Raw genomic sequence first — 1,105,930 nt, forward strand, 5'->3', positions numbered from 1 at the left:
GATATCCTCATCATTAAAAGACTAATATTGATTTAACTCAAGATATCCCATAGAATTTAATTTTTATCCAAAAAATATAATCTAGAATTCTTTAACATAACGCATAATTCATAAAATTTGTGAGACCATGATTTGATTATTATAAAGTTTATCCCACATTACATTATCTTTGATTTTATGAAAATTTAGACCATGCTATAAAGTTATTGTGCCCATTATTTCAGATAAAAAGAGATAGCGATATTTTTTTTATATAGTTTTATTTATCAAAAATCGTAATTGTCATTTTCTTCTTTTAAAATGTTGAATCCTCAACTCCAAAGGCCCTCTACATTCCAGTCCGACAGAGTATTTGAGAGGATGTAAATTACTTTGAGCATAATGTTAGTGTCCATTATCGTGCGGACATAACTATCATTTTTTATATATATTAGTAAAGTTACTGTATCGAGATGGAAAAAATGACCATTTTATTGTTGAATTTAACTAAAAGAAATTTCAATACTTGTTCAATTTATAATGAACGGGATAATTGTTACTATTATTTGTTTTTTCTCATTCACGTATTTTAATTATTTTTTTCATATCTGTGGGTAATTTAAAAAACATTTTTAGAAAAATAAAATATAAGGAAAAAAAAAAATTGTATTTTCTTGATTTGGGAAGCTTCAATGCTTCATTCATCACTACCCTTGCCTGATATACTAGCCCACCCCAGTGTCTGTTTCTTTTGACCGTACTTCGTATAGCGGTTAGACTTGTATCCAATTCGCCATCGCGATCTAGACTCGTTTCATTTCTGCTTCTTCTCCGCTAACCTCCGCCACGGATCCCTTACGCCGCCGCTCTCAGTCGCCGTCGCCGCCGCTGCAATTTCCTTCTTCGCTACCACTACATTGCGCGCGACGAGACGCCTTGCGGTGGTTTCGTTCGGAGCTCAGATCTGGCTTAGTGGTGCAAGGTAAGATACGGTAGAGTAGTCGGAATAGGAATAGGGAATGGCTTCTCCGGAAGCCGATTCCCGGCTCGGCCAAGTCGTAATCCCTGCGCTTGAGAAGATCATTAAGAATGGCTCGTGGCGCAAGCACTCGAAGCTCGCTCACGAGTGCAAATCAGTTATCGAATTCCTTACTGCCTCCACCCCTATCCCTGCCTCTCCTACTTCCCCGTCCAATCAATCCGATCCTGACGCGCCCCCCGGCGTCCTGCTCGAGCTCTCCTTCGCGGATTCCGAGCTCATCCTCAGTCCGCTCATCAACGCGACTGCCTCCGGTCACCTCAAGATCGTTGAGCCGGCTCTCGACGCCGTCCAGAAACTCATCGCACATGGCTACCTCCGCGGAGAGGCGGACCTTACCGCCGGCCCGGATGCCAAGCTTCTAGCGAAACTCGTGGAGTCTGTTTGCAAATGCCATGATCTTGGCGACGAATCGGTGGAATTACTCGTTATAAAATCGCTTTTATCGGCTGTCACGTCTGTCTCGCTCCGAATCCACGGGGATTCTCTATTGCAGGTTGTGCGAACTTGCTATGATATATACTTAGGAAGCAAAAATGTGGTGAATCAGACTACTGCCAAGGCCTCACTGGTCCAAATGCTGGTAATTGTGTTCAGGAGAATGGAGGCAGATTCGTCTACTGTACCACTGCAGCCTATTGTGGTGGCAGAGTTGATGGAACCTCTGGAGAAGAATGATGGGGATGCGTCAATGACAATGTTTGTTCAGGGATTTATTACTAAAATTATGTATGATATTGATGGAGTTTTGAATCCGGTTACGGGTTCAACCAGTACTAGTGGAGCTCATGATGGTGCATTTGAAACTACTACCTCCACTGTGGAGTCGACTAACCCTGCTGATTTGTTGGACTCAACAGACAAGGATATGCTGGATGCCAAGTACTGGGAGATCAGTATGTATAAGACAGCCTTGGAGGGGCGGAAAGAGGAGCTGGTGGATGGTGAGGGAGAGAGGGATGAAGATTTTGAAGTTCAAATTGGGAATAAGTTGAGACGAGATGCGTTCCTGGTGTTTAGAGCATTGTGTAAACTCTCCATGAAGACGCCACCAAAGGAGGCAATGGCAGATCCACAGTTGATGAAGGGGAAGATTGTGGCATTGGAATTGCTCAAAATATTATTGGAGAATGCAGGTGCAGTTTTCAGGACAAGTGAAAGGTATGATCTGACAGTTAACTTATGATTTGTGATATAACCTTGTTACTGATCATTACTGTCATAACTTATAATTATTGCCTTGATTCTTTTTGAGTTTTCAACTTTGTGAAAGATGTATTCTTAGGTTATGTTTGTTTAACTCATGTATCCTTGCTGATCTGGTGTATGTTGTGCATGTAAGTTGGGGGGGGGGGGGGGGTGGCAAAACTCAGATGATCAGATCTAAGTAAAATTGTTTTGAATCTTACACACAACTGTCTATGTGCTGTGTGCATAATACCATTCTGCATCTTACACATTAAGAGTGCTGACTCTTGCATGCCAAGTGCTGTAAAGGAATGAGTCAATTCCGATACTTTTGAAAGAAGCAATAAAGGCTACCTAATGGAGCACAACTTGGAATATCATAACAAAGAATATGTTAAACAGTGGAAGAAGCACATAAATATTGGAGTGAGTTTGTGAAGCCCTTCGATTTGTTTCTTTGTGCTCTTTTTTCTTTTTAAATATGTTTCGATTGTTATATAATAATAATAATAAGAAGAAATAAAGTGCATTGTAGGAGGAGACGTAGGAGTACCACTTCAACTAATACAAGGTTGTTCCTTGGTTTATTTATCTAGCTATTTGTTTTTGTTTGTTTGTGTGTGTGTGTGTATATATATATATATATATATATATATATATATATATTTTAAATGTGGTGATGAGTAGTAGTAGCATGGTCTAAAGTGAAAGCTTCTTATTTCCTCCTCACCATTGTTCATAAATAAGCATCTATATCAAACATCATTGATCCCCCTTCCCAACACCACCTAAAGAAAATAAACAAAATAAAGGAAAACGGATGAAAAATAAGAGTGCATATAACAAATAGCCCTTAAATAAGCACTTCCTATTTTAGTTTAATTAGCTTTGGTGGTGTATCTAAATAAATTTAGTTGGATGCTTGATTTGCAAGTATTTCAGCTGGTACACTTGGAATAACAGCTAGTGTAGAATAAAGTGATTTTAGAATTAACACCTTACTGATTCTTATAGGCATGCTTTGGATCAACCTGTTGACTGTTGAGCATTTATTGTATAATTAGCTTGAAACGGAGTCGCCTGCAAATTTTGTAACTGAGGACTTCTTATTAAGCCATCAGTTTTTGATAAGACAGAAATACTCATGAGAAAGGAGATAAACACTATCAATAGGATACTAATTGCGACAATGAAGTTTTTGTTGATAGTTGACAATAATAAATTACTAAAACTCCTTGTTAGCAGTCATTTCTGACTACTTTTTATTGGACCCATGGTTGTCTTTGAAGTCGGGTGGGAACGTCCTTAAAAGTTGTGTAGTTCATCTGCTTCTCATCGAATGATTTTTTAAGATAGTATATCATAAACTCACCTCTCCTGCATTTTTGCTACATGGCCTGTTAAGTGCAACTGTACAGAGAGGCCCTTCTTTTGCCAGGCTTATATTGTGTTTTCCCTTATGTTTGGATTCTTCATCTGCTGCTTCACTATAGCTATGAGCATCAGATCACAATATACTCTTGACTTTGCTTCCTCTTTGTGTTACAGATTCTTAGGTGCTATTAAGCAGTATTTGTGTTTGTCACTACTGAAGAACAGTGCTTCAAGCCTTATGATTGTTTTCCAGCTTTCTTGCTCAATTTTTATGAGTCTGGTTTCAAGATTTAGAGCTGGACTGAAGGCAGAAATTGGAGTGTTTTTCCCCATGATTGTCCTTAGAGTGTTGGAAAATGTTTCTCAACCAAATTTTCATCAGAAAATGATAGTACTTCGGTTTCTTGAGAAGCTTTGCGTAGACTCACAAATTTTGGTAGATATATTCCTTAACTATGACTGTGATGTCAATTCTTCAAACATATTTGAGAGGTATGCTCATCTCTCCTCTGCATAATGTAATTACTAATATTAATTCCAAATCCTGGTCATAGTTATATGTTTGCACCATCCTAATTATTCTACTTATCCTTTCAGAATGGTCAATGGACTTCTTAAAACTGCTCAGGGTGTCCCACCTGGCTCTGCATCAACATTGTTGCCCCCACAAGAAGCAATGATGAAGATGGAAGCTATGAAATGTTTAGTGGCCATCTTGAAGTCTATGGGAGATTGGATGAACAAGCAATTGCGAATACCAGATCCTCATTCAGCTAAGAAATATGAGACAGCTGAAAATGATTCTGAACCTGGTAGCCCTCCTATGGTGAATGGAAGCGTGGACGAGGCTGCTGAAGGGTCAGATTCTTTTTCTGAAGCCTCCAGTGATGTTTCTGATGCTGCAGTAATTGAGCAGCGTCGTGCTTACAAGCTTGAGCTTCAGGTTGGGAACAAATTTCATTAACCTTTGAATAGATGATAGCAATATTATTTGCCAACTCTATAGCCAGAGATGGTCTTATGGAATCTAATTTAAATTCATGACAGGAAGGCATATCTCTTTTTAATCGTAAACCAAAGAAAGGAATTGAATTCCTGATAAAAGCCAATAAAGTGGGGGACTCAGCTGAAGAGATAGCTACTTTCCTTAAAAATGCATCTGGGTTGAATAAGACCTTGATTGGTGATTATCTGGGGGAGAGGGAGGACTTACCTCTGAAAGTAATGCATGCCTATGTGGAGTCCTTTGACTTCCAAAGTATGGAGTTTGATGAGGCAATCAGGGCTTTCCTACAGGGGTTCAGGCTGCCGGGTGAGGCACAGAAGATAGACCGCATTATGGAAAAGTTTGCTGAGCGTTATTGCAAATGTAATCCAAAGGTTTTTACGAGTGCAGACACGGCTTATGTTCTAGCTTACTCTGTTATACTGCTTAATACTGATGCTCATAATCCTATGGTCAAGAGCAAGGTATATTCATTCATTTTGTTATGTGGAAAAGAATATTCAATTTATTTGAATTATGCCTAGGTAGAACTCTAAATATGTAAATGATGCAGATGTCAGCTGATGATTTCATAAGGAACAATCGTGGGATTGATGATGGAAAAGATTTGTCAGAGGAGTATTTGAGATCTTTGTATGAGCGAATATCAAGAAATGAGATTAAAATGAAGGAAGATGATTTGGCTGCCCAACAGAGACAATCGGTGAATTCCAACAGAATCTTAGGCTTAGATAACATCCTGAACATTGTGATTCGCAAGCGAGATGGAAATGTGGAAACCAGTGATGACCTTGTTAGACAAATGCAGGAGCAATTTAAAGAAAAAGCTCGAAAATCAGAGTAAGATTATCTGTGGCTTATTCTTCATTGACTGCTATGAGGGGAGTTGGTCTACTCTGGATTGCCATTCACTGCTTTGTGCACTAAACTGATTACATGAGAATTGTAATCCCCCTTTTTGTCAAGTTTTATAGCTTAGCTTGGTGTTTCTCCCTAATCTCCCTCAAAATATGAATTAAGTCCATTTTATGGGATTATGGTCATAAATGATGTGAAATACACTTCGGAGGGGTGGGAATTTCTTTATTTAAGGATAGAGGATATAGTTTTGAACTGGTGCATTTTTTTTTTTTCTTTTTGTAAGTTCCTTATTTCTAATTTGCACATTTGCAATTTGTAGGTCGGCTTATTATGCTGCAACAGATGTAGTGATCCTCAGATTCATGATTGAAGTGTGCTGGGCTCCAATGTTGGCTGCTTTCAGTGTTCCTCTTGATCAGAGTGATGATGAAATTGTAATATCTCAGTGTTTGGAAGGCTTTCGTTGTGCAATCCATGTCACTGCAGCTATGTCCATGAAAACTCATCGAGATGCTTTTGTGACTTCCCTCGCAAAATTCACTTCTCTTCACTCACCTGCAGATATAAAACAGAAAAACATTGATGCCATCAAGGTCTGCATTTGCTTCTTTTATATATATATATATATGCTGGCCATGCTTTATCAAGTCTAATAATTACATATAGTTTATTGTTTTAATTAATGAAGTAGGATTTCATTCATATTAACAAATGTTGTAAAACTTAATAGCTAATGGGTTTGCTTATGTGTGTCTAATAGGCTATACTAGCAATTGCGGATGAGGATGGAAATCACTTACAGGAGGCCTGGGAACACATCTTGACCTGTGTTTCTCGGTTTGAGCATTTGCATCTCTTAGGGGAGGGTGCACCTCCAGATGCGACTTTCTTTGCAGTTCCTCAGAATGAATTTGACAAGTCAAAACAAGCCAAATCAAATATTCTTCCTGTTTTGAAAAAGAAGGGACCTGGGAGGATTCAAAATGCAGCTTCTGCTTTGAGAAGGGGATCTTATGATAGTGCTGGTGTCAGTGGCAGTGCTGCTTCTGGGCTTACAACAGAACAGATGAACAATCTTGTCACCAACTTAAACATGTTGGAACAAGTTGGGGAAATGAGCCACATATTCATAAGGAGTCAAAAATTGAACAGTGAGGCGATAGTTGATTTTGTTAAGGCTTTGTGTAAGGTTTCTATGGAAGAATTGCGGTCCACATCAGATCCTAGGGTTTTCAGCCTCACAAAAATAGTTGAGATAGCGTATGTCACTATAATTTGCCATCTATATTGCTGATGTTCTTTCATAGGTTAATTTGATTGATTTCTGAGTTGGTAAACATTTTTTAATTTTCCTCTTTAACAGGCACTACAACATGAATCGCATCAGGCTTGTTTGGTCAAAAATCTGGCTTGTACTCTCTGATTTCTTTGTGACCATTGGCTGTTCTGAAAATCTTTCGATTGCCATATTTGCAATGGATTCCTTACGCCAGTTGTCAATGAAATTCTTGGAACGAGAGGAGCTGGCTAATTATAATTTTCAGAATGAATTTATGAAGCCATTTGTGATTGTTATGCGTAAGAGCAATGCCGTTGAAATCAGAGAATTAATAATCAGATGTGTTTCGCAGATGATTCTGTCTCGTGTTAACAATGTGAAGTCGGGATGGAAGAGCATGTTCATGGTATTGAAGTCTTCCTAATCATTTCATATTTCTGCCACCTTCCTGAAATAAATCATGCAGATTTTAGTATTCATATGATTCATTTTCGGCAGCATCTTGGTAAATATACTGTTCTTGGCATATTTTTATTTTTGCTCTTTTGTTCCTAATTATTTGTAATTATCTAATTGTTCTCAGGTCTTTACTACAGCTACTTATGATGAGCATAAAAACATTGTGCTGCTGGCTTTTGAAATAACAGAAAAGATTGTGCGAGATTATTTCCCATACATTACTGAGACTGAGACCACAACTTTCACAGATTGTGTTAATTGTCTTATTGCATTCACTAACAGTAGGTTCAGCAAGGACATTAGTCTTAATGCCATTGCATTCCTACGATTCTGTGCGGCTAAACTTGCCGAAGGAGAACTTGGCTCCTCAAGGAACAAGGACAAAGAAATTTCTGGAAAAATCTCACCAACACCACTGAAGGGAAAAGATAAAAAGAATGAAAATGGGGATTTGACAGACAAGGATGATCATCTTTATTTCTGGTTTCCTTTGTTGGCTGGTAAAGACAGTACAGTATTTATTTTATTTTATTTTTTAAATCCTGGTGTGAAATGTAGAAGTTTTGAACTGGCCAGTACTTGATAGTTGATACTTCATTATAAATTTTTGATCACCTACTCATTATTCATTGAAGTTCATACATTTTGTTCTCTCTCACAGGATTGTCTGAACTTAGCTTTGACCCAAGGCCTGAAATTAGAAAGAGTGCTCTTCAAGTGCTCTTTGACACCTTGCGCAATTATGGTCATCTTTTCTCTCTACCATTGTGGGAAAGAGTTTTTGAATCTGTCCTATTTCCAATCTTTGATTACGTACGACATGCTATTGATCCTTCTGGTGACAACCCACCGGGGCATGAACTTAATGGTGAGGAGGGTGAGCTTGATCAAGATGCATGGCTTTATGAGACATGCACTCTGGCTCTGCAACTGGTTGTGGACCTTTTTGTTAAATTTTACAGCACAGTCAATCCACTTCTGCGGAAAGTACTGATGTTATTGGTGAATTTCATCAAACGCCCACACCAGAGCCTGGCCGGGATAGGCATTGCTGCTTTTGTCCGTCTGATGAGCAATGCTGGGAATCTTTTTTCTGAAGACAAGTGGCTTGAAGTAGTCTCATCTCTTAAAGAAGCAGCTCATGCAACACTTCCTGATTTCTCATTTGTTCTTGATGAAAGTAACAATATGTTGACTGAGGAAGATATGAATAGAAGGGACACTGGAGAATCTGCTGGGACAGATGCACCTGATGTTGATATGGAAAACCTGAGGCAGCATCGACTATACAATGCTATTTCTGATGTCAAGTGTAGAGCAGCTGTTCAGCTTTTATTAATTCAGGTAACTTTCTTATTCCTCTAGAAGTAGCATATGGATCAAGTTTGCTGCTTTTGCTTTGAAGCAAGTAGAGATTATATGTGCTGAATGATAATATCATTACACGAAATCATTTTGATGACCCTGGTCAGGGAAGACAAAGAACAACCAGATGAACTAAACAACCTAACAAAACATAAATTTAAAAAATTAGATGAAATAAGCAGTGATATACTACTGATATAATTCCAATTGCCTGCTAGACATATGTGGCTGGGACTGAAACTCCTCTCTTTCACCCCGTCAATTTTATTTTTTTTTTGCTATGTTTTTGTTGAAACTTCAATAAGGATAGTTTCTTACTGTATTGGATTTACTTTGTAAAATGTCAGGCATATATGGAGATCTACAACATGTATAGATTGCAGCTTTCTGCCAAAAATGTTATCATTCTCTTTGATGCTGTGCATGCTGTGGCTTTTCATGTGCATAAGATAAACACTGATGTCACTCTGCGGTCAAGGCTACAAGAACTCAGTTCCATTATCCAAATGCAAGACCCCCCATTGCTACGCCTTGAGAACGAGTCTTATCAAATTTGCCTAACATTTTTACAGAATCTTACAGTTGATAGACCTCCTAGTTTTGAAGAGTCTGGAGTGGAGTCTCACCTTGTCAACCTGTGCAGGGAGGTCCTACTGTTCTACATTGAAATTGCCCAATCTGGACAAACGTCCCAGTCTTCTGTTGGTGGACAAGCTCATTGGTTGATTCCTTTAGGTTCTGGAAAACGTAGAGAGTTGGCTGCACGGGCACCTCTCGTTGTCGGCAGTCTACATGCTATATGTAGTTTGGGTGACACATCATTCGAGAAGAGCCTACCTTGCTTCTTCCCATTACTTTCAAGTTTGATCAGTTGTGAACACGGGTCAAATGAGGTGCAGGCAGCCCTGAGTGACATGTTGAGCTCGTCGGTTGGTCCAGTCTTGCTTAGGGCATGCTGAGCTGACCTACACGGGCTTTTGAGATACATGAAAATTTTTGATTGTTTCTGAGCAATTTTCAATCATCATCAATTTCTAATAATCGTTACTCCGTATTGTTGGAAATATATATAGTTTTTTCAGTGTCTCATGATTTGCAGCTGGTATTGTGTAGTTAAATTTGTGAGCTTTGTCTTAGCTGCTTTGTAGAATCAGTAGATGTGACTATAGCTTTCAATACATGGTGAAATGTAGCACTTCTTGTTAATGGAGACAGACTGTTTCTCGGCATCATTTGGTTTTATTTCCCTCTGTTTTGATAATCTCATGCTTTATTATTATGATTGCAGTTGGTGACGCCATCCAATGATCTAAATATTTTCAGTTTTTAATACATTAAAACATATAGTTAAATACCATCAGGCTAATCCCCTTCCACTGGACCGATCCAATTAAGAGGTAAAGTGCTAGTTATATTGGTTTTCTTCGCATCGGACCGATCCAATTAAGAGGCAAAGTTCTAGCTATATTGTTTTTTTCATACAAGGGGAGTTTAAATTCTCGACCTCTCTTAATGATTGAAAGTGCATAGCTACTCACGTCAACCAAGTTGGTTTATGGATGTCCGTAAATTGGTAATACCAGTGTACAAAAGAGCAACCTTTTGTGATCCACCAGATTCCTCTCTAGCTAGAACAAACCAAGAGATCATGGCTCGTGAGATAATTTAGTGGGCAAAATTTTTTATAAGGATAGCATGGATTGGGGCTTAAAGTGCCACCATGCTAGCTATCTTTAATACAAATTAAGATTTTGATTTCATCCTAAATATGCTGCATCACAATCCACAAAATGATTCGTGCTAGATTGACTACTCTTTTGAAAGATTTCATGTTTGTTTTCTTGTGGTTTTTTCTTAATCCCAACAGGGATTTTCTTCTTTTAATATAGTGCTTAATATCTTCAAAGATTGAGCTTTGTTTTGCAAATAAAATACTCATTAATTAATTTCTCCAGAGACACTTACACTACCACTTACTAAAAATGTAAACACCCACCCCCATTGAAGTGATGCAATCTTTAAAAAGGCATGCATTGCAAAACAAATCTTATTCTTATCTTTGATTTACGAAAAAACCCTACATAAATGTGTGTTCTGGGTAAAATCTGTTTTGTGACTCTAATCGACAAAGAACTATATGGAGATAAATCAGTCGTTCGATCCATAGTCAACCGACCCAAACAAGAAAAATTAATAAATAACTCTCACAAGAAGTCGAACTTAAAATTTTATAATTACTAAATTAATTGTTCGACCAACTTGGAATCTTATTCTTATCATGTATGTTCTTCTACCATATGAAATCTTGGATTGCAGCAAAAGATTATGGTGATATAATACTTATGAGGTTAATTTATTATTAATTCCTAATATCCCTAGCTAGCTAGCTAGATTACATGCAAGATTTTGTTCCCTATTCTTTTCCAATTATTTTGAGGAGTTTGATTAGTTACAACTTATCATATTTACCTATTTACCTATGCAACCTATGCAACTTATCATATTTACCGAAAAAGTTGGAGTTTTTACTAAGCTACCAAAAACTCAAAAGGCAATTTATATTTTATAATATAGAGTCTGCAATTAGAAATCAAGTTTTTTTACCATTCTGATAATCTAAAAATATTTCCATCGGTTATCTTCGAGCACCAATAGAAAGTTGTTGATAATACCGACCGGACGATCGTCAATAAAGATCTTAAAAATTTTGAATGGTTAAATTTTTTAAAATGTTCTTAGATTTTTAATCACCAATGATTAATTTTTTTAAAATCATGACTGTCAAAATCTCCAGCAATCATGGTCTCGTCGCTGACGAAAATCCAGAATTGTATTAAGCACTAATTGTCTTTATATATAATGTATAAAGAGCCCCTAAAAAAAATATAATGTAAAGAATAGTGTATATATGCATGAGAATCTTAGAGTTGTATGTAGTAATTAATTAAGATATTATAATCATAGTTAGTGTTAATCTTATAAAATTTTTAGGTAGGTTATTATTAAGCACGGCATGTCAAAACATGTTCTCATTCTTGTCTCTCTTTACCTTTTATAGGTTTCTTTCAAACTATATTTATCCCTTCTATTTTATCTTCGAACTCGTACGGACTAAAAAAATATAGATGTATGCATGTATTTTATCATTTATGTACAATCTTAAGTAGATTAAGCTACTTGTTATCAACTATGTACTTTAATTATTATTGCTAATTAATTTACTTATAGTGAAGGAGTTGTTTATTCATTAGCCTTTTTTGTTTGATTTCTTTCTTTTTATTGAAAACGATAATTACACTAAAAATTACTTACAAAACAATAAATACATAATAATGAGTATCTTGCCCTTAATTGGTCAACCAATTCAAAATAAGTTAATAATATTTACTTTGTTTTGTTAGCGGTTGTAAGGCGTATGTAATAATCTGTAGGCCAGTTTAGACATATCCAGCAATTTATCTCCTCACTAATCTCTATGGTAAAAGCAGTGAGGGAATCTTAAGTTTGAGTCATTATACAACAAGTTTACTTGCGTGATAACCCAAATTGAATGCTAAACATTTTACACCCGCAAATTATTCTTTGGACCCAAGGTGAACCCGAGTCCAGATGTTCACAATTTACATATATACTAAATGTTTACAATTTACCTTTTAAAAATTCACAATTTATTACTACGAACACACAATATTAACATGTATGTAATTCATTACCTTGTTTTGTATTCACAAGCTCCTTTTAAATACTGTACTCAGAGAATATTAACATATTAAGATTTGATGCCCATGTATTGTATTCACAAATTCACTTCTATAGTTGTTATATGTTTTGATTTATAAACACAATTTATATTCTATAAATTTACAATTCTAATACTAAAAAAAATAAAAATACACAATTTATACGTTGTTTAGGACTATAGTCTACCTTGAACCCTATTGTGTTCGAAAACCTAGTTAACTAGGACTTCAAACGTAACACCACCCGATGGATTGGCCAAATCTTTTGCCATGACTAGCTAACTATCACATTACCCGCCAATATATGTTACAATTGACCTGAGTACCTAATTGTATCTGTTTTCTTTGATTTCTATATATATATATATATATATATATATATATATATATATATATATTCCAACTGAAATTATTTTTTTTTTTATTGTAATAGAGTAAGTAGCATTAAAAAAAAAATTATAGTATTTCTATTCAACAAATTATGCCGACCCTTGATTGGTTATGTCAATATGCCGACCTTTTTTATGGAGAGTAACCATGATGCGAATTAAAATTAATTAATAATATAGCAATGTCATGTTCTTTGCAATCATGTTGTTCGTCCTTCAACTTGCCTTATTATTAATGAAATGTACATTTATTACTTTAATTCAATGACTTTATGGTTGCTAAAATTGTATTTAATTAAAGAACTCAACTATCAAGCTTTGACATCCATGCTTACTTACAAAAGCTCTACTCTTATCAACATAATTATTATATATTAGTTTGTAAATTAGTCTTTGATAAGCATATTTATGAGATAATATTCCTCTAGTCATTCGTAGTATGTGTTCGGGCAGAGACTTGGAAGGTTAAGTCTAACATCAAAAAAGCTGGGTATAAGTTTAAAGTAATAACTGATAAGTCTAACATCTATTCATCAAAATGTGATATTGACGACTCCGTGTATAATACAATAAAATTATGTATTCGCTATTAACTATAGATGTTGGGAATACAAAAATAACATGCCCGAAGCATATTTTTCAGCTCTTATATTATAAAAAAATTTATAAGTACATACTCCTTTTTATCAGTGCAAAGTGAGCAATTATTGCTTCGGAATTTTTAATTAAATTTATTGTTTGTCCAAAGTGTTTGTGTGAACTAATTAGTTGTGTCACGACGCAAAGCTCTTATAATGATTGCTGTACATTGGATATATACACATATATCAATAATCATTTTTTAATTAATTTTATTAATCAAAAAATTAATATAATCTTGAGATTTGATGACATTGAAACAGGGTTTCAAAGTTCAAACCGGGCATTTTTGCATAAAAATAAGAAGCTCCGATGGAGAGATGATAGAGACTTATAATCATAAATAAAATAAACACACAAATAAATAAATTTAAAAATAATTACAAAATACTAAAGAAAATAAATAAAGAAGAAATGGTTGATTCGATTAATAAATAGTAGACAAGTAAAATGGAACAGAGGAAGTAATTCTAACCGGGAGTATTAATAATTTTTTATATATACAAATTTTAAAAATAATTAATTAAAAATTATAATATTTTATTAATGTTTATAACATCGTTGTGGACATAGAGGGTCAAATTCAGTATTTTTTTTTTTTTTTTATCAAAATATAGCACTAACTATTATATAAGTGTAAGAAAATTAAGTTGTCAATTCACTACTGTACTAGCTATAACTTTTGACATTTAAATATAATTGAAGGCATATTGAGCCCTTGTGTCAGGGTTATATTAGATACCACTACGCCTAAAAGTATAGACAGTAGTGTATGTGCAATTTTATTTTCTTACTTTTATATAGCGTAACAATTAGCGTTACGTGTAGATACTAAGATATTGATCCAACCCTCTAACCCTCCACTCAACATCATAGCAAAATTAAAGTCATGATGATAGGAGGAATTAAAATAGGGTATCTAGGTAGGGTTTATGCATAAAACCAAGAACAATGTTAATCAGTTTGATGTGATGGGAAAAAAAACCGTTGACATAACGTTATAACAAAATTATTACTAAAACAATGTACATATGGACTTAGAACTTAATCATCAACCCTTGAAGAAGCATGAGGATGGGCATATATACGACTTATTAGGGCAAATCCAAAACCATCAACATCATCAATCACGTGGTAACCTTAACTTGGTCGGCTATTTAGCCTCTAAAATATTCCATTAATTTTGCAATTTGCATTACTTAATTCACTCTTCATCAACTTCAAATCTATACATACATGTATATGTACATATATGTGTATGTATACACGAATAGTCCAAACTTATGACACCAACCCAAACAAACTTAATTGTGCGTAATTAATGACTTTTTACTTAGATAAGGGATCTAAATGGGAACTTCATCACATAAATATTATCGGTATTATAGTATTTGTAAAGTTATGACATAATTTTATTTTCTTATACTTGCATAGTAGTTAGCATCACGTTTTGATGGCAGGATGCTCCATCTCTGAACTAGTGACATACTATGATACCAATTGTCAAGATCAAACGCTTATCATTACATAGTGAATGTGTAACTTTATTTTTTTATACTTGCATAACAGTCAGTGACACATTTTGATAGTAGAATATATTGGACTTAACTCTCCAAGCCTTTGCAAACATGATTATATCTATTTTTAATGGGAAGAAAGAGAGAACATGCAAACACTATGTGAAAGATTTGAAAGGGAGAGTGAAGAATAAGGTGGTGATCACATGAAAGTTAGATGTTCTTTCGATGTTTGTGAGTGGTCCATGTTGAAATCTTGCACAAGATTAGCTTGCTAAATCAATTGTTTATTGGGAGAAGGTAATGGGTTTATTAGTTTAATAACAAAGTGGGGGTTGATTAAGATAAGCATTAACCTAACAACTACTATTATAAGATTATATTCTTGTGTTGTGCTGGCCCAAAGATGCAACATTTTTCCCAAGGTTCTTTTTCTTCTTTTCTTACTCATTTTAAAAAACAATTATCAATAAACAAATACATTTTTCTAATTTAAAATCATTGAACTCTAATTGTGAGAGCTTAGCTTTCACTTGTTTTTGTATCTTGAAATTTTATTTAATAGATGAGTTCAATCGTAAGATGTGTTTGTGACGGTTAAGAAAACAAAATTATTAACAATTTATGTAAATTAATTAACTAGTTGAGTTATATTTTGAGAGTAATAAATATTTTTCTTGCTTCTAAAGGAACAAGACTATGCCAGCCTTGAAGACCCCACTTTTGTTTTTGATCAATGTTCATCACAAGATTCAACACATGACATGGTGCATGCTTCTTGACTTGATTTGCTAGTTGCTACTTCTACATATATATATATATATATATATATATATATATATATATATATATATATACACACACAATTTTAATTAGATTTAAAATCTAATAGGTTAGGAAATTATTAGGGTTAAAAATTTTGAATGAATAAGTTTTACTCAAATATTATATTTTGGTTAAAATTCTCATTTTAAGGTGTATTGAATTGGAATATTTTATTGTATAAGATTGAACTCAAACATGAGGATCCCTAATTAATTGTTCCTATCCTAAATATATATCTCCATTTTTATTAATCATTGGTAAGAATTAAGTTATGCATCTTCTAACGGTTAGCAAAACAAAGCTTCTCAACTTATTTTCGGAATATTTATTGTATGGAATATATTTTTTTGGAGGCAAAAAAAATTAAATATATTAAGAAAGCGAAAAGCTCAAAAAGGACGGAAGAACATCAAACCACACCCACAGGCCACACCCCTTCTCAGAGTTGAAGGAAATTAAAAATATGGGAAAAGGCATTAATTTCCTGGGAAATATTTAGTGTTATTCAGAGTGGATTTGATCAATATACACGCATATTTATATATGTGTACGGGTGTGGATATATATTGCATTAATTTCAGTTCCCAGGCAAGAAAGATGGTGGGAGAGAACCGTTGACCAATTCAAAAATAAAATACAAATTAATAAATTAATTAATTATTTGTTGTATATTTCTCACAAATTTCTTTCCTATTTCTTCTTCAATTCTGATAAAGAAGTTGACACTTTAACTTTCCTCTACGTACGGCTTAGGATAGATTGAGTCTTTGATTTCCATTTATTTTCATGCATGCGTCATATAAATATAAGTGTCATTTTGGAGTCAATCTTAGGGTTCATCTCTAAACCTATATTTTTGTAATTAAGACTTTAATAATGTTATGTGATATGATGATTATTTTTCGACGCTGTCAATACTTTTTCTATTTGTTGCAACCTAAAGAGTCAATACCCATCAGGATTCAATCATGTGACCTTCCCTCAGAGAATATAATATGATTGGCTGTTTCTATTGTACTTGATACAATGTAATTAGACATACATTTTTAATCATATGTGATATAAATTTACAGAGTGTACTAATTCGTATTTTAGAATTTGCAAAAAATTCTTACAACATAACAACGTTAAAAATTATAGCTAGTAGTAAAAACATATATATAATTTTTTAAAATATTTGTATAAGAATCAACATCATATTTTGAGAGTAAAATATTAAACTGGGGCTTTCAAGTGTGGGTTGATTAGAAGTTTTTAGAGGTTGGAGATAATAATGGAGTGGGGGAATTTGGTGAAAGCTGAGATGAGGTTGTGTTAAGGTGGGTGTTGGAAGGTGTCAGGTGTCAGCGCAACTTCCCAATGCAGTGTACATATACATATATATCATATCATATGCATTTGCCCATTCTCTCTGGTTTCATACCACACTGCTGCACCCTCTTCTGCCTTCCTCACATCATCTTTCACTCTCAATCCTCTTTTATTTTCATTTACTTTAATTTTGGTTACATTATTTTCACTAGGAAAATACAATGTAGATTCCCATTTTTTACTCACTTCTAAATTTTTTATACCAAGGCTTCTATAATTCTTGACGGGAACACTTTTATAGGAACTCACATGGTAAAAGTAATTTATATCTTTGTTTGCAACATTATGGAGTAAAAGTAGTGTGTTAAGAGTTCCTCTGAGCACCTGTCTGCCTTAACTCTAACCTGTGACAAATCACTTGTTAGGATTACACGCTTACCACTATGTCAAAAGTTATAGCTCAAGATCATATATAGTGGAGGTGTAATTTTATTTTCTTATACTATCACATTTTCAAGAGGCAATGTGTTGGACTTGACCTTCAAGCCTCCACCTAACAATCTTATAACCACATGATGCTAGACTGGTCCTTCACTGACCTCCGTCTAACAAAGTGAGAGAGTGGAATTTAGGAATATACATACTATAATGCTTTTGAGTAATACTACACGTAACTGATTTCTACTTTATTTTTTAGTTTTTACTTATGTGACAGGTGTTGATTCGTCCAAAAAAGAGTTAGCTACAAATCTTTTTACTTCTATCAGTTGAATCATGACACATGATGAGAGGATTCAACCTTTTGGAAAGAATGACACATGATGAGAGTTTTAATCACTATGAGTATATATATCATTTTTTTTCATTATTTCCCTACCTAAAGTAAGCCTAATTTAATCCGGTCAATATTGATCAGATCTCATTCAAAGACAATTATTTCAAGAGTATTGTTACATACACATGAGTTTGAACTAAGTATATAAATAGTTTTTTGTCTAAATACAAGTGATTATACATATATGGTAAGAATAAATATTAAAAGATAAATATACCATTTTATGAATAATTTAACGTTTTAGTTGAGTTGATGATATGTTAATCTTGAAAAATGCACCAATTATCCAAAGAAGAGTAAATGGATTATATTATGAAAATTAGTATAATATAGGATGGGATTGCATGTGGGGTGGTGGAAAGGATCAGATCGACAGTCCAAACAATAGGTTAACGTTAATTCAGAGCGTGTCTCGTGGGAAATTACCATTATATTCTATCAAGAAATTCTTCACTCATCTTAATTAATCCACAAAAAAATTTAAAAAATTAAGTCTCAAAAGAGGTCAGGTAACTAAACGAGTGAAACATAATTCTTGTACTAAAAAGTCATATTGAATTTTTACCAACATTCTTTTAATGAGTAAATTTTTTAGTGCGATTTTTTTATGTGATATAAGTTATTACACAAGAGCAGATGTACTCAATGTATACAATTTTTTAAATGATGAATTAATGATTATGTGCAATGCATTGAAACATTAATCTATACCAATCCTTGAATAAATTATAAAGGAACAAGAATGTTATTTAGGTCCATAGTCTTATCAACTTCTAAGAAAATGTAGCATATGTGATAAGAAGAACGATATATATACCTTTGTTACTCCATATCTCTTTAGAATAATGTTACACCCTTTAATTAATTTTATAAAGCCGCTAACAGTACATATCATTATATTAAATACCTTTTCATATATTTAATTTTTATGCAAATTTCTTATTAACTTGTAATGGGATCGGAGTCAATTAATTGAGTAATTGACAGATAGTCAAGGTATGTAGTAATTTTGGTAGGAAAATAAATTCATCACTTTAATTACTTAATGATGTTGGACGAAGGTTTGAAAGGTCTAAGACCAGTATCATGTTACTAGTGTGAATTCAAAACGTGACGCTAATTACAATATTTTTTTTTTTTAAAGCAAAAGCACCAAATTTCATTAGTTCAAATCCAGCTTCAAGCAATTTGGGGTGGTAGCTTAAGTGTCAAATGAGTTCTCTTTGTGGAGGAGAATTTCGAGATATAATCTAGGTTCGACTCCTCCTAGACTAGCTTTTATGATTTTCCGGAGCAAACGGGAATTAGTCGGACTGGTAAAAATTCTTGATATAAAAAATATAGGATTAAAAAAAGAGCATATTATAGTGGTGGAATGGAGTGATTCTCCGTGGTGGTTATGGCACTCCTTTATGAGGATGCTACGCGAAATGCGGGAGCTCAACTTTCTAGCTAAGCTATCTGCATGCGGCCGCAGCCAACTCTATCTCTTTTGTCTTCTTCCTTTAATTGCTTTCGATAATCATAAAAATTCGTTATCATTATCTAAAGTGTGTATTAAATATCACTTATATCTAATAATCAGCAGATTATGTAAAGAAAATAAATCATCGTTCTAAAAAGATTTTATACAACGAAAACTCGACCAAAAATATATTATCAAGAATCAAACTTGTGACATTCTTTAATTCTTCCAAAGGTTGAACCCCACCCCTAAGGGCCTCCCACACCCCGGCCCAACAGAGCATTTGGGAGGATGTAAATCATGGTGACTCAACTGAACATGAACCACAGAGGCTAGACCGGTGCTCACTGCGCACAAGGAGCCCCCTCACTTTGAGAGATTGCTCCCACACTGCCGCTGGTGAGACTCAAACTTGTGACATTTTTTAATTGTTTTTACTATAAGGTAACAAACACTTATTAGTTCTTGAGAATTTATGAGATAGTGAAAAAAAATGTATAAGATAATAAATACTTATTTCGTTTCACTTGATGTGTTCAGTTTAATTAATAGTCATTAATTATTTCTATTTGCATAAAATCAGGTTGATTAATTTCTAGCTATGGTGCCTATCAAATCCAAAACGAGTAAGTTTCATTTCTTATTATAGTTCAATAAAAAAAAATGCATGTGTATACAATAACCTTTGGAACTTTCCTAAAATAGGGCTCAATTATATTAATCTCATCTCACAATAAAGATAGCATTATAGTATGAAAAATAAAAACCTATCCTTTTTTAGTGTGGGAATTATATTTACATGGTACCATATACAAAATTCATATATATTAAAATTTTTACTAAACACAAAAGGCTGTAATACTCATTATCTTGTGTGCATTAAAATCACTTTATTATATAATAGTTTGCAAATTATAGAAAAGAAATAAACAATATTAAGAAGACTAGGTCTTATGAGTTCAACTGAGAAGATGTTGATAAGAATCAAACTCGTGCAGTGACGTAGCTATATGTTAATTAGTGGAGTCAATTGACCCACTCAAATTTGGTTGTTTATCGCTTATATACATATTTTTTGATATAAATAATAGAGTCAATTTTATCCTTTTTGAATTTTCACCCGGGCGTCGATATTTTGACACTCGATAGTCAACTTGAGACTTATATCCTTGATGTGCACCTACTCTAACTATGCATTTTCTAATATTCAAGAGGTTGGGTTCTCATGCTGAAAAATTAGTGGAGACAGAAATTAGTGTATATATATCCATTAGTTTATTTACTTGTAAATTAGCTTTGATATTATCAGTGACGACGACAAATGTTGAAAGTGTTTTTTAGCAATGAAGATAGTGAAGAATAGACTACACAATCATATGAGAGATAAATTTATGAACGATTGTTGGTAAAGAAAAAATTATACAACGTTTTTAAAGTATGAAAACACATAGTGGACAATTATAAAATGAAGACATTTATATATAAACATAACTTATATTATATTAAATTTAGTATATTGACACCACTGAATTTTTATCCTGACTTCATCGCTATAATAAACTCGTGACATTTGGTACAAGAATGATGCATTGATTTCATATAAGTTGAGTGTAAAACACAGAAATTATGGCTGGGTTGCAGGGTTTTTGGGAGGGAGAGACAAAGGAGAGAGAAAGAAGGGTGTGGGGACCATGTTTCGACCGCCCATGCGCACGCTGTCTTACCAAACCAAAAAGACTCAAATCCTTAACACCATCCCATCATCCATACATCTCTCTCTCTCTCTCTCTCTCTCTCTCTCTCTCTCTCTCTCTCATCTGCACCTGCTTCAAGAACCTGCAGAATGAATGAATGAATGTATGCATGTGTGTATGTATCTCTCTCTCTCTATCTATGAGTGAAGGAATGAATTCATGAGCGAAAGATGATAGGATCTGTGTTTGACTTAGCCTAACCCTAACCCTCACCAACAATAATTCACCCCTTTCGGCTGATCATCCTTTCTGGTTAAGGTTAGAAGCGTTTCATTCCCAAGAAAAACAACCCACCCACAAGCTAAAAACCCCAATTCTTGATTTTCCGGCGACCTGGTTGGGAGCTCAGTGTAATTTAATTTAATTTCCAGCCGGAGATATATGGATCCGCTCACTGCCCATCATGGCCGCCCTTTGCCGCCGCCGTTTTACAGTAGCAGAGATGTTCAGTTGAATCAGTTCCTCCACCACCACCACCACCAACAACCGCCGCCGCCGCCGCCGCAGCAGCAGCAGCTGCCTAAATCTGACGGCGAGGAGCAGATAAAAGGTGCAGATCGTGATGATGTTACGGTGACGTCAACGACTAATAATAATAATAATAATAATACTTCGCCGGTGGATGGTAAACAAGGTTTGGGGTTGTCCTCCGGTACCGGAGATTCCGGGGGAGATCATTCGGGGAGGAAGCCGAGAGGAAGGCCAGCCGGCTCGAAGAACAAGCCGAAGCCGCCGATCATCATTACACGTGACAGCGCCAACGCCCTCCGATCCCACGTCATGGAAATATCCAACGGCTGCGATATTCAGGAGAGCATTTCCAGCTTCGCCACCCGCCGCCAGCGCGGCGTCTGCATTCTCAGCGGCAGCGGCACCGTCGCCAACGTCACTCTCCGTCAACCGGCCTCTCCCGGCGCCGTCGTCACTCTCCACGGAAGATTCGAAATTCTTTCCCTCTCCGGCTCCTATTTGCCCCCGCCGGCTCCCCCCGCCGCCTCCGGCCTCACCATATACCTCGCCGGAGGGCAAGGCCAAGTGGTTGGCGGCAGCGTCGTGGGTCCCTTAATGGCCTCCGGTCCCGTCATGATCATGGCCGCATCTTTCGGAAATGCAGCGTACGAGAGGCTCCCCATAGAAGACGACGAATCCCCAGTCCAACCCCCGGGAACCGAACCGTTAGGCGGCGCCGGAATTGTGAGCAGCCAACAACAATCGCCGCCGCAGATCATGGTCTCCTCCGACGCCACGGGTCTCCAAGGTTTGCCTCCGAACCTCATAAATTCATGTCAGTTGCCGGCAGAAGCTTTCTGGGGTACTCCTCGACCACCTTATTGAAAACAAAAACAGACAGTTTGAATCAGTCAGTTATGTGCAATCTAGACTGGTCTATATCGTCCCGTTATGACATAATTTACCCAGATACTGGTTGCAGATTTCTCTAGTCACCCAAAAAACGGACAGTTTACAGATATGTGCAATCCAGACTGGTCTATCTTCTTGTGACGCTGGTTAGAGTCACAAGACGGGATTTATCTCGATTGCAGATTTCTCTGGTCACCCAAAAAAATGGACAGTTTTTATATGGAGTAATTTATGTCATTTATTTCCTTTTCCCCCCATTTTCTTGAGTTTGTTAATTAGCTTATTAATCCTGGGTTTGATCTGAGCTCAACTTTTCTTTTCATTAATCAATCTTGGTACATTCCTAGAGTTTGTGCTGGTGTCAAACTGTCAATCTATGTTTGTTAATTAGTAATTTATCACTGCTAGCTCTACATCTCCGGTTAGTTATCAAGAATTACTCGAATTTCCGGCCACTTAAAATGGTCAAAAAACTAGGGTTTTCAATATGAATGTATAAACTTTCATGTTTTTAAACTTCATGACAGTATATAGATGGAGTTTGCACTTTAATTTAGAGGGTTTCATGAAATATGTTTCCTTTTCTATTAATTAACTATTGTGGGGTGTGAATATTTGTGCAGTCTTTTGTTCTACAACCAAATGATTACATAAACCTTAGAACACATCCTTTTTAAGAAAGAGCACACAATAATATAATGATGCACTCCATGTATGTATGTGTAGCTACCTATCTAGTACTCTAGGTTTATATATATCCAAACTTTGATTTTCAAAAAAGTCCACAATCATAAGTTAACCGTAAACAATTTTCATGAAGAGTCAAATTTGAAACGTTGTGCTTGCTAACTCAATTGTCTGGATTTGCCCCCAATAATATATAAACTAAACTTAGTATATGTAATATATAGTAACATTTGTAGATAAGGATGTGGCTTTCTTGGATATCATAATGATGTATGTATAGGTACCATAAAATGAAAGAAAATTTGAAGATAAGTTGCTAAAAATAGTATTGTATGAATGTTGGACTATATATATATAGTATATATATATGATGACATAAAATTTGCTAGTAAAAATATGAGAGTGATGGAAGCTAAGGGTTAGATGGAGGGTGCAGGGAGACATGTAATGCGAGATAAGGGGTGGGTTGGGGTGATGGAGAGATGAATGCAGAGAGGTATGGGGTTTAGTAAATGCTGGCTTTGGGTTGAATTCAAATGCATCTGGTTCTTGGAAGGAAAGTCATGGTGTCATGTCATTTAATTTTTTGCTATTTTTAGGATTTTTAATGATGCAAGGTTGGCATAATAAAGATAAACTAAAATAAAGTTTTTAAAAAATTCCGCTTTAATTTTAAGGTTGTCACTGCACTTAGTTAATTGATAGAAGTTAAGAAATGAGCATTAGATATCCAAAAGTTTCTATCAGACGTGCTAGCTAACAAACCTTTGAATACATTTTAGGGGGTTTGATCAAAGAGATAAATCATGAAATATAATCATGGGTTACATGTTTTCGATTCTTTTGTGAAATAGGAAAATTTGTAATCACTAGTCATACACGAGTAAACTACGGTCCATTGTAATAGTTAACAAAACGTAACCCACACATAAGAGGTAAGAATCATACTATGCAGTATCTCGATCTCACAACCTCCCTTATAAGGAAGGGACTTGGTACGATTGGACTACAAGGTTCTTGATTAGTCGATAATTGTTTTAAAATTAATTAATTGATCAGTTGAGTTGTGATTAGGATAGGAGTGGGCAAGGAATTGAAAGAGGGGAGGGAGAGAGATGAAGCTATGGTATTATGGTTGGGTGTGGAGTACACGTGGTGTAGTGTGAAGTAGTTCCTTTTCGAGGCAACTTTACACACACTTCACTTGCATACAAATTAAACCCAACAAGGCCACAACTCCTGTCGCTCGTGCGTGTCGGACTGTGACTGACTCATGAGGTAATTAACTGACCATTTGTCGGTCAATACTCCACTTCATCCCGGAAATTCATGAATATTAATCCACCCTCAAAACTCACCAAGAAAGTGATCAATAATTCTTGTATTTAAATGTAATAAGTTCAATTTTTCTTAATATTTTTTTTGGATTGGGTCCGTTACACAGAATCTTTCTAATATAATTTGGTTGTGAGCTATTATACATGAGCTGAGTTTACACTTTTTGTGTGCTTTATGAGCATTCAAGCTTGTGGTATAACGGTGGTGTTTGGTAAATAGCTGTTAACTGATTGAGTTAGTGAGTTTGACTAGTTGATACCATTAGCTGATTGTAAAAAAAGTGTTTGATAAATTAGCTGTTAGCTGATTACATAAAAAATGATTTTCTCAAAAAATTGATAAAAAAAAACTACTTTGAACAGTTTTTTGAATTTTAGTATTTTAGAGCAATAAACTATTACAAAAAGCTAATTAATCAAACATTTAAAATATTGATTGTTTAACTAAGTCAAACAACTAATAAATTCAAATAAATCAAAATTGACTGATAAGCTAACTATGTTACCAAATAGCGCCGGTGAGCTATTATACATTTAGTTTAAACTTTTATTGTGGTTTATAAGCACTACATACTCAAGCTTGTGGCTTAATTTGTTAGTGTGCAAGTTATAATATGAGAGTATGATTTATTTAATGCACACCCTCTACTCAAATAAGTACTAGATAGATTTTGCATGTTTACCTCGGTTAAATATATCAAGTAAAGAAATATATTATATGAAGAGTTGTATTCCATATTAAGTTCATAAGGGTTAATGCTTTATTATTTTAATCTCGTAAAATATTTTTCTTAATATTGTTATAAAAGATTAATATAGTTTTACATCACCTAAACTTTCACCAAGTTCATAAGAGCTCTCAGTTGGTCAAGTGGAACAACCCAACGACGTAGGCTAGGAGCAATTGGTTGGGATGTGAACAGTTGTGAGCTGACCGGTTGGGACGTGAACAGTTGGACAAACAACTAGCCAGATCAAATTCAATCACATTTACGTCACAAAATGCCACCACATTGCCATAAAACAAATAAGGACAAAGACAAAGACTCTAGTATAATGTAATATCCGTTCATGACCTTCTGATTCTACTACAATGTAATATCTGTTCATGACTTTCTATTTAGGAGAACGATTAGGAAAACGAATAAAGACAGACAGATATTCTGTTACAATATAATATAGAGTAAATACATAAAATGGTCTCTCGACTATAGCTAAATTCACAAATTGGTCATCGACTTTCAATTTCAACAAATTAAGTCCTTAACTTTGTAATTTTGACACGATTTGGTCCTCCATCTATTTGACCGTTTGTTGACCGTGATCGACAATCTCCAGAAGAACCTTCAGCTCTCGTCGGAGCACGTGGAGACCTCCAGGATGACGTTGCACTGGTTCAGAAACACGTCGTCTTCTTCGCTCTGGTACGAACTCAACTACATTGAGGATGAAGAAAGACTACCGGATATGGTAGATTGCTTTCGACAGTGGATTCAAATGTAACAGTGCGGTCTGAAAATGCAACCAGAAGCTTAAAAAACAGACGATGGACCATGAAATTACATATATATCCTCAAAAATCACAGTCAACAAACGGTCAAATAGACAGAGGACCAAATTGTGTTAAAATTACAAAGTTAAGGACTTAATTGGTTGAAATTGAAAATTGATGACCAATTTGTGAATTTAGCTATAGTTGAGGACCATTTTGGGTATTTACTCTATAATATATATTCATAACTACTTTTTCAATCTACTAAAGCATAAAGAGTCGAACCCATGACCTCCCATTTGGGAGAGCCACTTCGTGCTACTAGATCGATACGTGAACATTAGTAATGACCTACAAAATCTGAAATTGACGAGAAAAAGAGAATGCTTGGAATGATTGTTGTAGCTTTCATTTCATTGCATCTATTCATAGATTCCAATACGCTGTCAAAATATGATAACTGGCAGCAACAAAGATTGAATGAATATAAAGAAACAAGCAAATATGCCGAGTTATAAAGCCAACACACACACACACCTATCTAATCAAATCTCACCAGCGCCAATCATAAACTCGTTGTGCCTCCTTGTACGTTCTTCAACCAAACTCCGGGCTTGGATGGCTTCAAAAAGGCTTATGTAGTGTTGGCTTGAGATGAATGGTAACACCTGCGTAACCACCATCACTCTATATCTATATTATATCTATCTATAGACTAGACATCTATATGCAAGCGCCGCATTTCAGATAGGAAGGTTGGACTTGAGGCCAAAGTCTGCCGTGCAAGAGCCTTTATGTCCTCGCGAGTGCAGTCACGTGAGATACGATATAGCTCCCAAAGGGCTCCCCCGCTAATCATGTCTTTTGCGTTTACTTCTGGGGAAATGGAAAGACCGCGGATTAAAATCAGGGAAAACATACAAATTTCTGCAAAGGAATGGTCTGATATGTTTGGGATATATTTCAGTGTTCCCAATTTTATGAAGCCCTTACCATGTTGTGCGAGGTGGCAAAGTGCAAGCTCCACATGTCGCCTAATAAGTGAGGCTTCGTTGTTGGCATTTTGTACGATCCATGGTAGTGCTCCATCTTCTATTAGAAGGGATCGTCCAAGTTTTATGCCTACCAGGGCATTTGCACAGTCAGCATTAAGAAATTACACTGCTTAATATCCATCTTAGCAGTTTTTATGCTGTATCTGAAGAAAAATGACCAGAGAATATTCACAGGCTCTCAATTCAGAAATTGACGCCTTTTACTCACCTTGGGCAGAAGCTCTGGACTCACACTTGGCGAAATTGGCAATTCCACGTGCGACTTGAGAAAGAACATCTGGATGTCTACACCTCACCATTCCTAACAAAGCCCTGATACCACCTTCAGACCTTAGCCTTGTCTGCAGTTTATCTGAGGAGCCAATAGATACAAGGATTACGGCTTACATTAAAAGGGATTTAAGAACAAGAACTGCAGATAACAAAAGAACTTTTAAGATTGGACAGATATTCATCAATAGACCTGGCTTTACAGTGTTCCGAACAAATTAACTACAACGGCAGGGAGCAGCAAAGAGGCCTCAGCTTAGCATCATTGGCAATTATATTTACATGGGGTCAAGAGGCATATCATTCAAATGAACCAGTGGAATACGAATGGAAAACCATCTGATTTGATGTCATTATATCCAACTCAAAGCGAAGGTAAATACCCCATTTTATATTCACCTAAAAACTATTTCCCACAATTTTCTTGAATACTGTGTATAAATGTTGATCATTTTACATCCTCCCTATGCTCATGCTTCTAGATTAATTAATCACACAACATTGATAGACACTAACCAACACCATTTAGAGAAAATGATGAAGACAACACTGAAAAAGCAAATTAGAATACCATTGCCACATAGATTTGCAATTGCTCCAGCAACCATACGAAGAGTCTGAGGATCCTCAGCTTCAGCTGCTGTCATTGCCAATAGACTAATACCACTATGAGCCATAATAAGCTCCTGGTTTGATTCTGCACATAAGAGAACAAAATATCTATCAGAAGATGGACACAAAGCTAAACAAACAAGTTCGAAAACCAACCGAAGACCAGCCAAAAAATATCTCACCATTCATTGCAAGATTTGCAATTGCACCAGCAGCTATTCTGCGTATAGTTTCATCTTCAGAGTTTCTAAGGAGCATCAATAACGAAGTAAGACCGCCAGCTTCAACAATTTTCTCCTGATTTGCTTCTAAGCATGCAAAAACAAAACCAGGGCAGGGTATTGCAATCAGAAATGAGCAGTTGGTTATGGGGTTTGCTTAGTGGTTAGGCTAGGTCAGAGGAGGAGGGGGGGGGGGGGGGGGGGGGGAGAGTGCAAAGAGAGATCACCTTCAGCTGCTAAGTTAGCAACCACTTTCACTGCATGAATCTGCACACTAGCATCTTCAGACTCCAGCAATGACATAATCTTATGTAGCCCAACTGTTGTTCGATTTAATAAGAATAAGTACAACAGATTTATAGGCAGTACATTTAAAATATAAGTCTAAGTCATATACAATGAAATAGTAGAACCTTGTTCGTGGAGATTGGTGATTGCCGCTCTATCCTCATTATTGCCATTCTTATAATGCAGATGTCTAAGTGAAGACAGAGATTCCAGACCAGAAAGCGAATTGCCATTTCTACCTCTATCCGCATAGCTTCTAGTCTATGAACACGATTACAATGTTAGCCAATAAGTGAAATCAACAAAAATAAGAACACAGCACCTCCCAAATTTCTGAAGTGACAGTACAGCCTATTTGTCCTTTAGGATTTAAGTCAGACTGTAATGGTATCAAATTAAGAACCAGAGAACCAACTAGTAAAAGCTTATACCTGACCATCTTCCAAAGTCAATTGACTTCTTAAGATGATGACTTCTTCTTCCAGCCTCTTCTTTTCACGAGTCTCTTCTTCCAGCAGCTTTTGGAGATATATAGTATCAGAGCTTCCACCTGGTAACTACATAATTAATCATTCATCAGATAATCCCACATGCAAGTGAACAGCATTAATATGCAGTCCTTTGTAAAATTAAATCCCTCACTCAGAACATACTTCTTGCTTTGATAGTTTTATAACCTGATCTTTGAGATTACTGATTTCCTCTTCAGCTGCCTTTCTTATTTGAATTTCATTCTGCAGCAACTTCTTCAGCTCAGATACTTCCTCAGTAGCAAAGCCCCCGTGGCTCTGCACAAAAAAGCAATTCAAAACATCGAAAAATAATTCAAGAAGAATATGGCTGAAACAAGATAGGTCAATGCATAGACACAAAATCTGTACTATCAAATTTTGAATCCTCTTGTACTTTTTCTTGCTTTATAAGAGATTTTTGAAAACTGAGTCAAAAAAACTTATGACAGCTTGCCATTTGACTGTCTCACTCTCCATTTGCATTCTACATTTCTTTTTTTCTTTTTCTTTTTTCAGGAAACAGGACAGTGAAGCGGAGAAGAATATTTTAGGGATGAACAAAAACCAACTATATTTTAAGGATGAACAAAAACCAACTACCTCTCCAATGTCAGTGACACCATTGGTGGGATGCTTCTGCTGATAAAGCATCTTTTCTTCCAGTTTCTTAATCGAATCCATATATTCCATCTGGCACTTAATTTTCTCGTCCTGCAAGTTGAAAAGTTGAATGAAATGTGATTAAAACTAAGCAAATAATCCGTAATATAGGAATTCCAAAAGTTGACAAAAAAGTGCAACATTTGCAAGAGCCACCAGCTCAAATCTAAATAAACAACAATATAGATTTTTTTAAATTGAAATGAACAGATTCACAATACAAAATGATGTTTACCTATATCTATATAATAACAAAAGTATTATCGATGTCTCTTTCTATATATTTATAGTATTTTGTACAGTATGAAAATATGTACATTTTTTTTTATAGAATTGTGATTACTGCTATAGTTATGCACATTGATTGCTACAATGGTTACTCATTAAGAAAATTTTATTGCAAATTCATAAACATTTCGTTGATAAACATTATAATATATATGAAATACAATTAGAAATAATCAATTTAATTATGTAAATTTCATTGATAAATTTATCTAAATATGTACGAAATTATGAACTATATTTACCACACAAAATTTTAATTTTAATTTTGTATGCTATGAAAATGCATACCTAACCAAATATATGAAAAGTCCAACTATATTATTATATTGTAAATTTTAATATGTTTTGATTTTTTCATTTTTTCTAATTTTTTATTTAAATTCATGATAACATAATTTCTTTCGTTGATTGCACGGGTAAAACACTAGTCTAAATAAACAACAATATACATTTTTTTATTGAAATGGACAGATTCACAGTACAAAATGATTCTTAGAATTCATGGTTTATATGGAATTTGTTATTTTGCATTGCATGTTTAAGTGAATTGAATTCTTAAATAATTTTTTATTCCTAAAGACAATGTGATTTATTATCATGTTTTGCAAAGGTGTCAAAGGTTTCAAATTTCCCCAAAGAAAAGTTACTCTTAAATGAGCAATGGCAGTGGAGAGGCAAATATTGAAGCAACCTTCAATTCTTCGGCAAAGTTCTGTTCAGCCTCAGAGACACGCTGTTGTGCTTCTAACTTGATTTTTTTAACCTCATCCTCAAAAGCCTTTTGCTGTCTTTCATTTTCAGCAATAAGTTTGTCAACTTGTACCTCAAGCCTTTTGCACATACTTCTATAATCAAATTCCTCCTTAATTTTCAACATGTTCTCCACCTTCATAGCCTGTAAGAAATTGAAAGCAAAATTTTCATCAATTATCACCCCTGAATTGAAAGTGGAAATATTTATATGCCGCAACAAAAGTTGACCGACATAACTGGCTAAAAGACATGCACAAAGTTGACTAGAAATATTTTGTTTCTAATGAACACTCCCATTACAGTTCCAGAACTGATAACCCACCCTTTGTCCAAACAAAATGGTGCTTGCCGTCTCTGCTCGATGGCGTGGTGATGGTCCAACTGTCACAACTAATGAAGTTCTTGATGTGCCTGGCACAATGCAATGAATACAAGATTAAAGAAATTTCTAAGGCAAGCTGGTGCCACTGCCAAAATACACAGCAGAAAGTCTTCATATCCCTGTAACACAAATGCAAGAATACCTCCAAAGGAATCTTTAAGTAACCGTGTAAGTTTTGAATCACGAACTGGTACATGAGCACTATTTTCTGCCAAAGCATTTATGCACTTCCCCAATGCACTTAATGAAAGATTGATAGACTTGGCTTCTTCTAGCATATGCCCTTCACTTCCTGCAGTACATAAAAAGAAAACTTTACCTTGGCATAAAAAACTACAATTTTTTACCATGTATACAAAACATCAGTACATTAGTAATTTAGTATAAGATAATAGCCATACAAAGGTCTTCTAGTTATGGGGTGTCTGAAATATGAATATAATTAAAATTCAGAAATCTGATTAAAACGATAGTTAAGTAATCATCCATCAAGTGTAAATCTATGAAAAGAAACTATGAGGTCAAAACCAGGTACCAGACTTAGAATACTCATTTTCATAATTAAATCTAGAAAGTTAAGTGTACCTGATTTAAGTACACGTTCCGAACCCGCAAGATCCACAAGAAGGAGTTTTCCTTTTCTAAGAATGGGTGGCTTAAAATTAGTAGCCAAGGGAGAAGAATCATCAAATTCAGCAGATGCATCAGCTTCTCTTCCAGAAACAGACCTTTTAATATTGACCTACACCAATTCATGTAGGGTACATCACTAGTCAGTCATTGGCAGTCATTGTGAGTAAATTCACAGAAATATTAAAAAACACTTAATGCAATAGATTAAAAACTCCTTTACCATGAGAATAGCATGACTTCTAGAAGATTCAGTATTCAGCTTTGTGTTAGCAGCATATCTATGAGCTTCCCCTAACTTTAGCAGCTCCAGAAAACTTTGCTGATCTCGGACCTCAACAACAGTTGCGCCTGGTAGGGAAACATCACCAGTTTTTTGGTCTTCAACTATAGAAATGTTATCGTTTGCTGGATTAAGGAGGTCCTGGATTGTTTCCATATAAAGCTGCAAATATCAAGTATCATTCAGTATACTTCAGAATAACCTGTATGGTTCCTAATGAAAGTGTTAAAACTACAACAGGCTTATTAAGGATTGAAAAAGTAAATGCCTACACCTGCAGGTATGAGACCGACACAGAGTCAGTCCCCAGAGATATATTTGCAAGTATGTCTTCCATTGAGCGAACCATAATACCACGAGTTGATGTATCATCATCTCCCAATTGTCCAAGAGTATAGGTTTTCCCAGTACCAGTCTGTCCATAAGCCATGACTGTCCCGTTGTAACCGTCCAAGACACTCTATGAAAAGGGTGGATGATAACAGGGAAAAAAGAACATTTAGGACTGCCACATAAAAACAAATTTCAACCTATAACAACAAAGCATTCACTGACTTCGTGAAACTTTCAGCACAAAGTACAAAAATTTATCCCCATAGGAATAGAAAATAATCATAGCTTCAAAGACAGCCGCAAAGCAATATAAACATCTATCACAAGAATCAACAACTGTGAACCTTTTGTACTCAGGGAAAATTCAGCATAAATAAACATTAATCCCAACAAAAGATATATTAAAAAAATACAGAACTCAAAAATAATACGGGATATAGAATATTAAGATCAATAGCAAAAAATTCTCAGCCATGGATTCTTCTTTGAGTTCTTTCTTCCTCTTGTTTGGGTCAGTTGGGAGATTTTCTAAATATGATTTTCATATTCAAACCTGCATGTTGGATGGGTTTAAGGCAGCTAATTGACTGGACAAAGAACACAACGCACCTCCACAACAGGTTTTGCAACAACCTCGTACACGCGCTTTTGTGATGCAAATTCAGTGAATATCTCATCAAACTCATATGTATCTGTATCCCAGTTATTTTTTCGAAGTTTCAACCTTTTAAGCTGCTCAAACAAAACAATGAATGCACATCATGATCAAAGTCCTACTGCAAAAGTGAATACTTTTAAAAATTTCAGTTCAGCTAACATCAAACAAATAAGTTAAAGACCTCCGGCTGCAGCTCTACACAATCAGCAAAATCTGCATCTGCTGCCAATTCCTCAGCATTTCGAGGTCGCAATCGTACAGCAACTCGAACTCTTCCAGAAACTACCAAGAATATTCAAAAAGACATCTTTTTTATGAATATCATTATAAAGGGAAAGCATAAAAGAAAGAAAGAAAACATCTCATATCCCTTCACTATAAGAACAACCAAATCACTAATCTAAACATAACCATCATTGCTTTAAGACATTTCACATTATGTTTCCAACTAGTCAAAACATAAAAAATTCAGAGTTGATAAAATGAAAATAAATAAATAAATAATAACCAAGAAAACCAAAACAAAACTAACTACTTGACAGGCTTTAAAAATGTAAAAATTAAATACATAAGTTACACTGATATCTGAAAATTCAGGAGTCAAAGCACAAGTACATTTCATTCCTTAATCATAGTGATTAAAATAAAGTGTTAAGTTATTTGTTACAAACAGAAAGGCAAAATGACTATTACATATTCACATTATGCATGAAAATTGTACGAGTACGAAAATAAGAAAGGCAGAGGATCATTTACTACTATTTAACATTTCCAGGTGAATATTATCAGGGATTAATGCCAAGCACAAGTATGGACCTCAGACTGAAGTTATTCAACTTCCCTATATTACAATGCTTTTATGCCCTATATTTGGACCTCAGAGTAAAGTTATTCAACTTCCCTATATTGCAATGCTTGTATGCCCTATATTATGGTTGGTAAACAGGATTAGTGCATAAAGTTTAATCCAAAAAAGGAATAGCTCTGGTCCTTGCAAATAAAATGCTACACACATAAACAAAGCCTAGAATGGAAAATTTTCACCAAACTAGAAATTCCAGAAATTTAGAATATCAGAGACGTGGAAAACATTCATGCCTTCATTTGGCATAGAGTCTATTACACGTACAAATCTAATGGGGCAAATTTCTCCAACTAAAAGGAGATCCACAGAGCCACATTTTAAACTAGTTTAGCAACTAAAAAATCACTCCATTCGCCACATTGCTGAACTTACTTAAATACGAAAAGCAAATAGAAAGTAACAAGATCATTCACCCAAAAAAAATAATAATAATAACCAAATAACTTACTAGGTAACTTTTAATTTTCTAATTCGCAGTTAAAAAATCAACCTCAACAGTCAATCCAGTACTCAAATTTCAACCACATTGATGAAGCAGTCAACTCTACTACCGAAATGGGGAAGGAGTGAAGACATACCGGCGTCAGCGGCGCTGCTGCTACGGCGGACGTTAGATGTCGACGGTGGAAGCTTAGATTTGAAGGAAGACGAAACCCTTAGATTCTGCGCTTTGTGGTTCCCGTTCCTGTAACCACCACCACCACCACCTGAAGCCATCACTCTCACACCTCTCTCTCTCTCTAAACACAATCGAAACAGACGATTATGTGCATCCACGCACGCAACAACACAGTATATGCGCGTATCGATTTAGAGATGGAGAGAGAGAGATGATTCAATTCAAGTTCAAAAAAACTGGGGGCAAGACGGGATGGCGATGAAACTCGAGACTTGAGAGAGAGAGTGTGGGTGTCCAGAGTGCAGACAGAGGCGGTCGGGGGTGCAAAGGTGAAAGTACCAAAATGCCCACTTGGGGCGAATTCATTTCATTGGTGATTAGTTGTGCCGCCGTGACCGCGACCGGCCTCGTGGTGGAGTTCAATTGTCGGGCCGACCGGTTGTTGATAGTGAAATGACTAAATTACCCTTGAAGTGGGAATGCTTCACAGTTAACGTCCTTAAAAGTAGCGAGAAATGGCTTAGGCGTGCAGTCGTGATCAGAATCTCCAGATTGTGGGCCCAGTAGGGCCCACTAAGGCCCAATGCACTTTTCGTGATAGGTAGGGTAATCCAAGTAGGCTAAAATAATTCATTGGGCCGTGCTCAATGCAAGTAATAGCTATTTGGTTATGGGCTTCAAGGCCCAAGGTTCCCCAAGCCTGACTATTGGCCCAAACTCTTCAATAAACAATGAGTAAAAGTCCGATTATCTTTAAATTAAATCTGAATAAACACCGCCGGACATGGGTCCCGAGCTTGAGTCGAGTTAGTCTACGACGTTTAATGGATACCCAACACTCCTCCATTATCTCCAAATAATTATCCTTTATTACCCTATTATTACTCATTCATTACCCATAATAAATCTCATAAACACTCATTATCACCCATAAATTCCATTAAAAATCTATTAATTACCCATAACCCCTATTAACTACCCATAAAATCCTAATTATTACCCATTAATACCCCTTACTCATTCTACTCCTATAAAACAAGGAGAAACGAGAAGAGAGGGGGCTCCATGATCTCTAGAAAAACAACAAATTAAACGTAGAAAAATACTTACAAAGTAATGAAGTTTTGGCTTAACACTACCCAAAAAGGTCCGTGATTTTTACTTTTCAGTTTTCACGTTAAAATTAATGTGTCTATTCTTGTCTCTCTTTCTTTTTCCTTTCTATTATTTCTATTTTATTTACTCAAATCGGTTATGTTAACCTGCCGAATGACTACCCCGGGTCACGAAACTAACAATGTTATCAACAAGCAAGCAGACTTAGGATAACGGAGGGAGATGTGAGCTTGGCTCAAGAGTCAATAACAAGTCGTAACTAGAAGAGTTTTTAATTCGCAAGGAGAAGGAGATCTAATTATGAATTCATATGTCAAGTTAGATTATTTGAGGCCTTTTCTTCATAACTTGCATCTTATTCGTATTACATTCTGTTGTATTGATTTAAAGCCTATAATATCGTGTCATTTGTAACCTACTTTGGGTGTATTACTTTTTAGTTTTTTATCTCAAAATTAATTCATAATTGTTTAAAGCTTGAAAATCTCAGTTTATCTATTTTAACTAACATCTAATTAGAGATAGTAAGTAACCATCCGAACTCACACGTAAAAACATAACATGTACAAATTTAACTCATTGCATCATGTTGAAATATCTTTTTCACCTCAATTACTTCAATATTTATTATTGCACAAGATTGAAAACAATTGTGTACTAGTGAACCAACAAATTGAATGCTAATAATATCAATAATATAAATGTTCTATTGTAGTTAACAAGAAGCTAAGAAAAGCATTTTTGGAGTTGTGATAGCAAAGCCTTGTTCTCTTGATGAAGAAGAAAAGCTTTGTGCTGCAACCTTTGGTTCTCTTCAATGATGCTTTTGTTCTCCATGTACAGCTTCCAATTCTTCATTTCCATCTCTAGTTTCTTCAGCTTCCCCACCTTAGCTGCCTTGGACAATAACACTCTCCCACTCCTCCTATCATACAATTCAATCAGTTAAGACACATCTCGCAATTTACTTCCTCCACCAGTTCTCACGATAAAAGCGGTTAGCTGAGAGCCCTCAAGTTTGGGTTCAAACTTGAAAATATCATTAGTTCGATCAATAGCATACATTAAGATGTATAACACTCATAAATACCAACTAAATAAACTAGCTCCCAAAATATAACAATAAATTCTCACTATACATGTAATAGAGTTCGTGCTAAGAGCCCAAGATTTTAACTAATAGAAAGAACTCACACGCCAAAATCAACATATATGTAAGAATGACAACATGACATGCAATCCCGTTTATCAATGTTCCTACTGCAGGAACATAAAGAGTCAATATTGTTCCTACTGGGGATGAGAGGGTCACTTCATGCCACTAGACCACAAGGTCATTGGCAGAACAAAATACTATTAAAAGCACGAGATAATGAATAACTAACCTGCGGAACCTGCGAAGAGAAGTTTTATTGGATGTTTTTGAGGAATGAAATGGCTTCAACTTGAATGTATCAGCAGACATTGCGCAGCTTCAATTCCTTCTGTGGAAATTTTGGGTGATGAGAAAGAAGCTCAAAATCAAATGAATTATATAGACAGAAGAATTGAAGTTTGGCTAGATGGGTGCCTAATGTGAAGAAGTGGAATTGCCTTTGGCTTTTCATTGTAACTTGTAATGATGGCACGAGGGGCTCATCATTACAAGCTCCCATTCATAGAATTTTCTCATCAATCATCTGACAATACCAAATATATTGCAAACTCTTAGTTTGAATTTACTTATGTTTTTAAATTTAATATTACATCAAACGAGGTATATATAGTAATTAACTATATTTGAACACAAAAGCCAAACATGATTCTCGTACCTAAAAAAATTACGTGTTCGATTATTATCAATATCCTCTCGTGTCACGTCTTTCTACAATAATTTACCTTTCATGTGGCTATTAATAAGAGAGAGTTTACCTTCTTCCCAAAAGGTTGAATCCCCAACCCCAGCCCGACAGAACATCTGGGAGGATTTAAATCATGGTAACTCAGTTGAACAGGCTAGACCTTTGCTTACTGCTCCTGGCTATACCTTTGCTTACTGTGCAGTTGAACACAGAGGCTAGACATTTGCTTACTGTGCAGAAGGAGCCCCCCTCACTTTGAGAGGTTACTCCCACACTGTCGCTGGTGAAACTCAATCCCTAGTCATTCTTCCCAAATTTCACATATATGACCAACTGAACTGCCCATGCAGGTAACAGAGAGTTTACCTTGTGCATACACTTGAGACTACGAGACGTCCTAAAAGGACCACAAATAATTATTTTTAATACATGAAGGACCATTGGAGGTCATTTAAAACTCAAATGACCACCGCTGATAAACTGCTAATATTTAGAAGACCATTGGAGGTATTAACTATTTCCTCATCATTCAAAAAGGTATAGGAATAGAAAACTTTACATGTGAATTCTAACCTTTCCAACGAGAGTTTCGTGTGTAATTTTATATTTACCAGCAATTGTCTTAATCCAAGGCCAAAAAAGTATGATAGCTTGGCACACAGAAGATGACTAAATGCACATTCAGCCCAAAAAAGTTGAAGTACATCCTAACTTTGTTGAATAAGAGACCATTGGCTTTTGATCCAATGATGACAGATTGTTAATGGTGTCTTTGTTTTACATAGGTTTTAGTCCTAAAACAACAGAAAGTTGTATTAATCTGAGGTTTAATGTCTAAAGGATGAAATGATTAGTGGTACAAGTAACAGAGATTAAGTAAAACCTTCAACTTAAGGCAAGGTATATACTATATTCTATAATATATACTATATGGTCCAGGCTTTTTAGAGGTTCAAAAAGGAAGTATGAATGTGGATTTCTTTGTCATGGTTCATTCTTCTTGGTCGCATAATCACATGGCATGTCACAGGGGTACATTGACCACCAATTATATTCTCTTTTTAATTTTATTTTCCTTTTATGGTGGTCTCGCATAATTTTAAATAAAGATAATGGTATAAAAAGAGATCAATAGATTTGAAAAGAATACTAGAGCGGATAATATGACATTATATATGTGTGCATGTCCTAGCCTTTAGCTAATATGGTAGATTTCGACATTGTAACCTTGTAGGGAGATTGAGAGAGATAGAATAAGTAGTGTAAAGTCCAAAAAGTCCATACTTATTATTATTATTAGGTTAAAAAAGATATGGGTAATTTTGTCTAAAAGTTATTCTTTTTTTTTTTTCTTCGTAAACACCACGGAGTTGAAATATCATGGGGACATGAGATTCTAATTCCATGAAAATGAGAGAATTGCAATTCCGTATAAATGCAATTCCATCCAACCAAACGAAAGAATTTATTTGTCTCCGGAATTAAGTGAGAATTAGGTGAGAATGGAATTATTCTAATTCCCTCCAACCAAATGTCGCGTTAATGTAAAAAAAAAAAAAAAAAAAAATCATGCATCATAACATATTCTCAGAAATAGTATACTTTACGCATACAAATAATGAACCTTATGTATACAAATAATAAACCTTAATTTATTGAATATTAGATTTCTAAGTAAAAGTGGTGGGAAATGTTGAATAAGTCGAGCTATGTTCTACAAATAATGAACCTCATGTATAATATAAATGAGCTTAGAATATACATGTCTAAATAATCAATATGTACCATATTCAAATAATAAACTTTATGCACATAAATAATGAATCTTATACATATAAATACTAAATACTTAAGATGTTTTCATACTATTTTGTATACAATCAAATAATGAACATTACGTATACAAATAATGTATCATATGTGATAGGGATATGGGACCTTAGGGGGTCTATTTTATTGAGAAAGTATTGGCCCAAGTGGGGGTGGAGAAAGAAGGAGGTTGGCCCAAGTCTTGTTGGGCTGGGAAGACAAGCATGCATGGTGGGCCGGGGTGAAGAGCATGGACCGGAAGGGGGGCTAGTGAACGAGAAGTGGTTTGGGGTGTCGTCCCGAAGCGTCGCCAACGACGGGCGAAATCGGCTCGAGCAGTGCGCCCTTGCCCCGCGCGGCTAGCGCGCCCGGTGGCGCGACCAGCGCACCATGCGCGGCTGGGCGCGGGCATAGCGCCCCCGTGCGAGGCCACGGGGGAAGTCGCCGGCTGGGGCACTGGCCCCAGCCGGCGGTAGCGCGCCCGATGCGCGGGCCTAGTGCCCCCATCGCGGGGGGGCGCGACGGCGTGCTGTCGCCGGCACCGGGCGGGTGGGGCCGCCCGGCGTGCGGGGGGTGCACGGGAGAAGAAGGTGGGGGCGTCGGTTCGTGGCGAACGTGCGGACTACTGTGCGACAAACGAGAGAGTGACGTCCGAGTAGTGGGACACGTGGACAGCCAAAGGGGGAAGGGGCCCTGGATCTTTGGCTAAGGGGAACTTAGACATGACAGACATCCTGGTCTAGTGGTCTTTGGTTTATACTTTCAACCCAACCACCTGAGTTCGATTCTTCTTAGTAGCATGTCTAGTTATAGTGCGCGCCCATTCCTTTGGGCCTATACCTCAGGCTTCGTACATAGTACGTACTATTTTGGGCCTATCGCCCTGGGTAATAAAGTCATTACTTCCCTACCCCCGTCATATATTCTTATACCCGGTCTCAATGAAACCATCAATATGTATAAAAATAATGTATGTTATGCATAGAAAGTAATATACTTTATTATGCATAAAAATAATATATAATATGCATGGTCCATACAGATCCACCTAATAAGCATTGTGAAAAATGCACTCCTTACTTTCCAAAATCATTTGGATCATTAGAAAGGCTTACATGCTGAGATGTTGTTGGATTTGACATACATTAGTATGGGCTACGGCCCAATAAGTCAAAAACTCATTTAATTTTAAAAAGTAAATGTCTATGGTTTGTTATTGAGTATGGGCTAAAATTGTTTGTTAAAGCCTACAAGTATAATTTTCAATCGTTATATCGTGCACCGGGGCGCACAATGCATTGTGCGTCTCGCTCTGCCCAAAATGACGTCATTTTGTTAAATTGTGTAGACAGTTGACGCGGCGAACACCATTTTATGTGTATTATATTAAGAGTTTATGTGTATTATGTTAAGAGTTAAGAGTTTATGTGTATTATCCTTTCAAAAAAGACTATGTTTATTATGTTAGGAGTTTGTGTATTTTATTATACAATTATGTACATTCGAAACATGAGATTTTTCTTAAAAAAGTTAACGATAGAAACGAAAAACGAAATTAAAAAAAAAAAAAAACCAGATACAAAACGATGTCGTTTTGGACCAGGGCGCACAATGCATTGTGAGCGCCCTAGTGCACGATATAATTTGTCTATAATTTTTGTATCATAATTCAAAAGGTCATAAATTTAATTTTGTTAATATTTTTTAGTGAAACCTATCATATAGAGTTTTTTTAGTATGATTTATTTCTTTCTTGTACTTTATTGTTTGTGTACTCTACACAATTTTAATTTGTGAGCTTTTTAACTTTCACTAAACGATCAACGAACTCACGAAATAGCTAGGTTGTTTTATAAACCCCCACCTAGACTGGTTTAAATATGTTTGTTTTCTTTAAAAAAAAAAAAAAAAAAAAAGCACTTTTTTTCCTTGGGCTTATGTGTTTCAAAAACTATTCGTACAAAACCAAACACAATGAAAGGACATCATTTTTTTTCTTATGGTAAACTACTTTGTACAAAACCAAACACAAGTTTAAAAGGAGAGGGCTAAAAACGTACATCCATAATTTAATAATCATTAAAATGAACATAAATAAAATAAAATAAAATTAGATTTCAAATTAAAAATATAATTACCTCTACTAAACTACAAAAGGTTTCTAACTTTCTATAAAGAAAAAAGAAAAAAAATCCAATCCGGAAAAAAAAAAAAAGGCACAAAATAAAATAGGCAGGCGCGAATGAAAAGACAACTTAGGACACGTAAACCGACGCAAATGCCAAGACTGACACTGTGAGTATCGTTTTTAGCAATGCCGGAGCGTTCACGTCGCCGGAGTTCTTGTCCGCCGTGCTGCGCTCGGAATCCGCGACTGGACCTTCCACCGGAGCACCTGCGGGAGACGAGGTCGGAGGAGCAGGAGGAGAGAACATCGGAGTTGGAGAAGCGGCGGCGGCAGCTTTCGGAGCAGGAGTTGGCGATCGGGAGACCTCCGGTGAGGAAGCCGGCGACGCCTCCGGAGCAGCAGGCACAGGCGCCGGGGACGGAGCCTTGCCAAAGAGCTCCGTCGGGAGAAGTACATTGTCAACGGTGAAAATGCAGAGAGGCGTGGAGTCCAAAACGGTGGAAGCAACCCGGGACGAATCAACTCCGGTATCCAACGTCACGGCGTCACCCGCAGTCGTGGCGCTGAAGTCATACTTTCCGGCGCCGCTAGTCGCCAGCGTCGAAATCGGATGCTTCGTGGCCTTCAACGTCCCCATCGGAGTGTACTCCGCGACGGCGTGGAACTGCAAGAGCGCCACCAGCTCCGCATTGGAGAGCTTCGTCAGATCCGGCAACTTCGCGTCCTTGAATGCCGCATCATTCGGCGCAAAAACCGTCAAACCGTTATCCGCCGCCGTCTGATACGTCTTCATCACACCACTCGAAACCAGCAACCCCGCAAACGTCTTGCACCCAGCTTTCTCAAGCGCCGCCGTGAGATTAACCCCAGACGCCCCCGGCGCCGGAGCATCCAAAATCCCCGGCGCAATAATCGCCTTATCAATCTCAATCACCGAGATATTATACGGTATCTGTTTAACCGACTTAGTATACTGAGAGTCCAAATGTGAGCCCGCAACAGCAGACCCGAACCCGACCTTCCCGCCTTTAAGATCGGTAATGTTAACGAACCCGATATTCCCGGCGGCATTTCCGGTAGTCTGGTACAGCGTGGTGGACACCGTGGTACCTTTGGAAATATCGTGGAGCTTGCTCCCATCCCAGTAGTCGAGCAGAACGTGAAGCGAGAGCGCGGCTTTAATCACAGAAAGCGGGTGGTTGGCGGTGAGTGAAGACAACGCGCCGTCGTTCAACACCAGGACGGTGATGGTGGTCCGGCTGTTGATATCGTCGGCGAGCTTGGTTTGCGTAAGGTAGTTGTTAAACTGAGTGTACTCCGGGAAATGGGAGAGGATTTCGGTGATGTTATGGGCGTCTGTGAATGTGAAAACAGTGAGGAGAAAGAGGAAGAAGGAAGGGAATGTAGCCATGGCGGCAAAACGGAGCTCACTGAAACTGCGGAACTGAAGAGATGGAGAAGAAGGTGGGATGTTGGGAAACAAGAAAAGGTGGTATTAATCGTGGTGGGAAGGCGGTTAAGGGTTAACTCGGGTTAGTTAACCATGGTTAAGTGGGTGATGATATACTGTTTGGTTTGGTATCGGGAGAGGTAACGAAATTCGAATTTTGAGTTGGTAACGGTTATTTTTTGGCATGTTGTGTTTTAACTTGGTGCGGTTTTTTGGCTTAGTGACTATATTTGGTAATTCAACTTGCAAAAAACTATACTATACATTGAATAATAATCAAGTTTGATAGCAATGGCTTTGGACAAATTAACTTGTTTTTACCTTTGAAGTATCACTTAATCACATGGTTGTGGAATTGGGTCTCAAGTGTTAGTACTAAGTCATTGTATTTAGATCATGTAAATCTTGTATAATAAATGTTGGTTTTAGGGTTTTTGGGCCTAAGGAGGTCCAACACAACCATAGTCGGTGGATTCACCGATGGAAATAAAACTATGAACTTAAAAGAAATTAGACACAATGATTTTGACGTGAAAATCGAAAGGTGAAAACTACGGGCTTTTTTGGACGGTGTCAAGCCTAAATTCACTATTCTATAGGATCGTTTGTACAAGTTGTATGACTATTTTGTATATAGAAATATTATGTAGGGAAAGAGCTATACTTGGTATATAGAGAGGGAGTCTTCCTCTTGATCTTCTTGCTGGGAGAATGGTAGAGTCTTCTCTTGTGGTGAAAGTCGAGTCTTCTTGTGTGAAGAAGAGTGATAGAGTCTAGATGATGAAACATTCTTGTGAGGATGGAGATGAAGCAGTATGGAATCTTCTTCATGTGTGGGTGGAAGAGTGGTAGAGGAAGAGTGCTATGTCTTTCCCAGCAGTAAAGAATAGTGTCCTATCCTGTAATCAGTGACGGACCCAGAAAATAATGCGAGTGGGGGCATACTTAACTTTAGATCTCACTTCTAAGAAAAAATTGCATCTTCCACAATTTTGTCTGAAGAATTCGCTACGACTATGGTTCAAATACATTATAAATTATAACACAATAATATTTATGATAGACGACAAGATAGTTAAGGGCGGAGCCAAAACTATATTTGGGTAGGGGTTAAATTTTAAGACACTTTGAAATGCTATAAAATGTATGAAACATAATCGATTAGATAAAATAGTTTGAATACAAAAGATAATATATTCATAAATACTTTAATTTTAATTTTCTTTTAGTTATATCAATTCCAACTTTTAATTTTTCTAAATTAATTCGAATACAATGAAGTATAATATAAACTTGCGGACTACATTAACTAAATGATTCAATAAAAAGTAGACTTAAAAAATATTTAATTTATTGAAGGATTCGAAGGGTTAAAATAGAGAAAAGAAACTAAAAATACTATAGGATTGGAATGACTAAAATAAAATATACAAGAAAACAGTACTGATAAGAATTGATCCCATAACCTACCATAAACAACCTAAGGTTTTGTTTCTACCAATTATGCTACTAAAATCATTAGTAAATCTTATATTTATATCCTACACTGCCTCCATTGTAGGTCCGCCATTACCTGTAATGATGAATGAGATGCCCCTTTCCCTTTGCTTTCCTAGTTTTATAGTATAAGTATCAAGATTATAGCCGTTGGTAATAATGAGTGGTTTAATAGGGTAATGAATATGTGTGTATGTGGGAGTTATGGATCCTTAGGTGTGGGTAGACGTTGGGTAATTTATAGTGGTCAATGGGATTTAATAGGGAAATTAGGAATAATAATTTGGATAATAAATGGGAGGTTATGGGAAAAAGGGAGACTTATGAGTATTTAAGAAATAGTTTAATATAGTATTTATTTCGGGGGTTACATGGAGGGATTTAGGTATTTGACTGGGTTTAGGTAGTCTAACTGGGCTCAAATATTGGTTATTTATCAATAAGTAAAGAATAGTAAAGCATTTTACTATTTTTGTTGTGATGTCACATGGGTTATTGATGGAGGCCTCTCTTCCTAGAGAAGATATGTTACAAGAATAATTGAGAGAGTGGTTATCTTATGCAAAGAGTTTTACTTTCTCTTTGGCAACTTCCTCCTTTTTTTATAGATAGAGTCGGATCTTCAGAGAGAATTAATTTAATTTAATTTCTAATAGGTTTTAAGTTGCTATACGAACTTTATTAGGTAGATAGATCGATTTGTTGGGGCATCTTGAATAATTGGGCTAGGTACCATTATTCCATCATTCCCATCAATGGTTATATATCTCATGCTAAATATGTACATAAATTGTAAAAGGGATCGATCAAAAATATACCAGGCAGTCACATATTTCTTGCCCTCGGCTTCAATTCCTCTCCACATTTTTCACTATCTTCCTCACTCTCGTTTTTGGAATCGCATTCAATTATGATAGACAATCCAATTTTTAGCTAGAATCGACTACAATTGACATCCTTCCCCATGTAAAATAATAAAACATAATCAAGAATTATTACACAACACTAAGATAATAGAGCTCTTGTGGCACCTGAACCTCTTACCTAAGAGGCCGTTGAGTCACCCTATCAAAGCGAAATGTTGAGACCTTTGGGACAAAAAATTTCATCTTTTGTTGGAAGAATGATTACACACTAGCTACACAAAATGAATAGCATTATTAATTAGCTTGAACATACTACACACCAAACATAGACCTTATCAAACAATTACATGAGTTTCATACTCATTCATTTCAACAAAGCTCAACCCATACAATACTCTCCATGACCCAATTCTTAAAATTCCTCCAAAAATAGCAAGGGGGAAACCATGAAAATGTACCAAATAAGAACTAGTCACCCAAATGTTTTGACCTCTCATTGCTCTGAAATTTACACACAATTTCTTATTGCCACCTTATAAGACACGCAGTATTGAACAGTAAGGTGGCATTCTTAGAAGTTGCATTTTATATTGCCAAATTAAAGAAAACCAACCCAAAGAGCAAGCTAATTCTTGCCCAACACAACCACTTGTACGTAATTTGTAAATCACACGACGTTCAACAGGATCGGCATACACGTGGTTTACGACTTGGACTGATCGATTTGATTTGATTGTTCAAACACAGAAAGCTTGTGACGGTTTATGCATGGCCAGGGGAAAGTCACACGTCCAGAAACCCAAATTTATTCAGCTGATTGCAGGACACCAATTTGCATGTTATATAGTGAGTGACGTTCATTATTATTACTTTTATTATATGTATAAAGTTATATAGGTTTTTATACTCAGTTATTTATTAGAGTAACATTATTAGGGAATATTTTGGGGAGAATGTCAAATTAAATCACTCATGCTCAAGATCATAGCTAATGTGGGGAAGAATTAATTAAGAAAGAATTTGCCTGCAAAGGCCAAAAGTAATGTCAGAAATATTAAATGAGGATGCGCGTTTCGCGCACATCAGTATCCACACGGGCGCACCTGACCCTTCTGTTTTTTTTTAAAAAAATTAATTTTAGTTTTTTTTTTCTTTTTTCTTTCTCCACTCATCATCTCTTTCCTAATCACACTTACAAAAATTCCTCAGAAATTACAAAATAACTCCACTATTGTGGATGCTCTTAGAGAGGTGATTTTGTCTCATTACTAATTTTTTATCATCACTAGCTTTTTTCTTCCTAAAATCCCAGGGGTACATGAGATTTTAATTCCATAAAAGTGGAGGAATTGCAATTTCTTCCAACCAAACTAAGGAATTTTATGGCCTTTGAATTTTAGGTGAAAATTAAGTGAAAAGAGAATTTAAATTCCCTCCAACCAAACGCCAAAGATGCTCTTACAATTTCAAATTTAATCAAAAATAGAATACTTTTGATAAAAGGATGCTCTTGCAATTCCATGGATCCGTTTGATTCTATTTTAATTCTATTCCTCTAAAATAATTTTCGCGAATCAAACGGATCCTAAATGTTAAATTAGGTGCTTCATGAGTTCGCCTTGCATTTGATTTATTTACAAAATAGTAAGCCATCCAACCCTCTTATCATATTTGATTTGATATTTCATCTAAAAGAAAAGAAGGATAAGAAGAAGTAATGATGCATAAACCAAACGCCACTGGACCACAAATCCATGACAAGTTATTACCTACCACCATATATTCTTGGAAGTGATTTCCATTTAATCTTGCACTTGGCCGGCAAGCATTATGGTAACTATGATTCAATTCAAAATGTCTTGCAATTTTTTTTTTTTTTTTTAAATTTTGGATGGACATTAGTGTCATTTTAAAAATAAAAAGTTTTATACTTGTCAGATGTGGATGAGATGACGTGAGTCTTTTCTTTTTGTCTTATTTTGTTGTTGTTTTGGTTACTGGTTTCATCTTGGTTCGTCTTAATTCTTGATTCTACCTGGTTCTTGATTCCACCTAGTCATCTCAGGACACAGTTCAACAAATTAAACCGACCATTGCTTGGGAGTTGGGATGAAATTTGAACACGAGACCTTCCATATGAAAAGTAATACTGATGTCATCATACTACAAAGGTACTTGGTTGTTTCTCCCAATTTAAGTTTTAGGTTCGAACCATAAAAGTGCTTTTTTGAACCCTTTGAAGCTCCACCTGACACGAACAGAATTAGTCTCAGCGCATGAGCTCCTAGTGTACCCTGACTGGAAAAACTTATGATTAGACCAAAATTATTTTTCGTTGTGCGGGCCGAGGTCCTAGATAGTGTACCTTGGTTGGAGAAATCTATGGTTAGACACTTAGACCAAAACAATTTCTGGGTGTATGAGGGATCTAAACGTACTCTAAGTAGGAAAATTACGTGATTAGAATAATATCAATTTCAATTTATTTCGTGAACAAAATGCACTATAAGGTAATCAATTTGATTTATATATTAAGATTTAAAGGGAAAACGACATTTGCTTTTCTTTTGAGCGTGGTACCACTTGGTCATCATCTTGTTTCCTCCAAAATCATGTTTCCGGCCCCAAAAAGAACCACTATTTGAAATCATCATTCTTAATTACTACCTATATATAGTATCAAACTATCAAACAAATTTATTGATTTAATTTATGTATATATATTTAAATAATTATGAGTGGTCTTTTTAAATCTTTTTTTTCTCAATAAATTAAGGCCTGGAAATTCTTTGGAGAACAATTAATAAAGAATCATTCATGATTAGGCATGCACATGGTGGAAACTGGAAAGTTCTTGGAATAATATTTTTCTGAGATTTATTTCTTTAAACTTTCCAACAGAGCAGCTTGAATTGCAGGAGTTGTCATATTTATATTCATGTGAAGTAATTGCATGCATAAGCATGCTTACACAACAATGCTTATGTATGTAATCATAATTTCTTCATATTAAATTATTATATTGCCATAACTAATTTCTATGATTCATGATTTTCTAAGTGTTGGAAAAATTAGCTTAAAATGGCATAAAATGACATATTAAGTGGCTATTTTGTGGTATAATTATCAGTGGGGTCCACTTCCGATTTGGGTCCGGTCAAAGTGGATTCGTGTTCTTCGTAGTGAGACGAAAAGATTGATATATTGTACGCTCAAAACGGATAATGGGTGAATGAGATATTGATTCTCAAAGTAGACCCATTTGAATTGGGAAATGAAGGGAAAATGGGGGACTTTGTCCCACATTGGTTTGGAAACAAGATTTGCCCCCCTTATATACATGAGCTCTTTTCAAGCTTGTAGAATTGTATAGCATAGAGGCTCTCTCACGCAAGGGGGGAGGGGGGGGGGGGGTGCAAATCAAAATCCAACTAGAGGAGATCGAAAAGGCTTGATTCAGGCTCGAGCTCGCGTGCGCCGGCACCTACGGGTACGAATGTCGTCCGAAAGTGCAGAAGAACTGTTTTAATTCTGAGTTTAATCCTACTTAGTGGCATTTTACATAGTGAGAAACAAAGGAACTACTCTCTTCTTTTAGCTAACCAGTGTTCTAAGCTTTGCTTTGTTCGACGGGTTCCTTGTTTAGGTGCTTAAACAAGGAATCGTAGCACGTTTTATCCTGGGAAACCTAGGCTACAACGCTCCTAGCACTTGTGGGAGGTAGCAAATAAGGTTTTAAGGAAAAGAAACTTGTGTTCGAACTCGTGTTAAATCCTTTACCCAAACACTCAACCTTTTCCTTCCAAGCTTTTCTGTTTTCCCATATAATATTAATCTTTTCGTAGGATTATTATTTTGGAATTTTACAACCATATTACCCAACACTAACTTCATGATCCTATGGTAAATTCCCAAGATCAAGTTCACTTGTCAAGCCAAATGCAACACCTAATTAATTTTAAAAGACAAATCCAGCCACCGGCTCCATCTATAAGAATAACATTCGAAATGCCCCCACGGGATTAGCTCATTAGTTTAGTAGGCAGTATTTGAGAGAAAAAACCAAGGTTCAAGCTTCGGCGGTGACAGTGTAGAAATTATGTCAAAAGTAGACAAATCCCTTATGTGCATCGGTATTGACCTTGTCTACTGAGCTCAATTGAGTCATCGTAATTTACATCCTACATGTTCTGTCGAGCCGGAGTATGGGAGACCTGACCTTTATCACTTCCGGCGCACCATTAATCCTAACTACACGTGCTCTATCGAGACATTTATCACTTTCGACACCATTAATCCTAACCCTACATGTTCTGTCTAGACATTTATCACTTCCGACACTATTAATCCTAACCCTACATGCTCTGTCAAGTCAGGATATGGGACCTGATCTTTATCACTTCCAGCACCATTAATCCTAACCCTAGCTTGCAGTGACCATTCCCATCTAATGAACACCTCATATCTAACTATAAGTCAAACTTAACCACCAAAATTCCAAATCTCCATAGCTTTCCCCCAAAATCTTGTTGACCCCATCAAAACCAAATCACCACCAATTCCAACCTCAACACAGCAATGTGAAAATTGAATTCCGTAGGAACATACAACTACAAAGTTAACAACCATTTTTTCTTTAACTAAGTATACTTCTTGCGACCATGGGAAATTAATTAGCTAGCTTGCTACCAGGCCATTTCCACCACCTTTCTCAACAATATCTTATTAATTTTATTTTAATTATTTAATCAAATGAGGTTATAAAGAACATGAAACTACGGAGTATATCTTAAAATTCATAGTATATGTATGTGTGTATGTAAATGTTGTATATCAACTATTCCTATGTTGAAATATAGGCTTGTGTGAAAATAAAATGTAAACTTTTATGGCTTGACAATTCCAGTCAAACATGGCAAGTGATTACTAAATTACAAACTTTAAAATATCTAATTAAAATCACCACAAAAGGCAAAAAAAAAAAAAAAAAAAAAAAAAAAAAAAAAAAAAAAAAAAAAAAACTTTTACCAATCAGCCGAATACATATACATATATACATATAAAAATATTATAAGGTGATGATCAACATTACAATAATTTGCAATGAGTATATCTCAAAATATATTTTTGGAGTTGTATACTTTGGATACCGTGGGAGCAAATAGGGTCTATACACACACGGTGATGATCGACTTTGGTGTCTCTTGTAGTGTTGCACCGAGTACAATTTAAAAAGTTTTAATTTGCAGTTTGTATAACGCCTGATTGAAACATTTTCTACAATGTCTCTATTGCACCCAATACAAACTCCAAAATTTTTTACATTCACTTTTAGTTGTATTCGGTACTATATATATATATATATATATATATATATATATATATATATATATATATATATATATATAGCCTACATTGACTATCAATCTCTATTTTCCTACTTTTTCTCTATAATATGACAAGGGATGATAAGTTATTTTTATCTTGTGAGCCTCTAAAGAAATGTCAATATCACAATTTTAAATAAAAAATAAAAATATAGAATAAAACTTTAGAGTTTAAATAATATTTTCCACATATACACGCAATAAACGGATAGAAATTTCATATTGGAACGTTGAGAAATGAGAGCGTTTTTTCGTAATATTATTTTTTGAGTGTGTGGGGTCCAAACTCACGTTTGATGTAAACGTAAGCATAATTGATCCATTTTGACATTTTCAAGTCCTCCTCTAATACGAGTAGGGGTGAAATTAGGGATCGAATCTCATTGGCGGTAGTGTAGAAGAGCAACCTCTTAAAGTGAGAGGGGCTCTTCGTGAGCATTCAGTGAAGATTTAACCTCTATGATTCAGTTGAGTTATTATGATTTACATCTTTCTAGATGCTCGGTCGGATTGAAGAGGACCCTTGGAGTTAGAGATTCAACGTTTTAGGAAAAACATATATTAAAATACTTAAAAATTAAAAACAAAAAAGTATATAAAAAATACATTTAAAGAAAGAAAATTGATGGAATTATGAATCCCCATTCCCCACTCAGGGGGAATGATTCCGATCCTTACGATCTTCCTCTAAGTCCATCTCATCAATGACTTATTTACCCTTTAAAACAAAATTCTGTAAACCTTAGATGACGCCAACAACAATTACCAAGTACCCTACCACTTAGTGTGCTGATCGTTGGGACGAAGGATTAGTCTTCTGAATTCTGACTATCGGCGGGAGGGATACTTTTGAGCAACCAAAAAAACAACAATTACCGAGTATATATATTTCAACATCCCAATATTTGTTTTTACCTGTTCTAATTGTTTTTAGATAATGAAAAAAACATAGCCACAATCACTACTCATGTGTGTTAGTGTGTATTAGTAAACTCTATTTATATGTGCTAATTTACAAATCACATAAAAACGTAAATCGCACTAAGAATATTATGTGTAACGTGCTCGATCCAAAAAGTATTGATAAAAATCAAATTTATGATCTCCAAATATAATAATTGTGCTACATCCATTCGACCATATGTTTCATGACTAATTTAGTAAATTATTGAGGTTACTGCGAATACGCATAAAGATTGAGACCGGGCCGGGCAACGGCACTTGTGTGATCGGCTTGCTGGTTTAATGTGCTGAGCTCAGAAGGGGTGTGAGGTCGGGGGGTTCCCGATGAGTTTAATAAACCTATAGAGAAGTTATCAAAAGGTCCCTTCTACCGTCACGTCACGGGGTACTTACAGAGAATTCAAGGAACACATGTTGCACGCCACTTGAGAATCGGGTCGGTGAATGAGGCCAAAACGTAACCGGCATGTGTAATAATATATCTGTGATGCCATGTACTTACTGGGCTTAGTTCAAGTGTCAAGTATTTGTGCTCGGGTTCTTGGTCGAGCAAGTAGGTCGAGTCTGACCGTCGAGAGGTGAAAAGCAGCTCATTAAGCCAAAGAATCAGTAATTCTTTACATCAGGATCGATCAAGTATGGGTCTCCGATAGAACCAGGTCGAAAAATAACCCGAACCTTGGGATGACTTGTACCCGATTGAGCCTTAGGTAATTAGGTATGAGAAGTATCCCAGGGTATACTCCCTATCAAGGACAAATTTTTCTATTGTTTTATTCACACGGCTTAATTTGGAGTATTGAAGAATTCCAGAAAGGAAAAAAAACAAAAAATAACAATACGAGGAAAAACTGAACTATTAGGTTGACCACAGGTTTAAATTGAAGACGACCAGCCTGTTGGGTTTTACTCTGTCAACGCTAAAGTTATAACAAGAAAATTCGGCGTAATAATATTAATACTATGAAACAACCTTCTTCTTTCTCTCTCCTTTCTCTCCACCTTCCTCCTCTCCCCCTATATATATGGCCGCCTCCTTCATCTCCGCCACTAAATCTTCCCAATTTTCACCGCCACCATAACCCAGAACGCGAAGCTTAGTTTGACGGATTACTAAATTCTTGTTAGGTTTTGATATGGAGACGTCGTCGAGGGATTTAGAGATTACAGTGATCTCCGGGGAAGGGCTCCGGGTGGGGAAAAAGAACGTTTTCGTGACGGTGAAATCGGAGTTTTCATGTAACGTTAAAGCGACGGGGGTGGATAAGGGAGGAGGGAGTTTTCCGGCGTGGAACGAGAAGCTGGTGGTGGATTTGCCCATGCATGCACGCTACCTAACGCTGCAGGTCCAATGCAAGACGTTTTCCGGCGTAAAAGTGGTCGGAGAAGCCAAGGTTCCGGCCAAGGATTTCGTCGGTGGATTCGTTCCCGAGAGCTACGTGCGGTTCTTGAGCTATAGGTTGAAGGATAGGAAGGGGGAGAAGAATGGGATTATTAATATCTCTGTTCGGGTGAAGAATTCGGCGGCGGAAAACGCCGCCGTCGCCAGTTGCTCCTCGCAGTACTCGCGGCGGCCGTGGACTGGGTTGCCGCCGCCCACCGGTAATCCTACCAATGCCGCCGTTGTGACTGGTATTCCGGTTTGGTGTAGCTATCAAGTTTGAGTTCTAGTTGGATTGAAATTCCAAAATTGTAAATAGATGAATATTTGTCTCATTTTTTTAAAAAAAAATTATGGAGTAATAAATACAAATATTTTTTTTAAAGAATGAATTTGGTTTCGTAACTTTTAACCGGTAGTCCTTCGACTTTCAAATTGTTACCATCTGTAGTCCAAATTAACCCTCCATGGTCCTTCAACTATCAAATTTTAACTATCCGCGGTCTTCTAGGATGATTTGAACCACCATGTTTAACTTGGATCACGGATGATAACAATTTGAAAGTTGAATAACTATGGGCCGAGTGATCAATTTGAAGCTTTAAGACTAAACGTGACAAAATCACTATATATACGGAGGACTCCAAATGATATTATTAACTCATAAATCTAAATGCAATCTCAAAAAAGTGGTTATTCTAACGTTAGGTGCTAAATGTTGGCATCCTTATCTGTCCTAGATCATGTGTCAGGTGTAAATTCTCAATTATAACATGTTTACATTATTGTCAGGTGTGAATCCTCAATTATAACATGTTTTACATTATTTGTATTTTTTAATTAGATGTTGATATTCTATTCTATCCTTGATCAAGTGCCAAGTGTCCTTTGATTCTGTCCTTGATCAAGTGTCAATCTTCTGCATCTTAGTTTGGGTGCAATTTTCATAACATGTCGGTAGAAACTCGAATTCTTGATTAACGAATAAGATACTAGAAATCCGAATTCTCGATTAACAACCTATGTTCGAGTTTGGAGTAAAAGAACACCAAACATCAAGGAAAATGGACAAACTCCTGTGCACCTTAGGAAGCTAACAACAATCCAATCAACAATCTGAAGCATTGTGTGATGAGGTTTTTGCACAAAGAATAAGCAAAGAATAACGTAACATTATGAACTTCATTCAACACACTTTCTGACTCTATATATGTATAGTTTATATGTATACACGAGAACGAGACGTTCACAGTAACTAAACGAAACAATGAGCCATATGCATCAATAATAAGCCCATGAAAGAACTAGGTATCAGTGCGGCAAAGCCTAAAATACACACACAAGTAGCAGCCAAGTTGGTGCACGGATCCAGTAGAAAACCCGACGCACCTATTGCTGTTTGGCAGAGCTTTGCTGGATCCACCGAGGCTTTTCGTTCGAGTCCTCAGACATCTTCCCTGCCGCTATGGTTGCCATTTTTGAGGATATTGTACTTGCAGAGAGGACAGGTGGCATTTATGAACAACCACTTGTCTATACAGGCACAATGAAAATGGTGACGGCACGGGAGTTCACGAAGTTCAATGCCATCGTCATAGGAACAGAGGCAGATACAGCATTCCTGCATCAAGAGCTAACAAGTTAGAAAGGTAATTAAATGTAATAAAACCTTATTGGCTTGGTTGCCCGGGTCATGTTTATTTCTTGTAATGGAAAATATTAGGTATTAACCAATGTCACACCAGGACCCAGCATCTTCCAAAATCTTGAAATAGCGACATACTAAAGTCTAAAACAACAAATTTAGTCCAGTATTGACCATTTTTAGTCTTATGTAGTGTACACATATTCATATGTTAATCAACAGTCAATATGTCTGAAATACATTTTGTCATCCATATTGCTTGAAGTTCCAATATCTGTGCAACTATTTACTTTTACATACGATTGATGGAATAAAAGTTGAAAGGGGTTTTTAATGCAGTATAAAAATCTGTCAAATAAAAGAGATGATAGTTGTTTAATGAAGCTTACAGCATCCTCCGCAGAAAGAACATGTTCAGTGGGTGAATCAGTATCGCATTCAATCATTACCCCTCCAAATGACTCTTGAATCTCACCATTTTGTTTCTCAAAATCACCAAGTTTCCTGAATTTGTACTTGGTCAACTGTTCAATGTCTTCCTTAGTTGCTCCCTCCTATTGCAACAGAAAGGCAATATTCAGAAAGAGAACTATACATAGGCAGTTCAAAAGGAGACGTGACAGCTCAAATAAAAGAGCACTGGTCTCAAGATTGGCAAGCCACATGCCATAGAACATAACTATTTCTCACTTTTCTTGATTGCTAGTGGAGATGCCTTAGTGGGAGACAATTGGAGAGAGTGAGCCAGTGGGGTATAGAGACAGTAACAAAGATGAGGAAGGTTGGCCATTATAGAACCACAGCACGTTGCAAAACTCAAATTCACATAGTTATGTCATAGAGGAATGAACATGGATAATGCATTACTTCCAAACAACCAAGTACACAGAAAGGAAAGTCACATTATACAAATTGTCTACCTGATCCGCCACTGCATATAAGATTGCAATTATACATGGTAGACAACAGCAAACAGCAATTCCAATGACACAAGCCACAGCAACGCAGATAACAACAAAGAACACATCAAATGCCAAGAATGTAATGCAAAGCCTGCAAAAAGCATCAAATAATAACACGTCATTTAAAACAAAATGTTATACTAATTTAAAGCAATAAAAGAGAGGGTGTTAAGCATACCAGTAAAGTTGAGGGGAATCATGGGGCAACCTCTCACCACCAGCAGATACCCAGTAAAATCCAACAATCCACCAAATAAATGAGAACATTGTATTGGCAGACTCCAGGTGCTTTGCAACACTGGAACACACATTACAACAAGAGTTAAATTCCTCTAATGTGAGAGCTGAGCAACAGTAAAGCTACCACTATATATATTTCATTCTTTACAAGAACAAAGATCTCTCCTACAGATTCCACAATAAGAATCTTCACAAGATATCACATCCAGTACCTAAATATGACATTCTTAAAAATATAGAAACATAGTGTTTTTATTTAGGTTCAACCGAGCAATTACGCGACGCCCATTGCTATACTCACACATGTTTTCAGCATCTCTGAAATCTGATTCATCATTCATAGTTTGCACTTAAATCTGAAAGTTGGACTTATATTAATTGATGAAGCATGAATCTGGGATCATACTGCGTAGACAAAAAATAAACTCTCATATAATATAATACAAACCACATACATGTTAGTGTCATGAGGAGGTCACCGACAGTAGCAATGAACCATACTGAGATTAGCAAATAAGATAGTATAATGGCCTTTAATCATTGAACCATTCCTAATTGCTCCAGTTCATACATCAAGAAATGGAAATTAACAGAGATTAATAAAGCTGCAGAATTTTTGCTAACAATATTCATTCTCCACTGACTTCACCTCAGTAATTTATAAGTAACTACAATAGACACAGTATCATACCTAAGAGTCCTCCTATTCCTTAAATTTCAATATTTCATAAGCCTACTTCATATCAATTATGTATGTGGGATAACAAACGCTTAATAAAAAATATAATTCACAATAGACAGCAAAAAATCAATAATTGAACAAACATGCACCTAAAGTAATGCTCAAATACTACATATTATTTTCATATGCTATTGTGTGATTACAGAAGTAAACACCTAGAGGAAAAGTGGATACCTGGGTTCGTCTTCATTCTGGCGCCTTTCTGGGGCATAATCACCAGTCTCTTCATCGCTTTCGGAGCTCGAATTCGCACTGCTCCAACCTCTGCTTCCGCTTATCCGTCTAGAACTCAAGCTCTCGGGTGAACTTCGCCGCCGTCTATACTCCACAAAGACACAAACCATATGAAGCACACACTGGCAAGCGTAGCCAATAATCCAGAGCCTGAGAGGCATCAAGGGCGACTCCTTGCGGCTCATAACTAACACAGCGATCGAGACTACGATGAAAGCTAAGTTCCAGATGAGATCCAGGATGACGATAGGCTTGGAGTAGGCCCAATCGCTCTGTCTCTCCTCGATTTGCTCCGCCGCCGCCTCGCGCACCCGCATCGACGGCTCCCGCATCATCCTCCGACTGCTGGCTCGCCGCAGGAACCGAGCCGCCCCTCTTAGGCTCGGAGAATTGCGCATGAATCGCCGGCTACGGAAGATCTGGTCGTTAAGCAAAGGCGTCGTGTCCACTCCTCCTCCGCCGCTGCCGCCGCCATCGACGGAACCGGAGTTAGCGTCTGCGCCGGAAGTTTCCTCGTTCGGATCCCTAGCCGTCGACATCTCTGCCGGAAAATTACAACAATTTCTCCTTAGGTACACAGAAGGAAGATAGGAAGAAGCTCACCGAAGATGAATTGAGATTGATCGAGACAAATACAATTCCACTTGTTTGACAGCTGACAACTGATTAACGGTTACGATTGCCTTCAACGCTGTGTCTGAAAACAGACAATTATCCCTTTATCCATCCCAGCTTTCACTGACCCACCAATTGAATTAAATTATTTATAATCTATTTTTAATATTCATTTAATTACTTTTAAACCAGTTAAAAAATTGATCCAATCATTCCTATAAATACTTTTCAATAATAATAACAAATTAATTTATGTTATAAATATTATTATTATTATGGACATTATCTCAAGACCTTTCATTTGCCTTATATTTATTCCATTATTTATGTAATAGAAAATGAAGGGGTTATATGGATATATACATGTTCAAGGCATAATGAAATGGAGAACTTGTGTTCTTGAATTCTTGAGTTTATCTTGTGTTCTACCTTTTTCTCTAATCTTCCATTCCATTTTGTAATCTTCTTCATACATACAATCGATGTGTTACCGTACAATAATAATAACAAATTAATTTAGTGAATATTTTGACTTAATAATATTAAGGAGGAATTTTAAGGATGAAAAAGTTCCATCATGATTAATTTGTTAATATGTATGAAGTAAATTTCATACTAAAAATATATATATATGCAACCGTCTCAAGAGAAGTAATCACTTTAGAATCTCATGTCTTATGGTATTTAATTTTGCATTGATAATAACAAAACAAAAACAAAATTTGAAAATGAGTCATAATATTTTCATTTCTAGTGTTTGGTTGCATTAAAAAAAAAAAAAATTGATGTGCTTGGTTTATTTTTCAAAAAACGAACAATAAAGATAAAGTCAAATACTCTAAACTTTATCCAGTCAACTCCGAAGATAAAATCGGTGACCTCACCTTCTACTAGAGATGGAAGACCAATTGGTCGCCTTCCCACCTCAGAGAAGGCAACCATTGGTCGTCTCCAATGGAAAGCGACCAGTTGGTCACCGAGAAGATAGGTCGGGGAAGATGGCTAAGGAAGAATGTCCGAAAGGCGAATAGAAGAGGCTTGGAAAATAACTTTCCCTGAAAAAATGAGAAATTGTTTTTCATAAAAAATAAGGTGATTTTCCTCTTTGACCGAAATTGATTATCCATGATTTAATTTTCTAAGCCTTGCCAAACACTGAAAATCCAAAAAATGATTTTCATTAATCATTTTTCAGATTTTAAACACACATTTACAACACGTTTGGTTCACATAATGAATTTGGAGGGAATGAGAATGTTATTCCATAGGGAATGAAATAAGTAAGAAATATAACATGAATTGTATTCTCAAGAGCATGGGAATAGCTAATACCAAGGTCCCCTAATGACTATTTCATTACAAAGGGAATGACTCAGGAATAGTATTCCCATGACAAAGTGACCGAACCAAACAATGGAATAGGTCTATTCTAAAGAATGTCATTCCACCATGAACCAAACATGTCATTATAGTTTAGTCTTTAGGCTATCCACAAAAATAAAATTTAAAATTGAAAGTTCAGTGGTTCTTAAGTAATAATTTGTAGCCAAAGACACTTTCAAAACGTGCCAACTTTACTTTTTTATTATCCTATCGGATTTGAGATAAATCAAAGCAAAATTTACATTTTTCGTCCATAAATTATAAGATAATTGTAGAATTCGTTCATGAGAATTGATCATCCTCACTTTTCGTCTCTAAATTATTATCGATGTTATATTTTTCGCCATTTCATATTCACTTTTTGTTCACGAGTTATATTAAAATTGCAAATTATGTACCTAATATTTTATTAATAAAGAGCCGAAAAGTACATCGTTAATAATAACTTAAAGATGAAAAATGAGTATTACCAACCTAACAATTCTATAACTATCAAGTTAAAGACGAAATGTACAATTTGTGCTAAATCAAATTATTGACCTTTTTTTGTACAAGGGATTCTTTTTCATTTTGAATGAATTTTGATTCTTCCTCTGCTCTCCACTCTCCTTTCGGAGAACGCCATAGCCAGCTCCCTTTCCATCATTCTTCAATCTTCAACGACGCCCTTCAATCCTCTCTCAAACGCAGTATATACAATCAAACTTGCCAAAAAGCCGAGTTCTTTTTGTTTTTTTGTGCCCATTAAATTAGAATTAATAATGTTCTTTAAGATCGTTATTTATTGAGGCCATGAGCAAAATTAAGCTGCATCGTTTCAACCCTCTGCATAACTGTATACAGCTAAGTCGTAAACTTCAAACTCTTGCAAGTTCAACTTCAAGAGGCTCCCATGAATCTGGTTTGATTGATAAAAATCGAACCTTGGGTGGTTTGTCGAAATCGGGCTCTATAGATGAGGCTCGTGTGTTGTTTGACAAAATGCCTGAGAAAGATGAGTTTACATGGAATGCAATGATTTCAGCATATGCAGAAACAGGGAGGCTTGCTGAAGCAAGACAATTATTTGACAAGGCCCCAAACAAGAGTTCCATTACATGGTCAACAATCATTTCTGGATACTGTAAAAATGGGGATGAAAGTGAAAGCTTTGCGCTGTTTTGGGCAATGCAGAATGAGGGGCATAGGCCGAGCCAATCAACGCTTGGAAGCATTCTTAGGATTTGCTCTATCAAGTGTTTGCTTTTGAGAGGTGAACAGATTCATGCATTGGCAATCAAGACTGGCTTTGATCATAATTTGTTTGTTGCTACCGGTCTTGTAGACATGTATGCGAAATGTATGCGTGTTGTGGAAGCCGAGTTTGTCTTTAAGACGATGCCAAGTGGGAAAAATCATGTCACTTGGACTGCAATGATCATTGGGTATTCCCAGAATGGAAATTCTTTAAAAGCTATTGAGTGCTTTTGTGGCATGAGAGCAGATAATGTTTATGCCAATCAGTATACTTTCCCTGGCGTTTTATCCGCTTGTGCTGCAGTTTGTGATTTAGCGTTTGGAGTTCAGGTGCATGGCTGTGTTCTCCGGGGCGGTTTTGGTGCTAATTTGTTTGTACAGAGCGCATTGGTAGATATGTATGCCAAATGTGGGGATTTAGCGAGTGCCAGAAAGGAGTTGGAATCAATGGCGGTTGATCATGTCGTTTCTTGGAATGCCATGATTCTCGGGTGTGTGAGACAAGGATTTGGTGACGCTGCACTGTCATTGTTCAAGGAAATGCTCGCTAGAGATATAGAAACGGACAATTTCACCTACCCGTCTGTTCTTAATTCTCTTGCCATCACAAAGGATGTGAAAAACGGGAAATCAGTCCACTGTTTAGTCATCAAGAGTGGCTATGATACTCACAAGCTTGTGAGTAATGCTCTTGTGGATATGTATGCTAAACAAGAAGAGCTAACGTATGCAAAAGAAGCGTTCGATGGCATAGCAGACAAGGATGTGGTTTCGTGGACATCTCTTGTCACGGGATGTGCTCACAATGGCAGGCACGATGAATCTCTTAAGTTGCTTCGCGAGATGATATCTGCTGGGATTGGTCCCGATCAGATTATCTTTTCCAGCGTTTTAATTTCCTGTGCGGATCTTGCAGTACTCGAGTTTGGACAACAAGTCCACGCGAACTATATTAAATCCGGCCATGGGAACTCAGTATCTGTCGATAATTCTCTTATAACCATGTATGCAAAGTGCGGGTGCCTAGAAGATGCAGACAGAGTTTTTAACTCGATGCATACTCGAAACGTGATGACTTGGACTGCTCGTATAATAGGCTATGCGCAAAATGGAAAGGGGCGAGAATCTGTGAAATTCTACGACAGTATGATAGAAAACGGGATAAAACCCGACTTCATTGCATTCATAGGTTTGCTGTTTGCTTGTAGCCACGCAGGTCTTGTCGAGCTAGGAAGGTCATATTTCAAATCCATGACAGAAGTTTACGGGATAAAACCGGGCCCCTACCACTACACCTGCATGATAGACCTCCTCGGGCGCTCTGGCAAAATGCAAGAAGCGATGGAGCTGCTGAGCAAGATGGAAGTCGAGCCCGATGCAACAGTGTGGAAAGCTTTGCTTTCCGCCTGTGGGGTCCATGGAAATCTCGACCTAGCGGAGAGAGCCGCAGCCATGCTGTTCGAACTGGAACCCCACGACCCCGCCCCTTACGTTATGCTGTCAAACGTCTACTCTGCAGCTGGGAAATGGGAAGCCTCTTCGAGAACCCGAAGGCTAATGAAGGCGAAGGGCGTTCACAAACAGCCTAGCTATAGCTGGATGGAGACGAATGGCGTGGTGCATAAATTCTCGTCCGAGGACAGGAACCACCCGAGAGCTAACGAGGTTTACTCGAAGGTCGACGAGGTTTTGATGTCGATTAAGGAGGCTGGATATGTGCCTGACATGAACTGTTCTCTTCATGACATCAATGAAGAAGGGAGGCAGCAAAGTCTTGCTTATCATAGTGAGAAGTTGGCTGTTGCTTTTGGGCTTCTTTACTTGCCAAAGGGAGCTCCCATTAGGATATACAAGAACCTTAGAGTTTGTGGGGATTGCCATACTGCCATGAAGTTCATTTCAAAGGTTTTCCAACGGCATATTATACTCCGAGACTCCAATTACTTCCATCATTTTAAACTAGGAATGTGTTCCTGTGGAGATTATTGGTAGGATTCTACAAGATTTTGGAGGTGTTTGATAAATGGCTACTAGCTGTTAGCAGTAAGCTGATTGGGTTTGTGGGTTTGTGGGTTTGATTAATTGAGTGTTTGATAAATTAACTGTTAGCTGATTACATACAAAATGACTTTTTCAAAAAATTACTTTGAACAGCTTTTTGAATTTTAACATTTTAGAACAATAAGTTACAAATTTTTGTTTAGGACATCCATAATAGTAGATTTTAAGTGATTTTTGTTGCCTAAAAACTTTAAAACGGCTTCTCAACAAATGGGAAACGATTTTTTGGAAGTTTTTCATTACAGTAGGACCTGGTTTTTGCATGTCGCGTAAGAGTGTAGGACCCACCAAGACTCAACATAGCAAATATTTTGTCGCAACAAAACTAGCGCTGGCCGTGTTAATCCTTAAAATCTCAACTATTGATAATGCTCTTACCCCTTGTATCGAAATAAAACAAAATAAGAAGTAACAATACAAGATATTGATGTTTTCCCAAGATTGAATTTGAGATTTAAATAAATGGCAATAAATATAGTGTTTCGTGCAAGAATGGTTTTTGGTACAGAAATCACTTCCCTTGAAAGACAACACGTGGAAGAAAGACAAGAAAAGGGTGCAGAATTAAGGTAATCCCTAAGTCAATCTATTGACCTCTCACACAAGTGTATAAACAACCCAAAGTAGCTAAAGCCATTTGTGCCCAGCATCAAGAACACAAGAAATCAGTCTCTCTTTCTCTCTCCCATCATCATCATCATCTAAGAACAGCCAAGGCATTCATGAGAGTTAACTATTTACACACCATATAGTAATATGCATGCCATCCATCATCCATAGAAGATCACCTTGACATTTGACAACCTGTTCTATATCCTTCATCCTTAGCGCGAAGACGAAATAGCAGTGATTGCGTATTGATAACCCAACCTTGCAGAAACAAATTTACACCCGCCTAAATTGATAGCCGCGGCTCTCAACATATAGATTTGCTCATGTGCTCGGGGATGAGACGGTTTCGCAGCTCGGCTGGCGCACTGGCTAGCTCTGCGTGGGTGATTAGCGGGGTCAGATATGTGTATCGGAACCAAAGGAGAGAAGGATGAACTGAGATCGAGCGCTTACCTTGAGGAGTAAAATTGAATAGAGCAGGCAGAGGTTTGCCATTCGGTAGGCACGCGTTTGGCTCTCGCAAAGAATCAAAGAACGGGTGTGCGCAAGCCTCCAACTGTAAAGCAAAAACACAAACTCGGGTTCAGATCAGAACTGTGTTCCTAACACAAAGAGCTTTCGGAGAGAGATTCAGAGAGAGAAACCGGTAGGAAATTGTTTTGCTTACAGCAGTACAACGCAGAGTCGGTGAGTACTGGAGCAGTCTCGATATTAGATCCACTGCCTCAGCAGGCATTCTTTTATGAAATACCTAAAACACAAAAAAAAAAAATTAATAATAATAATAAAATAAAAATCAAAATCAGTGTTTTTACGAATCGAAGGATTAAAAAAGGAGACGAAAGAAAACAGATCAAACCATAAATTTCTTAACAAACCTTGTGCAAGGGATGAGCTTTAATTTGAGGAAACTTGAATTCTGTATAGTTCGGATTCATTAACTTAATCTCCTCTCTAGTTGGTGTCCCCAAAATCTGACGTAAAAAAATAAAAGACATCAACAAGAGTTCACAAGTCATAAACCAAGACAAATCCCGAAGAGAGAGTAAAGTAATCGATAGCACACCTTAATGACTTCAACTAGTTGATCGATACTGCTTTCCCCGGGAAATAGAGGCTGCATGAGATGTGCAACGGGAAGTATATCAGACTATCACGACAAATGAAACACTGACGATCATGAATTCACAACAAAATAAATTAATTACCCGTCCAAGAAGTAGCTCAGCCATAACACAACCAACGGACCACATATCAATAGCAGTTGTATACTCCGTAGCCCCAAAGATCAATTCTGGAGCCCTATAGTAGCGAGAACATATGTATGATATATTTGGCTCACCGCGCATCTAAAGTGGAACAAATAGATATTAATATTTTAGCCAAAATAAAACTAAAAAAATGAGCTCTTTTCCCAGTAAATCACATACCAATTTCTTTGCACTCCCAAAATCACAAAGCTTTAGCTGATGAGTATGGGAATTAACCTGCAGCAAGCATCAAAATCACAAACAACTCAGCAATATTGCAAGAAAATACACCTTAGAGATTTACAGTGCGGAAATATTAGCCACTATGTAGAAAGAAGTAAACCCGTAGCTCAAAAAGGGGAAAAGACAAAATTCTCACCAATATATTTTGTGGTTTAATATCACGGTGACACACACCAATTATACAGTGTAAATAATTTAGAGCTCGACAAATCTGCAAAAATAGAAAGAAACACAAAAATTAAAGCACACCAAAAAGATAATAGTCACTGAACAGGGATAGATTATTCAAGCTTTAAGTGAATCAGCACCGAACTTCACCTGGTATGTATACAGTTGAACATATATAATGGGCATAGGCTGGTTCATTCTGCAATAGTTCCTAGAAACTCGGTAGATAGTTTCGGGCACATACTCCAGCACGAGGTTGAGGTACATTTCTTTCTTCTCGGTAGTTGAATAGAAAGAATGCCTCAGTTGAACAACATTAGGGTGATCGACTAAACGCATAATCTGGAGTTCACGGTTCTTGTATCTCCTGTCCTGTAGCACCTTCTTTATAGCCACAGTATCACCGGTTTCAAGGCAATTTGCCTATGATGTAACAAAAGCAGAAGAAAATATTCAGATGCCTGTACAACATTAATCTTCAACAATAACCCAGTTTCTCTTGCATATAACGGGATCATAGTACTTTACCTGAAAAACAACTCCAAATGAACCACTCCCTATCACCCGCTCTGCCATGTAAGACAAATTCTGAATCAAAAGGACACAGTGGATCAGTTTTAATCAAAATCAAGATAATTTATCCAACAACAACAATAATAAAACCAAACTACACAACTTGTTGGTCTAAGGAGAAGAAAGTAAGTAAAGCTCGACAACGTCCAACCATGGGAGGTTAGTTCACCTGCTTCTGTTGTCCATTTTGACCACCCACAGTAGTTACAATTATCTGACCTACTTCAGTCCCGTTACCGCTAACAACAGCGGGCTCAATTTCCTGCATGGAATACACAAACCATCAATTTCTTCTTTCCAAGTTTCCAACTAACATAAGTGGCATTATCATTCTAACTAGTCCGAGAAACGGAAGCACTAACCTTTAAGTTGGCCTCATGGTTATCAATATTTTCATCTCTAATTTTCATTTCTTTCATTTCTTTGGGAAGCTCATCATAGCCAGATTTTTCGGTTCCAGCCACATTTGGCACATCCGTGGTAGTTCCCTGAGATATCGAAGCTGCATCCTGTCTTAATGCAGTGGTGGATTCTTCCTTCGGTTCGGGTTCATCCCTAGCCCTCTGATCAACCTCTTGCTCAACCTTCGCCCTCTTAATGTTGGAATCCCCTCCCTAAGATAATCCAATCGAGTCAAAAAAGAATCACATTATCAACTCCTACCCTATTATATATCTACTCTATTTCAGTCAAGTTCCATACTAGGCCATATGAATAGGCTACAAGCAAAAACAAGAAAGCCAACTAGTAAACATATAGCAAAATGATGGGAAAATCCAAAGCACATAATCAAATAACTGATCAAAGAAATCACTAACACAAGATCTCACAGAGAACCTATCCAAATCCATTTCCTCTATCCAAGCCACAATGGCAGCCATGACTTTATCTTTACCCCTAATCAATGCATTTATAGAGCTCAAAAGCTTTAAAAATCAAGATGCCAGTCAAAACTCGCACTATAAAGCTGATAAACAAACAATACAACATTCAAATCGTCGCCCAAAAGCAACAATTTGGTAAAAAGAAGACGGTGTATGAAAAGGAAAGGATCCAATACAAACATGTTCAAACAAAAATCTCAAAAACCAATCCATGTAGAAAAAAAAAAAAAAACAAAAACAAAATCAAGATCTTTTTTTGTCAATCAAAGTACGGAATGAATCCCGAATCAAAAAGCAAAAACAGAGAAATTGCAGAAACAATAAAGACAATATTACAGAGATAAACAACAGATTGAAACAACCGGGATAATATACAAACAGAAACATGATTGAAAGAGAGATTACAGGATCAGAAACGGAAGAACGGCCGGAAGTAATGCTCTTGAGGCGACGCATCATATTCATATTTTATTTTTTCCGATTTCAAACGGCGGATGCCCAAATCCTTTCCCCCCTCTCTTTCCCTAACCCTCAACTGTTAGAGGATTGAAGATTGAAGATCAGAAAAATTGGAGAAAGAGAAAGAGAAAGGAAAGAATGAATGGAATGGGGAGGCCTTCTCTCCCTCTCGCTTCTAGCTGCGTTCAACAATATACAGCGAAGAGAGAGAGAATTTTCCCAGTAAAAAAATAAAAATTAAAATAAATAAATAAATAAAATAATAAAATTAAAATTAAAAATAAAAACAGTTCCTTCTCTCTCTATTGTCTTCGCTTTTTCCCTTTATCTTTTACTCTTTTGTTCTGTTGTGTCTTCTTGTTCTTCTTCCCCTTCTCTCTCTCTCTGTTCAAAAATGAAGAAATAAATATAAAATTTAAAAAATAAATGAAAAAGAATTCTTCGTCAAAGTTGTGCCTGACGACCAATCTTCCCTGCTACCCACTTTCTGTACTTGTAGTCAAAAGTGGTTGTTGACCATAATTACTCATCGGACGGTGGGATTAAGATTTGGATCCAAGTAAAGGGGTAGGGTACCCATTCTTTACTCATTATAGAATTCCAATCCGAAATACATTTATAATTACTCAAATCTAAATATACTCCGTATTTAATAAGACAAATGAGATAAATATGTCATGAATATAATTTTAGTATCTAAAAATTATGAGTTTCACTTAAAGCGAACACGTTATTAATTGAGTCCATAATATTTTATTAGTAACAATTATCTCTGATATGTTATAGTTTGCGAGTTACATAGGAATAAATTTTCCTCTCTCTTATTATATGGTTTGCTAACCTACATCATTAAAGTTTGAAACGATAAGGTATTAGTATTATTTGACTGGTGTATTCATAGATGAAATTGTAATGGTGTTTATTTTATAAATAATCAGACATTGTCTCTTTTTTCTTCTTCTTTTTCTTTACTTTTTACTTTGTATTTTGTTTATTATATAAATATTATTGATGGAGAATATCTCTATAATGTATCTACAAGTGTGGTACAACCTGAATGGCATGGGGAACATTTCCCGACCTTGTGTTAGACCGAAGACCGATTAAATAACTAAGTAATGTCTACCTTTTTACCTTACATCGAGATTAAAATCGACCATGTGAGGTCGGGACGATTAACCCGGCCACATAAAGAACGAAAACTTTAAGAACATTTGCATACGTGGGGTAGTAGCGATGCCTCCGATCCTTCTTGTGCATGTGTCACACGTGGCATACATGCCAACCCCGGATATGTGTTTCCTCCTCACTCTTATAAATAGCGCATTTAATGCCTTGAAGAAGGAATTGTTGACATTTCTACCTAACTACCATCTGCTCAGGACTCTTTACCTCACTGTCATATGTTCGGTGTTCCCGAGCCCAAACACTTAAGCCAACAAACAGACTTGCACAATCTTACGAATCAAATTCATATATCTCAAATTCTCAGTGTACTTACCCCATCAAATAAAACAAATAATAGAAAGACTCATATATTAGCCTAGCTACTACATTTACCATATCACTCAAACGTAAATACATTAGGAAATAATTTATTGTCGTTATATGTCTTATATTATTGTAATTTGTAAATGCATTCAAACGAAAAGTTCAAAATTTCAAAAGAGATGAAATTGACCATTTTAAACCAAATCTCAAGTTGATATAATAAAGACAATAACAAAATGCGACGTGTTAATAATAAAAATAAGGATTATGAAATAATCAACGCAGTATTAAATGTACAATGGGGAAATGAGTGTTGTGATCAAATTAGCAAAGTATAAAAGGAATTATGAGAATTGAGAAGGGAATATTCTGAAGCTTTGGCGCGCGGCCGTAAACCTATGACCGGCGGTCTGCTGACCCGGTTAACTTTGATTGCCAACAAAAAATTAATGACAAATGAAAAACACAAAGATTGTTGGGATAAAAATATTGCAATTAAGGTAAGAGTAGTTAAGTGTGGACCAAGCATTCTAACCAACCCAAATACTTTTTTCTGTGTGGCTTCCTCCTCTTTTTCATTTTTTTTTAAAATTTTATTTTTGTATATTGACAAAGAAATATGTAGTCACTATTTGATAGTATGTTCTAATTATGTGCAATAGACTTAATTGAGAAAATGTTATTCATGGCATTTATGTATAAGAATCATCATTATCTACTTATGTTTTATTTTTTAACGAGAAAAACCTACAACCACTACATGAGAATGTGCATTGAGTAAATTATACTTTGGTGTACTAGATCATAAACCATGTAGGATATAAAAATCATGTGCAATGAGCTTGATCAAATGAGTATTAACAGAAATTTAACTTTTGATTATTTTATACCATTTTCATTCTTCACAATTTTATATGATAATCATTATTTCAAAAGGTTAAACCCCAACCCCAATTTTATATGATAATCATATTCTACCTATTCGTGTGATTTTTCCGTGAATAAAACCAAATTATGGTCAGTGAAGTAACAGGAATTGTCAAAAGTGTAAGTATTTAAAGATGATATAAATTAGGTAAATAGTAGTTTGTCATTGGGGCAGGGATAATCCATAAAAATAACATCAACTATGGAGTATATAGTACAACCAAATGTTGACAGGCCCAATGGGCATCCTACTACAATGGATTACGCTTGGAATTTGTTACGGATTTCATTACCTATATGGCCCAAAGCTCTTATCAGAGATTTTTTTTTTTTTTTTTTTTTTTTTTTTTTGTCTGATAAAAGCTTTGGGGGGCAATTTATATCGTGCACCAGGGTGCGCATTGTATTGTGTACCCTGATGTAAAATAACGTTGTTTCAGATAACTGTATAAACAAATACACATAATCACGTCAATAGTTATAAGGTGGGCCAGGGTCAAAAATACACAATTTACATACTGAATGTACACAAGTTACACATACACAATTTACATACTAAATGTTCACAATTTACCTTTTACTATCAAATTGTGAGTTTTTTGCACTTTTAGTCCCACGACTATAGTGGCACTGACAGAATTGATCCACGACTTTTGAACCTTGCAATTTTAGTCCACGACTATTGATTTTTTTGCAAAAATGGTCCTTCCGGCCACTTTTCCGTCAAAATTTCACCGGAAAAAAAAATTCTCCATTTTTAGCCGGGTTAAAATTGACATTTTACTTATCTCAAAAAATTAAAAGAAAAAAATTGATATTTGACTACATACAATATTACTGGGCTACATACTACTGCCCCAGGCGGCGGAGTTCTTGGAGCAGGCAGGGCTGTCAGTAAGCGGCGGAGCGCCCGTGGCGTTCCCCGGGCTAGTTGAGTTATCCGGCAGCAGCATTGGAGTGGTACATGTACTCCGCTGCCTGGGGAAGTAGTATGTAGCCCAGTAATATTGTATGTAGTCAAATATCAATTTTTTTCTTTTAATTTTTTGAGATAAGTAAAATGTCAATTTTAACCCGACTAAAAATAGAGAATTTTTTTTCCAGTGAAATTTTGACGGAAAAGTGGCCGGAAAGCCCATTTTTACAAAAAAATCAATAGTCGTGGACTAAAATTGCAAGGTCCAAAAGTCGTGGATCAATTCTGCCAGTGCCACTATAGTCGTGGGACTAAAAGTGCAAAAAACTCATCAAATTGTGAACATTCAGTATGTATTTTGTAAAAATTCAGTATGTAAATTATGTGTTTTGGATCAGGATCCAGAGAATAATTTGCCCTTTAATCTGTTAGATTTAAACCAGTTGACTATAAATAACTTAAATTAGACGTGATTTACCTAGTGTATACTCTCAATGACGGTGACCTATAGTCCACATTATAATTTGCTTGCCGACAACATCAATGTATGCTCGGACCAACAGGTAATTCAGATGAGAAAGTCATGATTTCATGGTTGTAAACTACTGAGTAGCTAATATTTCAATGCGTCGGCGTCGGCGTCGGCGTCGGCTCCGTCTTAATTCCGGCACATGAGACGGCCCCGTCACGGCGACGGTGACTGATAGAGACTAATCAGTACAGCTGCTTTGAAGTCTGAAGTCTGAATGTAATGAACACTTCATAATTTCATCATATTCATATTCTGTATACTTCAGAGTTTGGTAGCTCTCTGGACAGGCCAAAACACTATGGGAATGTAATCTGATTGGACCATTATCTGACTTCACTGACCCAAATAATTGACTGATTAGGTCACCCTTTTTCATATAATTTATTTTTTAATAAGTGGATTAAACTTTACCCTACATATTTTGTGGGAAAAAAAACTCACAATCACTATCCTTTATGTATACAGGGTAACTTCACTTTTGCTTAATGTTCACAAACTGCACTAAAGAAGTATATTACATTTGAAAGATCATGCGTGACGAACTTGACATAAATGATATTAGTACAAATCAAACTCGTAATCTTAATGCACGAGAATCAAGGTATCTAGAGCTTTACCTTTTACTTGTACTTTAAAGAATATAACAGTTTGATTGATAAACGAACTATTAGAAAAAATATGCTTATATTATGTAATATTTTTGAGAGATTCTGTAATATTTTTGAGATACAACCAAGATTACAAAAGAAAATAAATTAACAAAAATTGAATCATATAAAATCTTCACACGTGTAAATCACTTTCCTATAAATCTTTAATCTCCCTTTTGTAAGCATTACGGAACACCGATTAAGACTTATGAGATTGAGAAATTATATATGTATAGTTGAGTTATTTTCTGCTATTTTTAAACCTCTGCTATTAGTAGTATAGTATGTTATTGACATCTGTTGTAAATAATATATATGCTGCAGAATTTTAAATAACAAGCAGTAAATTTTGTTAAAACTCTTAAATCTTTTTTTTTTTTTTTTTTGAAAGCGTTAAAACTCTTAATCTAATTTAACAGAATACCTGCTAATAAATCTCCAACACAAACTGCTAATGCACCTATAAATATAGGCATTTCTTAAATAAAATTCAAACTTTGCGAAATATAATTCAAATTAAAACCGAATTAATCTTAAAATTTAAAGGAAAAAATGACACAGTAAATTTCAGGGGTAGATTGTAGGTGTAAGTAAGTGGGTAACCAACTGCGTTGACGTCAAATCCAGTTGCATGTGAAGTTGAGGCAGTTTTTACTTTCTGACCTGACAAACCAATGACTATCATTGCATTCAATTAATTATGGTCCCAATTTATAAACCAAAAACACTATTTACCCTATCAAAATCACGCATATAATATTTACATATTAACGTTAAAATATAGAAAATTTCTCTCTCTCTCTCTCTCTCTCTCTATATATATATATATATATATATATATATATATATATATATATATATATATATATATATATATTAGAGAAAATTACAATTTTCGTCTCTAAGTTATAAAGTAATTTTAAGATTTGTCTCTATTTGTTAGTCATGCTCAATTACCGTCCCTAAATTATAACTGACATTGCAAAATTCATTATTTTTCTAACAAAAAATTAGAGAAAAAATTTACAACGTCAGTTATAGCTTAAGAATAAGAAGTGAGCACGACCTACTAGAAAAAGGACGAAATTTGCAACGTCAGTTATAACTTAGAAACTAGAAGTGAGCATGACAAATAACTCAATAAATATGGACTAATTCTACAATTACCCAATAACTATGAAAAGTGCAATTTTCTTTACTTTTATCAGTTATTTAAAATTTGTCGATTCTATAACGAGTTATGAGTTCATATGACTCCTTAAGACTTGGACTAGAGGTTTATGAGTTCATTTGCATAGCCAAAACTTGTGAACATGAACCTAAAGAATGTTAGAAATAATCAAACTATTAAACTCGTGACCTTCTTAGATGTAACAAGTAATGTTACATCAAAAAATAATTTTAGGAGATAATTTAAGATTACTCTTTGCTTTTTAAGTTTTAACCTACTTATAGTGTGTGAGTACATATATTTTTGTAAACATAATAAATTTTTACATTAATAATCTACTTATTAACTACATTTTTAGTACTACTGACTCTATTACAATGTACTAGAATTACCATCATGTCGCTCAACCACAAGACCTTTGGCTACTTATTATCCACTTGAAACTACTTATTATGTTCAGTTTTTAATCCTAAAATGATAATGGTAAGGGTAAAAAATATTTTTCTATGTTTACTTTATATACTGCATAATAATTAAAAACAATAATAAACAGTTATTCTTGTTGAGTAAATTAAAGTAATTAACATAATCTCCATCAAAAAAAAAAAAAAGTAATTTAAATAATTTTATCAAGATGTAAAATAAATAAATAAAATAGGATGTTGATAGGGACAATAAAGTCCCTATCCAAAAATTCTAATTCTCCATATATTCCCCACCACATGACATGTTTATTTGTTGTAATATTTAACTTATTTATTTTTTGTAATTTAGCTAGTAGTAACATATATATATATATATATATATATATATATATATATATATATATATATATATATATATATATATATATATATATATATATATATTATCGAGAGGTTATATACATATTGTATTTGCATTATATTACCTTTCAAAATATATGACATTACAATAACAAAAATATATATAATGTTGTTTAAACATTTTAAAATTTAAAAATTAAATATTTTTTATGTATTTGATTGGAACAAATTAAACAATCATTATAACTCTTTCTACAATAATATAATTACTATTTTGGATGTTATAATATTACTTGACATTATATATTTGAAGCTAAGATATTATATTTGTTGAGTATAGGGAAAAAATTGACATTACTATTTGAGAATGTGCACATGATAAACTTCTTTATATTACCTGGCAAGCTACAATATAGAAGCAAATTACATTAGAAAATCTTGTGCAATGAGCTTAATCAAAAGATTGTTGACAAAAGAAGAAAAAATTAATACAAACACATCATAAAAATGATATGCATAAATAAAATACTTAGTGTGCATTATTATTATTATTATTATTATTCAAAAATGAAAAAATTAGTCACTATCTTAGATTATGTACGAGGTAAACGTGACTCTCTTTTTTCAAGAACAAATAAACATTACTCTTTATAACACACAAATTGCACATTAGAACTAAAGTTTGTACACAAAAACTACCTATGTAACCATCTAAACATTGTTTGACATTACACACACTACAAGTCTACATGGCATTATTGAGTGCTGAATTTTCATTACTACCCAAATCTATCTTGAAGGGTCTTATTTGAGGAATCTATTTTCACTTCTACCTAAATATCCTTCTCAAACTCGTCCTATTAAAATTTTAAATATTCCATATTATCTACACGACAATCTTAAAAATCTTCTAATATCGCTGGTGCCCATCTCAAATTGACATTACACACTATTCACTATTGAGTATTGAATTTTTTAATCCACACAGGATAAGGCTGGATTTTCGGCTGTGTAAGCTGCCCAACAATGCAGGGCTTCAAATTTTAGAGGATGTAATATTTATTTTTACATAGCTAGTTAAGATATTAAATAAAAAAAATTACAATTAATCTTAAAAGACTTCATAGAGGAATAGTAGAAAAGCGTAGGAAGAAGAGACCAATGGTCCAACCGTAGCCGCACTAGAAGAATTATGCTCAAAGTGGACATATCAGCTGTTAACATTTGGCCATTTACATTATCTCTCCTCTCAAATGTTATGTCAAATTATGCTCAAAGTGGACAGATCACTGTTGACATTTGGCCATTTATATCATCTCTCCTCTCAAATGTTATGTTGGGTTCTAGAGTTAGGAATTCGACCCTTTTGGGAGAAGAATACTGAATTTTTTTCCAAGAATTTAGCCCAATGGTTCAGTACACAATATTTTGAAGAAAAAATCAAAGTTCGAACTTCGGTAGTGATAGTGTTATTATGTCTAAAATGGATAGGTTTCTTATCCTCACAACATTTACCTCTATCTGCTGAGTCACTGTACATCTTATGCTCCGTCGAGCCGAGGAGTGTGTGGGTCCCTGAACCTAAAGGGCATCATGAAAATCTTAAAAATCTTAGTGGCAACCAATACAACTAGAGACGAGACAGTAGAGCGTGTTTTGTGATCACAAGTTTTGGGTATGGGTGGGGGGATTTGGGCATAAATATGTTTGTCGCGGACACCGGCGTTAAGGTTTCCTCATGGCATCGCCGTCACGTACAAAAGCGAAGGCTAGGCGATGATGATAATGAAGAAGAAGAGAAGAATGGCAATATGGCATCATCACATACAGAAAGTAACGCTGTTGGGACGTTAACACCCTGCTTTTGCATTAAATGCATGGCGACGTTTTATGCCAACAGCTTCTGCTCCCCTCATTTAATGCCCCCTCTTAGGCCTTAGCTTTCTTCCATTCTCAACTGCCCCACCCTCCCATACCCTCACCCACCTACTTTTCACTTCACATTTCTCATCTTTCTTTTGCCCCTCCCTCCCTCCCTCCCTCCCTCACATTATCATTATCCCCCACCCACATCTGCACGGACTCTACTCATATCGAGTAACACAATAATATTTTTCAATTTTACCCTAATCTTTATCTCACCCTCCTCCACAAACCTAAATCCCTCGCTCCAAAGCCCCACACCTCTGCTTAATAGAAAAATTATAGTCACTTAACAGCTCATTAAGATTACAGTTATTAGGACAATCTATCACTCAAGAGTTGTCCACACGGACAATTTTACCCTAATCTCACCTTCCTCCACAAATCTAAATCCCTCGTCCAAAAGACCCACACCCCTGTCTAACCGGTAAATTCTGGTCACTTAATGGCTTATTAAGATTGCAGTTATTGGGACAATCTATCAATCAAGAGTTGTCTATGCTGATAATTTTATCCTAATCTCATTAATGAAATAACAAATGAACGAGAGATATGAAAAATAGAAAATTCTTTTAATTTGTTTGTATATTTTTTCTGATTTGAAAGTTACATAGCAATAACAATATGGATAAAAATCATTGTACCCTCCAAAGGTCTAAACTTGTAAACCAAATATAGAAAATCATTGTACCCTTCAAAGGTGTAAACTTATAAACCAAGTATAGTAAAGTTGTGGGTAGTTATAAGATTAGGGCACACATAGACCACTCAATTAGTCATAGAGGTAAAATTTAAAAATAATGACCCGTGATCTAATCTCACCCGTCGCAGTGTGAAAACAACCTCTCAAAGTGAGTGGACTCCTTATGCACAATAAGCAAATGTCTAATCTTTGTATTCAGTTAAATTACCATGATTTATATCCTTACATATGCTTTGTCAGGCCGAGACCTAAATTACTACTAAGAAAATACTATAATGTTTTAATTATAGATTATAGATTAAAAATTACTCACATACTAATATATTATTTCCTTAAATGCTAAGAACAAAATATGAAATTATTAAATGACTACTCCATAATATATATGATAACAAAAATCATTACATAACTTCAAATACATCACAAGCAAGTTAATAAGGAAAATGAAAATGAAAGAAAACCATTCATTCACACCTAATTAATAATATAATTATGAACTCAAATTCAGCCACACCAATATGTCCGAGTCAATACCCGAACCACCACCCCTCGGATTGCGTTTATCCCCCGAACCACCGCCTTGCAGGGTGGCCGGCGACACCCCATGCGACGGCGCAAAGGGTTTGTTTTCGCGGTTCGTTCTTGACTCGCGTTTCTCTACAACAGAATTATACATAGTACCACACGACATCAACCTAGTCAGATAATAAAACTGATGAGAAAAAAGAAAAAGGAAAAAGAAAAAAAAAACATTGGTTCCACGTGAAGATCACGTGGTCCGGTCAACTCTCGCAGTGAAGGGCGGCCTTGATCTTTTGAACGGTGCAGGATATAAGGTTGTTGACCGTCTCCACCGATTCCACCGTCAGCTTGGCCGTGGGGAGGCTGTTCACCAAGATCTGAAACGCCACCGTCAAAAGCGACCCTCCGCCGCCGCCTCTGTGCTCCGGGACCCCGCCGTTCTCCGCGTTGGGCCCACCACGACAGCCTGGACCGTCAGGTACGATCGCGAACCCAGAAGGCAGCAGCGCAACGTACGCGGAATCTCCACCGTTCATCACCACGTGCATTGCCGGAATATCCACCGGGGCGTAAACCACCAGCGACCCCGCCGCGTCTATGCATGTCTCCTGGAGGATCAGCATGCTGCTCTGGTTCGCGTTTATTGCCTGCCAAACACACCATAAAATATCACTATCCCAGGATAGGTTTTTCTGGGATAATAACAGAAACCGTTATTATCCCGACTCAAATCAAGAAGGCTAATAGATAGTTCCAAGAGTAAAACTTGAAACTTTTGATTACCATATTAACAGTTTGACCAGTTTAGTTGGAATGGTCCCTTTTTCTGGGATAACAACGAAACTCGCTGTTATTATCCCCGTCACAAATTAAGAAGACTAATAGATCGCTCCTATTGAGAGTAAAACTTGAAACTTTTTATTACCAATCAACAGTTTGACCAGTTTAGTTGGAATGGTCCCTAAAACTCCCCCGAGGAATTTGGAACTTGTGGTTAAATAACAGTTTGACCAACTTAACTGGAGTTGTCCAGGATTAGTTTTTAATCCAGGTTTAACTAAACAAACAAAAGGAGAGTGGATTAGAGGGATTACACTGGCCCGGAGGAGGGAGACGCAGTTGCCATGGTCTTGGCCTTTGGCAATATGTGCCATTTCCTGCATTGGTCCGCCATTGGAGAGAATGTCCCACTCACTCCTCAACCGTTCATCCCGGAGGAAATCGAACAGCCTTCCCGGGGATATCGGCAGCCAGACGGAGGTGGCGGCGCTCAGCACAATACCGGGCGGCTCACCGGGGTCATCCACGCTCTTCCTAGTCATAACACGAACATCATCATCCACGTTCCCAGCGCACAGCTTGTTCCATTTGTGCACCGTCGAGGCGCACACGCCCGCACAGAAGTTGTTAGTCATCCGCTGCGCCAGCTTCAACATGCTCCTCCTCCCACCGGGTGTTATAGCTGCAACATTATCATCGGGTTCATAAGCCCGAAAAAAGAACTCGAGAAGCAAAAATCAAGAATTGAAGTAAAAACTCAATCTTTTTGTGTATATACCCGTGTGGTCTCTTGTTGGTAAGGTGGAGGACATGAGGATGGCGAGACACTCGCATTGTCTTTGGAGAGTCGCAACCCACCGCTGTGCGCCAAACCCCATCCCCGCACTTATCATCTGTCGGTAGAGCTGGTGAACTACACTCTCCTCGTATTCTGCGTGTTCTACCCATGTAACCTGCAATACATTAATGTTCGTAATTAGTTATGTGGTCGGTCCATTGAGTGTCAAGAATGTTTTCAAGAATCAAGTCCAAATCGAGGTTAACAATCCAGTCATAATCACATAAAACTCCACACAAAACCCAAAAGAAGGCAAGAAATTCCATTGCCATTCATAATTCAAAGCAACCGAACTAAACTAAGATTATTCTTAGGAGTTGTATGGCCAAAAAAGCGAGGATCCTGGAAATAGGTGTTGCTTAGGGAGGGGGTAGGTCCAAGCAAAGCATATAAAAATAATGAAAATCTACACGAAATTTTGCAAGATTTGAAGGCACGAGGAGGACTGTTTGGCAACAACAAATATTAGTCAGTCATTGGGGGTTGACTCCAAGGTATTGATTTGAGTATAAAATAAGCACATCAAGGTGACTAAACCAGATAATACAAAGTTAAGGTGAATATAATATATAGCCTAAGGGGTGGGTAATCGAGACGGCATCAGAGATTGGAATAGAAACAGCAAAGGCATTGTTTATTCTACTACCAAGATTTAGGGTTCCAAAGCACAATTTTCTTTCTAAATCATATGAAATTAATGTGTCTCAGGGCACAATAACGAGGAGAAATAGACCCTTCCATTCATTTGTTAATGCAAAAACCTTGGTTTCCCCATGTACGGTTGATCATATTTAATTAGTGGTTACAGCCAAGGTGATTCCTAGCAGGTTCACTAGCTGAATTAGAAGGTTATTATATTTCTTTTGCCCCAGAACTAGCCATTAAAAAATGTTCAAGAAGATTCAAACCATGCCCGCAAACAATGCAGTGATTTTGTGTGCGATTGCTAGCCAAACAATTCTCAGTTGCATGCATAACCCCCCCCCCCCCCCACCCACCCACCCTCCCCATCCACTTGTAATCTTGTTTTTTTGGTCAGACCAGACCACGAGGTGTCCTGAACAGGCCCTAACTATACTTGTAATCTTGATTTTTTGGTCAGACCAAACCATGAGGTGTCCTAAGGAGGCCCTGACTATACTTGTAATCTTGTTTTTTTGGTCAGACCAGACCACGAGGTGTCCTGAGCAGACCCTAACTATACTTGTAATCTTGTTTTTTTGGTCAGACCAGACCATGAGGTGTCCTAAGCAGGCCCCGACTATACTTGTAATATTGTTTTTTTTGTCAGACCAGACCATAAGGTGTCCTAAACAGGCCCTAACTATACTTGTAATCTTGTTTGATTCTAAAAGATCAGACGTTTTCGGCTACTACTTGTTACCTTAAATGCACCATATCAAAAATTTTGTGAAGTTTAAGGAAATTTACTTTGGAGTACCCATTGGGCATATCTTGTACTACGCAGCCGGAAGGGAGCCTACGGCTGTTGGGAAACACGGGCGCACCGGATGTCTCACGGATGGTGTCGATCGACACATCAACGACAGCCCAAACTCCTTCTGCGTGCTGCTTACAGAAGCGGAGGAAATTCACCTCGCGAACTGGAACTAACGGGGATAAAACTTGGAGTTCTGCGTACATCTGCAACAATAACTATTACGTTAAAGTCTTGATTTTTTTTTTGGGAAATGAAGAATGCTCAAATCCTATCGAGTGAGGGCACATTTTTTTTTTTTTTTTTTTTTTGCATTACCAGCTGAAGTGCACCATTCCTGGTTCCTCCCATGCCACTTGCTATCACATCTGTAGTCGATGTTCGAGCGATAAGACAAGGAAACATTTCAGCCCACTTGTTCTGCAAAAACAAGATTTTGGCAACCACAGTAAATCACCAGAGAATGGAAAAGCCAATGCAGTAAAACTGTAAAAAAAAGCAGTGTAGCAGCAAGTAATCACAGGAAAGATCATTGAACAGTGTGAAAAGTCTGATTTCAAGATCAGAGGCACAGAAACAGTATAAACAGGCCCAAAAATCACATCTTTAAAGTGGCAGTACTTATAGAAAAGGCTAAAAATTGGTTCTTTTTTACTCACAGAATCCATTAGTGTCTCCACAAGAGCCATACTGTTGATAATCACCATGCCTGTTTCCCTAGAAGCCTCAGAGACAAAACCATTGGGCCTCAAACCAATGCAAGGGGTAAAAGTCTTGACATACTGTTCTTGATTGAGAACTTCCCTACCCTCTTCCATGCTTCTCACCCAGAGAGGCTCATCAGCCTGAGCCATCTTAACCAATTCATCCATGGCAGCCAAAGCGAGCTCCAAGTACATCGATCTCTCCAACGATTTCTCGATCCCATTCACATGCCTAGTCGGTTGCACCACAGGCAGTGAGCTCGAAATCCCAACACTGAAATCGGGTGGAGCTAAGGGCATCGTGGTGGTTGTAGGAACCACGCTCAGCTCCCCAAAACCGTTGCTCCCGACTCCAAGCTCCAAGCTCGAATTGGGCAATGGAGGAGCCATGGAAGTGGTTAAAGATGACACGGGCCGGCCTAGGAACTTCCCAGCCAAAGCACAAACCCGGTCTAGCTCGTCCTTGAGCCTCACATTCTCGATTCGGAGATGCTGCTCTTCCAGAGAGATCTCCCCAATCATTGCAGGAGCTCCACAGTTGTTGCAAATTGGGTTCCTTAAAGCCTCCCTAATCGCCATGTTCTCGGCTCTAAGCTTGTCGTTTTCTTGCCTCAATATCGAATTCTCATGGCGTTCCAGTTGTGTCTAGTTTAATCACCCAACCAAACCAAATTACACTTCAAGAAAACAACTAAAAAAAAAAAAAAAAACCAAAAAAGCTTCCACCTTTATTTAGTATTATTATTATTATTACCTTCATCTGTGTTCTGCGATTCTGGAACCAAAACTTAACCTGCCTAATGTCCAAGCAAAGCCTTTTGCTTAGCTCCAACCTTTGTTTCTCATCCGGATGGGGACACTCCTTAAACAAACTATATAATCGCAAACAAACAGCTCTTATCAGACTATATATAAAATCTTGGGTGAAATGCAAAGATTAAAATGAAGGAAAAAAAAAGTTTCTTTTTTTGGTTGGTTTTAATTTTGTTTGAAGAGAAAAGAAGTAATGATTACGCCTCGAGTTCTTGGATTTGCTGAGGGGTGTGTCGGTGGTATCTTTTCTTCCTGGGAGGCTTATCGTCGGCAGCATCTTGATCATCCCCAGAAACGCCCTCCAAGTTGTCACTTCCAGATCTGCTCTCAGGCTCTTCTTCCCGGCTTCTTCTCCCACTGCCGTTATGGCCGCCATTGTTATTAGCTTCATAGCTCTCACCTATCCTCGCCACCTCTCCTTGGCCCTCCATACCCGTTTGCTGCCCAAACCCAAAACACCATGAATCAATAATCAGTATAAACAAGAAGAAAAAAAAACATCAAAAAGTTGTTCTTTTTCATTGCTCTTTTTCTTAGAGAGAGGAAGAGAGAGAGAGAAGGTGTACGAGAGCTAGAGAGAGTCCTGGAGAGTTGAACATGGACTTAGCAAGAGACTGAGGAACAAGGCAAGGATGAGCTACCGGACCACTGGGCATTGCACCGCCGCCGCCGCCGCCGCCAAAACCACCAGCAAAGCTATTATCCAGAAACCCTCCAAAATTCATCAAAAATAACCTGTTTTCCTTCCACTTTCGAGTGTGTAAACAAACAATTTCCGCTCAAAGACTCAATCTTTCCTCAACAAACATTTACTCCCAAACAAAACCCAAAAACAACCCAATCTAAAACAGAAATGATGCCCAGAAAAATATAGAGAGGTAGAGGAGACACAAGGACTAATCCAAATGTCTCAGCTTCCTCTCAAATTTTTCTTCTCTCCCCTCTCTCTCTCTCTAAACCCCTCCCTCTGCAAGCAGAAGCAAAGAACTGGTGAACAATACCCTAGTTTCGTTATGCATCTATCACTGCATGCTTGACTTTAAAAAGCGGATTTTGTTTTGGAGAAACCCACAAAGACAAAGGAGAGAGAGAGAGAGAGAGAAAGAGAGGGGAAAATGGGTGTGAAGATAATACGCAATGTGTGGACTCATCGAAGCCTTACATATACATGCCACCAAAATAGCTCAGAGAAAAGGTTTGGTTGACTCTCTTCACACTGTTCTCTTTCTAAAATCTTTATACAACAAAAATATAAAATATATATATATATATCTGTATAAAAAAAAAGTCTTCCGTGAAGACTCTGAAAATTTTGTGATGTGTGTGGCCTTTTTGCGTTTTAACCTTTTCAGAAAATGGGAGAAAGATGAGACGCCAGACTGTGTCCAGATCTCTGGATGCCTTTTTCTTCTTTTCCTTTCTGCCTTTTGGGATGGGTAATGGCCCGTCTAAAGTTCATTTTTGGTTCGCCTTCCCCAAATTATTACTCTCTTCCACAATCAAATCATTTCGAATTAGGATATCATTTTGATTTTTATATCTCTCACTCATATGTAACAAAATAAAGTTGTTATGCCCCGAAAAATGAGCGTTTGAATGGATGAAGCATTATTCTTGTAGTGTAATTTACGGGTTATTATATAAGAGTAAAGTTTACTAAACTGTTTACCTAGTGTACACTATTAAATAGTGGTGGCAGATTTTCCTTTTCATTTAAAAGTGAGTGGTCGAGTGAATAGAACATGATTCTCAACAATTCCTCTAAAATCTCGATCTAGCTCTTTACACATGGTCTTTATAGTGCGGTTTAGTCCTATAATAATTGATTGAATGGATGAAACATGACTCGTCATTCTTCACAATACCCTCTCGATCGAACGCTTCGCCATGGGTTTTCCTTGTGAAGTTTACGTGCCGATTTGAATTGAATATAATCATGTACATATTTAAGATTATGTTACATTGGGTATTGTGGGATAAATGTCTTCGTCAACATATATGGTTGTATCGGTGTAAGTTGACGCGATGCCAATCAACACCTTATAATTTTTATTTTTATTTTATTTTTTAAATATATTAACAGCTTAGCTTATTGATTTGTATCGGTATAATTATGTTTGCTTTTATGATTATGTTGCAATATGTACTGTAGAGAAAAGTATACCCAATATCATATATGATGATATATATCTATTTTAAATTGACACGGTGTTAAATAGTGCTTTTAAAATTTTAGCGATTTTAATATTGAGTAGTTATTAATACAAAAGTTGTTTCTAATATATTTGTTTATAGTAGTTGAATTTGAGTGGATTTCACACAATTTGAACACAAAAATAAACTCTTTAAAATGTTGATTTGAATAATCTAATAAATGAACTATTATTTCAAAGAGAGTCACTCTCAATATTTGGCATGAACCTTACATGGTCCTAACATCAAGAGCACCAACTAAGACTTTGTCCTTGTTCATTTATTCATTTTTGGCCATGATAAAAACAATGAATTTAGAGAATATTACATTTACCGACAGATTCATGTTATTTCATTCTTCCTAAAAAGTTGAATCCCCAATTCTAATGGTCCCCACACTCTGACTCGATAGAGCATATGGAACGATGTAAATTAGGGTAACTCAGTGATTCATGTTATTTCATATTTATTATGCATTCTTATCATAATTTAGTGTGTAATCGATATTTTAATGTTTAACTTTTGTCTTGCTAGGTAGTGTGAACTTTTAGAAAATTCACATATGTCTTATTAGATGTGGGTTCCCATCGCATAATTTTGTACATACAAGACAAAATATGTGACCTATAATTCTTTGGTGTAAAATAATAATTGGACCTCCATTAAAAAAAGGTTAACTATGTTAATGTCTTTAAGTAGTTGATTTGACTTCATATTGAATTGTATGTCGATGTTTTGACCCAAATAAATATTATTAACAAGTAATCAAACATTAAAGATAAAAAGTGATAGATGATGTTAGAATAAATAATTTGACATAAAGTTTAGTTGAGCTGGTAAATATCATTGATAAAAAAGAAAGCCAAAATACCATTGAAAAAAAAAAATCAAACCACTCAATTCATAGATAATCCGAAATAAAAATGAAAAAATAATAAAAGAATTATTTTCATTTTTTATTTTATTATTATTAAAGCACTTTCTCATTCAACTCATAAGTATTAGATTTGTTACACTTAATAGTGTAATAATCATAGGTAACCCTTACTCAAATTGATCATATAATTAGTTTGATAATTATAAAATTTTAAGTTTGATTTCAATCAACCAATCTGATTTATTTCTAACTAGATAGCATGATTATAGATGATAAATATTTGAAGATTTTTTTTTTTTTTTTTTTTTTTTTTTGGGTTGGGTGAAAAAGGCCCCGCCAAGGACAGACATTATCTAACTCTTCTAATTTTGCCACTGCAGGCATTAGCGATAAGGAGAATCAAGAACCGTCGTACCTCAATCCCTTGCTTAGCCAAAATTTGCAAGAAAGTGTGCACACTCTATTACTTTCCATCAGGACGTGCGTGAAGATAACCTCTTCAAAGACTGAGACAAGATACTTACAATCCGAGAAGAGAGTAATGATAAAGTCACTGCAGTTATAACTTTCGTTCATAACCTTACCCACCGCTTCAAAATCCCTTTTCTTTACCAATCCGTAAACCATTCCTTATACCTCACAACTCGACAGAGAAACTATCAGTCACACTAATATTAATCACGAACCCCATATTCCAGTTACCTTTATAATCCCGGAACAACCCCTACACTAGCTAATCTCGTTGTTTGTTATTTGAAGATTAAATATGAAAATGATGCAATAATTGTGGGATAAAAAATGAAAATAATTGTAAAAGAAAAATGAAGATTGGGTAGTAGAAGGAGGGCCCTCACACATGATTTGTTGATGGTAGGCCCAATTATTGAAGGACAGCTCTTATTGCTGCTTTCAGTTCGACCCATTTCTATACATCACTTATTCAGATCCATCCCCAACTCTGTCCTACTCTTTCAACTTCTACTCTACACTATACTTCATATATAGACAATTTTGATCTGTCAAATTATGGTTTAAATTTTTTTTTAAATATATATTTTGCAATGAATGGACAACCCAGAACTTTATCATAAAAAAATAATACAATTATAACATCAAAAGATATTATTATATGTGTGACCTAAATCTTAGACTAGATATTATATTAAAAGTGAAATCAAGCTTTAAAAATCCGACTTGAGCGGAGCTAAATCTTAATTGATCTTATAATGAATGAGTCCAAAATATGTTAAAAGTGTAAGCTATTCTGGACATTTCAATAATTAGCTTAATTTTTACTACCGTACAAATTATGAGCAAATAAAAAGTCAGTCAATCAAAACTGACTTACAATATATTTTTTTTTTTTTTTGAATGCTACTAGCTCTATTACATTGTAGTATCTGTTCATATACTTTCTCAACCTACTGAAACACAAAGAGCTAATAACGCCTCCACTGAGACTTGAACTCACAACCTTCCTAATGGAAGTCCAACCCGGGTACCATTGGACCACATAGTCCTGGCAACTGACTTACAATATAATCACAACCTATTTAACAAGTAAAAAAGGTAAACATTTTGAACATATTAAAACATAAACGGTCTAGATTATCGCTTATGAAAATAAAAACAACAAAATTCTTTGATTTACGATAAAGTTCGCAGTCGCTATCTAACGGCTCATTGTGAGTGAATCTTACATTGTGATTCTAACCAACAAATAATTATAATAAAGTAAACCAGTTTAACTTAGTTATAGCTGACCAACTCAAATTGAAAATGCCAAAAACGATTTAAACAAACCTGACTAAGGTGATGGATCTCAGCGTTGCGTCGCTGCATTATGCTTACTTCTCAAAGGGTCACCGATCTTGTGACTGTTGTAAGTCAAACACGCTAAACCACATAGTTCTTTGGTTATTGGTTATCATATCCTACTTAAAATCGGTGATAAGTAAGTGGTCATTAACCGTTTAACTACATTCATCTATGATAAGCCATAATCTCACGTCTCGAATCGAACAAGGACTGAACTCGGTCAACCCGGCTGATGCCGAATATAAGGTTGCCCTAAATAACCAAAATCTTGAATATATAGAGAAGCACTTTGACTCATTTCACATGTCATGTGTTGCCCAAAACACAAAGCGCATCTATAATTATTTGTACCATTTTAGTAATGAAACAAAAGCAGTGCTTTGCGTGTGCTTCTCATAAACCACAATTAATAAACCACAATTAATATTTTCCTCAAACATGTCAATTTAACAAGAAAATTAAGGTTGCCTGCATACACTGCTATGTTGTAGATTGATCGAAACAGATAGAGACCAATACCACTATAGCAAGACTATTTCATGTATAAAATTAATTAATACAAAATGGAAAGCTCCCCGATAGTATTATTATTTTAATGTGTGACACACAATATGAGTCAATTCAATCGAATTAGATAGATGGATTATTTATGATTGACTTTGTGGTGTAGCTCGAGTGTTGTACCAAGAAAAATTTATTGAGAAAATTGTTTGTTATGTGTGCCTAATCAACCATGATGATATATATGAGACAATAGGAGCATATATAATCTTTCTTCAAAAAAAAGGAGCATATATATCTCTATTACAACTTTTTTTTTTTCTTATATACAAAAAAAAAAAAAAAAAAAAACTAAATTTTATGTATTTATTTTAGAGATGTTTTACAGGACCAATAGTATCTAAGTGGATCGAATCCATGATTTCCCATTTAGAAGAGTCATTTCGTGTCTTTAGACCACAAAGTAATTAACATTGTACCACTTATCATTAACACTAATTTTAATAATACCAAATACAACAAAAGAATAACATAAATCATTGTACTCAATATTATAAACATTGATTTTCTCTCAACACCACTCTTTTTTTTTCTTTCTTTCTTAAATTCTCTTATTGTAATTATTAAAGAATTTCCACATAATTCAAAGTGATAGAGGTCAAAGTCTTCCATCTACTCTTTCCCACCGTACAAGGCTTTGGTAGAACAGATTCAAGCAGTCCCCCCCATTAATTTTTTATTTTATTTTATTTCCATAATCTAGATTTTTCCGCTTCACCAAAATATATCTCGACTCTTATGGATTTATGAACCCGTCCTCCAAGTCTATGATGAGATAAATCAAACCAATTTAACCTGTGTACAATGAGCCCAATTCAAACACACTCCTAATGTTCGTGACAAAAATCGAATCCCACCTTTCAGCTCAGAAAAAAAAATCTTAAATAAGACGTCTCATTCCCGATTAATGCACGTGGCTGTTCTCTTTTCTTCTTTCAAAAGGTTGATTCCCCAACCCTAAGGGCCCCCTTCCCACACTGTGGCCGCTGAGGTTTGAATCTTTGTCTCTTCTTTCAAATACTGTCCAACTGAACCATTGAGCTAAGCCCGTGCGGGCCTCTTCTCTTTTCTCAACTAGAAGGAATATGTAAAAGGTTTGACATGTTCGATGATGAGAGAGTCAAGAGTTGAATGAATGAATCAAACCAAAGGCTACAATGTCAAAGTAGTTAGATAAGAACATGAGTGATGTGTCACATTTAAGAAGCATTTACTGGTGAAAAGGCCAATTCTTGAATATGTGAACGCAATGTTTGACTCTTTTGGTTAGGTTTCATGTTGTACACATTTTTTTGGTCAAAAATTCCATTTTTCAGTGTCGACCACCCTCCTTGTATGAAATAGTTAAAAACAAACCATGGCATCACAATTTCCCATAACCAATTAATTTTAGGAATTTTGGGTATTACGGAATATTATATTTGATAGACGGATCAAATTACGTGGATCAGAGGTGACAAAATGTGAATAAAAATAATTTTATTGTTATGTTAGATTGTGAAAAAATTCAATCCATGTAATTTTATTTTTTATTGACAATTGATTGTTAAATAATAATATATTTTTACATTACTGGTAAAATCAGTCACTTTAATATGGAGTAATATATTGTTTTTAGTATATCAAAGGATTAAAAAATCATAAGTAGAGCAGATAAATTAAGAAACTTATTGTAACAAGTATTTTTGTAAAAAAGTGTGGATATACACCGCACAAAACTATACGACTATCATTATTTCATGCAATACTCTCCCACTTTTAAGAGTGGATTCTACTTCCACTTCAACATCATCAAATTTGTAAATTATTCACTATTTTCTTTACATTCTTGCAATACTCTCTCATTTTTAAAAGTGATCCCACTTGCATTTTATATTATAAATGTAATAATAAAATAACAAATAAAAAAGAAAATAAAAGTTAATTGCGAGTTTGCTATTATAGTAAGCTTGCGAGTCACATAAGCTAAAAACAAAAAATAAAATAAAAATCCACATTACCTTCTATTATAGAAAGAGGATAGCCTAACGTGCACTTGTTAATATGTAAAAGTGCACCCATCATCCTATTTTGCCGGTTTTTCTTTTATAATTTTCAGCATATGTTATATTTACTATTACAAGACTAAAATAAATTCAATGAAATCTCTGACTTTACAGTTAAATTAATAACTAATTTATCAATTGTCTCTATTAGGTGTTTTTATTTCTACTATTAATATTAATATTATGACATTCTAGAATTTCTTTTTAATATATATACTCCGTAATCAAAGTGGCGATTGGTACAGTATACTGGGGACCAAATTAGGTGTACCTTCCAATTTCCATGACTGCGATGAACAATTGCTATTACACTAATGAATGCTGGATCACGATGGACAACAAGAGTCGAGCCAATAGACTTGGAAAAATTCTCAGCTGCATCTAACACGCTGCTATAAATGTCGATCCCACGCTTAAGGCAAAGTTTACCATGTCAGTCGACACCGATACATACCTGTTATACAAGGTATACTTCAAAAAGTATAATCAAAATATTGTGAATAATAAGTTCTCATTACTCCCGATATAAACCCTAAAATTTCTTGCATTTTTTCTAATTATCGTACCTGCAGGTGTGATTGATACCTTAAAAAATGTTATGGATTTTGTCTCAAGTCTTTAAATTTTTGTTTAGTACACCTGCAAAGGTCAAATGTCGGTGCGCACAAGTGATCTGTTCATTTTCAGCATAGTCCATTAGTCCCTACACTGCCACCGTTAAGATTCAAATATTATTTTTTTCTTCCAAATATTACCTAATGAACCATGCATTGAGCTAAGTCCGTGCCGACTTATTTAGGACACTATCTGTTCAATAATATATGAGGTCTTTTAAGTTATAGTTATAGTAAATGCAAAAGCAGAAACACAATTTTCTCTGCCTTGTCCCCACTCCAGACAGTATTGAATTTTAGGTTTTAATACAAATGAGTTTTGCCGCAGCAAACAGGACTCCATGAGCTGGATATATTCAACTTGACAGATCTTGGCATTCATTACTGCTCCATTGCTACCATGCATGTCCCTTCCGGGAAATCCGATAAAAGTAGAACGATATAAAGAAAAATAAACGCGTTGCTAGTATACATGTCCCTTTCAAGATATCTGACAAATTAAAACGATATAAAGAAGATTAACACGATATATCGATATATAATAGACAAATTCAAATATGCAGGTTCCTTCTAAACTATCCGATAAAAGTAGAATGATATACGATATAAAGAAAATTAACACGATATAATAGACAAATCCAAGAATAACGCATTGCTAGTATACAGGTCCCTACTAAAGTATTAAATGATAAAAGTAGAACGATATATAGAAAATTAACACGTTGATAGTATGCATGTCCCTTTCTGAATAAAAACGATATAGAGAATATTAACACGATTTAATAGACAAATCAAGAAACGGTGCATTATTGTTGGTATGCATGTCCCTTCTAAGGTATGTAATAAAATTGGAAGATACAGAAAAGATTAACATTAACATGAGCTTAATGGAGGAATAGAGAAATGGTGCATTTGCTATTGTCTACTGTGACAATGCTTTTATAAGGATATACTAATATGAATTACAAAGGTATTTCTGTATTTGTACACTTCACCTTCATTCTATATCATTTAGGTTTGAGTAAGTTAAAATGGAACAACAAAAAAGAATTGGGTTGAACATGTTTTCGAGACTTCCATGGGTAGGGAACAATCCGAAGCAGAAAGGAAGAAACGGTACATGTCAGCTGGATATGGAAGATGGCGTCCAGAGCTTCTTTGTCGCTACCAGGATTTTCTCAGTTCCATGTGACCCGGGCTCGTCCTCATGAACGCTTGCTCCCCATCTTACAACTCGGGCAATTCGTTCTACTCTTTCTATCACTTGGGGTGAATCCCGAATCACAACAGTTCCTTGTGGCCGTAACATTCTATCGATCTCCACCATCAAATCAACAAGGTTACACCTGCAAAAGTGAGAGAGATATGAACACCTCCGACACCATAAGATTTTTTTTACATGGCTCGTGTCCTCTTGGTGTTTCTATTATTCAAGGAACTCATAATATTCAATATTGTATCGACTACTTTCACAGCACCTCACTGCTTCACCCCACCCTTGAATAATAGAAACACCAAGAGTTGGCCAGAAGAATAGCGCTGATAACAAATGGACTAAAGAGAAAGAGGCGGGCAACTTGCTAGAATCGGATGCCTAGTTCTTGCTATTTGATCAGTCATTTCTCTTACCAGATAGTATCCCGAGAATTGGAAGCAAGAATGTCAAGGATTCAACCACTCAAAGTAATACTAAGAATACTGAAAAAAGTTTATCACACCAAGTATGGTTTCTGCAAACCCGGTTTGAAGTTCAAGATCTTCTATAACCAACATATAACTTCAAAAGGCAATTACTACTGCATATTGCAAGAAAATGGTTTTCCAGATGAACATGTCACCATTCTGTTGAGTTGATGCATACAAAGGATAACTTGTCACACTAGATTATTAAACTTTTGGATTCCTAAGATGACACTGGACTAAACTTGAAATTTTCAGAGATAGTCTGTGGAAATATTATATTCTGAGAAGTTGACTAGAAATCATGAACACAGGTAAAATGATTGTACATACCTGATCTTGCCAGAACTAGGATCCTTTGTAAGAGATTGAATAGCAGATACATGAATTAGATCATAACTCCGAGGGTAAGTAGAGAAAGGTTCACACCTAACATGAAATAAACATAAATCAAATCAAATTCTCAAACATCTTCTGGGGGGTGCAGGGTGTTTTTTTGTGGCGTCATGGATACCATGATTTCAAAAGAATGCTTTATATTAAGGGGACTTCAAAAGTTCAATAGTGAATTACCAATTATGGTAAACCCCGATAAGGCCTCTATCATAGATGACATCAAGTGTCAAAGTCTTACGAGCAGGAATTACATTCATCACCCAAACAGGATCTGAAGATAATGCTGCAGCAAAGCCTCCCAAAAACGCATTCATGTCCATGACATTTCGTATGGCTGGAGTTCCTAGTTTCAAGTTCAATGTGTTCTTATAGTATGCCACTCTCCTTGCCCATCTTCTATTGTCAGCTTCAAAAACATCCAATCCATATTTTAATGCAGTGGCCCTTGAAGAAGCTTTTGTCAGCCTCTTCGGCCATATTGGAATTTTCCCAATAGCATAATTTCCTTTCACAGAAGATGTCTTGCTGACACATTTTTTCAGCTTGATGTACCTGCCAATTTATTTCAGATGTACAAACACAACCAGTAAATTCAAGAAGCTTCCATCAGCTATGTAATTATCAAGGTGAAGGATTCATGAGTGTATCCTAAAGAATAGTAAATAAACAAGAACGTGTATAAGGAGAATCACCATGCGACACTTGGTTCATCAGAGTCATCACACAATTCAAGCCCAAATTCATTTTGGTTTGGAAGACATGAATCCCCATTAGGCTTCTTCCAGATGGCAGTGTTACCATCCACGGCAATAAGCTCATAACACAACGATCTGGCCACAGCTTGGAGATCCGCCCACTCCTTATCTTGTTTAGCCCACTGTACAGGAGGACCAGAAATGACAAGGTAGGCTCCTGGTCGAAGTAACCGATCAACTTCAACAAAGTATGTTGCATCTGCAATGTGATATTCTTGTGTTACAACCACCACCACCAGCAGCAGTAGCAGTAGTAAGATGATTGCATATCGAGAATGATCAGAGAAACAAAAAACTTACTATGTGCTGTAAAAGGAATCGAGCATTGATAACAATGCACCAAATCAAATGAAAAAGCAGAAAATGGAAGTCTGTAATTCCCTAGTGTAGCAGCAAACGCCGGTACTCCTCGTTCTAAAGCAAATTGTATTTGTTGTTTGCTCGAATCTTTTGGAGCAAAAGAAAGGGTCAGCATGTCTTCAGCAAGTAGGAAACCGCCAAAGCTCCCAACCTACGGTCAGAAAGAGCAATACAGTTTCAGATATAGTCAAACCGATGGATCTCAAAGAATCAAGTGAATTCATACCCCAGATCCCATATCAAGAACTGTCCTCAGAACTCCACCAGCCATGGGAATATATTGCTTGAGTTTCTCAATATACTTCTTTGCTCCATCCGGGAACATAGCGCCACCATCAGTAAAGGTAATGTATGAACCTTCTTTTTTCATCAATCCTCGGTGGACTTTCCTGCTGGCTAGTTTATTATAAGGCACATTATCATGCCATATCTGCAAAGTAAAGACTACAACTTCAATCCCTAAATTCAACAAACAAAAAGGATCATTTCGAAGTTCATTAAAACTTAAGGAACAAATCACTAAAGATACTTGCTTTACTTTATATATTTAAGGATCACATGCCAAGATTAAATCTGGAATCTAATATTAATTGCAGATCAGGGAAACAAATTGAGACAGCTCAGCTAACTAGTACTACTCAGTTTAACTAGAATTCTCAACTGAACATCTTCACCGACAAAATATAGAACTCTGAATTGAGGAACTCCACCGACAAAAATGGCATCTAACTCATTTCAGATACAGTATGCAACTATGCAATGTGTCTTTCACAGTTCAGTAAAACGCTTTCAAGCCAAAATTAAAGATCGCATAAGTAGTAAGCTTGGCATAAGAACAAACACCTTGTGCAAACTCTCCGGCCACTGAACGGGAGGTCGGTATCCCTCCGGCAGGGGAATCAAGCAGAGCGGGGAGTCTTCATGTACGGGGCAATGGCTGCCCTTGATGGTCCTAGGGTCCTCGCAGGGCAGGAAGTCGGAAAAATCGGGCGAGCAGACTTCGATCGGGGCGGGCTCGTGGCCCGCCTCGATGAGCGCCGCGAGGCGCCTGCGCTGCTGCGCGCCCTCCGATGAGCCGAGCAGCGTCTGCCGCCCCGACGCCGCGAGGGAGTCCCCCAGCGGCGTGAAGAGGAGGAGGAAGAAAACAAAGACGGCGGCGAATATCGCCGCCGACACCAAGTCCAGCAGCTGCCACCGCCGCTGCTTCCGCTTCGACGAATGTATACTCAGATGACCCATTCCACATTCACATGCGCTCTGCTCAAGATCCGATCATGTACAAACGCAAATTCTGTGTATATAATATACCCCAATTGGAAGATCTGAGCTTATAGAGTAGAAGTTAAGCAAAGAAACACATACACTTTAGAAGTTTGTGTGTGTTCGAACTGTAGATGTATACAAGAGTTTAATAAATGAGTGGAAATGGCAAGTTGAAGGATTACTATTGATAAATATTTGTCCAAACTTTTGACCTTTTTCATTCCTTTCTTATTCAACTCTTTGTACACATTTTTCTCCTTTTAGTCTATCTAAAATCTAAGATTTTTTCATAATTAGGTCAAGTCTAAGACTTTTCATAAATAGGTCAGGAGTTAACATTTTTACTTTCAGTCGTTCACCGAAAGTGTAACAGATAGTTATTAGCGGATTGAGTTAGTATATTTGACTAGTTGATAACATTAACTGATTGTAAAAAAGTATTTTTAAATTAGTTAATGATTACATTCAATACGTTATTTTGAATAACTTTTTGAATTTTAACATTTTAAAACAATAAACTGTTACAAAAATATTAATTAAACAAATACTCATATTGATATTAACTGGTATTAATGGTTTAACCAGTCAAACAACTAATAATAATAATAAAAAAATCAAAATCAACTAATAAACAAATTGTCTATACCAAACCGGGCCTATAAATAAGTTAAGGCTCAAGAATAAACTTTTTATTTTTTATTTTTTATTTTTTACATTTAAGTTATTATTAAAGATCATGAAATTCTAAAACTTTGATTTTAGTTCATTTTTTGTGTTACATTAACTCGAAATGTGCCTTGAACCAAACACTCACTCCCTTAGAGCTCAATAACGTAAGCACTGTGTTGTATAGCAGAAAGGAAGCAAGGAACAGCACAAAAGAGATAAGTCAGATATCCAAATAGAACACAAGATGGTGTATAAACAGAACATGACTACATAGGATTACACACAAGCCCCGGCACAGCGATTTGTTATATGAACAGGAACAGTGATACTATGTGCCCACCCAGAAAGCAAATCCTTCAAGATTAAAGACCACCATTATGCTAAGCTAAGCAAATATGTCAATTACAGTATTACACTACTCTGGCATTCTCAAGCTTGGATTTTTTAATTTTTTTTTTGACAAATTGTAGTGATTGATTATATGTTTCCATGTTTCCTTGATGATCTGGCATTGTACTCGTGCTTGAGAAGGTTGGCTCTCAAAAGCATGGCTCTCACATCTCGATCAAATTCACCACCGGTCTGCAGAACCCTTTGGAAGGTTGCGTTTCTCTGATCTGCATGCCGTGCATAAAGGATCTTGTTGTGGGAATCAATTCGAGCCTGCATGAACATGCTGTGATTCTTGAGTAGATAGAAAATAAGAAAAACAATAGAATAATTAAGGTTGAATGGTCAACAAATCTATTGGCTCTACGGGGGAACATGCATATTAGTATATTACAAGTCTGTTATTACCTGTATCTGGTTGTCTGTAATTAAGGATTCAAGTTCCTTCTCTAACCCCGTAACAGTGGTCTTAAACGCATTGGCCATCATGTTCAGATCAACAGAGACAAAGGGATGCGTGTACTGTATGAGAGCTTTGTTACGGATTTGACTATACAGTGTCTCAACATGGTCATGTAAATGGATGTCGAGCAATAAGTTTGCTTTCAAGTTTCCTAAGTACTCAAGACACGAAGCATAATGACTGCATTTACGAATAAAAAAGGAACCCACATTAGAAAACCAAGTATAACAGCAATTCATCCTAGGTGAGACAGATATGAGGATTCAACTTAACAAGTCAGCTTACCTTGTGTAGAAATCTTGGATAAGTTCCCGCACCTCAGGTACCAACTCTAAAAAATTCCTGAAGTTTATGTTGTCTATAACTTTGCTCTGCCAGACAAATCACATGGTTACCGAGTTGAATCAAAATCCAAGAAGGATAAGCTAAATCAGCATAGTTGTCCATAAAGTAAAGAGAAAATAAAAGAGTATATTTGCCTTCAGTTCCACTCGGTCAAAACTTGCAAGTGCACAAAGGCCACCATATGTCGCAACATCTTGGGGTGCAATTACTTCTGTGTAATTATTCCCCAAGTCTTGGCCAACCTCCAAAAACTGCGAACGACAGGAAACAATGTGTCAATGTTAAATAAATATATAAAAACAGTCTAAAATAATGAAAAATAATTGTCCACCATTCATTTTCTACTTGATAGCTATTAGCCTATTACAAGGCTGATTGGCCTGGCTTACTTTGGAGCTTATCTATTCAGAAAAGCCAAAGTTGGGCAAAACATTAATTGTCAAGAAAAGACATTTTATGGAAGATGTGATGAAAGCCCTCTTACAACAGAAAAGCCTCAAACTGAGGCTCTTGAAATAAGCTTGAATGATTTAATTACACTTCTGACATTCCAAATATCTCCCAACAACTAAACAATTTTACCTTCCAACTTAGCCTTTTTAATGAAGATAAGACAAAAGCCCTCCTGTAAGAGAAAGGGCTCAAACTGAGGCTTTTAAATAAACTATTTCCTAATAAGATTGAATGATTTAATGAGACTTCAGAAATTCCAAATGTTCTCGTTGAAGCCTAACACTTTTTAATTTCTAACTTAAATTTTATGTATTTTGTTGTTACACAATCACTAATATAAAAGTTAAGTATCCAAACAACCTATCTATTCTAAAAGTAACTTTCTACATTAACTCAATCAAGCTATTGAAATTTTTTTCAAAAAGTTCTTTTTAAAAAACTGCTATCAACATCTATCCCTTCAGAGAATTTCTTGTTGGGCTAAACATGCTCTACATCCATTCATACTTCTATATCACAGAGAGAAGAAGACATATGGGCTTAGCTCTGCCCATTCAACATTACACGTTTAGCTATGCCACAAGAGAGTTAATTCCAGGGGTAATTCCCTTTACACCATGCTCTATCTGTTCAAATTGGGTGCAAGAGGTGAAGGAGGTGAAACCAACAAGTTAAACAAGTCCTCTATAATTCATTATGTTGCTAAATTGATAATCACTATCATCTTTACATTGGAACTTGGTGAGTGTTTCCAAATGCAAGTAAGAAAGTAAAGTCACCAAACTTATGGAAATAGTATATGCTTGGAAAAAAGATCAGTCAACAAGGGGAAATATAAAGCATACCTTCCGAGCAGCAAGCTTATACTTTTTGGCCTCTAAGTGCGCCAATCCTGCAGCACAACGAAGTTTAGCAGTTGTAATAGGGTCTAAGGCATCTTGGCTTTGCTCTGCTTTGCTAACATAGCTTGTAACATGTGTGAATTGACCCATCTCAATGCTAACTAAAATTGCATTCAAGCACATATGGATTATATGCTTTGCTGTTGTGCAATAATCCCGTGTACGAACATAATTCTTGAAAGCTTCACCAAGCTGACCGTGGGCATAATAAAAATCTCCAAAATCATTGTATCCCATCCTGATGCTCTCTTTAATCAAATTTGTCTGTAAGGACAATATGAGAGAACTGTACTTTACATGTCAATTGACAACCACAATACATCAAATAGCACTTATTGGAAGTTGATATGAAACAGACAACATAACATGCAGTCATGCACTAACCCTAGCATACAACCAAAGAAGCTCTTCTTAGTTCCTAGCTTTCATGGAAATTTTTTTCACAAAATCAAAGAAAAAGACACTCGAGTGCAAAGTCTGGAACAATATAAACACAAGCAATCAACCAAAGTGATCAAGGGACAATGATTTTGATGTTGATTCCACACCAGTTAACCATGACATTGCTTTATTTGTCCAACAAAAATCACAGTATTCTGAGCTCATTACAGCTTGCACGAGTTCTCAGTAGCACAAGTAGCAAATTCAATCACATTTATCATGATTATAAGGGGGAGAGGGCACCATACCCTATAAGCATTGAGCTCATTTTCGAGCTTCTCCTTCCTTTGCTCTGCTCGGCGATCTACTGAATCAGTCCAACCAGCGTCCGGCCCGTAATTAGGTCCCAACCGTCCGTTAATCTTCTGAACAACCTCTCGGAATAATTGCGTGTTCTCGCCCTTCTTAATCTCGTCATACGCCATCCTTAAAGCCTCCAACTGCATCGAAGTGTTGTTGCATCTATCAGCGATGAAGAGCAGCCGCATGATTTTGGTCCGGCCACTGTATAGGGCATCGTACGCCTCGATGTCGAGCTGTTCGCCGCTTATAATCGGCCGGTGGCGACTAGAGTCGTCGACGCCGCCGTTCGAGTGGATCTCGTCCATCATCGATCCGAACTGATCGTCTTCAGCTTCCATGAAGTTTAATGAAACAGATTTCGACTAGGGCTCAACTCGCGGTTTAGAACCGACCAATCATTCACTCCATCTCTCTGCTTTTATATTTTAAGTGAAATCATAGTTCTTTTTCTTGTTGTCTCAAATATTGTCTTTACTGAATCTCTAAGTTAAATCCGACAAAAATATACTCCGTAATTCATTGAGTAAATGTCAATTTTGATGCTAAAGTATTAATAAAATGACAATTTTGGTTCACATATTTAATTCATATCAATTTTCATTTACGATTATTGTTTTAGTATCAATTTTTATCCACAATTATTATTTTAGTGTCAAAATTTATCAAACCGGTCACCATATGTATAATATATGCCGAAATATAAAATTATTAAGGGTACCGATCACCCATCTTTTAATATATGCCGAAATATGAAATTGTTGAGGGTATCTTAATCTTTTTCAAATTAAGATCCCAATTTGAGCATGAATAAATGGATTTAAGCCCTAAGATCGATCTCAATTCACAGTTTTCATATTCAAATTAAGGTAGGATGAAGAAAATTGTGAAATGTGATCGATCTTAGGGCTTAAATATTATTATTCATGCTTAAATTGGGATCTTAAATTGAAAATGACAAAAATACCATTAAAAGTTTTAGATTTCAGCATGTCTTAAACGAATGATTGACCGGCGTGATGAAGTTTGACACTAAAACAATAGTCGTGGATGAAAATTGGTACTAAAACAATAGTTGTGGATGAAAATTGATACTAAAACAATAATCGTGAATGAAAATTGGTAGAAATTAAACATGTGGACCAAAACTGTTAATTTGTTAATATTCGTGGGATCACAATTGATATTTGCTCATAATTCATTACAAGAAAAGTAATACGGAGTATATGTTTTATGGCAAATTATTGTATGGACCATGGTCCACACAATGTTATGTGAACCATAATAAAAAGTACATTTTTAATATATTAAATGTACATTATTTTTGCACGGAATGTATATTATACAATATAATGTACACTCAGAACAAAAATAATGCATATCCCCTGTATACAATATACATTATTTTTATATTGAATGTACATTATTTTTTTACTGAATGTACATTATTTTATAGTAGACAAAATATGGTCCACCCAACTTGTGTAGACCATGGTCCACACAATAATGATTGGTGTTTTATACTTTCTTTCATTTTTTTTTCTCAATTCAAAGAATCAATTCCTCATATTAGAATCTAATTGGAATAAATGTCAAATAGGCCATCAAACTGTACATGATAATTTAATTAGGCCACTGAACCTAAAAAACCAACAATTAGGTTCCTAAACTAACCAATTTCAAACAATTCTCTCAATTTGAAGGTTTCCAACAAGTCAACAAGTCATCATTCTAAATTAATTATTTTTTTAAAAATACATTTTAAAAATTAATTATTTAAATTAAAAAAAAAAAAGTCTCAGGCCGGAGATAGTTTTTTTTTTATTATTTTTTTTATAATTAGTTTATTTTAAATTAATTAAAGTTTAAAATTTATTTTTTAAAAAATAAGTAATTTAGGAAATGATTAAGTGTCAAAGGGGTGGAGTGATTTTCATGCCCCACTCGGACAAATGAGGCACCAGCCAGCTAGTAGCCAACGCCCGCCTCTAGGTATGACCACGGTTGGTGGGACGTTATTGTATAAAAAAAAAAAGTTATTCTTAATTGAAAAATAGAGTTAATTTTTAAAAGATAAAATTACCGATTTGATCATTCGACTATGAGGATTTCACTAATTTGGTCATCGACTACCAAAATTACTCAATTTGGTCCTCGACTATAATATTTTTACCTGATTTGGTCCTAAGTGTTATTTGCAAGTCAAACTTAAAGGGCAATTCTGAGATTTTAAAAAACTATCTTCCTTCTTCTTCCATAAATCTAAGTCGCTTGTTTTATATAGATAGGTTATTTGTTTTCGATAGCAGTCGCAGCTTCAAGATACAACCAAAGTGCCGTGAATCATCTTCATCCAGCTATAATAATCGAATGATGTTCAAAAATTTGCTGCCTTGTGCCAACATCATTTTCATCCAGCTATAAGCATCTCCATTTTCGAACATCATTCGATTCTTATAGCTGGATGAAGATGATTCACTACACTTTGGTTGCATATTGAAGCTGCGACTGCTATTGAAAACAAATAACCTATCTATATAAAACAAATGACTTAGATTTAGGGAATAAGAATGAAGATACTTTTTTTAAATCTCAAAATTGCCTTTTAGGTTTGACCTGCAAATAACACTTAGGACCAAATCAGGTAAAAATGTCATAGTTGAGGTCCAAGTTGAGTAATTTTAGTAGTCAAGGACCAAATTGGTGAAATCCTCATAGTCGAGGGACCAAATTGATAATTTTCTCATTTTTAAAATGGTCTTCAACTATGGTTTTTTTTTTTCAAATTAGTCCCTTGACTTTTAATTTTTTCAATGTCGTCTTTCGACTTTTGAATATTAAGCTAAAATAGTCCTCCGTTAGCTTTAGTGTTAAGTTGGTGTTAAAATGAAGGGCAAAATTAGAAATTTAGATTTTGCACTCAAATTTAAAACAATATGCGATTCCTTTCAGCAGTATGCACACATATTTCTTCAAATTAAGTTTTTGTTCTCCTAAATCTAAAAAAAAAAATGTGGGATAATCATCTTGAAGGCGAAAAAAAAAATCATCTTCAACTTCATCTACAAACTTTCCAATGCAAGGCAATGATTTCTGCCATTCTAGTTGACTATCCCACATTTTGATTGCATATTTAGGAGAGCAAAAATTCAATTTGAAGAAATATGTGCACTGACTGTTGAAAGGAATCACACATTGCTTTAAATTGGAATGCAAATCCTAAATTTTCAAGTTTACCCTTCATTTTAACACCAACTTAACGCCAAAGTTAACAGAGGACCATTTTGGCTTAAAATTCAAAAGTCGAAGGACCACTTTGAAAAAATTAAAAGTTAATGGACCAATTTGTTAAAAAGCCATAGTCGGCGGACCATTTGAGAATTAACTCTTGAAAATTATTACTTCAACTCTTAAATTCTACTCCCTATTTTTTATTCTCTCACTCAAAATTTTAATATTGACATTTTTCTTGAACTTCGCATGATGAAGATAACTTATCTTCATTTGTCATATCATGAAATTCAACTAATGAAGTAGAGATTGAGAGTCCATGTAGAAGAACTTTAATTTCATCCACTCCTAATCACACCATGATGGACTCATTGGCAATCCTATTATCTAGTGACAAGGTGGAATTCGCCTATTCCAGACGTTCTCACATTTTGACATAACATAATTATTGATAAGTAAATAATGAATGACTTATTTTGAAAGGTTGCTCCTAAATTGTGATTGATGATGTTATACTTTACTATCTGATAGTCCATATGTGTGTGTGTGGGGGGCGAGTTAAGGACGAGTTTGAAGAAAGCCAAAAACCATATATAGGTGTTTGATAAGGGCACAATTCAAAATTGTGTCCATCATGTTTTGTCGTTGTTGTCTCAATTCATGTCATGAGCCCAGTCCAGTCACACGTACATACAGCAGATCAGAAGCGGCAAATTATCCTGTGGAACCAGGTGGATACGATTCTAGAACTGTTCATAATTATGAATATATAATTCAAAAATTATAAATATATAGTTCTATAATTATGAATATAGAGTTGTAAACATAATTATGAACATATAGTTCTGTAATTATGAATATAGAGATTCAATAATTGTGAATATGAAGTTCAAAAATTATGAATATATAACTTTATAATCACAATTATTGAATCTCTAGCTTTATAATTATGAACATAGAGTTTTGTAATTATGAATATAAAGTTCAATAATTATGAATATGAAGTTCAAAAATTATGAATATATAACTTTATTATAATTATGAACATATATATAATTCAGTAATTATAAATATAGAATTGTGTTCACCTTACATGGTTCCACGTTGATCAGAAGCTAGCACCTACCTGGGCATTGCATGCCAGGCTGGTTGGCTGGCATGCCACCATTAGACTATAGACTATATACGTATGTATGTATGTATGTCATCAATTGGTTAGCTGGCTAGCTACCTCAAGAAATTAAATGCCAACATTATTATAGCTTATTATTATTATCCTATGTTTGGCAAATTTGTCTCAAAAGCAAGCTGAAAGTTTAAAAAAAAATGAAAAGTAAAAAATATTTGGTAAAATTAGTTTTTTGAGAAGTTAATAAATGTAATTCATAAATTTGAAATAGTTTTAAATTTAAATATGTTTGTTCATACATTGAAATTTAACATTTTGAAGTATTCTTCAAACAAAAAAAAAACATTTTGAAGTATAGAAATATATAGAATCTTATAAAACATTATAGAACTCATGTGATTGTATAGAATTTTAGAGATATAATCATAGTCATACAATTAAGTAGATCTCCGCCGTCCGCTGAGAATGTGAAATAAGTATAAAAAACTTCATAAGGCTCATTTTGTAACAAAGTTGTCCAGTAAAACTTATAATCGAAAAATAAAATGTTTTTTCTCAAAATTAAATAGGAAAAGAGAATTTTCAAAAAAAAAAAATAGGAAAAGAGAAAATATTAAAAATGTTTTAATTAGAAGGGTTAAATGATGTCATTTATTTAAAATAATAAGAATAAAGATGAAAAAAAAAAATAGAATTGTTCAAGTGTACGGGGGGTAATGATGTCATTTATTTAAAATAATAAGAATAAAGATGAAAAAAAATAGAAGATTTTTCAAGTGTGCGGTTGCTAGCTAACCATATATAACAGGTGTGAGGCTGTGAGCCCATCGTTATATCGTGCACCAGGGCGCACATAGCAATGTGCGTCATGCGCCTCCCAAAATGACGTTGTTTTGTATTCTGTTATAAAATTATGTGTTTTCAGGTATAAAATTTTGTACATTCGAAACATGAATTTTTTGTCTTTTTAAAAAAGATTATGTATTTTCAGGTATAAAATTATGTGTTTTCTATTATATAACTCTGTACATTCGGTCATGAGGATTTTCAGTTATAAAAATTATGTATTTTCAGTTATAAAAATTATGTGTTTTCAGGTATAAGATTATGTGTTTTTAGGTATAAAATTCTGTGTTTTCTATTATACAATTCTGTACATTCGAAACATTATTATTATTTTTTAACAGCAAACACGTGAAAATGTCAAAACGACGTCGTTTTGGGACAGTGCGCACAATGTACTGTGCGCCTTGGTGTACGGTATAATTTGCCGCTATGAGCAGCCTTATAATCTTTATTTATCTAGATTGCATTTGGGGTACAGGATTTTACTTCGAATTAATTGAATAACACGGTGCTTAGTTTTGTTGTATATTTGTATTGGATGTCCCAGTAGTCCACAGATTGACATCGAAACTGTTGTTTGGATTAATTTCATCATTAATTTATAATAAAACCAGTCACTTTAATATGTCCAGTAATAGAGTCTAAGGCATCTTGGCTTTGTTCTGCTTTGCTAACATAGCTTGTAACATGTGTGAATTGACCCATCTCAATGCTCACTAAAATTGCATTTACGCACATATTGATTATATGCTTTGCTGTTGGGCAATAATCTTAATGTGTTTTTTTTTTTTTTTGAAAGGTAAAGATGCAAGTATATTAATGATTAAAAACTAAGTGTTGAATATATGTAGGATAGACTGAAAACTAAAAACGAGTACCAAATTGTGAAGAAACTTCTCTTGTCAGAGCATGAGCAAGCTTATTTGCTGATCTATTAATAAACTCGATGCTCTCTTTAATCAAATTTGTCTGTAAAAAAAGTATGAGGGAATTTCAATATGTGAACTGTACGACAACCACAATACATCAAATAGCAGACAACATAACATGCAGTCATGCACTAATCCTAGCATAAAACCCCAAAGAACTCTTCTTAGTTCATAGCTTTCAAGGAAATTTTCACAAAATTAAAGAAAAAGACACTCAAATACAATTATAAATATATACTTTTATAATTATGAATATATAGTTCAGTAATTATGAAAATAGGACCCAGGGCCTTTGCACTGGCCTCCAATTTTTGGAGGCCCCATATTTTAAAAAAAAAATTATATGTATTATATATATACTATACAAGATTGTTAATTACGGTACTAAAAAATAGTGGTAATTACCATTTATAATTTAAGATTATTTAAGATTGTTAATTACTATTTTTAGCTTTAATCTCCATAAAAAAAAAAAAAAAAAAAAAAAAGAGAGATTTTGAAAGAAGTTGATATCAAAAGTTTAATGGATGATTTTTGTGTCTAAATGTGCATAATGCATGTCACTTTTTAAATTAACTTTTAGATGTATTTTTATACGATATTTATATTTTGACATAACTTTTAAACAATTATTATTACTTTTTGTTTTTTAAAAGAGCCAAATTGACTCCAATTTTTATTGGAATGGCCCTGATAAAACCGTGTCCACCTTGCAAGATGGATACGGTTTCACAGCATAACGATTGTCCAAACGCAGCACCGGGCAACATGGTGGATCGACACCAAGTAATGGGAACAAGTCCTTACTCCTTAGCTTGCCATGCAAAGCTCCAAACGACCTTTAGTCCTTTTATCTGCCGAAATACACACACTAACATATATACATTTCATATATACAAATACAGAATAATGTTAGTGATAACCAATTAAATGGATCGAGTAAGTAATTGAAGACATTTATTTTTCAAGTTGAGGAATGAATTGAAACTAACCACACCTTAACTACAAAGATATGCATTTGCTACATGGATCTATATCGAGTCATTTAATTTTGCTACAAAGAGTTTTATATTAAGTTGCATGGTAAAATATCATATCGGATTATATTATGGACTCAATAAACCTGCTCACAAATCTATAAGGAGGTAAAATTAATCTAGCTTCAAACTTCAACACCAAATTATATATTTTTGTGCTCAAAGAGTCGAACCCAAAACCTCCAATGTTTGTAGGAATTGTAGCAAAAATCAAACTCATAATCTATTGTTGAAAGCAAGTAGTAAGTTAGTATTTTCATTCACTTAGATCAAGGTAGATGAAAGTTGTAAACTCTTTGTCAACCTTCATCATGATTTTGTAGCATTGTATAGTACTTCTCATTTGTTTTTATCAATAGAGATGATATTAAAAATATAACTTTCATAAATATAGTTGTTGTGTGGTTGTAAGAGGATTTTGTGTAGGTAAGACTATTGACCAGCAATGTGACACTCATATAAATTGTAAAAATAAAATTATAGTACATATACTTTAATTTTATCTTATAGGCACTGCATTTACAAAATTTTAAAGGGATAATGGCACTTTTTCCCCCTAAGTTATATATTTATAGTACTTTTTCTCCCTCAATTATTTAGGTAAGCACATTAGCCCCTTCAATTATTATAAAAATGGTAATTTTTTTTCTTGATATATTAAATTGATATTTCTACCCTGATACATTTCTACAAAATCATGATGAAGGTTGACAAAGAGTTTGCAACTTTCATCTACCTTGATCTTAGTGAATGAAAATACTAACTTACTATTTGTTTTCAACAATAGATTATGAGTATGATTTTTACTATAAACATTGGAGGTTTTAAGTTTGACTCTTTGAGCGCATAAATATATAATTTGCTGTTGAAGTTCGAAACTAAGTTAATTTTACCTTATAGATTTGTGAACATTGCATTTATTATGTAAATTGTGAACATTTAAAATATAAATATTGTATTTTGAACTTGAATACACGGAATAATTTAATTTGCCCCTGATCCTTAGAAAGAGCAAAAATATTTTTGGCCACAAGAGGCTCAAGTAGACTGATGGTCTATAGCATGTATTGCGAATAAAGATGTTGATCTTTATCTGAGACCATATCTTTTGTCATTAAATATATTTGATCGCATGTATCTCTTATCTGCCGCCATCCTCTTCATAAGACTGCATTCCCCTAATCCCTCTTTTGTAGCCTTCCCTTTACTTATATAATGATTCTTTTAGACCTGGGGGTATGAGGTAGTAAAAGATGTGTATTAATGTTTTCATCTTTTGTTCCTTTCCTTGGACCATTAGACTCAAGGTAAGCTTACATGCTATAGACCATTAGTCTACTTGAGCCTCCCTCAATCAGAATTTTCACCGGAGCCACTTGTGCCCAAAAATATTTTTGCACTTTATAAGAAACATGGGCAAATTATTTTGTGGATTCAAGTTAAAAAATACAAAATTTATATTTTTTTTTGTTCACAATTTACCTATTGAATATTCACAAATTTTTATATACTAAATATTCACAATTTTATATATTAAATGGTGTATTTTGACCCGAATTTATCTTGGGTCCAGATTCATGGCATAACTGTTGCCTATTATATGGGTCATGTTGTGTTATATGTTGACCCACATTAGAATATGTGTCTAACCTATGTGTGTAAACGAGTCGAGCCGAGCTCGAGCTTGGGTTGGCTTGAGCTTGTGCTCGTTAAGGAAGGCTCAGTTCGAGTTCGAGCTCGAGCTCGATCGAGCTCAACAATTGATGCTCGAGCTCGAGCTCGGCAATTTTCGAGCAGCTCGAGCTCGGTTCGAGCAGCTCGATTCTTCGAGCTCGATCTTGAGTTCGATTTTGAGTTCAAGTTCGGGCACTACTCGACTGTCTTCGTTTCTCGTCTTCTGTCGGCAGAGATCGGAGACTACTCGACTGTCTTCGTGTCTCGTCTTCTGTCGGCTGAGTGCCTGAGCTAGGGCGTGGGGAATGGGGAGTTGGGGAAGCGATAGAAGATTATAAGGGTAGAAATTTAATTATTATTATTATTATTATTATATAAGACTCGCGAGTGACTCGACGAGCCACGAGCCTAGAATAATTAAGCTCGACTCGAGCTCGATTATTAAACGAGTCGCTCGAGTTTGGTTCGAGCTCGAGCCGAGCTTTGACCGAGCCGCTCGCGAGCGGCTCACGAGTAACTCGGCTCATTTACACCGCTAGTCTAACCCACTTAGATCATTTTTGATCATTTTTCCTTCAATAATAGAGTATGAGGGTTTGATTTAAGGTGTTATTATTTAATTAATTTAAACAACAAAATAGACCATTGTTTTTATTCATTTAATAAAATTTATACATCTAGCAAAATTATATTTCAAGGAAGTACATAAAGTATATCACTCTCATTTCAATATAAGGTTGGCAGAATGAGGCAGGGGAGCAGGGCCCAAAACTATCTCGGGATGTCGGAACGGGAGTGGCTCGAGGTTAGGTTGCCGCCATTACCTCACGTCCTCACCTACTATCTTGACTCCCTTCCCAGCTGTATTTTCCATTAATTCCCATATCTCTGCTCTCACATCTCCCCAAGCACTGCAATTCATCCTCCCTCTCATTTTCTCTTGATTAAACTTGAAGCATTCTGGGTTTGCTTTGTTAAAAGAAGCACCATATTTTTCTCATTTGGATAAGATTTTAAATTTATGTTTTACTCTTAGAGCAAAGATTTCTACTGGTGTCAAAAAATGTCTGCTCATATACTACAATCGCAATCTCATTCACTGTCATCCCAAGCAATTGGTGTAAAGACCATTGGGTATGAAGTCTTTCTCCTATTTCATTCCTTAAACTGTGTAAATGATTATCATTGATGTTCTGCCACATTAAAGGGAGTAATTTTATTTTCCTTTTCTGAGTGAAGGGGTCAAAATGTCTTATAAAATCAGCTTCCTATTCTTCACAATCCTACTCCACTGCTTCTTCAACTTTTCTATTCTACACCATTCCACTCCACTCCACTGCTTCTCCAATATGGACACTCAAAACCAAAGTTCCGTGAAAGACCTCCGGTGGTTATAGGTATGATAAACGTTATTGCATTTCTCTTCCTTTTATGTAAGTCATACAAGTTTTATCTTGGTGTTGGGGGAATGATGATATTGGAGATGCAATAACGTTTATCATACCTATAACCACCGGAGGTCTTTCAGGGAACTTTGGTTTTGAGTCTCCATATCGGAGAAGCAGTGGAGTGGAGTGGAATGGTGTAGAATAGAAAAGTTGAAGAAGCAGTGGAGTAGGATTGTGAAGAATATGAAGCTGATTTTATAAGACATTTTGACCAAAACTTTGAGGTGGGACTTTGCGGTTGTTAGCGGTCTCTACTGATTGTCGTTTATTTTCTTTTAGGTTGTATTTCTTGTTTTGGATGGCTCATTAATGTTTAGTCTTGTTTATTTCGGAAAAAAAAAAGTATGCCAGGTTATGTTTTATTTTTTTTAAATTCTGCAATCCAGTTTGTAATTTGTGTGTTCAATGAGAATTTAACTTTTATATATTGACTACTGTTAAATATGCATTTGTTTATATATTAAGTGAAGAAAAGACCAAGGAATTGATAATCCTGCTGCAAAATTAAAACACTATATTGAATGTACATGAGTAAATTTGTGTTAATGTTTAGCCTAAAAATCTAAAATAGTATAACTAACCAACCTTATAACCAGACACTAATAATAGTAAGCTATAAGATTGGCATTTAATTTCTTAAGATAGGTAGCTAGCTAACTGGCCTGGGTTCATGACTATGAACCGTTTTTTTTTTTTTTTTTTTGGCAAAGTTAAGTGAAGAATCATATATATATATATATATATATATATATATATATATATATATATATATATATATATATATATATATGTGTGTGTGTGTGTGTGTGTATATATATTATGATTAAGATGGCAATTATTGTGTGGATCATAACAAAAAATACATTTTTAATATACTAAATGTACATTATTTTTGTACTGAATATACATTATACAATCAAAAAAAAAAATAATATACAATCCTTAAATATAATGTATATTATTTTTGTACCGAATGAATATTATTTTTGTATTAAATTTATATTATTTTACGGTACACAAAATATGATACTTGTGTGTACCATAACACAATAATGACAGACGTTATGCCATGGAACCGTGTTCACCATTCATGGTGAACACGGTTCCAACGGTGTTAGTGCACCGTTATCTCTTTTTTTTTTTTTTTTTTTTTTAATTATGTGACTGCCTACACATTCACTTTGGAACCATGCCTACACATTCACTTTGGAACCATGCCTACACATTCACTTTGGAACCATGAGATTATGAATTTTCTGTTATGAGATTATGAATTTTCTGTTATGCGATTATGAATTTTTTGTTATGAGATTATGAATTTTCATTACATTCATAATTTCGGAGTTTCGGACATTCATAAATTATGAATTCATGCATGCACATTCACTTTGGAACCATGACTACATATTCTCGTCCGAAATCACGGACATTCATAAATTATGAATCCATGCATGCACATTCACTTTGGAACCATGCCTACACATTCACTTTGGAACCATGAGATTATGAATTTTCTGTTATGAGATTATGAATTTTCAGTTGTGAGATTATGAATTTTCTGTTATGCGATTATGAATTTTCTGTTATGAGATTATGAATTTTCATAAAATTCATAATCTCATAACAGAAAATTCATAATTTGATCAGTAACGCGCCGTTAACTCCACATCCGCGATTTTTTTTTTTTTTTGTCTAAAAATGACGTCGTTTTGACTTGTGTTCACCATTCTCGGTGAACACGATTCCACGGCATAATTTGCGCAATAATGATTGCCTGAAGAAATGACTCAACTCTGTGGCCCCTTTTGATTTATTTCCCCGCGTGTGGCTGGCTTTTGGGCTGAGGCCCATTCCAAATTAATCTCCCAGCAGAGCTGAACAGCTCCAAGTAAATTAAATCGTTAATTCCACTTAAAATTGAGCAATATAATATAATATAATATAATATAATATAGTGTGCTCAAATCATTAAGTCTAGCCATGAAGGCTGAAGCAAGCAAGAGGTCCAATCCATTTAATTTAATTTAGTGGCAACCAACTGTAGAGTTGTTAATTATACCATGGAAGGTGAAACGTCACTTAAACGATGTATAAACTGTGTATTTTTAATATTAAAATCGTGAAATTTTAAAATATAAATTGTGTTTCTAAGTCAAAACACATAAACACGTTTTAATTTTGATTTTGAATTGTCAATTCACAGTTTCAAATCTAATTTGAATTGCTGGTCCAAACTTTCTTTTAATTTTTAAAATGTTCTAAATTGTTATCATAGCCTTTATGTGTGGTTGCTATAGTGTATGTTCGGTTTGAATCAAATCGTGGTTATATTTTGTTGGAGAAGAAAAATATGTCCAATTAACATATTAGGGGGGAAAACTGTCACTTAAATAATTCAGGAGAAAAAGGTGATATAAGTATATAACACAGGGAAACAAGTGCTATTTTCCCTTTATTAAATTTATGCATGACAGGGAGCTTCTTCGAACTAGTGTTATCATTTTATTTATCTCAGTCAGATTTTATAAAATGTGATGGATTTTTTATTATTTATTATGTAATGCTTTTTTCTCTTCAAAATCTCATCTCTAAGTTAATTGATGTTTATGCTGAAACAAACAAACCTGAGTATGTTCGAAAAATGGAAAGAGAATTCGATGAATTGGTACGTAAATTTATGTCGTCTCCTGGAATAGAAGACCACGTGGGGAACGAACAACTGAGAGCTAAGTTTTATACTGCATTCTTACAACTTTGTCACAAGAATCACTGAAGCAGTAGCAGTCAGGATGACGAAACACCATTTACTTCATGTTTTCTTAATTTGTTTTGATTTTCCATATATAAGAATTTAAAGCATTTGATTTTCATAAAATTTTAATTAGAGTTAATTACTGAAATGGTCCCTTGACTATAGTGAAATTACCAATTTGGTCCTTGACTATTTTTTTAACCAATTAAGTCCCTCAATTTTAAAAATCTTAACCAATTTGGTTCTCCATTTGTTTGACCGTTAGTCAACCGTTAACTTGGGACCAAATTGGTAATTTCGCTATAGTCAAGGGACCATTTTGGTAATTATCTTTAGGGGTGGGCAATTCAGTTTAGTTTTCTCGAACTGAACCGTATCAAACCGAACCGCTCGAACTGAACTGTATCAAACCGAACCGAACTAATTTGATTCGGTAATATACCGAACAACCGAACGTTATTGGATTCTTGTATACCGAACGGATCAATAAAAAACCGATCCGAATTGTTCGGTAAAAATTTGAACTGAATATCGTTTGATTTTTTTTTTTTAATAATAATAATAATAATAATAATAATAAATAAATAAATAAATAAATAAAAAGTAAATTCAAGTCCCACTTGCTCTGCCGTTCAGCTCATATTTTCACGGGTATCTCTCGTAAATGTTTTATTTGACTTCTTTATGGTTTGTTATCAAAAATTATATATTATGTGTTATGGTGTTTACATAGTCCATATTCAGAGTCTAATATATAATAAAATAGTAATCCAAAGTTCAAACAATATTCGGTTCGGTTTTTACGGAACAAATTCAGTTCGGTTCGAGTTTTTATCGAACCGTTCGGTATACAAGAATCTATTACCGTTCGGTTGTTCGTTATATTACCGAATCTAACTAGTTTGGTACGGTTCAATTTTCAGTTCGAGAAAACTGAACCGAATTGTCCACCCTTAAAGTTAATTACCAAAATGGTCTCTTGACTATAGCAAATTACCAATTTGGTCCCAAGTTAACGGTTGACTAATGGTCAAACAAACGGAGGATCAAATTAGTTAAGATTTTTAAAGTTGAGGGATTTAATTGGTCAAAAAAAATAGTCAAAGACTAAATTGGTAATTTTGCTATAGTCAAGAGACCATTTCGATAATTAACTCTTTTAATTATTAACTTTGTGTGTTAATTTTAATTTTGTTAAATCACTCAAACATAATTGTAGTATATTACTATATAAATAAAAGAATTGATTGTGTAATAAGATAAATAAATTAAAAAGAAATCTAATAGTCTAGGGGTGTAAACGAGCTGAGCCGAGCTCGTTAATGGAAGCTCGGCTCGAGCTCGTTCGAGCTCAAGAACTTATGCTCGAGCTTGAGCTCGGTAATTTCCGAGCTGCTCGAACTCGAGCTCGTTCGAGCTCAAGAACTTATGCTCGAGCTTGAGCTCGGTAATTTCCGAGCTGCTCGAACTCGAATTTAATCTTGAACTCGAGTTCGAGCTTGATCTTGAACTTTTTAATTGTTATTTTTATATATTATAATTATATTATGTTATATTATATATTATAAATTATATATATATTATATATTATACAACTCGCGAGCGGCTCGACGAGCCACGAGCCTAGAATATCTAGGCTCGGCTCAAGCTCGATTATCAAACGAGCTGCTCGAGCTCGATTTTGACCAAGCTCGAGCTGAGCTTTGACCGAGCCGCTCGTGACTGGCTCATCTCATTTACACGCCTACCTAATACTAACATTCTGTTGACAATGGCAAATTATGGGTCAAAGTACCTATGAAGTTTTTGTACTATAGTGTTTTGTTCAATTTAGTCCTTATACCTTTATTATATTTAATTTAGTTCCTCTACTTTAAAAAGTGATGAAACTAAGGACAATTGTTCAAATCTCATTAGGATATTGGTTGTAATTATTTATTTTGAATATACTAATTTAATATATTGGTGGCAAAAATAATTAAGTTTAAATATTAATAAAGTAATATATGAGTAGGATTATAAATATCGTTAGCGTCAGGTAACCTAAGTTAACGGTAATATTAACACCATTAACTATTGTTCTTAATTGCACCACTTTTTAAAGGATAGTTATGTTGTGCATCCGTATGCATACGGATGCAAAAACGACGTCGTTTTATTAAAAACGCGAATCCCACTTAAAAAAAATCAGTTTCGATTCCCCTCAACAGCATTATGTTGTTCATTCATTATGAAATTTTAGTTCATTGATTCTGGAATTTTAGTTCATCAATTCTGAAATTTTAGTTCATCGATTTTGGAATTTTAGTTCATCGATTCTAGAATTTTAGTTAATAGATTCTGGAATTTTAGTTCATTCATTCTGGAATTTTAGTTCATATATTAGATTCTGAAATTTTAGTTCATTCATTCTGGATTTTTAGTTCATAGATTATGAAATTTTAGTTAATCGATTCTGGAATTTTAGTTCATATGTTGTTGCTGGGAATCAAAATTGATTTTTTTTTTTTTTTTTAAATGAGACGCGCATTTTTAATAAAACGACGTCGATTTTGCATCCGTATGCACCATGCATGGTGCATACGGATGCACAGCATAATTTGCCATTTTTAAAGTACATGGACTAAATTGAACAAAATAAAGGTATAAGGACTAAATTGAACGAAACGTTATAGTACATGGACTTCATAAGTACTTTGACCCAAATTATGCTATGGAACCATGTCTACCTTGCAAAGTGGACATTGTTTCAAAGCTATTCATAATTGTGAATATAGAGCACAAAAATTATGAACATAGAGTTCTATAATTATGAATATAAAGTTTTGTAATTATGAACATAGAGTTCAATAATTGTGAATATGAAGTTCAAAAATTATGAACATAAAGTTTTATAATTATGGACATAGAATTCAGTAATTATGAACATAGAATTTTGTAAATCGGTCTAGGAAGATGGGGTACAAATGTACAATCCATCATTACCTTCTTATGAACCTTAGAAATAACTAGCAACGAATCATTCTCAACTTCAATTGTTAATAATGTCTTTTGTTAGGTTGCCATAATCCTGTCAACCATTATATTACTTAAATAATGTTATTTTGTGTCATTAAATTGACTTTAATTTAGTCAAATTATTGTGTGAATCATGATATACATAACTGTGTAGACCATGAAAGCAATATATATTTTTAATATACTAAAAAAGTATATTATTTGTGTACTGAATGTACATTACTTGATAATATCCACTCTTTTTGTAATCAAATGCATTGTGTTTTTCTGTGCTTATTATTATTATCTTTTTTTTTTCTTTTTTCCTCCTTTTATTATTATTATTATTATTATTATTATTATTATTATTATTATTATTATTATCTTTTTTCTTCTTCTTTTTCCTTTTTTTTTTCATTTTTCCTCCTTTGTTGTTGTTGTTGTTGTTGTTGTTGCTATTATTATTATTATTATTATTATTATTATACATTGTGTATACATAACTGTGTAGACCATGAAGGTAATATATATTTTTAATATACTAAAAAAGTATATTATTTGTGTACTGAATGTACATTACTTGATAATATATATATATATAAAATTATGCCTTTCAAATATGTACTTTATGTATACAAATAATGTATTTTTAATATACACTACTGGAAATTATGGAATTTCCGACCACCTGAAAGTGATCTTAAATCAAGTTGATACCAAAAAGTGGTCAGAAATAGCAACAAAGGTTTTTCCGGATACCAAAAGTGGTCGGAACAAGACTTTTGACTTGATTTAAGATCACTTTCAGGTGGTCGGAAATTCCATAATTTTCAGTAGTGATATTAAAAATATACATTTATTTACGATTCATACAAATGTGTGAACCATGGTCAATGGAATAATGAACTTAAATCAAACGTACCTATTTAGAATATCATTAACAATAGTAGATGGAATATATCATAAGAAATCACTAACACAAATATTATTTCTTTAAAAAAATACAATATCAATAATTAAAAAATCAAACAAATACAAGTATTTATATGAATATTATAAAATGTATAGTATTTAGAGAAGTCTATAAGTAAAGGAGAAAAGTTTGTCGAGAAAGTTTGAAAGTTAAGGATAAAAAAAAATTAGTATAAAAAAATAAAGATCAAAGTATATGAGTAATAATGAAAAAATAATAGAAAAATCGGTAGAATTGTTAGAGGGATATTGTAAAGTTTAGGAGGGAGAACAAATCAAATGAGTTTAGGTACAAAGAAAATATAAGATAATATAGAAAAAATTTATTGAATTTAAGTATCTAATAATAGAAGTGCCTGGAAAGGTTTTTCGTCCAAAACTTAGAGACATTTTTGTAATATCAATCATTTGGACAAAAAAAAGTCATTTAAAATTAAAATTAATTACACATTTATTTCATATGGTAATTTTATGTTAATTTCAAATTGAGTTTATTTTTCTCTTTTTCTTTTTGTAAAAATAAAACTAATGTATACATATTTTTTTTTAAAAAAAAAGTATACATATTTTTAAAAAGTTCTAATTAAGATCTTTTGAATGATATTCATATTCATATATATTTTTTTATTTTTAAATAAATCTATTGGTACATAATGTCGTTACTTTAGTGTAATATTTATATACATTAAGTTTTGTTTTTATTAACATATAGAAATAACATTATGAACCTACTATAAATGAATGGAAGTACATATGATGTGCATTTAGTTTAGAATTTTTGGACATCATAAATTATGTTTATAGACATATAGAATAAATAATAGAATAACTTTCGCTTTTATTTCACTTACTATTATATATGAATCACATTTTGTCGTTGATTATTGAAAATTTTCAATTAGGTGCATAAATATGTAATTTGTATCACATTTCATCATGCCATCCAATTTTTCGGCCAGTTATTGTCGGAAGTGCCATAATAGGTAAATGCATGCAATGTTCCTTCTAGAAGTGGTCATTTCGGAAGAAGCAAATGCAGCGCGCGCTTCCAGCAATAGTTAGCTGAGAATTTGGATGACAAGACAAATGTGATACAAATTACATAGTCATGCATCTAATTAGAAAATTTTAATAGTCAAGAACCAAATGTGATTCATGTATAATAATCAAGGGACCAAAAATGAATTTTTTTTTTAAAATATTATGAACATAGTACGAGACGAATGTTATTAAACATGACGCATCTATAGTAATATTTATATACATTAAATTTTGTTTTAATAAACATTATGAACCTAATATTGAGTGAATGTAAGTACATATGATGTATACTTAGTTTAGTGTTTATGAACATTAATGTTTATGTTTATAGACATATAGAACAAATATTATGAGTATAACACACAATGAATATTACTAAATATGATGTGTTCATAGTATACTATTTATGAACATTAAGCTTTATTTTTATGAACATATAAAATGAAGGAATAAGGTTCAAATTGGCCACTGAACGTAACCTGAAAATGCAATTAGGCCACTGAACGAAAAAAAAAGTGCAATTAGGCCACTGAACACTCCAAAAATGTGCAATTTCACCTGATAGCAGGTTACCCTCAATTTTAGCAGGTTATCTGCTTACGTGGCAGCTGAGTTGACATTTTTAATAAATTTTAAATCATTTTTAATAAATTTTAATAATAATTTTTTTTAAAAAAAAATTTTAAAAAATAAAAACGACTTTATTTTATTTTTTATTTAATTTTTTTTTCAATTTTTTATAAAATTTATTATTAAAATTAATTATTAAAAATTATTAAAAATTATTTAAAAATTATTAAAAATGCCAACTCAGCTGCCACGTAAGCAGGTAACCTGCTAAAATTGATGGTAATCTGCTATCCGGTGAAATTGCATACGTTTGGAGAGTTCAGTGACCTAATTGCACGTTTTTGGAGTGTTTAGTGGCCTAATTGCACTTTTTGTTCGTTCAGTGGCCTAATTGCATTTTCAGGTTACGTTCAGTGGCCAATTTGAACCTTATTCTTAAAATGAATATTATGAACCAACTATAGATGAATGAAAATGCAGATAATGTATATTTAGGTTTGTGTTTATGGACATATAAAACAAATAGTATGAACATAATCTATGATAATGTTTTTAAATATGATGTACTAATTGACATTTGATATAAAACGATATCGTTTTGGACCAGGATCCACAATGGAAGGTGGCCCTGGTCCACCATGGAAGCAACATGTATGCCATGCATTTACCAATCGTTATACCCTACACCACGGCGCGCGTAGCACTTTGCGCCGCGCGCCTCCCAAAACGACGTCGTTTTGGGAGGCGCGGTAGAAAGTTGCTGTGATTATGTGTATTTGTTCGCACAATTATGTGTATTTGTTCATACAATTATGTATATTTGTTCATACAGTTATGTACATTTTTTATACAATTATGTACATCCGAATCAGAAAATTTGTGTGTATTATGTTAAGAGTTGATGTGTATTATGTTAAAAGTTTATGTTTATTATGTATTATGTTAGATTATGTGTATTATCTTTTAAAAAGAGTATGTATATTTTGTTATATAATTATGTACATTCATGTATACAATTATGTGTATTCTAGTATAACATTATGCACATTTTTGAACAGCGGGTTTTTTTTTTTAAAGAAAAAATTACTGCCATTCACTGGGGCGGGAAATTTCAAAAAAATAAATTAATTAAAACGACGCCGTTTTGCATCTGGGCGCACAGTGCAACGCGCGCTGTGGTGTAGGATATAAATTGCTTGCATTTACTAAGGAAATGTATTATTTTGAAAACCTTAAACAATACACATAGCTTGCACTTACTAATATAACATTATATTTAGTGTACGTAAAAGTTTAGTTTATGCAAATTCTAATACTTTTGAGAGCCAAATACATTAATTGTTGTGATGAGTACATGTAATTAAAATTTTCAAATTCAAAATTTGTGTCTAGCAAAGTCCCTTTGCACTCTATCTTTTAGATGTTCCTTAGTTTGCTTATAAATACCCACTAATTAAGCCAAGTATTTGTGGACTTCTTTTTTATTATTTATTTATTTATTTATTTATTTTTTGTATAGTTCTCTTTGTATACCCATGATATTTTTGTGTATATGCTTTTTTTTTTTTTTTTTAAATATAATCCAACATTAAGTCATTATAAAGTAACATTTGATATTAGGTACTATACATACTTTATTATAATAAGATATTGTTAGAATATTATATAATATTTTCAGTATTTATTTATTTACATTATTTAAATTTGATAAATAATATAATTATTGAATATATGTTACTATCCATACATTGTACGGGTGTTATACTAGTAAGATTAATTTATAGAGTTTAAATAGAGAAAAAATTTTTTTTATAAGGACAGAAAATATTCATACTTAATCTTTCGAGCCCATATTTTGGTAAGACGTATCCATAACAACTCAAAAAATCATGACTCATAATCGATTCTTAGAAGAGTTAATTCCAGCAATGGACCTTCGACTATATTGATTTTCTAACATTAATTCTTGATTTTTAATTTGAACACTTTACTTCCCTTGACTTTTAATTTCTTTTCAATTGAGGTTCTTTTGCCAGATTACGGTAACATGGATTTTAAATGAAAGGGTAAAGTAGTCATTTCATCTGTCTAATGTATAATTATTCGTATTTCTTTCTTGTATACGCGACTTCGGACATCAGATTCACTTAATTGCTTAATCCCTAATGGAATTTTGTTATTCGAGTGGATTTATGGATTAAGCAATTAAGTGAATCTGATGTCTAAAGTCACACATACAATGGAGAAATACAAAGAACTATACATTACGCAGATCAAATGACTACTTTATAATTTTATTTAATGTCAAATTTACTGTAATCTGACGAAAAGATCTCAATTGGAAAGAAATCAAAAATTAAGGGACATAAAGTGACTAAATTAGAAGTCGATGACTAATTTTAAAAAATCAATATAGTCCGAAGACCATTGTTGGTATTCACTCACAAATATTCCTTGGGGAAACAATAATAAAAGATAAAAAAAAATCCAATCAATGCATTCATATACTTCAAATTACAGGTTTACATTCAACATTCAATTAATTTACTTTGAAATATTATTTAAAAATAAACATTGGACATTCCCATTCGCGCTTGAAAAACTAGTTTGATAATTCACTCAGTAAAATTTCAAATAATGCAGTCGTTATGTTGTGGAATCGTGTTTGTTGGAAAAAAATTAGCTTAAAATGACATATTAAATAGCTATTTTGTGGTACAATTATCAGTAGGGTCCACTACCGATTTGGGTCGGGTCAAAGTGGATTCAGATTCTTCGTAGTAAGACGAATAGATTGATATATTGTACGCTCAAAACGGATAATGGGTGAATGAGATATTGATTTCAAAGTAGACCCATTTGAGTTGGGAAATAAAGGGAAAATAGTGGACTTTGTCCCACATTGGTTTGGAAACAAGATTTGCCCCCCTTATATACATGAGCTCTTTTCAAGCTTGTAGAATTGTATAGCATAGAGGATCTCTCGCGCGCGCACGGGGGGGTGCAAATCAAAATCCAACTAGAGGAGATCGAAAAGGCTTGATTCAAGCCCGAGCTCGCCGGCACCTGTGGGCACGAATGTCGTTCGGAAATTGGCTGGCCTTACGGGCTAAATTATGCCAAACTTCGGTATCATTTTCCATCTGATATAGTCACTTGGTTCGGCCGAAACCGAACCAAACCGAGAGGACCTACTCTCGTGCTTTGGAGAGGTTGTGGTGCACCGAGAGCACAACTCTCGTGCATCTGTGACCGAGAGGTGCACTCTCGGGTTGCACCACAGCACGCACGAGAGATGTACTCTCGTGTTGCTAGTCCTTATGCTCTCGTGTGCACCTGCACCCCAACGGTCTGAAACCCGAAAGTTCAGCCTGTTGTACAGATTAAACTCATCTGTTACGAAGTTAATATTGTTTTAATTCTAATTTTAAATCTGAGTTTAATCCTACTTAGTGGGTGACCGTTACAGGTGTTATACAATTGGTTTAATACCAATTAAAGGCCATGTTGAATGCTATCCCTTCCAACAACCCTATATAAAGAGAGGTAGAGTAGTAGCTATTTTACACAGTGAAGAAACAAAGGAATTCCAGTAGCTTTCAGCTTCTCAAAACTCTGCTTCTACTCTCTTCTTTACCAACCAGTGTTCACTGTCTTGCTTTGTTTGCCGGGTTCCTTGTTTAGGTGCTTAAACAAGGAATCGTAGCACGTTTTATCCTGGGAAACCTAGGCTACAACGCTCATAGCACTTGTGGGAGGTAGCAAATAAGGTTTTAAGGAAAAGAACATTGTGTTCGAACTCGTGTTAAACCCTTACCCAGATTTCTCCACCTTTTCCTTCCTAGTTTTTCTGTTTTCCCATATAATATTAATCTTTTCGTAGGATTATTATTTTTGAGAATTTTCAACCATATTACCCAACAGTGTTCACCTTGTAATGTGGACACGATTCTATGTTCATAATTATTGAACTATATGTTCATAATTATAAAATTATATATTCATAATTTTTAGACTTCATATTCATAATTATTGAACTTTATATTCATAATTACTGAACTATATGTTCATAATTACAAAGCTATATATTCATAAATTTTGAACTTTATAACAACAATTATTGAATCTTTATATTTATAATTACAGAACTATGTGTCCATAATTATGTTCACAACTCTATGTTCATAATTAGAGTAAATACCACCTATGGTCCCTCGAGTTTGGTGGCATCGCAATCAATGGTCCCTAACTTCCGTAATTACCATCCGTCATCCTCCGAGTTGTCAAAAGTTACCTTCTAGCATCATTCCGTTACTTCCTCCCGTCTCAGCCGTCAAAATGGAGGGTAATATTGTCATTTGACTTATACTAAAAGAGTTAATACCAGCCAAGGTCCCTCGAGTTTGGTGGTTTGGCCATCTTTAGTCCCAAATTTCCACATTCCATTATTTTCCTTCTTTCATGTTCTCTTCTTCAAATGTATTATTATTATTACTATTATTTATAGTTATTATTAAATTCTTATTATTATTATTATTATTATTATTATTTAAAGTTATTATTGTTATTAAATTATTATTATTGTTGTTATTGTTATTATTATATTATTAGCATTAAATTATTATTATTATTATTATTATTATTTATTATTATTATTATTATTATTGTTGTTGTTGTTGTTGTTATTATTATTATTATTATTATTATTCATATTCATATTATTATTATTATTGTTATTGTTATTATTAAATTATTATTATTTATTGTTATTATTATTTGTTTAAATTATTATTACTATTATTATTATTATTATTATTATTATTATTATTATTATTATTGTTATTGTTGTTGTTGTTGTTGTTGTTTTTGTTATTGTAGAAATGTACAAATGCTATTATTATTATTATTATTATTATATTCATATTATTATTGTTATTGTTATTATTACTAAATTATTATTATTATTACTATTATTTTATTGTTATTATTATTATTATTAAATTATTAAATTATTATTAATATTGTTGTTGTTGTTGTAGAAATGTGCAAATGCTATATAAGATGCGTGTATTTAATAAAATCAGAAAAATAGAGAAATAAAAATCAGAAAATTAGAGAAATAAAAATCTGGAGGAATGGAAAAATGGAAAATTGAAAAAATGGAGAAGGAAAATTGGAAAAATGGAGAAATGGAGAAAGAAAACTGGAGAAATGGAGAAATGAAAAACTGGAAATGGAAAAACAGATAAATGAAGTAAACGACCCCTATACATTTGTAAATTTTCTTTAATATTGTAGAGGAGAAGAGGGAGTTCGAGTTGGAAGTTGAGAAACCACCAACTTTCTTTAATATTGTTTAGCCAAGTTTGGGACTAAAGATGGTCAAACCACCAATAATAATAATAATAATAATAATAATAATAATAATAATAATAATAATAATAATAATAATAATAATAATAATAATATGAATATGAATATTATAATAATAATAATAATAATAATAACAATAACAATAACAATAATAATAATAATAACAATAATTATTATTATAATAATTTAATAATAACAATAATAACTTTAAATAATAGTAATAATAATAATAAGAATTTAATAATAACTATAAATAATAGTAATAATAATACATTTGAAGAAGAGAATATGACAGAAGGAAAATAATGGAATATGAAAATTTGGGACTAAAGATGGCCAAACCACCAAACTCGAGGGACCTTGGCTGGTATTAACTCTTTTCGTATAAGTCAAATGACAATATTACCCTCCATTTTGACGGCTGAGACGGGAGGAAGTAACGGAAGGATGCTAGAAGGTAACTTTTGACAACTCGGAGGATGACGGATGGTAATTACGGAAGTTAGGGACCATTGATGGCGATGCCACCAAACTCGAGGGGTCATAGGTGGTATTTACTCTTCATAATTATATAATTATATGTTCATAATTATATAATCATATGTTCATAATTTTTGAACTTTTATATTTATAACTAGTAATTCATCCGCGCGATGCACGGAAAAAAATTATGTTATTATAAATATAAATAAAAAATAGAAAATCTAAAATATTTTAAATTGTTTAATATAATAATATTTTTGAGCTTTCATTGGTCAAGTATTAATTATTTTTATAGAATACAAAATTACAATTAAAATTAAAATTAAAATTAAAATTAAAATTTTGTATGGTTAATATAATCTCTAATTATGTGCATATTCAAATAAACTTAGAGAATTTACATAATTACATTGATTTATTCTTAATTGTATTTCATCTATATTATAATTTTCACAATACGAATAATAACTAAGATACTTAAATTTGGAAAGCAAATTTCAAATTTTGTATGAGTAAATTTAAACTCTAATTGAACAAATTTTTTATATAATTATATAATATATAGCTATTTTATTTTTCAAAAGTACATTTTTATATGATTATATAATATATAGATATTTTATTTTTCAAATGTTGTGCTTTTTTTTTTTATTTTTTTATAATAAAGGATGTTGTGGCATTAATTGTAACATTAATTATTTTTCAAACCGTGTTTTTTTTTTTTTTTTTTTTTTTTATAATAAAGGATGTTGTGGCATTAATTGTAACATTAATTATTTCCCAAACCATATAGCTTTATTATAGTTAAGATTATATATATATATATATATATATATATATATATATATATATATATATATATATATATATATATATATATATATATATATATATATATATATATATATATAGCGTTGTTTTTGTGTTACATAACATATTCACGGTAAATTATTGTGTGGACCATGGTCCATAAAAGAAAGTACATTTTTAATGTATTACAAGTATATTTCCTCCGTCTCATTTTGTTTGGCTGGTTCGATTAATGAGGCTCGATTGAAGTTATTTTTACTTCAATTTTTTATATTATTAAAATTATTTTTAGTATATAAAAAATTAATATATTTAGAAACTACATTAAAAGTACTATTAAATATAAAAAATTAAATTTGAAAATAATTAAAAATTACAAAGAAAATAAACAATGAAGAAAGAGTTGGATTGATCAATGAATAATAAACTGGACAAGCAAAATGGGACAGAGAGAATTTTATTTTTGTATTGAATGTACATTATATAAAATAATGTATTTTTCCTGAAAACAAAATACATTTTTAATATATTAAAAATACATTATTTAAATACTAAATGTATATTATTTTATAATGTATAAAATATAATTCACACAATAATGATTATCATATCCACGTTTAGGGTTACACAGAATACAAATACCAAACATAGATTAAATTAAATTATTTAATTTTCTAAACATTTTAGGATCTATAAGCCATTAAAATTCTAAAAGCTATTAACGATTACACTCCCAATGCATACACTCCCAAGGAAGGAACTATTATTATTTTCATTGACTGATGATTGATTGATTGATGTCATATTTATTATTTTTTATTATCTCTAAATCTCTAAATAAAATATAGGCCAGCGAAATTGAAAATCCTTCCTTCTTCTCTCATACGACAACGGCCTCCTGTTCGTTTGTTTTTTTTTTTTTCTTCTCCTCTTTGGGTGTAAAAGCATGGAGCCCTTCATTCAACAGAGTAGCTGAGTCTAGTTCTTTTCTCTTCTGGTGTAAAAGACTAAACTAAAAGCGTTTTTTCTCCTCTTCCAGTGTAAAAGCATGAAGCCTTTCGTTCAGCAGAGTAGGAGACTCTTGTTTTTTTCTCCTCTGGTGTAAAAGACTTTTTTTTTCTCCTCAGGATAGAGAGCAGAGCACTACCTTTTTTCTCCTCCTCTCCAACTATAAAATCATCGAATTTGCACCATCGTCTTCTTCCCTTACTTACCCCCAAATTCCCAACAATGTTTTCTTTTGGTTTTTCTTTTGCTTCTTTTGTTTCTTTTCTATCCTGGAAGTCAGGCCCTTACGGCTTTATGTTGGCTCTTCTGCTCATGAATGGTTTTTTAGCGTATATGTTAGCGGTGGCCCGAAGAGGGTACAGAAACACTATTGTGCTTGGTATCATTCTGTTGACGGCAATAGACATTCTAAAGTCGGTTTTAGATGTGCTTATCCATACACCATTTTTGTGGTGGTCAACCATCTTATCATTAACATTTGCACTGCAGTGTGTTGGTTTCGTAAGTTATTTCAATCTGTAACATTTGATGTCGCTGTGCAGCTTTTCACTTGGACTACCTGCACCGTTCTAAGTGTTTGCGAACTTGTGATAAAGCTATATGTTTTGTCTAAATCTCAGTCCAAACCATTTGATAAATGGTTTGGTCTGTCTTTTGTAACTATGTTTTGTCTACTGAACTTTTTATCTCAACTGAATGATGCTCGCATAGAAGCAAAGAAACCGCTCTATGTCATCCAGGCGGAAGAAAAACTCCGTGACTTGGTGAAAGCAACTTTGGTGGAAGTGTTTTCAAAATGCTGATAAAGTTACCATATGAAACCTGGTCTGTTAGTAGTTTGTATTGGCCTAGTCTTTTAATTTTGTGCTCTGATACCATATAAGACCTGCTCTATTAGTAGTTTGTATTAACCAAGTCTTGTGATTTTGTTGTAACTGGTTTGCTTCTTAATATGCTCTGATACCATATGAGACCTAGTTAGTTAGTAATTTTACTGTGATAACATATGCTCTGATACCTAAGACCTAATTAGTTAGTATTTTGTACTTTGTATTGGCCTAGTCTTGTGGTTTTGTGCTCTGATACCATATGAAACCTACTATGTTAGTAGTTTAGTAGAAATTGCAATATCAAAACGTTTCGATATCCAAAAACTTAGGGAAGAGACAGATAAGCTTTGTTATGTGTTGTAGATGTAGGAACACTTCAAAAAGAGTTCATAATAGGGTATATGAAAAAAAATTATTCTGTAAAATTAATAAATTAAAAAGAAACTCAAACTAACAAATAAAATTTACAATGAACAAGCCCGTCCATTTGTTGAGACTTAATCTGTTAGTAATTTATATTGGCCTAGTTTTGTGATTTTTGTTGTAAATGGTTTCCTATTAATATGCTCTGATACTATATGATAGCTATTCAGATTACGCTCATATCGCATTAATGATTACACTCCCAATGACGTAGTTATTATTATTTTCATTGATTGATTGATTGATGCCATATTTATCATTATCTCTAAAATATCAGGCCAATATATTAATGTAAAATTATGGCAAAATTGAAAATCCTTTCTTTAATACTCTTCGCCTCCGTACGACAACTACCTCTCGTTTGTTTGCTTTTTTTCTCTCTTCTTTCGATGTAAAAGCGCGGAGACCTTCGTTCAGCAGAGTAGCAGACTCTTATTTTTTTCTCCTCCAACGTAAAATTCTAAAGGCGTGGAGCTCCTTGCAGAGTAGCAAACCATTATTTTTTTTTTCTCCGGAGTGTAAAAACGTAGAGATCATAGAACTACCTCCCTTTTGTTTTTTCTACTCATCTCCAACTATAAAAACATGGAGTTTGCAACTTCATTTTCTTTCCTTACCTAATCCCAAATTCCAAACAAGGGCTTCTTTTTTATCATTAGAGTCATGATACCATATGAGACCTAGTTAGTTAGTAATTTTACTATGATACAATATGCTCTGATACCATATGCTCTGATACCATATGAGACCTAGTTAGTTAGTAATTTGTACTTTGTATTGGTCTAGTCTTGTGATTTTGTGCTCTGATACCATATGCGACCTACTCTGTTAGTAGTTTAGTAGAAATTGCTATATCAAAATGTTTCGATATCCAAAAACAAATGTTTCGATATCCAAAAACTTATGGAAGAGACAGATAAGCTTCCTTATGAGTTGGAGATGGAGGAACTCTTCAAAGAGTTCATAATAGGGTATATGGAAAAATATCGTAAGGAGGGTTACTATCCAAGTTCAAGCGACCATCACAGATATGTAAGCCATAGTAGTTACAGTTTGAGTTCGAGCTCGGCAAGTAGTCGTATGAGTATTAGCGGTGGTAATCCAAGTTTAAGCACTCATTACCCAGCAATATTCAAGCAACAATATAGGTTGTTTAAGGTAAAAGCATATGAGATAGTAGGTGAGGTTTGTGAGGGGTTAAATCCCCAAATAGTCTAGGAGTTGTTGTGTTGCCCAGCTTTTGTTTTTTTTCATCCTGTCTTTTGTTTTTGTATCCCGGGGCTCTGCCCTTCCTTTTGTATAAACAAAAAATGAAGTAGTCTATATGTTGTTATCCAACTTCTGTTTTGACTTTTGAGTTTGTATCAGCTTTTGTTTTGAGTTTTTTAATTCACAACTACTAGTGTTTTGAGATTGTGATTCACATTAATACAAATCAGTTTTCGCAATGCATTTTTTTGTTTATCAAATGTAGTCTATATATGTATTCCGATCGAATGTTCCTTGCCTGGTAATTCTTTTTTTGATGATTTCGATTTATGATTACAAAGTTTTTGACCAAAATTCGGCATTCTCCATTTTTTTGAGGTTTTAGTTAGTCATTGCATCGCGTTGATATTCGGATAGAGAATTTCTTAAATAAAGTTTCATTGTTTTAATTCGTATGTTACAGTAAATTCGTTTCAATGATACATTTGGCATTGGTATATGTTGATTAAGTGTGTATAAAAAACAGTGATGTGATTAATTTAAGCATGCAATGGAATCCATGGAATTAATGGAAGTACATTTCGATTTCGTAGTGAGAAATTAGCCAGTTTTCATTTTAGTAATGCAATCTTTCGTTTTATGATTGAATTTCAATGGGTTTCATCTTATGCTCTGAATTTTTATACAAAATCATGAGCTACAACATTTGAGTTGGGGTTGCTGGTTTGCATTTGGAGTGTCTGCACCTTTGAAAATGTTTTTAAAATAGTGATGAAGTTATCTCTTTTGTCAAAGTTTCAGTTCATCTCATTTGACAAATGGTTTGATATTTATTTTGTAGTTGGGTTTTGTCTTGAGAATTTTTTATCTTAATTGATGGATTCTTACATCAAAGGAAATAAACTACATTATGTCTGCTAGACGGAAAAGAAATTTCATGGCTTGGTGAAAAAAATTCTGGCGGAAGTACAAAACCCTGTGGACAACTAAGAAGGAAATTTTTTGATAAGCTTAGGCGAATTTGTAATGAATTGTTGGGGTGAAGTGTGATGAAAGATATGAAATATTTGGGGGTGAAGCGTGATGAAAGGTCGAAGATATGAAATATTATTAGTTTCTGTTTAAATTGCTATATCAAGAAGTATCGATATCCAAAAACTTAGGAAAGATGCAGATAAGCCTCCTTATGTGTTGGATGTGGAAGAACTCTTCAAAGAGTTCATAATGGGGTATATAGAAAAATATCGTAAGAAGGGTGAGTATCCAAGTCCAAGCGACCATCACAGTTATGTAAGTCATAGTAGTAGCAGTTTGAGTTCGAGCTCAGCAAGTAGCCGTCTGAGTGTTAGCGGTGGCAATCCAAGTACAAGCACTCTCGCAAGTTTAAGCACTCCACCAAGTTCAAGCACTCCCCCAAGTTCAAGCACTCCTTACCCAGCAATCTTCAAGCAGCAATATAGTCTGTTTAGGGTAAAAGCATCTGAGCTAACAAGTGAGGGCTGTGAGGGGTTAAACCCCCAAGTAGTCTAGGAGCTGTTGTTGTATTGCCGAGCTTCTGTTTTCTTGTATCTTGTCTTTTTTTTTTGCTTCCCGGGGCTCTGCCCTTCCTTTTTTTATAAACAAAAAATAAAGTAGTCTATATGTTGTTGCCCAGCTTCTGTTTTGACTTTTGAGTTTGTACCAGTTTCTGTTTTGAGTTTTTTAATTCACATCTACTAGTGTTTTGAGACTGTGATTCACATAATGCAAATCAATTCCTGCAAAGCATTTTTTTTGTTTATCAAATGAAGTAGTCTATATATGTATTCCGATCAAATGCTCCTTGCCTGGTAAATTCTCTTCTCGATGATTCTGATTTATGATTGCAAAGTTTTTTACCAAAATTCTGCATTCTTCCTTTTCTGTTTTTATTTGAGGTCTTAGTTTGCCATTGCATCGCGTTGATATTCGAATGGAGAATTTCTTACATAAAGTTTCGTTGTTTTAATTCGTATGGTACAGTAAATTGGTTTCAATGATACAATCGGCATTGGTATATGTTGATTAGAAGTATATAAAAAACAATGATGTGATAAATTTAAGCATGCAATGGAATCCATGGAATTAATGGAAGTATATTTCGATTTCGTAGTGAGAAATTAGCCGGTTTTCATTCTAGTAATGTAGTCTTTCGTTTTATGATTGAATTTCGATGGGTTTCATCTTATGCTTAGAATTTTTATACAAAATCATAAGCTACAACATTTGAGTTGGTGTTGCATGTTTGCACTTGGAGTGCATGCACCTTTGGAAGTGTTTCGAAATAGTGATGAAATTATTTCTTTTGTCCAAGTCTCAATTCATCTCATTTGACAAATGGTTTGATATTTATTTTGTAGTTGTGTTTTGTCTTGAGATTTTTTTATCTTAACTGATGGATTCTTACATACATGTAAAGAAACTCATTATGTCCACTAGACGGAAAAGAAATTTCGTGACTTGGTGAAAAAAATTATGACAGAAGTACAAAATCTTGCGGACAACTGCGAAGGAAGTTCTTTGATAAACTTAGACAATTTGTAATGAATTGTCTGGGGTGAAGCGTGATGAAAGCTGTAAAGAATTTGGGATGCACCAACATTTTCATCAGGACAAGGAATTATCTAACATGAGGTTTTGGGCTGAAGTCAGGTCCAAAAGATTTGGCTCAATTCTTGTGCCTTAGGGTTGCAAATTATTGTGTAGAATATGATCCACATAGTTATGTGAGGCAAATTATGTCCTGGAAACGTGTTCACCGTGAATGGTGAACACAAGTCCAAACGACGTCGTTTTTACGCAAAAAAAAATATATATATATAATAATAATAATAATAATAATAATAATAAATTCACGGATGTGGAGTTAACGGCGCGCGTTTGATCAAATTATGAATTTTCTGTTATGAGATTATGAATGTAATGTAAATTCATAATCTCATAACAGAAAATTCATAATCGCATAAAAATAAAATATTTATTAAATTATGAATTTTCTGTTATGAGATTACGAATGTAATGTAAATTCATAATTTCATAACAGAAAATTCATAATTTCATAACAGAAAATTCATAATTTTATAACAGAAAATTCATAATTTCATAACAGAAAATTCATAATCTCATAACAGAAAATTCATAATCTCATGGTTCCAAAGTGAATGTGTAGGCATGGTTCCAAAGTGAATGTGCAGGCATGGATTCATAATTTATGAATGTCCGTGATTTCGAACGGAAATGTGTAGGCATGGTTCCAAAGTGAATGTGCAGGCATGAATTTATAATTTATGAATATCCGAAATCATTGCTCAACTCAAATTAAAGTGAAACCGCAAAATGTGAAAATGAAGAAGAAAAGTCACGCAATTAATTAAAAAAAAAAAAAAAAAAAAAAAAAAAAAAGATAACGGTGTACTAACACCGTTGGAACCATGATGAACACGATTCCATGGCATAACGATTGGTTATGTGAACCATAAATATAAAATATATTTTTAATATTCTTAAAATATATTATTTTTGTATTGAAAGTACATTATTTAATAGTATATATTCAAATTGCTATTATATGCGTAACTGTTAAGAAGCAAAGCAAAAACAAAACAAAACAAAACAAAAAAAACAAAACAAAACAAAACAAAAAAAACAAAAACAAGAAACAAATAGAAAAGGCAATGAATATAAGTATATAACTTACATGGAGCTGAAGCCATAATATTGGTCAAGGAAAAATCACCAAAATTATAAAAATTTTATCAACAAAAAATAAGAAAAGAATGTTAGAACACCAACTCCATTTTATGAACTGGCATTTGACCCTTCTTGATTCTGGTCAGCAGTCCAGTATTGCTTATTTGCTATTAGAATCTTTTCCCTCACATGAGGACTGTCTTCATGATCAGCCATTCTGTTGTCCCATTGCAGCCCATCTGCTATGCTCTTAACACTTACCATGATATCTACGTCGTCTCGAATCACCACGCTTCCTTGCGGCCGCAATATCCTATCCATCTCCAAGAGTATATCCTCGATCTCGCATCTGTCAAAACGAATGACAGCTCAGAAGAACCGAAAAATGTGTTTCATCTTAACTAAAAGTGTAAGCTGGTAGTGAACCAAACTGAAGGCTTGCTAAAAGCGTTAGTGAACCGGGACAATCCAGCCAAGGTTCCAAGTTCAAATCCCAGTGAAAGTGACCTATTAGCTTTATTGGTTTGAGCCAATGGGTTTATATTACCTCCTTGTGGTCATTAACCGGTTAGTACCACAAGGCAGGGTTTCCCTCGTCATCCAAAAGCCATAGTGAACCAAGATTTGTTCGGTTTCAACTAAAAGCTGATAGTGAGACTCTAGGTCAACAAGAGTAAGGAAAAACATTATGGTATTGTTACATATTTAGTATAGTTGTATACCTATCCTTGTATAAGGTGAAGATGCCATCAGCATGAATGAAGTCATAGGTTCTTGGATATGTTGACATTGCTTCACACCTGGAGAATATATATATTTAGTTATTACTTTCCATTAAATTCTTAAGCAAAACCACGAGAAGTTATAAGCCACCATTACCAGTTATGGTAAGTCCCGATCAAACCCCGTTCATAGACAACCCCGAGAGTGTTTACTTTCGCCTCGACGGGGACTACATTCATCACCCACACGGGATCATCGACGAGGGCAGCAGCAAATCCTCCGAGCTTAGCATTCATGTCGAGGATGTTACGATACCTGCCTTTCTCTGCCAGCTGGAAATCCACGCGCTTGTAATGTGCAACTCTCTTCTTCCATAGTTCGGTGTCTCTGCTGAAGTCTTCCGCTGTGATTCCATCAACACTGCCGCTGCTAATCCTGGGGGGAACGGCGGTCAATCTCTCGGGCCAGTTAGCTAATTCCCCACCTGCGATTTCTTTTATGTTGGACACTTCGGGCAGGGGACTCAAACAAGGCTCCATCTTTGTGTACCTGGGATATTAAACGTGTCGGTCCATCATATATGAAATTATAGACGAATATGTGGAATGTGCTGTTAAGACAATGTTACCAGGCACTATCGGGATCTTGATTTTGGCAGAACAATGGTTTCTTGAAGACTTTCCGGTTAACCTTGCAGTGTAAATGATTAGTAGGCTTTTGCCAAATTGAAAGATCCCCTTTTTGCTTTAGCTTTTTCCAGCACATGCTTCTCGCAACGCTCTCGATTTGGTCTTGCTCGGCCTTTAGATCCTCCTCGGTTCTGTTCCATCCTTTCCAGTGAGTTTCCCAGTTAATAGGCGGTCCCGAGAGAACCCAGTATCCACCGGGGCGCAAAACCCGATCAACTTCAATCAAGTACAGACCATCTGCTCAAACAATTCGGGATCAATCAACAGTATAAACATAAAGGGAAGGTAACAGCAAATGGCGAGCGAGTGAATTAGGCTACCGTATTGGCCCCAGGGAATGAGACAGCGGGAACAATGAGCCACGTCAAAAGCTCTCGAGGGATAGGGGAGACGCTTGGAAGCCAAAATGCCAATGGTTGCAGGAATTCCCCGCTCTAGAGCAAACTGCACCTGAGCTTCGTGTGTGTCTTTTGGTGCAAACGATAACGGGAGGATGTCTCGGGACAACAAGTAGGCACCCCAACTCGCAACCTGAATATGCATCGTTGGAATTGATCCCAAAAATACGATAGCAAAAGTAATTAATTAGGTCGAGCAATCATTCAAGAAAGAACAGCAAATTCTGAAACTCGAATTAAAACTTATTGATCTTTCATAAAGGCCTAAAGAAGCAGTATTGCAAAAATCGCGCCTAGGCACCGATTAGGCGCTAGGCGGTCAGCCTCCTAGGCACCCGCCTAGGCGCCCAAGACAGGTCCCAGGTGCCTAGGGATTTTTTCAACATTGTATAGAAGCAAATGATTCATCAAACTTGTTGTATCATCAAAAACGTTTCTATCCCCAGAATTTAAACAATAACGAGGTCAAGTCGGGAAATTTTGAATGCTCAATACCCTACAGTCCCAATTACTCGAGCATTCCAAATTTCTAAATAAGCATGCAGGGCAATAAATTACGGAGTATATGTTAGGGAAGCATTAACTAATCCGAGTTAAGATTCAAATTTGTTGACTTATCCTTGTGTAGTACATCAACAACTACTAGCAATTAACAATATTCTTGAAGTGAAACCGAAGGAAAGATGAGCTTGTGGAATAAACCCAAAGTCTCAGTCAAGTAATCAATTATGAGTCCACCAAAAAGCTACCAAACTGGAGACTTTATTCACCAGCCAATAACCATTTATCCTAACTCAAGAAAACGCAAAAATGTCGTGATACTGATCATGTTGTTCAACTAACCCGACCCTACCGTATAACAAACACACAATCTGTTTCAACAGAAAAAGTGTTCATACGATCACAAAATCAATTAAATAGCAACGAGAAAACTGTTGACTGCAAACCCGTTTTGTTATAGAAATACCAATTGCTGCAAACAAGGCACACAAGAAGATAACCAGACGGCACTGATTTAGCAATCACATCGTAAGAAGATTCTTAACAAAACAACCAGACAACTATGTCCATATCAAGACCATAATACTATGAGTCAGCTTAAAACCTTTTACCAGAAAATAAGCAAATTATAAGCTCCTCTTTTGGCATTTTTTGAAGTCCATTTTAGATCTTATCTCCAACCAACAACAGTACGCATAACAATTGAAGAAAAAGATCAAAACTTCATCCACAAATTAAATAATTATATATATTGCCAGATATATAGATAACTACACAACAATAGGCATTATAATTCAAGAAAAGATCGAAACTTTATTGACATCATCAACAAATGAAGTAATTATATATTTGCTGGATATAGCTACATATCAATAGGCGCTATAAATCAAGAAAAGATCAAAACCTTATTGACATCATCAACAAATTAAATAACTATATATATTGTGTGATATACTGTACAAGAATATCCACTATAATAATGAGATAATACCCAAAATAGTACATCGACTATGTCATAATTTTCAATTTGGTCTTTCACTACCAATTCATTCAAAATAGTCCATCGACTATGAAAATTTACTCCAATTTAATACTCAAATTAGTACACGGGATGCATAAATTTTATATAGTTCAGGAACCATTTCAATTTGGTCTTTCACTACCAATTCATTCAAAATAGTCCATCGACTATGAAAATTTACTCCAATTTAATACTCAAATTAGTACACGGGATGCATAAATTTTATATAGTTCAGGAACCATTTTCGAAAAATTGATAGTCAAGGGTATTAACCGTTTTGGGGAATTATGGCGTAGTCAAATAACTGTTTTGGGTATTAACTCCAGTATAATAATTCAAGAAGACCAAAACTTTATTGACATTATCAACATTTCAACCAATTAAACAAATATATATATTGCTTGATGTAACTACACCAAAATATGCACTATAATTCAAGAAAAGATCAAAACTTTATCCACATCAGCATCAGATTAAAGGATTAAATAATTAATTTTTTTTTTTTTTGTCTACATAATTGCACAATGCAATAATATGCAAAATAAGTTGTAAATTAGATTGTTTTCAAAAAAAAAATATGTAAATTAGATGAAATTATGTAAAGATATAAATACACACCTAGAGTGTACGATGGTAAAAATATAATTTATTATACGATGTACGATGATGAAGACAAATTCAGACATGGCAGGTCGGCAGTCTTCTGAACTGGACTGTCTAATTATCCATATTTTAGAACCAGAAAAATCTTTTAACATTTTCTAATTATTCCCCACCTTAAAAATGGTGATGTAAATCACAATGCTGCCATTTATTTTATTTTTAAATTTTTTTTATTTTCGTTGAAGAGGAGCAAAAGTTGACTAGTATTCATTTTTTAATTAATTAATAAAAATTAAACAAATTATAAGATTTGTGAAAAACTTACCCCGCAGCCGGTATCAATGGCCGTCCGGATTGAACCGTCTTTAAGGTTGATAAGGCGGCCAATATCGTCGATGTAAGCATCAGCGCCGCGAGGGAACATGGTGCCGCCGCCGGGGAAGGTGAACCGTTCACCTTTGAACCGGACCCAGTTCTGACCGGCCTTCTCGACGGTCAAGTGCTTGTGCGGCACGTTGGCGTACCAGACAGAGTCGCGACTCTCCGGCCACCGGACGGGAATCCTGTACCCGAAGGGCGCCGGAATTCTGCACTTCAACAACTCCTCCTTCGCCGGACAGTGCCGTTCTCTGTATTTCAGCATGCGCCGGTCGAATTTCAACGACCGCTCCGTGTCCTGGCACGGCGTGTACTCGGAAAGCTCCGCCTTGCATGGCGGAAACTCCTTCGCCGGCGGCGCCTGCGCCACCGCCACAAGGTCCTCCGCCGCGTGGTGCGCGGCGAAGTCAAGGGACACGGCGGAGGACGATGACGTCAAATTAGTCGTATCCGTCGAATCCTTATTCAACGGCTCGCACGGGACTGAGGGGAGTAGGGCGGCCGTCGATATCTGCTGGCCGGAAAAGCCGCCGTGCTGCAAAATTCCGATGAGATAAAACACAGAACAGAGTACCGTCGTCGCCGCCACGTAGTAAAGATTAGTCCTTTTTGTCCTCGCGCTAAGAAATTGCGGCAACCTAGCCGAAATCGCCATTGCCGCCAAACCAGAGAGAAGAAGAAAGAAATTGAAATCGTTGGCGTTTTTTTGTTTCTTTTGCCAATCTTATAAGATCATTGTTTCCAAATTCATATGCTCATACAGAGAGTACATACATGTTATATATATATACACATAAAAGTATACGCGGTGGGGCCGCGGCTGACGAGTGAACTTTTGGCAAGTATTGATGAGGGTGGAGGACACGCGCCTCCGTGAAAATATTTATTAGGCAAGACGGAGACGCTCCGAAACGGAGCGTATTAATGGGACGATTGAACTTTGGAAGGAAAGAATATGGATCCCCGGATTTTCTATTTAATGGTCATAAACTCCGACCCAATTGGTCAACTTACAATATTTATTTCTATTTTAAATAAAGGAAATATTTTTATTTTTATTATTTCAATATAGAAGTACTAGGTACAATTAAAATATTTCGAGAGACCCAAGGGGAGGGGGTAATGGAGGTAGAATTGTAGAATCAATATTGGTGTATATCCACAATATAGACAAATTTTAATATATGTATATGTATGTATATATACACAAACCATGTGCGCACACACGTTAATTATACAAGATTGAGTTACGATTTAAAATACCGAGTGTTCCACCAAAGTAATTTTGTTAGTTTCTAATGACAATTGGTCATAAATTAGAAAGATAAGCCGTGTGATTGATGTGATACATTTTACATTATTATCATCTAAAAAAATTTGACTGAATGTCAGAAAATTAAGAATGAATCACAATAAATATGATTATGAATAACAATAGGGCAAAGAGTGTGTTAAAGTATATATTGACCATGAACCCAAAAGGGATTAAAAGCTTCCACCCCCTCTCTTTCTCTTCACCCAAGCTTAAGCGCGGTATTCAGATTGCTCACGGAGTTTGAAGTTAATTGTTATTCCTATATATGTAATGTAATGAGTATTAATGTGTATATAATGTATCAAGGTTGCATTCCAATCCAATTTAACTAGATAAATGTTACAACACAAATTTAGTATGTGGTTCTTCCTATGAAATTACTATTGAACATATAATAACATATAAATATAAGTATGCAGTCCAACTATTAACTTATATTTTTAGTTGAAATGAAACACATTCCTTAATTATTACGACCTCTTCTCTTTTACAAATTTTGTCTTCATCTAATATTTTTATAATTTGTTCATTTTCCTTCATATGAAAAAAAAGCATCATCGCACACATGACTACATCAAATGTCACAAGTTATCATGTACATTTTAACATGTACTTATTAATTGAGGGTTGCTATAGGTTAATTTAATAAATGATATTAGACGATACATAATTCGAATATAAAAACTTGGTATAAATAATATTATCCACATTATTTGTTTTACTCAAATTATATATATGTTGTTTAGTCAAGCAAATTAATGAAAGTTTTCATAAAGTGCTCCACTTAATTATATGCTGAAAAATATTATTGCACTCAACATACATTCTGTTTGATTGGATCATTCATTTGTGACTTAACCTCTACTTTTTCGCATGCATATTGGATGCTGCAAGAAAAAGAGATTATTCATTTTTTTTCTTTGAGATAATGAATAAATTCTACAACCAACATTACCTCTAGGAGTAAAATTACTATAATAGGAAATATAAAAATATAAAAAAACCATCATGTCAATATTTTTTAATTGAGCATTCATAGCGTAAAAGCTTTTGGCTCAACAATAACTACAACTTCATCAAACATAATTAAAAAGTACATAAAAGACAAAAAATAAAACTCAGTATCTACCAAACATGACCCTAACTGTTCTTTATTACTAAATTAATAATCAACGGCTAACATTATCTCTACCTTGATAGCAATATTATTAGCAATGTCGATAATATCATGTAAATCAATTATAATGTGTCTAATTGTACCAAGTACTGATTCAAAGTGTCGTTTAAGAGATCGGCAATACTTGAGAACGCAACCTGCATAAGAATGATCTGGTAAGTCATTATTCAGAAACTTGCATACCAACTGACAGTCTGATTTTAGAAGAATGTTATCAATATATCAATCGATCAGTGAATAAGCTTGCTCACGTGTTGGCTAGAGCTGCTAGTTCTCATACTGGTCATCTTAATTGGTTTTCTAATATCCCTTTTTGTATTGAACATTTAATTGCTTGATTTTATTGAAATATTTTCCTTTCAAAAAAAAAAAAAATTGTACCAAGTACTCTTAACACCAGTTTGACTGACTCAACTAGAACTCTAGCCCATTGAGCATGGTGAAATGTACAAAAAAAAAAAAAAAAAAAAAAAAGCTCAAAATACTTACAAGATACCAACACTAAGGTCGTAATAATTTTGGTATACACTTAGGATTATACTATATATTATTAACACCAATTTGATAATTTTGGTACAACAAAAGATAATTAATATATTATTTCCAAAAAGTTAAACCTTGACTGTAAGAACTCCACGCCCCGACTGACAAAAATATATATGTATATTCGATACCTTTCGTATAATTGCTATAAATAATTAAATTAAATAGCTAGGAATAAAACGCGTGTGCAATAAATGGCTCGTAATTATTTTTACTACTTTTTTTTTAGGAAGTTATTTTTATTACACAAGGAGCAGTAAAACAGTAAATATATGTATTTATGATTTCTACGTACGATGAAGTGGTTGCCAGCAGGTTGGTGTTTACACGTTATGAAATTTGCCGTATTTTATAATTAATAATAATATTATTATTAGAATTATGGCAATCGTACGGTTGTGCAATTGACGCACCTTAAGTACTAAAATGTCGCACCTTAAATACACAAATCACACACATCTTAAGCACACAAAACAAAGCACCTTAAGAATATAAATACGCGCACCTAAAACTTTAGCCTAACACACCTTAAGTACTAAAACCATGCACTTTAAGAACACAAACACGCACCTAAGATTTTAAAATGGCGCACCTTGGCCCTGTTTGGTAAATATTGGCCTATCTGTCAATTTTGACTTATTTGACCACTATTAATTGTTTGGCTTGGTTAAAAGATCAACTCCAAAATACTAAAATTCAAAAAGCTGCTCAAAGCAGCTTTTTCAATTAGCTTTTTTAGAAAAAAAAAATTATACCAAACAACTATAAGCTAATTTACCAAACAACCTCCCTACAATCTGCTAATGTTTTCAACTAGTTATACCCTCCAATTAACCCAATCAGCTAACAGCCATTTACCAAACAAGGCCCTTAATTTTCAACAACTCACGCACCTTAAGCATACAAATCATGCACACACCTTAAGAAGGAAAACAATGCACTTAATAAGGAAAACCATGCACCTTAAGTTTCAGGTTGACGCACCTTAAGTTTCAACAATTACTCACCTTAAGCACAAAAACCACGCACCTTAAATTTGATTGTTAATCATGTACGTTGATTTAAGCACGATTAGTGGCTCATATTTAACCACACAACCGCGCTTCATTTAACCTAATTCTATATTTTCTCAACCTGTTGAAGCACAAAGAGTCAACACTGCCTCCACTGAGGCTCGTTCTCATGACCTCGCATATGGTTGAGTCACTACATGTTATCTGAGCACGAGGTGTTTGGCACACTTATGTAATTATATATGTGCAACGCATCACCAATGTCGAGCAATAATGGCTAAATATATGTAATGCTACTATACCTAATATCAAAGTAGATTATTTGGGCAAAACGTACCATAATGGTGAAATAATGTTTGTCAAAAGTATAGGAGATGCTACTTCAAAGTGAAAGGTAGAGGGGTCATGGTAGGGCCACACCTTACCTGCAACCTTTGTATAATGCCCAATACCATGTGGGGTAGTTGATGAACCAAGAACAATATCTCACATGCATTGATATATGTATATAAGCATGTATGTCAACGTAACCCCCCCCCCCCCCCCACCCCTCCTCCTCGGACTTTTGGCTATATATCTTATGTATACATGCATGCCACTACATACGTACAAGTGTCTACGACCCATTTTTCTTGTTTTCTTTTTATACGGAGTATATATTATTATATCATGACGGAATAATTAATTAATTATTAGAAAGAATTAAATATTCATAGTACAGTCAACCATTCAAAAACAACTTGCATTGCACACATATCGATCAGACAATGTTATCTGAGTGGAGTGTACGTGGTGGTCACGAAGGTTCGTACATCAAGAGAAGCTTGTAATTAATGTGAAAAGTCGGTACTTGAATTTGGATCTGGCCGAGGGTATGTCTTTTAGTTATGTTATTTTTATTGATATTTTGATCGATAAAAAACAGAAAAATAAATTAAGTATTTCTTAAAACGAGTTGGGCTATAGTGAACATGGACCAAATCATATTAAATGATTGAATCTAACCAATTAGTTAGTCTAACTTATATATAGTCTTATAAATTCATATGTTTTCTCTTATTTTATAGATGTGAGATTCTTAACACAATAATATTTTCGAGGTGAGTGCATTTTACTATTCATGCATGAGGATACTATTCGATTCAAGAATGAGTTCTCCAACTTATATAGTGAATAGTTATTCATAAGGATTGTATGTAGACAGTCGTAAACATTATGTATTATATTCTCTTTTTTTTTGTTTATTTTTTTTATCTAATCACAAGTTTTCATAACCCATTAGTTAAGATCATACATTAATTGACACTAATCCAATTCTCCGATTCGAAGTTAGAAGGCACTCATATCATCTGCTAATACATGCCCCACAATTATTTATTTATTTTTTGTTATTTAAGTGTGAGTGTTGCGTAATATATACTATTGAAAAGCTTGCGTAAAATAATACAGTTCCTTTATGGAATGAATTTTGCTCAGAATAGAAGAAAGGCATAAAAACACACTAAAAATGAGAAGAGTAAAGGATATATAAAGTGACAGGTGCATGCCTGTTGCAGTAATATAATACGGAGTATATTTGTAGTTTTGGACTCATTCCAGGCCCGACTTGAGTCAAAGTAACGCTTGCCAACTATACATCAAATGTATGAAATGTGTATGTATATATTAGGCTATCCTCCAAGTTAACCCCTTTTAAGATAATATCAAAGGTAATGTGGACTTTTATTTTATTTTATTATTTTTTATAATCACTATCGATCTGAAGGTGTTTATTAGGTAATTAATCTGTACAATGTGATCCCGACAAAAAAATCAAAAGGACATAAACCAGTCTGGGTTATTTATAACTAACCGATTCGAACTAAGAAGCTAAGGGTTAATAAGCCGATTCCATTAGCGTTAGTCTTATATATTAGTGAATTTGACACTATGACATACTTTTGTAAGCTAGCTATAGAGTATTTCGATAACACAAATAGTCGTCTAAAATGATTTTTTTTCTTTTTCTAAGAAAAGTTTTCAACTTTGAGATCTGAAAAACCTAAATAAATTAAATAAAATCCGGATACAACTCGCCGGCAAGAACCAGTTAATTCAGGAGTACAGTGAAGGGTATTTATGGTGAAGGCTTCAACTCACAACTACAATACTTTATTTGTATATATATATATTTATTTATTGGATATTAATCTGCTGACATAATATTTTATACTATATTTATTCATTTTAGTGGTTTAATTTTGCATAATATAGATATTCAATTGTATACGTCTCACTGTACGTTTATCTTTTGTTTGTTTGTTTTTTTTTTTTTTTTTTTTTTTTTAAATAATTGAAAGCAACAGGAAACGATCGATGGGGAAAGAAAATAACAGAAAGCTAGGAAAATGGACCCGGCCTCTAACCGAGTTCGTCAATAACTAGTTTGGTAGCCCAGTAGCTCGCACGAGTTTAATTGAATGGTTCAGTAGATGCTATTTGAGAGAAGAGATCAAAGTTCGAACATCAACGATGACAGTGTGAAAATTATGCTTAAAGTGGGTAGATTTCTTGTGTGCATCAACATTTGACCTTGTATGCTGAGACATTGAGTCACGCACATCAGCATTTGACCATGTCTGCTGAGCTATTGAGTCACCGTAATTTACATCATGTTCAAACACTTTCTTTAGGCTTATCGGTTTGAGTCAATCACAATGCGAGTTTCACTCAAAACACACATTTAAATAACGGGTGTAGACCAATAAATTTGTACTATAGGAGAAAACAGTAATGCAATTCACTCTTTTTTTTTTTTTTTTTTTTTGGGTTAAAATATAAACTTTGCAATCACTATTTGAGAGCATAATCAGAATAATTAAGAATAAAACAAACTCTGACAATAATTAAATTTGTAACCTTATAAACAATAATTATATGACAATAATCAAACTTGTAATTTCATAAATAAGAATTATGTTTCTTTGACTCTACTACCTCTAAAAAAGCAATATAAAAAAGAGAATATGCTTGAAAGTAACAAACGATGGATGGGGAAAGGAATAACCGACAGGATAATGGACCAAACAAATTTGTACCTTAGGAGAAAACATTAATGTAGTTCACTCATTTTAACCCAAGATATGGGAGAGAGTCAAGATCAGAGAGTTATGCCTTGCCACGTGTAACAATGATTTCTGGTATTTTTAATATGATTGTACTAATTCCTGTATCTCGCAGAGCGAACTGGGTGGACTTGAACGGTTAAACGGACGGAGAAAGATTCAGACCACATTGTAGTTTATACACACACAAAAAAAATGATTGTACTAAAAATATATATTATTATACCACATTATATTACAAAAATCGTACATTATACATGTGATAGTTACGTTTTGAATATGTTCTTGAAGTACCCAAAATCAAACTTCTGGAATACTCAAGCATGGTATTCTATATTGAGTATATAATATATATATAAATATAAGTGTGTAATTTAACTATCAGTTTAGTCTTCTAGTTAAAATGGAACACATACTTCAATTTGATATCAAGTCAACTCTATACCAAAGATCATGAGTTTCATACACGTGAGGAGGCGTGGTTGAGTATATAATATGCCAATCTAACTATTAAATGACAGACACATGTTTTTCAATTTTGTCGCGTATAATTAAACATATTATGTGATTTATTTATTTTCTTCATCTAAACTTTAGAGCATGAGCTGTGAAAACTCTCGTAATTAAAGTGTGATCTTTAAATTTTTAGTAAAATTGAAGACCAATTTTAATTTATATTTTGAGGTGAGAAATGCTGTATGTCAAGTCTCATTTACACTGGCCCGAAATAGTTTTCGGGCTGGGCCATCCTCACTTGTGTAAAATGGGTTTGTGTTTTGAAACCCAACAGTCCAAATAAATATTGGCGGCTTCAATGGAATAGTTATGCTGTGCATCTGTATGCACCATGCATGGTGCATACAGATGCAAAAACGACGTCGTTTTATTAAAAACGCGCGTCTCCCCTTTAAAAAAAAAATTCAAGTTCGATTCCTAGTAACAACATTTTTTTGTTCATTCATTATGGAATTTTAGTTCATGGATTATGGAATTATAGTTCATCGATTATGGAATTATAGTTCATCGATTATGGAATTATAGTTCATCGATTATGGAATTATAGTTCATCGATTCTGAAATTTTAGTTCATAGATTCTGGAATTTTAGTTCATTCATTCTGAAAATTTTAGTTCATAGATTAGATTATGGAATTATAGTTCATCAATTATGGAATTATAGTTCATCGATTATGGAATTAGAGTTTCGAACCTATTTTTTTTTTTTAAGGGGAGGCGCGCGTTTTATAAAAACGACGTCGTTTTTGCATCCGTATGCACCATACGGATGCACAGCATAATTTGCCGCTTCAATGAGACCACTTGGCCCAATTCAATCTTTGTTTAAAGTCAATGGTAGTTTTGACAATTGTGTACGTAAATTTTGACATTTGTGATTTTTTTTAAAAATCAAATTTTAAAGGTTCACACAGTACAAATGTTTGAGTTTTTATAGTTACTATGACTAAATACAAATATTTAATATTATTTTTCTGAGAGTAGCGTCAAACTACATAAGTTAGAGAGTTGGTATAGAAACGAGTTAATACCTAAAATTGTCATTCACTATAGTGATTTTTCTCAATTTTGTTCTAAATAATTTTGGTGACCTAATATAGTCCTAGATTTTTGTGTTTCGCTCAATTTAGTCCTTCGATCGTTATTCCGTCAAATTGATGTTAAATAAAGTGATAATTCTATAATATCAATATTGGCATCTCTTTACTTTCAACCTGCGAAGTGAGAAATCTCTCTTTCTTGTACGAATTACATCCACAATTACTCTCAGGCCTACAAATCAAATTTTATATTCGCAGGTTTAAGAGTGATTCTGGGAATTTGCACTTCACATGTTTATGAGTAAAGAGATGTCAATATTAAAATTACTGAATTGCCTATTTATTTAACAACAAATTGATGAAATAACAAATGAGGGACTAAATTGAGAAAAAACACAAAAGTTTGAGACTAAATTAAGTAAAAACACAAAACTCTGAGACTACATTAAGTCACCAATATCGTTTAGGACAAAATTAAGAAAACTCACTATAGTCTTAGACCATTTTGAGTATTAACTCGTATAAAAACCATATTAATATACATTAGATGTTAATATTTTGTTTTTACATACGATATATGATATGTTCACTAATGTGAAAGGGTAATTCGAATTCAATTCAAATCGCTCTCCCGTAATCCTCTAACATGATACTTTCTTTATTTTACGAGAGTCAAACTTTTGACCTAATTGTGTAGATTGTTATTAACATTAAATCAATTAATGCCTAAAATAAAATTGAAAATGTAAATAATTTCAATGATTTTTTGTAAATTAGATACAAAAAATGAAGTGTGGTCTGTGTGGATATGGATTCTTAAAAAAAAAAAAAAAAAAAAAAAAAAAAAAAAATCTGTCGTTATTAATTAAAAGTGTGTTCTACTAATACTATAATATAAATATGCAATCAAATTATCATGTTACTGACCCTATTACATATACTTTCTCAACCTATTGAAACATAAAGAATTTGAGGCTCGAAGTCGTAACCTTCCAAATGGAAGTCTAACCCGGGTACCAAAAAATCAGCTTAGGCCTTCTCCACTAGTACTCAAATTAATAACCTCTCATATGGAAGAGTAACTTAGGTGCCACTAAACTACCAGATAAACTTAAAAAAAAAATTAAAAAAAATTTACAAGATAAACTTTAAAATCTCACATAAAGTTAAATGTAAAATGTTGTAATCCAATTATTTCAAGAAATTTAATTGTGGGACCAATTCAATTGAGTTGTCGAAATATGGATAAGGAATAAGGTTCAAATTGGCCACTGAACAACAAATAAAGTGTAATTAGACAATTAGACATTCCAAATGTATAAAATTTCACCGGTTACTATCAATTTTAGCAGGTTACCTGCTTACGTGGTAACTGAGTTGACATTTTAAATAATTTTAATAATAATTTTTAAAAAATAAGATGATGGGGTGGTTGCTGTTTTTAATTTTTTTTTTTTAAATTTTTTTTCAACTTTTTTAAGGTAATTATTATAATTTATTAAAAACGTCAACTCAGTTGTCACGTAAGTAACCTGCTAAAATTGATGGTAACTGCTATATGATGAATTTGCATACATTTAGAATATTCAGTGGTCTAATTGAGTATTTAGTGATTTAATTATATTTTTTTATTCGTTCATGATCTAATTGCATTTTTAAGTTAGGTTTAGTGTCCAATTAAAATCACAAACAACCAATAGAGGCAGAGCCCGAGAGGCCAATCGGCCATTGATAAGGAGAACCCAGACAGACCCACTTCGCGTTCTCTAGAACAGATACAATCACTCTCTCTCTCTGACTACTGTGCTCATTTCTGTTTCTCTTGAGAGTTTTGATTATCTTTCTGCTTCCAATTTAACGGAAGAAACACAAAAAGGTGGGAATTCCTTTCCTTTTTTTTTTTTTTTTTCATTTTCTAATTCTCCTCCTCCTCTTGCTGCGCATTTTTTCAATTCCTTTTCACCCATCCCACTCCGTCTTTGTATCCGTGCACTATGGAGTTTTCTTGCTTCATTCTTTGAATTTATGGTTGTTAATTTGTATATTGCTCTCTGATTTTCTTATAATTTTACGTTTTTTATTATGCTGGACTTCTAACTAGGTTTGATGGGTTGTTCGTCAGCGGTAATGGAGCCTAGAATTGACTTTCTGCAATGCGTTGAAAAGGATGTGATCGTGGAGATCATGCTGAGTTTATGTGATCCAGCTGATGTGGTGCATGCTGGAGCCGTGTCACGCATCTGGCGTACTTGTAGTAAGTAGCCCTTGTTGCATTTGCCTTTCTTTTTGTTCTAAGTAGTATGGTGATCTTGTTTTTAATGATCCATAGTGTTGGTCTAATTCATTGCACGATTGTGTTCTTCCCTTGTTCATTTTGTTAGTCCATATTTGATATTCATGTGTGATAAGACAACCGTGTTTGCTTGGACTTGCCTAGTTTCTGTTTCTAATTTTGCATTCAAAAACCATTTGCTGTCCTCATTGGAGAGGGTAAGCATATCCATTGCTATTCCTATTTGATAGGAGGCCATTTTAGTCGATTAAACATTGGCCTTATTTGCAGTGATCGAAAATGGAATTTCCAAGCAATTGTGCTTAAGAAAGTTTCCCCAGCTTTCCAGTGTTGCACGCGTAGTCGAACAAGGTTGCAGAACGAATGAATCATCTGTCGTTGGATCTAGCAATTCTGACTTCGAGACTCTAAGGAGAGACCATAGGGTTTATGCTTCTCTACTTCAAGCTCTTGAGACACTAGCATTATCTCCAACTGATTGTATTGAGTATGCAATCGGGGCTTCGAGTACAGACAATTATCCTCTTGAAAGTATTGCCAATACTCTATATCCAAGGGAAAGATATCTGAATAGAGCTTCATACTGGTCCAGTAAAGGACAGCGTAAGCCTGATGTGCCTGAGACTCTTATATACAGATTAAAAGCTGATTTTGCCGTTGTGACTGAAATTAAAATACAACCCTTTCAAGGTATTTATTTTTTATTTTGGGCCATCACTGTTTTATCTTGCAACTGTTTATTCCATAATTTCTTGACTGTAAATTCAAATTTCTGTTCAGCCTTTTTTGAACCGGGCAAATCCATATACTCAGCAAAATCTGTACGATTTCGAATGGGCCACCCCAAATCTTCAAAAGAAATAGACTGTCTGGACGTGGCCACAGACCAACCAGCTGATGAGAAGTTTGTATGGACGTATACATCAGAAGAGTTCCCAATGTCCCAGGTCTTCTCTCTATACTATCTACATTTTGATTGTCCTGTAAACTTCAGCTTGAATTGTCTTGTTGCATATGCTGAACATAAGCACTGTATTGTTCTGATATGCTTAACGGCTAATTATTAATGAGAGGTACTATCATCTGCCCTCGATTTCAGCCTCATAATCTTTCTCTAATTCTTATGAGATCTGGTGCATTTTCTTTGTAATTAACATAAATCTCCATTGTTGCGCTTAAATCTTTGTGTTCCAGTTTCTATTGATTCTCGATGTTTAATTATCATCTTGTTGAAAATCAACTTCTGGTTAAAAGATGTATGACAATTCTACAATAAAACGAAAATGCAAAATCATATGACTTTTCCATGGACAGGAGAACTGCATGCAGGCATTCAAGCTGCCGGAACCAGTTCTTTGCATTGGTGGGTATCTGCAGATTGAGCTCCTCGGCAGAGTTCAGAGGAATGAATTTGATGGCTTATTTTATATATGGTTAGTATTTCAACTTGCATTTCTTAGGTTAGACATCGGCCATGTATTCTTGTCGGGAACCACATTTCAAACAACTAAAGCGGGTAGCTTACTTGTTTTTGGACTCGTGATGTGAAATGCCTGTTTTTCATTAATATGTGCAGTGTGTGCCATGTTAAAGTTCTGGGCCGACCCCTCAGCCCCGCATTTGAAATAAAGATCCTCAAACAATCTGGAAAATTCTCGATGGTTTACAACCCTGAAGTGTTGAAGCCCATGTTGCAATCCTTGGGCGAGGGTGAAGATCACGAGGCCTCCTCGATGCTGTCTGAGCAAGAGGTGAGACATATCGGTTTCTTGGGGTATTTGTTGGGCGGCAACCAACCAGTCGGTGAACTCTTGGAGTGGGACGACGAGGATGTGATGGATGCAGCTTTGGCATTGTGATTTACAATAAGCCATTTATATTTTTCATACCTTCTGCATTTGTGTTCTTTGTGCTAGCAACCACATGGAAGGCTCGAAGCCTATGTGCACTCAAATCTGTTTGGTAAATGGCTAAATGGCTGTTAGCTGATAGTTGTTAGCTGATTGTGTTAATTAGAGAGGATAACTAGTTAATAACATTAGTTGATTGTAGAAAAATGTTTGGTAAATTAGCTGTTGTTTGTATAATTTCTTTTTTGAAAAAGCTAATTGAAAAAGTTGTTTTGGAGTAATTTTTTGAATTTTAGCATTTTGAAGTTGCAAAAAGGTAATTAATCAAACACTTATATTGATTTTTTAATCAAATTAAATAATTAATAGTGGTCAAATAAGTCAAAATTAGCTGATGTGTTAAAAATTAGGAATTTTGTGATGCTTCAAGGGAGTTAGTGTCAGAGCTGAATGAAAACTTGTTAGTTAGGATTCTTCTGCCCTTTTTATACAGTATTATTATGAGTAATGCACTAAATAACTTACCAATATGGGCACAAGAGCTCTATGTACGATGTGTACGAATTTTTTGCACTTTTAGTCCCACGACTATAGTGGCACTGGCAAAATTGATCCACGACTTTTGAACCTTGCAATTTTAGTCTACGACTATTGATTTTTTTGCAAAAATGGTCCTTCTGGCCACTTTTTCGTCAAAATTTCATCGGAAAAAAAATTCTCTATTTTTATCCGGGTTAAAATTGACATTTTACTTATCTCAAAAAATTAAAAGAAAAAAATTGATATTTGACTACATACAATATTACTGGGCTACATACTACTGCCCCAGGCGGCGGAGTACATGTACCACTCCAATGCTGCTGCCGGATAACCCAACTAGCCCGGGGAACGCCATGATCGCTCCGCCGCTTACTGACAGTCCTGCCTGCTCCAGGAACTCCGCCGCCTAGGACAGTAATATGTAGCCCAGTAATATTGTATGTAGTCAAATATCAATTTTTTTCTTTTAATTTTTTGAGATAAGTAAAATGTCAATTTTAACCCGGCTAAAAATGGAGATTTTTTTTTTCCGGTGAAATTTTAACGGAAAAGTGGCCGGAAGGACCATTTTTGCAAAAAAATTAATAGTTGTGGACTAAAATTGCAAGGTTCAAAAGTCGTGAATCAATTCTGCCAGTGCCACTATAGTCGTGGGACTAAAAGTGCAAAAAACTCCGATGTGTACTGTGCTATGTAGCACGAAAACGTGAAACGGAAGATACGAGATGCGAAAGAAATAAATGTGTATTTATATTTTTGTTTAAGAGTTAATTCCAGCAATGGTCCTCCGACTATAGTGATTTTCCAAAATTAGTCCCCGACGTTTAATTTGGACACTTTAGGTCCCTTGACTTTCAATTTCTTTCCAATTAAGGTCCTTTCGTTAGAATATGGTTCATTAAACTTTAAATGAAGGGGTAAACTCATCCTTTCATCTGCCTATGTATTATTCGTCGTATTTCTCCCTTCGTATTTCACTGTTATACCTTGTAAACATCTCAATAATAGAGGAATGCACACACGAGGGTAGTCAGCAAATGGGGAACGATGAGGAACATTTTAGGGTTTCGACTAAGATTATCTTCATATATATCGCGTATACAATGGAGAAATACTAAGAATAATACATAGGCAGGTGAAATGATGAGTTTACCCCTTCATTTAAAATTCAATTAATCGTATTCTGACGAAAGGACCTCAATTGGAAAGAAATTGAAAGTCAAGGGACCTAAAGTGTCCAAATTAAAAGTCAATGACTAATTTTGAAAAATCAATATAGTCGGAGGACCATTGCTGGAATTAACTCTTTTGTTTAATTATTTAATGGAATAAAGGAAATTAGGCTAAACCTCAACCTGAAGACGAGGGAAATTTATATTCTGGATCAAGGTTCATATAATATTATAGGCCTTAGAGCAACCTCAATAGCGAAATTTTTAGGTTATTTTTGTCATAGTCATGTAAGAGAGAGAAAAGAAAAAATAGGGAAAAAAAGCACATAAAAAATAAAAATAAAATAAAAAAATCACCGTGGTGCATGTTCTGCACGCACCAGTTGGGTGCTACTGTTTTTCAATTTTTTAGCTCTGCAAGTGGGTCTCAATAAGAATTCCTATTTGCAGTAAGAGCATCCACATCAGTGGATTATACTTGATTTTTGGAACAATAGGAAAAAATGGGTAGTGATTTTTACTGATGTGGGGTGCGTTTTTTTGACAAAATAAACTCCTGTAAATTAAGTGATTGTAAGGTCCAAAGTTTGACTATTGAATAATAACTCTACTTCTGTATCTGCATGATGGAGACGCAGTACGCCCAACTGGGTGTGTGCGCCCGCTGGCGTGTAACTACCTACCTAACTTTTTTATTTTTTATTTTTTAAATTCGTGGCATGCTCATTTTTTGTTTTGTTTTATTTTGTTTTATTTTTTTATTATTTTTTTTCCTTTTTTTTTTTTTACCTCCTCATTCTCACTTAAATGCTATTGGATTTTATAAAGGCCATATTTGGTAAAAAATTAGCCTATAGGTCAATTTTATCTTATTTGACCACTATTAATTGTTTGATTTACTTAAAATATCAATATAAATGTTTGGTTAATTAGCTTTTTGCAACTTCAAAAGGCTAAAATTCAAAAAAGCTACTCCAAACAATTTTTTCAATTAACTTTTTTAGAAAAGAAATTATAATAAACATTTATCAGCTAACAGCTAATTTACCAAACACTTTTCTATAATCAACTAATGGTATCAACTATCTATATCCTCTAATTAACACAATCAGCTAACAACCATTTTACCAAACAGGGCCAAAATTTAAACAGTCTTGTTAATAAAGGACAAAAAATGATCATGTCACAATAATATTATGATCAAATGAGGATATTTTGAAAAAAAAAATGACAAAGTATATTATCACATATAGAACCAAAAATGAAATTAACTCTTAAAAATTACAATGGTTACAAAAACCGACATTTTATATTATTTTGTTAAATTTTAAAGGCTTTAATATAATTGCTATGGATAATTGTGTGTATTGTGGAAAAATACAAATGTTTGAGATTTTTTTTTTAAAGCGAGTTTTAAAAGTTTGAATATAATAGTCACAAAATACAAACGTTTGAGATTTTAGCGTAACTACTTACTATGACTAAAAAAAATGTTTAATATTATTCTTTTAAAAGTAACGCCAAACTATGTAAGTCGGATAGTTGGTTTAGAAACTCTATTCAATGAAATTTTGTAAATCGGATACACAAAATGAAGTGTGGATATAATTTTTTAAAAAAAATAAAAATTACAAAAAAATATATCACTACTAGTTAAAAGCGTGTTCGAAATGAAATTCACTTTGTGATTATAGTCACTAAAAGGCTATAATAATGTAAATTTATCTAAATTCTTATAAAAAGTTAAATTTAAAATTTTGCAATTTAATTGTTTTTTAAAAAAAATTAATTATTTGATCAATTCAATTGAGCTGTCCTAATATGGATAATTATCCCCGTGACCATGAGAGATTGAGATGAATCTAGAAACTTAAATAAATAATTCTAAAAACATTACTTTCATATAAAGAAACACTGCGAAACTAAATTAAATTCCAAAAAAGAAAAAGAAAAAAATCCTAGAGAACCAGACAGAGGCAGAGCCCGAGAGGCCAATCGGGCATTGATAAGTAGAACCCAGACACACCCACTTCGCGTTCTCTAGAACACTCATCTCTGTTTCTCTTCAGAGTTTTGATTATCTTTCTGCTTCCAATTTAACGGAAGAAACACAAAAAAGGTGGGAATTCCCTTCCTTTTTATTTCATTTTCTTATTCTCCTCCTCCTCTTGCTGCGCATTTTTTCAATTCCTTTTCACCCATCCCACTCCGTCTTTGTATCCGAGCACTATGGAGTTTTCTTTCTCCATTCTTTGAATTTATGGTTGTTAATTTGTATATTGCTCTCTGATCTTCTTATAATTTTACGTTTTTTATTATGTGGGTTATTGAATACTTTGATGTTTCAATTGGGATTCTGGTGTAATTTGTGGTCGGATTTTTGAACAAGGAATGGAATTGATTGGATTTGGGAATGATTATTATGATAACGATGGGGTTTTTATTTGGAACGTGGACTAGACAGTTTGATCTACGCTGTTAAAGTATCTAGACAATTAGTTTGTTTTGTGGACTATTCACAGCAGCACAAATTCTGTCAATATCCAGGTTGGAATTTTGTGTTTATACCTATGAGCTTGACTTGTATGGGTTTGAGGGGTGGGTAGATTCCATATTTTGTGATTTTGGATTGTGGTTTGTGTAATTGTTAGGAATGATTGGTTATGTGCAGAACATGAGAGGCATCATTTGGTGATTGTTCTGAATTCTGATATCAGTATAGTGGCCTTGATTCTACATTTCTTTGTTAATTTTGACTTTTTGATGTTTCTGTGTTGTTCTATGATGACCTTCTTTGGTTGTGGTTTGGACTTTTAACTAGGTTGATGGGCTGTTTGTCAGAGGTAATGGAGCCTAGAATTGACTTTCTGCAATGGGTTGAAAAGGATGTGATCGTGGAGATCATGCTGAGTTTATGTGATCCAGCTGATGTGGTGCATGCTGGAGCTGTGTCACGCGTCTGGCGTCATTGTAGTAAGTAGCGAATTTTGCATTTGCTTTTCTTTTTGTTATAAGTAGTCTGGTGATCTTGTTTTTAATGATCGATAGTGTTGGTCAAATTCATTGCACGATTGTGTTCTTCACTTGTTCATGTCGTTAATCCATATTTGATATTCATGATTTTATTGTCAGCCAGTCTTCTTGTTCTTGCTCCTTGTACTCTGTGAGGCAACTCCGTATGGAAAATAGTGTGTGGACTCTCATTCTCTAATCCCAATTTTTACTCCCGCTTTCAAATTCTTGATGTAGAGACAATTTTGGGACCCTCATGATGAAGATAGCTTATCATTGTTTGCCACATCAGGAGTAAAGGTGGGGGAGTAAAAATTGGGAGAACATGTAGTAGAACTCATTCCTTATACGTGCAAGCTACTAGTAGTATTTGTATCGCACTAAAGTCCGTATGCTTTAGCAGGGCACAACTTTTTTCACCACCTGCATTTTCTACTTTATTTATGTGCTTTAATTTTCTATTTACTTGCTTCATGTGTGATAAGACAACCATGTTTGCTTGGACTTGCCTAGTTTCTGTTTCTAATTTTGTATTCAAAACCATTTGCTGTCCTCATGGGAGAGGGTAAGCATATCCAGTGGTATTGCTATTTGATAGGAGGCCATTTAAGTCGTTGAGAAATGGAGAAAGTGGTACTGCAAGATATATGAAGACACTAGATTAAACATTGACTTATTTGCAGTGATCGAAAATGGAATTTCCAAGCAATTGTGCTTAAGAAAGTTTCCCCAGCTTTCCGGTGTTGCATGCATAGTCGAAGAAGGTTGCAGAACAAATGAATCATCTGTTGTTGGATCTAGCAATTCTGACTTTGAGACTCTAAGGAGAGACCATAGGGTTTATGCTTCTCTACTTCAAGCTCTTGAGACACTAGCATTATCTCCAACTGATTGTATTGAGTATGCAATCGGGGCTTCGAGTACAGACAATTATCCTCTTGAAAGTATTGCCAATACTCTATATCCAAGGGAAAGATATCTGAATAGAGCTTCATACTGGTCCAGTAAAGGACAGCGTAAGCCTGATGTGCCTGAGACTCTTATATACAGATTAAAAGCTGATTTTGCCGTTGTGACTGAAATTAAAATACAACCCTTTGAAGGTATTTGTTTTTATTTTGGGCCATCACTGTTTTATCTTGCAACTGTTTATACCATAATTTCTTCACTGTAAACTCAAATTTTTGTTCAGCCTATTTTCAACCGGGCAAACCCATATACTCGGCAAAATCTGTACGATTTCGAATGGGCCATCCCAAATCTTCAAAAGAAATAGACTGTCTGGACGTACCCACGGACCAACCAGCTGATGATAAGTTTGTATGGACCTATACATCAGAAGAATTCCCAATGTCCCAGGTCTTCTCTCTACATTATCTACATTTTGATTGTCCTGTAAACTTCAGTTTGAATTGTCTTGTTGCATATGCTGAACATAAGCACTGTATTGTTCTGATATACTTAACTGCTAATTATTAATGAGAGGTACTATCATCTGCCCTCGATTTCAGCCTCATAATCTCTCTCTAATTCTTATAAGATCTGGTGCATCTTCTTTGTAATTAACATAAAACCTCCATTGTTGCACTTAAATCTCTGTGTTTAACCAGCTTAGTTGGCGTAAGTGGCCGTGCACTCTCGTCCCTTAAGAGAGGTCAGGAGTTCGAACCCCCTCTCATATGGAAAAAACAAATCTGGCCAGCACTTTGCCCCTTAATTGGGCCGGCCCGGTGCGAACGGGGATTAGTCTGAGTATGGTACGGGCTTAACGGTGCCTCCTACAGTTAGGGTTTGCTCAGGACACCTCGTGGTCTGACAAAAAAAAAATCTCTTTGTTCCAGTTTATAGTGATTCTCGATGTCTAATAATCATCTTGTTGAAAATCAACTTCTGGTTAAAAGATGTATGACAATTCTACAATAACACGAAAATGAAAAATCATGACTTTTCCATGGACAGGAGAACCGCATGCAGGCATTCCAGCTGCCGGAACCAGTTCTTTGCATTGGTGGGTATCTGCAGATTGAGCTCCTAGGCAGAGTTCAGAGGCAAGAAATTGATGACTTATTTTATATATGGTTAGTATTTCAACTTGCATTTCTTAGGTTAGACATTAGCCATGTATTCTTGTTGGGAACCGCATTTCAAACAACTAGCTTACTTGTTTTTCATTAATATGTGCAGTGTGTGCCATGTTAAAGTTCTGGGCCGACCCCTCAGCCCCGCATTTGAAATAGAGATGCTCGAACAATCTGGAAAATTCTCTATGGTCTACAGCCCGGAAGTGTTGAAGCCCATGTTGCAATCCTTGGGCGAGGGTGAAGATCACGAGGCCTCCTCGAGGCTGTCTGAGCAAGAGGTGAGACATATCGGTTTCTTGGGGTATTTGTTGGGTGGCAACCAACCAGTCGGTGAACTCCTGGAGTGGGAGGACGACGAGGAGATGGATGCAGCTTTGGCGTTGTGATTTATAATATGTGATTTTATATTTTTCGTGCCTTCTGCATTTGTTTTCTTTGTGCTAGCAACCACATGGAAGGCTGTGGAATCCTATGTGCACTCAAAAACCAACACTAACAATGTGTAAAATTAGGAATTTTGTGATGCTTCAAGGGGGTTAGTGTCTTAGATGAATGAAAACTTGTTAGTTAGGATTCTTCTGCCCTTTTTATACAGTATTATGAGTAATGCACCAAGTAACTTACCAAATGAGCACTAGAGTTCCATGAATTTATATTTTTGTTTAAAAAAATGTATAATTATTTAATGGAATAAAGGAAGGGCAATTTATATCATGGATCAAGGTTCACATAACACTATGGATCTTAGATCAAAATGATGAGGTACAAAATTTGTATTCGTAAAGTTATATAAGACACAATGACTAATTTGTTTCAGGTACATAATTTACATAAAACAAAAACTTATAACATAAGATAGATACACATGCACTAGGGTACATAGTGCGTTGTGAACCTTGATTCATTGTACAAGTATTGGAAGACGAGGATTGCGGCTAAGGGGAAACCCTAACCAAGCCCTTACGCATTGGAAATTCTAACCAATCTCTTATCCATAGTCCATACTCGGACAAAAGTGTGGTGGAGGTGACTACGCTATGCGATAGGAGGTAATCAGGTAAATAGTAAAGATGGATATAGTTTGAACTGATCAAAACTGGAATTATAAATATGGTTCTAGTTCAGCTTTATTAAATAAAAATCGAAACCGTTGATTCTACTTCAAAATTAGTCCATGCTAATTCCGAATAAGAAAAAATATTTTAAAAAATAATTGTTAAATTTTAACTATTTTTCAAATAAAAAATAATTTATTTTAAAAAATGTTCGAACCAACCGTTCAAACTAGAACCGCCAGTTCCTAAACCCAAAACCGTAAATTGACAATTTAGAACCAAAATCGAACTGCAGTCATAAGTACTAAATGAGTTGTGCATTATAGTGAATAGTGAAGTCCTAATTTCCTCTTGATTTTGAGAAAAATGGAAATTGCTTGTTAGCAAAGAGTAGATAACTCTAATATTCTCCAAAATCTCTACAACTTTCATTATCATCTAATCTCTTCACTTTCCAACATGCAAAAACCATGAATGACAGGAGCAGAACACTTCAATAGAACTTTCAACTTCTAACTGATTTATTTTCTAATGTAGCAGAGTTACAGATCATAGATCAGACATACCCTATACCCCCCAATTATACATATGAAAAAACACATGAAAAAAAAAAAAAAAAAAAAAAAAACACATGAGAATATAATGTCTAAGAGTAGTGAGTTTTGCACAAATGGCTCTAAACCACATACGCGCAACGATGACAGTCTTCGCAAGAAGTTTAGCACGAAGAATTATTCTAGCAGTTCTGATAAGCATTCAGCAACATCGGCTCTAATCAGGTTGCCTTCGCCTTTGCTGGTGGTGGCGGGAGCAGCTGTAAATGGAAGGGAGACATTTGTTATAGAATTAACGGTAACGCTACAAACGATGCAGCTTTGGGACCAAGATCTTCCGCTTTTGAGATAATATCTAATCTAATTAATAATTACGCCTTAAACAAACTATTTTAACTTTGTCGATGTGTAAGAAGAACACAATGGCTGAGTATCGGGCAGAAAAAAAGGCAAAAACGGAAGTAAACTGGTGAATAGAACTGACAGGTTACCTGATAGCAGGAGATTAGAGAGGTAACGAATCCAATGGCTCCAGTCACACGTGGAGTTACTTTCTTAGGTGCCAATTGAAGCAACCCAACGGCAACCACAATATCCAAGGCAGCTTTAATCAGGGCAAGAGATCTATCATTTGACTTCTGAAGTTTACTGCGGTATTGCTCATTCTGCAACCCAAACCAACAAAATGTTAAAAGCTACGGAATAGTATCATCCCCACCCAGTGTTGCAAAAATCCCGCCTAGGCGCTGGCCAGCTAACTAGCATATCACCATAATCGGTGGTCTAGACGGTTGGCCGGCTAGGCCGCCCTAGGCGCTGACCGCCTAGGCCTCCTAGGCGACCTAGTACCTAGTCGGCCGATTAGCTATTGTTCCCTTCTTTTTTAAATGGTTATTTCACTCAAAATGACATCCATCGTTTTGAGCGAAATAACCCTAAATTGTTCAAACTCTAGATGTTTTTTAGGTTAATAATTTAATATTTTAGTATTAACTATTAAAGTATTAAATAATTTATACTTATCATTAAAAAAAATAAACTAAAAAATACACGAGCGCCTAGCCGCTGATTAATCGCCACCTAGGCGCCCCCTAGCGCCCGAGGCACCCAAGGAGCGCCTAGCGATTTTTTCAACCATGTCCCCACCAAAATATTCCAATGCACGGTGAAGAGTAGGAAAACCTTGTATTTGTCAGTATTCTTAAGCTCCTTCTCCAACTTCTTCATCGACACTGAAAGCCTTCCAAGCTCCCCAATCTGGAGAGAGAAGTGGCACCAGAAACAATAAAATGCAATTAAAGAAAATATGGAGCATAGAAACCTAGATTTGTATTGGTTATTAGTATCAACACCATTATGCTAAAAGAAAAGACCGGCATCAGACCTCAACCAAGGTGGTACAAATCGACGAACCCATCCAGCAAAAGAGGGAGATCCTACCAAGTAACTCAGAGCGCTCTTTATTCTATGTAAATCACATTACAAATCAGCTTCAATTAAGTACGTAAAAAGAAACCATTCCAAAAGCATTGAAAGATCAAGGTTTAAAGCTTAAAACCTTATATATGCCTGTCCTGCCAAGCCATACAATTTGATCCAGGAACAAGAAAGTTGACAGCAACGCATTCTTTGACTGAAGCCATTTATAACTTTAATGTTAAAAGAAAACTATACGTTTTCACAAAAATCACATACTAATAGTCCACTTGTCTACCTTTCCCAACAAGATGAGTGGAAGCGGGGTTCCTGGAGCATTGGGACTGATAAGACCATGCAGATCATTGACAAACTGCACACATAAAAATTGTGTCAAACTTTCTAAACCACATAGAAAAATTCAATAAAACAAAAAAAAGACAAATCATGGAATCCTCATTGTAACTTCCCCCCCAAAATTAGTCACCACACAGCTTATACTTATGATGCATAAGTAAATTAAAAAAAAAAATCAGATACAAAATGCTCCAGAAAGGCAATAAGAGTGAATCAAGAAAACGTCATTTCAGACCTTAAAAAGACGGAACACTTTGCGTGCTAAACTAGTTGATTTATCAACATTTTGGGCAGTTCCAGGCTCCCCATTACTCAAGAACTTGGAACCATACTGAATTGCCCTGCATATCTTGTCCCTTGCCTCTGCTTTGTTCAAATACAGCACTGCAAGAGCAAGTTCGGTCCTGGCTACATCTAAGGTACTCATTATGTCTTACACACACTGCAAAATTTAGAAACAAAGGATTAATATTAATAAAGAAACACAAACACAAAAAGCTAGGGTATGATTGGGCAGTCTTGAAAAACAAAATCCCTTAAACCAAGAACCTTTTGTAACAAAAATGGAACTATGTATGGAAAATCTACACTTCCATGGGTATTTATTCAGCATCCACTCGAAACCGAGAATTCGAGAAAAATCCATTTAGCTACAACAGGCAATAATCCATGATTCCAGTGGGAAATATTAATCTGTTTATATTTGCTTCATCACTCTCTTGCTTCCTAATCCCTATGCACATGCCTCATCAATTAACATCACCCATCAGACATAAATATTGCATAACAGAACATACTTTCATTAAAATCACAGTCCACAATTAGCAAACAAAACTAATCATTAAAATTTCAATCCAGGCAGAAAAGCAAATACTTTACCCTCCAAAACAGTGTGGGTTGATTTACATCCAATCAAAACGATCTCTCACAATTAACCACAACCAATACCATAACATAAATCAAACAAAATAGTTAACTGAAACCATAAAAGACCTTACTTCCACACCTCAATCAAACAAAAGAGAAATTTAGGGTTCTTGGACTGTACAAATAAATATAGACCGAGGGAGAGAGAGAACGAGAGATTTATATTACCTGCGAAGTGCTACTATGCACGACCCTCGGTATCGAAGATCACAAAGTCCGAATTGTCTGAAGCCTTGAAGGAAATAAATCCTCTTGGAAGATCAGACTTTAGATGGCGTGGGCGCGTGGCTAAGTGAGAGTTGTGATAAGGCTTGTTTGGTCCTCCTCAATTCCTAAAACCGAGAAAACTGCTAAGGCAAATAAATAAATTAAATAAAAATTCTGGCTTCTATTTGCGATATAGGAAAATTTTTATAATTTTCTAAAAAATTATTTTCAATTCATTCTAATAAAATCTTCAAAATAATTTGTATAGATAACCATTCTTAAAATAGATTTTCATAAGCCATAAGTATTTTGCATAAGTGTACGCAAATATCATAAGTGAATATATAATATATGGAGTATTTGTATGTATACTATAAGTGTACCATAAATACCATAAATGAATACATATTGTACCTTCCTATTATGTCCATATTTTTGTGCTTTCGAGATTTGGATTAAAAATGTTATAATTTTATAGAGGTGTAATCAAGAAGAGTCAAGTTTGAACACTACAAACTCGATACGTGAGCCTGTCGAGCTTCAATTCGTTCAACTAAAATTATGAGTTATTTGAACTTTGTGTGAATATATAGATCTGAATAAGTATATTGTTGTGGGTATTTCGCAAATATAGATATATCAAAATGTAATATGTATTCAAGTGAATTATTAAGATATTCAATTTCAATTGCATGGAATGTCGCTGAAGTTAAAGTACTACAGAATTATATTTAATTTTGTTAGATTCTATGGATCAGTTTTAAGTTCCAAAACTGTATCCACCAATTCAGTTTCAATATTCTTCTCACACGATGGACAAGTCGCAGTAGTCTTAGCCTTAGGAGGCTGATCGGAAAATGGCGGCCGCGTATCGAATTTAAACGAGGATCGTAGCTCATGCAACTCTCTCTTCAGTCGGCGGTTTTCGTAATTCAGACTCTCGCAGTACTTCTTCAAGTGGTTGCAATCCGCCTCAGTTTGCTTCAGTTTAGTCCTGTAAATGAAGATGTTTTTTATTGAAAGTGTAAATGAAGATGTAAACTCTCAAGAAAGATGAATTAGATCAGAAGGGTAACTCAGTTAAGTTGGTTAAGTTCGATAGCAATCGATGGACAACCTAAGTGGATTTAACTTTTGTGTCCTCTGTCAGCTAGAGTTACATTGTTGGGTTTAACCCAATGCATACCTTCGGAGTAGTAAACCGCGGGCTTTCCATGTCCAAAACCCTAATTGTTACTTGCTATAGCAAGTCAATCAGCGGAGCTTCGGCGACATTCTGGCAAAAGATTGCCCAGTAGGTCGCCAAATAAGGCAACCAAATTGGTCGCCTTCTCCGGTCGACCGAGACGATGACTAGTTTGATCGTCTTTTTCAGCGACCAACTGGTCAATCTTTTGCCAGAATGTCGTCGGAGCTCCACTGACCTGTTATATAGCAGGTCACAATTGGGATTTTGAGCCTTGATGCACTAAATTAATATGTTAATGTGTGTAATAACAACTTTTAAAAATTCAAGAGTCTAATTGACTTCTTACATAAAGCTAGAGGGTATATATATTTGACTATTTCCCTAAAAAAATGTTATGAAGCAAAGAGAATGAATGAATCACCTTGCTCTCCGGTTCTGAAACCAAACTTCCACTTGTCTTGGCCTGAGATTCAACTTTGTTGCAATATCATGTTTTCGACCCTACAATTATGTATGTTTTTACCTTAGGATTTTTCTTCAATTTGAAATAACTTTCTGACCATGAGGGTATGTGATTAACCAATGAAGAAGAAAGAAAACAAGAAACAATGGAAGGAAATTAAAGGTAATGAAGCCATTATATTATTATACCATGGTAAGGGTGGTATGGTGTTTGAAACATTCTTCAAGTAATGCTGACTGTTCTTCATTTAACCTCAACTTCTTCCTCGTAAGCCCATTATTGTTGTTGGTCCTGTAAGAATTCTGGGATTCCATTAAGGTTTTGGAGCTCTCAATAATGTCATTTGAGTGTGATGGAAGGGAGAGATCCAAAGAAACACCAAAACCACTTGTTTTCTTTGGTGAGTTATCCTCTTTTGGCAGGCTGCAGTGACCTAATCCCAGTCTGAGATCAAGCTTCTGGTCATCATCTTCTGCCATGGCTAATGGCTTGAAGGATGAAGATGCAGAATTATATGGATGCAAGTTTTAGCAATGGTACTTATTAGTGGAGTCTGGGAAAAGTTACAAAGTGAGATAATATGCAATTATGGCATCAGTTATGAGTAAGACTTGGGTGCTATCAAGAATTCAATTAAGGCTTTTGACTGTCTTTCTTTCGATCTGCTTTTTTTTGTGTTGCACTCTTAAAACTGTCAGCCTAAGAAGATTATCATAATTCATCATTAATGGATATAAGTTATTAAAACACTAATATGGAATCCTGCTGAAACATTTTTACAATTTTAATCCCCATTTTTTTTCCAATTACTTTAATATTATTACATCATAACTTGTGCCAACAAATTAATTAATTAAGATATATATATAGTCCGACCATTTTTTTTTTTTGTTACTATTCTTTTTTTTTTTTTTTTAAATCATCCGAGTGGGATACTGATTTATTAAAAAAAGCTTTGACTATTGAACATTCATTATTTAATGGACTCTGATCTATAATTAAGTAATATTAAGTAGGGGTATAATCGAGCCGAGCTCGAGTTCGATCGAACTCAAAAATTGAAGCTCAAGCTCGGCTCGATTATGAAACGAGTTGGCTCGAGTTTGAAGTTGGCCGAGCTCAAGTCAAGTTTTGACCGAGCGGTTCACAAGTCGCTTGACTTTAATTGTGTGTTATAAATGATTCGTGGACGACTTAATGAGCAATAAGACTAAAACATTTAAATTTGAATTCGACTCGATTACGAAATGAGTAAACTCGAGCTCGAAATTGATCAAACTTGAGCCCAACTTTGATTGAACAACTCTGATCATTTATACCCCTAATTCTGAGTGGTAAACACATACAGGAAATAAGCATTTTCCATTAGAAGTAATATGAAATATTATTCAAACACATACAGTTGGGGATTACATTACACTAGCTTTGTGGTAAACAAGCTTCTGAGTCTCCCTCTCTCCAAACGCTGGAGCAACTTTTTGGCACCTGGAACATCCATTTCAGAGAGCTTCTTCAGGTACCCAATCGCCCCATACGAAACCATCAGCTTCTTGCATTTGTGGCTCGAGGAGAGCAACGCAAGGCACGAAACTGCATACTTTTTGGCTGTGTTTTGCGGGCTCGGCTCCAATAATTGAACCAAATTCGGCACACTCTTATCCATCTTCTTAATCTCCCTGCAATTATGCGCAACACTCATCAGGCTAGCAATGGCTTGCGCTGCAACTTCTCTTGCGCTATTCGCTTTCGCCTCGAGCAATTTCACCAGAAGAGGGATGCATCCTGCTTCGCCTACGATGGATTTCGCTTCGGTGGAAGTGCAGATTTTGCATATAGCTGAAGCTGCGGCCTGCAGTTCAAACAATAAGCCTACTCAATTTGCACCACTCGATTAAAATTCTATTATATAATGACTATGTTTGACAAATTTAGCTGAAAAGCTAACAAGCAAGTAGGTGAAAGTTAAAAAGTTATAAATTAGAAGCTGAAAATTGAAGAGCCGTCAAATTATGCAGTGTTGGATAAAATTAACTTTTTGATAAGCTAATAAAAAAAAAAAAAAAAAAAAGGTCAAAAGAGTTTTAGAAGTAAAAAGATGAAAAAAAAAAAAAAAAATTGGAAACTATTAGTCAAAATAAGCTCTTATTTTAATTTACTAAATTATTTCATAAACATTACTAAACATAAGTTTATCAGTGACTTAAAATAAGTTAGCTCTTAAAGTTCTTGAAAAATAAGTTATAAATTTCTAAATAAACTCTGCCCAGCTATAAGCTATTATTAGAAAAATCTTACCTGTTGGGCTCCAATGGAGCCGGATTTCAGGACGTGAACTAGTCTCGGAATGATTCCCAGAGAAACCAGGGAATCCATGGCGACATGGCTGATTAGGTTTCTCAACGCGCCGACGGCGGATTCCTGCGGCAGCGGGCCGTCTAAATACGCCAGGAGGCTGCGGATTCCGCCCTCGGAGATGACGGATCGTTTGAGGCTATCGTTGCTGGAGGTGAGATTCTGCAGGCACTCGGCGGCGTACTCTTTTGCGCCGAGAAGAATGCCGCCGTCGAGGAGATCGATCGTGACTTTGATTATGCCTTCTTCAACCATCACTTGCCGCGCCTCCGGCACGGCGGAGATGTTCTTCAAGGCGCAAGCGGCGGCGGCCTGAGAGACAGAATCGCCGGTTCTGCAAATATCAATCAGCGGCCTAACGCCGCCGTGGCCGACGATCGAGCGAGCCGTTTCCGGCGACATCGAGAGTCTCTGGAGAGAAATCGCGGCCTTCTCTTTCCCCAAACCGGTGCCGGATTCCACCAGGCGGATCAGCGGCGGGAGAACGCCTTCCGAAACCAGCCAATCCTCGCAGTTCCCCGATTCCGCTAACGAGCATATCACAGTTACCGTTTTCTCTCTCATTTTGGGAGAAGTAGCGGTTAGGAGCTGAACTAGGGCTGCAATATTGCTGCGCCCTAGAACAGCAAGAACACTCTTCTCGTCGTCTTTCATGGCGTCCAAAAGGCAATCGATCGCTCTGTGTTTCGCCTCCAAGTGCCCGATTTGAAGCCGGGCAAGCAATTCTCTCAAATTCAAATCCCCTGAATCAGCCTCTGCTGGGAAAGTGACTTCCCCAAGAACTCCTGTTTTGATCAACAGCCCACAATCGCGCAAATTCAAATCCAGTTTCCCAGATAAAGCATCCAAATCGCTTTGCATTCGAAGCTTTCCCTCATACTTTTCTCCCACACATATCTCAGCCATCTCCATAGCTTCATTCAGTGTCTGCAACACTGCCTGCAGCTGTTCTTTGCAGAGAGCATTCTTGGAGAAGCATGGATGGCTTGACAAATCTGATAACTTTGAAGGGATTTGCTCCAATTTCGAAACAATCATCTTCCACCTCCCTGGAAATCCTTTCACCTCTCTAGCCCTCTTTAGAGCCTCAGGAACAAGCTGCTGTGCTTTCACTAGCCACTCTTCTGCAGACAAGTTTTCGCCCCCGTTTTTCCCACAATCTTCACCCATTTTCTCAGACTTTTGCTGGAATCACAGGAAAAATCTGCACCATAGAAAACAATCAAACTTTCAGAAATCAGTGTTGGGCCGAGGGCAAAAGGGCCAAGTCAGAACCCTACCTCTCGTGGCAGTATTAAGAAATAAAGTTACGCATTCGCTACCAGTTATAGCTTAATAATTCGAATCAGCCATATCAAGAAATGAAGTTCTTGACAGAATGGAAGGAACAGCTTTCATGGAGCCAAACAAAAAGGGGTGGTTGAGATAGGGAAAGCATTTAAGAAATCATCTATGTGATCTGTCATATAAAGATGAAAGCTTTTGGTGGTGTATCAATGATGAACATTAAACTATAGAAGCTATAAATAATAAATGGGGAAGGGGCCAAATTACAGAGTTTTCGAGAATCTTGATATGATCACACAAAGCTCATTCCTTTAAAACGAAAAGGGACACGGCAGCTACCATGGCCGACCCACAAACGTTTTCTCAAACAACTTTTATGGAATCATATGATTCAAACAGTCATTAAATACAAGAAAAAGAAACCATTTAAAAAACTGGTGATGAAAGTGAAAGACAGAAACTTCCAACGCCTATCCTACAACCATAATAAAAGCAGTCGGTAGATACTTTCACCATATGTCTCAACAGCCCTGCACACGTGTGATGTCTATTCTATGGATTTCGCAGACAACCTTAGTAATCATAAGGTTCTAAGTTCTATTTTTAGTGAAAGGAGTCTATTGACCTTCTTGCTTGAGTCAACTATGGACAACCTAGACTGTTTACCTAGGATCACAAGTCGAGGTTTACCCGTTCTGGGTAGTTCAGTGATCAAGCAATAAAGTTATATAGGATTTGATACTTACTCTAGATTGAAGTATTGAATTCTACTTCAAGAATATGATAGCTTTAAGCATATAGATCTTATCCAATGGCCAAGAGAAAAGCCAAACCTTCAAGGGAAGTAGAGACCCACAGTTTTATGTATTTTTTTTAAATTGTTAAAACTTTAAATTCATATATCAACTGTTAGTGCATACATGAGTGGTATTTATGTATGGTATGGAAAAAGAAAGAGTCTTTGCTTTGAAGAGAAGTCTTTATCTCTACTTATATTCTTGAAAAAATGGCAAAATATCTCAAACAGTACTCACAAAACAAAATAGGCTGCAGTGGAAGAGAATAAACAGAAATAATTGATCTTTATACCTCAAGTTGACTGGGATTCAAGTCATCCAAAGCTTTAAGGAGTTACTGGGACTGTTCCAACACTGTTTCAACAACCAAAAATCACAAATGCTGTTAGCCAAAACAATAATCTAAGCTTTCAAGAATGGCATAATTTGGAATTTGAAAATTTAGCAGCTTTTTAACATTAAAAAAATGTTGGGAAAGTGGAAAAACCCAACCTTAAAAGACACAGAAACAGGGATCAAACAGTAGATTTAGCTCACTTGTGACCAAAACTGAGAAATTCTTCCAGAAAATGGAAACTCTAAGGTGAAAGAGGTGTTTGGTTTAGTTCAAAGACTGAAACTTTGAATCAAATATTCAAAATTTTTGAAGGGAAACTAAGAAGAAGAAGCAGAATGGATACAGACCCAGAGTTTTTTCTTCTTTTTTCTTCTAGTTTATGCACTCCAGCTTGCTCTAGCAGAACAAGACAACCATCTCAATCTCCATTCAAAAATCAAAAATCTCTCTCTCTCTCTCTATCTCTCTCTATCTGCAAAGACCAAGTGAGAGTTGTCTTCTTCTCACCTCCAGTTTCCAAATTTCCAAGTGGCTCTCTTTGTATATGGTGTACAGATAGATAGTGAGGGCGTGTAGGTATTTGACGGTGGAGATTGCGGGGGAGGAACAGTAGATCAGACCGTTGAGCTGAAATTTGAAAGTGCAACTTCCGTATTTTGGGAATTTATGAGCAAGTAGTTTAACGTTATCGAGGATGAGGGACTGACATGGCAGGATTGCTGTGCCACGTATGAGAGAGACTGAACGAAGCAGTGTTTAAAATTGCATGCGTGCCTTTGGGGAAATTCATGGTTGGATATTTTAAAAAGAATAATCTTACCACCTCTTGCTAATCGGATTACTAATAAACTTCAAAATTTTCAAGGATCTTGTGGTCTAATAACGTTAAATTACTTTCCTAGATGAATTTTATGGTATAATGACACAAAATTACTCCCTTAAGTAGAAAATTGTGGGATCGAGCCTCCGTGATATTGACTCTTTATGTTTTAATTGGTTGAGATATCAAATTCCTTTATGATATATTAAGGCATCCATAATGGTTCTCTTCTTATCTCTCTATTAATTCATTTATGATATGTTAGTGCATCCATAATGGTTCTCTTCTTATCTCTCTATTAATTCCTTTATGATATGTTAGGGCATCCATAATGGTTCTCTTATGATCTCTCTATTTTGTGTGCACAACTTTTCTTTCTTACATTTTAATCTTCCTTCTTAATTTTCTCTCTAATCCTTTTCCCATTTTTTTCCATTTTTGTGGGCTATACTTTTTCTCACTCTTATATATTATATATTACTTTATTAATTTTTGTATAATTAATACTTTCAACTTTATAACAATAATTTTAAATAAAAATAAATTTCAATAACGAAATAAAATATATTTTAATTTAATTCAAATCACATAAAAATTTAAATTAAAATCTATCATTTTGTACGATATTTAAATTGAAATAAGAACTTTTTAAATAATTTCCAACATCCTAATTAAAATAATAATAATAATAATAATAATAATAATAATAATAATAATAATAATAATAATAATAATAATAATACACATTCAACGGCTAAATAGCTGTTGAGGTGTATTTAGCTTGATAATTAACATTTCAGCTAAATGCGCTGCTAAACTAGGGAACTAGTTGTCGCCCACTAAGCGCCATTAAATGCACAGACCTCATATTCTCCGGAGAGAACTTTCTCTCCGGAAAATATGATTTGCTCCCCTTCAATTGTTTTATCTCTCTTTCTTCCTTTTTATCCCAATTTAATCTCATCCATTGAAGATGCTCTTAGGTGAGAAATATAGCTACTACATCAAAACTCATTTTCTATCAAAAAAAATATGAGTATGTTTGACGAAATATTTCATTTTTACGTGTCAAAAGTCAATAAAAGTAATCTTACCGATCAATTTAAATTTAATAAAAGATATTAATAGTAATATAGAAAACTAGATAAACTTTGAGTGAATTTCAATATGATTCTACAATTATTACATTTTTCACTTTTGGTCATTAAGTTCAAATAGATCATATTTAACCTCCAACTACTGAAAATATTTCACTTGTATGAAGATTAAAACTAGTATATTTTTAATATTTATGCAACTAAATCTAGTCAATTTTAACCTCCAAAAATGCAATAGCTCAGAGACTATTTAAACGATAAAAATTTACAATGTCAATCAACACCAGTATCTTTTACGTCAGTAAAACTATGTATGCTTTCAGTGTGTACAAAGCGCTATCAATTCTTAACCTCACAAAGTACCTAATACAACTCTAATAACACATATAATTATATTTAATACCAAAAAAAAATCAATATTAATCTACACTTGGTATCCAAAATTTATTTGAATATACTTTAAAAAGTAGTATGATAGCATTAGAGTCATGTAAGCTGTGGCAAGTGGGGAAGTACGTGTGGAAAAGTTAAGTAAAGTCCAAGTGCGATTTGAATGTGCACCCTAATTATTCTAGTTTTTGAATTTTGTCGACTTGGACTATTATGTGGCCTGGCTTACAAACACATAATTAAATAATTAATTACTCAACAATCAAAACACAAATGATTAAAATAGTTTTGAAACCCTAAAAGGAATGATCGAGTATGTGAAACATGACTATCATACCTCAAAATTATAACTTCAATTATTGCTAACACTCTCTCGGTCAAACACGTCGCACAGAATCTTTTAATGTCGTTTATACCTTCGGGCGTGCTCGACGCACTCCACAATTCCTATCACTCTTGGTTAGAACTTTCATGGCCATTCATGTAAAAAAGTAAAAAATAAAAATAAAAATAAAAATGATAAGGAAAATAATTTCCGACAGCAGTAAAGGGAGTTCAAAATTTGAAAAAGATGTAGTGTATAGTACAGTAGTGTAGCAATGATGGTGTGGAAATTCTCAATCATTCAGGTTTAACACAAAATCACGTGCCACGAAATTGTAGTGCAGCAATACGTACAATTGTGAAATCCTAATGTTATGGTATTGAGAATCATAAAATGAATGATTTTATTATTATAAATTAATTAAATAGGATTCATTGTGTAATCTACTAGTAGATAGAACAAAATGAGAGTGGAAAGGATCCACACAAACACATTTTTTTTCCTTGACAACCTTGTTTTCTTTTTTCTTTTCCCTTTTTATCTCCCTTTTCTCCATTTTTTTTTTAAATCTCTCTTTTAAAACTAAAACATAAACAAAAATAAGTATTGAAAATATAAACTTAAAAAAACATGTATTGAACAAAAAAAGATGTATTGAAAAAAAGAAACTTAAAAAAAATATGTATTGAAAATAAAAACTTAAAAAAATATTGCACAAAATAATTAGGCATTAAAACATAATAATAATAATAATAATAATAATAATAATAATAATAATAATAATAATAATAATAATAATAATAATAATAATAATAATAAAGAGATTGATTATTAAATAAAAAAAAAATAAAGATTAATGTTTGACTACATTTAATGAGGTGGTGCAAATAACACTTTTTTATTTGCACCACCTATAAAGCTATTACACCTATTAAATAGGGAGTGTAAATAGCAAAATGGGTGGTGCAAATAGAATTTCTCTTAATTAAATAGGATTTATGGTGTAATCTACTAGTAGAAGTGTAGAACAAAATGAGAGTGGAAAGGATCCACACAACCTTGTTTTCTTTTTTCTTTTCTCCTTTTTTTTTTTTTTTTAAATCTCCCTTTTCTCTCTCATCATGGATACTGATCTGAAAATGATAATACCCTGCAAATTTCAACAAACGGCAGGAGGAGCTCGGCCATCCAATCATGACTTGGCTCAACCAGAATACACACATGCCAATATCTACTTAAACATTTAATAAGTTTAAACAAAAGGACCATTCAAACTGATAAATATTTGTATTATTATTATTATTATATATATATATATATATATATATATATATATATATATATATATATATATATATATATGAACTTAAATTCCAACTCAGCATCGGAAGTATAAATATTGAACCGAGTTAAAAGATTTCAAAATTTAAAATACTAGTAGTATTATTATTATTAATTAAAAAAAGGAGATTTCAAAAGATTTTGAGAAAGGGAGGGGCGAGGCATCCAAGAAGCATGGGGTCATGGGGCTTTGGCACAGCGTAGCCGTGCCGAAACGCTGTCTATTCTCGTGTCGGGCGTTCGCGTTACACGATGCGCCCCCGAATGTCAACGTTAACGCTATATATAGTTTTAAACAGAGACTTTAAAAAATAAAAAAATAAAAAAATAAACAGAGATTAGAAGCGGAACCGACACAAACACCAAATCTATAATCGGATCTTCCCCTAATTTGCAAGTACGTGTATATGAATGTAACGGGACACCTAAGCGAGCTGTAATCAATCATTTCAACAGTCGGGGCACCGTCGGCAATTGAAAAACTTGCACCGACACAAAATCTGTTTAACTGTAAAAAAACAGACTCAGATTTTGAAGGTGAAGAATAGTAAGGTGCGCCGACAAGGACTAGAAAGCGAGAAAATCTTAGGAGCATGAAAGCATTTTTAGAATTCCGCAATCTAAATAAAATAGCAACTACATCACGCAGGGGAGATCAGAAATGTTCAAAGTTGACTGTATAGGTTAATGCAAAGTAAAGTTACAACAATTTGAAGATTGAAGAGTTGCGCTACGTAACAGAGCAAAACTTCCTTCCTACCAAATGCTGACTCCATAGTTCTTGTTTCTCAGGATCGGGATCTCTCACGTGGTGGGGGTGAACGGCTGCTGCATAAACGAATATGGTTGGTTGGATATCCGATCAAAATGTAGTTAGGATCAAAGTAAGAAAGTGGAAACAAAAGGACTAGTGTTAGATTTAACCACCTTTGGTATCTGTCATTCGTAGGGCTTTGCACCTCACCGTACTCGGGACTTCCCCGGGATGGTGGAGGCCTGGAATTAGGAACAGATCCATGTCCATAATCAGGGCTACCCCGATCCCTACGATATGGACTAGGGGAACGTCTACGATCATAGCCTCCTCTTCTGTCAGGGGAATAGTCACGGCCTCTTCTTTCAGGGCTGTAACCATTTCTTCTGTCATCATCATCTTTAATTGCAAATTCCACTGAAATTACTCGGTCCATTAACTTGCTGCATATTGGTCAAATGTCCAAAATAGATAAAAACTGTTATTAACCAATAAGGACCAACCTATTTCAAAATTTTGAAACTACACCTAATTTTATCTACAGAATATTTCATGGCTCAACATTATAACTTTCATTCAATTAGTATCTCGCTTCTGGAACATAAACAATTACGGAGTAGTCTATGGTTTTGTGTTTAATGGGAAATACTAGGTAGATATATATCAAAATACCCTAAGGGACAAACCTCATATTTGTTGCCTCTAGTGCTCTGCTGGCTTCGTCTTCAGAGTCATATTGAATAAATGCAAAGTTCCTCCTAATCCTGACATTCAATATTTTTCCATATGGTTCAAAATGCCTCTCCAGGTCCCTTGTCCGCGTATGAACTGGATCGAAGTTGATCACAAACAAGGTTTTTGAAGGTTTTGAGTTAGCTGAAGACCTCCTTGTGGAGGTGTCAGGCTTCCTAGCACCACGTTCTTGCTGCAGCATAAAAATAAAGAAATTGAGCATGTACAAGTTTTGATCAAATACCATTTGATTATTTGAACTTCAAATTGAATTACATCTGCCACATTCTATCTCCTGTTTTGAGACAAAATTGCAGATATAAATGACCTGCACACCTTGGTCCACTCCACACGTAGTCTTCGCCCCTTTCTGCCAAACTCAATCCTGTCAAGTTTTCTTATTGCATCCTCAGCATCACGCTCATCTTCCATATAGATGAAAGCAAAACCTGCAATTTTAGAATTCTTAAGGATCCATATCATATACTGTTCCGCTTCTAGATACATAAAAACTAGGTTAAAATGCCTCCTGTCAAGACACTTGAGGACACTACACAAACTTACCACCCAAAACTCTCATTAGTCAGGGGGTAAAGAGGGAAAGAGAAAAAAAGAAAAATCTGAATGAACTCAACAGCTGCCACGGGATCCAAGGTGCTCAAGCTATCTATGCCGAAACAAGTCAGAAATTGAGAGGACGGAGCAAGGTCATGAGGAATGCTAAGGGCAATGGTCTGAGAAAAGTGTGGGGTGGTAGGACCATGGCAGATCATAATGATTCCCTGAGAAACACATAATAACATGTATTCTTGGGCACAAGCCAAAAAAGAAACGCAGAGAATCCTCCATCCGGGGGAAGATCATGGTAGTTCCAAGTAATCCTGCGCCAAAGAAACTGTTGAGTCCGTGGCTTTAATTACAAAATAAAAAGTGCTTTTCTCAAGGAAGAACAATATATACAGAAATTGAGAATAACTTGACCAGATCCTTCCATGGGCGCAAAGACATTACTCGATTCTTATAATCCCCAGTTTATCATTTATTTAATGATTGGGGTGGAACAACTGCCTTTGAAAATAGAATCCACTACCTCCACAGTGCCAGTGCCTTAATTGGTTAGAAGATTTAAATTTTTGATAGATTTTAATCCCAGAAAAGGAAGAAAAACTTCCAACTTTCCTGTCCTCTGTATTCTGCTGACCAAAATCAACAACTCCTTCCAAGGACCCCACACATGGACAATACCATAAAAACAGGTTAAAAAAAAAAAACTGTTTGAAGTGGTAAGATTCTTGTGCTTAAATGTAGGATTGAATGGACTGAATGTCTCCAAAACCTTTAACATGGGATGTGTTGATATAATGAGAGATAGAGAGTTACAACTCTGATTTTTTTTTTTTGGTTATTTATTCCTGGTGTCTGGGAAGTTATCTACAAGAGCAAAGCTTTTCAAAATAAATGGCAAAAAGGTGCCAATATTCAACTAAGTTACCCTGATTTCAACCATGACACAACCAGCAAGGAAATGATAGCAGTATGTGTAAATCAAGGAACCAATTAACCAAGCAAGTGGAAAGTTAATTTCTAAAGCATTATCCCAATGGCATTTTCCAGATATGAGCTGATGTCAAGCAAGCAATTTGTTTTAATCCCAATTCTGCTCATAAGAAGCTAAGCTGGATGATGCTACTGGAAAAATTAAGACTGCTTCCACTCCATTCTGGCAATGTAACTGAGACTGTCAGCTGTCCAGTCAATAGCACGAAGGCTTTGTAACTTCTTATACTTTCTTGTCAAGTATAACTTGTGGAAGACTGGATACAGATTGTATGTCGAAATATATACTAAATGTAAGGACAATATAGATAAACAAAATGCCAAGAATAATGATACTCTGTAACTTTTACATAGTAGCAGAATAAATATATGGCAAAACAAATTCTAATGATCAGATAGTCAAGAAAAGTAGACAAGAAGCATTTCTAATATAATGAAGTAGAACTAAGAACAAAATTTAGAACATACCGGCCTTCATATCAACCCTTTCAACCCTTCCATATTTTTTGAAAAGTCGCTCCACATCAGACATCCTTGCATCAAAGTCCAGGTTCCCACAGAAGATAGGCTTCATTTTGCAATGAGTCTCCACTTAACACTTGCTTGTCCCTTCACAGAATCAATCTTGTGACCACACAGTCACATGATGAGGAGATATAAAGGAAGGCAGCAATAACTCTATCGAATAAAACTTAACAACACATCATGATATAAAACTTTTGATAGTTTTCTCTCACCATTCATTCCATTCCATATATATTGATTTAGCTGGTGATTCCAAACTTATGTTCAAAAGAGCAAATTAACAGCAACACCAGCACGAAGTTTAGTGGGAGCTATTCCTTCTTAAACATATCCAATACCATTCATCAAATGAGCAACTATGATACAAACACTTTTTACTATACCATGTATTTCCCCAATAACATCCCATTTTAGCTCGTTTTCAAAACCACTCTCATCAATAGTTTACTTAACCAACCCTCTTCACAGTGAGCAAGCATGTAGATGGTTTAACTTGTCACATATTAGCAACAACAAAAAAACACACAGTTAAGCTGAAAAAATCAAATCGAAAATGAGCTCAAAAGATAAAGCTGTTTTAATTTAAACGCGTAGCATACAAAATCTGAATAGGAACTAAATTCCAGCTGATCTAGTAAACATATCGACCAAAGGATAAACACTTCAACTAGAATTGAACCTTTTGTGTAACGAATTATTGAAACACTCGTATCTGAAACAATTCAATTCAGAAACCGAAAATGAAAACAACAACAACATCTATATAAGTTGACATATACAGAAAGATAGAGAGAGAGAGAGAGAGAGCGCCGTGAAGAAATTTGCAGCGGTGTACCTTTGCAGCTGAAGCAGCGGAGCGAGTGATCATCAATCGAAACCCTACCGTGCAGCTTGTGACGGGAACGCCGAAGGGGGAGAATTTGGTTTCGCTGATATGGGCTGAACTAACGACGCCGTATCAATGAATAACATTTAATTGAGATTTCGGCGGGTTTATTTTTGGGCTTTTCGTTGGCTACCTCACAGCAGTCCATTAATGAATAGGCCCAATTCTGCAACAAGGGCAATTTATAGGATAGTTATGCTGTGGGCTCGTGCCCAGCGTGCATCATGGGCACGGTAACGGTGCCGTCAGGCACCGTTATCTTCCCCCTTCGTTATAGGAGCATATATTCACAGCTTTGTGTTCATAATTTCATAACTGTACATTCATAATTCCATAACTGTACATTCATAATTCTATAACTGTACATTCATAATTCCGTAACTGTACATTCATAATTCAATAACTGTAAATTCATAATTTTCGAAGCTCTATGTTCATAATTGTAAGTTCATAATGTCAGAGTTCTATGTTCATAATTTCATAACTGTACATTCATAATTCCATAACTGTACATTCATAATTCCATAACTGTACATTCATAATTCCATACTGTATATTCATAATTCCATACCGAACATTCATAATTTTCGAAGCTCTATGTTCATGATTGTAAGTTCATAATTCCATAACTATACATTCACAATTCTATAACTGTACATTCATAATGTCATAACTGTATATTCATAATTTCATAACGAATATGCCGTTAACGGCGTTTTGAACAATTTTTTTTTTTATAGTTAAAACATCGTCGTTTTCCGCAATTTTTTTTTATAGTTAAAACATCGTCGTTTTCACGGAAAACGACGCCGTTTTAGCGCCGTGCGCACCTTGCAAGGTGCGCACGTGCGCATAGCATAATTTGCCCAATTTATATCCTACACCACGGCGCGCGTTGCACTATGCGCCCAGATGCAAAACGACGTCGTTTTAATTATTTTATTTTTTTTTTTGAAATTTCCCGCCCCAGTGAATGGCAGTAGTTTTTTCTTTAAAAAAAACCCGCTGTTCAAGAATGTACATAATGTTATACTAGTGATAGGGAATATCCCGACCGACACAGCTTCACCACGACCGAGATGCCTTTGTCCTTTTCTCTTTGTCTTTGCAGGTAAACAGGTCGGGCTCCTTGTGAAGAACCCGGTCGGGATCCGACCGGGAGTTGCCCGAACGATGATGTCAACCGCCGAGCGGTAGCCCTTTGGCAAGAGAGCTGACGAAGGACACGTGGCGGCTCTCTACATCGACAGGCAGGGTACCCGGGAGGATGACACGTGGTGGCTACGTGGAGGACATGCCGAACGGCTGGAATCCTGTCCCCGGCATAGCGGCTATAAATACCCACAGTAGCTACAGTGTAAGGGACTTTTGGACGATCGATAGGTTGTTACTAGGGACTCCCGACCGCAGTCAGTCGGTACTCAGAGCAACCAAGTAGATTGTACTTAGGGCCTTTACCGTGATCAATAAAATTTTTTACTTGCTTTAATTGGTCTCGGGTTTATTTTATATTGCTTGCGTAGAATTAGCAGTATCATTTTGGCGCCGTCCGTGGGGACCTGTGCAACAAAGCTACGTCTTGACGAGCACTCGGTCTCTTGGCAACAATGTATCCGTGGGCATATAACAACTTCGCCGACGACCAAGCCGATGCGGCGAGCTCATCTGACCATCACGCTACCCAACAGCAAGGTCAGACAGTCAATCTAAACCTCAACCTCTCGCCACCGCATCCATCAAACACATACCCGGCCGCCCAACAGCCGGTGAACTACATACAACCGGGATTTCAGACGCCCGGTCAGCAATACCCGCAACCAATGATGTATCCCGGTCGGTATCCGTACCCGGTCCCACCTCAACCGTATGGGTATTGGCCAGGCCAACCGATGTACTACACTCCTCCGGTTGGTTACCCACCGTTCACGCCTGCGTACACGGCTCCAGCCGCCGCCCCTCCAGTATACCCGGCCGCTCAGGTAGAGCCGCAGCATCAGCCCACTTCCCGGGCTCGACGCTCGGCTCGTTCGCGGTTGGGGTCGGGGGGTGCTGTTGCGATGGAGGCACCACGGCAGGCCCAGCAAGCAGAAGAGGTTCCCGCCCGAGCGGAGGACCCTGATGAAGTTGCCCGAGCGGTAGCTTTTGACCGTCTTCGACCGGAAATGCGGCAAAGATTGGGACCCCAAGATCCGAATCGCCAATCGGAAGACGTGCACATGCAGGATGCTAGTCAGGAGGCTTCATCCGGGCATAGCGGGTCGAGACCACACCGACGGCGACGTGCTCGGGAAACAGCCCAAGCCGTCCAAACCGCCGAGCTCAGCAAAACCCGAGGATTGCTCTACAACCTCCAGGCTGAAGTTGCGCAACTCAGGAATGCGTACCCTGCAACGCCCCCGGTCAACCAATCGACCCTGCACCAGACGCCTTTCACAGCAGCAGTAATGGCCCAACCTTACCCGCTTGACTTAAAGGTCTCTGGAGAGAAGAGTTATGACGGACGGGCATATCCTGAGGTCCACGTGAATGATTTTTTCAGCAACATGATGCTGAAGGGCGTTTCGGACGCCGTAATGTGCAGGGCCTTCTACTCGACCCTCACCGGACGGGCAGTAGAGTGGTTCCGAACCCTGCAACCGGGGTCGATCGATAGATTTGAGACCCTGGCAATCAAATTTGTAAGGAAGTTCATCACTTCCAAAGTGGTGAGAAAGTCCTACATGTATCTTGAGAAGGCCAAGCAGCTAGAAGGGGAAAGCTTGACCGATTTCCTCATCAAATGGAAAGCAGCGGTCGGGGAGGTCGAGCCCATGGACGATGCGACCGCTATCCACATGCTTCACATCTCCCTCCGGGCGGGACATTTGTATCAAGACTTCATCCTACACCCCCCGACCAGTTATGAGGAGGCCCTTCGAAGGGTCACAGACTATGCCAACGCCGGCGAGGCGAACGCTGTAAAGCGCTTGCAGGAGGTCGGCTCTTCGTCCCGTAAACCGGCCGGCCGGGCGGAACATCGGTCGGGAGATGACAATCCCCGATCCCGCACCAGGCCTGGCGAGTTTACGGCCTTGAATCGATCCGCAGCGGAGGCTATGCAATACGCCCAGTCCTGCAATCTCATCAAACTCCCCCATCCCGATCGAGGCTTGGATCCCGACTGATCGAGAGAGAACCTACAATGCGGAGGAGAATGAGCATGCGATGGCCGTAGACCTCGATGCGATCGATGAAAAAAGAGAGCTAGCCGCTCGGCGTATGGCCGAATACCAGAAGCGTGTTAAGAGTTCTAAAGACGTTCGGGTCAACCCTCGTTATTTTCAAGTTGGAGATTATGTTATACGACGAAGGGAGGCCAGTCAACCTTTAGAGGGCGGAAAGCTAGCTCAAAACTGGGAAGGGCCGTACATCATCAGCGCGATCATACGGCCGGGTACATACCGACTGGAGACGACAACCGGTCGGCTAATCGAGGGGACTTGGAATTCCGAGCACCTCGTTATGTTTAGGCATTAAGCCTATTTTTTGTAACTTTTGACGAAGTGGGGGCTTGACCTGCGAGTAGGTCCCGGTCGTCGGTTGTAATTAAGCTTTATGATTGTAAATATTTGTTTAACCGCCTGCGAGCGGGAAGGTTTTAATGTATATACGATCGGTGATTGCTCGACCGCTTGCATGCGGCGGCCCGGTCGGTTATTTCCTCTACCTTCGGTGCACGCAGATCAATTCATCTCCAAGTTACATCGACCGGGCGAATCTATCGACCGGTCAAATGCGCTCCACATCGGCGGACATGCGAGTCACGCCACTGATCGGGGAAGCCAGGAGCACACAGCATAATTCCCCGATCTGATCACCTCTTGTCCACTATTGCACTCACTCGTGCCATGAGAGCACAATAGTGTGGGGGCTGGGATAAGGGAGTGTCCATAGGCCCATCGCTCGGGAAAACTCGGCTATCGGGGGCTTACCTGTTTTTTTTTTTTTTTTTTTTAAAAAAAAAAATTCGTCAAGGCCTCAAGATCGGGTAAACCTGATCGGGTTGGCCAATTTGACGTTGACTTAAGTCCGTTGTTCGGAGATATCCCGGACGTAGAGGCTTGGGTAATCTCAAGATTTCTGACAAGGCCTGGAGATCGGGTAAACCCGATCAGGTTGGCCAGTTGGACGTCGAAATCTCGAGCGTCGAGCGGGTCGAGTAATGCAGGACCGGGCCAAAAGGCCATGAGGTCGAGCATTAAGGGTCGGCCTGTGCATGAACAAAAATAAAGATACAGAAAGAGGGACGAGCGACGCAAGTTTAACAAAAGATGAATTTCATTGATTTAAAGGGGTGCCCGGTACAAATTCGGGACCGGGCTCCCGATTGGTGTCACTTACAAAAGAAGCAGAATTAAAAACTACTCTACTTCTTCGCCTCGGCATCGCCCTTCCTCGGCGTTTCCTCCCCGTTCGGGCCGGCTTCAGCCCCACTCGCCACGGCCCGATCCTTTGGATCAAAAGGTGCTGGCCCCGGGTCGGCTACTTCGTCGGGGAGGGTGGTCAAGACCAACTGCAGATCATCCCCTTCAAGGGCTTACTCCATGATCTTCTTGGTCTGATCACGCATTTTTCGCTGACCGGTTTTGTAAGCCCACCGGCCAAACGTCCATATCAGCTTCTCCCCGACCTCTGTGCCTCGAACGGACTGGAGAAAGCGAGCGCCCGATTTGGTGTCTTGGAAAAGATGCTGGGCGAGCTTATCCGGGTCGTTCTGGCGAGCCTTGAGCTCGGCTGCCTCCCCGATCGCTTGTTGGGCGACCTGCTCGGAGAGGTCCCGCTCAGCTTTGACCTTCTTTAGCTGAGCCTCCAGATCCCGGATCTCCTGTAGCCGCCGGTTGGCGACCTTCTTCAAGGCCTCAGCTTCGTTGGCCTGAAGGGCCCGTTGTTGAAGAAACTGGGCCGCTCGGGAGATCTGCATATATGAACGACCGTGTTAGTCGGATAGCGGTACTTCGAGAAAATTCAGAAGAAGGAAAATACGCTTACCTCAGCCAAGTCGTAGCCGATCTTCTCGGCTACCTGGCTCGGGGTCAGCTTGGAGAAGTCCTCCTTGGCCGACCCGGCGTTCCCGATCCGAGCAAGGATCGAAGATCCGCCTTTGTTGCCCCCGCTCGAGGGTGTCGGGCTGTGCTGTTCCCGGCGCCGTTTCAGGGCCCCGGTCTCTGCGGCGGTCTTCTCCGCCGCCTTCTCTTTCCCTTTCCCGACCGCCACTCGGGCGACCAGGACCTCCGAGGCGTCCACCACGAAGCCTTCGGTCGTAGTGACGGTCGACGCCCCGATGGGTCGGGCAACTGGGATCTCTTCCTCCCCGGCCGGCTTAGCTTGGCCCTTCTTCTTGCCAAGAGAGATCTTGGCCACTGGGCGCAGAGGGACGTCTTCGTCTCCGAAACCGGCCATTTCTGCAAAACAAAACAAAATAGGTTAGGTCGAGCTAAAGGCCCAGTCGGGCTTCTGAGTTCGGAAAAAAGGGCTAATGTCACACCTTTGCCCTTTCGTTTGCCCCGAGCGGGCATCTTTGCGATCGTAACGCCCCGGGGCTCGGGCTTGTACTTATAACGTATATTATATACGGGCTCGGGCATGTCAGCCGCTTCGAGGGACTCGGGCGTCTTGAAAATGTGGTACTCGTAAATCTCGCCCGAGATTTTGGTGACGGCGTCGATAAGGGCCTGGGTCTCGATTGGGATGACTTGTCTTCGGAAACGCTGACTCCAGACCCTCTCGACCGGGAGGATCCACGGATCGTACTTCACTGAGAAGATCCGGTTTTTCAATCCCCGGTTGTTCCCGGGCAGCCCCTCGATCGAGCATTTGTCCGCTCGGGATTGTATCATCAGAAATCCTCCCCCATGCGCAGCCGCCAGCACCTTCACTTGGTAGACGAAGTTGAAGAGCTCCATCGTGCAGGCTACGTCGTGCCGACTGCAGATCTGGGGAAAGCAGGCGATGATCCGATGCGCGTTCGGGCAAATCTGCCCGGGCATAACCTGGTAGTAGCCCAGGAATGCAGTGAGGAGGTTGGAAAAGGGGAACGTGATCGGGGCCATTAGCGAATCATAATGCATCCCGATCCATTTCCCCTGGTGCCGCTCGAGGATGTTTCCGAGCTGCCTGCTGGTGTCGAACTCGACCCGACCAGCGAGAGTTGCCGCAATTTTGCTTGCCTCTCCCTTTGTCAGCAAGCACTTTTGGCCTTCGACGTTTTCGCTATTGAGGAATTCAAACCCGTCCCTGCCCGGCGGCGCCGGCCCGGTCGGGTCCTCTTCATCTGCTTCGGCATCGTTGACCCGGTTTCCGCCCTCAGGCTCGACTCGAGGGTAATCCCCGATTACCCTCGTAGGCGTTTCCCTAACGCCTTCGTCCGGGAGGTTTCGTCCGCTCGTGGACGTTTCTTCGCTCCCCGACCCGTTGGAGCTCGACCCCGAGGTCCCTGATGAGCTTGATGACCCTGCTGGCTCGGGGGCTTGGTCGGGAGTGGGCTGTGGTCGTTGTTCGACCTCTGGGGAGTAGGACATGATGTCCACTTCCTCGCTGCTGTGCTCGATTGTGTCGTCATAGTCGGCGATCGAGACGTTCTGGCTATCCGAATCCGACATATTATCTACCTAAAGGTCGGTCGGGGTTAGTACAGGGGTCGCGAAGTTAGTTCAACGTTAGCTTTATCCTACTCCTACGCAGAGCTAAGAACAAAGTAGAAGCTAAGGGATCAAGAGCTTACCGATTGCTGGTACTTGAAGAGAATTTGAAGCTTGGCTTTTGCTCGACTGGATCGCTGAATTGCTGCTCGGAACTCTCTGAGTGTACCGACTGCTTCAGTGGATTGAGGAAAGTTCAAATGGAGGCCTCAAGGGCCTATTTATAGGAGAACATTTAGGCGGGAAACCAATCCACTTGCGTGACACGACCCGCACTGATTCCGAGGCCGGCAGTGGCCGACACGTGGTGAGGGAAGGAATGACAGCTGGCCGGTCGATTTGGTGGCTGACGCTTGGGCTTTTTCATCCCGTCCCGTTTTTCCCGGACGATCAAAAAGGCCCGGGCTGGGGGGCTCTTGATAGGGAATATCCCGACCGACACAGCTTCACCACGACCGAGATGCCTTTGTCCTTTTCTCTTTGTCTTTGCAGGTAAAAAGGTCGGGCTCCTTGTGAAGAACCCGGTCGGGATCCGACCGGGAGTTGCCCGAACGATGATGTCAACCGCCGAGCGGTAGCCCTTTGGCAAGAGAGCTGACGAAGGACACGTGGCGGCTCTCTACATCGACAGGCAGGGTACCCGGGAGGATGACACGTGGTGGCTACGTGGAGGACATGCCGAACGGCTGGAATCCTGTCCCCGGCATAGCGGCTATAAATACCCACAGTAGCTACAGTGTAAGGGACTTTTGGACGATCGATAGGTTGTTACTAGGGACTCCCGACCGCAGTCAGTCGGTACTCAGAGCAACCAAGTAGATTGTACTTAGGGCCTTTACCGTGATCAATAAAATTTTTTACTTGCTTTAATTGGTATCGGGTTTATTTTATATTGCTTGCGTAGAATTAACAGTATCAACTAGAATACACATAATGTTATACATGAATGTACATAATTATATAACAAAATATACATACTCTTTTTAAAAAATAATACACATAATCTAACATAATACATAATAAACATAAACTTTTAACATAATACACATCAACTCTTAACATAATACACACAAATTTTCTGATTCGGATGTACATAATTGTATAAAAAGAATGTACATAATTGTATAAAAAATACACATAACTGTATGAACCAATACACATAACTGTATGAACCAATACACATAACGTTGTGAACAAATACACATAACGTTGTGAACAAATACACATAATCTCAGTAACTTCCTACCGCGCCTCCCAACACTACCCCAAAACGACGTCGTTTTGGGAGGCGCGCGGCGCACAGTGCTATGTGCGCCATGGTGTAGGATATAACGATTGTGCAACAAGTTTTATATCTTAATGGACTTGTTATGTATTCCATAGTGGATTCGGCAAGCACCCGGGTCCACCAACACTACCCCAAAACGACGTCGTTTTGGGAGGCGCGCGGCGCACAGTGCTATGTGCGCCATGGTGTAGGATATAACGATTGTGCAACAAGTTTTATATCTTAATGGACTTGTTATGTATTCCATAGTGGATTCGGCAAGCACCCGGGTCCACCTTGCAATATAGATTCAGTTTAAATTATACAATTTACATATTAAATGCTCACAATTTTGTAAAATGTAAATTATGAACATTTAATATGTAAATTGTGAATATTCAGTATATATATTTTGTATTTTGGACTCGGGACCACCTTACCATGTGGACCCTGGTCCATGGTATAACAATTGAGTAGATTTGTGCAAATTATATTTTGGATTATGTTTAACTATGCACATTGTAGATCCTAGTCCAGATTATGTATCTATAGTTAATATATTATGTATTTTTAATTAATAAATTGTGTACATATTTTAACAATTCCTGATATAATGATTGGTAGATTTGACATTGTAACCATAGGAAATAGCTTATACGGAGTATTACATATCGTTTAACTTATTTTATCGGCTTTCATGTCACTTTTGTGTATTGTTTTCAGTATTCTAAGTTGACTAAACTTATCAAGTACAACTTATTAAATTTTATAATCTACAAGGATGGGTATGCCATAGATATATCTTGACTGTAGTTCGAACCAGTAGTCATTGAACTTAGATCAATCCCGAACTATCCCAATCCATTTTTAGGCTAAGAGAAAGCTAGAATGATTTAAATGAGTCAAATCTTAAATCTGTCTAGTTGTCGCTTATTATAAGAAATACTCTGTATATTTTATTTCAAAAATTATAATAGGTCAAGATGTCCAATAGTCTTGAATATGTTTAGGCTCTTGGTTAGGCTATGTAAGAATTGGGGAAAAATAAAACTCATAGCTTATAATACAAGAAATATATCAACAAGGAAAACATTGGATACCCCCTATGCAAATCTCCATTATTGTTATGTGTTGAAGGGGACAAGCTTTGTTTTCTTATATTTATTATTTATATATTTTTTCAATATTTGCCCATGCATGAACAAACATAGTATCGGGTAGCTTTGATTGGTATGAAGATTTTATATGTATATATAATAAATATATATGAATGACCATACATGAATTTCACATTTTTCACCAACACCCACATAAGGCCTTCCATACCGCACCTTCTCCAATTCCATCTTTAATTTTGATTATCCATTGCTCTATCTCTCATCCTATCACCCAACTGCACCTTCCTATCCTTATTGCCTAATAGCCAATCAAATAAAACTTAAAAAATTCAATTTGTACAATAATGGATACTCTCTTAGATACATGCATCACAACTTCATATAATTAAGGATAGATAATTTAGTAATTTAAAAAGTTGATTGGCAATTATTGGATTTATGTGAGTTTCTACCTTTCAACTATCACAACTTCATATAGTTAAGGGTAGTGTTGGGCAACTCCATATGAGTTAGTTGGTCGATTAATTTGATACTCAAGATTCTAAATTTAACTGGTGTGAGAGTTACTTATATGCCTTTAGCACTTTCTTGTGGTCTTTTGATGGCTAAGAGTAATGGGGCGGACTTCACATTGTCAGATTTGGGTAGCGATTGTGGATTTTCAAATAAATCAAAGGACAATATACATACTATTGACAACGAATTTTTGTATGTACTAAATCATTAATGAATAAAAACATTAAGTTTTACCTTAAAAGTAATAAAGAAAAAGTTGGTCGGAAATTGAATTTCTATGTGTTGATGCCTTTCGATAGTCACCATGATTATTTATTTTAATTCTTTTAAACTTTCGATTATTGGTGGTTGAAAATTAAGGAAACACATTTGGTGGGTATTAAGTAGTGCTACTGATCACTTTCAACGGGCGATAAAAAAAAATAACATTGAACAATTCTTTGGGTACGTACACAATGGTCCTAATCAAAGTGATGAAAAATTTGTCAAAATATCAATTTTTGAACCACAGTCTTATTCTAACTACTTTTTTATGGTCGATTATATATCTCAATTTAGTGAATTTTGTTTTATTTCACTTACACCACTTATAATTGTGCAAATACTTAATCAATAAAATAGAAAGTTGTAACACGTATACCAAGTTAGCTCGATGACCGAAATTTGTTTTTTTAAATAACATGTTTAAAAAAATAATAATAATAAAAGCTAAGCCGCAATCATATCTTTGCCGTAATCAACCTACCGACAAACATATCCAAAGTGGATTAATTAACATCAAAGTGATTATGTTAAACTAATGACCTCAAACTTAATTTGTTTGTTTTTCCCCAATCCCCAGTTTCATCGTATCCCAAATGCAAGCACTTAGCAGCTTCCCCTCTCTGCAATTGCATGTGACTTAGTACTGCATATATATACACTTAGCTAACCAGACCACTTTCTGCGGCTAACTACACCGTGTCTACACATGAAACATAATTAGCACACTAATTAATTCCCATAATCTTAGTCCAGCCTGTTAATTACAGTCACTAAGTCCAAATTAGTCGTCAAAAACATACCCACCCACCCACCCCACACACCCTCCATCTCCGACATCTTTAAACAACTCATGGTGTTCTAATGCTAAACAAATCCTAACCTTAGAAACAAACAATACAACGTACCGTCCATGCACCTACGTGTTGTTTGTCCTTTTCCTCTTTGATTCCTTTAGTTTTTACTCTTTATTTATTATTTTTGGTTGCTTATGTGTAATGACACCCCATATCCTGAAACTTTTAACTTGAGTAATTTTATTTTTTTAAGGTGACGAGGGAAACTCTTAATACCATTTGAGGGTGTGCGGGAAAATCCCGTTTTGTATGTAACTCTAGCTGGCCTGCAAAGAATCACAAAAGGTAAACTAATTTATATTGTGCATAACTAGTTGGTTCAAACTAAAAAAAAAATCAATAGACTATTCGATTGACTTCTGTACACATACAAAAATCCATCATCAAACTTTGTAGTTCATTAATAACCTGCTTAACACCGATCTGTTTGGGATTGTAAATTCAACCCAAGTTGTGAATGACACTTGTAATTTCTCTTACCATAAGATTAATTCAGTCGTGTTGATAGAGTTTGACTATTACACATAAATAAATTGTGTTTGTAAAGTCTAACTATTACTTAGGAGTAAGTTTCACTCTCATAGAGTTTGCCTATTACTCAAAAGTAAGACATAAGTACAAAAATCAGAGTTTTTTTTTTTTTTTTCCATTAAATCAATATTACCCTCACTGAGACTCAATCTCATGTCCTCTCATATAAAAAAGTCACTATATATCATTCCACAAATTTAATGATTTTAAAATAGCACACTTACCAATATAATTGTGTCAATTATTAGGTTTTACTCCTTATTTTTTTAATCTTTTGGAACCTAGCTTAGCTACCACCTTCTTTCACCATCCATGCCATTCCATTATTATAAAGCTAGTACTTATATATACACCTCACACCTCCCAAAGCTAGAGAGAAGAAGAAGAAGAGAGGAAAGAAACACATACATATTACTTACTTCTTCACTTAGAGATTCAACGTTTTCATATAATTTCTATCTAAAAGATTATTAGGCCACGCTTTCAAGGTTCATATTTATATTGAAAATCATAATCAAAACATATATAGTTGTTGTAATTGTAATGGCTTCTTCGCCGCAAAGGAAATTTCACGCTTCATTATCATTGGAACGCCGGCCGCGGTTGCTCAAGGATTTCCTCAACGACGACTATCACCATTCGTGTTCATCGGCAACAAAGCCATGCAAACTTCCGCCGGCGGCGGCGGCGCAGTTGCTGATGAGGAGCCGGTCGAAGGCGGCTTCCGCCACCATCTCCGGCGCCCTACACAAGGTGATCAACATCGTCAAGTTCTTCCCCTTCGCCTCCGCCGTCAAGTCTCCCTCCGTATTCATATCGAGAAAACTGTCCAGAAAGACGACGGCGGCGGCGAGCGGTAATAAGAACCTCGGCCACGACGACATCGAAGAGCGGCCGACGGCCATGGTCAAAGTCAAGGATATTCTCCGGTGGAGGTCGTCCCGGGACCTGGTGGCGGAGAAATCTACGCCGCTGGACGACGACTTCTTGATCTGCTACTCGCCGAACAGGTGCACCACCGCCACCGCCACCACCACTACCGGTAGCAAGAGATCTAGCTGGTGCGACAGCGATTTCACCGCCGAGGATTTACCGTCGTGGTGCGGTGAAATCGACGAACAAGCCGCCGTCGGGACGATGAAAGCAGCTGGTAACAATAACGATGAAACTGTCGGTGGGTATTTCATGGACAAACAAATGGACCCGCAGGTATTATTTTATTTTATTTTCACGTCACATAATTTTTGTCTTTATTCTCCTACTTTAATTTTAATTATTCAAACAATAATTGGTGTTAATAATTTGCAGTTTGATGAGAACGATCAACACAGCCCAGTTTCAGTTCTGCAATCACCTTTCAGAGAAGATGAAGATTTCACTTTCCATCGCAGCCTTGCTACCATAGAAAGTATATATATTCACCTCTAATATTTAATTAATTATTATAAATTAGTTATGGTAATTATAAATTTTTAAATTTGACTTACAATCTTCTTTGAACCGGTCATATAAGTTAATTTACCTTTTGTGGTCTGGACTTTCTTGATTTGAACAATAAACTGAACAACCTGAGTTTACCCAAAACACACCATCTTGACTATTTTTTTCTCGTCATTCAAAAAAACTTTACTTTTTTTTATATATATAATATTTATGATCAAAATTAAGTGTGAGTACTAATGGGAATTCTTGAAATGGTGACTTGCAGGCAGAAAATGCATGTTGATGCAAAGAATTCAGCAGCTGGAAAGCCTTGCCGGCGGGGTGGGAGGAACCACCACCTGGCCGGAAAACGGCGCAGATGAAGAAGGCAACGACGAGGAGGCAAAACTACATATGATGATGATTCATTTGACGAGAGAAGACATTATAAGGTGTTCCGAGGAGTCATATGAATGGGAAGTGGAGGAGAAGAGGGAGGCTTATATTAGAGATATGGAGAAGGCTGCCGGAATGCGGTGGTACAATTTTGAGGAGGAGAAGGAAGAACTGTGCCGGGAGGTGGAGGTTGAGGTGTTTAGGGACTTGGTTAATGAAGTTTTAGCAGAGATCCATGTTTATGCATAAATTACACTCTACCAATTAGTTTATGAATAAACTACACTCTACTAATTAGATTATTAGGTTGTATACTAGCCCGCACACATGTAATGGTTGCAAGTTATTCTCAGCATCCAAAAATATTAAGGTCATTACTCACTAGTATTTGCTCAAGCTTTGGGCATTACTCACTAGTATTTGCCCAAGCTTTAGTCTAGCTATATATGTACATTTCGTATAATACTTTAATTTTTTTTTTTACCACCAAGACTCTAACTCATCAATCGGTCATATATAGCATCTCTCTCTCTCTCTCACGGGATAATTAGACGGAGTATTAGATCCGACCTGATATGTCTAACCCATCAAAGTAGTCAAATAACGGCCAGGAGCAGAAAACATATGGAACGGTTACAAGAACACACATTAAAAGCACGCCTCATAAAAAATAAAAATTCTGGCAGTGTCACTTATTAGGAAGCCGTTGCTATCATGATAGTAACCTCTTTATAGTATAATAAAGGTTGACCTCATGTTGAAAGAGGGGGACACACTCTAAAACTTTGTATTAAAACTCCCAACAATACAAAACTATTTTCTATAATTATTCCGGTAACTTTTCTATTATCAGTCTCTTTTTCTCTATATATACAGTATCAATATATAAGTAACAAGGTGAAAAACTGCACTTTCAAATCCTGTCATTGTTCTATAATTTTGGTAAAGGTTTGAACTTTGCAAAAAAACAAAAAAAAAAAAAAAAAAAAAAAAACAGCAAAAATCAGATGGTGAGATTTTCCTGAATGGCAAGAAATGATCCTACTATGCTTCCTCCAACATCTGGGAAGTTTTGACATCCAGGAAGAGAATTCACTTTGCCTTTGCGATCGACTTCCACGGGGTACTTCAGTAGATGCGCTCTCATTTCTGTTACTTCATCGGCTGCAAATTGTCTCCAGTTCGCCTCTCCCATTGATCTAACTCGTCGTACACAATCTATAGACTCTGGCTGCGTAAAACAGTCCTCTAGCACTCCAAGATGCTCGGCCCAGAGCGACATTCTGTATCCATAAATCTGTAGAAGATACATTTTCACACATACCAACAGTTTAATCTGTCAAGTCTTGGAAAATGGAAACAGAGAAGCCATTTCTAAAGACATAAGCCAAATATGATGGTTCTGTGCTAATCAACTAATCAAGATTGTTAAATAGCGCTTGATGTTTGTATTACCTGTCCACGGGGATTTGATTGTTTTCTTGCCCATGTATGATGGGGTTGATAAGCTCCCATCGCAATCTCTGTATCTCGGGTACCCTCTAAGGAGCGCTGGTTGATGTTTGCTGAACCCAATATCACATACTCGTCATCCACAATCATGCCTTTAGAATGCACATAAATCATGAACCTACGGTATTTTTGACAGAGTGCCTGAAATGACAGTATTCAAAGCAATCAAGTAAACTGGAGACCATGTCAACAACTAATGGCAAGACTTAAAATTTTTAATATAACAAATCTACTTGTATTCTAGATAACTTGCTAAATTACAGTCTGGGAACCGCATTGCTAGAGAGTGTGTGTGCGGGGGGTGGGGGGACAGTAGGAGATTATTAGGATATACCTGAGGACTATTTGCTGCGACAGGATTCTCATTGGTTGGTGCATCATTGGCACAGGGAGTCTCACGGTTTCCGAGACAAAAGAAGTTTAAATAATCTTCTGGAGAAAATGAATCCTCGAGTCCAACTTCCACTAAAGCCTTGTAAATAGTATCATACATCATTTGCATTGTCTTGTTCTGCAAATTAAATTCTTAGTCACAGTCTGCACCGAAGCAACTAATAATAGGCAGCCTGACGGAGCAATAAATATTTTTTTATTTTTGTCACATGTTAGCGTATCCATGACATGCATAAGTCTGAAATTCTTGACATAGGGAGTTAACGATGCAACTCTTACCTGCCAGAAAAGAATCCTTTGTGTAGCAGCACCTGTTGGATTACCCTCTGGCCACATTGGGATGACAATATATACTGCAAATCTTTGATTTGCTCTTATTTTGTCTGCAATTTTGAGTGCAATTTCCATTGGAATCAAATTATCGGCACCTAGAAGAGAGCATGATCTGGCGTTAGAAATATTTTTTTTAAAAGCTAAAAATAGAACTGTCTGTGTCAATGCTATACAGAGAGAAAAGTAGTTTCCTACCGACGTCTTTATATTGACTCCAGTTGTATGAGGAGCCAATAAAGTATTGGTTTTCAATATAGATATAATGTTGTGCAGAACGAATAGCCTTCACATATGCTGAGTGTATGCTCATATCAATAAGTACGTTCTTCCCACACATCAGGTTCTGTCAAAAAGCATTATGAGATATAAGGTGGTAGAAAATTAGAAATTAAATCATATTCTTTAAAAAGAAAGAATTCTCTCTCTAGCACCTTCATTGTAGCTTCTTTAGGATCCTTAGGAAAGCCTTTAACAGAATTGGAGTCTATTGAACGGAAGATCTGCATAAGAATGGCAAGAAAAGGGTGCAAAATTGGTCCAAACAACGTTAAAGCTTTTGTCCAATCTCTCAAAATTTTGAACTTACCTGCACATGCCAACCTTCAGGATCATCACCGCTCACATATGGGATATCAGATATACCTAGAATTTCAGGCATTCTTCCTATTCGTAGCAAGGCATCATCATATGACATCTTCAATTTTTTAATGCCATGGGGCTTTGCAGCCTTTAACCACCGCTCTTCAAAATTGGTCAGAACGTCATATGCCGCTGGACCATCAATTTTACAGTGCAAGTCATGCCATGGTTCTCTAGCACAACCGGCAACACTCCCCTATTAAGTTAATAAAATAGATCAATCGATTAACAACAAAAACAAGGATTGTTGTGTTAATAACAGTTCTTAGTAAATCAAAGAGAAGATATAAAACAGTTTTCTGATTTTCGCAGATAGTCTTTTAGAATGAGAAACAGGCCTATAAGATATATTTAGAATGTAAAACTTACAGCGAATGTGGGATTATGGTAGTCGTCTGAGTGCAGAGTCTGCAGAGTTCTAAATATAGGATGCTCTGGAGTATCATATCGACCATCACACAAGTCAAGTCCTCCAACAAACGCTATAATTGTTCTTCTATTGTTGCCAGCCTCAGCATCAACTATCACAGTTTTCTGATGATGTGTATAAATAACTCCAACTTCCTGACAATTAAGTACAAAAGGTGTTAGGCTTTTTTATCGTAACAATTTAGACCAGGAGGTGATTAGTTGGCAAAAAACTATGGTCTCTACATTAACATTTCTACCATCAAATTGACCATACAGGCATGTGGAACATGATTTTGCATAAGCAAAAAGAGCTTTGAATTTAAGCAGCAGGATAGCTTAAGCACATTCTCAGCATTTAAATAACTGATAAAGAAACATAGCAACATTGTTAAGCTACGACTCTACAAGAGAGCAACTATATTCATAATTTAGAAAAGAGGGTCTGCAGTGGTGTCGAGGAACCTTCAGGACACGAGGTTGTATTTGCAATATCATTTACTTCTATTTAAATCGCTAGCAGTAATAATCTTTAAGAGTGAAAATGCAGGTAAGAAAAAAGAAATTATCTTGAAAATAGTCATAGATTTATAGAAAAAAAAATATTAAAAAAATTAAAAAAAAAAAAAAGAGGGTTACTTTGAAGAGAACAGGTAGACAAATAGGATGAAATCGGTGTCTTTTCTCAGACATGCTAGAAATTGCAAAAGATGATAATAAACAACTACGTAAGATCTGTATTCTGGTCAAAATTATTCTCCTCAACAAAAGTCTCGAAAGAATCTAGAATCTCCAAATAGTGCAACCAAAGCTAAAAGAAACCTTAACCATAAGAATTTGGAATGTGCATTTCGTAACAGCCAAAAAGAGAAAGAAGAAAAAAAATTGTTACCCTCTGCTTCAGCCAACTATGCCGTTTCCCAGCTACACGAGGACAAAGAAGAACTTGTACTGAAGAGTGTTTAAAAAAGCGACGAGTTTCTTCATCATGGGTTGCCATGACTCCATCCTGCATTCGCCAAATTTATGGTTATTAAGAATATGTTAAGTTTCCAAAAAAAACAGCATACTTTCAGAGAGATTAAATGTCAATAAAGCCCTATCAAGAGTACAAGAAATACTATTGGTATGTAAATCTTGTGCAATTGCATTCCTTCAAGCTCTTTAGTAATCTGACAAGTCATCTCACACAATTTTTTATGAGATTATATAAGATGATGAAATGGATTGAATATGATTAGTATACTTTCAATTATCTTTGATACAAGGGCACAGGAAGTTTAATGTAAACTTATGAGTATAAAAGTCTAGAATGTGACAAATTCGGTGACAAAATGAGAGGAGATATAACTGAGTTATGATATCCCAGGAAAAATATAATCAGTCTTTTTTAGTCAGTTTGCAGACTATTTAACAAAAATAAGTCTACCTCTCAATCATTAACAGGTGTTGGCAAAGCATGCCTAGAGATACAATGAAACTAAAGTTCCTTGGAGATGTTCAAATATCCACTCGGCACAAATTTTTTTAAATGCAGATAACTATTTACCGTTTTATATCCAAGAATGCTCCTTGAGGTCGGATCATCCCATACAAGCAACAGAACCCTCACTCCTTCCTGTGACTTTGACTTCAGCAGTTCCCCCAAAGTGTAGCCTTCCACAGAATTATCATCTCTAATCAATCTGACATTGTGCCACACTGACCATCCAGTGATATAGATCAACCTCCTGGCACTTCGTATTGCACAGAAGATATCATGCCAGCATTTCCCATGTACGTACTGCATCCCATGATCAAGTGGCAAATTTGGAAGGAATCCATCAGGAACATGTGCATCTTGGTAAAGAGTAACATTTCCACCCTTCCTTAGTGGAAAATACGTCCCAGGAACCCCATCATACTCAGGACCAGCTCCAACTCCAGAATGGTAAATGCTCAATTGCTCCATTGGTGTATATTGGATGGAGAGACTCAAGACAGCTCCCACCTTGCAAGGCCTCCCATTACTTGTAAGGATTGGAAAGAACCCCTCAACTTTTCCCCCTCCATATATGTGTTCCACTGGAATTGCCACAGTTCCTATAAGCTGGGATCCTACCACATCACTGTCCTTCACAACAAAATGCACTTCAGCAGCAGAATGTGCAACAGGGACATAAAAATGTTGCTTCCAAACAGGATTTTCACTGTTGCTCATCACATAAGTCCGCCCAATGGTTGCACCTGCTACTGAAATTGAGACATAGGGATCGCTTGTGATCTTATGACTCGTGTGTCCTTCAATCTTATTGTTGCCATTACCTGGCAGTTTGAACACATCCCCTATTGTTTTATGAAACATATCCATGTTTGGAAGATTTTTTGCTTCATAGACCCAAATATCCAGATTCCCATGTAATAACAAAACCCTCAGAGAGCCTTTAGAAGACAAGACTGGCACAAGTTGGAGACTCTGATCAGAGCCTGTTTCCATAAATGAGCTTGAATGTGTAGGACGATGATGAGGAATGAACTCAGCTTGTGAAGAACATGTATCCCAACTTGAGAAGGAGGAATTAGGATACCCATATATTGTCCCCTGCGCATTATAGTTTGTGGGCATAGATCCTGGATTTGAGTGGTACATTGGAGGGGAATCAGGTACTGAACCTGGTGCAGGGACAGGAGGGTGATTCTCTGACAATTGCATGTTTGCTAAAAGATCTTCCACAGGCGGATAAGCTGGAGGGCATGTGGGGGCGTTATCTATGCCATGATCATAATTTGTCACATTACTACTACTAGACAATGTACTAGCTTGGTGATCAAGCATAGGGTAGACATTGACTCTTGACGGGTGGCTCTCTAGAGACTGAGGAGGCACAGGTTGTGGATAGTGCTGAGATGAACCATAATCGAAACTACCATAATGTTGAAGAATAGGTTGAGCGGGCGAAGCTGGAGGAGGCATATATCCATGGTAGGGATAAGGAACAAGACCAGGATGAGGATGTGGTGATGGTGGTGGGGGATATCCATAATCTACTGGACCTGGCTGGTATCCACCAGTAGAAGGAGCTGGGGGAGCATAGCTCAAATGGCCAGAATGTGAAGTGGTGAAAGGGGGTGGATACTGAGGATATTGAGGGTGAGAGTGAGGGGGGTGAGGGTATGGGTATGGGGGATATGCACCAGAGCTAGGAGGAGGAGGGTAAGGTTGATTTGAAGATGGTGGAACCTGAGGATACCCATAGGCATTGCCATATGGATAGGGAGACTGAGAATTGTAGTTCTCCATTATACTACACACAAACAAATCCAACTCTTCTTATTGATCTGATACACATAAATCCATCAAATAACCCAATCAAATCCCCCAAAATATACAACAATCAATAGGGTTCGGGGTTCCCCTCTTTCTCCTCAATAATTACACAAAACATTGCTCCTTTACACCAAACAACCAAATTTGAACATCCAAAGATCAAATGTCAAATGCGACTCTTCAAATAAAACTTAAAATCCGATATAATATGAAGCATTTCACAGCGATGAAGAAAGAATTGCAGAAATATTGAAGATTGTACCTTTAGAAGGTTGACTGTTTTAACAATATCACAGTAATTTAAAGAACAGTTCTCCGAAAACTCCCCACCAGATTAAGATTTAAGGAACAGACAGCCATGGAGGAGCTTGAAAATAACAAGAAAATTGGTCCACCCAGCATACACACACACGCGCACAGGTAAATGTATTATTTATTTTATGTATATAGACGTGTATATTAAACGTTTATGTAACGCGTTCGTTATTGTATGTATGGGTACGTCTGTCGTTGAAAACGGTGGAGAAATAATTGGCGGGGTTAGGTTAACGTCCGTTTGAGAAATTTGATTGGCTGTGACGGGCTTAAGGTAAACAGCATGTGACTTGACCTCAATATGATGACTTTGGGTACGGAATAGCTGGAATCGGTGGATCTACGTTGGCACAAAGGATCACGCAAATACTTCAATTGTTACGCCGTGAAACGGTTCTATATTCATAATTATTAAATTCTATATTTGTAATTATAAAATTTTATGTTTATAATTTTTGAACTATATATTCACAATTATTGAACTTTATATTCACAATTTTTGAACTTTATATTTACAATTACAGAACTCTATGCTCATAATTATAAAACTCTATATTTAAAATTATGACAGTTTTGAAACCGTGTCCAAACTTGCAAGGGTTTATTGTGTGAATTGAAGCTTATTTTCAACTTTCACAAATTATTGTATTATTACTCTGTTGCAGTCTTGATAGATGATTATATACAAATTTAGACACCAAAGACAACAATATAAATAATATATTGCATAACTTTAATGAACATTGGTACGGTTAACATAATTATAAACACATAGGGAGTGTTTGGTTTGTCATGCTTAACAAAGGAATGTATTTATGTTTTTACTTGTTAGGGTAAAAAATTAAAATTGGAACAAAAAACGTTTGAATCACTTTTCTGGGGAGTAAAATATATAGAAAAAATAAAAAAGAAATATATATAGAGTACGCAACCCACCACAATCACTATTACCCTTTTTCAACTTTGCCAACGGTTTTAATCCTTATACCTTGAACTTGATCCACTAATATATTTTAGTCAGATTCATTTATACTACAAGCTCACTTTTAGTATGACTCATTATATTTCAATTCAAATTCATTGTTAGAGTATTACATAATTTCTTTTGCATTAAAAATGATTATGTATAGTAATATATTAGTATACTAAAAATAAATTTATATCAATAGTCCATGGTATAATAAGCGCCCCCCTTCCCCCTTCACCAATCATGCCACAATGCATTATTGATTGCTCAACATTATTTTGTACATAAGCACATGTGACTTGTCTGGACCACTTCACATAAATCGGACTCTAACAAGCTCATGTGAATTATCTAACATTCTAACTTATATTGTTATCTCTAATCATCATTTTTTTTATGACAAAGTGAACGAATATATACCAAAACCTCAACACATGCAAGGTAAATTAAGCCACGATGGAGACATTTAAAAAAAAAAAAAAACAAAAAACATATAGATATATACAACATCAGTTTCATCTTGAATCAAATATAGGAAAATTCAATCTCATTAGTTAGTTCTTGTTATCTTTATTCTGATTCTTACATATTTGAATCAAATGCCCAGTAAAACGATAGATTATTTATGACGAAAATACTTTAAATTTTTTCTGGTGGGGAATGGTGCTTTTTTAGTACTGTAATGTAACTATATAAAAAGATTATCTGCAGAATGGCATTATATATATTGTGCGTCACTGCGTCCTCGGTCCATCAAATCCTATCAGAATGGTATTATGCGTTTCGGTTTTTGATTGGCTAACCGTACTATGATGTCGACTTCCTTGTTTTACGTACGGGGGCTGTCTCTTCGTTCTCTACATTAATGGCCATTGTAGAACCTTTTCTTCTTCCTTTTAGAGCTACTTTGATTACCAAATCAAGAATAGTATGTTGTTTGTTTACTGAATTGAACCAGTGAGATACCATAAAGACTTTTCCCCTTTTTCATCATTATCGTCGTATCGTATACGAAGAGACAGGAAAAAAAGACAGTCTAGAGAAACTAGGAACTGATCTGATCTGAGGTTGTTTAATTTGAGGATTATATATAGATCAATCTGCAGAATCTGGGGTTTCTGTTTCTGGGTTTCTGAGGTTGTTTCTGATCCTCTTTACTCATCGGCTATCTTCTAGATTTGCGTAAGATTCCTCCCTATTTTTGGCTATCTTTTGTCCTGTCTTTATTCCGTTGTTATTCCGTTTTCCCACACCAACCAAAAGCGGTTGGTATATGATTTTATGAATGATATATATATATATATAAAGTGAGAAAAAAATTTGCAGATCGAGATGGTGAGAGGGAAGACGCAGATGCGGCGTATAGAAAACGCGACAAGCAGACAGGTGACTTTCTCGAAGAGGAGAAATGGGCTGTTGAAGAAGGCGTTTGAGCTTTCTGTGCTTTGTGATGTTGAGATTGCTCTCATCATCTTCTCCCCCAGAGGAAAACTCCATGAATTTGCAAGCTCCAGGTATATCATATCATATATATGAATTCTTTATTATATAAAATATATCCATTATGTGATTATATCTACAGAAGTTGATAAACTAATGAACTAATGATTTGTAGTTTGTACTGTTGAATTCCACTATTCATAATATACGAAGTTGAACTTTGAATTGAACTAAGATACTGATGGATTAGAATTGTTTAGATCAAGTTGATTATTGAGGCTCGTGTTATTATACCTAATGCGAAAGAGGAAAATTAAAGTAATTACTCTTATACGTATTCTTATCTCATCATGTCAAAAAAGTATATATGTGAGAGAGTGCATTTTACATCTATCACTCAACTAGTGACACGTGACAATAATAACTTTGATAGTGTCAACAACTACTAAATTATTGTATACGAAATGGTGGTATATAGTAATATATGTACCATTCCCTTGCTCATAATACGAAGTTGAACTTTGAAGCTAGAATTGCATACATCATAATATTGATTGAGACTTGTGTTATATCTTATTATTTAGAAAAATGATGTTTTAATCACTTAATATGACAAATCAAAACTCATATATTTTTTATATGTATACTTATCTTAGTCATGTCAAAAAAGTAAATATATGAAAGAAATTGCATTTAATATCACTCAATCACTTGTAGACCGCTATAACTTTGATAATAATTGTTCTTATATGTATTTTTATCTCGTTATGTTAAAAAAGTAGTGAATATATAGAGAATATATTTAACATCACTCAATCACCACTGACATATTTTGATAACTATTTATTATTGTAAAATTGAAAAAAAAAAAAATAATGCATTTATATATGAACTAAGGCTATCTTTATCCCTCCAATACTCTCTCATTTTTTAAAATGAGTCTTACTTTCACATCACCCAATTTGTAATTCGTTTACTATTCACACTACATTCCTGTAAAATCAATCAACTTTCAAAAGTGAACCCCAATATCACATTAATTTAAAACATTAACTCAAAACCAAAGAAAAAAAAAAATACTACATGGCAGCTTTTGCTGCCATTTGACAGCAAAGGCGGTCATTAGCAAGTTTGTTAAAACATCAAACTTGCTATCTTATGTGGCAAACTAAACAATAAAAAAATAATTTTTTTGGTCATTTCACTTAGCAAGTGAACCACTTGTTGGGTTGAGGTCAACCTAAGGTTTAACTTTGAACTAAGCCAATATGGACTAGGATTACCTTAATAGTAAAAATGATAGGTTAAATCTATGTTTCGTTACATACAGTTTTTACTATAGCTTCTATAAAACTCCAGCTTACACCCATAGAGGGTTTTAATATGTACGTGGAAAAACTCTCAGCTCGCAGGAGATTATAGAGAAATACCGCAAACACGTGATGAACAATCGAGCCGAAAACCCTTCATCAGTGGAAGGGCAACCTATAGAGGTTATGCATAGTTCAATATAATTGTCTCTGCTACCAAGTTCATCGTTACATTCATCGTTGTAACTTAATCAGATCATCTTAATGTTTGCAGCAATTGCAGCACGAAATCGAAGTAATGAAGCACAAAATAGACTGTCTTGAAGCATCCAAACGGTACGCATAATGTTCCTAAGTTTAATTAAGGTATGAAAAGGAACAACCTAGCTAGCTGCCATTGGTGATATATATGATTGAAGTTTAATGTACAATGGTGTAGGAGACTCTTAGGGCTACGCTTGGGCTCATCCACCTTTGAAGAGGTAGAAATGATAGAGCAGCATGTGCAGAGGAGTGTGAACATCATCCGAGCAAGAAAGGTCGGTCCATCAACCCTAATTCGAGCATATTTAACCCTTTTTGTAGTCCTACTGACTCTCTTACAATCTAGTATTGTTTATAACTATTTTCTCAGCCTGCTGAAAGCACAAATATCTTAATCTACTGAGCATATTTAATATAATTAAAGTCAAAAGTTAATATTACTTTACCATATATAAGATCTTAAGTATTTTAATGATTAAACTTATACAAATTAAAATATTAATACCATCTTTTAATATTACTTATTCATATGCTATTTCGTTATTTTCTATATGCATGGGTAATGTTGTGCTGAATATATTATATTTGATTATCTTTATTTCTTGTGGTATTATTGTTTTCAGATGAAGATCTTCAAAGACAGCATTGAGCAATTAGAAGAAAAGGTGGAGTGGCTATATATATTAATTAATAACAAAATTTTGGATTTTATATGACATGCCTTTGATCACAATTCTATTTATCAATTCAGGGAAAAGTTCTAACTGCTGAAAATGCAATGCTTTGGGAGAAGGTAATGTGCATTCCACTTTATATATATATATATATATATATATATATATATATGTGTGTGTGTGTGTGTGTGTGTGTAACATGTAGGGGTGTTCAGTAAATAGTTGTTACCTGATTGAGTTAGTGAGTTTGACTAGTAGATAACATTAGCTGATTGTATAAAAATATTTGATAAATTAGCTATTAGCTGATAGCTTATTACATACAAAATGATTTTTTAAAAAAGCTGCTTTGATCGAGCAGTTTTTTGAATTTTAGTGTTTTGGAGCAATTGTTACAAAAAAACTAATTAATCAAACACTCATATTGACTGTTTAACCAATTCAAACAGCTAATAGTGGTCAAACAAGTCAAAATTAACTGATAGGCTAACTACAATAAAACTTGATCTATATTTTTGAAGTGTAGAGTTAGGTTGATGCGAAGCAATGTTTTCCGTGTTTATAGGGACTATTGTAAATTCTATTCGATTTATTGTGATCTATGGTATACATATGACTGACATTGACAGTTTATATAATGAACCGAATAATTGTAATACTCTATATTTCTTGTTTATTCTTTATTGTTATGTATGTCTACGAGTAATTTACGATTTCATCACATTATAAAGTGTTTTATTTCTTAATTAGCTTTACATTATGCTTTGTGTTTTGAGTCTTTTTGACTAATCTTCAACCTTTTTTTGTTTTCAATGTTGGTTTAGTATAAGGGACTTGAACCACATAAAGTATCAAAGGAGGAAGATGACAGTCATGATTCCACCCTCTATGTCAATGGTGGTGATGAAAAATCAGATGTTGAGACTGAATTATTTATTGGATTACCAGAAGGTAAAGTACGTAATTAATGGTTTCGATTCTAAATCTAAATGGAAAAATGAATCGGGCAATACTACTCATTGTATTTTAATTTAAACGATTTATATTATTCAAACTGTAATATTATATTGACCCGTGGACTGGGACCGAATTGTATGAACCCGACCTAAACAGAAGCACAGAGCATATGGAGAGCCTGAATCCGGAGTATATTTCTCATCAATTATATATTAAATCTTTTAGGGAAAATAGTCAAATAGGCCGGCATTCGAACTTTAGCTGAAAAGTCAATTAGCCTCTTAAATTTTTTAAATGTGCAATTACACTCATCAACAATTTATTTTGATGCAATGAAGTCCAAATACCGGTTAATGACCTGTTATCACAGGTCATTAGGGTTTCGACAACTTACCAGTGAAATTCCGACATTCAGACAACAAAGTAACCGGCGAACGGTCGCCAATCACGGAGAAGGAGACCAAGGTGGAGATGTAAAATTATTATCTCTTAATTTGTTGGGTAGTATCTACAAATTAAAGTCATATTGTTTTAGACTTGTATTTGGCAACGAAAGGTGTGCATTGTCTTTGAATTTGAGAGGATTTGATCTTTTATTAATTGTTTATTGTGTTAAAACTTAGTATAAAATCATTGATGAGTTTTTTTCAGACATTTTACAGCTTTTTAAGGGGGCAGAATTGAAGAAAGGAGGGGGGAGTTATGCTATTGAAAGATTTTTGTCAAAAAATAACATAACGCGCCCAAAGGACCTGTTATAGTGATCGCCAACTAGCGATCTCCCTATACGATCTATTTTATTTTACTTTTTTTTTTTCTGTAAAAAAATTGAAAAAAAAAAAAAACCATTATCAATGAATTTACTACTCTTGAGACATAATATATTGTGCTAAGATAATGCGGCCAAACTTCTTCTAACTTTCCTTATGATATACCAAAAAATATTACATATTGAAGTATACATTTATAATTTCATTAAGGAATAAAGGTTAAATAGACCACCAAACTACACACCAAAATGTAATTAGACCATCAAACTCAACAAAAATGTAATTGGTTCCTCAATAACATAAAATCATGCAATCCTTAAAAAAAAAATCCAATCCTTAAAAAAAAAAAAAAAAAAAAAAAAAAAAAATCTTCTCGTTTTCAACTCAAATTTGCCGATCCACCATAACAACATTGGGCAAATTATATCATCATGCAATTATATAGTAAAAACATAAGCAAAAGTTACTCATAATCAAAATAATATAGTAAGGTAGTGCTTATAAATAAACAACGGTAAATTAGTGCAATCGAATATATATATATATATATATATATATATATATATATATATATTTCACGCCTGGGCGAAGCATTCGCACCTGAGTGCGATTCTATATATATATATATATATATATATATATATATATATATATATATATATATAGAATCGCACTCAGGTGCGAATGCTTCGCCCAGGCGTGAAATAGGAATGAATTCTGTTCGTCCACGTGTCCAGATCTAATGGATGAGAAACACTTATTTTTTTAAAAAACTCGGTGGCATTTTCGTAAATAATTAAACATCGAAGTGCAAGTAAAATGTATTACAAGTGCATGTAAAATGTATTATAGGTGCAAGTAAAAATTTACACTGAGCATCAATACTTAGTTGCACCTATAGTTCTAAGTAGTTGCACCTATAGTTCTAAGTAGTTGCACACATAGTTATAAGTAGTTGCACCTAGGTGTATGAATGTTTGCGAGTGGTTTTCAGGGGTATTACTACCCACTGAACTCAGATCAATGAATGTTAACAAGGCAAAATTACATGCACTTATAGGTGAAAGTAGGTGCACCTATAGTTATAAGTAGTTGCACCTATAGTTATAAATAGTTGCACATATAGTTATAAGCACACCTAGGTGCATGAATGTTTGCGGAAAGTGAATGCTAACAAGACAAAATTACATGCACTTATAGGTGGAAGTAGGTGCACTTGTAAGTGATTTTACTTGCACTTCAATGTTCAATTATTTACGAAAATGCCACCGCGTTTTTTTTAAAGTTATTATCTGGACACGTGTCGCGCGCTGATTTGTTCGCATTTTTCTCATGAGCACTTATTCGCACCTGAGTGCATCCCTATATATATATATATATATATATATATATATATATATATATAAATTACAACTGTATTTCATGACATAATCCTTTATGTCATGAAATACTATAAGTAATGTTTAATCCTTTATATAATAAAGCTATATGGTTTGGGAAAAAATTAATGTTACAATTAATGCCACAACATCCTTTATTATTAAAAAAAAAAAGCACAACATTTAAAAAATAAAATAGCTATATATTATATAATCATATAAAAAATATACTTTTGAAAAATAAAATAGCTATATATTATATAATCATATAAAAAATATGTTCAATTAGAGTTTAAATTTACACATAAAAAATTTGAAATTTGCTTTCCAAATGTAATTATCTTAGTTATTATTTGTATTGTAAAAATTATAGTATAGATGAAATATAATTAAGAATAAATCAATGTAATTATGTAAATTATCTCTATAAGTTTATTATTATTTTTTTTTGAATGCTACTAGCTCTATTACATTGTAGTATCTGTTCATATACTTTCTCAACCTACTGAAACACAAAGAGCCAATAACGCCTCCACTGAGGCTCAAACTTACAACCTTCCAAATGGAAGTCCAACCCGGATACCATTAGACCACATAGTCCTGGTCTATAAGTTTATTTGAATATGCACATAATTAGAGATTATATTAACCATATAAAATTTTAATTTTAATTTTAATTGTAATTTTGTATTCTATAAAAATAATAAATACTTGACCAATGGAAGCTAAAAAATATTATTATATTAAATAATTTAAAATATTTTAGTTTTTTTATTTTTTATTTATATTTATAATAACATAATTATTTTCCGTGCATCGCGCGGGTGAATTACTAGTTAACATATATAAAGAGTAACTTACAAGTTGCAACAATCTAAAAAAGTAAATAAAAGGTCATCAGGAATTGTAGTTATGAACATATACTACATTGTAATAGAGTCAGTAGCATTCAAAAAAGGTCATCATGAATTAAATTATTGTCAATATTCTTTTGGTCGAATATATTGATTAATTTTTTTAGTGCGATTTATCTTTTATATGTGACTTGCTGGCTATTACACACAGGGACGGAGCCAGAAAATATGTTGAGGGGGGCAAAGAAGTAAGGATGGATTCAATGGCGGATTCAGAAAATTTTTTTAGTGAGGGAAAAAATTAAAATAAAAGAGAAAGTTTTTAAAAAATGAAATACTTAAAAAGTATAACAATAAATATTGTTGGATATAGCGAAAAATAAAACATATTAAAACTTTATAAAATTATTTATAACAAAATATGAAACATAATTAATTTGATAAAACAATTCGAATATAAAACACATTATAAATTACACATTCCATTATTAATATAAAGAAAGTTATAATGGAAGTTATATATATCATGCCAAAATTTAATTGTGCTAATAAAAAATGTGAAGAAGACTATAACATTATCAATGCAAAGACTTGACCCAAGCCATTCCCAAACTCATACACGTTAGCTACCACTTTGTCTATCACAACTTTTGTTTACATAATTTGTTTTATAATATTTATATGAATAATGTACTATATATACATATTATATACAATATAGGGTAGGGGAGGGGTGGGGTGGGGTGGGGGGGAGCTGACCCCCCTGCCCCTCTCTGGCTCCGTCTATGATTACACATGACTACATGAATATGATTTTTCTCATAAACACCATTCGATAGTAACTATAAATTTCCCTTTTCACCCAAAGAAAAAGTATATACTTTATAATATTATCTTGATTAATTGGATCAAAGAAAAAATAATAGTAATTACCAAAAAAATCAAGAAATATAAGTGGCATATATATATATATATATATATATATATATATATATATATATATATATATATATATATATATATATATATGTGTGTGTGTGGATCATGCTATAGGGTTTACCATGGGAGTGTATTTTTTTTTTTAAATTACAAAAATTTGTATTTAATTAATAAATAGATTTATTTTAAATAAGTGTAAGGTTAGCCAATTTATGATAACTAATAAATATATATTTTCTAATTGTGTAAATGACCAAGCGAATATGATGTGATTCATATATACTAAAAAAAGTCATAGATTTCGCAATATTTTTCTGGTGAGGTAGTAATATCTTGGTTATGACAAATAATATCTCATTGTAATTTTTTACCTTTTGTATATATCATCAATTCATCATGTATCTTTACTATACATGCAGAGTTTTAATTCTTATCCAAATCGCACATGAGTATCTTAATTTTTGACTTGAAATTTTTAAAGTGGAGGCATACAAATTTAGAAATATATCACTGTTATTATCAAAATATTTCCTAAAATTTATGAATACCAATTTATTAAGATAGGGAAAAATATGAATATTCTTTTTTAAAAACAAAGAAAAAAAGAAGACCTTGTTTTTTCATCATAAAAAAAGAAAAAAAAAAAAAGAAAAATATCCTTTTCTGTTGCCCCAATTATCCCCTCATCGGATCGCTTCTTTCATACTTTCTCTCTTACTCGGATTTAGGGCAAAATTAACTGGAAAACACATATATACAGATATAATTGTATCTATATATTCTAGTTTCTTGATATTCTCTCAATTTCCCGATGTACTCGCCCCTTCGTTCTCTTTCTGTTTCTGGAAGATTTTATCTTCTACTCGAGCTACTTGGTCAAATCGTCCACTGAAGTTGTTGACACTTTTTCTACTTGTTAAAATTTTCTGTGGTTGCTGGATAGGTAATGGCGTCGAAGAAGGGATTATCAGGTGTGAGCGGCACCCATAGGAACAGGGGCGGTGGATCTCGATTCCCCGTTGTGGTTCTCATCTTCTGTTCCTGCATTGCTCCGTTGATTTTCTTTATCGGCCGCGGCCTCTATATTTCTAGTTCAATTGGTCAGTATCTACTGCTAATTCATATACACTAATGCATTCAATTGTGTATTGTATTAGTGATAGCAATCACACTGTGGATTTCATTTCTGTATCAAATTGAGGTAGTTATTCAAGTTTTAACAGTTCAATTAACTATATTTGTGTGCTTTTGCGGGAGGGGGTTTAGATTAGAGAGGTTTTAGGTTAGTGCTAAGTACAAATTTTAGTCAGTAGCATTGATGCTATGGATGGGCTTGATTTAGCAGATCTTTATTAGTGAAAAATGTTATGTAGATGGAAAATTTTCTTTCACTAGTTTCTTGACAACCCATTGAACTGCTTATAGGGTGATCAAGGATGCAAAGATGATATATGCAGTATGATTTGTTTTGTTGACTGTTATTGTAGACAGTATATAAATTTTTAACTCATTTCATTGTTCTGCAGATATAAATCATGTTTCAACTACTTCTCGTCAAATGGTATCCTTCTTGGGTCTATATTTGATAGGAGCCTATCCAAAGATGTTTACTATGGGTAATAATAAAAGTTGTTGCAATACAGGATCTTGATTGGAGAGAGAGGCTTGCGTTGCAACATATTAAACCAATATTAACAAGAGAGGCATGTTCTGATTTGTTTATGTTTGTTCTTTGAGTTAATCCTTGTTTTCTGATCCTTATTTGTGATAATTTCTTACATTTCATCTGTTCAGGTGTTTGCTATAATCAAGGCCAGTACAGATGATTTAGGGCCACTAAGTCTTGATTCTTTCAGAAAGAGCAATTTATCAGCTTCTTGGAGATTTGTTGGGCAAGTAAGCTTGGCCAAGAATAGGAGCATTTCTTTGGAGGTCAGGATGATAGTCTGGCTTAAGATTGAATACTTCTATCTACTACTTGGGTGATTGAAATGTCATTTAACTTGAAGCATACTGATTGCTTTTGTTTTTGGATGTGTAATTGGATAGTCAAATGTAAAGATCGATATTAAGAGAAAGGAGACCTCAAAAGGGAAGACGGATGAATATTTACATGGTAGTTGTTTCTTTTCTACTCTTATTTTCTTAGAAATGTTTCATGTATAAATGAATACAAAATCATTGGATAACACACTCCACTTTTTCTCATGCAGAAGATGATTCCCAATTTGTGGATGACCGTGTGAAAGTGGCCCGGAGGGTAAGTATGCTTGTCAACCTACTTTGTAATTTTTGCTGTGTGTTTTTTCTGTACCTTGATTTATTTAGCTCTTGATCTGAATACTAAAATAGGGAGAACGGAAAGGGACAGAAACCTGTTGACTGTTGAGTTTATTCTTTTGACACATACATTTTTTTTTTTTGGCTATGCACATGTTTATGTGTGCTTATGTTTGTATCTTTCATTCTCTGATTGCTTTAACCACAAGGGCCATGATATTTATATCTATTCAATCACTCTGCAGCAATTGAGACAGAGAAGGCGTGAAAAGCGTGCAGCAGATTTAGCAAAACAGGATGATGAAGTAACTGTTAAGCTTGAAAATGCCGCCATCGAACGTTCTAAGTCAGTTGACTCTGCTGTGTTGGGGAAGTACAGCGTATGGAGGAGAGAGAATGAAAATGAGAATCCCGATTCAACAGTACGCTTGATGAGAGATCAAGTGATTATGGCGAGGGTGTATTTAAGCATTGCTGGAATGAAGAAGAAGGCTGATTTGGCACAAGAGTTACAGCAACGGCTTAAAGAAAGTCAGCGTGTTTTGGGTGAAGCAAGTTCTGATTCTGATCTTCCCCGCAGGTAATAGATGTTTGTTTATGTTGTGTTCATATAATTTACATATTGTCTGGTGCATATGATGATGGTGCAGTTTATTTTGTGCTGGACAGTGCACACGAGAAAATTAAAACTATGGGCCAAGTACTATCGAAAGCAAGAGAACAACTCTATGACTGCAAGCTGGTTACAGGGAAGCTGAGAGCAATGCTGCAAACTGCAGATGAGGAAGTCAGGAGTTTGAAGAGACAGAGCACATTTTTGAGTCAATTAGCTGCCAAGACAATTCCAAATGGGATCCACTGCTTATCGATGCGCTTAACTATAGATTATTACCTCCTTCCTCCTGAAAAAAGAGAATTTCCCCGATCTGAGAATCTTGAAAACCCAAATCTTTACCATTATGCCCTGTTTTCTGACAATGTGTTGGCTGCTTCTGTTGTTGTTAATTCCACTATCATGAATGCTAAGGTATGGGGTTTTCTTTTGCCTTTCAAACCTTTGCATGCATTGCATATGCATCTTCATTTCTATTTATAAACCATTTAGGTGTTATTACTATGGTAAATTGTTTTGTGAATAAATCAAATTATTTTGTTCAGTTTGTGCAAGTTATCATTCAACTTTAGATATTTATGTGTAAAGGGACTTGCAGTTCAAGAGGGTACTGCTTCTGCTTTTGTTGGAAAGTAATGATCTGGAAACTTTATTGTTTTCATTGCATGATAAGTTTGTTATATCTTTCTTGATGGATATTTGGTGAGAACAGTTGAGATGCAACGACTGATGTTTATTTTAATTTTTAAGCCATAGGAATGAATGCCAGTGCCATTTTTACTCTTTTTTTTTTTTTTTTTTTTTTTTTTTTAAATGAGATTTTTAATCTTTGGAAATTCCACTTGGGTGACTTGCAGGAACCAGAGAAACATGTGTTTCATCTCGTTACTGATAAGCTGAACTTTGGAGCTATGAACATGTGGTTCTTGCTGAACCCTCCTGGGAAAGCTACCATAAATGTGGAAAATGTTGATGAGTTCAAATGGCTTAACTCTTCTTATTGTGTTGTACTCCGGCAGCTAGAGTCTGCAGCAATGAAGGAGTATTATTTCAAGGCTGCTCATCCAACCACCCTATCTGCTGGTTCCTCTAATTTGAAGTACAGGAACCCAAAGTATCTTTCCATGCTTAATCACCTTCGGTTTTATCTACCTGAGGTTTATCCGAAGTTGGATAAAATCCTCTTTCTTGATGACGACATTGTTGTTCAGAAGGACTTGACACGATTGTGGTCAGTTGATCTTCATGGAAAGGTGAATGGTGCAGTTGAAACCTGTGGCCAAAGCTTCCACCGTTTCGATAAGTACTTAAATTTCACAAATCCTAATATTTCCAGACACTTTGACCCCAACGCTTGTGGGTGGGCATATGGGATGAACATGTTTGATCTTAAGGAGTGGAAGAAGAAGGATATAACTGGCATTTACCACAAATGGCAAAATATGGTAAGAACTTCTTTTGCGTTTCTATGGCCATGTCAGATGCTCTCAGTTTCTCATGATGCTTTATGGAATTATTTTTTTTTTGTGAAATAAAAATATTTTAGTCATGACATTATTTTTGGTCATGAAACAGCCTTATGTATTTTCTTGAGTGTTGTACTTGAATTAAAAAAATATATGTGCTGGTATTCTAACCTGTTCTCTTGTTCAGAACGAAGACAGAGCTCTGTGGAAGCTTGGGACGTTGCCTCCTGGTCTGTTAACATTTTATGGGCTCACACATCCACTCGAGAAATCATGGCACGTCCTCGGACTGGGCTATAATCCCAGCATTGATCGGTCAGAAATTGATAATGCCGCAGTCATACACTATAATGGGAACATGAAACCCTGGCTAGATTTGGCAATGGCAAAGTACAAGCCATACTGGACCAAGTATATAAAGTTCGATCATCCCTATATTCGTGGCTGCAAAGTAAGTGAATGAAGCACACGGTGAAGCCAAACTCCAATCAAGGCGTTTCTTTCTGACCGTGCTCGTGTTGATCTGATCCCCTTTCAACTAATCAGCGTGGCTTCTCGACTTGTTTTGTGATCGCTGTTGAAAATTTCTTTCATCGTGTATTGTTTTGCCAAAAATGTGAAATCCGCAAGGTGTTATTTGTAGTGTCTGTCTTCCTTGGGTATATGTTCTTAACCAGAGTGAAAAGTAGTAGTCCTCTCATAGTGTTCTGAATGTCTAGACGTCAGTTGATGTATTCTTTGAACAATATATATAGCTTAACCTGTATCTCCGTGGGCATTTCATTTCCACTATTTGTAATAGAAACTTGATATTTTTTATGATTCCTGGTCAGTATCAATCTATCCTTTCCCATTTCTTATCCTCTTAACTATTCTATGAATAAGACAAGATATCCTAATTCGTTCTCTCATGTGACCTTATTCCGAATGGTAGACGTCAATTTCAACCCTAAGAAACATATTTACCTCGCATCCAGTCGCCGACGATGGATCTCCGGCGATCCGATCAAGGAAAAGAAGAACGTCCACAGCTGCTGGTTATAGTTCCATCATCTGTTTTCATTGTCCACGAACAACAATTCTGCGAAAGGTTTAACGTCCTCAAAGCTTACGAATCACCTCTGCCGACCGACGAGTTTCTGGAGACGAAAGCTCAATCCGCTCAGGCCGTTATCTGCTTTGGAAAGAGCCCTATCACGGAGGCTGTGCTCCGTCTCCTCCCCTCCCTGCGCCTCGTCGTCACCAGCGGCACCGGCGTCAACCACATCGATCTCCCCGAGTGCCGCCGCCGCGGAATCGCCGTCTGCAACACTTCTGATGTGTTCTCGGAAGACACAGCTGACTACGCCGTCGGCCTCCTCATCGACGTCCTCCGGAAAGTAAGCTACGGCGATCGATTTGTTCGTCGCGGTGTCTGGCCCACCGTCGATAACTTCCCACCAGGTTTTCAGGTTTATCCCGGCACCATACATTCTTTCTCATCCCATATTTCTTGCTGTTACGTTCCAAACCACTCTTTTCTACCTATCGCTAAAGTAGAACTTACTTTGCTACATATGTGTTGTCTAGTATATACGTGTTAGTTTTACCGTTTTCCTAATTGATGATAAGCTAACACAACACATGCAATTAATATGTGCTTAAAAGAATTTAATGAATCACAAGAATATGTTATTACTTTGAGTAAAGATAAGCTCAAAAAAATAAAATAAATAAATAAAAAGCATCCACCTTTCAAACATACAGTATATAGCTATGTATTTTAAAATTATCTCTCTCATCACATGCATATTTCTTGCTGTTACATGCTAAACTACTCGTTTTTGTTGATCATAAAAGTAGAACTTAATTTGAAAACATGTGTTATCTAATATATATGTGTTAAATTTACCGCTTGTCTAGTCTATGATAGGCTAACACAATTAATCCGTGCTTAAGATCAGAAGAATTTAAGAAATCACGAGAATGTGTTATTGCTTTGAGTAAGGATAAGCTCAAAAAAAAAAAAAAAAAAAAACTGTCCACCTTTCAAATATAGGTAACCACATCCCGAAATCATAAAGCATATCTAATTAAAACACATATTTCTTGCTATTACATTTCAAACCACTTGTTTTTGCCTATTGTAAAAGCAGAACTTAATTTGTTAGGTATGTGTTATATGTGTATAGTAAAAAGATAAGCTCAAAAAAAAAAAAAAAAAAAATCACCTACCTTTCAAACATAGATAAGCACATCCCGAAATCATCATAGACCTCAGTAAGCACATACTAAAATCACATACTAGAGCATTCCACGCCAAACCACATTGGCTCAAAAGTTGCAAGAAGACTTGAGATAGTACATTAATAATTGATATACCCGATACAACTTTACAACCATGTATAGTTGTATACTGTCCAAAAGACACTAATGCCGATTGACGTGGTAGATTGGATTATGTATAAAGCATATATTATGCAATAACAAGTTGCACTCTGTGGTAACAAAATTTTCACTTTAATTTAAGATATAAACATTGAACACAAGTATATATATACACGTACCATGCATAATATAGTGTTGGTTTTGTTTGTACAATGTAGTTGGGAGGAAAGCATGTGGGGATTGTAGGGCTTGGCAACATAGGCTCCAAAGTTGCGAAAAGGCTCGAGGCCTTTGGGTGCATTATATCCTACAATTCAAGGCAGAAAAAGCCAGTGCCCTACACCTTCTTCCCTGATGTCTGTGACCTTGCGGCCAACTGCAACATCCTCGTCCTCTGCTGTTCCTTAACACCTAAAACACGACACATGGTTAACAAACATGTCTTGGAAGCCCTGGGAAAGGACGGGATTCTCATCAACGTTGCCCGGGGCGCTGTCGTGGAGGAGGAGGAGCTGGTGAGGCGTCTGGTGCGCGGGGAAATAGGCGGTGCCGGTTTGGATGTGTTTGAGAATGAGCCTCAGGTTCCGCCGGAGTTGTTCGAGTTAGACAACGTTGTTCTCAATCCTCATAGAGGCGCTTTTACTGGTGAAGCGTTTCGTGAAGCTTTTGAGCTCGTATTGGGTAATTTAGAAGCTTTCTTCTCCGATAAACCTTTGGTTTCTCCTGTTGATTTGGATGCATGAACATGCATATATATATATATGCAACTGGTCCTGCAATTCATCTGTCTGTTTTGGGGTTTTGACTGAAGTAGGCATAAAAACAAAAAAGAATCCTGCTAGACTCCACTCCATTTTTCATTGTATTTTTGTCTGACTTGGGAATGCTTTTTATCAATAAAAAAAAATACTTTGACTATTGCTTAGCTTCATAGAGCTAATTCAATTGGTTCAGATCCTCCTAAATCCTAAAATTTTCACTAGCTAGTACAGAATATGCCAGCTGCATTTGTTATAAAGGAAAATTTGCATCTGTAGTACATACAACAGATGCAGATACCGCAAATGTAGATTGTCATTTTTATAAAAAAAAATAAAAAATTTCTATATAGACAATTTGCATCCAATCTCCAAGGACAGTGTGGGAACTTAAAGGGATGAGTCATCCCAGGATTGATGGGGTGACTATTTAACATTTTTAAGAGTTAATACCTCTAATGGTCTTCCGAGTATTAGCGATTTACAACTGTGATGATTCGAATTTTAAACTTGGGTTTTTTTAAAGAATTACCGTTGGAGGTATTAACTCCATTTTTAATTTAGAAACAAGAAAACTTGCAGCTATGCTTTCATAGGCATGTATGTATTTTGTAAACTTAGCTCCTATGTAATAGGGCTTATTTTGAATTATTGAAACTAATAATGTTTATAAAATTTTTATGTAACAATAACCTTCTAAAAATCACAGCTTGCTATTGAGTAATTTATGTAAAAAAGAAAAGGAAATGATGCATGAGGGAATTGAAAGGACTACATGCAACACGTAGTACAACAACAAAACAAATTAAAATTAAACAAACAAAATCAAACGAAATCTTTGACGAAACTAACAATGGCGGCAGACCTGCGAGGATCGATCATTTCGATGCCATGGAATCCGACGTCGTCGAATCGAGCTTCCACCTTCGCTCCACTCATTACCAGCATCTGCACAAAATCTTGCTGTCTATCGATCAGAGTGTCGCCTCCGAATCCGATCACCAGAAATTTCCCCAATTTCGCCAGTTTCGCCTTGCTCGCTCCATCCTTAATAGGGTTACAGTATCGGTGGTCGCGATCTGCCCCCGGCGGCAGCGCTAACTCCCAGAGAACGTCGATTACCGGCAGCGGGAAGTACTGGTCCGTCGCCATCTTCAGCTCAGATCTGGTGCGCTTTTTCCCGCCGAATAACGGTTGGTTCAGAATCACGCCGGCGATCGTCATGCCGTCCGGATTCTCATCCAGGGCTCGCAGCGCCGCGTGGTACGCGATGTTGGCGCCGCAGCTGGTGCCGTAGAGGTAACACCTGGAGAAATCTCCGTGGTTTTTGAGCCACGTGTCGCCGCCGCGGTTTTGATTTTTCACCCAATTCACGGCGTCCATGGCGTCCTCGTACTGCGCCGGCAGGCGATTCTCCGGCGCGTTGCGGTAGTCCACGGAGACGACGATCGCCGGAACCTGGGCCGCGAGCTTGTTGCAATTCTCGTGGAGGATGGAAACCGCCACGTTGAAGCCGATCCAGCTGCCGTTCCGAAAGTATATTATGATCGGCAGCTTCTCGCTGGCCGCGATCTGAGCCGGCTTGTAGATTCTCATCCATGTCTTCTTCTGGCCGTTTAGGGTTACGTCTTTGCTGAGCACTTCATGGCCGGTAGCAGATTCTCCGGTCGCCGGAGTTGTGGGGAGGGCCACGAGGCGGGTTAGGGTTCCGTCATCGTTGAGCACCACTTTTAGGTGCTCATAGGGATCAAATTTCGACGAGGAGGCCTGCATTAATGCTAAATGTTTTATAAAAATAAACAATTTTTTTTTTCTTTTTGTATTCTAACTACAATAACTGTATTTTTCAATTGGCTTTATATAATGATCAAGATTTTGATGTTTATTTATGTACGGCTAAGCAATGTCGGAGAAAGTAAATGGCCATGCTTAATACTAGGATTCATGCTCAAAATGCTTAATTAATATACACAATATAAACGAGGCTACAATTATGGACTGCCAATCTGCCAATATATGATCATTGTGTATATCAGACATGCAGTCAGAAAATTTAAACACCAATCAAGACAGTTGCATTGGTAGTTAGTGGTTGTCAATAATTCTTGACCACCTAATGATTTCTAAAATAATTTTTTATCGTTGTCTCATCAAGTAGATCTCAATTGTCATCTCTATTTGGACCATATATTAAGTGATGGGAAATATGTTTGGACCGACTCATAGTGTGTACTGGTTGGGGCCAGGTCGGGTCCCGACCATACGCCAAAATGCTGACCGAAGCTTAGAGAGTAATCTTGTTGCTAGGGTCTCGATTTTTCTCTCGATCCTTTTAGGCCGGGAGCTGAAAAATCGATCTCCGGTACGTGAGAAGTTAAGCGACAACTCCATAGGGTAGTCAAACGAAGGCTGAACGCTAGTGATAGGAATCTTTAAACGCGTGGGGGAGCAGCTAGCAAGGCTTTCATTCCGCCCCATTGTATGGTCCAGACGTGCCCTACATGTCGAACTTGCAGTCATGTGTTCCCTTCAACCCTACCATAAATACAACATTGAATGCTATATGAGGGAACTTTTGACTTCCTATAAAAGTTAACCTTTTGCTCGAGAGCCTCTGGCTCATTGTAACGTGACCCGAACCTAAGAACTTAAATCAACAAGCAGATTAAAAAAGGACCGAACTCGAGTCCGACCAATTCAATAAGGTTTCTATAGTTGTACGTTTAGTATAAGTATTGAAAATTAATATTTATTTATTCATTTATTGGATACAATAATTATTGGTAATTCAGTGAAGGCAATAGATTGCTGATTGCTCCAAACAAATTCAAATTGCTGATTTAGTCCCCCCATTGCCTTCAATCTCATCAGAGCAGTGAATGAAATTCTTGACCGCAACATACAAAGCTTCAGCACTCTGAGGATCAAATATCTCGATAGCATGATGCCCCGTGTCCAGAAATTGCTTCACCACCTTAACACCATGCTCCTCCAAACACCGGGCAAATTCCTTCTGCCTGTCGACCAGTGGGTCCCCCGCGTATCCTCTAACTAAACTCCTTGGCAGCCGTCCGATCTTCTCGCCCAGCAGGGACCCGGCGATCAACGGATTAGAATACTCGTGGTCACGGTCGGCACCCTTAGGCAATGCCAACGACCACATGAGATCATTAGCATTTAACGGCACGACCTTGTCGTTGACCAGTCGTAGCTCAGATTCTGTCCGCTGGACCCCACCGAAGTAGGGCTGATTATGAATCAGCCCTTCGATCTTCAGAGGGGAGAGATCGTGGTCCGACGCGCGCAGGGCCGCGTGGAAGACAATGTTCCCGCCGGCGCTACTGCCCATCAGGAATGTTCTAGAGAAGTCGACTTGATCCTTCAGCCATGGATCGCAGTTGTTCCCATTCGCCTGGTCCCTGGCCCACATGACGGCGTCCATGGCGTCGTCATAGGCGGCGGGGAGGCGGTGCTCCGGCGCCAGGCGGTACTCCACCGACGCGATGACGGCGGGGACCTGAGCCGCCAAGCGGATTCTGGAGTCGTGAAAAATGACGGAACTCACACTGAACACTATGAACCCACCGCCGTGAAAGTATATGATGAGAGGAAGCTTGGCGGTGGTCGGCGACGGCGGCGGGCGGAAGAGGCGGATGAAGGTGCCGGCGGAGGTGTTGAGAGGCACGTCTTTGAAAAGGACAACCCGATCATCGTCTTCTGATGATGGGGTGTAAGGTACAGTGGGAATAGGGTTTTCTCTGGTGAGTGATCCATCAGGGTTAGGAATAATCTTCAGAAACTTGTAAGCTTCTTCTTCTGCTAATTCCTTTTGTTTATCCATGGAGTTTGAAAGATGAAAGCTTGTGGAGATCAGAGATGGCTAACAAGCAAATAAGTAAGGTTGGGTTTTTGCTGCAGAAATATGGAGTTTTTGTGGCTATGAAAACGGTTGGTGGGGTAGGTTATAATATTTATTGGTATTTATAAATGATGAAGGTTGACAGCATGAGAATGAATACTAGCAACTACTGGGCAACAACTTTGACGGTTTATAATGCCATTTTTTGTCGTTATCTCTTTTTTGTTTAAATTCTTAGATTTTATTTTACTTTATGGTGATAAACAACATGACCAGAAAAGGGAGCTAGCTAGAACATTTTACGGGTAGCTAACTACTTAAGTTAACATATATCACACCTAAAGAGTAACTAAATCTAGGCAATGTGCAATTAAACAGCTTTTTTGAAAACATGGCAATGAAGGTGTTTGTCACCAAACAATTCAACCTGGTAGTTGGAACATGCCAACATGTTATATGTATGGATGGTCAGACCCGAAGGTCCAAAGACACTTGGGAATGTTATATGTAGTTTAACATCGATGGGCTAACCCCAAGAACCTGAGAATGTCAATGGGTTGATAAGAAAATCAAGCTGATAGTCTGAGGCAAATTATACCCGTGTCTACCTTGCATTGTAGACCATAGTTCATACCCTTGCGTTGTAGATCTTAGTCCAAAAATAACCTTCAAATTCTGTACCTACAGTTGATAATTTCTGTATATGTAACACTCGTACAAAATTTTTGTATTCGGATTCACAATGCAATATGAACCTGGTTCATGGTATAACAATCGATGATCAGATTTCTCTATCCGTAGTCTTTTTTGTTTTTTTTTTTTTTTTTTTTTTTTTAATAAAAAAATTAGATCGCGAGATGTCCTGAATATGCCATAATTATAGGAGGCACCTTTAAGCTTACCATACTCAAACTAATCCACATTCAAACCGAGTCGGCCCAATTAAGGAACAAAGTGCTGGTCATATTAGCTTTTTTCATACGACAGGGGGATTTTAAATTCTCAACCTCTCTCAATATAACATGCTGATGGTGGTGTCATCTCAATCCACACAACCTTGGTGAGAGACATACATTCATTGCTTCAATCAAGAAATATCAAGATTCTGGAGCCATGCACCAGGCTGTATACAGGGTGGAATTTCCTGTTCTTTCAAAAATTTCTTGAACAGTTCCAAGGGATTTTCAGCAAGTTCACATTAGTAGGCAACAAACAATATGGAGCTCCACAGTTACAGTTTCAAAATTTGTAACATATATGACTTCACCTAAAACCAGTGCCAACTATTAAAGACCATAGCATATCCAGAGCATAATACACTTGCCACTTTGGCTCCTTGTGCACAACTTGTGGTTGTGGTGACAAGAGATAAATGACTTAAAGTTTTACACTTAAGGGATTGTATATTTGTCAGGTTTATATCCCGTTGGTTGGCCGACCTAATTTTTGAGTGCAATCAAGCACAGCATAGAGCTAAAGTTTACCCACTCAAAGCTCAAAAGTCCACTAAGAGTTATGGACATTTATGAATGACTGACAATTTATATATGCAGTGATACACATCAAGGCCATCTGTGATCACTTTCCAAAAAGAATTGGGCCCAGTGGTGGTAAGAGATCAATTGGTCATTCTACAGGAAGCTCTGTATAACTTTATACAAAGCAAGCAGCCAAAGACTACCTAACTTATAGGGCCCAATAAAAGCTTGAAAGGAAAGGTCATTGATATCCAAGGCACTGAATTTGTTGATTTCTGGTGAACTCACCTTTTAAAAAGTGAGAGCAAAGGCTATGAAATTATGAATATCTTTGCCTTTATGCTTGGGATTCCCAACATGTAGGTATTTGTGGGAAAATTAAAGTCAGGGATACCTAGTGCTATCATAATCCCTCTCCATAAGGAGGTCAAAATGCACCATGATCATAATGGGAACAATAAAAAGCTGATAAAAAAGGCAATTTATATATATTTTTTGCTTTTCTTCTAAGTTTTCTACAAGATGATACAGTACATTCTACTGCTAAGGAAATCGAATTATCGATACTGACATTGCAAAGGTGATGGACTCACCGGGGCTTTCTCCGGGACTTGAAAGGGAAATTTGATGGTGGTGATGGGGAAAATTCAAATGGCAAGGGTGGTGGCTCGGACTTGCCACAAAGCATCCCTACTATGTCTTTCATGGTAGGGCGTTTATTGGGGGATCTCTGCAAACAGAGGAGTGCAATCGTGATGCAAAGCAATGCCTGTTCTTGATCCAAAGACTGTATGTTGGGATCGACGAGATCCAAGAGCTTGCCACTGTGAGCGAGATGGCGAGCCCATGACACGAGATTTGCCCTCTCGAATTCTGACATGGGAGAGGCGGTTACTTGAAGTGGCCTTCGCCCTGAAACTAAAACTAGTAATAGGACGCCAAAACTGTATACATCACACTTCTGGGAAAGCTGCCCTCCACCTCCATATTCAGGTGCAATGTAACAAACAGTTCCTCTCATACTTGGTGTACTAGTCACACCGCCACTCTTCGGGACATCTCCACTGGCAAAATCTTGGCTACTTCTTCGCCCGATTCGGAACTCTCCACTAAAACTATCTAGCCACCAATCGATGCTGCTCCTACTTCCCCTGCTCCTCCGCCTCTTCCTCTCAGGCACCACCTCCTCATCCCTTTGCCACCACATTTCTCCCCCGTTATCACCATTAACTGCCCTCTTCTTTTTCTTTGTTAGTTCCTCACAGAACTCCTCCTTCCACCATTCCCTTGGCTTCCGGTTCTTTCTTTGCTTCCTAATTTTCTCCTCATCCAGAGATGCCCACCATTCCAGCTTCTTCTTGTGCTTCTTTTGCTCCACTTTAGTACCATCCTCCACTGCGCTAGTGCTCGCAATCCAATCCTTCTTGGGTCTCTCTTTCTTGATTTCACTACCAATCCACTCCATTACATAGTCCTTAATCCTCCCAGACTCGGAACCACCATTCACGTTTTCTTGTTTCCACCACCAATCCCTTCCTGATTCACTTGCTCTCCTCTCAATTCCTTTCGAAATCCCGCTATCCATGCTAACCCCATCGAAAACCCCTTCTGAAAGGCTAGCCTTTTCAAACCCCTCAGATGGAGGAGTAGTAGTTTCACCTACTGCCACTTCTGGTGACACCACTCCCACCTCCCCATCAAGAACCTTGATACAACAGCTCTCTGGGGATTGATCCACATTCACCACTACTTCCTCTCTCATCACAGTCTCATTTCCCTCAACAATTGACCCATTTTCCTCCACATTCCTAAAGCCTTGTTTTTTCTCTCCCCCTTCAGCAATTTCATCATCTTTAGTCAAGGCTTGTGCTAACCCAAAATCTGCAATTTTAGCATCAAAGTTGCAATCCAACAATACATTTGAGGGCTTAATATCCCCGTGCACTATCGGGGGATCGCACGAGTAGTGAAGATACTCGATGCCCTTTGCTACAGAAACTAAAATCGAAAACCTTTTCCCCCATAGCATTAGCTCGGGGCACTTGCGATCCATCAAAGCGTCCTGTAAGCTCCCATTATGCATATACTCATAAACAAGAATCAACCTTCTCCTCCGGCTGGAGTATGGGTTCTTACAGCCCTGCTCGTCGGAGGAGAAACCTAGTATAGGCACTACGTGAGGGCAGCACGTCGCATCTATCCTGGAACCAAGAGTGAGCTCGTTCTGGAACTCCCTCTCGCCCTGGAGAGACCCAGAAGCTTCCATGAGCTTCACGGCGATTTCCTGGCCGGAGGGGAGCACCCCTTTGTAGACAGACCCGAACCCTCCCTGACCCAGACGCTTGGAAGCGGAAAACGCATTAGTGGCGCGGCGGAGGGCGGAATAGGAGAACTGATGCGGAGGCAGGGGAGACTTCAGATCTGCAGGCACCGTTCTCTTCCGCGATATTTTGCGGTAAACGAACGCGAAGAGCAAGAACAACGCCAAGGCTAAAGCTGCGGCGACGATGGAGGGTAGGAAGGGGGAGTGAGAACGGTGGGTAGTGGAAGGCGGCGGAGTGGCGGCGGGGAAGAAGGGAACAGGAGGCGGATATGGGAAATCCGGTGGCATTGTGGCGTTGTAAGGAAGAGTAGAATGAAGAAGAAGAAAGAGTTAAAGATTGAGCATTTTTGCAGAGAGATTTGTTTGGATGGAAGAGAAGAAAGGGACTAATAAGCAAAGGAGGAACAAGTGAACCAGTGTGTTTGGAGCTTACCGGAGACTGATAACAAATCTACAGAAAAAAATGGGTATTATACAAATACACACATTTTTTTTCTTTTTACGAGGGAGACACACAAATATTACCCAGAATGTAATAACAACCACAATAGTAATTTTTACTCACTTTTTGAGATAAAATTAGCTAAAGTGATCTTTTATACCCCACCAAAATTGAAAAATAGTCGTTCTATCCTGGTGTGAGGCGCAACATAGTATCCAGTTGGGTGCATTATTGTAATTTTTTATTTATTTATTATGACAGACACATTATAAAAATTATGTGCCATGGACTTGATCGAGATGACTTTAGGTATAAAAATAATGTTTCACCTATTTGAACTATTTTTTCAGAGAAATGTACGAGAATAATACTTTATCTATTGGGGCTAATGGTGTGTATTATGTATATTTTATTCTCGTGTTATATCTCACAAATCACACATAAAAATTAAATTGTAGTAGAAAAACTTTGTACAACAAATTTGACTTAAGAAGATGTTGGCTAGCATACACGGTATAAATATAAAGAATTTTGTTTAGCAAGGTATGTACTATGTACAGTGTCCAAATGTACAATCAGTGATGGTCCCATGAAGATAAGTGCAGTCTCAATCGGTAAAGGGTTTGAAGAGGTCTTTGAAGAATTTTATACACTCAAATTATAATATATAATTTTTTTTTGTCGACTTACTGGACTCTATAGTCTTGTTATGTTGACTGTGAGTGTAAGCTGTTAACACTGAAAGCAAGTCAAGTAAAAAGGAAGTGTAACATCAAGCTGTTATGGTTTAATCTCTAATAATTTAGCCAACTACTATAATTAACTTGTCACACTCTCTTCTCTTACATTTTATTTTTTTATATTTATTTATTAGAGTATGTCTTTCCTTATGGTTAATCCCTTCCCGAGATTGACCAAAACTAATATTATTTCCGGATGATTTTATGGTATGAAAATTAAAGGATATATCAAATAAAATTTTAAATTAATTAAAGTATGTGTTTAATAATTTATACGGAGTATATTTTATTTTCAATACATAACTTTATGTGTACCTATTAAAATATTTTATTCTTAATATTTTTAAAAATAAGTGACTAAGTGAATAAAGCATGATACTCGTACCTAAATGTTTATGGATTTTTTCATAATGAAAAAAAATATTTTTTCTTTTTGTTGATATTCAATTGAAGTACATATTCTGTCTAATTAAAATTTTAAGTTGATAGTGAGAACTGAGAATACTAATTTAATATTTTATTGTCAATATGTCTTTACATGTGTATATGCAAAAATATTTGTTAGTTGATATTAAATTGAAATGCGTGTTATATCACAATAAAAGTTCAAGTTGAAGGTGAAGGACATGGATGTGCTACTATAGAAAGGGGATAAGAATTATCACCTTAAATTGAGATCATGTGAGCCCCATGTTGTGTTCCTATTCTCCTCATGAAATGAACCTCGTTCATACCTGCACTCATCAAAGGTACACTCTTTTATTTATAGCACAAACAAATAAAAGCAAAGAACAAAACACATGTAGGGGCCATTTGCTAATGTCTTGTTTTTTTTTTTTTGAAAAACTTTGAAGAAGATATGTTTCTATTTTCAAAAAAGAAAAAAAAAAAAAAACTAAAGCATTTTTAAAAATAATACGCGTTATCATATAATCATAATATCAACGCTTTTGAATGAAATAGGAACTAATCAAAACTATGTTAAATTAATATAGTAAAAACTTAATATGATCAAAACTAAACTGGATTAGGATGATACAAATACCAATTTAATACTCCTAGACAGTGTTATAAAAATCAGCCCTAGGCGGCCGCCTAGGCACTAAGCGCTCCTAAGCCCAGGTGATTTCAGCCCTATGTGGCTTTTAGTTGGTTGACTGACTAATCAGTCGTCTAGGCACCTTAGGCACCGATTCGACTAAATTGAGCTCCTAACTCGACCCAGTCAGTGCCTAACTCGACCGAGTTGGCGCTCAACTCGATCGAGTGTTTTTTTGCCTCTCAGCTACTTTTCTTATATATATTTCTCTAGCCATGTACTCAAATAACCATCTAACATATAAAGTTGACTAATTTGAAAATTATAACACTATAAAAAAAATTAAAAAAAAAAAACACACACACACACACAAAATAAAAACATAATCCAATGGCTGGGACTGTTTAACCATATGTGTTTGTTTGTATGCAAAATTCAACTCATGGTTGTCGTGTAACAGAAGTGCAACGTCTCATGACTTGGCAATTCCAGGACTACTGAAAGTGAAGACTTTTTTTAGCTCAACTGTGAGCTCAGATATCAGCTTTCAGATTTGGGATCGGATCTCCATGAGCGATGATCGCATCTTCACTTACTTACCAGGTCACGAGAAAGCTGGACGGATTTTTTTCCATATTCCTATACTTTATGACCATCCGTGATCCTACAAATGGACACATTTTCCACTCACAAAATCCAATTAACATGTCAAATCATGTCTAAGTAGTTCAAGCAAATTATACTAGCTCACAGATAACATCAAACATTTTAAACGCGAAACCGACTCAAATATAAATTAATTTTATACTAATCAGAGAATATAGAATGTCATATGTAATTCTCGAGTCACAAAATTGAATACCCATATCTAGTAATTAAAGAAAGTTCTATAATTTTATAAATAACACATCAAATATATCAAACTAAGCGGGTGTAAATAGGACCAAATATAAATCAATCTTATAATAGTAAGAGTACAGAATGTCATGCATATCTCAACTCACAAAATTAATAATCATGTCAAGTTATCTCAATCGTAAGAGGTGTAAGATATTTAAAGCAAATTTTATAATTTCACAAATAACATTAGACGTATCAAATTTTATAGATGTAATTCAAACTGAATCGAGATTAATTACATTTGGATGGGAATACCCGGTACGGAAAAAATAATTGTACAATTATATCAAACATATGATAAAAGAGATTCTCTAAGATTTGATGTCATAGAGAAAAGATAACTAGTACAGTAGTACACAGCACTACAATATATGACAAATTTAAACTAGTCAAGAATGTCACCAAACAGTAAAACAACAAAGTTGACTTTTTATCTTAGGTGAATTTTTACAAGGAGTTCAGAAAACAAATCTGTGCCATCTTAGGGTGACTAAATTTTACTGCAGTAGGGCATTTTACTAAATATGAACAGTGAATGTTTCAACTCACAAACCAGTACACAGTAAAACTTTAAACGAAATCCAATCTAAAAGTAGGCTATAATCAACAAACTCTAAATACACAGGCAATTAATGGCGGGATACAGATAAGAGTGAGTGAGTTTATGCGCAAACCTAGAGTGGCTTAGCACCACTGTCTTCTTCAGGGCTTGGGGCGGGGGCGGGGGCCGGGGCCGGAGCAGGGGCGGAGGAGTCACCCTGTTGGCTCTTGGGGTTGCTAGAACTAGTAAAGGTCCTACCAACAAACTTTCCAGCTTTGCTTAGCCCGCTTCCAACTGCACCTATGCCACTTCCCACGAGTCCCACCCCTGCACCAACACCGGTTCCCACGAGCCCCACTCCTGCACCAACACCGGTTCCCACGAGCCCCACTCCTGCACCAATGCCAGTTCCCACCATACCAACACCGGAACCGACAAGAGATGCTGCCCCATCGAGAGCATCCATCGTGCTCCCGATGATACCAGCCTCCTTCAGCTTCTTTCTTTCTTCTAGGATCCTCTTCTCTTCCTCCAGAGCAGCTTGCTGCTCTTCCTTGTTAAATTCATGGTACAACACCTAACAATTGAGAATGCATGATCAGCGTATTGGAACCTACTGGCACATGCACGTATTATTGGAGAACCAAATGAAAAGGTGGCGCAAAGGAAACCATGAACATTGACAGTTAAAAGCCAGAGAGGCCCACAATTTTTTTACCTTAATTGTAACAGTTCCTCTATCCTTCTTGTCTATCACCCTAAGCATATCCAGTTTTGGCAGCAATCTCAATTCAATTTCTTTTTCTGTCTCTGCTTCCAGCTCAATCAGAGGTAACTTAGCAATGCCCAAACGTTCATCTTTCCCAACATTATCTTTATCAAAGACCTGTTCAAATGGATGAATATGAAAATATTCAAGGATGTATCCAACATTCCAACATATGGTATCACATCTAGGACCCATGACAACCTGTGCTGTAAAAACAGGAACCATTCAACAGTTTCTGCTGAGGGAGAAGATATTCCTATATATTCCTTGTACCTCTTTATTATTATTATTATTATTATTATTATTATTTTTTGTTGGTTTTGGAGTGGGCTGTATTGCAGTTGACATCTTTATCTCTGTTAGCAATTATAGTGAACAAACAGAAAAATATCTTGTCTAAGTTCATTCATAATCAGAAGCAAGCCAAAATTAGGGAGCCCACAATTGCAGAGTAACAACTGTTACACACTGGAAAGAAATGTAAAAAACAAAGAATTTTAAGCCAACATATGAAAATTGATTTTAAAAATAATATGACCTTTTGCTCAAGCAATAATGACCACACTGACAAGAAATTTCAGAAAAGCATAATAAAAATAAAATAGGATATAATTAATATTGGCAAGCAATTCTTAATCTAACAAGGCCCTTACCACAACTTTCTTTCAAATAAACCAGGAGGAAACTTATCCATAGAAGCAACAAAAATAACATCAAAATAAGTTCATGACCTTCAATTCCTTGACACATGTGGGATTATTATGAGTTACAACAACTATCAGTATTGTGTTTAAAATATATATATATATATATATATATATATATATATATATATATATATATATATATATATATATATATATATATATATATATATATATATATATAGATGTTTGTTAATTAGTGTTATAATCTAAGATTGGGTCAATGTCACTCAATTGGACTATAATGCACATGGGCCAAACCACACTAAAATTAAATCCAATCAATTAGCTAGCCTAACCCATGGTCTTAAAAACCAATATATTTTCAATGTGGGACTCTTAACAATTAAAACTTTTGAATGAGTATTGCAAAGCCAAGCATTATTTCCAAAAGGGATAGTACTAAAAGAACCAAATACTGAATATTAATTTAGAAAAAGAAAAGAAAAGAAATACTCCGCAATACAGATAATGTCAGTGTCCAAACAAGCAAAGGAGATAGGTGAAGGATTAAAACCTCAATGATAAGCGATTGTGTCTCCTTGTCTTCCGCAATCAATTCGAATATCTCATTCCAAACAGGATTTAGGTTGTTATCAATTGTCTTTGTTTTAACTTTGAACAGTGGACGGATGAATACAACCACATATGGATCAGATTTTCCTATCATTTCCTGGTTCTTTAAGTCACTAGCCTTGATTATTGTTACTGTGAGCTTCCCCTGAGGCTTAAGCTCCAAATCACTACATTGGATACAGAAATAGTTAACAGATTATTCCTGGTTATATGAAAGATTTGATATGAAAATTAGAAGGAAACCCATTAAAAAGGCAGCCTAAAAACATGAAATTTGAAAATTAGTAGAAGCTACCTTGTATCTACAGGAATGCCACCAATTGGAACAACAATCCTGTGAGGCCATTGTAGCATATCCGTGACAATTGATTCCACAGTATCCTTTAAACAAGGAACAAAATCATCAGTCAGTCTAAAGCATTGAATAACAAATAAGAGATATCCAACTAGACCGCATTGAAACTTACATCAATCATATCAGATAGTCCAGGAATAGCTGTTAGACTTCCACCAACAGCCTTCAACACATAATCGATTCTCGGCTTTGGCTGGTTTAACATAATATCTATCAGTCATTCTTCTTTTGTTATAGGGAAAGAATACATTGAGGCCCAATCATACTAATAGCATAGCACATATATACTGAACTTGTTTGATATGCATATTATTTTACAATAAGCATCAAAGTACAGCTAAGCAATTTTTAGATCAAGGATGCAGTAAAATGTAATGGTGGTTCAGAACTAATATTTCCGCCAAGTACACATTAGCCTGAAAGCATGAAGCATTGAGAATTCAACAGTCATATAAAAAAACTAAGGGGTCGTTTACTTCATTTTTCTGTTTTTCATTTATCAGTTTTCTGATTTTCATTCTCCATTTCTACATTTTTCTCATTTTCTGATTTCATTTTATAAATTCAATTTTTAAATAAAAAAATTAATACACTAGTACTAAATGTGTAAAAAGTAACAAAAGTCAATAAAACATAGTACTAAATAAATTACAACTATTTCAATTATTTTAGTATATAGTTTGATTACAAAATAAAATAATAGAAAATGTAATATTATAATAATAATAATAATAATAATAATAATAATAATAATAATAATAATAATAAACATATTATAGAAGAATTTTACAAGAATGGGATATGGCTTTGAGGCAACAAAGCCAGGTGTGGAAATTTTGAGAGTTCTTCAGAAAATGAAAGATGGTCGGTGGAATTCTTCATTCCATTTCAAGTACACACACAATTTTTATATTGAAAAGTAATTCCAATTTTGTCACATAGCAAATGGCCAAAAGCATATCAAGAAAGAGAAGAAATCATGCTAAGCCAAAAAGATAATTTTATTATTATTATAATTATTATTATTATTATTATTATTATTATTATTATTTTAAGGTAACGAGAATGGAAAAGTGGAGCAAGCAAAAAATTAGGTGAATAAACATCTCAAAATGGATAAATCTAGAATTGTGCTCATGTACGTAAAACTATACCTCAGCAAGTAAAGCAACAACAACAGCAGATATGCATGGAATTTCCTCTGTAAGTTGAAAGATAACACGGATAACAGTGAAGACCTGAAGATTCTTCAACTGCAGCAAATTTAAATTTAAAATTCTCAATATTTAGTGCATGTTGTCCAGAATATAATAATTAGAAGTACAAAATGGAAGCTGGAGTACTTGAGCCAACCACCTGAATGGGTATAGAAGCAACTAGTGCAGCTTCCACAGCTAGAATGATACTGGGATCTCCACCCCATCGGAGGTCAATATCCATTGTAATTTGACCCTCTTTCAGGCTTTGAACACGAATACCTGTAGAAATTAAGCGAAAATAAACAAGCAAAAATTATAGCTTCACACATATTTCAAACAAAAGGAACAAGTAGTACAACACATAACAAGACAATTGAAAGAATATAAATTCAGGAATTTTTGCTGATTGGTACCTTCAATCTTTGGTGCCACAGTTCCCAGTGACAGCTTGCTGAACTTCAAAGAAGTAATTCCTGTAGGTCGATAATCTTCTAATAAAGGTTCAACAGACTCTCTTATAACACCCTCAGCAGCCTGAAAAAAATTCAACCCCAAGTAAAATATTGATTGATTAGATGAATCACAAGACAAAAAGCATTGACCAAGCATATGTTGCCAATCCAATAAAAAGTAATAGAGAATGACAGGACCAGGTAATGGGAATAAACTTTGTCATTCAGATAGAGCATGCAAAGCGAGATCCTACCAGATGGGAAGAATATGAACTTGGTTCTTCAAAATAAATGTGCAATTGAGTCATCCTACTGAGACAATAATTTTATACATAATACAGTACATTGTCTAGAGCAGCAAAACAATGTACAATCATCTTCTTAAATTAGAAGAGCATTTTATGTACCTATTAAAAAGATTAAACAAAAACAGAAACTTCAGACTCTTTAAAGGAAACATCCATGCAATTTCACCTTTCCTCAGACTGCATAATAAAAATTCACCACCATAGACTTTATTCTCAGTAGCATGCAAGTGTTGTCAATTGTCATGTCTTTAAAGGTCTGCCACGTGGTCAACTAGTCATATATATATATATATATATATATATATATATATATATAAATTTTGAAGCCATCACCACCATGCCAAATGGCATAAAATCCCCATCAATAACATAGCAAATAAAATTATATCCGCCCTAGGTTAGAACAAAGATGCCTGCCAGGGATCAACGTTCCTCTGAAAGAAGAGAATAGGGAATGGTAACTCTACAAGTAGTCAAAACTCCTCCACCTCAACCAAATATTAGTTCTGTAGAACCCATCATGACAATAACACACTGACAATAGAACTGGACGAGAAAGACAGAAAAAAAGACTTACATCTGCAACAAATGGCCACAATTTGCTTAAATGTTTGTTCAACCATTTCACCTGTCAAAGTGAGACAGCAAATGTATTAAACAAGCAACAAATTACTTTTGTTGAACTTGTGGATACAACTATAGTATAGCCAAGAGACAATTATTAGCTGTACATTATTTACTGCAACCAAGCTTTACTATTTTCAACCACCTCAGGTTTAGATGAATGGAAGTCAACCTTCACATGATAGAGCAATTAAAAGACTCCATCCAAGGCAACAATAATCATATAAAATACAAAAAGGAAAACCTGCTCATAAACGGGGAATGATATCCATTCGGGTAAATTGTCTCCACAGATTTTCTTCAGATCATCCCTGTTGAGGCATCCCATTAGTTTTATGTCAACAGCCTGTAAGGAAATAAAAGGAATATAAGCAAATACACAATGATTTCAGCAGTACATGGCATGGAAAAGCAAAGTACAAGCAAATTGGAAATTAGAAGTTACCAAAAGAATGAAAAGGAGCAGACATACTATACTGCAAAGCTACAGACAACAGACATACAGTACTATGATATAGCATATTCCCCACCAAATGGATGTCATTTCCAAATTCAGGAGAGTATATACAGAAACAACGACTACTCAGTGATTCAATTACAATTAAATCTGAACCACTAGAGCCCTAAGCTAGTTTGTACTTCATTCCAAAGATCGAATTACACGCTAATCACTTCAACTTACTCGAACACTTAGAATTTCCGCATCAAACACCGATTCACCGAATTCAAAATACGAACACGTTCGCTAATTATAAAGTACTCAGTAAAGACCTCAGCTGAAACATCAAGTTAACACGGAAATCCCGAACAATTATCGATAAGATTAAGGCAATTATTAACCAAGCAACGAAGAAATGTACAGACAAAAAATAAAAAACAAGCAAACATGAATGACCTTGGCGCTACGCTTGCTGCTGCGATGTCTCATCATACGTCGCATACCTGCCATCAAGCCTACCCCGACCATAATCCCCATCACCATTCCTGAAAGCAATCCCATCTTCTTCGATGATGCCAGGCAAAATTTCCTTCTAAGTTCAAAACCATAAAACTTCAGACAATTCTGGAATGACTGTGAATATAATCACAATAGGGAGAGGAAGAGAGAGCCACTCTACTGACAGTGAAATTCAGTAATCCAGAACCTTGAGTGTGAAAAAAGAAGAAAACCGACATATAGCGTAATATCTAAACTAATCAACTTCCTTTCTCTCTCTATACGTATATAGTATGTATAAGGTACCGACAGCGAAAATGTAATACAGTTACACAGATGGAGACGTGCAAAGCAGGCATTCCCGCCAGGAGGGTATATAGGGGATTATTATAGTACAAAAAGATGGAACCCCACCCTTATCCGCTTAAAATAAACTCAACTAGTTTTTCTAGTCTCTAAAAAAAATTTCTTTTTACCGAATATAGTTTTTAAATATAAATTTACTTATTCAATATATATATACTTTTTCCAATATTAGAGAAAGAGAAAATAAAAATTAACGAAAAAAACTGAATGATGTTAAGTCACTCCTTACACCAACAATATTCACAATTAACAACGAAAAAGTATTCAGATTTTTGAAAAATTTGTAATTTAAGTATGTTGGTAGAGACAAATGATGTTGTCAAATTTGCACATTTGATAGTTTTTCTACTAATATACTTAATTGTGCATCCTCACCCCCGTTGCGACTAATATGCTTAATTGTACATACTCCCATTGCAAAACAAGTTAGAAGTAGGCGTTTCATTACCATCATGACCTTTAAGTATAAAAGTACAGCCATACATTCATCCCTTTCAAATATTACTTTCTTTTTCTAGTGACAAAAAGGTGGGATCGTCCACTTAGGCGCCTCCACACCTGGGCCCTACAATTTGTTGCTTCTACACGGCCGCTGGTGAGATTCAATCCTAATCTTTTGTCACAAATTTTACCTCTTTTTTTTTATTATTGTCAATTTGGATCTAGGATATTTATTTAAGAAAATAATATATGTATTCCCATAGAAAAACTCATGGCTCAACTAAGATGATGTTAACAAAAATCAAATTTAAAGTCACGCTCCACTCATTTAAAAAATGGTCCCTTTTCTCTTGTTATTGCCAATATTTGCTTAGTAAAGCATAATAACAATTGACATCTTTTGTCATCTTTTTAATCACAACTTCGTAAATCATGTTGATTTAATATATTTTAGACCTCTAATATTTTCATTATCAACCTGCATAATTTGACTCTTATTTGAAAAAACTTAACTCTTAATAAAAAAGATTCAATCTAAAACTCTTTAACATGACATATACATTCATTAAATTAGCAACCTCTTTTTTTTTTTTTTTAGGTTGGTACAATTGGAACCTTCACCCAAGTTACAACCATCTTAAATTTTATCATTTTGTCATTCATAAAGTTAAAACCTATATCACGTTTCGTGTTAAGAGGGTACAACAAAGACAGAAGTCCACATAACCTTTTATACAAGCAGCACATCCTACACCCAAGAGATTAGAATGATGAGCACCATTATCATTTTCCTTGCTAAGAATGTGCAACATATTCATTGGAACAATATTATATGTCCACTATCATTCAAGTGAATAAAAGCAACGTGTTCATTTAAGTGAACAGATAAGTGCATCTGCAGAGCTGTTCCTAAAAATCTACACAATGCATTCAGAATGTATTGCAGTCTATGTCACAATACAACAGCTTACATGATATGATAACCTACTCTGGCACCAACAAAATTTGAACAAATATACACAACTAGACGGCGATCTTCTGGGTAAACTTTCAACTCAGCGGGAGTCAAAAACTGCTAATCAGAGCCAAAACTCGTGACCAGCATCAGCACCGTGATATCTAATACATCACAATCACAATCACAATCACAATTATGTTACATGTCAGAGTTATACCTCATCTTGATTCCTGATTACAACACATCTTCCACTTGGTATAGTTTCTTTATGTAAGGTGTAGTGATTGAATCCTTGAATACAAAGTATACACCGCCAAACTCTTCTCTCTCAGATACAAACTGTGCAGGCTCTAAATTTAAACCAAGGGTTCAATTTCTTGAGACACTCATTTTACAAGCGGACTAAGCCCATCGCCTTCCCAACCTAGCTTAAGCATGTGATCCACCACCTTTAAGCTCAGCTACGTTCAACGACAATGTAAAGCTACAATCAGTTATAACTTATAATTCATGCAAAATCAAGCAATAGTTTGTTAAATAAGTCAAAGGCAGTCTACACAAAACTCATGCATAAGAAAGCAAGAAAAACAATACCAACTCTGAAATTAAGAAAAGAAAATCTACTTTACAGATAGTTTTGCAACTTCAAATTTTAGGACTTGAATTTTTTTTTTTTTTTTAAACGAAAACTTAGTAGCTGGCTGGACAAAGTCCAATAGTTCATTCATTTCCAATTGGAAGTCAGAGCATAACTTCCACTCCATGATTGAGCAAAATATTGCGTTTTCAGCAACTGTTATGTTCACCTTGACATAATTCTGCCTTGGTATTATGATATAAATGTGAGATCTAAGAGAGGGATTCTCTATTAGCATGCTACTTATTCATTATTCCTTAACTACATGAAAATTTTTATTCCGAATAAATTAATGGCATGGTTATAAATTTTATCAACCAAAATGAAAAGAACTTGATGTTCTTTCACTACATACCAATGTAAATTTTCTCCACATTATTTAATATGGAGTACATCTTTTGAATTTGATTTCTAACTTAAGGTTTTCACTTTCCTTGAGATAGACATGCGAAGAAAATGGTGAGATATACGTGAGGAAAATGGTTCAACTTACAGCAGGATCTGTGAAGATCATCAACTGTTTATCAGCAGTAGATACTACAAGATTTGTGTTGTCCTTGTTCAGTGCCAAAGCTGTAATATCTTGCCCCTCACCAAGTTCCATAGTGTGAAAGACCTGCATGCAAGGAATTTATTGTCTATTTAATTTAAGCACAATGCAAAGCATGGTAAACAAAAAGCATATGCCTTCAAATTATTAACACTACTGGATGTGGAACATAAAGTGGGTTGTGTCAACTATATGATAATCAATTCAGGTTTTGCAAGTGCCTAGTACAAACGGAAAAATAGTGTGCCAATAGAATTCCAAATTTAGCGATAACAGGATTCTGTATTTCAGACAAATAGACAATAAAAGGGAGGAAGAAGGGTGGGGCAAAGAGACATTTTATCCAAACCTTTAGACTATAAATATCAACAAAGCAAATGGAAGGTAAGGGGATGTCAAGTCTATGCCCATCGTTAGCGTCACCAAGATCTTCACTCTCTGCTCCTGAAAGCTTCAAGTTCTTGTCATTGTCAGAGAATCGTCCATCATAATCCAAAGATGGGTTCAGCCCGACTAAAGCATTCTGTCCATCGGCAGAAACCTCCATGCAACCAACATTAGAGGAGGTGGGGAAATATGTCCTGGCAATAAGAATTCCATTAAGAGTAAAGGTGCTAAGCGTTTTAAGATCTCTGTTCCAAGCCATTACAACTCCATCAGATGATAGGCAGACCATATGAGCCTCCACACCAACTAGCCTTCTTATTAACCTGCCCCTTCTGATTGAATGCAACAAGACATCTGATGAGTTGGAACATGAAACAACAATTCCAAGATCTGAATTGATGCAGCAGCATGATATTTCTCCAAGATGGCCCCTTAGCACATGTATGGGACCTTCAATCCGATGCCTCCTCTCCATAGAGGTGTTTGCTGCCATATTACCAGCAGAAGGTGTTCTAGAGCCAGTGGAGTCTGATACATTAGGTGCATGGGATGTTGAGACCTTATGTAATCTCCAAAGTAGAACTACCGCATCACAAGAACCCGTCACAAGATAGTTGCTGTCAGGAGAAGTAGCCAGGCATGTCACAGAGGCACAGTGTGCTCTAGCTATTTCCAAGGTTTTTGCTGTATCTGCTGATATCAGTCTGACACTGTTATCAACATGCCCACCTGGATACAAGCTCATATACTATAAGTTAGATATAGTACAAGAAGCAGTAGTGAAGCATGATAATATGAGAACAGATCAAACTTTATGGCCACACATTGGTCAGGAATTTAGAAGGCCCATAGTGTATGCTGTTGTGAAAAAGAGCACTTTATATGGTGCAGAAATAGGTCAACAATGATATGGGGCAATATATACACTGTTCCCAGATGATTATGCAGTCAAATAAGTGACCCCCACACACCCACAAAAATGGTTCAATTAGATAAGCCTCATGCTCTAACTAATAGAGAGAGACTGTAGCATCTAACATAGTCAAGTGCAGGAGAAATTCTATAACCAGATATAATCACATTTAGATATCAAAACCAGTTTGTTATCCATTAGGGCTCTAGGTTGGTGAACCAGACTAATTTCAATGAACTCAATGACCTCCAAGATGCCATAGATAAAATACGAACTGCTTACCCGTGATAATTTCCTTGTCACTAGTGATGGAAACTATTGCAGAGCTTCTGATTCCAGAAGTTGGAAATGCCATGGAGAGTGGAAAATTCCACTCATCTGACCCAGAAACTGTTGGCCCCTTGAACATACGCATGAATGCTCCACCAGCAGAACTGACACTAGGTCTTCCATGTTGAAAAAGAAAAGGACTGCCTTGGCCATCAGGTGTGTTTGACTGCCATTTATGCTGTGCTATGTGTGCAGCTGGAGCACCTATATCAACAATTACAAGAGAATCTGCAGATGCATGGATTGCAGCAGCAGGTAGGTTGCAGCGCTCAGGGTAAGGAACAGTATACTGCTTAACAACAGTGGGGTTCCTGAAGATAGTCTGCTACAAATAAACCCAGCGACATTTGTCAAATATAAAAGTTGCAGACAGGAAAATCCCCAAGATGGAGGGAGCTTCTTAAAAAGAGTGAACTTCATTCTTCTCCCATCTCATCAGCCAACAGCCCAAGATATCCAAAAGCTACATGTCTACATATATAACTTGAGGCATATTTTAAACATCAAAATAACTTGAACCTTGAAGGTTTTTTTTTTTTTTAAATAAAATAATTCATCTAAAATAACTTTCACCTATCCAATGAAGTTGACAGAAAGCGCTCTTGCTCCCTTAAAGCTTTCTAGGCTAAAAAATCTATATATCAATCTATACGAAAGTAGTTCAGTACTATATCCATCAAAACTGTGGGGCAATATTGTAATTACACTTCTTAGTCTTAAGTAGGGTGTTATAGAATATTCAAATATGGAATCCTACATATTAGGAAGCCTGGAGATTACGGTTTTGAGTGGGGAGGTATATGGAAACTTGTTTCCATACCATATGTCCTCTAGCTTGTATTTATAGGGTGGTGTATTCTCCCTAAGATGTGTGAGACAGAGAGTTGCCAGAACTCAAGGTATTTCTCCTAAACCTTTGAACATAGGGTAAACCTAAATTCCATGTTAATTAATATTTAATTTTGCAAATTTTTTAGTTGATATTCAGAGTCAAAGTTAGTTAAAAACATAAAAACTCTAATGCAACTTATTTAATTAAATAAGACATTCATAACTCCCACGATAATTATTTAGACAAGTGGTAAAAACAAAATTGATGCTAAAATATGTTTGAGCCTCATTATTATTATAATTTTGAATTTGAATTATTTCTCAAACAAAATGGATATCATGCAATTGATTATTTACATCATTAATATTAGGGAAAAGGTACAAATAGGCCATTGAACTATTTGGGGGATAGCAATTAAGCCACCGAACTCGAATAAGCTCCAAATTCATCCATGAACTCGAGAAAAAAGTGCAATTAGCATTTTTAGCAAGTTAACAACATATTTGTGCTGATTGGGTTGCCATGTGTATATTTTATTTTATATTGCTAATTAGCAGGTTAACAACATATTTGTGCTAATTGGGTTGCCATGTGTATATTTTATTTTATATTTTATATTGCTAATCATGGGTGAATTTGGAGCTTATTCGAGTTCGGTGGCTTAATTGCTATTCCCAAAATAGTTCGATGGCCTATTTGTACCTTTTCCCTTATTATTAATATGATCTAAAAGGTAGGGATGCTCTGTTGTTAATATGTTTTTCAAACTAAAAAATGAACAGTGAAACTATAAACATTTAATTATCATTTTTTATTAAATTCAAAACAAAAATATATTCAATTTATTAAATATATAATCCACTTCTAGATGTATAACAAGAGTATTATATAGAACAGAACTATAAAAATTTCGATCGTATACTAGGTCAATATAAAATATGCAGTTAAATGATATCAAGAGGACGTATAATGCAAGCTTCACACCTCTCTTTTGCTAAAACTAACATCATAATTATGAAACATATTTCAGATAAAATATACCATAATGGCATTTTAAAATAGGGACTAAGAAAATATTCCATATTCATTTAAAACATCCAAAGGAAAAAAGAAAATTATAGTTGTGAAATAAAATGAATTTACCTGTAGGTGAAGAACATCTTTTAGTGGCATCCTTTTAATGTGAGGAACCGTTAGCAGTTGTGATGGTGTCTGTCCAAAATAAGCAATCTGATCTTGTGTAGCACGCTGTTGGACCTTTTGATAAGATTTAACATGTACAAGTTAGTAGAATAATGAATATGAATTTAAGGGATAAAAATAAACTGAGATGTTTGATATACAAACAAGAATTGGAGCATACTGGGTCTGAGATTTTGTCAATGTCCACGGTCCCTTCATATGTAATATAAAAGAAAACATTATTTGCCAATATAGCTTCTTTTCCTCGTTGCTTATACCTGAATATTTCCAACAATTCATATTCAAAAGTATGGATTTAGGAGACATCCTGCTTTAAAGCCTTAGTCATATTGGGTCAATACACTAAACAATAGTAGGAAGATCACACTAAAGGGCCCTATGGGATGAGGACATTACCCGAAAATTAGATCAATCCATTCATGCAAATTTTCTGAGACATGCTCACTCTCAAGTGCCATCCGATGCTTATGAATGAAATCAACTGGGCTTTCAGCCCAAGGTGGAAGGCGAACAAAATCTGAAACAGTGGGGATCAGGGACAAAACTAATTAGTTATTAGTCCATAACTATAATGTAGCTTTGCTTGCCTCCAGTTTAAAAACCTGTACTACATACCAAGCTTTTCTCCTACTTGTGTTGTGCCAAAGTCAATTGAATTCTCATTGGTGAGTGCTTCCGGAAGATAAAACAGTTCTGGAACCTAAGACGCAAAGACAGGAAGAATAGGTGTTATGTTGTACAACTGACTCAGGTAAAGAGCCCAATGTCAAGAATGACATGTCAAAAAGGAAGTCAAAACTACCATTATATGTCTATAGTTGTAAGAAAGCAAAACCGGTAATTATCTTTCAACAGGAATAGAAATTATATACCAACTCCTTCACATCACTCATGTCCTCGAGAACTCCTTTCCATGTGGCAGCAATATCCGAAAACATTCTGTCTGCATGGTCAAATTTTCCCCCTTGTAGTTGAATTGATAAAGTAGTAAAGGGTTCCACTCTAAAAAGATAATACATAACCTGTTACATCATCATCCACCATATCATAGTATCAGTAATGAAATCTCAAATTGTAGTTGTCTACCATCCAACACTAAGTGGTGCCAATTTAACATACCAAAAAAAAAAGCATGAAAAATGCAGTGCACATAATAAAAATGTTAAGCACAGTAAAACATATAAAAATGGATTGATGGGTCAATATGTAAATCAAAAACATAATGTTCGTACCACTAGAGATGCACCCTTTGGCATCTAGTAGTAAAGGGTCCACTCTCATTTGCTTCTTCAACAAATGTGCCAATGGATCTCTGATCTTTGGTTAAATTATTCTAGGTTGGACCATATCATCTCCATGAGCCTATGTGCGTTGCTTAGGTTTGTTTTTAGGTGATTTTACATAGTTTCTATGGAGTATTATTTTAGTAGGGAAACACCAAATTTTAGTTGTCACATGCTTAGTAACATGATTATCATCTTTGGAAGCATATTAGCTTAGAATCTAGATTTTAAGTTTATGGCAAACTTGCAAGCTTTTCTTGATCTTTAAAAATTGAAAAAAAAAATATAAAAAAATGGTCGGTTTATTTACACTATTGAAACTCAGATTTATTTATTTGATCAAATAATTCTAGAATTAGTTCTTATTGGCCTTAGTGACTAGTGAGATTAACACGAAACTCACACGCTATATTACTTGATTTGACTAGTACACTTGCTGTAATACTAATTATACATATTAAATGCTAATAAGAAAGTTGGAATGGGGCTGAATGAAACTACAATACTTGCCTCCATGACATTTGTGTTTGGGTGCAACAATTTACATTGTCTTTTGTTACACTAACATACCTTCTACGTTTGGTCTTTATTTTTAGAGTACAGGATTCATGTTCTTGCAACTATTTGACATCATTGTGAGTTCATCATGCACCAAGTGCAAAATGATGGAGAGTTTAAAAAAATCATTCCAAGATAACTCCAAGATTGTTTAACATAGCCTGATAGCCATGCACGGGGCCTTTAGTAGGTGGTGATATGGCATGTCCTGGGATCATATCACTAAAAGCCTCAGTGCCTGTTTTAGGTTTCAATTTTCCACTGGACCCCAACTTGGCAGCTAGCAATAGAAAGTTGATTGCAGATTATTAAAAAAAAAAAAAAAAAAAAAAAAAAAAAAAGAAGACATAATAAGTAGTTGAGTTTTATAATCTCTGAACAGTATCTTTTCCAGGAAAAGGTCACTGGTGCCTACTTTGAGATACTTTATCAAATATTCAGTAATCAGTCTCATGGTTACTAATTTGGAAATAAAGAAGCTGGTGCTGTTTTGAGGGGGAGAAAATTCTCGTCACGTTTAAGGACCTATTTGTGCATTTTTTATTTTTTATTTTTTCCATTTACAAGAGGAGTTTCCTGGCAACATTCTTTATTCTGTTGATTTTTATTTTTTTTTGGACAAACTCGCTTTGCTTTTGTTGCCTTTGATGAAACACTTAACGCAAGTTATAAGTGGTACCCCCTTGGGGCCCTTAAGTACAAACTTGAACCCCTAATTTCCATGTTTTGAAGATGCAATTTCTCATTTTACTCAAAGCTTCAAGACTTTTGAAACTTTGTAGCTTGTAACTCATATAAATAAAGTTCATAGAACAGAGCTTCCAAGTTTATTGCCAGTACCAGGCCATACCACCATATAAAATGCATCCACAAAAACGTATAGCCAAACCACACTTCACATGAATATATCAAGAAAACTATAGCAGAATGCCACAGGAACCATCAAAGCAAAAATGAAACAGAAATATTGCATGAACGCAACTTGCTACTAGTATATTGTGTAACCAACTCCTATAGTGAAGGATATGCATAAAACTTACTGATCCAGCAGTGGAATAGTGGGAACCATAGTGGAATTTTGGGATGACAGGGTCATCAAAACTAGAGTATCTTTCCTGAAACTTCTCTAGTCTGTCAGCATTTAGTGCACCAACAGGCTGCAAAGCACATACTATACATGTCATCTAAAAGACAGGAGTTTGCAACAAATTGAGAAACAAAGAACTCAGAGTGTCACGGAACCTTAGAGAAATCACGGTAACAAGAAGGATTGGCAAGATCCAAGGTGGTAGAACTGTAATCTGATAGAATCCATGGGAAAACAGGATACTGCAGAACATATATGAATTAGAAAATGAAATAATGACTGATTTATGAGCTAGAATGAAAAAGAAAATCTTTAGAGAACTATACCTGTGTAATGTCATTATAACTACGCCCAGCCAGTGTGTTTAGTTGCATTAGATATTCAAAGTTGCTAATCTGCATGGAACAACAAAATACTTTTAGCAATTTCTCAATTCAATCAATGGTTAAAGAAAATTAGGAAAGACTACAGATAAAATCATAACTATTTAACAAGATAAAACATTTATTGAAAGCATACCTCCCATCGAGCCCAACGTTCCATAAGTTGAGTTCTTTTCAAGAGTTGTTCAGGTCTCTGCACCAGAGCAATTAGCAAAAGAAGAGAGAAACATTAGGTAATTGGTGAATTCTGACAGAAGTGTATATACATTGATTGTCTCAACTAGGGCAGACTGGCAGAACAATATTCAGTGCCTTAACTATCATGTATCTGATAAGCATATCAGACTAGACTCAACCAAATGCCAACCGTAGTCTGAAAAATAATTCATGCATATATGTGCAAGCATCCTTCTTTGTCAATTGTTGTAAAATGAAAAAGAAGAGTTTTCAGAATGACTGATGCCAAAAACCAGTCCAAGTAGGGGAAAGAACCTGTGTTGCCAGGTAAATGTTATTCAAATGAGGAGGGCGAGTTTGTACAATTGCTCGATAGGCATTTCTTCTTGCCTCAGCGCTCTGGATCACAATACACAAGATTGATTAGCATGCACAAATCAATAAAGGGGAAATAATGGAACACAAATGCATACAACAGAAAGTAATACCCCGAAATCAAAGAAGAAGTTTGATCGGTCAACCATAAATAATTCCAATGCACTTCTTCTCAATAGATACCTGTAGGAAAAACACATTATTACTTACATAGTTGCATCAAAAAGTTAACACAAATAGAAACCCAGAGAAGCCGAGACATGATTCAGAAAATTCTACATGAAAGAACTAAATAGAGTCTAATCATAAGAAAATATAAATTGGAAAATAATTTTATTGCCACTAATGATGTATGGATATAAGGTGTTCCAGAAAGAGAACAAGGCATTTGATTATCATCAATTTTATTTGGAAAATACTTTAAATTGTTTTTTCCAACAATACATGGGTAGAATTTTAATTCCAATTGAATGGTGGAATCAGTTTATTCTACAAAGTTCAGTCAACTGCAGATATGGCCATGCACGTAACTGATGACCAGCATTCTTAGTGCTTACTCAAACTGAAATGACAGTCATTCAACAACTAAAAATACTGAATAGAATGTAAAATACTTGCTCTAACCAAATAAATTAGCAATTTAGCCGAGAGAGAGAGAGAGAGAGAGAGAAACGTACTTTAAACTCACCTTCTGCTATATATATGATGAAGGGAAGAGATTAGCCAGCTTCGATCCTTTTCCTGGACCCTCTCTTCAGTTTTGCAGTCAAGCCCATTGACAGCAGCACTGCTCTCAGCATTATCAATAATAAAATTCATCCTTCTTGTAGTTATCTTTAGAAAGAAAAAAAAAAAAATTACTTAAATTATCACTAGTCTCCACATTTATAGCCCTAACTATGAACACTACTGAGATGGTAACTTTTCAAAAAAATAAATAAATAAATAAATAAAATAAAAAATCTCTTCTGTATAAATAGTATATTGCATTTTTAATGCATAAACAATTTAAAGGCACGAACTGAACATTCAATTACTTCATTTTGAAATACAAATAGTTCAAATGGCAATAATAATTTTCAAAATGGATTGGAATACCTCTGCAACTATATAAGCATATATTTACATGAATGTGAAATGATCAACAAAATAATAACAGGTTTAACAGGATAATGACCAACATTAGATGCATCTTCACATTTGATATAAAATTGCTATCTAACATATCTGCCTTTCTTTTAAGTTCTCCCCTAGTCCCCTTGTCCACCAAGAGAAAGGAGAACAAGAAATATACCCCCATATCAATTGTCTAAACATTAAAGTGCAAATAATAATTCCCTGCTTGAGTGCTACTAAAAAAAAGGACAATCAACATCAACAGGAAATTTCACTAGCCTTTTCTCCTTCATGGGCATTATTTGTTATGCTAGTAATCCTAGTATACTGTATACCATCAACAGCACTGGAGTTTGGGCATTTTAATTATTTCAACATTTGAAACTTTCTCCTGACCATCAAACCATCCAGGAAATTTCAGAAATAATTAGGCCCAGTTTGGATGAGATTATTTTCTTCTTCTTTTTTCTACTGATAAAGGCACTTTTATGATCTTTTAGTGTGTGGATGGGCAAATGAAAATAGCATACCGACTTTGAAAATCTATTTTATCTAGTTAGAGCTTATGCATATTACCTATTTTGAGAAGCTTATCAGAATAAGCTGGAAAATAGCTTTTGAAAGCTAGTCGGGCAAACAAAGAGAAGCTGTTTTGAACTTATTTTAAAGTGAAATTGAAAAGCACTTATCTTAGAATAGGTTTTATTATTGGCTTATTGCTAAAATCCTTTTAAAAGTGAACATAGTAAACTAAATAATCAGAACTTACTTGAAGCATTCCTCTTAAAACCTTCAAAGGCCTAACCATTGATGATGGAAGCTCAAGGACAATCCTTTCATCATGTTCGTTAGGAATATAACCTGGGGCCACTACTGAGGGACTATGCACTGTCGAGGGGTCTGGTTCAGCAGCAAGCAGTGGATTCCCAGATTCTTTAGATGTCTGCAGAGGCTGCTCAGCAGTTGCAGATTGTTGGTTCTGAATCTCTCCATGCTGTTGAGTGCCATCTACTCTCCCCTCCGAATTTGAGGTCTCCTGCTCATAATCCTCATTCACATCCTCCATAGATATAGCTTCTGCCACTAAAAGTGAAGCTTTAGATGGACTGATTGCACTAACTTCTTCTAGCCTTGGCTTCTGATCATCATAATTTGCAGCAGCTCCAAAATGATCTGAACCTCTGTAATTTCTTCTCAAACATCTTCTCATTCTTGAAGATGTTTCCATATTATCCAGCTTCCAGTAAACCTACGTAGTGCAATGATTAAGATTTATATTAAAGGGATCTATTAGGCAATTAGAAGAAAAAAAAAAATGCTAGTAACATACATGCTGGTTATTGTACAGATGAAGACTAGATGGACCAAAAAGGCATTTGGTCTCTATCAAGCTGTGAATAAGTTTCCGCCATTCACGTATTCCACAGTACAAACGATGCTGTGCTATTACATCAACTTGTTTGCGCCTTTCAACCTGAAAAGCATAGAAATTTCAAGTGATTATGTATTTATGTGTGAAAAGTTACTGCAATGAATTAATGATATAGCACAAAGAAAAAGGAGAAAAAGAATGCCTCCAATCGTTGCATGTTTCTTGCTAAAGCTAAACTTCCAACCAGAACAGCAATGAATTTGTAAGATAGCGCAGTAAGATCTTTCCCATAAACTGATTTGGTATCAACTTCCCGCAGGCATTCCAGCCAGGCAACCCCCATGGCTTCAGAAACATTCCATCTCTTCACACGTTCAGTATCACTCCTACTTCGTCTCTGTGCAGAGGTAGCCATTGCCACTGCCGTGAGACCTCTTCCTGAACCAATCTTTGCACTGCGCTCATGATCTCGTGCAACAGCCAGTGCAGCTGCCTTTGCACCAGCATTGTCCCTTGGAACAGTTAGAGATTTACTGGGAGCCTCCAAAGGTTTTTGAAAGCTTGAGAAAGTACGGAGTTTGGGCCTTTTTTGCTCAAAAAACGAGGAATCACGTCTGAGATGTGGAGTTGCTCCAGGAGCAGCAGTTTCACCTCCACCAGCACCAGCAGCCATCATTGACAACGCCAAAGCAGCAGGCGGTGATGCAAAAGCAGCAGCCCAGCTTGGGGTCACCATAGCAAGGGCAGTCTGGATAGAACCAGGCATTGCCATTAAAAGAAAAAGAAAATAAAAGTTAGTTAATTGAGAGAGAGATTGACAAAGAACTGAAGGCCTTATACATGATCATGAATAATTAAAACACAGTTTCATCACAGAAAGTGCATACATAAGCACTAGGAGCAGTAGCAGCCAATAACTCTGATTGCAAAAGCATTAGAAGAAAGAAATGGAACTTCAGTCACCGAACAATCATGAAAATTAAAGATATCCATAACAAGCAAATGATGCCAAAGTCACTCCTTTGCATAATATCTTATCTTTTCGCAGAAGAAGATTATCATGCTTTAATAATAGATTTCCATGTAACAAACCACAAACACCAGCAAAGTATGTGAAAACTGACAAAATTATAGAGTTAGTTTATCAACCTCAATTGGCAAGGCATCAGCAGCCAGTGCAGGGTCATCAACTGCAAGAGGATTCACACCATCAGCAGTAGCAAGATCATGAATTCTTGCCAAAAGGGGTCTCCACCTCCTTAAAACAGCAACAAATGGAGGTAAAATATCCTCCAGATATTGTTTCCGCAGAGGAGTTCTGTCTCTAGCAACAGCATGCCACACCTGCAGTTTACATGTAACACAGTTTGCACCCAAAAATCTGTTGCAGGGAAGTTCTAGTAGCTGTTAATAGAAATTAGTGTAAACCAAGTAATACAAAAATTCACCTCGGAATACAGAATACAAGACGCAACCAGCACCCGTGGTCTCTTGGACTCGGAAACTGCCATGTTGAGAATAGGTGAAAGAACACTGTCCATCATTAACATGGAATTAGTTGACTCAGAATGTCCAACAGAAAACATGACATTTAAAGAAATTGGACAAATTAAAACAATGGATAGTAGCACAGATATCAGGTGTTAGCATGTGCCAAGTAAACCCGAAAATGTCTGAGTAAAACTTTTTTCTCTTGTATGACTACTATTGAACATTGTGAATGTACAATAAAAGGCGGAACACAATCTACTAGTTATTAGATCATAATGATATAAGAGACTTTCACATATAAGCTAAAACAGCATAAATTCAGGCAGCCTCATCCTCCTCAAGCCAATACCAAGAAAAATAAAAGACAATAAATATAATAGTATATTTGTTGCTATCAGGCCTGTCAGATTATTGGAGATCAGTAACTAGCACATATACAATTCTACTAACAAGTTTGCTTTATGCACTGTCAAACAGGAGGTTGGTGTGCCAGTAATATTCAGAAAATTATCAAAGCAAAATTGTAGATACAATATTTTAAAGGGCTCTCTAATGGAAAATAAAACAGCTTATTATTTTGCAGAAAAATGACCACAATGATTTTATGGTACTTTGCATTATTAGAGAGGATGTATGGCCAGCATCCAAATAAAACACATGAAAAAATGAATGTAATAAATTCAGAATACTATGAGTCCATGGCTATATCATGTACCTCCACAACAACGAAGTTCGTAGTTTTCTTGATGAAATAGAAGCACTGTTGTCTAACAATTCCATATCACTAGTTTCTCCACCTAAAGCCTCTGATGAACCATCTGCATCTATGCAACTCTTTGGCATGTGATCTTTACCGTCATCTTCTTCCCTTAATGAACTGAGTACCATTCGCAGCATACATAAAAATGGCTGGTCACTATCTAACATATTGTACAATGCCGCCATGCCTCCCATTCCAGTACCAGATCCTCCTCCAATACCAAGACCACCACCAATTCCAGACTCATCTAATAACAAAGTTTCAAGCATCACAACAGACTTTTTAATTAAGGGGAGTTCAACCCAGTTTCCATTAGAGTCTTTTTCCAATGCAGAATTCCAAGCTTCCCAACCACTGCCACCACCACCAAAGACTGGAGCATTTGAGGGTAAACCAACTCCATACCATAAACGACTCCTGTACTTCCATCCCTCAGCCAAATCTACAACACAACTTCCATATGATATGAATGCAGAAGAAACTGATTGATATGGTTCAGAAGCAGCTGCTGCAGTAAGCCTTTCCATCACAGATGCAGAAATTCGACCATTTGCATCAGCCATTGAAGCAAGAACCTGTTGAGACCATGAATAAGCTATCACATTTAGAATCCGACTAGTTGGAAGAGAAAATTAAAAATAAGTACCAAACAGATTCCGTTGGCAAGTGATGATTCTATATAATAAACATTATTATAATAGTTTATATCTGATTGAGAAAACCACAAACATAATTAGAGGGGTACAACAAAGTGTGCAGGCAAAAGAAATGCATTGCATCAAGTCCATTGATAAAGTTTACGGGCACGCTCAAGAATTTTAACAAGATTACAAGACTAATGGAAAACAAAACATAGACTTGTAACAAGAAATCCGTAGGATCTGGGGGCACAATTAGGAAACTCAGAAATCATGCACATCAAAAGAAGGTGGTGAAACCCAAATGATAATCACAATACGAAAAAGTAATACTAGGATTACACAAAGCTTTGTGTACATACATCAACAGGGAGCCCACCAGTGTCACTAGCTGATGATCTTGTCGACTGATTCCCAACAGGCATAACAATTGAAAGTGGAGAAACAGAACCAGGGGGAAAACGTGAAGCACTGTAAAGTTTGCTTTGCAGCCTTAAATGATCTTCAACAAGCATCAAAATCACAATTGCATTCTCAACCAAGATAACTGAAAGTTGGGCAGCATTCTCAGCTCCAATTTTAGCACCCCTAGGGGACAACCCTTCGGCTGCTACACCAGCAGCTGCTTTAGCAATAGCTTCACTCTGGCAAAAAACAAATTGTGGATATAGATATTGGTGTAACCTCTGAAAGTATAAAAGCTTATAAATCAAGATGAGGCCCACAGGAGTTTTGATATAAAAGAACTAACATGTTTGGATAAAGGAATAAGCCCGGAATAGCATTCCTGGGAATAGGCCTACTATGCCGGTTGTTAACGCTTTTTTTTCCTGAGAATACTATTCCCCTTGCAAGGGAAATAGCTAGTCCTTGGGGGCCAGGGGAATTGGTATTTTTAATGACTGATGTTTTTTTTAATACCTAAATTACCCAAATATAATTAAAATCTACACACATTGATTTTTTTAATACCTAAATTACCCACTTATAATTAAAATCTACACACATACATTTATAAAATATTTAGGGTAGGGGTATTCCTATCTTTTGAATGATTATTTTCCTTATACCAATCAAACATTAGAATAGGATTCATGAAATCTATTAACAAACCAAAGAATAGGATTCCTATTCTACCAAATTTCACTCCACGAACCAAACACAATGTTAATGCAAATAGCATGGAGCAGAGTGGGGAAGCAGGAGCACAGAACAGCACTTTTGGGAATGTTGAATATTACTTAGTGTGAACTTAGACAAACACCAAAATTCCATTTCTGTTAAATATTTCTATTTTGAGGGGGGTGGTTTGCTGAATGGCACTGAAAAGCCAATAAGGCAATTGAACAGAAAACAGTGTTGAGTACAAACAGCAAAAGAATGATCAGATACTAAAAATATCGCTATCAACAGAGCATCACATATGGAATTTATTGCGATGTTGTGTTTTTCTGCTCCACTCTCACTGGGATGCTAGTGTTGGAAACATTTTACTATTTTACTCAAATTAAAGATTATTATTGTTGTTGTTACTTTATTATTAATTGGTTCCAGATCTATCTCAGATGAAGAGAAAATCAAGTAGAACAATAATTAAGCATGCCCAAATGTTCTGGCATTACCTGAACCTGCAATTCCCTTGCCGCAAACTCCAGCAAGCCTCCCAACAGCCTTCTTTTGAAAATTGGCAATGATTCTTCCCGTCTTTAGAATATGCAAAAGTCCAATGTCAACAAACAAGCATGAAGGCAACAAACAATGCTCACAAAAGCTCCCATATTGATATGCAACATGATGTCAGATTCACTACATAAATACTGATCTAGAAGTTATTTGAAGATGCAATGTTCCTCAAAACTTAAAAAAGAACAATTAGATCAGTTGATATACAATAATAGAATGACATTTTTCTAGTGCACTAGTAAGTGATTGACTGTAAAACTTAAAAGTCCAAATTTATTGAAAAAGGGAAATAGCATGTGAAAGCAATCCATCTCAACTTCCTGTGGGCCCTCTAACTTCCTCCTATTGCTAACATGGTTATAATCACAGCTGAAAAGAAAATTATTTGGAATTTCTATTGAGATTGTACTTTAAGTGATAAACAAAGTTAAGTACCTAGTGTTCAATAAAAACATCTAATTAAAAATTAAAAATAAAATTTAATTGAATAGTAGTACTTTGAGTCTATTATGATGACAAAAGAAAAGTCAAGTAGTGTTGTGTGCTCACATCACAAGCAAGAAAACACAAAGGAAAAAGAACAAAGGATAGTAGTTCAAAACAAACAAACAAACAAACAAAAAAGGAAAAGAAAACGTTGGGTTTGCTTGAGAGCCAAAACTCCCTTATCCCTTAGTTTAGGGTTAAATTTCTGCTTGCTGTCCAGTCCCTTTTATAGGGCAGATTACAAGGATTTGTAAACTAAGAATTATTAATTATTTGGTAGTTTCCAAATAACCAAATTGTCTACATTAATTTGAATAGTAAGAGTAATAAGCTAAATAATTATTTAGTAGTTTCCAAATAACTAAACTAAGGGATACTAAGTCAAAAGGATAAAAACTTTAAAACCCAGAAATAAAATAGAGCCCTCCAACTCAGCTTAAGATATACCATGTACCTGATTCTTTGATCTCTAGTGCTAGAACCACCCACCATAGAAAGCCATTCTGCACAATGAACTGTAGCTTCAATATCCTGTCAAATGAAAGTAATATGCAATTACAACATGAAACTGCTGGAAGTTAAAATTTGAAGAGGAATAGAAGATGTTGATTAGCATAATAAGCAGAGTTTATATATATATATATATATATATATATATATATATATATATATATATACACACACACACACACACACATATATATATACACACACACACACATATATATACACACATACACACACACACACACACATATATATATAAGCAAATGAACACCAACAAAGACCACTAACAAAGACCACCAACTGCTTTCGCTTATTTGTCAGATCCAAATTTATTAAAATATAAGCAAATGAACACCAACAAACACCAATAGTTGTGGCCAACTACCAGCCCCATGAAGCAGATATGAATGAAAACCTAAAAATGATGTCTCCAATAGTCTCTTCAAAAGCATCACATAGAATTCAATGAAAAGTGTCTTTAACTAAGTTCTGGGTATTATAAACAAATAAAATTTAATTAAAGCCTTTGAGAAATAATATAGGTCACAGTTCCCGAAATTGGTCTTTTCCAACAATATAATTGATGGATATATTAGAAATGGAGCAAACCAACCTGGGAAGACGGAGCAAGGAGGACTCGAGCGGACCCGGCCCCCAAGGTTGAGCCCCGTGCTTGACCCGGACCACCCTAGAGCAAGGCCTCGGCCAAGAGGGCTCGTCTACGAGGACTCGGCCAAGAGGGCTCGGCCATGAGGCCTCGGCCGGTCAATCCATAGGTCCGGTCTCGGGACCGGACACGGTCAAAGGGGGGTTGTAACCGTTCCCATCGCTTTAGGGGGCCGGTTAGGAGGTTTCTTGTGTACAAATGGCTTGGTAATTGTCTCATTAAGACGGGTTCACTATCATTGTCCTAACCTACCCTTTGTAATAGCATTACATGCTCTTTGTTATAGCTTGGAACCTACAAATGAATACAACATTTGGTCTCCGAGACCTATAACACTTGTTTTCCTATCACTTTGCCTATTTTATTATCCATTTTACACTTATCCTTTATTTATTGGGCTTAATAATTCGGACCACCCAGGTTAATTAAATCCATCAATAATAAATTAAAAATGTTGTATTATAACTGTTAAGAGTCCCACATTGATAAAATAAGAGAGAACATATGGGTTTATAAGGTCATGAGTTAGACTAGCTAATTGGTTGGAGGCAATCTTTTAGTGTGGTTTGGTCCATGTGCATTATAGCCCAATTGAGTGACCCTAGCTCAATCTTAGTTTATAACAATAATAACAAATTTATCAAAAAGATTTGGGGGATGTTTGGTTCATGGAAAAGAACTTCCAAGGAAAATGATTTCTTAAAATTTGATGAAAACAAAGTTTTCTAATGTTTGGTTCATGGAAATTGTTTTCCAATGGAAAACTAATTCCTCAAATATGAGGAAAACAAAATCTTAGCATAGGGTTGGTATTTTGTTTTCCAAGGTGGGAGGGAAGAAAGATTGAGTTGATTGGACTATTTTACCCTTATGCTTTCCTTTTAATTATTATTGAGTATTATTATTGTATAGGGACATTTAGGTCTTTATACACATTATTCCTTACAATCACAAATCCAACCAAACAATGGAATCCATATTCCCAGTAACTCATTTTCCACCAACCAAACAATGGAATTCATATTCCCAATAACTACTTTTCCATGGAATTTCAATTCTATTTCCTTTCAAATATTTTCCGCGAACCAAACGAGCCCTTGAACTATTTCTACTACAAGACAAGTTTATTGCATTTTATGAGCAATTAAATATATACATACATACATACATATATATATATATATATATATATATATATATATATATATATTCAAACAAAATTACCTGCCATCCATCCTTCTGACGCATTGAATGTTCCAAGATGATAATCAGAAAATTGTGTATGGCATCTTCAACATCCTGCAAGCTGGACGAATTGGAATTTTTACTTGCCCGTGTCTGTCAGGGAGGAAAAATGAAAATTAAATCAAATGATGTCAGAAGTTGGTACAAAAATCCAAAAGAGGTGCAAAGGGGGACTAGCTGTCACTAATAAACACTAAAAGCTTATATGAACAGTTTTCACAGCCTGATCACAAGAAAGCAAGATACAAGAATAATGAAACTCATTTTCAAATAGGTAATACATTGTCATGAAAAGGAATTGCATTATCTGACCTCATGGTTTGATATAAGAATCTCCAAAATCCATTCAGGCCATTCCGCCATCTTAGTCAGAGTGTTTCTATTTTCAGGATGACTGCAAGCCAAAATCAAGAGATCCTGAAATCAAATAGAATGAAACAGATAAGGAAGAAAACTATTTTCATCTGGAAGCACAAAAGCAATATAAAGACCAATGGTAGGAAACATAATGGCAAACAGCAACGAGAAAGTAAACATTTTTCATAAGCTATGCCTATTAAATGGGTATTCATCACAAGTTGCAAGATCTTTGTGTGGGTTTATGGGTTTGAGGCAACATAGAGCAAGAAACAGTTGCTACTTGTGCCAGTGGAATTGTAGTAAAGCATAAGGAGTAGACAGAGTAGTGGTACTAATAGGGGGAATCATAGCCAGAACTTAGTACCTGTAATGCTCGGCCTTGCAATGCCATTGATGCATATGGAAGCGAACGTAAGAGAACCAACAAAAGTTGTATATGCTCAAAGCGATGGCCAGAGTCATAAAAGTTTAATCCCTCATCAGTTAATGAAACATTCATCTGTAACAGGAAGAAACAATTAAAATATAATTGCTTAAACGGAAACTCTCTACTTAGTAAACAGCCTCATGAACAGATCTTACTCCTAGATAATGCAAGATCCTCTCAATAATAACCACCCCCCCCCCCCCCCCCCCCCCCAAAGTAGTACAAAACAAGTCAGTGATGAGTAGGAAACCACGCTTCCAACAAATAATGGTGCAAGAACAGAAAAGGTTTACAGGCACCATTCTAACATCATTACTATTTTTATAGTTACCATCTTAAACACATTATTGCACAACCTATTAAGGATTAGAATACAAGATCCACCTACTTAGCATGTTATTGGGAGATTCACCAACATTCACAAATCAGCTCAGATCAGTGGATCGAATCACAAGGGAAAGCAATTGTTTAACAAAGAAACTGTTGGAAATTTCTCTAAAGTAAGCTTATATAGAGAATGCAACCCCTCCCTCCACCAACCTCACACTGAGTCACACACCAAAAAAGTGACATACAAACACACAGATATATATTCAGCAGGAAGTCAGATGTCTCATTGATATGAACACCCTGGTTTTCAGACTCTGCCCAATAAACATTACATAAGTTTGTGGACCTACTAATAGAGAGGAAAGAGTCCAGTGTCTACCACAGTATTCACAGATACAGTACCCAAGGAAAACAATAAACTTGGATTATATTTGCACAAAGCAAGGGCATAAGTGAAAAAGAAGTATAATCTGGAGAGAGACAGTGCATACCGAGGCACCCAATAAAGCTCTGTACACACTGCTAGTCATAAGCCTATTTGGTGCTGCTTGGAAAGCCTTTTGTAAAGCAAAAAGTAGAAGGGAAACCTTATCATCAAACTTAGTGCCACCTCCCTCAAACAAAGCCAATGTGTTGTTTGTCACATCTGGATGTGACTGCATACCAAACTTCAGATATCCTGATGAAACTAAAGTGCCTAAGAGGTTGATAATCTCAAAAACAATACCATCTCTTCTATCAATGTTATATACATTATTCCGAGCATTTTCTGCACTTATTGAAAAACTTATGCCACCCAAGTTCTTCATAAAAGCATTCTCAGTCAGTGACTGTGTCTTTCCAATATTAGACCTAGCAGAAGCATTCAGATCTGTACTACTAAAAGACTGAGGTTTAGATGCCATTTCATGTAAAATCATTTCTCCTTCCTTTGCGCCAACTGTTTCATCAGCTTGCGTACTTTCCAAAACCTGACCTTCACTATCTAGTTCTGTTTCCTGGGCTGATACAGTGTTATCATCCGGATCTGAAGGATAGTCTAGATCATCATGATCTCCTGCCTTTGCCTCCCGCTGCAATAGGGAAAGAAGTGACTCTATACCACCACATGACAGGAATGCTTCAGCAAAGCTCTGTGCACGAAATGTATTTGGTTGCACCACCAACCTGTAAATGAGATGCAAAACACGTGCAACCTGGAACCAAAAATAAGGTGTCAAGAACATCAAGTATTTAGGAAACTAAAGATGACCAGCACAGAGTGCATACTATGAATAGTACATGATGCTTGGAGCATACACAAAAAATAAATTCAATATAAAATTACACACTTCATTACTTCAACAGCATTGAGGATTTGAGCTTTTCCAGATATTTTAATGTCCTTAGTTATAATTGAATATAATATTTCAGCCTAGAATAGTGACATCTTTGGTACGAGTGTATCACTAAGAAAGGTTTTGGTTTTTTTTTTTTATGCATAAATTTTTATTAAAAAGAACAAGGGAAGTGCAGCCACATAGAAAGCAAGAAGAGGAAACTTCAGACCCACAAGATGAAACTGGCCATTAAAACATCCCGAAGGATTTCCATATGCAGTCCATCCAATGCTAACTGCTAAGAGACCTAAAGGATCTAATGTACAAGAGCAATTCCTTCCCATTCCTGTATCAATGTTCACTAATTCACCTACTCTTGTTCTTCATGAGTTCATGTAATTGAATAGTTGATGTTGTAGTGCAATCAATTAGGCATCTTATTGCAGGGTAACAACTAAAAATATCTCAGCAATCTATCCAAAGATTCCCATTAAATTTTTAAAAAACAATTTATGTGTATGCCAAGAGGAAAAAAAAAAAAAAAAAAAAAAAAAAAAAAGGGTACCTGATTTGGCTGAGGACAGTCAACCATGAAACCAAGCAAACACTTGATATCATCCATGGCAAATGATGGTGAAGCAGCCACAACTAGAAGTTCAATAACAACCAACAGTTCATCAACCAATGCATTGATTTCACCAATAGGACGTGATCCCCCAGCTATGGAGAATGAATTAACAGAGTCACTTTCACGAATTGTCCAATAGCATTTCCTACAGCCATCTAGAAGCATCTGAATAGCATTAGAGTCACGCATCACAGATGACTCTGTGAAGACCATATCTGCAAGGGAAGATAGAAGCTTCTTCTGTAATCCATAGCTGCATAAGCTCCAAATCTTCAGATCCAGTAGCAATGTACTGAAAAGCTGCACCTTGAGTGTATGATTATGCTTCTGTGATTGACATAAAGAGACAACTGCTGCAACAAGCTCCTCATCTGCGACTCCATCACGCTTCCCAACATCAAGTGAAGATAAAGTTTGTAAAAGGTAATTTAATATTCTCGACAGAACTTCAGGCCCTCTTCTACGACTCAACTCATCATTATTTCCAGAATGCTGAATGGCCAAAGTGATAATTCTAAAAATAGGAGCAGCAAGAGCTGTGGTGGCCAATGACAAAGAAATGTCACCTTGTTGAGGTTCCAAGCTATTCTCATCCATATTGCTTATTGCCAAGGGAAGCAATGACATTGGACCTCCATAAGCCAAAGCCCAGAGAGATTCAGCAGGACGCATTCTGGTAGCAACATGAACTTGTCCAAGAACCTCCGCAGGCCTTCGATGTAGGCCTAAAAAAAGAGCAATATTACCCTGGCAGCCACATGACTTTCTTCTGGGAAATTACCAAGTGAAGAAATAATGACATAAAAGATTTAAAGGCAAAGTTTTTATGTTTGCTTGCTACCATGTTTTAGAAACATAAATGAATAGTCAAATGATTCTTTAAAAATAAAAAAAAAGAAAGAAATTAAAATCCATGATTGTGCAACAGAGCCAACAATGGAATGATGGATAGTGAAAACACTTGTATGAAAGAAAAGTGAGCCAATAAAAGCATTTTTCAGGAGGAAAAAAAAAATAGAATATAACTTCTGAAGATTCACACCTACTTCTATATGTTACCAGGGTACTAATCCTCTACCATATATTAACACATGGAGACATGGTTTTCAAGTTTAGTGAAAAAAATATTAAAAACTGTATGCATCAGCCTTTCAGATGGAAATCAAGAGTAAGCAGATATCAAATATTCTAATATGGAATTGGTTAGTGCATGTAGGGGAATAGTCAAACCTGCAACGCCAGATGGAGACGCATCGGGACAATACCGCCCACTAAGCAAGTTAGGATGATAAAGGAGATGAAGGCTTCCTGCAATTTCTGCATCTAAAAGAGCACTTTCTTCTGCAACTCTTTGGACATAATCATTTGTCGCTAGCCAAGGTGATGCAGATGCATGACCGAAAGAAGGGAGCACATCCCCACCTCTTGAAGATAAGCGTGCCATTCTATCTGGTCCAATTGGTTCTTTGAAAATATATATAGGACCCATCTCTGCAAATAAAGGGCACTGACGACGGCGCCGTTGTAACCCAGCCATGGTTGGAGGAGGGTTAGTACCAATGCAGCAAAACGCAAGTGGTTTAGAGATTCGTGGAAAATCAAATGGACGGCTTTCATATAAGGAACCATCTATATATAACCTTAACTCACTTTCGGCTTTTCCAAGAAGCCCTTGCCTATAAGAGTGTTCAAGACCAATAAAATACCAACACTGTGGCTTAAATGCATGAGTAAAGTGCAAAGAAGCTTTCCTTCCTTTCCCACTACCACATTCAACAACCAAAAACTGCGCATGGAAGTATGCTTCCATCCCTTGATTATCAGCAGATAAGAAGCTGAATAACCTTGGCATGTGGACTGTGCCTTCACCAGCTAGTGCACTAGCTGCAGCAGCAGCTGACATAGCAGATGATTTCCCTGATGTGGCAGCAGCAGCAGCAGCAATTGCAGCTGCAACAGTAGCTGTATTCAAAGTATCAGCAAATGACTCGATATAGATCCATGTAGCAAATGCATATCCATTGATGAAAGGCCATCGGCTATCCCCTGGGCCAAGTAAACCAGAACTTTCCCCATCAAACTCAAAGGTACATGATGGACCCTTTGACTCTTTTCCAGCCATGGCCTTCTCCAAAGAGAGCATCAAGCAAGAGGCCCATTTAGTGGCAACTATTCTTGTGATTACTTCATACCAGCTACGCAGGTCCCTTGCTGTAAGTGAATGTCCAGCTAAGTGCTGAATGCAATAGCATAAAGGAGTTCCATCCCATTTCATTTGCTCTGTTGTAGCACCATCCTGAACAAAAATCTTCTCTGCTGACCGCAGCAAGACACTTAATAAACCAGCTGAGGAGCACATTGCTCGGTTTCTAGTGCAAGCACACAAAATAGCAAGCAACCCTCTTACCATCCGAGTTCTAGGGGACATAAGACCTGCAATATCCCCTGTAGAAGAAAGCCAGGGAATGATCTCACCTGCCACAATGGCAGCTCTAGAATTCAGCATCACACTGGGTGGATTATTATCCCCATCCTCCTCGAAAGACTCAACACCACCCATTGTGCCAAGAAGTGAATCAATTACCAAGAATGCAATAGTGTCAGCATCCTCTCCATCTCCAAAACTCTGGGCACCGCTTACAATATTTTTCAGCTCATCCAAGCTTTCAGGCTTTCCCATAATAGCAGAGTCTATTAAATGCAAGAGCTCTGGAGGCACATTTCGAGTAACCTGTTTTGGCTTGGACTTCTGTGGTGAGTCCACAGCGACATATTCAGTATCCCCATATGAATACACTGCAGAATCAATGCTGACTGAAGTGCAGGACTGTCTAATGTCATCACCAGAAGCAGATTGCATATCAAGCCCAGGGCTTGAAACATGGTGGTCATGACGTATCTCAGAAACTGCAGGAGAACTAAGCCTAGACGGAACATTCAAAGAGGAAAGTTCAAAGTTATCCCCGCTCCCACCCAATGAGAGTCTCACATTATTAGAGCCTGAAAATTGAGAATCATTTGAATCAGGCCCACCTTTATGCTGATTTTGCAGTGAAGCATGCTCGAGCAGATCATCATTTACTACTACAACTTCTGCCTTAACTCCTCCTGAAACTACACTATTATGCTCAACATCATTTTCTGTCTGTGGTATTCCTACACTTTCATTTCTGTCATGGCCTTCTTCATCTGATCCTGCCCCTTCACCATCATTTTTTTCATGCTCTTTGGGGTCCTCTTCTTCCATTTACAGAATGCTATATTTGATAAGAGGAGAAGTACACTATCACATGCTGAACTAACTTGTATGTCATCAAAATCCAGCTAAATGAACAAGTAACACTCAAATTGGAGTCCCTGCCACTGTACCCCCTTTTTCCTGATATAAAAAGATAAACAAGTTTTGACATCAAAATCAATCTAAGGGAAAACGCAACTCATCAACAATGATTTCTTTCTACATACTAGACAGAAGTAACAGAACTAACTTCCACTAAGCTTTCAGCCTATCCACAACACTAAAATCCTTCAACTCAGCCAAAAAAAAAAAAAAAAAAAGCAATGGTGAACAAACTGTAAGTGATCAATAGATAAATGCAGGAAATATCATGTTCGTTGTCCCATTAACTAGTCAGTTACTTCGGAAATGATGTAACTATCACTAACCAAATACCAGCAAACAATACTAGCTTTATCCTAAATCCACAAAGTAAGGCCAGGCCACGCAGTTGAGCTACAGATCCACTGTTATGCAATGTACACGGATGTGCTCTCCCGCGTCAAAGCCCAATGAATCATACACATGTTGCATCTTAGATGCAAGCAGAAATAGACATTCACGCATTTGAGAATCGGAATGCCGGCGGATCAGAATGCAATTTACAGCTATATCGATCATGTATGTATATGTCTATTTTACGTATACAAGAAGAAAGGAGCATCGGAAGATGACTGTGTGACGTTACCTTCCCGGAACTTGGATCCGGAATCCAAATGCAGTGACGGGATACTTCACGGATTTGAACTTGTCTTTAATTGCAATAAACTGACGAAATATATACGAAGATCAAAGGAAGAAATGAAGAAGACAGAAGGAGGACGAGCTTGCAAAGGAGGGGGAAATCGAAATCCGCTGACCGCGAGGCCGCGAGAGAGAAGGCCGAGCCTGCTAACTATGTCTTGCGGGCCTTCATTGAGGTTAACGGACTTGTCATATCTAAGCCCGTTTGGCCCTTTGGTCGTTTGATTGTCCAGTGTCTACCAATGTCGGTGTTGGTTTTTTTTTTTTTTTTTTAGAAAAAGTGTCAAATTGGCCCCTTAAGTCGAGTGGATAATGTAATTGGGTTCCCTAAGTGAAAAAAGCTTCATTCAGGTCCCTTAAACCTGTAAAATTGTTCAATTAAGTTCAGGTTGACTTGTTTATCAAGTTAAATGCATACGGTGTTGACACGTGTCCTTATTTTATTTTTTTTATTGAAAGTATTATTTATTATAAATTAATTAAAATAATAATAACAATTAAAAAAATTATTTTGTATTAAAATATTATTTATTATAAATTAATTAAAATAATAATAATAATAATAATAATAATAATTTAAAAAAAAAAAAAAAACAACAGTGGCCGGACGGCTACGGCCGTCTAAGAAAGACGGCCATGGCCGACGAATTATTATTATTTATTTAATTTATAATAAGTATTTTTAATAAAGAATAAATTTTTTTAATTATTATATTTTAATTAATTTATAATAAATAATATTTTTATAAAAAATAAAATAAGGACACGTGTCAACATTGTATGCATTTAACCTGATAAACAAGTCAACATAGACTTAATTGAACAATTTTATAGGTTTAGGGGACCTGAATGGAGCTTTTTTCACTTAGGGGACCCAATTGCACTGTCCACTCGACTTAGGGGGCCAATTTGACACTTTTTCCTTTTTTTTTTTAAACCACAAAATGGTCAAGTCTTTCTCTGTTGTTTAATAGTTCAGGTCTACTTGACTAATCTCCGTTAGTTTCGAGAGGCACGAGAGCTGAGCTAAGAAGAATCGTCACTTGTGAGAATCAAACTCTGGTTATTCAGAAATTCTCCTCCACAAAGAAAGTGTCGGTGTTGGTTTTTATTTGGCAAAGAAAAATAATTATTTGACTCTCGAAATTTATTCTTACATGTTACTCTTTCACACAAATTTTTAATCTAGATATTTTTTTGGAGTCAATAACTTATTATTATTTTGTCACGTCATGAAGTAAAAGCGATCGATTAGATACTTTCTCAATTTTTTCTGTGATCTATCATTCATTTTGAATGGTAATAGAGGGCAAGTGTAGCTTAGTATTGGTTAATAAAGTCAATTTATAGTACCTAAACAATACATGTGACAGAGCAATGGTGCTAGCACCCGGCCCGAGTTGTCAACATGCACCTGACCCGGCACCACGTGGAAACCCAACGGGCAGAACTCGAACAGACATAACTCCAACAGACAGAATACCAACGGGTGGAACATTACTATGGGTCATTTAGTATGCCCATTGAAGAAAGAAAAATAAAGGCTTGGCTCCTCATTATGTCTCATTATGTCCGTTAGGGGCATATAAATAGAACCTCTCATCAGCTAGAGGCGACACGCTGATTATTCTGTACTGAAACACTTAGCAATACAACAATTCGTTATTCTTACATTATATTTCCGGTAACATACTTACCGTCAAGTCGTCAACATGTTTATATCTTACCAATATCCCATTGGTCGAGTCGTCGTACAAGCACCTTTTAGGCAATTTAATTTTATTGTGTGGTGTTCATCTACTAGTATCCTCAAAACGGGCCGCACATAAAAGATTTATTGAAACCAACCATTTGGTGGAGCAAACTTTAAAGCGCGCATTTTGATCCATCTCACTCTCGCATGCTATGACCCCACTATCAAAGTTTGATTTTGTGACATTTTCTCAAGAGGAGTAACAAATGTGTCATCTTAGCACAATGTGCTTAATAGTTTAAACAAATATTAATATAATTTGTTAAAGTGTTTTATAACACTAAATAGTAAACACACAATATATAGATAATTCATGCAACATTATTCCAAAGTTGAATGTGTATTATTCGAATTGTATGTAATAATTAAGTTGAAACATGTTAACCTATTGATTAGGTATATGCTCTAAATCATTATGAATAACCCATCAACCTAGCATTGATTAGCCAACAACCCAAGAGCATGAGTCCGCGAGATCTACTGCTATGGCCTAGGAAGGCTAAGATCTATCATTCAAGATTTACTAGTCATCATCACTCGAAGTTTGTTGGTTGGGATCTACCAACTAGTTGTGCTCATTACTCTCAATTTGTACCCAAACCAATTATACTAGTTGTACGTGTACAGTTACATCAATAATAGTTGAGTTTAGTTTCAGATGTGCATATGCATAGACATAGGGTAACATGCATGGGCAACAAATAGGTCTTGTACTCATATATGCATAGTTTTAAGCATAATCAACTAGCTTAACAACTCTTCAGTTTCACCTTTTATTTTATAACTTTTCAGATACTTTTCAACTAAGTTTACTAAACATAGCCAATGTAACTAATTACACGAAACGGGTGATGTTTCTTTTAATCGTTTTGAACCATGGTTCACAGTAAAATTTGCCGTTTTGCCATTAGTCGCTCAATCTGTGAAAAACACGAACTTGTAATCCCCCGTCAATGTGAAGATTGATCATAGTCCTGTAGTTAACAGCTTTCCTTTCATCAGCCAGCTTGAAACCAAAGAACCGTAAAAGAACTGCAGAGAAGATCTTCATTTGCCTGTACGCAAACTCCTTTCCCAGACATATCCGCGGCCCAGCCTATCACCACAACAGTATTTTCATTCCTTGATGATATGAAAGCTAAACTTAAGTTCTATTTAGCTTCAAGCTTAATTAGATTTGGCTAACCTGAAAAGCTGTCAATTTGAAGGGGCTCTCAGGCCTGAAACAGCCATTCTCGTCTAGCCATCTCTCGGGCTTAAATTCTTCTGCATCATCGCCCCATATAAACCGCATTCTCCCCATTGCATATGGTTGGTAAGCCACCATATCACCTTTCTTCACACTAAACCCATCCGGTAACGTGTCGTCTGAAAAACTTATTTTTGCATCCTAGTTTCAGACAATTCCAAGATATTATAGTCAGTCTAAACATGACTAAGGGTCTGTTTGGAAAGCAGGAAAATGACTTATGGAACAAAGGAAATCTTAGTTTACCACAGGAACTGCAGGATAAAGCCTGAGAGTCTCAGTCAATGCAGCATGAAGGTATGGCATATTCTCCAGGGCTTCTTCTCTCAAATTGGCAGCAAAATGAGCAAAGTTTCTTGCATCTGCCGTCTTTGTTGCTTCTTGTATCTCTTGCACGATTTTTTCCTGTACGAGTGGATGCTTGCAAAGCATATATATAAACCAGGCTAGAGTTACTGCTGTTGTGTCTTTGCCAGCAATTACAAAGTTCAGTATTATATCTCGCAAGTACTTTGGTTCTGTCTCAGTCAACTGTAGAAACCTCGATAAAATGTCTTCTTTCTTCCAGCTCAACTGCAAAAACCAAAAAGGTTATGGTTTTTAAGCATTACTTAGGACAATCTATTAAACATGAATGATACCTACTGAGGAATCATCCCGGGCATTATGCATTTGCTCGATCTTGCTTTGAATTAGCTTGAACACGAAGTCATTAACGATTTGGATACTTTTCTTTAACTTGGCTTCTGACCCAATATTGAGAGCCTTTTTGAGCTTCCAAAAGATATCAACATATCTCCAAAGTGTCATTGCACTTGCATCATCAAACGCGGCGTTGAACTTGGCGCCTTCTTCACTCGAACCACACATGCTATCCAGTTCAACTCCAAACGCAACTCTAAATATCGAGTCTAAAGTCGATTTCATGAACAAATCCTGCATCAAAAGCCAGATTATTATCAAGTTAAACTAAAAGAATTTCACTCAGTTTTTAGGTAAGTTGAGACAGTGGAAGCTAACATGGATATCAACTGTGTTCTTGAAATCTGCAACTTTAGACAAAATGTTAGCAAGCTTCACAACGTTTCTTCTAAAGATCACACTGCTAAAATCTCTTAACACTCTTGTAGAAAACTCGTGGCTCGATAACTTCCTCTGCTCTTTCCACTTAATACCATCAACTGCAAAAATCCCATCTCCTAACAAGTCCTTCAGAATGGTATAGTTGTGACCCCCCTGCAAATACCTCAAATATCTCAAATTGAAAGACACAAAGCCCAAACTGCTTTTGCTATCTAACTATAAAGCCAATAAAATGAAAGAGAATTTCAGAATTTCAATTTTTACAACACCATAAGTGCACAGTACTACTGTCAAAAAGAGATTACTAGTTTAGTTCACAATATATTAACTGGATTAACTATTATCATGCCAATCTGAATGCACAGTCTACTTTAATGATGAGGTAAACAAGTATAAAGTAGAGACGATATATATTTGTTGAGATTAACACGAACAATAAATAATAATAATGGCAGAAAGGGTAAAGAAGACAAGATTTACGTGGTTCGGCAAAGTGCCTACATTCACGGGAGTGAAACAATACTCTTATTCACAGTGATGATGAGTGATGATGATAGTGGTGACATAACCCCTTAGGGATACAACCAATAATTTATAGACATCTAATCTCTGTACAATGGGTCTACCTGTTTCTCCTACTCACGAACTCATATTCTTAATCCATATATGAGACAAACTCAACAATATCTAAGAAATTGGATTAAAAAAAAAAATTAAAAGGGAGATTTCAAGAAACTTGCAGACCTTGCCATAGTTGTCAAAGTTGGTTTTGAGAATATACTCAACGTTAACCGGGTCGGAGGTATAAATCTCATTCCGGAAAGGGCTGATTAGCCGGTAAGTTCTGTACTTTCCGGCGAGATCCGTCATGTAATGGTGCAGCCTATGGAAGTTGATCAGCTGGTGGAAAACAGTGCCGCCAACCGGGTGGTATTTCTTCGCCGCCGTCTTCTTCCTCCCATCCTCGCCGCCCTGCAACTTTCCGACCAGGAAGCGCAGCAAGGCTGCAGAAATAACGGCAACAGAAAGCAAGGCCACTGCAATGGAGATTTGAAGAGGTTCCAAGCCTGCAATCATGTTTAGGGGCATCTTGTTTATCAGTGAGTGCGAGAATTGCATTATATATTTGCCTTACGCGACACAAGATTACGACGTGATTGGCTATCTTCTTGCCAGCGTCTTGTCGAGTTGTAGTTATTTAATGATGATGCTGACTGATCTAAGGAGACTTTAAACAATGAGGAAAAAGATGGGAAGACGAAAGCAGGCGTGGATATGATTATATGATGTTTACACATTCAATTAGGAAAGAAACCATTTTGACCGACAAAAATAGAGAAATACATTTCATGAAGTTTGGAAAGTTTTCATTAGTTAACTATAGGCAGAGATGCTATACATGCACCATGCCGTCATTGGGGCATTGACTGAAATGGTTTAGTTTAAAAAAGGAGTGGATAAAAATAAACAGATTTTAAATATTGTTTATAGTAAAAAACACAAGTTTTAAATGGAGTTTCTTAAATTTTTGTAATGATTTTTTTTTTCTTTCGCTTTAAATATGAGGATACGCCAAAAACAAATTCTACTTGCATTTATCGTATTTGACAAACTCTATTGAAATTTGCATTTTTTTGCTAAAAACGTAAATTTCAATGGAGTTTTTTTTTTTTTTTTTTTTTTTTTTTAAATAAAAAAATTGTCCATGTTTCAAAATTATCCCATTTTATTCTTCTTGGTTAAAAAGTTTACCTTTCACTCAATTTTCCCTAGTCTTTCGGTTGATTTGAGAAATAATGAGACGTTTGGTTGGAGGGAGGGAATGATGTGAGAAAGGAATTGCAATTCCATTGGAGATGAATTACTATGAATAAATTGAGAATTTAAATTCGTTTACAAGAATATAATTATTGAGAATTTCAATTTCAATATGTGGTATACAATAAAATTGAAATTGAATAAGTAGTATAAAGTCCAAAATATCTATTGTTGTCGTGGGCATCAATTTTAAGATTTATAAAAGTGAGGAGTAATTTTGTTTCGTGATTTTTTTTTTCTTCCTAAAATCCGTGAAATTAAAATCTCATGGGGACATGAGATTTTAATTCCAACCAAATTAAGGAATTTAGTGGCCTTTGAAATTATGTGAGAATTAAGTGATAATAAAATTTAAATTCTCTTCGACCAAACACCTATAAGCATTCATTATTCAATGGTTTATACTAAATAAATTTAATTTGTGACTTTGGCTAGCTAAGTACCATAAAAAAAAATAAATTAGTTTAAGTTGTTTAATAATTGATTAAATCAAATTATGAAGATTAATAAACAATTTTTATGAGAGTCTAACTTTAAAAAAAAAAAATTATTAGTTTCCTATTACATGTACTCTCTCAAATTTACTCTTTGGAGGGTGTTGATAAGTTATTTTCTTCATGTAAGCTCTGATAAAAATATATACACCAAAATTTCAAGTGTACATGGGGATGTGATTGAGTGGAACAAACTTATCTATCCTAAACTAAAAGTTAATTGTTTAATCATTGACTTTAGGTATAGAACAACTTTAAATCTCCAGACTAATTGTTCCATCCAAAAGAAATATACAATTGAAAACCTGGACTTAAAAATAAATAATTCTACATAAACTCTCAAATTGTATTCTCATTTTCTACTTCCTAGCGTGCGTTAATTGAGTAAGAGGTCATATGATATTTTTTATTTTTTACAAAGGAAGGGGAACACCCACATATACTATCTACACCTTCACCAAGGCTCGAACCTAAGACATCCCACATAAGGGGCCAACCGGATACCAGTGGACTACAAGCCACTTGGTAGGTCATATGATATTTATCCCTTCCTTTTTCTCTTCCTCTAATCGAATTAACGAATAAAAGTCACGTGTTGACATGTTGGGGAAATCACGTCAACAGAGGAAAGATTATAGGAGAAACTATAAAAGGTTTTCCTTTATTTTTAGTTAATCGTAGTTTAAGGGAAGTCAAACACGCCTTCTCAGCAATTGGGCGATTATTGTGGTTTTGTATTCTGAGGAGTCTGGAAATATAAAATAATCTTTAAGGCTGCGTTTGGCCTGGTGAAGTGTTGGTGATTGCACTAAACTTCTGCAAGTGGAAGCTCTGAACTTGAAATCGAAGCAACCTAGAAGACAAAGAAATTGAACGAAAAAGAAGTTCACTTTGGAATCTATCTGAAAATGGTCATTATTCTCTTTCTCTATGCATTTGTTGTATAATTGTATGTGTATTTGGCGGGATTGCACTGACTGAGAAATACTCCGCAATCATTTATCTGATCAGATATGAGCTTTCTCAAAGAATTGGCGGAAACCCTAAGCTCGATTTTCTACGATCACCAATCAGCATCTTCTTCTTCTTCGTACCAGTCTCAGCAAAATCCTGACGGTCGACCGATGGACGGCGTGAGCACCGGGAATGAGCGCACGGCATACAAGCTCAAAAGCTACTTTGATTTGGCCAAAGAAGAGATCGCCAAAGCGGTCCGGGCCGAGGAGTGGGGTTTAGCTGAAGATGCCGTTTCACATTACCAAAAGGCGCAGAGAGTTCTGTCGGAAGGCATTTCTACTCCCGTTCCTTCGTATATCACCTCTAGGTATTCCATTTTTTTCGCGCAAATTAAATTGTATGAATCACATGCCAGTAAAAACTGAATCTTTATATCCTACTTTGACAAGATTCACTATTTTTTTTTTTTTAATGATTAGTGATTATGATGAAAGATTATAAGAGAGGTTGAATGTTCTTTGAAACTTAATCTGTGATACAACTTACTAGAGTTAGGCAGCCAGCTATTGGATTTTTTGTTGAAACAATTGTCTGTTTATGGCATACATTTTAATTGAGTTTGTTGTAGATCATTACCATAAGCTGTGCAGAATTTAAGGTAGTTCCAGCTCATTTGCTTTAGTTGTGCTAAATGTGTAAGTGAGAATGCGTAGCTAAGGTTAAAATTACTGAAAAGCTGCTAAAACAAGTTAAAGAGAGGCATTTCGCCTTTTCCTTTTTATAAGTTGCTGCATGTGATCTTGAAAGTAATTGTACAATTATCAGGTAAAACGCATAATGTATTGGTGTATCCTAGTTGAATTCAATTGAGAATAATGTTTTGGTGTACATTTTGTCAAATGAAATACTTAACACAAAAAGTACTGTAAAAGATTAGTATGAACATTCTCCTGCAACCGCATCTAGCACACTGCTGAGTGAATTGGTTACCCCTTTTATGGTTTCTTGACAGTGAATTAGAGAAAGCAAAATCTTATCGGCAAAAGATGTCACAGTGGCAGGGTCAGGTTGCAGAGAGAATTCAAACTTTAAGCCAAAGAGCAGGTTCTTGCTTTAATATGAATCAATTTGTTTTCAAGTTGTGTTACCAAATTTGGAGCATTGCAATGTATTTATATATTATTTATTCCTCATTTCCTCATCATGCTGGCAGGAATTTCCAGTAGTACATCTGTAATCAAGGTATGGGCTGCTTTGCATGAAGTGTAAGTTTTGTATTGTTCTTCAATGTTGTCATATGGTTTTAAAGCAATCTGATTTGATGCCACTTAATGATATTACTTGTGCCTGTGAACTGATATGCATTAGTTTCAGTTTTTCAGAACCCCTCCCTAGTGCCACTGTTGGTGTTGGGGTGCAATTTTCTCCACTCTTTTTCAAGAGATTTCTTTAAAATATTTTATTGAGTTAATTCCATTTTTGGTCCTAGATTTATAGGTGGCAATCCACTTTTAGTCTTTTTTTTTTTTTTTTTTTTTTCAAAAGACCCCCATTTGGTCCTAGTATTATTGTGGCATGACCATTTTTGTTTCTCCATCAACAAAACTGTTTAAATTTCGTAAAATACAAGGAAATTTAGGTCTTCAATTATGATTTTTTTTTTTAAAAAAAAAGTAAAAATAAGATCGAAATGTCCTTGTATTTAATGACATTTCAACGATTTTGTTGGTGGAGGACAAAAAATGGTCATGCCACAATAATACTAGGACCAAATGGGGATGTTCTGAAAAAGGACTAAAAAGTGGAATTAACTCTATTTTATTTAACTTTTGGTTTTTCATTTTCATTCTTTTCCTCATTTTTTCTAAGGCCTAAGGTTTCTGTGTAGTGGTTATGCCACTTAAATGAGTAAATCTTCTTGAATTATTGCAACCAGGTCGGTGGGAGGGCCCTCCAACACCAGGCATTGGGATTAAGTGCTATGTTCTTCTGAATATTATTATTTTCTTTTCAGAGTGGTGCTCCTCGGGTGCAAAGTACATCTGCTCCACCAACAAGCTCTTATCTTAGAAGATCTGCAGTTGAAAAACCTTCTGTCTCCAGTAATGCCAGCGCAGTTAGGATTCAGTCTAACAAAGCAGGAAGCTCAAAACCTGTGCAAAATTCTGGAGGTGGATATGATGCAAAATTGGTTGAAATGATAAATTCTGTGATAGTGGATAGAAGTCCTTCTGTAAAATGGGAAGACATTGGTGAGAATCTTCCTGTTGTCTTCCATTTGTTCCTGTAATTATGTCTGATAATTTACAAAGCAAAACATCTACAGCTGGCCTAGAAAAGGCAAAACAAGCTCTGTTGGAAATGGTAATATTGCCGACCAAAAGACGGGATCTCTTTACTGGCCTTAGAAAGCCTTCAAGAGGTATTATTTTACAGAGGTAAATGGCATTCTAGAACCCAAGAAACAGGATCTATTATGTTTAAAGTTTTCATGTTACAGGCCTGCTTCTTTTTGGTCCACCCGGTACTGGTAAGACCATGCTTGCGAAAGCAGTTGCTTCAGAGTCACAGGCAACCTTTTTCAATGTTTCTGCTTCCTCCCTAACCTCAAAGTGGGTGAGTTTCTCGTTTCTTTGTTCATAAAAATTGTTGCCATAAATTTTATGTTCCAACTTCTGAGTTTTTTACATATGATGACAGGTGGGAGAGGGTGAAAAGCTTGTCCGGACCCTTTTCATGGTTGCCATTTCCAAGCAGCCATCTGTTATTTTCATGGATGAGGTACTATTGCACTAACTATCTTATCAACTGCTTACTTGAGTGGTTGTTCTTGTTGCTTTGTTGTCTCTTCTACAGTATTATGTATGCAACTGTTAATCTGTTAAAGCCTTCTCTTAAAACAAAATAAACATATGGTGATTACCTAAGAAAGTGAAACCTTTATATTTAGATGAGAAATTTATGTTGGTAGTTCTGCACATGTGATCTCTTGAATCAGGATTAAGTTTATCCCTTTGGTGGTGGCAATATGTTAAGTTGATGGTAAGGTGTTGAACAACTTTTTTGGGTAGAAAATAGATGGTTAGAAGTGTAATGGTTAATATATATTTGGACGCCAGGTTGGATGAAGTTTGACCAAAACTGGGAACTGGCTAAAATTGCATTAAAAAAAATCAAAAGTTGATATAAATTGTAAAAATTTAAAGCTTTAGGCTTTTAGCTAAAGACTGCAAATGTTTGGTTTTTTTTTTTTTTTTTTCCAGTTTAAAGAAGAAGCAGCATCCACACATTCTCTTTTCCTTCATTCACATCTCTAAGGAATGGATATAAGGGAACTATAGTGGCAATTTTGCCAGACATTTATATTCATAATTCATCCTTTGTTTGATCCTTACTTTGAGAATATCTCTGTGGTTAACAGATTGATAGTATTATGTCAACTAGGACGGCCAATGAGAATGAAGCCAGCAGGAGGTTGAAATCAGAATTTCTAATCCAGTTCGATGGGGTTACATCTAGTTCAGATGATTTGGTAATTGTCATTGGTAAGATGCATTTATTGTTTGAAATATTCTCCTTGCTGTTTCTGAGGCCATTAATCCATTCTCTTCTGCACAATTTAAACTTGTATGGCTTGTGTTAGTGCAATAACCAGATTGATGGCACTAATAGTGATATTACTCCACATCCATATGTATTTTTTATCACTGCTTTTCTATTTTCCAGTCTTTTGCCATGTCTTACTTTGTCAGCTTGAAACAGTAATCCTCACTGGTTCTATTCTACTCTCAAAGTATATACTTCACTGTACTTTTTTCCTGCCATTTCTAACTTGTCATCTTGTTATTTCAGGTGCGACAAATAAGCCACAGGAATTGGATGATGCAGTTCTCAGGAGATTGGTTAGTATGCTAGTTTTAATTTATCGCTGATTTGAATTCACCCTGCTCCAAGAATTACATGGTTGTGGGTTATGGTGCTGCACAGATCATGGGAATGTATCTTCTTCCATTAATTCTTATATTAAAAAACAAAAGGATATGAAAATGTGCTGTTGCTTGTTTCTTTTAAACTTCCCCAAAAGACTCCTTGGGTGAAATTAAAGGGCAGGTTTGGGGAAGTTGTTGAAGTTGTATGTGTGTAGTTTAAATAATGTCATTCTTTCCACTGTGATATGTTGTGTTACAGTTAATCTACATAATCATATATCAGTTTGCTTCCTGATCCACTTTACTCTACACCCCATGACAGGTGAAGAGAATATATATTCCTTTACCAGATGCTGGTGTTAGAAGACAGCTCCTAAAGCACAGACTAAAGGGGCAACAATTCTCTTTGCCTGGTGAGTAGATATTTGGCAACTGGGATGCATATTACAATAGTTTCGAGTTGAGCTACATTTTTGCTAGACTGCTAGTTAAACACTGTCTTGTCACTTATCTTTGCCAGATGGAGATCTAGCAAGACTTGTGAAAGAGACAGAAGGTAGGAATGTTTACGCCGTATAAGTTGGTTAATGTTCTAGGGAACCTTCATCTCTTGTTCTTGTATAGTTGTATCTTATCTGAAACTGATTCTGAATTTAATTTGACAGGGTATTCTGGAAGTGATCTTCAAGCGTTGTGTGAGGAAGCCGCAATGATGCCAATCAGAGAGCTTGGTTCTAACATTCTCACAGTGAAGGCAAATCAGGTAGCCCTACTCTCTGGTGGTCAACGTTACAGCATGGTTTCTCTAATAAAATTTTGCTTTGCCATAACGCCATTTTCTTCTTAGACACCCCACTGTGCGGTGGCAAATAATACTTGTTTTTTTCCCCTCATTTTGTGATTGTGTGCCTGTGGCGATCTATTTATCCTCAATTTTTCTCTACTCTGCATTCTGGCAAAAGACAGAGATGTGGAAAAAAGAGGGAGAGAATAAAAGAAACCAGAGATAACGAAAGATGAAAACAAAATCAAAATAAAAAGAGACTAAACTCTATGCTTCTCTTATATCATAGATTCATAATTTCTGGTTTAGTTCCTCAAGCTCCTAATTGTAACAACATGGACATGTTTCTTTATTACAACTTCTTAGAGTTTGAACTAATTATGAGTATATAAGAGACGCTTCTGAAGACAACTATACTCGTTTGTAATTCTCGTTACATTGATGCCTAAATTTCTTGTATCTTATGCTGTCGGTGAAACTTACACTCTGGTTTCCAGGTACGAAGTCTGAGATATGCAGACTTTCAGAAGGCCATGACTGTGATCAGGCCTAGTCTGCAAAAAAGCAAGTGGGAAGAGCTTGAGCAGTGGAATAGAGAGTTTGGCGCGAACTAAGAGTTACATATGCATTAGATGACTGCAATTGAGATTTGAGAGATGCACAAGAGGAAAGACTAGCAATGAAAAAAACATGATATAGACATATAGTATAAGTTGTAACCTCCTCATTCCATTCAACTGAAGGCCATCGATATGCAAGATTTAAATATGAATATAATTTGCTCAAAGCCTCAAAATGATATGTACATATGCATTTACAATGATTCAATATCTCAAATGTTTCCAACTTAATTCTAAAATACCTGGGAAGCATTGATTCTACCCTTGAAAATTCACTTGTTACCCGTGAATTTCTCGTTCAGGCTCCCATAGATGGCGCCAATATAGATGTGATTGGGAACTTCTTGTTCAGGTCCCGATGGATGGCGTCAATATGGATGTGATACTGCTATTAACACAGCTTCATACGACTAGCTTTTCTTCGTCTAGACTAGGAAGAGCAACGTCGGCTCTCATTATGCCATCATAGTTACTTCCAACCTTGGCTCCAACTTGAGCAAACAATTCTACAACTGCAGGCAATTTTCCATAGTACCTCTTTAAAGCATCTATTTGAGGCACACCAGAATGTGGATCTTGAACATGCCAAACATACACTGGTGGGACAAGGTCATCTATGGTTGCCTCTTGCCAAGCATGCTGTCCATCCCTCATCTGATGCTTAAAGGCTTGGCATTGCCTCACCCTGTGACCCTTTGGTCCAACTTGGACCTCGGGGCAATATCCACACGTTTGAACAGCGTACTTTTGCATTAGCTGTATGGCTCCTGAACGCATTTTATCCCACGCTTCCATTCCTATTTCTGCAAATCCTGCATACACGCTTTCAAATTAGCACACACATTGTAGATTGGTGAGATTCACATTCTACACTTCTTTTTCACGGAATACGTGAGAGATTCATAGGTTATATATTAGTATGTGGCGAATCACTAGGTGCAAAATATCCTAGAGGTTCGTATCATATCCCCATGAATCACTCCATTATTTGTATAGCAAAAAGATAATTGACAAGTATAATATAAGCCGGTTCAACTTATGTAAAGTATTATCATAAACCCATCAACACACTCCATTCTTTGTATACCAAAAGATAATTAATGAATATAATATAAGCCAATTCAACTTTTGTAACTGACCTTTCACATCATCATGTGGCAAACTCAAAGTTTTCTCATTTTCAGTTGTGATATAGCCAATTCATAGGTGGTATATATCAGTCTCTGGTGAATCACTAGGTGCATAATATCCTAGAGTTTCTTACATATCCCCATGAAGACACTCCATTCTTTCTATAGCAAAAGATAATTGACGAATATAATACAAACTGGTTCTAACTTATGTAAAGGATATCACAAAGACTGACCTTTCACATCATGATGTGGCAAACTCAAAGTTTTATCATTTTCAGTTGATCTCTTAGTGGTTCCCCAAAAACCAGAGGTCTGTATATGATTTCCGGATGAATCATCCTTGGGAAACTTCTTCTCAAAATCTATCATCTTCCCTGCAACGCGGTAAACAGGGAACTTTCTTCTTCTAGATGGGTAGTCAGGTATGTCTACACCAGCCTGAATACACAACTCCATAAGAGCTGGAATTCGATCCACCTCGAGGCGCTCGTTATGTGAAACAGCTCTCCCCAACCTATCATACATATGAAAAGACTCCACAACAGGCAGTAAATGTTTGACACCCCCTCTCTCCCAAATATGCTCTTTGCTTCTCTGACTACCACTCACAGAACATGTTCTAATCTTATGTGGTGGATCACCAACATGAACTTCCCCACACAATCTGCAGAAAAATAGTTCCAGCAATCATCAAATATGCATTTCCTAATGATTAGTAGAATGTGGCAAATTATTGTGTGGACCATGATCCACACAATGTTACATGGACCATAACAAAAAGTACATTTTTAATATACTAAATGTACATTATTTTTGTACTGAATGTACATTATACAATATAATGTACACTCAGTACAAAAATAATGTACATCCCCTGTATATAATGTACATTATTTTTGTACTGGATGTACATTATTTTTGTATTGAATGTACATTATTTTACAGTATACAAAATATGGTCCACACAACTTGTGTAGTCCACACAATAATGATTGGTAGAATGTGGATTCTGCTAGTATTTCAATAATGGAAGACAATTCCAAACACAATCTGCAGAAAATAGTTCCAGCAATCATCAAATATGCATTTCCTAGTGATCAATCATGTGTATTCTGCTAGTATTTAAGTTTCATTCTAAGTTTATGTTAGTATATATTTATATCTAACAAATTTCACAAATTTGCAACTTCAAAAAGCAAATTACCTGCATGAATAAATAGGAATCTCTTCTGCAACCTTAGAAACACACACAAATAACTCAGCTTTGGCAGCTAAAACCTCATGAGCTACTGGTATTAATCCTTTCACCAACACCCCATTCTCAGGAGGTTTCAGAGGAACCTCACGGGCCTCTCGTCTCTCTTTCTTCTCCGCCCTTGCTCTGCGCTTGAGCTCGTTAACGCCCGTCACCAATGGCTTCCGCTCAGACCTCTTTAGCTTTCTTGGCAACTCTACACTATCCGAAATGGTCGAATACGATGCATCAACACCGTGTATCTCATTCTTGATTATAAAACTCGCGCTGCAGTTTCCCGCTATTAACCCTTTGATGTTAAAGGCCGCTTGGATTCGTCTACGAAACATCGTAGCAAATAAGAGGCGTGAAACTCGAAAGAAAAAAGTTGGTCTTTTTCAGTCGAGCGTTTTGACGAACACTTTCAGTGCTCCTGTCGACTTTGCTCTCACATGCTGGGACTAATGATTAGTTATGTAGATTGATTTATTTCATTGTAAATTTTGATCCTAGGTTGCATACCAATTTTTTTTTTTTTTTTTTTTTTTGGGAGAAGGGTCAAATATGCGTTGAACTTTAGCTTAAAAGTTAATTAGGCCCCTAAACTTTTTAAAGGTGTAATTACACTCATCAATAATTCATTTAGGTGCAATGAAGCACAAAAACAAGTTAATTATCTGCTATCACAGGTCATTAGGGTTCAGGCCACTTTCCGGCAAATTTTCCGACAAAAAAAATGTAACCAACAACCGATTCAGATTTACCGAAAATTTCGCCGGTCATTTCTTTTGTCAAAAATTTCGCCGGTCACTTTTTATTTTTGCCGAAAAATTCGCCGGAAGGTGACCTCCTAATAACCTGTGATAGCAGGTCCTTAATTTGTTTTTGGACTTCATTGCACTTAAATGAATTGTTGGTGGGTGTAATTACACCTTTAAAAAGTTTAGGGACCTAATTGACTTTTAAGCTAAAATTCGAGACCTATTTGACCCTTTTCTCTTTTTTTTTTTTTTTTTTGGTTTTATAAACACACATAGAAAAATAGCCTTAATAGTGTGTATATATATATACTGTATACACACGCGAAAATCGCATAATATACAATACATGTATGTAACATTGACTGCACAACATTAACACTTCACCATTCTTGCCTGGTCCCCCCAATTTGAGATTTATTCATGAGATGAACAACAAAAGTAATCCCTGGTTATCAGTTACCATAGAAATGAAAAGATGGCAATAAACATTAACACTGCATGCCCCCTCCCCGCCTTGACGTTAGGTCCAATTCATTTGAAGATTGTGTTAGTGTGACTTGACCATGATTCTCATATCCGTTTACTAGAAGAAGATCCCTTTTTCTTGGAAGGTAAAGCGAGGCCGAGCTCTTTACATTGCTCTTCGTTTGGTGGCGAATTCAGAAACCCAGTTCCCACATTGTGTATGAATGCAGATGCATCTTCAAGATTAATGTCTTTTAGGCTAATGGATGTGGAGAGAGTAGGCTTTGAGCTCTTCTTCATTGACAGTTTCCGCTTTGGAATGTTCTCCAGCTCGGCTGCTTTCAAAAACCTCTCGGTTGCTGCCTCCCACGAAAGCTCGTGCCTTTGCTCATCGCTCAGGGGAGCAGGTTGCTCGGACAGTGCCTCCCGGGTAGCTTTAACAAAACCGTTGCCATCATCGTATGTGCGGCAGTTTGGGAACTGCATAAAGAATTCGTTCGAGGGATGATTGGCACATACTACGATTTTGCCCATCGCTAATGCTTCTGCTGTGGTTGTACATACGACGTCTGTTGTGCTTGGATTCAGGAGCACTTTATAGCTAAAACAAGCAGAAGAGAGAAAGAAAACAGTCATGGAAATGATTACAGAAGCAACAAAATCCACAAGCAACATAGTAGCAAACTTAAATCTGATCAATTATAAGTTCTCGGTTCAAGTATATGTATTCCAATAGCACTGTTTCTCGAGAAAAGAGACCGACTTCACCATGATAATACGATGGCAGATCCAATACAACACGAGTTCTACTACATGTACTCCCAAATCTTACTCCCTCAATTTTATTTCCTGATGTGGCGGGCTCTGATAAGCTATTTTTCCATGTGGGTCCCAATACAAGTGTCTACATCAAAGTTTTGTGTGTAAGAGTAAAAAATGGGAGTACACATAGCATTTTCCATACAACACTTCCAGTTTACATCTAATGTGTGATACTTTTTCCAACTCTCACCAATGAGGTTTGCTAAGTCGGATGTGAATTAACAGAAGAAAGAAGTTAATACGATCTGGCAAGGGAGTATTAAGTGATTGTATAGAGAGACTAAAACTATGTGTGGCTTAAATGAAGTTGACTACATGAAAGGGAGAAATAATTTAATATAAAATGAAGGATTTTCCCGAAAATAAAGGGACTTTGATTGTAGAAGCCAAAAGGTGAGATATAGAGTACTTACTCGTGGAATATAGGATCAGCATGATCCCGTCCAGGATGAACCTTAATTGTTAATTCCAACTTCTTGGCAGCTTCCTGAATTTGAGCAGAATCCTCACCGCTGCCATATAAATCGATTTCAAGTCCAGCAAGTTCCTTTTGATGGTTGCGTAGAAGTTTTAGTAGTTCCTTGTAGCCTTTGCTCCACAACATCTTTCCAATGTAGTAGGCGCCTTTGGTGAAGGCTTGATTACCATTCTGCTGCTCCTCCTTCTTTTTCACGCCAATGTCAAGAAACTTCGGGTTCACTCCATGGACATTGCAGATAACTGATCTCGGAAGCTCCTGTGTAGCCGCAGACAACCTGATAACCTGCCACCCGCAAAGTAATAGCTTAATTTAGAATTGCGCTTAATCTTTGTGAAGTGTTAAGAGTCCCACATTGATAAAATAAGAGAGAACACATGGGTTTATAAGGCCATGGGTTAGACTAGTTAATTGGTTGGATTCATAGCCCAACCTTAATTTATAACATGAAGCATTTCCATTTCCTCTCTATTCTTTTTGATTATAGTATCATCGTTCATGTTTGTGCAGAAAAATGAATTATTAGCAAATGACTTATGAAAAGTGGGAAAAAGGCAAAAGTGGATGTGAAAAAACATGGCTTCGCCCGGACTCGAACCGGAGACCTTCAGTGTGTTAGACTGACGTGATAACCAACTACACCACGAAACCTTGATGCCTATAGGTCCATGTGTATTCTATTATAACTGTAGAATAAACATGCAAGAAGCATCACCATAGGACGAGAAATGTGCGAGGATATATTACTCAAGGAAAGATGAATGCTGCAGCAGCATCATACTGTTAAACACTTAACGCAACTAAAGTATGATAGTTGATGTTCAATTCAAGATATTAACTTTTACGGCCGCTAAAGACAGAATGGAGCTCATTATTTGGGAAAACAAGTAATCATAGAACATACCCTGTGGCAATATATGTCGACAACCCAAGTATTTACGTATTTCAGGAGCAAAGCTTCCAATACATTCCGTTCTCTCTTAACATATTCTGGGTAATTGGTGTGAACGATTCCTACTACCAGGCGAAATTTTGATTTCCATCTCTTTCCATGATGATACCATGTAAGATGCTCGGGCTCCTCAAGGACAGCAATATCTGCCTCTTCGTCTGGAATTACAATTGTAATGTCCCCCGAACCAAGAATGCTCCTTTTCTCTATAGAGAACTGCAAAGACAGGTAAAAATTCCAGTTAAACATCAAACATTGAACATATATATATGCTAAAAGACATTGAATACAAACTATCAACAATAATGAAAGATCTTGTTGCACTAAGTGACTCCTATATATAAAAGTTCTATCAGTAAATACCACAGGTCAGTAGAAATTAAATCTTGATTTACCTTTCCTGGATAAAAACGCACACTAAAATTTGATGTGAACCCAGTCCTCTCTTCAACCCATCGAAGGACATATTGTTCTTGCTCAGAAGGTGTATTAAACGTGATATTGTTGGGGAACAAGTGTTCTTGATCATTCAAAGACAGCCAAGGGACCACCAAAGTGACCTTCCTCGTCCCATCTTTGGCAAGATAGACAGCGCGAAACAGAGGGTTGACAGCAGTTCCAGTCAACCACGGAATGCTTGCAGTAGTAAATATTGCAATATGTTGTTTCCTTTCCATTTACCATCAAACCAAATAGGTACACGCTTTCTACCCTACCACTCAGATCCAAAAAAACACACTTCCTGCAGCCACAAAATCCAAAGCTATTGCCTGCAATTGTAAATACCATATATTCAGCATGGTTTACAATTATCAAAACTATACACCTTTCAAAAAAAAAAAAAAAAAAAACTATACACACTAAGAGATTGTTTGTAGTAAGGGTTCTCTGAAGCATTTCAAACAATACCGCAATTTTGATAACTAAGCACAGACAGAGAAAACGAGAAATACTCCTAAACAATCATCTTCAGCATGCTCTACAAAGTACAAACACACGCATAGAGCCAAGGGTACTGTCAATTTTTCAAAGAACTCGAAGACTAGCAATAAAACGATCAGGTATAGGTGATTAACCAATTCTCCTTACTCCAAATTGTTTCAGATTACTATTTCTCCATCTTTACGCAGAAACTAAGCCTACTTTACTCTTATATTCATGTATCCCTCTATTGTTTTTCAATGAATCAAACAGACATCACAACCCACATAAATCAATTCCATCAAAACAAAACCAACCAACAAGTTGAATGCTGTTCCCTAACTTTAATCCTTTCATATATTTTAAGCAAAAAAAAAAAAAACAACAAAAAAAAAAAAAAAAAAAAACAAAAACTAGGCCCTGTTTGGTAAAATAGTTAGTCTATCAATCAATTTTGGCTAATTCGACAACTATTAACTGTTTGACTTAGTTAAACAATCAATATGAGTATTTGATTAATTAGCATTTTGTAGCCTTTTCAATCAGTTTTTGAGAAAGTCATTTTGCATGTAATCAACTATAAGCTAACAACTAATTTACCAAACACTTTTCTACAATCAGTTTAATGCTATCAATTAGTCAAACTCACTAACCCAATCAACTAACAACTATCAGCTATTTACCAAACACCCCCTCAATATTACCAGGAAAACAAGAAGAATTCAAAACAACAGCAACATCACAAACATAAACCAAACAAATTAAACTGTGAACAAATTCAACACATAACCATCATAAAAACCACATATTTTTCCAACCCCAACATTAGTTTATAAACTCTACAGGTAGTGCGAATGGATTTAAAATGAAAATGAAAAAAAAATACAAAGATTACACTACATCATGAATGATTAGGCAAGATAACAAGGAAAATACATGGAAAACATCGAACAATACCCACAATTTTTCTCGTAGCGCTGGAAACTTACATGAATTTTGTGGGCAAACAAACGAAGACTGGTCGAAACTTTTTCAGGCGGGGAGTTTCTGGAAGGAAGAAATCCAGGCAAAATTATGTAAGCTAACAATAATTAACAGGTAATACCATAATAATATATATTAAACCCAAGAATATATTAAGAATCCAACCGAGCGCGAGAAACGAGGGTGTCGGAGAGGCAAATATGCGAATCTTGAAAGTGGAATTTGGCAATCTGTCTGTGGTATTGTACAGGAAAGAAGGCACGCGCGGAGCGCGTATGAGTTCGTTTGTAACTAACAGGAAGACGGAAGACCGGGAACTCGGGAAGTTACTAGAATTGTAGAAAATAGGAATACGGTGTCGTATAATATAACGCAAAATATAAGCCGAACTTTTTCAAAAAGAGATTATGCCAGCTACCCTTCGTTGTCTATTGCAATTTCTCTGTAAAAGTCTCTTAATTAATTTTTTATTTGATTTAGTTCCTTAACTACAGGAAAAGTTACCTAAAATAATTCCGTTAGATTTTAGATTAAAACTTCGTTTGAGACAGGATATTCTGAGAATTCTGAATCAGTCTTGAGAACGCTGAATTGCCGAGTAAATCACCCAGGCCTTCAAATAAACTTCATGTTTCAACGGAAAACTCAGTCTCGACAACAACGCCATCGTCAAGCCATAGGAGCTTCATTCCCTGAAGAAATCACCCGCCGAGAGCATGAATCTGCAAAATTTTGAGAATCAAACACTCTACACTACTCACCAGATCCTCGATACGTGGAATTGCTCGTCAATATCAATCCTAACCCGAATTGCGGAGAGAACTGAATCCAAATCCTTCGGAAACGCGGCAAGCGCTTGCTGGATACTGGAGAAAACCTGGAATCTGTTAACCGAAATTGAAAACCTCCACCTGTTAATGAATCCCGAGGACTTCCTCCGGCTAAAGCACCAGCTATCGATCAAAGTAACCGCTTAATCGCCACCGTTCTGCTTCCGATCGAGATGACTGGTGGAAATCACGAAGCTCTCCAAGGATCTGAGGCAGAACGTCCCCGGTGTTCTTAGCGTCCAAGTTGATCCCAACGGCGAGCCGAGGGTTCAGGAGGCCGCGATGAAGATGTACGCGTAGAAGGACAGTTTCGAGAGGATCCATTTGGTTCAAGGCTTGCAGGCAATTAAAATGGGCACGAAGAGATTTTACTATTCGTATAAGCAACGTTTGACGGTGGTTATGGGGATTTGGGGAGCTTGGAAGCGGCAATTGAAATGGACGAATTTACTTTTACTTCCAGAAAACATTTTACTAAGTCATTTTCCTCCTTTCTCAAACGGATCGTTGACGTAAAATCTAACCAATGATTACTTTAAGTAACATTTTTGTAATTAAGAGACTAAATCAAATAAAAAGTTAAGTATAAATAGAAATTGCAACAGTTGAGGGGCTAAAATTGGTACAATCTCTTTTCAAAATTATACTCCTAAATATAACGCAATAGGACGTCGTATAATTTAAACCAATAGATGCTTTAAATAGTGTGGTCGAGTGAGCGGAGCATGACTTTTGTATCTAAAGATTACAAATTCAATTTTTGTCAACACTCCCTCGATTTATCAGGTCGTCACACATAACTTTTATAACGTGGTGTTTTATGATTTGTAATAAGTAACTTTTACCTTGTGTTATAGACTTATAGTGTATATCCTTAATTAGTGATGATCAATTTTTTTATGAGACATACAACTCATAATATTAGTCAAATTTGGTAAGCTATTTTTGGTTTATGTTGCATTGCATTGCAATATATATACCATGATAGAGCCATAAATTTTATTATCATCTCCCTACTTTGTCAAGTTTGAAAGAAATTGTCAATTCATATTAAAAATAAATTTTTAGGTTAGTAATACACCACTAATTACCTTGTGACCATGAAATAATTTTTCTAAATGGGCATGAGTTTGACTCCTAGTGAAGACCATATTGACTCTTTATATTTTAATAGGTTGATAAAGTAGATATAAACAGATATTATATTTACCTTATAATGTTGACCATTGTCCACCAATCGTTATGTTGTGCAACCGTGTGCACCACGCATGGTACCACGCATGGTGCACACAGTTGCAAAACGACATTGTTCCATTAAAAAAATATATATATCTCGTTCGGATCGTCGTTAACGGCGTTAGGCGGTTTCCTCGTATTCAAACACTAGGATATATCCATAATTTCATACCTATATATCCACAATTTCATAACTATATATATATCCACAATTTCATAATTATATATCCAGAATTACATAACTATATGTCGAGAATTACATAACTATATATTCATAATTTGACAACAGTACATTCAGAAATAATAACTACACATTCTTAATTTCATATCCATATATTCATAATTTCACAGCTAGACATTCATAATTACATAACTGCATATTCATAATTCTTAAAGTGCTTGTTCACAGAGAACTATATCCATAATTGCATAACTACACATCCATAATTTCAAAACTATATATTCATAACTTCATAATTATATATTCATAACTTCATTACGAATGGAATTTTTTGTAAAAAAAAAAAAAGAAAAAAAGAAAAAAAGGGAAAAGTGTCAAATAAGTCAATCTACTACTGTCAAGTGTTCAATTCCCACCACGAACTAAATTAAAGTCTAACCTGTAAAAAAAGTCAATTAAACAAATTTAACAGGTAAGTGTGGTTAATTATATTTTAATTTTGTTCGTGGTGGAAATTGAGCACTTGACAGTAGTAGATGAGCCTATTTGACACTTCTCTTAAAAAAAAAAGTAATTGATGGAGTTAAACAATGTCACTAATGACACTATTACTCCATCATAGTAAAACAGTGTCGTTTTGCAACGGTTGCACGGCATAATTTGCGGTTGTCCACCGTAAAATGATTGACGTGCACGTATGCTCTAGCATATCATTGGGCCATGTATGTTGGAGCCACAAATATCTGACCCAATACTAAATTAGTGCTCCATTAATTTAACAAGGTGTATAATCATACCAATGATGAGCTGCCAAGCTGGCAACATGTGATTCTGGATTTAATATTACTACTTTTTGTTAATTTATTTCATTTAAATTAGCCACGCGCTCTACCACTGAGCTAAGAAGGCCTACTCAATAATATGCATGTATAGTTGAGGAGAGGATATTGGATATAAACCAATATATATCTTGTTTGGAAGAATTTTTTTTTTTTTTTTTTTTTTTTTGAAAGTTACTGGCTCTATTACATTGTAGTATCTGTTCATATACTTTCTCAACCTACTGAAACACAAAGAACCAATAACGCCTCCACTGAGGCTCGAACTTATAATCTTCCCTCAGTGGAGGCGTTATTGGTTCTTTGTGTTTCAGTAGGTTGAGAAAGTATATGAACAGATACTACAATGTAATAGAGCCAGTAACTTTCAAAAAAAAAAAAATTTGCTATTATGGTTAATGGATAGCGATGGAATATTAGTTATTGGATTAACCCGATAAGTCCAAATGTCCAATTTAATGGATAAATATGCAGTCTATTATGGTGGATTAATAGTATAGATAATTCATTTGTAGTGTTTATATATTATTTTTTGAAATTTCAATTTCAGTGTATTGTAGATTTATTTTAGTATATTATATAAAAAAACAAATGAATATTTAATATTGTAGGGATATTAGGATTGGGCTTCAGCCCCTAGTGCGTCTTGGGTGGTTTGTGGAGAAGGTCCAGAGGGGGTTGTTAGAGGGCAGCTGTTGTGGAGGAGGTGCCAGGTGGTATGCCGGCTTCCGGCGGCTAAGGCGCCCCAACGCCGTCGGGTGTGCTCTGGGTGCCCCGCTTGCATGGCGGGGCGCTCGCGTCTGTAACACGGTAGAAATGTCACATGTCGTCAGCGGAAGGCAGTTGCAGACGCAGTGCTGCGCGACAGGTATAGGCGACGGGGGCATGCTAGGTGCGTCCTGTGCACCCTGGTGTGTCCTGATTGCGTAGCTTGGCGCCCGGGTAGTTGTGACATGAGGTCATGGGTATGATAGGTGGTGGGGGTATTGGACGACGTGGGACACGTGGTTATGGAGGATGACTTGCATGGATGGTGTACACGTGGAGGGTGCCTGTGACAGTATAAAATGAATGGGGATGGTCTACTTAAAACAACGAAGATCCTCTTGGTTGGTTGGTTAGAGCTCTTGTTATAAGACCCTAGGCCAATGTTCAATTCTTAGTGGTGTCATCTCAAGCATACAAAATTGTGCTATGCGCTTGCATTGTTTGTTTGGGCCAGTAGCTTGTCGTCACATTGTATACTCAATTTATAGTGGATCCGGCCCAATAAAATCATCAAATATATTAAAAATAAATATTTATCAATCATCATTTTACAATGTGAATCATGATTTATAGTGTAATTTGTTCAATTAACCAGTCCAATTTATTTTGACGGTTCCTCCAATAAAATTGGGCTACATGATTTTTAGCCAACTTTTCTATAAAGACCAGCCCGTTTAAGGTAGTAAAATGTAAAATCCAGATCGCACGAATACCGACTTTGGGTCGACCAATGTGGCCCGATTACATTTTTCAATCAAGGCGGTTGGCCCGAATAGGGTCGGTGCAACATTTGGGCGCTTTATCATTTCTGACAAGGCAACAAACCAAGAAACTTTGCAGTGATAGTTGCAGATCGTTAGAATCGGTTGCTTCGTCGCACCCAGTCGAAGAGCAAAACTTTTCCAGGTTTACTTTCTCTCTGCTGTTCTTCTTCCTGCATTTCTGTATGTTAAATATTTAGCAGTTTAGGATCTCTTTTTTCGGATTTATTGTATGGGTAATGGCTATTTGCAAAGCGTCTTGAACAAATCTTCAAGCCCAGAGCGAAAAGAACGCATTTTTATTGTTGAATCGATGTGTTAATGTGGTTTTTTTTTTGCTGGGAACTTCAGTTTGGAGCTTGAAATATCCCAAATATGTTGATGGGTCATGCTGAAGGGCTGCCAAGGCTCGGATCATCCCGGGAGTTTCTGCTTTCTGATCCTGTTTCAGAGATTGATGGCGATGAGGAAGCTGATACTCCTACTGAGATACTATACATGGCTTCCTTTGAGGAACTTGCTGCAAAGAATGTTATGTATGACACCATAATGTGGGTTTTTATATCCCTAATGCTGGTCTTAGCTTGGGGAATTGGAATCTTCATGTTACTCTATCTGCCCATCAGGAGATATGTTCTTCAGAGGGAAATTTCTTCGCGCAAGCTGTTTGTTACTCCGGATAAGATAGTCTATAAGGTGCGTGTATAGCTTGAATGAATTGATGTTTTTGGCTTCTCTTTAGACTATAATGCAGTGATGAACAAGAAATAGCAACTGTTTGTGTTTCACGGCTTGTAGGTGTCAAGACCTTCATTCATCCCGTGTTGTGGTGGAGTGAAATTTGAAAGGCAGGTGCCCCTTTCAAGGGTGATCGATATTATTATTGAACAAGGTATTGAGTAAACTAATTAGGGCGATAGGGTCTGTGGAACTTATATTTTGTATGCATTTTCTTTTCTGTGGTGTGATTGGCAGCATAATTTCTGGCTCTCTGCATCTCAATTTTTAGTATGCTCCTCGTTATTTTTGTGTCTCAAATTTTGTTTACCAGAATAAAAAGGGACATGGAGGAGGGATAGAGGGGGGTGGGGGGGTGGGGGTGGAAAGATTAAGTCAAGGCTCTCTTGTTAATTAGAAAAATCAACCTCAATCTCATGAAAGAACTTCAAACTTGCAATTTTACTGCTCGAACTTTGCTGCAAGAAAGAAAAAATGTTCTCACGGTTTGTATTCACTAGCTACTATGATAATTTGGGTTTCATGCACACAAGCTACTATGATAAGTTTGGGTTTCATGCACACATTCACGCTTATAAAATAATTGGTTAATTTTTGGCACTATTTAGCAACTTCAAATGTATAACCTTTTTGTGTATTCATTGTACTGTTGTCTGCTATTAATAACAATTTTTTTAGGGTAGGTTGCTTGCAGTCAATGTTTGGACTACATACCTTTAGGATTGAAAGCGTAGTGCGTGGAAAACATGCGCCAGTTGATGAACTACTGGTGCAAGGTTTATACAAGCCGGGAATTTTGAGGAAGGTAAATCTGAACTGTTTTTATTCTCTTTGGCTAGGCCACCCGGGTGCCAAGGGGGTATGGGTTTGGTTTTAGAGTAATAAATTAGTTTCTCATGAAGTTGCGCATTTCTCTTGATTCGTCTAATTGCTTGGTCTACGAAATTGTAGTAACTATTTCAAGAATCAAAATAGCAGGTAATTATCACCGAGGCTTCCAAGGCCAGGCAAGAAGTTGGAGGGAGTTGGAAACCGGCAAGTGAAGGAACTGAGGTTGAAAATATGGCCATGACATCACCATCTAAAGCACGGAAGGTAAATAGAAATATGTCTAATCTGTAACATGGAATATTCTTTCACACAAATGGAGTTCCAAATCTTTTTAGGCTCGTGTAGTCATCAAGATATGTGAAATTCTCCATGTTTGTTTGTTTGACTTTATTACAATGTAGTATCTGTTCATACATACTTTTTCAACCTATTGAAGCACAAAGAGACAATGTAGTATCTGTTCATACATACTTTCTCAACCTTTTGAAGCACAAAGAGTCAATGTCCCCACTGGATTTCGAACCTGTGACCTCTCATTTAGAAGAGTCATAGTCATGCTGCTCGACCACAAGGTCTTTGGCAGGAGAATGTGCCTTAATGTTTCATAATTGGAAAATATTGACAATGCAATTGCAGATGATGGGTTCACCACGCCGTCTAACAGCTGAGCAGAGAGGTGTTGCTCCGTCTGAGTTGCTGCTTCATAAGCTCGATGAAGTTAGTGAATCAGTAAAGGTAATCCCCTTCTCTTCAGCACGGTTCTTATCTTCAATATGTGAGGTTGATGTGTCATAAACTTCTGAAGATTACAAGAGAGTAATTCTACTTAGTTCCCAGTGCAATATAGCATTTCTCGCTTTCTGAATTCAAAGAAATGCATCTGACTTTCTCACTTGCATGGCCAGAAACTCGAGTTTCTCTTAGAGAAGCCGCATGCCTCTCCAGAAAACAGCTAATGGGAAGATCACAACAATTCTGATGCTAAGATTTCTGTGGTGTCAAGGAATGGGGAGTTCACAACAACTTTGCTGGGATTCTCTGCAATAGTTTTGGTGCTCTAGTGTTTAGCCTAATGGAGTGACCCAAAAGCGTTGTTTTGCCTAGATCTTTTTTTTTTTTTTTTTGTAAATAAATTTTGCCATTTTATTTGTTTCTCCAATGTTAGTGACTGCCAGCATATGTTAGATTGTCATCCTCATAATCTGTACATCTGAAAGGGATGTAAAAGTAATTCAATTTTTTTTTCCAACCAATGGCCCAATAATCTCTTGGTCTGAACTCATCGCCCAAAGTGCAATTTATCTTGTGTAGTTTGCTGGCTATAACATAAGAACAAGATTCAGAGGTCGTAGTTGTGGGTTTTCTCACCATTCAAAAAATAAAATTCAACATTTTTCTAAGTTACTTATGTTGTTGAGCAATGAGATTAAAATGACAACAATACGATTCAAATTAAATTAAATTTATAGTAATTCTTTATTTTTCAAATCAAAGTATAATAAGTAAATTTAGAGCTGAAGATCTTGTGGTCAAGTGACATAATTTCTCTAAAACATATTGTACAGAATCAATAGTACTCCGTACTAAAAAAAATTATTATACACTGAGGCTCGACACCTAGGTCTCCCACATACGGGAGCAATCCGATACCAGTGAATTACAAGTCACTTGGTACTGTGAAAATGATATATGTACTTTCATAAGTATAATTTTCGTACTTGTATAAATTAATTAAAAGTAAAGTTGACATGGAATAAAAAATAGAGTAAAATATTACTCTTTTAACTGTTTGCCCTCATACGAACAAGGCAACAACATCGGTGAAGCTTCAGAAATCAGAATTGGCAATGGACAATACCAAAAATCTGGCGCAAAGGGTATCTGAAAGACATTGAAACAAACTGAGAGAGAGGGGAAGAGAGAGAGAGAGAGAGAGAGAGAGAGAGAGAGAGATGAGTGAGAAGAAGGTGTTGATAGTAGGAGGCACAGGCTATTTGGGGCAGCACTTGCTACAAGGATTCACTGAGGTCCTGCACTCTCTTCCATATTCTCTCTCACTAGCATTCACCTACCACAGCAATCCTCCTTCTAAGCAATTGCTGGATGGCATTCCCCAGGCTCTCCCTTTTTATGTAGATTTGCGTACTGGAAATGGCTTTGATGACATCTCAAAGAACTTAGGGCAGGTTCAACTCTTTTCTCACTTTTTTAGACCCAAAGATTTGATTTTTCCTCTAAATGAACCTTTTATCTTGTAGTACAGTAATCTTTAAGTCATCCTTGTTTGTGGGCATTTTCCTATTTTTGTTTTGGCATTTAGAGATGTGTACTTTATGGATGCATTCTGATTTATTCTCTTGATGATAGCAGAACTTTACTTTTTTTGCATTGTGTAGATAGAGTGTTATGTAGAGAGAACCAGTTGAGTTGATTTTTTGTATGGAGTCATGTCTGATCTATAAAAATTGGGTCTTGAAGTTTTGCTAATTGTTGATAATAAAGCTAATTTGAAGTGACAGCCTGATATTGTGATTAATTGTGCTGCGCTTTCCATTCCGCGTGCCTGTGAAGCTGATCCTGAGGCTGCCCTGGCTATCAATGTGCCCTATGCTCTAGTTCGATGGTTGTCAAGTTTTGACGAGAACAAAACTTTTCTGATCCATTTATCTACTGATCAGGGTAAGGCATACTGCAAGCGCTATAATGGCAGTGATTTCTATTTATACATTAACTCTCAAGTTTTGCATCCCTTCCATGTTAGTCCAAACAAATTTATGGCTTTTTTTGCATCACGAAAGGTGCTTGCCTTCTATTTGGAATTGCTGATAAAGTGATAAGTTACGTGTTTGAGTGTTTCAGTCCTTGGAGCCAATCAATTTGGTTTTTCCAGTATTGTTCTAAGAGATACTTCATCAACTTATGAATCTTTCCATACAAGTAACTTTCAGCTAAAAGTGGATCAGACTGACAGATTATTCATCTGTATGATATAAAGGAATGTCTCTAGAACTGGAAGGCCTCAAGTTATTAACTCTTTTTAGAATATTACACTTGTGTCTTGAATTTTTGTGGTTGCATAAGGCTCTGACTCCTTTGTTGGTTATCGAGGATAAACTTTTCATCATGCAATGGAAGTACTAGTTTTGTGTCTATCGTTAACTCATCAACGTGAATGTAGAAATTTTTTTTATCTGGAAAATGAAAACGTCATTTATTGTGTAATTTTAGGACAGCACACAAGTTATCACAATGCTTATTACTGGACACCACTTTGGTTGCTGTATCACCTTTAATGGCTTATGCCTTATGCCTCGTAGATTTTGATTATATTGCTCTTACTATCCATGTCCTTACTAATTATAGCTTACTTACACATGATCCCGTCACTCAAAACCTTTTATCTATGTGGAAGGAACGAAACTAATTTAAGGTTACTTTCAGTTTATGAAGGGACAAAATCCTTTTACAAGGAAGAGGATGAGACAATTCCTGTGAATGCTTATGGGAAATCAAAGGTGGTGGCAGAACAGCTTATATTGACAAATTGCCCAAACTTTGCGATTCTAAGAAGCAGTATCATTTTTGGACCTCAGACCATTTCCCCTGTTCCAAAGTCGCTGCCAATTCAGGTATAGTAACTTTGCTTTGCCATTTGCACCTTTATTTTGTTTCGTTTCACTATCTTCTTGTTTCCATTTGGCTACTTTGTCCATTGAAATGTTAATCTCCTATATTATCGATCAAATTGCTCGAGCATTGGGCTTTTTAGCTGATGAACATATATTCCATAAAATTATGCAGTGGATCGATAGTGTCCTTGCCAAGGGGGAAAAGATGGATTTTTTTCATGATGAGTTTCGTTGTCCCGTGTATGTCAGGGATCTAGTAACCATCATACAGACGTTGACTAACAGATGGATCTCAGGTTTGATATACTCTTGAACATCATAAACCATTCCACTTTATCTAAGCTTGATTTTCTGAATGGCTTTTATATTCTCTCTTATGCTTCATTTTGGCCTTGTTTGGTAAAATAGTTAGCCTATAGGCCAATTTTGGCTTATTTGACCACTATTACCTTTTTGATTTGGTTAAAAAATCAATAGTAGTGTTTGGTTAATTAGCTTTTTGTAACTCCAAAATGCTAAAATTCAAAAAGCTGCTCAAAGCAACTTTTTTAATTAGCTTTTTGAGAAAGGAAATTATACCAAACAGCTATTAGTTAACAGCTAATTTACCAAGCACCTTTCTACAATCAGCTAATGTTATCAATTAGTTATACCCTCTAATTAACTCAGCTATCAGCTAACAACCATTTATATCCTATAATCTTTATTGCTCCTTAACTTTACCACATGACTTCTTTGCAATGCTAGAGGTTCGTATATTTTGAATCGTGTTATTGAAATAAGTTTTCTTTTTTCAGTTGTTCCCCATAGCCTAAAGAAATTCAGTAAATACCTCTGCAATTCAAGAAAGTAAAGCAGGAAACGCTGAAACTTGTTTTCAAAGTGATCGAATCATAATGGAGATATATTTGAGAATTTGACATCGAACCTTTGAAATTCTTGTTGAATTTTTCATGGCTAGGACAGTGGTTTAGATAATCGATGGAGAATTGTAAGCTCAAGCTTGAAAACGAGACAACAGGGTGTTAAAGCTATTATTTAACTGAAAATTGTGCATCACTGCTTTACTTAACAGCTTTCTCGTGTAGTAACACTGTTTGAGGTCATGGCTGTTTCCAGAGAGCAAGCCAATGCAATTGCTTGTAAATGTTGGCGGACCAGATAGGGTTTCCAGGGTTCAGATGGCTGAAGCTGTTGCGGAAATTAGAGGCTATAATGCATCATCGATCAACCCAGTTTCTTCATCATCGGTCAGTAATTTGTTTATGAAGAGTAATTTATAGCATCTTTTTTCTCGTTTCGTTGTTACGGGCCGGGATATCTGGAAAATTTATAATTTGGCTTTCTATTAAATGAAAGATTTGGAGAAGAAGCACTCCAGAAAAGCTTCTATTGGGAGAAGAAGCACTCCAGAAAAGCTTCTGCATTTTCATTCTTAAGTTTTAGGCCTGTGACGCGATCCCGGATATCCCGGCCCGTAACATTCGTCTTTCAGTTTTTCCGTGTAATCTTTTCTAACCGTGATTTTTGCAGGTCGACCGTGGTGTGAAGTCCCCTGCAGACATATCCATGGATATCACTAAGCTAATTCAGACCCTCGGTGTTTCACCAACTGGATTCAAAGAAGGTGTCAAGTTGACGCTAGAAGCTGAAGATGCTTCCAAACGCCAGTAAATCATTCTTCCATTCTTTAATCAATGCTTCCCCTTCGGGGCATACTATTCCAGCAAAGTTTATGCAATCTCGTAACTCTTTGATGTGAATAATTTCGACTTGTCACTGCTTCTTGCATACTGCTTACGATTGTTGTAAATGACTACGGAGTATTTTCACGAACCATGAATCAGAGCACAGTGTCACATTCTTTATATCTGCTAGAAAACGGAATAATACTGGAGATACCGGGAACTCGTTAGCCACACGGCTAGTACGCGAAGAACATCGAATTCTCCTTAGTTCTGGAGTTGATTCCATTGTTTATTTTTACTGATTGGTGATTCATAGCCCATTTGCATCTGCACCATTCATTTCCAAAATATGGTCTTATCCTTGTGTTCAGCTGGTAATACTTGTAGTAGTCTGGAATAGAATAATTCCCAGAAATAATGTTGCATCTATGCTCTAAATCTTCTCCCATGAAAAAGAGGTAAAATGATTGATTGGATATCAAGTTTAATGCAATGAATTGATTGCATCTATGCTCTGAATCTTCTCCCATGACCAAAAAGTTTAAATGCTATAAATGGATGGTTCATCTTTGCTCATTACTATTTGTCATGTATTCTCTTCATGAAAAAAAATTAGTTTTTCTACGTATAGTATTCGATATCTCCACAACTATAAACTAATTCAGACTCAGTCTGAGTTGTATTTGTAGAGTTTCACTCCTACTTGGAAGAAAAGACTGGCTTATAACTCTTTATCTTGACACACCTTTAGAAGAGTTGACAAAACTTTTATCACGTCATATGTTATATGATATTTTGTCAAGTTTAGTTCGGACATGGACATATATTACATTGTAACAGAGTCAGTAATACTAAAAAGAAAAAAAAAAAAAGATTGTGGGGGTGGGGGGAGGCATTATCTAGTCTAGGTATGAATTGAGAGGTGAAAATTCCTTTTAAGTATGGCATATGAGGTGGTATGAAATCTCTGATGAAGATGAGAATAATTCTTGTTAGTCAATAACTAACCTCTTATAAATCAACTGGCAATTCGAATCTGGTACTTCATAGATTTGGGATGATATTATTTTTATTTAATGATGATTTTTTTTTTTTTTACTACAAAGGAATGGGGACACTGACATATACACAATATTCGCATAAACACTAGACCTCCTACATAAGGGAGCAAACCGAATACCAGTGGACCACAAGTCACTTGGTTATGTTGATTTTTCTTTGATAAAATGTTCTCGTTTTGTTTTGTTTTGTTTTGTTTTTTTTTTTGTTTTTTTTTATTTATTTACATTTTTTATATTATAATTTATTCGGTTAATTTAAACTTTAAATATTGTTGAACATGAGGTAATGCTTAAGAGCTGTCTCTGAAAGATAATGGAGTCCAATTAAAACTTGATTAGATTACTTTATTAAAAGATGAATAGAAAATGTTGAATTCTTTAATACAAGTCAATACTGAAGTGAAATGTGTTTAAGTAAATCTATTTGGTAATAAATAAGAATTGAATAAAAATAAACAAATAAATAAAAATTAAAATTAAAATATATAATACAAATACACACACACACACTATATATATATATATATATATATATATATATATATATATATATATATATATTAAAATTTCATATTTAATGCATAGAAATTATCTTTTTATTTTTCTTTTTTCAATTTTTCTCCTTTATTTTTAATTTCATTGTTCAAAATGGTAGATGAAGAAAAGATATTGAGTTTTATAATTACTATTAAAGAATTTGATTCAAATGCCAAAGATCTTGTGGTCCAACGGCTCTAAATTTTTCAAAAGAAAAGTTACAAGTTCGAACCTTAATGGAGGCATTGACTTTTTATGCTGTCACAAGTTCGAACCCCGTGAGGACATTAGTTCTTTTTACTTTATTAGGAAAAATGTAATTTCTTTTTTTAAATGAATGAATACTATTAAAACTTGTAACAAAATAAAAAAACTCCAACCAAACACACCCCAATACCAATGGAGTTGTGAACTCCCCTAGTTAATGGCAGAAGAAACTTTAATTAGTCTCTCTTAACCTGGACCCCACCTACAATAACAAAACTTTTCACCTAAAGTGATACTAAATTATTCGAATAAAAGACTATTTTTTTTCTTGGTTTTTTTATTATCTAGCCAAATTGATACATTCAATATAATAACCTTCTTAATTATGAGAATTTTGAGCAGTAAATTGGTTTATTTTTTGTTAACTAAAGTTACAAAACAGATCAAAAATCAAATCAATAATTAGGTTTTGTCCGAAATGAATATAAGACCTAAAAAAATTTAATGCTTTTCCAATAAAAAGTATGACTTTCAGAAATCTAAATTCTTAAAACGTAAAATTTTCATCACCTTTTCAGCATATATAGTTCTGTCAATCTGTGATGCCCCTCTTGCCCGAAATTCTCTCTCTCTTGCCCGCAAGTCTCTCTCTCTTGCCCGCAAGTCGTCGTCGTCTCAACTGCAGCAACCCAGCAAGACTGCAACAGTCAGAGATACACGCAGTAATAATAGTAAACTGGAAAAAGTTAAAAAAAAAAAATCAGGGAGAATTTATACCTACTGCTACTGGCTACTGGCTACTGGCTACAGAAGTATAAAAATGAGGTGCTGAGAAGGGATCTGAAACCACCACAAGAGCAGAGGTGAGCGAGAGAGTGTTTGGACCACAATTAACTCACACAATGTGGAGAGCGGCTCGATCTGCGGTGTCAAGTCTCCGCCGCCGCTCGCGGTGGTACTCCACGGCGATTCCGGGACCGTGTATTGTCCACAAGCGCGGTGCTGATATTCTCCATGATCCTTGGTTCAATAAGGTCTGGCCTTTTGCTATCATTTCAGCTTTGCAGTGATAAAAAAGTTCATTTTTAAAAAATAAATTTACTCCTTTTTGTCTGTTTTTTTTTTTTGTTTTTTTTTTGGTCTTTGCAATTCGTTACAACTTTTGGATTGTCTACATCTTGTCTGAATCTTGATTTCATTGGGAATTCCTGTCAGTTAGGTTGTTAGTTTATTTTTCTCTTTCAAGTCTATTAGTGGAGTCAACGTTCTTGTCAAAGTTCCTGTTTTTCTGTAATTGGTACTCCATATCACATATGGGTTGAGTCTGTATATTTATTTTTAAATTCTTTGTTTGTATGTGTGTGTTTTGTGGTGGTTGTGGGGGGGGGGGGGGGGGGGGGGGGTTGTGAATATTAGGATGAAAGTTCAATATACTTTACCATACGTGCTGGCATAAACTACATGTGCTTAAAAGAAAGGCTTGCAATTTGCTGGCTATAAGAGATGGATGCATCTTAATGTTTTGTTAGGATCAATGCCATTGGTCTTCATGCTTGGGATTCCTTGACAGTTTGTGTGTGTTGTGTGGTGGTGCTTATAACTATGTTAGTTATAAGGTATGTTTGAGTTGTAGATTGACTATGCATGGTAGAATTCAAGAATTGATTTTTGAAATTGAGGACATCTCTAAGTTACTTTCGGAGTAGTGGTTCCTCAACCGAACATTTTAATATAATGTTTGTGTCTGCAAATTTGAGCCTGTCCTAATGTGCTTCCCAAAAAAACCAGGATACAGGCTTCCCTTTGACTGAAAGAGATCGACTAGGACTTCGTGGTCTACTTCCACCACGTGTTATATCTTTTCAACAGCAATATTCTCGTTTCAGTAAGTTAAATATTTTCTGTGGTCTCTCTGAAGTTTTGTTCATCAAAACCTCAGTAGGATTTTCCTTGATTCTTTGATCATGTGTACGGCAATTGGACATTGCCCAGTAAATCTTGAGACCTCTGGTCAACAATTAACGTCTTTGTTTTTCATTTTCTGATTGAGAAAGAAATGCTTAAAAATAATTGAATGCACATAACTATTAGTTATAGAATAGTTGTTAATGGTCAATTTAGGCGGCGGGAAGTGACTTGAGCATCTTTCTTATGGAGTATATTTCTACTTTCTTCCTTTTTCCTTTTTTTTTTTTCCCATGCTTTTTATATATATTCTATTGTATCAGCCGAGATATAATTTCTGTTTACATCCACCCTTTTTGTACTACCTGTTGATTAATTTTGCTCACTAGGAAATGACTATAGATCAAAATCATCAAATGTCTATCACTCTGATTCTATTCTTTGCATTACTAGTGGAATCATTTCGATCTCTTGAAAAAAATACTCAAGGACAACCAGAGAGTAGTGTATCATTAGCAAAATGGAGGATCTTGAATAGATTACATGACAGGAATGAGACACTGTACTACCGAGTAAGTCTGCTGATATATAGGTTTTATGATATTATATAAGTAGCTTTTGAATTGATATTGCCTTAGGATGACTTTGTTGCCTTCTTTTCAGGTTCTTATTGATAATATTAAAGATTTTGCTCCTATAGTATACACTCCAACGGTGGGATTGGTATGCCAAAACTACTCAGGGTTGTTCAGGCGCCCACGTGGGATGTATTTTAGCGCCAAAGATAAGGGAGAGATGATGTCAATGATCTATAACTGGCCTTCTCAACAAGTATTAAGTGAACCCTGCTTTATTGCCTATTTAAAATTTACTACTTGCTTGTTCTTAAATGAAATTGAATTATCACTTAATTTACTGATTCTACAAAAATTTACAACAAAAACTTCTTAGGTTCGCCTTTTACTTTTTGCATTCCCTTAAACTTGACCATATCTACCATTGTTTACGAAAATCATTATTGTATATAAATTTGGTTTGCCAAAGAAAGGTCTATTTTCAATTATATATTCTGAAATGAATTCTAAATTTCATTTTCCAATACGATAGAACTTTTGGTTACTGCATGCTTAAAGTTTCTGGGGTTTCACATTATAAAGCTAGAGCATTTAATGTAATCATTTGTTTCAGACTTTCAGCAGTAAAACCCTTTTCATTCTTTTTTCCTTGTAGGTAGATATGATTGTCATTACAGATGGAAGTAGAATTCTTGGTCTAGGTGATCTTGGAGTTCAGGGAATCGGCATACCGATTGGCAAACTTGACATGTATGTTGCGGCAGCTGGTATCAATCCACAAAGAGTATGTGCTCTCCATGTGCATGACTTTAGAAGCCATCTGCTTATTTTTCATATGAGGTTTGACGTGATATATGCATATAAGATGCATGCTACAGCCTACATGGACACAGTAATTATGCGGATGATATCAACCACATTAGAAAATGACACATTGTTGTGTGTTCAAGCAAATAACATTTGATGCTTATTTTATTCTAACTGCCATTTTGGTCATATTATGTTCATGGATCTAGCATGAATGAGTAAAAAACATTGAATTACATATGAATATCAACATATTCTTCCGAACTTTGTAATTATTTGATTTACCTTTCACAAGTCAAAGAATATCTGCTTGATTACGTTTACTTCTGCATATGTGGGCAGGTTCTTCCTGTTATGCTTGATGTTGGAACAAACAATCAGAGGCTTCTTGAAGACCGTCTTTGTGAGTCACAAATCATGCAAATCTTGTTCTGGATTTTTGTGTAACCCTTCTCAAAACCCCTTTTTATTTGTTTCTTCCCATTTTCACCATTGTACATCAAGGTTTATTTCACTTGGATCTGATCTTCATGCTAATTAATTGCAAAAAGAATGAAAGCTTTCATATAGGCACGGATACTAAGTACTGATTTTTCATGTTTTATCCTTACAGATCTGGGATTGCGACAACCTAGGTTAGAAGGAGAAGAATATTTGTCAATAGTTGATGAATTTATGGAAGCTGTTCATGCTCGTTGGCCGAAGGCTGTTGTGCAGGTTTACTTTCTTTTTGAAGTAAGAATTATTATGCTCATTTGTAATGCTAATTGTTTTGAAAAAAAATGTCTGTAGTTTGAGGATTTTCAAGCGAAGTGGGCTTTTGAGACTCTACATCGCTATCGAAAAAGGTTTTGCATGTTCAATGATGACATACAGGTAGTTTTCTTGATTCTGGAATTTTTTCTTTCAGATCAGTATACATATACAGTTCGTTGGCCTCTTTGAAGCATCTCCCTTGGTAATATTTATTTTGATATTCTCTTTTGCAGGGAACTGCTGGCGTTGCTCTAGCAGGTCTATTAGGAACTGTCAGAGCACAGGGGCGGCCATTGACTGATTTTGCCGACCAAAAGATAGTCGTGGTAGGAGCAGGAAGGTAATTGGAAAATACAACTAATAGAACAGCCCTGTTGGTAAAATAGTTAGCCTATAGGCCAATTTTGGCTTATTTGACCACTATTAGTTGTTTGACTTGGTTTAAAAATCAATATAAGTGTTTGGTTAATTAGCTTTTTGTACTCCAAAATGCTAAAATTCAAAAAGCTACTAAAAGCAACCTTTTCAATTAGCTTTTTGAGAAAAGAAATTATACCAAACAGCTATCAGCTAACAGCTAATTTACCAAACACCTTTCTACAATCAGCTAATGTTATCAACTAGTTATACCCTCTAATTAACCCAATCAGCTAATAGCTAACAACCATTTACCAAACAAGGCCACATGTTTCCATTTTCATGTTCTAGTTTAATCGAGTTGGCGATGAAAGCCTAAATTGCCATCCCTCTTTGTTATTTTTCAGTGCAGGGCTTGGTGTTCTTAACATGGCAATGCAGGCTGTTTCGAGAATGTCTGGACCATCTGCACATCCTCAATTTTTCCTTCTGGATAAAAATGTGAGCTCAAGTGTTACCTATATATTTTCTTTGTGTTATCAGCCTAAAAGAGTGTAAATATATTCTCTCGTATATTTTGTTTTAATGTTACTCTACTTAAGCAGAATAAGTAATGGAAGATTATTAAAAGGCAAAACTGCAAAAGAAACAAAAGTAAATAAGTAAACCAGTCTGCAAAGTACTTTTATTGTGCTCATTCATTTTCAGTTGATATTTATTTCCTGATTGTTTGAGGCATTGTCGGTGCTGTGGTGCAGGGTCTCATCACAAAAGATAGGAAGAATATTGATCCAGCTGCCTCGCCTTTTGCCAAAGACCAACATGAGATTGAGGGACTAGGACTTCGTGAGGGTGCAGGACTCCTTGAAGTGGTAACTATAGTGGAATCTTTGCGTTGCATGTACTTGTCAGGACTAAACTAGGGTGCTATTTTAGAATCTTTTATTTTCTAGTTATGTGTTCTGGATGAATATGGTCGAAGAATGTAAACCTAGGAAACCAATTTCTATCCTTATAATTTTCAGTACTATTTATGCTTTTTGGAAACGCTAATGTGGAATGTAAATGCTGTTCAGGTTAAAAAGGTCAAGCCTCACGTGCTTCTTGGTTTGTCTGCAGTGGGTGGTCTCTTCAATGAAGAGGTACGTCTCCCATATTATCATGCCTTCTTGGACCATCCCGTTTTTTGGATCTGTGCATTTTTTCATTCCAAAAGAGTTCCATTGAAATCAACTGCTCCACCCTTAATCGAATTCTCATTATTTGTTGGCATACAAATCAGGTGCTTAAGGCCATGCGGGATTCAGATTCCTCTAAACCTGCTATATTTGCAATGTCAAACCCCACAAACAATGGTTGTTCACTTGGCCTTAAACCCTTTCATCCTCATATGTTCACTGTTGCCATACTTTTAACGCTTGCATTTTACATTTCTGTGGCCCGGAACAGCTGAATGCACTGCTGCCGATGCTTTTAAGCATGCTGGTCCAAATATTGTCTTTGGTAGCGGGAGCCCCTTTGCCAATGTTGACCTTGGTAGGTTCTTGTGGCTTCGGTGGGAGATCTTTTGATATCTTCACTCTCGAGTTTTCTGACCTTAGCAATTATATATCTTTTGTGTTCAGGGAATGGAAAAATAGGATATGTAAATCAAGCAAACAATATGTACCTCTTCCCAGGGTGTGCTGATTTTAATGTCTATTACACATTTACACCAAACTATTTCCTTCCGTGCCAAACAATTTATAGGAATTATCTAAAATCAATCTCGTGGGTTTCAGGATTGGTTTGGGAGCTCTTCTTTCTGGTGCTCGAATAATTTCTGACACAATGTTGGAAGCTGCTGCAGAGCGGTATGATCTTGACCTTATGTTTGTTAGTTGTCCCTCGAGGCATAACCCTTTACAGATACTCATTACTATTTACTCAAATTTGCAGCCTTGCTTCTTATATGTCAGACGAAGAAGTCCATAAGGGACTCTTATATCCATCCATCGATAAGTAATTCTCTCAGCTTCCCGAAGCCTTTGCATTCATCAAATACTACATTTTCGCCTAAAATTTTTCAGGACAACTTTATTTTACACCTATGTTGTCTATCTAGGCCGAAACTGACCTATGTTTTCTTGTATATTATACTGTAGCATCCGGGATATTACAGCAGAGGTTGGCGCTGCTGTTCTTCGAGCAGCTGTTGCTGAAGAACTGGCGGAAGGACATGGCGAAGTGGGACCCAAAGATCTAGAACATATGTCAAAGGTATATAGCAATAGATCCCAGATAACTCGTGCTTCTTGTCTTTCTGATGGAACCTAAGATAGTGTTTCATTTACATAATGCAGGAGGAGACTGTTGAATATATCCGACTCAATATGTGGGACCCTATTTACAGTCCTCTTGTTCACGAGACCTGAAGCACAAAGCCGTTCTTGGCTAAACTTATGCTGACCCCGGTATCTGGTTAGCCTGCAGGCTGCTATAATGTCGAAGTTTATCTTCGTGCACTATGTAATTGTTAGCAGAAGGTTTAATGGATGAAATTATGCACAACTAGAACACACGAGCTTATCCCGGATTCTGATATGGCCTCTTTTAAAGCCATTTCTTGGTCTATATATGATTGGATACTCATTCTTGAACGTAAGACCTCGGATGTCTTGTATCAAGCAGTCATCTTTGAGTGTCATAAACTGTTATGTAGTTCACTTATGAGTGTTAGCTGAGTTGATGGCAATTCCTAAGCCGATATTGAACTATTTGGAAGAGTTGAATTGCACTGTTGAACTGGTAAAAGTTTCAATTAAACACTCAAACAATGTCCATCTAATAAAGGGTTATATTTAACTTTTCTTTACTGATAGATTACTTGTTACTATGAGATATTGTTGACAATTTTTGGTGTATGATTCCTTAAATAGAATGCATCTTAATGGTGTGTGGCTGTTCAAGGACAATTATGATTGTCCATATAACAATTATACAAATAAGTAGCCCGCATGGGCAGTTCAGTTGATCATAAGAGTGAAATTGAAAAAAACTAGAGATTGAGTCTCACCAATGGTAAAGGTCTAGCCTCTGTGTTCACTGAGTTATCATGATTTACATAAAAAATATTCGGCTAGGATGTGGAGGACCCTTAGAGCATCTCCAACCCAATTCACACCAAAACATCAAATTTCTCCTTCAAATGTCACATCAGAAGGAATATTCTCACACCAATTTTTATTCAATCATCCATTTACACCAAAACACCAAATTTCTACACTAAAATAATTTGATTTCTCAATTATTAGTTCGAATTTAATTAGTTTAATATAATTTAATTCGAACTTAATTAGTTTAATATAAAATATAACTTGTGATGTAAATAATAATTTTTATTAACATTAATTTTTTTATAACATTAATTATTTTAAAAAATCAAATTTAACAATATTTTTGAAAAGTTAATTTATTCCACAATAATAATATAGCATAAAATTTAATTTTTATTAGTATGTTTTAGTTATGTTTAATGTATTTGAAATTTTAATTAATATATATTCAATATTAGTCTTGTTTCGATCGTCTCAATGAGATCTTTCAAATGGCAATTTATATTTAATAATGCAAACTTTAAATATAAGTATTTAACAAAATAAAAAATTACATATAAAACAAATAAATGATACGTTTGGAATTATTAAAAAAAAAAAAAAAAAAAAAAAGCAAGGGCAAAATGGAACTTTCCCTTTACGACACTGTTCATTATTGTAAAAAAAAAAATGGCGAGATGGCGTTTTAAGGCTGCACATTGGATATGAAAAATTTGGCAAAATGGTAGGATGACGCTAGAATTTGCAGCTGTTGGAGTTGCTCTTAAGATTGGAGATTCAACTTTTTGGGAAGAATTATATAAATAAGTATATATATGAAAGGCCCTTGTAAAGAATAATATTTCAATATATATATATATATATATATATATATATATATATATATATATATATATATATATATATATATATATATATATATGTGTGTGTGTGTGTGTGTGTGTGTGTGTGTGTGTGTGTGTGTGTGTGTGTGTGTGTGTGTGTAAGGGCATATACGAGCATCCTCAATAGTGGGGGTTTTGGTGTGATTAGGAAAAAAAAAATGAAAAAAGAGGTTAAAAAACAACCAAATGTCAACAAAATTCCAAATAAAAAAATTACAGGCTCTAAACGCGCCCAGTGAGTGCGTGACCGACTGATCGCTAATGTGCAGCCCATACCTCTAAACGCGCCCAGCGAGTGCGTGACCGACTGATCGCTAATGTGCAGCCCATACCTCTAAACGCGCCCAGCGAGTGCGTGACCGACTGATCGCTAATGTGCAGCCCACGCATAGCTTGCTGCTTTCTTCTTTTCTTTGTGGGACTCACACAAGGGGACAAAGCTAACAAATTTTTTTTTCTTGTAGGAAAAAGAAATCCCCAAAATCCACCACTCCCATTTGTCAAAAGCTTAGCAAAGGAGATCTTATTATTCCGAAAGTTATGAATGAACCCCTATTTGGGTTGCTCTAAGCACAATAATGTGTTAAAAAGTATCAATTAAACTTCTTTTTAAATATTTATATAGAACATTTTCTAATTTGGAGGTGAAATTAAATATTTTTTTTTTGGGAATAATTCAAAATCCTATTTGATGTTCTTCATAATGAAAAAATTGCAATTTTAATATACCCCACTCACCCGAAACGGAAACAGATGTTCTGCGAGTACTTGGTACTTCCATTCTTCCAAGTCAAGCAAAAACAGTTCAGTACCGCTCGACTTCCATCTCAGATCTGTTCTTCGAAAGTTTGGCCCCCAAATTCCGCCAAATTCACTGAGGTACTCCGTTCCTTTCCTCCATTAATCCTCGATCCATTGTATACTGTACAACTATGCCAGTTAATAATTAGTAGTTGTGGTTGTTAACTTGTTATGGCATTTTGTGGAACACTTTTGCCTTGATTCGGTGCAGAATTCACTTCCGTTACGTTCTTCTCTCCAATGTCTGAATTCAGCCTGTTTCTCTCTGTTTCTGTGGGCAAAATGCACTATATATATGTAATAATATGTACGTATGACTGTATGAGGAGTACAAATTGATGCAGTCTACCTGTGGACTTGCAGGCTAAAGCTTCCGATTCAATACTGAGAACTAGAGCTAATAGCCTCGTCAATGGCGGCAAGGAAGCCTGGTTTGATTGCTCTCTTTGATGTCGATGGTACACTCACTGCACCCCGGAAGGTATGAATGATCTCCCTACAGCTTCACTTTGATAGTTATTGATTCTCATATCCATGAATGTGTTACAATACTGAATTTATAGATGATATGGAGCACATGTTCATTTGAACTCGTGGATTTTTTACTCTGTTGTTTATAATTTTTGTTTTAAAAAAAATGTCCTGCAAGTTTAGTGGAGAGTGAGAATTTGTTGGAGATACAGTGGCAATTACATGTATGTAATAGTTTTTTTTTTAATTTTTTTTTTTTATTATTTGGATCTGACATTTGGTAATTTCAGGTGGTTACTCCAAAAATGTTAGAGTTCATGCGGGAGCTGAGAAAGGCACTTATTTTTCTCTGGATAGGCCTTTGATTTGTTTATTTGCTTATGTAAAATGATGCTGGCTTAAAGGCATTATCTGTTTGTAGGTGGTCACAGTTGGTGTTGTTGGAGGGTCTGACCTCATTAAGATATCAGAACAGCTTGGGAGTTCTGGTTAGCATCAATTTAAATCTTTTTGATATACGGGAATTTTGCCTTTCATCTCTTTGATGGGGTTTGTCAAATTGATGTTGTGGTTAATAGGCCTAGAATTCTCCACTAAAGACTTCTAAATCAATTTGTGTGATGCAGTTACAAATGATTATGATTATGTTTTCTCTGAGAATGGACTTGTAGCACATCATGATGGGAAGCTAATTGGTACTCAGGTATTGTTAGATCTCTCTCTCTCTCTCTTTCTCAGAGTTGTTTTGAATAATAATTTTTAGTTTAATATTTTATAAGGCAACAAAATCTTGGTCTATTGTTGCTTCTTCTGTTGAATGCACCAAACTTTTTACCAAAAGGCTGTCTCATGTATTTTTCTTTGTTTTAAATTGCTGGTGATCTGATGTCACTAGCTGTTAGCTCATAGTTTGTAGTGTGTGTCCTAAACTATATTCTGCAACTCAATCATGTAAAATGACTGGTTGAAAGTATAAACATTGACAAGCTAGTGACAAGGTATCATTCAAGATGAAAGATCAGTAAAGGATATTTCACAAAGCGCTATCATATGTTCATAACCACCTTAATCAGCTACAAGCTTGCAGCCACAATAATGTAAATCAGACGCGTGAGCTTAGTTTTGAAACTTTATTTTGCCTAGTTTTGCTTGGTGTTTCAAGGCATGAAACTCAATGTGCTACAATATACTCTGTATCTCATAAATAGTTTCTTTGATTTTGATATTGGTTGATTTGAAATTTTTCTCGTTTCTCACTTTCCATCCTAACTGATTTGATTCCACATGCACAGAGCTTGAAGTCCTTTCTTGGAGATGAAAAACTCAAGGTCAGTACTTGTCCAGTTGTCCGAATAACTTCAATGGCTTAAAAACTTAACATGTGTTTTCTCTTTTCATGAATGCACTAGTAAAACACGGATTTAGGAATCCCTTCATTATGCTGTGGGCTTATACTCCCAATCATGATGCAGGAATTCATTAATTTTACTCTCCACTACATTGCGGACCTGGATATCCCAATAAAAAGGTGATAGAAGAAAGATTTGAATAACAATTTTACTCCTCTGGCAAGCTTCTGAAACCTTTATCCTTTTTCCTTTAGGGGAACATTCATTGAGTTCCGCAGTGGCATGCTTAATGTGTCACCAATTGGAAGGAATTGTAGTCAGGAAGAACGAGATGAGTTTGAAAGATATGACAAGGTACATGATGACTTTATAAATTTGCTACAATAATTTTGGTATATTGTGATCATTCTAATTTGACTAATGGGTGACATACATTTAGGTTCACAAGATACGTGAAAAAATGGTTACAGTGCTTCGTGAAAAATTCGCACACCTTGATCTCACCTTTTCCATTGGTGGCCAGATCAGCTTTGATGTAAGTGCTTGTGATTGTTTTGCTTTTATGCTCAGTGGAAATTTATCAGTAAAATATTAAGTCAGGTGATTTCCAAAAATCTTTGTTGCAGGTTTTCCCTCGTGGCTGGGATAAGACGTATTGCTTGCAATACCTTAATGGTTTTAGTGAAATTCACTTTTTTGGTGACAAAACATACAAGGTAGCATTTTGCTTTCATTATTGTGCACCTAGAACCCTACCACTATCCTTGGTGTTTGTTCTATTATAAGCTAGATCCATTTAGTAAACTGTTGATTTGTTGCATTTATTTATTCTTTTCTCGGAAATTTGTTTCTCCCCCATTTTATCACCACACTTACGAGAAGTTTCAATTTGGTGTTGAAATAGGGAGGAAATGACTTTGAGATTTTCGTGTCTGAGAAAACTGTTGGTCACACAGGTGAGCTTTATGCCTAATCCATTTTTATGTTCAAGCAAGTAGAATTTAGCTTTTAGATGCTTTCGCTTCCAATTAAGCAATTACACCTAGAATACATTATTTAATCGGCTCAAAGGACACCCATACAGAATCTCTTACCTAGAGGCTAGAACAAGTCAATTATATGATTATAGCCTTTTAGGTCTGCTTACAAGTGGAGAAACTGGACATCTTTTTGTTGTGAAGTTTGCTTGCATTAAGTCTGCAGAAACTGGTATTAAGCGACTGTTTCTTTGTTACCAGTGACTAGCCCAGAAGACACGGCAAAGCAGTGTACAGAGCTGTTCCTATGCTAGGAAAATGGAGGCCTCATGAAATTCTTCAGCAATGCAAGTGATTTGTAATAGGGAGAGAATGCTTGTAGCTGCGTTGTATCCTTAAGCAAACTTAATTTACTCTTCATTTTGTCATATTTTCAGTAAGTAAAAAAACATTTCATTTTGTAATCGTAAAAAATATTTCGTCTTGTAATCTTCTCAATAAATTAAAAGCATTTTGTTTTGTAAAAACATTTCATTTTGTCATCTTTTCAGTAAAATACTAGATATAGTACAATTTATCAGGGAAATTATTCTGTGGATTCAGATCTAAAGATACACAATTTACATTGGAAGCTTACAATTCTAACGTTAAAAATACATAATTTAGGACCAAGATCTACCTTTTCATGGTCTTTGGTAAAACAACTGCAATTTATCTCTAATTAAACTCATTCATAGGGGTATGTGTCAATGTGAGTAGACTATAAATTTTGTGGGCCTTCGTGGGTCACCCACTTGAATTTGGAGGGTGTTATAATTGTTTAAATACACAAGTGAAAGAGACTAACATCAATTTAAACTCTTTAATTTCAACTATAATGAAAAATAGTTTACATTCTTGTAATTCTTTGCTGGCAAGAATCAAAATATACGAATATCACTTGTTCCTTCTATAATAGAAATCAAGAATACTCTCCTAGGCCAATACAAAAGAAGTGCAAATTAATTAAAGAAAACTAGAAAACAAAAAATTCTTTGAAAAAATTAAACCTCGGTCTTTATAACTGTCCATACATGCAAGCTAAGCTAGGTATCGCCCTCACCATGCCCATGCATATTGGTGTAACTGATCGAGATTGATCAATACAATGAATAACACGGCAAATATTGTGGATAATAGGAACTGTAATACGGCGGCGAAAACCACTCCGACTGCGCACTGCCGCTGTTATTATCATCCGTCGTACTCGCCTCCTCACTGACTACTTCACCCACACTGATCACATCAACCGAACCCAACTTCTTCCTCAGCCGACATGTCATCTCAACCGCATCAACTTCTCCGATCACCATGATCTCCTCCCTGCTTTCACCTTGCACCGTCATTGATCCCACGCCTAAATCACAGGTAGTCAGATCATATATATTAACACAATTCAGAGATCAATACTAAGCTACCTAGCTAGCTCGTCAATATAATATAATGGAACTTTTAGGGTTTAAACTGCAGATCGAAGAAATTAAATATCGATCTTAATTACATACCTTCTAGTTTCGCCACTATTTTCATAGCTGTGGCGCGGATCTTCTCTGTATTTAGGTTGGGGATTCTGACCACTATTTTCTGTTGCAAAACCAAATACACATTAAGTTTTGCACATATATATACACAATTTTGTAATTTGAAAACGTAAACTAAAGTACGTACCTTCATATTAGGAATGGAACAGTGTTTGTTCCCTACTATTTGATGACTCTGTTGTTTGGTTTAGTTTGTTATGTAAAGTTGTGATGTATATATGATGAAGAAGATGAATGGGGTTTAGATGTGAGTGATACGCCAACTCTATATATAGTATATACCCGCATACAGACACGCGGCGGGATTTGAAAGGACACAGCCGCGTTAATGTTCGTTAGGACGGTTGACGTGGTCTGTGTGACTGCGTCATCAATCTACCAACATTTACACGTCAAGTAATTGTAATTTAAGACTATTTCTTTCTTCTTCTTTTTTTTTTTTAATGCTATTGTCTCGATTACAATGTACTATATGTTCATAACTACTTTCTCAACCTATTGAAGTACAAAGAGGTGTAGGCTCAAATTCACAATCTCCCATATGAAAATCCAACTCGGGTGTCATTAGACCACAAATTAAAGTCTTGACAATTTAAGACTATTCCTTATCCATACTGTTTTTCTATTAAGTGGGAGGATCAATACTTGATGCCTACAAAGAGTCACCCATAATTGGAGTTACAAATTAAAGAGTTACCCTAAGACCATCTCCAACCCAACGCTATATCTCACCAAATCGCAAAAAAGGGCAAAAAATGAGATTCAATGGGACGGCAAAACACCAAATAATTTGGTGTTGAATGGCGCGGCACTGTTCATCCACACCATTTTATGGGGAACCATTTTTTCGCTATCTTGCCCTTTTGTCTTCTTTTATAATTCCTTTTGTATCCTTTTTGGTTTCTATATATTTACATCTTTTGTTAAATATTTAAACATAAATTATATATTATTTTAAAAAAATTAGATCATTTGAAGATCTCATCAAGATGATTAAAACAAGACTAATATTGAATATAATTTAATTAAAAATAAATTACATAAAACATAATTAAAGTTTAATTTATTAAATTACAACTATATGTTATATTAAAATAATAAAAGTATAAATATAAACTTTTAATTCATGAGAATATAAATTATTTTAGTGCACGGAATAAAATTTGGTGTAAATAGGTCGGAGATGAAAAAAATTTAGTGTAAGAATATGCTGAGAATATTCTTTTTAATATAAAATTTGGTATAGAATTTAATGTTTTAGGTTGAAGATGGTCTAATAGAAAGGTGAAACTCCTAAATTTATATATTCGAATTCAAAAACCGTCCACAATTTCTAAATTAAAGAAGCAATGTGGCCTAGGATTATAATCACTATATCACACTCTCATTTGTGGAGCCATGTGTGTGTTCCTATTGCTCAATTTTTAAAGTTAAAAATTGGGAGGGGATCAAATTTCTTTCACTTGGGCAACAAGGGTATGAAAAAATGATACTTAATATGATATTATATATATTGATTAGGTAGTTAAGTATGTAAAGTTCTCACGCAGTCAGACTTGCCATTATAAACAATAATTAAGCTTTAATCATCAGAAACTTCCTTGTTAAGTTGCATATATATAATACATTATTTATTCCAATTAAATTCCACAAAACAACTAACTACTACCATTATTTCATGTCATAAAGTCAATGCTGTCGTATAGTATGTGAAGCTCTGATCTACCTTTCAAACTTTGTGTATTACTTGGTTGTAAAGTTTTGGAAAGAAGTCAACTATAATTACTGTTTCTCTCAAGTCTTAAACACTTCAATTTAGTGCATTTACTATCAATTTCCGTCATTCTGATTGCTCCGTATTTTCCAGGCCAATAATTCTATACAATTTTCAAAATAAACTAATTGCTACTAACTTTTAAGTTTTCACTTTTAAGCTAGCATATAAGTTGGCAAAAATTTATGTGAAACGGTTTCATGAGTCTTTGTCTGTGAGATGGGTCAAGTCAAAATGAAATGTAATACTTATACTAACAAACGTAATACTAAATTAGGAATAAAATATTTATTACTTATATATAGAAAAATGTAATACTTTTATATCGATGCATGTAAAGACAAAAAATTGTGCCGTCTCGTGGGTCTCAATCCGTGAGACGGGTCGAATATTTGATTAATGATATCAAAGATCTGACTCATTAATCAACGATTCGACCCGTCTCACGGATTAAGAGTTTGAGACTCGTGAGACGGTTTCACACAAGTGTTACCCCGATGTAAAAGTATTACATCTTTCATCAAAAGTATTATATTTGCCTTTATAAGTGTAACATTACTTATAAGGAAAAATATAATATTTGTTATGAGAAAAGTAATATTTTTACATAAAAATGTATAAGTATTACATTTGCATATTGACTTGATTTGACCCGTTTCACAAATAAAACTCGTGAGACGGCCTCACACAAGTGTGACCCTATAAGTTAGGTTTGCCGGAGCTTAAGAAACTTGATATTTTATTCTTGATTTAGTATTATAATTGCAGTATAAGGGTTGGATTTGTATATTGATCCAACTTGACCCGCCTTACAAATAAAAATCTGTGAGACAGTATCCCACAAATGTAACTCTATATATAAGTTAGGTTTGCCAGAGCTTAAGAAACTTGATAATCATGCCGTAAATTTTTTATTTTTTATTTTAAGTCAAAGGCCAATTGGGCCTAACGTGAAATATGTACCATAGTTGATGGATCAAAAGTGAAAAAAAAAAAAAAAAAAAAAAAAAAAAGAGAAGGAACTTCAAGTCAAGTAAACTTCTACTTTGCCACTGTTTTCTTTCTCTTGCAATTTTCACCCCTCCGATCTTTGGTTTTTTTCATTTATATCCCCTTAGTATTTTCTTCTCTCGACAATAATCATACTCCGTACGAACTTTACTAGGAAAGTGTCACCGGAGCTGCAAAACGCGACTATGGCGGCCGAAGTAGCTGAAAAGAAGCCTACATTCTTCGTCGCCGTCCACGTCGGCGCTGGATACCACGCGCCATCTAATGAGAAAGCACTCCGATTCGCCATGAAACGCGCATGCCTCGCCGCCGCTTCCGTTCTCCAAAAGGTCAGCCTTCGCCTTTTTGCTAAATTAAAAATTGAATTTCGTTGCGCATTCTCTTTGGATTTATTCTTCAGTTTCTTGTCTGTTTCCTTTTTCTGACTCTTGATTTTGATTTCAGGGTCCTGGTGGATGTATAGATGCTGTTACGGCAGCAGTGCAAGTGTTGGAGGTAACTATGGTTTAAGAGTTTGATAACGATTCTCAATAAAATAAAACATCAAATTATGTTTGAACTATTGGTTTATACAAGCTAAAGGGCTGTTTTACCAAAGATGTACTGTAAAGATTGTGCTTATGTATAGAATTTGAGCTGACTTAAAGTTTGATTACTAATGTAATGTCATATAGCATTCTGCATTTCTAGAGCCAGATTCTGTTAATGGTTATGAGATAGCAAATTAGTAGTAGATTGCATATGTAGTGTTTGGTAGAAAGGACAGCATTTCAGAAGCTCCTCAAAATTCAAAAAGATAAAACTTTGCATTATTTGAGTTGGTAAAATAATTTGAATTCTAGTGGGGTTATTCGAATCTACAAATATGTAGACAGTAGACACATACAAAATTTGACTTAGTGGAAAGTTTAACAATAAAAACTTTTGTTGCTTGATGGTATTGTATGATGGGTTATTTATTGCAAAAGATATTAACCTATATAGCATGCATATCTAATCTTGATATATCCAAAAACTATTTCTAAAGATTTGATGAATAGTTGCGATATCCACTTTCAGGATGATCCACATACTAATGCTGGACGAGGTTCAAATTTGACTGAGGATGGTCATGTGGAGTGTGATGCAAGTATCATGGATGGTGATTCTGGAGTATTTGGTGCTGTGGGTGCAGTGCCAGGTATGCTCATACCAATATTGTACTAATAAAAAAAAAAATTGCAATTCATGTATTGGGCTTTAAAATGTTTGCTTTCACTTGTAATCACTATATATCTTTTGTGAAGTTATTATTATCAGGTGTTAGAAATGCCATCCAAATTGCTGCATTATTAGCTAAGGAGCAGATCTGCGGTTCAACACTGCTAGGACGTATACCCCCCATGTATCACTACTCTTTCAATGAACCACGAAGAACTCTTGTTGCATTTCATAAAACAAATCTAGTTCTCATTTGTTGTCTAAATGTGTTCTGAAGGAGCTTCCCTACCTTCTGTAGGTTTTTGGTTGGTGAAGGGGCTCGAGCATGGGCAAAATCCAAAGGTGTTGCTTTACCAGAAACAATAGCAGAAGCTGATGAGGTATTATTCCCCTTTCCAGTAATGTCTATATGAACACTGTCAAGTTTTCCTCCGTACATGCTAACTTGGTTGTTACATAACATGGAGCAAGTTAAAATCATATTCCTTCTGTTGGTGAGACAGTGGCTTGTGACAGAGAGGACCAGAAACCTCTGGAAAAAATATAAAGGAATGCTTGATGGAGCCAAAGCTGTTAATGATGTTTCTTCCACAACAGCCAATTCTGTGAAAACGTGTGCAGTATCAGGTATGAAGCTGGCATTAACTTTTGAGGTTGTTTTGACTTGAGTGGAATATAATTCTGTGGAAACTTGTGCTGTATAAGGCTATAAGCCTATAATGCTATATTATAATTCCATTTTTATGAATGGATTTGCTGTCTAACAAACGAGTCTGCATGTTTTGCTCTATAAATAGAAGCTCAACTGTGTGACAAATCAAATGGAAGCAGAGATGGTGACCAGTCTTCCTCGCAAAATGCCCTAGATGAGAACTGCATTAGTGACACTATCGGAGTTATTTGTGTTGACTCAGAAGGGCACATGGCATGTGGGGCTTCAAGTGGCGGTATTGCCCTGAAGGTGATGATTCCAAACTCACTACTTGCTAGATCATATACAATTACACAGGATTCTGGTTTTAACTGGTCTATGCCAGAAGTCTCATTTTTTTAATTTGTTATATCGAATAATCTATGCTCTTTTGGAATATCTATTTGCATTTCTAATGTAGAAGTTTTCCTTTATACTTTGAACATCTATTCACATTTTTCTTTTAAATACCATCATCGTGCTTTTTTGGTGTCTCCATATTTCATTCTGCTTGAATTAAAACATGAGTCATGTGCACTTCTAGGTCAGATTTAGTTCTCCCTACATTATTTCTAACCCCAGTCCACTAAAGAGTTTTTTAGTATGTGCTTCTGAAAATTTGACTCTGCTGTCTTCAATAGCTTTGTTATTTTTGGAAAGTGTAAGGAACTACTGCACTTCTTTAGATTTTGTATATGGATATAAGGCTATTTGTTTTCAGAAAGTTAATTCCAAAGTTTGGCCCTATTGAATTTTTCTCTAAATCCACAACAGGTCAGTGGACGTGTAGGTTTAGCAGCAATGTATGGTTCTGGTTGTTGGGCATCCTCAAAGGGACCGTTTGGAGCTCCTTTTATAGTTGGTTGCTGTGTTAGCGGTGCTGGAGAGTACTTAATGAGAGGATTTGCTGCTCGGGAATGTTGTGTATCATTATCAATGTACGTTTTGCCTCTGATCACTTTTAGACTACTTTTAGGAAAATGGATTAATTTGAACCAGCAGAAATCAATCTTACTTCTCTTTGACAGATCTCAAGCTGCACCAGCATCCGCCTGCTCAAAAGTTCTACGTTCTGTCAATCAAGAAAGCAGTAAATATGGCACTGAAAAAAGTGCTGGAATTTTAGTAGTTCAAGCTGAGGCTCCTCGAATGGTGAGTTACCATTGCCAAATTTTATTATCCTTTTCTCCCCTCCCCACTCTTTCTTTGTTAATATCTACTCAAAGCCTTTTGTGCTCACACCTACTGATTGCACTTAAGGATGCTACTGGAAACTCACCATTTCTGCAAGCCGTTGAGATCGCAGCTGCTTTTTCTTCCTTGTCTTTTGGAATTGGGTATTTTGGAAGCTCAATGGAGAAACCTAAGGTATCATCACTTCTCTACTTACATAATGCACTTAATGGACTTTTACGGTGGACAAAATCATTGCACAACTACCAAAAGTTGTATTCTGCATTATAAGCTTATATACTCATGTAGGTCAACAAAAACATAATTACTTGAGAGCCAAAATGCACTTAAACATTGATCAAAGCAATAATCATGTTATTTCTTCTTGTTTTCTTGTTCTTTCTCTGGGAAAAAGAATTCAGCTTTTACAGATAATGGTTGCGCTTAAGTTCTGATTATTCAAACTCATAAATGTGATTCCTCTTCCTCCTCTACAGGTTTCTATCCTTAGAAGTACAAGCAAGCAGAGCAAAACTGGGGTAGATGAGTTTGCAGCTCGAATTAAACTTGTAGCGTAGAAATGTGCAGGTGAATTGCTGTTTAGGCTTGCTTATTACAGAACTAGCCCAGTTCTCCAAGCTGTACTCGAACAATATTTTATATTTTTTGAAAGACATTATAATTAATTTATTACGTTTAAAATTAATAATTCAAGAATTTCATGAATGCATCAACAATAAAATCTGAGAATGGCACACTTAAGGGGTGTTTGGTAAATGGTTGTTAGTTGATTGGGTTATAATGGGTTTGATTAGTTGATAGAAGCTGATTGTAAAAAAGTATTTGGTAAATTAAATGTTAGTTGATTACATATAAAATGATTTTCTCAAAAAATTTATCAAAAAAATTGTTGAGTAACTTTTTAAATTTTAACATTTTAGAGTAATAAGTTGTTACAAAAAGACAGCTAATAGTGATCAAATAAGTTAAAATTGACTAATAGAATAACTATTTTACCACACACGACCTTAAGTCACAAACGCCCATTGTTATAGAAGTCAATAATATTATGTAACACACCAGAAGTGACCTGTATATTTACTCAACTGTGAAAAGAATAATAATTCCACAAATTGTACATATATATTTTATTACAGTCTGAAATTCTATGGAGCTGTTTAAATCGCACAAACATTTTTTTCTCATATATATCATTCAAAATTTCAACACGACCATTCACATGAGTGTGACAGTTGATGAATTTGATGGCTGTGATGCAAGTTGGTTCTTGGGTCTCCAGTTTACCACCCATCCAGATTATTTGCACTTGATGTTAGACCTAGCCAGTGAAGCAATGTCAAAATCTCATTTCAAGTTGTGAATTCGCTTGGCTGATATAAGTGTGTTGGAAAGAAGCATAGCTATAGTCATTGGCCCGACGCCTCCAGGAACCGGAGTTATAGCTGAAGCAACCTTGCTGGCCTCCTCATAGCAAACATCTCCTACAAGTCGATAGCCACGGGGATTTGTAGTGTCCTGTCAGGCACACAAGGGGTTTGGTTATAATGAAAATGAGGTGGTGACTGGTAAGTCACCACTATCCTTCATCAAATAGCTACAATGAACCAACTGATCAATTCTCATGGGATGGCAAATGCTAGTGTTGTGTGCATGTGTGAGAGATTCGAAAATTAAGAGCTTTTCCACACCTCAACTGGATTAATTCCAACGTCAATGATAACGGCACCAGGCTTGATCCAGCTACCTCGGACCATGTTTGGCTGCCCCACGGCTGCAATTATGATATCTGCTTGTTTTGTAATTTCCTCGGGGTCCTTTGTTCTGGAATGCACGATACTGACAGTAGCATCTTCCCTCTACAAGCAAAAACGCTCAAGGTGATAACATTGGAAAGGTGCAATATTGAACCAGAGGAATAGAGCGGAATGGTTGAGAAGGAAAGCTAAGTTTACAAAATGAAAAGATTCTTTGTTGGCAGAATATTTACTTGCAGAAGCAGAGCAGCAGGCATTCCAACAATATTACTCCGGCCAATGACAACAGCTCTTTTTCCCTTGATTCCAATACCATACCTATGCAGCAACTCGATGCATCCCTTTGGAGTGCACGGAACAAACAATGGTTCTCTACCCCGCATGGCCAGACGACCAATGTTCAATGGGTGGAATCCATCAACATCCTTCTCAATGCAAACAGCATTCAAAATGTTCTGCTCATTCATATGCTGATGATGAAGACCCAAGATTCATTTTAGATGACCATTCAAATATTCAATAAATCAATACATAAATTAACCAAACTGAAGGAATATATGAAAAGTTTATTTAGCCATGTCTATAACTATAACAAAAAATATATATCATACACAGGGCATACAAGGAGTTTAAGAATAGAAAACTATGCAACACTCCTTGAATATTATCCGGTAAAGATATCACAGGTTTAACAGCTTACCGAAGGTAGAGGCAACTGAACAAGAATACCATGAACTGAGGGATCATCATTGAAGCTGGAAATATGCTTAAGCACTTCCTCTTCCGTTGAATTTTCAGGTAAGCACACTTCGTATGACTTGATCCCCACAGCTTCACACGCCTTTTTCTTGTTGCGCACATAAGTTGCAGAATCCTTCCTTTCCCCAACCAGGATAACTGCCAGACCAGGGACAACACCTATAGCATCCTTCATCTTCGCTATTTCAGCACATATTTCTTCTTTGATTTCTTTTGAGACCTTTTTCCCATCAATAACATTGGAAGAGGGCTCAGCCGTCACTGAAGCTATCAATTCAGACAGCAAAATGTAAGAGGCCAAAATAAGGTCTCAATTCGCGAGATAACAAGTAGGGAAATGCTAGACATACCAACTTAAAAGCTTTTGAAATTCGATGCCTATCATCCATTACTTGGTAATAGAAAGATGCAAATTCAGTAAAGGTTTAGAATCTATTATCCGAAATGCTCTTCCAAACAATTTAATCAGATAAGTCCAATGAATTTTCATTCATCAGCTGAACTCAGCCGATTGAGATTACACTCAACCAATCATAACAAATAAATCGAGAACAAATTCTAGCTAATAACAATTAGCTTATTCTAATGGTTCATGCACAAGTACTGCTCTAAGCATTCAAAGAATTAGCAGAGTTTTAATTCAGGCGCCAAAACAAAGATACAACTCATACAACAAAACTACTGCACATTAAAAAGCGGGAAAAAAAGGTGTATAGTTTCATGTATTTACCGGTGACGGCGGATGAGCAGCAAAAAGCGGTGGCGGAGTTCGAAGAAGAAATGGAATCTCTGTGAGTGGTGATCGTCCTGCGGAAAGTGGAGCCAAGCTGGAAATGAAGGTGGCCGGGCTTGCTGAACGGAAGGACTCTAGCTGACACGGCAGCGGTCGACGACGGAGAGGAGTCAGTGAACCTCATCTTCATAAGAGCCATGGAGGACGTCGTCGTTGCGGCCATTGTCCTGTGACCAACGAGAAGACGAGAAAGATGCTTGAGTGTCAGACCTATGCTTGCAAGCTTTTGTTAAATGGTGTCACCATTTCACCATGGCTTCTAGTTAGGGTTTTAGAGCAGATATGGCAACGTAGCCCAGGCCAAACTGCCCGGCCCATGTACAATAATTCTTGGGTTGATAGTACGGTATGGTCCTATATCACCTTGTATGTAAATTGATAATTTGATATGGCATGATTCTATATATAGAAATCATGTATTGATTGAAGAGCTGTTATTCCATGGACCAGCCGAGCAAGATTCACCTTGCAAGGTGGACACTGATTCTAAACAACGTATAAATTGTGTAATTTTAATAACACATTCGTAGTAAAAATATTGTGTGAATGCAGTATTTGAAAGGAACTTGTGAATACAAAACAAGACAATCAATTACATATATTTGTTAACAGTGTGTGTTTGTAATATACAAATTGTGAACTTTTAAAAGAAAAATTGTGAACATTTGGACTGAGATCTACCTTGTAAGGTGGATCCAGGTCCACGGAATAATTTGGGTTGTTATTTACCTCTCTTATGTAATTTGTAAGCTAAAACACAAAATCCAAATTTATCCGATACACGGTCATATAATAACTGTAAGTTTCCCTCTTCTCCTGAGAGAAAACAAAAAAACAAAAAAAAACAAAAAAAAAAAACAAAAAAACCAATATATGCAAGCAATTGAGTGATCAAAGGTTCAAAATTAAAGGTGGAGACATGGCCTGACCAAGCATAGCTCAAACCATTTTAATCTCTTTATGTGCTTACGATGAAAAGCTGTGAGCCAGAGTAGTTCAGGTAAAATCTGCAAAGCCGCAATACTTTGCGCATAAATGTCCCTTTTTAAAAAACACAGGACCAAAAATGTGAAATCTAGCAATCACCTACATACTAAGCCGAACAAGAGTGAGTTCTCATGTCAAAGTTTGCCTCTTCTTTACTGTACAATTGTAGCAATGGGACAAAACTCAAGAAGGCTGGCTATACAGTACTTCAAAAGCAGCATCTTCTTCTCCCATTTCTTTCTTTATTCTGTTTCACACAGAGCGCGATCGGTGTTATATTGCCAGCGCTCCTTCGCCCTCGTCTGAAGAGTCTGACTGCTGGGCTTTGGGTTTATTAACGACTCGAGAAAATCCATATCCAAGAGAGCTTCCAGAAGTTTGACACAGCTACAAAAAGTTCAATTGGGTGTCTTAGTCCTAAAACCTTTCTGGTTTCTAGCTCATAGAGATATCTTATTCGAAACACAATTGAATGTAGAGGGGCGCGATGAAACTATATTGTACCTCGGTTAGCTCAGCTAGGTGGCGGGACCTGAACTCATTGATCGTTGCCGTTATCTCTGACATTGGCAGTTTAGCCTGAAAACAATAAAAGAAATTTATTATTATATATAAAGAACTTGATAGCTGAAGATGCTTGTTTTGGGGCATTGGGCATTAACAATGGACCAAAATGATATGCCTCTAGCAATTTTACTTACTTCTACAAGGACAGCAGCCGCTAACTGCAAACTTGGTTCCAAGGTCTCCGGTACAACCTAGATATCAAAATTTTATGATCAACATCAATTGTGAAATTTGGAAATCACTTAGAGTGTGAAAAATAATGAAATTTTCTTATTTTCTATGAGTGATTTATTATTTGAAAATGTGGTCTGAAAAGCAATAGAAACATATAAATAATGAAAACAGAAGTATTTAAGTCCAAATTTATGAAGTCATCCCAAGTAACACTAAAATGTGGGAGTGAGTCTCATTATGGAAAAGATCATTGTCAAAGAAAGATACCGCTGTTGCTCCGGCCTTTTCCAAGTTTAGGCCATGGTCAACATCATGGGCGCGCACAAATGTTTTTATATTAGGAAAATACTTGTTCAAGGCCCACACAGTTCTGTAATTTGCACCGGGAGTATCCAACGTTATTGCAGCAGCACAAGCCCTATGAGCACCTACTTTATGGAGTACCTAGAAAACAGAAACACAGAGAACTCTGACAACTGTATCTCCATGTCCAGGAAACAACATTAAGTTGTCTTATTAGCCTTACCTCTCGACTACCAGCATCACCAAAGTATACAGGAAGATCAAGTGCACGTCCAACAGCAACCCGATCACTGAAATAATAGAAGTTTGAAAAACAATTTTTAAAAACTAAATAACTGCCAACAAGAAAAGATTTTTTTTTCAATATATATATATATATATATATATATATATTGAACTATTGATCATCACCCATGTGGCCATATCTCATAAAATAAGTTTCATTCATTATCTTGATTTTCATTTAAATTTTGACACCCATATACCATAGTTTCAAAAAAAACAAAAGAGGAATATAGGAGAATGCTACCCTTCATCAACTTCTGCATACTCATAAGCATGTACAATGAACAGATCAATAACAGTAAAAGAATTCTCTCTGGTGAGATACTAAATTTATCATTTAAAGAAAAAAAAAAACAAAAAAAAACAAAAAAAGAGAAGCAAAAAAGCTACCTTCTCACATCAAGTGCAACAAATGGAATCAGTCTTTCAGAAAGAAGCTGGGCAATGATCTGTGATGATTAAAAATAATAAAATAAATAAATAAGGCAAAGAAAAGGATTTACAACTGGCACAAAGAACTAGGAAGCCGCATTCTTGAAAAATCTGACATTTAGCTCTTTACAAGTTCATGAATTAAGATAGTGCAACACCTGGCCAACACGTCCAAATCCACAAATAATAATATGATCTTGCAAATCGTCAGTCTGAAAAAATGCAAAAATAATTTAAAACAAATTAATAGTGATCATGTATGGTATTTTAGCATACTACTTCAAAATGACAAAATTGTCAGCTATAAACTAGAACAAGTTATCAGCAACAAGCAAAGGATTAGATGATTTACCTCACTTTCCACAGGTAACAAACTTCGAACATCCTGAAGCTCGAAACGAGAAGCTATTACTTGGCCTGCAGCAGCCAACCATGGAGTGATGGCCATAGAAATTCCCACCACAAGAAATAGCAGAGATGACAGTTGAGAAGACATTATACCCTGAAGAAAATTCAAATAAGCAGAAAGAAGAAACTTTTAAAACAAAAAACAAAAACTTGATTCCTGCTCATAATTGTAGTTTTCAATGGTTCTGCCACTGTTTATACATGTCAAGAACATCAGTTACAATCATTTTGATGGAACCAACAGCTACTTGCCTATAAACACAAATTTGCATTTAAGCAAGTAATCTTACATATTTTGACTACCATTGCCTTGAGCTGCAAATTTTGTTTATCCGTGTATGAGAGTTATTTTATATTATTTAAGTAGATTCAAATGTCTAAGCGAAGACCTATTAGATTCAAAGTAGTCCTTCAAGATTGAATAACAGAGAAAAGTAATGTAAACGGGTTTCTACTATATATAACAAAAAAAATATACTATGGAAACTAAAATGCAGCATGCTGCCAGATGATATTACAATCAGCTGAAAAATGTAGTTTAAAGGAAAAGATGATAGAACAATTGGCAGATCAATTGTATGCACACTGTTGAGACAAATAGCAACTGACGGAGTGAACCTGATTAACAGCTTCACCAAAGGCAACGAATGCAAATTCTCCACCTGGGGCCAGTAGCAGACCAACTCTTATGGCAGATATGATTGAAATGCCAAAAAGTTTGCCAACTAAAGCAACCAAAATTGTTTTTCCACCAATTAGAAGTCCTAATACCCCCATAATAACTGGAAAGTTTGAGAGAAGAAGCTTGGGATCAATAGACATTCCAACCTGGAAGTAAGATAAAAAAAATGGCTGTGAGTTGCAGTTACAAACTTACAACAGTCAACAAAGCCCTATTTACAATCTTAAATACATGAATAAAATATTCAGCAGGAAATCAGATGCTTTAAGTATACAAAGGTGACTGAAGTTGCAGCAGCAGGAAAAGTATCATCACAAGGCAGAACTGCAGAAAGCAACAATATCTATACCACTAAAACTTTAAAGATTGATGAAATGTAAGCTTTTGCCCTGGAATTCCTTATCAATACACATACATGGATTTAAGAGACAAACAACTAAAGCACCCACCGTCATGAAAAAGAGACCCAAAAGGAGGCCGCGGTATGGAGCAATATCTGACTCAACCTGCAGTGAAAATTCAGTCTCTGCAAGAAGCAAACCAGCCAAAAATGCTCCTAGAGCCATTGAAAGACCAGCCTGTTTATCAACAACAAAAAACAGCCATTAGTGCTTCAACAAGTTGGTTACTAATAAAATAAGAACCAGTGATGCCCTACCCTGGCAGTTAGAAGACTTGTACCAAGAATTACAAGAAGCGTATTAGCTGAGAATATTTCGGCATTCTGATTCTCTGCAATTTGCTTATAAATTGGCCTAAGAAGCTGTAGATCATAGTCAAAAACCAAAATGTAAATGTTCAAATATGCACTATACTTCACAACACAGCCCAAAAAAATCCAAAGGAAAATCTAAATAAATTTGCTTAAGATGGAGAAATTTTCATATTGCTTTTAGAATAAGTTTCTCAAAGATTTATAGTGGCAAGGATTAAGACAACCTATCCTATGATTGAGTTCCAGAACTTGCTATCTCATATAGCTTACCAGACGTCCTCCAGCAATAATGGCAGCAATAGCAACAATTGCTTTTACAGCAGCCAATCCAAGGGCTTCAGCTATGGCCCGAAAACCAACCTGAGGACCATAAGCAGCTTGTAGAAACAATTTAATAACAAAAGTTACAACAATCATAAGCAAGCATATAAGGTGTCAAGTTTTTCTAATATACTAATTGAACCCAATGTGGCCACAAGTCTGTAACTGTGGAAACCAGAAGAAACTATTCATATGGATAGTTGTTCGAACATAGAAGGCTGAAAGAAGCCAGTAAAAGTGTATATGAAAATATTGACCAGAGAAAACCACAAATGTCAGTGAAAAGGACTTTACCCCTCCTTTAGATGAATTAGGTGAAATAAGAGGTATGAGTATGAGCAAAACAACCACTGCCAAATCCTGAAGAGAAGAAAAAAGGGGTCAATTAAAATAGGTAGAAGTAAGGACCTATAAGACAACACATATATGTACAAAAAGAATGTAGGAATGATGAGGTAACAAACATAAATCTGTAAAACATTGGGAATGACCATGATAAGGCTTCAATACATTTCAAAAACTTGCATCCTTCAAGCATGAGGATACCTGGAAGAGTAATACAGAAAATGTGGCCCGTCCATGCCGTGATGTGCTCTCACCACGCTCCTGCAATACCTGCATATATTCCCTTTACATTCAATCAAACAACCCAAATATGGTATTCACCACTAAATGCACAAATTTATCAAAATTCAGATAAACTAAATGAAAGCTTCTCCATTTATCTTTGTGTTTTTGTTTATCTCTTTAGTGGAAAGTGGTGGTGGTGGGGGGGGGGGGGGGGGGGGGGGGGGGGGGGGGGGGGTCTCTAATGGTGGAGCAAAAGCAAACAAAATGCAGCAGCCAATTTCAAAGGTTTTTAGTACATTGAACTGAAATCAGGCAATCAATAAATGCATGGAAAATTAGGTTGCTCATATTAAACTCAAGGAACAAACTTATCACATAAGAACACCATAAAGTTCAACTTTACCACATAAAATTTACACTTTATTAGACTAGATAAGAGTAAGCATATTCCAAGTTTTCAAGGGACTCATCCAAGGCAGACTCAAACTAGTAGTCAATAGTCATCAACCATAACTTAGCTTTGGCATCAGCACATTGAGTTAGGGATAGGCAACATAGGGATTTGTATACCAATCACCTCAGGAAAAACCTATAAATGTGCGTGGAACTTACCTGGAGAACAACAGCAGTGGAGGATAATGCAAGACCATTTCCAATGACAATTGCAGCAGGGCCTGGCTGTGCAGCAACAAGATGAGCAACCATGCCAACCACTGCAGCTGTCACTAATACCTACATTTGTTTTTGCACATAATATAGGACATCCAAAAGTTTAACATATTGACTTCATTTAAAAAGGAAGTGTATATTAACAACACATTGACAAAATATTTTAATTTGCCATCACCTGAGCAGTACCCAAACCAAAAACATATTTCTTCATGGAACTTAGCCTCTCAACAGAAAGCTGTCAAATATAGATGAAAGCAAAGGTGAAACTCCATACCCAGGGGTTAAGACATAAAGTCCTTGACTCCTTGCAAAATAGGCTGCTTACTAATTTGTTTTTCATAGACATTACCTCAAGGCCAATGTTAAATAGCAAGAAGACAACACCAAATTCAGCTATTGCCTTGGTTCCATGTACATTACGAATAATAGAAAGACCGTAAGGTCCAATCAAGATGCCAGCAGTCAAGTATCCGAGAACAGGGCTACCTGAATATTAAACAACCCAGAGAAAACCATAAATAGGCAATTATAATGCCAAAAAACATATATCCAGGTTGGGAAAACATGCAGCAAGAAAATTTTCCTCAGAAAGGAGTACTCTTAGACAAGGACAAAAGTGTACCAAGCTACATAATGCTGTAGGATATCAAGAAAGTAAAAACAGTAAGCCAATAGGGCATGAAAAATATGGCAATAGAGTTGCTAATCTGGTAAGAAGGCATAGAACTTCAATTACCTCCAGGGAGTTTTTGGAACACAGGAACAAAAATAACACTAGCAAGCAGTAGCCACAGCATGTCAAGAAGGGAAGCTTCTTCCTCATTTATCTATGAAGAGCAGAGAGCAACATTATGAAATAATAGAATGCATATGCATACACCAAGACTTATTCACAAATACAAGACATTCAAAGAAAATAAACATTCAATGATGAGATTAAGATAGCTTAAATAAAAAGAATATTCAAGGTCATGCCTCTTGATGAGGAAGCTTTTCAAGTAGTTTCTTAATTTTCTTAGGCAGCTTCCTTAGTTGCCGGACTAGAGGCTTTGTGTTTGTTGAAACCTCATGAATACTAGTAGTACCGATGTCTGGCTGTTGGAATAATCTAGAAATCCGCTCAGACCGATTGAAATAGAAGGCAAACCTGTAATAGATTTCAACCTCATATCAAATTCCAGTAACCACAGAAAATTATAGCAACGTTCTGATGCAGAAAATTTAACTCAAGCAGGCAAAAGTTAAGTACTAGTATATTTACTGTTAGTACAAGAACAAACACAACAAGAAGCTTGAGTTATCAGTAATTCTAACCCTGCTCCAAGTAGCAATGAGCTGACCACCAATTTAGGTAAGTGCTTCCTAGCTGACTCCATTACACCATGAAAAACAGAAGCTCGTGTGAATTCATCACCATCTGCAGAAGAGGAGAAGAAGGACGCAGAAAAGAAACGGGATGACTTTTTCAATAAAGCTTTTGGAGCATTTAATGGTGAGCTATCCCTGGCTAATTCCTTAGGCACTTCCTGTTTTTTACTCTGAATGTTAGTTGATTTTTCTGAATCCAGTTCACCATCTTTTGAAGAGTCTGGAATGAAGCTATCATCTTGGTCACTTGCATCAGATAAGTGAGATTCATCAAATCTATGGCCACCTATATCCAACAGGGTGTCTGCTAAAGGCTCAGCAGTTACCTGGGCATCCTCAACTGATACCTCTCCATGCTTTTCACCATTGGCTGGATTTCTTTGGTTCACCTCACCCTCAAGAACTATCTCATCAGCCAATGCCTGTCCTCGTGAAAATCCATTTGTAGCCTCTGTGGGATCGATAAATGAAATTGTTAGATTCTTCTCAGCTTTCTGTATGGCGATCTCCACATCATTAACATGCTGTGTAGCTTCGAGTTCAAATGCAACAGCTTGCTCTGCTAATAGCATTATATTTGCCACATCTTCCTCAGCTTTGAGAGCATTCATTTGTGCTTGCTCTGCAACCTCATTCAACCTGTCAATTTCCTTTTGCAGCTCTTCCTTCCTGTTCTCTAACTGCCTCAGGTCAGCTTCACAATTGGCTAAATGATCTCGGCATTTTTCCACATCTTCAAGAGCAGCTAAAAGTGTTTCCTCCTCTTTTGATGATGCTGGCACTTCCTCTTTGCTTTCTCCGGAAGTTTCTAGGGACCCATTCCTTTTTGCAACTTCCAATGAATCCATTGCCACCTGGAGCCTTGCCTCAGCCAAAGAAACTGCCATGGTTGCTTTTTGTACGGCTTCTTTAGCCACAGCTTCTTCATTTAGTGTCTCTTGGATACTATTGAGAGCCTTGTTAACATCATTCCAGGCACTTGCTGCTTCATCCTTCAAAGCTATTGCCGCTTCTGATATCCTCTGAGCTTTCTCCTCAAACTTGGTGCTATTAAGCTGTGCAACCTCCAAGTCTGTGAGTGCCTTCTGCAACAATTCCCTTAAATCCTCCAAACTAGGTTCTTCTGTTTCTTCATTAATTTCCACAGATTCATCGTTCAAACTACTAATTTCCGCAATGGCATTAGTCTCAGTTCTTGAACTCCCATCACTACCATTTTCAATGGATTGAACATCTCTACCATTACCATCAATATATGCTAGTGAATCATTTCCTTGACACTGAGACAAAATTTTTCCCCTGTATGTCTTAAGACAGATACAGTCTCCACATGTACTAGAATTCCACAAACAATAATTGAATAATAACCTAGAACTGTTAGCACTTACGTTCCTACTGGCACTGCCTCGCTTCAAATTCTTAGTTGATGGACTTCTTAACATAAATCTCAGGTTTCCAATAGGTTCGCAATTAAAACCCACATGATTTAACCTCAGCCTCGTGTTTGGTCGTTCAAGTATTACCACAGCTTCATTACAATGTGCTACATTTGGCTGGTAAAGACAATAAGAAAATCCCATTCTTCTACTCTAATTTAATATGTGAAATGGACAAAGTTTAACAAAACAATACAGCAACACCTGAACTCCCTGAAATCAAACATGAAACACCTGGTGAAAGAAATGCACTATTTCAAAACAAATACTTCCAAAAGTTAGGCATTCGAAACAATGAAGAAATACATTTCCCTCCAAAACTTGAATGACAGATTCCTAATATAAACACCAATTACATAAATTTTTTAGTACATCTAATTGGGAATGGTGACAATGGGATTCAAATCCATATCTACTACTTGAAAAGTGTAGTTTACTCATTACTGTCAAGCTATACCCTAAACCCCCACCCTGTTACAATAAATCCCAATTGCCAACCACCACAATCTACCATCTTAAAGCATGTGCTTATGCCCAACCAGATTTAAAACACTTTGTGTGTGTGTATTTATCTGTATCCAATGTATACTTAAATTGCATGATTGTGAGCATACTTCTTCACGTATCTATATATAATCAGTATGTCGGCATAACAAGTTCCTACTTGCAAATGCACTCAACCAAGCTAGCAATTAGCAAACAAATTTGTGTCTACCGCGGTATGATCTCAATGTGAGTCACAACGGAAATAGAAACACTAGTATATCTTCTATTCAACTATATTGAACAGAACCAGTTCACGCACACAAAAGTGTAAAACAAACACACTACATATCTGTTTCTACAACTGCATACGCCTATATGAGTAAGCAAATAGTCAAATATAATAAACTCAGACGCAGGAGCTAATCAACGCCGGTGCACGATAGACAAACAAGTGTTGACAGTGAACGAGAAATCAAACTATCAAAGTAGTGAACTGACCGAGGATGGACGAACCGCCGCGACGAGAGAACCGAAGGTGAACGGAGGGAAAATCAATGGCGGAATTACAGAGGGAAATTTGATGTTTAGGTCAGAAAATGATTGGACTATTGCGGGGATTGACGTGGCTGACGGCTCCTCGCATTGCCGAGCGCTCCGTTTTAAAATATTTCATTCAGCAAATCAGCAGAAATGATTCACTCGAGTGATCGCTAGTAACGTTCTTATTTTGATCGTTTAAAAAAGCTCGTTTATGAAAAATACAAATCACAAGTTTTTTTTTTTTTTTTACAATACAATTTTATTAAGAAACATCCCTCTGAGTTGAAAAAATCTCTAAAATTACAAGAGTTTATTTAGCAAATATAATATTTTTATTTTCATGATTTTTAACATTACTAAAAAAAAAATTCTAACAAAAAAATAGAGATGAACCTAATAGAAAATAATATGATGAGTCACTAAGTTATTGTGTACATTATTATTTCAAACGAAAGGTTATGATGGTGTGTGATATAATACTTTGGATAGAATGTAAATACTTGATGGATTCATTCTCATTGTAAAATGCATTTAGCTTGCATTATATGTACTTTGTAAAACTCATATAGCTATGTTATGTGTCGAGATGAATTTATATTGGGATTTGTATGATTTCTCGTTGTTAGGTCTTCACCAATTTGACGTATTGACTGGGTGATATAACAAATTAAATCAATGGTAAGAGTAGAGTTATATAATGTTATGAGATGGAGATCGAATATAATATGAGTGTTTGATGGAGTGAACTCAAGATAATCAATGTGAAAGCTCAACTTATCTAACTCTAGATGGTAAACTAGTCCTGATCAGTTTACGCTACTATGCTAGTACAAATTGTAGTATGAAATAAAAGATAATTTTGAGTATGCAATATGAGCCATATTTATACGTAAGCTAACAATCATTGATATAATATGAATAACGTGTTTGTTAGTCTTCTCAACCACACATGATCAATCAAGTACTTAAAAATACTAGTCTTTTTATGCATATTTTATTAAATTTATTGTTTAAGTTGTTAGGCAAATTGAATTATCCCATACTCTCATCATAATCTCTCTCTTTTGTTGTTGTTCCTCTGTCTTACTGTAACTAAAAAAAGTTTAGGTGTATGTCATGTGATGGATAAGTTGATAATATAATTACGGAGTAACTTAAATGAAATATTGGTATGAAAGTATCTTGTGCTGATCATATGATACTTTTGTGGTTCTCTTTGAGTGAAAATAACAGGATTAAACACAGTGATGATATTGACTCTTTTGAGCTACAACATATATAAAAAGTACAGAATATATAATATCTTGTAATAGTTAATAGTACTCGAAAAAAGAAAAAATTAAGATGATGTAAGCCGAGGATGGATGAAAGTCAATGGTTTTACATAAATATTAAATGGACGTGAAATTGAAAAAAAAAAAAAAAAAAAAAAAAAAAGAATAAGGTTCAAATTGGCCACTGAACGTAACCTGAAAATGCAATTAGGTCACTGAACGAAAAAAAAAGTGCAATTAGGCCACTGAACACTCCAAAAATGTGCAATTTCACCTGATAGCAGGTTACCCTCAATTTTAGCAGGTTATCTGCTTACGTGGCAGCTGAGTTGGCATTTTTAATAAATTTTAATAATAATTTTTTATTAAAAAAATTTTTTTTAAATAAAAACGACTTTATTTTATTTTTTATTTAATTTTTTCCAAATTTTTATAAAATTTATTATTAAAATTAATTATTAAAAATTATTTAAAAATTATTAAAAATGCCAACTAAGCTGCCACGCAAGCAGGTCACCTGCTAAAATTGATGGTAACCTGCTATCCGGTAAAATTGCATATGTTTGGAGAGTTCAGTGGCCTAATTGCACATTTTTTGAGTGTTCAATGGCTTAATTGCATTTTTTTTTTTCGTTCAGTGGTCTAATTGCATTTTCAGGTTACGTTCAATGGCCAATTTGAACCTTATTCCAAAAAAAAAAAGGACTGGTAAGTGGAGTGAGAGTGGGTGTACGTAAGAGGTGGAGTGAAATATACATATTTTGGATCCTTTTAGTAATAAATAATTTATTTTGATGGTTTTAGAGCTTGAACGAAACTACACTAGTCTCATTTTACAATATGAAAATATTAATATAATATGAAAAAGGATAAAATTAGTTCATAGTTAGCGGAGACAATGTTATTGTGAATAGGAATATATTACACCCATGATTTATTTTGATGTATTTCACTAATTATTTTTTTAAATACTATTGACTCTATCATAGTGTAATATTTACTTCTTTTTTTTTTTTTTTTTTTTGGGTTTTAATAGTGTAATATTTACTTATACATACATTCTCAATATGAAGAACAAAGAGTCAATATACAACAACAATCAGTTACTCTAAAAAAAACACAACTTGAATTGAGCAATTTGAAACAGTTAGTAAAAGAATTACTAATACAATTACAATGTCGGATTGCTTTGTACCAACTTTTTTCGAGGAAGAGTTTAATTGTATTTTTTTTAGGAAGAGTATAATTGTAATCGGTGGATATATAATTGATATTAGCAAAGTGCCAATCGTTATACCCTACACCACGGTGCGCGTAGCACTGTGCGTCGCGCGCCACCCAAAACGACGTCGTTTTGGGGTTGTTTTGGGAGGCGCAGTAGGAAGTTGCTATGATTATGTATATTTGTTCACACAATTATGTATATTTGTTCATACAATTATGTATATTTGTTCATACAGTTATGTACATTTTTTATACAATTTTGTACATTCTTTTTATACAATTATGTACATCCGAATCAGAAATTTTGTATGTATTATGTTAAGAGTTGATGTGTATTATGTTAAAAGTTTATGTTTATTATGTATTATGTTATATTATGTATATTATCTTTTAAAAAGAGTATGTATATTTTGTTATATAATTATGTACATTCATGTATACAATTATGTGTATTCTAATATAATATTACGTACATTTTTTAACATGTGTTTTTTTTTAAAGAAAAATTAATTACCATACACTGATGCGGGAAATTTCAAAATAAATAAATAAATAAATAAAACGACGTCGTGGTTGGACTAAATGGAAGGTTATGAGTTCAAGCCTCAGTGGAGGCGTTATTGGCTCTTTGTGTTTCAGTGGGTTGAGAAAGTATATGAACAGATACTACAATGTAATGAGCTAGTAGCATTCAAAAAATAAAAATAAAACGACGTCGTTTTGCATTTGGGCGCACAGTGCAACGCGCGCGTGGTGTAGAATATAAATTGCCGCAAAGTGCAATATGGCCCAAAATTTGTTAAAGATCTCCATTACAACATCACGTACGTGACTTTGAGAACTAGGAGTAGGTTATAAGCTACCACGAGCACACCTTGCCACCTACCCCAAAGGTCAAAACCAAACACAAAATCTATATATATCCAACAAACCTTGGGGAGAAAAAAAGATGTTATATTCTGTTTTATTTAATGAAAAGTTTAATCATAATCGGTAAAAGACCACAATAAAGTAAGGGTGTGTTTGATTTGCATATAGGAATCGAAATCGGAATGGGTATCAAATACTTTGTAATGGTAATGGATTTTGGTGAAAGTATTTAAGATGTTTGATAGTAGCTAGGGTGGAATATGAATGATTATTAATAGTAGTGTTTGAGAATGAAACCCTTATTTAATTTGGGTATGGATTTTTCAATTGATAGGGTATTTAAAACCATAGTAATGTTCTAAAAACCTATCAACCAAACAACGACAATCACTTTCATACACATTTTTATGGGTAAAACCCACCAACCAAACACACTCTAAATCAAATTATGTTTTTCATTGTTAATCGATTCAAACCTTGAAGGTCATCAATGACAAATTCTATAGGAATTGATTTGTAATATTGTGGTTACAAAGTCAATTATTTAAATTTTTAATAAATTGTGAGTTTTATTTTGACATGTATTTAACTAGTTAAGTCATATGCGGTATTCCCATATTAAAGAAATATAGATCTTTTGTGTACACCGGCATTTGGATGTATCTACTGAGTCATTAGTCACCATAGTAACATCTTTCCAAATACTATGTCGGGTTACAGTGTGGGAACCCTTGAGGTTGGAGATTCAACATTTTTGAGAGAAGAATAAATACAGAGTAATATTATATTTATTTTTGTTATTGTCAAATTATATAAGTCAAATATGAAATAGTGCAGTTTTAAAATGGTTGGGATACTCAATGCTATTTTGTTTTTAAAAAATAAAAAGAAATTAAGTGATCGTTATTCAACTTTAAGCTAAGGGCCAATTGTGTCAAGTAACAATAGTTATGCCGTGCAACCGAATGTACCATGCGCATGGTGCATACGATGCAAAATGACGCCGTTTTGACTAAAAACGCGCGTCCTACTTAAAAAAAAAAAAAATCAGGTTTGATTCTCGGCAATAGCATTATTGTGGATATATAGTTATGAATTTCTGGATATATAGTTATAAATTTGTGGATATATAGTTATGAATTTATGGATATTTAGTTCATTCATTGTGGATATTTAGTTCATTCATTGTAGATACTTATTTCATTCATTCATTGTGGATATATAGTTATGAATTTATGGATATATAGTTATGAATTTCTGGATATATAATTATGAATTTATGGATATTTAGTTCATTTATTGTGGATATTTAGTTCATTCATTGTGGATTTTTACTTCATTCATTCATTCATTGTGGATATTTACTTCATTCATTCATTCATTGTGGATATTTACTTCATTCATTCATTCATTGTGGATTTTTACTTCATTCATTCACTGTGGATATATAGTTATGAATTTCTGGATATATAAAAATGATATTGCCAGGAATCGAACTTGATTTCTTCTTTAAGTGGGACGCGCATTTTTTTTTTATAACCAAAACGGCGCCGTTTTGCAACCGTATGCACCTTGCAAGGTGCATTCGGTTGCACAGCATAATTTGCGGTCAAGTAAGGCCATTGAAAGACAAAACCAAAGAGAACTAAAACAATCATTATTGCATGGACCATAATATATTAATGGTACATTATTTATGTACGTAAAATATATTTTTTAAAAGTACATTTTTAATATACAAATAATGTACCTTCAGTACAAAAATAATGTACTTTTAATATATTAAAAATGTATCTAGTATTCATGGTCCATACAATAATTTGCCGAACTCCAAGGCATTGGATTGGGCTAAACTACATTTCCACTTAGAAATTTAAGGTGAATATATTAACTGGAAAAATAAAAAATTGATTTTTTTTTTTGGTACATCTTAAGCCCACACAGGAGAGCCTTATCTATAATTTTTAAAGAAGGCGTGCGTCAGCATGGAGCAATCCATGCATCTCGGGTGGAGCATCGATAAGTGTGAGCGTCCCCCCATCAATGATTTGGCCAAGGTTAACAAGTCAATTAGCGCATTTATTTCATTCTCTATCAATGTGAGAAATCCGAAACTTGTTAAGCCTTTTCGCAAGGTCCAAGCAATCTTTAACGAAACTGTAAACCATCCCTTGGGCCCCACGCTATTAAATACATAACATATAATGGTGTTGAAAGTAACTAATAATTTATAAAAGGGAACCATGAAATTAAGTATAGTCAATAAGTTATGTAATGGTTGAAGAAATTAAAATAGAATGCATGAAGTTATGCATGCTAATTACCCAATTAACCGACATATTACTACCTCAAAGAGCAACGTTGAAGGAGTCATACATTTCATCCTATTTTCACTCTTTTCCAAAAAAACTGTTCCCATCAATTTTTTCCTAATACTTATAGACTATACATAATTTCATGGTTGCATTCTATTTTAATTATGCACGCTAATTACCCAATTAACCAACATATTACTACCTCAAAGAGCAACGTTGAAGGAGTCATACATTTCATCCTATTTTCACTCTTTTCCAAGAAAACTGTTCCCTTTTCTCTGATGAACACATTTTGAGATCTCTATTACTTCCCAAAGCCCAGACGATTTTTATTCTTAGTCTCAACCAATCAAAGAGGAAAAACATCTTTGTTATTTTGAGAGTTTATATATAATTTAGGTATCAAAAAAAATAAATAAAAAAGTAAAAAATGTCGTTCACTGGAACCTTGGATAAATGCAAGGCATGTGACAAGACTGTTTACTTTGTCGATTTATTGACAGCTGATGGAACTATCTATCATAAGTCTTGCTTCAAATGCAGCCATTGCAAAGGGACTCTCGTGGTATGTTTTGTTTTGTATTATTTTGTTATTGTTTGCGAATCTTATTACTGTTTTTTTATGAGTTTTTCTATTGTAAGACGGAATGTCATATTACCAAAAATGAGGAAATTAAAAAGCCCTAAAATGAACTTTTGTCATAGGATGATGCAAAAAATTTTGTGACGTTTATGGTGATTTTAATTTGTGTGTTCATGCAGATGAGTAACTACTCATCCATGGATGGAGTTCTGTACTGCAAGACTCATTTCGAGCAACTCTTCAAGGAGTCTGGAAATTTTAGCAAGAACTTCCAGTCCTGTAAGAGATTCATATATAATCCTTTAATTTATACGGAAAAGCTTGTCACAATTCTAATACATTGTTATTAGGATTTTGTTTGGATATGTGGTCTTTTACTAATTGTTTGGTTTGCCATTTACCAGCAAAGTCGTCTTCAGAGAGGGAGAATTCAATGGTATATACATACATATATGATAACGAAGTTTGAGTTTTACATTTATTAACGTTAAAATTAACACAATTTTGAGTATATTAATGTTGTTGTGTGCAGACAAAGGCCTCAAGCAAATACTCTGCCATGTTTTCTGGAACCCAAGACAAATGTGCTGCTTGCACCAAAACTGTCTACCCACTTGAAAAGGTTGGTTCCGTTTTCAGGTGTTTTTACATCCTGCACTGATATCAGTATCTCAAAACGAGACTTTACTAAGATCAGTATTTCGAGACGAGATTGTAATGATATTTGACAATGAAACTCTATACTAATATCAGTATTTCGAGACGAGACTAATCGAGTCAAGTTAAGATTCTGTACCCATATCAGTATCAGACTAATCGACAGACTAATCGGGTCGAGTCGAGATTCTGTACCCATATCAGTATCTCGAGACCGAGACTAATCAGGTCAAGTTGAGATTCTGTACTCATATTAGTATCTCGAGACGAAATTAATCTGGTCAAGTTGAGATTCTGTATCTATATCAGTATCTCGAGACAAAATTAATCTGGTCGAGTCGAGATTCTGTACCCATATCAGTATCTCGAGTCGAGATTAATCGGGTCGAGTCGAGATTCTTATTTGTATTTTGAGACGAGATTAATCGGGTCGAGTCTGGTTTTCAGGTGACTATGGAGGGGGAGTCGTACCATAGGTCATGCTTCAAGTGCGCACACGGAGGGTGTCCACTGACGCATGCAACGTATGCGGCGCTGGACGGAGTGCTCTACTGTAAGCACCATTTCGCGCAGCTCTTCATGGAGAAGGGAAATTACCAGCACGTCCTCAAGGCGACCCACAAGAAGAATGCGTCGGCGTCTGCCGATTCGGAGGGGGCGGAGGAGGAGGAGAGCGCCGCCCCCGACAACGACAAAGAAGGCGGGGCCGAGGAAGAAAAGGACGAATCCTAGACGCGCCGCCGCCAACGCGTGTAAGCATTCGGCCGCTTTTTTCAGAATTCATCGTTTCCTCCTAATATCGATCCATTATCCATCCTCGCCGCCCAACTTGTTACATTTATTCTGTTCTGTTTTCCAGAGTTGAGACGACGTATACTTGTTATTTTTGCCATTGATTTGTTTTGTTTTTATTTTTATTTTGTCTTGCCATAAATCTTCATTTCTGTCATGGAATCCACCATACATATATTGTCTGTTTTGTACTTTTATAAACGTTGATGTTGATAAATTGTATCTCATCTGTATACTTGTTTTATATAAACACTTGCCAATAATCCTACAATAATATTTTCATAACTTTTCTCCCCTTGTATTAATATTACAATGAAAATGTTATATGACAGCCATTATAGTTATCTTTTTTTTTTTTTTTCAGTCACAAATCCGTACAGTAATTGGAATATTAATGAATTTCTCTTTAATTTATGAGATAGTTCACAATGGTTACTAAAAGCGAAAAGAAATTAGTGTAGGTTGTGATAATAAAATCAAAGTTATTGCTCATATAAGAGCATTCTTAATAGTGTAGGTTTTTAATTTATTGATTTTTAGGAAGCCAAGTAGGAGATAGTGAAAATAAGGGAAGAGAAAAAAAAACGACATAATAATTTTTTTTTTTAAAGGGTGGGGTTAGAGTGGCTGTCAGTTGACGACCACTTTAAAAAACTCCAAGTTTGCCTTTAATGTTTTTCTTTTTAGACAAAAACCAAGACCTTTGCAGGACGAAAAATTAGTGATTCTCATTTGTGAAAAACCATTTCATTCTTCCAAAAGGTTGAACCCTAATCTTAAGGATCCCCACACTCCGCCCCGACAAAACATTTGGGGGATGTAAATCATGGTAACTCAACTGAATATAAACCACATAGGTTAGACCTTTGCTTACTGCGCACAAGGATCCCCTCAGTGAAAAAACCATTTCATGCTTTATTAAGACGTGTGATTGTGATTAATGTCCGTCAATCACTCAACTATAATGGATTAGATCGTTTTAGGTTAACCAAACAAGATAATTGTCCGATCATCTAATAATAATTATATGGCACTAATCGTCTAATCGTCACTTTCAAAATGCCTTACCGTCCCCTCTGACAGTTGAAACATGCAACATCCTCAATGGCAAGGCAAACAACAAGATCCAAATAAATATTAATATACTAGCTAGTAACAAATAATACTTTATAGTATAATTACATAAAACAATTTGAAATACGTTAATAAATCGATGATATACTTAAATTGTTAGACCATCCATTAGTATGATTTTTTTTTGTTTTTGTTTTTTGTTTTTTTTTTTTTTTCCATTCATGTAGGAGGGAGAAGGAAAGTGAGAAGAGAAAAAAAAGGAGAAAAAACATAAACTGACAAAAAAAAAAAAAAAAAAGAGCTACCATAAGGACTCTTACACTCGAGTCCATTTGTTTCCTTCTCCCATTCAATGGACCCCACAAAGATTTTGATTTTACAGGAGAAAATTCACCAAAAAATTCATCTCCCATTTGTGCAAAAATAACATAGTCGATTTTTTCTTCTTAAAAAACTGAGCAAAAACTCTATATGGAATGCTCTTAGTTCCTAGTAAATTTGGGGAGACGGATAACTGTACTACACTATTACAAAATCTAATTTCACGACCTGTCTTTCCTGGTTTGACATTTTGAGTTTTTTTTTTTTGGGTGCTACTACCCTTGGTAATTACCTCATCACCATTACTTGATATATATAGTTTGATAATATATCACCCATTAAGGTATACCCCATCACCCGCGTTTCTCATAATTTGTTGCAAACCTACGGAGAAGATAAATTGTAAATTATGTCAATCTAAACTTAAAAACGAATTATCTATCATCATCTATTGACGGGTTATTTTCCATTACACCATATATATGTCCAGAGTAATAATATATCATGCATTAACGTATAGTTTGATAATATATCACCCATTAAGGTATACCCCATCACCCGCGTTTCTCATAATTTGTTGCAAACCTACGGAGAAGATAAATTGTAAATTATGTGAATCTAAACTTAAAAACGAATTATCTACCATCATCTATTGACGGGTTATTTTCCATTACACCATATATATGTCCAGAGTAATAATATATCATGCATTAACGTAACTTAATGGGAAGATCAGAAGATGGAAGAAAGCAAGAAGAATATGCTAATTAATAAAGTGCATGTGATTGGGCTCTTAGATTATGCAGTTTAGTTTGTGACTTTGTGGTTATCTCTCACTTTGCAAACGACAAAACATGAGCTACTTTGGAGCTTTTAAGGTAAAGCTAGAACGAAGAAGCTGGCCTGGCAAGTCAAAAACATTGGCCAAGATATTCGATAAACCTTGGGCACATTAAATAATTATGAACTACTCCTAAAAAGACAAGAACCAAAGATCACATCAACATTCCTTTCATTATTTATCGCCTGCAGGTCCATTTTCCGATGTTACATTGTCTCGATCTCTTGTTAACTATGTTCATCATGCATGTTTAATTATTAATTAAAAATCATTAACAATATAATATCCCATCATTATCACAAAATATAAAAAAATCATTTTGAAATACGCTTAGTGTAATTAAAATGAATATAAATAAGTCTGGTTGAGTGATACAACACTTAAAATGCCTCCATCAAAATATCTCGTGGTCTAACAAAAAAAATACATATTAAAAAAATTAAATTTATGATCTTCAAATACGAAAATTATAAGGGGCTCACACTTAACCGAACCACCAATTTATAAGGGGCAAATTAAAATGCTACCCATATTAATTTTTCGACAGAAAAAAAAAAAAAAATAATTGAACTTTCTTCATCTCTTTAAAAGATAAGAGTACAAGCCCAAATAAATTGTCTTTTTTTTTTTAAAGAACCAAATTGTATGTCTTTTTTTAAATACCTAATTTTCAACCATTTATACACATGTATAAACTATATCTGCCCTTTCTCTCGCGTGTATATATACTACTTTTTCATCATGTCCATCAACTACTACATATAAGAAGAAGAACCTGCACGAATTGAAGTTCATCCTCTGATCTCTCTCTCTCTCTCTCCATATATATACATGTATATATGTGTAAAGCTTGGACTTGAATGATGGATGTGAACGGCGGAGGGGGGGATGATGAGACGACGGCAATGCGATCGAGGAGCTTCAGGAACGAAGACTACAACACCAGGAGAGTTTTTCTGCGAAGCTATCCGCTTCAGTGGGGAGACGATGAAGGAGAGAAAGAAGCTGCCGCCGCCGCCGCCGCCGGCGGTGGCGGCGAGAAGAAAGGGAAAGAAGAGACGACGGCGACGGCGAGAGAGAGTGCAGAGACGAGCGAGGGGATGAAGAGCTGCATGAAGAAGATAGTTGTGGCTGCTTTTCAATGGAGGGGAGAAAGGGGTTTGGTGTTGAGAAAGTTTAAGCATAAGTTCACTCTTTACTTCGTTACTTGTATTCCTGTTGCCTTCAAAGCCCCTACTCATGTCTTCATTTCTGCTACTTAGTTCTTTTTTCTTTTGTTTTTTTTTTTTTTTTTTTTTTTTTTTGTTGGAAATTTACCACATGACTGTTCCTACTAAGCAAACACTTCATCATGGAGGTTAGTGTGACTTACTTTTCTTGAAGCTATTACATAAACTTAGTGTTTTTTTTTTGAATGCTACTAGCTCTATTACAATGTAGTATCTGTTCATATACTTTCTCAACCTATTGAAACACAAAGAGCTAATAACGCCTCCACTGAGGCTCAAACTCACAATCTTCTTCCAAATGGAAATCCAACCCGGGTACCATTAGACCACATAGTCCTGGTACATAAACTTAGTGTATTCAGTGCATATCTCATATAGTGACTGTCACTTTAAATAGTTGTTAGAGTGGGTAAATAACAAGTTATATGTATATATGAAATTTAGCTAATTTGTCATTAAAATTTGTATACACAACTTTATGGTGGATCAAAATAGATTGATTTGTTATTGTACTGGGTGATTTACTTATTTTGTGTAGTTTGCAATCTATTACATAAGAGTTGGGCTTACCCCATGTATGTCTTTGCGTAGTGACTAAGGATTTTCCTTGTAAAAAAATAAAAATAAAAATTGATTAGTGTAAATGACTTTTATGTCAACTTTCGTTTTGACCAAACTAATATAATTTTGGCTAGGTTTGGTAGAGTCTAGTTTAGAGCTTATAGCTTATTTTAAAGTACAAATAAGTTATAAAATGTATTTAGTTAAATATTAAGAATTTAAAATAATAATTTATTTTAAAACGCTACTGTTTTATATATGGTTGATTTGTTAATGATCTTGTGATTTAGTGACATGGAATGACTCTTCTAAATAAGAAATTATGAATCGAGCTCGGTCTTTGTACTTAAGTAAGTTGAGAAAATAGTTACGTAAATTTTAGTTGGGCTGGCCCATATCTCGAAGCAATAAGTGGTCCATACTAAAACCCAAGATACATCTTTTTTTAATTGGACATGCCTACGTGTTCACAAGGTGGGCGGGCCCAAGGCCCATAATAAACACGCGTCTAAGTTTAAAATTAGACCCTACTACTTGTGTGACATATTTAACCGAAAAAGTATTAGCAATAATTGAACTTGTAACTTTTTATTATAAGAATTATGGTATACTTATTTGGTTACTGGTTTTATATGATTTTTTTGAGCGATAAGAAAAATTGGTCATCACTATTCAAATGTTTACGTTGTGTAAACTCGTTCTTGTAACCCTTGTCGACAAATGACCATAAAAAGGTCAATCAACTTAAGTAGGACCATAAAGAGGTAAATTAAAATTGTAATATTGTGATTATTCAATTGGCTGATCTAACTTCATTTGAGTTTCAAATTTTTGATGTAAATATGTGATGTTTATCACAATTAATTAATCAACATTTGACTAAATCAATGCATTGAATGCACTGCGAGAGAGGCAGCAGATTAGCCTAGATCATCATTTCTGCTCTTACCCATTACCAGTACACCTGCCTATTGGGCCCACCACGACGACCACAAAGCCCATTGGGACCATTTAATAAAAGAAGCCCATTAAATGTTCCCCTGCAGTCTGAACTTGAATTTACAAAAATCACAGGAAAGACATTTCCCCCCATTCCCTCTCTCCGATTTCGCGCCGGCTGTTATCTGAATCTCTGATCGTCATCATTCATGTCTATCTCCTCGCCGGAGGCGCCTCCGCCGCACATATACATACACACGTCCGAAATGTATGTATCTATATCACATATATATATGTATGTATATATGTATACTCCACCGGCTAGGTTTTTGTCTGCGTGCATTTATTGATGTCTGAGGTTGGAAGATTTTCATTGCTCTTTCATTAACTGCTCTCTCGCTTTATCTACTGTACCTTTTACCTGTGTGTGTGTTTGTGCATTTTTTTTTTTAATTTTTTATTTTTTATTTGTGTTTGTTCATTGCAGGTATACAATCAATGTGTATTTGATGTTTCGTGAGCATTAAATTGAAATCCTCACGCATAAACAGTGATTCGCTCCTAGAGATGGTAGAAGTACGAGGCGGCCGGGATTGCTCGGTCGCTGTCGCCATTTAGACACACACAAAAAAAAATGCAAAAATCTGGATGATCTTAATTGCGTTGAGGAATTAAATGCTGCGTTGCATTATAATGGCTTGCAATTTCTCTGAACTATGCATTTAACGCAGAAAGCTTTTTCCTGCTAATACTACTCTTGCTCTGCTGCTATCTTTAATGGGATATTCTTGTGTATATTGAACATAAATGTTTAAGGATTAACATTGAACATGTACAGTTATACATGTGTTGTGTGAGATCTTAAAAGCAAGGGTCCTATAATGGCCTGGATCTTTATCTTGGGAATTGTACACATTAGATTGATCAATGCTAAATTTCAACCTTCAATTGAGCGGATCCTTTCCCAATGTGTGTTTGTAAGGCCAGGCACATGGGAAAAAGAACATAAGATAAGTTGGCATATGAAGGCATGAAGCTATTAGGTAGGTTAGGCTTTTACTGCAGTGAATGGTGGGCAGGATCACAATAATAACAAGATGAGAATGCTGTAAGGTGAATGTGTGAGAATACAAGGGTCATATTAAAGATGAATGCATTTGAAGAAAGGTGCAAGTGGCACCAATCTGAAAGATATAAACTCAGAGCTAAGAGATTAAGATGCTTGGACGTGCTTAGTCTAGGTATATAGATGCTCTGGTTATAAGGAGTGATAGCATGGCAATCATAGGGGTTAGGCAAGAGGAGGTAGACCAAAACATAATTGGATCGAGATAGATGTTAATTTTAAGGAAGGCATGCTGATTTCCGGGGTAAAGACTGCATTAGCATTAAATAGAGCCGAGAGGAAAATAGAATATATATAAATTACCATAACTAGATTGGGATTAAGGCTAGTCCGGTACAAATATCAAAGTGCAAGAGTCATCAGTATTTCATGTATTCTATACATTCACTTATTCTGAGACATGTGTATTGACCCATCATATCGTGGCAATAAATGCTTATCCTGCATATGAATTGCCGGTCATATTTCTGTTGCTATGTTATCTACTAGAAAGTAGGAGTGGTACTACTTCCATATGACTTGTCAATTAAACTGTTTCACTGTCTCTCTTGCTCTCTCTCTCACTGTTCCTTCAAAGACTACTTTTAAAGCTTAGAGCTTGGTCCTTAGTTGATCACTAATTCACTATAGAAAAGTAAATTTAAAGATCTAGAGAGAGAAAGAGAAAGAGGGGGAAGGGAGACTAGAAATGGGGAGAGCACCCTGCTGTGACAAGAAGGGGCTAAAGAAAGGGCCATGGACTCCTGAAGAAGATGAAAAGCTTACTGAATACATCAAGAAAAATGGGCATGGTAGCTGGCGTTCCCTTCCCAAGTTTGCAGGTTTGCACTTCACTCTTTCTTTACCCATTCTTCCTCTTTCTTGGCATTCTCTAATAAAAAAAAATCTTGTTTTTTTCAAGCATTTTATATATATATATAATTTACAGTTGGAAGGAAGAAATAAGGAGTGGATGACTCAATTTCTAAATTGTCTGTCACTAAGAAAAGTCTGAATCATTGTGGCATATGCCATATAGAAAGCTTTCCATAAAAAAGATGTAGAACCTTCTTGTTTGGGGTGTAGTTTTTTCATAGGTGGTGAAACTCATGTTGCAGTTATTAGAAGCTTATTCATGTGTCTAGATCTAATATTTCATGTTTCAGGATCTAAACTAACCATTTGTTTGCACTCTGGATTGAAAATCAAGGTAACTAGTGTTATTGAACACTGAACATATTGAATCCTTTGGATAATAATTGAATTAGCATACGGAGTATTACCTAAGGATCCAGGTAAATAGTGTTGCTGAACAATGAACATCTAGAATCCTATGTTCGGTCACTTTTGTGTTTAACTAGTAATCCTTTAATTAATTTATTACTGAGATTTATTCTTTTTACCAATATTGGCACAATTAAATGATTAAATCTAGGTGGTTTACTGGTATGTAAGAATGTCTCTGACTTGTTTGTCTCTCTCATTCATTGAGATGTCTTTAAGAGGGCTGATTTAATTTTTTATAGAGACAATGAGCTTAACCCCATCAATGAAGCCTTCGAAAGGCATTTCCTAAAGAGATTGGGTTGGGAGGCAAATTTAATGCCTTGACTAAACTCCTTTCTCATCCCCAGGGGTATTCATTCCATTTCTATCTACTATTATATTAATAGATGGAATACACCCTTCTTCTTTGTCCAAGCCTATCATGTGCAGCTTCTATTCACCTATTCTCTGTGGGTACCTTATTGGCTTATTGTACTAGTGATCTTATTGTAAGGGACATTGGCTGGGTTCATTCATAGCATCCCTGCATGGTTTACTATTGCTATTGATTAAATTGTGCAACCCATTCCCCACTTCACTAGTTGCTGCGGAAAGTTCCTAATTACCTCAATAGTCTTTTTCCAACAGAGGCATAGTTACGATATTCCCAACAAATGCCCATTTTCCCTATTAAATTAGATCTGGTAATTGTCGTTTCAATATAGTCTGTATTTGATTGTAAGAAGAGATGGGGGACCGTTATTTCAATGCAGGGCATGTCTTTTTTCATGATATAATATACTCTTAATAACAGATGGGTTGGAAGATGCTAAAAAAATCTTGGGCCTCTCACATAGAAATAACATCTTTTCAGAATGCATCTAAGAGTTGTATGGAGTTACAATTTGCTGTTGATGTCTTCTTAAACTAAGTGCTTAATTCTTAACATTACAGCACGCCAAATTCAAATAAATTCACTTTGTACAAATAAGAAACAAAATGGGTTCTAATGTTCAGTTTCTCAAGAGGAGAAATTGGCTTATGCAATTGTGTGGGAGGAGCTGGCAGTTGATATGTCAAGTATGGGTATCTTTCTTGTTACTGTTAATTCCAGTGACAAAACATTTGCCAAATGCTTTTGTGATTATTGGGTTAAGGTATAACGGGCAGCACCCTCACTGAGTTGGTTCTATGTGATTACGTGTTTGTATTCTATGGTGGTTTACTTCTATTGTAGTTTTAACCTTGTTCTGATCTTTATATTAGTGGTATGTTCTAAGATGGTTGAGGTAATTCTTCTTTTCACAAGAAACAACTTTTCCACATATTTTCTACTTGCAGGTCTTCTTCGCTGTGGGAAAAGCTGCCGTCTCCGATGGACAAACTATCTCAGGCCTGACATAAAAAGAGGTCCATTTAGCCCTGAGGAAGAGGAGCTTGTTGTACAGTTACATGGCCTTCTGGGAAACAGGTCTTGCTTGTTTGCTTTAAAATTACCATGGATTTTCTCATAACAGCATATTCAGTGACACAAACCTCTTCTTCTCAGGTGGGCTGCAATCGCCTCCCAGTTACCTGGAAGGACTGACAACGAGATCAAGAACTTATGGAATACCCACCTGAAGAAGCGCATGATTTCCATGTGCATTGATCCTCAGACTCACAAGCCCTCCTCTGATGCTAATGGACTGATGTGGACAATGCCCACGACCCCCTCTGCCCGCCACATGGCACAATGGGAAAGTGCTAGGCTCGAAGCTGAGGCTCGTCTTTCAAGGGAATCACTACATTTGGTTCCATCACCAACAACGGTGGGATCTGAAACCGACTTCTTCCTACGCATGTGGAATTCTGAGATAGGAGAATCATTCCGGAAGCTCAAGAAAGGGGAGAAAGCCGATTGTCAAAGTCCAATCTCCGAAACATCTTCATCTATGAAATGCGGGTCAGCTTCAGGAACAACCGAAGTGGATCCTACCCTGACTGTTCACTCAGCTGCTGACTGCAACCTGAATAAAGATGCAGAACAGAAGAGCTGCAAATCTTATATCGAATACCCCCTTTCAGAAATGTCTTGCACCGACGAGTTGGATGATTCATCCGAATCAGCTCTACAGCTTCTCTTGGATTTCCCTACCCACACTGACATGAGCTTCTTAGAACACACTGATGCCTACACCATACACCCCACACCCTTCTCACCAAAAATTCTCTGAACTTCTCTTCTGCAGAAAAACAGTTTCCTCCCTATAATGAAAGAGACTGCCTAAACTCCAGCTGGTTGTGTTTTAGCAGATCCAGCTTGCACCAACTTTCTTGTGCATCTATTCTATTAGTATTGGTAGAGCAAGATGGCTTTTGTCTAAATTCACCTAAACTTGTATTCCATTCATTTCTTATGTTGTCCTGATTATACACTTCTAGTTTGTTTCCATATTGACCGCATTTCTGTTTCTTGTTAACTTATATAATTTATAAATGTGTGTGTATATAGTAAGCTTCCATTAGTCGTTTGTTTACTAACTGTCCCAATTTATTTATTGTAAAATTTTAGTTCCAATTTAACGTTACCATTTTAAGCACCAAACTGAACTATAATATTTATTAACACAGGAGCAAACAGGAGTGTCTGTCTATACAAAGAACAGAGCTTGGGGAACACATCACAGCAAAGAACACAAAGAACAGAAAGTGGACAACATACGACACACGAAGAACAATAAAGTGAAGAAACACAACAATTCAATTTACAGCCATTGTTCAGACTTCAGATAGCCTTCATCACCCGAAGCATCCAAACGCCTTCTTGGGGACTTGTCCGGTTGCGCGGAACTTTGCAGCCATCTCCTCAGTCTTGAGAACTTGTTCATTTCTTTGGGAAACAATCACACTTCTCTTCTCTTCTGCTTCCTTATGAACCAAAGCTGTTTTGTTGCTCATCTTCTCTGCATATTCCGCTTTCTTCTTCTCTAGTTGTTCCTGCAAATAGTTCGCATTTGCTCCATCACTTGGCCATTATATTCAAACTTCTGACAGGTTACCTAAGTTCAGAAGTAACTAATTACCTCAATCTTCTTCAGTTTTGCTTCAATATTTGCTTTTTTGGTGTTCTCCCAAGACAGTACATCAGCAAGCTTCTTCTGTGCCCTGCCAAATCGTTTCAATTAGCTTATTCAAAGAGGCGACGGTTATAGCAAAACTAGCACTCCATGGTCAGAAGAAAGAAATGCGTGATAGCTCGAGTCTTGTATTTACTCTTACATGAAGACTTGAAGAGAACCATAGTATAACATCTAGCAAATTCATGTTAGATGCCAAAATGAAGAAGAAATTAAAGACAATGGCCTACCTGTTCTCTACTTTGCTCTTTTCACTCTCTTCCCATGCCTTTATAAAGGATACTCTTTTGTCATCCTCAATCTTTGCAAGAGCAATGTCTGGAGATACAGCATATGGACAAAACAGCAGTTAACTTCATATGTATATATAGTTCCAACCACAAGACTACAACCGCCTAGTCATAGTTGCAACTTGCAAGAGGTAGTGCTGACAACGGAACCCAGATTGGCTCCACTTTTCACTTTGGGGGGAAATAATGACAGTAACGTGAGACACCACCAATCAAGTTAGTCAGACAGTTAACTTGATAACTGTATTGTTACAAGTTCAAAAGTTCAACCCCAGCAGAACGACCGACCTATTAGCTTTCTTGGTTTGAGCTGGTCATTATAAACAACCTAGGCTGATTGATCCTTGGTTGTATCTGGTATTGCGGCGGGGACAAGTTGTCTTAGCTTTTTTGAGTACTACTGACTATATTATAATGCAGTATCTGTTCATAACTATTTTCTCAAGCACAGAATCATCACTTTCATTGTGACACGAACCCATGACCTCCCATATGGGAGCCACTTCGTGCCACTCGACCAAGGTCATTGGCAAAGTGAATGTTTCTTTGTAATCATGAAAACTCATTAAAGTTTAGGTTACCTCTGTCAAGGGATCCCTTAGAACCAGCTGTCTTCAATGGAGGATCAGGATTCTCTGACAACAAAATGTTTAAGATTAATTAAGCTGCAAGATCTAAGCTTGATGCAGCTACCTGCTAACATGTAACAATTACTCTAATACTATGAAGGATGACAGATGCATATAAACATAGACACACAACAGAGATATCTTAATCTGATCAAAGATAAAGCCAAAACATCAATCCTTAAATTTATCCAAGAAATTAATAAAGCTAGAAAGAACCCTTGAAACCATGAACAAAACCCCCAAAACATTGGATTTTGATAACACAGAGAGAGAAAGAGAGAGAGAGGAATTTACTGTGAGGGACAACAGCTTTCTCTGGGGAAACATCTTTGGTGGGGCCCATGTTTTGAGGGGCGGCGACGGCGACGGAAGTGAGAGGTGGTTCTTCTGGTGCAAGAACGGCGGCGGGCGGAGGAGGAGCAACCACTTTCTCCGCCACAACTGGCGCAGCTGCTGCCATTTTTATACACAAGAAAGGAAGGAAACACGACAAAGAAGCTAGCTAGCTTTGAATTAAAGCTACAAAGAATGATTCTTAGCTTCTTCGATCAATTTATTCAGGACGAATCATGCATTAATACCAGCATGCGTTGTATATATCATTCAGATTTCTTTTTTGGTATCAATCTTCCATATATTTCCCCTATCAGTTTATCTGCTTTTAAAGCTTCATTCATGCGCTTGTCGGACAAGTTGATGAATCGCGGACACGTGGCGGATTGGCAAACGGCTATCAAATTGCAACGTTTGTATGCGGCAGTTGTACAGTGACGACGAATCCTATGATCATCCTGTCCTGTCCTACTACGCTTTCGCAACGCGTGTTTTCCCCCTACTGCTTGCCGACAGATTCATAGATACTCACTTCTTTCACTATACTTATCTTATTTTAGTATTTTACATATAAAATTTCTAGTATATATATATATTAAGGAAAAAAATACTACTTGAATTCTCCAGACTATATACACCTATTTTTGGGTTCAAATATTGTATGTAATTATAATAAACTATTATATAATGCGATGGTATTATACCTCTATTATATTCGATTCGATCATGTGGGTAAGTGCATACATGTTTTAAAATTCTGGGTAGATCATGAATTTTTTCAAGAATCAAATATGAGTATGCGACTTAGACTAAATCTCAGTTAATCTTACAATAATATAGATAAAGATTTACACACTAATATATAAGTATGTTCAATCGAAGAATTGTTAGCAAGAATAGAACTCTTGACCTTATGGTGATGTTAACAATTAATCAATAATTTTTTGAATAATAATATAATGATGATGATTGGTAAAATAGAATCATGGTGTATAAAAGTAAAAAATCAACTAACAAAATTGAGAGTTCAAATTCCCTTGCATGAAAAAATTAATCTAGTCAACACTTTATTTATTAATTAGGCCGACGCGATGTGAATGAAGATTAATATAAATATGATACGGGTTTAAAGGTGTCTCCTACAATTAAGGTCTGCTTAGGACACCTTGTGATATGATTAAAAAAAAACTCGTTTTTGAGAGGGATTTGCTGGAGATGGTACATTTTTAAAATAAAAAATAAAAATCTGTATGTCAAGTAGTGGTTAAAGCAACATTAAATGAGCTGTACTTTGGTGTCATGTACTCAAAGCAATGAAGCATCTATCATTATTGCCACTAATACAATTTAAAGTTAGATGGCCAATAAGGATCGTAGCAAGCAATCACATTATATTGTCAACTTTTTGTTTTAAGCAATTTTGTTCTTTCCTCCCAATAGCCCAATTTTTTTTTTTTTCTTGATATGATTATATTGTATTGATAAAGATAACATAAAGGAAAAGTGTAAATTGCAATATATGAAACGAATTTACTATTTGGTAGAATATGAGTATGAGTATGAAATATTAGGGATAGTAAATTACCCCGTCTTTAATAGGAATTTCTGATCTTCAATTCCCTGTCTTCCTGATGAAGACGGGGATGATTTTTTTTTTTTTTTTTTTTTTTTTTTGGAGAATGGAGACGAGAATGGGAAATGTGTATGTAATTTCCCGTCGTCGGGGATGTGGACAAGGACGGAGATACCCTTTCTTGCACAGCCTCGTCCCCGAATATATATATATATATATATATATATATATATATATATATATATATATGTATGTATGTATGTATGTATGTATGTATGTATGTATGTATGTATAGAAATTATCTTTTCAAAATTTTAATTATTAAAATTATATTAATTTAACATTTTGACTAGGATTGATCGGGAATGGAAATGGAGAAATTTTTCAACTCTACGTTGGGAATGGGGATGGGGCCGGTTGGGGAGTGCCATCCCTATGGAAGATTGTATTGTTGTTTAAGTGACAAAACTTTATATTACATGTGAAATATTTGTCATGTAACTACAACTAATTAATGAGGGGAAGATGTGTGTTAGGTATGGCCAATACATATGATTTAAGTTGATGCTAGATAATTGTTTAGCTTTGCTTGTTATTTTATTTTTTCTTTTAATGACTGAAGTTATCAAATTTTTTACTATCTAATTAGTCAATCAATTTCATCTTTACTTTAATTTAATCATTTAGCGGTTCATTTAGTTCGCGAAAAATATTTGAGGAGAATGAAATGAAATTAAAATTTTATGAAAAAATTATTGAGAAAATTAATTAATTACAAAGAAAAAAAAAACAAAGGAAAAACTAGTTTTCTTCAAATTCAAGACAAACATTTTTCTTAAAAAACAATTTTTCATCTAACCAAACATCCCTATGTGTTAGTTATTATATAGAAATTTTGATATATCAACAAGTGTGAGATGAATATATATTGATGTTGAAATGGATATACGTGGAAATTAAAGATAGAGATGGGAGATGGGGATAATTTGGTACTGGAAAATGGAAATTGATTGATGATTAATTAATTGACGACAATCTGTCACATGCATGGCCACAACGTTTACCCACATCTTCCCAACAATACGTATAGCTTGTACTAGTATTTTATATGCTCCATTCACAAAAAATATATGCCTAATATAAAATTTAAATATTAAAATCTTAGTTATATTAGTTTGTGGTTAGAATTATAGAAATGATAAATTATTAAATATAGCTATAGTAATATTTTAATTAAAATCTAAATAAATTCAAATTTACCATTGAAGGATGTAAGAAAAAATATTGTGTTGCATGTACATGGTAATAATAATGTGAAAATATAACAAAAGTTATAACGACAGTGATATTTTTGTCTAAAAAATTATGTAGTACAATTTTTATAATATAAAGTATAAAAAAAATTAACAGAGAAAATAGACATAAACTAGGGGTATAACCTGGATTGAAACTTGTTATGTTTTTAGATTAGATTTATATTAAGGTTTCCAAATGTTTTTGTTTGTTTTGTTTTGTTTCTAAAGTATATGGGAGTTTTAAGTGAAAAGGTTGGGGTGAATCTGAAAATACCTATAATTCTGAGGAAGAAATTCGAAATATTGAACATATGTGGTAAAATTCACATGTTTCCAGATCCCATTGAAGGATGTAAGAAAAAATATTGTGTATGCATGTACATGGTAATAATAATGTGAGAATATAACAGAAGTTATAACGACAGTGATGTTTTTGTCTAAAAAATTATGTAGTACAATTTTTATAATATAAGATATAAAAAAAAATTAACAGAAAAATAGACATAAACTAGGGGTATAACCTAGATTGAAACTTGTTATGTTTTTAGATTAGATTTAGATTAAGGTTTCCAAATGTTTTTGTTTGTTTTGTTTTGTTTCTAAAGTATAAGGGAGTTTTAAGTGAAAAGGTTGGGGTGAATCTGAAAATACCTATAATTATGAGGAAGAAATTCGAAATATTGAACATATGTGGTAAAATTCACATGTTTTCAGATCTCTTGGGGGGCAAATTGCAATTATTTTATGTATTCTGAGAACGATCCGGCGCCGGTTTCGGTTTTCAGTTTTCCACTTCGCAGTCGTCATCTTCACCGACACTGGCGGACATGGACTCCAGCGCTATATCGCCGCCGCCGTTGATTCCTTCGCCGGAAAACACGTGGGGAGATAAAATATCCAAAGCTGTATTATCAGTATACAGTTCTCTACCAAAGAAAGGAAAGCCTCAGGGCCGCGAAGTCACCGTTTTGGCTGCTTTTCTCACCTCTTCTCCTCATCATGGTACAATAAAATTAAATATTGATTTTTTAAAATTTTTAATTTAATTTGATTCCTCTGTCTACGAATGCAATTCAATTTATTAAGTATTCATTTCAGAACTGGAGGTAGTTTCAATGGGAACCGGGACGAAATGCATTGGGCGTTCTCGCCGGAGTTCAAAAGGAGATGTTGTAAATGATTCTCATGCTGAAATTATAGCCAGAAGAGCTCTTATGAGGTTTAAGTTTTCTTAATTTCCATAATTTTCTGCAATATTGAATAAAAAATCAGCTTTATAAACCTTTCTGCTGAAACTGTTTGTTTTTTTTTTTTAATATCAATTCCCGGATTCTTATTTTAGTAATGAAGATTAATAATGGGCAGTGAATTTCGTCCAAGAAAAATCAGCTTTGATTAGTTTGGAGCATTTAATTCTTTTCAAGCAGAACCATGAATGAGACATGTGAATTTTGGAAGTAGTAATCATGGGAGGGAAATTTTGAATAAAAGGATCTTATGGATTTTCTCTGAATCATATCAGGTATTTCTATGCAGAGATCAAACATCTTAGCGAGAGTAGTACGAATGGGAGGACAATGTTGGATGATGATGAAAGCAAAGGCTTTCTTTTTAATTTAAATGGAGATGGTTTTGGACGAAAACGACTAAGGATGAAGCCGGGTTGGCAATTACATTTATACATATCACAGTTACCGTGTAGGTATTGGTTCCTTTATATTTTATATAAATCTTGGTTACAAAAGATTAAAGTCCCCTTTTTTGCCCATTAAATACTTTGTTTCTTTGTAGGCGGAGATGCCTCACCTAGTTCTGAACTTGCTCCTCTGAAAGAGAGTCATTCAAGATCAGTGGAACTTAATAATTTACCAGAGGTTTCCGAATCTACTGCAAGGATTGATGGTATTAGTTCCATTGCACTTGGATTGTTTCATCAAGTAGCTTTCTGTTCTAACATTTGAATTTTCCAATTGGATCTTTACAACTATCTGGTGTTGATTTCAATAAAATAATGATAAAAAAGACTTCCATAATTGGATGGACTTTATATTCACATTTTTATTTCCAGGTGAGCATTCGACTTCTATTGGCACAGTTTTGAGGAAGCCTGGTCGTGGAGATACAACTTTGTCAGTGAGCTGCTCAGATAAGATTGCCCGCTGGAATGTTGTTGGAGTTCAAGGTTCCTCAGATGTTCTTTGTAGATATTCTTTCATCGAAACTCAAACTACTTGATTTGAAACCTTGCCAGTTGTTTACTGGCTGAGATCCAAGTATCCAACCGTTCTTTAGTAGTCATTCTTCTTATGCAGGAGCTCTACTTTCTTGCTTCATGGAGCCGGTTTACATTTCTTCAATAACGGTTGGACAATCACTTGTCAGTTCTGAGAATTCTAACAGTGAAGATCGAATGAGGAGAGCTGTCTATGACCGGCTCCTACCATTATCAACCGAGTTAATGGCTCCCTATGAAGTGAATAAGGTTTTAATGACTTTCCATCGTCCTTGGTGATTTCATATTTTCATGTATCTGCAATGAACTGTTAATTCTTTGTGTTGTTACAGCCTCTTCTCATGGTAGCTCCGACACCACCAATGGAGTTTCAGCACTCAGAAACTGCCTCGGCAACCTTAACCTGTGGGTAGGAGTGTTTTACTAATTCTTTCTTATGACATTGTTAGTTTGGCATTGCTTCCTTAGAAGTTGTGAATCGCAAACTGAAGGTACTCCATATGCTGGAACAAATTGGGCTTGCATGAAGTAATACTTGGGACCACCGGAAGGAAGCAGGGCACCTCTGCAAAAGGAGCATTGTCCCCGTCCACCGAGTCATCTTTATGCAAGTAAGCCGTTTGTATGTTAATTTTAGTAGGTATAGAAAAGTTTATAAAATTTTAAAGCTATATGCTCATAACTCATTCCTTCTCAATGGATTTCTAAGAATGTTATGTTTATGAGTATTACAATTGTTGGGCGTCAGCCGGGTTGGCCAAGTTCAGCCCCAGTTCAGCCCCTGCTCGATTCGAGACGTGGCGTTGTGGTTTACCATGGAGGGATGTGGTTAAATGGTTAATGTTCACCTACTTATTACCAATTGGTTTTAAGTAGGATATGTCAACCAGATAGCCAAAGAACTCTATGGTTAAGGGTACTTGACTTACAATAGTCAAAGGATGGGTGACCCCACTGCGGAAGTAAGCATAGTGCAGTGCTAAGATCCATCAACAATTTCTCTTTGCCTCCCTCTTTCCCTCACTTTTTAGTAGATATAAACCGGCATGTCATGTTGAAGCATGCCTTATAGCCATGCCAGCTTGTTAGACCTTTAACATAATACTGGTGCCTAGCCTTTAATGACAAGCATAGTGTTCGGTTTTGTTGTAAAACACTCTGCAACAACAAAGAAAAACATTACCATCTTCAATTATTTCTTATAGCATCTGTTGCAATCACTGTTCAGGAAGCGCCTTTTGGAGCTATTCTCCTCACTATATCGTAATTGGCTGGATCAACATACTTCTTGTGAGACATCTTATCGAGAACTAAAGGTAATGTTTACTTCTTTGGCTCCAGATCTACACTGTTCAGGCCCATGGAAATTATTGGACTAAACAATACTCTTTTTTTCCTATTTTCTATTGCAGGACAGGGCCCAAGAATACACTTCAGCTTCAAAATCCTTTAAGCAGAGCCCACACTTCAAGAATTGGTTTCTGAAACCCCAAAACTTTGAGGCCTTCTCGTATCCTGGACAGTGAGTCAAATTACAGCAGTTATTGTTCCAAAAGAAGATTCAGTTCCGTGAATAAAGCTATTTAATTAACCATTCCTTTCATCGACACTTTTGCACGAACTAAATCACTAGAAAACCACATAATGTTTATCCATCTCGTTCTGCAGGATTCATTTATCCATTGCATACATTTTTGACATTTTTCGTGCTCTCTAGAAGGTTTGAGTATATGCGTTTTGCTGAATGAACTGGTATTTATAGTGGGGAATTTTTCTCCATTGAAATCATTCAACCAAATATCTTTTTTTATTATGATGCTTTTGTGTACTAAACTAATTACAATATAGTCACTGATATTTCTTTTCTTCCCATTTCATACATACCACTTGACTTTGATGTGATATTGCTATATTAGTCTTGAATCATTTATTACTTTTGCACAACTGGCTTAACATAGTCTACACTACATAGTAGATAGTTTGGGTAAAAACCATCAATTTATGTACTTATCCCCATTTATCAGTCTTTCAATATGATTGTTACAGGAACCTAAGTTTGGCCAAATCGTTTAATTGGGTTTGGTAGAGCTTATGGTTGATTGGTTGATTGTTTGATCTTGAACAAGGCTGTACAGTTGCAGTTTTTGACCAAGTCTTTGAAGTTAGACATAATCCATTCTACCCGTATGGGCAGCTCAGTTGGTTCCTGAATGATAGATGGTAGGCAATGACACATGATCGAGTCTTGACAATTGTTGGGTGAGAGTTTTACCTAATGTGGTGAGTTTCTTGTAAGCACTAAACTGTGGTCCTCCCACTATTTATCCTTCCACTATTATGTTGGGTCTGGGGTGAGAATTTTGCCTTTTATGAACAAGATATAATCCATTCCCTGTCTGTAATATTTGAGTGTTTTCCAAGGTGCTGAATGGTTGACAGTAATATCTTTCTATCCTTCAATGCAAATTGCAATTAGGAAACTGTATTAATACCCGCCATAATCCACGCCCAAACATGTTATGCTACATCAAGGTCAAGATAATCAAACTGTATTGATCCTCGAATTGCTTAAAATTTTGTCAATTGACGAAATTTTAAAAAAGTGAAAAATCATCATTTTGGTTCTGGTAAGAATTTAATTGATGAAATTTTAAACAATTTGAAAATCAAATTGGTTGAAATTAAAAATTAGGGACTATATTTACAGTTAAGAAACAATTGATGGACCAAAAGGGTGATTAACTCATAATTTAAAAAATTGAATTATTGATGAAACCCAAATAAATAATTTATTTGGAATAAAGTCAATGAGAACATCGTTTCTCGTACACGAGGAAATGGGCCATCAAACACATGAAGGATGGTTAGCATTCTTGTTTGAGATGAACTGAGGAAGGCCGTTGGTTCATTCATGGTTTTGATGACCCTAATCACATGCTAATTTGGGTAATCTTTAAGCTGCCTAGGGCTGGGCACTTCGATTTTCGGTTTGGTTTTTTTCGGTTTCGGTTTTGGTTTCGGTTTTTCGATTTTAGAAAAAGTTGAACCATTCGGTTTAACATTATAGTTCGGTTTGGTTTTAATCGGTTTGGTTTCGGTTCGGATTTAATTCGGTTCGGTTTTCGGTTCGGTTTAAGACTTTACGAGAATTACATTCATCATTGTAGTTCGGTTTGGTTTCGGTTGGAGTGCTACTTGGAGTGTTCCCTTGATGGTAAGATAGAGAATCATCTATCTGCATTATCAAATTCAAATGTAAACGGTTCGCTTGATGGCAAGATACATGACTAAGCCATTTAAAATTTCCCGTCATATTAATTCTAGTTCACTGGAATTGAAATTTAATTCCAGTGAATTGAACTAGAGCAGTTCAATGGAAGTCACTGGAATTAAATTTCAGTTCACTGTGAACTGGGAATTTTCCAGTTCACTACTGGAATTTGAATTAAATTCCAGTAGTGAACTGGAATGAAAACAATCAAGAGATCAATACAAGATTAAAACTTATACAGCGCAAGTCAATGAACATAATGAAATTGAAATTCTAGTCTCTAGAACACAAAATCTAAATAAATAAATAAAAGTCCTAATTCAAAATTCTTTAAATAAGGAAATGTATAAACTATAAACTATAACCTACAAAACTAAAAAATATTAAGTAGAAAAGGAAAACATATTAAGTTAGGATTAGACCTTAGAATGTTAAATTATATTGAAGTTATTTATATATTATTAGTTATTATATTATATTATATATATATATATATATATATATATATATATATATATATATATATATATTTTATTTTTTTTTTTAAAAAAACCAATCGGTTTATCGGTTTGGTTCGGTTTTAAACCGAACCGATCGGTTTCTCAAATCTTAAGACCGATCGGTTTTTCGGTTTGAAACCAAACCAAACCAAATTGGTTCGGTTCGGTTCGGTTAAACCGAACCAAAATGCCCAGCCCTAAAGCTGCCTATTTAGTTTAATTTTACCAATTGCTATATGTATAATAATTACTTCATTTTCACTTAAAGTCGCCAGGAAGACCAGAAAACATGACATTGCAGAACTTCCTAAGTACGCGGTGTTCACATGAAAGACAATATCTATCTCTCCGCAGTTGTTTTCCTAGGTATCTAGTGGTTCACATTTTTCTTCATCCTCAAATAAATCAACTAATTTGCCTTAAAACTATGCACAAAGTTAACTTCAGTTGCTGTCACCTTGTCACATCGTGTATGTGATGACACCTTCACAAGATATTCATGGGCATAAGAAAAATACAAAATGTCATATACCAATCGTAACGGCACCGGTGACCGTAGTAGGATGCAGAGTTCCATTCCTATTGGTAATACAAAGTATGTTATTGTAGACTTTTGAGTCACATTTTTTAATTTATCTCTTTTAACTAGAGGTTTAAGGGGTAGTGAGACTGAATTTTTTTCTTTTTAATGAGTTAATAATATTCTTCTTTAAAAAATTTTTTAATACGAGGAAAAACGTAATTATTATTTTTATTTTATAAGGAAATTGGATTATCAATGCTGAAAATACTTAAATTATATTTCGATCATTCAAAAGTGGTCGGAATCGAACAATTTTCAGTTAGAAACGAGCCTCCTAACCACTTTTGAGATTTGCAAAAGTCCTAGCTAATTTTAATTACAAGTCAAAGTATTAAATGTTTTTGAACATGGGTGGTTAAAACTTAAGTTCTTTGTGGGGGTTTTAAAAATTTTGATAACATTATATGATTGTGTTTGAAAATTTCAACTATTTTAGCCCGTGGTTGAAATAAGTAACGGATCTATGAACATAGATACTATATCGTAACAGAGTCAGTAATATTAAAAAAAAAACATAAAATTTTGATCATTTTTGGATAGTAAAAAAATGGTTATTTGCCAATGTATCCCTTATTTAATTTTTAACTTAATTATAAGCCATTGTATGTATGTATATGTATATATAGACATCTATAGGTTAACTGAGACACAATTTATGAGGACTCATATATATATAGACGTGGGGACACTCATTATAAAGTTATTAATTAAGCTAATTATTTTGGTGCAGATTAATTAGGAGGTGAGAAAACATGAAGGAGAGGAATGAGAAGTTGATGAAAATATTTTGGCTAAGGCCAGCTTATCAGAGACACCATTCCTTCGGAGCTAGATGGAGATCCTCAACGAACAAGAAAACCGCCGCCGCCCTCACGGCGGCGCTCTTCCTCCTCCTCGCCGTCATCTTCGTCGTCTCCGTCTCGACTTTCCGGGGATGGGTTGACCTCGTACAGACAAGATATTCATTGTTGTCAGGTAAGAACGAAACTGAAGTTTTCGAATTCCCGATCCCTCTGGACTGCGTTGCATGGAACAAGACGAGCACGTGCCCGGGAAACTACCCGACATCATCGTACCTTAATTTCTCCGACTTGCCGGCGCCGCCGACGTGCCCGGAGTATTTCCGGTGGATTCACGAGGACCTGAAGCACTGGAAGGGGACGGGGATTACGCGGGAGATGCTGGAGAAAGTGCGCCGGAATGCGCATTTCCGGCTGGTGATTTCCGGCGGGAAGATGTACGTGGAGAAGTACAGAGAGTCTATTCAGACCAGAGCTCTGTTCACCATGTGGGGAATTATGCAGTTGATGAGGTGGTATCCCGGCAAGTTGCCGGATCTTGAGCTCATGTTTGATTGCGACGACAGGCCGGTCGTCCCGGCGAAAGACTACCGGAGACCGGACTCCGGGCCGCCGCCGTTGTTCCGGTACTGTTCGGATGAGCAGAGCTTGGACATTGTGTTCCCGGACTGGTCATTTTGGGGATGGTAATAATGCATGCATGCCAAACATCAATTTAATTTCATTTTTATTCTATTTTATTTTATTTGATGACGAGGGACACCGCAAACATTGCTAGAGGTTGTGTAGTGGATAAATTTCGGTCATAGAATCACAAGGAGGTAACTCATAGCTGACCGACCTGTTCAAGTCAAGAAGACCAATAGGTCTCTCCGGTTCCTGCTGGGGTTGAACTTGTAACTTAATTTATGGTTACCAAGTCAATAGCCTAATTAACTTGGTTCGCGTGGAACCTACCTTATAAGTCTAGCTAGGCGGTAAAAGACCACAAACGACTTCGTTGTAGGTTATTTTCATTTTCTTTCATCTGAAAATAAATTGTTGGGCGTTGGCTGGGTTGGTCGAGTTCAGTCCCTCCTCGATTCGAGACGTGAGATTGTGGCTTACCATGGATGTGGTTAAATGGTTAATAATGTTCACCCACTTATCACGAATTGATTTTAAGTAAGTCAACTCCCGAGAAGTAAATATCCAACATAAATTTTAAGTAAACTATGACAACGAATAGCTAACCCGTGAAAAGTAAGCATAGTTATAGATATGTACTAGGTTAAACACATAAGTATCTAATTGACGGTAGCTGTGGGTAATTTTTATTTTTATTTTCTTTCATCTTAGAGAAAATGTTTACTAGGTTAAACACATAAAATCATATTAATGAAAATATCTAAAGGATGGTATTAATTGAAATTAATATCAAAATAAACGTTTGGATTTATATATGAATTAAATCATAGATAATAATTTTTAACGTTTTATTTTTGATAAATATAATCCTCACCTAGCAATCTAGCTAGATTACACGAATTGAATCTTGAATAGATACATGAATTAACTCTACTTTATTTTGTTTGATGACTATTAAAGTACATATGTAAGCAATATACAAGTCCTAATTAACATTTTCTAAATTATATGAAAATTTTATAATATTCATAATATCATGTATAATTATATATATTATTAGAGAAAAGGGTCAAATACACCCTTAAACATTTCGCTAAAGGTCAATTAACCCCACAAACTTTTGAAAAGGTCAATTGAACACATGAACATACAATTTTGAGTCACTTGACCCCATTAACCGGTAACTTTTACCTGATGAACCGGTAATTGACACCGTGGCGTGACACATAAGCGTTGGAGTGGGTACTTGGCTGCCACATAAGCATAAAAAAGAATTAAATTAAGAGAAAAGGGTCAAATAGACCCCTAAACATTACCCTAAAGGTCAATTAGCCCCCTAAACTTTAAAAAATGTCAATTAAACACTCAAACATGCTAAATTTGGTCAATGAAGCCCAAAAATCGGTAAATGACCTGTTTTTACCGGTCATTTTAATTCCGGCGACGAAATCCGGCCACCGGTGACGAATTCCGGCCACCGGCGAATTTTTCCGGCGGCCGACGAATTAATTTTCTGGCCGTCCGGTCGTCTTCCACCGGAGAAGACGACCGGACGGCTGCCTTCTCCAATGGAGAAGGCGGCAGGCGGCCGTCTGCCGCCTTCTCCAGTGGAGAAGACGACCAGATCTGGTCGTCTTCTCCATTGGAGAAGATGACCAGATCTGGTCATCTTCTCCAATGGAGAAGACGACCAGACGGACGTCTTCTCCATTGGAGAAGACGACCAGATCTGGTCGTCTTCTCCACTGGAGAAGGCTGGAGAAGGCGGCCGTCCGGTCGTCTTCTCCGGTGGAAGACGACCGGACGGCCGGAAAATTAATTCGCCGGCCGCCGGAAAAATTCGCCGGTGGCCGGATTTCGTCGCCGGAATTAAAATGACTGGTAAAAACAGGTCATTTACCAGTTTTTGGGCTTCATTGACCAAATTTAGCATGTTTGAGTGTTTAATTGACCTTTTATAAAGTTTAGGGGGCTAATTGACCTTTAGGGTAATGTTTAGGGGTCTATTTGACCCTTTTCTCTTAAATTAATAAAAACATTTTAAAATCAGCCATAAAGAATTTAACAGATTATATTGTACAGGGCTGATTTTAAATTCTTTTTTTTAATTTAATTCTTTTTTTATGCTTATGTGGCAGCTAAGTACCCACTTCAACGCTTATGTGTCACACCACGGTGTCAATTACCGGTTCATCAGGTAAAAGTTACCGGTTAATGGGGTCAAGTGACTCAAAATTGTGTGTTCATGTGTTCAATTGACCTTTTCAAAAGTTTGTGGGGTTAATTGACCTTTAGCAAAATGTTTAGGGGCCTATTTGACCCTTTTCTCATACTATTATTATATCGCGTTAACATAAATATCAATAATACCTAATAATATAATAATGTATCCGATACTATCAATGTCAATATTAATCGATATTATAGAAAAATTAATATAGTATATATATAAAATAAATTTTGCAGGGCAGAGATAAATATAAAGCCATGGAGAAGTGTGATGAAGGACATAAAAGAAGGGAACAAGAAAACAAAATGGAAGGACAGGGTGCCAATGGCTTATTGGAAGGGCAATCCACACGTGACACCAACCAGGGCTGATCTTCTCAAGTGTAACCTCACTCAACAACATAATTGGAACACTCTCCTTTATGTTCAGGTACATCTATTCAATTGGTCACATGAATAAAGTTTGGGAACAATAACCGGGATAGAGTTTCACTAGTGTTAAAAATCCCACATTGATCAAATAAGAGAGAACATATGAGTTTATAAAGTCATGTGTTAGACTAACTAATTGATTGGATTCAATTTTTAGTGTGGTTTGACCCATGTGTATTATAGTCCAATTGAGTGACCTTAGTCTTTTTTTATTTTTTATTTTTATTTTTATAATTATAATAACTAGGAACAATGTTTATCTAAATTTTTCCATATATTGTCCAACCATGTAAGTCATTGTGTTCTTTATTTATTTATTTTTTACATTTGATCTTTAATCTTGTCCAAATTATATAGAAGTAAGCATACTGTCGAATTATGTAAATTTTGTGTTCTATATCTTTTTTACTTTTTTATCTTTTATCTTGTCAAAATTACATGTAGTAAAGATTCATTTTTTCAGGACTGGGATCAAGAATCAAAAAATGGATACAAGCAATCAAATCTTGAAGACCAATGCACCCACAGGTTAATGCATGAATGCATATGGATATATCACTACTTGTTCAGCACATAATATATAAATAATATACGTACAATCTTACCATCAACTTAAATTTTAATTGCGACAAAATATATCTTTCAATTCTATTGACTTTAATTAATTAATTAAATCGTGTATTATTGAACTTTGTTTGACATTCAAGAATTAGTGACTGAGATTCATTTTTATTGTGTCTGTGGTTAATAATGTGTGCAGATACAAGATCTACATAGAAGGATGGGCATGGTCAGTGAGTGAGAAATACATATTGTCATGCGACTCACCAACGTTGTACGTAACACCTCGTTACCATGATTTCTTCATTAGAGGCATGATCCCCCAACATCACTATTGGCCTATTAGGGACAATGATAAGTGCAAGTCTCTCCAATTTGCTGTTGAGTGGGGCAACAATCGCACCGACAAGGTAATTATATTCGGTGTCAAATGTAAAAATAACATATATTCTTAAGACAAAACAGTACAACATAAAATACATAAGAAATGATTATAGTATCAATATGTACCCTTATCCGGCCCCTGGCCGCGTCAAAAAACGCCGAAATTGACCTCTTCCTCGGCTGGGCACCTAGGCGGCCGAACTCCGGTTTTTTTTTTTTTTTTTTTTGAATAACCCTAAAAATAATTTTTAAAAATTTCAAAGAAATTTTTAAAAAATAAAAAAATCTGGTGCTTAGCATCTTTTTCAACACTGTTTAACAGGATGCATGATTGACATATTCGTCATAGGTGTCGATCAGTATGGTAAACTTTCTCGATGAATATAATATAATGAAAAAAATTGAAATCTTTCAGGCACAAGCAATTGGGGAAGCAGGGAGCCACTTCATGCAAGAAGACATGAAGATGGAGTACATATTTGACTTCATGTTCCATTTGTTGAGTGAATATGCGAAGCTGCTGAGGTTCAAACCTGAGATTCCTCAAAATGCAGTTGAGGTTTGCCCCGAATCTCTGGCCTGTTCTGCAGATGGTCTGTTTAGGAAGTTCATGGAGGAGTCATTGGAGCAATCTCCCAGTAACACTGCTCCATGCACTTTGCCACCACCTTATGATCCTCAACAACTTGGGGCTTTCCTTGACCAAAAGATTAGGGCTACAAAGCAAGTTGAGGCCTGGGAGAATGAATATTGGAGTAAAAGAAATAAGAAGTGAAGCTATGATATAATGAACCAAGCTAGCTAGGGCACTCTTTAATTTGCTTGATTTCTTCTCTCTAATTAACTTTTCTTTTTTTTTTTTTTTTTTTTTTTTTTTTTTTTTTTTTTTTTTTTTGTGTGTGTGTGTGTGTGATTGTATTGGCTTATAAATGCATAAAGATGAACCATGACTTTTGTTGTAACTCTATTGTTTCTTCTTTTTCAATGATTAATAAGCATCCTGGATATATAGTTCATTCATTCTGAATATACAGTTCATACATTCTGGATATATAGTTCAAATTATGCACAACATAATGCCGTTAACGACAATCGAAACTGATTTTTTTTTTCTTTTTTTAAGTCGGACGCGTCGTTTTGATTGCTGTTTTTGCAACCGTGTGCACCATTCATGGTGCACACGGTTGCACGGCATAATTTGCGTTCATAGGCAACCTAGGCTCAGTGAAGCCCATGCCGGGTTTTTTCCTAACTGATTCAGGGCTTGTTTGCTCTCAAACTAGCCCAGTAATTCGTGGCCACCTCTATTTATTCGACATTTTTTAATCCAAAGTGGTCTAGAAAGCCTTTATCGGGTCAGCAATATTGATAGACAATTTTTTGATCCCTAAAGTGGTCCAAAAAGTGTGGATAACTATATTATTTATGTTAAATTTTAAGTTTTCTCATAAATCAAAGTTTTTGAGGAAAAAAATTTAAAGAAAAATATATTTGAATCATTATAAATTTACAAGTAACTTCTACCACCTTTAATTTGCCCTAACAAATTGAAACCCACACTATAACAAGGGATGACTGATAGCAGAAATCCTCTTTTATGTTAAGAATGTTGGAACTTTGTCAGTTTTATGAATGATTTTCTTTCACCTCAGAATTAATGGGAATATTTTCAGGTAATGTCCTAATCATCAGCTATGATGACCTGAAACTAAGGAACAACAATGGGGTCCACTACTTGTCCTTACATTTCTCCTGATCTTGTGGGGTATGAATTTTCTCATCAATCTAGATTTTTGAAAAAAAAAAAAAAACAAAGAAGGTAAAGATTTTATGTTGTTCAGACTGTCTGATTCTTTAGTTAGGTAATCAAAACACTGTATAGAATGATAGGCAGACAACATAAGACTACCACTTTAGGATTCTTTCTGGTAATCCTTCTGATTACTGCAATCACTGTCCAATGGATGGATATGGTAAATTCATTTTTTGATCCCATTCTGATCTTTTAGTTGTAATATAATCTGTACAGTTTTCAGTTTTTAATTTCCCTCCAAATTTTTGCACCAGATCTTGTGTCATAACCCCTCGAATCTCGTGTTGATTAGTTAAACCCGAGTTGTTGAAACAGGATTTGGTGCAAGTAACATTGTTGTTTCGGGTTTTTTGTGACATTATTAACAGTGCAAATTTGTTTCAGAATATTCTGTCAGGTGGATTCCAGAGAACCTCAAACAGTTTTTTCCCTGAGGTGTCGTGCTCCACCGCGTGTCCACAAAGAACGGTGCTCGTGCCCGAGGCTGCACGCACCTCGGAGAGCACCGAGGCATGCCCCGAGTACTTCAGGTGGATCCACGAGGACCTGAAGCCGTGGAAGGCGACAGGGATCACGAGGGAGATGGTTGAGAAAGCCGGGGAAGTGGCACACATTCGGGTGCTTGTAGTGAGTGGAGTGTTGTATGTGGAGAAGTTCAAAAAGGTTTTCCAAACAAGGGACATGGTGACACTGTGGGGGATTTTGCAGCTCCTCACATTGTACCCGGGTAGGGTCCCGGATTTGGATCTGATGTTCGAGTTGGGAGATATTCCGGTGATCAGAAAACGAGCCCACCGGGCTTCAGCTCCTCCACCGTTGTTCCATTACTGCGGTGATGACTTGAGTCATGACATCGTGTTTCCTGATTGGTCCTTCTGGGGATGGTAAACACTAAACACTAAACTAATCCTAGCTAGGCAAGCCGGGAATGGTTAACACTTAACACTGCAGTTTCTGCAATATTTTGCAGGCCCGAGCTCAAGATTAGGCCTTGGGAGGTGTTGAAGAAGGAGTTACAAGATAGCAATGAGGCTCGAAAGTGGGAGGACAGGGAGCCTTTCGCGTATTGGAAAGGGAACACGAAGCTGAGCCTTGCAAGGCGGGATCTCGCCAAATGCAATGCCACTTATCAAGACTGGAATGCCAGGATCTATGATGTGGTAATAACTAATAATATAGCCTAAAACTCCTCCTCCATAAGGTTCAGTGTTAGTTGTACTAAAAACCGTATTAGCCATTTTCAGGACTGGTATCGCGAGAAGAGGCAAAGATTCAACACGTCGAGTTTAGTGAACCAATGCACTCATAGGTGTGTGTAAAAATTGTAAAATGCCCTTTCAGGTTTCACAAGATTATTCACAAGATGACGATAATGTGTGACAGGTATAAAATTTATGTTGAAGGGATTTCATGGTCTGTGAGTCAGAAGTATATTCTGGCCTGTGATTCCATGAGTCTGTTCATAAACCCCCATTACTATGATTTCTTCACAAGAAGTCTTATCCCGACGGTCCATTTCTGGCCGATCAGTGAGAATGACAAATGCAGATCCATCAAGTATGCTGTAGACTGGGGCAATGCACATCCAAAACAGGTAAAATCAGGATCTTCATTTAAAAGCTTAAGCTGATAGTTGGATTGCATATTTATGTTTCTATAATATTATATGCTCAACACCCCCCCTCACGTGTGCGGACTGATTACTTCTGAAGGGCTCCAAGCCTAAGCTGATAGTTGGATTGCACATTTATGTTTATATATATTATATGCTCAACAATCTGATCACTGATAGATTGAGTTTTCTTGTTTTTTTCGGGTGATCAGGCGAAGGGAATCGGGAGATCAGGGAGCAAGTATGTTCACGAGAAGCTAATGATGAAGTATGTGTATGACTACATGTTTCATCTCCTGCAAGAATACTCGAAGCTGTTGAGGTATCAGCCGAGTGTGCCCGAAGGGGCTGTTGAAGTGTGCCACGAGGCGTTGATTTGCTCGGTCAAAGGATTGAGGAAGAAGTACAGATTGAATTCGATGGTGAATAATGCTTCGGAATCAAGCCCTTGCTCCTTGCCTCTCCCCTCCAGCCTGCAAAATCTTCAGGCTTTTCTTGACAAGAAAAGCGGTCTAATTAGGCAGGTTGAGCTCCGGGAAGTTGCAAAGGAAAACTCCAGTCAAGCACAGCGATGAGAAGCTGTTGTTTAGAAATCCCAGTGCAATTTTGCAGATGCAGTATAGCTAGCTTCTAGTATCATCATTTTGATGAATTATTAGCCTTTCTGTCTTCCTTTCAAATTTGCAGATAAGCACAACTATGAAACTGTTGTTTCTTTAGAAATCCCACTACAATTGCAGATCCATTATAGCTTCTTCTAATATCATCATTTCAACAAATAGTCCTTCTGTGATGTTCTGTCTCAAAAGAATTTCACAAAAACTCTCTTTTTAGTTGGGATGGAGCACATTTCAATTTGGTATAAGAGCCAGACCAAAAGTCTGGGTTCGAAATCTCAGCGCCACCCATAAGCGACTGGTCCATGTCAGCTTTTAGTTGGGATGGAGCACATGCTTCAATTTTACACAACTATGTCAGCTTTTAGTTGGGATGGAGCACATGCTTCAATTTTACACAACTATGTCAGCTTTTTAGTTGGGATGGAGCACATGCTTCAATTTTACACAACTTGTACCACCACTGTAAAATGTTCTTATATATAAAAATCCTTATATCAACTCAAAGTTCATGGATACCCATAATTTCAATTGCAGAATATATTTTCATGGCCTGCCAGATCCGCTCCATGATCAACGGTCAAGAAGATGCCCCCGGTGATCAAAATAAATTCATAAAGAGTTTGAAACTGGAAAAGGTGCCTCCTAGGAAGCAGAAAATCTAAGAAAACATTGATTTTCATGATGGTTTTTAGACTTCATAGTTGGTTCTGAAGTTTTTACAGTTTGTTTCATCGAAATATCCAATCATAGTGACATGAGATCTGAAATGAGTTATGAAAGAAAGGAAAAAGGAAAGAGCAAAGGGGTAGAGAGAATACAATTGGTAAAAATGAAGGAATTATATGATTGACCTTAACATATACAAAACAAAAAATGATGAACAAACAATGTTCAAATACAAAAAAACTTTCAGGAGAAATAAGTGGATAATCTCATCTTATCCTCTGATTCAGAACTAATTAATTAACCAGCAGAAAATCCCAGAAACTGAGATGTTTATGAAGTAACGAAACGACTAAAAACGCGATGGAGATCAACTTTTAGTATGCTCTCCCTTTGAAGGTATCCAAGCTCATCTCACTCGGATCAGTTGCCTGCAACTCAACCTGCACCCCATCGAGCTCTCTCCTGAACCTGTCTTTCGAGCTTGCATACACCATCTTGCTCCTAATTGGAGCAGTTTCTGGTGCCCTGAATCCACACAGACCGAACATCGGATTAATGGGAAAAGAAGTAAATTAAACAAATCAGAACAGAAATGCATTTTAGTACACATTTACCATGCAACAAAGAAGATCTTGCTCTTTTGGCAGTTCTCATCAGTGGTGAAATCATAGTCATAAACTGCATAGCGACACTCGTTTGGTGGCATGCTGTTAGAGAATTGGATATGAGTCTCTTCATGGCTCCCGAGCTTTTCGACCACTACAGCCTGGCTCGCCTCATCGATCTTGAACACGATGTATCTGTAGTTCCTCTTGGACTTCAGTTCCAGGAATTTCAACTTGCATTCATCAACCACACCAACCCCAGATGCAGAGTTTGCCTAATCATGCCATCAACAAAGTATTTCATGAAAGATTTCATATTTCCAAAAAAAAAAAAAAGTTTTAACATAACATTCTGCAAATCATTAGGGCACCACCTAAGAGAAATTGAAAGCAGGTTTCAAGACTAAAGCTGGAAACTTTCTGATCTATGTAAAACATGTTTCGATCTTTGGGTGACGAGGGAAATTCACAGCCACTACCCGAGGGTGTGCACTAGGTAAATCCAGTCTAGTGGGCAAAGAACCACAATGAGGTAAATCAGTCTAAGTTGCCTATAGCTGATCAGCTTAAACCAGTATTGCAAAAATCTTGCATAGAATTAATCGGCACCTAGGCGCTGGCCGGCCGCCTAGCGTATCATCATAAGATGGTCTAGACAGCTGGCCGGCTAGGCAGCCGACTAGGCCACCTAAGCACCGCCTAAGCCGCCTCTGACGGCCTAGGCCTCCTAGGCTCCAAGAAGGCCAATAGGTCACCAGTTGGGAGTCCAACTTGTAATCTTGTGGTTACCAAGACAACAGCTTGACCAATTTGGCAGGGTTGCCCCAACATGTTATGATCTTGTAGAATAATGTTGTCTCCGGTGAGAAATGCATGAATCAAATTGAAAATAGAATGATGCAATCATAACCATTTAAAGTTTGAAACTTTTTAATCTAACGTAAAACATCCTCTGATCTTCTTGTAAAATAATGTTGTCTCCTGTGAGAAATGGATGAATCAAATTGCAAATAGAATGCTGCAATCATAACTATATATGAAAAGTTGGAAACTTTTTTAATCAATGTAAAACATGTTCTGATCTGATCTCATTGTCGAACAATGTTGTCTGATCTCCTGTGAGAAATGCATGAATCAAATTGCAAATAGAATGCTGGAATCATAAATCTGTAATCTTGAAAATCTACCATTTTGTGTTGTGGCTAAAAGTGCAGGACCCTTCTTCTGCTATTGTGAACAAAACCAATATTGAGAAAAACGAAGAAAAAGAAGAAAATGTGTGCTTGAAAGAGAGAGGGAGAGAGGTGTTAGGTTTTAGAAGGTGACACAGAAATGTTTCATGGGCTGAGAGAGTTTCCAGGGCAGTTTGGAGAAAATTGAGGTTTACATTACCCCAAATGGCAATCAATCTGATGAATAGAATATCATATCTTTTATTTTATATATTTATTTTTTCCTCCTAATTTAATAGTGTCAATATTTTGTTCCTATAATATATATCATGTCATACAGGACCTGTCATGTAATTGTATATATTATTATATCAAACATGAAAAAAGAGAGAGTAAATTTTGATGTAATTTTGTTTCGAAGGAAGAAATATTGTATAGGAATTAAAGAGCAAGTTTCCTAAGATGCAATATTTGAAATTTGAACACTTTATTGGAGATTTTGTTTCCAATTATTAAAATAAAAGAAATACTAATATGTATATATGTCAATGACCTTGTGGTCTACTAGTGGCACAAAGTTACTATCTCATATGGAAGGCTGTGAGTTCGAGCCATGGTGGAGACGGTCTTGATTAACACGGAGTTCTCAGAAGAAAATATATCAAACATATTATTTTGATATGTGCATTCGGTTATAGTTATCAAACTGGGAGGACCGATAAACAAAACAGAACTTAATACATAAACAAGCTAAATAGAAGCAAATGACAGGCACAACGACAAATTGCCAAATTCCAATAGAATACTACTATATATTGTCTAAAAAGTCTTCAAATTAGTTTCCAACTAGCTACTAAACATACAATATTACAAGTGAACTAAGTATGCATATATATAGGGATAGAAAATAGAAATCAGTATTGCATTGCACATACATCATGCATGATTCAGAAACTAACAGATAAAGATGGTACATTATATTACATCTATTAAAAAAGCAAATTAAGGCTGAAATGCCAAAACCAACCACTGGGATGCTTTGATGCTTTCTTTAAGCAAAGCAATCTTCTTAATTAGTTAACACTCATCATCATCAACTCCAATAATATGTCTGCATATATATGCATCAAACACACACACACACATATTTAAGCTTCCAATTCAGTACTAAAATACAAGACATGAAGTTTGAGCACTCCCCAGATCGAGTTTTGTAATTGTCTAATATGATTCCAACAACTAAACTCCAAGAAATAGATAGCATACATTCATTATCCATGAATTCTTGCAAGCATTGGATTCTTGAATGAGTTTCCACAAACGCCTGGCCGTCCGGGCTGCAATCCATCTTCGCTTCTTCTTGTCTTCTGCCTAAAAGTGAATACAAGGAAGGTATCAATTATCAGTTATCCACTTCTAGCTCTTCTTCACTCAGGCTTTTCTCAGATTCCGATACCTGTCATGAGTCACTGAATTTAATTAAATCTGCTTGGCACAAGTTGAAAAAATACAATTCAAAAAGAGAAAGGGTGACATACATCTCTAGTTTCTTTCTCAACAACAACCATATTGTAGTTTCCATAGTCACGTTGCTCGTCCTGAATTTTCTTGGCTGATTCCACAGCAGAAGGAAGACATCTCGATATTTTGATTGACTTCAATGTTGAAATTTCAGCAAAGTCAATTGGGATCTCTCTCAATTCAAAACAATTCCAAAGAACTAGGTGCTTAAGTTTTGGGAAATTATGACTACTAGCTTTCCACTGCTTGAGAACACAACCATGGATAACTAAAGCAATTAACTGGCAAAATATCACTTCCTCTTGTATTTCCCATTCTTTGCCTGCGTTTAGCGTCCATAGTAACTTGAGCATCTCTAGCCTAGGCAACTTGCTAAGAATATTAATTTCCTCCCACACAAATCTCATAGGATATAATGTCAACTTCCTAAGGTTTTTCAAGAGAACAATATCATTTATAATTGGAATATGTGTTTCACCTCCACCTGAAATGCAAAGTCTCTCGAGCTGCTCTAAATAGGCTAAGTTTGCAATGCAAGCATTAATCTCTCTGCCTTTACCTCTAATATGTACATTCTTCAAGCATGGAATATTGGTAATGTATTCATTTGAGCAATCTTTAGCTCTTATCCAATGAAGTTTATGAACAAAATTGGGAGGATTTCCACAATAGATAGAGCAACGAATATGATGTAGTTGTGGAAACTCCAAATACTTCCTTCCTTCATCTAATCTATATGATACACTTCCATTACAATCAAGTGTTTGAAGATTCCAAGACCTTGACAATTCTACACCCTCTCCAAGTCTTGGCTTTAGGAATTCCTGAGTCCTAGACAATTCTATATCTTTTCCAACTCTTAGGAATCTCAAATGGATATAATTCACATAATTTTTTAGCCTGAAAGGTTGACCATTGAAGTGGAAGAAGATTACTCTCAGTAGATTGCGATTTCTAAATTTTGGAAGTGCACTCTGCCACCAAAAACCGAAGAATGATCTATAGCTTTTCCAAGTAAAATTTTGTATTATAGACATGTTAAAATCGCTATATTGGATGCTTACCCAACGAAAACCTTTTTGTTGAAAATAAGAACTATTTTCACTCTTAACAACATGCAAAAGGTTCTCTTTTTCAGCTTCTCTCACACAAAAGCCATGCAATAAATCATGCATCCTAAAGCTCTTAATTTTTCTTCCACAATAGCTTTTCCGGTTTAAAATTATTAGATTTCTATCCATAAGTTCTTGTATGTACCTGTTAGCCACTGCATCAAAGCTTTCATTCTCAAATGCCTTTACGAGTCCTTCAGCAAGCCATAACCTTGCAAGATTATTAGCTTTGATTTTGTGATCTTCTGGAAAAACTCCCAAGTATAAGAAACAAGCTTTTAAGTTGTGGGGCAAATGATTGTAACTCAATGAGAGTATTCTCGAACATTCTTCATCATCTAGAGTAGCTGCAGAAGAAGAACTTAGAGCATTGGCAGTATTTTCCCACTCATCTAGAGTGTTGAGTTTGGAAAAAAGGCCTGCAATCACAATAATTGCCAAAGGCAGTCCTTTGCATTTTTCAACTACCGGTCTCCCAATCGTCTTAAATTCAGCACCTCGAGATTTACATGCCTTTTCATCTTTGGAGCATATATGATTAGCCACCTCCGCAAGGCGAGTTGTCAACAATACTCGACTACCATTTCCATCATCGGGAAAGCAAGTTTTGACAGCATTCCACGCCTCTTTGCTCCATACGTCATCCATCACAATCAAGTACCTTTGACACTTCAAACTTTGGTAGAGTTGTAATGCTAGGTCCTCATTACTGCTGCTGTTTGCTATATTGTTTTTGGAACCAAGAAGATCGAAGAGCATTTGCCCCTTATTGTGATCTTGTGATGCGACAGTCCATGCTTGCTTATCAAAGTGGGAAGTGATTGATGGATGTTCATAAATTTTCTTTACTAATGTTGTCTTACCAATACCTCCCATACCTTTAATGGAGACAAATTGTAGTTGCTTAGATGGATGTTGGATTAGCATCTTCTTTATAATCTCGAACTCATCCTGTTTTCCTACCATTATTTCTTTGGAGCGTGAAGCATGGTGGGAAGAGTCAGGCATGGTGATACATTGATGAGTAGGTATTGGTAAAACATGAAGGGAGGCAGGCTGCTTTGTTCCTACTTGTAGATGATGTTTGAAAAGCTGGTACTCCTCCTTGGCTTTCGCCAACTCTACAATGATGGCATCAATTTCTTGTAGAGCTGGGTGCAAAATACGACGGAATTTGAGACAAGGATGAGATTTTCCCCTTAGCGGATGCAAAATTTGATTAAGCCTCTGACAATGATGAGTAGTTGTCTGATGAAGGCTTTGGCAATGATGAGTGCTTTTTTCAACCTGTGGCATTTCCTCTTCTTCTTCTTCTTCCGGTGGCCAAAATGTCTGATCCACAATTCTGTCAAAAATATCAAAAATTCTGTTTCCCTCTTCTTCTTCTTCTTCCTCTCTTTTTATTTCTTCGTCATAAAGATGTAGTACTTGGAGTTCAATTTCATCCTCGATCCTGGAAGCTACGTCTCTGAGCTTTGTTTCCAACTCTTTGATTGCTTCAACACCATCCATTCTGTTCTCATCCAAGAGTTCCATCAGAAATCCAAGCTTGTTGTGGAGAGATAGGACCAAGTGTTTGTTGCAAGGGATGAGTTCATTTTGCTGTAGAATTGGACGAGGGAGAGGTTGCAAGAACTCAAGCTCAAGTGTCCTCATAAGAGAAACTACAACCACACAAGCCATTATATTCTTCTCTCTCTGTTTCTAGCTAGCTCTGTGTAGGTGTAATGGAAAGGAGATCAGAGTTGTTTTTCTGAGTTTGTTGGAGTACGTGAAGGTTAGAAGGAAGATGAAGATGAATGATATCAACTGGAGTTAGGTATAGTATGGGATGAAGATTAACGAAATGAAATGACTTTTTCTTTCAATAAAATAAAATTTAGACATGTGATGTAACATAGGGAACACCAAAACCCACAGCACAGCTTAATGAACATATATAATTGGCAGACAAAATGTTAACTAATAGGGTTGTTTGTTTGTGCATACAACCCTTTTTTATTTTTCGAGATATAGACATATAGTTTGGGAACATAAAAAAAATGTGGGTGTGTTGGGTGTAGGGATGACAATTTCAATCCGTCATGCGGATATCCATCCGAATCCATTTCGCATGGATGGAGTTTTTTTGGGTGATGGATCAGGGGTGGGTCTTAAAAAAGTAAATCTGCGATGAGTCGGGTTGGATTCGAGTTCTATGTACAAAACTCGCTTAGAACCCCATCCGACCCACTATGTGTGTGTTTATATATATAATAGTAAAATAATTATTAGTATGTATTTATTTATAAAAGTTTATATAACTTTGTGTATCTTTTTACCATTTTTTATATCTAAACTACTATGTTTATTTTTAAAAATTAACAATTTAGTTATTATATTTAAATATTTCTATTATTTTATGTTTTAGTATCACTAATAAATTTTATTATTTTATTATTTTTCAGGGAATACAACAGAGATGCAAGCAGTTACTCTCAACCAACTCATTCAACCAAATTCAGTTAAAACTGTTAACACTGTTCAGCATTCAATCTAAGCTTTCAGTTTTCCTTCATTGATGTATAAATAGCTTTGTAGTCTCTCTGTAATAGATTGATACTTTTCTACCTTCTAAAAACAGTTAGTTCCTTTTCTACCTTTCCTTACCTGCTTCCCGCAATATGGTATCAGAGCCATTTTGCGAAGCTCTCTGAAACAAACTTCTATGGCAACAACAGCGTGACCTCCTCTTAACACGAGAAACAGTCCGATGGACAATGCAACAGGGACGCCGGCAGCCGGAAATGCGACAGTCGTTCCTCCTACTCCGGGAACCGAATCGAACACTAACACTCCAGAGGTGGCGTATGATCCGGAATCTCAGTCAAATCCATATTTCCTACACCCTAACGAAAGTCCGGCATTGTTGGTCGTTTCTACTCCCTTGGATGGCTCAAATTACCATCCATGGGCTAGAGCCATGACAATGGCGTTGTCTTGCAAAAACAAGCTCAGGTTCGTTGATGGTTCCATCCTCAAGCCTTCGAAAGATGATCGGAAGTACCAAGTATGGGAACACTGTAACGATCTGGTGATGACCTGGATCATCCGATCATTATCTCCAACCGTTGGTCGCAGCGTACTTTGGATTGATACTGCGTATGGGATATGGAGAGATCTAAAACGGAGGTTCAGCCAGCAAGATCTGTTCAGAATCACAGAGATCAAATGTGAAATTTATCAAACCAAACAGGGAGACAACAACTTAAACGAGTATTTCACTCAACAGAAATTGCTCTGGGATGAATTGCAGATACTCAGACCTACCATAGTTTGCCAATGCACTGTGAAATGCAACTGTGGAAGAAAGATAGATGAACTAAATGAGCAGATTGAAAAGGACAAGTTGTCTATATTCCTCCTTGGTCTGCATGATAGGTATACTGGTGCAAGAAACCAGATGATGCTCATGAGACCTCTTCCGGACGTTTGTGAAGCGTACTCCATGATAGCTCAACAGGAAAGGCAGTTTCATATGGGATCTAGTGGCTTCACAAGCCAATTGCATCAGGCTGGTGAGAGTGGTACCATTAGAAATGCCCTAATGACTAGGGCAAGTGGTGGATATCAACAAAACTATAGAAAGCCAACAGTCAGCAACAAGAAACCTGTGTGCACCTTTTGTGGTTATACAGGACATACAGAGGATAAGTGCTATAAGAAGCACGGATATCCACCTGGTTGGAAGCCAAAGTCTAGAAGCCAAGGCATGGTGAACCAAACTCAAGGGCCTATGATGGCTCAGCAGCCAAGCAATGGTGAAGGTATATCTTTCACTCAAGATGACTTCAAAAAATTCTTAGAATTTGTTCAGGTACAAAGGTCATATGAAGAGAAAGGTCCACTGAGTACACCACTTGACCAACCAGCTCAAGGAGCACATGCAAATATCATATCTGCCAATCTTATGCCTGTGAATCAAGTTGAAGGTACAAGTCTCTCTTCTAATTCTGCCAATTCTGAATGTAACTGGATATTGGATAGTGGTGCTACCCACCACATAGTGTGTTGCATGAGGCTACTATCAGATCCAAGGGAAGTACACAATATGCATGTTGGTTTACCCAATGGACAACAAGTGGCTATCACTCACATTGGATCTGTGCATTTGTCACATGAATTCAGGCTTCATAATGTTCTCTTTGTTCCTGGATTTCAGTATAACCTAATATCTATGGGAGCATTTATTAAGAGTTCTAATTGTTCTATAGAACTACACACTGACAAATGCATAATACAGGATGCAATTCATGGCAAGATGATTGGACTTGCTGAACTCAAGAATGGTCTATATCATTTGGTCTTTCCTATTAGATCCTCTGTAAATACTCTTTCAATGTTGAATAAATCTGCCTTGTGGCATGTTAGATTAGGACATGCTTCACATGCCAAAATTCAGTTGTTACATTCTGTTGATTCCACTATTCAAGTGAATAAAAGTTTGATTTGTGATTGCTGTCATTTTGCAAAACAAAAAAGACTTCCCTTTCAGTCTAGTACTTCCATTGCAGCTGCTTGTTTTGAATTACTTCACATGGACATATGGGGTCCTTATAAGGTTGCCACCATTCATGGTCACCACTACTTTCTTACCATAGTGGATGACCATAGTAGAGCAGTATGGGTGCATTTGATGAGGAAGAAGTCTGAGGTTAGAGGTTTAATTGTGGGATTCTGCAGAATGGTCAAAAACCAGTTTGGAGCTTCTGTCAAGAACATAAGGACAGATAATGGCTTAGAGTTTGATATGCCTGATTTCTTTAATCAAGAAGGGATATTGCATCAAACCTCCTGTACTTATACACCTCAGCAGAACAGTAGAGTTTAGAGAAAGCATGGCCATCTTTTATCCACTGCTAGGGCTCTCAGGTTTCATGCACACTTACCAGAAAATTTCTGGGGAGAATGTATTTTACATGCAGCTTACATCATAAACAGATTACCTTCTGCTGCCATTAGTCAACAAATACCATATCAGATCTTGCTTAAAAAGATTCCACAGTATCAGCATTTGAGAGTCTTTGGTTGTCTAGCCTATGCTGCTATCTTAGGTCCAAAGTTGAAATTTGATGCTAGGGCCAAGAAGTGCATTTTTTTGGGATATGCCAATGGAACTAAAGGCTACAAACTCTATGATTTGTGTTCAAAGGCTGTTTTTATTTCTAGAGATGTGGAGTTCTATGAAGACATATTGTCTTTTCAGTTGGCTGCTAATCATGAGAGGCAGCCTCCCCAGATTATTCTTCCAGGAGATCCCTCAGCAGATTACCTTGATGATCTCCAAAGGAACACACACAATAATTCTGATCCTGACAGTCCCCATGGCCATTCACATGTTGATTTAGGCAATTCTCAAGATCATTTGTATACTGCTGACAGTACTGAGCAATCTCTTAGTGGTGTTATTGAACAACCTGTTGAACAGTCACCAAGCCACTCTCAACAACCAGTAATCAGAAGGTCCACCAGACAGAAATATACTCCAACTTACCTGGAGGACTATATCTACCAAAGTTCTGTTGTCAAATCATCTCCCCATGACATATCTAGAGTGGTAAACTATACTAAACTCTCACCACCATTTCATTCCTTTATCATGAACATTACTTGTCATGTTGAGCCCAGAAACTATAAGGAGGCAATAAAGTATGATTGTTGGAAGAAAGCCATGGAAGATGAGCTCACAGCCTTAAAAGCTAATCAAACCTGGGAATTGGTGGATCTGCCACCATTCAAAAAACCTATTGGGTGCAGATGGGTCTACAAGATCAAGCATAGGGCTGATGGGACCATTGAGAGATACAAAGCTAGACTAGTGGCTAAAGGTTACACACAAACTCTTGGTGTTGATTATTTGGACACCTTTAGTCCAGTGGCCAAGATGACCACTATCAGAACACTTTTAGCCATTGCAGCTGCAAAGGGATGTCATCTACATCAAATGGATGTCAACAATGCCTTTCTCCATGGCCACTTAGAGGAGGAAGTCTACATGGAACCTCCTCCTGGATATGCAGAAGGGAAAGTTGGTAAGGTTTGCAAGTTAATAAAGTCCCTATATGGCCTTAAGCAGGCAAGTAGACAGTGGAACAACAAGCTATGTGCTGCCCTGCAGAGTTTGGGATTCAGACAATCTGTTCCTGATAATTCATTGTTCATCAAAGGAGAATGATCATCCTTCATAGCCCTACTGGTTTATGTAGATGATATAGTAGTGGCTAGTGCTGATCTAAATCTAATTCAACAAGCTAAGGCTCAGCTCAACAGGCAGTTTCAAATTAAAGATTTGGGGCAATTGAAATATTTCTTAGGCTTGGAAGTAGCCAGGAAGAAAAATGGAATTGCAGTGTCACAGAGAAAATATGCATTGGAATTATTGGATGAATCAGGTTTCATGAGTTCTAAACCTGTTCATAGTCCTACAGTACCCTCACACAAATTGAGTGCTAATGAAGGTGAGGCCCTTGATGACAATACTCAGTATAGAAGACTCATTGGAAAGCTTTTGTATCTAACCATTACAAGACCTGACATAAGCTTTGCTACTCAGCAACTATCCCAATTTTTGGATAGGCCTACACATCTGCATTTGCAGGCTGCTCACAGGGTCCTTAGATACATCAAAAATGCTCCAGGGCAAGGACTATTTTTCCCAGCATCATCTGATTTACAATTGAAGGCTTTTTCTGACTCTGATTGGGGTGCTTGTGTGGATTCTAGAAAATCAGTGACTGGTTTTTGTATTTTCCTTGGTTAAGCCTTGGTGTGCTGGAAATCAAAAAAACAAGCCACAGTGTCAAGATCTTCCTCAGAGGCTGAATATAGGGCTTTGGCAACAACAACCTGTGAAGTACAATGGGTACTTTATCTTCTTGCCGAGTTTGGATTGCATGCATCATGATAGATCAGCTGCTGTTTATTGTGATAGCAAATCTGCTATAGCAATCACTGAAAATCCGGTCTTCCATGAGAGGACTAAACACATAGAGATAGACTGCCATTTGGTTAAGGAGAAGCTGCACAAAGGGGTGATCAAGCTTTTCCACATTGCTTCTGAAAATCAGCTGGCAGACATATTAACTAAGAGTCACTGTCCAGGCTCCTTCCACAGCTACATTTCCAAGCTGGGATTGCTCAATATATACAATCCAGCTTGCGGGGGCTTTCAGGGAATACAACAGAGATGCAAACAGTTACTCTCAACCAACTCATTCAACCAAATTCAGTTAAAACTGTTAACACTGTTCAGCATTCAATCTAAGCTTTCAGTTTTCCTTCATTGATGTATAAATAGCTTTGTACTCTCTCTGTAATAGATTGATACTTTTCTACCTTCTAAAAACAGTTAGTTCCTTTTCTACTTTTCCTTACCTGCTTCCCGCAATATTATTTGTAAGTAATTTAATATTTTTTTTAAATAATAAGATGATAAGTGGTGGGTACCCGTAGTGGGCACCCACACTCGGTAAGTTGGGAGTGGATTTTGAAAATTTTCACCCAATGCGAGTTGGAGGTGGAAGTGGATGGAAAATTATAAGGTAGATCGAGTGATGAATGTAGCCATTTCTGACCCACACTCGATCCATTGCCATCCCTATGTGGATGTGTGACCATGAAGAGAGTTGTGCGTTGTTAGTATAATAGGTTTATAGAAATGTAGGTGGTCGGTGAATCTAAATAGGAAGCACCAAAGTCAAAGCTTAAACAATATATTTGGCAGACAAAATATTAATAAATAGGGGTTTTAGGTTTCTGCATATATAAAAGCTAAGCTATTTAATTTCACGAGGCATAGTATGGCAAAACCCAAAAGGAAAAAAAATTAAAATATCATGCAAACAAGTAATTAAGAAGTTGAGAGTCAGCCAAGCACCTTGTGCTCAGATGACACTTGAGTTGGACTCTCATATAGAAGGTTGGGAGTTTGAATTTTAGTGGAGACGTTACTAACTTTTTGTGCTTAAAGTAGTTATGAACAGATACTACGTTGTAATAGATCAGTAGCATTCAAAAAAAAAAAAAGAAAAGAAAAAGATGAAGTTGAGAGTCATTTGTAATATTTTTGAGACATAATCACATGGCTAAGTGGTAAAGCAGAGCATTTCCCTTTATTTATTAATTTTGTGTGTATCAAAATCCATTGCCAGACAGAAACATTAATAAAGGTTGTAAGTTTGTGCATACTAACTATATATATTTAGGGGGTGTATTCAATCATGACTTTTGTAGAGTTTTAAAGACTTTTAAAATGATAGATTTTAATAAACTTTGATTGACTTTCATAGAGTCATTCAAAACTTTTTAAAACTTTATAAGACTCTATAAAAGTCTATATAAAAAACATTCATAGACTTTTATCAACTTCTTATTTTAAAAAGTCTACAAAAGTCATTGAAATTCTAAATTGAATACATCCTTACAAACTTTTAATGAATTTGATTCTTATTATTTATAATTTTTTCTTACAAAACATTTATTATATCATAAAATTCTTCTTATTATATAGTTCTTCACCCATATCAACATTCTTAGCATTATTATTTTTAATTTTATCCATAGTATTGAACAATAAAATTTATAATAAAAGAATTGATCAAATAAAATATTAAAAATATAATTACAAGTTGCATAAAATAAAAAAAATAAAAAAAAATAAAAATCTAATATATATATATTTTTTCTATGAATGCTACTGGCCCTATTACATTGTAGTATCTGTTCATATACTTTCTCAACCTACTGAAACACAAAAAACCAATAACACCTCCACTGAGGCTCGAACTCATAACCTTCCAAATGAAAGTCCAACCCGAGTACCATTAGACTACATAGTCCTAGTATATATATATATATATATACTTGATATATTGATAGGCATCACGCAAAGAACTATTATCTGCAATAACAATTTGAGACTGCGAACAACAACAAGGTGCTACTGTTTACAACTCCAAATTGTTATTGCGAACAGTAGTTCGCTATTCGTGTAACCTGTTGTTAAAAATAAATGAAAAATATATATTTCAAATATATACATAAAAAGAATAATAATCAAAATATATAAGTATTTATATGAATATTATGAATAAAATTTGATGATGAAAATTTTGCTTTGTTCATGTATTTAAGGAGAATTAGAGAAAGTTAGGGATAAAAAAATTCATATAAAAAAAATCAATATAAACAAGCAATAATGAAGTAAAATTAATATTATTTCAAATTTTTAGAGGAAGATTGTAAAGTTTAGGAGAGAAAAAAATATGTAGAGTTTAGGTATGAGGAAAATATAGGATAATGAAGAAAAAAATAATTTTATTAAAATTAGATAGGTTTATAAAGTTAAAATAGGAAGAAAAAATAGAGTTTAAATAGAGGGAGAAAACATTCAAAGTTGTTAGAAAGAAAAATTTGAAATCTTGGGGTTGATGGTTGGATTTCAACAATTTATATTTGAGAAGGAAAAGTCTACGAAAGTCTATAAAAGTTCTAAAATTAAAAAGTCTACAAATGTTCATAACTTTTTGAATACCACATGACTTTTAAAGACTCTCTAAAAGTCTTAATCGAATACCACGCGACTTTTAAAGACTCTTTAAAAATCTTGATTGAATATCGCCTGACTTTTAAAGACTCTCTAAAAGTTTGAATTGAATACCTCCAAACTTTTAAAGTTCATAAAAGTCTTTAAAACTCTATGAAAGTCATGATTGAATACACCCCCCATAATTCCATTCCATGAGGTATATAGTATGAAAAGACAACAAAAAAAAAAAACAAAAAAAAAAAAAAAAACAAAAAGATGCATGTCATGCAAATAAAAAAAAAAGAAAATGCTAATTGCTCATAGTAGGGCCAGGTATTCGTGCAGCCTTGCAGCCACACAGTATTAGGTACACATAAATGTACTATAAAGTGTTCGAAAATGTCCATTAAATATGGTACATTTTTAGTGTGTGTTGCATTTTGTGATGTATTTGTGCATTTTTAACATTATGTGATACATTTATTCATACCTAATGGTGCAATCGGCACCGGCCACACGAGAAATCCTATCCTCATTTGAACCAGTGTCATTGCTCATATATTTCTTGCTTATAAACTTGTCACTCCTTGATATGATAAGTTTTAATAAATTTGTTTTCTATTTTAGCTTTCTTATTTTAAATCTTAATCTATTAAAATTTGACACATCTACTAGTATGCAAGTTTGTGAGTGATAGATGTATGGACATTTAGTATTGTCCATAAATAAATATGTAGAGGACTGCAAAACTTTTTTTTTTTTTTTTTTTTAATTTTAGTTTTTTATAGTTCAAATCAGAGTGACAAGAACCCGCAATCACTAATTGATAGTGTACTTCAAGTAAACCTCACTCTTGTATAATACCTCACAAACCACACAAGAGAAAGATCTTGTGGGACAAGCATGATCAAGAACATGCTAATAATAATCAAACTTGTGATCTTAAAATACTAGAACCATATTCTACCCACTCGACTACTCATTTCAAGGCAAATTGGAGATTTTGTGTGTGTGTGTCATATATATAATGGTCTGGCGTAAACTAAGAAACCTATGTATTAATAAAAAGAAAAAAAAAATCTTGTGTGGGGGTAGTCTCATTTTGCATGATGCATCGCCTCTCTTTGATTCTGTAACTGTACTGTGACCTTTTTATTCTATGTTTAATGTTACCAGAACCAATATGAGTGCAATTTTAAACTAGAATTTGCTGGGACACTGGGTGCAATAATTCCAAGCAAGCAAAAGATCAGTTTTTTTTTTTATCTTCAGAATTGCATTGTTCTCATAATAAGTAAATTTAAATTACAGCAAAATCCCCAAGATTTGCATGATAATGTATGTGTAAGAAAATAAAAATCAACAAGTTACATTAACAGCTCACAATTCGATCCATACAACTTTGGGGTCTAACTTGATGCAAAAATGAGGACGACATTATCTGCACAAGATCACAATGATGCATAATTTCATTAGTCATTCTTGCTTTAGTGCTTAACTAGCTACCAACTACATATATATGTTCCTCAGTTTCCTTGAAAATCTTAGCACAAAGAATTATCGGAACACCTTTATTTCCTGGCTAAATAAATCCCACTGATATGCCACAAACAACGTAACTTGTGTTTAACCATAAGATTAGAAGAGAGACAAAAGATATACGGAAATGCATAGTATGTATATATATATGATTCCAACTTTTAATTTGATGAAGTTTTTTTTTTTTTTTTTTTTAAATAAAAATAAAAATAAAAATTCTACAATGATGCAGGTGTAATAATCTATCTTGACCAATATAATCCAACTCAATAATCCTAATATTAAAGAAATAGCATTACCTTTTTGTTTTATTGGAGTTTGGGTCTTTAATTTAATTTGTTGACGAACATACAGGCCGTCAGTATTGCTAGCTATTAATTAATAAGCTGCAGCTTTAGCGTCTTCTTTGCTCTACCTCTCCTCTGCACCATCTTCATTGCTCTCATCTCCATCAGAACTAAGCTGTCATGAATCAATGAAAACAAATTAGCTAGGATATAATGAAACTATATCATGAAGTTATGTTTAGAGAACGAAAAATTAAAGGAGCCGAGCTGAGAGTGAAATAAAAAGGAGATCGAAATGGATAGAGAGAGACCTCTATTGTTTCCTTCTCAATCACAACCAGATTATGGTTTCCAAAGTCAAGCTGATCTTCCCGCACTCTCTTCGCTGAATCCACCGCAGAAGGAAGGCATCGTGTTAATTCGATTGACTTCAAGTTTGGAATCCATCCAAAGCTGTCTGGGATCTCTCTCAACTGAAAGCAATTGCCAAGGACTAGGCGCTCAAGACGCCGGAAATGGCAATTACTACTTTTCCAATGCTTGAGATCAGTTGAAAATATTTCAAAATAAATTAAGCTTTGGAATGAATCCTCCTCTTCTAATTCCCACTCCTTGCCTATGCTGGAAAATAATAACCTGAGCACCTTTAGTCTAGGCAACTGGCAAAGAACATCAATTCCTTTCCACTCAAAATTCATATTCTGAAATGACAACTCCACAAGGCCTTCCAACCGACCAATTTGGTTATTAATTGAAATCATTTGAGGAGTCCTATAATCCCATACATTGCCATTAATATACAGTCCCCTAAGCTGCGGTAAAAACACAAGGGTGTCAATGCACTCATTGCAAGAGCTTCTTTCACCTGTAATTACCACCTCCTTAAGGTCCGGACTTCTTAGAAAGAATTCTATTGTGCAATCACAAGGCTTCAACGCCAGTTTGGAAGGACTTTGAGAATCCTGTTGCTGTTGAAACTTCTTCAACTTGTTCCTTCCATCATCCGCATAAACATCAAGTGTTTGAAGATTCCAAGCCTTCAATAGTTTTATGATTCTAAAATCTCTAACTACCTCAGGTAAGTATCTCAAATGGACGAGATCCACAATCTTCTTGCACATGCTAGCATCACTAAAGTACAATACTCTCAATAGATTAAAACTTTTCAAATGTAAAGATTTCACCTCCGAAAAACAGAAAATGGACCGACATGATGTAGAATGTAATATTGTACGAGTGTCGTCGTCATCAAAATCTGTTGATTGGATGCTTAGCCAACGGAAACCTTTCACACAGAAATTGAAACCATTTCCGGCTATCACATGTAGAAGATTCTCTTTTTGAGCTTGTCTTACACAAAATGCATGCAGTAAACCATGCAACTTAAAGGCCTTAATTTTACTTCCACAATAACTTCGCTTGCATTCAAGAATCAGGCTTCTATCCAAAAGCTCCTCTACGTATCTTTCAGCCACTTCATCAAGGCTCTGCTTCTCAAACTCCTTTATAAGTCCTTCACATGCCCATAACCTAACAAGATCTTTGACATAGATCACTTTACCTTTCGGAAAAACTCCCAAGTATAAGAAACAAGCTTTCAAGTTGTGGGGCAAATGATTGTAACTCATTGAGAGTATTCTCGAACATTCTTCATCATCTAGAGTAGTTGTAGAAGAAAACCTTAGAGCATTTGCAGTATTCTTCCACCCATCTAGAGTGTTGACTTTGGATAAAAGGCTTGCAACCACAATGATTGCCAAAGGCAGTCCATTGCATCTTTTAGCTATCAGTCTCCCAATCGTCATAAATTCATCACTACGAGATTTACATGCCTTTTCATAAAACAGTTGCCAACTCTCACTTTGTTTTAAGAATTGCATTTCATGAGAAAAGTCATCTTTGGATCTGGAGCTGGTATGATTAGCCACCTCTGGAAAACGAGTTGTCAACAATACTCGACTACCATTTCCATCATCGGGAAAGCAAGTTTTGAGAGCATCCCATGCCTCTACACTCCATACGTCATCCATCACAACTAAATACCTTTGACGCTTCAAACTTTGGTAGAGTCGTAATGATAGGTCCTCATCACTGCTTTTGTCTGCATCGTCTTTGGAACCAAGAAGATCTAAGAGCATTTGCCTCTTACTGTGATGTTGTGATGCAACAACCCATGCTTGCTTATCAAAGTAGGAGGTGATGGATGAATCTTCATAAATTTGTTTTGCTAATGTTGTCTTACCAATACCTCCCATACCTTTAATGGAGACAATTTCTAGTTTCTTAGATGGATGTTGGATTAGCATCTCCTTTATAATCTCAAACTCCTTGTTTCTACCGATCATTTTGTTGTGGGATTCTGAAGCAGGTTGGGAAGAATCAGCTTCAGATATTGGTAGAACATCAGGGGTTCCTTGCAGCACGTACTCGTCCTTGATTTTCACCAACTCTTCCTTGACGGCATCAATGTCTTCCATTCCTTGTTGGAGAATAAGACCAAGTTTGAAACAAGGAGTATCAGTATCCCCAGCTTCTGGTGTTCCAATTCCAAATTCCTCTTCTGTTTCAAGAAGATGTGCAATTTGGAATTCGATTTCATCTTCCACTCTGAAAGCTACATCTCTCAGCTTTGTTTCCAACTCTTTGATTGCTTCAACACCAATATCCATTCTGTTCTTATCAAAGAGTTCCATCAGAGATCCAAGCTTTTTGAGGAGAGATTGAACCAAGTGTTTGTTAAAAGGGGTGAGGAGTTCCATTTCTTGTAGGATTGGACGAGGCTGAGGTTGCAAGAACTCAAGCTCTAGTGTCCTCATAAGAGAAAGTACAGCCACACAAGCCATTTGAATTGTTTGGGTGTAATTGTAATATTTGAGTGAAGGTTAGGTGAAGGAACTAGGAAGATAAGTGCAATATCAAATGGAATTGGACAAAGTGAAGATGGTGTGTAATAATAATGCCATGAGAGGCTAATTTATATATATGCCACAGATCTGATGATAGATGCCAATAATTCAAAGCCGACAGCTTAATAGAAGTTGTAGGCCGGTTTGTGCATACAACTCATTATTTTTATTTCATGATGAGGTTTACTATGAGAACGCCCAAAAAAAAATTGTACAAATAAATAAATAAGAAGTTGCGAATAATTAATAATATTTTTGGAGATATGAGCACATGATTGCTAGCTAAGTGGTAAGGTTGTAAGTTATGGATAAATGCCATTTAGTTTCACAATATTATAATTAAAGAATTGAGTTATCCATTAAGCCATCATTCAAGAAATATTAGGGTCAAATTCTGGTGGTGGGTATTGACTCTTTGGACCATTATAGTACTATACAATAGAGAAAATATAGAATAGATACTATCTCGTAAATGAGTCAATATAAATAATTCAAAGACTAAATAAGGCTATATGATTATAATAAAAGGGTTGAATTATCCATTATATATGCAACAATTCATGAACTAAAGATGTAACTTTCTCCAATATTAAATAAATGTGTAGTATTTTAATTCAAAGATTAGGGGTAGGTAATTAATGACAACTGCTTCTTGTTGGGAAAATATAAAATGTGGTAGTAGTTGGCCTCGCAAGACTTTTTAGTCATATTTCAATTCAAATTATTTGTATTATGCATATATATTGGTAGTATTAAAATTCAAAGATTAACTTAATCCACCTCGCGGATATCCACCCCGCATGGATCGGATTTTTTTGGGTGATGGTGGGTTGTGGGTCGGGGGTGGATCTTAAAAAAGTAAACCCGCGGTGGGTCGGGTTGGATTCGGGTTCTATGTACAAAACCCGCCTAGAACCCCACCCGACCCACCATGTGTGTGTATATATATAATAGTAAAATAAGTACTTGTATGTAGTTATTTATAAAAGTTTATATAACTTTGTGTATCTATTTACTATTTTTTATATCTAAACTACTAAGTTTATTTTTAAAAATTAATAATTTAGTTATTATATTTAAATATTTCTATTATTTTATGTTTTAGTATCACTAATGAATTTTATTATTTTATTATGTGTAAGTAATTTAAATATTATTTTTTAAAAAAATTATAAGATAATAAGTGGTGGGTACCCGCAGTGAGCACCCACACCCGGTGAGGTGGGGGTGGATTTTGAAAAAGTCCACCCGATACGGGTTGGAGGTGGGGGTGGGTGGAGAAAATATATGGATGAATGTAGCCTTCCCCGATCCACACCCGACCCATTGCAATCCCTAAGATTAAGGTTAGATAATGACAAAATGCTTCTTGTTGGGTCCAATATTAAATGTCGTTGTTGGTAAGGTTGATTTTTCAACATTATGTTCATTTTGGTTATAAAAAATTCGTAAATCAACTCTTTATATCTGTTGATTAGATGGTGACATATTAATTATTTGCACACATTTAAAGGCTTATGACCTATCAAACTGCCAAAGGTATTTGCTTAATATAAAGTTTTAAAATTCTAAACAGCTAGGGAGATATGTAGGTTATTGGTCCCCTAAGTCATTCGGATAATGTAATTAGGTCGATTCCCTAAACCTGTAAAATAGTTCAATTGAGTCCAAATTTACCTGTATAGCAGGTTAATTCATCCCCAGCTTGACATGTGTCGCCTTTAAAATATTTTTTTTTATTTTTATTCTTTAAAAAAATTATTTATTATTAAATTATTAGATTTTTTTTTTAAAAAAAAAATCAGAGGTGGCTGCCTACTTCACGGACAGCCGTGGCTGAAATTTCATTTTTTTATTATAAATAATTTAATAATAAATAATTTTTTTAAAGATTAAAAATAAAAAAATATTTTAAAGGCGACACGTGTCAAGTTGGGGATGAATTAACCTGTTATACAGTATATATATTGATGGAATATAAGGAATTGGGCCTGGGTCCAAGAGCATGGGGGAGGGGGGGGCAGGCCCAAGAGGGTTGGTGGGCGAGCCCATGGGTGTAAGCGAAGAGCGAGCAGGGCCGCATGCATGCGAGGGTGGCGGCCTGACTGTGGATGCATGCATGCGGCGGCGGCGGTTGGAGTGCTATGCGATTGCATGCGGGATGGTGGCGGCATGCATGCGTGTACGGGAGATCAGCCGCGCAACCCGCTCGCGCGCCCGGGCGAGCAGGGAGGTAGCCGCCATTTCACGAGGCGTGGCTGAGGTGGCGTCGGACGCATGGACGGGAATGCGCGCACGACTCGGGGTGCGCACAAGGTGGGCGCGGAACGTGCGGCGTGGGCGGCACGCGTGTGGCTCGAGAAGGGGAAGTTGGCGCCGTCCACGTGGTTGGCATGGAGGGATCCGTATCCAGTATAAAAGGAGGGGGTCGTAATCCAAAGGGGACGGAGTGTGTGGAGTAGCGGGAGTGGCAAGATTTAGTGAGTGAAAGACAAACGATCGCAAGATCGATTCTGGATAACGACAGTCATTGATCGGCAATCAGGGCTTACTGTTGGGCTTGATAGTGGGCCGGGGAACCTGGGCCTGGTGTCTTAGCATAGTATATTCACCACAATCTTCTTTTATCCATTTTGTTCGGTTTATGGTGGACCCGTTTTTCATTAAAACCATCATATATATTTCCAGTAACATATATATACAATTTTTTTTATATTTCTAGTAATTAACTTTATATTTTATAAAATATATAATAGAGATTAATATTTTTTCCATCTAGGCTAAAGCTTTTAATTACACAATCCTTATATTATTAGTATAAAATAACATTTGGGGTGTAAAAATTATTAATTTTCATCTCGATTAATATTATTTCCATCTCGGCTAAACCTTATATTTCCATCTCATATTGCAAAACCTTTTCAATCTTTAATTATAAAATTTTTCTAATAAATTGTGGATACTAAACGATTCTATTCCATTTTCTATTTTTTAATATATATCTTTACATAACTATATTCCAATTAGAACATTAAAGATTTGAGACTTTAAGGGATCATTATCCTATGAAACATGGTCCCATGGTTCATACAATTGTGTGGACCATAAATAATTAAAAAGTACATTATTGTGTATATAAAATGCATTATTTGAGTACTGAAAATATATTATTATTTTGTATATTATCAAATAATGTACATTCAATACACAAATAATGTACTTCTTTTTTAGAAACAAATAATGACTTTTAGTATATTAAAAATATTTTTTCGTATTTATGGAAAGTACGTTATTTTGTATACTGTCAAATAATATATATTCAGTATACAAATAATATAATTTTAATATATTAAAAATGTACCTTATATTCATGGTCGATGGAAAAATTTGCCGACTACAAGAGGAAAAAAAATGGGCTAGCTTGTTCTAAGCCGCGCCCATATTTATTGTAATATTAAAATTCAAATATTAAGGGTTGATAATGACAACACCATATTTTAAGGTGCAATAATTGCAAGAGGGTAATATTTTTATCCAAGACCACATCATTTTAAATTGTAAATATAAGTATTTTTTGTTAGAGATTCCGGTGACCTATAAGCCTCTGCAACTTGCACTACTAATTCACATTATGAGTATTGTTAATAATTTGGGGTAAGAGTATTGTTAATAATTTTAATTTTTTAAGTTAATAATTATTGCAATATATAATGACAAATGGTTGGTTGTTGGGAAGATAATATAATGTTATTGTTGTTGGCAAATGGCTGACCTCAATAATGGCAACCCCACCAAGCTTATCAGACAATTGGGCTTGATAATCACAAGATTTCTAAGTTCAACTTTGTATGAGAATTGTCTATTGATCTTCTTAATTCGAACAAGTCAATTAACTGTCACAAAACGGTTTCAACAAGAACGCACCTTGGAACACAATTCAAGAACTAAATAATGCTATATATGATTGTTGAGGCTATCATGGGAGAAAAACAATAGCTATACTTTTACATTATTGTCCCTTTAATGCATCAATTATTACAAACTAACATTAGATTTTAATAGTCAATCACCTTGTTTAGAGCACTAATATAATTCCAAACAAATTATTACGGTATTTAATGTTTAAATTCAAAGAATAAGGTTAGATAATGACAAAATGCTTAGCTTGTTGTTGATGGAGAACATATTAAATGTTGTAGTGGTTGGCCAAACAAGAAGACTTTCCAGCAATATGTTGGTTTTAATTAATATGAATGATGTGTAGTTTTTAGTTTTTAATTAATAGTGGACCAAAAAGGGTGTTAAGCTACGTGATAAGCTAATCAACCACAACTGCCAACTTTCTAGAGCCAGTTTTAAGCAATTCTCAATTTCTCTGGCACTGGGTGCAATAATTCCAAGCAAATTAAAAGATCAGTTTTTGATCTTCAAGAATTGCAAAAGCTCAAGTTTAATTGTTCTCGTAAGTGAATTTCCAGCAAAATCCCCAAGATCTGTGTGATGTATGTGTAAGAAAATACAAATCAACAACTTACATTAACAGCTCGCACTTCGATTCTACACAGCAGTGCAAAACATTATATTGTGGTAGAAGCTAGGAATGTATATATATATATATATATACACACACTTCATTTGCTGCTACTGTTGAATTGGAAGAAGCTGTAATATAATCCTTGCGTCAAATCAATGTGAATATAGAAACTTTGTATATTTGGGTTTACTCTTTGCCTTGGAGCCAACACATAGAAAGCTCCCCAATATTACCTGAAGAAGTCATTTAGGAATGTACTCGAATAACGAATTTCATTTAGGCAAAATTTGCAGAATATATATGAACTACTTATTGTTAAAAAGGGTGGTACCTGAACAGATAGGAGTGACTGCTATGAGAACTCCCCCGACTCCACCACCTATAACACGATCGACCATCTGGACTAGCAAGACAAATGCCAAGACTAGGCCCTGAGGACCGCTGCTATTGCTCGATCAGCAAGTAGAACTGCCCTTAATTTAACAAGTCTTGTCAAACAAGAAGGAAGAAAGCAGAGTTTGGGTCTTTAATTTAATTTGTTGACGAACATACAGGCCGTCAGTATTGCTAGCTATTAATTAATAAGCTGCAGCTTTAGCGTCTTCTTTGCTCTATCTCTCCTCTGCATCATCTTCATTGCTCTCATCTCCATCCGTCGTCTCATCAAGTGTTTGAAGATTCCAAGCCTTTAATAGTTCTATGATTCTAAAATCTCTAACTACCACAGGTAAGTATCTCAAATGGACCAGATCCACAATCCTCTTGCACATGCTAGCATCAGTAAAGTAGAATACTCTCAATAGATTGAAACTTTTCAAATGTAAAGATTTCACCTCCGAAAAACAGAAAATGGACCGACATCTAGTGATAGAAGAAGCAGGACGGGTGTCATCCTCATCAAAATCTGTTGATTGGATGCTTAGCCAACGGAAACCTTTTACACAGAAATTGAAACCATTTCCATCCATGATGTTAGCACATCTGTTCTTGTTTTTATGGTTATTTTGAATCATCACAGTAATTAAGTTCTTTAATTTTGCCTATTTAATACATATTTTCCTTGCTATTATCATTTAATTATGGTTCACACTTGTTTTGAATGTTTTACGGTGTTTGTTAGTGTTTTTGAACCATTGTAGGTCAATTCTATGAGCAAGGGAAGTTCAATGATGAGTTTGGAGCAATTTTGGATGAGTTCGGGGCCCAGTGGACTCGACGCGTCGAAATTTTCCAGTAGCTAACTAATTTGCGCACAGGAAGTCTCGACGCGTGGAGAAAATTCTCGACGCGTCGAGAGAATAGGCGTCTATTTCTGGGATAAAAACAGACGCCTAAAGTGGCGCAGCTGGGCAAAATTCAATACAAGCGCGAGATTTCTTTTCCTAATATCAATTGCACGGATTTCAAGGCTCATATCTCCATATTAAAAGTTAGCAATTCAAGGAATCTTCCAAATTCTAAATATCATTAAAGACGGCAATTTCTTTATTTAAATATAGGAATTAGAATTTGAGTCCAATTTGGTACAAGATTCCTATTTCATCTCAACTTTGTACCCACTATAAAATCCCTCCTTCCTCAACCCTAAGAAGAGACGGAGAGATTTTTAGAGTTCTTTGTAGACAAGAAAGAGAGAAATCAAGAGGCTCAAGTCGTCTTTGGAAGCAAGGAGGAAGCCAGGGAGATTTGGGAGAATCGCTTGGTTAATTCTTGTACTCTTCTGATGATTTGTAATCCTTTATTCATATTTGCTATGTATAATTTAGCCATGCGCGGCTAAATTCTTTAGGGATTTTTGGGTGAATTTGTTTATGAACCTATGTGCCTAGTTCGTTAATTTCTTAATATATTTATGTTTGGTTTTATGATTTGTGTTGCAATCTTGTTTTAATCAGTTGTTGTTGGTAGTTAAAGGCCTAAATTACTAGCTTCACAGTCATGTTTGTGTCGCCAATGGGAGTTGGGGCATAAATTAGGTCACACATGATTGCACCTAATGGTTGGTCCTTGGGAAAGGGGAACTTATTAGGGGAAGTTTATTCTAGATTATTGCTCATCGGGAGATGGTTGTAATTAGGAATAATTGAATGCTGATCTTTGATCTTATTGGGTGTTTAAGCCATGGGAGTGGAAATTCACTAGGAATAGAGATTACGGGAGTAATTCAATTCCACTTTGCATTCCCATACAAATCTTAATTCCAAACCAAATATTACAAACGTTAATTGGCACTAGGTGATTAAACATTGTGATCCCAAGAATCCTATTTTGCTCTATTGTCTACAAAACCTTGCTACTTATTTTATTCTGCTTGTTATTTTGTGCAATCAATCAACCTTCAAGTTTTGTTTGGACTAGTTTCATATGAGTAACCTAGTAGCTAGTGATTAGTACACCACCTCTCTGTGGTTCGACAACCCGAATACTCCGGGTATTATTTGTTTGCCCCAAATTACACCAATCAATCCACCACATGTAGAAGATTCTCTTTTTGAGCTTGTCTTACACAAAATGCATGCTGTAAACCATGCATCTTAAAGGCCTTAATTTTTCTTCCACAATAACTTTGCATGCTTTCAAGAATCAAGTTTCTATCCAAAAGTTCTTGTACCCAACTTTCAGCCACTTCATCAAGGCTCTGGTTCTCAAACTCCTTTATAAGTCCTTCAATGGCCCATAATCTTACAAGATCTTCAATATAGAACACTTTACCTTCTGGAAAAACTCCCAAATATAAAAAACAAGCTTTCAAGTTATATGACAAGAGATTGTAATCCAATGAGAATATTCTTGAGCATGCTTCAGCAATTTTTGTCATAGCAATATTCTCCCACTCACTTGGGTCCACGTTGAAATTGGAAACTACACTTGCTGCAATAACAACAGCCAAAGGTAGTCCTTTGCACTTATCAACAATTGGTCTGGCAATAGTCTCAAAGTTAGCACGACGTGATGTGCCCGCCTTCTGACAAAATAGATCCCAACTCTCGCTTTGATCTAAGAAGTGCATTTGATGAATGGAGTCAATGTTGGAACTAACATAATAAGCCGCCTTTTCAAGGAGAGTAGTCAATAATACTCGACTACCATGTTTATCATCTGGAAAGCATCTATTGATTGCATCCCATGCGTTCATGCTCCACAGATCATCAATCACAATTAAGTACCTATTATTACAACAGTATGTGTAAATTTATGTGTTAGGGTAGATAAAGATTCACTGCTGAAAATTATGGAATTTCCGACCACCTGAAAGTGATCTTAAATCAAGTCGAAAGTCTTGTTCCGACCACTTTTTTTGATATTCGGAAAAACCTTTGTTGCTATTTTCGACAGTGATTATGAGATAGACTTATAGATCAGAGTTTGAATATATTATTTAATCAATACAAAGAATCTTAGTGAGTCATTGTTACGTATGAGATTAGAGACGATTCCTATCTCACAGCCAAGTACCTTTGATGCTTCATACTTTGGTAGAGTCGTAATGCTAGATCATCATCACGAGTGCTGCTATTTACATAGCCATTTGAATTAAGAAGACCAAGAAGCATTTGTTTCAATTCTTATTGGCTGGTGAAAAAAGGACGAGTCTAGAACCCGGTGATGGCTAGAAAATTGTTGGGCGGAGGCCGGTAGGGCTAAGTCCAGTACCCAATGTCTAGAATGGCTATTTATAAAGAAATAAGGTTGTGTTTCACTACTAGCTATAGCTTTGACGTGAGTGGTAAGTGTATCCTAAAAATAACATTTAAAATTGGTTAATGCTGGCCGGGAGAATTAAAGCATGTGCTCCATCCCAACTAAAAGCCTAAGCTGATAGTTGGATTGCACATTAATGGCTATATGCTCAACAGGGAGGAGATGTTTAGCACCCAGTGACTAGGGATTGTGATACTAGCTATAACTTTTGGACGTGTGTGCTTGATCATACCTTCGACCGAATAAAGCCTTGTGGATTTGTGTGATGTATGTGTAAGAAAATACAAATCAACAAGTTACATTAACAGCTCGCACTTGATTATACACCGCAGTGCAAAAAATCAATAATCCTACCCCACCACTGGAGTTTGACCTTACAACCACCCATTTGGAATGGTAACAGAGGTGTCATCACACTACATGATAGTTGACAGATGAAAACAACTGAAAACTCTGAAACCATTTCAAAATCATCAACCCAAGGTCCCAAATAACAATAATAAGATTAAATATAACGTAACATAAAATAATATAAAATGGGTGCAAATATAATTTAGAGTCTCTTTGCTCAAGCTATATGTGCTTCCTCTGCTCTTCAAATTCATCATAGTTCATCAAAATCATCTTCATCAGTCTCAAGTTCGTCGTTGGGCTGTAATAAAACGTAACATTGAAGCTAAATTAGAATATGATGAAACTAAACGTACAAAGTTTAGAAGAAAAAAGAGGGAGGGGAAAAATATATGCAGTTGAGTAAGAGAAAGGGAGAGAGACCTAGCTACCTGTATTGTTTCCTTCTCAATCACAACCATATCATCGTTTTCACAGTCATACTGCTCAGCTTGGATTTGGTTGGCTGAATTCACCGCAGAAGGAAGGCATCGTGTTAATTTGATTGACTTCAATTTACAAATGTCTGCAAATCTGTCTGGGATCTCTCTCAACCGAAAGCAATTGCCAAGGAGTAAGCGCTCAAGATTCGGGAAATTTATATCACTGGCTTTCCAATGCTTGAGATCAGTTGAAAATATTTCAAAATAAATTAAGCTTTGGAATACATCCTCCTCTGATAATTCCCACTCCTTGCCTATGCTGGAAACTAATAACCTGAGCACCTCTAGCCTAGGTAACTGGCAAAGAACATTAATTCCCTTCCACTCAAAATTCATACACTTAAATGACAACTCCACAAGCCCTTTCAAGCCACCAATTTGGTTATTCATTGAAATCATTTGAGGAGTGTTAGAATCCCATACATTGCCATTAATATACAGTCCCCTAAGCTGCGGTAAATAGACAAGGTTGTCAATGCACTCATTGCAACATCTTCTTTCACCTGTAATTACCACCTCCTTAAGGTCCGGAGTTCTTAGAAAGAAATCTATTGTGCAATCACAAGGCTTCAACGCCAGTTTGGAAGGACGACTTTGAGAATCGTGTTGCTGGCCAAACTTCTTCAACTTGTTCCTTCCATCATCCGCATAAACATCAAGTGTTTGAAGATTCCAAGCCTTTAATAGTTTTATGATTCTAAAATCTCTAACTACCTCAGGTAAGTATCTCAAATGGACGAGATCCACAATCTTCTTGCACATGCTAGCATCACTAAAGTAGAATACTCTCAATAGATTGAAACTTTTCAAATGTAAAGATTTCACCTCCGAAAAACAGAAAATGGACCGACATGTAGTGATAGAAGAATTAGAAGCAGAATGTAATAATGTACAGGTGTCCTCATCAAAATCTGTTGATTGGATGCTTAGCCAACGGAAACCTTTTACACAGAAATTGAAACCATTTCCGGCTACCACATGTAGAAGATTCTCTTTTTGAGCTTGTCTTACACAAAATGCATGCTGTAAACCATGCATCTTAAAGGCCTTAATTTTTCTTCCACAATAACTTCGCTTGCTTTCGAAAATCAAGTTTCTATCCAAAAGTTCTCGTACCCATCTTTCAGCCACTTCATCAAGGCTCTGGTTCCTAAACTCCTTTATAAGTCCTTCAATGGCCCATAATCTTACAAGATCTTTAACATAGAACACTTTACCTTCCGGAAAAACTCCCAAATATAAAAAACAAGCTTTCAAGTTATATGGCAAGTGATTGTAATCCAATGAGAATATTTCTGAGCATGCTTTAGCAATTGTAGTCATAGCAATATTCTCCCACTCACCTGGGTCCACGTTGAATTTGGAAAGAGAGCAAACTACACTTGCTACAATAACAACTGCCAGAGGTAGTCCTTTGCACTTATCAACAATTGGTCTCACAATAGTCTGAAGGTTAGCATGACGTGATGTTCCCGCCTTCTGACAAAATAGATCCCAACTCTCGCTTTCATTTAACGGGTGCATTTGATGAAAGAAGTTATTTTTGCATCCGGCATAATAAGCCACCTTTGCAATACGAGTAGTCAATAATACTCGACTACCATTTGCATCATCTGGAAAGTATCTATTGATTGCATCCCATGCCTCTATGCTCCACACATCGTCAATCACAATTAAGTACCTATTATTACAACAGTATGTGTAAATTTATGTGTTAGGGTAGTCCGGGTAGATAAGGATTATGAGATAGACTTATAGATCAGAGTTTGTATATATATTATTTAATCTATACAAAGAATCTTAGTGAGCCATTGTTACATATGAGATCAGAGACGATTATATCAGAACCAAGTACCTTACACCCTTCAACCATCGGTAGAGTTCGAATGATAGATGCTCATCATCCTCATCATGAGTGCTGCTATCTGCATAGCAAATTGAATTAAGAAGACCAAGAAGCATCTGTCTCTTGTTATGATGCGGTGATGCAACAACCCAGGCTAGCTTGTCAAAATAATGGGCAATTGACCGATCTTCATAAATTCTTCTTGCTAACATTGTCTTACCAATGCCTCCCATACCGCAAATCGAAATAATTTCGCGCCGTGATGAATGTCCGAATAGCATCTCCTTTATAATCTCAAACTCGTTGTCTCTACCGACCCTTTCTGAAGCAGGTTGGGAAGAATCAGCTTCAGATATTGGTAGAACATCAAGGCTTCCTTGCAGCATGTACTCCTTGATTTTCACCAACTCTTCCTTGACGGCATCAATGTCTTCTATTGCTTGTTGCAGAATAAGACCAAGTTTGAAAGAAGGAGTAGAAGATTTTTGGGCATCAGTATCCCCATCTTCTGGTGCTCCAATTCCAAATTCCTCTTCTGTTTCATGAAGATGTGCAATTTGGAATTCGATTTCATCTTCCACTCTGAAAGCTACATCTCTCAGCTTTGTTTCCAACTTTTTTATTGCTTTAACGCCATCCACTCTGTTCTCATCAAAGAGTTCCATCAGAAATCCAAGCTTTTTGAGGAGAGATTGGACCAAGTCTTTGTTGAAAGGGGTGAGGAGTTCCATTTCTTGTAGAATTGGACGAGGCAGAGGTTGCAAGAACTCAAGCTCTAGTGTCTTCATAAGAGAAAGTACAGCCACACAAGCAGCCATTCTGATCTCCTCTCTGTTTTGAATTGTTTGGGTGTAATATTTGAGTGAAGGTTAGTTGAAGGAAGATAAGTGCAATATCAAATGCCACTGATCTGATGATAGATGCCAATAATTCAAAGCCGACAGCTTTTTTTACTTTTAGCTTTCCAACTCAAAAGATTCCACTACACAAGCCGTTTTTTTTTTTTTTTTTTTTTTTTTTTGTTTTTTGTGTGTGTGTGTGGGGTGTGGGGTTGTGGTGGTGGGGGGGGGGGGGGGGGGGGGGTTAGTCTCATTTTGCATGCTGCATTCCCTCTCTTTGATTCTGTAAATTGACCTTTTTATTCTATGTTTAATGTTACCAAAACCAATATGAGTGCAATTTTAATTAAACTACAATTTGCTCTTGACACTGGGTGCAATAACTCCAAGCAGGCAAAAGATCAGTTTTTTTATCTTCAGAATTGCAAGAGCTCAAGCTCAATTGCAAGATCTGTGTGATGTATGTGTAAGAAAATACAAATCAACAAGTTACATTAACAGCTCGCACTTCGATTATACACAATGATCCTACCCCATCACTGGAGTTCGACCTTACAATCACCCATTTAGAGTGATAACAGAGGTGCCATCACACTACATGATAGTTGGCAGATGAAAACAACTAAAACTCTGAAAGCATTTCAAAATCATAAAATGGGTGCAAATATAATTTAGTCTCTTTGCTCAAGCTATATGTGCTTCCTCTGCTCTTCAAATTCATCATAGTTCATCAAAATCATCTTCATCATCCTCAAGTTCTTCGTTGGGCTGTCATAAAACGTAACGTTGAAGCTAAATTAGAATATGATGAAACTGAACGTACTAAGTTTAGAAGAAAAAAGAGGGAGGGGAAAAGTATATGCAATTGAGTAAGAGAAAGGGAGAGAGACCTGTATTGTATTTTCTTCAATGACGATCATATCATCGTTTCCACTGTCTCTTTGATCAGTCTCAATTTGCTTGGCTGAATCAACTACAGAAGTAAGACATCCCTTCAATTCGATCAACTTCAAATTTGGAATTTCTGCAAAGTCGGGTGGGATCTCTTCTAATTTCTTACATTGATAAAGGAGTAGGCGCTCGAGTTTTGGGAAATGATGACTACCAGCTTCCCATATCTTGAGATCAATTGAATTAATTCCCAAATAGATTAACAGGCTGAATACCTCATCCTCCAGTAGTTCCCACTCTTCGCCTACACAGGCAAAGAAGAACAACTTGAGCACCTTGAGCTTAGGCAAACTGCTAAGAATATTAATTCCCTTCCACTCAAAGTTGGTATTCCGAAGGGTCAACTTCTCAAGATTTGACAAAAGAGCAATGTGGTTATTAATAGGAATCATATCCAGACTCATATAATGCTCTTCTTCATAAGCATTAATATTCAGTCGCTCAAGCTGCTTCAAATGGGCAAGGTTTTCAATGCAATCATTGCATTTACTTCTATCACCACTAATTCGTACCTTCTTTAGGTTTGGAACATTTCTAAAGAATTCCTTTGTGCAATGGTTAGGCTTCATCCAACAAATGCTCTGCAGGTTTTGATGAACAAATTTGGGAGGATTATGTCCACAAATAGAGAAACAGCTAAAATACTGCAGTTGTGGAAATTCCAAATAGCTCTTTTTGTCATCCGCACGGATATAAAGTGTTTGAAGATTCCAAGCCCGGGACAACTTTGAAATTTTGAACTGTCCAACTGCAGGAGGTAGGTATCTCAAATGCACGGGATCCACAATCTCCCTACACATGCTTCCACTAGCAAAGTGAAGTACTCTCAATAACTTGAAAACTTTCAAGTTTAGAGTTGTGGTTTCAGAAAGGGGATAGAATGGAAAATAGAAGATAGATCGGCAATTTTTCAAAGAAGGATATATTACAAGGGTGTTGGGATCTTCGGATTGGATGCTTACCCATCGGAAACCTTCCTGATCAGGAGAACTGGAACCATGTTGTTCAAGGACAGTATACAAAAGCTTCTCTTTTTGAGCTTCTTGGACACAAAAAGCATGCAATACATCATGCATTGTAAATGCCTTAACCTTTTTCCCACAACAACTTCGCTTGCTTTCTAGAATTAGGCTTCTATCAAGAAGTTCTTGTATGTGCTCGTCAACTAGCACGTCCAAGCTCTCATCACCCTTTAATGCATTCACAAGCCCTTCAGCAGCCCATAACTTTGCTATATCATTGGTGTTGATTTCATAATCTTCTGGAAAAACTCCCAAATATAGAAAGCAAGCTTTTAAGGTGGGAGACAAGTGATTGTAACTGAATGAGAGTATTGTTGAGCATTCGTCATCAATAATTGTTGCAAATGAGTTTAGAGATTCTGCAATATCCTTCCACTGATCCTCTGTGTTGAGTTTGGAAAGTAAACCTGCAACCATAACTATTGCCAAAGGTAATCCATCGCATTTCTCAACAATTTGTTTACCAATCATCTCAAATTTATCATCACCAAATTTGTATGCCTTTTTACGAAACAGCTCCCAACTCTCACTTTGATTTAAGAAGCTCATTTTATGATAAAACGACTCTTTGTTAGAGCAAGTAGAGCTAGCCACCTCTTCAAGGCGAGTAGTTATTAATACTCGACTACCACATCCATCATGAGGAAAGCAACTTTGGACATCATTCCATGCCCAATTACTCCAAACATCATCAATCACAACCAAGTACCTGTATGTTATACGAGTAGAGTTATGCGTCAATTATGAGTAGCTAGGTCCATCGGTAAGACTATAAGTTAGAGTTAGGTTATTTCTAAACTATTATTGAGTTCTAGTTCTAGTATAATATATTCCATAGATATATTAATTTAATTAACAATATGGTCCTGTTTGGTAAATAGTTAGCCTATCAGTCAATTTTGGTTTATTTGACCACTATTAATTGTTTGGTTAATTAGTTTTTTGTAACTCCAAAATGCTAAAATTCAAAAAACTACTCAAAGCAACTTTTTCAATTAGCTTTTTTAGAATAGAAATTATACCAAATAGCTATCAGCTAATAACTAATTTACCAAACACATTTCTACAATCGGCTAATGTTATCAAATAGTTATACATCTAATTAACTCAATCAGTTAACAACTAACGGCTAACGACCAGGGCATAAATATGTAAAGGATGTTCATGGTGAGCCATTTTTATACACAACAGGGTCCTATCAATAATATATAGATGGATATGATATTACCTTTGCTTCTTCAAACGTTGGTAGAGCTTTGACTCAAGGTCCTCATAGGAGCTTTCTGAATAGCCCGTTGAATTAAGAAGAGCTAGGAGCATTTGTTTCTTATTATGATGTTGGGATGCAACACACCATGCTTGCGTGTCAAAGTGCGATGCAATCTCCCGATCTCTATAAAGTTTTCTTGCTAATGTTGTCTTACCAATGCCTCCCATGCCTTTAATCAAGACTACTTCTCGATTTGTTGATGAATGTCGGATTAGCATCTCCTTTATAATCTCAAACTCCTTGTCTTTACCGACCATTTTGTTGTCGGAGTCTGATGATGCAGGAGGTTGGGAAGAATCTGCAGCCTTTCTTCCTCGCAGCAGCTTGTCCTCGTTCTTGATTTTCACCCACCCTTCCTTGATGCCGTCAATTTCTTCTACTGCTTCTTGCAGAATGAGACGAAGCTTGGAAGAAGGACAAGAAGATTCCCTCTGTGCTGTTCCTGCAGATTCCTCAATTTCTTCTACTGTATCATCATCATCATAAAGATGTGCAATTTGGAATTCGATTTCATCTTCAACTCTGAAAGCCACATCTCTGAGTTCTGTTTCCAACTCTTTTATTGCTTCAACACCATCTATTATGTTCTCATCAAAGAGTTCCATCAGAAATCTAAGGCTTTGGTGGAGAGATTGGATCAAGTGTTTGTTGAAAGGGGTGAGGAGTTCCATTTCTTGTAGGATTGGACGAGGGAGAGGTTGCAAGAACTCAAGCTCTAGTGTCCTCATAAGAGAAAGTAGAGCCACACAAGCAGCCATTCTTGTCCCTCTCTTGCTCTGATCTGTGCAGGTGTATGTAGGTGGAAAGAAAATGAGTGAGTGAGAAAGTTGTAAGTTTTTTGGAGCTAGGTTAGCAGAAGGAAGATGAAGATGAACTGGAATTGGAATTGGTTAATGCCACTAATCTGATGAGCCCAAAACTGTTTCAACGTTGTCAAAAGATTCCATATATGTCTCTCTCCAACTAGTTGCATTATTTAATAATAGATAGTATACAATATTTGTAATATATATAATATTTTAAGCTCATGATTAAACTAATACATATATATATATATATATATATATATATATATATATATATAATCACAAATGCGTCTTAGCTTGTTGAAAATTAAATAAATATTGTAGTTGTTGGAGACTTGGAGAGTCGTTTTAGTGGAGGCCGGCCGGCCATATGTATCTTTCATTAAAGTATTTACATTATGAAAAATAAAGGAATAAGGGTCAAATAGGCCACTGAACTACACGAAAAATATTAATGAACCTATACGACCTAAAACCTCTATCTCTCTCTAGCTACGACTAGGGTTTCGGCTTTCTCTCTAGGGTAAACCTAGGGTTTTTTGACGCTTTCCGGTGTGCTTTCTACGACGGTTCACGTCATTTCACTACTGGAAATTATGAAATTTCCGACCACCTGAAAGTAATTTTAAATCAAGTTGATACTAAAAAGTGGTCGGAAATAGCAACAAAGGTTTTTCCGGATACCAAAAGTGGTCGGAACAAGACTTTCGACTTATTTAAGATCAATTTCAGATGGTCGGAAATTTCATAATTTCTAGTAGTGTTTTTTCGAGCGAGTCGCGACAGCGACGAGGCAGTGTGAGCAGTAAGGTATGGCGGAGGCGGGCAACGAGGTTGAACGCCTAACGGAGAGGTGGGGCGACCTAGATTTGGAGGACGAGCACGACGAGTTTGTGCCGGAGGGGGAGGGTGTTGGCGAGCTTCATGACGACGACGAGGAGACGTGGGCGGTCATCGGCCATTTTCTGACAACTAAGTTGGTCAAGTTGGAATTCATGAAGCAGGTCATGGCGTCCGTATGGCAACCGGTGAGAGGTGTACAGGTTACGGAGATCCAACCGGGGCTGTTTTTGTTTGTCTTTTATCATAGGACAGACATTGATTATGTCTTGGATGGGGGTCCTTGGGGTTTCGAGAATAATACCTTGGTCTGCAGGGAGGTGGTGGCTGAAGCCGTGCCTGGGGAGATGGAATTGAGCTCGGTTGATATGTGGGTTCAGTTACATGGTTTGCCTATGGGGTATACGTCGGACACGGTGCTTGAACAGGCTGGAAACTTCATAGGCACGTTTGTGAAGCATGATGAGAGGTTTACAGGAGCCCCATGGCTAACGTTCTATCGGGTCTGGGTGTCTATTGCGGTTGGCAAACCGTTAAGGCGTGGCATGAAGTTGGTAAAGCGGGATAAGACGGTGTGCTGGCCGGATAACCTTTCGGTATGAACGGTTACACAAACACTGTTCGTTTTGTGGCATGATGGGCCACGTCCATATGTTTTGCCTGAAGGCACGGGAGAGACCGACACCAATCGAGATGCATCCCTTTGCGGGGTTGCGGGCTGGGGGTAATCGGGGTGCGCCGAGGGCGGTGGGGGAGAATTGGCTAGTGCCGATAATTTAAAGTTTACCAAAATTGTCTCCCCCTAATATGTTGACTTTAATTAATATGAATGATGTGTAGTTTTTAGTGTGTTTTGTCATCTCAGATCAATAGTGGACCAAAAAGGGTGTTAAGCTAAGTGATGATATGCTAATCAACCACAAGTGTCAACTTTCTCGAGCTAGTTTTAAGCAATTTTCAATTTCTCTGACACTGGGTGCAATAATTCCAAGCAAAAGATCAGTTTTTTTATCTTCAAGAATTGCAAAAACTCAAGCTTAATTGTACTCGTAAGTGAATTTCCAGAAAAATCTCCAAAATTTGTGTGATGTATATGTAAGAAAATACAAATCAACAAGTTACATTAACAGCTCGCACTTTGATTCTTCACAACAGTGCAAAACATTGTGGTACAAGGAATGGTTAACACTTCATACCAACATTATATGTGTCATTATGTCTCAAAAAGTTCAAGTTTAGAAGACAGTTTGCAGCCTTGGGCAGTTCTAACTTCTAACTGGTCTCAAGGTGGCTTGGCAAATGGCCTTTTTCCAATATTATTATTCAGAGTGACTCCGTCAATGTGGTCAAGCAAATAAATGACCCTCTTTTTAACGTTAAAGGGGTGGAACTTTCAACAATATTATTTTTTAGTGTAAAGCGTGGATCAAAAAGGATTGAAATGTTAAGTGCATTTACGTTTTACGGAAACAGAATCAGGTTGCGGATTGGTTAGCGAAAAATTATGGCTTAGATCACGAGCTGACTCTTTTGATTTTGAATGCCAAGCTCGAGGAGTTAGTCCATAGGGATTATGTTGGGGTTCTTTCTGTCCGTGGTGACTGATTTATTTTTGTTTCTTGGGTTCCACCCTTCCTTTGTTGTTCTTCATTCCTTTCAGTTTTTGATCTTCAGAATTGCAAGAGGTTAAGCTCAATTGTTTTCATAAGTAAATTTTCAGCAAAATCCATCCCCAAGATTTATGTGATGTATGTGTAAGAAAATAAAAATCAAGGGAAAATTGTAAAAAAAATGCCTATCTATAATATGTCAATTATCAATGTCACTCTTGAATTATGAGTGGTGTAAATGTTGCCCCTCAATTATCAAAATGGTGCACATATAGCCCCTCCCGTAATGGACCGTTAGTGTACACTGTTGTCGGGGTAAATATGTAATTTTGTTGTTTTTTCCTTTTTCTTTTTTATATTTTCCCTTTGTCGCTCTGCCTCGTCTTGTTCATGCTGGAAGAAGACGAACCAAGGTCCGAGCTTGGTGTTGCCGTAGCTGCCGTTCACGCTGGAAACAGAGAATGTCACTGGACATTTTTCCGCTGTCCATCGCTTGTACTTCGAATCGAGGGAGGGTCTCGCCGGAGCTCATCCGTCGCCGCCGCTACTGGACGCCACCAATCGAGTCCACCTCCATCGTGAACTATTGTTTGTTGAGGCCGAGAAAGAAAAAGGAAAAAACAAAGGAAAAAAAAAGAGGAAAAAACAACAAAATTACATATTTACCCCGATTTAACGGGTACACTAATGGTCCGTTACGGGAGGGGTTATATGTGCACCGTTTTGATAATTGAGGGGCAATATTTACACCATTCATAATTCATGGATAACATTGATAATTGGCATATTATAGAAGGACATTTTTTACAATTTTCCCTAAAAATCAACAAGTTATAAAAATCAACAAGTTACATTAACAGCTCGCACTTGGATGCATACAGCTTTGGGGCCTAACTTGTTGCAAAAATGACTTGACATTATCTTTGTTGAATTGCGATGTCCTGCACAAGATCACAATGATATGATGCATAATTTCATAAGTCATTCTTGCTTAACTAGCTACCAACTACATATGGTTTTCAAAAAAGCTACCAACTACATATATATGTTCCTAAGTTTCCTCGAAAATCTTAGCACAAAGAATTATCGGAACACCTTTATTTCCTGGCTAAATAAATCTTACTAATATGGCACAAACAATTTGTGTTTAACCATAAGATCATAAGAGAGACAAAAAGTATAGGCAAATGCATATGCACTGGTTTATTTTAATTTATGCTTCCAAGTATTAAATTAAAACACAATATTTTTTTTGAGTACTGCGACTCCAATTTGAAAGAATCGATTCATTTCATGCCACTTGATCACAAGGTCATTGGCAAATTAAAACACAATATAATATATGAAGTTTCATTAATTAATAAGCAGCTTTAGCATCTTCTTTGCTCTAGCTCTCCTCTGCATCATCTTCATCAGAACTAAGCTGTCATGAATGAATGAAAACAAATTAGGATATAATGAAACTATATCATGAAGTTATATTTATATTAGAGAAAAATTAAAGGAGTTGAGCTGAGAGTGAAATAAAAAGCAATTGAGAAGGAGAAATGGATAGAGAGAGACCTGTATTGTTTCCTTCTCAATGACAACCAGAATATCGTTTCCATAGATACACTGCTCATCTTTGATTTGGTTGGCTGAATTCACCGCAGAAGGAAGGCATCGTGTTAATTCGATTGACTTCAATGTCCATATCTCTGCAAAGCTGTATGGGATCTCTCTCAACCGAAAGCAATTGCGAAGGAGTAGGCGCTCAAGAATCGGGAAATGGTCAGCAGTAGCTTCCCAATGCTCGATATCAGTTGAAAATATTTCAAAATAAATTAAGCTAATGAATGCACCATCCTCTGGTAATTCCCACTCCTTGCCTATGCTGGAAAATAATAACCTGAGCACCTCTAGCCTAGGCAACTGGCAAAGAACATTAATTCCCTTCCACTCAAAATTCATACACTTAAATGACAACTCCACAACCCCTTTCAACCGACCAATTTGGTTATTAATTGAAATCCTTTGTGGAGTCCTATAATCCCATACATTGCCATTAATATACAGTCCCCTAAGCTGGGGTAAATAGACAAGGGTGTCAATGCACTCATTGCAACATCTTCTTTCACCTGTAATTACCACCTCCTCAAGGTACGGACTTCTTAGAAAGAATTCTATTGTGCAATCACAAGGCTTCAACTTCAGTTTGGAAGAAATTTGAGAATCCTGTTGCTGTCGGAACTTCTTCAAGTTGTTCCTTCCATCATCAAGTGTTTGAAGATTCCAAGCCTTTAATAGTTTTATGATTCTAAAATCTCTAACTACCTGAGGTAAGTATCTCAAATGGACGAGATCCACAATCTTCTTGCACATGCTAGCATCACTAAAGTAGAATACTCTCAATAGATTGAAACTTTTCAAATGTAAAGATTTTGCTTCCGAAAAACAGAAAATGGACCGACATGTAATAGAAGAAGCAGAATGTAATAATGTACGAGTGTCGTCATCAAAATCTGTTGATTGGATGCTTAGCCAACGGAAACCTTTTACACAGAAATTGAAACCATTTCCATCTACCACATGTAGAAGATTCTCTTTTTGAGCTTGTCTTATACAAAATGCATGCTGTAAACCATGCATCTTAAAGGCCTTAATTTTTCTTCCACAATAACTTTGCATGCTTTCAAGAATCAAGTTTCTATCCAAAAGTTCTTGTACCCAACTTTCAGCCACTTCATCAAGGCTCTGGTTCTCAAACTCCTTTATAAGTCCTTCAATGGCCCATAATCTTACAAGATCTTTAATATAGAACACTTTACCTTCCGGAAAAACTCCCAAATATAAAAAACAAGCTTTCAAGTTATATGACAAGAGATTGTAATCCAATGAGAATATTCTTGAGCATGCTTCAGAAATTTTAGTCATAGCAATATTCTCCCACTCACTTGGGTCCACGTTGAAATTGGAAACTACACTTGCTGCGATAACAACAGCCAAAGGTAGTCCTTTGCACTTATCAACAATTGGTCTTGCAATAGTCTCAAAGTTAGCAAGGCGTGATGTGCCCGCCTTCTGACAAAATAGATCCCAACTCTCGCTTTGATCTAAGAAGTGCATTTGATGAATGGAGTCACGGTTGGAACTAACATAACAAGCCACCTTTTTAAAGCGAGTAGTCAATAATACTCAACTACCATGTTTATCATCTGGAAAGCATCTATTGATTGTATCCCATGCCTTCATGCTCCACACATCATCAATCACAATTAAGTACCTATTATTACAGTATGTGTAAATTTATGTGTTAGGGTAGATAAAGATTCACTGCTGAAAATTATGGAATTTCGACCACCTGAAAGTGATCTTAAATCAAGTCGAAAGTCTTGTTTCGACCACTTTTGATATTCGGAAAAACCTTTGTTGCTATTTCTGATCACTTTTTGCTTTCGACTTGATTTAAGATCACTTTCAGGTGTTCGGAAATTCCATAATTTCTAGCAGTGATTATGAGATAGACTTATAGAGTTATAGATCAGAGTTTGTATATATTATTTAATCAATACAAAGAATCTTAGTGATGAGTCATTGTTACGTATGAGATTAGAGACGATTCCTATCACAGCCAAGTACCTTTGATGCTTCATACTTTGGTAGAGTCGTAATGCTAGATCATCATCACGAGGGCTGCTATTTACATAGCCATTTGAATTAAGAAGACCAAGAAGCATTTGTTTCAATTCTTATTGTCTGGTGAAAAAAGACCAAGTCTAGAACCCGGTGATGGCTAAGAAATTGTTGGGCTGAGGCTGGTAGGGTCAAGTCCAATACCCAATGTCTAGAATGGCTATTTATAAAGAAATAAGGTTGTGTTTCACTACTAGCTATAGCTTTGACGTGAGTGGTAAGTGTATCCTAAAAATAACATTTAAAATTGGTTAATGCTAGCCGGGAGGAGATGTTTAGCACCCAGTGACTGGGGATTGTGATAATAGCTATAACTTTTGGACGTGTGTTCTTGATCATACCTTCGACCGAATAAAGCCTTGTGGAGTTTGTTGGAAACTTTGCCCTCATCCCAACTCCTGCTGCGTTCTGCTAAAATATCACTGCTGCTATTATTCGTATAGACCAATGAGTTAAGAAGACAAAGAAGCATCTGTCTCACGTTATGATGCTGTGATGCAACAACCCAGGCTCGCACGTCAAAATGGGCAATTGACTTATCTTCATAAATTCTTCTTGCTAACATGTCTTACCAAAGCCTCCCATACCGCTAATTGAAACAATTCTGAGACGCGATGAACGTTTGATTAGCATCTCCTTTATAATCTCAAACTCTTTGTCTCTACCGACCATTTCTGAAGCAGGTTGGGAAGAATCAGCTTCAGATATTGGTAGAACATCAGGGGTTCCTTGCAACTTGTACTCGTTCTTGATTTTCACCAACTCTTCCTTGACGGCATCAATGTCTTCCATTCCTTGTTGGAGAATAAGACCAAGTTTGAAACAAGGAGTATCAGTATCCCCAGCTTCTGGTGTTCCAATTCCAAATTCCTCTTCTGTTTCATGAAGATGTGCAATTTGGAATTCGATTTCATCTTCCACTCTGAAAGCTACATCTCTCAGCTTTGTTTCCAACTCTTTGATTGCTTCAACACCAATATCCATTCTACTCTCATCGAATAATTCCATCAGAGATCCAAGCTTCTTGTGTAGAGATAGGACCAAGTGTTTGTTGCAAGGGATGAGTTGGTTTTGTTGTAGAAATGGACGAGGGAGAGGTTGCAAGAACTCAAGCTCAAGTGTCCTCATAAGAGAAACTACAACCACGCAAGCCATTCTTCTCTCTCTGTGTAGGTGTAATGGAAAGGAGAGTTGTTTTGTGAGTTTGTTGGAGTGAAGGTTAGCAGAAGGAAGATGAAGATGAATGATATCAACTGGAATTAGGTAATATAATAATATTTTGGTTAATGTTAAGTTTTTAATTGCTTACACGCTGTTTTTAGCCCATGAAAACCTTCAAATCATTTGTTTATTTGCACAGTTCACTATGACAGTTTTGGAGTTTTGAGGACATACTTTTTTACTTCGTACCTGCTCTTATTATTTTGCTTTGATTCCCCTCAACAACATTATATTGTTCATTCATTCTGAAATTTTAATTCATAGATTCTGGAATTTTAGTTTATAGATTCTGAATTTTTAGTTCATTGATTCTGAATTTTTAGTTCATTCATTCTGAAATTTTAGTTCATAGATTTTAGAATATTAGTTCAAATTATGCACAATATAATATTGTTGCTGGGAATCAAAACTGATTTTTTTTTTTTGAAGTAGACGCGCGTTTTTAATAAAACGCCGTCGTTTTTGCATCCGTATGCACCATGCATGGTGCATACGGATGCACAACATAATTTGCCACTTTTAAGGTGTACAACAAGAAGGAAAAAAAAAAAAAAAAGTTGGGCCAGCTTGCTTTAAGGGCCGTCCATATTGAAAACTCTATATATTTGTAGTATTAAAATTCAAAGATTAAGAATTGATAATGATGACAACACCATATTTTAAGGTGCAATAATCGCAAGAGAGTAATATTTTAATTGCAAGTCGACATTTTTAAATTGTAAATATAAGTAGTTTTTGTAGGAGATTCCGGTGACCTCTGCAATTTGCACTACTAAACACATTATCAGTATTGTTAATAAATTTAGTTTTTTAAGTTAATAATTATAGCAATATATAGTGACAAATGGTTCGTTGTTGGGAAGATAAAAGTGAAATTGGATATTGGATTGAAAAGAAATTATCGAGTGGTCGGAAATTCCGACAACCTTTCCAACCGTACATACCTTCGCCGAAAAAATGAGAAAATGTCGCTTTTTACGACCATTTTTTTGATTGGTCAAAAAAGTGGTCGGAAATTCACTAGTTTCCAGCAGTGAACTAAAGGATCACTATTGTGTTGAATAAATGTACCATTGTTATACAATGCATTAAGGTTAGTCACCTCGTATTATGAATTTTGGTTCAAAAATTATGTCTTTAATTAATAAATTATGTGTTTATAAAATAAATTAATAACGCATAATATATATATTAATTGTCGGCACATTACTTTTCTCCAGCAATAATTGAAATATTTTAATTGCAAGTTGGGAGGCACCATTTTTAATTGAATTGCAACTTTCAATATTTTATTTTATGCTGCACATTTTGGTCGATAATGAAAACTTTATTTATATGCTATTAAATATATAAGCCGGCAATTCTCTACAAGACCGTATGCTCTTTATTTTATTTTAGCTTTTGTTTATTGAAGCCAGCTGGATCCAAAAGCTCACCACCATTATTTTAATGTGCATATTGGATTAAAATTATCTTATAACTCTAGCTAGCAAAAAAATTATATAAAAAAGTAAATTAACATAGATTTCATATAGCTGATTGGCTCAAATCGACTTATTATCAAGTCAATTACTCGACTAAATGAATTTGATATGTTAACTTTCAAGAATTGACCCCAAAAAAACAGATGTTATATTAGGGGTTACATTGTAGGTAGAGGTCGGTGTTATTCAGATTATTCAAATTAACACTCGAAATTTCAAGTGAGTTTTAAATTTCGGATGAATCTGAATATATAATTATGGATCAAACATTTTAAATTATAGTGTATTTAAATATGAATTCGATTGCTATGCAACTAATGCAAGTAGGAAATAAATAAAGTTGTGCATTATATTCACTATTAGTTATTATAACTTTTGACGTATTGGTAAACAATTGATCTTGACATTTTCTTAGTGTTTTGTGCTATTTGATGTTTGGTGGCATATAAAAAAATACAAGGAATAAGGGTCAAATATGCCACTCAACGATACACTACATTGCAATTGGGCCATCAAACTAAAAAAAATATAATTGGATCCCTAAACTACGCAAATACATTCAATTCAATCTAAAATGACTTGTTTTACTGGCTGACGTGGCGGTTATTTAATTTAAAAATATTTTTTAAATAATTTTAATTAAAATAATTATTAAAAAAAAAAGGGCCACTGATTCGTCTCTGGCTGTCTCCATGGCCAAGGAGACAACTAGAGACAAAGCCAACCCCTTCGTCTCCGGCTGTCTCCATTGCTAGGTAGAGACGCTACGCCCTTCGTCTCCGCTGGAGACGAGCCAGACAGAGACTAAGGGTTTTTTTTTTTTTTTTGGTTAAGGTTCTCCCCATAAGATTTTTAACATAAACGGAATTTTTATTTTTATTTATTTTTTTTTGGTTTAAGGTTTCAGTAGCTTTCTGCAACATGTCGTAGCACTAATTCCAATTCAAATTATTACAGTATTAAATGTTTAAATTCAAAGAATAAGGTTAGCTTCTTGTTGATGGAGAACATATTAAATGGTTGGCCAAGCAAGACTTTCCAGCAATATGTTGACTTTAATTAATATGAATGATGTGTAGTTTTTAGTGTGTTTTGTCATCTCAGATCAATAGTGGACCAAAAGGGTGTTAAGCTAAGTGATGATAAGCTAATCAACCACAAGTGCCAACTTTCTCGAGCTAGTTTTAAGCAATTTTCAATTTCTCTGACACATTCCAAGCAAAAGATCAATTTTTTATCTTCAAAAATTGCAAAAACTCAAGCTTAATTGTACTCGTAAGTGAATTTCCAGCAAAATCCCCAAGATTTGTGTGATGTATATGTAAGAAAATACAAATCAACAAGTTACATTAACAGCTCGCACTTTGATTCTGCACAACAGTGCAAAACATTGTGGTACAAGGAATGGTTAACACTTCATACCAACATTATATGTGTCATTATGTCTCAAAAAGTTCAAGTTTAGAAGACAGTTTGCAGCCTTGGGCAGTTCTAACTGGTCTCAAGGTGGCTTGGCAAATGGCCTTTTCCAATATTATTATTCAGAGCGACTCTGTCAATGTGGTAAAGTAAATAAATGACCCTCTAGCTTTTTGACGTTAAAGGGATGGAACTTTTAACAATATTATTTTTGAGTGTAAAGCATGGATAAAAAAGGACTGAAATGTTAAGTGCATTTACGTTTTACGAAAACAGAATCAAGTTGCAGACTGGTTAGCGAAAAATTATGGCTTAGATCACGAGCTGGCTCTTTTGTTTTTTTTTTTGTTTGAATGCCAAGCTCGAGGAGTTAGTCCAAAGGAATTATGTTGGGGTTCTTTCTGTCCGTGGTGACTGATTTATTATTGTTTCTTGGGTTCCACCCTCCCTTGATTTATTATTGTTTCTTGGGTTCCACCCTCCCTTTGTTGTAAAAAAAAAAAAAAATTAACCATATTCTATTACTCATTCCTAGCTACTAGCAGCCTAAAACAAGCCAACAACTTGAAGCCTTTTTCTTTCATCTTCCAGCACAGCACAAAAAATGAGCAGCATTCTGCAAATTTGGCCCACTCCAAATCTGCAGCAATCTGTGTCTTGTGTATTCAATATTTGCAGCCCAAGATGTTGCATATTTTGGTTAGATCACAAGATGTCCTAATTATAGGAGACACCTCTAAACACGTATAAACTAATCCTTGTTTGCAATGTATTCAATATTTGCAGCTGAAGATCCTGTGAACTAGAACTCATTTCAAATATCAAAAACGCCCATAACAGTTGAATAAAACACAGCAAAAGCCATATGCTGTTCAACCCACATCTTTTGGGTGCAACCATGTAGACAGTTGCCCAAAGCTAGTATTTTTTATTGAAGCAAATGATAGCCACGATGACAAATTGACAATTTTAAATAGAATACCATGCATCTAAGAAGTCTTGAAAGTTTGTGAATACTAAAAATACAATATAATAACAAGTAAACTAAGTATGAATATAGATAGAAGATTGAAGTATTATTGCATTGCATATCCCTGATGATTCAAGAACTAACCACTGCATGGAATGAGAAGATATATGCTTTCTTCTTAGCTAGCTAGCTTGTTAACACTCATCATCAACTCCAATGCATCAAAAAACATATTTTAATTTGCAAATCTAAGCAGAGTATTTTCTGGCAGACTAATGATAGAGAGAAAGTAAATTTGTTGTTTCCTGGCAATTAAATAAAAGGAGACTTCTTCAATTTTCTATACCAAAATCATTAGATTTTCATTATATAGTTAAATAAACCTTAATCAAATTTTGTTCGGAGAAATATAGAGACCAAAAAGTAGATCACGTACTTCTCCTACCGCCACAGTGATGATGTGTGGAGTGAAGCCACTTCCAGCAGAACAAGACATCCATCCACCTAATAAAATTAATCAAAGTTTGTTGTTAATAAGCCTTAACACTTGAGAATCATAAAACATATCCGTTCTATTATCGATGGTTGTTATGAAACATGCACCACGAATGATGTTAGTGATGAGGAAGAACTGGTCATACTGGTTGCTTAAATGCGGTGCCAAAAGCTAATCAATTTAGAGTATTACCAAGATCGAGAAGCTAGCCAGTTGTTGCTTTCGCTCAACTGAACTGTTCCCTAGCTTGTACCAAAGATCACCTGATTGTCACAACACCCAAATTAGCAAAGTTATTAGCTTCAATATGAATGAAGATATCATGCAGAATATGAATTGTTGAAGCATTAAAAACTGGCAGTTACGTTGTATAGGTTAACTTGAAACCTACTCATTTATTAGATTGTTAGCAGTTATCCACATCTGACTCTTCTTCACTTGGGCTTTCCTCAGATCCCACAACCTGTCATGAGTAACAGAATTTAATCAAATTTGCTTGGCACGAGTTGAAAAAAATTGCAATTAAGATAGAGAAAGGGTGACATACATCTAATGTTTCTATCTCAATAGCAACCATATCATAGTTTCCAAACTCATGTTGCTCATCTTGAACTTTCTTGGCTGATTTCACAGCAGAAGGAAGACATTCGCGTAATTTGAATGACTTCAATGTTGAAATTTCAGCAAAGTCAATTGGGATCTCTCTCAATCTATGGCACATAAAAAGATATAGGTGCTCAAGTTTTGGGAAATTATGCCCACTAGCTTTCCAATGCTTGAGATCACAACCACAGATAACTAAAGCAATTAACTGGCAAAATATCACTTCCTCTTGTATTTCCCATTCTTTGCCTACGCATGACTCCGGTTCTAAGTTGAGCACCTCTAGCCTAGGCAACTTGCTAAGAACATTAATTTCCTCCCACTGAAATCCCATACCATATATTATCAACTCCCTAAGGTTTTTCAAGAGAACAATATCATTATTTATTGGAGTATGTGTTCCAAGCCGACTTGAAAGGTAAAGTTCCTCGAGCTGCTCTAAATAGGCTAAGTTTGCAATGCAAGCAATAATCTCTCTGCCTTCACCGTGAATACGTACCTTCTTCAAGCATGGAATATTGGTAATGTATTCTTTTGAGCAATCAGCCGCTCTTATCCCATAAAGTTCTTGAACAAAATTGGGAGGATTTCCATCAAAATACTCACAGCAACAAATAAAGTGTAATTGTGGAAACTTCGAATACTTCCCTCCTTCATCAAATCTGTATGATACTCTTCCATAAAGACTACTAAGTGTTTGAAGATTCCAAGACCTTAACAATTCAACACTCTCTCTACGTCTTGACTTTAGGAATCTCTGAGCCCTGGACAGTTCTATATCATTTCCAACACTTAGGAATCTCAAATGGACAGTATTAACATTATTTTTTAGTCTGGCACGTGTATCATAGCTGCATAAGAGTACTCTCAGTAGATTGCTATTTCTAAAATCTACAAATGATTCCCACATCAAAAAACAGAAGACTGATCTATAGCTTTTCAAGGTATAATGTTGTATTGTAAACATGTTAAAATCTTCATATTGGATGCTTACCCAGCGGAAACCTTTCTGAGGAAAATAACAACTATTTTCACTCTCGACAACATGCAAAAGTTTCTCGTTTTGAGCTTCTTTCACACAAAAGACATGCAATAAATCATGCATCCTAAAACTCTGAATTTTTCTTCCACAAAGGCTTTTCTCGATTAAAATTATTAGGTTTCTATCCATAAGATCCTGTATGTACCTGTTAGCCACTGCATCAACGCTTTCATTCTCAAATGCCTTAACGAGTCCTTCAGCAAGCCATAGCCTTGCAAGATCCACAGCTCCGATCTCGTGATCTTCTGGAAAAACTCCCAAGTATAAGAAACAAGCTTTCAAGTTGTGGGGCAAATGATTGTAACTCAATGAGAGTATTCTCGAACATTCTTCATCATCTAGAGCAGTTAGAGAAGAAGAACTTAGAGCATTCGCAGTATTCTTCCAGTCATCTAGAGCGTTGAGCTTGGAAAAAAGGCCTGCAACCACAATAATTGCCAAAGGCAGTCCTTTGCATTTTTCAACTACCAGTCTCCCAATCGTCTCAAATTCAGGACCGCGAGATTTACATGCCTTTTCATTAAATAGTTTCCAACTCTCACTTTGTTCTAGCAATTGCATTTGATGAGAAAAGTCATTTTGGGTGCAGATATGATTAGCCACCTCAGCAAGGCGAGTAGTCAACAATACTCGACTACCATATCCATCATCGGGAAAGCAAGTTTTGAGAGCATCCCATGCCTCTACACTCCATACATCATCCATCACAACCAAGTACCTTTGATGCTTCAAACTTTGATAGAGTTTTAATGCTAGGTCCTCATCACTGCTGCTGCCTGCATTATTGTCATTGAAACCAAGAAGGCCTAAGAGCATTTGTCTCTTATTGTGATGTTGTGATGCGACAGTCCATGCTCGCTTATCAAAGTGGGAAGTGATTGATGGATGTTCATAAATTTTCTTTGCTAATGTTGTCTTACCAATACCTCCCATGCCTTTAATTGAGACAACTTGTCGCTGCTTAGATGGATGTTGGATTAGCTTCTCCTTTATAATCTCGAACTCATCCAGTTTTCCAACCATTATTTCCATGGAGTGTGAAGCAGTGTGGGAAGAATCAGGCATGGTGATACCTCCTTGATGAGTAGGTATTGGTAAAACATGAAGGGAGGCAGGCTGCTTTGTTCCTGCTTGTAGATGACGTTTGATAAGCTGGTACTCCTCCTTGGCTTTCCCCAACTCTTCAGTGATGGCATCAATGTCTTGTTCAGCTTGATGCAAAATACGACGGAATTTGAGGCAAGGATGAGATTTTCCCCTTAGCGGATGCAAAATTTGATGAAGCCTCTGGCAATGATGAGTACTTGTCTGCTGAATGTTAAGGCTTTGGCAATGATGAGTGCTTTTCTCACCCTGTGAAATGTGATTTTTCGGTGGCTGAAATGTCTGATCCACAAATCTGTCAAAAATATCAAAAATTCCTCGAAAAATTCTGTTTTCCTCTTCTTCGAGTTGAATTTCATCCTCATAAAGATGTAGTACTTGGAGTTCAATTTCATCCTCAATCCTGGAAGCTACATCTCTGAGCTTCGTTTCCAACTCTTTTATTGCTTCAACACCATCCATTCTATTCTCATCGAATTGATCCATCAGCACTCCAAGCTTGTTGTGGAGAGATAGGACCAAGTCTTTGTTGCAGGGGATGAGTTGGTTTTGTTGTAGAATTGGACGAGGCAGAGGTTGCAAGAACTCAAGCTCAAGTGTCCTCATAAGAGAAAGTACAACTACACAAGCCATTCTTCTCAATCTGTATTGGTGGTAGGTGTAATGTAAATGAGAGAGTTTTTTTTTTTTTCTTTATGAGCTTGTTTGAGAGCGAGGGAAGGTTTGCAGAAGCAAGTGAAGCAAGATGATGAATGGAAGGAATATGATATGAAGTAGAATTGGGTATTGCCACTCATCTGATGGGTGCAATAATTCCTATCCATGCCGACACCTTTTTTAACCTTTAGCTTTCCAACTCTATAGATTCTTTTACTTTTCTCCAACTCAACTGGTGCAATAATTCAAGAGCTTGGGGCCACTGTTTTTTGTTTTTTCCACTGATCAAAGATCCAATAGATTCTTGACTGGGTTAGAGTCTCACTTTGCATGAAGCCGATATCAGTGCAAATAAATTAGTTTTCTAGTGCAACTGGACCAGGCTTAGATTGCAAGATCAGAGCCCAAGCTGTATTGTCCCAATCGTTATGCGTTGGACCCGTGTCCAGCATGCTTGCTGGACACGGGTAACAATGGCACTGTTATCTCCTTTTTTTTTTTTCTTTTTTTTTTTTTTTTTTTTAATTTCAGACCGCTTCATTGTAAGAGTAAATGTTCATAATTTTATTACTATATGTTAATAACTATACATTCATAACTCCATAATTGTACGTTCATAACTCTATAACTGTACATTCATAACTCCATAACTGTACATTCATAACTCCATAACTGTACATTCATAATTTTCGAAGCTCTATGTTCACAATTTTAGAGCTCTATGTTCATAATTTTATCACTATATGTTCATAATTGTAAGTTCATAATGTTAGAGCTCTTTATTCATAATTCGATCAATAACTGTACATTCATAATTTCATACTGTAGATTCATAATCTCATAACTGTAGATTCATAACTCCATAACTGTAGATTCATAACTCTATAACTGTACATTCATAACTCCATAACTGTACATTCATAATCTTCGAAGCTCTATATTCACAATTTTAAAGCTCCATGGTCATAATTTTATCACTATATATGTTCATAATTGTAAGTTCATAATGTTAGAGCTCTGTGTTCATAATTTCATAATTGCATAACTGTATATTCATAACGGCATAACTGTACATTCATAACGGCATAACTGTACATTCATAATCCAAAAAAAAAAAAATAACGCCGTTAACGGCAAAACGCGCGCGATTTTTTTTTTTATAAACTAAATGACGCGTTTTTTTTTAAAAACGACATCGTTTTGGGCCCGTGTCCACAATTCAATGTGGACACGGGTTCAGGGCATAATTTGCCGTATTGTCCGGCAAATTATATTATGCACCGCGCGTCTTTTTTTTTTTAAATGAAAATTAACAGTGTTTATTTCCGCCGTTTCGCACCCTTTTGCAAAAAGTAACTCTGTTATTCAGTGTCATTTTGTATACACTGCAGTTTCAGTTGAACACAACTACAGTTTCATTTCGATATAACTATAGTTTCATTCGATATTTATAGACTCAAATATGTGAAAATGTTATTTAATTTTATTTTATATACACTATAGTTTCATTAAAACACAACTACATGATCATTTTGATATAATTACAGCTTCATTGTACAATATACACTCAAATATGTGAAATGTTATTCAGTTTCAGTTTATATACACTGCAGTTTCATTTCACTATAACTACAGTATCATTTTGATATAACTGCAGTGTCGGTTTGGATATACTGTAATGTCAGTTGGTGTTTAATATACCAAACAAACGGACTCCGTTAACTCTAACGGCGGGCCGTTTCTTTACTTAAAAGAAACGGCGTCGTTTTTTACCGCGGTGCACACCGCGGTCTATAATATAACGACTGGTATTGTCCTCACAACAATAGTTACTGCTACACAAGCCATCCCCTCTCTTTGCTTCTGTAATTCTCACTTTTTTCTGTGTTTAATGTTCCTCTGAAGATCACCAGAACCAATATGAGTGCAAATTTCAATTTTCTCTGCCACTGGGTGCAATAATTCCAAGCCAAACATCAACTTTTTTATCTTTAAGAATTGCAAGAGCTCTAGCTCAATTCTTCTCATAAGTGAAGTGAATTTAAAGCAACAAAATCCCCAAGATTTGTATGATGTATGTGTACAAGTCCACCAACTGAGTTAAGTAAAACTGAGTGCAATAATCCCATGCTGACAACATTTTTAACTTTTAGCCTTTTAAGTCAAAACATTCAATTAATCAAGAATACTACTACTATATATATATATATATATATATATATATATATATATATATATATATAAATAACATCTTTCAATTGAATTTGCTTTTTATTTTTTATTTTTTTAATGAGATAAATCCAAACATATTGCATTACGATATTTTTAACAAGTTTCGAACACTTACACTCTAACGCTGGTAGCGCGATTTGAGTTCATGTAGAGACCATGTGAGATATTACTTGGTGTGATGTATAATTAATGGGATACAATATAATTCTTTAAAGAGTTTAAAACTCCACCTACTCAATTAGGTGAAATAGGGTGCAACACCATTATTACATTTTAGTGTTCCTATCACTTTCTCCAACTTGGTGCCATAATAATCCAAGATAGGGGCTCCAGTGTTTTGTTTGTTCTGTGGTAAAATATTAGCATAAAAATGACATTCACTTACAGGTAATATTTTAAAAGCGATTCATTATTGCTTTATTATTAGCATAAAAGGGATTCTCCTTATTGTTAAGATTAATTTTGTATATTTATACATTCACACCCGATAATGAATAGATGAGAAATTATTTCTTAAATTATACACGTAAAGTCGAGAAAATAGTTGAAACCAATGACAGAACTAGATTGAGAAAGTAAAATTTGTTATTTCCTGACAATTAAAAAAATAAATAAATAAATAAAAGGCGACTTCAATTTCCTATACTACTAAAATCAATAGATTTTATTTTCATTATAAAGTTAAATAAATCTTATCCAGTGTAAATACAACAATTTCGCATATCTGTTCAGTGCATACAACTTTAATTTTATATATATATATATATATATATATATATATATATATATATATATATATATATATATATATGCAGTAGAATACTATGAAATATTCCATCTCTAATTCACATCAAAATGCTCGAAAAAGGTTTGTACAGATGCAAGCTATACTAAGGTTTTTATTTTGTAGAGATATTTCATAAATTGTTTGTGGCTACACATTATTTTCTGATCTTAACTCAATACAAGAAGTGCAATAATTGAAGCTCATATGTTGTGACGATAGTGTTACCTTCAAAAATTTGTACAAGTTATAAATAATGTGGGGCAACTGAAGCAAGTCACTCCCGGGTCGTCGGGTTGTCCGGTGCCGTCCCCAGATAGCCATGGTCGTTCCAGGTCGTTTGAGGTCCAGATCTGGACCTCATATTTGACAGTCACGACTGTTTGTGAAATACGCAGCTTTTTAATCTCCTTAATTAAAAATAATATATTTCAATTGCTTTTTTTTTTTTAAATTGAGATAAATTCAAACATGTTGCATTAAGATATTTCCAACAAGTTTTGAACACTTACACCCTGACGTTGGTGGTAAAATTTGAGTTCATGTAAAAAAAAAAATTTATTACAATTTTGCTATATATATATATATATATATATATATATATATATATATATATAAGGATTAAAATATTAATCATATATGTAATTATGCTATCTAATAATACTTTATTTTCTCTAAATTGCCTATTGTAATTTTTCTATAAATTATTATATTTATGCTATAAAGTATTATATATAAGGCTTAAAGTATTGATTGTATTTAAAATTATATTATGTTATTATTTTATTTTTTACAAATTGTCTATATATTACAATTTTAATATAAAATATTACATTTATAATATAAAATATATATTGTATTTAAAAGTTGAAATATGGATTATGTATACATTTCTGTTATGACTTATTTATATTATATCCAACCGGTGAAACATTCTTTCAAGAAACCAATCCTTTATTCTAATAGTGAAGGTTGTCTTAAGGTAAAAGTAATTATTAGAGAAATTCTATTCACACCACCTATTTTGCTATTTGCACCTCTTATTTAATAGGTCTAATAGCTTTATAGGTGGTGCAAATATAAAAGTCCACCATAATTAAATGTGATCAAAATTAATATTTATTATTCAATTTTTTTAACCATTCAAAAAAAAAAAAAAAAAAAAAAAAAAAGAGAAGATGAACTCATCATCTTCTCCGGTGAGAAGGCGACCCACTGGGCTGCCTTCTCACCGGAGAAGGCAACTGGGCTGCCTTCTCCGGTGAGAAGGCAGCCCAGAGGGTCGCCTTCTCACCGGAGAAGGCCGACCCAGGTAGGCTTCTACCTGGGTTGCCTTCTCCGGTGAGAAGGCAGTCTGTCGCCTTCTCCGACGTTTCGTTTTTTTTTTTTTTTTAAATTAATTAAATAATGAATTAATAAATTATTAATTGTAAGTTTGATCAGGTGGTGCAAATAGCAAAATGTATTCTCATTTGGCTATGTACACCCCCTATTAATTATTAAAAGCTTTCACTTTTTACAATTTCAAGATGTCTTTTGGTCAAAGGGTGGTGCAAATAGCAACACCCAATTATTATATGTCAGTTGTTACCTCAACTTCTCAAATCGTTACCTTGGTGCTTGAATAATTTAAGGTAACATACATCAGCTGATTTTACTTAATAATTATATTAAAAGTGAGTGTCAATAATTTTGTGTAACAAGATACGACTACGACTCAAAAAGATATGAATAACAACGATTTAATATAAGTTTACTAAGTCAATTAAGTCCACTGTCCACCAACTAAGTTAGGTGAAATTGAATGCAATAATTCCATGCTCACAGAAACAAGTTTACTAGTCAAGTCCACCAACTAAAGTAGGTGAAATTGAATGCATGTAATAACTCCATGCTCACAGATCAGAAACGATTCAATTCTATCCAACTTGGTGCAATAATTCATTATTAGGTGCCCACTCTTTTGTTTTGTTGTATTCTAAATGTTTTACTACGTGTATTTTCAAATCTTATTCCAATTTTACTCTATGATGTGACAAACTCTAATAAATTATTATTTCATGTAGATTTTAATATAGTGTCTAAATCAAAATTCTGTATGTAGGAGCTAAAGTTGAGAGTATAAAATGAAAATACACCTAATATTTTCCGTCTTTTAATTCACACCATTCAAAATATAGAGAGTGGAGGGCAAATATCCCGCTGATCTGAGTTGATTTGCTATATTAATATGGAGTTCTACTACCTAGACTCCCAAATCATACTCTCTAAATTTTTCTCTAATGTGGCGCGTACTGATATGCTACTTTTTTAATGCATGTCTCAATACAAGTGTCTACATCAAGATCATGTGTGTGAGAGTAAAAGTTGGGAGTATATGTAGTATTTTTCATTAATAAGGAAAATACTACCTGTACTCACACTTTTTACTCCCAACTTCTACCCCCTCTCACAAATCTTTGTGTAGCTAGAGTGCTAGACAATTTTCTTAAGACTCACATGATGAAAATATCTTATCCTTGTATGCCACATCATTGAGTAAAAGTGATGAGTATAATTTGGGAGTACATATAATTTGGGAGTACATAGAGTGACATCGTTTTGCATCTGGGAGCACAATGCAACGCGCACTATGGTGCAGGATATAAATTGCCGTCTAATTGTACTTTGGCTCATAATTAAAGGGCTTAATTGACCCTTTTTTATTTTTTTTAGTATATATTAGACTATAGAGGCTGAGCTAGATCGTTGTTTCAAAACCGACACCTGCCTATTAAAATTGTGGCAAATTTATACTATTTTATAAGGTGGAACATGATCATAATGATCGTATCGTAAAATTGTTTTATGCAAATACTTAGTTCTACAATTCTAACAGCAAATGGACACTTTGAAACAAAGCAATCTAGAATTACAAAAAGAGTCAACATCCATTTTACACAAAGCCCATTAAACTAACCAGTGATCTCCCAACCATGCTCATCCCAACTAGCCAGCCACACACATACGCAGCATCAAACGTTACCCAGTGCATGTACACGAACCGCTTTGTCCCAAGCCATTCGCCCTCAGCCGTCGACTTGTTATACCAGCCGCGACTCATGCTTACTATCCCGTTTAGCTGACCTCCTGCATCTGGCCCATACCAGGTCCATGTCCCCTCCTGGTATCCACGCTGCCCCAACACAATAGCGCCCCTACAAAGTCACACTAAACCCGTGTGCCTTGCCCAATGCTCCACTAACCAGCAATTACCACTGGCCAGCAACACGCACCACGCAGCATCAAACGTTTCCCCGTGCATGTTCACGAACCGCTTCATCCTGAAGCGTCCGTCCATACCAGCCGTGACTCATGCCAAGCCCGGCCCATACCAACCGTGACTCATGCCAAGCCCCGGTCCATACCGATACCAGGTTCATGACCCCTCCTGGTATCCGCGCTGCCCAACACTACAGCGCCCCTCACCACTTTCTCATCTAGCATCTAGAAACATCCAACAAGTCCAAACAATGTTTGAACTTGTTACTAGTTACCGCTAGAACATCACCTTCACTATAATAAGAATCACCAGCATGTACCACGTCCGTAGCTTCCTGTTTCTTCAACTCCTTCCAATTAGCCTCTTCCAGATTTGCTGGATTTTCCGCCCTCAAGGTTTTCAGAAGGCCCTGATATGCCAACAAATCCTTTACCCTAGACCGTCATAACCCAAAATTCCCTATACCATCAAACTTTGATATCTCGAATTTTGTACTTGAACTGACCATCTCAACAGTGCTCTGATACCAATTTGTTGAGATTAATAAGAACAAGAAAGATAATAATGGCAGAAAAGGGTAAAGAAGACAAGATTTACGTGGTTCGGCAATGTGCCTACATACGGGAGTGAAACAATTCTTATATTCATAGTGATGGTGATAGTGGTGACACAACCCCTTAGGGATACAACCAATATATTTATAGGCATCTAATCCCTGTACAAGGGGTCTACCCGTTTCACTCCTACTCCTAGTATCAGACAAACTCATATTCCTAATCCCTATATGAGACAAACTCAACAAACATTATGTTTCTACCTGCACTAAATTTATGTTTGTGTAATGTAAATGAGAGATGGTTGTTTTAAAAGTTCGTTTAAGTGAAATAACGTTAGCAGAAGATGAAGATAGTGGAATATGATTTCAACTGGATTACACTTAGGTACTGCCACTGATCTGATAAGTGCAATATAATTCCTTAGCTTTCCCACAATTTTATTTTATTTTTTTTAAATTTTACCAAATGAATGGGTGAAAACTGAAAACACATACAATTTGGATCACAAAGCTAACCAGCATCTTCATTTTTTTTTTTTTGAAATACATTATTATTATTATTATTATTATTATTATTATTATTATTATTATTATTATTATTATTATTATGGGTTTATACAAATGTAGGTGGTCGGTGAATCTAGAAAATGGAGCACCAAAATCACAGCTTAAAGAACCTAATTGGCAGACAAAATGTTAATAAATAGGGCTTTTTGGTTTCTGCATATATAAAAGCTATTTAATTTCACGAGACATATATAGTATGGCAAAACCCAAAAAGAAAAAAAAAAATTTAAAAATTCTTGCAAATAAGAAGTTGAGAGTGATCAATAATATATAATATTTTTGAGACATAAGCACATGGCTAAGTGGTAAAGCGAGCAGAGCTTTTTTCCTTTATTAAGGTTGAAATTGGCCACTGAACGTAACCTGAAAATGCAATTAGGTCACTGAACGAAAAAAAAGTGCAATTAGACCACTGAACACTCCAAAAATGTGCAATTTCACCTGATAGCAGGTTACCCTCAATTTTAGCAGGTTATCTGCTTACGTGGCAGCTGAGTTGGCATTTTTAATAAATTTTAATTAATTTCTAATAAATTTTAATAATAACTTTTTATTAAAAAAATTTTTAAAAAATAAAAACGACTTTATTTTATTTTTTATTTAATTTTTTCCAATTTTTTATAAAATTTATTATTAAAATTAATTATTAAAAATAATTTAAAAATTATTAAATGTCAACTAAACTGCCACGTAAGCCGGGTAACCTGCTAAAATTGATGGTAATCTGCTATCCGGTAAAATTGCATACGTTTGGAGAGTTCAATGGCCTAATTGCACATTTTTTGAGTGTTCAATAGCCTAATTGCACTTTTTTTTCGTTCAGTGGCCTAATTGCACTTTTTTTCGTTCAGTGGCCTAATTGCATTTTCAGGTTACGTTCAGTGGCTAATTTGAACATTATTCCTTTATTAATTTTGTGTGTATCGAAATCCAGCTTCATCTCAACAATATAATTGCCAGACATGAACGTTAATAAAGGTTGTAAGTTTGTGCATACAAACTATTTAATTCCACGAGGTATATACTATATAGTATGGGAAACACCCCCCCCCCCCCCCCCCCCCCCCCCCCCCCAAAAAAAAAAAAAAACAAAACAAAAACAAAACAAAATTAAACAAAAAGATGGATGTCGTGCAAATAAATAAAAGAAATGCTAATTGCTTATATATCTCTTGTTTACAAACTCGTCATTCCCTATTGTGATAAGTTTTACGGAGTAATAAATTTTTGTTTTGTTTTGTTTGTTCGTTTTTTTTTTTTAAAAAAAAATCTTAACTTATTAAAATTTAACACATAAATCAGTGAGTGAATGACAAGTTTGTGAATGATAAATGTATAGACATTTAGTATTGTCCATAAATAAATACATAGAGAACTGCAAATATATTTTTATTAATTTTAAATTTTTATGGTTAAAAACTTCAAATCAATGTGACAAGAACTCGCAATTACTATTCGAGAGTTTATCCCAAATAAACTACATTATTTAAAAGTACATAATTTAAGTATGGAAAATACATTATTTTATATACTATCAAATAATGTACATTTAGTACATAAATAATATACTTTTAGCATATTAAAAATGTACCTTATATTTATAGTTCACACAATAATTTGTCATCTAAACCTCCACCACCAGAGTTTGAATTTATGACCATCCAATTGAAATAATAACGGAGATATCATCACACTACATAGTAGTTGGCATATTCTTTTTAAAATAATGTATGTATGGTAAAGAGTTATGGTCCAGCTTTTCCTTATATAGGAATCAAACTATCAAACTCTATGTGCCCAACTCGGTTGAAATTCAAATTAAATGACTGTCACGGCAGTGAGAATACCAGATGTATGTTTAAAGAAAAAAAAAATTATTGAAGTTGATAGTCTCAGTCAAATTACTTAAGCTGTTAACTTGATAATTACAAGGTTTAATTAAGTTTGACTCTTAGTGAGAACAGTTTATTGATTTTTTTTTTTCATTTGAGCCGATCAATTATGAGAACTTAACCTAAGTTAGTTTAAGTCTATGTGATCTTTTATTGACTAAAGTCACGAAGTGAGATTTACTCAAAGCACCGTACACCATCCAGAAGTAATTGTGAGTTTTCCTACTTACCAATAAAATAAAATAAATAAATAAAAAATAAAGATGTATGTTTGAATTCATCATCACCTCATGGGCTCATCCCCATATTGGATATACAGGAAAATAATTATTAAAAAACACTACACACACTACAGATAACATCCTAGCTTAATACTTAGCTTGAACATACGTTTGTTGTAGGAAATATGACAGACTGTAGTTGTTGGCTGAATCATTCTAGCAATATGTTTGTTTTATTTCGCATTTGTAACGAATGTGTATTACTAATCCAAATTATCAGTATTGTAAGATGGCACTAAGTGCAATAATTGTAAGAGAGTAATATTTTAATTGAAACTTTTATCATTTTAAGTCAAAAGTTCTCATGACTTTTGGCAATTTGGTGCATTAATTATGAACATTAGTGGTATTATAGTATTCAACTTACAAAAAGCTTCAAATTCAAATTATTTTGTAGAAGTTTGGAAAGCACATGCACTCATAATAATTTTTAAAATTAAAGGAAGATAGGAGCGGTGAGATTTGAGTGCTTCACTAAGTCACTAACTACGTGATAGGATTGTTTTTACCCAACTATCAAATTACACTATATATATATATAGTGTATATTAAGAAAACATTCCATTAGAGATTACTCTTGTAATATTTGAAAATGATGCAAAGTGAAGTTTAGCAAAAGCTAAAACTACTTTTTTAGATCTATAATTAATAGGTTTGGTTGATATAATTGAGCAAATGACGTATAAGACAAGTAAAACAAAAGACCCGGACTTGATTTAATGTATTTTGCATTCTATCTGGTGGGCATGGGTATAGACACGCTCGTGCCTCTATCCGTGCCCACAATCCAGTGGTGCCTTATGTCTAGGTGACTAGGCACGGGTTCGACCGTGCCCATGCCCAATCTCTGCAACATTTTTAAAGACATTTTGCTTTGTTAAATTCATCATCGTTGAAAAAATCACTAGGTGCTCCTTGGGTGCTTAAGGCATAGAGCGCCTAAGCGCCCATTTTTTATTTTTTTAAAAATTTGTTTAAAATTTTTAAAACTTGATAATTATAAACTATTTAATACTTTAATTAATAGTTAATACTAAAATATTAAATATTAACCTAAAAAACATTTAGAGTTTGAACAATTTAGGATTATTTCGTTATGAGTGAAATAACTAATTTAAAAAAGAATGGAATAATAACTAATCGGCTGACTAGGTGACCTAGTCGGTGCCTAGGAGACCTAGGCAGTCAGTGCCTAGGAGACCTAGGCAGTCAGTGCCTAGGCGGCTCTTAGGCAACCTAATCAGCGGCCGCTTAGCCGACCAGCGCCGATTATTCAATGACTAGGCATGATTTTTGCAACACTGGTTAAAATGGGAGAACTTTACACACACACACACAAGCACACAAGCTTAAGCAGATAAGATTTCTTATTCATCTCTTTCCTTTGATTTTTTATATGGTTTTACACAACTATCAAGTATCAAATTATAGTATAGATCGAGTTAAGATGTCGTTCCACTAAAAATGACTCTTGTAATGTTAGGAAATGATGCAAAGTGAGAGTTAAGCTGTTCTGGGCACTGTCCAAAAAAAGAAGAATGATTGGATGATGGAAGCAAAGGAAGGAAAGTGGTTGTGCGAAGTCTCGCCATTCCATGGATGGAGATAAGGGTAGACACCACTTAAGAGGTAAATCCCAATATAAGTCAAAATACTCTTTAAGAACTCAAGGAAAAGAAATTATCAAAGCAATATTCTTTAATTTACTACTACCAAAGTTGTCTGTCTAACAAAAATAAAAGCAGGGCATCAATGACATTTAAATTCAAAATGTGCTATTCTAGTGCTAGACTAGCTAAAAAGATGCAACTAGCCACAAGACTAAGATAATTAAGTCAAATAGGTTTTTTTTTTTTTTTTTTTTTTAATTCTAATTGTATTTAGGATTTATAAGCCTAATTTGGACTTTACAAATTAAATAGCGGACGATCTAAAATAGTCTGAAAGTTTTTTTTTTTTTTTTGTAAGAAAAATACTCCCCAAGTATTGATTTATAAGGCTGGTATGAACCTCCACTTGATCTTTATTCTTCAAATTATGCCAGAAAATATTGGCCACCTTCAACTCAACTCCATTTTCATATTCTTTATTAGCTTCACTTACTTCTTCAATAAGACCACTCACAGCTTCATGAAATATTTTTGACTTTGCTCTCGTCATTGGACCCTCCAAGATTTACAGAGGATAGATATCTTTTTCTTTGTTGTCATCCTCATAGTTGTCCTCAACATAAGCACAAGCTAAAAGGCCGCCACTCGTGTGACTTGCGATTTATAATATTCAAAGACTCTGAAGGCAAGGTTATGTACAAGCCCGACCCTGAGCAAGGGCGAGCTGGGCCCTTGCCCAGGGCCCACACTTGAAAGTGGCCCACCTTAGCTCACTGCTTCTTATGTATATACTATAAAGTTTAGGTATAAATAATCTATATACATTCTAGTCAATCGGAGTTAACTTAGCTTAGTTGGTTAGAGTGGTGGCCCTCAATGTCAACGTCTAGGGATTGAATTCCTGTCGCTCCATCTATATTTATTATTCACTTTAAAGCTTTTCTCCCAAGACTAATTTAGGGTCGAATTCCCATGGCTCCATATATATTTATTATTTTACTTTAAAGCTTTTCTCCCGACCAATTTAGGGATATTATACATAGTATTAAAATTATAATTCATAGAATTTATTTTTTTCCTCACTACTCTTTAGAAGATGAATTTAGGAATATTATATAGTACGTATAGAATTTATTTCTATTTCTAACTGTATTTTTTGAGTTGTAATTATGTGATTTTTTTATAATCTATAATTATAGTGAGATTTATAATATAGATTGTTTGAATTTAATTTTTCCTCACTACTCTTTAGAAGATGAATTTAGGAATATTATATAGTACGTATAGAATTTATTTCTATTTCTAATCGTATTTTTTGAGTTATAACTATGTGATTTTTTTTTTTATATTTCTATAATTATAGTGAGATTTATAATATAGATTGTTTTGTGATTCATATCAAGTTTTAAATCTATTTCTATTTGAGTAATCTACTAATATTTAGAACATGTGTTATTTTGTGAACCTAATAATGATTTATGTATATGTAATATATTTTGTGATTTAGTTATGAAATTATTGTAAAAGATAGTTTAATTTTTTATTTTTTTTATGAATTATCTAATCAATGTTGTTTAGAAGTTCTATTATGCGTCATTCTATTCAAATTAATCTAAAAAAGACTTGAAATTGATCTAACTAAAAAAAAATATTTATAAATATGATATCAATAGAGAATATGCATCATTTATAATGTGTTTTCTATTCGAACTATTTTATCCAATTAATCATGTTTCATATTTTGTTATGAATATCATTTCTCACGTTTTAAAGTGTTTTTGATTTATTGCTTCAATAGTTAAGATTGCATGCTCTACTCTTATTTGTAAGTTTTGTTTTATAATTTTTATTAATAATTACTTTATTATTTATTATAATAACAATGTGATTGTCTATAAGTTTATTTGGTTTTAAATTGTTTATCCACTTTTATAAATTAGAATTCTTTATTTATGAAGTTACATATGCAATTATTGAATCTTTTGTAATTTTTTTAAGCCAACAAAGGAAAATTCATTTATAACTAACCAAAAACTCTAGAGTTGTTTTCAATATTATTATTGTGTATTCAAAATTGTTAAAAACTTGTATATCTTATTTCAAGTTATTTGTAATTAATATATTTTTTATGTAGTTATGCAAATATATATTAATTTCATGTAGGGCCCATTTTTATTTCTACGCCCCGGGCCTATAAAATGATAGGACCGGCCCTGGTTATGTAGGCTATGCATGATTAATCTTGCCTAAACTAAGAAACGTATGTACTTTAAAAAAAAAAAGATTCTTGTGTCTTGATTGGGTTAGTGTCATTTTGCATGATGCATCCCCTCTCTTTGTTTCTGTAATTGTGTTCTCTTTTTCTTTTTGGCAAAATTTGTAGAATATGAACTACTGGTGAAGCATTAAAAAGGGTGGGTGCTTACCTGAACAGGAGGACTGGCTGCTATGACAACGTAACTCCCCCAACTCCACCGCCTATGACACCACCATCTGGACTAATACTAGCAACACAAACACCCGCTAAGACTACCAGTTCGATCGGCTCGAGGACCGCTGCTATTACTCAGCAAGCAGGAGCCTGAGATAGATAATATTTCAAACTGCTCCTGCAAAAGACAAGATCCCCAGGAAGAATAATGTTTAAGAGAAAGAATCAGTGTTTACAATGTAATGTGAAAAAAACATTGTGGTACAAGGTATGCTTAACACTTCAGACCAACATGTTTCAACATCAAGTTTAGAAGATAGAGAGATAGTTACAGGCTTAGAGAAAGTTGGCCTTCATACCATATATCTACACTTCATCTACCTACTGTTGGAAACTGTAATCATCACGTCAAATCAATGTCAATGTGGAACTTTAATTTGTATATCCTGGAGTGACATTCATTTCAGATTCTGGTTCTGTTGCATATCAGCTGGAGTTACAGAATTGTCAAAACTCTGGCGGTTTAAATGTGCTGCGGGCGCCTTCTATACACACCTTTGAGCCAACATATAGAAAGCTCCCCAACATTACTCAGTAAGCAGGAGGCTGATAGAGAGAATATTTCAAACTGCCCCTGGCCGGCCTGTGAAAGACAAGACACCCAAGAAGAATTTTTAAGAAAACTTGATAAAAGAATCAGGCTGATAGAGAGAATATTTCAATCTACCATTTTGAGCTCTGGATAAAAGTGCAGAACCCTTCTGCTATTGTGAACATACAAAACCAATATTGAAAAAATCAAGAAAAAGAACAAAATTTGTGCTTGAAAAATCAGGTTTTACATTGCCCCAAATGGTAATATATATCATGTCATAGAGAACCTGTCATGTAACTATATATGTAATCATATCAAACATAAGAAAGAAAGCGAAATTTGATGTAATTTTGTTTCAAGCTAAGGGAAGAAATATTATTATATTGTATAAGAATTGAAGAGTGAGATGTTTCAAGATTCCAAATACATATTAAGATATTTGAACACTCCATGGAGATTTTGTTTCCAATCACTAAACTAAAAGAAATATCATAAATTATTTCTTCCAAAATGTTTATATAGGTTAACTTTAAACTTACTCACTAGAGTTTGCCTCTTTGTGGACTCATAAATATTGTTATCAGTTATCCTCTTCTGACTCTTCTTCACTTAGGCTTTCCTCGGATCCCAAAACCTGTCATGAGTCACTGAATTTAATTAAATTTGCTTGGTATAAGGTATGGTTAACACGTAGTTCAGACCAACATGTGTCAACATCAAGTTTAGAAGATAAAGAGATAGTTACAGGCTTACAGCAAGTTGGCCTTCATATAGCTACTTCCAATCAATGTGAATATGGAACTTTGTATATCCTGGACAGACATTCATTGTAGAGGCCGGGCAGGCGGGCAGTTCAGATTCTGGTTCTGTTGCATATCAGCTGGATTGGAGTCACAGAATTGTCAAAACTTTGGCGGTTGAAATGTGCTGTGCCTTCTATACACTCCGAGGATTTTCTCTTTGCCTTTGAGCAACACATAGAAAGCTCACCAACATTACCTGAAGTAGTCATTTAGGAATGTGCTGTGCTTGAATAATGGATTTCATTTTGGCAAATTTTGCAGAATATGAATGACAGTCACTTTTGAAGTAATATTTAAAAGGGATTTATTATTACTTTGGGTTGAGTAAAAATAGATTTGGATTCTCCTTATTGATGAGATGAATTTCATATATTTATACACTTAAAACGAATAATGAGTAATGAAAAATTAATTTCTTAAATTATACACAAAGTCAATAAAATAGTTGAAACTAGTGACGAGAGTAGAGAAAGTAAAATTTGTTGTTTCCTGGCAATTAAATAAAAGGAGACTTTCAATCAATAGATTTTCATTTTCATTATAAAGTTAAATAAACCTTATCCAGTGTAAATACAAACATTTCTCATCTCTATTCAGTGCATACAATACAACCTTAATTATGCAGTAGAATACTATGAAATATTCCATTTCCTCCATCTCTATTTCACATCAAAATGCTCAAAAAGGTTTCTACAGAAACAAGCTATACTAAGGTTTTTTATTTTGTGGAGATATTTCATAGATTGTTTGTGGCTACACATTATTTTCTGATCTTCAATACAAGAAGTGCAATAATTGAATCTACAGAAACAATCTCTTTGCCTTGGACCCAACACATAGAAAGCTCCCCAATATTACCTGAATTACGAATTTCATTTAGGCAAAATTTGCAGAATATATATGAACAACTATACTGTAGTGTTGAAGGTAGCATAAAAAAGCAAGGGTGGGTACCTGAACAGAAGGACTGGCATGGCTGCTATGACACCACCATCTGGACTAGCAACACAAATGCATGCTAAGACTACCCGTTCTTAGGCCCTGAGGTCCGCTGCTATTATTACTCAGCAAGTAGGAGCCCGAGAGAGATAATATTTCAAACTGCCCCTGTAAAGAACAAGATTCACTCAAGTTTGATTTCTGGGGACATGAATAACAAGTCTTGTCAAACAAGAAGTAATACAGCATGCAGAATGTAATAGCACATAGATTGAATCAATTAAACCTCATATGTGACAGTGCCACCGGATCGGAAGTTGATGCCTGACGAATGAAGGGTTACAATGGTGACAGCTAGCACCGTTAGCTGACAAGATATGATGCATACAGCTTTGGGGCGGGGCCTAACTTGTTGCAAAAATGATGACATTTATCTTTGTTGTGATGTCCGTCCTGCACAAGATCGCAATGATGCACAATTTCATGTGTCTCTATAGATAGATAACAGATATCAATAGTATTTATTTGCTGGCTCAATAAATATGGCACAAACAACTTGTGTTTAACCATAAGATGAGAAGAGAGACAAAAGATATACGTGAATACATATGCACTGGTTTATTTTAGATAATGAGTCGATTACAGATAGAAACCAAAAAGTAGATCACATACTTTTCCTACCGCCACAGTGATGACTGATGATGTGTGGAGTGAAGCCACTTCCAGCAGGATCGGATGAGACATCCATCATTCCATCCACCTAATAAAATTAATCAAAGTTGGTTGTTAATAAGCCTTAACCACTTGAGAATCATAAAACATATCCGTTCTATTATCGAGGTACACCCCCCATTAGGAACATAAAATTAATATGATGGTTGTTATGAAAACATGCACCACGAATGATGTTAGTGATGAGGAAGAACTGGTCATACTGGTTGCTCAAAAGCGGTGCCAAAAGCTAATCAATTTAGAGTATTACCAAGAGAAGCTAGCTAGCTAGTTGTTGCTTTCGCCCAATCCCATGTAGCCTTCCTCGATCGGCCCCTCTTTTGAGATGGTGTTAATCTGGAAGCAGGAGCAGATGGAGGAGTGAATGCTAGCTAATGAAACTTTGCTGCTATCAAATTCAACTCCATATTTCAAGGGCCTTCCGCTTTTTCTGCGTACTGCAGGCTCCCTCTGTGGCAAAGTTGATGGTGCACCAACACTGCCTCTAGGCGACATTATATTGTTGACGAAGGATCTACAACTAATTAATGTTTGCCCCACTACTGGATTGAAAGGGAACACCAGTTAACAAGGGATGCATGCTTCTTGTTGTTAAAGTAATACTCACCTCCATCTGTAAGAAGAACACGTACAGTCTATGCTTTAAGCTTCCAAGTACATACTAAATAAAACACAGCATATGAGGTTTCATCCAGAACTCCATCCCCACAGTTTTCTGATTGTCTGATTCCAACTACTGATCGAAATACAAGAAATAGCATATCAGCTAGAGTTACAGAATTGTCAAAACTTTGGCGGTTTAAATTAAATGTGCTGCACCTTCTATACTCACTGGGGGTTTAATTTGCTCTTTAATTTGCCTTGGAGCCACACATATATAGCTAGAAAGCTCCCCAATATTAATTGCCTGCAATTGAAGTAGCCATTTATGAATGTACTCGAGGCCAATAACGAATTTCATTTAGGCAAAATTTGCAGAATATATATGAACTAATTACTGTTGAAGGTAGCATTAAAAAGGGTGCATGGGTACCTGAACAGAAGGACTGGCATGGCTGCTCTGACACCACCATCTGGACTAGCATCACAAATGCATGCTAAGACTACCAGTTCTTAGGCCTTGAGGTTCGCTGCTATTACTCAGCAATTAAGTAGTAGCCCCAGAGATGAGATGAGATCAGAGATAGTTAATATTTCAAACTGCCCCTACCTGTAATGGAAAAGATGCACTAAAATTTGATTTCCAGTGCACAGTTGAACCATGACATGAATAACATACAAGCTAAGTATTATCATACAACAAGGAAGACAGCAGAATGTAATAGCAAATAGATCGGATCAATTAACCTCGTATAGTATGTGACGGTGCCACTGGAAGTTGATGGCTGACGAAGAGTTACAGTAGTGGTGACAGCTCGCTCCGTTAGCTCACAAGATGCATACAGCTTTAGGGCCTATCTTAGCTTTTTGCAAAACCCACTTGACATTATCTTTAATTTGCAGACTATGAAATGTTGAAGCATTAAAAAGGGTAACTGAACAGGACTGAGGACTATACTAGCAACACAAACGCTAGCTAAGACTACCAGTTCGGGGCCCTGAGGACTCCCCGCTGCTAATACTCAGCAAGCAGGAGCCTGAGAAGGACAAGACCCCAGGAATGGAAGAATTTTTAAGAAAACTTGAGAAAGAATCATGTACTGTTTACAAAGTAATGTATTTGAAACAGAGGCTTTTGCTAGACCATTAATTGTATCTTCACAAATAAACCCTTTGACAACTGCATGCATGCCACAAGCTTCGACTTCCTTATTATCATATAAAACATGAGAAAGAAAGCAAAATATGATGTAAATGTTTTCTTTTCCAACTGGGAAGGAAATTTAAGAGAAGCAAATACACGGTAACAGCATTTGCCCAATCATGCCATCAACAAAGTATTTATATGAAATATATAACATAAGATTGTGCAAATCATTAACACACACATATATTGCAAATCTAAGCTTCAAGAGTATTTTAAAGTTTTAAGCTTCCAACTCAGTACTAAAATAAAAGACATGAAGTGAGTTTTGTGATTGTCTGATATGATTCCAGCAACTAAACTCCAAGAAATAGATAGCATACATTCATTATCCATGAATTCTTGCAAGCATTGGGTGATTCTTGAATGAGTTGCTACAAACGCCTGCCCGTCCTGGCTGCAATACTCTCTCTCTCTCTCTCTGCCCATCAGATTTGTTCAGCTCTGATCTTTGCCTTTGAGCCAACACATTGAAAGCTTCCAAATATTACCTCAAGTCATTTCAATTGGCAATATAATATAATATAATATAATATAATATAATGTACTACTTCAATAACCAATTTCATTTCAATTTAATTTAAATTAATTTGTGGAATTAGGTAGGTTGTACAAGTAGAGATGTATAGCCACAGCAGCAGTGAAAATATAGTATGAAGTGTATAGTAGAAGAAGCATGACAAGTCCCTGTAATGTACTGGACTAGTAAGTGAAAACTAGCATTACACATTGGCTCTCTCTATGCACACCAACACTCAAAATAATCTATGTAATTAAAACATCTTCTCTTCTTCATGTAAAATAATATATGTTGTTGCCTGTCCTGTCACAAATGCATGAATCAAACTGCAAATACAGTCCTGTATGTATGTATGTATGTAATTACAATTCTGGGTTCTTGTAAACATACCATTGTTGTCTTCTGCCTTAAAGTGAATACAAGGTATCAATTATCAGTACTCTTCTTCGCTCAGGCCTTCCTCAGCTTCCAAAACCTGTCATGAATCACTGAATTTAATTAAATATGCTTGGCACAAGTTGAATACAATTCAGAAAGAGAAAGGGTAACATACATCTAATGTTTCATCCTCAATAACAACCAGATCGTTGTTTCCATAGTCGCGTTGCTCATCCTGGATTTCCTTGACTGATTTGACAGCAGAAGGAAGACATCTCCGTAATTCGATTGACTTCAATGTTGGAATTTCAGCAAAGTCAATTGGGATCTCTCTCAATTCACGGCAATACCTAATATATAGGTGCTCAAGTTCTGGGAAATTATGACGACTAGCTTTCCAATGCTTGAGATCATGCTGATGATAAATATCTAAAGTGATTAACTGGTGAAATATCACTTCCTCTTGTATTTCCCACTCTTTGCCTGTGCAGGATTCCCATAGTAACTGGAGTACCTCAAGCCTAGGCAACTTGCTAAGAATATTAATTTTCTCCCACTCAAATCGCATATAACTTAATTCCAACTTCGTGAGGTTTTTCAACAGAACAATATCATTAATAATTGGAATCTGTGTTTCAGGTGTACCTGAAATCCAAAGTCTCTCGAGTTGCTCTAAATAGGCTAAGTTCGCAATGAAATCATTACCCTTGTCGCCTAGATGTACAATATGTACCTTCTTCAAGCATGGAATATTGGTAATGTATTCTTTTGAGCAATCTTCAGCTTTGATCTTATTAAGTTTTTGAACAAAATTGGGAGGATTTCCACAAAACCAGTCTGCACAACGAATATAGTGTAGTTGTGGAAACTCCGGATACTTCTCTGCTTCATCAAATCTATATGATACTCTTCCATACGAGTCAAGTGTTTGAAGATTCCAAGACCTTGACAATTCTACATTCCAAGACCTTAAATATTCTACACTCTCTCTCCATCTTGACTTTAGGAATCCCTGAGCCCTGGACAGTTCTACACCATTTCCAACTCTTAAGAATCTCAAATGGACAGTATTCACAATATTTTTGTGCGAGACAATTGTATCATAGAAGAAGAGTACTCTCAGTAGATTTCCATTTATAAAATCTAAAAATGATTCCCGCCTAAAAAAACAGAAGAACGATCTATAGCTTTTCAAAGTATAATGCTGTATAGTAGACATGTTAAAATATTCGTCTTGGATGCTTACCCAGCGGAAACCTTTTTGAGGAAAATAAGAACTACTTTCACCCTGGACAACATGCAAAAGGCTCTCCTTTTGAGCTTCTCTCATACAAAAGGCATGCAATAAATCATGCATCCTAAACCTCTTAATTTTTCTTCCACGAGAGGATAGCTTGCTTAAAATTATCAGGTTTCTATCCAAAAGTTCTTGCATGGACCTATTAGCCACTTCATCAAAGCTTTCATCCCCAAATGCCTTTACGAGTCCTTCCGCAAGCCATAACTTTGCGAGTTGATTAGCATTGATCTCGTGATCTTCTGGAAAAACTCCCAAAAATAAGAAACAAGCTTTCAAGTTGTGGGGCAAATGATTGTAACTCAATGAGAGTAATCTCGAACATTCTTCATCATCAAGAGTAGTTGCAGAAGAAGAACTTAGAGCATTGGCAGCATTCTTCCACTCATCTAGAGTGTTAAGTTTGGAAAAAAGGCCGGCAACCACAATAATTGCCAAAGGCAGTCCTTTGCATTTTTCAACTACAGGTCTCCCAATCGTCTCAAATTCAGCATTGCCAGATTTACAAGCCTTTCCTTTTCATTAAATAGTTTCCAACTCTCACTTTGTTCTAACAATTGCATTTGATGAGAAAAGTCATTCCGGGTGCAGATATGATTAGCCACCTCAGCAATGCGAGTAGTCAACAATACTCGACTACCATTTCCATGATCGGGAAAGCAATTTTTGACAGCATACCATGCCTTTATGCTCCATATGTCATCCATCACAACCAAGTACCTTTGACACTTATTGAAACTTTGTTTAAGTAGTAATGCTAGGTCCCCATCACTTCTTTTGTCTGCATCGTCTTTGGAACCAAGAAGATCTAAGAGCATTTGCCTCGTACTGTGATGTTGTGATGCGACAGTCCATGCTCGCTTATCAAAGTAGGAAGTGATTGATGGATCTTCATAAATTTTCTTTGCTAATGTTGTCTTACCAATACCTGCCATACCTCTAATTGAGACAACTTGTAGCTGCTTAGATGGATGTTGGATTAGCTTCTCCTTTATAATCTCGAACTCATCATGTTTTCCAACCATTATTTCCTTGGAGTGTGAAGCAGTGTGGGAAGAATCAGGCATGGTGATAAGTTGATGAGTAGGTATTGGTAAAACATGAAGGGAGGCAGGCTGCTTTGTTCCTGCTTGTAGATGATACTCTTGAGTGATGGCATCAATGTCTTGTACAGCTCGGTGCAAAATACGACGGAATTTGAGACAAGGATGTGATTTTCCGGTGGGTGGATGCAGAATTTGATGAAGCCTCTGGCAATGATGAGTAGTTGTCTGATGAAGGTTATGGCTTTGGCAATGATGAGTGCTTTTCTCATCCTGTGGCATTTCCACGTAAATGTGATTTTCCGGTGGCTGAAATGCATGATACACATTTTTGTCAAAAATATCAAAAATTCCTTTAAAAATTCTGAGTTCCTCTTCTTCTTCTTCCTCATAAAGATGTAGTACTTGGAGTTCAATTTCATCCTCAATCCTAGAAGCTACATCTCTGAGCTTTGTTTCCAAGTCGTTGATTGCTTCAACACCATCCATTCTATTCTCATCGAATAGTTCCATCAGAGATCCAAGCTTCTTGTGTAGAGATAGGACCAAGTGTTTGTTGCAAGGGATGAGTTGGTTTTGTTGTAGAATTGGCCGAGGGAGAGGTTGCAAGAACTCAAGCTCAAGTGTCCTCATAAGAGAAAGTACAACCACACAAGCCATTCTTCTCAATCTCGATCTCTGTAACTCTGTGCTGTATTGGTGTAATGTAAATGAGAGAGAGAGAGAGTTGTTAGTTTGTCTGAGTTTGTTTGAATGAAGGTTAGCAGGGAAGATGATATCAACTGGAATTGGGTTATGCTGCAGAGATTTTGGTGGCCTCTGCAACTTGCACTACTAATTCAAATTATCGGAATATAGTCACAAAATACTTAACCCGTGACTTCTTTAACCCGTGACACTACTAGTGCAAGTGACTTCTTTAACCCGTGACACTATTTCAAAATAACAAAAGATTAAGTGTACTCTTTACACAAGTATAACGCGACAATTTATATCTTGCATCAGGCCGCGCATTGCATTGTGCGCCCTGATGCAAAACGATGTCATTTCAGATTTTTTTTTTGTCTTGGTAATTTCTTTTTACCAAATGAGTGGGTGAAAATCATACAATTTGGACCACGCAACAACATCTTCATTTATTGTTATTTTTTCACACATGGTCAAGACCGGCCCCGGGTAACAACAAAATCAGAGCTTAAACAACATAATTGGCAGACAAACTGTTAATTAATAGGAGTTGTAGGTTTGTGCATACAACTCATTTTTATTCACGAGGTATAGTATATTAGTATGAGAACACTCCAAAAAAAATGTACAAATAAATAAATAAATAAGAAGTTGTGAATAATTAATAATATTTTTAGAGACATGAGCACATGATCGCTAGCTAAGTGGTAAGGTTGTAAGTTATGGGCAAATGGTGCCATTTAATTTCACAATATTATAATCAAGGAACCATCCGAGATGCACGGCTTGATCCATGCTGACGCTAATAGCACGCCTTCTTTAAGAATTAGATAAGGCTCTCCCATGAGGACTTCAGATAATGTACCTAAAAAAAAAAAATTAAATTATCCATTAAACCATCATTTAAGAAAAAATTATTTTCTCTAGTATTAAATATATTTATAGAGTAATCAAAATTAACTATCTAGTGGACTAGCCTGTTCCGCCCTTATATAGGTAGAGGTAGATTTCGATTTTAACTGCTCGTTAAAGAGCAGGCCTCTGAGACTCATTTGCTCAACAGCCCCTATTTTTTTTTTAAGAGGGAAAATCAGTACACAAATCACAATCCCAAATTGCAAATGGCCAAATCTCCAAATTTGAAAATTTGAAATCCGTAATCCCAAATGGCCGCAGTAATGTTTGTTTAAAATTTGTTTATGCATTTTATTCAAACGATGTTATAATACATTAATATGCAATTAGAATATTGAAGATTTGAGACTTCAAAGGATCATTATCCTATGGACCATGGTCACACAATTACGTGGATTACAAATAAAAAAGTAAATTATTTATATATATATATATATATATATATATATATATATATATATATATATATAATACATTATTTGAGTACTAAAAATATATTATTTTGTATATTATCAAATAATGTACATTCAATATACAAATAATATATTTGTAGTATATTAAAAATGTACATTGTATTTATAAAAAGTACATTATTTTGTATATTGTCAAATAATGTATATTCAGCACACAAATAGTGTACTTTTAATATATTAAAAATGTACCTTGTATTCATGGTCCACGGAAAAATTTGATGACTTTAAGTGTGCACAACGAGAAGGGGGAAAAAGTTGGTCAAACTTGCTCTAAGCCCCTCCCATATTGACAACACTATATATATATTTTTTGAATGCTACTGGTCTATTTCAATGTAATATCTGTTCATATACTTTCTCAACCTACTCCATTGAAACTCGGACTCACAACCTTCCAAATAGAAGTCCAACCCGGGTACCATTAGACCACATAGTCTTGGTACACAACACTATATATCATCAATTAAAAATAGAACGGAAATTAGGTAAAAATATCACTATATCTGATATTCTAATTGACTAATTGAAAGAAAATAAAAAATAATAATTGAAAGAAAATAAAAAATAATAATTGACTGAAAATGAATATGATATTACTAATTGATTGAAAATATAAAATAATCATTAATTGACTTACTCCGTATTAAAATTCAAAGATTAAGGGTCGATAATGACGACACCATATTTTAAGGTACATCCCAATACGACATCATTTTAAATTGTAATATAAGTTTTTTTTGTTGGAGATTCTGGTGACCTCTGCAACTTGCACTACTAATTCACGTTATCATATTGTTACTAATTTTAGTTTTTTAAGTTAATAATTATAGCTATATAGTGACAAATGGTTGGTTGTTGGGAAGATAATATAATGTTATTCTTGTTGGCAAATGGTTGACCTCAATAATGACAACCCATCAAATTGATCAGACAAATGACTTGGTAATCACAAGATTTCTAAGTTCAACTTTGTATAAATTTTCTATTGACATTCTTAATTTGAACAAGTCAACTAAAAGTCGTGAGACAATTTCATCTAGAGCGTACCTTGGAACACAATTCAAAAACTAAATAATGCTATATATTATTCTTGAGGCTATCATGGGAGAAAAACAATAGCTATATTTTACATTATTTCCCCTTTAATGTATCAATTATTATAAATTAACATTTAGATTTTAACAAATACTCCGTATTTGATTTGGGAACTAAAAAGGCTACAAAATGAACAATTCAAAGACTAAATAAGGCCCGCTATATGATTATAATAAAAGGGCTGAATTGTCCATTATATATGCAACAATTCATGAACTAAAATGTAACTTTCTCCAATATTAAATATATATATGGAGTTAATACCTCCAATGCTCCTCTGAGTATTAGCGATTTACCTGTTGTGGTCATCCGAGTTTTAAATGAACTCCAATAGTCCTCCATTTTTTAAAAAATAACCACTCGTGGTCCTAATTCTTAAAAAAAATTCGATTTTAAAATGACCATGAGACGTCTAAAAGGACCACATATGGTTATTTTTTAAAACACGGAAGACTATTGGAGGTCATTTAAAATTTGGATGACCACAACTGGTAAATCACTAATACCCGGAGGACCATTGAAGGTATTAATTCCATATGTGTAGTATTTAAATTCAAAGATTAGGAATAGATAATGGCAAAATGGTTGGGAAAATATAAAATGTTGTAGCAATTGGCCTCGCAAGACTTTTTAGTCATATTCCAATTCAAATTATATATATATATATATATATATATATATATATATATATATATATATATATATATATATATATATGGTATTAAATTTCAAAGATTAAGGTTAGATAATGACAAAATGCTTCTTGTTGAACAATATTAAATGTTGTTGTTCCTTTCCAAAAAAAAAAAAAAAAATGTTGTTGTTGGCAAGGTCAACTTTTTAACATTATGTTGGTTTTGGTTATAAAAAAAATCTGTAAATCAACTCTTTATATGTGTTCATTAGATGGTGACACATATTAATTATTTGCTCATTCATTTGTGGAAAATACACTTCTCGACGAGGTTCAGATAAGGTAACCCGACAAGGAACACTAGCTTCCTATTCTAGAGAATGGGTGTGTCAGGAATTAAGGCTCACGTATATCAATTTGTAAAGTCGTCGACCTCCTCAGTGCATGTCAAACACCCGACATGTTGGACACCCAAACTTTGTATATCCTCTATAGACATTCAATTCATTTCAGAGCCCGGCCAGTTCAGATTTATGTATATAATAGGTACATAATTTATTAACTGCATGCATATAATAAGTTAACGAGTTATAATAGGTACATAATTTATTAATTGCATGTATATAATATATTAACGAGTTATTATGTACAACATTTATACTACGGGAGATGCAATATATGTACCGTTTTGAAAATTAATGAATAATATTTATACCATTAATAATTCAGAAGTGACATTGATAATTTACATATTATGAAATGACATAAATTATAATTTTTCCTTCTTATTATTATCTTTTTCTTTTTTATGGTCTTGGTAATTTATTAACTACTGAAGATGCATAATTTTTTACGGGGTATTTGTTTCTAAAATTTGACTTTTATCTAAATTCTAGATGTAGCTCTTTTCAAAAAAATAAAAAATAAAAAAATCTAGATGTAGCTAGTCAGCTAGATCTAACATAGGTAACACCAAAATCACTGCTTAAACAACATAATTTACAGACAAAATGTCAATCAAGAATATTTTTAGAGATATGAGCACATGGCTAGCTAATTGGGTGTCTGGTTACATAGAAAAGAGTTCTATTACATTTTATATTGAGTCACAAATCTTACTCCTTTAATTTTATCATCTGATGTGGCAGACTCTTTTTCCTTGTAAATTTCAATACATGTGTCTATATCAAAATTTTGTATGTGTAAGTAAAAGTTAAGAGTAAAAAATGAGAATACACATAGTATTTTTCGATAGAAAATTTCTCTCTCTCTCTCTCTCTCTCTCTATATATATATATATATATATATATATATATATATATATATATATATATATATATATATATATATATATATATATATAGATTTTGGATCCGGTGCACACCCCCTTGGCATATGAGCTCGTGAGCACCTTTTCTGACCCTTAATTAGTTTAGATGAATGGTCAAGATGATTTGGGCTTTTTTGCCACGTGCATCAGATTTAAGAGGACATTAGGGCTTGTTTTGTAATTTTTGCAATGGCTTTAATTATACCGTGTATTTAATTTCGCCTAGGAAATCTGCATCTCTTCTGACCCTTCTTTCAACACTTCATCTTCTGCGTATTTCTCTTCCAGCCATAGTCCAACTCCCTCTCACTTTCTCCCTCTCCGTGAGTATTTTCGACATCCATCACTTTCTCCCTCTCCATCACAACTCTCACGTTCAACATGGTTGGGTCTACTGTCCGCCGATCGAAGAGGCAACGGAGGTCTAACGGTGGTTCCATTGAAGGTAATCTCAATCCCCCTTATTTATGTCGATTCGTTTTTTCTATCTAGGGTGTGTGGGGTTTTTTTGCTACTATTTTTTTCCGTTTCGGGGGGTTTTGGGTGTGCGTTCTGTGGGATTTTGGTGTCTGTGGCGGTCGGATGGTGGTGATTTTCCGGCGGCCATCCTCTCTCTCTCTCTTTTTTTTTTTTTTTTTTTTTTTTTTTTTTTTTTTTTTTTTTTTTTTTATGGGTGTCTGGGAGGCGGGGACTGGGAGGGGGAACTGGGTAGTTACGGTTTAGGGTTTACGGTTTCGGTTAATGTTGTTTTTTTTGCTGTATTGTGTATGGTTTTTCGGACAATGTCAACCACTTTGTGTCTTCCTTCTTTTTTTTTTCCAACCCAGAATGGGGTGTGGGTTTTGGATTTTTTGGTGGGGTAAATGCATATGGGTCCAATAGTTTTGTGTGATAGTGTCTGGAGTTGTAATCTGCATTATGGTTTTGTGTTTCTATTTTTTTCGTGATGGGGGTGGTGGGCTACTGGTTTTGGGTGGGGTGGTTGTTGCGTTGTAGTTGTTACTCTATGCATGTTAGGGGTAAGGTGTGTCAGGTTTGTTACTGTTGGTTTTATTTCGGTTTTGTACGTATGTGTGTTCCACCACTTGTATTGGTTGTTTGTGTGCTTATTTTTTTGTTGTTTTTTGGGTTTTTTGGGCTTACGTAATCGGTGGCATAGGTTTGTGCGTAGCAGTATGTTCCTTTGTGCAGGTTAGAGTGTAATGTACAAGCTAATTGACACTAGTTTTTTTAACGGGGGTTTTTCATTTTGGTTGGTGCGCGTCTGATATTCGGTCGTTGCATGCTTTGTAATTTATTTATTATTTCGTAGGGGTTCGGGGGGTCGTGACTATTGGTGGTGGTTTGTGCGTTTGTGTCTGTGATCGTGTGCAAGTTAGATTTAAAGTGTGGTTGGGGAATTGCTACTGCTTGTTTTGTTGTTTTTTTTTCTTTTTTAGGCGGGTGCACCACTGTTTTTGGGTTGGTGCGTGTTTTTTGTTTATTGGTCGAGGTTTTTGGGGTTTGCCTTGTTAGTTGTGGTGGTTTGTGCGTAGCAGTGTCTTACCGTTTGCAAGATAGGGTGTGGTTAGTTGCTAATTGGCACTATTATTTATATTTTCCTGTCTTTTTCATTTAGGTTGGTGCGTTTCTGTTGTTGGGTCGGTGCGCCTTCATTATACTTATTTTTTGCTGAGCCGGTAGGTGCTGCCAATGTGGTTGATCCTTTGCATCGGGCTGAGGTTGCTGCTGTTTTTGATGAACCCGCACAACCAGCCCCGGATTTGGATGTTGTGTCGGATGTTGTGCCGGATGAGGTTGATGAAGTTTTATTTCCCCCTCTCAAGTGCCGGATGAGGTTGATGAAGTTATGACATATCAGCATCATGATAGTTTTCCCCCCATCCATATTGTAAAACACACATTATTTCTTTATGGCCTCACTGTGAGTCATGACTTGTTGTACGCCTTCTCTAAATTGCTTGGGTGTCAATTTCATTTTTACTTTTTAAAAAATCCAGTCCGTGTTACGTGTATGGTGTAAAAATGCATGTTACGAATGTTAATCACTATGCACATGTTGTATAAGCTTTCACGCATGGATGGGTCGCATGACGGTAAGCCTATATCAGTATAATGCACAGACGATTACTACTACACGCACCTAGCCCCTAAGCTCCCATCATATATACATGATGTCATAAACCCGGACGGGTTGCATATGCTTATATGCATCCACGCTACCACATACCAGTTGTTTCCTGAGGTTCATAGATAGCCCTAATTGATAGTCCGTTCTTCCCATCAACTAACAAATTAGTAACCGCCCTATTGGTAATATGCACATACCAATACACGACTACGAACCGTCAAGTGCATACTCAGCCATAATGAACGGACTTTTGTTATTCCACGCACCCGGCCCCTAAGCTCCCTCTATACATACACGCCCTAATAAACCCGGCAGGGTTGCACAAGCTTATATGCAATCACGCTACCGCATAAACGAAAAAATAAGCAACGGAAATGTTGGTATTACGCACATGCGAACGCACGACTATGCACCGACATAGTGCCTAATCATCTATAATGCACTGACTATTGTTACTACACGCACCCGGCCCCTAAGCTCCCATTATATATACACGACGTAATATAGCCGGAAGGGTTGCAGAAGCTGGTATGCAGCCACGCTTCCACATAACTGTTGTTTCTAGAGGTTCACAAATACCCCTATTTCGTAGGTCCTTCGTCACGTAAAAAAAAAAAAAAAAAAAGTAAAAAACGCAAATACAGGTATTATGCACACGCCAATATGAAGTAATGCACCTACCGGTGATTGGTCCAGCCATTACTGAAGTGCGTTTCTTGGTTCCCTGAAGATTTAACGATTCATCTCCTCAATTACCATAAATTATATCCCTAATTTAATGCTTAAGATTCCATTACTATTAATGCTATAAATAGTTCAATAACTACAATTACAGTTTAATCCTTTTGGTTAATATATATCCTTTCTTCTTTTAATAATCTCTAATTATCTGAACCATTGATGGAAAATTAATCAATGGATAGCATGAGGTCTCATGACCTCATTTATCAAAGGGGGTGCACCAGATTCGAAGCATATATATATATATATATATATATATATATATATATATATATATATATATATATATATATATATGATTGTTCAAGTGAGATCACTTATTCCCATGAGCCCGTGTGGATAAGTCATATGCATTGATCTTTGAATAATGGATGCCTTGAATTTCATGTGTTTTTTAATTAAATTTTTTATTTTTTGTTATTAATCGGGGGTTGTTTGGAAATTTGTGTGTGCATTTAAACTTTATTTAATATTATTTTAAGATAGTGTGTATGATTTTAGGGATATATTTTGATGGTAATGTAGGATTTATGCATTGATCTTTGATTTATGGATGGTTAGGATTTTATGTTTTTTTTTTTTAATTGCTAGAATTTTTATTTTTTTAAATAGCGAAGTACAAGAAGCGCGTGGTTCTTCCATGTATAACAATGTGTATTTCTGTGTGCAAGTACGTACACTACTGTGTGCACTTATATGTGCAATTACGTAAAAATAGCCACAACAACCATTTGCTCTTCAACACTCACCTTTTGGGCATGCGGGTGCTTGCTCGCCCTCCTACTTCTCTTCTACTATTTTGCTCGACGTTGTGTGGGTGCAGAACCATGTAAAGAGTTGTGCATAGCTAGTATTTGTATCCTTAGATATTCTCTCTTTCGATTGATCTAAAAAATAGGTAGCAAACTAGCAAGCTAGATAGAAGCAAATGACAAGCACGATGACAAATTGCCAAATTCCAATAGATCGAATACAACTGTCTAATAAGTCTTCAAAGTTTCTAAATACTAAATATACAAAATATACAATATTACAAGTAAACTAACCCTCAATTCATGTTTCTTGAAGATCCTGTGAACCACAACGTAACCCATTTCAAACACCAAAAACATCCATAACGTATAGTACAATTTAATAAAAACTGCAAAAACAACCACAACCATTTGTCTTCAACCCGGACACATTTTTGGGGCTTGCTATTACTCAGCAACAATATTACCAGTTCGACCGGCCCTGAGCTGAGGACCGCTGCTATTACTCAGCAAGCAGAGCATGCCACGAGAGAGACAATATTTCAAACTGCCCCTGCAAAGCAAGGGATGATACTATACGGGGAAGGCAATTTAAGAGAATGAAGTTGACAAACTAATACTCGGGGCCTCCATCTGTAAGAAGAACACATACACTCTATTGCTTTAAGCTTCCAAGTACTAATTAAATATGAAGTTTCATTCAGAACTCCATCCCCAGAGTGTTTTCTGATTGTTTGATTCCAACTACTGATCAAAATACAAGAAATAGCATATCGGCTAGAGTTACAGAATTGTCAAAACTTTGGTGGTTTAAATTAAATGTGGTGCACCTTCTATACTCACTGGGGGTTTAATTTGCTCTTTAATTTGGCTTGGAGCCACACATATATAGCTAGAAAGCTCCCCAATATTAATTGCCTGCAATTGAAGTAGTCATTTATGAATGTACTCGAGGCCAATAACGAATTTCATTTAGGCAAAATTTGCAGAATATATATGAACTACTTAGTGTTGAAGGTAGCATTAAAAAGGGTGCATGGGTACCTGAACAGAAGGAGTGGCATGGCTGCTATGACACCACCATCTGGACTAGCAACACAAATGCATGCAAAGACTACCAGTTCTTAGGCCCTGAGGTCTGCTGCTATTACTCAGCAATTAAGTAGGAGCCTGAAAGATGAGATCAGAAATAATTAATATTTCAAACTGCCCCTACCTGTAAAGGAAAAGATGCACTCAAATTTGATTTCCAGGGAACAGTTGAACCATGAGATGAATAACATACAAGTCTTATCAAACAACAAGGAAGACAGCAGAATAATGTAAATTACAATTTTGGAGTGATGCATGGTGTGTGGAGTGAAGCCACTTCCAGCAGAATGAGACATCCATGGCATCCACCTAACAAATGCAATCAAAGTAGTTAATAAGCCTTAACCACTTCAGAATCATAAAACACAAAGAAATTAAAGCTCCCCAAAATTACCTAAAGTCATTTAGTGCTTCAATATAATGATGGATTTCGTTTAGGCAAAATTTGCAGACTATGAAGTGTTGAAGCGTTAAAAAGGGTAGCTGAACAGGACTGGCTGCTATGACAACTACACCACCATCTGGACTATACTATCCCTAGCAACACAAACGCTAGCTAAGACTACCAGTTCGGGGCCCTGAGGACCGCCCGCTGCTATTACTCAGCAAGTAGGAGCCTGATAGAGAGAATATTTCAAACTGCCCCTGGCCGACCATTAACTGTGAACATACAAAACCAATATTGAGAAAATCAAGAAAAAGAACAAAATTTGTGCTTGAAATTTAAGGTTTTACATTACCCCAAATGGTAATATATATCGTTACATACAGAACCTGTCATGTAACTATATGTTATCATATCAAACATAAGAAATAAAGCGAAATGTGATGTAATTTTGTTTCAATCTAAGGGAAGAAATATTATATTGTATAAGAATTGAAGAGTGAGATGTTTCAAGATTCCAAGTACATATTGAGATATTTGAACACTCCATGGAGATTTTATTTCCAATCACTAAAATAAAAGAAATATCATAAATTTATTTCTCCCAAAATGTTTATATAGGTTAACTTGAAACGTACTCATTCACTAGAGTTTGGCTCTTTGTGGACTCATAAATATTGTTATCAGTTATCCACTTCCAACTCTTCTTCCCTAAGGCAGTCCTCGGATCCCAAAACCTGTCATGAGTCACTGAATTTAATTAAATTTGCTTGACACAAGTTGAAAAGTACATTGTGGTACAAGGTATGGTTAACACGTACTTCAGACCAACACGTGTCAACATAAGTTTAGAAAATAAACAGATAGTTAAAGGCTTACAGCAAGTTGGCCATCATACCATATATACACTTCATATAGCTACTGTTGGAAGCTCACGTCAAATCAATGTGAATATGGAACTTCGTATAACCTGGACAGACATTCATCGTAGAGGCCGGGCAGTTCAGATTCTGGTTCTGTTGCATATCAGCTGGATTGGAGTCACAGAATTGTCAAAACTCTGGTGGTTTAAATGTGCTGCGCCTTCTATACATACCGGGGATTTGCTCATTGCCTTTGAGCCAACACATAGAAAGCACACCAACTTTACCTGAAGTAGTGATTTAGGAATGTGCTGTGCTTGAATAATGGATTTCATTTTGGCAAATTTTGCAGAATATGAATGTTGAAGCATTGTATTAAAAAGGATACGTGAACAGGACTAGCTGTTGTATAGGTTACCTTGAGAGTACTGATTTATTAGAGTTTGGCTTTGCGTGGACTGATAAATAGTGTTAACAACTATCCACTTCTGACTCTTCTTCACTTAGGCTTTCCTCAGATCCCAGAACCTGTCATCATATCAGTAACTGAATTTAATTAAATTTGGTTGGCCCAAGTTGAGAAAATGCAATTGAGAAAGAGAAAGCTAAGGGTGACATACATCAAATGTTTTTTCCTCAATAACAACCAAATCGTTGTTTCCATAGTCATGTTGCTCGTCCTGAATTTTCTTGGCTGATTCCACAGCAGAAGGAAGACATTGGTATAATTTGATTGACTTCAGTGTTGAAATTTCAGCAAAGTCAATTGGGATCTCTCTCAATTCATAGCAACACCAAAGATTTAGGTGCTCAAGTTTTGGGAAATTATGACTACTAGCTTTCCAATGCTTGAGATCATAATCATGGATAACTAAAGCAATTAACTGGCAAAATATAACATCCTCTTGTATTTCCCATTCTTTGCCTAGGCATGACTTCTCTTGTAAGTTGAGCACCTCTAGCCTAGGCAACTTGCTAAGAATATTAATTTCCTCCCACTCAAATCCCATACCATATATTATCAACTCCCTAAGGTTTTTCAAGAGAACAATATCATTATTTATTGGAGTATGTGTTCCAAGCCAACTTAAAAGGTAAAGTTCCTCGAGCTGCTCTAAATAGGCTAAGTTTGCAATGCAAGCAATAATCTCTCTGCCTTCACCGTCAATACGTACCTTCTTCAAGCATGGAATATTGGTAATGTATTCTTTTGAGCAATCAGCAGCTCTTATCCCATATAGTTCTTGAACAAAATTTGGAGGATTTCCACCAAAATACTCATTGCAACGAATAACGTGTAGTTGTGGAAACTTCGAATACTTCCCTCCTTCATCTAATCTATATGATACTCTTCCACCAGGACTATTAAGTGTTTGAAGATTCCAAGACCTTAACAATTCTACACTCTCTCTACGTCTTGACTTTAGGAATCTCTGAGCCCGGGACAGTTCTATATCATTTCCAACACTTAGGAATCTCAAATGGACATAATTAACATTATTTTTTAGTCTGACACGTGTACCATAGCGGCATGAGAGTACTCTCAGTAGATTGCTATTTCTAAAATCTACAAATGATTCCCTCATCAAAAAGCTGAAGACTGATCTATAGCTTTTCAAGGTATAATGTTGTATTGTAGACATGTTAAAATCTTTATATTGGATGCTTACCCAGCGGAAACCTTTCTGAGGAAAATAACAACTATTTTCACTCTCGACAACATGCAAAAGTTTCTCGTTTTGAGCTTCTTTCACACAAAAGACATGCAATAAATCATGCATCCTAAAACTCAGAATTTTTCTTCCACAAAAGCTTTTAGGGTTTAAAATTATTAGGTTTCTATCCATAAGATCCTGTATGTACCTGTTAGCCACTGCATCAACGCTTTCATTCTCAAATTCCTTAACGAGTCCTTCAGCAAGCCATAACCTTGCAAGATTAACAGCTTCGATCTCGTGATCTTCTGGAAAAACTCCCAAGTATAAGAAACAAGCTTTCAAGTTGTGGGGCAAATGATTGTAACTCAATGAGAGTATTCTCGAACATTCTTCATCATCTAGAGTAGTTCCAGAAGAAGAACTTAGAGCATTCGCAGTATTCTTCCACTCATCTAGAGCGCTGAGCTTGGAAAAAAGGCCTGCAACCACAATAATTGCCAAAGGCAGTCCTTTGCATTTTTCAACTACCAGTCTCCCAATCGTCTCAAATTCAGCACCGCGAGATTTACATGCCTTTTCATTAAATAGTTTCCAACTCTCACTTTGTTCTAAGAATTGCATTTGATGAGAAAAGTCATTTTGGGTGCAGATATGATTAGCCACCTCAGCGAGGCGAGTTGTCAACAATATTCGACTACCACGTCCATCATCAGGAAAGCAAGTTTTGACAGCATACCATGCCTCTACGCTCCATACGTCATCCATCACAACCAAGTACCTATGACACTTCTTGAAACTTTGGCGGAGTATTAATGCTAGGTCCCCATCACTTCCTTTATCTGCATCGTCTTTGGAACCAAGAAGATCTAAGAGCATTTGCCTCTTATTGTGATGTTGTGATGCGACCGTCCATGCTCGCTTATCAAAGTAAGAAGTGATTAATGGATCTTCATAAATTTTCTTTGCTAACGTTGTCTTACCAATACCTCCCATACCTTTAATTGAGACAACTTCTAGCTGCCGGGAGGGATGTTGGATTAGCTTCTCCATTATAATCTCAAACTCATCCTGTTTTCCAACCATTATTTCCATGGAGTGCGAAGCATGGTGGGAAGAATGAGCCATCGTGATAACTTCATCATCAGTAGGTATTGGTAAAACATGAAGGGAGGCAGGCTGCTTTGTTCCTGCTTGTAAATGATGTTTGAAAAGCTGGTACTCCTCCTTGGCTTTCGCCAACTCTTGAGTGATGGCATCAATGTGTTGTAGAGCTGGGTGCAAAATACGACGGAATTTGAGACAAGGATGTGATTTTCCCCTTAGCGGATGCAAAATTTGATGAAGCCTCTGGCAATGATGAGTACTTGTCTGATGAAGGCTCAGGCAATGATGAGTGCTTTTCTCACCCTGTGGCATTTCCACATAAATGTGATTTTCCGGTGGCTCAAATGTCTGATCCACAATTCTGTCAAAAATATCAAAAATTCCTTCAAAAATTCTGTTTTCCTCTTCTTCGAGTTGAATTTCATCCTCATAAAGATGTAGTACTTGGAGTTCAATTTCATCCTCAATCCCGGAAGCAACATCTCTGAGCTTTGTTTCCAAGTTTTTTATTGCTTCAACACCATCCATTCTATTCTCATCGAATAGTTCCATTAGAAATCCAAGCTTGTTGTGGAGAGATAGGACCAAGTCTTTGTTGCAAGGGATGAGTTGGTTTTGTTGTAGAATTGGACGAGGCAGGGATTGCAAGAACTCAAGCTCTAGCGTCCTCATAAGAGAAAGTACAACCACACAAGCCATTCTTCTCAATCTGTATTGGTGTAGGTGTAATGTAAATGAGAGAGATCAGAGTTGTTTTTCTTTATGAGCTTGTTTGAGAGAGAGAAGGTTTGCAGAAGCAACTGAAGAAAGATGATGAATGGATGGAATCTGATGAGTGCAATAATTCCTATCCATGCCGACAGCTTTTTTAAGCTTTAGCTTTCCAAGTCAAAAGATTCCTTTACTTTTCTCCAACTTTAACTGGTGCAATAATTCAAGAGTTGGAGGGCCACTGTTGTTTTTTCCACTGATCAAATAGTGATGGATAAAAGATCCAATAGATTCTTGACTGGGTTAGAGTCTCATTTTGCATGGTGTCCATACCAGTGCAAATGAATTAGTTTTCTAGTGCAACTGGACCAGGCTGAGATTGTAAGAGCCCAAGCTATATTGTCCTCACAACAATAGTTACTGCTACACAAGCCATCCCCTCTCTTTGCTTCTGTAATTGTGACATTTTTTGTGTGTTTAATGTTTCTGTGAAGGTCACCAGAACCAAAATGAGTGCAACAATTCCAAGCCAAAGATCAGTTTTTGATCTTCAAGAATTGCAAGAGCTCAAGCTCAATTGTAATGTAAGTGATGATTTGTTGTTTTTCTGAGTTTGTTTGAATTGAAGGTCAGCAAAAACAAGATGAAGATGAATTAATGCCACTTATCTGATCTGAGTGCAATAATTCCTTCCTTGCCGACAGCTTTTGCTTTATAGTAGGTGTAAAGTTTCCATTATGCAATAATTCAAAAGTATGCAGGGCCTGCTACTTTTTCTTTTTTCCCCACCAATCAATAAAATAGAGATGGACCAATCAAATGGTCTGACAAAGTTTCGACTCAATTAGTTTCATCTCATGAGATGAGAATACGTACTAGATTACTAGTACAGTATATTATCTTCAAGATTTGATCTTCAAGAATTGAAATTGTTCTTATTATAAGTGAATTTACAGCAAAACCCCAAGATTTGAGTGATATGTAAGAAAATACTTCCAATCAACAACATGCATTAACCGTGCAAAACACTATATTGTGGTTAACACTTCAGAGTTCAGACCAACTTAACATTATATATATGTGTCATGTCTCAAAAATTTCAAGTTCAAGTTCAAGTTAATTGGCCGTCACATGGCCATATATATATACACACTTCATCATCTAACTAATGTTGAAAGAATTTGTAATCCTCGATTGGGTCAAATCAATGTGAATATGGAACTTTGTATGTAAATCCTAGGCTCTGTTGCATATCAGCTGGATTGGAGTCACAGATCGAATTATTGTCAAAACAAACTCTGGTGGTTTAAATGTGGTGTGCCTAGCTTTTATACTCATCGTCGCTTTGTTAGCTCTTTAGCTGCCCTTATAGGTATTGAAAGCCTATGCTTGAATTCAAGCTTCTCCTGTGAAACATTTCATTTAGGCAAAATTTGCAGAATATGAACTACTGTATGTAGAAGCATTAAAAAGGGTGGGTACCTGAACAGGACTGGCTGCAAAGTCATTAGCTTCAGATATGAAGATCATGGTGCATATACAGATGACAGTCAAAACCTACATAAAGGACAGAATGTAAATTTGTTTTAATTCCCAGCAATTAGCTGAAACTAATGACAGAGAGAGTAAATTTGTTGTTTCCTGGCAATTAAATAAAAGAAGACTTCTTCAATTTCGTATACCAAAATCAATAGATTTTCATTTTGAAGTTAAAAAAACCTTAGCCAGTGTAAATACATGTAATCAAATTTTGTTTGTAGAAATATCAAACAAAAAACAGATAAATCCATCGCAGCGAATATACTGTAGTTGTGGAAACTCCAAAATGTTCCTTCCTTCAAATGCATAATAATGCATATTTGCAAGTGTTTGGAGATTCCAAGTCTTGAATGGTAATATATCACCAATAGCCATTTTTTCACCGGATGCACGTAGGTATCTCAAATGGATAAGATCTGGAGTTTTCTTTGTCATATAGAAATCAGTAGTAGAGTAGAGGACCCTCCATAGATTGAAACTTTTCAAATCTAACCATACGAAAGCCCTCGCAAAATAGAAGAGGGACCGGCAAGTTTTTGAACAAGAATGCAACTCCGAGAGGTCAAAACCGTACAATTGGATTCTTACCCAGCGGACATCTTTCTGAGGGGAATTATTGGAACCACTTTCATGGTCATGGACAACATGCAAAAGACTTTGGTTCTGAGCTTCTCTCACACAAAATGCATGCAATAAATCATGTACTCTAAACGCCTTAATTTTTCTTCCACAGCAACTCCATTTACTTACAAGAATTAAGTTTCTATCAGTGAGTTCTTTTATATACCTTATAGCCACAGCTTCAAAACTCTCATTCTTGAATGCCTTCACAAATCCTTCAGCAGCCCATAGCCTTGCAAGGTCGTTAGCATTTATCTCCTCATCTTCGGGAAAAACTCCCAAATATAAAAGACAAGCTTTCAAGTTGTAGGGTAAATGATTGTAACTCAATGAAAGTATTCTTGAACATTCTTCATCATCTAGAGTAGTTGATCCTAAAGAACATATTAGAGCATTAGCAATATTTTTCCACTCATCTAGTGTGTTGAGTTTGAAAAATATACCTGCAACCACAATAATTGCCAAAGGCAGTCCTTTGCATTTTTCAACTACTGGTCTCCCAATCATCTCAAATTCAGCACCACGAGATTTACATGCATTTTCATAAAATAGTTTCCAACTCTCACTTTGTTCTAGCAGCTGCATTTGATGAGAAAAGTCATTTTTTGTGCAAATATGATTAGCCACCTCAACAAGGCGAGTAGTCAACAATACTCGGCTACCATTGCCATCATCTGGAAAGCAAGTTTTGACAGCATCCCATGCCTCTCCACTCCATACGTCATCCATGACAACCAAGTACCTTTGACACTTTAAACTTTGATAGAGTTGCAATGCTAGGTCCTCATCACTTCTGCTGTCTGCATTGTCTTTGGAACCAACAAGATCTAAGAGCATTTGCCTCTTATTGTGATGTTGTGATGCGACAATCCATGCTCGCTTATCAAAGTGGGAATTGATTGTTGGATCTTCATAAATTCGCCTTGCTAACGTTGTCTTACCAATACCTCCCATACCTTTAATGGAGACAACTTCTCGTTGCTTAGACGGATGTCGGATTAGCATCTCCATTATAATCTTGAACTCCTCCTGTTTTCCAACCATTATTTCCTTAGAGTGTGAAGCATGGTGGGAAGAATCAGCCGTGGTGATAACTTGATCAGTAGGTATTGGTAAAACATGAAGGGCAGCATTTCTTCCTTGTAGATCTTTTGAAAGCTCATATTCCTCCTTCACTTTCATCTACTTTTCTTTGATGGCATCAATGTCTTGTATTGCTTGTTGCAATATATAACGAAGTGTGAGAGAAGGACAAGTTTTTGGTTTTCTCTTTGTCCTATGAACAATTTGGCAAAGCATTGAACATCCCTGAGTATCCCTTCCCTCTTCTTCTACATCTTCCTGATAAAGATGTACTACTTGGATTTCAATTTCATCTTCTACTCTGAAAGCTACATCTCTGAGTCTGGTTTCCAAGATTTTAATAGCCTCCACACCATCCATCCTATTCTCATCAAATAACTCAATAAGAGATTGGAGCTTTCCATGGAGAGATTGGATCAAGTCTATGTTGGGAGGGATGAGTAGTTGATTTTGTTGTAGAATTGGACGAGGGTGAGGTTGCAAGAACTCAAGCTCCATTGTTCTCATAAGAGAAAGTACAGCCACACAAGACATTTTTCTCGGTGTTGGCCTGATGTGTTATACTGTAAATATGAGAGAGAGAGAGAGAGAGAGTTGTTTATGAGTTTGAATTGTTTGAGTGAAGGTTAGGAGGATGAAGATGATATGAACCGGAATTGGGAAATGCCACTAATCTGTGGGCAATAATTCCATGCCCACAGCTTTTTTTTCTAAGTCAAAAAATGAACATTGGATATTACTTGGTTTGATGTATAATTAGTGGGGTACCATTGTTGAAAGAGTATACAACTCCACTTACTAAATTTCAACATTCCATTACTTTCTCCATGGTGGAATAATTCAAGATAGTGGCTCCACATTGAAAAAGTAGAGCATGTCAGTGGTCATTATATTTTAATTAAGGTAATGTTTAAATGTTGTAGTGGTTGGGCAAGCAAGAAGACTTTCCAGCAATATGCATGTTGGTTTTAATTAATATGAATGATGTGTAGTTTTTAGTTTTTAATTAATAGTGGACCAAAAAGGGTGTTAAGCTAAGTAATGATAAGCTAATCAACCACAACTGCCAACTTTCTAGAGCTAGTTTTAATACTTTTCTGCTCACTTAGGGTCTACAAGATAAATTGAATATTATATCAACTAGAACTGGGTATTGCCACTGATCTGATCTGACTCATCTGAGTCCAATTATTCCATGCCCACAGCACTTTTATCGGCAAAAAAACCTTGGCCAATGTAAATACATTTAATCAAATTTTGTTTGTAGAAATATCAAACAAAAAACACATAAATATTTCAAAGTTATAAAATGAAGCCATAAAAATAAGTCTACTTTATGCTTCCAAGTACTAAATTAAAACACTGTGTGTGTGTGTGTGTATATATATATATATATATATATATATATATATATATATATATATATATATATATATGATTTGAAGATTAAAAAAACAAAAAAAAAAAACAAAAAAAAGAATTTCTATAAAGTTGTTGGTGTAATAATCTGTCTTGACCAATCAAACTCAACAATCCTAATATTCGATCAGAACTTGGGTGTCATATGAATGAATGAAAATTAAGAAATTAGGATATGATGAATGAAACTAAATCATCAAGTTTAGAGAAAAATTAAATGAGATGCTTTCTTCAAGCAATCTTCTTAGCTAGCTAGCTAGTTGCTCGTCCTGAATTTTCTTAGGTGATTTAACAGCAAATTAAAATTAAAGGATGGCATACTATACATACATCAGATTCTGGTTGTGTCACAGATCGAATTGTCAAAACTCATGATCTGGCAGTTAGTTTAAAGTTGTTGGTGCACCTTCGTTCTATACATTACTCACTGATCCAGGATTTGATCATTGCTTTAATTTCGAGCCAACTAACACATAGAAAGCAAGCTCCCCAACATTGCCTGAAGTCATTTAGGAATTGAATGTGGTTAGTTGAATAATGGAGCTAGGCAAAATTTGCAGAATATATATGAACTACATACAGTAGTATACTGTTGATCTGAAGCATTAAATTACCTGGACAGGACTGGCTGCTATGTGAACTCCCCCGGCCAACTCCACCACCTATGACTATGACACGACCGACCATCTGGACTATACTATCACAACAACCCTTTGTCTTCAACCCGGACACATTTTTGGGGCTTGCTATTACTCAGCAACAATACTACAAGTTCGATCAGCCCTGAGCTGAGGACTGCTGCTATTACTCAGGAAGCAGAGCATGCCATGAGAGAGACAATATTTCAAACTGCCCCTGCAAAGCAAAGGATAATATAAGCTAAGGATGATACAATACGGGGAAGGCAATTTAAGAGAATGAAGTTGACAAAGTAATACTCAGGGCCTCCATCTGTAAGAAGAACACGTACACTCTATGCTTTAAGCTTCCAACTACTAATTAAATGTGAAGTTTCACTCAGAACTCCATCCCCAGAGTTTTCTGATTGTTTGATTCCAACTACTGATCGAAATACAAGAAATAGCATATCGGCTAGAGTTACAGAATTGTCAAAACTTTGGCGGTTTAAATTAAATGTGCTGCACCTTCTATACTCACTGGGGGTTTAATTTGCTCTTTAATTTGCCTTGGAGCCACACATATATAACTAGAAATCGCCCCAATATTACCTGCAATTGAAGTAGTCATTTATGATTGTACTCGAATAACGGATTTCATTTAGGCAAAATTTGCAGAATCTATATGAGTTACTTACTGTTGAAGGTAGCATTAAAAAGGGCCGGTACCTGCACAGAAGGACTGGCATGGTTGCTATGACACCACCATCTGGACTAGCAACACAAATGCATGCTAAGACTACCCGTTCTTAGGCCCTGAGGTCCGCTGCTATTACTCAGCAATAAGTAGGAGGCCGAGAGATGAGATGAAAGATAATTAATATTTCAAACTGCCCCGGCCTACCTGTAAAGGAAAAGATGCACTCAAATTTGATTTTCAGGGCACAGTTGAACCATGACATGAATAACATACAAGTCTTATCAAACAACAAGGAAGACACCAGAATGTAATAGCACATAGCTAGATCGAATCAATTAACCTTGTATATGACGGTGCCACTGCAAGATGCATACAGCTTTAGGGCCTATCTTAGCTTTTTGCAAAAACGACTTGACATTATCATTAATTTGTTGTGATGTCCGCCCTGCACAAGATCGCAATGATATGATGCACAATTTCATGTCTCTATAGATGGATAGCATACAGATATCAATAGTACGAACAAACACCTTTATTTCCTGCGCAATAAATCCCACTGATATGGCACAAACAACTTGTGTTTAACCATAAGATCAGAAGAGAGACAAAAGATATATGCAAATTAAATGCACATACATGGACTGGTTTATTTTAGATAATGAGTGAATTACAGATAGAGACCAAAAAGTAGATCACATACTTCTCCTACCGCCACAGTGATGGTTTCTGGAGTGAAGCCACTTCCAGCAGAACGAGACATCCCTCCACCTAACAAATGCAATCAAAGTTGTTAATAAGCCTTAACCACTTCAGAATCATAAAAGACAGAAATTAAAGCTCCCCAACATTACCTAAAGTCATTTAGGAATGACTGTGCTTGAATGATGGATTTCGTTTAGGCAAAATATGCAGACAAGGAACTGTTGAAGCTTAAAAAGGCAAAATATGCAGACAACTCCACCACCATCTGGACTATACTAGCAACACAAACGCTAGCTGCGGACCGCCCGCTGCTATTACTCAACAAGCAGGAGGCTGATAGAGAGAATATTTCAAACTGCCCCTGGCCGGCCTGTGAAGGACAAGAACCCAGGAATTGAAGAATTTTTAAGAAAACTTGAGAAAGAATCATGTACTGTTTACAAAGTAATGCATGTGAAACGGAGGCTTTTGCTAGACCATTAATTGTATCTTCACAAATAGATCCTTTGACAACTGAATGCCACAATCCAAAAGGAAGGAAAATTGTTTTACAGAAATTATGTAATGAACACAAGCTTCGACTTCCTTATTATCATATAGAACATGAGAAAGAAAGCAAAATATGATGTAAATGTTTTCTTTTCCAACTGGGAAAGAAATTTAAGAGAAATTGACAAAGCAATACTCGGTAACAGTATTTGCCTAATCATGCCATCAACAAAGTATTTAATGAAATATATAACATAAGATTGTGCAAATCATTAACACACACACACACATATATTGCAAATCTAAGCTACAAGAATATTATAAAATTTTAAGCTTCCAATTCAGTACTAAAATACAAGACATGAAGTTTGAGCACTCCCCAGAGTTTTGTGATTGTCTGATATATATATGATTCCAACAACTAAACTCCAAGAAATAGATAGCATACATGCATGCATATTAGCATATATTCATTATCCATCAATTCTTGCAAGCATTGGATTCTTGAATGAGTTTCTACAAACGCCTGCCCGTCTGTGTTGCAATACTCTCTCTCTCCCTCTGCCCATCAGATTTGTTCAGCTCTAATCTTTGCCTTTGAGCCAACAAATTGAAAGCAAATACAGTCCTGTATGTATGTATGTATGTAATTACAATTCTGTGTTCTTGAAAACATACCATTCTTGTCTTCTGCCTAAAATTGAATACAAGGAACGCATCAATTATCAGTTATCCACTTCTGCCTCTTCTTCGCTCAGGCCTTCCTCAGATTCCAAAACCTATCATGAGTCACTGAATTCAATTAAATCTGCTTGGCTCAAGTTGAAAAAATACAATTCAGAAAGAGAAAGGGTGACATACATTTAATGTTTCTTCCTCAATAACAACCATATCGTTGTTTCCATACTCACATTGCTCGTCCTGAATTTTCTTGGCTGATTTCACAGCAAAAGGAAGACATCCCCGTAATTCGATTGACTTCAATGTTAAAATTTCAGCAAAGTCAATTGGGATCTCTCTCAATTCACGGCAATACCTAATATATAGGTGCTCAAGTTTTGGGAAATTATGACTACTAGCTTTCCAATGCTTGAGATCACGTTGATAGATAACTAAAGCAATTAAGTGGCAAAATATCACTTCCTCTTGTATTTCCCATTCTTTGCCTAGGCATGACTTCGGTTCTAAGTTGAGCACCTCTAGCCTAGGCAACTTGCTAAGAATATTAATTTCCTCCCACTGAAATCCCATACCATATATTATCAACTCCCTAAGGTTTTTCAAGAGAACAATATCATTATTTATTGGAGTATGTGTTCCAAGACAACTTGAAATGTAAAGTACCTCGAGCTGCTCTAAATAGGCTAAGTTTGCAATGCTAGCAATAATCTCTCTGCCTTCACCGCGAATACGTACCTTCTTCAAGCATGGAATATTGGTAATGTATTCTTTTGAGCAATCAGCAGCTCTTATCCCATAAAGTTCTTGAACAAAATGGGGAGGATTTCCATCAAAATACTCACTGCAACAAATAAAGTGTAATTGTGGAAACTTCGAATACTTCCCTCTTTCATCTAATCTGTATGATACTCTTCCATAAAGACTATTAAGTGTTTGAAGATTCCAAGACCTTAACAATTCAACACTCTCTCTACGTCTTGACTTTAGGAATCTCTGAGCCCTAGACAGTTCTATATCATTTCCAACACTTAGGAATCTCAAATGGACATTATTCACAATATTTTTGAGCCAGAAACATCCACTAACACAGAAGAGTACTCTCAGTAGATTGCTATTTCTAAAATCTAAAAATGATCCGCTCATCAAAAACCTGAAGACCGATCTATAGCTTTTCAAGGTATAATGTTGTATTGTAGACATGTTAAAATCTTCATATTGGATGCTTACCCAGCGGAAACCTTTCTGAGGAAAATAACAACTATTTTCACTCTCGACAACATGCAAAAGTTTCTCGTTTTGAGCTTCTTTCACACAAAAGACATGCAATAAATCATGCATCCTAAAACTCTTAACTTTTCTTCCACAACGGCTTTTCTCGTTTAAAATTATTAGGTTTCTATCCATAAGATCCTGTATGTACCTGTTAGCCACTGCATCAACGCTTTCATTCTCAAATGCCTTAACGAGTCCTTCAGCAAGCCATAGCCTTGCAAGATTAACAGCTTTGATCTCGTGATCTTCTGGAAAAACTCCCAAGTATAAGAAACAAGCTTTCAAGTTGTGGGGCAAATGATTGTAACTCAATGAGAGTATTCTCGAACATTCTTCATCATCTAGAGTAGTTCGAGAAGAAGAACTTAGAGCATTGGCAGTATTCTTCCACTCATCTAGAGCATTGAGCTTGGAAAAAAGGCCTGCAACCACAATAATTGCCAAAGGCAGTCCTTTGCATTTTTCAACTACCAGTCTCCCAATCGTCTCAAATTCAGCACCGCGAGATTTACATGCCTTTTCATTAAATAGTTCCCAACTCTCACTTTGTTCTAACAATTGCATTTGATGAGAAAAGTCATTTTGGGTGCAGATATGATTAGCCACCTTAGCAAGGCGAGTAGTCAACAATACTCGACTACCATATTCATCATTGGGAAAGCAAGTTTTGAGAGCATCCCATGCCTCTACACTCCATACGTCATCCATCACAACCAAGTACCTTTGACACTTGAAACTTTGGTAGAGTCGTAATGCTATGTCCTCATCACTGCTTTTGTCTGCATCGTCTTTGGAACCAAGAAGATCTAAGAGCATTTGCCTCTTACAGTGATGTTGTGATGCGACAGTCCATGCTCGCTTATCAAAGTAGGAAGTGATTGATGGATGTTCATAAATTTTCTTTGCTAATGTTGTCTTACCAATACCTCCCATACCTTTAATGGAGACAATTTCTAGTTGCTTTGATGGATGTTGGATTAGCATCTCCTTGATAATCTCGAACTCATCCTGTTTTCCAACCATTTTTTCTTTGGAGCGTGAAGCATTGTGAGAAGAATCAGGCTTGGTGATACCTTGATGAGTAGGTATTGGTAAAACATGAAGGGAGGCAGGCTGCTTTGTTCCTGCTTGTAGATGATGTTTGAAAAGCTGGTACTCCTCCTTGGCTTTCGCCAACTCTTCAGTGATGGCATCAATGTGTTGTACAGCTCGGTGCAAAATACGACGGAATTTGAGACAAGGATGTGATTTTCCTCTTACTGGATGCAATATTTGATGAAGCCTCTGGCAATGATGAGTACTTGTCTGATGAAGGCGTTGGCAATGATGAGTGCTTTTCTCACCCTGTGGCATTTCTTCTTCTTCTTCTTCTTCTTCTCCTTCTTCTTCCAGTGGCTGAAATGTATGATACACAATTTTGTCAAAAATATCAAAAATTCCTTCAAAAATTCTGTTTTCCTCTTCTTCGAGTTGAATTTCATCCTCATAAAGATGTACTACATGAAGTTCAATATCATCCTCAATCCTAGAAGCTACATCTCTGAGCTTTGTTTCCAAGTTTCTTATTGCTTTAACACCATCCATTCTATTCTCATCGAATAGTTCCATAAGAAATCCAAGCTTGTTGTGGAGAGATAGGACCAATTGTTTGTTGCAAGGGATGAGTTCCTTTTGCTGTAGAATTGGACGAGGCAGAGTTTGCAAGAACTCAAGCTCAAGTGTCCTCATAAGAGAAAGTACAACCACACAAGCCATTCTTCTCAATCTGTATTGGTGTAGGTGTAATGTAAATGAGATAGTTGTTTTTCTTTCTGAGCTTGTTTGCAGAAGCAACTGAAGCAAGATGATGAATGGAAGGAATATGATATGAAGTAGAATTGGGTATTGCCACTCATCTGATGAGCGCAATAATTCCTATCTATGCCGACAGCTTTTTTAAGCTTTAGCTTTCCAACTCAAAAGATTCCTTTACTTTTCTCCCCAACTTTAATTTAACTGGTGCAATAATTCAAGAGTTGGAGGGCCACTGCTTTTTTTTTTCCACTGATGAAATAGAGATGGATCAAAGATCCAATAGATTCTTGACTGGGTTAGGGTCTCATTTTGCATGATGCCTATACCAGTGCAAATGAATTAGTTTTCTAGTGCGACTGGACCAGGCTGAGATTGCAAGAGCCCAAGCTCTATTGTCCTCGCAACAATAGTTACTGCTACACAAGCCATCCCCTCTCTTTGCTTCTGTAATTGTGACATTTTTTGTGTGTTTAATGTTTCTCTGAAGGTCACCAGAACCAATATGAGTGCAACAATTCCAAGCCAAACATTTTTTGTTTCTGAGCTTGTTTGAGAGAGAGAAGGTTTTCAGAAGCAACTGAAGCAAGATGATGAATGGAAGGAATATGATATGATGAAGATGAATTATTGGGTAATTAATGCCACTTATCTGATCTTGAGTGCAATAATTCCTTCCTTGCCGACAGCTTTTTTAACCTTTTGCTTTAAAGTAGGTCTAATGTTTCCATTATGCAATAATTCAAAAGTATGCAGGGCCTGCTACTTTTTCTTTTTCCCCACCAATCAATCAAATAGAGATGGACCAATCAAATGGTCTTGACAAAGTTTCGACCAAATTAGTTTCATCTCATGAGATGAGAATACTAGATTACTAGTACAGTATATTATCTTCAAGATTTGCAAGTTTTGGTCTTCAAGAATTGCAACTGTTGTTATTATAAGTGAATTTACAGTAAAACCCTCAAGATTTGAGTGATATGTAAGAAAATACTTCCAATCAACAACATGAATTAACCGTGCAAAACATTATATTGTGGTTAACACATCTTCAGAGTTCAGACCAACCTAACATTATATATATGTGTCATGTCTCAATTAAAAAGTTCAAGTTCAAGTTCAAGTTAATTGGCCTTCACATGGCCATATATATACACACTTCATCATCTAACTAATATAATGTTGAAAGAATTTGTAATCCCCGATTGAGTCAAATGAATGTGAATATGGAACTTTGTATGTCCATCCTAGACTGAGATCGAGGCCAGCCAGTTCAGATTCTGGATTGGAGTCAGAGATCGAATTATTGTCAAAACGAACTCTGGTGGTTTAAATGCGGTGTGCCTAGCTTTTATACTCATCGTCGCTTTGCTAGCTCTTTAGCTGCCCTTATAGGTATTGAAAGCCTATGCTTGAATTCAAGCTTCTCCTATGAAACATTTCATTTAGGCAAAATTTGCAGAATATGAAGTACTGTATGTAGAAGCATTAAAAAGGGTGGGTACCTGAACAGGACTGGCTGCTACGAGAACTCCCCCAATTCCACCACCTATGGCATGACCATCTGGACTAACAACACAAAAGCTAAGACTACCAGTTCTTAGGCCCTGAGGATTACTCAGCAAGTAGGAGCCCGAGAGAGAGAATATTCCAAACTGCCCCTGTAAAGGACATGATGCACTCAAGTTTGATTTCCGGGGCACAGTTGAACCAAGACATGAAATAACAACTCTTATAAAACAAGAAGGAAGACAGCAGAATATAATAGCACATAGATGGAATCAATTAACCTTGTCAAACAAGGACTAACGTTTTTCTATAGAGTTGTTGGTGTAATAATCTGTCTTGACCAATCAAACTCAACAATCCTAATATTCGATCGAGAAATAACATTACGTAGGTACCTTTTTCTTTTATTGGAGTTTGGCTCTATATATGTGGTCATGTGGACAACGGACAGGTCATTAGTATTGCTATTACTTGGAGTCTTCTTTGCTCGATCAAGCTTTGCTCTACTCCTCCCTCATCTTCATCAGAACTTGGGTGTCATATGAATCAATGAAAACTAACAAATTAGGATATGATGAATGAAACTAAATCATCAAGTTTAGAGAAAAATTAAATGAGATGCTTTCTTCAAGCAATATAATCTTCTTAGCTAGCTAGCTAGTTGCTCGTCCTGAATTTTCTTAGGTGATTTAACAGCAAATTAAAATTAAAGGATGGCATACTATACATACATCAGATTCTGGTTGTGTCACAGATCGAATTGTCAAACTCATGATCTGGCAGTTAGTTTAAAGTTGTTGGTGCACCTTCGTTCTATACATTACTCACTGATCCAGGATTTGATCATTGCTTTAATTTCGAGCCAACTAACACATAGAAAGCAAGCTCCCCAACATTGCCTGAAGTCATTTAGGAATTGAATGTGGTTAGTTGAATAATGGAGCTAGGCAAAATTTGCAGAATATATATATGAACTACATACAGTACTATACTGCTGATCTGAAGCATTAAATTAAAAAGGGCGGGTACGTACCTGGACAGGACTGACTGCTATATGAACTCCACCACCTATGAGTCTATGACTATGACATGACCGACCATCTGGACTATACTAGCTCCCCAATATTACCTGAACTGAAGTAGTCATTTATGAATGTACTCGAATAACGAATTTCGTTTAGGAAAAATTTGCAGAATATATATGAACTACATACTATACTGTTGAAGGTAGCATTAAAAAGCAAGGGTGGGTACCTGAACAGAAGGACTGGCATGGTTGCTATGACACCACCATCTGGACTAGCAACACAAATGCATGCTATTACTCAGCAATTAAGTAGGAGGCCGAGAGATGAGATGAGGGATAATTAATATTTCAAACTGCCCCGGCCTACCTGTAAAGGAAAAGATGCACTCAAATTTGATTTCCAGGACACAGTTGAACCATGACATGAATAACATACAAGTCTTATCAAACAACGAGGAAGACAGCAGAATAATGTAAATTACAATTCTGGGGTGATGCATTGGATTCTTGAATGAGTTTCTACAAACGCCTGCGCTGCAATACTCTCTCTCTCCCTCTGCCCATCAGATTTGTTCAGCTCTGATCTTTGCCTTTGATCCAACACATTGAAAGCTCCCAAATATTACCTCAAGTCATTTCAATTGGGAATATAATATAATGTACTACTTCAATAACCAATTTCATTCCAATTTAATTTAAATTAATTTGTGGAATTAGATAGGTTGTAGAAGTAGAGATGTATAGCCACAGCAGCAGTGAAATATAGTATGAAGTGTATAGTAGAAGAAGCATGACAAGTCCCTGTAATGTACTGGACTAGCAAGTGACCGAAAACTAGCATTATTACACATTGGCTCTCTCTATGCACACCAACACTCAAAATAATCTATGTAATTACAACATCTTCTTCTTGTAAAATAATATATGTTGTTGCCTGTCCTATCACAAATGCATGAATCAAACTGCAGCAAATACAGTCCTGTATGTATGTGATTACAATTATGTGTTCTTGAAAACATACCTTTGATCAACATACATTTTTGGGCTGATGCAGTCTCTACTGCTTGTTTTTTGATCAACCGTATGCCGTCTTCGGTCTTACATGGTACAACACCCTATCAGTGTCTTTTCCCTCACAAATCTGTATTTCCTATTCCACCAAAAACATTTGGATGTACTTGCTTTGTGAGAGATGTAAGGCCCCATATCACGAAATTAGATCCTAAATCTTTAAAGTGCATCTTTTTGGGATATTCTCGTGTTCAAAAGGGGTATAGGTGTTATTGTCCGTCAACGGGAAGATATCTCGTGTCTATTGATGTAACCTTCCATGAAGATGTTTCCTTCTCACCTTCTTCAAATTCAGAAAGCCATGGCGACAGTGATGATGATATTCTCATCTATACGGTTACCACCGCTTCCGCTTCTATTCCACCTTCCCGACCACCAATTACTCAGGTATATTCTCGTAAACACCAGTCTGTTCCAAAAGAGGTTAACCCGAATCCCGACACTACTTTGGTTCCTGACAATACGCCAGATTCATGTCCTGAGCCGGATTCTTCGTCGTCTGATCCAGCTACCTTGCCAATAGCCCTACGCAAAGGTAAAAGAACTTGTACTTATCCTGTCTCATCGTTTGTTTCTTACAACCACTTACCCCATATCTCCTGCTCTTTTATTGCTTCTCTTGACTCTATACAAATTCCTAAAACTGTCAAACAAGCACTGTCCCATTCTGGTTGGCGTAACGCTATGATTGAGGAGATGAATGCCTTGGATTTCAATGGTACGTGGAACTTGGTAGATTTACCTGTAGGGAAGAAGGCCATTGGGTGCAAGTGGGTGTTCGTGGTGAAGGTTAACCCTGATGGATCTGTAGCTCGGTTGAAGGCTCGTCTAGTTGCTAAGGGGTATGCCCAAACTTATGGTATTGATTACTCTGACACATTTTCTCCTGTTGCAAAATTGACCTCTGTCAGATTGCTTATTTCTATGGCTACTACATTTAATTGGCCTTTACATCAACTGGACATTAAAAATGCTTTTCTACATGGTGAGCTTCAAGAAGAAGTCTACATGGAGCAACCACCTGGGTTTGTTGCTCAGGGGGAGTATGGTAAGGTTTGTCGACTTCGCAAATCTTTGTATGGCCTTAAGCAAAGCCCTCGTGCATGGTTTGGGAAATTCAGTCAAGCGATTGAGAGGTTTGGCATGATAAAAGGAAAGTCTGATCATTCTGTCTTCTATAAACGCTCTGAGAAAGGCATTATTTTATTAGTTGTCTATGTGGATGACATTGTCATCACTGGAAGTGACACCGCTGGTATTGTATCTCTTAAGACCTTTCTTCATAGTCAATTTTAGACTAAAGATCTTGGTACATTAAAATATTTTCTAGGTGTTGAGGTAATACGGAGTAAGAAAGGTATACTTCTCTCCCAGAGAAAATATATACTTGATCTATTGACAGAAACAGGGAAACTAGGAGCTAAGCCATGCAATACTCCAATGATCCCTAATTCACAGTTGACATCAGAGGGGGAGCTATTTGATGATCCAGAAAGATATAGAAGATTGGTTGGTAAGCTAAATTATCTGACTGTAACTCGTCCTGATATTGCTTACTCAGTAAGCATTGTAAGTCAATTTATGGCATCTCCAACTATTGATCATTGGAAAGCTGTTGAACAAATCCTGAACTACTTGAAAGGTGCTCCAGGACGTGGAATTGTATATCAAAACCATGGACATATGAACATTGAGTGCTTTGCAGATGCAGACTATGCAGGGTCTAAGGAGAATCGGAGGTCTACAACCGGATTTTGTGTCTTCTTTGGTGGAAACTTGATCTCGTGGAAGAGCAAGAAGCAAAATGTTGTCTCACGATCGAGTGCAGAGTCAGAGTATAGAGCAATGGCACAGGCAACCTGTGAAATCTTGTGGATATATCACATTCTCGATGAAATAGGGCTCAAGGCCTCTATTCCTGCGAAGCTATGGTGTGACAATCAAGCGGCTCTCCATATTGCAGCCAATCCTGTTTTCCATGAACGAACCAAGCACATTGAAGTTGATTGTCATTTCATTCGTGAAAAGATACAACGAGGCTTAATTTCTACTGGATTTGTGAAGACAGGAGAACAGCTAGGAGATCTTTTTACAAAAGCTATGAATGGGCCTCGAATAGATTACTTATGTAACAAGTTGGGCATTATCAATATCTATGCTCCAACTTGAGGGGGAGTGTTAGACATTATATGGTAGAAGAATATTTGATATGATCTCAGTATAATATCTTAGGGATAGTGTGTATAATATCTTAGGGATATTATTGATCCTTACCATAGTTAGTGTGCATAGCCTAGTATAAATATGTGTATACTCTTGACTCAATTGTATGGAATACAGAGATTAGAACAGTTGTCTTCTGCCTAAAAGTGAATACAAGGTATCAATGATCAGTTATCCTCTTCTGACTCATCTGATTCTTCTGACTCTTCTGACTCTTCTGATTCTTCTGACTCTTCTGACAATTCTACTGACAATTCTACACTCAGTCTTTTCTTAGATTTCGAAACCTGTCATGAGTCACTGAATTTAATTAAATCTGCTTGGCACAAGTTGAAAAAATACAATTCAGAAAGAGAAATTAAAGGGTGACATACATCTATTGTTTGTTCCTCAATAACAACCATTTCGTTGTTTCCATACTCACGTTGCTCGTCCTGAATTTTCTTGGCTGATTCCACAGCAGAAGGAAGACATCTCTTTAATTTGATTGACTTCAATGTTGAAATTTCAGCAAACTCAATTGGGATCTCTCTCAATTCAAGGCAATGCGAAATAAATAGGTGCTCAAGTTTTGGGAAATTATGACTACTAGCTTTCCAATGCCTGAGATCACAATTATGGATAACTAAAGCAATTAACTGCCAAAATATCACTTCCTCTTGTATTTCCCATTATTTGCCTTCGCATGACTTCCATAGTAACTTGAGCACCTCTAGCCTAGGCAACTTGTTAAGAATATTAATTTTCTCCCACTCAAATCCCATACCATATAATGCCAACTTCCTAAGGTTTTTCAAGAGAACAATATCATTATTAAATAAAGTATGTGATTCAGGCCGACTAAAAATCCGAAGTCCCTCGAGCTGCTCTAAATGGGCTAAGTTGGTAATGCAAGCATTACTCTTGTTGCCTTGATATGCAATAAGTGCCTTCTTCAAGCATGGAATATTGGAAACGTATTCTTCTGAGCAATCTTTAGCTCTTATCCAAACAAGTTTATGAACGAAATTGGGAGGATTTTCACAAAAAAGACAACTAATATAGTGTAGTTGTGGAAACTCCAAATACTTCCTTCCTTCATCTAATCTATTTGATACTCTTCCATAAGAATAAAAATATTGAAGATTCCAAGACCTTGATAAATCTACACTCTTTCTACGACTTGACTTTAGGAATCTCTGAGCCCTGGACAGTTCTATATCACCTCCAACACGTCTTAGGAATCTCAAATGGACAGTATTCACATTATTTTGAAACAAGAAATGTGAATCATAGCTGAAGCATACTCTCAGTAGATTGCAGTACTTAGAAATTGAAAATTGTTTCATCTCCAAAAAACTGAAGAAGGATCTATAGCTTTTCCAAGTAAAATGTTGTATTGTAGACATCTTAAAATCTTTATATTGGATGCTTACCCAGCGAAAACCTTTCTGAGGAAAATAACAACTATTTTCACTCTGGACAACATGCAAAAGGTTCTCCTTTTGAGCTTCTCTCACACAAAAGGCATGCAATAAATCATGCATCCTAAACCTCTTAATTTTTCTTCCACAACAGCTTAGCTGGCTTAAAATTATTAGGTTTCTTTCCATAAGTTCTTGCACGTACCTATTAGCCTCTGCATCAAAGCTTTCATTCTCAAATGCCTTTACGAGTCCTTCGGCAAGCCATAACCTTGCAAGATCATTAGCCTTGATATTCCAATCTTCTGGAAAAACTCCCAAATATAAGAAACAAGCTTTCAAGTTGTGGGGCAAATGATTGTAACTCAATGAGAGTATTCTCGAACATTCTTCATCATCTAGAGTAGTTGCTGAAGAAGAACTTAGAGCATTGGCAGTATTTTTCCACTCATCTAGAGTGTTGAGTTTTGAAAAAAGGCCTGCAACCACAATAATTGCCAAAGGTAGTCCTTTGCATTTTTCAACTACCGGTCTCCCAATCGTCTCAAATTCAGCACCGCGAGATTCACATGCCTTTTCATTAAATAGTTGCCAACTCTCACTTTGTTCTAACAATTGCATTTGATGAGAGAAGTCATCTTTGGAGCAGGTATGATTAGCCACCTCCGCAAGGCGAGTAGTCAACAATACTCGACTACTATATCCATCATCGGGAAAGCAAGCTTTGACAGCATCCCATGCCTCTACACTCCATAGATCATCCATCACAACCAAGTACCTTTGATGCTTCAAACTTTGATAGAGTTTTAATGCTATGTCCTCATCACTGCTGCTGCCTGCATTATTGTCATTGAAACCAAGAAGGCCTAAGAGCATTTGTCTTGTATTGTGATGTTGTGATGCGACAGCCCATGCTCGCTTATCAAAGTAGGAGGTGATTGATGAATCTTCATAAATTTTTCTTGCTAATGTTGTCTTACCAATACCACCCATACCTTTAATGGAGACAATTTGTAGTTGCTTAGATGGATGTTGGATTAGCATCCCCTTTATAATCTCGAACTCATCCTGTTTTCCTACCATTATTTCTTTGGAGTGTGAAGCATGGTGGGAAGAATCAGGCATGGTGATAATTTCATCAATAGGTATTGGTAAATCAGGAAGGGAGGCAGGCTGCTTTGTTCTTGATTGTAGATGATGTCTGAAAAGCTGGTACTCCTCCTTGGCTTTTGCCAACTCTTGAGTGATTGCATCAATGTCTTGTACAGCTCGGTGCAAAATACGATGGAATTTCAGACAAGGATGTGATTTTCCTCTTAGCGGATGCAAAATTTGATGAAGCCTCTGGCAATGATGAGTACTGCTTTTCTCACCCTGTGGCTTTTCCTCTTCTTCTTCTTCTTCTTCTTCTTGTGGCTGAAATGTCAGATTCACAAACCCGTCAAAAATTCCTTTAAAAATTCTGTTTTCCTCTTCTTCTTCTTCTTCTTCCTCATAAAGATGTACTACTTGGAGTTCAATTTCATCCTCAATCCTAGAAGCTACATCTCTGAGCTTTGTTTCCAACTCTTTTATTGCTTCAACACCATCCATTCTGTTCTCATCGAATAGTTCCATCAGAAATCCAAGCTTGTTATGGAGAGATAGGACCAAGTCTTTGTTGCAAGGGATGAGTTCCTTTTGTTGTAGAATAGGACGAGGGAGAGGTTGCAAGAACTCAAGCTCTAGCGTCCTCATAAGAGAAAGTACAACCACACAAGCCATTCTTCTCAATCTGTATTGGTGTAGGTGTAATGTAAATGAGATAGTTGTTTTTGTTTCTGAGCTTGTTTGCAGAAGCAAGTGAAGCAAGATGATGAATGGAATTTGATATGAAGCAATTGGGTATTGCCACTGATCTGATGACTGCAATAATTCCTATCTATGCCGACAGCTTTTTTAAGCTTTAGCTTTCCAACTCAAAAGATTCCTTTACTTTTCTCCCCAACTTTAATTTAACTGCTGCAATAATTCAAGAGTTGGAGGGTCACTGCTTTTTTTTTTTCCACTGATGAAATAGAGATGGATCAAAGATCCAATAGATTCTTTGACTGGGTTAGAGTCTCATTTTGCATGATGCCGATACCAGTGCAAATGAATTAGTTTTCTAGTGCAACTGGACCAGGCTGAGATTGCAAGAGCCCAACCTCTATTATCCTCACAACAATAGTTACTGCTACACAAGCCATCCCCTCTCTTTGCTTCTGTAATTCTCACTTTTTTCTGTGTTCAATGTTTCTCTGAAGGTCACCAGAACCAATATGAGTGCAACAATTCCAAGCCAAAACAAAGATCAGTTTTTTATCTTCAAGATTTGCAACAGCTCAAGCTCAATTGTTCTCATAAGTGAATTTACAGAAAAATCCCCAAGGTTTTATGTGATGTATGTCTAAGAAAATACAAATCAAAAAGTTACATTAACAGCTCGCACTTGGGTTCTTCACAGCAGTGCAAAACATTATATTCTTCACTTCAGACCAACATTATATGTCATGTGTCAAAAAGTTCAAGTTTAGAAGACAGTTATAGCCTTACACCAAGTTGGCCTTCACACCATACATACATATATATATACACTTCATATTCTACTGTTGGAAGAAGCTGTAATCCTCGCGTCAAATCAATGTCAATATGGAAACTTTGTATATCTGGCTGACCTGAACCTGTCCAGACACTCATTGCAGAGGCCAGTTCAGATTCTGGTTCTGTTGCATATCGGATGGAGTTACAGAATTGTCAAAACTCTGGCGGTTTAAATGTGCTGCTGCACCTTCTATACTCACCGGGGGTTTGCTCTTTGCCGCCTTGGAGCCAACACATATGAAGCTCCCCAATATTACCTAAAGTAATCATTTAGGAATGTACGTACTCAATTTCATTTAGGCAAATTTTGCAGAATATGGATGGACTGTTGAAGCAATAAAAAGGGTACCTGAACAGGACTGGCTGCTATGAGAACTCCCCCGACTCCACCTCCTATGACACGACCATCTGGACTAGCAAGACAAATGCTAAGACTACCAGTTCTTAGGCCCTGAGGACCGCTGCTATTATTACTCAGCAAGTAGGAGCCCGAGAGAGATAATATTTCAAACTGCCCCTGTAAAGGACAAGATGCACTCAAGTTTGATTTCTGGGGGGCACGGGCGATCCAAGACATGAATAATAACACATAGATCGAATCAATTAACCTCGTATGTGACAGTGCCACCCGAAGTCGATGGCTGACGAAGGGTTACAGTGGTGACAGCACCATTAGCTGACAAGATGCATACAGCTTTAGGGCCTTGTTGCAAAAAAGACATTATCTTTGTTGTGATGTCCTGCAGAAGTTCACAATGACGCACAATTTCACAAATCTCTATAGATGGATAACAGATATCAATAGTACGAACAACTTCATTTCCTGGCTCAATAAATCCAACTGGTATGGCACAAACAACTTGTGTTTAACCGTAAGAAGAGAGACAAAAGATATACCCAAATGCACATGCACTGGTTTATTTTAGATAACGAGTCAATTACATATAGAGACCAAAAAGTAGATCACGTACTTCTCCTACCGCCACAGTGATGATGTGTGGAGTGAAGCCACTTCCAGCAGAATGAGACATCCATCCACCTAATAAAAGCAATCAAAGTTGTTAATAAGCCTAAACCACTTCAGAATCATAAAACATATCCGTTCTATTATCGAGGCTGCATATGAATACAACTGAGAAAGAATTGGTCATGGTTGCTTAAATGCGGTGCCAAAAGCTAATCATCAATTTAGAGTATTACCAAGTGAAGCTAGTTGTTGCTTTCGACCAGTTCCAGGTGGCCTTCCTCGGCCCCTCTTTTGAGATGGCGTTAATCTGGCAGCAGGAGCAGATGGAGGAGTCAATGCTAATGAAACTTTGCTGCTATCAACTCCATATTTCCGGGGCCTTCCCCTTTTTCTGCGTAAAGGAGGCTCGCTCTGTGGCAAAGCTGTTGACGAAGGATCTACAACTAACGTTTGCCCAACCGAACTGTTGCCACTACTCGATTGAAAGGGAACACCAGCACCAGTTAACAAGGGATGCATGCTTGTCGTTCCCTGTACACTAGCCACGGACCCAGTCATCCCTCTCGGCATATAATAGGAAGCTGTTCCAGGTGACGTCATAGCTTCCCTCGGATCCATACATCTACTTTGTTCTCGAGAACAACTCAAACAATGCAGAATCTAATTCAATGAGTTGCCAAACCTCAAGAGAAAAAACCTAAACGAGAATCTACCCTTCTTGTACCAAAGATCACCTGATTGCCACAACACCCAAATTAGCAAAGCTATTAGCTTGAATATGAAGATCATGGTGCTTTAAAATGCACTTGAATTTGAGACCACACTCACAATCCAGAATGGATGAACATGAATCTCAGTTCTGCATTTACAGATGACAGTCAAAACCTACAAATCCACAACACAGAAAATCCCCAATGTTTTAATAATGTTTGAAATCATAGAAGTACAGTACAAGGCCTAAAATAAAAAAAATAAAAAGATTGCATTAAACAGTAAGAGAAGGGGAAGATTAAGGAAAAAGTAAGTTTAAAGTAAAAGGATTTCTTCACAAACACTGGACTGAAGAAAGGGAGAGAACAGGATGTACAAATAATTTGAATTGACAAGTTAAAGAGCTCTAAGAAACAGAAAATGAAGTCCAAACTCAAAGAACTAGGATTACTGAAAAAGCAAAGAACCCAGATTTTTTACAGCTCACCAAACATGGTGAGACCTGGAAAGGCTTCAATGTGAAGACAAAACCAAACAAACACAAAACATTTCTAGCTGATCAGGCCAGGTCAGGTCAGGTAAGGTCCACTCTCACCCACCCATATTCAATCCCCAACACACTCTTCAACACCAAGCAATCTTCAGAGCAGAGCCACAACCCTTTAGCAAGAACAACCGAAACCCATCAAATGTATCACTGAAAAATCCAATCTTTGACAGCCAGCAACCAATTTCAGCTCCACAAACTCGAAATTTATTTACTTGAGGATAAAAAGAAAAGAGTTAACCAAGAAAGCAAAAACCCCGTGAATGTGGTTGAATTTCAAACCCAGACAAAGGGAGAGTGGGAAACAGCAGTGGTGAGAGAATGGTGAACTTACTGTACTGTAGTATACCTCTTGGCAGTGTCAAGTCCTTATCTGAATTGAAGCGAAATTTCGAGTGTGGGGCAGAGAGTGAACAACTGTTTCTCTTTCTTGGTGTATAGATATAATAAGATGGATTGAGAGATATCTGTGTGTTGCGTCATTGTATTTGTGTGGTACCTGAAGAGATGAGTGATTGGAGTCCGTTGCACCAAAAGTTCTGAAGATTGAAAACCCACAGGCCTCCACCGGAAATAGACATCATATGGATAAGTTCACTTTATTTTCTTTTTAAATTAAATACATAAATAAATAAAAATGACTCTGGTTTCTATTTTCTTGTTAGGGATATTAATATTTTTTTCACTTTTGATCCTCAAATATATACCGAGCGCAATTTAAAAATTTGATCCTCAAATATATACCGAGCGCAATTTAAAGTAACAACCACGAGAATAAAACCGGAATAAACATAAAATGTTACATACCGTGACACCATATTGGGAATTTTACAAGTACTCATATTCATAAAAGTTTGATGACGCATTTGCACATTATCTTATAATTTTATATTGAAACAAAAACTCTAAAGTCTAAACCTATTAGAGAACAAAGCAAAACCTTAGTAGGATTTAGGTTTATGTTCGGCAGAACCTTATGCATTCATTTGCCTACAGCAATCTACCAGAGAAAATAAAATAAAATAAAATAAAATAAAAATCTAAACTTTGGAGAAGTCATGGGCAAATCATTGATTTCAGGGGAAGCAGAGGACAACATCATCAAGTGGATGGCATAGGTTGTCCTTAGCAGAGACTATAATACATCCCATTTGCATCACTAACGGTTTTCTGGATAAAGAGACAAACTGGATAAGTGGATCTGGGAAGTTGACATGACTCACCAACCTGACCTGTCTGGCACTTCTTGTTTCTTGATAGACTGCAATTTGCACACCAAAGGAAGATATTTATATAAAAACATTGAACCAAGAACACGAAAAACAGCACTTACATTGAAGGGATTGGACGGGATGACAATGGCGAGGAGAGGTGCTCCTTCATCCTGTAACTGCAAGAATCACGGCTAATGCCATCTCATGTTGAAGTAACTAATCCCAAATAACATGATCTGAATAATGTAAATGTAGGAGCAATGACCCAAATAGCCAGATTGTAATCAAATCCTTTCCTTAGTAAGGAACCAAAGTTAAGCAGAAAGAACCAAGATAGAGTTCTCATTCTTGAGTTATATTTAGCAATATCATCATTCAGCTCATCATGTTTCTCATGTATGATAATGATATATCCATACATAACACTAACATCACTTTGTTTCATATTCATCAACAAAACATCACAGCAAGTAGAGTAACTCCAACCAGGGTGAATTGAAGATAACGGGAGGTATACCATACCAATTGGTTTAGAATAACAGCTTACAAAGTGCATGATCATGTTACAAGATAAACGCAATTGGCAAAGAAGAAAACTTCAGCCTTTCCATATAACAAATTGACTGTTACTCTACAAAAATGATCTACCAAAACTTCACTTGTCAACCTCCATAGCTTGGGCAGCTTTGGCTTTTGCCAATGGTGTCAATTTCGTCTTCAACTTCTTCTTCCCCACTTGAAATCTACTGCAACTCTTCTTCTTGTCCTTAGTATCCACCTAATGCCATCATCATCCAAATTAAGCACTCAATAGTTTAGCAATGGAAACAACAATAATTTCAAGTTTCATTAAGAATTTATTTTAAAAATCATCTCTATAGAACATAACATGTGAATTGAGAACACAATCTAATGAAACACCCACCGGATTGTGTATGAAACCATTAAACAAAAACAATTTTTAAATCCCATATACTAATGTTTTTAACAAAAATTTGCAATTGAACATAATTCAAAGATACACAAAGTGAACAACGAAAGTTTCAATTGAATCAATCCCTATACCAATCAAACCTAGAACGAAGATAAATTAACGAGAAGACCAATACAACAAAAGAATCAAACTTGAAAGTGATCAAGAGAAAGAAAATTACTTTCATCTTGTTTTTCTTAGCTTGTAGCTTCTTCTCCTTCTTCTCCCTCTCTTGTTTTTCTCCTGATTTCCCAATTAAAGGTTAATGATAAAAACCCGGAAAATTAAGAAAAACATAGAATTTATTTGTCGTGGTGAACTTACTTTGTAGATCGAATTCATGTTGTTTTCTTCGGAGAGACAAATTATTCTTCTTCGACATTTCTATCTGCTAAACGGAAGCACTTTTCTCTTGTCCAAGCCTCTCTGTTACTGCAGTTGCTCGATGCTTTCAGGAGTGGCGTAGCGATTTGCAGTAAACCCTAACTCCAGCTAGACCTTTATTGGAATTCCCCTTTTGTTTTTGCACGTCATATTTCTTCTTATTTATATTTCAACCCAAAAGTCTTACTTAATTGGCGAAGAGCCAAAAATCTCGAGCTAAGATTTTTTTTTTCCCCATTCATTCGGCAAATTATTCTTTGGACCCAAGTCCACCTTGCAATGTAAACTCGCGTTCAAAGATACACAATTTATATACTAAATATTCATAATTTACCTTTTAAAAGTTCACAATTTGTGGTGACCATGTATTATATTTACAGATTCTCAAATTCTAATACTAAAAAAATACACAATTTAAGACCATGATCTACCTTGCAAAATGAACCATAATCCATGGTATAAGTGTATAACAACTACATTCATTCAGTACCAACGTTTGACTTTACTCAGATGAATGAAAAGACATTACCATTACATTAACAATTTTTTTGTAAAATAAATTACATTAACAATTTATTTACCAACACTCCAAGTTACCGCGACTCGAGCTAAAAGTTGTAAAAAAGTAATAAACTTTTCTAATAATTTAAAATGCAAGAAGTTATAATCATGCTCGGTACATGATAACGACAACTCCTAACCAAGTTGATCGAATAGTTGGCTCCGTAGTCACAATATTCTAAATTCAACTGTTCGTGAAAATTGTCTATTGAAAACCTAAGCTAGTTTACCTTTTTGTGATCAACTCCACTCAGAATGCAAATTTGGGCAATAACCGAGGGCTTTCCCGTACATCAATATGTCTTGTACAAGCTTTGATCTAAAGTTTTAAACAACAAATAAATAACATATAAAAAATTTCATTTTGACATGAACTTGATTAGTAGATTTGTTTGCCACAGAAATACAGCATCTACATGTGAAAACCAGTAAAAAAAAATCTATGAAGCTGACACACTTGATGTTCCACTAACACCTTAAAACTCTTGTTAGTCTGCAAACTAGAAATGCCGATCATGTAGATTACAACTGCTGAGCTCCGAAACTACAATACCAAGTTAACCACCTGTTCATTTCGCATAAAATTGATGTAAATTGAAGCCTACGCCAGCTCTCATTGAGATTTTGGGTTTGCAGATCGGAAATCCTCCTTTGTTCGGCCATAGTACACTGTCGTAGTGCCAGGATACGCTATGAAATTCCACCCGAACGCTGATCCACCTACGATGTATGTCCCTTGGGCAATGGCATCGACAGTGTGCTGATTTGAGGAGAGACTTTCGGAGGAGATTGTCTTATGATCTTCAGAGGGCTTCATTGATGGCCTCTCTGACAAAGGCTTCTCCGCAGCTTTCATGTTTTGGTGGAAAGACCCGGGCTTTCGTCTATCCTCGATATTATCCAACAAAGTACGACCTTCGGTTGCATTCTTAGGTTTCTCTGGTGCGGTTGTTTCTGCTGCCATCACTTTGCAAAGATCCATCAGAACATTCAGCTCTGCACATTAACATTTATACACATATAAGCACATTAAACTAAAATAAACCGTCAAATCTAGAATGTAAAAACTAAACATTACTTCAGAATAGATGCAATTTTGGAATCTGGGAAATTCTTTGGTCAACAGACAAAGCCAAAAGTAACTAGCATCTTAATTTCAATGCCCCACATCGAATCAGAGATTTAAGAAATAGATGGTTGCTAAGCGATGACTATTCTCATCATGAACAAATAAATGGAATTGTACATGCAAGAACTACCTGCAGTTAAAAGAATAGGAAAGGCGTTTTTAACCTATTGTATGAAATTTTTTTGGAGTCATTAAATTATAGTTTAACATCAACATTACCCTTTTTTTTACAGATAGGAGGTGAGTAAAAGATGCCAAATGCTGAAAGCAAAAATAATCACTGCAGAATATGCAATTCTTTAGATGTTAATAGAACAGGAGACAGTACAATGCACTAGTAACACACATTCTCATTTCTCAAATTGCATGAAAATGAAAATCATGCAAGTAGCTTAGACCTGAATCTCACTAAAAACATCCCGATATAAATTGACAACAGAGCTAATCTTCAAAATCTTACCTTGACGAATTTCAGTAGCCGCCTTGCAATTCCGAAAGTCAGGAGTACGGAGAACCTTCAAGAAAACAGTAAGAAATTTAGGCCCCTCAATCAAATTCCATTAAATAAACATGCCATGAACACTTTGTCCAGGTATTCATGTCAGATTTGGACACTCGGCAAGACTCACTGCTAGAATCAATTAGAACTCTTGTATTCTCATATATTAAGCTTGAGACTACTTCTTATGCATCTGCTACAAGCATTAGGAATTAGCACCTTCAGCAGAAAGCAGAGTGCCAATCCAATGTGATGGCTGCTCTAATATCTCGTTTGAATTTATCTATTGCATATCATAGCATTATTTCTTCAAATTCCTAAACTGGGTTAGCCAATCATATTGGTAATGGTAAACACATTTTTCAAGATTTCAACATCAAAAGTTGTCATCTCCTAGGCAAACATGAATGCATGATCCAGAACTGAAATATGAACCCAATTAAGGTACAGAAAGCTTAAATAACAGATTTTTCAACTTACCCTAAAAACTAAAATTAGAATACTGAAAATTGAACTAAATTTACCCCCAAAAAATACAAAATGTGAAAATTGCAACCCAAAGGGCAAAATTTTACCATCATCAACAAATCTTGAACTGTTAATAATTTTCTGATCTTTTTCTCTTTTTTGTGAATCCAGAAAAACACATTTCACTTAACATTCTACGATGTGATTTATCAAGTAGAATAATCAAACAAAGTCCAAACCTTGTGAAAACAACTTTAACAACTGCACAAGAAGTATAATTAATCGCTCCAAAATTCTTTCAAACGTCTACCGATTCTCAAATTTCTTGGAAAATGGAGTTTACCTCGATGATATGGGGTCGAAGCTCTTTGACTATGGCTCGCATCTTGAAGTAAGGGGTGCTCTGCAAGTGCGCGACGTCAAGCCGCTTCTTTTTCGCTGGCGGCGGAGCAGCTCTCATGTCTTCCATGAGTAATCCTTAGTCCTTACAGAGCAGCGATTACGGAAGAATAAAATGAAAAAGTTTCTTCGATCTTCTGAGATTCGCAGAGGCGAGGAGCTTTATAGGAATTAGGAAGAGAATCTCATAGGAAATTAAAATTTGAATATTTGCAGAGGCAAAGGCCTTTATTTGGTCAATTGGTTATGTGTTCCAATTTCAAGAATAATTCTACTATGGTTATATTTTATAATTTTCTTTACAAAGTTTAGTCTTTTGGGCAAGTAGTAGAGTTGTTATTTTTTTTTTCTTAATCATTAGGTGTCTATGATTAAGCTAACTAATCATTAACTAAAAAAATTAAACGAATCAAATGATGTCAAGACCGGATGAAAATATGTATGAAAATATAATGCGCACGACTAGTGCATGGAAAACGCACGGTCAAATGTTACAAAAGATAAATGGTTCAATCATTTTGGTATGATTAATTTTACATGTCCTCTTATTTTTTACTATTAATAATGTGTCATGCTTTAATTATTTAATAAAAGGGGGTGAGTCGTGATTTTAGTTAACGACAAGGATTCAGAATAACATTAAATGGCCCGTACGAGCTTAACTTACTGGTTCAGTAAGCAATATTTGGAGAAAGATACTAAGGTTTGAAACTCGACAGCGATCATCAGTAAGAGAATTATGCACAAAGAGTGCAGGTCACTTGTACGCATTAACATTTGGTCATATCTGTTGAATCATTAAATTACTGTGATTTACATCCTCTCACATACTTTATCAAGTATTTGGAGTTGATAATTCAACCCTTTGTGAAAAGAATATCATTAAAGGATTCGACTTTTACTCTTGGGGAAGATCACTATTTTGAGAATTAATATCACAGTGAACACCGACCCTTCTACTTAGGCATACCCTTTGAGAAGGGAAGCAACCCCTAGCCAAGTTAATCGAACAGTTTAGTTTGACAACTATAATATTTCAAGTTCAACTATCTTAGGAAGTCCGACAATTTAACAAACATTCAATTATGTAAAATTTATTTACTATTTATAAATGAATTTTAGAGTTTTTATATATATATATATATATATATATATATATATATATATATATATATATATATATATATATATATATATATCAAATTAAAAATAAAAATGATGCAAATTAACAAACTCTATGTGTATGGTTGGAGTCAAATTTAGATTAATTTCAAATATGATAATACATGGTGAAAAAAAAAAAAAAAACAATTTGTAACCTCATTTTATTCTTCAAACCAAACCTAGAATGTAAAAATAAAATGTTTGTTGTCAAAGATTCTATGGGAACAGGTGTAAAAACCACATTCACACAAATTAACTGTTTTTCAACTACCTAATATCCATTCTCTGTACAGCTTCCCCCTTCTTTTTCCCTACTCTCACTTCATTCTCTGAAAGATCCCCCATGTCCCTTTCTTTCCTCCGATCACTCTCCTTCACTCCCCAAACCCTAACCCTAATATCCTCCATCCATGTCAAAGCCCTCAGCTTCCATGACCATTCAACACCCCACCAATTTCTCATGCGCTTCTCATCATAAGCCCCTCAGTTTCCACCCGCCATTGTTTTCCTCCAAGCTCAAGAAACTCAGCTTCAGAGTGGTGTGTTGTTCATCCCAGAACAACCCTCACCCTCCCCCAACCCAAATCTCGAATTTTCCATGGATTCTCCGGGTCATACCCGACTGGGCAGATGCAATCCAGGAGAACCGTATGCAGCAGAAGAGGGCTCTGTACAAGCACGAAGATTGGGTGATTCACCGGAGCTCTTTGAGGCATCTTAGGCATCTGCTCACGAGCTTGAATTCTAGGGTTATCTTGTCGCTGGTGCCGCCGGTTATCGCGTTCACATCGGTGGCCATCATCGTCGCCTCTTACAATTCCGCCGTTTCTCTGCATTGGCTGCCGGAATTCTTCCCGGTTTTGAGGGCCTCCTCCCTGCCGTACCAGCTCACGGCGCCGGCGCTGGCGCTTCTCCTGGTGTTCAGGACGGAGGCTTCCTACTCGCGGCTAGAACAAGGGAGATTGGCTTGGACTAAGGTGATTGCAGGGGCCAGTGATTTTGCAGTGCAAGTGATATCCGGTGTTGAGAGCAAAAGTGATAAATTGCTTAAAAATGCTCTTTTGCAGTATATCATGGCGTTCCCAGTTGCTCTTAAGGTTGGTACTGTGCATAATAATCTTATAATCTGCAGCTATTACTAAAGAAAGCAAGTGTTATCCCAAGCTAAATTGGAAAACAGTAGTTTTATGTGATACCCACATGGGAGAATTTGTTTAGATAGAATTTAGGTGGTTCAAGACCCCATTTTGATGCCTTTAAGGTTCATTTTATGAAGATGGCACTCATGACATGATTCTTTTTCAATGCAGTGCCACTTAGTCTATGGTTCAGATATGGCAAGTGACCTCAAAAACTTGTTGGAGGCTGATGATCTGTCTGTAGTTCTCAGTTCAAAACATCGGCCTCACTGCATCCTTGAGTTTATCTCGCATGGCATTCGATCTCTAAACATAGAGGAGACGAGGCTACATCTCTTGGTAATTTTCTTGGACACAAAAACCAGAGGCAACTCTGGGTACAACATATTCTGTACTTCTCTTTTCAGTCTGTTATAACACTTGAAGCTGCAGATTTTTGAAAAAATGAAATGTTTTTTGCCTTCTGATGATCGTTTTGTAGGAGTCAAAGATTTCGTGTTTCCATGAAGGAATCAGTGCTTGCGAACAGCTCATAGGCATTCCCATCCCGCTATCATACACTCGACTAACCTCGAGGTTTTTGGTGCTTTGGCATCTTACACTTCCCATTATACTCTGGGATGATTGCCACTGGATTGTGGTTCCTGCAACCTTCATCAGCGCTGCTTCTCTTTTCTGCATTGAAGAGGTTTGTTTCACTCTCCTCCCCTCTTTCCTCCATTGTTGCATATGCAATTAACTCACCAGGAGACAAATGCACATCTTAAAAGTCCCACATTGATAAAATAAGAGAGAACATATAGGTTTATAAAGCCATGAGTTAGACTAGCTAATTCGTTGGATTCAATCTTTTAGTGTGGTTTAACTCATCTGCATTATAGTCCAGTTGAGTGACCCTGTCCCAATCTTAGATTCCATTTTTTGTATGTCACATACAGGTTGGTGTTCTTATTGAGGAGCCATTTCCAATGCTTGCACTGGATGAGCTCTGCAATACGCTTCACACCAGCATCCGAGAAGCAATGGCGAACGAGAAAACCATTCAAGCCCGCATCAATGCAAGACGAAATAGGCATTTTACTGAACACTCTCCAAATGGATGGCCAACCTCACAGAACTGAAAGATGGCGCAATTTTGGTGTACAGGACTGGGATGCAGATCTGCCATGGACACAATGAAGAGCAGCTGAGCTGAGCAAAAGTCATCCCACATCTAAACCGTACAGAAGATTAGAAGAAAGACTGAATTGGTTAAATGAATGTGTACTAGATCAGATTATCAGAACTGAACTTCTTGTACAGTGTACATATGGTTATACAAGAATGTAGCTAGAAAAATATAGTTTTGTCACTGCTGCAATATAACATGAACACCTTTCTATCCACTGATATATATATATATCATTATATTGCAGCATATCCTGGTACAGTTCTGACAGAAAACCAATTAAGGGACAACCTTATTTATCAGATCCAAGACTATGGTCGAGCTTCGCTTTATTATTTTATAGTTATCGTCAGCATCAACAAAATGCACAAACAAACTAAAGACAAACAACGTTATCTCATGATATAACGCAGTTACAACAAGGTCCTATGCCTTTTCTTTGATTCATGTCATTTTGTATGTTCTCTAGCCTTATTATTATTTCTTCAAATGATGGCCTTCGGTCCGGGTTCTTGTGCCAGCATTCTCTTAGCAGCCTGCATACCAACCACCAGATTTCGTTATTATTTTGTTTCGCTCACACACATACATACACGTAAATATACAGGCAAAGTCTACAAAAGCGTGATGTTGTAGTCCAAAAATACAAAGTTGTCCTTCTTTAGGACACTTGGAAGTTGATCCTATCTTACTGCTTGATTGGGTCAGGGTATATATAGGAAGCCAGGGGTGGTCTAGAGTCTTCATATGCTCTCTTGTCTGCTACTTGCTCTGGGGCATCCTCCCAATTTGCTGGACCTCCTTGGAACATCTGCACAATAATCTCCATCTTAGATTCTTATTAAGGTATGATATAATATACTACTCAAGCTCAATTTGATGAATGTTTGAATCCAATTCGATTACTATTATGTTCAACCGAGCTTGATCTCAAGTAATTCAAGTAATGAATCAAGCTGAAGTCGAATTTGAGCATCTGGGCATTCTTAATACAACTCTTTGTGTAAAAAATATAACTTTCTGTTATTGAGCCTATTTGAACCAAGTTAGCTTGAGTTGAACCTTGGTTCAAAATTCGAGCTTTACCTATTTGGATTCAACTCGGCTCGATTAGACCTAACACCCGGTTCAAACTTCAAGTTTTGACTATTTAGACCCAACTTGGCTCGATTAGATCTTAAATAGTATGATATATACAAGAATATCTAATCGAGCCAAGTCGGTCAGATTGTTGGTTTGGTAACAACAAGGTTACAAGTTTGACTTCCAAAGCGGCTTATTGGCTTTCTTGGTTTGAGCCAATCAAATGTAGTAATTGTGATTCATTTTACCTCATGAACAATAAGTGCAAAGGAAAATACATCCACACTCTTTCCATATGATTCTCGCCGGTATACTTCTGGGGCCATGTAACGATCTGAGAAACAACATAATATAATGCATCTTATTAGGATGTTTTTAACTGATAAAAGTTCTGCAGATTTCAGCCAAGAAATTGATTGTACATGATCCAGTCCCTCCAGTCATTTTATAGACCTGAGAGTCTTTTTCCTGGGCAATTTTGCTTAGCCCAAAATCTGTGATTTTAAGCCGTCCTGATTCATCCTGCAACACGTTTCTGCAAGTTGAAACACAGAACAAAGATCACAAGAAAATCTTGCATTTTACTTGACTTGTATCTGTGAAAAACTGTTAATTTAGTCATTTGATCTTCAACTGGCAGTACCTAGGTGTTAAATCTCTGTGGATTATAGCATGAGGTTTGTGTTGATGGAGATAATTCATACCTCTGCAAACACAAATCCTATGTTAAAACAACACAGTTTAAACTGAGCCCAAGTGTTGTTGTTTTAAGGGAAAAAGAATACATTTTTACCCCCTCATCAATTATTTTCTACTATTCGTTTTAGTCACTAGTTTTTTGTCCTTCACAATATATCTCTAACTTTGTTATCCTAATGACTAAAACTGCAACTCATTTAAAAAGTCAAGAAGTATATTGCAATAGGAAAAAGTGATTGACTAAAATGACCGGTGGAGAATAACTCAGGGACTAAAAACGAATGGTCCCCTTATTTTAAAGAATGCTTACCTTGCTATGTCTAGAGCATATGAAATAGCGGTCTCTGCTTCAAGTTTCCCTTTCTTTCTTAATAGGTCATATAAGCTTCCCTAGCAATGTAACACTTCCAAAGTCATGTTCAAGATCCCCAAGAATTGCTACTTATTGGATATATAACACTTACATTTTGCAAATACTCGGTTAATAGGACAAGTTGATCAGCGTCCCTTAGAACACCGAGGAATTGAACTATGTTGGGATGACGTAGTTTTTGCCATAACCCAAGTTCCATGAGAAAGTTTTTCCTACAAAGCAATTAGCTTTCAATCAGACCGCACGTTTATTATTTATATTTATATATTATATGCTCAGCATATATAACTCACTTCACTATTGGGTTCGAAGCAATGGCGGGGCGAATGGTTTTTGCTGCAACTTTTGTGCCTCTCCACTCAACTAGAAAAACTTCACCATATGCACCCTGTGATTGGTGAGCAATTAGCATCATATATAGCACCAAAAAACATTATTAAGCTTAAGTGACAAAGTTTAAGGTAACATCATAGATATTTGCCTTTGGCTAGCTTCTAGGTAAGAGTAATTACTTCTCCAATGAGAATCTTATCCCTCATGTTCACCTCTTCCTCATCAATCTCACAGCATTGGCTCTGTGTTTTTCCCATCTGCCTCAACAAAAATGAAATGAGGATAGGCCATTTGATCCATCACACACAAAATTTTCACATATATACATTCATCAATTCAATGTGCATATATGCATTCTTAGAAGAGTACTTTTGATTTACGGGCCAGCAAAGGATCACAACAAGGTAAACCAGCATATATTGCTCACAAAAATAACGTAACATACCGGATCAGTTCCACCATGTGCCTCAAGAATCTTGCAGATGTTGGTATGCCCAAATTCACGAGCATCTGACAGTGGCTGCACAACATTACATTACTGTAGAATGTAAGGCATATATACAAACATACATTATATTATGATTATCATTACATGCATATATGACACAACAAATTATACTGTGGACCGGGGTCTACCTTGCATTGTAGACCCTGGTCCAAAAATAACTTTCAGATTCTGTATCTATAGTTGACACATTCTGTACTTCCAGCTGATAGTTTTTGTACATGTAACTATCATATTATGTGTCAACAATTATCAAGTCAGATTTTGTATCACACATTATGTGTCTGCAGTTGATAGTTTCTGTACATGTAGTTATCATTACATGTACAGAAACGATTAACTGTAGGTACAGAATGTGTACGTTAACTGAATGTACAGAATTTTTATATTAGATTCACAGTGCAATATGAACCCTGGTCCATGGCATGACAATTGATATTTGATATTCTTCTCTCGTGAAATATTAAAATGCACGTAGATAGATATGATATGATTGAGACAATAATAATATTATGATTGAAGTTACAACATACAGTTCGTCCCCAACGATCAGTGGAGTTGACATCAGCTCCTTTCTCAAGAAGCAGGACAACAATGTCGGGCCTATTCTCGGAGGATGCTAAATGCAGCGCCGTCCTCTTGTCGTAATCCGACAGGTTGAGCTTTACTCCTTTTTCTAGCTCCTGTATTACTCCTTCTTTGTCGCCCTTTGCGGAGCAGTCGAGAAGACGATATGGACGAGCTCCCGAGTCAACTCGCTCAGCTAACCCGTGTTGCTGCACGTAATATAAAAGCAACCTCAATTCTCCAGAAGAAGTGAGAAGAGAAAAAAAGAGGGGAAAAAAAAACAATAAATTCTATTAAAAAAAAAAAAAAAAAACTAAAAGCATTACGCGCCTTCTGATTGAGCAGATTGCTCTACATGTTTTCATCTTTCTTCTCAAAATTCATATTTGGAAGAGAAAAATTTAGTCAACCCCCCACCCCCATTAGATAAATCAATTCTTAAATTTATAAATATCTTTGTCATACTTTGACTACTTTCTAATTGGCTAGGATGTCACATATTCCAATTAAAAAACAATAAGAATTTACAAACTACTATAGTAGTGTAACGTGAGTCAAGAATGTAGCATTTCTTAGTTCTAGGTGTCTAGCTAGCTAATAGCACGATGCCACATTTCAAAAATAATAAGAATTTAGAAACTATTAGTACGATAACATGAGCTGAGAACGCATCATTTTTTAGTTCTACCTCTCTGACAGCACAATGTCATAGTCCAAAACTAGTAAAAAATCACAAACTATTAACGCAATATGAGTCAAAAACATAGTATTTTTTAAATTTTGTCTATCTAACAGCACATGATGTTGCTGTCCAAAACAGTAAAAATTTCACAAACTAGTGTAATATAAGTCAAGAATGCACCATTTCATAATCTTGCCCCTCTAATGGCACTACTGGCGGATCCACAATGGGGAAGTGGGGGCAGCTGCCCCCACTCCCCCATCCCTCAATATATTAGATATATATTAAATATACAAGAATATATACAAAGGTTGATTTAGTTTAGATGGTAAGGCCTTTGTTTCTATATAGAATAGTTAGTAGTTTGAATCCTAAAGCACTCATTTGTGAAGTTTTGTTCCAGTGATGCTACTAGAGTAATATGAGTCCGCATCATTCCCCAGTTTTGCCTCTCTAACAAAACACCATGTCGCCGTCAAAAAACAGTAAGGAGGTGTTTGGTTGGATGAAAAATGTTTTCTTTGAACTTGAGGAAAACTTATTTTTCTTTGTTTGGTTGGATGAAAAATATTTTCTATTGGAAGACATTTTCCTTGGCCACTTGATGGAAAACAAGGAGGACAATTATGTCTTCACCAACTTTTTTTAATTATCATTATTATTGTTGTTGTTATTATTGTGAATTTATATTCTAAGTAATTTCTTTTCCACAAACCAAACAATGAAATCCATTTTCCTGAATTTTATTTTTTATGGAATTTCAATTCCATTTCATTCCCTCTAAATATTTTTCAGCAAACCAAACGGGCTGTGTAATAGTATGCAAAATCCAAAACGACTAGTTCAACATGAGTAAAAACGCAAATTATGTTGTGGATACGTGTTCACCATGCGTATGCTGAACACATGGGTAGATCCATAATTTCTATGTTGTAGATTCATAATTTTGTTTTTCATTTATTGTTAACGGCGTTTTATCTCTTCGCAATCGCATTATTTCGTCTTCGCAGTACAGATATTATGAATCTACAGTACATAAATTATGAATCTACAATATAGAAATTATGAATCTACAGTATGGAAATTATAAATCTACCCCTGTGTACAATATAGAAATTATGAATCGATATTCATATATAATATATCCTAACTGTTAAACTCTGTATTCACAAATCACATAACTATATTATGAATTTACGGTATAGAAATTATGAATCTACAGTATAGAAATTATGAATCTACAGTATAAAAATTATGGATCTACCCCGTATTCACCATGCGAATGGTGAACACGTATCCACAGCATAATGTTCCGAGTAAAAACTACACGTTTCCGTTTTGTGTCAATTTGTTAATACTATGTACAAATATTATATATAGAAATACAAATGCATATATAGAGAGAGATTACCTTGCTGGAAGTTGGTAAATGGATGGTGTGGCCTTCCATCAAAGCTTCTTTGTAAACAGAGAGCAATGGAGGTTTATATAATACACATTTTTCCAGTTAGGCGGGCAGCAGGGTGACCGAACGAGCAGCGAGGACGAAAAGTCGTCACCTTGTGTTCATCGATTCATTGAAGATAATTCATCGAGGTGAACGATGATCGTATTATATACTTGCAGGTTTTGGTCTGCATTTTAATTCGACTTTTACAAGGTTTCTTTTGTCTGTTTTTTTTTTTCCGGATATTTTAATGATAGCGCCATGCCACCTCGATGCTTTCCCAATGTTTTTATTTTATTTTGGAGAGGACGGCATTATTACATTCATTGAGCGGAGTCAATTGAATCATGTGCTCCATCTCATTAATGATTATATGTTCAATACGCCTCCTCACGTGTGTAGAACTCATAACCTTTGACATGACTCTAATACCAAATTGAATCATATGTTCCATCCCAACTAAAAATCTAAGCTCATAGTTGGATTGCACATTAATAATTATATGTTCAAAAGAGTCAAGTTAAATTTGAATAGTCTAAACTCAAAGTTCAAGCTCAACCTAATTTTGAGTTCAAGCTTAACTCAAGTCAAGTTCAATTAGGCACACGTGCTGCTCGAACAGAGTATTTAGAGACACAAATTTGTCTCTATTCATTATCAAGAGCCTAAGCTAATAGTTAGACTACACATTTATTAGATAGCCTCGGATGCCATCCCACTAACTACACATTTATTGTTTATACATATGACGTTGAAATATCGATGGTAATCGAATTCGGACATCTATAATGAACATAGAATGCAGTCATAATGAACATAGAATGCAACTCTGATGAGCATTTATAATATTATCTCTTACCGGATACGTCTGATACACGATATATTCTATGTTTTCCATAGTGTACAAAGCAACTAGTCCACACTATAACGCAGTATAAAAGTAGAATAAAAAACCATATAACCAGGAAGAATTTATTTCCTGCATTATGTCTTTGCCTTGGTTGATGAAGTTGAAGTGTAAAATAAAATCAAGAAATCCGTGGCACTAACCGCGTTTCTTTGATGAGTGATGATCAATATTTCGAGAATACGTATTTCCCAGAAGTGAAAGATTTCATTCCCGACTCTCCTCACAGCGTACATCAGCTGTATAGTAGCTGAAACCGAGTTTTACAGCTTGGACTGGACAACGGGCTTATGGGGCCTCACCATCCTCTGTAACGCCTCTTGAGTAAGCGATACCACAAGCTAGCAATTACCATGTTTTGAAATAATAAATAAATGTTGAGCCAAAACCGAAGCATGCAGTTTTTTGAGAAAGATGAATGGCCAAGATAAAGCACATAATAGATAGAAATGATTCAATAAAAGCTTCGAGTGTGTAGCAGTTTACCGTTCCTTTCCTGTCAAACATTTCCCCGGAAACAAAACCGCGTACATTGTATGCAGAAGGACTCTTAATCTGTCAGAAAAATACGAGCTTTAGAACTAATGGATATAGTTAGTAATTTTCTCGAATACTTTTTAAGTTTATAATCCAGTGCTCACCACAAACAATATCCAATCATCAGCCCGAAGAGGTCTATGGAACCACATCCTGAAAAAGAGAAAGTCGGGGTCATTAGTATCCCCAGGTCTGTCCATAATCTTCATATTATATTCCAAGAAATCATAATTCTGACCATACAAATTTTCTGAAACATGAGGGCTTACTAGCAACCTAAAAGTTTCAACTTATTGATTGTGTGTATGTTGAGATAATTGAAGCATGTGCTCCATCTAAACTAAAAGCTTAAGCTGATAGTTGGATTGCACATTAATGGTTATATGCTCAACAGAGATTTTCCTGTTGGAAAAGAACAAATGAGTCGGAATATTTGAAAAGAGAACACTGATGTAAAACTCATAGCACTTACGTGTGATCTAGACTAACAGAAGCAGTCTTCAGGTCTTTCCTGCGATGAGGGTTCGTACTTACACTAGCAAAGATAAGATCTGATGCAAACGCCACAACACACCTGCAAACAATCCAAGATAGCATTAACAAATTTACGTAAATATCATATCGTAAGAACAAGTTTTTGGTGGAGTTCATCATCGAACTTTTTAGCAAGGGTGGCAGTTTTAATACAGGTTTTGGTACTTACCTGTGCAAAGCTTGATCATCAGAAAGTTTTCCCTTAGCTCTAAACCAGTATCTCAAACTGCATTTATACCAAACAGATCAAGAATGAGGAAATGCCCCCAGCCCCACAACATATTAATTCGGAATAACATCAACCAAAAATTTCAAGAACTACCAAGAAGAACGAGAGCTAACCTTGGAGGACTCTTGGTCTGGCTGGTGGCAGTATTAGGATCACAGAACCGAATCTCTATTGGCCATGGAACAAATTTTTTAGTAGCTACCTTGTTCCTATAGGTCCTGGGAAATTTTAAACAACTCGGTGAGTCAAGGGGCTTTACTCGAAAATATAAGAAGCATCATATCATTGAAGAAAGCCTATTTAGAGAATTTTTTCTAGATTGACAAAAGCACTACTCGACTGTTTTTAGAACAAAGAGTCTAACCTGGGAAGACGAGGATCGGTCATACGTCTTTCGCGTATCTCTTCCATGGATAAAAGCTGCAATAACCGGGAATCAACCATCAAGAAGAAACGGAACTGGAGGGGAAAACGGAATAATATTGTACCGTTTCTGGATCTGGCACATTAGGCTTTAATGCTTCCTGGTGATCAAATCCTTCTTCTTCTTTCTACCAAATTACTTTCATCCATTAGATATCAATCTATAGATTTGGATAAGCACATAAAGTATGGACATGAAACCACAACGATTATAAATATTATCATCAAATTTAAGGACTTAAACAGGAGAAAAACAAATAATATGGAATCTCCGGATCAAACTAAAGCAATCAATTTGAATGAATATTTCATTGATTTGATTCTTCACCTGAAATGAAGCAACCAAAGTGAATACAACATTCCCATTCTGTATCGCATCTACCCTCCTGGTTGCGAAGCTCTTCCCGTCACGCACACGGTGAACTTGATATATTATCGGTACTATAAAAATCAATACATGAGTGCTAGTGGGACACACTTCCAAAAGTATCACATTAGAAAAAACTAAAATCTACGGAAACTTTGTTTGGATTGATATATCAAACAAAGTCACTAAATTAATAAACTGTGAGTTCAAGTAAAAAGTTCACCAATGAAAGAAGATAAGGTGCTCACTATCAAAATCCCCAGCTAAAAGGAAGTGGGCATGCAAACTATGAACAATCTTGAGACAATCAACGGTTTTTGTGGCTGCAGCTAATGCCTGCAGATAATTAAGCATTACACAGTCATTTGTATAGCTAATGAATAATTTAATCATAGGATACTTGACGATAAATCATAGGGAACCATACACCAAGGCGTAATAATTTTAACACATCAAAATAAAACTTCACACAAAAATAATTACTAAAAAAGAAAGAAGAAGAAATTCTGTTGTACCTGCCCCATGAATTGACCACCAAATACTTTACCAAATTTTGGAGCATCAGGCAATGTGATACCTCGGAAAATATTCACCTTCAAGAAAACATATATAAGTTTAGAAACTAGAATAAACAAAGCCTTCCAATTTCCCAATCTGGTGGGAGGAGGGCTATTTAAGAAGAAAATTCCCAAAATGTGATAGAAATATCTATCAGAACGCACCAAAGAGCCAGTTTTCAGCACTAAAATGTAAAGGCTATTCGTGTGTGGATTTACACATAATTTTATTTTATAATTCAGCTTTTCATTTCTACCTCTTGTTAATTGAGGGATGTGTGGATAAATTTTGGTAGCAGCTCTTTGAAATTTTTAAGTAATTCTCAGGAACCATGAGTTCTCGAGAAACCTTGCAAGAGAGAAGTCTCTATAATTTATGGGGTTGCTATGTAAAACTCGTTCTCGTAATTATCATTACTAATAAATATACAGGGACAACAATGAATGATAAACTGAAGGGATATAGAAAACAACATAGCAGATATCAGAACATAGTACATATTACAGTCCAAATACATACTTCTATAGGTTCCAAATGCAATATGTGTTCCACAAGGGAGCAATTGTCTACTGATTTGTCAGCATTCCAGATCGATTTTGGATGTAGCAGACTACTATATTCATGAGGCAGCACTAAGCAGGTTAGCTACCATCAAAAAAAAAAAAAAAAAAAAAAAAAAAAAGCTTATTATAATCTTAGATGCAAACATCACTGGTAAACCGTAAACATTAAATCATATAAGAATGAAATATTAGTCTTAGAGATGAAGAGTACTTTAGTGAGTGCAATTACATCAGCATGCTGAGCCGATGATGCCAGGCCTGCAACACGATCAAAAGTTTTATCACGCCATCACAAATAAATATAATAAGGATATACACGAATTCAATACAATATTCAAGACCAAATTTCCCAATGTTGAGATAAATTTAAAGCATCTAACTTCTGGAGTTAGAGAAATGGAAGTAAATATAAATCATAAAAACAAGGATCTGTATCGCACCATGACCAAAATAATCATATTGTTTCAACTGAAATTCAGTACGGTTTTCATCATCAGTGTGGCCAGAACCACAAACTTCAGCCTGCAGAAGGGAAATGTAATTGTATTTAACCAATATTATCACATAAGCCTATCTGCCTCCATAGCGTAAGAGATAAGCCAGCGATTCCTGTCCAAATTTACCTGTCCATCCCATATGAAGTAAATCCCATCCCCAGCTTCCCCTTCGCGTAGCACATAATCACCCCTATCTTTAAAAAGAAAGACAAAAAAAAAAAAAAAAAAGATTTAAAGTACACAATGAAGGTATGGAAAAGAAACAAAAGTACAAATAGATCTGTACTCTTCATTTATCCAGCCAACATGGCTACATGTACTAAAAACTGTATCCTTTGATTTGTAAAAGGCTTGATGCTTATTTCCATGGCACAATTTGAAAACCCTCGATGCTAATCATGTTTAACTCATACTAGCACTATCCATTAATTTAAAACAAAACAAAACAAAATAAAAATAAAAGCCATTTTGGCTTTTAAAAAGCAATTCAACTTTGCATATACAGAATGCATAAGAAAAAAGCAGAAAAAGCAAAATCTGAGGATTAACTCACTACTAAAGCAAGTAAAGCTAAGAGCTTTACCATAGCTGATCAATCACATCAAGGCAAGTACAAAACCTACGAAAATTCTAAAAAAAATAAAGAAAATACTTTTTAAAAAAGATGGTAAATCTACCATAATTCTTAACTGCAACGAGCTGTGAGATCCTCTCGACAGAAGACCTCGGCAATCTCTGAAGCAACGCCACGCAGCTCAAAAATTCCGCTACTGCAAAATTTGAAGTCACTTGTTACAAAAATTAAACTAAAAATAAAAATTAAAACAAAAAAAATCTAATTTAAAATAAAATTGACCAGATTCAATTTCCATTTTCAAGCTTCTTCAGTGACGGAGAAGAATGACGAACGACGCCGCGAAACTGACAAAATCAATCCAGAAACTCGAAGCAGTTCACGGTTTTCGTTTTCGGTTTAAATACGGGCGATCCTGTGTTATACGGCACATGTTTCATATTGAACACGCGCATTGGTCAATGGCCGACCAATAACACAAATACCTTAATTCCCTTTAACCCCTTGTTTCAAAAAAATATTTCCCCTTTACCCCTTATTCCCTTATTATATCCCCTTCCGCCGCAGAAACTACGTCGCACGGTCTCAGTCCGTCCAGTCGCCGACCAGAAACGACGTCGCAGGCTCCAGTCGCCGACCACTTCCTCAGTCCGTCCAATCGCAGTCTCCGACCACAGTCAGGTAAATATAGTTGTTTTCTTGCTTTGTAATTTATTTTATTTTATTTTATTTTATTTTCATTGTAGGATTGCGCTTCTCCGAGCTCTCGCTTTTGAAATCCAGGCATCCGGTCATGGTTTCGTGTCCTGTTTTTGCTGGTTCAAAGGTATTGCCTTTTGGTGTTTTCTTGCCGAACGGCAATGCAGTTTCTTTCAGACATTGTCACAAACACTTGGAAGACACTTTTCCAGCGAAGAATTTACACGCCAACGCATGCTTCAAGCTCAGCAAGACCCATTTGAGTTCTTCTCTGTCATTACAGAAACCCTCTGAACGTTTTTCTTTACTGCCATTGAAATGCTCCGGTGAACACTCAACTGCAAAGACTGATGATGGGATCATGTTCAGGAATAGCCTGAGAAATCTCTCAGTGGAATCGATAAAATCAAACTTTTCTGAGCTGACCCCGTTCTTGAATAGCCTGAGAAATCACTCTGTGGAATTGATAAAATCAAACTTTTCTCAGCTGACCTTGTTCTTGGAAAGCCTGAAGAATCTCTCTGCGGAATTGATAAAATCAAGCTTTTCTCAGCTGACCCCCTTCGACTTGTGCAAGTGGTCTGTGGTGATTGCAATTGCAATTGCAGTGCCAAAGTGGATTGTCAATGTAGTGTTCAATCCATTCTTCTGGATGTATTTTAGCTGGAGTTGGCTGTTCTGGCCATGGATGGCGGCGATTGGGATTGCAGCATATGGGTTTTATTGCCTTAACAAACATTTCCGCGGTGATGCCAATGTGCTTGAGCAACTTGCCATTGTTACTTCGGCATTTACTTGGCTCACATTAGTCCCACCTGCTCACTTCAATGGATTTCTCGAAGGGTGGCCATTTGTGTTCTTTTTCGTATACCATTACTTCTTTTTCTTCAATGTGAGTGTTCGGAAGCGTCTATATGGTGATTTCTTCCCAAGAGAGCACGATCCCAAGTGGGATATTACCCTTCCTAATTGGCATAAGCTATTGTTCTGTGCTGGGATTGCAGTTGGGCATTGGATTGCAGCATTTGAAGGACCGGAATTGCATCTCATTCCCGGTGGCTGGAGCAATGCCGGTGTCTGGGCTTTGATCATCATGACACTATTCATGCAGTATCATTCAACATTGTACTTAGCCAATTATTCGGAAAAGGTTGTCGTGCCCACTGCAGTTGTGCAGTTTGGACCTTATCGGTTTGTTCGCCATCCCATTTATGCATCAACCATGCTCCTGTTTGCTAGTTATTGCGTCGCGTTGAGGGCACCTGTGAGCACTCTCTTCACCATTGCAGTTTGCTTGATGTACTATGGTCAAAAGGCTAAATTAGAGGAAGTGGTAATGGTTGAGACATTTGGTGAGGCATATTTGGAGTACTCTAGGAAAGTTAAATATAGATTCCTCCCTTTTGTTTATTAGTTTGAGATGAAATATGAGTATTGCAGGAGGCCCTTTCAGATTTGAATATATTAAACAGGAGTTCTGATTCTTCTAACAATGGTGTAGTAATAAGCCTGAATTATTAGCTGGTAAGATAAAAGAAAGATCTTTGATGTTCATCTGTCTGCAAACTAGACTCTTGAAAGCACTAATTTTACATAAATTGTAATATGATATTCTTCACATGAACAAGCCTTAGATATGATGCTCACATGAGTAGATGTTGTGAGTTTTAAATGTATTTTCACATAAGTTTTGATATTTACATAAATTTTGCCAATATCACCCAAGATAACCCGGAGTCAATATGTAAATTGTGAACATCGGATTCACCTTGCAAGAAAACAAAACAAAAAATACACAAAATATTGTCTCAATTCATTCAAGAAAACAAACCAAAAAATACACAAAATGTTGTTCCGAAGATGTATCTGGACAGTTCCAATCAGAAGAGAGATTGCAATACTCCGGATCTAGTGTATCATAAGGGATTTTCTTTTTCTATTGATTCGTACGGATTGGATCAAAAAAAAATTCTTGAATGAGATATTCAACACCAGGCAACACCAGGGCTGAATCGAAAAAGAAATGTTCTTTTTGAGGAGAATGAATATTTTTTTAGAAGGATCAGACAAAAACGGGTCTGAATTTCTTGCGGAAATAGGAGATCTAAAGCAAAAAATGGTGGTATTTGCTAGCAATAACATAATGAAAGAAGTTCAAATTCACAAGCCCACCTAAATGTAACCCAATGACAAAAAATTTCAAAGTTACTTTATAATATGTTTCAAAGTATGATGAAGTGCATAAATGTTGTGCTTTTGGTCCTAGCACATGAGAAGTACACCAAAAAGAAAGATTTGACAAAAAGGGTATTGGCAAAAACCAAGCTGAGAATTAAGGTTCCGAAATAATAAGTCAAAAAAAAAATGATTATTTACAATAGGAAATTAGCAAGAATTGAAACTAGCTAATTAAATAGCTAACCTTCTTAAAACTATTTATTTATAAATAGAATGAGCTAACTAGCTAGCTGTACAAGCCACCTAAAAAGCTACTGTAATTATTAAAAGATCGATATGTATAATCTAAGACGATCAATAATTCAATCCTCTTCATGCACCTGGGCAACAGATATGCTTGATACTCCTGATCAAAGGATTAAGGTTCATACATTCGTCGCTAACGAAAAGCACCGTTTTGCAACAGTTATCGTTGTACGTGCAGTGCCATGCATACCCCCAGTTCACCGAATACGCCGCCTCGTGCTTGTGCGCGCATGTGTCCCATACTTTTTCCACGGCGGAGCACTTCCCAACCGGCGGAGAAACTGGCTGTTCTTGAACAGGTGGCGGCTTCACTTTAGGGGTCCACGGGGTAATGGGTTGTTGGTTAACAGGTGGCGGCTGCACTTTAGGGGTCCACGGGGTAATGGGTTGTTGGTTAACCGGCGGCGGCTGCACTTTAGGGGTCCACGGGGTAATGGGTTGTTGGTTAACCGGCGGTGGCTGCACTTTAGGGGTCGACGGGGCAATGGGTTGTTGGTTAACCGGCGGTGGCTGCACTTTAGGGGGCGACGGGGCAATGGGTTGTTTTGCCGGTGGCTGCACTTTAGGGATGGACGGGGCAATCGGTTGTTTTGCCGGTGGCTGCACTTTAGGGGTGGACGGGGCAATGGGTTCTTGTTTTACCGGTGGCTGCACTTTAGGGGTCGACGGGGCAATGGGTTCTTGTTTTACCGGTGGCTGCACTTTTGGGGTCGATGGGGCAATGGGTTCTTGTTTTACCGGTGGCTGCACTTTTGGGGTCGACGGGGCAATGGGTTCTTGTTTTACCGGTGGCTGCACTTTAGGGGTTGACGGGGCAATGGGTTCTTGTTTTACCGGTGGCTGCACCTTTGGGGTCGACGGTGATGGGGCAATGGGTTCTTGTTTTACCGGTGGCTGCACTTTAGGGGTAGACGGTGATGGAGCAATGGGTTCTTGATTTACCGGCGGTGGCTGCACTTTAGGGGTCGATGGGGACGGCGCAATGGGTTCTTCTTTTACCGGCGGTGGCTGCACTTCAGGGATCGATGGGGACGGCGCAATGGGTTCTTCTTTTACTGGCGGTGGCTGTACTTCAGGGGTCAATGGGGACGGGGCAATGGGTTCTTCTTTTACCGGCGGTGGCTGCAGTTCAGGGATCGATGGGGACGGGGGCGCAATGGGTTCTTCTTTTACCGGCGGTGGCTGCACTTCAGGGGTCGACGGGGACGGGGGCGCAATGGGTTCTTCTTTTACCGGTGGTGGCTGCACTTTAGGGGTCGACGGGGCAATGGGTTCTTGTTTAACCGGCGGTGGCTGCACTTCAGGGGTCCATGGGGGCAGGGCAATGGGTTCTTGTTTCACCGGCGGTGGCTGAACTTTAGGGATCGTCGGGGCAACAGGTTTTTGATTAAGCGGCGGTGGGAGGGGATAGGGATAATTGCCGCCGCCGTTGGGAGGCTGAAAGTGCTTCATCCAATCTGTGATGATACCCACTTGATCTCTGATCTTCTTGGCCGTCTGAGGAGGAAACAAGCTGTAAAACCATTCCGGTGGAACCCAAGGAGGGTTGTTGGAGTTACTTTCAGTGGAAACTACGGCGGTGCTATGGTCTTGTAGGTCGGCGGCAGGGGGATCCCAGGCGGCGGAGCGGGCGGCATGGGAGGGTGACGAGAAAATAGAAAGAGAGCAGAGAGCAAGAAGGAGACAGATTTTAGTCATCATCTTGTAGTACTTTTGAGTTGAAGTGGAAAGCTATGCTGGCTGAGACTTGATTTTATAGTTACTACTGGCAAGTGTTAGTTGCATTTCTACAGGGATAAAAGCTATTATTAAGTTTGGCAAGACTTATCTATTCAATTTGTTGAGATATATTGGGTATTTTTAATAATAATAATAATGTAAAAAGTCAAATAGGCCATATGCATACAATTATTTTCTACTGCACTTAGCATTTTTAACCTGTTTGCCTGGTGAATGCTGAGTTGGATGCAAGAATTTCTACGTAAAAATCTGTTTGATTTATTTTACTTTATTCTAAAATCTTATTTTGCATTACATGAATATCAACCTTCTAATAATCAAAATCTCTAATCTCATAAAACAACGAACTTCTTCTCTTTGCACGCCATTGACGACTGCTTGTCCGAAACTAAGGTATAACAATAAACGTTCCAAACCGGTACTTGATAAAATGTTAACCAAGATTCTCAAATTTTGTAAGTATCTGATAAAATGTGCAAGTGATCAAGTTTCTTTATCCGTAATCAATAAATTAAACCTTTTTAGAAACATATATTTGTATTTGTTATTAATGTTACATATATGTTAAAATTTGTTATTAACATTACTTATGTGTTAAAATTTATACACCTACCTCGACCTACTACCTATAAAGTTACTATCAAACTACACATAAAATTATGATACTGCCTCAAATTTTAATTAACATTTATTGGCATCATATATTCACCCCTATACATTGTCTTAACCTCACTAATGAATGTATTAGATTTTATGATACAATGTATGAAATCTGCCTTTTCAAAACATTTTAAAAGAACTCAGTGCGTGTGACCTAAAATGTTCTACCTCTATAAAAATGCTTACAATATTTTTTTCTATAATAAAATGATTTAATTGCTTAAATTACATATTTAAATGACCAATGGCGCGGCGTAACAATTTATTTGAATGATTTTAATGCAGTAAGAAGCATTTACATGTCACCTCCAACAAATTGACAAAGTAATAATTCTAGCTTAGCCAATAATCAAGCAAAGTCGACAGTGATCCAATTCCCAAGAATAAGAATGGTACGGTGTACAATTATATATTTTGTAATCATCCAAAACATCCATATAAATAAAATTTCAGCATTTTATATTTATTTTATTTTTTCATGTTAACAAATTAGATGAGTTACTTATTAGAAACATGATAAAAATATTAGATAGATAAAAAATAATTGAGAATATAATAGCCTAAATGAACCATATTTTAATTCATGATGCTAGATAAACAATCTGTGTTAGTACATGAGCCTATTTAACTCTTTTGCCTAATAATAATAATAATAATAATAATAATAATAAATGTGTTGAATTTTAACCATATTTTTTTTGTTTAATTTCTTAATTTATTTTTTATAAATATTATGCCTCTAAAAATTGATATTGATATCATACAAATATTGAAATATACAAATTAAGTGCGGGCAATCGGGCATGCAACCTAACATTCTTTTCTTCTTTTCTTGGTATGGAAATGAAATTTATTGAGATTGTCATAACTCATTGCCTCGTTGGGGAATATGTTATGCAATATTATATTTTTTATTTACTACCAAATACATTGTGGTTTGATGAAATTATATTATTGCTTTTTACAAAGAAGATGATATTATAAATATGTTAGAGTGTACTAAAAAATAATTTTTTTTTGAAATACTTAATTCTTTTACAATAGATAGAGAAATGTATAGAATAGATACTATAATAAAGAAGGTAAAATGCTTCATTTATATTTATTTTTTTAAAAAAATAAAAGCTAAAATGACCTAACTATCTACCTAGCTTAATTAGCTAAACAATTAATATAAGCTATCTAAAAAGCAAATTATTAACAGACAAATAAAATATATAAAATCTAAGACCACCAATTCAATATCCTTCCCCACAACAGACAGTCTTGATCGTCCTAATCATAGGAGTAATGCTCATACAATCATCGCTAACGCTTAAAGCCGCCCTGCAACAATCATCGTTATACGAGCAGCTCCACGAAAACCCATCCTTCACCGACTTCGCCACGCGCTTCTGCGCGCACGTGTCGATCACCTGCGTCACGCCCGTGCACTCCCCCGGCGCCGGATCAGATGGCTGTTGTTGAACCGGCGGCCGCTGCGGCTGCGGAGATGAGCCGCCGCCGTAGGGCGGCTGGAATTGTCCTCCGATCCAACCTGACATGTCGCGCACTTGTCGTCTGATCATGTCGCCGAACTGGGGTGGGAAGAAGTTGTAGAACCACTCCGGTGGGGCCCAAGGAGCTGGGTAGTCGTCGTAGTAATCTGTGGTGGAATCTGCGGCGGTGGTGGCGGCGGTAGCGGTGGGGGGATTTGCAGTGGGCACGTGGCTGCCATGGGAGAGTGAGAAGAGGGCAATGAGAAGCAGGCAGATTTTAGTCGTCATCTTGAAGTTGAAGCTAAATGGATGAAAACCTAAGATGAGTGGTACATGGTTTTATAGTGTTTAAGGAGCGATATGATGTGTTAGTTGCATTTCTATAGGGTTATTTGTTGAGATATATTTGGCGTTTTTAAAACAATAATGCATGTGGTGGGTATAGAGTAATAGACCATAATATGAATGTTTTCGCATGCATATATGGACTAATTAATATAGTTTAGGTCTATTTTGCTCATTTGCAATCTAATATAGGTTATTATAAGTTCAACACCGTGGTCTTTTTGATTTGAGATGATATACCGTATGTTAATTTATTTTATTGTATATGGTCTTTTACCTACTAACAACATTCACAATAGTTGATTTTAGAAAGTTTTTGCAAGTTTTAAAGGTTAGGTGGATGAAAGATAAATATGAGAGAGAGTGTTCAAGGTACTCCTGTCATTATTACTCTGATTTTTGTAGAAATAGTAACCTCCACAGAAAGGCAAAGCAAGTGCTTTAGGCGCACCAAGAGCGCCTAGTCGGGCGTGTGCACGCCACACACCCACTAGGCGTGTTATTCCTTTGCTGATTTTTTTTTTTTCCTTTTCTTCTCTTTTCCAAGTTCTCAGTCCTACTAGGCATCTAAAAGTTTGTGTTAAAAACTACACAATTGATGGTGCTCTAAGGTTACAAGATAGACTTTATTTTACTCAAAGTGAATATATATGTATAGTTGTTATGAGCTTTCTTGTGAATCAATGAAAAATTAGGGACATGTCCCCAAAAATGTGACTAAGTAGGTAGCTAGAGTACGTATATGCATGATTCTCGTACTTCAATGTCACAAGTTTGATTCTACTCAACATCTCGAGCCTATTATAATAGCCTGTATGGTTGGAGGTAGTTTATAAGGTGTAGTTGAATTGCAATTCCGCGAAAACCATAATTACACCGTTTGGTTGGAGGGAATTGCAATTCCACCGAATTGCAATTCCCTCCAAATGCTGATTACAATTCCGGACTCCTCCCCTAGGAATTGTAATTCAGTGTTGAATTGAAGATTGGAAAGACATTTTTATCCCTGAAAGCATTATTATTATTAGTACATGATGACATTTCAGTCATTGTATCACTTATTTCCTTTCTATTTCCTATAATCTTATTTTGCATATCAACACTATAATTTGAATTCGTACTTTATTCCTATTTTATTCTTTTTTACCAAATTATAAAATTTTTCACCCTAATTCATTCCTTTCAACCAAGCAGTCGGTAAAAATCTCTAGTATGATTTGCTTTGAATTTACCTAGTGTGGTAAATTTTTATGAAACATTCTCGTGGGCGCGTGCACGAGTCGTATATTTTGCATTGTACGGGACGCTTTTTATTGGCTGCCGCCGATCACTGTCGCACAAAGGCATAAAACCTTGGAAGATTCCTCTTTTTCTTGCATGATGGAATGATGAAAGGACCCACGGGAAACGTGGATTGGCGAGTTGTTGCAGCCAGCCAGCAACACTGGACCCGCCTTGATTTTCACTCCCTATCGTTTCTTGCCAACCATCTTTTCCAGTTTGTTCTTTCTTTCAGCAGAAAGTTCTTAAAAATTGTCCCTTTTGGCTTCTCCGCCCTCCACGGGAAACTGCATTTCTGGTGTTTTCTTCTGGGATTTCCTGTTGGGTGATGACTATACCATTTCCCCAATTTTGATTTAAGGGCATAGACCTCCGGCTTCTCTGATCAGGTTTCTTGAGCTGAATTTACTTAAAAAAAAATTTCTTCCCTTTTTCCAGTTCAAAGCTATTAAAATACCCATTGAAATTCTTGCCATTTCTTGGTTTTTGCGTTGTGAACTTTCAGAAGCATAGATATAGATAGGTATTTGTGAATTGTAATGATTTCCCTTTATTGGCTGTGATTCTTGGGGATAACTGTAAAGTTTGAGAACCATATATATAGATAGGTATTTGTAATGATTTCCCTTTATTGGGTGTGATTCTTGGGGAGGTTGAAGATGATAGCTTGGTAGGCAGTTAGGGGCACCAATGTCATTGGCTAGCTGTCTGCCAATTCTTGAGTGTGTATACTGTTTGGCCTGTGCACGTTGGGTGTGGAAGAAGTTCAGGTATACTGCTGGGAGGGAAAGTGAGAACTGGGGGCTTGCAGCTGCTAATGAGTTTGAGCCCGTGCCTCGGTTTTGTAGATATATTCTATCTGTATATGAGGATGATATCAGGAACCCAATCTGGGCTCCTCCTGGAGGATATGGTGTTGATCCAGATTGGGTGATTGTGAAGAGGAATCACGAGGATACTCGAGGGAGAGTGACGCCTTATATGGTCTACGTTGATCATCAGAACGGTGAAATAGTTGTGGCTATTAGAGGTCTTAATTTGGCCAAGGAGAGTGATTATTTTGTCTTGCTTGATGACAAGCTTGGGCAAGGTGAATTTGATGGGGGGTATGTTCATAACGGGCTGTTAAAGGCAGCACAGTGGGTAATGGAAGCAGAAGCGATTGTTTTGAGAGAATTGGTGGTGAGATATCCTAACTACACATTGACTTTAGCCGGGCACTCTTTAGGGGCTGGTGTTGTGGCGTTGCTGACAATGTTGGTTGTTGAGAACCGAGAAAAACTTGGCAACTTGGAGAGGAAACGGATCAGATGCTTCGCAATTGCTCCTGCAAGGTGTGTATCTCTAAATTTGGCAGTGAGATATGCAGATATCATCAACTCTGTTGTACTACAGGTAATGTGGATATCTCGACATTTTTATGTTATCAGATTTACTTTTCTCATATGATCAGCTCCTTGTGATTGGATGTTTTTTACATTGAAGGGGTTATTTTGTTCTCGTGTTGCCTTGAATTTCTCTCGCATTTCTCCTTACTTGGTTCAGGGTTCATGATCAAACTCTAACACATTGTTTTCCATAAATCAATCATAGGATGATTTCTTACCTCGGACTACTGTTGCACTGGGAAATGCTTTCAATTCACTTTTCTGGTAAAAGATTGCAGGTCTTGTCTCCTTTCGGTATTATTTTGAAGTTGCATTTGATTATAACAGAACTTTAAAGCCAAAGCAGATGAGTTCATGTCGTTTTTGCCCATAAAAGTTGCTAATTGAGAGAAGACACGCTATTCTCAGTATTCTGAAGAATGAACGTTTCATCATCTGCATAACTTTAGATTTAGCACTGTGTCTATTCCAGAAATTCTTGCTAATAATGATAATATTTCTTGGCTAATACCTGCAATATTCTCGACCTTCGTACTCTCACTGGCTCATATCCATTGATTTCTATAGCTTCCCATGCTTGCTCTGCATAAATTGCTTGAAAGATACATGCACAATGGAGGAGAAGATGCTTAAAGATCCAAGGCGTCTCTATGCACCTGGTCGTCTTTATCACATTATCGTGAGAAAGCCCTTCAGGTTTGTAGATCCTATTGCTGTCAGAATTTTTTAGAAGTTTTTTTTTTTTTTTTTGGTCAGACCACGAGGTGTTCTGAGCAGGCCCTAACTGTAGGAGGCACCTTTAAGCTCGTACCATACTCAGACTAATCCTTGTTCATATCGGCCCGACCCAATTAGGGACAAAGTGCTGGCCAGATTGATTTTTCCATACAAGGGGGGTTCGAACTCCCGACCTCTCTTAAGGGACGAGAGTGCTCGGCCAATCACGCCAACCAAGCTGGTTAACATGTTTAGAAGTTTAACGATTGCATTTGCACTCCCCACTCCCGCTTCTCTTCCTTGCTGCAGCTCTGCAAAAAAGCCAAAAATATTGCCGATTGTAAGAACAGCCATACCTGTGGATGGGCGGTTTGAACACATTGTTCTTTCTCGGGACATGACTAGGGATCATTCCATCATTCAGATACTGACCGAGTCTCAAAGGACACTCGATGTAAGCCAATTCGGATTCTTTTAGCATTACAATTCCATGAATGCTGTTTTCTGCTTTTTAGTTTGCGTTTGAGTTTCCTCTGCTCTATACAGTCAATGCTGGAAAGAGATCAAAGCATGGATATCCCCGCTCAGCAAAGGATGGTTCGGAAGGCTTGTCTTGCAAAAGAGCATATGCAGGAGCACCGGGCTGCATTGCAGAGGGCAGTTGCACTGGATGTACCCCAAGCATACGCTCCTTCTTCCTATGGGACATTTCGTGAATTAGAGCAAGGCGAGAATTCTGGAAAATCTCGACGGTTTTCTTTCACATTGTCTAAAACTAGAAAGGAAAGCTGGGATGATTTAGCTGGGAAGCTTCTTCCCACAGATGAGTCCAGGGAAAAGGTGCTGAAGTGAGAGCCATGACCACACATTAAACTAGTGTAGCCAATCAAAAGATTCATTATTCTTTTCCCCCATTTATAGAATTATAGATTCATTTGTGTGGTAGAGTAGGTTAGTGTCAAATGGGAAACACTATTCTTAGGATTGATTGGTTCAAAAGCATTTGTAATGTTTGTGGCCTGTTCATGGACCCAATCTTTGATGAATGTTTCATTTATTTGTTAAGAATAATTTGATGATAAGCTAATAGTATGGTGACAGCAGAGATTTCTCATTGTTCTTGGTAGGTGGGTAAATGAGCCGAGCTCGCGAGCTGCTCGATCAAAACTCGACCCGAGCTCGGTTAACTTTGAGTTCGAGCTTAACTCGACCCGACTCGTTTCATAATCGAGCCGAGTTTGAGCTCAAATGTTTTAAGCTCGTGGTTCGTCGAGCTGCTTGGTCAAAGCTCATATCGAACCGGCTCGTTTCATAGCTGAGCTGAACTCGAGCTTCAATTTTCTAGCTCGATCGAGCTCGAGCTCGAACTCGGCTAGGCTCGTTTACATCCCTAGTTCTTGATAGTCTCTTATTTTGTGATACTCTTGTAGACCTTCATTTTAGTTGTCAAAACCAAAGGAAAAGATGATCTTGTGTTGTTGCACCCCAACTACGAGGGCCTCTACCTGTCCTTACCGTAGAACCTCGATAGAGGAGTAATCGCAAAATATACCGCCACAATCTCAGATCCTCTAAAGTGTTTGTACATTGATATTCACAATAGGACAAACAATACAAATCTATACATCGGTAGAATTCGTACTGTAGCTATTAGCAAAACATATTATGTGATATTCTTGTAAACATATCCACCTGTTCATAGACACAAACTAAATTATACGGAGTACATAGTTTGCACACCAAACCCGAGAATTTTTACCTGCCCAGAAGAATAAATCACGAGATGTGTTTCACTAGTCTCAAGTCTTGTAAACTAGTGTGTCATTTATGAACACTTTGCACCCATTCACAAACACCTGAAATATCATACAATTGTGACAAACTCATCACAATAAGAGACCAAATAGTGTCTTGTGGGGTCAAATTATGAGCAATAAGAGACCATATAATTAATGGAACTTTCCATTACACTAAAAGAGGACAGGGAACAAGGAAATTTCCACCTTTACATTTCACCATAAGCCTGCACCTCATTCTGTAAAATACTGCTAGTCCCACCTCTAAATAACTCTTTACAGTTTAGCATTGGGGTAAACTCCAAACAATGAAGGACTCATGTTATAGTTGGAGTAAGATATGCCACTACAAGGATACACAAATAATACCTATGCTTCTAAAAGCCTAGATATGGAAATTGGGAAGTATCATCCATTCCTTTACTTGTATCAATATTTGTACTACAGTATATAACTCCATTCTACACCCAAACCCCATTTTCTTGCAGGACAGAACGGAGGGGATATGCGCTATGTGCTTGTGTTCCTCAAGCTATGCCTATATATCATCAAGAACTACCTCGCCTGAAATAGAAACAAAACCGTGTTACTTAAGAAAGCTGGAGTTCAGCAGAAGGATCGATTCATGCTGTTATATATATATATATATATATATATATATATATATATATATATATACGTTCTATATTACATAAGTACTTGTGTTTACTGCTTATATGCTATATGATTAATCACTCTTTCCAAGCAAACAAAGAAAATGGTATCTTTACAGATCTATTACGGAGAATTTCTGAGAAGGAAACACAATGATGAAATGATTTTAACTTATTTACTCAAATCTTAAACAAGGTATTTATTTTTTGGTCAGGCCATGAGGTGTCCTGAGCAGGCCCTAACTGTAGGAGACACCTTTAAGCCCGTACCATACTCAGACTAATCTCCATTCGCACCGAGCTGGCCCAATTAAGGGGCAAAGTGCTAGCCAGATTGGTTTTTCATACAAGAGGGGATTTGAACTCCCGGCCTCTCTTAAGGGATGAGAGTGCACGGCCACCCACGCCAACCAAGCTGGTTAAACAGGGTATTTATGTTTACAAGTCTTCTTTAATTTCTACTTGGTCCCCCTCACTTCAAAATTTTTCCATTTCTAGGGGAATTGGGGATGGCTCTCAGTGTTGTTTTGGGTCATAGTAGAGGGCACAAACAACTCTAGCCTCATTACCAGTCATCTCAAACATTATGCAAGTAAGGGACTTTAGATGTAACAGCAACAAGTAACATAAGGGGGATTTTAAATGTGCCATACCATGCATTTGCTTCACAAATCGCTCAAATTCCATGAAATTTTGGGCGTCCAAGAGAACAGGACTGAGCCTAAGATAGGTAAAAGAAAAGAAGTGATGCCCATCTGGATCATCTTTGGGCTTGGATTGTTCCAGTAAATAGTTATAGGATTCCCTGTCATGGCAGGGAAGCAAATTCCCACCGCAAACTGGTAAACATGCATCCCTAGCAGTAATTAGCATCTGTAACATCATCCCAAAATCAGTGTGTTAATATTTTTTTTGTTATACATAACCTCAAGATTTGCTTACACATATAGCAAACAAGTTTCTGATGAAATATGTCGCTTGCAGAGCTTGAAACTCAATATACTAGTGATCTATATGCTTACTTGCCAAGCTAAGCTTTTAGGATCTCCCTCATCTCCAATTGCCTCCTCGTGCTGGTTTAATGTGCTCATCTCACTACATGTGAACTTCAATGTAGCTTCATGTTTCTTCAACTGCGCCAAAATGGCAGCATATCCATCCCGAGTGTTCGAATTATAATATCCAGCAGTTAATTCAGCGGCATGGCTGACTGTCTTGTACCACCAATGAATACCTGATAGCTGCTCATGATTTTTTTTTTTTAAATGGCAAAGAAATTAGTTCAAGTCAAGCTAATGTAACTGGAAAACCAAAAAAAAAAAAAAAAAAAAAAAAAAAAAAAAAAAAAAAAAAAAAAAAGAGAAGAAGAGTTTAGAATTAATAGATTGTTAAAGCCACAAAGTCTATTTTATCTGAGAAAAGGACAGAAAGCACTAATGTCTAACCTTCGCAGCAATGCATGTTCCTTCAAAAATTAAATTAGCCAGATAAAGCACCCTATCAACATGGTCAACCAAAATCTGGCAGTACCACTTGAGGAAAAATCTACCATAATATCCATCATAGTCACCACCATCACAGAAGAAACCAGTTTCATCTGGCCTGGAATTATAGGAACCTGCATTATCAGGTCCTCGTGCCCAAAATAAGAACCCTCTTTCTTCAGCTGCCCTGTGCAAGCTTTTTAACAAATACTGATCGTAGCACTGCAGAGGGGAAGCACATCAGATAGATGAAAATGGGACTCCTCAGAAACAGAATATGAAAAATAATTGCCAGCCTGTTATTATCTACAAAAAAGAAGAAAACCTTTTGTCCAAACAGCAAAGATACTCAATATTCAAGCTTATATTCAATGCATAGTTACCTGAAATTCCCCAACACCTGGGTATCTCCAACCATGCTTTACAGGATTAGATGGGTATCTTAGTTCCCCACATGGACCTAATCCAACTTCAATCATAGAGATAACATCATCTTTAAAGAACTCATCAAATTCAACTCGGAAGCTTCTCATGTAATCATAGTAAACCTAAAAATTTAAACACAGAAACCTCAACATAGTATACAAGGTTTCCACAAGGTTTACTAATAAAGACACAAAATGCTCTGCAACTATGCATTATTTTTTTAAAACTAAATATTTCCGGTCCATAGAAGCTCCCCTCCCTCCACCCTCTCGTTACCCAGGTTTTATTTTATTTTATATTTTCTTAACACTCAGAAGCACAAGAAAATCTGCCCTTGTAAGTTGTAACAGTAACATATAAGTGTAATTTGAACAAAGTAAAACAAAGTACCTCTAAAGCAGTCCGGCCTTTGAAAATCCTTTCCTTGTCAACACCCCACGAGAGACATTCAGGGTTGCGCCTTCCTGCTCTATCTGTAAAATATATATCAGGATTGCTTCGACCAATTTCAGCTACCCAGTGAGGCAGTGGGATGCATACATCATCACCAGTGTTACCTCCACATTCATGAAAAGACATCACCACCTAATTGCAGTCAAACTCATACAACTTCAGTGCACAATTATGAAGAAAAACACAGGCAATAGAACAAATTTTATTGCTTTGGCATTGACTTATAGAGGCAAATGGTTTTTAGAGAGAATAATTTATTGAAATCAGTGTTGTAGAACTCACTAGGTGCCCATCCACCGACCTATGGGTGCCTAGGTGCCTTAGTAAAAAAAATGTTAAATAATTAAATAGTTAGGTATTTAAAAATTAAAATTTGGGAGCTGGTCGGTGATGGCATCAGGTAGCAGGTTTGAGGTTTTTGATTTTCTCTTTGGCGATGTTGTGTGATCCAATTTTAGGTTTGCTGCTATGCAACACTGATGTTGCCCATTCCATTTTAGATTTGTTTCCCTCAAAACGACATCGTTTTGACTTTTGAGCAAAACAAACCTATAAAAAAATGATTTGGCCAAGTCACCAACTTGGCCGATTAGTCGGCCAATAGAATAAGTTGGCAACTAGCACCTATTTCATCTCAGCCTATGGGTACCTAGCACCTAGGCAGCTGCCTAGGCCGAGTTTTACAACAGTGATTGAAATTCATGTCACAGTATTTGATATTATTGGAAATTTTCATCGAATCTAGAATTGGTATATAATCCCACCAACCATTCTGAATATCTCAACTAATTAGGGGTTATTTACCAAAGTGGAAAAATGGAGAATTTTCTCCAAATGAAGAGATGGAAATAGCGGGTGAACAGTACACATAAAGGAGGTCAGTAGTGTCAGTTTTGGGGTCCCCCCCCTTCCCTTTCATTCCAAAAAAAAAAAGGAGGTCAGTGGTTCAAATCTAGGGTATGTAATTATCTAAGCCTATTTTTATTTATTTTGATGAATGTTATCTCATTTCTCTTTTGTTATGGATAATTGATTGGTGTTTCTGGTTCATCGGCCTCTTTTGTACATTAGATACTTGTTGATTTGTAGATTACAGCCATAAAATGTCAAATACTGTGAAATTATAACCTCATTTTGAGGTTCTGCAATTAGAACCTGATTCTGAGGTTCCAGTAGAACCTCATTTGAGGTTCTAATTGCAGAACCTCATTTTGAGGTTCCAGTAGAACGGTAGAACCTCATTGATTTGTATGCCTGATTTGTGTGAATATTAGTTGAAAAATTAATGAAAATTGTAGATGAGTAGTTATCTAAACCTAATTGATTGGTGTTTCTTGTTTATTGGCCTCTTTTGTACACTAGATACTTGTTGATTTGTAGATTAAATCCATAAAATGTCAAATACTGTGAAATTATAACCTCATTTTGAAGTTCTGTAATTAGAACCTCAAAATGAGGTTCTACTGGAACCTCAGAATGAGGTTCTAATTGCAGAACTTCTCTTTAGAAGCCATAAGAGCTTTGGCTGAGCAACCCATCCCAAAAGAAAAAAAAAAAAAATAAAGCCAAGAAATAGAATGAACATATATTACAAAAATAAACGTCACCTGAATTTTGAGCTCGAGTTCACGCACAATTTGAAACAATCTCTTATATCCATCCCAATTGTACTCCTTTGGTCCATGAGCTTCTACTATACCCCACCAGCAATCAACCATAACCCCATCAACATTGATTGATTTCAGTATTCTTAGTTGCTTCACTACACTATCTGGATCAACAAGCTCAGACTTTATGTTGATGATGCCCAGCTGATAAAGAAGATGCATTTAGATTTTAATACTTGGAACGACACAATCTCTAATATATTGAATAGAGGTGTAACCTAACAGCAAAGCCAACTTTAAAGAAGAAAATAAATTAAAAATAAAACAAATTCCTGATATACAAGAGGTTAGAAAATTAAAGAGATATTATTGCCCACAATTAAAAAAAAAAGGGAAGGAAATAATAAATTTAAAAACTCACAGGTAGCATAACATAAACAGGAACATAAGGTGTGTCAGCAAAACCAAGCTCCTGTAACCTTGTGGGTTCGTCAACAACCTGATAAAACTGTTCTGTAAGTATAAGCTAGAAGAAAAAAAGTATCAGGATAGATTCATCTAGGTTGCAATAAAATTGCACAATCTGTAGCATTTAAGTGGGCACCCTTTCACCTGCTCGTTTGAGTCCAAGGACCCTCCAAGAAACGAATCATTCTGTGTGCCTGCTCCATCAGCCACCATAGACGATATCTGAGATGAAGCACTCGGGGGTGCATCACAAGAAGATGAAGTGGACATAAAAACACTTTTCAATTGGACTGCACTATAACCAACTGTGTCTTGACAACCAGAAGAAATGGCTCTCAAGGATGCAGGTTGAGAATTTTGTGCTTGAATATATGAAGATGGAGAAGTCACAACTGGGATAGATGGGCCAGTAGCTCTTGTGGCCTGTAGATGATGAGAAAATTTGATATGATTAAGGAAATATCTTTATTATTAGAATTGATTTATTATCCTTACTATTAGAATTGATTTATTTCCTATAGAGATAGCAAATAATTATGGTAAGGAGCTTTAATGATGCATATCCATGCATGTACGTTAACATTTTCAAAGGGGCAAGTCAAGTTAAGCCAAGTTTTCTAAACATTTCACTGTGTTTATCCAGATACCTGTGGATGTGACCCGGATGGAAAGGTTGTTCCATCTGCAAGAACAACAAAACCTGCTTCCCTTGCCACAGCGGAAATGACCTCATTGATATCGGCCCTGGCTCTAAGATTATAGTTACCATACTTTCGAAGGCCAGCCAAGATCTTTGCGGTAATTGCCCTTCGATGTCTCTCCCTTAGCTTTGTTCTTTCCTTCTCTTCTAATGGCCTAGACCTACGAGGTCCTCCTTGTGGGATTGGCTGCTCCTGAAATTGCTGATGATGCAAGAACCTATGGCTGCTGTTGTTAGATGCAACCCCCCCATCAATGCCTACAGTTGCTGGAGCAGATAAGCTCTTTTCTTCCTCTTCTTCTTCTTCATCCTCATCATCTTCCTCTTTCACATCCATCCCCATTTCTTCATCTTCTTCATTGGTGATATATCTATGCATCTCTGCAGCCATATTCTCCCTCCAGTTATGTCTCCCTCCCTCCCCAAAGAGTCACATGCACATGTCAATATAATCTTGATAAACTATTTAAGTCACGCTCAAATCTCCCAGCATCATGCATAGTTGGCAAATCTCGAGACAGACTCCAGATACATGGCTGAACCACAAGTGCTAATTTCCTTAATTACAATAAATAAATAGAAAATCAAATAACAGTACTAACTCCATCAAAGCAGTTATGCACTTTTAAGAATAACTTTCTATCAAGGTTGGACCTCATGCAGCAATGCTCTCTGAAACCGAGAAAGTAATCCAAATTGTACCAATAAATTAGAGCCAAGTCTCAACTACTATCAAGAGAAAAAAATGAACTGCTACTACTAATATCCATCTTCATTCACTCATGCACAATTATCAATCTTTTCCAGTACAAATTAGAAGAAGAGCTAAAACTATTCAAAAAGAATCATAGTAGTTAACTAGTTACTATGATTATAATTTGAGTCTAAATTTCCACAGAAACTACTATGTTTTTCACATGAGACATTGAGTTTCCTGTCAAAGTTGTAAAGAAATACAAATAAAAATAAAAAAGAGCACCAAAAGTCTTTTCTTTTTGAATAATCATTAAGATTTCAGCTTTATCCAAAACCACAAACTTTTTTCCCTTATCACCTTAGCATGCATAGATTGAAATCGTTCACGGCGTCTCAATTCAACAAGCCAGATCCAAAGGGTAGTGAAGGGGAAATATTCCGGCAATTGACCTGGAAAGAGAAGAAGAAAAAGCACCGGCAGAGCTCCGTCAAGAGCAAGTGAAAGGGGCGGGTTCTTTTGCAGGTCCTTGGAGGTTTCCGGCGAAGACCGGCGGTGCAGCGGCGGTGCACGGCGAGGATGTGGAAGGGATATGGTTTTCACTTTTCACGCGTGTGGGAGAACTCAAGCGTGCGTAGATATGCCTGGCACGGATGAGAGGCGCTTTGAGACTCGCGACTTATCGTCGGGCGTGCGACTCACACGTTTTGCACGTGGCAGCTAAAGAGGATCACAGAAATGGGATGAAATTTAATAGCAAATTTGGTATGTTTCCCTAATTTAGGGACACTCAAGAAATGTGATTTCACAATTCAACTTCATAACAAACTTGTGTCCTTAAAATGACCAAATTTACGATTTTAGGTTTTTGATAAATTTTACAACATTATATAATAATCAAGAATAATAATAAACATTTACATACGTAAGTAATAAAGTATTAATATTTGTTCAAATTATATCTCTCTAATTCAATGATTGTGATCAGTGTTGCAAAAATCGCGCCTAAGCGGTCCCCAAGTACCTAGCGGTTTTTTCAACCTTGGTTGTGATACGAACATTAACGAAACCTCATCATTTAAAAGAGTAACAATTCTCTTATGGAAATTCCAAGAACAAATACTATAGTTAATTTCTCCTTAAGAAAAAAAAATGATGTTTGTTGATGCAAGTGGTACCGTTCATTAAAATGCTATCTAGATTGATTTTTTGTGCTAAAAGACATCAAACGGATGTATACTTTTACTGGATACTAGAGAAGAAAATGAAATGATAACAAAAACATAAGAAACATTATAAAAATCTAGATCGCGTGACACCTATTAAATCAACCGTTAGCAGAAGATGTACCCCAAGGTGCTATTTTGTGTCAAAAGACATAAAGCAAACACATATTTGGATAATCTTAGTGGCAAATAAAATATAACAGAATGAAAATGGCATTTAGAATGCAGCTTTTGCTGCACAAGTACAAAGTTGTAGATATATTATCATACAAAGTGTACCTTTCAATTGCAGAGTGTCTGAGCCATAGCCAAACACAACAACAAAAGAATCATGTATTTGTTTTAATAGTTTCTGTACTCTTGAAAGTTAGGATATATAACCAAGCAAAAGGGTAATGGATGCTTCACTTCCTTTTTAGCTGAATTCTCGGCTTGTGCACATCTTTCACTTCAGGTTAAAGTTCTTCCAAACACCTACTCATCTGTCACTAGGGACTGGAGCTAACCTGGCACGATCTCATTCTTGTTTTATTAATCTTCTGATACGAATAGTTCAGTTTTCATAGCCTCTCTTAAATTTCAGATACAATTTCTAATTGGAAAAGGGTTCCCCTGCATCACAACAATGATCAATCTCAGCTCCTTACTACATTATGGAAGGGTCAAATTTGTGTACGGAAAAGCATATATATTGAAGTCATGGAAGAAAGTGTTTTACCATGCATTCTCTTTAAAAATCGCTCAAACTCGAGGAAGTTATGATACTCTATGAGAATTGGGTTTAGCCTGAGGTACGTAAAAGCGGACAAATGTCTTCCATCTGGATCATTCCAGGGCTTGGCATTTTCCAGAATCTTTTTATAACCTGCTTTATCATATGAAGGAAGTGCGTTCTCACTGGCAACTGGTATGTTTACATCCCATGCAGCGTTTAACACCTGAAATAGGTAAAAATGCTTAAACACATGATCCATAAATTTAATAACTATGAGTAATACTGATAGCTAGCAAGGTGCGCTTTTAGTTCCATTCTAACTATTGGAATTAGAGTCATTGCCATGGAAACATCATGGTTCAACCTCAAACAGGAAAAAGGAGAAACAATATGCATCATCAGGAGAAATGGAGGAACTTGGATATGATAAATCGATGCAAATATGATAAGGTACCTTAACCAACTATGGGACAGCCGGACAGCCAAAGTAAAACCACAAATGACAAATTCTGTGAGTAAATAATGTATGATTTCAGCAGTTACCTGCCAAACTAACCCCTCAGGATCAGCCATTGCTTCTGGAAAGCCCTCATTCTGGTGAACTGTGCGCAACTCAGCACATGTGAAGTTCAGAGCAGTTTCATGCTTCTTTAACATTGATACAATTGGAGCATACCCATCACAATTGCATGGGTTGTAAAACCCAGCAGTCAACTCAGCTGCATGGCTAGCTGTCTTGTACCACCAATGAATACCTGATAGCTGCTCACCAATCATGATTCAGCCAAACTAGTTTTCAATCAGTTGAAACAGAAGTTTCACCATAATCTTGTTTTTCTTTTCTTAAAAAAAAAAAAAATATCTTCTAACTATAGTTACCTTTGCAGCAATTGAAGTGCCTTCGAAGGCAAAATTTGCCAGGGAAAGTATTCGATCCCCATGATCAACCAAAACTTGACTATACCATTTTAGAAAAAATCTGCCATAGTAGCTATCATAGTCACCTCCATCACGAAAGAACCCAGTTTCGTGGGGGCAGGAGTTATAGGAACCTGCATTATCAGGACCCCTACCCCAAAATGAGTGACCCCTTACCTCTGCAGCTCTTCTCATATTCTTCATCAAGTACTTATCATAGCACTGTATGGAGTAGGGAAAAAAATTAGAGCACAAGAAGGTGAGAAGTGTAACAATATTACATATAAATAGCAAAATAGGTTGGACAATCTGAATTGAACTCAGAGATTATAAGAGGTCCAATTTGTGGTCACAACTTACCTGAAATTCACCAATGCCAGGATATCTCCAACCGTGTTTGACTGGGTAAGAAGGATATCTCAACTCCCCACATGGCCCCAGTCCAACTTCAATTTCAGAGATGACTCGATCCACAAAGAACTCATCAAACTCTACACGGAAGCTTCTCATGAAGTCAAAATAAACCTACATTTTTTTAGAATTTGTTTTGAAGTCAATAAAAAGATTACACATTATCAAACAAATTTAATAAATTTGATATTTATATTTGATAATTTGTAAAGAATTAGAAGAAGGTAGAGAGAAATAACATAGAAAAAGAACAAAAGGATGGTGAAAAAAACACTAAAGAATTAATATATTTTTTAAATACCAAAGTTGTCCTTATCTATTTGTAGATAATTTGGTTAGGAATGACATTAGGAACTAATTGAAACCAATGTCATACTTTAGTTCCAAATTGCAAATATTAAAACACAGGATAAATTTGAAACTTAGTTTAAACATCCAGGATGACAAATGAAATTTACTCTATTGTATGGTAGTTCTCTGCATAATGACAAAATCAAATTAAAAATTTGGCATTAGTAATAAAAGGACTAACAAAAGCACCCACTTGCTGTACATTTGAAACGTTTAAAAACAAATCTGAATATTTAGTACCTCAACAGCAGTTCGGCCTCTTAGAACTCGCTCCTTGTCAATTCCCCAAGTGAGGCATTCATGATTTCTTCTTCCCTCTCTATCTGTGAAATATATGTCAGGATTTCTATGGCCAATCTCTATGACCCACTCTGGAAGGGGAATGTGGACGTCATCACCTACATTCCCACCGCATTCATGAAATGACATGACCACCTGCAAGTATATCTCCAAAATAAATTAATGGATAGAAATGGAATTAATTCAAAATTGTGTTGCTAGAAATTGATAAGAACCATAAGAAAAATAAATAAACCTAAACAAACACAAAAATCATGCTAAGAATTTTACTTGTCATATGCTACTTGCCTGTAGTTTAAGCTTCAGATCACGGACAATTTGAAAAAGTCTCCTATAACCACTCCAATTATATTGTTGTGGAGCATGTGCCTCTACTATACCCCACCAGCAGTCCACCATAACACCGTCAATGTTTATTGATTTCAATATCCGCAGGTGCTCCATCAGAGTGTCAGGGTCCACAAGCCTGCATTGCATGTCAATGACACCCAACTGTCCCAACAGAAGCAATATGTTTGACTAGTTAGAAGTATATATGCTTCTCTCACCAGTGGGAATATATCAATAAGGTGGCAATAGAAGGTTGTGTGGAAAAGAACGAAATACCACTCACAGGTAGCATGACATACACAGGAACATAGGGGGTGCCAGTAAAGTCTCGCTCCTGCACCTTTGGTGAAGCATTAGCACCCTATTAGTAGGAAAATCTACTACTGGTTTAAATCTGCATAGGAAATATCTCCCAAAGAAGTTACATAGCTTTTTAAAAAAGTAAAGTGAATCATAAAAGCATCAGAAGAGATCAAACTTCTGCAATGTTAGTGTTTGGGTAAATAAGGTACTTAATGTACCAAGAAGAAGCTGTAAAAGCTCCAAAGCATACAGCTTGAAGCCTCCGAAAAATCAACCCAAGAATCTATACCTCATTTTGATGGAAGATTCAAAATTTTGGAAGAAAACATGATGCTATGTCAAGTGAAAAGATTCAGAGATAGGCTAGCTGGTAAATGTTAGAAACTGTTTGGATATTTATCATAGAGCTATAAATGGCTATATCATGCAAGCCTAATCTACTGAGCTGTAGCAGCATTTTTTTTACAGAAATAAAGTAATAGTAACGTAGGCCAACTTCCTATTTTCCATAAGGCCTTTTTATCTCTTATTTTTCTGGCCATATTAGCAAAGACCTAAAAGATTTCTGAGAAAGTTTAAGCCCTGTGAACATGAGAAACAATACAGCTTTCATTCGCAGAAGATTACTGCATAAGACAATTTTGCCTTACGTTTGTGATATTACACCATGTACTGTTAATATATGCATTAGAATCTCACCATACAGCTAACTATGCTGACTACACTGATTAGTATTCTGACAATTCAGGAAAACAAAACAACAACAAATTCAGCGATACTCAAAACAAAAAACAAAACAAAAAAAAAGCAAAAAATGAAAGAGCACTCTTGATAAGACATGAAAATCATAATAAATAGAACACGATTACCTCCTCGCCAACCGAATTATTACCACCCCCACCACCCCAGAAAGAATGGACCTCAATTCTCTCTCCTCTATCCCTGACCACAGCTGCAGGCCAACTCCCAGTCCGAGCCCAAGTTCCGGCACTCGAATCCACGAAAACGCCCCTCCATCTCCGCGAGCAGTAGGAGGACTTCACGGCGAGCTCGGAAGAAGGCGGAAATGACGGAAACCGCCGAGGCGCGGCCAAGCAAGCCGTGGTCGTCGGCTTCAAGCTCTGGAACAACTCTACCGACGGAGCTACGATCGCCATTTCATCTCAATTCTCAGCGGTGTACGTACATTCGTGCGTTATATACGTATTTTTGCATAGAATCCGTATAGTGAGAGCAGATGGCGGGTCAAGAGAACCCGAAAAAGGCGAGTTGAGGGATCCGAGGATCGATTTTACAGTTGCAAACTAACTTTAGCGCGGGCTTAACGACATAGCATCCGCTTTTTGGTGTTTTACAGTTAATAAGTTATGAGTAGATATGTTTTCAAAAAAAAAAAAAAAAGTTATGAGTAGATATCTCCTTTCGTGTTAGACACGAGATATACAATTGGGCCTCCATAACCTTGTTTCCGGCTCCAATTACTCCGCTATGGCCCAACTATTTCCTTAAGGCCCATATAATATGACAAATTATACCGTGGACCGGTCCAGGCATCAAATATACACTACAGGTTCATTTCAACACAATTACAGTATCATTTTGATATAATTACTATTTCGCTGGACAATATACACTCAAATATGTGAAGTTGTTATTCAGTTTCATTTTGTATACACTGCAGTTTCAGTTCAACACAACTGCAGTTTCATTTCAATTCAATTGCAGTTTTATTTGATAATATAATAAAAATAATACGTGAGACAGTGTCAGTTTAGATACACTATAGTGTCTGTCGTTTTGGACCGTAGTCCACAAAGCTTTGTGAACTGTGGTCCACAGTATAATTGCTGATATAATATGCATCCCCAAAACGACGGCAACACAACACTGCATACTGAATGTACATTATATAAATAATATACTTTCAGTACTCAAACGATGTAATTTTTCTGAATATAATATATATTTTTAATATACTAAAAGTACATTATTTTTGTACTGAATATACATTATTTGATAGTATAGACTATACAGTTGTGTGGACCATAATGATTACAAAAATGACTAGCTATTATGATGTAAAATCCAACAAATTATATTGTACAGCAGAGGTGAATTCTAATATATGCTCATTTTTAATATATCATAACTTTATTATATTTTAATATATATTTCTTTTTTGTATATTATAAGTTAAATGAACATATGATTATATGATATACTAAAAATGAATATGTATTTCCAACTTGTCAGCACATCCCACCCCACCTAGCTCCTCCCAAATTGCGGGACCTCCATCGAGGTACAGGAACATATTAATCATTACGGATCCATTTGCATTGAATTTGACAAAGAACTAACTTCTAGTCATCTTTAAATCATTAGCATTCTCTCATACGATTTGACAAAGGTAATTTGAAGTGGGGTGAGACCGGGACATATGGTTGCGTCTTAATTAGGTTGACCAACTTGTCAATACATTAATTAGTTAGTGTTTGTACACCGATACCTTCCATCTATGGAACAATAATTAAGAATCAAATATAAACTTTCTTGAAATGTTTATTATTATTATCAAAAAAGAATTTATAATTTTTGACTACATGCAATGTTACGTTCGGTTTGAAGATACATTGAGAATGAGATTTATTACAAATAGTAACGCTTCATTATGTGTAGGTTTTCATTATTAATGGCTTACCATCCATGTGTATATATGTTTCACAAATGTTCATACAAATTCACATCATTATTACATGCATGCTACCTAGCTAAAAGCCTTTGGAAGTGTTAATGAATCAATGTTTTTTTCCTTAATGACATGACATGAAGGGTGGTGTCCTAGAAGTAATCCTCGCTAATGCTCAAGGCATTGGCTACAAAATTGGTAATCCTATATGTTCTTTTCACAAGTCAACTCTTTTTTTTTTCTTATTTGAATAAAAAATATCATGTCATCCATAGATTCTGGGCAAAAATCAAACTCGCGATCTTTTAGTATAAGAATCATATCCAATTTACTCGATCACCCGACCTTTTAAATTCACCTTACTCCTCTATTATGTTCAGTAGCCCTATCAACCAACTTATCAACTGTCCTATTTTTGTCTCTAACAATATAAAAAAAATGTTTTATAGTTCTTTTCATTGAAATTATTTGCAGGGAAAAGAAACTATTATGTCATTGTTGAATGTGGATCTCAGATATATAGAAGCAAAACCTCCAGAGGTGTATTTCTATATATTTTCTCATTGTTTTTTTTTTTTCAATTCATTTAATTTTAAGATTACCCTAATAATGTTTTTGAAAAAAAAAATGATGAGTGCAGGGAAACCAAAAGAGATTTGCTGGAATGAGAAATTTACATTAGAATTACCAGAGACAGCCTTGGAGAAACATTACTACTTAAAGTTAAAACTCATGCATGAGGAGGTTTTCACAGATGTTTTTGTGGGCCAAACAATGTAAAAAATAAAATAAAATAAAATAAAATAAAATAATTTTTTTTTTTTTTACTTTACCTTTTAAAAAAACAAATTAAAGAGTTAATAGCACATTTTTTTTTAATAAGAAAGGCTTATTATTATTATTATTTCAGAATATATTTGAAGGGGATAATTGTGGAGGGGAATGAAAGTGGATATGTAGAGATGAAACCAGTGCCCTACAATTTGGTTCTTGAAGATGACAGATATAAGGGGCACTTAAATGTTGGGTTCCAATTCACCTCAAAGGTAATAAAAACATTATTGCCTTCTTTTTATCATTATATATATTGCATATATATTTGTTGAGGGACCGCGTGTGAGAGACTTTATACTATACAATTCAAACTCATTCTAAAAAGGGTCTGGTATATATAGTGGTGCAAATTCATTTTTCAACTATGGATAAGTGTTTTTTCAAAGTCTTCCCAACTCAAATGAGTTACTTTGAAAATCAATATAATTTTTTATTCATCCATTTTAACGTATAATATATCAATTTTTTCGCCTTATTATGAAGTTAAAGTACAAATCCACATTGACTCGACCCAAATCAGAAGTGAACCCTACATATATTTGTACCACACAATCGTCACTTATATGCCATTTTATATATGCTAAAATTAAAGTTTCAAACATATGTTTAGGACTAAATGACAATAGAACTCATGCAAATGCTGAATTATATTATACCATTACAATATATACATGTTTATGTGCGACATTATATTTCATAATTACAAATGTTAATTTTACATTTTCTTTTTTTCCTTTTCCCAGAGCATAATGGAAACGAAGGTGACAGACCTGGTGCAAGACGAAAGTGGAATCAAGCAATTTGTATATCGCAAAATGATTAGTTTTTTCCAACTGCAGTGGTGGCAAAATTATTCAGCTCAATAGTATTCTCGCTACTCGAAAGTGCACTCTAGATGAAATCTTTATAACTGACTCAAATCGCAAAGACTAATAGACAATTTCCACAGAAAATCGCATTTAAAACTTTGTGATTATCAAGTTAATTTCATGACAAACTCAATTGAGGTTGCTTACACTATTATTCATACTCATACAAAATATAATGTTAATTGGTGCATTTAATTTGTTGCTAAGTTTTTTAATTACAATATTTTAATTTACATGAGGCACCATTATATTATAAGTCCATAAAGTTTCCATTATACAAAAAATATACATATAAATGTACATAGAGAGATTATGGTTCCCACGTTAGAAAGATTCATCCCCCTCTTACTATTTTAAAGTATTACGTTGTTTGACCATTTTATTATGGAGGTTGGTCCATAACATAGTTAATTTATTAGTCAATTTTGACTTATTTGATCACTATTAGCTGTTTGATTTGATTAAACAATTAATATAAATGTTTGATTAATTAGTTTTTTGTAACAGCTTATTGCTCCAAAATACTAAAATTTAAAAAGCTGCTCAAAGTAATGTCTCCCGATCTTTAAAAAAAAAAAAAAAAAAAAAATCATTTTGCATGTAATCAGCTATCGATCAGCTAAAATCAACTTACCAAATATCTTTCTAAAATCAGCTTATCTAGTCAAACTCATTAACTCAATCAACTAACAACTATTTACCAAACATTCTGTTGTGATTAAATTCAACACAAGAATTTATAACTAAAATAAAATAAAATAAGAAGGATAAGCAAAATTATATATTATTGCCTAATACTTAGTTCACAACTCACATGCTTCTTCTTACAACGCCCGACAACCCAAACTACCATATATATCTCATAAGATTTAATTTTATAACGTAATTTCATAAAAGAAAATGAATAAATTACAATCTTATTATTTTTAAATTATTACAACATTATGTCGAGCAATATTATGCGTTTTTATTTCAAAACCATAAATATGTAATTCTATTATATATTTTAAGTTACGAAGTTACGATATCATATATATATATATATATATATATATATATATATATATATATATATATATATATATATATATATATATATATATCTCCTTTTATACCGAAAATAACCCATTTTTTGTGGTCCTTTACTCCTTTCAATCAGGAAATAAATAAATAAATAAATAAAAAGGAAAAGATTATGCGATTCCCGGAATTTGAGCTCACTTCCCTCCCATATCAGTCACCATTTTGTCTTACCACCTTTTGCTTTTTTATTTATTTTATTTTTAATTATTTATTTATGGTTAGGTTGTGGTGGGTCAGATCACATACTCTTTGACAATTTAATTATTAATTAATAATGTATTGACAAACACTTAGGTTCATGTCTCTAGGGCTATACTATGTATTCTTGGGACATAGTCCGATCCACTCATTAATCAACTTAAAATAAATTTATAAGTTTTATTTTATTAGCACTTATAAAAATATGATGACACCGTATTAATGTATAAGCATTTAAACACGTATAGAAAGGTTGAGATACAAATCTTGCAAAAGAAAAAGGAGTAAAAATTAGTATACAAGCATGTGCGTATATGAAAGTCGCTTGAGACACATCTCAAGATTTATCTCAAAATTATTATCTAATTAATCTGGCATATGCTGCCGGCTACCGCTACCAAAAAGGTTCCTGAGTAGTAGAATGTGGACAAGATACAAGATCGAGCCTGGCAACACCAATATGAGAGTTTCACTCAATGTGGTGGGCACCGAATACAGATCCTCACTGTGAGCACATAGCCATTAATGTGCAATCCAACTATAAGCTTAGGCTTTTAGTTGAGATGGAGCACATGCTTCAATTTGGTATCAGAGTCAGACCAAATGTCATGGGTGAGCACATAGCCATTAATCTAACTATAGTTGAGATGGAGCACATGCGAGCACATAGCCATTAATCCAACTATAGTTAAGATGGAGCACATGCGAGCACATAGCCATTAATCCAACTATAGTTGAGATGGAGGGGGTGTGTGAGCACATAGCCATTAATCCAACTATAGTTGATATGGAGCCGTAATATATCATTCCATTATCCCAGTATCCAATCGGCCTGCAATGTGAAGACGTTGTGGGCAAAATTTGTAGTACTTTTATTGGACACCGAGAATTTGTAAATACGGTTTTGAAAATAAGATCAAAGTAATAATAGGATCGTTATATCATGCACTAGGGTGCACAATGCATTGTGTATCCTAAAAAATTCCATGTTTTGTATGTATAGAATTACATAATAGAATAAACATAAACTCCTAAAATAATACATATAAACTCTTAACATAATACACATAAACACAAAAAAATAAAATTGTAACGAGATTAAACCGACTGAATGGTGTCCGTCACGTTAACTCCCTCAACTTATAAAAACGATGTAGTTTTGAATCGATATAATTTGCCGTAATAATATCCCACCCGTTATTCAATCATATCTAAAAATTAACTCATATATTTACCATATATAAATTTATACAACTCAGAACTGTAAGGCAATTCTTTTTTTTTTTTAAGGAAACGTTTTTTCTGCCCCATTAAAAAATAAACTTGTTATTATGGTTGAGTCGTTGACCCAAGCACAGCACGATCATTACTCTTTACATAATTGGTGAAAAATGTTTGTCATCCCAATCGTGATTCGTGTTTGTCTTCAACAACGTTAGGTAACAACCACTTGGAGGAGCAAACTAATTAATCCCAGGTTTTATAATCTCATGTTTTATCGTCCAAGAAAAGAGTAAACACTTCACAGTAAGCTTCATGATCAAGAAAAGGCCATTCTTTTTGCAGGAAAAAGTGTTCAGAAGCTGAGATATCTTTTTTCAAACGGTGTTCCAATTCAAATCTTGCTATATTAAAAGGGTAAATTAAAGATTCGTTTTTTTTTTTTTTTTGGGTTTTGTATACCGTTGCTTTTGGATAGCAACGGTTGGGTTGAAGCATTTAAATTCTGTTTATTTGTTCCCTTCATGCTTGAAGAGTTGAAGACTGCTTTGCTGCAGATGTTCAAAGTAAAAGAGACAACAGTGACGCATGAGAGTCCTCTTTTACTTTTTTGTTGGGAAAAATCTTGTTTTTGTTTTTTGTTCTTTCCCCTTTATCTCTGATTCTCCAGTTTAGCTCAGTGTCTGTTCCCGGGCTGCAGATTTTGAAAACTGCGATTTAGCCTTTCTTGAAAGTGGCTGTGTTGAAAACTTGCATTTTCATGGTTGTTTCCCTGCAGATTTTGCCAAGAATTTGCAGAGAGGGAAGGGTAAATGGAAAGGGTGTCCACTTCTGAAGAGAGTTATGGTCTGGGATATCAGGCCTCACCTTATTCTGTAGATGAAAGTGATCAATCACCCACAGAAACAGCATGGAGTACTGGGGATTCTTTCGTGTTTTGCAGAACGAATTCAGAGACCTCGACGGATGAGAATTGCAGCTTTGAGAGAGGTTTCTTGAAATCCCCGGCTCGTGTTGCCCTTTCGAGGCTGGGAATGAGACATCACAAGAATGTTGCAGATGATGATGATGATCCTGAGACATTTGATTTAGGTGAGTGTACATTGTACAAGGTTTTTGTTCTTATTCATAGTATATGTTTAACAATTATGTCAATTCTGATTGGGATGAGACAATATGTCATCAGACTACAAGGTACTTGGCGTTGATCGTGTTTTATGTCTGAAGTGTTTAATGTTTTTTTTATGGTACTGAAAACCCTGCAGAGCTTGAATTGATGAAGGAGAAGTTTTCGAAGCTGTTGTTGGGAGAAGACATGTCAGGAAGTGGGAAAGGGGTATCCACAGCAGTCACAATCTCAAACTCCATAACAAATCTTTATGGTAAAGTCTCAGACAACATTATATTACGCTAAAAATGTAATTTTTTCTCATGTTTGGTTCATCATTTGATGTTTTTTCGGGTTCCGGTGAAATTGGCAGCTTCTGTCTTTGGTCAGCACCAGAAACTGGAACCTCTGCATCCTGACAAGAAAGCAATGTGGATAAGAGAAATGAACTGCCTTCTGTCTGTGTGTGATTACATAGTAGAATTTGTGCCCACATCACAGGTTTTACATAATGGCAGCCCTATTGAGGTAAAACTTTTTTTCATTACAAACTTTTTTTTCATGATTTTGTCGAAATATTCATCGCGATTTTTTGTGCCCTTTTTAGGTGATGACAAGTAGGCCAAGATCTGATATCTACATGAATCTTCCAGCATTGAGAAAACTAGACAACATGCTTCTGGTATGATTCAACACTGCCTGCTAAAAACCAGATTTTCTTCCTTCTTTACTTTTAGCAGTTAAAAGATGTATAAAATAAGAGAAAAACATATGGGTTTACAAGATCATGGGTTAGACTGGCTAATTGATTGGATGGCTTAGTCCATTATAGCCGAGTTGAGGGATATTGGTCTAATTTCTGATTATAACATGGTATCAGAGCTAACTATCTAGTTGATTGAATTGCAGGAGATTTTGGACGGTTTTGAGGCTACTGAGTTTTGGTATACTGAAGAAGGAAGCACACCGGGGAAAACACGATCTGGATCGTTTAGGAGGATAATTCAGCCACAGCCACAGCCTCAGAGGAAGGAGGAAAAATGGTGGTTGCCAGTTGTTTGTGTTCCTTCTGGTGGGATGTCTGAGAAGTCGAGGAAGAATTTGAGGCACAATTGCAACTGTGCTAACCAGATTCACAAGGCAGCAATGGCTATTAACAATTGCATTCTGTCTGAAATGGAAATCCCAGAATCATACATTGCCTCACTTCCAAAGGTATTTAATTTGTCTGATTGTCTGTCTGTTCTCCATGAATCTCCTATGGTTTTTGAGGTTGTCTGAGTGGGACTTATTCTGGGAACTTGTGTTTTAGAGTGGAAAAGCGAGCGTGGGAGATTCCATTTATCGATACATGAATGCAGCAGAGAAATTTTCGCCCGAGTATCTTCTTGACAGCCTGAACATAAGCTCTGAACATGAAGCACTTGAGCTTGCAGACAAGGTTGAGGCTTCCATGTATACATGGAGGAAAAAGTCATGCCTGGCTCATTCAAAAGCCTCTTGGGACATGGTTAAAGATCTCATGAACGAAACCGATAGAACTGACAAAAACCATGTTTTAGCAGAGAGAGCAGAGACACTGCTGTTTTCGTTGAAGCAAAGGTATCCTGAACTTTCACAGACAACATTGGACACATGCAAGATCCAATGCAATAAGGTAAAAATCCTGTCTTTTTTTTGGTCTAAAACTTTTGGGTATGGCACTCGGTATTCCCATCCTCGAACCTTGCAGTTCTACTAGCAACCCGCATACCAACTAGTTTATGGGGTTTTCTGTCTAAAACTCGCATTTTTTCAGGATGTTGGGAGGGCAATTCTGGAGAGCTATTCAAGAGTGTTGGAGGGTTTGGCATTCAACATTGTTGCTTGGATTGAAGATGTTCTTTTTGTAGATAAAACCATGAAGAATCAACAGTAGTAGTAGTAGCCAGACAGACAGACATCATTTGTAATATGACAATATTTATTATTTTGAACTGTTAACATTAGAGAATTTTTCCCTTGCAAAACTTTAGCTGTATATCTATAATCTATGGTTGTGACTCAAATTTCTGCACATTTAAGTTAGTCCTTTATCACCCATTTTCCACCATATTTTATCTAAGCTTTTCATGTCCAAAAGGACCAAAACCAACAAATCCTTTATACAATGACAGCTCGGGGCAACCCCAACCAAGTTGGTCAGGTTTGTTAACCACAAGATTACAATTTCAACTTCCAGTAGGAGTGGCCTATTGGCCTTTTTCGTTTGAGTTGTCAGCTATGGTCAACCTAAGTTGGTTTACCTCTTTGTGGTCATTTACCAGCTAGAGTTACAAAATAAGGATTACCCATCGTTTGAGTTGTCAGCTATGGCTAACCTAACATAAACTGGTTTACCTCCTTATGGTCATTTTCCGGCTAAAGTTACAAGACAGGGTTTAGCCATAAGACAGCACAATATGTGTGGATCAAATGCTCATAAGATTGCAGAAACAAGAATCCCATTATCAAGTTTCACATAAGAGTCTTGACTGATCATCCCATAATCATATTATAGATTATAGATACTACATTAGCTGATGGTTCCAACAGAACTTGTAGTCTTTGCAATCAGGACAAGAATTTGTGAGCTTTAAACCTCAGTCAAAGAACCAGTTCTCAACCTCAGTGGAGACAGTGCCCTTTTCTCTGGAGAAACAACAGCAGACTTCAATGCTTCAATCTGTGACTTACACTTGGCACGATCTCCTTTGTTCTCTTCCAAGCACTTCTTCAAGGCAGCCACTTCACTTGCTGTGTTCCCTTGACCACCATTACCAGCCACTTTCTTCCCTTCAACCTCCATCTTTTCCTGCTCTTTTAGCCTCAAATCAACCCAGAAAATTCCTAAAGATCTGTCTTTTGCCTTCTTACTCTCAAGAAGACAACTCACCTGGCAAAAAGTTGGTGTTTTTAGAGCACAATTCACAAACAAGAATGTCTGAAAATGGTTCAGATACACAGATACAACCAAGTTACAAGAATGTTCACTGATGTTTCAGAATTCAGATATAACCAAATCAATGGAAACCCAGAAATGACAACCCACAAAACACTCAAAAAAAACCCAAAATTTCTCAGAATGACAACCCAGAAAAGTGAACTGGAAAAGGGTTTCAAGAAAAAAACTCAGAACAACTGTGCAAACCAAATCAGAGACGATCAGAGATCAAAGAACCTACTTTGGTGAAAAGAGATGATGAAGCATGAATGAACGAAAGAAGAAGAAGAAGAAAAAGAAGAAGAAGAAGAGTTTTAATACTACTTGAAAAGAATGTTAAGAAAACATAGTTTATGATTTGACAATCTGGGAAATGCAGTGCGTGACCTCATGACTCAACTGCTCCACAGGATCACTGTGGGGCTTACCCTGTCTGGTTTTGGATTATTTTGACGTTTCATGGGAATCTCCGGAGGAGTGGAGCCCAAAAGCCGTATGTGATTGAAGTGGATTGATTCAAGACAGCCGTTCAGAGGATTGATGGTTCATGATTTCTTCTGATGAGGAAAATCATGTTTCTTATCATATCATCTTACTCTTCAGGCTTTTGTCTTTGGCTATGATTGATTGCTAAGACTCCTCAATAGCTTGGTTTTTGCACAAATTTTAAGACGCCAAGTAAGAAAGAAGTAAAGAGGAAAAAAAAAAATCAGTTTCAAAAAAAAAAAAAATAAAAAGGAAAAGACTATGTTAACGCGTCCGCTAGGCACGTAGAGTGCACGCGCCCGACTAAGCTAGCACTTCTCCAATCGATCACTTCTCTTATATTTTTCTTCACTTCTGCCATCCAACATCGATAAAAGTAGGAAAAAAAAGACAATTGCCAGACAAAGAATTGATTGAGTAAACATATATATTTGAGCACCTCTTTTTAACCCTATTCTTCCGTCGTTCTCAATGGTGGCCTCGAATAGAACTTTTGGAGTCGTTAATAGTGTCTACTATCAAGGCTTTTAGTGTGGTCGGTGTCTACCAGAAATTATTGAAGTCGAAAATGGTGTCGTCAATAGAAAATAGGTACGTATAGAGGGGACGATAATTCATTTGGAAATTGGAGTTTTGTATTTATTATTTTAGATATTTTGTTTTGATTTTAACTAAAATACAAAATTTATTTGTTTGTTGGCATAGATGTAGGTGTTTTTTTTTTTTTTTTTTTTTTTTTTTTTTTTTTTTAATAATCCATGTAGGTGCTTATGTATGCATTGGTTGGAACTTGGAAGATTACAAGCAAATTGATTGACGAAGTGGACTTGGATTCTTAAAAAGGTCACTACGCTTATCATGATCGAGAAAAGATAAGAAAGTCATAATGATAAATTGAATCACAAATATAGTACTCTTTTTTTTTTTTTTTTGGGATAATAAGAGAAGTCCACAGTCATTGCCCAGGATGCGCACGGGGTAAACTCTGAATTGTGAACTTGCAGGTCATTTACCTACTTTTGGACCTAATTGTTACAATATGACGTGTTTTTGGACCTAATTGCCTCAATATAACCTGTTGAAGGGTGTAACTGTGCATTTTTAAAGTTTAAAGACCTAATTGACTTTTCAAGTAATGTTTAGGGGCATATTTGACCATTTTCCTTTTAAAATAAAGAAAAGTTGCTAATCAACCTGCCTATGAGAACCGCGCCTAGGCAACGTTTAAGAGGCCTAGTCGACCGCCTAAACCACCAATTAAGGCAATACGCTACGCGGCTATACACTACGCGACTGGCCAACGCCTAAGCACCGATTAATTGATGTCTAGGCAAGATTTTGACAACACTATATAAAATAGACAAGTAGTAGTAAGTACTAAGTAGTTGGAGAAACATGAGATGATATTGCTGAGCATTAAACAGCTACAGATCATTCCTGGGGTACTTTAATCAGGTGTTCAGATCATCAAAACAACAAAAACAGAACGGGAAACAATAATATTTTTTAATATGTACAACAAACCTCCGAACCTGCTTCAAAAGAATTACACAGTCCGGAAAATGGGCATAATCAAAAGGGTTGGTTAGTAGTTGGGCAGGGCCATGGAGTAGTTGTAGTAGTTCTGTGCTCCTGCACAAGAAGAATGTCAGTCATGGCAGCTCGGTGCACGTCTTAAAGGCGAAGGAGAGGCCCCCGGGAATGGCGCTTCCCAGCCACCAAAAAAGGCGGATAGAATAGGAGGCTGATGTCGGGGAAGAGGGGCGTTCTTGGCAGACTGGAAAATGGATTTTGTTTACTCGAAGAATCAGCTATCATCGTCAACTGCACCTACGTAAGTGAGATCTGTCCTCCTTACCCTTACGCTGCCCTTGAGCCAGCCAGCAGCCTTCAGATTAGAATGATCGCTCCCGCCTATAGTAGAGCTGCTCGATGACTGGCTTGACCCTGCCCCGTCTTCCAAAAGAATCCACGGGTCGAATTCGAGATCCTGGTCTTGCTGTGGAGGCAGCGGTGATTGCTTGTTCTTCCCTGCCGAATTAGTGGCTGCCCTAAGTAAAGAAGTAGGATTCCTCTGGCTCGAGTTTGTGCTCACACCGGATTGTAACACAGATATGGGGTTGCTAGGTAGAAGAGACGCAAGAGAAGCAGGCGATACGGATGGAGGTTGAGAAGAAATCGAACACTGAACCGAAGGGAATAGAACTGGCATTGCAGTTTGGATTCGCCAACGAATTGCATCGGGCAATTGCATCTGATCCAAATCGTTCTGCAGAAAGTACAAATAAGTTTTTTTTTTGTCGCATAGGGAACGAAGAACGGGTGTATAAAAAACGGTTGAAAGATCAAACCTGGAGAGACTCGGCAACTTCACGATCAAAGGCGGTGTGGTCCTTGCTAGATTCGCTGGCTGACTTGGAGCTCGATTTCATCTTTAGCCAGCTCGGTTGGTGGCTACTCAGCAACGCATGTAGCACCAATAACAAACAATCGAAGAGGCTTCCCCCCATTACAGCATCTGAAGTGGTACCACAAACCTCCATAAACGAATCCGCCTCTCTTTTCGAACTAAACGTCGAGTTAAAGCAGTGGCCAGCATCAGCATATACAACCCGACTTCCAAGCAAACGCATTATTGCTGAAGCAAGCGTGTATCTCATATTCCGCCCCGACAGTTCTCTGACATTCCAATTGCAAAACGAAAAATACCCAAGTTATGAGATCAACCTTAAAAATTCAGAATGGCGTTAAGAGAATATGACAATTCAGTAAATTGTAAACTTACCCGTCTGCACATATTATCGGGAGTACTCTCAGGATGAGCTGCAGCCTCAATGAAATGGACGCTCGCAATGCCACGGGGGAAGGTGGCACAGTTTCAGTTGGTCCAGTTGTCCGTCTATTTAATCCCGGACTGCCAACTCTAGAACCCTTACGACTACTCACTTTCGTTGTCGGACTATCAGCTCCAGCTGGCTTGCTCGCTTCACGAGTAACCGTGTTTATTTGCTGCTCGATGGCATTAATGAGCTTGATCATATCAGCGGCAAATCTGTTCCGCGTGTCATCAGAAGCCTGATCCACGCAAGGAAGAACTAATTCTACGAAAGCTCTCTGAGTTTTATGCTGGTGAGCAACGGGGAAGCCATCGACATCCTGAAAATGACCAGACCCTCTACCAGACCGCTTTACGGCCATCACCTCATCAACGACTTCTCCTTCTTCAAGAGAAGAAACATCGGGGGCACACCATCCCCATGGCCTCCGATATTGAGGCTTAGTGGACAGACCTTTAGTCACCGCAACACTAAAAAGCTTCTGGTGGACAGATTTTCTTCCGGAAAGAACATCATGGGCTTCTAGATACCATTTGGCTTGCTTTAGCATTGCATCCTGAAGCGACCTTCCTAAAAGATGTACAACCTCGGAAAAGAGAGCAGCCGCATCAGGTCTGACAAGTAACCTAGTAAGAATTATTTCAATCAAGTTGCCCTCGTTATCAGAAGCAGCAGCTTTATCAGAATTCGGTGAGAGAGACCTCAAAGCCTCCACCAAAGAAGTATCATGCCGGTCCAATTTTTCAATCACAGCTTGTTCGTTAAAAAGCAGTCTAATCTCCAACCATTGCCAATGAAACCTTGCAGGCTGCAAGGTATCCAAAATATGTACAAGCTTTGCCTTCTCCGAATAATGCACTTTCAAATCACCTTGTACCGAAATCCTATTAACATCCTCCTGTTGACCTATTGACGGTGGCATTTTACAATCTATAAGTGCATTTAGAAACAATCTCGCACGAAGAGGAAGAAAGGCAGAAGCCCTCAGACGCATATCTGAACCATTTGATTCTAGAAAGGATGCAAATTCAGTATCAACTGTGTCTGCAACGATAAGATCATACAAGCCATGAGTGTCTCTCAGACATACTTCACGGAAGGGAAGATGCCTCAAGGCATCACCAAGGGCCAACAGTAAAGACTGATACAGTTGTTGGATATCATCACGAGCTCCAAGGCTGGAACTAAGAATGAACGGCCTCCAGAGTACAAATGCAAACATCGAATAGGCAGGAGGAAAAATTAAGTTCAAAGGCAATGTTCGTTGCATTCTTGATAGAGCTATAATGGAAGCATCTCCCAGTAAATCACCGATAAATCCATCAGAAACTGTCCGACAATTCCCAACAAGTACCCTAAACCAGTGGACGGAAACTTCAACTGAACTATCGCCCTTGAAAGCCCCAACTGAGCGTGCATTCCCATTTGAATTAGATCTCACACTCCTTATAAAATGAATAACATCCAGACCTTCCTTTAATTTGAAGAGGGAAACCATCCTCTCGAGGTTCACAATTCCCTGAAGTATTGCTCCAATAACAAGAGCAGAAACAGCAGCACCAAATTTAACAGTGAGATCATGGGATTCAGGAGACATTTGAAACTGAGAACGAGGCGCCCTTCCAGGGGTAAAATTTTGTGCCACAGCAGAAGAAGCTTCTATTGCAAGAGCAACTTCAAAGACACGACTTTGACGCTCTCCAAGTGCTTCCTTTAGTAGGCAAAGGCAGGTTAAATGTACTCGCAAGATACGCCGTGCGATTTGTAATGAATCGGAAGTGACCGAGGAGTTTAGATGATTATTACAAGAAGCTAGATCAGGAATTTTTGCAATTACCTGTCCAGCATTACAAATAATTGCAGATATAGCCGATGAGACCAAAGTAGGATCACCTTCCTGAGCTGCACCACCAGTCTGCCTCATGCAATCTAATAATCCCATTACCACTTGTTGGCCTATCTGATACCCATCATCCCAGTTTTCAGATAAAGGGTTTCTAACTATGCTCACACCACCCAAATGCTTTTTCTCTTTGCCATAAAAAAATTGAAAAGCTTCATCTACTTTTCTTTGTACTATGTCTCTCATGGTTAAGGCTACCCTTGATACACGAACTCCACTTATCTTTTGGCGAAAGAAATCATCTAAATCCTCCACCCCTGCTGGTACCCCAAGAGGAAATCCAAACTCACCATCTAAAAGTCTTCCAGATTCAAGTTCAGAAGTCAGTCTCTTATCATGTGTTGATTTGAAGTTCTTTTGCCATTCAACAACACTGGCCACACTGCCATATTTCTTCAAGAGGTACCTAGCATAACCCAAGGAAGGTGAGGTTGAAACTCTCCCATTTGATGCCACAATGGCGGCACAACGATGCATTACTGCAGACAATGCTTCCGGAATAAGATCTGCAGCAACAAGGACATTTTCATACCTGAACCAATCCATAGCAGAAAGGTAAGAAAAACGTAGCCTTGTTATGTCAATCAAAAAAAAAAAAAACAGAAGACAGTCCAACTTTGGTCAAATATTAGAGAAAACAAAATATGCACACACATGCTGCAGTTCAGAAAGAAAAAAAATAACCACATGCTACAAAATCCAACACCACCAATAAAAACAAAACAAGAAATACTAAGGAATTCACAACTAGTCAAAGTTAAATAATATTATCAGGCTTATAGTAGTTAGTGAATCCAATATCAAACTTTAAAAAAAAAAAAAACATTACAATTGGAGGCACAGATTATCTTCATTAATCTATACAGCTGACTTAGATGGCTTGTGAGGCTTCAAATTGGTTGTGCTAACAAATATTTGAACAACAATGAGGATAGTTATGACAAATTTGAAGTTGGAGAATATCAGCAAAGGGCATAAAGTTTTCACATGTTTACAGATAGGAATACACCGTAGATACCTAATGCCAATTGAATCAGAAAAGTCAAATCGATCAATGAGTTTTAAGCCCTGGCAGCTAAATCCACAGAGTGATTCAACAATGAACCAAACAAAGAAATCAAGGTTTAAGAGTCTATAACTATAATATTTCACAAATAAACAACATATCCACACAAATAGGAACACATTAAGTTAGGGTGCACCTCTGAATGGATGACAAGACATATGATTCGCCAACTTCACACACATTGTTATCTGCATTCCTAGGGATCACCAGTACACTCCTACTACCATGGATCGTTGCAGTAGCAGCACCATGCACCTTAGGTAACAACCACAGAAGAAACCTGACTGATAAAACCAATTCATTACAAGCATCCATCAGATACAACATCATAGATAACTCCTCTTCGCCAAGCTTCCATTGTATAGAACCTTGGTCATCTGCAGTAGAGAACGGTCTACCATACTGTCCAACCTTGGACAGAGCCTTCTCAGTTTCTTCAATGAGCTTCTTTACAACACCTATTAACCACACGGTCATCGTTCTTTTTTCCACAACTCTCTGCTTCTTTAATAGTTTCCCAATTGAAACAATGTCTCCAAATCTTTGCGGTTTAGTTCCATCCCCTGCCTTGGAAGGGTCACCTTCAGGGCCAGACCTATGATGCGGACAGCTCACTCTACTATCACAAACATGGCTTGTTGATGCTCCCTGACTGCCTTCAATCCTGGCAGCAGCTAGTTGAGCGAGACTTTGAGTTTTCCGGACAATCTTTTGCCGACCCCTGGAGGGTTGCTTGCTTGGCTTAGGAGGTGGATCTACTTTAAATGACTCAACAGACTTATGGCCCCTTCCCACCCACCAACTATCTTCATCGTCTGATGGATTTTGTGGATAAATCACATGTGAGCTCTTCTCATCACTTAACTTTTGTCTTTTTGCTTTTCTACACTCTTCACATCCAGGTGTTCCTTCAGTTGTATCCGTACTGTTCGTAGATGACACAACATGCTTCTTAACATTTTTCTGAGACTCATGGAATCCTATTTCAGTTAACAATGAACTAGGAAATTGCAACAACACACAAACAGAAGCCTTAAGCTCTTCAACTTCAACAAATTTGTGCATATTTTTGGATGGAGCACTTGGTGCTGACTGAACAGATCTACACTGATCAACAAAGGGTGGGGAAGCATTCTCACCTCCTGAGTCAAGAACTTGTTTATGTTTCATGCGTGAACCACTTGCTCCACTAGGACTTTTATAGTGGTCAACCATCCCATGAAGCACCAAACGACGTTCACTGGAATAAACATTCATCAAATCTGAAAGTATCCGGGGTTCAGCAATTTGAGCCTCTAATAGAGCATCATAGACATGAGGGCCAGACATCTGCTTCAAGATTTTACAATGTCTATTCCGTTTTGCTGGGTCAACAAGAGGCACCTTCACATCCATGACTCCGCTAACAATCAGCTGTCTAACATAGGCTTGAGGATAAAAAAGTCCAGCCCTAATAAGTTCTGCAATAAGTAATTGAAGGCGCTTCAACCCTTCACCATTCAGCACTTCATGTTGATCTATCCAACAAACAATAATATCATGCAAAGGGCCTGGACTATCAAACAGATATAGAAAATCCTTGCTTTTACCAACCCCACTCTTTGAGTTGTAAAAAGACTCACCAACCCCATAACCAAAACTTCTGCAGAAGTTATTTTGCTGACTAGGATCTTTTCCAACATTCTCAACTTTTACAATGTTTTCATTCTTGAAATGGCTTGAACTTTGCATCTCTCTCATCTTCAGCTTCAGAAGCCGTATTGCAATGTATATCTGAGAAAAATCTTTTCTACCAGTGAATTTAAATCCACGAGGTGGACTAAAGCGGAAGTCCCTGAAATCACAAGTTGCCCACTCACAAATGAAGAATACAGAGCAGATGAACGAGAGATTCATTGTCCCAATATGTTTGAGGGATGAAAACAAACAAGAGCTAACTTCTGTAATCCAGCTTTCATCAACAACGCCGTCACAATGATTTTCAAACAGAATCTTATTTGCTATTCGCAAGTCGCCATTTACAAGAGATTTGTCCAGCGCATGTAAAGCTTTGGCAGCATTTTGACCTGGATGGTCAGGTCTTGAAGCTTTTGCAAGACTATCTGCACGTTTCTTAATTGAAGAAACAACACGATCAATAGACAAAGACTCGGAGCGAACCTCAGGAACTCTGTCTCTAAGCACTCCAGCAACTTCAAGAGGACCATTTTTCACCTTTCTAGCATCTTCAGAGACCTTTGAGAAGAGACCTCCATCAGTAACTATATTTGCCACACAAGGAGGCAAAGGAAAACAATCCAGACCAACAAATGTATCAGGCACAGCAAGTATCAAATAGCGAAGCATCTCAACAAGTGCAGACATCGTATATGCCAGACGTGAATTGTCAACAAGGTCAGAACCACCAGGAGAAGTTTCTTGGATAAAATGAATAGCTATTCGCACCATTGCACGTACATATGTTTGGGATAAGACAACAGTTTCTATGAACCCATAAATCACAGGTAGTAACAACTGCAGAAGCCCAAGCACCTCTTTATCCTGAAAGGCATAAATGGAAGATATGAAACCATGGAGAAAAATAACAGCTAATTATATTAGGTGCATAAGAAACAAGTTCAAAAGAACTCAAATAACAAAAACCTGTAGTTGGTTGAGAACCCAATCAATAACATGAGAAGGAAAAAGCAATCCTTCTGCATGGTGCCATTGTAGAATACGCACAACATACCACCATTTAAAATGCAGTGAAGGCTCCCCAACATCAGCACTCGTAGAAGCTGGGTCATTTTTCATCTGTATTGATCCTGCATAAACCATTTGCGGTGACCGATCTCTGATATTTACAGAAGAATGGCTGCTGCTTCTTGAAACAAATTCATCCAAGAGAGACTGCATATAATCAATAACATCTTTTGTCCACTGCTCTGAGCGCGAAAAGTTTGTTCTGTCAGGCACCCCTGAGGATAAACCAGAGGATACAGGACGAACCTACAGAAGAAAAATACATGATTTTACACACTACAAGGTTAAGGGTAACCAAATACATATTGAAAAGTAACTCAGTTCATTCCCTAACCAAGGATACATTACCTGATTAAGATAAGTTACTTTTATGAACCAAGTTGCCCGTAACAATGGAACATTATTCCTGATAAGAACTTCAAAAAGCCATCGTTTCCTGTAACCATGAGGTACATGATCTGCCAATAACCGCAGTCTTTTGTGTTGTTGGGATAAACCCTAGGAAGAAGCTCAAAAGCTTTTAGTGATGAAACCTCAATACCTCATATCAACTTTACAAATTTCTGAGCAAGGCAAAGGACTAACCTCAATCCATCTCTTTCTGAGCTCTTCCCCAAATGGCCTTTGATCAGGAAAGATCCCAATCTTAGTCAGTTGTGAACCTTCAAGCGGTACTCCATACACTTGCCCAGCCTGCGTCAAATCAGAAAGCACATCCACCTTAAATTTATCTTTGAATATTCACTATATCATACCAACTTTAAGCAAAGGAAAAGAAATGTCGGTTCACATAGAAAAGAAAATCAAATGCAAAGGAGATATGTTCAATGGTAGTCAACTCATGGTATGTGGTAAGCACCAGAAAACATAAATAACAAAGTAGGAGATACACTTTACCTTCCGTTTTTTAGCCCGAGACTCATTGATTGTCCTGTGGCATTTTCTGATTGCCTAGAAAAGAAACAGAGAATTAAAAGCAGTTTCAAAGCAGAGGTACCATCCAAGTGAAGCACATTATCTTCCAAGTAAATTACCTCTTTACATTTAATTATGACAGGCTTTGAAAAGGTCGGAACCTGTGATAGTGAAATTTCTCTAGCTTCCTAACAATATCAAAAGTAAATTCCAATTAGCAAATAATCAACACAGGAGAAAGCAAAATAAAGATTAAGGTAAAGCCATTCAAAACCAAAAGCCATCCTCTGATATTCAACTGACAAAACAATACTAGGAAAGATGGTCCAAAAAAAACCTCAAGCCCGTCAACTGTCTCCCTGTAACCAGTTTGCACATAATCTCGGTTGAGTGTCTCTTCAGGGCAATCAAGCGTCTGCGGATGATAGTCAGGTGCCCCAAGTCTGGGAAAGAATATAAACCAATTTAAATCTAAATGATCAGGTAGGTTAAATTATCTAAGCAATAAAAGTACGAGTCCAAGAAAGGCTAAAACTGTGAAGCATGCAATTAGTCATGTTCATATCACTTCCCTGACCACAGGTTGGAACTACTGGAACAAAATTCAGCTATTTATGAAACCATCTGGTCCATGTCTAATGACTCTAATCAAATGCATAGAATAGAGAAAGGATATGGAGCAATGCATACAGATTCTGGCATATTTATTGACACCACCACCCACAAACAATAAGTGCTCCTGATTGCTAAAGACAAGAAATAATTACTGAATTACAGATCTGCAGAACTTACCTAGAATTTAGAGGTTCCTTATCACACTTCAATTTGTATGACGTTAGTTGCAATGATCTTCTGCAGTAAGAAATAAGCTCATCCTTCAGTAAAGGGAAATTTATTGGGGGAAAGAGGTGAAACAGTTCTGCACAGCAAGCCATTCTAAAAGCCAAAGTAAAATTATTTTACTTTTATACAAGAAATTGAAGAATGCCAAATTAAATTGCATAAAGAATCAAGTTTTGTATACAAAGCTAAAGAGATAGCAGAAATGTTAGGCAATCAAATTAATAATCACATCAAAGAATAAAGGAAGGATTGTTCTTATATGGAAAAAGCTTATTCCTTAATTAGACAGATGCATGCGAAAAATATGGAAAATGGGAAAAGGAGAGCAATAATCGCTTCTGATCAGTGAAAGTAAAATGTAGATGAATCAACATTTTAATCAATAGACAATACCACATAGGTTTTGTAAATATGATGAATCTTTTATATTTTTATCTGATTATCCCACTAGATAAGACTAGCAAATATCCCCATAGCAAGGATGTGGTGTCAAATGCCTTCAGAACTCTGAAGCCTAGTTGCACCACTCCAAGCACATCAAATCAATATGCATGATAAACAACACCAAACCTGGAGAAGTTTGTTGGTATTGTGGCGGCGTCAGCTCTAGATGTATCCCTACCTGATGCCCCACCAAATGTGCTATTACTTACTGCACTAGTGCAGCTGCCAGCATGATACCTTTGCATCTCTCCAAACTATTATCTGCATACTGCCACCAACATTGGAACACACGAGGAAGTGTGCAGTCAAGCTGCAAACAATCACAAAAAATAACAAGTTTCAACCAAAAGAAGCACACTAATGATAACTTCAAGTATAATTAATCAGAAGACAAATATGTGAGATTTATCTTGTTGAGAAAGAAAGACATATAGTAGAGCCAAAATAAAGGTAGCAACTCTTGGCTTAAGTAGTTCATAGTACATAGCACAAGTGAGGCACTTGAATTTCCAAAAAGATCACGATATTAGAACACAAAAAGACTATGAAAACAGAGCTGAAATTAAAATTGCACACAACATGCAGGTAACATGAACACCAGCACAGAAACAAAACACCCTAACAAAGAATTTGAGCAAAGTTGCTAACTAGTAAGTGAACAGAATAATGAGGGCGTGCAATTAGGAATAAACTAAAATGATGACAACTGAAACCCGCACCATGATTTATGCAGTAACCCAATTAAGTTTTAACAACTAACATGAAATTAAATGAAACCAGATGTTTGAAAACCTAAAGATACAGAGCAATCTAGTGCAACATATAAAGAAACCAGGAAAAAAAAGCCTCAAAACACATGCAAACACTGACACCTACAAACAAAGTTAAAAAGTACATGTCCCAGGTTAGCATAAAGATCCAGATGAAAGGTAATGCTAGTAAATCATTGGTCATGTCATCTACTTCTATATGTTTCTGAAGTTTGATTGCAATGTTTAAGCAGCTTAACTGGAACAACAAAAATAGCAGTGCATCATAAATTCCTAAAGGCATTTAGAGAACTTTTTTCTTCAAAGTAAACTTGACAAATCAACTGCTTTAGCTAGCAGATTTCCCTTGATATGCACTATTGAGCTTTTGAAACTTGTGCTGACTAAACCTACATCACTCACCAAAACATGTAAACCTTTTTCTAGTTTCTATCAATAAGTACAGTTTACTACTGCTTTAGTTACAGATTCCCCTTGAACTAACTTATTTAACATTTGAATTTTGAGCCAACTAAAACTACATCATCTAATGTTCCAACCAAACAAGTAAAAGCAGACATCAATCTAGCAGAAATTCATCTCTTAGTCTTTCTATTTAATCTATCTAAAATCTAAGATTCTATGTTATAGAATCCCTCTAATAAATCCCCACTAGAGTTCTGTAAATAAAGTAACATCACACCCTTTGACCAGTAAAACAATTACAAAAAGCTCTATCTCCAATATGACTGAACCAAATAATCCAAAAAGGAATTTAAAAACAGTGATCTACAACAGCTGCAATCAGAAACCCGAACCAAACACTAAAATTTTTTCCTAGCAAACTATACCAAGTAACACAAATGCAGACAGTGGCAGCTAAGCAACAAAAAAAAAAGATTGATAAAATAAAAAAGATCAAGCCTTTGCTGAATGTGAACTAAATTGAACGACACAGATTAAAAACCAAAACCTCAAGAATAACAATCTGATTAACAGCATCCAATCTAATAACTTTGAATTTAGCATACCTGGAAAAAAAAATTACAACCTAAATTTTACAGAATCAGCAAGTCAATGACTTGGGATTCATCTAATAAAGATTTAAACAGGGCCCCTAATCCCCGTAGGGTGCATAATGAGGGTTTGAAGCAGAGAGTAAAAACTAGGGTTTTTCCGAGCGGAAAGAGGAAAAAGATTGAAACTTTGGAGAGAAAGAGAAAGATGGGAAGATTGGAAGATTTGAATACAAGGCCAAGTGTTGGAGAGATTTAGGGATTGAATTAGGAATGTAGATGGCGAAATCGTAGGCGGGGAAGAAAGAGGAGACGAGAGCGTGGAGGTTCGATGTATAGATACAGGTAATAGATATAGAGAGAGAAAGTAAAGTCTAGAGAGAGAGAAAATCCAAATTTTCCCCTTAGTAAAAGAGTTGATTTTTAGGAAGTGCGATGAAAGGCTTCTTCTCTCCGGGTCGAGAGGGGGCTTTTGACTCTTTAGGCTTTAGCTTTAGCTGATGATGATGACGACGACGCAATATTGTGTCATTGTGTGCACCTGTTTTCTGCTTTCCTTTTTTTTTTTTTTTTTTTTTTCAGGTAACCAATTTTAAATTTTTACTACCATTTTTTTATGGTAATTTCTGGTAATCGATTAATTTAAAAAAAAAAAATTCCAAATAATTTTGTATACTTTTTTTTTACAATATGTTATTTGTCCTTTCGATTTAAATATGTCATTTATAAGCAACTTAGATTGTTTTAATTCCGTTTAGTCATTTATTGGTTAGGTCATAAAATAGATTTTTTTTAATACTACGGACTCTATTACATTATAGTATCGGTTCAAACATACTTTCTTAACTTAATGAAGTATAAAGAGTCAACCATACCTCCACTGAGGTTCGATCTCATGACGTCCCAAACGTAATAAATTCAACTTTTTGCATAAATTAATATATCTTTTTTTTTTTTAAATGTACATCATAAATAATTTGTATATTTAACTTAATTTACTCTTTTTCTCATATTTTGTCAAAGGTCTTGTGGTCGAATAACATAACTGTAACTTCTCAAATGAAAGGTCTTTATGAACATATACTACATTGTAATAGAGTCAGTAGTATTCCAAACAAATTTTAAATAAATAAAATACTCAAAAAATTTCACCAAATTTTATTATTGATGTGTACGGAATACGATGTCCTTTCTAAGTGGATGTTTTATATTATTTAGAACATTTTTCATAACCACTACTATTCATTGATAAGTTTTCCATAATAATTGGATAATAAGATTTACCAACCCTTTCTTCCCCTCCCCTCTCATCAGAGGTGGATATATTTAATTATCTACATTTACAACATCACGTGTATATATATAAATTGTAAGTATTTACGCCATGCGCTCGTTGACGTGATTATGGTGGTCGCCAACTAACAACCATCCTAATTAAAAAAAAAAAATTGCTTAAAAATCTGAATTTGATTTCCTTGTACGCACATAAAAATTATAATTTGATCGGTGGACTAATTATCTTACTCCCGAAGTTCATAATTAGTTCAACAAAGTTGGGATCACTTTTTTTTTTTTTTTAAAGTTTTTTCTCACTTTTCTCATTCTTTCAAATAAATTGACAAAAACTTAAGAAAATTTGTTGCATTTAATGTTGTTATAGACACACAAGAACATGTCCACAAAAATCAATAAGCAGTGTGAAAAACATTTGAGGATGTTTGAAATTACTATATTTGGTTGTCACCACTTGAACACAAATTTGATTTATGAAGTGCCATGACAAAAACAGACTTAGATAAAAAAAAAAAAAACGTTCAAAATAAAGCATGTTTCCTATGAGATAATTAAGCCCTCGTAAATAATTAATGATTCAGTTATTAAAGTTGTACATAGTTGCATCATGTGATATTTGTGAAAAAATTATATCACTGTATATTATAGCATGATGTGTTAAAAAAAAAAAATTATTATCCGAGGGTGTGTATTGTATAAATCTCGCATTGTAATCTTTGTCAATAAAAGATCACATGGAGATAAATCAATTTAAGTTGTCCAAGTTACTCTCTTTGCTAAGAGTTTACCCGTACAAAACCTACCATACCATCGAGTAATGACTACAAATGTCCACACAAGCTTAGTTCAATAGTTCAGTAGGTAGTATTGGGAGAAGAAATTTGTGCGCACTTACATTTGACCCTGTCTGCTGAGCTATTAAGTCACCGTAATTTACATCCTCCCGAACGCTCAATGGAGCTGGGGTGTAGGCGCCTTTAGAGTTGAGGATTCAACCTTTTGAGAAAAAAATAATAACTACATATTTTCCTCCACTATCAAAATTATTAATTAATATTTACTTTTGATATGAGATAATTAAACCATCGTAAACAATTAATGATTCAGTTATTAAAGTCGTACAAAGTTGAAATGACTAAAAATATGCTTCACTCTGCTTTATGCTTGTTTGAGCTGTCAAATCATAAAAAGGAAAAACACATTTCCACAAACTATAAGTTATAGCAAAAGCAATATGGATACCAAATACAATTGCTTCAGAGTTATACACTGCACAAAAATCTCAACTGGATCAGACAATATAAGCTCAAGATTATTGTCATTTCGGCTCTCTTCAATTCTTTCAGTTACAACCACTATGTAATCACACAAGTCAAGTAGAAAATCACACACTGTAATGAAACCCAAAAAGCCTAACTAGAAGCACTCTTCGGCCAAAAAAAAAAGGGAAAAGAAAAGAACCGTTATAAGGTGGAGAGAAGATTTCACACCTTGCAGCATGACATCAAGCAATCCAGAATTTACAGAAGTCTACATTGATGAGAAACCCCTTTACCAGGTTGATAAAACCAAAAAGGGCCTCACTGCTTCTTCCTTTGTCTACTCACTTTTTTGGGGTTTTTTTTTTTTTTGGGTAATCTTCAGTGGTCAAGCAATACCTTTTGCTCTGTGTAAACCACACAGGAGCCACATCCCTCAGTGGGAGCACAAGTGTTTTATTCATCAGCTTTTGCCTTGGGAATTTCTCGCGAAAGAGTTACATTAGATATCAACCATGGTATTACGAGAAAGGATGCACCGGATCATCTCCCAAAGATCCAAGCTATGGCTTACTGAGGCCTAAACTAATCAGAAGGTCACTAAACTTCAACTAGTCACAGCTAATCACCACTTCTTTATCAGCCGAAGAGAGGATATCGTTTTCTGTAGTGTCATCTGCAAGGATGAATATGGTTTCCTCCAACAAATCTTCAAGAATAGTTGCTTCAATCCCAATACCAATATTTCCAATATCATATTGGAGATCCATCCATTCCCCAGACCTTGCTAAGTGTATTCTGACTAACTGTTCCAAAGAATGAGGTGGAGGATTCTTCAGAAGATACCATTCAACTCCGTTCCATACCTCATGGATTAGGTCCATGCCCTTTGGGACTGGCCGGATGTTCTGTTTAAGAATTGGTGTGCATGAGAAGCAGCCAAAATAGCGGTCAATTACCTCCTTAAGAACTTCATTGGTACAATCAAAAAGGAGTTTTTGATCGTGACAAGATCGACTAGAAAATAGCTCAACTTCATCAAACAATGATGGGTCAAGAATCTGGTCTGAAGAAAGCCACCTTAAGAGGAAATCATCCCAATTCAGGTCTGAACCTAGCAGCACTGCCTCTACGTATTCAAATGCAGTTTCCTCACTTTCCAAACACGTCCTTATACACAGTGGTTGGTTAATAGTTGAATATGCAGGTTCCTCAAAATGGATTTTCCGTGGTTGAATCTCAAGTTCAACTGTAGATGCATGAATGACCCATTTCAGGCATGAGCAAAATATAAGACTACTTTGTACTGAATAGCAGATATGAGATTCAGCAAATTAAAAATCTGGCTAACCTGATCGACATACAGTGCTTGCTGGACTGATATCATCCTCCACAAATAAAGGCTCGAGAACAGATATAGGACTTGGCCGCTCTGTTCTATCCATTACACAATCTGGATCAGCTCTCCTAGTGTCTAATGACTGTGCCAAGGAAGCTGGAGGAGAAGATAAAATTTGATCTGCTCCTTGTGATTCCTGAAAGTTATAATAAAATTTGGAGGTCCTTAAGTACAGAATAGAAGCCACAGCAATAGCAACAGAGACACAGTTACGACAATATTGAAATACACTCACAGATGCAGCAATATAGAAGGGAGCTAAGATTCCCAGATACAATAGTGTAAACGAAAAATACCAACAAAAGTGAAAGAAACGCAACAACACTCACTGTTTTTAAGTATTCAGGTGCCAATTCCAAGCTCTGAGAAGAGCTCTCTTCAATGCAAGCTTCAGTAACATGAGCACTGTCCATGTTTATGGTAATTGAAGAGCTACTTATTTCAAGGGGAGCATTTGAGGCTCTCTCATCCTCCTGGCATCTAGTTTGAGATGATTCTTCAGTATCTATAGTCCCTTGAACAGTTTAGGGATAGATATAATTAATTAAAACTATCAACATTGTCAAAAAGAAGGCAAAAGAGAGGCTCATAACCAAAAGGATAGAAATACCTTCAAGAGCCACACCTCCATGTGAAGGCACATTTGCTTCCAATAAAATGTCATGATAATGTTCACATGGAACATTGAGATTTGCTTTATCAGATTCTATGTCCTGGTTAGAGGGGTTTTCTGCAACACAAGATTGGGTTTCCAAGTTAGATTGACAAATGTCCCGGTCTTCATGAACGGTTTGATGGATGCTTTGATTAGCAGTCGTTAAAGAGTCAGGAGGTGCTACTCTCATCTGGGAAGAAAGAATTTGCTCATCACTGCTATCACTGTTGCTAGAACTGGAGCTAGGAGAAGTATAGTAATCAGGAAGAGAAAGGATCCTCCCAAGAGATCTAGGCAAATGCATCCTCATTGGCTCTTCCTTCTCCTCACCATTATCCAGCATCTCAAAAATATGCTTCTTGGCCTCAAGATAGATGTTAGGTACCCCTTGCTTGGGATAATCAGATGTTTCATTTCTGATAGCTTCTTCAGCATCTTTTGGCTTTCCTCTCTTGTCTCCTCTCTTTAAGATAGCAGATGGCTTGGCAAATCTCTCAGTGTAAAAATGGTTTCTGTTTGGAGAACTCCATCCAGCTCCAGCATTTTCTCCAGTAATCCCTTTCTCACTCTCACTGCGCTTTTTATACTCAGGAGGAACCCTACGTACAATTCCTCCAGGAGAGATTCCTTGTCGGTCCTTTCCCATAGCATGCCTCAGCTTTCTTTTAATTTCAGTGAATGAGAAGTAGGATGAGTTTCTCTCATTCTGCACCTTATTCTTCATAGTATCGGCAGAGTGTGATGATGGGTCAACATTGAGTTGAGTACCTGGGAAGTGCAATGGTCCAGGCTTGAGAATTACAATTTTGCTTGGAGGCTGGGATCTCACATCTTCCATCAATGGGTAGCTTCCTTGAGATCTGCTTCTCCTCCGGAAAAAGTGGGGTTGTTTATGTTCAATGATTTCATCTGTTTTTGCACAGACTGGCTTGTTCTCTGAAAAATTAGATTTCAGCATAGAGTTTGACCTCAGCCCTTTCTCTAATCCATCCTCCAGACTTTCAATATGCTTTACCAGCCTGGAATTTGGGTCTTGTAGGAGCCTACGGAATAATTCCTTGTTAGACCGTAATGTCTGCAGTGCATCAGTCAACTCTTTGGTGTTATCAGTTATCTCATCTTCCATTAAGGGCTTACTATTCTTTAGTTTATGATTTATAAACACCTCAATTGCAGCACTTAACTTTTCTTCGAGAACAGGGTAAGACTGATCTGTATCAGTATGCAAATTGCCTTCCCTACTTACTAGACAATTCCGGCCATGTTCTTCCATTGCAACTTGCAAGTCATCAGAGTTATGACGGGACATTCCAGATCCTGTACTTCTGATATCATCCAAATCAGAGAGAGACAAGTTTCTAGATCTCTTGCAAGTTTTATATGTCTTTTTAAGGGTCTTTGTTGTATGACTGGCCTGATGTGAGCAATGTAGTTCAGGTTCAATTTCAGTATCATTTCTTGGATTCTTATGACTTGGTTTGCTGGACATATCTTCTTCCATAAGTTCCTTGACCCTTGTTTTAACATCAAGGATTACTACCTCTCTTTCTTCATCATCCTGAAATTTGTTACAAAATTTATGGCATTTTAAATTGTGAATTCCAGTATAAGAACATAGAGGACTAACAAAACAATATACTAATAACTAACTAGTCTAAAACTCAATACACTTGCACTTGCTTCAAAATAATGGTTTCTTATCAATATTAATAAAGAATGTCAAGAGATGCTGAGACTACCTCAACTATCGGACTCTCCTCATTGGAATCTGGTATAATGAGCTTTGGACTTGAAGCAGTACCTAATGAATAAGAAAAAAAGGAAGTTGAGAGAAAGTGGGGAGGGGCACCAGGATCAGCTCAAATCTCAAGAGTGAAAAAATGATTTTCTTCAAATATTTCTTACCAACTTGTCTGCTAGCTCGCCTTCTATCTGAAAGCAGCTTTCTGGTAGCTAGACCACGGCGGAAGTCAAATATGCTAATGAAACCCCACATACAACCTGCCTGATCCTTCTCATAACGCAAAGAACGCCTTTGTGATCTCTTGGCCATTGTTGGAGATTGTTTTGATCGTGATGTGTTGTGTTTGTTTAGATTTTGTTTCTACTACAAGCGATCATATGAAAAAGAAGAATGGAATACAGAAGAAATTTTCAGAATTTGGTTAAATCCTATAAATAGTAATCAAGAATTTAAATACAACTAAACATGGCACAAACATTTAGACAATAGTAATACATGGAGGGAAGCAGATCAGCTATGAATCATCTCTCAGTTCAGATCAGGTAGGTGATAGTAAAACCACAAAGGAATCCACACAATAAAAACACACGAGTGAGCTTAGGTGGAGATCATGAAAATATAAATGTGAAATGGAAAGCCTCTCAGACAGTTAATTGAACATGGATTTTGAGTGAAATAAAAAATAATTAAACAATAAAAACCCTGAAAACAGAAAACTCAAAGTATAGGAAAAATTAAGAAAGACAAGTACTAGTATCCAGAAAATTAAATTAGCTTAGGGTAATCCAACTGACTATATTGTCCATTCTAAACAGGATCATTCAGCATTTGCCACACAAGAAGAATTAAAGTTCAAACTTCAATCAATACCCTAAGATTCAAAATTTACTTTCTTATATGTGAGAAGTAAGAAAATTCAACTTCCAAAGAGAGAGAACAAAGAAAACAATAATAACAAAGATACTAGAAATCTAGAAGACCAGGACTGCAAAACCAGACTTCAAATAGTTAAAAAAGATTTTCAGGGAAAACTAATTGGATAATTTGACAAAAATTTGAGCTCTTATAAGCAGCAAGTGCTATATGCATATATAGCAGTAATTTACAACTTGAATAAAACCAACAAAAATCCCATTTGAAATTCATAAGTTCACCGACAGAGTGAAGCTCAATGAACTTAGCCTTACCTGGCAAACAAGGAATCAAAAAATTGCTTTTCTCTTTCCAGCAACAAGGACCACAGTCCTTACAACATCGATGTGATTTTCCCTTCAATGAAAATACTAAAACATCCAACTCGTGAAAGATTTAGTCCTCCTGACGATGTTCCAATTGATTCCCTTTCTTACAATTAAAGATGCCATCAATCTGATCTTCACGAATGACACTTCACTTTGAAACCTCAATCTATCAAGGCCAAAAAGATCTCTACTTGATAAATGCTGAAGCCTTGTAAGATCACTTCACAGATGTTTTTTCACTTTTACCTATCCAAAAACTGAAATACCCAATGCAACTGTTCTTCCTATTCACACAAACCCACCAGAAAACTGAAGCGTCGACCTCAAAGACTCCACAAAGCAAATACTCGGCATATGCGCAATCCCAATTCCCAGTTGAAATAAAATATACAATTTGCGGATCAGAGAAGCACAAATTGTACAACTATAACATCATCATAAAAACAAAAACCAATCTATATACAAAGAACTAATTTTTTTTTGTTGCGTTTGCTTTTTTCATTGGGGTTGAGGGTATCTATTCCACCTCCACCGACCAAAAAGTCGAAAAGAGGGAAACCCAGATGGGAGAAACACCGACCCACCTCTTTATACAAAGAAAATTAGGTGTGGGTCTGGCTTTGGCGCTGGGTGCAGCCATTAAAGACTTATGGAAGGTGGAACCAACAACTAGGGAGAGAGAGAAAGCAAAGGAAAGAGAAACTGTAAATGTCTATATAGAGAGAGAAAAACAGGGATGATGCATTGCAGGCTAGCTGCTGCGAGAGAAGTTCAAAAGGGGAAAAGTTTGATGACACCAGAGAGGGCTGGAAATGGTGGGACCATAAACAGAAATTCAGCTCTTTTTCTTTTATCCCACAGAAAAATAAAGCAAAATTTCTGCTTTTTTTCCCTCGACGGTGTACAATGTTTTGCAGCAGTTGTTGATGTTGTTCCACATCCAAGAATCACAAGGGTCGCCGCCCCACACCTTTGTCTTCTGTCTCCAATTCTGAACTGCCACTACCCCCCTTCCACTCAGAGGATAGCCTTTTCTTAGGTTGATTTTTAGATATGATTTGAGAGTTGGGTTATGGTCCGAGGAAACGTAACCGCCTAGGATGTTTATACGTTGAAAGTGAGATGCGAAAGATAAATTTGGTGCCCGTTAAAGAAAATTGACTTGCATTGGGTGTATATAGACTGAATTTTGTGACCATTTTAGGGGCAAAAGTGCGAAAGTAACAAAAGCGTTTGAAATAAACAAGTTTTGGTGAATTGGTGTACCAAATGAACTTTTCTTCTTGATATTTTTAGCTCCTTGTTTATTAAAATAATTTACAAAATAAATAAAATCAAATACTCAATTGAAGTCAAAGACTTACTGATTAAGCGACATCACTGTGACTCTCCTAAATGCGAGGTCACAAGTTCAAATTATGAACATATATATTATAACAAAGTCAGTAGTATTCAATTGAAAACAATAAATTTTTCTTTTAAGTTAATTAATGACCGCCGCTCCTGTTAGGCTGTTCCTTTTATGTTACTTGTGTTACAATAGAAATTAAACAACAAAGGGATGCGGTTGAGTGTTGGGAACTCTGACATGAATCCCTTTTGAAACTAAGTTAATGCAACAGGTTGATAAAACATCATTTTCCCAGAATTCATAATGCTATTTATGGCAAGAATTTAATATTGGCAAGTCCACCCAATGATCAACAAATAAATTTGAATTTTTTTAATGATTTTATTGATAAATATACTATAACCAAAATAATAATAATAATAATAATAATAATAATAATAATAATAACAACAACAACAACTAGTGTTGTATATCTACTTGCTTAAATTTTCTTTTGTTTTGCTTTTGTGATAATTCCTTTTGTTTCCGAGTTTACTAACTAGTAACTACAACTTTATATCACCACTGTCACCCATGCAACCAAAAAAAAAAAGTTGTTTACTAGCTATTGAAGTATACAAGTAGAACGGGACCAGACATTGTATTCTACGAATCCATCACCATTTATTTACGAATAAAATAAGGGAGAAAGTTAACAAATCATCAATGAACGGCTGAACGCATAACGATTATTCTTTCTGTTGTCTGTGTTTTAAAGATCTTTAAAAGTGTTATTCCAAAATAAGTAAGAAATCTAAATTTATCTTTTTTGTTAAAAAAAAAAAAAAAAAAAAAAAAAAAAAAAAAAAAAAAAAAAAAAAAAACAAGAGAATATTATTATGCCGGAGTTTTTCACGGTGGTTGTTAAACATTATGCTCTTGTTGTATCAAAATTTTAAAAATATGTAATATGCAATACACAAAAAAAAAAAAAAAAAAAAAAAAAAAACACACACACACACATAAGTTATCACAAATTTGAACACAATGATGACATGAAACTATTTTATTTTAAGAAAAGTGGTTTTGCCTTTAATATATAGATTTTAGCATAATTAATAAGACTGCGAATTTGATTTAAAGTCTAAATGGCTGTAATTATGATCTTCAAACGCAACTTTGAATTCAAATATTGGAGCTTAAAAGAGAGGGAGGCGACTCACGGCATTTGAAAGTTTAATGTCATATAAAACTTTGTCAACGTTTAATATGGAACACTTTAAGGACAAAAAATCTCATTTATCCTATAACATGCATCAATTTCCTACGTACAACTGTACAAGAGACAAACAAATGAACCCCCACATCACTTTGTCTATTCTTGAAATATCAATTATAATGATGACAACCATAATAATATTTTCCCAACAGAAAATAAGCTAATGTACAATTTGTTTTTATGCCAATATCTTTTTATAAATTAGTTTTATAATTTATTTATTTAAAAAAAAAAAAAAAAAAAAAAAAACAGAAGCCAGAGAATTAGGTCATGTTTTATAAAAACAAAAAAAAATGTAATAATTATATTTTAAATTTTAAATTTTGGTAATTTTATATCAAATATTTGCATCTTGTCAAAATTATATCTATTGGTTCTATTGGATCCAAGAAAAAATTGACCTAACATGATTTTACTAAGTTTATTATTAGTTGGCATATAAATAATTTAAAATTACGCGTCAACATCAACTAATACTACAACATATAAGCCATAGGTAGCTCTAATGGCAAAAAAATGTTTTACATTTGTCCATGGACCATGGTAATAATTATCCTAAAATCATTTTACAAAAAAAAAAAAAAAAAAAAAAAAAAATTGGTATTTAATTGTCAAATCTTAAAAACTCATATAATTGTTACAAGAAACAAATGTTGTAACAAGCTAAGCCAAAACAATAATATAGTTTATGTTAACAATTTTGTACCGATGAATTAATGTGTTTTGAAAATAAGATAATATATGAGTCATTGTATCTTGTTTAAAGCCAACGACTTGATGTTTCAGTGGAAATTAATGAGTCGTGGTCACAATATATAGAAGGGACCACTAGCCACGAACCATATTCCTCCTAAGCAGACACTACCTTAAGCTGATTATATTAGAAATTACAGTACTAGAATAGATTAAGATGGGTCATGGACGGTAAGAGATGTCTCTCTTTGTCTCATCGGCACTTAGCTTAACCTTCCATTTATTGTCTAATACTAATTGTATTTAGTTAATTAAAGTTTTGTCCTATGTATTGTACGGTAGGTCGGTACCATTTACGCCTTTTGGAGTTGTGGGTGATGTGTTTGCATGTTTTAGGATTTAGGCTTATTATATTGCAGCAAAATTTTGACTTATTTGACACTATTAGCTATTTGACTTGATTAAACAATCAATATAAGTGTTAATTAATTAATTTTTTGTAACAACTCATTGCTCAAAAATACTAAAATTCAAAAAGCTATTCAAAGTAATTTTTTCGATCTGCTTTTTAAGGTCATTTTATATGTAATCAGTTAATAACTAACAACTAATTTATCAAACATTTTTCTACAATCAGCTAATGTTACCAACCAATTAAACTCACTTATTTAATCAGCTAACCATAATTTACCAAACACCCCATAAACATTTGCAAGTAATACGCTATACCGCCTATACGTAGTAAGATTTAGATCAGATCTTAGTTTTATTGCTTGTCTGAGAAGAGATTCAATATGATTAAAGTGAGGGGGGATAGTGAAATGGGTGCACACATCGAGAGGACCACTAAGAAAGCACTGATTCATCCGTGTCTATGGTCGCAATCATTCCACCCAACATTTTCTTGTGCATGCACCACATGGTGGGCAATTGCTGTTGTTTACTGTGCCTAACTTCTCATTTCTTATCCTTGTTCAAAACGCTAAGGGGGCGTTTGGTTCAGGTTATATAACATAACCAAGGGAATGTGACATTCCAAAGCTCACATTCCGGTGTTTGGTTCATATTATCTTAGGGAATCTGACATTCCCAAGGAATGTCATATTCCCTCCACATAGGATTTTGAAGGGAATGTGATTCCCTTCAAAATCTTAGGTAATGTAAGATAACCTTGGTTATCTTAAGGATATTATAGTATGTGTAAAAGATAACCCTAAACCAAACATGATTATATTACATACCCCAATTTTAGCCAAACACAGGAATCTAACATTCCCAGTAATCTAATATTCCCAGCAATCTAACATCCCCTAAGGTAATCTGACATTCCGTGAACCAAACGACCCCTAATAGTTTATCAGGCCATCAAGGTAACTTTACACCTAATCTTAAAAGTTTTTTACTACTTTTTTTCCTTCTGGTTCATAGGAGAAAACGGAATCAAATTCATGATCTGGATAATGATGTTCCGGATATTTATTTACATTTAATTTGTCTGAATCAAGTTTTTGGGTAAATATAAAAAATTTCACTTATCATGAATATACATTAATGTGAATTTCAAATTAGCACTTAACTATTAAATAAACCTACCTGAAGTGATTGCCACAATCTTGTAATTTTATCTTGAATTTTATTAATTGTTTCAAATAATAAAGAAGGAATTTGACATACATGATATATCCATGGTGAGTATTGCTCCGATTGAGTTATCATGAATATCTCTCAAACTCCGAGTATCTAACACCCAACTCAAACATTTTTTTTTAAACTAAAGGCAGAAATTCATTAACTTAATAACCAATCTTAAATGTAATGGTCAATGAGGTTCAACCAAAGTTTACTAACAGCACCAATAAATGAAACATAGCATGCTATTATCGTCAGCTCGACATTAGTATATTTAACAAAACCTTGTTCTTTTCTTCCCAGAAGGATTAGATATTGGAGTAGGTTAAGTATACTAATCAAGCATTTATACTTATAGAGTATATTAAGATGTTAATTATTGTCTGGATCTGAAATGCGCTTTTGGATTGTTATAAACTTATAAAGTAAGGGTCACAAGGCATGTCATGTCTTGGACCACATACAGTATGATGTGAATTTGGCCATAAATTTTTTTTAGAAAAATAATAAAATTCGGATTTTTCCTTGGAGTTGCTTAAGTGATGTTTTATCAAGAATTGGTTGGTAAGGTTATTCCAATAATTAAGTTTTTGATAGACCTAGCGTGTTCCAAAGGATGTGACTACATATTGTAGAAAATTAGCAATTTCTTTCTCTAATGGTTTTTAGGAAGATATATCATATCATAATATGAGAGTTAAGTGCCAATGAAGCCAAACTTTTATTGACTTTGTGTTGTGTCAAGCACTGGTTGGTGGATAAAACCCTCCTTGAGAAGCTAGGAACTGGATGCTCTTATTTTCTTTAGGGTCGGCAGAAAATGTAGTGGTCTGGGATTCCTTTTTAGGCATTGGATACTACACTGTTGGACACCATTTTCAAAACCCTTTTCTGTTTATTTATTTCTTTTTTGAGGAGAAACATTATTACTCCGTATAATTTTAACAATATTAAAGCTATGTGTTATTGGGAATATTCACTATTCAGAGAATCATAGTAAGAAACTTTGTGCAATGCCCTCAACACCATAGTGCTAAAACGACCCAAAGTCTCCAACGCCATTTCCCTTTACTTTCTCGGCTAACACATTGATTCATAGTCATAGATGACTAAGATGAGGAAAGTTTTAAACAAAGGCTTAAATTTTTCAACTATGAGCTGTAATTGACCCAAAATGAAGTTGAGCAACTAATTGGTGTGAAACCTTGTTATTTGAAAAATCTAAATCCAAAATGAAGTTGAGCAACTAATTGGTGTGAAACCTTGTTATTTGAAAAATCTAAATCATTCATCCGGCCGGACACGTTCTAAGTGGGACTAGTTGAAGGCATGATATTACCTTTACCATACTGAAAGGACTTGTTTACGTTATAAAAAGACACTTTGCTAATTTTATGTAAATCAAAATGAAACTAAATCCAAGTCATCCAAATGTGTGGAAGAGGTTGTTCCGTTACAGAACAATGGCATAAAGGGTAAAATAAAATCAAGGAAGCATTTTGCCAATCCTTATACCATGTATCACGGTTCACAGACTCACAGTGCACTGTGAACCCTGGTGTATGTGTATGTATTGTTGTGAGTTTTTGTATTTTGCGTTATTAAATTTTATACATGAAATGTCCTCTTTTCCCAAATACATGAAATGTCTTATGTTATGAATTTGTGTCTTATGTAAATATAAATTATATACTTAAATCGAATTTGAAAAATAAGTAAATATATAACATATGTATGTATCTTGTGTTATGAAATTTTATATCTTACAAGTATAATTTCATACATCGTCGTTTTGATCTAGGATCTATAATGTTATATGTACTCTAGTCCATAATATAAATTCCCGCATTTTGCTAGGCACTCAACTAGATAGGTTATTTCCGGATTTGTCATTTATTAATGTGCTTTTATTTTTTAACCTTACTACCTTACTTCAACTATAATAATTTAATGAAAAGGACATTGCACTAAATCAACTCATTAAATTTTATTGAAATTATGAAAATTTACACTTTTCGTTCCTATATTATAAACTAATTGTATGATTCATCCATACTTGTTGGTCGTGCTCACTTCTCGTCCATAAGCTATAATTAACGTTTCAAATTTTGTCTTTTCTCTGACCTAACATTAGGGACGAAATTTGCAACGTCAATTATACCTTAAGGAACACAACTAATAGAGACGAATCATACAATTATCCTATAACTTAAGGATAAAAAGTGCAATTTTCCGTTAAAATTATTATATTAGGACAATTTTTATGATCATCTAAGAATGGTAGCAAGAACAGTTTAGATGGAGTGTCTGAATTACCTTATGCAGAAGGCAGATGATTATAGTGGCATGCAGCTGATCATGAAATTTCACTGCACCTTCAATCTGTACTCTGTTGCTATGTTCAACCTATTCCTCTGCATCATCTATTGAATACTTTCCTGGGCTTTCATTTTCATGAAATAGATACATTTCAAAAACTACACCAAAAGTGAATGATTATTTGACTGCTAGCTAGACCCACCTTCCCCCTTACATGGATCCATGTTGACAGCAACACCCTAACTGGGAGATTTCTTGATTTTGTATTGCACGGTGGGAGGAGGCTGCAAGCATTTGTGCATAACACAACAAGTCACCAGAAAGAAACAATAATATGCAAAGTACAAGAAAGATGCTTCCAACCTTCTTAGATGATACCAAAAATATACTTTTGGCTACTTTCATAAAGAACACTTGATGTATGTATATGTATTTCTACTAGGCATCTTAACATATTGATCAGGATTAAGAAAGGTTGGGAACTCACTACAAACTCAATTATGTATTCATAAAGAATGCGCAATGAATACACACAAGAAAGAAATATTAGGTAAACCTCACAGAAAAAACAATGTACTTATCCAATTCCTTTTCATTAAGCAAGCTGGAATAAACTGTCCATGTCCTTGTCTGATTAGTAACTTTCCGCTTCATTTCCTGCAATGTCTAGCGTTTCTCAATGACCAAAAAGATGTTGAGCTTCAAAAGAATAAGATATTTTTGGTATAAAAATAGCATCAGAGCAAAGATAGAACTTAAGTCCTGAATGCACAAGCACACGTACAACCACTTCAATCTACAACCATCTTGATTTTGAGTTTTATTGGATTATATAGCAGCTAAAGTTTTACCAAATCCAGCATTACATTTCAATCTTTGGCACCAAAGTTGTTTGCATAAGGATGTCTGCTGGAGCCATTAGAAAACCAAGGGAAAAAAATAGATCAGTTACATTCATATTGAGTCCAACAACCAGAAGATAGAAGTAGCAGTTCTATAGAAACCCACAAAAAGTCACCATGTGGAATAAAAACCTTCAAAATTTTACTAATATTTTTTAGGCCAGGATTCCAGTTTCTTCTTCTGGTTGCTTCCAGAGGCGCAAATCCACATCCTTATATTCTATTCTCTGAAAGCAAGAGAGGTAGAGAGTTTTGTGCTTAACTTCACTTCATGCTTAATCATCTTCAATTGTAAGATTCAATCTTTATGGAGACTAGCCATTGCACATAGAGGATCTCAAATAGATACGGAGGATATTACTGTCACTTATGACACATAAGAGGGTGAGTGTTGAATATATATGCATTTGATAATGGAGGTGGGCTTTCATTTTCATTAATATAATCTTTGTTGACAGACTAATCTCTGCATAATACAGTAACAAGTAAACAATACTAAGTAACTAGTTCACTCTGATATCGAAATTGGTGAAAACAAGAATCCATCCACCAATCCACAATATACATTTGCTATAAAACCTCAACCATACTGCTCCCTTTAATCAGTCTGAACCTTTCAAACATTGTAATCACCTTTATTTTTGTTTATTTTCATGATGCTAGTGAACAAAAAAATAGTGCCAACAATTCCAGCTACACTAAGTAGGCCAGCTCTACTATCTACAAACTATAGGTGCAACATTATTTAATTAGCAGTATAGACTGCATTTTTTCAGTTTATGAACCACTGCCAGACTACCAGTATGGCAGACTATAGTAGAATCACAGAGTGGAGCTGATATCGGAAGAATACAAAGGTGCACAAACGCTAACAAATCATAAGCACCACTTTTGAAAGATTAACCAGCTCAAGTTATCATCTAGGCTTAATTACTGATTCTAACAACTACCATACATTCCATACCTCTAACTGATCGTAAGTAACAAATCACCATACAGATTTCAACATCTTCACATGAGGAAACGCTAATTAACAATATCTCCCGCACACAAAAATACGTTAGATACTCATCTGTGTAAGAAAATACCTATAACTTACTATCAACATGCACGCCGCTAGTCCGCTACGAGTGTAAATAAGTGCACATACAAATTTATTACGAAGTAATGTATACTACATTCATTCATAAATGAGTAGAAAAGAGCTGAGGTTTAACCTGACAATGACATTGCAGGCTTAGTTAATCTTCAGCATCATTTGCAGAAATACTAACCGAGGAGTTTCGATCTCCGAGAAATTGACCGAGCTCAAATGCGAAGCATTGAAGACGAGCACTAACGGATTTAGAATCCGATCTCCAATGAATTGAATTGATGAATCAAAACCGTAGAGATCTGATTTGTGATAAAACTAAAAACCGTTTGGTATGAATTTTGCACGATGATGGATCGAAAATGAAAATTTGGCGGGGATGGATTGGGCTTTTGGTTTGTGTGAGCTTCTTCAACGGGTTATGGCATAATGAGCGCAAGTGGCCTCTTTTGTGCCTTAGTGGCTTAGCACATATACTAATATATGGATTTTTTTAGATACATATGTTTCCCCCGGCAAATTATTATGTGGACCCGAGTCCACATTGCAATGAATTTGACCCAAAATATATCATTTACATATTGAATGTTCACAATTTTGTAAAAGGTAAATGGTGTATTTTTAGGTGGACCCTGGTCCATGGTATAAGTCTTGTTTCCCACCTTACTTGTGATTAAAAGATGTTAATTCGAATCACATGAACAGTATTTAGCTAGTTTTTCATTTTATTGTGCGCATAATGAACCTAGCTCACACCCTACTCTAATCTAGGGAGTCCAATTCCAATGATATTTTGAGGTCAAGTGATCACCCATTATGTTAGTCCCGGGTGAGGATTTTATTTTATTTTATTTTTGAATTAAGAATGCAACCCGTACCCACTACTAGAGGATATATATCGGGTAAATCCCATTTTTATGCAATAGTTCGAAAATCATTTAAGATAGGCAACTCACACTATGAAAAGCTTATGTGACGGGTTCAACCAAAAGGGATATATAGATATTAACAAATACATGTTCGTGATATATACTCATCAAAATGTGTGCAATGGACGTAGTTTAGATAGGTAAAGCATAATTCTTATACTAAAACATCATGAATTCAATTATTGACTAACATTCTCTCAATTAAGTCTGTTACACTAGATCTTCATAGTACGACTTACTTCTTATATGTGATTTACAAGTTATTACACGTGACGAATTCCCTCCTCATCCAACAGAATATACTCCGTATAGAATATGCAAATCATCTTAGCATTTACTAATAGAAAATTTCATCTTTTTCTACTTTTTTTTTTTTGAGAAATATAGAGTTATAAAATAAGAAAGAAAGAACAATTTTTACAAATTCCAGGAATAAGCTAAACACATTACACATCCATAAATGTTAATTTTCTAGCAATGAGATATAATAATTTATATTTTAAAATTTGCAATATAAATCTACCAATTAGACTAACCTCATCCCATAAATTTAGTGCCTTGGTGAATGATGTGGCAAGAGAGATAAATGATCTTTTTCTTTTCTGGGTTTTCAACCTATGTGGATAGTAAAGGGAGAGAGAATTGACTAACTTAGCAAAGTGGAGAGAGAATTGACAATGACAGTTTTTTATATATGTATTGTCAATACAATAACTCTTACAAATTTGATGATGTGAAAGTATGACCCATTTTAAAAAGTGAAAAATATTTGCCTGGGATAGCCTTACTAGAGGGTATATACACCATTTGTTTATTTACAAAATCTTTAAATACAAACATCACCACTGGCCAACTCACCAAGGCTAATAATACTCCAAACAAAACACTATACATTCAAAACTACAATATATAAAACAACACACAAATCTCAAACTCAATGAACCATTTTTCAACCGTCAAGCACCTTCCACACATCTGAATCAAGTTCAGGTCTCTCCCTGCGGTTCATCTCACAGCATCGCAATGCCAAGCGAGCTAGCTGTTCTGCCTGCAACAATGGCCAGTTCCCAGCGCTCGGGTCCAAAACATCTTTAAACTTTCCTTTATCCAATAACCCACACTGGACTACCTTTATGATTCCCAGTGCAGGCTTCCCAGTTAGCAACCTCAACAGTATGATTCCAAACGAGTATACATCAGACTTGGGAGTAAGCTCTCTCGTCGCAAAGAACACAGGGTCCATATACACTATGGTGCCTTTCGGGTCGGTTATACAACGACGCGTAAACTTGTCATCTGAGAGTTCCTCTTCGGAGAGGACGCGGCAGATTCCAAAGTCGCTTAGTTTGGTCGCGAAGTTGGAGTCGAGCAAGACGTTTGCGGGTTTCAGATCGCCGTGGACGATGCCGTGGCCGTTCCAGGAGTGGAGGAATATGAGAGCTGCGCGGAGCTCAGCTGCGATGCGGATTCGGGTTTGCCATGGCAGTGGTGGCGTGTTGTCTTTGCCGTTGATGCGGTCGTCGAGGCTGCCATTGGGGAGATATTCATAGACCAGCGTTGAGGTTTCTGGACAGGCTCCGATTAGTGTGACCAGGTTTGGGTGCCTCACCTTACTCAGTATATTGACCTAACATGCATGGATGAAAGTTTCCATAATCATGGATCGGGTATATGTTGTCCAATATGTCGTAATCGAGCCGAGCTCGAGCTCTAATATTTTAAGCTCGTGGTTCGTCAAGCCACTCGCCAGCCATATATATATATATATATATAGTCCAGTGGTTCGCGACCGCTCGATCAAAATTCGGTTTGATCTCGATCAACTAAGAGCTCAAGCCGGCTTGTTTCTTAACCGAGCCGAGGTCAAGCTTGAACTCGAACTCGAACCTACCTATTATTTATGGAGCTCGAGTTCAGCTCGGCTCGTTTACACTCCTAAATTGGACAGTGAAAACATATTGAAAACACCATTGTAGTCTGTAGAGAGACAGAAAATGAAGAAGGGCAACCCAGACCAGCCAAGTTAGTCAAGCTATTGGCTTGTTAACCACAATGTTTCAACTTCAACTCTTAGTAAGAGCGACTATTGACATTCTTGGTCTGAACCAATTGCAACCTAAGCTGGTTTATTTTCTCATGGTCAATTGCCTATTAGGATCAGAAAACGAGATTTACCTAATATGTCAATATACACTATTTGGGTGGTAATTACAGGTTTCCTCGTTACCAAAAAAAAAAAAAAAAGTGAAAGTCTAACCTCTTGTTGAAACTCTGAGGTACCTTGTATGCTATCAGGGTTAAGAATCTTTATTGCCACTGGTGTATGGCAAAGCATGCCTCTATAAACACTTCCATAACCACCATTCCCAATCTTCAAGCTTGGATCAAAGTTGGAAGTTGCTTCTTTGATTTCCAACGACGAGAATTCTGCATAGAATTTAGCTGAAGATGAAGAACTTGAGGCTTCCTTGTCTAACTTTTTGCTCATACCCTCAGCTGCTCTAAGCGCAGTATCAAGCTTCACCTCCAAATCATCTCTCTCTTGCTTGTACTTCAGAAGAAGTTCAACATTGGAGACCATATTCTGCTCAAACTTCTGTACCATCATATTAAACTGCCTTCTAATCTGTTCAATTTCTTCCTTGCTCCTTGCTAGAACTTCCTCAGCATTCATGGTTTCTGGTGCATTATTAGCCTGAAAGGAAATCATGATGAACAGTCAAACAAAGTCATTCTAGGGATAACCTCAACCTAGCTAGTTGGTCTTGATTTAGTAATCACAAGTTTACAAGTTCAACTTCGAATGAGAGTTGTATATTGGCCAACTTCGATTTGAGTCAGTCAGTTATGAGCGACCTAAGCTGTATATACTGAATAATAATAATATTGCTGCAAGCAATAAGGGACATACTGCAGTTCTAGGTGGAGAAATGTGGCAATGGTCACACAGTGCAACTGAATATGAATCACTGGCCATATGTCCAGATGGCTTTGAAGAATGATGAGATTCCAATGCGAAACTTCCCCGGGGTGTTTCATACCATTCATAGGTGCTTTCTGCTGCACTTGAACTGCTAGGAAAACTCATCAGTCCTTTACGCGTGGCGCTACGAGGACCAGGAACGTTTATTGTTATGTTAACAGATTGTACACTCTCAATTTCTGGAAGAGCTCCAATGGTATCTGCTTGGTTAGTCTGCCCTTCTGAAGCATATCGGCTCGAGCCAAGTGGTGGAGATGCAACTATACATTGTCTGTACAGATATGGTAGATGCTTTTGGGTTATGGAGCTAAGAAACAATGAAATTTATCACAATAAACTGCAGTTATCACTTATCAGTACTCAATGTATGTACTGAGACTATTTCACAAAAGGCTTTACATACAATGAACTTCTCTATAGTAACCAAGAAAACAATGGCCCTTTGGTAAAATAGTTATAGCTTATCAGCCAATTTGACTTGTTTGATCACTATTAGCTGTTTGACTTTATTAAACATCAGCTATCAGCTAACAGATCATTTACCAAACATTTTTCTACAATCAGTTAACGCTATCAACTAGTCAAACTCACTAACCCAATCAGATAAGAGCTATTTACCAAACACCCCCAATATAATACCTTGTATAAATATGATCCCCTTTGCATATAAACCAGATCTGACAGAATGGAGGTGCTTGTTCACACACATACATAGCTTTCTTGGACTTGACCTCTGTCATTCCCCTGCAATTATAATGCATTATCTTAACACCCACCCTAAATTTTACATTTTTACAAAATTTTGATGTGCATTTAGTAACTAGAAAAAAAAATCTTCATTTCTCTGGAAAATTGAAGAAAGGAAAGCAAAAAATAAGTTTACTTATACATAACCGGAGAATTGAAGTAAACGCAGAACTATTTTTACCTTGAGTAATGTCTGCAAGCAGCTGCTCCCATAACAAGCTTCTTGATACCATGCTCAGAGATGAAGTCCACTATGCCCTTCTCAATATTATCCTTCTCAACACAAAGCACTTTCACCTGAGCCTGCATAAAGAACCCAACATACAATTAAGTATTATTGCAGTCTTCATTATGCATCATTCATTCATTCCACTGGAAACTATAAGGTTTGAACTCCTTTTATGTCAATTATTAGCCCATAACAAATACAACAGTAAATCAACAATGAACTATGACAGGGGCAACTCCAATTAAGTTGGTCAGGTTTGAGCCCGTCAACTTGAATAACTTAAGCTGATTTACCTCTTGTAATCTTTTGTAAGTTAGGGTCACAAAATGATTTTATCGAGTGCACAATGAGATAGTAACTGTGAGTTTTACTCGTTATCTAAAAAACAATGAACTATGACATGTTAAAAGGACAACAGTACCCTGCTCGGCCACAGATGAGAAGATACTTGTTTAGAATGTTGCGAGTGTCTTGCCTCTCCTTTTCATGATACGCTCTGACTTGATGTTCATTCGTCAGAGAAATCCCATAGTGTCCACCCAGTACTGTACAGCAAAACATCATGGTTTTATCACTAAAAACACTATACTAAGAACGCAGAGAAATGCAACATGCGACAGAAATGGAGGACATGCATTCACGTCAAATTATTGCAATAAACTAACAAAAGAAGTAGAAAAGTATCTAACAAGAAACCCTAAAAGAAAGGTATAAACTTTACGCATTGGAATCTTCCGAGCTGGAGTATGAACGTGAAGAATGCAAAGACTTCTCCCTACCGGGTTCTGCAAAGCCCAGTCTATTGTGTATTTACTCTCTTTTACATCTTTCCCCACTGCGACGCAAACTGTTTCGTCTGAAACGCTCGGCGGCGTCGCCATGAAGACGTTTAATTTCACTATTCAATCAAAAGTCAACCCTGCTGAAATATAAACAGTGAAGACAATTTTCTGAGAGTATAAATGGAGCGGTGAAGATGGGGACAAGGAACAGGAGAGGGGGGTAGTGTAAAGCCTAGTTCGCCATCACCATGATGACATTGTCATGCTAGAAAGACTTCGCTTGTCCTAATTAAGCTACCAACATGCAGTTGTCGTAAGCTCGCTATAAATTAAGAATTTGACATGAAAGAGACCCTATTATATATATATATATGGCATTGTGAGGTTTGTAGCTATATAGTAATGGAAGTTTAATAATGTTCCATAGGACCGGAAAATGTTAGGAAAATACTGAGCAATAAATTAAGTTTAATAATGTTTACAGTAACATCTGTGTCGACCAGGGTCTAAAACGACATTGTTTTGATGTTAACAAAAAGAAATTTGCGTGTTAGAATAATGAACATTCTGAAGTAAGATATGTATTTTATGAGTTAGAATAATGAAATTTTTAGAAAAGATAATGTATTTTAGCATTTTATGAATTAATATAGTTTACTTGATGTGTTAGATAATACGGATTATATTTTATTATGAGTTAAAATAATGTATAATTTACTTTATGTGTTAAAATAATGAAATCTCTAAAATAATGTATTTTATGAGTTAGAATAAAATACTTTATGTATTTTTGGACCGTAATCCATACAATAATAATTGAGATCTGTATGAATACCACGAACTTTCTTATATACTCCGTAATAAATATTAATATATTATACTACAAAGAACAACGGTGAGGGACATCCATGCATCTTGTTATCGACTATAGAGTAATATATAGCCGGCCATGGCCGTCGTTGTCGACCAAGGTGGTGCACTGGAAAATACTCGTTTGGCGATGACGTGATGTAAGAAACGTTTTGTCATGCATGGAATCGTCACATTTATATTTACATTATTTTATGAGAAACAAAAATGATTTGATTAAATAAAATAAGGTGACATTTTTTTTTTTAAATAATGCGTACCATATATACTAATCGCTAATGATACTTCCATTACCAAATAATCATTTTCTTTTAGGTGGTCAAGAATTGAATTCTTGACATTATGATACAAAATCATGTTCTAAGTAATTTCTTCGATCTTCTTTTTTGTGTCGAGGAAAATTAAAGTCGCAATCATTATTGAGAGCGCGCACAAGATAAACTCACTTGTTGATCCTTTTATTAAAAGTCTAATTTATAATTTTGTGATTACAAAATTCATTGCGGCCCAACCAACTTGAACAAAATTGGTTTTTGTCTACTAGGAGGCGTTTTTATGCATTTTGTCACGAATGAAATCGTCTGTTATGTGTTAAATCCTTATAAAATCATAGAATTTGTCAACCTTTTTTGTCACTGTACGTCTGTACATTATATTGATTGCGACATTTGAGTTTTCGTCAAGTTTATTCTATCTTTATTCCAGGAATCTTTTACTTCGTCACATGAAATGTATAGTACATTTCTTATATCCAAATATAAAAATAGTTTATACTAAATACAAATAAGATGTCAAAATCTATAAATTATATAAAATATAATCATGATACGATGATAACTTGGCATCACATCCCACTCAATTGTTTTTTTTTTTTTTTTCGTAAAAGTAATTTTATATTTAATTAGGTATTAGCTAACAATTTAGTTTAACTTGGGGATATAGTTGAATGAAAGGGTCTCATTCATCTTTAACCAAATGTCAATGGTTCAATCATTGACTTTGGATATGGAGTAACATTAAATCTCCAAGCCAGTTGTCTCACCCAAAAGAAGTGTCTATAATTCAATGAGAGATTAGTTAATGTGTCCGATGGTGAAAACTCTAGGTACACAACAACAACAGAAAAAGTATTATCTAACACAACTACTTTACCAAAATATATTTCTACAATCAAGTAATGATATCATCTTAACTTAATTATTTAATAATTATTTACCAAACATCTTAATAAGGTAAAGTTCGGGGAAATAATATTATTTTTAATTTATTTTAAATTTTACTTCAATAAATGTCGGATAAAGCCCAGCGAGCAGCCGTTTTCATTGTGGCCGGCCTATTTGACAAGTCTGTCATGGGATCAAAGAATATTCCGCATATGGAAGTCACTCTCTCTCCCAACACCTCATAAATCAGAGTCCTTCCAATATTTTATAGTTGATTTCTTCATCGGAAAATCCCGGGAAACATCGTATTGTGATTTACAAAATGTCTAATGGTGAGATATTATTTTCTTTTCGTTAAAGTCGGTGCAATAGAATAGTATGAATAAATTAAAACTCCAATCAAATTAGTAGACGTTTGGTTTTTTTTGTTTACACCTCCACTGAAGCTCGAACTCATAACCTTCTAAATAAAAATTCAATCTGGATACTATTAAACTACATAGTCTTGATAGACATTTGGTTTAGATGAATTAGACTTATGAAGTATTTCAAAATGAACATAACAATTATGCGGGAATGTTTTCGTTTTCTTGTGTAATTTAAAAGTTATTATATAGTTCATAAATATATAGTGGTTGCAGTCTGCAGGTTTTCTAATCACTTATTAAAAATAAAGTAAATAATGGAAAAAAAAAAAAAGACCATAACACTTATTCATACATTAATACAATGAATAAACATATTTTATTTCTTACTTTTTTTTTCAAGAAGAATATAATTTTTTAACTTTTCAAATTATTTTTAAAAATGGATTAAGTGATTAAATATTTAAAAGACTCCAATTAATCATGTGAACTTAAAAAAAATATTGTAGTTGAGCCATTTAAACTATATTTTTTTAAAGAAAATATCATATTATGTTGATCTAATGAGTATCAATAGTTCTCTTTTTTTTTATTCTTTTTTATTTTTTTGCTTTCATGCCGCAGTTGCCCGCCTCCCTATGGTCAGTGACTCCTTCATCATCGTCGAGAACTTACCTCCGCCCTCCCCACATCCCTCCACGCGTAGCTTGGTTCAAATTTGAGCAATAATAATATGTCTTTATCTAGATTTAGACAAACATTTCATCTTTGTCTCTGTTAGACGAAAATTAAGAAAACTCTTCATTTGACGGGTAGAAATAATGACAAAAGTGAAGGTTGGCATGATAGTTAAGTTTTTTTTTTTTTTTTAATAATAATAATAATAATAATAATAATAATAATAATAATAATAATATCTACCAAATAGCTATGCATCTAAGTAGAAAAAAATACAATGCGATAACATTCAAAACATCATTAACTTGAAGTTTACACACAAAAACAACTCAATAGAACTCAAATATATTTTTTCCCAAGTTTTGATACATATTTTAAACTTTTTTTAAATGGAATAATATAATTAAATTTGCACTCTCAAATGAAAGGTGAGTTTGAGCCTCAGTACGGGTAGTATTAACTCTTTATGCTTCAGTAGGTTGAGAAAGTAGCTATGAACATATACTACATTGTAACAAAGTCAATAATACTATAAAAAAAATGCACAAACAATTCAAAAATCTATTTAACCATTATCTCCAAAGTCTCCCCTATTAATAAACCACTATCAACTTCTTTCAATAAATTTGGATAAACTCTTTTTTATCACACTATAGTGTTTGATCCTTATGCAATAAGTTTGATTAACAAATTAAATTCATAATCTTCAAATATTTATGATTTTACTAAATTTTATTGAACCAAATAAAAATATTATTTTTTAATGTCCACATCAAAATGGTGTTTGGACATACAAGCTTTCGTTCTCATGTCACATCAATGCCCCCTCTGGATAACTAATTCCAGAATACTAAATTAATTATCCATGGATGCATTCAAACGATTTATCATTTTAATTTTGAATATACACTAAACGTAAAAAATTACACTAATAAGTTAAATATATAATGTTATATCTATTTATTTATATTCTTATTATTCTGTATGATTATTGGATTTAATTTGTCAAGTTTATTTTTTCATTTTTTATTATAATATTCAAAAGTAAGGGAGGGGAAGATGAATAATTTTTATAATTAATAAATGATTTTTAGGTAAGTTTTTTTCAACTTAACCACAAACTATTTAACTTGATAAAACTTATAGTATTTTGCTTCTTTTTTTTAAGCTCAAAACATTTAAACACCTGTAACGTCTTCACTTTTTAATACATTAAAAAAAATAGTATAAGTTTAAACTTATACTAATTGAAGTATGTTAGGCTCTGAAACCTGCATATAAAGTATTTAGTGAAAAAAACTCAATATGATTCCATATATAGGCCTTATACAAGAATTATACATAAATAATAAATAACTTTGTAGTTAGCACAAAAACTAATCAAAAATAAATAATAGGAACCAATCAACGCTACTAACATTAATCTTTTTCCAATAATTTTTCATATAACGACATAGACACATAGTCACCTGCGGAAACTTGGTTGCAAAGGAAGCTCAAAGTTTAAGCTATTAAAAAACACCTTTGTTCTATGTATATGCATGATGACGTTGGATTATTCGGGGAGATAGATTGAAAAAAAGTGTTGAGCAATGAAAATGTTTCTGTAGGTTGGTAAGTAAAGGTAAAAAGAGATGAAAAGTGAGATGAAGTGCGCGCGCGCGCGCGCACACACACACACACACACACATATATATATATATATATATATATATATATATATATATACATTTTGGCTTAAATGAGAACAAGTATTTTCGTACGGTCAGTGCAATTTACATCATTAAGTATACTAAATGCACCACACAGTATTCGAAAATAAACCATAATGAAATACCACAAAATACATCACACATCAAAAAATACACCACACATAATGGTGTATTTTCGAACACTGTGTGGTGCATTTATGTATACCTAATGGTGTAAACCGCACCGACCGCACGGAAAGACCTGTATGTATGTATGTACTTCATTAATGAACTAAATTCATAACAATTACATTATGAATAAAGATAGGTAGAGAAAACATTCACTCTTGAAGGTCTATACACAAAATATGTAACTCGGGCAACACAATAAACTTCCATATTCGCTGACCTTTTAACAAACTCAACACATACATTCACCATGGTGTTTACAAGCTGCATGCAATCACATTGATGGATTTAATTACCCGGGGTAGACCCGAATCACTAAATCCGGATAAGAATATGAATAATAAATAAATAGATAACACGAAACGGTGTCGTAAAGGCCGTGAGACCGTATATTATATTAAATGCCGTAGAATTGGCTATTACAATAGTATTTTAGGACAAAGTATGCAAGTAGAATAGATCGTGTCCTGTTAGGACAGGCGGGGGGACTTTTATACAAGCCAAATCCCCCAACCGCCTCCCCCTAAAACGGGGGTTAGTTGGATCTGGAGCTGACCGCGCCCAGTCTCACGACCGGGCCGCGCTGCGGGGGCTGGGCCGAGCCCCTCATGAGCTCGGACCGGGCCCATGTGGAGGTCGGTCCGACCTCCTGGAGAGGTCGGTCCGTCCTCTGGCCGTGGCCTGTGCAGGGGCCACGTGGCGAGGCCTCAGCCGGGGCGGGTACGTGGCGCCGCCCCAGGACCCGCTCTTGCTCCGAGCCCTCGGGTCGGTTCCCAATATATCCATCACACATAATATCACCCCTACATAAGACTTATCTTCCGCGCACCGTGATAATCCATTGACAACATTATGCACATCCATTTCAAAAGTAACATTTTACAGCCCATTGCCTTAACATATCTTTTACTTTACAAAAAAAGCTCACAATTATAGATCATAACCGGTAAAGGACTACAATGAAGTAAATCATGTTAAATTTTAATAACTGACCAATTCAAATAAAAAAAAGTCAAAGGTGCAATCTTGATGAAGCTGCATTGTGACCTTAGCTAGTAAAAGAACACAATGAGTTAAACCAATTTATATTGTCCTGAAAAAGATCAATAGACAACTTTCACAAAAAGTTAAATCTGAAGTCTTGTGGTTACTAAATCAACTGCACAACCATAGAGAGCTGCTCTTAGTTCAATTATTACCAAACATTATTTCTGTCGATCCACTCACACAAAGTCATTTTATTATATGGGACTTCTAAGAGTTTTTTGCACTTTTAATCCCACGTCTATAGTGACACTGGCAGAATTGATCCACGACTTTTGAACCTTGCAATTTTAGTCCACGACTATTGATTTTTTTGCAAAAATGGTCCTTCCGGCCACTTTTCTGTCAAAATTTCACCGGAAAAAAAAATTCTCCATTTTTAGCCGGGTTAAAATTGACATTTTACTTATCTCAAAAAATTAAAAGAAAAAAATTGATATTTGACTACATACTACTGCCCCAGGCGGCGGAGTTCTTGGAGCAGGCAGGGCTGTCAGTAAGCGGCGGAGCGGCCGTGGCGTTCCCCGGGCTAGTTGGGTTATCCGACAGCAGCATTGGAGTGGTACATGTACTCCGCTGCCTGAGACAGTAGTATGTAGCCCAGTAATATTGTATGTAGTCAAATATCAATTTTTTTCTTTTAATTTTTTGAGATAAGTAAAATGTTAATTTTAACCCGACTAAAAATAGAGATTTTTTTTTCCGGTGAAATTTTGACGGAAAAGTGGCCGAAAGGACCATTTTTGCAAAAAAAATCAATAGTCGTGGACTAAAATTGCAAGGTTCAAAAGTCGTGGATCAATTCTGCCAGTGCCACTATAGTCGTGGGACTAAAAGTGCAAAAAACTCGGACTTCTAATGTATAATTTGTAATCTATTAGAACAAAGTTTGTTCAATATCTACTTTCATGGAGTGGTGTTTCATGCCGTGGTGGTGAAGTTTCCCAAACTATATAAATTCATCAAATACACAAATACGGTATCATAAGGCATTAAATATTTAGTTAGGAAAATAAACGTCTCTTTCAGCTTCTTACTACAATATTATTACTACAGCAACTACTTTGTTGGTAGCTTAAGACAAGTAAACTCTTTCCAGCGTAATCATTTCATGGTAGACTTGACTTTGCGCTACACATCTCTCCTTTTCTTCTCCTCAATTTCATCTCTTTAATCTTCAGCCTTCCTCTGAATATCATGGGGTTTCGTTATCCCAGCCCAAAACCCAGTGTACACACACATGTTTGCAGTTTGCGTGTGTAGATAATGCACATATGTTAGTAGTGTTGAGTTTTGATTTAATTGTGTAGTGATTTTTTATGGCGTTGGGAACATCTACGCCCTTAATTTCGCGAAGTCCGATTCGGTACCCGGATGTTGACATGTCGGGTCTGAATTTGGGTGGCGCCGGTGGTAGCAGTGAAATTGTCGAGCTGTCGCCGAGTCCGTCAACGGCCACGCCGGCGAGAGTTTCCGATGATACGTTGTATGTCGCGGTGGGGAAGGAAGTTAAAGAGAGTGAATACACTATAGCTTGGGCTTTGCATAACTCTGGAGGGAGGAAACTTTGCATTCTTCATGTTCACACTCCAGCTCAGAAAATCCCAATGAGTAATTTCTCTAATTTTTGTTTGCTTTTTGGTATCTTTATAATTTTTTTTCCATTTATGTTGTCAATTTATTGTAAAATTAGGCACTGTTTTGCTAGTTAATTTGATCTGATTGCATATTTCTCTACTTGCTTGTGATTGCTGATTAGACTTGTTCTTGGGGTTTCTGATGGGTGAAGTGAAAATTAGAACTCAGTACTTGTGTGTGTTTTTAGTTGATTTTTTGGAATTTATGAGCTTTGAGCACAATATTTACCTTGGTAAATGATAACTTGGAACTATCCATTTTCAAAGCACCTTGAATTGCAGGTAGAAACTTTTAGGAATTTAGATGCCCTAGTAACTATTGAGAAACCAGAGATTGGAACTTTACTGCTTAGCGTGGTTCTGGTTTAAATTAGTGGTTAACATTACAAGATTTTATTGTTAGCCTTACAAACTGCCTCTATTATAAGTTCATTTTTACAGTACTTATACAAGTAAATAGGATAAAAGATACTCTAATAACCTTAGGCAAAGGTCGTTATGGTAGTTTCAGTGCAAGTTGTTCATCTTTCATTACATATTTGAACTGTTATTGCTTGTCATCTGATATGGTAAGCATCGTGATGGAGAGAACATAAAGGAAGTTTGGCGTTGCCAATTCCTCAGAGAAGCTGCCTCTGACCTCCACACCCACACCCTACAGTCTCTCTCTCGTTTTATGTACTAACATAGTTTTGTGATAGAAATGAGAGATGCACATAGCAAGTTAGCAACTGGATAATGTAATAGGAGGTTCATGTGTATGCCAATAGAAAATTACCTTCTCAAAATATCATCTCCTCAAAATGGGAGGAATGACTTTCCTCCATGTCTGTTGCTTGGTGCATCATTCTGCGTTTTTTGTTTAGTTTGTTAATGATAAAATGATGATACCATGTTATTTACGACTATGACTAAAATGTGGCGCGCTTCAACTTTTGGTGGTTTTCAGTGGGTACAAAATTTAGTATTGACCAGCTGGAAGAACATCAAGTTAAAGCATACCATGATAAAGAGAGGCAAGAAACTTACAAGATTTTGGACAAATATCTTCTCATCTGTGGCCGAGCAGGGGTATTTTCCTTAATCTGTCATTTAGAAGATGTCAATTTCATTTTTTAATCCTGTCTTTGGGTTCTTTAAGGCTCAGGTGGACAGACTCTACATTGAGACGGACTCTATTGAGAAGGGCATAGTGGACCTCATTTCTAAGCATGGCATCAGGAAGCTTGTTATGGGAGCAGCTGCTAACAAGTGCTACTCAAAGTAAAAACAGTAAAATAACTTTTCCATAGCTTTCCCTCTACTTCTAGCAGTACAGATGTCAGTTTATGCCCTGAATGAGACTCCTGCACCATTAGCTATAAATACCTTAATCCTGATATTGACCTTATTAGCTCAATCTTGAGCTTCAACATCTGATAGCCCTTGCTTTTGAATAAGAAAACCCCGATAATTAAAAGGTCATATATACTTATCAAAATAAATGAATAATAATAATAATACTATAATTAAGTAAATAAAAGGGCGTGTCCTTGATTGCTATTCTCAAGAAGAAAACGTCTCCAAGTGTTTATCTCTTTTTTCCATTTCCTACATTTTGGAAAAAAGTTAAATTTAGGCAGTGTTTTGAACTAATGCATTATAATTGCAGGAGAATGACAGAGGTCAAGTCTAAGAAAGCTATTTATGTGCGTGAACAAGCACCTCCATTCTGTCAGATCCGGTTTATTTGCAAAGGGAATCTTATTTATACAAGGTATTGTTTTCTTGGCAATTGTGTAGGGAATCTAACTATAGATATTAGTTGAGTGGTGCAACGGCCTGACTTTCTCAACACTTAAAAATCTCCACTGCATGGCATACCTTTAACCGTTATGGTAGTCAGCCTTCACACATGCACTTCTTAACCAAGTGTTGTGCACAAGGACAAGGGCAACAATTGTTCAATGACTTAACAACCACCCGAAGCAAAATATGTGAAAAACCAAAGAAAAAGAGAACAGAAAGAAAGAATCCTATATTTATAGGAACATGGGGACTAAATCAAGCCTAATAGGAATAGGAAACTAAGCCCACTCCTACTAGGAGTTTCTTAATATTCAATAAAGGTTTCCTAATATTCAACAAACACACTTGTCAAACCAACTCGCCATGACTTAGTCACTGAACCAATCTTGTTTGTCAATGCCTCAAGGTCATGCCACCCAGCCTTAGGCTCAGCACCTCGACTTGTGCCACAACCAGCCAACTCATGCCATCAACGGCAGTTGTTGGACCCATTGGACTTATGGGTCTAACAACTGGTAATAAAAGTTTTAGAAAGCGTTTTGTAAATTAATCTCAGTCTATTGAGTTTATATTTGAGTTATGATAGCTGCTGTTTCCTGTGATTAATTTCATTATTTCTTTATTCACTTCGGCTCCTCTCCCTCTTTCAGTGATAGGGGCCTCTCTCAGTCTCTCACATATAATCGAAAGATTTCAAGGAGTATGAGCTAACAACATTTACCTTATCTATACAGAGAAAGTAGACTGGAAGGGATTAATTCAGCAATTGCATCTCCACCACTTAACGCAAGTCCAGCTGGTGATACAGGACAATTGAGCCCTCTGAGAAGATCTGCTACAGAAGGGCACACTAATGAAGTAAATCTCATTGGGTCTCTTCCGGAGTTTAGGAGAGTACAATCTGATAGTATTGGAATAAACCTTTCTGGACTTCCTAGTTCTACTGGCACAGGACGAGTTTCTTTTTCTAACAGTTCAAATGTAGAAGGAAGCACCGATGGATGGAATGGAATACCAAGGAGAAGTTTCTCAGTGGCTTCACACTTCTCTTCATGTTCATCTGGGGATATGGGTGATGATTCACCTTCTATTTCTTTATCCAGGAGTGAAGGGAGGGACAATGTATTAGACTCTTATGCACTCTATGACCATCGACACACTTCTCCACCTAGTACTGCAGTAAGCTCCTTATTGCTTGGAATAGTATTATTTTTAGTCTTCATGAACTGAGTGAGTTTTTTGCAGCTAATAACTATTTTTCCATGATTTTTCGTTGAAATGAATGATCACTGAACCAACAGGTAGGAAGTGTGGATGATGAGCTATATGATAGACTTGAACAATATGTTGCTGAAGCAGAAAATTCTAGGAGAGAAGCTTTTGGAGAATCACAGAAGCGTATGAAAGCTGAGAAGGAAGCAATTGAAGCTAGGCGCAGGGTAACATTTAAACCTTCCTGTATTAATTTTTTCGTAAAGATAATTTTGATTTATTATTTCTTTGGCCCTTGGACATGATATAGTAGGACCATGGTTCTGGGGGCTTAACAATGCACCAACTATGCTTCGAGACAAGTGTGTTCAAATGATTCCATGTGAAATACTAAATTTTTCGGTTATTTTTCTGGTTCTTTTTTTTTTTTCTTTGGGTTTTTAAATTCATAGTTCTTCATTTTTGGGTAGCATTTATTCTGGAGTTAAGTTTGGCATTCTGCTTGGTTATATGAATTCATAGCGTTCCTTTGTTTGACAATAGTATAGAAGTCTCAGAATGTTCATCATGATTGCTTTTCAGGCTAATGCATCAGAAACAATGTATGCTGAAGAGTTCAGACGAAGGAGTGCAATTGAGGAAGCACTAGCCAGGAGCAAGGACGAAGTTGAACAGATGAAAAGGCAGATAAATGAAGTCATGGAAGATCTTCAGGCTGCACAAGAACAGAAATCTTCCCTGGAGTGCCAGATTTCAAACTCTGAAAAGATGGTACAGGAGTTGGAGCAGAAGATATTCTCTGCTGTTGAACTTCTGCAGAAGTACAAAAAAGAGAGAGAAGAGTTGGAGGTGGAGCGTGACAATGCACTTAAAGTAGTTGAGGATATGAAGGGAAAACTAGACAAGGAAGCCTCAAGTTCATCTACAGCTCAATTCTTTGCTGAATTCTCATTTAGCGAAATCGAAGAAGCAACTTCCAATTTTGACCCTAACTTGAAGATTGGGGAAGGTGGTTACGGAAGCATTTATAGAGGTGTGCTTCGCCAGACACCAGTGGCGATAAAGATTCTTCACCCTGATAGCTCACAAGGTCCCTCAGAGTTTCAACAAGAGGTTAGAAATTCTGCAATATCAATTGTTTTTGTCCCTGTTCGTGCTGCATATTCTGAATGACTTTGTTTCTACTGCCTATTTTTTAAAATTAGCTCCTTCTATGGTGCTGTTTTCTTTCAGTGATATTTCTATACTTTTTCGATGGAGGATAGTTTATTACAAAATGATTGTGGGTTTTTCATGTTATGTTAGGTCAATATCTTGAGTAAGTTGAGGCATCCAAATCTAGTCACTCTAATTGGGGCCTGTCCAGAATCATTTACACTTGTCTATGAATATCTTCCTAATGGAAGCCTTGAGGAACGTATCAACTGCAAGGGCAACACACCTCCACTCACATGGCAAACTCGAATCCGCATTGCAACTGAGCTCTGTTCTGCTCTGATATTCTTACATTCGTGCAATGGTCACGGCATTGTGCACGGTGACCTAAAGCCAGCAAATATTTTGCTGGATTTGAACTTTGTGAGTAAGCTCAGTGACTTTGGAATTTGCCGTGTTCTCTCTCAAAATGAATTGTCAGATAATGATACTTCACTCTGTTGGAGAACTGATCCGAAAGGCACTTTTGTATATATGGATCCTGAGTTCCTTTCAACAGGAGAGCTTACTCCAAAGTCTGATGTCTATTCGTTTGGAATCATACTATTGAGGTTGCTAACTGGAAAGTCTGCATTAGGAATTACAAGGGAAGTTCAAAATGCCTTGGATAAAGGAAATCTAAAAGATCTTCTGGATCCAACTGCCGGGGACTGGCCATTTGTGCAAGCTAAACAGCTGGCTCACCTGGCAATGAGTTGCTGTGAGATGAATCGCAGGCAGAGACCAGACCTTGCTTCAGAGGTGTGGAAGGTGCTTGAACCAATGAGAGCTTCATGTGGTGCCTCATCGTTTCAACTAAGTTCCGAAGAGCGTTGCCAAATCCCTCACTATTTTATATGTCCCATCTTTCAGGTTAGCACATTACAAGTTTTTCAGTTTTTGTTCTCAATCCCTTTTACATACATTGGATTCTTGAATGCCTTGGAAAATTTGTTGTGATATTCTAATTACTTGAATCACATGGATAATCAAGAACCATGTGTGGTCCCTCTCTCTTTTCTCCTAAGCAATTTGGCTTTCATACCAACCATTTAGCCGTTTTCTTACTCATTCACTGAAACACGCAGGAAATCATGGAAGACCCTGTAGTTGCAGCTGATGGTTTCACTTACGAGGCCGAAGCTCTAAGAGGATGGTTGGACAGTGGTCATGACACATCACCCATGACAAATCTCCAGCTTTCCCACACCAATCTCGTGGCAAATCGCGCTCTTCGTTCTGCTATACAGGAGTGGCTGCAGCAGCATTGATACTGCTCCTTGCATTCTTCAAGTCTATGAAAATCCCTTTTCTTTTGCTTTCTCAGTGGTATCTGTTTTTGCATCCTAAGACTCTTCTGATGTGCCTTGTATAGATCACATTACCAAACTACATTCTACTTACATCACAGCAGCTGGAAGACAATTTTGTGTGTTGTAATTTTTTGTTTCTTTTAAAGATTCTGTAAAGTTAGTGGATAAGAACATAGTCATAATCGACTCAACCGATTGAAAAATTAAAATAATCAATTTTTTTATAACAAATAATCGGTAGATAATTGATCGTTACACATTCTTACGTTTAAATAGTTATTGAATTCTTAATTAGTCATAATCGATCGAGAAAATTAAAATTTTAAAAATTTTATGGCTAATATTTGAAATTTTAACTAATCTAATTCTCGATCATCAGGTGCTCAGTCAATTGGATTTTTTTTTTTCAATAGGCTTTAAAAAGTAAATTAGGAATGAGTTGGCAGAGAAAAACACTTTGATTGTTTGATACCATGTGGTGAGATACTGAGATTGATCCATTTTAATATTGTTTGACTCCAATTAAACTCTCAGGAAAAAAAAATGTTAGATATGTGCTGGCTATATTAGTTGAGCTGTCAACTGTAGAATGTAGACTATTCGTACGGTCAGTACGGATCAGAGTTACCAGTTCAGTCTGTAGCCGGTATTGCGTTTCCAATCGATATACTCCGTACTTGTATTGTAAATTTGTAATGATTAAGACAAATAGATACTATATTTTTTTCCTAAAAAAAAAAAGACAAATATATTTTTGAGTTCTATTATATAGACTCTCAAGTTTTACTCTTTAAATTTTATTTTCTGATATGACGAGTATTGATAAATTACTTTTTTTTTTATGTGGGTTTAATATAAGTGTCTACATCAAGATTTTGTGTGTGGAAATAAAAGTTAGAAGTAAAAAATGAAACTTCATATATGCCATGTTTGGTAAAATAGTTAGTCTATCAGCTAATTTTTATTTCTTTGACCACTATTAGCTGTGTGATTTGGTTAAACAATCAATATAAGTCTTTGACTAATTAGTTTTTTTGTAACAACTTATTGCTTCAAAATGTAAAAATTCAGAAAGTTGTTCAAAGTAATTTTTTCGATTAATTTTGTGAGAAATCATTTTGTATGTAATCAGTTAATATCTAATTTACCAAACACTTTTTGCAATCAACTAATATTATCAATTAGTCAAACTCACTAATCCAACCTGCTAACATCCATTTACCAAACACCCTACAGTATTTCCCTATATTTTTAGTCCATACATAATTACCTTTCATAAACGAGATAAAGGGAATATTTATTATTGTAATTTTGTTTAGTACATTTTTAAATATATATGTAATAATAAATTTAACTATAATGCCTTACAATAGTATTAGTTGGGCCGGATTCTACAAATAGTACGACTTCATTATTAGATGAAACTATTTGAATCGTTGTCATACAATATGGACGAAGATATCAGATTTGAAATTTTATTTAATTGGTGAAAGAAAAATAATTTATCTTGTTATCAAACGTACGATATAGTTTGAAGATAAGTTATATTCGGAAGTTATGAACTAATATATATGTAGCTACATTTTTGAATTAATGGTTTCTAATTAGAGTCAACACATGCTATATTAGATCAACACGAATACATATACCAATGCCTTTATGACAAAAATCAAATCTTACTATTTTAAAAAATCAATAGATCTTGATTAGATCTAGTTTATAATTTATATCATATTTTATTTTAATAAATATTTAAATTAATAAATATAGCATGTTAGACGTCTAGAATTTAGAGTTGCGGAATAAAACAAAAAATAAAAACAAAATACACATCCGTTAAGAAGAGAAGAGAAGAGAAAATTAATTGTTTTAAAGTGAAAGTAATCACCATTACCAATTGTTAATCAATTATTAATCCTCGAAGTACATAGCGTACATCTTGAATTCTTAACTACCTTACGATGGGGCCCCGTCGCATACGCGCCCCACTGTCGAGTGTTGCTTCAACACTTTCTCCCTGTAGTGACAAAAGCTAATTGCCAACAACTAATAAAATAATTGTTGCACAGTTTCAAGCGTCACGTCAATACGGCTTCTATAATATATAAACAAGAAGTAAAATACGGACTCACCTTTTTTTCCTTTTTTATTTTTATAAGTGATGATTTTTTTTTTTTTAATATAAGTGATGAATATATTAGAGATGGACTCTATGAGCATATAGCCATTAACGTGCAATTCAACTATCAGCTTAGACTTTTAGTTGAGATGGAGCACATGCTTCAATTTGGTATAAGCGGCACACGTTCCACCATACACGTGAGGGGGCGTGTGATAACGTACTCGAACCAAATCGATTCAAGGAGAAGTAGAGACGACTCAGGTTCGGGGTGACATCGGCCTAGGGTTGCCCCGACTTGAAGTAGCCTCAGCTTAGGGTGGCCTCGGTTGGAGGCAGCATCGTCAAGGAGGCTTTGGCTTTGTGCACTACACACGCAGACACGACCAATCAATGAATTAACTCTATATAATGTAATCATACCGCATCAACACAAAAATCAACCAGTAATATGTCAAAAGCATGAAGTCTCATGTAATGCATCTCACAATGTGTTGTCATTTAATATGTGCAAAAATTCACTTTGCAATATACATGCTTAGCACACCATTTTATTTTATTATTTAACGAATGATATCAGTTATATTTCAAATACATTAAACCTTGACATTAATGAAACATTAGAATTATTAGTAGAAGGTTGTTAGAAAGTTGGTCACTCTTTTAGTTTTCGTGATTCATTCTCATTAAACTTGTTTAAGATAATTTTAAAAAAATAATATGTAACGTATAATAACTTTTAAAAAAGATTTAAATTTATGTGCGGAAAGTTGTAATGTCTTGTTTGGACTCTCATCCAATTTCAACAAAAACACCTTATAACTTATCTTCTTTCTAAATTTTACAGAATGTATGATGTATCATATCGGACAACCTTAAAAAAATCTAAAAAATTTTACCGTCATTTACAGGAAGAATATCCAAACAGTGCCTTAATTTGATATCGATTCACGGAGTATATTTTACTTATTTATGTTTTTCCTCAGTTGTTCCCACCTTTCTCATCGCTGCTTCTGTCTGTCTTCGTTTTCCCCCGAGAAAAGAGAGAGAGAGAGTACACAGGAAATAAACAAAAAATAAAATAAAATATTTTCTCTGATCTTCAGAAAGAGAAAGGGAGTTGTAGGATTTTGATTGGGATGATGGAGTTGAAACGTACGGTGCCGTACTATGATGTCCGTACAGTTGCTGCAGTAGTGGCGGTGTTGCTGCTGAGCTGTTCTTCTGTGGTTCAAGGTGGCGATATTGTTCACCATGATGATAAGACTCCAAGGAGACCTGGTTGTGATAACAACTTTGTTCTGGTAAGACATGATTTTTTTTTTTTTTTTTTCATAAGAAATTTCCCACCTTAGCTTGTATATATATATTTTTGTTTTGTTTTGTTTTGTTTTTTTTTTTTTGAACTTCTGAGAAGATGATTTGTGCCTTGGATGGTGTTCAATGTTTTGGCTTTTAGGGGTTCAATCAAAGCTCCAACCCTCTCTCTCCCTCTCTCTATATAACTTTTTTTTTTAAAAGATAAATTTTGCAAATTCTTGATGTTGTTAAGGCTATGAGTGGCATTTGGCAATTTTCTCAAGAATAAAGGTTGGATCTTCTGATGATTTAATGATGTTTTCTATGTTTTTTGGCTGAGAGAAATGATATATTTTGGTAGTTGATGTTTTACTGAGATGTATCTGTTTAGGATAACAAGGAGCTGCTGGCGATCGACTATCCTTATGGGTAAATTTATTTACTTTGCCTTAGTTTCCAAAAGAAGAATTAGGAATGGTAGTGATTACTGATTAGTGAAGCAATGATTATCTTCATAATCATTACTATAATATATGTATTATCTTGGGTGTAAATTATCTTGAAGTTTTTCACCTTAAATGTGTGCAGCTGATCATGCTGTAAATGATCCAAGTATGAAGCTCTATTTGATTTCTAAATATGATAGGAAAGGGAGATTAGAAGAAAAAAAAAACATAAAATCATCAATTGATTGAAGAGAACTCATTCTGTGAAAGTTTTGCAAACTATGACAGGAGATGCACTGATGCGTTTCAGTCCTTAGTTTTGATTATTGTGGAGGGGTTTTACATGATAGGATGTTCGAGTGATTGAACGTAACACTTCGTTTCCAACTTGAAGGGCATGCTTGATCTGAAACTATATCTCGTTGTCTTTACAAGGTAAAAGTCGCGACCTGGATTAATGGTAAGGAAGAAATGGAATTTGTTGGGATTGGTGCTCGATTTGGCCTCACCTTGGAGTCGAAGGAGAAGCGTGCCAATCAAATAAGGCTCGCACTTGCTGACCCTCCTGATTGTTGTAGTGTACCAAGGAATAAGGTTTTCTATTATGTTTCTTTGATTTGATTTCTAGCTCCTGAATCTCCCTCCAAAGCATGCCTCTTTTTTTGTAAAATTTTTATCTAATTGAGTTCATCGTTTATGTTGTTGTATCACAGCTCACTGGTGAGGCAATATTGGTGCATCGGGGCAATTGCAGCTTCACTACCAAAGCAAATGTTGCTGAAGCTGCTGGTGCTTCAGCTATCCTCATTATAAACAACCAAACAGGTTTGATATTTTAAATTATTTTCCTGAAGTTCTATTCTTGGTCCCTGTTAAGAGTCCCACATTGATAAAATAAGAGAGAACATAAGGCCATGAGTTAACTAGCTAATTGGTTATTCAATCTTTTAGTGTGGTTTGGCCCCTGTGCATTATAGCTAAGTTAGTGATCCTAGCCCAATCTTAGTTTATAACATGACATTAGAGCCTGTTTAGTCCATTTTGGTGGCTAGACTAGTTAATTGGTTAGATTCAATCTTTTAGTGTGGTTTGGCCCATGTGCATTACAGCCCAGTTAAGTGAATAAATTTTATATTTTATTGGCTTTCTTGAAAAAGCAGAAATCAATTTCATGTGCTTAATTGCTTACCTATTACACTGCAGAGCTCTTCAAGATGGTTTGTGAAAAAAACGAAACTGATCTGGATATTGGCATACCTGCGATTATGCTCCCACAAGATGCTGGTCAAAGCATGATAGAAAATATAATCAACAGCTCAGTAGGTAAGTTCCTCCTTCCCTTCCCTCCCACCCCCCAAGCAAAAGAGAAGGCAATGGGAGATTTGTTATTTCCAACACTTTTTCACATTCTTCTGCTTAATGGGCTCGGTTTTCATGGCTTGGATGCGATATTGTTGCTAATCTCCCTCGTGTTTAGTTTCTGTGCAGCTATATTCCCCAAAGCGCCCCGCAGTTGATGTAGCTGAAGTGTTCTTATGGCTCATGGCTGTTGCCACCATTTTGTGTGCATCGTTTTGGTCTGCATGGAGTGCCAGGGAAGCAGCAATCGAGCACGACAAACTCTTGAAAGTAATGCCACGTCTATATTGAGGATTTTCTAATTTTTATATCATATTACCTTACAATGTTGAATCCCTGCAGGATGGCTCGGATGAATACCATGGTATCGAAGCAACTCAATCTAGTGGCATGGTGGAAATCAACATACTTTCAGCAATCCTTTTTGTTGTCATTGCGTCCTGCTTCCTGATTATGCTTTACAAGCTAATGTCCTTCTGGTTTATCGAGGTTTTGGTGGTTCTTTTCTGCATTGGTGGTGTAGAGGTACCTGCCTATCCAAATACATATCAAACGAAAGAAGTATATTAAGGTTCATGTAAAATGGTTGAATCAAATCGAATCTCTAAGATTTGCTAATGAGTAATAACCAGTGGATCTTCCCATCTAATATCTAAGATAACTATAATTTTAGGAAGCAATTGTTATACTGTGGACCAGGGTTCATATTGCATTGTGAACCCTAATACAAAAATTCTGTACCTTCAGTTGACACATTCTGTACCTACAATTAACAGTTTTTGTCCAGGTAAACAAATAACTTGATAATTTCTGACACCAAGTACAGAATGTATCAACTATAGATACAGAATTTGACTTGATAATTACTGACACATATTATGATAGCTACAGGTACAAAAACTATCAACTGCAGGGGTATAGAATGTGTTAGCTATAGACATAGAATCTGAATGTTATTTTTGAACTAGGGTCTACAATGCAAGGTAGACCTTGGTCCATGGTATAATTTGCCTTTAGGAAGTGATCTTGGCCATTTACCAACTTGCTAGACTATTATAGTTAGTAATGATGAAGTTAACTCATCGTTTCTGTATGTAACATTGATCTTTATGTAAAATGCTTAACTTTATCACTCATTCTGCTTGCAGGGTCTGCAAACTTGTTTGGTCACCTTGTTATCATGGTATGCCGATATTATTTGGTCTTATTATCTTTAGTCTAGCAAAACAGAGGCTTAGAGTAGAAGGATATATGTCATAACATATTTTTTGGGTTTGGCCTCGCCCCATGATTTGTTTCCTCAAGTGCTGCATAATTCTGTTTTATATACTCCAATCTTCGTTTCAATTTGATTGATTGGCAAACGATCTTGCAATATAGTTTCAGATGGTTTGAGAATGCTGCAGAGACATTTGTTAAAGTGCCTTTCCTGGGTGCCATATCATATCTGACACTAGCGGTCTCTCCTTTCTGCATAGCATTTGCTGTTATATGGGCTGTTTTCCGACGTGTTTCCTTTGCTTGGATAGGTCAAGATATACTCGTAAGAATTATGATTTATATTCTTTCTATCCATTTCATGGTCCCATCAATCTCTTAAAGAACAACAGTGGTAAATAAGGATGTTTCATATGAAAACAAAAAATAGTTTCTGTAATAAATGTTGTCAATAAATCATATTTTCTTCACATGGGCCAAACCACACTAAAAGATTGAATCCAACCAGTTAGCTAGTCTAACCCTTATAAACCCATATATTCTCTCTTATTTTATCAATGTGGGACTTTTAACACTGGACTTTTTGAATGGCTTATTCATTTTCTCTCTTATCAGGGTATTGCATTGATTGTCACTGTTCTCCAGATTGTGCGAATTCCCAATCTCAAGGTGAAACAGTAGAGATCGCTACTTGTTCTAGCTTATCTTTTTCATAGGCTGCAAACAGTTGTCCGTCTAGCTACCTGTCTGCTACTCAAGCAATGCTACTTTGAAACACATGATGGTACACGATATTCGATTCTTTTGATAATTGAATTGCATTTGACGTGAACGCATTTCATGTAGTCAGGTCGGAACAGTTCTTCTCGGCTGTGCCTTCTTGTACGACCTGTTTTGGGTGTTTGTTTCCAAATGGTGGTTCCATGAGAGTGTGATGATAGTGGTATATTCTCTTGTTCGACAAATAATATATATATTCTTCTGTTTTGTGTCTTTAGCACAATCAAGTAGGCCAGATTTACAAAAGAAAGTGTTTCCCGAGTCATTTCTGTCAATGCCATTTGCCTCCGGCAGGTTGCTCGTGGTGGTAGAAGTGGAGAAGATGGCATTCCCATGCTGCTTAAAATCCCACGGATGTTCGATCCTTGGGGTGGCTATAGCATCATCGGTTTTGGTGACATTATTCTACCGGGGTTACTCGTAGCATTTTCATTAAGGTTTGAGTACCAGTTCCATACAATTCTTTCATATCTAACTTATATGTAATTCATGGCCTACTTTCTTCTTGCAACTAGTGCGTTTTTGAAGCTGAATGCTTGATAAATTTACTATATTGTGGCAGTAAATAAGGGGGCGTTCTTATATTTCCCTTGGGTTTCAGGTACGATTGGTTGTCCAAGAAGACCCTTCGAACAGGCTACTTTATATGGGCGATGATTGCTTATGGTTTAGGTATGATAGAACTTTTAAGTAAAATTCAAACTCGTCATCTTCATTTTGCATTCCTATTTTCGTAAATGGTTTTACTTTGGGTAGTTGGCCTGGCTTCTTGTGGAATGCCATAAAATTGCATTGAAAAAAAATGTTATTTTCTTTCCTAATTTTATCCCGTAATGTCTACATTATGTCATGACATTATATTCATTGACTACCCGCGAATTGGTCTTTCCTTCCCACTCCACTTAAAAAAGTGTTAAGAGTCCCACATTGATAAAATAAGAGAGAACATATAAGTTTATAAGGCTATGCGTCTAATTGGTTGGATTTAATCTTTTAGTGTGGTTTGGTCCAATCATTGTTGATTCTTTTTTCTTCTTGCCACAGGTTTGCTCATAACATATGTGGCCCTCAACTTGATGGATGGACATGGCCAGCCTGCATTGCTTTACATAGTTCCTTTCACCTTAGGTACGTTACAGAAAACTTTAAGTAAAATTCTCGCCATCGATGCTGTCTTTTCGTGACGGTTATGATCTCATCTTCGAGTGTAACTATGCAGGAACCTTTCTGGCGTTGGGGAAGAAACGAGGCGACCTCAGACATCTATGGACCAAAGGAGATCCATACAGACCTTGCCCCCATGTCCAGCTCCAACCTGCTGAATAAATAAGTGCTTAGGAGCTAATTAAGTGTAGCCAACGTGATTATATAGTTCTCAGCCTTTGAGTTAGAGTTGTAGGATTATTACGAAGTTCAAGAATTTTAAGGCTACTGTTCTTAATCATGTTCTCTCTCTCTATATGTATATTTGTATACATGGATGTATGTTGACAAGAGAGCTGATATATATATATATATATATATATATATATATACTATAGTTTTTTCATAAGAGCTTTAGTGCTAGTTTAAATTACAGCTTTCCAGTATGGTAATGGACAAACATCCCTTACAAAGATTACAGTTTTCTTGTTATGGTTGTTGAGCATATAATATATAAACATATACATTCTAACTACGAATTTAAACTTTTAGTTGAGACGAAATACATCATTCAATTTTAAGTGTCCTGAGCAAATCCTAACTGTAGGAGGCACAAACCCGTATTATACTCAGACTAATCCATGTTCGCATCGAACTGACCTAATTAAAGGATAAAGTGCTGACCAGATTAATTTTTCCATACAAGAGCAATTCGAAAAGATTACAGTTTTCCTGTTATGTTAATGGACAAACAACCCTTAAAAAGATTACAGTTTTCCTGTTATGTTAATGGACAAACAACCCTTAAAAAGATTACAGTTTTCCTGTTATGGTAATGGACAAACAATCCTTACAAAGATATACAGTTTTCTTGTTATGGTAATGGACAAACAGCCCTTGCAAAGATTACAGTTTTCCTGTTATGGTAATGGAAATACAGCCCTCACAAAGATTACAGTTTTCCTGTTATGGCAATGGAAAAACAGTCCTTACAAAGATTACAGTTCTCCTGTTATGATAAAATTGACAGTCCTTACAAAGATTACAGTTTTCTTGTAATGGTAATGCCCAAACAGTCCTTACAAATACCTCTTACCTCGTACAATGTATCAAGAAAACATTCCATTACACTGAAATACATTGTCAAAATGGTCAGTTACTGGAAAATGAGAATGCAAAAGTAAGAAAACTGAAGAAAAGCTGCTGATCAAAAGTTACATCTTTTGCTTGATTGTACAAAGTTAAACAACTATATACAAGGCCTTCGGCAGTCGCTTAGAAACCCATTTTATTCTCAGTCTCAACCTCGCACAACGCCCAAGTTTCAGAAAAGAAAGTCAATGAGTTGCCAGTAAACGTTCCAACATGAACCTATATCAACTTTGCTGTCTAAGAAAATCACTAAAACTGCGCCAGCCAGCACACACACATGGATCAGTTTTGGTACAGTCCCGGTTTATCACTGCCCAAAATGATAAAACTGTTAAGCAAAAATTTGCATGCCGATAATTTGAAATGAATTATGTGCCTATGTCTATGGGGAAGATTTCGAAAATGTTCTGTACAGGCGTATTGACATACATCCCAGAAAAAAAACAAAAAGTTCTAGTTTCTTGAAAATGGGACATGTTTTAGTTTCTTGAAAATGGGACATGTTTTAGTTTCTTGAAAAAAAAAAAAAGAGGTACTTTGATGCTATTTTCGTGATATGCTGGACTTTATCTACGATCATGCTTTAAAAACTGAAACTTGTTCCCAACAGCAAACCTCATTGGCAAAACTTCTCAGCAAGAATAAGTTATTAAAGGTAAATTGTAATTTATATGTCCCTCCATAATATGCCAATTATCAATGTCACTCCTGAATTATTAGTGGTGTAAATGTTGCCCCTCAATTTTCAAAACGGTACATATATTGCCCCTCTCGTACCGTACGGGAGGAAAACTAACATGGCATTATTTGATTGGTTACTTTACTTTTTTATTAGAAGTTAGTGAGGGCAGCCAATTCATGGCACCCAATAATTAGAAGCCATGTCTCGGAGGGAATTTAGGAGGGGAAAAATTAGGAGGAGTAAGAAGAGTTTTCCTTTATATTAAAATAAATATGAAAAATAAAAGAAATGATGGTACTTGCATGTCTCCTCAAAGAACTGCCACTGATGGCAATTGGCACCTGTCTCCTCCCTTGGCCTAGAGAGAGAATCTCTTGCATTCTTTCTGGCCAGTCTGAATTTAATCTTCGAGCAAAATCTGCCACTTCCCTGATCAGGAGGTAAAAGGTCAAATTTACTCTTTCTTGACGATCAAATTTTGAAGTTTCATGAAGAATATGTTGCCTGCCAAGGTACACCAGTCTTACACTCTTACCTGTCAATTTCTTCCTTCATCACAGGGTCAATCTCGTCATCTAAATCACCGTCATCAAACTCCTCTTCAGGAACAAAACTGCTACCTTCAAATTGTGTCAGGTTCAATGTCTTGTCAGGTTTGGGATCAAAATGACCATTTACTGTAGCGTCATGGTCAAGAGAAGCCCTGTTCAACTCCTGCAACATGAAATAGATGTTGATCGAATTAATGTGCGTAATCATCTCTTATCTTTTATGGTTCGAGGTTAATGTCAGTGATTATGATGGAGAAAACTGGCATCGATAAGGTGCCAGTGTATAAAATACGATGTATGCATAGGTTTCTCAGAGAAGGAAACATTTGATACTGACCACATTGGGATTGGTAGAATTGATTAAAGACGAGGTGGTGTCTGAAGTACTACTACCATTAAGCGGAGCATTCTTTTGTTGATCTTTCCTTCTGCGGTTCTTCCTTCTATTTTTCGAAGTTCTGACACCCTTTGAATCTGGAAACAAAATTCAAGAATGTAGGAGGCAGAATGCCAGTCAACAACTTCAGCCAACTCAGCTTAACCTATTTAAGATTCTATGATATAAACAATATAATATGTGGGGACGATAACAATTACAAGAACCACCTTTCCATAATTGCTCATACAATGCCAAAGAACAATATTCATAGCAAATAGCAACAGATCGTTTTGTTATGGTGAATACAGACTCCCAGTGAAGCTTCATGGTCACGGTAAGGTAGACTATTGCAAATTACCTTCCTAGTTCCTACCAACATATGTCTCCCGAGGCCAAAGAAAATCAAAGAGTTTCCCTACTTTGAAAAGTTGGTCAAAAACTACCAAATTCATTCCCAATATTGGCGATCAATGTCTTGCAGCATTTCCCCGAAATAACACATGCAAACAACAAAAGAATAAGGGGGTGTTTGGTAAATAGCTGTTAGCTAATTGAGTTAGTGAGTTTGACTAGTTGATAGCATTAACTGATTGTAGAAAAGCGTTTGGTAAATTAGTTGTTAGCTTATAGCTGATTACATGCAATATGACTTTCTCAAAAAACTGATCGAAAAAAGCTACTTTGAACAACTTTTCAAATTTTAACATTTTGGAGCAATAAGTTGTTACAAAAAGCTAATTAATCAAATACTCATATTGATTGTTTAACCAAGTCAAACAGCTAATAGTGGTCAAATAAGCCAAAATTGGCTGATATGCTAACTATTTACCAAACAGGGCCTAAACCTACACATGCACATGATGGCCCTGTTTGGTAAAAAATTGGCCTATAGGCCAATTTTGGCTTATTTGACCACTATTAATTGTTTGATTTAGTTAAAATATCAATATAAATGTTTGGTTAATTAGCTTTTTGTAACTCCAAAAGGCTAAAATTAAAAAAGCTACTCCTAGCAACTTTTTCAATTAGCTTTTTGAGAAAAGAAATTATACCAAACAGCTATCAGCTAACAGCTAATTTACCAAACACTTTTCTACAATCAGCTAATGTTATCAACTATTTATACTCTCTAATTAACACAATCAGCTAACAGCAAACAGCTATCAGCTAACAGCCATTTTACCAAACAGGGCCGATATGTATTGTATACCTCCATTTGCTCCATTAATGAAGGACAAGAGATCATCAACTGAGCGTTGGTCCACTTGCTCCCCTTCAACCTCAACATTCTGAAATAGTATGAAGCTGAACTTTGTCAATATTAAGTATACACAACATAGAAATGACTTGAACAGAACATGAACTGATGACATTAGGTACCTTCAATCTTTCTCTCTCTTTTAATTCTTTCCTCTTTCTGGCATACAATCTATTTAAAAGCCGGATTCGCGGATCATCCATCGTGTTCTTTAAGGGCTCCAATTTTTCTTCCTGAATAGATTTGTACAGGTCAACATTACAACAAATATTGCATAATCTCAAGAAAACAGAAAAGACGATAAGCTTATAAGCACAAGACACCTCTGTAAGATCATCTGGTAGATGAAATATATCGCGTATTTCTTCTGGAGTTTTTCCCTCAATCATCCGCGCAAGTGCTCGACTTGTAAGGTCAACCAGTGGCTTTAATTCCAGGCTGTCAGCAGCAGATGTCAACTCGCATAGCCTCTTTATATCCATCCGAATGAACTTCTCATCGAATGATTTTCTCTCCTACAGTCGGGAAAAAAGTCAAACTATCTAGAGAAGATTACTTACAAACAAATGATTTACATTTTTCTCTAGGTTATGTAACTTTTAATTGGAATATCAGTTTCTATCCAAAATGACACATTCAAATTGTCTATTCATAAAACTTGGCCAATGAATATGGAATGTAATCCAACCAAATCGTAAAATGGAGAAAAAAGTTCAAAACCTTGTTAGAGCGCCCAGGTACTTGGTGAAAATGGCAATAATCAAGAATCATGCTCAGCATGGCAAGATTCACCGTCGGAGGAAGAGATATAGGGTAATTTTTTGAAGACCCTAATCCCAAATGTATTTCATGACATATAAACGGGCAAAAAATAGCAACCTCTTGTTCTACTTGCTGTATCGAACCATCAGATGTTTGGAGCCATACATAGGACTTCATCAGCTGACAGGGACAAAAGAAAACAGTAAATTTGAATCCGAACCTTGACAATAAGCCGTAATTTGTGAATTCGTAGAGAGATTAAGAACTAAATGCTTCATAATGAATAAAAGGTATATATTTATTGTTACGCACACACATCCATATGATTTAAATACTATAATTAAATATCTTATGCCAGAATATCATGGTCCATCTCACACTAAATTTATTTCCTTTAACCCAATATATGTTCTAGACTTCTTGTTATAGGTAATAACTCCTACGAATGCTCAAGAGCCTATTTTGGCAATAAAAATACCTCGGGTTTAATGATTTCACTATCATGTTCTGTCATTGCTTCTCACACTGAAATGGAAACTATTTGAATGAAGCCCGTTTAAACTTGTGATCCTGGATTCCTGGGATTAGACGATGCAACCATCAGAGAAAGAATGAAATAAGTTCCATCAACTTAGGCAATGGAAGAATCAAACAGACTAGTAAATTTCATTCTACTTTTGAGTTATGCAAATAAGGGAGCATATATATACAGTTATGCATTAAAGAAAGTTCCCGGTAAAGAAGTGCTTCAATGTTTAACCTAACCCCGTTAAAGAAAGTTCCCAAGCAAGCAGCCATTCCTACCATCTATCAACATCCATCTCCATAACCAATATCACTACCTTTGTGAACTTCTTTAACAGTTTCTAAAGTAAGAAGGTGTTTTAATGAGCAAATGGGCATTATAACTAAAACTTTAGTAATTTCATATTCATGCAAATTTCCTGAATTTATATACTATCATATCTTAAGAACCCCATATTGGCTGAAGAAGAATAAACAAGAATCTGGATAGAAACAGCACATCCATCGATTAAGCATGCATTTGTCTGCAACGGTTAATTTTCAAAAAGGGGAGAGCTCTAAAAAGAAAAATCAAAACTTGAAAACACCATTTCATCCTATTATCAGAAAATCACAATTTATGCACAAACCACAATATCAAAACATTTTGGCAAGAAGAAATAAATTACCTGCGTTTATTATTTATCAATTCAAAGAAAAAAAAAAACAAACGACTTCAATAATAAACCTTTTCTAAGGATGAAACAGGAACCAAATTTGCTCAATTCATTCAAATTCAATAACAGCACCTCGGAAATCAGCTAAACAATGAAATCTCAAAGAGAAGCACACAAAGCTTAGTGGATATCTATCTCCTGTATACACATTCGGCAGACAAATACATGTAAAATTTAATTCGACGGACATAAAAATGAAAACTTTGAAGCTAAGCGGTAGTAATCCTGCCTGGGTTTGACGAGGTGGTGGTTGGTTGGCGGTGGGTGAGGTGGGCGGTTGTCGGCGATGACAGAAAACGGATAAAATGAGAAGAGAGAGAGGGGAGGGTAGGGAGGAGAGAGAAATGAAACTGAGCTGCTTTTTTTAATATTTTCATTTTTACTTTTCTTTTTTCTCGTATACTGGTGCGCCGCATCGGCACATGGCGCGAGCCATTTGCCTCGAAAAATGGCACAACCAATTCAAAGTTGATGTAAATTTTATGAATTTCATTCTATATTGTTGTCTCATAGTTAAGATTAATTTAGTTGAATGATATCCTAATCATTAAACTTGTTATTTTTAATTAAGGATGATTATAAATCAGGTAAAATATTAGATATATGAAATTATTTTACATCAATACGATAAGTTTTATTGATTGATAATTGGATTTAAGTTGACACAAAATAATAATATTTTTCACAATTAAATAATTTTAAATGAACAAAAATCTTGTGGTCAAGCAACATGTGTATTACTTTAGGTCAAAAACTAAATGAAAGGTTATGGGTGATCTGTTAAATAGGAAGTCACAGGTTCTTCAAACCACAGTAAAAGCATTGATAACAGGGTTAATAGTACTTAAAAATAATAATTTTAAATTTTAAATGTATTAAAGTTTGAATTCAATGGAAGCTGAAAACCTCCCTAAGTGGAAGACTTTTTTATGGAGGGCTATAACTGATATCCCCTACCACCACCAATTTGCTTATAAAGAGGGTGGATGTTAGCCCGATATGTGTCATGTATGGAATTATGGATGAGAACACTATGTATGCTTTAGTGTCGTGTGATTATGCTAAGTCCATATGGGATCAATCTAACCTTCCACTCCCCCATTTTGTGACGAATATTTTCCAGGAATGGTTTAGAATGATCCTAAATGTTTTAGATGCTAATGGAATATTGTTTGCAGCTGCAATATTATACAACATTTGGAGAGCCCGGAATGAAGCAGTTTGGAATGCATGCCTACCAATGCCGAAGAAGATCCTTGCGGTGGCCGTAGCATCCATGCAGGCGTGGGAGCAGGTACATTCGCCCGACCCTCTACGATTAGCCGACCTCAGCGCTGCCGACCTGCAACCGCCGCCTCCCGTGCAGCCGCCCGCTCCCCCTACTGCCGGAACTGTGCAGCCATCACCTCCCATGCAGCTGCACGTTACTGCTGCTACTGGAACGGAAACAATGCCGCTAGCACATTGTTTTGTCGATGTCGGTTACCAATGTTGCAAAAAACGTTAGGCGCCTAACGCCTAATCGGCGCCTAGCCGCCGATTTTTTATTTTTATTTTTTTAATTAAAAATTAAAAATAAAAAATTTTCAAAATTTAGTAATAAAACATAAGGTTTCAATAGTTATTTCTTAGAAACTATTTACGAAAGTGGTTGTAAAATTGTTCAAAAGATTGTTTAAACCATCTAAATACATAAAAAAAAAAAAAAAATTAAGAGCTAAAGAAGCATTTTTTTTTTTTGAGAAATTAGTGGACCATCGGGCGTTTGCGGTGTATAAATCTCAAAAAAATACGCGATTTGAAAAAAAAATGTCCAAATCAGACAACCGAGTCAAAAGTTATGCCTTTCGGAACTTTTTTCACATTTTCAACAAGAAAAAAAAAAAAAAAAATCTCCGAACTGGCCGGCCGCGGAGGAGGCCGCCGAGGCCATTCCTCGCGGCGGCCTCCCACTGCCTAGCGCCTAGGCGCGATTTTTGCAACACTGCCGGTTACCGGTCACATTTGAAGGCAACTACAGTTGGAGCAATATTGTTCGACACCCACGGCGGATACATATCAGCTTACAGTGCACCCTTACACAACTGTTTCTCACCGCTTATGGCCGAGGCCCTTGCGTGCAAGGAAGTTTTGTCATGGCTAAGAGCACGTTGGGAATCGTCAGTTGAACTATTCACGGACTCCTAGACACTTCAGGCATATTTAACTGCACCGGATATTCAAGCACGATTCTACCTTGGTTATGCCCTTGATGACTGTAGGAATACTATAGCTTTGTTTACTTATTGCTCAATTAATTTTATTCTTAGATCGCAAAATTATTTAGCACATACATTAACTTCTGAGGCTTTTAATCACGATTCGACTATATACTGAGATACTATCCTACTTGACTCAATTTCAAGTTATCTATAAATATAACCACATTGGTTTCTTAAAAAAAAAAGTTTGAATTCAATATTAATAATTAATAATAATAATAATAATAATAATAATAATAATAATAATAATAATAATAATAATAATAAGGTTTGAATTCAATAATTTAAAGGAGAATGTACCTACTTGTTATTATCCAAATCTCCAATGAAATGTATAATTGGGTTGGGTGGAGAAGCGGCCCAATAAGTCAAGTTCAATTAAAAATGATGGGCTTACTAAACATCATTGCTGGTCTGTTAGCTCATGTGAATTATCAATAGCTATGCTATGCAACCGAATGCACCATGCGCATGGTGCATACGATGCAAAATGATGTCATTTTGACTAAAAATGTGCATCCCGCTTAAAAAAAATCAGGTTCGATTCTTGGTAATAGTATTATTGTGGATATATAGTTATGAATTTCTGGATATATAGTTATGAATTTGTAGATATATAGTTATGAATTTATGGATATTTAGTTCATTCATTGTGGATATTTAGTTCATTCATTGTACATATTTACTTCATTAATTCACTGTGGATATATAGTTATGAATTTATGGATATATAGTTATGAATTTATGGATATTTAGTTCATTCATTATAGATATTTAGTTCATTCATTGTACATATTTACTTCATTCATTCACTGTGGATATTTAGTTCATTAATTATGGATTTTTACTTCATTCATTCACTGTGGATATATAGTTATGAATTTATGAATATATAGTTATGAATTTATGGATATATAAAAATGCTATTACCGGGAATCGAACCTGATTTCTTCTTTAAGTGGGACGCGCATTTTTTAATCAAAACGACGTCGTTTTGCATCGAATGCACCATGCGCATGGTGCATTCGGTTGCACAGCTTAATTTGCGGTGAATTATATGTTGGGCGCCCGCAAATTATGCTGTGCAACCGAATGCACCATGCACATGGTGCATTTGGTCGAAAACGACGTCGTTTTAGTTAAAAAAAACGCGCGTCCCACTTAAAAAAGAAATCAGGTTCGATTCCCGGCAATAGCATTTTTATATATCCATAAATTCATAACTATATATCCATAAATTCATAACTATATATCCACAAATTCATAACTATATATCCACAGTGAATGAATGAAGTAAAAGTCCACAACTATATATCCATAGTGAATGAATGAAGTAAAAATCCACAATGAATGAACTAAATATCCACAATGATTAAACTAAATATCCACAATGAATGAACTAAATATCCAGAAATTCATAACTATATATCCATAAATTCATAACTATATATCCACAGTGAATGAATGAAGTAAATATCTACAATGAATGAACTAAATATCCACAATGAATGAACTAAATATCCATAAATTCATAACTATATATCCAGAAATTCATAACTATATATCCACAATAATGCTATTGCCAAGAATCGAACCTGAACTTTTTTTTTTTTTAAGTGAGACGCTCGTTTTTAGTCAAAACGACGTCGTTTTGATCGTATGCATCATGCGCATGGTGCATTCGGTTGCACAGCATAACTATTAGAGCCATCAAAATTGGGTTTTACCCGCCGAGTCGACCCATCCTGTACCGCCGTAGGTAGGGGACGGGTTCTTCAAATTTTGATCTGCCAAGAGGCGGGCTACGCCTGGGTCACGGGTCCAGGCGGGGCGGGTCAGGCGGGTCACGGGTTTAGCCCGCGACTTGCTAATACATATATATTTTGAATATATATTTAGTATTTAATACATGTTATTTTGGTTTGTGTAATTGTGTTAGTGTGTTATAATTTGAAAGGATTATAGATTTATAGGAATACAATACTAGGTAGTGTTATTGTGTTAGTGTACTGTACGTCTGTACAGTGATTTTTTTTTTTTTTTTTTTTAAAGGATATTGTACAGTGATATTTTTTTAAAAAATAAAAATTAACACAGTAAAATATTGATTGGCGGGCTTTGGCATGGCGGGGCGGGCCGGCCACATTCCAAGCCCGCTAAAAGACGGGCTTTTTAGCCCGTCCCGCTACAAAGACGGGCTTTGGTGTGTTTTGTCCCGTCCCGCCCTACGAGACCGTTTCGACGGCTCTAATAACTATTGTACCCCTAGCTGGGCCACATGAAGTGAACCAATTACAGCTGCTTACCACTTGGGCCCAATTCCAGGCCAAACTTGGCCCAATTTGTGTTATCTTTTTCATGTTAGCCCCTCAAGTATTGTACATTTTTAAAATTTAGTCATTAATTATTAATTATTCTTTTTACTGCATAATTATCAAATATTTGGTACATTTAGTCATTTTAATCAATTTTACATTCAAACTTGTAGGATATATATCTATATGTTACTCAAATTTAAATAATAAAAATATCATTTCAAATAACTTACATAATTGTCATGTAAGAGATTTCAGTTAAAATTCGTTAAAAATTTGATTGAAATGATAGAAATTTGATAATCATGGACTAAATATATATATATATATATATATATATTTTTAAATGATAGTTAGGATTTAACTATGATAGCAAATAATAACAAGTGAGCTACTAGCTCAAATGTCACCGTAATCGCCTTCACTGATATTCAAATCCACCACCTCCCACATAGAAAAGTAAGTAACTTAGTACCAGTAAATCACAAGTTCCTTGGTTTAAAGTAATCTAAAAACATAATAAGTGTGAATGAAAGTTATATCCCTGATTTATGTCCGTTTTTTCAGTTAAGTTTTTTTGTACATTATGCTATAAAGGTTGTACATTAAAATATTTTGGACAAACATACCCCTACCGTTATAACTTCCGTTATCTTTTCCACTATTGTTACCATGCACATGCATCCACCATATATTTTCTTATCTTCTTCATTAATAATAACATATACACATTATATATTTGAGTTATATGTTAATTATTACATAACATATAAATATCAAATTTATAAAAATGATTTACATTATTATTATTATTATTTAGAATAATTTAAATATCTAAAATCTAAATAAATTTAAAATTTTAATATAATGTATTAATATTGGGCACCTATTTTTTGCGCATCGCGAATAAAAAATACTAGTACATATAATAATGTCAAATAGCGTCTTTGAAAATAGTATACTTTCTAAATCAGAAAGCAATTGAAATTTAATTAATTAATAGAAATTATATTCATCCGTGTATGTATATACACCAAGAGGGCAGAGAATATTCATTGCCCACGATAAAATATTCCACGTTTCATATAAAACTAACGGTTCAAATTTTCTCAATACCAAAAGGCGTAAAAACATTTGCACTTGGCAAAATAATATTTTTACTCATATTTTCTACTCTTAATTTTTACTTATAGATGGTATAATACAGAGTAACTCAAAAATTTGATAAGGATTGAACTCATTATTTATAGTATAATAGAATTAGGTATTATTAATGTCAATGTAACAAAGACTCTCAATAAGAGACAATTTAGGATTCTTACTCTTTATAGGGCTCTAGCTATTATTATTCGAATGTAACAAAGACTCTCCGCATTAATATTTCAATGTAACAAGACTCCCCATAAGAGACAATTTAAGATTCGTAATACTTGTAGGGCTCTAGACTCAAAACATGTATAAATATACCTCATATGAGAAAAGACAAGGCAATTTCTAAAATAACTTCTCACTGTCCGTCAAAAAGTAAAATTTAAGAAGTAAGATTGGAGTACATATAGTATAATTCTTTGCACTTTATCTTGACTTCTCCTCCCTACCCTTCGGCCTGACTCTACGTTGACAGCTGCTCTTATGTCGGATTGAGGGCTTTTCGGTAAAAGAGCACCTCGTAGTTTCCGTCAGAAATTCCCAAAACGCCCTTTCCGTTTCTCTTCTCCTCTCTCTTGCAAGTCAAAAAAAGCGAGGTAATTTTACGAAGCATGGAGGGCATTCAGTGAGGTGAGTCCACGTGTCAGATTCTCATCCCTTTATTACCATCTATTTTATGAACGTCTCTGGGGGATTTTTCATTTATCCGGAAAATTAAGGGAAAAAAATAATTGTTCGTTAAATTCCGTTTATCCTCTTTGAGAGACTGAGAATTTCAGAAGGTGGAAAGGTCCTGTTAATGGTGTGAGAGCTTCACGTACGCCTTCAATTGCCGGAGCTCGTTATTTTACCGTACGTATACGGCGCAGCTTGGAGTCGCCGGAGAAAATGGCAATCGGCTCCGTTCTTTCCCACCGGAATTTCGGCTCTTTTATTGGCTCAGGTATTACTTGCGGCTCTACACATGTATATGGGTCGTACATTTATGTACGTGTAGCGAAATGCGTGTATATGCAGCTTGCATGTGTGAATTTCGATTACATAGCCATTGAATTTGTGTGAGAGTTTGAGTTTCGTGCCGGCGTGCTGCAGGTTCTGAACTTTCGTTTACTGTTGTTATTCTCAGCTAGAAAATTTGAGCTTTGAGTGTAGATTCACCGTTCCTGTTATAATCTCGAGTCAGATGTTGGCAGTTTATGAAGTGTGAATTTCGTCAATCTGTGGTTGTAGTTTTTAAGCTTGAAGCTTTTCCCTGTTTGTGCTTGATAAAATATATGTGTGTATACAGAAATTTTCCAACTCAAAAGTCGTGCAATTTGATTGTGTAAATGTGCTCCAGACGTGTATAATTACAAATATTGTCTACTAGTGCATTTAGGTAGAATATTAATATATTTCCATTCCCAGGCATAACAAGTCAAGCGGAAAGGTGTACAAGTATTCATGGCGGGGTGCGAGTGGGCTTTGCTGCTATGCGGTATGTACATAGTGCCATGGTACTCATGCTCTGGCTGCATATATATCTCTGATGTCTCAAATGGTAAATCATGTAGATCAACATTGCCATTTCAAGGTGAAGGCTGCCAACCTAGCCAATTAGGCATAGAGCTTCGTGTCATCAATCCTAGTCCGAGATTGAGAAGATGTACATGCTGTCAAGCAGCAGCTACTTCATCTGGGAGCAGTTGGATCCAACCAAGGAAGCTGGATAATCTTTGTTTTTTTAACAAACAAAGCCAGAAGATAAAGTATGGTGTTCAAAGAAGGGCACATGCTGACTTTAAATCTGAGGAATATGGCATAACAGGGGCATTGGAGTCTTTTGTGTCTCCAGATGGAGAAGCTGCACTGATAGATGGAGCTGAGCAAGCAAAGCCTTGGTGGGAGCAGTTCCCAAAAAGATGGGTGATAGTATTGCTCTGCTTTGCTGCTTTTTTGTTATGCAACATGGATCGAGTGAGTGCCTCTCTTTTGTTCTGGTTATAAGTCTGATTTTCTAATATTAGTGTTCTCTTTTTTTGCATTTTGATGTGACTTTCTTATGAAATATCACAATTACAATTTGACTTGTATCTCAAATCGTGACAATATCGCTATATACTTCTTTTATTCCCTTAAAATAGAAAATTATCAAGTCTCCTTTGCAGTTCTTGAGTTTTAATTTTCAATATCAATCTTCGTGAAATCATCTTTTTGCCATATTGGGATGCAAGAATTGATCAGTTCAATTGATTTTAGGTCAATATGAGCATTGCAATTCTTCCTATGTCAAAGGAATTCAATTGGAACAGTGCTACTGTCGGCCTCATTCAGTCTTCTTTCTTCTGGGGTTATCTGCTCACACAGGTTTCCTCTAATTCTGGCAGTATCTAGTCAAGCAGTCTGTTTGCGAGAATAAATAATTTCATTATATATATTATAGTAAGCATTTGTCAAAACCTGTTTCATTATGGGATATGGTTTTGATATACACTATTCAAGTTTCACTGCTTGTGGATTCTAATGAGAGTTGACATTGCAGAGAAGCAAAGACATTAAATTAACTGATGACCATAGACTTTCTTTCTTAATCCATAATTGAATTTAATCATATATGTACTGAAACTAAAAGCTTATATTTCTTTCTGAAATGTTTTGTATGCTATCCTTAAGAATCTTCTGCTAGACATGCCTATATACTTCATTTTTATTTGTCTAATTCTGTTGTCTAGATCGCTGGAGGGATTTGGGCAGATAAACTTGGTGGGAAAGTAGTGCTAGGATTTGGAGTAGTTTGGTGGTCTATTGCAACTATTCTAACACCCATTGCTGCTAAAATTGGGCTTCCTTTCTTGCTTATCATGCGCGCCTTCATGGGTATTGGAGAGGTCAGCCACATAACCAAAAGTTATCTATTATAACTGTTCAATAACTGCAAAATGTCTCTTGTTCCTAATGTGGGATATTCTCCTATTCAGGGTGTTGCTATGCCTGCTATGAATAATTTACTGTCAAAATGGATTCCAGTCTCTGAGAGAAGCAGATCTCTTGCACTAGTATATAGTGGCATGTATCTTGGTTCAGTCACAGGCTTAGCCGTGTCTCCTATTTTGATTCAGAAGTTTGGCTGGCCATCAGTGTTTTATTCCTTTGGTTCCCTTGGGAGCATCTGGTTTGCATTTTGGCTAAGCAAAGTAAATATTTTCTTATTCTTCAATGTTCTTATTACTTTATTTCATCTTTTCTGATAAATGTTACATTTAGAAGCCTACATGTGGTCTAAGACAAACTATAAAAGCTTGGTATGATCACAGCAGTGGCATTTTATACAAGTGTATGATCTCATTTTATACCATATGGCATCTTATGCAAGAGTTTTCTTGAGACCCTCAGTATTTTGCTTCTGCAGGCATACAGCTCTCCCAAAGAGGATCCTGGACTTAGTATGTCTGAGAAGAAGCTGATCATGGGTGGAGGCATATCAAAAGAACCTGTGACCAACATCCCATGGAAACTAATCTTGTCAAAGGCACCTGTCTGGGCTCTCATTATCTCCCACTTTTGCCATAACTGGGGAACATTTATTCTTCTGACATGGATGCCTACATACTATAACCAGGTACATCCTGTAGCTGCAGCATCAGCAAAAATGTGGCCTTTCCTAACTGGGTTTATGTTCCCATTTGCATTCTCATCATTAATAAAGTGCATGATAGATGATTCTACTTTTAAGCTAAGGATGAACACTAATTTCTCATCCTTAAAAGTATGGTTGGAAAGATAATATAACTAGACTAACTTTCTGCTGTATATCTGTGTTGTGTCAATCATCATCAAATGATGCAGTTTTCAAACATAGCCGTGGCCATTGGCCAGACTTCTTGAATCTGAACCAGCCAATTCTGGAACTGATCTCATGGCAATTTGTTAAATTAAACTCATTTTCTGATAAACTATGGATGTTTATATAGGTGTTGAAGTTCAACCTCACTGAATCTGGACTATTATGTGTATTGCCGTGGCTTACTATGGCCATCTGTGCAAATATAGGCGGTTGGATTGCAGACACACTTGTGAGCAAAGGATTCTCCATAACATCAGTCCGCAAGGCAAGGACTCCATATCATTCTCACATATATCTATATACATATAGAGAAGCTACTAACCTTGTAATGCAGTTTTTAGTCCAGTAGTCAATATCTTTTAATAGCTCATACGGACTCAATTTGCAGATAATGCAATCAATTGGGTTTCTAGGCCCTGCTTTCTTCCTTACCCAACTTAAACACGTAAAGACTCCTGCTTTAGCAGTGTTGTGCATGGCGTGCAGTCAGGTTTGCACTATCTCAATAATACGTTGCTTGACTAGGTTCTTGTAACTTTCCTAACTTTGACTATTTGTCCGATCTTCTCCTTCAGGGATCAGATGCATTCTCTCAGTCTGGCCTCTACTCCAATCATCAGGACATCGGACCCCGTTATGCTGTAAGTTATTTCTAGTGCATGTTGACCGGTGCTTTTCTTTCTCATCCTTTTAGTCCTGTATGTTTCATGTGGTACCAAAGTGTTAGATTCCTGGCTCCAAAACTAATGTTAAATTACTTTTTCTATGTTGCTGTTGAGACTTATTTTGGGACATTTATGACGTAGCTCTAAATACTTCTTCTGCAGGGAGTACTGTTAGGACTATCGAATACAGCAGGGGTTTTAGCCGGTGTTTTTGGAACAGCTGCAACCGGATACATACTACAAAAGGGTACAATAAATCTGCTCGTCAATCTTCTACATAATTTTCTAAACGTCGTGGATTAAATAACAGCCTGCCTTTATGAATGTTGTGGATTAAATAACAGCCTGCCTTTCTGAATGTCGTGGATTAAATGACAGTTAATTTTTGCGTGACACGATGAATGTTGAATGTGATGCAGGATCATGGGATGACGTGTTCAAAGTTGCAGTCGCGCTCTACATCGTAGGCACATTAGTATGGAACATCTTTTCAACAGGGGAGAGAATTCTTGATTGAGTTGTATGAACATCCTATGTTGCTAAGAACATCAACATAACCAAAGATGCAATGGTGTTTCAAGATTGAACTTCAATGGGAAGCACAAATAGAGGGCTGTGCAAAATGCTGACAAAAATTTTGTCTCTTCCACTTTGAGAGGCTCTTGTGAGCCAAGAGCTTGTGGGTCTATGAAGGATAAACCTTGTAGCAATCCATAGCTTTTAATTTTGAGTACATTCTGCCCTGTTTTGGGTTTGATTCATATTTATAGTTCTTAACTTAATATCTCAAAAGTCCTTTCAACACCTCATAATGGTTTGACTGACTTGACTATCATTTGGTGTGACTTGGACTTGATTATTGAGTGTGATTGTTGGCTTTTTAAAAGATTGTTTGAAGTATAATGTTGATGTTGGTCTTCTCTAACTCAAAAGTCTTTTCAAAACCCTACATTGGTTTGATTGACTTAATTCTTGTTGGACTTGAGTGCTTGACTATTGGGCGCGATATATATCTTTTTAAAAGATCATTTTTAACTGCGATATATAACTTTTTAAAAGATCATTTTTAATTCAAACTAATGGTTTGACTGACTTGATTGTCATTGGATGAGACTTGGACTTCACAATCTAGTGTGAATGTGTGATGGACAACTTTTAAAAAGATTATTTTAATTAATGACATATGATGTGAACTTTTTAAAAGTCGGTTTGAATTAATTATGATGATGAGATTTTTACTTTTTTAAAAACCAAATAACATTCATTAACGTAAATGTTCAATACAAGAAGAAAACGAAATTAACTAACAAAAGGGACCCGTCTGAAAACGAGTAGCTCTTGCCAAGGCATGAGCAAACTTATTCACTGATTTAGAAACATAATGAATGGACACTATTTTAAAATGTCGTTCTACATACGATCCTGAGATGTGTCATTGAGCAATAGACATTCTGGCAGATGAGCATCATTTAAACAACGAATGAATATGGTCATTTTTTGCTGCCACAAACTCCCCATTACTATCCATCACGAAAATACCAAAATAAGCACCACCAACATCAGTGAAAACCATGGCATCCACATAAACGGCAAATTATGCTGTGCATCCGTATGCACCATGCATGGTGCATACTGATGCAAAAACGACGTCGTTTTAATAAAACACGCGTCTCCCCTTAAAAAAAAAAAAATCAGGTTCGATTCCCAGCAACAACATATGAACTAAAATTCCATAATCGATTACCTATAATTCCATAATCGATGAACTATAATTCCATAATCGATGAACTATAATTCCATAATCTAATCTATGAATTAAAAATTCCAGAATAAATGAACTAAAATTCCATAATCTATAAACTAAAATTTCAGAATCGATGAACTACAATTCCATAATCGATAAACTATAATTCCATAATCAATGAACTATAATTCCATAATCTATGAACTAAAATTCCAGAATGAATGAACAATATAATGTTGTTGCTGGGAATCGAACCTAAATTTTTTTTAAAGGAGAGACGCGCGTTTTTTAATAAAACGACGTCGTTTTGGCATCCGTATGCACCATGCATAGTGCATACGGATGCACAGCACAACTATCCCACATAAACACACATAGTACCTGGACCGGCTATTCCCATGAGATTTTTACTTTAATCTCACTATTACATTACATTGCTAATTACTTTAGTCTTGATGTTATGTTACAATACTTATTACTTTAATCTCATTTAGTCATATTTTTATTAAAGTAAAATAAAGTTTTGGCTAGACCATACCATGACCCAAATTGCAAATTCCTATAATAAACAAAGCTAACACTGCAGACTGACATACAAGGAAGACGAAAGAATCAACATACCCAATAGTAGTACGTAAAATAATATTACAAAGCAAAGGTACAAAGAATTTTTTGGGTAATCTTATGCCAAGAAAAATAAGAATAATTTAACATAAAATAAGGAAAAAGAAAAAAGAATAATAGAAGAGTAAATACACGCAGAAAAATTTGAGGATTGTCTCCCCAACCTTAACTCGGTCCAACCCCCCTGTCTGCAATATTAATGAATGAGATGTACGTTCATGAGAATTATGTCTGATGAGGAGCCAACCTTAACTCCTCACAGCTCGCCACAACATTAATCCTCCATGTGAACACCTCTCCCCATTGTCAGATCCATACGCCATTAAACCCGGTTCAATTCATTCATGCTTAAATCCCATTCAGCTACCATTTCTACCCACAATTTAATCAACACCAAACCAATCCTTAAATCCTCCCAACCACCTTACCAACAACCTTAATTACCCTTCTGTTGATTCTGTACCTCCCTCATTAACGCCGTTGCATTTAACGCTGGCCGGAGCTCTGTTATGATCGTCTTTCATGGCGGAGACGATGGGTGTTAGGTCTCTGGGATGGACTTTTACCTTGAGCCCGTCTTTCATGAAGAGGGTGAGTGACATTTTCTGCTCCACTTGGTGGCCGGGAGAGAGGGATAGGCGGTGCCGGAGGAGCACGGCGGCGGCTATGGACTTCATTTGTAGATAGGCTAAGTCCCGGCCTAGACAGATTCTTGGACCGGCGTTGAATGATATGAATTTGTATTGATCTTGCATTATGAATTTCGTCCCGTCTGGGGTTAACCATCTTTCCGGTTTGAATTCTAAGCAGTCTTCTCCCCACGTGGATTTCATCCTTCCGGCGGAGTATATGGAGTAGGTTACCGATGAACCCGCCGGAACAAATGTCCCGTCCGGCAACACGTCGTCGGCGACCACGTGCTTCGAGTCCTCCGGCACGGACGGGTAGAGGCGGAGAGTTTCCGACAGTGCGGCTTTCAGGTACACCAATTTATCGACTTCCTCGAACTGCAACGGCTCGTCGAGCCACGCCGACATTTTGTCTCCGAAGTTTCCGCCGCGTGTCTCGGCGAGAACGGTGCAGATTTCGCGGAGGATGTTTTCCTCGACTCTAGGGTTTTGCATGATGAGGGAGAAGAACCAGCAGAGGGCGACGGATGACGTGTCTCGTCCAGCTAGGATGAAGTTGAGCGCCACGTGTTGCAGAACCTTGTCGTCGGAGTAGGATTCCTTCTTCTTCATGAATCGCGAGAGGAGATCGTCGTGGAGATTAATGTTGTTGTTGTTGTCGTTTTGGAGCTCGATCCTTCGAGCTTTAATGATGCTCGACATATACTCATCCAGCTGTTCTAAGCTTCTGCTCAGGCTAACTTCCATTCCGAGGCGCAGCCATTTCTTCACCTTCCAAATCACCTCCGGCAAGATGAACCGCTGGAGCGACGCCTCCGTGGCGCGGTCAAACGCCGCCGCGAACGTGTTCTCCGGCAGCCCCGGCGCCAGCGTTTCCGGGTCCTTTCCAAACGCCAACCCGCAGATATTATCGAACGTGAGGCGGAGCAACAGATCCTGCAAATCCACCGGTTTACCTTCGACCTGAGCCGTCTCTAGAACCGGACAGAACCGGAGTTTAATCGCCCGGTTCACCCACCTCCCCATCGCCTGCCGGAGCGTCCGCGTGGTGAACTCCAACGCCGCCGTCTTCCTCTGAAACAGCCACGTGTCCCCGTCGGAGTTGAAGATCCCTTGCCCTAAAAGTTCATGGAAAACGGACTGCCAATTCGGACCTTTCGGGTAGTTATCGAACCGGTTCTTCAAAATATGCTCCAAATTCTTGGGGTCGCATGTTACTGTAACGAGACCTTGCTTCCTGGCCAAGAAAGGCACGGCGCATATGCATGTCTGGTACGTGCCGCCGCAGGCGCGTAGGTTGTCGGCGATCCACTCATGCATACGTTCCGCGTTCTCGATCAACCCCGGCAAGCTCCCCAGCAACGGCCACACTCTGGGACCCTTTAAGGATCTGGAAATGAAGGTGAACCATAAGAGATAACATGTAACGCCACTGAACAACAACAAAGCCACGGCCAAATCCATGGTTTCAAAGAATCAGGGAGATTCAGAAGAGAAAGAATCTAATGGAATTGAATGAAGTGGGTGAAGAAAGGAATGGTGGGTGTGGGTAGTTCAAGTGGTTCAACAAGGGAAAATTGTACGGACACTACCCAGGGTCAAAATGGTGAAAAAAAAATGGAGGAAAAAGATGAATGTGAGAAGAAGAGAGGGAAGAGTGGAGGGGATTTATAGGGTAGAAAAAAGGGAGAAGAAGCAATTACTAAGGCCAGACTGTTTCTTGGATTTCACCATTCCTCACTGACTTATATTACCTCTAACCATCAGATGCCACCACCATAAATGCATCCACACCCCCACCCATCTTCAACTTTTTTTTTCTTTTTTCTTTTTCAAAAAGGGGTGAATTTAATCACATATAACATGGAATCCACAGTACCTAAACCCTTTCATTGGGTTCTCAAAGGAAAAAAAAAAAGGAAAAAAAATGAAAAACCTTTTCCTCTCTCTTCCCAACTAATTTCTGAGTGGAAAGGCGCTGGCTCCTTAAATTTCTGCATTCAATGAAGGGGGTATTGAATGGGATTAGTTGAGAAACTCTGGGTAGTGGGGAGAACAAGATTCCTCCAGTTTTTAACTATCAATTCAGACTTTTAGTTGAAACAGAATAGGTCTGTAATCTATAAAGCTCTTTTAGTTGAGACAGAACGCGATTGTAAGACGTAGTTTATATAATTTGAGGGTGTTGAAAAGAGGGAAGGAAATGTTGTTATGAAATATGCAGCTGGTTAGTACTTGGTGAACAACCCACCAACAGCATTCAAAACAATAGGTTAAGTTACGTGACTCAATATCTCTTTTGCAATATTATCCTTATACTACTAGACTATAATAGAATATGATAAAAGACAATTTAGGAGTAAAAACATTATCAGAAAACCATGGCCAGTGGCTGACTTTTGACCATATTGAATTGGGCGCTGCAGAGAGCCAATAGTCACCACTGCCGTGAACTTCTTCTGATCTGCAGGAGCTGAAATATCATATCGAAAGTCAACTATGCTGCAGCCATGGATATGGTGAGCAGAATACAATGGCCTTAGCTGAATGGGAATTCGAGTCCCTCTGCATCTAATGCACCCAAGGTCAACCCAGAATTTAAGAAGAGATGAACAACTAACTGTGTGTGTTTTTAGTATAGTAACTGACAAATGTAATAACCAAGTCAAACTTCTTAATTGCAGATTTGCAGGTTGGGGTAATATTGCTATAATTTGCCATATGTACTTGATTATGATCAAGATATATAAAAATTAAACTCTTGTATGTGGGGCAATATAATAATCTGTTTTACCTAACAGTTTGGGTAGGTAGGTAGTAAGCGGATTACTAATACAACTATAATATTTAAGATGAATTTCGACAATTGGTAAACAGATTGCTAATGCAACTACAATGTTTGATTCAGGATTGGGCTGTTGTTAAACAAATTGTTAATCTAACTATAAGATTCGATTTGAGCTGAATCTGAATTAATCTCGTTATGCAAATGCTGACCTTAATCATATTTAGCAAATCTTGAAGTTAGCCTATAGTGGTTAAGTGTACATCTAACAGATAAAAGGTAGACTGAACTTGGATAAACTATTACTGGTAATGCTGGTTTACATCTCATGTCAGAATGAAAACTTTAAAACTCTTAAGCCAAATGTAGCACTAGTTTTTAAACTTCTCTTTTGGGGTGATGCATGACAGAAAGGTAATAAAGTTGAGTAAAATGCAGTCAGAACTCGGAACTGATTGGGACCATTTTTAGAGCTAAAGCATATGATAAACTCTTCCAAGAAAACTGCCAAAATAGAAATACCAAATGGAGACGAAATTTTAGCAGTTGATGCTTCAGATAGTATTACTAAGAAGGAGAGGTGGTAGGTAAACTGCATTACCAATGTGCAGAAAGAACTTTTCCTTGATTTTTTGCATTAGCTTCAACAAGTTTGAATTTGGAATGGAAAATGTATTTTGAAAAGGGAAGTAAACAAATTTGGTTCTTTTACATGGACCATATAATGAATGGTACTTCATCTCGGGACATAGCTCAACTAATTGACCAATCTAAAATTATTTTGTTAATAGTCGGGACGTAACTAATTGGCCAATTCAAAATTGTTTTGCTAGCAGTCACGGGATATAAGACGCTAGTGTATTAATACAAGCACATTAGGATACCTGTCTTTGTTACTAGCATTAAAAAAACCACAAAATTAACACACTAGTAGACTACAAGGACTAAATAAAGCCATAGTTCTATATCATCAGAGTATTGACAAGTAAAATACTGCTTGATGAACACATCACGATTGCCCGTGTAACTTTTTCAAGCACGATGAAAACTATCATTGGACAAATTGGTATTTCAGCTTGTCAAAATTTTGATTTTTGACAAGATGGAATTAATAATAAACATAAAAAATACTGTGAGATTTTATCCCTGAAGTGACAATGGCAATCCATCAGAGAAAATAATCGTAAAATTCATCAATATGATTGTAGAGTAATATCAAGGCAAGTATTTACAGGAGTTGTCTACTCATTAGAAGTAGAACATAAATTAGAGCCACTCAAACAAACTTGCACATCACATTCACTTCCCTGCCTTGGCTGCTCTAGCCCTCCTGCCTTTAATGTTGTGATGAAGTGCTGCTCCCTTTGAGGAAGGAACCCCTGCGGTCACCGCCAACAATAATGTCTTTAAGTCGCGACAAGGGACCAAGCATCCTGCCAATCCTCTGTAGAGGTGTACAATTAAAAGCGTCACAAGTTAGAGAAGAGGGAAGTCCAAGAACTGACAACATAGCTTAAGAACCCAAATAGTAATATTCAGCATGATATACCAGGTAAAAGGTGTAGCAAAATTCACACAATGCCAAATTGAGTGGCAATGCACCGTAGGATATACTCTATCTTTATACCCAGATTAATTGCCATCAGGTAGTATATATAATGCTTTCATTTTCAGGCCAGTTCTTTCTGGCCACTCATGGGAAAACTCTTTCTTCCATTCTATTTTCATGAAGATTGGCCACTCATAGGAGTAATCTTTAGCACACTAGCACTAGCACAGGGTTTAAACTTTAAACATTATAGTGTACATACTTCAATTATCCACTTGATAAGTGAAGCACATTATAAGTGTCCCTTGTTAATCTTACAGGACATGTTGAGTAGAACTAAATATAGCTTAATGTAAATAAAATAGTTTTCAGTATACAACTCATTTTTTAAAATTTTCCCTATCCCTATGGGTTAGGTTAAGCAAGCTATTCAGGGTGAACCTGAGGAAAAAGATAAAAGTTAATAACAAAAAGAGGAATACCAAAGAGTGACAAAAGAAATCATGCTCAGATTAAATGGGTCAAAATAAAATTGGAGGAAAATGAGAGGAGAGGAACTTAATAGAAGTAGTCATTGATTTTCTATATTAAGTAATAACTGGTCAACTTCACAGTTAACACCATTAGAAAGATTTTAAGACGTTCAGCATCTTTTATTTGTAAACTAAATTGATATACCTCATCATGGAGCCCATGCTGCCACTTCAGTTGCAAGATTTGCCACCTCTCGTGTTGCCACCGCTGACCAAGAATCACAAGTCCCATTACAGCAGCAGCAACAAAGATTGACCAAAATGTATTTGCCTCTTTAGCATGTGCAACAAGAGAGGCAGCTTGCCTTTTCCACCAAGCTTGACAAGGAAGGTTATCATCACGCTTATTCTTATTTGAGACACCTGAATTTGATCCTTGCTCAAAAGGTTCTAATGGACAATTACTTGCAATGTTTTCCTCAACAATGGTTGATCCAGCCATGTGTTCTTCACTATGCAAGGAACTAGGCATTGCAGTGCTGTGTTTAATTGATTCTTTTGCTGCTGTATCTTCTTTGAACTCCGCATCACTAATGGGTAAGATGTTTCCATTTTCATCAAAGATCTGAATCCCAGGAAATGCTGACGAGCCAAATCCTTTAACGTTCATATTCTCTTCAAACTTCATACCTGCTGTACGGTCTCCCTCAGTTACAAATTTCTCATTTTTAACAACCTGTTCAGTCTGGATCTGATTGTTCTCTGGTTCCAATGGCAAATTTTCATGCTGACTTGGTGGAAAGACAAAGTGACCAGACATAAACATGGCATCAGAAGTTTCAGCTTCATACTCTGCACTACTCTTATGCTCGTCATTCAAATCAGCCTGTTTACCAGGAGCAGCAGCATATGCTGATGCTGTAAGGGATACAACCTCCCACTCATTTCCACGAGGAGCTGTCTCTTCGACCTCCTCATTACTTGCCATTGAGAGAAAATTTGAGTTTCACAGCCCTTAGATGCAATAATTCAGATTAGAGTAAGATTTACAAAATAAAGCATGTAATATGGTAAACATTTTAAGCCAAAAGCAATAACATGAAAAGATTGCAAGAGTAGCACAGACCTTATTCCTCACATGCACCAATTCAGATAAAATTAAGACACTGAATAAACCTCATAATTTGATTGACCTCTTAACCACAAGAGCAATAACAATTGCAAAAGTATCAAAGACTATATTTTAGAAGTGGAAAACTGTGAGCTCCAGTCTCTGCACTTAAATCTATGGTAGGTGAAAAATTAATATAGACGCTTCTCCTCTTTCCCCACCTAGTAATTTCAATACATTTTTGCTTTACTATGTCCATGTAGAGATTAGGCAAAGAACATCAACCTTCAGAAACACCACTCCAGTTTGGCAGTTTGCCTAAACAATGACGTTTGTATCATTTTCATGAAAAGATTGTTATCTAACCTATTTAATTGTTCAAATATACATACAATATAAATGTAAATAGCACATATAAGTAAAGGTATATCTATGCGGTGATTACCAAATATGCATATAATTAAAACAAATTCCAATTAATATAGGATATTCCTCTAAAGCTATCAAATGGCATGAAACAACTCCACCAAACCCTTTATCATTATTATTATTATTATTAAACAACAACAGTATTTAGATGAGATTCCAAATCCAAGAGAAAGAGCTCAATAATAGCAACACTGTAAAAGACATGAGATATAGATACCAACACGGCTAAGCACATAGGCCACCGTGTGTGAATTCCAACCTATAAAAGCTTCAACGATAGAACCATAAAGACGAAAGCAGCACAGATCCAATATCAAATCGGAAGGCAAACAACCATAGGTTGAACCTTTCGAGTAAATAACCAAATAATCTAATCAAATAACTCAATCATAAATAGAAACGAATCCGATTAGAAGAGAAAGTCACGCCATAATACTTACAGAAGAGAAAGCAGAGAGATCACGGCGATAACCAGAGCTCCGGTGAGAACGATCGGAAAAAGAGAGATACGAGGAGAGAGAGAGAGAGAATTTTATAATTGAGACATCGGATGAAGACTTGAAGATTGAAGAGATAGAGGAACCGGAGTAGCCGGTGATTGTGTCATGTTGAGGCTCGTGGTGAAAGTAGCATGACTACCGGCTGTGAATGGTGAAGGATGTCGTGTCTCCTGCCATGTGTCAGTTTGGGTTCTGATTACTTTGGTTCGGTTACTTGTGTTAGTTAACAACGGGAGCTTGAATATGGGCTAGTAAAATATCTTACCCATATAGAAAAGCCCAATAATAAGTGGGCATAATTTGGGCTACCAGTAAATACAATCGTTATATCCTACACCACGGCGCACATAGCATTGTGCGCCGCGCGCCTCCCAAAACGACGTCGTTTTGGGGTCGTGTTGGGAGGCGCGGTAGGAAGTTGCTGAGATTATGTGTATTCGTTCACAACGTTATGTGTATTTTTTATACAATTATGTACATTGTTTTTATACAATTATGTACATCTGAATCAGAAAATTTGTGTGTATTATGTTAAGAGTTGATGTGTATTATGTTAAAAGTTTATGTTTATTATGTATTATGTTAAATTATGTGTATTATCTTTTAAAAAGAGTATGTATATTTTGTTATAACATTATGTGTATTCATGTATAACATTATGTGTATTCAAGTATAACATTATGTACATTCTTGAACAGCGGGTTTTTTTTTAAAGAAAAGTCTACTGCCATTCACTAGGACGGGAAATTTCAAAAAAAAAAATAATTAAAACGACGTCGTTTTGCATCTGGACGCATAGTGCAATGTACGCCGTGGTGTAGGATATAAATTGCCCAGTAAATAGCTCATTATTGGCACTTCATTATCTTTGTTATTTGTATAGGGAACCGGCCCGTAAATGTAAGTCACATACAATAATTTGTTCTCTTATAGGAAAATGGTCAAATTTACCCCTAAATTTTATACAAGAAATTAATTAAACTTTTAAAATTCTAAAAGTTATAATTAAACTCATCGACATGTTATTTTGATATATTAAAATTAAAAAAAATAGGTAAGTGATAATATGTAATAGCATGTCACTAAGATTCTGACAAGTAACGACTACTAACTCGGTGACTGACGATCACCGATTTGCCTTTGAAGTGGGCCACCAAATGGTGCAAGTTTGTCTTCTCCAGCAAAAGGCGATTGCCTATCAACCTTTTCCACCAGAGAAGGTAATTTGCTAGTCGCCATCGGCGAATACCGATCACTTGATTTAGTAGCCGAAGCATCGTTCAAGCACGTTGGAGTTTCGCTAAAACCTAGTGACCTACTATTATAGGTTACTAACAGATTTGTGGACTTTAATATAATAAAATAACATGTTGATGAGTTTAATTGTAACTTTTAAAATTTCATATGCCTAATTGACTTCTCGTATAACGTTTAGGAACCTATTTAAGTGTTTTAATTTTCCTTTTCTTATGTATGAATACCTTGAGTGTCAAAGGCAAAATCAAACTTAGCCCAAGGCACCCACACTTCAACCCTACATAAATAGCGAATGAGTTAATTCACGATGAATGCGTTAAAAAAATCTCACATCATATAATGTACCACAAACAAATAATAAGACGATAAAGTGAGCAAATAAAATTTTAAAAACATGTTACGATCTTACAATAATGAAAACGATGGCTCATTTTTTAATAAATTTAAAATATAATATTGTACTATATTGTTTTTAGTATATTTTTATAATTTCAAACGTAATTATTATTTTTTTTTTTTTTATCATCGAATGATAACAACCAAAAATTATTGTAACATCCAATTATATTGGAAAGATTTTGCACTTTTGCTCAATCGGCACGGAATCTCGTCCTAGTTTTTATTTGCCGTTTGCAGGCTGAAATGGCCAGTCCTCATGTCGCTGTTGCAATAGAGGATAGACAGATACGACTCCCGTTTGGTACCAAACCACCACCAGTAGCGATCTTTTGTCACCTTGGCTAATTTGCATTATGATACCGACCATTATCATCTTCTCATTTTATTTATTTATTTATTTTGATAACGCAGTTTATTGACTTCACAAACTATATCCTGATACTCACACCCAAATGCACACAAGGAACCCAACTCTAGATTGTTTGTGGTGCAGAAGCGAGTCTTAAGTGTATTACTCTGTCCACTAGATCATGTCATGGGGCTTATTATTTATTTATTATACATAACATTTGATATTTCTATCACTATGAGACTAATTCATGTTCGGCTCGAACAACGTCCACAATTTTTTTCTTACTAAAAAAAGGCTTGGTCTAAAACTTTTTAACATGGTGTACTTTGACATTGCATTGCAGACTTGCAGTTACAATAGTGACTTTTATTCAAAAAAATATGTGGCTCAAGAGTTTTTATTTATTTTTAATGAAAAAAAAAAAACATTTAGTATCTTCATCTATGTACCTGGGTAGCGCCCACATAGTTCGGCTTTTGAGGAAGGTCGAATTCAAAACTCTTTAGTATGGCACATTCTGAATTTGCAGTTACATTAGTAGTATGCTTACCAACTATTTCAAGCGGCTGGTTTATCTCTTCATTTTATTCAAAAAAACAAACAAATAAGACTATAATTCACTGTTTCATTAAATAAAATGATAATAATAAACAAGAAAAGGAAAAAGAAGATTGGGCAACAGAGAAAAATGGCCATATATTATACAGGCATGATAAGTAAGGTGGGACTAGCTGCCGCCCTGCAATTTTCTAACACCCCTTCCCAAGCTCCTATCACTATAAGTATATGTCCTATGTTTTCATTTTGCTGAGCACCAATCCTTAGCCAAAAACTTCAGCCAAAGTTACATTACTAATACTTCAAGTTCATCAATGGCTGCTTTAATGAACTTCATTAAGGCAAGAAAATCATCCATGCTGCAGTACAGCTGCAAATTCTTCACAACCCAACCTCTGCCTGGTTCTGCTTCTCCCTCTTTTGCTCAAAGAATCAGAGATCTGCCCAGAAACACCCCCGGCACTAACGTCAAGCCTGAAGTTTCTCAGGTATATCTTTCTGTTATCATAATTTTGTGTGTGTCAGTGTTATCTGCATATTTGATGTTGACTTTTCAGTGTATATACGACTATGTATATATGCATGATGCTAAGGAGAACTTAGAAACTTGGATCTTTTGTGAGTTTCAGCTTATTGGGAAAACACCTCTTGTCTATCTTAACAAAGTCACTGAAGGGTGTGGTGCTTATGTGGCTGCTAAACAAGAGATGATGCAACCTACTGCTAGCATCAAAGACAGGTATATATATATATGTGTGTGTGTGTGTAATATTATCCTCTTCACACATTCATCATGAAAGGAAACAAAAAGTTTAGTCCTTAATTGTACTATGTTAATGATGTTTCTGTGTTATGATATCAGGCCAGCACTGGCAATGATCTTGGATGCAGAAAAGAAAGGCTTAATCTCGCCTGAACAGGTAAACCGGAGCATAATCTTTTTGGAAGTTTGTTAAGTTTTGAGCAAACGACACTGATAAATTATGTGTTGACAATGTATGGTTTAGACAACTTTGATTGAGCCTACGTCTGGGAATATGGGGATCAGTATGGCGTTTATGGCTGCAGTGAAAGGGTACAAAATGGTTTTGACAATGCCCTCTTATACAAGCATCGAGAGAAGGGTGACAATGAGGGTGTTTGGAGCTGATTTAGTCCTCACTGACCCGACAAAGGGAATGGGAGGAACTGTCAAGAAAGCTTATGCGCTGTTGGAATCAACGCCAAATGCTGTTATGCTTCAACAGTTCTCTAATCCCGTCAATACCCAAGTATGTGCTCAATCCCGCTAAAAAAATACCTTTACTAGGTTATACTGGTTTCTCAATGGGCTGTGCTAATGGGAACAGATACATTATGAGACAACCGGTCCTGAAATATGGGAAGACACTCAAGGAAATGTCGACATTTTTGTTATGGGAATAGGAAGTGGTGGCACTGTGTCTGGTGTTGGACAGTATCTGAAATCCCAAAACCCCAATGTTAAGGTAAATCAAGTTCACAACTTTGCATTAGTTAGAGATTGCTTAAGCGTAGATATCTCGTGCTAATGTGAAGTCGTGTTTATTCTGTCATGTTCCTTGACAGATATATGGAATTGAACCCACTGAAAGCAACATACTGAATGGTGGCAAACCAGGTATACTTTCATCTTCGGTTCATATACTTTCTTAGTTCACTTAAGATCAGGAACTAGAATGACAAGCCAACACTCATTTGGTCGAGTTTATGGCTATGTTTGGCAAATCTAACTGAAAACGTACCTGAAAGCTGAAAAGTAACTGAAAGCTGAAAAACTATAAGCTAGAAGTTGAAAACTGAAGAGCTGTTAAGCTGATTATGCTTAAAAGTGTTTGGTATTATAGCTTATTAGTAGCTTAAAATAAGCTATAAGCTCCTAAATAAGCTCTGCCAAACAGAGCGGCTATGTCTGAGTTAAGGTTTCAAAGCTGCAAAAGATGTTCTTTCAATAAAAACACATTCTAAAATGCTTACTAGTATTGTTTTAGGTCCCCATCACATAACTGGAAACGGGGTTGGATTCAAGCCAGACATCCTCGACATGGATGTAATGGAAGAAGTTCTGATGGTACATAATCATCTTCTTTTCGTTTTTTACAACACCAGATGGGCTAAATATATGTAAATTAAGGCTATGAAGTTTGTTCTATTTATACATTGCAGGTTTCCAGTGAAGAAGCTGTGAACATGGCCAGAGAACTGGCACTAAAGGAAGGGCTCATGGTAATGGCTTCTGAACATGCCTAAACTACAGTGCATTTTCTAGATCGATATCCATCTAACAAAGCCATGAATCATACAGGTTGGGATATCATCGGGAGCTAATACAGTAGCAGCACTTAGACTCGCTAGCAAGCCAGAAAATAAAGGAAAACTCATCGTGGTATGAACTATGAACAATGAACAAACATTATATTTCTGACAATTTAAACGATTCATCATTTTACCTCGACACTTCCTGATTCTTGTCACCTTTCTGCTTTAAACCTCAGACTGTGCACCCGAGTTTTGGAGAGCGTTATCTGTCATCTGTGCTGTATCAAGAGCTGAGAGCTGAGGCCGAGGCCATGCAACCAGTTCCGGTTGACTAGTGATTGTAAACTGTATCATCATAAAAAAATGTACTGAACTTATGTGAATCTTTGTTAAACTGTTTGGATTTCTCATGTTACTTGCATATCTCCAGCCCTATGGTTTCATGTTCGTTTAAAGCTCAAGATGGTAAAAGTCGAACCAAAGACAAAACAACAACATTTGTGTAGTTTCTGAAACAATAAGGTGGATGAATGTTGTGTCACCCTCATAGCAGCCAATTGTTATACCATGAACCAGGATTCATATTGCATTGTGAACCCTGATACAAAGATTCTATACCCTCAACTAACACATTATGTACTTATAGTTAACAGTTTCTGTACATATAAACAAATATTGCATTGTGAACCCTAATACAAAAATTTTGTACCTTCAGTTAACACATTTTGTACCTACAGTTAACAGTTTCTATAGCTGCAGGTACATAAACTATCAACTGCAAGTACAGAATGTGTCAACTATAGATACAGAATTTGAAGGTTATTTTTGGACCAGGGTCCTACAATACAAGGTAGACCCTGGTCCATGGTATAATTTGTCCATGGCAGCTCATCATATGTAACTGGACATTAGGTATATTTAAAATGAACAATTGTTCTCTTTAGGTGAATATTTTCTTGATCACACCATGGGCAAGCAAATGCAGGAACCAAGAAGTAAATGTATTTACATCAACATGAAATTAATAAGAGGATAGGGTCTTTTTTTCACCCCTCCCCAATAAATAGTTTGATGTGAAGTTCTACTTGTTCTTTGGATATAATAACAACATAATGTACATAGACAGCCTGTTAAGGAAATAGGAGCGGTTAACAGAGGTTAAGGATCTACTGGGCCTGCAACTGCCTCATCGCTTGAATCATATTCGTTTTCGCTCAACTCTTCATCACTGGACATCTCTTCTGGGCCAACTCCAACATCTTCGGCTTTGGCATATTTCTCACAGTATTCTGGACAATCAGAACAATGCTCGTCAAACATAATGTAAATGAAACTATTTCACTCAATGGAACTAAACTATATTATGTTCTTCTCCATGGACAATGACCCAAACAATCAGTTTACTTATTCGAGTCTTCAATATCACCTTTGCACTAACACAATAAAGTAGCATTTCTTAAGAGTACAGAAACTTCAAAAGAAAGACAGATTTTCAAGTTCTATGCCACATAAAATTCCAAACATCTTAAATTGTCGATACCTTTAACTCTTTGTTCATATGCAGTGCGGTCTCGCATCATCAAAGCAGCCGCCTCCCCGTTCAATGGGTCTGATGGGTTAGGGTACAAAAGAAGTTGAGGGAGAAACACTTCAAAGACATTTACCAGATCTGCAGGAAATGGTTCCAAATCAGACACAACAACTGATGAACAGTAACAAATTTGGCAGAGTTTCAAAATGGAAATATTTCAACAATTATAGATGACCACAAGCCTCTTACCAAACATGGGGCTCCAAGTCTGATTGATAACATCTAAACAAACTGATCCTGACCTGAAAACCGATCATCAATTAGATTTCGAGCATTTTCTCAAAAGAACAAAATTGACTGGAAACTGAAGGAATTCAGCATTTTGTCACCCACATCTCATCAACATTTGGATGGTAAATTTTGTTAACAAAGCCAATGGATGGTGATTTATAGGGATAAGCATCTGGAAGTTCAACCCTTATTTTCCAAACACCACCATGATAAGGACCTGCCACAATCATAACGAACATTACCCAAATTCAAAGTACAATAACACCTCAATTCAATCATTTACTTCAAGAACAAAACTAACACCAATCTGCAAATATATATATATAGAAGCAGTAAATTTAGTTCTTTCAGTAATCCTAAAAGCACAAACAAAATGGACAGAAAAAATTACACTAACCAAAGAAGGCATAAGCAAAAAAGCAATGAGATAATCAAGAGATACCCATATAAGGAAACCTCTCAAAGATTTCAACTTCCAACAGAAAAAAGATTGAAACTTGAGATAAGGAAGGAGTATATTTACTCTCACTGGGTCCATTGAAATGAACATAGAACTCCTGCATCCCATCATTTATCATCTCCACTTTGTAGTCACTCATCATCCTAATTCAGGTCAAACAAAAACAACAAAAGATAAGATAAAGATTAAGGTAAAACTTAAATTGGGAAGAAAAAAAAAAGGAACAAATTGATTAGAGAAATTACAGTTTCATCAAGTCCATCTCTCTGCGTTTGCTTGGGGAAGACATGATTTTTCTCTGGATTTTCTGTTGTTTTTTTAATTCAAAATTTGTGGGTGGCTCTTGAAAACTAGGAAGGGGATGAGAGAAGAAAAAAAGAGTTTGCTTGTGCTAGTCTCAGAAGGAAAGGCAAAGAAAATGAGTTGGATGCACAGAGAGAGGGGAAGGAAGGAGACACATGAAAAACAATATTTATGATTAGGCCCCTCATAATTTAATTATTTGCAAATATTTAAATGGTGGCTTCCATTTTCACAAGATTCTCCTCTATCTACTTTTGTATGTCTCACCTAGTCACCTACATACGGGGATGACAATTTCAATCCGTCTCGCGAATGTTCATCCGAATTCAATTTGTATGAATCAGATTTTTAGATGATTGTGGGTGGTGGGTCGAGATAGGTCTTAAAAAAGTAAATCCGCGATAGGTCGGGTTGGATTTGAATTCTATGTACAAAATTCACTTAGAACCTCACCTGACCCACCATATGTGTGTGTTTATATATATAATAGTAAAATAAGTATTATTATATAGTTATTTATAAAAGTTTATATAATTTTGTGTATCTTTTTACTATTTTTTTATATCTAAACTACTATGTTTATTTTTAAAAATTAACAATTTAGTTATTATATTTAAATATTTCTATTATTTCATGTTTTAGTATCACTAATAAATTTTATTATTTTATTATGTGTAAGTAATTTAAATATTATTTTTTGAAAAAATAATAAGATGATAAGTGGTGGGTACCCGCACCTGGTGGGTTGTGTGTGGATTTTGAAAATGCCCACCCGATGCGAGTTGAAGGTGGGGGTGAGTGGAGAAAATATAAGATGGGTCGCGGTGATGGATGTAGCCCTCTGCGACCCACACCCGACCCATTGTCATCCCTACCTACATACTAATATATTACACTTCATTATCGCTTGACGGGATAATTGGACATGACACTAGACGTTTGACCCGGTGCTATTGTTCAACTAGAGAAGTCAAAGAAATTAACACGGTCATTGTAACGGTCAAGCAGAGAATATTTATTAGGAGCACTACAGGAGTACAATTATGGAGGGCCAGCACAATTATGAAGGGGCCGGAGCGCACAACAATTACTAAGGAGCCAGCTGTTATATTTAATAGGATGCCGTTGTGCAATTATGTAATCGTTACAAGTTTATAGTATAAAGGATGAGCCCACGTCACAACAGAAAGAAAGACACGCTCTAAAAATAGGGCCATCACAATTATGAAGGGGAGCGCACAACAACTAAGGAGCCAACTGTTATATTTAATAGGATGTCGTTGTGCAATTATTGTAACCGTTACAAGTTTATAGTATAAAGGATGAGCCCACTTCACAACAAAAAGAAATACACGCTCTGAAAATAGGGCCAGCACAATTATGAAGGGGAGCGCACAACAATTACTAAGGAGCCAGCTGTTATATTTAATAGGATACCGTTGTGCAATTATTGTAACCCCAATTATGAAGGGGAGCGCACAACAATTACTAAGGAGCCAGCTGTTATATTTAATAGGATGTCGTTGTGCAATTGGAGCCAGCTGTTATACTTAATAGGATGCCGTTGTGCAATTGGAGCCAGCTGTTGTATTTAATAGGATGCCGTTGTGCAATTGGAGCCAGTTGTTATACTTAATAGGATGTCGTTGTGCAAGTGGAGCTAGCTGGCTGTTATACTTAATAGGATGCCGTTGTGCAATTGGAGCCAGTTGTTATATTTAATAGGATGTCGTTGTGCTTCCCCAGAAAGAAAGACACGCTCTGAAAATAAGAATATGCTCTACTTCTTTCATAATATATTACTAACTCTATTACACTTAGTACGCCTCGCTCTTATGACCTCCTAAATGAGAGAGGTCACTACATGCTATTTGAACAAAATGTGCTTGGCTTATTTCTTTCATTTTATTCCTATAAAAAACAAACATTAAAAGAAAATGAACATTCGAGTTATATATTCAATATATTAAAAATGAATTTATATGTTAGTAGTTAATTTTACTTTGTAATGTAAATTATGGTCCACAGTATAACGATTGTGTATTTTTCTCACTCACTTTTAATTGGTCTAATTTTCTATAGACAATAGGATTAGGTGAATACAACAAATGTACAAATCAGTGCGAGTACATTGTTTTTGTTTTTGTTTTTTAATTATTAATATGAATTATTGACTTAGAGATTGTTTACAACCTCAAGTAAAATATTAAGGAGGTGTTTAGTTGGATGGAAAATGTTTTTTTTTTTTAATAATTAAAAGGAAAATATAGTTTTATGTTGTTTGGTTCATGAAATTCATTTTTTATTGGAAAATGAATTCTTTGCAAATGGGTGAAATTTTGTTTTCTGCAAGGCTTAAGAAAAAAAACATGACTAGATCATTTTACCCTTATAAAAGTTTATTAATTACATAGGTACCTTTTTTTAATGCTACTGACTCTATTACAATGTAGTATCTGTTAATAACTACTTTCTCAACCTAATGAAGCACAAAGACCTAATGAAGCACAAAGAGCCAATATCACCTCCACTGAGCCTCGAACCACAACCTCTTATATAAAGGAGCAACTTGGTGCTATTGAACCGCAAGGTCCTAGGCTATAGGTACCTATTTATTCATTTATCTTTTTAGGGACATATTCGTCTTTATATTCATTATTCTTTATTTTTCTAAACTCAACCAAATAATAAAATTTATATTCCCAGTAATTTCATTTTCACCCAAATACATGAGTCTGGCTCCGATATATAAATTAATAGATGTTTTCTGTCTCGTCGTTTAAGTTTATAATTTGATTTCATATTTCTATTTTATATATTATATATCCAATCCGATTATATCATATAGAATAATATAGGGAAAATCACACTTTTGGTCCCTCAATTGTTCCAAGATATGCAATGTAGTCCCTCATTGTCAATTTTGCTAAATTGGTCACTCAAATGTTTCAATTGTAGCCAATCTAGCCCTGCGGTCAAATTTGTCTCAAATCAGGGTTAAATCTATAGACAAAATGGTAATTTCGCTTTACCCTCTTTACCATCCTTCTTTCTTACACGCGAGCAGCAAGTAGATCCAGCGAGGTCTGGGTCTCCTCCAGCAGCCCCCTCACCTCCTTTTTCTCTCATCTCTTGGTGTCTATCTCTTGTCAAGCAGCAGATCGGCGGCGACATGGTGGAGTTTCATGAGCTCTGTTGACGGTGGCAAGAGGTCGGGATAGCGGCTCCTCTGGCGAGCTATGGCTACGGCGGTGAGCAGACGAGGCAACTCTCGTTCCGGCGACGAACGAGTAGCAGCGAACCTCTCTTGCGACCTCTGTAAAGTGATCGCCGTCCTCAGATTGATGATCGGTCAACATCTGTGAAGGTTCGCGACGCAACCCAGTCTTCATCGTTGATGGAAACCATAGTTGCAGCCGATGCGGTCGGGATGCTGATTCAATGCCGGCACAGAAGATCCGCGGTGGTGAATGTGTTGCGGATACCTGACCGGAGCCTCCTGAATCGGCCGAACAAATTGTGCGAACATTTTTAGATGATTTGCGTTGCGCAGGATTCTCCTCCCCTACGCCGATGATTTCACGCTTGGAGGAAGGAGGAAGATCGCTGGAAACAGGGGAGACTAAGTTGTTGTTGCTGGACTCCGCCGCGACGCTTGAAGGAATCTCGTTGCCTGGAAGAAAGAGTCGCCGGAGCTGCTGGTTGACGTGTCCGTTACTTCGCCGGAACTCTTCCAAGATTGCCGCCGCGACAAAAAGCGAGAGAGAGAGGTCCCTGCTCTGTTTGTCGTCGGAGATGTCTGCTCGTGCCGAAAAGAACCGTCGAGGTGAGAAGCTGGAAGAAAGTTTCGTTGTTGGCTGTTGTTGATGGGTGGCGTTTGCTGTTGTTCGTCTAAGAGAGGGGGCTGAGGACGGAAGAGGTTGGTGTGTAACCAAAGTTATTGCGAAATTACCAAATTGTCCATGATTTTAACACTAGTTAGTAGTTACTGACAAATTTGACCTCAGGGCTAGATTGGCTACAATTGAAACATTTGAGGGACCAATTTAGCATAATTGACAATGAGAGACTACATTGCATATCTGGGAACAATTGAGGGACCAAAATTGCGATTTTCCCGAATAATATATATTACTTCGTATTATTTATTATACTAAATAATATTAACATTAATATTACTAATATTTATATATCTAAAGGTCATGAATTCGATTATTATCCGCACTCTCTTGATCGAGTCAATTATACATGGTTTTATAGTACATAATTTATCTCTCATGTGTAGTTTGCAAGTTAGTATACAAGATAGTGGCTACGAGTTTTTTTTACACTAAAAAAATAATACCTATACAATTAACTACAAGTTTTTTTTGTCATTAAAAAAATAATATCTATATAATTAAGTATATTATACATAATTATACTTAATATTATAACACAATAGAAAAATCCTTGAATGAAAGTTTAAAAAAAAAAAAAAAAGGGCAAAAGTAATCTAATAGTATGCATACACTTGTTATTGTTAAATTATTGCACTACTATGTAGCACCACACAATTCCCAACATATTAGGTGGCTCATAATTGCATATTTTAGAGTTGTGCTCTACGATGATGATGTAAGACGATTTGTCCGATGATGGTGATATTAATGGAGTACAGCCCTTATCTTTAGCAAAGTAGCACAACAAGAAGATTATAATAATGATAAATATGGGTAACTTCAGTCGAGTGCTTAAATAATTAATCTCTAATTTAGTACTCCGTATATCTCATTATGACTATTTACCAACTAATAAGGTAATAAAAATGAGAGCAATAGTTATGTGAATTTTTTTTTTGAGTTAATTACCAAAATGGTCCCTTGACTATCGCAAAATTACCAATTTGGTCCTCAATTATTTTTTTTACCTAATAAAGTCCTCAATTTTGTAAATGTTAACCAATATGGTCCTCCATCCGGTCAGCTGTCAAATTTTTGTTTAAGTTGAGGGTAATTTTGGAAGTTCACTTTATTTGTTCCTTTCCCCTCTTTTTTTTTAACCAGAATAACCCTAGTTTTTCTGCATTTCCTTTGCTGAGCTAAATGCTAACCATTTCTGCATTTTCACGTCCATTGCTCCATTTCTGCATTTTCTTCGCCATAGTAGAGAAAGGCACGACTTCAACAACAAACTCAAGATATGCAACGTTTATATGCTCGTATGCCGATAGCGATGAGAGTAATTGTTGTCGTTGAAGATATGCAACATTCCATCCTGTTGTTGTAACAGCGAGTCGTCGTGATGACAAGTCACCGGACGAGAACACCGGTGACGGCACCAATCGGCTTTTCCTTAAATGTTTCCGGACAACTCGCAGTCTCGGCGGTAGGTTCCCTTGCTTCAGACTCTTGATGTTGCTCAAAACCGTCGTTTTCTCAGCTACCTCTGCCGCTTCTGCTTTTCCTTTCTCGACCGTCGGCTGCGGAGGAGGGGAGACTACTAGAGCTGCCTTAGCACGGCTGTACAATGGCTTCACCATTTTCAAGTATTTCTGCATCATTTCTTTCAAAAATTTCCTCTCTTCCGCAAGTGAACTTGGGCTCGAATTTGAATCAACTTTTGAATGTGAATCCTCAGCATTCATCTTCTTCGATGCTCTTCGAACTGTTATCCCTCGAACCTCTATTGATTGGAATCTGTTTGGGATTTAGAATTAGGGATTTAGAATTAGGGATTTAGTTTTTATTTTTTAAAAAAAGCATTCGGAATTTTCCTTTATTACGCTCCATCTTCATATTCGATCTGGGCCTCTGTGTAGCAATTCATGATTTTTTTTTCATTCAAAACAAAACAGTAAGCATTTAATGATTAAATATTCTGTTTCAATTAATAATAAATAAGTGGAAATAATAATAATAAATAAGTGGGCAGCCCGGGCTGCCCATAGAGCAATGTAAAATTCCTTCATTACCCTCAGATTTAACAGACTTTGGATGTCAAACTTAACGGAGGACCAAATTGGTTAACATTTACAAAGTCGAGGACTTAATTAGGTAAGAAAAATAGTTGAGGACTAAATTGGTAATTTTGTAATAGTCAAGGGACCATTTTGGTAATTAACTCTTTTTTTTTTTTTTGAAAGAGTTATGTGAATAATTTTATTATTCTTTTTAAAAGGTTGAACTCCAACCCTAAAGACTCTCCACACCCCAGTCAGAGTATTTAAGAGAATGTGAATAATTTTATTATTGATCATATCAATACATGCATGGTGATATAAAATACATGATGAAGATATATATTCATAAGTATACAAAGAGTCTCAGATAAGAATGGTAAATGGTAATATTCCTACTAATAATATAGGGAGACAGAGTATTCCTAATAATATAGGGGGAGAGATAAAATGAATTTTAGTGTGCATGAACTCGTCCCTTAGATCATTTTAACTTTGTTGTGGGTGGTGATTTGGTGAAGATGTCTGACAGTTGGCCTTTTTGTAAAAATGTAGTTTCTTTGATGCTACTTTGCCACGAACAAAATAAAAGAATCTTGACGGACTAAATTTTTGATCACATGATCGGCTATAATGGAACACTCGTCCAAAGCGCAACTACAATAGAACACTCATCCAGAGCGCAATTACAACGAAACACTCATCCCATCTGAATCACGACTACAACAGAACACTCATTTGCAGCACAGCTACAACGTGTCCACTAAGATTTTGACCACAGAGAAATGGAACAAGTTGAGTCTTCCATAGCATATAATTTGATATAGATGAAGTATGTTTAATGGAGATAAAGTGATGAACTATTTGTAGGGCATTTATCGGGATTGTGGTTGGATAGATAATATCGAAGATGATGCGAGACGAAGAAGTGGTGTCACTGGCCAAGGGCAGCAGGGAGGTTAGAAATATAGGGGCGATGGTTTTTTCTTTTTTCTTGGTAGGGTTTGTAGTCATGGATAGTTTGGTCTATTGATACCAAATGAGAACAATAGTTATAAGAATAATCTTATTATTGGTCAATCTACGATGAAAAGATGTATTTATAAGGGTACAAATAGTCTCAGTTAAGATATAAATGGTAAATGATAATATTTTTAATAATATAGGAAGATGTAGAAGAATTTATTAAATTCAAGTACAATCCCTCAATTTTTTTAAAGAGACAATTAGACAAAGTAGATTCGTATCAAATGTCTTATTTAATTAGAGCGAAGCAATTTATAATATATATGAAATTTTTATGATATCATTACCAAATTTTAAAATATTAATTTTTTTAGAATGTGGTTCCTTTTCTACTACATACTACCAGTTAAATTGGATATTATAGAGACAAGTGTTACTATTACTCGATATAATCTAAATAATATATATAGTTGTACTTGATATAAAAATTATTGGGAAAAATAACAGTAAAAATTCCCTAAAAATAATAAGAATGGAAACAACTTGGATAAAGAATAGCATCCAAAGAGTAGCAATGGATAGAGAATGAATGGAGTCCAGTAAATTCAAAATTCTGGGCACATGGTTTTCAAACAGAACCAGACTGTGAACTAATCCATAAGATAATATCCTATAATTGTAATCCAAACATTGAGTAGAGGATAGGATTTTCTGCTTGGATAAGCTATCCCTGGAATTGAGTGGTTAAGGCAATAAATGGTCCAATACAGTTTTTTTTCTTTTTTGGGTGAGTGCATTTATTTTTCAAAAAATGTTGGTAAAAAATTGAGACTTTGATGTGAGCCAATTATTCTGGCTCATAAAATCTTACTCTTATTTGTTAGGCTGAATTCAAATAACGAACTTAGAGGGATAAAAATGAATAGTTTAAATGTGTAGAAATACAAACCACCCAGATAAAATAAACTTATCACAAAATAATGCATACCCTCTAAGAGTCTAAGGAATAACATAATGTATAAGTGGAACGTAATGAAAATTAACATTGAAAATATTATTATTAGTTTCTTCTATGTATTTCTCAATCCGTCACGGGCTCGTCCGTTTTAACAGCTCTAACCTCTCAGACTCAATATCACCACATGTCAGTTTCTAAACAATTCTTGAATCTTCAGTCCTCAAAAGTTTCAAGAATAGACAACAATATCATCCATGGATTGCCCATATATGGCACTGAAAGGTTGCTGCATAAAGCTCTTTGTCCTCACTCAGAATGGTAGTATTCATATGAAGCTATTCTTGCCTCTACACTTGATGAAACAACAATATACATACATCATATCAAACATCTTGGTACCTTATCACTACTCTTTGTTTTCACAAACATTTTTTTTTTCATATTTATATAGTACACTTCCCATGGCCATGGTCCTTTGCTATTCTACATTTACATTCCTCGGTTTTCGTTTCCTATCAATAAACATTTGCAGAAGAAGAATGACTGCTGCAATTTTACCAATCCAATAAGCCCATCAAAGAATACCTTTATTTTGGTTTATCTAGCCGTCTACCTTGTTTGAGACAACAATCTTCTTCATTTGACAGAATCCTTCGGCTAATTTGGTCTGATCTGAGCAGTGGCGTTTTCTCTGTGCTATGGTGTAACTAAACTCAAGTGTAGTGTTGTCCTACCTGTCGTCTCGCTGTTCTCCTGTGAATGAGTTTTGGCGTGTTAACTCATAGCTCCCATCCCTAGGTTGTTCGGTCTCGCAGTTTGGATTCGGGACATCTACTTTCGAACAGAGGAAAAGGAAAGACGACGTGTATATGGAAATGTGCCACAAACTGCAAAGTCAATATTGCAACAATTGTGTTAGAGAGGGAGAGAAAGGAGACCGGAGGGAGTGTATTGTAAATTACTCCGTAAAAAACATGTTCTGTTTCAACTAAAAGGTTAAACTAATAGTTGGAGCCATGACTTTTTCGGTCTAGCTTTAATACCAGATTGAAAGATGTGTTCTGTCTCAACTAATAGTCGGACTACGCATTTATATTTTTATCATATGCTCAACGTTATATTGTGCTATCTGACCTGTGCCAAATCCAGTAGCTTTCACTGGTTTCCAGCTTCCAGCTTACTGCAGCCATTGCTAATGCCATGAAGCCAGCAAGTAAAAAGCCCCAACGGAACCGCTTTAGAAGTGTCTTGATGAGATTATGAATCCACGTTTTTATACCCTCCCACCTGCAAACAATGTGGCGCAAGTTCCATCACGACTGCAAATTTTTCGTGAAGACCGGTTTGATGATATACCTGTGAAGCAGATTCAAACTGATTTCTGTTGGAAACGAAAGCATCCTATGGCGGGTAAAGAACTCGATCAACAACCCGACAAGCAGACCCGCAGCCCCTATAGCCACGACGATTATAATGTTGGACGACCTGAAAAAAAAAAAGAAACAAGAAACAAGGTTAGATCCCAAGATCACGAGTTCAAGAACTATAAAACCAAAAGACTAAACACGAACTAAACCTGGTTGGCCCGGTTTCAGCCATAAGGGCTGTAAGGATTGCAACGACAGTGTGAATCGTCCTCTTTGAAATTTCACTGATAGTAGCCAAGTATACAAAAGTGCTGACAACGGCCATGAAAGAAAGCCAGAAATCCAAGAACTGGGAACACACATCAGTTGAAAAATTAGTTCAATCCAACGGAATTTTTACCTTATTTCTGTACCAAAAGGAAAAAAAAAAAAAAAAAAAAAAAAAACAAAACAAAAAAACAAAAAAACAAAACAATGTGATACCTGTAAGACGTGAAAAGTTAATGCACACCATGTGCCCACATCGCACGCATGATACAAACCGCTTGAGATTCCGCTTGATGTGAAAAGAACCCATTCAGCAAATGCCTGCAGAGAAAAGCACCGAAAACCAAAGAGGATGACACCACTGTGTTTCAACCATTGAAGGATATATCCCGATAGAAAATTTTGGAATAACAAGGGGAAATAAACAATGTTAAGGTGATTACTGGTTAGCCAATATCACCTTACGACGAAGAGACCAATAAGCAGGAAGCAAGGCTGCAGCATTTGATGCAATGAGAGAAATTGATTGCCACATGTGCCCTACACGTTTCAGCATGTTTCCTTTAAAAGACCCGTTATAGAGCATGACGTTAACTATGAATAAGACACTCAAGAGCATATTAACAATAAATATGCAAAAAATAAATTTCAAAAAGATCAGAAAGTAGAGGTCTGTGTAAAAAAGAAGATATGTCTTGAACGATGAGCTAACTATTGCAATCGTGATTGAATGATAAATTACAATCTGAACTTTCTGTATTTAAGTAGTCAAACACGCCAGAGCACCACACAACAAACTGCATGCAGAAGACTAAGAGACTAGTAAACTACGATACTACATTTCTAGTGTCATTAATTTTACTGAGTACTGTGGGTAGCCCACATGGTTGCAAAAATCGCGCCTAGGCGCCGATTCTAAGCGGCGCCCGGCCGTGTCGAGGAACGCCGAAATTGGCCTCCTCTGCGGCCGGGTGGTCTAGGCGGCCGAACCCCTTTTTTTTTTCTTTTTTTTTTTTTGACGAATAACCCCCTAAAAATTTTTTTAAAAAAAATTAAAAAAAATCGGGCGCCTAGCCTCTTTATCAACACTGGTAGCCCATCCCGACCCCCAAACCTTCCTCCTCCTCCTAAAACACCCTTTAACCCTGTTAAGAGTCTCGCATCGATAAAATAAGAGAGAAAATATAGGTTTATAAGGATAGACTAGTTAATTGATTGGACTCAGTCTTTTAGTGTGGTTTGGCCCATGTGCATTATAGCCCAATTGAGTGACCCTGACCCAAATACCCAATCTTAGATTATAACAAACCCATTCCAGAAAGCCTTTTGATAATTATCCGGAACTGGCCTTGAGATGCATCAAGCGAGTGATATTCTCCAACACTCCATGCCCATAATCCAAAGAATTTAAATTTAAAATAAAAAATAAAAAATTGGCAATCATTAAGTGTAAACAAGCAAACAAGAACTAGAGATGCTATGGAAAACATAGACTCACCTAAATGAGAGACAAGTTCAACACTACAGTCAAAGCCTCCATGATTCCGATCACAAGCACAGAAACTGAAGCATAGATACTGTAACAGCGTAAGAAGGATTAAGAGTAAAGAATGAAGTTTTGAGCAGTAGGTGATTATATACCTGTATAATGTTAGCCCACTGGCATCCACGAGAGATTGGCATGTTCCATGAGAAGAGCATTTTTGAGGGCACCTCTCTAGTGAGATTGACATGATAGTTTGGTCCATCGAGTTAAGTTTACTTGGGTTTGTATGCCTCAACCCAAAACTCCAAGTTCCTCCAATCGCATATAAGATGTAAAAACTCACTTTCTTATCACTTGTATCATACAGCTTAAAAAACATGGAGCCATTGCTGTTGCTTGTGCTGTTTGCATAGAAGTAATCCCAGCTATTGATAGTAGGCAGTCCACCGTTTTTCGCATATATTTCATATCCAACATTTGAGTCTGATGAAAGACGAATGTGAATATTTCCACCAGTAGCACCAAAGGGGATGTCTATGAGGAAAAAGGTCCAAACAACATCGTTGTTTCCTCCATTGGAAGTGTTGGTCAATAGAGGTTCCAATGGGAAATTAGCAGAATCCGATGATACTTTGTCACTGATTGGTAGATAATATGATTCAAAGGGCACAGTTGGATTTTTCCTCAAAACAGTCTGCAGATAAGCAATTTCACCATAACTCACCAAAAGATTCTAAAGCACCCAAAAAAAAAAAAAAAAAAAAAAAAAAAACGAAGAAGAAGAAGAAGAAGAAAAGATGATAGTCATTATAACTCAACCTGAAGCATGTACCTTTCCCAGGTACAGTTCAATCCAGCCTTACCGACTGGACACTGAAGTATTTGTGATTGTAACGAATAACAAACTTCTTTATCCGCATCGACCATTTCTGACACATTTGTTGGTTGAACAATAATATACCAACGACCAATCTTGGGTGAGAGCATTACCAAAGGGGCATCAGTTATGTCCCCAGAATAATCATGCAGTGTTGTCAGTGGCATTGCCCTATATCGAACATAAATCATCAGAGGTATATGGCCGCCATTTTTTGTGCTGTTTGAAGACTGTGACTGATTGAATCTAACATTTGATGCAGTAAGAATCACCCTTTCGGTGATACCCAAAATATCAAATGAGTAGACATTGGACTCCCTATATCCATGACAACTGTCTTCAACTTTGCATGACATCACATTTCCCGTCGATTGGTTGGAAGATCCATTTAAACCAATTTCAGGCAGGCTATAGCCATCCAGGCAAGAAAGCGAAGTAACGGACTGATTGCAGAATTGTCCAGAGATGGCTGAAGTCGTACAACCTTCCACAGTTATATTCCCACTGAAAGAATATGCTGAACCTCGATTAATCTGTAATCAGGAAGAGTAAACGCTTTCATGGTTAAAGTACTTGGTTTTCAAGAAATTTCATTTTGGTCATTTTATAAATTAAAAAAAAAAAAGTCAAGAGAAATTACGAAAACAAGCTATAACAAGATTTGTGATCCCATAATGTTTTCATGAAAGAGTAGAGCAACATTGATCCATATCAAAATTTGAACTTCTAATTAATTTATTGATTCAGTTCTTAAATATTCCAATGATGTTTCCTAAATTATTAATATAAGGAATATACTAAAACATGACTTGTAATCCAGTGCCAGAAAGGATTACCATTTTTGACTGCGTCCTCATAGGTCCAACACCATTAAATAGGCCAATATACCATACACCGGAAGGTATCTGTGGAAAAATATTTCAGTTCAGCCAATTAATTTTATTTTATTGATAAGTACACGTAAGAATGAAGATCAAAATAGACCTGCTCATTTGTTAATTTCAAAAATATAGTCTTCTGCATCGGATAGCACTTCTCAACAAGTTGGAGATCTTGTACAAAGGAGCCATTGGAGACATAGTCTAACACTGCAGAAGAATTGCAGTAAAATTGTTAGTCCCCAAGTCATTCTACTAACCAGTGTACTTACAGCCCTGAGGTACACCGGAAGGCGAATAGAAGGTGAAGTGATAAAAATGATATTCTCGATGAACCAACTTAAGTTTACAAAGTGCATGTAGTTTTTACCTAGCCCTGTAGCAGAAATGTTATAGACATCAGGCAGAGGAGGGCTTCCTTCTCGGAAGCAAATAATTGGCATGGTACTTTTAGGTGACTTTCTAATCTTCTTGAGGTCCTGCAAGCAATAAAAATCATGTAATGGAAAAGGAAGAAGAATACTAATCCAAAATACGACCATAATGTGCAATAATGAAGAAAATGATAAAAGGAGATTTCAAAGTGCATACTTACAATATCGACATCTGAATCTAGACTTATGTCTAGTGAAGAGAACCACGGAGGCAAATCCACTGAAACAAACAAATAAACAAATATTAGTCCTTATTGCCGCCTCCCAAGACCATAAGTTTAGCAATGTCGATAAAATATGCTATGACTTCTACACTAAAAGCATTCAAGAAAAAATTTGATGCTTTTTTCTAATTAAAGGGCTTCAAATATGGTTGAGAAAGTATAGATGAACAGATACTACAATGTAATAGAGTCAGTAGCTTTCAAAAAAAAGGGCTTCATATATTACAACCATAAAAACAAGAGCCTCCAAACTGGTTATGCATTAAAAAAGTCATCAACATAATGCAAATGAAGTGCTAAGCATGCCACTGCCAATCACTGACAGTTCACAGAGCAAAGAGATGAAACCAAAAGTTATGAAAGTAGTTTGTAATGCAAAATCATTAGACAAATAAAAGTTATAATATAATGATTATATCTATGATTCTAAGCAATAACTCAATGCATCATTCATACCCCAAGGACAATAAAAACTACATGCCTATGAGTCTTAAAATTTCTGACACTACAAACATAATAGAGTACTAGGATCATAAACAACACAGTTAAAAACATAATTCTTCCATCACTAGGATAGTGCAAATTTTTAGAAAATTTCAGTTAAAAACAAAAATCAAAGACTTCATTAAACAAATAAAATAGAATAAAAATCAAGTCTTTTATTATTCAATCTGTAATTTATAATCATCGCACCCATTACAGCAGCCAAAAAGATTAAATTTTGACCTCAACCCATAGAACCTGAGAATTCATAAACCTCAGAAAAGCCACAAAAATTCCCAAAACCACAGAAGTAAAAAATAAAAAATAAAAAAAAAAAAAAGGAAATAAGGTAGACAATTTAACTAATTAAATGAAGAGAGTAGGGAAATAGCTTAATTGGGCACCTCTGATATAACGCCAATCATAAGGTTTGAGCGCAGTCCTTGCATATGTGAAGCTGGACAGAGTGACGGCGTTGTACCGACCGACAGCATCACCTTGTACTTGTCCGTACGACAGACAGCACCCACAAACAACACAGTACAGAGTGAAGAATAGATAGAGACAGATATTCGAATCAGAATGAGTCGGAGTGGGATTTTTAGCCATTGATTCTCAGTGAATCAGAGAATTCTTTTCGCTGAATGGATCATGAAATCATTCTCCATGTATGTACGCATATAAATCTTGCAAATGTATTAGTGCTGTTGAGCTTATTAAAATGGAGTTTGGTAAATTTTCTGTGAATAAATTAGATGAATAGGTTGACTGCTGTTGTCGGGAATGGAGGCCGCCTTCCTTTATTAAAAAAAAAAAAGGGGAAAATGGCACTTTTTCCCCCTGAGTTATATACTTATATCACTTTTTCTCCTTGAGTTGTTTATGTAAGCACATTAGCCCCCTCAATTATTCTAAAAGTGGTCATTTTCACCCTTAATATATTAAATTGACATTCCTACCCTTAAAGTAAACATTTTATTTATTTTTATTCTTCAACAAATTATTGCTTATACGTAGGGATGACCACGGTTCAATTCGAACTGAACCGGACCCTATAACAATCGAATTGAAAGTTTCCGGTTATGATTCAGATCCAGAATCCAATATTTAGATTTCAATTCATTAAAATTACGAATAAAAAAAATTGGATTCTGAACCGTGAACCGGTGGTTCCGGATCCGGTTGGCGATTTTGAATCGTCTTTATTTTAACATTTTATTTTTATTTTAAAATACTCTAAATTCAACAATAAATGTATTTATTTTTTTCAGTTCGGAACATGAACCGGCCATTCCGGTTCGCGATTTTAATAAACTCTAAATATCAAGTTTTGATTCTAAATTGTAATTGGAATATTTCAGTTTAGTTGTTATAGTGTCTGTTCAGTTTGAACCGAATCGTGGTCATAATTTGTTAGAGAAGAAAAATAAATGAAATATTTATTTTAAGGGTAAATATGTCCATCTAACATTTCAGGGGGAAAAAGAGCCACTTGAAAAATTCAAGGGGAAAAAGTGCTATAAGTATATAACTAAGGGGGAAAAAGTGCCATTTTCCCAAAAAAAAATGTAAAAACAATTTTTTTTTAACCAAAAAATTGTAAAATCATAAAAGAGAAAAAGATGAAAAACAAAAATAAAAGAAGAAAGAAATAGGGAGAGAAAGAAAAACATACTGGCCCTGTTTGGTAAAAAATTGGTCTATAGGTCAATTTTGGCTTACTTGACCACTATTAATTGTTTGATTTAGTTAAAATATCAATAGAAATGTTTGGTTAATTAGCTTTTTGCAACTCCAAAGGCTAAAATTTAAAAAGTTACTATAAGCAACTTTTTCAATTAGCTTTTTGAGAAAATAAATTATACCAAACAGCTATCAGCTAACAGCTAATTTACCAAACACTTTTCTACAATCAGCTAATGTTATCAACTATTTATACCCTCTAATTAACACAATCAGCCAACAGCTAACAGTTATCAGCTAACAACCATTTTACCAAACATGGCCACTCTGTAAAACAAAAAAGTACTCTGTAAAAATTAGGAAGGAGGTTGGAATCACGCGCGTGTTCATGTGATTAGAGTCACATAATTTATCTAGTTTTATTTTGATAATTAGGCATTCTCTCTTACTCTACAAATGCTTTTGACTCGTATTTTATCTTTATATACAATCTCTTCAATCCCAGAGGAAAGGCAACAAACTCTTCCCATTCAATCCTTTAGCGAGCACCTAAGGTTGTCATCATGTTTGCTTTGCGACCTTGTTTTGCTCGTGACAGCCCCCGTATGAAGACCTTCCAGTCTTTGTCAAGCCATCCCTCTACCTTGTGGGACTTTGAGCATGACTAGTTCGTGAATCCAATTGATAAGGTCCTTAACATCTGATTGAATTTCGATATGATATCACGAATACCCTTCTCCCAAACCCATTCCATGTCCTTGGCAATGACCCGAGCTTCCACGGTCGAGGCATCCATATAATACCTCTTGCTTGTGAAACATTCCTGCCACTCACACCATCTACACTTATAATAACCCTTTTGTAACCCGCATTCCATTCGAAGTGTTTGGCGCTCCCATCAACCTTGAACGTCTACTATGCTCGGTTGAAGGTTTCCAGATAATCATAATCTTAATTTCGTTACCTAGCAAGTTGTTCATGTTCTCCTAACGCTAAACATAAGATGTAAAGTATATTTTTATTATTGAGCCAAATATAATTATTATTGTGGTCAATTATGTCCTCAAACATTTGCAGTGTTTCAAGCTATGTCAAGTATATTTTTATTATTGAGCCAAGTATAATTATTATTGTGGTTAATTAGGTACTCAAACATTTACGGCCCGTTTGGTTCACGGAATAGACCTGGAATGGAATAGCATTCCCAGTAATAGGCCTATTCCGGTGTTCCGGTGTTTGGTAGAAATTTCTATTCCCGGAAACATTTTTCCTGGGAACGACCTATTCCCCTTACAAGGGGAATAGAGATTCCCCCCCTGGTATTAGGCTATTCCTGAGTTCTCAGGAATAGCTTTTATATTTTATTTCCAATTTTATCCTTGTTTAATTTAAAAACTTGTATGCTATCTCTTTCTGTTTGTCTTCTCATCTCTTTTGTCATTTGCATTAGATTGGAATTCTTCTTCAAGCTTCAAACAAAAGATATTCTTCTCAAGCTGAATCTCATTAAAACAAATGCAGGGATGCAGATCAAGGTAGCATGATGTTGTCCTAAATTGCAACAGAATATCATCAGCACCACTAATCAAGCAATCCACCCCCTTTACAACAATTACAAACTGGGCACATCAACAATTACCAAACAATATGCAAAACAAGGGAAAATCAAATCAACAAAGCCAGAATCCATTTACTCTAACTTCCAGTGACTCAATTAAATTGCAGCACTGCTGCAACAATTCCATAATTTCCACCCGCACCAATTCTATTTAATCACCATCACCCTGCCCAACATCAGACTGTTACCGACAAACCACTCATTTTAGCTTACTGCCAGAACAGAAATCAAACATAATGTTACTGCCATCAACTCATTATAAATCCCATTCTTCTGCCCATTTACAAATCCTTCCACCAACACCATTGATGGTCTCCGATTGTCTATGTAGTGGCTCAGTCGCCGGGAAATCCTCCAACGATGCAGACTGATTCGCTGAGCTAGAAAGCGTGAAACCTCTGCGTCAAAGAGGCGAGGAAGATGATCAGATCAGAGTTTGCAACCTTGGTCTCCCCAGATCTGCTGGCTCTCGCCGGCGATGATAATGCCGATCTGCTGGCTCTCGCCGGCGATGGTGGCGGATCTGTTTCTCTACCGTCCTTGTTCTTTGCGGCATCGGATGGTGAGAAGTGGAAATTGTGAGAGATGGTGAGAGATGTGAGACGGTGGGTTTGGTAATTTGGTGAGAGATTTGAGGAGGGTGAGAAGTGGATGTTTTAGAATACATTATTATTATTATTATTATTATTATTATTATTATTATTATTATTATTAAGGGCATATATGTCTTTTAAACATATATTCCATTTCTATTCATTAACCAACCAAACGTTAGAATACAATTCTTAAAGTCTATTCCTTCCGCGAACCAAACAATAAAATACAATTTCTATTATATTCCGTACTTATTCTATTCCTTATGGAATAGCATTCCTATTCCCTCTAAATTCATTCCGTGAACCAAACGGCCCGTTATAGTGTTTCAAACTATGTCAATAGTGTTACAAGTATAAGTTAGTTTGGTTATTGTATGCTTAATCAACACGATCAATACATTTTTCGTGCAACTAAACTTGAGTAACCGTTTAGAAATATAATTGGACATTTCTTCAAAATAAAAAAATTAAGATAGTTGGACAAATACTAGGCCTATTGTTAGCATTATTGGACAAGTAACATCACCATAAAGCAATTGATACACGGAATATGTAATTTTGTTGCGTGTGCCATCATAGAATTTATTTTACGATTTAATAAATTTATTAAATGATTTAATTAAATATTAATATTGTAAAGATCATGACGACTGAGGCAAAATTTGCTTAGACCATGAATACAATGTATATTTTAATATATTATTTGCATATTGAATGTATGCTATTTGTAATACTTTCAATATACCAGCTAATATATTTTTAATACGTTAAAATATATTCTTTATTTATGGTTCACACGATTATATGGATCATGATCTATAAATTAATGATCGGATGAGTGAAGTCCCGATAGTCGTACTATAAACTCAAAGTGAATTCAAGTCAAAAATAAACAATTTACATATTGAATGTTCACAATTTACATACTAAATGCTCACAATTTGATTTGTGAACATTTAGTATGTAAATTGTGATAATTCATTATGTAAATTGTGAGCATTCAATATATAAATTGTGAACATTCAATATGTAAATTATGTATTTTTTTTCTTACTCAAATTCACACTGTAATGTGGACTCGGATTCATATAATAATTTGTCGTGAAGTCCCCTCATGCAGTCACTATCAAATGGGCTTGGACACATGGTCCACTTTGTTAGGTTGGAGCATACTATTACTAAAGTTGATAAAAAAGATACATGACCATTTTCTCCCCGATATGGCCCAGTTTAAAGCTGTTATTATCTACAAATGTGTGTGTTTTTTTATATGAACTTTTTTTTTTTTTTTTGCAGGTCTTTATCTCTAATCAATAATATAGTTTCAAAAGTAAAAATATTTTTTTTTTTGGTGTGTGTTTAATAACGAAAGAAACTATAGTCATTGTTCAAGTTTTCAAGAATGTGTATTGAATAAATAACATATTTTGTGTTTACAGTTAAGTTTATGTATCTGTAATTACTATTTGATATGCTTTCAATTTGTTTGCAAATGCATAAACATTTAAGTATTTAACTGTATGCACATAATCTGAAGGTTAATTTTGAACAAGGATCTACAATGTAAGGTACATCATGACCTATGGTATAACTTGTCACAAATGACCACAATGATGTAAAACTATTATACATTATTTATAATTAATCACTCAAACCAATAAAGTTAATGGACCGTTCTCACTAAAAGTCGAAGTTGGATTTAAAACTTTGTAGTTATCAAATCGATACCTTGATTAATTTGGTTGGAATTGAACTAAACAATAAATATGGATTATGCATATATAATTGAACCAAACAAGTAACAAACTCACGCAGCCAACAATTTCTTAAGTCATGGTTTGGAAATTCAGTTGTTCTAGAAACACAATTATTCTCCTACGTTGTCAACGACAATAAAGTAAGTATTCCTTTCCTTAATCAATAAGAAATAATGTAATGGTAGGTTAGTTTGTGCCTACCACCCCACCCCCACCCCCCACCCCCCAAAGAAAAAAAAAAAAAAAAAAAAAAAAAAAAAAAAACCAACTACACACTGTAATCGTCTTTTTTTTTTTTTTGGGTTGAGGGGTACCCAGCTAAACAACACTAATCGATATTGTTAGTAGTAGTCGACATCGCATCGTCTTTCTAATTTTAATAACTGATGTTTAGTTATTTGTTATATATACTAGTTTTTTACGCACATTGCGTGATTGAGATAATGCCCAATGTTTTTTTTTTTAAAAAAAAAAAATAAGTACTTTAAAGTATATCAAGACAAGATTATATTGGAATTGTTCATGCATAAATGATTGAATGTTGAAATTGCGTATTTAAATAGGTAATTCTAAGTTTACAAATGCAAGATAATATAGTCAAGATTGATTATAATTTCAATAAAATAATTATATAAGTATGGTTGAAACCAAATACGGGACATAAGGGAGAACAAATAAAAATTAGGGCATAAAATATTAAATATATACTATGAATTAATTTCACTTTTGGTCCCACGACTTTTGAATTCTTATCATTGTTGGTGCACAACTTTAAATTTTTTTAATTTTGGTGCCTAACTTTGTTATTTTTATCAGTTTTGGTCCTTCCAGCCAAATTGACGGTAAAATATTTCCGAATTTTATATTTTAGGGGCAAAATCGTCATCCCATGGAAAGATCTTCAATATTTAAACAAAAGAAAAATCATATTAAGAGGAAAAAAAAGAGTTTGCCAATGGTTGAAACTATAAATCCCATAGATCTGTCTGATTTCTGCCCGTCTTTCCCATTATTCTCATCATCAAACACCTATAGATATAATTTTACAGTGATTTTGTTTAGATATTGAAGATGTTTCCTTGAGATGGCGATTTTACTCCTAACAATATAAAATACTGCAACATTTCACTGTCAATTTGGGCGAAAGGACCACAACTGATAAAAATAACAAAGTTAGGCACCAAAATTAAAAATTTTTAAAGTTGTGCACTAAAAGTGATAGAACATCAAAAGTCGTGGGACCAAAAGTGAAATTAATTCTATATACTAATATTGAAGAGCTAACTGCTGATTGCCAAACCAGGACATTGCGAGGTAGTTTCCCACTTCAATTTGTTGTGTGATTTGAATACTATTTTTGTTAATAAATCCCTCAAGTAGTTAATCCCTCAAGACTATGTGGTATAATGGTACCCAGGTTGGACTTCCATTTGGAAGGTTACGAGTTTGAGCCTCAGTGGAGGCTCAGTAGGTTGAGAAGGTATATGAACAGATACTACAATGTAATAGGGCCAGTTAGACCTGGCAATTCGTGTATACAGGTTCGTTAACGGGTCGACACGATAAGGCTAAACACGGACACGACACGTTATGATTAACGGGTTCAAAATTTTAACACGAATACGAACACGATTTAGTAACGGGTTAAACGGGTTGACACGATAGACACGTTTTGTTAACAGGTTTTAAGTCGTGTCGACACGATATGACACGAAACCCGTTTAAACCCGCTATTTATATTAATATATTTAAAAAACTAAAATTTAAAGTTAAGTTCTATAAAAAAAGAAATAAAACCTACAGTTCAACTCATCAAACAAATTAAAAACATTCATAAAATGATAAAATAGCATCCAAAAATCATAATTAAAGGAGTCCATACAAGTTTTTAGAATAAAAATAAAACAATAAAAATTCAAATTTCAAATTTCAAATTGTTGAACATCAATAATTGGTGTAAGATCTTGGCCTGATGTAATAAAATTCATCATTAGTCATGTTCATAATATCTTTTGTAATCTCATTCATGACAATGGTTCTTACCTAAATGACAATGGTTCTTAGCGGGTTGTAAACAGGTTTGGTAAACGGGTTAACACGATAATATTAACGGGTTAAACGGGTTCTTAATAGGTTTAACGGGTTGACCCGTTAAGATACGAAACATAACGGGTCCTTAACGGGTCAACCCGTTAACGACCCGGGACACCTTAAGACTAAACACTAACCCGTTATTTTCGTATCCAGTTTCGTGTCGTGTTAACGGGTCGTGTCCATAATTGCCAGGTCTAGGGCCAGTAATATTCAAAAAAAAATATTTTTTATTTTTTAAAACAATTATTATTATTATTATTAATAAATATATGTATGTATACCCTTAGGTCATTTTACATGTTAATCTAAACAACTAATTTTTTCAAATATCTTTTTACAAACCATTGATGTAATTCGCTGGTCAAATCCGCTAACGCTAACCGCTAACTGCTGATTGTCAAACAAGGACATCGTGAGATAGTTCTCACTTCAATTTTTTGTGTGATTTAAATCCCCTCTTTGTCAACAAATCCCTCAGGTAGTTAATATGATTGGCTTTATTAATTATATTTTTTAAATTTTTTTCGTGGTATTACTAAAATACTTGGTAAATAAATATATATCATTATTTTGTATTATAACTTTAATTTTTAATTAAAAAAATAGTGCACAAAAAAGATAATGTAGTGAATATAATCCATTGATGAATTTGAATGTAAATAATTTTTACATTGGAGAAAAATAAAGACAATATAACTAATAAAATTATTTATCTTAATTAATTTATTGATAATGAGATTTTTTTTTTAAATAAAGACATTGTAGGCACAATGTAACGAATATAATCAATTGATGAATTTGAATGTAAAGAATTTTTATATTGGAGAAAAAAAAAGATAATATAACTAATGAAATTATATCTCTTATTTAATTTATTGATAATGAATAATTTTTTTTTTTTGAATAAAGATATTGTAGACACATAATTCTAAATTAAAGAAATGCATATGTATTATTTTTTGTTGTAGCTACTAAATTATTATTTTAATTTAATAAGAGTAAAATATAGTACTAATTATGCAAACTTTGATTGGGATGGGGTTCGAACCTAAGACCTTTCTTATTGAAATCAATGAATAAGTTAACGGTGAACTAACAAAAATTAACGGAAAAGATAATATTTAACGGAAAAGTTAACGGATAATCATATTCATTAAGGATAAATTAGGAAATCTTAACGAAAAATTAAAATTTGACCGCCATTTTTTCTACCCATTATAGGCCTAACTCTCTTGGGCTCTTATTAGTATATATATATATATATATATATATATATATATATATATATATATATATATACTAATAAGAGCCCAAGAGAGTTAGGCCTATAATGGGTAGAAAAAATGGCGGTCAAATTTTTTAATCAAATGAATGGCTCAGATTGATTAAAAGATTGATTAGATTTAAATTTTACACTAAAATTTCTTAAAATACCCACACACCGTTACTAATTCCGTTAAAATTTTAAGAATTGCCGTTAGTTCACCGTTAACTTACTCATTGATTTCAATAAAAAAGGGTATTAGGTTCGAACCTCATCCCAATCAAAGTTGGCATAATTAGTATAGTAGATATAAATAATAATTTAGTAGTTACAACAAAAAATAATACATATGCATTTCTTTAATTTAGAATTATGTGTTCACAATATCTTTATTCAAAAAAAAAATTATTCATTATCAATAAATTAAATAAGATAAATAATTTTATTAGTTATATTGTCTTTATTTTTCTTCAATATAAAAATTCTTTATATTCAAATTTATTAATTGATTATATTCGCTACATTGTCCTTACAATGTCTTTATTCAGTGAAAAACAAATTATTAATTATCAATAAATTAATTAAAAGAAATATTTTTATTAGTTATATTGTCTTTATTTTTCTCAAATGTAAAAATTTTTACATTCAAATTCATCAATTGATTATATTCACTACATTATCTATTATCTTTTTTGTGCACTATTTTTCTAATTAAATATCAAAGTTATAACATAAAATAATGCTATATATTTATTTACCAAGTATTTTATTAATACCATGAAAAAATTAAAAAAATATAATTAATAAAGCCAACTATATTAACTACTTGAGAGATTTTGTGACAAAGTGAGTATTCAAATCACACAACAAATTAAAGTGAGAACTATCTCGCAATGTCCTTGTTTGACAATCAGCAATTAGCGGTTAGCGTTAGTGGATTATACTAGCGGATTTGACCAGCGAATTTATTTAATTATTAACATTGGGTAGAAAAAATGACCGCCAAATTATTAAATCAAATAAATGGTTCATATTGTTCAGGTTTTAATTTTTTTCCTTTTAAGATTTTCTAATTTATCCTTAATTTATATGATTATCCATTTAACTTTTCCGTTAATTCACCGTTAGTCTAATTCTAATATTAAAGTATAATATAGAATTATAACTACACCAATAATCTAATTCTAATATTAAAGTCTTAATAGAACTTAACCACAAATCCTAATGTCGGAATCTCCTCAAACAATATTAGTATATATTTCATATTTTATACCCTAATTTTTATTTGTTCTCCCTTATGTCCCGTATTTGGTTTCAACCATACCTATACAATTATTTTATTGACAATTATAATCAATATTGACTATATTATCTTGCATTTGTAAAATTAGAATTACCTATTTAACCCGCACAGGCTCAGCTCAATGATTTAGTGGGTAGTATTTGGGAGAAGAGACCAAGGTTTGAACCTCGGCGGCGGCAATGCGGGAATTATGTCCAAAGTGGGCAGATTCCTTTTGCGTACCAGCATTTGGCCCTGTCTGCTGAACCATTGAGTCACCGTGATTTACAACTTCCCACAATGCTCTGTCGGGTCGGAGTGTGGGGGGACCCTTGGGGTTGGGGACTCAACCTTTGGGAGAAGAATTACCTATTTAAATACGCAAATTCAACCTTCAATTATCTATGCATGAACAATTTCAATATAATCTTGCCTTAATATACTTTAAAGTACTTATTTTAAAAAAAACATTGGGCATTATCCCAACCGCGCAATGCGCGTAAAAAACTAGTAGTATAGTATAGATATACTCAAGTAGGTGTATTATTTGATTATACATGACCCAACATGTGCTATGTGTGGGATTATGCATGAAGATACTATGCACTCTTTGGTCAGATGTGATTATACAATGAACATTTGGGCATAATCTCACCTTCCAATTCCCAATACTGTCACAGATATTTTCCATGTTTGGTTTAATGAAGTATTAAATATTCTAGATGTTGATGGAATTATTTATGCAGTGGGCCTATTATATTATATATGGCGAGCGAGGAATGGGGCTGTATGGGATGCATGCTTACCCAGACCACGGAAGATAATTGCAACTGTAACCACAGCGATCCGGGCATGGCGACTTGCACACCCGGACCGCACGCAACCGCAACCGGCTCGACGTGGATTTGCAACGGCAACCACCGAACATCTCCAAGGGACGGACGGCCAGCCTGCTGCCGTCACTGCCGCAACTCACACGGCCACCTCCTCACTTGTAGCCCATGGAAGCATACGGAACATATGTTATTTTGATGCGGCGTATTTCCATACCACGAATAAAGCCACTGTAGGGGCAATCCTCCTAGACGAACAGGGGTCGTATATCTCAGCTTTACAGGCGCCATTGATAAACTGCTTCTCCCCTCTTATGGCAGAAGCAATTGCATGTAAAGAAGTTTTATCAGCTATGGGATCGTGGGGAGAGATCGGTAGACCTCCCAACAGACTGTCTGTCACTACAACAATATTTATCACTTGCGAAGGATACACCTCGTTCATACCTTGGCTATGCCATTGATACTTGCAGAAACCGGATGGTTTCCTTTGATTATGTTTCGATCAGTTTTATTCCTAGATCAGATAATTGTTTAGCACATGTTTTAGCCACTTCGGCCTTTAATTACTCAGCTGCTATGTATTCGGACTCTGGCCCGCCAGACTCTATTTCAACGTATTTTCAATAAATGCTGCACAGGCTCTTTAAAAAAAAAAAGGTGTATTATTTGATTTTTTAAAAAACTTTATATATATAAAATATATAAAAAGAGAGAGAAGATGATAGTTTTATTAGTCAACCTTCCAGAAATTTATTACGGAATAATAATTTACAATAAAAGTTGTTACTGCACGGTCAACTGACATAATATAAAAATTGAGCAAAAGTATTAGTTATTGCCTTGTACCATATTATATTTATATTTTATTTTATTTTCTAGATAACAACAAAAATTCACATTTATTATTTGAAAATATACACTGTGTAAATTTTGGTTCTGTTTAGTAAATAACTATTAGCTGATAGCTGATAGTTGTTAACTGATTGGGTTAATTAGAAGGTATAATTAGTTGATAAAATTAGCTGATTGTAGGAAGGTGTTTGATAAATTAACTGTTAGCTGATAGCTATTTGGTATAATTTCTTTTCTCAAAAAATTAATTGAAAAAGCTCTTCAAAGTAATTTTTTGAATTTTAGTATTTTGAAATTAATTTTTAACCAAATTAAACAATTACCAATGATAAAATAAGTTAAAATTGACTGATAGGTTAATATTTTACTAATCAGGGCCTTTGTTATTTAGTAATAACACCAAACCACACATAAATGAAAAATAAACTACACTAAAAGAAACATTTATACAAATGAAATTGATCAGAATAACTTCACCTATTCATCCACTCATTTTCTGATTCTGACTCTTTATTTATATTATATTTTATTGCTCCATGAGATTCATGCATGTTTAATTTTAATATATTTTATTTTATTTTATTTAAAAGGTCGGGCACCCCAGTCCGGGCACACAACTTTAATTAATTAATTACGAAGTATTATTTTTATAATACAAAGCTCATTTTTGTAAAATAATTAACTTATAAGATAATTTTAACATGTTTAACTTGGTTAAACAATCCATATGATTCTTTGATTACCTAAGTTTTTTGTAACAACTTATTGCTTCAAAATACTAAAATTAAAAAAAAAAAAACGGTTCAAGAGATATTTTTTTAATCATTTTTTTTTATAAAATCATTTTATATGTAAAACACTCCCAAAACTAGCCTTATTTCGAGCGTATTGCCAAACGGATAGACCTATATATATGAGGACGCTGATTCGCTGTCGTAATTCTCTTCTTTGATTGGTCAAATAACAGTCGCCGTTGCTTTCAGGTTCAGAAGTCTGGAGCCACCGCGCAGACACGGAGAATTATTGGAGAAACAGTACGTAAAAATACATAGAATAATATAGGCGTTCAAGGCAAGCACGCAGAATTGCACACTGTCGTGTTTATTGCGTTTTTCCGAGCGGAACAGATATCGGATTCTTAACTCTGTGATACGGGGCGCAATTTTGTCGAACAATGGCGAGCGAGGAGTATATGCAGAAAATGCAGGCTCGGAAGAGCTACCGCAACTTCTGGCACACCGATCTCATGAGTGCCCCATTGGCAGATCCTCTCTGTACGTTTCGCGCTCGCTTGTTGGGGGGATTTTGGTTTATTTTGCCCAGTTTTAGTTATCATTTACGAAATTGCGATAAATTTGTATTCGAAATTTGTAGCTAATGCTACGATTTTTGTTTTGTTTTTGCTTTTTTGCAGATTGTTGTTTCTCTGTTTGTTGGTGAGTATTGTTTACTCTTTTAAAGCCCCTTTTTATGGGTTCTTTTCAATAACTTTTGATGATTATGATTTTGTGATCTTGTGTTTGAATGTACTGTGTGAACAAGGAAACTAGAAAGGAAAATCAAATACTCTATAATATTTACTGCATCAAATGAAAACCTGTTCTTAGCTAGCAATCACAAATAATGACAACCTAATTCCTTACACCGAACTTGTTATGATGACTTTCATATATTTGAACTACTGAACTTATTCGTGTAGATCAGTAAACTTGGGAGCTTTTGTAGTCTATTTTGTCATAAATGTTAGCGTCTTCATTATTTTATTTTGTATTTGAAAGCATCTGGACACAGAACACAGGGATATTTTTGGCCTTTTAACTTGTTAGGTTGTGATTGATATTCAGCAATTGTAGTTGGCTGCTTTTACTTGTAGATTTGCAGAAATTTTTAGTGAGTTCTGCATTTTGTGTTTCATAGCTGTAATATTCTACGGAGTTTATTATCTGCAATGTTACCAAGTTCTTTCCTATTTCAAAATTTTGTAATGCTGCTCCACTGGTTTATCTGCTTTGATTGCCATTCCACATCTTGTCTTCACTAACACAACAATGTTCCATACTCAAATTGTCAATCTAAATTTTCTTACTAGTGTATCTGTTAATGATCAGTGGTCCATGTGCCTCATATCTCCTGCGCAAGCGAGCTCTTTATAATGATATGTCTAGGTAAAGCTGTCATTTCTACAGTAGGCCTAATTCCCTTAAAGGCATTGTGCTTCTGAAAAAAAAAACAAACTAATTTCTAAATTTATTTTCTTTCATAGATACATATGCTGTGGGGGATATATGCCTTGCAGTGGTCGATGTGGAGAAAGTCATTGCCCTGAACTTTGTCTTTGCACAGAGGTATGCATTTTTTTTGGTTGGAGCTTAAATAAGCTGGATCCGATATATTTATCTTTGTTTTATGATCTCTGCACTATTTCCTTTGATCAGGTTTTTTGTTGCTTTGCGAATTCAGTTGCTTCAACACGCTTTATGTTACAAGATGAGTTCAACATACAGACAACACAGTGTGATAATTGCATAATTGTAATCTCTCTGTCCATGTAGACTGGATGTAGTTTTTGATCTTCCTATCCTTTTGCTTCCCGCTTGTTCCTTATTCACATTGCTTCCTATACAGGGATTCATGATCTGTCTCCAGCAGCTGGCATGCATATGTAGCTGCATTGCTTGCATTCTTGGAAGTGACGAACTTAGAGAACTGTCTCAGATATTGAATTGCCTTTCGGACATGGTTACCTGCACGTAAGAGGTTTCCTATATACTTTGTCTGATTGCCCTGTGAAAATGCTGTCTGCTGACTTATTTTCTGTTCATTTTTCATGGCAGGGTTTGCTCCTGTATGCAGGTATGTGCAGAAAGGAGTTTCTTTTCCATCTGCGCCATAATATGGAACTGGATTTTGAAAATATCTTTTTTTTTAAGCGAACAAATTTTTTTTTTCTATGAATTTATCTTGGAGAGTTACCTCACCTTGTTTGCTGCATATATGATAATCTTCAGCATGATAGAGAGTTTAGAGTTACCTCACCTTCTTTCACATATTCAAGTTCTAGTTTACTTTTAATGTTAAAATGTGTCATCTTTCTCTTGTCAAATGAACTGTTAACTGTTTTAATGTTGTTGTCTTGTTTTGATCATCATACAGACACAGCACAAAGTTGAAATGGATAAAAGAGATGGGAAATTTGGGCCGCCACCACCAATGGCGGTTCCTACTCCTCAACAGATGTCTCGTATAGATCAGCCTCTTCCTCCACCAGCAGGACCTGGTCAGTCACCTCCACCACAGCCAATGGCTTACCCACCACCCCAGCAGGGATATGGTTACCATTACCAAGCACCTCCACCACAACCAACAGTGGGCTATGGCTACTCACCACAGTCTCCCCCAACACATGGACAGGGCTATGGTTACCCACCAACTGGACAGGGCTATGGTTACCCACCACCAACAACTGGACAGGGCTATGGATATCCACTACCACCTCCTTCCCAAGGTCTCCAAATGCCAAATTATCCTCCACCTGGAGCAGGTTATCCCCCACCCAATAATGCCAAGTAACTCAATAAAAGTTTGAAAATTCGTTGTTGTGCAAATTAAAATTCACTCCTTTTCATTGCTGTAAAATAAAAGCCACCCCCCAAAATACAGTTTTTTGTGCACACTACATAAGTATTAGTCACTATAGGGCTTTGTTCTGTTACATTAGTATCAGTTTGGAATTGCATCCCTGTCTTGCCTTGTTTATTGTCCTATCAAGTAGCATTGTCCAGGTCGTGTGAGATGATTGTAATTTGTAATCATATATTCATATGTTAGTATATTATAGTGTTTTAGGAACAGCCTTCAAGGCTTCAATGATGGAATTGTGTTTCACATCCTTACTTTGATAAGGTTGGTTTTGATTCTCTGTTACTTTAGAATAGTGTAAATATAGTAGTTGGTTGGATGAAGACACAAACAGGTACACTTTAACAAGTTATACCTTATGCGCAGAATATGGATTTTTTAAAAAAATTTAAATATAGTGCTGATAGTATTAGCGTATAATTATGTATCAACTTATGGATTAATTTGTATATATTCAAAGATTCTTTGTCATTATATATAAACAAAATAATATTTTTTAGAATTTAAATTATCAAATTTCTAGAAGTTGAATTGTTATATTCAATATTGTAATGATTATTATATATACTATAATAAAAGCTATAAATTATTTTAATTTCACTGTTGCCCCCTATAATTGTTTCACAGTCGCCCCAATGCCAGACGCATGCTTGAGTCCCTAACCTCATTCGTCAGTTTGGCATCTTTCTTGAAAAATATAGTAATTCTCCGTCGTCCTCAATTCTTTGTCACATTTGCACGATTTTTAATGCAACAAAATAAATATTACCAACTTTTAATTTTACCTTTAAAAGTAAGTATTGTTTGTACAAAGTATAATAATATCTACCTCGTTAATTATCTAGAAATTTAAAAAAGTTAAAAAGATAAATTTAAAAATGTAGAATAAAAGTTATGTTCAATTTTGAAAAGACGACACTATTTTTGAACAAACTAAAAAATAAAATAAGACATATTAAATGGGACAGAAAGAGTAATAACTTGAAAAGTTCTACTACATGTACTCTCAAATTTTACTCCTTCACTTTTATTTTATAATATAATAACGTGGTAAACAAAGATTTTATATTTGCATAGATCTTAAAAAATATATCTATATTTAAAAATGAAGGTGCATGTAGTATTTTTCTAGCTTGATTTTAAGCAAAATCTTTTGGAATCTATTGAGCACATTTCTCCATGTACAACGTAAATGTAGACGTACGTGCAATCGTGTAGATCTCAAAATAAATCGGCAAAAAAAAAGGAGCTTTATGAGGAGAAGGAGACAGGATGCGGTAGTTCTGAGTTAAATTCAGTACTGATATCACGACTGATGACGGAAACAGCCCGGAGCCGCTTATCGAACTCCTCCTGCAACTCACGTGGCACAAGCGACGCCCTGCATAGAGGACACGTATTCCGTCCGTTGTCAATCCAACGGTCCAGGCATCTCCGGTGGAAAACGTGATTGCAGTTCCTCAACCACCTGACCTCATCCCCGCTCTCGTACTCGCCCAAACACACCACGCAGCTTTCCAGCATATCTTCTCCGCCGTCGACCTCCGAGAACTTCGCCATCTCCAGAAGCTCCCGAATCAACATTGAATCCGCGGACTGGTTTCCAATTCCAGCTGAACTCTCATGAAAATATACCTCTAGTTCAGGAGATTCTGCCTCCGTGAGCCCTAGAGAGGCGAAGATGGAGAAAAAGACGGTTCTCAGAAAGCACATTATGGAAAGAATTTGAACGATGACGCTGGGCACATGCACATCGGTGTAAATCACCGGAAATCCCATTGAAGTCAACTTTCACTGAGAAGCTTGGAATTCTAAGAATTTTGAGATTGGCGCATAAACAAGAAAAATTTCTATCTATGCGAAGAGATATAAATAGCACTATATCAGTAGAAACTAGAAAGAGATAGGTAGCATCGGAATCCGCACCTAGTGGATATATATAAAATACTACGGCGTACTTTGGTGTGTGACCGTGCACGAAAGAGCAACTACCAAGGATATAGAGTGTGACATATAATGAGTTGAAAGAGTATTATCTATTTAAATAAATTAGTTTAATTATTCATAATTAATCTGTTTAAATCGCGAAAGTCAGCCAGTATTAATTGTTGTTCAATGTTCATAGTAATTATAATTATCTTTCAAACAGTATTAATTGTTGTTCAATATTCATAGTAATTATAATTATCTTTCAAATGCAATGTTTTTTGTTCAGAAGATTTATTAATTTCGTCATCCTTGTTCATTGATTTATTCCAAGTTAGCAAGTAACGTACACATTTCCATTTCATCTACTCAATCATCGATTACAGATTTACGGGACAATAATTATTTTTATTGGATGTCATAACTATTATATGGAGGTGTCATTCTCTTGTAAGACTGCATATAAAAATTAAATTCGTGATAGGTTAATACAAAAATTATAATCCAAAGATATTGTGGTCAATCGGCATAAAGTAATTCTCCCAAATAATTGTCATGAGTTCGAATTTATTGAAAAAATAGTATATATGATAATATGAATAGATACTACATGGAATTGTTGATTTGATAATTACGAATTTACAACTTTGACTCTTGATATATTCTTGATTTGAATGAATAAAGTCATAAACAATTTAAAATAATTTCTCTTTTTGTCACAAAAGATATTTTACGTAATATCTAATTTGGTGTAGTGAGACAATAAAAATAATTCCTAATAAAAATTATGCTCCACCTAAAAGCCATTTTGAGATTTGAGGCAATATTTATTAATTTTAGTGTATTAATGGAATGATAATAATAATAATTGGATTATTGGTTTATTGGGTTGCAAAATGCCAATGGTAGTAAATTGTCCATCCAAACAATCTGGAAATCAGTGGCATCATACTGCCTCTGTTATTTTTCTCTCTGCAGAATGCTTCCGATTTGGATCTCCTGCAAAACATTGCATCTGGTTTATATAACTCATTGATTTGCATTCTCTTCTTCTCTGCTTAATCAACCGGAAATTTTGGCGGCAGAAGTTCATACATTGATTATATATATACATCCATAGAAGATATTATTTTAACGCACATCCATAGAAGATGTATATGTCATTTGGATGGCCACAGGTCATCCCGCTGGAGCCAGGAATTTGTCCTTCTTCTCAGCGGATTGTGTATCTGAAAGTCACCAATCGGTTTTTGCTCGTTGTGTCGCCTACTCACCTCGAGCTCTGGTCGTCTTCTCAGGTAATTCGGACGAATTGATGATTGTTTTTGGTAGGATGGCGTTTTTGTTGAAATGACGGGAGCTTTACTGAATTCATATTGTTTAATTGTATTTTGGTGCAGCATAGAGTGAGAATCGGGAAGTACGAGAGAGATCCGGGTTCCATTCAGAAGGAAGGCGAGAATTTGCAGGCCGTATGCAGTCCTGAGACGAAATTAATTGCCGTTCTTGTAAGTTTAGAGCTGATCATTTAATCATTTAATGCGGTTGTAGTATAATGTAGCTGATGGTGCATTTTTGTACGGAGCATCATTTTCTGGAGAATGTGATAGTTATTTTGCTGGAGAAATCAGCAGTTTGTATTGTTAGTTAGCGTTTAATGATTGACACTAAACAACTCTGCATTTTGTTTAGTAGTGAGATTTGTATTAAAATTTTCCTTGATTTATACTCTTGTCTACTGACAAGTAAAAGGGTGATCTTTCTTGTTATCAGTAAATAAAATAATTGATTGTAGATTAAGCTTATGCCTTTTATGTAGCTACAAATCACTGTTGTCATCTTTTTCTGCTTGTACAATCTTTATCCTATTTTTGGCAAGCTGAATATTTTTATGCTGAACTGGAAAGAGTCTCATCCTGATCATATTTTATCATGTTCTTTCACAGACATCTTCTTTGTATCTCCAAATTCTTAAGGTTCATTTTACAGAAAAGAAAATACAACTTGGAGGGAAACAACCGTCTGTGTTGTTTCTAGCGGACATTACTTTACTCTTGAATGAGCAGGCTCCATTTGCTGACAAGAATTTGTCAGCGTAAGTGAGTCTCTTGCTACTTTGTTTAGGATTTGATTTTACATGCTGAAAAAGGTGACAACAATTGCTTATCAAACATGAAATTTGATTAATGTGCATGGGATTGTTAGTGACTTCTGGGAACTGTTCTGTGTAAACCTTTAGGACAGAGAATATTTCAAGTAATAAATAGTTATCTTTCAAGTAAATTCACTTCCACTCTCGTTATTTTATGATTGGTAGGCGGTAGGCCAATATGAAATTCCCAGACTTCTTGGCATAGTGATTCATAGGCTTAAGAAGGTGATAAAGGTTTGATGTGTAGTCCTGTGTCCTGTATCCCAGTAGATTGGCATATTTAACTATAACATAGTTTTCTCTGATGTTCCATACTTTTAGTATAGTCGGAATCAACTTTCAGTGGTCATCCATATTGATTATTTTAACAATATAATTTTGGTATAATTGCATACATTTTTAAACATATCAAGAACATCAGAGTGATTTTATTTCTGACTACCTTTTAGCTTTTCTTATGTTGTTAGTAGTGTTGGTCTTGGTGGGCATAAGGGGGGTGGAAGTGTGGAACAATGTGATGCATAATGGTATTGAGTCGCATTAGAATTATATTTCTTGATTTTTGTTCATCTCTTTGTGATTAAGGTATTTTCTTAAAACTCTGATGTTTCTGGCAGGAGCAATATTATCTGTGATAGCAGAAACATGTTAGTTGGACTCTCTGATGGATCACTGTACAACATATCTTGGAAGGGTGAGGTAATAATATGGATACGTTTAAATATGTGGGGCTTGTTTAATGTTTATCATTTCAATGCTTAAAGTGCCTATCTAAAGACATAAAAGAAAGTGTGCAAAAAATATTGCTTTTGAATTCAGCTCTTCTGAGAATTCATAAACATTTTACTCATGCTGATTTATTTTTTCCCTCTTTTTTGTTGATATGGTTTAATACAGTTTTGTGGAGCCTTTCATCTTGATGCTCAGCTTCATGATGGTAGTGAGGCTATTAAAATTTCAAATTCTCTGGAAAATGGTCTAGCTTCTGTTGGAGTTCAAGTTGATTCTGAACTTAATCATTATTCATCAAAATCATCTGGTGTGATCTACCTGGACTTTTCCCTACCTTTAAGGTTACTGTTTGTGCTATTTTCGGATGGACAACTTGTCCTGTGTTCTGTGAGCAAGAAGGGCTTCAGGCAAGCTGAATCTGTCAAAGCTGAAAAGAGGTTGGGTTCTGGTGATGCTGTATGTGTCTCTGTTGCTTCAGACCAACAAATTCTTGCTGTTGGTACCACAAGAGGTGTTGTTGAGTTGTATGATCTAGCAGAATCGGTTTCACTATTACGTTCAGTTTCTTTATATGACTGGGGGTAAGCTTTGGTGATGCATTTGAACTCTATTAAAGATATGGACCTGCAACTTGAGAAGAGAGCTTAACCTTTATCTGCGTCATCATTTTCTCCATTCATTATTTCTTATTAGCTTTCTGTCTGGAAAAAAATTTATACTTGATGGTTTACAATGGAAGGGAGTTGTGAAATATGGATGATCAATAAGTTGCTGTGTGTGTTTTTATTTGTTTTGTGTGGGTATGGTGGGAGGGGGAAGGATTTGAAGAGGTTATCGTAGCCACATATTTTACTCCATTACTCTTTCCTTCTTGCAAAATGCTGTATTTGTGATTAAAAGCTCATGGTGGAAACCCATCCCGCTTGCAGAATTTACAATACAAACTTGTCAGTTTGCAATATGGCTTAGAATGGTACTATCAGAGTCACAGATCTATTTGTAAGGTTGCCTAATGATTTAGTTGCATGCGCTAGTCCCATAACCCCTTAGTTAAATAGATTTGATGGAAACTGGTTTTTACTGAAGTGCAATCAAATGATATAATTTTGATACTCTACGGTGGTCTTTTGCAGATATTCTGTGGAAGATACTGGTGCTGTAAATTGTATTGCATGGACACCTGACAATTCTGCTTTTGCAGTTGGGTGGAAGTTAAGAGGACTCACAGTTTGGTCTGTTTCTGGCTGCCGATTAATGTCTACCTTTTGCCAAATTGGATTAAGTTCTGTATCTTCTCCAGTAATTAAGCCAAATCAAGAATATAAAAATGAACCCATGATGGGTGGAACCTCCCTGATGCACTGGGATGAACATGGATATAGGCTTTATGCTATTGAGGAAGGATCTTTGGAGAGAATAATTGCATTCTCTTTTGGGAAATGCTGCCTCAACAGAGGAGTTTCTGGGACAACTGATGTTCGTCAAGTTATATACGGTGAAGATAGGTTACTTGTTGTGCAATCAGAAGATACTGATGAACTCAGAATCTTGCATCTCAACCTTCCGGTACATGCTTGCAAACTGAAGAATCTGGATTTAAAATTTGTTCTTTTTTCTTTTACCTTTTTTTTTTTTTGTTTTTTTTTGTTTTTTTGTTTTTTTTTGTTTTTTTGTCATCAAGGGATGTTTGTTTTTGACATATTTAGTCTCTGCCCAGGTTTCGTATATTTCCCAAAATTGGCCTGTTCTACATGTAGCTGCTAGCAGAGATGGGATGTACTTGGCTGTTGCTGGTTTTCATGGGTTGATCCTGTATGACCTACGTTTAAAAAAATGGCGTGTTTTTGGAGATATTACTCAGGAACAAAAAATTCAATGCAGAGGCTTGCTATGGCTGGGGAAAATTGTTGTTGTTTGCAACTATGATGGTTCTTCCGATACGTAAGGAGAATATGTGCACATAAGTGTTGCTAGTATTTAGAAATCTCCTTTTAGCACAGGGCCTTTTATATAAAAATTTAAATGTTAACACGTCATGTGACTCATTAAAACCTCTTGAAAGACTTTGATTCACTTCACAGTTGGTCTGTGTAGACTTGGCATTGGCATAGAGTCCTTTATGGCATTATTTTCTTAGTTTGTATAATGGCATTGAGTTGCTATTTTACATATTCTGTGTGTTATATCCATGTATACATATTAACTGCCTTCTTCACCATTAACTTTTTAATTGAATTGCAGGTACGAATTACTTTTCTACCCGAGATATCACCTTGACCAAGGTTCACTACTTTCCCGGAAACCTTTGCTTGCAAAGCCAATGGTCATGGATGTTTATCAAGATTATATACTCGTCACTTACCGCCCGTTTGATGTCCATATTTTTCATGTGAAGCTGTCTGGTGAACTGACACCTTCGAAGTCACCGGATTTAGAGGTGAAAATTGCATAATCATCATCTTTTTCTTCTTCTTCTTCTTCTTCTTCTTCTTCTTCTTCTTTCTCTTGGTGGCTCTACTTTTAAAAACCGGTTTGAAGTTTTAATGCTTTCTACAAAATCATTAAGTGATAAAATGACAAACAGCTTTCTACAGTACGAGAGCTCTCGATCATGACTGCGAAGAGCCATCCTGCAGCAATGCGGTTTATCCCCGATCAGCTTCCTAGGGAATCTATCAATGAGAATAGTGTATCATTAACATCTCATGTCTTAACCAGGGAGCCTTCTAGGTATTTAGTACTTGGAATTGGCAATTACTCCTTATAACATTAAGACTGATGCATGATACGTTGCTTATAACTGTTCTTGCTCTTAGATGCTTGATTCTCAGGACAAATGGAGAACTTTCACTGCTTGATTTGGATGAGGGGAGAGAAAGAGATCTCACTGACTCGGTGGAGTTGTTCTGGGTTACCTGCGGTCAGTCAGAGGAGAAAACAAACCTAATTGAGGAAGTGTCATGGCTGGATTATGGCCACCGAGGAATGCAGGTAGTAGATTTCTTTAACAACTATGGATAGTGTTGTTTCCTACTTTACATGTCTCATATATGTACTGGTTCAAGCTCATGATTACAGGTTTGGTATCCATCTCCAGGTGTTGACAGTTTTAAACAAGAGGATTTCTTGCAGGTATTTAAATGCTTACTGCCAGTTCATTTATTCTTTTGCATCAGCTTGTGCTTTACAGGATTTTGTCTAGTGATTTTATGATTGTTTACACATGTAAATGCTATGGAATTCATTATGTCCAATTATGAGCCCACTGGACATTGGAAGATGTGCATGCCTTGATTTTTTATTGATAGGTTTTTTCAAAATGTCAATAAAGTGGGTAAATCAGGTACATTGCTGGACAAATTAAAGCTTAAGATGTTTTTTGATTGTCAATATAGTAAATATTCTGCACTCAAGTTATAATATGATGGATCAAATTAAAATCTATGGAGCATTACTAGAGACCATTCATGATATAAATACTAATTTTTTAAATGAAAATATGGTAGATATTATGGCCTTCAGTTAGAACATAATTGATAAATAAATTTTTTTGGAAAATCACTAGACACAATTTCTGGCCTGAGCCTTATCAATGTGCCTGTAGATAATTAATGCAGAATCACTTATCACATATTTTGGAGCATTCAGTAAAGTTTTTTGTTTGTTTGGGGGGGTTGACTCCTTATCAATTGTTACTGCACCTGTGTTTTTTTGTTGTATGAATGTTTTGGTTTGAACTTTTAGTTGGACCCGGAGCTGGAATTTGATCGTGAGGTGTATCCTCTTGGTCTACTGCGTAATGCTGGGATTGTTGTGGGTGTTTCACAGAGAATGTCTTTTTCTGCATGTACTGAGTTTCCGTGTTTCGAGCCATCTCCTCAAGCTCAGACCATATTGCATTGCTTACTACGACATCTTCTGCAGGTGGTTCCTAGTTACACTTTTGTAGCTTTAGAAGCAGAAGTTTTAACTTGTTTATTTACCGAGACAAGAAATGCTTGATATAGTGTGGCAATTTGGTATCTGAAATATATTATTCTGTTACTTTTTTACCTGTGCCCTTTTTGGATATGCTGCTACAAAATGATTAAGTTAGAGAACAGGTGAATGTCTATTAGAGACCTTGTTGACTTTCCATGCTAAAAAGGTCATAGCTCTATCCTCAGGTGCCTCCATATGGAAGGCTTTTTCAAATCAGTATGGTAGTTATTGACACAAAATCTTTGGGAGGCATGTCTTATAGAATCTTCACAGTTATCTAGATGTTCACTTCTAACTATAATGCTTTTCTTTTGATATTATTTGGCAGAGGGACAAAATGCAAGAAGCGTTACGGTTGGCACAATTATCAGCAGAAAAGCCACATTTTTCACATTGTTTAGAGTGGCTTCTTTTTACAGTTTTTGAAGCTGAAATTTCCAGGTAATTTTAGCAGGAACTTATGATCAGCATGATTATCTTTTTAGATTGGAATGGGGAATGTATCATTCAGGCATTAGGATATGTTAAAAGATTCTCCGTTAATCTCTCTATCCCAAAAAGGTTGCCTATTTTTTGTAGACAAAGATTTCAAGGATGAGTGACGAGTTCATAAAAGTGAAAATAACTTTTTTGACTTTTTTACATCTATGACAAGGGTAATGTAGGAAAGTATAATTATTTGTGGTGCTTATTTTTGGAACATACTAAAAAGGAAATGTAGAAAAAACAGATATTTTTATTTATATGATATGTTAGTTTTCTATCATCTATGGTTTTCTTGTTGTACTTCAGTGGACATTTACATTGAATCCTATTATTTGACACATTACTTTCTTAATAATTGTTTATTATCTTTAACAGGCAAAACACAAATAAGAATCACACTACAGTTCCTAATCATGCTACCTCCTGCTCACTTCTGGAAAAGACCTGTGATCTAATCAGAAATTTTCCCGAGTATTTTGATGTGGCCGTTAGTGTTGCACGAAAAACTGATGCTCGACATTGGGGAGATTTGTTTGCTGCCGCTGGTAGATCAACTGAGTATGTAAATGCACTTCTTATACTTTGTTTCCTTGGATTAAGGGCTTGTCAAGGATCTCACCTGCTCTATGCAGTCTGATCACCCACCCACTTTGTCTAAGCCCTCTAGGGGAGAGGGGTGGACAGTTGCTATACGTGGGACTTATTGAATCCCCCCTCCCCAACCACCAAATATGAGGGCTCCTGCACTGGACTTGTTCCTGCATTGGAACAGACATTAGAGAATATGTTGTTTGTCATAAGTTGCAAATTTGTGTAGAAATTAACTGTTTCTTTGTATAATATTACAGCTCTTGACTTGTTTGTACCTTCAGGTTGTTTGAGGAATGCTTCCAAAATAGATGGTATCGGACTGCTGCTTGCTATATACTGGTAAAAACTAGAGGCATTTTGTTTAAAGTGATTTTAATCTTGAAAAGGTTAAAATGGTGAAGAAGACCATTTTACATTTCAGCAATCCATTATTGTTTTCCATGTCTTTTTTTGTTTTTCCCCCCTTAGGGTGGGGTTAAGGGATTTCTGCTTTCACTTGAAAAATATACTTGCAATATCTTTCATGAGAATAGCATTTTACTCCAATTTTTATGCTTGTGTTTTTATATTGTTCAATGCTACAGGTAATTGCAAAGCTTGAGGGTCCTGCTGTGAGTCAGTATTGTGCAATGCGTTTATTGCAGGTAAGCATGTGCCAAAGTATGCATACTTTGTTATATAATAATTTCAGCTGCTTCTTTTCTGCCATCTATTATTCGTGCCACTAGTAAAACTTAAGAATTACTTCAACTAAAAAATGATCATGGATTTTTGATATTTGTGTTTGGTTGGGAAGGAAATAGTTATTGTTTCAATATTTCAAATATTCCCTCGTCTAACAAGGTTTTCTACATTGTGCAGGCAGCACTTGATGAATCTTTATATGAACTGGCTGGGGAACTAGTATGGCCCATACAGAGCTTTATGTTCTTTTATAGAGAGATCATTTCTTTTTGTATAACATAATTTTATATTGTATCCTGTTCCTTGTCAGGTGAGGTTTCTCCTCAGATCTGGACGGGAATATGAACCCACAGCAACAGATCCTGAGAAGCTATCTCCTCGGTTCTTTGGATATTTTCTTTTTTCGTCTAGTTTTGGTAGACAGTCTCTGGATTCAAAAGGGTAAATGCTTTACTAGGTTATCCTTTCATAGTCTTGGAGCTGACAGACTTGGATATAGACTTTCTAGTAGTTTTTCTCATCTGATATTATGATGTCTAACAGCTCATTCAAGGAGCAGAGTCCACATATTGCTTCTGTTAAGAATATTTTAGAAAGCCATGCAAGCTATCTGATGTGTGGAAAAGAACTTTCAAAGCTTGTTGCATTTGTGAAGGCCACACAGTTTGATCTTGTGGTATAACAATTTATAAAGCTTGTTTTGGTTTGGATTTACATTTTACATGACACAAATTAAAACTTTGGAGCACATAATATGAACTCTTTGCAGGAATATTTACAGCGAGAAAGATATGGATCTGCTCGCTTGGACAATTTTGCTTCCGGGCTTGAGCTTATAGGACAGAAGGTATAAGCGTTTCAGTTTGTTTTCAAATCTAGAATACATGAAATATTTAAATATGTTCTTTGATTTATGCCTGCTGTTATTTGAACATTCTGCATTCAACTACCTTCCTTTGAAGAGTGATTAGTGGAACACTGGAACTTGATTTATATTTGCCCGAAAGACAGCGAAAAAGTCATCTTCATTAAACTCATTTGATTGAAACGCTTGTTTATTTTGCATTACCAGCTTCAAATGGAGACATTACAAAGTAGATTAGATGCAGAATTCCTATTGGCTCAAATGTGCTCTGTCAAATTCAAAGAATGGATTGTTGTCCTGGCCACACTTTTGAGGCGAGCTGAGGTTTTGCCGACTTTTTCTAATTGAATTTCTGAATGTTAAATACTTACAGCTACTAACTGCATTAAAGCCTCCTTATTCTAAAGATAGCAAGTAAAACACGTTTTCAACATAGTGCTTGACATATAGTTCCGTTCTGCAATTTACTCAGGTTTTGTTTGATTTATTTCAACATGATTTGCGTTTATGGAATGCATATAGCACAACTTTACAGGTAATCCTTTTACGACTTCTTTCAGTCTTCTGCTTATATATACACTTGACTAAGGTTTCCCAATACACAGTCACATCCCGCATTTGCTGAATACCACGATCTGCTTGCATTCTTGGAACTGAAGCTACGCCCCACTTCAAGTCCAGAAGAAAAATGAAATTATTTGTAGATAGGGGCACAGTCGTGTCGGGATATCCATTTGTTTTGCGTTTTCTTGGGTAATTACAGTTTACAAGCTTTATCTTTGTTTTTCCCTTTTCTGTTTGGACCAGACCAAAGTTTGGATTCTTATTTCTTTACCTTAGTGTACAGACACGAGAGACACTGTTTGTATGAAAAGTTGTATTTTGTCATGATGAAATTAGTTCCTTGACGTTTACCTGACCTAAATTGCTTGCATCACTTCCATGATCGTTATATAGATCATGTTTGTCATGTTCTGTAGAGATGCCCGTATGGGCAGCTCAGGGGTGAAGTTTGGGAACAATGACTCGGAATCTAGCATTTGTGTTCAGCTGAATTCTCAGACGAAAGCCTTATTTGGCAGTTATATCTGCTCGCCTTCATCCTATGCAGAAGATAATGGATGTAGGAAAACCACAACAGCGTTGGTCGGGCGGCCTATTGGTTTCAGATACTCGCCTTTCTCTTATGGAAAAAAGAAAAAGATAATAGATGCAAGGTAACTTCAATTGAGTTGGTCGGGTAACCTATTTTCCTTATTTTACTGATCCTCCAATGTAAGGAACTAGATTGAGGTACAACTTAGTAACTTACAATGTTATTGTCCTGAGGGCAAACAAATCATGAAATTGTACACAATACATATATAGAAAGTGATATACAAATGCCACAATATTGCAAGTGTAACAAGCAACCATATTAGGAAACTAGCAAATTCTTTCATTATATAACTACAGTTACTTACAGTTCATGAGAGCTGTACTCTGCACTATAGATGATGCTGATACATGCTTAAGCCTACCCTTGTCACGCAAATTTGTTGTCTTGAAAGCGTCACACTTTACTGGATGACAGTTGATTGTAGCGCTTTGATATAGCATCGGGGATCTCCATAGGCAATCTTGACCACACAATCGGGTCTCTGATCTCAGAACTCCTCCTCTTTATCAACACGGTTGCTGTCAGCAGCAAGAAAACTGCAGCTAACAGGAAAAGTACAACACCGCCATTCCCTGTCCTCCATGTCTTCAAGACATAATGTGCACAGAATTCTCCATCAAAGCTGCCCACCGAATTGTTTATCTTCATGATCTCAACCCCGTTAAGAATGGCATCCACAGCTCGTGTCATGCTCATATTTGACGGCCCCACACTAACAGTCAGAACACCCCCCGTAAGCCCCTCATCAACAACAAAGTCAGCATAGAACGGTGAGGCAAGAATTCCGGTGATCATTGTAAGATCCAAGTTTTCGTAAGCCATATATCCATTCACATACACATTGAAATACAGCATACCTCGTGCAGCGCTAGCTATATCACAGAAGTGCATTCTAACCAAGTACTTATAACCCTCATCCACAGGAAACGCCCATGACATGTTTAGTGATGGGATGGAATCACTCGAGCTCTTAATAATCCGTGCTGTGTTGTACATATTATCAGGACCAACCTCTCGGCTCGCCCCACCATTCTGATACTGTATATGCCCAGAATAGTAGACCTTCGACAAGCTATCATCATGAGACTTCAAGAACTCGTCATCAGGAAGCCAAGTTCTCCACAAAGAGTCATTAAAAGGGGTCACTTTTGGACCTCCCATACTAACTCTATGAACAGTTTCAAATCCATTCTTCAATAATCCACTAATTTGTTCATTTTTCTCAGAACTCACATACTGAGCTAAATCAGCAACCAAATCTTTGGGAGCTGAGATTACTTCTATGGCATTAACGAATGCAAATTTCGACTTCTTCACTGGGACGAAGGTGATCACAAGCTTATCCGAATCAACCCTAATTGTATAGTCTTTAATTACCCCGGAATTCCAAGTCTTTTCAATACTAGAACTGTTCAACAGTAAATACCCGTTCGCCAAAACATAAAACTGAGCATTCGAATAATCAAGGCCGGTGTTCAGTACCTGGAAATGGAGGCGAACTAGATGAGCACCCGGATCTCTGATGCTGAACGCGTACTTTGATGGCCGGGTGAAGAGCCGACCCGTGTGGTAAATCGGGGATGATCCGGGAAGAGGATTCGAGACGGCGAGTGATACCCCTCCGGATGAAGAGAGCAGCGGCGAATTTGAGTCCTCGGACGAGTCGCCGCCGAAGCGGCGGTGGTCGAGGTCAACCGTGCTGCCGTGTGACCCGCAATTGATGAGGTAGTGGTCGATGGGAGAGAAAGCGGAGGAGGAGAGGACGAGAGTGAAGAAGAGGAGGAACGAAGAAAAGCAGAGAGCGAAAGGTAGCTTGAGTTTCGCCATGAGATGATGAGGGAAGCTTGAATTGAAGCTAATCAAGCTATGGAGAATATGGTTGATGATGGACGATACGCTGACGCTGGTGCAATGTGCACTGGCGACGTGTGGGGTCAACGCGGTTCCGACAGCTAGACTTGACCAACTCAACTTTAAATGACGAGGTAAGGTTGTTCTTAATTACTAACCCAATAATTTTGGACCATTCATAAATCAACTGTTAATGCAAGACCTACTTTTGTATATATATAGAAATATCTGATATCGTATGTAAAAACATTTTATGTTTTCCTTTTTGGTTCAGTAAATATGAAATTAGGTTTGTCATAAGTAATATATAGACTTTATATTATATATCTATTTACTCGTTAATGACAAAGATTTCAATATTTCAAACTTCATTAAAAAAAGGGAAAATGACACTTTTTTCTCCTAAGTTACATACTTATAACATTTTTTCCCCCTCAATTATTTAGGTAAGCACATTAGTCCCCTCAATTATTCTAAAAGTGGTGCTTTTTCCCCCTGATATATTAAATTGACATTTCTACCCTTAAAGTAAACATTTTTTTATTTTACTTCTCCAATAAATTATTGCGTATACGTAGGGATGACCACGGTTCGGTTCGAACTGAACCGGACACTAAAGCAATCGAATTAAAAATTTCTGATTATGATTCAGATCTATAACCCAACATTTGAATTTCAATTTATTAAAATTATGAATCAATCAAATTGGATCCTGAACGGCTGAACCGTGAACCGGGGGTTCCAGATCCGGTTCGCAATTTTGAACCGTCTTTATTTTAAATTTTTATTTTTTATTTTAAAATAGTCTAAATTCAACAATAAATGTATTTCATTTTTTCAGTTCGGAACATGAACCGTCTGTTCTGGTTCGCGATTTTAATAAGCTTTAAATATCGGGTTTCGATTCTAAATTGTAATTGGAATATTTCGGTTTGGTTGCTATAGTGTTTGTTCGGTTGAACCAAATTATGGTCATAATTTGTTGGAGAAGAAAAATAAATAAAATATTTATTTTAAATATTTATTTTAAGGGTAAATATGTCCATTTAACATTTCAGGGGGAAAAACAGCCACTTCAATAATTGAGGGGGAAAAAGTGCTATATGTATATAACCCAGGGGGAAAAAGTGTCATTTTCCCTTAAAAAAATAGACTTTTGACTTCTTTTTTCTGAAACTTAACTACTCTGTATTATTAAGTAGCAAAATAGGATGAAATGTACACGAAGCCACAAGCCCTTACCAATATGGGAATTTGAGACTCGGGCAAACGGTGAACAACAAGATTCGTTGATCTTCTAACTGATCTTACGCTAATGTTATTAAAGTAGGAAACAAGTGTTCTACACTCATAACTAATTACACCAGCATAAGAGAAGTTTGGGGAACTATTGTTGAGTGTAGATACAACGTTGGAGTAGTCAGTATCAAGCAATATGTGATCATCTCATCTTTCTTTTAGTCAAGATAATGCCTCTTTGTAGGCAAGTGTCTCCACCAAAAGGGATCCGGAGGGCATAAAAGTAGTCTCACTTTTGTTTGCAAATGCCCTTGATATCTTGATGCATTCCATATAACCACGTCGAAGCCTACCAGGTTGGAGGATGGGAAGATAGTTGCGTCTATATTGCACTTAATATTACCTAATGGTGGGGGGTCCAACAGGCGGGGGAGTGGTGTGATTGGTAGCTGCCCCCACAATGGATCCATCATTATATGGCTCAATAACATAAATAATAAACATAGTGAATCAATTAAATGAATGATCAACCAAGTTTGGCATAGTAGAGAAATTTATCGAACAACTCAATTTGCTTTGTGAGATCCATACTGACGTCCAATTCACACTTTTCCATTCCATTGAACTAGGGCACCACATAGTTGTTTAACAATATTGGTGTGTTACTTGACCAATTAGTTGTTTTCACAAACCAAAAACTCATCACATTAATTTCACATTCTCACTTACTACTTGTCATCATGAATACATTGACAGTTTTCGCTATAAATACCTCATTGGCATCACTTTTTGTGCCACCAAACGGATGAATTAGGTCACCACATAGTTGTCTAACAATATTGGCGCATTACTTAACTCACTAGTCTTATTTGTCAACCAAAGCTCATCATATTAATATCACTTGTAACTTGTCATCATGACAAAGTTGATGATTTTTACTATAAATACCTAATTGATTCAATTGTATGAGGGTGATATTCATCTCGTTTCTCATGTTCTAATAACGTAAAAATTAATAATAACCATCATATCATTTATAATTTACGATTAATGATATAAATATTGCGTAATTTATTACAATAATCGTTCTAAAATACTTTGTATATTAAATAACCAAAAGAGCATACTAAAAAAAAAGTGTTTTAATCATTGTTTATATTTAAAATTTCAAATTTTGTCAACTCAATAAAACATTTATCAACAAATTTGATATTGATTTCTATCAAAATTTAAAAAATAAATAAATTAGTAAATACACACATTTTTTTTTTTTTGAATAAGGTTCAAATTGGCCACTGAACGTAACTTAGAAATGCAATTAGGCCAGTGAATGAAAAAAAAAAATTGTAATTAAACCACTGAACACTCAAAAAAGTGCAATTAGGCTACTGAACACTCTAAATGTATGTAATTTCACCAGATAGTAGGTTACCATCAATTTTAGCAGGTTACATATTTACGTGGTAGCTGAGTTGACATTTTTAATAATTTTAAATATTAAATTGAAAAAAAAATTAAAAATAGGGTCTTTAAAAAAAAATTATTATTAAAATTTATTAAAAATGCCCGCTCAGCTGCCATGTAAGCAGGTAACCTGCTATCAGGTGAAATTGCATACATTTGGAGTGTTCAGTGGTCTAATTGCACTTTTTTTTTTTCCGTTCAGTAGTCTAATTGCATTTTCAGGTTATGTTCAGTGGCCAATTTGATCCTTATTATTATTATTATTATTATTATTATTTTTTTTTTTTTTTTTTTTTTTTGGTTCTAGGAATATACACACAAATATTTAGTTAGTAATAACCAATGACACGGTTGGCCTAGGACATGAAGTTATCCCACTTAAGCTCGATAGTATACCTCTAGTTTAATGGCAGTTTGGTCCATCAAGACCATTAAAGCATCTTAAAAACTCGCAGGCAATTAGACATTGGTGTGATTCATGAGATTGAGTAGCAATTATAATTATTAGTTGTGTATAAATATCTCACGCTTTATAATGTTTAAATAATTTAATTTGTACTAAGTTATTTTATCTGGTACTAAATTTAGTCACAAACAAAATATTTTACTTTGTGCATTGCCTTTATTATTATTGTTTACTTAATTGATGTAATTATTTTATATTAACCCATATTAATACCATCAAGATTAAGATATACTTATATTGGGTGTTGCTTACTTTTTATTTGTTATATAAAAGTTAAAGTGTATTTTTTTAAAGGGTTAGTTGATTATGTAATTATATTATGACAGTGTAGTACTTTGTGTGAGGGTGCAAATTACTCGTAAAATTTAATTGGGGGCATAAATAAAATATATTGAAATATCTAGCAATCAAGTGAGAGTGTGAATAAGATCAGGAGCCTAAGTGAGATAATCAAAAGTAAGCGCCGTTTTTAGCAATTAGTGTAGATTAAAGGAATAAAGTAAAATAAACATGTTTATTCGGGTTCCTTCGAAAATATCTGGGGGTTTAGCCGACCCTGTTCAACCGGATTGAACTGACCCAAGTAGGAGAAAGCCCTTCTCCCTATTCCGAAAAAATCGTCTCAGAATCTCAGTCATAGACCTTCGCTCTCTCTCTGTTTCTCTCTATCTGCAGCTCGGAAATTCTGCCATGGCGTTTCCTTATATGGAAGCTGTTGTTGGTACGCTCTTACATTCGCTTTATTTTGCGTGTGTATATATTTTAGATATTGTTCGCATTTGTATGCGTACGAATATTGCTCATTTGCTTGTTCGATAGAGATATTTCGGCTGTTATCTGATTTCTGATGTATTTGTAATCGTCATTTGATGTTTATCGTATGTTAATATCTTAAGTTCCTGACTGATCGTGAAATAATTTGCATTTTGAATTTTGATTGTTTAAATTCCATCTTTTGCGTATGTGTTTAGTCATATTTTCTTTGTGCATTTCACAAGCTTGCTGACATATTAAAAAATAACAGATAGAGCTGAAGTTTGCATGTCGTGTTTTAGGGATGTTGCCTTGGCATTTTGGTGGTTATCTGATTTGTATTCCAATTTTCTAAACCTTTCAGGTTTCATGATATTGATGTATATTTTTGAGACTTATCTTGATATAAGGCAACATGCTGCTCTTAAGTTGCCAACACTTCCAAAACCTTTGGTAGGAGTAATCAGCCAAGAAAAGTTTGAGAAGTCTCGAGCTTATAGTATTGATAAAAGGTTCATTTGTTTCAAATTCTCTATTCTTTGTGGGCTACAGTTCAACTTTCCAATTTTATTCACACTTCGATTGTTTTCTAATGTTGTTGGTTTTAAATATTTTCCCAGTGATTTTCACTTTGTGCATGAGTTCGTCACCATACTCATGGACTCTGCAATTTTGTATTTTGGGATCTTACCCTGGTTCTGGAAGGTAAGTGGTTAACTATCTTGAGGCATTCTCTGCTGCTAAAGAACCTTGTGTTTTATTTGTTAATTTTTGTTTTGATTGCAGAAATCAGGAGATTTTTTGGTGTTCCTTGGTCTTAACACAGAAAATGAGATATTACACACACTTGCATTTTTAGCAGGTGTTATGTTTTGGTCGCAGGTGCGTTTATATATGTTGATAATTTCTGCTCCCTCTTTTATAATGACTAAAAACTATTCATCTTACGAGATTTTCTTTGAGGGAAAGTTATCTACTTTACCATTTCTAATTTCTAATAATCTAATATATTATGATTTTATGTTACCATTTCTCATTTTGGTTAAAACACATAAAAGTTGTTTTTCTTGGATGAGTCACAATTTGTTTGGTTGTGTAAAAACCTAGCACATTTTCTGCATGTTATAACCTGAGAGCCTGCCCAATTTCTTATTTTTCTGCTTATATTAGTAGCTTGTTTTTATCTATTCCTTTTCACATTTTATTGACGTATAAAGATTGTGATGCCCTTCTTTTTAGTTGGGAGTATTTGTCACGATGATAAGTATTTTTTGGGGGTAAACATTACATTATCCTTTTAGTTTGGGGTCTAGAATAACACTAGCTGAAAACATGCCAGAAATGCTTGGCAGTTACATTTGTAGACAGTGAGTGTTTGATTTATAGTTGTTTAAAGCCATACTTGCCTGGCACAAGTTTGTATACATTGCAAGCTTTGTGTTTATGCATATATGTTACACTGTCTGATATTATAATTTGTTTTAAAATTGTTCTGCAGATTACTGACTTGCCATTTTCTTTGTACTCAACGTTTGTGATTGAGGCCCGCCACGGTTTCAACAAGGTAAGGTTTTAGGCTCCTTTTCATGATATATTATATTCTCTCTCTCTCTCTCTCTCTCACTCTTTTTTTTTTTTTTTTTTTTTTTTCACTTCATAATATTATACTTGGACTCAGAAACATACGCTTTTGTATTGTTTACTTCATTGATCTTGGCTGTAACTCTCGTGGGTTGTTGTGATACAGCAAACGATGTGGCTATTCTTCAGGGATATGATCAAAGGTATTATCTTATCTGTTGTGATTGGTCCTCCTATTGTGGCTGCAATCATTCTGATAGTTCAGGTATTTTGTTATGCCATAACTTGCATCACAGTATTCATTTATTTTAAAAATTTTAACAATGCAGTATTAGCACTGGTTACTTTGTCTGAGTTTTGCACTGATTTTGTTCTCAAACAGTATCAGTTGGAGTTTACATACACACAGTTTTTGCATCTCTATTATTATTATTTCAATTATTTATTTTTTTGCATCTGGATAACAAATACTGGAAGTGCTGTTTTTATGTTTTCTTCTTCTCCCTTTTCTGCCCTTTAAAGAAGGATATCAATTTTGGATGCAGAAAGGAGGTCCTTACTTGGCTATATATCTATGGGGTTTCATGTTTGTCCTGTCTCTTGTTATGATGACACTATACCCTATTCTGATTGCCCCGCTTTTCAACAAGTTCACCCCAGTAAGTACCAGTCTTTTTTATTGTCTTTTCCTTTTTAACTATACATTTAGCTTGATTTTTAAGAACATGGAGAATGATGCTTAGATTTTCTCTTTGTAGCTTCCTGAAGGTGAGCTTAGAGCAAAAATTGAGAATCTTGCTTCCTCACTCAAATTCCCCTTAAAGAAGTTGTTTGTTGTTGATGGATCTACAAGGTCAAGCCATAGCAATGTGAGGACCCAACTGCTTGGTTTATTGTAACTTATTGAATTGTTTTGACATGAATATGGTCTTAACTTGTTAATAAGCAAGAAATTTACTATGTGAAACTATGATGAAATAAGACAAGAAACAGATTGAAACCTAGAGATATGAATTTCCATTTGGTTGCAACTAGTCTATATCCTAATTCTGTTTCTGATATTCCCCCCATCCTCTCTACCTAATGCTCATCTCATGTCTATGATTTTTATTTTTATTTTTATTTTTCTAGGCATACATGTATGGATTCTTCAAGAACAAGCGCATTGTCCTTTATGATACGTTGATTCAGCAGGTGGGGCTGTTACCATACACATGCTATAGATTTTCCTTATTTCCTTAATTTTTAATTCATTGTTTTGAACTGCTAAAGATATGAATTTTCAGTATCTTTGTATTTAACTTACCTGGGAAAATGTTATATTTTATATGACTGTTACTATCTTGTAATATTTGGCCTTGCTATTTTCCTTTCCATTAGGGGGACCCTTTATCTTGTATCATTATATCGAATTAATGCATTTCTTGCAAAGTAGCTGCCATTGCTCTAGAAACTGCATTGATACAAAAAGTAGATATCATGCTATTTTCTAGTGAGGTCCCTAACCACTTATGTGTTGAGTTTATGCTAAGTTTACTAACTGTTTCAAGAACACTGCATGGTTGTATAGCAGTGATATTATCCCAATGCAGTGTCAGTACTCTTTTGGATGCATGCACACTATTTTGTGGGCTCAGAGTACCTTTTAAATTTCCATGTCCTTAATTTCTTTCTTTTTATTCTTGATTCTTTTTAGTGCAAGAATGACGAGGAAGTTGTTGCTGTTCTTGCACACGAATTAGGCCACTGGAAACTAAATCACACAATGTACTCCTTCATTGCTGTCCAGGTATGTTAATCAATTAATGCAACCTCTCCTTCTAGAAATCCTTTCATTTTGTCTCTAAATGGGTGCTGAATAATGTATAAGTATTGAATTCATGCTCATATATAGCCCATAATTTGTTGTTACCCTGTTATATTTGTGATTGAGGTACATATTAAGGTTTAGGATTTGGTGTCGAAGTTGTATCTGAGGATTTCTACTCTATTTATTAGTCCATATATATATTTTTAAAATATTTGCTCAAGAAACAACTTAGAAGCTGAAGCTTGATTGACACAGAGAAACCAATCTTGATCAATTTGAACTTTTCTAGCTCACTAGCCAGCTTAGCTCATAATAAACCACCCTAGTTCTGTCCTTTTGTTTGGAAGTTTTTCTGTTTGTTGTGACATATTCTTTTAAAACTATGCAGATCCTCACATTCTTACAATTTGGAGGATACACACTTGTTAGGAATTCCAAGGATCTGTTTCAGAGTTTTGGCTTTGAAACTCAACCTGTTCTTATTGGGCTTATCATTTTTCAGGTAATAATTCATTATTTAGTTCATACTAGATGCCTCAGATGTGCTGACATTGAAAGTCTTGAGCTGTCTGTGTGGTGGTTCTTGGCCTTTTCCCTTAAGACTAAGCATTATCTTTATCCAGAAGTGTAGCGGTGTTAATTTATCTGTGTGTTTTGCATGTTCAATGAAACGAGTTTTGAGAAAGAAATTGAGAATAGATGGCTGGTTGGGATGCAACCAATCCAGCTCGATAGCTTTTTTATTTCATGCATAATATGTTTTTCTTATGCACACATGCTTTCTATGAAATGGTGGATCTTAACCTCACGGTATGGTTAGTGTAATTAGTATGGGCATAATTTCCCTCTAGGATGGAAACATCATTAATGTTAGATTGTTAGCCTCTAGTTTCTCAATTGAGTAGTTTACAATTATTAGTTCGCATTTCCAAGTCCATTGCATAATCATAGTTTCACTGTATTGGCCATATGTACCATCTTTAATGTGACATGAAAACTAGGTTTTATATGATTTTAACTGTTGTGGAAATTTAAGGATGTGTATTTTAGAATGCAATGCATTATTCTCTTATCTTCTGTTGCAGCACACTGTAATTCCTCTCCAGCACCTAGTGAGTTTCGGTCTTAATCTTGTTAGCCGAGCTTTTGAATTTCAGGTGATGTTCTGTTAACTAAACCATGTCATAGGCATTTTTCCTTGCTCCCTTGACTTAAAGATTGATTTCCTTTCTTAGGCTGATGCCTTTGCTAAGAAGCTTGGATATGCATTGCCTCTTCGTGCTGGACTTGTAAAACTACAGGTGATGTTACCTTAATTCCCAAATTTATCTCAGTTTTTAACCCTGTTTACTCTCCGTGTGCCTGGTACCAACACAAGGCTGGCTTTTGTCTTAATGTTTTTCAATCATCTTTGCATTATAATATTATATAGATAATTTATAATCTCTTGTTCAAACTGAAAAACACGAATGGATATTGTTACACACATCTTGTACATCTACACAGCATGCAAAAAATTCCGCACATCTGCTGACTTCTTCAGTTCCTTGGCATCTTTTCCAGGAGGAGAATTTGTCCGCAATGAACACAGATCCTTGGTATTCTGCTTACCATTATTCTCATCCTCCCCTAGTTGAAAGATTGGCTGCGATTGATGAACCCGATAAAAAGACAGACTGATGAGTTGAGCAACCTCATGCTCCCGGAGTTCACTTGAATACTTGGGTTGGAAGTTGGAACACTACAATCAGTAAAAACACTAGGTCCAAGTTTCCTTCCCATGGTAAAATATTCAAGTATTAACAAAGTCATACCCGTGTTACATTACTCATCTGTATGTTTAAGCAGTAACTGTTTCCATTTTGTCATCACGGTGCAGTTCAGGTAAAAACTTGCCTCTTGCAGGCTGGCTAAACTTATTCCTGCAAAGTGTAACCACAACCGTTTGTAATGAGTCGGATTCAAATTCTAAGCTAAACTGGCAACTCTGCAGGATTGGTGTATTTGTTAGAAAAAGAAAAGTTTCTTATTCTATTCTATATAAGAGTTCCAATTTGGCCAAACAACCATTATGCAAGCTTTTATATTGTATCCAGATGAAGCATAGGCCCCCACCCTCTCCCTTCAAGGATGGCCCAATTTGCATATATACTTAATTAGGAAGAAAGTGATTTCTATAGTGCATCCAATCATAAGGGACATGTATCCATCCATTATAAAATCTTGTAAGTAAATTCTATTCTATAGTTTTCTAAAAGTGAATTAGTGCATTCTGTCTCATCTTAGTACCCCATAAAGCCTATGCGTAGTAATCTATTGTCCACTTAATCATAAAGCATGCTCTATGATTAAAGAATTTACTAACCATTTATGAATTTGGACCAGTGCCATAAAAAGAATGCATTGTTGTCAAGGTAAACCTTTCAAGATGGCTACTTTTTACCCAAAGGTCATTTGCTATCATTGTCCACTTGCCCTGGATTTCAACATTATTTCTTGTTTAAGAAAAACCCATTTGTTTGTTTAAAGCAATCAAATGCCAACCTGCTTACTTTAGAGAACTGACAGCCAATTCAAGTGTATGCATACGTTTGTCTATGCCACTCTGATATTTCTGGCATTAACAAGTGAGAAAGAGATAAAAAGGGATTTGAGATAGTTTAATGGCAAATAATAATATATTGTCGAACTAGTGCATAATGTCTTTTAAAAGCGATTTGCTTCTCATGTGTAATTTATGGTTTATTAAATAAGAGCGAGATTCATTCAATGCATATCTTGGATAGTAACTACGGATTTTCTTCGTCACTTAAAAAAATGACGATTTAAATTTTTGTGAAACATTACACTAGAGAGGCATTTTGCTTACAACTTGATTTTGATTCAAATACTTCTTTGCCTATGTCAAATTTCTTATTTGTATTTAATGGAGATGTTGATGCTCAATTTTGACTTATACCTATATTTTGATTTACATTAAAAAATTATAAAATACTACTTGAAGATATGCTTTGGTGAAGGTACAGTTAACTCCCATCCAATATGCCATTACTAAGTACAGTAACAAAACTGTCACCTAGGTTCAACGCCGGTGGAAATAATTAATTTGTAAAGCATTAATTAGGAAATTTAATTAAGGATTAAGTTAGGCAGTATGGTAATTAATGTGAAAGGCTATCACATGGACACTCAATTCACTCCGTGAACGCACACCTATCCTGCTGGGTCCGCACCTCATCATTCTTTTTCCTTTTAGGATTTTATATTCGCATAATCTAAATTTATAAAGTATGTCGTTTATCTGTAATATCTTTTTTTATTTCTCATTATAAGTCACCCCTTGCACCATTCAACTCTCGACCTTATACGAATGTCTTTCTTAATTTAGGATGTTATCCAATAAATGATAAGATTGAAATAGTCTATTTATCTTATTAATTTTATTTTAATTATTGTGTTATTTAAATTGTATCTAATACTGTTAACACTTGTTTTCATAATATATTAATATTTGTACAACTAAACACATTATGTGTAATTGTATTCAATACAAAAAGATATCGGTAAGAACAGATATTTTAAAAATTTACTCTCTCAATCAAAGATTGTGATGTCTAGAATAACGAATTGTTTTAAATGTAATATTCTTAAATGAGTATTGGGAAAACATTTAAAGTGATAAACTGCTCTTCCAAACACAATCTTAGTAATTAGTTTAGTTTAATAATAATTATATTACTAATAAAAATGAATTATAAGGTTATAGGGAAAGTCTAGCATGAACATAACCTAATGGTTAACCAAATAAAGGCACTTTTCAGTCTCAAAAAGGCCAATAAATTAATCACTTCTCACATCCATCCATTGCTCTAAATATCACAAGAACCAACATGCAACACAATCCTTCCAATAAGGCAATAATAACGCTAAATCTCGTTAATACACGATTACAACTCTATTAATCGCATGACACAATCCTGTTGATAGTGGATAATCACGAAAATCAAATTTGAAAATAATTAAAAATTACTAAAAGAAAAATAAGTAATAAAGAAAGGGTTAATTCAATGAATAAAGCAAAATGAGACAAATAGAGCAGCTTATTAGAAGTTAAAACTTTGAAAAAAAGTTCAAATATGAGTTGTATCAATATGTTGAATTGGTAGTGTATAGATTTGAAAATAATTTGTTATAATATTGCTATTTTCTAATAGAGGATAAAATAAATTTTTAAAAATTGTGTTAATCAATAAAAGGAATGCAATTTTTTTCTAAATATAAACTAAAACTCCGTATTAAAATTATATTTTAATTTATTTAATAAGAGAGTGACATGCAATTATTGATATTAACCCATGAAAACCAAGTTTTTAATAATTTTAATTTGCCATAAATATAATACTCCGTATAATAAAATTGATTTGACAGATTTGTGTGAAACAACTTGTTTTATAAAATTATATTTATGATTTTCAAAAAAGTTTAAAAACAAGATAGTATTTATTACAGTATATTTTAATTAATTTTGTGGGAAAGCGGAAACTGATGAGAAGTTATTTTATTACAAGGGGACAGAAGACACAGGAAGAAGAAAAAGAGATTCTCTTCTCGGCGCTCTCTCTCTCTCTCTTATCTCTGACAGTGTCCACCACCATCTCCTCTTGTCAGAACGCAACTGGAAAGTGTAATCGGAACAAATCTCGCCGGCGAAATCTCACCGCTTTGAACTCGCCGGAATACGCTACTAGAATCCGCCGGAATATTTCTCATTTGATACCGTAAATCGATCCGTCAGTTATACGGTAATTAATTGGGTGGATACGCAGGGAGGATGAATCTCCGTGGACGGATATGTGTAGAGGGGGAGGCACAGTGAAGAGGAGTAGAGAGTGAATTGGAGTGATTGAATACACATGCATTCGCAGAGAGGGAGTGGGGTGTGGGCTGTGTGTTTTAGGTGAAGATGTCGGTGTACGATGCGGCGTTTGTGAACAGTGAGCTTTCGAAGCCGACTTCGATTTTTGGACTGAAGCTATGGGTGGTGATTGGGATCTTTGTTGGAGCCGTTATAGTTCTCATTCTGTTCCTCCTCTCTCTCTGCATCACGGCGTCGCGCCGCCGCACATCCAAGGCCAAGCTCCTCTACTCCCACCCTGGCGCCGCCGCAGAGCTCACCCCAGTCGTTTCCAAGGAAATCCAGGAGATTGTACATGACGCTGCCCCGGATCACCGCCCCGTCGTTCAGGCATGGTCCTCTCATAATCTTAATTCATTTCTTGATCCAATTTGATTTTTGAAATAGAATTTACACACATATGTCGGCCCGTGTGTAAATATATTTATGCTACTGTTTATTGAGCTGAGTACTGCTAATAGTGAATGTTGTGATTCTTTTATGCTGCAAAATCTCATTTTTATTAGAGTTTTGATTTTGAACTTGATGTTATTTATTTTTAACTCTCGTTAGCAAAAGCTCATTCTTACGTTAAAAAGTGTGGTTTTTGTAGGAGCCTATTTCTTTCAATGGGTTTATTTAGTCTTGTAGTTAAAAATACTAATTTTGCTGAGTATTTCAATTACTGTTTACTGATATTCATTGTGGGGTTTTTTGTTGGGTTTTCTAATGTTATTTCAGGCAGTGCCAGAAATTCAGATTGACATGGGGAAGGTAGAGCACAGAATTGTGTTCTCAGACAAGCTACCAGGGGCATCTAGTGGGGAGAGTAGAGCAACAAGTGGAGCAGAAACAGGCTCCATTGGAGGCAGTGGATCATTGCCGGAAGTGTCCCATCTCGGGTGGGGAAGGTGGTATACTCTCAGAGAGCTTGAGGCTGCTACCGATGGATTGTCTGATGAGAATGTCATTGGTGAAGGTGGCTATGGGATTGTTTATCGGGGTGCCTTGGCTGATGGTACCAGAGTAGCTGTGAAAAATCTATTGAATAACAGGTATTTATCATCAGAGTTCACTTAAAACTTCATTTTTTAGCTTTGTTTTTAGCTTTTGAGCTGAAAATTAAAATTGGCTGAGGTTTATTTTCTTAATGGTGTTGTCAAATGTCCATCTGCCTCTTTTCTGGGTTTTTTTGGGGTGCTAATTATATTTTTTGATTTTTTTACAATCCATTTTTTATTAATGCAATTTTCAACTGAATTTTGTGCTTTAAAGTGTTAGTCAGAAATCAGAATGGTGTCTTATGTTTTATACCTTTTCCCCTGTTCAAAAATCAAGCCAGCTAAATTGCATTTAAAATTTACCTGTCAAGTAAGGGGTGCTGTGAACTGGATAAAAGGATTAGTTCTTTTGATAATCAATTTGCTAATATCTTTGGGGTTGTTATATTACCAGAGGCCAAGCTGAGAGAGAATTTAAGGTAGAGGTGGAAGCTATTGGGCGTGTAAGACACAAAAATCTTGTAAGGCTTCTTGGCTACTGCGTTGAAGGAGCTTACAGGTATTCATACTACTATTTTGTTTTCCTTTCTTTTTGAAACAAACGTTAGTAATTCTCTTAGAACAATATGATGTGTAGGATGCTTGTGTATGAGTATGTAAACAATGGGAATTTGGACCAGTGGCTTCATGGAGATGTAGGGGAAGTCAGTCCTTTGACGTGGGATATCCGTATGAATGTAATATTGGGATGTGCAAAAGGGTAAGATGATATAAACCTGTTTATTTATCATGTCGATGAATATGTGGGTTTTTGCATTATAGATTGTTTCATGGTAGTTTATTTTCGTTTTCTTATTTTTGTCAGTTTGGCCTATCTACATGAGGGTCTTGAACCAAAAGTAGTGCATAGGGATGTGAAATCCAGTAACATACTCCTTGATCGGCAATGGCATACGAAGTTGTCTGACTTTGGGCTTGCTAAGCTCTTGAATGCAGAGAGTAGTTATGTGACAACTCGTGTGATGGGAACATTTGGGTTAGTTAATTTTATCTTGAAGTAATTTGCATTTCTTCAATTCAGGCTTTCTATGTGAATTCCGACTTTAGCTTAATACTTCCCTTCTTCCATCAGATATGTTGCCCCGGAATATGCTTGCACTGGTATGCTGAATGAAAAAAGTGATATTTATAGCTTTGGAATACTTATCATGGAGATAATTACTGGGAGAACCCCTGTTGATTATGGCCGGCCACAAGGAGAGGTTTGTTTGAACGAAGTACATAGAAAAACACACCACTTCTTTTACCTTTCATTTCTCAAACTGAAATATCATCGATAATAACAGGTTCACTTGGTGGACTGGTTGAAGACTATGGTTGGAAATAGAAAATCAGAGGAAGTGATAGATCCTAAGCTACCTGAAGTGCCTTCTTCAAAAGCACTGAAGCGTGTTCTTTTGGTTGCTCTTCGCTGTGTCGACCCTGATGCTCAGAAGAGACCCAAAATGGGACATATTATCCATATGCTCGAGGCAGATGATGTATTATTTCGTGATGTATGGACACTAATCCTTTGCTAGGATTTACTTTAATTTTTTAAACTTATTAATGTAGTCTGTTAAAAAGGTTCTTAGGAGTAGTATCACAATCATGCTGGTTGGTGACTGATCTGTGATATTCCTTCATTTGTAGGAACGGAGGATTGGAAGAGAATCGTCCAGTTCACACCGTGATCACAAGGAAGATGGTAACGCTGGTCCAAATATAGGCAAAAAACGGTATGGTGATGGGGCTTCTGATACCAGTGAAGGCGACAGTAGTAGGAGCCATAACCCACCAACTAGATGGAGATAACATTACAAGAGATAATATCATATGCACGATCCAAAGCGTTTTGCAATTTGTTTATGCCTATTGAAGTCTTTTTGCCCTCCACCCACCTGATAGCACTGTAGTTGATCACGCCCCCGGTTTTACTATTTTTGGCTATATTTATGGCTTGTTTGTTCACAGCATTAATTGCAGTTGTACATCTCATAATATTACTCCATAATTTGATATTCTTATAACAGTGATTCATTGGATTTGGCTTGATTACCCCTCTCGCTTATAACTCTTGTTCGTGTTGATGTGTTTTCCTCGATATTCAGTTGGCTGTCTTAATCGCACAGGCACCAGTAGTACAACGGAGTGCCGTGATCAGAGTCTCACAAGTCACAACAGGTACGCATCAAAGGCCCACTAACCAGCTATTTTTTAGAATTTGCTCAAATTGGCCAGCTAATATAGCGAGTATAATTGGAACTTCTTTTTCAAGAAAATCATTTTATGTCCTTCAGTTATCCTTGTCCTAACTAGGCAGGATTCATGTTTTGGTTAGAACTGGGGTCATTGTTTAGGTATATCGCTTTCATTGCCTGTAGGTTTCATGTCTATGCAGCATGATAAGGACACTTGCACTGAATTATGAGCTGGCTGTTTAGATGCATTAGCCAAACATCATTATTCTCTGCTTTTCTACCGTTACTCTACTCAATATCTGGAGTTGGACATCATATTGGTTTTAATTCTGTTGTTAAATTCACCATTTTTTATTCTTTTTTTTGGGTTTGTTTCTCTGTTCTTTTCTGCACTTTATATTCTTCTAGTGCTTAAAGAATCTTTCAAGGATTAGCTCACATGAGAGAGAGATATGTGTGCAACTCCATTAGGGAAAAACGACAATCATTATTGTGTGGACCATGCTATCAAATAATGTATATTCAGTATACAAATAATATACTTTTAGTATATTAAAAATGTACATTGTATTCGGGAAATGTACATTATTTGAGTACTGAAAGTATATTATTTTGTATAATGTACATCTAGTACACGAATAATGTATTTTTAGTATATTAAAAATGTACTTTTTGTTTTGGTTCATACGATAATTTGCCATGATAAGTGGGCTCTGAGGGAGTAAAACTCCAATCAGAACTTATTACATTAGTCGGGAATAAAAAAAACTACAAACTTAAGCCCATTGGGTTATAAATTTCATATGCTTTCACATTCTTCCGACCATTTCCAAAGAAGGCACCAAAACACCATTTTGGTATAAAAATTTGATGCAACCTTCCTCCAAGGAATACATGAAATTCTACACCAAAATGTTGGTGTAAATGATAATGTTACCAAATATGGTGTAATACTATTCATTTACACAAATTTGGTGTAGAACTTTTTAAAATCTTTTTGTCAATTGTTTCTTTTTAAAATTTATATTATTAGAAAATAGAAATTAATTATAAAGACTTAAAGATCTCTGATTTTAAAATGAGATTAATAATGACTATAAATAATTAAAAATTAAAAAAGCTGAAAACATAAATTTTATTTTAAAATATTATTATTTATAATTATATTTTATATTAAAATAATTAAACTAAACAAAATTAAATTATATTATGTATTATGATAGTATTTCAGTTACCCTTTTAAATTGGTGGTCATAGATATATTACCTTGAGTATTTCAAAACATTTATAAAAATACAAATTATTTTAGTGTATATTTCCAACAAAAAAAAAAATATTTTAGTGTATGAATATAATTTGGTGTAAATCAAGTGATCTTTTTTTTTTTTGGTCATGTTGCTATTAGTCTATTATTACTACACATCTTTTCTTTAACTCCATTGGTGCTTTCAGTCTTTAGTATAATACTGAATAAATGATTAGGTATGCCTAACCCCCTCAAATATTAATTTTATTTGGGATCTAGATCTGTTTTAGTGGCAAATACTTCTTCAATATGGTATCAAAATCACCCAAAAAGATTTTGGATTCAAATTCATGTGCTCTAGATCGGGATCAACTGAAAGAATATTGATAAAAATTAAATTCGTATCTTTTTGAGTATGATATTCATATTTTATCACTGGATCACTCCTTTTATACATATCTCATCATATTTGACTAGTAAGAATTTGGTTTCCCTGTGAGTGATTACTTAAATTTATAGACCGTCAAAGTATTTGACCCGTAAAAAGCTGGTCTTTGTGTGCGTAAAATTTCGGAGATTGTCATAACTTGAAACTTTTTAGTCGTGAGAGTTGCGTATAAGCAGAGAGGTTTTATTGAAGATGACGGCAGGGGCGACTAGAGCATTTATGGAAGTACAGAGAGGTTTCTTGTGGGTGTGTCTGCATCCATGTGATAGCTTTAATTATACTCCGTACTTGAATCCTATCCACCACCCAAAAAAAAAAAAAAAAAAACTAACTAACTAACAAAAATAGATTTTGCCTTATATTGAGTATTAGGGCATCCTTAGTTGTAATTCATGAGGAGTTTTTACAAGTGTAATTAGGAACGAGAATATGGAAGAGGAGAGAAAAAAAAAATTAAATAGAACCTTTTATGCGCCCAGCGCGCGCAAGGTGTGCTGAACGCGAACAAATGTCTGCCAATTCTTCATGTGGACCCCACATGCTCAGTCCAAAAACCTCTCCTCCTACAAATATAAAAAGTTTTTCTCTCTTCACCTTCTCTCCTCCACATAAGCCTTGTTTTTTTCAAAGATCACACCAAGATGCATTGATGGATATGCTCTTAGAGCATCCGCATCAGTTGGGGAGATTTAAGGGAGAATGTAAAAGTGATTAAGAAAGAGAATGTTGGAAGGGGAGGAAAAAAAAAAACAAAACCAAAAAAAAAAATATGTCAGGCGCACCGAACAGCGCCGTTCGGCGCGCCCAGCTGTGGCCATGCTGTTCGCCAAACGCGCACAACATGTGATCTCTCTTTTTTATTTTTTTTATTTTTTTTTCCATACTCCCCATATTTGCAAGCCTATTCTTCCCACCATTCTTTCTTCTCCACACTAGTTATTTACCCCATTCAAAAGAAAGCATCTGACATTATCTCCACATTCTCCCCTTAGTGTGAATGTTCTTAGTGTACAAATATTTTGATGTATATAGGTCCATTGAAATACATTCCGTAACTTGTCTTCTATATCAATTTTTGGAGGAGGAGTGAGTGGTGATGAGCCCTTTATAGTTCAAAGTTTCAAATTTAATTATAATCCGAATTTGAATTTGGATGGTTGGATTATTACCAAATAAATTATGGCATAGATGCATAGTGCCGCACCTTAGTCTTTTACTTTTAAAAATGTGATCAAATAAGTTTCATAAGTCGGGAGAATATTGCAATCAAAATTTTAAATTGAAAAAAGCTCCATTATTTAACCTCTTATACTTATAAAAATATTTAATAAAGTCATAATAATAAGTTACCGCTTATGCAACATATGCATAAACTGACGTGTGGACACATGGGTTGACACACAATGTTGCATTAGGATTCAATTAAGCATTCTTGCTGATTTAAGGGGGTTTGAATAATGTTTTTTTTTTTTTTTTTTCCACTTAAATTCTGGATTAAACTATTCTCTTAACTTTAGATAGCTTGTTTGAAGCTTTGTTGTTTTACAAAATACTCATTCTAAAATGTTGTAAAGATTCATACAAATATGGAAAATGCTACTTATCATTCATTACGCTTTGTTTATTTTGTAATACTCTGAAAATTGAATTATAAAGGGTTGTTATATACATATATTTCCCATTCACTCGCTATATTTTTATGCATTTCACAATAATGAAGAATATGTATTACTTGTATGTCTAGTAATTACAATAATAGTTGGCCTTCTATGAGATTATCTGCACGAATTATGATATCGAAATTTCAATCAAAATCCGAAAGAATTAACTAAGTTTTTTTTGTTGGGTACATCAGAAGTCCTTCCAAGAGAGTATTACTTAACCCTTAAACTAGGCGTGTTACGAGATTTTGCGTGGAGAATATCATTCATATCCGCTGGAGGATAGTCCAACATAAGAGTCCCCCAATCAATATTTTGACCGAAGTTTGCGGAGCCAATCAACACATTTCTTACCTTCTCTCATTATGTGTGAGATTTTAAACATGTGGAATTTACTGCTAAGATCTAAGCAGTCTTTGATCAAGCCTGCCATGATCCCTTCACTACGATTCCCCTTGATCATCACGACCACTACTGCTGTCGAATCCATTTCCACCTAGACCGTGTCAAAACCCTCCCTCAGGTAGAGCCGTAGACTCTCACTTAGGCCCCACAACTCAGCTGAGAAACTCTCGTATCCCCGATTTTTGTTGCAATGCCTTTGATCCAATGGCCATGCTCATCTCATACCATGTAATTTAATACCATGCAGTTTAATAGTTATTGTGTGGACCATGATCCACAAAATTGTGTGCAGTTCAATAGTTGTTGTGTGGACCACAGTCCAAAAATGACGTCGTTTTACAATTTTTTTTTAATGCAACTCACTATAATATACATTTTCATAACTTATAATGTATATTGTTCTAACTCATAAAGTACATTATCTTACCCCATAAGTTTCATTGTTATAACACATAATGTACATTATTTTCATAAAGTACATTGTTCAAACACATAATATACATTATTCTAACTTTCTAACACATAAAATACATGATTTTAACTCATAAAATTCAACAACGTCGTTTTGGACAGTGATTCACACAATATTTGCCCATGCGGTTTACCTTGTTTATGGTTTAAGACTTCCAGTTGGGCCTAATAATATTCATAATTAGGCTTATATTTCTATCCTGAAAGAAGAACCGGCCCAAACTATAATCGAATACAGGCATCCTCACCATACTCTAAACACAAACAATCGACACCGTTGAAATGAGCTATTTACACCCACTCATATATCTCGTCACGCAAAACGCACCATTTCAACGGTCATTTTATCATCTAAGGATACGAAACCCTATATTGTCATTTGTCAATACTTGTGCGAAACCCTTATCGCAAGCGCCGTCTGCGGCTAATATTCTACCGACTTCGCCTCTCTGTATCCGTATATTATTCGCTCAGGTACGGTCTCTTCCTCTTCGCGTGTGTAATATATCTACTGTTTTGTGTATGTATGCTTGTGTATAACTCAGGGTTTGAATTTGGCATCTTGATTTAGCTTAGTTTGAATCGTTGGATTTGACCGTCTGGATCGGCTTCAGATTTGAATAGCAAAACGTTTGGTGAGTGTTTCGATGTCGTTTTTTATTTCTTCGGTTAATTGATGTTTAGTTTCCTGATGTTTGTTTGATTATTTCAAAGTTAAGTTTATAGCTATTGAAATTTTCAGATCTAGAAAGTTTGTTACTATAATATTGAAATTTGATGATTATTGTAAGTTTGTTTGGGTAGATGGCGATGATTTAGCTTTTAATTTATGTTTAAGCTTGTCATGTTAGTAATAATGAAATTTCTGAGAAGTTAGTGTGTTGAAAATGAAATATTTCAACCTTCTCAGAGATATCAAAGCAAAGTTAGTTAGATCTATTACATATCAAAACGGTATGATATATGTATACCCTCTCTAACAATTTAAGCTTTGCTCTGAGACAGAGCAAACTCAGCATGGTCTCAGACTCGAGCAGGAAGAGATCCTGGGTTCAAATCTTACTCCCTTCCACCAGGAGGGAGCCGCTTGAGGATGATAGTGTTGCATAATATAATTTTCTACCTTGCCTATAGTTTAAACTTCAATTTGAGCTACGCTAAGTAACTCAACACCTTTCTCAATGTTCTCTCTCAAATTTCCATGCAGTTTCTGTATATTACTTGTACGAAATGAGTCGTCCACAGGAGCCACACCGACCATTTTTCTCGTTTGGAAATCCCCTCAGAATGATATTACCTAAGGGCTCACACCTGTCTCCAAGACTTATTTCTTTGTTGAAGTCTTTTGAGGAGTCATTGGCAGGTAAGCTTAAAAGTCTCATTCCTGGAGGCGGGGAAGATGTCATAAGCTTATTATGGATGCAGCAAGCAATTGTTTCACTTTCTCAAATCCATATAGAAACTAAAGAACTTATAACTGCACTTGAATTTCCTGTATCTGATTGGGATGAGAAGTGGATTGATGTGTACTTGGACAACAGTGTGAGGTTACTGGATATTTGTACTTCTATCAGCTCTGAGATCACAAGGATCAACCAAGCCAATCTTTTTCTTAGCTGTGCTGTGCATTACCTGGAGGGTGAAGAAAAACAAATTATGCAAGCATGCTCATCATTGAATGGATGGAGGCAGCATATGAATTCTCAAAATCCAAGATTGGAGCGATGCTTTGAGAAGTTGAACACCCTCACTGAAAGTTTGAACTTACCTAAGATAAAAAATTCTGCAAAAGGGAAGGTTTTGATGCAAGCTTTGTATGGAGTCCGGATGGTAACCATTTTCATTTGCAGTGTGTTTGCTGTTGCTTTCTCAGGGTCTGTGGGCAACTTGAAGGAGCTAGAGGTCCTCGAGACTTGCCTATGGGCCGATGCTTATGTTGATCTGCAGGGTTTCATTAACAGGGAAATGAGGAACATATATTCTAGTGGAGCAGCAACAGCATTGAAGGACCTTGAAGCCATTCATGCAAGTGTGGAGAAACTGCATCCCATCATACAGGATGGAGTAAACCCTATCGGAGCTGATGTATTGCCACACGAGACTTCAGGTTTGGCAAAGATGGCAGATCGACTTTCCAAAGGACTCGATGGTTTGGCAAAGGAAGTTGATGGATTCTTCCAAATTGTTCTTACTGGACGTGATGCTTTGCTTTGTAACCTAAGAATTGGGAGCAACAATGCCAGCCCATCACAAGAGAACAATGCAGAACAGCCAACTCTGAGGTGACTCTTTGGTAATATGTATGTTGACTATGATCATCTGTATGCAAAGGGGTTAAAATGTGCGGTTTCCTGTTACTGTGTTGAATATATAGTAGCGCATAGTAGTACAGTATGTGTCAGCAATTGTGATATTAGTAGTCATTTGTGGTCTGATAATGTCATAATATTTACATGTTTTGTACACTTTTACTATTGTAATGATGTATATAAGTATATTTTGCTTGCTTAAATGTTTGTGCATTATTTATTATCCTCTCAAATCTGAACTAATAGCCTGTTTTACAGGGAAATATTTTTCTAGGAGAACTTTTTCTTAGAATTTTAGGAAAAATAGATTTTATTTTGTTTATTCAATAGAAAATAAATTCTTCAAATTTGAAGAAAATTGATTCTTTATTATTATTATTTTTTTTGTGAAAAATTGTAATATGAATTTTATATTATTCTCGCATATTTTTATCATGTAGCAGTATTTGAGTGTTTATATTATATCAATTATTCACAATAATTTTTTTTTTCAACTAAATAAGTTTAAACTCAATTTCTTTTTATTTATTTTCTATGAACTAAACGAGGTGTAAAAGATATTGAACTCAATTTGTATATGGTATAAGACGAAATGGACATAAAAATTCTCCATGTAAGCTTGGGTGGACAAGGCTTTCAGTTGTATATAGAGTTGTATGGATGCAATTATGACATTGAAACTTCTCCATATGGTCATATGGAGGCAACAATGGACATTTAATACTTCTCTATGATATGGAGGCAAAATTATTAAAAACTTCTCCATGTAAATTTGGGTGGACAAGACTTTTCAATTGTATATGGTCATATCACATGTGGAGGAAAAAATAGACATTAAAAACTTCTCCATATAACTTGAGCGGACAAAGTTTTACTAATATCTAAATTTGCCTACACGGGCTTAGCTCAATGGTTCATTAGATAATATTTGGAGTTCTGTAGACAGTATTTGAGAGAAAAGATTAATATTTAAACTTTGGTGGCGGTAGTGTAGGGGATTATACCCAAAGTGGATAGATCCCTTGTGTGCGGCTTTGTTTGCTGAGCCATTGAGTCACCGTGATTACATCATTCCAAATGCTATGTTGGAGGATTAACCTTTTGAAAGAAGTTTTACTAATATCTAAATTTTCGGAATGCTTCTTTATAGTGTACATTATCTATTAATACATTCATAGAACTATCACCATTGACTTTGTTAGAAACGTTTAGTTGAAAATTTCTAAAATCAATCCTTATATAGTCAATTATCCTTATATAGTCAATTGAAGTTAGTATTAGACTATAGATGGTAGAAATAGAAAACTATTGTCATTGTTGTGTATTCTAAGGGTTCAACCCCTACTTAGAAAAATAGTTGACTTCCAAACCAAAATCTACTAAGTCGTCTCTGCATTATATATTTCCAATTTCCTAAATCCTAATCCACAGACCACAGAAGAAACCATCACCACAGTCCACATACAAGATTTAATTGGTTAGTTTAACCAATATAGGTATGTGTCACGAAAGGAAGAAAAGCTAATATGTCATCAGACAATTGCCCACTTGTATGGTGAAAGATTCACCATTCACACTCCATGCTTTGGAAAAGAGGAAAAGCCAATTTTCTTCACGGGTAATCTCAAGCCCCACTCCGTTTTCCAGTTCAAAAGTTTACACAGTAGCAAGAAAGATCCACAAATTCAGAATAAAACCAAAGAAAAGTCTGGGAAAACGGGGTGAAGAGCGGAAATGTCAAAAGGCTCTTCTTTTGCCTCTTCTTGTGAGACTATCAACCGATACAAGGATCCCAAACTCGCCCAAGATTGTGTTTCTTGAGCTGGGTTTTTCGTAGGTTTTGGTTCTTTCCAGACGGGCTTTTTCAATTTTTTTTTTTTTTTTTTTTTTTTTTTGTTGGTTACGTCGCTGATGGAATCGAGCTCTGGTGCGGCTGATCATGGCGGCCATGGTCATAGCAACATCAGGGGAATACCTATTCATGGCGGGCGCTATGTGCAGTACAATGTATATGGGCACCTTTTTGAAGTTCCTAGAAAGTATGTCCCCCCTATTAGGCCAGTGGGTCGTGGCGCTTACGGCATCGTTTGGTAAGAGGAAAATACTAAATCACTTCAGTTTCTAGTCCTTTTGTTACTTTTGCTTGATTTGATTTGATTTTCATTGTTACTTTGTGTGTTATGAATGGATTCAATGAAAATGGACGTGGGCTTTTTACTTTTTATTTTTTAGGGTGAATTTTACTGCTTCATTTCATCATTTGCTGGTTGCTTAGATTATACTGTTGTTGGACATATGTAAATGAGGAATGATTCATTAAATATAGTTCTGTTAAGGTTTAGATCGGTTGTTTGGTGTTTAAAAATATACACCTAGAAGGTATCAATTTCAGAGAAGTATTGTGTAAGATTAATTACCAAAAGAAGTATTATAGACAAGGAGATAAGTAGATATTCATGTCTGCTTTTAAACTTATGAGTTTTATTCTCGGGTTCTGGCAAATTTGTATGGTTACAATTTTTATTCCTCTGAGTTTGGGATAATATATTGTCTAATTGCTAAAAGGAAAACATTTTCCCAAAATGTTAATAAAAATGAATTCAGCTATGTCTGACCAGTTGGCATTATGTCTCCACATTTATAAACATTAGCCAAGCTTCTGGGAAATAGAGTTGGGTAGTTTTTGTTTATGTTTTGGCTCATGTGTTCCTGTGTGCTCTGACGAATGCAATGCAATTGGCTCAAGTGAATTCTTTTTAGTTGGCTTCTTTTCTTCTGTTTCATTTTCAATGTGAATTGTGAAGGAAAAACATTAACTTTTTGTTTGCTTCAGTGCCGCTATGAACTCAGAGACAGGTGAGGAAGTTGCCATCAAGAAGATTGGCAATGCCTTTGATAATAGAATAGATGCCAAAAGGACACTGCGAGAGATAAAGCTTCTTCGTCACATGGATCATGATAATGTAAGTTTGCAGTTATAAATATCCAGAAGCTTAAGTTAACTGTTCTATGGTGTGTTCTTTTATGGCAGTTCTGCATTCACGGATTCTTTGATGGACTCCTGATTTGAAAATTTCATTACTGCAATTTCATCCAAGGAAACCAGGAGCCCTTACCTGTGACAAATATCATTTTCTAGTATGCTTTATATTTTCTGTTCCCCATGTGATACTGAAAAATGTGGCGATATATAACCAAGAATGCTAGTTTTGTGGAGATTGCAATATCGCCACTGATTTCCTCTTTACTGTAATCTGCAGTAACTTATTCCTTTCATTGAGATCATGATTATTATTCTTCCTTTTCTTGTTTAAATGTATTTGTTTTCCTGATTTATATACTTGATGAAATCATGAAGCTGATTTTTTTTTCTCGTCTTCAGGTAATGTCCATTAAAGACATAATACGGCCCCTGAATAAAGAAAACTTCAATGATGTCTACATTGTTTCTGAACTGATGGATACTGATCTTCATCAGATTATCAAATCAAACCAGCCTTTGACTGATGATCATTGTCGGGTATGATTGTGTGTGTGGGTCCATGTATACATGTAGACAATGTGTCACAGATACAAGTGGATTGGGTGCCCATATCCTTTCAAGATCTCTAATTTTGTGTGGTTCCTTTATTTCTTTAAGCCCTCAATAGGGTGGTGGTGGGCACTAACTATAGTTGTTACTGCTTTTTCAGTACTTCCTGTACCAAATATTACGTGGCCTCAAGTATGTTCATTCTGCCAATATATTGCACCGAGACCTAAAGCCTAGCAATTTGCTTCTCAATGCTAATTGTGACCTGAAGATAGCTGATTTTGGGCTCGCAAGGACAACATCCGAGACAGATTTCATGACTGAATATGTTGTAACTCGTTGGTATCGTGCTCCAGAATTGCTGTTGAACTGTTCAGAATACACAGCAGCAATTGATATTTGGTCAGTTGGTTGCATACTTGGTGAAATCATGACAAGACAACCCCTCTTTCCTGGCAAAGATTATGTTCATCAGTTGAGACTTATCACAGAGGTATGATTTTTGGCATCATGTCTACCTGTTCTCTTTCCATAATCCAAATTTCTTCTATTTTCACTTGCATGCCTAAGAAAGGCTTGTGTTTGGTCAAATTTTCATACTGACCAGCAAATTGGTGTTATATTCTTCAAAAGCTCATAGGATCACCTGATGACGCAAGCCTTGGGTTTCTTCGGAGTGAAAATGCCCGAAGGTACGTTAGGCAGCTTCCACAGTACCCAAAGCAACAATTCTCGTCTAGATTTCCCAATTCCTCTCCTGGAGCTGTTGATTTGCTTGAAAAAATGCTAGTGTTTGATCCTAGCAAGCGTATTACAGGTAGCGTGATTTTACTTTATTTTTTTGAATATCCATGTTCATATTGAAATCACTAGATGGAGGGTAATCTAGTTAATAATTTCTGATCTCCGAGCGAATAAAGATGTTAAAAAAAAAATTTACAACTCAAGGTGCGAATGGGGATTAGTCTGAGTATGGTACGAGCTTAAAGGTGCCTCCTACAGTTAGGGCCTGCTCAGGACACCTCATGGCCTGACCAAAAATAAAAAATAAAAAATCTACAACTCAAGATGGAGGACAACCTTATTTGGGATATATATTCAAGTATACAAGTATAATATTGGAATTCATGGAACAAAGGGTGGCTTTTAAACCATCCAGTCATCCAGGCTCTATGGGGATAAAGAATTTGTAATGAATAAGTGATTTTGTGTTCATTATTCCTGACTGCACATTTTACTGCCTCTATCTTTTAATATGTGATGTGCCCTTTTTTTTGGCAGTCGAAGGGGCACTCTGCCATCCCTACTTGGCGCCTCTTCATAATATCAATGAGGAACCTGTTTGTCCTATGCCTTTCAATTTCGATTTTGACCAGCCATCCTTCACTGAAGAAAACATTAAGGAGCTCATCTGGCTGGAAGCTCTAAAATTCAATCCAGACCCAACTCATTGAACGATTTGCAGAGTACGATGTATACTGCTAAAATACTACAACACAACTTATGTAGCTCGCAAGTGGAAGCATTAGAATAAGTGGAAGCATCGCAATCGTGAAACTCTATTTAGGTTATGTTAGGGTTTTGTTCCTACTATTTTTTTTGTTTGGGTGGTAATGTTTGGACAGTGAAAATACCACTGTAGTGGTAGAATAGGTATACTAATGAATAAGGACAACCCAGTGTTGCTGACCTTTAACTAATGTTTACTTTTTATTTGGGGCACTTTGACTTCACAATCATGTTATTATTGGTGTTAAAATCTGTGGTTTTGTCATACTACTAAAAGAAATAGGCTTCTAAAACAATTACCTATTTTTCTTGATTGGCTTTTGTTTCTTGTCTGAATTTAGAAACCAAAGTCTGGTTGTCTGTAGGGGGAATTTAAACTGTTATGGCCTTATGGGCATATGTGTTGACTAGGTTCTGCAATACTGCAGAAATATGGGTAAATCATGTCCTTTAAGGTTGTAAACCATATTGTTATTTCTTCTGATAAGCTAACATAAATACATAATGATTGATGAACTGAGATTTTAACAAAAGCATAATTTACTGAGGGAAATTTGAGGGGCAAAAGTTGGTAAAATTGCATTAGTCTTGTAGCCAGCTGTAGAATTGTAGCAAAATTTCATTAGATATCAGCACTGCAATGAACAATAAAAATGTATATATTAGCAGCAATGTGCTAGTTGATTGGTTTAACTACACATCATTCATGTTGAATGATTAATTAACAAACAAACAGAAGTACAGAACGTGTTACAACTTCTTGATCCCTCGGGAAAAAGAACCATACTCATTTCCTTGCTTTTTGCTTTGCTTTTGAGTCGAAGTGGTGAGACTTGAGCTTCTTCTTTCGGACATCAGTTAATTGGCCACCGCCACCCTCCCTGAATGGCATTCCCATCAGAGCCAGCAATCGCTGCCCTTCTTTATCAGTTTTGGCAGTTGTAGTAATGCAAACATCCATTCCTCTTGCCTTCCCAAGTATATCAGAGGTTAGCTCTGGGAACACACTCTGGTCACGAAATCCAATGCTGTAATTCCCGTGGCCATCAAAACTGTTGGGGCTAACACCTTGGAAATCCCTTGTCCTAGGAAGCCCCAGATTGATGAGGCGATCTAGAAATGCATACATTACCTGCCATAACAATTAACAAACAAAGTCCAAAGATGATCTCCAAGTATGAATAGCAATAGATTCAGTAACAGTGACTGCTAAAGTCCTGAAATCAAATAATCAACACCATTTGCGTTAAAATGCTACTGGAAATTCAATGCTGTCAAACATTCAACTCATGGGCTGCATTTACTTGCCTATCCTGGCAACAACTCCCTTGTGTGAATACTCCACACAAGTGCATTCAACTTAATAGTTCTGCAGTTATCCATTTGCAGAAAGTGCATCTATGACATGCCGAAATTATTAAAAGGTCTTTGACTATCTGAAGCACGCCAATTAGGGAGGCTACAAATCTAGTTATTATTCTTTGCACCGTTTGAATTTTTGCAACACATCACTGTCCTCATGATGACAATTTTACCTAACAACAATTACTTGGCAGTTGGCACACAACACCAATCATTAATTCCTCATCACACTATATGTGCTAAGCATTTCAATTACAGTACTAATAAATTAGTAATATTCAGTAGTCTCTGGGAAAAACAATTTCACAAAATTAGTAATTATGAAAGATACTCAGAACTCATATGAAGAAGAAATGGTGTACCTTTCCTCTAAGAGTGACAGCAATTCCAAGAGGCTGATCTTCTCTTATCTTGAATGTGGCAATAGCCTTCTTTGCCCTAGTCTTCACAGGCCTTTGCCCTGTAATTTGAGCCAAATCACTCAATGCAGCATCCAGACCCTTGGAATTTTGTGCAGCATCCCCGATTCCACAGTTCACTACTATCTTTTCAACCTTCGGAACCTACTCAAATCAATATAAACATCATATGCAAACAAAGCATTTTACTTGCATTTGATACACACACACACAATTACGGTTTTAATATACACAGATAAAAACCTCGAGAATATTCTTGTAATTGAATTCCTCTTTAAGCAGAGGAACGATTTTTTCGACGTAGGAAGTCTTGAGCCGGTTAGTCTTTTCCGATTCCGTTTTGTCCACCAGAACTATCCCTGTGGACCCTGACGCAGCCTTCACACATAGGCCGCGACGCCAACACTTCAGGTTTCCGGCCGGCAAGGGGACGGAATGCACTGGTAATCGGGAGTGGAATGAGGAGGCGCTGGAGTGGAGAAGCGCTGGAGAAGACGCCATTAGTGGCGACGGCGAAGCTTTGAGGGTGGAGGATGATGAAGTGAAATGCTCGGTTTTTTGGGACTTAGTTTAATTTCTGCTGCTTCAGGGGAGAATAAACCAAAATTGGGCCCGAAGTTGATAGAATTTACGACGATGCCATTGAGGAATTCGCTACATGATGGCGTGTGAGTAAATATTGGGAAAACGAGGGGTGACAGTGAAGCTAATGGATTTTACAGAATGGCTAAGAAGATAACGAAGTTCTGGATAGACTTCAGTTAGTACTGCGCTTGGGACTTGGGAGGAGAAACGAATAAATGAGGTAATAAAAATTTAACCCCATAACTTTTTAAAATCATAATTTAGACCCTGTAATTTATAAATAATAACATTAATACTCATTATCTAAGAGAATCAAACTTGTGTAAAACAAATTTGAGTCATGTAAAGATGTTAGAGTATGTGAATTCAACAGAATTTCAAGCCGAATTCAACAATGATGCTAAGGTCCAATATAAAAATGTGTGTCTAAGTTGTGTTAAATTTTAGACAAAATAACTATTAAAGTCGTATTAAAAAAATATTGTATGAGACTAAATATAGGTGCCATACAATACTAATTGTAACTAAAACCATAATCATATGCATATAAATAAAATTTATCGGGACCAATCGAGCTAAATTGGTTAAATTGTTAATTACATAAGTACAAATTCAAATTTCAATAGTGACATTATTAGTTTGAACTGGTCAATTGCAGATAATTTGTTTTTTTTAAAAAACAATCGTAGATAACTTAAACTGGTTTATCTTATTATAATTCTTCATCGACTAATGTCATAAGATAATGTTTACTTAATATACTCATCGAGTGATGATTGTGATTTTCATTTTAAGTAACATAATAAGTTTAGGGGCATTTTTCAAATATTTGTAATGAAATATAAAAAAGCACTAGATTTTTCTTGTTTGTTTATTAATCCTTTCAACGCGCAGTTGCAGCGAGTATAAGAAAGCACTTTCCGAAAGAAGCTACGAGCCTGTGAGCCCAAGAATCACGCAATGGAGACAGCGCGTGAATTGATTGCGGAGTATAGTTTTCCCGGCCGTGCAGCGTAGCCAACGTCATTTCTTTGGCTTTCCTCCTCAATCACCCCTTACAGACTCCGGACCCCTCCCCTCCGCCGCGGAACCGAACCTCTCTTTCTCTCTTTCGTTCTCTCTCTCTCTATATATAATATATATATACACGTCCATATATGTCTCTGTATTGTTCTCTCAGGTCTTGCGATTCAGTTGGAGAAGTGGGGAAATTTGCGAACATCGAAGCCCTAACTCTCTCTCTTTTCTGTATCTTGATCCAGATAGAAAAGTAAACCCTAGCGTTGAAATCGTTAAGATCAGATTACGAGAGAAATAGGAAAGAAAACCTACGAATTTCCTCTTGCACGGGTGTTGTTGAAGGTTGAGTTTGTGGTTTCAGATTTCGTAAACGTTATTGTTGAATTCGAGATCATCGTAAGGATGCGTATGTTTGAGGTCGGATTTCGATGAATGTCGTTGTGAATGATATTTTTTATGGAGTGGAGCTAGGATTGATTGAGTATTGGTATGGTTTTCGCGATTTCCTTGTAGATTGAGCTCGATCAAGTGGATTAGGTTTATTCGAAATCTGTAGCTTTGCTATTGCTTTTGCGCTATTATATCATTCGTATTCTGTTGTTTTCAATGGCGGTCGTAGTATGAACTAACGAGCCGGTGACTGGAATTTGACGTTACATAATTGCCTTTGGGTACGATTCCGTGAAAATATTGTTTATTTGTATCTCCAGGGGTTAATTAGGGATTTCCGGGATAATATTGCTTGCTATGACTAAGAGATGATGTTTTTTGGTAATGAATACGAGTAGATAGATTGTTGGTAGTGGTGGACAATTATCAGTTCAGGGGTCTGCTTGTATTAGCTGGTTCTGGAAAGTAATCTCAAATCTCTCAGAATGAGCTTAGATAATGAAGATCCAAGTCTCCCAGAAGAATCCTCCAGTATACATAGCCAGAAGTAATAATTTACTCTTGTCTTTTATTTGTTTATTCACTTGTATCTAATCATGTTTTCCTGTCTTAGTATTCTGCTGTCTCAGAGATTTAAATTTGCTCATGCTTTTGACATGCATGCTTCTGCAATGACATAGGCATTCAAAAATATCTTATACACGAGAGTTCCTTTTGTCCTTGAGTGAATTGGAGATATGTAAAGAATCCCCCTTGAGTGAATTGGAGATATGTAAAGAATCCTCCTTGAGTGAATTGGAGATATGTAAAGAGTCCTCCAGTATACATAGCGAGAAGTAATAATTTACTCTTGTCTTTTATTTGTTTATTCACTCGTATCTAATCATGTTTTCCTGTCTTAGTATTCTGCTGTCTCAGAGATTTAAATTTGCTCATGCTTTTGACATGGATGCTTCTGCAATGACATAGGCATTCAAAAATATCTTATACACGGGAGTTCCTTTTGTCCTTGAGTGAATTGGAGATATGTAAGAAGCTACCAAGTGGGATTGAGCCAGCACTTCCGAGGTTTGAAGCCAATTACCTGTCCTAAAAGAGTTCATTTGCTTGTTTCAATATGTTTGCTTTTTCTGTTACCTGTTCTGTCAAATCATTTGATATCTTATTTGCTTTCACAAAAAAAAAAAAAAAAAAAAAAAAAAAAAAAAAAAAAAAAAAAAAAAGACAGACAGAAAGAAAGAAAGAAAGAACAATTAACATCTTATATCTGTCAGTGAGCTCGATAGTACTCCATATGACGAACCAGATCGCCAAAGAATCTCTGCTGCTGCGCCTCCTTTACAAGGCTTCAGACGCAATGATTATGGTTCATCTCCTCCTACTAGAGTGATTTATGGAAGATGGGAAAACCGTTTCTCTGCACGAAGTGATCTGGAAAGCGATACACAATCTGCTCGGGATTCAGGTTCAACAAGGACTTCTGTGCATACTTGTATACACACTATAGTATCATCATTTTTTTACTCTATATAATTATTTGCATCCTAAGTTTCCTACTGTGGAATGTGAAAGAGTGAACAATTTTCTGGGACTGTATGTTTGAGGTTTCACTACACCAGATGCTTGGTGAAGTCTTGGCAATAGTTGGGTCTAGCATTGTTTTAGGTGCACAACAAGATGAAATACCCATAGGAGCTACCCTATTGAAGCTTGAATTGGTTTATAGGAATTCAAAACTAACTTTTGAATATTCATGGTCCACCCATGTTCATATATAATTTATATGAGTTGTAATTGTTAAGAGTGTATGCCCTGGACAATGTCACATGCTGATATTTTATTGTTTGTTTTGTTCTTCATTTAGTATGTTGCACCTAAGTTGTTTAACCTTCACTCTTGGTGTGTTCATATCTCTGCATAGGATAATTTTGTTCCTGAATGTCATTGCCTATTTCCCTTTCTCATGTATATTTTTTGGTCCGTAAAGGGCACACTAATTTTTTAACATTTGCCCTGCTTGTTAATGATCTCAAATTACCTATTGTATAGAATCTGTTAGGCGCCATGGAAATCAACCCCGGCGGTCTTGGCAGACTCCTGAGCATGATGGACTTCTTGGAAGCGGTTCATTTCCAAGACCATCTGTATATGCGTCTGGAATACCTGCGTCAAAAACGCGGGGAAATGATCATTATCAACTTAGCAAGAGCAATGAGCCTTATCATCCTCCCCGCCCTTACAAGGTTAACTTAATTACATGTTCAATATTATGGTCAGTTTGTTTGTATGCCATTAGGCTCATAACAATCTTTTGCTGAACTTTTTTTTCCTCACCTGCAACTTCTTCAGGCAGGACCTCAATCTCGCAGAGATGCTAGTGATTCGTATAACAATGAGACATTTGGTTCAGTTGAATGTGCAAGTGAGGATAGAGTGGAAGAGGAAAGGAGGAGGAGAGGTATTGTTAGATATATCTAGAATCTTGCATAATGATATCCATGTTACCTTAATCTTTTATTACATTGCTATAATTTGGCTATCTCTGAGTAAATTTACTTTGACCAACTTTCTTACCAGCATCTTTTGAGTTAATGAGGAAGGAACAGCATAAGGCTTCCCTTCAAAAGAAGCAGTATTTGAATCTGGATAAACCTGAATCTGAATCTGTCACAGACTCAGATATGTCTGCATTGGCAGATGATGTTAAAGAGAAAAGCAGGCTTTTAGACAGAAGAAAGGAATTGGATGTGTCTACAACTTTACCTGATACTGATAATGATTCTGGGAAATCTTCTTTTCCTTCACAAACTTCAGCATCAAGACCACTTATACCTCCTGGTTTTAGAAGCACTCTCTTGGATAAGGACTCTGGCCTTAAAGCTGTGATTCAACCTCCTTTGAAACAGGTGAGGCATTCAATGTTATTTGCATTGGTCGTTTATCAGCACACATTTGTTTTTTTCATTCACATTAAAGGCTGTAATGATAAAGAAACGTGAATTATACCCAGGCAGACATTCTTCACATTTTTAGTGTCTTCCCTCACCAAGAGTGGGGAAATGAGAAGAGAAGGGGGGTGGGGGGGGGGGGTGATAGTACTCAGTAGATTGATTTTTACCTCTTATGCATTCTTTTTTATCTTTCACTTCCACAGGCAGGGAAACCTGAAAGTGAGGAAAGCCTGTTGCATTCTGGCGTGGACAACCCTGTCCAAAATGTCTTTTTTGATGGCTTAGAAAGACAGTCATCTCAGTCATCCCAAGAACTTTGCCCAAGTGATCAACAACTTGATGATAGGAGTATACATCTACCATTTTTGAAGAAGGGCAATCAGATAGATGCTTCTAATAAAAAACCTTGCTTGGATGATAACTTAAATCCTCCTTCCAGTATTTTGGAAACCCAAAAACTCATGGAAGGTCCTGAAGTTATTGAACTTAGTGCTGGGTTGTCACAGGAAAAAATTGAAGTGGAATCTGACCTGAACCAATCAACATCCATATTGGATCAAATTTTTGGAAGTGCTATATCAATGACTGTTGGGGAATCTGAGGTATTAGTTGAGTTAATTCTATGCTTACCTTTTCAGTCCCCAAGTCTGTACACTTGCCATGTTTTATTTTCAATTAGCTCTAGTGTCATTACCCTTCTCTGCTTTACCACTGTGCAATGTGCAGTGTAATTATTTTTATACATAGTTTGTCCTGCTATTTTGAATATCTCTTGCTCAACTCTGTTCACTCTTTTTTATTTTTATAGCTCTGTTGTTGCATTAGGTTTATCTCAGCAAACGAGAAAAATTTATGTACTTATCCTTTCTGCTTGTATGTTTGTTTGCTTCTGTATCCAGCACCAAGATACAAAACGTGATGATAAATGGAGCCCTAGAACTAATCAATCTTCGAAGTTTGCACATTGGTTCTGTGAAGAAGGTATAACTATGATTTTATTACTTCCACAATACATTCTTTGTCAAGTTTCATGAAAATATTGTTTAAGCTGCCACATTTCATGTTGCAGAAGAAACCAAGGCAAAAGATAATTCCTTTTCTAGGCCAAATGATTTACTTGCATTAATCGCTGGTGGTGATAACAGCAGATCACAAGCTCGTGATGAGAAATCTACTGAGAACATTTTGTCTAATGCACTAGCTGCAACAATTGAGGTTTCAGAACCACTGTATGCATCTAGTAAAGACACTGCATCCCCCACTATCCTTACTTGTGAGGATCTTGAGCAGACAATTTTGTCTGAGTATAGTGAAAATGGTCCAAATTTGCAATCACTGTTGCCAGGTTGGAGTACAAATTCTAAGCCCGAAGAACAAAGAGAGCGTGTTGATGATCGTGCATCTCAACACCTGCTTTCTTTGTTACAGAAAGGACCAGATCTTGGGATTAAGATTCATCTGTCTAATATGGACACTGATTCAGTGGGTTCACATGAAAATTTTACAGAAGATAACAAGCCTATGGAAGATGAAAGTACTCTTGGTAAAGCAATTACTCTTGAAACACTCTTTGGCACTGCTTTTATGAACGAGTTACAATCAATGCAAGCTCCTGTTTCTATCCAAAGGGGTGGCTCGGTTGCGTCTGTACAGTCTGATGGCTTGGAATCTCAAAGGTCATTGCCTGTTCCAAATGATGGGTTTTTCCCTTCAACAATTGGTGGTGTGGGAGGATCTAAAATGATGAGCAATGACAACATCATGGTTGATACAGAGCAAACTAAGCGGCTTGATAAGGCTGAAAGATGGTTAGGTTTTGATGATCCTCTAACTAAACTGCACTCAAAGCACTTGACTGATAGGTCGTACAAAAATGGTGACTTTGATGGAGTGATAGGATTTCAGCTGCCTGAAGATGAGAACTTGTTTAGCGGTGGCAATCCAGTGAACATGGCTGATGGAAATTTGAATAAGGGGATGGTAGAGCAACTGGCCTCTGTTCATGCAGCTCCTAGTAATCAAAGGACTATGGTCGGTCCAGGAGGACTGTCATTTTTGCATGGTCCCCGTGATCAGGTGGAGCCTGAGATGTTTCACAATCTTCCTGCTCAGCCATCATCTTCCCTATTTCATCCCATGCAAATGAGTCAAGGGAGACCATTAGTTCATCCATTTGAGACACTTCCTGCTCACTCGACTTCTCAGATGAAGTTTGTGGGTCCAGAGATTATGACTCATATTGACACTCCAAGTCACCAATTTTCTGGAAACATGATGCATCCTCCATTTCATCGCCCCAATCCTGCAGTAACTGGGTTTGATCTTCCTACTCAGCATCCTATGATGCAGCAACAGATGCAAATGCCAGGCAATTATCACCATATGCAACAAGACCGTCTGAGGAATGCTCCATTTCCTCCACATCCTGGCAATCAGCCTGCTGCTGCTTTTCTGCAGGAACCAAACCCGATGCAAGTATTACCCTTTGGGCCACGACCACATCGTCAACCAAACATCAATGGATTTGGGATTCCAATGCCAGGTAAAAGTTCAATGTGCTATTTTGTCTGCAAGTTATGCTATATCCTTTGATTCTGTAACCAAACCACACTGTCAGTACATGTGTACATCTTCCCCGCCCTAAACCTTACATGAGCCAGGTGTTTTTTGCATAGAGTTCAGCCTTTTCATCATAGAATGAAAAATAATATAAGAACACACTCAAATTATGTGAGTGGTAACGTAATAATAATACCAAAGAAGGCAGTGAAATCCCATATTAAGCTATTTGGCCATGTTTTTACTTGTCCTGATTTCTTTTCTTGATGCCTCAATTTCATTTCTTTGTTTTAACATTTCTGCTGTCATATCACCATCTTGAATGCTGTCCTGTCTTGTAGAGTACATGTGTGTTGAATGAAGAAAAAATCTCTCTGCTGATATACCTTATTGGATGATTGTCTTGAATGCAGTTGATATTAACCGTGGAAGTAATCAACCTGAAGCAATCCAGAAACTTCTGGAAATGGAAGTCAGGGCAAAACAGATGCACCCTTTTGCTGCAGGTAATAGCCAAGGAATGTATGGTCATGAGCTTGATATGGGACTGCGATATAGATAGTTTGATTGGAACTAGTAATGCTGATGGTACTCAGGTGTATACTATTTGATCATGTGGCATTTAGATGTGAACAGTAGCATAACTTCAGTTTTCATGTCTGGAAAATGGATGCCTATAGAGAGAAAGCAAGTGGAAGAAAAGTTAAGTTGTAGTGACATTTCTGGCTAGCTGGCGTGTGCTTCATCTGCCATTTTATGTTTTCCCCTGTTTCTTCTGTTGAACTCTCTTCCTTTTGTTATAAAAAGTTCTTTTGATGATTTTGTATCTTCTTTTAATATTTTCCCTATGATGATGGTTTGCAGCTATATATACCTACACGTACGTATTATATTTATATATGTATTGTATGTATGTATTGTATGTATATATGTATCTATATGTATGTATTGTATGTATATATGTATCTATATGTATGTATTGTATGTATATATGTATCTATATGTATGTATTGTATGTATATATGTATCTATATGTATGTATTGTATGTATATATGTATCTATATGTATGTATTGTATGTATATATGTATCTATATGTATGTATTGTATGTATATATGTATCTATATGTATGTATTGTATGTATATATGTATCTATATGTAGTACATGTATGTATATATGTATCTATATGTAGTACATGTATGTATCTATATGTAGTACATGTATGTATCTATATGTAGTACATGTATGTATTGTATGTATCTATATGTAGTACATGTATGTATTGTATGTATATATGTATCTATATGTAGTACATGTATGTATTGTATCTATATATGTATCTATATGTAGTACATGTATGTATTGTATCTATATATGTGGTACAAGTATGTATATATGTATGTATTGTATCTATATATGTGGTACAAGTATGTATATATGTATGTATTGTATCTATATATGTGGTACAAGTATGTATATATGTATGTATTGTATCTATATATGTGGTACAAGTATGTATATATGTATGTATTGTATCTATATATGTGGTACAAGTATGTATATATGTATGTATTGTATCTATATATGTGGTACAAGTATGTATTGTATGTATATATGTGGTACATGTATGTATATATGTATGTATTGTATGTATATATGTGGTACATGTATGTATATATGTATGTATTGTATCTATATATGTAGTACATGTATGTATATATGTATGTATTGTATCTATTATATGTATGTATTTTGTATATATATATGTATGTATTGTATCTATTATATGTAGTACATGTATCTATATATGTAGGTATTGTATCTATATATGTATGTATATATGTATCTATATGTATGTATTGTATGTATATATGTATGTATGTATCTATATGTATGTATGTATCTATATGTATGTATTGTATGTATATATGTATGTATTGTATGTATATATGTATCTATATGTATGTATTGTATGTATATATGTATCTATATGTATGTATTGTATGTATGTGTATCTATATGTATGTATTGTATGTATATGTGTATCTATATGTATATATGTATGTATATGTATTTATTGTATGTATATATGTATGTATTTTATATCTATATATGTAGTACATGTATATGTATATGTATCTATTGCATCTATATATGTAGTACACGTATGTATTGTACCTATATATGTATTTATATGTATATATTGTATCTATATATATACATATGTATATGTATGTATTGTATCTATATATATACATATGTATATGTATGTATTGTATCTATATATATACATATGTATATGTATGTATTGTATCTATATATATACATATGTATATGTATGTATTGTATCTATATATATACATATGTATATGTATGTATTGTATCTATATATATACATATGTATATATATGTATATGTATGTATTGTATATATTGTATCTATATATATATACATATGTATATATATGCATATGTATGTGTGTATATATATATATATTGTATCTATAAATATGTACACACACTAATGCAATGTATAGATGGGTTACCAACAAAATATTCTGTACAATAATAACACATCACACCATAGGACTCTAACCATTTCGGAGACAGACAAACTTTATACAAGTTTAAATTTTCTGTAATCTCTCGGACCAATTTCTATATCAACTTATGTACAGAAAACATGGAATTGGAGCAAACTCTCTAGTAGCACATGTATATTGCATATAACTACTTTAAAGTACTCGACTTCCCCTATCATGCTTGATGAGGGCACCGGCAAATGTAATTATCTCACTCCGCAAAACAGTGCAGGGAAGATGGTATATATTTGTGTTTCTACTAACAAGGCCCATCATCACTCTGACACTCTTCATGAGAGGACCTGTGATAACTTGTCAGCACCCAGGTTGTTTGACAATAGTAATCTCCTCTGCACCAAGCCACCAAACATTAAAAGGGTTTGAGGGCATTTTTTAAAGGCAACTTTTATTAAAATTCCTACCACAATAAAATTACTGGCAGAAAGGGCTAGCAAATTAACTTACATGATCTTCAAATTCTGGGCTTATTAAATTGACAGAAAGATTCTTCATCAACATCAGGGCCTATGGGAACAACAGAATATATATTTTAGTCAGATCACTTGAGAAAAGTAAAACCAGTACAGAACAATGGTCACATCCATCTGGGTGGAATTCATATGATATCGGCAATAACCACCCATAATCTCCACACATTCAAAACTACTCAATTGTTTAACACAAAAAAATGATGCAATTGGCAGCATGCTTCATAGACAAAGAAAGAAAATCCCTAGTATAAAACCTGATGAACTGTCTAATTCCAGGTCTCTGTTTGAAATGACATAGTTTCTCCATTAAACAACATCATTCATTTTTGTTTAAGTTCACTGACTTTTCGCAAGGTTAAAACCGACATTCATTTTTGTTGTTTTCTCAATGTTCTCTCACATTTTCAATATGGGGATGACTTGTGGCTAGGGGTGAAAGGCCAACCAAGGTCAGATGCCATTGTCATAGGAACTAGAAACATGACAAACACATTCAACAAATTTGAATCTTGCATACCGTCTCAATATTTATGGGGTCCATCTGTTTTAATCTCTGCAAGTGATCACTTGAGTTTGGATCAAAGACACTGCCAATGAAACTGTAAACTTGAGCAAAATCTGGAATTTCTGCATCCAAACAGGGGGAAAATAAATAATTTTTTAGAACATTGGTGTTTTGAAAATTCACCATACAATATATAGACTAAGAAGAAAACCAAAATCCCACTGCTATGCAACAATGTTCAAGAATTACATACTAAGGAGAAATGGGAGAAGATAGCCAGAATAGTCATGTTATCAACAAAGGTGGAAAACAGTGATTAATGCACAAAGGATGAAAAGATAAAAAGAGGTTATCAACTAAATTCTATACACACTATCAGCCTCTATTATATGTGCATGATGCATGTAAATACACCATGCTATGAAAGCCTTATGCCTATGCAAAAACAACATTTCAACCCAACGTCCTTGACCATACACGCCTTTAACATTTGGAAATTGCAAAAACACCAGTTGTTTGGAAGCCTTAAATGTATTTGACGTTAAATTGGTCACCCTGTGAAGAATCTCCTGGATCAACTCTCCTATAAGTGAACAATGCCCTAAGAACACCTTTACTTATTGCATAATGACAATTAATTCAGTCAGAACAGAATGTTAAACTGACCTCGGATTTGCTTGTTTTGTTTCTCTTTCCCTTGATTACTGGTTCGCTTAGTAGGCCAATTCCTGAGTGTGCTTTCATTACTGCTACTGCTGCAATTTTTGGACATGGCCGTGCCCAGTAATTGTATGTCATCTGCCAACAAGGAGGAAAATGTAAACGATGTTTAACCAGGACTAAACAAATTATGTTAGCCAAACCAACACAGAAATATTGAGAAATGATTTAACACATGTTTTTACCTTTAGTCACATGTGATATACTAAAACCAGGGACATTACTGTAACTCCAAGGAGATAAAACTGCATTGCCGATTGAGTTGGCAGGCACAGACAAAGAATCAGGCCTGATTACATATCCAGGTTCAAGTAGAGAAGACGGTGGTCCTGTAAATTGGGAGATAACTGGTGCATGTGAGTATTAAGAACATTGGTCCTAGGCCATGTAACAAAAAGATACAATGCTAACCACTTTTGGGAGCCTTTTGCGGGTATGGATGAGATGCCTTTCGCTTTGGACGTGGGGGTGGTACATGTTCACTTGCCCCACTCTTCTGGACCTTCAAAAAGTACTTCTGAGCATGACTACGTATCTGCAAAAATTCCACTTCAATAGATTCATATATTGGAGGTTTGGAGACTTGCAATAATCTAATTCTTTGCAGCATTTTTTCCTACAAGCTAAGGGTCAGAACAATGGTACTTACAATGCAGCAAGGCAACGAATTTCTCACATCTATGCATAATTATATTTTTCCACACCGAGTTTCTACATATCCTAGGGATAATGCAGCACCAAGCAACAATGCTTATATGGAAAGCCAGGATCATTGACAGGTCCATGTAGATCAACATACCTGAATAACTGTCTTCGATCCAACAAATGCCTCAATCTTCTTCCAATCACGGTCAAAGCTGGAAATTTCCAAGAGGGGGAAATTTGAGTGAATACTTTGAAATTGGAAAGAAAACTACAGATCATATAATCTGCATGCTTTAATATTTTAATCTCGACTTGGGAAAAAGTCACCCTGTGATTGCTACTAGCCTCTCAAAAGATACTCTCGCTGCTAACTCTTTCGAAAACACTTGGTTCCTGCTAGTGATAACTTAAGTATCTAGCTACATACAATGACTTCATAGAATCATATTGTTCTCCTTGTATTGCTAAGAGAGAGACTAAAAATTAAATAACAGAACTCTTTCCATCCATTTTCATTTGACATACAGTAAGCATCCCAATTCGAGCATCTAACCCCACATGACAAACAGAACATCCAGGGAAAGTGACAAGAGGCAGGGATGGAAATACACAAACATATGCAAAACCAGAAAAGTTTAGGCTCCAATTTTCAATTTCTATGTATGTTTTCCTTTCTCCAGTAGATGCACCCTTACATTTTTAAGGTCCTTGCAGTCAACTAAGTACATGTGAGTATAAACTTCTAAATAACGCGAACTTAAACACAGTGAAAATCAAGTAAAATTGCAAAACTGCAGAAAAGAATATGATCGATCAACTAATAGAGGCTAGATCCATAAAAGCGAAAAGTACAATTCAAATTCCTTACAGTTACTCATCTCATCAGCGAAAATTCTAGTCCATCTCTACTCTCTAGGCGCATGCAAAATAAGATGTATGCCTAAATATTACGGAGTATATATTTACACATGAAAAGAGAAGAGAGAAACAGAGGTATATATTTACAATTACTCATTTCATCAGCGAAAATTCTAGAACATCTCTATTCTCTAAGCGCATGCAAAACAAGATGTATGCCAAAATATTACGGAATATGTATTTACACATGAAAAGAGAAAGAGAGAGACAGAGGTAGATAACTAACAGTTGGAGCGCTTCTAGAAACTTGTCATGCTCCTGCTCAGTCCAGTTCTCTCTGGACTTGGTGATGGTATAAGGCTTGCGCACCTTCTTGTTCGAGTCCTCCGGAAGCAAACCGACGCTATCGGAATTCTCGCTCGCCGGTACGGCCGATGTATTCATAACCGTCACTGGCTGATTGGAATGCAGGGCAGGAAGACCGGTTTTCGTCGGATCCCCGGCGAAGTAGTAGAACAACTCTGGAGACGGTGGAAGGTTCGGATAAACGGAAACCATATAGGAATACCGAATCGAGGATCGAGAAAGGAATTCTGTGTGTGTTGCGGTTGTGTGAACTGCGTTTTTTATGATATATGGAGGGATGGGGAAGAAGAGGGGGTTACATTTTTGTATTTATACGGATGTAAACGGACTCTACATTGGAGAGAGGGAAGGGATCGTGACCGTCGAAGCGTGGAGTGAAGTTAGCGGTGGAGATGAAATTATATAACCTTATAAGTGTCAGCTTCTGTTTGGCAGGTTCAGAGGTAGCATTTTTAGGTAGTTATAAAAAACCTTTCTTTTTTCTTTTAAATAAATTTTATTTATAGCATAATAACAAGATATTGACCTGACATATAGTGGTAGGCACTGAACTCCTTGGGTTAGTTAGTGTCGTGCCACCTCACCTGAAATAATTCCTTGTAGAGTTAAGGTCATGCAATGAATAGCATAGGTCTATTTTTTTCCTCGTTTTATATATTCCTGATTTGATTTTATGAATGGAAATTAATTCTAAGGACATAAGTAAACGATTTTTTTAAAGGCCCTTTGAAAAAGCTGAAAAGGCACTCCACAGTGAATCCATTTTAACTCAACCATGTATTGTTGTTACCAATAGATATTATTGCAGTTTGGGTACCAAACCAAAGGAGGGAACAGGACAATAAAAAGGTGAAGAGATACGTAAATGGAATTACAGAAAGGAAGGAGAAGGTGGTAGCCGTGGCCCGTGGGTGGTGTTGAATGAATGTTCTAGTGGGTTCTGGAGCCCCTGCTTTTGTATTCCCCTTGGTCTATCCCTATGGTTAAAAAACAAACTCCATTATTCTCCTTATCCAATCGAATTAAATAAAATTCAGTATGCATCGCATCTGGCATATGGAACCAGTTTCAGCTCGGCATTTCTTGTGCATCATTTCCTTTGCCAACCAGCACAATTGTTAGGCATAAAGCTTCACACAACGAAAAAACGAACAGTAATTTCATAGAGAGAGAAACAATTCCACGTAACCAAAATTCTATGTTTTAGAGTCGTGATAAACGGAGGGTAGGCAGGCTGAGAATGAAGAGGCATTTCCACGGGATTACAACATTTCAATACCAAGGGAGAGACAGAATATCAAACAGTACTAACACTCGGCAACTCTTAAAGACCGGAATGGTTGATGATGACCCAACCTTTTCTCTTTCGTTTCTAATTTCGCAAACACTGATCTAATTCAGATGAATTTGTTAAGGACTCTGCACAAACATTTGAAAGTCACTACCTAATCAAGCCAGCGTGTAATACCATCTTCTCCAATAGCTGCAAGGACTTCGATGCGTACATCCAGAATAGCCTGAAAGGTGCAAAGATTACGGCACAATCAAAAGTCGGCAAAATATATGGCACATGGGAAAGGAAAATTCAACAAAACCTAAAGGAAAGTCAAAAACAAAATTTATGAAGCAAGGACTCAGTATGTAGAGTTGCCACTAGAAAGTTCCAAGTTGCTCAAAGAAGTCATGGAATTGCCCACTTTTATTTTGTGTCCACTATGACACTGTAGAGAAAATTATAGGGATGTACAATTGTACAAATGGGCACTAATATGTCCAACTTTCCAAACAAGATTCCCACTTAATAACATGTGGAATAGAAGTATAAGCAACATACCAAAGGATTTCTACAGTTCACCAGCCTACATTCCTCCAAAGAACCTTCAAATGTCCAACTTTCCCAAACATCAAAACTGTGACTGGCAAATACAAATTCCATCCGCCTATTAATCTGTAACACCCAAAATGAAGTCAAAATTCCAAACAACAAAGTCTTGCACACATTAGCTTATAATGCTAACATGTCACCAAAATGTAGAAGAAAAAATATTTGCAGCAACAATATTCATGAATCAGTGCAAAAAGAACATGTAAGGATTATTATAAAGCAGTGGGGACCTTCCTCAATTTAGCTACTGGAAAAGTGCATGATAAGTAGAATGAAGTAATGTCAGGGATGGGAACAGCAAGCTACCTTTGATAGCTATCACATGGGAAATGATAGTAACGGAAGTTCTATTTCCCACTTTCTCAAGCCATGAAAACAAAATATCATTTTCAACACCCATAACAGAAGCATGAAAAGTTGCCCTGATGGTTCAGTACTTATTAAATTTCCTCACAAGAAGGGATTTCAAAGGTCTAAGGTGGAAAGGTTCATTTCACCAAAGTTTGCATCAATATGTACCATAGAGAAGGTTTACAGCAATGAAAATCAAAGAAGCCATAATTTGGAACAGTTCATATAATTCGAGGTGCAAATTTACTGAAGTAGATAGTCTGTTCACTTATCCAGAGCACAACATCAATAGTAAAGTATTAATGTGGTCCAAGCCTACATTTTCATCCATGTCCAAACAACAATTTCAGCCAAACAAATGCCATTTGTTAGTCAATGCTAGATGACATTCTTAGTTGGCAATGTTTTGTTTTCATATTTCTTCATTCTCTTGCCATTACCATTCAAGAACCCACTTGTAAGGCCAGCCACAAACAGATGCACCATTTCCTTTGGTTTGGTGGGGGAACTGTAGTACTTTCAAAAACTACAATATTTTAATTGCATAAAAAAGAGAGGATTTTTTTGTCTGAAGTGCATATTTAGAAGGAAATGAAATATAAGAAAGAAAAAAAGAATTAGCCATAGAGATGCCTTAGACATGGATAATGATATGAAACTACTAGAACATGTAACTTCAAACAAAACATCTATAATGTTAGTTGGATGACAGACACCATTCCAGTGACATGAAAAAATGATGGCTAGGAAAAACTTGCCAACATGTATGAAAAAAGACAGACCTGCAATAGCTTTCCACCAGCAGTAAATGATCGCAGCCCAATAGTATCCTGCAAAAGGGACATCCACTGAGTGGATTAGCATTGTTTGTATTTTGCCTTTTTCTTTTCTATCAAACAACATTTCAAGGGCTTAGCCACGAATGTAAAATTGCATCTCAAATAAACAAAAAACTTTGCAAATATAACTTTTCTATAAATCCAAGTGGAGAATAGCATTGAGCCACATGCAATTGAAAGGAACTTCCAATATACCAACCTTGCTTCTGTAAACAACAAGGAACTGTGCTGCTGGGTCTCTCTTTGTGATATTTGACATTGAATCAAGAAACCAACCTCCTCCTTGAACTCTTTGCCTGGAAACGTGGAGTGCAGGGTGATGTCTTGCATACAAAGCTATGATATATCCATCTTTCAATAGTTCACCAGATTTTCTACTGAGATCCATGTTCGATTTCAGAAGTTTCTCTGAAGATGATTCTTGAATGAACTCAATTGGAGTTTTTCTACTTCTAACATCTTCTGGAGATGAAAATCGTGGACTAGAACTCAACACTTGATCAGTTCCACTCAATGCAGCACCATCATCATTTTGTGAAGTACTCTCTTTCTCAAATTTCAAGTGCTCATCTACTTTCTGTTGAGACTTTTGACGTGCATGCCGCTTTTTAGCCTTTTTACCAGATCTGCTTCTCTTTACTTCAGATCTTTCAGAAACATTTTGAGACAAAACAGAACCCTGTGGCTGAACAGGAGGTTCCCTTGATTCGCTCATTATTTTTGTCTGGGAGCTTTCTGCAATTAAGTTGACATCTTCAGTGTAACGCTCACCAACAGGACCCTGCATGACACTTTGGTTATCTCGAATGTTACACTCTTCATTTCCATAGGTTATCTCACTTTCCTCTTCTTCTTCATCAGATATGGAATCCTTTGGAATCACACCATCCAAGAAGAATGCCTGCAGCATGGAAATTGCTTTCTCCCTTATCTCCATCCACACTTCTTCACTGTAATCAGCACTGCGTGGAAGTATCAGAACATTGGGCATCTCCTTAACCTGATGTCACAACATCATAACAAAAATCAGGAAGATCAATGCAGTACTGATAGATTGATAGTAATAACCCTTGAATGCTAAGTCATGAAGTCATCCATTTTTAGCAACACACAAACTAGTATTGCAACAGAGTGCTATATATACTATGGCCTCCCTGCATCTTTTACTATCCATTATTTATTATTATAATGTTTGTGATAAACTCTATTAGTATGAATTGAAAATGCACAAAAACCCCATCTCAAACAGAAGTCCAATAGAAAAGTAGCACTCTCCAAACATATTCCTTCCAATTATTCATACCCCTAACACTATGCATCATACCCATGCTTCCATCCATTGTGGCCCTTCAGCACCATCCAGAGCACATCCAGCAAGGGTGCCATCAATCAGAAGTTGCTTCACAGCACAATCATCTAGTAGCTGGCAGCTACCAGTATTAACAAGAAATGCCCCTGCATGGAACAGCCAACTAGTTGATTCCTTATTAGAATAGAAATATAAAGATAAGTCTTTCTATCAGAACTCCAAGGATATAAGTACCAGGCTTTATGTGCTGCAAACAATCTGCATTAATAATCTGAACTGTTTCATTTGTGAGGGCACAGTGTAACGATATTACATCACTTGCAGCAAGCAAATCATTAAGAGTATCCATTCTCCTGGCTGCAGTAGGAAAGCGAATGGCGGTTTGGCTCACTTTTCCATTTCCCTGTGCACGTATTATTATTTATAAAAGAAAAGTTGGTTAGAAAAAGTAGATTAAGCACATGTATATATAACAAGTTTATATATACTTAGAGATGCAAACTGATATTGCTGAGAAGCAATGTCACTTGTTAATCGACACATAATAAATCCCCATTGGCAATGGAAAAGTTTGCAGAACTGAGATATTGAGACTCATTTAACAGTGATCTTTCTCCTTTCTCCACTGGGTCTCTCATATGGTGCATTTGTGAGAGGTCCATTACACTCATTAATGCCATGGATTCAAGTATACAGCAGGAACCAAAACCTCATATCATAAATCAGAAAGCATACTTAGCTACGGCGAGTATCTCCAAATGTTAGTAATGAATTCTTTTTGTTTCTACATAAGCTACCCTGATGTAGTCACTAAGTTCAAATCAACCAAAATGTAGCATGAAATCCATCAATTAATCTACAGTATTAATGAAATTTTCTAATATCTACTTAGGCTAGATAAATACAGTTATTAAGTTAAAATCAGTGAAATTATATCATGGAATCAATCAATAACTCCTTATATCTACCTCTTGAATATCAAAATAGAGGACGCTCATCTTGAAGGCCAGGCTCCGAGAAGCCAAGGACCTGGCTGAGGCAGATCTACCAATGATCCCTAACACAAGACCACGACAACGGCGCATTCCACGGCAAAGCGGCTGGACTGAACCGAGCCAACCGGAAGCGGATAAAGCATGCCTGGAGAGCAAATGCGTGCGGCGAAGTAAGCCAAGGATCAGAGCCATGACCGTGTCAGCAACCTCCTCTGCCCTACTACAATCGACGTGGACAAGTCGAGTGAGTCCGAGGTCAGCGGCAAGGGCAGAATCAACAGCCCGATCAGAGGAGCCGAGGCAGAGGATGAGCTGCCAGGGACGAAGCCTCCGCTGGGCGGCGCGTGGGAGGAAGGCGAGGGAGTGAAGCAGCACCGCGGAAGCCGACTCGATCCGGGCCTCAGCGAGGCGACTGAGAGGCACGTGGTCCACCAAAACGATGCCGGCCAAGCAGTCCTGCTCAAAGGCCGTGTCCTCGATGCAATTCAGAGTGACCACTAGAGGCATTTTCTGCTTCTCAAGCGTAGGGTTGTTCGGGAGCTCCATTGGCGCTGGAGATCTAGAAGACGACGACGATTGATTCTCTCTCTTCTTCATACTCATCGCGTATAATAACTTCTTCTACACACACACACTCTCTCTCTCCCTCTCTATATCACACCGTATGCAGTAGTGTGTAACGTAATTGCTCTTCCCCAGAGCTTCGAGAGAAAAGGGAAGAGAAAGCACGGGTTGAAATGAGTCGTGGAGCAGGAGATGGACCCTAGTCTTCCCTCCCTTCTCTCCCCACCTGCATCCTTTCCTTTGCTATTTTGCTACTTACTAATGCAGGACTGAGCCTGTTTCTTTTTTCACATAAACGTCCTCTGTAAATTTCATATTTCCTGTCAAGCCCCTATACTTACTGGACCTACTTTTATCGTTCTGTAATTAAGCAAATTGTCCATTTTACCCATTGATTTCTTGATGAAGCAAAACCAAAACAGTTCATCATATAGTATACGACTCGTACAAGTTTCACGTACAATTTCTTCAAATTTTTATGGTCTAAAAATTATTAGTTAAAATGAATAAATTTTGTGCATACATAGCGCTAAACGAATAATCCAATAGTGAAAGGCCTTGTCGTCTTCGTCTTGCTAAGAAGATACGGAGAATTTCGTGTTTGATTCCTATCAAATCAAATTTTGTTGGACCATTGCCAGCCACCCAGGTTGAGTGGACATTAATCTTATGTTTCATTCTCAGTATTTCAGCGGAATCAATGAATAAATTCCACTGAATGACATCTTATTGGTATTTTGGGTGACTTAAGCCTGCACTTTTCATAGAAGTTGAAGTGGCATACGGATCAAAACAGACTCAAAATAAAGCTACAAGTAGAATATCATCACAATTCTATTTGCTTGTCCATTTGATCATTAAGATGTCTTACATCATGGAAGAAGATAAGAAAATATCTAGAAAGTACAACATTGCAAGTGTAGCCAGAAGGGAATGATTTGCGCCCTGGGGAAACAAGCATGACAGCAATTTCAAGTCCTTTTCTCCACTCCCAGAAGAACAAAGTAAAACTAAATAATCATCTCTGATCAAAAGGTTACCCCATCTATTTCTCATCCATTGGGGTTGCTTCGTCTGATGGGGAGTTACTTCCATCTGCATAAAGGAGCAAGGCACAAGAGAACTTTAGTCTTGGGGGAAAATGCTCTGAGACCAAATATATCTAACCGGAGCACATGTTATAGCACAGTAAAGCCAATCATCCAACATACCTTCACCATTTGCTGGTCCACAAAGGGATTTGCGGTATCTTGTTTGCTGTTGTGTTGGCTAGAACATCAAAATTCGAAAGGGATGCAAGTGTTAGAAGTGAAGAAACAATTTCAAAAGCAGACAAGAGATACATAACCAGAGGGTAAAACTGTATCAATAAATCTTGTATTCATGTCCAGATGCAAAAAGACTGTAATTTTACTAGTTTTTTTTTTTTTTTTTGAAATCTTGTAAACTTGTAATTTTACTAGTTTATTTGATTGGACATTAATCTCATATTCTCACAAACACTTCAACAACATTTCAAATCCAAATTTATCTCCTTCCCATCTTTAGAAGTGCTACCTTCAATCCTAGCATCTAAAGTACTTTAACATTCCCATCTCCCAATAATCCACATTTGTATCCAAATTTATCTCCCTCCCCCATTTAGAAATGCCACCTTCAATCCAATGCACAAAACTCAGTCCTCACCACCCTCAGCAGCCTTTATATCTTCCTCAAGGTAAAACATTGAAAAGAAAAAAAAAATGGTTTGCCAAGCATGAAGTAACAGTCAGCAAAGCAGTTCAGGCCCACTACACTACCTGCAACTTTGGACGAAGTGCCTCAAGTGGCCCTTTAGGCTTCTCTACACCTTGCTGTAAATCATAATTCATACCACATGTTAACCAACTGCGATATGCAAGTAATTCAAATAGCCTCAAAATGGTAGTGGTACAAACAAGAATGCTACCTTTCCAAGAGCCCAATCAGCAGAATCAAAATAAGCACGCTCATGGTCCTGAAATTAAAAGAAAGCTTTTCTTAAGAGAAAGAATCTATCATAATTTCACATTCTGAGCACAACAACAAACATCACTTGCAATCTTTTAATAAAACTATGTCAAATCACCTTAGAGATCAATGGTGGTTTCTTGGGCATGATTCCTCCATATTTTTTCTTAACAACCTCTTGCTAATGGAAACAAAATTAAGAAAAACAGCTAATTAAAATTCTGAAGAAGCATGAAAAGTAAAAAACAGATTTCAAATATTTGATGCGAATACAACTTCCTGTTGGGATGATGGCATGGATATTTCAGATTTTTCTGTAACACCTCCCTCTGTTTGCCCTTTGACATCCTCCATACCTGACATGCTTTTGCAAACTAGTACAAAATAACTGTAACAACATACAAATCATTTGGTATTCAATTTTTACATAAATACAGAATTAAGAAAAAGGCTAACTCAATGATAATCAGCTCATATCTGTTAAGGATAAAAAAAAAAAAAAAAAAAAAAATAACCAGTAATGAATCTAATAGAATTACTCGCTGAACCAACTCTTTAGAGACATAGCTTCAGTTAAAAGGGAGACATCAATTATCAGTCAACAGAAGTTGAGGTAACCACTATTAATTCAACTTTTAACAACCTACATGCTGATATTGGGTACAAAATTTTATTTGGAGCTGCTTGAACTTATACAATCTGTAGTTTACAGTTTCATAACAACAAACCAAGACAAAACATTTCGATGAGCCCACAATTAGTTGGGTGATCCTCCCAGAAACAGTAAGTTCCACTCCACTTTTAACAAATACAGTTGGTTTGCAAGGAGAAATTCCGTCCAAAATGCAGCATAAAGTCAGAAGTTGCAAAAAGACTGAAAAAGAAAGGTAACTTCACACCTCAAATTCATTGCACAATCAGTAACATCACGGAATTCAAAATTTCACTTATCAAATTATGCAGGACCACAGAACTTAGTGATTTATTCCGTTTCAGTTCCATGCCAAAACAAGAAAGAGCAGAAACTAGTCATGCAGTCAACTATACATTATGCACAGGGAAATGCGATGCTCAGCTTCCTAAATCAGTTTCTAGACAAATTAATTTCGGGAGATTCAAAACCAACGCAAATCAGTCAAGATCTATAACAATAATGAGCTCGAGCTGAAGCTCCAAATCAAAGTCAGCACCGTCCACCAATCCGATAATACCACAGCATTTCCACACATATGCACACACAAATCAGATGTAAATTTCCAATCAGACAACTGAGATCAGGTAGGATCTAGAATTATAAGACAAACTAAACTGATTTAAACATAGACATATGCGAAACGACAGCAAGATCCGTCGGAGCAATAGCAGAATAAATTGATCGCAGAAACGAGCTCGAGGAGAAGATGCGATTACCTCTCGACCGAGCTGAAGAGACGCACACCTGTTGGGCTAGAGACGATTCGGTCGTGAATGATTACTCAATCACAGTTACGCGGAATTCATAGATGGCTGAATTAATTATTACGTCGCAATAGAGAAATACAATATTATTTATTTATTTTTATTTTTATTAATCATGTCTTATACGCAGTAACATTTTATATATATAATATTCTATATACCGTCACTTTCTATTTTTGTGCCACAAATTTTTTAAAGATTTTATAAGCAACTAATTTGTCAACTTTCAAGGTAATATTCATGATATTTTCATTTCATAATATTTATCTCAACTTGTTTATTTAAAATGGTTACTTCAAAAAGAGTAATTGAATGGAGAACTATATTTATTATACATAAAGATAAGAAGTTAAGCCTTAAGTGACTAATAGGATTGAATAAATGTGAATAGTAATAGATTCTAAATAAATAAATAAATAAATAAAAAGGTCAAAATTTTTCACTCCGTATAATATATTTTAGGGAAAATAGTCAAATAAGTCTCTAAATTTTACCAAAAAAATCAATTAGGATCTTAAACTTTTAGATGTTGCAATTAAACTCATAAACATGTTATTTTGGAGCAATGAAACCAACTAACCTGTTGGTAACCTGTAATTGCAGGTCAATTAGGGTTCCAGCCAACTTCGACAAACATTCGACCAAATTCCGGCAAGCTAGGTCAAATACCAGCGACGGTCGCGTTCTGCAGGAGAAGGCGACCAACTTGGTTGCATGTCGCCTTCTCCGGCAGAACACGACTGGCAACCGTCAACAGTCGCCGGTATTTGACCTAACTTTCCAAAATTTGGTCGGATGTTTGCCGGAGTTGGTTGGAACCTTAATTGATCAGCAATTACAGGTCACTAACAGGTTAGTAAGTTACATTGCTCCAAAATAACGTATTTGTAGGTTAATTGCAACTTCTAAAAGTTTAAGGAGGGCCTAATTGACTTCCACGGTTCAAACCACGCCATCACCTGGTGCGGAATTGCTGGTTCGGCGCCGGATATCAGCCCACGACGTAGAGTGCCACGGTCGCGATGTGCTGCTCGACGACGATGGAGGATTCACTGCGGCCTTCAACAGCCGGCTGCCGAACTGCTTATCTCCACTAATGGCTGAGGCGCTTGCGTGCAAGGAAGCCTTGTCCTGGCTAAGGGGACGAGGGGAACAAAGGGTGGAGGTTTACATAGACTGCTCGACTCTCCAGCACTACTTGTCCTCGGCTACAGGCTGCTCGATTCTCCAGCACTACTTGTCCTCGGCTATAGGACCTGGTTGCAGATCCTATAGTGCTCCTTGACTATTGCCATGTACTGGGATGTTATCCCTCCTGACTCTATTGTTGGTTATCTTTAATATTCGTTCTTCAGTTGCTTTAAAAAAATGAGGGCCTAATTAACATTTTGGATAAAGTTTTAAGGGTTTATTTGACCATTTTCCCTATATTTTACTTTCATGTCTATTTTGAGTAATTTTTGGTAGTATAAATCTTTTTTTTTTTTTTTTTTTTTTGGTTATGTGACATTAAAATTTTGTGACTATACTACACTTGTTTAATAGTCTATAAAGATCAGTTTTCACCAAAAGATGCCACTCTACCTAGTCAAAGCTTTCCACAAACATCATGAAAACAAGGAAGACAACATATGTAGCCTTGTAGGCAAGTGGTTTTAGTACATTACCATAGAGGGAGTAAATGATACCGTTTTTGCACTGGTTAAAAAAACATAGTAGTACTGTTAGAATGCTCACTAGAACTATGCAAAATATGAAAGATATGTCTGGACAGTACACTAACATTTGAAAGTATGATGGGGCTCTACAAATATCCATTTATTTAAGAGGAATGAATACCTTATTAAGGCAGCTACAATTGAACAAACACACATATCTATGAAAGACTCTTAAACTACTTACAGCTGATCACCTCTGTAAAAACTGCAAGACTTCACACCAACATCCTTGGCATAATGACATAGGAAGATATACATATACCCCCATATTATCATTATTCTACTGGGTTAATCAAGTTATGAATGGAATACTTACTGCTACTTAATCGAAAGCAAGACGTTCAGAGTTGTTCATGTATCCCGGCCCCTAGCCGAAATGCATTTGTTAAATGAGCTTTCGAGATTTGAACAGTTTGCTTTGTGTTGTTGCCTCAGCTACCACTGCGATGCTAGGTTTAGTTAAAAGATTGCTAAAGTCTTTCTGTTTTCCTACCTGGATATGAATGGCACCACCTTTCTTGAGGTGCATCAGACCCGCCTAGACTAGCCTGGAGATACTAGATAGGTTTTACCTCTTCTATTGTTTTCGCTATGCTGTCCAGGGGGTCACGCAGAAATGGTGTTCCTTCGGGTGCCTCTTGACAGAGAATGCCAAATAGTCAGCATGTTGGTTACTCTTTCGTTTAAAACATTGTTGTATCTAAAAGAACCTCCTCCTGAGATTCCTGGTCATTGTTTGATATGAATGCATAAACAGTCCCACACCAACGCCGACACCAAGGCACATTCCCAGGCCTATCCCCACACCGACTCTTACACCAGCATTAAACCAGGACAGTTGGCCATCTTCATCTGCACACATTTCTTCTGAATATAAGCCTTGCCCGGTTTTCTCATCAAGCTTGTAAGTGTCTATATCTGCCTCCTCTATGATCTGCAAAACAAAAAGACAAGAAAATGACAATTGAAATAGAGAGAGGAAAGGGAGAGAATACAGTATATTGTAGCAAAGAATTAAGTGTCTGATATGTAAAAAATTTGTATCAACACATGAACATTTTGGATGATCTTGAATAACCATCAGAGGTATTGCTCCAAGGTGACCTTACCCTGATGCAATTTTCTCCTTATGAAACCATCAAGGAAACTCTAGCTACTTAATAAGATGCAGAATGAACATGTACCGCCCAGACACCAATATTAGACCTTCATAGCCTTCACTACACAAAAGGGCATCTACCTCACATACTATGTCTATAATTTAATTTTATTTTTTGAGAGGAAAAATAGAATAGATTAACGAAGAAGATCTGAAACAAAGTCAGGGGGATTGGAATCCCAGTACAAAGCACTAGCCTGAGAAAAGGCCGCAGAAGCTAAAGAATGAGCTAAACGGTTCGACGTACTCTCGAAACTAATGGAACAAGAATCAAAATAGCTCATTAAAACCTTACAATCCGAAATGGAAAAGCCGATATAAGACCTGAAATTAGACGAAGACGAAGATAAACTCTGGCAAATATGTCTATATGTTTCTTCATCCACCCCATTTCACTCTGATTAAGTATAGACCACTTTTCTCTAGCCACTTCAAGAGGCTTCAACCATATCTTCAGGGACTCCCCACCTGACCTTTACAAAAGAATGTTGAGCTATTCCTCTAGAAGATCATTATTATACCTTGAAATAAAGGAAATTCCCCTTGATGTTGAAAACTCAGGTTGTTCTAAACCTAGAGACTGATGAAATCAGCCATTAAAGTTCCTGCAACATCCTACCCTCCAATGTCTCAAGAAGCTAGCATGATTTTAATCTACCTTCTCATTCTTCCAACTGCAATTGCATTTTGATTTTTTTAGTTTTTCTTGTCACAATTATTATTTCAGCCACAAAACTTCCAATTATCTACTCATTCTTAAAAGTTGAGACTTGAGAGGAATAGTATCAGAAGTCACTTCACTTACAAAATTCCATGTATAGTGCATTGAAAAAGCAAGAAATGGGCAAAAAGTGGTGAGGTTGGGAATGGAATACCTCTGTTTTTCGTCGTCTAACTGGTTCATTCACCTTTTTCTGCACCTTCCACGCCTCCTCCTCTTCTGGAATGGCATCCAACAACGCCTGCCTGGTCTTCTTCTTTCTCGGGCTAACCTGAATTGTCTTTGTCAAGATCACCGGAGCACCAGAAAAACATCCGGCTACATAAACCTCAATCGACGGGGAGCAAAATCGGAGATTTGGCTGGAAAAATGCCGATGCGCCGGATGCCGCGGTGTGACAATCCATGCTCCAGCCCGTCGGCGAATCGCTATCCAGCACATTGCCATTCGACCAAGGCAAATCCACTCTCTCCAACGACCCGCAAAGAATCAATCCGTCTTCCTTCTCCAACACCTCAAATTCAACCGGCCCGGAGACCCATACGCTATCCGTGCTCACGTAAGTCACCTCCGACGACTCCTTATCCACGCGGTCGCGGCGGAGCGTGATCGAGGAGGCATCCGAGGCAGGAATTCGAGACCCATTGATAGCTAACGACACGCCCCTCTCACGGCGGAGGTGGCGGAGAGTCAGGTAGTCGGGTACGGCGTTGACTGCACATGGCGCAACCCGTACGTAGAACAAACGGATTTCTAAACACCCCCCTTTAAAATTAGAGCGTTGATATACCACCATTGGTAATTCTTCGCCTCGATTCTCCATCAAAAAAAGCTATCTTCTTTTTTCTCAATTCCTCGTGAAAATTTAACAAGGAAGAGGGAAACTCTAAAAGATTATACGGGGATTCTGACGAAACAACGCCTTCATGAGACTGGCGATTATTAAAAATTAAAAATTAAAAATTAAAACTTCAAATATAGAATATGGAGGGTTTTCGCCAGGTTAGACGAAGGTCTGTTCCAATGGCGAGGAGCCAAACAGAGGAGAGAAGAACAAGGTGGAACCAGGGGACGATTGGACTCTGTGAGTCGCGCGTCTGACTTACTATATATAGGCAGTGTTTTTTTTCCTGGAAGGTGGGTGGTTGAACATTCCTATTCATTCACACTAAATATAGGAATATATTTAATGGGATATATATATATAACTAGTATTTGACCCGTGCGTTGCACGGTATGTTATTTAAAAAATTTTAATTGTGTGTATTTTATGTTAAAATTTGTGTGATATATTTGGGAATACAACAAAAAACGTATGAAAATGGTATGTTACAAATAGTTGCAAGGTGTTGGTAATATAAAAAGAATACATTACAAAATTATAAATTATTGAAAACTTCATGATATACAACATTAGTGGTTGATGTAGTAGTTGAACTTGAGTCTTTTACAATCAATATTTTGAGACCGTCTGGATTATTAACCCGAGATGCAGCTACGTACAACTGATCGTGTACAACAATCGGTTTCTTTAGTATTAAACCTACATGAGTCAACGTTTGGCCTTGACTTTTGTTTATGGTCATCGCATATGAAAGCATCAATGGGAATTGCCTTCGTTGAAACTTGAACGGCAATCTTGGATCCGATGGTAACATTGACATTCAGGAGATTAGCACTTTTGTACCTTTGCTGGGACCAGTGAGAAGCTCGCCTTCAATAACATGGTCTGCTAACTTTGTGATTATCAACCGAGTTCCATTGCACAACCCAAGAGAATGGTCAATATTTCTCATTAACATTACTGGTGAGCCGATTTTCAAATTCAGTGTATGATTTGATAGACCTGACACCCGAATGCTGTTTAGAAATTCTGGTGTGTGTACATCTCCAAGTATACCATTATCGCCATCGGCTTTGCATACTGCGTCTGAACTATAGTATGACCTGCTTTCGACATTATGCAACTCAGTCATATATTCATTAACTGCGTTGACCACGTCGAGCGTTGGTGCTAGTATAGCACGACCTATCAGATGCTCGGAGTCAGTATTTCCATTTGCAAACATTAGAAATGTACTGTCCACAATTGCTTTAATGTCGTCCCTCCCGGATGATACTAACATGTGATTTGGTATTTCAACCTCTGCGAATCCATCATTCCGCTCACCCAGCTTTCCATCGCCGATATTGGCAATCCAGTTAGCAAACTCTTGTAATGCCTGCCGGTTCACACCGTTGTGTACCGAACTTAGCCTGAGGTTTTTAGTCAACCTTAAAACTTTGCAACTATCCCATAGGTTGATTTTACCAATCTAAGTAAAACAATTTCATAGTCCTATTACACATCTAATATAAATAAATTTCTTTTGCAAAACAACATAAAAAAGTTAAATTCTAATAAATAATATAATGTCAATTTCCACTTATATTATATATAATATACTATAATGTATATATATATATATATATATATATATATATATATATATATATATATATATATATAATTCGAACAATTGTTGCTTCACAGAGGAAACTTACATATATTATTACACCTTTATAATTTATAATAATATATAATATAATTATATAATTATATTAATATATACGGAGTAGTACATTTAGAAACCCAGCATGAAGTATGTCAGAAGTTTCTTCCTTCTCGTTGAGATGAGAAGTGATGGGGAAACCTGACTTTCTTATTTCTCGATAACGATTCCATTTCTTCTGCTCAATTTCTTCCTTCTACAGATTTATTGCTCTCTTGCGTAAGTATTGTCCTCAAATTTTACTCATGGATGGCGATTGTTCATTGTACTTTCCTAATTCTAAGCTTGGTTCAGATCAATATTTTTGGACCTTTTTAACGCAATCTAGGTTTGTTCTTCAGAGCTTTATGTTGATTTTACAAATCTAAGTAAATATACTTATTTTCATCAACAGATCTAGCATGGTGACTCACAAAAGCCATCGATCCTTACTACGGTGACTCGCTCAGTCACTCGAAATTAACATTGTCTAGTATTTGCTTATTCTATTTCAGCTTAACACGTTCATTTTTGTAGAGATTTAATTTACAAAACAATGAGTAACTCTGGTATTTGTAAGCTTTTATATAGTTTTGTGATGCCTAACATTCAATAAACATGTTATAGAACTTAGATTTATATTGTTATATACAATAACAGTAATCTAAAAGACTAAGTTTAGACTTTAGATGACTCTAGTTTTAATGGTTATTACTTGTTTTATGTTTACGCTTGAATTAAAAAATATTACTTGTAGACAAAAAGAGTTGCCCCCCATTCATAACAACATTGTGTTTCAAGTGAATCTTGGAATATAAAAAGATTTTCTTATATATTCAATCTTATGTAATGAAAAACTGACACACATGTGGAATACTTAAAAAACTATTAATTCATACCATATTATTTACAATTTAAACTATAAATATTTTAATTATAATAAAAGTATTATAACAATGACCAGTAGAATATGACAGCTTAAATAAAATTGATAAGCAAGTTATTAATAATTATAAACATATAAATTAAAAATATTATATATTATAGATTATAGATATGGTAAGCCTAATATACTTAACTAAGGCATCATTTCCTAAACCTTGGTTACTACTTTTGGTTAAGGACATTTGGTCTTTGTTGACCTTATCTGTACTCTTTATCTTTGAATGTGGATGCATAATCTCCGATGTTAGCTTTCCATTTCTATTGTACGATACATACACACCGGGAAGCCTTGGTTTAGCACAATTCATGTGTTGACCTTATCTCCTACAAAATTAGAGGGTGTGATCTATGCCACCGTTCGCCATTTTCACGCAATTTCTATCTCTCTAACATATTCACGATGAAGAAACCCTGCCGCTGTGTCGCGATAGAAAGCTTACAGCTGCGGCTGGAATGTGGGAATTTGAGTGTAAGGTTGTTCCTCTACAAACGTTTTCTAGGCTTTTCATTTATATAAAATCATTCGATGTTCTTGTAGTCATCGATCTGTTTTGATTCGATAAAACATCTTGAAGATGAAGATGATGAGATTTTGGGAGTCCATTTCAGACATGCAATAGTTGGGGGAATTGAATCTGAGTGTAGGGTTTACACGAATCTATTCTCGCATGTCCGATTGAGGGCCGAGGTCTATGAGCGAAGGTTTAGGGTTTTAAAATGTTTGACTCCAAGTTTGGTTTTCAGAATTGAATTCGTGGAAATCGCCGCTTTTAGCTACAATAGCTTCGGATTTCCCATAGTTTTCAGATAAGTTATCAGACACCTTCAATTTTAAGTGTATTTCAAAACATTATCTATAATTTGTTTGATTATTTTACGATAATAATGTTCGTAGTCATATATCTGATGGTTTATTTCCTTTTTGTTTATGTTATTTCAGATTTATATGATCTTCTGCTATTCTTAGACCTTGACAGGAGGGTTTCACAGTTTTGGATACAGTTTCGAAGAAAGCTAAGTTTTCCTATTCTAACAGTTGAATATGTAATATTAGATGCATCATTACATGATTAGATGATTGCAGTAGATGATTGATTACATGCTTTGATAGTGTATTTAATGAATTTCTTGAAGAAATACATTTTGTTGGACGACAATGTTTCCTCTTGGATCCAATCGTGCATGAAGATGTAATCTTCTTCATGGTCTGCAATAGCAATGCTTTACCTACTGTGTTTTTTATGATTTGAGTTTATTGTATTCAGGCAACTGTTGTAAATCAAATATTGTTGTCCATGGTTTGGTATTTATAGAGCAGTTACATGGGTTTGTCTTGGAAGACACTAAAGTGTGCTTAATTATTTATGTTATCAATTACATAGAGAACCTGAAAGGTTGCTGTTTGTTATTAATGTTATATGCATTTTTTTCAATTACATGTGTGTTGTTAGGGTTTCCCATGTGTGGTGTTACTGTTCCCATTGATCTTGATATCAATTTTTCTGGGTAATATGTTCAAAATTGGTTTTTTTAGAGTATATTTAACTAAATCATAATCTATATAAATTGTAAGTAGTTTAAATTGGTTAGTCATTGACTGATTTGTAATTTGGTAATTCACTTTTTCTAATTCTATTTTTTTTTAGAACATGTATAAGCCAATTTAAGTACACATTAATAAGAAAAAGTGTATGCAATTATGCTTAAATTTTTATAACATGTCCCAGTTATTTAAAAACTGATTTAGTTGCCAATTTGAATAAGTATATGAGTTTTCCTTTATTTGAAAACACTAAATATTTATTTTTTTGCAGGGCATCTCGTAAATTGGGGCATCAAATAAAAACTAATAATCTCTACCACTGCAATATGAGGTCATGTTACTTTAGTATTTTAAATGTTTTTGGATATTAGGATGTGTTGTAATTATTTTTAATATTAAAAATATTTTTTCTGTGAGTAAATGTATTCCTAAGACCTAATTTGTTCTAAACTTACCTTTGATATTGCAGCCAAGCTGTTGAGGTTGATGATTTCGAATAAAATATGCCTGTTGATGATTTCGAATAAAATATGCCCCAAACTTAACAGTGGGAATCCCACAGAGTACGTAGAAAAGATCATTTTAGGTTTTGAATTGTGAGTTTAGTATTGTATTTTTAATTGTGATCTTAAGAGTGTTTTGTAATAATAATACTTGTGGGCTTTTTATTTAATTTTTCATCTCATTTAGTAACCATACTTTTTTTGCACATTTCAGGATGTTCAAATTTGTCTAAGAGACAGAGAATACACATTGGTGGTAATGTATTCTATGTGTAACAGACATATAATACACATTGGTGGTAATGTTTTGACAGCCCAAGAAGGTTTTGGCAAAGAAGGTAACTATTTATTATACATGGACTAAAGTATTCTCTATCCATCAGTGTTTCTGTTTTTCTTCTCTTCATGCATAACCTCTTTGTTTCTGGTTTTTTTTTTCTCTTCATGCATAACCTATGTGGCTTGAAATTGGTTGATCCACTCTTGTTGCAATGATACTATCACCTGATATTTGTGATTGGTTGCTATATTTGTATACCACCAGCCTGCAAAATAGAAACAGAAACACAAAGACAGTAATGATCGAAAAATAATACATTAGGGATAGTTATATATTATTCTCTACATGTTTGTGTCATATGTTATTCTCTACATGTTTGTTTCTCTGAAATGCTATTTTCCAGATTGCTACTATCCTGGGTTAGCAATGGCATTTCATTACTGTGATAGGGTATTGTATTGCTAGTCCTTTCACCTGCAAATGAAATAGAAATAGCATAGAAAACATGCATTTAACACATACTGTAAAGATTTGACAAAAGAAAAAACATCTTAAAATGTTAATAGTTCACATACACATATGGCTAACCTAATGTAGACCAAATATTCTTCATGTGAATATGACTCCAAGATTGGTCCTGCAAAACAAAATTTAAAAGAATCCAATTATAGACAATGTAAACTAATCCTTCATAGTTCGTATTAAAAGTGCCACAGGGCACAATTGATCAACAATGTTATTGGGAAACACAACCAAGAAACATCAACCAAAGGAATTAAATAAGCACACTGTTAGCTGGAAAAATATGTGTTTTACAAATATTGTTTCTCTTTTCTTTTTTCTTTTTTTCCTATGTAGACTGTTAGGTTCCTGAATAGAAAAATGAATAAAAGCACTTCATTATAAAAAATAAAGCAGTGAAAACTGCACCAAATTTTACTTCTGCACATGATGTTTCTCCTGTATTCTTTTTATTGATGTACATTACTATTTCTTTTCTAAGCACACTGTTAGGTTCCCTGAATAGAAAAATATCAAAACACACAATTAGCAGGAAAAAAAAGCTCATAAAAATGGTCAAAATAGCAGTTTTACACATGTTCATCAGTCATGTTTTACACATTGTTTCTCTCTTTTTTTTTTGTCTATGTAGACCGTTAGGTTCCTGGGGCAATTTAAGAATCATAACTTCATTCCTAAAAGAAAAAAAAATTAAATAAATTGTTAGGAAAATTGAATGAAATAAATAAATTAATCTAATCTTGGCTGTAAATAAAGTAAATATGCAAACAATGAATTGTATACCTTTCCTATCTCCTCATGAGTTGGCTCCTTCATCTCCTGAGTATATGCTTCTCCTCCACTGATAGTTCCACTTCCATGTGCTTTGGCTACGGCTGTGGAGTAGATATTGGACGTTTTCCCTGCTGGTAGGCTCTAATTCGACGCTGATCCCTTTTCGGCGAGGCTTCAGGTATAATTCGGCTGATCCCTTTTCGGCGAGGCTTCAGGTATAATTCGACGCTGCTCCGTTTCCGGCGAGACTTCTGGTATAACTGCTGGCCTGCATGACCTAGTATTTGTATTGAAGACTGAAACTTGATAGTCTTTGCATTGAAGAGAAAGTGATGTATATATAGAGATTTAGATAGAATTGCTTCCCTATCGTTAGTTAACGAAAGGGCAGAAATCGATTGGTCTGCAATTAATTACTTTGGAAAGACAAATCCGGCTCTTCACCATAAATATTATATGGGAAAATGAAGAGTACACAGGGCTTAAACTTTTAAATTGAATCTGATTGGCTTATAAAAAAATCTTGGGCGTAAAATAAATAGAAACAAAATATTTAGTTTAAATATTTTTTGGTAACCGATGAGTTTACACGTTCTTTTAAGCAAAATGATATAAATATTTGATACTCCTCAAAACGACGTAGTATTGTTTGGGCGGGAATTTTTTGCTCCTATTGTTTTGCTTTAATATATATAGAGATGTCATTAGACGAAGGATATATAAGGGAAAATTTTCTGAATTGGAAAAAAATAAATTTTTAATCTCTCAATTTTAGTAATTTTAATTATTGTCTTTCAACCATGCTAAATTATATATTTATTTTTTCATACAAGAATAAAACATGGGAAAATGGCACTTTTTCCCCCTAAGTTATATACTTATAGTATTTTTTTCTCCCTCAATTATTTATGTAAGCACATTAGCCCCCTCAATTATTTTAAAAGTGGTGGTTTTTCCCCCAAATATATTAAATTGACATTTCTACCCTTAAAGTAAACATTTTATTTATTTTACTTCTCCAACAAATTATTGCGTATATGTAGCGATTACCACGGTTCGGTTTGAACTGAACTAGACATTATAGCAATCGAATTAAAAGTTTTCAGTTATGATTCAGATCTAGAACCCAATATTTGGATTTCAATTTATTAAATTTAAGAATAAAAAAAAAAAAAAAAAACTGGATCATGAACCGTGAACCGGCGGTTCCGGATCCAGTTCGCGATTTTGAACCGTCTTTATTTTAAAATTTTATTTTTTATTTTAAAATAGTCTAAATTCAACAATAAATGTATTTTATTTTTTCAGTTTGGAACATGAACCGGTCATTCCGGTTCGCGATTTTAATAAACTCTAAATATCGCGTTTCGATTATAAATTGTAATTGAAATATTTTGGTTTAGTTGCTATAGTATCTGTTTGGTTTGAACCAAATTATAGTAATAATTTGTTGGAGAATAAAAATAAATGAAATATTTATTTTAAGGGTAAATATGTCCATTTAACATTTCAGGAGGAAAAAGAACCACTTAAATAATTGAGGGGGAAAAAGTGCTATAAGTATATAACTTAGGGGGAAAAAGTGTCATTTTCCCATAAAACATTTACCTAAAAAAGAGTGATCAAGTGAGTTAGAATCACGAATTAGATTCTTACCAAAATCTAACATCCTTTCCATTCATCTTGTTACACAAGATCTTTGAATTTATAGCGTGCGTTGTTCACACCTAACAAATAAAACATTTATCTCGTTACACAAGGTCTTTGAAGCATACTAAAACAACTGAAGGTAATTGAATGAATAAAAACATTTTTTTCTTTCAAATCAATTAGAGCATGACACAACCAATGGAGTAAAAAATAAAATATAGTAAATATACATCTAATGTAAATAATAAAACATAAAATTGGAGCACGAAAGCAGGTGGCTAATGGCAAAACTACTAAGTTCTGGAAGGAGAAGTGGTTGGGATAATTTATCCGAACAGAATCAGTTCATTTCTTTGGTTGTTGAAGCATAATAGACTTATGACAAACCAAGAAAGACATAGGAGAGGCTCCATCGACCATGACGGGTGCTGTTGGTGCCGTGACAAGGTGGAAGGCATTGACCATTGATCAGATGGTGCCCAAAAGCATTGGAAGTTTGGCGAAAATTGCTGCCAGCAAATTTTATGGATCGCGGATGGAGATCGTCCTTTGCAGGTTGGCTGGATAACGTGATCGAAGGGAAAGGTGCTTGCAGATCGATGGAAGATGGCCAGTTGTTGTTAGCTACCATAGCTTGGTGGATCTGGAAGTGGAGGAATGAAAGAATATTAAATGAGGATGGAGACAGAATTAACAACAAGACGGATTGGATTAGGAATCAAGTGATTGATACGAAGTAGGCATTTGAGAAGGCGAGCTGTATGGCCGTGATATGAGGGAAGCCAGTTTGGGCACATCCGATGAGAGAAGCCATTGAGATGCTTATGGATGATGATCTTGGGGTTCCCCTAGGTCGAAACATCCACAGTGTAGCTTAACTGGGATTGCCCCCTCCTCTTGATCAAAAAAAAAAAATCTTTATTGATAAAAACATCCTTATTGGTAGTACATTAATAAATAATGTAAAGATATCAAATGAATAGGCTTATCATTTGAAAATGAATGAAACCGTAATGAAATCTTTTGATTATAAATACATTTGATCCTATAACTTTCATTCCATTCTTTTTAGCTCTAAATATAGGATAAAATTAAAAATTAATTGCTAAGGAAAGAAATGTTGCAATTTAGCTCTCAAATGCTTGATCACACAATTAACTGAATTTAAGTATGCATAAGTACATTAAGGGGATAGATGAATAGTATCTGAGCCGCGATGAGGCTGTAATTGCACCGAAGTAAAGGATTGCAGTCGCCTAAGAAGCAGCCAAGCATCGGAAGCAGGACACCCCTGGTTCATTTCAGTGGCAACTGGGAATGGAGATTCTTTATTCATCTCTACAATCATTGTTCCCTGAAACAAACATAACACCATGCATTATTCATGAACACAATAAAGTTTACTACTTTATAACTTGTCCTTCGTCAACATTAAATCCAACAGCAACCAGAAATTCCAAGACCAATAATGGAACAGAGGCAAGAAGTCAAGTTAAACAGATAAAGTGTTATTGTAGAATTAATTATACTGGTCCTACAACTATAGTGACAATTCTCCTTTTAGGAAGGGGCAGAGACGCAGAGTTCTATCACCATACATATCGGTGGTGTTTGTCTAATAAGTAATAACCTCATCATATCTCGTCACATCTCATAATAGCACATACTACAAAGCGTCACTCTAGAACCAGTGATCGCTTTCCTCTGCAGACTTTAAAGGTGGATAGTGCAATAGCTATTTGGTGAAATAGTTAAGAGCACGGATATGGAAGGTACAATACCTCAAAATTCTCAAGGAATCTCTGGAATTGTTTCATAGTTTCTTTCATGTCGTTTTGTTGCTTTATATCTGAAGAAGCAAGAGCATTAGTTACTTCCATAGGAGAGTAACCAGTTCCTTTTTGCACAACCTGAGTACAAACGAGATTAGATTGTGATAGCATCAGATGAAACATATTTTTGTAATTTAACATACATTGTGATCAATAAGTATCTCAGAGATGAGGCTTCCATCATCAACGTAAACTCTAAGCTCATATGTACTCCTTCGTTGATATCGAAAACCCTTCACACCAGTAAAAAAGCACTGCAAATTAAGTGTCAGACATCAGATTCTAATAGATTTGTAAGGGATAATAGAAAATATGGGGAGATTGAAATTTCTGTGTGTATTGAATCATGTATAATGCAAACAAGTAACCTTTTTAAATTGTGCACTTTCAGAATTAGAGCAAATCTTAAAGGTTACAAAGAAATCAGTTGTTTAAGTAGCCACATAAGCATAGATTATTATCAATTCCAACAAAGAATGGAACTGATACACATATATCACTTGCTATGCAAATAATATAAAACCAAAAAAAAAAAAAAAAAACTGTTATCATGAAAAGCTAATTTATCTCTGTTTTAAAAACTTGAGTAGAATATCAGCATGGAAGTTTTAGAGATAAACAGCAATCAAAAACAAAACAAGAACAAATAAACCAAAAAAAAAAAAAACAAAAAACAAAAAGAATTACCTTGATTTTTCCTTTTACAGAGGAAGTTTTATCCTTAGCAGCCGCCCACTTAGCTGACAAACAAGCCATGTAAGTAAAAGGTATTTCCTTGTCTCCAGTAAGGATATACGGGTGCTCCAACTCATCAGCCATACAAACTTCTTCAGCATCTATAGCTTCAGTAGGTAATTCATCTTCAGAGTCTACAGTTGTGATATGGACTGGAATGTTACTTTGAGTTCTGCCTTGTGCAAGAGTGTCGGACACAATTCCTGCATCAATGGAATCAATGTCTTCAGCATCCATAGCTCCATTAGGCAGTGAAATAGGTGCAGAATCTTCTGTGTGAACAGAAACTGCAATATCTTCTCCAGTGGTGCTGCTGGAAGGGATCGTAGACATGGTTTCTATGTCAACCATATGGCTTTCCTCAACATCCATAACCTCGATAGGTGAAAGGCCAATTTCAGTATCTTCCCTACTGATAGAAGCTTCAACATCTCCCCAACTAACTGCAGCAGTGCTAGACGCATGCATTGCCTCCATGGGTGAAAGGCCACTTTCAGCATCTACCCTCCTGCTGAGAGCAGCAACCCTATTACTGGCAGGGATACTTGATATATCCATAGCCTCCACAAATGAAAGATCAGTTTCAGCATCTTCCCTCCTGATGGGAGCTGCAACATCTCCAAACCTATTACTGGCATGGGTTCCAGACAAGGTTCCTGCTATCAATTGAAGAAACCAACTATATTATAAAACTACAATAAAGTATCACATTTATACGGATAATTATATTATTCAGTATTGACCATCAACATTTACAGGCATTTTAAATTCCTATGAAGCAATTGGCATAAAAGATATACTTCACTGCTCATAGGAAACCATTTAAAGACAGTATGAGCAAGAGGTCAGTATCTTAGATGTCTACCCTAGAGCCCCATCACAACAAATGCATATATAATCTACTTCTATAACATATAATGTAGAAAACCAGCACCCATGAAATTGGAGCAGTGCTACAATTTCTGAACACATCAGTACTCATTACATCGTAGAAGCCGAGAGGTCTCTTGAAGTGAAAGTGTTAGTTACGTGCTAATTTTGAGAACAGGATTCATAGTTAATGTTGTTCCAACAGCAATTTACATGGATTCTAGCCTTCTGGTGGTTGAGATCATAAAACAATTTTAAAAATTTTAATTTCTGACATAAGCCTCTATGCATGCCTTCCCAAATAACTACCTGGAATAGCATGTCAAAATTGATAGTAAAAGGTAGCATAGTTGCATAGCAATAGGTGAGAACAATTTTGCTTTTGGAAATTCTTGAAAACCAAAGAGGTATTTTAAATTGAAGGCCTTCCAATAAGGTAACAGAGGCATGCAAAGGATTCCACGAGCCAAACGAAGATTGGCCCTTGACTGCAAGACCCATTATAAATGCAGCAAGCCCTGTCTGATACTTCATGTTGTTAATAGTAGATTGTTCTCTGAGACACAGAAAAATACCTCTCTCTTGATACAGGGGAGGTCGATCACTTCCTTTGGGAGCATCAGGGCATTCTGGAGCACTAGCACCTTCTACAGGCCATGCGGCACGAGTTAATCTAGTTGCTAAAGGAGGAACAACTCCATTTCTTGTTCTGTTATATGAAATGAATAATCCCCCAATCAATACACTAATAAAAATCACATTTTTCAGCCAAATTCAGTTATAGGAAATATTCGTATAATATGGAGTATTTGATGAGACTTGTTATGCAATGACAATAAAGTTTCAAATTCATACTGAACAAACATGAGATATAGTACACGCAATCTATGTTATATCTTCTCTGGTTTAAGGGGAAACAAACAAACAAAAACAACACCAAAGTTCAGCAAAATGGGATAGTAAGCTCCATAGTATATTAGCATCTCCCAGGACTAGCAAACAGGACCACAAAAAAAACAGGATCCAACTTACCAAGAGTAAGGGGAAAGAGAAGGCCATTTTCACAGCCATTGTCATTACCATTTTAGAGAAGCATATTATCCTAGTATAACTGTGCATTTAAAATATATCGATGACATAGAAACCCGTGACTCTAGATATTACACACAAATGAGAGAAGTATGATATATGTCTGCCCCAAGTAGAGACCTTTTTCCCCTTGGTGGCTTATTTACTTCTTTAACAAGCCTCTGGCGCACTCCCTCCAACTCTTCAACCATACCACCCAAAATTTCAAAAACTTCAGGGACCAGCATTAAGAGCCCATGCCTTACATTGACATTACAAATGGCAACCTGCAAACTAGAGCAGTGGTCAGTATTAATAAATTATGCAAAGAAACCAGTATGCATCTACATAAAAGGAGATAAAAGTTAGCCCCTCATACCAAAAAAGAAGCTGCAAGTAGCAGAAGATTTAAGGTTTGAACTGAAAAACTCATTATAATTTATGCATGATGCATTTGGTTTATCCTATTGGCAGCATATATTTTCAAGTTATACATCAGCCTACTAGATTTCCAACCGTTAGATCATCTATGAAGTTCCCCATGAAAATTGAAGTACGATAAGTACTGACACCAAATAATGAAATTTTCCTGAAGTAGGAAAACGTCATAAAAAACTTGTCGACTCAAAAGAAGCATTCACACACATAAAAACAAAAAGGAAACATGACCAAAAGAACAAACAAGGGTTTCAAATATGAACCTTAGTCCCAGCAGGAGCCATGACATCAAGCCCCTTTATGGGCCTGTATTCCATGCCAAACACGCGTTGCATGCCATCTGTCATTGACAATTTGAGGCACCTCTTGATTCCGGCAGATGATTCTTGGTACCTTCCTCTTAGAGGACAGCTGATATTAACTATCTCGTCCACCTTATAGGAAAAAAATAAAATGAAGCAACAAAATGTTAAATGGAGTACACACATTAGTACTGTCATCCCACCATCATTGTTTATATTGATAAAAATAATAATAACAATAATAAAACCCTAATAGGAACCTTATATTGCAAATTTATAATCTACTAAGTAATGATATGCCTCATTGACACTTATTGATAAGATTATATATTTTCAAAATTAAGTACGCCTCTACTAGTGAAAAGTGATGAAGCTATCAACTATCCTTTGGCATGTGAGTTGCCAGGTGAAGGAATCAAATAAGATAAGCATCAAGTAAGAGTTCTGCCAAAAATTACCATTAAACACAAAATTCATGCGGGAATTAGAGTGCAAATACTACCGTCTACCCACCTGAAGCACAAAGGGGCCTTTGAGATCAACGGAATGCAAGGTGTGGACGTTTAGAGGGAGCTCCCCGGCACCTGATAAATTCATATCCGAGTAGAGGAATTGCTGGAAGCACAGCTTAGCCTTGGTTGCGTCGTCGAAGGCCCGAAATCCCCGGATGGAGCCCTCTAATTGGGCGAGGCAGGACTGCAGCCATTCCACTCGCAATCGGAGCCCCATCTCTTGCAAGACGCGGCCAACGGCGCAATCGGCGACTTCGGATGAGGGAGGGGGAGTGGGAGGGGCGGGGGAATTGAGGGTTACAGTTTCGAAATTGAGATTGGCGGTTGTGGAATCGTCTTCCTCCACGACTCGCGGTGGTTGTCGAGGCTGTGGAGCCACTTCCTCTTCGTCTTCTTCGTCGGATGAACAGACGATTCGGTGGCGGCGTCTCATCGTCGACATTGCACTGCGCTCGCTTTGCCCGGGGTTCGAATTCCCTCCACTTTTTTCAACTATGACTTCGTGTTCTAGGTTCATAAAAAATACAAATATTTTGCCGCCAATTCTTTTTTGTTTTTAAGATTTTAAGAAGAAAAAAATTCACTTTGAGGGTTGTATATGTAAGAAATTTGGTTCTTTTCAAGTATTAATATTTTCAAATTACGTATATGGTTATGTAATTTATATCTTATTTAGTTATTAATTATTAATATTTTTAAATTAAGCGTATAATTTTATACTTTGTATTATATGTTGTTCTATCAGCCAACTGTCATAATTTTAATGAGAAAAATAGTTTTTTTCGATAATAGTTGACCAAAAGTACTCTTTTAATTAAAACATATTTTTTTTCATTGAAATTTCGACAATAGTTAGCCAAAAACTTGGTTTAAAAATTAGACGGTATGATAAAACGTGATACAATTTACATAGTCATGCACCTATTTTGATAGAGTTAATATCTGATTTGGTCACTCGAGCCTCGACTATTATGATTTCACCACTTTGGTCATCGACTTTCAAACTTGCTTAATTTCATCCTCAACTATACACTTTTAAATCAAAATAGTCTCGATTATGACTATTTTGGTTAACAATTACATAATTGAAGATAAAATTAAACAAATTTAAAAGTCAATGATCAAAGTGGTAAAATTTTAATAGCTCATAACCAAATCGGGTATTACCTCTATTTTTATATAAGCAATTTTTAAAAAGTAACTAAAAGTGGCAATGAATTTTTTGATACGGAGTACTATTTTAATTATAAACATTAAGACATATTGGAATGTGTGTGTGTGTGTGTTATACACACACAATGGTAGATAATTCTAATTTTATGATTTTAATATGTTATATTAAAACTTGATTATTACTTAATTAAGGTCCAAATATCATAACTATTTTGTGGTATAAATATCAGTGGGTCCACTACCGATTTGGGTCAACTGCGCAATCAGGTCAAAATGGATTCAGATTTTTCAATCAGGTCAATATATTGTATGCTCAAAAAGATAATAGGTGAATGAAAAACTGAATATCATAGTATATACATTTGAATTATAAAAAAAAAATAGTGTAAAAGACTTGTAACAGCTTTTCTCTCGCATTGTAAAGGAAAGTGTATTTGCACTATTATATATACAATACATTGTAAAGAAGGTTTGAATTGTATATCTTTTATTGGAGTTTGGAGTTTAAGTATCACGTGACTCAAACTAACCGTTATTCTTTTGTAGGTTTATGTGATTGCATGCTATTAGTATACACTCATAGATAGTAATTACAATTTTATTCGTCACCAAAAAAAATATAGAAAATAGAAAACAAATAGATGATAAAAGATGGATGGAGGGGAAAAGTATGAATTAAAGTCCACACAACCATTAAATTGCGTTTCGTTTTCTATTAAACAGAATCCATGCAAGTGTACTGGGAATTGACTAATCGATGTGAGGCATTTGGGCGGCTGATGATGTACTTTAGTCGTAGGGGTCCGGCCGCCCGGATCAGAAGCAATAACAAATAATAAATGTATTCAAAAAAATTTAAAAAGAAGTAGAACTTTTGTATGTATAATACATACAAACAAAGTTGTTGGAGCAATACTTCCAATATGATTTACCATTGAATCATTGAGTTAAGTTTAGAATGACGCTTCAATATTTATGTATGACAAAATCAACCTGATCGTTCAATCGAAGGACACCATGTTGTTTGTAATTTGTCATCATAGTGTTCCTGCTCACATCACTAGTATAAATAAGATTATCCTCTTGAGTGTTAGGGGTCGAAATATCGTCTTCAAACCTTAATATAGAGCTGCAACTCAAGTATAAATGTCTTTAGGATGTAACTCCAGTCAAGTTTGTCCGGCCACTTGATTTAGTAACTACATGGTTTCAGGTTGACTGCATATAGGAATTGCCTATTATTATCCTTTTCAATTTGAGGTAGTTAACTATGAGCAACTTAGATTGGTTCATATGTCCCAAAAAAATCACAAATGGTTGCTTTTTGTATGCTAAACAATGTGTGGATATGGCTGCTCATGTCCTTGCTATGAACACCATTTTTAGGTCAGACTGGATGAAATGGTTTTTCATTATGATTCTTTCCTTGTACAGAGCTCTAAGCAAGCTAATGAAATTGTTGCTTTATGATTCAAAAAAAAAAAAAATATATATATATATATATCGATTAGGTTACAAGGTACCCTTCACATGCAGCTTGTCATCTATGAACAATATAGACGAGTCACTATGTCATCATTTGTTGGTTAGAGTTATAAGGCGTTTCACTTATAATGCACCTTAAAATAGCAGTTTCAAATTGGAATGTAAATCAAATTAAAGTATTAATGTCTCCGTCAAATGAATGTTGCGACTCATTAAATTTTATCAATCTTGTTGAGCGATTGAATAACGTAATCTTTGGAATAGCTCAAAAGAGATCAGATGTGATTGAGCACTTCCGTCTTCAACTTTTTTGTTAAAAAAAAAAAAAAAAAAAAACTTCCGTCTTCAACTTAAAATGAGATTTCATAACATTCAGATAACACAAGTGCACATTGAAACCACGTAAATTAAACAGTATGCGTTATGATGTCATGTATGGCCCCTTTGCACTTGATTCACCGCAATACGCAATATGGTCGGTTATATCCATCTCACCATCTCAGCCTCGACAGCAACCCAGGTCATCCCAACCCAAATACTCCAGGATGTTCAAAACTCATTTAAGATCATAGTATTATAACAAAAGATGGTACTAACACAATTAAATTTTAAAAAGTTTCTTCATGTGAGGGTGTTTGCAATAATGAACACAAATACAACAATTATACGTCATCCACTTGGCAATTCACTATAGGGATTTCAAATACGATAATTGTGTAATATGTTTAATGCATGGTATGTGTCACTGTGTTTAGGGTGTTTAAAGGCATGATGAACAAAAAATTAAACTAACTTGTATTATTTTTCCTTAAAATTAAAAGCTATTACAATGCATTATCTATTCACTGAGCTAATAGCGCCTCCATTGAACCCATAACCTCGATCCCATGTGAGACTTCAACTTGGTGCCATTGGACCACAATATCCTGGACACTTATGGCCTATTTGGTTGGGCGTAATTTGGCTATAGTTGAATTGCAATTCAGTGGAAGCCACAATTACGCCGTTTGGTTGGAGGGAAGTGCAATTCCACAGAATTACAATTCCCTCCTTTTGCTGAATTGCAATTCATGGGCACTCCCCTATGAATTGCAATTCGGTGGTTGTGGGAAAAGGAAAAAGGATGAAATGACAAAAGTACCCTTAATTATTACTACTATTATTATTACACAATGATATTTTAGTCTTTATATCACTTCCTTCATTCCCTACCCAATAATTCTATTCATCTCTACCATAATTTGAATTCCTACTTTATTCCCACCGAATTGCAATTCCTTTCCACCCTAATTCTTTACTCTCAACCAAACTCCCCGTTAGTGAACTATGTATTAAAATGCAATTATGTCCGCACGAACTTAGCTCGTTCAGTAGGCAGTATTTGGAATAAGAGATCAAGATTCGAACCTCCGCAACTATAGTGATGGAATTATGTCTATCCGTGTTTGCCGAGCCACCTTTTAGGAGAAGCACAAAAATCCAATTATTAGTCATTGGTTACATAATCGACCAGCCTTTTACATAATAACATGAGGACGTGGTTGCTGGATAGTATGGAGTTGGCCCCATGGTGGACATCACTACACAAGAATTTTAGAAGCCATGCAGTACTTAGTTCAATGATTTAAGGGTTATTTTGGAAATTTTACTCAACGACAGGATGGCCATGGGGTTGGGCGACTAACGTTCAGACGGTGCGCGTGGTTTCTGGGGTGGCAAAGAAAGGCTACGTAGTATTCCGTACTGCTTTTATTGGTGTTGCTTCATATTCCTCCCTCTTGTGATTCAAAGGCTGCAGCCACCTTTGAAACCTGCTCTCTCCCTCCCACCCACCTCCTTCTCTCTCTCTCTCTCTCTTTCTCTCTGTGTATATATATATTCCAAATATTTCTGTGTTTTCTCCTTCCTGATTCCATTTTCAAGTCTGCTATTTCCAGAGCTAATCCCAACAACCCACACATAATGAAGGTATATCCTATGGTTCTGATTCCTTCCTGCTTCATATGTACTTTTTGTGTCTGTGTGTATGTTCTATTCTACGATTCTGATTCCTTACTGGATTCCATTTTCCCTATTTATTTCACCTTTTCAGAAATCATCTGATTTTCCTGCTTTACATTCAGTTTAGTTTAGATTCTTTAGTTTGGTCAGCTGCTGGGCACCCAAGAAGGTGGAAACCCCCAGATTTCTGGGATTTTTTTTGTTTGTTTGTTTGTTTGTTTGTGTTGCTCTTACTATGTTCCTGCATTGTTCCTTAATTTCTGCAAATCTTTTGAGGAATTCTTGTTGGGTGTCGGTGATATCCCATCTAGAACCATGTTTAACATTGCATTATTGCAGAAGTTTGTTCTGAGATTGGAGCTATCAGACTCCAACGACAAACGCAAGGCACTGAAGACCATATCTGCTCTTCCAGGTATCCTATTCTACTCTGTTTCGGTGCTTTTTAACATCTTTTTTTTTTTTTTTTGTTTTCTTCCAAAAAAAAAAAAAAACAAAATTATAACTTTCATCTTGAAATCTTCAACACTCCATGGTTTTGCAGAATTCTCTTTGAATATCATATTTTAATTTGATACAGAACCTCTCTGCATCTGTACTGCTTGGTAGGTGAAAAAGTAATGGTGGTTGATTCAGATTCATAATATTAAGGAAATTGTTGTGTTAGGGTAAAATTTAAACAGGAAATCTGGTTTTCATGGCAGTTGTTATCACTTTTTTCAGCTATTAATGGTGGATGTTTGCCCAGAAATGGTATAACAAAAAGCAAAATTGTCTGGGTGACATAGTGCCACATCAGATGGGACCGTAGTGGTTGTAGCCTTATTAGGATGTTCTGTGCTCATTTGCAAAGTCTAACATATGACATCTGATGAGAAGTTGTAACTAAACTTGTTTGGTGAAACTAAACTGTGGGGATTATGTCATTTTCTTGATTTCTTCCTCAAACACACTAGTCTCTATGGTTGCCTCCAGCTAATCAGGACAGATAGTCTTCTTCTTATCTAGAGCTCATGGAGAATTTTAATATGATGATTCACACCATGTCGATTTGCATTAGATATACTACTCAATATCCGAGACAATCAGACATGTTTTTCATTCTCAAATCATACCTGATCTAAATTGGTACCAATGGTACGATACTGATTGACACCTAAAACTTTCTCGGGCCAAGACCTTGCTAATCCCGAGTCAATTCAGGTCTTGTTTGATTTCAAATTAACCCATAGCTATTGTGCCCATAACTTGCAGGAATAGATGAAATTGCCATGGACATGAACAGTAAGCAAGTAACAGTGATTGGAAACGTTGATCCAGTGACTGTAGTAAGCAAACTTCGCAAGTATTGGACAACTGGCATCATCTCTGTAGGGCCAGCAAAAGAGCCAGAGAAGAAAGAGGAGCCAAAGAAGGAAGAGCCTAAGAAAGAAGAACAACCTAAGGAGGAAGGAAAGAAAGAGGAAGCAAAGAAAGAAGGAAAGAAAGATGATGAGAAGAAGGAGCCAGTTGTAATCATGCCATACAGGCAATACTATTATCCTCCAGTGAACTCATACTACAATTATGCTCACCACCACAGCATTGAAGAGAATCCCAATGCATGTGTCATCTGTTAAATCCGGGCCCGAGAAAAAAAAAATGATAAGTGTATTAGCAGATAGTAAAATTTCCGATCGATCCTTGGTCTTAAGTTTTTAATAGTAGCCAAGAAACTCACCATGTGTACAGCTGTTGATCATCATATTCTATTTGTGTATTCAGAATCAAGTACTGTATGTTGTGCAGAGATCCAAATAAACAAAATTTTTGAGATCAGCTTTAGTTATGGGTGCTCTCTTGTCTTCCCATACTGGGAAATCCTAGTCATCAGCTTATAATGTTTTTTGATAGAGGGCTAAGATTTGTTGGTTTTGTTGAATTGGTTGCTAAAATCATATTGTCTGGGCTGAGGATTGAATTCTTGATGGCAACTGGCAAGTCCTTTTTATGGTTGTAAGCAGCTTTAATTTCCATTATCACTCTCCCAGATTCTTATATTCCTCCACTTGGAATGATTAATGTAAGTACAAGATATAACAAGACAAATTGTTATCACAAAGGTTGTGTCCTATTGACTGATCGAACAAAAAGGTGATCGCAATGTTTCTTTTTTTGGCCACATGAAAATTCAGGCAATTTGAGTTGTTTTAAGGTTTGTTTAATGCAGGGGCATGTGATTATGGCATATATTCTTCACTATTTAGCATTATATGCAACGGCATTATGGGGATCTGTACTGCACTTTTGCACTTCTCTCTTTAATCTATAGCATTCCTGCACGTGTAGTTCGAAAATGACCAAAGATTATTCGGCCCAAGAATACATCTTGTAATACTTATACGGCGGATCAAGGTTCACATTAGAAAACAAATAAGGATACGAGTTCATTTTTAATATATACATATATAAGTTTATTATATAGGTGAAGCTCAAGACACAATATATAATTTGTCTAAATTTTGTGTGACATGCAAAAACTAGCCTAGAAACGTGTTAGGCCTACAAGCCGTCAAAATGTTTATATATTAGTATCTATAATAATGCGAGCATTGACTAGCTTGCACCTTACGATTGTTAGCATTGACTAGTTAAACTACGTCTAGGTGGTAGAAGTTGGAAATTGTATGTGAACAAGGATTAGGTAAATCTTAATCTATACACGTTTAGTTACTTATATGTTTGTGCATGTATGTATCTATCGTGTTTATCTCAATTCATGTCAAGTTAGGTTAGATTCACAACGTATAATACAACAATACAATAGAGGCTAGGAGTAATTAACTTCAATATGGGAAGAAGGCCCAATAGGACGGGCCTAGGCCATTTCAACAGTTACAATGATAGGTGCATTTGGACTAAAATAAGGATGGCAATGTAGCCTAGGCTTACATGGGTCGAGTTGTAATTGACCTATATATGAGGTTGTGCACTTGTGTTGGCCTAGATTACTCATTTATATATAATTTGGGATGGACCAGCTTAATAGTCTAAAATGTGGATTGAGTTAGATTAACATGACCCGCTATTATATTGTGCTTACGTGATTTCGCCTATATATCAACTTTGGATTCACTTGACATCACTATCTAGGCCTGCATGGGCAGCTCAACTAGTCATAGAAGTGAAAATTGAAAAGAATGATCAATGCGCAGTAAGCAAAGATTTAATCTCTGTGGTTCATGTTCAATTGAGTTACCAATAGTTATGCTGTGCATCCGTATGCACCATGCATACGGATGCCAAAACGACGTCGTTTTATTAAAAAACGCGCGTCTCCCCTTTAAAAAAAAATTCAGGTTCGATTCCCAGCAACAACATTATATTGTTCATTCATTCTGGAATTTTAGTTCATAGATTATGGAATTATAGTTCATCGATTCTGGAATTGTAATTCATCGATTATGAAATTTTAGTTCATTCATTCTGGAATTTTTAGTTCATAGATTAGATTTTGGAATTATAGTTCATCGATTATGGAATTATAGTTCATCGATTATGAAATTATAGTTCATCGATTCTGGAATTTTAGTTCATATGTTGTTGCTGGGAATCGAACTTGATTTTTTTTTTTTTAAGAGGAGACGCGCGTTTTATTAAAACGACGTCGTTTTTGCATCCTTATGCACCATGCATGGTGCATACGGATGCACAGCATAATTTGCCTTGAGTTACTATGATTTACATCCTCCCAGATGCTCTGTCGGGCCGGGATGTGGAGGCCCTTAGAGTTGGGGTTCAACCTTTTGGAAAGAATGAATTATGTCAATCGGAAAATCCCATATGCAATCAATATATGGTGAACCAGAGTCCACACCCTTGTTCACATATATTACGGAGTATATAAATGCAGTTATATATTACTTACTTTCAATAATATATACATAATTTGGATTATGATTCTCAATGTGCATGGTGGACCTGGTCCACAATATAATTTGCATCCAATGCGTAGATTAATTATTAAAGCAATCGTGACCTTCAAGCTTTTTAGCCCTTTCGTAGTAATCAAGATGAACTTAAAAATATTTGGAGGTATAGCTCATATGGTAGAGCGCTCGCTTCGCATGCGAGAGGCACGGGGTTCGATTCCCCGCACCTCCTTCATATATTAAAAAAAAAAAGAAAAGATGACAAGCTAAGAAATAAGCAGTATTCTTTACTTCCCCACTTTTTATCCAATGAAAGTGGAAGATTGGTAGATTCTTTGCCACTACTCGGGAGATAGAGAGAGAGCATATGATCGAACAATGCTACAGCATGCATTCGACCCCACGAGGAATTAAAACCCATTCTACGTATTCGACAATATATACATTATTACAACCGTGAAACGTGTTTGCAAGCATATAACAAAAACGTACTAAAGAATCTGACAAGAATCAAGAAAGCATCCACTGTTGCTTCCATACGAGGAAATGAATGTTCCTACATACTAAACGTTGCATGCACTTTACTTTAATTTCCTTGCTTACAGAGGCACGAATACTGGAATCCATTCATTCCCTTCCCATCTTCATCCTATAAAGGAGAGCAGAGAAGAGATCAAGACTCTGTATTGAGAGAGAGAGAGACAGAGCATATATTAATGGCAGCCCATCTTCTACACTTCCTCAAGAACAAGTACATCAATGAGTTTGAAGCCTCGAAATTAGTTCGATGCCCAGCTTTGCTCAAGGAGATTTCAGATGATCTTGGCCAGAAGTCATTCAAACATGACAGAATCCATGAAGCCATCGATCTTCTCTACGACCTAACCAACTCGTTAGAGGATTGCAGCACGTTCGAGGAGACCCCCGGCGGCGCTGGCGGAAAGAGTCGCCGTTCCTGGCGCGGCATCCGGAGAGACTGCGAGGCAACAAAAAACAAATGCTGTAACGAACGTAACACCCGATCAGACTTAGAGAAATTGAAAGAACGCCTCGCCGGAATACAGCTGCCGTCCATCGAAAAACCACCAGCGGAAACATCCTCGATTTCCGTCATCAAACGAGAAGGCTTTCCGTACTTCGACAAGTCCGAGGTTTTCTGCTTCGACTCCCCGTTCGAGTTCTTCAAGGACGACATCCTCCCGAAAAACCAGCATAACGTGGCGATGGCGTTCGTGGGGATCGGCGGGTCGGGGAAGAGCACTCTGGCCAGAATGATTTTCCTCGACGAAGGGGTTCAGAAACAATTTGACAACGTCGTCTTGTGGGTCGATTGCTCCGAGGTATCCGACTCCCAAACGAAACTGTCGTGCATAACCGTCGAGAAGTTCCGGCACACTGCCACCCCGTGCCGCTACAATCTCGAGGAGGCGCTGCGCTCGTTGCACGGCATCATCCGTGATCGGAGATGCTTGGTCGTGCTGGACGGCCTGTGGACATCCGAGGGGGCCAAAACCTTCGTGGACGTGGTGACGCAACAGTTACGTGGCACGATAATAATCACCACCCGGTTGAACGACGTGGCGAAGGATCTTGTGGGCGAAAGCAACATTTTCTACTCAGATAAGTAAGCACAAACTAATATATATACTTAGAAATTATATTAAAAGTATCATTAAATATAAAAATTTGTTTGTAAAAAAATACAAAAAGTTAAATTTAAAAATTACTCCCATCTCATTTTTTGTGTGTGTGTTTGTTTCAATTATCATTTTTAATTTGAGTTATAAGTAACTTAAATTAATTTATAATGTCAATTTCATACAAAGTACATATTTAAATAGTGGTTAGAAATTTTCTGGTAAATCAAATATTGATAAACATGAAATAATCAAATAACATGTATATATACACACACAAATAGTGAAAGCATAACAAAATCCTAAACTTCTAACCAAGAATGCATAAATGCAGCTTTTGGCCTTCGCTGAGAGAAAGGGCAAAGAAGGAAGAAGGCGGCGGGGAAGAAAAAGATGATGCAGGGGCAAAAAGGGAAGGGAAGGAAAAGCAAATCCAAGAACATTGCTGGTTGGTATTTGAAGAAACACTGAAAAGGAAGAAGTTTGGAGACATAGGGGGAATAGAGTTGCATAGGGATATACGTATAACTGAGCTGGAAGAAGTGATTAAGAGGGGCAGTTTGGGAAATCCCCTGGCTGCCAAGACTTTGGCTGAGGTTATTTCTCAAAGACTCCACAAAACCGGGTATATTTCTTACATTATTAATATTGTCTACAAAAGACAATAATATCCTCATCCTGAGTTTCCACACTCCAACCAGATAGGAAAGTCTACTAACACACTTTTTTTTTTTTTTTTTTTTTTTTAAATTTTGGTTTTTGTAATGAACAATTCTTGCAATCATTGCAGCTATTGGGCAGAAGAGGTCAGATCTCCATTCTCCAAGCATTCTTTACATACTTTGAGTCTTTGATGGTTTTTTATCATACTTTGTAAAACCATATTTTATTTTATGCTGTTTTGGTCTGCAGAAAACGGGTTCAAATAATGAGCAAAAAGTTGAAAACTGGGTGAGTCCATGAAATCACTAACTGATTCTAGGCAAATTATACCATAGATGAGTGTCCGTTTACTTTGCATTGTAGACCCTAGTCTAAAAATAATCTTTAAATTTTATATCTATAGTTGACATAGTTTCTATACATATAGCTATTATATTATGTGTCAATAATTATTAAGTCATATTTTGTATCTATAGTTTACTCATTATATACTTGCAGTTGATAGTTTTTATACATGTAGCTATCATATTATGTGCCAGCAATTATCAAGTTATTTGTTTACATATACAGAGAAACCGCTACCTGTAGATACAAAATGAGTTAATTGAAAGTATAGAATTTGTGTACCAAAATTCAAAATGCAATATAAACTCTGATTCATGGTATAACAATTGACTACGTACGGAGTATTATTTGTATTTGTATATTTTACTTGAAGTAAATTTTAAATTTTTTTTTTCCTACAGGAATTTTTACTGAAGGTATATGTTTATGATCATCTCTCTTTAAGTAATGTTTGGTTCAGAGTTTTGAGCACGGAAGGTATAACCCCGACGGCCTGATCCCATTTTCCACTTTCTCTTGATTACTTATATGCATTTTGTGATTATTTAAATAATGAAAAAGTGTCTATTCACGTTTAAGTCTAATGAATACTGTAATTGGATACTCTAATGAAACAATTCTAATAAGATCCATAAGTCAGTTAAATAGTGCAATTAGGTTATAATATGGTATTTTTAGTAGGTTATTATTTTATGTGACATTAACTAGATTGGAATGTAGTGTCATGGTGCTTATGTGAAAATTTTATTTAAAAAAATAAAATAAAAAATGTAACAGTCATCTACTAGTTTGTATTAAATTAATACTTTTTAAGTTTATCTATTTTGTAGGTGTTGTGAAGGAAAAGAGTTATTATCGCAAGAATGAACTCATGGTAACATCGATGTGTCACCCTCGAGACATACTTCGTTCATTGAGAGACGTTTGCCACGTGGAGTTTATTTCAATGGTGCATACAAAGGGAGACCTACTAACTAAGGCGGTGTTTGGTTGGCATGAATTGGTGTTGGAATTGAATTGCAATTCGATGAGATGATAAACTACATTGTTTGGTTGGAGGGAATTGCAATTCCCTCAATTCATTGAATTGCAATTCATAGGTCCCCCCTATGAATTGCAGTTCAATGAATTCATCCAAAGGGAAAGGCAAGGAAAAGACATATTTGTCCTTGAATGTTATTATTAAAATTATTACACAAAGGGTATTTTAGTCTTTATATCACTTCTCTCATTTTCATTATTCCTCCTTACCAAACAATGTAATTGTAATTCCTACTTTATTCCCACCTTATTCTTTTTCTACCGAATTACAATTCCTTTCCCCCTTAATTCCTTCCTTCCAACCAAACGCCCTGTAAGTGAATGGTGTGTCATTATTACACACATTAAAATTTTTAATTTTTTATTATTACATTTGACTTTATTAACTCATCATGTAATTAATCAATTCACAAGCTAGTAATAATGGGAAAAAAAATTAAAAAATATATATAATGTCAGGCCAGACTGAATATTATTATATGGTAATTTTAGTGCCAAAAAAAAAAAAAACATTTTAAGGTATGTTCATTTAAAAAAATGAAAAATGAAATTTGTGTTGTTTTCCATATTGAAAAAGGTACAAAATTTTCTAAAATTTATTTATATTAAAAGCCCATAAACAACTGCAAGTTCTTTTTTGGGCATACTATATTAGTATTCGTATTTTGCGAGGTAAAACTAATTTAGTCGAATTTCAATCAAACCTCAGTTACATATAATTCTCCTAAAAAATGAACTAGTTGTATCTGAAAGAATAGTGATTGAATAGATAATGTATGATTCTCGTACTAAAATGTTACGAGCTCGATTATTGTTAATACATTTTCAATTGTGCCTATCGCACATGGTCTTTAGTTTTACATTTTATGTGTGGTGAAATTAAGTATAATGTTAACAAAGAGTCATCAAGTTTTAATAATTTTGTTTTCTTCATTCATCAACCACCATTTTGCTCTTGTCATTTAAATTGGATATGTAATAGTGTAATACGGTCTGCCCAAATGTGCATTGTACATTTGTATGCATTTTGAATTCACTTAATTAAATTCCATTGCGTCATCTTATTAAATTAAATACAAGGTCGGTTGACAAAACAAACAGAAATAAATAGGAATGCAAAAGATAATATAGAAATTTTAGTTATAATATTTTTAGAACAAATAATTTTGAAATATAAATTACATTAAACTATTTATATGCTGTATAATATATGCACCAATTCGAATCGAAATAGCGCGATAGTCGTGGTCGTGGCAACACGGAATCTTACATCTCCGAACCGAAATAAATGGATTGGATTGGAGCCAGCAAGGATATTATTGGCCCACGTCACATTTCTATTTCGATTTGTTTGTCTGTCAGTTAGTGCTTAATGGCCCACCCGCCCGTAAAAAACTGGGCTTCACGACAAACGATGAGAGAGAAAAAGGAATAAACGCAGAGCGCGTGTGGGATGTTGGAAGGTAGCGAGTCACTCAATCCCCTTTGACTATGTCTTATGTCAACCCCGACGTCCCAAAAACCCATCAACCAAAACAAGAGTAATTTAATATTTTTAAATCCCAATTTTACTTATATAAAAGTATGATTAATTCTATTTATATTTGTAAAATGATATTACATTTTCTTTCCGTTTCCTTTCGGTAAGGCTAGGTGGGTCATCTCATCCAATATCCATTGTAAACCATTAATAAAATGACTTTTATTGTTATGTTAAGAGACAAATTAATTAGAATGAAAAATAATAATATTATTTTTATTATATTGTGTATTTATGAGAATATATGGAGCGTACACAATGATTCATGACGATATCTTATCACAATAATGCATTTCTTGATCTTTCAAATCTTACTGGAAGGATTGATGACTTGTGAAACATTATGTTAGTTGTTCCGTTAATTTTGATCAACTTATTAAATATATGTGGCGTGATCGACCTATAAATAGGCGCCACTCACCCCTGCTTCATTACTCGACTTAAATTCTGTCACATGCTCCTATTGTCCATCAGTATAAAAGTCTGATAATCCCTCATATTATTGGAATCTTCTTGATCACTATAAAATTATGTCACATGCTCCTAATCGGCTTAAACCATGTAGATCTTGATACACTAGTAAATTTATGATTAATAGGATCAACTTGTAATTTGTCTTTATTTGGACTCCAATTATACATAAACTAAACCTACTATATATATGTGTTTAGATTTGAATTTCTTTATCAATTCAAATGAACAAAATTTTAATCACAATATAAAGGTAATTCACATAATAACTTTTAAAAATCTGTTAAATTTTTTCTTAGCCTATTTTTTTAGTTGTATTTCTTTTTTTTTTTTTTTTTTAAATCACACATATAAACAAGTCTTTGGAATAATAATTTAATACTAAATTGAAAACTATCCATCATGCCTGCTTGCCTACCCACTCCTCATTACCTCTCACTATGAAAATAAAATCATTTTTTCCATTGGTATGCAAGTGCCTCTTTAGATTTTCATGCCTAATTCCCCCCCTCCACTTCTCCATTACAATCTCAATCAAATCATTTAGAGGATGAGAGGATCATATTGGTATGCCTAGTTTAAAGATTTTGTTCTTTTAGTATACTCAAATTTAGTTTCAATTATAATTTGACATTTTGTTTGATGTTTAGATTATAATATTATCTACTTTTTTTTTTTTTTTATTGCATAGTTTGAACTTAATTTGTCAAAATAATTCATTGGCAAATAGTAACTCCTAACCTTATACTCAAGCAATTCAAGTTGTTCCTACTTCGTCGATGCCTTTTAGTTAAAAAAGTGAATATTATGTGTACACAATATAACATTCCAGTAATATACGATTTTTTTAGATGACGAAGAAAATTCGTAGTCACTACTTAACAGAGTGGCGTGCACTGAGTAAATAATGTTATTGTTTAATAGCTAGCAAACTATACATTAGAGGTGATTCGGACTAGAAAATTTTATATAAAGAGTTGAACAAAAAAAGTGGTGATCATAATCAAACTAATGACGATAAGGTATGGCTGATTAATGGATTTTGATATCAAAATTTGTGATGCTCAAATGAGGTTTTGAGATTTTTAATCATGTAGGTTACCAATATGATAATAATTCTTCTCCCTAATTTGGAATATATGATTGTAATCACTCCATTTTAAGACTATTCCCCAAAATCCCTTTCTATTCTCCCAATTCCCCCACCTCCAAAAGTTGGCGCCTTCTCTCTGTATTTCTCCCCTCGCGGCCCCTCTCTCTCTCTATCAAAGTCAAGGACAACAAAAATGGAGCCCGATTGGGATCTACATGCAGTGGTCAGAGGTTGCGCCGTCACCTCCACCACCGCCGGCGGCGGCGGCGCCACCACTTCTCCTTTTTGCAGCTTCAACTCACGGCAACAAGACGAAAACCTGGACTGCTCTCATGATCCTTTCTACTTCAGCTCATCAACGGACAACAGCACTACCTGGTTTAACGAAGAGTTGCATGACCTTTACCTGCCTTTCCTCCACCGCCCGGCGCCGCCGTCAGAGCAGCCTCTTCCGCCGCAAAGTCCGCCGCCGCCCTTCCCTGTTCTCCGAGGATTACAAGGTTCACTCCCCAGTCAATTTAACGTCACTGCCACAAGGATACAGGCAAACAGCCAATCTCTCTTTTCTAATGCTTCTTCAACTACTTCCAGTAACTCTCGTCCCCAGACTCCAGCGGGTAAAAGAAGGTAATCTGAAGTTCATCAATTTCTGGGGAAAAAAAAGTGAACTTTTTTAGCAAAAACCATTGAAGAAAATGCAGTTTTTCTTGTTTTCTTTTACAGGAAGAACCAGACGAAGAGGCTGTGTCAAGTTCCGGCTGAAGATTTGGCTTCTGATATGTGGTCTTGGAGAAAATATGGGCAAAAACCTATTAAAGGCTCACCATATCCAAGGTAAAAGCGAGCTCTTCATCTTCTTCTTTGAGTATATTTTATGTGTGATAGTTTTGGTTTTGACCTGTTTAGTAAATGGCTTATCAATCAAAATTTTAGTTGATCTGTCATTTTCTGTGTTTTGAGTAATCAAAACGTTAATAAAACTTCTTGTTCTTGGTCAGTCATAATTTTCTTGTTTTTTTTTCTGCAGAGGTTATTACAGATGTAGCACGTCGAAGGGATGTTTGGCGAGGAAACAAGTGGAGCGGAATAGATCCGATCCGAATATGTTCATCGTCACCTACACGGCGGAGCACAACCACCCTATGCCTACGCACCGGAACTCCCTCGCCGGAAGCACGCGCCGGAAGGGGACGAGCCATCAAACAACCACGTCGGGGAGTGAAACGAACAGGCCCAGCACTAGCTCGCCGCCGCCGGAGAAGCAAGAAAGCAGCCGTGATGAGAAGGGCGGTGTTTTTGACGATGAATTTGGAGTGTCGAACATGGGAATGGACGGAAACGCCCCGGAGGAGGAGGACGATTTCTTTGAGGGAATGGCGGAGCTGGGCGAGTCGCTGAAATCGGACGACGCCGGAGATTCCTTCTCCGATAACTTTCAGGGCGCCATGCAGTTCCAATGTTGGCTTCCGAACAATGCCGCAACCACCGCCGGCGGCGGCGGTTGACTTCTTGAAAGTGGGAATCATAAAAAATTGGAGTCAAACTTTGATGCTGTTCTTCTCTGTCACGCGTCTTTCATTTCATCGCTGCGGCTTTTCATTTTGGGCCGTCAAAGATAGAAAGAATGAAATAACAGAGAACATAGAATCTGAAAGTGACAATATTCGATTTTAGAATCCACCCTTTGATAACGTTGTAGTACAAAGTTGTCTCTGCCTCTCTGCTAAGGGTATATAGTAAAGTTATATAAAATCAGTCTCGAATTATTAAAATGCAAATGTTCTGTTACATATATGAAATGTAGCTATCTAAATGATCTCTAGCAATTAACTTATACTATGAATATTAATTTTGAAAGCATTTGGATAAGGGATGATGGTTAACTAAGTCTTTCCAAAAAATGAAATAACAACTTCAACAATGTAAGTTTTCTGCAAGCCAACTAGAAAAAAAAAAATGTGAGCGAAAAAATGGGGAAAAAATGAGGACAAAAAAGTTTATTTGTGTGCCGGCCAAGTGACACATGGGCGCATCATGTGTACCTCACTTGCTAGACTTTTAATTTAACTTTAATGGATCCCACAAAAGTTTTGCATTTGCACAAATAAAAATAAAAATAACCTACTCACAATTTTACACTTAAACAAACTATCTAAAAAACCTATTGGGGATGTTCTAAGAACGAATAGATCATAGCAAGAGGTCCAATTGGCTAAATATAATGAGTTGTGTGCCAATGTAAATCCTATATATAATAAAGCTATATGGTCTTGTAAAAATTAAATGGTGATAATCAACATTTAATTTTCACAAGACCATAATGATATTGTTAATTATAATAACAATAACAATAATAATAATAATTGCAATAATAATAATGATAATAATTTTCACTGACAGTTTCTAATATATATATATATATATATATATATATATATATATATATATATATATATTTATTATATTTATTTATATTTCAATTTCTACTGGCAAATTATTGTGTGAACGATGGTCCACATAATTGTATGGATCATGAATATCAAATACATTTTTAATATATTAAAATTATATTATTTTTATATTGAAAGTACCTTACATACATATATAATGTACCCTTAGTATATTTAAAATATACTTTTTATTGCATGCAACCCCAAAGTTCATAAGTTTGAAATTAATATATGGCATAGCTAGGCGTCCTAATATTTAAGATTGTTGATGTACATATTGAGGACTACGTAGACAAAGATGCGTTATTCGTGGATTCATCGGATACTATCCAACAACACTCTCCAACTTAATTGACGTGAAATAGGCTTAGTACATTAAGATTATATTCTCGAATTATTAGTTCTCAACTTTTATTGATTACACACTTAATTCGATAGTATTTGGAAGAAAAAATCAATGTTCGAACTAAGGTTGTGATTTTGGTCTTTAAAGGTCAATTGTATGTTGCTAGATCTAGAGTTAGAAATCTCAAAGGTCTAAAAATTTTGATCCGTGGTGACTCTAAAATTGTAATTCAATTACTATTGTAGTTTACTAAGTTCTTAAAAATTTGTAATATTAAATACTATGTACTAAATTTTTAATATAGTTTAAGATTTGTAGTAATCACCCACCTTAAATATTATTTTAATTGTAAATATATTTATGATCATAATTTTATCATAGGAATTTACTCATAATAATTATTAAATAACAAAAATTTTATATATGAATAAACCGCATATAGGGTATATTTTTATAACATATTTTTCGTGCATCGCAAGGGACAAATACTAATATAAACTAATAAACCATTCTAAAAGTCTTGCATAGGATATAATAATAATAATAAAAAAAGTTACACATCATAATATTAAAATTGATTGGTGGGGATATATGGAGTGTATATTGCATATTAATTCGAACATGATCAAGACTTCCCCTAACCCCTTCCCGATCTAGGAGGCCATAAAGCCAATCATCAAAGATTAATTAATCACCACTTGTCAAAACGTTTACTCATATATATACTCCCTGCGACCTAGGGTTTCCCTATCTTCCCCCCTGTGATCTAGGGTTTCGGCAAAGAGTGCATGCGAAGGTTGACGACGAACGGCGAAGTGCTGCTGATCTCCGATGGACGTGCAGGATATCATAACACACACAGCGGACATCACCCTGGACGATGAAGAACAGGGAATCCGCTTCGAGGATGAGGAGTTCGGCGTCCAAGCTCTACCGGCGGCGAAGTCGACTTGGACCATTGTAGGCCGTTTTCTGACTGATCGGAACCTCAAGACCGAGGTCATGAAACGCGTTATGGCTTCGGCATGGAAGCCTCTGATGGGCATTGAGATAACGGATGTGCAGGCCAATTTGTTCTTATTTACCTTCTTTGATGAACCGGACATGAGACGGGTTATCGATGAGGGACCTTGGGCGTTTGAGAATGCGACGCTGCTATGCCAAGTCCTGAAGGAGGGTGATGATCCGTTACAGGTTAGTCTGAATACGGTGGACTTATGGGTACAGGTTTCGGACATTCCACAGGGATACCGTACGGCTAAAGTGTTGGAGAGAATTGGGGATTATGTTGGGGTTTTCTTGCGCTATGATGAACGAAATTTTGAGAGGCAATGAACTTCCTTCTATAGGGTTAAAGTCACCCACGATGTCTCAAATCCTCTAAAGCGACGAATGAAGATGATTCTGAGAGATGGTTCCTGGACATGGATAAATTTTAAATATGAGCGCCTCCACATGTTTTGCTTTTTCTGTGGAAAGATGGGCCATACGGATAAATTTTGCTTGCAAGCTCGCCGTTCGTTGTTACGACCGGAACAATATCCGTTTGGTGTGTCGATGAGGGCGGGGGGTACGGGTCCGGCGAAGACATTGGGGGAAAAATGGTTTCAACTAGGCCAAGAGAGGAGGCGTGAGATTGGCTATGGGAGTGAGGGAGGGGGAATGGCGGTGGCTGCTGGGGTTGGGAGGGGTGGACTGTCTCGGGTCGAGGGGACTACGGCCACGGGTGGGGTGGGTTCGAAGGCTGGAGATGTGGAGGGGATGGGCGGTGAGGGCGTTGGGGGTGAGGGCGTGGGAATTCGGGTAGATCCCAAAAGGAGGAGGACGGACAGAGGGGAGGTGAATGCTGTGAATGGAGACATGGTTGTTGATTCTGAATCTTTTTTGGCGGGACCTGTGGATTAGGTCCGCCGGTCCCAATGAGTACCATAAGTTGGAACTGTCGTGGCTTGGGTAATCCACAGACAGTTCGCGAGATTGAGGGCATGGTGTCCTCGAAGAAACCCGACTTTGTATTTCTCATAGAAACCAAGGTTGATCGTGATCATGCGGAGCGTCTTCGGGTTAAACTTGGTTTTGATGGCCTTTTTTGTACTAATAGTTCTGGTTTGAGTGGTGGAATGGCTCTATTGTGGAGAACGAATAATACAGCGAGATTGATTAGTTACTCTACAAACTATGTGGATGTTGAGGTGACTATGCCGGGGTTTGAGAAGTGGAGAATGACTGGCTTTTATGGTTTTTCACAGAGGGGTCAAAGGAGAGATTCATGGGATCTTATTCGTACCTTAGCTGGCAAATCGAATCTACCGTGGGTGATGATTGGTGATTTTAATGATTTACTTTATCAAGCTGAGAAACGAGGTGGAAACCCCCATCCTCTGAGCTTATTGCATGGATTTGGTGAGACTATTGAGGAGTGTAGATTAGCGCAGATGCCAATGATGGGATATCCATTTACCTGGGAAAAAGGAAAAGGCACACCGAATTGGATTGAAGAAAGATTGGACAAGGTTTTGACTAGTCAGAGTTGGCGTGACATTGTGCCGGATGCTAGTGTGCAAAATATATTGACCCGAAAGTCAGATCATTCCGCTCTTTTCCTTGGGATTCTGAATCTTCGGGAAAGGATGGGTGGTCTGAGAAGAGGGTTCCGTTTTGAGATGGCATGGCTGCATGATGAAGGATGTAGGGATGTGGTGGAGAAGGCGTGGGATGAAGGTGCTGGTAGGGGATTGCAGGAATGTATCTCTATTTGTGGAAATCGATTGTCGCGTTGGGGAGGAGAGCGTTTTCATAAGTTTGGGGAACGGATTAGAAACCTGCGAAAGGAGCAATTGCGCCTCAGGGGGTGTAATGATCCGAGCTCTTTAGCTGAGTTCCAACTTTTGGAGGAGTGCCTATGTCGTATTGAGGCCCAGGAGGATACATACTGGAGGCAGAGGGCCAAGCAGCATTGGCTTAAGAACGCGGATGCTAACACAAAATACTACCACAGGTATGCATCTCATCGCAAGAAAAAGAATACTATTTTAAAAGTTATGAATGATAGTGGGGATTGGGTGGAGGGTGATGCCATGAGGAATGTTATCTACAATTATTATAAGACTATCTTTACATCTGGCCCTCCAAGTGATAGTGGGGAGTTTCTTGGAAATATAGCCTCTCGGGTAACACAGGCTCAGAATGAGTTGTTGTTGCGGCCCTTTGATGCTAGTGAGGTTAAGAGTGCTCTGTTTTCAATGTTTCCTAACAAAGCACCAGGACCGGATGGAATGAATCCGGGTTTCTACCAGCATTTCTGGGATGTAGTGGGTGGTGATGTATCAGCATATATTGTGGATTGTCTTAATAATCGCTCGTTTCCAGCTCGCCTGAATGATACGAATATAATATTGATCCCTAAGAAGAAAACCCCAGAGATGGTCTCGGATTACAGACCTATAGCACTGAGTAACGTGGTGTACAGGATTATGGCTAAGGTTATAACGGCCAGGATGAAACCACTTATGGGAGATATTATATCTGACACCCAAAGTGCTTTTATTTCTGACAGGATAATAACAGATAATATTTTGATTGCTGCAGAGGTGGGGCATTTTTTGAACAGAAAACAATGTGGAATCACAGGATGGGGGGCTTTGAAACTGGATATGGCAAAAGCCTATGATCGAATGGAGTGGCCATTCTTGCGTAGTATGATGTTAGCATTGGGTTTTGATGGAAGGTGGGTGGATTTGATAATGCTGTGTGTGACCTCAGTTTCGTATACTATTCAGATTGGTGGGACTTGTAGTGACCAGATCATGCCGACCCGTGGATTGAGACAGGGTGACCCACTGTCACCTTATCTCTTTATTATTTGTGCGGAGGGACTTTCATTGCTATTACAGCAGGCACAATTGAGAGGAGATCTACATGGGTGTAGAGTAGCTAGGGGAGCCCCCCCTATATCCCACTTGTTTTTTGCAGATGACAGCTTACTCTTTTTTAGAGCAACAGCGCAGGAAGCCAGTGTGGTAAAACAGTGTTTAGCGGCTTACGAGGAAATGTCTGGGCAAGCAGTGAATTACTATAAGTCAAGTATTTGCTATAGTAAGAATACGCGGGATGAGCAGAGAGAGGAGGTTGCCGATATATTGGGAGTGGTTCAGGCGCCGAATTTTGGGAAGTATTTAGGACTTCCATCGTTTGTGGGCAGGAATAAGAGAGCAGTATTCTATTACATTGATGACAAGATCAGGCAGCGGATTGGGTCCTGGAATAAAAAACTGCTTTCACAGGCAGGTAAGGAGGTCTTATTGAAAAGTGTGGCACAGTCTATGCCCACCTTTTCTATGAGTGTCTTTTTACTACCTTTGAATACTTGCACGGCCATTGAGAGAGCTATGAATCGTTACTGGTGGAGAGCTAAGGATGATCAGGGCATCCATTGGAAGGCATGGGATAAATTATGTATCCCCAAGAAATATGGAGGATTGGGCTTTAAGGAGTTGCATGCCTTTAATTTAGCTATGTTGGGAAAGCAGGCCTGGCGTTTGCTCACCAAACCTGAAACGCTAGTTTCTAAAATATATAAAGCCAGGTATTATCCTAAAGGGACTTTCTTTGATGCTTCTGTGGGGAATAATCCAAGTTACTGCTGGCGTAGTATTATGGCGGCACAGGAATTAGTTTGTGGGGGTGTCAGACGCAGAATTGGGAATGGAAAAGAAACTCTTATATGGGATCATCCATGGCTCCAGGATGATAATAATGCGAAAATAATCACTGACAAACCACCATATTTGGCGCAGGCAACTGTGATGAGATTAATAGACCAGGAGACGGCGACCTGGGACCATGAAATTTTAAATGATATTTTTATTCCGGAGGATGTGATGCGAATATTGAAAATACCTGTGTCACCAGACTATGAGGATATGTGGTATTGGCATGGTGATGTAACCGGAGAATACTCGGTAAAAAACGGCTACAGGCAAGTGGTGGGAGATTATGTACACACCACAGGAATGTTTGATAAATGGCCCAAATTATGGAAACTCAAAGTACCCCCGAGATGTAAAACTTTCTTATGGAGAGCCTTGAATAATATATTGCCCACCACAACGAACCTCATTATAAAGAGAGTGGAGATTAGCCCAACATGTGCTATGTGTGGGGTTATGCATGAGAATGTTATGCACTCTTTGGTTGAATGTGATTATACAAGGAACATTTGGGCACAATCTCACCTTCCAACCCCCAATACTATCACAGATATTTTTCATGTTTGGTTTAATGAAGTATTAAATATTCTAGATGATGATGGAATTATTTATGCAGTAGGCCTGCTATACTATATATGGCGAGCAAGGAATGGAGCTGTGTGGGATGCATACTTGCCCAGACCACAAAGGATAATTGCAACCGTAGCCGCAGCGATCCGGGCGTGGCGAATTGCACACCCGGACCGCCCGCAACGCCTGCATGCTCAGCGTGGATCCACCACGGCAACTGCCGAGCAGCGGCAGGAAACGGCACTGCCGCATGCGCGCACACCGCCCACAATCCACACGGCTGCCCTCTCACGGAAGAAATGCTACATTGATGCAGCCTTTGTCCATGCCACAAGTAAAGCCGCTGTTGGGGCAATACTACTAGACGAACAGGGATTGTATATCACAGCTCTACAGGCGCCTTTGGTAAACTGTTTCTCCCCGTTTATGGCAGAAGCAATTGCGTGCAAAGAAGTATTATCTTGGTTGTGGGATCGTGGGGAGAGGTCGGTGGACATACTAACGGATTGTTTGTCACTACAACAGTACTTGTCACAAGCAAAGGATACACCACGTTCGTACCTCGGCTATGCCATTGATGCCTGCAGAAATCGGATGGTTTCCTTTAATTATGTTTCAGTTAATTATGTTCCTAGATCAGATAATCGTTTAGCACACATTTTAGCCACTTCGGCCTTTAGTTATTCAGCACCGATGTACTCGGACAATGGTCCGCCAGACACTATTTCAGCATATTTTCAATAAATGCCGCGCAGGCTCTTTTCAAAAAAAAAAAAATACTGAGACATTTCACAATAAACTTGACAAACTATTACCGAAGCGCCACGTTAATCTTGTCGACAATATATTGACATGTGTCTCATTCCTCAATACTATAACTAATGACCATTCTCAATAATACTTAATCACATCTCATTTTGCTCGAATAATACTCCTTATACCATTACATTGTGTATAACCTCTAGACTATTAACATTATCATTGACAAAAGAAACGTAACAGAATAATGATTAACGAGTACATGACACATTTTACAAATTAATCAATATTCTATAAGATGCCACTTCAAGCATTATTGTATAAAATTACTAGACTTTGTTTATTTAATTAATTAAGTTTTTTTTTTTTTTTAAAAAGTACCTGATTAGAGACACCTACCAAGTAATGTCTTTATGTAACATCTTACATGTTCTATGTAATAACAACTTTATATGTAATATATTAATGGCATACTACACATTTCATTAAGTCTAGGCTTTTGGATTTGGCTTATTAAACAAGTTGATTACTTTTATTATTATTATTATTATTATTATCACCAATTTACTATAACTAAAGTTTCAATTTTTTTTTTTTTTTTTTTTTTTTTTTACTATAACTAACAAATATAGATTTTTTGAAAGCCAAGTAAGTTGGCATATTTTAATTAATGAAAGGAATCAAGCAGTCAGGAGGGTCATAGTCTCAATACATAGAGTGTTCCTGATCAAAAGCTAGCGTAGCTAAAGTATGAGCACTAACATTAACTAGTCTAGAGACAATATTAAAAGAGCAATACGTAAAAAGGACCATAATTGCCCGACATTGATCCTCCACCACTCCTTCATAAGATAGGATGGTCGTACGACTAGATAGTAAGTGATGTCGTAGTTGTGTGCAATCAGTCAGCATATCCACATCAAGTTCGTTCCGGTCCTTAAGCCAAGATAACGCTTCTCTGCATGCTAGGGCCTCCGCCATAAGAGGTGACAAACAAGTCATGAGTTTGCCATTTGTTGCGGCCTTGAATGAACCATCCGGGTGTAGTAATACCACACCATAAGTCGCGTCGCCCGACTGCGGTCGAAAACCTCCGTCGAAGAAGCAACGCGGGCGTCCGTGAAGCTCCGGTGTAGGCTGCTGCGCTGGTGGAATACTGCCCGGGCAGTGTGCCTGGGTATACGCCATTCTTGCCGCGGCCGCACGCCTCCATTGTTTGGAATATTTCGGGTTTGCCTATTACAAATATTATTGCTGCTACTTTTCCAGAATGGATAATGGGTGCTATGGCCAACTTAACGGAGGAGCAATTTGTCACACTGGTAGGAGTCCTTTATCATTTATGGAATGCCCGGAACGAAGCTGTGTGAAAGAGAACTAACAATTATAGATAGTAGCACTTATTGATTATATTTGTAAATTAATTAAATGAGTCAATGTCAATATTTATAACATTATGTTTAAAATTTCATGTAATTAGTAAAAATAGTTATTTTATTATTATATTGTAACGGGCTATAGTAAAAAAAACCTCGAAGCCGAAAATGAAAAAGGGAAGTGGGATCAGTCCGGCATCCCAAATCCCTAGCTCTAATACCCTGACTAAACCCCTCCCGATTTGGCAATTTCTCCCGGCGGCTTTCCGTCACTACCACCGTTACGGCCTCCTTTACTCCGTCAATCTAGGTCTCTGCTAAGCTTCTCTTCTCCAATTTTGGTCTTCACTTGCTATTCTGCACTCACTAGCGTTGAGAAATCCATGATATGTCATGCAGATACATAAATTACTTTTCAAATCTGGTAAAGTTTTGCTGGTTTTGATGGCATTTGTTTTTTTCCCCAGGCATCTCTTAGGTTGCGAAAATGCGGAGGTGTTTGGGCCTAGCTTTGCTAGCAAAACGAGGGTTCAGCACATCTTCGAGCGGCGATAAAATTGTGGCGTCTGTCCTCTTTGAGAGACTTCCAGTTGTGGTTCCGAAGATCGATCCTGTTGTCTATGCCTTTCAGGAGTTTTCGTGAGTGTTTTTTTTTTTTTTTTTAACCTTCATTTCTATCTTATTTCAGTTCATGATGATGAGTGAGCTCTCAATATATGCACCAGTCCATTCTTTTTGTGTGTTTTAAGCCTTCATTCTTAGAAAATGAAAACAAATTAAAATGAATAATGCTTTAATGAGGATGCTATTGTCAATTTGCAAGACGTTGTGTTGTTATAATGGTAGTGCATTTTTAGGTTTCGATGGCGGCAACAATATAGACGGGAGTATCCAGAAAATTTCTTGAAAAAAGCTGATACCAGGTAATGCTTTACTTTTTATGAATGTAATTATTTTCCAGAACTTTTGCAGCTTATATTTGATATTTCATGCCTAGTTCTCTAAGACTGCATTGAAGAAGTCTGAAATGAATGGAATTGTTTGATCTTGCTTTGGTCGTATTATTGGATGTTTATTTATCTGTTTTTCAAGGCTTAACATTCCCATTTTTTGACAGCATTGTTGAAGTTTGAAATGAATGCAAGTGTATGATCTTGCTTTTGTCTTATTATTTTAGGCTCAATATTGTCTTTCTATCCTCCTTTTTTCATATTTTATGGGATGCCATGATGCTCCCAAATTTTTGAATGTGCCCTTAAGTATTCAGTGGAGTATATTTGAGCCTTTTAACCATCAATGATACCAGCAATTGTGTTCATATATATTTGTTTTTTTTTTTCCAGGGGTAAAGGTGAATACCAAATTGATTATACACCAGCTCCTCGGATCACTGAGGCCGACAAAACTAATGACAGAAAGTGAGTAACTAACTGCATTTATTACTTGTCATTTTTGTGTTGAGTTGAACAGAAATTTCAACCACAAGCTATTCCTTTTTTGTTTTTCTTTGTGAAAAAGAAATTGGAGTAATGTTTTTCCAAGTACTTATATACAGAAAGCATTGCTTTCCATTGATTCTTAGTTCTCTGTATGAAAAATGAAAGTGAAGAATTTGCTGGATTACTTTGAAGGAGGTGCACTGGTAAAATAGAACATATCATTAATCATTCAAGTCCATCCTCAAACTATCAACAATGACAGTAGGAGGAAAACAAAACCAAACTTTACATTCAGACAAAGAACATGGTACTCTTGCTAACTCGTGAGCAACCCTATTCGCTGAACGTTTCACAAAAGAGAAATTAACATTGGAGAAACTTCTCGTTAACATTTTGATATTTGCAATAATCAGCGCTGAAGGGGATTGAATCAACGGATGGTCTCGTGCACTGGTTTCTTTTAAAAAATTACTATGGAGGAGCTGTAGTGACTACCTTCAAAATTTTTGTGAGGTAGTTGTGGAAAATGGAAATGATGCGAATCTTCTAATCAAATTGACTTAGGGTATTCTGAGCATGAGCAGAGCTTTAACTGGCAAATAACTTGGTTGACTAGAATACTAGATTGAGTATCATAGTATTTGGCATTAAGAAGAAAGTATTGTTTGGCCTGAGTCCCAGGCTTGAACTCAAGCTTGAATCTCTTAATTTAGCACATGGTGAGCTGAGCCTGAGTAGTATTCCATTTGCTTAGCTTGAATATATACCTAAATATTGGTAACTGTATACCTAAGTCACAGAAGATACTTTGTTCATGGAGGAAGGGAACTTGAAAGAGGTGTAAAGCAGTTAAAATCAATATAAAACAAAAGTCTTTCATGAATTTATCTGGAGCAATGTTTCTATTGATCAATTTGTTCCTTTTATTTTGTTTATCCTCACCATGTTTAGAATAGCTTGACTGTGTGAAAAGCCTATGGCAAGTATGTGCTACGTGTATACTATATCGTGGAGTATTACTCTTATTTCTGTAGTATGTCTTTCCTAACTTGGACTGCCTTCACATTAACTATGGAATTTTGCCTGCATATTTAAGGTCATTACAGAGAGCTCTTGACAAAAGGCTCTATCTTCTCCTTCATGGCACCTCACTTTCTAGTGGGAAGCCTGTCTGGCATTTCCCAGAAAAAGCATATGAATCAGAAGAGACTCTGCGCAGGGTAAGTACTGTAAACTGTATCATCCTTCATTAACACATGAAGATTAGTGACTTTTTACGATTGTTATTACGATGGAAAAATTAGTATATATGCTATTATCTATTTGCAGTGCGCGGAGTCTGCATTAAAATCTGTGATAGGAGACCTCTCTCACACTTATTTTGTTGGGAATGCTCCAATGGGCCATATGGTTACACAGCTTAACGAGAATCACAAGGAGACTCCATCTTTAAAGGTATGTGAGTTTTTGATGGTTTGCAGTCTATTAGTGGCTTGGGGTATCCAATATGGCACTCTGTTTTCTATTTTCTATCCTGTGTTTTCTTATTTCTCATTCACTTTGTCAGCGCTTCTTCTTTAAATCCCAAGTGATCGCAGCCAACAAGTTTGATATTCATAAATGTGACGATTTTGCTTGGGTTACAAAGGATGAACTGTTAGAGTATTTCCCCGAACAAGCCGAGTTCCTGAACAAGATGATTATCAGCTGATGTAGATCTGAAATCCATAGTTGTGGATCATACATTCTCCTGATGTTAGACACCAGATTTTTTTTTTTTTTTTTAATTTTTAAAATGTCCTAATGTCATGAATTTTGAGTCGGGTAGAGAACCGATCAAATTGAATTCACAGGTCGAAATGGGCTTTTCTTGACGTTGTCGAACATAGTTCAGCTGTAATTGCTTCCTGTCTTTGTAATGATCCTCTTAATCCCGAAGTCTAAAAGAGATTGGCTTTACACAATAATACTTGGGCCGGTATGTTGAGTATACTTCGATTTACCAGAAAATCCGTAACTGCTACCAATTGCTTGATCAATTACCTCTATACTGCAGTTTTTTGGGTTGCGTGGTCTTGACTTTTGGCTTGTAATCAATAAATCTACCGACCATACATGTGACACCGTGATTAACTCCCCATGGATCGGAACTGAGATTTGAACTGCATTCATCATATTCCTATTGAATGGTATTAATATATATTAAATGATTTGTTATTTATTAAATATACTTATATTAAATTGTTTGAACCTTGACAGCTACAGTGTAGGTGCGCACTGACATTTGACCCTGAACTTTTTACTAAGTTATTGTAATTTATTTGTTTTTGAATGTTACTGACTCTATTATATTATAGTATCCGTTCAAATATACCTGTCATCTGAGCACAAGATACTTGAGGATAAGAAGTCATTTAATATGGAGTAAATGGCATTACCGATTATTGCCGCGTATTGGCCACGGCATTTACGCATCCACAGCCCACCTAGATCTATCAATAGTCCACATGCTTCCTTTATTGGCATTTGGCATGATAAATATCCTTTTCCATTTTCCATACACTTCCACGTTTACAAGTCCCCTCCCTGTGTTTGTGACACTGCATGACATACATAATACATTAGCGTACGTGCATAAAGAGACAAAATACAGATCTTCTAGTTTCAGTTTCGAGCTTGAGAAATGGATCTGGTGGACAAGGCTAAGAATTTCGTGGGAGAAAAGCTGGCGGAGATGGAGAAACCGGAAGCCAGCATCGCCGACGTTGATATCAAAGGTGTTGGATTCGACGGTTTTTCCTTTCTAGCTAAGGTCGACGTCAAGAACCCTTACTCTGTTTCCATTCCCATCTGCGAGATCAAATACGAGCTCAAGAGCGCCGGCAGGTTTCCTTCTTCTTTTTCATTATTTTTTCTGATCGATTAAATTTTGGTTAGCTCTATAATCAATCGATTGTGACTTGTGACCAATCCTGCGCGCCATCAATCACTGGTTCAAAAAATTAGATCAGAAATTCCTATGGAAAAAACTCAAAGTCAACCCTTACAAATCGGAAATTTATGATTCTCGATCTGTTTAATGCTTATTTTGGTAATGAGTGTTTGAAATGGTGATGTTTGCACGAAACTGATCTGAATTAATTTGGAATTGTGTTAGGGTGATAGCTTCAGGCACGATTCCAGACCCAGGGTCAATTACGGGAAAGGAAACAACCACCCTTGATGTGGCAGTGAAGGTGCCACACAGTGTGGTGGTGAGTTTGGCGAGGGACATTGGTGGAGATTGGGACATTGACTATCAACTTGATTTGGGTCTAATCATTGATCTTCCTGTCGTTGGAAACTTTACCATCCCACTGTCTCAGTCGGGTGAGATCAAGCTCCCAACCTTTTCTGATTTCTGGAAGAAATCAGAACCAGAAGCTGCCTAACAGACATGATCATTAACAGTGGTGTTATATGTAGTCATAGGATGATGATGAATAATGTAGTCTTACAATAAGTTGCTTTCTGCACTATGTAGTATGTACCTTGTTTCATTTCATCAAATCAAAGACCTTTTTACTGTTAATTGTGTCTTCATAGATGTTGCATTGATAGATGTACTATGAGTCCATCTGTGTTATGTGTTAGCATCATGCTGCATTTTAAGTGTTAGTTGGTCTCTTCACAAAATTGTGGGTTCCAGAATTACTTATTTTATAGTCAAGTTCAAATGTGTGGTCAGTCTTGATAGTGATTCACAAGTAAAAGGTTAGACAAGACAGGGATGACTATGATATAAAATTTTCATTCTTACCGAGCAATTAAGCTGATCTAATTAAAGGCAAAGTGTTAATTATATTGATTTTTTTTTTTTTTATAGGAGAGGAGATTCTGAACTCCCAATCTTCTTTAACACGGGCATAGAGTCCAGCGCAGCGCCCATTGCCCGTGCGGCATTCCGGGGTTCCTCACAGACCAGCCTTACCTACATACGTACCATATTGGTTTCGTTCTGTCATGGGCTCATAAGGGAAGCCGCAATAGCTCCCAACCAATTGTGCCCTTTGAATGGCATCGGTCCCCTTCATAGTCAAGTCCAAGACCTTAGCGTCTAAGACAGAACAATCCTAACGCTATTGACGCCTCTGTCACCCATTTGACAAGCTAACCAGTTGGCCCTTTCCATCTTTGAGTCTTAACACGATCACGAAAAAATAGTCCGTGACAGTATGATCACTTATGCTACTCGAGCTATTTCTATGACTTGTATTTTGCCACATTAAGCACAATACATTGAGAAGCAAACTTCGCTGGATGGGTACTGCAAATGTGTTTCTGATCTTTTCCTAGTTGATTTCTATTCTCTTTTTGATAACTAATTTTACAAACGTGATACTAATTTAGACATGCGATTTTTTGATATCGGAAAAAGTGTGAGTTGGTCATTTGTAAGCTTGATGGTTTTTAACCTTAACCGAACCTACGCTAACATGTTTTGAGCTGTTTTCACTTTGATGTTCCCCACAACTGCACTGTTCTTTCTTGTTGGAGGGGCAATTCCTTACAAAAGAAGCACTGACTTTGACAAAGAACAACTCCAGGTAATTGTGGGGTCCGTGTTGATGCGTTAAAGTCCAATCCTGACCGCCCATTCACCGCCCATCATTCCATCTTTATCCCTCCTCGTGTCCTCCAATATCAGGGTCGGTCATCCACTGTCCCACCCGCCCCGCTCTAAAAGACTATAAAGTCACTGTCTCGCCCCATCTCATTTCCCATATTTAGTATTATTCTCCAACTAGTATTTGCACCCGTGCGATGCACGGAATTGATTTGTTGTAATATATTAAGAACATATAAATCGATATATAATTATTTAAATTAGAACATCAAATATTATATAGTGCAATTAAATATATGGTTTGGATCGTTTATATATTTTGATGGTATCATTGCTTGAATTTGTGCAAATAATTGCTCAAATTAATAGCTAATGTCTAGATGTACGCATACGGTGCTATAACTTTGAAGATTTTATTTATCATTGTTTAGAATTTTCATAAATTAGTAAAATGTGCTCGTTCTCTAACAACTCAGTTATAGAAATGAATTGGTATCCTTATTCATTTGTATGGAAGATATATTTTTTTGTCCAGATATATAACAATTTTTTCATTTAAAAAAAACTTAATATCACCGATTATATTTACACATTATTGAAACCTCTTTGTAGACGATATTGGTAGTGACAACACAATCCTATTCATCTTCGTCTAGAGCTAACACCTTCAATCCATCAGGACGGATTACTTGGATTAAAATATATAATGGTAGAATATTACTCGATTAGTTATCCTTTTATATTTTCAATCAATTAGTGATATCGGATTCATTTTCAGCCAATTATTCTTTTTTATTTTCAGTCAATTAATCAATTAGAATATCAAATGTATTGATATTTTTACCTAATTTTCGTTCTATTTTTAATTGATGATGTAGAATTGTAGATATTATTATTAAAATATTTCCGTTTCATTTTTAATTCACCTTTACTATTGTTTAAAATATGCATTTACTATTGATAATGTAGAATATTATTATTGAAATATTTTTCTCCAATTTTTAATTAAAATGCAATGATCTGGTCAATTTTTTTAGTCAATTATGGAGCATTTTTTTATTTGCAGTCAATTATTAATATTCATTTCCTTTTAAAATTTTCAGTCAATTAGTAATATTAGATTTATTTTCAGTCAATTATTATTATTATTTTTTTCAGTCAATTAGAATATAGATGTATTAATATTTTTACCTAATTTCCATTACATTTAAATTTGATGATGTAGAATATTATTAATGAAATATTTTCGTTCCATTTTTAATTTACATTACTATTTTTAAAAATATGCATTTACTCCTTCATAATGTGAAATATTATTATTGAAATATTTTCTTTCTATTTTTAATATTCATTTACTTCTAAACAAAAAGGAAACCAAAAAAAAAAAAAAAAAAAAAAAAACTTTGGACTTCTCACTCCTTGCCCACATTGATGGCAAGCAATTATGTTTGTAAACATTTTCAAGAGCTCATTTTTCCAAACATTTTCAATGTGAGATTAAAATGATCCCACATCATTCTTCTTATTTTTTTCTAATTTTAATTTTATTTTGTATATCGTTTTGTTTGGATGATTATGATGATGATGATGATGATGATGATGATGATGATGATGATGATGATGATGATTATGATTATTATTATTATTATTATTATTATTATTATTATTATTATTATTATTATTATTATTATTATTGACAATTTTGAAAAATTCACCAAAATTTTAACAAATTCGTCATTTTAACAATTTATCTTTAATCAAAACACCAAAAATATTATTTAATAACTTAATAATTTGCTCTAAACTGCTAGAAACTAAAACAATACATACATTTTGGGTTAATCTTTCCCAACCCACTAATAATTAATAAATAATAAATAATGAATAAATAAATAAAAACTAAAATAAGAAGACAAATCTAAGGTTTCTTAAATAAGAACCTTTTAACTTCTCAATACTTGCGACATTGATGGACAAACAATTATGTTTGTACCTCTTATATAGAGGAGTTAAAGAGCTTATCTTTTCAAACATTTTCAATGTGAGATCAAAATAATCTCATATCATTTACAAAGGGACGGGCTCCCCTTTGTCTTTTTTTTTTTTTTTTTGGTTAATTTTAATTTTATTTGGATTATTATTATTATTATTATTATTATTATTATTATTATTATTATTATTATTATTGTTGTTGTTGTTGTTGTTGTTGTTGTTGTTGTCGTCGTCGTCGTCGTGGTGTTGTTGTAATTTGATTATTTGGCAAATTTGACAAAATTTTAACAAATTCAAATGTTTAACATTTTATATTTAATCAAAACACCAAACATATTATTTAATAACTTAGCAATTTGCTCCAAACTGCTAAAAACTAAACCAATACATCTACATTTTTGGTTAATCTTTCCCAAACCCCCTAATAAATTTTATAAAAGAAAACTAAAATAAGAAGCCACTAAGATAAGGTTTATTAAATAAGAGTCTTTTGACTCGTTGGGCTTCAATAGGTGAACATATATTATATGTAACAGGTCAATCGAATAGTTATGCTGTGGAACCGTGTCCACCTTGCAAGGTGGACACAATTCTATGTTAATAATTACTGAATTATATGTTCATAATTATAAAGCTATATATTCATAATCTTTGAACTTTATATTCATAATTATTGAACTCTATATTCACAATTACAAAACTATATGTTCATAATTACTTAATTATATGTTCATAATTATAAAGTTATATATTCATAATTTTTGAACTTCATATTCACAATTATTGAATCTCTATATTCATAATTACATAATTATATGTTCATAATTATAGAACTATATATTCATAATTATGAACAATTTTGGAACCGTGTCTACCATGCAAGGTGGACATAGTTTCACATCATAATTTGTCGGGTCAATAGTACTCAAAAATAAAACATGAGCATTTGGACTTCTCAATACTTGCCCACATTGATGGTCAAACAATTATGTTTGTAAGAGGAGCTCAAGAACTCCTATTTCCAAACATTTTCAATGTGGGATCAAAATGATCTAGCATTATTTACAAATGGAGCCCGTGGATCCCTTTTGTCTTCTTCTTATTATTTTTAATTTTAAATTTAATTTTATTTTGTATATTGTTTTGTTTGGATTATTATTATTATTATTATTATTATTATTATTATTATTATTATTATTATTATTATTATTATTATTATTATTATTATTATTATTATTATTATTATTATTATTATTTGTAATTTGATTATTGATAAATTTGCAAAAATTATAATAAATTCGTCATTTTAACATTTTAACTTTAATCAAAACATCAAAATATCAAAATCAAAATATATTATATAATAACTTAATAATTTGCTCCAAACAGCTAAAAACTAATACAACACATACATTTTGGGTTAATCTTCCACAACCCCTACTAATAATAAATAAATAAAAACTAAAATAAGAAGACAAAGTTAAAGCTTCTTAAATAAGAACCTTTTGACTTCTCAATACTTGACCACATTGATGGGCAAGCAATTATGTTTATAAGAGTCTCATTGCTCCTCTTATATAGATGAGCTCTCTCTTTTCAAACATTTTAAATGTGGGATCAAAATGATCCCACATCATTTACAAAGGGTGCCGGTGGCTTGCCTTTGTTTTTTTTTTTTTTTTTTTTTTGGTTAATTTTAATTTTATTTTGTATATAGTTTTTTTTTTTTTTTTTGGGATTATTATTATTATTGTTGTTGTTGTTGTTGTAATCTGATTATTTGGTAAATTCGTCAAATTTTTAATAAATTCGTCTGTTTAACATTTTATATTTAATCAAAACACCAAAAATATTATTTAATAACTTAGCAATTTGCTCCAAACTGCTAAAAACTAAAACAACTCATATACATTTTGGGTTAATCTTTCTCAAACCCCCTAATAAATTTAAAAATTTTTTTTTTAAAAAAAAAACTAAAATAAGAAGCCATTAAGATAAGGTTTCTTAAATAAGAGCCTTTTGACACGTTGGGTTTCAATAGGTTTTGAGAAAATTTACATGTTACAGGGTCAATCGAATAGTTATGTTGTGGAACCGTGTCCACCTTGCAAGGTGGACACAGTTCTATGTTTATAATTACTAAACTATATGTTCATTATTATAAAGCTATATATTCATAATTTTTGAACTTCATATTCATAAGTACGTATTGAACTCTATATTTATAATTACAGAACTCTAAATTCATAGTTACTGAACTATATGTTCATAATTATAAAGATATATATGCATAATTTTTAACTTCATATTCACAATTATTGAATCTCTATATTAATGATTACATAACTATATGTTCATAATTATGTTCACAACACTATGTTCATAATTATAGAACTATATGTTCATAACTTTTTGAATTATATATTAATAATTATGAACAATTTTTGAACTGTGTCTACATTGCAAGGTGGACACATATCCACAGCATAATTTGTCAGGTTAATAGTACTAAAATAAAAAAAATAAAAAAATAAAAATAAAAAAGTCTTTGGACTTCTCAATACTTGCCCATATTAATGGGCAAGCAATTATATGTTTGTAAATGTCCCTCTTATATAGAGGAGTTTAAGAGCTCATATTTCCAAACATTTTCAATGTGGAATCAAAATGATCCCACATCATTTACAAAGGGAAGCCACCTTTGTCTTCTTCTTTTTTTTTTTTTTTTTTTTTTTTTTTTAAATTTAAATTTATTTTGTATATAGTTTTGTTTGGATTATTAAATTTGTTGTTATTGTTATTATTATTATTATTATTATTGTTATTGTTATTGTTATTATTTTAATTTTATTTTTATTTTTTATTATTATATTATTACATAGGATTTTTATTATACTTGAACAATAATATTATCAATTATATTATTATATTATAGAATATAATATCATACATAATGTTACCAATTATGCAATATTACCAATTAATAGATTTTTTTTAATTTTCATTAGACATTTACTTACCAAATAAGCTTTACTACAAAAGTTTGGGCGGGAAAATGAAATTGGATGATTTTGTTTTTTGTTTTTTTTGTTTTTTTTTTGAAAAGGGATGATTTTGTTTTTATATAATAATAATAATAATAATAATAATAATAATATATAATATATAATATATATAGATTAATTATTACCCTAATACTTAATTTATAATTCTGATTTTAAAATTCTTATTATTATTATTATTAACATTAACATTTGATTAGTTTTATAAAAAAAATGTAAATTCTAAAATTTGTATGAATAAATTTAAACTCTAATCCGACGCATTTCCTTATATGATTGTATAATTCATTTTATATACACATAATATTTATTAAAATGAAAATAGGAAAATTCTATAATATAATTTCATTAATTATAATTTATATTGATAGATTTATAATTAAAAAATTACATTTAAAAATTTAAAAAGTTGCATTTAAATTTTGCATGATTATTATAGTGCATAAGTGTATGTATGATTAGAAATATTCATGTTTTGTTAATTTAATAATTTTATTTCTTTAATTATATTTCATATTTTATTAATTGTAATTTAACTAAATTGTCACAAATATTTCTAGGGAAGAAATCTTATATTTCTCAATTTCTTTAATTATATTAATTATAATTACCAAATATTGTGACAATTACCATAATAATTTCATTAATTATATTACTTATATTAATTATAATATTTGTAATAATCTCTTCCAAAATTTAAATACATTACCATAATAATCACACAAAATAATGAAAGAAAAATTATTAAAAATAATTATCTTTAATAAAAATAAGGAAATTATATTAAAAATTAATTATATATTAAGATAAGTATAATTTTTTTCATACCAATATATTATACATTAAGTATAAAAATATATATGTATATAAATTACCATAATAATTACACCGAAAAAGGTAACAATATATAATTATTAGGTAATAATATTAATAATTAATTATTAAGGTAAGTATAACTTATTTTGTACTAATAATATTATCCATTATATATATATATATATATATATATATATATATATATATATATATATATATATATATATATATATATATATATATATATATATATATATATATACTTTTAATTTTATATTGATAACCATAGTCTATGTATATACTTGTCTATCTATACTTGATAACCATAGTCTATGTATTAAAGATTAAAGATAGAGATATAATTTAAAAAGTAAGTTATTTATTAGATTACCTAATATGATTGTCTTACTAATTGATTCAATGCTATTATGTATAATTCATATATTTGAAAACTTTTTAAATCAAAATATCCATTAATTGTCTTAATAATTAAAATAATTGTTAGTCAATCAATATTCAATAGTACTAAAAGTATTATTTGAATTTTTATACATAAGATATAATATTATTAAATCGAAATAATTAAATAAAAATAATGTGTCCATATTACAAAAAATTTTATAATAGTAATTTTTATTGCATAATAGAATTTGGCAATTATTAAACATTGTTTATGGTAATTATTGTATGACTTTTAATACTAAAATTATTAGGTAGAATTTTTATAATTAAGGTATAATATTCTTAAGGTAAAATATTGCTTATATATGGTTTACCCGTATTAACCATCACTATATTAAATTAATAAATAATTCTTTTAATATAATATATTATTAAATCTAAACATATGATTAATATTTATTCAATATTATTAAGGAAGTATTACAATTATAAATTTTACTCCGTATTAAATTTTAAATGGCTTAACATATCGAAGCAAATATGGTAAGTCAATAACATTATTTTACATTAGTAAAGTGATTTTATATCAAGGAATGTCAAATGACGAATAAAATCAAAATAATACTCTATTGAAAAACAAAAAGCCACAGTACTTAATCATTTTTTTCCTAAAAACAAAAAATTTAAATGGCAAGAAAAACGTCTTGAAGGGAAAGACAAACTACTCTCTTATTACAAAAAATGTACACTTTAAAAACGGAGAAATTGAATCGAAACAAAGTCCAATGCTTTGATATATTGACAACTAAAAAATGCTTTTAATTTCATTTTGGTTTTTATTGTATTCTTAGTATGGTTCCCTCTATAAGTCTATATATATTTACATATACACATAATTCGTCCCTCGATCACAAAACTTTATCATCTTGATGAGCAAGGAACTCTTTTGCTTCCCGATCAATCTTTCTAGATCTGTATCTTCTCCACAAAAAAAAAAAGACAAAAAAAAAAAAAAAAAAAAATATATATATATATATATATATATATATATATATATATATATATATATATATATATATATATATATATATATCAACATTTTTTCTTATGAACCACTTTTGTTGTTTAAAAACCATAAAATACAAAAAAATAAAAACAAAACAAAACCCAAAAAGAAGAAAAAAAATAAAAGAAACTAAGATGATGAAAACCTCACCAATGTAAATCACGTATCAACCTCAACTGTGGAAGATCACATGATGATTAGAAGTCTATTGCTTCCCGGTCAATCTTTCTAGATCCGTATAGTATCTTCTCCACAAAAATAGACCAAAAAAAAAAAGAATATATCAACATTTTTTCTTACGAACCACTTTTGTTGTTTAAAAATCAAAAAATACAAAAAAATAAAAACAAAACAAAACCCAAAAAGAAGAAAAAATAAAAGAAACTAAGATGATGAAAACCTCACCAGTGCAAATCACGTATCAACCTCAACTGTGGAAGATCACAGGATGATTAGAAGTCTATTGCTTCCCGATCAATCTTTCTAGATCCGTATCTTCTCTACAAAAATAGACAAAAAAAAGAAAAGAATATATCAACATTTTTTCTTACGAACCAATTTTGTTGTTTAAAAATCAGAAAATACAAAAGAATAAAAACAAAACAAAACCCAAAAAGAAAAAAAAATTAAAGAAACTAAGATAATGAAAACCTCACCAGTGCAAATCACGTATCAACCTCAACTGTGGAAGATCACAGGATGATTAGCAAAAATCAATAAAATAATTAACCTTAGTTGGGGTTGTGTATGGTCATATAAGGTGTATTTATACACAATGGATGAGATCAAAAGGGTTTAGTATTGAAATTATAAAATGGTAAGAGATCTCAAGAAAGGTAAAATCTTTAATATTATTAAAATGCCATATTTGTCTAAATATTTGATATTACAAAAATGCCTCTAAGTTTTGGGGGGAAAATTTGGCTAGGAGGATTTTACTTTTATATATATATATAGATATATAGATATATAGATATATAGATATATAGATTTTGAATCACAATCACAAGGACTTCCATGTCCAAACCCACAAGACATTTAAAAAGATGCAAATTACAGTGATTCAATAACTCATAGATACAATCAAATGTCAATGCACACAATGTATCTGTTCACTTTGAGTCTGATCCCTAAATTCTTGTCGTGAAAGTGCAAACATTAGTTTCTCCTTCCAAATACTTCCTACTCCCATATTTAATATTCTCACTTAACCAGAATTCTTTTTTAATTCAAACTCCTGTATAATAATTCATAAATTATATATTGAGTTAATACCCAAAATCATCTTCTACTATAGTGGTTTTTCTCAATTTTGTCCTAAACGACTTTGGTGACTTAATGTAGTCCTAGAGTTTTGTGTTTTTACTCAATTTCGTCCCAGACTTTTGTATTTTTGCTCAATTTAGTCCCACATTTGTTATTCCGTCCATTTGTTGTTAAATAAATAGACAATTCAGTAATTTTAATATTGGCATCTCTTTATTCATAGACATGTGAAGTGCGAAATCCCTCTTTTTTTTTACGAATTACTCCCAGAATCACTTCTAAAGGGCGCACATAAAATTTGATTCGTAGGTCTGAGAGTAACTCTGGGTGTAATTCGTGTAAGAAAGAGAGATTTCTCACTTCGCAGGTTGAAAGTAAAGAGAGACCAATATTGATATTATTGAATTGTTCCTTTATTTAACACCAATTTGACGGAATAACAAACAGAGGACTAAATTGAGCGAAACACAAAAGTCTGGGACTATATTAAGTCACCAAAGTTGTTTAGGACAAAATTGAGAAAAAACACTATAGTCGATGACAATTTTGAGTATTAAGTCATTATATATTTTATGTGAAAAGTTTTAATATTAATAAAAATTAAATTCAAAATTTGTTAAGTATAAAAATTATATTACACTCACTCTCATTTCAAAATAAGTTTGATTTTATAATTATATTAACAATCCACTTGTATTTAAAAAAAAAAAAAAAGACAATCCACTTATTAGTAATTAAAAATGTTATATGAACTTATTAGTTTATTAACAATTGTATGAGGACGGAATCAAAGGAAAGATTAAAAGTTGACATTGTTGTTATAACAAATATGAATATAAAAACAATTCTTGATGAGTAAGAAAAAAGTTCATTAGATTAATGCTTAAGAAAAGTGTAAACTCCTTCGTTAAGAAATTTCAAAAATATAGGAAATGTACAACCTATTGACAGGTAATTTAAGAAAAGCGGTGTGACCCGAACCCGCCCGCAGGTTTGAATCGTCCGATTCATCCCGCAGTATATATACAAAGCGAGCTTATATTCGGGAGATCAATTTACACTCTCCGTTGCATCCAGTTTCTCAATCGAATTTCGGGTGCTTTTTGCAAATTGGATCGGAGCTCCTAATCGGAAATGGCGGAGCACGCGGAACATCCGGATCATCACGAAGAATCCTTGATGGAGAAGATAGCTGAGAAGATTCACCGGGCTGACAGCTCGTCTTCCTCTGATTCTGAATCTGAGAAAGAGCATCCGAAGGCTGATGTGTCGCCGTCGTCCGTAAAGGCTAAGATTTGGCGGCTTTTCGGCCGAGAAAAACCTGTGCACAAGGTTTTCGGTGGAGGCAAACGTATGTTTATACCGACACCGACTCGCACTGTTTATATGCATACATATACACTCTATTTTGCATAGTTTTAATTTTGATTTTTTATGAATTTGTTGCTAGTTGATAACTTATATTAGGGATTTAGAGGGTTTAACAATCGTCTGATCCGTCTTTTCTGCTACGATTAATTTGAATATTATATTTATATGTTGTTATATTTGCAGTGTTCAGTACTTCAGTAGGTGTTTTTCAAATCTAATCTCGGTATGGTGGTGTAAGATGAGATCGAGTGGTTTAGGGGTTTAGGGTTTTAAGATTCTTAAACTATGTAGCTAGATCTGTACCTATTTTATATTGCTTGAGTAGTGGCTTGCAGTTCTATTTGACGTGATTGCTTTCTTGAGCTCTGCTTGTAACTTTGCTGCTTTATGGAATGTTTTAGTTTCTTTATGTGTACTACCTGCCTTGAAGTTGTGCAAAGCTCAGAGCTCTAGAGTATCTGAATTCAAGAGTTAGGTAGATTTGCAAATGTGATTGTATAGCTGTCTAACTGTTGATGACTGATGAGAAGAGAAAACCATGCTCTAATTGCTAAAAAAATGTATCTATTCCCTTGGCTCAGGTAAGAATGTCATTGAAGTTTGTGAGACTGATTAATTTTCTGTTTTTGGTTCCTAATGGATGTATTATTGAATGCGAACTGTTGGAAGTTTGAGTTTTTGGAAATGGCATACAGATATGATTGAATTGTTTGCTATTCATTCAAATTCTGAGCTGGTTTTCCTGCCTAATTGGTGCAGCTGCTGATGTGTTTTTGTGGAGGAACAAGAAGATATCTGGTGGAGTGCTTGGTGGAGCTACTGCTGTCTGGGTTCTGTTTGAATTGCTCGAGTACCACCTACTGACACTAGTCTGCCATGTTTTGATAATTGCTCTTGCAATCTCATTCTTGTGGTCCAATGCATCATCCTTCATCAACAAGTGGGCCTCTACTTCTTTACATGATTCAAAATTAGGTGGACTTCACTCTATACTAAATATGTAGATGATTATTTTGACAGGTCTCCTCCCCGCATCCCAGAAGTTCACATTCCAGAGGATCCCTTCCTTCAGGTTGCTGCTGCCCTGAGAATTGAAATCCACCGTGGTTTGGCTTTGCTGAGAGAAATTGCATCTGGAAGAGATCTCAAGATGTTTCTTGCTGTAAGTCTCTGTAATCCTGATACCTAAATTGCTGTTTTGTGTCCGCTTGGGCTTTCTTACTTTCCTACCTGCTGCAGGGTGGTACAAAACTAAAATGATTTTATCTCATTAGCTTTGGTTGTACTGTCCATTTAGCAACAATGTTTAGGATATCAATGAACACTGATTCAGAATATAAAAGAAAGCCAATTTCAAAAATTTAAAATGCATTTTTAAGAATTTCAAACAGCACTTTGCTGATAATGCTTTAATAGATTGTGATGTGGAATATCTGACTGTTGTGCTAGTTTTCTCATTCAGTGGTTAACTTGTTGAATTGTTATTTTCATTTCTTCAATTGGTAATAACCTTCTATCTCACATTTTCTTCCATTTTCTTTAGGTAATTGCTGGTCTATGGGTCCTCTCAATTGTTGGCAGTTGGTGCAATTTTTTGACGTTGTTCTACATAAGTAAGGGCAACCAATTGTGCTAAATTATCTTGAATTTATGGCATATATTATTGAGCATGTACTAATGACTTCCCTTTCAATGAAACAGTATTTGTACTACTGCATACTGTTCCAGTCATTTATGAGAAGTATGAGGACAAAATTGATCCAATTGCCGAGAAAGCAATGGTGGAGATCAAGAAGCAATATGCAGTGTTTGATGCAAAAGTTTTGAGTAAAATTCCTCGAGGGCCATTGAAGGACAAGAAGATGGCGTGAGCAGATGACATCGCAATGGCTGTGGGCTTTGAAAGCTGTGTTGGAGTTTTATTGTATTTGTGTATGATTCCATGACTTGACTTGTTTTTGGGTTCTTGATATGGATGGAATTGGATGATTGCTGAATTAGCTTCAGCGTTTGTACTAGTACCGTTTCAGTGCTTATTAAAAGTAGGTGTTTTGCCAATATACATATAATCTTCGTCATTCTGTTGTAAATGCTTTGTTCACTCTGAATATCTGCAACTTGATGCTGCTGTCCGAACTCCGAACACTTCAGAGCTCAGAGTTGTGCTGAACAGAACTTACCCACCAACACAGTGGCATGGTTCTCATTCAGAAGGAAAGTAGAACAAAAAAGACTTGCATATTACTATGTCGATCCAAAAAAGAGAAAAGAAAACATAAAAATTTTGGTCAATGGCTTGGCAGTCTAGAAAATGTGGCAGGAGAGGTGAGAGGTACAGTTGAGAACTCTGAATCCGAGTGTTCCGGAGGATCTATTTGTAATGAAGATAAGGACGTAGCGGAAGTATTTGGTCTATGTTCCATGGTAGCAGAAACATCCTCACCTTGTTCATCTCCCTTGTATTCTTCAGCTGCCTCCCTTCTCTCTCTTTCTTCAGTCTCTTTAAGAAGAAAATCAACCCACAGATCTACAAATGACTGGATAGAGAAAGTCATACAGTGCTTGTTGAGCATATGATATATAAATGTGTGTCATCACACTATCAGTTTAAATAGATGTTGCGTCTTGAAAATGAAAATCAGACATGTATGCACCTGAGTATTGGGAGTCATATTAGAAGTGGTTGAGCCTCCGCCAAAGATGCCTCCTACTAATCTGCCAGGGAGACCCAAGACCCCCCGAATAACGCCTTTACCTGATCCTTGTTGAGCAATCCCTATTATTTGCTTCTCTTCATCAGAAAATCCAAGCATGCGGGCCAAAAGATCCAGAACCTAAGACAATGTAGCACGTGCATTGTAAAAAACGTGCATTGGCTATGGCATATTCCGCAAACAGTTAATGGGAACACTGATACTCGTTTAAATGCCCATACCTCTTTGCTGTTGTTTCGCTGGAAGTAAGTCACCAATAACTTGATCACAATTCGCCTGCATTGAGTAAAACGGAGATGCTGAAATTGAAAAACAATATTGGAGAAACTAGCAAAACGTAGTTGTATAATTACTAACTGAACTCAACTGTAATTAATTGAAGATTCAGTGGCACCATGTCAGAGAGGCAATAACGTTAAGGAAGTTCAAAGAACTAACCTGTCAACATAATTGTCTGAATCCAATGACATCCTATTCAATCTGGTCATGCTCTGCTCAAGAGCACGGCTTAGTTTATCATTGTCATGCTCAAGCTTCTTCACTCTGCTCTTCCTGTCAGATAATCTCCTCTCCGCATCTGAAAGCTTAGCCAATACTTCAACCTTCTCCCTTTTCAATGTTTCTGACTGTTGATGAGAATCCTGAAAATAAATAGCATTGGAAATCTCATGATCAAAGTATCAGAAAAGAGAACCCAAATTAACCACAAATTCCAAGAAGCACAAGTTCTGTAGTCCATAGCTGGTTTTTGAAAATCACCATACAGAAAGGGTGTACATAATTCTTTGTTATAGAAAAATGAATACAAGCAATAAAATGAAGCAATTGGGATACGGTATGGACCTTCAAAAGCCCGGAAATTCTAGTCAATTCTTCCTTCGCTGTAGTCAGTTTTTCTCCAAGACGTTCCTGAGTACAGAAAAGTAACAATGCTGTAAAACCCCAACCATTTTTGAGAATTTAAGAATGTTTGAATGCATATATCATAACAAATTCTTACACTCTTAAACCCTATCACTCTTGGCCAGCTCCTGCTCTATGTCACAAAACTCAACTTGGTCACCTAAAGTGGAATAAATAAAAATCATATTTACCTTAGCTTCAAGTTCTGCATAGTACTGTCCTAATGCAGTTTGCAGGTTAAGGATTTCAATGTTCTTAGCTTCTATAACACTCAAACGACTTGCCAGTTTTCCATTCAGCTCATCAATTGTTTCCTTTGACTTCTTCAATTCATTATCAATAGAACTCTTAACTTCTTCTTGACTTGTAGCTGACTGCTTAACAGCTGTCTCTAAGTGCAATACTTGAGCTCTTAGGTATTCATTATTTTGTTGTAGTTGTTCAATAAGCTTGCCATCCTCATCCATTTTCTCTGATTCTTCAGATTCCTGGAAACATGAAAGCAATAAAAACTATCTTCATTTCTCTTTGGAGTAATTAAAAGCACCAAGAAAACCAGATTTATGGAGATAAAAAGTGATACTCATACAAGGAGAGAAGTGTTGTCCTATAATCGCGAAAGATGTACTAAAGTTTCAGGCATGTAAATGTCTAATCAGATTTTTTGGTAAGATATCAAAATGCTTGTAAATAAAATATATGCCACAGCTACTACACAAGCCTGGTGATAAGTCAATTTATACCATGTAATTGAAAACCCCCACCCCCAGCAAACAAAGAAGAAGAGGGAGAAATGACCTTCTCTAGCAGGTGCTGCTTAAGACGATTAAGTTCTTGCAGTGCTTTGTCCCTCTCTTTGCACATTTCATTCAAATCATTTTCAAGTTTTTGCAATGATTTCTCCATTTCTTCTTGCTTGGGAAATACTGGTGGTGACTTTGTCTAGATAGAAGCAAATTTACATAATTGGATTGAAGAAGGCTTCATTAGACAATAATAAAATTGTTAAAGAATATTGTGTTTTGGGGGGTGGGGATTCTGTGTCATCTTACTATGGTTATATCTAAAGCTTGAGCAACCAACCTCATTACCATCAGGTAGACTTGTCTGGCCAGGTGAAAGTTGGGATGCTATCAAGGCAGCCTCCAATTTTTCTTTCTCAGTCTGCAACAAAGAGAGGATGTAGAAAAGGTTGGTGATAAAGCATTTTACCAATTTTAGAGTACTTATGAACACCAAAGCACAAAAAAAAGTAAAAATAAAATTCTGTTTTCATTAACCTTAAGATTGCTGTTTTCATTCTGCAGTCTCACTATTACTCTTCTCAAATTTGTTGCCGTCAGTTCATTTGTTTCTTCATTATCTCTTGTGTGAAGCTCCATTTGCAACTGCTGGATTTCTGATGTTTTCTGATTCGGCTCATCATGAATTCTTTTCAACTCTAAAGTCATCTGAAACAGGAACATAGTGAAAGAAAGTGTGGAAAAGTTAAAAAAAAATCTAAATGTCAGAAAGTAGCAACATTCATCAATCATGCGAAGCACCGTGTCAGAACTTACATTATCATTGCCAACTTTTAAAGAGTTCAGCTCCTGTTCAAAAGAAGCATTCAGCTTTTGCTCCTCTAAGAATGAAAGTATCACCCAAGTTAAATAGTATCTAGAAACACCAATGAAATGTCAGGAGTAATGTTAATCAGTATGGAAATACCTTGTAATTTGTTTTCAAGAATTGCCAGCTTTCTGCATTTTTTATCAAGCTCCATCGTTAATTTTTGTAATCGCAACTCATAAACTGCTTGTGTAGAAACGAGCAATCTATTTTTCCCTTCCATAAAGTCCACTAGCTCCTAGATCATTAATGTATCTTGTCAAATTAACTATAATAGGACAAGTGACATACTCCTTGAGGATAAACATTTGTGTAATAAGGAATAGAAAACAATAGAAACAACATAGCTTCATTCTACACTAAGGAATAGGAAGTAGCTATTACATTCTCACTGCACCAAAGAGTTTCATTGTTGATCACATCATGACCGGGAGAATCCAGAATGTTCGTAGGGCTTCCTATGGAGTAACTTTTCACTATAGGTTTATGTTGTTGACCAGAAGATTGACAACTATTCTCCTGTACAAATGCATGTACCATCAGCAAATTTCCTAACACAGTATTTGGAAATAACTTCAAAATTCAAATAGCATATCAGGCTAGCAAATTCATATTATAGAACACTACAAGTCTACAACAGCCCAGCATTAACAAATTATCAAGGCAGAAGGGTGGTGATAAGTGATAGCAAGCCGCTATAGTTGTTATAGATAATGGATGGCTAGATAACCAAATTGAAATATTTAAACAAAGTACATACAAAGCAAATTAATTAAAGAAAATGAGAAGAATAAAATAACTAAAAGCATACATTGAGAACGTTTCTTGATGCATTCAACACAATACTTGTTTCTAAATTTGGTATCGATGATATAGTTTCTTCATTCAACCTTGACATCTCATCGTGGAAAGTGTAGACCTCCAAGTTTTAAAATGCAGTAAATTACTTTTGACGATAAAGAGAAAGATAATAATGTCAAAAGAGAAGGAAGAAAATATTTGCCTTTAGAAAATGAAACCCTTCAAAGTGCATTCTCACATGAAGTTCGGAGAGACGATTACCTCTTTCTCCTTTAACAATGCATCATAGTCAACTGACAATTCCTTAACTTCAGCCTCAGAATGTTGGAGTCTTTTGATGTCTGCTTTGTTTTTTAAAATCTACAATAGAGAGTGAAAGAATGCTTAGCCAATTGGCAAATAAGCACAAATGCAAGGAGAAAAGATAGTAAGAAAAGTCCTCTGCCATTAAAATTACACCATTTCCAAGTTAAACTATCAACCCAATAAAATATTCAATTTGCAAATAAATATTTCTTGTTAAGCATTAGGTTTTGACAGCTTTCCCCATCCCAAAAGCAAAAAAAATAAAGAGAAACTGTAAGCGGTATCAAGCATTCATATTTGCCTTCAAAAGCACAAAGTAACTAATATGAAAAGATGTGAGCTAGGGTCCCCATATTTCACTATAACTGGAGCATTAAAACATCAGACTAAAGCACATAAAGACCAGTATCTGAAGAGCAGAGAGAATTCATGCTACAAGAAGCAACTTTCACCAACCAAATGCATTAACTGATAGTAATATCTTAGTATCTGAAGTCTGATTAGAAAAGCTAGCATTGTTTTTACAATTTGATTCTACTGGTTTTGGAACTGTGTTGAGAATGATGGAATAAGCTGAATGCTTTAGGTAATTAAGTCCGCCTTCTAAAAAAGACAACGCTCCAAACAAATTTGCAGACCACATCATCAACAACGTCCATGACAACAATCCAATAAGTAAAAACACGTGAACCATGACTCTCCAATGCTCCAACTAACTTCTAGTACCTCGTTCTCGTATGAAGAATCGAAGCCATTGGCGATGGGCGAATGCCGATGCGTGGTCGACTTGGAAGGAGAGAGATTTCGAGAAATCCTACGATCGGCGGGCGTTACTGATGAATTTTGGGCTCTGTCACCTGAATTTCTATACAGTGAAAGTGCGGCGGCATCATCGTCATCGTCGTCGTGAATATCAAGAGCGATTCTATTCAGATTCTTCTTCAAATTCGCAATGGAACCCCGCATCGTCCCGCTCACCTCAACACAATCAGTTTTTCTTACAGGACGGCTTTGAAAAAAGGCTATGCATTTGAGGAATACGAAGAAAATTGGTGCGAGAATCTGGAAAATGACAGACAGGGATGATAATCATTCGCCGAAGTCCAAAGACGAGGGAGATTTGATTAGCATCCAATTTGGTTTCCGTTACAGAGTCAATATAATATAGCCATAATAATTACTGGAAAAGTTTCAATGCCATATATAGGTAATATTCTTAAAATAGAAAATGGTACGAGTGACCAAACATGGGATTTTTTTTATTTTTTGGTGAAAAGTGAATATTTTTACCTGAGACTTGATGGGTTATAAGATATCTAACCAGCTCAATAATTCAAATAGTAAGTTTAAAAAACATTTTTAAAAAGTTAGTATTTTAACATTTTTTATTGATCACGTGTAACCAAAATGTGTGACCAAGATGATCACTTGCATTAGACAACATTTTAAGAGCATTATCATCAACTATGCACTTTACATAGTTTTAGAAGTGCCATTAGGAGAGAGAGGAGAGAGAGAGAATAAGGAAAAAGAAAAAAGAAAATAAGGAAGTTTGACGCTAAAAAAAATTAGACCAGCAGACACGCCAGCGCGCAACGGGCGTGTGCATTGTATGTGTTCAGCTGGGCGCCTGCGTCTCCAACACGCGAAGAAAAGCATTATGGTTTGCTTTTATTTCTCAATCCGTGAACCCTACAAAAATTTTGCACTTACATGAGAAAAATATACCAAAAATTCATCTCCTATATGTGCAAAAACTACACACGTAGTTTTTACTATTCCAAAAACCACAACAAATACATTGGTGTAAATGCTCTAACTTATGCCTCTCAAGTTGTCAATGTAGTTCACCATGAGGTTTAATCTATTATTTTAATTGTGTGACTGATTTATTGTACAAATTGATCGCCCCGTATACTTTCGCTAACCATATGATCCTACACATGAATAAAGTATAAATAAGATTAAGCTAACATGTGTATAGTTATCTCCAAACAAAAACTCTAGATCTCAATACGCACTAATCTAATTTATGCTAAAGTGTAAATAAGATTAAGCTAACATGTGTATAGTTATCTCCAAACAAAAACTCTAGATCTCAATACGCACTAATCTAATTTATGCTATTGAATAAATGCGTCAATAATGAAAAATGTTATTTTTACCTGTTTCAAATAAAATCTATTATCTTAACTATAAACTTAAACTCTCCAAACCCTCCGAATTTCCCTTTTCATCAGTCGTCATTCGCCCTGATTATTACCCCCAGTTCCTTTTTCCTGCTCGATTGTTCGGAAGCAAACAAATTCAGTGGTGACGTACGTTAAAGATCTCATTTTGAGACAAGTGTCAGGGCTGTAAGATTCGAACACAATGTGCACTTTTGCAGACATAAATATATCGATAAGTTTAGAAAATAATAAACACAAGTCAGGATGGCCGAGTGGTCTAAGGCGCCAGACTCAAGTTCTGGTCTTCGTGAGAAGGCGTGGGTTCAAATCCCACTTCTGACATTGGATTTTTTGGAACGAGTTGGAATCCGACAGGCCCAAGGCCCAACAGATGCATGCGATCTTATCCTATCCGAACCATTTGTAGTACAAGAAATTTCACTTTCATCCGTCAAATTGTCAAAACAGAGATGCATATTTCCACGTTAATCAATCTATAATGATACTTTTGTAAACAAAATCTTATCCAATCGGCCATTCATTTCCCTCCCTCCGCATCTTTTCCGATAAGATTGTTGAATTTTCGTTTCCTTACCAACCAAACAACAACCTCAGTCTTCGTTCCTCGAGTTTACGCTCTCAAATGTCTTCATCTTTGATCGCAGAAAGCTCCGGAATGTCACCCACCGGTTTCTCACACTCCTGATCGCCGGAAAATTCGAAATCTTGACGGCACCAAATGGCCGTTCTGTTACCGTCGTCGGAAGTCTCCTTGTTCTCCGTCGGCCGCCGTCCCGCGGGGATGTTTTTAAAACTCAGAAATTTGCACAAGGTCGCAGTTACTAACGATGGGAAGGAAATTGGCAGGGCTAGGATTTCTTCGAGTGTTAAGGATATGGAGGAGGCTGCTCGACGTCTGAATTTAGGGTTTAATGTGGGGCTGTGCGACAGTTTCTCAGCCATGGCGGAGCCTGCCACGGCATTTCCTTCGACAAAGCCCAGCAAAGAGGAAGAGCAGAAGCAGGATTACTATCTCAACATGGGCTACGCTATTCGAACTATCCGAGAGGACTTTCCAGCATTGTTCTACCGGGAGCTAAGCTTTGATATATACAGGTCCGGATTTTGAACTTATACAGTATATGATTTCACTATTATTGTGGTTAACTTAATGTTTTGGTAGTTACATAATTGGAAAGTTGGAATCCCTTTTTGCAGTAAAACAAAACTGGAAAGAATGGATCTTTTCTCAGTATTGCATCGGAAAATAAGAAATTTTCCAGTAAAAAGTAAGAATTTTTTTAAAGAATAAAACTGATCAAGATGGTTGTTATATATCCGTGTTAGTGTGCTTTCTGAAGTCCAGAAAATGGATTCAGTTCTTACCTTTTATCTTATTGATCTAGTCCCTTGCTCTGTACTCCTTAGTTGGTACCTAGATGGCTATGGTCATTCAACCATAGTGTTTGATTAATTGGCTTATTTGGTAACACATAAGTGTTTGATTAATTAGTTTTTTGTAACAGCTCATTGCTTCAAAATACTGAAATTCAAAATGCTGCTCAAAACAGCTTTTTCGATCAGCTTTGAGAAATAGTCATTTTGCATGTAATCAGCTAATTTACCAAACATCTTTCTACAATCAGCTAATGCTATCAACTACTCAAACTCACTTTCCAATCAGCTAACAACTATTTACCAAACACCCCCTATATGTTACATACCTTGACCTTGTGATGTTGTGAGGGATGCTTCATATGGGAATTCGGGGATATATAAATATATATAGGTCAAACATACATGAGCTAGTTTTGTGTTGTGTTAGGGTTTGGGTTCAGATTTTGAGATGCATATGCATTGGAGTCTTAAAGGAGCACAAAGTCGTTTCTTTTGTCCTTTGCATTCAAGAATAGCGATGTGAGATGTTCCGGTTATGATCAGCAATGATATGGATTAAGATGGAAGGATTTGATGCATCTTTCTGTCAGTTATTTCTCTTTTCTTTTTACTAGCAATTCCCGTGAGACTGTTGTGGTTGCTTGTCGTGTCAACTTGTATGTATGTAACGTATGCAATTCTTGATGGTTTCGTTTTACACTCTGCAGGGATGATATTGTCTTCAAAGATCCAGTTAACACTTTTGTGGGCATTGAGAACTATAAATCAATCTTCTGGGCATTACGGTTCCATGGCAGGATGTTCTTCAGGGCATTGTGGATAGATATTGTTAGCGTGTGGCAGCCAGTGGATAGCACGATAATGGTCCGTTGGACTGTCCATGGCATCCCTCGAGTGCCTTGGGAGAGCCGGGGTCGATTTGACGGCACTTCAGAATACAAACTTGATAAGACCGGGAAGATTTACGAGCACAAGGTCCATAACATTGCTTTGAATGCACCTCCAAAGTTTTATGTGGTCGCGATAGAGGAAATGATTCAATACATTAGCTGCCCCTCGATGCCAAAGCCGACTTCCTTTGAGTCCTCCGCCTGTTCCCCGAGGATTATCACAGATAAAACTGTCTCCAACAGCACATACTAGATAGAGTTTACATCCCTGTTTGCTGTAATCTGTCTTTCTACTGTAAATACCTTTTGGAGAAATCCCTGTTACTCTTTTGCTGTCGGCTTGAGTCTAATCCACTCGGGCATCTGTAAAATTTTGTATAGTATAGCTTTCTTTGCATATTGCTACATCAAAGCTCTGAACTTGTAATGCCATGTTTGTTTTCTTGGTTGGAATTTAGACCCTTTGCGAAAATTATGTTGATTGGCTTAACTTGACTTCTTCATATCCAAAAATAGATAATCCCCGGATCATAGTCGCAGAGTTTGACTCTTGTACATTCGTTTACCAACCGCTTCAAACTGTAGGAAAAGAAAGATCATTTGTGCATAATAATAACATTTGTTGTCGCTTTCACTTGCTCTTGACTCCAACAAGAATCACTGGGATTGCTTCTTCTGGGACACCATTTCCTGTCCCTATTTTATCATTAAATTTCTCCGACCACGTACCACCGCTTATACCTTACTTGGTACCTAATCCAACCAGAACGATGATCATACTTCAGAATCTTTGATATTTATCCAATTGTCCTTTTGCCAGAATTCATGCTTTTTTTTTTTTTTTTTGGAGAAATGGCGGTGGAGCAAACCAAGCCGGAGAATCCTGCGACGATGAGCAACGAAACGGAGCAAAACAAAAGTTTCATCAAGGCCTTACAGGTTTGAATTTGTATGTTCTATTTTGTTTTTTTAATGTTATTTGATTTTGGACTAACGTTGTATCAGTGCCTGTTTTAGGAACTCAAGAACTTGAGGCCGCAGCTTTACTCTGCCGCAGAATATTGCGAGAAATCATATCAATGCTGCAAGCAGCAACAGATGTAAGGCCAGAGAACCAATCTTTTATTCTTTTATAGGATTAACGTTGATAAAATGGGCATTCTTAATCTGGGTTTTTGTCTCATTTATGTTATATAGGGTCATAGACAACCTAAAAGATTACGCTGTGCGAGCTCTCGTGAATGCAGTGGATCACCTAGGCACTGTTGCTTACAAATTGACAGACATCCTCGAACAGCAAAGCTTAGATGTTTCAATGATGGAGTTGAAGGTTTCATGTTTGGATCAGAGACTTCTTACATGCCAAACATATACTGACCACGAAGGTCTCAGACAGCAGCAGCTGCTACCAACCATTCCCAGGCTTCACAAACATTATACTTTACCTGGTATGGGCACAATAAGTACTTGAGATCAGAAGTTATATATAAATGTTTGATGTATCCTTAATTAGCTTTCTGGTAATTATTTCTCGGCTGCTTATGTGCTAGCTCCGGGGATATGTCCTGTCAACAAGAATGTCCAAACTAGCTCGCTTATTCACAGGAGTCTTCGGGCACATATTCAAACAAGACAACACCTTTTTCTTTCAGGTATCTTCGCCATGGGATATGATAGTTGTACCACACTGGGCGGCAGACAGGATGCTAGACTTGACTCTCTGGCCTTTGCCCAACAGATATGTAATATATGATATGTGGTAGGTAATGTGACTTTGTTACCTTGTATGTTGTAGGTGTACCTGCTGCGAAAACGCTTTCATGGCATCTAGCATCGGGAGCCAAATCGAAAGTGAAGAAGGGTTCGGTGAGGTTAGTCGTGGTGTTATTGTTGGCAAGTGAAATAGGATTCTGCTTTTTCTGGAGTGTTTTAGTGATAAAAATGTTGATGGGTTTGCAGTGATGAGACTGGAAAGAGTTCTGGAAGAACATTATCCGGTGTGTTCACTGTTCAGTGCATTTTTGTATATGAAAATTCCTACATTTTTAGCAGATCATGAGGTTTTATCTGCAGAAACATGTTGTCTGCAGATGCTGACAAGATCATCAAGGCAAAATCCCCAGCCCGTCCTCTGGCACTGCGTGCAGGTCCTGCATCAAGTGTAGCCATGCGAACCCTGGGAATTACACGTCGGGTAGTGTACTTTTAAAACTCACTATTCTTATACTTTTAGTTGAGATGGAACACATTATCTAATTTTTATTTGCAGGATGCCTTGGGGGGCTATAACCCTATGACTCCATGTCGAAAGACAACACGAGCTCCCATTCGCAGCAAGAGTGCTATTTCAGCATTCTTTGTCAAGCAGAAGACAAGAAAACTGAAAACCAGAGTGAAGGAAGATAATCCTCGAAATCCCAGAATGCACCAAGGTTTCCTCAATCTCTTGACTTGGTCGAACAAACATACACTAATTCATCAATCTATAGCCTGTTTTTGTCTCATTTCATCTCATTCTTTCCTTTAATTTGTTTGCAGAAAAGTAAGAAGATGCACAAAAAACTGTATATTTGGCAAGTAGCAATGTATGATGCTAGCTTACAACCAACAACTGTGCATAGAGATTTGCCTAGCACTCTCTGCTAAGTGTGATGTATACATATAATTTAGGCAAAGTGATTATACTGTATTTACAAAGTTATAATGAAGGTTACATATCATGTAATTAATACATTAACAACATTACTAGTTTTGTCTAATGATATATGTACATACATCCACAATAGCGAAACAGTTTTTATTTATTTATTAATTTTGATAATAATATATTCCGTGTTATGTTCATTATATTTATATGTAATGGTACAGTCATCATATTGTAGTGGTGGTGTCCCATGCCCTCGACTTATTCAGGTGCGAAAGTCCATAAATAAGTGTTGTCACTCCATTTGTAAAAGGAAAAATAAAATAAAAAATATTGATGTGTTTGATAAATAGTTATTAGCTGATTGAGTTAGTGAGAATTTGATTAGTTGATATCATTAGCGGATTATAGAAAGATGTTCGAAAAATCTACTTTCAGTTTGAATTTTACTATTTTGGAGCAATAAAATGTTACAAAAACCTAATTAATCAAACGCACATATTACTTATTTAACCAAGTCAAACAGTTAATAATAGTCAAACAAGTCAAAATTAACTACTAAATATTTTACCAAACAGATCCAATTTTGTCACTCCATTTCACTTCCTTTATTATACTACACTACACTCCAACGCTTGTTATATTTCATTAACATATGAGACATACATAATATTTTATTGTATATTCAACAAAAAAAAAATCACATTCAATATTTTTTTAAAAATTATTGTTTGGAAAAAAATGCACGTAAACTAGCCGACATTCTTAAGATATTGGGCCTGTGTTGAACAGCGGCCCAAAAAGCTGTATAGCAGATCCAGATCGTCGTCATCTTCATCCAGCCAGCAATCACCATTACTCTACCGATTCACAGAAATTCCCTCCATTCCCCACACACTCTTTATGTGTCTCTGCACAGATCTGAGTTAGTCAAATTGAGATCTTCTCTCTCTATAAATAAATGCATATACATACATATATACATACACATATATTCACTTGGAATTGAAGGTAAGTAAGAAACAAGCATAATGTCCTCATTTTTACACCAGAGGGCAATTCAGAACTCCCTCAGAAATCAATACGGGTTATCCCTTAGATCTTCGCAAGATTACCAGAAACATACATCGCTTCTGTTCAACAGGACCTCCTTAGTTCTTCTCCTCACTCTTCTCGTGATCCTCGGAGTTCTCTTCCCATGGGCTCAAATCCCCAGTATCGGGCTTTTCCAGATCGGTTCCAGCTCTAAGATCTCGCAATCAAAGTGGCGGGAGTACACGTTGGCGCAGGCGGCGGCCCACGTGTCGCGCAATGGGACTCTGATAGTCTGCGCTGTGAGTGAGCCTTACTTGCCCTTCTTGAACAACTGGCTGATAAGCATTGCCAGGCAAAAGCAGCACGACAAGGTGCTGGTGATTGCTGAGGACTATGGGACTTTGTATAAGGTGAATGAAAGGTGGCCTGGCCATGCTGTGCTTGTGCCTCCAGTTGTGGAGTCTCAGAATGCTCACAAGTTTGGGTCTCAGGTAAGAAAAATGCATTTTTGTTGGAGTTGTAAGTAATCTGGAGCTGTAATTTTTGGTTTAAAATGGTGTCTATGTTGCAGTATTTGATTTAGTAATTGCAAAATCTTTCATTGATTGGAATCTAGTTCTTTTGCTAAGTATGATTTTAGTAAAGCTTTCTGCCAAGAATGTGGATGAGGTTTAGATTGCAGTTGCAGGATCTGTTAACTAGTGGAGGGTAGTAACTAACATATAACTGTCTATAACTGGTGATAACTGATTGAAATCTTTAGCTGTATTATTGTCCTTTAGGAATGGAACTCAAATGATGATAGATGAGGCAAGATTGTTAGTAGTTCTTCTTTGTAATTTAATTTATTCTACGTGGAAGTAAAGATATTATTTCGGTTTTACAGGGCTTCTTCAATTTTACTTCCAGAAGGCCTCGCCATCTTCTGCAAATTTTGGAGCTTGGTTATAACGTGATGTATAATGATGTGGATATGGTATGGTTAGCAGATCCATTTCCTTACTTGAAAGGGGAGCATGATGTGTACTTCACGGATGACATGTCTGCAGTAAGTCTGCTAAGACTGCTTCCAGATTCTTAATTGCACTAGTTTTGCATTATGCACTTCTTGTTTTGCAGCATGTATATTATTCTGCTTGGTAGTTGTCTACAGAATTTTAAAGTGACTTGCAAACTTTAACATCAAAACTAGAGGATTTTGCAGAATAAGATGAACAGTTCAAAATAGCATGACGAAGAGTTAAATTGAAATTTTGAATATGATTTAATGTATTTTTAAAAAATTTCTTTTTGAATTTCACCAGTGGAGGTGGAAGGGAGGTTATCTTGTTGTAAACAGGTCGATAGAATTAATTTCAATTCTGCTTTTTGTTATAATCATTTCCTACTTTGACTGTTTGTGATGAAAATTTGGCCCATTTTCCTTTCTTCTGGAACTACCAGGTGAAACCTCTGAATCACTCTCACGATTTGCCACCTCCAGGGAAAAAAGGCCGAACTTACATATGTAGCTGCATGATTTATATGCGACCCACAGATGGAGCAAAATTAGTGATGAAGAAGTGGATTGAAGAACTATCGGCTCAACCATGGTCCAAAGCAAAGAAAGCTAATGACCAGCCTGCTTTTAACTGGGCACTAAACAAAACTGCTGGACAGGTGTGTGCTTTTTCTATTATCTGTTTTCCCAAATTGAAAATTGTGTTTATTTCATTGTAATCTTGAATTGTTGTCAAAAAGTTAGTTCAAATGGACCTGTGTCGTGCCTTAAAAAAGTTGCTCTTTAGTGTGGTATTTTCCCTGTTGATACTATCCCATGTCCATATAAAGAACACACACAATGATCTATTTAAGACTTTGCTCTTTTTGCAAATGAAATTGTATTTTCCTTTTCCGGTTTGAATACCAAGAATGAAAATGGAGTTGAATTTGAATACGTATGAAATCATTGCAGGTCGACTTGTATCTGCTTCCTCAAGCAGCGTTCCCAACGGGTGGTCTGTACTTCAAGAACCAAACATGGTTGCAAGAGACCAAGGGAACGACTGTTATTATCCACAATAACTATATTACTGGTTTTGAGAAGAAGATAAAGCGTTTCCGCGAATTTGGTCTATGGTTGGTGGAAGATCATGCCTCCGAGTCCCCTCTTGGCAGATTAGACTAGATCCGATGGCCATTCCCAATCTGGACATGAAACCTCACATTGTAATCTCTTCTCGTCAAGCAAAAACACGATTTTGTGGTAAAAGATTTGTAATTCCAGCTGCAGCTCACTTGTTGCTAGGAAACCCTTGAATTCTAGATGATTATATATAAATATATATAGTTGCAACAACAGCTCCCAGCCAGATTTGCACTGATGAGCTGGAATTTTCTGGCATGTAGAAGCTAGCGCTGTGAAGCACTCAAGCGCCTGTTACTCCTTGATTTGTTGTGTATTTCTACCATCCTAAAATGTAGTTTTCAAACTGGTTCAAATAATTTATTTAGATTTATTATTTAGAAGCATTTGTTTTAAGGGTTCCATGTAATATTTTTTTAGACGCATCAAGAGAATTGATAATGAATTAGTCATAAGTTATTGGCAAATTATTTATGGCTCATATTGCAAGGGAAAGGTAGATTAATGATAAATACGGAGTATTTTATTTTTAATATAAGTTCATTAAATTTTATGTCATTGATCATTAATATAATCATATAATCACAATATAATGATTGTAAGTTATTATCATTCATCATAATTTTGACAAAGTGAAGCAATGTTGCTTCATTATGTTAAAGTAATTTCCAATTATTGCCAATTGCAGATAGTTAAAGTAATTTCCAATTATTGCCAATTGCAGATATTTAGGTGAGTTCATTGCAAATTTGGTTAGCTTGATGCATAAATAGAAATTTTAGTCATTGAGCTCTGACAGCTATTGATAGGAAATATATCTTTGGTCCTGTTACCTCTACGTACTGTGTACCTGTTCAGTATCCAGGTAGATCCCACGCTATTGTAATGGTGATCGTATTATACACATTAATACACGTATAGAACTATGTGAGTTACGATAATGTGTTGTTAAATCACCTTGATTAAAAATAAAATTAACGGAATTACATAAAGGCCCTGTTTGGTAAAATGACTGTTAGCTGATAGCTGTTAGCCGTTAGCTGATTGTGTTAATTAGAGGGTATAAATAATTGATAACATTGGCTGATTGTAGAAAAATGTTTGGTAAATTAGCTGTTAGTTGATAGCTGTTTGGTATAATTTCTTTTCTCAAAAAGCTAATTGAAAAAGTTGCTTAAAGTAGTTTTTTGAATTTTAGCATTTTGGAGTTATAAAAAGCTAATTAACCAAACATTTATATTGATATTTTAACTAAATCAAATAATTAATAGTAGTGCCAAGCACCTTGTGCTCAGATGGCATGTAGTGACCTCTCCCATGTGGGAAGTCATGAGATCGAGCCTCAGTGGAGGCGTTGTTGACTCTTTGTGCTTCATTAGGTTGAGAAAAAAAAAATAATTAATAGTAGTCAAATAAGCCAAAATTGGTCTAAAAATAATGAGTATTGAATTTTCCATATGGACTATATATACGCGAATATGCGTACACGTACAAAATACGCTGTATAGCTATACGTATACGTATGCTGTCTGCATCCATAGATTATACGGTGTACTTTGAGAGCTGGTTCTGTACTTCTGTGAGCATAATTGAGTATCATATTGAACTACTCTCCAAGTAAAGGACATTTTTATTCCGCTTTAGTTATAGTTATATATTCTTTTGTTTTTTTTTTGAAATTTTAGAATAATTTGGTTTGTTCAATTGTTTTCCCTTGTTTTCATCTGTATACGGGTGTGCCGTAGATTGTTGATGGGACTGTAAATGGGTTCTCTTGAAAGTGTGCTTCCGTTGAAGAGAGACCACAGTCACCAGCAGCTGCTTCGTTCCTCGTCGCCAGGAGCAAGCAGGTGGGAGAGGCTCAAATCGAGGGTCACGAGGATAGTGCTTTTGAATAAGATTGATTATCTGCAATGGATTTGCAGTGTGGGGGTTTTCTTCTTCTTTGTTTTGGTGTTCCAGATGTTGCTGCCCGGTACAGTGGTGGAAAAATCTGAGAATACCTCAGTATCTGGGGATTTAGAATTCTTGAAAGAGTTGGGTGGATTGGACTTTGGGGAAGATGTGAAGTTTCAGCCCTTTGAGCTCATAGCAAAGCTCAAGAAAGAGAATAGGGAGCTGAATGGCACAGTTGAGTCAAGGAGGGCTATGAACTTTGGGTATAGAAAACCGAAACTTGGATTGGTGAGGGTTGATGTTTTCCTGTAGATCCTTTTGAAAATGTGTTGGTTGACATTTCATCTTATTGTAAATTGTTGTTGGTTGGTGATTCTGTTAGTAGTAGTTGTTCATGAAAAAATATTTAATGTACTTATAGCTGGTAATTTATGGTTGGAACTTCAATTACAAGTTACATATGCTAATTAATTGATTTGATTCTGCTGATAGGTTTTTGCTAATCTGCTGGTTGATCGATATCAAGTCATGATGTTTCATGTAGTATCGGCTTTGAGGAAGATTGGCTATGAAGTTGAGGTGATATTGACTTTTCTCTTTCTAGTATCTTCAATTTCATTTTAGTCTAAGCAACTTGCTTGAGTTTCAACTAAGCTTTTAGGAGTTGTTATCTGCTTTCACTGTCCTGGAAAAACCATAATGGTCCAATGGTTTTCTTTGCGTGGCTCACTGTTGGTTTTTAAGTCCAGGTGCTCACTCTTGAACATGGTCCTGCATATGCTGTATGGAGAGATGCAGGAATTCCGGTCAACATCATAGAAACTAATAAGAGTTTGATGATCTATATAGATTGGCTAAAGTATGCCTCTTGTTTCCAGTTTCTAACATTTGAATTTAATATAAAGTGAGGCTCTGAGTGTTTCATCTCGTCATTTCGCAAAACCCTTGCAGGCTTGGCACTACTCACCTTCTTTTTGTCAATGAAACAACATTCTTCACATGATAAATTTTAGACTACTTGAAGCCTGCTTTTTGTTTATGATGCACGTTTTCATTATTATATCCAGAAATTGAAGTTAGCTTTCTTGTTGAGTATTCTGATTTTGTTTTAAGTTTCAATTCTTTAGGTTTTTCCAGATTGGACCTAACTAATATTTTTAAATTTTTATATTTATAAAATTATTTTTGTATGTTATTTGCAGCTATGATGCCTTATTTCTTAACTCAATTGAAGCTGCAGCAGTCTTGCCTTGGTGAGCATCATTCTCCTATTATCTTGCTAGAGAAATTACTGTGCTCCTGTTTGAAGCTTCTTGAAAGTAATGATGCATATTTTTGTTGAGTGAGATGTCCAAACAGTAATAATATCAATGCTCTGGAAGGTTGAGATTAGGCTCCATGAAGTTGGCTGAAGGAAACATTTCACTAATGCCACTTTTACTTTGTGCTATTTAAACCGGAAAATACTGAATACTATTTATTTGGAAGTGATATTCTTTTGCCATTTAGGAGTCTGGAAGTGTTATGATAATAAGTCATATCTTGTTTGCTCAAATATGTTGTGATTGCAGATTATGTAGTATGGATCGCCTTCTTCAATTTATACTTGTTATAGTCTTATGCAGGAACCTTTTAAAAATGTACCTGTTATATGGACAGTTCATGAACATGCACTTGCTGCTAGATTGAGACAGTATGATTCAAGTGGCCAGAAGTCACTTGTTGAAAACTGGAGAAAAGTCTTTAGTCGTTCCAATTTTGTTGTGTTCCCAACCTATATTCTGCCGGTACTTTTTAATAGAAAAAATTATGATTTCTTGCATAGTTGCATATCTTGTCTATCCATATTATGAACTTTATTCACTCTTTTTTTGAGTTTTGCTTTAGTATTCATTACACATATATTAGTGGAATCATTCAAAGGCTAATTCTGTTTGGTTATGCCATTTAGATACAATATTCAATGGTTGATGCTGGAAACTACTTTGTAAATTTGGGTTCTGCTACAGAAGCATGGGAAGCTGATAATTTTATGGCTTCAAACAAAGATGGTCTCCGGGCAAAGATGGAATATGAACCAGATGATTTTATTATTGCAATCGTGGGAAGTCAACTTCTATACAAAGGTCTCTGGCTGGAGCATGCCCTTGTTTTACAGGCTTTGCTACCAATTATCCAAGGATTCCAGAAAGATGGAAATTCGATTTCCTTCAAAATCATTGTCTTTGCCGGATCTTCAAATAGTAACTACAGCATGGTTGTGGAGGTAAAACAAGTTTCTTTTCTGTTGATATGCTAATGCTTCTTGTTTATGTAAGCTAATTTGGTATTCTGACTTCAACAGACCATTGTGCGGACATTGAAATTTCCAAAGGGAATGGTGATGCTTGTTGGTCAAGATGAAGAGAAAGACAGTATTTTAAGTATTTCTGATATTGTGATATACTCGTCACTCCATGAAGAGCAATCTTTTCCAGACATTTTGCTAAAAGCAATGTGCTTTGGGAAACCTATTGTAGCCCCAGACCTGCCAATCATAAAAAAATATGTAGGGAACTATCTCATTTTTCCTTACTGGCATACATACATACATACATACATATATCCATGTGTGTATCTATGTATATTTGCCAACCATATATAGTGTATTTTTCGCTATCTTTTTGCTGTCAAAGTGGGAAAGTAATCATTTTTACTGCACTTACTAGGTTGATGATCAGGTGAATGGCTTTCTTTTCCCAAAAGAGAATATCAAGGTTTTGACACAGATAATGACCCAACTTGTCTCAAATGGTAAATTATCACTTCTAGCTCAAAATGCTGCATTAGCTGGATTGCATGCGGCTAGGAACCTTATGGTTTCACAAAGTGTTGAAGGATATGCTTTGCTAATGGAAAACATACTCGGGTTTCCATCTGAAGTTGAAAATCTACTGGCTTCATTGAATATAGCATGGCAGGGGCAGCTTTTTCAAGCAATTGATTCAAATCATTCTCAAAACATAACTTGGAGGATCCATAAGTCTTTAGACATTCTTGAAAAGCAACTATTTCATACCCAAAGAATGGATCCTGTAATGCAAATTGATGAAACCTTTGTGTATAGTATCTGGGAGGAAGAAAAATTTAATCAGGCAGTGAATAGGAGGAAGCAAAGAGAAGATGAAGAGGTATCTGGTGAAGGATTTGTTTCTTTTCATCCTTATAGTAATCTTGAACATTTCTTTTCTTACTTCGTTCTTCTTCTTTTATTTTTATTTTTATGAATTTTTTTTCGTACTTGGATTACATTCCGGAATTTAGTCCATGAATAATATCTTCTGTTTGGATTTCATACAGTTGAAGGGCAGAACTGATCAACATAGTGGAACATGGGAGGAAGTATACAAAAATGCCAAAAGGGCTGACCGGGCAAAGAATGATTTGCATGAAAGGGATGATAAGGAGCTTGAAAGGACCGATCAACCATTGTGCATATATGAACCCTATTATGGGGAGGGGACCTGGCCCTTTTTGCATCATACATCACTCTATCGAGGAATTGGACTTGTGAGTCTTCTTATGAGATTTGGTTGTGCTATTTTGTCAGACTCATAGTAGTTATTATGTAAAAGTACTGCTAACAATATCACTTGGATATTTGAACTGGTTAATTACAGTCTACGAAAGGACGCAGACCTGGACTTGATGACATTGATGCACCTTCTAGCCTTCCGCTTCTTAATAACACCTATTACCGAGATCTCCTTAGTGAATATGGTGGTTTTTTTGCAATTGCGAACCAGATCGATAACATTCACAAAAACACTTGGATAGGCTTCCAGTCTTGGAGAGCAACTGCAAGAAAGGTTTGTTATTTTTTGGCTGTTTTGCAGTTTGTTATACTTGCATTGCGCTAAAGGTTTGTAGTAATTGCTTATGCTTTCCTGGTTTATGAGGGCTACTGAATTTCTTGGTTTAAATGAAATGTTTGATTTTAGTTCATGACCCTTTGAGTGATGTGTAGATTCAAATGCAATTTCTTTATACCTGAGGAGTCACCTAACTTAGGTTTACAAACAGGAATCTTTGTCTAAGACGGCTGAAACATCATTGGTAAATGCTATTGAAGCACAAAGATATGGTGACGCCTTGTTTTTCTGGGCTCCTATGGACATGGATATGACAAAACAGGATTTCTGGTCATTCTGTGATGCTGTTAATGCTGGAAATTGCCAGTAAGATTCGAGACATTAAAAAAATCTTCTTTTCTCACCCACCTTGAGTTCTCCCAAACAAAAGAACAGTTATCTTTTACATTTATTGTGCTTGTCCACAGAAATAGTTATTTAATAGACGATTGAGCTGATATATTTTTCTTGTTTGATCAGGTTTGCTTTCTCTCAGGCTCTGAAGAAGATGTATGGCATTGAACCGAATTTAACCTCTCTTCCGCCAATGCCTGTTGATGGAGGCACTTGGTCGCGCATGCATAGTTGGGTTTTACCGACAAGATCCTTCCTAGAGTTCGTAATGTTTTCAAGGTTAGGACACTTCTTTTGCACTCTGCGGGCCATAATTTACCCATTAATTACTTGATTACCAGTAATATTCTGAGGATTTTTTCCGTCTAATTTTGCAGAATGTTTGTTGATGCACTCGACTCACACTTCTATGACGAGCACCATGAGAGTGGATATTGCTACTTGAGTTTAAGTCAGGTAACTATTTTCAAATTCTGGTTTTACGACATCTCCAGTATGCATTATTATAGATACAACAGAAGGATTATATTTCTTTGATGAACAGCGTTGTTGTCAAGTAAGATTAATTTTGAATGTGTATTTCTATAAATTAAATTATAGCTCGAATTCTTTAGCAGGACAAGCATTGCTACTCGAGGCTGCTGGAGCTGCTCATAAACGTTTGGGCGTACCATAGCGCTAGAAGAATGGTATATGTGGACGCAAATACAGGTTTGATGCAAGAACAACACGAGTTGAAGAGCCGGAGAGGTCATATGTGGGTGAAGTGGTTCCAGTATGAGACACTTAAGAGCCTGGATGAGGAGCTGGCTGAGTTGGCTGATACTGACCCTCCGAAGAAGCGGTGGCTATGGCCGGCCACAGGTGAAGTTTTCTGGCAAGGTATCTTAGAGAAGGAGAGGAGTCTAAGGAATAAAGAGAGAGAGATAAAGAAGCAACAGAGTAAAGATAAGCTCTTTAGGATGAGACAACGGACTCGCCAAAAAGCATTAGGGAAATACGTGAAGCCTCTACTCGAGAATACAGAAAATTCTAACTCAACACAAGCTGCTGCAGCATAGCTTCCAGGTAACATTCCATCTCACAAAGTAGTTAACATTTTTCACTTCACCAATACTACCTGCCGCCATTCTTTCATTCCCGTTTGCAAGAAGGGAATCAAGGGATGCTTAGGCCAAATATTCTGTTAGTTCTTGTAGGTAGATACATCCTCGATCCTTCTGGTGCTGTCTGTTCATAATTTTTTTTGGGTGTGGTTTAGGGGGAACTCTCAAAATCTAACGAAACAGTTGTGTAAATGGTTAAAAGGCTCCTTCATTGATTAATGTCTCTGATCTTGAGTTGCATAGTTGTAATGCAGATTATCATAAACTCCATGTTAAACTATAAACGGGCTTAATTTATTCATATCAATAGCTACTGCAGATTTATTAGAAGTTTGCAGAATTATTTATGCTTATGATACACAGTTATCTCATGGAATCATGCATCATAAGTAGGTACAAGGTTGTCACAAAAGTAGTGACGTTTTGATCTGATCAAACTGCTGGCTTGATGCTTGCGCTGTAGCCATTGTCATAGAACTTAGACCATAGCATTACGCCACCGTATTTGAGTGTGGCCGTGATTGCCGGGAGAATCTGAGAAGTTAGCACATCTGCCGGAATGAAACCACTTCCGGCTGCTTCCGGGGACGCTGGCAAACCCAAGAATAGTTTTCCGGTGGGAATGGTTGACCAGTCATTGTTCCAAGAGTTCAAAAGATTGGTGGCGTCGCCGGAGTACTGACAGGGAGGATTGTTGTAGAACTGTACCCAGACGTAGTCGAAAAGGCCGGTGTTTATGGCGCCTTGCAGCCTTTGGTCGGGGAATGGACATTGTGGAGCTGCTGACAAGTAGACTTTTTGTCCAAATTCCGACAAGGCCTTGGCTAGTTCGTCGTAGAATTCGCCGCCGCCAGCCTCTATATCAAAGTCGATTCCGTCTAGGCTTTCATCCCCCAGTGGCCTTGACGGTGACTGCCCTCCAAGAAAGTTGTCCCAAAGATATTGTGCCACATTCCTGCACACACATAGTGTTGAAGTGTTCAACATTGAAAAATTATGCTTATAATCCATAATCAAGTGCGAATTGACCTTAACGTGCGAAACTGTGAATTACTGAAGGATTGCACCACACTTATTATATGATTGCACCGCACCGAATACGATTGCACTGCAAAGGTCCTCAAGGCATGTCTAGGAGCCGTTGCAGTGCAATCACATATTAGTTGTGGTGCAATCCTTCAGTAGTTCGCAGGTTTAGGGTGGTTCATACGTGATTATGATTCTATGCTTATATATATATATATATTTATACTCCCTTAATTTTGTCCCTCACACATTCCCGACCTAGTTGTCTATATATATGGGCATGATCAAATAAGAACACAGTCTCTTGTAAAAAGTGAGACTGATCTCTGTTTATTAGAGTCGGAGCGTCATCTTTTTTCCCATGATGGATCAGAGTAGTCATTATTGCATGTGAGAGCATTTTTTCACATGAACCGTCTCCTATATAGATATATATCATAGTATAGTTTATTTAGGCTTACTTTGCATCATCAGCAGAGGTAAGGGTATAGCTTCCTGCAGCACCTCCAAGGGAAAGCAAGACTTTGATGCCTTGGCTCTTACAGGCCCTGATCTCATCGCTTAGGCCACTACACTGATTACTAGCAGCATCACAATGCCCGGCTAGGTTCAAAACCGGAGTTTGGCCATTCCCAAACACTGTTAAGAAACCGATGTTTACTATGTTGTAATTGTTGGTCGCACAAGTGTCGCCCAAGCTGCCCTCATCCCCATTTTGGCCCCAATATACCGCGATTTCTCCCCCGACACAGATGTTAATAAAGGAGAGGAGCAAAAGAATCTTAAATAACGCCATATGTTTGTAGCTTTAAAGATTGGATGTGGGATATGCATGGAAGTAGAGCCTATTTATAAGCTCTCATCGTAGTGTATAGTTTTGCTGTTCTGCATGCAGACTCGACTTCCAAATGGTATTATTGCGTGTCGGTGTAATAAGAAAACTCAATTCCAACAAGTAAGATATGCAGAATACTCCAAAGGAAAATAATGCTACTACCAGACACCATTGTAGGCTTAGGTGGGCTAGTTTTATCCTTTTGGCCGGTTTCCATTGTCGAGGAAACTCTGCATTTTTGTAATATAATCCTGATTAAGTATAAGTTTGTATGAGCAGCCGCCCCAAAACAGGTAATAAGATAAAATGATAGAAGCCCAAGAAAACCCCCAACTGTTTGATGAAATACCCAACATTGCTGCCATACTCTCTCATGGATCAATGAATTGGTATAAAAGCCCAAACAAGGGGTCTGAATCGATATAGGTTGTCCTAGTGGAGTTTCAGAGTTTGACTGACTATTACTTGGGAAAATATTTGGCTTGAACTTTTTAACATGATTCATAAGAGTTCATCCTCCAATCTTATAGTTGCATTAGCAGTATACTTGCTAACAACATTTCACTTATTCTTTGCCAGGAGTATTCATGAGAAGGAGTTTGTGTTTGATTAGCTAATTGGTGATGCAAGGGATTATCAAGTTGATGATTGGCAATTAGTTAGAGAGAACAATGAACTACACTGGACAGGAATAATTAAGTAAATTTAGAGCAAAAAGAATATTATAACAAGAGAAATCTGCCAGCATTATTTGATGGTATGCATTAGGACATATAACATATAAACTACATAGGATTGACAAAAGTCATTGTTGGTTTTACGGCCATGGCAGGCCAATACAACCGTAACTAATTAAAGGGGAAAATGAGATGGCAAAGTGAGTGTCATTGTGAGAGAATCAAAAGCAAAACCCTTTTCGATGTGCCCTAGCCGGTACTGCTTGCGCATTACACGCGCTCGAATTTTGGGATCCTACCAGTCTTTTGAATAAAGTGCAATTCTACAAATCATGTTTGCAAGTCACGAGTGTCTAGACAAGCTCCTGACTGGGTACCTTACTCGGGGTAATTCATTAGTCATGATTCACCATTCTATCACTCCTTGTGAACCCATTTATTTTTAAGTCATATTTTCAATCTAGACAAAGAAACAATGAGAACCGGTGGCTGTGGACAATGCAAGTATGCAACCTTTAACGTGTCAAGGTCAATTAACCTACAATCACGCTTCATTAATGAAGCTTAGCACCGTGTTTGTCCATGACTTCTGCTAGGTTGACCTCAAGTCAACTTAGTTTGCTTGTGCAAATTAAATGGTGGGGCATTCCCCATTATAGCACCTCCGTTTTAGTTTCATGACCATTTTTAATGTATAATGTATGAATAACTAGAATTATATTCTTTATGTGCGATAATCAATGTCCAACTTTTGTACTCTATATTAAATTTTAGATTTTAGATATAATAATAATAATAATAATAATAATGTAAATCGTTTCTATAAATTTGATATTTATATTTTAAGAAATAACTTATATAGTCCTCCAATATATATGTCTATACATTATATATTACAATTGAAGAAGATGAAAAACTAAATTAGATTATGAAAGATTTTGTCATGTACTTTGTATATATTATGATAATTTTTTAATCCTGAAAGGTTTAAAAATTATTAAGTTATAAAGGTTCCATGGTCATGGAAAGATCATGGGGTTTTTCTATTTATTATATTATATTAGTGAAGTAGATTGAAGATTCCTTATTTATTGTGATCTTTCACGAAGAGAAGAAAAAAATCAATCAATATATTTGTTTCTACACTTTTGATTATAAATTTGGGAAGGTAAATAGCATCAAGTGGTCCACAAGCGCCAAACTGCCAAACTAAACAGCCAAAGTGCTTACAAAATGCCAAATCTATATCAATTCTTTTTTGATCCTTAATAGAATTTGTGACTGTTAGGAAAACAAAACTTATAAACTTAATACATTTGGCATAACTTTAAATTTAATCTATAGTGATTCCATTGAGGTGATGTAGGATACCTTAAACTTTTCTACTATGCCTCAATGCATACCGTACCAAATACAAAGTTTATAATTTCATTATCTTATTTGACTTTAAAAAAATATATCTGAAAGATTGATTTGGAGCAAGAATCAAGGTGATACAATCTTGACATGTTCTAATTAACTTCTAAGGCAAGAAATATTGAGAAGGTTATGTTTTTTAATTTTCAACTCTTTTACAAAAATTAAAGTTGGAAATGGTCTCGGGATCGGAGAAACTAACATTTATTTGATATGATGAATGCATCATAAATAGGCACAAGAAAATTAAAGCTAGTACAATATTATGTTCGATCTCCCAATTCCATCAAAAGGAGAAACAAACGTTTATTATGATGTATGAAGTAGGCCGGATCGGATAGGTTTGATCAAACCGCAGACTTAATACTTGAGCTGTAGCCATTGTCAAAGAATTTAGACCAGAGCATTACGCCTCCGTATTTGGGTGAACCCTTGATCGCCGGGAGAATCTGAGAAGTAAGAACATCGGCAGGAATGAAACCGTTGTTGGCTGCATTCTGAGAAGCAGGCAATCCCATTAATACTTTCTGTGCCGGAATTTTTGACCAGTTATTGTTCCAAGAGTTGAGAATATCGGTGGTGTCCCCGGCAGAATATTGACAGGCGGCGCTGGGGTTGTTGTAGAACTGCACCCACACGTAGTCGAAAAGCCCCGTGTTTATAGCGGTTTGCAGACTTTGGTCGGGGAATGGACATTGCGGCGCTGCTGTCAATAAAACGTTTGTTCCAAAAGCTTTTAATGCCTTGGCCAATTCGTCGTAGAATTGGCCGCCGCCGGACTCTATATCAAAGTCGATTCCGTCAAGGACCGCATCCCCTAGTGGCCTTGACCCTGACTGCCCTCCAAGATAATTGTCCCACAGATACTGTGCCACATTTCTGCACACAAAAATATAATATAATGGTCGATCATTGAATAATTTTGTCTAATTTTGAACCAGGACTGTTAGATTGGTAACTACAAGATTATATATATGCTTACTTGGCATCATCTGCGGAGGAAAGGGAGTAGCTTCCGGCGCCACCACCAAGGGAAAGCAAGACTTTGATGCCTTGGCTCTTACAGGCTTTGATCTCGTCGCTCAGGCCAGTACACGTATTAGCAGCGGGATTGCAATGACCGGCAAGGTTGAGGACCGGAGTCCGGCCATTGCCAAACGTTGTTAAGAAAGCTATGTTTACGATGTTGTAGTTGTTGGAGGCGCAGGTGTCGCGCAGGGTGCCCTCGTTCCCATTTTGTCCCCAATATATCGCGATGTCTGCCCCATTAGCCAAGGAAAGGAGCAAAAGAGAGAAGGCAAATATGATCTTAAACGCCATATTTTGTGTAGTTTGAAGCTTGGATGTGGGAGATGGATGCAGGGGAGTAAAGGGTATTTATAAGCTCTCATTCTGGAAAAACAAACAGCAAGTTTGTATCGTGGCAGCTTCTTATTTGGCCGTGTTTGGATGGCTTGACTTCCATGGAGTCGTGGACTTAGAAAGAGTCCAAGAGCAGTGTGTACACAAGAAAGATATATACATAATATTCCTTGAACTACAGTGTCTCCATCATGGACGCCCAACTTCCCAACCCGCCAGCCTGGAACCAATTCAAGGCCCGCAACGTAAATATGTACCAAATGAAAATGCTCTCTATCTGCCTTCATCCTAGTCGTCGGTAAAGGAGGAGTCCAATTTGTAACATTGTGGTTATTCCTTACCAATGAAATTTGAGTTCTGAGACCATTTGTTAAGATAAAACATTTATAACTAGATCAAAAGTTATTGACTTTGTTAAGATAAAACATTTATAACTAATAATTAATAAAAGTTAAAAGGACTTATTTTAAATTAAAACACTGAGAGAGTAATGTTTCAAAATAGATACAGAATTTCTTTAAGTTTGTTGGTAATTAACTTAAAATAAACTCACCAGGACTATGTGGTCTAATGGTACTTGGGTTGGACTTTCATTTGGAAGATTATGAGTTCAAGTCTCAGAGGTATTATTGGTTCTTTGTGTTTCAGTAGATTGAGAAAGTATATGAACAGATACTACCATGTAATAGAGCCAGTAACTTTCAAAAAAAAATTTTTCCCCGAAAAAGTATATGAAGAGTCTTATTTTTGCCAAGTAATAAGAGAGGGATTTTATATATCCTATACCGTGCTGATTAGTTTGGTCGAGTAAATGATGGGACATTCCATTTAACAACAAATTAAAGCTGCTAGATACCTTTATTCTTCTTCACAAACTTCACTCCAATGACATTCAATTCCATTATATTTAACAACAAAATTAATAAAGCTAGCTAGCTTTATTATAGATGCATTTTATTTATTTATTTATTATATGATGTGATGAATGCATCATACAATTCATAAGTAGAAGCTAGCTAGTACAGTACGTATTATATTATGTTCTCAAACATTTTGTATTTGAGTAACCATAGAGACATAATGATTGGCCGGCTTGATCTCGGGGCTGTATCCATTGTCATAGTATTTAGACCAGAGCATTACGCCACCGTATTTGGGTGTGGCCTCGATTGCCGGGAGAATATCAGATCTTAGCACTTCTGCCGGAATGAAACCACTTCCGGCGATGCAGGCAATCCCAAAAATAGTTTTCCGGTGGGTATGGTTGACCAGTAATGGTTCCAATAGTACAAAAGATTGGTGGCGTCGCCGTTGTACTGACAGGGAGGATTGTTGTAGAACTGCACCCAGACATAGTCGAAAAGGCCGGTGTTTATGGCTTCCTGCATGTAATAATCAGGGAATGGACATTGAGGAGCTGCTGCCAAGTACACTTTTTGTCCCGCCCTTTGACCCAATTCCGACAAGGCCTTGGCCAGTTCGTCGTAGTATTGGTTGGTGCCTCCCTCTATATCAAAGTCGATTCCGTCTAGGCTTTCGTCCCCTAGTGGCCTTGACGCTGACTGTCCTCCAAGAAAATTGTCCCATAAATACTGTGCCACGTTCCTGGGGGCATACACAAAATGAATGACGTGATTATCCATATAGAATCGTAACAGATAGGGACGGAGCCAAAGGGGCAGGGGCGGCTGCCCCCCTCACCCCACCCCTACCCAATTTTTTGTATGTATATACGTATATATATAGTACATGTGTTAGTATTAGTAAAATAAAACTATTGAATGTCAACAAGAGTTAATTTAGATGAGTTGGTTGAGCACATCTTGAGTTACAATAAAGGATAGGGTTTGAATTTTGGCACAATTTTTTTTTTTTTTTTTACTCCAATCCTTCCCTATGGCTTCAACAACTTTTTAATATTTAATACACACATATATAACATTCTTTTATATTAATAATGAGATGTCTCATTCCCTATGGCTTCAACAGCTTTTTACCATTTAATACACATCTATAACATTCTTTTATATTAATAATGAGATGTGGTTATTTTTTATTTTTTAAATTATCTCTTTTGTTTTAATGTTTTGCCAAAATTTTTTGCCCCTCAACTGAATTTCTGGCTCCGTTCCTGGTAACAGATGTATACTATATTATATTATATGGTGAAAATGAGAGAGAATGGGAATTACCTGGCATCATCACGGAAGGAAAGGTAATAGTCTCCGACACCACCACCAAGGGAAAGCAATACTTTGATGCCCTTGCTCTTACAGTATCTGATCTCGTCGCTCAGGAATTTACACTGATTACTAGCAGGATCACAGTGGCCAGCTAGGTTGAGAACCGGAGTGGTGCCATGGCCAAACGTTGTTAAGAAAGCATGTTTACGATCTCGTAGTAGTTGGTGTCGCAGGTTTGTTGTAGGCTGCCCTCATACCCATTTTGGCCCCAATATATCGCGATATCTACCCCGAGAGAGATGTTAAGCCAGGAAAGGAGCAAAAGAGAGACGGAAACTATGATCTTATTATTATATGCCATGCATATAATATTTTGTGTAATTAGGTTTGGATCGTTTGTAGCCTGGGAAATGCATGGAATTGAAGCAGAGGCTATTTATTATAAGCTCTCATCCTGGCGATCCAGCAAAAACAAACGAACAGCACGGCTGTGTCGTGGCGGTTGTGCATGCATGCAAAAGCAGCCACGTGAATGTGGAAGACAGCTGTTGATGAAGTACGTACCGCCACCTCTATGTTGAAGATATTGCCACACACTTCAATGTTGAAGACGTCGTGTTGCAAGTGATCGAAGAAGAATTCGAAATGGTGAAAGAGAAAAGATCATGTACATGTCGTGTTAAAGAAACACTATCTTAAAAGTATAATACTTTTATTACATTCTTACCTTTTAAATCATATTATATTTTATTGGTAACTTAAAATAAGTTATATGTTGCCTTGAAAGAATTGTCTCACTAAGTAGAATATTTGGTAATACACAATAGAGAGATTAACTGAGTACCAAACAGCCGCAAATTCTTTTGTGGAAGCTTGTAAATTGTTGCATACACCCATGCTTCCCGAGGCTTATTAGCTTTGCTAAGCTCGTTGATTGGTTGTTTCTGTCGTTCCCACCTTAAAAATTGCAGTATATATAGATTGTTAACTTCGTAAGCTTGTTGCGGTTATGGCGGGAATTTGAGGCGTGCAAAATGAGCTTCAATTTTTGAAGGGTTTAATATTTATTTTTGATCTAGCTACAGTAAAAAAAAAATCTATAATTAATCTTAAAAGTCATCAATTTTTTCTCAAAACACTTCTCCCTCTTAATAATTAGGACCTAATTAATTGAGCATGACAAAATTATTTTGTAACTGAAAAGGGTCATATATTTTACAGTATTAGTTTTAAAGATGACATTTATACTTTTGGTACAACCTCATTTATTTATAAAAACAGAGGCACAAAAATCTAAAAATCGGACCTTGGTAAATAGTGGGACATTCCATTATATTTAACAACAAAATAAAGCTAGCTAGCTTTATTATGATGCATTTTATTTATTATTATATGATAATGCATCATATATAATTCATAGGTAGAAGTGGTGGAAGCTAGCTAGTAGCTAGTACAATATTATATTATGTTCGATCTGATCTCGAACATTTAGTATTTAGATGACGTCATAGTTTTGAGTAACCATAGAGACATAAGGCCTGATCTTGGAGCTGTAGTTGTAGTCTCTGTCATAGAATCTATCCCAGAGCATTACGCCTCCGTATAAGGGTGTAGCCTGGATCACCGGGAGAACCTCAGAAATAAGGTTATCAGGTTCAATGTAGCCACCGCCGGGGGCTGCATCCGGCGCTGCAGGCAATCCTAAAAATAGTTTTCCGGTGGGAATGGTTGACCATTCATTGTTCCAAGAGTTCAAAAGATTGGTGGCGTCGCCGGCGGTGGCGTTGTACTGACAGGGAGAATTGTCGTAGAACAACACCCAGACGTAGTCGAAAAGGCGTGTGTTTATGGCTTCCTGCAAGTGATAATCAGGGAATATACATTGAGGAGCTGCTGCCAAGTACACTTTTTGTCCCCCCGCTTCACCCAATTCCGACAAGGCCTTGGCCAGTACGTCGTAGTATTGGTTGGAGCCTGCCTCTATATAAAAGTCGATTCCGTCCAGGCTTTCATCCCCTAGTGGCCTTGACGCTGATTGTCCTCCAAGAAAGTTGTCCCATAGATGCTGTGCCAAGTTCCTGCGGGCATACACAAAATAATGTATATATGCATGTTGATCGAAGCAGCTAGCGAGACTATATATAAGATAGATTCCATCCTGTATTTTTTTTCTTTCCTTAATTCCACCATAGCTCTCTTGTCAAATTTAGTCTCAAACTATTCTTTTTGTCATTTAACATTCTCAGACTATTATTTTCTGGCTTCAACCTGTTTAATTAGTTTAGAACTTTAGGTAACATCTGATTTTTAGTAATTAACTAAAATTTTCAATCAGTTTTTAGTAAAAATTTTAAATCAATTAAATCTATGTTTATATTTTTTTAATCTTGTTCAATCTCAATGCCCTTGTTACCATAAGAGTTCAATGATGTGATCACCATTTAGAATTGTAACAAATGTGTCATCATACTCTATATAGTAATTGGCCTGACCTGTATATTATATTATATTAATTATATTATATTATATTATGTTATATGCTGAAGATAAGAGAGGATGTGGATTACTTAGCATCATCATCAGAGGAAAGGTATCCACCACCACCATAAAGGGAAAGCAATACTTTGATGTCCTTGCTCTTACAGTATCTGATCTCGTCGCTCAACAATTTACACGGATTATTAGGAGGACCACAGTGGCCAGCTAGGTTGAGAACTGGAGTTGTGCCATGGCCAAACATTGCTAAGAAAGCAATGTTTACGATGTTGTAGTTGTTGGTTTCGGCGCAAGTTTGGAACAGGCTGCCCTCATCCGTATGTTGGCCCCAATATATCGCGATTTCTCCCCCGAGAGAGATGTTAAGCCAGGAAAGGACTAAAAGAGAGACGGCAACTATGATCTTCATGCTTATAATATTTTGTGTAATTTGATCGAGCTAGGTTTGGATTGTTTGTGGCTTGGAAAATGCAAGGAAGCAGAGGCTATTTATTAGCTCTTATCTAGGAAAAACAAACAGCAGGGCTGTATCGTGGCAGCTCCTTATTTGGGGCATGCAGGCTTCACTATCAAATTGTATTATTATTGCTCGTGTTTTATAAGATACATATGAAATTAAAGGTTTCATCTAATTAATTAACCCAATCAAATAAAGAAATGTGCTTAGCCTAGCAATTCCAAACATTGAGAAATAATTAAATTAAAGATGCTTAGCCTCTCTTCAAAAAAAAAAAGATATGCTTAGCCTCTCTAAAAAAAAAAAAAAAAAAAAAACAAGAGATGCTTAGCCTAGCCATTCCAAACATAGAGAACTAATAAAAGATACTTAGTCTAATCATTACAAACACATGAGAAATAATAAAAAGGTGTTTAACATTAACAATTTCAAATATTGTCCCTTTCATGGGAAGATAAAACCTATTATATTGATGCAAATAGTAAAATAATAGGAACCCTTGTATTAATGGTCTGCAACTATTTAAGGTTACAGGAAAAATGTACAAAGACAACGATTTTTGATAAAAATGTTGTCTTTTATGGAAAAGACAACAATTTTATTCAAAACTGTTGTCTTCGATTCAACACTTTTGTTAAATTAGACAACGGTTTTTACCAAATTGGTTTCTTTAGTGTGTTGTCTATGACTATTTTGTAAAATAAATAAATAAATAAATAAACAAACAACGATTTGGTAAAAACAGTTGTCTACTTTAACAAAAGTATTGAATCAAAGACAACAACTTTATTTATCCGTTGTCTTTAAGCACACGTTGAATACACAATCGTTCAAAGTCTTTGAGCCCCCCCCCCCCCCCCCCCCCCCCCCCCCTTTTTTTTTTTCTAAAGACAACGGTTTTATTTATCCGTTGTCGCTGGTGTATTGTCTTTAAGAGCACTTTGAATACACAATACTTCAAAGATAACGATTTTGTAAAATCGGTCTATTTGTGATTTAAAAAAAAAAAAGATAACGGTTTTATTTATTTGTTGTCATTAGTTTTTTTTTTTTTTGTCTTTAAGCGCACTTATGATACTAGTCGTTGGCAAAGGATCAATCGAACTTGTAACATTATGGTTATTCCTTGTCGATGATATTTGAATTATGATGTCACTTGTTAGGATCAAATTGTGAATATTTAATATATAACATCATGAACATTTAATATGTAAATTGTGAATATTTAGTATATAAAATCGTGAACATTCAATATGTAAATTGTGAACATTCAGCATATAAATTGTGAACATTTAATATTTAAAGGAATAAGGGTCAAACAGGCCATTGAACTACACACTAAAATACAATTAGGCCATCCAACTCAAAAAAGCTACAATTAGGTCCTTGAACAGGGCAAATTAAAACAATTGAACCCAAAGTGACCTGTTGACCTGATAATTAGATGACATGGCGGTAAACAAGTTAATTTTTTGAAAAAGATATTTTAATTATTTTAAATTTAAAGAAAGAAAGAAAAAATCTCTGGCCACCCCTTCCCCTCCTTCGTGGACCTGTTTTCGTCTCCGAAGAGTCACGAAGACCATTTAGAATTCTTTCAAGCACTAAAGTAGTACTGTGACTACTGTCCCTCCTTGATTCCATTACTCAAACCCAAAGCTTGATGGGAAAATGGTCTTTGATCAGAACAAAGCTCTCAGCTCTTCAGACTCACCTCTCTGTCCGCCGCGAATGACAACCCTCTCTCGGCGGACTTTCTCCGGTCACTCTCCGCCGCCATTTCCGACGGGATGTCTCTTCAGTTCGCTGCCACAACCCCAACCCTCCCGACGGGAAGCTCAAGACGCAGAACGAGATCGACTCCTTGCCTGCAAAAATTGATAGCCTTAACAGGGACCTCGAGGTTCTTATCAAGAGCGGTGTTCTCTGCGAAAACGGCGTCGTTTTGTCGAGTAGTTATTCAAAGAGGGAGACGATTAGGGCGGAGACGACGATTCTGATCACTCGGCTCCAGATCGGGACCACTGAGTCGAAGAACACGGTGCTCGACTCACTCCTCGGACTCTTGAAGGAAGACGATAAGAGCGTGTTGATCGCTGTGTCGAAAGGAGTCGTTCCGCTGCTCGTCATCCTACTCGATTCCACTTCTTCGCCGGAGATTAAGGAGAAAACCATCATCGACGAAAATTTCTACCGTTGACTCGAGCAAGCTATATATATATATATATATATTTTTTGAAGTTTTTTATTTAAAAATTATTAAAATATTTTTTTTAAAAATAAAATTTGGTAACCGCCATGTCATCTAATTACCTGGTCAACAAGTCACTTTGGGTTCAATTGCTTTAATTTATCATGTTCAGGGACCTAATTGTTACTTTTTTGAGTTGGATGGCCTAATTGTATTTTAGTGTGTAGTTCAATGGCCTATTTGACCTTTATTCCATATTTAAAATTGTGAACATTCAGCATGTAAATTGTGAACATTCAATATGTAAATTGTGAATTTTAAACTCGTGTCCACCTTGAAAGGTGGACTCAGTCCACAAAATAATTCGTCGTCTACGGGTAACAATCCCCAAATCAAGCTAGTGTTAAATTGCTTTCAAAAAAACAAGCTAGTGTATGTTAAAGTTGTTCTGCAGTTGCGGTTATATAGATCGTTAACTTAGTTAGCTTGTTGCCGTTATGGTCATCCGACAAATGAAAAAGTGTGACAAAATTAAAGTTTAGATATTTTTATGGACATTTTAATATTACTTTTTGAGTGTTAATTAAAATGATTAATTGTGAATTATGATATGATGCATTCATCATCAGTTTAAGTTGTGGATGAGTTCTGCAGTTGTGTGCTTCAATTGCTAAGTCTTACCATATATGCATGCTGCTTAGTTTGGTACGCGGCAGTAATAAAATGGTGGGACATTCCAAATATAATAGTATTTGCGCCCGTGCGTTGCACGGAATGAATTTGTTATAATATTTTAAAAATATTTAGATCGATATACAATTATATAAATTATAACATCGAATATTATATAATATAATTGAAAAATTGAGTTGCACCGATTATGTTTTCTGATGTTATCAATACTTGAATTCGAGTAAATAATTGCCCAATTAATAGTTAACGTGTACATATACGCATTCGGTGCTGCAACTTTAGAGATTTTATATATCAGTGTTTAGAATTTGTACTAATTGGACTAATTAGCTCGTTGTCTAGCAACTCAGTTATAGAAATTATTTATAAGGAAGATATATTTTCTATGTAGACATATAGCAATTTTGTCATTTTTGTATATAAAAAACCATAATATCAATAACTTGAATTATACATTATCGAAAATCTCTTTGTAGACAACATTGGTAGTAGTAACGGAATTTTATCCATCCTCATCTAGAGTTAAAACCATCAGACCATCAGGATGGATGACTCGGGAAAAATTCACATACAATTAACCGTGATTAAAGACGGGTTTTTTTAGTAATAACTCAACGTGAGTTAGTGTTTGACCATGACTTTTGTTGATAGTCATGGCATATGCGAGCATCAACGTGAATTATTTTCATTAGAACTTGAATGACAATCTCGTATCAGAAGGGCGAAAGACATTTTAATTGAAGATTTTACTTTTATTAATAGTATAAATATAGATTGGTGTAAATAATAATTAATAAATTATTATTTCCTTATAAAATTACATAGAATTTCAAATGGATTTTCTCATTTATTACGCAGAATTTGTTTCCATTATTCTCACAATTATTATGGTTTAATTATTCTCAGCATTTGATAACCATCATCCATTTTTAAGTACACATTGACTTCAATGTGTGATAAAAATTCATTAGATATTAGTTAATTTTCATATAAAATTTTGTTACCAATTAAGCTTTATTAAATTTTTTTACCAATTAATTAATATTCATATTCATTTGGGCGGGAATGTTGAAGATGAGAATTTTACTTTTATTAATAGTATAAATTGGTGTAAATAATAATTAATAAATTATTATTTGTTTATAAAATTACGCAAAATTTCAAACAAATTTTCTCATTTGTTACGCAGAATTTGTATCCATTATTTTTATAATTATAATAATTTAATTATTCTCATAATTTGGTAACCATTTTTCATTTTTATATACATATTGACTTTAATCTGTGGTAACAATTCATTAGATATTAGTTAATTTTCATATAAAATTTTGTTACCAATTAAGCTTTATTATTTTTTATTAATTAATTAATATTCATATTAATTTGGGTTGGGTTGTTGTAAAGGAGGATTTTACTTTTATTAAAGTCATTTCACTAAGAACTTGGAGGGTGTGGTTGAGTGGAAGGAACGCGTTCATCCTTATTAACCAAAGGCAAGGATTTGATCATTGCCGTTGGGAATGGAGCAACTTTAAATCTCAAAGCCAGCCCTTTCACCCAAAAGAGGGTCATTAGTCACTTTATCTAATCATGTTATATTAATTTCATTTTGAAATCATTGTTTCACATATTTGATTTATTTATTTTTTCTTTAATTATTCTCGTTGTAAACATAAATGATATTGCAATAATTAATTTATAATATTTATCAAATTGTATTTTTTTTTAATGTAAAATTTTTTCATGTTTAGGGATTAAAAATATTTTAAAATTATTTTTTATTAGTAAGTATTTTTAGTTCTAAAATATTTTCCAACAACCCAAACACTCCATTAGTCTCTAACAAAAAACTGAAAAATAAAAGTTATTTCATTAAGAAAATTAAAACTAATTAAAGTAAATCTAATCATGCTATATTTATTTGTAACTGTATATTAATTTCATTTTGAAATCATTGGTTCACATCTTTGAATTATTTACTTTTTTCTTTAACTATTATAAACAAATATTATGATATTTATCAAATTGTATTTAAAATATATATATATATATATATATATATATATATATATATATATATATATATATATATATATATATACACACATATACATACATATATATATATATATATATATATATATATGTATGTATGTATATATAACATTTACACATGTTATGAGGGGTTAAAAAATATTTTAAATTATTTTTTATTAGTATGTATTTTTATTTTAAAATATTTTCCAGCAATCCAAACACTCCCTTAGGCTCCCATAAAAAAAAACTGATAAAGAAAAGTCATTTCATTAAAGAAATTAAAACTAATTAAAGTAAATCTAATCATGCTATATTTATTTGCAATTGTATATTAATTTCATTTTGAAATCATTGGTTCACATTTTTGAATTATTTATTTTTTTCTTTAACTATTATAAACAAAAATTTGATATTTACCAAATTGTATTTTAACATTACACATGTTATGAGGGGTTAAAAATATTTTAAATTATTTTTTATTTGTATGTATTTTTATTTTAAAATATTTTTCAACAATCCAAACACTCCCTTAGCCTCCCATAAAAAAAAAACTGACAAAGAAAAGTCATTTCATTAAGGAAATTAAAACTAATTAAAGTAAACCTAATCATGCTATATTTATTTGTAACTGTATATTAATTTCATTTTGAAATCATTGGTTCACATATTTGAATTTGTTTTTAATTATTATAATTTATAAACCGAAATGATATTGTACTAATTAATTTATAATATTTATCAAATTGTATTGTTTAAAAAATATAAGATTTACAAATGGTATGAGGGGTTAAAAAATATTTTAAAATTATTTTTTATTAGTAAGTATTTAAAAAAAATAAAAATTCCACCAACTCAAACACTCCCTTAGCCTCCCATAAACAACTGATAAAGAAAAGTCATATCATTAAGGGAATTAAAACTAATTAAAGTAAATGTAATCATGCTATATTTATTTGTAACTATATATTAATTTCATTTTGAAATTATTGGTTCACATATTTGAATTATTTATTTTTTTCTTTAATTATTATAAACAAAAATGATATTGTATTAATTAATTTATGATATTTATCAAATTGTATTTTTTAAAATATAGTGTTTTACTCGAGATTTTTTTTTGGTTATTATGAATTTAAAATTAAATTAGAAAAATAAAAAGATATTAAAATGTACAATATAATAATATAGTTGGACTTTTATATATTTGGTCAAGTATCTATTTTCATAACATACAAAATTAAAATTAAAATATTGTATGGTTAGTATAATCTCTAATCATATATATATTTAGATAAGTTTATAGAAAAAATTTATAAAATTAAATTGATTTATTCCAAATTGTATTTCATATATATTATAATTTCAAAAATATGAATAATAATAACTAAGAAAATTGTACTTAGAAATCCATAAAAATGTAAATTCTAAATTTTGTATGAATAAATATAAACTCTAATCGGACGCATATCCTTATATGATTGAATAATACATTGTATATACACATAATATTTATTAATATGTATATATAAAAATTCTATAATATAATTTCATTCATTATAATTTGTATTAATAGATTTATATTTAAAAATTTAAAAAGCTGTGTTATATTTTCAGTAAAATATAAACATATTCATTCGTTTTTCTTAATATTTCATTTCCTTTTGAATATATTCATTTCTTTTTTTTTTCCTTTATAAAAAGAATTAATATTGATTTCTATTCATTTTTCCTAATAATTGTCGATTAATTGGCCTGATTTCCATGTCGCTTAGGATATTAATAACGGATTTCTGTGTGAAATATTCATTTCCTTTCTGATTAAAAAATAATATAATAAAAATATAATTACTGATTATATTTCTAATAAAATATTAATATATTCATTTCATTTTTCCTTCATAAATAATTAATATAAGTATAATAATTATAATCATATAATTACTGATTATATTTTAAGTGAAATATGAGTATATTCATTTCCTTTTTCACTCATAGAAAGAGTTAATATTCATTTCAATTTCTTTTTCCTTCATAATTTTTTCCTAATATTTCATGTGGTGGTTACTAATTTTTCCGTAGGGAAATCGGTGTTATATTTTCAATAAATTTTTAATATTAAATCTTTTTTTCATTTGGCCTTATTCCTGTGTCTATTAGTAACAAAATATTAATAATAGATTCTCGTGTGTAAAATTCATTTTTTTCTGTTCATATTCATTTTCTTTTTCCTTCATAAATAATTAATATAATTATAATAATATAATTACTGATTATATTTTAAGTGAAATATGGATATATTCATTTCTCTTTTTCATTCATAGAAAGAGTTAATATTTGTTTTCATTTCTTTTTCCTTCATAATTTTTTCCTAATATTTCATTTGGTGGTTACTAATTTTTTCGTAGGGAAAATTGTGTTATATTTTCAATAAATTTTTAATATTAAATCCTTGTTTCATTTGGAATGATTCCCATGCCTATTAGTAACATAATATTAATAATATATTTTCGTGTGTAAAATTCATTCCTATTTCTGGTCATAAAAACAATCTGGTACGTTTGTAATATTCATTTTCAATCACAAAAACAATTTGGTACGTGTTTAATAATCATTTCCTTTTTCCTTTACCCTAATTTTCTGTGTAGCAAATTAGTTATTTACTTATTAAGCACATTTTTTTTATAATTCGAGTCCATTTTAAATATTAATTTCCTTTTTCTTTTGATCTGAGTTTTGTGCCAAAAGCTGTGTTATATTTTCAGTGAAATATAAACATATTCATTCGTTTTTCTTCATATTTCATTTCCTTTTGAATATATTTATTTCTTTTTTTTCCTTTATAAAAAGAATTAATATTGATTTTTATTCATTTTTCCTAATAATTGTCGATTAATTGGCCTGATTTCCATGTCGATTAGTAACATGATATTAATAACAGATTTCTTTGTAAAATATTCATTTCCCCTCGTTCATAAAAAGAATTAATATTCATTTCCACATAATTATAAAAATATAATTACTGATTATATTTTCAGGAAACTATTAATATATTCATTTCATTTTTCCTTCATAAATAATTAATATAATTATAATAATTATAATCATATAATTACTGATTATATTTTAAGTGAAATATGAATATATTCATTTCCTTTTTCACTCATAGAAAGAGTTAATATTCATTTCCATTTCTTTTTCCCTCATAATTTTTTCTAATATTTCATGTGATGGTTACTAATTTTTTCGTAGGGAAAGCGGTGTTATATTTTCAATAAATTTTTAATATTAAATCTTTTTTTTTCATTTGGCCTAATTCCCGTGTCTATTAGTAACAGAATATTAATAATAGATTTTCGTGTCTAAATTTTATTTTTTTCCTTTCATATTCATTTCCTTTTTTTTCTTCATAAATAATTAATATAATTATAATAATATAATTACTGATTATATTTTAAGTGAAATATGGATATATTCATTTCCTTTTTTCATTCATAGAAAGAGTTAATATTTGTTTCCATTTCTTTTTTCTTCATAATTTTTTCCTAATATTTCATTTGGTGGTTACTAATTTTTTCATAGGAAAAACTGTGTTATATTTTCAATAAATTTTTAATATTAAATCCTTTTTTCATTTGCCATGATTCCCATGCCTATTAGTATAACATAATATTAATAATGGATTCTCATGTGTAAAATTCATTCTTATTTCTGGTCATAAAAACAATCTGGTACGTTTGTAATATTCATTTTCAATCATAAAAACAATCTGGTACAATGTTTAATAATCATTTTCTTTTTCCTTTACCCTAATTTTCTGTCTAGAAAATTAGTTATTTACTTATTAAGCAAATTTTTTTAATTCGAGTCCATTTTTAATATTAATTTCATTTTTCTTTTGGTCTGATTTCTGTGTCAATTAGTAACAGAATATTAATAACAAATTTCATTATTACAATTAATACTTTAGTTTTTTTTTTTTGAATTAGAATAATCATAATTGTAATTATATTAATTAATTAATTGTATGGATATTTTTTTGCAATGAGATACAGATCCACTAATATGCAATGTACCCAGATGTGTTCTCCTGCCTCAAAGCCTAATGAATCATACACATGTTGCATCTTAAATGCACGTAGATATAGACATTCAATTTTTTTTTTTTTTTTAGAATGCTAATCGATTCACTGATAGTTGAAGGTAGATAACAATACTTATAATATGAAATTAAACCTTTTGGAAGAATAATATGAAATTAAACTCAAATTCAAGTTACTTTACATCTATTAACCCCTAATTGAGATTATATAAAAAGGAAACATAGATTTAAATAATCTCATCTAAGAGCTTGTAAATATGGTGACTGCTTTAGTGTTTTTAGAGAGACAACTTGCTTTACCAATTCGCCGGGAAGAACCAATCTCATGCAGGTCTGGATCTCGCGGGAAGTGATTATCGGCTTCTTGTTGTAGTGGGCCAAGCGAGTCACCTCTTGGGCGAGCTTCAAGAAGATATCGTTGATGAAGCTATTTATGATGTCCAAACTGCAAAACATATTGAAGTACGTGAGAATATAGTTAAAAAAAATATAGAAAATTCATACAAAAAGAAAGCAGAGAGATGAGTCTGAGATTCTTTGATTGAAGAAGCTCTTGTATTTATAGGTAGAAAATATTAATTCAAAAGGAAAGTATAATAATTTATTTATTTAAGGGAAAGTATAATAATTTATTTATTTAAGGTAATACCATTATTATTATTATTATTATTATTATTATTATTATTATTATTATTATTATTATTATTATTATTATTTATTTATTTAATTTCTATTTGACATTTACTTACCAAATAAGTTTTACTACAAAAGTTTTGGGGGGGGGGGGGGGGGGGGGGGGGAATTTGTTAGGAGGATTTTACTTTTATATATATACTAGTTTTTTTACGCGCTTTGCGCGAATGGGATAATGCCCAATAATTATTTTTAAATAAGTATTTCAAAGTATATCAATACAATATTATATCAGAGATGTTCATGCATAGGTAAATAAATGTTGAATTTGTTTATTTAAATCGGTAATTTAAAGTATATAAATGCAAAATAATATATGAGAGATTAATTATAATTGTCACTAAAATAAATGTTTGCAACTTTGTAATAACACTAGTTTAAATACTTAGTCTTAAAACGATACTCTAAATAAATACTACTTTTGGTTTAAATTTCTCTAATTCTTCTTAATTCTCTTTTGGGTAGCATTGTTATTGTTTTCATCTTCAGTACATGTCCTTTTTTTTTATTATTATTGGTACTGTGTCATGTGCAATTAGGTTACTGGTAGCAGCATAGAGAGATTCATCATGCAATGAGATTATGATGTATGAAGTTTTAGATTTGCCTTGCTGTGTATATGACTTAGATTTTAGTTGTAATATGAACTCTTTAGCGTACAAACACCTATTGATATTTAGTAGTGGTAGTTTTTTCCCTACATGTTTCATGTGTTGTGAGATGTGTGTCATAGGTTATCATGTGAAAGTATTGAACAAAATATTAATATTTATTATATTTGTATAAAATACTTGGTAAATAAATAAATATATATATATATATATATATATATATATATATATATATATATATATATATATATATATATATATATATATATATATATATATAACATGTTTTGTATTATAACTTTGATATTTAATTACAAGATAATGTAAAAAAGAAAACAATGAACAATGTAGTGAATATAATAAATTAATAAATTTGAAGGTAAGGAATTTTTGAATTGTAGAAAATAAAGATAATATAACTGATGAAATTATATTTCTTTTAAGTTTTTTTATAATGAATAATTTTTTTAAATAAAGCATTATAGACATCTAATTCTAAATTAATTAAATGCATATGTATTATTTTTTGTTGTAGCTACTAATTTATTTAATTAATAAGAGTGATAAAGTGTCGTACATACTTTTCTTCAACAATAATGAAATCAATAATTTTTTTTAAATTTCCATTTCTTGTTGAGACAAATTGTTTTGAGAGTTTGTCCATTACAATTGTTACAATTGCTGTCAATAGAGGATGTTAATAAATAATTCAAAATATATGGTTACAATAGATATTAATATAATGATATAGTAAAAATTAACTTACAAATTTCTTTAGAAGTTTTCATGCATTGATAAAATTTTGATGTGTAAACTTGTTCAATTGGAGCTAGTAGGATGTTAACATTGTCAATTATTTGGAAAATGATCCTACCGTTTTAGAGTCCATGTTTAATTGTATTTATAATCAACAACTTTGTAGTTAGGCCGCGCAGGTCTGACAATGATGTAAGAACAATTTTGTCTGATAAAAAAATAATAGTATAATATTTGTAAAGTAATGTACAATTGTACCATTATAAAAAAAAATACAAAAAGTATTAATACCATAATGGCCTAAATCATTCTAATAATGCAATAGCATAATTGAAATATTAAGTTTTGTTCTAAAAAGTAACCTAAATTTTTTTTTTTTAAATAGAAAATTCAAGAAAATCAAATGATTTTAAAGTAGTTCCTGATTTATAATCTTTGATGCTCGACTTTAAAAGCTATGTATTTAGTCGAGCTAATTATTTGACAAAAGTTTATATTATATATATTTTAATACATTTTAATATATGCATAATATAAGTTTAACAATTATGCCAACTATACTTGGGATGAGGTTCGAACCTAAGACCTTATATAAATTAAGAGTATGTTAAGAATAATAAATAGTTAACGGAATATTCCGTTACTAAAGTTTAAACTAACGGAATTTAGGGTTATTTAAGGGAATAAAATAATATAATAGAGGGTAAATAAGGAAAATCATTAAAAGATACTAAAATCAAAATAATATGAACCATTCATTTTAAGAAACAATTAGTACCGACATTTTTTTTGTTCCAGTTAAGGGCCTAACATTATTCGCTCTTATTAGATTTGTAGATTTGTAGATATATATATATATATATATATATATATATATATATATATATATTTAATTAACAACAAAATAAAGCTAGCTAGCTTTATTATAGATGCATTTTATTTATTATTATATGATGTGATGGATGCATCATATATAATTCATAAGTAGAAGTGGAAGCTAGCTAGTACAATATTATATTATGTTCGATCTGATCTCAAACATTTAGTATTTAGCTAGATGACGTCATAGTTTTGAGTAATCATAGAGACATAAGGCTTGATCTTGGAGCTGTAGTTGTAGTCTTTGTCAAAGAATTTAGACCAGAGCATTACGCCTCCGTATATGGGTGTAGCCTTGATCACCGGGAGAACTTCAGAAATAAGGTTATCAGGCTCAATGTAGCCACCGCTGGGGGCTGCTTCCGGCGCTGCAGGCAATCCCAGAAATAGTTTTCCGGTGGGAATGTTTGACCATTCGTTGTTCCAAGAGTTCAAATGACTGGTGGCGCCGCCGCTGTACTGACAGGGAGGATTGTTGTAGAACTGCACCCAGACGTAGTCGAAAAGGCCGGTGTTTATGGCTTCATGCAAAAAGTAATAATTATTTTGGAATGGACATTGAGGAGCTGCTGCCAAGTAGACTTTTTGTCCCGCCCCTTCGCCCAATTCCGACAAGGCCATGGCCAAACGTTATTAAGAAAGCGATGTTTACGATGTTGTAGTTGTTGGTTTCGCCGCAAGTTTGGCGCAGGCTGCCCTCATACCCATTTTGGCCCCAATATATCGCGATTTCTCCCCCGAGAGAGATGTAGAGACGGCAACTATGATATTAGTATATGCCATGCATGCAAATAATATTTTGTGTAATTTGATCGAGGTTTGGATCATTTGTGGCCTGGGAATAATTGCAAGGAAGCAGAGACTATTTATAAGCTCTCATCCTGGAAAAACAAACAGCACGGCTGTGTCGTGGCAGCTCCATTTGGGGCAGGCCGGCTTGCCTATCAAATTGTATTATTATTGCCAGTGTTTAAGATATATACATGTGAAAGGTTTTTCATCTAATCCAATGACATAAAGAAATGTGCTTAGCCTACCAATTCCAAACATTGGGAAATAATAAAAGGTGCTTAGCCTAATATAACAATTTCAAACATTGAGAAATAATTAAAGATGCCAAGCCTAACCATTACAAACATATGGGAAATAATAAAAGGTGCTTAACTTAACAATTTCAAATATTGTCCCTTTCATGGAAAGATAAAACCTATTATATTGGTGCAAACAGTAAAACAATAGGAACCCTGCATTGATGGTCTGAGCTATTTAAGGTCCAATCCCCAATCTCTTATCTCATTGCTCAACATGCACAACCCAATAACTGAATTATTAATGATTTGTTGTTTTGTTAACGTACGGAACTAAGGGTGTGTTTGGAAACCTGGAAAATGAGTTCTGGAAATCATTTTCCAAGTTTTCAGTGTTTGGATGTGCCTGGAAAATCAAGTCAACGGAAATCATTTTCCGTTGACTTTGGAAAATAGGCTTGTTTTGGAGGAAAATGACTTCCCCTTTTTTTGGGGGGAAGTCATTTTCTAACTTTTACACCAACATCACACCACCACCAACATCATCAACACCATACCACCATCACCACCACTATTGCCGCTGCCACCACCACTATACCCCCGCCACCATCACACCCCCACCACAACCACCACCAACACCGCAACCACTACCACCACCACACCACCACCTTCACACCACCGCCGCCGCCACCACCACCACCATACCACCGCAACCACCGTCGCCGCCACCACTACCACCATACCACCGCCACCGCCATCACCACCATACCACCGCAACCACCGCCACCATACCACCGCAACCACCGTCGCCGCCACCACCACCACCACCACCATACCACTACAACCATTGTCGCCGCTACCACCGCCACCACCACCATACCACCACAACCACCATCGCCGCCACCACTACCACCATACCACCGCCACCGCCATCACCACCATACCACCGCCACCACCACCACACCACCGTCACCGCCGCCGCCACCACCACCACCATACCACCGCAACCACCGCCGCCACCACCACCACCATACCACCGCAACCACCGTCGCCGCCACCACCACCGCAACAACACGACCACTGCCACCACCGTCATACTACTACCACCATCACACAAACACCACTACCGCCGTCACCGCCACCACCAGCATACTACCGCAACCACCGTCGCCGCTGCCACCACCATACCACAGCAACCACCGCCACCACCATCACACCGCCGCCGCCGCCACCTCCACGACCATACCACCGCAACCACCACCGTCGCCACCACCACCATACCACCGCCACCACACCACCACCGTCATACCACCACCAATTATTATTATTATTATTATTATTATTATTATTATTATTATTATTATTATTATTATTATTATTATTATTATATAACGAATAACACCACTACCACTACACCACCACCATAATATTTTTGATATATTATTAGTTTTTTTTTTTGAAAAACTTAGCTATTTTTTATTATATTTAAAATTAATATTATATTATTATATATTATTATACATGTTGTAATATTCTAAATAAAATAATTAAAATGTTTAATTATACAATTCTACTCATTTTCCAGAAAATGAACCAAACACAGAAAAACAGTTTTCCATAATGCAACCAAACACTGAAAAGGAAAATGTTTTCCGGAAAATGACTCATTTTCCAGAAAACATTTTCCAGAAGTCATTTTCCTGCTTTCCAAACGGACCCTAACTGAAGTCCAAGAAGTATTAGGTTCGTTGATGTCACTCGGTGGTTTTAAGGTAAGCATGCAATGCAAGCCCACCACAACAGGAAATAATAATTAAGAATGAAATTCAAACTAGTCCGATCCCAAAAGGAGAAACCCACCATTTTTTGACAAAAAAAAAATAAAAATTGCATTTCAATTAAGTTGGTAAAAAGATTGAGAATACAACGAGGAACGAGGTCCCAAAAATGAGAGCCAGCCACCCTAATTAGAGTGTGGGCGATCTGGTTCTCTGACCAATTAATGAAAATACAAGAAATTTACCAACAAAAGAGAAAATTCATCATTTATTTTATATATATAGATTTTAGAACAACAAATTAAATTAAAAGATCAAACCGCAGACTTAATACTTGAGCTGTAGCCATTGTCAAAAACTTTAGACCAGAGCATCACGCCTCCATATTGGGACCCTCGATCGCCGGGAGAACCTGAGAATTAAGCACATCGGCCAGAATGATTATTATTGATAATAATTCTCATTTCACCCTACTACCAAACATGCAAAATACTTTCACTAAAATCCATTACCATTACCAAGTATTTGATACCCATTTCGATTTCGATTTCGATTCTCATGTGCGAACCAAACACACCCATAATACTTTTAACCGCTACTTTAACGGTCAAAGCGAGCCCCTTTATTTCTTTCATTCTGAATCAAATCTCATGAAAAAGTAATACTTTTACATCAAAATATAAAAGTATCACATTTGTTCTCAAAAGTATTATATGTTTTCGTTTATAATAAGTAACACACATTTTATTCCTGATTTAGTATTACATTTGCTAGTATAAGATTACATTTGCATATTGGCCCGACTCGACCCGTTTAACGGATAAAGATCCGTGACACGGTCTCACACAAATGTGACCCTTAAATTCTAGTACTTAATTGTTTGTTATTTAATTTTCAATGAGAAGAATTCTTGTTTTAAAAATTAATGTGTTTTTATTAAATTTATCTATATTTTATTTTGTATTGTGGTCTTATAAATGTTTTGAAGTATTTCTTTGATGCAGAACAATATTTAAAAGATTATTCGGTGCATCGAAATATCTTCTTCTCTCAAATACTACATAATGAACTAGTGAGCTAAGTCCATGCGGGCATATACTGAAATATCGCATACACTCTTTGATGAGCTAATTAATTTGGTGGTTTGAGAGATTTGGAACTTTCTTAGTTTAGATTATGAAAGATTTAAGTCTTTGAAAGATGTTCTTAATTAAATTGTTTAAACAAGAAAGTAGAAAGTATAACAACTATGTACCAAATTATGAATATAATTCCCATAGCAGTTAACCAAACTCTAGTTAGGTTGGCTAATATTAAAACACAAATTAATTTTTTTAAAGAAAGAAATGTTGTAACTCAATTTTACATTCAAATTAAATATTTCTAACACATTCTTACATTTTAAATCATATTATACTTTATTGTTTAATACATTATACTTTATTGGTAACTTAAAATAAGCTATTAGTATCAAGGACCTTGTGGTCCAATGGTACCAAATTGCTTTTTTATGTGGGAGTTGATGGATTTGAGCCTCGATGGGAGCGTGGTAGCTTGTATATGCCAAAAGATGCGGTCAAAACAGCCAGAACCACACCTATAACCCAAGTCAATTCATGATGTTTTTTAAATCCGCCGGTGACCATCATATATAATACAATTTGATAGTCAAGCCTGCCCCAAATAAGGAGAATCGTTATGCCATGGAATCGTGTTCACCATCCATGGTGAACACGGTCCCAACGGTAACGGTGCACCGTTATCTTTCTTTCTTTCTTTCTTTTTAACTGTACGAGTTTTCTTCTTCATTTTCACATTTCTCGGTTTTACTTTCTCTTCGCGCAAGTATCTTCAACATTCATAAATTATGAATGTGCATGCATGGATTTATAAATGAGCAGTTATGAAATTATGAATTTTCTTTTATGAGATTATGAATTTTCTTTTATGAAATTATGAATTTTCTGTTATGAGATTATGAATTTTCTGGTATGCGATTATGAATTTTCTGTTATGAGATTATGAATTTTCTGTGAGATTATGAATTTACAGAAAATTCATAATTACATAACTGTAAGTTCATAATCTCATAACAGAAAATTCATAATCTGAATAAACGCGCACCGTTAACAGCACATTAACTAATTTTTTTTTCTATAAAAACGATACCGACACGTTTCCAGGGCATAATTTGTGAAATAAGGAGCTGCCACGACACAGCCGTGCTGTTTGTTTTTCCTGGATGAGAGCTTATAAAAAGCGGCCTTTACTTCCTTGCAGATCCAACTAACATCCAATCCTAAAACTACTACACACGATATGGCGTGTAAGATCGTAATTGCCTTCTCTCTTCTGCTCCTTTCTTCGATCAACATCTCTCTGGGGGGAGAAATCGCCATATATTGGGGCCAAAATGGGGGTGAGGGCACTCTAGCCGACACTTGTGCCACCAACAACTACAACATCGTAAACATTGCTTTCTTAACAACGTTTGGCAGTGGCCGGACTCCGGTCCTCAACCTCGCCGGCCACTGTGATCCTGGTAGTAACCAGTGCACTGGCCTGAGCGACGAGATCCGAGCCTGTAAGAGCCAAGGCATCAAAGTCTTGCTTTCCATTGGTGGTGGCGCCGGAAGCTATTCCCTTTCCTCCGCAGATGATGCCAGGAATGTGGCACAGTATCTGTGGGGCAACTATCTTGGAGGGCAGTCAGGGTCAAGACCACTAGGGGATGCAGTCCTTGACGGAATTGACTTCGATATAGAGTCCGGCGGCGGCCAATTCTACGACGAATTAGCCAAAGCATTAAAAGCGTTTGGAACAAACGTCTTATTGACAGCGGCGCCGCAATGCCCATTCCCCGATCAAAGTCTGCAAACCGCCATAAACACCGGCCTCTTCGACTACGTTTGGGTGCAGTTCTACAACAACCCTCCCTGTCAGTACAACGGCGACGCCACCAATCTTTTGAACTCTTGGAACAATGACTGGTCAACCATTCCCACCGGAAAACTATTCTTGGGTTTGCCAGCGTCCCCGGAAGCAGCCGGAAGTGGTTTCATTCTGGCAGATGTGCTAACTTCTCAGATTCTCCCGGCTATCAAGGCCACACCCAAATACGGTGGCGTAATGCTATGGTCTAAGTTCTATGACAATGGCTACAGCTCCAAGATCAAGCCTTATGTCTCTATGGTTACTCAAAACTATATTACTTCATATTTGCCGTCCTCTAGCTAAATACTAAATGTTTGAGATCAGATCGGATGTAACATAATATTGTACTAGCTAGCTTCTACGTACTTATGATGGATTATATTCATCACATCAAATAATAATATAATGCATCTATAATAAAGCTAGCTTGCTTTAATTTAATTTGTTGTTAAATATAATAATGGAATGTCCCACCATTTACTCCACCGTACCAAACTAAGCAGCATGTGTATATGGTAAGGCCACTTATTACCAATTGAAGCACACAACTGCAGAACTCATCCACAACTTAAACTGATGATGAATGCATCATAATTCACATTTAATCACTTTAATTAACACTTAAAAGGTGGGGAGAGTAGTTGCTTACATTAATTAAACATATCAAATAATTTGTCTGTTATAGAGGTAATCTGTGAATGGTGGACTGAATTTGTGATTGATGTACGTACGCCATTTCCCATGTACATCCCGGTCGTCTTCTTCACGAGAAGGTGACGGTTGTCTTTCCGTTAAAAGTGGTGGTAAATTGAGTTTTTTTAGCGATGAATAATCGGTAACTAATACCAATAAACATTGTTTATTTGATCTATTTTGATAAGTCTGAGTATTTAATTAAACCTTTTTAATGTTGAATGATTTAATTGCACTTTTAAATGAAATTTAAGGTTATCATTAATGTTGAAGGATTTAATTGCACTTTTAAATAAAATTTAAAGGTTACCAAGGACCTTGTGGTCCACTGGTATCTCAATAAAGTCTATGATTGGTTCGAAGAACGTCTGGAGATTCAGGCGATTGCGGATGATATAACTAGCAAATATGTTCCTCCCCACGTCAATCTATTTTATTGTTTAGGGGGAATTACGCTTACTTGTTTTTTAGTACAAGTAACTACCGGGTTTGCTATGACTTTTTACTATCGTCCTACCGTTACTGAATTTTATTGTTTAGGGGGAATTATGCTTACTTGTTTTTTTAGTACAAGTAGCTACCGGGTTTGTTTTTTTAGTACAAGTAGCTACCGGGTTTGCTATGATGACTTTTTACTATCATCCGACAGTTACTGAGGCTTTGTTAATCCGATCCGTTCATCGATGGTCGGCAAGTATATATAACACATAATATTCCTAGGTTTCGTTACGTTCTATACTTATCATGCATATCAGAGAGGTGTTTCACTGTTTCTAATCTCCTTTTTTGGAATACAATAGCACAAGAAAGAATATACCAACTTATCATGCAATGCAAGCCCACCACAACAGGAAATAATTAAGAACGAAATTCAAACTAGTCCCAAAAGGAGAAACCCACCATTTATTTTATATATATATAGATTTTAGAACAACAAATTAAATTAAAAGATCAAACGGCAGACTTAATACTTGAGCTGTAGCCATTGTCAGTGAATTTAGACCAGAGCATGACGCCTCCATATTGGGGTGTACCCTTGATCGCCGGGAGAATCTGAGAAGTAAGCACATCAGCCGGAATGAAACCACTTCCGGCAGCCTTCGGGGATGCAGGCAATCCCATTAATAGTTTCCGTGTGGGAATGGTAGACCAGTTATCTTTCCAAGATTTCAGAAGATCGGTTTTGGTATCCCCAGAATACTGACACGCGGCGGTAGGGTTGTTGAAGAATTGCACCCAGACGTAGTCGAAAAGGCCGGTTTTTATGGCCGCTTGTAGCCGTCGATCCGGGAAGGGACATTGAGGAGCTGCTGTCAAGTACACTTTTTCCCCAAACGCTGATAAGGCCTTCGCCAATTCGTCGTAGAATTGGCTGCCGCCTATAACTATAGCAAAGTCGATTCCGTCCAGGCTTTCATCCCCTAGTGGCCTTGACTCCGACTGCCCTCCAAGATAATTGTCCCACAGATATTGTGCCACATTCCTGCGTGTATATATATATATATATATATATATATACTTTGTTAGGCTGACCACCTTTAAACCCGTACAATTGACTAATCTTCATTCACACCAGACCAACCCGTGACAAAATGCTAGTCAGATTGATTTTTCACATTATTTGTCCACTAATTATAAAGTCATAAGGCTAATTTACCAGTGTATACTTTAAAATAGTGACTGGGGTTTCTCTTGTCAGTCAATACACTCAAAGTGTAAATCAATAATGAAACTATCTCATAAAAGTGTAAACAAATAATGAAACTATATATTAGAAAGAGAGAATTGAATTGGGCATATATACTTGGCATCATCAGGAGAGGAAAGGGAATAGTTTCCGATGCTGCCACCAATGGAAAGCAAGACTTTGATGCCTTGGCTCTTACAGGCTCTGATCTCGTCGCTCAGGCCAGTACACTGATTACTAGCAGGATCGCAATGACCAGCCAGGTTGAGGACCGGAGTTTGGCCATTGCCAAACGTTGTTAAGAACGCTATGTTTACGATGTTATAGTTGTTGGTCGCGCAGGTGTCTCGCAGGCTGCCCTCGTTCCCATTTTGGCCCCAGTATATCGCGATTTCTGCCCCGAGAGAGATGTTAAGCAAGGAAAGGAGCAAAAGAGAGAAAGCAAATATTATGTTATACGCCATATTTTTTGTAGTTTAATTTGAAGCAAATATTATGTTATACGCCAAAACAGCAAGTCTGTATCGTTTTATATGCTTACTTCCCAGGAAAACTAAATATATTGTATGCTTTGTTAAATATATGATCATATCTTTCCCAAATCGTTGAAAATTGTGTAATAAACAATTTTGGTAACAAGTACGATTTTATAATACAATAGGATTGGCATGCAACATATTATTATTCATATTTGATTAATAATTAGATTCATTTTTTAAGTTATTATTAGATTCATAATAACTAATAGATAAAACGTTTTTATTTTTTGAGCCCCTGGGAGTAGTATTTACCTTTTGTGTTTCAGTAGATTTGAAAATAGCTATGAACAAATACTACATACATTGTAACATAGTTAAATTGGTTAGACTGTTAATTAACTTGATAAACAAAGTTACGAATTTCCTTTGTTACTCAAAATATGACATATTATAGGTTTAAATAAATACTATACATATATGATCATATCTTTTCCTAAATCACTATAATTGTGGCATAAATAATTTTCATAACGGGTATAATTTTATAATACATATGGTCGCAAATGTATTGCCAAAATAGTTTAATGAGTCCATCAATTTATAAAAAATTCCATTTATATAATTAAAAAAAAAACAATTTTTAATATGTAAAATGACATAATTATGGATCGGACTAATTATGTAAAATGACATAATTAAGTAGGTACCCAATGAAAAAAAAAAAAAAAAAAAAACTAGTACAATATAATATTATGTTGTCATAAATGAAAAGGAGAAACATTATTTATGTTTTAGATTAGAACGTACAACAAACATGAAGTAGTATAGTTTTGATCAAACTGCGGACTTAATACTTGAGCTGTAGCCATTGTCGTAGAATTTAAACCATAGCATTACGCCTCCATATTTGGTTGAACCCTTGATCGCCGGGAGAACCTGAAAAGTAAGAACATCTGCAGGAATGAAGCCGCCTAAGTAGGCGGCATCATGAGAAGCAGGCAATCCCATTAATACTTTTTGTGCGGGAATGTTTGACCAGTTATTGTTCCAAGAGTTGAGAATATCGGCGGTGTTCCCGTCAGAATATTGACAGGCGGCGTTGGGGTTGTTGTAGAACTGCACCCAGACGTAGTCAAAAAGGCCGGTGTTTATGGCGGCTTGCAGATTTTGATCGGGGAATGGGCATTGCGGCGCTGCTGTCAATAAGACGTTTGTTCCAAACGCTTTTAATGCTCTGGCCAGGTCGTCGTAGAATTGGCCGCCGCCGGACTCTATATCGAAGTCGATTCCGTCAAGGACTGCATCTCCTAGTGGCCTTGACGGTGACTGCCCTCCAAGATAGTTGTCCCACAGATACTGTGCCACATTCCTGAACACACAAAATGTTGAGTGAATAAGATAATGTTACCCGCTTTTTGTAAAGGACCTTAGGGTATAGTTGCACCAAATTGTTCTCCCGTGAGAGATTGTGGGTTCAAGGGGTAGTCTTAGATTCTGAAAAAATACGCGATTTAAAAAAAAAATGGTGCAAACTGAATAACGGAGTCAAAAGTTATGACTTGCCAAAGTTTCTACACTTTGCAACTAGTAGAAACTTCAACAAGTCAACACTAATATTATAAAATGTGTTTGGACGGTTCAACCGGCTAGCGGTGGCCTAACTGCCAAATCAAGTTAAGGACAACTCCAGTCAAGTTGATCAGAGTATTAGCATAGTAATTTATAAACAACCTAAATTGATGTATTTGGTCATTTGGCAATTAAAGTCACAATATCAGAATATATATAGTGATTTTTCTTGTCACTAAAAAAGTACTCCGCAAAAAGTTAGAGATAAAAAAGGGAGAATCGGGCTTACTTGGCATCCTCAGGGGATGAAAGGGAATAGTTTCCGACGCCGGCACCGCCAATGGAAAGCATGAGTTTGATGCCTTGGCTCTTACAGGCTCGGATCTGGTCGCTCAGGACAGTACACGGGTTACTACCAGGTCCACAGTGGCCGGCGAGGTTGAGGACCGGATTCCGGTGACTGTCAAACGTTAAGAAAGCAATGTTTACGATGTTGTAGTTGTTGGTGGCACAAGTTTCGGCTAGAGTGCCCTCACCCCCATCTTGGCCCCAATATATGGCGATTTCTCCCCCCAGAGAGATGTTGATCAAAGAAAGGAGCAGAAGAGAGAAGGCAACTACGATCTTACTCGCCATATCGTGTGTAGTAGTTTTAGTATTGGATGTTGGATATGCAAGCTAAGGAAGTAAAGGCCGCTTTTTATAAGCTCTCTTCCTGGAAAACCAAACAGCACGGCTGTATCGTGGCAGCTCCTTATTCGGCCTCGTTTGGGTGGCATGACTTCCAAATTGTATTTTATTGCGCGTCAATGGAGTCCTGGAGGAAGAAAAGGTCGACAGAATAATATAATATTCCAAGAGTTCCTAGTTCTGTTGCAGAAAAGTGTTTCAATTTATCTCAGTTCAATTAGTTTAACTGATCACCTAAGTCTTGTTCTAGTGTAAAGATTTAATTAATTAAAGGTAATAAAAATTCCTTATGCACAGAATGTCAATGTAGATATTTAGGAGAATTAAGACTAGTATGACCTATGCTGAGAAACCTAAATCATTAAATCATGGACCATGATCCACCTTATAAGAACTACTGACATAAAATATATTTTTATTATATTAAAAGTATATTTTTAATATATTAAAATTTCATTTTTAAAGATATATTATTTGGTATACTACCAAATAATATACTTTCAGTATATAAATAATGTGCATTCAATATATTAAAATATGAATTATAAAATTTATTAATGATTTATATTGCAATGTGGATCATGAACCACACTATAATTTGTCGGGAAGGAGCTGAGCGTTATGCTGTGCAAGTGTGCAACCGTGTGCGCCATGGTTGCAAAAACGACGTCGTTTTGACGTCCGACTTAAAAAAAAAAAAAAATAGAATTGCATAGCTACACATCCATAACTTCATAACTATAAATCCAGAATTGCATGCATAATTACACATTCATAACTTCATAACTTCATAACTATACATCCAGAATTACATAACTATACATCCATAACTTCACAACTATAAATCCAGAATTGCATAACTACACATCCATAACTTCATAATTATAAATCCAAAATTGCATAACTACGCATCCATAACTTCATAACTATACATTCAAAATTGCATGCATAACTACACATCCATAACTTCATAACTATACATTTAGAATTGCATGCATAATTACAAATCCATAACTTCATAACTATAAATCCAGAATTGCATAACTACACATTCATAATTTCATAACTATAAATCCAGAATGTGAAATTATAAAATTATGAACATATGTTTACGTAACTAACGACAATCGAAAATGATTTTTTTTATTTAAGTAAAACGACGCCGTTTTTGCATCCGTGTGCACCCTGCATCAAACGAGCTAACCCGTTCGTTGGACACCTCTACCAAAATAGTTTAATGAGTCCATCAATTTATTAAATAATTCCATTTATATATTAATTCCATTTTTGGTCATATATTTACGGGTGATAGTCCACTTTAAGTCTTCTTCTTTTTTAATCAGAACATCCACTTTTGGTCCTAGTATTATTGTGGCACGACCATTATATTTTTTATCCTTTATCAACAAAACAGGTTAAACATCGTTAAATACAATGACATTTTGGTCTTCAATTATGAATTTTTTCAAAATAATAGACGTAAAAAATATAATGGTTTAACCTATACTACTTTGTATAAAAAAGATTGAAATGTCTTTTGTATTTAACGTCATTTCAATGATTTTGTTGATAGATGACTAAAAATGATCATGTCACAACAATATTATGACCAAATGAGGATGTTCTATTAAAAATGGACTAAAAGTGGACTCTCACCTATAAATATATAACCAAAAATGAAATTAACTCTAAAAACAATTTAATATGTAAAATGACATTGATGGTTTTATTGGGACCGGGTCCACCATAAACCGAGTATAGAAATATAGAACGGGGTAGGAAAATAATAGCTTTATTACCCGGGGCGCTATGTCCGAAATAGTACCTACAAAGTCCAAGGTACATGCCCAGAATGGCAACCCAAATACAAAGACCACGGCCCAATAAATGGGCTATAACTAACTATGCTACTGGCAGGAATCGAACCCAGGCAAAAGAGTTGAGAGCATGAGATCGAGACTACTAGATCGTAGTGCCTGTCGTGTCCCCGGTTAGGAATTCAGACCCCTATTTATAGCATACTCCCCCATCCGAGGTCGTCTGCGTGTACGTCCCAAGATCAACATTCTTCCTGGGAAGCGCCACGTGCCCCACGTTGCACCCCACTACTTCCCCCACACCCCTTATTACGTCGGCACGTCAACCCCCCCCCCCCCCCCCCCTCTCGGATCACGAACGCATGTGGATGCGGGGGCGTGCCGCGTCGCGCTGCCAGCGATACCACACATTGCCCCCGCGCGTGGGGGCGCCAGGGCCTCTAGCTGCGCCGTCAGCGGCTGGGGCTAACGCGCCCCAATCGGCGACCCCTTCCATCCAGTGGTGTAGCACCGCACACTGCCCCCCGCGCCAGGAGGCGCTGGGGCCGCACCCAGGCGTGCTGTCGTGACTAGGGCCAGCACCCCAGTCGGCGACCACCTCCGGCGATGACACTCCCAACCCTCTGGCGACACCCGATACCTCACCTCCTCCTCTCGACCCACTTCACACCCTGGCCCAATATCATAAGTCCACTGAAGCCTTAGCTCATAACCAATATACCTATGAGACATAATTATGGATCGGACTATATATATGTGGACTAGCTACCTGCAGTCATTCCACTTGGAATTGTGGAATTAGTTAAATACATACGGGGTAATACATTATAGTTTGCATGAGTAAATCATGGGTACATTCATTATTGCACTCCGTTTAAGTTTCATAACAATATTTTTATTCTTTTTTATTTTTTATTTTTATTTATATCGTATACTTTGATGCATCATAATTCATAAGTAGGTACAAAAAAAGCTAGTACAATAAAATATAATGTTGTCATAGGAGAAACATTATTTATGTTTTAGATTAGAACAACACAAATGAAGTAGTATAGTTTTGATCAAACTGCGGACTTAATACTTGAGCTGTAGCCATTGTCATTGAATTTAGACCATAGCATTACGCCTCCATATTTGGTTGAACCCTTGATCGCCGGGAGAATCTGAGAAGTAAGAACATCGGCAGGAATGAAGCCATTGTTGGCGGCATCCTGAGAAGCAGGCAATCCCATTAAAACTTTTTGTGCGGGAATGTTTGACCAGTTATTGTTCCAAGAGTTGAGAATATCGGCGGTGTTTCCGGCAGAATATTGACAGGCGGCGGTGGGGTTGTTGTAGAACTGCACCCACACGTAGTCGAAGAGGCCGGTGTTTATGGCGGTTTGCAGGCTTTGGTCGGGGAATGGGCATTGCGGCGCCGCTGTCAATAAGACATTTGTTCCAAACGCTTTTAATGCTTTGGCTAATTCGTCGTAGAATTGGCCGCCGCCGGACTCTATATCGAAGTCGATTCCGTCAAGGACTTCATCCCCTAGTGGCCTTGACCCCGACTGCCCTCCAAGATAGTTGTCCCACAGATACTGTGCCACATTCCTGGCATCATCTGCGGAGGAAAGGGAATAGCTTCCGGAGCCACCACCAATGGAAAGCATGACTTTGATGCCTTGGCTCTTACAGGCTCGGATCTCGTCGCTGAGTCCAGTACACTGGTTACTACCAGGATCACAGTGGCCGGCGAGGTTGAGGACCGGAGTCCGGCCACTGCCAAACGTTGTTAAGAAAGCAATGTTTACGATGTTGTAGTTGTTGGTGGCACAAGTGTCGGCTAGAGTGCCCTCACCCCCATTTTGGCCCCAATATATGGCGATTTCTCCCCCCAGAGAGATGTTGATCAAAGAAAGGAGCAGAAGAGAGAAGGCAACTACGATCTTACACGCCATATCGTACGTAGTAGTTTTAGGATTGGATGTTGGATATGCAAGGAATTGAAGTAAAGGCCGCTTTTTATAAGCTCTCTTCATGGAAAACCAAACAGCACGGCTGTCTTGTGGCAGCTCCTTATTCGGCCTCGTTTGGATGGCTTGACTTCCAATTTGTATTGCGCGTTAATGGAGTCTTGGAGCCAGGGAGAAAAGGTCCAACTGCAATGTGTACACAAGTAAGATCAGACAGAATTTATATTCCAAGAGTTCCTAGTTCTGTTGCATAAAAGTGTTTCTATTTATGGACAAAATTAAAGCAGCAAACAATACTAACTCAGTTGGTTTGACTGATCACCTTAAAATCTTGTTGCAGTGATAGTGTAAGGATTCAACCAATCAGAGGTAATAAAAATCCCTTATGAGAACCTAAAAACTGTGACTCGCCAGCGATTTTTATGTAGAGATTTTGGAAACTTAAGACTAGTATGACTTATATGCTGAGAAAGCTCAATCATTAAACGATGGACCATGATATACCTTGTAAAGTAAATCAGATTATTAATATAGTATCAAATAATCTACTTTCAGTATATAAACAATGTGCATTGTGTATACTAAAATACGAAATATAAATTTATTAATGATTTACATTGTAATGTGGTCATGATCCACACTATAATTTGTTGGGAAACCTAATGTATATTAAAAATAAAAATAAAAAAGTTATGGACTAAAGCTTGGTTTCTGGAATACTTTGCCCCAAAGAAAAACACAAACTTTTAAGAGAAGCTAAGAGACGACAAGATAAAAGCCCAAAGAAAAACACAAACTTTTGTCTGCTGATGAAACTTCCAGGATTACAGTCATACTGTCTCATGGACGGATAGTTATGCTGTGCATCCGTATGCATCATGCATGGTGCATACGGATGCAAAAATGACGTGGTTTTATTAAAAACGTGTGTCTCTTTTTAAAAAAAATTCAAGTTCGATTCTTAGTAACAGCATTATGTTGTTCATTCATTCTGGAATTTTAGTTTATAGATTATGGAATTTTAGTTCATTGATTTTGGAATTGTAGTTCATCGATTCTGGAATTGTAATTCATCGATTCTGAAATTTTAATTCATAGATTCTGGAATTTTAGTTCACTCATTCTGGAATTTTTAGTTCATAGATTAGATTATGGAATTATAGTTCATCGATTATGGAATTATAGTTCATTGATTCTGGAATTTTAATTCATATGTTGTTGCTGGGAATCGAACTTGAAATTTTTTTTTTTTAAGGGGAGACACGCGTTTTTAATAAAACGACGTCGTTTTTGCATCCGTATGCACCATGCATGGTGCATACGGATGCACAGCATAATTTGCCCTCATGGACCATCTTGGTTTTAGGCTTTCTCCAGAATCAATTAAGCCCAACAAAGGCCCAGATTTAACAGACACAAGTCCACATTCCACAACAACAGGGAAGAAGCTATGAATACATTACATTGATTCACAAGTATGTACAAAATGATGCTCCATTACAAAACAAAATGATGAAAATAATTAAAATGGGCTCAGAATTATTAATCATTCCCACTTAAAAAACAAGAACAAGGTAATATGGAAAAGACACAAGACAACTTCATAATTTGCTATTAATTGGTTGTTTTGTACAAAAATCAAGTCTTTGTAAGAAAGGATTGTGTGTCCTCAACTAGAGATCGAGCACATTAACCATTTATATCAAAAGACATTTAGGCAACACCCAAATGAATTGGACATGTCCCTTGCAGATCAGGTAGTTAAATTCCAATGGTTATTTTGACTGGGGATCATTACGCTGAGCTTAGTGCCAACTAAGGCAATAAGGCCACACCCTAGGGTGACCTTGAGGTCAAACCTCAGGCCACTTAAAGTCATTTTGAACTTACTTTTTTAGTTTTCGCTTCTTCTAAACTTGTCTTCTTAGGTTAAACTTAATGTCTCTATCAAATGAAATCTACTTATTAATTAAAATTTTTTTAAAAAAATCAAATAGTATAGGCGCAAATTATACGAGGGATACATGGCATTACTTTTATTTTATTAATGGAATAAGACATGTAGCAATGTCGTCCTATGTTAAAATGTAGTTTAATTTGATGTACGTACACAATAATATAATCATGATAATCCTATCCTAGTAAAGAGGAGACATTCCCCAATCCTATAATGATCCTTTGGAAGTATAGAGAAGAAACAATAAAGGGGCCGGGTGAGTGAATAAAAACAAGAAACAGTGAGAGGCAATATATGTGGTGAATCTTGGTGAGACCCCGCAGATCACAACCACCCCGCCCAGAGCCCCCCTACCCGCAGCTTTTTGGTGGCTGCCTGTATGCTCTTTCTGCTGCCTTCCACACCATTCCATTCCATCTGCCATAGTTGGAAAACTTGGTGGTTTTTTATTATTATAATGAGAATTTAAATTTTTTAATAAGAAATATAACTTTTTCGGCTACTTTACAATTGTCAACCACTCGTAACTGAATTCTAATCACAAGTGATCAGAAACTAAAATTGTTTTTATAAAAAAAATAGTCATTGTTGTAGGAATATTATGGCCATTCAGAAGTGTGTGTTTGGAAATCTGAAAAATATTTTTTGAAAAATGAGTCATTTCTCATAAAATATTTTTTTTCTAGTGTTTGGTTGCATTATATTTCAGAAAATTGTCTTAGTCTGTTTGGATCATTTTTCATAAATGAGCAGAATTGTATTTAAAAAATCAATATTATTTATAGAATTAAAAAAAAAAATGGTTTCCGGCTTCGAAAACCATAAGTACTTCTGGATTCCAACGGAAACTAGTAAATGATTTCCTTTGTGAAACCAGATAACCTGGTTCCCGACAGAAATTAACGATGAAGATGGAGAACAAGAAAAAAGTTGGTTTAGATTTTTCGAAAAAAGAAAAGTCATTTTCTGAAAAAATGGACTTATTTTTCCTTTGACCACCAATTTTCCCTATGCCAAACACTAAAAATCTAGAAAATGATTTCATCCGGATTTCCAAACACAATCTAAGTTTCTGTTGGAATACCAACTCCTTTTTTAATTTATGGAACTATGAAAGTAAAGCTTGTTTATTGCCACACGAAAGAGTGAACTACAAGTAATCAAATTAAATAAAATATAGAGTATTATTTGACTTGTTAAGTGAGCTGAGAAATCTTATTCAGTAAATAACATAAAAAAAATTTTACTTTTTTTTTTAATAATGTAATGTCACGTTAAACAGATTCTACTACTTAACAAATCACCAAGTATCCCTATATGTGAAATAAATGGTTGCATGCATCAGTGTCCAATTGCATGTAGTGTAGAGTAGTTTAATTTGTAATGTAAAGTTGTAAACGAATAGCACATTCTCAACATAATAGGACAAATTACTGACCAAGATTGGATTTGGAGTTGTCCAATTTATAATATTATTTTATTTTTATTATTGTTGTTATATTGTATATGTAGTACTATAACATTATAATATTAATAATAAAATAATAATGTGTACCAACTGGAACTATTGAAAGTGAGGCATGAGTCATGACTCAAATATTTCTTGGCTGGAAAAAAAGGGTCACAAGGTTCACAGTGGAGCTCCCACTTACTATATGCAGCTGACTTTTTGATGTTACTATTACTTTTAAAATGATTTAATATTTTTATTAGCTAGTATGTAATCACATATTATATATTGATTTATTTATCAAATTTTATGATGTGAATTGACACCATCACCTTTTGTATTTAGTATAAATGGGTGAAGTTTTGGATTTGCACCGAATAGTTGGAGGATCTAGAGTAACTGGCCATTTATATCATGGACCATGATCTACATAGCATTATAGATTCTGGATCAAAACGACGAACTACAAAATTTATATTCGCAATATACATAATTTCATAACATGAGACATAAAAAATCACAACACAAGATACATACACATGTTATATATTTACTTATTTTTCAAATTTGATTTAAATACATAATTTGTATTAATAATAAGCACATAATTTCACAACACAAGACATATAAATTCATAACATAAAGACACAATTACTAATTTGTTTTAAGTAGAGAATTCATATTCTTAATGTACAAAATTTCATAACACAAGATACAAAAACTAACAACATAAGGCATACACATGCATTATATATTAGGGTTCATAATGTTATAAGGATTGAGTGGAACTCTAAAGTAAATTGGTAGGGCTTTAATTCAAAGGCTTGCCTATTCATTTTGGTGTTGCATGAGGTATAAGAGGCATTGTGACTATCAACACTATTGATTTTTTATACTTTTTATTTACCTTTTAAGTATATAAATTTTAAGAATGTTTACAATGTTGATTGCTATTTATATCTTTTACGCCATGTACAATTATATATATCGTCCTTTCAAGATTTTATCTAGTATTGTCAACTCTTGTCTAAACATTTCAAAACAACCCTAATAAAGTATTTAATTGATTTGGAGGAGAGAATTAGGGAGAAAATGAATTTTAATTTCGTGAGAATAAAATAGAAATTCATATTAATTATTTAGTAAGGAAAAATAAAATTATATTTGAGAATGATAAGGGAAGAAATGATATAAAGACTAAAAACCTAGATGCTCCGCACTTGGAGTGGATAGATCCCTCACCAATAATAGGAGTCATCGTCTTTCATATTATTGTGCAATAATAATAGAAGTAATAGTAATAATAATTCAACCAAACAATGTATATTTTTTTTGAAGGGATATTATTATTATTATTATTATTATTATTATTATTATTATTATTATTATTATTATTATTATTATTATTATTATATCTTAAAAAATAATAATATACATTGTTTGGTTGAATTATTATTATTATTATTATTATTATTATTATTATTATTATTATTATTATTATTATTATTATTTTAGACTGCATAGGTTCTTGAATTAGATCAAATCAATGTGCCTATGAAAAGGGAAAAAAAAATAAAAGGTAAAATCCATCTGTGATTGCTGAACTGGATCGTACCGTCGATGAGCATCGCACTGACCGCATTATTAGCGACAAAGAAGAAACGATTTTTTAAATTAATTGCTTTTGTCTATTAATTAATGGTATTTATTAAATTAGAATAAAATAACTAAACAATGTATTTTTTGAGATTAGCATTGGATCGCATATTCTGCGACGCTGCAACCAATATGTTCCATTCCTTCTCTTTTGTTTTCTTGCTTCTAACTTTCATTAAAAAATGCCGAAATAAATAAATAAATTAGTAAATATAAAAATAAAGAAAAATCAATGTTATTACGTTTGGCTTCTAATAATATATGGACTACTAGTTAATCAATATTAATATTAATGAAATTAATTAATTAATTAAGTATACTTTTTGTACGGAAAAAGGTTTTGTGAGTGCAAACCAAATGGCAAACATCCCATAAATTAGGTTCGTGTAATGTAAATTATTTTTTCTCATTTTATATAATTTATTGTTGGCGTTATTGTTTACAGGACGAGGCAATAACCCATAGCCTAACAAGTAGTGGGCTATTATGAGAGGCACTTAGTTGAGATTATACTTGAACAGTTTGTCCCCCTTTTATCCTCATATTTGATGTAGGAATTGAACAATACAAAATTTTTCTATAACATTGGAGGTGTTTGACAAATAACTGTTAATTAGTTGATAACTGTTAGTTGATTGAGTTAGTGTGTTTGACTAATTGATATCATTATTTGATTGTAGAAAGATATTTGGTAAAATGACAGTTTTGATTTACATGTTTAATTCTTACCAATTTTCATCTATGACTATTGTTTTAGTGCCAATTTTCATCCACGACTATTGTTTTAGTGTCAAAATTTATCACGCCGGTCACTCCTCCTTTTAAGACATGTCGAAATCTAAAAATTTTAAGGGTATTTTTGTAATTTTCAACTTAAGATCCCAATTTGAGCATAAATAAAGAGATTTAAACCCTAAGATCGATCTTAATTCACAGTTCTCCTCATCAGCCTACCTTAATTTGAGGAGGAGAATTGCGACCGAATTGGGATCGATCTTAGAGCTTGAATTCATTTATTTATGCTCAAATTGAGATCTTAATATGAAAATGACGAAAATACCTTTAATAATTTCATATTTCAACATGTCTTAAACGAATGAATGACCGGCGTGATAAATTTTGACACTAAAATAATAGTTGTGGATGAAAATTGGTATGAATTAAATATGTGGACCAAAACAGTCATTTTGCTAATACTCATGGAGTCATGGGATCAAAATTTGTATTTGTTCTTATAATTTATTTTCTCAAAAAACTATTCGAAAAAAAAAAAAATTTGTTTTGACCAGTTTTTTGATTTTAGCGATTTGAAGCAATAAGTTGTTACAAAAAACTGATTAATCAAACACTTATATTGACCGTTTAACGAAATCAAACAACTAATATTGCTCAAACAAGTCAAAATTGACTGATAAACTAACTATGTTACCAAACAGAGTCATTGTATTACAATGGGACTTTTGGGTGGTATAGCTGGCCTGAAATGTTACATATTGAGAATAATGAAACATGGCTAGCGAAAACACACTCTTGCTCCATAATTCTAATGTTTTTCATGCATTTACGTTGATTAATGTTGTTATTAGATTGAGGCCTAATTCCTAATACCATTAACGAGTACCATGGATCAACATCTATACAAGATTGAGCAAAATATCGTCCGTTCCGGTTCGTACAATAAATGTATTTTATTTTTTCAGTTCAGTACCTGAATCGTCCGTTTCGGTTCGTGATTTTAATAAACTCTAAATATCGAGTTTCGATTCTAAATTGTAATTGGAATATTTCGGTTTGGTTGCTATAGTGTTTGTTTGGTTTGAACCAAATTATTGTCATAATTTGTTGGAGAAGAAAAATAAATGAAATATTTATTTTAAATATTTATTTTAAGGGTAAATATGTCCATTTAACATTTCAGGGGAAAAAACAGTCAGTTGAATAATTCAGGGGGAGAAAGTGCTATAAGTATATAACTTAGGAGGAAGAAGTGCCATTTTCCCTAAATATATTCATAATGATTTGTATCGGACTGACTTTCTAACATGTAAACTTATATAAAAGATACTCGTTTTCACACTTCTTTATAATGTAAAAAGGTAAAAATCTATGTGAGATCGTGTCATGAGTCTTAATCTCTGAAACGGGACGAATCTTTAATTAATGAGGTTAAAATTTTGACACATTAATCAAAAATCAGACTCGCCTCACAGATTAAGACCCGTGAAACGGTCCCACACAAGTGTTACCCATATAAAAGTGCATGCATGCAGTAAACATGTATAATCATCATATTTTATAAAATAATTAAACAAACATATAATAATAATAATAATAATAATAATAATAATAATAATAATAATAATAATAATAATAATAATAACAACGATAATAATAATAATGTATGTCCAACCAAATCATTATGAGTACGTACGGACCGGAGTAGTTTTGATGAGGAAAATTGAGGTTATGGTTCAATATATTTGTTCGAAATTGAAAAGGTGCAACATGCCGACATGTGATAAGCTCGAAAGTCATAACGTGTAAAAGGTAACCACCAACCCACCAAAATGGTAATATACTATTTTCCACGTTGTACATGTTAAAGTTCTAAAAGTATCTTGATTTTAAAGGGATTTTTGCAGAAAAAAAAATATAAGATATGATTTTTACATTAATGGAGGTGTTTTTTTTTTTTTTTTTTTTTTTTTTTTTTTTTTTTTAAAGGAAAGATTAATGCATTAAATCAGAGGAAATACAATCAGCAAGAAAAGAGGGAGGCATATCGAACCACTTCCCGCAACCTGATATAGAAACGGCTTCCCTAGCAACACACGATTTTTACATTAATGGAGGTGAGATTTTTATGAAGATTTTTTTTCATCAAATCAACTTTTTTTTTGGGTTCCAATTAATGGTCAAAATGACAGTAATTTGTGCATTTCGTGCATTATTACACCTTGCACGTGCTAGCTGGGCGTGCGTTGAGGTTCATTTTTTTTTTTTAATCAAAATTGTTTTTCTTTTCTTTTTATCCCCATTCTCTCTCTCATATCTTCCGGTGGCTTGACAAAAACTCAAAAAGCATGTCTATTTGAGACTGCTCTAATGAAAACCTAGCCAATAACTACCAAATTTAAAATGACTTTTATAGGAGTGATTTGTTGGTTTTTTTTTAGTTTGAGCTGCTCAGCGCCGGACAAACTAGGCTAATTTACCTCTTATGGTCATTGTTGACTAGGATAACAAGACATGATTTATCATGTGCACGCCATCGAATAGTGGTTGCATGTTTTCCTCATACATACTGACATATATACATACATATATTTAGTCAAGTTGATTAGACTGTTGTCATTTATAAATAAACTAATTAAAATGTCCCTTCCAATAACAAACAGAGTCATTATAAATAAACTAATTAAAATGTCCCTTCCAATAACAAACAGAGTCTATAATGACTCCACTACTGAGGCTCAAACTCACAACCTTCCAAATAAAAGTCTAATCCGGGTACCATTAAACCATATAGTCTTAGTAAATATCATTTTATCATATTTTAACCATTATTTAATATTAGGGGTTGAGGTTTTCGAGCACACAAATTAAGGTAATTAACTATTTTTGAAACAAATTAGTTAAATATTTGATGATACATTATTAAAATAAATTATATAACAAAAAATGTTAACCACTATATACTATGATAACATATATATCTGTTACTCATTCTAAATGAGGATTATAAAATCAAATTTAAGTGATAGCAAGATAGCTGTGATGGAGTGACATAGTTATGACCTTTCAAATGAGAGATTTCAAGTTTGAACTCCAATGAAGATATTATCTTATAAAGAATTACCAAAATTTTTTGATTTACTAACAATACGGCCATATGGGTGGGTACTTAATAAACTACTTATACAGGAGAGTCGCTCTATACCAAAAATCTGTTTATCTACTCCAATGTCCTGTTAAAAACCGCCTCTGTTTCATTCCACTACCTGTCGTTTTTGCTACAACAAAGAAGCCTATAGACAAAGCATGAACAGCCCCGACCCTAAGCTCTATCTATCTCCTTCTATATCTAGACACATAGACAATGCTTTTGAACTAAAAATCCAAACTTTCGCCTATTTAAGGATATTCATCGTGTTTTGACGAAGAATCCAAGAGACCCACCTCGTACTTCAATGGTTCTTCAATGTTGCTCTACCGTCTAGGACTAAAGCTCCTGCCTTTCGTTTCTTGTTTTGTTTTTAGTTTCCTTTTCTCGTCATTTTTAGTTCACTGATCGCTCTCGAGTCGCTTCGCCAATCTGAGAAGACGCGGTTCGCGGCAAAGGTACATCGTTTATTATTTAATTCCTCCTTTGTTTTTTCTTCTTTTGGGAAAAATCAGATTTCAAGATCTGTTCTTGTAGTTTTCTTCGCTTGAATTTGAGTTTGTTGGGTGTGAACTGTCACTGTAGGACAACCTGCGATCGATATTCATGTGTGTTTTTGAATAAAATTAGCTCCACTTTCGGTTTTTTTTTTTTTTTTTTGTTTTTTTTTTTTTTTAATCCAAAATTCTGAAATTCGGATCGAATACCACTTATATGGAGTGTAAATTGGTGAGAGAACTGTTACTGGGCTTTTTCATTTTTCACATTCTGCCAGGCATCTTTAAATGCGTTTTTAACTTTTTGCGGTCTGAACTCTGAAGTCTGAAGCTTGCATTTTTACCCATTTTACCTTTCTGCTATTGAGGTACAATGATGTGATCTGTTTCCCAGATAAGCTTTTTAATCCAGATATGGTCTAGCTGTATATGGAAGCATTCTGCACTCTGCAGTCTAGTATTTTCAGATGAGATTAAAACTTTATAACCTTTCTATCAACATTGGTTAAATATTTCATTCTTCTTGCATTTCTGCTAATAAAGATTCAGTAAATGGTTTTTACATACTGTAAAATTTTGAGGGTTCATTTATGCTTCTGAGCTAGCATACTTTAAGTTGTGTTCTTGAACTGGAAAATGTAATCTGTATTTGTGTTTCCTCAAGGAGGTAAATCAGCCTAGTTTGCCCATAGCTGATTGGCTCAAACCAAGAAGGTCCCCTTGTAAAGTTGTGGTTACCAAATCAACAGTCTGACCAACTTGGTTGGGGTTGTCCCGGCTTAAGAATAGTTGGACTGAAAGGCATCCTCCTAAGAAACAGGTGTTGTTTATTTCATGTTGTCCAATTTCTTTAATTGTATTCTGGGAATTATGTTATACTTTGTTAGCTGGTTGAACTCATGAATGAATATTAGCTTAATGGTCCTGTCAAGTCTTTTGAATTTTCGCTTTCAATTGATTTGAAGAGTTCTCTCTTTTCCATTCGATACTTTTTGCTGTACAGGAATTTGTTGTTCATCATAATGGATGGGGAATCATCTTGGGTTATTCAATGCCTTAATGGCACAGCAAGAGATAAGGTTGTGTGTGATTCATTCTCGAAACTCAACAATGAAGACAGTAAAGAAGTTGTCCAAGTTCCTGTAAATTTATTGCCAGATGAATTGTTGGAACGCATTCTGGCCTGCTTGCCCATCGCCAGCATTTTCAGGTCGGGTTGTGTCTGTAAACGATGGAATGAGATTGTGAGTTCATTACGGTTTTTGCAAAGTTCCTCACAGTTCCCCTCAGGAAAACCATGGTACTTCATGTTCACGAGCTCAGATGAGCCAGTTGGTTATGCCTATGATCCAATCCTTAGGAAATGGCATAGTATTCAACTCCCTTGTATTGAGGCATCGAATTGGTTCATTGCTTCATCTTGCGGGTTGGTTTGCTTCATGGACAGTGACAGCAGAAGCCAGCTATATGTCTGCAATCCTATAACCAAAAGCCATAAGAGAATCGAGGAGCCTCAAGATCTTAAGTATTCCGACTATAGTGCATTGGGGATCTCAGTAGAGAGGAGACTTTGCAGTGTAAATCTCAATTACTGTGTCTCGGTTGTCAAATCGAAACAAGTTCCGGGAAACTTCTTTCAGTGGGATGTCTCGATCCACATATACGACTCTGAAACAATGATATGGGAGACTCCTACTTCCGAGACCTTAAGTGGATGGAGAGCTGGGAATGATAGTGTGATATGTGATGGCGTTTTGTACTTCTTGGTCCACTCTACTGGTGGCGATCGCCCTGATTATCGCCATGGGCTAATCACTTATAGTCTCTCGAGCAGGCCGACCCATGGTTCCTTGATGAGGAGTTTCATCCCCGTGCCAGGCTCCCTCACCTGTGGCCGTCTGATGAACCACAAGGAAAGCCTGATAATGGTGGGAGGGATTGCCAAACGAGACCGGCCCGACATTATAAAAGGTATTGGGATATGGGCGCTTAAAGGGAGGGAATGGCAAGAGATTGCCCGTATGCCCCATAAGTTCTTCCAAGGCTTTGGGGAGCTCGATGATGTCTTTGCTAGCAGCGGGACAGACAACCTAGTATACATCCAGAGCTATGGAGCTCCCGCTCTCCTCATTTTTGACGTGGAGCAGAGACAATGGAGGTGGTCGAACAAATGCCCCGTGACAAAGAGGTTTCCTCTTCAGCTCTTCACCGGCTTCTGCTTTGAACCCAGGCTTGAAATCACTCCCTAACATTCTTCATGCACTCATTCCTTTTCTTTACCTTTTGTCGTTTGCTTTTTTCGTCTCCTGCACTTATGATGCAACGTTTTCCATATAGCCTTTCTGGTGCGGTTTACTTTTGTTGTGTGACACAACATTTTTCACATAGTCTTTCTAGTGCAGTTTACTTCTGCTGTGTGACTTGTGAGTTATTATACCAGAGCGGAGTTGTGAATGTTCTGTATGTTGTTTTGTCGGCCTGTCGGGGAAGGTTGGAAAATAACGTGTGAACAAGGTGATGTCTTTGCCTTGTTTATGCCATTTTTTTAATAAAAAAAATTGTGCCAACCTTTTCTTGTTGAGGTTTAAGATAAAATGGTTTCATGCGATTTACTTAAAGAAATGGATTTGGTAGTTTTGTCCTTTACAGACAGCACAAATGGGAATTTCATAGCCATCTTGTCCTTTTCACACCAAACATTTACACAAAATCCCATGAATACAACTATCCACACGAAAACAAGAAGCTGACATATGAGCTTCTTATCCATCTCTAAGCAATCCCCCGGCGGCACGGCGCATTGCACTTCTCAAAAAGTTAAGAGTTTAATTTTGCCAAATAGTTTGTATAATTTATTATATAAATTATTACACAAGAACATGTGCTTACACAAAATCCCATGAATATAACTATCCACACACAAAAAAAAAAAAAAAAATCAATTCTCTGGTGGCATGACACATTGCATTTCTCAAATTGGAAAGTTATAAGAGTTCAATTTTTGCAAATAGTTGTCAAACTTGTTATACAAGCTATTACACAAGAACATATGTTTACTCTGAAATAATGACAAATAATTACTAGTGGAGTGTTGTAATATAAACGGTCTAAATAGAATTAAATCCGTTAAAAAATGGTGGATATGAACTTGGAATCCAAGTTTCAAGGCCCATAAACAACACCCTTATGGATCGTGGTATAAAGCCCAATGTTTGAGAAGAGGTTACAGGGGACAAAATATTGTACTCCAATCTGAATTTTGATTTGCACAAATTTGGTACTAACATATGATGTGCAGTTTAATGGGGGACCCGGACCACAATAAGTTCATCATTATCTTATATAGTACACATTAACAAAAACTTTGAAAATGTCTTATGAAAAATCAATCACATGTTTCTCTGCAAAAGTGTACTGTTCACAAAGAATCAAACTTGTAAATTATTATACGAAAAAACCCCAATAGGTGCATGACTTCGGAACTAACCAAAACTAGTGGAGTATGATTTTTCGTATGAGTTTATTTTTATTAATATTGTTTGTCATACTCATAGGAGTTGCATGCTAATCTTGTGAGTATTTTAAAGACCTCGATTGTTGTAGTTTTTTTCTGTTTTTGTTTCTTCTATCGAGAAAACGATATTGTAATTATATTTAAATAATATTGCAAAAATTTAAATACAAAGATGCATTTATCTATCTACTGGCGAAAACGACCGTTTCCAAATTACCCTTGCAATGAGGGAAGGAGGGACAGACACGAATGATGTTCATCACACCTTAGCTAACATGTTATAGCCTATGGACCACCAACTTTATGTCTTTGCTTCACATTACTTCTTGCCTTGTTGGACCATTTCTATAATTCTTGGCTTCAACTAGGATCACAACATTTCACAATCTTACTGTATGATTACCCATATACTTTGTATATTTTACAAAATTCTATAATACATACTGGTTAAAAAGTATTATTATGTTGTATTGTATAACGTGGAACGATTCTTATATTTCTTTATTTAGTTTGCAATATGGTTTGTACTTTGTAATTCTTGTATCTCACTTTATTTGTTTTTTACTTTTCTTTGTAGTTCATTTCAAAATAATTTCAATATTTTATATTTAAATTAACTACGAATAATCTGCAGTTATAAGTATGAACTCATTGAAGATATTTGAAACGTCAACATCTAGACGAGTTATAATAGTCAAATCGGTGCTCGGAGTTCGGCCTCGGAACTTGACCAATCGGGCTTGGCGGTGGGTGAATGAATTAAATGACAATTGCACAATTATAAGAAAATAATCAAAGTCAACCTAAATCATCTTCATCTTCTCTAAATATCTTAATTACTTTTTCCTAAATTACTTCCACCTCCCATTAATTGCGCACTCTACCATAAATATTCAGTTACTATAAGAGAGCCTGATTACCGCATTATCTATAAATATAAATCTTGAAAGTAGGAAAAAGTATGACTACCTTGTAAAGTTGTAATACTGCAAATTTTCTGAACTCAAAAAAATATGGATTTGAAGTACATGGTATGCAGATGCTTGATTCCTTAACCATTGATGTGTGCCAAGGTACGTGTCGCACCCATCAATAAGCCGCATGATTTAAGGTTAATATTCTTTTAATCTTCCCCAAATATACAGTGGGATGATTAGAATCCCACCTCTCCCTACTGCGTAGCCTGTGCTTTTGAGGAGGTAAAAGAACACGACCAAGATGCATGACACAAATGTTTCAGTTGAAAACGGGGAAAACAACAGAGGAGAGGGACATAGCGGCAGTTTAGTCTGAAACAAACGACACATTATTTGATGACAGATATGGGGAGAGAAGAGTGGAACACAGCCCACAATCAGCACGTATAAATTGAGGAGAAATGGAGTGAGTTTGTGAGAATATGAGGAAAAGTTTCAGACCGGACACCTGAGAATTTGGCATGCTTGAGATAAAGTTAAAGTCTTTGGCAATTGGCGGTGGAAAATCAAAGAGTTTGAAAATTTTGGAAGGAGAGGAGTGAGACAGGCACCCAGAATTTGAAAATTGGAGGGGAGAGAGAGTCAAAGAGAGATGGAGAGAGGGGGAAAAGGTGAAGAGAGAAGGTGGAAAAAGCAGGAAGAGTCATTGGGTGTAAAGTTGAAAAGAGGGGTTTTGGTAGGGAAAAGAGGGGGCAATTGTACTCCTTCTCCAACATGGAAATATGGGTTGGCTCAGACTGATGGCTCTCTACTTCAAGATTACACCTTTCCCTCCAAATCCAATTCCACCTCTCTCTCAGTCAGAAAGCTTGGGGCTAACCTCTGGGAAGTTCAACCCCTCCCCAGACTCAAGATGAACAAAGACAAGGGTTTTCAGCTCCCTACCCACTTGCCTCAGCCACTTGATCCCCCATCACAACAGGTTAATTTCTCATATTTCCTACACTTTTCTCTGTTTCTCAACTATTTTAATTTGCTTTCATCAAGATATGTACTTTGCAGTCTATGCTGAACTGAGTTATTGCTATCTGTATGAGTTTTTCTGTTTCTCAAGTGTTTTGCTTTGATCAAGATGCATACTTTACTGTTTGTCTGGTCTGTTTAGAGTCTTTGATGATGATATCTTGAAAGGTCCAGTAAATCTGCTGAAATGAGTTATTACTATCTGTTTCTCATGTATTTTGCTCTGCTGAACTGAGTTATTGCTATCTGTAGTTCATATGTTTCCAACAAAGTATGTAAGCTTTGTTGATTTAGTTTATGCATTCTTTTTTTGAGTGATGAGGGAAACCCACATTCATCACTACTAGCCGGCGAACTTGTAACCTTACGATTATCAAGTCAACAGTCCGACCAACTTGGCTGGGGTTACCCCAGTTTATATGCATTCTTGAATGAATGATATGATGTCTTGCCTTTAAATTGAGTGCCACCTGGTCCCTCCACAGTCCAAGGAAAGTTTAGTGACAGAATCATGAAGGGTGGGCTCAGTGTAATAATGGGCAGAGTTAGAATCTGTATTTGGATAATTTTCAGATTCTAACTTTGAGCTTTTGTTTCTTCTGGATAGAATACAGGTAGGGCTTGTTTAGGCCTCCCTCTACTATGAAAATTTGCCTCTTCTTCGGTTTTCGCTTTTTGTTCTTTTCCTTTATTAGCTTTTGTGCTGAAATCATTGCCATTGTCCTTGTGGCAGCCAGCAGGTGATTCAAGAGGTCATGTAGCATCATTAAGGAAGCAGCATAATAATCAATCTGTGGCGGAAAATGACGATGCTATACTGTGTGAATCTCCTGCAAGCTGCAGTAGCTCGATGGAGGTATTTTCGCTTGCCCTTCAATCCTGACTTATATGTGTAGTAAATTGAGAGCCTATGCCCGTTTTATGTTTTTTATGTTCTTGCTTCTTATGTCCAAGTGCAGAAGTTTCCCGACCTTTCTGATGAGGTTTCGGTTTCATTGAAGTTTCTGATGAGGTTTTGGTTTCTTTTTATGTTGCAGATGGCTCCATATAGGCCTGCTGTGCTTCCTGCTAAAATGGACATGAAGGGTAGAAGTGGGAAGTCGAGTTACAGCCTCAAAACATCCACAGAATTGCTTAAGGTACTGAATAGGATTTGGAGTCTTGAAGAACAACATGCATCGCATATATTACTTGTGAAAGCGCTGAAAAGGGAGCTCGATCACTCCAAAATGCGAATTAAAGAACTCCAGCAAGAGAAGAAGATGAACCGGCTAGAAATAAACGGACTGATGAATCGAGTTGCTGAGGATAGGCAAATCGAAGAGGCAGTGAAGGCGCTAAGAGATGAGCTGGAAGACGAGAGGAAATTGAGAAAGCATTCAGAGAATCTCCAGCGTAAGCTTGGTAGAGAGGTCTCGGAAGTGAAATCGTCTTTCTCTAGTGCTTTGAGAGAACTCGAAAGAGAAAGGAAGGCACGGGCTATGCTGGAAGACTTGTGTGATGAGTTTGCCAAGGAAGTGAAAGAGTACGAGAAAGAAGTCCGGGCCTTGAAGTGCAAACCTAGGAGGGATCAGAGACTCGGAGAGCACAGTGATAAGTTGATTCTTCATATTTCAGAAGCTTGGCTAGACGAGCGTATGCAGATGAAGGCTGTTCATGACAACTCTGATAAAAAAACGATTTCGGGCAGGTTAGGCTTTGAAATAGAAGAGTTCCTTAGAGCCAAGCAATCTGCAGGAAATTGCAGGCATTCTTTAGAGTCCTTTCATCTGGAAGAGGATGGAAGTGCTCCTAGAAACGAGAACGTTGAAGGAGAATCCTTCGATGGCACACTGCACAAGCAAGAAAATGGAAAGTGCACTTCAAGGATTCATCTCGAAGAGATAACAGAACCGAATCCCACGATCAAAAGGAGCCAGTCTCAAGAACTGCCAAAGGTCCCCGATTTATTTACTCACAAGATGCAATCTGAAGAAAAGACTCGGGAGGAGGTACCGAGCAAAGATCCAGTTGAAGTGAAAGATGCAAAGGATCTCGAGAACACAACGAGCATGCAAGTTCGATCCCAGAAAAGGAAGAGTAAACAGCTACACATCCGGGGCTCCTTGCTGAATAGTTTGATAAGAAACCAATTGTCCCGGGGAAGAAAGCAACACGAAGCTGAGGAAAAGCGTGCAGAACAACTCCCTTTTGATCCTTCAACATTCACAGGTCCAGAGAAAACAGGCCCAGAATCTGCAGTTCCACCTGAACCATCTGCAAAACTGCAACAAGGTGCCAAGGAAAACACCCTGAAGGCAAAGCTACTCGAAGCGAGGTTAGAGAGCCAGCAGCATCATCACTCCCGAGCTTCAGAAGGTTCGTGATAAGTTCGAAACTTCTCCAGGATAGATCAAGCTCTATCAAGAACCATCAAATTCTTGCCTAAATGGATGCTGTTGCGAATTTTAGTTAGTACATTGTACACTTGCCATAAATGGATGGTGAGGGTCTTTGTAGACCTGCAATCTTTCTGTAAATGGGTAGTGAGTTTGTTACTTGACATGATGTTCTCCATAGCAACCTAAACATTAGGTGATACAATGTTTGATATTTGGTGCAAAAGATTTTGACAGATTCAGAGCTGTTAGTTATTCGTCTTGGCAGCTGTCTCTCATTCGACACTGGAATCGTGTGGTTAACTAACGACGACAATTTGGTGTTTAGAATCATCGTCACGCCAGGTTGGTACGATGAAGAAGGAGGACACATTGTTTTACCTATTCAGCCTTTCAACTCGCGACGAAGATGGCTAAACCATAGAAAACAAAAAAGATAATCAAATTAGAAAAGACAGGAGTGGCGTCATTTGGTTTTGACCGTTTCGGCGGAGCAACCAAAGTCCCCAGCCTCTGGCATTGACCACTGGCGGCTCTTCCAACTCTCCAAGTCGTCGGTCGTCCTGAACGCGCGTTCCATTACATTTCTTCCTCGTGCTATTTTATTAACATTATTCTAAAATAGGGAAAAAATCAAATAGACACTGAACATTATTCAAAAAGTTATTATTATTATTATTATTATTATTATTTTTGAAAATAACAAGTGGTAATTTCATTAGAAATAATGTCAGGTGAGAATAGATCCCAATACATATAAGTAGGATGTTGAAAAGCAGTAGATGCTAAAGCATGTGATAAATAATTGTATGATCTAGGAATAAAATTAAATGAATAGAAATCAAACGAAGATGCAGCCCACGTGTTAGCAAGGGCGACAGGTTCATCGGCTGTCTCGAGCTCGTGGTCTTTAATTCCACCAGCTTGTATTTCTGAATTGTTAAATCATTAATGAAAAGTTATTTTGGTTTCAAAAAAAAAAAAATGAATAGAAATCAAACGAAGATGCAGCTGCTCTGCAGCTATCAATAGCATAGCCGATGTACGAATGAATTGTAAATGGCGGTGAAGTAAGATAAAGTTGTAGCAACAGACAATCCGTGTATATCTCTATAGACCGCTCGCCCCGATCTTTTAACCATCCTTGCATGCAAACACCGCGGCTATAAGTGGTGAAAAACAATCCAGGAGAGGTGTACTGAACGCTGCAACATACCCCCATTCATATTGAGAAGGACTGCTCCAGCCGTAGACTTGCCCGTCTCGTGGAGGAAACCGGCGTCGACGTGGCAGATCCTCGGCAGTGGCACGACGTCCGGAACAGCTGGTGCAGCCGGCTGTTCGTGAGGCAGTGGCGGTGTACCGGCAGCGGTAGGCTGCTCGGGTGGCGTTCGTGTGTTGGGAATCATTCGGGTTTGACGCCAAGCTTCCATGGTTGCGGTGGTTGCCGCAAGTAATCTCCTCGGTCGTGGAAGAAAAACGTCCCAAATCACTCCATTTCGTGCTCTCCAAATATGATATAAAATTGCTGCTGCATATATTATCCCATTAGAGTCTAGAACATTTAGTAGTTCACTAAACCAAATATGAAAAATATTTGTCAAAATATTGGGGATGGGAAGGTTGGATTGCTCCCAAATGGCTTTTCAAAATCACACAACACTAAAGCATGCATAGTGTCCTCTTGAGATATTCCACACATGGCACAATTTGGATCCAAATCAACTCTCTTTATAAGCAAATTTCTAATAGTGAGGGATATCACTAATAGCTCTCCAAAGAAATGCTTTCCATTTAACTTTTAAATGTTAAATGTTACAATTAGGCCTTAAACATATTGGTCCTATTTGGTAAAATATTAACCTATTAGCCAATTTTGATTATTTATTTGACCACTATTAATTATTTGACTTGTTAAAAAATCAACTCCAAAATGCTAAAAATTTAAAAAGTTGTTCAAAACAATTTTTTCAACTAGCTTTTTTAGAAAAGAAATTATACCAAACAACTAACAATTAATTTACCAAACACCTTCCTACAATCAGCTAATGTTATAAACTAGTTATGTAGTCTAATTAACCCAATCAGCTAACAGCCATTTATCAAACATGACCATTATTTTAGAGTATGGAGGTCAAAAAAATCGATTGCTGACCTATAATTACAGGTCACTAAGGTTCCGACGAACCTCCAACGAAATTTCGACCATATTTCGGCAAAAATATCAACGATTGTCGTTTGGTTACCTTCTCCAACGAAAAAGAAAGCAGATCAATTACCTTTTCCTTTACAGAAAAAGTGACTAGTTGGTCGACTTCTCTAGTTACTGTAAAAAACAATTAATTGGAAATTATTTATAAAACCAACAAATAATTATAACTCCACATTTTAGATAGGAAGTTCAATGCCTTGCTATTTTCTCAAATAATTAAATTTAGGACACTTAAAAAAAAAGAAAAATTTTTAGCTAGAAAAATAATTATTTTATAAATTATATGGACAATATTATAAAAGTTGAGTCATATTGTTACACAAGAATAATTTATAAGAAAAGTGTGTTTTAAAAAAAAATAAAAAAATAATGAAATAAGGAGTAATAATTTAAACTTTTTTTTGGAAACAATACTTTAAACTTTTGATTAGCATAAAGTAGGAACCTAATATCATGCTTATTTCCTAAAGGAAAGAGATGAGAGTTTGAGACCGGAATCCTATGTGTGTTGCGTTTCTCTATATATATCTGTTCGTCTTCTCCGATTGATTTAGCGGCAGCTCGGCGAAAGTTTAATTGCTATTTGTACTCGTTACTAGCAGTGAAACCTAAATTTTGGAGAGAGAATAGAGTATGAAGGATAGGAATTTGGACCTGTTTGACCCTAGAACGGCGGTTATGGACCCTGATTACTCTCCTACCACCGGCCGCCAGCCGGATTTCGCCTTCGCCTTCAACGATAGCAACTTCTCCGACCGCCTCCTGCGGATCGAGATTGTTGCCGACTCGTCCGACCAGCTTTCCGACTCCGAGGGCTGTCAGAGCCTCGCGGATTGGGCTCGCCACCGCAAGCGTCGGAAGGAGGATACCAAAAATGAAAACGGTTTGTCTCACATCGCTCAATTTCCCTTCGTATGTGCGAAATTTGTATGCAATCCTTTTTATTTTCGTGTGCGTGTAGTTTAGCATCTGAAAGAAAGGTGAGAAACAGACAATAGTGGTAGTCTGAATGGAGAAAGTCTTTAACTTCTCGCAAGCCTGGATATAACTTGGTTGTTTTTTGACACAAGTATACTAGAACTGGTTTTTTTAATCCGTAATAAGAATAAAGTCTCTAAGAGTTGTGTTTCTCTTTCAATCCTTTTCATTCTATTGTTCTTTTGAGTCCTTTTTAGTTACAATTGTTACATAGAATTTTGTTGGATATGTCAATCAAAGACTCTTTGTAAATAAATACTTAAATAGGATATGTCTTTACTGGTCTCCATGTCTCAAAGTTCAAATTTTGGTATATGTATGGTCTTCATGCTGATTCTTGCCCCTGGATTTCATATAGGGGTTTCTTAATTATGATCTGTTCTGTTACATAATACATTTATTGAATTTAGGATTCTTATGGATTTTGCATTTCTAGTTATATCTCATTGTGCTGTCAGCATTCATTTTCCATTCCCTGTTCCATTCGGTTTGTAAGTTGGGACTTTAGTTGCATTTTTAAAACTGACCACCACAGTCCTAATGCATTAGCTGCAAATGCTGTTCACACTGGTTAGACCTCTTCTCTTTCTTATGCCAGCATGGTTTTTATGATGATAACCAGACATGTGCCACTCGTTTGCAGCTTTGGATATCACCATATGCCCAGAGGAGCAGATTCTTACTTGTCACCAGATTGATCCTGATGATGTTGATACTGAAAATCAAGAAGAGTCGGTGGTTGCAATGATTGAAGAAGTACAATCGGGTATTTATAGATCTCTTTTGTGCTCTCTATTTCCTTGTTCCTATCTTAATTTATTGCAACTTAGAAAAGAGGTCATTAATGCAATTTGACAATCTTATACGTATTATTGTTATGAAATAGATTGAAATTTTTTTGCACGAGTTGAGAGGCTTTTGTGTAATTTCTACATTGATGCTTTGTTCTATGTGCTGGACCATATGAAACATTGATCAAATGAGATTAGCTGAATTGAAAATTTTTCATTGTTTAAATAGGAGATGAAGCTCCCAACAGTGAAGATTCAGATTGGAACATGGATTCAAGGGTTACAAAAGTCAAAACATTGCATATCAGCTCTCCTATTCTGGCAGCAAAAAGTCCATTCTTTTATAAGGTAATTATAAATATTTTGTCTAATATGTATATTGCTAGTCTACTCAAATGCCTATTAATAAAACAAATGAAAGAATACACATCACTGTATACGCATAGATTGCCTTACATTATAGAGTTAGTGCATAAGCTTCTGTCTCCTGTAACATGTGCAGCTTTTCTCAAATGGGATGAAGGAATCAGAGCAGAGACAAGTCACCCTTCAAATTCATGCTTCTGGTATTTTCTTTCATATCAACTTCTTACATGAAATTCTCACTGACTGATATGTTATTACCTTTGGGTAGTAGTGAGTTGCTGCATGGACAGACAGCCAAAGGATTTCTGCTCTTAACTTTTTGCTTTATCAATTTATCTTGATTTTTCCGCTCTTAATTTTTTATTCTATGGTACAGAGGAAGCTGCACTGATGGAGCTCCTGAATTTCATGTATAGCAATACACTAAATACAACTTCTGCACCTGCTTTGTTGGATATACTCATGGCTGCTGATAAATTTGAGGTTGCTTCTTGCATGAGGTATTGCAGCCGCCAACTACGTAATTTACCAATGACTCCAGAATCAGCATTGCTTTATCTAGAGCTTCCTTCTAGTGTTCTGATGGCTGAGGCTGTTCAGCCATTAACTGATGCAGCAAAACAATTTCTAGCAGCCCGCTATAAAGATGTCTCCAAGTAAGTCCTTGTCCATTTAGTCCTATTAAATACCTACCTTTTTCTTGTGTTTTTCTTAGTTACTCCGTATTAAGTAATTGTAATGCTTTTATCTTCATAATATTCTGTATTTGAACTTTTGCTGGGGTTTAATCATTCTATCCCAGGGGAGATATGCTCTTTATTGCTCTTATAGAATTTCTTCTGTCAAATTTCTATTGGATTCTATATTCACATTAAATATCTCCTGAAAGTTCCTGACAGTTATTATAATTATTAATTCCTCTTTGTGTGGAAACAGGTAAAGGGTTAGGGGTTGGGGTGAAGTTTTCTTGATTTCCTCGGTTTATGTAAAAGATTTAATATTGACTGTGAACTGTGAATCAAGTTTTTTGTTTGTCCTATTTCTGTTTGAGCATTTGGAAAATTATTATTATTACAGTAGTTAACGAGTTGATGCAACTTTTGCAGGTTTCAAGAGGAGGTAATGAACTTACCCTTGGCTGGAATTGAAGCAATTTTGTCCAGTGATGACCTCCAAGTGGCATCTGAGGATGCAGTATATGACTTGGTTTTGAAGTGGACAAGGAGTCATTACCCGAAGTTGGAGGATCGACATGAGATTCTTGGTTCCCGTCTCGGTCGCTATATACGCTTTCCTTATATGAGCTGCCGAAAGCTTCGCAAGATTCTAGTTTGTAATGATTTTGATCATGAGTTTGCATCCAAGCATGTACTTGATGCCCTATTTTTCAAGGCCGAGGCCCCTCATCGGCAGCGAACCCAAGCTGCAGAGGGATCTACTTCCGCAAGTCGTCGCTTTGTTGAGCGTGCTTACAAGTATCGACCTATCAAGGTAGTGGAGTTTGAGGTCCCTCGGCAACAGTGTATAGTCTACTTGGACCTAAAGCGTGAAGAGTGTGCTAATTTGTTCCCATCTGGCCGAGTATATTCTCAAGCATTTCACCTGGGAGGACAAGGTTTTTTCCTATCGGCACATTGTAACATGGATCAACAAAGCGCTTTCCACTGCTTTGGTCTATTTCTGGGGATGCAGGAAAAGGGTTCTGTGTCATTCGCTGTCGACTATGAGTTTGCAGCTAGATCAAAGCCAACAGAGGAGTATATCAGCAAATACAAGGGTAACTACACCTTTACTGGTGGAAAGGCGGTTGGCTATCGAAACTTGTTTGGTGTACAATGGACTTCTTTCATGGCAGATGACAGTCCTTACTTCATCAATGGCATACTCCATCTTAGGGCTGAGCTTACCATCAGGCACTAACTTCTTTCCACGATTTCCAACAAATTGTTATTTTCATTTTGGTTAGTTCCAGCCTTGTTTCCCCAGCTCAAAAGAAGTAAGGAAAAGCTAAGGGAAATTTAAGGTGATGGCAGTCTAACAGCTATAGTTTAGATCTTCAAAAAATGTGTATACATCCAAATGAATTGGAATGATGAAAATCAAGTTTGTGGAGGCTAAAATTTTGGTCAGCTCAGTCTGTTGGAACTCTTTCCACAAAAGTTGTGGTAAATAATGTTAATAAGTTGGGATTCTTTAGTTTTTGGTGTTTATTGTCTGGGAAGTATGTTCAATTTGGTCATATGGAAAATCTGTGTATCATCTTTATATTAACCAAAAGTAACGAAAAAAAATTGCAAAAATGTCCGCAATGTTGAAATCTTAGAATACATAAGTTAACAAATCGCAGGCCAACCACAAAAAATTGTTGTTGAAACCCACTGCTACATAAGTTTATGTTCAGATTTCCAATCAAAACTATCAGCAGGCACGAGAGATATGTATGGTTTCTCAATGACAACCATATTATCGTTTCCTTGGTCATGCTGCTCTTCCTGAATTTGCTTGGCTGAGGTCACCACGGAAAAAGGACAAGAGCTTAATTCAATTGATTTCAGAGTCGAAATTTCTGCAAAGCTACTTGGGATCTCTTTTAAATAATAACACTTGTAAAGCAATAGGTGTTCAAGTTTCGGGAAATGATCACTGCTAACTTCCCAATGCTCGAGATTAAGCACATCGAATTTCAAAAAAATTAACTGGCAAAATTTCTCCTCTTCTCTTAGTTCCCACTTTCCACCTTCACAAGCATAACCTCCAAACTTGAGCACCTCGAGCATTGGCAAAGTGCTAAGCAAATTTACTTCCTTCCACTGAAAGCACTTACAGAAAAATGACAACTTCTTAAGGGTTTTAAAGAAAGCAATTTGATTAATAATTGGATACTCAAACCCTTTATAATTGTCACAAAGTTTCAGGCTCTCAAGTTGTTGTAAATAGGCAAGGTTTCCAACGCAATCAATGCAATTGACAGTACTTTCTAGCCTTGTAGCAATGTGTACTTTCTTAAGGTATGTGTACTTTAGTTTTTCTTCCATTAGAACTCTGCTGGCTTACTACAATCAGGTTTCTATCCTTAAGTTCTTGAATCTGCCTTTGAGTCATGACTTCAAAGCTTTCATTCTCAAATGCCTTTACAAAACCTTTAGCAAACCATAACCTTGCAAGATCGTTGGCATATATTTCTTTATCTTCTGGAAAAACTCCCAAATATAAAAAGCAAACTTTCAGTTTGTGAGGCAAGTGATTGTAACTCAATGAGAGTATTCTTGAGCATGATTCTACAATAGTTGTTGCTGCTGATGAATTTAGAACTCTTGCAATAAATTTCCACTCGTCTATTGTGTTGAGTTTGGAAAATAGTCCTGCAGCCACTACAATTGCTAGAGGCAATCCCCTACACTTTTCAACGATTGGTCTTCCTATCATCTCAAATTCATGACCCTGAGATATGCCTCTCAAGAATACATTTTCTGTTTGTGTTTTACGGCCTAAATATGGCGCTGGTAAGTGCATGTATACAAATATTTTGAAGTAGAATGTCCGAAAGAAATGGTCACGGGATGAACCACAATTCTTGTACCATTCAAATTTATTTGGTTTTATTGATTCCGTCACATAGGATTGTGGTCCGCGGCTATTGGGTAAAAAGAATATTTTGAAGTTGAAGATGAAATTAATTAAAATTCAATTTTAGTGACTGAAATACTGAATGGAACAGGAGGGTAGGGTAAAGAATCTATTTTTAAAGGCTTTACTTTAAACAAAGAAGTGATTCCTTATCCTTGTTGAGAAAGGAAATAGGGCAGAATCAAAACCCAAACCGCCCGTAATTACGATTCCTTATCCTTATTGAGAAAGGAAAAAGGGCAGAATAAAAATCCAACCCGCCCGTAATTTATCAAAATCGAAACTTGCTGATTTCTGGGAATTGGAATTGGGTGTTGCTTGCGTCGAGTGTTATCATGCCGAAGAACAAGGGAAAGGGAGGCAAGAACAGAAAGAGAGGGAAGAACGAGGCTGACGACGAGAAGAGAGAGCTTGTTTTCAAGGAGGACGGGCAGGAATACGCTCAGGTCCTCCGTATGCTCGGAAATGGCCGCTGTGAGGCCATGTGCATCGACGGCACCAAGCGCCTCTGTCACATCCGTGGCAAGATGCACAAGAAGGTTTGGATCGCCGCCGGCGACATCATCCTCGTCGGCCTCCGTGATTATCAGGCAACATCCTTCATCTTTTCTTCCTTATTTTTTTAAATTAAATTTTGTCAAAGGAAGAATTTCCCCCAAAAAATGATTTTTTTTTTTCCCCCTTTGTTGCTTATTATACTTTTTTTTTTTTTTTTTTTTGTGTGTATATTTTTTCTCTTTTTATTGAAAGATTTGATCTTTTAAGCCTTGCATCTCTGAAATTTAGCATTATTGTTCAAGGCTATCATAACCTAGAATTCCATGAATGCTTTCATCCTGTCTTATATAATAAGTTAGTTAGCAGTTTTTATGTTGCTGTTTCTCTTTTTAACTTTGGTTGTCTGATGACATGATTTTTAACATTGGTTGTCTGATGACAGGATGATAAGGCTGATGTTATTCTGAAGTACATGCCAGATGAGGCGAGGTTGTTGAAGGCATATGGAGAGTTGCCTGAGAACACGAGGCTCAACGAGGGCATTGCTGGTGGATTGGATGAAGAAGATGAGGGTGCAGCTGATGATTATCTGGAGTTTGAGGATGAGGACATTGATAAGATATAGGAAGTTGAAACCCCTGAGTTATATATCTCTGTGGAGTTTCATGTCACTTTAAGTAGAGAGGGGAGAACTTATTTGTAACGTTTTAAGTGATACAATGAAGCCTTGTGCATTGGGTTTCATGTATGAAGTTTTGTGCTTTTGATCAAATGGATGGAATAATATTAACTCTTTTTAAGTTATATCTGTGTGGTTGATTTGGTAAAGTCTGTGTTTTTCTTTTGTCTTTTGAGAAGATTGTGGACTGGTATGAATGTATGCTTTTCTGCAATCTTCAACTTGATTTGGTTATCTATTTGAAGTTCAGAACAGGGAATGGATTCACAGATTGGCTTTAGCTGTGTTTAATGAATTCAGACATATGAGATTTTGGTGTTCTGTAGTCCCTGTGATTTAGATAAGGTATTTGTAATCTTGTGTTTTGTTGAGTGAAAACATGAAACTGAACAAAACAAGGATTTACATGCTTTTTAGTCATCCAAAACTACATAGTACAGACAATGCAGTATTTACAGAAAGATTCTTAAACACAGATCAAGTTGAATACAGAATCTCATTGCAAGAAAAACCTTAAACAAAACACAAGTACTCCTACATAGGAAGCCTTCAATTGTTATTAGAGATTTTGCCTCTAATAATACTATACGCGATGAAAATGTAGCACGGATCAATATGAAATGATGTTGGGGTTCACCTTTGCATCTACTCAAATCCTCCCGAGATCTTCTTCTTCAACACTTCAATGTCTTCTGCCAGTTCTTTCCTGCGTGACTGCAAATACAAAAAGGAAATTCACATCTAGCTAGGTAAAAGCAACATGATTGGGTACTCTGATCAGTATTTCATGACAAAATTAAATGGTGACAATCCCGAGTCATACCTTGAAGAGAAGGTAACGATAGACAAACCATCCAGTATATCCGAGCCCCACCAGCTCCATGATTTTGGGAAGCTAGAGAAGAAAAGTATAGCATTTTAGAATAGATTGAACAATGACCAAAAAATGGAATCTATAGAAAATAATTGCATCCTATTCATGTCTGCAGAAAAAAAAAAAAGTGGAGATGCAGAAAGGACTGCAAACCAAATGCAAAGAGCTTAGCAACCTACCAGAGGAACTGAGTTGATGGCACCCACAAGTGTTGAAGCGAGCCAAACTGCAACGATTGCCCCACCTCCATAAAGAAGTACGGTAGACTTGTTTTCAAGGGCATCCCACTAAAAGTATGAGCAGAAAGAAGAAAATGAGTTGGGTGTAAAAAAAACTAATACCAATGGAGTAACACTGTAACAGCATATCAAGAAAATGCTCAAAGTTCAGAATGAAGACGAAATCTTGCAGAAAACAAAATGTAGTGGAGAAGGCAGAAATTCAATTTGGCTACGCATAACCCACCATACCTTTTCTTTTAGATCAGTAAACAACTCATTAGCATCAAGAGATGTATCCTCAGATGAAGATGCTTTGACCTGCAGAAGAGAAGACCTCTTGGGTTCTGTTTAAGACAATTAGCGTAAACATAAGCCGATAAACTAATGTAAAGAAAAACAGAAGTTCTGGCAGTGATAGTTCAGAAAGTGAGCAAAAGCTTTCCTGCCCACAGGTAAATCTCACTATTAGAGGAACCAGAGCAATGCTGTGGCCATCAACATGATCTCTAAGTGTTTATCAGGAATATAAGATAGTTTGCAAAAGGGAATTACATGATCAGGTAGTTTCACCTCCAAATATACTCAAATTGGCCATTCATCATACAAATTATACTAATCAAATTACCAGACTGCATCCATACAATTCAATATGATCAGGGAAGTAGGGAACCCCCTACTGTAAGTTCAGAAAGAAAACCAAGGGCTTATTGAAAAGATTCCAACTTTATGAACGAATATGTTAACTGGAGCATCATTCAAGCTGTAAAGATTCCACCTTTAAAGTAAAATTCTAGAAAATGGCATTTCAAATTAATTAAGGGCTATAAAACAGAAGCCCCTCTTTACCTCTTACCCCCTTCACCTCCAAACTTCCAAGGAACAAATTGCTAAAAAGAAAGAGTGGGTAAAAGAGAATACCCTTTAGTTTGAGGGGGGCAGAGAAAGCAGGAACGGAAACTCTGGGTAGCGGTGGGTACGGCAACGCACAGCTGCGGTTGGGGGTGGAGTAGACGGCGAATCTTGGGCTGAAGACGGCTGTCGCCGCCATGGAAGTGGAAGCTGCGCTTGCCATCATCAGGCCACTACTGTTCTCTTTGGGTGTGGCTGTTGGTATAGCCTATTAGCCAAAAAGAGCCGAGCCTCTTTGTGAATTTACAAAAAAAAGATATTAGATTAAAATGGATCAAACAAAAGTCTTTTGCTCTATCCACAATGTTTTTCTTTCTACAGGACAACATAAGTTGATATTTGTGTGTATGTGAAACGTGGAGGCTTTCCTCCACCTGATTGGTCCATTCCCTATCTTCGAAATCCATGCTGCCTTTATTATGGATTTTATTAAATGAAAAAAAAAACCCCAAAAAAAAATCAAATTTTACAAAAATAACTAAATATATTTTGGACCTGAACATTAGTGTTTCATGAGTAACCATCATTGAGTTAAATTATCTGTCTGTGTTCATAAAATTACGGTTAATCTGAATCAAAAACATATATGTCAACACAACATTCTGGTAAATTGTACTATACGATACGATGTTTTCCTCGATCAAGAGTTTGATCGATCAATTGTTGTCAAACAAAGATTGTTTTTAGCTAGATAGTTAGCCTATAGGATTGATATCACAGAAGTTGTGGAGTGGAAATGGAGGATCAAAATAAGAGCCACTGAAAATGGCCTGTACAGTGACTTTGTTTGCTGCATCTGTAAGATGAAATCCATCCCAGCTCACATAGTTGTATGGATCCTCACAAGCTTCTGCGGTGACTGTCTGTCCGTTCAGAACATTCGTGTCTCCACAGAACAATTCCTTCTTGAAGTTATAGTCCCCTCCTCCATACCCACAGCACACTTTTGTCCCATACTTCAATCCTGCAGACAATATATAGTTAGCATTAATTAAGGTAAGTATTACAGTTTTAATTTGTGGTCTTAATTAGTATGTATATAAATACCATGGGATGTGGGGTGCTGGAAGAGCTCCAAGATGATACTATGAGTGTCCACATAAACCACATTTGCATCCTTAATATCTTGTCTTGTCTGTCTCAGTGCATCTTTAAGGATGTTGTTGTAGTCCGCTACTGCATTGTTGTACGATTTCAGGCACCCGAACTGGTCTAAATCAGAAGTGTTGTGAGAAAGTTTGGCCAGAAATGATGGATAGCAGCCGATTGGTGCAAGATTCAGAATGAAAAATGTTCGGCCACCCAACAAGTAAATATCCTGATTGATGACAGACATTCAAGAATCAAGATTCAAGAATCACATTAATTTAATTAATTACTCCGTAATTAATTGCATATATATATATATAGTACTAAGTTGCTACCTTGATGGTTTTAGTGATCTGAGCGACCACTTCGGGTAAGGACTGGTTGACTCCACTTATACCCAGTGATGCCAAGTCGAAAATGAAGTCATTTTGGCCAATGTAGAATGTGTACAGTGCTTTTCCAAATATGTTTTTGGGAGGAAGTTTTGTATTTCCTGACACACATATAATATTCTGAATTGGTTTATATATCTCAATCTGCGGGGAAAATTAATTTGTTCGGAATTAACTAGGAATATAATGAGGGAGTTATTGTACCATGGTTGTAGGAATGATGTTGTTCTTGTTCTTGTTCTTGTTCATCAACCATAACCTTAAACTGCTTGAATTGGTTGAACTGAATTGCCAGGGAGAAAGGGCTGATACCAGTATCAATCAGGGAACCATGCGGCCGCCTAACAGTGGAAGCCATTGATGCAAAGTTGGCGCCATTTCTGTAATCTGATCCTATTGACTTCAAGTATGGACTCAGGAATGCCAATCCTAAACCTTGTGCTTCTCGACAAACCAACCAACTTATTAACGTTAATGGAAGTTGACACAACAAAATATATATGTAAGTTATTAGTGAAAGTAATTATTACCAAGAAAATCAACGATGACTCTGCCGTCGGTGTACCGTCCCACCGGTTTCTTGAAGTAAGTCATGCCGTGGGGAGGACGCTGAGCCGGAAAAGCTGCCCAGAAACCTCCGGTGTCGGTGTTGGAATCGCCGAAGTTAAAGATGGCCGGAAAAGAACAATTGGTTTCATATCCGGCCACTGCCGTTGCCGTCAAAACTGCCAAAAACACACAGAATTCCCACGCATTACCCATCGCCTCTTTCATCTGTATCTGTACGTGGCGTTAGCTCAGCTTGATCAATTCGTATAATGCTTTTATATATATATATATATATATATATATATATATATATATATATATATATATATATATATATAGCTCAGAATTTTTAGAGTGTTATAGCTAATTAAGGTTCATGCTCCACCCACCCATTTTATGTAACATGTTGTTAGATTATGAGTAAGGTAAGGTTAACCAAATAAACTCAATATAGTAATTAATTCAAACTATAATTAAGAACTTTATTACTCAAAATCTCCAATGTAACAGATTCATGCTTTCCAATTTTCCATAACTAATAACTAAGAGAGAAAATTAAGCTAATAATTAAGGCTAGCCTATAGGATGGATATGACAGAAGTGGTGGAGTGGAAATGGAGGATCAAAATAAGAGCCATTAAAAATAGCTTTTGCAGTGAGTTTATTTGCAGCGTCTGTGGCGTGTATTCCATCCCAGCTCACGTAGTTGTATGGATCCTCACAAGCTCCCGCGCTCACGGTCTGCCCGTTCACAACTTTCGTGTTTCCACAGAACACTTCCTTGTTGAAGTTATAGTCCCCTCCTCCATACCCGCAGCACGCTTTTGTTCCATACTTCAATCCTGCACACAAACAACATCATTAAAACATACATAGTATTATATGTTAAAGCTGTCTTGTGGTCTTAATTAGTATACCGTGGGATGTGGGGTGCTGGAAGAGCTCCAGGAGGATACTATGAGTGTCCACATAAACCACATTTGCATCCTTAAGATCTTGTCTTGTCTGTCTTAGTGCATCTTTTAGCATGTTGTTGTAGTCCACCACTGCATTGTTGTACGATTTCATGCACCCAAACTGGTCTATATCAGAATTATTGTGAGGAAGTTCAACCAGAAATGCTGGATAGCAGCCAATTGGTGCTAGGTTCAGAATGAAAAATGTTCGGCCCCCCAACGTGTAAATATCCTGATAATGACAGACAGTTAAGATTCAAGAATTACATTAATTGCATGCATAGTACTATGTTAGTTAGGTTGTGTTTACCTTGATGGTGCTCGCGATCTGACCAACCACTTCAGGTAAGAATTGCTTGACTCCATTTATGCCCAGTGATGCCAAATTGCCAGTGAAGTCATTTTGGCCAATGTAGAATGTGTACAGTGCTTTTCCAAATATGTTTTTAGGTGGTAATTTTGTATTCCCTGAAATAATATAACATAATATTCTGAGTTGGCTTAATTAGCTCAATCAGGGAAAATTTAATTTGTTCGGAATTAACTAGGAATCAGGGAGCTGAGTACGTTATTGTACCATGGTTGTAGGAATGATGTTGTTCTTGTTCTTGTTCATCAACCATAACCTTAAACTGCTTGAATTGGTTGAACTGAATTGCCAGGGAGAAAGGGCTGACACCAGTATCAAACAGGGAACTATGCGGCAACCTAACAGTGGAAGCCAATGTTGCAAAGTTGACACCATTTCTGTAATCTGATCCTATTGACTTCAAGTATGGACTCAGGAATGCCAATCCTAAACCTTGTGCTGTGCACATACATCAAACTTCCACTAATTTAATCAACCAACCAACTTATTAACGTTAATGTTAAAACATTATATGATTTTTTTCCTCTTTTATACTTTAATATGTCAAAGACAATGTACAAGAATTGGGACCAGAAGGCATCAATAATTAACATATATATGCATGCATTGTCATATTCTAGCTGGAAGTGGACCAACACATACATCTTTTTTTTTTTGCACTGTCTGTTTGTTTGTTTGTTTGCTCTTTTTTTGTTCTTTTAGGAGTTCTTGAAATGTGAATCACTGAGAAAGTCTGAAACCGCTGCCCAGACAGATAATTATACACGACAAATATATATATGTAAGTTAGTGAAAGTAATTACCAAGAAAATCAACGATGACTCTGCCGTCGGTGGCCCGTCCGACCGGTTTCTTGAAGAAGGTCATGCCGTGCGGAGGGCGCTGAGCCGGAAAAGCTGCCCAGAAACCTCCGGTGTCGGTGTTGGAATCGCCGAAGTTAAAGATGGCCGGAAAAGAACAGTTGGCTACACATCCAGCAGGCACCGCCGTTGCCGTCAAAACTGCCAAAAACACACACATATACAACCCCCACACCTTGTTACTCATCGCCTCTTTCATGTCTGTGTGTACAGTATCTATCGGTAGTGTATTTACCTCAGCTCGATCGATCAAGAAATTAAATATAGACTCCAGATAGTATAGTATGTACGTACTTATATATATATAGCTGAGAATTTTTACTGTGTCATATCAATTATATTGCCATGTCCTCTAGTAGTGTCCACACGTACCACTACTTTATTGCAATATAATAGTCCACACATCACACCCAAGAAGAAAAATTATGTATAAAATTGAAACAATAATCTTATAGTACAAAAATCATGTTTCAACTGCTACTCGATCAAAACTACTCTTTTAGTGGAAATAATTTTTATTTTTATTTACATAAAGGATGGATGAATATTCTTTATCCATATAAATACAGTACTACAAGAGTGTGTGTGTATATATATATATATAAGAGCCAGTATTTTGTTTTCAGAGCAGCTAGCCTATAGGATGGATATGACAGAAGTTGTGAAGTGAAAATGGAGGATCAAAATAAGAGCCACTGAAAATGGCTTGTGCAACCAGTTTGTTTGCTGCGTCTGTGGTGTGTAATCCATCCCATATCACGTAGTTGTATGGATCCTTACAAGCTTCTGCACTCACTATTGCTCCATCCACAACTTTTGCGAGTCCACATAACCATTTCTTGGTAAAATTATAGTCTCCTCCTCCATACCCGCAGCACGCTTTTGTTCCATACTTCAATCCTGTACGTACACAAACAACAACATTAAAGCATACAATTATATATAGTATTATTAAGGTAGTAGTCTTGTGGTCTTAAATTAGTATGTATACCGTGGGATGTTGGGTGCTGGAAGAGGTCCAGGAGGATACTATGAGTGTCCACATAAACCACATTTGCATCCTTAAGATTCTGTCTCGTCTGTCTCACCGTATCTTTCAACATGGTGTTGTAGTCCACCACTGCATTATTGTAGGATATTAGGCACCCGAACTGGTCTATATCGGAAGCTTTGTGAGGAAGTTGGACCAGAAAGATTGGATAGCATCCAATCGGTGCAAGATTCAGAATGAAAAATGTTCTGCCCCCCTGTGCGTAAATATCCTGATACATATATACATAATACATGATATGATGGCAGTCAAGAAAGAAATCACATTGATTTGCATAGTACTATGTTGTTGGAATGAAAACATAAGCTAGCTTTACTTTGATGGTTTTAGCGATCTGAGCGACCACTTCAGGGAAGAACTGCTTGACTCCACTTATACCCAGTGATGTCAAGTTGGCAGTGAAGTCATTTTGGCCAATGTAGAGTGTATAAAGTGCTTTTCCAAATATGTTTTTGGGTGGCAGTACTTCTGTATTATTCCCTGATAGATAGAAACACAATCTGAGGTACAGTCTGTCTGTCTATGTGAATCAGGAAAATTAAAAATTGTTCGGAATTAGCTAGGGACCGGAGTTATTATTGTACCATCGTCGTAGGAATCATGTTCATCAACCATAACCTTAAACTGCTTGAATTGGTCGAACTGAATTGCCAGGGAAAAAGGGCTGATCCTGGAATCAAACGGGGAACTATGCGGCAGCCGAACAGTGGCTTCCGCTGATGCAAAGTTGGCGCCATGTCTGTAATCTGATCCAATTGACTTCAAGTATGGGCTCAAGAATGGCAATCCTAAACCTTGTGCTGCATATATGCACCTCAAACTATATCAACAACAGATTTGTATAGTAGTAAACCTATGCATATTTAATTTAGTGAAAGTAATTACCGAGAAAATCGACAATGACTCTGCCGTCGGTTGTCCGTCCGGCTGGTTTCTCGAAGTAGGTCATGCCATAGGGAGGCCACAGAGCTGGGAAAGCTGCGTAGAAACCTCCGGTGTCGGTGTTGGAATCGCCGAAGTTAAAGATGGCCGGAAAACAACACGTGGCTTCACATCCAGGCACCACTACTGTCGCCGTCAATAATATTGCCAAAAACACACACAATCCCCACGCATTTCTCGTCACCGCTTTCATGTCTGTATCCGTATAGGGAGAGATTTAGACAGAAATAACAATGAAAAATGATTATTATTACTATTCCTATGATCATATCATACATCTGTAATACATAATTGGGAGTAATATATAGTGTTGATATCATAAATGTAATTATAATATTTCCATAATTCACGTAACACTCGTTAAGCTATCAATCCAATGTGACTTCCTCTATTCTTTGTATTCAAATATTCCTTACAATAATATCAACCATTAGATCAGACCATCCACTAGTCATTTTAATTTAGAATTATAGCCAATATTATCATCCATCCGGCCATTAGTTTCTATATTACCATGTCCTCTAGTTCACACTTCTAGTTTGCATCTATATTGTGTCTGTTGGATTGTAGTATCTTTTTATCAGGTGACGCAGAAATTCAAACGCATGCCGCATGACCTTTTGTATGAGGTTGGTTCTGATATCAGTTTAAGATTTCTGGCATTCTTTTAGCTAAAAATGAAATGGGTCAATGCAAGCAAATCATTTTGTAGGAGGAAAAAAAAGATTATTAAAATGACCAAAAAGACTTGAGAAATTATGGTATGTCTTTTTCCATTAATCAATCAACAATCCAACAAGAAATGGAAGAACTAACTGTTTTGTTTTGAGCTAGCTAGCCTATAGGATGGATATGACAGAAGTGGTGAAGTGAAAATGGAGGATCAAAATAAGAGCCATTGAAAATGGCCTGTGCAGTGAGTTTGTTTGCAGCGTCTGTGGCGTGTATTCCATCCCAGCTCACGTAGTTGTATGGATCCTCACAAGCTCCCGCGCTCACTGTCTGCCCGTTCACAACTTTCGTGTGTCCACAGAACACTTCCTTGTTGAAGTTATAGTCCCCTCCTCCATACCCGCAGCACGCTTTTGTTCCATACTTCAATCCTGCACACAAACAACATCATTAAAACCTACATAGTATTATATATTAAAGCTGTCTTGCATGTGGTCTTAATTAGTATGTATACCGTGGGATGTGGGGTGCTGGAAGAGATCCAGGAGGATACTATGAGTGTCCACATATACCACATTTGCATCCTTAAGATTTTTCCTCGTCTGTCTCAGTGCATCTTTCAACATGTTGTTATAGTCCACCACTGCATTATTGTAGGATTTCAGGCAGCCGAACTGGTCTACATCAGATGCGTTGTGAGGAAGCTTCACCAGAAACGCTGGATAGCATCCAACCGGGGCAAGATTCAGGATGAAAAATGTTCTGCCCCCCAATGCGTAAATATCCTGATAGATCAGATAATGGCAATCAAGAATATAAAATAGAATGAAGTTTTGCATCAGACTATATATATATGTTGGTTGTGTTGTTTTTACCTTGATGGTTTTAGCGATCCAAGCAACCACTTGGGGTAAGAACTGCATGACTCCACTTATTCCCAGTGATGTCAAGTTGAGAGTGAAGTCATTTTGGCCAATGTAGAATGTATACAGTGCTTTTCCAAATATGTTTTTGGGTGGCAGTTTTGTATTCCCTGCAGGCACACAAACATAATCTGCGTTAGTAGTTATGTCAATCAGGAAAACATTGTTCGGAATTAACTAGGAAGCATGCAGGGAGTACGTTATTGTACTGTACCATCGTCGTAGGAATGATGTTGTTCTTCTTGTTCATCAACCATAACCTTAAATTGCTTGTATTGGTTGAACTGAATTGCCAGGGAAAAAGGGCTGACCCCGCTATCAAACAGGGAACTATGCGGCAGCATGACAGTGGAAGACACTGTTGCAAAGTTGGCGCCATGTCTGAAATCTGATCCAATTGACTTCAAGTATGGACTCAAGAATGCCAATCCTAAACCTTGTGCTGCAAGCGCATCAATTCAGCAACAAATTCAATTCCGACAAAACATAATCCAGCCCGCACCTATCAGTTAATTTTGCCTTGTTTAATCACTATTAGCTGTTTGACTTTGTTAAACTAACAATCAATATGAGTGTTTTATTAATTAGCTTTTTGTAACAGCTTATTAATCCAAAACACTAAAATTCAAAAAGTTGTTCAAAGTAATTTTTTCGATTAGCTTTTTGGGAAAAAGTCATTTTGTATGTAATCTCCTGTCAAGCTAACAGCTAATTTACATCTTTATGCAATCAACTAATGTTATCTAGTCAAACACAGTAACTTAATTAGCTAACAGCTATTTACCAAACACCCTCATTATATACATATAACAAAATATGATTCATTGATGTATAGATAAAGTTAGATCAGAGGATGTAGTTACCAAGAAAATCAACAATGACTCTGCCGTCGGTTGCCCGTCCGACCGGTTTCTTGAAGTAGGTCATGCCATAGGGAGGCACCAGAGACGGGAAAGCCGCGAAGAAACCTCCGGTGTCGGTGTTGGAATCGCCGAAATTAAAGATGGCTGGAAAAGAACACGTGGCTTTACATCCAGGAACGACCACCATTGCCGTCAGAACTACTGCCAAAAAAACATGGAATACCCACGTAGTATTACTCATCGCCTCTGTCATGTCTGTGGCTGAATCTGTAATGTCAACTCAGCTGGATCAAGTCATCAAGATAGATGCAGAATGCAGTTTACTGTACAGTTTGTATACTTGAATACAACTAAGACTTTTCACAAGAAGCAAAAGTATCTTACGAAGAATCTTTTGGGAAAAGCGGATTGATGGCTTTTTTCTCCCTCTGATGAAGGGTTTCTCCTCCTTGTCCCGGCCTGGTGACGAGTTTTCTGCTAACTTTCCTTGGGCTGATTATTAGTTTCTCCATCGCTTTAATGGCGAGGTTTTATGTTGTTCTTAACTCTTCTACCTACCTTGTGTACCCTGCTTCCTATGCATTTATGGCGAGTGTTAATGGCATCCTTTACACCAACCAACCAACCTGTGAGCTGTTTCAAGATTCTCATATTACCTCCCATCACCCCACACAGAACACCCACATTACCATCACAGATTACGACCTATCTGGAAACCTCGTACTTCTCTTGGATTGCAACTACTACCTTAACCACCCCCAGATCGTGATGGCTTCATCCTGCAGCAATGATACAGTGCACATGGAGATGGAATATGCAGCTTTTTCTCTGGGAGACAATGAGGAGACGGAGTTCCTGGTTGAGGAAGGAAGCGAGGAAGACTGTTTGATTGAAACACCATTCATGCTTGTAGTATCTTTTTTATCAGGTGACGCAGAAATTCAAACGCATGCATGACCTTTGTATGAGGTTGGTTCTGATATCAGTTTAAGATTTTTTGGCATTCTTTTAGCTAAGAATGAAATGAGTCAATGCAAGCAAATCATTTTGTAGGAGGAAAAAAAGATTATTATACTTTTTCCATTAATCAATCAACAATCCAACAAGAAATGGAAGAACTAACTATTTTGTTACCAGCTAGCTAGCCTATAAGATGGATATGACAGAATTGGTGGTGAAGTGAAAATGGAGGATCAAAAAGAGAGCCATTGAAAATGGCGTGTGCAGTGAGTTTGTTTGCTGCATCTGTAAGATGAAATCCATCCCAGCTCACATAGTTGTATGGATCCTTACAAGCTTCTGCATTCACTTTCTTTCCATTCACAAATTTTGTGCTTCCACATACCACTTCCTTGTTAAAGTTATAGTCCCCTCCTCCATACCCGCAGCACGCTTTTGTTCCAAACTTCAATCCTGCACACAAATTAAACAACATCGTTAAAACATATAAGCTAGCTAGGTAGCATTATATTATAGTTTTATTTGTCTGTCTTATAATATAATATATGTACCGTGGGATGTGGGGTGCTGGAAGAGGTCCAGGAGGATACTATGAGTGTCCACATATACCAAATTTGCATCCTTAAGATTTTTCCTCGTCTGTCTCAGTGCATCTTTCAACATGTTGTTATAGTCCACCACTGCATTATTGTAGGATTTCAGGCAGCCAAACTGGTCTACATCAGATGCATTGTGAGGAAGCTTCACCAGAAGCCCTGGATAGCATCCAACCGGTGCAAGATTCAGGATGAAAAATGTTCTGCCCCCCAATGCGTAAATATCCTGATAGATCAGATAATTTAATGGCAGTCAAGAATATATTATATAATCACATTGCATATATATATATATATATATATTTATATAGTACTATGTTGCTGGAATAAAAACAGAATGTTGGTTGTGTTGTTTTTACCTTGATGGTTTTAGCGATCTGGGCAACCACTTGGGGTAAGAACTGCATGACTCCACTTATTCCCAGTGATGTCAAGTTGAGAGTGAAGTCATTTTGGCCAATGTAGAATGTATACAGTGCTTTTCCAAATATGTTTTTGGGTGGCAGGTTTGTATTCCCAAGCACACAAACATAATCTGCGTTAGTAGTTTATGTCAATCAGGAAAACATTGTTCGGAATTAACTAGGAAGCATGCAGGGAGTACGTTATTGTACTGTACCATGGTCGTAGGAATGATGTTCTTCTTCTTCTTCATCAACCATAACCTTAAATTGCTTGAATTGGTTGAACTGAATTGCCAGGGAAAAAGGGCTGACCCGGCTATCGAACAGGGAACTATGCGGCGGCATGACAGTGGAAGACACTGTTGCAAAGTTGGCGCCATGTCTGTAATCTGATCCAATTGACTTCAAGTATGGACTCAGGAATGGCAATCCTAAACCTTGTGCTGCAAGTGCATCAATCCAGCAACAAATTCAATTCCGACATAACATAAACCAGCCCGCACATATTGGCCCATAAAATAGTTAGCCTCTAATTTTAGCTTGTTTGACAACTATTAGCAGTTTAACTTAATTAAACAATCAACATGAATGTTTGATTAATTAGCTTTTCATAACAGTTTATTGCTCCAAACACTAAAATTCAAGTTGCTCAAATCAATTTTTTCGATCAATTTTCTGAAAAAGTCATTTTATATGTAATTAACAATTAATTTATTAAACATCTTTTTATAATCAGCTAATGTTATCAACTAGTCAAATCTACTAACACAATCAGCTAACAAAATATGATGCATTGATGTATAGATAAAGTTAGATCAGAGGATGTAGTTACCAAGAAAATCAACAATGACTCTGCCGTCGGTTGCCCGTCCGACCGGTTTCTTGAAGTAGGTCATGCCATAGGGAGGCACCAGAGACGGGAAAGCCGCGAAGAAACCTCCGGTGTCGGTGTTGGAATCACCGAAATTAAAGATGGCCGGAAAAGAACACGTGGCTTTACATCTAGGAACGACCGCCGTCAGAACTACTGCCAAAAAAACATGGAATACCCACGTAGTATTACTCATCGCCTCTATCATGTCTGTGGCTGATCTGTAATGTCAACTCAGCTGGATCAAGTCATCAAGATAGATGCAGTGTACTGTGCAGTTTGTATATTACTAAGAATTTTCACAATGATGTATTGCCATGTGCTCTAGTCCACTCTACTGGTTTTACATGCATTTTTAAATCTTAATTTATTGATATCTCTGGTTAAAATTTAATGAGGGTTTATAATAACTTTAATATAAAAATGCCTTTTGAAAAAATAATGATAGTTAGATTGGAATGGTTTCATTATTCTCGTTGAATTCATTAATATAGATTAGAACAAAGTACATTTGAAAGAAAGGAAGAAGGGGAATATATATACCTCCATTCCATACGATCTCATAAGGGAGGAATACAAAAGTATAAAACTACCCTTAAGCAAGCTGGGCCTAGCCGAAATGGGTGTATTGGGCTTGTTGACTAATGTTCAGATAGCCTAAATTTTTATCAGGCCGACAATCAGCAAAATGTATTAAATCTTGGACTGTCGGCCCATTACGAAAAAAAATTACTAAATTATGGTTGTAACATCTCTATCAGATCGCCTAGGAAAACTTATCAAAGGACATCACCATGTAGTCCACGTCAACTGGGTCCCACATTTCGCAAACCATCGGCTATCCTAGTCACTGGGTAAACTCATGTGCTTGTAGACACGTCATTCTGTCGGTAAAGGCCACCACGTCATACCATTGTCCCTTTCTCTCTCTCTCCCTCTCCACCGTGATGAGCGCTTTGTACGTCCATACCCTTTATCATTATTCAACGGCCATGATTTCCCGTGATGAACACACGTCCTCCCCCAAATAAAAAAAAATAATTTATTATTATTATTTTCACTTGCATTATCATGCTACGCAATAATAAATAAATAAATAAATAAAAAGATTAATGAATCGATGCGTACACAAAAGGGTTAGGCGGACATGTATGTGAAAGGTCGTGAGGATGAGCTGGCTTAGGGAACAAGGTGGGGCCCGCGGCTGCTGAAATGGTTGTGGATCAGACACGTCGAATCATGGACCAAAAATGCACCGACATCAGCAAAAGCTGTAAAGGGGCCCACATGAGCATGTACGTGTAGAGATGCTTTCCCTTTCACCGTTGGCAGTTGGGACAATTGCTAATCCCTGAGGATTGTGCAGCGTGGCTCCTTCTCCTCCGCTGGATTGGCTCTTGCATTGGCCGTAGATCACTCTAAATTAAAAGTACGATCCGGGTGCCGATATTGCTACTGACCTTCCTAAAAATTATTTAGCAGAGCCCTGGGCTTACACGTGGACACATGGTTTTTTTTTTTTTTTTTTTTTTTTGGGTTATATATATATGAGAAAATCGTAATTGTAATCCATTAATTGTGATTATAGAAAATGGTTATTTTAGTTCATTAATTTTATATATTCAAATTGAAAATTCAGTTTATGAATTATGATTATACGTAAATTTTTTTATTTAATTATGTGTAAAGTGGTCGTTTTAACCCATCACTAACTAATATGTCATAGGTCAAGGTTCACAATGCATTGTGAATTCTCGTACATGTGTATGTGTCTTATATTGTGAGTTTTTGTGTCTTGTGTTATGAATGTGATATAGAGGAGTTGGACCTATAATTTAAAGAACAAATAAGAGAACTATTGGAGATGTCCTAAGTGTAGCAATATGCATTTAATGGAAGCTAAGATGTAAATATCTCAAGGGATATTCCTCTAATATTTATAATGAATAAGTGAGAGTATGGGAGAGTTTGCCTTAATTATTTATTTTAAATACATGCTAACTAAAATGATGTAACAGTCAATAAATTAAACTATAAATGTAGTCCACTGGTATCGGATTGCTCCCCTAGGTGGGAGGTGATGGGTTTGAACCTCGATTGAGACAGTAGTGTGTATTTGTAGGGTATCCCCATCCTTATAATAAAAAAAAAAAAACTAAACTATAAATAAATTAAAAGAGGGATGCATGAAACTTGACACCTTCATCCTACCATGTAAATTCTTAGCTAAATTATAAATAGACTACAAAGAACCATGTCTCTTGATTTTATAAAAGGGGTTGAAAAGAAATTGTGTTTCATTTTTTTTTTTTTTAGTAAATCAAAGGATGACATGTTCGCATAAAATAGAAAATGGAATAGAATGTGAGAGTTTGTGTAATATTATTATAGTTAAAACTCTATTTAAATAAATACAAATATCCAATAAATGTACTTATTAATATCATAAAGTTGTGTTTTAACTATTTAAATGTATATCATGTTTCATTGTAAATTATAATTTATAGGAATCAATATAAAAACAATATAAACCATCATAATATATATAATTAATAACATCTTATCATTATTAATAGTAAACAAATAATAAACAATAAAGAGCATCACGCTTAGGTAATGCATATAAAGTGATCAATCAATACATTACTTTTTTTTTTTTTGTTTATAGGAGCACTAAGAAAAATTGTGACTTGCTGCGCCAACAAATACGACTTGACATTAGTCTGTCACTTTAGCCTCAATCAATCGCCAATGCCCTTACATTAACGTGGAAGTGCTACTATTGAACATTGACTTTTTTATGGTTTAGACAATTAATGGGAAGTGATTAGTGACGGGACCCCCCCCCCCCCCAAAAAAAAAAAAAAAAAAACTCTCAAGATAATAGTTCTATAGTTGAGAATCTGTATTTAAAATTTACTTCCCTTAGGATTGATTTTTTTTTTTTTTTTTTTTTGGTAATTATACATTTTGGTGTTGATTATTGAAGTTGGGCTTGCTCGATTTACTATCACCTCATGGATCTTGGGTTGATTAATTGGGTCCATGATATAGTTTGATGAAATTGAGATATATAAAAAAATATTTAAGTCATGTTGTATTTTATTTGCTATTCCTGGTGTTTAATTTATTTAATCCATAATCTCAAAATAAAACTATATGTTTTATTTTAAGCGTGACTGAAAATATAAATACTAAAGGTGTGTTTGGTTCAAGTTATATAACATAATCAAGGGAATGTGAGCTTTGAAATGTCACATTTTCATGTTTGGTTTATGTTATCTTATTTTCCTAAGGGAATGCAACTTTCCTTAATGAATGTAATATACCTTCCACCAGTGGCGGAGCCAGAAAATAATGTGAGTGGGGGCGTATTTAACTCCAGATCTCACTTCTAAGAAAAAATTGCATCTTTCACAATTCTGTTTGAATTAATTTGAATACAATGAAGTATAATATAAACTTTTTGACTACATAATGATTCAAAAAAAGTAGACTTAAAAAATATTTAATTTATTGAATGGTAAGAAGAGCTAAAATAAAGAAAAGAAGCTAAAATATATATGCAAAAAAAGTAGAATTAAAAAGAATACATTTAATTTATTGAAGAGTTAGAATAAAGATAAGAAGCTAAAAGCCTAAAACATATAAAAATGCTATTAGCAAGTTTTGAACTTGAGACTTTCCATATCATATTCAAGGTCCTTTCCACTGATCTATTGAGCATTTTTGTGATTTACACATATACTTATATATTAGAACAAAGGGTTGAGGGGGGGGGGGGGGGGGGGGGGGGGGGGGGGGGGCATTGGCCCTCACTGCCCCCATTGTGGCTCCGCCACTGCCTTCCACATAAGATTTTTAAGAGAATGTGATTCCCTTACAAATCTTAGGTAATCTAACATTCACATGCACATTTGTTATTTTGCCATTTTAATAATAATAATAATAATAATAATAATAATAATAATTATTGTTATTATTGTTATTATTTTATATATATATATATATATATATATATATATATATATATATATATATATCTTTTTTTATGTTAGCTTATTATACATATCATATTTAATTATTTTTATATTTATATATTTATTTTATTTCTGATTATATCATGTTATATTATAAAGTAATTTTGTTTCTCAAGTTCAAGCTCTTAGTTAATTATTTTTAAATCATGTACTTATATTTGTTACCATTGCCTTATTTAATTAATTTATTTTAATTTTGAAGCTAGTTTATTGAAATACATAAACATATGTTAAGGGTATTAAAGTAAAAAAAAAAAATTAGTATAACATAAAAGATAACCCCTAAACCAAATATGTTTATATTACATACCTCAATTTTAACCAAACACATGAATCTAACATTCTCGGTAATCTAACATTCCCAGCAATCTAACATTCCCTAAGGTAATCTAACATTCCTTGAACCAAACGACCCCTAAAGGAATAAGCACAGACAAAGGGTACTGGTCATTCGAATTAAAGCAAGAATGTTGTGTATCTAGACTAGCAACGTAACACACCTTATTATTACAATTAATGCATTATATTCGTGTCGTATTTCTAGACAAAGATAGCATCTAAACGTTACAATGGGACAAATAGTGTATAAACGCGTGTCTACTGACAGCTTTCCTGTAGACACGACAAAGATAGACAAAGAATGTTGTGTATCCAGACTAGCAAAGTAACGGACCTTATTACAATTAATGTGTTATATTCGTGTTATATTTCTAGACAAAGATAGCATTTAAACGTAAAAAATGGGACAAACAGTGTATAAACACGTGTCTACAGGCAGATCTCCTTGTAATAAGGGTTGTCAGCGAGAATATAGTATAATTATAACAGACTATGCGTGTATCATGAATCAATAACTGTGTCAATCAGTTGCGGATTTTTGAATGACAACAGATCGAATATTGTTGAAAAAAAGAAGAAGCATAAAGTGACTATTTTGTAGTACAAGTATATGTGGGTTGTGATCCACTTTCGATTCGGGGTTGAGTTAAAGTGGATTATGATTCTTCATAATGAAACGAAGAGATCGCTCAAAACAAATAATGAGTGGATGAGAAATTGATTTTCAAAGTAGATGTTTTTAGTTGGAAAATGAAAGTGGAAAGGGTTGGAAGAAACCATTGTCCTATATTGATTTATAAAGTGAGTTTGCACCACTATATATATAAGATCTATTTTTTTTAAAAAAGTTGTGTTTTATAGCATAAAGGCTAATGGAAGTGTGTTTCGCACAACTACTTGAATTAACTCCTTCACTTTTCCTTATTATGTTTGTTATTTTTTCATGAATAATATTTTTCATAGTATTATATCTCTAACATTCCTAACAAGTATTCCAAACTCTACAATATAGTATCCCTATCTAAGGCCTTTATTGTGTTATTTATCATGATCTTAAGCCCGAATTGCTTACTTTTAGTTTTGATGCTTTGAAGCAAATGTAATTAGATTTTATTAGGAGCTTAGGAAACATTTTATTTAGACTTGTAGAGACTTTTACGTCATATACTATCGTGTCGTGAAAAATATGTCGACTATGCTTTCCTATATGTTCATTTAATAAAATTATTAACTATTCATATGACAAGACCATTTCGGATTTGAAATATCCTATACAATATAGTTAAATCTTCAAATTTATTTTCTTATTTTATTTTTTTACATCTTTGATTGGATTAAAAAAATCGTTTTCGATATGACCACGTCACCCACATTACTGGCGGTATTAGTTGGCCAGTGAGACGCCGAAGCGCGGGACGCGTAGATCGAAGCCCCACGCGACACGTGTACGACAGAGTTGACGTTGGAATCCGCTGGTGCGATTCTCTAGGTGCCAGCTCACGCACCCAACCTAGCCCCTCCCCCACCATACATACATCGTACATTGCTCTTTCCCTACACGTGTTCCGTGACGTGGATGTCGCCTTGTCTCTCCCCCTCTCTCTCTATTGTGTGTACGAGGTCCATAAACACACTTCGACTTTCCTCCCTTCTCTGTTTTCTGAGCTCTTTCTGGAAAGAAAATTTATAGAGAAAATGTCGACCTTTTCAGACTGTTAGCTTCCGGAATTCCGTGTTCCGCGGAGCTTCTTCTCGAGTTTAAGGTAAATGTTTCGCGTCAAAATTTCGTTGAAATTTCTATCTTTCAATTGAATTCTCTTGGAATTATGATTATTTGTTTTTATTTTTTTAGCATTTCAAATTTAAGGGCAACAGAATGTTAAAATGACTGTCGAATTAGATGATTAGCTAATTCCTTGAATTAATTTTATTTTTTTCGAGTTAATTAAGGATAATAGGATTCGTGATTTGTGTTTGAGTTCCAGTTGTGTATGTTCCTGGAAAACTGAAGAGGATAACTTTGTTCTTCCATACAAGGTTATCCTTGGGTTCAAAGTTTTCTTCTAGTCTGAGCTTTCTCGGTTTTAGTTGGGAGCTGCAATTGGACAATTACGTCCCTGAGTTCTACCTCTTTTTACCTTTCGTTTAATATTAAAAAGTAATTCTTTTGAAATTCTGTGTAAGAATGAGGTCTAATTACTTACAGTACATGCTTTCCAGAAAGGTTAATTTTGTAGTGAATGCACAAATTATTCCCTGTTGTCCCGTTTGGATTCTCTATATTGAACAAAGGTATCAACTTGGAGAATTGAAGAGGAAAATGAGAAATAGACAAGATCCTTTGATTTAAGGAAAGGTGGTCCTTTGTGTTTACTTATCAAATGTTAACAAGATTGTATTCCTTCATGGTCTGTGCTCTCTGGAGTTGATAACTCAGATCTGATCATCTGAATCAAGATTATCTATCTAATCATATTCCAGTCTGCAATTCTAAAAACTTATCTTTTACGCATTTTTGTGGTGAAGATGAATTCTTAAACCTGTAAAATTCTAATTGACTGATAGCGTGGAGTGTATGCTGAATGCGATCTGAGGAATAAATGGATCTCCTCCATTTGAAGATCGGGAGTTTAGGATCTTTTGTGCTTTAATCTGTTCTGTGTTTTTCTCGTGTTGCGTCCCTTCCTTAACTAGCCTAAAAGTTTCCAACTTTATGTTCTTGAAAACCCGAGATGTAACTTCAATTTATATATATGCAGTTTGTTCAGCTTGAAGTCTTCAGAACAGTTTCAATACAGCTGCTTAGCTTAATTTGATTGGTGAATAAAAGGGAACTTCTTCATCTTCTATTGAATTGCTAGAGTAGCTAGTTGGTTATTAATCATGGAAAACAGCGAGGAAGGGAAATCTTCTAAGCCCGAGAAATCATCTTCATCTACACCGGTGAGCAGAAAAATGCAAAAAACAGCATTTGTTAAAGCTATGAAATTCGCATTTATAGTTGCGATAACTGTTGTGCATTTCACATTTTTCTCCTACAACCGTCGATTTATTGTCTTTCAATTATTGACAGGATCAGGGTAATGCTCAAATGTATCTTGATTGGGCAGCGATACAGGTAGATGGGACTTAACATGTTCTTACTCTGGTGTTGTTTAGCGATTGTACGTTGTTAGTAATGTGCTATCTATGTGTCGATCTTCAGGCCTATTATGGTCCTCGGCTTGCCATACCTCCATATTTCAACTCAGCTGTTCCACCCGGTCATGCCCCGCACCCATACATGTGGGGGCCACCGCAGGTATTAAAACAAACTTATCATGGCAGTCAATTCTGTTTGAGTCATGTGCTGTACTGGAAGTTTAATGTCTTTTAACCTATCAAGAAAATCCGTTTGTCTTTTCGAACAAAAGAATTATTCTAGTATTGATTACTTCTTGCTGTGATCGATAATTTGTTTCAGCCTATGATGCCGCCACCTTATGGGGCACCATATGCAGCTATATATGCTCATGGAGGAGTTTATGCACATCCTGGAGTTCCGATTGTAAGTATGCAAATTAATTTTTAACACGGAACATTAATCTTCTTGCAGTTTTGCCCTCGAGTTTATCATGTGCATTGATTCTTTTTCCTATAATTCTAGGGGTCACATTCTCATGGTCATGAGATTTCTCCATCCGCTGCTATTAATGAAGCAACGGTAAAACCATTTGTCCTTTTAGCTTTTTATTGCCTGGTGTAATTGTCCTAGCAACTGCATCAGGACATGTGGTATCCCATTTTGCTGACTGTGGCTCTGTTTGGCAGAGCTTATAGCTGATTTTAAGCTACTAATAAGTTATAAGCTCTGTTTGGTAATGTTCTCAAAATAAGCTAGTAGCTTAAAATAAGAACACTACTGATTCAATATCTCGGTATCATTTAGGCTGCTGCTTCTATGGGTACGGATACATCTGGTAAATCTTCGGGAAATGCAGATCGAGGTTTGATGAGTAAACTGAAAGGGTTTGACGGGCTTGGAATGTCAATAGGAAATGGCAATTCGGACGGTGGCAAGGGAGGAGCAGACCACACGCATTCCCAGAGGTTTGTGAATTAACTTCAGTAGCATAGACTTGTTAAGAAATAATTTGGACAATTCAAACTAATTGGTAGTTATTGTTTGTCGTAAACAGCATGGAAACTGAAGGGTCCAGTGATGGAAGTAATGCAGATACAGTAAGTGGTTTTTCTAGTACAGTCGAATAATGTTTTGTTTTGTCGTATCAGAAGGATGAATGTAGATTAATCTGAATCATGTTCCCCCGCTATCCAGGTGGGTGAAAACACTAAGAAAAGAAGCCGGGAGACGACTCCAACTAATGGTAAGAGTTATCCTGTCGTCAATTGTTACACTTTCTACCTTCGTGTCTTTGATTCTTCAACTTCAATTCCTGACAGCTGATAAGACAACAAATGGCTATCCAACTTCTGCTGGGGAATTCAATGGAGCTTCTAAGAAACTAACACCCATGACTATTCCTCCGAATTTACCCGGGCAAGTTATGGGAACAGTGGTTTCCCCTAACATGACAACATCGCTAGATCTAAGAAGCCCTCCCAGTGCAAATCTGAAGGCCAGCCCGACTAATGTTCCACAGCTTAGCCCGCAAATGGCAACTGAAACTTGGGCCCAGGTATTCTTCCATGGCTAAATTTAAACTAGCATATGAGTATTCAAATCATTATATGAGGTTTCTGATTTTCTATATGTATCAGAATGAGCGTGAACAAAAGCGTGAGAAGAGGAAACAGTCTAACCGGGAATCTGCTAGGAGATCAAGATTGAGAAAACAGGTAAGATCTTTCTTTATTTCAGTCGTCTACAAGCTTTATCATGGATGATTCGATCTTCTCCTTACATTACATTCATTTGTTCCATTCAGGCTGAGACTGAAGAGTTAGCCAAGCGGGTGCAATCATTAACTTCTGAGAATATAAACCTTAAATCTGAGATAAACAAACTAACAGAGAACTCGGAGAAGTTGAAGCTTGAAAATGCTGCTCTCATGGTACATACAAGATTGCTTTTTTAATTTGCATGCATATTAGATTATTATATTTTAGATTAGAAGATGAAAAGGTTGTGTGTTAGTTGAAATTACAGGAGAGGCTGAAAGCTGAGAAACTGGGACAAATGGAAGAGATAAGTTTAGGTAAGATTGATGAGAAGAAGAGGCTGCAACCGGTGGCTACAGCCGACCTACTTGCACGAGTCAACAACTCGGATTGTGTAGATAGAAATGGCGAGGAAGGTGAAGTGTATGACAGCAACAACTCGAGAACGAAACTCCATCAGCTCCTCGATGCAAGCCCCAGAACCGATGCAGTGGCAGCTAGGTGATAAAAGCCGCCCGCATTTGTGAAGTTGTGAGCCATTTCCAGTGTTGAAACTTGATGATGATCATGTGATTTTGGCATATTAATCAGTCCAAAATTACTGCTAGCTAACTGTTAGAAACCAAAAAAAGAAGAAGGTGCAGATACCTAATTGTACGTAATTTGTACTGTTAAACCTCGGCAGACTGTGACTCAGCTTTTTGGCTCTCCAGAGTGCCTTACTGGCCATGATAGGAGCTGTAAATTGGAAAACTATCGCTCTGAAAACTTGACTTAAGAAATGTAATGACATGAAGGGTTGTGTGTATTCATATGTGAGCTCTTCCTTCACATCAACTCTTTATATTCTTTGATTACATGTCCAATATCGAGCGCTTTGTGACCCTTATCGAAAGGGCTTGCACTTATCCAACACCATGGGCAATAGATCGATAGTTCAACTTGCGCTTAACCTGCACTAAGCAGAGGAGTTTTTTGCACTTTTGGTCCCATGACTATAGTGACATTATCAGAATTGATCAACGACTTTCAAACTTTGCAATTTTAGTCCACGACTATTGTTTTTTTTGGCAAAATGTCCTTCCGGCCACTTTTCCATCAAATTCCACCAGAATAAATTTTTTTTTTTTTATTTTTAAGAGGGCTAAATTGACATGTTTAAGAGGGCGTGTATTACTAATTGTTTGCTTCCATATTTTGCAATAAAGAATTGTTAAGGGAAATGTCAAATTTAGCCCTCTTAAAAATGAAGAAATTTTACTCCGGTGAAATTTTGACTGAAAAGTGACCGGAAGGACCATTTTTGCCAAAAAAACAATAGTCGTGGACTAAAATTGCAAGATTTGAAAGTCGTGGATCAATTCTCTTAGTGCCACTAAAGTCGTGGAAACAAAAGTGCAAAAAATTCCTAAGCAAAGTAATAGGCAGCTTTTAGGAAAAGTTAACATTAGAATATTATAATTATTAATTTAATTGTTCAATCGATCAACTTAATTCGGACCCATCACCTCTTTCCTTAAGCAAGCAAAGAATACACTTGATCTCAATTTGAAGACAAACTAATCGAAAAATGGCCCAAGCTCCTCCGCTATTGGATTGGATTACTAGCATTACAAGTTGTCATACCATAAACCAGAGTCCACAGATGAACCCTGATCCATGGTATAACAACACGTATTGTTGGTGATGGGGTTATAGAATGTTGGCCTATGTCTTGTATTTGAGGGGGGCCAGACCCAAAGGAAAATGGGGCAAGGCAGAAGTCAAGGTGGTGCAAGGGGAGGTCAGTGCAAGGCAGGTGAGGAAAGGGTGTAAGGAAGGAGACGGCGACGCGGAACGGAAGACGGGGGCGCTGGCTGTCCAAGGCCGAGGCGCCCCCGAGGGACCAGTCGTGCCCCCAGGCACCCCGGTAGCATGTCCGGTTGCCTGGGGTGGCGGCTAGTCGGGCCGCCACCCGGCGCGCGGGGCAATGCGCTCAATCGGCGTGCATGTCTGCGTCCCGTGGATGAGCTCTCTGTGTTCCTTGGGCACGCGGTATGTTGGCGGCTGGTGGGGTGGTTGAGGCAGTTGACAGACGTTGAGTACATGGGACGCGTGTCGGAAGGTAGATAATGCCCCTCAAATGCTGTACACGTGAAGGTACAAGATCGTCCACCAACAATATAAGGGGGGGGGGGGGGGGGGGGTTGGCACAAGTATGGCATCCCTCACACATCATCTACACTCCTGGTTCAGTGGTTTGGTTTCCTCCCTCGCTACTAGTGTGACTAGGTTCGAGTCTGTTTGGTAATGTAATTAGGCATCTTATAGCATATTTATTTATTAGTCCCTCATTCCTTTATTTTATTATATTTGTTCTCTAGTTGATAATACTAATTTCCGGATGTCGGTTGTGTGTACTGTATGTAATATGTATGTATGAACAAGAAAGCAATTTATAGAGCAAAGGGGCATCATTTATTCATAGGTGTTCTTGGGTGTTTGTTTGTAGATGGAAGGGGAAGTATATAGTGCATTGAGAAAGAGAGTTGAGAGAGCGGAACCCTCAAGTTGGAGGGTTAAGAGCCCTTTTATAGACCCAAGGGAGGTGACGGATTTGACCCGTCACCTTTGACCTCGACCTGAAGACTGGAATCGAACCGCTTGACCCCGACCCAACTATAAACGGGAACGCGGATCGAGGGTATATAACCTATCACTTGTCCTTCGATTATTTTAGTTATTTATTCTTTGGGCTCCCATTTTTTGGGCCGGTGTTCTTGGGCTTTGTATGCATATCAATTGGGCTTCACGCCCCGAGTAATAGAAGTATCGCTCTTTTGTTCCGTTCTATATTTCCTATACCTAATTTATGGTGGATCCGATCTCAATAAAACTATCAGTTGGCAAGTACAAGGTATGATGCGAGGTTAAATAATAATATTTAATTTTATTTAAAATATACATTTACATTACAAGGTGAATAATGAAATTTATGTTCAAAGCCTACAGTGGAAAGGCCCATATCGAAAGCCCGCGAAGAATGCGACCGATATAACGGGCCACCACTTACGGAAGCCCAAAAAGTTTAATAATAATAATAAAAAACCGCAACTACTCCGTAATGGAGTCATATTTTCCTCGTTGAGAGTTGAGACTTAAAGTCAGCCAGCAAATACTGAATTATTCTTCCTTGTTTCAGTCTCGAGTTTCTCGTCAGGTTCGTCACGCATCTACACATACAGGCTTCGTGATATCTGTATCTGTATATTTATTTGTGTGGATATGCTTTGATTTATGCAGAAATCTTCTGATATAGATTTTATTTTTATGATATAATCATCAGATCGGCGCTAACCTCTTTGATTCGTCGAGTTTCTTCTGATCGATGGCTTCCAAAAGGATCCTGAAGGAGCTCAAGGATCTCCAGAAAGATCCTCCTACCTCTTGCAGCGCTGGTATATATATATGTTTTGTGTGTTCATCTTTTAGTAATTTGTTTTGTACCTATATGGATTTTTTGTTTTTGTTTCATGTGTTCGTTGAACAAAATTGGATTTTGTCACTGTTTTGTTTTATGAACGATTGAAAGGCTCTGTTGGCCGATCTATCTATTCAATTGTGATTTGAAGACTCTGCTTTGGGTATTTGGCAGCATTTGTGTTATTGCTGTATGGGTCATTGTTTTAGTGGTGTTATTCTATTGCATGCGTAATTTTTGTGCTCAATAAGAAATCAAAGGGTTTAACTTATGTGATGTAATTTGGGTTGGGTGGGTTTTTTCCTTTAGATTGCCATAAAAATGTGTATGCAACCTCTAACACAAGTTTTTTTTGCTGCAAGTGTTCTGAGCAACACTTGCAGCTCCTCATTCTATGAGGATAATAACGTAATCAACCTTATCAACAGAACGGCAGGTGTTCCTCATTCTATGAGGACAATAACATAACAAAAGTTGCTCAGATAGGCATTATCATGATGATACTACAGACAAGCATGGTTACTTGTAATGAAAAAAAATTCAATAAACACAAAACTGTTGTCTCAAGTTTTTTTTTTTTTTTTTTTTTGGTACACGTTGTCTCAAGTGACAAGTTTTAAGCCATGCTAGAAATTGTGAAGGTTGATTGAGTTTGGGAAATTAAGCTTAAACACTGTTGCAAAGCTTGGCCTAGGCACTAGTTGCCCCTAGGCTGAGACTAAACAGGTGCTAGTCACCAATTTATTTGGTTAGCTGACTCAGCCCTCAGCATCAGCTGAGTCGGCTGATTAATTTTTTTTTTTTATTTAGGTTTGTTTCACTAAAACGGCGTCGTTTAGCGTGAAACAAACCTAAAATGTAATGGGTAATGTTGCGGTATCACACATCAAAACTAAAATCAGATCGCACAACATTCCCAAGTAGAAACTAAGAAACCTCAAACCTAGAACCTGGAACCTGATGCCATTGCCTTCCGCCCCCCAAATCGCTCTCGCCTTTCACTGCTTAGATGCCATCACTGGCCAACCATTGCATCTAATCGACGGATTGAGATGACTCAGACGAGTAAGAAGCCCATCACCGCAGCCTGCAGCTCACCATCGCCCATTGCCTAGTTGCCACTTGGAAGTATGAGGTTTTACCGTTTTCGACATTCCCTTTTGGCTTCAATGCCTTATATGGCTACTATCTGAGACTTTGATGAGTTATATGCGTTATATTCCCTTTTGGCTTTAATGCTAGGGTTAGGAAATGATTTTAATTTATAAAAAATTCACTATATAACTATTTAACATTTTTTTACTAAGGCACCTAGGGCCCATCCACCGCCTGTTGGGCGCCTACCAAGTTCCACAACACTGAACTAAAATATACTGTCTTGGACCTCTGTATCTCATCATTTTATTTATTCATTCCGTTGATTGTTGACCTTAATCTATTCAGGCTGATTGGGTCATTCTGAATTAATTACGTGTGGAGTGGCGTCATTGGAATTAATTTTCCCTTTCTGTCCAATCAAAGTAGCATGATTTAATAATGAGTACCAGAAGACGCTAATAACATTTATTTTTGTGTTGTGTTATTTGCTGAACAGGACCTGTTGGTGAGGACATGTTTCACTGGCAAGCAACCATAATGGGTCCCCCAGATAGCCCATATACTGGGGGAGTGTTTTTGGTTACTATTCATTTCCCCCCTGATTATCCATTCAAACCTCCAAAGGTAGAAGATGAATTAAAGTTACTATTGATATATATGGCATCTCAATTAGAAACTTACCTTTGTTCTTGGATGACTGAGCTTCTAAACAACTCCAACATGGGGAAGCGGGTGGGCTAGTCTGTTTGATTTATCTTGTAGTTCTTTACTCATATACTAGTTACCAGTTACAGTAAAACTTTTCATATGCATGTGTATTAGTGCTTAACTGCTGATTTGAATGACTTATTAGTCTAAAAAATCTATCTTGTCTAGACAAATTCTCAGCTGTTCTATAATTTCCTAATTTTCAAAGTGTCACATGGAATTTGTTGGAACCGTAGTCTTTGTAGCTGAATTTCATGGCTATGTTGTTGCTTGGCTTCCTGATGTATGAATGTGTTGTGCAGTGTGCTGTTAACAGATGAAAGATCTAAAATAAAATAAGGAGAATTGTGATAATCATAGTTGATCTCCACTAACACCATGAAAAAGGGATTGTATGTTGGAAACGGGATGTTGTAGAATGTCTAATAATTTCTTAGAAGAAACAGGAGGATGAAATCTTTTTAAGTGAACATAAATAAATTTAAATTCAAGGTTATAGAATGGCAGTATTTCCTATTCTACTAGTTTCTTACAATTATATATTCGTTATGAATTATCTGTTTCCATCCTTTCAGGTTGCTTTTAAGACGAAAGTTTTTCATCCAAATATTAACAGCAATGGTAGCATCTGCCTTGATATCTTGAAGGACCAGTGGAGCCCTGCTTTGACCATCTCAAAGGTTTTGTTAAATTTGATGTTCCTTACTAATTTGCTGAGAACTAATGAAAGCCATCTTGTCATTTAAAAAGACTCCCTAATTCTGAATCAGCCTTCAATAATTTCTTTATTAGCTTTATCTTTTCAATTAACTTCTCTACTGTTACCCTGTGCAAAGACTTGTTAAGTACATCGCCTATTGCTCTCATCCAATTTTCTGCATATATAATCTTCTGGCTCTGAAATTCCTCCATATCTTGTGGCATTTCTCATTCAACCATCTAAGTATCTCACACATTCCATTTCCAATGACATAATGGTAGCTATATCTTTTCTTTCCTGAAAATATTGAACCCTGGCAAGGTTTACATTTCTATTATTTTATATCATGCAAAGATTTGTAAGGACCTGTTTGAATAATCAGCTTAAATATGTGCTTTCAATACACTCAAAAAAGCTAATATATCTTTGGTAAAAATTCCTTTTTCAGCTTATTCTAATAAGTTCCTTGAAATAACTTATGAATAACTATATAAGTTCATATGGTGGTAATATAAGGACCTTATTCCTCGAGTATATGAGCTATTACATCATTTCCTTTTCTATTGGTCTGTTGCACTAGGCACTAGTTAAAACGCTTGAAGTTTAGAGGGGTTATCTTTATGTAGGATCCACAATTCCACATATAATGGTACAGCTTAATAAAATTTTATTGAGCTTGTGGGTTATAGCTCACGTTATGCATTTTAGTTGAGAATTTGCAGTATTATGCATTCTTTAAGATTTGTTGATACTTTCAGGTGCTGCTTTCAATCTGTTCGCTTTTGACGGATCCAAACCCAGACGACCCCTTGGTCCCCGAGATTGCCCACATGTACAAGACAGACAGAAGCAAGTATGAAGGGACTGCCAGGAGCTGGACCCAGAAGTATGCAATGGGTTAAAAACTCAAACTCAACCATTGCTGCATCATCGGTTTTATGTAAAGATATAAATTTGTCGGTCCTATCTATCTACCATTGCAATGGACAAGTGTAGAATAGTGCTAAAATTTGGTCTGCAAATGAAAGATTGTGGTTGGAATTGTTGATATGGACACATATTTTGATGAAAACTAAACTGCAAGTTTTTGGTTTTACTATACTATCCATCCATGAGTTTGAATTTGATGTTAGTTATTGTGATTGCTGGCTTGCTGCTGCATGCTGTCCCTGACTATTAATGGAGAATTGAATTGAGATGAATCTGGAGAGAGGCAGTAAATGTAAATGGAGTACAGACTGGAAAGGTACTCTCATGTTTGACCCTGACAAGTAGTCATCTATCTGATCTGAGGAACAAGTTGGTTTTACTAGGTTGTACGGTGTTCAATGTGACACCGGGCCTGCTGAATCCATTCATTGCGGTCGGTCTATTTGGCTTGGGGGTCAAGCTTTACCTCTTCTGTCTGTACGGTTTCGACTAACTTTACTTTTTCTGTACAGGAAATATTTCATTTCACCATCCTCTCTCTGCTACTTCCTCGAGTAAATCGTGCATTTCTTTGACTCCTACCTTTTTCTCTATAGAAACAATAACCTCTATTAGAAACCCATTATATGTATTTATGGTAAAAATTTAATTTAATTAATTCACCAAATTTGTGGCCTGCCGTTACAGACTGATCTTTTCCTCATTTCAAAAGAAATTGAAGAGGCAGATATATACTTGGTTGACAAGCAAAAAATATTTATTAATTAACGTTGGACTCCCCAAATTTATATTCCATAGATATACGAAGTCTGACGGACTACTTGGCGTCCAAGAATCTGGTCGTGGATTCTAAAACTGATTGCAAATCTCAACCACCCATATTACTATTTATCCTTTTTCGATTATATTATTCATTGTATACCTTCATCCTCAGCTCGTCATATATATCACGAAAAAGAAGAAAAAAAAAAATCAATGCATTAATTATTATTATTTTTAAATAAAAAATAAAAAAATAATATAATGGGGAAAAGGGTAGTACGTATGTATGTATATGTAAGACGAGGCCCTATATAAGTGTGGTGAGTTGCATTTGGAGGAATCTGAGATTGTAGGGGGTAGTTGTTGATCACACGTACAGTCACTTGTGTGTAGGGATCTTTTACTTTTACTACTTCAATTGCATATATATTATATTGACCATCTATCGTTAAAGCCGCTCTTAAATTCAATCTTCAGTTACAGTTTGTGCAGGACTTGTTCTTACGCCATTTTTTGCGTAACTCTCCCATCTATATTCTCTCACTTCATCTTCTTCTTCTTTATGTATGTGAATCCTTAGCTTTCTGTTAGGTTATATCACCAAAAATATAAACGTACAGAAGAAGAAGGGCGAAAGGAAAGATATGGATGGGAATGGTAATCCTGTTAAATACAGGGTTGAGAAGACTGTCACTCTGAAGCAGTTTAAGGGTGGGGTGTGTGATAATATGCCCCGGGTGGTACGGATATCTGTGACTGATGATGATGCCACGGATTCTTCCGGTGATGAGGGCGGTGGTTTCCGGCGGATCATGAAGAAACACGTGAGCGAGGTGAGACTGGAGAGGGGTGGGTTGGTGGAGGATAGGAATGGGAATAGGTATAAGAAAGTGAAAACGGGTGGGAAGAAGGTGGCGCAGGTGGGTGAGGATCAGCAGAAAGGTGGGAGTGGGAGTGGGAGGAAGTTTCGGGGAGTTAGGCAGCGGCCGTGGGGGAAATGGGCGGCGGAGATTCGGGATCCGATTCGGAAAACCAGGATTTGGTTGGGGACTTTCAACACCGCCGAGGAAGCTGCCTACGTCTACGACACTGCCGCAATCGAGTTACGCGGACCCGACGCCATGACCAACTTCCTAACTCCTCCTCTTCCGCCGCCCAGGTCCGCCGTATCCGACTACGACTCCACCGGGGAGTCCGAGGTCCTTCCCGTTCCCTCGCCAACCTCCGTCCTCAGAACGCATACCGCCACCACCGCCGCCGCCGAGAAACAGAACGGAAATGAAAACAAGCAGTGCGGAGTTGAACCGCCGACGACAGAAAATGGAGACGGTGTACTGACGACGAATTGTTGTGTAGAGACAGAGCAGTGTTGTCTGAACGGGGTTTTGGATTTCTGGTCGTCTTCTTCCTTGTTAACCGACTACTACCATTACGGCGACGAGAAGATTCTGCCGGAGGTGAAGATGGAGGGGAGTTTAGATGACATTTCGCTGGATTTTCAGGCTTGTACGTGGGATATGATGTGAATCAAGCATCCTTAATGCTAACTTAATTTGTACATGATGAAAACTCGATCTACAATGTTTTTGTCGCGTCGGGCCAAAATGCTTTACTATTTCTTTATTAATTTATTTATTTTTGCATGACAGCTTCTTTTTGATTTAGAGACCTGGACAATCTAGTATTGTAGTACATATGTAGTGTGTAGCCACTAATCTTCAATTAGACTAGCTAGTAAGCTTTTCTTTAATTTGTTGAAGATGTAAGTTTCAGAATAATAAAATTTAATTTGTTGGCCTGTACTTCATACTTGCACTAAGTTTTATTGAATCATTATGATCTAACTATTATTGAAAATTCTGAAATTTTCGACCACCTGAATCAAGTTGAACGTCTTGTTCCGACAATATTTTATTTTTAGTGTCGGAAAAAATCTTTGTATTTTTGACCACTTTTTACTTTTTAAATTAAGTGGACGGAAATTCCATAATTTTAAGCAGTGAACGAAGCCATTCAATTAACGTACATAAAACGTAATCTTGTGTGTGGCTGGACTTCTCCATTGATCAAAGAGACAAAGAGTAAGAACAATAGTTGTACCAAAGGCAAATTATGCTGTGGAACTGTGTCCACTTGCAAGGTAGGACATAATTTGTAAATATAGAGTTCAAAAATTATGAACATAGTTCTGTAATTGTGAACATAGAGTTCTCAATAATTGTGAATATAAAGTTTAAAAATTATGAATAAGAGTTTAGTAATTATAAACATATCTGTAATTGTGAATATAGATTTTAATAATTGTGAATATGAAGTTCAAAAATTATAAACATAGAGTCTAGTAATTATGTACATAGAACTTAATTATGTACATAGAACTATGTCCACATTAGACACAGTTCCACGGCATAACAATTGTGTACCAAATTGTCCACACAATACTCCTCTCTTCTATGCTAAGCCCAATGGGCCTGGGTATAAGGTCACTGAACTCAGCATGACAGGCCCAATAGGGAACAAAAACATGTTGAAGCAAAAATAGTGGTAATTGGGGCGACAGTGTTCAGCCCATATGTGGAGCATTATGGAATTACGTGGGCGATGATGTCATTGTCGGAACCCAAGTTGTTGGAGTTGTGAATTTTCACAGCCACGCGGTCTCTTGGCGCCGTTAACGTCTGACGTTTGGCTGCCTCGTTTGAACGCCACGAATCGCATCCCTCCCCATCCTCTATTTCTCCATGCAATATTGTTCGTCTGGAAGAAAACCCTAAGAGATTTTATTCCGGTAAAATTGGATTCTTTTATGGTGGTTGGATCATCGTCGACGAAGCAGGGGTTGCCTTCATGGATTGGAGCAACCGCAGCTACCAGAACTGCAACCGCCGTGGACTTGGATAGGAGCTCCCCCGCCGCGTCTACGGCGATGGCTAATGGTGAAGCTCAGCAGTCTCACCATGCCAATTCGGATGTGGATTTGGGTTTTGTGGAGAGGACATTTTCTGCCGCCGGTGCCGCCGTTGTCTCCGCAATCCTCGTCAACCCTCTCGATGTCGCCAAGGTAGCTCGGGTTCATATTCAATTCTTCATTTTCCTACGATAACTAATAGATTGTAGTTTGTTATTATTTGGTTTTCTATGGTACCATTCTTGGTTTCCTTTGGGAATTATATATTAATGTTTTAATTCGGAAAGCTGATCTCAGCTCAGCTTATCAGGTTGCCCTTAAAGCTCAAACTTTAACTATTCCAACTTGAGATTTTAGGAGTTTTATTTATTTGTTGTTGTCAATTGTCATAGTATTTCAATACTTAATTGTATCAAATGCGCTTCTCTTTACTATCTTTCAGACAAGATTGCAAGCTCAGGCTGCTGGTGTCCCCTATGATGGCATTTGTAGGATGGGGTCTTTTGGAGGGCATAGTGTAAGTTTGCAGCTTTTTGTGCTGTTTTGAACATGTTGGAGTTCAACTACAAAGTCCATTCTGTTTTGATACTTAGGATTTTCTTCAAAGTTAGTTAGGGACTGGTATTGTTTGTGTATAATTAAGCTGCTGGAATTTTGTATAGATGTTGGATCTGAAGTGTAACTCCTCCACAAATAATGCAGTTTTTAGAACTGAGATTTCGTGCCCCCCAGATTCTACGCGGTACAAAGGAACACTGGATGTCCTCTCTAAAGTAATACGTCAGGTTAGTAATTTTCATTCTCAATTGTAAGAAGCTAAAGTTGTATGATTTATCACTGAAGTTGAGTCTTAGTTTTTCCTGGAATTCGTCAATGATATGCTTGATCACCATTTGTTATTATTGCATTCATTCTAATGTAATTAATGTGTTTCCAGTTGTTAGAGTAGGACTAAATATATATCAGCTCTGTAACCTAATAGGAACTTGCAGGAAGGATTGGCTAGATTGTGGAGAGGTACAATGGCAAGTTTAGCATTGGCAATTCCTTCTGTAAGTTCTCTCCTTAACAGGATTGTTTCTAGTATTCTGTTGCACCCTTTTTTCAAGGTACTTCCTATGATGTCAGTAACAAGTTCATAGTCAGTTAAATGAATTTCATTCAGGTGGGGATCTACTTGCCTTTATATGACATTTTCCGAAATTCTATGGAAGAGTATACTTTGCATGGTGCACCTATAGTAACACCATATGTACCCTTAGTTGCTGGATCCTTGGCAAGGTCAGTAGCCTGCATCACTTGTTACCCAGTTGAGCTTGCCCGAACACGTATGCAGGTAGGCACCCGTTCTTGTATGAGCAAACTCCTTTTACGGAATTACAGCATTGAAATCTCAATCTCTAGATGGAACGATTTGCTAAATTTTGCTTCATTTAATTGCAGGCTTTCAGAGATGTCCCTAATGGTGTGAAGCCTCCAGGAGTGTTGAAGACATTGGTTGGGATCATTTCGCCTGTCAGAAGTGCAAATGGCCATCAACATTGTAAGTTTTCTCGTAATGTTAATCATCTAATAATGAACTAATCATCCTAACTTGTTGATCATTGCCAGCAATTCAAGTGTACCGCACTCTGTGGACTGGGCTAGGAGCACAACTTGCCCGTGATGTCCCTTTCTCTGCAATTTGCTGGGGAACTCTCGAGCCAGTAAGTGTCAAAAGCCTCTTTGTTTGGCAAATCTACTCCCCACAGGTTTATATTGTATTTATTTCTGTGCAACATGATCGATCCTTGCTAAATATTATTATGTAGGTTAGGAGAAAAGTGTTGGGTCTTACGAGCAATGAAGCAAGTGCAGGCAGTATCCTGGGCGCAAACTTCTGTGGTGGATTCATTGCAGGGAGCCTTGCTGCTGCTGTTACATGCCCTTTAGACGTGGCAAGGACCCGGAGGCAAATAGAGGTCAGTATCTTTGTATTTTATTGATTTGATGTGTTTAAAAAATGATGGTTGAGAAACAAAGAACAAGAAAGGTTCAACATTTCAAAGAAAGGACATTATTAAGACAAGATGCTATTATTACTTTGGATTCTCAGAACGATCCTGAGCGAGCACTGAAGATGACAACCAGAAGAACATTGATCGAGATCTGGAGGTATATCTTGGCTATTCTTTTGTACCCCATTTCCCCTCAATCGATCTCTATGGAAGTCTTTCCTCCATGACAGAAACATCAAGTTAGCTAACGACTACTTGTTTATGAATGAACTAGGGATGGAGGTATGAAAGGATTGTTCACTGGAGTCGGGCCAAGAGTTGCTCGAGCTGGTCCTTCAGTTGGAATCGTAGTTTCCTTCTATGAGGTAGTGAAATATACATTGCACAACAGATAATATACACTGACAACGTAACTCGTTTGGGATATGGATATAGCTAGCTTACATTACAGTCTGGTTGAACAACATACAGAAACAGCTAATCAAGAAAGCCAAATTAGGCAAAACAAGCAATTTGTATTTGGATGCCGCCCACTCTCTCTTGTACCCATTCTTTTCTTTTCAATACAAAATAGCAATATATATATATCATTAGGATAAGAACTAAGAAGAATGTGTTTTTCATGTATACACGACTCAAGGCCGGCCTGTTGGGGCAAGAATGATGAAATAAGCAATGCAATTCTTTTGGTCTATTTTTTTCCGATGTTATCTGTGCACTCTGTATAGACAGACAATCATCTCTGTCACGTTTTGTTGTTTGATTCATAAAACATTTGCAGACAGCATGCTTTAGTTGTCGCACGCAACCTAAGAATTGAAACTCCACAAGATTCAATCTCTTTAGATTTCGGACTTCCCCATGATATATAATTGTAATGCCTTCCTTGTGGACTCTAAGAATTCACTTATTTTAACAAACAAAAACTCCCTTCCTTTATCATACGCGTCTGTCTCGCCGCCGCCTAGCTACAACGGCTTAGATTTGACCACCGTGAACTATTTTTTTAAGTCTAGAAAATTAAAGGAGAATTCTTCAACATACGTTTTTTCTGACCTTCTGAAATACAAAGAATTCTTGATCAAATTAAAGAAAACTTGGATGGCTTCTTCAATTCACGCATCATATCATATCAACCCAACCTTAAACATACATACCTAAATCAACAGTACACATCATTTAAGGATGTTTCTTACTATATATATATATATATATATATATATATATATATATATATATATATATATATATGGGATTTTATTATGAAACTACATAGAAATAAGATGGCAATGCAAGCACGTACTTATACTAGATACTAGATAGTTTAAAGCGAATATAATTAAGATGAAAAGGACCAAAGAAAAGCTCCCATGGCGAACTTTCTTTTGTGGTTGACATCTCCCTGGACAGGCAGACCGTACTCGATGAGCAGGCAGTCCAGCTTCCACTCCGGCATGGTTTCGTATTCCGCCCGCGTGTACCTCGGGTAGTGCAAGGGCATCTGAAACCCCACGTTTCCGCACCGCTCCCTTCCATTTCCGCCGCTGTCAGGTGGCGTTGGCCGTGCCATGGACTCCATTCCTCCACCACTCATATATTCAAGTTTGTATATGTATGTATGTATGTATGTGTAAAGCTGGCTAAGCTAGCTGGGTTGATTGCCTATGAACCCCTATTTATAGTAGTAGTGAAGGACAAGCATGCATTATATTGTCCATCGAGGTGGTTGAGGAATAATGTAACGTTTGAAAATAGCCAAAGGCTGTTTCTTTCAATTTTATTAATTTTCCCTTGCAATGTGGTTTGAGTGTTGGTATCCAACTTTGTTATTTATGATCAGCTTTATAATTTCGAGGGTCAGGATTGTTTTTTCCAACAATAAGTATATATACAATACACGTACTCAAAAAGACTGTAATATATATAAGATCATAAATCCATAATCATGGTTTGTTTTAATTAAAATTGTAAGTATATGTACAATGAATTATGCACCGATATGATATATTTTATATTTTTCTTATTATTGAAAAATGTACTTGTTTTACATGATTCCTAATCATGATTTGCTTTGATTATTGGAAGATTATTTGAATATAAGCACTTGTGCACATAGCTTAAGGTTGACAACAAAAGTGGGTGTTAAATCATCCTTAATTGTCTTCATCAAATATAATTCCTTGTAGGTTAAGATTAAGTATATTCTTAATTGCCCCTAGCATCACTTAAATGTTAGCCACATATCTAGAAACTACTGTTTAAGTCAACAATAAAACCATAGATCAATGTCCAGAAATGTACCAGAAAACCATATGAAGAAGAAGAGGGCTAGGAGCATTGAATGCCATGGAAAGTTTAGTTGATGATGTCTCACCTGCCATAACCCCACAAGTCATCTATCTTTGATGGGGGCGACCAATTTGGACATGGCAGGCAATCCAGGCATTCAATAGTTCTCGAAAGAACACCACATTTTGGTGGCCATTCATTTGCTGCCACTACTTCTAATAATAATAATAATAATAATAATAATAATACAGCCCGCATGAGCAGCTCAGTTGATCATAGGGATAAACTTTGAGAAGAATGCGGCAGTGTGGAAACAACCTCTCAAAGTGTCTAGCCTCTGTGGTCCAGTTAAGTTACCATGATTTTCATCCCCCAAATGCTCTGTCGGGCCGGGGTGTGGGAACCCTTGGATTAGGGAAGAATAATAATGCAGTCATCAATACAGCAGTACCTAGTTTTGATATATGTTGAAGACCACAAATGGTGGCTTCCCATTGCCCACCATTGTCGGCAGTTGAAGGTGGCAGTCACTGCACACATATCCTCACAAGATTCTCTAACAATGTTTAGCTCTCTCTCATGCCAATAATTTCAGCCAAATAATACTTACAACTGTGCACAACAACAAATCCTCAGCCACTCTTTCTTTCTTTCCATTGCAAGATGAGAAAAAAAGATTATTATGTTTTCAAGAATTGCAGAATTTGAATTAAATAATGAAGCTGTATGTATGTTCATCTACAATGATCATTAATATCGACAAAGAAATCCAGCACTCATCTAACTTAATGCCTTTCCTTAAAGATTCCAAAGAAGAAAAGGATTCAATCAAAATATTAAATGCAAAAGTGGTAGCAGGAAAACAGCTGTAATCAATGTAATAGTAACTGTTGTGTAGGGACCAGACCTTCCTGTTCTGCAGATTCTGTCTCTCTGTTGCCCTCTCTAAGCAAATGAGCAGTATATAAAGGACCACCACATTCTGCAATTCAGTAACTGAATGCATAATACTTTTATGAGGCTACTCTTATAATTGCGGTTTTGTTGAAGCAGGGTCAAGTTATTTTACAGAGAAAAAAAAACCCACTCCAACTACCATACAACTATCTTTCCTCTAGGGGGAGACCTACCCTGTTGATTTTTATGCGGTGAATGTCAATGTCAATAATTGAATGTGAATCTATAGATGTCTGTGTAAGAAGTTAAACCTAGATTGGAGCTAAAACTTCATGCTGATATCAAGATATATTATCACTTAAGTGTGCACTATACATCACGAAACTGTTCTTCGATCCACAGAAACTTCAGTCAAGTTCTCTGGGGCATCTTTTGTTGTCAAAGGCAAATCCACTAGCGTGTTAGGAGGAGCAAAATACATATGTAGTGACATCATGCAGATTAAAATACCCAAAAACAGCTGCAATGGAAACAAGATAAATACAATATGCATTAGTAGGAAGTATTTCTGTCCACAGAAATAATGATCTGAAAATGTTTTATCAAATATTAATTAATGTTATATACTCGGAAAGTCAGAAGCTGGAAGCTGCAGGAGCGAAACTATATGTAATTCTCAATCCTTTAAAAAAAATTATTTAAATTATTGTTCTTCCAATGTTTCAAAAATATTAAAGGGTAGTAAATAGAAATTTTGACAGATGAAATAAGTTATTGAAATACGTGCATATGCTATGTTCAAGGTTGAAGTTGAGGAGCAATACAAGGGAAGGAAAAATGAAAAAGAATAAAGTAAGCTTACTTGCACTGTTGGCTTGAAATCGAATAGGAACACTGATAATAACATTGTTAAAAGCATTGCCATAGATGTGGAGTATACCTTCAAGGGAAAAAGAACATGCAAAATCTCTGCTTTATATTTGGTAGAAATTTTAAAATTAGGATAAAGCAGGCAGATTATAATCATCACATGCAAACTTCTCGACCAAGTTCATGTTATTCTAACACAAACAATGATTTGTTCACTGAACTCTGATGTAAATACTAGGGCGAAAGGGCACTATTAATTCTGTGTAACTTTGAAAATAGAAAACTAAAGAGTGTCATCTCAATAACTATTTGACAATCAGCAAATACTTTTCCCTAGGAACCAGACTTTCCCCTTCATTTCTCATTCCAATTATCATAAAAGACTCAAGGCCAGGAGCAAAAATAGCTAGAATTAGCATAAGAATGAGAAAGCAAATAGACTGACTTCAAAGAATTGTAAACTTGGTCCCAAAGTGTTACAGGGTAATCTATCTTAGGATCCCTGGCTTCATAGAGAAGCCGTAAGCCCTTTTACCACTAAGCCAATCTCAAATAAGAAAGCAGGAAGCAGTCTAAACTCTAAAGAAACCAAGGAAAGAGAAAAAAAAAAAAAGGGATCATACCTTCACAATATTGTCAGCATACTTCATTAACCATGATACAAGAAGCCCAGTTGTTCCCAGATTCAAAACCACCAACCATGTTGTAATACTGTACCCATTAAAAATGCGTTGCCACCATGCTCCTCTTTCAAACCCGCTTTTGAAATCATCAAGGAGAAGTCGTCCCATGTTGAATATCGAGCCAAATCTGAAAATAAAATATACTATTTTGGATCAATAAGCTGATCTATGGTTCACAGGCCTATAGCGATATAATGCAATTTGATCATCTTACTAAGTCATCAACCCTTGTTTGTTTTTTTTAGATTTTGTGCCTTTTTCCCTTTCAGCAATGGGTGATGGAAAGAGTCACAACAGTATGTATGTAATACATGGATAATATTACACTAATACATCAGTTCAGGTTGACTAAACATGCTACATGCCCATTCACTATTATATGGAGTACACTGCATTTCATCATATAAGGAACTTACGTATATAATTGGACATTCTGCCAGTATAAACTGTCATTGTTCTTTTTCATCAAGAATTCAGTGTAAACACCGGCTAAGGCTGAAAGACAAGCAGACAACACCCCCAACATATATCCCTGAATGGGTGATGTAAACATTGAATTGCAAGAAGCCTCTCCGCAGCCTTTCACCTATATCAATACGAAATAAACAAGCCATTGTGAGAGCAATTATGTATTTATGTCTTATATTTCTTGAGTTGCTAAATTAAGCTAGAGGCATGCATAATGTATTCAGAAAGAAACAACTGCATGGATAAAGAGGTTTGAAAGGTCATGAGCTCCATACAAGGTTGAAGCCTAGTATCTATCCCCATCCACAACTGATATACTCGTAAACCTTCCCTACCCCCAATCCCCCACAAAAAAGGGAGGGATAAGTTGAAAATCGAATAGACTCATGAAAATTTTCACACATGTGATATGTCAACTCACATTCTAATGTTATTGATGAAATATCACATTAAAGTCAAAACACATTTTCTAAATACAACAGCTTTTTTTTTTCCTCAATAAAATGATAACTATTCTCTTTAATTTTGCATTCCTAGTTTCTTTATGTGATACGACTATACGAGTAATATTTATTCAAATTATTGTTCAAGTCTCTAGAAAGCGGTCAGGGTAGCTCACAAAGCATAGTACAAAGGAAGTACAGAGGTAAAAGGATTGCAGCAGTACCTGGCTTGTGGTTGTTCCAACAGCCAATAATACAATTGCCATCCACTGCAAATTAGAAAGCTTCCTCTTCAAAAAGAGCCTAAAAAATTCAAATATCTCCTATTTTATGAAGAATCAAGGACAAAATGCATAATGGAATAATATCCAGTGAAAGGAGGCAAATTTAAAGTTGAATGGCAGTGTGAAAAGAGGATTAAGGTTACACCTTAGATGAATACATATAAACTAAAAAATGCAGTACCTGAATAATATTCCAGTGGTAACAATTTTCAAGTTTCCCATTATCTGGTAACTTGATGTATCCACGTAGGTCAAAGTAGCGAATTGAATGTTATTGTGAATAAGGTAAATGATAGATGGAATTGGGTACAGGCGAATGCTCTTCCATTCCGTGGTCATTTTTGGAGGAGGTGAGTTTTTCATCTCTCTTGATAGGAAGATACTAGATACAAGAAGCTGCATTTAAAACACAATGCATTAATAAAGAAGAACCTGAATAAATCAGACAAATCACCCCTCTCCTCTCTCTAACAAAGAAGTTAAGTAAGCACAATTAAATAAGAATAATCATCTGATACCATTTTGGCTGCAAAAACATTTAAAGCTATTACCTTGAACACTTCAGCAAGAAAAGGAACTGTCGCATAGTCATATTTATATCCTCCATTACTTTGAGATAAAGTCGTCAAAATTCCCTGCCGCATATGATGCAAATTCAACATGTAAATCCAAACAGAGCGACGAAATCCACCTCAACATTAGAAGGTACAGAAAATGATCCTTTAAAGAAGAGCTTCCATGATTTTACTATCCAATATACTTCATAAATTTAGAATATGAAGAATGCATATACTCCGAAATCCGATCAAAAATCAGAAGAAGAAGAAGAAAACGAAGTGAAATTACAGCATAAGAAGAGAGGTGAAGGCTTTAAGACAACCTGCGAGCTGGTGAGAACGGTGAGAAGCGAAGCGACGACGTACCACCGCATCTCGTCGCCGATCTACTTTGCTCTTTGCAATCTGTTAACTCACTCCGACTGTGTGAATCTGTGGAGTAGAGTTTGCCGATCACTTCACAGTTTAGACCCCTCAATGTTTTAGTATTTTGCAAACACCCTCTCTCCAGATCTAGCTTTAAATTTACGGCCCTTGTTTTCACTAATTTACTTATTTACATACTATCAAGTATCAACATACGAGTGTACAAATTAGTCAGACTAAAAAATAAAAAATAAAAAATTATGCACTCAATTTATAAATTGCAAAAATAAATTAAATTAGGAAAAAAAAAAAATAGACCATCAAACTTTAGCTGAAAAGTCACTCCTTAAACTTTTTAAAGAATCAATTACACCAATCAACAATTTATTTTAATGCAACGAAACCCAAAAACTGAGTAATGGCCTGCTATCACAGGTCGTTAGGATTTCGACAACTTGATGACGAGATTCCGGCGAAATTTCAGGCAACAAAGTAACTGGTGATCAGAGACCGGCGAACGAACGGCTGTCGGTCATGGAGAAGGAGACCAAGGTCGCCTTCTCCGGTGAGAATGCAACCTTGGTCTCCTTCTCTATGAACGGTTGTCAGTCACTTTGTTGCCTGAAATTTTGTCGGAATCTCGTATGTAGGTTGTCAGAACCCTAATGGCCTGTGATTGCAGGTCATTAACCGATTTTTAGGCTTCATTGCATTAAAATGAGTTGTTGGTGGGTGTAATTGTATCTTTAAATTTAGAGAGCTAATTGACTTTTCAATTAAAGTTTGAGGGCTTATTTGATCATTTTCTTAACGTATATGGATTTGCATGAACCTACATTATAGTATTATTTTGTACATTGTATATTGATAGTTGATACACAAAATCAATCAAGAAATATAATAGATTAGACAAAAGCGTGACGTATTAGAGTAACACATTAATACATTATACACGATCCAAAAACAAATATTTATTTAGTTATTATGTTTAGATTGTACCCAATATTTGGAGAAATGTTTCCATACAACAAATCTGATACATCAACATAACCAACATTTCTAGAAATGTTTTCAATTGGGACATGGTCTAAAAATGTAGATTAGATGTTGGTTGAAGAAATTGTGCATGCATTTGATTTCACCATGCTTTTTTCCAGAGAAGGAGAGATGTATTTGCTAGATAAATGATCTGGGCACTGCATTTAATTCACTGATCTGACTATGCCCATCGTTCATTGGTGAGTAGTTTCATCTCAAGATTCAATTTTTTTTTTAAAACAAAGCAAAAAACTGTGATTGATTCAAATCAACCAAAATCTTTGTTTTTGGGCATTTCCAGATTGAGATTTCTGGTGTGATTAAGGGAGGGTTATGGAGCAATTTAGGCAGATCGGAGAGGCTGTAGGAAGTGTGAAGACATTGATGGTTTTCCAGGATGACATACAAGTGAATCAGAGGCAATGCTGTTTATTGGCAGATATGCTGGAGTGTGCATATAATACAACTGCAGAGTTGATGAAACAGAATCTGAGATATGAAGAGAAGAATTTGAAGTGGAAAATGGTTGAGAACCCATTGAGAGAGCTCCTGAGGGTGTTTAAAGAAGGTGAAATGTACATACGATTTTGTCTGGAGACGAAGGATTTCTGGGCAAAAGCCATTAGTATGTATCAGAACAGTGACTGCATAGAATTCCATGTCTACAACCTTCTTAGCTGCTTTCCCATTGTGATTGAAGCAATTGAGATTGCTGGGGAGGTGTCAGGTTTTGACCATGATGAGATACAGAAGAAGAGGATCATTTATTCACTGAAATATCACAAGGAATGCAAAGATCCAGGAGTTTTCAGTTGGAAATTTGGGAGACAGTACCTGGTTTCTCCAGAATTGTGCAACAGGATAAGTTCAGTGTGGGATGAAGACAGATGGGTCCTGAAAAACAAAGTCCAGGAGAAGAAAAGTTGGGGGCGTTCTTCGTCAAAGCAGGAGCACCGGCTCGCTGATCTCCTGTTGAGCAGGTTGGAGCCATTACCCGACACTGACAAGCTCCTCTTGCCTAGCTCAACTTTACTCGGGTCCAAAGACTACCATATCAAAAGGCGGTTGGAAAACGCGACCCAATACAAGGAGGTTCAGTGGCTCGGGGAGAGCTTCTGTCTAAGACACTTCTTCGGTGAGATTGAGCCGTTGATCTCAGAGATTTCTGATGAACTAGCGCTCACGCACCCCAACATAATGCACATGTTTTGTGGGTTCACAGATGATGAGAAGAAAGAGTGTTACCTTATCATGGAACTCATGAATAGGGATCTATCCAGTTATATTAAAGAGGTTCTTGGCCCAAGGAAAAGAGTTCCATTTTCTCTCCCTGCTGCAATTGATCTCATGCTTCAAGTTGCAAGAGGTATGGAGTATCTACACTCAAAGAAAATCCCTCATGGGAATCTAAACCCTTCAAACATCCTTGTCAAAGTCAAAAGTAGATACATGGAAGGCTACTTACATGCAAAGGTTTCTGGATTTGGGATTAGCCACAACAGGAAACCTCAGGCAGAAAATCAAAATGGGCCACTGAGTTATATCTGGCATGCACCAGAACTTCTAGCTGAGCAAGAAGAGCCAGGGAATTGTGGGGGTTTCTTCAAGTGCTCAGAAAAGTCCGATGTGTACAGTTATGGCATGATTTGCTTTGAGGTTTTGACAGGGAAAGTCCCATTTGATGACAGCCATCTCCAAGGAGACAAAATGAGCAGAAACATAAGGGCGGGCGAGAGGCCATTGTTTCCATTTCCTTTACCAAAATACATGACCAGCTTCACAAAGAAGTGCTGGCATAGTGATCCAAACCAACGGCCTAGTTTCTCGTCTATCTGCAGGATTCTTCGCTATATAACACGGTTCATAGTCATGAACCCAGAACTCACACAGCCCGAAGCACCCATACCACCGTTAGACTATAGTGATATCGATGCAGGGGTCTTAAGGAGCTCTTCAGAGACACTGTCTGTATCACAAATTCCCTTCCAGATGTTTGCTTATAAAGTGGCAGAAAGGGAGAAAGCAACTGCAAGTCATCATCACAGGGAAAACTCTGAATCAGGAAGTGATGTTTCAGCTTGTGGAGATGAAATTATAATTGGAGACGACCCGCCCCATTCACCTAGTCATGATACAAAGTCTGTTGTTAGTTGTCCAGACATCCTCAGCAAGAAACATTCACCATCAATTCGAACTACTGTAGACATCAAATTACTCAAACAGAAAGGTAAAAACTTTCTTCTACTCTACAAAAACGTACTCCTGTCACAGGAGACAACTTTAATTTGTTCAAGCCACTAAAGACCAAACAAATCCCATGGGAAAAAACAAGAAAAGATAGTATATATATATAGTCACTGTTATTGCATGCCCACAGGTTTTAGAACTAACAGTAATTCTGTGGTTTAAACACTATATATAGGAACACCAAGGGGAAGGTCAGTTACTTCAATCAGGCCTCCACAAATGAGTCGACATGGACGTGCTAAGAGGATGAACTCCGAAAGTCAGTTGATGGTTATGAGTCCAAGATCACACAGAACGTCTGGTCACATGTCAGATTCTGATCTCCCCTAAATCTGCTACTTGCAAGACAGCAATCCAACCTATTTCATCAAGTGGAAAATGCCAACTTTATAGCTTAGTGTCTGGTTAAGTTTAGGGAATATTTAGGTTAAATGATTGACACAAATTTACAGATGTATAGATAAAAATGAAATACAATATAGTGCTTTTGCAGGATTGTTGGCCTTTCCTTCAGTTAAATGACTTGTTTTTCATCAAGCTATGCCTATATATGTATATATATGCATGAAGTTTAACTATAAAGTTTCCCAACTAATCATGTGCATATATAAACAAACACATTTATATCCATACAATCAATAGATAAAAGTTAAAATTTTCATTCAAGAGTGCTGTTTAAGGTTGCTGTTGCTTTAACATTCCTACAAAGACAATTGAGTAATACATAAAAAGCATCAAATTTATGAATTGGGTTTAGTGGAGAAGCAGATTATGAACAGAGAATAGATTTCAAACACTGAATTTGAATTAGTTCTGCTTTACAATCGATCAAAAGTGCAAGAATGCAAGAACATCTTGAATACAGACATCATTTGGTAAACAAAAATACTGATCTTATACTCTAGACTTTAGACATGTAGAATTGAAAGAGTTCTGGAGGTCACATGTAATGGAAGTCCTTGCAATGCAAAGCTCCAAAGACTTTCAGTTTTATCTGCAGAAATACGCATTATAGACTGCATACAAATACAGAATGTTAGTGATGACCAAATGGAGTAAGGAAGACATTATTTTTCAAGAAATGAAGGTAACCATACCTTAACTACAAAAATAATCTTGGAGAGCAGCTCTCGTTTTTCACTTGTAAATCCTTCTTTATTCCCGAAAACAAAACAGTACAAAACAGATGGCTGCATTTCTTCACATATCACTTACGTCTCTTCCAGCTTCACAATAAAAACATCTAGGAAAAACTCCAACCTGGTCTTAAGGAGCATTTTACAGAAGAGACGACAATGAAGCGGTCTGTGCACAAGTCCTGGATCCTCTGACTACAGACTTTGCTCTATCGTCGAAAGCTTAACTTGTGCAACCTAGAAATATTGGCATTTTAAAGTTGTATAGTATGTCTAATATTACTGCTTCTGTTACATATCAGAATAGTAAGTTACTAAAACTAGAAGTCAATTGCAACGTGCACGTAATACCTTAGTTTATGCAACTCTGCTAGAGTAAAAACCCAGGGAACAATTGATGAAAACAATGTAAGTTAAATGGGCTTTTAATTAGACCAACGCAACAGCTTAATACATCCAGTTGAGTTGGCAGCAACAACCATATTAGATTTCCTTCTCCAGCAAACACTTGAAACAAACGGTCCGTTATTATCAATGATCTCATCGCCAGAGATAGGATCGATAGATTCAAATTTATAAGAAGTAATTGGCATTGGCAGAGATCTATAGTAAGCATATACCTGAAGGAGAAAAGATTAAATCAGTAGAGGGTAACATGATAGTAGAACGTGATTCTGGTGGGACAAAATGGAATGAAGGAAATAAGGTGTGCTGTGGAAATTGCAGCCCCGAAAGTAGGGGATCAAAGACATTACTAATGCAACTAAATGAAAAATACGCACATCTGTTTATAGTTTCTTTAGTTAGTGACAGTACAGTGTGTGCTACTGTAAATAAAACCTTAGATGGAAAATTGAGTCACTGACCAATGCTAGAAAGCAAAACATAAAGGATGTTATTGAAAGAGAATATCATTGAAAATAGAAGATTACTTCATTAGATTCTGAACCACATGCTATGTATCCATCAAGAACAGATAATCCTACAAAATTCTGCAGAAAATACACCAAGAAAATATCAGGACCACTAATAACCACATCACTCTAGATGTACTTGGGGAGTTGATGATTACCTTCTCATTGGAATGTCCACTAAAGGTAAAGGAGCAAGCCTTATCAGAGAATCCTTCCAAGCTGGTCTTATTGAGGTCCCATTGCTTTAGTGTATTATCAGTGGATGCAGAAACAAGGGTTTCAGAATCTAAAAATTTCACATAGCTAACAGCTTTTCCATGGCCAACTAATGTGCACCAAGGAATCCTTGTATGTCGAAGATCATAGCAATAGATCTTGTAATCAGCAGACCCGAAAGCCAATAGATGCGTGGAGTAAGCAGAAAACTGCACACAGCATACATTGGCAGGACTCCAGATTGTAGCCACAGAATTCCTCTGTACCAAATACCAAATAAAGTAATTTTTTACCTTACTTTAAGATAACCTAGTTCAATGGAGAAACTAATTGCATGTGGAAGTGGCACTTAGTTTCAGGAATATATTTGGAAGAAATTAAAAAGCTGAAATCACCGTTACACTTGAAAACTTGTTACATGCAAGTGAACTTCTTCCATTAGTTTGAACTCCTTAAATAGTATAAAGCATAATTCCATTTCAAGTTTCTAGTTCTTGATAATGTCAATATTGGAGGACAAAGACGAAAATTTCTATAAGTACCTCATTAATGTTCCACACTTTTACAGAACAATCATCACTCCCACTGACAAATTTGGTTGGATCAACTAAAGAAAAGTCTACAGACCAAGTCCTCTTCTGGTGCTCCATATAATGTGAAAATCCTTGACCCGTGCTTGCATCCCACATCTAGTTTTGAAACATATAAGCCAAATTACAGAAATAAAATAAAATAAGATAGATAATCAACAGTAAAAGAATTGTGCAATAACGGGTATGAAATTGCACCCAAAAAGCAGTTGACATTTGTGCAAATTTCTTAACAATTTATAACCTAAAAGAAGAATATTATTTATATTCAAAAGAAGGCATTTTCAGAAAGAATGATATCTGCAATTGATAAATGTAAAGGGCTACAGTGTAGGATTTTAGCTATCACACTATCACTGATTCCCATGATTCCTGTGACCTTAAGTTAAAAAATACAAACCTTCACCACACCATCATAGTCTGATGAAGCCAAGTAGTTTTTGATGTAGTTGTTCCAACAAACACAGCTAAGCTTAGATCTGTTTGACATCTCAATCACAGGATACTGAATATCCACGGATTCATTCAAAAGTGAATCAAACTCAAAAATTTTGACTTTCTTTGAGACCCCGGCTGCTGCTATATATTCCTCTTCACGGTCAAAACTTAGGGAGCAAATAACATTTGTAGAATTTAAAAGATCACCACTTCTTAATGTCCCACACTCCTCAAACTTGCTATATCGAGCAAACTTGCAAATACCTTCAAAGAATGCCCCAACTCGATTTACATTGTTTCTCTCAATGCTGGGCTCCTCATTGTTAGTCTGAACACGAGACAACTTCTCACGACTTCTCAGTAAGTCCCTGTCTGATCTTCCCTTGAGATCAGTTTCAGTAAGTTGGAATTGTGATCTCATGCAGAAGTAAGCATTTTCAAACTGACTGATATTTTTCATTACCGTCTCCTCAAGAAAAGTCTTTATAGAGAATGATTTGGAAAGAGAAGAAGATTTCATATCTTTACAATGGGGCCTATGCTGTGCATCCAGGATGCCTTGGTGCCTCCAATATGAAGTTCTCAAAGTGTCCTTTTTTTCAACCTCCTTGATATCAGCTTCTAAACATTCTATGCTTTGTAACAACTTGGATTTCTGGCTATCCCTTTGTTCTTTCAACGAAACAAGAAAATAAAGTAAGAGTTCTAATTCAGGGTCATCTTCCTTTTCAGCAGCTAATGGCTCATTATTTCTTTGGTGTATCTCTTTGGATCCAGAAATTGATTCAGACTGTAAGATTTCCCTGTCAAACAAAAATAATTAATGAAAATGCAATTTTGCTCGATTTCCCTGCCAAACATAATTGCTGTGTATTTTACTCATGTTTTAAGTCTTCTGTCAGCAAGCTCTTTATCTCCTTTGATGGCAGTGAAGTGCACTCTTGAATTTCTAAGTGGTAAGGTTGCAAAGGTGGGACAATGCTTGGAGATTTGCAAACTAGGCTAGAAAGCATATAATAGCATATGATCTAATGCAATGTATCTAGGTAAAAGATTTGCAGTAAGTATTGCCAGATATCTCATTGGCATCTAGTATTTTATAAATTCTACATCCACACAAGCTTTCTCTACAAGGCAGAAAAATGACAAATTATAAATTCCAGTAGTACCTTGCTGTTGGACGAGCAGATGATTCAGGATGAAGTAGCCAAAAGCAAAATCCAGCTTCCTTTGGATTTTCACAGAGAAAATGTGAAGGCAGAACCCGATGGAGTAAATCCATCATTGCTGCGGAATGCACCTTTGGTGATTCAAAATGGCACAGCAACTAAAAGAAACAACTGCTATTAGTGAAACTGGAGATTTTCTTTAAGATCATTTCATGAAATCATAAACTGAAAGGACACACACACAAACAAACAAACAAAAGTGGGTGGTGGTGGGGAGGGGGAGTACTTAAAGATTGGTAACACAAGATTACAGAACTAGGTTTCTCACCTAAAAGTGGACAAAAGAATACGGTAAACTGAATGCCAATTCAAAGGAAAACAGCATTATGGTGAATCAAAATTTTTAAGAATGAAGAGCTGAAATGAAAACTCGTATGAAGGTGCCTTGGGTGGCCCTCAGGTTCAAGGATTGTTCCTCCATTGTTCCAGAAAAGAGTAAAGGGCCCTATTCATGCAGGTGGCCTTTCCTATGGAAGCAACAAAAATGAGATAAAGCATCTAACCTATGAATTTGATTTCATTTTCCATACTCAATAGTCATTTACTCAATCCTACAGCTGAAAATCTGGAACATCAAGATTCAGAAAGGCTGGTTTGCAAGACCTATAGCAAAGAACCACAGAATCAAAAGTCTTGAGTAAGTTGAGTTCATCCATCTCAAAGCTCAGAGTTTATGAACTCAAAGAAGGGTCACATGAGGTGTTGATTGTTCAGGCAGACCTTTGTCCTTTTATTTTATCCTTCCCCATGAGGAGAGAAGATAGAAGGGAGGATAACCTTTGAGCTTTACCACTATGGATACCAGTATTGCTCAAATTCTAGCACCAAGAAAATTCCACAACACGACAATTAAGGATGTAGCTAGTTATTTAATATGTAAATCCTGTGTGAAAGAAGTAATGGAAAACTCAGTTCTTTTTTTTAGACAAAGTCTACACATCATGATTTATTTTTTTTTTAGTTCTCATAATACTCTCTAAATAAATTTGCAAGATTTTCCAGGTCTGGAATTATATCATTTGCCATAGCTCAGGGTTTACATATATCGAAACTAATTAAAATTGTTAAGCAGGGATTAAGAGAATAGGGGAAAAAATATAGCAGCGCCCAAAATAAACTGGCTAGCAATAATTTATCTGACCTCAAACAAAAGCACCCCAAGACTGTAAATATTTGATGATGCAAGGACTCTGTCATCCAGCTCCTCTGGGGAAGTATACCACCTCTTTTCCAACCGAACGAAGTCAGACTCCAATAGACAATCTGCCTCAATAGATGAACCTTCACGATACGAATAATTCCTTTCACTATTACACTGTACCTCATGGAGTTTTTGCTGCTTTGCACCCCTACTATTGCTGATGTGCTTATCCAGCTCTGGTAGTCTTTTCCTCATCATGTTCTGGTTTCCCAGACCCATACATCCTATCTGGACTGTTGAACCAATATATTTAACATCATCATATGAATGTAAAATGAGACAGGAAGGCCGTAAATCAAGGAAGACATTCCCTTGGGAGTGAGCAATATCCACCAACTGCACAACTTTCCGGAATAGGTGCAATCTGTGATCTTTATTTATCTCGGAACCTCGAGAGCATAACCATTCTCTTAAGTTAATTTCATTTTGTGATAGTTTAGGTCCTGCACCATCATGACAATGTAATGGAGCTTGAAAAGTAGACCCTTGATTCAACAAGAAATTAGTAGCTGTCCTGCTTAAAGAAGCTGGGTTGTTCTTTTCCTGCATGACTATGGCAGAAGGAAATTCAGCAGAAGGTTCGGGGCGTTTAGACAGCACATCCTTGCCTTTCAAAGATTTCCTGGCAAAAAACTGAGAAAAACTAGATGTAGATAATATTTTTGACCGATTATCTCCGAACTGTCCATTATTTGGGCTGATGCCATTAGCATCACAATTTAAATAGGCAGAAAAGGCACCAGAGCATTCAATGTTATGCTTAATAGGTGGAGGTTTCATCACATCAGGGTCTGGAGCCGTTGTTGGCAATGATTCTTTGGGCATAGATGTTAACAAACCCTTGTCTGTGGACATCAGAACTTGATTACAATAACTACTACTAGACCCACCCGCCAAATTATAAAACTGTTTCCACTGGATTTGCTGCTGATCATTCATTTGTTCATGGGTGATAGAGCAGCTAACTGACTCTGGGTTGGAAATTCTGTTATTTCTCATTCTCAACTCTTCATCTGAATTGTTATTCAACAAAAAACTTGTACAAGGGGGCGTAGGATCTGCCCGTGACATTCCATATGTACTCAAACTACCACCACCCGGGATCTCTTCTCCATCATAGTGGGGAAATCCCTCACTGGAAGATGCATGCACTGCTGGTGGTGGTTCAGGGAAAATATCACACTCTTTCCTTTTTGCTTCTGCTCTCACTGCAGCATCATTTGCAGCTTTTTGCTCCTCCAACTTCTCCATGTGGTCCCGAAATGCTCTCATTGTTTTAAGTACTCAATGCATCTTCAAGACTTCACCTAAACCAGATCACAAGAATTAAGTGTAGTAACAAACAATAAACAAATATCAAGTCAAGTGATCAAGCAAAAGATCAATTTAGTGAGGTTGCCAGATGCCAAATGCAAAGGGGGGAGGAGAAACTATGATGTGAAGAACTAATTTCATTATCTTGAATCAATTTGTAATTCCACACATTCAGAATATGAACATAATCACAGAGAGACAGAGAGACAGAGAGAGGGGAAAAAAAGTGGAGTTTGTATTAGGGTTCTTCAACTAGTGTAGAGAAATCATCCTAGCTGATAAACAGTTCAGAGCTCAAGAATCCAAATTTGAGAAGTATTTCCCTTTTCGGGATAACCAAAACAAGCTAAGCTAAAAGCCTAAAACCACTAGAACACAAAAAAGATGAAAGAAGTAGGAGTAACGAGAGTGGGTAGAAAAGGAAGTAAAATAATTCATCTACCGAGGTTCCCCAGAAGGCCAGAATTGCAGATCACACAATCACATGCTAGCTAGCTCAGACAGTGATTCAAGAAAGCTAGAGACTTGCCTCAAATAGAAATCCCAAAAAAGTTAAAATCTTTCCCGATACTTTACTTACTCCACTTGTAGAATAGCATTACACTAGCTGCGTCGGGCCTAGTTGTAGCAGCAAATATTACTCCGCTGTCCGTAGGTAAGATTTCTGGGTGGCGGCTAAGAAATCCCCAGAAGAGGATTCATTTTCAGCATATCATGGAGCTTAAAAAGTACGGATATTGATGGATGGTGACGTGGCAGGCCAGTAACCAGAATCTTGGAAAGCTGAAAGGAAAAGAGGACCACAGTCCACAGTTATTCGGTATTCTCAGGTCAAGGTGCCGCTGCAATGTCTACTCAGACCGACTTGATAGGCTGATTAAAGTTGTCATGTCATGCATATTTCCTGTCCTCATCGCCATGTGCTCGAATCTGGGTCCATGCATCAATTATCCTTTTCTTTCTTATCATTTAATTGTCTGTTTTGTCATCTACTCACAGATTTTTTCACAAAAGTTTCAACTACCAGTAAAAAATTAAAACCTTTATTCTAAAAAGAGCTGTTGTTTTCAATACACAAGAAGAAAAATGAGAAGACATAATCCAACCGCTTATTATTGCATTATTACATTATTATTCCTTGCATTCATGCAAGCGATTACTGAGTAAACAAAAGCTAAGTTGAATGAGAGAACACTGGGAAGAATTGGTTCCTAATTTTTGTGCATTGAGAGTACATAATCTTCTGTGTTATCCTTTGCCTACAAAATTGGGCTTTAATGTCCTCCATCAGTCTGAGATTCTGATCTCCACCCCCAATATGTCTTTCACTTGCTCATATGTCACGAAAGCAATAGCGATTGAAGGGACGACCTGACCAAGTAACATTAATTATAGTTAGAAATGTCTGCAAACAAGATCAAATGCATTCTGTTAATGTTTTTTCCTATAGAAGAGAATATCAGAGACTAACCTTCACAGAGTTGGGGACCAGACCCTTGTACAGTGCTCTAACACCCTCATAACGAACAGTTTTCCGGAAGGCATCAATCATGCCGGTATATTCAAGGGGAGCTTGACTCTTCCCTTCACCGGTGACAATAGAAGCAGCGCCTTTCCATCCCACCATCTGCATTCTTCTGCGGATGACATCGAGTGGATAAGCAACAGTTTGGCCAACAGTCCCTGCAGCAGCACCGCATGCCAGCCTTGTAACAATACTCAGTTCAGAATCTTCGACCAGCCCAAGAGGTTTAGATTTTATCAACCAATCTTTTAAAGATTCATAGACAGCAAAGTTCAGACCCACATAAGGAACCTGCAAAACATCAAACCAAACCTCAAGATTCATGGAAGTATACCAGGAGGATACTGTTTAACTATTTCATTTTGGAGAGATGCTGCTCCACTAGCAAAACCTTAGGGGTGAGAAGTACATATATGACTGAATGCAATTCCAAACTAAAAGGCCATTTCTCTTCCCTTACAGATGCGATAAAACTTCATGGGGAATTTCAAGGGAATGTTGCTAGAACAATAAGCTAAGACCATGGTTCAAATTAAGAATATCTACTAAATCTTCTTTTTCTAATATAGTACCAAGCAAGACTATAATGGAATTATTGAAAGATGCCTTCTTCTAGTATAGTAAATAAGTGCATAGAAAGACTTTCTTTATTAATAATAATAATAATAACACAAGGACATCAGGAAATGCAATCAATCACTAGAAGTAATTTCAAAAGATAAGCAAGAAGAATCGCAGTGGATCTAGACACACAAGTGGAGGCCCTTGCCCTCCACTCAATTTTTAAAATTTATACTATTTTATGTATAGTTATTTTAATATTAGATAATTTACCCCACAACTTATAATAGATTGCCCCACTCAACTTTAGAAAATATATATATTCAATAAATGAGCCCACCATCATCCCTAAAGGATTGTCATTAACAGGGTTTCTTAGTAATTGTATTAGTCACCAAATAACATATTCATGGGAAAAGAAATGCAGGACTTACAACTCCTATGACCGAAGGAAGCCATCCTTTATATAAAGCCCTAGGACCTTCATTGCGAAGCACAGTTGACAATGCATGAAACATTCCCCTGTACTGATAAGGAGAGTTTTCTGTCTGCAAAACAGGAGAGGACTACATTGTCATGCAAAAGTAAAAGCACAGTGAATAGATGTCCCATAGTTGCAAAGCGAGCTTCAAATATTAAGCATGCAATTTCTTTCAGAAGAATTCAGAACGTTACTTGTACAGTAATTCGGCCTCGGACCATGTCCATTGGGTATGTTGCAGACATGGCAATTATGCCAGCACAAGCTCCAGCACCAAGACGCAACAGAGGAGTGAGCTGAGCATCCTCTGCAAGATAAGAACATATCTTTTTCAAGAATTTGCTAATCCATTTTCAGAAAGGGAGAACAAATACCTAGCCATCTTTTTCATGTTTACAGGTAACAGGAAATGGCATAGAAGAATTATATATGAAAGGATCTATGAAGTACATTTATTTTTGCAGTAATAAATCACAAAGAACTTGATGAAAACAACCATAACAAGCTTTTCACCAATGCAGTGTCCAACAATCAAACTTATACCATACAAAATGAAATCTCAAAAGTGGAAATTTGGTCATATAGATTGCAAAGGAGGAAGTAGTTATCACCTCATATGTTAAAAGTAGTAGGAAAACACCATCAGTAGAAAATTTTGCCAAAAAATGGAAAAACAGGTAATATCTAAAAGAATGTGCAACAAACATAAAGAAAACAAGATAGCCATTACCCAGTGGTGGCCCCTCAATCTGGGGCGTTGGAAGGGTTGAACTGGGTACAGACCTAAACTCCGGCTTATTTTGCACGAAGTGGCTGCCCGCAACTCGAACCCGCATCCTCACGCTTGACAGATTGAGCTTTTACCATGCACCAAATATAGCCCTAGCTAGATAAAACAGCAAACAGAAGACATAACATGGGGAGAAGAAGGAAGATACATATACCATTTTGTAACCAAGTTCTAATATTGAATTCGGTGAGCAATTACAACCTAGTAGAGGAAAATATAAGAGGGTGAAGTGAGAGAGGGGGTGGGGGGAGGGGGGCAAAGAAGGAAATAGGAATACAAGAACTTGATCAGAAGAATAGACCATAGACCAATTTCACATTGGTTGTCTACAAGGCACATACCTTCACTGGAAAAACTACAAAAATAATTCTCAAACAGATATGCAAAATCAAATAGAGTTTTCACCACAATAAGCCTCTGAATGAAGGAAGAACATACCATTGCCAGTTTGCTCGCGGTATAGCCATAATATACCCCTGATTGCAAATACAAGGAAAAATGTCATTTAAGGAAAGAGAGATAATTTGGTGATACAATGAGAAATGAATTTACCAGGTTCTCTTCTCTAAGACCCTAACAAGAAACTCTAGTTGTGGTTCAGCAATGTTAATGCATGAGAAGATTAGCTAGTGACCATAAGCAATCAATGAAGTTTCACATTCAGAATTGAAATCTAAAATGTTTGAGACAAGGAGATTTACAGGTCAGAGATAAGGCAGCATCAATCAAGACACCCAAACAAACTTGTCAACTGAATATGTGATAATGGGAGGCTAAGGCTTAACACCATTGGTTTCAAAATTCATACTATAAACTTTGAGTTAAGCTCCTAAGAAAGTAGAAAAAGAACATTCACAGATATTAATGCTGCTAATATTCTTTGAATGTTTATGCAGAAGCCCAGTATTAGACAGGATCATACTTGGAGGCTTGCTCATAGCTGAAGAACTTGACAGCTGAGTTTGGGACAATTCGGGCACAATTGGTGCCATTGCCTTTGAATAATCCTCTGAAGCCTTCAGTTTTCCAGATATACTTCAGGCCTTGAACTGTACCATTGTATTTTATATTATGCGGATTTTGTACCTGCACATTGGAGAGCAGCACCTTGAAATTACAAGACAACTTTTTGGTAAATATTCCCCTGGGCATAATCCTGACAGACACTTTTTTTTTTATCTTATGAAACCAAACTTTATTCAAAAGAGACAGTAGAGCTTTAAAGAATCAGTGCAATGAATTAACTGAGCCAGGATGTGCTGCATTGCCACATGCTTTATGGAAAATTTTAAAGCTTTTCTTAGTACGTCCAAATTCAACTGCTGAAGATAGTTCAAATAACAGGGAAAAAAGCGCAAAATTTACCTGTAGTAATATCTTTAAACGCTCTAAAGGAGCAACAGCTGTTCGTGACCTGCAATACTCACACTTCAGCGTTGCAGAAATTCAAACAAAAAGTCAAAAAAACAAAAAACAAAAAAAAAAAAAAAAAAAAAAAAAAAAAACAAAAACAAAAACAAAACAAAACAAAAAAACTTTTTTTCATTTCTTTGACGAGTGAATCTCAAGGAGAATTGACTTCATTGCCATAAAGGGCACACCACTACAGGCTGTGCTCAAGAGAATGGCAAAATAAAGAACCAAAGTAAACGCTTGAAAACAAATCTGAGCTATTTTTCTAAACAGCTAGTCCTAGTGATTATCTACCACTGCTTTTATCCCCAACTATATTTTGAGTCTCCTTTAAAAAAAAAAAAAAAAAAATTACGGAGAAAAAATTAAGCTTTTAATACAATAAATGCCAGGACAGAATCTTTGGTATTACTCACACGCCGCCGGCAACACCTCCAGCAACGAGAGACTTGCATATACTGAGAAGCGCATGGCTTGTGGGCTTAATTTCATCTCTAGCGAGCTTCGCCTCCTCGGCAAGGTTCACAATCTTCTCCACAGCCAACTCACCCGTCTTCACCTCCTCCGAAGCCATTGAAAGAAATAGACTGTTGTTTAACAGACAAAAAAGAAAAGGTCGAATAAGTCAAAAGCTCAGCCGATCAGACTGTCGATATCGATTCCTCGAGAGGATCGATCGGCGATCCAGCAATTTATGTATGAGTCTCTATTCACGGCGGCTCGGTAGTTTATTTCGACGAAGAGAGAGCATATGATGCGGCAGAAACAAGCATGAGGCACACTGGTAGTGACATAGTGCGTTCAAATCCGACGGCGTTTATTGCTTAGTTTTGGTACGATGTCGCTTCGCTCACCATCGCGCTGGCGTGCTAATAAATAAATATAATTAAGTTATACTCCTTAATATTTTTTTTTTTTGAATCATCACAATTCCATGATGTTTAAGAAATCTTAATTATTGAATGTAGTGGTTGAATTGTTATATACTTTGTACGTCATAATTTTTTTTGAATGTTCATTACTGTATAAATGTTCTACTTATAAAAATGTATATAAGGTGAGATACGTATATTTTATAACTTAAACATTATATGATAAATAATTTCATTACTTTTAAAATCATGTCAAAAATTTAGATAACAAATTCCAATGATGACTTGCTGCAAACTCTCTTGAAAATCAAAGTTAATCCTTCTCTTTAAAAGCAAACTCTATTACAAATTTCAATGTGTAACAAACAACTTAAATATTATACGATAAATAATTTCATTACTTCATTCAAGTTAATCCTTTTTTGAGAATCAAAGCCTTTGCTATCCCCGAGTTCAAATTACAAACGGATAAAACCATTCATCTTCTACATAATTTTATTATAGTTTTTGTCTATTTATTATATTGGTATTTTCACTTTTAATCATCAATTATTGTTGATTATATTTTTACGCATTGACCTTTAAAACATTTCACATTTTATTCAAAATACATTTTAACTGTAATTGTGTGTTTGGTTGCAGTGAGAGTATTAAGATAAATAAATTGCAATTTTATGCGAGATAAATAATGTGGAAATTTTTATGTGTTTTGCTTAAATGAATATAATTACTAATAATTTCAATTCCAATATTTAGTATCTAATAGAATTTTTAAAAAAAAAAGTAATATATTGACCAAGCATAACAGTGATCTCTCCTATGCTTGACATATCATAGACCAATGTTATTCGTTTCAAAATGCAACTTGTCGTTTTATTCCTTATTTAGCGAACCAATTGGCCCATACTCTGGCTAGGGACACTGGCTCTCAATCTGTACGTCTTACTTTGAAGTTTAACCCCTCAATTTGTCTTCTTCAGCTTTTGAGTTAATCAAATGATATTTCCTTTTTTTTTTTTAAATGTATATCGACCAATATGTTCATACTTATTAAAACGGACAAATGAAACATCAATTTTATATTAAAAAATTAAAAGAATATAATTTTGTAAAAAGTGTATCTTTTTTTTTTAATCTTTTCAAAAACTGTGAAATTGAAAATAACAAGGGAAAAAACATGAGATTTTAATTCCATAAAAATGATAGAATTACAATTTTGTAAAATTACAATTTTTCCAACTAAAAAATGAATTTGTTTATCTTCTAAGTTAAGTGAAAGTTAAATTTTAATTTCCTCCGATCAAATAGATTGTATTGCTATAACCTGTAATATGTTGGATTTTTGTGAAATTTAAAGTAATCGTGTTTTGGATATTTAAGATTAAAAGTGAAAATATCTCTAAATTTTTTAAAATAAGGGCCAAACAATTCTCCCCATTCACCCGAGGATTGATATAGAACAAGCACACTAATAACGTGTTGTAAATTAAGATGTATCGTAAATCGTTGTATAGAACTATAAGGTAAAGCGAAAAGCAATATAATACAATATATCATCATCAATCAATTAGTATTCATCTTCAATCAAATATATACATGATGTAAAGAGTTGCACTATAACTATAAGTTTGTATTATCATAATATAACACCTTTAGTCATGTTCACATATATTTATTTACAACATAAATGTTTTTTTTCAAAACTATATATTTAGTGAAATAGGGTGAACAAGCTATGATAATCCATGCCTTCAAAGGGCTCAAAGTACAAGTGTTACATAATATGAGAGCAACCAATTAAGTTTGTAGGACAATTAATATACTAATTATACAATTTTAAGTTCAACTCATGTATGAGCTACATATTAAATTACCGATTTAAATTTTGAACTGGCTAGTTATAGGAGTTACATATTGATTTCTCGACTTGAGTCGATCATTTGTAGGAGTTATCTATTAGCTTCTTAGTTTGAATTTGTCAAGTGTAGAAATTGTATATAGACTTCTCAATTTCAGCCCGTCAATCGTAGGATGTGTCAATTGAATTATTAGTTTGAATCGATCAATTGTAAAAGCTATGCATTGACTTCTCAAATTGAGTCAGTCAATTATAGATGTTGCCTATTTTATAAAGGATTATTTCCATTAAATAATGGGTTACATACTTACATTGTTTTGATGCACGTTGCAGTGGCTTATGTGAATGGACCAATCATCAAAGGAATCAAATGTGCAAAAATTGAGGCATTATAATATGCAGAGGGAATGTACTTTCTCGCGCAGTATGCAAATATGTCCAAAATAATGAGTGGATTAATCAAGAAAACGAAAAGTAAGAGCCCCAAGAATTAAAATGCACAGTACATAAATATAACCAAAGGCCCACAATCTTTTGATAGATTTTGTCAGTAAAATTGATCAAAATCCAGTCAAGGCAAATAATAATATACAGTAGAAATACTTTCATTAGTCTCTTTGAAATCATTAGCTGGTATTCGAGTTATGATAATGGTACCCGGGTTGGATTTTCATTTGGAAGGTTGTATTTCAGAAGGTTGAGAAAGTATATGAACAGATACTACATTGGCTCTTTGTGTTTCAGAAGGTTGAAAAAGTATATAAACAGATACTACATTGTAATAGAGCTAGTAGCATTCAAAAAAAAGATATTATACACTCTCGTTAGTTATAAATAATAGGTTTCACGTTCATTTTTATCGTATTTCAAGAACTTTTATTTATTATTTTTTTTAATGAAAGAAATGTAAAATAAACAAGAAAAAATTAAAGAGATTTGTAGTCATCAACGAAATAAACTCATTCAATAGATGAACAAATAATGTTTTAAAAAGTATAAGATTTGCCGAGCAACCGTGATATTAGAATAGAATGTCAATTTTGACGTCACCAAGCTTGACCCTGAATTAAAAAAAAAAAAAAAATACGAGTATAAAATTTTAAAACACAACAGATTTTTTTTAGTACTTCTAACTCTATTACATTTGAGGTTTGAACTTGTAACATTCTATTTGATAGAGTCATAAAAATGTCAACAAGCTATTTGGCATATTACCACTTCAAAAAACAAAGAAGAAAAATTCAAAGAAAAAGAAAGAAATTTACATTAAAGGCGATGGGTAGGTGAGACAGGTTGGGAAAAGTCTAAAAATGAAACCAATTAAGTTCCCAGCTACCATCCATAAACGTAACGTCCTAGATTTTTTGGTTTGTTTTTGTTTTTAATTTAATTACAAATGTCAATACTTTGGGTTTTTTTTTTCTTAAAACATATTTGTTTGTTTCTTCAATAGTTGTTCATAACACGTGATCCTGCCCAAAAAGTCACACACCACGGACCTACTATTAAATTGAAAATAAAAAAGTTAAAGAATTTTGAAAATAGAGAAAAACAACTACAAAAATGAAAAATAATATGACTATAGGTCTATAAATAATAATTTGAGGTAATTAGTATGTGAATTGAGATATTCAAGTATTCAACTATTGTAAATGGTGCATCATGTAAAAAATGTGTAACAAACAATTAAATAAAAACTATGCAAGCGACACACATACACATATATTATTTTGATGCTTCATATTAAAAATGAAAATGCTACAAATATAACTCAATAATTATTACTAAGAAAAATTAATATATTTCTGATCCAGACTGAATATGGATGATTGGACGACTATTTTTCATCATAGCAAGATATCGACTTTTATATAAAAAATGTGATAGAACTATTTTAGTTATCTAAAAAAAAAAGTAAGTTATTTTTAACACGATTTATATAATTTTATAAAAAAACATACATTTTCTTAAAAAATTACGATGTAATTTATTATTTTACTATTTTATATAGAACAAAAGTACTACTTAGATTTCAAAAATTTATTTTCAATTTTTACTCAATAATGACATTCATATATTAAGCCATCAAAAAATGTGATATTATAATGAGTAAAAGGTGAGAAAGTGCAAGTAGAATTACTGTATATAGAATATGGGGCCATGTGTAGCAGGGATATAGGCTTTGTGGGCAAACAGATTCGTGTTTTGAGAAGACCCACGGAGTCTTCGTCCTCTGGGGCCTGGGCTCCGGTCATCCATAAACAAACAAAAGAATTGTATTCATTGAATGTACGGATATCGCAGTTGATGTTTCTGCACCCTCTCTCCTCATCAGTCTGAGATATCCATTTTAGATTTTAAAAACTTGTAAATTGATTATATGGTGTGGTAGTTATTTATTAATTTGTTTTTGTATGACTGGTTTTCAAGATTGGTTGAGCTTCTTTGAAGATGTCTGAGCCACCAAAAGTTCGCGTTGTTCGTTGCCCCAAGTGCGAAAATTTGCTTCCGGAGGTCACTGATTTCTCTGTTTACCAGTGTGGTGGATGTGGTGCTGTTTTACGAGGTAAAGTTATAACCTTTTGCCTTTTCCAGTTTCTCTTGCTTGTGAGTATTTTCTGTTTGCTTCTAAGAAAGCCCGAAAAGACTATTGCAAAATAGGAACTTTATATTCTTGAAATTGAAAGATCAATTTATTTGTTTTTTTGCCTTTTGTTTTGGCGTGAAATATACAGCTAAGAATGAAAATGGAGAGTTGGAGACATTTTCTGACAAGTCTGATGAAGAAAGGGTAGTAGGGGTTTCTGAGAAATTTGAGAAAGTGATGAACTTGAGTGATGGTTCTGAGAATGATGTGAAGTCAAATGCTAGTAGTTCTTGTAGCATAGATGAGAGGAGGGGGATTTTGGGTGATAGAGTTGAAAATTACAGGTCTAATCTGACAAGTAAGTCTGATAAATGGGTGCTAGAGGATGATAATGATGCAGAATTGTGTGAGATTATAGATGAACATAGTCAAGAAAAAATCGTGGAACAGCTTCAGAAGTTCATTCCTGAATGTGAAAGTGAAAATGGGTTGCCAAATCTGGAAGAAATTCCGAATTGGAGAAGTGGGGAGACTAACGAGGCAGCAGAGGCTTTTCATAGACGCCCAAGAGTTGATGATATGGAGATGTATGAGACGGGTGATGAGCAAAGTCAAGAAAGAACTATGAAACAGTTTCAGAATTCCACCATCCAATATGCAAATGAAATGGGCTTGCAAAGACCGGTTCGTATTCCAGATTGGAGAAGCAATGGGGAGGCAAGGAAAGCGGAGGTTTCCCAGAGAGGCCGAAGAATTGGTATTGACGGTTCGATGTATGCAGTTTCGAATAATTCAGCAGATGCTTCATCATCCAGTTACCAGGTGGGGTCTAGTTACGGGTATCAACAGCCACTGAGGAGTGGGAACAGTGAGGAAAGTTCTTCTAGTGGGTTTGCTAAAACCGAGTATAGTGAAGATGAAAGAGTTGAGCTTTTGAGAAAGTTGGATGAGCTGAAGGAGCAATTGAGTCGACCTTGTGAAGTGATTGATAATCCAAAGGATAAGTTCCCTCTCGATAGGAAGATTATTAATCAGGATCCCTATGGTGATTCCCGTGATTGGTTTCCTGATGGCCCTTCGAGGATCGTTAATAAAGGTTCGATGCATTATCCCGTTTCTAATCAAGCTGCCACAAGACCTCCTCTCGTGAATCACTATCAAGAACCATCTCATGTCTTGGGTGGTTTTTATCCACCTGGGCATACTTCAAGTCATCCACAACTATTTGGGGACCCTCTTAGGTCCCAAAGGCTAAGGACAGATCCATATCATCCCCATATTGCTGGCCACTACTCTAATAACGAGATTATTGATCACCTTCAACCTTATGCACCTCATGTAAATCGTCATCATCATCCATCCTGCACTTGTTTCCATTGCTACAAAACAAACCAAAACCTCGTCCAGGCTCTTCCAACCGCCTTTGGTGATAGCAGGTTCTCTAATGTCCCGAGTAATCCCATTTTTTATCACCATGAAAATCCAGGCAGATTTGGTCCACAGGATTATGATCCTAGAATTCCCAGCGCTCTCCCTATGAAGACACAAAATTCTCAATCACAGAGAAGGTGGGCGGGTGACTTGAATTCTGATGTGGGTGTTCTAGTCCGTCGACGACCTCCTGGGTTGCAGCCGCCTTCAAGTGGACACCGTTGCCGCCCCATAGCTGGCGGTGCACCATTCTTGACATGCCACAATTGTTTGGAGTTGCTTCATTTGCCTAAGAGAGCTTTTCTCCGGGATAGAAAACAAAGGAAAATGAAATGTGGGGCGTGCTCTAGTATTATGGTTTTGGCAGTTGCTAACAAGAGACTCATTTCTGTTCATGAACACGTGAAGAAAAATGCTGAGATGTTTACTACGGATGATAATTTGACACAGGAAAGTAGCTACTCCCATGGTCACATAAACCAACCCAGTACGATTTTTTCCTCTGAAGATTTTGACAATTCCAGATACGATTTCCATGCAATGGATGAAGACCACAGATCGCTTTCAATAGGGCAGGCAAGTTCTGTCAAGTCCATCGAGGTGAGGAGCCATCGTTCTAAATCTTCCTCAATGTCAGCAGAGGAGGGCAACCTTGTTGCCTCGGCTGCTACAGCAATAAATTCCAACCCCGTTGAGTTACCCATGAAGGACAAAGTGTCTCCACCACCTGCAGGATCACCATTGCAGGATCATTTTGATTACTCAACTAACTATGGCACTGGAAACCGCTTTGAAAATGGAAACCTAAGCGGGCGATCAAGTCCAGATAAAATGATGTCAAAGAAGAATGCTTCACGTCAAACTTCCATGAAGGATGTATCAGTGGCAACGGAGATGGATATATCATCCAATGAGTATGCTAACACCGGGTCATCTTTAGAGTCGGGTGAATCAAGCAAAGGAGATCGGCTAAATTCCAATAAAAGCACTGAATCATTTTTTGCTGGGATTGCAAAGAGAAGCTTTAAATCCAAGCATGTTGTTGGTGAGGAAAGGAGCAATGTTACAGTGAATGGGCATCTTATACCGGACCAGCTTTTTAAAAAAGCTGAAAGGGTAGCTGGAAAAATAAACCCTGGACATTACTGGTAAGTAACTTCATTAATTATACTGCTTCCCTTTCCAAAATCCAAACTTTTTAAAAGAAGGAAAAAAAAAAGAGACTAATTCAAGTGCTAATACATTTCTTGCTCACAATCTTAAAATGAATTATGACTCAGGTATGACTTCCGAGCTGGATTTTGGGGAGTGATGGGAGGTCCTTGCCTGGGCATAGTTCCGGTAAGATTTACCATTCCAAGGGTGACATGTAGTCAGTTGTTATGTAACATTCTAATGAATATGCGTATTTCCTTGCAGCCATTTATTGAAGAATTTAACTATCCCATGCCTGAAAATTGTGCTGGTGGAAACACTGGTGTGTTTGTGAATGGGAGAGAGCTTCATAACAAAGATCTGCAATTACTATGCAGCAGAGGGCTCTCATCTGAGAGAGATAGATCTTATATCGTTGAAATTTCGGGCAGAGTCCTTGACGAGGATACTGGTGAAGAGCTAGAGAGCCTGGGCAAACTCGCTCCAACGTAAGAAACTATTCTCTAATATGCCTTTGCTTAAATTATCAAAATATTGAATAGTGACCTTATCTGACAATTTTCTACGTATTATTGGTGGTAATGTTAGCTTACATTTTATGTGAACTTTAGTGGATAATTGGATATTAAGTATTATGGAATCATTCTTAACTCTGCAGCTAACGTTTTCCATTGAGAAGACTTTTTTTTTACAGAATATCTTTTAACATGATCTCAATTTGTGCTAAAACCTTTGTACAGAGTTGAGAGAATGAAGCGAGGATTTGGCATGAAAGTTCCAAAGAGAGCAGCATGATTATGTCTATGCAGAAACAACGTTGATGTTTCATTGTTCTACAGAAGATCTTGTCGTCTTGGTCCATAAATCTTGCAGGCCTAAAATGGAATGGGGAATCTATATGAGCTTTGAGTCTAGCATGGCATCATATATGTAAAATCTAGCTTGCTTTGGTTGTACCTAATCTGCATTTTAGTGGTACATATAATAGTGATTCATGTGCTTGCTGCACCCTCTATGGCAGACATTTCCCATTGTGATTCTTTATAAAACATATTTTAGTCTTTCCCTAGTTAATTATTGTTGTCTCAAACTTCTCACTTCATACTTTTTAATGATGTCTGAAACTGAAATGAGGCCTAACAAGTTAACTAATGATGGGAATGTAGGGATATGCTTTCTTAATTTTGTTGCCAGGTCAATATAGTTGGCGGAGAAATCATTTTCCGTTTCTAAAATAATAAAAATATTTCTAACATTTTCAAGATTCATGTATCCCTATGAAATAGTAATATTACCAAGTCGTCTCCCATGTTTCCATTTTAACCCACTACCTAAAAGTATTATAAATAAAAAAACTTCAACTCTCAATATCTAATAAGAGAATTGAATTTGAAAATGAGATCGAGAGAATTTCTTTAAAATGAAAATGTCTTGGGGACTTTTTTGTACTTTCACTATTGTTTTGTCCAGTATATATCTTCCAGATTTCCTGTAATGAAGTTTTAAGTTATTCAGTTGTAATTTCTTTCTTCTTCAAGTCAATTCACCAGTTCTACCTTAAATTCCAGTTTTGTTCAGTTAATCATATTCATAGAGACTTGAATGATGAAAGATAATAACTCAAGCCGTTTATTTGTAAGTTTGTTTAAAAAAAAAAAAAACCATAATAATGCAGGCAGAGAAAATGCAGCTGCCATCATCAGATTGAAGAAGGCATGGGCCCATTTCACCTTCTTGTGGGACTAAATTAAAGCTGCTACCTTCAATTCAGCTTTATTGCCTTACTGTGGATCGGAATTAAAGTCAGAAAAAAAAAAAAATTAAAATCTTTTAAATTGGGCAAAATAATGCTTTGGTGAATGGTGACAATTGACAAATGGTGTGTAGATTGGAAACTATAAATATATTTATACATTAATATTACATTATTAAAATATAAATTATTTGATTATCTTCCAACAAACATATCCACAAAACGACACAGAAATAAAAGCAATGGAGGTGAGGAGGTCCAGCTTTTATTTTATTTTAAAATATGGTACCATTATTATTCTTGAATGCAGTCATTAGCTCCAGCCTCCAGCCTCCAGCTGTTCTGATGTTACCCCAGGCCATTCTTCTTCACGATTTAACAGTATAGAACTCATGAAGAAGAATGCATTTGAGTTAATTATACTTTTTATTAATGAGTCAGATCATCATTAATCCATCATCCCTTTCCTTTTCTTGTTCTATATTCCTCAATTGAGTTGTGGGCGCGCAGCTTAGTTGATGAGCCCAGAGCAAAAGGTAGAATGAAGGGCATGATGAATAACAGTGTGGGCAACAAGCAATTCTCATGGGGTTTTGTCAAGTTTGCAGTTTGTCTTATGCTGGTGGGACTTGCCTGCTATCGTTTGCTCCTCTCTAGTTCTGTGCAGTTCTCCACGGTTCTGGTCGCCACCGACTCTGCGTCCGTCGCCGACGAGACATTGCCGCTGCCGGTTTCCAGTGATGAGCTTCTGGCGAATGTTGAGGACCAGAGTTCTGAGATTGGTTAGTTCATTAAATCTTGTAACTTTTTAGGCCATGCATGAATGAACTATGTGATAAAGATTGCATCTTGAACATGAATATGTGATAAAGATTGCATCTTGATCCATCTGTGTTGTCTTTTTGGTGTGTATGAATCTATATTTTCTCAATTTTTAGAATATTATTGTTGAGATGGATGGCTAGAAAAATGGGTTATTTTGGGGGGTTATTGAGAAATTTTCATGTTGGGAAGATGCTGAATGACATGATTTTTGGTTGCAGAAAATTGTGATTTGTTTGTGGGAGATTGGGTTCCAGATTCTAGGGGTCCATTTTACACTAATGAAACCTGCAATTCAATACAAACCCACCAAAACTGTATGAACAATGGGCGGCCTGATACAGATTATATATACTGGCGGTGGAAACCCAGGGACTGTGAACTTCCAAGGTTTAATCCTCGGAAGTTCCTCAATTTCATGAAGAACAAATCAATGGCTTTTATTGGGGATTCGATTATGCGGAACCATGTTCAGTCACTGCTTTGCATTCTCTCACAGGTAAGCTAGCTAACTCAGATAATTATCTTGAAATTAAACCGGCCTGATATATATGAACTGTTTGAGAATAATATAATTAATTACTGTCTACTGTACTTTCCAGCTGCTTCTGATCTATTTGTGTTTGTTGGATGTTCTGTACTTGTGTTTCTATGGTTTCATTGCTTTTGTGTGGTGTGAATGTGTTATATCTTCTCTTTTTACAGCTACCTGCCTACCTTCACTTGTGAAAAGTAAAAATGGATGTTTTCTTGTTGCTTTGCTAAACTAAAGTTAGTAGGATGAGAATAATTTGTCTGGTGATTGGTCTTTGTCAGCTTGTCTCTGCAACAGTTGGAGAATCTTTTTGAGTGTAGTAAACAGATTTCCCTTTGATTTCTGGTTATTCGATTGAAGAATTGAGTTTGTTTTGCAGGAGGAAAAAGTTGAAGAGGTCTACCATGATGAGCAATACAAAAGCAGAAGATGGTATTTTCCTGCAAATGACTTCACTCTGTCAGTGGTTTGGTCTCCATATCTTGCAAAAGCCACGATATTTGAAGACGATAATGGAGTATCCACAGATTTAGTCCAACTCCATCTCGACAAACTTGACGAGGTATGGACAGAACAGTTCAAGAATTTTGATTATGCTGTTATTGCCGGGGGCAAATGGTACATGAAACCTGGGATTTACTATGAAAACGGTGTGATTGTGGGGTGCCACAGCTGTCCTGGGAAGAACATAACAGAGGTAGGATTGGACTATGCTTATCGCAGAGCAATGAATTCGACTCTCAGGTACATTGCGAGCTCGAACCCAAAGGTATACACATTCTTCAGAACCACAACACCATCTCACTTTGAGAATGGAGAATGGAACACTGGAGGTTATTGCAACAGAACGAGGCCGTTTAAAGAAGGCGAGGCTGAAATAGATAGTACAGACGAGGTAATGCGCAGAATTGAACTGGAAGAATTTGAGAAAGCATTGGCAGTGGGATCAGAGAAGGGAGTATCCTTAAAACTGTTTGACACTACTTATGTTTCCCTTCTGAGGCCGGATGGACACCCAGGAATCTACAGGCAGTTCCATCCTTTAGCTGGAAAAGACAAGGGGGTTAAGGTTCAGAATGATTGTCTGCACTGGTGCTTGCCTGGTCCTATAGATTCTTGGAATGATTTGATGATGGCAATGCTTCTCCATGCTTAATTAAAGGAGAAAATTTTCCCAGTTTTGATGATAATCTTGATTCTTGATTTTCCGATCCTAACAGGAAAATTCATGGTTAATTTGATCTGTTCATTTAAAATGGCTTTGCAGCACATCATATCTGCAGAGATGTGATTGATTATTGTAGCATTGCTTCGGGTGTAAATAAATCAATCAAAATGTGTTTTTTTTTTTTTTTTTTTCTTTAAACTATGCAACGTCTAACCAACCAAAACTATAATGGAACAATGGAGTATTAGCCAAGCAAACATTAAAAATATAATCTGCTGCTACTGTTTGGTTCTTGGTTTGTCTACTTTGTAGTTGCGCCAATAATGGCGATGGAGTAACTCCCACTACCTTACAATAATGACGAGAAGGCTAAAGCGGTGGCGTGAACATGTCAGTATTTTATCTGATCTGATCTGCTGACCCACATGGCCACGTGTGGAAATTTATAGCTTTATAAAACATAAAATAGTAATTTTTTTTAGTTTTTTAATTAAGGTTTAGGCTGGTTGATAATTTGATATATATACATACATGTTGGGCTATAAGCTACTTGGTGGTTTGCAGCAATGGAAATGGAAGAATTTGGAGGAATGACACACATTGCCATGTTACCAAGTCCTGGAATGGGTCACTTAATCCCATTTGCGGAGCTAGCTGAGCGACTCATCCGCCGCCACAACCTCGCCGTCACTCTTATCGTTCCGACGGACCGCCCCCTTTCCGCTCCGCAAGAGGCTTTCCTTGGGGCGCTTCCGGCAGGGGTCGACTACCTCGTACTTCCTCCGGTCAACTTGGAGGACTTGGCGGCCGATACTAAGCCCGAAATCCGTATCTGTCTCACCGTGACACGCTGTCTTCCCGCTCTTCGCGGGGTGTTTGAGGAGTTGGTGGCGTCGGAAACAAGGCCGCCGCCGGTTGCTTTGGTGGTTGATTTGTTCAGCACCGATGCGTTTCAAGTGGCTGATGAATTTGGGGTTTCCCCCTACATCTTCTTCCCTGCGTCCGCCATGGTTTTGTCATTTGCCACTATCTTACCGGAGCTTGATTTGGCAGTGTCGTGTGAGTACAGAGACATGCCGGAACCGGTTCAAATTCCGGGGTTTTCCGTTCCGGTACACGGAAAGGATTTTCTTGATCCCGTCCAGGACCGTCAGGACGACGCCTACAGATGGATTGTTTACCATAATAAAAGGATTGGGTTGGCAAAAGGTTTGATCTTGAATAGCTTCAAGGAACTGGAACAAGGACCCATTGAAGCCTTGCAGCGACCTGGAAACCCTCCGGTATATCCGATCGGACCGCTTGTTCAGATGGATTCAGATTCCTCCGGGGAGTGCCTGAAATGGTTGGATGCGCAGCCGCCGGGCTCCGTTCTGTTCATCTGCTTCGGAAGCGGCGGATGTCTTTCTCATCACCAGCTAACTGAGCTTGCATTGGGGTTGGAAATGAGCCAGCAAAGATTTCTATGGGTGATCAGAAGTCCAAGCGACACCGCCGCCGCCGCTTTCTTCAGCGCCCAGAATCCCGGCGACCCTCTAACCTTTCTACCACAAGGGTTCCTGGAGAGAACCAAGAATCTTGGTCTAGTGGTGCCCAACTGGGCACCACAATCCCAAATCCTCAACCACCGCTCCACCGCCGGTTTCTTGACACATTGTGGGTGGAATTCGACTCTGGAAAGTGTAGTCCGTGGCGTACCATTGATTGCCTGGCCGCTGTACGCAGAGCAGAAGATGAATGCCGTAGCGCTAACTGAGGATATAAAGGTGGCACTGAGGCCAATGGGCGGTGAAAATGGGGTAGTTGGGAGAGAAGAAATCGCACAAGTTGTGAAGAGTTTAATGGAGGGTGAAGAAGGGAAGACGGTGAGACAGAGAATGAGAGAGCTAATGGATGCAGCTGCCACGGCTCTCAGTGAAGATGGGTCTTCCACTAAAGCACTTTCTGAATTGGCCTCCATTTGGAAGAAGAAGATGGTAATTCCTCCATAATTGGTCCAATTATATATATTTACCGCTGAAAATTAAATAAGTTGTATCTGGGGTTTGATTTAATGGAAGATTCGTTTGGTTAAAAAAAAAAAAAAAAAAAAAGTTGTAATGCAAAGCCATATATATTATTATTACTATTTTTTAAAAATAAAAATAAAAAATTAAAGCCCAATATAGATGAGAAATGTGATCCATTGATTCCCAACAAATTAAAGCCCACCCACTTTGGATCGGCAAATTATATCGTGCACCGCGGAGCATAATCGATTATGCACCGCGCATCAAAACGACGTCGTCTTGTTAAATGAAAAGTAACGACATTTATTTTTGGTTTTTCTGCACCCTTCCGCAAAAAGTAACTCTGTTATTCAGTTTCATTTTGTATACACTGCAGTTTCAGTTCAACACAATTACAAGTTCATTTCGATATAATTATCGTTTCATTCGATATTTATAGACTCAAATATGTGAAAATGTTATTTAATTTTATTTTGAGTTAATACCCAAAATGAGTTAATTCCAGCAATGGTCCTCTGACTATTGTAATTTTCCAAAATTAGTCCTCGACTTTTAATTTGGACGAAAAAGACACTTGACTTTTTAAACTGTTCCACCAAAGGTCCTTCCGTTAAAATACCTTTTTTTACCGTTAGTGTAGGGACAAATGTGTCTTTTCATTCTATTGCTTTCTTCTCCTTCTTAGCCTCGCAGCCATGGCTCTTTAATTTCCTCCAGTACGAAGAAAGCAGCGAAGAACTCCACAGTAAGCGGCCTGTGAAAAGGACTTCCCGAACTCTATGTCAAATGTCAGCCCCAGCAGCCCTCTGATGCCCAGAAAACGGTTTCACGAACGTTTTGGTGGAGCTGCCGGTCCAGAGTTTCTGGCCGGATTCAAGAATCCCATGGCCCTTTTGGAGGTTCGAAAAGAACAAGGTATGCAACTTGGTTTCTCTGCCGTCGTCGAGGGATACTCTTTTGGTGTCGTCGCCGCTTTGTGGGCAGAGCGATTGAAGCGTTGGAAGGATTGAATGAAGGATAGGTCGATTGATGGGTCAATGGTGGCGGATGATGTGTTGTATACTTGTATAGTGTACTTGAAGAAGTGGCAAGCCGTTGTTCCGGTGGTGTGTCCACCTAATACAAACAATAATAATTAAGTAAAACTCATTTTCAACTTCTAAATGCAGAATAATTCCTAAACAATATAATGACTGGATGGCAACTAGACATACCTCTGCAGGAATAATCTATTTGGATCACTATTGTTTATATTGATCAGGAACTCTAAAGCTAAATATTGTCTTCAAAGCAGGAGCAGGTTCATCAGCAGTGATAGTTGTGAAAAGATTCGAGTTTGTGTCCACTTTAATATATGTGGTGATATTCTTGTTCTTCAGCTGAATGTTAACATCACCTTGAAACAGATCTCCTTTCTTTATTCCCAATGAGGTAATAGCAACTCCAGTGGGAGATTACGTAGTGATCGTGAACTTGTGGTCGGTCTGGCAATCCTTATACTGAAGATCTCGAGCTTTCTTGCCGATGTTGGTGTAAAGACCAGGCCCCTTGCCCATGCTTGAATCGGAGACCAGAGGTCGGAGGACGCAGAACACCGGAGAAAAGCTCTATTTGGATTACTATTTGTTGCATAAATACTTCGTTTCGGACGGAAGAAGTAGAAGATAGAGCGATTTACCTTTGTACCCTTCACTTAATAGACACAATATAATAAAAAGACACAATTACCCCTTAAACTAACGGTCAACAAACCATAACTTAACAGAAGGACCTTTGGTGGAAAGTTTAGAAAGTCAAGTGTCTTTTTCGTCCAAATTAAAAGTCGAGGACTAATTTTGGAAAATCTCAATAGTCGGAGGACCATTGCTGGAATTAACTCTACCCAAAATCGTCCCTGACTATAGTGGTTTTTCTCAATTTCGTCCTAAATGACTTTGGTGACTTAATATCGTCCCAGACTTTTGTGTTTCGCTCAATTTAGTCCCAGACTTTTGTGTTTTTGCTCAATTTAGTCCCTCATTTGTTATTCTGTCCATTTGGTGTTAAATAAATAGACAATTCAGTAATTTTAATATTGGCATCTCTTTACTCATAGACATGTGAACTGCGAAATCCTTTTTTTTTACGAATTACTCCCAGAATTACTCCTAAAACTGCGAATATAAAATTTGATTTGCAGGTCCGGGAGTAATTCTGGGTGTAATTCGTATAAGAAAGAGGAATTTCGCACTTCACAAGTTGAAAGTAAAGAGAGATCAATATTGACATTACTGAATTGTCCCTTTATTTAACACCAATTTGACGGAATAACAAATGGAGGACTAAATTGAGCGAAACACAAAAGTCTGGGACGATATTAGGTCACCAAAGTCGTTTAGGACGAAATTGAGAAAAACCACTATAGTCGATGACGCTTTTGGGTATTAACTCATTTTATTTTATATACACTATAATTTTATTAAAACTCAACTACATGATCATTTTGATATAATTACAGCTTAATTATACAATATACACTCAAATATGTGAAATGTTATTCAGTTTCATTTTATATACACTACAGTTTCATTTCACCATAACTACATTATCATTTTGATATAACTGAAGTTTCATTTGATAATATAAAAATAATAGATGTACTGTAGTGTTAGTTGGTGTTTAATATACCGAACATGCGGACTCTGTTAACGGTAACGGCAGACCGTTTCTTTACTTAAAGAAACGATGTCATTTTTTACCGCGGTGCATCATGCACCGCAATCTATGATATAACAACTGCTTTGGATCCACATCTCCAGTGGAAACATAAAAGAAAAGGAAACTGTTTTATTTGACGTAAGGAAAATGTTGTTTTTGTTTTACTTGTTACTCCGTATTATAAATGAAGAAGATATCCACATATACAAGCTCTTACATCAAATCTCATTATATTCACCGACTTGATTCAACTACAAATTAAAAATAAAAATCAAGTCATTCAACAAATTGATATATATATATATATATATATATATATATATATATATATTCACACACACAAAGAATGAAGAACAATTGTCTCCTATTCTCGGCGTGTAAATTGACGTGTGGGCAACAGATATCTTGTCAGTTGTTCTCTGAAGAGAATAGGCTGAATAGTCCATCCAGAGAAAGCTATTCTTCCCTCCCCCTCTCCGCATTTTTCCCCTCCAGTCCCTCTTTCTCGTCTTTCTTCATTTATATCTTCTCTCAAAATCAAGCATTGATGATGCTTGTAACCAATTACTTCAAAAAGAATAATTAAGTAAATATAACATAATTCTTATCCTAAAAAGTCATATAGCTATTACATAATAGCAAATATTGATTACGAGTATCAAGAGTTAGGGGTGTGCAAATTTTGGAGAAATTTCGGTTAACCGACCGAACCGACGAAATTCGGTTAACCGTTTTCGAACCGAAATATTTCGGTTAACGGTTAATTCGGTTCGAAAGTGTCGGTTAACCGAATTAACCGAACGGTTAACCGAATTTTAGAATATATATATAATATATAATATATTAAATATTAAATATATAATTACTAAAATAAAAAATAGTCAAAATGTCAAATAGAATACATAATAATATGAATTTATTATGATATGTATTTTATTTTAATTGGAATTATTATTTTAGGAATTATTTTATAGATTTTAAATTTTAGGGTTAAAAATTTCGGTTAATCGGTTAACCGACCGATTAACCGAAAAAAAAGTTCGGTTCGGTCAATTCGGTAGAGTAAATTTCGGTTCGGTTAACGGTTAAAGCAAAAAAAAGTTCGGTTAATTCGGTTCGGTTAAAACGGTTCGGTTAATGGAACGGTTAACCGAATGAACACCCCTATCAAGAGTGCTTGGTCAATTGACTAGCAATATTTATAAGCAACAACGGAATAAATTTATATTAGTTCGGTTCAAAGTAAATCACTAGTTAGACGACTTCCTTTGAAGGGAAAAAAAAAAAAGGTGAAAACTGGCGTCACCTCTCCAGCTCAGGCCACACGTGCAAAGAAATGAAATGTCAATAATGTGGGACGAAATGTAGACCCGGTAAAAGAAGGACGCAAAATCAATTGGGAGATTGGTGACGCAAGGACGACGTTATAGATGACGTGCGTCGTTGAATACACAGCTCCCAACAGCACACCCACGTGAGCGTTCACATAGAAATGTCCAAAACTCTAGAAATCAGTGTGGGCGGGCCGGGCGGGTCGGGTGGCCATCATTAATGAATTCCACACGACAGCGTACTAACTACATGTTTAATGTTTTACACGAAATTTTAGTATACTCGCGTCCGGTCAAACACCCATAGCTTCGAAACAAAATAGGCAATTGCTATTCTGTCCATAAATTATTAATCCGTATTATTATTTTGAGATATGATAAGATAACAAATATATCATATATTATATGTCAATTTTATAATATTTATTATACCCTCCTCGTTAGAAAACTTATATCATACGGAGTAATTTATTTTCAGGACGGCGAAATCTATTTTAATATCAATAATAAAGTGTTTAATGATATTTTTTTTAAATTTAACATTTAAGGCAAAGTACATATAATTCATTTTGCAGAATTGTATTAAATATGTTATTATTATTATTTTTGAATTTCCTCAGCTAGCTATATTAGAATTCCACATAGTTAGGGACGGAGCCAGAAATCCAGTTGAGGGGGGACGAAACAGTACAGACAGATTCAGAAATTTTTTTCAGAAAAAGCAAAACATTAAAACAAAAGAGATAATTTAAAAATAAATAAACTACCTAAGAAATATAATTGTAAATATTGTTGGATATGGACGAAAAATAAAACACATCGAAACTTTATAAAAATATTCATAACAAAATATGAAACATAATTAATAAAATAATTTGAATAGAAAACACATTATAAATTAGTGTGTGTAATATTTAAAAAGCTATTAAAAAAGAATTGCAAAACAATATGGATGCTAAGATTGGAACCCTTAAACCTCATTATTACTAAAGATGTGCTCTACCACCTACTCTAACTCACTTCATGTTAACATTTTATAGTTTTTTTATACTAATACTAAAACATGTACTATATATACATATATACATACAAATACTATATATGGGGTGGGGGTGGGGGTGGGGGTGCGGGTGGGGTGAGGGGGGGCAGCCGCCCCCCCTCTCCCTCCGTCCCTGCACATAGTGACACTCACTCATGAGCTATAAGACTTAAAAGACCAGCTAAACTTGTAGCTACTATTCGAGGGTGAGTCTAACTTAGTTTGATCATGTGATCACCTATTCGGTAGCTATTAATAGTACATAGACTTCAATACTTTATAAGGTAATAAACAAATTCACCATATTTTTTTTTCTAAAATATTATTTTTCTACATAAGTATGTCAACTTTATCTCTTTACTAATATTTTTTTTTTTTTGAAGCACACATAATTTTTTATAATATAATATTTGTTTTATATTTTTTTCAACTCAAAGAATCAATGCCGCACCATGGAGTTAAATCATGTGAGTATGTGACCATCTATTTGGAATGATAATGACGGTGTCATCATGCTATATAGTACGGAGTAGTTGGTAATTGTATCTCTTTACTATTTTTTTTTTTTTAAATTATTGACTCTATTACAAGATGGTATAGTATATGTTAATTTTTTTTTTTTTTAACTATCTAATTGGTTTATATTTGTATGATTCGATTTAGTCTGAGATATATGGAAAGATATATATAGATGCTGTTCCGTACAAAGATTGTTTAATCATCATAGTTTTGAGACGTGAATCAATCAACAGAAATGAGTGACTCTTTCTATCTTATTTTAGCTTTTTAAAAAAAGTTATTTACTATATTAGTTTTGATTTATTCAGTATTCCTAACTTTTTGGACTTTTAATTAGCTCTAAATTCATTGCATTTTGTTCAAATAATCTGACATGTGTCCAACTTCTAAATAACTTTTTAAATTTCTTTTATTTGTTTTGATTAATTTTTAGTTAATTGACAATTTGGATTAAAATCGAATGCTACGGAGTATTAGATTGAATTCAATAAGATCAACGTTTAGGCAAAAAAAAAAAAATAAACCGAGCCGGGAGGTGGCGTCGGCACCATCAACGGAAGTTAGCAGAGCAGCAGCCGCAGCGCTCCAGGCATACGGTGCTGCCCAGGATGCGGCGTCGGCACCATCAACCGAGCCGGGAGGTGGCGGCCTGCGGTGTTACGTGGATGCGAGCTTCCGTCACGGCACGGGCGAGGCTACGTACGGCATATTATTAATAGCGCCAGATGGCTCTTTTGTGGCAGCAAAAAATGGCAAGTTGCCGGTTTGTTTCTCACCACTTATGGCGCAGGCGCAGGCGTATAAGGAAGCACTGTTTTGGCTACTTGAACGGAACAACACATCAGTCAATTTACTCACGGATTGCATGGAGTTGACTATAATTATCCGGCACCATGACACGTCGATTCATTCGTACGTTGAGGTCACAGTTGATCAATGCAGAACACTTATGTCTTTATTTAATCGTATTACTTTGAATTATGTCTCTAGACAGGTTAATTTACATGCGCATACTTTAGCTTCGTTAGCATTTACGCAGGATCAAGCTATGTACTGGGATTCAATCCCACCTGACGCTATTTCGACTTTGATTCATTAATACAATCGCAAGATTGACCTTAAAAAAAAATGATATTTCAGTAAAAAGAAAATCGTCACAAGATAAAACAAACAATATATTATTAATACAAACAAATTAAATGAGTGTTGTAACAAGTGATGTCATACTTCTCGTTGAAACATTAAGCATAATCCTTCTTCCCCTTGAAATATTAATGGGGCGTTTGGTTGGAAGACGGAAATTATGTGGGAAATGAATTGCAATTTAATGAGAAATAAATTATTGAGAATAAAGTGAGAATTTAAATTCAAGTGTTTGATTTACAGGAATAAAATTATTCGGAATTTCAATTTCAATGTTCGATATACATGAGAATTGAACAGGAATACGTAGTATAAAGTCCAAAATGTCCACTGTTGTTATCAGACATCAATTTTAAGTTTAAAAAGAAATGAAGGTAATTTTATCTCATCATTATCTTTTTTTTTTCTTCCCAAGATCCATAGAATTAAAATCCCAAGGGGCATGAGATTTTAATTCTATAAAAATGAGGGAATTGTAATTCCATGAAATTGTAATTTCTTCAAACCAAACTAAGGATTTCAGTGGCTTTTGGAATTATGTGGGAATGCTCCAACCAAACGCCCTGTAAGGATTAATAAGCATAATCCTTATTAATTACAAACCAAATCACAAATGGTTGTATTTGGCAATTGATTCAAATACCAAGATTGACCAAATAAAGTGACAATTTAAGCCATGAGTCAATGAGGATTATTTCTTCCAAAAGTCTGAATCCCACACCTCGATTCCAAAGAGTATGGATGTAAGTTTAGGTAAATCAATGATTCAGCAGACAAAATCAAATGTGGGTGGTAGAAAGAAAAATTGTATGTATTAAAATTAAACAAATCAAAATGGAAAATTGTATGTACAAGGAGTCAACGTAACTCTACAAAATATTTGGTTAAATTAGGAATTGGATTGGAATGGTAATTAAAGGTTAGGATTCAGCGTCTTTTGAGTCCACGTGAGTATTTCCGTATAAATAGCGCTATCCCCTTTAGCTTTTTGACACACAAAAGAAAAAATAACAATAAAAGCTTTTGGCTCTCTTCATTCAGCCGGCATCTCCTCTCCTCCAACAACAATGGCGACACAAACTCCTCACGTGGTCATCGTGCCCACACCTGGGATGGGTCACCTTATCCCCCTCGCCGAGTTCGCTAAGCGCCTCGTTCTGCAACACCAATTCTCTGTCACTTTCGTCCTTCCCACCGACGGCCCCATTTCCACCGCGCAGAAAACAGTCCTCGAAAACCTCCCCGCCGGCACTCACTACACTTGTCTCCCTCCGGTCAGCTTCGACGACTTGGCGGACGACGTCAAGATCGAGACTCGCATATCCCTCCAAATAACCCGCTCCCTGCCGGCGTTTCGCGATGCGTTCAAGTCCTTGGTTGCGACGACCAACACCGTCGCCCTCGTGGTTGATCTTTTCGGGACTGACGCTTTTGACGTCGCCATCGAATTCAAGGTTTCTCCTTACATATTCTACCCTTCCACTGGCATGTGTTTGTCCTTGTTCCTTCACATGTCGGAGCTGGACCAGAAAGTGTCGGGCGAGTATAGAGACATGACTGAGCCGGTCCAGATCCCGGGCTGCAGCGTACCGATTCAAGGCAAGGATCTTCTCGCACCGGTTCAGGACCGGAAAGACGAGGCCTACAAATGGGTTCTTCACCACACAAAACGGTACAGAATGGCGGAGGGTATCGTGGCCAACACCTTTATGGAGTTGGAGCCCGGTGCAGTAAAATTCCTGATACAATCAGAACCCGGGAAGCCCACGGTTTACCCAGTAGGACCGCTGATAAAGATGCAGGAAGAAGAATCCGGCACCGGAAAATTAAACGGGACTAGCGTTAATCCCTGCCCTATTCTGGAGTGGCTAGACCAGCAGCCCCGCGGGTCGGTTCTGTACGTCTCGTTCGGCAGCGGCGGTACCCACACTCACAAACAGCTGATTGAGATCGCTTCGGGATTGGAGAAGAGCGAGCAGCGGTTTATATGGGTGGTCAGGTGTCCAAACGACTCGATCTCCAACGCTACTTATTTCAGCGCCCAGAGCTCAACCAACCCTCTGGATTTCATGCCACCAGGCTTCCTGGACCGGACCAAGGGGCTAGGCCTGGTGGTCCCCGACTGGGCACCCCAGACCCAAATCCTAAGCCACGAGTCAGTCGGAGGATTCTTGACTCATTGCGGATGGAACTCAATTCTGGAGAGCGTGGTCCACGGGGTCCCACTAATTGCATGGCCAATGTATGCAGAACAGAGGATGAATGCTGTGATGGTGAGTGAAGATATCAAAGTGGCACTCCGACCAAAGGCCGGCGAAGATGGATTAGTGGGAGAACTGGAAATTGCTGAGACAGCCAAAGCACTCATCCAAGGCGAAGAAGGCAAAGAAGTGCGCAAAAGAATGAAAGATCTCAAAGATGCAGCTCACCGCGTACTCACACCAGACGGCTCTTCCACCAAAGCACTAGCTGACCTGGCATCCAAACTCAAGGCCAAAATTATTGCTTAATTCCTTATCCTAATCTTAGTTTCACCAAATGTGAAATACATATATGTATGTATGTATTTACTATTCAATTCCCTTCCTCCACCCCGATCCCGAGAATCCCACCACTCCTGTTCCAAACTTGTTTTGACATAGAACATAAATCGTAAAATGTGATGAATTGCGAAATGTGTTTCAGTATAGTAGAATTTATCAATGAATACCCCAATGTATAGGTAATGGAATGAGATATGGTTGAAGCATATTGAATTAATGATGGGAATTGAAACTTTACCCAAATTTCTTTATTACCTTTTGGTGTTAATTGGTGTCATAATTAAAAAGAAAAGTAGGAGAGAGTAGGTGAGAAAATGGTAGTGGTAGTGTGGCCAGCTATCAAATTATCAATCAAGAAAATAAAAGGTGTAGGGTCCCTTAACTAGAAACAATACCAAAATTTTAAAAATGGTTAGCTGTTACGGAGTACTTGTTAATAAGAGAAAAATATTTACAAAATTGTATAAAGGCTTTTTCAAACAATTAATGTCACAGCATTAAAGACGACCGCAAACACTTGTTGAATGAGTGACTACAAGCGTCCAGACAAGCACCTATGATCCGACTATTTTAAATATCTCAATTTATGGTGTACGTTTAATTTGCCCAAAGTCACAAAGTGTCACATCCGCTCCATTAAAAAATAAAAAATAGAGTTAATATCAACGAAGCTCTCTTCTATTTGGTGACAATTTTAAATTTAGTTTAAAGATTATTACTTTTGTTATTCAACGCCTTAGACTATCATATTTTGGACATTTTTGGTACTTTCAACGACTTTTCTGGTTAAAACCTTTTTTACGTAAGGGTATTTTTGTCTTTTCATTTTTTTTTCCAATTTTTTTACGTCGATTTTCATCTCTTCAGTCATAGATTGCACAATCTCATTCACTTGGATCTTGTCTTCATTTCCTTCAACCCATTCCTAAATCATCCTTCATCAATTGTGATACTGAGTATGTGAGGACCTCCAAATGCAGGAGAATCATTTTGCAATGCAGTTGGAAAGCTCATGATGTCGTCACCCGATTAGATTTTGTTTGACCGCTATTGTTGCAGTACACGATTATGTCGGGGGGGAGGGGAGGGGGGGGGGGGGGTTAAACCTTGTCACAAAGATACGAGTTTTAAATCACAAAAACTAGTGTCAATGATTAGATTTAGAATTTTCACCAAAGATATAGGATCTCCGCTGCAATTAACTCATGGAAAAAATAATTAAAAAATTGAAGAAACGAAAATACCATTGTCTAAAATCGATTTTCACCGAAAAAATTATTGGAATGATCAAAAGTATCCAAAATATGGTAGTCTAGAGTGTTAATTAAATGGCAAAAATGATAATTTAGAATTAAATTTGGAATTGTCACCAAAGACAATGAACATCTGCTGGAATTAACTGTTAAAAATAAATATGAGTTCTCTTATTAACTAGTTCAAGTGTAGTTTAATCAACATTTAGTCTTCTTTTTACTGAAACTTTAACCAATCAGTAGTGGAGATCTCTTTATGTTTAGAAATGTACAAGTGGAAAACCCATAATTACTTGGATAACTCGGATTTAACTCACTCATGGACCTTTAGTATGGATTTGTAGTGTAAAATATACTCCGAAGTTCAGTATGGTAAAGTCATGGAAAAAAAAATACTCCGTAATAAATATAGGTTGCGTGATATGCATGTCATGCTGGTGTTAGGTATGGTAAATTGTCAGCAATGTAAAAGATAGAAACACAAGGTTAATCCATGGTAAATTGGTAATTTCAGTGAGGGCAGCCTGTACTATGTTGGATGTTAACGTCAAAGTTAAAAACATCACATAGACATATATATATATAGATATTAAATTTGGTCATTCTAGAAACTTGCAGCCAGAATATTCCAACGTGCTTACACTAGCATGACATTATCAATGCACGTATTGACGTGTACTAACATGGCTGTTTAAATGAATATATATTTGCATCGTGCTGGATAGGATTGTTAAGGAACTGATAATAAATGAACGAAGGTTCTTTGTGTCTTTTTGTTAAGAATTTTGGGATGTTCGTGCTCGTTTATTAAAGTTTTTAAAAATTATGTTCGTATTCGTTTGTTAAGTGTTCATTAGTGTTTGTTAATGTTCGTGAACACGAATGTGTTCGTTTACGTTAACGAACACGTTTCCGAACATGTTTGTCAATGTTCGCGAACACGTTCATAAGCATGCATGTTCGTTAACAAACACGTTCACAAATATGTTGGTTTACGTTCATGAGCACGTTCGTGAACTTTTAATAACCAAACACCTGCACATGTTCACAATCACAATTCGTTTGTGAACAAGAAATAATTTATGTTCATGTTCGCGAACATTATTAAACAAACACTAATAGAGCTTGTTCACGAACATTATTAAACGAACACAAACGAGCTTCGCTTGTCACGAACATTATTAAACAAACACAAACGAGCTTGTTCACGATCTCTTAGCAAACGAGCATACAACTCTTCAAGCTCTGTTCGTTTATTAACCGAGCTCTAATTTTTGTTTGTTAATGGTTCATTTACCTTAATAAACGAACATAACGAACGCTTACCAAACAAAAACACGAGTAGTTTGCTGAAAGCTCTGTTCGCTAACACTTCTAGTGCTCTGTTCATTTATATATATATATATATATATATATATATATATATATATATATAGTTCCGAATTAAAAATGCAAACCTTTAAATATGCAAATTGGATGGTAGACAGTTGAGCATCCAATCATTAATTATTTGAGAGGAATTGCATGAACTATGTTAATGTATTGTGTTTAGTTGAGATGGAATATATTAAACAATTATTATTTTCTTTTTCTTGACATGCATGTATGTTAACATCGATTAGATATTTCAATTCTATGGTGCTAATTTATTTTGAATTAAAAATAGAGAACTTTAAACATGAGGATTGGATGGTAGATAATCATTATTCCCTTCATCTAGATATGTATAGTTTTTGTATAACATTTTGTTAAATATTTCAATCATGTTTGTTTGTTCCAAATTAGAAATAGAGAACTTTAAATATGTGAATTGGATGGTAAGCAACTAAAATTCTTTAAATACTTTTGCTATGATATGATTGTTTGTTCCAAATTAAAATAAATAATTATGACTATGCAAATTGGAGGGTAACCCACGATTACTATATGAGGATGTATATTAAATAAATCTTACTTTTGTGTAACAACTCATAAATCACATGCATGAAAAATAAAGACTATACAGAAAAAATATAGAGTAAACGCCAGCCAAGGTCCTCCAAATTTGGTGGTTTCGCCACTTTTAGTCCTAAATTTTCAAATCGACCACCTGTGGTCCTCTGAGTTTCGAATTCGACCTGCCGTAGTCCTTCCGGTAACTGTTTCCGTCTGCGTTGTGAAAAGTAAGGACAAAACAGTCTTTTTATTTCAATCCCAACCAAAACAAATCATTTCCCTAAAAAAAACAACTGTAGAACTGTAGAGCTTTCTTTGCCAGGAACGAATCCACAATTGTGAAATTTTCGGATTGAAATTGCGATTTTGGCTCGCCAAAGAATGGTGTTTGCGTAATTGGAAATTATTGGAGAAGAAGTTCGATGTGAGGAGATTAGGGCTAATTTAATTTTTGAGGAAAATGAATTGTTTTGGCTGGGATTGATCGAATTAAAAAGACTATTTTCCCTTACTTTTCATGGTGCAGACGGCATATGTTAACGGAAGGACTACAGCAGTTCGAATTTGAAATTCGGAAGATCACGGGTGATCAATTGAAAAGCTTAAGACTAAAGGTGACGAAACCACCAAACTCGGAAGACTTTAGCTTGCATTTACTCGAAAAAAATATTACGTGAAAGAAGTTTGACTAAAAAAAAGTATATATATTGATATGCATGCATGATCTTTAAATGATATATCCTAAAAAATTTCAAAAGTTGTATATGATTGATTGGAATCATTAAATGATATTTGTTTCTGTGTCTTTAGTATACACATGCAAATGTTTAACAAAAGGCACACCTTTCAATTGCTCTTCTTCCCTAAGGACCTTTCAATTCCTTATTATATATCCGCGCTCCTCCTTTTTTTTTTTTTTTTTTTTTTTTTTAAGATTTAAATATTTAATTTCACTCCCTAAAATAAGTGTAGAAAACTAAGTTAACGTTTTTTTTTTTTTTTTTTATTGGAAACAAAAGAAAACTAATAAGAAAAAAAAAAACTTAATGAAAATTAAACAACTATAACTCAATAAACACTATGAATGCCAATGCTTTACCGAATTTTGTAATGGCCTGTTGGGGTCTTTGGTGTAGTAGGAACTATAGTGTTTGGAAGGGTGCTGGTTTTGATGTGAATATGATGCTCCATAGGGCTATGTAGTTTCTGCGCAGTTGGAGAAATGCAAATGATAGTGATAGCCATCCTACGGCCAGGGTTGATAATGCACGCTGGACTAGACCTGTGCATGGAAGGATTAAGTTGAATACGGGTGCGGCAATAAGTCAGGGAACCAATGCTATGGGGTTCGGTTGGGTCCTCCAAGACGATGCAAGAAACTTTCTAGCAACTAAGAATGTGGTCATTCATGGCTGGGAATTATTTGGTGAAGGAAGCAAAAGCCTTGAGCTTATGGGAAGCACTCAGTTGGTTGAAGAATACAGGTCTGGAGAGTGTGGATGTGGAAATGGACTCACAGGTTGTCTTTAATAATATTCGTTCTGTGTCATTTAATTCTGTTTTTGGTTTGTTGATTGATGATGTAAGAGATTTAGTATCCGCTATCGAGGATGTTGAATTTCGTTTTGTTAAGCGATCTGCGAATTGTGTCGCCCATTCTGTTGTTAGGGAGGCCTTTTCTGTGTGAGGTTGCGGGGAGTGGTTAGACGCCCCTCCTTCTTTCCTTGTGAACATCCTAGCTTATGATTCAATGAATTAATCTTTCTTTCTCAAAAAATAACTCAATAAAGTTTAGATAACACAAGTAATTTAATGTTAAACATATAATATATAGGGAATAGTGTGTGTCACACAAACCAAATAAATAGATCTAAAAAAAATGTATTATCATATCATCATTGAAATGGTGTTTTATTTATCATTGGCCCAACTTGAAAAGTAGATGTCTACTTTTTATCCTGTTTGTGAATTAGGGAAGTATGATTGCTGGAATTGGTGGGTCAAAAGTTGTGCATTATTGCCATCATGTAGTAACCACTTCCATGACATGATAACCTTAAAACTTCAACTCCATTATAGGTTATTCTATGCATGTTATTATCCAACCCCCATTTCTTTATCTTACTTGCTCTTAATTGGTTTACTTTATTTCTTTTATTGCAAATTCTATAGGAAAAATAATCATTTTCACTAATGTTTCAACTCCTAAATGGAGAATGGTCTAAACCCACTACTATAAGAAAATGATTTAATTTGTCCAAATTAAAGCCATGCTGTCATTATTTGCAATTAAAATTTGAAAGGGTATAATAAATTTGAATGAAAATAGAAAAATGAGATCCAAAAGAGATATGAGAGTGTCACAAAGATTTAACGTAAATGGGAGGAGGAGAATAATGGGTTGTTGTGAATATTATTTATTTGCGTAATTGATCAATGCTTGAATATGGGCCAGAGCCCAGAGGTCTAGGTTGCTTCATCCATGGTGATGAGTTGGGCTTAGTCGGGCCAACTGCATTCCATTCCATACTAATTTCCATCATTGACATTATATTACAATGTTTAATATGAAGGCCCGAGCCTGAGGCCCAGAACCAGTCATTATAATATCAAGAAGACATAGAATAGATCGATAATCCTAATCAAGATAACAAGAGATTTAATTACAATATTACAAATTCAAATGCTTACATTTTAAGAGATCTAATTACAAGATTAGAGTTCGAATGCTTACATTTTACTTGATTTGAACCACTTAACTATTAGTACTTGTCATTAAAAAAAAAAAAAAGAAAGATATAGAATAGGCAGATAAGATGGGGAACTGTGATTTGACATGAGTGGACTATAAAGCAACAAATTACAGAGGTGAAGGCAACTTAGAAATGGAGGAGAGCAGGCATAGGGTTTGTGTTATCGGAGGTGCAGGTTATGTGGGCTCTTCATTGGTGAAGAAGCTTATAGACGAAGGCCACACTGTTCATGCAACGCTTAGGAGCTTGAGTACGTATATGCAGGCGATCTAGCTTTTCTTAAATAAACGCCTGATCTGATATGATCTTATGAATAATTGGATCTGATTATTATAATACATATATGAATGCAGGTGAGGAGTCGAAGGTGGGGTTGCTGAAGAGCTTCGCCGGCGCCGATGAGCGACTGAAGTTATTCGAAGCTGATCTTTTCAACAAATCCGAACAAATTGAGCAGGCTATCCATGGCTGTGAATTTGTGTTCCTTGTGGCAACGCCCACACCGCAAGCCAGAAGGTTGAACGTGGATGCAATAGTGGAGGGAGTAAAGAACGTGGCATATGCTTGCAGTAGATGCGGAAGCGTTCGGAAGCTGATCTATACCGCCTCCACCGGCGCCGCTTCGCCGTTGAAAGAAGACGGGAATGGTTTCAAAGGCGTCATGGACGAAACATGCTGGACTCCTCTCCCTCTTCCTTTCCACCATTGCGATCATAGCCTAGGGGTAAGCTAAGTTCCGTTCACAGTAATTGATCGAGACAGCTCAACCTATTTTAACCTAATCCTTTTTTCAGTGGAAATTTAAAATGTCATTTCCCCTTTTTAGATTTAGATTTAGCTTCCTTATCATCAATTTCATCTTATCTCCATAAAATTGAAGGATTATATAGAAAGCAAAACATTGGCGGAGAAAGAAATGTTGAAAATTGGAAATGATGAAGGATTGGAAGTGGTGAGCTTAGCACTGGGAGTTGTGGGAGGAAATACGTGTTTATGGTACTGTCCCTATACTCTGTCCATCTTCTTCTCACAACTCACCGGCGACAAGAGTGGACAAAGCTCCTTGAAATTCGTAGAGGATTTACTGGGGAAAATCGCAGTTGTACACATAGAAGATGTGTGCGATGCTCATATCTTCGCCATGAAAGCACCAAATGGTTCCATGTCTGGGCGTTTCCTCTGCACCAACTCCTTCGTTTCTGCTGCAGAAATCGCTAACTATTTGCGCCAAAATTATCCTGAATTTAATCTCAACCTGCGAGACCAAGAGTACGTACCTAGTGCTTTCCATCGTATATTAATATATATATAAAGTACAATTTGATCCTTATATTAATTTTATTTTGTTTATTTACAATTATAACATGATTTAAACCACGTTATATACTAAGTAACATATAATAATGTATTTACTAGTTGCAGTCGTTGCATGATGAATGGACCTGAGGGACAAGTGGTGTTGAATTATGAAAAGCTTCTTCACAAAGGGTTCACATACAAAAAATCCTGGAAAGATGTGATTGATGATTCTGTTAGCTGCGGGAGGAGATTTCGGCATCTCTAACCTGGAGCCAAGCCAACTCAAAATACATAAATTGAATATATATGTATTATTATGTATTATTATGTATAGGAATAAGGTTCAAATTGACCACTGAACGTAACCTGAAAAAGCAATTAGGCCACTGAACGAAAAAAAAGTGCAATTAGGCCACTGAACACTCCAAAAATGTGCAATTTCACCTGACAACAGGTTACCCTCAATTTTAGCAGGTTATCTGCTTACGTGGCAGCTGAGTTGTCATTTTTAATAAATTTTAAATATTTTTTAATAAATTTTAATAATAAATTTTTATTTAAATTTTTTTTAAAAAAATAAAAACGACTTTATTTTATTTTTTATTTATTTCTTTTTTCAATTTTTTATAAAATTTATTATTAAAATTAATTATTAAAATTTATTTAAAAATTATTAAAAATGTCAACTCAGCTGCCACGTAAGCAGGTAACCTGCTATCCGGTGAAATTGCATACGTTTGGAGAGTTCAGTGGCCTAATTGCACTTTTTTTTCGTTCAGTGGTCTAATTGCATTTTCAAGTTAGGTTCAGTGGCCAATTTGAACCTTATTCCTTATGTATATAGTTTGCCGTTTGAAATAATACCTAGGTGTATTGTATTACAATTAACTTATAATGAGCTCAATAAATTTTCGAGTTGGTTATTTGTTCTTAATTGGGCCAACCCTGGATGCTTTATTCCATCATTATTGAAGCTATGTTTACTAAACCTAGCTGAATGTAGCTGAAAGTTTAAAATGAGCTTAAAACTGAAAAGTTATTAAGCTAGCTATTATGTTTGAAAGTGTTTGGTAAAATTAACTTTTTAATAAGTCGATAAATGTAAAAAGACAAAAAAAGACATCTTCATAAAATTTAAATTAGTTTATTTACATATTAAAATTTAACATTTTGTCTTTAAAAAATTAACATTTTGAAATAAAATTATTAGCATAATCATAATCTAGCATCTCATAATGAAGCAGCAATATTGTTGTGAATCTCCTTCATCTAATAATAATAATAATTGCGGTGAAAGTTGCAGATAAAGTAGAAGAGAAAATGATTTTAATTGGGAAGGATAAAGGATGTCATTTCTTTAAAATAATAAGGATAAAGATGGAAAAAAAGTTAGGAAGCTACTAACTTATTTTGAAACGCTACTTAAGGTAACGTACCAAAATAAACTTTTATTTTAAGCTACGAGCTTATTTTGAGAACATTAACAAACATAACTTATAGCTTATTAGTAGCTTAAAATAAGTTATAAGCTCTGCAAAATTTTGATTGGATCACAAAACAACATGATATAGAGAGAAAGTCACCAAACATGGGAAGTAGTGAGACTTTGGTTATAACCGAAGTAAGCTTTTACTAAAACGGATGCAAAACATGTTCCAACATTATCTCTATAAATTCATTGTGTCCATTTGACAAACTTACGTTAGATACGTTTCTAGAATGTTAATTTGACAATCAAACTAATGTGAGATGCATTCTTTTTTTTTTTTTGGATAATGTAATAGGCAAATTATGCTGTGCATCCGTGTAGTGCATACGGATGCAAAAACGGCGTCGTTTTACTTTTAAAAAAAATCATTTTCGATTGTCGTTAGTTACGTAAACATATGTTCATAATTTTATAATTTCACATTCTGGATTTATAGTAATAAAATTATGGATGTGTAGTTATGCAATTTTGGATTTATAGTTATGAAGTTATGGATGTGCAATTATGCATGCAATTCTGAATTTATAGTTATGAAGTTATAATTTCACATTCTGAATGTATATAGTTATGAAGTTATGGATGTGTAGTTATGCAATTCTGAATGTATAGTTATGAAGTTATGGATGTGTAGTTATGCATGCAATTCTAAATGTATATTTATGAAGTTATGGATGTGTAGTTATGCATGCAATTCTGAATGTATAGTTATGAAGTTATGGATGTGTAGATTGGCTACAACATTAGATGTGGTAGATAGCATTAATCAATACATGAATTATCATAATCGGGCTAAAGGTATCACTTATTTAACTTGTGATTCTGTTTGTAAGTCCAATTCAAATGTATATGTGCTAGCGGATTTGCACACCCCATAATTCTTGAATGGTTTGCGATACTCTAGAGTACCGAATCATGCTTTGACTTTGAAAATTGGATCAGCTGTTATGCTTTTGAGAAATATTGATCATACTCTAGGATTGTGTAATGGTACGAGGTTGATTGTTACAAGGCTGGCTGATCACGTATTGGAAGCCCAAATCATGTGTGGTACAAATGCATGAACAAAGGTAGGTTTTAATTCCCAGAATGTCACTAACACCGTCAGATCCAAGATAGTCTGCACAAATTCCAACGAGAGTAATTTCCTTTGATGCTATCTTTATGCCATGACAATAAACAAAAGCCAAGGGAAAACACTCTCAAAAGTGGGATTGTTTTTGAAAATGCACATCTTTAACCATGGACAAATGTACATAGTTGTTTCAAGGGTTAGTAACCCAAGGGGTTTAAAATTTTTTATTTGTGTCGAAAATGTAACATGTCTAAGTACGACGAAAAATGTTGTGTACAAAAAAGTCTTCAACAATGTGTAATAAAATTACACAAACTTTATAATTTTAAAGCAGAATCTAGCCACAAAATTTTCCCTTCAAAGTGTGAATGCATTTTTATAGAAACAAGATTAGCAAGTATGAATGCATTATATATATATATATATATATATATATATATATATATATATATATATATATATATATATATAAAGTCGTGCATCGCACGGGTGCAACTACTAGTCTTTATTATCTTTATTATTATATATAATAAAGCAGAATCTAGCCACAAAATTTTCCTTTCAAAGTGTGAATGCATTTTGATAGAAACAAGATTAGCAAGCATGAATGCATTAATTGTGTGGATAGATATATTTATACATATTTTTTTGAAGTTATTATGTGTATTTATATTTTATAAATTATATTTTATTATTATAGCTCTATCTCTATCTCTATATCTATCTCTATATATATTAAAGCATAATGAAGTATGGAAAAAAAAGTTTATTGTGTTCAAATTTATTGGTGAAGTTTTATATTTAATATAATTTGTGTATATATTCATTTAAACCTCAATTATAATTAATTTGGCTCCACATATATAAAGAGGAGAAATTAGATATAAAATAAATATAGTTCTTACATAAATAATCTTTTTCAAATGAATAAGTTTTTGGTGGAGATTTTCGACAAATATTATCTGTTATTTTATTTACAAGTTTTATTTAAATACGTTAGTTATATAATTAAAATAGTTATTTCAATTTCAAATTCCTTTAAAAAAAATTCAAATTCAAATAATAATAAAAGTAACAATAAACTTTAAAATCAACATAATAATAGCATAATTAAACTTTTAAAAATATTAAATATTACATTGTATAGTTATATTTACATTTTTAATCAAACTAATTCTGAGATCGAGAACTCTAATACGTTTTTATGTTTCCATAACCATTACTTTCTTTGCTAATTCAGAGAATATCAAAATTTTAATTAATAAATTTATTAAATTAATAATAGTTCATGCATCGCACTGGTTAATAAGTGGTTAATAAGTAGTTTAAATATAATGGTAAAACAAAACACGAACATAAATATAATTCCCAAAAATAGGCAATCAAACAAAAAGTGAAAGAAAAGTAAACAATCACTCTTAACAATTTATGGCACCGACATTTTTTCATCCAATTATTATTATCACATGTCAAATATGGCCTTACTTTTATCGATGTTATAATTTATACAATTGTATATCAATTTAAATATTTTAAAAATATTATAACAAATTCATTCCGTATAATGCACGGACAAAAATATTAGTATATAATAAAGCAGAATCTAACAACAAAATTTTCCCTCCAAAGTTTGAATGTATTTTGGTAGAAACAAGATTAGCAAGTATGAATGTATTAATTATATAGGTAGATGTATTTATGTGTATTTATATTTTATAAATTAAATTTTATTATTATAGCTATATATATATATTAAAGCATAATGAAGTATGGAAAAAAATTTATTGTATTCAAATTTATTCGTAAAATTTTATATTTAATATAATTTGTGTATATATTCATTTAAACCTCAATTATAATTAATTTGACTCTACATATATAAAGAGGAAAAATTAGATATAAAGCAAATATAGTTCTTACATAAATAATATTTTTCAAATGAATAAGTTTTTTGTGGAGATTTTCGACAAATATTGCATGTTATTTTATTGAAAGCTACTGGTTCTATTACATTGTAGTATCTGCTCATATACTTTCCACTCAGGCTTGAACTCATAATCTTCCAAATGGAAGTCCAACCCGGGTACCATTAGACCATATAGTCTTGGTATTTACAAATTTTATTTAAATACATTTGTTATATAATTAAAGTAGTTATTTCAAATTCAAATTCCTTTTAAAAAAATCAAATTCAAATAATAATACAAGTAACCAAGCAATCTTGTGGCATTCAAAAAAAAAAAAAAAAACCAAGCAATCTTGTGGTTGTGACCTCTCCCATGTGGGAGGTCATGAGATTGAGCCTCAGTGGAGACGTGTTGTGCTTCATTACTTTCTTTGCTAATTCAGAGGATGTCAAAATTTTAATTGATAAATTTGTTAAATTAATAATAGTTTGTGCATCGCACGGGACAATTACTAAGTATATATATATTGAAAATTAATTTAAATTCCACCCAAACCTAGCCCACAAAGTTGATTTTTTTAACGGTGGAAAAGTCTGCTTATTATATTCCAAGTCCACTAGGATCACTACTCTATAACACGATGAAATGATGAATATCTACCCTTACAGTCACCCATACATTTCTCCACACTCCACAGGGATAAGAAGAAGAAGAAGATGATGCATGTTTGTGTGACTGGAGGTGCAGGTTACCTGGCCTCTTTTCTCATCAAAACCTTGTTGAGCAGAGGCTATACAGTGCATGCCACTCTCAGGAATTTAGGTGAAAGAAATACCCTCCATTAATGGCTATCTTGCTTCTTTAATGTGGTCTAAAAATCTGATTTTTTTTGAGTAAAATATATAGGTGATTCCACCAAGGTAGGGCTTCTCAAAGGACTTCCTGGTGCAGAAACAAATCTGAAACTGTTTGAGGCAGATATATACAGACCAGATGAATTTGTTCCTGCCCTTCATGGCTGTCAAGTGGTGCTTCATTTGGCTACTCCTCTTCTCCACAACCAGCAAAGCTCTAAGGTTCTGTTACTGTCAGATCTATATATACAAATTTAAAACTATGATTTTTGCATATATATAATTTGTCTAGACTCTAGATTCATGTACTCTGTCAGGTATCCTTTCCCTTGTCTTAAAAAATAGATTTTGGAGCTGTCTACAAATTATATTTGCAATTTCATGAATCAAAATATTTTAATTTTAGAGAAATGTTAGAGTGTGTTTGGTTCGCACATGAGAATCAGAATCGGAATGGGTATCAAATACTCCGTACTTGGTAATGGTAATGGGTTTTGATGAAAGTATTTTGCATGTTTGATAGTAGGGTGGAATGAGAATGATTAGGCTAAGGATGAATAATGGGATGAAACCCTTATAAAATAAGGGAATGAGTTTTTCCATTAATCAAGTATTCCAAACTCATAGTAGTTGTTTTAAAAACCAGTCAACCAAACAACAATAACCATCACTTTCATACCCATACTGAGTGCTAAACTTGCCAACCAAACACACCCTTAGTTGAACATATGACATACTATATGTTGTCTCATGTCTGTAGTACAAGAACACATCGGAGGCAGCAGTGGATGGGGTGAGGAGTATTGTGGAGGCGTGTATAAGAGCAGGAACTGTGAAGAAACTCATCTACACTGCCAGTGTCATGGCTGCAGCTCCACTGAGCCACGAAGACGCTACCAGTTTCAAGGACTCCATGGACGAGACTTGTTGGACTCCTTCCAATTTCCCAATCCCTTACCCCATTGATTTGCTTGTGGTATGTATGTATGGATGTTGTATGTATCTGCAGCTTTTTTTTAAAAAATAATAGTTTTCTTGATTATATTTCTGGGTGCAGTAATTTTGTTGATGCTCTCTTTGCAGAACTACGTGCACTCAAAGACAGCAGCAGAGAAAGAAGTGCTGAGCTACAATGGGAGAGGCATACAAGTGGTGTCTCTTGCTTGTGGCCTAGTTGGAGGCCGCGAGACACTTCAATCTGTGATACCTGAAAGCGTGGGGGTGATCGTCTCACAGGTTGCAAGGGACAAGAATAGGTATGAAATGCTGAGGTTTTTAGAGGAATTGTTGTCAAAAGTTCCACTTGTACATATACAAGATGTAACTGCAGCACATGTTTTCTGCATCGAGAATTCGGACATCAATGGCAGGTTTCTTTGTGCTAACAGCTACCTAAAATCCGTCGAGATTGCCTCTTACTATCAGCATCATTCCCCCCTCATTACCATCCCTCAAGAGTAAGTAGTATGTTACGGTACTGTTAATTGGAGATTAAAAGGTTTGAATTTGATGATTTGAATGTGTGTTTTTTGTGTCAGGTTCATTGAGGATTCAATGAGGGAGACAAAATGGGGTTCAAGAAAGTTGGAAGAAGCAGGATTTGAGTACAAATATGATTATAAGATGACACTTAATGGAAGTCTAGAATGTGCCAAGAAGTTCTGCAATCTCCTTAACTAAACTACAGTTATTAGTTTCCTGTTCCAAACAGCAGCATGTTCAAATACTATTTATGTATGTTTTAAGAATGATTTGCTCTGAAGTTGAAACATGGTTTCCTACAAGTACAATTGAGTCAAACAAGTACACAACCTCTTAATCTTATCATACATTGAATCCTTATCAGACTAAATACTCTAGCTAATGCTGTTAATTAACTGGAAAAACATGAAGCTCAAATGGAGAAAACAATATTTAAAAAAAAAAAAAAAGAAGCAGCTACTCTAAATTTCTAGGTATGTAAGAGAAGCAAAAATATATGGAAATTTGAATTTCGACAGGAGAAAATTGATTGATTCCCTTTCTCCTCAACACTTATTTATGCTAGCTAGCTACACACAGAATTAATGCAGATCAGAATAGTAATTAGAGTTATCAGGAGAAGTACTTTGCGATATCGGTTGCATCAAGATTGGGTTGATCAGGTAGAAAATCCCAATCTTGGAAAGGAGAGTTGGTGACAGAAGTTGGGGTTGAAATGATATGATCAGTGAGATCAGATTCTGATCTGTCCAGAATTTGGCTCAGTCCAAAATCATCATCGTCGTTTTGGCCATGCAAAAACGACAAGTACATACACTCCTCATCAGATGTTGATGGAGGGGTAAACGGTGACTTGAGCGAGTTGTTTTCCTTGTCTGCTACCTCGCATTTGATTGCAGGAGGGAACGAGAAGGGAGGAAGAACATCAACATCCTTTTCCGAGGTTTCAAGTTTCTGATTTAGTCCATAGTCAAGCACCAAGCTGCTGTGTGCTTGCTGTTGCAGCTGAGACTGAGGTTTTGGGGTCTCGTTTTCGCCAGAAATCATTGGTGGATGCGAGGCTTTGCAGCTGTGCCTTCCTTTATATGTAACCTCAAAAACAGAAGCATCTGCATCAGACCTCTGAACTTGCTTTGTAGCCAAGCAGCCTTGCGTGTTGCGATGAGTGCACCTATAATATGCTCTGTAGTAACAAAAATGGACCACCATTTATTAATTAAGCCAGAAAAAAGAAGCAACTTTTCAATATTCAACAATGACTCAACCTATATATGTATTTAGGGCTGGTGTTGAAGTGGGGGGTCCACATAATGGATGCAAAATTTAGGGTATGCACCCAAAAATGAAAACACAAGTTGCACATATACAACAACTCCTAGGAACAACAATAAAGTAGAATGCTGGAGAACTAAAAACACAAGTTGCACACTTCATGTCTTCATGTATGTACAACCACTTGTTGGGAGAATAATTAATGAAACAGGGAGCATCCAAGGCTGCTGTTGGTAACACTAACATTAATACATTAAATTCTTTCAAGAATTGACTAGTAAGCTAAAAGGGGGGTTGGTGATTTTCATTGTAGTGCTAAAATATCTATCTGGGAGTCTCAATTCAAAGTTGAATTTTCAGACTGAAATGGCAGCAAATTCAAGATCCTCACTCAATAATTATAATCCAAAAGGAAAGGCAGGGGACAAATAAAAATAAAATAATAATGTTTACCTTGGGTGATGAGCCCCCAAAATATCTTTCTGGCCATATTTTCTCCAGCTATGGCCATCATCAAGGTTGCCTCCTAAAGCTGTGGCAGAGCAAATGCGGACTTGTTTGCTCCACTGTGCAGATGTCTTTCTGCAAAAATTCCAAACAAAATTTAGACCATAACACAAGATTCCAAGAGAATTGAAGAAACAAGCTAGGGGAAAAAAAATTCACCTTTTCTTGAAGACATCACGGTGGCATTGGTCCTTGGAGGAATCACCATCTGAGGCTTCGCCGGTGGAATTATTACCGAGGAGAGGAAGAGGGGAATCCAGGGCATTAGGGTCTCCAAAACAGAGTTTGAAGTTGAGCAGTGTGAGTGCGTTTTCATAGGAAGAAAGGATCTTCTCCAACAGTGGCTCACATATCTCCGGTGACGTAAAAGAATCGAGGAGCTGCCCCTTCAGCTGGGCTGCCAACTCTCTCCCCTGAGTTAGCTCATTGATGATTACCGAGCTTCCCTCCAAAACACCACCCTTTTCCATCCTCAACCTACTTTAAAAAAATGACAGAAAGCTTGAAGCTAGCTTGTAGATTGAATTCCCTGATCCAACTAAGCACCAAAGAATCGTCTTGAATCACGGGAAGAACAAGCTTGCATTTTACACTCCACGTAAGTCGTAAACAAACAAACAAACAAGATAAGAGAAGCTAGCTCAAACAAGGTGAAATACAGAAGAAGAAGAAGAAGAAGAAGAAGAAGAAGAAGAAGATGATGGAAATGGGTTTGTCGTTTTTTTTTTAGTTGGAGAAGAAGGGTGTGGTGTGGGAATGTGAGTGGGGAGAGGGGGAGTCTTTAAACTATAGAGTTGTCTGTGTATGATTGTTATGAGGTTACGATGGAAGTAGGAAGGGGAGGGGATATAAAGAGGAAAAGATATGGAAAGGGGAAAAAGAAAAAAGCGTTGTTGGGTATGTATGGAAAATTGAAAACCCAAAAAAGATGAGAGACATTTTTGCTGAAATGGTCATAATTCTTCAGACTACAAAAGAACAGTAAAATGAGAACTCCTCCAATCCACATCCACTGTGCTGACCCATTCAAAGGGACCATTCCTGGCCCCACTCTTTATATCTAATCCTCCAATTCCACACACAACATTCATTAGACTTCCACATATAATCCATCTATCCCACATTAACTAAACTTCATGTTTCTTCTTCTCCCAGGCCAATGGTCATGGCCTCCTCTTAATTCTCTTTTCACGCGTCATTCAGTCCGTCTAAATCACTGAACCCCACCATTTATCTATAAATTAATTAAATACTTTAAAATTCATATCCTTGATTCGTTAAATCACACGCATTAATTATATGCATGTATTCAATACTTTGTGTTACGTGTTACGCTCACAAAGCTGAATTGAATTTCAAATTTTATAATACAATTTGTCGCCTATACTTTTGGCCCAACCAACTCATTTACTCGTTTTTTTTTAGGTTGAATACAACACTTTCAATATTTATAATGAAAATACCAAGTATGAAGTATAGATATAGATGTCATGTCAATTCATTATAAAATCGAGATTGAGATTTGTTATAGATCATGAATTGAATGAGGGAAAAATCTCTAAAATTTCCAAAAGGAAGATTCCACTGTCTTCTAATTTCAAGAGTCAAAAAAAAAAAAAAATGGATGGTGAGGGATATGGTGACTGAAGGAGGAATCTTCAAGCCCTTTTCCGCGTTGTTGCTCATCAAAATCCCATTTAACACCTATGCCCACAATGATTTGATGCTTCATCAATTTTATTTATTTACTTCTTTTTTTAAACACTTTTTGAATATAATATCTATTTATATATACTTTTTCAACTTATTAAAGTACAAAAAGTTAATATCCGTTAGAGTTTGAATCCGTAACCTTTTATTTGAGCTATAATTTTATGTTGCTGGACCATAATGTCTTTAATTGATAGTTATGTTAAAATTGTTGCGTCACAAAAGCCAGCCCGCAGCTTACGCTGGCCATTCAATTCCGACCACAAAACCCACAATAATTATAATATAATGTTGCAATTCCAATACTATGTAGTAGTAAAACCATATTCAATATAACATGCCGAATGGAAACAGATCACAGTTAGGGGTGTGCAAACTTCGGATAATTTTCTGTTAACCGATCGAACCGATAAAATTCGGTTAACCGTTTTCGAATCGAACTTTTTCGATTCGGTTAATGGTTAAAGGAATTTTAAAATTTCGGTTAACGGTTAATCGGTTCGAAAGGTCGGTTAACCGAATTAACCGAACGATTAACCGAAGTTTTTAATATATATAAAAATAATAATATAAATATAAATACTAATTTGAAGTTATGGATGTTTGGAGTTTATAATTAATGTTTTTGTATATTTTGTTATGAATTTATTATGATATGTATTTATTTTAATTGGATTTATTATTTTAGGTGTTATTTTTATAATTTTAAATTTTAGCTTTAAAAAGTTCGGTTAATCGGTTAACCGACCGATTAATCGAAAAAAAGTTCGGTTCGGTAAATTCGATAGAGCAAACTTCGGTTCAGTTAACGGTTAAAGGAAAAAAAACTTCAGTTAATTCGATTCGGTTAAAACGGTTCGGTTAACCGATTGAACACCCCTAATCACAGTACAGTTATGGCCGCGTGTACGTCTCAGATTTTTTCTTTTTGTTTTCTTGCTCATCTTTGTAGATTGACGGAGTTTTGGTTCTTGGTAATTCAAAAACGACTGATTGTGATCGATCAGTAAAGGCAGACACTGATTGATTATACCAAGCTTTTATTATTATTATTATTATTATTATTATTGTTATTATTATTATTATTATTATTATTTGAATTATTTGATGATTGCTTTATACTTATCGAGATAAAAATAAATCTGGTATATATTTTGTTATTATACTCATATTTTAATTTCATTTTAAATCGTGAAATGATAAAGGATTACGCATGTCGATCCAAAAAATTCATCGTCATGAGTGCTGTTCATAGAAGTTGTCCCCCATGCTTTTGTGGTGCATATATATATATATATATATATATATATATATATATATATATATATATATATATATATATATATATATATATATATATATATGATTTATGAATAGTTTTTGCCAAAATGAATAATTCTTGTCATTGTGTGCATGTGAGGCCGGGTGTATGTCCCATGCTACACTTCAAAATGCCGGGTCATTATACACACATTATTAGTATTTGCAATCTAGGAAAGATTTAGGTTGGATCAATGAAACCAACTCTTTCTTCTTCTTCTTTTTTAGTATTTTTAAATTCAATTTTTTTTTTTACATTTAATAATATTTTTAATATAAATTTAAAATATACTAATACTAAACTTAGTATTATAAAAAATTAAATTAAAAATATTTTCAGTTAAGTCTGGTTAATAAAATCAGACACATAAAATAGGATAAGGGAATTGAAGTACATTATTATGAGTATATATACCTTTCAAGGTTAACAAATCAAATTAAATCTAGTTCAATTTTTTTTTTTTTTTAAATATCTGGTAATATTTTTATAATGTGAGAATGTTTTAGACATATTTTGAAATTTTAGGTTGAATTTGAACGGTTTAAAACAAATTTAGGATTTGACCTTTATGTTGAACATGCATACTTGATTGAGAGCTATTTTGTCAATAATATACAGAATGAAATTGTTATCCTGAGAAATAAATCAATGGATCAATAATTAGTCCAAAATAAATTCATAATCTTAGCTTTGCTTTGCTAGCGGGCATTAACAATGTAATATACAAAATTCGAATTTTACCGATAACAAATATATATATATATATATATATATATATATATATATATATATATATATATATATATATATATATATATATATATTTGGACACATCTATCTCATCATGTTTAATTTTATCTACTTAACCCACCAGTTTTTAGATTAAAAAAATCTAGAGATGGGTGCATGCAACGTGAATACGTGAGGAGCTGTGGAACAAATTAGGCAATGCATCAAAGTCGATGGCCAACTGTATAAATTGGCTCTGATCTTGAAATTTTTAAAGACAAAGAGACAAAAAAAGATCCGTGTGAAGCAATCTTAAGTGCATTAAATATGCCAACTCTTACCTAATATGTAATATAGGCAAGATCAAGTTAAATGAGAGTCGTCATTGTTTTCGTGCAAACATGTAAACTGCACAATCAACAAGTATCAATGATATCTTTTCAAAAAAAAAGTATATATCAATGATATATTACACAATCATATCATACAAAATGCAAATTAAATATAATAATCTAACTTTGAAAACCTATTAAGAGAGTTAATTAGGACAATAGCCATAGCCATAGCCATAGGTGGCTTGGCATCAGTACCTAAGAACTTTCTCCAATCTAGCTTCTTTAATTTAACTAACTCATATAGTCATATTATATATATTCTACTTCCCATTGTATATTATAACATCAATTATATTATTTTTAAATAGTAATCTTCCTTATAAAATCATTGAGATGAGATTAAATATTTCTCAAATAATATAATTTGACGAATTATATGAAAACAACTTTAAATAAATATAAAAGTTACGCTATGTGTTTAATTATTTTATAGTCCAAACTGTACTCCAAATTATATAATACATATATTATAGTTACTGATTAGATTCAAGATTATATGGGTAGATAGTGACGTAAATCTTTTAAATATATAAAGTGTAAAAAGAATCGTGTAAAAAGATTACTTCATTATATAGTATTCATGCAATTAAAGTGGTTAAAGAGTGGGTAATAACTCATTTTCTAACAAAATATAGATATCGATCTCCTAATTGATTATTATTATTATGATATGTTTATATTAAATTATAATTAAAAAGTAATTAGATATATTGTGAAAGTAGTTAGAGATAAGAATAGTATATAATATATAAATAAAGAAATAATGTCGCTCTCAGTTCCATGAACATGCAAAGCATTTGATTGGAAAAGTTAATGTGGGGATTGGAGGAGTGATGTGTACAGAGAGGGGATTGGGCAGTGCACGTTTTTGTTGGTGAATGGCCGTGTAACCCAAGTCTTTTGGACCAACTCAAATATATTACTCCATCTACTTTATTCCCAATAATCTTTTTTTTTTTTTTTTATATAAATACCATCAATCTAGCTTTTTTCTTTTGTTTTTTCCTTTTAAGTTCTCATTTCGTCATCAATATTCAATAATATTGGATTTTTGTTTGTTTTAATATGATTTCTCCGGACATAGTTGAATTATTGTTTATGTACACACTACTTCATTATTGTACAATTTTTTTTATTAATTACGGGGTAGTTAAAGCAAGTTAAATTAAAACTAATTTTTTAACTAACAACCAAAAAAAAAAAAATCAAAAAGAAAGCTAGCTAGCTAGCTGATGGAGAGACTTTATATTGAAATTTAGTTGGTTTCAAACCTGTGGGGTCGATGCCAACCCTTCTGCCTCCCAACTCCCAATTTCAAGTGTCTGTTTTCTATTATAATAAAGTCAAAAATAAATAAATAAATGGCAGGATATTCTTTGATGGACAATGGATAGCAAAGTACAATCATCTCCTCACCTCATATATGCAACACTTCCTTTAATTAAAGTTTGAATCATTCCAAGTAAACTTTAATTTGGTATTTGAAAAGCACTAATAATAATCAATTCAAGATTGATGTTATATTATTTGATACTCCGTATCAATTAATAATTAAATGTTGAATTTGATGAAGTAGAAATCTCATGAATATACATTATACACTATACATTGACAAAAGACAAAGCTAAAATAGATGTCCGCAGTTATATATATGTGTAATAATTAATAATTTAAAAAAAAAAAATCTTTTGATTTACAAAAGTCTGTTTGCTCTGGGAAAAATCAAAGATTACGGTCGGGACTAAATTCACATTAGTCATACTATGATGATGAAGGAGATCAGAAGTCCCAAGTTGGGATATATATGATTCAAGAGCAAAATGATTATATGATAGTACGAATATTAATGATAACAAATTAATTAACAATAATAGTTAAAGGCCACCACTACTACTACAACGTAATCAATTATATATAGATTTGCATGCCACCTTTGATTCTGCATCCATTTGCTTTAATTTAATTGCCAAAAGAAAATTCACTCCGATCCTAACTTCATTTTGCCTGCACGCATCATTCTTAAACTAACTTTAATTTTAATAATTAATTAAGATGCATTATATATACACAATAATGTAATAACTAACAAATAAATTAATAAGGTCAACAATAATGACACATTTTTAATTTAACACTACAAAAAAATTATAAAAAGAATGATCGCTATTTTTATTGAACATGATTTTCATACTTAACTTGAAGATCTCGATCAAATTCATCGCACAAATTTTTTTAATACAATTTACCTCAAATTTCGAGATTTACTCGGCTTGCGTTTTGGACGTGTACGTGAGAAGGAAGAAGGACGGAATGATGAGGTAGCGAAAGAAAGTGGAAAGTGGGAAACGCGTAAAGAAAGAAATAATGATGCGGCCCCACGTACCTAGATCTTAGGCTATATACTATACTGTGGCCTGGGCAAGGAATTAGTCCAATTTAACTCCTCCCATCTTCTTCTTATTCTTTTTCTTCTTCTTATTATTATTCTTTTCCAATTCAAATTTGAAAAGTATATGGTAGCTTTTTGTCGCATTTACACCAACCACTTGCATATATGTATCAGTCGTGAGGTCGATTAAAACTGTACGAATATAATGTACGTATGTTCGTTGTGTAACGTAACTATACGTTTGGTTGTAACGTGTACCTACGTAGTCACATACATTATATTATATATATATATTATTATTGGACTGGTCCCTTAGCTGCAGCATCTATCTGATATTAATCATTTTGGTTTGGTACGTACGTGCCAACATATATATAATGCACCGCACACCACTCAAAAGGGTAAGTGGCATGCATTCACCTCAATCTATACTAGCTTATCCATCTCGATCTAGCTGCAAAAACGTATTTTTGATGGGAGATCATATCATACTCCTCCACAACATTACAAGACCAGAAAAATAATATATATGGAAAAATAGAAATTAATGAGACACTTTGCTCTTCTGAAGAAAAGGCAACTGCTAGCGAGTAAACGGACGAAATGAGGGGGCCATGTAGTATTTCTTAATGTATTCACACCAAGCCATCTGTAAATCTATCTCCAACTTGTCTGATCTGGTACGATTCAGATTATGATTGTGAAAACAATGACACAAAGGGGCTAATCCTAACTACCTATCTAACCCAAAGCATCAAATTTTGTACCATATTTTAATTTACACTAAAAATATATTTTCTAACATATTTTTACATCAATTTTTTTTTTCATCTCCAACTCATTTACACCAAATTCTGAATCAAATTTTATTCCTTCATTAATCAAATAACACATCCAAATAAATGAGTTAATGATAATTTATAAGTCATAACATCAAAACAATGGTTTTCAAAAAAAAAAAAAAAACATTAAAACAATATTAAAAATTAAAAATACTCAAATATGAAATACTCAAATACTTCAATCATCCAAAGATTCAAAGTATCAAACTAGTCTACGAGTGTATATATATGTCATATTATATATATGTATCCGCGCGCGCGCGCACACACACACACACACACACACACATATATATATATATATATATATATATATATATATATATATAATAATAGTAATAATAATAAAATAGGCCGAGCCGATCGGGTTAACTCGACTGAAATGGACGAGTTAACTTGACTAACTTAGACGTTAGGCGGTCAAATCGGCCGAGTTAGGTGATAAGCGAACGCCTAGGCGGCTGGTAACCTAGGCGGGCGCCTAGGGGCGAATTCGCCACGGTCTAGAGGCGCCTAGACCGATTTTTACAACCCTAATTCACACCAAGCCATATGTAAATCTATCTCCAACTTGTCTGATCTGGTACGGTTCAGATTATGATTGTGAAAACAATGACACAAAGGGGCTAATCCGAACTAGCTATCTAACGCAAATCATCAAATTTTATTCCTTCATTAAAATAACTTGTATTCTCATAAATTAAAACTTTATATTAATACTTTAATTCTTTTAGAATTAATTTCACTTTTACTAGGACTATGTGGTCTAATGGTATCCGGGTTGGACTTCTATTTGGAAGGTTGTGAGTTCGAGCCTCAGTGGAGGTGTTATTGACTCTTTGTGTTTCAGTAGTTGAGAAAGTATATGAACAGATATGTAATAGAGCTAGTAGTAGTGTTCAAAAAAAAAAAAAAAAAATTCACTTTTGGTCCCACGACTTGTGAGGTTTTATCATTTTTGGTGTACAACTTTAAAATTGTTCAATTCTAGTGCCTAACTTTGTTGTTTTTATCAGTCCTGGTCCTTCTGACCAAATTGACGGCGAAATGTTGCCGAATTTTATATTTTTAGGAGTAAAATTGTCATTACAAGTAAAGATCTTCAATGTCTAAATAAAACCATTGTAAAATCAAATCTATGTGTGTTTGATCGATGAGAATGATGGAGAAGACGGACATAAACTAAACACAAATCTATGAGATTTATAGCATCGGTGATTGACAAACCCTTATTTTTCTCTTAATATGATTTTTCTTTTGTTTAGATATTGAAGATATTTCTTTGGGATAATGACTTCCTAAAAATATAAATTTGACAACATTTTGTCATTAATTTGGCTGAAAGGACCAAAACTGACAAATATAACAAAGTTATGCACTAAAATTGAGAAAAATTTAAAATTGTGCACCAAAAGTAAAATTAATTCATTATTTTAATATAAAATATAATTATAATGCAATTAATATAGCATATAACATCAATTACATTTTTATTTATCTATATTAAATATTATTAGTCTTGTTTTATCCATCTTGATTAGATCTTTCAAGTGATATAATTTATGTTTAAGTATTTAATAAAATAGGTAAATATAACTCTAAACAAAAATGATACAAAAGAATTAATTAAAAAAAAAAAAAAAAAAAAAAAGACCACGGCGAAAGGGAAAAATCTCAAAATTTTTGTGGTTGGTGAACAATAATGTGCCAAATATATATGGTGTTATACTGTTCATCCATGGCAAAAATTTGACCGTTTTGATATGTTAATTAGAGGCCATTTACGTAAAATCTGTTGGCTAAATATCAATTTGCCATCTTCTTTAGAGATGGTCATGCATGTGAAACCTCGATCTACATAATTTATCTCATCCAAATCCAAATATATATGGCCAATTGGCCACTTCAATTTAAACACGTACAGCGCAGGCCCAAACACTTTAAACCCGCAAATTATGTTGTGCAACCGAATGCACCTTGCAAGGTGCATACGGTTGCAAAACGGCGCCGTTTTAGTTTAAAAAACGCGCGTCCCACTTAAAGAAGAAATCAGATTCGATTCCCGGCAATAGCATTTTTATATATTCAGAAATTCATAACTATATAACCACAATTTCATAACTATATATCCACAATTTCATAACTATATATCCACAGTGAATGAATGAAGTAAAAATCCACAATAAATGAATGAATGAAGTAAAAATCCACAATGAATGAACTAAATATCCATAATATATGATTGAACTAAATATCCACAATGAATGAACTAAATATCCATAAATTCATAACTATATTACCACAGTGAATGAATGAAGTAAAAATCCACAATGAATGAATGAATGAAGTAAAAATCCACAATGAATGAATGAATGAAGTAAAAATCCACAATGAATGAACTAAATATCCACAATATATGATTGAACTAAATATCCACAATGAATGAACTAAATATCCATAAATTCATAACTATATAACCACAATTTCATAACTATATATCCACAATTTCATAACTATATATCCACAATGAATGAACTAAATATCCATAAATTCATAACTATATAACCACAATTTCATAACTATATATCCACAATTTCATAACTATATATCCACAATAATACTATTGCTGAGAGTCGAATCTGATTTTTTTTTTTAAAGTGGGACGCGCGTTTTTAATCAAAACGATGTCATTTTGAACCGTATGTACCATGCGCATGGTACATTCGGTTGCACAGCATAACTATTGCTTTAAACCATCCATTTTTAGCTTCAACTTTTAAAATGTGATAATCCGATCCATGCCATCCACTTCATTGTGGGCGGTTTAGGGAAAGTTGTACTGTTCATCTATATTTTATTTTGACCATATTATATTCCACTTTTGACAACTAACATTTCTGTAATTAGCTTGGTTTTTGTATGTTGAATTCAACATCTTCATTAGATGTGGATAAGTTGATATCTATACGGATCGAAGTAATATTAAAAATTTAATTTTAACTTGATTAAATGGGTGGAATTAAATTTTCTTACCAAAAAGTCATGTCACATGTATGAATTGTACACTAGTATACTATACACATAAGAGGGGATAATGACCGCATTATATATATGCATGCAAAAGTTTGGTGAATTGAAACATTGGAAAGGAAACATATATAGATGAGATCACCAGGACTATGTGGTTTTATGGCCGGTACCCGAGTTCGAGTCTCAGTGGAGGTGTTATTGGTTCTTTGTGTTTCAGTAGGGTAAGTATATGAACAGATACTACAATGTAATAGAGCTAGTAACTTTCAAAATAAATATATAGATGAGATCAATAATGAAACATGTAGCGAATGAAGCACTCACTGCAATATAATTCAAAATAACTAGTAAGTTCCAGATGAGATGAAATGAGAAACATACGTACGTACGTGGACCATATATACTTATATAGGGCCGGGAAACACGTACGTACATCGGGCAATATATATAGTAGTTTGCTAATAAGCTAAGATTTATGTGATCTGATCGATCTGATGTGTTGTAGGTGATGTTGGGTGCCTTTTGTGGGCAAAAGCATCACTGTGTTTCATTATCCAAAACCTTTCTATTTCCTCCGCTGTTCTGCCGGGTATACGCCCCGCTATCAATGCCCACCTAACCAATTCAAATACACACACATTTATATATGTTACGTTCATCAATATATATAATTGTCTTCAATCTTCATCACATGTCTCAATATATACACGGATGGATGGATGGGAGTATAATAATCTAGATTTGAATGTGTTAATAATAATAATTATGGTACGGTTTAAATATATAAAGTATAATAGTAGGTATGAATTAATTACCTATCGCCGACAATCTTGTGCATTCTATAAATAAGGTCTTCTTCTTGCTGGCTCATGTTTATGAATTCCCACTCCATGCTGCTTACCTCTACACACATTATTAACACATACGTATACTACGTACTTCAATTAATTCATTTTACATATATATACAAACATATACATATACCATGCCAGTACGTATACTAACCTTCAGTATTGCTGCAACTCTGGTTATTGCTGCTCATCTTTGAGCGTTTCTTTTGTAGATGCTGCTGCTGTTGCTCTTTAGACATACTGGGCTAGAAGAGAAGAAGGAACGGCGTAACTGAAATGTACACCAAAAGGATATGATGGAGCTAAGGTAGGTTGTTTGTGGTAATATATATAATGGTGGGGATTGAGAACATATGAAATGAAAGCAAGATGAGAGTGAGGATCGGAGTTGTCTGATATGATATATTGTTGTTATATATAGCCGTCAAGTTAACATTATATTATAATATACACGTACGCAGATAGAAATGGTGGTGGATGGATTGGATTGGATGGGATGGGATGGGATGGGTTCATAAATTTTGTCTGCATTATATTTCGCATGCTAGCAAGCTGCACCATGTCCAGTGCTGCAGCTAGTGCCTGCAAAACAACAAATTAAAGAACCGCTAGTCCTAACTATGCATTTCCTTAACTTTGACTTGTAGTTGTCATATCTATATTATATATATATGATGCCATTTAATTTATATATACTTTTTTTTTTTAAATGAACTCTCATCCACTTCTTCCATAACTTCTTATACTGTATGCATATTCCATTTTTAATTAAACAATCAAACAATATCTCACTTGCCATGCATTATATTCATGCATTGCGCGCAAAACATGCCTGCCATGGACTCACCGCCTACACGTACAACCTACAGTCCAGTCCCGTGACTTTTTCACCCATGGTGATGAATATATATATATATATATATATATATATATATATATATATATATATATATATGCTAATTAAGTTGTTAACCTAACTTAATTATTCACAATGAAGCTTGCTTGCTTGCTTAATCATACTTACATGCCAATAATGGATACGCAGCCCACACTGTAATTCAACTTAAGTATAAAATTCGATCGGTTACAGGTTGTATGGTTACTCTTGCAGGATCAGATCGGAGACCTTCAAAATTGTGAATAATATTTGGAGGTGTGGTCGTTTATATTTTATATATTATTATATAGCCGGACTATATAACAGTAGTTAAGTTAATTAAAATGTCAATTTTCACCGAAATTAAAGCAATGATATGATAAACGTTATACATACATACATTGACTAATGAAGCAAAATAAGATCAGACGGGATCTAGCTGCCTGCTGTTCTGTAGTTCATAGTTACATTCATGCATTTATTCACTTTCCATTTGTAATTTTATGATATAATCACGTTCACACTCAGCTACTACATCTACATCACATCAAACATATAGTGAAAATACAAATTATAGTAAAACATGCAGACATGACATGAAGAAAATTAAAGCCAAGGCCCCTCTAGCTCAATTTTCCTAGCTTCTAGCTCTTGCGCTGAAAGTTATCTTACAGCAAAAATCTTGCAAGGAACAAGTAGCTAGCTAGCTAGCTTTGATATATAATTCTTGGACAAACAAACAATTAAGTACCTGCATGTGTAACTAATATACGCACTTCAACGCTGTAATCTGCAAGAAGATCGATCGAATCTATGGCTGTGAAGGCATTGGCGAGGATGGAGGCTTAAAATCCGGGTACTGCACACAAATAATGACAGACAGATCAGATACATGTGTTACATACAGACATCACTGGAACGAATAAAAGAATGCAAATTAGTGAGATTTATAGAGTACGTTCTCAGAGTTAAAATGCATATATGCATGGTAATATAGTGAGTGCACTTTATTTGGCAATAATGAAAAGGAAATTACGTTTGGATATGGAGAAAGCGGTCTTGGGGTTGGGGTTGCAGTAGGTGCTTCTTCTGCTTGGACTACTTCTGTTTTAGCAACTGAATTGATCACTGGAGGCGCTGCTTCTTCTTTTGGTGTTGCAATGCTCACGTTTGAAACTGATTCAGCTGCTGCAGGAGGGCTTTCCTCTGTAGGTGCAGGTAGAGCCTTGCTACTTACTGGAGTTGGTAGAAGTGCCTTCCCTATTTGCTGATCGAATTCCACGTACAGTTGACAAGTGTAAATATACATATTCACTATTCAGATTAAGAAAAAGAACAAGAAAGCATATATTATTATTACCTTAATCTCATCTACAAGCTCCTTAGGAGCAACCTTGGTGTTTAAGAACTCATCAACTTGTTCAAGTGTTTTCTTTCTGTCCTGAAAGGGGAAAAGTGGAAATAGGTTGCGTTAAAGGAAGCTAGCTACCTCTAATTTTCATTTATTGTCTGTTGTATTGTAGTAAGTTGGTTATAGAACATCTCCTGCATTTAGATTACTGACAAACAAACCTCTGCAAACAGCAGTTTCTTGCTGAAAACTTGAATAATTGCAGCAGAACCGAGCAGTTGAAGAATTGTTTCTACCTGAAAAATGGAAACAAGAAAATAAGCTGTGCATAGATGAAAAAGAAAACATATGACTTGAGCCCGACCTCTGAAAACGCCAATGCTCCTATTCCAGCTGCTGCTGCAACTCCAAGGCCTACTGTGACCGCATCAATACCTTCCTGCAATTCACCAGAGATATATGATATGATATTTGTTTATTTCCATTCCAATAAAAACTAAATATGTTAAATTTAGGAGCAAAATAGTCCGAGGAAGATCAGTACTGATCACTTGGAAGGTTACCATCTAAAATTTATGTGGGAGAGAAATTAAACAGTGTTAACAACGAGTACATAATTGAAAAGATAAGGATTGGAAAAATACCCCAAAAGAATCAGTAAGACTGCTCAGGTCAAGACCTAATGTTTTCTTAGGAAGTGCCCAGGGGAGACTACTGTTCTGCAGCAATTGAAGTGTATTTTGAGCAAACAGTTTCTTAAACAAAACAATCAAAGCAATAAGAAGGTTCAGCAGTAACCATCCATCCTCGGCCTCCTTCTGCTCCATCTTTAATTGCATAAGCAGCTTTAAAGCCATTTTCTGTAACTAGCTCAGCAACCAGTTCCGAGCTACCATCAAATCTGGCTTCATTACAATCCAAAAAAAGAAGGGATTGGATTTCAGATATGATTATCAATTCGTCTCACAGTGCTATATATGCATAATGCCCCAAGTCCCCTCCTTTTCTCCACCCAAAAGAATGAAATAGCATAAATCTTCAATACATGCAAAATGTTCAGGCCATTTTCTCCCTTGAGATGTCTATCATTGGAAAAGATTAGTCAGTCATCTACAAATATGAAAGGCAAAAATCCTTCAAGAAAATAACATTTGCTTCATAATCGTATCCTAGAACCTATCAAGGCATCACATTACAAAATATGAATAGCCTACTTAAAAAGGTTTCCCAGAAGTCAATTGTTTAAATTCTTCTGCAACTTTAGCATGCAAGAATTCCACACAAAAACAAGACAACAGATGCAAGTATTATTATTCCTTGGTTTTACTCGAAGCAAATCTGAAATCTGGTGAATCATTGTCCAATGAAAGAATGAGGGGAAAAATAAAAACTTCAAGAATCTTACTTGTCTAGAATGAATAATGTGGTGTTCTCTGGCTCCTTGAACTTCAAAGACAGCTTCTTCAAGAACCCGGGCTTGTCCTCGCCATTGTAGCTCACAGTAACTGGCTTCTTCTTCAAGCCCCGGATATCCGGGCTCCCCACCTCCTTCAGCTCGCGAGCCGGCCTTATATCCAACAACTGTGCATTGGCATCATCAGCCAGTTTGGCATAAGCAGTCTTTGCAGACTCAACACCCCATGGCTTAGGCTTGCTCAACAACTGAGACACAAGAAGGGGCACTGCCAAAATTGCCACACCGCCAGCTACAATTACAGGGTTGTCACCAGCAAAAGTGGTCACAGTTTCCATAACCCCGCTTGGATCGAAGTCAGTGCTGACACTGGTCTGCTGGAGGGCTTCCTCATATGTTAGCGCTTTAGCTAAGCCCGAGCTCATAACAGAAGATAGAAGCACTAGCCCCCCTTTAACATTTCTTGATATAGCCTCCATGGAGTTTGAAGAAGAGAGGCTCTTGAATGGTAAAGAAGAAGGTAGCAATGGGATTTTTCTGGGTTCATTTCTTCTCTCAGAAAGAACAGAAAGTGGAGTCAATCTCAGTGCATTGACAGCCTCCATAGCATAAATCTTGATCCCCTTATGAACTAGAGTTCTCTATATATTCTGAGAGGATTGATGGAAGCTTAATTGTAGCTATACCATAACTTTGATTCTTGTGATCTGTCAAGTTTTTGGCTTTGGCTCTCACTTTTTGGTTGGTGTGGTGGGGAAGATGGCATGTTGCTGAGGTGGAAGTATCCTCCCAATACTTGAATGACATGTGTCATGATAGGATCACAGAGCTTGGATGACTTTCTTGATTGTGTGGCTCAGAATGCCCACTCCTGCGGTGATAGTATTAGTAGTAGTAGTAGTACAACTTCACTATGCACAGTACAGTACAACTTGGTACAATTCCTCAATTTTATGGAAGAGAAGATGATTGATTATAATCTTAAATTATGGATCGGAATCAATACTTAAGAAACCTCCAAATGCTCTTGAATTCCAGTAAAATTAACAGAAAATATGCAGTACAGGAGTACAGCATATGACTAATATGAGACAACACAGCTTTTGTCCTATAGTACTCAGCAAAGAAAAGGAACAATTGTGTTACAGTGGCTATGAAGGAAGCATAACAAAGAGCCAAAACTTCTGCACTACAAAATATCAAGAAAAGAATCCAATCCTTGCCCGATTTCCCAGATTGAGATGCCAGCACCCCAGGAAGCAGCTACCTCAAGCCGCTTTGCAAGTGACATGAGCGTCGGGTAAAATACTACATGCCTGGCATGTTGATCGTCAGCGTACAAGAAGAAATGCTCACCACTTTTCCCCTCCCACTGCAATGCAGGCTTGTGCTTCTCCAGTAACGATATATACTCGTGTGCTATAATAGGTCCACCACCTAAACCTGCAGTTATTGATAATTTTGCAAGTGAATGACAAGTTTTTGTTGTAACAGAAACGACTAAACTATTTATAAGCATAATTCTTGGAACAATCTTATGACATCAATATACCTCCTGAAATGACAAAATCATTTCCATAGAAATTGATGCCAAGGAATATCTTTCTAGCCAATCTCTGATCAACTCCTCGAGCACCAAGAAGAAGCTGCAATATAGAGTGTATCCAATTCAGAGGTGCATTTGGCCCTGGACTCTGCGGCCCTGAGAAGTCATAAGTCATAAGAGAGAAACCATCCACAGTGTCACCCAAACTTCTTAAATCTTCGGGCCCAAAGTCATGCTCCTGCAGCTTATCAGAATGCGGTGGGCCTATGACATAAACTAACTCCAGAGATTTCTTCATATTCCTTTCTAAGTTTACAGAATGCATGGCTTCTCCAAGTTGCCTTATGAACTGCACGGCCTGGAAAGTGAAGCAAGTATAAGCTCATTAGCGTGATTGATAGAAACTTTTCCATACAGCCAAACTATACATATTAAAACTCCAGAAAATTGGAGACAGCTCTCTCTCTCTCTCTCTCTTGAGTTATAGTTTATTGGTTTATTCCTTCAGTTTTAAGGATTAAAGAAAAATTAAAGTGAGGCAAATTTTAAAAATATTTAAATGCGAAACTCGCAAGTTTATTGGCAGAAACATTTACATCACTTCTAGTTTCTTTAATGTTTGGAACAGAAAAGTGGATAATGAAAAAGGCACAATGTAGGATCAATATGGAAAGATTAATGTGGTTCATCTTGAAAGGAGGGCACACATGATAAAGTTTCAGAAACTTACACACATAAAATAATCACTTTTCAAATAAACCAGAACCATACACTAAAACATCTAATGGCCAATGCTTTACCTTATTTCGAGTATCAGGATCATGCAAGATACCATAAGCTGCCCACCTTGACCAGGACTCAAGAACAATGCCATCATACTCCATTTCCCTTCATAACATGGAATGACCGCCAATAAATGCATTAGTGGACAGACACAAGAAAAAAGTGAAATCGTTAAAAACAAACAAAATGTAGAGAACTGTTTAGATCTCTTGCAATTATTTGGCAGTGATATCAAAACACAACCCAATTCATGTGATTAAGTTAAGGTCAAGTGTACTTGCCAAGTAAAAAAAAAAAAAAAAAAGTAAAATGGGGGATGCATACAACAACAACCAAAATGAAGACTTACTTGCACTCTGCTATAATAATTCTTATTGCTTTCTCCCTCTGTCCCTTCCTTTTAAGAAGATCCATAGGGATAGCTTCCAGAACAACTCTGGGTAAAATCTAGAACAGTGAAGATACAAATTAACATTAGCACTAGAAGTTCTAAAAGCCTCACTAGACTGTATATAATATAATCATGGTATTTGCAATTGAACCACATGCAACTTAAAATTGAAATTTTAAAAGTGTGTTTTAATCTCTACCAGAGCATCTCCTTTCATTCGAATTTCTGAAATCCATCCTTTATCAGCATTATGCCTTCCATCCAGAACTAAGTCGGTACCTTTACTGAACTCAGACAGAAAGTTAACATACAAGAGAATAACAGTCACTCTATAATTTCAGATAGGAAAAAAAGTACACATTAACAAGGCACAACTTATGTCAACACGAACATAACGATTTATAACACAAGCATGAGATTATTGTTGTTGATAATGTTATAAAACAGTTGGACAAGTAGCAATAGGATATGACATGTTGTCGGTACAATGTTGGATTTAAGATAATGAAAATTCTCATACCTCTTTAGTTCATACCAAACAGGTGACAAATGTGTAAACTTGTTGCAAAACTTCTTGGCCAGGTTATAACCTTTTGAATTCCTACACAAGTATCACCACAAAAACCATCTCTCAGAATCTAAAGCCTATGACTACAAACACCTCAAAGACCAATGAGGCAATCAACAATAGAAGACGAACCAATATCAAAGAACTGAATTTTAGGAATAAAGTGGAAGTACTAGTACTTGTGCCATATATATATAAAAGGAATAAACTTCTAGCTCTTGTAGAAAACATAAATTACAGTGCATATTTGTTCATTTCATGTGCTACCAAAAAAGCTAAAATTAGTACTATTTTGTTAAGACTGCAAAATATTAGAACCATAAGATATTATCTTTTCGGACAAACTCAACTTGAAACCATTGCCAACATCATAAAGCTGATTTTAGAAACAGCATGATTCAATTGTTCCTACCAATACTCAAAATGGTACATTTTTGGCAAAGCTGGAAGCTTGCTATAGCTCTCATTAACAATTATCCAACCACCACGCAGAAATTACCGGAAATTCGAAACATTCAAATTCCAGAATATGAAATTACCAGGGCGTAATGTAGGCTAGTACAGGATTCTGAAAATGCCGACGAGTTTCGGTTGAATCTTCAGACACCTTTGAATTCTCCTGAAATTCTTAAATTTTAACCCAACAAAAACCTCAAGAATTTTCCAAAATGAGATTTTTCTGAACAGAATTGAAAAGACGGAAACTGCGTAGACTGAGAACAATGCATACAGTGAGAACTTCGTGATAATTCAAGTCGGGCTTGACCAACTCGTGTTGGTAAAGGTATGGCTTACGAGAATCGACCACAGACACAGTAGCTGGAGAGTATATTTTCCTGTATACGAAAACAGATATTGCCGGAAATATGATGAAGAAAAGAATGTAGAAAGATATGAGCTTGCGATCTCGAGGCTTCGTGCGAGACTTTACTGGCTCGTTGTTCTGGTTTGCCGAAGAGCCGGGTCGATCATTCCGCCGGCTAGTGCTCGGCCCTAGTCGCCGATCTCGGGTTTTGGCCATTTACTATCACCACCGATACTCAGGCACCGTTCCAGTCTTCCAGAATCAATACTGAATCTTCAGTTCTTCACTCTATTTCCCGCTTATTTGTTTTTCCCTCTCTATTTTTGGCAAATTGCAACAATTTCCCATAGTTTTCGTATTACCACATTGTTACCATATTCTTTTCTTATTTACCATGTGCCCCAATATAGAAATAGCAAATTTACTTTCTAACGTTTAGTTCCTAACATGACATTAAAATTTTTGTTATGTATTAATTGTTCATGAATTGATTAATATCTACTATTTTATAAGCTTAATGACACTAATGTCCACTAGGCATTGTCACATCTAATGCAACAATCCAAGCACAAATGAGGCAAAATATATGAACAATCACATTGTTATTATAATAAATAATAAAGTAATTATTAATAAAAATTTATAAAGCAAAACTTACCAATAAGAGTAAGCGTAAAATCTTAACTATCGGAAGCAATAAATCAAAATACTTTAAACTTGATAAAAGATATTTATAATAAAATATGAAACATAATTAATTGAATAAAATAGTTCGAATAGAAAACATATTATTATAAATCACGCATCTTCTATATTGATATCATATTTATAAATACTTATTGTTTTAGTTACATCAATTTCAATTCAAGTTTTTCTAAATTAATTTGAATACGATATGCATAATATAACTTCTAATTAAACTATATTGACTATATAATTAATAAATTAATAAACTGTTTAAAATACTTTTCATAACTATGATCAGGGACGGACGGACATGCTAAATACAGGGGGCCTCCCCCCCCCCCCCCCCCCCAATCGTTATGCTGTGCATCCGTATGCACCATGCATGGTGCATACGGATGCCAAAACGACGTCGTTTTATTAAAAAACGCGCGTCTCCCAGTTAAAAAAAATTCAGGTTCGATTCCCAGCAACAACATTATGTTGTTCATTCATTCTGGAATTTTAGTTCATAGATTATGAAATTATAGTTCATTGATTATGGAATTATAGTTCATCGATTATGGAATTGTAGTTCATCGATTCTGAAATTTTAGTTTATAGATTATGGAATTTTAGTTCATTCATTCTGGAATTTTTAGTTCATAGATTAGATTATGGAATTATAGTTCATCGATTATGGAATTATAGTTCATCGATTATGGAATTTTAGTTCATATGTTATTGCTAGGAATCGAACCTGATTTTTTTTTTTAAGGGGAGACGCGCGTTTTATTAAAACGACGTCGTTTTTGCATCCGTATGCACCATGCATGGTGCATACGGATGCACAGCATAATTTGCCCCCCCCCCCCCCCCCCCCCCCCCCCCCCCCCCAAAGAAAATTTCTTTTATTAACACTGGTATCGGCAGAAGATTTAGATGAACAAGGTAATTGGGGCTTTGGGCCCTTGGCCCCCCTCCCCCCTCCAAAAAAAAATTATTAGTAGTATATTATTATTGTTTGTAGCCCCTTCGCCCCTCACCAAAGTATTTTTATTCTCCAAACAAAAACTTTCAGGCTAAGATTTCAAAATCTTATTTGATTCCAATAGTTATGTTGTGGACACAATTTTATATTCATAATTATTGAACTATATGTTCATAATTATAAAGTTATATATTCATAATTTTTGAACTTCATATTCATAATTATTAAACTTTATATTCACAATTACGGAACTCTATATTCATAATTACAGAACTATGTATTCATAAATATAAAGCTAAATATTCATAATTTTTGAACTTCATATTCACAATTATTGAATCTTTATATTCATAACTACAGAATTATATGTTCATAATTATGTTCACAACTCTATGTTCATAATTATAGAACTATATGTTCATAACTTTTGAACTATATATTCATAATTATGAATAGTTTTGGAACAATGTCCACCTTACAAGGTGGACACGGTTCCACAGCATAATTTGCCATTTGATTCGCAACTGGCCTTGCCAAGAATATGATTTCTTCTTCTTGAACATACACAATCACATATTGTCTAATAGGCTTCATATTTCTTATTCTTTTTTTGTTTCCCAGATTCATTTTTCTAAAATTAATGAATTTTTTTCTTATTGATCCACACTTTTGATTTGAATTTGTTTAAAGGGTTCTGACAATGTTTATATGTGAACTACCCATATTTAAGAAATGTTTGCTCTTTGGTTAATGGTGATTCCTTGTGGACTGACGGCTCACGGCTCTTGATCATTTAGAATTGATGATGTTTGCAAGTTGGTGGAGAAATTTTACCCTCAAGACTTTATAATATAATGATGTATTTTGGACTATGTTAAATGAATATTAATGTATTTAATTATTCTCTTTCAAATTGTGAATGGCCCCCCGCACCAACAAATCCTTGCTCCGTCCCTGACTATGATATTATATATACCTAACTTATTATAAAGTTCACAAAACAATACATCTCTATTACATTGGAGTATCTGTTCAAACATACTTTAAGGGGGTGTTTGGTTGGATGGAACATGTTTTCTTAAAAGTGAAGGAAAATGTTGTTTAATGTTGTTTGGTTGGATGGAAAACATTTTCCATTGGAAAATGGATTCCTCAAACTTGAGGAAAATGAATTCTTTGCAAAGGGGTGAGATTTTGTTTTCCACATGGATTGGGAAGAAAAATAACATGAGTGTACCATTTTACCCTTATGAAAATTTCTTAATTACATATACACTTACTTATTCATTCATCTTTTTAAGGGCATATTGATCTTTATATTCATTATTCCTTATCTTTCTAAACCCAACCAAACAATGGAATCTATATTCCCAGTAATTTCTTTTCCACCAACCAAACAATTGAATCAATTTTTATGTAATTTATTTTCCATGGAATTTCAATTCCATTTCCCTTCAAATCTTTTCCAACGAACCAAACAGGCTGTAATTTCTTAACCTATTAAAACACAAAAAGACGAATCTCATGACCTCCCATATAAGAAAGGTCACTATATATATGTCATCTGAGCACAAAGTGTTTGGCAGTAGTAAATTATTTGAATAGAAATAGATTCAAAATTTGATATGAATCACAAATCAATATATTATAAACCTCACTAGCTATAATTATAGAAAGGTTAAAAAATCACAAAGTTGTACCTATCCTGGGCGGCAGCATGCACCTAAGAGTAGGACTCTTCTCTTGTGCATGCTTACATGCATATATGCAAGGCAGTGGTTGTAGCTTCTCCAACAAGGGCCTCCCATCCGACCAGGCCAGCTGATCTGAGGACGATGGTCGACGAGAAGACCTTGAGGGAGAATCAACAACCACTTCTTAACTGCCCGGAATATATCTTACAGATCGATATGCAGCTAGCTAGCTTGCTTATATATATACTGCTTGCTTAATATAATTGTAGGTTGTCTGATCGAATATAATGCAGTAGTGACGACTCAGAACTGATTATTGAACTTCCATTAGCTGCCTGCATAGCTATTTATAGCTGAAAAAAGGGCTAACAGATAACAACTCTTGTTATGGCAATATATATGGTGGGGACTTAATATACCTTTAAGTCTTTAATTACTTAATTGCCACCAGATCAGATCATATCATCACAAAGTCAACGCCGAATGCAATATAAATATATAATGAATGAATGAATACAGAATAAAACAGCTATTCCTTCCATTACATATATACCCACGTTCTAATTAAGTCCACTACTTCACAACTTGGCTCTTTAATACGGAGTACAAATTAATTTCTCTCTATATATATATCCATATTCGCCACATGCTACAAATTAAAGAATCTAAGCATGCATGAGCAGTCATGCCGCGTCTCACATTGTAATTTGGCCCATTCAATGCCATGTTTAGTTGTTAGTTACACTGCATGCATGCATGCATCAACATCTTTCATTTTGTGCCTACGTACATACGCATTCATTACATGATGGGATGAATATATATTGTTAGTGTACAAATGATATACATTAAAACCCTTGCTTATTGGCTAATTTAATTGTCAAAATAATCATAATTTAGTTTGAATTTATCATATGAATCATGGACCATCTCCTATCAAAAACAAGGTATGAATATTATGCAAGGTAAATAAACTGGAAGTCTTCAAGCACTTGGTCCGTAATGCAATTCAGATTTGAAGATTTTAATAAATGGTTTTGATTAATCAGTGTTGCTAATTAATTGGTTGCATGGTATGATTTGTGGCGTTGGAAGTATTTGAGGAAGAAAAAATGTGGTGGGGCAGTTAAACATATTGCTAAGGAATTAATATTTTATTATGACTATGGTATTTCTCATGTGAGTGGACACCATGTGTTTGGGAAAAGTTTGTTGAAAGAGAATCAGTATAAAAGGAGGCAATTTTCTAATTGAAGTTGACGAATTACCAAGCTCTTATATTGAGAAGATATTTTCTAATTAAACTACTGGTTTCTATATTGATTTATCGTGTGAACCTTGTTGAACAGTGGGTCTGAACCTGGTTCTACATTAACACTTGAAGCTTGTAACGGCATGCACGTACAATCCTGAGTAGATGTTAGGAAGGTATTGTGGTAGTAACGGCTGGTAGCCTTTTTGTACTTACCTCTTGTAATACTCCTTGGTGAACATCTATAGTGGATTGGGCAGACGTGGGTTGCCCAGCAGACGTAGGAGAAGCGCTCCGAACTGCGTAACAATTTCTTTGTGTTTTTACTTTCGTTTATGCTTTCTGTCTTCATTATTTATATTTGTTTAACCAAGTTTAATTAATGAACGTAACTGGTGCTTAACTTAAAAACAAGTAAAAATACATTACTTTTTGATTTCAAGATTCACGGTGCAATTTCATATATATATATATATATATATATATATATATATATATATATATATATATATATATATATATATATATATATATATATATATATAATTAAGTTTCAGCGCATTTAAGTGTTTTTTGTGCGGTTGTGCGGTTTTAACGTGCGTCAGTTGTGTACTTCGATCAAGTGCGTGAGTCTTGTGCTTAATGTGCGTGAGGTTCGATCAAGTGCGTGAGTCTTGTGCTTAATGTGCGTGAGGCTTGTGCTGAATGTGCGTGGGTTTGTGCTTAATGTGAGTTGTTGTTAAAACTTGGGTGAGTGAGTTTTGTGTTTAAGTGCGTGAGTTTTGTTCTTACGGTGCGGGCGTGAGTTTTGTGCTTAACATGCGTGAGTGTTGTGCTTAACGTGTGTGTTTGTGCTTAATGTGAGTAGTTGTCGAAACTTAGGTGTCTGAGTTCTGTGCTTAAGGTGCGTGAGACTTGTGCTTAACATGTATGAGTTTTGTGCTTAACGTGCGTGGATTTGTGTTCTAAATGTATTTTGTTTGTGTGGTCCAATACAAAATAAGCAATTCAACTTTCAAAATTTTCTTCCATATATAATTCTTTTACTAATACTCTAATAGTCTAACTTAACTAACTTAACATACATGCATTGAGATAACAAAATAATGAAAACGATTTATCTCTTCAGTTTAATTTAGAGACTATTACACAAAAGTAAGTGTACATTTTTGGATAATGATTATGAGTTTTCCTTATCACAAAATTAAAGAATGAATAAGAATACTTCGTTTGGGAAAAATTAAAGATAGAAAATTTGAAAGTGGGTATATGAATGGAATGTTTTATTCTCTAATTATTCATTAGGGTTGACTTGTGGTGATCGATGTGTGTCTATGTACCACTCTATCATGCTAAGCTCTAGATATATATGCTGTGGAGTTAGTTCAAAGAATATGGCCGGCTTTGACCTACACTTATATGTAGTGACAAAGGTATTAAGTTCCCAGACCACCATATACAACATTGCAATAATAACACAAATTATCTTAAAATAAGTGATCAATATATATATATATATATATATATATATATATATATATATATATATATGTCACTTTCGTACTTGAATATCAATTCTTTTTTATACCCCATATCCTATAAGGTTTTACCTCTCATGAATCACGTATAGTTAGACAACTTGTGAACAAATTAAATCAAAATTTAGTGTAATTATTATTCAGTCATAGTATGAAAGTAAATATTATTGCATGTGCCTCTGTGATCATATCCTTGCCAACTATATATTATGACCGGATTTTAGGAAGTACAAGATGCATAATGCTTCATTTTTAGAGGGTCTAATATTTATTTTTGACTTAGTTACTTAATTTAAATTGGGAGGAACTGAAGTAGGAACTATCATTTTTACATTTAGCTGGTGTTACACCCTTCAATTCATACTTATTTAAAGTAAAAACCATATATTTTACGGTATTGATTTTAAATATTAATTTTGGTAGGATCTCATTTATTTATAAAAACTGTAGTCAAACCTAGCCCTGTATGCTATATATGGCACATATATATTCGCCATATTCAATAGTAAGATCGATAGAGATAGCTTGCATTTTAGTGGAAGTTTAACATACATATGCTCCAAAGAATCCTGAGATTTGACAAATATTTGACACCTATATGGCCTTTCTTGAGCCGAAGGAGCAAAAGCCAATGGCCACAGTTGACAATGCATATATAGATACGCGAATGCAAGTAGATAAGAGTTAATGATATATATATATTATGTACATAAATTCTTTCTTATCATCAAGACTACTTAGCTATAACTTGATCAAAATCTCAATCAATTTGACATTCATAATGCATATGTATCAAATGAGATGCTTAAAAACTCCTTTTAATCTAATTTATTCCTCGATCTAACCGGAGATAGACAAGTTGTCTAGTCACCAATCCACTAACCATCTATCTCTCTTTATAAATTTAGAGTTAAATATGCAATTATTAATGCCACTTGTTGAAACAATGAACTTCTATATTCAATAATGGTAAATGAATAAAATACAAACAATTATATTATATGTAAAAAAAAATTAAAATAAGTAAATACAACATGTTATCATAATAATTTTGTTTTTTAATAATATGGCATGTATGTTAAACTTGATTGTTTAACTGTATGTATTAAATGAGCTAACTAGTATATCTAGTTAGCAATTTTTTTCTTTTGAATGATTGAGATAAATGTTATTACTCCCCGAATGTATAAATTGGGCTAATATATATAATGCCCACATTCTAATGAAACAAGGGTGACTGATGAGCGAAGATTACTTGAGGGAGTGTGTGCACGCGCGTGTGCGTGTATATATATATATATATATATATATATATATATATATATATATATATCAACATACACCTGCAAGATCTGCTTCAATCTAGCTAAAGGGTTGTTCATAATTACCAGTGCTATGCAGACACTGCCAGAGCGAGAAGAATCTCTTCAAAATTCATAACGCAACTATATATAGATGTTTTCATGATATATAATACGGAGTACTAGGTTGGTGATGAAACAAGATAGCGTGGGGCCCTTTGTTATACGTGTCGGACCCAGCATCTACAAACTGAAAAAGATAAAACCTTATCCACAGTAAATCTCTACTCTTCCTTTCAAATCTTTTGTTTTCTCCCCCGCCGTCGTCTCTTGTTTATTTCTCAGTCATGTCCCTCCCAAGTTCCAAACTTTACTGCCGTTTTTCCCAGCCCCAACAATCTTCAATCTTACAGTTAACTGTCAAGCTGTGTCCATGGAGGCAATCGCTCAGTTTAACCAATTCAATTCCTCAATCCTTCAAAAACCATTCAAAAAGAAGCAGCCAAGAAATTATGCTACCAGTTTTAGCCTTCTCAATATGGCAGAAATGCCTGCACAAACCTCACTATCTGCCTCTCATGAATCAACTACTGTCAACTCCTTGCCTCTTCTTACTTCGTCTGATGATTTGAGTGAGCTTCAGCTTGATTCACTTAGCTCAGTCAAAGCAATGCACGCCCGGATCATAAAAATGCCCGCTAAATGTAATTCTACTGCAAAGATGCAATCTTTGACCACATCGTACTTGGAAGTGGGTGATTTCACATCTGCTGCTGTGGTGTTCTTTGTGGATTTTGCAGAAAACTATCTGCATTGGAACTCTTTCTTGAAAGAGTTCAGATCTTCAGGGGGGAACCCTTGTCAGATTCTAGAGGTTTTTGGTCAGTTGCATAGTAAAGGTGTGGTGTTTGATAGTGAAGTTCTTGCTCTTGTTTTGAAATTATGTTCCCAGTTAAAGGAAGCATGGTTAGGTCTGGAAGTCCATGCTTGTTTGATCAAGATGGGTTTTGATTCAAATGTCTATGCAAAATCTGCACTCATGAATTTCTATGGGAGGTGTTGGGGGGCTGAAGCTGCTAATCAGGTGTTTTATGGAACACCAAAAACAGGATCTTTGTTGTGGAATGAAGCTATTTTGGTGCATTTTAGGAATGAGAATTGGACAGAGGGTCTAGAAATGTTTCATGAGATGCAGGGTAGAGGTATGAAGGCTAATAGCTTCACAATTGCCAAAGCATTGCAAGCCTGTGGGAATTTGAGAGCCTTTGATGAAGGAAAGCAGATTCATGGGTATGCTTTTCGAAATGCCTTTGAATCAAATTTATTAATCAGCAATGCTTTGATCAGTATGTATGTGAAAAATTCCAATCTTAAACCTGCTGAAGCTGTTTTTATGTCAATGGAAAATCGTAACTTGTCCACATGGAACACAATGATCTCAGGTTACACTACACATGGTCATCTAAACGATGCATGGAAGCTATTTCTTGAACTAGAGTGTACTAGTATAGAACCAGACATTGTAACCTGGAATTGCCTTTTATCGGGTCATTTTTCTCATGGATTGTATCAGGAAGTCTTGATAATCCTCAGTAGAATGCAAATAGTTGGCTATAAACCGAATCCTAGATCTCTTACTTATGTTATCCAAGCAATAAGTGAATTAGGCTCCTTGCGTCTTGGGAAAGAGGTTCACTGTTATATCCTAAGAAATGGGATGGATCATGATTTGCATGTTGGAACTTCAGTACTGGACATGTATGTGAAGAATGATGACTTAGCCAGTGCTCAAGCTGTTTTTGATGGTATCAAGAACAAGAACATCTTTGCTTGGAATTCACTAATTTCAGGGTATTCCTTCAATGGCTATTTTGAAAAAGCCATCAATTTCTTGAATCAGATGAAGGAAGATGGCATTAAACCAGATTTGGTAACATACAATAGTCTAGTTTTTGGATATTCTAAGTCGGGTCATATTAAGGAAGCCTTGGCCACTTTACGTGAAATAAAAAATTCAGGGTTGAGTGTGAATGTTGCTTCATGGACAGCTCTAGTATCAGGCTGCTCGAAAAACGGATACTTTAAGGATGCTCTTGAGTTTTCCATTCAGATGCAGAATGAAGGTGTAAAGCCTAACTCAGTGACCACTGCAAGCTTACTTCGAGCTTGTGCTGGCCTCTCTTTGTTGCAGAAAGGGAAAGAGATACACTGTTTCAGCATCCGAAATGGTTTTGCAGAAGATGCATTTGTATCCACAGCTCTAATTGACATGTATAGCAAATGTGGCAGCATAAAAAATGCCTACAAGGTTTTCCAGAGAATTCAGAACAAAATTCTAGCTTCTTGGAATTCCATGCTTATGGGATTTGCAACTTATGGCCTAGGTAAGGAGGCGATTTCACTATTCAATAAAATGCTTCAGGAAAAAATTCAACCAGACGCTATAACTTTTACAGCTGTTCTCTCGAGCTGTAAGCATTCTGGACTAATTGATGAAGGTTGGAAATGCTTTGACAGTATGGAAACAGATTTTGGTGTTAGCCCCACAATTGAGCATTACTCTTGCATGGTTGATCTTCTTGGAAAAGCTGGTTTTCTAGATGAAGCATGGGACTTTGTTCAGTCAATGCCAATGAACCCTGATTCTACAATCTGGGGAGCTCTTCTTGCTTCATGTAAAGTCCATGGCAACTTGGAACTTGGAGAAATAGCTGCAAAGATGCTGTTCAAATTAGAACCATATAACACAGCTAACTATGTGTTGATGATTAATATGTATGCAGCATCTAACAGATGGCAGGATGTGAGCCGCATAAAAGAAATGATGAATGATGCAGTGGGAGCGAGAACAGAACATGTTTGGAGCTGGCTACAAATCGATCAGAAGATTCACATCTTCTCTGCAGTTGGAAAACCACATCCAGATGAAGGAATCATCTATTTTGAGCTGTACAAGTTGATTTCTGAGATGAAGCTGTTGGGGTATGTGCCTGATACTACATGCGTTTATCAGAACATTGACGAACCAGAAAAGGAGTTGCTTCATCACACAGAGAAACTGGCAATTACATATGGTCTAATCAAAAGCAGAAGTTGCAGCCCAGTTCGGGTGATTAAGAACACAAAAGTTTGCTCCGACTGTCACATGGTGGCAAAATATATGTCCCTGTTGAGGAATAGGGAGATTTTCCTGAAAGATGGCTCGCGTTTTCATCATTTCAAGAATGGTAAGTGCTCCTGCAATGACTTCTGGTAGGGGTGTAAGCATCACCATAGATGTTCGAGATTAGCAGAAGTGTTCAGCCTGTAGCATTCACTTTACAAATTCAAACTGTAAATATGACAGTGAAAATTAATGGAAATCCAGAAGCTTTGATGTATATATATGTAACTAGAAAGATACAAATATCAAACCTACCACAAAGGAAGGTCACATTACTCTGATTATTTACTCAAACTAAGGAAAGCGGTCTACACTAGATTGGCATAATAGTGTCTCCATGTTCCTATGCATAATATTATATTTACAGATACTAATAATTCAAAAGCTTAACCTACACCACAATGGAAACTCCACTCCAGAGGTTTTAGAGGATCGGAACTATAATTAGATTGAAATGGAAAAGTGGATGCCCAGCTCAAAACAAAAGCCTTTCTTTACGGCTTAATATAGGCACTAGATGCCCAGGTCACAGTTGTAGATGCAATCCCATTCCCATTCCCATCCTGCACCGCCATTCTCTCCGAGACATCTGCCAAAGCTTTCAGGTTACAGTTGATAAGGGCATTCACAAAGTAGCAGGTATCGTCTCGAGTGTTCCCTTCAGGCACATCTACCAAAAATGACTCGATCACCAGTGTTCCTGCTCTCCCATCAATTATCTCTGGATGGACTGTAATCACTGAAGAGTAGTTCTGCATCAAGACAGGTCCATTAAACAATCTTAGCAAAGCAGTGTAAGTAGCAAGCAAATAAATTCGAGTCATATCATCAAGGCCTGCAATTAAAAAGCGTATTCTTTGAGTGCAAATTAAGAGTACCTTGAGTCTGTGATCACCACCAACAATCCTGATCCCAAGGATATGCTCCTCGTCATCAAGAAGTTCCAACATTTCAGTGCTGGTTGTAGCAGGAAGTCCTGACTTCACATCTACCTCTCTAACACTCCCAATTTCAAGATCACCCAAAACTGTACACCTGCTAACAAATGGCTTATACTTCTGTGGCTGATCAAACCTCCTCACCAGTGACCAAACCTACCACCAAACACAGTAACCACTTCTCCTTAATTACAACAATTTAATAAACCAACTGAAAGTTTAGTATCAATTTAATCAAACAAACTCATCTTAATTCTCTCAATATGCAGACTAGACTAGACTAGAGACTTCAGATTCCTCTAACTCCAAAACTTGTTAAGATCATGCCACAGTAAAATACATAAATCAACTTATAAGATCAAAATTAAACTTTTGAATTATCAAAAGAAAGAAAGAAAGAAATAAAAATTCTGTTCTATTCTATTTGGACATGAAACTCAAAAAATGTAGAAAATCAAGAATCTATACAAAAACCAGGAGATTTTGCCAATAATTGAGACGTTGGCTAGATAATTAAAGTTAAAGAGATCAGACTGCTGAAACTAGAAGGATAAGGATCCAAAAATATGCATGGCTAAAACTCACAGCTAAAAAGTTACAAATTCTCCCCACTTAACATTCACGCTAACAGTAGTACAGCACAGTACCCAAACGCAAACAAGCAAACTACTAACAACGACTTCCATGGAAATCAAGAGTGTTAAATTCACAAAACCAAAACCCATCCATACAAGGAGATCGAGAAAGGAAATTTACAATATCAGTGGGAGCTTTGATGTGGTTCGTAACAATGGAAGAACACTGATACTCTGTAGGCTGATGCTTGTGGAACCTCTCTATGTACTCTGCTTCCATTTTCTCTTCCAAAACCATCAATTCCCCGGAGACAAAAAAAAAAAGCACAGAAAAGAAGACAGCTTAACCCCGAAATTCACCGAGGAAAAATAGAGGATCTTTGCGTGGTTAAATTGAAAGAAAGTCGTCTACTCTACAGAAGTGAAAGATCTTTATGCAGACTGCAAAGCATATTAAGGAGTATATTATATTATACTCGCTATTTTGTCGTTGTCAGGGTCGACCGACAAGTAACACTAACCATTTTAATAGTAAAATAATGAGAAAAAAATAGTACTCCCGTCATATGTTTCGATTTAAAAAATAATTATAATATTAAAAAGACATGACATAAAGTCAAGAACATATTTGAATGGTAAACAGGTGTAAGGAAGGTAAAAACGCATGCAAAAACAAATTCATAGTACTGAATTGTATGGTGGTTACACGTGGGAGAAGAATATTGGACGCTGGGCGTTGGGATGTTAGGTCAGAAATAATTGCAGCCCTGTTTATCCACTCACCGGAAAATCGTCGCTTTTTATCCGCTCACCCTCACAAACAGTCGTCGCTTTTTGCCATCCACAGAAGAAATTGTTACGAAAAAAACGCCTCCATATCTACAGTGCGTTTCAATTCACTGTCCTACCTTTTTCTTTCTTGTCTGTATTTGTCAATGTTCAAGTCAGTAATTCATATATGAGACTCATGCTCTATATACAATATATGGTAATAACATATTTTTGACACGTACCTGGATATATATATATAGATTCAAAGTGAGTTGAATTTGGACTGGTTTTCAAAAGGGACACTTGGTGGTGGGTGATAGGTTTGTGCATCATTGGTGACGATGAGTGAGAACTGAGAAGGGCAGGAATGAATGGAGAGATGAGGGTGCACTTGGAATCTTAATAATAAGATGACAATATTGGACCACTGGTAGGTGATTGGTGGTGGCACAACAGTTATACCATAGACTCGGATCCATTTTACATAATGAATCTGAGTCTAATATTCACAATTTACATATTAAATTATATTTAGTATGTAAATTCATTAAATTGTACATTCAGTATGTAATTGTGTAATTTTAAACTTGAATTCACCTTATAAAGTGAACCTGGGTCCACATAATAATTTGTAGTGGTGGCATGGCATGCCATTCGGCGAAATCTCCACTCCATATTGGATGCAAGAAGGAACAAATTGAGGTTGTCCTCATCCAATTAACCCAAACTTCCTCCAACTTCCAACAAATATGTTTGTCTTTATGTTGAATCTCTTGAACCCATCCTTTATCACTTGCTCGACATTATCTTCATATGGAGTATGCGATTTTGTTACGATTATTCTTTTATTTTTAAAACCATAATAGGTAAAGAAAGAAGATAATTACAACTATAAAATCAGAAATTAAAATTAACTTTTATATGTTTGGTCATGTTAAAAATTTTCGAATTAGCCATGTTCATAGAATAAGAGTGCAACGCTACAAGTGAAATATGGATCATATCAGATGTCCCCTCCAAAAAAAAAAAAAAAAGAAGTAGAATTGGGCCTCTATGAGGGTAAGTTTGGGCTACACCTGCTCATTGGGCCTATAGCATATATATTTTGGGTTTTGCTTAACAGGGTCAGTCTTTTCCTTGTTGATAGATTTGGGGCAAATTATTGTGTGGATCATGATCCACACAATGTTTTGTGCACCATAATAAAAAATGCATTTTTAATATACTAAATGTACATTATATAATATAATATACACTCAGAACAAAAATAATGTACATCCCCTGAAGACAATGTACATTATTTTTGTAATGAATGTACATTATTTTACAATAGACAAAATATGGTCCACACAGTAATAATTGTAGATTTGGCAATGGCCACGTACAAGCCCATGTGGTTGTAATTGAGTCCTTATGTAAATGGTGCTTACCGTTGCAAAAACGATGTCGTTTTAACGTTTAACTTAAAAAAAAAAAAATCAGTTTTGATTACCGTCCATAACTTCATAATTATACATACATAACTTCATAACTATACATTCAGAATTGCATAATTACACATCCATAACTTCATAACTATATATTCAGAATTGCATAATTACACATCCATAACTTCATAACTATACCTTCAGAATTGCATGCATAACTATACATCCATAACTTCATAACTATACCTTCAGAATTGCATGCATAACTACACATCCATAACTTTATAACTATACATTCAAAATTGCATGCATAACTACACATCCATAACTTCATAACTATACATTCAGGATGTGAAATTATAAAATTATGAATATATGTTTACGTAACTAACAGGAATCGAAAATGATTTTTTTAAAAGTAAAACGACGTTGTTTTTGCAACCGTGTGCACCATATTTGCCGTTGTAATTAGATTTTGCGTTAGTGAGAAGTGTGAGTAATTGAAAATGCAATGCTTCAGTTGGAAAATCAGTATCAGACTATCAGGGGTAGCTACTAGATATGCATACATACACCTAATAATTGTGCATATGTTAGGTGTTTTCTTTAATTTACGTGAAAGTATGTATTCATTACCCCAAGAATCATAAGGATGTACATTATTCGATCGACTCAAATTAAAAAAGTTAATAAACAGCTCAATAGATTATAAGAAATTAAACTCAAAATTTTGTGTTTATCAAGCTCAACAATTCGACGAATTGAACGGGTTATTCCATTTTAGGTGTTTTCTTGTTTGTGCATGTATTGAGCTTCCATAGTATGTACGTGGTTGGTTACCCAATTTGTGTTGGGTTTGAAAACAAAAAACCCTCACAACTAGGGAAGAATTAAAATTAAGCACGATCTGCACGTAACTGCAAGAAATAATTTATTCCCTAGCGCAGCTAGCTAATTTCATTGTGAGGCGCCCAAGATTATAAAGAAAAAGTAGTCATTGTTAGTCAATGGCCTTCCATTGTAAGGAGGTGAGCGGTTTCTGTGTTTCTAAATAAAAAACGTTGACGATCGATGAGCATTAAATGGTAGGCTAGAGATGCTGCCTTGGTTTCGAATGCTAACTAGCTACCTCAAACCTCTGATCTGGGCTTTACCTACACATATTATGCTTCATTGTTTCATAAGACGAAGCGAATTAAGGAGATCGATATATATATATATATATATATATATATATACACTACATAATTATTTGGACAAAAATATCTTTGCCGTTATAACTTCTGTTATCTTTCACATTATTATTACCATTTACATGCATACACAATATCTTTTTCTTACATTCTTCAATTGGTAAGTTTAATTTTATTTAGATTTAATTAAATGTTACCATAGTTATATTTAGTAATATATCATTTCTATAATTCTTACTTCATTAATATTAATATAAATATAATTCTACAATTATATATATATATATATATATATATATATATATATATATATATATATATATATATTATTTGAAAAGAAAAAGGTTATAGCGACATGCATGGTAATGAATGTTTTGAAATTAGTGAAATATGGATTCTAGTACCTATTCATCAATCGAAAACATCGGAGGAAGTGTAGCATGTCAACAATATAATATGGAATCCATTAGTTACATTGTATATTCTCGTTGCAAACAAAGGCTACCCTGTCTCTCTTAATTGTCATTATTATATTTTTATAATATCTTTATTAGCTAGGTAGGTGTTTTTGGCTTCTACTCTTCTATTTTGAACAAGTCATGCCCAAGAACTGAAGCTTTTCATTCCTTGCACTGCTCACCAAACCAAACCGTTTCTTGCAATTGCGGGCATTGCTTAAGTTTCTTAATTAGGTTTAGGTGATTGCATTGCAGGAGATCGATCAGAGACAAACGAGTTGCATGCACCGCCCCCATGGCGTGCACCTCTCTGTCGACGATCAACCCTCCCGTCACCAGAAGCTTCTTCCGCCGCTCTTTCTCCGACAACAATATTAATATATGCTGTTCTGTCAACCATATTAGGAATTCAGCCCCCGCGCACAAGTTGAAGAAAAACCGCTCCACCGGGAACATCTTTAGCCTCAAGTTTCCGAGCTCTTTCATCCCCGCTGCTCTACGCTCATTCTTACTGGATTCGGAAACGGTTAATAAGGAAATAGTACTACAAGTGGAGGAAATGGTGTTCCAGAGTGATGATGATCATAACATGACGGAGGGGGAGAGCGATCCTGATGAGCAGAGGCGGAATTGGAAGAGGTCCAATTGGGTTGAGAGGCTTATGGAACTCCGAACTGATTGGAGACACAAACAGAAGCACGATATTGATGCTGATGCAGAAAGCGAAGAGGACAACGTTGAAGGTTGCGATGAACATGAATGCGAAGTGAGCTATGACGAGGACGAAGACGATGACCAAGGGGAGATGAAGAGCATAGAGAGGACAACATTTTCCAACATGTTAAGACGTGTGTCCTCCTCAAATATTATGATCTTCTCTCGACTTGCCTTTTTGTGCAACATGGCTTATGTTATCCCAGAAATCAAGGTATGTATATGTATGTATGTATTTTGTCTCATCTCTAGCTCTCCAGCGATTAATTAGCAGAATACATATATACTGATCGATCTGATCTCTTAGATAGCTTATTGCGGGCAGAGCTGACAGCTGGTAGGATTTAACAATTTTATAATATACTATGGTGCAGGCCAAAGATCTGCGCAGATACTATGGTCTGGATTTTGTGACATCTTCAATAATGATGTTTGAGCAGGATTCCATGCCCATAGCCACAGCAGCTCATCAAAATCAAAATCAAAATCAAAATAATAAGCCCCAACAAAAGCGTAGTCTACTTCCCCGCCCACCTGTTGCTTATGAAATTGCTGCTTCAGCTGCTTCTTATGTCCAATCTCGTGCTAAGGACCTTTTATCTCACGATACTTATTCACTACAGCCCCCACCACAGGGAGATGATAAATCGCTGCCATTGCACCCGAACAAAAGCTGCCAAGAACTCGAAGAAGAGAGCACTTCATCAGAGATGGCTGCATATGTGGCTGCTGCATCAGCAGTGACTGCAGTGGTGGCTGCAGGTGAGAAGACAAAAGAGGAGGCAGCTAGGGAACTTCAGTCACCACAATCCTCACCTTGTCACTGGTTTGTTTGCGACGATTCCACCACACACACACGCTGTTTCATAATCCAGGGATCAGACTCTCTTGCATCTTGGCAGGCAAATCTCTTTTTTGAACCTACCAAGTTTGAAGTAAGTGGCCAGCCAGGATATATAGATCTTCAACCTACCTAGCTAGCTTGCTTAAGAGTGATCTGATGAGTATATATATATATGAAATGGAATTCGTCTTCTGCAGGATACAGATGTGTTAGTTCATAGAGGGATTTATGAAGCTGCAAAGGGAATCTATGAGCAATTCTTGCCAACAATAAAGCAGCATTTGAATGATCATGGAGATCAAGCTAAGCTTCAATTCACTGGCCACTCTCTTGGAGGAAGTCTCTCACTTCTAGTCAACTTGATGCTACTCACAAGAAAGGTTGTCACCCCAACCTCCCTTCTACCAGTTGTTATGTTCGGAGCACCATATGTGTTCTGTGGCGGCGAAAAAGTCCTGGAACAACTGGGTTTGAATGAGAATCATGTTCACAGTGTTATGATGCACAGAGACATTGTTCCCAGAGCATTCTCCTGCAACTATCCCAACCATGTTGCCACAGTTCTCAAACGTTTGAATGCTACATTCAGGTCCCATCCTTGCCTCAACAAGAATGTATGTGAGACCATATATATCTATCTTCACTGTAACTACTGTTTTATGCCAAAATTAAAACTGTTTGTTTCTTAACTTGCAGAAACTGTTATACTCTCCAATGGGAAAAACATTCATCCTCCAACCAGATGAGAAGCTATCACCACCTCATCCATTACTCCCTAACGGCAGTGCCTTGTATACATTGGAAAACAACAATTGTTCCTCTACCAGGAAAGCTCTAAGGGTCTTTCTGAATTCCCCTCATCCGCTAGAAACTCTGAGCGACCCAACAGCGTATGGTTCGAATGGTACAATCCTGAGGGACCATGATTCAAGCAATTATCTGAGAGCAGTGAATGAAATGATAAGGAAACACCGCATGAAACCTCCTCATGTTCTTAGGAAATCGAGAAAGCAGAGGAACATACAGTGGCCATTGTTAACTTCACAATCTCCTCATGCCTGGACCCAGGAATATTGTGGTGTAATGGAAAACACAAGTCCAGTTAGGCAGCTGGAGATAATGACTACTGGAGTATGAACATATAATTATATATAGTTTTAAGCAAATTAATTAATTGCTTCATCCGCCCGGCCTGCACATATTCTCACAAGTTATACTCACTTCTAGCTTAGCTTGTATCATATATATACTCCCCAAAACTGTAATTATATAAAAAAGTGATCGATTAAACAAGATTTTAGTATGGAACTATCCTAGTAAGCTAAAGGAAAGCCCTCAGGTAGTGAAGTTTGTATATTCACTTTTTGTAGTAAAATTAAAGCATGAAGATGAAGACCCTCATAAGAGCTTTCCATTTACAATAAATAGTTTTAGCTTTACTATCCAATCATTATATTTTCCACGACCATAACTATCACCAAACAATTTAAATTTAAATTCAGTTTGAAAACTGGTAAAATAACTCATTTTACAGAAAATAATTTATTTTGTTGGTGTTTGTCTGAATGTCATAAATGGTGGTGTTAATAATACTCTACAAACTATAAAAGAGATGAAAGATAAAAGATAAATATTGAAAATTAAAGAATTTTAAAAATATTTTCCAACTAAAAAAATCTATGAAGACAATTTCCACTGACTTTATTATTATTGAAATACCTAAACACAATAAAATTTAAAAAATGACCCCTGCAAATTATTTACTGAGTTTTCAAATTGACCCTTAATCATATTTATTTTTTGGGTGCAAAGTACACTAATATTTATATTTTATTTTAATGCAATAAGATTAATTCACCTTAATTAACTATAATCTAAATATCTCTTGCAAAGGTTGTTGAATGCATGTAAACTTGAATTCATGCTTAAGAGTTTTGGGCGCACCAAAATTGTGGGATGGATGAGAAAAGAATAAAAGGAACCTTATTTGGGCAGTTGATGAAATCCTTGTATGGGCTATTGAGAATGTTTATGTAGCTCAATGCTATAGTACTATACTCTCTATGTTACCTTCATGTAATGGCCCAATTTGTGTGTATTATATGATGATCAAATTTATAATGTAAAAAACATTGTCATTGTCAAAAATGATAAAAGTATAATTGATTGAATACTTTTCATTTTTAGTAGTATTGTGATTTACATCAATAAATAATATAATATATTAATTAGTAATAAAAAAATATACCCTTGTTGTATAGTATCTTTCAACAACAACAACCCCCCACATAAGATTTCCTACAACCACAAGCGTCGAAGCTTTTCTCCCCCGGTCTCTGCGAATTCCTGTTCTTTCACGCCCCTTTCTTCCCTTCATCCAAAGGAAGAGAAAATGTTTTGATTTTTTTCAACTTTATTTCAAACAGATTTCTGCAATTTATCAATCCCAACTCGCCGTCTTCACTCTTCCTAAAAGTGAACATCCCAATCTTTATATATATAATATGTATTGAGTTTGCCATTTAGGGTTTCTTTGATTTGCCCGACATTGCTGACTGCTCCAAATATATAGAGTTAGATTTAGAGTTTGATAAACTCTCCCCTTTAAATCCATTCATCCACTATTAGGGTTTCCTTTTCCGGGGTCTATCTAATCTGCTGGTCCCGGATGATATGATTTATATTTTTGTTTATTGTTTTGCTGTATTTTCAGGTTTCTTGTTTAAATTTTTATAACCCAGTTTATAAGTAGAGCTGTTTGAAAGAAAGAAGGTTGGACTTGGAATTCCAAGAGCATCTCGTGAGTTGCTCGAGAGAAAGATTGGCTTTTGAGGTTAGAGGTCCACGTAAAAATTGAGTATTTTCAAGTGGTTTTCTATACTTGTAGTGTATGGGTGAACATGAAGGATGGGCAGAGCCGGCTCGGCCGTTGCCAAATGGGCTATTGCCCAATGCTGCACCTGTCATCCAGGGTTTGGACTCGGAAAGATGGTTGAAGGCAGAGGAGAGAACTGCCGAACTCATTGCTCGGATTCAACCCAACAAACCATCTGAGGAGCGCAGAAATGCAGTTGCTGATTATGTCCAGCGGCTAATCACCAAATGTTTCCCATGTCAGGTTGTTTTGTCATTCTATAATTGCTGTTTTGACATGAGTACCAAAAAATATTGTTCACTTTGCTACATTGTTCTACTATGCAAATTTTTCTTACATCTGTCTTCAGGGTTCAATGGATATATGATTAGTCAATCAAAACTGCAATGACTTGTTGAAAAACACATTTTAAAGAAATTTAATAGTGGTTTGGAATATTTATTTAGAAATTGCAAGTGGAAAAACTTACAAAACTATGAACATAGTTTTCAGGCCTAAATTGTGTGTGCAAGAGTCACCACCGTATTTGAAATTGGAAATGAGATGATAAGTAGTATTACAGTTTTGGTAATTCTGTATTGATGTGTAGAACGATGATATCAAGCTTCACATCTTATAAAGAACTAGAGCATCATGGTAAAAACCTGTTTTGCACACACAGGATATGAGCTGATCAAAGTAGTTAATTGTAGTGTATTAGACTGTTCCAGCAGAGCTGACCACTTAACTGTTTGGGATAGTTATGAATCATCAATGAGCTGTCACTCTTTGTTATGAGTATTCATGGGTGGAAGGAGATGCTAGAGTTGCTGTTCTGTGTATTTTTAAATGAAGGAATTTTCTGGCCTTTTCTGCTTTAAGTGTTACTATTTTCTATTATTGTTATTTATGGTTTGTGAATTATTCTCATTTGAGTTTTCCTTTTCCCCAGGTTTTTACTTTTGGATCTGTGCCCTTGAAGACATACCTACCTGACGGAGATATTGATTTAACTGCATTCAGTGATAATCAGAGTTTGAAAGATACATGGGCTCATCAAGTTCGTGATATGCTAGAGAAAGAGGAGAAAAATGAGAATGCTGAATTTCGTGTCAAGGAAGTGCAGTATATTCAGGCAGAAGTAAGTTGTTCTCTCCATCCTCTTTTTGTTTATATTGGAGAAGTGTAATTGTGCTTAGTCTATCTATTGAATATTTCCACATTGCAACACATAACTTGTTTACGTTGGACATGTTTCTTTATTCCACATATTTTTCATTCTCCCACAACTCTGGTGCATGAAACTGAAATGGCTTCAACACATTGTAGCTTGAGTGACAGAATTGTAGTATTCAAGCTCACTAGCTACACCATTTCTATTATAACCCACTCTTTGATGAGAAGATAGCATCATCTCAAAATTTAATTGTGTTCTAGACATGCTAAGTGCCTAGTGGAAAAGTGGTAGATAACTATTATTATTATTATTTTTTCATATGAACTTTATCTGGGTGGGGAAAGTGATCTTTAATTTTTTCATTGACTTAAAAGTTGTTAGTAGCCAAATGAAGTTGTTAATGTATGCTTGTCTGGAAAGCAGTCCTTTATTATCAATCAGCATTTAAATCTGAACTCTGAAGTGCTATATTTTTACTCTCAATTTTTTGCTTTTGATTTCTAAATTTAGAACATAGAAAAAATGTTATATATTCCCTTATTTGTGATGTGTTTGAAATGCTTCTTGGAGGAGTTCAATGAAGAAAGTATTTGGAACTTGAATGTTCAGATGTCCTACTTTTTTATATTTCTATTCCATTCTCTTTTCTGGGCAGGTGAAGATAATTAAATGTCTGGTAGAAAATATCGTGGTTGACATATCTTTTAATCAACTTGGTGGGTTGTGTACCCTCTGCTTCCTTGAGGAGGTTAGTAGTGTTTTCTGGATGTCTAATGATGTGAAGAAAAGCATGAAGCTTAATATTACTTCTTGTCTTCTTTGTGTTAATGCTTTTGTAGGTTGATCACTTGATCAGCCAGAACCATTTATTCAAACGGAGTATTATTTTGATTAAGGCGTGGTGTTATTATGAAAGCCGTATACTTGGTGCACATCATGGTCTTATTTCAACTTATGCACTGGAGGCCCTGGTTCTTTACATATTTCATGTGTTCAACAAGTCCTTTACTGGACCTCTTGAGGTTTGCTATAGTTATGATCGATATAGAAGTCCCCTTTCAAGGTCTTGATTTGATTCTTTATTTTTAAGCTGAAACATATTGAACAATGTTATGAATTCTCACTGCAGGTGCTGTACCGCTTCTTGGAGTTCTTCAGCAACTTTGACTGGGATAATTTTTGTGTTAGTTTGTGGGGACCGGTACCCATCAGTTCACTCCCAGATGTAAATGGTAATAGAATGTGAAAAATTCTCATTTAATGTCATACTGTTTGCTTCTATTGGTGATGTTTATCTTGGTTGTATCTTACAGCGCAACCTCCCCGAAAAGATAGCGGAGAATTGCTTCTCACCAAAAGATTTCTGGACTCTTGTAGCGCTGTATATGCAGTTCTCCCTGGTATCCAGGAAACTCCAGGACAACCCTTTGTTTCTAAACATTTTAATGTTATTGATCCTTTACGAGTAAACAACAACCTTGGGCGTAGTGTCAGTAAAGGTATTTGAAATATTGAGTCTTTAATGACCTTTATCCCCTATCTGTTTTATGTTGATATGGCTTAGCAGTAAATTCTCTCTCTCTTTTTTTTTTTTTTTCAAGAAAATTTATTGATTATTGTTCCAAAATAGTATGAATCTACATTTGTGACTGTTGGGACAGCTATGTATCATTCTGATAGTTTACAACTTTGAGGTTCTTGTGTGTATTGCGTAGCTACTTTTGCTTGGTCATTCTGCAAATTTTTTTCTTGAAATTCTTGGCATGATTTTCCAAGTAGTGATTCATGTGGATTCTGTGTTTTGCTGGCAGGTAATTTTTTTAGGATACGAAGCGCATTTACGTTTGGTGCCAAAAGGTTGGAAAGGTTATTAGATTGTCCGAAAGAAAATGTTATTTATGAAGTAAATCAGTTTTTCATGAATACATGGGAAAGGCACGGCAGTGGCCATCGTCCTGATGCACCAGTTGCTGATTTGTGGCATCAAGGATTGTCAACTAAAGATCATCTCCCTGAACTTGAGAACTTGAGGTTCAGTACAAATCCCAAAAGAGTAAATGAAAACTCTTCTGATTGCAATGCAGAGGCTGATGGAGCTCTGCCTGAAACTTATGAGAATTCTACTTTATATGCCCAAAACCAGAGAAGTAATAAAAATTTGATCACTTCAAGGGTGTCTGATCATGTTACTAGGGAAACCACTTCTCATCAGGATTTGCATACTGATAGAAGTCAAAGAAGTTTAAAATCTGACAATTTGGTAAATGAAATCCAGGGAAGGTTTGTCTTTGCCCGAACTCAATCCAGCCCTGAACTAACTGACTCATATGGTGACATGTCCAGTCAAGGTAGGCATAGCAGATTACCAGAAGGTGTGGATATGCATCCTACTCCTACAAAGGTGGATAATAGTAACACGAGGAAGAATGCTGGATCTGAAAATTCAACTAGCAATAGTGGGCACTCTTTAAATGATGACACATCATCTGTCAGGCATGCCCCATCCCATCAAAGTCTTGATGCTGCAACTAATTCCAATAGTGGATCAAATAGCTATCACCATGATTCAGGCTTAGATGCCTTGAATGAAGAGCTTGCTTCTACCGGTGGGACACAGGCTTTGCATGAGGAAGAGCAAGATGTTGTGAACATGATGGCGGCTTCAACTTCATTTCATGGTTTTAATGGTCAAGTTCATCTTCCATTTAATTTAGCTTCAAGTCACCTTCCTTTTCCCATCTCACCTTCCTTTTTAGCTTCCATGGGATATCCTCAACGCAATATGCCTGGATTGGTTCCTACTAATTTTCCCATGATTGATCCTACATTTTCAAATGTTCAATTTCCCCATGGATTGTTGCCACCCCATATGACCCATTACTTCCCCAGCCTTGGGTTGAGCCCAAGTTCTGAAGACCCTAATGAGCGCAATAGTGAAAATTTTAATTCTACAGACGTGAGCGTGAGCGATGCTGAAAATGATTTTTGGCCAGAGCAGGATGCGGGCTCGACTGTTGGGTTTGACCCAAACAGTGGTAACTTTGAAATGCATCAGTCAGAAGAGAAGTTGCACTCTATGCCGTCAGGTCAGAACTTTGTCGCTCCATCTTGGGTAAGTGGCTCCAATAGTTCCTTGAGATATCAGCCGAAGCATACAAAGGAAAAGCGTGGGCATATCAGGGAAGACTGGCGTGATAATTTCCAGGTTCAGGATAGCGGAACTAGTGATGCTTATGCTGAAGAAAGAATGGCTAGCTCAAGGTTGTCATCCACTGCTCACAGTAGTCCTCTAAGGAGTAAGGCTTCTTCTGAGAGTTCCTGGGATGGATCATCTGCAAAATCCTCAAAATCAGCTAGGGAAAGAAGGGGAAAGAAAACAGTTGCTGCAGAAGCAGCAACTGGTTATGGAAAAGGTAAAATGATGTCTGAACCTGTACCTAATCAAAATGAGGATGATGACCAAGACTGGAATTCACTGCCAGATATTTGCACTGAAGTAGCAGAAAGAGGCCAAGGAGTTCAATCGGTTTCCTCATATAGTGTTCCTATGCCTTTCCCTCCTGAATATGAACTTGCCCAGACAAGTGGATCAGACTCGATGATGCCTATTGCACCAATGCTTATAGGTCCCGGGGGTTCTCAACAAAGATTAGGCGATAATTCTGGAGTCATTGCATTTTACCCTACAGGTCCACCAGTTCCGTTTTTCACAATGGTTAATCTTCCTTTTTACAACATTCCACCTAAGGCAGGTACTCCTGATGCATCCACAAACCATTGTGGTGGGGAAGAAAGCATTGATAATAGTGATTCTGGTCAGAATTTCGATTCATCAGAGGGACTTGACCAGTCTGAAGTTTTGAACCCTTCCCATTCTTTTAGAGGGGCTGCTATGGATGTATCTTCTCATGAACATAAGTCTGATATCCTTAACAGTGACTTCGCTAGCCATTGGCAGAATTTGCAATATGGCAGGTCTTGCCAAAGTCCAAGATATCCTGGGCCTTTGGTTTATTCCTCACCAGTAATGGTGCCCCCTATGTATCTGCAGGGTCGCTTCCCTTGGGATGGACCTGGAAGACCAGTTTCAACCAACACAAATGTTTTCACTGAATTCATGAACTATGGTCATCATGTACCCATTGCACCTATCCAATCTGTTTCTGATAGGCCCGCAAATATGTTTCAACATGATATGCCAAGATATCGCAGTGGGACAGGGACTTATCTGCCAAATCATCCAGTAAGATTGGTTTCCTTATAGAACTATATACTGTTATGGATTCTTGTGCACTAGAGTGTCTAGGTCTGATTGATTAATCTTATGACACATATTTCTTATCACAAATGATATTTTATTGCTTTTGTTCTTTTCTGGAAGAAATTTCATTTCTTTACTTTTAAGTGGATGATAACCTATGTAATTTGCTTTTTCTGCTTCAGAAGGTCTCTGCAAGGGATCGTAACTCTTCTGGTACCAGACGTGGAAATTACAACAATGAGAGAAGTGACAATGGTGACAGGGAGGGAAACTGGAATGCAAATTCAAACCCAAGAGGTGCTGGACGTGGCCACAACCGCAACCCAACTGAGAAGTCAAACTCAAGAACTGATAGGTTTTCTTCCAGTGAGAGCCGAGCAGACAGACCGTGGAACTCCTATAGAAATGGCTCATTCAATTCATACCCATCACAAAATGGTCCTATGCATGCAAATTCAAATCAGAGTAGTGGTCCAAATGTAACATATGGCATGTATCCTCTAACTTCAATGAACCCTATGGGAGCGTCTTCTAATGGCCCCCCTGTTGTAATGATATATCCATTTGACCATAATGCCAATTATGGATCACACGGGGAGCAGTTGGAGTTTGGGTCATTGGGACCAGTAGGCATCTCAGGTACAAATGAACAAGCCCTGTTAGGTGAAGGGGGTCGACCTAGGGGAGGTTTTGAACAGCGCAGATTTCATGGGCAACGGTCTTCACCAGATCAACCATCTTCACCACGTCATCCGAGGTAATAACTAGTTTTTGACTTGTGCAATATATATTAAATTATACCTTTCAACAATTCAGTCAAAATCATGGACATTGAATTTACATTCTTCCCTGTATACCTTCATGAATGATTTATATGGAAACCCACTGTGGGTGTATGTTCATTGACACCCTAGGTTTGCCAGTAGATCTAAATTTCCTAGATATAGATGTCATAGCATAAGTAAGTAAACTTGTTACAGGATCAAGAGAAAGAGAATATACACAGTGATGGTTTTTACATAGTGATGCATGCTGTAATTTTTGTAGGTAGTTGCACATACACCAAAGGTGAGGAGAGATGATAGGCTAGACTACCTTTGTTTGCAAGGTTAAAGGTCATCAGTCATCACAGCTTTGGAATAAGGAATGAGCAGAAAAATGTGGGGGTATCTAATGGTCTCTTGACCTCATCAATAATGTATTACGTTTGCAGGAGGGTATAATTGTTTTGGCAGATTGGCAATCGGAAGACAAGCTAAGGAAGGTGGTGAATTTTAGGCTGGATGGCAAGTGTGACAAGGGGGGATTCATTCTCCCATTGTTATTTGTTAGGCGAGCTTTTGTTTCGTCTGACACATACTTGATCATAAGATCCTCCCTCCGGGCATGCATTTTAGGATGGCGCAGATGCCTGCCTGCCGTTGTATGTGAACTACTGAATCGTGTATGTTCAGCTGCAGCCTCTCAAAATACATGGAAGGCAGTTTGGAGGAAGTAGGGCGGTGACATGATATGATGAGTAGATCTTAGTTGTCCTCCACTTCTTTGTAGGGAAACAGTGTAAACGAAAAGTGTAGTGTAGTGTAGGGATCTAACTTTGTTATAGTATTCAGGTTTTGTTTTTTTAGATGCATGGCTGCTGATACTATCACTGCTGTTTGGCTTTAATTTTGACATTTACAGACAGTATACAAACTAACAAACCTGAACCAACTGCAGACTACTTTTGTAATATTCTCAGATGATTTATTCATTTTTTGTCAGGTCAGTACCCAAAGTTTATCCACCTTCAATTACTATTTGTGTGTATCATATGTCATGTATATATGTTAGTACTAGAAAGATTGACAATATATATGCTTTTGTCTCCCTACTGCCTGCAGGGATAGATAGAATAAATAGGTGTTGAAATTACTCTTTTCATGGTTTGAACAAAATGATGTTGTGTTCATGAGTGATCGATGCAGACATGAATCAAATACGTACAGTGGCAAGTCTGAGCTTTCTGCTTTCGTGAACTAATATATTGTCCCAAATTTCACGTCAACCTTTAACTTGTATATTTTTGTTGGAAAATTTAACGAGGGGTAAGACTTGATGCTCTGCAAAATATGTTGCCGCATATAACCAATTCTATCTTCCCACAAAATTTGTGATAAGAAAATCGATGGAGAAGCAATCAAATATAAACTCATTTATTGTCTCACAAAAATCTTTACAATGAATTGAAATAAGATATCTTGTTTTGTTCTAGAATCTTTAAATTGATCATCTTATACAAATAAAGAAGATTGTGAACTGATCCATAATAATATAATATAAAGTATAAAATTTTAAGGTTGATAAAGCAAAAGAAATATTAATAGTTAATATTTCTTTTTCAATCTTGGTGTTTTTTTCCAATTAGGATTATATATAGTTAATCAAGTAAACGCTTACCTCCCATTCACCAAAAAAAAAGAAGAAGAAAGAGAGTAAACGCTTACCTGCTTAATTAATTAATTAAATGGTGCATGCATATATGATTAAGATTTGGTAAATCAATATATTTAAATCATCACGCTGCAAATATGCTACAGTGTTAGTACTAGCTTTAGGCTATGTTTGACAAACCTAGCTGAAAGCTGAAAAGTAATAAGCTAGGAGCTGAAAACTAAAGAGTTGTTATGATTGAAAGTGTTTGGTAAAATCAGCTGTTTGATGAGCTGATAAATGTAAAAAGACTAAAAAGGACAACTTCATACAATTTAAATTAGTTTGTTTACATATTAAAATTTAACATTTTGTCTTCAAAAAATATAACATTTTGAAATAAAACTGTTAGCATAATCACGATCTAGCAACCCATAACATCTTCATCCTATTCATCATATATATATATATATATATATATATATATATATATATATATATATATATATATATATATATATTAGATAATCAATTCAATCTTAAAATAACAATAATAATAATAATAATAAGATAAAAGGTGCGGATAAAGGATTTGTCATTTCTTTAAAATGTTTAATAATAATAATAATAAAAGATTATTTGTCATGAAAGTTGTGGATAAAAGAGAAGTAAAAAGTTTTAATTAAGAAGTTACTAACTTATTTTGAGAACATTACTAAACAGAGTTTAATTTATAGCTTATTAGTGTTTAAAATAAGTTATAAACTCCTAAACAAACTCGGCCAAATATAGCCTTAGAATGATAAGAAATGATGAGCTTGATACAACGCGAATAGTGTGAATCTGCTTGTGACTTGGGAACTCACGTCTTTTGCCACCTATGCGCCCTGTGTCAGGAAGCTCATCGTGAAGTTCATCGTAGGCTTCCCCATCCCGGGTTCAACGCCCAACCCGTCTTGGTCATGATCCCTCCCGGAGAACAAACAATGGGTCGCTAAGCGCAAGTATTGTCCATTCATAGATGGTTCTGCATTACCTGATTGTTGTTCTTCTATTGCCAATTAAGCCTGCACTGAGTATATTTTCTTTGTCTTTTTAGATCATCATATTTATAAATAAGACATGTTTCTGTCCAAAAAAAAAAATGTTTTATACGTTACAGATATGTCAATTATATTTATAATATTAAATTAAATTATATTGTATTAACAATATTGATATACATCACAGTACATACGCTATATAATTAACAATATTGATATACATCAGAATACATACGCCAAGAATACATACGCCTGCAAAGCATTATACACCTTTTAAGAAAAAGTGACAACTTTAAAAAAAAGGTGACAACTTCTGAATTGTTATCCCAACTTTTCTTTCTGGATATTCATGTCCATGTGTTTGTCTTTGTGGGAAAACCAAGCTATGACTCGAGATATTGCGGCAGTGGTACTGTACGTGCATGATGGAGAAAATCAACAATAGTGAAATTATCTCATGGATTTGGAGCCACACATTATATGCCTAACATGATCGTCATCAGGCAAATATAAACCAGTCTTTTTCTTCTTCTACTACTACTACTATTACTAGTTGTTGGTGGTGGAAGAGGAAGATGCATGACCCCCAAGGTCCATTTCTGCAACGGTGGAATAAAAGATTCTTTATTGCCTGCATATTAGCAGCGACAGTGGATCCACTTTTCTTTTACATCCCAGTGGTGGATGACCAAAAGAAATGCGTTGGTTTAGACAGGACTTTGGAGATCACTGCTTGTATTCTTCGTTCCGTTTTCGATTTTTTCTACATATTTCACATTATTCTGCAATTCCGCACTGGCTTCTTTGCTCCATCATCTCGTGTGTCTAGTAGGGGTGAGTTGATTGTGGATCCATCTGCCATAGACAAGCGATATTTCTTTTCTTACTTCCTCATAGACATCCTAGCTGTTCTCCCTCTCCGGCAGGTACGTATAAATAAAGGCGGTATAACCTTTATTCACACTTAGTAATTTTTAGATTAAGAAAACTAACGTATGTGTACTGTGCGTAGGTTGTACTGTTCATGATGATTCCCCGCGCGGACCGTCCCTTTATGCTGGTGGCCAAAGACATACTGAAGGTTGTGATTTTGGTCCAATCTGTTCCCAGGTTACTTACGATATATCCTTTGTACAAGGAAGTAACTCGAACTTCTGGGATTTTCACTGAAACTGCCTGGGCTGGTGCTGCGTTCAATCTCTTTCTCTACATGATAGCTAGCTATGTAAGCAAATCTATCTGATCGATCTACACACATATATATATAATCTCACTCACATGCGAATGTTTCGCCCACGAACGAAATAGGAATGGATTATGTCCGTCCACGTGTCAAGATCTAATGGATGAGAAATACTGATTTTTTTTAAAAAGCCTGTGGCATTTTCGTAAATAATTGAACATCGAAGTGCAAGTAAAATGCATTACAAGTGCATGTAAAATGTATTATAGGTGCAAGTAAAAATTTACACTGAGCATCAATACTAAGTGCACCTATAGTTATAAGTAGTTGCACCTATAGTTCTAAGTAGTTGCACATATAGTTATAAGTAGTTGCACCTAGGTGCATGAATGTTTGCGGGTGGTTTTCAGAGGTATTACTACCTGCTGAACTCAGATCAATGAATGTTAACCAGGCAAAATTACATGCACTTATATAGGTGAAAGTAGGTGCACCTATAGTTATAAGTAGTTGCACCTATAGTTATAAGCACACCCAGGTGCATGAATGTTTGCGGGAAGTGAATGCTAACAAGGCAAAATTACATGCACTTATACGTGAAAGTAAGTGCACTTGTAAGTGATTTTACTTGCACTTCGATGTTCGATTATTTACGAAAATGCCACTGCGTTTTTTAAGCTATTAGATCTGGACACGTGTCACGCGCTGATTCGTTCGCATATTCTTTCCTGGGCACTTATTCGCACCTGAGTGCATCCCTCTATATATATAAAATTGCACTCGGGTGCGAATGAAGCGCCCAAGAGAAAATATGCGAACGAATTAGCGTGCGACACGTGTCCAGATTTAATGGATTAAAAAAAATGCGGTGGCATTTTCATAAATAATTGAACATCGAAGTACAAGTAAAATGTATTATAGGTGCAAGTAAAATTTACATTGAGCATCAATACTAAGTGCACCTATAGTTATATGTAGTTGCACCTATAGTTATAAGTAGTTGCACCTATAGTTATATGTAGTTGCACCTATAGTTATAAGTAGTTGCACCTATGTGCATGAATGTTTGCGAGTGGTTTTCAGGGGTATTACTACCCACCGAACTCAGATCAATGAATGTTAACAATGCAAAATTACATGCACTTACAGGCGAAAGTAGTTGCATCTATAGTTATAAGTAGTTGCACATAGGTGCATGAATGTTTGCGAGTGGTTTTCAGGGGTATTACAAAACGCTGAACTCAAATCAATGAATGTTAACAAGGCAAAATTACATGCACCTGCAGGCGAAAGTAGGTGCACTTGTAGGTGAAATAGGTGCACCCGTGAATGCAGGCAAAAACTACATGCACTTGCAGAAGAAAGTAGGTGCATGTATATGTGAAAGTAGGTGCACCCGATCAATGAATGCTGACACGTGGCGCACGCTGATTGGTTCGCACGCGACATATATATATATATTAGCTAGCTAATTTTAAAGTATAAATATGCATATATAATACGAGTAATAATTAATGTCCATTTGAATGATAATGATAATGATATTGTGGCCTGGGTGCATGCAGGTAGCTGGATCCATCTGGTACATCACTGCTATAGAACGTCAAGATAAATGCTGGCGGAAGGCCTGTGAGAAACATGGCAGTTGTGACATAGATTTCCTCTACTGCACAAAATTAGGGCGTAGAGGAGGAGGAGACTTTTTGTTGTCCTTTCTAAATACTTATTGCCCTCTGCTTGAACCTGAAAATTTAAAACCTCAAGACTTTGATTTTGGAATATTTCTTGATGCTCTCAAATCTAACATAATGAAGAAGAGATTCTGGTCTAAAATTCTCTACTGCCTCTGGTGGGGGCTCAGAAACGTAAGGTTCGCACTTTTATTAGCTTTTTCCATCTTATCTTATAATTAATTAATGATATACATATATAACTACCCGTGCGTATATATAGATTTTGGTTCCTGTGAAAACAGGTCTTCCAGTGCGGTCAGTGTGACATACACCATTAGTATACATAAATGCACCATACAGTGTTCGAGAATACACCAGAATGAAATGTCAAAAAATGCACCACACCAAAAAAAATACACCACACATAATGTTGTATTTTCGAACACTGTGTGGTGCATTTATGCATACCTAATGGTGTATGCCGCACTGACCGCACGGGAAGACCTGTTCTCACAGGAACCTGACCCTATATATATATATATATATATAAGTTCCGTGCGGTTGAAGGTTTCCCGTGCGGATGCTTAATGTGCGCGAGTTTTGTGCTTAATGTGCGTAAGTATTGTGTTTAAGGTGCATGAGATTTGTGTTTAATGTGCGTGAGTGTATAATACTTAATGAGCGTGAGTTTTGTACTTAAGGTGCGTGAGTCTTGTGCCTAATGTGTGTGAGTTTTGTGCTTAATGTGCGTGAGTGTGTACTTAATGTGAGTTGTTGTTGAAACTTTAAAGTGCATGAGTTTTGTGGTTAAGGTGCGTGAGTCTTGTGCTTAAGGTGCGCGAGTCTTGTGCTTAAAGTGCGTGAGTGTGTAAAACTTAAGGTGCGTGAGGAGGGTTGTGCTTAAAATGCGTGACTTTTGTACTTAAGGTGCGTGAGTTTGTGTTCTGAATGTATTTTGTTTGTATGTTTAATGTGATCGTGTGTTGTGTACTTAAAGTGCGCCAGTGTAATGCTTAATGTGCGTAAACCCGCACGACCTCACGGGAAACACACCAACAGTGTATTCTCGAACACTGTATGGTGTATTTATTCATATCTAATGGCGCGTTTTTGGTGATGTGTACATAATTTGTGTATGTTTTTTGTTGTGCATTTCATAACATGGATTGTGTATATTTGTATAACAATTGGTGCGGCCGCACTAACCACACGGGAAGGCGTTGCCGCACCTGAACTTGGCACCAATGGGAATCTACAAATACACCAGAGTAACGCTAATAATGCACCAATTATACAAATAAAACACACAACAATGTGATTTTTCCTATTCCGGTGCTTTATGACGAGTTTACCCTTACAGTTCGCTGGGTAGGAGAATGTGCGCGAAAACACTAGAAGAATCTTGATTAATGTGATTCATTGGATCTATCTAATCTAATGGCCTGTAATTGACCATATGACCCCACATAACAACATGGCAACATGTGATCACCCATATATATATATATATATATATATATATATATATAATTTTAGTTTTCTGATGAGATAGATTATAATTTGGTTGTTTGTTTGAATATTATATTTGGATCTACCAGTTCTCTTGGTCAAAATTTGGAAACCAGCAATTTTGAGGGCGAAATCCTTTTCGCCATTCTCATCTCCATCATTGGATTGATTTTGTTTTCGTTACTTATTGGCAATATGCAGGTACGTAGCTATGACCTATGTAATCTGAATGAATGAAGTTGGCCTGAAATCTATACTGTCAAATTAAACTACTATACATTATTATTTAATTTACACATAATGAATTGGTGGTGCACGTGCATGCAGAAATATCTGCAGTCCCTGAGTAGCCTGACGGAGAGAGTAGAAGAGATGAGAGTGAAAAGGACTGATGTAGAGCAGTGGATGTCCCATCTTATGCTTCCCTATGATTTGAAGGAGAGAATAAGAAAATATGAACAATATAGATGGCAAGAAACAAGGGGTGTTGATGAAGAATCTCTTATTTCTAACCTCCCTAAAGACTTGAGGAGAGACATTAATCACCATCGTCTCTGCTGGTATTTACTCAAAAGAGTGAGTACAGTAGCCACTTTTTTTTTTTAACTAACTTTGAACCAAGAACTTAAAGTTTTTTTTGTTATTAATTATATTCGTGCTGGATGGTATGGTTATGGTATGATAGGTTCCTATATTTGAGACAATGGATGACCAATTACTAGACGCAGTGTGTGATCGTCTGAAACCGGTTCTTTACATAAAAAAGACTTGCATAGTGCGGGAGGGGGATCTGGTGGACGAGATGATATTTGTGAAGACAGGGGAGCTGTTAACTATGACTACAAATAACTCTTATATTCTCACGGCTGATGACTTCTGCGGAGAAGAACTTCTCACTTGGGCTCTAGACCCCAACTCCTCCTCTAGTCTACCCATCTCTACAAGAACAGTGCAAGCTTTGACAGATGTTGAAGCTTTCGCTCTCACTGCTGATTTCCTCAAGTTTTTTGCTTTTCAGTTTCGACCACGCCTCCCCAGAAAACAGCTTCATCACAAGTTGAGATACTACTCACGTCAGTGGAGGACATGGGCAGCCTGCTTCATTCAGGCAGCATGGCGTAGACATTGCAGGAACAAGCTGGAGAAGTCCCTCAGAGAAGAAGAAGAAGAAGACAGGCTGCAAGATGCATTAATATTGAGGATGAGGAGGGAGGAGGGGGAAACCACACCAAGCCTAGGCGCTACTATTTATGCTTCAAGGTTTGCAGCTAATGTGCTAATTAAGAACAGTAAGGCGGAAACATCCACTTAGCGTGCTCAAATTGTCTCCTAGACTACTGCCTCCGATCCTTTGGTGCTGCAGAAACCAGCTGAGCCTGATTTTAGCGCCCCCCAGAAAATAATAATGCCTCTTAGCTTAACATTCATTTCCGTCTATTTCACTTTATCTATCTATATGTTTTGTACGACGAACATGTGCCTGCAGTTAATGTTTGATATCTCTGTCCTAGCTTTGTCTTTTGGCACGGTTCAGAAACAAAAGAAAATTAAAGCTCGCATGCATTTGATACATACTCTGGTATTCAATTAAGATTGTAAAACTGAACTGGGAATATAATATAATCAGGTAGGAATGGAAGAAAGTGAATTATTCCTACAAATTAAAGTGGGGGTATCTAATGGTCTCTTGACCTCATCAATAATGTATTACGTTTTCAGGAGGGTATAATTGTTTTGGCAGATTGGCAATCGGAAGACAAGCTAAGGAAGGTGGTGAATTTTAGGCTGGATGGCAAGTGTGACAAGGGGGGATTCATTCTCCCATTGTTATTTGTTAGGCGAGCTTTTGTTTCGTCTGACACATACTTGATCATAAGATCCTCCCTCCGGGCATGCATTTTAGGATGGCGCAGATGCCTGCCTGCCGTTGTATGTGAACTACTGAATCGTGTATGTTCAGCTGCAGCCTCTCAAAATACATGGAAGGCAGTTTGGAGGAAGTAGGGCGGTGACATGATATGATGAGTAGATCTTAGTTGTCCTCCACTTCTTTGTAGGGAAACAGTGTAAACGAAAAGTGTAGTGTAGTGTAGGGATCTAACTTTGTTATAGTATTCTACCTTTCAAGTTTTGTTGTTTTTTTAGATGCATGGATGCTGGTACTATCACTGCTGTTTGGCTTTAATTTTGACATTGACAGACAGTATACAAACTAACAAACCTGAACCAACTGCAGACTACTTTTGTAATATTCTCAGATGATTTATTCATTTTTTGTCAGTTCAGCACCCAAAGTTTATATATCCACCTTCAATTACTATTTGTGTGTGTATCATATGCCAAATGAAAGATGCATACATGTATCAATCATGCATGTATATGTGTTAGTACTAGAAAGATTGACAATATATATGCTTTTGTCTCCCTACTGCTCCCTGCAGGGATAGATAGATACGTGTTGAAATTACTCCTTTGTTTGAATTGAATAAAATACAAATTTCACGTCAACCCTTAACTTATATTTTGGTTAGAAAATTTAAGTAGGGGGGGAAGATTTGATGCTCTGCAAAATATATATGTTGCCCCATACAACCAATTCTACCTTCCCACAAAATTTATGATAAGAAAATTGATGGAGAAACTATCAAATATAAACTCATTGTTTCACAGAAATCTTTACAATGAAATAAGATGTCTTTTTAAATTCATCTTATACAAATAAGAAGATGGCGAACCGATCCATAATAATATAATATAGTATAAAATTTTAAGGTAGATAAAGCAAAAGAATATATTAATATTTCTTTTTCAATCTTGGTGTTTTTTCCAATTAGGATTATATATAGTTAATCAAGTAAACGTTTACCTGCTTAATTAATTAATTAAATGCACCCGCATGGACAGCTCAACTGGTCACAAAGGTGAAACTTTGGAAGAATGACCAGGGATCGAGTCTCACCAAAGTGAGGGGGTTCCTTTTGTTGGTTATGATTTGTTGGGTTTAGTCAACGTTTTTAAAATAAAATATAGTGATTAACTTTTTTTATAAATAATTGTTTCTAATAGTGAGACAAAATTTAGAAGGTTTATTTTTCGGTGACTGTAATCTAATTCTAACTATATTATTTGTTTAATATATTTTTTTGATAACATTATTTGTTCAATATGATTATGCTAACATTCTTGATTGGAATACAAATGACAATAGTAATATCATCAGACCACATTTTTTTTTTTTGAAAACCCAGAGCACACATTTAAATGGTTTATTAATAATTTTTGTTAATTTTAGTCAAGGTTTGAAGAGCGTATGAGTTGAATGGTATGATTTCGTGGAAGCCAAGGACCAAACATAGTCTAGCTCGTAGTTGGGAAGAAATTTCTCAAACGGAGTTTTTGTCGTTTTGTTGCTTCAATTCTTCTTCTTCTAAGTGGTTAATTATATATATATATTGTGAGTGTTGATTGGGGGTAAGGTTGTCTGGGTCTTCAGTCTTCTCTTCTCTTGCTAGAGAAGACCGAGTATTCATCTCCTTCAATTCAAGTCGCCATATCTGATCTGTGCTAGAGAAGACCGAGTATTCATCTCCTTCTACTTACAGCCTAGCTAGTTACGTTGCAGCTCCATCGACGACCATTCTCTTAGCTTCAAGTTTCTTCCACAACCAATTCTAAACCTTATTTGTTCCCTTTAATTTCTTCACCCCGTATCGTAGTATAAGTTGATCACTGTTTCTCTGTTTTCCCGGCCTCTACATACATACTACTACTTCTTTCTCCGTCGCCGGTTTCCTGCTCCATCTTTTTTTTCCTTCCTTCTTTCCCTTGAAGTTTTTTTTTTTCTTTTTACAGCGAATCTCTTGCTTGGGTATTGTGAGGGTGCATGTGTTGTTTCTGTTTTGGTAGTAACTGAAGGAAAACCCAGCAGAATGAAGTTTAATTGATCATTGAAGGAAGAAAAATCCAATCTTTAATCGATGAACTATAATTCCATAATCAATGAACTATAATTCCATAATCTATGAACTAAAATTACAGAATGAATGAACAATATAATGTTGTTGCTGGGAATCGAACCTGAAATTTTTTTAAAAGGGAGACGCGCGTTTTTTAATAAAACGACGTCGTTTTGGCATCCGTATGCACCATGCATGGTGCATACGGATGCACAGCATAACTATCCAGACTTGATGCTCTGCAAAATATGTTGCCCCATGGCCCATACAATCAATTCTATCTTCCCACAAAATTTATGATAAGAAAATCGTTAGAAAAACTATCAAATATAAACTCATTGCCCTTTCAAAAAATATAAACTCATTGTCTCACAGAAATCTTTACAATGAAATAAGATGTCTTTTTAAATTCATCTTATACAAATAAGAAGATTACGAACCGATCCATAATAATATAAAATTTTAAGGTAGATAAAGCAAAAGAATATATTAATATTTCTTTTTCAATCTTGGTGTTTTTTCCAATTAGGATTATATATAGTTAATCAAGTAAACGTTGACCTGCTTAATTAATTAATTAAATGCATGGCGCATGCATGATTAAGATTTGCTAAATCACTATATTTAAATCATCACGCTGCAAATATGCGACAGTGTTCGTACTACCTTTAGAATGGTAAGAAATGGTGAGCTTGACACCATAATGGAGACGTGTGTGAACGTTTGGGTTGGTTAGACTTGTTGGGTTTAGTAAACGTTTTTAAAATAAAATATAGTGATTAATTTTTTTATAAATAATTGTTTCTAATAGTGAGACAAAATTTAAAAGTATTTTTTTGGTGACTGTAATTTAATTCTAATTATATTATTTGTTCAATATGATTATGCGGAATACAAATGATAATAGTAATATCATCCGAGCACACAGTTAAAAGGTTTATTAAAAAGTTTTGTTAATTTTAGTCAAGGTTTGAAGAGCGTATGAGTTGAATGGTATGATTTCGTGGAAGCCAAGGACCAAACATAGTCGAGCTCGTAGTTGGGAAGAAATTTCTCAAACGGAGTTTTTGTCGTTTTGTTGCTTCAATTCTTCCAAGTGGTTAATTATATATATGGTGAGTGTTGATAGGGGGTAAGGTTGTCTGGGTCTTCAGTCTTCCCTTCTCTCCCGCCCTTCAATTCAAGTCGCCATCTCTCATCTGTGCTAGAGAAGACCCAGTCAGTTATTCATCTCCTTCTACTTACAGCGTAGCTAGTTACGTTGCAGCTCCATCGACGACCATTCTCCTAGCTTCAACTTTCTTCCACAACCAATTCTAAACCTTATTTGTTCCCTTTAATTTCTTCACCCCGTATCTCGTAGTATAAGTTGATCACTGTTTCTCTGTTTTCCCGCCCTCTACATACATACATACATACTACTTCTTTCTCCGTCGCCGGTTTCCTGCTCCATCTTTTTTTTCCTTCCTTCCTTCTTTCCCCTGAAGTTCTTTTCTTTTTTCCAGCGAATCTCTTGCTTGGGTATTGTGAGGGTGCATGTGTTATCTCTGTTTTGGTAGTAACTGAAGGAATACCCAGCAGAATGAAGTTTATTGATCATTGAAGGAAGAAAAATCCAATCTTTAATTTATTGGTGTTTCAATTCTTGATTAGATCAGAGCAGAGTTGGTATGAATTTGAAGCAGGAGAAATATGTGAGGTTTGAGAAGTGGCGTTCTGAAAAGTCGTCGCCGTCATCGTCTTATGGCGGGTCAGAGGGCCAATCTTCCTTGAGCAACAATGGAAGATTATTTAGGGTGATGAGCAGCATCAGAAGAGCATTTGAGAAGGGGTCGCAAAGGATATGCTGCACGCTGCGGCGTATACATCCGCATCGTGATCTTGATCGTCAGGAGGCAAATATAAACCACTCTTCTTCTTCTTCTTCTTCTTCTTCTACTACTACTTGTAGTAGGTGGTGGAAGAGCAAGATGCATGACCCCCAAGGTCCATTTCTGCAACGGTGGAATAGAATATTCGTGATTGCCTGCATATTAGCAGCGACAGTGGATCCTCTTTTCTTTTACATCCCAGTGGTGGATGACCAAAATAAATGCCTTGGTTTAGACAGGACTTTGGAGATCACTGCCTGTATTCTTCGTTCTGTTTTCGACTTTTTCTACATATTTCACATTATTCTGCAATTCCGCACTGGCTTCGTTCCTCCATCATCTCGTGTGTTTGGTAGGGGTGACTTGATTGTGGATCCATCTGCCATAGCCAAGCGTTATTTCTTCTCTTACTTCTTCATCGACATCCTAGCTGTTCTCCCTCTCCCGCAGGTATATATATAATTACGTCCTACGACGACACCTAAGCTAGCTAGTTTGTGTTTATTAAGAAAAGTAACGTAGGTGTACTGTGCGTAGGTTGTACTGTTCATGATGATTCCCCGCGCGGACCGTCCCTTTATTATGGTGGCCAAAGACATATTGAAGGTTGTGATTTTGGTCCAATCTGTTCCCAGGCTGCTTAGAATATATCCTTTGTACAAGGAAGTAACTCGAACTTCTGGGTTTTTCACTGAAACTGCCTGGGCTGGTGCTGCGTTCAATCTCTTTCTCTACATGATAGCTAGCTATGTAAGCATGCAATATGTATAATAATGAATTAATGTCCATGCATTTGAATGATAATGATAATGATAATGATATTGTGGGCTGGGTGCATGCAGGTAGCTGGAGCCATCTGGTACATTACTGCTATAGAACGTCAAGATAAATGCTGGCGGAGGGCCTGTGAGAAACATGGCAGTTGTGACATAGATTTCCTCTACTGCACAAAATTAGGGCGTAGAGGAGGAGACTTTTCGTCCTCGTTTCTTAATACTTCTTGCGCTCTGCTTGAACCTGAAAATTTAAAGGCTGATGACTTTGATTTTGGAATATTTCTTGATGCTCTCAAATCTAATGTGGTGGAGAAGAGATACTTCTGGTCTAAACTCTTCTACTGCTTCTGGTGGGGGCTCAGAAACTTAAGGTTAGGTTCATTCGCCCTTGCCACTTTTTGTTTTTCCATCTTATACATATATAATGATAATGATATACTATCATACTTACTTGTGTCATTCATTATATCGCATGATTGATTCTATATATGAACAATAATAAATATAATATAATGGTTTTGTGATCTGAGAGCTGAGATTTTGGTTGTTTGAATATTTGGATGTACCTGCAGTTCTCTTGGGCAAAATCTGAAAACCAGCAACTTTGTGGGCGAAATCCTTTTCGCCATTCTTATCTCCATCATTGGGTTGATTTTGTTTTCGTTGCTTATTGGCAACATGCAGGTAAGAATAATATATGAAGTCAAATAAAATAATTAAAGTGGAAGTGGAAGTGTAATTTATAAATTTGGTACATACAGAAATATCTGCAGTCCATCACGGTGAGAGTAGAAGAGATGAGAGTGAAAAGGATGGATGCAGAGCAGTGGATGTCCCATCGCATGCTTCCTGATAATTTGAGGGAGAGAATCAGAAGATATGAACAATATAGATGGCAAGAAACAAGGGGGGTTGATGAAGAATCTCTTATTTCTAACCTCCCTAAAGACTTGAGGAGAGACATTAATCGCCATCTCTGCTGGTCTTTACTCAAAAGAGTGAGTAATCATGAGCTACCTACATCTCTGCATTATATATTGCATATATGCATGCATGCATTTTTATTTTCTTGATTCATTCCTTGAATTGATGAATTGTATGTATATGTAGGTTCATATGTTTAAGACAATGGATGAACAACTACTAGACGCAATTTGTGATCGTCTGAAACCGGTTCTTTACACAGAAAAGAGTTGCATAGTGCGGGAAGGGGATCCGGTGGACGAGATGATCTTTGTGATGAGAGGGAACCTATTAACTATGACTACAAATGGTGGAAGAACAGGGTTCTTAAACTCTGATGTTCTCAATGCTGGTGACTTCTGTGGAGAAGAACTTCTCACTTGGGCTCTAGACCCCAACTCCTCCTCTAGTCTTCCCATCTCTACTAGAACAGTGCAAGCTTTGACAGATGTTGAAGCTTTCGCTCTCACTGCCGATTTCCTCAAGTTTTTTGCTTCTCAGTATCGACGCCTCCACAGCAAACAGCTTCAACACAAGTTCAGATTCTACTCGCATCAGTGGAAGACATGGGCAGCCTGCTTCATTCAGGCAGCATGGCGTAGACATTGCAGGAACAAGCTGGAGAAGTCCCTTAGAGAAGAAGAGGATAGGCTGCAAGATGCATTAATATTGAGGATGAGGAGGGAGGAGGGGGAAACCACACCAAGCCTAGGCGCTACTATTTATGCTTCGAGGTTTGCAGCTAACGTGCTAAGAACAGTAAGGCGCAACCATCCACTTAGCGTGCCCAAATTGTCTCCTAGACTGCCTCCTTTGCTGCTGCAGAAACCAGCTGAGCCTGATTTTAGCGCCCCAGAAAATAATAATGCCTCTTAGCTTAACATTCATTTCTATCTATTTCATTTTATCATGTTTTCTATGTACATGTTAAGTTAAAAATGGAGTGTATTTACATACTATGGTATTCAAGATTGTAATAATAATAGTAAGCTCGCTAGCTAGCTCTACATACTCTGGTATTCAATTAAGATTGTAAAACTGAACTGGGAATAAATATAATTAATCAGGTAGGAATGGAAGAAAGTGAAGTATTCCTACAAAGTGGGCATGTAGGACTGGTATCCAACCAACTTTGAAGGCAGTGAGCATGGAAAGAGTGTTGGCAGCCATTTACAAGTCCTAGTTTCTCTTGAGCCACATACTTGTCTCGGCAAATGGCACAACTATTCTCGCCTCGCCTTGGAACCCATTCACTATCTTCAAACACCTTAGCTGTGTACAGTAGTGTACTAGTGCTATGTTCTGCATCTGCTGTAGCCATGGAATTAGTGAAGCTGCTGCTGCTACTCATTGTGGGCTGTGGTGTTGGAGAAGTCCTGGCAGTGGCCATCTCCATCTCCGGGGAGGAAGTAATAAGAGAATCCCAATAACAAGCTGGACATCTCCAACACCCCTGATTGAATTCCAGCCATTGTGCAAGGCAGTGAGGGTGGAAAGAATGTTGACACCCCTGCTGCTGCTGCAGCATTAGCCAGGGTCTCTGTTCCCACGGCTGATTATCTTGTAGGCAAATGGCACATCTATTCCTCCTCGATGATGATCCAATATCATCTTCAAACACCCTTGCTTCTGCTTCTGCTGTAAACAATGGTGTTGGCACACTAGTTGTTGGCATCTCGGAGGGGTTATGCACGGCTCCTCTACTCCTAGACCTCCTATACCAACTTCTGCTTAGTTGCTTTGTTATATAGACGCCGGTTTTCTTCAAACACCACATGCAAGACATGAATGCTACGCCCGGGAGAATTATGCACACTACAATTATCCAGAAAATCCTTGTACCCTTTTTCACGGATGACTTGGTGCCTAAATATATATATATAGTAATATAAATTGGAAAGGAAGCCCGAAATTACTTAGTAATTCATGATTATTCACACCGTACCATGAAATATGTATGAATGATTTTCTTATCTGGATCTGATGGGATGAATAATCTGCAGTAAATTAGAATGAATGAATGAATTAAGGGCAGCTAGCTAGCTTACCGGTAGCTGGAGTAGTAGCGTTGTCGAAACTGCAAGCGATATCTTGGATTGTATAATCTGCAAATGGAGCAAATGCACATACACCACCTTGTGCTTCACACCTCCTGCAATCTGGAGCATTCCATCTGAGTCTAAAGTCAGAGGAAAACCAGTCTTGAGACTGACCAGAGCGCGAAACCGGAACGTGCAAATTAGCAGCGTACGGTTCACATATGTTCATCGCTCTCACTACACTCATAGAAGAAGTTGCCAGTACAGAAACCGTGGAGTTGCTGAGGCAGTCAATGATAGAGAAGGAATTGGAAGGGTGTTTCACGGCGTGTTTTGGGCACCTGAGGAATGTGTAGTTGGTGTAACTCAGAGGCTTAAATGGAGAAAATGAGAGGTCTAATTTCAAGAACCTTTTGGGGAGGCAGTTGGATGGATCGTAGAGTTGTATTTCTTGCTTCAGGTAGTTTATGTTACGCACAAAAAAATCGCCAGAAGAAGGGAGATTGAAAACCAAAGGTGAGCGTTGTTGGGTAGTGCTACTAGAATAATTACTAGTGCTGCATTTCAGGCTGAACAAAGGATTGTAGGCACAGCTCATGAAAGACTGATGATTTTCTAAACCGAAAGGGAACCGAACTGATACTCCACCTTCACTACAACTGGATGATTGGCAATCACCTGCCATAGCATGTATTAACAGGGAAGAATAAACAAAGAGGAGGAGGAGAAGGGCTTGGAAAATGGCCATATGCATGTTAGTACAGTTTCAGTACTTAAGAAATAATGTGAGAGTGATCTGAGTGAATTGAATGATCGATGGTAAAAGATCCTAGCTAGCTAGGATAGTATAGTATGTGAGTGAATTGGCCAGCCAGCTAGGATTTGGATATAATATTAAGGTAAGTTTCTTCCTTTCTAAGTTTAGCTTCCTCTATACTTTAACTTTATCAACATCTTTAACCTGGCCTGGCTTGTATGGGCCATTTTTGTGGATTCTTTTCTTTTTTTTATCTGAGCTAGCTAGCTAGCTTTTTAAGATGACAGAGAAGCCATTAATTAAAGTGGAGAAGAAAGGGGTTTTGTTCTTAGTCATTCTTCTGATTATTTCAGCAAAGAAGAAGTCAGCGTGACATGGCTACGCGTAACCAATGCGTGCAGCGACAAGGTATATATGTAGTTGATGAAGTACGTATATGCTTTTTTCGCCGCACCGAGAAATATATAATATATTTTTTGGGCGACAAGCTGATATAGACTATACTTTGAGGTTCAGTTCATAAAGCCACCTAAGAGATAAAGACATTAGTAAATTCAAACCAGTTGGATCTTCCATTAATTAAATATTTGGTAAAATGCATATATAGACTATGGTGAGTGCTACGACGATGATGATAATATATATATATGCAGAGTAAAATATAATTAAACAGAAAAAACAATTTAAAAAACCAGTAAGAATTATTCCGCAGTGCTTTAGCAGAGAAAATTTGCGAGAGGGAAGGAGAAATTGCGGTCAATGGCTAGAGAAGAGGAGAAAATCTGAAAATGGCCGTAGGGTCTGCAGCTGAGTAGAGAAGAAGAAGAATATATGTGTTGTGGTTGTTGGGCCCTTGATCAGCCCTATACATTCCAATCCGAAGAAGAGCCCAAGCCCATAACAACTGAAGTCATAGCAATCGTTATGCTGTGCATCCGTATGCACCATGCATGGTGCATACGGATGCCAAAACGACGTTGTTTTATTAAAAAACGCGCATCTCCCCTTTAAAAAAAATTCAGGTTCGATTCCCAGCAACAACATTATATTGTTCATAGATTATGGAATTATAGTTCATAGATTATGGAATTATAGTTCATCGATTATGGAATTGTAGTTCATCGATTCTGAAATTTTAGTTTATAGATTATGGAATTTTAGTTCATTCATTCTGGAATTTTTAGTTCATAGATTACATTATGGAATTATAGTTCATCGATTATGGAATTATAGTTCATCGATTATGGAATTTTAGTTCATAAGTTGTTGCTGAGAATCGAACCTGATTTTTTTTTTAAGAGGAGACGCGCGTTTTATTAAAACGACGTCGTTTTTGCATCCGTATGCACCATGCATGGTGCATACGGATGCACAGCATAATTTGCCAAGTCATAGGCTATAGCCTATAGTACACAAATCTACAGATTATAGGCTTCGACTACCTGATGATTTTTGTTTTTTTTTTTTGGGGAATGAATGAATGAACGCGAGAATGGATTGAAAATGGTGATTTTATCAACAACTTGTATAATGTTGAATTGAGGTTTGCTATAAAAGAAATCCAAGTAACAAACAAAATTTTGAGAGCATAATATTTTTTTTATTCAGTAGTTAACTACAACATGAACATCAGGCGAAGGAGATGGTGAGTTTCTGCAAACAGGGCAGCTGCCATTGATCCTTAACCATTCATCTATGCAATCGGCGTGGAAGCAATGTTCACATTCCGGAATGCACCGAACTGTCTCTTTTGGATGATAATCCCCCAGGCATATTGGGCAAGCCGTGTGGTTTGGCCCCGGAACCCGCCGACTTTCCCCCACCACCACTTTCGTGTAGGACTCAATGGTGGAGTCGTCCAGGCCTGCGTGAATGGTGGCTGGTTGTGGCGTTACCGCAGCTGTGCCTGTGCCGCCGTTTTGGTGGGCTCTGGCCGCCACCACACGTCTGTTTCGTAGACAGATGATACATGATATACATATCGAACATGTCATCGCGGGTATAACAATGGACAAGGCTATGATTCTGAAAATATGCAGACCACCAGCAGAAAAGCCTGAAAATTCATTAACAACACATCAATCATAACAGGGTATATTTGACTTGAGATTTCATCAAACCGACATTTCAATACAGTCAACTATAATGATCGACAGGATAATCCTAAAAAAAAAACATGTTTCTTCACAACTCCGTTATCTACAGTTGACTTTTTCACTCCTCCGGAATTATCTGCTAACTCTGATTAAATTTATCTCAGCTACCCTTCTACCTAACTTGGAATTATCTGACCAAACCAAAGTCAGAACTGCCTTCTGGCACCAGTGCGTCAGCAAACTCTTGTTTGAATTTCGAAATAATACAATCTAATAATTAAGTAAAACATACAGATAGTTCTGAAGATCTTTACCTGTTCCAGGGACATTAAAGCAAGAAATTTCTCGACTTGTAGCGTTTATGAAGCCACATATGCCTCCCTTTGCTTCACAATTCTCACAAGCCGGAGCACTCCATGCTAGCAGAATATGGCTGCCGAGGTCGGAGTAAAACCCAAACTCGTTTTGAGATGTCCAAGGCACTGATAACTGCAGAGTGGTGAGAATACTGCATGATTTCATCTCTCCAGCAGGAGTTGGCAAAGAAGTGGCCAAGATGGAGACAGAGGAGTTGCTAAGACAATCAATGGCATTTAAACGAGGCATCACGGAATCGCCAGAACAACTAAGAAACGTGTAGTTCTGGTAATAAGCTGGCTTGAAAGGAGAAGATGAGAGGTTCAAGCTTAGAAGCCGACTAGCAAGACAACCAGATGGATCATAGAGTAAGATTTCTTGGTTGGCGTAATTGATATCGCGTATGATGAAATCATCCATATACGGAAGGCTCAGAACAGCTTTACCTTGATTGCTGCATCTAACATTAAAACCAGGAAAGCCACAATTATCAGGTTGTTGGCCTTGTATTGTGAAAGGGAATCGTATAGGAAAAGGGCTTATCCCACAAAAGGAAGAAGTGCAATCATTTCTGGCAGAGATGAGGGAAGAAAGAAAAAAGGGGAGGACAAAGAGGACCTTCAGAATGGCCATAATGTGTTTCCACAACTAGTTCTGGTTTTGAAAGGGAGAAGCGTGGTTTTTGCAGTGATATTATATACATTCTCAAAGTCAAGACAGTGGGCCAAATAGGCCAAATCACCAACTTGAGAAGATTAAAAATACATGATAACAATATAGTAATATAATGGCAAATTCAACTCTAAAATAATTGGTCATGAGTTGGTGAACAAGTTTAAAACATCATATTATCACAAAAAAGAGAGCAAAAGGCATTTAAAAAAAAATTAAAGAATCCTGCATTCTTTCAGCCAGATGAAATGGTATTGCTACTGTCATTCACCAATTTATACTCAATCAATAGTGTGTGCAAGTATCATAATACTTGCCTATGCTAAGATGAATAGTCTTATTTCTGTTACTCGTATGAATTGAAAAGTAAAGTACCTATACCTTGACTAAAATTATGAGTATGCACTATGCAGTGCAGAACAACATCAGGACAAGACAATAGTTATTTGTGGAGTTATCATCCAATGTCAGCGCACTATACTGGAAAAAATAAAATTTCTGATTCAGCTTTAAGATATCGATGTTGTTTTTATAATCTTTGGTGTTATTTGTGCAGGACTAGAGTAGTTGCTGAGATACTCTGATTGAAACTATTTCACCATCCTTTCCTGCCCTCATGGCATGGTATTTCACTTGAAGACCTGGAAGCCAGAATTAAACAAGTCAAACATATGCAGAGCTAGTAATCTTAAACCTCAAAGTATGACTAAATTTTTTTAATTCTCTAATGAGTAATGATACATGGAATTGACAAAAAGAAACTATGGTCTGTCTTCCCTGGCACAATTTCAGAAAACTTTACCATCATTTGGCTGTAAATTGGTGTTGACTGCGACTGCATGTGGAGCTACAATAGATTTAGGCTGCCAATCATTGTGTTTTCCCTTCCATGAATTCAAATCAAGGATCACTGTGAAGCATTAATGAAATAAGAAAAAGATAATTGTACAGAGCTTACTCTCACTGTCAAATTAAATGAACTTGTTCTAAGAAATTCTATTCCACATTGTTAAATCTCAATTTTGACTTTTGAGTAATAAGTGAATGCTTGTGAGAATCAAGATAAAAATGAGGTAAGCCAACTCGTTCATCACTGTAAAAGAAATTCTACGGATGCACATGAACAGGAACTATTGGTAGGATCAGTTAACAGAGTTGGTAAAACTCACTATTGGTGGCACAATCTTTCAGATGCTTGATATCAAAAATTGCAGCAGCTGCTCCATCAGCTTCTTTCTTCACCTCATGGGACCCCAGCAACTCGTATTCCCAGTTCCCATCCTGGTAACCCTCGCTCAGAAACAATTCAATGTGTCTTGCATCTAACGTCTGCATAGTTCCTGGGTACATAAAACAGTATTTTAGTCTTTATAATCCTGCAACTTCACATGAAAAATAGGGAATATGATCTTCTTTGACAGTCCTGTGCATAAAGTTCTTAAGCATTAATATACTTGCTAAGAAGAGTAATGTACTTGCATCAATCATGCCAATTTCATACACTGGTTTTGAACAATGAAGACACATTGAGATGTTAGACTGCAAATTTGAAATACCTTGAAAAGAATAATGTTTATCCTGCTATGCAACTTCATGAAGATAGCACAAGGTATTACTTACCATCACACGTATTGAGATCACAGACTGGGCAACGAACAAGTTGTAGATCTGCAAGAAATGGATGAAATCCATGGGTGATACTTGTATAATGCTCTCTTGGAGACTCTTTACATATTTTATATGAAACTTAGTTGACATGAACTTACCAGCAAGCCAAATCCCACTTCGGATAGGCTTTGCCACACAGCTACCATTCAACTCCACCATTTTCTCTGTTGTCTCTTCTTTTGGAATCCTTAAAGGGGCAATCAGATTTTCTGTCAGAAGTGCAGCTTGTGAATCAAAGAAAAAAGCTCCAACGCGCATCCAGTCTGCCAAGTTATTGAGAAAAATCAGGGAGATGAAGTACCCTGTAATGAAATGCTTTTGTTGAGAGTAAAGCTGAAGTGAACAAAGAAAAGGTAAAGAATCATAGGGCTATTCACCTATGTGCTTATCTTTCTGGCGGAACATGTAAGAGTGACTACCATCTGCCATTAATTGATCAGTTCATCAGATTGAAAAATAGCTTCCATATAGATCAATCTCAAACTTACAGGCACTGCTCATGGTTAATTGTCAGTGCATAAATTATAAAGGATTGGCAGTTACCAAAGGCTGTAGCATATAGCTTCATCCATTTGAAACCCACTTTTCCAGGATCAGCAACCTCAAGGTCACGCAGACAAGCATATTTCCATACACTCTCCGCCGTGATGATATGATGGAACCACTTACTAGTTGCTGCAAGCATTATCAAAGATTTCCCATCCAAAAACTTAGCAACCTCAGTCCATGTGTCCTCTTCATACCTTGAGCATTAATAGTAGACCAATCACCAATGAGAAACATAATTTCCAGAAAATCTAACTGCATAGCAGATGTAGCTTCTCCAGCTTCATGAAATGTCAGTTTTGGAAGCTCAGTCTCTAGGAAATTGTTAATAACATAAAATTGCTTTCAAGCTAGTATAATTTCACAAGTCACCAAAGCATCTGAATAATACAGATATTAGTACAACGGAAATTCGTAATGCAGCATGGATGAGTTGAAATAAGCTTGCAATCGAGCAGGAAAGATGAGTGATATGACATTTCTAACCTCTCATCAGCATTCGATCACATATAAACATAGCAAGTGGGGGAAAAGCTCAAGCTCACAAGAGGCATTCAGAGAACAATGTTTTGGACAATAATCAAATAGAATAAGTTTAGCTTAACTATTCGCAGAGAAATTTGAGCTAAATTCATATAGCTAGGTACACCGTACCACTCAAACTCACGCAACAGAAGGAATCAGTATCATTAAATGAATCAGACTTCTCCATCAAAACCTCAAAGTTCATCCCCTTCATACACACTCACAGTCTTATAAGTAAAAAACAATCAAAGTCGTTTTTGCATTGAAATGCAGATACAATACAACAATGTACAGAGAGAGAAAGAGAGAGAGAGAGAGAGAAACCAGGAGAAGATGGTGTGAGGAGTGAGAAACTTCAATCGAGGAGAGACGCAGCAACGGATCGATCTCATTTTCCGCATCCGTTTCCCCATTGTTTCTTATCTCTGCTGGAGCTGCTTTGTGCTTACTCAGGTCGTGTCTCCAATATGGAGTTGCAAGTTTGGAAGGGAAGGCTTGGAGGTTAGATTGTTAGAAAGCTAGCTGGATCAAACGTTTTTATACCCGCGCCAGAGCTAAAATTCAAAAGTACCCGCTTGCGAAACTGCATGGTTTAAACTTTAAAGTGCAACGGTTTTATACTGCTGATCACCATATTTACTAGACAATATAGATTCCCTCACTCTCTCATCCTGATTGTTAATTATTCCAAAGGCTGAATCCCAATCTTAAGGGCCCCCCACACCCCGGCCCGACAGAGCATTTGGGAGGATGTAAATCATGGTGACTGATGTTATCATATCTTTGCTTGTTTTTATAGTTATTTTGAATCACCTCAGTATTTAAGTTCTTTAATTTTGCTTATTTAATACATATTTTCCTTGCTATTATCATTTAATTATGGTTCACACTTGTTTTGAATGTTTTACGGTGTTTGTTAGTGTTTTTGAACCATTTTAGGTCAAAGATATGAGCAAGGGAAGTTCAAGGATGAGTTTTGAGCAATTTTGGACGAGTTCGGGGCCCAGTGGACTCGACGCGTTGAAATTTTCCAGTAGCTAACTAATTTGCGCACAAGAAGTCTCGACGCGTGGAGAAAAATTTTCTCCACGCGTCGAGAGAATAGGCGTCTATTTCTGGGATAAAAACAGACGCCTAAAGTGGCGCGGATATAAAAACAAACGCCTAAAGTGGCGCAGCTGGGCAAAATCAATACAAGCGCGAGATTTCTTTTCCTAATATCAATTGCGCGGACTTCAAGGCTCATATCTCCATATTAAAAGTTAGCAATTCAAGGAATCTTCTAAATTCTAAATATCATTAAAGACGACAATTTCTTTATTTAAATATAGGAATTAGAATTTGAGTCCAATTTGGTACAAGATTCCTATTTCATCTCAACTTTGTACCCACTATAAAATCCCTCCTTCCTCAACCCTAAACGGACGAAGAGACGGGGACCGAGAGAATTCAGAGATTCTTGGAGACAAGAAGGAGAGAAATCAAGAGCCACAAGTTGTCTTGGAAAGCAAGAAGAAGACTAGGGAGATTTGGGAAAATCGTCTGGTTAATTCTTGTACTCTTTTGATGATTTGTAATTCTTTATTTATATTTGCTATGTATAATTTAGTCATGCTTGGCTAAATTCTTTAGAGATTCTTGGGTAAAAGTGTTTATGAACCTATGTGCCTGAGCTCTCAGTTTCTTTAATATATTATTATTTGGGTTTAATACTTGTGTTGCAATCGTGATAATATTGTTTGATGCTTGTAATTAATGGCCATAGTTACTAGCTTCATAGCCATGTTTGTGTCACCAATGGGAGTTGGGGCATAAATTAGGGCACACACGATTGCACCTAATGGTTGGTCATTGGGAAAGGGGAACTTATTAGGGGAAGTTTATTCTAGATTGTTGCCAATCGGGAGATGGTAGTAATTAGGAATAATTGAATGCTGATCTTTGATCTTATTATTGGGTGTTTAAGCCATGGGAGTGGAAATTCACTAGGAATAGAGATTACGGGAGTAATTCGATTCCACTTTGCATTCCCACACAAATCTTAATTCCAAACTAAATATTGCTAACGATAATTGGCACTAGGTGATTAAATACTTGAATCCCATGAATCTCAACTTCTCTCTAATTGTTTTCAAAATCCTGAACCTCTGTTTTATTTTATTTATTTTATGCCAATCAATCATCTAAATAATTGTTAGGATTAGCTCTAATGAATAAGTTAGTAACTAGTGCTTGATACAACCACTTCCCTGTGGATCGATAACTCGTACTCCGAGAATTATTTGTTTGCAAATATACTACGCATCAGTGACTCAACTGAACATGAACCATAGAGGCTAGACCGGTGCTCACTGCGCACAAGAAGCCCCCCTCACTTTGAGAGGTTGCTCCCATACTGACGCTGGTGAGACTCGATCCCTGGTCATCCTGATTGTTAATTGTTAATTGTAATGGGCGTGTGCTGAAGCCTAGTAATTTTATCCGCCGTACGTGTACAATACATTTTGCCAAAATCATCGATATATCATGTGTCATAATGTCACATAACAATGTCTAACATTATAAAATTTATATTCCTTTTATTTATTTTTTTTTTAACAAGCAAAGTAATTAAGCTATTACAAACAAAAAAGATCCTAAATCACTTTTATATTATCAGTTAATGAATATTGTCTCAAGGGAATCCATCACATAAATGCCACTCTTGCAAAGGGATTAAAGGGGGTGTTTAGTAAATGACGGTTAATTGATTGAGTTAGTGAATTTGACTAGTTTATAACATTAGCTGATTGTAAAAAAAAGTATTTAATAAATTATTTGTTAGCTGATAACTTATTTGGAATAATAAATTATTACAAAAAACTAATTAATTAAGTTTAATCAAGTCAAACAATTAATAGTTGGTCAAATAAGTTAAAATTGATTAATAGGTTACCTATTTTACCAAACATGACCTAGTCATTCCAAAAAAATGTTATTTTTGAAAAAACAAAAAGCCAAAACAAACAAACAACGGAATAGGTGTTGTAAGGCAAAAAAAAAAAAAAAAAAAAAAAAAAAAAAAAAAAAAAAAAAAAAAAAAAAACTAATTTTAAATTTTTAATAGTCTTGCATTTTCACAAGCATTGCAAAACAAAATTACTTTATTTCTAATCGAGTAAAACCAACATTTGGATTGAAATGATGTAAATGGATTATAATTACAATGATGTTAATAGACTAAATTATACACATGTTAATACACTAAATTATAATTACAATGATGTTAAAATAGACTAAATTATACACATGTTAATACACTAAATTATAATTACAATGATGTTAATAGACTAAATTATAATTACAATGATGTAAATGGATTGAAATTATAATCTCAGTATCAGCAGCATTCCCATGATCAATTACAATGTAAAGTTTTCACTACATCGCAAGTTGAATTAAATAGACACTATGCACCTATTCCAAAAAGAATACAAATTCCAGCCAAACAGCACATGAATTTGTTACCGCTCAACTCAACTATGACAATTCCAATCTGCTGTGCTATACTATAGAAATATAAGATACGGGTATAGCAAAATTGAATCCACAAAACTGTATGGGGAAGAATTGAACAGCTTTGTATCCTCAAAAGAATCCTGTACATTTGTTGACCTAGTTCATAAATTTCCGGCAGTTGGGAGCACCACATAGGCATGGGACTTTTCGATCATCACGCTCATCGGGATCAAACAAGTAATTGTACCTGTCACACAAAGAATTAGGCATATGCTAGTATGAAGAGAATTCAAAAACCAGGTTATTAGACCAAAGTTGGCATTGGCATTGACCATAAATGTGCGCATAGACAGAGACATATACACACATAAACAGAGACAGAGAGCTGTCATACGTTAACTCATCACCGGCTGAAACATTAGTCTTAGCTATAAGAACTATTCGGCTCTCCTCTTCACCCAGACTAATTATCCTTGCATAGCAATTGGGCATGCACTGCATTAAAGATCAATAATTTTTATCAGGTAAATGAATACAATGCCACACATCAAACAAACACAACCTTCTAAATACACTCTGATGCATGCATTATTCAGTCCCTTCAGCATTTACATATTTATATTTATAAATAAATAAATCACTAACAAGACAGACAATTTTCAAAACTTAAATATTCTCTACCCCTCTTTTGACAACAATAAGAGAGCTTACTGAATGATTGATTAGGCGTGCAATGTTTCCTTTATTGGTGGCATCAATGACAACTTCATCACTAATTTTAAAAAGCTGCATTAGACAAATCAAAGTATTTGAGTGAGAAACTAAAGCAAATGAAATCCTTGCAAAAAGTAAACACCAAATATAGAAATGATATTTTTGACATAAATCCAAGGCAGCAAACTTATTTCAGATAGTGGCCAAGTTTCAGATTTAGAATTTGTTTAGCTTATTCATTTGACAGCTAAACTGGACAGTCTGGTGTCAGACAAATCCCCAGCTTAAGAGTACAACGTATATCTAAAATTCATTTTGCATTTGCAGTCATAACCGTATGGATAGAGAAATACATGAAAATTTAACTCACATAACAATCTTTGCCTTCAAGTTGGTACCTCGCCTCCCTCAGATCAGCAACCTTGCCCCTCACCTTCTCTCCACGATATTCAAAGACCTAAGACCACAACTGAAAAAATTAGTTCATGGGAGGGGGGAATCAAAAGTGGTTGCTCTAGAAAAGGATAATCCAATAAAAAAGGAATAGTAAAGTTTGATTGCACAAGAATTACAATTCAAAATACATAAACATACATACCATTTCTCCTTCTTGAATGTTTCTCCGTGCAAAAACACCCCATCCATGTATTCCAGATTTACCAAAACATACCCGAAGGTTTTCAGACTTCTGCATTACTTAATTAAGTGACAAATAGTTTAATAATAACCAGCAAATTATGAAGTTATTTTTGCCTGCGACAAAAGTAATTATGACTAATGAAGAGAAGTATTTGCCTGTAGATGGATAAGGCGCTCTTTGAATGTTGAAAAACTCTTCACATCTGCTACTTCCTCCTAAAAGATAGATAGTGATGTTAGTTCAATTCCCTTACTCCCTTGGATAGGTTAACAGGAATGGAAAAACAAATGGACAAAATATTTCCATTACAGTGTGTGAACTTAAATATTCTATCCGATCCAATGAATGATGCCTTGGCCCCATAAGTTGATGAAATACTGCCTCTTGTCCATCTCTCTAGCAAAAATAAAACTATGGAGATAAGAAAAAAAAAAAAAAAAAAAAAAAAAAAAACTAAAAAAGTAAAATGAATTTAAAAACAAAAAAGGGGGTCTGTGGACAGGATTGCAGGAAGAAGTAAAACGGCAAAAAAATCCCCCCAAAAGGCACATAAAATCCTGCATGGAAATTACAAACGAAGAAGCAAATCAAGAGTGCAATACCTTCTTCCAGGACCTCTTGAAGATACGACATCTTGCAGCAGAAAAAGGATCAAATTCAGTGATCCCATTATCTGATGCATCTGGGAGTTCAAGACACTTAGATGAAATGAGCCTTGAACCACTTGGGCAATGTTCTTTACTCTGTTTCTGCAGCAAGTTTCCATTGGAGAACACCCCAAAGGGGGTCCGCATTACCACAACATTGTCTGCATTTGGGGTCCTGCCATATAACAATATGCCATAAGAATTAATATTAGATCAGGATGAAAATCAGAGTTCAGATTTTTTACCCTTTTAGTATACGTATTTTACATAGTAGTAAAATTCACCTCCTAGGCATGTAAAATGTTTGGTAACATCAATGGAAACAAAATGAAAACTACTGCAATTTAAATTTTATGACACTAATTATTCCCTTACTTGAAAGAAAAAATAAAATAAAGTACTTCTAAATGCTAACTGAAAAACACAAAATCCTAATGGAGTAAGAACAAAATATAGGATGAAAGAGGTGATGAGGCATAATGCACACCTATGCAAGGCACAATATGATACCCATTTGCTTAACTGCACTCCATTCCCTTCAGAGCACTTCAACTGAGATTCAGAATTGGGTCAATTTAAGTAATCATTCCCACAAAAAAGGAAAGCAAAGTAATTCCCACAGAACTTTAATATAGGGTAAAGAAAAAAAATATCCAGCTTACTTCCACATGGTATCCAGCTCTTAGAGCACACATTGCATGAAAAGAAGTAGCACACTTGCAGCATTGTGTACAGGCACCATGAACTTGTTCACAAATTGTGCATGCCTGCAAATTTGTACATAGAAGAGCATGTTGATGGTCAACATTGAGCACTTCAACTAGCAGTTAATAATTTTAGTTACATTTGCAGACAAAGAAACTTAGAAACCACTGAGGAACTAAGTCACACAGTCAACCTCAATACCATACTTGATACTCCAATCCCCTACCTCAAAAGAAAGGACAATTCTAATCCCTCACAACACTGGGCTTCTTAAGTCTTAAGTTGGTTCTCATGGAAACACAATATAACAACTTAAGAGATTGCAACATATTAATATTTTACAAAAAGCAAGGATAAATAAAAATAAGAAAAGATCTACCTTAACAAAGGAATCTGGAGGAATCCTAAGAATGCCAGTCGCAGGCTCCATTTTCTTAACATCTAAGAAAGCAACCTCAGGCCGAAACCAAGCACATGTAACATGAACCCATAAGGTGTCAATATCAGTTGGCTTCAGTGCACCCCCTACAAAGACAACATTCAGTGAACACTACATTTGAAAACCAAGATTTGATCAACAAACTATTGAAAACATAAACTACTAACCTTTTATAGGGCAAAGGCAACATTCCCTTTCAATTTCAGGGGTTTCACATGCTCGGCAAACCCATGAAGCAAAATCTTCAATGTCAGTTGCACCATAGCATTCTTGATGAACAGCTATTTGACACCTGGAAAAAAAAAAAAAAAAAAAAAGGTGATGCCATAACTGAACAGAGAAATCTACCTCTACTCTAACTCCAGATTATTAATAAGACAGATATTTGGATACCTGTTGCAAATAATTATCTTGTTGTAATCCCAATCTTCAACCCATCTACAAATAGCACAACGCTCTGAAGTCCATTTTGCATTAACAGGTTTATACTTCTCTGTCATAGAGAAAAGGCAAGAATCTTAGTATTTTATAAAGTCATAGAGGAAGAGATTAGGAAACCCAATATAGTTGCGTCAGAGAAACACTACTACCTTGCAGAAAAGCAAACAACTGCTGAAGATCTAACTTCAGAGCAGCAACACTATGATCCATAATCTGCAATATCAGGAGTAACAGATTGCAAAATAAGTGTCGAGTCCATTTTATTTATGCTAACAAAAAATGAGCCTGAGGCCACAAGTCATTTCAAAGACTATCATCATTGAGAGAATATAATGAGATAATGGTTGCAAGAAAGCATAAGAAAAGCAGAGAAGGCAATGGTTTAAAACTTCAAAATCTGGCACACACCCATTTTTCGAGAGTTATCATTGAACCCTTCACTTTGACACTAAGCTTCCATTTCTTTGCCCTGGATCCTGTATGTCGTTCCCATTCATTAAGTGTTTGTTTCCTTGTCCCGCAAGAAGCACACTTGCACTGAACTCTGATATAATAAGGAATAAAAACAATTTAATATTCCTCTTAATCAGAATTCAAAGAGCTACTTAGCACACCTCAACCAGAGGATAATTGAAACAAAACAAAAAAATACTCAGGCATAAGACAAGATAAACAACAGTCAATTTCATTCAAGATCACAATCAGTAACCTTTATAGACTAAGAAATTTATAGGAAGTTTTCTTTTTTCCTTGATTCAATTTAAGAACTTACAAATGAAGATTTGGGTAATAAATTCCTTCAACACCCATGCAGACAACTTCAACCTTTTCAGGCATTGCAGTTTGTTTGTTGTTTTCCATAGCCCTGCTTGAAAGGCTGCCAGAAATTTTCAGTGAGGAAGTTACAAGTCAAAAAGTAAACTAATGTTGAGGCCAAATAAAAGTGCAGTAGCATATGTCATGTAAATCAAGGTACCTGGCTTTTTGTTCCCTTGGTCGTAAATCCACAGAAATATGACTAGATTTTACTTTGCATTCAGGGCAGAAATACTCAGAGCTTGACAGATCCTATAAAAAGGCAAAATAACTTCACTAAGTCTACCATTTCATGCACTTGCATACGAGTATGAACAAAAGAGGAAATAACAATTCAAAGAATACATATGAAAATGTACAGACCTCAAAACCATTGCCGGAAATACCAGTGCACTCGGCATGCATCCAAATATTACAACCATCACAACAGACCTAATAGACCATATTGCCAAACAGAAATATAAGGGTGGCAGATTAAAAATAATACGGAGTAATAATAATAATAATATGAAGACACCTCACCCAGTCCCCACCATCAGAGTGATGCCACACTTTCTTGCAGATTCCACAGTATTGCTTTGATCTTCTCAACTGACATAAGAAAAATAATTTTAAAATGCAAAAAAAAAAAAAAAAAAAAAAAAAAAAAAAAAAGATAGATGTCACAACCAAAAATGTTTAAGGTAATAAGATATTTGGTGGTAAAATTTACCTTAATACAGTGTGCACAAAGAAATTGGGTTTGAGCATTTTTCTCTTTCACTTTCTTAATTGACCGGCATGGAATAATTAAACCACAACTGTCACAAGATCGAGTTTCTTTCTTCTTATAGTATGCATCCTGCAGATAAAAGGTTGCACGTGAAGCATTACTTTTGGAACATTTTAAGAAAGAAATTACCAATAATTTTGCAAAAAAAAAGGATAGTATACTAGAGAGTAGGTTCATGCTTTCAAGATGTTTAGCATTCTTACAACTCATAGTTCAACATTTTTACATAGATTACACCACTTCTCCAAATCCATTTTAATACTAACTACATAAGATAAATTCCAAATCTTGCCTGGCCAGATAAACAGCATTCAAGCTCAAGATTCGATCCTGTGTCCTCTGCAGTTTCTGCTTGGTTTACAAATGAAGGTGTCTCTTGCCAGTTTTCAGAATCCTTATTTAGGTAACCCTGGTCAGCTAAAACTGCTTCTTCAATTGCTTCCCGAAAATCAGCTGGCCTGCTGCCAAACAACTTTGTCTGTCCCTGAAATCTGTGGAAAGAAAGCATTGATGATCAAATTAACAAGACTTAACAAAAATCAGTAGATAGGCAACGTTAAAACTTATACTCACCTCTCCATGTACTCTTGAAAAGGAAAGATCATTCCAGCTTTGATCCATCCATAATCCTACATAAAACAACAGCCTTAAATATATTACCTTACTCAAGCACATTGTTTATAAATGTAGACAATTTATCACAACCCATTTTATCTCCATGAGACATGAGTGCAGTTAAGGAGGTATAGAAGCATTGGAAAAGTTACTATTCAAATTTAAAATATATATATATATATATATATATATATATATATATATATATATATATATATATATATATATATATTACCCTTTGTCGATTTCTGGAGTACCCATAGAACATCACACAAATTGCATCAGCAACACAAGCTCTAAGAACAGATTCAGGTGCTTGCCATCGTGGATCAATAACAATGGCAGGCCAAGCAGGGTACTTCTTTCCACATTTTGCCCAGACTATATCACCCATAACAAAGTTGCCCGGCTCATAGTAATCCTTCTTCTCAGCCTTCCCTTTTGTGTATTTCTCAGACCTCACAAAACCACTCTTCACTTTTGGTTGAGACTCAATAAATGATGAAACACCACCTCCACTAATGGATGTCAAAGAACTTTTTGAACTTGAATACAATATACTATCACAATCCACTTGTCCTGTATAACCAAACTCTCCTTCCTCGGCTTTCACAAGATTATCAATAGACTTTGTGTTATGCAAGTTGTCAAAGCTAAACTGACTATCTAAACTTTGCTTCTTATACAAATGCAAGTCAGAACATGACCCTTTCCGTTCTGATATCTTCTTGTTACATGTAGAATCGCCATTGCTAAAACAAAGCTCAGATTCATCAGTGCCAGTTCGCTCTTTCTTCCATGAATGAAGAACAGAGTCATTGAATTTAGAAGGAAGCACCTGAAGACGACCTCGCGAAGACTTGAACGGCGGAGCATTATGCACTTGCAAACCTTTCTTCATGCCTCTTAACGGTTGAATTGGATCAGGAATCCCCATATTTGATTCTGCTTCACCATCATTGCTCGAAACCCCTCTGCACCTAGAATCTGCTAAACAGGTGCTGCAATCCTCCAATTCATTTATTGGAACGGCGCTAAGCTCATCGGTTCTCAATCTCTTGGGCGAAAACTTCTCATCATTTTCCGCCACAATGCACCGTTTCAGCTTCGGCATTTCGAATTTCGTAATCCGTTTCACAACCATATCCTTCTACTATGAAAATAAACCCACATATCTGTATATGCACGGAGTAAATTTCATAAATTATCAACTATTGTTCATAAACCGAAACCAAAACCCTAACTTTCGACCAAAACGAAAAATCAAACACGGAGATTTCTCCAGTTGAGCCCCGAATAGCTAATCAAACAACCAAATCCACTCCAATTCTGCGCCAAAACCCTAACATCAGAATTTCGAAGCAGCGATGCACCAAGAATCAGTAAAAACAGAAAAAATAAAAAATAAAAATCTGATTAGTCGTCGAATTTCAGATAAAAAGTTAACATACACTCAAAACAATATTCTGAATCTTCGACGATAATTGACGAAAAACCGATACTTCTCCGGGAGAAGACGATAAAGCCAAGAAAGCGAAAAATTCGAAAGCTGCGATTGAAGTTTGTTGAAACGACGAAGATGACAGATCGATGGTATGCACTATGGCTTCCGGGTTTGGATATAATTTTCTGTATGTAAACGAGCGTGTAAGGGATACTTCAATTTTGTATATTTATATTTTGTGTGTTTTTTTTTAGAATTTAAAAACTATATAAAATATTTGCGTACTAAAAATTGGAAGTGAACTGGGGAGGTTTGGCTCCAAGATTGCTGCGAAATTCGAAATGAAAATGAAAATTGAGAGGGGACTCGCGGGAGGCGAGAAAAAAAAAATTGTTGGAGGCTTGGTGGGAAACATAGGTAGTATGGACCAGTCTGTGATACGCTGGGTAATGATTGGATGAGACTTGTGTCAACCTCAAGTTGTGCATTGTAGGTGAAGTTTTCGTGGCTGTTCGTGCGTTACAACTTACGAGGACTAAATTTGGTCCGACATTGGTAAGGTTAGATAACTTTAATTTGGGAATTAGTATATAGACTCCCATTTTTATTCTCAACTTTTACTCTCTTTCATAAATTCTTGATGCAGACACTTTTTATGAGATTCACATGATAAAAATATTATATTCTTAATTGTTATATCAAAGAGTAAAAGTGAGGGAATAGAGTATAACGTCTTTAATTTACGAAAAAATTTATAATTGTTGTTCAGTGTGCTCTCTTTATAAGTTATAAATTAGTTTGGTGATGCACTTCATTTAAATTTATTTGATGTGTATCTTAACGAGATTGAGATGAAAATTATTCTTAATTGAATTGTTTGTTGGTTGTATATAAGGAAGATTGGACAAATATTATAACGGGCAAGGAATAAATCATTTTGTAGGTGAAAAGTAGCTAGGATAGCACGAAATGAAGACATACGGGCACATCATGTCGAATGATGGAAACGGAGCAAATGAGAAGCTGGAGGATGTTCACAATCACATTCACAACTATGAGCAGCATGTGCAACTCTTTAAATTTCGGGCTCACACTAATACTCACGTCGTGTCAGCATGAGGTCGGAAATCATAATACTGTTTATAGTTTTTACAGTCAACTTGACACCTATGAAGTGCTAGATTAACTCGTAGAAGTTTGAAGCACGGCAACCTCAAACATCGGCGATTTGAGCTTGGATCTCATAGGCGTGAGGTTTGGAAAGTTGCACATTTAGCCCGGTGGTCAAGGTGGACCTCACGCCGTGCGTTCATAAATATTTTTAATTTGTTATTTTGATGCATTTGAGGAGTATAAATAAGTCTAGACCGCGTGATGTAATTAAATTTCTTGAGATAATGGCAAATTATGCCGTGCATCCGTATGCACCATGCATGGTGCATACGGATGCAAAAACGACGTCGTTTTAATAAAACGCGCGTCTCCCCTTAAAAAAAAAATCATGTTCGATTCCCAGCAACAACATATGAACTAAAATTCCATAATCGATGAACTATAATTCCATAATCTAATCTATGAACTAAAAATTTCAGAATGAATGAACTAAAATTCCATAATCTATAAACTAAAATTTCATAATCGATGAACTACAATTCCATAATCGATGAACTATAATTCCATAATCAATGAACTATAATTCCATAATCTATGAACTAAAATTCCAGAATGAATGAACAATATAATGTTGTTGCTGGGAATCGAATCTGAATTTTTTTTAAAAGGGAGACGCGCGTTTTTTAATAAAACGACGTCGTTTTGACATCTATATACCATGCATGGTGCATACGGATGCACAGCATAACGATTGGATGAATGACTCACAATTCCATCCTAACAGCGTGGGCCAGTTAAATTTATTGGACTACTACTAGATCAAAATTATCCAAAAAAAAAAAATGGGCTAACAACAGATTGACCTTGGATTGGGTGGGCGATGATGCAATGGGGGCCTTTTTAGAAGTAAGGGTGATGAAGGCTTAAGTGGAGCACCACAAGCCCGCAAATTATGTTGTGGACTCGTGTCCACAATGCATGGACACGAGTCTAAAAAGATGTCGTTTTTAAGGAAAACGTGGCATTTTAGTTAAAAAAAAAAAAAAGAAATTGATTTTGCCTCGCCGTTAACGACGTTAAAGGCGTTATTCGTTTGTTGAGTTATGAATATACAGTCATGGAATTATGAATGTACAATTATGGAATTATGAATGTAAGTTATGGAATTATGAACACAGGGCTATGACATTATGAACTTACAATTATGAACATATAGTGATAAAATTATGAGCATAGAGCTCTAAAATTGTGAACATAGAGCTTCGAAAATTATGAATGTACAGTTATAGAATTATGAATGTACATTTAGGGAATTATGAATGTACAGTTATAGAATTATGAATGTACAGTTATGGAATTATGAATGTACAGTTATGAAATTATGAACACAGAGCTCTAACATTATGAACTTACAATATGAACATATAGTGATAAAATTATAAACACAGAGCTCTAAAATTGTGAACATAGAGCTTCGAAAATTATGAATATACAGTTACGGAATTATGAATGCACAGTTATTGAAGTATGAATGTACAGTTATAGAATTATGAACACAGAGCTCTGACATTATGAACATATAGTGCTAAAATTATGAGCATATACTCCTATAACGAAGCGGTATGAAATTACAAAAAGAAAAAAAGAAAAAAAGTGGAAGATAACGGTGCCACTAACGGCACCGTTACCGTGTCCACAATACATGCTGGAAACGGGTCCATAGCATAACGATTGCCACAAGCCACCAGTTTCTTCCATCCAAAGCCCATAACCCAGTCCCCTTTCAGCGGCAAATTATATCATGCACCGCGCATCAAAACAACGTCGTTTTGTTTAATGAAAAGAAACGACATTTGTTTTTCGCTGTTTCGCAAAAAGTAACTCTGCTATTCAGTTTCATTTTGTATACATTGCAGTTTCGGTTCAACACAACTAAAGTTTCATTTCGATATAACTACAGTTTCATTCGATATTTATAGACTCAAATATGTGAAAATGTAATTTTATTTTATTTTATATAGATTATAGTTTATTAAAACATATCTACATGATCATTTTGATATAATTACAGCTTCATTGTACAATATATACTCAAATATGCAAAATGTTATTCAGTTTCATTTTATATACACTGCAGTTTCATTTTACCACAACTACAGTATCATTTTAATATAACTGTAGTTTTATTTGATAATATAAAAATAATACGTTAGGCACTGTCGGTTTAGATATATTGTAGTGTCAATTGGTAATTAACATATATAAAATGCGCGCTCCATTAAAACTAATGGCACGCCATTTCTTTACTTAAAGAAACTACGTTGTTTTGACCGCGGTGCACATGCACCGTGGTCCACGATATATAGACTGCCTTTCGGCTGCAATATAAATCACATATTGAGTGAGATAGAATATGATTGGTGTCAAATTGTCAATTGAGGAGTTGATACAATTAAAAAAATTCCCACTCCCATAACATTGCTGCTCCCATTTCTCAAATCTTCAACTTGGATTGGCCAAACTGTCAATTAATTTTTTCTGTTTCCCACCACAAAGGCACTAAACAAAACCAACAAAACAGGCATGGATGTACTACATATCTAATTAGTTTTGGACTTAATTGGTTGTGTCGGACAACCACATTGTTTCATACAACCAATCACATAATTTGGTACTATTATATTCATAAGTCAAAATACGATAGAGTATGGGGTCCATTTTATTGTGAAAGTCTTGACCTAATGGAGTGTCTATTTTTATTGCTAAGGAAGAATGAAGCACGGAGCCAAATAAACTAAAAAAGTGCTGCCATTGGGTATCAAATCTACAACCTCTATAAAGGAACACACACCCTAACCCACCAAGCCACTACTTATCATGTGTTTAGAAAACAGAAAGCTCCATTTATGCACGAGAAATGTGCTGGAAGCAAAGTAGTGGGTGAACATGTGTGGCCAAGCACATGATTCACTAAATCTCCCCTGGTCTAATGGCCTGTGATCCTAACCTTAACCCCATACATACATTAGGGTTCTATACCTAGCAGCAATATTAATATTTATAGTCCACTATTTGGGCTATAGCTTAGCAAAAAAACTACTGTTTTCATACCCCGTACTATTATCTTGTTTATTTGTGTGCTTTTGTTATCAATTAACTACTAGCATAATTTATAACCAAAAAAAATAAATCCGTATTTTTTAACTATGATGATTGGATGCACTTTTGTCCATATACATTTGGTTTAAAAGGCAAACCAATTGAATGGGGATTGGATTAAATAATAGGGAGCTAATATTAGAAATAATATAATATATATGTATAATCTGATACCGCCCCACGTACCATTGTACCAATTGCATTCAGTGCCTAATTGCGGCATTAGTGACCATTACCCAGCTTGCTACTTTTGATCATAATAGCTCGTACGTGACCGAAAGGCCTCTTTCTTTATTATTTTTTAAATGATAATTACGTCAAAAGTTCCAAATCAAGTCTAGTAACTTATGGAAGGAAATTATCATATTTTTTCATTCTAACAAAAGATATATTTATTAATTAGACTAAAAGTCCGGTCTACACAAGACACTAATATTGAATATTACGTACTTGTTTTATCAAACTACATTGTTAAGTGGCAAGTCTTAATTTCTCAATCATATAATGCAGCATATCAATTGTGTGGTGCATGTTATATTTTATCTGCAAGCCATCATTTTCATAGTAAAGAAAAAATAAAAGCATGTAGTATTATTGTTCATTTTATCCGTTATTTTCAAAAGTTTTAATATTATGTGGTATAAAAATACAAAAATTTCTTTTTTTTTTTTTAATAAATGCATACATAAAAATTAGCTGTCTTTGTTAATAATATTGCGTGAATATATACATAAGAACAAGAATTCAAAAGGATAAGATTTCATCCTTGTCAACATATGCATCCTGTTTATTGCAATATATATATATGATCAAATGCGACAACCTCCCTATATGTGATTACGCGGACAAATCCATACATTAGATAATAATAAGCTCAAATCAACGATTATTAAAAATCAATGAAAAGGGAAAAAAATGTGGTGTTATTTTTGTATTTTTTGCATCAAGTATATTTATGTGATACATTACGTGCTGGTATGTGGTGCGCTAAGTGTTGGTCTGTGCTGCACTTAGTAGTGCATGGTATGTGGTGCACTAATGTATGGTCTGTATATGGTGCATGACCAAGTGTATGAACGTGCAATGTGTTCGCCACGTGCACATGTAATAGGGTCTTATTATGGTGTAACAGCTTCCCAATTGCGATCGTGCGAACATATCTGAACTATTGGATAAGCTCAGATCAACGATTACAACGCACACACATGGCAAACACAGTGCAAGTGCATACACTTGGTCGTGCACCACATACTATACCATCCCTTAGTGTACCACAAGCCAACACTTAGTGCACCGCACACATCACTTAGCGGACCACAAACTAGCATTAAGGGGAGATGAATAATACTGGATGTAGGGAATTTCGATTGGATTATAAAAAACCCACCCCGTGGTGCGGAACCAATGCTCTAACTGAAAATAAAAAGTGAAATAGCTCATAGTGCACGAGATTTGGTGTCGAGCACAAATTTGAGGGAAGCAAGCTAAAATTCGATGGGCATTAGGGCATATTTAATCGGGTAGTACTCCATAAAACCGGAGACAGATCAAGAGAGGGGGTGAATAGAAGAGTCATGTGGGATTTGAGAGAGTCCAAGTGAAGCCCGATCCAATTACCCCTATGACATTCTTATATTTCCTAGGCTCCGTCGGGCGTTATAAATCGTTATGCCCCTTAAGATGCTATAAAGGTTTTAGAGCTCGAAAATGGTTAGTAGCGGCGGGTAATTTTTTACAGCTTCGCTACTCAAAAATTTGTGCCAACCACTTGATAAGGTCAAGGGTTGAATTTGAGGTGAAGGCCCATAAGTGGTCAGGGAAACATCTGAGCTCGGCCTAGGCAGGGGTAAAGGAGTGACGATGGGTGCGTTTATTGTGACCTGTGTCCTCACCAACTGTTTCCCTGGTGACATCAGCTTCAGTAGGGTGGGGTGAAGTTACATTGACCCCATAAAATTCTTCAATTTCCATAATATATAGTTGAATCTTATGTACCTACAGTGCACAACTCGACTTCGATATATACCATCATCGACATAACATTCGATTGAAATGTTTTGGTTGTTCGAGCTTGACATGTTACCTCACTTGTGAGAAATGACCGTGAAGACATTTTAGTGAGTGACAACAGAAAATCGACCTAAATCTATAATAAAATAGATAAATAGAGGGGATAAAGAAGTGAAGATTACCGATTACTGAATGCTCTGCAAGGAACGAGTCTGATTAAAATGATTGGGAGTGATAATGGTATGCTTGGGTTGCTCTTAAGAGGTTGAAGATGGGAGGTGGGGTGATTTGGCCCACCATCAAATTGTATTTATAAGATTGCACAAGGCAGGAATTTTGAAAGTTTCAATTCGATCGAATTCCCCAGATAAACCCGATGGTTGACACGCGTCAGATGACGTCAGGTCAACAAGGACCTTTAAGGTTGCCTACGATGACGTTCTGGCATGGGATTTGTGAGTTGTCCTGGCGCTCGACGGGATGGAGTAATGTTGATTAACCCCGCGTGATGAGGTATGGTCATCATCGACTCGAGGCATAAGGGGGCTAGTTGATAGGAAATATAATCTTGTTATACCGTACTTTTGCTTAGGAATCGTCCTCATCGTCATTTTTTTAAATCACATTTAGGAGTGAACCCGCAAGTTCCCGAGCCCGCTTGTGGTCGGGAATGTTATCATATTACTCGTTGAGCTTGATTGCAGGTAAGCAAATCGTTCTCGAGACGAACCTGTCGAGCATAATAATTTTAATGGATCATTAAGCTTAAAATATGCCTAACCTGACTACATGGACATACGTCATATCATGTACCTGTGACATGTTAGCTTTAGTTACACAGGTGTTAGGTGTAGAACCACCGCCCGTTCACCCAACATACTCATGACACGTGGTGAACATGTCGAAAACTTGAAACTTGTGTCCCATTTTTTCGTCTATATAAGTCACATTAAATACAGTTAGGATGGACTTTTGACAAAGAGAGTAAATACATGAAGATCGGAACCTCATGATCATAGCTTGATTAATTGTATACCATATCCGTTATTATTTTAAGAAGTATAGAGATTGAAACTTACCAACCATGTTTTTTCGCTCCCACCATTAACATTTTGTCTGGCTCTGCTCATGTCTAGCGGGATGATGGCTATGCCATCGTGTTGGGGAAGCATGTAATTAAATCAAACTCATTATATATATATCTAAAATCGTAATTTCATATTAACAAGCTATTAGAGATAGGCTTGTAAAGGGTGGTGTTAGGGTTGTATTATTCTAGTCAGCCATTCACTTTGAATTTTCTGCTTGAGATATTTAATTGATCATTATTAGACAAGTTTTTAGTTAAGTAATGTGATTTTATAATCTTATGACATGTAAAATATAATAATTTGTTTGATCGGTGAATAGTTATATATATATGTTGGGTAATAAGGTTGAAAAATCCCAAAAATAATAATTGTACAAAAAAATTAATATTATATGGGAAAATAGAAAATCTGGGAAGGAAAAGATGGAGTGTTTGGATATAGGTTTAGCACGAGTTCGAACACGAAGTTCTTTTCCTTAAAACCTTATTTGCTACCTCCCACAAGTGCTATGAGCGTTGTAGCCTAGGTTTCCCAGGATAAAACGTGCTATGATTCTTTGTTTAAGCACCTAAGCAAGGAACCCGGCAAACAAAGCAAAGCAGTGAACACAAGTTGGTAAAGAAGAGAGTAGAAGCAGAGTTTTGAGAAGCTGAAAGCTACTGGAATTCCTTTCGTTTTATGTACTGTATAAAATGCTTCTGCCCTACCTCTCTTTATATAGGGCTGTTGGAAGGGATAACATTCAACATGACCTTTAATTGGTATTAAACCAATTGTGTAACACATGTAACAGTCACCCACTAAGTAGGATTAAACTCAGAATTTAAAATTGGAATTAAAACAGTATTAATTTCGTAACAGATGAGTTTAATCTGTACAACAGGCTGAACTTTCGGGTTTCAGACCGTTGGGGTGCAGGTTCACACGAGAGCACACGGACCAGGCAACACGAGAGTACATCTCTCGTGCGCGCTGTGGTGTGACTATACCAGTTGGAAAATGATACCGAAGTTTGGCATTGGCATAACTTATGCCCGCAAGGCCAGCCAATTTCCGGACGACATTCGTCTCCCGCGCACGCGAGCTCGGGCTTGAATCAAGCCTATACCAGTTGGAAAATGATATCGAAGTTTGGCATTGGCATAACTTATGCCCGCAAGGCCAGCCAATTTCCGGACGACATTCGTCGCCCGCGCACGTAATACCAATTGTGTAACACCTGTAACAGTCACCCACTAAGTAGGATTAAACTCAGAATTTAAAATTGGAATTAAAACAGTATTAATTCCGTAACAGATGAGTTTAATCTGTACAACAGGCTGAACTTTCGGGTTTCAGACCGTTGGGGTGCAGGTTCACACGAGAGCACACGGACCAGGCAACACGAGAGTACATCTCTCGTGCGCGTTGTGGTGTGACTATACCAGTTGGAAAATGATACCGAAGTTTGGCATTGGCATAACTTATGCCCGCAAGGCCAGCCAATTTCCGGACGACATTCGTCGCCCGCGCACGCGAGCTCGGGCTTGAATCAAGCCTATACCAGTTGGAAAATGATACCGAAGTTTGGCATTGGCATAACTTATGCCCGCAAGGCCATCCAATTTTCGGACGACATTCGTCGCCCGCGCACGCAAGCTCGGGCTTGAATCAAGCCTTTTCAATCTCCTCTAGTTGGATTTTGACTTGCACCCCCCCCCCCCACCCCGCGAGAGAACCTCTATGCTATACAATTCTACAAGCTTCAAAAGAGCTCATGTATATAAGGAGGGCAAATCTTGTTTCCAAACCAATGTGGGACAAAGTCCTCTATTTTCCTTCATTTTCCAACTCAAATGGGTCTACTTTGAGAATCAATATCTCATTCACCCATTATCCGTTTTGAGCGTACAATATATCAATCTCTTCGTCTTACTACGAAGAATCCGAATACACTTTGACCCGACCCAAATCGGAAGTGGACTCCACTGATAATTGTACCACAAAATAGCCACTTAATTTGTCATTTTATGCCATTTTAAGCTAATTTTTCCAACTATATATATATATATATATATATATATATATATATATATATATATATATATATATATATATATATATATATATATATATATATATATATATATATATATATATATATATATGGTGTGTGCACTATCGTCCACGGATATGTGCACACCCGCATTTAGGTGTGTGCGCGATATATGTCTACATGTTTGTATTTTAAGGGTGTTTGCATGTGAACGCAACCCTATATATCGTGGACCACGGTGTATGGCGCCGTTTCTTTAAGTAAAGAAATGACGCGTCGTTACGAAACACACATTTTTTGTATGTTAATTACCAACTGACACTATAGTATATCTTAACCGACACTGCCTTACGTATTATTTTATATTATCAAATGAAACTGTAGTTATATCAAAATGATACTATAGTTGTGGTGAAATGAAATTGCAGTGTATATAAAATGAAACTGAATAACATTCCACATATTTGAGTGTATGTTGTACAATAAAGCTGTAATTATATCAAAATGATCATGTAGTTGTATTTTAATAAAACTATAGTTTATATAAAATAAAATAACACTTTCACATATTTGAGTCTATAAATATCGAATGAAACTGTAGTTATATTAAAATGAAACTGTAATTGTGTTGAATTGAAACTACAGTGTTGGTAAGGAATATCCCGACCGCGATAGCTCTACCACGACCGAGGTGCCTTCGTCTTTGTCTTTTTTTCTTTGCAGGTAGCAGGTCGGGCTTTTTATGAAGAACCCGGTCGGAAAGCGACCGGAAATTGCCCGAGCGGTAGTGTCGACCACTGAGCGGTAGCCCTTCGGCAAGGGAGCTGATAAAGGACACGTGGCGGCTCTCTGTGGCGACAGATAGGGCACCCGGGAGGGTGACACGTGGTGGCTACGTGGAGAGCATGCCGAGGGTGACACGTGGCGCAGCAGCTATAAATACCCACAGTAGCTACAGTGTAGAGGATTTTTGGACGATTGATAGGTTGTTACTAGAGAATCCCGAGCGTAGTCAGTCGGCACTCAGAGCAACCAAGTAGATTGTACTTAGGGCCTTTACCGTGATCAATAAAGTCTTTTACCTGCTTTAATTGGTCTCGGGTTCATTTTATATTGCTTACGTAGAATTAGCAGTATCATTTTGGCGCCGTCCGTGGGGACCCGTGCGAGAAAGCAACGTCTTGACGAGCACCCGGTCTCTTTGCAATCATGTATCCGTGGGCTCACAACAACTTCGCCGACGACCAGGCGGACGCAGCGAGTTCATTTGGGCACCATGCCACCCAACAGCAAGGTCAAACGGTGGAACTGAATCTCAATCTCTCACCACCGCATCCGTCTAACACATACCCGGTTGCCCAACAGCCGGTGAACTACATTCAACCGGGGTACCAAACACCCGGTCAGCCATATCAGCAGCAGCCGGTGATATATCCCGGCCAATATCCATACCCGGTCCCACCTCCGCCATACGGGTATTGGCCTGGCCAACCGATGTACTACACTCCACCGGTTGGTTATCCACCATATACGCCTGCTTACACGGCTCCAGCCGCCGCCCCTCCAGTACAACCGATCGCACAGGTAGAGCCGCAACGTCAGTCCGCTTCCCGGGCTCGACGCTCGGATCGCTCGCGGTTGGGGTCGGGGGGTGCTGATGCGATGGAGGCACCAGGGCAGGCCCAGCAAGCGGCCGAGGTTCCCGTCCAAGCGGAGGACCCTGAAGAAACTGCCCGAGCGGCAGCTTTTGATCGTCTTCGACCGGAGATGCGTCAGCGTTTGGGACCCCAAGACCCGAACCGCCAGCAAGAAGACGTGCAGATGCAGGAGGCCAGCCAGGAGGCTTCATCCGGGTATAGCGGGTCGAGATCTCACCGACGGCGACGCGCTCGGGATACAGCCCAAGCTGCTCAAGCCGCCGAGCTCAACGAGACCCGAGGATTACTCTATAACCTCCAGGCGGAATTTGCGCAATTCAGAAACGCGCACCCTGCAGCACCCCCGGTCGAACAGCCGACCCTGCACCAGACACCTTTCACAGCGGCGGTGATGGCTCAGCCTTACCCGCTTGATTTAAAGGTCTCTGGAGAGAAGAGTTACGATGGCCGGACAGACCCTGAGGCTCACGTTAACGATTTCTACAGCAATATGACGTTGAAGGGTGTGTCAGACGCCGTAATGTGCAGAGTTTTCTATTCCACGCTTACCGGTCGGGCGGCGGAATGGTTCCGAACTTTGCAGCCGGGTTCGATCGACAGGTTCGACACCTTGGCGATCAAGTTCGTGAGGAAGTTTATTACTTCCAAAGTGGTGAGGAAGTCCTATATGTATTTGGAGAAGGCGAAGCAACTTGAAGGCGAAAGCTTGACCGACTTCCTCATCAAGTGGAAGGCGGCGGTCGGGGAGGTCGAGCCCATGGACGACGCGACCGCCACCCACATGCTACATATCTCTCTCCGGGCGGGGTATTTATATCAAGATTTTATTTTACATCCCCTGGCCACTTATGAGGAGGCCCTTCGAAGGGTCACAGATTATGCCAATGCTGGCGAGGCGAACGCCGTGAAGCGCTCGCAGGAGGTCAGGTCCTCGTCCCGTAAACCGGTCGGCCGGGCGGAACACCGATCGGGTGATGACCATCCCCGATCCCGCACCAGGCCTGGCGAGTTTACGGCCTTGAACCGATCTGCAGCGGAGGCCATGCAGTATGCCCAGTCTTGCAATCTCATCAAGCTTCCCCATCCCGATCGAGATGGTCCTGACAAGAGTAAGCATTGCGCTTACCATCGATGTGCTGGGCATGACACTGAAGAGTGTACCCACTTGCGCCAACTGTTGGAAGATTTGCTCAATCTTGGGAAGTTGGACAAGTGTGTGGGGAGGAGAGAAGACCCCAAGAGGAATACCGATCGGAGAGACCAGCGGCGCTCTCATCACCGCTCCGATCGGTCAAGCCAGGACCGAAGAGACGATCGAAGAGATGATCGTCGCGATGACCGACGGGACCCTGACCCTCCATCTAGTAGCCGACCAGCAGGAAAGCCGACCATCCACGTTATTTTCGGTGGATTAGAGGACGCTTCCCGACCGCAGAGTAATTGCCCGGTCGCCATAGTGGATTCCCGGGATACCGGGAAGAGGCAAAAGATGGAGCCCATAACCTTCACCCTGGAAGATCAACCCAGCAGCGGCGATCACGGCATGGAGGCACTCGTGGTCACAATTGATGTGAAAGGGACGGATGTCCAGAGGGTTATGGTCGACACTGGCAGCAGTGTGAACGTCCTTTATTTGGACGTGTTTGAAAAGCTTGGACTAGACAGGAAGGAGCTGACTCCGGTCGGTGTACCATTGTCTGGCTTTACCGGGGCTCTTATTTACCCCGAGGGAAAGATAACGCTCCCGGTCGAGATCGGCACAGCCCCGAAGTCGATCAAGACGGAGCTAGAATTCGTTGTGGTCAACCTCCACTGTGTCCACAACATTATCTTGGGCCGACCCGCCATTATGAAGATCGATGGGATAATTTCAATGCCCACCTGTGCATGAAATTCCCCAGCCCCAGTGGGGTCGGTGTAGTCCGTGGCGATGTCCAGTCCGCCCGGAAGTGCTATACCCGAGCGGTTAACAGACGCGACTCCGGTTCGTCTTCCCGGGTGAACACCATAGCCAAAGAGGAGGCTAAAGATCGGAAGGAACAACCAGAGCCTTCCGAGGAGATAGAAGAAGTCCCCCTATCCGAGGACCGACCGGATAGGAAGATTAAGATTGGCCGGGCCCTCACCCCCGAGCTCCGAGCAGAAATTTTAGCCATACTCCGGGAGTATGCCGATATCTTCGCCTGGGGGCCCGAAGACATGCCCTGGATCGACCGATCGGTAATTTGCCACAAGCTAGCCGTTGATTCCGCAGCAAAGCCGGTCGTGCAAAAAACCCGGCACCTTTCTTCCGATCGCCGCGAGTTTGTTAGAGAGGAAGTCAAGAAGATGGCGGCGATCGAGCACATCCGACCAGTGATCTATCCCGAGTGGGTGGCTAATATAGTTCTTGTTCCTAAGCCCCCAGCGTGGAGGATGTGCATTGATTTTACCGACCTCAATAAGGCCTGTCCGCTCGACCCGTATCCTCTACCGAGTATCCACCAGATGGTCGACGAGACGGCCGGGGCCGAATTAATGAGTTTCATGGATGCATTCAAGGGTTATCATCAAATCATGATGCACCATGAAGATGAGAGCAAGACAGCCTTCGTGACCCCGGACGGGCTGTATTGTTACCGAGTGATGCCGTTCGGCCTCCGTAACGCAGGAGCGACCTACCAGAGAATGGTCAATATGCTCTTTGCCGATTTGCTGGGCCGAACGATGGAAGCTTATATTGATGACATGCTGGTCAAGAGTCGGGACCGATCCGACCACACTCGGGATCTCCGGGAGTGCTTCCAGATCATGAGGAAGTACCAGTTGCGGCTGAACCCGACCAAGTGCACATTTGCGGTTCAGACCGGCAAGTTCCTCGGCTATATGATGACTAAGAGAGGAATTGAGCCCAACCCGGCCAAAGTGAAAGCGATTCTGGACATGCAACCACCTTTTACCGTTCGGGAAGTCCAGCAATTGACCGGTCGGTTGGCAGCCCTCAGCCGATTCCTCTCCAAGTTAGCCGAGCGCGCTTTACCTTTCTTCAAGGTATTGCGGAAAGTTAATGGATTCGTCTGGGACGAAGAATGCCGAGCGGCTTTCGATGAGCTGAAGGAGTATCTCATGTCACCAATCTAGGGATGGCAACGGGGCGGGGCGGGGGCGGGGAGTATACTCCCCGTCCCCGTCCCCGCGACCCCGACCCCCTCCCCGTCCCCGCGACCCCGACCCCGTCCCCGTCCCCGTCCCCGTCCCCGTCCCCACGGGGAATTTGGCGGGGACGGAGATTCTCCATCCCCGGTCAACCCATAGTCAATGTCTGAAAATAATACAATTTTTAAAACAAAAAATAAAAAAAATGAATTTCATAAGTCCTAATATACTTATTTTTAAAACTATAGTTCTTCAAAAATTAACATTCAACTATTTTACTAACATACGAACTAACGAGTTCAAATTCCAATTCGAAATAGCAAATGCAAACTAAAAATAGTCCAAATGTCCAATGTTCAAAAGTAAGTCTAAATCTCTAATCAACACAATTACAATTTATAATAAAAAAATACAATAATACTCCATAGGTGTTAATGTCTGTGGAGTTTAGAGTTAGGGTTTGATTATTTCATACTTTCATTTCATTGTTTGAATAGTTGAATACTAATTAACTAAAACTAATTAACTAATAATCTAATTCCTAATTCCTAATATAATATATAATATACAGAATATATTTTATATTATATTATATTTTAATTTTCGGGGTCGGGGACGGGGCGGGGCGGGGAGTGGTATCCCCGTCCCCGTCTCCGTCCCCGACGGGGAATTTAAAATGTTCCCCGTCCCCATCCCCGATCCCCAAAATTTTTTCCCGTCCCCGTCCCCATCCCCTACGGGGACGGGGATCTCCAACGGGGACGGGGCACATTGTCATCCCTACACCAATCGTGCTCTCAAAGCCCGAGCTCGGAGAAGAGCTAGACATATACCTCGCCGTCTCCGATCGTGCAGTAAGCGCAATATTGTGCCGAACCGATCCGGAAGGGGTCCAGCGACCGGTGTACTATGTAAGCCACGCGCTACATGGCCCTGAGCTCCGGTACTCCCGGTTAGAGAAGGTCGTCTACGCCTTATACGTTGCCGCGAAGAAGTTGGCTCCCTATTTCCAGGGTCGGGCAATTCGCGTGTTGACCGATCGGGCCAGTCCTCCGAACTGCTTCATCGTCTGGTCGCCTAGTCAAGTGGGCGTTGATGCTAACCCAGTACGCGATCGAATACCGACCAAGACCAACTATCAAAGGTCAAGCTTTAGCTGATTTCTTGGTCGAGTGCACCGCCCGGGATACCCGACCCCCCGAGGTTGCGGATCCCGAGGCTGAGTGGTGGTCGTTGGCTACTGACGAGTCGAGTAGCAAGAAAGGGGCAGGAGGAGGAGTGGTGGTCACGAGCCCTGAGGGATTTAAAGTCTATTTTGCTCTCATGTATCAGTTCCATCCGACCAATAATGAAGCCGAGTACGAAGCCTTCGTTAATGGCTTACAGTGTGCTCGGGACTTGGGGGCTGAATACATCCGAGCTCAAACAGATTCTGCGCTCGTGGTCGGGCAGGTTCTCGGAGATTATGAAGTTAATGGAGAGCGTCTGCAGCTATACCGAGACCTAGCCATGGAGAAGCTTGTTTAGTTCCAGGGGTATACCGTCCGACATATACCCCGACTGGATAATGCCGACGCGGACATCTTGTCTAAGTTGGCTCAAGATGCCCCGGAACATATGTCGAAGATAGCACGAATTTTGGTGATCCCGAGACATAGCATTCATCGTCTACCGGTCAATCCGATCCAACCGGTGGAAGTCAATTGGATCACCGATTTAAAGGAGTACCTCGAGCACGGTTGACTCCCAGACGACCCACAGCGTGCTCGGAAGGCCAAGCTTAGAGCCCCAAGGTTCCAGGTCTTGGACGGTCGTCTCTACAGGCGATCGTACGGAGGACCTCTTATGCGTTGCTTGACCGCATTTGAGGCTGATCTGGTCATGAAGGAATTGCATTCGGGAATTTGTGCTTCACATCAAGGAGGCCGATCGTTAGCCCGTCGTATCATGCTGATCGGGTACTATTGGCCGTCCCTCTAGCTAGACTGTGAGAAGTTAGCCCGGGAATGCGAGACGTGCCAACTGTTTGCCCGGATGCCTGGACGACCGGCAACTTTCTATCAGCCGGTTACGACTGCAATTCCCTTCGTTAGGTGGGGGGTAGACATCTTGGGCCCCTTCCCTCAGCTCTCCAGTCGGAGAAAGTTTGTGATTGTCGCCATCGATTACTTTTCTAAGTGGATAGAAGCCGAGCCCTTAGCCACGATCACTTCTCAGCAGTGTGCTCGGTTCCTGTGGCGCAATGTGATTTCCCGCTTTGGTGTGCCTGTGCATCTCATCAGCGACAATGGCCGCCAATTTGTGAGCCAATATTTTCAAAACTTCTTGGCCACGATCGGGACGACCCACGTCCGGTCGTCGGTGGCTTACCCGCAGGGAAACGGACAAGTGGAAAACGTTAACCGGACGATTTTGGAAGGTCTAAAAAAGAAGCTACACTCGGCTGGTCGTAGTTGGGCCGATGAATTACCATATGTGTTGTGGACTTATCGGACGACCCCGAGGGAAGCTACTTTGGAGACCCCTTTCGCCCTGGTTTATGGAGCAGAAGCCCGACTCCCGATCGAGGCTTGGATTCCGACCGATCGAGAAAGTACTTACAATGCGGAGGAGAACGAACATGCAATGGTCGTGGATCTCGACGGGGTCGAGGAAAAAAGAGAGCTAGCCGCTCGGCGTATGGCTGAATACCAGAAACGGGTCAAGAGTTCGAAGGATGTTCGGGTCAACCCTCGTTATTTCCAGGTGGGAGATTACGTTTTACGACGAAGGGAGGCCAGTCAACCTTTGGAAGGCGGAAAGCTAGCTCAAAACTAGGAAGGGCCGTACATCATCAGCGCTATCATACGACCGGGTACATACCGACTGGAGACGACAACCGGTCGGATAATCGAGGGGACTTGGAATTCTGAGCACCTCGTTATGTTTAGGCATTAGCCTATTTTTTGTAATCTTTGGACGAAGTGGGGGCTCGACCTGCGAGTTGGTCCCGGTCGTCATCTGTAATTAAATTTGTTACTGTAAATATTTCTTAACCACCTGCGAGCGGGAATGTCTAATGTATATACGATCGGTGATTGCTTGACCGTTTGTATACGGCGGCCCGGTCGGTTATTTTCTATACCTTTTGGTGTATGCAGATCAAGTTACATCGACCGAAGCGAGTTTATCGACCGGTCAAATACGCTCCTCTTCGGTGGACAATCGGGTCACGCCATTTGATCGGGGAAGCCAGGAGCATACAGCATAATTCCCCGATCTAATCAACTTCTTTCCACTATCGCACTCACTCGTGCCTCGAGAGCACAATAGTGTGGGGGCTGGGACAAGGAAGTGTTTGTCGGCCCATCGCGCGGGAAAAACTCGACCGTGGGGGCTTACCCATTTTCAAAATTTCGTCAAGGCCTGGAGATCGGGTAAACCTGATCGGGTTGGCCAATATGACGTTGACATAAGTCCGTTGTTTGGAGATATCCCGAACGTGGAGGCTTACCTATTCTCAAAATTTCGACAAGGCCTTAGGATCAGATAAACTCGGTCGGGTAGGCCAATGAGACGTCGAAATATTGGATGTGCGACCGGGCCATAAGGCCACAAGGTCGGATATCGAGTGAGTGGAATAATGCACGACCGGGCTAAATGGCCGTAAGGTCGAGCACTTACGATCGGTATACGCGCGTTGAAGATAAAAACGTAAAGTAAAAAACGAAAGGCACAACTTAGACACAAAAGAGTTTGTTATTAATCAAAACCTACCCGGTACAACTCGGGACCGGGCTCCCGACTAAGTGTTTACAAAAAAGGAGAAAGTAAAACCGGCAGGCTTCATTTCTTCGCGGCTTCAGTATCGGCAAGGTCGACCGGCTTCTCAACAGCAGTACCACTCGGGCCGACGATCTCGATCTCGGGATCGTAGGGGTCCAGCCCGGGGTCGGGGACCTCAGTCGGGAGGGTGGTCAAAACCAGCTCGAGGTCTTCGCCCTCGAGTGCCTCCCTCATGTTGGCCTCCGTCCTCTCCCTCATATCCCTTTGGCCGCTGTTGTACGCCCAATGACCGAAGGACCAGAAGAGCTCGTCCGCAACGGCGTTCTTTCGCATCTGCCGAATGAAAGCCATTCCGGGCTCGACCTCCCGAAAGAAATGCTCGATCGCAGCGGTCGGGTCTGTGCTTTTCTTGGCCGCTTCTTCCCGAGCCTCCTTCTCCTTTTGCAACGCCTTCGACAAGGCGTTCCGGTCGGTCCGAGCCTTCTTCAGCGCCTCCTCGGCCTTCTTCAGCTCGCCGGACATCTCCTCCAGCTCCTTAAATCGCCGGTCGGCGACCTTTTTAAGCCTTATGGCCTCAGTGGCCAATAGCGCTTGGCCATGGAAGGCCGCCCCGATCCGAGATGCCTGCAAAGTATAGCGCGTTAGCTCGATTGAGGGTCCTTAATACAAAAGTGAAAGAAGGAAAAATTCTTACCTCGGCCAGCTCACGACCGAGCCGTTCTGCCAATTGGGTTGGGCTCAGCTTGGTCAGGTCTATCTCGACCGACGTCAGATTGCCGATCCGAGATAGTATGGAGGCATCAGCCATGGCAGACCCGACCGCTGGGCTCGGGCTCTTCTCTATTCTTGGCCTCTTGCTCCCGGTCGCCTCTTCGACCGCTCTCTCCGTCGCCTGCCCCTTTGGCTTACTGGTCACTCGGGTGACCAATGTGTCCGAGGCATCCAGGACCCCGCCCTCGTCGGTGTTGATCGGGATGGGGCACAAGGGTCGGGCAACCGGGATGGAGTCCCCTCCCGAAGACCCGGCGTTGGTCTTCTTCTTCCCCAAAGTTATCTTCGTTCAGGGAGGAGACTTTGGAGCTCCGCTGTTGAAGCGTTTTGACGCCATATCTGCAAAAGAAATAACTACGTTAGCTCGGGAGTAGATTCGTTGCTCGGGGAGTTACGAGCGGGAGAGTTAGTCAAGGATAAACCTGTCTTCTTCCGTTTACCCCGAGTAGGAGGACCTGCTACCACCACGCCCATCAGCACGGGCTTATACTTCTCTCTCAGATCATATACCGGATCTGGTAACCGGGCGGCTTCAAGGCTCTCTGCCGATTGGAAGATCTTGTATTCGTGGATCTCGCTTGAGATCCGGACGGCAGCTTCCCGAAGAGCCGGGGTCTCGACCGGCGTGACTTGTTTCCTGAAATGGGTGCTCCAGACTCTGTCGATCGGGAGGATCCATGGGTCGTACTTGACCGAGAAGATCCTCCTTTTCCACCCTTTGTTGTTCCCGGGCAGGCCTGCGATCGAGCATCTTCCCTCTCGGGATTGCACCATCAAAAACCCACCTCCGTAGGTGCCCGAGAGGACCTTCACCTAATAGATATAGTTGAAGAGCTCCATCGTGCAGGGTACCTTATGCCGAGCACAAATCTGCGGAAAGCATGCTATGATGCGATGCGAGTTCGGGCAGATTTGGGCTGGCATGACCTGGTAGTAGCCCAGGAAAGCGGTCAAGATGGCGGTGAACGGGAAGACGACCGGGGCTAGTAGGGAGTCATAGTGCATCCCAATCCACTTGCCCCGGTGACGATCGATAACATTCCTGAGCCGCCGACTTGTGTCGAACTCCACTCGACCGCTTAGTCTTTCCGCGATCCGCGCAGCTTCCCCGTGCGTCAATTCACTCATTTGTTGGGCGACGCTCTCGCTGTTCAAATATTCGAACCCGTCATCCCTGCCGATCCCCGGTTCGGTCATCTCCTCATCGACCGGTTCGCTACTATCCGGCAGATCGTCTCCTTGAAGAACGGTCTCCGGGTGATCCCCTATCACCCGGGTGGGCGTTTCTCTAATAACCTCACTCTCGCGGCCTAAGTTTCCCGAACCGCTCGAGCTCGATCCCGAAGAGTCGCTTGTGCTCGAGGATGCCTGCTGCTCGGGGGATCGCTCGGGAGCCTTCCCCGGTCGTTGAACGACTTCGGGAGAATCGGACATGATCTCTACCTCCTCGTCGTTGATCTGCTCGAAGCCGTGGTCATAATCTGCGACCGAGACGTTTTGGCTATCCGAGTCCGACATATGGTTCTACCTAGAGGTCGGTCGGGGTTAGTACGGGGTTCGGGAAGTTAGTTCGGAGTTAGTTCTATCCTATTCCTACGCAAAATTAAGAACAAAGGAAAATATAAGGAATTAAGAGCTTACCGGATGATGAGACTTGGAAGAAAACTTGAAGCTTGGTTTGCTCGATTGGTTCGCTGAACTGCTGCTCGGGACTCTCTGAGGGTACCGATTGCTTCAGTGGATTGAGGAAAGTTCAAATGAGGGCCTCAAGGGCCTATTTATAGGAGAGCATTTAGGCGGGAAAACGAGTCCACTTGCGTGACACGACCCGCACTGATTCCGAGGCGACCGTTGCGGTCGCCGAGGCCGGTAGTGGCCGACACGTGGCGAGGGAAGGAATGACAGCTGGCCGGTCGGTTTGATGGCCGACGTTTGGGCTTCTTCATCCCGTCCCGTTTTTTCCCGGACGGTCAAAAAGGCCCGGGCTGGGGGGCTTTTGGTAGGGAATATCCCGACCGCCATAGCTCTACCACGACCGAGGTGCCTTCGTCTTTGTCTTTTTGTCTTTGCAGGTAGCAGGTCGGGCTTTTTATGAAGAACCCGGTTGGGAAGCGACCGGAAATTGCCCGAGCGGTAGTGTCGACCACTGAGCGGTAGCCCTTCGGCAAGGGAGCTGATAAAGGACACGTGGCGGCTCTCTGTGGCGACAGATAGGGCACCCGGGAGGGTGACACGTGGTGGCTACGTGGAGAGCATGCCGAACGACCGGATTTGTGTCTTCGGCGCAGCAGCTATAAATACCCACAGTAGCTACAGTGTAGAGGACTTTTGGACGATCGATAGGTTGTTACTAGAGAATCCCGACCGCAGTCAGTCGGCACTCAGAGCAACCAAGTAGATTGTACTTAGGGCCTTTACCGTGATCAATAAAGTCTTTTACCTGCTTTAATTGGTCTCGGGTTCATTTTATATTGCTTACGTAGAATTAGCAGTATCAAGTGTATACAAAATAAAACTGAATAACAGCGTTATTTTTTTTGAAAGGGTGCGGAACGGCAGAAAACGGTTGTCGTTTATTTTCATTAATCAAAACGACGTTGTTTTGATGCACGATATAATTTGTCGGAGAAAGTGGTCCAGGCCGGGAGCTCCTGCAGCTAGCAAGCTGCAACTCCTGCAAGCTGCAAGCCGCAGATGGAGCTGCCAGTAAATCTAAATATATATAAAAAATAAAAATAACACAAGATAGTAAATAAAATTATGGAAAATATGCAGTAAATGAAAATCAGAGCGTGAAAAGGGCAGAACATGCCAAACAGCCAATTTTAATTTCTGACATCTTAAATCTCAGCCCTTCCTTCCTTATCATTCCTTCCACCTCTTTCTCGCCATATCCCTCAACCTTCCCCACTATCTCCCCTCTCTCTCTCTCCCCGAAACTGCTTCTTAAATCTTCCCCTCCATTTCTATCGCTCTTTATCGCAATTCAATTACCTGCTGCAACCCGGTTTATATATCTAGCTCCCGGCCGGCCTGCACTCTTCATTACTGTATCTCTGCTGTTTATTTATATACAATCAAGCTAAGCTATATATAAGTATTTATATATTGTACTGCGGCTTTGGTGTCACTTTTTCACTTTCTGGATTCTGCATTAAAGAACCTTCTCTATCAGGTCGGTATATAGTATAGTATATGCACCTAATTAAACGTAACATTGATTACTTGCTGTGTGTGCTTTCGTTTTCTTCATGTGTATTATATTTAATTTGTTGCATGCTTAGCTTTCTGCTCTGCCACAGCTTTGGAATTTAAGTTCAGCAATATAATGGCGCCCAAGACCGGTCGTGGCAAGACGAAGGGAGACAAGAAGAAGAAGGAAGAGAAAGGTATGTATCTATAGTATACTTCACTTATCTTTTTCTTTTCAAATTAAACAATATAATATGAGCTAATAATTAATTTTTGTAACAATACTACGCCACGGAGTATTATTTAATTTAATCTGATGAATTTCTCAGCAATATTATATAATAATTAACTTTACATTTCATTTGCAGTTCTCCCGGTTGCCATGGATGTAACAGTAAACCTACCGGACGAGACGCAAGTTATCTTGAAGGTTTACTTATTCTTTAATATATATATATATATATATATATATATATATATATATATATAAGCTGAGTTATACTATATATTGCTTGGATAGATGAGATGAATAGTTCGTTGGGGTGTAGAGTTAGTTTGTTCAATTCCTGTAAGAACAAACAATATTATGCCATAACGGCAAGATGTTAGTTGTTGGATAAATATAATGCTGCTTCCAATTCACAGCTGGGTGGGATAATTACGGATTTCATGCAATTGTCAAATATGTTAGCTAAACTTTTGTTTGTTTCTAGTTCAACAAATACATGATAGAGAGATTTATTTTAAAATTGAGACGTATAGAATAATATTTCATGACTAAAATAAGTTGCGTAAGTAAACTGTAATCTATTATGAATGAATAACGTTGACAAATTTTATAAAAATATATATTTCATTTACACGTACTATTTTGCTATTAAAATTTTATAATTTTCTTATTTATTTATTTTAGCTATTAATTATATTTGTTTTTCCTCTTAAATAGGGGATATCGACGGATAGGATTATTGATATTCGTCGACTTCTAACGGTGAATACGAGGACTTGTAATTTCACAAAATTTTCGTTAAGTCATGAGGTAATTATTATTATTTTCTTGAGATACTTATTTGATCTATTAAATATTTGTAAATTAAATGGGGATTATCCCTGCCACCGTGGCATCCTATCAACAGGTGAGAGGGCCACGCTTGAAGGATACGGTGGACATTTCCGCACTGAAGCCTTGTGTCCTCACTCTTGTTGAAGGTAAACTAACGTTATTCGTAAACGGTAACGTTTACTAATATAAAACCCCATTTTGCCCCTAACCTTTGCAATTTATTCTCAGAGGATTACGATGAAGAGAGCGCCACGGCGCATGTTCGAAGGCTGCTGGACATACTAGCATGTACGACGAGTTTCGGGCCGTCTGCGGCGAGCTCAAAAGGCGGCGATTCGAATAAGAATGTTCGTCCTACGCAGGATGCCAAGAACCCCAAAAAGTCGAGCAAATCGCAGCCGACCAACCCCAAGCACTCTTCGCCACCAACTTCCCCGACGTCGCATTCAAAGCAGGCGGCGAAAGATGCATCATCGGCGTCGGTGGACGCTGACGGAGAGATGAACAACTCCTGTCCTAAACTTGGTAGCTTCTACGAGTTCTTCTCTCTCTCAAATGTCACGCCCCCTCTTCAGTGTAAAGCTCTCGTCTTTCCTCTTCATCTTTTCCTCCTTTCTGATCAACTTGCTAACTTATGCTCTCGGAAATGTATTCTGGCAGTTATAAGAAGAGCAACAACGCAACGGAATGAGAATGATTTGCGGGAGGATCACCTTTTCTCTATCGAAGTAAGATACTTGTTCTAAATTTATCACTGAGCAGACGTACTAATACAAATATAATGCCATATTGTGTTCCAGAGATTTGCACATATAGTGTTGCTTACGTTAAATGAGCTGATATGGTAGGCACTTGTGATCATTATTTACAGGTTAAGCTTTGCAATGGGAAGCTGGTTCTGGTTGATGCCTGTAGAAAAGGATTCTATAGCATTGGAAAGCTAAGGATTCTTAGCCACAACCTTGTTGATTTGTTGAGACATCTTAGCAGAGCGTTTGACAATGTCAGTTTCGCAGTGCTCCTGCTTTCTTAATGAAAATACTGTGGACCTCTTACTATTTTGTGACTCAAAAATGGAGATTGAGGATGCTTTTGCTAAATTCAAACCCCCCCCCCCCCCCCCCCCCCCCCAGCCAATATTTCTGTACAATTTTTTGGTGAAAGCATGGATTGTATGCATAGTAGTTGATCTTAGATTCTTAGTCTTCCATTGATTGGTAATTTAGATAATCTTTAATGTTTGTACTTATTTGATGTATGAATTGCCAAATAACTATGCTATACTCATTGGGCATGATGAAAAGTACTCTATACATTTGGAGCATTTATTATGAGCCAATGCTTGTTGTCATTTAGCGGAACAGATTTGTAGAATGTCTGCTTTATAACTGATTAAAAATTGAGAAGAGAATTTGAGTAAACGTCTCATATGTTGGATAATGTGATGGAGGTTTGCTTTGAAAGGTTAATCTGTAGTTTGTCCTCCCTGATAATTTTCATACCTCATTCTTATAGTATCTTTTGTTTGATTTGGAATTTTATTTATTTTTTAATTTTAGTTTGTTATGATTTCTATTCATTGGGTGGAAACTGATGTAGCTCATCCTTCTTTTCAGGCTTATGAAGATCTTATGAAAGCATTCCAAGAACGTAACAAGGTTTCCTATTACTCTTCCTATATCCTCGTCACTGACTGAATTATCTACTAGCCTTCTACATTTTGAATCATTCTGAAATTCTTGCTCATTTATGCAGTTTGGAAATCTTCCCTATGGCTTTAGAGCTAACACTTGGCTCATTCCCCCTGTTGCCGCACAGTTGCCCTCTAATTTTCCACCTCTCCCAGTGGAGGATGAAAAATGGGGAGGAGATGGAGGTGGTCTTGGCCGGGATGGAAAAAACAATTTGTTTCCTTATGCCAATGCATTCTTGTTTATCACATCTATGCCATGTGCAACAGCAGAGGAGAGGCAGATTCGTGATAGGAAAGCCTTTCTTCTTCACAGTTTATTTGTTGATGTTGCCATTTTTCAAGCAATATCAGCTGTGCAGCATGTAATGGAGGAAGACAAATTATCTAATTGTGGTATTGATGGCACTATCATTTACAAGGAGAGTGTTGGTGACTTAAACATTTCTGTCATGAAAGATGCTTCTAATGCCAGCTGCAAAGTAGATACTAAAATTGATGGAACTCAAGCATCGGGATTAGACATGAAACAATTGATTGAACGAAATCTCCTGAAGGGGATTACTGCTGATGAAAATACTGCAGCCCATGTAGGACACAGTGAACAGCAAAGTTCATCCAGAGTCTTATTCTGTTATTTTGTTTCCTGCATTTTTTGTTGTTGTTTTAAATGTTAATGAAAACATGTTTTTCTAATGCAGGATTTAGCTACCTTAGGTGTTGTAAATGTAAGGCACTGTGGTTATATTGCAAGTGTGAAAGTTCATGGTGAAGAAATTGACAACAAAAGTCCTAAACTGCAAAGTCTTGATCTTCCTGATCAACCTGATGGGGGTGCCAATGCCCTAAATATAAACAGGTGTTACTGACTTTCTTATTAGAAGTTCCATACAATTCTTTCATTTCTGTTGTCCCTTCTATATCTAGTTGACATTCTTTCGTTGATGTATATTCTATATTGTTCACCTTCTAAACCAGTACTGCTACTTATACATTTTTTTTCCTTTATTTTTTGTAGTTTAAGGATGCTTCTTCACTTCAAGACAGCTTCAGAATATAACAAAATAGCATTGCAATCAAAAAGTTCAGGTTGTGAAGACACTACTTCCCAGGCTTTTGTTAAGAGAGTACTGGAAGAGAGTATTACCAAGCTTCAAGAAGAAGAAATAAAAGCCGATGCTTTCATAAGATGGGAACTTGGAGCTTGTTGGATACAACACTTGCAAGATCAGAAGAAATCAGAAAAAGAAAAAAAGCCTCCTGCTGAGAAGATAAAAAATGAAATGAAGGTTGAGGGGCTTGGAACTCCTCTGAAGTCTCTTAAGAACAAAAAGAAGAACTCAGATGGGAACAATATGGAACTCCAGTCTGATAACCCCAAGTCTGCTGCATATGGCATTAGTGAGGAATCGGAAAAAACTGTAGTGCCTTCAACAAACTCCCATGATGAAAATCAAATCATACTACAAACTTTGTTGTCTGATGCTGCTTTTAACCGACTAAAAGAGTCGGAGACTGGACTCCACCTTAAGGTAGAAAATGTACATAATCTCAGGAAATTCAATATCTTCAGTTGCATTCTATTTCCTAACCTTTTTCCTTTTCATGATAGTCATTACAGGAGCTGATTGATCTATCACAGAAGTACTACGACGAAGTTGCCCTTCCTAAACTGGTAATATATATATAGTTTATATTGGTGAACTTTTCTGGAATTCTAGAACTTATAATTTATATTTGTTAATGCGATACAGGTTGCTGATTTTGGTTCTTTGGAACTATCACCAGTTGATGGTCGGACACTTACTGATTTCATGCATAGCAGAGGTCTGCGGATGCGTTCTCTTGGGAAAGTTGTGAGTCTTCATTGTGGATTTCGTTGTTTATATTTATTAACTTTTTTGATTTGTAACTGTCACATGGCTTGATTTAGCTGAGAACCCTAAGTAATGCTTGTACTTTTATTTCATGGCTTAGTTGAGTTATAGGTGCTGGTGGATTGCTATAAAAATAATTATTAGGGGATTAGTAGAATTATGGGGAAATATTTGAACGAGCATAAAAAATTTATAATCTAGTCAAAACTACTAATAATTGATTGAATATTTCACCTTGTCACTAATGCCTAGGACTTCTTTGAACATTAGTTTGGACTTTAATTTCCTTATCAGAGTGCAGTGCATTCATCTAGTCCATTTCTCCTTGTTATTTCTTTTTGACAGGTGAAGCTATCAGAAAAGTTGACACATGTGCAATCCCTTTGTATGCATGAGATGATAGTACGTGCTTTTAAGCATATTCTACAAGCAGTGATTGCCTCAGTTGTTAAGACTGAGGATATGGCTGCCGTAATTGCTGCTGCTCTGAATATGATGCTTGGGGTTCCTGAAAGTGAACAGTCAAATCACTTTCATGATGTTGATTCCCTTGTGCGGAGATGGCTGGAGTTATTTCTAGAAAAACGATATGAATGGGATATTTGCAATCTAAAGTTCAAAGATGTGAGGAAATTTGCAATTCTTCGTGGTCTATGTCACAAGGTACTCAAAATTTCTTACATTTGTAGTATTCCATCTTTAAGATATTGAACTAGTTGAAGGAGCACATCTTACGGCTGTAATGTTCACCATTCTTGTGCCAATGCTCAGTTTAGTCACTAACACATTTATCTGGTTACAATAGATTGAGATATTAGATTGTTCAGATTTGCTATTTCAGTGGTCAACTATGCTTTGAAAAACATTGCATGACAAGTATTTTGAATGCAGAATAGAAAATATATTTTGGATTTGATAAATGAAACTTATTAGAAATGATATCAGCTAAGCCCTAAATATGCATGTTGGGATAGGTTTGTCTTTTTGTGAAAAAATGGCAGTAAAGCACTGATAAAAAAAAAAAACAATTTAGCAAATGAAAGGGCAACATTATTCATATTCATAAGATGAAAATGGATTATAAAATACTTGAAATTTGTTCGTATTACAGATTATCCTCTAAAAGAGTTAACAATTAACAGCACTGAAATGTCTGTTTTGACTGTGTTAGGTTGGTATTGAGATTGTTCCAAGAGACTATGATATGAATTCTCCAAATCCTTTCCAGAAAGAAGACATTGTTGGTCTGGTACCAGTACATAAGGTGATTTGCAACTCTAACATTTAATATAGTTGGAAGAAATACTCTACTGAATATTGATTTTAATATCTGAAGCAGTCAACATTCTGTTGATTATCATCATCATATGTTTTATAATTGTGTTTGTCTTTTGCAGCAAGCAGCATGCTCTTCCGCAGATGGTCGCCAACTTCTGGAATCATCAAAAACTGCTTTAGACAAGGGAAAACTTGAAGATGCAGTCAGCTATGGGACAAAGGTAATTAATTTCAGGACTGGAAGAATAAATTTTCTTTCTATGAGGTTTCTCATTCACAGTGAGAATCCAGACTACTGAGATTTTTTGTAATAATGTGTCTTTATTTTTAAAAAATAGCTTTCATAATGTGACTTCTGTTATGTTTCTTTGTTTGTCTTTGGACTAACGTGGATAAAGAGGCAAGGAAATGGATATGAAAGAAAATTTATTAGAGAACCATTGTTTTATGGAAGGCAAATATTTATAGTTGCCTACATGTCAATACTATCTTAGAAGAGTCTTTAAATTTCTTGTTCTTTAGGCACTTGCAAAGCTTGTTGCAGTATGTGGGCCCTATCATCGAATGACAGCAGGTGCTTATAGCCTTCTTGCGGTGGTTTTATATCACACAGGAGATTTTAATCAGGTAGTCTTCCAGCTTTTTTACTAGAACAACCTACTCTGCCTTTGTGCTGCAGTTTCTTTCCTATTTCCAGTGTTTATTTGTCGTCTCCTACAACATTTTTCGAATGTGTTTTTTTACTTGATTTCCATGGCAGGCCACAATCTACCAGCAGAAAGCTCTGGATATCAATGAAAGAGAGCTAGGACTTGATCATCCAGATACTATGAAAAGTTATGGGGATCTTGCTGTTTTCTATTACAGACTTCAACACACAGAGTTGGCTCTGAAGTAAGCATTTTCTGAAACACATCTCACATGATTTACTCAGCATACATGAAAAGTTATGGGGATCTTGCTGTTTTCTTCCTTTGCTCAGCATATATGATTTACTTTTTCTATGTTTTCACTTTTAAGGTATGTGAAGCGAGCACTTTATTTGTTACATCTCACATGTGGCCCATCACATCCAAACACTGCTGCAACCTACATAAACGTGGCTATGATGGAGGAAGGCTTGGGTAATGTACATGTTGCCCTCAGATATCTTCATAAAGCTCTAAAATGCAACCAAAAGTTACTTGGCCCAGATCATATCCAGGTTGCACTTCCGTTATTTATATTTGTCTATATCTTAGTCTTTTTTCAGTTATTATTATGATTGCCTGATCTGATTTCTTTTGTGCTTGCGCTGTTTCTAGACAGCTGCTAGTTACCATGCTATTGCAATTGCACTCTCATTGATGGAAGCATATCCTTTGAGCGTTCAACATGAGCAAACAACGTTGCAGATACTTCGGACAAAGCTGGGTCCAGATGATCTTCGAACGCAGGTAACCCCCTCTTATTTGATGGACACTGACACACCATGATACAAAAGTATAATATTTATTCTTTAATTTTCTTCAATATTTAATTAAACCAATGGATGCTAATTTTATATAATGATTTAAACAATGAAAGTAATCATTGACTAACAATTTGTGCACGGAGCATTGTTTTTAGTGCTTGTTGCTCAACTAGTAGTTGTATTAAAGGTTCATCTACAAGTGATGCTTGTTAGATTTGTTTATTTTTATTTTAAGAAAATGAATACATAGACTTCCATGGAATGATTCTTATTGTAACTAAATGATGAAGGATGCTGCTGCTTGGCTTGAGTACTTTGAGTCAAAGGCTTTTGAGCAGCAAGAAGCTGCCCGAAATGGAACGAGGAAGCCCGATGCATCTATAGCCTGCAAGGGTCATCTGAGGTATGGAGGATACAAGTAAAAGCCAGTATATTTCACCATTTTTATGTTTCACTTGTTACTGAGCACTTAATTCTAAAGCCTATTTGATTCATCCTTCTGCTCAGTCTCTATTACTTTCTGCTATAGCTGACTTCTTTCAACTAAATCTGTTTTGTTACTCACAGTGTGTCAGATTTGCTTGACTACATTAATCCAAGCCCTGATGCCAAAGGAAGAGATGCAAATGGGATGAAAAGAAAAGGATTTATTATGAAGGTTGGCTTTTGTGCTTTGTATCTTTTTACTTTATTCTTTGTTCTAATTAATTCTTACGATCAACAGGTATGCCGAAATATTGTAATCGCTGTCTTTTTCTTCAATTGGAATATGAATTATGCAATATCTATCTATTATATTTAGTCTTATGTGTAATAATTTCTTTCCTTTTGATCTGTAATTTCATTTGTTTAGCATCTTCTACTGGATGTTAAAGGGGGAGGTTGTCTACAGAATTGTGGAATCAGCTTTTAAAATTAACCAGTCCCTTCGATCGTCACAATTAGAGAACTTTTTTTTTTTTTTTTTTTTTTTTTTTTTTTTTTTTTTCTTTTCTTTGCCTTCTTCAAACTAGAGATTTGCTTTTTGCTGCTGAACATGACTGGCATTTCTTACTTTTGGAATTGCCATTTATTAAATCCAATTCACTCCTAACCTCAACTTTGTATTTCTTGTGCTTTGTGCTGTTATTTTCAGGTGAAGGGAAAATGTGATCAAAATAATATTAACTCAACAAATTCTGAATTATCTCCAAAAGATGGTCAGAGAGAGGCATCAGATGAAGAGAAGCAAATTTGCAAACCTGATAATGAAAACAAAGAGAATAAGGAATCTGTCATCTTGGCAGTTGTATCTGAGCATGATGCAGACTGTGCAGGTGCTGAGGAAAAATTGGTCCAGTCCAGACTAGCTGAACCGGAGGAGGCTGAGGCTTCAATAGAGAAGCCAATTGCCAATGATGTCTTACCCGAGACACATGTTGAAGGAGAAGATGGATGGCAGCCAGTTCAGAGACCAAGATCGGCTGGTTTGTATGGGCGAAGAGTAAGGCAGCGATGGCAAACAGTTGGCAAGGTCATTGGTTATCAGAAAAAAGACGTGGTGTCTGATGTTGAACAAGCTAGAGTCCAGAATAACTACCAAGGTGGTAAATACTACCTTTTAAAGAAAAGGACGTCATCACCAAGAAGTTATGCAGATTACTATATAACAAAGACCTCATCGCCAAGTGCAAAGTTTGGGAGGAGAATGGTAAAAGCTATGGCATATAGAGTTAAATCAGTACCATCTTCTGTCAGAGAAACTGCCACAGAGACCTCAAGAATTGCAGATGATTCATTAAATCCTTTATCAGAAGAGAAGCAAATTTTGACACCAAAAGAGGTTGGCCAAATATCAAAGAGAAGTTCAATAGTAAGCTTGGGAAAATCTCCATCTTATAAGGAAGTAGCATTGGCCCCACCAGGTACTATTTCTATGTTGCAGACGAGGGTATCAGAAGATGAAATTCAGTATAGAAAAGATACTGCAGAGGTTGGAGAAGAAAACAATCAATTAGAAGAAATTTCTGACACTATGCAGAAGGATGCTGAAAATTTGGAGCGCAGCAGCATTCAGCATCTTGATCTGGGTTCTGCAGAGGCCGTTAAGAAAGAAGAAATTCACACAAGTGATGTGATGATTATTAATGATTCAGATTGTATAACAGTGAGTCAAATGGGGCAGGAATGCGTTCAAACTGATAATACGCTTTCGTCAGATAATTCTCCCAATGGGGATCTTTGTGAGAAGGAAGAAATAAACACATTTGAAGCCAGGAGTGATTCAAAATTGACTTTACAAGAAGTAGAATGTCCAAGGGTGAAATCCTCGTCTTATTCAAATGATAGCCGGGAGTTGTCCAACAAAAAGTTATCTGCATCAGCAGAACCCTTTAGCCCATCATCTGCTGTTGCACGCATAGCACCCTTGCCTATGAGCATTAATCACCCTTCTGGTCCTGGTGCCCTACCGGCCGTTGGTCCTTGGCCAATGAACATGACTCTTCATCCAGGACCAGGCACTGTTTTGCCCAATCCAATGGGCTCTTCTCCTCATCATCCATACCCTTCTCCTCCAACAACCCCAAACATGATGCATCCATTGCCATTTATGTACCCTCCTTACTCCCAGCCTCAGTCACTACCACGAAGTACATTTCCTGTAAACACTAGCCCATTCCATCAAAACCATTATGCTTGGCCATGCAATATTAATGCTGGTCCATCAGATTACACTCCTAGCACAGTATGGCCGGGCTGCCGCCCAGTGGAATTTTCTATGTCACCAGCGGTGGTTGAGCCAATCACTGACACAAATTTGTCCATGAAGGAGGAGCAATATGATAATCCTGAAAGCTTGAATATAGCACCAAACTTACCAGTGGATCTCAGTACTTTGGATGACACAAAGAAAGAAGTTTATCTTCCAGCATCAGAAGTTGTGGAGAACTTGAATGATGTAACTGACGTTCAATCAGATGATGATGGAATGAAGGGCAAATTAAATTCGAACCATGCTACTTTGCCTGAAAGTCTACCAAACAACAGTGATGATTCAAAGGAAGATGCTGGAAGTTGTGATCATTATGTACCAAGACATCCTTGGAAGACTGATAATGAGAAAACCTTTAACATTTTGATTAGAGGACGGAGGAACAGGAAACAAACTCTGAGGATGCCTATAAGTTTGCTAAAGAGACCATACACCTCTCAGTCATTTAAAGTTGTTTATAGCAGAGTTATCAGAGAGACAGAAGTTCCCAGGTCCACAGGACTTCCTTCCAATAAAGATTGTGCAAGTAATTGCACATAAAATATAGTACGTTCTGGAGCTTTTAACCAATAACTATTGCATAATTACCAATATGAAGTTGAAGCACACTTGTCCGAATTCCCAAGGAAATAAAGATAAAAAGAATTGAATTGTCAGTTTTTGGGATTGGTGTTGCTGGATTTCGGACTACATCACTTGAACTTAATGGTGCAGGTTAGATATATTCACCAACTTTACTATATTTGAACTTTCTGTGATTAAAGTCTTCCTGTTATTATGATTTATGAATGATTTTGCTTCTGAGAAAAGTCATTGTCAATAATTAGTATGCATGCTTTAACAAGTCGAGTTTCATTATATTATATTCTTGTGTATTTGCACTTTCTGATGGGAGTTGTAGGCTTGTACAGTCTTTAATTTCCTATTATTCACATTGCCAATTCAATCATCCTTTTTGTCCCTTCAGCTCCTTTCCTCCCACCCCCCTTCTCTTGGGGGTGGGTATGCTGTTTATATGGGTGAATGCAATTCAAATTAATGATGTTTGACTTATATGCAGGTTTCTTCTTAGAGACATGGCTTTTGGCATTTAAGGAGTCTTGACTGGTGATACCTACGTACGGTCTCCAATTATATTTGGTTAGGAAGTCTTTATGTTTTGTTTTCATAGTGCTTAATATGATACTTAAAGGCAGGCTAAAGTTACTCCCCTTTCATCTAGCTTAGCTAGCTTATTCATATATAGCAAGTTCTATTTTTGATAGCATGCAGGGAAATGCTTAATACAGTTCATTATTTGGTTGAGTTGTATACGACGACATAAATTATTCTTTTGAACTTCATTCTTACATCATATCCTACGTATTCATTTTGCAAAATATAATTCACATGCAGTAGTTGGTGTTGGTCTTTATTATATTGTTTAAGTAGTGTGATAAGGTGTGAGTGTCAGAGTGTATAATCAATCAAGCTGTGAAGCTTAATTTGCATGCAATATAATACTTGCCAAAAGATAGAGAAGAGTCAAGATTTGTGCTTCATACAAAGAAAGCCATCCAGCCACACTTGAAAGATCGAATAGAATTCCTAGCTATTACACAACATCATATCGATCTCTACTGCAAAACTAGGAGGGAGCTGAGCTGAGCAGACAATACATACAAAACGTGAAAATTGACATCAATCACTCTCGATCGATCGGTTGCATAGATCAGAGTTGGCCTGGGATCCAGCGAGTGATCGAGCTTTAATTTTTTTTTTTTGGTATGTTTTGATGGGTAAATTGCAGATGCAGGCTGCAGGTTAGTTAGTGATCCATAGAATTCATTGGGAAGTCTGGACGGCCGAGGGCTGGATTGTTTAGCTTCTTCTTCATCCTTAACAATGTTTCGAGGATAATACATGCGAGTAGTGTTGATCCAAGAAGAAACCCGTATCCTATCCGCCATTCATCCCCTGCTTCTGCGTAGTGTATTCCCAACACAATGTTCAAAGCTCCAAAGAAGAGTGCAATCCTTCCAACCCAAGAATGATACAAATTCCAGTACTTTCGATGTTTGCTGTCTTCGTGGGGACGTAGGAAAAATGCTAACACCTGATCGAATTATATTAGCTTGAGTGAGTAAGCTATCATATATATATGAAATGAGATGAAATTAAACGTAACCTGGAGAATACTGATGAGAAGAAGAAAAATGCCAATGCCCCTATGTGCTGGAACGTGGGCATGCATTCTTGAGTAGAGTCGAAGGCCCATAACCACACCAGCAAGTCCTAATATGAATCCAATGAACTGAGCAGAAACATGAAGGTAAAACCACAATGCATCTCCTCCTCCCCGTGATCGATGCCTGAGGTATCTTGCAAAAATTGCCCCGATAGGGGAGAACACACCCCATCCCATGATTCCTAAAACACCATGTGTCTTCTTTGTTTTCATGATACCACTAGGTGAAACAGATACTGAATATGAAGCTCCTGTGGAGAAGTCAAAGTTGATGGTGGTCTTGTCATCATGGTTTGTAAGGCGGAGATGATGGGGATATCTATGTGCAAATGCTAGGATGATTGGTTGAGCTCTGAGGCGCATTGGGAATTTCAATTGGAATGCGAGATAAATAGTGGCGCCTTGTAGCACAACCAGGGGAGGAGTCGTGGTCAATGGGAGTTCACCTTTGTCATGTTTTACCTGTGAAGGCTTGAATCCCTCCAACAAATACTGCCTGATTCTGGCTTTACCCTCTGGTGTTATCCATCCAACCATGGAGCTAGAGTTGATCATCTTCCCATTTCTTGAAAACCCAATTCCTACCCACCCACTGGTGTATAGAGTGGATGCCACTATTGTCACCACGTTGTCTTTTGTCTGCGAGTACTACACAAACATATATGCATATATTGGATGCGTAAATCAAATTCATTTCACTCCATCATATCATTTGCAATAATGTATGTATTATTTAATTTATATATACTACTTAACTTACTCTTAGCAGGAAATTAGAATTCCAAAGAGGCCGACAAATCACGTTTTCCATAGCCCCATAGGGAGGAGGAAGAAACGACGCAAGACTGATGCTGCATAGTGCTTTTGTATCTTGGGCAACTTCTGTGTTCTGAGCTTCAACATTATTTGATCTCCCAGAAACAACGATGATCAAGATCACAACAAGTAGTAACTCTTGGAGTCTTGAAATTGGACCCATTATCCTATCCTGCTAACAACTCGCTAATGCTTAGCTTGATGATAATATTTTGCAACTGTATGTATGTTATAGATGAATAATAAGAATAATGGTGCGTGCAGGCCGGAAAGCTAGAAAAGAAAATTAAAGAGTTGGTGTATGTGGGTCATCAGGTTTGGTAGCGAGGGGGTTGTGATTAGTAAGTGTTTTCTTGGGTTTGAAGGGTGGTGTATGGTGCCGATCTGAACTCAAGGGTGGCGGGTAATCATCATCATCATTATATTCCCTTCGAATCGATCTTTCAACCAACACCAAAATTCAATAAAGTAAAATAAAAGCCTTTCAACTGTTTTCGGGCAAATTATACCATTCACGAGGGTCTATTTTGCATATAATCTTCAAATTATGTACTTGCTTTTGTATTTAACAAATTGAAAGTACATTATATGATAATTATAGATACATAACATGATAACTACATACACATGAAATGTTAACTATAAGTCCAGAATATGTGAATTGCAAACATATAACATGTTAATCAACATCTTATGTATCTGCAGTTAACATAATTTGTATAAAATGTGTTAACCGTAAACACATAATTTTTGAATCAGAATTTACCATGCAACTGTGGTCCTATAACAATTGTTGTTTTCCTCTGTCATGACCCATCACCAACTTAATTGCTAACTGCCTATACAATTAAGATGGTATCTAGCTTTGAAATTTTTTCATTTAGTCTTAAAAAAAAAAAATGTATCGACTAACACATTAAAAAATCTTTTTTTTTTTTTTTTAGAAAAAAAAAAAAAAAGGAATTTTGTTTATACATTTTTGTACTCACTACGTACAACTGGCCTGGTGGAGTTAGCTAGGAAAAATTAGGAGAATCATATATATCAAGAACAAATAGATGGAACATGGTAACCTATATTAGGTAGAATAATGAAGTACTATTATTAATCAAAATATATTGTCATATTGTAATTAACTTAGCTAGCTGCTTCGATCATGTTGAACTCCTAATATCGGTAATATAAAACTTTAATTTATTTAACCGAATGTTTTATTATACATAAAGAAACATTAATCAAATACAACATAAATAAATTAACTTTAATTTCATTGGCTAATGACATTGTAGTATAACGGCATGGAGTGACTCTCTCAAATGAGAGACGATTATGGATTTGAGCTCTATTGAGGGCGGCATTGACTCTTTGTGCTTCAATAGGTTGAGAAAGTGGATATGAACATGAGTATTGTAAGTTGACCAAGAAGCCAGCTTGAGGAGCGAAAGTAGGTGGTCAACTTGCCAGCCTGCTGACTAGCAGCAGGTAGTCAACCCGTCGACCATCACCTAGTTGGCCGGCTAGCTAAGAGAAAGCATACAATTTAACTTATTACAAAATTAAACTTAAGCTAGCACACAATCACACATACAGCATATTATACATACAGTAGCTAGGTACGTTGATGCATTTCATCATGCAGCTTATTAATTTAATTATTACTTGACATCTGATCTGATCTGATCTTCAATACAACATATAGCTTAGCGCGCGGCTTAATTATAAATTGGTTGGTGATGATGTGGCGGCAGCTGCAGCAGCATCCTTAATGAGATGAAGGGATTTCTCAAAATCATCCAGCAACTGGTTGGGATCAGGAATCACATTCTCATCAACGGATATAATAACACCCATCTTGTCCACATAACTTTGAAAGTGAACCATCAGAGCCTAATTAATTATAATATAAGATAAGATCAGATCAGATCATGAGAGTATACATAATATATAGTTAAAACTTAAAAGCTTGCTAGGTAGAAATGAAAATTAATTAAATGATGATATGGTTAAATAAATTAAAGTAGTACGTACACTTGGCTGGCCATAACAAGTAGGAGCTATAAAGGCAATGGGGTGACCAAAGAACTCAAGATCTTCTCGAGGTCCAACAACGTTGGAGAAGCACGTGCTTGCGTTGCTGAATATTTTGTTCGTCAAAATGGCGGCTGCCTGCACCCATATATACCATGCATATATGCACTACTCCATTAGTACGTATATATATATATATATATATATATATATATATATATATATATATATATATATATATATATAATTGAATGATTAGATGCTTAATTAATTCCGATAGATAAGATATGATGTACGCCGTACGTATAATAATAAGATGGAATTGAAGAATAAGTAGGTAGGTATGTACTACTATATATAGCATAAGTGATAAGTATAGTACCTTGGGGCCAAAAAATTTAATGACGAAATTGGCAAGGTAATAAGTGAAAATAGGTTCATATGAGTATTTCTTGCGGTCAGCGGTTGCCTTGGCTTCTCTCACATAATCCAAGGGATCATTCAGCATTCCAATTTTTAAGGGTAGGATTGCATAACCAAAACGGTTTCCCCAACCCCACTTCGACATCGAATTGCTTTCTCCCTTCTCCTTCTTCATCATGTCTGCTAACGCCTACCAACAACATTATTATTATTATGTTATATATAATTAAAAAGAAGAGAGATAGATAGATCAGATAGAGATCAAGAAAGTAATCAAATCAAATTAAAGTCGATCACTCCAGGCCAACAACAACTTTAACATGCATGCATATATACCTGAATTCCTTTTGCTGGTCTAAGATTGAAAAATAGACATGATCGAAGTCGAAGATTCTTGGGGAGATTGTTTTGTCCTTCGATTGACCCTATATCTCTTTTACCTGCACCCCAACCCAACAGATCGAATCGGTACGGTGGATCAAATCTAATCTAGCTAGCTAGCTAAGCTAATTACAACGGTACAATTAATTTCGATAGATCAATTCATTTCTAGCTAGCTGCTGATATATACATATATACGAGTAGGGAGTATGACATGCATGCATACGTACCATATCTCCTGTTGAGATACATAGAAAGAGCAGCTTGTGTAACTCCCAACGCTACGTCATTTATGGTCTGTATGTAGAAAAGAATTGAAGAAGAATATTTAATTAAGTATAGCAGGCTAGGCCAGGCATGGAATTGTTTAGCTTAAATTAAATTAATGTAGCGAGGGAATTGAATATATATATATATATATACCGTGTTTGTAGCAAGTTTGATGGAAAAGAAATCGTTAAGAGATAGAATCCTGTAAGCAAATCGCTTGGGTTTGGATTCTGAAGCAGGAGATGGCGTGATTGGGGTTTGGGAATCCTTTAGGAAGAAGAGAGTAGCGATGAAGATGAAGACGTCCACTAATGTATTCCAAACCAGTTTAAAAAAATTCTTAGGCTTAGGCTTAGGGTTATTTGGCTTTAGGGTTTTAGGAGGGGACGAGGAGCGGGTGGAAATGGTAGGGAGTAATTTGGGATTAGCAGTTTGGCGGGTGCAGGCAAGCAGTAAGGAATTGATGGAGGCGCCGTCGCCCAGAGCATGGTGCATCCGCAGCACCGCCAAGGCCTCGGCGTCGCGTGTTTTGAGGTTCAGAATGTGGAGGTCCCACAGAGGTCGGGACATGTCCATTCTCTCTTTGCTCAGCTCGTAAACATAATCCTCCACAAACTTCTTATTCTTGCGATGAGTCTCATCACCTTCAACTTCCACTTCCGGTGCCTCTACTACCGTAATGTGTTGACTCAAGTCCACCTCCGTCTCAACCCATTTCATTTTCCCATTTTCTTCCTTATCCACAACCTGCCCGCATGTATATATAATTAATGTTAGTTATATTTTTTTTTTTAAAAAAAATATATAATAATAACAACATATATACATACCATCAAGCTGGTGAAGCGAGGGTGCTTGAGCAAAGTATGAGGCATATTGTGCGTGAAAACATGAGGGTTAATTTTAGAGTTAAAACCCATGATGGCCAGAATATGGAGATTGAATGCGGGCTCATGAAGCAAACGAGACGACGGGCTCACTGGCTCCTCCGCTATGGACATATTATTATTTTCCATGCCGGATTTCTGTTTTCTGGTTTCGATGGGTTTCAGGTTCCGCTCCATTTCCATTACTTAGCTAGCTAGCTAGCTTAATTAGAATACAAACCTTAGCTTATTAGCTTAATTATATATATATTATTTGGGGCCGGAGGTAGCTAGCTAGGTACAATTCCCAACCTGCAGCATTCTCGTCTATTTATAGATCGATATGATCGAATTGAATTCAGATCTGATCTATCACTGTAGGTACTTACCACTCATGCATGTTAATTATTGTAGTTGCGTACGTACTCATCTTATTATATGTCTCCACAAATTGGTTTACAATTTTGATTTGAACTTCTTGCGAAAGAAAGCCAAGTCCATCTAAGTCCCGGATGGGAAGTGGGAAATTCGAGACATGGCATTGCGACTTAGCAGGGATGTGATTAAATGATTAATGTCCACCTACTTAATTATCATTCGTTATTGGTTTTAAGTGGAGAATATGGTTGTGGTTAAGCATACTTGACTTACATCAACATAATGCAACACTGAGATTCAACAAACTAAGCTCTCGTTTTTGCCCTCGCTTGCCGGGCAAAATAGGTGGCCTTCGAGGGCCCACTTTGACGCATTATTCTCAATTATTCAATACTCTCCACTCTCCCAGACGTTATGCCATGGAACCGTGTTCACCATTCATGGTGAACACGGTTCCAACGGTGTTAGTACACCGTTATCTTCTTTTTTTTTTTTTTTTTTTTTTTTTTTTTTTTTTTTTTTTTCAATTAATTGCGTGACTTTTCTTCTTTATTTTCGCATTTTGCGGTTTTACTTTAATTTAAGGTGAACAAAGATTTCGGACATTCATAAATTATGAATTCATGCATGCACATTCACTTTGGAACCATGCCTACACATTCCCGTCCGAAATCACGGACATTCATAAATTATGAATCCATGCCTGCACATTCACTTTGGAACCATGAGATTATGAATTTTCTGTTATGCGATTATGAATTTTCTGTTATGAGATTATGAATTTTCATTACATTCATAATTTCGGACATTCATAAATTATGAATTCATGTCTGCACATTCACTTTGGAACCATGCCTACATATTCCCGTCCGAAATCACGGACATTCATAAATTATGAATCCATGCCTGCACACTCACTTTGGAACCATGCCTACACATTCACTTTGGAACCATGAGATTATGAATTTTCTGTTATAAGATTATGAATCCATGCCTGCACACTCACTTTGGAACCATGCCTACACATTCACTTTGGAACCATGAGATTATGAATTTTCTGTTATAAGATTATGAATTTTCTGTTATGAGATTATGAATTTTCAGTTGTGAGATTATGAATTTTCTGTTATGCGATTATGAATTTTCATAAAATTCATAATCTCATAACAGAAAATTCATAATTTGATCAAACGCGCGCCGTTAACTCCACATCCGCGAATTTTTTTATTTTTTTTTACCTAAAAACGACGTCGTTTTGCCTTGTGTTCACCATTCTCGGTGAACACGATTCCATGGCATAATTTGCGCCACTCTCCACACTAAGTCCTCTTGTATAAATATATTCCTCTCAAAGAGTAAAACAGATCTCAAAATTCTTAATAACCACCCACTTTGACGCGTGCATTATTCTCAATTATTCAATACTCTCCTATCAAACAAAGGGTTATATTGGCCAATCGTTGATAAATAACCGCAAGTCATAAAATCAATATTAGAGTCAAAACTCTAATTCCATCATTTATATTCTGATCTTTGTAATGAATATTTTGTGACCCTTAGCTTATATGATAAATGAAGAATACTATTAATTTGTACTCTCAATACACAAAATCTTGATGTATGTAAACACTTGTATTAGGATCCACATGAAAAAAGTAACTTATCAGAGTCCACCACATGTCCACACCAGTGAGTAAAATTTAAAGAGTAAGATTTTGGAGTCTATGTAGTATAATTCATGATAAATATATAGTTTCATATATAGGAAAAATATAATTATGCTATATGTGACGATGATAGATTAAAATCTATGAGTTGATGTTAGATTACTCGTAAATATTATTTAGAGAACAATAAACATAAAGTTCACATGAAATATATGGAGTATTATAAATTCTATTCAACCGACCCTACTTGTAATTAAACAAATGCATGTATATATGCTCTTTATATTAGATTGTATCACGTAGAAACCTCTGTAGGGTCCCATTGTGAGTACGTGTGGCTTATATTGAGCGGCAAATTATATCATGCACCGTGGTGCATGATCACGTGTCTTTTTTTTTTTTTTTAAATGAAAATAAACAATGTTTGTTTTTCGTCGTTTTGCACCCTTTTGCAAAAAGTAACACTGTTCTTCAGTGTCATTTTGTATACACTGCAGTGTCAGTTCAACACAACTACAGTTTCATTTCGATATAACTATAGTTTCATTCGATATTTATAGATTCAAATATGTGAAAATGTTATTTAATTTTATTTTATATACACTATAGTTTCATTAAAACACAACTACATGATCATTTTGATATAATTACAGCTTCATTGTACAATATACACTCAAATATGTGAAATGTTATTCAGTTTCATTTTATATATACACTGCAGTTTCATTTCACTATAACTACAGTATCATTTTGATATAACTGCAGTATCAATTTAGATATACTGTAGTGTCAGTTGATGTTTAATACACTAAACAAGCGGACTCTGTTAACTATAACGGCGGACCGTTTCTTTACTTAAAGAAACGACGCTATTTTTGACCGCGGTGCATGTGCACCGCGGTCTATGATATAACGACTGATGTATATCTACCGTGTCGGGCCCGTTAGGAGGTTTCCTGTATTCCATGTAACTCGGCAAATTATGCTATGCGCACGTGCGCACCTTGCAAGGTGCGCACGGTGTTAAAACGGCATCGTTTTTCGTGAAAACGACGCTGTTTTAATTTAAAAAAAAAAAAAATTTGTTCAAAACGTCGTTAACGGCGTTAACGGCATATTCGTTATGAAATTATGAATATACAGTTATGACATTATGAATGTACAGTTATAGAATTATGAGTGTATAGTTATGGAATTATGAACTTACAATTATGAACATAGAGCTTCGAAAATTATGAATGTTCGGTATGGAATTATGAATATACAGTATGGAATTATGAATGTACGGTTATGGAATTATGAATGTACTATTATGGAATTATGAATGTACAGTTATGGAATTATGAATGTACAGTTATGAAATTATGAACATAGAACTCTGACATTATGAACTTACAATTATGAACATAGAGCTTCGAAAATTATGAATTTACAGTTATTGAATTATGAATGTACAGTTACAGAATTATGAATGTACAGTTATAGAATTATGAATGTACAGTTATGGAATTATGAATGTACAGTTATGAAATTATGAACACAAAGCTGTGAATATATGCTTCTATAACGAAGCGGTCTGAAATTAAAAAAAAAAAAAAAAAAAAAAAAAAAAAAAAAAAAAAAGAGGAAGGCACCGTTATCCGTGCGCATGAAGCACGCTGGGCACGAGCCCACAGCATAACTATCCATGTAACTCCTATACTAAGTATTTACTTGTTATTGGATGAATAAAATGAAATGACGATCTCATTTATTAATTAATAATTAAAATATGACATATTATGTAAAAAAAATAGAGTAAAAAATGAGAGTATATTTTGGATGTGGTTTAGTAGAGATGTAGCAAATTAAATTGCCAATTAAGAAAATTCTATCCTCATACCCAATCGAATGGTGAACACGGTCCTAAACGGTAACGGTGCACCGTTATTTATTTATTTATTTATTTATTTTTTAATTAACATAGCGACTTTTCTTCTTCATTTTCACATTTCGCGGTTTCACTTCCTTTTTGCGCAAGCTTCTTCAATACTAATAAATTATGAATGTGCATGCATGAATTTATGAATGTGCAATTATGAAATTGTGAATTTTTTTATGAGATTATGAATTTTCTGTTATGAGATTATAAATTTACAGAAAATTCATAATTACATAATTGTAAATTTATAATTTAATAAATGTTTTTCTTTTATGAGATTATGAATTTTCTGTTATGAGATTATGAATTTACAGAAAATTCATAATTACATAACTGTAAATTCTTCATAATCGATCTCATAACAGAAAATTCATAATTTAGAAAATGTAAATTCATAATATGAACATAGAATGCAAAATACCGTTAACAGCACATTTATTTATTTATTTTCTGTAAAACGATGCCGTTTGGGAACGTGTTCACAAAGCATGATGAATACGTTTCCACCGTATAATTTGCGGGAGCTCGGAGTAATAAATATGTAGGCGTGCAGGCCAATAACATTTCAATATCAGTCTAAATTAATATTATTGAATTGAAAAAGAGTAGCTCTTTATTCCTTACCACTCAAAATATGCTTCAACTACCATAATTTAACTTTGATCATGGAAAAATTAATTAAAGGCACGATGTACAATGCTCTTTTAGCATAGTCATATATAGAAAACAATTACACGTTAACTTTGAGAATGAAGAAATTAGTTATTGATCTGATGTCGATCATACCAACTAATTAATTAATACTAGAAATACTCTTCAACTTTGACAATGAAAAAACTAGTATAATATGCGTATACATAAGAGTGATAAGACAACCACTCAAAACACATTTTAATTGTTATACTAACTAATTAAATAATACAAAAAAACACACCTCAACTTTGATTATAGAAAATTAACTAAAGATATGATGTACAATACTCTTTCAGCATAGCCACATACATAAGCGGTCCACGCTGGGATAATCAATCAGAGATGGATATATAAACGATTGATGTTTATTTCAACAACCATAGGAAAAGGACTGGTGCTTAGCTTATTTTGACCAGACAACCTCAATTAATTGGCCCAAAAAAAAAAAAAAAAATTGGAGGAGATGCATGCATGCATTTATATATATAATTATATATGTGAAAATAGTACGACCTAAAAAAGGAAAACGACAAAATAATTATATCTTTTGGAGGCCAGAGGATGCATCTAAGAAATTCAGAAGTTGAGAGAATTCAACTACTCAACAATATATTTATTGACAATGTCTTGTTTCATGGGTTTACCCTTCTGTGTGCGCGCATGTGTGCGTGTTAAGAGTCTATATATTCATATTAATTGACTAAATTTTGATAATTGTCTTGTTGCCCGTCCATAAGGTGGAGCCAAATTAATTCACAAGCTCTAAGCTCTTAAGTTGCTAAAGTTCATTAGACATTGGCCCTGTTTGGTAAAATGAATGTTAGCTGATTGATGTTAGTTGTTAGCTGATTGATGTTAGTTGTTAGCTGATTGTGTTAATTAGAGATATAAATAGTTATAACATTAGCTGATTGTAGAAAAGTGTTTGGTAAATTAGCTGTTAGCTGTTTGGTATAATTTCTTTTCTCAAAAAGCTAATTGAAAAAGTTGCTTGGGGTAGCTTTTTTTCAATTTTAACCTTTTGGAGTTGTAAAAAGCTAATTAACCAAACATTTATATTGAAATTTTAACTAAATCAAACAATTAATAGTGATCAAATAAGCCAAAATTGACCTATAGACCAACTTTTTACCAAACAAACCATTATGTTAGATTGTCAAAAGAAAATATATTAACAGCGATCAATGAGAGCATTAATTTATATACTTTAGATTAAAAAAATAATAATAATAAAAAAAGAATGTCTTAAAATGGCGTACCTTAAGTTTCAATAATTCACGCACCTTGATGAAGCATTCAGAATCAAGCACCATAGCCTAAGTCATCTTTTGTAGCAGTTGCTTGCAGCCCATCTATGTAAAACTAATTTAGGGGCATTTATGTCTTTTCAGTCCCTAAGTTAGTTATAACCGCTTTTATCTTCTCTTCCCGCTCAGCATATAAGCAGCCTCTTCTTTCATGTATTTTGTTACTTCACTTCATACTGTTCCAATGAATAAACACAAGTTCTTTCTTCTTACTCTTTTCATGATGAAACACTCAACCCCCTAAAGCAATCTGAACATGGTATCAGAGCTCCCAAAGAGCTACGCTGCTGCAGTAATGGCGGAGAACGTGACTGGAGATGGAAGTCGTGTAGGACAGGCAGCTGCCTCACCAAATCAGAGTCTAGTGAATCAGCGCACTGACGAGTTTGACGACCCTTACTATCTTCATATCACAGAGAGCCCCAATCTGATCTTTGTCTCACCAATTTTGACTGAGATCAATTATTCCTCATGGAGCCGAGCCATGAAGATGGCTTTGGAGGTCAAAAACAAATATGATTTCGTTAATGGAGCCATTCCAAGTCCAGCTGAGGATGATCCGAGATGTTCAGCGTGGAGGAGATGCAATCGCATCGTGTGCTCCTGGATCCTGAAGTCAGTGAATCCCACCATAGCAGAAAGTGTGATGTATTTCGACAAAGCCTCAGAGATCTGGAATGCTCTCAGCAAAAGGTACTCTCAAGCCGATCCTCATAAGATATCTGAAATCCAAAATGAAATCTATAGAAATGTGCAAGGAAGCTTATCTGTTAATGAATATTTCACCAAAAGTAATGCATTATGGAAATAGTTGAATACTTTGAGGCCTTTACTTTTGTGTGATTGTGTGCCTAAATGTTCCTGTACGCTTATGGAAAGAATGCATAAGGAAAGGGAAGATGATCATATAATTAGATTTCTGGAAGGCTTGAGTGATGATTATGAACCTATAAAATCTGGAATCCTTGTTATGGATCCTATGCCAGATATAGGGAAGGTTTTTAACATGACTTTGAAATTGGAAAGGAAAATCAGAGGATCCATTAATCAAAAGGCTACTGATCTTATTCAAGCTAATGCATCTCAGAGCAGCCAATTGCAGAACTTAGATGACCAAGCTGTGGTAGCATATTCAGCTTCCAACAACAAAAAGAAATTTAACAACAACGCAGGGAAGAATGTGCCTAAATGTGTGTTTTGTGGAATGCTTGGTCATACCATTGAGAAATGCTATAAAAAGAATGGTTATCCACCAGGGTGGATTCCAGGTTATAAGAATAAAAACAAAGGGACTCAAGATGGACAGTAGTTCTCTAATAATTCTGTGAACCAGGTTGGAGACACAGGGTTATCTAATGATCAATTCCAAAGGCTGCTGACTTTGTTGCAGAATCAGAACAAAGGAAATCAGACACCAACTAATGCTGCTGTGACTCTTGCCAATTCTGGACTCAGGACAGATTTTAAAGGCTATGCAGAAGGTCATGATGAAGGTAACTTCTATATTAACTCTGTCCAGAACTCTTTTGCTGTGTGGATTTTAGATTCTGGTGCCACATATCACATCACTTGCTCTCTAGAGTATCTTGAGACTAGCCACCAAGTGAATGGAATATCTGTGAAATTTCCTAATGGAGAAACAACCAATGTTACTCACATAGGGAAAGTCAGTCTTGACAAAGATATAATGCTGCATAATGTCTTGTGTATACCCTCTTTTGCTTTCAATATTGTGTCTGCCAGTAAATTGACAAAACAGTCAGGTTGTAAGATCATTATGGGAGCTGATTGTTGTGACATCCAGGGTCCTCTTGGGAGAATGGTTGGTTTTGCTAAGGAGAAAGAAGGCTTGTACCTGATCACTAATCCTCCTGCCAAGAAGACAAAACAGACACCTATTGGAAATCTTAACACTCAGTGTGATAGCCTGACTATTGATGTGTGGCACAATAGATTAGGGCACTATCCTGTCAATAAGATTTTATCCTTGAATGGAATAAAAGATGTTTCCCTTCCTAAGGGCACTGATGTTGTTTGTGATATCTGTCACCTTGCTAAGCACAAGAGATCTACCTTCCCTGTTAGCAGTTCTAGAGCTTTGAAATGTTTTGATTTACTTCATATGGATGTTTGGGGTCCCTTTGCTAATCCATCCTTAAAGAAAGAGCATTATTTTCTAACTATTGTGGATGATTTTAGTAGATTCACCTGGCTGCATTTAATGAGGAACAAGTCAGAGGTTAAAGGTATATTCCAAAACTTCTGCAACTATGTTCAAAATCAGTTTTCTGGAAGGATCAAAGCAATTAGAACAGATAATGGAACTGAATTTATGATGACTGACTTTATCAATGAGAAGGGAATCATTTATCAAAAGTCTTGTGTTTACACTCCTCAGCAGAATGGCATAGCAGAGAGGAAACATCAACATATTTTAAATACAGCAAGGGCTTTAAAATTCCAATCTGGCCTACCTGATGCTTTTTGGGGACATTGTGTTTTACATGCAGCATATCTAATAAACAGACTCCCTACTGAGGTTCTTGGTGGAAAAATCCCCTTTGAATTGATGACTGGCAACAAAGTGGACTACAATCAGCTTAGGTCCTTTGGGTGCCTATGTTATGGTGCTACTATATCACAAGGAAGAACTAAATTCCAGCCAAGAGCAAGGATGTGTGTTTTCTTGGGATTCCCTGCTAACATCAAAGGTTATATTTTATTTGATCTAGCAGACAAGTCCATCTTTGTTTCCAGAGATGTTAGTTTTCATGAGTCCATATACCCCCTCAAAAAGGCAACAGCCAGATCAGAATCATCCACACCAAAAATGTTCAATCCCTCATTACCATTAATTCCCATTTTTGCTGAGGCCAGTTCCATACCCTGGGAGGCTTCACCAGATAAGAATCATGCTCTCTTACCACAAAGAACCATATCTAACAGTGGTGATAATATTGGTGATGCCTTGGACAGTGAAGGTGCTATTTCTGGTGCTGACTTGGACAATGAAGTGATCAGTGATACTGTCCTTAGTCATAGTGCACAAGATCTGGCTGAGCAACATTCTGAGACAGCACCCCTTGATGATTGTGTTCCACAAAACCATAATGATCACCAGCAGATCAGACAATCAACTAGAACAAAGAAGATGCCTTCTAAGTTACATGACTATTATTGCCATCTCTTGGTTAATGATGATCTAGGCAGGAAAACCTCTCCCTATTCTATTCACAACTACATCACTGGTGATAACCTATTTGAGAGCCACAAGGTGTGTGTTTCTGCCATTAGTTCTATCCATGAGCCCCATTCCTACAATGAAGCTGTTAAGAGTGAGGAATGGAGGAAAGCCATGCAATCTGAAATACAAGCCTTAGTCCAGAACAACACTTGGACTTTAACAGATTTACCTAAAGGGAAAGTTCCTATTGGCTGTAGATGGGTCTACAAGGTCAAGCATAAGGCAGATGGCTCTGTTGAGAGATACAAAGCAAGGTTGGTGGTTAAGGGCTATACTCAACAGATGGGGATAGACTACACTGAGACTTTCTCTCCTGTGGCTAGGATGACTACCATAAGGACCTTTTTGGTTGTGGCTGTTGCTAAGAATTGGGACATCCAGCAGCTTGACATCAACAATGCTTTTTTACATGGTGACTTGGAAAAGGAAGTCTACATGGTTCTTCCACTAGGGTTCAATACTGATATGCCTAAGCAAGTATGCAGGCTGCTGAGATCTCTCTATGGGCTTAAACAAGCCAGTAGGCAATGGAATGCTAAACTCACCCATGCCTTGTTGAATAATGGTTTCTGCCAATCTGCTGCTGACCCTTCATTGTTCACCAAAAACTCACATACATCTTTCACTGCACTTCTTGTGTATGTGGATGATATTTTAATAGCAGGAACAGACTCTAATCAAATCATGCAATTGAAACAGTTTTTGGACACCTCCTTCAAAATCAAGGATTTTGGCAAATTGCATTATTTTCTGGGAATTGAAGCTTTGAGAAGTCCCAATGGCATCAATCTCTGTCAGAGAAAGTATACTCTAGAGATTTTGAAGGAAAATGGTTTCTTGGAAGCAAAGCCTGCCAAGACACCCTTTACCACGGGCCAAAGACTCAACAGCTCTGATGGAATCCTCCTTGACAGTCCTGATCATTACAGAAGGCTTGTTGGGAAATTACTATACTCGACTAATACTAGGCCTGACATCTCCTATGCAGTTCAGCAGTTAAGCCAGTTTGTGGACAAGCCTACTGATATACACCTTGTAGCTGCACACAGAGTGTTGAGGTTCCTTAAAGGTTCACCTGGAAGAGGGCTCTTCTATCCTGCCAATTCTCCCATCCATCTCCAAGGTTTCTCAGATTCAGACTGGGGAAGTTGCACAGAAACCAGAAAATCCATCACTGGATTTTGTATCTTCTTAGGGCATTCTCTAATCTCTTGGAAGACAAAAAAACAAGCCACTGTTTCAAGATCTTCTTCTGAAGCAGAATATAGGGCTTTGGCTGCTACCACTTGTGAGATACATTGGCTTACTTATTTGTTAACAGATCTCAAGGTGAATACTATTTGCCCTACTGTTTTGTATTGTGATAATAAGTCTGCAGTTGCTATAGGAGAAAACTATGTCTTCCATGAACGTACTAAGCACATTGAAATTGACTGCCATATTGTGAGACAAAAGGTCCATGAAGGGGTAATCAGGCTAATGGCAATTCCTTCTGCTAAGCAACTTGCAGACAGCTTTACTAAAGGGCTATCTAAACACTTGTTTGATAATTGCCAATCTAAGCTGGGCATGCAAGATCTCCATACTCCAGCTTATGGGGGGTGATGAAGCATTCAGAATCAAGCACCATAGCCTAAGTCATCTTTTGTAGCAGTTGCTTGCAGCCCATCTATGTAAAACTAACTTAGGGGCATTTATGTCTTTTCAGCCCCTAAGTTAGTTATAACCGCTTTTATCTTCTCTTCCCGCTCAGCATATAAGCAGCCTCTTCTTTCATGTATTTTGTTACTTCACCTCATACTGTTCCAATGAATAAACACAAGTTCTTTCTTCTTACTCTTTTCGTGATGAAACCCTCAACCCCCTAAAGCAATCTGAACACACCTTAAGCATGCAAATCACGCACCTCAAGAAATAAAACAACATACCTTAAGAAAGAAAACTACGCACTGTAAGCTTCAGGTCACCTTAAGTTTCAACAACTACTAACCTTAAGCACAAAAACCATGCACCTTAAATTTGACCTAGAGACAAAAATTACTAAATTGCCACCGTATTTAAAAAAAAAAAAAAAAAAACTGTTAATGTGCGTGAGATTTGTACACAATGTGCGTGAGTGTTGTGCTTAATGTGCCTGAGATTTGTACTTAATGTGCGTGAATGTGTAAAATGCAGCAGAAAATATTGATGTCAGCTTCTTCCCCATCCCTAGTAGCCATTTGCCCCCTCCGTGATGATGATGATGCGGAGGCGGGCTATGGTGGTTAAGAATTATGGGAATAATACAACAGAAATCCACACTTAGCTGCTGTGCAAATTTTACTGTGCGTGCGTCATTTATATAAATATTCAACTGCACTGAAGGCAACTGATAATCCAGAATCCATGGCCAAATTGAAGGAAGAAGTAACAAGAAGCTTGGGCGTTAATGTGCGTGAGTTTCTGTTCTGTTTCTTTCTGAGCTCGTAATTCTGAAATACTCATGCACATTAAGCACAAATCTCACGCACATTAAACACAATACTCAGGCACATTAATTAGTACAAGACTCACGCATATTAACATGATGCACATTAAGTACAAATCTCAGGCACATTGAATACAAATCTCACGCACATTAAGTATAAACCTCACGCACATTAATCCACCGCACATCCGCACGGGAAGCAACAAATGCACCTGATCCCTTCCCTATATATATATATATATATATATATATATATATATATATATATATATATATATATATATATATATATAGTTAGGATCATATGAGAACATGTTCTTAGGTGAGAACGTGAAAACACATCATGTGCATCCATCTAATATTTTTTAATGGTCTAGATTAGATTAAATGTGTGGGAACGCGCATTAAATGTGCGCAAACACACTAAATCGCGTTTGCACACATTTAATGCGCGTTCGCACACACTTAATCTAATTTAGACTATTTAAAAAATATTAGATGGATGCACATGATGTGTTCTCACGTTCTCACCTAAGCACATGTTCTCATTGGAACTCTACCATATATATATATATATATATATATATATATATATATATATATATATATATATATATATATATATATATATAATTAGGTTCAAATGTGGTTGGTGCTCCCAGGTGCGATTAAATATGAGCCATTTATCTTGCTTAAATCAACGTCCAGGGTTATCAAAATTTATAACAAAAAATGCGATGGCAATTTGGTAATTTTTGCATCTAGGTCAAATTGAAGGTGTGTGGGTTTCCTTCTTAAGGAGTGTGATTTTTGTGCTTAAGGTGCGTGGATTGTGTGTTTAATGTGAGTATTTATTGAAACTTAAGGTGCGTGGTTTTCCTTTTTAAGGTGTGTGGCTTTTGTGCTTAAGGTGCATGAATTTTGTGCTTAAAGGTGAGTAGTTGCTAAACTTAAGGTGCGTGATTTTCTTTCTTAAGGTGTGTTGTTTTCCTTCTTAAGGTGCGTGATTTGTATGCTTAAGGTGTATGTAGGTCAAATTGAAGGTGTGTTGGTTTCCTTCTTAAGGAGTGTGGTTTTTGTGCTTAAGGTGTGTGGGTTTGTGCTTAAGGTGCGTGGATTGTGTGCTTAATGTGAGTATTTATTGAAACTTAAGGTGCGTGGTTTTCCTTTTTAAGATGTGTGGCTTTTGTGCTTAAGGTGCATGAATTTTGTGCTTAAAGGTGAGTAGTTCTTAAACTTAAGGTGCGCGATTTTCTTTCTTAAGGTGTGTTGTTTTCCTTTTAAGGTGCGTGATTTGTATGCTTAAGGTGCATCAGTTGTGTGAAACTTAAGGTGAGCCATTTTAAAACCTTATGTGCGTGGTTTATGTTCTTGAGGTGCTTTGATGTGTGCTTAAGGTGCGTGATTTGTACGTGTACTTAAGGTGCGTCATTTTAATGCTTAAAATGCGTCAACCATACAACCACACGAGAACCCTTTTCCCACCTGAACCCTCCCCCCCCCCCCCCCCCCCCCCCCCACACACACACACACATATATATATATATATGTGTGTGTGTGTGTGTGTGTGTGTGTGTGTGTGTGTGAGAAAATAGTACGACCTAAAAAAGGAAAAAGAAAAAATAATTATATCTTTTCGAGGCCAGAGGATGCATCTAAGAAATTCATAAGTTCAGATAATTCAACTACTCAACAATATATTTATTAATTAGTCCCGTTTAGTAACATAGTTAGCTTATCAGTTAATTCTGACTTATTTGATCACTATTAGCTATTTGACTTGGTTAAACAATCATTATAAATGTTTGATTAATTAACTTTTTGTAACAATTTATTGTTTTAAAATGTTAAAATTCAAAAAGTTGCTCAAAATAACTTTTTTTTTTATCAGCATTTTGAGAAAGTCATTTTGCATGTAAAACTATCAACTAATTTACCTAACATTTTTCTACAATCAATTAATGATATTAACTAGTTAAACTCACTAACCCTATCAACTAACAGCTAACTGCTATTTACCAAACAACCATGTCTTGTCTCATGGGTTTAAGATTCTTCCTTTTTTCTTTTCCTGTGTTAAAGAGTCATTATATTCATATTAATTGAGTAAAGTTGGATAATTGTCTTGTTGCCCGTCCATAAGGTGGAGCCCAATTAATTCATAAGCTCTAAGCTCTTACGTTAACCCTAAAGCTAAAGTTCATTGGACATTATGTTAGATTGTCAAAAGAAAATAGAGAAAAGGGCCTATGCCTCTAAACTTTATCCCAAATATCAATTAAATCTCTAAACTTTAAAAAAAAATATAATTAAATATTTAAACATGTCAAATTAAAATAATAAAGTCCAAAAACCGATAAATGACCTGTTATTACAGGTCATTTCAATTCCAGCCACCAGCAGCGACAATTTTTGGCCGTCCAGTCGTCTTCTCTTGGAGAAGACGGTCAGACGGTCGTTTTAGAAGACGACCAGAATGGAAAAGACGACCGGACGGCCACCTTCTCCAGTGGAAAAGACGACCAGACGGCCATTTTATCCTAGAGAAGACGACCAGATCTGGTCACCTTCTCCAGTGGAAGGCGACCGGAAATTGTCGCCCTAATTGAAATGACCTGTAATAACAGATCATTTACCGATTTTTGAGCTTCATTGACCCGATTTGACATGTTTAAGGATTTAATTGCACTTTTTTTAAAAATTTAAGGGCCTAATTAACCTTTGAGGTAAAGTTTAAGAGCCTATTTGATCAAGAAAATATATTAACAGCGATCATCGATGAGCATTAATTTATATACTTTAGATTTAAAAAAAAATGAGAATACGTGAAAAGAAATTAGAATCACTAGTTAATAGTGAAAAACATTAAATAGTGATAAACAAATAATTCGCATGAAATATATTTAGATGTCTGTCTATTTCGACCATGCAACTGTATCTATCTCTGCTTGAGCAGCTCTGTACAGCTCTAATCTCTTAGCCAAGGATACACGTCTCTGCATTATAGCTGGATCCTCGTCCAAAAGTTTGCCCAGCTGTTTCGCCTGCAAACCAAACCAAAATCATTTTTATGTTGCAAGTATATGGATATAAATACTAGGCACCCTGCTGTATAACCTGTATTCCCTCCTGCCCCCTCCTCCCCCGGGAAACAAACAGGTATCTAGCAAATATGAGATGAGGGACATATATTCTTACCTCCTTTTTGCCCAAATCAGCGAAGAAGTGATCAAGCAAGCTACGTTTCGCTTCTCGCACTTGACAGTAAACAATAGACTTAGGAATGGAGTTCCTCAAGCTTGCACATACCATATTGACATAAGACAATACATTTGATCCTGATCAACATACACAAAACTCAGTCAGATCAATCAAAGATGGCAACAAAAATATATACTTAAATGACGTTAACACAGCCTGCCTTTGTTATTCTCATAGTTAACTATTACAGCTGGAAATTTTACATGAAAATACTACCCCCCAAAAAAAAAGATCCACACAGCTCACCAATTCTCCGCAGATAGGAATCATTATATCTGTCAAAAATTGAATGTGTTGGATTTCCACCCTTCTCAATATCTTGAGGCAGTTTTCGGAAGAAATCTACAGTAAGGTAACTACACTCCATTTCAACAAGCTGTAGAGTGGCTTTCTTGCTTTCATCCCTCATTCTTTCCAATGATTCAACAGCTGCACTACTGACCTCCACTCTGAGAGAGGGGTACTGCTTTAGCTCCTGCACATGCGCAAGAAGCATGCATATGAAATCATGATTTTCTCCATTAAAATATCACTTGGCACCACTCCTATCAAGTTTCTCTTTCAGTGCATAAAAAATAGAAAAATGATTTCACTGCAGCACAAAATGCACTCAAACCAGAGCTGGGTGCATCATCATAACATGAAAATCTCAAATTCACAGCAGTGGAAAGAGTTAGAAACTTGCCGTAGTCTCACTAATTGCCTTGTGAATGAGATCCTTCAGTATAGCATGAACCTAAAATCATTTCAGGAAAGAAGGGTAAGTAATTTGTTAGTTCAAAAGTTCAACCTTAATAGTGATGCATAGTGGCATGTATACCAGGACCATATGCATACCGCATCAACAGAAGCCTCGGCAGGACCCTTAATACTAATCACTGAAGATTCAATGAGACGACGATATCCTTGTTCAGGGGCTATCAAATGAGGTTGATATCCATCAGCTTCAGTTATAAGCTTCCGTACATTTTCCATAGAAAGATGCTTGTCAAATTGTAACCTTTTCAATGCAGCAGGGAGCTGGTTATCAAAGACATTATAAACTTTATCACCCCCAGGTCGGCTGCAAAATTGGGTTGTTATCAAATGGATGCCAACACACGAAAATGCAGCGGATGAATAAAACATAGACATGGAAAACTTACACTCCGTCAAGGTGTTCTTTGAAATTTCCATCAAAAATACGGCAAATTTCCATAATCATGTATAGTTTTCCCTGAATTATCATACAGAAGAGAAAATTGTTAAAATGCTTTATATATTGCAAGCATACCATAAGCAAATCCAGCATTTTAAAATACACAATAAAGACAGTTACTTTCAAAATACATAGTATGATAGTATGCACACAGATATGGGTAAAATCAGGATATAGTACATAAAGACTTGGAAAGCAAACTTACTCCAGCATCAGTTGCAATAGGCTTCCCAAGACGACTCAACTCTGTTTCTAGCTCAATGACAGTTTTGTTGATAAGAGACTGGAGACCAGGGATGCGAGACTTGATGACAGACTCCAAATGCTAAACATTTTACCCAAAAAAACAATGTACGTGATAGTATAATTATTACTCCAGAAAATTGCTCTAGAGAACTTAATTTTGCCAATAATGGAATTTCTCCAAAACACTCGAGTCCCAATACATACTACGCATGAAAACTGCTCACCTTAGACATAACTTTCCCAAGATGTTCTGAGCCCATCCTATGAGCTAGATGCTTGTATTCAGGGGTGCTAGAAAAATATTCTCGCTCTCTACGCCTAGCAGCAATCATGTCAACATTTTTGTTTATATCAGCTTGGGAACGATTGACAACACCAATCCATGGATATGGTAGCTTGTATGCTTTTCCTTCCAATATCTGAATATCAATGAATATAACTCAAAATAAGAGATTATACAGAGTACCTTCTTGACAAGCTGAAACAAGCATGAGTAACTCAGTATTCTGTAAAAATGCAACCCAGTAAAGCATATAAGATAAACTATAGCTAATTGGTAGAGATGGCCACTTCCAAAATGACCATGGATCAAAAGAAAAAGATCAAGCACAGTAGCACTTGAAACATGAAGTTTCCAAAATTTGTAATCCACTCTTGAGCCTAAGTGCTCTTTCAGTCCACAACTTTTGGGAACTTATCTACTCCAAAAAGCATAAGCTAAGTCAAACACTTTAAACAAAAAGGATTTTAAAATAAATGAGGCAAAAGATATAATAATTAAATAAATAATCAAGAAGCTTCATAGTTGAGGCGTTTTATAAAAAGACACTCTTTTCCAATAAGCTTTAGTTAGGTCAAACAAGTACATAGTAGAGAAACTTACATCAACAGCATCAGTACCCTTGTCCATAAGATCAATTTTCGTCAGAACTCCAAATGTCCTCTCCCCTGCAGTGTTATTAGGGTGAAGTATTAATTATTCTAGTGTACAGAGTTCTAGAATAAATGAAAAGACGGAGCAGGGTAATATCATAATTCAGGAAAATATGAAAATTTTATAAAGGCAACAGTCTTTCCAGCAATATATAGATTATAGAGTGCCAACAACCCTAACTCTTACCTTTTGGATCTACTTCACGTGAAATTTTTATTGCATCTGATGTGGCCAAATCTTGGTTGGCAGGAGAAATTGCCAGAATAATAGAATTAGGCTGCAATGTCAGAGAGGAAAAGAAATTGAATATCCTACTAACATGTAATAGTGTTTGTGTTTCCAAACAAATCAGAGGAAACTAAAAATAATAATAATAATTTCAGGAAAATATTTAAACAACATAAATATACCTTCTCAATGTAAGAGCGAACCATGTTTTCAATGTCATAAACAATGCTTTCTGGCTGACCCTCTATAATAGTTCAATGAAAAAAGAAAGGCCAAATATTTAGAAAAAAGAAATACAACTGCAAACACACTCCAATATTGAGTTAATTCCATTTTTGGTCCTAGATTTATAGGTGACAATCCACTTTAAATCCTTTTTTATTAGAACATCCACTTTTGGTCCTAGTATTATTGTGGCTTGATGCATTTTTGGTCATTTATCAACAAAACAGTTTAAATATCGTTAAATACAAGGGTATTTCGGTCTTCAATTATGATTTTTTTTTTTTCAAAAAAATAAACATAAAAATATAGCGGTTCAACCTACTTTCTATAAAAAAGATTGAAACGGCTTTGTATTTAACGATATTTCAATGATTTTGTTGAAGGAGGACTAAAATGGGTCATGCCACAATAATACTAGGACTAAATGAGGATGTTCTAATAAAAAAGGACTAAAAGTGGACTGTCACCCATCAATCTAGGACCAAAAATGGAATTAACTCCTCCAATATTTGAAGCAAATAGGAGGAAAACTCTAAACTCACCAACAGCAACTTTAGTAAGTCCAGGAAGATCAATCAATGTCAAGTTCACAACTGCCAAAATAGAAAGTAAGAATAACAAAACAGTAAGCTCTCACATCTCTGGATGGCATTCATCCAAATGTAAAAAGGGAAAAATGAATGAAAAGTTTATTAGAACCCCCTATAACAGTTCATTGCAGAACAAAACATCAGTGGTCCGTTTACTAACGGGAGAATTTCTCTAGTTTTGGATAATAGAAAACAGAAAACATGTTTACTAGCACAATTTTCCAATTTTCTAGAAAACTAAAGAACTTTTAAAAACTGTTTTCTTAATGGGAAAAAAGATTATCTATCACCTATTTGGCTATATATCACTATAACCACATTCTCACAATTATCTACTTACATATTTATTCATTACTATGATTACATTCATTATCATCTTCTTTTACTTATCAGCATCTTTTATCTTTTCCTCGCATAAACATAACTTATTTGCTTACGTTTAAAGTTAAACGTTATTTACATTATATACTCTGTAACAATTAAAACTTGAACTTTACACAAAGTTATATATTTTGATTGAACTCAATATATTATTGGTTTGGATAATCACTCGAAATTACACTTGTGTTAATTTTATAATGTTAGTCTACAAAAATTAATTTTGAAAAAATAAGTGTTAGTAAACAAGTTTTATAAACAAAAAAGAAAGAAATAGAAAACAAAGAATGAAAACTAGAAAATTAGAGAACAGAGAACAATTTCCTGAAGTAAACGGGCCGCAGCATTTTAGTATGATAAATTTGGGAAGCAAACAACAGTTTAGCCAACAAGCTCAAAGCATTGCTTAATACAAGTAAGGTGAGCAAGTGGTCCAAGCAAAAGTTTCAATATCAATTTCATTTCAAAGAGAGACAAAGGAAGAACTAAAAAGCAGATTAGCCAACTCCTCAATCCATACATAAAAAAAATAATAATAATAATGAAGCGAAGAGTAAAGAAATTTGGTTAACTTGAATGCAAAGCATTAGATGGCAATTGAATTGTGCCAACTCAAAAATAGAGCAAAAAAATCTCACCATTAGGAGAATATATACTGAGATAAATAGGAACACTTGAGATTGCTTTAGTACGGCCTGTCTCACGATCAGTTTCATCTGAAATTTCCTTCCTCACAGCAGCTGAACAATTGTTAGATGATACTTAGCATTCAAGAACCATAAATGAGAGAAAAAAATCTAGAATAAGTAATCTGTCAATAAATGTTGCCTATGCATTATAGGCAACTCGGAGAAGAAAAATAAATGATCTCACATGTCACAGGCTGAGGGCTAAGTAGGTAAAATTTTTGTTATAACACTCATCATGAGACTCACCAAAATCAGTAAACCTTTTCCTTGGAATGTGCCCAAATTCTGCATATTCTCGATTTTCATCTATGCGATGAAGCTGTAGGACAAGTGGACGACGGGTCACAATACCTGCATATTAATCAATCAATATTAAATGCATTTTTTTGTCAATATGCATCCATTAGAAAAAAATCCCAATTTATTAGGAAATTCACTTTTCAATATATTGCAATTTTATTTTTGTAAACAGGATACTATTTCTTGGAATTAGTTTCCTAATTACTACCTATTCCCATGGAATAAAGATCTTTAAATTGTTTCCTCATTGGCTTCTAATTTTGAGTGGCCCAACATAAACTCTACCGATCGATTGGTCCAATCATGTGCTAAGGCTTTTTCCGTGTAGATCAAGTACATAGGTAAAATGCTGTAAGAGATCGGCTTAATAAAGAAAGAAATGTGGTTTTCAATGATGAGAATGTATCCACCTTCCTTGGAGGTTTTATACAACTTATCCGCTACAAATTATTGTCAACCATCAATGATTAACAGTTCAAATAATGATAAACAAAGCAGTTACAATTGGTCACAACTCACAAATGCTATATTTAATTTGGATAACGTCTACCAAGTATCCGAGGACACCAAGAAATAAAATTATTCCCCCCTGTCCAAAGGGCCCCCTCAATCACATCAACTGTTATAAGTCTGCCACGTTTTCAATTACTTGATGTCCATATGAGTTTTAAGGTGGGAAACGGAAATCTAGTTCAGGATAGGCAAAGTAGACTTGGCACCTTTCACCTAGCCGAGAATGGCAGTGTTGTAGGCATATGGCTTAGGACAAGCAAAGTAGACCTGGGACCTGGCCAAGGACAGGCAAAGAAGACTTGGTTGGCACTTGGCCAAGTACAAGCAAAGAAAACTTTGCACCTGGCCAAGGACAAAAAATGGACATGAAAGGCACCTTACAACCATATCCAGCAACATATATAACAATTGGACATGAAAGGCACCTTACAACCATATCCAGCAACATATATAACAATTGGACATGAAAGGCACCTTACTCTGTATCAATTTTCCAATAGGGTTTGAAAAGGAAGGAAACTTAGCATGCAGATTAAAAAGTCTCTATATGGATAATGGATTGAAGCAACTCCTAGAAAGTTGTTTGAGAAGTATTGAAGAAAAAAGGCTATCAGTCACAATCAAATCATCCATTATTTTTATAAGCAATCTTTCCATTTTTATAGTGTATATATAGATGACAGTGTAGAATATGAGACACCTACAAAAGCCTAATGATAAGCTGTAAATTGAATGTGTAAAGACGTCGATGGTGAACTATATAAAAGATCAGTGAGCAAGGTGATTTACTTGACACACATTCTACCAAACATTGTCTTTGATATGAGCATGATTAGCTAGTTAATGTAATCCACCAAAGGAGAAAAACCTTGATGCACTCTAGAGAGTATTTAGGTATCTAAAATTCTAAATAGAAGGTACAATTGGAAAAGGATTCTTATTTCGAAAGGAAGATGACAGAATGTTGGTAATTTATAGTGATGAGGATTGGGAAGTATTTATAAAGGTATTTGGCTAAAGAGATTACTAAGTGGGCTGAAGGTCAAAGTATAGTCCTGTCATGATAAGATCAAACATGTTGGGGTGGATCACCATTTAATAAAGTAAAACATTGATAATAGAAGAGTGTGTTTAATGTATATGAGGTATATCCCTACTAGGGGGAGTACAAAGCTGATGTCCTAACTAAAAGTCAACGCAAACCGAGTTAAAGGACTTGGTGTGCAAGTTGAAAATGATAAAAAATGTCTCGGTTTGAAAGGTAGTGTGGATAAATCATGACTTATGAAGGGTTTCAGTTTTAAATACTCTATATATCATAAGTCATTTTGTAAATAGGGATTGCTGGATAAATCATGATTCCAAGAAGTTAGTTTCAAGATTGCTGGCTATTCCTCTAATATGGGGATTTATGTATTTTGTATATTATTTCCTTATTTGTAGGATAAGCAGCAATACTCCTAGTGTATTATGTTTTTTTTTTGGGTAATTCCAAGGTTCAAACAGGAAATGAACAGTTTTAAGTTTTAACTCCGACCTGATCCACGGGGTAAAAAGTCCTTGCCAACAATGCTCTCTAGCACAGAAGACTTTCCTGAGCTCTGTACAAATGCACCAAAAAGAGAGTGATGGGTTAACATTTTACAACTAATAATTAGATGAGCAAAACAGAGACTGGGTGGGTGCAGTAAGTTCATAGTGACCAGAAATGGGTTAACAACGCAACCTCATTAAAAGTTTGCTGCATAACAGGTAGATGGATTTTAAGAAATCAGAACATAAATAACGAAACCCTAAACAATGGATGAATACCTAAAGCTGAATCGAAATCTTAGAAGATAATATTCCAAAATTGCGTTACAGGAATAAATAACAAAATGCGTATATATGAGATTTAGATGCATAATAATGAGAGTATGAATGTATGTATATGTGTTGTGTGTAGAGAAGAGAGATCTGTGGAGACCTGGCCACCGACGACGGCGATGGAAGGTAACGCATCCCACAGAGTAGGCAAAGCACTGTCCTCACCGTGATCGCCTAGCGCTGTGCAAGCTCTCTGCAATCTGTTTACCAATGAGATGAGGCTCTCCATTGTATCTGTCCAAGTAACAGATCTGCGTCGATTTGAATCCGGAACCGCTAAAAACAAAAAACTACTCGGCGAGTTGACAGATCAAATGGAGGGATTTTGAATTTCTGTACTGCAGACCGACAATCAAAATGAATCGGACGGAAATTTGAAGCAGTGGCAAAATTTTCTATAAGTTGGTTTTCATTTTCTTCTGTATGTATATGTATGGCTATATATGTAACGGCAGATAGAATTCAAACGAAGAACCGCGTGAATCAACAACACTGGCAGCGGGTGGGTTACGGCTTACGGCATAGGCCCCTCTTTTGTTTCTTCCCGTTAGGCTTTTATTTATTTTTAATTTTAATTTTTACCCTTTCCTTCTTTTTATTTTAACTTGTTGCCTTGTAGGTTAAAAAAATTATATTTAAATATGGGTATTACGGATCATTTGGAAGATGAAGTAAATGTTAAAAATGAGTTAAATAATATATTTCAATTATTTAATTCACTTCGGATTGGAATTAAATGATGACTATTATTTTTTTTAAGAACACAGAAATATGAATTTAGAAAATAGTTCCCGACTTTTAACCCAATTTCTTCATTAACAAATTGTTAGTATCAATATGGTTCACAACACAAAATTACAATAGCAACTTGTACTGAAAATATTGAGAATATTTATAGTGTAGATTTTAAAAATAAATCATACACAGAGTAGGCAATTTGAAGAAGAATTTTCTGTATTGACAAATATAATTCTCTATATTTTTGCTATGCTAAAGAATGGATCGAATGGGATGGGATGAAATGAATGAAGAGATGTTGCCTATTTATAGTAACTCATGTGCCTAGAGATTTCCAAGCATTTAATGCAACATTAAATGCAATTCTTCTCCTGCAAGTTCTTTACTCAATCTTAGCCCAAGTTTTTTCCTTTACTCAAAACCTTAGTCCAAGATTTTCCCTTTACACAAACCTCTGCCCAAGCAAACCTCATCCCAAGCATTTACTTTTTCGAACCTTAGCCCAAGGTTTTGCTACTTTAAACCTCCCATTTCCACATTTGACTTTATTATTTACACATATGATATGAGTCGGGATGATTGTTGTTTTGAGTTGTGCTCCCAATGTGAGTGTTGGACACTTCATAACTCTATTGTGGTTATTAAGAAAGGTGCGCAAAGGAGAATTGAATTTGGGAGATGGTTGGAGAAGTATTTGGTTGCATTGTTTCATATTACATGGACCACCACAATGCTAAGATTTCCTAAAAGACGAAGGATTGCATTTTTAAAATTCCAATTGTTGTAGTTTGGCATGAGATGAATAGATGTGATGGGTTGTGGAAGATTGCAGGCAGTTGCAGTTGGGGTGTAATAATAAAATGACTTGCTTGTGTTTTAGAATAAGTGTGATTTGAATTGTATGAGGTTGTTTATACAAGAACCTTAGTGTCATGTGGATTCTAGCAACACGAGGTTTAGAAAAGAGTTTGTTGGTTGGTTGGTGTTGAGCTTCCTCATTGTGCTTAGGAAATGGGAATTGAAGGGGGATATCTTGATTCCCAATTCACTTTGAATGCAATTATGCAAACCTTATCTTACACTCAAAACCCTCTTTCTTTGCCTAAACCTGCCTGCCAGAAAGAGCAGAGCAGTTACCACTTCCCTTGTTGCCCAATTTCTTTTCACTACCAACTCTGGCAATCTCAAATTAGCATTACATGAAAGGTTTTGTTGCAAGTGTACAATAACTACTAGCGTAAGGTGTATCTTTTTTGTTTTGGTAATATTTCTTTGTTTTTGGTAAAAAGTTGCAGAATAGGTGGTAAACCTGGATCAGTGGACTAAGTAGATCCGGACATTTGAACTTAGCATCGGAAAATCAAGATCGTGTCTTTTTCTTTCTCCTTCTCTTTTTCTTTTTCTTAGCACTCACACTTAGCTTTAATTTGTGTGTCTCTGTCTGGGCTCTGGGATCCCATCCCATCCCATCCCATCCCATCCTACGTTTCTTTCTCACTGCAATTTTACTTTCCTCTCCGCAATCCATCTATCAATTCTTGATTAATTTCCATGTTTGATCCGTATAGATCTAAGCCTAGCCGTCGCGGCAGGACCAACTTAGCTTCATGTGTAGTCGCCACCGTTTTCTTGCTTTTTGTCGCCGCCATCATCGTCACAGTCTACTTCTTCGTCTTCAAGCCCAAGTCACCCAGAATAGCAGTCGACGCCGTGCGATTCCCCACCTTTTCCATCTCCAACGGCACCGTCAACTTCACCTTCCTCCAGTACGTCTCCGTCACCAATCCCAACCGCGACCAGTTCACTCACTATGACAGCTCCCTCCAGCTTAGCTATTCCGGCCAGCCCGTCGGCGTCGTCTTCATTCCCGCCGGAAAGATTGACGCCGGGCGGACCCAGCACATGTCCGCCAAGTTCAATGTCCAGTCCTACCCCTTGCCGTCGGCGCTGAAGGCCGCTGGGATTGTTTCCTCCTCACAGCTGGCGGCGGCGGCTAGCGGTGGAGGAATGGGAATGGGACCCACGATGGTGATAGAAACTAGGATGAAGCTGGTGGGGAGGGTAAGAGTGCTGAAGGTGTTGACGCATAGAGTGGCGAGCAAGGTGAGATGCGGGGTGGTGATTCAAGTCAGTAGTGGATCTGTACTGGGCATCCATTGCTGAATCCTGCAGCAGCCTCAGCCCTCAGCCTCTACTCTGCTGCATTAATGTTTATCCTTAATGTACAAGTAATTAAATCCAGCAAACAAAGGGAATTAATTACTTTGCGTTTCTCCTTCTATAGATAGATACTAGATAATTGATGTAAGATATACTGTAAGATTGAAGATCTGCAAAATGCACAAGTGTGTTGTTTATCATTTCATTATTTCATATTCTGTCTGCATAACAGCAGCTAGGAAAGATGGCAAACCGGGCAGCAGACTGGCACCTCTATATCAAGGTTGAGCTAAAGAAATATAGCCTCAAGAGATGATAAACTTGCTACGCGTGCATGGAATGGAACCATTAAACTGCATCAATATTCATGATAGCCATGCTCCCAGCTCCAAGTGTTTTCTTTAGTGCTCAATCAACTTCATCTATTTTGAGTGTTTTCTTCTATTTGCAAGCAGTTTCCTCAATTTCTTCTTTGACTTCTTACTGGAAAAAACCCAAAGAAGTTATTCTATATGTGGCACAACAAAAGTGAGCAAATACTCACTACAACTATATGCAAGCACTGCAAGATGTACCAAATAATAAGTTATTTTCCTCAGGTTGAAGAAAGGTTCAAACTTACCTGTAGGCAGACTTTCCAGTACCAAATACGCCCTTCATTAACGCATCTATATCAACACCACGTTCACGCATTATTTTATCATGGTATATCTTACTTCCAATTTCACTGATAACTTCCTCCACCTCTTCTAACGGTTCGTCCACATTGAGCTGCAGCTGCCCTTTCCTAATTACAGTCACACCAAAACCATTTTCTTTGGCTTCCCGAAAAGCATCCTGCTTAGTGCACAGTGCCAGCAGTGATTAGAATATTAATGACAATGCTTTTTTGTATGTAATCTATGGTTCTAGCCTTCCAACTATTCTCCTACATAAAGCAATTGAAATCTACTGTCAACCTAAAAAGAAAATGCACAATGTAGTAGCATTCAGATGTAAAGTGAGAAAGGAACATATGAGCTTCAGCACACCATGCACAAACTGTTTAATTCATGGCAGACATTTTTGTCAATAGATAATCTAAATATATATTTGTTCTAATCAGGGCACTTCACTCGAAATTAAACACACTAAAAGTTTGCTGATCTACTTTTTCATAAAATTTGAGGGAAGGTTTGGTAAAGTAATTGATTGATTAATTTCTGTTTTGGTCCTGCCAAGGCACACAGGCTTTGTTTTAATACACTTGAGGGAGCTCCAACAGAAAAATCTAACAAAACATAGTAAAAGGAGCAAACAAATTTACCTTGGGCTGTTGTGCAACAACAAATGCATTTCCATTGCCAAGCATTTCCATGTGAGCCTGTATAATGTAGCAAAGATTTTTACAATCACCAGCATCCTCAAAAGCAATTACATGTTTTGGCTGAGGGTCCAATTCCAGATCAGCAGCCATTTCTAATGAATAGAACCCCACATCCATCTCCCCTTCTTGCTTGACGTACATTTCAATGCACTAGAAGAAAAACAGAAACCCAAACATTTCAGAAATCATAATTACACAGCAGTTGGTACTCGGGACATATTTGCAGTTTGCTAAACTCAAAGAACAAGATAAAAATACATTGGGCTCTTCCTTTTAATAAAAATAAAATCACAATTGGATTAACACACAAAATGAGAAAGGTAATTACTTACCAGTATATAAGGTAAATCTAGCCACCACAAGTAATCCTCTTCCTTTTCATCAGCATACTCGCGATATTTGCTCACCACAGCTTGGGGTCCAAATAGTTCCATTTCTCTTCTGACCTTGTCAAGTTTCTCTTTGATGAACTTCTTTCCCCTCTCAGGTAATTTATCGATTAGTTCACCAGCTTCTTGTATCTCTTTCTCCGTAACCCATCTATCCAAGTCCTTCCCTATATCCTTCATAGCACTTCTGATTTCTGGGTCTGTTTCTGCATTGTATGACTCTAGGAACCCTTGTGACCATTTCTTTGTGTGCTGCCAATACTCTTTTCCAGATTTCTTTCCGGCTCTAGCCGAGCCATCACTTCCTTCTATAATAGTCTTAGGAGCTTTTGCTGATTTATTTTCTAGCTCAGTGTTGATTTGAGAGTCTGTTGATTTGAGATGTGTCTCTTGTTTGTATTTATTCATGACAGTAGACTCTTTAGTACCTTCATCAACTGTCTTTCTCAGTTCTACAGAGCTATTGAGTAACTCATGAATTTTCTCCATGGGAGGACTTCTCCACTGAGGCATAATTTTCTTCGGTGGATCATACAAACTGATGCCATCTAGAGCAGAAGAGACTTCATCAGTAAATATCAAAACATTTTAACCAAGCACCAAGTTATAAAATAGCATTAAGGAAACTTATAACACATTTCATTTCTTCATTTTATTAATTTATCAAGAGATAAAAATGACGTAAAATATTCATGCAAAAGTTTGCTACCTGTTCCATAATCAAGGTTTTCAATGTTTGTGTGCAGCCATTCATGCAAATCCAAAAGTTGCTTGTTCTCTTGTTCAACTTTCTTCTCTAGGCCATCAAAGAATGCAAGTTTATCTTCATTACTCATTTGGAAAAATGGATCTTTTCCAGCCAGCTCATTTTCTCGAACCTTAAATACAATTTCTTTGAGCCTTTCATCTCTCATCCATTCAAGTTCACCACCATATTTACTAGTCTCAAGGTGAAGGTGCTTTGTCTTTGCATCCAACTCTTCACTAGGTTTGTCCTTTGCAACCAAGTAATTATCCCTAAAGCCCATATGCATCTTCTTAATTACTGGCTCAAGTACATGAAAATTCTTTTCCAACCAATTCTCCTTATTTACCAATGGAGCTGTCTCTTGGCTTCTGTCATTTCTGTTATGACCAGAGTGAGTTTCAGGAATGTTCAAATCTGCTACCCCTTTTTTGACATCTTCTGGGATTTCCATTGATGGAACAGATGGCACATTGGTGAAACTGGAATCTTGACAAGTAGTTGATGCTTCAAGCAAAATGGAAGGTGATATGAGTTTGTTGTTATCATCCTGGTCTGACCTACTCTCGCTGTCTGTTGCTCTTATAGGCAACGCTAAATCATCCAGTCTATTCACAGAACTTTCACAGTGGCCTCCATCATGTGAGCTCAAGTCAAGGTCACCAGAATCAATTGCCTTGCTGTCTTGTACAGCTACATAATTGTTATCAATTGGAAGAGATTTCTTCCTTTTGCAACTAGCATCTTCCAAGAACTCACGGGAGTCATGAGATTTCTGGTTCACACAACCAGCAGTTTTCTTTTCAATTAAATTGGTAGATAGGGTATCAACCTGCTCAACACTGGCGACTATGCTCTCTTGGATAACAGATTTCTTTCTTTTGCAATTAGAATCTTTCAAGAACTCACTCGAGTCATCAGATTTCTGGTTCACATGGCCAACGCCTTTCTTTTCCATTAAATTGGTAGATGGTGTATCAACTTTTTTTACACTTGCAACTATGCTCTCTTGGTTTTCTTTATATTTGTTGGTTTTCCTAGAGAGGTATTCTCTAGCTTCCTTCACTGACATTATGATCCTTGACTTTGTTTTCATATAATTTTTGTGTGGCTTGCTTGATAGGCCACCTGGCATGGCAGATTGTTCAGTTATCCCATTGACATTATTCAACAAGCTTGCATCATGCACCAAATCACTTTGATTTTCGGTAGAACTTAAAGAATCAGTGGGACTCTTTGCAGTTACACATCTCAAGGCTCTAGCATCATTTTCAATACTCTCAAGAGGTGTTGGTTCTGTAGTTTTTCTCAGAACTCTGGTATCTCCACCGTATTCATTAAGGTCCATTTGAGAACCAAGACTCCCCAAGTGAGGTTGCTCTACCACATCATTTTCATTGGAGAATCCATCAAAGGTATCAGAATCAGCTACATCATCATCATCATCATCTTTATTATGCAAATTATCTTTTTCTTCCAATTCTCTTGCACGCCTTGCCATCTCTTTAATTTCCTGAATCTTATAATCAAATTGTGTATCTCCAATCTGCTGGCTGCTTGGATATTCTGGCAATGCTTGTTTATTATGTGACTCCCTAGTTTTCATTATACTACTCATGAGTTTTTCCTTATTAAACTGGGGCCTCTCAATAGAAACGCTGGTGTTATGCTCTGTGGACTCCTGGACAACTTGTACACTACCTTTCACATCCTTCTCCTTCTTCATTCTAGCTTCCCTCTTTCTCCTCAGCATTTCGTTCTCTAATCGTGTGTAGCCCTGTTCATTGTTCCAAGCTCCAAACAACATCTTCAGACCCCACACTGAAATTAAACCACACAATACTGCAATCCCAATCTGAGGTAGCATTTTATAGGAACTTGGATTTAGACTGAAACCACTTGTTCCCTTTAGGACATTATCTAACTTTGCCTCATCAGAAATCAAAAACTTTGTAACCGAACTATTTGTAGGAATTACGTTGTTCCCAAATTCCATTTCTCTGGCTAACGATTTGGCAAAAGAAACTTTTTCATTAACTTCACTTATATCATCAACTGCAGCATCCCTAAACAATGCTGGTTGAACTTTACTTCTTCTGAAAATTTCATCCTCATTTACAACTACCCTTTCAACCTTACCCCCGGAATCTTGATAAACTGTGAATATGGTACCAGTCCCGACGCCCCAAAACTCTGCGTCCTTCTTATACTGCTGAACCCAATTCTCTAATTTATTCCACATGACGGACTCGCCAAAAGGCCTTGATAAATTAATATCACGCGACTTGGTGGAATATTGAGCAATCTCAGAATCAAAATCTTGTAATTTCCAATTTTGATCAAAATTTTCATAGTCCTGCTGAACACTTTCAGAAATTACAGAATTGCCACTCACCTCCTGTTGTTGCCGTAGTTGTTGCTTTTCAAGGATCTTTCTCCTGAGATGATTCTGGCGGTTCGAGCGTCGGGAAAAATGAGCTGAAATTATGAATCTTGAGGGGTTAGAGAGGGGCAAACCGGAGGAGGAAAATAGGGGAAATCTTTTAGATTTCGATAAGGTGATTCTTGAGGAGTTGTTGGTTGATAATGAAGAAAATGGAAGTGAACGAAAGATAGGGTGTGTGGTTGAAACAGTGGAATTTAGAAGTTCCATGAGTGAAGAGGAAAGCTCGCGAGGCAAGGTATGAAACGAAGTAGAGAAATGCAGAGAGAGAGAGAGAGAGAGAGAGAGGAATAAGCTTGCTAAAACCCCGACAAAGCCTCTCGCTGCTGCTGCCTGCTGGAGGGTTTATAGCAGTTTTGTACTTCTGCGTTTAATCTTCTGTAGTGCTCCTCTTTTCAAAAAAAAAAAAAAAAGTTTTACCATCGTCCATCAACCACAGTAGTAATGGATTGCATCTGGAGCTCAACTTAGAAACCTTATCAGTTGGGATTTTTTATGAGTTATTTATTGGCCCCAGCATCCACCTTATTCTCCACTATTTCACTCAATCACAAAAAAAAAAAATTTCATACTAGTTTGAAGTTTTTTCTCAATTTTTTGTGAGTCCATCATTTTATATTATATATTTTAATTAATAATAAAGAAAACTGAAAGAAACGAAAGTGTAAAAAACAAAGCACAAAAGAAACGAAAAGCTAAAAAAGTACTGACATTATGTTGTTTCTTGCAGGCTGAATATTTTCTAACTATTTGACATTATTTTGTTTCTTGCAGGCTGAATATTTTCTAACTATTTGACATTATTTTGTTTCTTGCAGGCTGAATATTTTCCAACTATTTCACTCCCACATCAATGCATGCCCCCCTCCCCTGACAAAAATATGCTCAATGTGGATGCTCTTATCTTATCTACTGGAGCGGAAAATGGATAAGCTGAGCTTCAAAATTGAAATTATATACTCTTTCCAAGTGTTAATGCTCTGATCATGGCATGGACTAACCTAATTGCCAAAATTTGTCAATCGCCAATGAAACTTGAATAAAAACATCAAAACATTGTCTAAAGTCTAAACCAATTTACAATTTGCTGAACTAAAGCCAAAAAGGGAAGTTGAAGAAAAGAAGGGGAAAATTCAATACATCTCAATGTACATTCGGTTAAAAGACTGAAAAGTATGTATATATATATATATATACACACACAAATAACATCAAGCAACCTCTGAGTGCATGTCACAGAGAATCCTCATTTCTCTACCACTGGTTTGCAAAAGCTTCTCGGTAATTTGCTTCCTCTGCTACCGTCAACTGTCTTTGTGTAGCATCTTTTGCCCGCGAGTTCAGAAGCTTCTGAGCTAATCTGTCTCTAACGCTTTCTTTCTTTTTCAACATAGATGCAAGGGTTTCTTTCTTGTTTCTTGCAGAATATTTTGTCCCATTGGTAGTATGCTGATCTTCTCCAGCATAAGAATTCGAGGAAGATGCAATTGCAGCATCACGAAGAACAGCTTCATTGTGTTCTCGTACCTTTGCAAGCTTTGCTCGCTTCAAATTCTGCCTCTCGTGTTCTCTCTGCTTTGCTTCACCTTTATCCCTCTCTCGAACATTCTTCACAGCTTGCCTGGCCAATTGCTCCACCATGTTATCGCCCGCATGAGTCATATCACCCATTGAAGGGCATTGATTGATGGCATTTCCTTTGTCTTCTGTTTCTGATAATGTCTCTTCTGTCAATGGGCCTTGAAGAATTGGCTTTCCTTCATCATCTCGAGGAATTATCAGTCCATGAAATGGACAAGCTCTCAAGTCTCTCCTCTGACAAAGTCCACCTTTCCTCAAAGGGGCACGGCATGGTTGGATTTCAACAGGATCTTCTCTATAAACAGTCATATGCACATGCAACTCTGCAATTTTTTCTGCAGGAATAACAGCATCATGGTCTACCCTACCCCAGTGTCCATCAAGATCCAAACCCCTTTGGTTAGCCAAGACATCCCGCTTTGAGCCCCAGTTGTCCAAGAAAGAGCTCCAGCCCGTGACTGGAGCATTAAGTAAAAGCTCACTACGTAATGGATTTGATTCACCACCAGTGTCCTTTTTGACCTTGAAGGTTCGATTTCCCTTGGGACATCTATCACTGCCTTCAATAGCTTCACATCTCACCTCACTGGGATTTGAAGCCAAAGCACGGCCATCATCATTGTTTTGTGTCCCAACAGGTTTTCTACTCTCAAATGATCCAACATTACCATCTTCCCAGATGACTTGTTCCTCAAAACAGGTAGTTTTTGAAAGAGTGCAAGCTGAGGCTTCTTCACATTTTGCTTTTACTGATTTGAGGTGATTTCGAATATCAATAAAGTCCTTCAATGTAGAGTCCCTAAACCTGGTGTCTTCTGTTTCCACTCTTATGAGAACTGATATCCATTCTTGCACAGCAACTATATGTTTGGTGATTAGAACCCTATACAGTTCCCTCAGTGCATCAAAAACAACCTTATTGTCAGTACTCTCCCTAACCTTTTCCCCTTCTTTCAAAGAGTCATGGCGAAGTTGTCTCAGTTCGGGGTTGCGGAACTCTTCAATGTCTTCATCATCTAACGGAACCAATGGTATATCCTCTTCATCCTTTGTGTTAAGAATGTTTAAACACTGGCAAATTTCATCAGTTGTTGACTGAATCTCATATTTGATTGAAGCAAGATTGTCCTTCAAAGTTTGAAGCTTCTTCAGCAAAATATCCTTTGTCCTCGCCTCTCTTTCTCTTCTCTCCTGCTGGATGCGCAATGCATTTGCTTGGAGATTGGGAAATTGAAACCTAAGCGTATTTTTGAGATAATCATACCCCAACCTAAGCTGCCTGTAGTGAATTCCAAATGAGGTGTTCCATTTTTCCAAGAACTCAATAGCCTTGGAACGCAAAACAGATGCAACAGAAGCAGGGGCAGGGAGGGGTAGGTTCCTTCTGAACCCTACACTCAAGGTTAATAACTGATCTAAATTCTCAACGAGTATAGCCCGGAAAAGCTTTGACCTCATGAAGAGTTCATCTATAATCAAAAGGGAGAGATACCTAACCTGCAAAAGATAAGAAGGAAAATGAAATTTCATAACGTTTGAGTGCAGCAGCGAGCGTCATTGTTTCTCAATTCCAAGTTTGCAAAGAAAAAGGTGGGAAAATTAAATTAAATGAAATCCTATAATTAGCCCAACCCAACAACATCGAGATATGTAAACCATTAACCATACATACAAAGAAATTGGAGTAAACGTATGAAAGCATATACGGTAGGAAATGATAAGCGTACCTGAGAGTGATCACGTTTCATGAGGGACATTAGGGTTTGGGCGGCAAGTCGTAGGTGGGAGTCGGAGTAGCGGACGAGAGATTTGATGCCTTTGAGAAGGCGCGGGTCGACTTGGGGTGTGGTTGAATTTGTTGCTTTCTCTATAAGCCCTAACACCATCCTCTTCTCATTATCACTCTCATCCTCCATTATCTTCTTCTTCTTCTTGAAGTCCCTGCAGCGCAGGAAAATATGTAATTGAAGTGGTTGTTGGCTCCAGATCAGAAATTACACTTTATGCATTCCCATTAAGGAGAGGCCTACTTCTAAAAGCCCAAAATGGATATGGGCCTCTGAAGGCATTTGGAAATTGGAAGGGGTGCGGATCAGATCTAAGGAAACCAAATTACTTTTAACTTTGTATTTGACTAACCAACGTACCAGTTATTTAAGCAAAGTAACAGTAGTAGGTGGGAATGTCTTTGCAGACAAAATTCTGTGACATTTTATTTAATATTTTACTGAACATCGAACAGAGACATGTGTGTAAGAGAGAGAAGATGAATGGATGGATGTCTAACTAAATCATTTGCATTCACATCTCACAAGTGTGGACTGTGGAGGTAATCATTATATTATTCATTAATTAAATTGGCATCCAATCTAGAGTATAATAATTAAATAAGATATATATATTTATTTATTAAAAATAAAAACCTACATTGTACATCGGTTTTCTTCAATTCTCTCTGTTTTTTAATAGCTAAAATGATTAAGTTATTGAGTTGTGGTGTAAAAGTTGAAATGTGTTGTACTGAGGAGGGAGGAAGGCAAGGACGAGGAAATTTCGTGGAGACATGAGCATGTCGTAGCAGAGCAGAACCAAAAAAGCTTTTTTCTTCTAGTACTAGTACTACTTACTTCATGTTACTTGTTACCAAATGTTTGTTTCTTTTGTTTTGGTTCCAATAATCATATAAAATAAATGGCATGGCATCGGGTGGTTGGGTCCCATCCAGAAAAGGACACGAGGGGCCGGAGATTTGAAGTATGGCGGTGGGTACTATACATATTGTATAGTATAGTTGTTGATTTCTTGGAGTCACCGTCGTAGTGGTAGTGGTGGTGTATGTACATTTATGTGATGAATAATTGAAGTTCATCTCCTCGTCACTCGCTCACATGTGCTCCCATGTCGCTGTCTTTCTCCCACCGCAATATATGCCCGTACCGCACCTTACATTGCGCCCTTCCTTCATAAGAGC

At 36.2% G+C, this 1,105,930-nt stretch overlaps 156 protein-coding genes, 6 long non-coding RNA genes, 3 other non-coding genes and 1 pseudogene across 293 annotated transcripts in view; 74 read left to right on the forward strand and 92 right to left on the reverse strand.

Moving 5' to 3' along the window:
• Positions 1-697: 697 nt before the first annotated feature.
• LOC109183846 (brefeldin A-inhibited guanine nucleotide-exchange protein 2-like) lies at positions 698-9,804 on the forward strand. The gene is made up of 11 exons (XM_019333905.1): positions 698-2,179; positions 3,755-4,072; positions 4,178-4,523; positions 4,628-5,050; positions 5,140-5,426; positions 5,767-6,040; positions 6,208-6,707; positions 6,811-7,132; positions 7,310-7,685; positions 7,847-8,529; positions 8,898-9,804. The coding sequence occupies exons 1-11, from the start codon at positions 999-1,001 to the stop codon at positions 9,507-9,509; spliced, it is 5,322 nt and encodes a 1,773-aa protein (XP_019189450.1). The 5' UTR covers positions 698-998; the 3' UTR covers positions 9,510-9,804.
• An 11,139-nt stretch (positions 9,805-20,943) lies between these two features.
• Positions 20,944-22,939, forward strand: LOC109183872 (AT-hook motif nuclear-localized protein 22-like). Of its 3 annotated transcripts, none has more exons than XR_002054653.1 (2): positions 20,944-22,418; positions 22,514-22,939. XR_002054653.1 is itself a non-coding variant. In XM_019333923.1 (2 exons), exon 1 carries the CDS (start codon positions 21,407-21,409, stop codon positions 22,358-22,360), a length of 954 nt encoding a protein of 317 aa, XP_019189468.1. In that variant the 5' UTR covers positions 20,944-21,406; the 3' UTR covers positions 22,361-22,409; positions 22,513-22,939. The 3 variants fall into 3 exon arrangements, 1 of the variants encoding a protein (XP_019189468.1); XR_002054656.1 differs by having other exon boundaries at positions 20,944-22,415; positions 22,515-22,939; XM_019333923.1 differs by having other exon boundaries at positions 20,944-22,409; positions 22,513-22,939.
• Positions 22,940-26,287: 3,348 nt separating this feature from the next.
• Positions 26,288-34,689, reverse strand: LOC109183858 (kinesin-like protein KIN-UB). 2 transcript variants are annotated; one of them, XM_019333922.1, is made up of 19 exons: positions 34,292-34,689; positions 33,030-33,130; positions 32,800-32,922; positions 32,132-32,317; positions 31,798-32,019; positions 31,530-31,686; positions 31,087-31,236; positions 30,885-30,973; positions 30,501-30,704; positions 29,462-29,572; positions 29,027-29,137; positions 28,781-28,906; positions 28,475-28,610; positions 28,289-28,381; positions 28,023-28,148; positions 27,800-27,925; positions 27,167-27,310; positions 26,897-27,025; positions 26,288-26,779 (listed from the first exon to the last, which is right to left on the reverse strand). In XM_019333922.1, exons 1-19 carry the CDS (start codon positions 34,428-34,430, stop codon positions 26,619-26,621), a joined length of 2,634 nt encoding a protein of 877 aa, XP_019189467.1. In that variant the 5' UTR covers positions 34,431-34,689; the 3' UTR covers positions 26,288-26,618. The 2 variants fall into 2 exon arrangements, with proteins under 2 accessions (XP_019189467.1, XP_019189460.1); XM_019333915.1 differs by having other exon boundaries at positions 29,003-29,137; positions 34,292-34,687.
• A 1,346-nt stretch (positions 34,690-36,035) lies between these two features.
• Positions 36,036-37,157, reverse strand: LOC109186891 (protein LITTLE ZIPPER 1-like). Its single transcript, XM_019337079.1, has 2 exons — positions 36,834-37,157; positions 36,036-36,373 (listed from the first exon to the last, which is right to left on the reverse strand). The coding sequence occupies exons 1-2, from the start codon at positions 36,911-36,913 to the stop codon at positions 36,175-36,177; spliced, it is 279 nt and encodes a 92-aa protein (XP_019192624.1). The 5' UTR covers positions 36,914-37,157; the 3' UTR covers positions 36,036-36,174.
• A 3,987-nt stretch (positions 37,158-41,144) lies between these two features.
• On the reverse strand, positions 41,145-42,726 carry LOC109183896 (fasciclin-like arabinogalactan protein 8). Its single transcript, XM_019333930.1, has one exon. It carries the CDS (start codon positions 42,635-42,637, stop codon positions 41,354-41,356), a length of 1,284 nt encoding a protein of 427 aa, XP_019189475.1. The 5' UTR covers positions 42,638-42,726; the 3' UTR covers positions 41,145-41,353.
• A 9,680-nt stretch (positions 42,727-52,406) lies between these two features.
• On the forward strand, positions 52,407-53,150 carry LOC109183926 (BON1-associated protein 2-like). Its single transcript, XM_019333956.1, has one exon. The coding sequence runs from the start codon at positions 52,526-52,528 to the stop codon at positions 53,051-53,053; it is 528 nt and encodes a 175-aa protein (XP_019189501.1). The 5' UTR covers positions 52,407-52,525; the 3' UTR covers positions 53,054-53,150.
• A 772-nt stretch (positions 53,151-53,922) lies between these two features.
• LOC109183915 (E3 ubiquitin-protein ligase At1g63170-like) lies at positions 53,923-57,277 on the reverse strand. The gene is made up of 5 exons (XM_019333950.1): positions 56,534-57,277; positions 55,556-55,675; positions 55,336-55,468; positions 54,805-54,969; positions 53,923-54,391 (listed from the first exon to the last, which is right to left on the reverse strand). Exons 1-5 carry the CDS (start codon positions 57,130-57,132, stop codon positions 54,215-54,217), a joined length of 1,194 nt encoding a protein of 397 aa, XP_019189495.1. The 5' UTR covers positions 57,133-57,277; the 3' UTR covers positions 53,923-54,214.
• A 1,877-nt stretch (positions 57,278-59,154) lies between these two features.
• LOC109183905 (putative pentatricopeptide repeat-containing protein At5g52630) lies at positions 59,155-61,894 on the forward strand. Its single transcript, XM_019333939.1, has one exon. The coding sequence runs from the start codon at positions 59,384-59,386 to the stop codon at positions 61,817-61,819; it is 2,436 nt and encodes an 811-aa protein (XP_019189484.1). The 5' UTR covers positions 59,155-59,383; the 3' UTR covers positions 61,820-61,894.
• Positions 61,895-62,322: 428 nt separating this feature from the next.
• LOC109183935 (shaggy-related protein kinase alpha-like) lies at positions 62,323-66,286 on the reverse strand. Its single transcript, XM_019333965.1, has 13 exons — positions 66,024-66,286; positions 65,097-65,348; positions 64,904-64,996; positions 64,690-64,749; positions 64,312-64,584; positions 64,130-64,204; positions 63,931-63,987; positions 63,709-63,849; positions 63,567-63,617; positions 63,379-63,474; positions 63,168-63,251; positions 62,954-63,056; positions 62,323-62,875 (listed from the first exon to the last, which is right to left on the reverse strand). The coding sequence occupies exons 1-13, from the start codon at positions 66,081-66,083 to the stop codon at positions 62,805-62,807; spliced, it is 1,416 nt and encodes a 471-aa protein (XP_019189510.1). The 5' UTR covers positions 66,084-66,286; the 3' UTR covers positions 62,323-62,804.
• Positions 66,287-75,526: 9,240 nt separating this feature from the next.
• Positions 75,527-81,633, reverse strand: LOC109183942 (homeobox-leucine zipper protein ANTHOCYANINLESS 2-like). The gene is made up of 9 exons (XM_019333970.1): positions 80,837-81,633; positions 80,472-80,710; positions 80,212-80,329; positions 79,413-80,102; positions 79,072-79,173; positions 78,747-78,959; positions 77,256-77,430; positions 76,792-77,159; positions 75,527-76,344 (listed from the first exon to the last, which is right to left on the reverse strand). Exons 1-9 carry the CDS (start codon positions 80,993-80,995, stop codon positions 75,958-75,960), a joined length of 2,451 nt encoding a protein of 816 aa, XP_019189515.1. The 5' UTR covers positions 80,996-81,633; the 3' UTR covers positions 75,527-75,957.
• Positions 81,634-89,163: 7,530 nt separating this feature from the next.
• LOC109183947 (probable methyltransferase PMT13) lies at positions 89,164-92,997 on the reverse strand. The gene is made up of 7 exons (XM_019333976.1): positions 92,413-92,997; positions 91,796-91,999; positions 91,510-91,720; positions 91,147-91,408; positions 90,632-91,006; positions 90,392-90,487; positions 89,164-89,724 (listed from the first exon to the last, which is right to left on the reverse strand). The coding sequence occupies exons 1-7, from the start codon at positions 92,806-92,808 to the stop codon at positions 89,502-89,504; spliced, it is 1,767 nt and encodes a 588-aa protein (XP_019189521.1). The 5' UTR covers positions 92,809-92,997; the 3' UTR covers positions 89,164-89,501.
• Positions 92,998-93,753: 756 nt separating this feature from the next.
• On the reverse strand, positions 93,754-97,258 carry LOC109183954 (COP9 signalosome complex subunit 1-like). The gene is made up of 6 exons (XM_019333984.1): positions 96,744-97,258; positions 95,998-96,318; positions 94,834-94,950; positions 94,640-94,725; positions 94,300-94,534; positions 93,754-94,164 (listed from the first exon to the last, which is right to left on the reverse strand). The coding sequence occupies exons 1-6, from the start codon at positions 97,134-97,136 to the stop codon at positions 93,979-93,981; spliced, it is 1,338 nt and encodes a 445-aa protein (XP_019189529.1). The 5' UTR covers positions 97,137-97,258; the 3' UTR covers positions 93,754-93,978.
• A 31,975-nt stretch (positions 97,259-129,233) lies between these two features.
• On the reverse strand, positions 129,234-134,520 carry LOC109183963 (probable methyltransferase PMT15). The gene is made up of 6 exons (XM_019333993.1): positions 133,526-134,520; positions 130,998-131,208; positions 130,617-130,914; positions 130,145-130,537; positions 129,988-130,065; positions 129,234-129,614 (listed from the first exon to the last, which is right to left on the reverse strand). The coding sequence occupies exons 1-6, from the start codon at positions 134,231-134,233 to the stop codon at positions 129,374-129,376; spliced, it is 1,929 nt and encodes a 642-aa protein (XP_019189538.1). The 5' UTR covers positions 134,234-134,520; the 3' UTR covers positions 129,234-129,373.
• A 9,450-nt stretch (positions 134,521-143,970) lies between these two features.
• Positions 143,971-146,521, forward strand: LOC109184022 (F-box protein At4g00755-like). The gene is made up of 6 exons (XM_019334061.1): positions 143,971-144,161; positions 144,387-144,539; positions 144,849-145,268; positions 145,359-145,525; positions 145,893-146,011; positions 146,155-146,521. Exons 2-6 carry the CDS (start codon positions 144,392-144,394, stop codon positions 146,435-146,437), a joined length of 1,137 nt encoding a protein of 378 aa, XP_019189606.1. The 5' UTR covers positions 143,971-144,161; positions 144,387-144,391; the 3' UTR covers positions 146,438-146,521.
• A 3,560-nt stretch (positions 146,522-150,081) lies between these two features.
• Positions 150,082-153,861, forward strand: LOC109184010 (F-box protein At4g00755-like). 2 transcript variants are annotated; one of them, XM_019334042.1, is made up of 6 exons: positions 150,082-150,259; positions 150,962-151,113; positions 151,836-152,255; positions 152,345-152,511; positions 153,112-153,230; positions 153,337-153,861. In XM_019334042.1, the coding sequence occupies exons 2-6, from the start codon at positions 150,966-150,968 to the stop codon at positions 153,617-153,619; spliced, it is 1,137 nt and encodes a 378-aa protein (XP_019189587.1). In that variant the 5' UTR covers positions 150,082-150,259; positions 150,962-150,965; the 3' UTR covers positions 153,620-153,861. The 2 variants fall into 2 exon arrangements, with proteins under 2 accessions (XP_019189587.1, XP_019189595.1); XM_019334050.1 differs by having other exon boundaries at positions 150,123-150,256; positions 150,960-151,113.
• On the reverse strand, positions 151,281-153,395 carry LOC109184043. Its single transcript, XR_002054696.1, has 3 exons — positions 153,306-153,395; positions 153,041-153,042; positions 151,281-151,293 (listed from the first exon to the last, which is right to left on the reverse strand). It is a non-coding gene; the product is annotated as an uncharacterized LOC109184043 (long non-coding RNA).
• Positions 153,862-154,694: 833 nt separating the features above from the next.
• LOC109184030 (peroxisomal membrane protein 11D-like) lies at positions 154,695-157,840 on the reverse strand. Of its 2 annotated transcripts, XR_002054694.1 has the most exons (9): positions 157,711-157,840; positions 156,851-157,057; positions 156,557-156,631; positions 156,401-156,475; positions 156,227-156,307; positions 156,025-156,099; positions 155,334-155,507; positions 154,918-155,102; positions 154,695-154,887 (listed from the first exon to the last, which is right to left on the reverse strand). XR_002054694.1 is itself a non-coding variant. In XM_019334071.1 (8 exons), the coding sequence occupies exons 2-8, from the start codon at positions 157,040-157,042 to the stop codon at positions 155,064-155,066; spliced, it is 711 nt and encodes a 236-aa protein (XP_019189616.1). In that variant the 5' UTR covers positions 157,043-157,057; positions 157,711-157,840; the 3' UTR covers positions 154,695-155,063. The 2 variants fall into 2 exon arrangements, 1 of the variants encoding a protein (XP_019189616.1); XM_019334071.1 differs by having other exon boundaries at positions 154,695-155,102.
• A 2,897-nt stretch (positions 157,841-160,737) lies between these two features.
• LOC109183971 (vacuolar protein 8-like) lies at positions 160,738-164,671 on the reverse strand. Of its 7 annotated transcripts, none has more exons than XM_019334029.1 (4): positions 164,522-164,671; positions 164,130-164,191; positions 161,697-162,938; positions 160,738-161,250 (listed from the first exon to the last, which is right to left on the reverse strand). In XM_019334029.1, exons 3-4 carry the CDS (start codon positions 162,921-162,923, stop codon positions 160,816-160,818), a joined length of 1,662 nt encoding a protein of 553 aa, XP_019189574.1. In that variant the 5' UTR covers positions 162,924-162,938; positions 164,130-164,191; positions 164,522-164,671; the 3' UTR covers positions 160,738-160,815. The 7 variants fall into 7 exon arrangements, with proteins under 7 accessions (XP_019189574.1, XP_019189546.1, XP_019189566.1 ...); XM_019334001.1 differs by having other exon boundaries at positions 161,697-162,957; XM_019334021.1 differs by lacking the exon at positions 164,522-164,671 and adding an exon at positions 164,330-164,496.
• A 4,048-nt stretch (positions 164,672-168,719) lies between these two features.
• On the reverse strand, positions 168,720-172,655 carry LOC109184048 (serine/arginine-rich splicing factor RS41-like). Of its 5 annotated transcripts, XM_019334114.1 has the most exons (7): positions 172,551-172,649; positions 171,659-171,799; positions 170,198-170,514; positions 169,970-170,082; positions 169,588-169,826; positions 169,075-169,344; positions 168,720-168,975 (listed from the first exon to the last, which is right to left on the reverse strand). In XM_019334114.1, exons 3-7 carry the CDS (start codon positions 170,211-170,213, stop codon positions 168,936-168,938), a joined length of 678 nt encoding a protein of 225 aa, XP_019189659.1. In that variant the 5' UTR covers positions 170,214-170,514; positions 171,659-171,799; positions 172,551-172,649; the 3' UTR covers positions 168,720-168,935. The 5 variants fall into 5 exon arrangements, with proteins under 5 accessions (XP_019189659.1, XP_019189651.1, XP_019189636.1 ...); XM_019334106.1 differs by lacking the exon at positions 170,198-170,514 and having other exon boundaries at positions 168,720-168,972; positions 172,551-172,655; XM_019334091.1 differs by lacking the exon at positions 170,198-170,514 and having other exon boundaries at positions 172,551-172,655.
• Positions 172,656-184,176: 11,521 nt separating this feature from the next.
• Positions 184,177-186,044, forward strand: LOC109184095. Of its 5 annotated transcripts, none has more exons than XM_019334143.1 (6): positions 184,177-184,294; positions 184,330-184,471; positions 184,508-185,037; positions 185,137-185,236; positions 185,537-185,883; positions 185,915-186,044. In XM_019334143.1, the coding sequence occupies exons 2-6, from the start codon at positions 184,372-184,374 to the stop codon at positions 185,942-185,944; spliced, it is 1,107 nt and encodes a 368-aa protein (XP_019189688.1). In that variant the 5' UTR covers positions 184,177-184,294; positions 184,330-184,371; the 3' UTR covers positions 185,945-186,044. The 5 variants fall into 5 exon arrangements, with proteins under 5 accessions (XP_019189688.1, XP_019189696.1, XP_019189699.1 ...); XM_019334151.1 differs by having other exon boundaries at positions 184,183-184,294; positions 184,330-184,468; positions 184,505-185,037; XM_019334154.1 differs by having other exon boundaries at positions 184,183-184,471; positions 185,537-185,907; positions 185,938-186,044.
• Positions 186,045-186,530: 486 nt separating this feature from the next.
• On the reverse strand, positions 186,531-192,661 carry LOC109184083 (phospholipase D gamma 1-like). 2 transcript variants are annotated; one of them, XM_019334131.1, is made up of 11 exons: positions 192,501-192,661; positions 190,481-192,361; positions 189,824-189,940; positions 188,893-189,087; positions 188,471-188,719; positions 188,316-188,384; positions 188,080-188,227; positions 187,831-187,979; positions 187,493-187,669; positions 187,102-187,299; positions 186,531-186,943 (listed from the first exon to the last, which is right to left on the reverse strand). In XM_019334131.1, the coding sequence occupies exons 2-11, from the start codon at positions 192,209-192,211 to the stop codon at positions 186,650-186,652; spliced, it is 3,327 nt and encodes a 1,108-aa protein (XP_019189676.1). In that variant the 5' UTR covers positions 192,212-192,361; positions 192,501-192,661; the 3' UTR covers positions 186,531-186,649. The 2 variants fall into 2 exon arrangements, with proteins under 2 accessions (XP_019189676.1, XP_019189672.1); XM_019334127.1 differs by having other exon boundaries at positions 190,481-192,649.
• Positions 192,662-194,297: 1,636 nt separating this feature from the next.
• Positions 194,298-198,803, forward strand: LOC109184112 (MADS-box protein SOC1-like). 4 transcript variants are annotated; one of them, XM_019334158.1, is made up of 9 exons: positions 194,298-194,702; positions 194,847-195,034; positions 196,366-196,453; positions 196,545-196,606; positions 196,710-196,809; positions 197,158-197,199; positions 197,286-197,327; positions 198,033-198,159; positions 198,544-198,803. In XM_019334158.1, the coding sequence occupies exons 2-9, from the start codon at positions 194,853-194,855 to the stop codon at positions 198,786-198,788; spliced, it is 888 nt and encodes a 295-aa protein (XP_019189703.1). In that variant the 5' UTR covers positions 194,298-194,702; positions 194,847-194,852; the 3' UTR covers positions 198,789-198,803. The 4 variants fall into 4 exon arrangements, with proteins under 4 accessions (XP_019189703.1, XP_019189707.1, XP_019189714.1 ...); XM_019334162.1 differs by having other exon boundaries at positions 194,311-194,702; positions 198,504-198,660; XM_019334169.1 differs by having other exon boundaries at positions 194,317-194,702; positions 198,536-198,628.
• Positions 198,804-202,761: 3,958 nt separating this feature from the next.
• On the forward strand, positions 202,762-219,594 carry LOC109184137 (polygalacturonate 4-alpha-galacturonosyltransferase-like). Of its 3 annotated transcripts, XM_019334191.1 has the most exons (12): positions 202,762-203,207; positions 203,634-203,668; positions 203,751-203,810; positions 203,902-204,039; positions 204,157-204,223; positions 204,321-204,367; positions 204,633-204,967; positions 205,057-205,414; positions 205,858-206,445; positions 206,654-206,975; positions 209,817-209,819; positions 219,583-219,594. In XM_019334191.1, exons 1-10 carry the CDS (start codon positions 203,054-203,056, stop codon positions 206,927-206,929), a joined length of 2,058 nt encoding a protein of 685 aa, XP_019189736.1. In that variant the 5' UTR covers positions 202,762-203,053; the 3' UTR covers positions 206,930-206,975; positions 209,817-209,819; positions 219,583-219,594. The 3 variants fall into 3 exon arrangements, with proteins under 3 accessions (XP_019189736.1, XP_019189732.1, XP_019189728.1); XM_019334187.1 differs by lacking the exons at positions 209,817-209,819; positions 219,583-219,594 and having other exon boundaries at positions 202,762-202,920; positions 203,051-203,207; positions 206,654-207,285; XM_019334183.1 differs by lacking the exons at positions 209,817-209,819; positions 219,583-219,594 and having other exon boundaries at positions 206,654-207,285.
• LOC109184187 (glyoxylate/hydroxypyruvate reductase HPR3-like) lies at positions 207,377-209,753 on the forward strand. Its single transcript, XM_019334240.1, has 2 exons — positions 207,377-207,917; positions 209,052-209,753. Exons 1-2 carry the CDS (start codon positions 207,453-207,455, stop codon positions 209,574-209,576), a joined length of 990 nt encoding a protein of 329 aa, XP_019189785.1. The 5' UTR covers positions 207,377-207,452; the 3' UTR covers positions 209,577-209,753.
• On the reverse strand, positions 210,214-211,555 carry LOC109184196 (probable carboxylesterase 9). Its single transcript, XM_019334253.1, has one exon. It carries the CDS (start codon positions 211,362-211,364, stop codon positions 210,417-210,419), a length of 948 nt encoding a protein of 315 aa, XP_019189798.1. The 5' UTR covers positions 211,365-211,555; the 3' UTR covers positions 210,214-210,416.
• LOC109184179 (probable carboxylesterase 8) lies at positions 212,314-213,571 on the reverse strand. Its single transcript, XM_019334230.1, has one exon. The coding sequence runs from the start codon at positions 213,430-213,432 to the stop codon at positions 212,419-212,421; it is 1,014 nt and encodes a 337-aa protein (XP_019189775.1). The 5' UTR covers positions 213,433-213,571; the 3' UTR covers positions 212,314-212,418.
• Positions 215,392-217,757, reverse strand: LOC109184154 (receptor-like serine/threonine-protein kinase At2g45590). Its single transcript, XM_019334198.1, has one exon. The coding sequence runs from the start codon at positions 217,537-217,539 to the stop codon at positions 215,518-215,520; it is 2,022 nt and encodes a 673-aa protein (XP_019189743.1). The 5' UTR covers positions 217,540-217,757; the 3' UTR covers positions 215,392-215,517.
• Positions 219,595-220,758: 1,164 nt separating the features above from the next.
• Positions 220,759-227,131, reverse strand: LOC109184164 (synaptotagmin-5-like). Of its 3 annotated transcripts, none has more exons than XM_019334216.1 (12): positions 227,023-227,131; positions 226,796-226,931; positions 226,145-226,246; positions 225,854-225,904; positions 224,930-225,050; positions 224,674-224,795; positions 224,472-224,570; positions 223,430-223,510; positions 223,258-223,343; positions 222,904-223,129; positions 221,632-221,799; positions 220,759-221,490 (listed from the first exon to the last, which is right to left on the reverse strand). In XM_019334216.1, exons 2-12 carry the CDS (start codon positions 226,898-226,900, stop codon positions 221,047-221,049), a joined length of 1,605 nt encoding a protein of 534 aa, XP_019189761.1. In that variant the 5' UTR covers positions 226,901-226,931; positions 227,023-227,131; the 3' UTR covers positions 220,759-221,046. The 3 variants fall into 3 exon arrangements, with proteins under 3 accessions (XP_019189761.1, XP_019189766.1, XP_019189753.1); XM_019334221.1 differs by having other exon boundaries at positions 226,796-226,928; positions 227,023-227,127; XM_019334208.1 differs by having other exon boundaries at positions 226,796-227,043.
• Positions 227,132-228,461: 1,330 nt separating this feature from the next.
• LOC109184128 (BEACH domain-containing protein C2) lies at positions 228,462-254,505 on the reverse strand. Its single transcript, XM_019334177.1, has 32 exons — positions 254,312-254,505; positions 251,577-253,725; positions 250,284-251,071; positions 248,891-249,595; positions 248,007-248,141; positions 247,595-247,699; positions 247,262-247,375; positions 245,318-245,394; positions 244,317-244,398; positions 243,057-243,338; positions 242,012-242,631; positions 241,254-241,338; positions 240,955-241,149; positions 240,008-240,553; positions 239,764-239,907; positions 239,203-239,682; positions 238,006-238,151; positions 237,431-237,500; positions 237,258-237,341; positions 236,902-236,958; positions 236,709-236,777; positions 236,538-236,624; positions 236,336-236,452; positions 234,327-234,476; positions 234,070-234,154; positions 233,851-233,971; positions 233,615-233,711; positions 233,395-233,508; positions 231,372-231,741; positions 230,139-230,905; positions 229,733-229,855; positions 228,462-229,063 (listed from the first exon to the last, which is right to left on the reverse strand). The coding sequence occupies exons 2-32, from the start codon at positions 253,591-253,593 to the stop codon at positions 228,989-228,991; spliced, it is 8,907 nt and encodes a 2,968-aa protein (XP_019189722.1). The 5' UTR covers positions 253,594-253,725; positions 254,312-254,505; the 3' UTR covers positions 228,462-228,988.
• A 2,321-nt stretch (positions 254,506-256,826) lies between these two features.
• LOC109184206 (cytochrome P450 704C1-like) lies at positions 256,827-259,798 on the reverse strand. The gene is made up of 6 exons (XM_019334265.1): positions 259,197-259,798; positions 258,390-258,605; positions 258,015-258,305; positions 257,616-257,942; positions 257,307-257,510; positions 256,827-257,216 (listed from the first exon to the last, which is right to left on the reverse strand). The coding sequence occupies exons 1-6, from the start codon at positions 259,569-259,571 to the stop codon at positions 257,028-257,030; spliced, it is 1,602 nt and encodes a 533-aa protein (XP_019189810.1). The 5' UTR covers positions 259,572-259,798; the 3' UTR covers positions 256,827-257,027.
• A 1,750-nt stretch (positions 259,799-261,548) lies between these two features.
• On the forward strand, positions 261,549-267,194 carry LOC109184214 (spastin). 2 transcript variants are annotated; one of them, XM_019334271.1, is made up of 14 exons: positions 261,549-261,675; positions 261,776-262,088; positions 262,734-262,825; positions 262,935-262,963; positions 263,736-263,973; positions 264,048-264,143; positions 264,222-264,337; positions 264,422-264,502; positions 265,143-265,266; positions 265,574-265,623; positions 265,973-266,063; positions 266,171-266,206; positions 266,316-266,413; positions 266,932-267,194. In XM_019334271.1, the coding sequence occupies exons 2-14, from the start codon at positions 261,778-261,780 to the stop codon at positions 267,046-267,048; spliced, it is 1,479 nt and encodes a 492-aa protein (XP_019189816.1). In that variant the 5' UTR covers positions 261,549-261,675; positions 261,776-261,777; the 3' UTR covers positions 267,049-267,194. The 2 variants fall into 2 exon arrangements, with proteins under 2 accessions (XP_019189816.1, XP_019189817.1); XM_019334272.1 differs by having other exon boundaries at positions 261,549-262,088.
• LOC109184266 (APO protein 3, mitochondrial) lies at positions 267,191-269,853 on the reverse strand. Its single transcript, XM_019334276.1, has 3 exons — positions 269,392-269,853; positions 268,421-268,851; positions 267,191-267,866 (listed from the first exon to the last, which is right to left on the reverse strand). The coding sequence occupies exons 1-3, from the start codon at positions 269,769-269,771 to the stop codon at positions 267,457-267,459; spliced, it is 1,221 nt and encodes a 406-aa protein (XP_019189821.1). The 5' UTR covers positions 269,772-269,853; the 3' UTR covers positions 267,191-267,456.
• Positions 269,854-270,457: 604 nt separating this feature from the next.
• LOC109184240 (digalactosyldiacylglycerol synthase 2, chloroplastic) lies at positions 270,458-275,102 on the reverse strand. 2 transcript variants are annotated; one of them, XM_019334273.1, is made up of 6 exons: positions 274,970-275,102; positions 274,810-274,867; positions 273,295-273,669; positions 272,852-273,115; positions 271,883-272,232; positions 270,458-271,248 (listed from the first exon to the last, which is right to left on the reverse strand). In XM_019334273.1, the coding sequence occupies exons 3-6, from the start codon at positions 273,574-273,576 to the stop codon at positions 270,753-270,755; spliced, it is 1,392 nt and encodes a 463-aa protein (XP_019189818.1). In that variant the 5' UTR covers positions 273,577-273,669; positions 274,810-274,867; positions 274,970-275,102; the 3' UTR covers positions 270,458-270,752. The 2 variants fall into 2 exon arrangements, with proteins under 2 accessions (XP_019189818.1, XP_019189820.1); XM_019334275.1 differs by lacking the exons at positions 274,810-274,867; positions 274,970-275,102 and having other exon boundaries at positions 273,295-273,682.
• Positions 272,525-272,598, reverse strand: TRNAV-AAC. Its single transcript has one exon. It is a non-coding gene; the product is annotated as a tRNA-Val (tRNA).
• Positions 275,103-279,441: 4,339 nt separating the features above from the next.
• LOC109184282 lies at positions 279,442-282,241 on the forward strand. Of its 2 annotated transcripts, XM_019334288.1 has the most exons (7): positions 279,442-279,564; positions 279,771-280,115; positions 280,218-280,311; positions 280,841-280,962; positions 281,133-281,252; positions 281,625-281,723; positions 281,894-282,241. In XM_019334288.1, exons 2-7 carry the CDS (start codon positions 279,795-279,797, stop codon positions 281,942-281,944), a joined length of 807 nt encoding a protein of 268 aa, XP_019189833.1. In that variant the 5' UTR covers positions 279,442-279,564; positions 279,771-279,794; the 3' UTR covers positions 281,945-282,241. The 2 variants fall into 2 exon arrangements, with proteins under 2 accessions (XP_019189833.1, XP_019189826.1); XM_019334281.1 differs by lacking the exons at positions 279,442-279,564; positions 281,894-282,241 and adding an exon at positions 281,836-281,893 and having other exon boundaries at positions 279,601-280,115; positions 281,625-281,776.
• A 539-nt stretch (positions 282,242-282,780) lies between these two features.
• Positions 282,781-286,603, forward strand: LOC109184297 (methionine adenosyltransferase 2 subunit beta). 2 transcript variants are annotated; one of them, XM_019334297.1, is made up of 7 exons: positions 282,786-282,900; positions 282,935-283,174; positions 283,508-283,667; positions 284,430-284,617; positions 284,790-284,913; positions 285,737-285,867; positions 286,151-286,603. In XM_019334297.1, the coding sequence occupies exons 2-7, from the start codon at positions 282,941-282,943 to the stop codon at positions 286,289-286,291; spliced, it is 978 nt and encodes a 325-aa protein (XP_019189842.1). In that variant the 5' UTR covers positions 282,786-282,900; positions 282,935-282,940; the 3' UTR covers positions 286,292-286,603. The 2 variants fall into 2 exon arrangements, 1 of the variants encoding a protein (XP_019189842.1); XR_002054744.1 differs by having other exon boundaries at positions 282,781-283,174; positions 285,706-285,867; positions 286,151-286,259.
• Positions 286,604-288,710: 2,107 nt separating this feature from the next.
• On the forward strand, positions 288,711-295,370 carry LOC109184308 (NAD-dependent malic enzyme 59 kDa isoform, mitochondrial). 2 transcript variants are annotated; one of them, XM_019334306.1, is made up of 19 exons: positions 288,711-289,144; positions 289,899-289,995; positions 290,469-290,587; positions 290,679-290,846; positions 291,246-291,374; positions 291,740-291,800; positions 292,011-292,132; positions 292,190-292,273; positions 292,387-292,493; positions 292,918-293,011; positions 293,269-293,382; positions 293,587-293,652; positions 293,793-293,865; positions 293,960-294,046; positions 294,136-294,190; positions 294,292-294,363; positions 294,449-294,511; positions 294,655-294,769; positions 294,853-295,370. In XM_019334306.1, the coding sequence occupies exons 1-19, from the start codon at positions 289,013-289,015 to the stop codon at positions 294,922-294,924; spliced, it is 1,830 nt and encodes a 609-aa protein (XP_019189851.1). In that variant the 5' UTR covers positions 288,711-289,012; the 3' UTR covers positions 294,925-295,370. The 2 variants fall into 2 exon arrangements, with proteins under 2 accessions (XP_019189851.1, XP_019189857.1); XM_019334312.1 differs by having other exon boundaries at positions 292,011-292,114.
• A 1,833-nt stretch (positions 295,371-297,203) lies between these two features.
• LOC109184321 (phosphomannomutase-like) lies at positions 297,204-300,614 on the forward strand. Its single transcript, XM_019334320.1, has 12 exons — positions 297,204-297,368; positions 297,654-297,771; positions 298,052-298,096; positions 298,183-298,249; positions 298,388-298,464; positions 299,054-299,089; positions 299,234-299,289; positions 299,365-299,464; positions 299,550-299,645; positions 299,737-299,826; positions 300,015-300,066; positions 300,349-300,614. The coding sequence occupies exons 2-12, from the start codon at positions 297,703-297,705 to the stop codon at positions 300,399-300,401; spliced, it is 741 nt and encodes a 246-aa protein (XP_019189865.1). The 5' UTR covers positions 297,204-297,368; positions 297,654-297,702; the 3' UTR covers positions 300,402-300,614.
• A 425-nt stretch (positions 300,615-301,039) lies between these two features.
• On the reverse strand, positions 301,040-301,916 carry LOC109186940. 2 transcript variants are annotated; one of them, XM_019337138.1, is made up of 3 exons: positions 301,795-301,916; positions 301,632-301,713; positions 301,040-301,483 (listed from the first exon to the last, which is right to left on the reverse strand). In XM_019337138.1, the coding sequence occupies exons 1-3, from the start codon at positions 301,798-301,800 to the stop codon at positions 301,227-301,229; spliced, it is 345 nt and encodes a 114-aa protein (XP_019192683.1). In that variant the 5' UTR covers positions 301,801-301,916; the 3' UTR covers positions 301,040-301,226. The 2 variants fall into 2 exon arrangements, with proteins under 2 accessions (XP_019192683.1, XP_019192684.1); XM_019337139.1 differs by having other exon boundaries at positions 301,632-301,710; positions 301,795-301,900.
• Positions 301,917-304,556: 2,640 nt separating this feature from the next.
• Positions 304,557-308,220, forward strand: LOC109184328 (putative threonine aspartase). 2 transcript variants are annotated; one of them, XM_019334325.1, is made up of 11 exons: positions 304,557-304,781; positions 304,897-304,947; positions 305,512-305,632; positions 305,752-305,836; positions 305,951-306,032; positions 306,156-306,279; positions 306,450-306,613; positions 307,118-307,281; positions 307,372-307,495; positions 307,604-307,711; positions 308,014-308,220. In XM_019334325.1, exons 1-11 carry the CDS (start codon positions 304,638-304,640, stop codon positions 308,092-308,094), a joined length of 1,248 nt encoding a protein of 415 aa, XP_019189870.1. In that variant the 5' UTR covers positions 304,557-304,637; the 3' UTR covers positions 308,095-308,220. The 2 variants fall into 2 exon arrangements, with proteins under 2 accessions (XP_019189870.1, XP_019189872.1); XM_019334327.1 differs by having other exon boundaries at positions 304,558-304,781; positions 305,739-305,836.
• Positions 308,221-308,583: 363 nt separating this feature from the next.
• On the reverse strand, positions 308,584-311,164 carry LOC109184334 (bifunctional protein FolD 4, chloroplastic-like). Its single transcript, XM_019334332.1, has 5 exons — positions 310,781-311,164; positions 309,992-310,317; positions 309,525-309,761; positions 309,226-309,393; positions 308,584-309,052 (listed from the first exon to the last, which is right to left on the reverse strand). The coding sequence occupies exons 1-5, from the start codon at positions 311,004-311,006 to the stop codon at positions 308,882-308,884; spliced, it is 1,128 nt and encodes a 375-aa protein (XP_019189877.1). The 5' UTR covers positions 311,007-311,164; the 3' UTR covers positions 308,584-308,881.
• Positions 311,165-311,777: 613 nt separating this feature from the next.
• Positions 311,778-320,967, reverse strand: LOC109184341 (K(+) efflux antiporter 2, chloroplastic). 3 transcript variants are annotated; one of them, XM_019334347.1, is made up of 21 exons: positions 320,748-320,967; positions 318,274-319,972; positions 317,935-318,106; positions 317,696-317,786; positions 317,309-317,445; positions 317,135-317,194; positions 316,900-317,019; positions 316,264-316,332; positions 316,012-316,077; positions 315,667-315,756; positions 315,340-315,444; positions 315,131-315,259; positions 314,618-314,827; positions 313,944-314,093; positions 313,750-313,803; positions 313,550-313,608; positions 313,098-313,164; positions 312,839-313,015; positions 312,532-312,588; positions 312,335-312,409; positions 311,778-312,217 (listed from the first exon to the last, which is right to left on the reverse strand). In XM_019334347.1, exons 2-21 carry the CDS (start codon positions 319,905-319,907, stop codon positions 312,104-312,106), a joined length of 3,636 nt encoding a protein of 1,211 aa, XP_019189892.1. In that variant the 5' UTR covers positions 319,908-319,972; positions 320,748-320,967; the 3' UTR covers positions 311,778-312,103. The 3 variants fall into 3 exon arrangements, with proteins under 3 accessions (XP_019189892.1, XP_019189889.1, XP_019189886.1); XM_019334344.1 differs by having other exon boundaries at positions 318,274-319,976; XM_019334341.1 differs by having other exon boundaries at positions 318,274-319,976; positions 320,743-320,967.
• A 5,754-nt stretch (positions 320,968-326,721) lies between these two features.
• On the forward strand, positions 326,722-328,770 carry LOC109184603 (LIM domain-containing protein PLIM2c-like). The gene is made up of 5 exons (XM_019334625.1): positions 326,722-327,037; positions 327,235-327,334; positions 327,460-327,491; positions 327,588-327,677; positions 328,160-328,770. The coding sequence occupies exons 1-5, from the start codon at positions 326,903-326,905 to the stop codon at positions 328,442-328,444; spliced, it is 642 nt and encodes a 213-aa protein (XP_019190170.1). The 5' UTR covers positions 326,722-326,902; the 3' UTR covers positions 328,445-328,770.
• A 4,797-nt stretch (positions 328,771-333,567) lies between these two features.
• LOC109184581 (myb-related protein 308-like) lies at positions 333,568-338,337 on the forward strand. The gene is made up of 4 exons (XM_019334603.1): positions 333,568-333,827; positions 333,957-335,416; positions 337,182-337,311; positions 337,390-338,337. Exons 2-4 carry the CDS (start codon positions 335,284-335,286, stop codon positions 338,054-338,056), a joined length of 930 nt encoding a protein of 309 aa, XP_019190148.1. The 5' UTR covers positions 333,568-333,827; positions 333,957-335,283; the 3' UTR covers positions 338,057-338,337.
• A 76-nt stretch (positions 338,338-338,413) lies between these two features.
• Positions 338,414-340,529, reverse strand: LOC109184619 (remorin-like). The gene is made up of 5 exons (XM_019334650.1): positions 340,173-340,529; positions 339,831-339,884; positions 339,190-339,277; positions 338,906-338,987; positions 338,414-338,819 (listed from the first exon to the last, which is right to left on the reverse strand). Exons 1-5 carry the CDS (start codon positions 340,336-340,338, stop codon positions 338,622-338,624), a joined length of 588 nt encoding a protein of 195 aa, XP_019190195.1. The 5' UTR covers positions 340,339-340,529; the 3' UTR covers positions 338,414-338,621.
• Positions 340,530-343,836: 3,307 nt separating this feature from the next.
• On the forward strand, positions 343,837-347,754 carry LOC109184458 (tRNA-specific adenosine deaminase 1). Of its 5 annotated transcripts, none has more exons than XM_019334469.1 (11): positions 343,837-344,081; positions 344,178-344,298; positions 344,602-344,777; positions 344,871-344,981; positions 345,148-345,261; positions 345,392-345,561; positions 345,645-345,721; positions 345,804-345,923; positions 346,541-346,628; positions 346,725-346,852; positions 347,359-347,754. In XM_019334469.1, exons 1-10 carry the CDS (start codon positions 343,907-343,909, stop codon positions 346,836-346,838), a joined length of 1,266 nt encoding a protein of 421 aa, XP_019190014.1. In that variant the 5' UTR covers positions 343,837-343,906; the 3' UTR covers positions 346,839-346,852; positions 347,359-347,754. The 5 variants fall into 5 exon arrangements, with proteins under 5 accessions (XP_019190014.1, XP_019190019.1, XP_019190026.1 ...); XM_019334474.1 differs by lacking the exon at positions 347,359-347,754 and adding an exon at positions 346,987-347,181 and having other exon boundaries at positions 345,645-345,717; positions 345,842-345,923; positions 346,725-346,855; XM_019334460.1 differs by lacking the exon at positions 347,359-347,754 and adding an exon at positions 346,987-347,181 and having other exon boundaries at positions 343,838-344,081; positions 346,725-346,855.
• A 2,608-nt stretch (positions 347,755-350,362) lies between these two features.
• LOC109184445 (protein O-glucosyltransferase 1-like) lies at positions 350,363-355,499 on the forward strand. Its single transcript, XM_019334446.1, has 5 exons — positions 350,363-351,152; positions 353,560-353,752; positions 354,218-354,282; positions 354,515-354,725; positions 355,115-355,499. Exons 1-5 carry the CDS (start codon positions 350,419-350,421, stop codon positions 355,472-355,474), a joined length of 1,563 nt encoding a protein of 520 aa, XP_019189991.1. The 5' UTR covers positions 350,363-350,418; the 3' UTR covers positions 355,475-355,499.
• Positions 355,500-356,420: 921 nt separating this feature from the next.
• On the forward strand, positions 356,421-358,810 carry LOC109186757 (O-glucosyltransferase rumi-like). Its single transcript, XM_019336881.1, has 7 exons — positions 356,421-356,464; positions 356,582-356,672; positions 356,897-357,396; positions 357,483-357,672; positions 357,757-357,821; positions 357,896-358,106; positions 358,337-358,810. Exons 1-7 carry the CDS (start codon positions 356,421-356,423, stop codon positions 358,697-358,699), a joined length of 1,464 nt encoding a protein of 487 aa, XP_019192426.1. The 3' UTR covers positions 358,700-358,810.
• Positions 358,811-359,556: 746 nt separating this feature from the next.
• On the reverse strand, positions 359,557-465,725 carry LOC109184356 (disease resistance protein RPP13-like). 18 transcript variants are annotated; one of them, XR_002054775.1, is made up of 9 exons: positions 459,268-459,542; positions 459,013-459,152; positions 458,792-458,887; positions 458,490-458,657; positions 458,154-458,287; positions 457,755-457,910; positions 440,854-440,923; positions 440,567-440,738; positions 440,335-440,440 (listed from the first exon to the last, which is right to left on the reverse strand). XR_002054775.1 is itself a non-coding variant. In XM_019334382.1 (7 exons), the coding sequence occupies exons 1-6, from the start codon at positions 465,244-465,246 to the stop codon at positions 428,480-428,482; spliced, it is 2,919 nt and encodes a 972-aa protein (XP_019189927.1). In that variant the 5' UTR covers positions 465,247-465,725; the 3' UTR covers positions 427,811-428,017; positions 428,437-428,479. The 18 variants fall into 18 exon arrangements, 13 of the variants coding, with proteins under 13 accessions (XP_019189977.1, XP_019189898.1, XP_019189907.1 ...); XR_002054776.1 differs by having other exon boundaries at positions 458,792-458,892; XM_019334382.1 differs by lacking the exons at positions 440,335-440,440; positions 440,567-440,738; positions 440,854-440,923; ... (4 more) ...; positions 459,013-459,152; positions 459,268-459,542 and adding exons at positions 427,811-428,017; positions 428,437-428,484; positions 442,342-442,361; ... (2 more) ...; positions 453,367-455,951; positions 464,985-465,725.
• On the reverse strand, positions 375,194-376,506 carry LOC109184589. 2 transcript variants are annotated; one of them, XM_019334616.1, is made up of 2 exons: positions 375,523-376,506; positions 375,194-375,381 (listed from the first exon to the last, which is right to left on the reverse strand). In XM_019334616.1, exons 1-2 carry the CDS (start codon positions 376,330-376,332, stop codon positions 375,376-375,378), a joined length of 816 nt encoding a protein of 271 aa, XP_019190161.1. In that variant the 5' UTR covers positions 376,333-376,506; the 3' UTR covers positions 375,194-375,375. The 2 variants fall into 2 exon arrangements, with proteins under 2 accessions (XP_019190161.1, XP_019190154.1); XM_019334609.1 differs by having other exon boundaries at positions 375,194-375,386.
• Positions 385,404-386,206, reverse strand: LOC109184635 (disease resistance protein RPP13-like). The gene is made up of 3 exons (XM_019334671.1): positions 386,108-386,206; positions 385,543-385,818; positions 385,404-385,507 (listed from the first exon to the last, which is right to left on the reverse strand). The coding sequence occupies exons 1-3, from the start codon at positions 386,203-386,205 to the stop codon at positions 385,486-385,488; spliced, it is 396 nt and encodes a 131-aa protein (XP_019190216.1). The 5' UTR covers position 386,206; the 3' UTR covers positions 385,404-385,485.
• Positions 399,383-431,631, reverse strand: LOC109184612. Its single transcript, XM_019334637.1, has 3 exons — positions 431,548-431,631; positions 400,384-401,295; positions 399,383-399,632 (listed from the first exon to the last, which is right to left on the reverse strand). Exon 2 carries the CDS (start codon positions 401,195-401,197, stop codon positions 400,601-400,603), a length of 597 nt encoding a protein of 198 aa, XP_019190182.1. The 5' UTR covers positions 401,198-401,295; positions 431,548-431,631; the 3' UTR covers positions 399,383-399,632; positions 400,384-400,600.
• On the reverse strand, positions 450,042-452,291 carry LOC109184653. Of its 7 annotated transcripts, none has more exons than XR_002054849.1 (8): positions 452,166-452,291; positions 452,015-452,082; positions 451,655-451,759; positions 451,313-451,514; positions 451,143-451,226; positions 450,936-451,059; positions 450,612-450,852; positions 450,042-450,496 (listed from the first exon to the last, which is right to left on the reverse strand). It is a non-coding gene; the product is annotated as an uncharacterized LOC109184653 (long non-coding RNA). The 7 variants fall into 7 exon arrangements; XR_002054838.1 differs by having other exon boundaries at positions 451,344-451,518; positions 452,166-452,290; XR_002054839.1 differs by having other exon boundaries at positions 450,968-451,059; positions 451,313-451,518; positions 452,166-452,290.
• LOC109184668 lies at positions 456,668-466,098 on the forward strand. The gene is made up of 3 exons (XR_002054850.1): positions 456,668-456,716; positions 464,692-464,694; positions 466,033-466,098. It is a non-coding gene; the product is annotated as an uncharacterized LOC109184668 (long non-coding RNA).
• LOC109184493 (AT-hook motif nuclear-localized protein 9-like) lies at positions 465,934-468,827 on the reverse strand. Of its 16 annotated transcripts, XM_019334589.1 has the most exons (8): positions 468,382-468,655; positions 467,900-467,956; positions 467,791-467,805; positions 467,305-467,604; positions 467,076-467,143; positions 466,713-466,844; positions 466,454-466,654; positions 465,961-466,361 (listed from the first exon to the last, which is right to left on the reverse strand). In XM_019334589.1, exons 4-8 carry the CDS (start codon positions 467,588-467,590, stop codon positions 466,197-466,199), a joined length of 852 nt encoding a protein of 283 aa, XP_019190134.1. In that variant the 5' UTR covers positions 467,591-467,604; positions 467,791-467,805; positions 467,900-467,956; positions 468,382-468,655; the 3' UTR covers positions 465,961-466,196. The 16 variants fall into 16 exon arrangements, with proteins under 16 accessions (XP_019190036.1, XP_019190134.1, XP_019190075.1 ...); XM_019334530.1 differs by lacking the exon at positions 468,382-468,655 and adding an exon at positions 468,679-468,827 and having other exon boundaries at positions 467,305-467,805; XM_019334559.1 differs by lacking the exon at positions 468,382-468,655 and adding an exon at positions 468,679-468,827 and having other exon boundaries at positions 467,305-467,805; positions 467,894-467,956.
• A 1,187-nt stretch (positions 468,828-470,014) lies between these two features.
• LOC109184649 (DNA ligase 1) lies at positions 470,015-471,025 on the reverse strand. The gene is made up of 3 exons (XM_019334674.1): positions 470,841-471,025; positions 470,698-470,759; positions 470,015-470,321 (listed from the first exon to the last, which is right to left on the reverse strand). The coding sequence occupies exons 1-3, from the start codon at positions 470,896-470,898 to the stop codon at positions 470,199-470,201; spliced, it is 243 nt and encodes an 80-aa protein (XP_019190219.1). The 5' UTR covers positions 470,899-471,025; the 3' UTR covers positions 470,015-470,198.
• A 698-nt stretch (positions 471,026-471,723) lies between these two features.
• LOC109184626 lies at positions 471,724-474,161 on the reverse strand. Its single transcript, XM_019334662.1, has 3 exons — positions 473,901-474,161; positions 473,051-473,105; positions 471,724-472,457 (listed from the first exon to the last, which is right to left on the reverse strand). The coding sequence occupies exons 1-3, from the start codon at positions 474,024-474,026 to the stop codon at positions 472,075-472,077; spliced, it is 564 nt and encodes a 187-aa protein (XP_019190207.1). The 5' UTR covers positions 474,027-474,161; the 3' UTR covers positions 471,724-472,074.
• A 1,230-nt stretch (positions 474,162-475,391) lies between these two features.
• Positions 475,392-477,652, forward strand: LOC109184481 (UPF0187 protein At3g61320, chloroplastic-like). Its single transcript, XM_019334482.1, has 4 exons — positions 475,392-476,217; positions 476,431-476,598; positions 476,741-476,947; positions 477,198-477,652. The coding sequence occupies exons 1-4, from the start codon at positions 475,531-475,533 to the stop codon at positions 477,378-477,380; spliced, it is 1,245 nt and encodes a 414-aa protein (XP_019190027.1). The 5' UTR covers positions 475,392-475,530; the 3' UTR covers positions 477,381-477,652.
• A 70-nt stretch (positions 477,653-477,722) lies between these two features.
• LOC109186766 (serine/threonine-protein kinase STY8-like) lies at positions 477,723-481,697 on the reverse strand. Its single transcript, XM_019336893.1, has 12 exons — positions 481,676-481,697; positions 480,954-481,225; positions 480,361-480,435; positions 480,095-480,172; positions 479,876-479,970; positions 479,674-479,794; positions 479,520-479,599; positions 479,154-479,216; positions 478,933-479,045; positions 478,759-478,844; positions 478,120-478,238; positions 477,723-477,963 (listed from the first exon to the last, which is right to left on the reverse strand). The coding sequence occupies exons 1-12, from the start codon at positions 481,695-481,697 to the stop codon at positions 477,825-477,827; spliced, it is 1,263 nt and encodes a 420-aa protein (XP_019192438.1). The 3' UTR covers positions 477,723-477,824.
• Positions 481,698-483,927: 2,230 nt separating this feature from the next.
• LOC109184689 (acyl-CoA thioesterase 2-like) lies at positions 483,928-488,715 on the reverse strand. Its single transcript, XM_019334720.1, has 17 exons — positions 488,588-488,715; positions 488,409-488,501; positions 487,858-487,925; positions 487,675-487,756; positions 487,446-487,492; positions 487,191-487,316; positions 486,629-486,706; positions 486,362-486,449; positions 486,075-486,187; positions 485,812-485,874; positions 485,688-485,743; positions 485,437-485,541; positions 485,264-485,320; positions 485,033-485,134; positions 484,665-484,713; positions 484,510-484,578; positions 483,928-484,364 (listed from the first exon to the last, which is right to left on the reverse strand). Exons 1-17 carry the CDS (start codon positions 488,601-488,603, stop codon positions 484,287-484,289), a joined length of 1,290 nt encoding a protein of 429 aa, XP_019190265.1. The 5' UTR covers positions 488,604-488,715; the 3' UTR covers positions 483,928-484,286.
• A 123-nt stretch (positions 488,716-488,838) lies between these two features.
• LOC109184674 lies at positions 488,839-490,650 on the forward strand. Its single transcript, XM_019334696.1, has 2 exons — positions 488,839-488,986; positions 489,052-490,650. The coding sequence occupies exon 2, from the start codon at positions 489,099-489,101 to the stop codon at positions 490,416-490,418; it is 1,320 nt and encodes a 439-aa protein (XP_019190241.1). The 5' UTR covers positions 488,839-488,986; positions 489,052-489,098; the 3' UTR covers positions 490,419-490,650.
• A 709-nt stretch (positions 490,651-491,359) lies between these two features.
• Positions 491,360-493,264, reverse strand: LOC109184682 (proline-rich extensin-like protein EPR1). Its single transcript, XM_019334708.1, has 3 exons — positions 492,764-493,264; positions 492,299-492,475; positions 491,360-492,256 (listed from the first exon to the last, which is right to left on the reverse strand). Exons 1-3 carry the CDS (start codon positions 493,187-493,189, stop codon positions 491,555-491,557), a joined length of 1,305 nt encoding a protein of 434 aa, XP_019190253.1. The 5' UTR covers positions 493,190-493,264; the 3' UTR covers positions 491,360-491,554.
• Positions 493,265-497,073: 3,809 nt separating this feature from the next.
• Positions 497,074-500,211, forward strand: LOC109184700. Of its 3 annotated transcripts, XM_019334745.1 has the most exons (6): positions 497,076-498,387; positions 498,586-498,644; positions 498,948-499,076; positions 499,407-499,551; positions 499,644-499,921; positions 499,967-500,211. In XM_019334745.1, the coding sequence occupies exons 1-6, from the start codon at positions 497,683-497,685 to the stop codon at positions 499,977-499,979; spliced, it is 1,329 nt and encodes a 442-aa protein (XP_019190290.1). In that variant the 5' UTR covers positions 497,076-497,682; the 3' UTR covers positions 499,980-500,211. The 3 variants fall into 3 exon arrangements, with proteins under 3 accessions (XP_019190285.1, XP_019190290.1, XP_019190275.1); XM_019334740.1 differs by having other exon boundaries at positions 497,074-498,387; positions 498,948-499,080; positions 499,420-499,551; positions 499,644-500,211; XM_019334730.1 differs by having other exon boundaries at positions 497,077-498,387; positions 499,644-500,211.
• A 782-nt stretch (positions 500,212-500,993) lies between these two features.
• Positions 500,994-508,110, reverse strand: LOC109184711 (beta-amylase 7-like). The gene is made up of 11 exons (XM_019334750.1): positions 507,739-508,110; positions 506,632-507,242; positions 506,129-506,407; positions 505,938-506,042; positions 505,517-505,720; positions 503,847-504,041; positions 503,414-503,578; positions 502,992-503,252; positions 502,569-502,787; positions 502,200-502,419; positions 500,994-501,457 (listed from the first exon to the last, which is right to left on the reverse strand). Exons 2-11 carry the CDS (start codon positions 507,073-507,075, stop codon positions 501,432-501,434), a joined length of 2,118 nt encoding a protein of 705 aa, XP_019190295.1. The 5' UTR covers positions 507,076-507,242; positions 507,739-508,110; the 3' UTR covers positions 500,994-501,431.
• A 684-nt stretch (positions 508,111-508,794) lies between these two features.
• On the reverse strand, positions 508,795-513,275 carry LOC109184717 (beta-amylase 2, chloroplastic-like). 2 transcript variants are annotated; one of them, XR_002054859.1, is made up of 10 exons: positions 512,802-513,275; positions 511,913-511,990; positions 511,588-511,791; positions 511,240-511,434; positions 510,598-510,762; positions 510,199-510,459; positions 509,863-510,081; positions 509,323-509,542; positions 509,087-509,216; positions 508,795-509,053 (listed from the first exon to the last, which is right to left on the reverse strand). XR_002054859.1 is itself a non-coding variant. In XM_019334758.1 (9 exons), the coding sequence occupies exons 1-9, from the start codon at positions 513,087-513,089 to the stop codon at positions 509,197-509,199; spliced, it is 1,650 nt and encodes a 549-aa protein (XP_019190303.1). In that variant the 5' UTR covers positions 513,090-513,275; the 3' UTR covers positions 508,795-509,196. The 2 variants fall into 2 exon arrangements, 1 of the variants encoding a protein (XP_019190303.1); XM_019334758.1 differs by having other exon boundaries at positions 508,795-509,216.
• A 483-nt stretch (positions 513,276-513,758) lies between these two features.
• Positions 513,759-522,012, forward strand: LOC109184727 (rop guanine nucleotide exchange factor 3). 3 transcript variants are annotated; one of them, XM_019334774.1, is made up of 8 exons: positions 513,759-513,763; positions 519,817-519,918; positions 520,092-520,208; positions 520,308-520,462; positions 520,542-520,616; positions 520,844-521,149; positions 521,247-521,591; positions 521,733-522,012. In XM_019334774.1, the coding sequence occupies exons 2-8, from the start codon at positions 519,861-519,863 to the stop codon at positions 521,850-521,852; spliced, it is 1,176 nt and encodes a 391-aa protein (XP_019190319.1). In that variant the 5' UTR covers positions 513,759-513,763; positions 519,817-519,860; the 3' UTR covers positions 521,853-522,012. The 3 variants fall into 3 exon arrangements, with proteins under 3 accessions (XP_019190319.1, XP_019190311.1, XP_019190314.1); XM_019334766.1 differs by lacking the exon at positions 513,759-513,763 and adding an exon at positions 518,990-519,243 and having other exon boundaries at positions 519,605-519,918; XM_019334769.1 differs by lacking the exon at positions 513,759-513,763 and adding an exon at positions 519,373-519,392 and having other exon boundaries at positions 519,605-519,918.
• Positions 522,013-522,378: 366 nt separating this feature from the next.
• LOC109184741 lies at positions 522,379-523,507 on the reverse strand. 2 transcript variants are annotated; one of them, XR_002054860.1, is made up of 2 exons: positions 523,138-523,262; positions 522,379-522,848 (listed from the first exon to the last, which is right to left on the reverse strand). XR_002054860.1 is itself a non-coding variant. In XM_019334781.1 (2 exons), exons 1-2 carry the CDS (start codon positions 523,355-523,357, stop codon positions 522,549-522,551), a joined length of 333 nt encoding a protein of 110 aa, XP_019190326.1. In that variant the 5' UTR covers positions 523,358-523,507; the 3' UTR covers positions 522,379-522,548. The 2 variants fall into 2 exon arrangements, 1 of the variants encoding a protein (XP_019190326.1); XM_019334781.1 differs by lacking the exon at positions 523,138-523,262 and adding an exon at positions 523,325-523,507.
• Positions 523,508-524,764: 1,257 nt separating this feature from the next.
• On the reverse strand, positions 524,765-536,367 carry LOC109184750 (mediator of RNA polymerase II transcription subunit 12). Its single transcript, XM_019334791.1, has 13 exons — positions 535,916-536,367; positions 534,262-534,445; positions 533,641-533,700; positions 533,186-533,291; positions 532,968-533,036; positions 532,831-532,884; positions 532,519-532,626; positions 532,282-532,431; positions 531,832-532,179; positions 529,325-531,729; positions 526,168-528,654; positions 525,734-526,061; positions 524,765-525,651 (listed from the first exon to the last, which is right to left on the reverse strand). The coding sequence occupies exons 2-13, from the start codon at positions 534,378-534,380 to the stop codon at positions 525,190-525,192; spliced, it is 6,696 nt and encodes a 2,231-aa protein (XP_019190336.1). The 5' UTR covers positions 534,381-534,445; positions 535,916-536,367; the 3' UTR covers positions 524,765-525,189.
• A 2,113-nt stretch (positions 536,368-538,480) lies between these two features.
• LOC109184760 lies at positions 538,481-544,482 on the reverse strand. 3 transcript variants are annotated; one of them, XM_019334811.1, is made up of 7 exons: positions 543,438-544,482; positions 542,412-542,613; positions 542,246-542,307; positions 540,462-542,064; positions 540,181-540,356; positions 539,804-539,987; positions 538,481-539,701 (listed from the first exon to the last, which is right to left on the reverse strand). In XM_019334811.1, the coding sequence occupies exons 2-7, from the start codon at positions 542,557-542,559 to the stop codon at positions 539,064-539,066; spliced, it is 2,811 nt and encodes a 936-aa protein (XP_019190356.1). In that variant the 5' UTR covers positions 542,560-542,613; positions 543,438-544,482; the 3' UTR covers positions 538,481-539,063. The 3 variants fall into 3 exon arrangements, with proteins under 3 accessions (XP_019190356.1, XP_019190348.1, XP_019190345.1); XM_019334803.1 differs by having other exon boundaries at positions 540,181-540,365; positions 542,412-542,610; positions 543,438-544,480; XM_019334800.1 differs by having other exon boundaries at positions 540,181-540,365; positions 543,438-544,480.
• Positions 544,483-550,738: 6,256 nt separating this feature from the next.
• On the reverse strand, positions 550,739-551,314 carry LOC109184797. Its single transcript, XR_002054877.1, has 2 exons — positions 550,944-551,314; positions 550,739-550,865 (listed from the first exon to the last, which is right to left on the reverse strand). It is a non-coding gene; the product is annotated as an uncharacterized LOC109184797 (long non-coding RNA).
• Positions 551,315-554,518: 3,204 nt separating this feature from the next.
• Positions 554,519-556,903, reverse strand: LOC109184780 (U-box domain-containing protein 33-like). The gene is made up of 3 exons (XM_019334823.1): positions 556,577-556,903; positions 555,923-556,360; positions 554,519-555,292 (listed from the first exon to the last, which is right to left on the reverse strand). The coding sequence occupies exons 1-3, from the start codon at positions 556,751-556,753 to the stop codon at positions 554,615-554,617; spliced, it is 1,293 nt and encodes a 430-aa protein (XP_019190368.1). The 5' UTR covers positions 556,754-556,903; the 3' UTR covers positions 554,519-554,614.
• Positions 556,904-556,920: 17 nt separating this feature from the next.
• LOC109184788 (U-box domain-containing protein 36-like) lies at positions 556,921-557,844 on the reverse strand. Its single transcript, XM_019334829.1, has 3 exons — positions 557,577-557,844; positions 557,288-557,392; positions 556,921-556,985 (listed from the first exon to the last, which is right to left on the reverse strand). The coding sequence occupies exons 1-3, from the start codon at positions 557,702-557,704 to the stop codon at positions 556,976-556,978; spliced, it is 243 nt and encodes an 80-aa protein (XP_019190374.1). The 5' UTR covers positions 557,705-557,844; the 3' UTR covers positions 556,921-556,975.
• A 7,651-nt stretch (positions 557,845-565,495) lies between these two features.
• On the forward strand, positions 565,496-571,718 carry LOC109184803 (U-box domain-containing protein 33). The gene is made up of 9 exons (XM_019334846.1): positions 565,496-566,017; positions 566,993-567,114; positions 567,185-567,306; positions 567,695-567,799; positions 568,566-569,010; positions 569,133-569,270; positions 569,626-570,156; positions 570,349-571,110; positions 571,326-571,718. Exons 1-9 carry the CDS (start codon positions 565,726-565,728, stop codon positions 571,506-571,508), a joined length of 2,700 nt encoding a protein of 899 aa, XP_019190391.1. The 5' UTR covers positions 565,496-565,725; the 3' UTR covers positions 571,509-571,718.
• Positions 571,719-574,657: 2,939 nt separating this feature from the next.
• On the forward strand, positions 574,658-580,292 carry LOC109184828 (signal peptide peptidase-like 4). Of its 3 annotated transcripts, none has more exons than XM_019334885.1 (15): positions 574,861-574,973; positions 575,360-575,397; positions 575,850-576,008; positions 576,128-576,239; positions 576,618-576,737; positions 576,892-577,043; positions 577,116-577,298; positions 577,922-577,956; positions 578,154-578,316; positions 578,607-578,660; positions 578,842-578,934; positions 579,066-579,208; positions 579,373-579,443; positions 579,816-579,899; positions 579,991-580,292. In XM_019334885.1, the coding sequence occupies exons 3-15, from the start codon at positions 575,886-575,888 to the stop codon at positions 580,095-580,097; spliced, it is 1,440 nt and encodes a 479-aa protein (XP_019190430.1). In that variant the 5' UTR covers positions 574,861-574,973; positions 575,360-575,397; positions 575,850-575,885; the 3' UTR covers positions 580,098-580,292. The 3 variants fall into 3 exon arrangements, with proteins under 3 accessions (XP_019190425.1, XP_019190430.1, XP_019190436.1); XM_019334891.1 differs by lacking the exon at positions 575,360-575,397 and adding an exon at positions 575,703-575,798 and having other exon boundaries at positions 574,885-574,973; positions 575,832-576,008; XM_019334880.1 differs by lacking the exon at positions 575,360-575,397 and having other exon boundaries at positions 574,658-574,973.
• A 476-nt stretch (positions 580,293-580,768) lies between these two features.
• Positions 580,769-586,353, reverse strand: LOC109184847 (SKP1-like protein 21). 2 transcript variants are annotated; one of them, XM_019334904.1, is made up of 10 exons: positions 586,169-586,353; positions 585,177-585,276; positions 584,657-584,878; positions 584,260-584,451; positions 584,059-584,169; positions 583,889-583,967; positions 582,637-582,773; positions 582,284-582,462; positions 582,047-582,177; positions 580,769-581,376 (listed from the first exon to the last, which is right to left on the reverse strand). In XM_019334904.1, the coding sequence occupies exons 2-10, from the start codon at positions 585,210-585,212 to the stop codon at positions 581,291-581,293; spliced, it is 1,173 nt and encodes a 390-aa protein (XP_019190449.1). In that variant the 5' UTR covers positions 585,213-585,276; positions 586,169-586,353; the 3' UTR covers positions 580,769-581,290. The 2 variants fall into 2 exon arrangements, with proteins under 2 accessions (XP_019190449.1, XP_019190457.1); XM_019334912.1 differs by having other exon boundaries at positions 582,051-582,177; positions 586,169-586,343.
• Positions 586,354-592,378: 6,025 nt separating this feature from the next.
• On the forward strand, positions 592,379-597,052 carry LOC109184812 (ascorbate transporter, chloroplastic). The gene is made up of 12 exons (XM_019334858.1): positions 592,379-592,607; positions 593,072-593,141; positions 593,218-593,620; positions 593,903-594,010; positions 594,376-594,531; positions 594,622-594,837; positions 595,053-595,262; positions 595,615-595,752; positions 595,876-595,977; positions 596,063-596,128; positions 596,315-596,399; positions 596,572-597,052. Exons 1-12 carry the CDS (start codon positions 592,553-592,555, stop codon positions 596,667-596,669), a joined length of 1,707 nt encoding a protein of 568 aa, XP_019190403.1. The 5' UTR covers positions 592,379-592,552; the 3' UTR covers positions 596,670-597,052.
• Positions 597,053-598,466: 1,414 nt separating this feature from the next.
• LOC109184819 (cytochrome P450 86A8-like) lies at positions 598,467-600,951 on the reverse strand. The gene has a single exon (XM_019334869.1). The coding sequence runs from the start codon at positions 600,611-600,613 to the stop codon at positions 598,961-598,963; it is 1,653 nt and encodes a 550-aa protein (XP_019190414.1). The 5' UTR covers positions 600,614-600,951; the 3' UTR covers positions 598,467-598,960.
• A 2,025-nt stretch (positions 600,952-602,976) lies between these two features.
• Positions 602,977-606,063, reverse strand: LOC109184859 (ATG8-interacting protein 1-like). The gene is made up of 3 exons (XM_019334923.1): positions 605,937-606,063; positions 604,162-604,970; positions 602,977-603,378 (listed from the first exon to the last, which is right to left on the reverse strand). Exons 2-3 carry the CDS (start codon positions 604,942-604,944, stop codon positions 603,271-603,273), a joined length of 891 nt encoding a protein of 296 aa, XP_019190468.1. The 5' UTR covers positions 604,945-604,970; positions 605,937-606,063; the 3' UTR covers positions 602,977-603,270.
• A 2,652-nt stretch (positions 606,064-608,715) lies between these two features.
• Positions 608,716-611,268, forward strand: LOC109184868 (bifunctional L-3-cyanoalanine synthase/cysteine synthase 1, mitochondrial-like). Its single transcript, XM_019334930.1, has 10 exons — positions 608,716-609,050; positions 609,192-609,301; positions 609,425-609,482; positions 609,570-609,833; positions 609,912-610,049; positions 610,150-610,201; positions 610,572-610,651; positions 610,747-610,806; positions 610,886-610,966; positions 611,076-611,268. The coding sequence occupies exons 1-10, from the start codon at positions 608,877-608,879 to the stop codon at positions 611,172-611,174; spliced, it is 1,116 nt and encodes a 371-aa protein (XP_019190475.1). The 5' UTR covers positions 608,716-608,876; the 3' UTR covers positions 611,175-611,268.
• Positions 611,269-611,737: 469 nt separating this feature from the next.
• On the reverse strand, positions 611,738-613,584 carry LOC109184883 (ubiquitin-conjugating enzyme E2-23 kDa-like). The gene is made up of 6 exons (XM_019334935.1): positions 613,367-613,584; positions 613,185-613,264; positions 612,764-612,878; positions 612,620-612,672; positions 612,380-612,508; positions 611,738-612,128 (listed from the first exon to the last, which is right to left on the reverse strand). Exons 1-6 carry the CDS (start codon positions 613,408-613,410, stop codon positions 611,998-612,000), a joined length of 552 nt encoding a protein of 183 aa, XP_019190480.1. The 5' UTR covers positions 613,411-613,584; the 3' UTR covers positions 611,738-611,997.
• Positions 613,585-621,364: 7,780 nt separating this feature from the next.
• Positions 621,365-628,071, reverse strand: LOC109184895. Of its 2 annotated transcripts, none has more exons than XM_019334940.1 (14): positions 627,707-628,071; positions 626,757-626,815; positions 626,532-626,640; positions 626,268-626,371; positions 626,120-626,188; positions 625,226-625,816; positions 624,562-625,100; positions 624,419-624,483; positions 623,381-623,460; positions 623,137-623,241; positions 622,863-623,002; positions 622,643-622,771; positions 622,421-622,573; positions 621,365-622,173 (listed from the first exon to the last, which is right to left on the reverse strand). In XM_019334940.1, the coding sequence occupies exons 1-14, from the start codon at positions 627,909-627,911 to the stop codon at positions 622,017-622,019; spliced, it is 2,505 nt and encodes an 834-aa protein (XP_019190485.1). In that variant the 5' UTR covers positions 627,912-628,071; the 3' UTR covers positions 621,365-622,016. The 2 variants fall into 2 exon arrangements, with proteins under 2 accessions (XP_019190485.1, XP_019190484.1); XM_019334939.1 differs by having other exon boundaries at positions 623,381-623,481.
• Positions 628,072-640,223: 12,152 nt separating this feature from the next.
• LOC109184921 (protein diaphanous homolog 1-like) lies at positions 640,224-643,208 on the forward strand. The gene is made up of 8 exons (XM_019334941.1): positions 640,224-640,558; positions 640,699-640,720; positions 641,393-641,449; positions 641,548-641,629; positions 641,720-641,815; positions 641,910-642,034; positions 642,119-642,137; positions 642,438-643,208. Exons 1-8 carry the CDS (start codon positions 640,459-640,461, stop codon positions 642,852-642,854), a joined length of 918 nt encoding a protein of 305 aa, XP_019190486.1. The 5' UTR covers positions 640,224-640,458; the 3' UTR covers positions 642,855-643,208.
• Positions 643,209-644,121: 913 nt separating this feature from the next.
• LOC109184972 (probable E3 ubiquitin-protein ligase RHA1A) lies at positions 644,122-660,493 on the reverse strand. Its single transcript, XM_019334971.1, has 2 exons — positions 660,483-660,493; positions 644,122-644,717 (listed from the first exon to the last, which is right to left on the reverse strand). The coding sequence occupies exon 2, from the start codon at positions 644,700-644,702 to the stop codon at positions 644,175-644,177; it is 528 nt and encodes a 175-aa protein (XP_019190516.1). The 5' UTR covers positions 644,703-644,717; positions 660,483-660,493; the 3' UTR covers positions 644,122-644,174.
• LOC109184937 (RAB6A-GEF complex partner protein 1-like) lies at positions 645,758-655,262 on the forward strand. 3 transcript variants are annotated; one of them, XM_019334942.1, is made up of 23 exons: positions 645,759-646,147; positions 646,250-646,357; positions 646,796-646,944; positions 647,619-647,700; positions 647,899-648,314; positions 648,867-649,299; positions 649,451-649,674; positions 649,975-650,170; positions 650,318-650,463; positions 650,550-650,724; positions 650,812-650,865; positions 651,478-651,657; positions 652,043-652,155; positions 652,576-652,758; positions 653,073-653,130; positions 653,376-653,435; positions 653,653-653,694; positions 653,786-653,916; positions 654,019-654,151; positions 654,245-654,322; positions 654,548-654,664; positions 654,813-654,875; positions 654,946-655,262. In XM_019334942.1, the coding sequence occupies exons 1-23, from the start codon at positions 646,001-646,003 to the stop codon at positions 655,030-655,032; spliced, it is 3,375 nt and encodes a 1,124-aa protein (XP_019190487.1). In that variant the 5' UTR covers positions 645,759-646,000; the 3' UTR covers positions 655,033-655,262. The 3 variants fall into 3 exon arrangements, with proteins under 3 accessions (XP_019190491.1, XP_019190487.1, XP_019190495.1); XM_019334950.1 differs by having other exon boundaries at positions 646,060-646,147; positions 646,255-646,357; positions 646,839-646,944; XM_019334946.1 differs by lacking the exon at positions 651,478-651,657 and having other exon boundaries at positions 645,758-646,147.
• On the reverse strand, positions 655,893-657,326 carry LOC109186773 (probable receptor-like protein kinase At5g24010). The gene has a single exon (XM_019336907.1). It carries the CDS (start codon positions 657,324-657,326, stop codon positions 655,893-655,895), a length of 1,434 nt encoding a protein of 477 aa, XP_019192452.1.
• A 538-nt stretch (positions 660,494-661,031) lies between the features above and the next one.
• LOC109184960 (CAAX prenyl protease 1 homolog) lies at positions 661,032-666,726 on the forward strand. Of its 2 annotated transcripts, XR_002054908.1 has the most exons (15): positions 661,032-661,240; positions 661,637-661,784; positions 661,893-661,977; positions 662,059-662,154; positions 662,771-662,836; positions 663,020-663,118; positions 663,399-663,512; positions 663,612-663,722; positions 663,985-664,047; positions 664,550-664,642; positions 665,052-665,165; positions 665,749-665,820; positions 665,899-665,964; positions 666,227-666,446; positions 666,543-666,726. XR_002054908.1 is itself a non-coding variant. In XM_019334958.1 (14 exons), exons 1-14 carry the CDS (start codon positions 661,210-661,212, stop codon positions 666,341-666,343), a joined length of 1,275 nt encoding a protein of 424 aa, XP_019190503.1. In that variant the 5' UTR covers positions 661,032-661,209; the 3' UTR covers positions 666,344-666,726. The 2 variants fall into 2 exon arrangements, 1 of the variants encoding a protein (XP_019190503.1); XM_019334958.1 differs by having other exon boundaries at positions 666,227-666,726.
• A 2,475-nt stretch (positions 666,727-669,201) lies between these two features.
• Positions 669,202-672,665, forward strand: LOC109184983 (probable serine/threonine-protein kinase At1g01540). Its single transcript, XM_019334982.1, has 8 exons — positions 669,202-669,908; positions 670,299-670,612; positions 671,013-671,117; positions 671,196-671,318; positions 671,424-671,594; positions 671,691-671,820; positions 671,905-672,114; positions 672,251-672,665. Exons 1-8 carry the CDS (start codon positions 669,627-669,629, stop codon positions 672,410-672,412), a joined length of 1,497 nt encoding a protein of 498 aa, XP_019190527.1. The 5' UTR covers positions 669,202-669,626; the 3' UTR covers positions 672,413-672,665.
• Positions 672,666-677,347: 4,682 nt separating this feature from the next.
• Positions 677,348-679,541, forward strand: LOC109184990 (protein BPS1, chloroplastic-like). The gene is made up of 3 exons (XM_019334989.1): positions 677,348-677,503; positions 677,601-677,664; positions 678,237-679,541. The coding sequence occupies exon 3, from the start codon at positions 678,260-678,262 to the stop codon at positions 679,313-679,315; it is 1,056 nt and encodes a 351-aa protein (XP_019190534.1). The 5' UTR covers positions 677,348-677,503; positions 677,601-677,664; positions 678,237-678,259; the 3' UTR covers positions 679,316-679,541.
• Positions 679,542-680,741: 1,200 nt separating this feature from the next.
• Positions 680,742-684,655, forward strand: LOC109185032 (mitogen-activated protein kinase homolog MMK2-like). The gene is made up of 6 exons (XM_019335032.1): positions 680,742-681,428; positions 682,172-682,301; positions 682,721-682,858; positions 683,031-683,363; positions 683,504-683,687; positions 684,152-684,655. Exons 1-6 carry the CDS (start codon positions 681,250-681,252, stop codon positions 684,322-684,324), a joined length of 1,137 nt encoding a protein of 378 aa, XP_019190577.1. The 5' UTR covers positions 680,742-681,249; the 3' UTR covers positions 684,325-684,655.
• A 323-nt stretch (positions 684,656-684,978) lies between these two features.
• On the reverse strand, positions 684,979-686,847 carry LOC109185042 (50S ribosomal protein L5, chloroplastic). Its single transcript, XM_019335043.1, has 3 exons — positions 686,404-686,847; positions 686,104-686,304; positions 684,979-685,511 (listed from the first exon to the last, which is right to left on the reverse strand). Exons 1-3 carry the CDS (start codon positions 686,659-686,661, stop codon positions 685,167-685,169), a joined length of 804 nt encoding a protein of 267 aa, XP_019190588.1. The 5' UTR covers positions 686,662-686,847; the 3' UTR covers positions 684,979-685,166.
• Positions 686,848-687,659: 812 nt separating this feature from the next.
• Positions 687,660-694,488, forward strand: LOC109185000. 5 transcript variants are annotated; one of them, XM_019334996.1, is made up of 13 exons: positions 687,660-688,515; positions 688,553-688,702; positions 688,836-688,871; positions 688,938-688,991; positions 689,125-689,223; positions 689,430-689,620; positions 690,205-690,398; positions 690,505-690,613; positions 690,733-691,061; positions 691,310-691,708; positions 692,006-692,087; positions 692,176-693,648; positions 694,079-694,452. In XM_019334996.1, exons 2-13 carry the CDS (start codon positions 688,641-688,643, stop codon positions 694,225-694,227), a joined length of 3,177 nt encoding a protein of 1,058 aa, XP_019190541.1. In that variant the 5' UTR covers positions 687,660-688,515; positions 688,553-688,640; the 3' UTR covers positions 694,228-694,452. The 5 variants fall into 5 exon arrangements, with proteins under 5 accessions (XP_019190541.1, XP_019190547.1, XP_019190552.1 ...); XM_019335002.1 differs by having other exon boundaries at positions 687,660-688,436; positions 688,554-688,702; XM_019335007.1 differs by having other exon boundaries at positions 687,660-688,702; positions 694,079-694,488.
• A 1,755-nt stretch (positions 694,489-696,243) lies between these two features.
• Positions 696,244-700,214, reverse strand: LOC109185056 (protein REVEILLE 6). Its single transcript, XM_019335056.1, has 8 exons — positions 699,753-700,214; positions 698,763-698,820; positions 698,375-698,498; positions 698,149-698,292; positions 697,910-698,041; positions 697,256-697,365; positions 696,713-696,772; positions 696,244-696,597 (listed from the first exon to the last, which is right to left on the reverse strand). The coding sequence occupies exons 1-8, from the start codon at positions 700,022-700,024 to the stop codon at positions 696,538-696,540; spliced, it is 960 nt and encodes a 319-aa protein (XP_019190601.1). The 5' UTR covers positions 700,025-700,214; the 3' UTR covers positions 696,244-696,537.
• A 759-nt stretch (positions 700,215-700,973) lies between these two features.
• On the reverse strand, positions 700,974-706,063 carry LOC109185051 (C-terminal binding protein AN). Its single transcript, XM_019335050.1, has 7 exons — positions 705,185-706,063; positions 704,451-704,619; positions 704,232-704,362; positions 703,107-703,907; positions 702,851-702,898; positions 701,667-701,780; positions 700,974-701,349 (listed from the first exon to the last, which is right to left on the reverse strand). The coding sequence occupies exons 1-7, from the start codon at positions 705,812-705,814 to the stop codon at positions 701,278-701,280; spliced, it is 1,965 nt and encodes a 654-aa protein (XP_019190595.1). The 5' UTR covers positions 705,815-706,063; the 3' UTR covers positions 700,974-701,277.
• Positions 706,064-706,579: 516 nt separating this feature from the next.
• Positions 706,580-709,285, reverse strand: LOC109185075. The gene is made up of 7 exons (XM_019335073.1): positions 709,175-709,285; positions 708,041-708,152; positions 707,883-707,945; positions 707,724-707,771; positions 707,575-707,628; positions 706,987-707,044; positions 706,580-706,870 (listed from the first exon to the last, which is right to left on the reverse strand). The coding sequence occupies exons 2-7, from the start codon at positions 708,125-708,127 to the stop codon at positions 706,821-706,823; spliced, it is 360 nt and encodes a 119-aa protein (XP_019190618.1). The 5' UTR covers positions 708,128-708,152; positions 709,175-709,285; the 3' UTR covers positions 706,580-706,820.
• Positions 709,286-710,836: 1,551 nt separating this feature from the next.
• On the reverse strand, positions 710,837-713,918 carry LOC109185062 (uncharacterized protein At1g01500-like). 2 transcript variants are annotated; one of them, XM_019335066.1, is made up of 2 exons: positions 712,975-713,918; positions 710,837-711,874 (listed from the first exon to the last, which is right to left on the reverse strand). In XM_019335066.1, exons 1-2 carry the CDS (start codon positions 713,641-713,643, stop codon positions 711,641-711,643), a joined length of 903 nt encoding a protein of 300 aa, XP_019190611.1. In that variant the 5' UTR covers positions 713,644-713,918; the 3' UTR covers positions 710,837-711,640. The 2 variants fall into 2 exon arrangements, with proteins under 2 accessions (XP_019190611.1, XP_019190606.1); XM_019335061.1 differs by having other exon boundaries at positions 710,837-711,877; positions 712,972-713,918.
• Positions 713,919-714,484: 566 nt separating this feature from the next.
• On the reverse strand, positions 714,485-715,794 carry LOC109186779. Its single transcript, XM_019336919.1, has 2 exons — positions 715,786-715,794; positions 714,485-715,135 (listed from the first exon to the last, which is right to left on the reverse strand). Exons 1-2 carry the CDS (start codon positions 715,792-715,794, stop codon positions 714,485-714,487), a joined length of 660 nt encoding a protein of 219 aa, XP_019192464.1.
• A 1,438-nt stretch (positions 715,795-717,232) lies between these two features.
• Positions 717,233-720,418, forward strand: LOC109185975. The gene is made up of 4 exons (XR_002055069.1): positions 717,233-718,170; positions 718,309-718,402; positions 718,557-718,680; positions 719,993-720,418. It is a non-coding gene; the product is annotated as an uncharacterized LOC109185975 (long non-coding RNA).
• Positions 720,419-721,806: 1,388 nt separating this feature from the next.
• On the reverse strand, positions 721,807-722,470 carry LOC109187005. Its single transcript, XM_019337168.1, has 2 exons — positions 722,302-722,470; positions 721,807-722,211 (listed from the first exon to the last, which is right to left on the reverse strand). Exons 1-2 carry the CDS (start codon positions 722,428-722,430, stop codon positions 721,945-721,947), a joined length of 396 nt encoding a protein of 131 aa, XP_019192713.1. The 5' UTR covers positions 722,431-722,470; the 3' UTR covers positions 721,807-721,944.
• A 97-nt stretch (positions 722,471-722,567) lies between these two features.
• On the reverse strand, positions 722,568-727,829 carry LOC109185083 (recQ-mediated genome instability protein 1). 2 transcript variants are annotated; one of them, XM_019335085.1, is made up of 8 exons: positions 727,327-727,829; positions 726,775-726,945; positions 726,215-726,360; positions 725,581-725,714; positions 724,088-724,791; positions 723,544-723,633; positions 723,350-723,478; positions 722,568-722,922 (listed from the first exon to the last, which is right to left on the reverse strand). In XM_019335085.1, exons 1-8 carry the CDS (start codon positions 727,765-727,767, stop codon positions 722,752-722,754), a joined length of 1,986 nt encoding a protein of 661 aa, XP_019190630.1. In that variant the 5' UTR covers positions 727,768-727,829; the 3' UTR covers positions 722,568-722,751. The 2 variants fall into 2 exon arrangements, with proteins under 2 accessions (XP_019190630.1, XP_019190624.1); XM_019335079.1 differs by having other exon boundaries at positions 723,544-723,654.
• Positions 727,830-731,748: 3,919 nt separating this feature from the next.
• Positions 731,749-733,802, forward strand: LOC109185119 (heavy metal-associated isoprenylated plant protein 39). The gene is made up of 3 exons (XM_019335100.1): positions 731,749-731,951; positions 732,324-732,399; positions 733,239-733,802. Exons 1-3 carry the CDS (start codon positions 731,946-731,948, stop codon positions 733,601-733,603), a joined length of 447 nt encoding a protein of 148 aa, XP_019190645.1. The 5' UTR covers positions 731,749-731,945; the 3' UTR covers positions 733,604-733,802.
• Positions 733,803-736,054: 2,252 nt separating this feature from the next.
• TRNAA-CGC lies at positions 736,055-736,127 on the forward strand. Its single transcript has one exon. It is a non-coding gene; the product is annotated as a tRNA-Ala (tRNA).
• A 217-nt stretch (positions 736,128-736,344) lies between these two features.
• Positions 736,345-739,759, forward strand: LOC109185096 (putative disease resistance protein At1g50180). 2 transcript variants are annotated; one of them, XM_019335097.1, is made up of 6 exons: positions 736,345-737,519; positions 737,867-738,157; positions 738,323-738,338; positions 738,442-738,483; positions 738,942-739,017; positions 739,371-739,759. In XM_019335097.1, exons 1-6 carry the CDS (start codon positions 736,612-736,614, stop codon positions 739,574-739,576), a joined length of 1,539 nt encoding a protein of 512 aa, XP_019190642.1. In that variant the 5' UTR covers positions 736,345-736,611; the 3' UTR covers positions 739,577-739,759. The 2 variants fall into 2 exon arrangements, with proteins under 2 accessions (XP_019190642.1, XP_019190644.1); XM_019335099.1 differs by having other exon boundaries at positions 736,346-737,519; positions 738,445-738,483.
• A 2,988-nt stretch (positions 739,760-742,747) lies between these two features.
• LOC109186851 (WRKY transcription factor 22-like) lies at positions 742,748-744,476 on the forward strand. The gene is made up of 3 exons (XM_019337023.1): positions 742,748-743,312; positions 743,409-743,519; positions 743,713-744,476. Exons 1-3 carry the CDS (start codon positions 742,879-742,881, stop codon positions 744,188-744,190), a joined length of 1,023 nt encoding a protein of 340 aa, XP_019192568.1. The 5' UTR covers positions 742,748-742,878; the 3' UTR covers positions 744,191-744,476.
• Positions 744,477-747,400: 2,924 nt separating this feature from the next.
• Positions 747,401-751,504, forward strand: LOC109186787. Its single transcript, XM_019336932.1, has 2 exons — positions 747,401-748,479; positions 748,534-751,504. Exons 1-2 carry the CDS (start codon positions 747,401-747,403, stop codon positions 751,502-751,504), a joined length of 4,050 nt encoding a protein of 1,349 aa, XP_019192477.1.
• Positions 751,505-753,063: 1,559 nt separating this feature from the next.
• On the forward strand, positions 753,064-756,324 carry LOC109185132 (39S ribosomal protein L46, mitochondrial). 2 transcript variants are annotated; one of them, XM_019335116.1, is made up of 7 exons: positions 753,064-753,205; positions 753,363-753,534; positions 753,753-753,818; positions 754,239-754,313; positions 755,431-755,554; positions 755,664-755,789; positions 755,902-756,324. In XM_019335116.1, the coding sequence occupies exons 2-7, from the start codon at positions 753,383-753,385 to the stop codon at positions 756,043-756,045; spliced, it is 687 nt and encodes a 228-aa protein (XP_019190661.1). In that variant the 5' UTR covers positions 753,064-753,205; positions 753,363-753,382; the 3' UTR covers positions 756,046-756,324. The 2 variants fall into 2 exon arrangements, with proteins under 2 accessions (XP_019190661.1, XP_019190654.1); XM_019335109.1 differs by having other exon boundaries at positions 753,374-753,534.
• Positions 756,325-756,908: 584 nt separating this feature from the next.
• On the forward strand, positions 756,909-757,916 carry LOC109185146 (desiccation protectant protein Lea14 homolog). Its single transcript, XM_019335126.1, has 2 exons — positions 756,909-757,220; positions 757,492-757,916. The coding sequence occupies exons 1-2, from the start codon at positions 757,018-757,020 to the stop codon at positions 757,763-757,765; spliced, it is 477 nt and encodes a 158-aa protein (XP_019190671.1). The 5' UTR covers positions 756,909-757,017; the 3' UTR covers positions 757,766-757,916.
• A 10,599-nt stretch (positions 757,917-768,515) lies between these two features.
• On the forward strand, positions 768,516-771,047 carry LOC109185187 (reticulon-like protein B1). The gene is made up of 5 exons (XM_019335171.1): positions 768,516-768,895; positions 769,675-769,855; positions 769,936-770,077; positions 770,459-770,528; positions 770,617-771,047. The coding sequence occupies exons 1-5, from the start codon at positions 768,679-768,681 to the stop codon at positions 770,784-770,786; spliced, it is 780 nt and encodes a 259-aa protein (XP_019190716.1). The 5' UTR covers positions 768,516-768,678; the 3' UTR covers positions 770,787-771,047.
• Positions 771,048-771,086: 39 nt separating this feature from the next.
• Positions 771,087-776,369, reverse strand: LOC109185156 (golgin candidate 4-like). 3 transcript variants are annotated; one of them, XM_019335145.1, is made up of 14 exons: positions 775,977-776,369; positions 775,206-775,304; positions 774,528-774,662; positions 774,243-774,381; positions 774,092-774,156; positions 773,813-773,983; positions 773,616-773,696; positions 773,331-773,474; positions 772,724-773,020; positions 772,473-772,538; positions 772,068-772,270; positions 771,851-771,905; positions 771,570-771,749; positions 771,087-771,442 (listed from the first exon to the last, which is right to left on the reverse strand). In XM_019335145.1, exons 1-14 carry the CDS (start codon positions 776,214-776,216, stop codon positions 771,287-771,289), a joined length of 2,031 nt encoding a protein of 676 aa, XP_019190690.1. In that variant the 5' UTR covers positions 776,217-776,369; the 3' UTR covers positions 771,087-771,286. The 3 variants fall into 3 exon arrangements, with proteins under 3 accessions (XP_019190690.1, XP_019190682.1, XP_019190698.1); XM_019335137.1 differs by having other exon boundaries at positions 771,135-771,452; XM_019335153.1 differs by lacking the exons at positions 775,206-775,304; positions 775,977-776,369 and adding an exon at positions 774,955-775,174 and having other exon boundaries at positions 771,135-771,452.
• Positions 776,370-777,679: 1,310 nt separating this feature from the next.
• TRNAL-CAA lies at positions 777,680-777,763 on the forward strand. The gene has a single exon. It is a non-coding gene; the product is annotated as a tRNA-Leu (tRNA).
• Positions 777,764-777,890: 127 nt separating this feature from the next.
• LOC109185179 lies at positions 777,891-780,181 on the forward strand. The gene is made up of 2 exons (XM_019335163.1): positions 777,891-778,537; positions 779,527-780,181. Exons 1-2 carry the CDS (start codon positions 778,161-778,163, stop codon positions 779,960-779,962), a joined length of 813 nt encoding a protein of 270 aa, XP_019190708.1. The 5' UTR covers positions 777,891-778,160; the 3' UTR covers positions 779,963-780,181.
• Positions 780,182-780,307: 126 nt separating this feature from the next.
• Positions 780,308-782,264, forward strand: LOC109185197 (protein ABIL1-like). 3 transcript variants are annotated; one of them, XM_019335181.1, is made up of 9 exons: positions 780,310-780,648; positions 780,727-780,809; positions 780,907-781,157; positions 781,260-781,361; positions 781,505-781,580; positions 781,669-781,709; positions 781,800-781,903; positions 781,979-782,141; positions 782,248-782,264. In XM_019335181.1, the coding sequence occupies exons 1-9, from the start codon at positions 780,535-780,537 to the stop codon at positions 782,253-782,255; spliced, it is 942 nt and encodes a 313-aa protein (XP_019190726.1). In that variant the 5' UTR covers positions 780,310-780,534; the 3' UTR covers positions 782,256-782,264. The 3 variants fall into 3 exon arrangements, with proteins under 3 accessions (XP_019190735.1, XP_019190726.1, XP_019190730.1); XM_019335185.1 differs by having other exon boundaries at positions 781,669-781,706; XM_019335190.1 differs by lacking the exon at positions 782,248-782,264 and having other exon boundaries at positions 780,308-780,648; positions 781,669-781,706; positions 781,783-781,903; positions 781,979-782,071.
• A 927-nt stretch (positions 782,265-783,191) lies between these two features.
• On the forward strand, positions 783,192-785,983 carry LOC109185211 (UDP-D-xylose:L-fucose alpha-1,3-D-xylosyltransferase MGP4). Its single transcript, XM_019335197.1, has 4 exons — positions 783,192-783,879; positions 784,275-784,436; positions 784,832-785,047; positions 785,343-785,983. The coding sequence occupies exons 1-4, from the start codon at positions 783,385-783,387 to the stop codon at positions 785,553-785,555; spliced, it is 1,086 nt and encodes a 361-aa protein (XP_019190742.1). The 5' UTR covers positions 783,192-783,384; the 3' UTR covers positions 785,556-785,983.
• Positions 785,984-787,120: 1,137 nt separating this feature from the next.
• On the forward strand, positions 787,121-793,089 carry LOC109185220. Of its 3 annotated transcripts, none has more exons than XM_019335204.1 (14): positions 787,121-787,697; positions 787,902-787,988; positions 788,159-788,268; positions 788,612-788,662; positions 789,025-789,196; positions 789,361-789,675; positions 789,754-789,957; positions 790,118-790,579; positions 790,749-790,958; positions 791,069-791,257; positions 791,472-791,626; positions 791,780-791,932; positions 792,031-792,109; positions 792,268-793,089. In XM_019335204.1, exons 1-14 carry the CDS (start codon positions 787,278-787,280, stop codon positions 792,712-792,714), a joined length of 3,054 nt encoding a protein of 1,017 aa, XP_019190749.1. In that variant the 5' UTR covers positions 787,121-787,277; the 3' UTR covers positions 792,715-793,089. The 3 variants fall into 3 exon arrangements, with proteins under 3 accessions (XP_019190749.1, XP_019190752.1, XP_019190757.1); XM_019335207.1 differs by having other exon boundaries at positions 792,271-793,089; XM_019335212.1 differs by lacking the exon at positions 788,159-788,268 and having other exon boundaries at positions 787,674-787,697; positions 792,268-793,086.
• LOC109185306 (acidic endochitinase-like) lies at positions 793,032-794,623 on the reverse strand. The gene is made up of 2 exons (XM_019335287.1): positions 794,247-794,623; positions 793,032-793,714 (listed from the first exon to the last, which is right to left on the reverse strand). Exons 1-2 carry the CDS (start codon positions 794,579-794,581, stop codon positions 793,192-793,194), a joined length of 858 nt encoding a protein of 285 aa, XP_019190832.1. The 5' UTR covers positions 794,582-794,623; the 3' UTR covers positions 793,032-793,191.
• Positions 794,624-796,906: 2,283 nt separating this feature from the next.
• LOC109185299 (acidic endochitinase-like) lies at positions 796,907-798,094 on the reverse strand. The gene is made up of 2 exons (XM_019335279.1): positions 797,696-798,094; positions 796,907-797,592 (listed from the first exon to the last, which is right to left on the reverse strand). Exons 1-2 carry the CDS (start codon positions 798,031-798,033, stop codon positions 797,061-797,063), a joined length of 870 nt encoding a protein of 289 aa, XP_019190824.1. The 5' UTR covers positions 798,034-798,094; the 3' UTR covers positions 796,907-797,060.
• Positions 798,095-798,951: 857 nt separating this feature from the next.
• Positions 798,952-815,213, reverse strand: LOC109185278 (annotated as a pseudogene).
• Positions 801,583-803,197, reverse strand: LOC109185267 (acidic endochitinase-like). Its single transcript, XM_019335247.1, has 2 exons — positions 802,826-803,197; positions 801,583-802,336 (listed from the first exon to the last, which is right to left on the reverse strand). Exons 1-2 carry the CDS (start codon positions 803,161-803,163, stop codon positions 801,754-801,756), a joined length of 921 nt encoding a protein of 306 aa, XP_019190792.1. The 5' UTR covers positions 803,164-803,197; the 3' UTR covers positions 801,583-801,753.
• On the reverse strand, positions 815,185-815,791 carry LOC109186795 (hevamine-A-like). The gene has a single exon (XM_019336943.1). The coding sequence runs from the start codon at positions 815,789-815,791 to the stop codon at positions 815,345-815,347; it is 447 nt and encodes a 148-aa protein (XP_019192488.1). The 3' UTR covers positions 815,185-815,344.
• Positions 815,792-820,258: 4,467 nt separating this feature from the next.
• LOC109185272 (acidic endochitinase-like) lies at positions 820,259-821,346 on the forward strand. Its single transcript, XM_019335252.1, has one exon. It carries the CDS (start codon positions 820,296-820,298, stop codon positions 821,211-821,213), a length of 918 nt encoding a protein of 305 aa, XP_019190797.1. The 5' UTR covers positions 820,259-820,295; the 3' UTR covers positions 821,214-821,346.
• A 1,208-nt stretch (positions 821,347-822,554) lies between these two features.
• LOC109185293 (acidic endochitinase-like) lies at positions 822,555-823,777 on the reverse strand. The gene is made up of 2 exons (XM_019335274.1): positions 823,408-823,777; positions 822,555-823,086 (listed from the first exon to the last, which is right to left on the reverse strand). Exons 1-2 carry the CDS (start codon positions 823,752-823,754, stop codon positions 822,555-822,557), a joined length of 879 nt encoding a protein of 292 aa, XP_019190819.1. The 5' UTR covers positions 823,755-823,777.
• Positions 823,778-824,507: 730 nt separating this feature from the next.
• LOC109185286 (acidic endochitinase-like) lies at positions 824,508-826,023 on the reverse strand. The gene is made up of 2 exons (XM_019335267.1): positions 825,628-826,023; positions 824,508-825,138 (listed from the first exon to the last, which is right to left on the reverse strand). Exons 1-2 carry the CDS (start codon positions 825,972-825,974, stop codon positions 824,604-824,606), a joined length of 882 nt encoding a protein of 293 aa, XP_019190812.1. The 5' UTR covers positions 825,975-826,023; the 3' UTR covers positions 824,508-824,603.
• Positions 826,024-828,770: 2,747 nt separating this feature from the next.
• Positions 828,771-829,845, reverse strand: LOC109185258 (acidic endochitinase-like). The gene has a single exon (XM_019335240.1). The coding sequence runs from the start codon at positions 829,783-829,785 to the stop codon at positions 828,907-828,909; it is 879 nt and encodes a 292-aa protein (XP_019190785.1). The 5' UTR covers positions 829,786-829,845; the 3' UTR covers positions 828,771-828,906.
• Positions 829,846-838,792: 8,947 nt separating this feature from the next.
• LOC109185250 (F-box/kelch-repeat protein At3g61590-like) lies at positions 838,793-841,792 on the forward strand. The gene is made up of 2 exons (XM_019335233.1): positions 838,793-839,204; positions 840,247-841,792. The coding sequence occupies exon 2, from the start codon at positions 840,266-840,268 to the stop codon at positions 841,490-841,492; it is 1,227 nt and encodes a 408-aa protein (XP_019190778.1). The 5' UTR covers positions 838,793-839,204; positions 840,247-840,265; the 3' UTR covers positions 841,493-841,792.
• Positions 841,793-843,731: 1,939 nt separating this feature from the next.
• On the forward strand, positions 843,732-847,326 carry LOC109185234 (uncharacterized protein At5g41620-like). Of its 3 annotated transcripts, none has more exons than XM_019335225.1 (4): positions 843,732-844,656; positions 845,431-845,553; positions 845,735-846,634; positions 846,677-847,326. In XM_019335225.1, the coding sequence occupies exons 1-4, from the start codon at positions 844,327-844,329 to the stop codon at positions 847,061-847,063; spliced, it is 1,740 nt and encodes a 579-aa protein (XP_019190770.1). In that variant the 5' UTR covers positions 843,732-844,326; the 3' UTR covers positions 847,064-847,326. The 3 variants fall into 3 exon arrangements, with proteins under 3 accessions (XP_019190770.1, XP_019190762.1, XP_019190766.1); XM_019335217.1 differs by having other exon boundaries at positions 845,735-846,622; positions 846,665-847,326; XM_019335221.1 differs by having other exon boundaries at positions 845,735-846,619; positions 846,662-847,326.
• A 2,413-nt stretch (positions 847,327-849,739) lies between these two features.
• LOC109185316 (BTB/POZ domain-containing protein POB1-like) lies at positions 849,740-853,623 on the forward strand. Of its 2 annotated transcripts, none has more exons than XM_019335300.1 (6): positions 849,740-850,170; positions 850,909-851,031; positions 851,286-851,404; positions 851,559-851,622; positions 851,799-852,078; positions 852,529-853,531. In XM_019335300.1, exons 1-6 carry the CDS (start codon positions 849,921-849,923, stop codon positions 853,340-853,342), a joined length of 1,650 nt encoding a protein of 549 aa, XP_019190845.1. In that variant the 5' UTR covers positions 849,740-849,920; the 3' UTR covers positions 853,343-853,531. The 2 variants fall into 2 exon arrangements, with proteins under 2 accessions (XP_019190845.1, XP_019190839.1); XM_019335294.1 differs by having other exon boundaries at positions 849,921-850,170; positions 850,888-851,031; positions 852,529-853,623.
• Positions 853,624-855,197: 1,574 nt separating this feature from the next.
• LOC109185384 (eukaryotic translation initiation factor 1A-like) lies at positions 855,198-856,351 on the forward strand. Its single transcript, XM_019335385.1, has 2 exons — positions 855,198-855,639; positions 855,990-856,351. The coding sequence occupies exons 1-2, from the start codon at positions 855,385-855,387 to the stop codon at positions 856,170-856,172; spliced, it is 438 nt and encodes a 145-aa protein (XP_019190930.1). The 5' UTR covers positions 855,198-855,384; the 3' UTR covers positions 856,173-856,351.
• A 261-nt stretch (positions 856,352-856,612) lies between these two features.
• Positions 856,613-858,534, reverse strand: LOC109185374 (protein CURVATURE THYLAKOID 1A, chloroplastic-like). The gene is made up of 5 exons (XM_019335374.1): positions 858,240-858,534; positions 857,571-857,665; positions 857,280-857,387; positions 857,050-857,121; positions 856,613-856,940 (listed from the first exon to the last, which is right to left on the reverse strand). The coding sequence occupies exons 1-5, from the start codon at positions 858,394-858,396 to the stop codon at positions 856,872-856,874; spliced, it is 501 nt and encodes a 166-aa protein (XP_019190919.1). The 5' UTR covers positions 858,397-858,534; the 3' UTR covers positions 856,613-856,871.
• A 285-nt stretch (positions 858,535-858,819) lies between these two features.
• LOC109185362 (GDSL esterase/lipase At4g01130-like) lies at positions 858,820-860,498 on the reverse strand. 2 transcript variants are annotated; one of them, XM_019335362.1, is made up of 5 exons: positions 860,242-860,498; positions 859,916-860,146; positions 859,655-859,812; positions 859,278-859,548; positions 858,820-859,194 (listed from the first exon to the last, which is right to left on the reverse strand). In XM_019335362.1, exons 1-5 carry the CDS (start codon positions 860,483-860,485, stop codon positions 858,926-858,928), a joined length of 1,173 nt encoding a protein of 390 aa, XP_019190907.1. In that variant the 5' UTR covers positions 860,486-860,498; the 3' UTR covers positions 858,820-858,925. The 2 variants fall into 2 exon arrangements, with proteins under 2 accessions (XP_019190907.1, XP_019190899.1); XM_019335354.1 differs by having other exon boundaries at positions 859,916-860,152.
• A 245-nt stretch (positions 860,499-860,743) lies between these two features.
• Positions 860,744-868,259, reverse strand: LOC109185348 (GDSL esterase/lipase At4g01130-like). 2 transcript variants are annotated; one of them, XM_019335342.1, is made up of 7 exons: positions 868,171-868,259; positions 864,565-864,634; positions 862,390-862,571; positions 861,794-862,024; positions 861,527-861,684; positions 861,178-861,448; positions 860,744-861,102 (listed from the first exon to the last, which is right to left on the reverse strand). In XM_019335342.1, exons 2-7 carry the CDS (start codon positions 864,630-864,632, stop codon positions 860,834-860,836), a joined length of 1,179 nt encoding a protein of 392 aa, XP_019190887.1. In that variant the 5' UTR covers positions 864,633-864,634; positions 868,171-868,259; the 3' UTR covers positions 860,744-860,833. The 2 variants fall into 2 exon arrangements, with proteins under 2 accessions (XP_019190887.1, XP_019190879.1); XM_019335334.1 differs by lacking the exons at positions 864,565-864,634; positions 868,171-868,259 and having other exon boundaries at positions 862,390-862,738.
• LOC109185332 (GDSL esterase/lipase At4g01130-like) lies at positions 865,188-867,386 on the reverse strand. The gene is made up of 6 exons (XM_019335310.1): positions 867,282-867,386; positions 866,898-867,164; positions 866,249-866,476; positions 865,987-866,165; positions 865,626-865,896; positions 865,188-865,542 (listed from the first exon to the last, which is right to left on the reverse strand). Exons 2-6 carry the CDS (start codon positions 867,148-867,150, stop codon positions 865,274-865,276), a joined length of 1,200 nt encoding a protein of 399 aa, XP_019190855.1. The 5' UTR covers positions 867,151-867,164; positions 867,282-867,386; the 3' UTR covers positions 865,188-865,273.
• On the reverse strand, positions 868,012-870,077 carry LOC109185341 (GDSL esterase/lipase At4g01130-like). The gene is made up of 6 exons (XM_019335321.1): positions 870,041-870,077; positions 869,690-870,007; positions 869,073-869,300; positions 868,813-868,988; positions 868,409-868,679; positions 868,012-868,310 (listed from the first exon to the last, which is right to left on the reverse strand). The coding sequence occupies exons 2-6, from the start codon at positions 869,934-869,936 to the stop codon at positions 868,039-868,041; spliced, it is 1,194 nt and encodes a 397-aa protein (XP_019190866.1). The 5' UTR covers positions 869,937-870,007; positions 870,041-870,077; the 3' UTR covers positions 868,012-868,038.
• Positions 870,078-875,699: 5,622 nt separating this feature from the next.
• On the forward strand, positions 875,700-879,817 carry LOC109185391 (transcriptional activator TAF-1-like). 2 transcript variants are annotated; one of them, XM_019335399.1, is made up of 13 exons: positions 875,700-875,870; positions 876,867-877,050; positions 877,181-877,225; positions 877,313-877,408; positions 877,571-877,654; positions 877,754-877,810; positions 878,036-878,196; positions 878,286-878,328; positions 878,426-878,474; positions 878,551-878,786; positions 878,869-878,946; positions 879,036-879,161; positions 879,245-879,817. In XM_019335399.1, the coding sequence occupies exons 2-13, from the start codon at positions 876,991-876,993 to the stop codon at positions 879,491-879,493; spliced, it is 1,284 nt and encodes a 427-aa protein (XP_019190944.1). In that variant the 5' UTR covers positions 875,700-875,870; positions 876,867-876,990; the 3' UTR covers positions 879,494-879,817. The 2 variants fall into 2 exon arrangements, with proteins under 2 accessions (XP_019190944.1, XP_019190953.1); XM_019335408.1 differs by having other exon boundaries at positions 875,710-875,870; positions 879,257-879,817.
• A 2,259-nt stretch (positions 879,818-882,076) lies between these two features.
• On the forward strand, positions 882,077-886,076 carry LOC109185432 (ubiquitin-conjugating enzyme E2 28-like). Its single transcript, XM_019335457.1, has 5 exons — positions 882,077-882,187; positions 882,314-882,425; positions 884,043-884,170; positions 884,830-884,934; positions 885,713-886,076. The coding sequence occupies exons 2-5, from the start codon at positions 882,356-882,358 to the stop codon at positions 885,854-885,856; spliced, it is 447 nt and encodes a 148-aa protein (XP_019191002.1). The 5' UTR covers positions 882,077-882,187; positions 882,314-882,355; the 3' UTR covers positions 885,857-886,076.
• Positions 886,077-886,869: 793 nt separating this feature from the next.
• Positions 886,870-888,448, forward strand: LOC109185422 (pathogenesis-related genes transcriptional activator PTI6-like). Its single transcript, XM_019335452.1, has one exon. It carries the CDS (start codon positions 887,291-887,293, stop codon positions 888,170-888,172), a length of 882 nt encoding a protein of 293 aa, XP_019190997.1. The 5' UTR covers positions 886,870-887,290; the 3' UTR covers positions 888,173-888,448.
• An 831-nt stretch (positions 888,449-889,279) lies between these two features.
• On the forward strand, positions 889,280-892,251 carry LOC109185402 (mitochondrial carrier protein MTM1-like). Of its 2 annotated transcripts, XM_019335428.1 has the most exons (11): positions 889,280-889,707; positions 889,997-890,071; positions 890,217-890,225; positions 890,256-890,339; positions 890,547-890,606; positions 890,720-890,890; positions 890,998-891,097; positions 891,166-891,260; positions 891,366-891,515; positions 891,650-891,708; positions 891,826-892,251. In XM_019335428.1, the coding sequence occupies exons 1-11, from the start codon at positions 889,453-889,455 to the stop codon at positions 891,944-891,946; spliced, it is 1,179 nt and encodes a 392-aa protein (XP_019190973.1). In that variant the 5' UTR covers positions 889,280-889,452; the 3' UTR covers positions 891,947-892,251. The 2 variants fall into 2 exon arrangements, with proteins under 2 accessions (XP_019190973.1, XP_019190965.1); XM_019335420.1 differs by having other exon boundaries at positions 890,217-890,339.
• Positions 892,252-894,525: 2,274 nt separating this feature from the next.
• On the reverse strand, positions 894,526-898,526 carry LOC109185412 (CMP-sialic acid transporter 1). Its single transcript, XM_019335440.1, has 8 exons — positions 898,366-898,526; positions 898,037-898,120; positions 897,667-897,881; positions 897,426-897,504; positions 896,707-896,876; positions 896,231-896,417; positions 895,600-895,677; positions 894,526-895,257 (listed from the first exon to the last, which is right to left on the reverse strand). The coding sequence occupies exons 1-8, from the start codon at positions 898,414-898,416 to the stop codon at positions 895,114-895,116; spliced, it is 1,008 nt and encodes a 335-aa protein (XP_019190985.1). The 5' UTR covers positions 898,417-898,526; the 3' UTR covers positions 894,526-895,113.
• A 1,074-nt stretch (positions 898,527-899,600) lies between these two features.
• On the forward strand, positions 899,601-902,227 carry LOC109185475 (light-sensor Protein kinase-like). The gene is made up of 3 exons (XM_019335460.1): positions 899,601-899,646; positions 899,748-901,673; positions 901,869-902,227. Exons 2-3 carry the CDS (start codon positions 899,780-899,782, stop codon positions 902,021-902,023), a joined length of 2,049 nt encoding a protein of 682 aa, XP_019191005.1. The 5' UTR covers positions 899,601-899,646; positions 899,748-899,779; the 3' UTR covers positions 902,024-902,227.
• Positions 902,228-902,411: 184 nt separating this feature from the next.
• On the reverse strand, positions 902,412-909,568 carry LOC109185449 (protein SUPPRESSOR OF PHYA-105 1-like). Of its 2 annotated transcripts, XM_019335458.1 has the most exons (10): positions 909,261-909,568; positions 907,358-908,725; positions 906,157-906,314; positions 904,950-905,790; positions 904,502-904,648; positions 903,902-904,219; positions 903,762-903,821; positions 903,181-903,449; positions 902,791-903,066; positions 902,412-902,709 (listed from the first exon to the last, which is right to left on the reverse strand). In XM_019335458.1, exons 2-8 carry the CDS (start codon positions 908,687-908,689, stop codon positions 903,255-903,257), a joined length of 3,051 nt encoding a protein of 1,016 aa, XP_019191003.1. In that variant the 5' UTR covers positions 908,690-908,725; positions 909,261-909,568; the 3' UTR covers positions 902,412-902,709; positions 902,791-903,066; positions 903,181-903,254. The 2 variants fall into 2 exon arrangements, with proteins under 2 accessions (XP_019191003.1, XP_019191004.1); XM_019335459.1 differs by lacking the exons at positions 902,412-902,709; positions 902,791-903,066; positions 903,181-903,449 and adding an exon at positions 903,550-903,622 and having other exon boundaries at positions 903,741-903,821.
• Positions 909,569-909,818: 250 nt separating this feature from the next.
• On the reverse strand, positions 909,819-914,308 carry LOC109185491 (mitochondrial adenine nucleotide transporter ADNT1-like). The gene is made up of 8 exons (XM_019335461.1): positions 913,918-914,308; positions 913,454-913,502; positions 913,011-913,174; positions 912,527-912,564; positions 911,493-911,605; positions 911,252-911,365; positions 910,203-910,547; positions 909,819-910,102 (listed from the first exon to the last, which is right to left on the reverse strand). Exons 1-8 carry the CDS (start codon positions 914,073-914,075, stop codon positions 910,019-910,021), a joined length of 1,065 nt encoding a protein of 354 aa, XP_019191006.1. The 5' UTR covers positions 914,076-914,308; the 3' UTR covers positions 909,819-910,018.
• A 4,115-nt stretch (positions 914,309-918,423) lies between these two features.
• Positions 918,424-922,486, forward strand: LOC109185507 (protein ENHANCED DISEASE RESISTANCE 4). The gene is made up of 6 exons (XM_019335462.1): positions 918,424-918,520; positions 918,662-918,797; positions 918,967-921,397; positions 921,530-921,590; positions 921,669-921,892; positions 922,145-922,486. Exons 2-6 carry the CDS (start codon positions 918,683-918,685, stop codon positions 922,197-922,199), a joined length of 2,886 nt encoding a protein of 961 aa, XP_019191007.1. The 5' UTR covers positions 918,424-918,520; positions 918,662-918,682; the 3' UTR covers positions 922,200-922,486.
• Positions 922,487-923,434: 948 nt separating this feature from the next.
• On the forward strand, positions 923,435-939,652 carry LOC109185538 (protein trichome birefringence-like 25). Of its 2 annotated transcripts, XM_019335478.1 has the most exons (5): positions 923,699-923,939; positions 924,201-924,478; positions 924,894-925,682; positions 937,496-937,502; positions 939,636-939,652. In XM_019335478.1, exons 1-3 carry the CDS (start codon positions 923,699-923,701, stop codon positions 925,668-925,670), a joined length of 1,296 nt encoding a protein of 431 aa, XP_019191023.1. In that variant the 3' UTR covers positions 925,671-925,682; positions 937,496-937,502; positions 939,636-939,652. The 2 variants fall into 2 exon arrangements, with proteins under 2 accessions (XP_019191030.1, XP_019191023.1); XM_019335485.1 differs by lacking the exons at positions 937,496-937,502; positions 939,636-939,652 and having other exon boundaries at positions 923,435-923,939; positions 924,894-925,867.
• On the forward strand, positions 926,211-927,755 carry LOC109185528 (hydroquinone glucosyltransferase-like). The gene has a single exon (XM_019335468.1). The coding sequence runs from the start codon at positions 926,249-926,251 to the stop codon at positions 927,671-927,673; it is 1,425 nt and encodes a 474-aa protein (XP_019191013.1). The 5' UTR covers positions 926,211-926,248; the 3' UTR covers positions 927,674-927,755.
• Positions 935,404-937,200, forward strand: LOC109185523 (hydroquinone glucosyltransferase-like). The gene has a single exon (XM_019335465.1). It carries the CDS (start codon positions 935,488-935,490, stop codon positions 936,928-936,930), a length of 1,443 nt encoding a protein of 480 aa, XP_019191010.1. The 5' UTR covers positions 935,404-935,487; the 3' UTR covers positions 936,931-937,200.
• A 3,308-nt stretch (positions 939,653-942,960) lies between the features above and the next one.
• LOC109185632 (anthocyanidin reductase ((2S)-flavan-3-ol-forming)-like) lies at positions 942,961-944,557 on the forward strand. Of its 3 annotated transcripts, none has more exons than XM_019335610.1 (4): positions 942,961-943,154; positions 943,258-943,629; positions 943,777-944,173; positions 944,330-944,557. In XM_019335610.1, exons 1-4 carry the CDS (start codon positions 943,037-943,039, stop codon positions 944,466-944,468), a joined length of 1,026 nt encoding a protein of 341 aa, XP_019191155.1. In that variant the 5' UTR covers positions 942,961-943,036; the 3' UTR covers positions 944,469-944,557. The 3 variants fall into 3 exon arrangements, with proteins under 3 accessions (XP_019191155.1, XP_019191140.1, XP_019191147.1); XM_019335595.1 differs by having other exon boundaries at positions 944,321-944,556; XM_019335602.1 differs by having other exon boundaries at positions 942,962-943,154; positions 943,258-943,628; positions 943,785-944,173; positions 944,321-944,554.
• LOC109185698 lies at positions 943,095-959,772 on the reverse strand. The gene is made up of 3 exons (XR_002055022.1): positions 959,763-959,772; positions 959,325-959,330; positions 943,095-943,177 (listed from the first exon to the last, which is right to left on the reverse strand). It is a non-coding gene; the product is annotated as an uncharacterized LOC109185698 (long non-coding RNA).
• Positions 949,327-951,433, forward strand: LOC109185663 (dihydroflavonol 4-reductase-like). The gene is made up of 5 exons (XM_019335625.1): positions 949,327-949,493; positions 949,578-949,747; positions 950,286-950,501; positions 950,609-950,982; positions 951,064-951,433. Exons 1-5 carry the CDS (start codon positions 949,388-949,390, stop codon positions 951,203-951,205), a joined length of 1,008 nt encoding a protein of 335 aa, XP_019191170.1. The 5' UTR covers positions 949,327-949,387; the 3' UTR covers positions 951,206-951,433.
• On the reverse strand, positions 951,289-953,639 carry LOC109185651 (probable WRKY transcription factor 46). Its single transcript, XM_019335619.1, has 3 exons — positions 952,946-953,639; positions 952,733-952,861; positions 951,289-952,190 (listed from the first exon to the last, which is right to left on the reverse strand). Exons 1-3 carry the CDS (start codon positions 953,254-953,256, stop codon positions 951,620-951,622), a joined length of 1,011 nt encoding a protein of 336 aa, XP_019191164.1. The 5' UTR covers positions 953,257-953,639; the 3' UTR covers positions 951,289-951,619.
• A 3,762-nt stretch (positions 959,773-963,534) lies between the features above and the next one.
• Positions 963,535-964,810, reverse strand: LOC109185690 (MYB-like transcription factor ETC3). Its single transcript, XM_019335646.1, has 4 exons — positions 964,511-964,810; positions 964,208-964,324; positions 964,018-964,105; positions 963,535-963,817 (listed from the first exon to the last, which is right to left on the reverse strand). The coding sequence occupies exons 2-4, from the start codon at positions 964,290-964,292 to the stop codon at positions 963,676-963,678; spliced, it is 315 nt and encodes a 104-aa protein (XP_019191191.1). The 5' UTR covers positions 964,293-964,324; positions 964,511-964,810; the 3' UTR covers positions 963,535-963,675.
• Positions 964,811-965,382: 572 nt separating this feature from the next.
• LOC109186803 lies at positions 965,383-972,056 on the reverse strand. Its single transcript, XM_019336956.1, has 17 exons — positions 971,714-972,056; positions 971,523-971,602; positions 970,936-971,016; positions 970,615-970,699; positions 970,374-970,471; positions 970,042-970,129; positions 969,248-969,599; positions 968,886-969,138; positions 968,600-968,606; positions 967,687-968,336; positions 967,080-967,182; positions 966,926-967,000; positions 966,646-966,720; positions 966,503-966,577; positions 966,291-966,371; positions 965,967-966,197; positions 965,383-965,789 (listed from the first exon to the last, which is right to left on the reverse strand). The coding sequence occupies exons 1-17, from the start codon at positions 972,002-972,004 to the stop codon at positions 965,742-965,744; spliced, it is 2,673 nt and encodes an 890-aa protein (XP_019192501.1). The 5' UTR covers positions 972,005-972,056; the 3' UTR covers positions 965,383-965,741.
• Positions 972,057-979,364: 7,308 nt separating this feature from the next.
• Positions 979,365-982,607, forward strand: LOC109185574 (pentatricopeptide repeat-containing protein At4g01030, mitochondrial). The gene has a single exon (XM_019335517.1). It carries the CDS (start codon positions 979,661-979,663, stop codon positions 982,481-982,483), a length of 2,823 nt encoding a protein of 940 aa, XP_019191062.1. The 5' UTR covers positions 979,365-979,660; the 3' UTR covers positions 982,484-982,607.
• A 35-nt stretch (positions 982,608-982,642) lies between these two features.
• On the reverse strand, positions 982,643-984,345 carry LOC109185683 (abscisic acid receptor PYL9-like). The gene is made up of 3 exons (XM_019335641.1): positions 984,085-984,345; positions 983,269-983,484; positions 982,643-983,142 (listed from the first exon to the last, which is right to left on the reverse strand). Exons 1-3 carry the CDS (start codon positions 984,199-984,201, stop codon positions 982,885-982,887), a joined length of 591 nt encoding a protein of 196 aa, XP_019191186.1. The 5' UTR covers positions 984,202-984,345; the 3' UTR covers positions 982,643-982,884.
• Positions 984,346-987,958: 3,613 nt separating this feature from the next.
• Positions 987,959-990,685, forward strand: LOC109185595. Its single transcript, XM_019335533.1, has 4 exons — positions 987,959-988,680; positions 988,841-989,401; positions 989,508-989,924; positions 990,007-990,685. Exons 1-4 carry the CDS (start codon positions 988,048-988,050, stop codon positions 990,445-990,447), a joined length of 2,052 nt encoding a protein of 683 aa, XP_019191078.1. The 5' UTR covers positions 987,959-988,047; the 3' UTR covers positions 990,448-990,685.
• Positions 990,686-991,574: 889 nt separating this feature from the next.
• Positions 991,575-999,401, forward strand: LOC109185554. 5 transcript variants are annotated; one of them, XM_019335494.1, is made up of 10 exons: positions 991,575-991,785; positions 992,024-992,432; positions 993,115-993,305; positions 993,997-994,089; positions 994,181-994,363; positions 994,471-994,573; positions 994,655-994,840; positions 995,153-997,584; positions 997,785-998,359; positions 998,816-999,401. In XM_019335494.1, the coding sequence occupies exons 2-10, from the start codon at positions 992,201-992,203 to the stop codon at positions 998,823-998,825; spliced, it is 4,005 nt and encodes a 1,334-aa protein (XP_019191039.1). In that variant the 5' UTR covers positions 991,575-991,785; positions 992,024-992,200; the 3' UTR covers positions 998,826-999,401. The 5 variants fall into 5 exon arrangements, with proteins under 5 accessions (XP_019191039.1, XP_019191045.1, XP_019191041.1 ...); XM_019335500.1 differs by having other exon boundaries at positions 991,575-992,432; positions 998,650-999,401; XM_019335496.1 differs by having other exon boundaries at positions 991,575-992,432; positions 997,788-998,359.
• Positions 999,402-1,001,553: 2,152 nt separating this feature from the next.
• On the forward strand, positions 1,001,554-1,007,083 carry LOC109185599 (cyclic nucleotide-gated ion channel 1-like). The gene is made up of 6 exons (XM_019335547.1): positions 1,001,554-1,001,983; positions 1,002,070-1,002,282; positions 1,003,806-1,004,110; positions 1,005,512-1,005,623; positions 1,005,750-1,005,998; positions 1,006,108-1,007,083. Exons 1-6 carry the CDS (start codon positions 1,001,633-1,001,635, stop codon positions 1,006,732-1,006,734), a joined length of 1,857 nt encoding a protein of 618 aa, XP_019191092.1. The 5' UTR covers positions 1,001,554-1,001,632; the 3' UTR covers positions 1,006,735-1,007,083.
• Positions 1,007,084-1,010,898: 3,815 nt separating this feature from the next.
• LOC109185583 (cyclic nucleotide-gated ion channel 1-like) lies at positions 1,010,899-1,013,873 on the forward strand. The gene is made up of 6 exons (XM_019335525.1): positions 1,010,899-1,011,699; positions 1,011,787-1,011,999; positions 1,012,092-1,012,396; positions 1,012,598-1,012,709; positions 1,012,787-1,013,023; positions 1,013,136-1,013,873. The coding sequence occupies exons 1-6, from the start codon at positions 1,011,049-1,011,051 to the stop codon at positions 1,013,862-1,013,864; spliced, it is 2,247 nt and encodes a 748-aa protein (XP_019191070.1). The 5' UTR covers positions 1,010,899-1,011,048; the 3' UTR covers positions 1,013,865-1,013,873.
• Positions 1,013,874-1,014,038: 165 nt separating this feature from the next.
• On the reverse strand, positions 1,014,039-1,015,954 carry LOC109185606 (putative RING-H2 finger protein ATL21A). Of its 2 annotated transcripts, none has more exons than XM_019335565.1 (2): positions 1,015,041-1,015,954; positions 1,014,039-1,014,855 (listed from the first exon to the last, which is right to left on the reverse strand). In XM_019335565.1, exons 1-2 carry the CDS (start codon positions 1,015,779-1,015,781, stop codon positions 1,014,052-1,014,054), a joined length of 1,545 nt encoding a protein of 514 aa, XP_019191110.1. In that variant the 5' UTR covers positions 1,015,782-1,015,954; the 3' UTR covers positions 1,014,039-1,014,051. The 2 variants fall into 2 exon arrangements, with proteins under 2 accessions (XP_019191110.1, XP_019191102.1); XM_019335557.1 differs by having other exon boundaries at positions 1,014,039-1,014,854; positions 1,015,037-1,015,954.
• Positions 1,015,955-1,017,294: 1,340 nt separating this feature from the next.
• LOC109185619 (putative RING-H2 finger protein ATL21A) lies at positions 1,017,295-1,018,902 on the reverse strand. Of its 2 annotated transcripts, none has more exons than XM_019335584.1 (2): positions 1,018,195-1,018,902; positions 1,017,295-1,017,828 (listed from the first exon to the last, which is right to left on the reverse strand). In XM_019335584.1, the coding sequence occupies exons 1-2, from the start codon at positions 1,018,868-1,018,870 to the stop codon at positions 1,017,389-1,017,391; spliced, it is 1,116 nt and encodes a 371-aa protein (XP_019191129.1). In that variant the 5' UTR covers positions 1,018,871-1,018,902; the 3' UTR covers positions 1,017,295-1,017,388. The 2 variants fall into 2 exon arrangements, with proteins under 2 accessions (XP_019191129.1, XP_019191122.1); XM_019335577.1 differs by having other exon boundaries at positions 1,017,295-1,017,840.
• A 551-nt stretch (positions 1,018,903-1,019,453) lies between these two features.
• On the reverse strand, positions 1,019,454-1,022,061 carry LOC109185675 (probable F-box protein At3g61730). Its single transcript, XM_019335631.1, has 8 exons — positions 1,021,973-1,022,061; positions 1,021,121-1,021,320; positions 1,020,955-1,020,999; positions 1,020,676-1,020,840; positions 1,020,530-1,020,577; positions 1,020,079-1,020,249; positions 1,019,712-1,019,819; positions 1,019,454-1,019,550 (listed from the first exon to the last, which is right to left on the reverse strand). The coding sequence occupies exons 1-8, from the start codon at positions 1,022,059-1,022,061 to the stop codon at positions 1,019,468-1,019,470; spliced, it is 909 nt and encodes a 302-aa protein (XP_019191176.1). The 3' UTR covers positions 1,019,454-1,019,467.
• Positions 1,022,062-1,024,976: 2,915 nt separating this feature from the next.
• On the reverse strand, positions 1,024,977-1,032,775 carry LOC109185706 (histone-lysine N-methyltransferase ATX3). 3 transcript variants are annotated; one of them, XM_019335665.1, is made up of 24 exons: positions 1,032,387-1,032,764; positions 1,031,171-1,032,277; positions 1,030,894-1,030,949; positions 1,030,613-1,030,811; positions 1,030,261-1,030,389; positions 1,030,071-1,030,139; positions 1,029,912-1,029,980; positions 1,029,709-1,029,800; positions 1,029,505-1,029,609; positions 1,029,141-1,029,276; positions 1,028,882-1,028,945; positions 1,028,685-1,028,784; positions 1,028,459-1,028,583; positions 1,028,232-1,028,377; positions 1,027,810-1,027,914; positions 1,027,635-1,027,699; positions 1,027,103-1,027,322; positions 1,026,810-1,026,896; positions 1,026,656-1,026,715; positions 1,026,459-1,026,548; positions 1,026,231-1,026,317; positions 1,025,858-1,025,932; positions 1,025,541-1,025,641; positions 1,024,977-1,025,393 (listed from the first exon to the last, which is right to left on the reverse strand). In XM_019335665.1, the coding sequence occupies exons 2-24, from the start codon at positions 1,032,077-1,032,079 to the stop codon at positions 1,025,303-1,025,305; spliced, it is 3,180 nt and encodes a 1,059-aa protein (XP_019191210.1). In that variant the 5' UTR covers positions 1,032,080-1,032,277; positions 1,032,387-1,032,764; the 3' UTR covers positions 1,024,977-1,025,302. The 3 variants fall into 3 exon arrangements, with proteins under 3 accessions (XP_019191210.1, XP_019191204.1, XP_019191214.1); XM_019335659.1 differs by having other exon boundaries at positions 1,031,171-1,032,764; XM_019335669.1 differs by lacking the exons at positions 1,024,977-1,025,393; positions 1,025,541-1,025,641; positions 1,025,858-1,025,932; positions 1,026,231-1,026,317 and having other exon boundaries at positions 1,026,812-1,026,896; positions 1,031,171-1,032,775.
• Positions 1,032,776-1,053,982: 21,207 nt separating this feature from the next.
• Positions 1,053,983-1,065,764, forward strand: LOC109185720 (protein TSS). Of its 2 annotated transcripts, none has more exons than XM_019335677.1 (25): positions 1,053,983-1,054,291; positions 1,054,401-1,054,505; positions 1,054,677-1,054,738; positions 1,055,255-1,055,347; positions 1,055,445-1,055,517; positions 1,055,600-1,055,947; positions 1,056,032-1,056,099; positions 1,056,243-1,056,374; positions 1,056,988-1,057,029; positions 1,057,127-1,057,651; positions 1,057,763-1,057,920; positions 1,058,080-1,058,593; positions 1,058,674-1,058,736; positions 1,058,816-1,058,917; positions 1,059,284-1,059,601; positions 1,060,110-1,060,202; positions 1,060,336-1,060,437; positions 1,060,739-1,060,843; positions 1,060,977-1,061,110; positions 1,061,237-1,061,420; positions 1,061,521-1,061,652; positions 1,061,960-1,062,072; positions 1,062,237-1,062,327; positions 1,062,805-1,065,135; positions 1,065,482-1,065,764. In XM_019335677.1, exons 2-24 carry the CDS (start codon positions 1,054,445-1,054,447, stop codon positions 1,064,959-1,064,961), a joined length of 5,670 nt encoding a protein of 1,889 aa, XP_019191222.1. In that variant the 5' UTR covers positions 1,053,983-1,054,291; positions 1,054,401-1,054,444; the 3' UTR covers positions 1,064,962-1,065,135; positions 1,065,482-1,065,764. The 2 variants fall into 2 exon arrangements, with proteins under 2 accessions (XP_019191222.1, XP_019191220.1); XM_019335675.1 differs by having other exon boundaries at positions 1,054,419-1,054,505.
• Positions 1,065,765-1,065,905: 141 nt separating this feature from the next.
• Positions 1,065,906-1,067,890, reverse strand: LOC109185902 (cytochrome b561 and DOMON domain-containing protein At3g61750). The gene is made up of 3 exons (XM_019335881.1): positions 1,067,409-1,067,890; positions 1,066,589-1,067,296; positions 1,065,906-1,066,516 (listed from the first exon to the last, which is right to left on the reverse strand). The coding sequence occupies exons 1-3, from the start codon at positions 1,067,625-1,067,627 to the stop codon at positions 1,066,229-1,066,231; spliced, it is 1,215 nt and encodes a 404-aa protein (XP_019191426.1). The 5' UTR covers positions 1,067,628-1,067,890; the 3' UTR covers positions 1,065,906-1,066,228.
• A 1,119-nt stretch (positions 1,067,891-1,069,009) lies between these two features.
• LOC109185729 (O-acyltransferase WSD1-like) lies at positions 1,069,010-1,071,779 on the reverse strand. Its single transcript, XM_019335686.1, has 8 exons — positions 1,071,704-1,071,779; positions 1,071,397-1,071,633; positions 1,070,720-1,071,313; positions 1,070,527-1,070,593; positions 1,070,252-1,070,355; positions 1,069,875-1,070,105; positions 1,069,493-1,069,630; positions 1,069,010-1,069,351 (listed from the first exon to the last, which is right to left on the reverse strand). Exons 2-8 carry the CDS (start codon positions 1,071,628-1,071,630, stop codon positions 1,069,181-1,069,183), a joined length of 1,539 nt encoding a protein of 512 aa, XP_019191231.1. The 5' UTR covers positions 1,071,631-1,071,633; positions 1,071,704-1,071,779; the 3' UTR covers positions 1,069,010-1,069,180.
• A 14,109-nt stretch (positions 1,071,780-1,085,888) lies between these two features.
• LOC109185770 (dynamin-related protein 5A-like) lies at positions 1,085,889-1,094,035 on the reverse strand. Its single transcript, XM_019335724.1, has 16 exons — positions 1,093,638-1,094,035; positions 1,093,209-1,093,272; positions 1,091,105-1,091,209; positions 1,090,808-1,090,909; positions 1,089,744-1,089,794; positions 1,089,159-1,089,220; positions 1,088,935-1,089,025; positions 1,088,698-1,088,762; positions 1,088,039-1,088,233; positions 1,087,774-1,087,893; positions 1,087,516-1,087,586; positions 1,087,208-1,087,433; positions 1,087,056-1,087,106; positions 1,086,617-1,086,845; positions 1,086,308-1,086,447; positions 1,085,889-1,086,153 (listed from the first exon to the last, which is right to left on the reverse strand). Exons 1-16 carry the CDS (start codon positions 1,093,764-1,093,766, stop codon positions 1,086,025-1,086,027), a joined length of 1,830 nt encoding a protein of 609 aa, XP_019191269.1. The 5' UTR covers positions 1,093,767-1,094,035; the 3' UTR covers positions 1,085,889-1,086,024.
• Positions 1,094,036-1,095,416: 1,381 nt separating this feature from the next.
• LOC109185797 lies at positions 1,095,417-1,096,640 on the forward strand. The gene has a single exon (XM_019335745.1). The coding sequence runs from the start codon at positions 1,095,827-1,095,829 to the stop codon at positions 1,096,436-1,096,438; it is 612 nt and encodes a 203-aa protein (XP_019191290.1). The 5' UTR covers positions 1,095,417-1,095,826; the 3' UTR covers positions 1,096,439-1,096,640.
• LOC109185739 lies at positions 1,096,598-1,101,721 on the reverse strand. Its single transcript, XM_019335695.1, has 5 exons — positions 1,098,900-1,101,721; positions 1,098,134-1,098,738; positions 1,097,742-1,097,951; positions 1,097,058-1,097,272; positions 1,096,598-1,096,918 (listed from the first exon to the last, which is right to left on the reverse strand). Exons 1-5 carry the CDS (start codon positions 1,101,586-1,101,588, stop codon positions 1,096,858-1,096,860), a joined length of 3,780 nt encoding a protein of 1,259 aa, XP_019191240.1. The 5' UTR covers positions 1,101,589-1,101,721; the 3' UTR covers positions 1,096,598-1,096,857.
• A 671-nt stretch (positions 1,101,722-1,102,392) lies between these two features.
• The window catches only part of LOC109185749 (UV-stimulated scaffold protein A homolog), an 18,621-nt gene continuing 15,083 nt past the window's right edge, over positions 1,102,393-1,105,930 (reverse strand). The window contains exons 2-3 of the mRNA XM_019335705.1: positions 1,104,687-1,104,900; positions 1,102,393-1,104,456 (exon numbers count right to left, since the gene is read on the reverse strand). Of these exons, the coding sequence (XP_019191250.1) occupies positions 1,102,633-1,104,456; positions 1,104,687-1,104,875 (2,013 nt within the window). The 5' untranslated portion in view covers positions 1,104,876-1,104,900 and the 3' untranslated portion in view covers positions 1,102,393-1,102,632. The remainder of the gene's footprint in view (positions 1,104,457-1,104,686; positions 1,104,901-1,105,930) is intronic.

Source organism: Ipomoea nil, unplaced genomic scaffold (genome assembly GCF_001879475.1).
Source record: "Ipomoea nil cultivar Tokyo-kokei standard unplaced genomic scaffold, Asagao_1.1 scaffold0188, whole genome shotgun sequence".
Lineage (NCBI taxonomy): Eukaryota > Viridiplantae > Streptophyta > Magnoliopsida > Solanales > Convolvulaceae > Ipomoea > Ipomoea nil.

Bases quoted from the DNA above. Each gene is read 5' to 3' on its own strand.
- LOC109185690 (XM_019335646.1), bottom strand. From the start codon at position 964,292: ATGTCTAAAGAGCAACAGCAGCAGCATCTACAAAAGAAACGCTCAAAG. The intron at 964,106-964,207 runs GTTAGTATACGT...TAATGTGTGTAG, and splicing joins GAGTTGCAGCAATACTGAAG to AGGTAAGCAGCATGGAGTGG. The intron at 963,818-964,017 runs GTAATTAATTCA...TGAATTGGTTAG, and splicing joins CACAAGATTGTCGGCGATAG to GTGGGCATTGATAGCGGGGC.
- LOC109184048 (XM_019334091.1), bottom strand. From the start codon at position 171,764: ATGAAGCCTATCTTCTGTGGGAACCTGGACTTTGATGCAAGGATGTCT. The intron at 169,345-169,587 runs GTTTGTCCCTTA...ACCAATATGCAG, and splicing joins CTAGAGGCAACAAATATGAG to CAAGTTAATGGACCGAGTAA. The intron at 168,976-169,074 runs GTGGTTAAATCT...TCGTTTATGCAG, and splicing joins ACGAATGACAGATACCAAAG to CAGCCGTTCACCCCCACCAC.
- LOC109185051 (XM_019335050.1), bottom strand. From the start codon at position 705,814: ATGAGTATGAAGAAGAGAGAGAATCAATCGTCGTCGTCTTCTAGATCT. The intron at 703,908-704,231 runs GTATGATGCATA...TTGTGACATCAG, and splicing joins CACAATGGATGGAAGCATGG to GTTAAGGAGATGCCCAATGT. The intron at 702,899-703,106 runs GTTGGTATATTG...TCCCTTTTGCAG, and splicing joins TTGTTGTTTACAGAAGCAAG to GATACTATTGGGCTGCGATC.
- LOC109185075 (XM_019335073.1), bottom strand. From the start codon at position 708,127: ATGTCAGGTATGGAGGATGTCAAAGGGCAAACAGAGGGAGGTGTTACA. The intron at 707,772-707,882 runs GTGATTTGACAT...TTTTAATTTCAG, and splicing joins AACCACCATTGATCTCTAAG to GACCATGAGCGTGCTTATTT. The intron at 706,871-706,986 runs GTATGTTGGATG...TCCTTTATGCAG, and splicing joins TGGACCAGCAAATGGTGAAG to ATGGAAGTAACTCCCCATCA.
- LOC109184179 (XM_019334230.1), bottom strand. From the start codon at position 213,432: ATGGATAAACAAAAGGAATTAGCAGAAGAAGAAGCTTACAAGTTTCTG.
- LOC109183846 (XM_019333905.1), top strand. From the start codon at position 999: ATGGCTTCTCCGGAAGCCGATTCCCGGCTCGGCCAAGTCGTAATCCCT. The intron at 4,524-4,627 runs GTTGGGAACAAA...AATTCATGACAG, and splicing joins CTTACAAGCTTGAGCTTCAG to GAAGGCATATCTCTTTTTAA. The intron at 7,686-7,846 runs GTAAAGACAGTA...TCTCTCTCACAG, and splicing joins CTGGTTTCCTTTGTTGGCTG to GATTGTCTGAACTTAGCTTT.
- LOC109185554 (XM_019335494.1), top strand. From the start codon at position 992,201: ATGGGTGAACATGAAGGATGGGCAGAGCCGGCTCGGCCGTTGCCAAAT. The intron at 992,433-993,114 runs TTTTGTCATTCT...TTCCTTTTCCCC, and splicing joins ATGTTTCCCATGTCAGGTTG to AGGTTTTTACTTTTGGATCT. The intron at 994,364-994,470 runs GTTTGCTATAGT...TTCTCACTGCAG, and splicing joins CCTTTACTGGACCTCTTGAG to GTGCTGTACCGCTTCTTGGA.
- LOC109185156 (XM_019335137.1), bottom strand. From the start codon at position 776,216: ATGCGGGGTTCCATTGCGAATTTGAAGAAGAATCTGAATAGAATCGCT. The intron at 774,157-774,242 runs GTATTTCCATAC...TTTCATTCTTAG, and splicing joins TCTTGAAAACAAATTACAAG to AGGAGCAAAAGCTGAATGCT. The intron at 773,697-773,812 runs GTTAATGAAAAC...TCTTTGTTGCAG, and splicing joins ATGAAAACAGCAATCTTAAG to ACTGAGAAAGAAAAATTGGA.
- LOC109185083 (XM_019335079.1), bottom strand. From the start codon at position 727,767: ATGTCGACGATGAGACGCCGCCACCGAATCGTCTGTTCATCCGACGAA. The intron at 726,946-727,326 runs GTGGGTAGACGG...TTTTCCTATAAG, and splicing joins AAGGCCCCTTTGTGCTTCAG to GTGGACGAGATAGTTAATAT. The intron at 726,361-726,774 runs GTTCATATTTGA...TCTAGTTTGCAG, and splicing joins TGGCTCCTGCTGGGACTAAG to GTTGCCATTTGTAATGTCAA.
- LOC109185032 (XM_019335032.1), top strand. From the start codon at position 681,250: ATGGAATCGAGCTCTGGTGCGGCTGATCATGGCGGCCATGGTCATAGC. The intron at 682,302-682,720 runs GTAAGTTTGCAG...TCTCGTCTTCAG, and splicing joins GTCACATGGATCATGATAAT to GTAATGTCCATTAAAGACAT. The intron at 683,364-683,503 runs GTATGATTTTTG...ATTCTTCAAAAG, and splicing joins AGTTGAGACTTATCACAGAG to CTCATAGGATCACCTGATGA.
- LOC109185683 (XM_019335641.1), bottom strand. From the start codon at position 984,201: ATGGTTTTGGAAGAGAAAATGGAAGCAGAGTACATAGAGAGGTTCCAC. The intron at 983,485-984,084 runs GTAAATTTCCTT...GTTTGGTGGTAG, and splicing joins TCAAAGCTCCCACTGATATT to GTTTGGTCACTGGTGAGGAG. The intron at 983,143-983,268 runs GTACTCTTAATT...GTCTTGATGCAG, and splicing joins GTGGTGATCACAGACTCAAG to AACTACTCTTCAGTGATTAC.
- LOC109184112 (XM_019334158.1), top strand. From the start codon at position 194,853: ATGGTGAGAGGGAAGACGCAGATGCGGCGTATAGAAAACGCGACAAGC. The intron at 197,200-197,285 runs GTGGAGTGGCTA...TTATCAATTCAG, and splicing joins TTGAGCAATTAGAAGAAAAG to GGAAAAGTTCTAACTGCTGA. The intron at 198,160-198,543 runs GTAAAGTACGTA...ACAGGTCATTAG, and splicing joins ATTTATTGGATTACCAGAAG to GGTTTCGACAACTTACCAGT.
- LOC109184266 (XM_019334276.1), bottom strand. From the start codon at position 269,771: ATGTTTCGTAGACGAATCCAAGCGGCCTTTAACATCAAAGGGTTAATA. The intron at 268,852-269,391 runs GTAATTTGCTTT...ATTTTTCTGCAG, and splicing joins ATTCCTATTTATTCATGCAG to ATTGTGTGGGGAAGTTCATG. The intron at 267,867-268,420 runs GTCAGTCTTTGT...GCGTGTATGCAG, and splicing joins GCCACATCATGATGTGAAAG to GATTTGCAGAAATAGGAATG.
- LOC109185422 (XM_019335452.1), top strand. From the start codon at position 887,291: ATGGATGGGAATGGTAATCCTGTTAAATACAGGGTTGAGAAGACTGTC.
- LOC109184635 (XM_019334671.1), bottom strand. From the start codon at position 386,205: ATGCTTCTTGGTCTTCTTAATTCAAATGGCTATGTAAATAGCAGCACT. The intron at 385,819-386,107 runs GTACTTGGCTGT...TTGTAATAATAG, and splicing joins CAAAGTATGAAGCATCAAAG to GTACTTAATTGTGATTGATG. The intron at 385,508-385,542 runs TTTGGCTGTTGT...GTGTAGTTTCCA, and splicing joins GATAAGTGCAAAGGACTACC to ATTTCAACGTGGACCCAAGT.
- LOC109184626 (XM_019334662.1), bottom strand. From the start codon at position 474,026: ATGGAAGACATGAGAGCTGCTCCGCCGCCAGCGAAAAAGAAGCGGCTT. The intron at 473,106-473,900 runs GTAAACTCCATT...GTTTTCTTGAAG, and splicing joins TTCGACCCCATATCATCGAG to GTTCTCCGTACTCCTGACTT. The intron at 472,458-473,050 runs GTAAGATTTTGA...GTTAATGTGCAG, and splicing joins GGCTACTGAAATTCGTCAAG to AGCTGAATGTTCTGATGGAT.
- LOC109185187 (XM_019335171.1), top strand. From the start codon at position 768,679: ATGGCGGAGCACGCGGAACATCCGGATCATCACGAAGAATCCTTGATG. The intron at 768,896-769,674 runs GTATGTTTATAC...TAATTGGTGCAG, and splicing joins GGTTTTCGGTGGAGGCAAAC to CTGCTGATGTGTTTTTGTGG. The intron at 770,529-770,616 runs GTAAGGGCAACC...TCAATGAAACAG, and splicing joins TTTGACGTTGTTCTACATAA to TATTTGTACTACTGCATACT.
- LOC109184493 (XM_019334491.1), bottom strand. From the start codon at position 467,689: ATGGATCCGAGGGAAGCTATGACGTCACCTGGAACAGCTTCCTATTAT. The intron at 466,845-467,075 runs GTACGTGATCTA...GAACTTCTGCAG, and splicing joins TCACTGTGGCGGTAGGAGAA to GACATCACAACAAAGATAAT. The intron at 466,362-466,453 runs GTACCCTTTTTA...TGATTACTTTAG, and splicing joins TAGCAGCCAGTCCTGTTCAG to GTAATATTGGGGAGCTTCAT.
- LOC109184819 (XM_019334869.1), bottom strand. From the start codon at position 600,613: ATGGATTTGGCCGTGGCTTTGTTGTTGTTCAGTGGCGTTACATGTTAT.
- LOC109185258 (XM_019335240.1), bottom strand. From the start codon at position 829,785: ATGGCGTGTAAGATCGTAGTTGCCTTCTCTCTTCTGCTCCTTTCTTTG.
- LOC109184297 (XM_019334297.1), top strand. From the start codon at position 282,941: ATGAGTGAGAAGAAGGTGTTGATAGTAGGAGGCACAGGCTATTTGGGG. The intron at 284,618-284,789 runs GTATAGTAACTT...AAAATTATGCAG, and splicing joins CAAAGTCGCTGCCAATTCAG to TGGATCGATAGTGTCCTTGC. The intron at 285,868-286,150 runs GTCAGTAATTTG...TGATTTTTGCAG, and splicing joins ACCCAGTTTCTTCATCATCG to GTCGACCGTGGTGTGAAGTC.
- LOC109184458 (XM_019334469.1), top strand. From the start codon at position 343,907: ATGGACTCCAGCGCTATATCGCCGCCGCCGTTGATTCCTTCGCCGGAA. The intron at 344,778-344,870 runs GTAGGTATTGGT...GTTTCTTTGTAG, and splicing joins ATACATATCACAGTTACCGT to GCGGAGATGCCTCACCTAGT. The intron at 345,262-345,391 runs GTTCCTCAGATG...CTTCTTATGCAG, and splicing joins GAATGTTGTTGGAGTTCAAG to GAGCTCTACTTTCTTGCTTC.
- LOC109185675 (XM_019335631.1), bottom strand. From the start codon at position 1,022,061: ATGGGGAAACGGATGCGGAAAATGAGATCGATCCGTTGCTGCGTCTCT. The intron at 1,021,321-1,021,972 runs GTTTCTCTCTCT...TTAATGCTCAAG, and splicing joins CCTCACACCATCTTCTCCTG to GTATGAAGAGGACACATGGA. The intron at 1,020,250-1,020,529 runs GTAAGTAATACC...TTATGTACCCAG, and splicing joins TGATCTCAATACGTGTGATG to GAACTATGCAGACGTTAGAT.
- LOC109184095 (XM_019334143.1), top strand. From the start codon at position 184,372: ATGGCTTCTTCGCCGCAAAGGAAATTTCACGCTTCATTATCATTGGAA. The intron at 184,472-184,507 runs GTTCATCGGCAA...AACTTCCGCCGG, and splicing joins CGACGACTATCACCATTCGT to CGGCGGCGGCGCAGTTGCTG. The intron at 185,884-185,914 runs GTTTATGCATAA...TCTACCAATTAG, and splicing joins AAGTTTTAGCAGAGATCCAT to TTTATGAATAAACTACACTC.
- LOC109185348 (XM_019335334.1), bottom strand. From the start codon at position 862,645: ATGAAAGAGGCGATGAGTAACAAGGTGTGGGGGTTGTATATGTGTGTG. The intron at 862,025-862,389 runs GTAATTACTTTC...GTATGTGCACAG, and splicing joins AGTCATCGTTGATTTTCTTG to CACAAGGTTTAGGATTGGCA. The intron at 861,449-861,526 runs GTAAACACAACC...TGTCATTATCAG, and splicing joins AGATCGCGAGCACCATCAAG to GATATTTACACGTTGGGGGG.
- LOC109185341 (XM_019335321.1), bottom strand. From the start codon at position 869,936: ATGATAGAGGCGATGAGTAATACTACGTGGGTATTCCATGTTTTTTTG. The intron at 868,680-868,812 runs GTAAAAACAACA...CTGATCTATCAG, and splicing joins AGATCGCTAAAACCATCAAG to GATATTTACGCATTGGGGGG. The intron at 868,311-868,408 runs GTACATATATTA...ATTTGTGTGCAG, and splicing joins CCAGCACCCCACATCCCACG to GATTGAAGTTTGGAACAAAA.
- LOC109185739 (XM_019335695.1), bottom strand. From the start codon at position 1,101,588: ATGGAACTTCTAAATTCCACTGTTTCAACCACACACCCTATCTTTCGT. The intron at 1,098,739-1,098,899 runs GTAGCAAACTTT...CTTCTGCTCTAG, and splicing joins AAACCTTGATTATGGAACAG to ATGGCATCAGTTTGTATGAT. The intron at 1,096,919-1,097,057 runs GTAAGTTTGAAC...GGTTTTTTCCAG, and splicing joins ACTGGAAAGTCTGCCTACAG to TAAGAAGTCAAAGAAGAAAT.
- LOC109186891 (XM_019337079.1), bottom strand. From the start codon at position 36,913: ATGTCTGCTGATACATTCAAGTTGAAGCCATTTCATTCCTCAAAAACA. The intron at 36,374-36,833 runs GTTAGTTATTCA...ATTGTATGATAG, and splicing joins TCTCTTCGCAGGTTCCGCAG to GAGGAGTGGGAGAGTGTTAT.
- LOC109184859 (XM_019334923.1), bottom strand. From the start codon at position 604,944: ATGGCAAGTAATGAGGAGGTCGAAGAGACAGCTCCTCGTGGAAATGAG. The intron at 603,379-604,161 runs GTATATCAATTT...ACACCTCTACAG, and splicing joins AGCATGGGCTCCATGATGAG to AGGATTGGCAGGATGCTTGG.
- LOC109185528 (XM_019335468.1), top strand. From the start codon at position 926,249: ATGGAAATGGAAGAATTTGGAGGAATGACACACATTGCCATGTTACCA.
- LOC109185000 (XM_019335007.1), top strand. From the start codon at position 688,641: ATGAGCTTAGATAATGAAGATCCAAGTCTCCCAGAAGAATCCTCCAGT. The intron at 691,062-691,309 runs GTGAGGCATTCA...TCACTTCCACAG, and splicing joins TTCAACCTCCTTTGAAACAG to GCAGGGAAACCTGAAAGTGA. The intron at 693,649-694,078 runs GTAAAAGTTCAA...TCTTGAATGCAG, and splicing joins ATTTGGGATTCCAATGCCAG to TTGATATTAACCGTGGAAGT.
- LOC109186851 (XM_019337023.1), top strand. From the start codon at position 742,879: ATGGAGCCCGATTGGGATCTACATGCAGTGGTCAGAGGTTGCGCCGTC. The intron at 743,313-743,408 runs GTAATCTGAAGT...TTTCTTTTACAG, and splicing joins ACTCCAGCGGGTAAAAGAAG to GAAGAACCAGACGAAGAGGC. The intron at 743,520-743,712 runs GTAAAAGCGAGC...TTTTTTCTGCAG, and splicing joins AAAGGCTCACCATATCCAAG to AGGTTATTACAGATGTAGCA.
- LOC109185146 (XM_019335126.1), top strand. From the start codon at position 757,018: ATGGATCTGGTGGACAAGGCTAAGAATTTCGTGGGAGAAAAGCTGGCG. The intron at 757,221-757,491 runs GTTTCCTTCTTC...GAATTGTGTTAG, and splicing joins GAGCTCAAGAGCGCCGGCAG to GGTGATAGCTTCAGGCACGA.
- LOC109185402 (XM_019335420.1), top strand. From the start codon at position 889,453: ATGGTGGTTGGATCATCGTCGACGAAGCAGGGGTTGCCTTCATGGATT. The intron at 889,708-889,996 runs GTAGCTCGGGTT...ACTATCTTTCAG, and splicing joins ACCCTCTCGATGTCGCCAAG to ACAAGATTGCAAGCTCAGGC. The intron at 890,607-890,719 runs GTAAGTTCTCTC...AATTTCATTCAG, and splicing joins TAGCATTGGCAATTCCTTCT to GTGGGGATCTACTTGCCTTT.
- LOC109184128 (XM_019334177.1), bottom strand. From the start codon at position 253,593: ATGGAAGAAGAGGACCCCAAAGAGCATGAAAAAAATGATGGTGAAGGG. The intron at 251,072-251,576 runs GTTTGACTATTC...CTCTTTTTTTAG, and splicing joins GTCTCCATCTGGCGTTGCAG to GCCTACATCGAAGGCCTGCG. The intron at 247,700-248,006 runs GTACTAAGTTCT...ATTTGATTTCAG, and splicing joins TGCAAGGCCGAGCATTACAG to GATCTCTTGATTTTGGCTTG.
- LOC109184240 (XM_019334273.1), bottom strand. From the start codon at position 273,576: ATGGAAAGGAAACAACATATTGCAATATTTACTACTGCAAGCATTCCG. The intron at 273,116-273,294 runs GTAAATCAAGAT...CTGTCTTTGCAG, and splicing joins TGCGTTTTTATCCAGGAAAG to TTCTCTATAGAGAAAAGGAG. The intron at 271,249-271,882 runs GTAAGTACTCTA...TGCTTGTTTTAG, and splicing joins GCTGATCCTATATTCCACGA to CTATAAAGTGCTCCTGAATC.
- LOC109185619 (XM_019335577.1), bottom strand. From the start codon at position 1,018,870: ATGGCCATTCTGAAGGTCCTCTTTGTCCTCCCCTTTTTTCTTTCTTCC. The intron at 1,017,841-1,018,194 runs GTAAAGATCTTC...ATGAATTTTCAG, and splicing joins CTTTAATGTCCCTGGAACAG to GCTTTTCTGCTGGTGGTCTG.
- LOC109186787 (XM_019336932.1), top strand. From the start codon at position 747,401: ATGAGTACCATAAGTTGGAACTGTCGTGGCTTGGGTAATCCACAGACA. The intron at 748,480-748,533 runs GTATGCATCTCA...TATGAATGATAG, and splicing joins AACACAAAATACTACCACAG to TGGGGATTGGGTGGAGGGTG.
- LOC109185663 (XM_019335625.1), top strand. From the start codon at position 949,388: ATGATGCATGTTTGTGTGACTGGAGGTGCAGGTTACCTGGCCTCTTTT. The intron at 949,494-949,577 runs GTGAAAGAAATA...TAAAATATATAG, and splicing joins TGCCACTCTCAGGAATTTAG to GTGATTCCACCAAGGTAGGG. The intron at 949,748-950,285 runs GTTCTGTTACTG...TCATGTCTGTAG, and splicing joins ACAACCAGCAAAGCTCTAAG to TACAAGAACACATCGGAGGC.
- LOC109183858 (XM_019333915.1), bottom strand. From the start codon at position 34,430: ATGGCTTCAGGTGGTGGTGGTGGTGGTTACAGGAACGGGAACCACAAA. The intron at 32,923-33,029 runs GTCTTTAACTTA...TTGTTTGAGCAG, and splicing joins GTGTAGAGCTGCAGCCGGAG to CTTAAAAGGTTGAAACTTCG. The intron at 30,974-31,086 runs GTATTCTTGCAT...GCATTGTGCCAG, and splicing joins ACTTAAAGATTCCTTTGGAG to GCACATCAAGAACTTCATTA.
- LOC109183905 (XM_019333939.1), top strand. From the start codon at position 59,384: ATGAGCAAAATTAAGCTGCATCGTTTCAACCCTCTGCATAACTGTATA.
- LOC109185096 (XM_019335097.1), top strand. From the start codon at position 736,612: ATGGCAGCCCATCTTCTACACTTCCTCAAGAACAAGTACATCAATGAG. The intron at 737,520-737,866 runs GTAAGCACAAAC...GCATAAATGCAG, and splicing joins AACATTTTCTACTCAGATAA to CTTTTGGCCTTCGCTGAGAG. The intron at 739,018-739,370 runs GTATAACCCCGA...TCTATTTTGTAG, and splicing joins CAGAGTTTTGAGCACGGAAG to GTGTTGTGAAGGAAAAGAGT.
- LOC109186757 (XM_019336881.1), top strand. From the start codon at position 356,421: ATGGGGTCCACTACTTGTCCTTACATTTCTCCTGATCTTGTGGG. The intron at 356,673-356,896 runs GTAAATTCATTT...AATTTGTTTCAG, and splicing joins CTGTCCAATGGATGGATATG to AATATTCTGTCAGGTGGATT. The intron at 358,107-358,336 runs GTAAAATCAGGA...TCGGGTGATCAG, and splicing joins GCAATGCACATCCAAAACAG to GCGAAGGGAATCGGGAGATC.
- LOC109184711 (XM_019334750.1), bottom strand. From the start codon at position 507,075: ATGGCTGCAGAGATGCATAGATATATCACCAATGAAGAAGATGAAGAA. The intron at 505,721-505,937 runs GTGAGTTTTTAA...CTTCTTTATCAG, and splicing joins CTGTTTATGTTATGCTACCT to CTGGGCATCATCAACATAAA. The intron at 504,042-505,516 runs GTGACGTTTATT...GACTGCAATTAG, and splicing joins AACTCGAGCTCAAAATTCAG to GTGGTGATGTCTTTTCATGA.
- LOC109185391 (XM_019335399.1), top strand. From the start codon at position 876,991: ATGGAAAACAGCGAGGAAGGGAAATCTTCTAAGCCCGAGAAATCATCT. The intron at 877,226-877,312 runs GTAGATGGGACT...GTCGATCTTCAG, and splicing joins TTGATTGGGCAGCGATACAG to GCCTATTATGGTCCTCGGCT. The intron at 878,197-878,285 runs GTTTGTGAATTA...TGTCGTAAACAG, and splicing joins GACCACACGCATTCCCAGAG to CATGGAAACTGAAGGGTCCA.
- LOC109184154 (XM_019334198.1), bottom strand. From the start codon at position 217,539: ATGCCACCGGATTTCCCATATCCGCCTCCTGTTCCCTTCTTCCCCGCC.
- LOC109184321 (XM_019334320.1), top strand. From the start codon at position 297,703: ATGGCGGCAAGGAAGCCTGGTTTGATTGCTCTCTTTGATGTCGATGGT. The intron at 299,290-299,364 runs GTGATAGAAGAA...TTTTTCCTTTAG, and splicing joins CTGGATATCCCAATAAAAAG to GGGAACATTCATTGAGTTCC. The intron at 299,827-300,014 runs GTAGCATTTTGC...GTGTTGAAATAG, and splicing joins TTGGTGACAAAACATACAAG to GGAGGAAATGACTTTGAGAT.
- LOC109185250 (XM_019335233.1), top strand. From the start codon at position 840,266: ATGGATGGGGAATCATCTTGGGTTATTCAATGCCTTAATGGCACAGCA.
- LOC109184022 (XM_019334061.1), top strand. From the start codon at position 144,392: ATGGGTTGTTCGTCAGCGGTAATGGAGCCTAGAATTGACTTTCTGCAA. The intron at 144,540-144,848 runs GTAAGTAGCCCT...CCTTATTTGCAG, and splicing joins ACGCATCTGGCGTACTTGTA to TGATCGAAAATGGAATTTCC. The intron at 145,269-145,358 runs GTATTTATTTTT...ATTTCTGTTCAG, and splicing joins TAAAATACAACCCTTTCAAG to CCTTTTTTGAACCGGGCAAA.
- LOC109184760 (XM_019334803.1), bottom strand. From the start codon at position 542,559: ATGGCCAAGAGATCACAAAGGCGTTCTTTGCGTTATGAGAAGGATCAG. The intron at 540,366-540,461 runs GTATTTCTATCC...AAACTGTTCAAG, and splicing joins TGGAGGTGTGGCTCTTGAAG to GGACTATAGATACTGAAGAA. The intron at 539,988-540,180 runs GTGAGTGTTGTT...TATAACTTTCAG, and splicing joins CACCTGAATACTTAAAAACA to GAATCACAAGGAGCAGATCA.
- LOC109184700 (XM_019334730.1), top strand. From the start codon at position 497,683: ATGTCATTGGCTAGCTGTCTGCCAATTCTTGAGTGTGTATACTGTTTG. The intron at 498,388-498,585 runs GTAATGTGGATA...AATCAATCATAG, and splicing joins TCAACTCTGTTGTACTACAG to GATGATTTCTTACCTCGGAC. The intron at 499,552-499,643 runs GTAAGCCAATTC...TGCTCTATACAG, and splicing joins AGTCTCAAAGGACACTCGAT to TCAATGCTGGAAAGAGATCA.
- LOC109185234 (XM_019335225.1), top strand. From the start codon at position 844,327: ATGGAGAGAGGGGGAAAAGGTGAAGAGAGAAGGTGGAAAAAGCAGGAA. The intron at 844,657-845,430 runs GTTAATTTCTCA...TCCTTGTGGCAG, and splicing joins TTGATCCCCCATCACAACAG to CCAGCAGGTGATTCAAGAGG. The intron at 845,554-845,734 runs GTATTTTCGCTT...TTTATGTTGCAG, and splicing joins GCTGCAGTAGCTCGATGGAG to ATGGCTCCATATAGGCCTGC.
- LOC109185651 (XM_019335619.1), bottom strand. From the start codon at position 953,256: ATGGAAAAGGGTGGTGTTTTGGAGGGAAGCTCGGTAATCATCAATGAG. The intron at 952,862-952,945 runs GTGAATTTTTTT...GAATTTTTGCAG, and splicing joins CGTGATGTCTTCAAGAAAAG to AAAGACATCTGCACAGTGGA. The intron at 952,191-952,732 runs GTAAACATTATT...TTGTTACTACAG, and splicing joins TTGGGGGCTCATCACCCAAG to AGCATATTATAGGTGCACTC.
- LOC109185720 (XM_019335677.1), top strand. From the start codon at position 1,054,445: ATGGCGCCCAAGACCGGTCGTGGCAAGACGAAGGGAGACAAGAAGAAG. The intron at 1,057,652-1,057,762 runs GTAGGACACAGT...TTTCTAATGCAG, and splicing joins ATGAAAATACTGCAGCCCAT to GATTTAGCTACCTTAGGTGT. The intron at 1,060,438-1,060,738 runs GTAATTAATTTC...CTTGTTCTTTAG, and splicing joins CAGTCAGCTATGGGACAAAG to GCACTTGCAAAGCTTGTTGC.
- LOC109185179 (XM_019335163.1), top strand. From the start codon at position 778,161: ATGGCCGTTCTGTTACCGTCGTCGGAAGTCTCCTTGTTCTCCGTCGGC. The intron at 778,538-779,526 runs GTCCGGATTTTG...TACACTCTGCAG, and splicing joins CTAAGCTTTGATATATACAG to GGATGATATTGTCTTCAAAG.
- LOC109183963 (XM_019333993.1), bottom strand. From the start codon at position 134,233: ATGGCGATTTCGGCTAGGTTGCCGCAATTTCTTAGCGCGAGGACAAAA. The intron at 130,915-130,997 runs GTAGCCTAATTC...TTGTTTGAGCAG, and splicing joins CATTCCCTGGGGCCAATACG to ATGGTCTGTACTTGATTGAA. The intron at 129,615-129,987 runs GTATACAACTAT...TCGTTTTGACAG, and splicing joins TTCACCTTATACAAGGATAG to ATGCGAGATCGAGGATATAC.
- LOC109184741 (XM_019334781.1), bottom strand. From the start codon at position 523,357: ATGAAACGTCAAAATAATCCAAAACCAGACAGG. The intron at 522,849-523,324 runs GTAAGCCCCACA...ACTTTTTGCCAG, and splicing joins ATAATCCAAAACCAGACAGG to GTGAGTTGTCTTCTTGAGAG.
- LOC109183954 (XM_019333984.1), bottom strand. From the start codon at position 97,136: ATGGAAGCTGAAGACGATCAGTTCGGATCGATGATGGACGAGATCCAC. The intron at 94,726-94,833 runs GCAAATATACTC...TTTGTCTGGCAG, and splicing joins TTGACCGAGTGGAACTGAAG to AGCAAAGTTATAGACAACAT. The intron at 94,535-94,639 runs GTAAGCTGACTT...TCGTAAATGCAG, and splicing joins ATCCAAGATTTCTACACAAG to TCATTATGCTTCGTGTCTTG.
- LOC109184649 (XM_019334674.1), bottom strand. From the start codon at position 470,898: ATGTCGAAGAAGAATAATTTGTCTCTCCGAAGAAAACAACATGAATTC. The intron at 470,760-470,840 runs GTAAGTTCACCA...TTGGGAAATCAG, and splicing joins ACATGAATTCGATCTACAAA to GAGAAAAACAAGAGAGGGAG. The intron at 470,322-470,697 runs GTAATTTTCTTT...TGATGGCATTAG, and splicing joins CTAAGAAAAACAAGATGAAA to GTGGATACTAAGGACAAGAA.
- LOC109184445 (XM_019334446.1), top strand. From the start codon at position 350,419: ATGAAGGAGAGGAATGAGAAGTTGATGAAAATATTTTGGCTAAGGCCA. The intron at 351,153-353,559 runs GTAATAATGCAT...TAAATTTTGCAG, and splicing joins GACTGGTCATTTTGGGGATG to GGCAGAGATAAATATAAAGC. The intron at 354,726-355,114 runs GTAATTATATTC...GAAATCTTTCAG, and splicing joins GCAACAATCGCACCGACAAG to GCACAAGCAATTGGGGAAGC.
- LOC109185902 (XM_019335881.1), bottom strand. From the start codon at position 1,067,627: ATGGGTCCAATTTCAAGACTCCAAGAGTTACTACTTGTTGTGATCTTG. The intron at 1,067,297-1,067,408 runs GTAAGTTAAGTA...ATGTTTGTGTAG, and splicing joins ATTCTAATTTCCTGCTAAGA to TACTCGCAGACAAAAGACAA. The intron at 1,066,517-1,066,588 runs GTTACGTTTAAT...TAATTCGATCAG, and splicing joins TTCTCATCAGTATTCTCCAG to GTGTTAGCATTTTTCCTACG.
- LOC109186795 (XM_019336943.1), bottom strand. From the start codon at position 815,791: ATGGCCTTGTCGGAATTGGGCGAAGGGGCGGGACAAAAAGTCTACTTG.
- LOC109184972 (XM_019334971.1), bottom strand. From the start codon at position 644,702: ATGGGATTTCCGGTGATTTACACCGATGTGCATGTGCCCAGCGTCATC.
- LOC109185507 (XM_019335462.1), top strand. From the start codon at position 918,683: ATGTCTGAGCCACCAAAAGTTCGCGTTGTTCGTTGCCCCAAGTGCGAA. The intron at 921,398-921,529 runs GTAAGTAACTTC...ATTATGACTCAG, and splicing joins ATAAACCCTGGACATTACTG to GTATGACTTCCGAGCTGGAT. The intron at 921,591-921,668 runs GTAAGATTTACC...ATTTCCTTGCAG, and splicing joins CTTGCCTGGGCATAGTTCCG to CCATTTATTGAAGAATTTAA.
- LOC109185606 (XM_019335557.1), bottom strand. From the start codon at position 1,015,781: ATGCATATGGCCATTTTCCAAGCCCTTCTCCTCCTCCTCTTTGTTTAT. The intron at 1,014,855-1,015,036 runs GTAAGCTAGCTA...ATATATATTTAG, and splicing joins CGCTACTACTCCAGCTACCG to GCACCAAGTCATCCGTGAAA.
- LOC109183947 (XM_019333976.1), bottom strand. From the start codon at position 92,808: ATGGGTCATCTGAGTATACATTCGTCGAAGCGGAAGCAGCGGCGGTGG. The intron at 91,721-91,795 runs GTATGAATTCAC...TTCTGACCGTAG, and splicing joins TTCTTGATATGGGATCTGGG to GTTGGGAGCTTTGGCGGTTT. The intron at 89,725-90,391 runs GTATGTACAATC...TCACTTTTGCAG, and splicing joins CCTAGTTCTGGCAAGATCAG to GTGTAACCTTGTTGATTTGA.
- LOC109184137 (XM_019334191.1), top strand. From the start codon at position 203,054: ATGGCGTCGAAGAAGGGATTATCAGGTGTGAGCGGCACCCATAGGAAC. The intron at 203,208-203,633 runs GTCAGTATCTAC...ATTGTTCTGCAG, and splicing joins CTATATTTCTAGTTCAATTG to ATATAAATCATGTTTCAACT. The intron at 203,811-203,901 runs GCATGTTCTGAT...TCATCTGTTCAG, and splicing joins AACCAATATTAACAAGAGAG to GTGTTTGCTATAATCAAGGC.
- LOC109183915 (XM_019333950.1), bottom strand. From the start codon at position 57,132: ATGTCGACGGCTAGGGATCCGAACGAGGAAACTTCCGGCGCAGACGCT. The intron at 55,469-55,555 runs GTATGCTTAACA...TGCTTTTTGCAG, and splicing joins GATTCCCCTCAACTTTACTG to GCTTTGCATTACATTCTTGG. The intron at 54,392-54,804 runs GTAAGCTTCATT...CTCTTGATGCAG, and splicing joins TTCTTTCTGCGGAGGATGCT to GAATGCTGTATCTGCCTCTG.
- LOC109184803 (XM_019334846.1), top strand. From the start codon at position 565,726: ATGGCGTTGGGAACATCTACGCCCTTAATTTCGCGAAGTCCGATTCGG. The intron at 567,115-567,184 runs GTATTTTCCTTA...GGGTTCTTTAAG, and splicing joins TCATCTGTGGCCGAGCAGGG to GCTCAGGTGGACAGACTCTA. The intron at 569,271-569,625 runs GTAACATTTAAA...ATTGCTTTTCAG, and splicing joins CAATTGAAGCTAGGCGCAGG to GCTAATGCATCAGAAACAAT.
- LOC109184895 (XM_019334939.1), bottom strand. From the start codon at position 627,911: ATGGCTAAAAATCCCACTCCGACTCATTCTGATTCGAATATCTGTCTC. The intron at 625,817-626,119 runs GTAATCCTTTCT...TCCTGATTACAG, and splicing joins TGAGGACGCAGTCAAAAATG to ATTAATCGAGGTTCAGCATA. The intron at 624,484-624,561 runs GTATATAATCAC...TCTATGCTTCAG, and splicing joins AGTGGGCTAACATTATACAG to TTTCTGTGCTTGTGATCGGA.
- LOC109184589 (XM_019334609.1), bottom strand. From the start codon at position 376,332: ATGTGCAAGAAGATTGTGGATCTCGTCCATTTGAGATACTTACCTGAG. The intron at 375,387-375,522 runs GTCTCTCTCTAT...GATTCATGACAG, and splicing joins TTGAGAAGGAAACAATAGAG to CTTAGTTCTGATGGAGATGA.
- LOC109185595 (XM_019335533.1), top strand. From the start codon at position 988,048: ATGGCGTGCACCTCTCTGTCGACGATCAACCCTCCCGTCACCAGAAGC. The intron at 988,681-988,840 runs GTATGTATATGT...ACTATGGTGCAG, and splicing joins ATGTTATCCCAGAAATCAAG to GCCAAAGATCTGCGCAGATA. The intron at 989,402-989,507 runs GTAAGTGGCCAG...CGTCTTCTGCAG, and splicing joins TTGAACCTACCAAGTTTGAA to GATACAGATGTGTTAGTTCA.
- LOC109186773 (XM_019336907.1), bottom strand. From the start codon at position 657,326: ATGGCGAAACTCAAGCTACCTTTCGCTCTCTGCTTTTCTTCGTTCCTC.
- LOC109184083 (XM_019334131.1), bottom strand. From the start codon at position 192,211: ATGGAGAACTACAATTCTCAGTCTCCCTATCCATATGGCAATGCCTAT. The intron at 187,980-188,079 runs GTAGGAAACTAC...GCTCTCTTCTAG, and splicing joins GAGTCAATATAAAGACGTCG to GTGCCGATAATTTGATTCCA. The intron at 187,300-187,492 runs GTATATCCTAAT...CTGTCATTTCAG, and splicing joins TCGCAGCAAATAGTCCTCAG to GCACTCTGTCAAAAATACCG.
- LOC109185583 (XM_019335525.1), top strand. From the start codon at position 1,011,049: ATGAATTTGAAGCAGGAGAAATATGTGAGGTTTGAGAAGTGGCGTTCT. The intron at 1,011,700-1,011,786 runs GTATATATATAA...TACTGTGCGTAG, and splicing joins CTGTTCTCCCTCTCCCGCAG to GTTGTACTGTTCATGATGAT. The intron at 1,012,397-1,012,597 runs GTTAGGTTCATT...ATGTACCTGCAG, and splicing joins TGGGGGCTCAGAAACTTAAG to TTCTCTTGGGCAAAATCTGA.
- LOC109184883 (XM_019334935.1), bottom strand. From the start codon at position 613,410: ATGTCTTCCCCAAGCAAACGCAGAGAGATGGACTTGATGAAACT. The intron at 612,673-612,763 runs GTGGGTGACAAA...ATCGGTTTTCAG, and splicing joins CATCCAAATGTTGATGAGAT to GTCAGGATCAGTTTGTTTAG. The intron at 612,509-612,619 runs GTAAGAGGCTTG...CATTTCCTGCAG, and splicing joins GACTTGGAGCCCCATGTTTG to ATCTGGTAAATGTCTTTGAA.
- LOC109185412 (XM_019335440.1), bottom strand. From the start codon at position 898,416: ATGCGGTGGTACGTCGTCGCTTCGCTTCTCACCGTTCTCACCAGCTCG. The intron at 897,505-897,666 runs GTACTGCATTTT...TGAATTTTTTAG, and splicing joins ACCACTGGAATATTATTCAG to GCTCTTTTTGAAGAGGAAGC. The intron at 895,258-895,599 runs GTAAGCTTACTT...TTTCCATTGCAG, and splicing joins ATTTCAAGCCAACAGTGCAA to CTGTTTTTGGGTATTTTAAT.
- LOC109184674 (XM_019334696.1), top strand. From the start codon at position 489,099: ATGGTTTCGTGTCCTGTTTTTGCTGGTTCAAAGGTATTGCCTTTTGGT.
- LOC109185729 (XM_019335686.1), bottom strand. From the start codon at position 1,071,630: ATGGAGCGGAACCTGAAACCCATCGAAACCAGAAAACAGAAATCCGGC. The intron at 1,071,314-1,071,396 runs GTATGTATATAT...ACATGCGGGCAG, and splicing joins CTCGCTTCACCAGCTTGATG to GTTGTGGATAAGGAAGAAAA. The intron at 1,070,356-1,070,526 runs GTACGTATGCAT...GTTGGGGTGCAG, and splicing joins GTATCTCAACAGGAGATATG to GTAAAAGAGATATAGGGTCA.
- LOC109185286 (XM_019335267.1), bottom strand. From the start codon at position 825,974: ATGGCGAGTAAGATCGTAGTTGCCTTCTCTCTTCTGCTCCTTTCTTTG. The intron at 825,139-825,627 runs GTAAGCCCGATT...TTGTGTGTTCAG, and splicing joins TCATCCCCTGAGGATGCCAA to GAATGTGGCACAGTATCTGT.
- LOC109185220 (XM_019335204.1), top strand. From the start codon at position 787,278: ATGGGTTCTCTTGAAAGTGTGCTTCCGTTGAAGAGAGACCACAGTCAC. The intron at 791,258-791,471 runs GTTTGTTATTTT...GTTTACAAACAG, and splicing joins GGAGAGCAACTGCAAGAAAG to GAATCTTTGTCTAAGACGGC. The intron at 792,110-792,267 runs GTAACTATTTTC...CGAATTCTTTAG, and splicing joins GCTACTTGAGTTTAAGTCAG to CAGGACAAGCATTGCTACTC.
- LOC109184828 (XM_019334880.1), top strand. From the start codon at position 574,809: ATGATGGAGTTGAAACGTACGGTGCCGTACTATGATGTCCGTACAGTT. The intron at 578,317-578,606 runs GTAAGAATTATG...CTCTCTTATCAG, and splicing joins GGATAGGTCAAGATATACTC to GGTATTGCATTGATTGTCAC. The intron at 579,444-579,815 runs GTATGATAGAAC...TTCTTGCCACAG, and splicing joins GATGATTGCTTATGGTTTAG to GTTTGCTCATAACATATGTG.
- LOC109185306 (XM_019335287.1), bottom strand. From the start codon at position 794,581: ATGGCGTTATTTAAGATTCTTTTGCTCCTCTCCTTTATTAACATCTGT. The intron at 793,715-794,246 runs GTAAGCCTAAAT...ATGTGTGTGCAG, and splicing joins ACCTCTGCTGATGATGCAAA to GAATGTGGCACAATATCTTT.
- LOC109184937 (XM_019334942.1), top strand. From the start codon at position 646,001: ATGTATATGTCATTTGGATGGCCACAGGTCATCCCGCTGGAGCCAGGA. The intron at 649,300-649,450 runs GTACATGCTTGC...GTCTCTGCCCAG, and splicing joins TCTTGCATCTCAACCTTCCG to GTTTCGTATATTTCCCAAAA. The intron at 651,658-652,042 runs GTGGTTCCTAGT...ATTATTTGGCAG, and splicing joins TACTACGACATCTTCTGCAG to AGGGACAAAATGCAAGAAGC.
- LOC109184780 (XM_019334823.1), bottom strand. From the start codon at position 556,753: ATGAGTTTTCCTAGCAGTTCAAGTGCAGCAGAAAGCACCTATGAATGG. The intron at 556,361-556,576 runs GTATGTCCCTTA...ATTTCCTTTCAG, and splicing joins TTTCTCCACCTAGAACTGCA to GCTAATAATGCACCAGAAAC. The intron at 555,293-555,922 runs GTTAGACTTTCA...CATGCATGTTAG, and splicing joins CCTCAGAGTTTCAACAAGAG to GTCAATATACTGAGTAAGGT.
- LOC109185332 (XM_019335310.1), bottom strand. From the start codon at position 867,150: ATGACAGAGGCGATGAGTAATACTACGTGGGTATTCCATGTTTTTTTG. The intron at 866,166-866,248 runs GTACAGTACAAT...CTACTAACGCAG, and splicing joins ACATCATTCCTACGACGATG to ATTATGTTTGTGTGCCTGCA. The intron at 865,543-865,625 runs GTATACATACTA...GTTTGTGTGCAG, and splicing joins CCAGCACCCCACATCCCACG to GATTGAAGTATGGAACAAAA.
- LOC109184689 (XM_019334720.1), bottom strand. The intron at 487,317-487,445 runs GTACTCTTCATC...TTTTGATGGTAG, and splicing joins ATGTAATTGCACTCACTAAA to CTAACCTGCTTAGTGCTGCC. The intron at 484,579-484,664 runs GTGAGCACTGGA...TTTTTCTGACAG, and splicing joins ATGATTGGATATTGTTTGTG to ATTAAGAGTCCTTCTGCATA.
- LOC109183926 (XM_019333956.1), top strand. From the start codon at position 52,526: ATGGAGACGTCGTCGAGGGATTTAGAGATTACAGTGATCTCCGGGGAA.
- LOC109185491 (XM_019335461.1), bottom strand. From the start codon at position 914,075: ATGGCTTCGGAGGAGGTGAAGACGGGTGAGTTGGCTGTGGAGAAGATT. The intron at 913,503-913,917 runs GTGAGTAATACC...TGAGTATTGCAG, and splicing joins GGAGGTGTTGCCGGCGGCGT to GTCACGAACAGCTGTTGCTC. The intron at 910,103-910,202 runs GTTAGTCTCTGA...TTACTTGGTCAG, and splicing joins TGGTCCCCAACTCTGTGAAG to GTCGTCCCTTCAATCGCTAT.
- LOC109184282 (XM_019334281.1), top strand. From the start codon at position 279,795: ATGTTGATGGGTCATGCTGAAGGGCTGCCAAGGCTCGGATCATCCCGG. The intron at 280,963-281,132 runs GTAAATCTGAAC...GAATCAAAATAG, and splicing joins AGCCGGGAATTTTGAGGAAG to CAGGTAATTATCACCGAGGC. The intron at 281,777-281,835 runs GTCATAAACTTC...AGTGCAATATAG, and splicing joins TCAATATGTGAGGTTGATGT to CATTTCTCGCTTTCTGAATT.
- LOC109185538 (XM_019335485.1), top strand. From the start codon at position 923,699: ATGAAGGGCATGATGAATAACAGTGTGGGCAACAAGCAATTCTCATGG. The intron at 923,940-924,200 runs GTTAGTTCATTA...TTTTGGTTGCAG, and splicing joins GGACCAGAGTTCTGAGATTG to AAAATTGTGATTTGTTTGTG. The intron at 924,479-924,893 runs GTAAGCTAGCTA...TTTGTTTTGCAG, and splicing joins TGCTTTGCATTCTCTCACAG to GAGGAAAAAGTTGAAGAGGT.
- LOC109185056 (XM_019335056.1), bottom strand. From the start codon at position 700,024: ATGGTTTCCGTTTATCCGAACCTTCCACCGTCTCCAGAGTTGTTCTAC. The intron at 697,366-697,909 runs GTCAGTTTAACA...GTTTGGATGCAG, and splicing joins ACAAAACAAGCAAATCCGAG to AAATTCCAGATTTTGCTCAA. The intron at 696,598-696,712 runs GTAAGTTAATTT...GGCTTGGTGCAG, and splicing joins GCCCAGAATTTGAAGATCAT to AGGAGATTACTATTGTCAAA.
- LOC109184812 (XM_019334858.1), top strand. From the start codon at position 592,553: ATGGCAATCGGCTCCGTTCTTTCCCACCGGAATTTCGGCTCTTTTATT. The intron at 592,608-593,071 runs GTATTACTTGCG...TTCCATTCCCAG, and splicing joins CGGCTCTTTTATTGGCTCAG to GCATAACAAGTCAAGCGGAA. The intron at 595,263-595,614 runs GTACATCCTGTA...ATGTTTATATAG, and splicing joins TGCCTACATACTATAACCAG to GTGTTGAAGTTCAACCTCAC.
- LOC109185632 (XM_019335595.1), top strand. From the start codon at position 943,037: ATGGAGGAGAGCAGGCATAGGGTTTGTGTTATCGGAGGTGCAGGTTAT. The intron at 943,155-943,257 runs GTACGTATATGC...ATATGAATGCAG, and splicing joins TGCAACGCTTAGGAGCTTGA to GTGAGGAGTCGAAGGTGGGG. The intron at 943,630-943,776 runs TAAGCTAAGTTC...TTATCTCCATAA, and splicing joins TTGCGATCATAGCCTAGGGG to AATTGAAGGATTATATAGAA.
- LOC109185062 (XM_019335061.1), bottom strand. From the start codon at position 713,643: ATGGAGAATCGAGGCGAAGAATTACCAATGGTGGTATATCAACGCTCT. The intron at 711,878-712,971 runs TTCCATTCCCAA...CTTTTTGTTTTG, and splicing joins GACGACGAAAAACAGAGGTA to CAGATCATAGAGGAGGCAGA.
- LOC109184206 (XM_019334265.1), bottom strand. From the start codon at position 259,571: ATGCAATTCTCGCACTCACTGATAAACAAGATGCCCCTAAACATGATT. The intron at 257,511-257,615 runs GTAAACTAAGAT...GTCTGAAACTAG, and splicing joins TTTATCCTGCAGTTCCTGTG to GATGCAAAAATAAGTTTTTC. The intron at 257,217-257,306 runs GTTAGCCAAATC...TTGTGGTGATAG, and splicing joins TCAAATTGACAGCTTTTCAG to GCTGGGCCGCGGATATGTCT.
- LOC109185197 (XM_019335181.1), top strand. From the start codon at position 780,535: ATGCTTTTTTTTTTTTTTTTTGGAGAAATGGCGGTGGAGCAAACCAAG. The intron at 780,649-780,726 runs GTTTGAATTTGT...TGCCTGTTTTAG, and splicing joins GTTTCATCAAGGCCTTACAG to GAACTCAAGAACTTGAGGCC. The intron at 781,362-781,504 runs GTATCTTCGCCA...TGTATGTTGTAG, and splicing joins ACAACACCTTTTTCTTTCAG to GTGTACCTGCTGCGAAAACG.
- LOC109185119 (XM_019335100.1), top strand. The intron at 732,400-733,238 runs GTATCCTATTCT...CATAACTTGCAG, and splicing joins GACCATATCTGCTCTTCCAG to GAATAGATGAAATTGCCATG.
- LOC109185267 (XM_019335247.1), bottom strand. From the start codon at position 803,163: ATGAAGATCATAGTTGCCGTCTCTCTTTTAGTCCTTTCCTGGCTTAAC. The intron at 802,337-802,825 runs GTAATCCACATC...GTATGCCCGCAG, and splicing joins TCCTCTGATGATGATGCTAA to GAACTTGGCACAGCATCTAT.
- LOC109184030 (XM_019334071.1), bottom strand. From the start codon at position 157,042: ATGAGTACCTTAGATGTAGCCAGGACCGAACTTGCTCTTGCAGTGCTG. The intron at 156,476-156,556 runs GTAGACAAGTGG...AAATGGCTTCAG, and splicing joins CACTCATCTTGTTGGGAAAG to TCAAAGAATGCGTTGCTGTC. The intron at 156,100-156,226 runs GTCTGATGCCGG...TTCTCTCTCCAG, and splicing joins TTTGTACCACCTTGGTTGAG to ATTGGGGAGCTTGGAAGGCT.
- LOC109186803 (XM_019336956.1), bottom strand. From the start codon at position 972,004: ATGGCCAAAACCCGAGATCGGCGACTAGGGCCGAGCACTAGCCGGCGG. The intron at 970,472-970,614 runs GTAGAGATTAAA...TCACTGTTCTAG, and splicing joins GAATGAAAGGAGATGCTCTG to ATTTTACCCAGAGTTGTTCT. The intron at 970,130-970,373 runs GTAAGTCTTCAT...CATGTTATGAAG, and splicing joins ATTATTATAGCAGAGTGCAA to GGAAATGGAGTATGATGGCA.
- LOC109184334 (XM_019334332.1), bottom strand. From the start codon at position 311,006: ATGGCCGCAACGACGACGTCCTCCATGGCTCTTATGAAGATGAGGTTC. The intron at 309,394-309,524 runs GTAAATATTCTG...TTTTGCTTGTAG, and splicing joins CTGCTGCTCTGCTTCTGCAA to AGGGAAGATGCTACTGTCAG. The intron at 309,053-309,225 runs GTGTGGAAAAGC...TGTGCCTGACAG, and splicing joins TTGGAATTAATCCAGTTGAG to GACACTACAAATCCCCGTGG.
- LOC109184164 (XM_019334216.1), bottom strand. From the start codon at position 226,900: ATGGGATTGCTTTCAGGAATGGTGATGGGGATTATGGTCGGGGTAGGC. The intron at 223,344-223,429 runs GTAAGTTTCAAT...CCTTGTTTAAAG, and splicing joins GACTATCTGATATGATTGAT to GATACTGTGGAATCAATTGT. The intron at 221,491-221,631 runs GTAAAAAAATTG...CTCAATTGTTAG, and splicing joins GAGGAACTGTTACAATTAAG to GTGTTGTACCATGAATTTAA.
- LOC109185316 (XM_019335294.1), top strand. From the start codon at position 849,921: ATGAAGGATAGGAATTTGGACCTGTTTGACCCTAGAACGGCGGTTATG. The intron at 850,171-850,887 runs GTTTGTCTCACA...GATGATAACCAG, and splicing joins GGATACCAAAAATGAAAACG to ACATGTGCCACTCGTTTGCA. The intron at 851,623-851,798 runs GTATTTTCTTTC...TCTATGGTACAG, and splicing joins CCTTCAAATTCATGCTTCTG to AGGAAGCTGCACTGATGGAG.
- LOC109184847 (XM_019334904.1), bottom strand. From the start codon at position 585,212: ATGACAGAACATGATAGTGAAATCATTAAACCCGAG. The intron at 584,879-585,176 runs GTATTTTTATTG...TGTCCCTGTCAG, and splicing joins GTGAAATCATTAAACCCGAG to CTGATGAAGTCCTATGTATG. The intron at 581,377-582,046 runs GTACCATCATTT...CATTTTGGGCAG, and splicing joins TTCTTTGAGGAGACATGCAA to TGATAAACCGGGACTGTACC.
- LOC109185574 (XM_019335517.1), top strand. From the start codon at position 979,661: ATGGAGGCAATCGCTCAGTTTAACCAATTCAATTCCTCAATCCTTCAA.
- LOC109184983 (XM_019334982.1), top strand. From the start codon at position 669,627: ATGTCGGTGTACGATGCGGCGTTTGTGAACAGTGAGCTTTCGAAGCCG. The intron at 669,909-670,298 runs GCATGGTCCTCT...ATGTTATTTCAG, and splicing joins ATCACCGCCCCGTCGTTCAG to GCAGTGCCAGAAATTCAGAT. The intron at 672,115-672,250 runs GTATGGACACTA...CTTCATTTGTAG, and splicing joins ATGATGTATTATTTCGTGAT to GAACGGAGGATTGGAAGAGA.
- LOC109183942 (XM_019333970.1), bottom strand. From the start codon at position 80,995: ATGAATTTTGGAGGGTTTCTGGATAATAGCTTTGCTGGTGGTTTTGGC. The intron at 80,711-80,836 runs GTACACCTTCTC...GGGTTTGGGCAG, and splicing joins CAGGACTCTCTCTAGCTCTC to CAAACGGGTATGGAGGGCCA. The intron at 80,330-80,471 runs GTAATCATTACT...GCGATTATATAG, and splicing joins CAAATCCAAGAACTCGAGGC to TTTGTTTAAGGAGTGTCCCC.
- LOC109184612 (XM_019334637.1), bottom strand. From the start codon at position 401,197: ATGGCTTGCGTGGTTGTAGTTTCTCTTATGAGGACACTTGAGCTTGAG.
- LOC109185384 (XM_019335385.1), top strand. From the start codon at position 855,385: ATGCCGAAGAACAAGGGAAAGGGAGGCAAGAACAGAAAGAGAGGGAAG. The intron at 855,640-855,989 runs GCAACATCCTTC...GTCTGATGACAG, and splicing joins TCGGCCTCCGTGATTATCAG to GATGATAAGGCTGATGTTAT.
- LOC109185362 (XM_019335354.1), bottom strand. From the start codon at position 860,485: ATGAAAGAGGCGATGGGTAATGCGTGGGAATTCTGTGTGTTTTTGGCA. The intron at 859,549-859,654 runs GTAGCAACTTAG...GTCATCAATCAG, and splicing joins AGATCACTAAAACCATCAAG to GATATTTACTTGTTGGGTGG. The intron at 859,195-859,277 runs GTATTTATATAC...TATTGTCTGCAG, and splicing joins CCAGCACCCCACATCCCATG to GATTGAAGTATGGGACAAAA.
- LOC109185211 (XM_019335197.1), top strand. From the start codon at position 783,385: ATGTCCTCATTTTTACACCAGAGGGCAATTCAGAACTCCCTCAGAAAT. The intron at 783,880-784,274 runs GTAAGAAAAATG...TCGGTTTTACAG, and splicing joins CTCACAAGTTTGGGTCTCAG to GGCTTCTTCAATTTTACTTC. The intron at 785,048-785,342 runs GTGTGTGCTTTT...AAATCATTGCAG, and splicing joins TAAACAAAACTGCTGGACAG to GTCGACTTGTATCTGCTTCC.
- LOC109183935 (XM_019333965.1), bottom strand. From the start codon at position 66,083: ATGAATATGATGCGTCGCCTCAAGAGCATTACTTCCGGCCGTTCTTCC. The intron at 64,205-64,311 runs GTGAAGTTCGGT...CTATTTTTGCAG, and splicing joins TTCAACTGTATACATACCAG to ATTTGTCGAGCTCTAAATTA. The intron at 63,618-63,708 runs GTAATTAATTTA...CATCTCATGCAG, and splicing joins CTGAGCTACTTCTTGGACGG to CCTCTATTTCCCGGGGAAAG.
- LOC109186940 (XM_019337138.1), bottom strand. The intron at 301,484-301,631 runs GTATGTAATTAA...CCTGTGATTTAG, and splicing joins AATAGTGGCGAAACTAGAAG to GCGTGGGATCAATGACGGTG.
- LOC109184196 (XM_019334253.1), bottom strand. From the start codon at position 211,364: ATGCAGGCCTCCTCGTCGAAATTTGATCCCTATGAGCACCTAAAAGTG.
- LOC109185797 (XM_019335745.1), top strand. From the start codon at position 1,095,827: ATGTTTGATCCGTATAGATCTAAGCCTAGCCGTCGCGGCAGGACCAAC.
- LOC109184010 (XM_019334042.1), top strand. From the start codon at position 150,966: ATGGGCTGTTTGTCAGAGGTAATGGAGCCTAGAATTGACTTTCTGCAA. The intron at 151,114-151,835 runs GTAAGTAGCGAA...ACTTATTTGCAG, and splicing joins ACGCGTCTGGCGTCATTGTA to TGATCGAAAATGGAATTTCC. The intron at 152,256-152,344 runs GTATTTGTTTTT...ATTTTTGTTCAG, and splicing joins TAAAATACAACCCTTTGAAG to CCTATTTTCAACCGGGCAAA.
- LOC109184187 (XM_019334240.1), top strand. From the start codon at position 207,453: ATGGATCTCCGGCGATCCGATCAAGGAAAAGAAGAACGTCCACAGCTG. The intron at 207,918-209,051 runs GTTTATCCCGGC...TGTACAATGTAG, and splicing joins ACTTCCCACCAGGTTTTCAG to TTGGGAGGAAAGCATGTGGG.
- LOC109185374 (XM_019335374.1), bottom strand. From the start codon at position 858,396: ATGATGGCAAGCGCAGCTTCCACTTCCATGGCGGCGACAGCCGTCTTC. The intron at 857,388-857,570 runs GTATGGTGGGTT...TCATACTTTTAG, and splicing joins TTACTGATCTAAAAGAAAAG to TGGGATGCCCTTGAAAACAA. The intron at 856,941-857,049 runs GTATGACTCGGG...TTGTATTTGCAG, and splicing joins ATCGTTACCTTCTCTTCAAG to TCACGCAGGAAAGAACTGGC.
- LOC109184214 (XM_019334272.1), top strand. From the start codon at position 261,778: ATGAGCTTTCTCAAAGAATTGGCGGAAACCCTAAGCTCGATTTTCTAC. The intron at 262,826-262,934 runs GTTCTTGCTTTA...TCATGCTGGCAG, and splicing joins AACTTTAAGCCAAAGAGCAG to GAATTTCCAGTAGTACATCT. The intron at 265,624-265,972 runs GTTAGTATGCTA...ACCCCATGACAG, and splicing joins ATGCAGTTCTCAGGAGATTG to GTGAAGAGAATATATATTCC.
- LOC109185523 (XM_019335465.1), top strand. From the start codon at position 935,488: ATGGCGACACAAACTCCTCACGTGGTCATCGTGCCCACACCTGGGATG.
- LOC109183971 (XM_019334029.1), bottom strand. From the start codon at position 162,923: ATGGGTGAAGATTGTGGGAAAAACGGGGGCGAAAACTTGTCTGCAGAA. The intron at 161,251-161,696 runs GTAAGATTTTTC...TTTGAACTGCAG, and splicing joins GCTCCATTGGAGCCCAACAG to GCCGCAGCTTCAGCTATATG.
- LOC109184481 (XM_019334482.1), top strand. From the start codon at position 475,531: ATGTCAAAGCCCTCAGCTTCCATGACCATTCAACACCCCACCAATTTC. The intron at 476,218-476,430 runs GTTGGTACTGTG...TTTTCAATGCAG, and splicing joins CGTTCCCAGTTGCTCTTAAG to TGCCACTTAGTCTATGGTTC. The intron at 476,948-477,197 runs GTTTGTTTCACT...TGTCACATACAG, and splicing joins CTCTTTTCTGCATTGAAGAG to GTTGGTGTTCTTATTGAGGA.
- LOC109184341 (XM_019334347.1), bottom strand. From the start codon at position 319,907: ATGGGATTTTCTTATTGTCTTTACCAGCCAAATGTAGCACATTGTAAT. The intron at 315,260-315,339 runs GTAGGGCATCAC...GTTGATAAACAG, and splicing joins CAAGTCTTCTAACTGCCAGG to GCTGGTCTTTCAATGGCTCT. The intron at 313,165-313,549 runs GTAGCTTTTTTG...CTATTATTTCAG, and splicing joins GTTGCACTTGATGTGAGAAG to TGATCGGGTTGCTGTTGGAC.
- LOC109185432 (XM_019335457.1), top strand. From the start codon at position 882,356: ATGGCTTCCAAAAGGATCCTGAAGGAGCTCAAGGATCTCCAGAAAGAT. The intron at 882,426-884,042 runs GTATATATATAT...TTTGCTGAACAG, and splicing joins TCCTACCTCTTGCAGCGCTG to GACCTGTTGGTGAGGACATG. The intron at 884,171-884,829 runs GTAGAAGATGAA...CCATCCTTTCAG, and splicing joins ATCCATTCAAACCTCCAAAG to GTTGCTTTTAAGACGAAAGT.
- LOC109187005 (XM_019337168.1), bottom strand. From the start codon at position 722,430: ATGTTTCGACCTAGGGGAACCCCAAGATCATCATCCATAAGCATCTCA. The intron at 722,212-722,301 runs GTATCAATCACT...CTCCACTTCCAG, and splicing joins CCTTCTCAAATGCCTACTTC to ATCCACCAAGCTATGGTAGC.
- LOC109184682 (XM_019334708.1), bottom strand. From the start codon at position 493,189: ATGATGACTAAAATCTGTCTCCTTCTTGCTCTCTGCTCTCTTTCTATT. The intron at 492,476-492,763 runs GAACCCATTGCC...GTAAAAGAAGAA, and splicing joins AGCCACCGCCGGTTAAACAA to CCCATTGCGCCGTCCCCATC. The intron at 492,257-492,298 runs TCAACCCCTAAA...CAAGAACCCATT, and splicing joins AACAAGAACCCATTGCCCCG to GCCCCGTCGACCCCAAAAGT.
- LOC109184868 (XM_019334930.1), top strand. From the start codon at position 608,877: ATGGCTGCTTTAATGAACTTCATTAAGGCAAGAAAATCATCCATGCTG. The intron at 609,051-609,191 runs GTATATCTTTCT...TGTGAGTTTCAG, and splicing joins TCAAGCCTGAAGTTTCTCAG to CTTATTGGGAAAACACCTCT. The intron at 610,967-611,075 runs GTATGAACTATG...TTTAAACCTCAG, and splicing joins ATAAAGGAAAACTCATCGTG to ACTGTGCACCCGAGTTTTGG.
- LOC109186766 (XM_019336893.1), bottom strand. From the start codon at position 481,697: ATGACATTGTGCTGTCAGAGAG. The intron at 480,436-480,953 runs GTATGTTGTAAC...AATGTTGTGCAG, and splicing joins CTGATCGTTGGGGACGAACT to CCACTGTCAGATGCTCGTGA. The intron at 479,795-479,875 runs GTGAGTTATATA...ATTGCTTTGTAG, and splicing joins GCTTCGAACCCAATAGTGAA to GAAAAACTTTCTCATGGAAC.
- LOC109184328 (XM_019334325.1), top strand. From the start codon at position 304,638: ATGGCGGCCGAAGTAGCTGAAAAGAAGCCTACATTCTTCGTCGCCGTC. The intron at 304,782-304,896 runs GTCAGCCTTCGC...TTTTGATTTCAG, and splicing joins CCGCTTCCGTTCTCCAAAAG to GGTCCTGGTGGATGTATAGA. The intron at 304,948-305,511 runs GTAACTATGGTT...ATCCACTTTCAG, and splicing joins CAGCAGTGCAAGTGTTGGAG to GATGATCCACATACTAATGC.
- LOC109185449 (XM_019335458.1), bottom strand. From the start codon at position 908,689: ATGAGAGCATTTCGGGACCACATGGAGAAGTTGGAGGAGCAAAAAGCT. The intron at 906,315-907,357 runs GTCAGATAAATT...TGTTTCTTTTAG, and splicing joins TTGGGGTGCTTTTGTTTGAG to TTGCTGTGCCATTTTGAATC. The intron at 904,220-904,501 runs GTACTTATAGAA...TATTTGGTACAG, and splicing joins AAGTGTGGAACATTAATGAG to AGGAATTCTGTGGCTACAAT.
- LOC109185293 (XM_019335274.1), bottom strand. From the start codon at position 823,754: ATGGCGTATAACATAATATTTGCTTTCTCTCTTTTGCTCCTTTCCTTG. The intron at 823,087-823,407 runs GTATATATGCCC...ATATACACGCAG, and splicing joins TCCTCTCCTGATGATGCCAA to GAATGTGGCACAATATCTGT.
- LOC109184990 (XM_019334989.1), top strand. From the start codon at position 678,260: ATGAGTCGTCCACAGGAGCCACACCGACCATTTTTCTCGTTTGGAAAT.
- LOC109183896 (XM_019333930.1), bottom strand. From the start codon at position 42,637: ATGGCTACATTCCCTTCCTTCTTCCTCTTTCTCCTCACTGTTTTCACA.
- LOC109184717 (XM_019334758.1), bottom strand. From the start codon at position 513,089: ATGGCGATCGTAGCTCCGTCGGTAGAGTTGTTCCAGAGCTTGAAGCCG. The intron at 510,763-511,239 runs GTACTAAATATT...AAAAAAATGTAG, and splicing joins GAGGCCGAACTGCTGTTGAG to GTTTATTTTGACTTCATGAG. The intron at 510,460-510,597 runs GTAAGTTGTGAC...TACTCCATACAG, and splicing joins CTGGCATTGGTGAATTTCAG to TGCTATGATAAGTACTTGAT.
- LOC109183872 (XM_019333923.1), top strand. From the start codon at position 21,407: ATGGATCCGCTCACTGCCCATCATGGCCGCCCTTTGCCGCCGCCGTTT.
- LOC109185599 (XM_019335547.1), top strand. From the start codon at position 1,001,633: ATGCATGACCCCCAAGGTCCATTTCTGCAACGGTGGAATAAAAGATTC. The intron at 1,001,984-1,002,069 runs GTACGTATAAAT...TACTGTGCGTAG, and splicing joins CTGTTCTCCCTCTCCGGCAG to GTTGTACTGTTCATGATGAT. The intron at 1,004,111-1,005,511 runs GTTCGCACTTTT...TGGATCTACCAG, and splicing joins TGGGGGCTCAGAAACGTAAG to TTCTCTTGGTCAAAATTTGG.
- LOC109184921 (XM_019334941.1), top strand. From the start codon at position 640,459: ATGGCGAGCGAGGAGTATATGCAGAAAATGCAGGCTCGGAAGAGCTAC. The intron at 640,559-640,698 runs GTACGTTTCGCG...GCTTTTTTGCAG, and splicing joins CCCATTGGCAGATCCTCTCT to ATTGTTGTTTCTCTGTTTGT. The intron at 641,450-641,547 runs GTAAAGCTGTCA...TTTCTTTCATAG, and splicing joins CTTTATAATGATATGTCTAG to ATACATATGCTGTGGGGGAT.
- LOC109185475 (XM_019335460.1), top strand. From the start codon at position 899,780: ATGGAGCAATTTAGGCAGATCGGAGAGGCTGTAGGAAGTGTGAAGACA. The intron at 901,674-901,868 runs GTAAAAACTTTC...CACTATATATAG, and splicing joins CAAATTACTCAAACAGAAAG to GAACACCAAGGGGAAGGTCA.
- LOC109185272 (XM_019335252.1), top strand. From the start codon at position 820,296: ATGGCGTGTAAGATCGTAATTGCCTTCTCTCTTCTGCTCCTTTCTTCG.
- LOC109185770 (XM_019335724.1), bottom strand. From the start codon at position 1,093,766: ATGGAGAGCCTCATCTCATTGGTAAACAGATTGCAGAGAGCTTGCACA. The intron at 1,093,273-1,093,637 runs GTCTCCACAGAT...GCATTTGTACAG, and splicing joins TCGCCGTCGTCGGTGGCCAG to AGCTCAGGAAAGTCTTCTGT. The intron at 1,087,107-1,087,207 runs GTATGCATATGG...AAATGATTTTAG, and splicing joins CCGAGGCTTCTGTTGATGCG to GTTCATGCTATACTGAAGGA.
- LOC109184603 (XM_019334625.1), top strand. From the start codon at position 326,903: ATGTCGTTCACTGGAACCTTGGATAAATGCAAGGCATGTGACAAGACT. The intron at 327,038-327,234 runs GTATGTTTTGTT...GTGTTCATGCAG, and splicing joins ATTGCAAAGGGACTCTCGTG to ATGAGTAACTACTCATCCAT. The intron at 327,678-328,159 runs GTTGGTTCCGTT...TCTGGTTTTCAG, and splicing joins CTGTCTACCCACTTGAAAAG to GTGACTATGGAGGGGGAGTC.
- LOC109184619 (XM_019334650.1), bottom strand. From the start codon at position 340,338: ATGGCAGCAGCTGCGCCAGTTGTGGCGGAGAAAGTGGTTGCTCCTCCT. The intron at 338,988-339,189 runs GTAGGCCATTGT...ACGATTTGGCAG, and splicing joins AAGAGCAAAGTAGAGAACAG to GGCACAGAAGAAGCTTGCTG. The intron at 338,820-338,905 runs GTAATTAGTTAC...AACTATTTGCAG, and splicing joins CAAAACTGAAGAAGATTGAG to GAACAACTAGAGAAGAAGAA.
- LOC109184960 (XM_019334958.1), top strand. From the start codon at position 661,210: ATGGCGTTTCCTTATATGGAAGCTGTTGTTG. The intron at 661,785-661,892 runs GTTCATTTGTTT...ATATTTTCCCAG, and splicing joins GCTTATAGTATTGATAAAAG to TGATTTTCACTTTGTGCATG. The intron at 662,837-663,019 runs GTAAGGTTTTAG...GTTGTGATACAG, and splicing joins CCCGCCACGGTTTCAACAAG to CAAACGATGTGGCTATTCTT.
- LOC109185706 (XM_019335665.1), bottom strand. From the start codon at position 1,032,079: ATGGTTGTGAAACGGATTACGAAATTCGAAATGCCGAAGCTGAAACGG. The intron at 1,030,950-1,031,170 runs GTAATATATATA...TGTTTTATGTAG, and splicing joins ACTCCAGAAATCGACAAAGG to GATTATGGATGGATCAAAGC. The intron at 1,025,394-1,025,540 runs GTATGACAGCTC...TTTGTGTGACAG, and splicing joins TCAGCCGGTGATGAGTTAAC to GTACAATTACTTGTTTGATC.
- LOC109184727 (XM_019334766.1), top strand. From the start codon at position 519,639: ATGGAAAGGGTGTCCACTTCTGAAGAGAGTTATGGTCTGGGATATCAG. The intron at 520,209-520,307 runs GTAAAGTCTCAG...TGAAATTGGCAG, and splicing joins CTCCATAACAAATCTTTATG to CTTCTGTCTTTGGTCAGCAC. The intron at 521,150-521,246 runs GTATTTAATTTG...CTTGTGTTTTAG, and splicing joins ACATTGCCTCACTTCCAAAG to AGTGGAAAAGCGAGCGTGGG.
- LOC109184750 (XM_019334791.1), bottom strand. From the start codon at position 534,380: ATGCAAAGGTATCATGCTGGCAGCTGCACTAGTGCAGTAAGTAATAGC. The intron at 532,627-532,830 runs GTAAAGTGTATC...GATTTGACGCAG, and splicing joins CTCGGGCTAAAAAACGGAAG to GCTGGGCAAGTGTATGGAGT. The intron at 532,432-532,518 runs GTTAGTCCTTTG...GCTTCTTCCTAG, and splicing joins TCAGAAAGAGATGGATTGAG to GGTTTATCCCAACAACACAA.
- LOC109184308 (XM_019334306.1), top strand. From the start codon at position 289,013: ATGTGGAGAGCGGCTCGATCTGCGGTGTCAAGTCTCCGCCGCCGCTCG. The intron at 289,145-289,898 runs GTCTGGCCTTTT...CAAAAAAACCAG, and splicing joins ATGATCCTTGGTTCAATAAG to GATACAGGCTTCCCTTTGAC. The intron at 293,383-293,586 runs GTAACTATAGTG...AATGCTGTTCAG, and splicing joins GTGCAGGACTCCTTGAAGTG to GTTAAAAAGGTCAAGCCTCA.
- LOC109185299 (XM_019335279.1), bottom strand. From the start codon at position 798,033: ATGGCGTTTAAGATCATATTTGCCTTCTCTCTTTTGCTCCTTTCCTTG. The intron at 797,593-797,695 runs GTAAGCATATAT...TTTTGTGTGCAG, and splicing joins TCCTCCGCAGATGATGCCAA to AAATGTGGCACAGTATCTGT.
- LOC109185042 (XM_019335043.1), bottom strand. From the start codon at position 686,661: ATGGCGTCTTCTCCAGCGCTTCTCCACTCCAGCGCCTCCTCATTCCAC. The intron at 686,305-686,403 runs GTTTTTATCTGT...TGATTTGAGTAG, and splicing joins ATTACAAGAATATTCTCGAG to GTTCCGAAGGTTGAAAAGAT. The intron at 685,512-686,103 runs GTACACCATTTC...TTGTTATGGCAG, and splicing joins CTGTCACTCTTAGAGGAAAG to GTAATGTATGCATTTCTAGA.
- LOC109184581 (XM_019334603.1), top strand. From the start codon at position 335,284: ATGGGGAGAGCACCCTGCTGTGACAAGAAGGGGCTAAAGAAAGGGCCA. The intron at 335,417-337,181 runs GTTTGCACTTCA...TTCTACTTGCAG, and splicing joins TTCCCTTCCCAAGTTTGCAG to GTCTTCTTCGCTGTGGGAAA. The intron at 337,312-337,389 runs GTCTTGCTTGTT...TCTTCTTCTCAG, and splicing joins CATGGCCTTCTGGGAAACAG to GTGGGCTGCAATCGCCTCCC.
- LOC109185132 (XM_019335116.1), top strand. From the start codon at position 753,383: ATGCGGAGGTGTTTGGGCCTAGCTTTGCTAGCAAAACGAGGGTTCAGC. The intron at 753,535-753,752 runs GTGAGTGTTTTT...GTGCATTTTTAG, and splicing joins TATGCCTTTCAGGAGTTTTC to GTTTCGATGGCGGCAACAAT. The intron at 753,819-754,238 runs GTAATGCTTTAC...TTTTTTTTCCAG, and splicing joins TTGAAAAAAGCTGATACCAG to GGGTAAAGGTGAATACCAAA.
- LOC109184788 (XM_019334829.1), bottom strand. From the start codon at position 557,704: ATGCAGGCTCAGGTGAAAGTGCTTTGTGTTGAGAAGGATAATATTGAG. The intron at 557,393-557,576 runs GTAAAAATAGTT...TTATAATTGCAG, and splicing joins GCTTGCAGACATTACTCAAG to GGGAATGACAGAGGTCAAGT.
- LOC109184356 (XM_019334353.1), bottom strand. From the start codon at position 465,246: ATGGCTTGTGTGGTTGTACTTTCTCTTATGAGGACGCTAGAGCTTGAG. The intron at 455,952-464,984 runs ATCTTTATGAGG...TTCATGTAGTAC, and splicing joins AATTGAACTCCAAGTAGTAC to ATCTTTATGAGGATGAAATT. The intron at 359,936-360,024 runs GTAAATGTGTAC...GTGTGGATTCAG, and splicing joins AAGATCTTCTTTGTTGCATG to GGCACCAGAAACTGCTCCAA.